The 1,153,433-nt window shown below is 44.2% G+C and overlaps 2 protein-coding genes across 3 annotated transcripts; one reads left to right on the forward strand and one right to left on the reverse strand.

Moving 5' to 3' along the window:
* The first annotated feature begins 12,612 nt into the window (after positions 1 to 12,612).
* LOC132890105 (uncharacterized) lies at positions 12,613 to 14,417 on the forward strand. Its single transcript, XM_060926897.1, has 3 exons — positions 12,613 to 13,138; positions 13,275 to 13,373; positions 13,496 to 14,417. The coding sequence occupies exons 1-3, from the start codon at positions 13,076 to 13,078 to the stop codon at positions 14,255 to 14,257; spliced, it is 924 nt and encodes a 307-aa protein (XP_060782880.1). The 5' UTR covers positions 12,613 to 13,075; the 3' UTR covers positions 14,258 to 14,417.
* A 139,160-nt stretch (positions 14,418 to 153,577) lies between these two features.
* pcdh19 (protocadherin 19) lies at positions 153,578 to 711,247 on the reverse strand. 2 transcript variants are annotated; one of them, XM_060927626.1, is made up of 7 exons: positions 709,113 to 711,247; positions 703,592 to 703,604; positions 699,276 to 699,280; positions 698,647 to 698,974; positions 383,341 to 383,399; positions 373,641 to 373,813; positions 153,578 to 154,131 (listed from the first exon to the last, which is right to left on the reverse strand). In XM_060927626.1, exons 1-7 carry the CDS (start codon positions 711,242 to 711,244, stop codon positions 153,578 to 153,580), a joined length of 3,264 nt encoding a protein of 1,087 aa, XP_060783609.1. In that variant the 5' UTR covers positions 711,245 to 711,247. The 2 variants fall into 2 exon arrangements, with proteins under 2 accessions (XP_060783609.1, XP_060783608.1); XM_060927625.1 differs by lacking the exons at positions 699,276 to 699,280; positions 703,592 to 703,604.
* Between the last annotated feature and the right edge of the window lie 442,186 nt (positions 711,248 to 1,153,433).

Consider the following 1,153,433-nt stretch of genomic DNA (forward strand, 5'->3'; position numbering starts at 1 on the left):
GTACCCATTACTGATCCAGCCACAGGCCCATCCATCTGGCCCATCAAGAGTCACTCTCATCTCATCAGACCACAGCACCTTAGAAAAATCAGTCTTAAGATATTTCTTGGCCCAGTCTTGACATTTTATCTTGTGTGCCTTACTCAGTGGTGGTCGTTTTTCAGCCTTCCTTACCTTGGCCATGTCCCTCAGTATTGCACACCTTGTACTCTTTGACACTCCAGGAATGTTGCAACTCTGGAATATGGCAGAACTGGATGCTAATGGCTGCTTGTTAGCTTCACGCTTGATTTTCCGCAGATCATGTGCAGTTATTTTGCGCCTTTTTTTTCTCCACACGCTTCTTTCGACCCTGTTGACTATTTGCAATGAAACGTTTGATTGTTCGGTGATCACATTTCAACATCTTCGTAATTTCAAGAGTGCTGCATCCATCTGCAAGACATCTCACAATTTTAGACTTTTCAAAGTCTGTCAGATCTCTCTTCTGACCCATTTTGCCAGAGGAAAAGAGGTTGCCTAATAATTATGCACACCTGATATAGGGTGTTGATGTCATTAGACCACACCCCCTCTCATTACACAGATGCACAGCACCTGATATACTTAATTGGTAGTAGGCTTTCAAGCCTAAACAGCTTGGAGTGGAACAACATGTATTAAAAGGATGTTGTGGTCAAAATACTCACTTGCCTAATAATTCTGCACTCAGTGTATATTGCAGGGCTTGGTTGGGATTGGGTCGCCTTGTGAGAGCCGTGTGTCAGAGATGGTGGTGAAGACTTTAGCGCACGTGAGAGGTGCGTTTTGTGTGTTTGCCTTCGCCACCAGGGGGGGCCCTACATCCTGACCCTCGCCTGCTGTTTCAGAGGGATCTCCTCCCCCTTTCACGAGATCTACTCGTGGTTCCTGGCCTAGTCATGCCAGTGGGTAGCTTTTGTCATTTTTCTCGGGCTCTTTGGTTTTATCGGTTAAGGAATTTGACTGTTCCCGTAACAGTTTCCTAAATTCAGCCAAGCAGGCCTTTAAAGAGTCCAGTTCTGAGTGGGACTCATCAGGTTGGTCCGAGTCACTGTGTTGTTCATTTCTACCCTTACGTTTAGTGTTATGGTCGGAACGCTCCTGCCATCTCTGGCCAGAGCAGGGATTACGGTCTTGCTGCCAACCGTTTTGTTCCTTAGGACCCTTTTTACATGATGGGTGGTTGCCATAGTCACTATGACCTTGCCATCGGTCTCTCCTAGCCTTACCTTGCCTATTCTCCCACTCACCTTGGTGATGGCTCGGCAAGGATCGGGCTGGACTGGGATTTTTCCAGGTGGGACCCCTTTTGGTGCTTCACTTCCTTCTAAGGTTAGCGGGGGCTTGTCCTCACCTTGGAGGCTAAGGACTCTGGGTTCATCATCGTTTCCGTTTGCGGTTTTGACAATGGTCTCCCAGGTCATTTGGGCTAGTCGCCTAGTTTCCCTCATGAAACCTTGAAACCTTGTTGACACGTCAGTGTGACATGATTCCGCATGCTTGGGTGGAGGTTATATAAGAAGAGGGATTTGAAACCTCTATCTTCTTCCAAGCCTGGTGCGCTACTACCCTGGAAATAGGCAGTACGTAGCTGTCTATAATATTCACGAGGCGCCTCAGACCGTTTCTGTTTGATTTGTATTGCACACAACGTCACGGAGGTTTCATCCGTGTACGGCGCATATTCTTCCCTCATATAATTGCGAAGTTTCGAATAACTATCGCGAACGTTTGGTGGTAGTGTTTCTAAAAAGGCACGGACGCTACTACTGGAGGTTTTCCAGATTAGTTTGAGTTTCTCTCGCGTTGTGGCTTTCGGTAGGTCCAACAGGCATCGGTCAATTTCTCGTAAATAATCATTTATGTTGGTTCTTTTATTATCAGGATCGAATCGCTCGATATCTTGGGCAAGTAGATCAATTTGCCGTAGGCGGAGGGCTTGGTGCGCGTCCTTACGCGACTTCTTTTGCTCTCCTGAGTACTCACTGTCTGAGCTACTCTGGAATCGCTCCCACTTCGCACGAGATGCGTGGTCTGATTTATCTGAAGATGGATCAGGGAAACTGTAGCGCACTGACCTAGGTGTGCTACGGGCCTGGGCTCGGGATGAGCGCAGGACGGCTCCATCCTGGCTAGACGACGACGGAGTCGTGTAGCGAGTTGATGGAGTTTGGCGGGATGTCTGGTTCTCGGCCAGGTAATCCACGGTGTCCGGTTCGGACGCTGCTTCCCGCTCTAAGCTTTGACCCATGGGTGGGGTTTCTCGTGCCCCCCACAACCTTCGTCAGGGGTCTGCTCCTCAGCAGCCCTTACGGCACCTTCCTCAGCTTTCTCTAGCTTCTCGGCGCACTCATCAAGGGAGTCCTTTAAGAGGTTACGTTCCCTATGTAAATCGTTGGCCTCGACTACCAGCTCGGCGCTGCAAGCGGTCAGCCTGTCAACCTCTCCGCGGAGGGATCTGATCTCTCGATCAGTATCCTGGCGGAGGGATCTGATCTCTCGATCAGTTTCCTGGAAGTGTAAAAGGAATAGTCTACCTAGTGCATCTGGGACACTGGTTGTTGTTCTCTTTGGGTCTCTCATTTGTGTTATTGAGTTGATTATGCTAGCTTGGCACTCCTGCCTACTCATGCCCCTAATAAGTGCCCTATCGGAGTCAGAGCAGTGAATGAGGTCTGCGATGACCTCAAAAAGAGACACGTCTTGGCCATTGTCTTCAGTTTCTGAGGCACGAGGGGATGCCATTTTAGCTAGATGAGGTATTGGGTAATTAATCAATCAATGAGTTAATTATTAATCAATTATTATTAATTAATATTAACAATGTAATTAATTAATTAACGATTTATTTGTTTGGAGATGTTCTCTTATCCTAAGTTAACAATAGGTTGTGAGAATTTGTGATATGGTTATCACACTCCTGTTTTAACACACCTGGGGTTAATCAAACTGGTAGGTTATCTGTTGCACAATACTTAAGAAGTCGACAAACCAATCGTCCTCGCTTGGGGCACTAATTATGTAGGTGTAATTAATGATTATGGATATGTAGATTGGTATCAAATGATCACTCTTTAATAATTACATGAAATCAGTCTCATTAAATTTGAAGGTTAATAGTTAAAATGAATCAATCCCATTGAATTGTTTAATTTGACTCATTTGAATTGAATCATACCATAGAATCAGTCTCATTGAATTGGTTGAAGTGAATCATTCAGTGAATCGAGTCAGTGAATCAAATCAGTGAATCATTTAGTGAATTGCTCAATGAATCATTTAGTGAATCAAGTGAATCATTTAGTGAATCAAGTGAATCACTTAGTGAATCATTTAAATAATCAATTGAAGAATCGTTTAACATTTGATAATTCAAATTTATCACTTAACAAACTACATCTAATTAATTATTCATACACCTTAGGAATTCTTTGACGATGTGGGCGACTTCAAGTATTTAGAACAACAGACAATGAAACAATTTCAATAATAATGGAGTTTATTATCTCATCTCATCTCATTATCTCTAGCCGCTTTATCCTTCTACAGGGTCGCAGGCAAGCTGGAGCCTATCCCAGCTGACTACGGGCGAAAGGCGGGGTACACCCTGGACAAGTCGCCAGGTCATCACAGGGCTGGAGTTTATTATTAAAAAGATAATAAAAATTCTAATAAAAAAGAAAAGGAAAAATTTGAACAATCTAATAGCAGTAGAATTGAAATCTTCTGTAAACAGTGTGTGTGTGTGTGTGTGTGTGTGTGTGTGTGTGTGTGTGTGTGTGTGTGAGAAAAGAGAGAGAGAGAGAGACCTTGGCTCTCTCTCGAAGTTGGAATGTGTCCGTACCAGGACGTGCTATCTGCAATCTTGGAGGAGGGGAATCCTCAAAGTTTAGTGAGCACGTGTGTGTAAAAGCAGTTTTAGCTTGTGAGCTAACTGAACAAAATAATTTCTAACTAGCCATGTGCTTCCAGGCCTAGTGTGTAAAAGCTGAAGGCTTTAATTAAAATTAAACATTCAAACAGTCATCTGTAGTTTATATGGCTTTAAATGTAAACAGGAGAATTACTATCAAGGTTGAATTAAACTTAGGACTTATGATATTTAATTCAAAGATGAGATACAGGACCTCTTGGAACAAAACTTAGTGTGTGGAGGCAGGGCCCACATCTGCTCCTTGGAGAACAAAGGAGCTGGCTCTGCTTTGCTATCTAATGCCGCTTTTCCACTACCAACGCGGCTGAGTCGGGCTGAGCCGTGCCGTGCTGAGTCAGGCTGAGTCGAGCTGAGTGGGGCTGTTGGGGTTGCATTTCGACTACAACCGCGCTGAACCGTGCTGGCTGGAAGTGGGTGGACACATTGGGTGGAGTTAGCGAAAGTGGGTGGACGTCAGGTGATGTCATTAGGCGGCGCAAACAGCGACATCAGTGAGCTTTTAAGCGGTAGTCTCACGACCCGGAGAGTAAACAATAAACATGGAGGACATGGAGTCGTTAGTGTTGCTGGTCTTGGTGCTGTGGCTTGTTGTCACCGACAACGCCAACAGATACTGGCAAGAGCGTATAGATGAGGCGAGGCACATAAGGCTTCATAATTCTCGTAATTCGTGATTCTCCTTCTTCCGGGTTTACGGTGTTTACAGATCCCAGCGTGCTCGCGGGGCGTGTGTGGGCATGTGAGGACGCTCCTCCTCACCAATCAGTGCACAGGGGAGTGTCTCCTCACGACCCTAGCCCCACTCGGCTCGGTTTGGCTCGCTTCAGCCCCACTCCAAAACCGTGCGAGTTTTGGGGGCTGAGCAGGGCTGAAGCGAGCTGAGTCGTGCTGTTCTTAGATAGTCGAAACGCGAGCCGTGTCGGGCTGAAGTAAGCTGAAGCGAGCTGAAGTGAGCTGAAAAAGGGTAGTGGAAAAGGGCCATATAACAGGTGTGAGGCCCAGTGGAAGGAAAACTTTTCCAGCCAGCCAACTCTCTTAACTTCCTAGTATTACCCGAGTTACTGAAATCTTAATGAGATCAGGATATGAGTGCGTAATGAATTTAGGATGTTAAAAGGAGAGAGAGAGAAAGAGAGAGCATGCAACTTATGGATTAACCAATTTTTAAATCAACAAACAAATGATAGAGAACCAAGATTCAGTGTATACAATTGTCACTTCAATGTGGAAGTGGATGCTTCAGATGTGGGTGTTGCTATCCTTTCACAACGCTTGGTAAAGGATGAAAAGGTACACCCATGTGCATTTTTCTCCCACTGACTCACCCCAGAGGCGGCACGGTGGTGTAGTGGTTAGCGCTGTCGCCTCACAGCAAGAAGGTCCTGGGTTCGAGCCCTGGGGCAGGCGAGGGCCTTTCTGTGTGGAGTTTGCATGTTCTCCCCGTGTCCACGTGGGTTTCCTCCGGGTGCTCCGGATTCCCCCACAGTCCAAAGACATGCAGGTTAGGTTAACTGGTGACTCTAAATTGACCGTAGGTGTGAATGTGAGTGTGAATGGTTGTCTGTGTCTATGTGTCAGCCCTGTGATGACCTGGCGACTTGTCCAGGGTGTACCCCGCCTCTCACCTGTAGTCAGCTGGGATAGGCTCCAGCTTGCCTGCGACCCTGTAGAAGGATAAAGCGGCTAGAGATAATGAAATGAGATGAGATGACTCACCCCATCTGAATGTATTTATGGCATTGGCAATCAAGAATTGCTTGCAGTGAAGTTGGCTCTGTAAGACTGGAGGCACTGGCTAGAGGGAGCTAGAGTGCTGTTCCTGGTTTGGACCAATCATAAAAACCTAGAATACATTCACACAGCTAAACTTCTCAGCTCTCATCAGGCTTGCTGTCTCTTTTTTCCAGATTCAACTTTACCCTCTCATTCCACTCCAGGTCCAAGAACAAACCAGATGCTCCATCCTGCATTTTCCCACACCTGATAGGCCTAATAAGCCCAGAAATATCCTTCCAGACCACTGTCTTGTTGGTGCAATACAATGGGACATTAAATCCTTGGTGTGCTCTGCCCAACAAGACGACTCAGCCCCCAGCCAGTGTCCTACTAACCACTTGTTTGTTCCCATGTCTGTACAATCTCAGGTCCTGCAGTGGGGTCACTCTTCCTGGTTTTCTTGTCATCCTGGAGCAAGGCACATGCAGGCATTCATAAGTCAGTGGTTTTGGTGGCCCACCATGGGAGATGATATACAGTAGGAGCCTTCTACTTTTTTTCTCTCCGTGCGGATACCGTGCGGATACCGTGCGGATTCCTGCCGTCTCCCATGAGGTTTCCATGAACCCCCCTTGTTCTATGCAAAGTCTAAACACGCCCCAACACGCTCATTCATTGCATTACATAGTGTCGCCATTAGAGGGCGCTCCTCTCACACGAAAACCAGAGCCGTGTATACACCCATTCAGGACGGGAACAATAACAAAGCCCCTAAGGTCGATTGGTCCCAGGCATACTGTACTTCCAGTGAAACTTAAACAACAGTCAGCTGTACCCTACTGTACTGTACATGAGCATTTTTTTTCTGCTGCATGGTCTACATTTCCTTGTTGTTGGTCATGTAGTCATTTACCAATTCTGGCAACATGTGGTTGAAGTAAAATTTACAAAGATGCTGAATTTGTTGGTTTTTGTAATTTGGGTGAAATGGTATGTCCAATTCCAAGTAGGGGCCTGGACGAATGAAACACTTTTTACTTAATGGTCATTTTCAAAGATAATGAAGCAGATGAAAATTACTTTGTCATAGATCATACAACCCACATGTGTATTCTATTAGTTGCAAATGTAATTTCACACAGCCGTTAAGGTATCACGCTGATTTTAACTTCGAACGCAACATGTTGTTCGTTTCAACCGTCCCGCACTGTCGGGACAATTGAAACACGTATGCGGGATGAATGAAACATCGTGTTGTAAACAGAAACCATTCACTGTACTCTGAGCCGGCCCGTGGCATAGGCAATTTAGGCAAATGCTAAGGGCGCTGCGTCCATCCAGGGGCGCAGAAACGGGGGGAGAAAAATTATGACTTCCACTATTCTGAAAACGAGTCAGCATTATAATGTCTTAGCCTAATTTAATTGTACAGCAAAGCATGTAGTCAGGGTGCGATTTGTCAAAAAAAGCGGGGTGGGGTGTGGTGGTGGTTGTTAATCATGAAACAATAAGCACTCAAGTGCGCATCTGCGGCTATTCTCTGTTTTGGCCATGTAATAGCCTAAGTGTTGTTGGCTAAAGAGTGTTTTTGCATAACGTAGATAACTGACATAGATCTGTTGCTTGTTTTGAATATGGCTGCACTTGGAGCAGTCTGTCGGTGTCGTTGAGCAGTCTGGGCTGAAGTAAAGGTCTTTTATGCACCGAACACGTTTCGCAGCGAGATATTCCAATGGTGCCTGGCACGTTTTTTTTAATAAAACACAGTTGCTTTGTTGATCTGTGTTCTCAATAAAATGACAGTTTAGCAGCTCATTCAAGCAACCATGTTGCGAAGAGCTTCCTGGAGGAAAATATAATAAACGCATTGAAAACAAGAAACAATCTCAGTGCGTCAAGACTGCAGGGAAACGAAACAAGCACTCAGATGTGTTCTCTTTACCAGCGCCGGCGATTGCCTAGAGCGCAAAGTGTGCCCAGGGGCGCCAAGGGCGACCAAAACCCCACCAAAAAGGAGGGATGGAGTTATTGAATGGAGATGTTACCAAGTGCATCAGTGGTGTTCAGTGTTTTCAACCACTGTGCTGCCGAACTCTAGTACCGCGGAACACTAGTGTGCCGTGAGAGATCACCAAGTGTACCGTGGGAAATTATAGAATGACTGTATATTGTAAGTATTGGGAACAGCGTTTTAGTTTCAGTCAACATTTTCTATTGGTGATGTGCCTGGAGATTTTTTCATTGAAAAACGTGCGCCCTGGCTCATGAAAGGTTGAAAACCTTTTTTACAACACCTCTGATGCGGCTGGGGATGTAGAAATACTGTACGCGCTCCTTACCTCTGCTGTTACACTACCTGTGACAGTAGCTTCTGCTGAAAGAAGCTTTTCAAAATTAAAACTGCTGAAGACATATGTAAGGTCAACAATGAGTCAAGAACGTCTGAATGGGCTTGCTGTAATGAGCATCAACCAAGAGATCTCAAGAGAAATATCATTTGATGATATTATCAAGGAATTTGCCATTAGGAAGACCAGACGAGTCCCATTGTAATGTTACTTCAATAACAAAGTACCCATACAGCAATAGCACTTTTGTTTGAAAATACAGCCCATTGATGTCCTAACAGGGTGCTTAAGTTTGCACAATTTAGAATTGTAGAATTTTTTATTCATTTAATTTGTTAATTCTTCAGAGATGATTTAACTTTTAATAGCAAAAAAGAAACTAAAAACAATTTCTTGTTTATTGTCCATGCACTACACTTTGAACAGGGTGCGGAAGAGTTTTTGCCCATTATATGGAGATATGTATTGAATTTGTGTGGTCATTTTACTTTGTGACACTTTATGTGAATAATGATTAACAATAATAACAATAATGAAAAAGATAAAAATGACTTCTTGTTTATTGTCCATGCACTGTACATTGTTTAAAAGTAATAGAATAGAGTGATTAGATTAAAGTGTTATTTAGATGTTATTAGAGGGTTTTTTTTCTGGGGGGGGCGCTAAAACTCAATCTCGCCTAGGGCAGCCAAAGACCTACTGTAGAGCCGGCCCTGACTGTACTCTATTTTTTATGAACCAAACCTGACAGCATACTACTATACTGTACTTGTCATGGGTAAAATTGTATGTAATTTCTCAAACTATAAATGGAATACTGCCCATCACTCAGACAATGTATATCACATCTTGGCCGACCCAGCTTTGACCCAATACAAAATGTGTGCATTTCACTTTTGTGCCTTCAGTAGACTGCTGTATTGAACAGACTGTTGAGACCGGCCCTTTTCACACCTAAAAGCACTGCTTGTTAACGTGTTCGCCATCCAAGCTGGACCACTGACACACCCCATCACACCCCCATCCCCCTCCCTGTCAATATAATATGACTGCGCTTAGATCCAGTACAACAAAAATATGACGCGCATCAGCAGAGAGAGTTCCCAACAGATTCATGCAATGAGGCGAGAAGGAAAGTCCACACAAGAAATAAGAAAAAGTTTGGCATGCCGTGGAATTAAGGTTACAATGCAAGCTGTGAGATATCACTACAAAGAGAGGCCACCCCGTCGCTCTGGTCCAAGGAAATTGCATACGTAAGTATCCAACCTGTGAAACGACTTAAGAAGGCCACTTATAGCCTACCATTAGACTTTCCAACCTAACGTGTTTCATTTTATTTTCACAGCAATGTCCTCTCTGCAATCGACGAGATGACTAAAGCCAACACTGAAATGAATGCCCTGGCTGTTCAACAAAGAATCAAGGCCGATTTTGGTATTGAACTGAGCTTAACAAGCATACGCCGTGCTCGCAGACAAATGGGTTGGAAATTTTCCTCGACCCGTTTCTGTCCAATGCTGAAAGAACGCAACAAAGAGGCAAGGTTGCGACAAGCTTCTGAATGGAAGAAGTCGGGGGAGTTGTTTGACAATGTGCTATTCACTGGCGAAACGACAGTCGCATTGGAACACTTTGCAAGACAAAGTTTCCATAAAAAGGGACACTTCGTCTCAAAGCCACGACCAAAGCACCCACTGAAGCTGCATGCATGGGGAATGATTTCCCGATATGGAGCAGGTCCCCTTGTCATTTTTGAGGGAATAATGGACAGAGAATATTTTGAGGAGACCATCATAAAAGAATTTGCAGCACCATACATCAGGGAAAATTTTGGGACTGATCACCGCTTTTTCCAGGACAATGACCCAAAGCACACCGCAGCTGCGGCTTACTTAGCATCAGAGGGCATCAACTGGGTTAAAACTCCAGCAGAATCACCGGACTTGAATCCAATCGAACTGGTTTGGCACGCCATGAAGGACTATATCCGCAAAGACGCAAAGCCAGGTACAAAGCAGGAGCTTATCAAAGTCATGCAAGTGTTCTAGAACACAAAAGTGACCGTGGATTTCTGCAACAGACTTATATCAGGTTTATCAAATGTAATCAATCTGGTTATTAGCAACAAAGGAGGGCATAGCGGGAAATGATACCCTGTCTTCAAATAGCGTACTCAGTTGAAATTTCTGATTTAAGATTTGTGATTACATGTGCACCTTTTTAATAAAAAAAAAAAAAAAAGGCACGAACGTCTCTATGCTTGTTTTTAACTGTATGCCTATGTTGTAACATCGTTGTGCAGTCATGGAATAGTGCTGACCGGTGAACGGTCTGCATTGTTTATTTCACTGTGTATTTTCAACCTAATGCCTCACTGCCGCCATGGTTCCCTACGAAAAAAACAAGAACACTTATGCCGATAGAGTTATTGAGTCTCTTAATCAATTACATAATTACATACAGTAAATCTGACTCCAAACTGACACAAAGTGACGTGGCAACTGGCCCCCCATGTCCCCCCCCAATTAGGAGAGGCTTTCAGATGTACATGTCAGTGCTCTGAGCTAAACAAATGCAAATCTGGGGAACAGTTTTACTAGTCTTTTAGAAATGTGTTGCGTTCAACAGTTGTGTTGTGTTCAGAGCCGGCCCCTGGCATAGGCAATATAGGCAAATGCTAAGGGCGCTGCGTCCATCCAGGGGCGCAGAAACGGGGGGAGAAAAATTATGACTTCCACTATTCTGAAAACGAGTCAGCATTATAATGTCTTAGCCTAATTTAATTGTACAGCAAAGCATGTAGTCAGGGTGCGATTTGTCAAAAAAAGCGGGGTGGGGTGTGGTGGTGGTTGTTAATCATGAAACAATAAGCGCTCAAGTGCGCATCTGCGGCTATTCTCTGTTTTGGCCATGTAATAGCCTAAGTGTTGTTGGCTAAAGAGTGTTTTTGCATTACGTAGATACAGTAACTGACATAGATATGTTGCTTGTTTTGAATATGGCTGCACTTGGAGCAGTCTGTCGGTGTCGTTGAGCAGTCTGGGCTGAAGTAAAGGTCTTTTATGCACCGAACACGTTTCGCAGCGAGATATTCCAATGGTGCCTGGCACGTTTTTTTTTTTTTTTTAAATAAAACAAAGTTGCTTTGTTGATCTGTGTTCTCATTAAAATGACAGTTTAGCAGCTCATTCAAGCAACCATGTTGCGAAGAGCTTCCTGGAGGAAAATGTAATAAACGCGTTGAAAACAAGAAACAATCTCAGTGCGTCAAGACTGCAGGGAAACGAAACAAGCACTCAGATGTGTTCTCTTTACCAGCGCCGGCGATTGCCTAGAGCGCAAAGTGTGCCCAGGGGCGCCAAGGGCGACCAAAACCCCACCAAAAAGGAGGGATGGAGTTATTGAATGGAGATGTTACCAAGTGCATCAGTGGTGTACAGTACAGTGTTTTCAACCACTGTGCTGCCGAACTCTAGTACCGCGGAACACTAGTGTGCCGTGAGAGATCACCAAGTGTACCGTGGGAAATTATAGAATGACTGTATATTGTAAATATTGGCAACAGCGTTTTAGTTTCAGTCAACATTTTCTATTGGTGATGTGCCTTGAGATTTTTTCATTGAAAAAAGTGCGCCCTGGCTCATGAAAGGTTGAAAACCTTTTTTACAACACCTCTGAAGCGGCTGGGGATGTAGAAATACGCGCTCCTTACCTCTGCTGTTACACTACCTGTGACAGTACTGTAGCTGCTGCTGAAAGAAGCTTTTCAAAATTAAAACTGCTGAAGACATACAGTACTTAAGGTCAACAATGAGTCAAGAACGTCTGAATGGGCTTGCTGTAATGAGCATCAACCAAGAGATCTCAAGAGAAATATCATTTGATGATATTATCAAGGACCATTAGGAAGACCAGACGAGTCCCATTGTAATGTTACTTCAATAACAAAGTACCCATACAGCAATAGCACTTTTGTTTGAAAATACAGCCCATTGATGTCCTAACAGGGTGCTTAAGTTTGCACAATTTAGAATTGTAGAATTTTTTATTCATTTAATTTGTTAATTCTTCAGAGATGACTTAACTTTTAATAGCAAAAAAGAAACTAAAAACAATTTCTTGTTTATTGTCCATGCACTACACTTTGAACAGGGTGCAGAAGAGTTTTTGCCCATTATATGGAGATATGTATTGAATTTGTGTGGTCATTTTACTTTGTGACACTTTATGTGAATAATGATTAACAATAATAACAATAATGAAAAAGATAAAAATGACTTCTTGTTTATTGTCCATGCACTGTACATTGTTTAAAAGTAATAGAGTGATTAGATTAAAGTGTTATTTAGATGTTATTAGAGGGTTTTTTCTGGGGGGGGGGGGGGGGGGCGCTAAAACTCAATCTCGCCTAGGGCAGCCAAAGACCTAGAGCCGGCCCTGTCCAGAAGTACACGTCTTTGATATGCAGCGGAAAATCGCCGTGGAAAAAAAAACTTTGAGGTAAGATTTGTTTCATATTGACTGGGCATTTAAACATATAACTACTTTTCCTGATATATATGAAACATATTAAAGGCTACACACCCTTTATTCTGTCATTATTGGGCGTGTTACATTGATTCCGATATGCGTAAGAAATATACCCCCTCTGTGAAGATTCTCGACTTGCCTACAGATTAACTCATGGCATTGAATCCCATTTTCATGTATCTTTCTAAAAATTGATTTAGCTGTTTACACATTCATTGTTAAAAGACATGTTCTTGAATTCAGCACCTTTTGTAAGGCATAAAGCTCGTCAGGAATCCCATTTTCATGTATCGTTTTAAAATTTGTTTTCTTTGTTGAGGACGTGTTCTTGAATTCAGCTCGCCTTTTGTAATGCATACAGCTCGTTAGGCTGGAATCCCCCACTAAATGTTCACATTCCAGACCATTGTCACCTCAAGCTGGACCTCCCACAAAACCTGTCCATGTGTAATAAATAGCAAGACGTTGCACATTTGATTTTTTTCAGCATTTTCATATAGGACAACACATTTCTTTGGTGACAATGGAGACTGCTGCGTTCTACATGGCACGGACTGTCGACAGACCAAAACGTCTTGTATCCAAAGTAAGTTCATGTGCGCAACTTTCTATGCACTGCAAAAAAATTCTAGTTTCTAGTTAAAAAAACCATCCAGTTTAGGACATCCAGGACTCCAGTAGCCTATGCTATTCTAAACTAAATATTGCTTTGCTTATTCTAGACAGCGCAGCCCTTGCAACACGCTGCCAAAAAACGGGGGTCTGCTAAGCCAGCTAGCACGCCTGCAAAATCCAAAGTGCGCCTTGTAAGGAAGAAATCGGTAAGTTGTCTGAGTTAAGACCATCCAAATAAATGACCCTAATGAAGCCATTGTGCATATAATTTATAGGCCTATCTTTTAATGTTTATGAATTGTGACTCACATCTATCATTTTCATTTAGGCTGTGACAGTGGCAACAGCCGGCGGCAGAACAGGCTGCTCTGGACTTTACAAGGAAGAGATTAGGATTATGAAAAAGCAACTAAATGACATGGACAATCGCTTGAAGACAGTGTCAAGAGAATTGGAGGTGGAGAAGCAGTTTAGAAAGGCTGTGGAGGAACATCTTAACAAGGCAGTGGAGGACCGTGCAAAGGCAGAGGAACGCTTCAAGAAGGTGGAGGAACTTCTGCAGCGGCTGGTTAACCCCCCACCTGCGGCAGCGCAGCTCACAGCTCACCAGGCCACGGCAGCGCAGCCCACAGCTCACCAGGCCACACTAGCACAACCACCAGCACCGCACACAACTGCTAGTGCTAGACGGCAATTGACTTTCAACGCCACCCCATCAACCCTTGGACCCAGGGTCCCGGCTGGAACTCCCCTGCCGGACATTGAGCTCAGGGTCCTCTCTGCTGAGCGAGACGATTACCTGTTCAGGCAGAGCCAACAAAGAGGCCAGCACAGGCCAGACATTTATGCCGCGAATGTGTTCATGGCTCTGACGCCATTCGAAGAGCGGTGGGGGAAAATGGTTAATTGGAGTGGGTCACAAGGCAAGGCCACCTTGCCGCACAATCTAAAGAAAAAAGTGCATCAATTAACCACAGAACGTTTTCCTGATTTGTCTCCGGAAAACTGGGTCAAAATCCGAAACCGGATCAACGAAAGACTGCGAAGCCCCCGAAAAGTAGACCCTGAGGCGGAACGAATTGGCCACTGACATCTTGGTTTTTTAGGCTACAGTACTTGTCTTGTGAAAACGAAAAGTGCTTTTGCGCACATGTCCCCCCAGTGACATCAACCATTTTTATACCTTTTTCCCGTTCCAATTTTGTTGTCAAGTTTGCACTACTGTAGCTAATAAAATGCACAAATGAAAACACCTTTCTACTGTCGTTCATAATAAAAGCCTGTAGTCTAAGACATTAGGAACATAGCTGATGAAATAACACCAGTGCAGGTAGTTATGCCAAAGGGCAGTATAACGCCTACACAAATATGGATAACTATCTTTTTTCAAGAGTGGATGGGTTCAAAAATGTTGTCGTATGGTGGTGGAGGTGAAAAACCGCATCAAGGTGAAAAACCATACTGTATGTCTTCATAATCAAAGCAAAGCAGTAAAAAATATATCTTGATCTGGATATCCTGATCTGCACAGTCTTTGTTACCCCGGAATGCAAGGTAGTAGAGCCAAATATTAATTGCAGTCCATTACTTTATCATGTTTTCAGTGAAAAAGGCATGAGAAATGAGTTAAATGTTTAGAGAAGTGAATATGTGCAGTCGTAATGCAAGCAATGTTGCGTATATTTTCTATATTTCTATAACGTAGGCCTACTTGACGTATCTGATCAATGAATATGTTCGTTTGTTATTGTAATTTTAAATTTTCGAGTAAGCCAGGATTCCCCTGGCTTCCATTACGACACGCCCCTGAATCAGTCAGAAACTAATTTCAGGCACTAATTTCACTCGAATCAACATGAACGTTTCGTTCATGTTTCATTCATCTTCATGTTCGTCGCTCATGCCTCATAATTTGAAAAATTCACGTTCGTTCTGTATTTTAGAAATGTGTTGTGTTCAACACAACCAGGGCCGGCTCTTTGGCTGCCCTAGGCGAGATTGAGTTTTAGCGCCCCCCCCAAAAAAAAAAAAAAAACCCTCTAATAACATCTAAATAACACTTTAATCTAATCACTCTATTCTATTACTTTTAAACAATGTACAGTGCATGGACAATAAACAAGAAGTCATTTTTATCTTTTTCATTATTGTTATTATTGTTAATCATTATTCACATAAAGTGTCACAAAATAAAATGACCACACAAATTCAATACATATCTCCATATAATGGGCAAAAACTCTTCCGCACCCTGTTCAAAGTGTAGTGCATGGACAATAAACAAGAAATTGTTTTTAGTTTCTTTTTTGCTATTAAAAGTTAAGTCATCTCTGAAGAATTAACAAATTAAATGAATAAAAAATTCTACAATTCTAAATTGTGCAAACTTAAGCACCCTGTTAGGACAGCAATGGGCTGTATTTTCAAACAAAAGTGCTATTACTGTATTACTTTGTTATTGAAGTAACATTACAATGGGACTCGTCTGGTCTTCCTAATGGCAAATTCCTTGATAATATCATCAAATGATATTTCTCTTGAGATCTCTTGGTTGATGCTCATTACAGCAAGCCCATTCAGACGTTCTTGACTCATTGTTGACCTTAAGTACTGTATGTCTTCAGCAGTTTTAATTTTGAAAAGCTTCTTTCAGCAGCAGCTACAGTACTGTCACAGGTAGTGTAACAGCAGAGGTAAGGAGCGCGTACAGTATTTCTACATCCCCAGCCGCATCAGAGGTGTTGTAAAAAAGGTTTTCAACCTTTCATGAGCCAGGGCGCACTTTTTTCAATGAAAAAATCTCAAGGCACATCACCAATAGAAAATGTTGACTGAAACTAAAACGCTGTTGCCAATATTTACAATATACAGTCATTCTATAATTTCCCACGGTACACTTGGTGATCTCTCACGGCACACTAGTGTTCCGCGGTACTAGAGTTCGGCAGCACAGTGGTTGAAAACACTGTACTGAACACCACTGATGCACTTGGTAACATCTCCATTCAATAACTCCATCCCTCCTTTTTGGTGGGGTTTTGGTCGCCCTTGGCGCCCCTGGGCACACTGCGCTCTAGGCAATCGCCGGCGCTGGTAAAGAGAACACATCTGAGTGCTTGTTTCGTTTCCCTGCAGTCTTGACGCACTGAGATTGTTTCTTGTTTTCAACGCGTTTATTATATTTTCCTCCAGGAAGCTCTTCGCAACATGGTTGCTTGAATGAGCTGCTAAACTGTCATTTTAATGAGAACACAGATCAACAAAGCAACTTTGTTTTATTAAAAAAAAAAAAAGGTGCCAGGCACCATTGGAATATCTCGCTGCGAAACGTGTTCGGTGCATAAAAGACCTTTACTTCAGCCCAGACTGCTCAACGACACCGACAGACTGCTCCAAGTGCAGCCATATTCAAAACAAGCAACAGATCTATGTCAGTTACTGTATCTACGTAATGCAAAAACACTCTTTAGCCAACAACACTTAGGCTATTACATGGCCAAAACAGAGAATAGCCGCAGATGCGCACTTGAGCGCTTATTGTTTCATGATTAACAACCACCACCACACCCCACCCCGCTTTTTTTGACAAATCGCACCCTGACTACATGCTTTGCTGTACAATTAAATTAGGCTAAGACATTATAATGCTGACTCGTTTTCAGAATAGTGGAAGTCATAATTTTTCTCCCCCCGTTTCTGCGCCCCTGGATGGACGCAGCGCCCTTAGCATTTGCCTATATTGCCTATGCCACGGGCCGGCTCTGCTTCTGGACGTGACAGACTTCCCTGTTGTTGTTTTTTTTATCAAGTAGCGAATAGCATGGGGGCAGGCAATGTACTGTACAGTACCAGCATTTTTGTCTAAACAGTTAGGGAGCTATGGCAGCAATTGTAATATTTCCTTTGTGTAGCACACTAGCTCTATACAACAGTCTGCAACCGTCTGGGTACTGAGGAGACAAGTTTCTCAAATTTAGAAATGGGAATGCTGTCCCATTCTTGTCTAATACAGTACAATGTGTCTCGCTAGGAAGGGCTGATTTTCGGCTGCATCGCAGGAAACTACAGGAACATGCCTGAAAAATCAGCTCTTCCAAGTCAAAGAAAAGGAGACATCCGGTTTGCACCGCTGCAGTAGGATTACGCCATTATATTAGGCTTTCCTGATCGATCTTCCTTCCTCACCCACCAATAAAAACACAGGAGATTCGAGATCACGTTCTTTCTGTTTATTTTTTCCATCATTAAAATATGATGTCCATCGTTGAATCACTTCCTGTAGGAGATAAAAACTGTAGCCTAAGCATGTAAATGCAAATAACTATTGGCATGAAAACGTGTCTATTGCACAGTTTTGCAACTTCATCTCCCGGGAATAGCCCCGGATCTCTCGGCCGTCATTTGAAAAAAAAAAAAGCGAATATTATATTTGCTTGTACACAAGACTTTGAGCAGTGGCTGTGGCCACAACGCTCTGGCCAGGACAGCAATAATGCAACTTCGTAACCAGCGAAGACCGCAGATTCTGGTGTGCTCATGGCCACCTTCTGAATAATTTGTCACAAAATGTTACAAAGTTAAAATCGGTATTCTTGACGCTCAATGCGAAATGGTTTCAGATTATACTGTATATAGATTTGGAGTGACATCAACCAGTGAGCACGTAATGTTTCGCTCATTCCAGGTTAGTGAAAAGCAGTCGCATTGCGGACTTTAGTGGTCTTGCTGCTGTCTCGTCAGCCAGCTACTGTACACACTTCACTTTCCCAGGACACCCTGCTGCACCCTGTGCTAAGAAACAGACAAATTGTGCTGTAGATTATTATGATGTTACCAGTAGCAAGCTATGATTGTTGAGATTGTTTGAGATAAAGATTTTTTAAAGATGAAAACAGAAACATAGCCAGTGCAAGCGCTGAGCCCCAGCAGGAGCCAGCTGCAGCTATTTACTGTTACAGTACTTATCTTGTTCTTGCATTAATCAGAATATGCACAGCTGCATCTGTGCAGCGCCCCTCCCCTCTCTCCGTTTGCTTATGGAGAAGTGCTTCTAAATTGCCAGCTTAGCTCGGAGCAAACTTCGTGTGACATACAGTACAGTAATGACAAAATCAATCCGCATTTAATAAAATGAAATAACTGGTGAATATAATGGGAATGCGCAAACAGAAAAGGGAAGTAAGAACACATTATTTTACCGTTGTACTCCACATACAGTACAGTATGCGCAGCGCCAGATGTAGGCAAACAGTCACCAATAAAATGAGCAACAGCTCAAATAACCCGATGTTGATACATTGCCCAACACAAAGGGAAAGTCATGCCAGTTTTGTAGGAAACCTGGAACATGTTGAAGTGGATGTTTTGAGAAGTGTTTATGTTCGTATTGTTTTCCCCACGCGATGCCTGAATAATCCACGTCAACTGTCTGTCTGTTATAACAAATGAATGACAGACATTACAAGGCCGTACAGCTAACTAATATTGCATAGTTAATCATCGGGACTCAGTGTAAACAAATCAGCATTATTGAACAAACGAATAACAACCCAGATATACCACCAACGTTTAGAGCAATGCGCCGTATTGGCGTAATATCGCCTCAGCTCAAGTCAGGTTTTGGACATGGTACTGTAAGCGAGAAAACTGCACTTCTTTCAACGGGACTTAAACTCTGGTTTATTGCCATCCTCTTCAGAAACGTTGATCTGGCTTGTCAATGCAACTTCACAAATCACTGCTCCTCCCCGTGGAAAAAAAATGGTATTGCAGCTGTGTTTTTTAAGGGGCGTTGCCAGTCCAGGCTTCATCAACACGTCATGTGTGGAGGATTACGATACGGGCACGGCCCTCGCACGGACCCCGCACGGACCAAGCATAGTGCGGGCATGGAAACAGGCAAACAAATGAATGGCTTCTACTGTATGCACCTTTGTCTCTGCCTGTTCTGTCTTTGCACAGAGTGATACGCTCAACGTCCTGCTGGCCTGATCCAGACCCTGTCCATACCCAAGAGACTCTGGTCCCACATCACCTAAGGTAATGGTCTTGTAATGGCCTAAGGTCACTGGTCTTCCCACCTCAGACAGTAACACTGTCACTGTTTACGGCTTTTCCAAACCTGTGAGTTTTTTGACACTGACCAGCTGTGTGGAATAGTGCAGGACATTTTCAACTTGAGCCTGGAACAGGAAAGAGTGCCGGTCCTTTGGAAGACATTGTGTGTAATTCCAATACCAAAAACTGCACACCCCACTCATTTAAATGGATATTAGACCAGTGGCGCTGACCTCTCACCTGATGAAGGCTCTGGAAAGACTTGTTCTGGCACATCTCTGCACACTGGTGGGGCCAGCTATGGATCCCTTGCAGTTTGCCTACCAGCCAGGCATTGGGGTGGAAGATGCAGTCATCTACCTGCTTCATAGATCTCTCTCTCATCTTGAAAAGGCAGGAAGCACTGTTAGAATCATGTTCTTTTGATCTATCCAGTGCCTTCAACATCATCCAGCCGACTCTTCTGAGGAGGAAGATGGAGAGCACAGGGGTGGATCATCATCTTACCTCATGGACTATCTCACAAACAGACCACAGTATGTGAGGCTGAAGGACTGTGTGTCAGACACCATTCTTAGTAGCACAGGGGCTCCACAGGGGATGGTCCTGGCCCCATTTCTGTTCACACTTTACACTGCGGACTTTAGATATGATACAACTACCTGTCATCTACAGAAGTTCTCTGATGACTCTGCTATTGTGGGCTATATCCTAGATGGTGATGATGGCAAGTACAGAGAACTGACAAGGAACTTTGTGGACTGGTGCCAACGGAACTCCCTCCAGATCAATACAAGTAAAGCCAAGGAACTGGTGGTGGATTTCCGCAGGACGAGGTTCTCTTCACCTACCCCAGTGAACATTCAGGGAAAGGACATTGAGATCGTTAGGAGCTACAGGTACCTGAGTGTTCATCTGAACAATAAACTGGGCTGGACTGATCACACACACACCCTGTACAAGAAAGGCCAGAGCAGACTCCACTTGCTAAGGAGGCTCAGGGCCTTTGGAGTACAGGGTCCACTTCTGAACTCTTTTTATGACTCTGTGGTGGCATCAGCCATATTCTATGGAGTTGTCCATTGGGGAAGCAGTATCACAACAGCAGAGAGGAAAAAACTTAACAAATTGATTAGGAAGGCAGGATCTGTCCTGGGCTGTGCACTGGACTCAGTGGACGTAGTGGGGGAGAGGAGGATGTTGGCCAAGTTGTCATCCTTAATGGCGAACACCTCCCATCCACTGCAGGAGTCAGTAGTAGCACTGGGCAGCTCCTTCAGTGACTGGCTCCTCCATCTGCGGTGTGTTAAGGAGAGATACAGCAGCTCCTTCCTCCTTACTGCTGTGAGACTGTACAACCGGCACCTCACCAAGCACAGCACCAGTCACTCCTTGCAATAATGAACAATACTGTCCGTACGGATACTGTGTGCACTGACTATCAGCATCAGTACTTTACAGCGGACTGCTAGCTGCACATGGTTAAAATGGCCCTTGTGCAATATACCTACTTACTTGTGCAATACTACCTGGGTAATACTGGTAATAATACCTGTGCAATACTTACACGTGCAATATCACCTTTGTAATACACTTATGTTAACTATATATCTGCAAACCTGTTAATTTATGCAAATTTGTTAATTTTTTATCTCTAAATTTGTAGTTTATTTCTTATATATATATATATATATATATATATATATATATATATATATATATATATATATTTTTTTTTTTTTTTTGTATACTTAGTACTTTTGCACTCCTCCTTCACTACCTTATCTTTTTCTCTTTATATATTTTGCTGCTGTAACAATGTAAATTTCCCCTTGTGGGATAATAAAAGGTTATCTTATCTTATTCCCCTTCCCAAACTCCCCTCTGCCAAGGAAACGACCAATTTAATGATTACACCTGTTTTCAGTTTTCACAGATGACCTGTGGATATGGTGTCAGACAGCGATCATCAATTTACATCTCATTTCTGGAAAACTTTCTGTAAATGCATTGGTGCCTCTGTCAGTTTATCCTCAGGCTATTAGAGATCCTGTCTAAAGTCCTGCTTTTATTTTGCTTTTTAAGAGTCAACTTGTGCTTTTGTTTGTTTTCATTTACCATGTGGTGGTATCACGTTTGTTTTTGATGATCATGTGCTTCTGATCCCCACCCATTCTACTTCCTGTTTTTGTTTCCCTCCATTAGTTGTGGTTTTTATGTCCTGTCTATGGCCAGCCTCTGTCAGATCATGCCACTTGTTTTCTGTTCCATTCCAGCTATTAGTAAGTTAACCTTGTTTAAACTTGCCCTACATTGGCCCTGTCCCAACTTTTTTTCATTGAAATGTGTTGCAGGTTAACTTGCTTCTATAACTGTCCTATATGTTCAAAAAGTGAAAAGCTGACAGGTATAAATGTTGGCTGATGGAGAAGATATATAACCAGTAGATATGAGGATGCAAGACTGTACAGATTAAAGTAAGCTCAGTTGCCAACCACCAGGAGCAGCAGGCATATGCCATCAAAGAACACCTGCCTGAACAATTCAACCAGGTTGAAACACTCCCAGCCAAGGCCACCACAGAATTCAAGGATAAGAACTGTTGGATAAAGACTGTGGATAACCATCTAGAAGAAGCCCAGAAGCTTTTGTGGAATATGTTGCTGACACTAAATTCAATTTTAATTTCATTTTCTATACCACTTATCCATTGCAGATTGCAGGTATTAAATATAGTTAGTTTTTTGTTTCTTTTTTATCAGACAACTAGTTTTTGGGTTTGTTTACCTGACATGTTTCGACGTACGACTGTCGTCTTCCTCAGAGTGTCACCGGATGTTATTGGTGACGCATCTTTTATCAGCTGATGATTCAGAAGGCGTGGCCTTCCTGTCTGGATTGACAGGTCGGTCACGCCTTCTACCATCAGCTGATAAAAGATGCGTCACCAATAACATCCGGTGACACTCTGAGGAAGACGACAGTCGTACGTCGAAACATGTCAGGTAAACAAACCCAAAAACTAGATGTCTGATAAAAAAGAAACAAAAAACTAACTAGATTGCAGGTAAACTGGAGCAATCCCAGTGGACATCTAGCAAAAGGCAGGGTACACCCTGGACAAGTCACCATTGCAGGGCCAACATAAAGATGAACAACCATTCACACTCACTCATTTTAGAGTAGCCAAATAACCTAATCCACATGTCTTTTGGACTGTAGGAGGAAACCCACACAGGCACAAGGAGAACATGCAAACACTACACAGAAAGGCCCCAGTTAAGTGTGGGACTCAAACCCAGAACCTTCTTGTTGTAAGCCGACAGTGCTAACCACTGCACCACCATACCACCTCCATCAATTCAAAATTAGCATATCCTTTTCAAAAAAATAATATTTAAGTTTCAAGATTTGATATGTCTTTGTGCCATTTTCAATGAAATATAATGTTTCCATACTCTGCAAATCACATTGTTTTTAGTTACATTTTACACAGTGTCCCAAATTTTTGAGAATGGCAGTTGTACATATGCCCATTTAGATTATTAATTCAGTAGTGCTGAAATTTCCAAAATGTCTTAACTTGCCAAGGCCTTTTCCTGTTAGTGATCATGACCGATTACAGCTGATAGCTTCTCTGTGCCAACATAAAAATGGTTTGTTTAAAGCACTCATTGGATTGGCCAACACACAAGGGCAAGGTGCTTAGGGCAGATCAGAGAAAGATCATAGATTTACACAATTCAGGAAAGTCTCTTGGATCCATTTCTAAATAATTGCAGAGTCCAAGATCGTGAGTTCAAACAATTGTATGCAAGTATAAGCTGCTGTTATTGGGACGTGTACCCACTTTGATGGAAGAAGACCCAAACTATCACCCTGAGGTGAAAGGAACAACCCAGGAACCATGGGTGGATTGTATGTTTTGAGGGGCTTATGATGGCTAAAAATGCACGGAATCTTCCTCTGACATTTGTTCTGGGATATCATCTCAACCGGTACATATTCACCCATTCAAAAATATGCACACTGATGTGTCTGCCCATCTACATATGCATCTACTGCAACACAATCATTTGTCATCAATTTATGAGAATAGAAAAAAAAGCTTTTCCTCACCATGAGTTCATTGGATATCAGTGGCAGTGGGAGATCCCCTGTTCTCTAAAGAATCAGTCTGTCTCCAGAGAGCTTGTCAGACTTGCTGGGCAATAGTTTCCCTAACTTGGACCTGGAAAAGTCCCCATTACTCATGACATGCCATCCTCATTGTGGTGGAAAAGTGTAATAAGACTCGCGGCTGTTAGGAAAAAGCAGACAGAAATATGAGTTTATTCATACCCTTGCAAGAGTCGGACTTCCCAGTGAAAGCGTTTCAAAAAACGTTTCACCCAGAGAGGCATTCTCTATTTTCACACACACACACACACACACACACACACACACTGTTTTATACAGGTTTGCATAACCGACATATCAGTTGTTTCTCTGTTATCTCCTTTCACGGTCAGGGGCATCTCCTCTATTGCTACCTTGTTCTCACGTGCAAGGAAATCACATGCAAGAGTCCATTCGATGCACATGCAGCCTTGGGTGCACCTGAGAGTTCTTCAGGTGCACGCACCAAAGCACGCCAGACTGACAGAACCTCCACAAACAGCTCCCTCCAGGAGTGAAAATCCATCTCTCTAGGCTCCAGTGGGGGCTTGGGCTCAGGCTCAGGACAAGACTTGGACTCTTGGCTAGGAGTGGGCGTGTACTCAGGAGAGGACTTGGAGTCTGGACTGGAAGTGGGCTCAAATTCTGGGGATGGCTCCGGACTGGACTCAGGTTTGAGCTCAGGAGATGACTTGGACTCTGTAGAGGACTCGAGCTCTGGACTGGACTCGCACCCTGGAGGTTTCTTGAGTTCTGGACTGGACTCAGGCTCAAGCTCTGGAGAGGACTTGAGCTCTGGACTGGACTCGCACCCTGGAGGTTTCTTGAGTTCTGGACTGGACTCAGGCTCAAGCTCTGGAGAGGACTTGAGCTCTGGACTGGACTCGAGCCTTGGAGATGACTTGGGCTCTGGGCAGGGAATGAGCTCAGACTCTGGACTTGACTCAGACCCTGGACTTGACTTGGACACTGGACTTGACTCTAGTTCAAACACTGGACTGGACTTGGACGCTGGACTGGACTGTAGTTCGAACTCTGGACTTGACTTGGACTCTGGACTTGACTCTAGTTCAAACACTGGACTTGATTTGGACTCTTGACTGGACTGTAGTTCGAACTCTGGACTTGACTTGGACTTTTGACTGGCATGGGCTTGAGCTCTGTCAATGCATTGCTACAGTCCTGGTCAGGGCCTGGTGTCGGGATGACAATGTCTTCATAGGCAGGCAGCAGCAGGACGACCATGCCTTCACAGCCAGGCTGTGGCGGGACGACCACGCTTTCATGGGTGGGCGGAGGCGGGACGACGGTGACAATGCCTTCATGGCCGGGTGGCGAGGTGACGACAATGATTCCTTCATGGCCGGGCAGTGGTGAAGCGACAACGACAACGTATTCATAGCCAGCTAAGGCAGAGGTCGCTCCATCCTCCTCTGACACTGGTTCTGGTTCTGCAATAGGCTCAGGTTCAGGCACTGGCTTTGACTCTGGCATGGGCACTGGAGCTGACTCAGGTGCTGGCACTGGTGCTGGAGTAGACACTGGTGCAGGCTCTGATGCTGGTTCTGGCACTGGAGCTGACTCTGACTCTGGTGCTGGCACCGGTTCAGGAGTAGGCACTGGCACAGGCTCTGATGCTGACATTAGAACTAACTCCACTCTGGTGCTGGCACTGGTTTTGGATTAGACACTGGTGGTGGCGCTGACATTGGCACTGGCACTGGAACTGACACTAGCACTGGTTCAGGAACTGGTTCAGGTTCAGGCACTGGTTCTGATGCAGGTTCAGGTGCTGGCTCTGGCTGTGAGACCAGATCTGGAATGACAGCCTCCTCTGCTGTCTCTGGGTCAGCCACTGGAGTGAGCTCTGGAGCAATGGCCTCATCTGCTGCCGCTGCGTCAGCCTCAGGCATGATAGCCTCCTCCCAAAAAATTTCATGGTGGTCCTCCTCTTCTAAAAACTCATAAATGGACTGGAGCATGGCTAACAAAGTCTGTGAGCTCTGAAGGCATGGGTGCTCAACCCTTATGAGGTAATCCACCCATCTGCATGCTCGTGCAGCAATCAAAGTTAACATGACGCTCACCCAGGTAGGTTCTGGAGACTTGCATTCTTAGAGGTCTGGTAGAACAGGTCACACTGTAGGCTGAATCCCCTAGGATGATATTTTCTAGAGTATGGTGCCAGGAGACTCCATTCAGAAATCCACTGGAAATATGAGGCAAGGGGATAAGATAAGGACACCCGGAAGCGATGTGGAATCGCGTACTGAAATAATTCCGCTACATCCATGGTTAGGCGAAGTTTTCTGTCAGAACGTGGTAAGATGTGGATGTATGTGCAGAATTATATTTATTCAAGTAGTGCATAAACACACACAGGCAAACAGTCCAAAATTGGCAAGTAAACTCAACATAAAGACATGCAAAAGGTTGGGCGAGGTGCAAACAGGATATTACAGGCAATGAGAAAAGAGGAACGAGGAACAGGCAAAGAATCAGAACACCAGGAAATCAGATACATGAAATAAAGCTCGGAATGTGTACTGTCATAGCGAAAAACTTCACATTAGGCGTGCGTCTAAGCAGTCCTTATAAAGGTGCACATATTGCTCCTCAACCATGTGCAGGTGCACATTGTTAATGGTGTGTGTGCAAGAGTCCATTTGACATGCACACAGCCCAGGGTGCACCTGAGAGTTCTTCAGGTGCATGCACCAAAGCGCGTCTGACTGACACTCATGATTAACTAGGCAGTAATGACTGAGTATTCCATTTCTCCCCATCTTATTAGCTAACTACGGCTCTTTTATAATAACTACTGATTAACTCTCATGCTCTGCTCCGGACATCCACTCCGGAGATTATGAGTCTCTCACGCCAGCGCCGATCCGAATCCGGAACGGGAATTCCTTCATGCCTGCATTCATGTCCTGGTTTTCTTTGCTGTTATAAAAACGCCATTCTCAGACAGGAACTTTGCCAGAATGTCTCGCTTTGCTTCTAGCTGTTTCTGTGCCTCTGTTATGTTCCATGGTTGTTTGCTCAAGCACATTTTTCTATTTCATGTTTTTTTGCACTAAGGGTTTATTTCTAGTTCATGGTTTTTGCACTAAGGGTTTATTCTAGTTCATGCTTTTTTGCACTAGGGTTTTTTTCTTGTTTTTTTGTCCTAGCTTTTTTTGTCCTTGCCTGTTTCGTGTTTTCGTCTAGTTTTCTGTCTCTTGTTATCTGGACTATTTTTGCCATTTGTTTTTGTCCTGTTTGTTTACCCTTGTGCCACGCCCTTTTCCTTGGATTAAATCTCTTTATTTATTTGATTACTGTCTGTGTTCTACTTGTGGATCCTTATCTCACCACACCTCCACGACCCCTAACATTAACTACTGATTAATTACTGATCACATCAACATTACTTCTTCAACTTCCAATACCTCGGTGCCTAAAATGTAAATAATTATGAGTTATCATAGGTCTTATTATAGGAAGATTACAGGGTTGGAGTATTGTTCTTATTTAGCCAGTCAAAGTCCAAAGAAAGAAATGGACAACAGTAACTAATAAAACTAAAAGACTGTTAGATAATGGGTGGCATGGTGCTGTAGTGGTTGGCACTGTCGCCTCACAGCAAGAAGGTTCTGGGTTCAAGCCCAGCGGTCAACAGGGGTCTTTCTGTGTGGAATTTGCATGTTCTCCCCATGTCTGCGTAGGTTTCATCTGGGTGCTCCGGTTTCCCCCACAGTCCAAATACATGCAGGTTAGGCTAACTGGTGACTCTAAATTGACTGGAGGTGTGAATGGTTGTTTGTCTCTACTTGTCTAGGGTGTACCCTGCCTCTCGCCCATAGTCAGCTGGGATACGCTCCAGCTTGAAAATGTGTATCACCGTTGAAAATGTATGCACATCATTTACAACCCCAATTCCAAAAAAGTTGGGACACTGTGTAAAAAATAAAAACAATGTGAAGATTTGCAAATCAGGGAAACCCTATATTTCACTGAAAATGGTACGAAGACGAAAAAAGTCAAATGTTGAAACTGAGAAATTTTATTGTTTTTTAAAAAATATACTCATTTTGAATTTGTCAGCAATACCTTTCAGAAAAGTTGGGATGGGGCAACAAAAGACTGAAAAAGTTGTGGAATGCTAAAAAACAAACAAACCCTAATTTGGTTAATTGGCAACAGATCAGTAACATGATTGGGTATAAAAAGAGCATCCCAGAGAGGCTGAGTCTCTCAGAAGTAAAGATGGGGAGGGGTTCACTGTTCTGTGAACAACTGTGTGGACAGTGCAACAACTTAAGAATATTGTTCCTCAATATAAAATTGCAAAAAATTGGGGGATCATCTCTGGTACACATCATTAAAAGATTCAAAGAATCTGGAGAAATCTCTGTATGCAAGGGACAAAGTAGAAAACTGACATTGGATGCCTGTCATCTTCAGGCCCTCAGGCAACACTGCATTAAAAGCAGACATGGATCTGTAGTGGGAATCGCTGTATGGGCTCAGCAACAGTTCAGAAAACTATCATCTGTGAAAACAGTTCATTACTGCATCCATAAATGCAAGTTAAAACCATATGTGAACAATATCCAAAAACACCATGACCTTCTCTGGGCCTGAGCTCTTTTACAATGGACTGAGGCGAAGTGGAAAATTGTCCCAAGGCCTGATGAATCAAAATTGGAAATTCTTTTTAGAAATCATGGACACCATGTTCTCCAGGCTAAAGAGGAGAGAGACCATCCAGCTTATCAGTGCACAGTTCAAAAGCCAGCATCTGTGATGGTATAAGGGTGCATTAGTGCACATGACATGGGTAGCTTGTATATCTGGGAAGGTATCATTAATGCTGAATGATGTATACATGTTTCAAAGCAATATGCTGGCATGCAGAAACTCTTGTTATGGGAAGGCCTTCCTTCTTCCAGCAAGACAATGCCCAACCACTTTCTGAACATATTAAAACTGCATGGTTCTGTAGTAAGAGTTGGGTGCTAAATTGGCCTGCCTACAGTCCAGACCTATCTCCCATTTAAAACATTTGGCACATTACGAAGTGCAAAATACAACAAAGGAGACCCTGAACTGTTGAGCAACTGAAACTATCAGGCAAGAATGGGACAACATTTCTCTTTTAAAACCATAGGAATTAGTCTTCTTAGTTCGCAAATGTTTAGTATTATTAAAAGTAGAGGTCATGCAGGGTGGCACAGTGGTGTAGTGGTTAGCGCTGTCGCCTCACAGCAAGAAGGTCTAGGTTCGAGCCCCGTGGCTGGCGAGGGCCTTTCTGTGTGGAGTTTGCATGTTCTCCCCGTGTCTGCATGGGTTTCCTCCGGGTGCTCCGGTTTCCCCCACAGTCCAAAGACATGCAGGTTAGGTTAACTGGTGACTCTAAATGGTGTGAATGTGAGTGTGAATGGTTGTCTGTGTCTATGTGTCAGCCCTGTGATGACCTGGCGACTTGTCCAGGGTGTACCCCGCCTTTCGCCCGTAGTCAGCTGGGATAGGCTCCAGCTTGCCTGCGACCCTGTAGAACAGGATAAAGCGGCTAGAGATAATGAGAGAGATGAATAAAATTTTTGTTTCAACATTTGATATGTTGCCTTTGTACTACTTTCAGTGAAATATAGTGGTTCCGTGACTTGCAAATTATCACATTCTGTTTTCCTTTACAGTTTAGTGTCCCAACTTTTTTTTGGAATTGGGGTTTTCAAACAATGATCTCACTGTTGTGAATACAAATGTCCCAGTGCACAGCTTAACATTATAACAGATTGCTTTATAATTCTAAACAAGTCACTGATTAGGGCCCGAGCACTGGGGTGCAAAGCCCTATTATTTTCAGCATTTTTATTATCTTTTTTTTTCTCCGCATGCCAACTCATTTTTGAGGCACTTGTGATGCTTGAAAACTCAAGAATTTTGGCACACTGATCAAATGTGTGTAAAATCATAAAGTTACATTGAGCAAGGGACTGGGTGTGGTCCCGGAGCTCTATAGTGCCCCAAAGAACAAGCTATGGTTGAAATGAAGTTGCTCGGATGGGCACAAGATTTGGTGTGATCTTTGTCATGTCTTGTGATACATGACAAAGTTCACTTGGTTGTATTTGACTCTGCCCAACAGAAAGTCAGCCATGCTAGATAGAATGTGGGATTTTTAAACTTTCCCATGTTTTGAGGGGCTCACCATGACTTAAAAATTCATGGAACTTTACACGTGCATTTGTCCTATGATATAATTTGAGCTGATATGGTAAATCAGTCTAGGTGGGCTTCATTAACTACATGGCACCCCCTAGTTCAAAGATACAGATTTGACACTTTGGAAATATTTGAAAACTCAGGAAATTTTGTGCACTCATGAAAATAGGGCAAAAGTTTATTATTCTTAGGTTATTTGCCTTGGCTGAGGCTAGAAGACATCATAGAGCCCCTTAATAATTTGGATTCAAATTTAAAGGTTTGGATGCCACAACGTTCATCCTTAGCTCCATCACAACCTTCAGGCATGATGATAAATTGTGAAGGAATGGTGGATAGCTCAAATGACGACATGACACCCAATGTTGGATGGAATGTGGATATTGAAATTTTCCTGAATTGTTTTGAGGGGCTTATGATGGCTAAAAATGCACAGAATCTTCCTCTGACATTTTGTTCTGGGATATCATCTCAAAATATATTATAAGTTAGCATAGATTGGCCTCATCAGCTACATGGCACCCCATATTTCAAAATTTATTGCTTTGATTGCCACATAACTCATTCAAATATTTTAGTTTTGGAGGGAACATTGTCCTTACTATGGCAGACTTATTTCCCACTCAGTTGCATTAGCACTGCCCAACAGGAAGTCAACCATTTTGGAATTTGTGCACTGTAAAACATTTCAAATTGGTTTAATTTGGAAATGCAAGTTAACTCAATTTGACGATCATCTTTGTTTCAACTCAGAAAAAGTCTCAATTAGTCAAGACAACTAAGTAATTCAAGTCTAACCTTTGAAAACTTGCACAGATTAGTTCAAATTAAAACACTTTTCAGAGCTCATTGAGTTAAAGAGAAAAAGTAAGTGGACATAACTAAACAAGGCTGAAATGTTTCACAGTGTGGTGTTTTTAACTATTTTTTGCATACTTTTTTGCACTTCTCCTAGGCACTTCATCAGTTTTCCATGAAAGTTGATTGATAAAAACTTCAGACGTACAGGATGATAAATTGCGAAGGATGCCTCAAACGAGAATGTTATGGCGCCCTATGTTAAATGGAATGTGGGACTTTCAAATTTTCCCACATTTTTTGAGGGGCTTACAGTGGCTGAAAACACATGGAACTTTACTCCAGCATTTGTCCTAGGATATCTTTTGAATTGATATTGTACATCAGCATAGGGTGGCCCCATGAGCTACATAGCGCTCCCTATATCAATTTATTGCTTTGGTTGCCACTCACCTCATCCAGCATTCATGAGTTTTGGAGGGAAAACACATCTGATGTACCTACATTTAACAAACACAACAGCTGCATTCTTTGATTACAAAATATGACGGGCACAATTTAATGAGTGTGAGGGCCCTTTATCACCACTAGCGGCTATATTTTGATTAGAGTCTGCATTCTAAAAATCTGCTGGCAGTAATGGCCTGTGGGGACGTGATGCGATGTATACATACCTCAAAATGGCATGGCCATAACCAGTGCTTCTTTCTCAATGTTAAAATATGTTCTTTGTTTATTGCGCTTTTTAGAAAAATAGGCAACAGACCAATCATCTCCACTTTCACCTTGCTGCAGTAGAACTGCATCAGAGCCTGTGCCAGTGCCTACTCCTGAACCGGTGCCAGCACCAGAGTCAGAGTCAGCTCCAGTGCCAGAACCAGCATCAGAGCCTGCACCAGTGTCTACTCCAGCACCAGTGCCAGCACCTGAGTCAGCTCCAGTGCCCATGCCAGAGTCAAAGCCAGTGCCTGAACCTGAGCCTATTGCAGAACCAGAACCAGTGTCAGAGGAGGATGGAGCGACCTCTGCCTTAGCTGGCTATGAATACGTTGTCGTTGTTGCTCCACCACTGCCCGGCCATGAAGGAATCGTTGTCGTCACCTCGCCACCCGGCCATGAAGGCATTGTCACCGTCGTCCCGCCTCCGCCCACCCATGAAAGCGTGGTCGTCCTGCCACAGCCTGGCTGTGAAGGCATGGTCGTCCTGCTGCTGCCTGCCTATGAAGACATTGTCATCCCGACACCAGGCCCTGACCAGGACTGTAGCAATGCATTGACAGAGCTCAAGCCCATGCCAGTCAAAAGTCCAAGTCAAGTCCAGAGTTCGAACTACAGTCCAGTCAAGAGTCCAAATCAAGTCCAGTGTTTGAACCAGAGTCAAGTCCAGAGTCCAAGTCAAGTCCAGAGTTCGAACTACAGTCCAGTCCAGCGTCCAAGTCAAGTCCAGAGTTCGAACTACAGTCCAGTCCAGCGTCCAAGTCAAGTCCAGTGTTTGAACTAGAGTCAAGTCCAGTGTCCAAGTCAAGTCCAGGGTCTGAGTCAAGTCCAGAGTCTGAGCTCATTCCCTGCCCAGAGCCCAAGTCATCTCCAAGGCTCGAGTCCAGTCCAGAGCTCAAGTCCTCTCCAGAGCTTGAGCCTGAGTCCAGTCCAGAACTCAAGAAACCTCCAGGGTGCGAGTCCAGTCCAGAGCTCAAGTCCTCTCCAGAGCTTGAGCCTGAGTCCAGTCCAGAACTCAAGAAACCTCCAGGGTGCGAGTCCAGTCCAGAGCTCGAGTCCTCTACAGAGTCCAAGTCATCTCCTGAGCTCAAACCTGAGTCCAGTCCGGAGCCATCCCCAGAATTTGAGCCCACTTCCAGTCCAGACTCCAAGTCCTCTCCTGAGTACACGCCCACTCCTAGCCAAGAGTCCAAGTCTTGTCCTGAGCCTGAGCCCAAGCCCCCACTGGAGCCTAGAGAGATGGATTTTCACTCCTGGAGGGAGCTGTTTGTGGAGGTTCTGTCAGTCTGGCGTGCTTTGGTGCGTGCACCTGAAGAACTCTCAGGTGCACCCAAGGCTGCATGTGCATCGAATGGACTCTTGCATGTGATTTCCTTGCACGTGAGAACAAGGTAGCAATAGAGGAGATGTCCCTGACCGTGAAAGGAGATAACAGAGAAACAACTGATATGTCGGTTATGCAAACCTGTATAAAACAGTGTGTGTGTGTGTGTGTGTGTGTGTGTGTGTGTGTGTGTGTGTGAAAATAGAGAATGCCTCTCTGGGTGAAACGTTTTTTGAAACGCTTTCACTGGGAAGTCCGACTCTTGCAAGGGTATGAATAAACTCATATTTCTGTCTGCTTTTTCCTAACAGCCGCGAGTCTTATTACACTTTTCCACCACAATGAGGATGGCATATCATGAGTAATGGGGACTTTTCCAGGTCCAAGTTAGGGAAACTATTGCCCAGCAAGTCTGACAAGCTCTCTGGAGACAGACTGATTCTTTAGAGAACAGGGGATCTCCCACTGCCACTGATATCCAATGAACTCATGGTGAGGAAAAGCTTTTTTTTCTATTCTCATAAATTGATGACAAATGATTGTGTTGCAGTAGATGCATATGTAGATGGGCAGACACATCAGTGTGCATATTTTTGAATGGGTGAATATGTACCGGTTGAGATGATGTCCCAGAAAAAATGTCAGAGGAAGATTCCGTGCATTTTTAGCCATCATAAGCCCCTCAAAACATACAATCCACCCATGGTTCCTGGGTTGTTCCTTTCACCTCAGGGTGATAGTTTGGGTCTTCTTCCATCAAAGTGGGTACACGTCCCAATAACAGCAGCTTATACTTGCATACAATTGTTTGAACTCACGATCTTGGACTCTGCAATTATTTAGAAATGGATCCAAGAGACTTTCCTGAATTGTGTAAATCTATGATCTTTCTCTGATCTGCCCTAAGCACCTTGCCCTTGTGTGTTGGCCAATCCAATGAGTGCTTTAAACAAACCATTTTTATGTTGGCACAGAGAAGCTATCAGCTGTAATCGGTCATGATCACTAACAGGAAAAGGCCTTGGCAAGTTAAGACATTTTGGAAATTTCAGCACTACTGAATTAATAATCTAAATGGGCATATGTACAACTGCCATTCTCAAAAATTTGGGACACCGTGTAAAATGTAACTAAAAACAATGTGATTTGCAGAGTATGGAAACATTATATTTCATTGAAAATGGCACAAAGACATATCAAATCTTGAAACTTAAATATTATTTTTTTGAAAAGGATATGCTAATTTTGAATTGATGGAGGTGGTATGGTGGTGCAGTGGTTAGCACTGTCGGCTTACAACAAGAAGGTTCTGGGTTTGAGTCCCACACTTAACTGGGGCCTTTCTGTGTAGTGTTTGCATGTTCTCCTTGCGCCTGTGTGGGTTTCCTCCTACAGTCCAAAAGACATGTGGATTAGGTTATTTGGCTACTCTAAAATGAGTGAGTGTGAATGGTTGTTCATCTTTATGTTGGCCCTGCAATGGTGACTTGTCCAGGGTGTACCCTGCCTCTTGCTAGATGTCCACTGGGATTGCTCCAGTTTACCTGCAATCTGCAATGGATAAGTGGTATAGAAAATTAAATTAAAATTGAATTTAGTGTCAGCAACATATTCCAGAAAAGCTTCCGGGCTTCTTCTAGATGGTTATCCACAGTCTTTATCCAACAGTTCTTATCCTTGAATTCTGTGGTGGCCTTGGCTGGGAGTGTTTCAACCTGGTTGAATTGTTCAGGCAGGTGTTCTTTGATGGCATATGCCTGCTGCTCCTGGTGGTTGGCAACTGAGCTTACTTTAATCTGTACAGTCTTGCATCCTCATATCTACTGGTTATATATCTTCTCCATCAGCCAACATTTATACCTGTCAGCTTTTCACTTTTTGAACATATAGGACAGTTATAGAAGCAAGTTAACCTGCAACACATTTCAATGAAAAAAAGTTGGGACAGGGCCAATGTAGGGCAAGTTTAAACAAGGTTAAGAGCAATTCCAGCGTTATGGACGTGACACTTGAACTCAAAATGGCAACAAATGACCTAGTGCATGTTTTATTGTCTCCCAGTATTTAAACAGGTGTTGCATATTTTAAGCCTGTACCATACTGGAGAAGTGATAGAACAAGAACAATTCCCATAGTACATCTAGGGCATGCCAGAAAATGCCAATAAAAGATGCGTTATGGATGTGACAGAAAAAGTATCACTTTTCTTGGGTGACTGTACATTTTTATCAAACTCTGTGAAATTGTAAACCTAATGTCGAAATGGAGATATCCATTTGATAGAGGGGTCCAAGGTGAATATTAAAAAATCTTTGTTTAAAATATTTTGTATTTCATGCAGAGTTTCGGAAGGAAAAGTCAGCGTTATGGATGTGACGCGTCTGAAATAGACATGGCATATGTTTAGAAAATCAGCAATTTAACCACTATAACCCTTTGAAAAACTCTCTAAATATCAGCTAAAACTATCAAAGTTCTTAAATAATATTTAGGATGGCTATTGTTTTGCTGTTTTGTGGATTTTAGCATACATTTCTGTGGCTTGTGGCAATAATATAGAATTGTACATGATCAAAGTTGATTTTAGCTTGGGTTTTACATTATAAGAAAGAAAGACTGACAGTGACATATTAGGTTGGTTACAAATTGGTTCAACTTATTCACATCTGTAAAATACAGGCCTAGGTGATATCTCTGGGAGTGGTTTTGATGTATTACATGTTGCTTTATTTTTGCATGGTGAGGTTGACATTTACATGGAATTGCCCTTAAACGGTTTTAAAAAATGATTGAAGCAGGTGATTGCAATCAGGTAAGATCCAAAATCCATGTATCATGTTCCACCTTAGAATGTTAGTAGCATCTCTTTTACTGATTTAAATATAGTGAGGGATGACAACTGTCCACAGAGAAACTCTTTTTCTAGTTTAATTCTCTTCTGCCACTCCAACTTCTCTGTTAGAAAGTTCAGTTCCTATTTGTTCTTGTTAAACAGCACTGTTGCAGTCAAGGCTAGGTAAAGCAGACATTACTAGAATTACAATAATGGCAGTAGCTCTACTGTACTATATACATGGGAACCATTAGTAATCTTATGAAATAGGTCAGAGTTGAGTCTCAATTCAGCACCATTTCTTGATCATACATAGCTAAATTGAAAATTCTAACTTGCTATTTTGAGTTATTCTTGCCATATGACTGCAGTAGGCTGGTAAATAAATCTCAGACAGGTTCATCAATTCAAAAACAAATTGCACAGTCAAAGAGCAAGTCAAACCCTTTAAAATAACATCTCAATCATGCAATTATGTTGACAAAGAAGGAAGTTATGGAATTTTGAATGTGTAAATTAGTGTTCTATTTGTCTATTGTTTCTCCATGAAATAAGACAAAACTGTGATTAAAATTAAGAATCTTGCCAAATTTTTATGATAACCTTAAAAACCAGATTACTTGACAATGCTTTATCGCACAGAAATAATTTCTCATTGGAAAGGGTAAGCTGTGCTATTTGATATATGGTACACTGTGAAGCGATAGGGACTACATAACTTATTTAACTGAATTGAGTGTGAAAACTGGTGAAGATATTACATTACAGAAGCATGATCTGTTTTCAAAACATAACATGTGACTAGAATCATTACAAAGCTCTAATTCTGCTATTGTGATGTGTTGCATATCATAGTTCATGAGTAATTCAAACAAGAGTAATGGGTGTGCATATGGATGCAGACTTGAATGCAGATTGGAACTGATTAAATTTGATGTAAATTCAAAGTTATTTTTCCCCACCAACAATTCATTGCATATACAAGCAGCTAGTACGTATTGTTGGAAAGATCAAGTCATGCTGTTTCATGTGTGTTGTGCTGCACCTGGGTGCAATGAAAACTTGCTGAGCAATATAGCTGAGAAAAGGGATGTGGATGCAATCTGTGTCTGTGAGGTTCTAATTAAAAGAATAATCAATCTGTTAAGATCTTTGTCAGAAAAGGACTCCCTTGCAGACCAGCACAGCTTAAGTCAAAAGCTATAATCAAAGATTCGGGCAAATGAGTCCAAAGTAATAAACGTTCTCAAAATCCAAAAAGGCAGGCAAGAGGTAACAGTCCAAGAGGCAAAAATAATCCAAAACAGAGTTCAGACAGGCAGGAAGTCAAAAAACCGGAGTAGTGAAAGCAAAAACTTACTAATAGCTGGAATGGAACAGAAAACAAGTGGCATGATCTGACAGAGGCTGGCCATAGACAGGACATAAAAACCACAACTAATGGAGGGAAACAAAAACAGGAAGTAGAATGGGTGGGGATCAGAAGCACATGATCATCAAAAACAAACGTGATACCACCACATGGTAAATGAAAACAAACAAAAGCACAAGTTGACTCTTAAAAAGCAAAATAAAAGCAGGACTTTAGACAGGATCTCTAATAGCCTGAGGATAAACTGACAGAGGCACCAATGCATTTACAGAAAGTTTTCCAGAAATGAGATGTAAATTGAGGATCGCTGTCTGACACCATATCCACAGGTCATCTGTGAAAACTGAAAACAGGTGTAATCATTAAATTGGTCGTTTCCTTGGCAGAGGGGAGTTTGGGAAGGGGAATAAGATAAGATAACCTTTTATTATCCCACAAGGGGAAATTTACATTGTTACAGCAGCAAAATATATAAAGAGAAAAAGATAAGGTAGTGAAGGAGGAGTGCAAAAGTACTAAGCATACAAAAATATATATAAGAAATAAACTACAAATTTAGAGATAAAAAATTAACAAATTTGCATAAATTAACAGGTTTGCAGATATATAGTTAACATAAGTGTATTACAAAGGTGATATTGCACGTGTAAGTATTGCACAGGTATTATTACCAGTATTACCCAGGTAGTATTGCACAAGTAAGTAGGTATATTGCACAAGGGCCATTTTAACCATGTGCAGCTAGCAGTCCGCTGTAAAGTACTGATGCTGATAGTCAGTGCACACAGTATCCGTACGGACAGTATTGTTCATTATTGCAAGGAGTGACTGGTGCTGTGCTTGGTGAGGTGCCGGTTGTACAGTCTCACAGCAGTAAGGAGGAAGGAGCTGCTGTATCTCTCCTTAACACACCGCAGATGGAGGAGCCAGTCACTGAAGGAGCTGCCCAGTGCTACTACTGACTCCTGCAGTGGATGGGAGGTGTTCGCCATTAAGGATGACAACTTGGCCAACATCCTCCTCTCCCCCACTACGTCCACTGAGTCCAGTGCACAGCCCAGGACAGATCCTGCCTTCCTAATCAATTTGTTAAGTTTTTTCCTCTCTGCTGTTGTGATACTGCTTCCCCAATGGACAACTCCATAGAATATGGCTGATGCCACCACAGAGTCATAAAAAGAGTTCAGAAGTGGACCCTGTACTCCAAAGGCCCTGAGCCTCCTTAGCAAGTGGAGTCTGCTCTGGCCTTTCTTGTACAGGGCGTGTGTGTGATCAGTCCAGCCCAGTTTATTGTTCAGATGAACACTCAGGTACCTGTAGCTCCTAACGATCTCAATGTCCTTTCCCTGAATGTTCACTGGGGTAGGTGAAGAGAACCTCGTCCTGCGGAAATCCACCACCAGTTCCTTGGCTTTACTTGTATTGATCTGGAGGAAGTTCCGTTGGCACCAGTCCACAAAGTTCCTTGTCAGTTCTCTGTACTTGCCATCATCACCATCTAGGATATAGCCCACAATAGCAGAGTCATCAGAGAACTTCTGTAGATGACAGGTAGTTGTATCATATCTAAAGTCCGCAGTGTAAAGTGTGAACAGAAATGGGGCCAGGACCATCCCCTGTGGAGCCCCTGTGCTACTAAGAATGGTGTCTGACACACAGTCCTTCAGCCTCACATACTGTGGTCTGTTTGTGAGATAGTCCATGAGGTAAGATGATGATCCACCCCTGTGCTCTCCATCTTCCTCCTCAGAAGAGTCGGCTGGATGATGTTGAAGGCACTGGATAGATCAAAAGAACATGATTCTAACAGTGCTTCCTGCCTTTTCAAGATGAGAGATCTATGAAGCAGGTAGATGACTGCATCTTCCACCCCAATGCCTGGCTGGTAGGCAAACTGCAAGGGATCCATAGCTGGCCCCACCAGTGTGCAGAGATGTGCCAGAACAAGTCTTTCCAGAGCCTTCATCAGGTGAGAGGTCAGCGCCACTGGTCTAATATCCATTTAAATGAGTGGGGTGTGCAGTTTTTGGTATTGGAATTACACACAATGTCTTCCAAAGGACCGGCACTCTTTCCTGTTCCAGGCTCAAGTTGAAAATGTCCTGCACTATTCCACACAGCTGGTCAGTGTAAAAAACTCACAGGTTTGGAAAAGCCGTAAACAGTGACAGTGTTACTGTCTGAGGTGGGAAGACCAGTGACCTTAGGCCATTACAAGACCATTACCTTAGGTGATGTGGGACCAGAGTCTCTTGGGTATGGACAGGGTCTGGATCAGGCCAGCAGGACGTTGAGCGTATCACTCCGTGCAAAGACAGAACAGGCAGAGACAAAGGTGCATATATCATCTCCCATGGTGGGCCACCAAAACCACTGACTTATGAATGCCTGCATGTGCCTTGCTCCAGGATGACAAGAAAACCAGGAAGACTGACCCCACTGCAGGACCTGAGATTGTACAGACATGGGAACAAACAAGTGGTTAGTAGGACACTGGCTGGGGGCTGAGTCGTCTTGTTGGGCAAAGCACACCAAGGATTTAATGTCCCATTGTATTGCACCAACAAGACAGTGGTCTGGAAGGATATTTCTGGGCTTATTAGGCCTATCAGGTGTGGGAAAATGCAGGATGGAGCATCTGGTTTGTTCTTGGACCTGGAGTGGAATGAGAGGGTAAAGTTGAATCTAGAAAAAAAGAGACCAGCAAGCCTGATGAGAGCTGAGAAGTTTAGCTGTGTGAATGTATTCTAGGTTTTTATGATTGGTCCAAACCAGGAACAGCACTCTAGCTCCCTCTAGCCAGTGCCTCCACTCTTACAGAGCCAACTTCACTGCAAGCAATTCTTGATTGCCAATGCCATAAATACATTCAGATGGGGTGAGTCAGTGGGAGAAAAATGCACATGGGTGCACCTTTTCATCCTTTACCAAGCGTTGTGAAAGGACAGCAACACCCACATCTGAAGCATCCACTTCCACATTGAAGTGACAATTGGGATCAGGCTGTGACAGGATGGGGGAAAGTACTAAACTACTTGAGTTCGCTAAAAGCTGCTTCTGTGGCAGATGACCAGGAAAACCGGATAGCTGTTGAGGTAAATGCAGTGAGAGGGGCAGCCAGGGCACTATAATGCCTAATAAATCATCAGTAGAAAATAGCTAATCCCAAAAAGTGCTGCACTTCTTTGGCATGCACAATACAGGGCTGGGTTCACTCCACTTCTGATCCACACGTGGCTTCATAATGAAAATTACTGTATTTTTTTTTTAAATAATGTGTATTTTTTTACAACTCCAAATCAGAAATTGGGACAGTAGCAAAATGCAAATAAAAAAAAAAAGAGAGCAGTGATCTCTACTTATTTTAACTTGTATTTCATTGCAGACAGCATGAACCCAAGATATTTCATGTTTTGTCTGGTCAACGTCATTTCATTTAATATCCATTCCCACATTTCAGCCCTGCAACACATTCCAGAGAAGCTGAGACCTGGGCAATATTGGGCTAGTAACAATGTACACAATTCAATGTACTTTGAAATGGAAGATGTCAACAGGTGATTGTAATCATGATTTGGTACAAAACAATTCAGGAAAAGCTGAGTTTTTGAGGATCAAAAATGGGTTGAGGATTTCCAGTTTGTCAACAAATGCATGAGAATTATTAAAATGCTTAAAAACAATGTTCCTCAAATATAGGAAGGGGTTTGGATATACCACCCTCTATAGTGTATATCAAAGGATTCAAGGAATCTGGAGGAATTTCAGTGCATAAAAAGCAATGGTGCAAGCCTAAGCTGAACGCTCATAATCTGTTCCCTCAGATGGCACTGCATCAAGAACCATCATTCATCTATTACTGATATAACCACATGGGCCTGTAATTATTTTTGTAGAATTTTGTCAAACATTATAATATGGAGTTGCATCCACAAATGACAGGTAAAAACTTACTGTGCAAAAAGGAAGCCTTATGTTAACTGCATCCAGAAGCACCACCAACTTATCTGAGCTTGGAGGCATCTGGGATGGACCATCACAAAATGGAAATGTATATTATGGTCAGACAAATCAGTATTCCAGGCCTTTTTTTTAATAAGAAATGGACACCACGTGTGCCAGACTAAAAAGATGAAAAGGACAACCAAGGCTGTTACTAGCAACAAGTCTAAAAGCCAGGGTCTGTCATGGTATGGTATTGTCAGTGCCCTTGGCAAAGGTAACTTTTACTTATGTGATGGCAACATTAATGCAGAAAAGCACATAGAAGTTTTAGAGCAACATATGCTGCATTCAAGATGACATCTTTTCCAGGGATATTTCAGCAAGACAGTGCAAAACCACATTCTGTACAGTGGTGCTTGAAAGTTTGTGAACCCTTTAGAATTTTCTATATTTCTGCATAAATATGATCCAAAACATCATCAGATTTTCACATAAGTCCTAAAAGTAGATAAAGAGAACCCAGTCTAAACAAATGAGACAAAAATATTATACTTGGTCATTCATTTATTGAGGAAAATGATCCAATATTACATATCTGTGAGTGGCAAAAGTATGTGAACCTTTGCATTCAGTATCTGCTGTGACCCCCTTGTGCAGCAATAACTGCAACTAAACTTTTCTGGTAACTGTTGATCAGTCCTGCACACCAGCTTGGAGGAATTTTAGCCCATTCCTCTGTACAGAACAGCTTCAACTCTGGGATGTTGGTGGGTTTCCTCACATGAACTGCTTGCTTCAGGTCCTTCCACAACATTTCAATTGGATTAAGGTCAAGACTTTGACTTGGCCATTCCAAAACATTAACTTTATTCTCTTTTAACCATTCATTGGTAGAACAACTTGTGTGCTTATGGTCGTTGTCTTGCTGCATGACCCACCTTCTCTTGAGATTCAGTTCATGGACAGATGTCCTGACATTTTCCTTTAGAATTCGCTGGTATAATTCAGAATTCATTGTTCCATCAATGATGGCAAGCTGTCCTGGTCCAGATGCAGCAAAACAGGCCCAAACCATGATACTACCACCACCATGTTTCACAGATGGGATAAGGTTCTTATGCTGGAATGCAGTGTTTTCTTTTCTCCAATCATAACGGTTCTCATTTAAACCAAAAAGTTCTATTTTGGTTTCATCCATCCACAAAACATTTTTCCAATAGCCTTCTGGCTTGTCCACATGATCTTTAGCAAACTGCAGATGAGCAGCAATGTTCTGTTTGGAGAGCAGTGGCTTTCTCCTTGGAACCCTGCCATGGACACCATTGTTGTTCAGTGTTCTCCTGATGGTGGACTCATGAACATTAACATTAGCCAATATGAGAGAGGCCTTCAGTTGCTTAGAAGTTACCCTGGGGTCCTTTGTGATCTTGCCGACTATTACACGCCTTGCTCTTGGAGTGATCTTTGTTGGTCGACCACTCCTGAGGAGGGGAATAATGGTCTTGAATTTCCTCCATTTGTACACAATCTGTCTGACTGTGGATTGGTGGAGTCCAAACTCTTTAGAGATGGTTTTGTAACCTTTTCCAGCCTGATGAGCATCAACAATGCTTTTTCTGAGGTCCTCAGAAATCTCCTTTGATCGTGCCATGATACACTTCCACAAACATGTGTTGTGAAGATCAGACTTTGATAGATCCCTGTTCTTTAAATAAAAAAGGGTGCTCACTCACACCTGATTGTCAGCCTATTGATTGAAAACACCTGACTCTAATTTCACCTTCAAATTAACTGCTAATCCTAGAGGTTCATATACTTTTGCCACTCACAGATATGTAATATTGGATCATTTTCCTCAATAAATAAATAACTAAGTATAATATTTTTGTCTCATTTGTTTAACTGGCTTCTTTTTTTAATCTACTTTTAGGACTTGTGTGAAAATCTGATGATGTTTTAAGTCATATTTATGCAGAAATACAGAAAATTCTAAAGGGTTCACAAACTTTCAAGCACCACTGTACATATAACAAAGGCATGGCTGCAGAAGAGGGTGCCTGTCCCCTTTGTGCCCAATAGAGACTGCATGGTTAATTTTGACATGAAAAATGACAATGATGGCCTTGCACACTTGCACACCTTAAAGCATATATGCAGAGCCATGGCCTCACTTTCATTTAGAAATGCCTTGAGACCTCATGAATGGCACAGGAATAGTTTTAAGCATGAACAATAAATCTAATTCGTAATTTTTACGATTAAAGTGATTTATATAAGTAGCGGTCTGAGTGAATGTCCTTGATGTCCGTAATGTCACAACAGGAAGTCTATCAGTCTCATCACCATTTCCTCTATACTAAAACACAGAGCTGACCGCAACGCCAATCCTTCATTTTGAGCTAATTTATCGCCATGCCACATAGATGTGTTGCTGGCAGGTGCAGCAATGCGACAGAAGGTGGATTTACATTGCATTCATGGCCCAAGAATGTTCAAACTGCAAAGATTTGGACTCATTTTGCAAGAATTTCACAGGCACATTGGGTGCGTATGAAGTGGTCTCTCCTCTGCTCTGCACATTTTACTGAAGACTCATATGAGACCTCTGATCTGTTGAGGAGCATTGGCTACAAGCCTGTATTGAAAGAGAGTACAGTACCTAGAATTAAAGGAAAAGAAAACAAGAAAGGAAAGTATTTATTTATTTATTTATTTTTTTTAAAGGAAAGTTCAGTTCCACCAGTCCTCCCGGAGTGAGCCAAGGGTTGTTGCTAAAACCCGGGATGGAACGGGACAGGACATATAGCTCGGGCAGTGACCTCCCCGCAGTTGTTGCTAAAACTGGCAACGTCCCGTTCTGTCCCAGGTTTTAGTAATTGTCTGAGCCAAGCAGTAATAGCAGAGTACTCAGTATGGAGAAAATAGAGAAAGAGTGGAGTAGCCGTCTTTTTTCTAAACTGGATATTGCTGCCATCTTGCCCTTATGTGGAAGAAGTGAATGAACGGAGAACTGAACAAACAACTGAAAGTCAGTGTGGCAGCGGGGGCGTGGTCAAGCGCCGGTCTGTGACAGGAGGGTGGAGCCAGGGAAGGTAGGTGGCAGAATCACTACACCTGATGGCAATTAACCTGTGTTTGTGTGTCTTCCCAGTGACCGTGCCCTACTTAAGGAGGGAGAGCGAGAGCAGAGGAGCTCATCTCCGGACAAGACGCTGGCTGTGTGTGTGTCTAGCCAATACCGAATTGTTCACTGAAAAGTGTGGCAATAAAGCCGTTTGCAAACCTGATCTCTGTCCTGCCGTCCTCTGTGCTCCACTCGCCCCTAGTGAACCATTACAGTGGTGCTGAAACCCGGGACCAGAGTGGAGCACCAGCAGTTCAGCCCCATGGAGTCCTCCCCATTCGCCGACCTGGTCCATGCCCTCGCCACGGCCCAGCAAAGCCAGCACCAGGTGCTCGTCACCCTCCGGAAGGAATAGGAGCGACGCTTCGAAGCCCTGGTGCTAGCCCAGCAGGAAGACCGCGAGGCGTTCCGGCACCTCCTCGCATCGGCGGGGTCCACCAGCGCTCCGGCCGCGGGCCCATCTCCCCTCACCATTACCAAGATGGGTCCGCAGGACGACCCCGAGGCTTTCATCACGTTATTCGAACAAGTCGCAGAAGCCTCGGGGTGGCCGATGGAGCAGCGCGCGGCGCGCCTTCTCCTCCTCCTAATGGGAGAGGCGCAGCTGGCCATGCTACAGCTCCCCGCCGACCGCCGGCTGGCCTACGCGGACCTCCGCCGGGCCATCCTCCAGCGCGTGGGGCGTATGCCAGAGCAACAGCGCCAGCGCTTCCGCGCTGGAAGTCAGCTGGCCGTTCGCGTTTGGCCAGCAGCTCCGGGACGCCTGCTGGCGGTGGTTGAGGGCCGACAACTGCGACGCTGAGGGGATCATCGACCAGGTGGTGCTGGAACAATTCATCGCTCGCCTACCAGCAGGAACCGCGGAGTGGGTCCAGTGCCACCGACCGGTGGCGCTGGATCAGGCAGTCGAGCTGGTGGAGGATCATTTGGCGGCTGTTCCGGCGGCAGGACAGCAGACGGCGTCTTCTCTTCTCTCCTCTTCTCTTTCTCCCCCTCCTTCTGTGTCCCGTCCTTGCCCCATTCCCCCACCGTGGAGAAGGGGGCCGGCGCCACACCAGCCGACCCGCCACACCCGCGGTGCCCTCCCGTTTCTCCCTTCTGTGTCTGTCTCTCCCCCACCTCAGGTGAGTGAGCCCCAGAACACCGGTGCAGAGGGAAAGCCCGGGCCGGTTTGCTGGCGCTGCGGGGAGCCGGGCCATCTTCAACAGCAGTGCACGGCAATGGAAGTGGGCGCGGTGGTTCGGATCCCCGACGCGCCAGAGGTCGCCCTCGATCGGGCCGGAGTGTATCGCATACCGGTGAGTATCCAAGGGGCTACATATCAGGCGTTGGTGGATTCGGGTTGTAATCAGACCTCAGTTCGCCAAAGCCTGGTTCAAAACGAGGCATTGGGGGGAGCACAGGGGGTGAAGGTGTTGTGTGTGCACGGGGATGTTCACCGCTACCCTTTGGTGTCGGTCCACATTTTTTTCAGAGGGGAAAAACCCATAGTGAAGGCGGCGGTTAATCCTCGCCTTACCCACTCTTTAATTTTGGGGACTGATTGGCCGGGATTTCGGGATTTAATGACACATTTAGTGAAGAGTGGGTCCTGCCATTTAACAGGGGGAGGTCCCAGTGTCGCTTTGGCGGGAGCAGCTGTCACAGAGCTGTCTACGTCATCTCCGCGTCAGAGTGAGGAGCCGCCGGCTCCTCCTCTCTCTATTGGGGAATCCCTCGCGGATTTCCCATTAGAACAGTCGCGAGACGAGACTCTGAGGCATGCGTTTGACCAAGTGAGAGTAATCGATGGTCAAACGCTCCCGCCGAAGTCCACCCCGTCCTTCCCCTACTTCGCGATTATGAAGGATAGGTTATAACAAGTGAGGCAGGACACTCAAACTAAAGAGCGAGTCATGCAGCTTTTAATTCCGAAGAGCCGCTGGGAATTGGTATTCCAGGTGGCTCACTTTAATCCCATGGCTGGACACTTAGGGCAGGATAAAACACTAGACCGAATAATGGCCCGGTTCTATTGGCCGGGGATTCACGGCGATGTCTGTAGGTGGTGTACAGCGTGCCGCGAATGCCAGTTAGTAAATCCAGCGGCCATTCCAAAAGCGCCTTTGCACCCTCTACCGTTAATCGAGACCCCGTTCGAAAGAATTGGGATGGATCTCGTCGGGCCATTAGATCGGTCAACACGAGGGTACCGCTTTATATTAGTTCTAGTGGACTATGCAACGCGATACCCGGAAGCAGTGCCTCTTTGCAATATCTCAGCATGCAGTATTGCGGAGGCACTCTTCCGCGTTATCTCCTGAGTTGGAATCCCGAAAGAGAGTCTGACTGACCAAGGCACCTCGTTTATGTCACGTACACTGAACGAACTGTATGGGTTATTGGGTATTAAGCCGATCCGCACCAGCGTGTATCAACCACAAACGGACGGTTTAGTTGAACGGTTCAACCGCACCCTCAAGAACATAATTAAAAAATTCGTAAGTGAGGACGCACGTAATTGGGATAGATGGCTCAAACCCTTGCTCTTTGCAGTGCGAGAGGTCCCCCAAGCCTCCACGGGGTTATCCCCGTTCTAATTGTTATACGGGCGTAAGCCACGCGGCATCCTAGACGTGCTGCGGGAAAATTGGGAGGAGGGACCTTCACCAAGTAAAAACGAAATCCAATACGTTATTGACCTGTGTGCAAAACTCCACACGCTCACGCACCTAACTCAGGAGAATTTGCGGCAGGCCCAAGAACGACAAGCCCGCCTGTATGACAAGGGTACGCGCCTTAGGGAGTTCGCACCGGGAGAGAAAGTACTCGTACTGTTGCCCACATCGAGCTCCAAATTAGTCGCCAAGTGGCAAGGACCCTTTGAGGTCACACGGCGAGTCGGGGACATTGACTATGAGGTGAGGCGAACGGATAGGGGCGCAACAGATTTACCACCTCAACCTACTCAAACTCTGGAACGAGGAGGTCCCCGTGGCGCTGGTGTTGGTGGGTCCGGAGAAGGTGGAGCTGGGGCCAGAGGTGCAAAAGGGAACATTGGCATCGCGTACCTCTCCAGTCCCCTGTGGAGACCACCTCTCCCCGACCCAACTCGCAGAGGTTGCCCAGTTGCATACCGAGTTTACGGACGTGTTCTCGCCCCTGCCCGGCCGCACCAACCTCATAGAGCACCACATTGAGACGCCCCCGGGGGTGGTAGTGCGTAGCCACCCTAACAGGTTACCCGAGCACAAGAAAAAAGTGGTTCGGGAAGAACTCAAGGCCATGCTCGAAATGGGCATCGTCGAGGAGTCCCACAGTGACTGGAGCAGCCCGGTGGTCTTGGTACCCAAGGCCGACGGGTCGGTCCGGTTCTGTGTGGACTATAGAAAAGTCAACGCGGTGTCTAAATTTGATGCGTACCCAATGCCTCGTGTTGATGAGTTGCTCGATCAGCTAGGCACAGCTCGTTTTTACTCGACACTGGATTTAACAAAGGGTTATTGGCAGATCCCCTTGACTCCATTATCCCGGGAGAAAACAGCCTTTTCCACACCGTTCAGCTTGCACCAATTTGTCACACTTCCGTTTGGGCTGTTTTGGGCGCCTGCTACGTTTCAGCGGCTGATGGACAGGGTCCTCTGCCCCCACGCCACCTATGCGGCCGCATACCTTGACGATATCATCATTTACAGTAATGACTGGCAGCGGCACTTGCAACACCTGAGGGCCGTCCTTAAGTCGCTGAGGCGAGCGGGTCCTTAAGTCGCTGAGGCGAGCGCAGATGGTCGTGGCGGACTTCCTCTCCCGTCAAGGGGGGGGGGGGGGGGGGGGGGGGAGTCGGCTGCAGGCCAGACGGCCGCCCGGCCTGAGTCGGGCAGTGGGGGTATGTGGCAGCGGGGGCATGGTCAAGCGCCGGTCTGTGACAGGAGGGCGGAGTCAGGGAAGGTAAGTGGCAGAATCACTACACCTGACAGCAATTAACCTGTGTTTGTGTGTCTTCCCAGTGACCACGCCCTACTTAAGGAGGGAGAGCGAGAGCAGAGGAGCTCATCTCCGGACTAGACGCTGGCTGTGTGTGTGTTGTAAGAGATCAGCTTACATTTCGATTTCATTCATTACATACGATTTCTACCAGCTTTTTTAGTTTGTATATATTTTCATTGTAAATAAAGTGTAAATATAGTGTTGTCAAGTTTGCTATCTTAGTTCCAGAAATTTCGTTTATTTGAGTGACTGAACTTGAACTTGAGGGGGCTAGTCAGCTAGCAAGAAAGCTGCGCACAGATGCCGAGCATTGTTGATTTAATTTTGGCGAAGCCATTTGCCAGTCTTCCTTTCGAGGAAAAAATTAAAATTCAAGAGCAGGGTAGACCAACGCCTCAAATTGACTTGGTGAAAAAGGTAGGGAATAATACTCGTTCCTTTCAGCTCTCCTGGTACGAGCAAGTGAATTGACTAACAGCAAGTTCAGTGATGAGGAAAATGTATTGTTGGCCATGCCTCTTGATTAAACCCGGATCCGTGATTTGGTCAAACGTGGGCTTTGATGACCTGCACAATTTCACAAGGGCATATAAAAGATACGAGATCAGCTATAGAATCTATTTAAAATGTTTATGCTGAGTATATTATATTGGAATATATATTTCTCTGGATATGAATTAAACACAGCTACAATTTGGAAAACATTTTTTAAACAAAAACACAGCCGAGAACATTTCACACTACAGACCTGGATTAAAAGTGAAGGGTTATCAAAATTGTCAATAAAACATTTCTCAGTCAAAATAAGTAAAATATAGGGAAAGTGTCATTGAATGAAATGTGTGGCACCCAGCTCTATGTTTGGCTCCCCAAGGTCAGTGCTTGTACCTATTCCAGAACACTCTGCTGTTACTGCTGAGGTTCCTGACAAAGAGCTGCTTTCAATAATGATCAATTTTTAAACAACATGCCACATGCCACAATTTTAACCTTCATCCTACCAAGTGGGGTCCATCTGGACCCCGCACCTATATGTTTGTTTGCCATTTTAAAAATATGTGACATACTGCCTCACAGTTTTATGAATTTGTCGGAATTTATGTCTTAATTAAAACACTAAAGCACCGGAAGATCAGCTTTTTGCATTGTGAAGGTATAATTAATTTGTTACTGGGGTCCAACCGGACCCCAGAGTAAAGTTTATCTGTCTTTCATTTTATAATTGAATAGCACACTGAAAGTTAACTTCTTTTATTTCTTTTATGTTCCATAATGAAACTACCAAGGCATTCCTTCTTGGGGTCCGTGTGGACCCCACTGCTGCAATAAGCACAGGCTGCAAAACAAAAGCCCTAAATTATTTTACAATTACTTTTTTGTTTTAAATTCTGTAAGAAAAGACCTAAGTTGTAATCCAGAATGTTTTACAGCTGCATGAGTTGCAAAAATCATGTATATAATGCCAATTTTTTTTGTGGCACTATAATTTGCAACATGTATGCTAGTTATTGCAATATTATTGCAATGTTATTGCATTTATAATACATCATTGATATTCAGCCATAGTGGATTTTGTTCTTCAATAAAGTTATGTCTGTTTGCTGCATTGAATTGGTTCTTACTGCATTGATTTCAAGGTATTCCCTCCTGGGGTCCATACGGACCCCGCCTGGTAGTTTGTGTATGTAAAGTTGGCTGGTAGGATGAAGGTTAAGTGTGTTCTTTATGCCTTGGGCCCTTTAGTGTATTGCTGTTATTAATACAAGATGTTCTGAACAAAACTTATCTGGTGATTTTGTCTTTATAAGCTTTAATTTTAAAGAAAAGTATTGGGGTCCAAACAGACCCCACATGGTAAGATTAAGGTGTAAAATAGCATGGTAGGATGAGGGTTAAAATATAAAATGTTAAAATATACCCCCCCCCCAACACCACCATCATGTATATTGGACAGTAGTCTTATTTCACAGTTTGTGACCCTGCCAACAACCAGCCAGATCAGAGGCAAGAGTATGGGCAAAACTGATGTGTTTTTTCTTTTTTCTTTTAAAATCTGGAAATATCATAACCGACCAGCCTCCCCTGTTTGAAAGACTACCAGCCGCCACTGATCCTGATGTAAGGGAAGTGAAATCAGACAGCAAATTTTATGCATTTTAATGATTTACTTTTAAAAAGTATGAACTCTTTCTTTTTTTTTTTGCCCCTGATATTTCTCCTTACAGGGTGGACATGTTGTGGTTGACCAGTTGACCATACCAGACTGATAGGATGAAATGGGGGGGGGGGAATGGACATTAAAAGGACCAATTAGCCACTTACCTTCCACAGTTGTTTTCCTTCCAAAATGATTATGTGAGCTCCAGAAAATGTCAATTAACAAAATGGCCCTTTATTTAAAGAGACAGTAGTCAGACATAACAGGGTGGACAGTAACTTAAGAGACATGTGAAAAACCCTTATAAACATTGATAAATGATGAGCAAGCCTGAGGTGACAATAGCAAGGAGAAACTCCCTGAGATGACATGAGGAAGGAACCTTAAGAGGAACCAGGCTCAAAAAGGAACCCATCTTCATTCGGGTGATAACAGATAGCGGTATTATAAACTAACTTCAATAACTATCCTACATTGTCAAAAAGTGTAATTGTGTTTTCAGGATACTCATTATAGTTTTGACAAACTCTATTTTCTTGAAGTTATCAACTGTTCATTGATGGAGTCTTAAACACAGAACTGTTCTTGACAACTGCACTCCTAAAGTTATCTTGGCAATTGTAGTCCTAAGCCATCATAGCAAAACTTTTTGAATATGTATGTAACGATTGGAGAGACAAAGAGGCATGTCTGTGGCCATTATCAGATAAAACTGCTTTGCTACACTATTACCAGATTGTAAGTAAACCTGCCGATTTTGACCAAACTACAAACATAGACTCTATGAACTACACTTCCCAGAACTCACAGCACCGTTTCCCAACTATTAACCACAGCTGTCACTCATCACCCTATTAGTCCCTCTGCCTATTAGTCCCTCTGCCCCACTCTCACACCACTTCACTGTGAAGTATTGTTCTGCCTTCCCCAGTACATACTGAGCCTTGTTTATTTCTGACTGATGCACATTTTCTCAACTTTAGCTTCTCCTCTCTCATTTACTCTCTCACTTGTCCTCGTTTGCCCTGTTTGCCATTCGCCCGACCATTGTTAGTTCTTCGACCCCAATTCATGTCTCATGTTTTGGCTTGTTCACTGTTTGCTTTACACTCCTCTTCTGCGCATGCATCCATAAGTGCCTGCATTGTGACAGGATACTTCGCCATCATGGATGTAGCAGAAGAGGCGAAGCAGACAGCACTCAACACTCAGGGACGCTTGCTAGGAGAGCATCAGTAGATGCTAGCTGACCTCAACACCAGGATGTCACAACTAGCAACTGTGATGTTGCAGGCTGTCCTACCGCGTTCTGAACCAGCTCTGAGTCCAGCGCTACAACTCCCTGCCCTGGAGAAATTTGCCATAGATCTGCTCGCTTGTAAGGGTTTCCTCCTCCAGTGCTCAATGTACTTCGCTACCATGCCTAACCTGTCTGATGAACACAAGATAGCTAAATTTCTCTCCTTTCTCATGGGTAAAGCCCTTTGATTGGCCAGTGCCATCTGGAACAATGGGTCCCATGAAAGCCTATGAACTGTTTCTTGCCCAATATAAGAGGGTTTTTGACCACGAACCCAAAGGCATTGAAGTAGGTGAAAGTTTACTCACCATGTCACAAGGTTCCTGAAGCATGGTGGAGTACGCGCTAGAATTCAGAACACTAGCGGCCGCTAGTGGATGGAATGAGCCTGTGCTTAAAGCGATCTTTTGCAAGGGGCTACACCCAGAAATACTGAGTGAGCTCGCCTGCTGGGATGAACAGTTGACACTGGATTCTCTCACTGACCTTGTGATCTGTTTGGGCAATCGTCTGACTCACCGTCCCTCTCTACAAGAGGCTGGTAAACCTGCTCATACCCCGGAAGAGAGCTCTGCTATGGAAATCTCTCACACCCAGTTAACACACTCCGAGTGCATTAGGAGGAGAAGAGAGGGGCTATGTTTCTACTGTGGGAGTTTGGAACATCAGCTCAACCACTGCCCCATTCATCCTCCTCACTCATCTTCTGCAGAATGTCCTCCATGCCACATAAGTCTCACTCGCAGGTTTACTTCCAAGTCATTCCAAATTGCTGTGTTGTTGAAGTTGACTTCTTCTACCCACGTTCTCTCTGCTCTCATAGACTCAAGAGCAGAGGGGAACTTTATCAGCAGCATGCTCATCCAGAATTTCAACTTGTCCACAACCCCATTTCAAAGTCTGCTCAACATCAGCACAATCAATGGAGGACCCATAGGGGATGGTCGAGTCTCCCAGCGCACCACTCCCGTCCGTGTCCAATTTGGCATTCTTTATTCAGTGCTCATTTCACTCTATGTCACGACCACCGACCAACATGACATCATTTTGGGTTATCATTGGCTGCAACTCCACAACCCCTTGATTTATTGGCAGAACAAGGAGCTTCTGCAGCAGTCACCCACATGTTTTCAAGGCTGCATCTCTTGTCCCAAGATCACGCTCGCTTCCACTTCTGTAGAGAGTCCCCAGCCTGACTCCATGGACAATGTTCCCGAGTGTTATCTGGACCTCAAGGAGGTTTTTAGTAAGGGTAAAGCTTGCAGGTTACCACCTCAAAGGCCTTACGACTGCGCTATCAACCTTCTACTGGCCATATCACCATCTAAAGGGCACATCTACCCTCTCTCTCAGAAGGAGCAATCTGCTATGGAGGAATACATCCGAGAGGCCCTCAAACAGGGATACATCTGTCCATCAAAATCTCCTACTTCAGCAGGCTTCTTCTTTGTGGAGAAACGTGGTGGTGTTCTTCTTCCTTGCATTGACTACAGAGGGTTGAATCAAGTGTCAGTCAAATACCCTTATGCACTTCCTCTGGTCCCAGCAGCCTTAGAACAACATAAGTCGGCTAAGATCTTCTCCAAGCTTGACTTACACAGAGTGTACAACCTCATCCAAAAAAAGAAACGTGACGAGTGGAAGACAGCGTTTAGTATGACCTCCGGCCATTTTGAGTACCGGGTAATGCCATCTGGCTTCTCTTCGGTGCCTAGCATGTTCCAGTGTCTCATTAATGATGTGTTACGGGACATGCTAGGCAGATATGCAATCACCTACATCAACGACCTCTTGATATATTCCCCGGATGAAGAGAGCCACATCAAACACGTTAGGACGGTCCTCAAATGTCTACTCCATAACCACCTCTACATCAAAGCAGAGAAGTGTGAATTCCATCAACACCGTATATCGTTCCTGGGCTACATCATCAGCTCCGAAGGTGTTAGCATGGATGCATCCAAGGTCTCTGCGGTCATGTCTTGGCCCACTCCCACATCAGTTAAGGAACTCCAATGTTTCCTAGGTTTCACCAACTTTTTCTGCCTTTTTATTTGGGGTTTCAGCTCCATCGCTGTCCCACTAACATCACTACTTAAGAAGGGGCTCAAGTGTCTTCACTGGAACCCCATGGTGGAAGAAGCTTTCAGTTGCCTCAAGCAAGCCTTCACTTCAGCTCCCATCTTGCAACATCAAGATCCAACCAAACTCTTCATTTTAGAGGTTGACGCATCTGACACGGGAGTTGGAGCTGTGTTATCGCAACGATTCGGAGAAAAACAGAAACTCTATCCAGTAGCCTTCTTTTCCAAGAAACTCTCCTCAGCAGAAAGAAATTACGATGTGGGAAACCGGGAACTACTTGCCATAAAACTGGCCCTTGAGGAGTGGCAACACTGGCTGGAGGGAGCCACGCATCCGTTTGTTATTCTCACTGACCACAAAAACCTCGAGTATCTCAGAAAGGCCAAGCAGCTAAATCCTTGCCAAGCCAGGTGGTCCCTCTTTTTCACCAGGTTCAATTTTACCATATCGTTTTGTCCTGGCTCCAAGAATACTAAGGCTGACACCCTATCACGAAACTTTGCTCCCATGCTCCAAGACCCCGGTACCTATCCCATACTTCCTCCTCAGTGCTTCATCCAGTCAATTACCTGGGACATAGATAAAGAAATCAGAGACTCTCAACCCCAAACACTTCCCAACGATCTTCCGCCCGGTCTCCTATATGTACCCAAGCATCTTAGGAGCAAACTGATTATGTGGACCCATGCCTCACCAGCCACTGGACATCCTGGCAGCCAATGCACCCATCAGATGATCAGGAGCAAGTACTCGTGGGAAAACATGCTCACAGAAATCAACCAGTTCATCTCTTCATGTTCCACCTGCGCCCAAGCCAAAGTTCCCAGAACACCTCCAGCTGGCAAACTTTGTCCCCTCCTGGTTCCTCAGAGACTCTGGTCCCACATTGCCATCGATTTCATCACTGATCTCCCCCCTTCACTAGGTAACACAACCATCATGGTAATCATCGACTGTTTTTCCAAAGCCCTCAGACTCATTCCATTACCTGGCATCCCCACAGTGTCCCAAACTGCAGAACTGTTGTTCCAGCAAGTGTTCCATTATTATGGTCTCCCGGAAGACATTGTCAGTGACAGGGGCACACAGTTCACTTCACACTTCTGGAAGAACTTCATGGAGAGATTAGGAGTGGTCAGTGAGTCTCACATCTGGATATCATCCTCAGTCCAACGGCCAAGTCAAAAGGGCAAATGAGGAGATCAGCTGTTTCTTAAGAATATTCTGTATGCGCAACCAGGGGGACTGGGCACACTTCCTTCCATGGACTGAGTATGCACAGAACTCCCTCAAGCACTCGGCAACTCAATTAACAACATTTCAGTGCATACTCAGCTACCAGCCACCCCGTTCCCTTGGGATGACTTACCCAACCAGATTCAAGCTGTAGAGGACTGGGTCTCATGCAGCCAAACAGTTTGGGAAGAAGTACACCAACATATTGAAACGGTCAATGCCAAGTACAAAGAGTATGTGAACAAACACAGAGCAGAAACACCTGTATACAGCCCAGGGGACAGAGTATGGATTGCAACCAAAAATCTCTGAGAATCCAATTCCTGCAAAAAATTACAACCAAGATATATCGGGCCATTCAAAGTCACAGAATGCATCAACGAAGTGTTGTATCGGCTAGAGCTCCCCCCTCACAGCAAACTATCACCCACATTTCACGTATCCTGTTTGAAACCTGCTATCCCAGGCCCTCTCGATGAAAACACACCCAGCCAGGAACACCCAGCCTTCAACCTGGAGAGCGAACCCATCTACCAGGTCAACAAGATCATCAACTCTAGATGACAAAGAGGGCAGATTGAGTACCTGGTAGATTGGGAGGGTTATGGACCTGAGGAACAGAGCTGGGTTCCTGCCAAGGACATCCTTGATCCACTTCTCAAGTAAGAATTCCATGCCACACATCCTGTCAAACCTGTACCCAGAGGTAGGGGTAGCCCTAGAAAATCGGTAGCCCCCGGTGGTAGCTCCTCGGGGGGCTCTGTCAGTAAACCTGCTGATTTTGACCAAACTACAAACATGGACTCTATGAGCTACACTTCCCAGAACTCACAGCACCCTCTGTCTCCCGGCTATTAACCACAGCTGTCACTCATCACCCTATTAGTCCCTCTGCCTATTTAAACCCCACTCTCACACCACTTCACTGCGAAGTATCATTCTGCCATTCCCAGTACATACCGAGCCTTGTTTATTTTTGACTGATGCACATTTTCTCGACTTTAGCTTCTCCTCTCTTGTTTACTCTCTTGCCTGTCCTCGTTTGCCATTCACCCGACCATTGCTAGTTCTTTGACCCTGATTCATGTCTCACATTTTGGCTTGTTCACTGTTTACAGTCCTCTTCTGCACATACATCCATAAGTGCCTGCACCATGACACAGATGCAACAACAATATGCACACAAGTGCACTCAACATGGTTTTTCTTTGCTTCCAAAACTAATGTGAGCAATTGTCTGCATTCTCCACCAATATGTCGGAATTGGGGTCAATTTAAGGAAATTTAATGACAGAATTATTACACAACCAAAATTGACTATCCATCCACTGAAATGGTTTAATAGGTATATTGTAACAATACTGCAGTGAAACTCTTGGTGCATTGTTAAAAAGACTTTCAGTTTTAGCTTTGGGGAAAGGTTAACAAAGTAAAAGGCTTAGGTAACAGAAGTCATGTGACAGTTGTCAGTGCCACACAGTTAACTGTGTCTGTTTATCTTGAGCACACGTCATCCACTGCTGGCTTGCTAGGCCTGTTGTGGCTTTGCCAGACAAACAGTTAACCTCACCTGCATGTGTTTGGAGCATGGGAGGAAACCTTCTGGAGGTGCCCCAGATTCTTGGATTTCAGTCATGTGACTTTTCTTAGCAATTTCACTTCTGGTAAAACAGTTAGTGGTCAAGCAAACCAAAATAGCTGCCATAGTGCAGGCAACTAGCGATAACTTATTAGAGTATGCTCATAATCTAGAAGCCACTGCTCACTTTAAATATATTCAGAAGATTGCAATGTGCAATGGAAAAGACTCCTACAGTCTAGGAAAGAAGGATTTATCATACGATCTCGAAAACTACCCTTCAGTCAAGTTTCCCAACATCTTGAGCTATCTGCTATTGCAGACATCCTTCTACACTGCAAAACAGATGAAAGTGTGGAAGAGTATGGAGGCTTACAACTTTTAAAAAAAATACTTTTCATGCACATCTTTACAATGAAGCACTGCAAGTTGAAGTGTAAACAAACAGTTTGCTTGATTCCCACTTGTGTTCACTCTTACTAACAGTACCATAAAATAATGACACCTAGAAAGAAAAGTACTTGGAAAACACTAATGACATAGCTGAGAAGGATACACAAACCTTTCATGAAGTGATCACTGCAAACTCGAGCATGCTTCAACTCCCTTCGATTTCAGTGAGAGGTTCAAAAGCCACCTTTCTCAACGTCTTTTTGTGAAATCCTATGTTCGTTCACCCTTTTTTTAATTAATTCACTGTCATGCTCCGCCCTGGACAACCACTCCGGAGATTACGGCTCTCTCACACCAACACCGATCCAGATCCAGGACGGGAATTCCATCTCACCTGTGTTCACTTCCTGGTTTTCACCGCTGCTTATAAATACGCTGTTCTCAGACTCTGACTTCGCCAGAATGTCTCGTTTGCTACTCTAGCTGTTTCTGTGCCTTTTTGCGTCTCATGGTTTTTTGCTCTAGCTATTTTTCTTGTTCATGTTTTTTTGCACGAGTGTTTATTCTTGTTCATGTTTTTTTGCTCTAGCTATTTTTCTTGTTCATGGTTTTTTGCACTAGTGTTTATTCTTGTTCATGGTTTTTTGCACTAGCGTTTTTGCCCTTGCCTGTCTCATGTTTTTGTCAAGTTTTTAGTCTCTTTTTTCCTGGACTATTTTTGCCATTTGTTTCTTGTCCTGTTTGTTTACCTTTTTGCTACGCCCTTTTTCCCTGGATTAAATCACCTTATTTATTGAATACTGTCTGTGTTCTGCTTTTGGATCCTATCTCACCATGCCTCCACCACCCCAACAGTACGTTCTGGCCAACATGGATCCAGCGGAACTCACCCATCTGAGAACGGCCATCCAGCAGCAAGGGACTCTCCTCGGGACCCATCAGCAAGACCTCCAGCAGATCACCCAGAACCTCGCCACCCTGTCCAACTCACTCAACCTCCTCACCACACAGATGCAGCGCTATCAAGCCGTGCCTACCCCTGCCCAGCCGTCTCCTACTTCAGCTCCTGCCACTGCTTTTCTCCGTGAGCCGAGACTCCCAGCACATCAACCCTACAATAGAGAGCCAGGTACTTGCAGATCATTCCTATCTCAATGCTCATTGATCATGGAGCTGCAACGTCTGACCTTCCCCACAGAATGCTACCAGGTGGCATATATCATCACGCTCCTCACCGGCAAAGCCAGGGAGTGGGGAACAGTGGTTTGGGACGCCGATGCTCCCTGTTGCTACAGTTTCAAAGATTTCTCTGAGGAGATGGGGCGAACTTTCGACTGTTTTCTGTCTGGCTGGGAGGCAGCTAGGGAACTCATGGAGCTGCGGCAGGGGTCCCGGTCTACCTTGGACTACGCCATCGAGTTCCATACATTGGTGGCATCGTGCAGTTGGAACGAGAGTGCCCAAGTTGACTTGTTCCTGCATGGCTTGTCTGATGCCATTAAGGATGAACTGGTATCGCGGGAACTGTCATCGGACCTCTCCATTCTCATAGACCTCGCCAACCATATCGACGCCCGGTTCCAACAACAGAGGAGAGAGAAGACCTGCCCCAGCTTCACCTCCTCTCCACCACCCGCCTCGTCCGTCGAACCCATGCAGGTAGACCGGGTATGGATGTCAGCGGAGGAACAACAGCGCCGGTGGAGCACAGGGGCCTGTTTCTACTGCAGTCATCGAGGACACATCTGCCGAGTCTGCCCGCTAAAGGGAACGAGACCACCAGTGAATCGAGGGGCCCTGGTGGGCAATGCTCAGAACCAGCCCCCCCGCTGATCAACCGTTACTCCCTGTCACCATCATCCATGACAACCAGCATCACCATCTCCAGGCCCTCGTCGACTCAGGAGCAGACAGGAACCTGATCTGCTCCGCCACTGCCAAGCATCTGGGAATCCCACTACTCACCCTCGATATCCTTCTCACAGTCCTGACACTCAATGGCACCAGCTTGACCACCATCACCCACCTTACTGCCCCGCTCACCCTGAGGATTTCCGGCAACCACTCTGAAACCATCCAACTCCACGTCATGAACAACCCCCACATACCCATCATCCTAGGATTACCCTGGTTACCGCAGCACAACCCCCATCTAAACTGGGCCGATAACACCACCCTAGGCTGGAGCCATACCTGCCTAGCTTCCTGCCTGAACTCCACTCTGCCTCCCGCCAAACCACCGCAGCCTTCAGCCAGGGAGTTTCCCGACCTCTCTCATGTGCCTCCGGAAAACCTGGACTTAAGACTCATCTTCAGCAAGATCCAAGCACTGTCCTTCCCTCCTCACAGACCCTATGACTGCAGAATTGACCCCCTGCCCAGGATTGCACCACCCAAAGGGCATCTCTACTCTCTCTCTCTCCCATCAAAAGGCAAGCTATAGAGAAGTACATCTCCGAGTCTCTGGCAGCTGGGCTCATCCGCCCTTCTTCCTCCCCAGCAGGGGCGTGATTCTTCTTCATGGAGAAGGACAAGTTGCTCCGCCCCTGCATTGACTATCGAGGTCTCAATGCCATCATGGTCAAGAACTGCTACCCACTACCACTCATGACCACGGCCTTTGACCTACTCCAGGGAGCCAAGATATTTACCAAGTTGGACTTACGCAATGCCTACCCATCACATCAGGATCAGGGAGGGGGACGAGTGGAAGACGGCCTTCAACACCACCACCGGCCACTACAAGTACCTCGTGGTCCCTTTTGGCCTGACCAACTTGCCTGCAGTCTTCCAGGCACTCATCAACGACATCCTAAGGGGCTTTCTTAACATCTTCATTTTCATGTACCTGGATGACATCCTGATCTTCTCTCACTCCCTGGAGGAACATCGGGGCCACATCTGGCAGGTCCTCCAGTGCCTGCTAGAAAATAAGCTGTTTGTCAAGGCGAAAAGAGTGAATTCCACCAGAGCTCTGTCTCATTTCTGGGGTTCATCATCTCCCCGGCTAGGATCCAGATGGACCCCCTCAAGCTTGAGGCAGTCGCTGACTGGCCCACCCCATCCTTGCAATGAGAGCTCCAGCGTTTCCTGGGATTTGCCAATTTCTACAGGTGCTTCATCCGCGACTTCAGCACAGTGGCTGGACCTCTCACTGCCTTGACCTCGATTAAGACCTCGTTCAAGTGGGGGGAGGAAGCAGAGAAAGCCTTCTCCATGCCCAAGCACAAGTTCACCACAGCACCCATTCTCACCATACCCGATCCGACCAAACAGTTCATCATGGAGGTCAACGCTTCCGAGTCCGGGGTCAGAGCCATTCTCTCCCAGAGGGCCAATGATAACAAGGTCCACCCCTGCTCCTTCTTCTCTCATCAGCTGTCCCCTGCTGAATGAAATTATGACATCGGTGACAGAGAGCTGTTGGCCGTCAAGCTAGCCCTGGAGGGTTGGAGGCACTGGCTCAAGGGGTTGGATGATCTCTTCCTTGTCTGGACCAACCACAAAAACCAAAAATACCTCAAGTCCACCAAATGCCTTAACTCACGACAAACCCAATGGGCTCTCTTCTTCTCCCAGTTCCGATTCACACTCTCCTACCGCCCAGGTTCCAAGAACGGCAAACCCGATGCCCTGTCCAGGATATTCTCTGCCCGCCAGGAGGAGTCTAGTATGCCTGAAACCATCCTCCCTCCACACTGTCTGGTGGGGTCTGCCCTACTTGAGGTAGAGACATTGGTATAGAAGGCCCTGGAGCAGGACCTCAGAGAAGGTAATTCAAGCAACATACCACCTAACCATCTGTTTGTTCCCTGTTCTGTGTGAACCCAGATGCTGCAGTGGGGTCATGGCTCCAAGTTGGCTTGTCATCCGGGAGCTGCTCAAGCCCTGGCACTCATCCAACAGTGCTTCTGGTGGCCATCCATCAAGGAAGATGTCCAGGAGTTCATGGCAGCCTGCAACACATTTGCCCAGAACAAGACAGCCAATTGACCCCCTGCCGGCCTGCTAAGACCCCTCCCGATTCCTCATCGACCCTGGTCTCACATCACCCTGGACTTCGTCACAGGACTCCCCAACTCAGGTGGCAACACGTGCATCCTCACAGTTATTGACTGTTTCTCCAAGACAGTCCATTTCATCCCTCTGCCCAAGCTTCCCACAGCTAAAGAAACTGCCGAATTACTCATCCTTCACATTTTCCGCCTACACAGACTCCCCACTGATATCGTCTCCGACCGGGGTCCTCAGTTCACTGCGCAGTTCTGGAGGGTTTTCTGCAAACTCATTGTGGCCTCCTGTCATCTCTCCTCAGGGTTCCATCCTCAAACCAATGGCCAGGTGGAATGGGCAAATCAAGATTTGGAGGTGGCACTCAGGTGCATGGCGTCCAGGAATGCCGGTTCTTGGAGTAAGTACTTACCTTGGGTCGAGTATGCTCACAACACTCTCCCTTCATCTGCCACAGGTCTTGCGCCCTTCTAGTGCTCCCTAGGTTACCAACCACCACTCTTCCCCAATGAAGAGGAGGAGGTCACCGTACCCTCAGCCCAGACCTTCATACGCCACTGCAGGAGGACATGGGCATTGGCCCAGAGAAGACTCATTCGCTCCGCCCTAGCATCCAAGAGGCAGGCCAACAAACGCCGCTCTAAGGCGCCCACCTACTGGGTGGGGCAGCGAGTCATGCTCTCCACGCGCCATCTGCCACTCAGAACCGTCTCCCGCAAGCTGGCCCCCAGATACCTAGGACCCTTCCTCATCAGCAAGGTAATGAATCCATATTCCGTCAGACTTGCATTACCACTCACCTTGTGACGTATTCACCCCACTTTCCACGTGTCACAGCTTAAACCTCTGGTCTCTAGTTCTTTGAATGTGACCTGAGTTTTCTTCAGGGCATGAATAATTGTGGGGGTTTTGAAACATGATTGGGCAGCAGCAATAATTAAGGATAAGTTTAAGCTGTCTGTTATGGTAGTCAGTTCTGAAGAGCACACCTTTAGTGCTCTCTCAAGAATGTTACCGGGCCCACTGCCTTGTGTGTGTTTATCTTGGACAGTGTCTTGTACACTTGTATTGGAGACAGCCTGAGTACTTGATTTTCTGTGGTGTAATACTGTACCTCTCCAGTCTTTGCCTGTACAGCTTTTGGACATTGTTCATGCTTTATAAACATCATACAACATTATAATAGTTAAAACTTGAATGAATCACTGAATGTTATTTGCACTGGGTTTCCCCTAAAGCATCATAGTGTAGCGGCCCCGCTACACTTAATTTATTGACTGATACTCTTATGCCGCTTTTCCACTACAAACGCGGCTGAGCCGTGCCGTGCCGAGTCGAGCTGAGTCGAGCTGAGCGGGGCTGTTGGAGTTGCATTTCGACTACAACCGCGCTGAACCGTGCTGGCTGGAAGTGGGTGGACACATTGGGTGGAGTTAGTGAAAGTGGGTGGACGTCACGTGATGTCGTTAAGCAGCGCAAACAGTGACATCAGTGACAGTGGCGGAACAAGTCAGAGCCGGGCCGGGGGCGGGGCAAATGACCGGGCCCTTTATTAAAGCTTATCATAACATCATTTTAGGCTACAAAATGTCCGCAACTGCGGTGTTTACCAATTTCAACACTACCGGGTGCAACTATATGTTATTTAGTACATCAAGTCCTTCAAACGAACATGTAACTCAGAAACAAAAAACATTAGGATACTGTACATGGCTCATAATAAAACATCAATAGCCTATACTGCGCACATTATTTGAAGGGCATACGAATGAGCGCTCAGAGTGGTGGCAGGAAGAGTCAGAAATAAAAGGAGGGCGGTGCAAACCTCACTGAATGCACTGTGTTTACCAATTTCAACACTACGGGGTGCAACTATGTTATTTTGTACATTAAGTCCTTCAAACGAACATGTAACTCAGAAACAAAAAAACATTAGGCGACATACTGTACATGGCTCATAATAAAACATCAATAGCCTACTGAGCGCATTATTTGAAGGGCATACGACGAGCCTTGCGCTCCGCGAACTCGTCCACGATGCTCTGTATGTCACTGATTCAGTGAGCTTTTAAGCGGTAGTCTCACGACCCGAATAGTAAACAATAAACATGGAGGACATGGAGTCGTTAGTGTTGCTGGTCTTGGTGCTGTGGCTTGTTGTCACCGACAACGCGGACAGATACTGGCAAGAGTGTATAGATGAGGCGAGGCGCATAAGGCTTCAGAAATTCTCGTAATTCATAATTATTATTCTTCCGGGTTTGCGGTGTTTACAGATCCCAGCGCGCTCGCGGGGCGTGTGTGGGCATGTGAGGACACTCCTCCTCACCAATCAGTGCACAGGGGAGTGTCTGCTCACACCCCCAGCCTCAGTCAGCACGGTTTGGCTCGCTTCAGCCCCACTCCAAAACGGTGCGAGTTTTGGGGGCTAAGCAGGGCTGAAACGAGCTGAGTCGTGCTGGTTTTTGGTAGTCGAAACGCGAGCCGTGTCGGGCTGAAGTGAGCTGAAGCGAGCTGAAAAAGGGTAGTGGAAAAGGGCCATAAGTGACATACTGCTACCCGTTAAGCTGCTGGTATGCTTACAATTTAGGCTACAGTATAAAGATAGACTCAACATGCATGTGTTTTTGTAGCGTTTGAGCAGGTAATCAATACAGTCCATGTGGGCCCATGGCCCTGAACTTGACCCAAGTTCACAGCTGATGTCAGAGAAGGGTATTCCATGCTGATTGTGTGTGGTATCCCACACTGACTGGATGAGCAATGCACAATAAATTTTCAAAGGTAACTTATGCGGTGGCATGGTGGCGTAGTGGTTAGCACTGTTACCTCACAGCAAGGTCCTGGGTTTGAGCCCAATGGCCGACAGGGCCTTTCTGTGTGGAGTTTGCATATTCTCCCTGTGTCTGCATGGGTTTCCTCTGGGTGCTCTGGTTTCCCCCACAGCCTAACCTGCATGTCTTTGTACTAATTGGTGGCTTTAAATTGACCATAGGTGTGAATGTGCATGTGAATGCTTGGTTGTTTCTATACTTCATCTGGCGACTTGTCCAAGGTGTACCCCACCTCTCGCCCATAATCAGCTGGGATAGGGTCCAGCTTGCCTGCAACCCTGCACAGGATAAGTGGTTACATATAATGGATGGCGGTAACTCGTGTAAAAATGGCAGAGCCTTCAAGCCAGGTATGAGTGAGCAAAACCCAGATGGGTTGCAGCTTAATTAGAGTTTTTCACAAATAAAACTGTGTAAAACAACTCTGCAATAGTGGCAGACCATAATTGTGATGGCCAGTTTGCTGCATGTTGCTGACCAGCTCGAGTCTGACAGTGAGTATTTAGTCATCCGCACTATTGCCAACATTTAATGATTAGTATTTTGAACAACTTGTGCCATGTTACATCACCATTCACTTTGTTTGATGTGAAATAAACTGCAGTCTCCTTTGGAACAGTACACTGCTTGTGAGATGCAAGTGAGTATTGTATTGACGTTTCTGTTTTTAGAGTGAGAATTCAGTAAAATTATAAGTAAAATATAGCCTTTTCCCCCAACATGTTGCACTAGTAAAAATCAGCTCTAGATGCGACCAGAAGCCACAAAATGGCCATAAGTCATGGTCACTGACCATACATATACCATAAATGACCATACATACTGTATACCATAAGTATATGTAGTTTCACTTTCATTGGTTCCTGACTTAGCGCTGTCGCCTCACAGCAAGAAGGTCCGGGTTCGAGCCCCGTGGCCGACGAGGGCCTTTCTGTGTGGAGTTTGCATGTTCTCCCCGTGTCCACGTGGGTTTCCTCCGGGTGCTCCGGTTTCCCCCACAGTCCAAAGACATGCAGGTTAGGTTAACTGGTGACTCTAAATTGACCGTAGGTGTAAATGTGAGTGTGAATGGTTGTCTGTGCCTATGTGTCAGCCCTGTGATGACCTGGCGACTTGTCCAGGGTGTACCCCGCCTTTCGCCCGTAGTCAGCTGGGATAGGCTCCAGCTTGCCTGCGACCCTGTAGAACAGGATAAAGCAGCTAGAGATCATGAGATGAGATGAGGTGGTTCCTGACTTTTGAAATTCTATATAATAACTCATATACACAGGTATTTATATTCTTATATTTAAAAATTTTTCAGGCACAAAATTAGTATAAAATTAATGTAGATATAAATATCTTATATCAAATTATTATGGCACGTCAGAAAAAAATCCAAGTCCTCATCTCCAATTTACGAGTATGAATGCACTTAATGTACGAGTCTGAGTCATCAGTGCTCAAGTCAAGTCACGAGTCCTTAAAATTAGGGCATGAGTCCTGGACTCAAGTCCAAGCCCTGGATTCAAGTACTCCAAGCCTGAATAAAAGTAAAAAGTAACTGTGGCAGCGGGGGCATGGTCAAGCGGCGGTTTGTGACCGGAGGGCGGAGTCAGGGAAGGTAAGTGACGGAATCACTGCACCTGATGTCAGTTAATGTGTGTTTTGTGTGTCTTCCCCAGTGACCGCGCCCTATGTAAGGAGAGAGAGAGCAGAGGAAGGGAGCTCTCTCCCAGCCACGCACGCACGCACACACACACACACACAAGGCGTCTGGTTGGGGAGAGAGCTCCCTTCCTCTGCCCTCTCTCTCCTTACATAGGGCGCGGTCACCGGGGAAGACACACAAAACACACGTTAACTGACATCAGGTGCAGTGATTCTGCCACTTACCTTCCCTGACTCCGCCCTCTGGTCACAAACTGACGCTTGACCACGCCCCCGCTGCCACAGTAACTTATTGAAAATTGAGTATTTTGACTCTTATAATTAAAAAAAACAAAAACAAAACAAAAAAAAAAACCTGATTGGCAAAGGGCAGATAGTCCTTGAGGACATTTCATAAGCAATGCAGACAAGGTAAGGGCATGTTATTCTATCCACATTCACTGCATATGAGCAATCACATGCTATGCTCTGATTGGCTACTCTATTACGAGGATATCAGTTCATATACCGTGAGTAGAGAAAAACAAAATGGCAGAGCGCATCAAGTCAGATATTTCACTTTATCAAGTATTTAAAAGAAACAGAAATGGCTAAATAAAACTGTAGTTTCCCCCAATATCTCCTGTTCCACACTCCAACCCAGTCGGTGGCAGTAATGCACCTGGTTTGCCAACTGCCAAGAAAAGAAAAGAAAATGGTCAACTGTTACTGAACTGAGGACGAAATAAAATCTCTACTCGGAAACAAAACCTCCCAAAATGGAAAAAAAAAAAAAACCAACATATCAAAAGAATTTATTGGTAAGAACATTATCTTTTTTTCAAGAATTATTATAGTATTTTTCACAAATTGCTACTGTCATTTTGCCAGTTTGTTTACATTGTAAGCAGAAATGATTTTGTTGGACATTTTGTATAAAGTTTTTTATTTATTGAATTTGCTAAAAATAAAAATGCCCGGTTTCTTAAAATCCGATGTGAATAGAAGTTATTCCACTCAATCATGTCACATGGCTTATAGCTGACTCAGCGCTCCACGTCTTGCTGGCTATCAGCACATACGACTCAATTTCGTGGAATAACTTTTAATAATTTTTCATTTCTGATCACCTTTTTCATACAGCTGGAATTTATTACATTCATATAAAACTTTTGCTAGTGTGATGGAGTGCCCATCACTACAGATGAGTATGTGCTCTGACTGCCATACCAACAGGTGTTGTGGTCAGGGTGCGGGTTTGGCACCCTGTAGATGGGGGTCAAGGCAGGAAAAGGTGACTGTTCTCTTGCTTCGCTACACTAGTTACATTCAATACAGCACATTTCTTGCTTATAGATATATCCAAAGATAGTTACAAACTGTTTGAAAAGTTACATATAAAGTAATAGTATTTACACTAGAAACAACTGAGCCCATCCCATTTCCATATTGTAATGTATAAACATGGTACACAAGAGTGAATATATAACTTTCATTTAGTCTAACCATTCATTACTGACTGAAATATATTGAGCAACATTGTCACCTCAACTGACAGCCATGCTGACAGATTTTGTACCATGCCATTCTTCAGAATAGAAATGATAACCGAAGAAAAAAAAAAAGCTGATGTTATAACGGGAAAGATTGGGTTTTATTAAATTGTTGATTCCCATTAATTATATGTCCAGTCTCGAGTCCCCAGTGTTCAAGTCCAAGTCATTAAAAAAAAATGAATCCGAGTCAAGTCCAACACTCCAACTGCACCAAGACGGTGGCTATTTTAGCACCATTAACATTAATTTGTTCCTGAAGATGATGTATGAACAGGTGAATGAGCATTCTCTTTATCAGGTACTGTGAAGTATTCTGTCAGAGATGGTTGGGAGATTAATGTAAGTACAGAAGGTGTGTTTAATACAAGTGAAGACAGGTAAACAATCCAGGGATGGGTTTCCCGACAGCCTCTTAAGGCCAGGAGTGTCTTTATTAATATATGTTAAATATATTATACAACCCCGATTCCAAAAAAGTTGGGACAAAGTACAAATTGTAAATAAAAACGGAATGCAATGATGTGGAAGTTTCAAAATTCCATATTTTATTCAGAATAGAACATAGATGACATATCAAATGTTTAAAATGAGAAAATGTATCATTTAAAGAGAAAAATTAGGTGATTTTAAATTTCATGACAACAACACATCTCAAGAAAGTTGGGACAAGGCCATGTTTACCACTGTGAGACATCCCCTTTTCTCTTTACAACAGTCTGTAAATGTCTGGGGACTGAGGAGACAAGTTGCTCAAGTTTAGGGATAGGAATGTTAACCCATTCTTGTCTAATGTAGGATTCTAGTTGCTCAACTGTCTTAGGTCTTTTTTTGTCGTATCTTCCATTTTATGATGTGCCAAATGTTTTCTATGGGTGAAAGATCTGGACTGCAGGCTGGCCAGTTCAGTACCCAGACCCTTCTTCTACGCAGCCATGATGCTGTAATTGATGCAGTATGTGGTTTGGCATTGTCATTTTGGAAAATGCAAGGTCTTCCCTGAAAGAGACTTCATCTGGATGGGAGCATATGTTGCTCTAGAACCTGGATATACCTTTCAGCATTGATGGTGTCTTTCCAGATGTGTAAGCTGCCCATGCCACACGCACTAATGCAACCCCATACCATCAGAGATGCAGGCTTCTGAACTGAGCGCTGATAACAACTTGGGTCGTCCTTCTCCTCTTTAGTCCGAATGACACGGCGTCCCTGATTTCCATAAAGAACTTCAAATTTTGATTCGTCTGACCACAGAACAGTTTTCCACTTTGCCACAGTCCATTTTAAATGAGCCTTGGCCCAGAGAAGACGTCTGCGCTTCTGGATCATGTTTAGATACGGCTTCTTTGAACTAAAGAGTTTTAGCTGGCAACGGCGGATGGCACGGTGAATTGTGTTCACAGATAATGTTCTCTGGAAATATTCCTGAGCCCATTTTGTGATTTCCAATACAGAAGCATGCCTGTATGTGATGCAGTGCCGTCTAAGGGCCCGAAGATCACGGGCACCTAGTACAGTTTTCCGGCCTTGACCCTTACACACAGAGATTTTTCCAGATTCTCTGAATCTTTTGATGATATTATGCACTGTAGATGATGATATGTTCAAACTCTTTGCAATTTTACACTGTCAAACTCCTTTCTGATATTGCTCCACTATTTGTCCGCGCAGAATTAGGGGGATTGGTGATCCTCTTCCCATCTTTACTTCTGAGAGCCGCTGCCACTCCAAGATGCTCTTTTTATACCCAGTCATGTTAATGACCTATTGCCAATTGACCTAATGAGTTGCAATTTGGTCCTCTGGCTGTTCCTTTTTTGTACCTTTAACTTTTCCAGTCTCTTATTGCCCCGTCCGAACTTTTTTGAGATGTGTTGCTGTCATGAAATTTCAAATGAGCCAATATTTGGCATGAAATTTCAAAATGTCTCACTTTCGACATTTGATATGTTGTCTATGTTCTATTGTGTATACAATATCAGTTTTTGAGATTTGTAAATTACTGCATTCCGTTTTTATTTACAATTTATACTTTGTCCCAACTTTTTTGGAATCGGGGTTGTATTTAATATAATTAAAATGGAGTTAATTATTAAATAAACATACGAAAAATATGATGAATATTTCAATATGGTCTGGAATCACGTATGGATATTGTAATGTCACATTGATTTCACAATATTTTCATCAAATTTAACTCCATAAGGCCAGTGATTTTCTAATTTAGTGTCATAAATGAGAAATTTCTGCACCTGTAACTGGTGTGTGTGTACCTAAGGAGGTGTGTAATATATTTATTACATACCTCCCAGTGGTGTAGTCTATGTGATACGCAGGTATACGCCGTATGCAGTGGTGTAGTCTACTTTTTTGCAGTGGGTATACTCAGTGCTTGCCATGCAACGCCCTCCCCCGGGAAAAAAATTTATACTCTCACACACACGTGTGTGTGTGTGTGTGTGTGTGTGTGTATATATATAATATATATATATATATATATATATATATATATATATATATATATATATATATATACACACACACACACAGGGGTTAAATTGGGATTGGTTATGTGGGGTGGCTCTGCCTCGTACCTGCCCCTGCTGCCCTGCCCCAATATATACTTTTTGGAAAATAACCCTCTAATTTGATAACCATATCATATTGCACAGAGATATACACCTTATCTGTGTTGTAGGCCTTTGTGTGTCTTGTAGTGCCCCCCTACACATTATGGCAGTTTGAATGTAGATTGGTTGGCCAATGTAACAGATTGTACAGGTTGTTGTACATTGGTTTGAAGGAAATGATTAGTGGGGGGTCTGGGGGTCCTCCCCCAGAAGTTTTTTATTATCATACATGTTATTTGCTGAATTCTGGTGCATTTTAATAAGTTGTTAGCTGACTTTACAGAGGTAGGTTGAGCAATATCATGTTAAATCTTGTCACATGCCTACAGGTGAAAAATGTGAAGGAGAAATGTTCAGTGAGAAAATTTGAAGGCTTGCACAATCTTAAACCAAAACAGTTGTTTTTTTTTGGAGGATAAATGTTAAATATGCCAAAACACTGTCAGTCAAATATATTCATGCAGTGAATGCAACCAAATACAAACAACACTATCATATTATAGCAGCAAAATAGAAGCACAATCATTTGAATGCAGCAAAAGTTTTGCTGCATTCAAATGATTGTGCTTCTATTTTGCTGCTATAATATGCTCATCTTATGTATGTTCTAGACAATACAAAAAGCACCACATGCCAAATAAATAATTGAATACATAATAATTACAATAATAATTACACTAATAATACACTAATAATATTAACAATAAATAATAATAAATTAACATTAAATTAAATATTAACAATAAATAATAAAACACTAATAATATTAACAATACAGTGAACATAATCATTATCATATTTTTTATTATTAAAAACAAAATATCAAATAATACTGAAGAGGGGAAAAAATAATACTGATCTAAATATGTTGTGTTTTTATTTTTAGACAGTATGTGTTTTGCTAAACACATACTGTCTAAAAATAAAAACACAACATATTTAGATCAGTATTTTTTCCCCTCTTCAGTATTATTTGATATTTTGTTTTGAATAATAAAAAATATGATAATGATTGGATCGTATGCAGGTAAAAGGGGAGATGGTGTACGGAGAAAATTATAAACAAGTCACAACGCTGAAACACAAGCCCAAAAACCCGCAAACCACGACTTCTGATTTTTTTTAAAGCAAGCTCACAAAAAAAGAAACCCCAAAGTCGCTTATAAAAAGCGGAATTGGCAACCCACGCAGTGTTCCAGAAACCAGAACCTCTGATCGCAAGTTCTGTTCTAAATAGCTTTGACAGGTTGTCTTGTTATCAGGAAAACTATGATCTATCTCATAAAAGTCATGGGTTTATTGATTAATAAAACGATATTTAATTATTCAGAACTGAAAATCGTGAAAAGGGTTTGTTGCTTTTGATGTGTGCGTGATCATATGCCATCCGCTCCGAGCTTATGTGCCGGGGCTCAGCCCCGGACAGCCCCGGCCCAATTTAACCCGTGTATGTATGTGTGTATATATATACACACACACACACACAGTGTGTTGTGGCTATACTGTTATAATTGTACTCATCCATCTTGTAACTGTCCGATAACCTGAAAGCAACACCTCATGAGCACCATCACTGCCTAATGCATAGTAATATGCATCTTGAAACTGGTTTTGTGTACAGATCTACTGTATGCAAAACAAATGTGGTTTAAATGTACAAAATTTATTAAATTTTGATTCACCATTCAACTTAAGATAAGTGGGCTTTTCCATCATTGTTTTTTTTATTTTTCATGTATCAAGAAAATTTTACATATTGACATGTAAATTAAACACATATCACACAATAATATATTTTAACATATTAAATGCATTTCTTATTTCTTATCTATTCAGCACATCAGCTTAAATGAACAAGAAAACATCCTAGATATGCTAAAACAAATGTTTGCTTCAAAGAAGAAAAAATTAATTTAATTAACAAATACGCAATGCCCTTCAGTGTGTTAGTCCACAAACCCTGCAAAAAAGGTCTCCCCTTCGCATGTTTGTAAACAAACCGACCGTTGCTAGGATGCGCGCGCAGCCTGGACTCAGAAACAATGGCGCTGCCCATAGACCAGCATTATGAGCTGTCAGATTATGCCAAACAATTGTCGTTACAAGATCGAGAATGCTACATAAATAAGTTAACTCTAACAAGTGGACATCGCCTACCGGATCCGTATTTAATTAAAGAGTGGACGGACGATGTTAGTAAGTTCCCTGGTATATAATAGCCAGATATATACTCGAACCTTATTGACAAGACTTCAGTGTACACCCACGAAAAACTTCGTGCCTACATCATCCAACATATCCACAATGATAGTGTAAAGAGTGCAGCTAATGCCGCTTTTCCACTACCAACGCGGCTGAGTTGGGCTGAGCCGTGCCGTGCTGAGTTGGGCTGAGTTGAGCTGAGTGGGGCTGTTGGAGTTGCATTTCGACTACAACCGCGCTGAACCGTGCTGGCTGGAAGTGGGTGGACACATTGGGTGGAGTTAGCGAAAGTGGGTGGACGTCACGTGATGTCGTTAGGCGGTGCAAACAGTGACATCAGTGATCTTTTAAGCGGTAGTCTCACGACCCGGATAGTAAACAATAAACATGGAGTCGTTAGTGTTGCTGGTCTTGGTGCTGTGGCTTGTTGTCACCGACAACGCCAACAGATACTGGCAAGAGCGTATAGATGAGGCGAGGCGCATAAGGCTTCAGAAATTCTCGTAATTCGTAATTCTTCTTCTTCCGGGTTTGCGGTGTTTACAGATCCCAGCGTGCTCGCGGGGCGTGTGTGGGCATGTGAGGACACTCCTCCTCACCAATCAGTGCACAGGGGAGTGTCTGCTCACGCCCCTAGCCCCACTCGACTCGGTTTGGCTCGCTTCAGCCCTACTCCAAAACAGTGCAAGTTTTGGGTGCTAAGCAGGGCTGAAGCGAGCTGAGTCGTGCTGCTCTAAGGAAGTCGAAACGCGAGCCGTGTCGGGCTGAAGTGAGCTGAAGCGAGCTGAAAAAGGGTAGTGGAAAAGGACCATAAGAGAAATCAGAGCTGCGTAAAACGCGAGAGGCAGAGACCAGAAATGAAACCGAAAGGGGCGGGAGCTAGGTTAAAGCAGTCAATGTAAGTTGGCATTTAGAGTGAGGGCACACAATTTTATCTTTCCATCCTTGCTTTAAAATTGTGATTTTCGGCATACACAAATAATGATGGCACAAAATCTGGACTGCTTGAGTCAAGCGAGACCTCTCCTACAAACAAAATTGCATGCAAAGCTAAGTTAACATGCTAACAATATTCATTACTTTGTGTAACTATGACCCAGCTAATCAGACAAACGTTACCAAAGTATTTTGCTACATCAATAAACGAAGACTAGAAAGAATAAAAAAAAGATTTAATAAATAGCCTGATCTTACCTGTGATGAAGTGGGCGCTGCAAACCCGCGCATTTTTGATGGTGCTTTCATCCCAGTCTACACGTTTGATGGCTTGTAGTCATAGACGTCGGCGATTTTTTTTGGAATGGGTGAGATCCTGCTGGAATTCTGTACATTTTAACCCCATCACTGCTACGATTCTGACACCCGACAACACAACAACTAGGCATTTCTTCCAAATATTTCTTCTCGTCTCCACCGCCGCTGAGTCTTTTTTGGGTCCAGGCTGCGCGCGCAATTTCCTCTTGCGTATGAATGACGTTTACTGCGAAGGGGTCTAGAGCAGAGAATTAACCCTTCCGGGAGCTCCGCCCCCCATAGCAACTGTTGCTATGTCAGTCAAGCCAGCCGTCTGCACTGTCAGCGTCTTCCTAATGAAGCCCTTAGGATTTGAATTGAATAGGCTTTTTTTTTAATTGTAGCGCTAAAGCGCGTTTGGTGGACACAGGCATCTAGGAATGGAACTGTGGAACATTCATCTGACAATGTTGATGTTGGTTTGGCCAGTTCAAATAACGAATATATTTTTCGGTAGGCGTGTGCGCATACGCAAATCACTGAGCTCTTCAGTGAGTATACGGAAATCGCTGAGCTTTTCAAGTGGGCATACGGCGTATACCTGCGTATCACGTAGACTACACCACCCACTGGAAAAGCTCAGCGATTTCCGTATACTCACTGAAGAGCTCAGTGATTTGCGTATGCGCATACGCCTACCGAAAAATATATTCGTTATTTGAACTGGCCAAACCAACGTCAACATTGTCAGATGAATGTTCCACAGTTCCATTCCTAGATGCCTGTGTCCACCAAACGCGCTTTAGCGCTACAAGCGCCTATTCAATTCAAATCCTATGGACTTCATTAAGAAGACACTGACAGAGCCCGACTCAGCACTCGAGGCGTTGCGAGTTGATCCAAGAGCAGAGACTTGACCACTGTTGCACTTGTGTATGTAGCCAGTCAAATGAGGTCAGAATAGAGGGGAAAGCATACAGGTCGTACGAAGCTACATAGTTTGTCTGTTTTATTTTTTGGGGGGGCTTTTTTTCCCCTTTATTGGATAGGACAGTGTAGAGACAGGAAATGAGCAGGAGAGAGATGGGGAGGGATCAGGAAATGACCTTGGGTCGGAATCGAACCCGGGTCCCCGGATTTATGGTATGGCGCCTTAGTCGACTGAGCCACAGCGCCCCGATGCCTGTTGCCTTGATTGCCTGTTGCGAAATCATGAAACGAAAACAAACGACACTATTTCAGTGTTTTCAGAAGTGTCCTCATACTTCGACTAGGCCTACTGCAGAACAGGAGAAAGGTGAGGCGGCTGCCGCTGCCCTAAATAAGGTGGCAGAGGACGTGCCCAGTGCTCCCGCAGTGCTCCCGCCGCAAAGTAAGTGAAATTAGATTTTTTTTAAATATATATGTTTTTTAATGATAATTTTGATTAGAAACGGGAAATGATGAAAAAAAAAAAAAACAATGATGGAAAAGCCCACTTATCTTAAGTTGAACGGTGAATCAAAATTTTATAAATTTTGTACATTTAAATCACATTTTTGCATACAATAGATCTGTACACAAAACCAGTTTCAAGATGCATATTACTATGCATTAGGCAGTGATGGTGCTCATGAGGTGTTGCTTTCAGGTTATCGGACAGTTACAAGATGGAGGAGCACAAGTATAACAGTATAGCCACAACACACACGTGTGTGTGTGTGTGTGTGTGTGTGTGTGTGTGTGTGTGTGTGTGTGTGTGTGTGTGTGTGAGTATAATTTTTTTTTTCCCGGGGGGGGCGTTGCATGGCAAGCACTGAGTATACCCACTGCAAAAAAGTAGACTACACCACTGCTTGGATCAACTCGCAATGCCTTGAGTGCTGAGTCGGGCTCTGTCAGCGTCTTCTTAATGAAGTCCATAGGATTTGAATTGAATAGGCGCTTGTAGCGCTAAAGCGCGTTTGATGGACACAGGCATCTAGGAATGGAACTGTGGAACATTCATCTGACAATGTTGACATTGGTTTGGCCAATTCAACGAATATATTTTTCGGTAGGCGTATGCGCATACGCAAATCACTGAGCTCTTCAGTGAGTATACGGAAATCGCTAAGCTTTTCCAGTGGGCATACGGCATATACCTGCGTATCACGTAGACTACACCACTGTAGTTGAGGTATACCTACGTATGATGAAAATTACAGGCTGTTATGGAGCAGGGTGTCGGGGGCTTTAGAAGTTAACACACAGATACGGCAGGAGGCAAAAGATGACGTTTTTGCCTTTTATTTTTGCACACCACAGATAAGATAATGAGCCAGAGGCCAATAACTAACTAAAATAAACCAAAACAAAAATACAGAAAAATATAACTATACAATATTTACAAACATACAGAAAATAAACCGGCTACGTGGAGCCAAAATAAACAAACAAAAGATAAGCTAGCCTAAGGCTCAAGAAAGCACAATTCAAATCAATGTACTCACACAGCTGAGTGTAGGACAGAGCAATATAAACACAGGTCTTGTCTCTACCTGGCTCTCCCAACAACTGAACACATCTCCATTATAAATGATACCTGTCTCCTCCCTATAGTTGGCCAATACACTTGCCTAAACCAAAAAGCAAAGAGTTTTTAGTTAGGCACTCAATAATAACCAATTTAAACATTTTAAAATAGCGCTATAAAGAAATACATATTCTCAGGCCTTACAAAAAATACACAAATACATATACATATAGGTACACAAATACCAACTATTCAGATATCTTACACGTTTAACCGTCACCGCAAGGGCGCGAGGACGCGCACACGTGAACGTGCCCCATAATAAAAACATCCTCAGCACCATCACGCAACCCTTTGTCACAACCAGGAAGCGCTGCCACCGGTAAGACATGGAGCTTTTTAAATGCCAAATGAACATTGATTGGTGTTCTTAAACACTTATAAACCACTCGTTTGTACTCATTAAGGCTGCATGTTATGACTAGGCACAATAAATAAAGAAACAAAACATATTGACAAAGCGTCGTTTCTGAGTTGTTTGTGTGTGCGTTGATATGTGTGAAATGTAATGTATTTTAATACTATGTGCGTGAATGGTTGTTACGCTAAACATGTGTCGACCCATGTTAACTAACAAAACCACAATGCACAATAAAAAGGGTTAAAACTCACGTACTGCAGTTTATAAAGTCCATGAACCATCATAACAATGCGGGAAAAGTTTGAATGGGGAAAATAACAGTACATACTTTCAATGGCGGCTGCCATAGCAGATGCCGTGATGGTGCGCTCATGGGTCGCATCATCACACACCCCCCAACTTATGTTTGGCCCTCCTCGTAGAGGCGGGACAAAAAGTCTGCAGTCACGTTACATTTCCCAGGTTTGTAAAGCACAGAGAACTTGTAGGGTTGAAGAGACAGGTACCACCGGGTTATGCGTGCATTACTGTCCCGCATCCTGTCCAGCCATTGCAATGCCCGGTGGTCTGTCTCCAGCACAAATTCCTTGCCCATCAAATAATACTTAAGAGTGTCCAGTGCCCACTTGACGGCAAGACACTCTTTCTCCACGGTAGAATACCTGGTCTCCCGTGGAAAAAGCTTACGGCTAATATAAATGACAGGCCGCCGATCTTCCCCCTCTCCCTGCAGCAACACGGCCCCCAGCCCCAATCCAGAGGCGTCAGTCTGGACCGTGAAGGGCAGGTCAAAGTCAGGGCTCTGCAGGACGGGGCTGTTACACAAACTGTCTTTTAGGTCCTGAAAGGCCTTGTCACACGCCTCCGTCCAGACAAGCTTGTTAGGGCTGGACTTTCTTGTGAGATCGGTTAGTGGGGAGACTCTAGTGGAGAAATCCGGGATAAATCTCCTGTACCACCCCACTAACCCCAAGAAGGAACGCACCCCCTTTTTTGTTGTGGGTGGCAAACAGCTGCGTACGGCCTCCACCTTGGAGACCTGGGGTTTGATGGTACCACCACCTAGGATGTAACCCAAGTAGCACACCTCAGGCTTGGCGAGCTGGCACTTGCTGGCGTTAACCACCAACCCGGCAGCCTGGATGCGCTGGAAGACGTCGGCCAGATGTTGCAGGTGCTCTGCCCATGACATGCTGTAGATCACGACATCATCGATGTAGGCGGCGGCATAGGACTCCGCCCCCCTCAGCACCTGATCCATCAGCCGCTGAAAGGTGGCCGCAGCTCCATGCAGGCCGAACGGCATGGTGGTGAATTGGAACAAGCCAGTGGGTGCGCGGAAAGCAGTCAACTCCTGAGCTTGGGGTGTCAAGGGTACCTGCCAATAACCCTTACACAGATCGAGGGTGCTCAGATAAATGGCCTTCCCAAGCCGCTCCACCAGCTCGTCCACACGCGGCATCGGATAGGGGTCGAAGGCGGAGATGGCGTTAAGCTTTGCAAAGTCCACACAGAACCGCAGCCCTCCGTCTTTCTTTGGGACTAGAACCACGGGACTGCACCATTGGCTGCGGGACGGTACGATGACTCCCATATCCAGCATGGACTGGACCTCGTCCTTCAAGGCGGGGATCAGGCGTGCAGGCACCCGGAAGGAGGTCTGGCGAATGGGACCTGGGGCTGTCAGCTGGATGTCGTGGCTGATGACTGACGTCCGGCCTGGCTCCTCCCTGAAGAGACCCTCTGGGATAACGCCCTGAAGCTCCGCCTGATGACAGCTGGAGAGGTGGTCGATCGGTGGATGAGTAGCTCCGCCTCCGCTGGTGGAAAAATACTGCTCCCGCAGCTCCTCCTCCTCAGGCACAGCACAAGCCCACATAACGTCGCTGACCGGTTGAGGCCGAGACACCCACTCCTTCAGCAGGTTCACGTGGAACACTTGCTTCGGCTTGCGGCGGTCCGGCATGGCGACCTCATAAGTCACGGGGCCCATTTTCCTAAGGACCTCGTAGGGGCCTTGCCACTTGGCGAGAAGACTGCTCTCTGATGATGGGAGCAGGAGAAGGACTTTCTGCCCTGGGTTGAAAGTACGACTACGGGCAGTCTGGTCATACCAGGACTTCTGGCTAGACTGGGCTTGCTCTTTGTTGTCATGGGCAAGACTGCTCAGCTCCTCCAGCTTATCCCGCATCTTAAGGACATAACTGACAATGTTGACTGGCGCCGCAGGACCCCCTCCCATCCATGCTTCTCGGAGGACATCCAGGGGACCCCTCACCTGGCGACCGTAGAGAAGTTCAAATGGTGAGTATCCTGTGGACGCTTGCGGGACCTCCCTATAGGCGAAGAGGAGAAAAGGCAGCCACTGGTCCCAGTCAGCTCCTGTGTCACTCACAAACTTCCGGAGCATTGCCTTCAGTGTCTGGTTGAACCTTTCGACCATACCATCTGTCTGCGGGTGGTAGGGAGTAGTTCGTATACCCTTGATCCCCAAGAGAGAGTACACCTGCTTCATGAAGCGTGAGTTAAAGTTGGTACCTTGATCGGTGAGGATCTCTCTGGGCACTCCCACCCGAGAGAACAGTTGGATGAGGCAATTCGCTACCTGCCTAGACTTGACATTTCTGAGGGGAAAAGCCTCGGGGTAGCGTGTAGCGTAATCACTAATGACAAGAATATAGCGATGGCCAGACCTACTCTTATCAAGGGGGCCTACTATGTCCATGGCAATGCGTGAAAAGGGGGTGTCGATGATGGGCAGATTGACTAGGGGAGCCTTAGAACATTTATGTGCGCGTGTAGTGAATTGGCAGGTCGGACAGGATTTACAAAAAGAAACAACTTCCTGGTACACTCCAGGCCAATAAAAACGTCTAGCAATCCTATCAAGGGTTTTCTGCTGGCCAAGATGACCTGACCAGGGAATGCTATGGGCAACCTCCAAAACCTTAAGCCTAAGAGATTTGGGGACCACTAGCTGCTCTCCTTCACTGACACGCATAAGCTTGCCATCTCTGAGCACAAAGCAATCTTTCCCACAAACAGCAGCTCTAGCCAACTCCTCATCATCTGACACCACCTTCTCAAAACACTTAGTCAAGGTTGAATCATCTTTTTGTAAACACCCAAAGTCAGGCACCTCCAAAACATCTCCCTCTAAAGGTGGAAGAGACACAGACTCCTGTACCAGAGTGCCCAGAACTTTATCTCTCCTTTTAACTGACCTTGATTTCCTGCCTTTGACTTCTGTAGGGCCATCAGCAAAGGGCAGCTCCCGCCACATGTCAGCAGGATTGGCCTTCGCTCGGGCCCTAGTCACAACCATCCCTGTAACTACAGGAGTAGCACGCTGCAATAACTCAGCTAAGATGGGTACGTCTTGTCCTAAAACTACAGGGTAGGGGCAATTATCCATCACGGCAACATTCAAAAGGTAAGTCTGGCCTTCAATTTCAACAAGAACATCAGCAATTTTATGCTCACTCTCGTCACCATGAATGCAACGCACTTTAACACTGCCAGTGAACACCATAGCAGCAGCATCAAGACAAACACTCTGAATAAAGGACTGACTACTACCAGAGTCCACCAAGGCTTGCCACACCTTGCCATTAATTTTAACAGGTACTAAAACATCAATACAGCTAGGGAGTGCTACAGGATCATTAGTAGAGGTGTAACACATCCTGCTAACACTAGCAGAAGCCAAAGGGCATTCAGGCTTGATATGGCCAGGCTGTCCACAGCCGTGACAAACTACACGGGGCTTGGACATAATAGGCTGATTAGGCTTGTGATGGGAGCTATGTGTAGTGTGGGGGCCAGACTTAGAGTGAGGGGCATTGTATTGATGGAACTCATGACTACCACTAACAGACTTGGCTTGATGTCGATGGTCGGGCCGTCGCTGGGCACCATGGGTCCGACGGTTGGACTGGTTCTGGTTCCCAATCTGGTAGCCTCGGCGATGACGTCGTGCAGCGACGAAGGCCTCCACCAACTCCGCCGCCTCTTTGGAAGTCTGTGGGTTCCGTTCCATGACCCACACTTTCAGCTCTGGGTTGAGCATGCGGATGAACTGCTCAAGAACAACGGTGTCTCCAATCTGCTCCTTGGTCTTTGTGCTAGGACACATCCACTTCACGTAGAGGTCGGTGAGCCTTGACTGGAGTTCTTTCGCAGTCTCTCCGTCCTGGACAGTCGTGGCACGGAATCTGTGTCTGTATGCTTCAGGGTCAATTTCGTATTTGGTCAGAATGGCTTGCTTCACCTTGACATAGTCCAGGGCGTCAACGATATCCATTGCTACATAAGCAGCACGGGCTTTCCCTGACAACAGGGGGACAAGAAAAACAGCCCAACTGTCCACTGGCCACCTATTCGCGGTAGCAATCCTCTCAAACATCGTGAGATAATGTTTGATGTCTTCCTCTTCATTGTAGGGCGCCATCTTGGGAGGCCGGTATCCGTACTGCGCTGGATAGAGGGGCAACGGCCATGACGTCACCGTCAAAGGGCTGCCTGGGCGGGATACTAGTCTGCTCTCAAGACCATGGCTCACAGGCCTCGGCGACTCCTGGTTGTCCTGGTGGTCTGGCTGGGCATCCAGTTCAGCTGATGGGTCCTGGTGTTCCGCGTCGTCCGCTGGGGTCAAGCGGTGCTGGTCATCCGCGCCTACCAGTGCCTGGAGCTGCTGAAACTGGTGCTGCATTGCCGTCCACCTCAGGTCCTGTCGCTGTGCTGCTTTTTCCCATTGCTCCTCCCTCGTCTGCTGGGCCTGGATGAAGGACGCAAGCGTTGCCTCCAGTCTGCTCATGCGATCTTCGGGTGGCGCGGACTGTGGCCTGCTCTTGATGGCATCCCCCTCCGACTCAGCAGGGGGCACTACAGACATGCCAAGGGTGGTCTTGCTTCTAGTCACCTGGTCCTGCTTCTTCTGTGGCTGCATCATCACTGCCTACTGTATGCCGACCCTTACAGGCACTGCGTCCCGCTTCTGACACCAAATTGTTATGGAGCAGGGTGTCGGGGGCCTTAGAAGTTAACACACAGATACGGCAGGAGGCAAAAGATGACGTTTTTGCCTTTTATTTTTGCACACCACAGATAAGATAATGAGCCAGAGGCCAATAACTAACTAAAATAAACCAAAACAAAAATACAGAAAAATATAACTATACAATATTTACAAACATACAGAAAATAAACTGGCTACGTGGAGCCAAAATAAACAAACAAAAGATAAGCTAGCCTAAGGCTCAAGAAAGCACAATTCAAATCAATGTACTCACACAGCTGAGTGTAGGACAGAGCAATATAAACACAGGTCTTGTCTCTACCTGGCTCTCCCAACAACTGAACACATCTCCATTATAAATGATACCTGTCTCCTCCCTATAGTTGGCCAATACACTTGCCTAAACCAAAAAGCAAAGAGTTTTTAGTTAGGCACTCAATAATAACCAATTTAAACATTTTAAAATAGCGCTATAAAGAAATACATATTCTCAGGCCTTACAAAAAATACACAAATACATATACATATAGGTACACAAATACCAACTATTCAGATATCTTACACGTTTAACCGTCACCGCAAGGGCGCGAGGACGCGCACACGTGAACGTGCCCCATAATAAAAACATCCTCAGCACCATCACGCAACCCTTTGTCACAACCAGGAAGCGCTGCCACCGGTAAGACATGGAGCTTTTTAAATGCCAAATGAACATTGATTGGTGTTCTTAAACACTTATAAACCACTCGTTTGTACTCATTAAGGCTGCATGTTATGACTAGGCACAATAAATAAAGAAACAAAACATATTGACAAAGCGTTGTTTCTGAGTTGTTTGTGTGTGCGTTGATATGTGTGAAATGTAATGTATTTTAATACTATGTGCGTGAATGGTTGTTACGCTAAACATGTGTCGACCCATGTTAACTAACAAAACCACAATGCACAATAAAAAGGGTTAAAACTCACGTACTGCAGTTTATAAAGTCCATGAACCATCATAACAATGCGGGAAAAGTTTGAATGGGGAAAATAACAGTACATACTTTCAATGGCGGCTGCCATAGCAGATGCCGTGATGGTGCGCTCATGGGTCGCATCATCACACAGGCCTCTCTCATCTTTTTAAGTGGGAGAACTTGCACAATTGGTGACTGACTAAATACTTTTTTGCCCCACTGTATGTGAGATATTATATGTGTGAAACAAACTTTGGGTCTGTTAAAATCATGCCTTGTGTGATGGTGGGAGTGTATTTGCAGTCACAAAGCTTTTCAATACTTTCTCCACTATGTGATATCTTGAGCTAATTTGTACAATTATGGTAATAAATCTTGGCTAGTTTATATATTTATATATTGCATAATTTGTATGGTATTTGTTATGATTTTGTATTAAAATATGATGTAATTTATTAAAATATTGTGATTTTTTAATGTTTGGGTTTATTCTGAAATATATTCCCATTATGCATGTGATATGTCACTTCCTGTCAATTGTTTGGGATGAATGATTGGATGTCTGCGTGAATTCAAGTGTTTGTCATGTTATGCTACTTGTTTAAGAAGCTACAAGTTGTAGTTTAAGTTTACTGTCAAGAACTACAAGTTGTAAAATCCTCTCTTAGACTCGCTAAGGAACTGCAAGCTGTACAATCCTCTCTTAGTCCATATGCAGGCAAAAGCATTCTACTATGCTGCCCTTAGTCACACATCCAAGGTCCAGGTTCTTAATCACTGGTGTTTTTATGTTTGTCAGTGCAATAAAACATCAGTGATTAAGAACCTGGGCCTTGGATGTGTGACTAAGGGTGGCATACATGGTGAATTTATGACTCACTTCCTGTTTGCGTGGCGTAATGTATAAATTTATTGGTTTGCCATTTCAACATCTTGCGACATACCACAAATCCCTTCACAATTTAACATCAACACTATCTTGACATGACACATACCAAATATGGCATGAATCCAACAAACCGCCTATGAGTTTGTTAAAACATAACACGTGTCAAAATGCACAAACCCCAAAATATCTCACTTCCTGTTGAGTATGGCTGATGCAATGTATAGGCAATTTTGTTTATCTCAGGGCACTCCACACACCTACCAAATTTGACATGGATAGGTGAAACTATAGACTGGGCAAGAGTCTCCATGACATATGGGGGTGCTATGGAGTCCCCTGGAGTCCCCCGGAGACACCTGGAGTCAAGCCCATATGGCTGAGTAGCAGTGCACATGACTGATGTGTGTACCAAATTTCATGAGTTTTCGAATATGTGCAAGGTGTCAAATCTGGATTTTTGACCTAGGTGGTGCTATGGAATTAATGAAGCCCATCTAGACTAATTTACCAGATCACCTCAAATTGTATCATAGGACAAATGTATGTGCAAAATTTCATGAGTTTTTAGCCATTGTAAGCCTCTCAAAACAGCATGGGAAAATTTAAAAATCCCACATTCCATCCAACATGGCTGACTTCCTGTTGGACAGAGTCAAATACAACCAAGTGAACTTTGTCCTGTATCACATGATTATCGATCACACCAAATCTCATGCTAATTTGAACAACTTCATCTCAACCATAGCTTGTTCTTGGGGCGCTATAAAGCTCTGTGACCACGCCCAGTCCCTTGCTCAATGTAACTTTGTGATTTTACTCAGATTTGATCAGTGTGCCAAAATTCGTGAGTTTTTGAGCATCGCAAGTGCCTCAAAAATGAGTTCTTCCACGGATAATAATAATAATAATAATAATAATAATAGGAAGAAGAAAAACAGGACGAAAACAATAAGGCTTTGCAACTCAGGCCCGAAACATGGCTGCCAGTGGCGATAAAGGGCCCTCGCACTCGAGGCCAAGCCTCTATCCATGAGTACCAGTGGCCAGGACTGATGTGTGTACCAAATTTCATGAGTCAAAGTTTTTAGGCAATGGAGTCATTATTGTCCAGGTCCAAATGATGGCGCTATACCAGAGGATCAAATTGGGCATGTGGATATCATCAGAATCATCATATCCTATAACCTGTGAGTTTTTAGCCATATCAGGCAATGCACAGTAAATTTATGACACACTTCCTGTTTGTGTGGCATAACATAAATTTATTGGTTTGCCATTTCAGCATCTTGCAAGATATCACAAATCCTTTCCCAATTTAAAATGAGCAACATCTTGACATGACTGATACCAAATATGGCATGAATCCAACAAATCACCTAGGAAGAGTACATCAAAATGTAACACTTGTTTTGGTAGTGGAGTCCTTACTGTCCACGTCCAAATGGTAGCACTATACCAAAGGTTGTCAAGTCAAGTCAAGTTTATTTTTATAGCACTTTTAACAATAGACATTGTTGCAAAGCAGCTTTACAGAATTTGAATGACTTTAAACATGAGCTAATGTTATCCCTAATCTATCTCCAATGAGCAAGCCTGTGGCGACGGTGGCAAGGAAAAACTCCATCAGACAATATGAGGAAGAAACCTCGAGAGGAAGCAGACTCAAAAGGGAACCCATCCTCATTTGGGTGATAACAGACAACATGATTATAACATTTTTAACAGTTTTAAAATGAGGTCTGTTTTGTTGATGCTATAAATTCTTCAATGATAAACTCAAGTAGTTTTACTTGAAGGAGTAGATCAAGTAGATCTGGAGGGTCCTCAGACATAGAGTGTTTTGGTAAACTTTGGTAAACTGTTCATGACAACTGCAGTCCTAAAGTTAGCAAGTCAGCTGTCATCCTCAGCCATAAAAACATTACTGTAAGTGTCCAGAGCATCTTCCAAGTGTGACTTTCAACTGTTCATATGGGGCCGTCCTCCACAGGAGCAATGTGATGAGACTCCAACCAGATGTAGGGCATCAGGATGGATCAGGCAGGTCTGAGGAGCAGAAGAGGTCAGCATCTCGATCTCAGGCTTGACATGTGAGGGACAGATGGGGGGGAGAGAAAGAGAGAGAAAACACAGGTTGTTAGGTATGCCCAATGTCACCTGATAAGTAGGAACAGTATACATTTTGCGCTGAGTGCAAGCAAGAGACTCTGGCAAAACTAACTATGACAGCATCACTAAAAGGGGAGAGCCAGAAGGTAACACAAGCATGAGGGCACCCTGGGACATAAAGCAGCAGCCACTACACCATCAAGTAATGAATGAATGAACCCTTTATTGTCACTAGTCACAAGTACCAGTGAAATTGACCATCAACCTGTCCTTACATACACACATACACACAATTGACAGAGGGGGAGTAGACAGGACAGGAAGACAGGGATGAAAAGAAAGATACAGAGTAACATGAGGAGAGGGGAGGAGAAAAAAAAGCAACCCCCACACTATGCTCCTGTGAGGAGTACAGTGTGGGAACATTAAAAAAAACTCCTCAGCACATAAGCACAAAATAACACAAGTACACTTGACAACATGAAAACTCGGGACTTGAGGGGGGAGGGGGGGAGAGAGGAGGGGGTGATCAGGGGTGGGGGTAAGGGGGGAGGGGTAGGGGGAGGGGAGGAGGTAGAGGTAACCCAGTGCAAGCAAGCAGCCGTCCATTCCTGCAGCCATGACGGCGCTGGTCGTGCACCCGCTTGTCACACTGGGGGTAAAAGCGGTGACCGCGGGAAGTGGGGGAAGGAATGCAAGAGCATCTCACAGCAGTGACCTTCAGGGGGAGATGTTGTCCCAGCAACAGCCTTGGCCAAGGCCAGTGCTGTCTGAGGGAGCCAAAAGCAGATAAGATTGGGATTGTTTGGTCTTGGGGCGAGTAGACGCATTCTTTTGCACGACCACTCTGTTTGTCCATTCTGGTCTCCGAATCAATCCATTTCCTTTGCAAAGCCGAAAGCTTCTCCATGATGTCATCCATGTTGCGGTTCAAGTTCTGAATAGCCACAGTCTGAGTGCCGACAGCTCTGCCCACTGCTTCAATCATGTTGGGCAGCTTTATGGGGCTTTGAACAGCTGTCACCATTTTCTGATTTCCTCGATAAACCAGGGCAATGCCTAATCCAATCAGCAAAAGTCCTGTAATCATGGTTCCGAATAGGTCGATGTCTTCAGTGTCCTCCATGACCTGCCACTGCTCCCATGCATCCATCATGTAGCCAGCCGCGAACGTTCTGGCAGGACAGGCGGGTTCCCCTGAACCCAGGCTTCTCATCGAGAAAACTGTGTCAATTTTGTTAAGAGACCAGTTTATCAATTCCATGATTTTTTTAGTTTGGAGAGCAGTGCAGAGAAAGTCTCTCAAAAGTATAGACGGTAGACAGATGAGATGAGACAAGAGGAGCATAAGCAGGGAAGATAAGGGAGAGGAGAGCAGAGAAATGCGACCGCCTTCCGTGAGAGTACGGAGGAAACTAACTCGAGTGAGCAAGCGAGTGGGGGACTGAAAGCATCCGTACATCCCAGTTTACCAAAACACTATGTCTGAGGACCCTCCAGATCTACTCCTTTACCTCATAAACACCATTAACAAAAGGCTTGACTAAACAGATATGTTTTCAGCCTAGACTTAAATGCTGAGACTGTGTTCCCGAACACTACTTGGAAGGCTGTTCTATAACTGTGGGGTTTTGTAAGAAAAGGCTCTGACCCCTGATGTAGCCTTCACTATACAGGGTATCAGCAGATACTGTAGCCTGCACCTTTTGATCTAAGTAGGTGTGGCGGGTCATAAAAGAACAGAAGTTCACTCAGGTATTGTGGTGTGAGACCATTCATTGCTTTGAAGGTCAATAGTAGTATTTTATAATCAATACAAAATTTGATTGGGAGCCAATGCAGTGTGGATAAGACAGGGGTGATGTGATCATATTTTCGAGTTCTAGTAAGGACTCTTGCTGCTGCATTTTGAACTAACTGGGGCTTGTTTATGCACTTATTGGAACATCCAGACAGTAAGGCATTAAAATAATCCAACCTGGAGGTAACAAAAGCATGAACTAGTTTTTCTGCATTGTGTAGTGACATTAAATTTCTTATCTTAGCAAAATTTCTGAGATAAAAGAAAGCTATCCAGGTAATGTTATCAATGGTAAAGGATGTCTTTGGGCATGTCAATATCTTCAGAACCATGATATCCTATAACCTGTGAAGCTTGACCCATATCAGGCAACGCATGGTGAATTTAAGACTCAATTCCTGTTTGTGTGGTGAATTTATTATTTCATCATTTCACCATCTTGCAAGATATTGCAAACCCCTTCACAACTCAAAGTTAGCAACATCTCATCTCGTCTCATTATCTCTAGCCGCTTTATCCTGTTCTACAGGGTCGCAGGCAAGCTGGAGCCTATCCCAACTGACTACGGGCGAAAGGCAGGTACACCCTGGACAAGTTGCCAGGTCATCACAGGGCTGACACATAGACACAGACAACCATTCACACTCACATTCACACCTACGGTCAATTTAGAGTCACTAGTTAACCTAACCTGCATGTCTTTGGACTGTGGGGGAAACCGGAGCACCCGGAGGAAACCCACGCGGACACGGGCAGAACATGCAAACTTGCACAGAAAGGCCCTCACTGGCTACGGGGCTCTAACCCGGACCTTCTTGCTGTGAGGTGACAGCGCTAACCACTACACCACCGTGCCGCCGGCCCTGATAATAATAATAATAATAATAATAATAATAATAATAATAAATAAATATAGCTGCTAGTGGTGAGAAAGGGTCCTCGCACTCGTTAAATTGTGCCTGTCACATTTTGTAATCAAAGTATGCAGTGTGAGTTGTTGTTTGTTAAATGCAGGTACATCAGATGTGATTTTCCTTCAAAAACTCATGAATGCTGGATGAACTGAGTGGCAACCAAAGCAGTAAATTTTGATATGGGGGCGCGCTATGTAGCTCCTGAGGCCACCCTATGCTGATTTACAATATCAACTCAAAAGATATCCTAGGACAATTGCTGGAGTAAAGTTCCATGTGTTTTTAGCCACTGTAAGCCCCTCAAAAAATGTGGGAAAATTTGAAAGTCCCACATTCCATTTAACATTGGGCGGCATAACCTTCTCTTTTGAGGTATCCACTATTCCTTCGCAATTTATCATCCCGTACGTCTGAAATTTATACCAACTAACTTTCATGGAAAACTGATTGACTGCCTAGAAGTGTGAAAAAGTATGCAAAAAATGGTTAAAAACAACACACATTCCAAAATGGCTGACTTCCTGTTGGGTGGTGCTTATACAATCAAAAGGGAAATACGTCTGCCATCATGAAGACAATATTCCCTCCAACACTCATGAACATTGAATGAGCTGTGTGGCAACCAAAGTAATACATTTTGAAATGGGGGCACTATGTAGCTCATGAGGTCAACCTATGTTAACTTACAATATCATCTCAAAAGGTATCCCAGAACAAATGTCAGAGGAAGGTTCCATGCATTTTTAGCCATTGTAAGCCGCTCAGAACAGCACGGGAAAATTTCAAAATCCCATATTCCATCCATCATTGTCTGTCATTATGTCTTTGTTTGAGCTATCTACTATTCCTTTGCAATTTATCATCCAGTATGTCTGACGTTTGTACCTACCAACTTTCAAGGAAAACCGATGAACTGCATAGGAGAAGTGCAAAAGGGTATCTCATCTCATCTCATTATCTCTAGCCGCTTTATCCTGTTCTACAGGGTTGCAGGCAAGCTGGAGCCTATCCCAGCTGACTATGGGCTAAAGGTGGAGTACACCCTGGGCAAGTTGCCAGGTCATCACAGGGCTGACACATAGATACAGACAACCATTCACACCTACGGTCAATTTAGAGTCACCAGTTAACCTAACCTGCATGTCTTTGGACTGGGGGGGAAATCGGAGCACCCGGAGGAAACCCACGTGGACAACATGCAAACTCTGCACAGAAAGGCCCTCGCCGGCCACGGGGCTCAAACCCGGACCTTCTTGCTGTGAGGCGACAGCGCTAACCACTACACCACCGGTGCCGCCCCACAAAAGAGTATGTAAAAGAAATAGGTTAAAACATCACAGATTCCAAAATGGCTGACTTCCTGTTAGGCAGAGCCAATGCAAACCAATGGGAAATATGTTTGTCTTAGTGAGGACAATGTTCCCTCCAAAATACATGAACATCGGATGAACGTTGTGGCATCCAAACCTATACATTTGAATCCAAGATGTTAGGGGGCACTATAATGTCTTCTAGCCTCAGCCAAGGCAAATAACCTAAGAATAATAAACTTATGCCCTATTTTCAGGAGTGCATGAAATTTCCTGAGTTTTCGAATATGTACAAGGTATCAAATCTGTATTTTTGAACTCGGGGACAGTATGTAGTTAATAAAGCCCACCTAGACTGATTTACCATCTCATCTCATCTCATCTCATTATCTCTAGCCGCTTTATCCTTCTACAGGGTCGCAGGCAAGCTGGAGCCTATCCCAGCTGACTATGGGCGAAAGGCGGGGTACACCCTGGACAAGTCGCCAGGTCTTCACAGGGCTGACACATAGACACAGACAACCATTCACACCCACATTCACACCTACGGTCAATTTAGAGTCACCAGTTAACCTAACCTGCATGTCTTTGGACTGTGGGGGAAACCGGAGCACCCGGAGGAAACCCACGCAGACACGGGGAGAACATGCAAACTCCACACAGAAAGGCCCTCGCCGGCCCCGGGGCTCGAACCCAGGACCTTCTTGCTGTGAGGCGACAGCGCTAACCACTACACCACCGTGCCGCCCCTGATTTACCATATCAACTCAAATTATATCATAGGACAAATGCATGTGCAAAGTTCCATGAGTTTTTAGCCATGGTGAACCCCTCAAAACATGGGAAAGTTTAAACATCCCACATTCTATCCAGCATGGCTGACTTCCTGTTGTGTGGAGTCAAATACAACCAAGTAAACTTTCTCTTGTATCACAAGAGTATTGATCACACCAAATCTTGTGCCCTTCCAAGCAAATTAATGTCAACCATAGCTTGTTCTCAGGGGCACTTTAGAGTGCCGAGACCATGCCCAGTCCCTTGCGCAATGTAACTTTGCGATTTTATGCACAATTGATCAGTGTGCCAAAATTCTTGAGTTTTCAAGCATCACAAGTGCCTCAAAAATGAGTTAGCACGTGAAGAAAAAAAAATAAAATAAGAAAAAACATGCTGAAAACAATAGGGCTTTGCACCTAGCCCTGCACCCTTGGTGCTCGGGCCCTAATAATAACAAAAAAATCTTAGTGAATATAATAGGGCCTTGCACCTCCAGTGCAATGGCCTCTGTTGGACATCAGAGGCCTTGCACCTCCAGTGCTCATGCATTAATAATAATACATATAGCCACAAGCAGCGATGAGGGGCCCTCACACCTCCTTGTCCGCGACCCATCACATGTCGTCATCATACAATGCACATGCATCGGAGATATGTGACAAAAGCCTGGGTATCTGACATGTGCACCACCAGTGGTGAATTTTTCGGAAATAGTTATTACTGTCCAGGTCCCAATGGTGCAGCTAAACCAGAGGGTCACTTTGGGCATATGGATATCATCAGAACCATCATATCTTATAACCTGTGAAGTTTGAGTAATATCAGGCAATGCATGTTGAATTTATGACACACTTCCTGTTTGCATGGTGTAACATATCAATTTGTTTCGCCATTTCAACATCTTGAACACAATCGAAGTTCTAAATGGCATGTAAACACCTTAGCTAGGCTGAAATTGAACCGAACTTAATTTCTCGCAATCGAGCTACACGACCTAGATTATGCGATTGTAGCCGAGCTACTTAGTGCATGTATACCCTATCGAGCTACGGAGTCGAGCCGCTTACTTCAGCGCTGCCCCTTCCGGAAGTGACGAATGACAAGACCAAAAGCGGGAAAACAACAGCCTCGGTCGGCATGACAACGAATCATGACAACGGCATGAATCTTTTCTTTTTGTGGCATTGTTTGCACTGTTAAAATTTAGCTCACTTACTGTATCACCAAATACATCTGTACAGCTGTTGCATAGCTGTGAATTGTGTACATAAACAAGTCTCATTGTATTTGTGTGTGTGTGTGTGTGTATATATATATGTCCAACATCTGAAGAATGTCAATAAAAACAAAACAACTGAACTTTTTGTGTGTTTATTAAGACATAAGTTAAATTGTAAGCAAAAAAAAATATTTTTTTGTAAGCAAAAAATGGACTTTAGAAAAATATTATTGTGCAAAATAAGTTGTCTTACAAAACAGTGGTCTGCGCCGGACAGTTTGTAGCCATACAGTCTGTTAGAGCAAGCCTAACAGCTTGAGCACGGAACTGCCAGTGTTGCCAGATTGGGGGGTTTTAAGTGCATTTTGGCGGATTTGAACATGTTTTGGGCTGGAATACGTCAGCAGTATCTGGCAACACTATAGCTCTTCTTCATGACGACAACCGGAAGTGTACCAACACGAGGGGGCGTGTAGCGCCACGTGTGGCTTGGGTGCACAATGCACCTTGCACAATAGCCCGATTTCACTTGTGCATGTAGGATTGGATTTCTCTGGCACCCCTGCTGGGACCCTTTGCTCGATTACCGACAGTAGCTCGATTTGGATGTGCATGTAAACGTACTGACTGTCTGTTGTTAAAAGCACTATACAAATAAACTTGACTTGACAAGTGTTGATGGAAGTCCAAGAGTGGCTGTATGAACCAAATAGCTTAGTGTTTTACTATCACAAAAACTGAAGAATCTATTTTTGAGGCAGATGAATAGCTTGTTCAGGAATGTGTCCTGGATTTTATATGTCTATATGTGGGCATGTGTATTCGCTGCTGTTGACATGCCTTTGCACAGCACAGTAGTTATTGGCCTTTATAGTGAAACATTTTTTTAAGGCCAGAAATGGCGAAATGACTTCCCAGCTTCTGTGATGTAATAAAGCACATTCATGTTGTACGTTCTGAACCATCCTTGTGTGACATGCTTAAACTAGGACAATGGCTACTGGCTTAGTGCTGTGCTGGACAAAATAAAGGCTGAACAGCTTGCAGCTTCTCTTGTGACTTACCCATGGTTGATTTTTACTTTCTTCTTCATTCAAAAGAACAATCATTTGGCTGTACCCATTTTCCCTTCACTAAAATCCTCCCCATGTGTTGCCAAGCTTATTCAGCGCTTCAGCAGGATCAGTAAACATGTCGTGAACCAGAGTGTGGCAGCAGGGGCGTGGGTGAGCGCCAGTTTGTGAATGGAGAGCAAAGTTGGGGAAGCTGAGTGGCAAAGTGCAAGCACCTGTTAATTAGTGTGCTGTGTCTTTGTATTTGTGTGCAGTGACGGTGAGCAGATAAAAGAGGGAGAGGAGCAGCAAGAGGTGCTTCTGGCCAGAGTTGCAACCATTCATTCGTGTCGTTCATGTCAACGTTTTGGTATAGTCCACTGGAAAGTGTGTGTGTGTGTGTGTGTGTGTGTGTGTGTGTGTGTGTGTGTGTGCGCACAAATAAAACCTGAAGGAGAATCTGAACCCATGTGCCTGTCTGTTGAGTCGATCATGATGCAAGGAGGAGGGGCTGCACTACCTGGGAAAAGCTGGAAAAGGACTTCAGTTTTCCCTAGACTGATGGTCAGCCCGAAGAGACGAGAGGCTTCGGCAAACCTGCCGACAATCGTCTGGAGGTCAGACTCAGTGTGGGCCATTAGCGCACAGTCATCAGCAAAGAGTGCCTCGGTGATGAGTCTCTCAATGACTTTGGTTTTGGCGTTCAGTCTGCATAGGTCAAACAGGGATCCATCCAGTCTGTACTTAAGGAAGACTCCTCGTTCAAGATCACGAAGGGCATGATTCAGCACACAAGTGAAAAACAGGTTAAAGAGGACAGGAGCCAGGACGCACCCCTGTTTGACTCTGTTAGAGATGACAAATGGGGTAGAGGTATCACCACTGGCTAGGACTAGCCCAGTCATACCATCATGGAAGAGGCAGATGATCCTGATGAACTTGCTGGTACATCCAAGTTTATCGAGGATGACCCAGATTGCCTCTCTGTTAACAGTGTCAAAGGCCTTTGTCAGATCAATGAAGACAGCATAGAGATCCATATTCTGTTTGATACACTTCTCTTGCACTTGTCTCACTGAGAAAACCATGTTGATGGCACTACACCCTGGTCTGAACCCACACTGGGACTCTGGCAGTGAGTTTTATGAGACAGCAGTGATAAGGTGATTCAGAATCACTCTAGCAAGGATCGTGCCAGCGATTAAAGGATATGGGACATGGATTTTTACCTGGGCATAATTATGTATAAAGGACATAAGAAATGCCATCTAAATCACTGCAGGGCGTCAAAAATGTGAAAATCATCACATTATTCAAGTTTTTTTATACATCAGCGTAAAACAAGGATTCGTTAATGAGCTAGGTGGTCACGTGACCCGTGATGCAACAAAAACTTTCCAAGGAGCCAGCGCTTGGGAATCTAATGTAAACAGGTTCCCGAAATGGACACCATCGACAGTGATATTCCCGATGTTTCACAGAGATGTGAAGTTAGACCCTATCAATTCGAACCGATAGCTGGAAATTCACATGAACATAGATCTTGTCTTTACTCTGACGGGTCAGATGATTCTGAGAGTGAGAGTTCATTCAGCCCCCATGAAACTGAAAGTGGTCGGCTCGATAACACTTCCTGGTAAATTAAAAACAATTCTGCTCAAAGGCTAATGATCCGTTGAAAGAAGTATTATTTTTGTATCATACATTGAAAGTTCATCATAGATCTAGCTAAAGTCCGTTGCAAGCTAGTTTTTTTTTGCTGATATTTTTCGAGATTGATTGAGATACAATGCTTCCAGATTCCAAGATGAAAACATTCAAAATGGCGAAACGAGTCAGAATTATGATAATCAATAATTGATACACCCAAAATTATAATACTAATCCTTACCTCGGCTTTCAGTCGCTTAGCGCAGAGGTCTTCAACAAGGGGGTCACGAAATCACACCGGATCACTCATATCAACAAAAATATTCCTGCCCTGTCCCCTGGCCTCCGTGCAGGGATACAAACAGCGCGCCTTTTGGCGGATGCCGCCTTTTTCACGGCTGAATCGCGCAGATCCGATTAAAAAAAAAATAGCGATATTAATTCATGAAACATGAAGTATAAGGATGAGAAAAAAACAGTTTAAATCGGGAAGCTGCGCACATTTGTGCAGCCTGACGCAAATGTGCGCAGCTTCCCGATTTAAACTGTTTTTTTCTCATCCTTATACTTCCTGTTTCATGTTTCATGAATTAATATCGCTCAGTACCTGAGTATTAATGTTGAAAGAATCCTCAGTGAAATGGTCCGAACACAGTTTGTGGGAAACAGTGGGTGCAAAGTTTTTTCAACAGGTGTTCTGTAAAGTTATCCTACCTCTTGGATTTGTCCTACCAAGCCTACTGCGCATGCGCAGGTGAGCCCACACTTTCCTCAGCTTCGGGTCCTTGGGGAATGCAAAAAAACTTACTCCAGGGCATTTCCCATTGGAATTATTGCAACCATAAGCTGCACAATACACCATGATGTCCAATGTATGATGTCCAATGTACTTTAAAGACTATAAAAACAATTTTCTTGTCATCCACTTCTCCATTCATCTACCCGCTTGTGCTGTGCCCGAAAGTTTTTGTTACGTATGATCACGTGACAGTGGCTCTTCCGGTTGCAAAAAATGCATATCGGAAGTCGAGCAGAAATGCCATATAATCATCACGAATATAACGATTTTGCTGAATTTAATAGATGATTTTGTATTTGTTGATGCAATTAATTCATATTTTTAATGGAAAGAAACTGATATAGCGTGCTTTTATGTTTCATGTCCCATATCCTTTAAGAGAAGGGAGATGCCCTGGTAATTACCACAGTCGGCTTTGCTTCCTTTATTTTTGAACAAGGGAACAATAGTGGCATCTTGAAAGTCCTGTGGCATAATTTTCTCTTCCTAGATGCTGGTCACTATCTCATGCAACATGCTGAGGGTTACAGGTCTTGCTGCCTTGTACAATTCCAACGGTATACCATCCATCCCAGAGGCTTTGCCAATGCTGGTCTGCTTAATTGCTCTTTTGACTTCTTCTAGTGAAGGAGGACGATCAAGACCATTCAGGGTTGGCCTCTGCTCAATGAGTCTCAGAACTGCAGGGTCAACTGAGGATGGTCGATTGAGGAGATCAGAGAAGTGCTCTTTCCAATGCTCAATGATGCCGTTCTTGTCCTTGAGCAGGGTGGATCCATCAGAGGATAGCAGAGGGGCAGTACTAGGTTATAGAGGACCATAAACAGACTTCAGAGATCTGTAGAAGTCCTTGGAGTTGTTGGTGTCAGCATAGCCTTGGACCTCTTCTGCTTTGTTGTCTTGCATTGTGCATAGATCCTTCTGGGCCCTGCTTTGTAAATGCTTGAAGTGGTCTCTCTTTGATGTAGAGGAAGGATCATTCTGATATTCTAGAAAAGCTCGATGTTTTTCCTTCATCAGCCTGTCAATATCTTCATTATTCTCATAGAACCAGTCTTGATGCACCCGTTCCGCTCTACTGAGGATGGTTTTTGCTGTCTCTGTCATCGCCTGTTTGAGCTGGCTCCACTTCTCAGTCGGGTCACCAGTCAGTGGTCCTCTTGCAGTCAGGGTTTTGTCCAGATGGAACTGGAACTCCTCTTTTACATGGGGGAGATTCAACTTATATATGTTGAACTTCAGCCTTTTCTGTTTTGGTTTCTTGAGATGAGCAGGCATGATATCGAGGCTAAGAATAGACCTAACCAGTCTGTGATCAGTCCAACATTCGGCTCCTTGCATGGCCCTGGTGACTCTGATGTCTCACTGACGAATGATGACATAGTCGATGAGATGACACTGCTTGGACCTGGGATGCATCCATGTGGTTTTGTACTTGTTGGCCATTCTGAAGGAAGTGTTGGTGATGGTGAGCATGTTCTCAGCACAGAATGTCACCAGAAGTAAACCACTGCTATTCATCTTACCAACGCATTGTGTACCCAGCATGCCTTACCAGCTACTGTGATCTCTGCCTACTCTTGCGTTGAAGTCACCAAGAACAATGAGCTTGTCACTTGAAGGAGTTGATTTCACAATGGAGTCAAGGTTCTCATAGAACTGCTCCTTTTCGTCTTCACTATTTGTCAGTGTTGGGGCATAGGCGCTGATGATTGTCACATGTCTGGACTGGCCAATAGGAAAATGAAGCTTCATGAGGTGTTCGTTTATGCCAGTAGGGAGATCCGGCATCTGGCAAAGAAGTGCAGTGTGAATAACGAATCCTACTCCATGTATCTTGCCTTTCATGGTCTGCTTTGCCTTTCCAGAAGAACATGTAGCCGCCTTTGGGTTCGCATAACGATCCCTCCTCGGCAAATCTTGTCTCACTAAGGGCTGCAATATTGATTGCAGCTAAAGCGGCTAGAGATAATGAGAAATGAGATATTTGACAAGGTAAAAAACAGCAAATTTAATAAATATTTAATTGTGCCTTAAATCAGCCCTAGATGATTAGATAGCATGCCAATTCCATGGCAATTGGCGCCGTTCTTCAATGAGGCCTTGACATGTCCACTCTATCAAGTAGTGTCCGTACATTCCATGCACCAAGTGTTAACTTCTTTCTACTGCGTTTTTGACCGCAGGAGTGAGATTAACTGCCAGCCGCGGCATGCTGGCCAGTTACTTTATAGGCCAGGCAATTTTTGGGACACCTTTTCTAGTCCTCTCCCTTACTAGGTTGAGCAGTGCCATCCTGAATAGGGCTGCTCAGTCGCCTGGGATGCTGCTGAACTCCATCACTGCCCAGGTGCAATAAAGAGTGACCCCTGGTCCACAGGCCGCCTACGTGCAGGCTCGGAACTACGATTTCCAGTAGTAATTTTTACCTGTCACTTCGCCCCTCACCCATCGCTGCAGGACTCTTGGAAGAACTACACAATAAACCTGTGTGTGAATTGGTTTATGGTGGAGAAGCTGTTGCACTGGAGCAACCCCACCCTCTCAGCCGCAGAAGTCAAGATCTAGTGGCACAAAGAATAGTTATGGCTGGAGACCTCCTTGGCTGCTGTGGATGGCCACATCTTCTATAGTGCTCTGATGTGCCCTCTACACTCCACAGTGTATTGCTGAACTGTCTTTCTGGCCGTTGAATCTCCTGAGAGTTCTTCCGCCCATTCTGCTGGAACAGTATTCGCATGCAGGGATGAGCATTTCCCAAGATTCACAGAGGGATGTTTCATCCAATGGTTACCCTCACCAGGTTTCACCAGCCTGTTGAAGCTGTTGCCTGGGGTGTGGCCACTGTTGCATGCTAACAGCTACTCAGAGCCACTGGTGAGAGCTGAGCAACAGGTGGAGACCAAGGGTGAGAGAACCATCCTAAAAAGGACATGAGGAGTCCTCCACCAGAGGTGCTACCCCTCCCTGATGCCCCATACACCCCTCTGTATTGTAACATTGTAACTGTAGTGTAACATTGACTCTAAGTATTCAGTTTCCGGTTCAAGTTCTGTAGGGTCTGACATTGATTCAATCAAAGTTGATAACTCTGAAACATTACTGATAAAACTCCATACAGTATCTGATGAGAATGTATGTTTGATATGATAGCATAACAAGATGCATATATTCTTACTAAGACACATTTTAAATTCTCATCTCATCTCATTATCTCTAGCCACTTTATCCTGTTCTACAGGGTCGCAGGCAAGCTGGAGCCTATCCCAGCTGACTACGGGCAGAAGGTGGGGTACACCCTGGACAAGTTGCCAGGTCATCACAGGGCTGACACATAGACACAGACAACCATTCACACTCACATTCACACCTACAGTCAATTTAGAGTCACCAGTTAACCTAACCTGCATGTCTTTGGACTGTGGGGGAAACCGGAGCACCCAGAGGAAACCCACGCGGACACGGGGAGAACATGCAAACTCCGCACAGAAAGGCCCTTGCCGGCTACGGGGCTCGAACCCAGGACCTTCTTGCTGTGAGGCGACAGCACTAACCACTACACCACCGTGCTGCCTACATTTTAAATTATATGGGATAATGATCTAAGATAGCTTCAGACTGTGGAAATGTGACTATATTTTCTATATTTAATTTGTATGTTATTATTTGATCAAAAGTGTGACCCCCATTATGACAATGGACACAAACACTGTTCTCAGTGGTTCTTCCAGGTTATCAAAATTAATATTAATGTCTCCAACAATTAATGCTTGCTCTAAAGAAAACAGCCATGTTTGAGACGAAATCTGCAAATTCACAAAGGAATTCAGAGTGTCACCTATAAATAATAGTTGGCAGAATCGACTGAGTAGATTTATTTGTATTTATTTATTTTATGACTACATATGATGTGTGTGGCAGTGGGGGCGTGGTCAAGCGCCGGTCTGTGACAGGAGGGTGGAGTCAGGGAAGGTAAGTGGCAGAATCACTACACCTGACGACAATTAACCTGTGTTTGTGTGTGTCTTCCCAGTGACCGCGCCCTGTTTAAGGAAGGAGAGCGAGAGCAGAGGAGCTCTTCCCCGAACCAGACGCCGGTTGTGTGTGTGGCTGTCTGTGTTTTCTAAGTTATGACTGAAAAGTGTGACAATAAAAATAACGGTTTATCAACCTGATCTCTGTCCTGCCGTCTTCTGTGCTCCACCCATCCATACCGGACTGCTACAGTGGTGCCGAAACCCGGGAAGTGGAGCACCAGCCGATCAGCCCCATGGAGTCCTCCCCGTTCGCCGACCTGGTCCACACCCTCGCCACGGCCCAGCAAAGCCAGCACCAGGCACTCGTCACCCTCTGAAAGGAACACGAGCGACGCTTCGAGGCCCTGGTGCTGGCCCAGCAAGAAGATCGAGAGGCGTTCCGGCACCTCCTCGCGTCGGCGGGGTCCACCAGTGCTCCTACCGCGGGCCCGTCTCCCCTCACCATCACCAAGATGGGCCCGCAGGACGACCCCGAGGCGTTCATCACGCTCTTCGAGCAAGTCGCCGAAGCCTCGGGGTGGCCGATGGAGCAGTGCGTGGCGTGCCTCCTACCCCTGCTAATGGGAGAGGCACAGCTGGCCATGCTACAGCTCCCCACCGACCACCGGCTGGCCTACGCGGACCTCCGCTGGGCCATCCTCCAGCGTGTGGGGTGCACCCCAGAGTAGCAGCGCCAGCGCTTCCATGCGTTGCGCTTGGAGGAAGTCGGCCGGACGTTCATGTTTGGCCAGCAGCTCCGGGATGCCTGCTGGCAGTGGTTGAGGGCCAACAACCACGACGCCGAGGGAATCATCGACCAGGTGGTGCTGGAACAGTTCATTGCTCGCTTGCCAGCAGGAACTGCAGAGTGGGTCCAGTGCCACTGCCCGGCGTCGCTGGATCAGGCAGTCGAGCTAGCGGAGGACCATTTGGCGGCTGTCCCGGCGGCAGGACAGCAGATGGCATCGTCTCTTCTCTCCTCTTCTCTCTCTCTCTCTCTCTCTCTCCCCCCCTCCTCCTGTGTCCCATCCTTGCCCCATTCCCCCACCGCGGAGGCGGGGGCTGGCACCACCCCAGCCGGCCCGCCGCACCTGCGGTGCCCTCCCGTTTCTCCCTTCTGTGTCTGTCTCTCCCCCACCTCAGGTGAGTGAGCCTCAGATCACCGGTGCAGAGGGAAAGCCCGGGCCGGTTTGCTGGCGCTGCGGGGAGCCGGGCCACTTGCAACAGCAGTGCACGGTGATGGAAGTGGGCGCGGTGGTTCGGATCCCTGACGTGCCAGAGGCCGCCCTCGATCGGGCTGGAGCATATCGCATACCAGTGAGTATCCAAGGGGATACATATTAGGCATTGGTGGATTCGGGTTGTAACCAGACCTCAATTCACCAAAGCCTGGTTCAAAATGAGGCATTGGGGGGAGCACAGGGGGTGAAGGTGTTATGTGTGCACGGGGACGTTCACAGCTACCCTTTGGTGTCGGTCCACATTTTTTTCCGAGGGGAAAAATTTATACTGAAGGCGGCGGTTAATCCTCGCCTTACCCACTCTGTAATTTTGGGGACTGATTGGCCGGGATTTCGGGATTTAATGAGACACTTAGTAAAGAGTGGGTCCTGCCATTTGACAGGGGGAGGTCCCGGGGTTGCTCTGGCGGGAGCAGCTGTCACAGAGCCGTCCACATCATCTCCGCGTCAGAGTGAGGAGCCGCCGGCTCCTCCTCTCTCTATTGGGGAATCCCTTGCGGATTTCCCATTAGAGCAGTCGTGAGACGAGACTCTGCGACATGCGTTTGACCAAGTGAGAGTAATCGATGGTCAAACGCTCCAGCCGAACGACACCCCGTCCTTCCCCTACTTCGCGATTATGAAGGATAGATTATACTGAGTGACACAGGACACTCAAACTAAAGAGCAAGTCACGCAACTTTTAATTCCAAAGAGCCGCCGGGAATTGGCATTCCAGGCGGCTCACTTTAATCCCATGGCTGGACACTTAGGGCAGGATAAGACACTAGCCCGAATAATGGCCCGATTCTATTGGCCGGGGATTCGCAGCGATGTTCTTAGGTGGTGTACGGCATGCCGCGAATGCCAGTTAGTAAATCCAGTGGCCATTCCAAAAGCGCCTTTGCACCCTCTTCCATTGATCGAGACCCCGTTTGAGAGAATTGGGATGGATCTCGTCGAGCCATTAGATCGGTCAGCACAAGGGTACCGCTTTATATTAGTTCTGGTGGACTATGCAACGCGATACCCGGAAGCAGTGCCTCTGCACAATATCTCAGCACGCAGTATTGCAGAGGCACTCTTCCGCGTCATCTCCCGAGTCGGAATCCCGAAAGAGATTCTGACTGATCAAGGCACTACATTTATGTCACGAACACTGCGCGAACTGTATGGGTTATTGGGGATTAAGCCGATCCGCACCAGTGTGTATCACCCACAAACGGACAGTTTAGTGGACCGGTTCAACCGCACCCTAAAAAATATCATTAAAAAATTCGTAAGTGAGGATGCACGTAATTGGGATAAGTGACTCGAGCCCTTGTTGTTCTCAGTGTGAGAGGTTCCCCAAGCCTCCACGGGGTTCTCCCCATTCGAATTATTATATGGGCATAAGCCGCGCGGCATCCTAGACGTGCTGCGGGAAAATTGGGAGGAGGGACCTTCATAAAGAAAGAACGAAATCCAATACGTTCTGGACCTGCACGCAAAACTCCACATGCTCACCCACCTAACCCAGGAGAATTTGCGGCAGGCCCAAGAACGGCAAGCCTGCCTGTACAACAAGGGTACGTGCCTTAGGGAGTTCACACGGGAGATAAAGTACTCGTACTGTTGCCCACATCGAGCTCCAAATTGATCGCCAAGTGGCAAGGGCCCTTTGAGGTCACACGGCAAGTCGGGGACATCGACTATGAGGTGAGGCGAACGGACAGGGATGGGGCACTACAAATTTACCACCTCAACCTGCTTAAACTCTGGAATGAGGAGGTCCCCGTGGCGTTGGTGTCGGTGGTTCCGGAGAAGGCGGAGCTGGGGCCGGAGGTCCAAAAGGGGGCATTGGCATCACACACCTCTCCGGTCCCCTGTGGAGACCAACTCTCCCCGACCCAACTCACGGAGGTCGCCCAGTTGCAGACCGAGTTTTCGGATGTGTTCTCGCCCCTGCCCAGTCGCACTAACCTCATAGAGCACCACATGGAGACGCCCCCGGGGGTAGTAGTGCGTAGCCGCCCTTACAGACTACCCGAACACAAAAAAAAGGTGGTTCGGGAAGAACTTGAGACCATGCTTGAAATGGGCATCGTCGAGGAGTCCCACAGTGACTGGAACAGCCCGGTGGTCTTGGTACCCAAGGCCGACGGGTCGGTCTGGTTCTGTGTGGACTATAGAAAAGTCAATGTGGTGTCTAAATTCGATGCGTACCCGATGCCTCGTATTGATGAATTGCTCGATCGACTCGGCACTGCTCGCTTTTATTCGACGCTGGATTTGACGAAGGGATATTGGCAGATCCCCTTGACTCCACTATCCCGAGAAAAAAACGGCCTTTTCCACACCGTTTGGTTTACACCAATTCGTCACCCTTCCGTTTGGGCTGTTTGGGGCGCCCGCGACGTTTCAGCAGCTGATGGACAGAGTCCTCCGCCCTCACGCCACATATGCGGCTGCCTATCTAGATGATATCATCATCTATAGTAATGACTGGCAGAGGCACCTCGAACATCTGAGGGCCGTCCTTAGGTCGCTGAGGCAAGCGGGGCTCACAGCCAACCCAAAGAAGTGTGTGATTGGGCGGGTGGAAGTACGGTATCTGGGCTTCCACTTGGGCAACGGGCAGGTGTGTCCCCAAATTAATAAGACGGCAGCGATTGCGGCCTGTCCGAGGCCCAAGACCAAAAAGGTGGTGAAACAGTTCCTGGGGCTGGCTGGCTATTACTGTAGGTTTATACCTAATTATTCGGACGTCACCAGCCCGCTGACTGATCTCACTAAAAAGGGGGCACCAGATCCAGTCCAGTGGACGGAGCAATGCCAGCGGGCTTTTGCTGAGGTGAAGGCTGCACTGTGTGGGGGGCCACTTTTACACTCCCCTGACTTTTCTCTCCCCTTTGTGTTGCAGACCGATGCGTCGGACAGAGGGCTGGGGGCGGTGTTGTCCCAGGAGGTGGAGGGGGAGGACCGCCACGTCCTGTACATTAGCAGGAAGCTGTCAGTGCATGAGGGGCACTACAGCACGATCAAGAAAGAGTGTCTGGCGATCAAGTGGGCGGTCCTCGCCCTCCGTTACTACCTGCTGGGGCGCCCTTTCACCCTCTGTTTGGATCACGCGCCCCTCCAGTGGCTCCACCGCATGAAAGATGCCAACGCGTGGATCACCTGTTGGTATCTGGCATTCCAACCCTTCAATTTTAAGGTGGTCCACAGGCCGGGGGCGCAGATGGTCATGGCGGACTTCCTCTCCCGTCAAGGGGGGGGGAGTCGGCTGCTGGCCGGCCGGCCGCCTGGCCTGAGTCGGGCGGTGGGGGTATGTGGCAGCGGGGGCGTGGTCAAGCGCCAGTCTGTGACAGGAGGGCGGAGTCAGGGAAGGTAAGTGGCAGAATCACTACACCTGATGACAATTAACCTGTGTTTGTGTGTGTCTTCCCAGTGACCGCGCCCTATTTAAGGAGGGAGAGCGAGAGCAGAGGAGCTCTTCCCCGAACTAGACGCCAGTTGTGTGTGTGGCTGTCTGTGTTTTCTAAGTTACGACTGAAAAGTGTGACAATAAAAATAACAGTTTATCAACCTGATCTCTGTCCTGCCATCTTCTGTGCTCCACCCATCCATACCGGACTGCTACAATATGTTAATATAAAGAACTTCAAAAACATTGAATATCCAGGGTTTTGTGTGATTCCTAGATTATATCATTACAAATACAGTGGGGCAAAAAAGTATTTAGTCAGCCACCAATTGTGCAAGTTCTCCCACTTAAAAAGATGAGAGAGGCCTGTAATTTTCATCATAGGTACACTTCAACTATGAGAGACAGAATGGGGGGAAAGAATCCAGGAAATCACATTGTAGGATTTTTAATGAATTAACTGGTAAATTCCTCGGTAAAATAAGTATTTGGTCACCTACAAACAAGCAAGATTTCTGGCTCTCACAGACCTGTAACAACTTCTTTAAGAGGCTCCTCTGTCCTCCACTCGTTACCTGTATTAATGGCACCTGTTTGAACTCGTTATCTGTATAAAAGACACCTGTCCACAACCTCAAACAGTCACACTCCAAACTTCACTATGGCCAAGACCAAAGAGCTGTCAAAGGACACCAGAAACAAATCGTAGACCTGCACCAGGCTGGGAAGATTGAATCTGCAATAGGTAAGCAGCTTGGTGTGAAGAAATCAACTGTGGGAGTAATTATTAGAAAATGGAAGACATACAAGACCACTGATAATCTCCCTCGAGCTGGGGCTCCACGCAAGATCTCACCCCGTGGGGTCAAAATGATCACAAGAACGGTGAGCAAAAATCCCAGAACCACATGGGGGGACCTAGTGAATGACCTGCAGAGAGCTGGGACCAAAGTAACAAAGGCTACCATCAGTAACACACTACGCTGCCAGGGACTCAAATCCTGCAGTGCCAGACGTGTCCCCCTGCTTAAGCCAGTACATGTCCAGGCCCATCTGAAGTTTGCTAGAGAGCATTTGGATGATCCAGAAGAGGATTTGGAGAATGTCATATGGTTAGATGAAACCAAAATAGAACTTTTTGGTAAAAACTCAACTTGTCGTGTTTGGAGGAGAAAGAATGCTGAGTTGCATCCAAAGAACACCATACCTACTGTGAAGCATGGGGGTGGAAACATCATGCTTTGGGGCTGTTTTTCTGCAAAGGGACCAGGACAACTGATCCGTGTAAAGGAAAGAATGAATGGGGCCATGTGTCATGAGATTTTGAGTGAAAACCTCCTTCCATCAGCAAGGGCATTTAAGATGAAACATGGCTGGGTCTTTCAGCATGACAATAATCCCAAACACACCGCCCGGGCAACGAAGGAGTGGCTTCGTAAGAAGCATTTCAAGGTCCTGGAGTGACCTAGCCAGTCTCCAGATCTCAACCCCATAGAAAATCTTTGGAGGGAGTTGAAAGTTCGTGTTGCCCAGTGACAGCCCCCAAACATCACTGCTCTAGAGGAGATCTGCATGGAGGAATGGGCCAAAATACCAGCAACAGTGTGTGAAAACCTTGTGAGGACTTACAGAAAATGTTTGACCTCCGTCATTGCCAACAAAGGGTATATAACAAAGTATTGAGATGAACTTTTGTTATTGACCAAATACTTATTTTCCACCATAATTTGCAAATAAATTCTTTAAGAATCAGACAATGTGATTTTCTGGATTTTTTTTTCTCATTTTGTCTCTCATAGTTGAGGTATACCTATGATGAAAATTACAGGCCTCTCTCATCTTTTTAAGTGGGAGAACTTGCACAATTGGTGACTGACTAAATACTTTTTTGCCCCACTGTAAGTGCAGCGCCTCCTCCTCTACCACTGTGATGAGACTGATGTATATAACTGTGTGGCAGTGGGGGTGCAGCCGAAAGTCGGTCTGTGAATGGAGGGCGGAGTCAGGGAAGGTGAGTGGTCGTGACACTACACCTATTGTCAATTAACATGTGTTTGTGTGTCTCCTTCAGTGACCATGCCCAATAAAAGGAGAGCGAGAAGGGGAGGTCGGCGCCGAGGGCTCGTTGACAGCCTGTATGTGTGTGTGAGAGAGTAAGAGTTTCTTGGAGCCCTGCGCTGAAAAGCAGTAAAAATAAAACCCCTCTTCAATGCAAACAGCCGCCTGCTGTGCTTCTGTGCTCCACCCACACCTGAATCTCGCTACAGTGGTGCTGAAACCGGGAACGAGTACAGAAGGGAATGGCCTCATGGAGTCCTCGCCGTTCAAGGACCTCATCCATGCCCTCACCACAGCCCAGCAGAACCAGTACCAAACACTGGTCACCCTCTGGAAGGAGCAAGAACAAAGGTTCGAAGCCTTGGTGCTGGCCCAACAAGATTACCACCAGGCATTCCAGCACCTGCTCGTGTCAGCGGGGCCCACGACCGCCACCGGAGCGGACCCTCTCCACCTCACCCTAATGAAGATGGGTCCGCACGATGACCCGGAAGCCTTCCTCGCGCTCTTCGAGCAGGCAGCGGAGGCATGGGGTTGGCCGGTGGACCAGCGTGCAGCGCGCCTCCTCCCCCTGCTGATGGGCGAGGCGCAGCTGGCTGCACTGCAGCTCCCCACCGACAGCCGGCTTGTGTATGCAGACCTACAGAGAGCCATCCTCCAGCTTGTCGGTCGCTCCCCAGAGCAACAGTGGCAGCTCTTCCGCTCGCTGCTTTTGGAGGAGGTTGGCCAGCCGTTCGCATTCGTGCAGTGACTCTGAGATGCCTGCCGGTGGTGGCTGAGGGCAGACGACCGCAATGCCGAGGGAGTGATCGACCTGGTGACACTGGAACAATTCGTAGCGCGACTTCCGGAAGGAATGGTGGAGTGGGTCCAGTGTCATTGCCCAGCGTCGCTGGACCAGGCGATTAAGCTGGCAGAGGACCACATGGCAGCAGTTCCAATGGCAGGAAGGCATGCCTCCTCTTCTCCTCTCTCTCCTCTCTCCCCCTCTCCCTCTGCTTCCTGTCCTCGCCCCAGTCCTCCACCGCGGAGGCTGGGGCCGGCTCCTCCCCAGTCGGCCCGGCGCACCTGCGGTGTCCTCCCATTTCCCCCTTCCTTGTCTGTGTCTCCTCCCCCTCAGGTGAGTGATGTCTGTAACACTGGTGCAGAGGGAGAGCCTGGGCCGGTCTGCTGGTGCAGCGGGGAGCTGGGACATCTCTAACATCTGTGCTCTGCGATGGAGGTGGGCACGGTGGTCCGGGTCCCCGATGCGCCAGAAACTGCCCTCGATCGGGCTGGAGCATATTGAATACCAGTAAGTGTCCAAGGGGATACATATCAGGCTTTGGTGGATTCTGGCTGTAACCAGACCTCCATCCACCAAAGCCTGGTGCAAGGTGAGGCATTGGGGAGAGCACAAATGGTGAAGGTGTTGTGTGTGCACGGGGATGTTCACAACTACCCTTTAGTGTCTGTCCAAATTCTATTTCGAGGGGAAAAACATAGTGTAAAGGCAGCAGTTAACCCTTGTCTCACCCACTCACTAATTTTGGGGACTGATTGGCCAGGGTTTAAGGAAATAATGATGCACATAGTGAAGAGTGGGTCCTGCCATAATTCAGCTAGGGGAAGCCCCAGAGTAGCATTGGCAGGAGAAGCTGTCACAGAGCCGTCTATGTCAGCACCGTGTCAGGGTGATACACAGAGTGAGGAGCGCCCCGCCCCTCCTCCCTCTCTCGGGGATTCCCTTGGGGATTTCCCATTAGAGCAGTCATGAGATGGGACTCTGCGGCATGCATTTGACCAAGTGACAGTAATCAATGGTCAAATTCTCCAGCCAAATGTGACGCCGGCCTTCCCCTACTTTGCTATTATTAAAGATAGGCTATACTGAGTGATGCAGGACACTCAAACTGGCAAAAAGATAACACAGCTGTTAATTCCAAAGAGCCGCCGGGAATTCATATTCCAGGCGGCTCACTTTAATCCCATGGCCAGACACTTGGGGCAGGATAAGACACTAGCCTGAATAATGGCCCGGTTCTATTGGCCAGGGATTCACAGGGATGTCTGTCGGTAGTGTGCGGCGTGCCGCTAATGCCAATTAGTAAATCCTGCGGCCACTCCAAAAGCACTTTTGTGCCCTCTCCATTTAATCGAGACCCCTTTCGAAAGAATTGGGATGGATCTCATCGGGCCATTAGATCGGTCAGCATGGGGATATCACTTTCTTTTTGTTCTGGTGGACTATGCAACATGATATCTGGAAGCAATGCCCCTCCGCAATATCTCAGCATGCAGTATAGCGGAAGCACTCTTCCGCTTTATCTCCCGGGTCGGGATTCCAAAAGAAATCCTGACAGACCAAGGCACTGCATTCATGTCACGCACACTGCGCAAGCTGTATGGGTTACTGGGGATTAAGCCTATCTGCACCAGCATTTATCACCCACAAACAGATGGCTTAGTAGAACGGTTTAATCGAACCCTCAAAACTATAATTCGGAAGTTCAAAAGTGAAGATGCATGTAATTGGGATAAGTGGCTCGAGCCCCTGTTATTTGCAGTATGAGAGGTCCCGCAAGCCTTCACAGGGTTTTCACCGTTTGAATTGTTATATGGGCGTAAGCCGCATAGCATTTTGGATGTGCTACATGAAAATTGGGAGGAGGGACCTTCACCCACTAAGAACAAAATTCAATATGTTCTCAACCTGCATGCCAAACTCCACACACTCACACACTTAGCCCAGGAGAATTTGTGGCAGGCGCAAGAACGTCAAGTCCGACTGTACGACAGGGGCACATGCCTTAGGGAGTTCACACCGGGAGACAAAGTACTCGTATTGTTGCCCACGTCAAGCTCCAAATTGGTCACCAAGTAGCAAGGGCCCTTCAAGGTCACACAGCGAGTCGGGGACGTCGACTATGAGGTGAGGTGAATGGACAGGGGTGGGGCATTACAGATTTACCACCTCAATCTGTTAAAACGTTGGAATGAGGAGGTCCCCGTGGTGTTGGTGTCTGTAATTCCGGAGAAGGCAGAGCTGGGGCCAGAGGTTCAAAAAAAGAAAATTGACATCGCCCACCGCTCTGGTCCCTTGTGGAGACCTCCCCGACCCAGCTCACAGAGGTAGCCAAGTTGCAGAAAGAATTTTCCAACATGTTTTCACCCCTGCCCAGCTGCAGCCACCTCATAGAACACCACATTGAGATGCCCCCTGGGGTGGTAGTGCACAGCTGCCCTTATCACCTGCTCAAACACAAAAAAAGGTGGTCCAGGATGAACTTGAAGCCATGCTTGAAATGGGCATAATCGAGGAGTCCCACAGTGACTGGAGCAGCCCAGTGGTCTTGGTCCCCAAGACCAATGGGTCGGTCCGGTTCTGTGTGGACTATAGGAAAGTCAATGTGGTGTCTAAGTTTAACGTGTACCCAATGCCTTGCATTGACAAGTTGATCGATCGATTAGGTGCTGCTCGTTTTTATTCGACACTGGACTTAACAAAGGGATATTGGCAGATCCCCTTGACTCCTCTATCCCGAGAGAAAGCTGCCTTTTCCACACCGTTTGGCTTACACCAATTCGTCACACTTCCTTTTGGGCTGTTTGGGGCATCTGCTACATTCCAGCGGCTTATGGACAAGGTCCTCCGTCCCCATACCACCTACACAGCTGTGTATCTGGATGACATTATCATCTACAGTACTGACTGGCCACGGCACCTTGAACACCTTAGGGCCATCCTACTGTTGCTGAGGTGGGTGGGTCTCACAGCCAACCCAAAGAAATGTGCGATTGGGTGGGTGGAAGTACGGTATCTGGGTTTCCACTTTGGCCATGAGCAGCTGCGTCCCCAAATTAATAAGACAGCAACGATTGCGGCCTGCCTGCGGCCCAAGACCAAAAAGGGGGTGAGACAGTTCCTGGGGCTGGCTGGCTACTATTGGAGGTTCATACCTCATTATTCGGACGTCACCAGCCTGCTGACGGATCTCACTAAAAAGGGAGCACCAGATCCAGTCCAGTGGACGGAGCAATGCCAACAGGCTTTCTTTAGGGTAAAGGCTGCACTGTGTGGGGGGCCACTTTTATACTCCCCTGACTTTTCTCTCCCCTTTATTTTACAGACAGATGCATCGGACAGAGGGCTGGGGGCCTTTCTGTCCCAGAAGGTGGAGGGGAAGGACTGTCCCGTGCTGTACATTAGTCGAAAGCTGTTGATGCGAGAGGGCAGGTACAGCATGATTGAAAAAGAGTGCCTAGCCATCAAGTGGGTGGTTCTCATCCTCTGGTACTACCTGCTGGGGCGCTCTTTCACCCTCTGTTTGGACCACGCACCCCTCCAGTGGCTCCAACGCATGGATCACCCGTTGGTATCTTGCACTCCAGCCATTTAAATTCAAGGCAGTCCACAGGCTGGGGGTGCAGATGGTGGTGGCGGACTTCCTCTCCCGTCAAGGGGGGGGGTTAGCTTCAGGCCGGATGGCTCCCTGGCCTGATTTGGGCGGTGGGGATATGTGGCAGCGGGGGCGTGGCCGAGCGTCGGTCTGTGAATGGAGGGCGGAGGCAGGGAAGGTGAGTGGTTGTGTCACTACACCTGTTGTGAATTAATGTTTGTTTGTGTGTCTCCTTCAGTGACCGCGCCCGATAAAAGGAGAGCGAGAAGGGGATGTCGGCGCCGAGGGCTCGTTGACGACCTGTATGTGTGTGTTCATGTGTGAGAGAGTGAGAGTTTTTTGGAGCCCTATGCTGAAAAGCAGTAAAAATAAAACCCCTCTTCAATGCAAACAGCCACCTGCTGTGCTTCTGTGCTCCACCCACACCTGAATCTCGCTACAAACTGTATCCAGGTGGACGAGCTTCATTTAATGCTACATACTCCTTTGGTTTGATCCACATTTCTGTTAAACACAGTACATTAAACTCCTAATCAGTAATGCTGTCATTAACAGTAAGCACATTAGATGTAAGAGGTCTAATATTTAACATTCCTAGCTTTAGATCAAAGGTGCTGGCTGTACATTCAGTAATTAGGTTACTAGAAAAAACTTTGAGTATTTCTTCATTTTTCTAGAATTCAGGGAGCAGATGCAGTCTCAATATAGTGGAAACTGAGTGATGACTCAGTTGGTAGGTGGTTGGTTTAGCCTGCTTGTCTGCTCCCTGGCCTTGGTTCTGGACTGTCACAAGCCCTTTTTACACAGATATTCACACAATGAATAAAAACTAATGCAATTTCTTGCCCAGTGTCATTCGTTTTAAAGCCAATCGATACTGTTGAAGTATGGCTTTCATGAAAATGATGTTGTTGATGGAATTTGTTGCAAACACCAAAAACCTGAAGGAGAACCAGGGAGATGAGTCAGGGGCTTTGGAGTTTATTCTAGCATCCAGCCTGCTGAGATTCAAGTCAAGTCAGTTTCTTTGTATAGTGCTTTTAATAACAGACATTGTCACAAAGCAGGTTTACAGAAAAATAAAGACTTTAAACATCCATCCATCTATTATCTGTAGCTGCTTATCCTGTTCTACAGGGTCTCAGGCAAGCTGGAGCCTATCCCAGCTGACTATGGGCGAGAGGCGTCATATACCCTGGACAAGTCGCCAGGTTATCGCAGGGCTGATACAGAGACACCCAACCATTCACACTCACATTCACACCTATGGTCAATTTAGAGCTACCAATTAGCCTAACCTGCATGTCTTTGGACTGTGGGGGAAACCTGAGCACCCAGAGGAAACCCACGCAGACACAGGGAGAACATGCAAACTCCGCACAGAAAGGCCCTCGCCAGCCACTGGGCTCGAACCCAGGACCTTTTTGCTGTGAGGTGACAGTGCTAACCACTACACCACCGTGCCACCCAACTTTAAACATACGAACTAATATTTATTATTATCCCTAATAAATTTATTTATCCCTGATGAGCAAGGCTGAGGTGATGGTGGCAAGGAAAAAGTCCCTCAGATGACACGAAGAAGAAACCTTGAGAGGAACCAGACTCAAAAGGGAACCCATCCTCATTTGGTTGAGAACAGATAGTGTGATTATAAATAACACACTTCTATAACTGTATTCTATATAGTCACAAAGTACAATTGCGTAACCAGCAAATTCATTATAATATTAGCATGAAGTCTATTTTGTTTAAGTTATCAACTGTTCATTGATGGAGACTTGAGAGCAAAACTGTTCATGACAACTGCAGTCCTAAAGTTATCATGTCAATTGTTAGTAGAGGACCTGGGTTAGATATGTATGCACATAATTTAGGAGAGAATAACTCAACTGTTATAGGCTAATTTGAACCCAAGGAACAACTTGGGATGTATGCCAAAATCGCTATCTGGGGCAAACAGGCCGAAAATTACCAATCCAAGATGGCTGCAGGTAGCCATATTGAAAATATAAATTTTTGAACCACTCACCACAGAAGTATGTGCAATACCTCATTTTATGGGTTTTTGGGTATGGGGAATCCATTAGTGACATCATTTCATGACTGAAGGAAAAGGGAACAAGCTATGGTCAAGTGCAAGGTAAAAAAAACACCAAAAATTGGCCAAAATTGCAGTTTCACAGAAAACATGAGAAGAACAGAATAACCCTACCTCAAACATGAAATCATGGAATTGGGAGACCTATGCACATAATTTAGGAGAGTATAAAAAGCAAGCATTTGATTAATATAAAGAAATTGTATTTTCAATCATACTATTATGATAAATGGAATGTTAACTTAAAGTGAAAAATACTAAACAAAACTTATTACTTTAGTAGGTAGCAATACCTTGAAAGCCTAAATATTTAACAGCTAACAATGCAACTTTTAACATCACATTATTACTGTTTATGTGACATATAAACCAAGGTCAGGAACATGAAGAGTAAGACAATAATAATACCATAATACCAGCAGCCATCTTGGATTGGTAATTTTCAGGCTATTCGCCCTGGATAGCAATTTTGGCACATATCCCAAGTTATTCCTTGGAGTCAAATTAGCCTATAACAGTTGAGTTATCCTCTCCTAAATGATATGCATACATGTCTAAGCCAGGTCCTAGACTATGTAGTCCTCAGCCATCATAGCAAAACTGGAAGTGTCCAAAGCCAACTTCTTAGTGTATATTTCGACTGTCCATATGGGGTCATTCTCCACAGGAGCGATGTGATGAGACTCCAACCAGAAGTAGGGCATCAAGATGGATCAGTCAGGTCTGAAGAGCAAGAGAGGCCAGCATCACTGGTGTCTCAGGATCAACATGTAACTCGACAGAGAGAGACAGATGGGGGGAGGGAGTGAAAATACAGTTTGTTAGGTATGCCCACTGTCACCTAATGGTTAAGAACAGTATACATTGTGTGCTGACTGCAAGCAGGGACTCTGGCAAGATTAACTATGACAGCATAAATAAAAGGGAGAGACAGAAGGTAACACAGACATGCAGGAGCCCTGGGACATAAAGTAGCCAGACACTCCACAATCAACAAACATGAGTGAACATGTGATAATGAATGGGTGCTCTATACATCCCAATTTACCAAAATGTTCTATGCCTGAGGACCCTCCTGTTGTGTATTTTGGGTTACTATGAGATCCGTAGTGGGGATCACCCAAGGCTTTATGGGTAACCTTTAGCCTCAGATTGTTGTTATCAGGCATGTGTTATGAAGTCGTGTTCCTATGCTAATAAACAGTTAACATTATGTCGAAGTCCAGGTTATGACTGTTATATTAAATAATGTGAAACAATGAAAGATATAACAAAAAGTGACAATGAGGATGTCTGGACCAATGCTGCAGTCCACGATGGAGGGGAGTTTTGTCCTGTATTTTCCCTGCTGAGGCTGTGCACTGACTAGGTGTTAGACAGTGCTGGAGTGCGGGAGTGTCACCCTCTATGCTGAGGTGGATGCTGTGACACTGCCAGCTAATCAGGGAGGAGTGGAGCAGTGGAAATTGACAAGGACAAACTCTGTGAGTAACACCAGAGGAAAGGAACGATGTTATAGAAAGGAGCAGTTTGTGAGGGAAAGAGCGCCATTCAACCAGGAGCCTTAAAATGGCTGGAGTTATTGGCTCAATTGGTCCCTTTGATGAGAGCGCAGAGCAATGGAGTTCCTACATAGAGCGCTTTGACTATTTTATTGTGGCTAATAGAATAGCAGATAAAAAGTTAGTGCCCACTTTTCTGAGTGTGATGGGTCCAAAGACTTTCAACCTGCTACGTAACCTTCTACAGCCAGTAAAGCCAGGTTCTAAAACCTACAGTACAAAGAAATTGTAGACACACTGACCAACCATTTTTCACTCAAGCCTCTGGAGATTGCAGAAAGATTCGGGTTTCATAGACGAAACCAAGAAGAGGGTGAGTCTGTCGTCATGTTTGTTGCAGCACTGTGCAAATTAGCTGAACACTGTGAATTAAAAAATGCTTTAAATGACACATTAAGAGACAGGCTTGTGTGTGGATTAAGAAATGAAGCAGCACAGAAGAAACTACTCACAGAAAGTGACAACTCTTGAAAAAGCCATTAATATCAGTGTGACAATGGAAATGGCTTCAAAAGGAGCTCACCAACTACATGCTACAGGCAGAGTACATAAACTTAACAGTGGTAAAACGGATGCACAAGGCCCATGTTTCTGCTGTGGCAAGTTAAGACACCTTGCTAATGATTATTGGCGCAAAGATATGGACTGTAACAATTGTGGGGGAAAAAAGGCCATGTAGAGCGGGCATGCAGAAACAAAAAGAGCAAAGACAAAGGCTAAAAGACAGGGAATAAAAGTGACACTGCGAAATACAAAAAGAAAAGACGTTCACACAGTTAAGCAGGGTGAGGACTGCGTGAGTGATTCCTCAGAGAAAGAAGTGTTGACTGCAGTAAATACTGTGCGGATAATGAATGTGTATGAAAGCTCAGAAGGCTTTTGCGCTAGATCCAAACTGGAAGGACATTCTGTAAAAATGCAGATAGACACAGGTTCAAGAGCATCACTAGTGTCATATGACATTTACAGAAAGTTCCTGAAGCATTTTCCACTCTGTCCTTCAGACACAGTTTTTAAAGTGTATACTGGACATCGAGTGCCCATGAAAGGGATAACAGAAATGATTTTACCAGACTTTTTTCCATGAGCATGGGCACTGTCCCATTTATGTTTCTGATTACACCAAGCATTCAAACTATGCTTCATATAGTCAAAATCCCAGCTGGGATCTCCCATTTAACCAGTGTGTGGCAGCGGGGGCGTGGTCAAGCGCCGGTCTGTGACAGGAGGGCGGAGTTGGGGAAGGTAAGTGGCAGAATCGCTTCACCTGAGTGTGATTAATCTATGTTTTGTGTGTGTTCTCCCCAGTAAACCGGGCTATTTAAGGAGGGAGAGCGAGAGCAGAGGAGCTCTCTCCACAACCCGAGGACCGGAATGTGTGTGCGTGCGTGTGTGGCTGAGAGAGAAACGCTTCCACTGAAAAGTGAAAATAAAAGATTTTTTTGCGAACTCAGTCTCTGTCCTGCTGTCCTCTGTGCTCCACCCACATCTAGCGAACCTTACAGTGGTGCTGAAACCCGGGATCGTGGAGCACCTGTCCTGCAGCCCCATGGAATCCTCCCCGTTCGCGGACTTGATCCACGCCCTCGCCACGGCTCAGCAGAGCCAGCACCAGGCACTCGTCACGCTCCAGAAGGAGCAGGAGCAGCGCTTCGAAGCCCTGGTGCTGGCTCAACGGGAAGACCGAGAGGCGTTCCGGCGCCTCCTCGCGTCGGCGGGGTCCACCAGCGCCCCGGCCGCGGGCCCATCTCCCATCACCTTGACTAAGATGGGCCCGCAGGACGACCCCGAGGCATTCATCGCATTGTTCGAACAGGTCGCCGAAGCCTCGGGGTGGCCGATGGAGCAGCGTGCGGCGCGCCTCCTCCCCCTCCTGATGGGAGAGGCGCAGGTAGCCGCACTACAGCTCCCCGCCGACCACCGGCTGGCCTACGCCGACCTTCGCCAGGCTGTCCTCCAGCGCGTGGGGCGCACGCCGGAGCAGCAGCGCCAGCGCTTCCGCGCGCTGCGAATGGAGGAAGTCGGCAGCCCGTTCGCGTTCGGCCAGCAGCTCCGGGACGCCTGCTGGCGGTGGCTGAGGGCCGAAGATCGCGACGCCGTGGGATCATCGACCAGGTGGCGCTGGAACAGTTCATCGCCCGCCTACCCGCCGGAACCGCGGAGTGGGTCCAGTGCCACCGCCCGGCGTCGCTGGATCAGGCCGTAGGACTGGCGGAGGATCATCTGGCGGCTGTCCCGGCGGCAGGACAACGGCTGTCATCATCTTCTCTCTCCTCTTCTCTCTCTCTCTCTCTTCCCCCTCCTCCCGTGTCCCGTCCTCGCCCCATTCCCCCACCACGGAGGCGGGGGCCGGCTCCACCCCAGCCGGCCCGCCGCACCCGTGGTGCCCTCCCATTTCTCCCTTCTGTGTCTGTCTCTCCCCCACCTCAGGTGAGTGACCCTCAAACCACAGCTGCAGAGGGGAGGCCCGGGCCGGTTTGCTGGCGCTGCGGGGAACCGGGCCACCTGCAGCAACAGTGTGTCGCGATGGAGGTGGGGGCGGTGGTGCGGATCCCCGACGCGCCAGAGGCTGCCCTCGATCAGGCCGGAGCGTATCGCATACCGGTAAGTGTACAAGGGGCGACATATCAGGCGTTGGTGGATTCGGGTTGCAACCAGACCTCGATCTGCCAAAGCCTGGTGCAAGACGAGGCATTGGGGGGAGCACAAGGGGTGAAGCTGTTGTGTGTGCACGGGGATGTTCACTGCTACCCGTTGGTGTCGGTCCACATACTGTACATTTCAGAGGGGACAAATCCATAGTAAAGGCGGCGGTTAATCCTCGCCTTACCCACTCTTTGATCTTGGGGACTGATTGGCCGGGATTCCGGGGGTTGATGGCACACCTAGTAAAGAGTGGGTCCTGCCGGTTAGCGGGGGGGGTCCCGGTGTCGTTTTGGCTGGAGCTGCGGTCGCAGAGCCGTCTACGTCATCTCCGCGACAGAGTGAGGAGCCCCCAGCCCCTCCTCTTTCTATTGGGGAATCCCTCGCGGATTTCCCACTGGAACAATCGCGAGACGAAACTCTGCGACACGCGTTTGACCAAGTGAGAGTAATCGATGGTCAAACGCTCCAGCTGAACGCCACCCCGACCTTCCCCTATTTTTCCATTTTAAAGGATAGGTTGTACCGAGTGACGCAGGACACTCAGATGAAGGAGCGTGTCACCCAGTTGTTAATTCCAAAGAGCCGCCGGGAATTGGTATTCCAGGAGGCTCACTTTAATCCCATGGCGGGACACCTCGGGCAGGATAAAACACTCGCCCGGATAATGGCCCGATTCTATTGGCCGGGGATTCGCGGTGACGTCCGTAAGTGGTGTACGGCGTGCCGCGAATGCCAGTTAGTAAATCCAGCGGCCATTCCAAAAGCGCCTTTGCGCCCCCTACCATTAATCGAGACCCCGTTTGAAAGAATTGGGATGGATCTCGTCGGGCCATTAGATCGGTCAACACAAGGGTACCGCTTTATATTGGTTCTGGTGGACTATGCAACGCGATACCCGGAGGCGGTGCCTCTTCGCAATATCTCCACACGTAGTATTGCAGAGGCCCTCTTCCACGTCATCTCCCGGGTCGGAATCCCGAAAGAGATTCTGACTGACCAAGGCACCTCGTTTATGTCATGAACACTGGCCGAACTGTATGGGCTACTGGGTATTAAGCCGATCCGCACCAGCGTGTATCACCCACAGACGGACAGTTTAGTCGAACGGTTCAACCGCACCCTCAAGAATATTATCAAAAAATTCGTAAGTGAGGACGCACGTAACTGGGATAAGTGGCTCGAACCCTTGTTGTTTGCAGTGCAAGAGGTCCCCCAAGCCTCCACGGGGTTCTCCCCGTTTGAATTATTGTATGGGCGTAAGCCGCGCGGCATCTTAGATGTACTGCAGGAAAATTGGGAGGAGGGACCTTCGCAGAGCAAAAATGAAATTCAATACGTTATGGATCTGCGCGCAAAACTCCACACGCTCACCCACTTAACTCAGGAGAATTTGCGGCAGGCCCAGGAATGGCAAACCTGCCTGTACAACAAGGGCACGCGCCTTAGAGAGTTCACTCCGGGAGATAAGGTACTCGTCCTGCTGCCCACGTTGAGCTCCAAATTAATCGCCAAGTGGCAAGGGCCCTTCGAGGTCACACGGCGAGTCGGGGACGTCGACTATGAGGTTAGGCGAACGGACAGGGAGGGGGCGCTACAGATCTACCACCTCAATCTGCTGAAGCTCTGGAATGAGGAGGTCCCCGTGGCGTTGGTGTCGGTAGTTCCAGAGAAGGCGGAGCTGGGGCCGGAGGTCCAAAAAGGGTCATTGGCATCTCGCACCTCTCCGGTCCCCTGTGGAGACCACCTCTCCCCGACCCAACTCACGGAGGTTGCCCAGTTGCAGGCCGAGTTTTGGGATGTGTTCTCGCCCCTGCCCGGTCGCACCAATCTCATAGAACACCACATAGAGACACCCCCAGGGGTGGTAGTGCGTAGCCGTCCTTATAGATTACCCGAACACAAAAAAAAGGTGGTTCGGGAAGAACTTCAGGCCATGCTCGAAATGGGCATCGTTGAGGAGTCCCACAGTGACTGGAGCAGCCCGGTGGTCTTGGTTCCCAAGGCCGACGGCTCGGTCCGGTTCTGTGTGGACTATAGAAAAGTCAACGCGGTGTCTAAATTCGACGCGTACCCAATGCCTCGTATTGATGAGCTGCTCGATCGACTAGGCACGGCTCGCTTTTACTCGACACTGGATTTAACGAAGGGATATTGGCAGATCCCCTTGACTCCATTATCCCGGGAAAAAACAGCCTTTTCCACACCGTTTGGCTTACACCAGTTCGTCACACTTCCGTTTGGGCTGTTTGGGGCGCCCGCTACGTTTCAGCGGCTGATGGACCAGATCCTCCGGCCCCACACCACCTATGCGGCCGCCTAGTTGGATGACATCATCATTTATAGTAATGACTGGCAGCGGCACCTGCAACACCTGAGGGCCGTCCTTAGGTCGCTGAGGCGGGCGGGGCTCACTGCCAACCCGAAGAAGTGTGCGATTGGGCGGGTGGAAGTACGGTATCTGGGCTTCCACTTGGGTAACGGGCAGGTGCGTCCCCAAATTAATAAGACAGCAGCGATTGCGGCCTGCCCGAGGCCCAAGACCAAAAAGGGGGTGAGACAGTTCCTGGGGCTGGCTGGCTATTATCGTAGGTTTATACCTAATTATTCAGACGTCACCAGCCCGCTGACTGACCTCACTAAAAAGGGGGCGCCAGATCCGGTCCAGTGGACGGAGCAGTGCCAGCGGGCTTTCTCTGAGGTAAAGGCTGCACTGTGTGGGGGGCCACTTTTACACTCCCCTGACTTCTCTCTCCCTTTTTTGTTACAGACGGATGCGTCGGACAGAGGGCTGGGGGCCGTTTTGTCCCAGCAGGTGGGGGGAGAGGATCGCCCAGTATTATACATCAGCCGGAAGCTGTCGGTGCATGAGGGGCGCTACAGCACTATCGAGAAAGAGTGTCTGGCGATCAAGTGGGCGGTCCTCGCCCTCCGTTACTACCTGCTGGGGCGCCCTTTCACCCTCTGTTCGGACCATGCGCCCCTCCAGTGGCTCCACCGCATGAAGGATGCCAACGCGCGAATCACCCGTTGGTATCTAGCGCTCCAACCTTTCAACTTCAAGGTGGTCCACAGGCCGGGGGCGCAGATGGTCGTTGCAGACTTCCTCTCCCGTCAAGGGGGGGGGGAGTCGGCTGCGGGCCGGATGGACGCCCGGACTGAGTCGGGCGGTGGGGGTATGTGGCAGCGGGGGCGTGGTCAAGCGCCAGTCTGTGACAGGAGGGCGGAGTTGGGGAAGGTAAGTGGCAGAATCGCTTCACCTGAGTGTGATTAATCTATGTTTTGTGTGTGTTCTCCCCAGTAAACCGGGCTATTTAAGGAGGGAGAGCGAGAGCAGAGGAGCTCTCTCCACAACCCGAGGACCGGAATGTGTGTGCGTGCGTGTGTGGCTGAGAGAGAAACGCTTCCACTGAAAAGTGAAAATAAAAGAGTTTTTTGCGAACTCAGTCTCTGTCCTGCCGTCCTCTGTGCTCCACCCACATCTAGCGAACCTTACACAGTGCTTAACAAATGGTTCTCATCAAAAGTACCGTCTCTAGGTTTCCACTGTGTTTGAGCCCTCTGTTCATCCGGCCAAATTATCAATGAAAGGTTGCACAAAATAGCCAAAGCCCTTATCACACATGAATTGATTTGGAGTCCTATCTTCAGGCTTTTTTGCTCTTCCTACTCAAGCGAGTAGGACACTTCTTTGCTTTGCTCCTGCTTTGCTCCTGCTTGATCTTTATTTTTTTACTTTTTCACTTAATTTCTACTATTTCTTCACTTTATTTTTCACCTTTACAAGATAAGTTAGCTTTTAAAACAAAATGCCAGGGGGCAAAAAATCCAGGAGATCCTGCAGAAAATGTACAGAACTAGAATAGAGGATTTCTATCCTGGAATCAAAGATTGATGCCCTGCCAAAGACGGACGAACTAGGAGAAATATCCCACGAAAGGAGTACAGAAACAGTGGCTGAGAATGCAGAGATTGCACCCTGACAGGTCGATGGCATTGCAGATTGAGTGGATGAATACATTGATCTAACAGAGCAAAATGTGAGTACAGAAAACTGGCACACGATGGGTGGCAGGCCCAAAAATAAAAACAGAAGAGTAATTACCTCAACACCAGTTCATTCTGATACTATGCAACCCATGCTCCACAGCCATGCTATTAGAAATAGAGCTAGGTCTACAAACTACAATAGGATTTACAGTCCTATAGAAAATCCACAGCCCATAAGGCTTCAGAACAAATTTGAATGCCTCAGGGATGTGGAAGCGGAATTTTCAGGTGGACAAGCACATCATAGACAGAGATTGCACCACAACCGAAGAGCTGTGGGAAGAGGCAAAAAGCAGCTTGTAACAACACCTGATCCCACAACCCTTGTTCTTGGTGATTCCACTGTAAGACATTTAAAAGGACATGGGATGATTATTTGCTGCCTTCCAAATGCATCCATCTCTGACACCAAAGACAACATTTTGAAACTCATGTCTGAGTATAAAACTATCAAACATATTGTTGTGCATGTGGGAGCAAATGATGTTTTCAGAGAACAGCTGTTTGTCCAAGATGATTTCAGAAAACTTTTTTCTGACCTCTATAAGACTAGAATACAATCTTTTATCAGTGGCCCACTCCCTGCAAGGGGAAGTTTTGCATTTCCTAGACTCTTCAGTCTTAACACCTGGCTTGGAAAAACTTGTTTTTCATTTGGTATGAACTTCATAGACAATTTTAACCTTTTCTGGAATCGCAGAGAATTCTTCAGGCCAAATAGCACTGAACTCAGCCGGATTGGGACCAAAGTTTTGGCTGATCACTACAGCCTCTCTCTCCAGCATGGATTCTTTTCTCAGCCAACATTGGGCAGAACTGCTGATAAGTGCTCACAGACTGACCCAGTTACAGATATCAACAAAACTTCTGCAAAGCCAAAACAACTACCCATGCAAGCACAGCAGAGATGCTTCAACAAGGACACACAGCCATCTGGGGCAGACTGCCAAGGACCATCTGGGGCAGACTGCCAAGGACATCAAGAATCACATGGAGAATGTGAGCATGTTGTTAACAATGGGCAGCCACAGATATCTGCATCACCCATCCAGATTGAGGACCTGACCAAAGACAATCATGCCAAGGCTGCATCATCCACATCTTGACCCCATGCAAGTATCACAGAGACTGTCAGGGAAACAGTCACCACAGAGACAGTCATGGAGACACTCACAAAGACCTCATCAAAGTCCCAATCTCAGTCTCGCTCTTCTGATTTTATTGTACCATCCCCGTCTCCCCCCTGCATGGATTTCCCTAAAAGTATGCAGAGATTGCTGCCAATGGCTGCACTCTCTTTTTCCAGCCCAAATCATTTGCGACAAGCAGTGTACCCAGTTCATCAAAAATCAACCAACAGACTGAACTGTGTTCGCCCAGGACTTTCAGCTGGCTACCAATCTTTTTCACCATCTAAAAAATACATGACATCTCCAATCCTTCCCCCTCCCTACCTCATGGAATATACAGAGAGTCTTGTATGATGTGCTGTGGGTCCCTGTATTGGGTGTAGTTTTGAAAACAAGCTGGGACCCAGTATGCCTATGCCATTCTCTATTCCTGTGTTGATAAGACATAGAAAACCTAGAGCATATTTAACCCAGGGGGTAAACCAGTCTCGGTATGGCACAGCCGGGGCCCCACCCTGGAACCAGGCCTGGGGTTGGGGCTCGTATGCAAGCGCTTGGTGGCCAGGCCTTTGCCCATGGGGCCCGGCCGGGCTCAGCCCGAAGAGGTGACGTGGGCCTGACCTCCTGTGGGTTCACCACCCACAGAGGTAGCAGTAGGGGACGGGTGCAGTGTGGATTGGGTGGCAGTCGAAGGCAGGGGCCTCGACGACCTGATCCCCGGACACAGCGGCTAGCTGTTGGGACATGGAATGTCACTTCGCTGGGGGGGAAAGAGCCTGAGCTTGTGCGGGAGGTTGAGAGGTACCGGCTAGAGATAGTCGGGCTCACCTCCACGCACAGCTTGGGCTCTGGAACCCAGCTCCTCGAGAGGGGTTGGACTCTCCACTTCTCTGGAGTCACCCATGGTGAGCGGCGGCGGGCTGGTGTGGGCTTGCTTATAGCTCCCCAGCTCAGCCGCCATGTGTTGGAGTTTACCCCAGTGAACGAGAGGGTCGCCTCTCTGCGCCTTCGGATTGGGGAGAGGGCTCTTGCTGTTGTTTGTGCCTACGGGCCAAATAGCAGTATAGAGTATCCGGCCTTCTTGGAGTCCCTGGGAGAGGTACTGAAGGGTGCTCAGACTGGGGACTCCATTGTGTTACTGGGGGACTTCAATGCTCACGTGGGCGACGACAGTGACACCTGGAGGGGTGTGGTTGGGAGGAACGGCCCCCCCGATCTGAACCCGAGTGGTGTTTTGTTATTGGACTTCTGTGCTAGTCACGGTTTGTCCATAACGAACACCATGTTCGAGCATAGGGGTGTCCATAAGTGCACGTGGCACCAGGACACCTTAGGTCGGAGGTCGATGATAGACTTTGTTGTGGTTTCATCTGATCTCCGGCCCTATGTCTTGGACACTCGGGTGAAGAGAGGGGCTGAGCTATCAACTGATCACCACCTGGTGGTGAGTTGGATCCGCTGGTGGAGGAGGAAGCTGGACAGACCTGGCAGGCCCAAACGTATGGTAAGGGTCTGTTGGGAACGTCTGGCCGAGCACTCTGTTGGGGAGGTCTTTAACTCCCACCTCCGGGAGAGCTTTTCCCAGCTTCCGAGGGAGGCGGGGGACATTGAGTCTGAGTGGACCATGTTCTCTACCTCCATTGTGGAAGCAGCTGTTCAGAGCTGTGGCCGCAAGGTCTCTGGTGCCTGTCGTGGTGGCAATCCCCGAACCCGGTGGTGGACACCGGAAGTAAGGGATGCTGTCAAGCTGAAGAAGGAGTCCTATCGGGCCATGTTGACCTCTGGGACCCCTGAGACAGCTGACGGGTATCGGCAGGCCAGGCGTACTGCAGCTCGGGCAGTTGCGGAGGCAAAAACTCGGAACTGGGAGGAGTTCGGGGAGGCCATGGAGAAGGACTATCGGTCAGCCTCAAAGAAATTCTGGCAAACCATCCGGCGCCTCAGGAGGGGGAAGCAGTACTCTGCCAACACTGTTTACAGTGCGGGTGGGGAGCTGTTGACCTCGACTGGGGACATTGTCGGGCGGTGGAAGGAATACTTTGAGGATCTCCTCAATCCCACTGTCATGTCTTCCATTGAGGAGACTGAGGCTGATGACTCAGAGGTGGACTCATCCATTACCCAAGCCGAAGTCACTGAGGTGGTTTGCAAGCTCCTCGGTGGCAAGGCACCGGGGGTGGATGAGATCCGCCCTGAGTATCTCAAGTCTCTGGATGTTGTGGGGCTGTCTTGGTTGACACGCCTCTGCAACATTGCATGGCAGTCGGGGACAGTGCCTCTGGAGTGGCAGACTGGGGTGGTGGTCCCTCTTTTTAAGAAGGGGACCAGAGAGTGTGCTCCAATTATAGGGGAATCACACTTCTCAGCCTCCTGGGGAAAGTTTACTCTAGGGTACTGGAGAGGAGAATTCGACCATTAGTCGAACCTCGGATCCAGGAGGAACAATGCGGTTTTTGTCCTGGTCGCGGAACACTGGACCAGCTCTATACCCTTCATAGGGTGCTCGAGGGTTCATGGGAGTTTGCCCAACCAGTCCACATGTGCTTTGTGGATCTGGAGAAGGCATTCGACCGTGTCCCCCGTGGTATTCTGTGGGGGGTGCTTCGGGAGTATGGGGTTCGGGGCTCTTTGCTAAGGGCTGTCCGGTCCCTGTACGAACAGAGCAGGAGTCTGGTTCGCATTGCCGGCAGTAAGTCAGACCTGTTCCCAGTGCATGTTGGACTCCGGCAGGGCTGCCCTTTGTCACCGGTTCTGTTCATAATTTTTATGGACAGAATTTCTAGGTGCAGCCAGGGGCCGGAAGGAATCCTGTTTGGGAACCACAGGATTTCATCTCTGCTTTTTGCGGATGATGTTGTCCTGTTGGCTTCTTCAAGCCAGGACCTCCAGCATGCACTTGGGTGGTTTGCAGTCGAGTGTGAAGCGGCTGGGATGAGAATCAGCACCTCCAAGTCTGAGGCCATGGTTCTCGACCGGAAAAGGGTGGCTTGCCCTCTCCAGGTTGGTGGAGAAGTCCTGCCTCAAGTGGAGGAGTCTAAGTATCTCGGGATCTTGTTCACGAGTGAGGGAAGGATGGAGCGTGAGATCGACAGGCGGATCGGTGCAGCCTCCGCAGTGATGCGGTCGCTTTACCGGTCCGTCGTGGTGAAGAAGGAGCTGAGCCAAAAGGCGAAGCTCTCAATTTACCGGTCGATCTATGTTCCGACTCTCACCTGTGGTCATGAGCTTTGGGTAATGACCGAAAGAACAAGATTGCGGATACAAGCGGCCGAAATGAGTTTCCTTCGCAGGGTGGCTGGGCGCTCCCTTAGAGATAGGGTGAGAAGCACAGTCACTCGGGAGGAGCTCAGAGTAGAGCCGCTGCTCCTCCACATCGAGAGGAACCAGCTGAGGTGGCTTGGGCATCTTTTTCGGATGCCTCCTGGACGCCTCCCTGGGGAGGTGTTCCAGGCATGTCCCCCCGGGAGGAGGCCCCGGGGAAGACCCAGGACACGCTGGAGGGACTATGTCTCTCGGCTGGCCTGGGAACGCCTCGGTGTTCTTCCCGAGGAGCTGACCGAGGTGTCTGGGGAGAGGGAAGTTTGGGCTTCCATGCTTAGACTGCTGCCTCCGCGACCCGGTCCCGGATAAAGCAGAAGAAGACGAGACAAGACGGTAAACCAGTCTAATCTCCTTCCTGTTTCAAAACAACATCAGAGTGCCCAAGTGGATATTACTTCTAGACTTTCTGTAAAGCTAGCTCTTCTGAACGTTAGATCACTTTCAAACAAGTCATTTTTAATTAATGATCTTATTTGCAAACACAATCTTGATTTTTTGCTTCTAACTGAAACATGGCTGGATCAAGCAAAGAGAGGCTACCACCCTTATTGAAGCAGCTCCCCCAAATTTTAATTTCAAGAGTGCTACCCGACATGGGAAAGGTGGAGGGATCGCAAATATATTCAAAGCCTCTTTTCAATGTAAACATTCCTCACTTGGTGATTTTACATCCTTTGAACACTTATGTGCACTTGTTACATGCTCTCCTAACATATTGTTATTAACTATTTACAGGCCTCTGAGACATTCAGCCAAAGTTTTTCTGGAAGAGTTTGGTGAACTGTTGTCAGTCATTTGCTTAGAGTTTGACTGTCTTATTATATCTGGGGATTTTAACTTGCATGTAGATAATCCTGAAAACACTTATGCCAGAGAACTACTTGCATTTATTGACAACTTCAACCTAGTACAACATGTACAGGGGCCGACCCACTCTCGTGGTCATACCCTTGACCTTGTTATCGCAAAGGGTCTTACTGTTTCTACTACTGTTGTTGACCTGGCCTTATCTGATTATTTCTGTGTTTTCTCTGATGTTTCTATGTCCCCTCACATTCAGAACAGCTCAATAACTATGGGTAGGAGAGTCATAAACGACAACACGTGTTCTCTTTGAGCAATCTCTCTCACGGATCTCAACTAAAATGTCAGACTCTGTAGACAACTTACTGGAAATTTTTAATTTAAATATGACCCAAATTATGGATGATATTGCTCCATTCAAAATCAAAAGAGTCAATGATGAGCAGAAAGCACCATGGAAGCAATACCCAGCTGTTAAACTGCTAAAGAGAGAATGTAGGAAGACTGAAAGAAAATGGGGCAAATCTAAACTTCACATCCATTATCAAATCCATAAAGAGATGCTTTGAAAATATAATTATGAAATTGGTAAAGCAAGACAGTCTTTCTTCTCCAACATCATCAACAGGAATATGAACAATGCTTGTGTGCTATTTTTAACAGTAGAGAAGCTAACTAATCCCCCACCACAATTAGCACTTGAACTTCTCTCAGTTAATAAATGCAATAAGTTTGCATCCTTCTTCAAAGGTAAAATTGATAAAATACAGCAGAATATTGCTCATAATATATCTCAGTTGCAAGTAACTGAAAAGCTGCAATCACCAGTGGCACAGACAGACAATTTCAACACAATGTCAGAATTTTGTTTGATTGATTACGGGACTCTTGAAAAAACTGTACAAAATCTCAGTTCCTCAACATCTGAATTGGACATTCTGCCCACCAACTTTTTTAAGTCTGTTCTTCACCTCATAATTACAGATGTGCTTCATATCATAAATACATCCCTAGAGACTGGCATTTTTCCTGTGTCCCTGAAAAAAAAAAACATTGTAAAGCCCCTACTTAAAAAGAATAATCTGGATGCTTCAGTATTGAAGAACTACAGGCCAATATCAAATCTACCATTCATCAGGAAAATCCTTGAAAAAAATTGTCTTCAATCAATTAACTGCCTTCTTGATATCAAACAGCTGTTTTGATAACTTTCAGTCAGGATTTCATGCCAATCACAGCACTGAAACAGCACTGATTAAACTTATAAATGACATATGTCTTAATACTGATGCAGGCAAAACATCGGTCCTGGTGTTACTGGACCTCAGTGCAGCTTTTGATATTGTTGATCACAACATACTGCTATGTTGACTTGAACACTGGGTTGGGTTGACTGGTAAAGTTATCAATTGGTTAAAATCATACTTACAGTAAAAGATAGAAGCTTCTTTGTTACCATGGGAAATTGTACCTCAACATCAATGTCCTTGACCTGTGGTGTCCCCCAGGAGTCGATCCTTGGACCATTACTATTCAACCTTTATATACTCCCACTTGGACAAATTATAAAGAACAACTCAATTTTGTATCACTGCTATGCAGATGACACCCAAATTTATTTTGCTCTATCACCTAATGATTATGCCCCCCTTGAATGTCTCTACCAGTGTATCGACCAAATCAACAACTGGATGTCACAAAATTTTCTTCAGCTGAACACAGATAAAACAGAAGTAATTCTATTTGGGAAAAAAGATGAAAGACTCAGGATTACGGTGGCATGGTGGTGTAGTGGTTAGCACTGTCACCTCACAGCAAGAAGGTCCGGGTTCGAGCCCCGTGGCCGGCGAGGGCCTTTCTGTGTGGAGTTTGCATGTTCTCCCCGTGTCCACATGGGTTTCCTCTGGGTGCTCTGGTTTCCCCCACAGTCCAAAGACATGCAGGTTAGGTTAACTGGTGACTCTAAATTGACCGTAGGTGTGAATGTGAGTGTGAATGGTTGTCTGTGTCTATGTGTCAGCCCTGTGATGACCTGGCGACTTGTCCAGGGTGTACCCCACCTTTCGCCCGTAGTCAGCTGGGATAGGCTGCAGCTTGCCTGCGACCCTGTAGAACAGGATAAAGCGGCTAGAGATAATGAGATGAGATGAGATGAGACTCAGGATTACCACTATTCTTGACACAAAGAGGATTAAAACAAAAGATATGGTTAAAAATCTTGGTGTTTTCATTGACAGTGAGCTAAACTTTGACAGTCACATGAAAGCAATCACTAAATCGGCATTTTATCACCTAAAAAACATTTCCAAACTAAGAGGACTTATGTCAAAAAATGATCTGGAAAAACTTATACATGCCTTCATCTCTAGTAGGCTTGACTACTGCAATGGCCTTTTCACAGGCCTGCCAAAAAAGACCATCAAACGACTTCAGGTGATTCAAAATGCAGCGGCTAGGGTTCTCACACAAACAAAAAGAACAAAGCACATTACGCCAATTCTAAGGTCCCTTCACTAGCTTCCAGTAAGCTACAGAATTGACTTTAAAGCATTGCTGCTGGTGTACAAATCTCTAAATGGTACAGGGCCCAATTACCTCTCTGATATGTTGCAGCGGCCTAACCCAATCAGATCTACCAGATCGCAGCAGCAAAATTTACTGGTAAAACCTGTTGTTAAAACAAAGTGTGGTGAAGCAGCTTTTAGCTACTATGCAGTACAGCTATGGAACCAACTCCCAGAGGACATCAAAAATGCTCCTACTGTTGGCAGCTTCAAATCTAGACTAAAGACCAAGCTGTTTTCAGATGCTTTCTGCTCACTGATAAATATCATCATCTTTACGTTTTAAACTTTACTTAACTTTTACAGTCTTTGCATGTTTTAAACTTTACTTAACTTTTATTCCATTTTATTCTGCTGTTTTTTACTGAACTTTTACTTCATTTTATTACTTTATTTCTACTATTGTTTAATTCTTATATTATTTTTATTTTTCTCTCTTCTTCCCCTTTATTTTATGTCATTATTTTCTATTGTTTACTGTTTTGTCTTTACCTCTGTAAAGCACATTGAACTGCCACTGTGTATGAAATGCGCTATATAAATAAACTTGCCTTGCCTTGCCTTGGACTGACTACTTCCACCCATTTTGACACACACAAAAATACATACAAGGAGAATTTCCTAGGTGGAGTAAGATTAAATTTCAACAAATTATAGTCTTGGGAAATAATTTTCAGGTTAGAGTGTTTAGATCTCTCAACCTGTCTCTGGAAACACCAGTGAGACCATATCCACACAGCATATGGCAGCTTTAGAATATACATGGTTGAGTAAGACTCAATGACCTTCTTGTTCCCTAAAAACACTTGGACAAATCAAACAAATCAAATCAGACAGATCAAATCAAAGTCTCTTCCAATCTGCCCTAGGAAACACCATTGGACTATTTATATGATGCATATATGTATGTGACTGGGATAACCAAAAACTACTTCAACCAATCAGCCCTAGGAAACACCATGCACTTACCTGGTATGTGTGCAATTGGGATAACCAAATCTCCAGATGGAAGAAGACAGCCCAATGTACTAAAAAAAATTCTCTTACCTTCCAAGTGGAGATCCTGACAAGCCCCCAGAAAACTGTTAGGTTTTGATCTCCAGGATATCCAGGAGATTCTGCCTCACAAATCGATCAGGAACAAACAGTCACTGACACAGACACAGCTGTTCAGAGATGTTTCTCAGTTTATTGTAGGACAAAGATAAGTATATATATATATATATATATATATATATATATATATATATATATATATATATATATATATATATATGTGTAACACATCTGAAAATTAGGTTAAGCCTAATTTATGTTAATGTACTGTATATTGTGTACTAGTATGTGTTATTAACAGGAGAGTTCAATATGTAATGTAATTTTTCAATGTACTGTATATTGGGGTGTAAAAATATGCATTCCTAATAAGAGATTTTAATATCTAATGTAATTGTTTAAATATATATTGTTTACAATGGTTGTTTAGGTCCAATAGGCCTACTGTAGTATGTGCTTTTGTATTTTGTTTGTCGGACTGTAAGCCGACGAACTACACGAGTGTAACACACGTTACTTCCTATGCAGCCTGTGTTCCAGAGGGTGTGTGGGTTGCTAGGGTAACGGGGGAGAAGAGTGCAAGAACAAGTTATGTGAATATCCTTTCGTCCGCGGTCCCACGGACATTAGTGATTTTGATTAATAGTAACACTACGTGAAAGTTACGGACTTTGAGACCAGTTGATCCACGGTTGTATTTTTTGTTTCCACTTGAGGCGGTTCAGCGGGACAGGGTGGAGTCACAGCTGTTTCCAATTACCGCTGTTGCTATGAGCTGTTGAGTCTCGGCTAGCAATGTTTACTCGGGATGGAACACGTAAAAGAGGACGACTTCGAGGTGCCCGAGGGAGGTTCGTGGGACAGTCTTCTCAGCTGCTGCGGATGGTAGTGGGGTCGTATGGACGACGGTCAATGTTGGTATTTGGGGTCAACGTCCTAGAGTGACTACAGTTAGCTTGGTAAAGCTAACTCACAGCGGTTCGTGAGTAAACAGTGATTCCTTTCCCTCGGATATTTAGAGCTCCAACGCGCGCCAACCTGGGTACTCATACATTACTGTTTTAATTCCGGCCGGGTATTTTCTTTCTTTTCCCCTTTTTATTTTGATGTGTGGTTTGTTCAGTGTTGTTGTCATTTAATATTATTAACGACTTTTGAAGAAGGTTAAGCACAGTAATGGGTTCATAATAAATGTTTATTACTTATCTTCTGATATAATATACTGTATGCCTGATCTTACTTTTCTATGTCGTGGTAATTAATGGTCTCCAATATGTATAGTGTAAAAATGTTAAATTGTCATTCTCTGAGGTTAATCAGCGTGGGGGCTCAGAGCACAACTGTATAGAAGCACAGCAGTCAATTGTAAACATTTCCATAGTTTACCCCAGGCCTCTGTATAAGTGAGTATCATCCCTAGAGTGTAAAGAACTTGTAGTGTAATCTATTGCTGATGAGCAGGGTGTGTTACATATATATATATATATATATATATATATATATATATATATATATATATATATATATATATATATACAGTGGTGCTTGAAAATTTGTGAACCCTTTGGAATTTTCTATATTTCTGCATAAATATGACCTAAAACATCATCAGATTTTCACACAAGTCCTAAAAGTAGATAAAGAGAACCCAGTTAAACAAATGAGACAAAAATATTATACTTGGTCATTTAGTTATTGAGGAAAATGATCCAATATTACATATCTGGGAGTGGCAAAAGTATGTGAACTTCTAGGATTAGCAGTTAATTTGAAGGTGAAATTAGAGTCAGGTGTTTTCAATCAATGGGATGACAATCAGGTGTGAGTGGGCACCCTGTTTTATTTAAAGAACAGGGATCTATCAAAGTCTGATCTTCACGTTTGTGGAAGTGCATCATGGCACGAACAAAGGAGATTTCTGAGGACCTCAGAAAAGCATTGTTGATGCTCATCAGGCTGGAAAAGGTTACAAAACCATCTCTAAAGAGTTTGGACTCCACCAATCCACAGTCAGACAGATTGTGTACAAATGGAGGAAATTCAAGACCATTGTTATCCTCCCCAGGAGTGGTTGACCAACAAAGATCACTCCAAGAGCAAGGCGTGTAATAGTCGGCGAGGTCACAAAGGACCCTGGGGTAATTTCTAAGCAACTGAAGGCCTCTCTCACATTGGCTAATGTTAATGTTCATGAGTCCACCATCAGGAAAACACTGAACAACAATGGTGTGCATAGCAGGGTTGCAAGGAGAAAGCCACTGCTCTCCAAAAAGAACATTGCTGCTCATCTGCAGTTTGCTAAAGATCATGTGGACAAGCCAGAAGGCTTTTGGAAAAATGTTTTGTGAACAGATGAGACCAAAATAGAACTTTTTGGTTTAAATGAGAAGCATTATGTTTGGAGAAAGGAAAACACTGCATTCCATCATAAGAACCTTATCCAATCTGTGAAACATGGTGGTGGTAGTATCATGGTTTGGGCCTGTTTTGCTGCATCTGGGCCAGGACAGCTTGCCATCATTGATGGAACAATGAATTCTGAATTATACCAGCAAATTCTAAAGGAAAATGTCAGGACATCTGTCCATGAACTGAATCTCAAGAGAAGGTGGGTCATGCAGCAAGATGATGACACTAAACACACAAGTTGTTCTACCAAAGAATGGTTAAAGAAGAATAAAGTTAATATTTTGGAATGGCCAAGTCAAAGTCCTGACCTTAATCCAATGGAAATGTTGTGGAAGGACTTGAAACGAGGAGTTAATGTGAGGAAACCCACCAACATCCCAGAGTTGAAGCTGTTCTGTACGGAGGAATGGGCTAAAATTCCTCCAAGCCGGTGTGCAGGACTGATCAACAGTTACCACAAACGTTTAGTTGGAGTTATTGCTGCACAAGGGGGTCACACCAGATACTGAAAGCAAAGGTTCACATACTTTTGCCACTCACAGATATGTAATATAGGGTGTAATAATGTTCACTATACATTCAGACAGCACTACAAAATTTTGACCTGTCTATATAGTCCACTATGTAGTAAGTAGGGAGTGATTCAGGACACAGGGGAACTTTCGCTATTGTTACACTCTCTTACATTCTTATACTCGTTCTTGTGTACTATTGTAATACTTATATAATAATTGTAATACTTATGTGCATGCACAGTGTGCCATTGTTACACTCATTACAACACGATAATAACGTGAGGTCAACTGTTCATATTGTGAGATCATGATTCACCATTCTGGTGATGCGCATATGCAGTGCGCATGACCATTCTGGTGATACACATGCGCAGTGTGCAAGTGTTACAATCTTACATTCTTACAGCATGATGACACTGTATATGAGGCAGTAGCCACAAAAACCTTGACCTTAACCAGACGACCCTCAAAATATTGGAGGTTCTATTTGAGACCAATGCCCATCTATCCTGAAAGTTTCATGAAGACTGGTCCAGCCATTTTCCTGTAATATTGTTTACAATAAAACAAAGAAACCTGACCGAAAACAATACCTCACCCCCTGGTGGACTCCGTCCCTGGGTGAGGTAATAATACAATGGGTACACAGCACCAAACATTGGTGGAAATAAACACATACATTGAGTGGAGAAGTAACGTCTAAGTGATAAAACCTGAAGTACATTAATAATACACATAATCATACTAGAACTAGTTTGAAAATACTGCTTAAACCCAAACCCACCAGCAAAGGTGAACTATAGATGGTGCCAAAGAAAACAAAATAATAGCTACCCTACTTAATATAACCGTACCTAACCCTAACTAGGAGCCGATATGGAAACCATATGAACTTATTGGACTTTTCATACTCTGAAATTGGACTTTTTTTGGGAAGGCTTTTATTTTACCCCTTTCCTGGGGGGCTAGAAGTTTTTCAGTTCCAGTTACGAAATCCTAGGATTTTTCTGAACATTAAAAAAATGACTTTCTACGACATTCCCTTCAAAAGTAGTAAAAATTGCAGTAACCATTAAAATTAAAGGGGGCACTGGACTTTTTTCCCAACACCCAACATCTCTTTTTCCAGAAGTCCAACATCTCCTTATATATCCCTTAAAGGTCCCATGGCATGAAATTTTCACTTTCTGAGGTTTTTTTACATTAAAATGAGTTCCTCTGACCTTCTTAAGTCACCCCAGTGGCTAGAAATTTCATAATGTGTAAACCAAACTATGCCCAACATTTGAGAATGGCGCATCAAAACGGCACGTTGATAAGCTCTTCCCTTTACTACGTCAGCAAGGGAGATGATTCCCACGCCCCCCCTCTGGATTCCCACCCACTGTATGGATTGCCCCGCCCAGTTGTAGTGAGGAGACCATAGAGGACACAACAACATGGCATCACCTAAGCGAGCGAAACATGGAAATTGCGCTGTACATGGATGTGACAACACAGAAAAGAGTCTGTTTTTACTGCCGACGGGAGAGCCCCTGAAGACGCAGTGGCTTAATTTTATTTACTTCAATAATACGCCGTCGAGTCTACCTAAGACGGTGTATGTTTGTTGGAAGCATTTTCTGAGGAATGTTTCCACAACTTGGGACAGTACAGGGCAGGTTTTGCACATCAACTGTCACTGAAGCCTGGGTCCGTACCAAGCATCCCTGCCACATCAGCAACAAACACCGAACAAGTAAGTGTATAACTGGTCGTTTTGCCGTGTTTTAAAATCGGTGCGTTAGCCTAGCAATGGCTACATTAGCTGTGCAGCTAACCGCTTCCTGCAGTTAGCCAGGTAATCTGCGCTACAAAACTAAAGAGCATGCAGCATGCTCTGTTAAACTGAGTTTAGTCTGGAAATTGACTATAACTTATGAGCTTATGTTTGACTATTGCTCTGCAATGCATGTCTTCTGTTGGATAAGCGATATGTTGCTGCTTCTATCCTCTTTGGTTATGGAGTGCGTGTTCAAGCCTAGGGTATTATACATTCGTAAACTACCACTCCGAACACTCTCACTCTCTGTTCTCTGTGTCACGTTGAGTTTACGAAAGGAGTCTGAGGGAGAACGGGGTTTTGTCTTAGCAGCGTGGCTACAGGTGCTGATAGCAGTGAGTATGTGTGTGCACAGCTTGGTCAAGCCCCTCCCCCTCCCCCCATGTCCCACCCCCACCCTCTACTCTTCCCCGCCTCCTGCTTCTCATTAGCAAAACAACGCACTGGGAAAAGCGTTGAAATGGGGCTTTCTCCCAGGAGGCTATATTTACGTGCCGAGGGTTCATTTCGAGAAAGGCTGCAGATATAACATCCGGAAGCCTCCACGAGCCCGTTTAAAGCATCAACAAACCACTATGCCATGGGACCTTTAATTGTTAACACAATCATCTTTTTTTCTGACCAATCACAGGCCAACCCATCTTCTCCATATTGGGCCATTATGTCTTTATAAGTGCCTAACTTTGCTAACATCACTTTCTCTGCTCGGGGCGGCACGGTGGTGTAGTGGTTAGTGCTGTCGCCTCACAGCAAGAAGGTCCGGGTTCGAGCCCCATGGCCGGCGAGGGCCTTTCTGTGTGGAGTTTGCATGTTCTCCCCGTGTCCGCGTGGGTTTCCTCCGGGTGCTCCAGTTTCCCCCACAGTCCAAAGACATGCAGGTTAGGTTAACTGGTAACTCTAAATTGACCGTAGGTGTGAATGGTTGTCTGTGTCTATGTGTCAGCCCTGCGTACCCCGCCTTTCGCCCGTAGTCAGCTGGGATAGGCTCCAGCTTGCCTGCAACCCTGTAGAACAGGATAAAGCGGCTAGAGATAATGAGATGAGACTTTCTCTGCTCAACCAGCTGACCTTGTTGCTTCATCACCCACTACAGTAGATGTCCAGGAACCCAAGGTCATACAATGTCTTGCAAAAGTATTCATCCCCCTTGGTGTTTGTCCTGTTTTGTTGCATTACAAGCTGGAATTAAAATGGATTTTTGGGAGATTTGCACCATTTAATTTACACAGCATGCCTACCACTTTAAAGGTGCAAATTGTTGTTTTATTGTGACATAAACAATAATTAAGATGAAAAAACAGAAATCTGGAGTGTGCATAGGTATTCATCCCCCCAAAGTCAATACTTTGTAGAGCCACCTTTTGCTGCAATTACAGCTGCAAGTCTCTTAGGGTATGTCTCTATTAGCTTAGCACATCTAGCCACTGGGATTTTTTCCCATTCCTCAAGTCAAAACTGCTCCAACTCTTTCAAGTTAAGCCTCACTCACAACCCACCATATGTGCTACTACGGGCAGTCTGCAGTAAAAAAAAAATTGGCAAAATGGTGCTTTAGACTTGCACGACACTTGCGTATGTTCAGTGCCATAGAAGGTCACAGACTGCCCATGGAGACTTTTGGTCCTGCACATGCAAATTCTACGGGTCTTGCAAAAAATCAAGAACACATACACTACGTACAGGACTTGTTTTCCTTTTGTATGCCTGAACCAAGTCAGCAGCACGGCTAGTAGGGGCTTTTTGCAATGACAGTAAGATGCATGAGTGATGCACAGTCATTGTATGAGTGACGTGCCTCAGAAGTACTACACAAGTATTCCACACTTGCTATTTTTGCGGCACGCAAGACAGAAGTACATCTCACTTTCTACCCCATGTGTGGTGTGCACGCAGCGCACGCAACACGAGGAGCAAGACTCTGGGTATATATATTGGGGAGGAACCAAGGAACTGATCATATAGTGTGTAGCATTGTAGAAAGGAAGAAGACCACCTCATTTGCTGTTTTTATTTGAGTATATATTTAATTTACCATGCAAACGTCAAATAATAAAACATGAGCATAAGGGAAAAAGGCATTTTATTACACTGTAAAAAAATCCCAACTAAATAGCCCAACAGTTTGGGCACTGAAACACACTTTGACTTCAAGCTGCTGTCCTGCTCCTACTCCTGCTGAGTGGTGGGATGGGGTGTCGGGATGTCCTTGTCCTTATCAATGAGCATGGCACAATGGCCTGACAGCGATGATGGGATTGCAATATCCTCACTTCTGGGTGTCATTAGCTGAAACATACATGAAAATCAGCATATATAATATTAATTACATAAGCATATAGATACTTAAATGCATGTTTAAAGCATGTGTATTTACCTGTGAAAATACCTTTGGCTGGGCGCTGTGCCTTCTGCCGGCTTGAAGGCATACTTCTGCCTGTCCATGCAGGGCTTGCCGGTGCTGCTACCATCATCATCAAATTCTTCCTCCTCCTCCCCCTCTGCTGTTTCAGGCTGGGTTACTTCATTTTTGCTCACTTCTTCTTGGGTCCCATTTTCTAAACTTTAAACTGAAAATTTTTAAATTTTTCCCACAAAATATCCAATGTCCATCAGTTGAAAGACAGATGCAGAATGCTGCAAACATGCTGGCTTTATACCCGCTCCTGGCTTGCATCACATGCAAGTTATGAGCAATTGTAATGTGCTAATCACATGCATCACATATGCTTCACAAGTGCGGCCTGAACTCGTAGTGCAGGAAACTGGTAAAATGCAAGTCTCACACACTCCACACTCACTGAACACGCACTGATCATGTGCGTCAGATATACGCTTTCCACGGGCTAATGGTGCAATTTTTCCCACGCCTCGAGGAAGTCAGGTGTGCAACCTGTACTTGACAAGTACTTTGCCCATACTCCTCCCCGAAATTTTCCCTTGGGTTCACCGCGACCCTGTGGCATGGCTGTGAGCTACCAAACCCTGTGACCCATGTGTGTCCAAAACACTTGTGTGTGAGGCTTTAGATGGGTTGCATTGGTGTACAGCAAACTTCAAGTTATGCCACAGATTCTCAATTGGATTGAGGTCTGGGCTTTGACTAGGCCATTCCAAGACATTTAAATGTTTCCCTTTAAACCACTCCAGTGTCACTTTAGCAGTATGTTTAGGGTCATTGCCCTGCTGGAACGTGAGCCTTCATCCCAGTCTCAAACCTCTGGCTGATTTAAACAGGTTTTCCTCCAATATTTCCCTGCACTTAGTGCCATCCATCTTTCCTTTAGTCCTGACAATCTTTCCTGTCCCTGCAGATGAAAAATATCCAAACAGCATGATGCTGCCACCACCATGCTTCACTGTAGGAATGGTGTTCTCAAGGTGTTGGGTTTGCACCACACATGGCATTTCCCATGATGGCCAAAAAGTTCAATTTTAGTCTCATTTGACCATAGAATCTTCTTCTATGTGTTTGCGGAGTCTGCCACATGCTGTTGGACAAACTCCAAAAGAGTTTTCTTCAGCAATGACTTTTTTCTGGCCACTCTTCCATAAAACCCCACTCTGTGGAGTGTATGGCTTAAAGTGGTCCAATGGACAGGTATTCCCAGCTCCGCTGTGGATCTTTGCAACTCCTTCAGTGTTATCTTTGACGTCTTTGTTGCATCTCTGATTAATGCCCTCCTTGCCTGATCTGTGAGTTTTGGTAGGCGGCCTTCTCTTGTCAGGTTTGTAGTGGTGCCATATTCTTTCCATTTTGTTATAATGGATTTAATGGTGCTCTGTGGCATATTCAAAGTTTGGGATATTTTTTATAACCCAACCCTGATCTGTACTTCTCCACAACTTTGTCTCTGACCAGTTTGGAGTGCTCCTTGGTTTTCATGTTGCTTGCTTAGTAGTGTTGCAAAGTCAGAGTCCTTCCAGAACAGGTTGATTAATACAGACATCATGTGACAGATCATGTGACATTTTGATTGCACACAGGTGGAACTTAATCAAATAATTATGCGACTTATGAAGTGAATTGGTTGGACCAGCTCTGATTCAGGGGTTTCATATGAAAGGGAGTGAATACCTATGCATACTCCAGATTTCTGTTTTTTCATCTTAATTATTGTTTGTGTGAAAATAAAACAACAATTTGCACCTTTAAAGTGGTAGGCATGTTGTGTAAATTATATGGTGCTAACCTCCCAAAAATCAATTTTAATTCCATCTTGTAATGCAACAAAACAGGACAAACACCAAGGGGAATGAATACTTTTGCAAGACACTGTATGTGGTCTTACCCAAATCTTGCCTTTTGGCAAAATTGCTAACTGTGGTCATCATCCAACCCAAGATCCAATTGCAGCTGTGGTGGAAAAGTGTAATACGACTCAAGGCTGTTCGGAAAAAGCAGACAGAATAAAGCCACTAGCGGCCTTGGTGGGCCCTCGCATGTGTGGTTCCGCAACCCAGGACATTCCGCCACCCAACAAAACAGTCACATGTCATATATTCATCAAATGTTCAAAGGTGATGTGCATGTTGCAAATGCCATGACTGCTTGATGGATGAGAGATAGATAGACAAAGACTGTAAGTGTGTGTGTGTGTTTCTGTGGTGTGAAAAATACATTTATATATTTACAAAACTATACGTGTCTCCTCCTTATCTCTATCTCATGCTGTAATCTTAAGTCATCTTAGCTTTCCTGTGTCTGCAGTGTGTGTGTACATGCAGAGTTTTCATATGTCTGCAACAAAATGCACAATGATGGCAGGTCACTAATATATAGATTTAGGCATTGCCTAAAAGTGGAGCTCCCATCTGTTTCTGGGTTGTAAAATTTTCTTATATCCTAGCCAGTCTCTTTTGTTTTATTTCATTACTGGCTAGCACTGGCCACTAGGCGGTGTGTATGACTGGTAATTACTAACACTGGCCACTAGGCGGTGTGTATGACTGGTAATTACTAGCACTGGCCACTAGGCGGTGTGTATGACTGGTAATTACTAACACTGGCCACTAGGCGGTGTGTCCCCATCTCATCTCATTATCTCTAGCCACTTTATCCTTCTACAGGGTCACAGGCAAGCTGGAGCCTATCCCAGCTGACTACGGGCGAAAGGCGGGGTACACCCTGGACAAGTCGCCAGGTCATTGCAGGGCTGACACATAGACACAGACAACCATTCACACTCACATTCACACCTACGGTCAATTTAGAGTCACCAGTTAACCTAACTGCATGTCTTTGGACTGTGGAGGAAACTGGAGCACCTGGAGGAAACCCACGTGGACATGGGGAGAACATGCAAACTCCATACTGAAAGGCCCTCGCTGGCCACGGAGCTCGAACCTGGACCTTCTTGCTGTGAGGCGACAGCGCTAACCACTACACCACCGTGCCGCCTAGGTGGTGTGTATGACTGGTAATTACTAGCACTGGCCACTAGACGGTGTGTATGTCTGGTAATTGCTAACACTGGCCACTAGGCGGTGTGTATGACTGGTAATTACTAACACTGGCCACTAGGCAGTGTGTATGGCTGGTAATTACTAACACTGGCCACTAGCTGGTGTGTATGGCTGGTAATTACTAACACTGGCCACTAGGCGGTGTGTATGACTGGTGGTACACGTACACGGACAAACCACAAAAAATTGACTCGATGGGTTTACCATTTTTTCTTAGGTATGGTGCTCTGCTGGAGCTCCACTATTATTGTGTGTGTGTGTCTGTTTGTCAGAGGGAGAGAGAGAGAGAGAGAGAGAGTGTGTGAAAGAGAGTGTGCTCATAGATGTTGCGTGTGCATGTGAGTGCATACTTGTGAGAGAGTGTATGTGTGTATGTATACATATGCATATGACTGTGAGTGTGTGTATGAGTGTGCACAGAATTGTATATATCATCAGGCTCATGATATCCAATATTTTGTAAAGTTTCAGATCAATCCATCAATGAATTGAACATTTTTTTCCCATTTGCTGCTTGGCCAGATGGTGGCGCTGTGCAAGGCATCTGAATTACACATGTGAATATCATCACAATCATAATACACAATATTTTGTAAAGTGTCAGATCAATCAGTTAAGACATTGCCAATTTTTGGCACATTTCCTGCTTGGCCAGATGGTGGCGCTGTGCTAGACATCTGAATTACACATGTGAATATCATCACAATCATAATACACAATATTTTATAAAGTGTCAGATCACTCAGTTAAGGCATTGCCAATTTCTGGCACATTTCCTGCTTGGCCAGGTGGTGGCGCTATAACAGGCAGGCCCATTGGGCGTCAGGCTATCATAATAATCATAATATCTATTGAAGTAAGAAATGTCCGACCATACAGTCAATGCACTGGGGCTTTCTGACACGTTTCCTGTTTATGTGGCAAGATATTAAAATCATAAGGCCATTTCAACATAATTACAAGATATCAAAAATCCCTTTGCAATTTAATATCAGCGACATGTTGGCATCACGTATAACAAATTTCACATGAATCTCATGAACCGTCTAGGAGGAGCATGTTAAAATTCATCATGTGTCAAAACACACATATTCAAAACCCTATTCTTTCCTTGGCCAGTTGGTGGCGCTATACCAGACAGGCCCATAATGGCTAAAGAGTATCAGAATCAGAATCATATTACAAGATATCAAGTTCAACATTCAGCAATATCTTGGCATATTATATGTTATAATATTTCAACATATTACAACATATCAAAAATCCCTTAGCAATTCAGCTTCAGCAATATCTTGGCATCATGTTTGCCAAGTTTGACATGAATTTGATGAACCGTCTAGGAGGAGTACGTTAAAAATGACCATGTGTCATCATCACTCCAAATGGCCTTATGACATCATTCCAAAGTTCTACCCATTCATTTCAATGGGAAATGGAAAAAGGGGCGCTATGAAGTCCCTGGGCCATGCCCGGGGCCAAACGTCTGTGGCTGAGTAGCGATGACAATGACTGATGTGTGTATCAAATTTCATGAGTTTTCGTGCATGGGAAATGCCTCAAATAAGGCCAAACGCCACAGAATAATAATAATAATCCTTCAAAAAACAATAGGGTCTTCACACCAAACGGTGCTCGGGCCCTAATAATAATCCTTCGAAAAACAATAGGGTCTTCACACCGTTCGGTGCTCAGGCCCTAATAATAATAATAATCCTTCGAAAAACAATCAGGTCTTGCACCAAACGGTGCTCGACCCTATTGTTTCCCTTCGAAAAACAATAGGGTCTTCGCACCAAATGGTGCTCGGGCCCTAATAATAATAAAAATATATTCATCAAATGTTCAAAGGTGATGTGCATGTTGCAAATGCCATGTCTTCTTGACGGATGAGAGATAGACAGACAAAGACTGTAAGTGTGTGTGTGTGTGTGTGTGTTTTTCCGTGGTGTAAAAATGTACATTTATATATGTACAAAACTATATTTGCCCAGCATGTCCTGTAACACATCGTTGATGAAGCACTGGAACACGCTGGGTGCCGAAGAAAGGCCATACGGCATGACCTGGTACTCAAAGTGCCCTGTGGTCGTGCTGAAGGCCGTCTTCCATTCGTCACCCCTCCTTATTCGGATCAGGTTATATGCACTTCGTAGATCGAGCTTTGAAAATGTCTTAGCGGATCGAAGCTGTTCAAGAGGTGCTGAAACCAGGGGAAGAGGATAAGGATACTTTACGGTGACCTGGTTTAAGCCTCTGTAGTTGATGCAAGGCCTCAGTCCACATCCTCATTTCTCAACAAAAAAGAAACCAGCCAATGCGGGTGACTTGGAAGGCCTGATGTATCCCTGTTTGAGAGCCTCCTGAATATATTCCTCCATGGCCACCTGTTCCTTTTGGGACAAGGGATAAATACAACCATGTGGAGGAGACATAGCTGGCAGTAAGTCAATTGAGCAATCATACGGCCTGTGAGGAGGTAACCCGCAGGCCTTCCCCTTACTGAAGACTTCTGCAAGGTCTAAGTAAGAATCCAGATTATTGTCTATGGAGTTGGATTGGGGCTCTCTACGGCAATAGAAGCTACTCTGATCTGAGGGAGAGAGAAGCAGTTCTGGAAGCATGTGGGTGACCATTGAAGAATTTCATTGTTTTGCCATGAAATTAATGGATCATGTAGCTGCAGCCAGGGATAGCCAAGGCTGATGTTATGATAGACAGTGGTGGTTACATAGAGTGATATGAATTTTTTAAATGTAAAGCCCCTATTTGAATCTGTACTGGTTGTGTGCGAGTGGTGACCAGTCCATCGCCTGTGGGTCCTCCATTGATGGACTTGATACTGAGTGCGCTGTGCAGGTGGATAATAGGCATGTTGAGGTTCTGCACAATGGCACTACTGATAAAGCTCCCCTCTGCCCCTGAATCAACAAAAGCAGATAAGACATGAGTAGAGGACCCTACCCTGAGTAGGACTGGGGTGGTAAAGGATTTAGAACTGAGTTTTCTCACCGGACTTGTGGAGCTTACAGGTCTCTCTGTTGGGGTCTCTCTGGCTGGTCGTACGGGACATTGCCAGATGCTATGCTCAGGGCTCCCACAGTAGAAACATAACCCCTCCTTGCACTGCCTAGCACGTTTGGCGCAGGTTAGACAGGTGCATGAGACCTCCATGGGTGAGCCATCCTCCATAAACTGGGCAGATTTGGTGTTGAAGTGGATGGATAGTCGGTGCTTTAACAATTGTTTGAGTCGAATAGCTAAGTCAATGAGGGAGTCCAGAGTGAGGTTCTCATCTCTATAAGCCAGCTCCATAACAATCTCTGGACGTAGGCCTTGGCAAAAGACTGCTTTCAATGCCAGATCGTTTCACCCACTGGCAGCTGCTAGTGTTCTGAATTCCAAGGCATTTTCAGCAACACTTCTGGAGCCTTGGGAACTGGTGCGAAGACTCTCTCCAACCTCTATCCCTTCTGGTTCATGATCACCCTTTTAAACATGGTGAGGAATTGTTCATAGGACTTAGTTTGCTCATGTCCCTTATTCCAAACTGCAGTGGCCCAGCGAAGCGCTTTGCCCGAGAGAAAAGACATAAATTTTGCGATCTTGTGCTCCTCCGATAATTGTGGCATGGTGAAAAAATACATAGCACATTGCAGTAAAAACTCTTACATTCAATGATGTCTCCAGTAAACTTCTCTGGAGTGGGGAGTTGAAGCGCTGGGCTAGGAGGAGGCTCAGAGCGTGCTAGGAGGGCCTGCGATATCACAGATGTGAGCTGCATCATCCGAGTGTTGAGGTCGGCAAGCATCTGTTGATGTTCTCCTAGCAAACGCCCCTGTGTATTTAAAGCAGTCTATTTAGGATCTTCTGCTACATCCATTATGGCGAAGTATCCTGTGAGAGTGCAGGCACTTACTGATGTATGCATGGAGAAAACAGATAAGCAGACTGTCAACAAAGCCAAAACGTGTGTCTGAAATCAGTGTCAGTAAACTAGCGTGGGTCAGGTGATTGGCAAACAATGTGACATGGAAAAGACAAAGAGAGAAAATGGAGAGAAAATAGCAAAAGGTCAGGAAACACTAAAGACAGTCAGAAAAGATACAAGGCTTGGTATGTATTGAAATGGCAGGATGATACTTTGCACTGGAGTGGTGTGAATGAGTGGCTTAAATAGCAGAAGTGGTGATTGAGGAAATGCATGAAAGCTGTAGTTCAGTAGGCTGGGGACAGAGGGTGCTGTGTGTCATGGGAATTGTAGTGAGTCCTGAGTGTTTGTAGTCTGCTCCTTCACACCAGGATTACTGACAGCAAACAGAAGTCCTGCTGCAAGTCTCTGCAGCGCATCGTGAGAGCAGCTGAGAGGATCATTGGTGTCTCTCTCCCTTCTCTAATGGATATTTATAACTCCTGCCTCACCCGCAAAGCCATCAGGATTGCAGGTGACCCCACCCACCCATCTCACAGCCACTTCAGTCTTCTGCTGTCAGGGAGGAGACTGCGGAGTCTCCGGGCCAAAACCAGCAGGCTCAAGAACAGTTTCTTTCACCAGGAGGTCAGGAGGCTCAACTCCCTCCCTGTTCTGCCTCTCCTCCCCCCTCTTCCCCCTGCCACAGATTCTGCTCGCACACCCCCCTGCCCCCCCTTCAGCATCTGACATGTCATCCTCACAGTCCCCCCCCCAAACACACACACACACACACACATACATCTCATCATTCATTAACACACTGAAATCAGGGACTGCACGTCTCACTTTACCTCGCTCATTTGCACTATTCCGCACTACCTCACCTTAACAGCTGCTAGTTTGTTTATACTGCTTATTTCATGTTTACCTGCTATACCTCAAGTGCCCTTGAATGTTTGTTTATTTGCACCAATTTACGTGTGTGTGTGTGTGTATGTATATATGAGTGTTTAGTCTACGTCTAGTTCTTATCTAGAGTGTTTATACTGTTTATATTGTTTGAGTGTTTAGTCTGTCTAGTTCTTATCTAGTGTTTATACTGTTTATATTGTCTGTTTGAGTGTTGTCTTTTATCTAGTTCTTATCTAGTGTTTACACTTTATATTGTCTGAGTGTTTAGTCTATGTCTAGTTCTTATCTAGTGTTTATACTGTTTATATTTATACTGTTTATATTGTTTGTCTGAGTGTTTAGTCTATGTCTAGTTCTTATCTAGAGTGTTTATACTGTTTATATTTTGTTTGTTTTTTCAATTATTCTATTTTTATTTTTATTTATTGCATTGCCTGTTTGCACCGTGGGTCAGAGAGGACTGAAATTTCATCTGTGCTGGATGTCGAGCATGTATAGCATATTTGACAATAAAGTTGACTTGACTTGACTGATGTACTCCAGCACCTTACAGTCACTGAACAGGTTGTAAATAAAACTGAGTTAACTCTTTTGAGCCAATTTTCTCAAAAGTAAGTGTCTTGTTATCTCTTAAGAAAGCTAAATTTATATTTACATATACTGACCCTACACGTTTTCTAATCACTGCATGTTATTTAATTGCTACACTTCTCATACACCAAATTTCTGTTTCTTCTAGGTAATCAACATTTTTTTTCACTGTTTGTATTTCTAAAGCTTTTCTGCAAAGCTGGACTGTCCAGTCCACTTATGCAAGTCTAAATATATTTCTCACCTTGACAAGCACCTGCAAAAAGTTCAGCTGAAGGAAGCACCACCTTCAGGTATGTATTTGAAGTTGTGTGGTCCCTGTGTGTTCTTTTGTGTGTTGGTGAGACAGCTCTGGATATAAAGCACACCACCATTACAGATTTATGTACAGCTCTGAAATAACATTTGGCCCAGCAGATTTTTACAGTAAAGGGACTTACATGTAGAACCTGGGATTTGAGTTATGCATCAGTCTGGCAACTTGGATGTCTTCCAATTTCTATCGAAAAATACTGTGGTGCTTTGTGGTTCTTTCTTGATCTATGATACATACGTGGTCCTTATTTGGTCCTTGTGTAGTAATTGTGTGGTAAGAAATGCTGTACTTATTTAGTGCTGCTCATCCTCCAGACAGCACATTGTATGCAAAAGTAAAAATGTGCATGATGCCGAAAGTAAATTAAAATATTGATAATACTGGAACATATTTAGATAGACTAAAATGTTTAATTTAATAAAGCAATTTTCTACATTTTCAGAAACCCATGATTACACTTTATATGCAAAAGGCCAAGGATAGATACATTGCTAGAGAACTGGCACTCCTAAGGGCTTGAAATCCCATACCACCAATGGTCTCACATCTTGATGAAGTGGATGATGCAGTAATTGCAGAAGGTATCAGGAGGGAGATGGCGACAAGGTCACAAGTTGCTTCCCCTACAACCGTATTACCTCTTTCGACTTCTGTGCATGGTTCTCCCTCTGCCAGCGAGGCTCCCTGTGATCATGCCATCCCAAATATGCGGCCTCCTTCTCCCTCTGCCATTGAGGCTCCCTGGTACCATGCCACCCCAGATATGCGGCCCCCTTCTCCTTCTGCCACCAAGGCTCCCTGTGACACAACAGTGGTATCCCCTGATGTATCAACCCCAGCCAGAACACCCTCCTGCTCGGCTATGCAGCAAAGCGGAAGGACTATCCAGAGAACACCTGCACCTGAGTGCAAAACATGCCAGGTTCTGTTTACTGAACTAAAGGTGGCGAAGCAGCTGCTTCAGTGTGAAATTGAAAGGAATGATGAGCTAACACAGCTACATTCTTCAACAAAGTATGCAAACATGAGTATTGTATTATTCCTCTGATAGAATTTTACATACTGACATACTCTATCAGTTGCTTTTGATAAACAAATCTGCTTAATATACTTTTTTAAATTTCAGGTAAAATATAGATGACGTAAACCTTTTTTGCCCAGCAAAGCCCCTGGTTGTGGTAAACACAACACTCTTATCAGCATCACTAGTATCAAATTATTAAATGGAGAAAGTATTGTGTTATACATACAGTGGTGCTTGAAAGTTTGTGAACCCTTTAGAATTTTCTATATTTCTGTATAAATATGACCTAAAACATCATCAGATTTTCACACCAGTCCTAAAAGTAGATAAAGAGAACCCAGTTAAACAAATGAGACAAAAATATTATACTTGGTCATTTATTTATTGAGGAAAATGATCCAATATTACATATCTGTGAGTGGCAAAAGTATGTGAACCTCTAGGATTAGCATTAAATTTAAAGGTGAAATTAGAGTCAGGTGTTTTCAATCAATGGGATGACAATCAGGTGTGAGTGGGCACCCTGTTTTATTTAAAGAACAGGGATCTATCAAAGTCTGATCTTCACAACACATGTTTGTGGAAGTGTATCATGGCATGAACAAAGGAGATTTCTGAGGACCTCAGAAAAAGCGTTGTTGAAGCACATCAGGCTGGAAAAGGTTACAGAACCATCTCTAAAGAGTTTGGACTCCACCAATCCACAGTCAGACAGATTGTGTACAAATGGAGGAAATACAAGACCATTGTTACCCTCCTCAGGAGTGGTCGACCAGCAAAGATCACTCCAAGAGCAAGGTGCATAATAGTCATCGAGGTCACAAAAGACCCCAGGGTAATTTCTAAGCAACTGAAGGCCTCTCTCACATTGGCTAATGTTAAGGTTCATGAGTCCACCATCAGGAGAACACTGAACAACAATGGTGTGCATGGCAGGGTTGCAAGGGGAAAGCCACTGCTCTCCAAAAAGAACATTGCTGCTCGTCTGCAGTTTGCAAAAGATCACATGGACAAGCCAGAAGGTTATTGGAAAAATGTTTTGTGGACGGATGAGACCAAAATAGAACTTTTTGGTTTAAATGAGAAGTGTTATGTTTGGAGAAAGGAAAGCACTGCATTCCAGCATCAGAACCTTATCCCATCTGTGACACATGGTGGTGGTAGTATCATGGTTTGGGCCTGTTTTACTGCATCTGGGCCAGGACGGCTTGCCATCATTGATGGAACAATGAATTCTGAATTATACCAGCGAATTCTAAAGGAAAATGCCATGACATCTGTCCATGAAGTGAATCTCAAGAGAAGGTGGATCATGCAGGAAGACAGCAACCCTAAGCACACAAGTCGTTCTACCAAAGAATGGTTAAAGAGGGATAAAGTTAATGTTTTGGAATGGCCAAGTCAAAGTCCTGACCTTAATCGAATCGAAATGTTGTGGAAGGACCTGAAGTGAGCAGTTAATGTGAGGAAACCCACCAACATCCCAGAGTTGAAGCTGTTCTGTACAGAGAAATGGGCTAAAATTCCTCCAAGCCAGTGTGCAGGACTGATCAACAGTTACTGCAAACGTTTAGTTGCAGTTATTGCTGCACAAGGGGGTCACACCAGATACTGAAAGCCAAGGTTTACATACTTTTGCCACTCACAGATGTGTAATATTGGATCATTTTCCTCAATAAATAAATGACCAAGTATAATATTTTTGTCTCATTTGTTTAACTGGGTTCTCTTTATCAACTTTTAGGACTTGTGTGAAAATCTGATGATGTTTTAGGTCATATTTATGCAGAAATATAGAAAATTCTAAAGGGTTCACAAACTTTCAAGCACCACTGTACCTGTCCACCTCTGTTGCTTTCCATAAGGTGTCTTCCATTTTCTTCTCAGCTAAGTGGGCAAACTTTAGAGAGTTTTTTTCCTGATCCGATGTGAGGGTCTAAGCATATGTTGCATTAATGTGCAGATTGTAAAACCCTCTGAAGCAAAGGATTTTAGAATGTAGGCTATGCAAATATTTGATATGATTTTTGTTCTTATCTCTTCAGTAAAACTGGTTGAAGAATTTAGGGTCCACTTAGAAGACACAAACCCAGGCAGGAAAATGTACAAATGCAAAGCAGTGAGCCACTCATGTTCTCCAATTTCGGGAATACGTGGCAGACTCAGCAGTTCCAAATGTTGACCTTTTCTTCCTAATGAACCATGCTAGAGTCTGTGAATAAATACTAAATTTTAAGGATTATCAATGCATATATATATATATATATATATATATATATATATATATATATATATATATATATTATAGATACATGGGAGCCACTAGGGTATCTATGTATCTTTGTTTTTTGCCCCAGGCCTCTGCAGACCACTGGGGCCCTTGGGACCTCTGGCAAGCAAACCAGATTGCCTTAAAATTAATTTTAAATTTGGGGCCCTCTGGGACCCCTGGCAGTCAACTCAGATTGCTTTTCAGTTAACCTTAAATTGTGTGTACCCTGAGGGCCATGTGAGGGCCTTGAGGGTGACTGTTACCCCCTGGAGTCCACTCAGATGGCCCTCAAAGCATTTGGAATTGGGGCCCCAAGGGGCCCTAGGTTAGTGTAAGAAGGGTCTAATATGGACACTCTGTGTGCCTACTGAGAATTTGGATCCATGGGATCACCTCTAGTCCCACCAGCAGGCTTGAAAAACTCCTACACTTTCACTTTTTCATACCTGGATCCTAGGTTGGAAAAGCTGGACTACACTGACTTCCTGGTATATTGGTCGCAATCTACACACATTGACATCAGAGACTGAAAAAAATTATGTTGGAATTTGAATCCCCCTAACCTTTTTTACCCACTGTAAAAGACCCAACTTCTCTGTGTAAAACCCTAACCCCAAAATTACAGCAGGTGGCACTCACCCCTAACTTAATGTGTCTCCTTAGTAGGTTGGCTCTGTATAAAATGTACAGGTGCGTCCAAACTTCCTGTCCATACATCGCATACGAGGGTGAGAGCCAGAAACTTGGCACAGAAAAGCAGAGCAACAAGTTAACAACAACAGAACAAGGCTAAAACACTGCATCCGCTTAATACTTTCATAGCATAGCAAAAACAAACATCCAGTAACGACAAAGTCACATACACGTCAAACAACCCTACACCTGCATACTTCCCAGTAGGCTCTTTTATACGTGAAGACCCACCTCTCATCTGAAAACTGCAAGTCCCATTCGTGGAGCAGGGAGTAGCAACAGCGTACCAGCACCCCATCGATTGGTCAAATCACCACCTGTAAACAACTGAGGAAGTAGGGAACAAGAGAGAGAGAAAAAAGGCAACAAACAAACAAAAATACCATACGAGTATGTGCCTCTCTGGCATGTAACATGCCTCCCCAAAAGAGAGCAATGTTAGTTTGCAAACAATTTACATGGAATTTAAGCAAACACAAACACACATCTTACAAAGCACAAGAAAAGCACATCAGCGACTAGATTATTAATATCTTTCTTGTGCTTAATCTCTGGTTTATAGTCTTGAATCAAAAGAGTTGCATTAGTTGTTGATACTGGTTGTACATTCTCTGAAAGAACACTAAAGGATTATGATCTGTATAAACTATGACTGGTAGACTATTTGATCTGGCATACACATTAAAATGTTGCAGTGCCAGAAGCAAAGTTAAAGCATCTTTCTTGAAGGTTGAATAATTTACCTGATGCCTATTAAACTTATGAGAGCAATAGCACACAGGATGACCTACTCTGACATCATGATCCTGCAACAATAACTCACCAGCACCAACTGTGCTGGCATCAACCTCCAACTGAAACAGTTTTGTAAAATCAGGAGCTGTTAGACCAGGCTCAACACTTTGACACTGTTCAGTGCATGTTCGCATGCCGAAGACCAGTAAAAAGGTACAGTAGGACTGAGCAACTTTGTAAGGGATGCAACTACATCAAATAAATTCCTGCAGAACCCAGGATAGTAATCTGCCCCACCTAAAAACCAACACAGCTCTCTGCATGTGCCAGGAATGGAGAAGTTAACTATTGCCATTCCTTTGGCATCCAAAGGCCAAACCTGGCCACCACCAACCCATTTTCCCAAATAGGAGACTGTTGCTTGAGCAAAGTCACACTTAGTCAAATTCAGAGTAAGAGAAGTCATTTCCAGCCTCTGAAAAACTGCACGTAATGTTTGTACATGGTTAGACCAATCCATCGAGTACATGACCAAATCATCTAAATATACAGAACAGTTAGATACATCACCCACTACCATATTGATAAGTCTTTGAAATGTTGCAGGTGTGTTTTTAAGCCAAAGGCCATTACTGTATACTGTAAAAAAAAAAAAAAATATATATATATATATATATATATATATATATATATATATATATATCAGGGTTTACAAAAGTGGAAATATCGGAGGCTTCAGGGATTAACAGGACTTGCCAATACCCTTTTAAAAGGTCTAGCTTGCTAACAAAATGAGTAGTGCCTATGTTATGAATGCAATCATCCATATGAAGTACAGGATAAGAATCAGAGACAGTAACAAGGTTAACCTGGTAGTCAGTACAAAATTTAAAAGTGTCACCCAGCTTAGGAACTAATAAACAAGGAGGGCTCCAAGGACTCACATTGGGTTTTGCAAAACCATGTTCTAGTAAGTACGCCACCTTCTGTCTCATGATAGTTCCTTTAGCAGAATTAGCATGACATGGATGTTGGTGTGCTCTCGAAAGAGCAGACAGTGAAAACAGAGGTTTTTTATCAAGAATGGACAGACTCATATATTCATTCTTTGCACAGGCAGTTCAAAACCAGTATATCTCAAATGTTATGGGGCCATGGTAATGATGATGATGATGATTATTATTATTATTAAATTGGTTGTTAAAGGGCGGCACGGTGGTGTAGTGGTTAGCGCTGTCGCCTCACAGCAAGAAGGTCTGGGTTCGAGCCCCGTGGCCGGCGAGGGCCTTTCTGTGTGGAGTTTGCATGTTCTCCCCGTGTCCGTGTGGGTTTCCTCTGGGTGCTCTGGTTTGCCCCACAGTCCAAACACATGCAGGTTAGGTTAACTGGTGACTCTACATTGACCGTAGGTGTGAGTGTGAATGGTTATCTGTGTCTGTGTGTCAGCCCTGTGATGACCTGGCAACTTGTCCAGGGTGTACCCCGCCTTTCGCCCGTAGTCAGCTGGGATAGGCTCCAGCTTGCCTGCGACCCTGTAGAACAGGATAAAGCAGCGAGAGATAATGAGATGAGATGAGATGAGATGGTTGTTAAAGGGGACATGCTATACATTTTTCAATTATTTTATATTAGTCCCTGAGATCTGTTTATAAAGTTTGCAAGGTTTTTTTGTTTGTTTGTTTTTAACTGAAAAAAACCCATTGGTTCTTTTTCTAATGTTTTTAGCTTTTTAGCATGGTATGAAAACTCTACAAGCTGATTTTGTAGCTGTGCCTTTAAATTTAAATAGGTAAATAGCTTCACTCTGATTGGCTAACATCCAATCTGTCATCCACACCTACAGATTCTGTTAGCCAATCAGAGAGAAACTATTTACATCTTTAAATTTGAAGGCACATTCCCCAAACCAGCTTGTTTTGTTCTGTAGGGTTTTTATATCATGCTAAAATGACGCAAGAAAAAAGAACTAAAGCTTTTTTTTGTTATTGTTTTATTAAAAAAGAACTCAAAAACTTTACAAAAGAATCTCAGTGAATAATATAAAATAATCAAAACTGGGTATATGTCTCCTATAAAGACAAATTTTGTGGCCTGTATGTTATCACCTGCCTTGAATCTTAATGTAAACCTTCAGTGAGAGCTCCAGAAGTACCGGTACTACATTTCATTTAATCTTAGGTCATGTGCATTATCACGTAATTTTCAAGAATGCTTTTAGTACATTTTCAGATTATATTACAGTGTTTAATAATTTATTTATGGCGAGACAAAATATTACAGGGCGGCACGGTGGTGTAGTGGTTAGCGCTGTCGCCTCACAGCAAGAAGGTCCGGGTTCGAGCCCCGTGGCCGGTGAGGGCCTTTCTGTGTGGAGTTTGCATGTTCTCCGGGTGCTCCGGTTTCCCCCACAGTCCAAAGACATGCAGGTTAGGTTAACTGGTGACTCTAAATTGACCTTAGGTGTGAATGTGAGTGTGAATGGTTGTCTGTGTCTATGTGTCAGCCCTGTGATGACCTGGCGACTTGTCCAGGGTGTACCCCGCCTTTCGCCCGTAGTCAGCTGGGATAGGCTCCAGCTTGCCTGCGAACCTGTAGAACAGGATAAAGCGGCTAGAGATAATGAGATGAGACAAAATATTACATAAGAAAGGATAACTGCAATATGCAGAACTCAGGTCATGCTTATTACTTTTCACCAATGCACACTCACTCCCTACATTTCCAGTCAAAGTGGAGTAAGTGCATTATTAGCCATGCGATGGAAAATGAAAAAGAATGTTACAAAAGCATGTAGCACTGATACAATCAGAAAAGGAGACAATAAGGAGACAATATGGACAACATTTAATAGTTTAATAATAATAATCTGCAGTGTACATTCAGTGATATTTCAGTTTTTATGTTGCTAGATGCTGTTGGTGAGATCAGCAAAAACATTCAGGTACAGGATCTATATCATTTGCCTTTTAACCATCTGAATCTATCTGAAACCTGTCATTATTCAAATTTTAAATTATATTACCTTCCATTCCTCATTCCAACATTTTCCATCTAATCTATCTAGTCCTGTCAACAATATACGCACTGGCATCACTATGCTAGTCATAACTGAAACGCTATTCAGACACATGTAGCTACAGACAGCAAGTGTGAACCTTGTCCTGACTTAAATTTTAACCATGAGCAACAGTCTGTTAACTTGTGACATTAATGCTTGCTTGGATTTTTTTAAAACATGTATTTTCCAAAATCACTCTATGCTCATTGTACTGACACACTACTGTTGGTGCTGAACTTTTTTTTTTTTTTTTAAATTCCCGGCATTTTATCCACACAGAAACTTAATGGCACAATAACTGACCAATAAGAAACTTTTTTACAAGACTGAAATAAACAATTACCAGGGATAACACATTAAACAGAGCTCTAAGATCAGTTGAAAGCAAAATCAGTCATTTAAAAAAACTTGTTAATTTCAGGCGTATCTTGCTGATAAAAGAACAACAACAGTATTAAATATTATAATTATATAATGATATTTTAAATATTTATGAAATATATTTTCACATTTCTTTCCTTTTTGTTTGTGTAACAAATGCTACTGTAGCTTTAGTTGAACACCAGTGTTTATTTATTTATTTATTTATTTATTTTTTTTACGCTTGCAACAAAACATTAAAGGGATTGTCACATAACAACAGGTTATTAAAAATTATCATAGTAAACCCTATGCAGAGTTTCACACAGCAGGATATGAGTGACGACCCCTTCTAGCCTAGTTCCATAGATAATTTAAAAGTAAAAACAAACAAACAAACAAAAAACAATAACAACAAATAAAAAAGCAAGGGAGAAAAAAAACCCAAGACCAGAGCACAATGCTCCACTGGCTACAGTCAAGAATGGGCACAGAAGATTTCAAAGGCAATGAGTCTTTTTTCCCAATGGAGTATTTCACCAACTTCAGAGGATTGTGAGAGTTAGTTTAATTTGTGGTAATAAACACATTAGTTTTATTTACTTATTAAACAATGTCTTGAGGGAACACCAAGAGCTTTGTCCTATTTGATGAGGAAAGAAATAAGGAAATGAAATGAGATCTGCAGAACATTCCCACACATTAATGTATAACCAGCATTGGGAGAGCTGAGCTGGACAATACAGAACATGGGGAAGTTCTCCTCCAGAACAATGGTTTATTCTCTCTGGGTACAATCCCAGAGTCCCAGCAAACTGCACACTGAAAAAAGGCATTATCCAAAAAACAATCTATTTTGAGTCTGAAAGGCAATGAGTGTACTCAGATGGTATTCCTGGTCCACCAAAAGGTCTTTCCCCCTTAAGGATTAAAAAAGATTGAGTGAGATAAAAATTGGGAAGGAATTAGCATGCACACAGCTAACACTAACCCACTTATCCACTGTTCATCAAAAGAGAAACAAGAAAAACAAACAAACAAACAAACAAACAAGACAAGAATTCCTGTTACTACAAAGCCATGGCTTCTGCTTGAGCTTGGCAGATACATTTTTAATCCAGCAGACACTTCCTTGGTGCTTAATGAAAGGATGCATTTTCTTTCTCTAGAGACAAACCTGTGTGCCCTTTCTTTCTGTCCCATATAAACACACACTCAGAACAGCACTCGCAGTCTAGGTGTGAATGTCTGCTAGCTAGTTAAAGCACAATGTCCTTCAGGCGCTTGCTACTTGGGGATTCCTTCTCCTGTCCATCCTGCAGCAGTGTGTTGATCTCACACATGGCCGGCTCACTGTCTTTGCCCTCTGGCTGGCGCAGCAGACTATGGTTTGCGATGCGCTCAACATCACAGCGTTTTAATGTGTTGTAGTCAGTGGCTGGCTTGGACTGTGGACTTTTAATATGTGCTGGTGATGTGATGGGGCTTATGACCTCATGTCCATTTCCAGCCATACGAATGCCACTGTTATCTTCAGGGCTGCAGATGCCTGTGGTCATCTCATTTGTCCTCTTGCCTTTTGGCTCCTCATCTAGCCCGTCCTTGCCAAAGGTGGCAAAAGTCCTCTTGGTGGTTCCACAGTCCTCATAATGTGGCACATCCATGCCAGTAGCCTCAATTGACAGAGCGATGATGTCACGACTGTGCTCAGGTGACTTAACATGTGCTGGCACTGGCACATGTGGCATCCAGCAGCGGTCTGAGTGACCCAGAATCCGACACTCGTCCTGGCAGTGGAAGCCTTCTGAGGGATCTGAATGGATGAGAAATAGAAATAAATTTGTTTCTTAAATTGACCACAAAACCATTGTTCTTCTTTGTTGATTGTTACATTTTCACTCTTTCTTCTTACATATCAAAGCAGTCATGAAAACGAATGCAAAGAAAATGGCAAGCTCAGAACCGCCACTCTAAATTTCATGTAAGTAGTTTCTCTTATAGACAATATCTCAGCATTGTAATTTTCCTCACAGCCAATGTATAGAGGTTAAAGCTAAAGCTTAATATATAATCATGGTAAAAAGAAAGTATACCCTCTTTAAATTCTTCATTTCTATTTTTCAGGACATAACAGTTTTGTGGTCCTTGGTGTCTTTAAGCAAACAAATAACCTCAACAAAACAAAACAGACAACAAAACGCACAACACAGTTCAATATGTAATAATTTTGTTTTCAAAAGTACACCAACATTCAGAAACCAGGTGGGAAAAATAAGTTCACTCCTCCTGCTTCGACAATCATTAAAAGAGTAATTAAAGCCAGGTGTTACAAAAAAAATGCACAAAATTAGGTAATCATCAAGAAGTGTGACTACCTCCATAAAAGCTTTTGGCAATTTGGTGATCTGGAGCACTGAGGTGTGTGTCTACATCATGCCAAGAAGAAAGGACATCAGTCTTGACCTCAGAGAAGCAATTATTGCTGTTCATCGATCTGGGAAGGGTTATGAGGCCATCTCCAAATTATTTGAAATTCACCATTCAACATTGTGAAGGACTGTTTACAAATGTTGAGCCTTCAAGACAGTTGCCAATCTTCCTAGGAGTGGGCGTCCCAGCAAATTCAGACCAAGGTCAAACAATAACAATTTAATGCTTAGAGATATAAAGAAAAGCCCAAGAACTACATTATGCAAACTACAGGCCTCTGTATGCACATTAAACTTTTAGGTTTGTGAGAGAACAATCAGAAAAGACTAAACAATTATGGTTTTCATGAAAGAGTGGCTAAGAAAAAGCCCTTCTCTCCTAAAAGAATATGGCAGTATGGCTTCCAGCATAATCCACATGACAGAATGCAATTGCATTTGACACCCCACCCCCCAATCTCTTCCCCTCTCTCCCTCTCTGAGTTACATGTCGATCCAGGGACATCAATAAGGTGCTGACCACTTCTGCTCCTCAGACTCATCTGATCCATCCTGATGCCCTACATCTGGCTGGAGTCTTATTTCATCACTCCTGTGGAGGATGGCCCCATAGGGATAGTCAAAAGTCGCACTTAGAAGATGGCTCTGGACACTTACAGTAATACATTTATGTCTGAGGACTACAGTTGACTTGCTAACTTTAGGATTGCAGTTGTCATGAACAGTTTTGCACTCAAGTTCCCATCAGTGAACAGTTTATAACTTCAACAAAACAGATTTCATATAATGATTCTCCTGGTTTCACAGTTATACTTCGTGACTATAAAGGACACAGTTATAGAAGTGAGTTATTTATAATCACGCTATCTGTTATCACCCAAATGACGATGAGTTCCCTTTTGAGTCTGGTTCCTCTCGAGGTTTCTTCCTCATGTCATCTGAGGGAGTTTTTCCTTGCCACCATCACCATAGGCTTGCTCATCGGGGATAAATTAGGGATAAAATTGGCAGATGTTTAAAGTCTTTAATTTTCTGTAAAGCTGCTTTGCGACCATGTCTGTTATTAAAAGTGCTATACAAATAAACTTGACTTGACAAACATCAATGAACTAAAAAGAAGAATGGACCAAAATTTATCCAAAATCTTGTACAAATTATATGAGACATTGATAAACTGTGACATAAAATGTTTACTTAGTTATTTTTGCCACGTTACTGAATTATAGGGTATGCATATTTTTGTCCACTTAATTCACCTCATTTCTGAATGTTAATTTACTTTTTGAAAAAAAAGAATAATTTAAATCTGTTTTTGGTCACCTCATGTAATTTGTTTGTATATTGATATTCTCTCTCTCCCTCTGCGCATGCTCGGCAGAGAAGTGAACGTGACATGTCAAGTGTGAGAGGGCGGTTGGCGTTTTGTCAGCTTTTTTCGGCATTTAATGCTTTTTTCTCTGTATAATATCTCAGATTTTTTTGCAGTTTTTGCATTAGCAAATAACTCTGTGTGTGTGTGTGTGTGTGTGTGTGTGTGTGAGGAGCACGCTGGAGAAGCATGGCGCTTCTCAGCATGAGGCTATGTGAGAGTTTAACTCACCAGAATGGTATGCAGATTGTGTGAGGGGCAAGTGTAGAGGAGTGTGTGTTAGCGGTTGGAAACGTGGTGGGGCATGAGAATACTGTCTCTGCCATCTGCATGTATAGTGCAATTATTATGTTCCTGAATGATGTAAACAGTGAGCAAACTAATACAGACAGGTGTAGTGATAAGTAATGAGTTAATACTGGTTTCTCTCCTAAGTTCCCCTTCAAAAAAGATCATCCTGTCTAATGTCCCTCCCTTCATCTCTGATGCAGCAATTGCTAAAGAGCTGTTGAGATATGGGTGACTGGTCTCTCCAATTAAGAAATTTCCCCTTGGTTGTAAGTCCTCCCTGGTTAAACACCTACTGTCATTTAGACGATATATATTCATGATACTCAAGGATGGTGTTGAGGAAATTAATGTAATGTTTAAATTTAAAGTAGATGATTCAGACTGCAGTATCGATGTATCCTCTGACACAGACATTAAATGTTTCAATTGTGGACAGACAGGTCATCTTGTCCGTGCCTGTCCTGAAAGACAGGGTGACCCCCGTGTTTCTGAGTGGCCAGGGCAGGATGCAGCTGGGTCTGCTGTGGTCCTTCCCCCTGTGGCTGCAGAGTATCCAGCTGCTGAAAACTCCGGAGCAGCTGTTGCACCAGAACATGAGCAGAGTGAGCCCCAAGCCCAGCCTGCAGCCCAGGAGTCCACTGGAGCTGCTTTGACCCTGGAGAGGGCCATCTCGGCCAAACCAGTCCCAGAAAAGCCTTGCTTAGCTGATCCAGATCAGGAAAGGCCTTGCTTGGCAGAGAAGGATACAATGGATCCTGGCACAGTGCTATAGCTACTTGTGCTGGCAGAGGCAGGTATAGGGGTGCAGAGCCATCACTCGGAAGCACCCATCACTACATCAGTCAAGGGGGATGGGGGAGATTTGGAGGTGGAGGATGAGCCCATGTTTAAAGTACCAAACAAAAGGGAAAAAATGAAGTAAGGGACATGGGAACAAACAGGCCAAAAAAGATGTGAAGGTGGATGAAAGAGAGTCAGACAGTCATGATATGTCAGATTCTATTCTTAACTATGGTTCCCAAGATGAATGTTTACCAGTTGTTTACTCTGTTGAGGATATTAAAGAGTTTTTAATGACAACTAAATGACAAAAAAAAATATTGCTATAGAGGAATATTTCCCCTGAGCTTAAACAGTTTACCCATGACGTGAAGCATTTTAGGAGATAAGGGGCTTTTATTAATGTGGAAGTTTTGGAAACTGATTACAAAGTTGAATAAAGACATTTCTGATGATGATGTCTAAAGTGGTTGGTGTTTTTTATTCTAGAATGGTTTTCATTATCTGGTTGTTTTATCTACACATTTTTTTAAGAGTAGGATTCATATTATGGGTTTAAATATCAGTGGAGCAAGACAATATGAGAAGAGACTTAAACTATACGAGTTAATAAAGCAGAAGAATGTGGATGTTGTGATGTTACAAGAGACACACAGCGATGCAAGCATTGAAGCAGACTGGGTTGAAGAGTAGGACGTGTTGGTGATTTTAAGTCATAATACATCGCTTAGTGGTGGGATTGCATTGCTCTTTACTCGCAATTTTATCCACAGCTCTTATATGGTAGAAGAGTTTTTAAATGGGAGGCTTTTTATGAGAATGAGGTTTTTGTTTTTATCTGTGTGTACACACCCACCAATGCAATGGAAAGAATGTTGTTTTTAGACAGGCTCAGGAATGTAATTGTTAACTGCAGCACCTCTGACATTTTAATTCTAGGTGGAGATTTTAACTGTACAACTGAAAATTTGGACAGAAACCATACAGAACCTGACATGGCATCCCATAAGCAATTATTGAAGATGATGGAGGCCCATGAATTAAGTGATATACAGTGGTGCTTGAAAGTTTGTGAACCCTTTAGAATTTTCTATATTTCTGCATAAATATGACCTAAAACATCATCAGATTTTCACACAAGTCCTAAAAGTAGATAAAGAGAACCCCGTTAAACAAATGAGACAAAAATATTATACTTGGTCATTTATTTATTGAGGGAAATGATCCAATATTACATATCTGTGAATGGCAAAAGTATGTGAACCTTTGCTTTCAGTATCTGGTGTGACCCCCTTGTGCAGCAATAACTGCAACTAAATGTTTCTGGTCACTGTTGATCAGTCCTGCACACCGGCTTGGAGGAATTTTAGCCCATTCCTCCGTACAGAACAGCTTCAACTCTGGGATGTTGGTGGGTTTCCTCACATGAACTGCTCACTTCAGGTCCTTCCACAACATTTCGATTCGATTAAGGTCAGGACTTCGACTTGGCCATTCTAAAACATTAACTTTATTCTTCTTTAACCATTCTTTGGTAGAATGACTTGTGTGCTTAGGTTCATTATCTTGCTACATGACCCACCTTCTCTTGAGATTCAGTTCATGGACAGATGTCCTGACATTTTCATTTAGAATTCGCTGGTATAATTCAGAATTCATGGTTCCATCAATGATGGCAAGCTGTCCTGGCCCAGATGCAGCAAAACAGGCCCAAACAATGATACTACCACCACCATGTTTCACAGATGGGATAAGGTTCTTATGCTGGAATGCAGTGTTTTCCTTTCTCCAAACATAACACTTCTCATTTAAACTAAAAAATTCTATTTTGGTCTCATCCATCCACAAAATATTTTTCTGATAGCCTTCTGGCTTGTCCACATGATCTTTAGCAAACTGCAGATGAGCAGCAATGTTCTTTTTGGAAAGCAGTGGCTTTCTCCTTGCAACCCTGCCATGCACACCATTGTTGTTCAGTGTTCTCCTGATGGTGGACTCATGAACATTAACATTAGCCAATGTGAGAGAGGCCTTCAGTTGCTTAGAAGTTACCCTGGGGTCCTTTGTGACCTTGCCGACTATTACACGCCTTGCTCTTGGAGTGATCTTTGTTGGTCGACCACTCCTGGGGAGGGTAACAATGGTCTTGAATTTCCTCCATTTGTACACAATCTGTCTGACTGTGGATTGGTGGAATCCAAACTCTTTAGAGATGGTTTTGTAACCTTTTCCAGCCTGATGAGCTTCAACAACGCTTTTTCTGAGGTCCTCAGAAATCTCCTTTGTTTGTGCCATGATACACTTCCACAAACATGTGTTGTGAAGATCAGACTTTGATAAATCCCTGTTCTTTAAATAAAACAGGGTGCCCACTCACACCTGATTGTCATCCCATTGATTGATAACATCTGACTCTCATTTCACCTTCTAATTTTAACTGCTAATCCTAGAGGTTCACATACTTTTGCCACTCACAAATATGTAATATTGGATTATTTTCCTCAATAAATAAATGACCAAGTATAATATTTTTGTCTCATTTGTTTCACTGGGTTCTCTTTATCTACTTTTAGGACTTGTGTGAAAATCTGATGATGTTTTAGGTCATATTTATGCAGAAATATAGAAAATTCTAAAGGGTTCACAAACTTTCAAGCACCACTGTATGGAGAAATTTAAATAAAAAAACAGAAACAAATACACGTGGGCCCATGCTACAGACAACACACTCTCCCTGGCAAGACTGGATCGGTTTTGTTGTTTTAAACATCAAATGACTTATTTTACAAAGTCTTTTATTGTTTCAGTAGGCATCTCGGACCACAGCATGGTTCAGTGTTTCATGAGTAAAAAGATTGTAAAACCTAGGAGTGCCTACTGGCATTTTAACACTGCACTTTTAGAAGATATTAATTTTAGGGAGTCTTTTATTTATTTTTGGAATTGTTTTAAATTAGAAAAGGCACTTTTTAGCTCTTTGCAACAGTGGTGGGACATGGCTAAAGCACAAACCAAGGTTTTTTTGTCAACACTACAATCTCAATGTTACAAGAGACATTATCAGATCACTCAAAGCCCTAGAGATCGAGATAATGGAACTCCAGTGTTTGGGGCCACAGGAGATCCAGGGCATATTGAAGTCCTCAAAAGTGAAAAAGCCACCATGAATGACCTATTGGGCATTACAGCACAGAGGCTGCTGGTCTGCTCATGCTTGAAAAGTGTGACTGAGATGGATGCTCCTTCAAAGTTCTTCTTTGGTCTTTGTTTCATTTTGTTCTGTTATATCTAACTCTACAGAATGGATGATTAAAGCAATGCCTTTGCTTACGGTTAACTTTTATTAAACATACTGTAAGAGTATACATGTGCCATCCTAGCCTGCTCTAGGTTGGTGTCACATTCAAATACGTCCCCCTGGGAACATAACCTAACAATCCATGTTACATCCTTTCTCTTTTTTTTCCCCACCAGTTGTATATTCTCTTCGTAAACAAAATAAACATATGCTTCTCACTACATTCAGATATAAACATAGATACTTCAGAAAATGCATGTAGTTATCTTGGGTAAACTCCAAAAACTAAATTATAATATATCCTCCTTGGATATTAACATCAAATGCATATGTATGTAAAATTATTCTTGACAATACATTCACTGCAAACTTAACTGTGCAAACAATAACTCATTTAGCCTTATCTCACCTCTTTTACAGTGCAACAGCCACTTTCAACTAAACATAGAAAATGATATAACAATCATCAGACATAACAATCTCACTTAGCATAATCCTTCAAATAGGCAGGCCTCTTAACTTGATGACCAGACCTGGTAGTAACACTGTGTTGGCCACTACTATGCCCCTGTTTAGCAGCCACCACAGTCTGTGTGTTTGTCCCCGACTGTGCAGATGTAGAGGGTGGGCAATAGTTGTGCCTGAGATGGCGACGGTTTCTCCTCAGGACACTTCCTGACTCCAGCTCCACCTCATAAGATCTGGGACTCACTGGTCTAATCATTCTGGCTGTTTTCCAGGTTTTACAAGGCTCAAATGGTTAGACTCGAACACTGTCCCCTGGTTTGAAACTGTCCAAGTCCTTGGCTGTGTGGTTGTAATATTTCTCCTGTCTTTGTCTGTTGTTGATCAGTCCCTGTTTGTTGTTTGTCACTTCGGGCTCCAACAGTGTCTCTGTTGTAGGAAGAAGGGTCCATGTCCTCCTACTGAGAAGTCTCTGAGCTGGACTTGTGATGAGACCTTGGCTCGGTGTGTTGCGATGGTCCAGTAGAGCCAAGTACGGATCCTGTCCAGCAGCTGTAGCTTTCTGCATTAGACGCTTTGCTGTTTTGACAGCTGCCTCCGCCTTCCCGTTACTTTGTGGGTACCCTGGTGACGATGTTCTGTGTTCAAATTCTCACTTTTGGCTGAACATTTTAAACTCATGAGATGAATACTGCGGCCCGTTATAAGAAATGAACACATCTGGAATCCCCTGATGAGCAAAATGTGCTTTTAGTTTGTGAATCACTGTGGTACTTTTGGTGTCCGGTAGATAATCAACTTCAAAAAAGTTTGAATAATAGTCCACCATTACCAGGTAGTCCTTGTTGTGCCATGAAAACAGATCAGTTCCTACCTTGGCCCAAGGTCTGTAAGCAATGTCATGGGGATGCAATGTCTCTCTTTGTTGCTTGGGGTCAACTGACCTGCAGATGTCGCATTTGAAAATAAAAGTTTTTATTTGCTCGAACATCCCTTGCCAGTACACACACTCACGGGCTCGTCTGAGGCAACCTTCCACTCCCAGATGTGATGAGTGTATACGGCGGGTTAGGTCAGCTCTTAGCTTGTCAGGAATAACTGCTCTTTCTCCCCTGAACACTATGCCATCCTGAAAGCTCAGCTCATCCTGGAAAGCAGCATAGTGTTGAATGTTTAGAGCAATGTCTCTTTTGTTTTGCGGCCATCCTGTACAAATGAACTTAATCACTTCCTGCAACTTTGTGTCCTCCCTTGTTGCATCACGGATGGCTGACAGTCTTACTGCAGAGATAGGCAAGTAGGAAATCATGTTAACAGTCTCTAGCTCTGACTTGGTGTCTCCCTGATTGGTGTCAGGTAAGTAAGCTCTGCTTAGTGTGTCAGCTAGAAGCATGTCTCGACCAGGCACATAGATCACATTAATGTCATATTTCTGCAGTCTGAGTAGCATTCTTTGCAATCTCTTTGGTGCGCTTAGCATTGGCTTTCTCACAATATGCTCAAGTGGTTTATGGTCACTCTGCACAGTCACTTGTCTATCATAAGTATATTGATGAAACTTTTCCATCCCGAACACTATGGCCAAACATTCCTTTTCTATCTGGGCATAGCCCCTTTCCGTGTGAGTCAGCGCTCTGCTTGCAAATGCTACAGGTTTACCTTTTTGTGTCAGGGCTGCTCCTAGACCTGTCTCTGAGGTGTCACATTGCAGGGTTAACTCCTCATTTTGGTCATAGTACTTGAGCAGTGGTACATTTGTTATTTTGTCTTTTAGTTTTTTCAAAGCTGTCTCATGAACCTCAGTCCACTCCCACATGCTGTCCTTACTGTATGTGTAAGTTGTCTCAAAACTTCACAGTCATCAGAAAGATGTACACAAAACTTGGAAAGGTAGTTCAGCATACCTACTAGTCTCTGTACAGCCTTCACGTCAGTAGGCCTCGGCAACTCCCGCACTGCCCGCACCTTTTCTGGGTCAATGTGGAGGCCTTCTGCTGTCAGCAAGTGTCCGATGTAGGGAACAGACTCCCTCCTCAGTTTAAACTTGTCTGCATTGAGTTTAATGTCTCTTTGTCTGCACCTCATTAGAAAACATCTTAAGTTTCTGTCATGATCCTTGTCTGCTTCCTTCTGTGTGTCTCCCTCACCTATAATCAGAATATCATCAGCAATGATATACACCCTCGGTAAGCCCTCTAGTGCTTGCATGAGCAGTGGTGCATTTGTTATTTTGTCTTTTAGCCTTTTCAAAGCTGTCTCATGAACCTCAGTCCACTCCCACATGCTGTCCTTACTGTATGTGTAAGTTGTCTCAAAACTTCACAGTCATCAGGAAGATGTACACAAAACTTGGAAAGGTAGTTCAGCATACCTACTAGTCTCTGTACAGCCTTCACGTCAGTAGGCCTCGGCAACTCCCGCACTGCCCGCACCTTTTCTGGGTCAATGTGGAGGCCTTCTGCTGTCAGCAAGTGTCCGATGTAGGGAACAGACTCCCTCCTCAGTTTAAACTTGTCTGCATTGAGTTTAATGTCTCTTTGTCTGCCCCTCATTAGAAAACATCTTAAGTTTCTGTCATGATCCTTGTCTGCTTCTTTCTGTGTGTCTCCCTCACCTATAATCAAAATATCATCAGCAATGATATACACCCCTGGTAAGCCCTCTAGTGCTTGCATGAGTTTCCTTTGGAAGACTTCCGGAGCTGGGCTTATACCCATTGGCATCCTGAGCCAACGGTACCGTCCGAATGGGGTTGCAAACGTGGTGAGATAACTGGACTCTTCATCCATTTTGACGTGACAAAATCCATGCTTGACATCACAAACAGTGAATACCTTGGCCTTTGAGAATCCTGGCAGGACGTCATCAATAGTGGGAAGTGGAAAATGGCTCCTTTTTAATGCTCTGTTCAGCGGTTTGGGGTCTATGCAGATCCTTGGCTTTCCATTAGGCTGTGTCACCGACACCATACTGCTTATCCATTCAGTGCTGTGCTCCACAGGTGCAATGATTTCCTTGCTTTCAAGATACTTAAGTTCCTCTTTGAGTGGGGTCATCATAGCGACAGGCACTCTGCGTTTAGGCAGTTTCACTGGTGTTACACTTTTGTCTATTTCAATGTTGTACTTGCCTTCTAGGCAGCCAAGGCCTGTGAAAACATCTCCAAACTCAGTCTTTATTTTGTCCATATTTATTAGTCCATCTGTGTTACCAGGCATTTTGTCTGGACATTGTGTTTTCACTATACTGTCAATCGCCGAGATGTTCTCATACTGCACTCTGATCAGTTTCATGGCTTCACTCGCTTTTCTGCCCAGTAACGGGATCATGTCCTCCTGGTCCACCACTTGAAACTCCAGTCTGTACAGTTTATCATTTCTCGGATTTCGCAGTTTGACTTTACATTTTCGAAGTGGGCGTAACCTGCTTTTGTTGTCCATGACAAGTACTTTCTCTGTGTTATCCAGCTGTGTGTTTGGGTTCAACAATTGTATTGGGATAACATTGCAAGTGGCACCACAATCTATCTGAAAGTTCACACGCTTCTTGTCCAACAACATACCTGCAAAGAGATGTTGACTTTTGCTGTGTGTCTCTTTCACTTGATTAACTGTCTCTTGGTTTTCTCTGACGCTTGTTATGGTCATGATGTCCTCACATGATTCACTTGACTCTGAAATAGTGTGTACCGGTCTGCCTTTCTTGCTTTTCTCCATCTTAGTTTTACATGCCGCAACAAAGAGATTCTCTTTTCCACATTTCTTACACGTTTTTCCATAGGCTGGAAATTTCCATTTATTTTTCTCATGTGTCATGCCACAAAATTTGCAGTTAATCTTATCCTTTTTATCTCTCATTGGATTCTTTTTCATAGCATGTATTTCCTCCACCGTTTTCCCTTGTACGGTTTTGCTATTCTCTTTTGACAGCTCAACGGCTCTGCATATTTGCATGCACCTATCCAGCGTTAAGTTCTCTTCCCTTAACAATCTTTTCCTCAACATAGGGCTATTTGTACCACAAACAATGCGGTCCCTTATTAGCGAGCCTTTAATGTCACCAAAATTGCACGTGCTGGCCAATACTCTCAAGTCTGTGACATATCTGTCGATATTTTCATCTTGTCCTTGGTCTCTAACAAAAAACTTGTATCTCTCAACAGTCTCATTCAAATGTGGATCGCAATGTTTATCAAACAGCGTAAGCATTGAACTCACTGTCCTCCTCACCGGTGCAGTGCCGCTTGTCAGCGTAGTCAAAAGTTTCCTCCCTCTCTCTCCAAGGAGGTAGTTAAACAACTTAACTTTAGTTGTCTCTTCTGCATCAGGCATAGTGAGGTCCATATACAGCGTAAACTCCTCCTTCCAACTTTTCCACGTTTTTGCCAAGTTGGCTGAATCCAAACACAGTGTTGAAGGCGGCTTGAGACCATCCATCGTGATGTCCAGGGCACTTCAATCTTCGGTTCCGTAAACACTGGTCACACGCTCAGGCTAGACTAGCGGCAACTAACTAGCGGTAACAAGCTAACGGCATTTCCACTCTTCACGGCACGGCACAAACTCACTTCAGTCTAATTTACGACTGCTGCCACCATGTTTCATTCTGTTCTGTTATATCTAACTCTACAGAATGGACAATTAAAGCAATGCCTTTGCTTATGGTTAACTTTTATTAAACATAAGAGTATACATGTGCCATCCTAGCCCACTCTAGGTTGGTGTCACATTCAAATACATCCCCCAGGAACATAACCTAACAATCCATATTGTTACAGTCTTGAGCAAAATAACTGACAGAAAAGATTCATACATGCTGTGCAAACAGAATTAGGGGATCTCATATCAGAACCCACTGAAATTTGCAAGCAGACAGTCAGCTTCTTCTTGAAGCTTTACAGCAATGAGCAGGCAGGGGTACAGGTGGTGGAGGAGAGCTTCCTTAATGATTTGCCAAAGCTCTTGGTGCAGGCGGCAGAGGAAATGGACAAAGAACTGACACTGAGGGAGCTCCAGGAAGCTCTTCAAGGTATGGATAATGGCCACGTGCCAAGCATTAAAGGTCTTCATGTAGAATTCTACAAGACCTTCTGGGTAGTAATAGGGCAGTACGTACTAGAAGTGTTACAGGATAGTGTGAAGAGAGGCATACTCCCATTGAGCTGCAGGAGGGCAGTAGGGTCAGGACCCTACTGCCAAAAAAGGGAGACCTTACATACCTGAAGAATTGGCACCCAGTTTCACTACTATGCACTGACTGTAAGCTGCTTTCAAAAGCATTAGCCTCAAGACTGATGAAGGTAATGGAGCAGATCATTCACCATGACCAGATGTACTGTGTGCCTGGCAGGTCTATATTTGATAACATATATTTAATTTGTGATGTTTTGGACATCTCCAGGCTATTGGGCTTAAAGACAGGTCTCATTTTTCTAGACCAGGAAAAGGCTTTTGACTAGGTTGAACATGAATACTTGTGGAAGGTGCTGGAAACCTTTGGGTTCAACCCAGGTTTTATAGTCATGATCAGGATTTTGTACAGTGAAATTGAGAGCATACTGAAAGTTAATAGTGGTTTATGTGCCCCTTTTAAAGTTTACAGAGGCATTAGACAAGGTTGTTCTCTGTCAGGTATGTTCTACATTCTGGCAATTGAGCCTCTTTTATATAAATTGAGAAATTCACTTTCTGGTTTTAATATACCTAATTCTAATGCTTCTCTCTATCTCTCAGCATATGCCTATGACCTGGTAGTGATGGTAGACACACAGATAGATGTGAATGTTTTAGCTGATATTTTAAAAGACTTTTTAAAATATAGCACATTCTGTGCTAGGCACTTCCTGGTTTCCGAGTTGTTTGCAACGAGTTTTTTTTTTCCACGAGTGTTGCCGTTAATTACTAATCTTTTTTTAAAAGACTTTTTTAAAATAGCACATTCTGTGCTATGCATTTATAAACCCTTTATAAATGATCTCCCAGAGTTATCAACTTTTATTGGGTCACTGTCAGCCCCTGGAGTGCAAGGGTGAGAAAGAAATGAACTTTCAAACTTCATCAGGTAAGCTGCTGTACAGATCCTGTATTAAAGTTTTAAATAAGAAAAACCTGGGTGGGAGGGTGGACACTGCATCTGGTTAGGTTTTAATGATGAAGCTAAACCAGAGTGGAGAGCATTGTACAAACCACCATTAGCCAAAAAGGTTGCTGACCTTACTGGAGGATTTTACATGGTATAATGTCTGTGAATTATTTTATCTCTATTTTAAACCCTGAGGTCACACAGTTGTGTCCCTTTTGTTCTCAAAGAGAAACTGTTTTTTATGCCTTTTTACATTGCTCCAGGTTGCAGTCATTGTTTTATTTGTTGCAGAACATTTTAAGATAATTTAATGTGAATTTTACCTGTCAGCTTTTTATTTTTGCTTTTAAATATGTCAGGAGAAACAGATTCAGGTGTCACCTGGTTAATTTTATCTTTGGCTAGGCCAAAATGGCAATCTACTTAAGCAGAAAAAAAACAGAATTGCACAAAAGCACAGACTGTGACCCTGAGAGGATTCTCTCCAGACTGATTAAATCCAGCATTTTGATTGATTTTAATTTTTATAGGAGCATGGGTGATTTGGAAATGTTTAAGGCCGTGTGGTGTTGTGAGGAGGCTCTGTGCGCTGTAGTGAAAGAAGAACTTTGTTTTACACAAGACTTATATTAACAGACTCACTATAATTTACTCAGACTGTGCACTGTTATATTTTGCCTAATTAAAAAAAATAAATTAAAAAAAATTATATATGGCGCTGGTCATATAATTAGAATATCATAAAAAAGTTGATTTATTTCAGTAATTCCATTCAAAAAGTGAAACTTGTATATTATATTCATTCATTACACACAGACTGATATATTTCAAGTGTTTATTTCTTTTAATTTTGATGATTATAACTGACAACTAATGAAAACCCCAAATTCAGTATCTCAGAAAATTAGAATATTGTGAACAGGTTCAATATTGAAGACACCTGGTGCCACATTCTAATCAGCTAATTAACTCAAAACACCTGCAAAGGCCTTTAAATGGTCTCTCAGTCTAGTTCTGTAGGCTACACAATCATGGGGAAGACTGCTAACTTGACAGTTGTCCAAAAGACGACCATTGACACCTTGCACAAGGAGGGCAAGACACAAAAGGTCATTGCTAAAGAGGCTGGCTGTTCACAGAGCTCTGTGTCCAAGCATATTAATAGAGAGGCGAAGGGAAGGAAAAGATGTGGTAGAAAAAAGTGTACAAGCAATAGGGATAACCGCACCCTGGAGAGGATTGTGAAACAAAACCCATTCAAAAATGTGGGGGAGAGTCACAAAGAGTGGACTGCAGCTGGAGTCAGTGCTTCAAGAACCACCACGCACAGACGTATGCAAGACATGGGTTTCAGCTGTCGCATGCCTTGTGTCAAGCCACTCTTGAACAAGAGACAGCGTCAGAAGCTTCTCGCTTGGGCTAAAGACAAAAAGGACTGGACTGCTGCTGAGTGGTCCAAAGTTATGTTCTCTGATGAAAGTAAATTTTGCATTTCTTTTGGAAATCAAGGTCCCAGAGCCTGGAGGAAGAGAGAAGAGGCACAGAATCCATGTTGCTTGAGGTCCAGTGTAAAATTTCCACAGTCAGTGATGGTTTGGGGTGCCATGTCATCTGCTGGTGTTGGTCCACTGTGTTTTCTGAGGTCCAAGGTCAATGCAGCTGTCAACCAGGAAGTTTTAGAGCACTTCATGCTTCCTGCTGCTGACCAACTTTATGGAGATGCAGATTTCATTTTCCAACAGGACTTGGCACCTGCACACAGTGCCAAAGATATCAGTACCTGGTTTAAGGACCATGGTATCCCTGTTCTTAATTGGCCAGCAAACTCACCTGACCTTAACCCCATAGAAAATCTATGGGGTATTATGAAGAGGAAGATGCGATACGCCAGACCCAACAATGCAGAAGAGCTGAAGGCCACTATCAGAGCAACCTGGGCTCTCATAACACCTGAGCAGTGCCACAGACTGATCGACTCCATGCCACGCCACATTACTGCAGTAATTCAGGCAAAAAGAGCCCCAACTAAGTATTGAGTGCTGAACATGCTCATACTTTTCATGTTCATACTTTTCAGTTGGCCAACATTTCTAAAAATCCTTTTTTTGTATTGGTCTTAAGTAATATTCTAATTTTCTGAGATACTGAATTTGGGATTTTCATTAGTTGTCAGTTATAATCATCAAAATTAAAAGAAATAAAAATTTGAAATATATCAGTCTGTGTGTAATGAATGAATATAATATACAAGTTTCACTTTTTGAATGGAATTACTGAATTATATACAGATGCTGGTCATATATATATATATATATATATATATATATATATATATATATATATATATATATATATATATTCACCATGATCTTACTGTGTAACACAACTTTTGTAAAAAAAAAAAAAGATCATATAAAGTCAAAGTCTCTCTCTCTATGTATTAATTTTTCATTGAGATCTTTATGTTGAGGATGGGAGAGTCAAACTACTGCGTAAAGTCTTCTCCAGCACATCCCAAAGAGTCTCAATGGGGTTAAGGTCGGGACCCTGTGGTGGCCAATTCATGTGTTAAAATGATTCCTCATGCTTCCTGAACCACTCTTTCACAATCTGAGCCCTAATTTTATGCCTGTGCCATTAGTGAAGAAAAAAATCCATTGATGTGATTACCTGGTCATTCGATACATTCAGCTTGTCAACTGACTTCATTGTATTGCTCCATAACATCGCTGAGCCTTAACCTGATCAACTGAAGCAACCACAGATCATAACACTGACTCCAGAGGTTTGCACAGTGGCCACTATGCATGATGGATGCATCGCTTCATGTGTTTCCCTTCTTACCCTGACACACCCATCACTCAGGTAAATCTGGACTTATCAAACCACATTACCTTTTTCCATAGCTCCAGAGTCCAATCTTTATGCTCCCTCACAAACTGAAGCCTTTATCAACTAACAAGTGATTTTCCTGTGGCCACATAGTTGTTTGGTACCAATCCTGTGAGTTTGCTTACATTGTGAGTGTGGAAATGCTCTTAGGTTCACTACTAAACATAGCCGGGAGTTTGACTGTCAATTTTTTTCATTTTAATATATTTTTTAATGATTTGACTTCACCAAGCATTTAAGTGATCTATGATCATGGTCAGTCAAGATCTTTTTACAACCACATTTTTTTTCCACGAAGTTGATGGTTCATCACTATCCTTCCAGGTTTTAATAATGTGTTGGACAATTCTTAACCCAAATCCAGTCATATCAGCAATCTCCTTAGCCGTTTTCTTTGCTTGATGAAGGCCAATAATTTGACCTTTCTGAAACACAGTGACATCTTTTCCATGAGCATGGGATACCTTTTCCAACATGTTGCTTTAAGAAATGAGAAGCTATTCACTGCATCAGTTAGGGTTAAAAGCTGAAACATAATCACTACAGTAATTATCCAATCAAAGGCTCTTATGTCTTTACTTAATTAAATCCAAATGGCAACTTTTGTTTTGGCCAGACAGTGTGTGTGTGTGTGTGTGTGTGTGTGTATATATATATATATATATATATATATATATATATATATATAGGGGGCTGCAAAAGTAGGTATACAGTAATGAAAAACAAAACGTTTGCACAAAACATTATTTTATTGATTTATACAAATATATCAATAATAAACATATTAATCCCTCAAATGTTCAAACTGTTTGCCCCTGGCATTCACACACTCCACTAAGTCGAATGTGGACACTCATGCACACTCTGGCACAAAGGTCTTTATCAGCATCAATTTCCTGGCAAGCCTCCCGTATGAACTGAATCATGGCATCAACAGAACATGGCTTGCATGCAAAAACCCTATCTTTTAATGAATTATAATATTAAATGAAACCTAGCACCACTATTATAATACTGGTAATACTGGAATAATCCTTACTGTATACCTACTTTTGCAGCCCCCTGTATATATGTACACACATAAATGGTGATCATTGAGGTCCAAGCAGACTCACAGAAGTTACAAACAATGGTGAAATTAAAACTGTTTCAGCATCTTCAACAAGATAAGTGGCCAAGTGCAACCACACATAATTTTAAATGTCAAGCTTACAGTAAGCGATCCTTAAGATAGTGCAGTGTTTCAGTGATGGTGCCCCCTATGGACAAAATGTCACAAAATTTGATGCACTTCCAAGGAATATCATGGTGATGAAGCATATCGAGTTTCATGAAATTTTAACTTTTACGTCACAAGATATGGAGTCAATAGGGGCCACACCTTAAAAATGTATTCTATCATAATTATTTCCTTCTGGACTAGCTTCATTTAATGCTACATACTCATTTGGTTTAATCCATGTCTCTGTTAAACACAGTACATTAAACTGCTGATCAGTAACAAGTAATTGGTAATAATTATATACACCAGCCTCATCTATCTGGCAGAGGAGGAGGTGTTGTGATTATTTATAATGATTATCTATGTGTAACACAAAAAGCTAGACATAAATTCAATACATTTGAAGTACTTTAACAAAACATATGTAGGCACAGAAAATAAGTCTACCTAGTCAATTCCGTTACTTATGATTTACAGGGCCCTGGAGCCATATTCTGAATTTCTTTCTGAATTTGTAGATTTCAACTCAGACCTGGTTATTTCCTTAGACAAAGCTTTAGTTGGAGACTTTAATATTCACATCAATAACTCTGAAGACCCTCTGAAAACAGCATTCCTGTCCATTCTTGATTCAGTCGGTGTTAATCAGAATGTCATAGGACCTACTCATAATGGTGGTCAAACTCTGGATCTAATATTAACATTCGGGTTAAATATAGAAAATATAATCACACTTCCACAGTCTGAAGCTACCTCAGATCATTATCTCATCTTATACAAAATTTGTCTGAGCAATAATATATGCACCTTGCCACACTACTGTGTTAAACATACATTTGTTAGGACTGGGACTGTTTTGGCCTCTAGAGGCCAATGTTATTTCATTTTCTTGTCATGTTTGTTTTGGCCTCTAGAGGCTGCCACTGTTTCTGTGTTTTATGTTTGTTGTTTTCCATGTGTCTTGTGCCCCGCCTAGTCCTCATTAGTGTCACCTGTGGCCTATTTTAGTTTGTGTATTTATACCCCTTAGTTCAGTCCTCTTGTCACGGAGTCTTTGTGCTATTATGTTTAGCTCCAGTTACCTCTGTTCTGTGTTCCTTGCTGTTGTCTCTTTGGTTTTGCACTTTGCTTTTCTTTTTGGACTTTTTGGACTTTGTGTTTACTGTTTTTTGATCTTCTGAGCATTGGGTTTTTGCCTTTTCTTTTCTTGTTTTTTGCTTTTGTATTTAACTTTGACCTTTTGGATATTTTATTTTTCCCTTCATCTTCTGAGCGTTTTTTGGATTATATTTTTGTTTGGACTGTAAATATTGTAAATAAACTTTTTGATACTTTTCTACTTCCGCCTCACGCCTCTGCACTTGAGCCATCCCCCTGGTGGCCTAGTGGGGGTTTGCTGGATTATCACACCAACGGACCAGGTTCGAATCCCAGCAAAACCCTAACAGAAAGACTCCGTCATGACCGACTCAGCAGAGGCTGCTTCAACTGTCTACCTGGCCAACCTTCAGGGAATTATGGCTGCTTTGACACGCTTCGGAGCGACCATGGACACTCATGGGCAAACACTCACAAGCCAACGTGAGGCCCTTGCTCGCCACGAGGTACTGCTTCAGCAAATTGGGAAAACCCTGGCACAGCTGACACGTCTGCCTGCATCTCCTCATCCTGATCCAGCTGCTGTTCCTGCTCCAGTGCCTCCCGCCACACTGTCTCCTTCACCTTGTGAACCCAGCCTTCCTGCACCACAGAGGTATGACGGGAAGCACGGTGAGTGCCGGGAGTTCCTTACCCAGTGCCAACTCACCTTTGAGCTCCAGCCTACCACCTACACCACGGATCGCCATAAGATCGCCTTTGTGATAACCTTGTTAGCTGGTAAGGCACGAGCTTGGGCAACAGCTATCTGGCAGAGATGGGGACCCGAGTGCTCTGATTTTGAACTATTTACTGAAGAGATGCTTCAGGTCTTCGACCAGGCGGACATCAGTACCGATGCAGCCACAAAGCTCATGTCCATCCCGTAAGGAGGAAGCGTCGCAGATTACGCCATCTTGTTCTGGACGCTCGCAGCAGTAAGTGGATGGAACGAGATTGCCCTGGTGTCAGCCTTCCACCATGGTCTGTCTGACCCCATCAAGGACGGCCTGGCCTCTATTGGATGCCCAAGTGACCTCGAAACTCTCATCTCACATTCTACTCATCTGGACAACAGGATGAGAGAATGCCGCCAAGTCCTGAGCCTCCCCAGCCTCCCTGCCTCTACCTGGAGCCCGTCTACCTCCTCCAGTGACTGTCCTGAACCCATGCAAGTGGGTCATACTTGCCTCTCCGCATCTGAGAGGGAGCACAGAAGGAGGGACAAGTGCTGCATCTACTGTGGCAAGCCTGGTCACTTCCGAGCATCATGTCCCGAACCCTCGGGAAAAGGACCACCCCGTCCAGCCAAGGGAGGGTTGTGACGAGGCCTACCCTCTCTCCTGGACTCCCTGGCCAAGGAATCTACATCCTGGTCTCCATCTCCTGGGGTGAGTCTGTCCACTCTTGTCAAGCTTTGTTAGACTCAGGGGCGGCTGGGAACTTTATGGATATTCACTTCACCCAAAGTATCAATGTCCCGACTGCACCTCTTGAAGTCCCACTGTCTGTGTCTGCCCTCGATGGCCAAGCGTTAGGTGATGGAAGAGTCACCCAAGTTACTTCTCCAGTCTTCCTCCAGTCTCAAGGTCACAAGGAAGAAATATCCCTGCACCTGATTCCTTCACCTGAGTTCCCAGTTATTCTAGGTCTTCCTTGGCTTACCCACCACAACCCTCGTATAGACTGGGTCACTAGCCAGGTTGTGGAATGGGGCCCTGCGTGCAATGCCTCTTGTCTGCTCTCTAGCTCTTCTGTGTCTCCTGCCGAGCCCCCTGATCTCACTGAGCTATCTCAAGTTCCCACAGAGTACTGGGATTTGAAGGTGGTATTCAGCAAGAGCAGGGCCACCGTTCTTCCTCCGCACCGGGCCTACAACTGTGCCATCGACTTGCTCCCTGGGACTACCCCTCCTCATGGCAGACTGTTTTCCCTCTCTCAGCCAGAATGCAAGGCCATGAAGGAATACCTCAAAGACGCCCTGGTCTCTGGGTTCATTCGACCCTCCACCTCACCTGCTGGTGCCGGCTTCTTCTTTGTCGGCAAGAAGGATGGGGGGCTCCGACCATGTATTGACTACAGGGGCCTGAACAAGATCACTGTGCGCAACCGATATCCCCTTCCGCTGATGTCCACAGCATTTGACCTGCTCCAAGGCGCCACCGTCTTCACCAAGTTGGACCTACGGAACGCATACCACCTCATCTGTATCCGACAGGGAGACGAGTGGAAGACTGCCTTTAACACCCTGTCTGGGCACTACGAATACCAGGTGATGCCCTTCAGACTCACCAATGCACCAGCTGTTTTTCAGGCCCTAATCAACAATGTCTTGAGGGACATGATTAACCTGTACGTTTTTGTCTACCTTGATGACATCCTTATCTTTTGCAAGACCATGCAGGAGCACCACCACCATGTCTGCCAGGTTCTCCAGAGGCTGCTACAGAACAATCTGTTTGCCAAGGCCCAGAAATGTGAATTTCATGTTCCCAAGGTCTCCTTTCTGGGTTTTATTGTATGGACAGGCCAACTCCAAATGGACCCAGCCAAGACCCTGGCCGTCCGGGACTGGCCCACTCCCAAGTCCGTCAAAGAGGTTCAGCGGTTCTTAGGATTTGCTAACTTCTACCGCAAGTTTATCAGGAACTTTAGTTCTGTAGCAGGACCCATGTCGGACCTCACCAAAGGGACAGGTGGATCTTATGTCTGGTCTCCTCAGGCGGAAAAGGCGTTCAAAGACCTCAAGGACTGCTTCTGCATGGCACCCATTCTGGTCCTCCCGGACACCTCCCAACCATTCATCGTGGAGGTGGACGCCTTGGACAGTGGTGTCAGTGTGGTGCTCTCTCAACGTTCGGAAGGAAAGCTGCACCCCTGCGCTTACTTCTCCCACCGCCTGAGTCCTGCGGAGTCCCGGTACGATGTGGGGGATTGAGAACTGCTAGCGGTCAAATTGGCCCTTGAGGAGTGGAGGCACAGGCTGGAGGGAGCGCAACATCCATTCCTGGTTTGGACTGACCACAAGAACCTGGAGTACCTCCAGCAAGCCAAGAGACTGAACCCACGACAGGCTAGGTGGGCCCTGTTTTTCAGTCGGTTTGACTTCACCCTCTCGTACCGCCCCGGCTCCAAGAACACCAAACCTGGCACACTGGCCAGGCTGTTCTCTGCCACTAACAGGGAGAGTGAAGTCGGGCCTATTATCCCTGTGTCCCGGATTGTGGCCCCTGTCCACTGGGGTATTGAGGAGGCCGTCCGACGAGCCCAACGCCAGGACCCCGGTCCTGGGACAGGGCCACCAGGCCTCTTGTATGTCCCACATCAAGCCCGGGCCAAGGTTCTCCAGTGGGGTCACTCGTCCCCTCTCACCGCCCACCTGGGAGCTCGGAGGACCCTGAACTTCCTGAAAAGATGCTTCTGGTGGCCTAACATGGAGAAGGAAGTAAGGTCATTTGTCCTGTCCTGTGAGGTCTGCACCAGAACCAAGAACCCGCGACAGCGTCCCCAGGGTCTCCTGCATCCTCTGACCATTCCCCGGCATTCCTGGTCCCACGTGGCAGTCGACTTCATCACGGGTCTCCCTGAGTCTCAAGGTAACACTGTCATTTTGGTTATAGTCGACAGATTCTCGAAGGCCTGCCGCTTCATACCACTGTGCAAACTCCCTTCTGCTCTTGAAACAGCCAAACTTATTTTTAATCATGTCTTCCGAGTCTTTGGTCTCCCACAGGACATCATCTCAGACCGAGGGCCCCAGTTCTCCTCCCGAGTGTGGCACGGGTTCAGCAAGGTCATCGGAGCCACTGCCAGCCTCTCCTCTGGGTTTCACCCACAGTCCAATGGCCAGACGGAGAGAAACCTGGAAACCACCCTGCGAGGCCTGGCTATGGATAACCCGACATCGTGGAGCACCTGGCTGCCATGGGCAGAGTACGCCCACAACACCCTGCAGTCATCGGCCAACAAGCTGTCACCATTCCAGTGCCAATTCGGGTTCCAGCCACCTCTGTTCCCAGACCAGGAGGAGGATGCGGGGGTGCCCTCGGTCAACCAATATGTGAGACGGTGTCGCAAGACCTGGAGCAAGGTCAGGAAGACCCTCATCCAGACCTCCAGAACCAACCAGACTCAGGCCAACCGCCATAGAAGACCTGCCCACGCGTTCCGCCCTGGGCAGCGGGTTTGGCTGTCCACTAAGGACCTTCCACTGCGCGTGGAGAACTGCAAGCTTGCTCCTCGCTACATTGGCCCCTTCAAGGTGGTGTGCAGGGTGAACCCTGTCTCCTACCGGCTCCAGTTGCCCCGGACTCTAAGGATCAACCCCACATTCCATGTTTCCCTGTTGCGGCCCGTACTGACATCCAAGTATGACCCTGCCCCTAGGAACCCCCCACCCCCCCGCATCTTCCAGGGTCAGACTGTGTTCACCGTGCATTGCCTGCTTGACTCCCGCTGGGTCTGCAGCGGGCTGCAATATCTTGTGGACTGGGAGGGCTATGGTCCTGAGGAGCGCTGCTGGATTCCCACTCGGGACGTCTTAGATAAAGAACTGTGTCGGGACTTCCATTCGGCCCATCCGGATCGCCCTGGGAACGTCAGGAGACGCTCCTGGGGGGGGGGGGGGGGGGGTCCTGTTAGGACTGGGACTGTTTTGGCCTCTAGAGGCCACTGTTATTTCATTTTCGTCATGTTTGTTTTGGCCTCTAGAGGCCACCACTGTTTCTGTGTTTTATGTTTGTTGTTTTCCATGTGTCTTGTGCCCCGCCTAGTCCTCATTAGTGTCACCTGTGGCCTATTTTAGTTTGTGTATTTATACCCCTGAGTTCAGTCCTCTTGTCATGGAGTCTTTGTGCTGTTATGTTTAGCTCCAGTTATCTCTGTTCTGTGTTCCTTGCCGTTGCCTCTTTGGTTTTGCACTTTGCTTTTCTTTTTGGACTTTTTGGACTTTGTGTTTACTGTTTTTTGATCTTCTGAGCATTGGGTTTTTGCCTTTTCTTTTCTTGTTTTTTGCTTTTGTATTTAACTTGGACCTTTTGGATATTTTATTTTTCCCTTCATCTTCTGAGCGTTTTTTGGATTATATTTTTGTTTGGACTGTAAATATTGTAAATAAACTTTTTGATACTTTTCTACTTCCGCCTCATGCCTCTGCACTTGAGCCATCCCCCTGGTGGCCTAGTGGGGGTTTGCTGGATTATCACACCAACAAACCAGGTTTGAATCCCAACAAAACCCTAACAACATTCATGTCAACTAATTCAGAAAGTTATATAAATAGTCTCCAAGAGTTATCAACTTTGAATGGATCACCATCTGACCCCACAGAAATTGATCAGGCAACTGAATGCTTAGTGTCAACGTTCTGCGATACTTTAGATAATATAGCTCCACTTAAAAGAAAAATGATTAGAGAGGAAAAAAAATAGCTCCGGGCAGCACGGTGGTGTAGTGGTTAGCACTGTTGCCTCACAGCAAGAGGGTCCGGGTTTGAGCCCCGTGGCCAGTGAGGGCCTTTCTGTGCGGAGTTTGCATGTTCTCCCCGTGTCCGCGTGGGTTTCCTCCAGGTGCTCTGGTTTCCCCCACAGTCCAAAGACATGCAGGTTAGGTTAACCGGTGACTCTAAATTGACCGTAGGTGTGAATGTGAGTGTGAATGGTTGTCTGTGTCTATGTGTCAGCCCTGTGATGACCTGGTGACTTGTCCAGGGTGTACCCTGCCTTTTTCCCATAGTCAGCTGGGATAGGCTCCAGCTTGCCTGCGATCCTGTAGAAAGATAAAGTGGCTAGAGATAATGAGAACAAGATTAGTTTCGGGCGGCACGGTGGTGTAGTGGTTAGCGCTGTCACCTCACAGCAAGAAGGTCTGGGTTCGAGCCCCGTGGCTGGTGAGGGCCTTTCTGTGCGGAGTTTGCATGTTCTCCCCATGTCCGTGTGGGTTTCCTCCGGGTGCTCCGGTTTCCCCCACAGTCCAAAGACATGCAGGTTAGGTTAACTGGTGACTCTAAATTGACCATAGGTGTGAGTGTGAATGGTTGTCTGTGTCTATGTGTCAGCCCTGTGATGACCTGGTGACTTGTCCAGGGTGTACCCCGCCTTTTGCCCCGTAGTCAGCTGGGATAGGCTCCAGCTTGCCTGCGACCCTGTCGAACAGGATAAAGTGGCTAGAGATAATGAGATGAGATGAGGTATTAGTTTCCACTGTTATGCTGATGACACACAGTTGCATGTTTCTGCAAAGCCAGATGAGAGACACCAGCTTAATAGAATTGAGGAATGTGTGAAGGTCATTTGATACTGGATGCTTATTAATGTCCTTCTATTTAACTCTGACAAGACAGAAGTACTTGTGCTAGGACCACATGCAGCTACCGTAGAAGTAGGTTTCCTGATTAGACAGTAACTCTGGATGGCCTTTCTGTTTCTTCACATGCAGCAGTAAAAGACTTTGGGTTGACCATTGACTCCAGTCTTTCATTTGAAACTTACAGTATATAGATGATATTACAAGTATAGCTTTCTTTCATCTCAGAAATATTGCTAAGATAAGAAATATAATGTCACAACATGATGCAAGAAAATAAGTTCATGTATTTGTTACATCTAGGTTGGATTATTGTAATTTCTGGATGTTCCAGTAAGTGCATAAACAAACTTCAGTTACTTCAAAATGCAGCAGAACCTTACTAGAACTAGAAGATATGACCACATCACCCCATCTTATCCACCTTGCACTGGCTCCCAATCAAATTTTGTATTGATTATAAAATACTACTATTGACCTATAAAGCACTGAATGGTCTTGCACCACAGTATCAGAGTGAAATTCTGATTTTTTATGACCTGCCTTGCCTACTTAGTTCAAAAGGTGCAAGCTATCTGTTGGTACCTCATATAGTGAATGCTACATCAAGGGGCAGAGCTTTTTCTTATAAAGCCCCACAGTTATGGAATAACCTTCCAAGTAGTGTTCAGGACTCGGACACAGTCTCAGTGCTTAAGTCTAGGCTGAAAACATATCTTTTTAGTCAAGCCTTTTGTTAATAGCTTTTTTATTAGATAAAGGAGCGGATCTGGAGGGTCCTCAGGCATAGAGTGTTTTGGTAAACTGGGATGTATGGATGCTGTCTCCCCTACTTTCACATGTTCACTCAGGTTTGTTGACGGTGAAGTGGCTGGCTGCTTTATGTCCCAGGGCTCCCTCATGTCTCTGTTACCTTCTGGCTCTCCCTTTTAGTTATGCTGTGTATAGTTAGTCTTGCCAGAATCCCTGCTTGGACTCAGCACAAAATGTATACTGTTTTGAACCATTAGGTGACACCTATTGTTAGGCATACCTAACAGCAGAGATGGGACCAAGTCACACATGTGCAAGTCTCAAGTAAGTCTCAAGTCTTAACCTTCAAGTCCCAAGTAAGTCCCAAGACTTTTTTGTCTTGGGCAAGTCAAGTCAAGTCAAGTCACAGGCTATGTCAAGTCAAGTCAAGTCAAGTCAAGCCCTATAATAAGTCAAGTCAAGTCCATGTCAAGTCACCTTAGGTGTATTGGCGTAATTTTAGCAATTTTTCAATAGTGCATGATAGGCAGTGGGACGGAGTTAGCCTGGGCCCGCCCATCCTAAGCGTGACGCAACACGAGGGCCTGTTGCGAGCTTAGTCTGGCCAGGCAAGCTATCTACAGCTCTTCCAAGCTCCCGAAAAATCGGGAACCAATCAACTCTGAGCATCTCCAACGGCCCTGGGTAGAGGCGTGTTCAAGGCACTGACGTAGTAGAACTGCGACCGGAAGCCATAGATTGTTTTCAGAATCTATGCCGGAAGCGCTTCATTCACGCTTCCACATCTATTACGCATAGATGCTGTATTGAAAGCATTCAACGGGAAGTTCTCATTGAAAACGGAGCAAAGAGCAGCCCTGGAGGTATTTATTGAAAGGAAGGATGTTTTCGCCTTGCTCCCGACCGGCTTCGGTAAGAGTTTAATCTACCAGTTAGCCCCGTCGCGTCGCATACGTCAGAGGAAAGAGTGATGTGATTGGTTTAAGCTTCGTCACAGCCTTTTCTGGCTTCGACCAGTTGCAAACTGAGGCATTTCAGGGAGGTGGGACAACCACGGGCTCTGGGAAATGGTTGGGCTTAATATCTTGGCCAGACCAATAGCTCGGAGAGCTTTGAAGTTGCGTTAGCCAGGCTAGGACGGAGTTTTCTTTTCTTTTTTGATCGGGTAGTGTGACAAAAAAATGTGCAGGTTGCTGCACTGCTATTTCAAACGGCTATGATAAACTCCCCTGCCTCTATGCCCTATGGACAGTCTGGCTAATGTACACGAACACACTTACACAAATTTGTACTGCTCATGAACGTGTACATGTTCACAAGCTGACCATTAGCTTAACTCTGAAACAGAACAACAGGGTAGGAAGCTGCTTATGTTATTCAGCATCAAGATTGCAAAGTGCACAATCAACTTACTACTACTGATATACAATATCATTAAACTTGACGTAACTACATTGCTTACCAGCATTCACATAAGAATTTCACAATAATAAACTGAATCCCTAGCTACATCTGCAACGGCTAAAATCCTCCTACCGCTCACTCTCGTGGCTAACATTGGCTAATGAGGAGTTTAGCTGCTATCACCAAATAACAACACATTAATAAACTTAATGGGCAGAATGGATCTTCAAATGCCAGACGAAATTGGAGGTCGTGGTCTGGCTGTCAGAAATTGTCACGTTGCAAATCTTGCACTGCGCCGTTTGTTGTTTACCTTCTAGGCAGTAGCCCTTGAAGCCGAAAGTGATTACTCTTGGGATGGCTGACATGATGATATGATGTGAAACCTGTGAACACATCATGGCATGGGGCGTGGTATATAGCCCATGCAGAGAGCGTGCCTGATGGACAGGGCAGTGACAACGCAATGGCAGTGCAATCAAAATTACTGAACTATGTGCATATTACATTTTATTTTCACAATAAAAACACGATGGAAATAACACTCAAGTCACTCAAGTCATCATGTGTCAAGTCAAGTCAAGTCCCGAGTCTTAAACTTCCAAAGTCCTAGTCAAGTCTCAAGTATTTTCATGTTTTGTCAAGTCAAGTCACAAGTCATGAAAACAGTGACTCGAGTCGACTCGAGTCCAAGTCCCCAAGTCTCAAGTCCCCACCTCTGCCTAACAGTCTTTGTTTTCTCTTTCTCTTTTCTGCTTTTCAGACCTGCCTGATCCATCCTGATGCCCTACATCTGGATGGAGTCTCATCATATTGGTCTTGTGGAGAATGGCCCCATATGGACAGTTGAAAGCTTCACTTAAAAGATGGCTCTGGACACTTACAATTTTACTCCGATGGCTGAGGACTACAATTGCCATGACAATTTTAGGACTGCAGTTGTCATGTACAGTCTTGCACTCAAGTCTCCAATGAACAGTTGATAACTTCAACAAAATAGACTTCATGCTAAAACTATTATGAATTTCCTGGTTACACAGTTGTACTTTGTGACTATATAGGACACAAATATAGAAGCAAGTTATTTATATTCATGTTATCTGTTATCACCCAGATGAGGGTGGGTTCCCTTTTGAGTCTGGTTCCTCTCAAGGTTTTTTCCTCATGTCATCTGAGGGAGTTTTTCCTTACCACCGTCACCACAGGCTTGCTCATCAGGAATAAATACATTTCTTATGGATTGTGGCAGTGGGGGCATGGCTGAGTGTCAGTTTGTGAATGTAGGACGGAGTCAGGGAAGGTGAGTGGTCAAATCACTACACCTGTTGTCAATTAATGTGTTTGTGTGTCTCTTGCAGTAACGGCGCTCCATAAAAGGAGTAAAAGAAGCAGAGGAAGAGAGATTGGGACCAGAACACGACAGTGTCTGTGTGTGTCTCAAATGAAAAAGATTTGTGCTGAAAAGCCAAATAAAACTAAATCTGATGGTAACAACAGCCTGCCATACTTCTGTGCTCCACCCACATCTGGGCAGCTTCCACAGTGGTGCTGAATTGATTGATTGATTTTATTTGACATTCTCATTTCTTGTATAAAAAATAAATACATGATTTAGTTTCAAATAAACCACACCACATACTTAAACTAACAACAGAGAGTCAGGATAACACAATAAAGCTCGAAAGCTTATTTCCATTGTGGTCCTTTGATGTTGGATGGCAGCAGATGTAAAAATGACAAGAGTGGTGCTGTGACATTACTAAAATTGTAAAACAAAATTACATAGACAGTATACACATCAGATTAACATTGTATACATACTATATAAGTGCAAGCCCTACACTATCTGATCTCTAAGCCATGTTTTCACAGCACGTTTAAACCCATCCAAACTAATGATTACCTTAATATTACCTGGTAACTTATTCCACAGACTAGTTGCAACATATAAAAAGGAGTCCTTCCCTATTTTAGTTTGCACTCTTGGAGGAACAAAATCTGTGGAACACCCCCTAGTGAAGTAACTATGAACGTCCCTCACTCTACTAAAAAAATATTTAAATATTTAGGGACATCTCCATTTACAATCTTATATACCATGCTCAATTCAATTTGAGAGACTCTATCCTCTACCCTCAACCATCCCAGCCACTTAAAATGATGAGGATCAAGGTGAGTTCTTGGGGGCAGATCCAAAATGGTCCTTACTAATTTATTTTGTGAGGTCTGGAGCTTGTTCTTGAAATACCTAGTAAGGCCATTATACCAAGAGCAACAGGCATAATCATAGTAGGGCTGAATTATAGCACCTGCTAAGGTCAACATAGCCTTCTTATCCAGATACATGGAAATTCTGGCCAGAAAACGTACTTGTTGATTTACTTTAGTAATTACTTTCTGGGCTTGACCAGCTCCAGACAACTGACTATCCAATACACACCCAAGATAACTGACTGAGTCCTTAGCATTAAGTGCAGTGTCACCAACTAATACTTCAAAGCCTGGGGTTTTGTTCAACTTAACTCTAGACCCAAACAAGATGGATTCAGTTTTTCCTATATGAAGAGATAATCTATTAAATGATAGCCAGTGGTTGACTTTTAAAAGCTCAACACTTAAGGTTGATTCAACAGTGAGCTTGTCCTTGTGTGAAAACACTAGTGCAGAATCATCAGCAAATAAATACAGTTCACATGAACAAACTGATTTAAGATCATTAATCTATAAAAGAAAAAGAAGAGGACCTAAAACACTCCCCTGAGGGACCCCACATTGCACAGTTTGTGGCTGGGATAAAGTTCCCCCAACATCCACCACTTGTTTCCTCATCTCATCTCATCTCATCTCATCTCATCTCATCTCATCTCATCTCATCTCATCTCATCATCTCTAGCCGCTTTATCCTTCTACAGGGTTGCAGGCAAGCTGGAGCCTTATAATGGCCCGGTTCTATTGGCCTGGGATTTGTGGGGATGTCCATTGGTGGTGTGCGGCGTGCCACGAATGCCAATTGGTAAATCCCGCGGCCACTCCAAAAGCACCTTTGTGCCCTCTTCCTTTGACTGAGACCCCTTTTGAAAGAATCGGGATGGATCTCATCAGGCCATTAGATCGGTCAGCACAGGGATATCGCTTTATTTTAGTTCTGGTGGACTATGCAACACAATATCCGGAAGTGGTGCCTCTCTGCAATATCTCAGCATGCAGTATTGCGGAAGCACTCTTCTCTATTTTCTCCCGGGTGAGGATTCCAAAAGAAATCCTGACAGACCAAGGCACTACATTTATGTCACGCACACGCAATATCTCAGCATGCAAACTACAGTGGGGCAAAAAAGTATTTAGTCAGCTACCAATTGTGCAAGTTCTCCCACTTAAAAAGATGAGAGAGGCCTGTAATTTTCATCATAGGTACACTTCAACTATGAGAGACAGAATGGGGGGAAAGAATCCAGGAAATCACATTGTAGGATTTTTATTGAATTAATTGGTAAATTCCTCGGTAAAATAAATATTTGGTCATCTACAAATAAGCAAGATTTCTGGCTCTCACAGACCTGTAACTTCTTCTTTAAGAGGCTCCTCTGTCCTCCACTCGTTACCTGTATTAATGGCACCTGTTTGAACTCGTTATCAGTATAAAAGACACCTGTCCACAACCTCAAACAGTCACACTCCAAACTCCACTATGGCCAAGACCAAAGAGCTGTCAAAGGACACCAGAAACAAAATTGTAGACCTGCACCAGGCTGGGAAGACTGAATCTGCAATAGGTAAGCAGCTTGGTGTGAAGAAATCAACTGTGGGAGCAATTATTTGAAAATGAAAGACATACAAGGCCACTGATAATCTCCCTCGATCTGGGGCTCCACGCAAGATCTCACCCCATGGGGTCAAAATGATCACAAGAATGGTGAGCAAAAATCCCAGAACCACATAGGGGGACCTAGTGAATGACCTGCAGAGAGCTGGGACCAAAGTAACAAAGGCTACCATCAGTAACACACTACGCCACCAGGGACTCAAATCCTGCAGTGCCAGACGTGTCCCCCTGCTTAAGCCAGTACATGTCGAGGCCCATCTGAAGTTTGCTAGAGAGCATTTGGATGACTGAGAAGAAGATTGGGAGAATGTCATATGGTCAGATGAAACTAAAATAGAACTTTTTGGTAAAAACTCAACTTGTCGTGTTTGGAGGAGAAAGAATGCTGAGTTGCATCCAATGAACACCATACCTACTGTGAAGCATGGGGATGGAAACATCATGCTTTGGGGCTGTTTTTCTGCAAAGGGACCAGGACGACTGATCCATGTAAAGCAAAGAATGAATGGGGCCATGTATCGTGAGATTTTGAGTGAAAACCTCCTTCCATCAGCAAGGGTATTGAAGATGAAACATGTCTGCGTCTTTCAGCATGACAATAATCCCAAACACACCGCCCGGGCAACGAAGGAGTGGCTTCATAAGAAGCATTTCAAGGTCCTGGAGTGGCCTAGCCAGTCTCCAGATCTCAACCCCATAGAAAATCTTTGGAGGGAGTTGAAAGTCCGTGTTGCCCAGTGACAGCCCCAAAACATCACTGCTCTAGAGGAGATCTGCATGGAGGAATGCACACCAGCAACAGTGTGTGAAAACCTTGTGAAGACTTACAGAAAATGTTTGACCTCTGTCATTGCCAACAAAGGGTATATAACAAAGTATTGAGATGAACCTTTGTTATTGACCAAATACTTATTTTCCACCATAATTTGCAAATAAATTCTTTAAAAATCAGACAATGTGATTTTCTGGATTTTTTTCTCATTTTGTCTCTCATAGTTGAGGTATACCTATGATGAAAATTACAGGCCTCTCTCATCTTTTTAAGTGGGAGAACTTGCACAATTGGTGACTGACTAAATACATTTTTTTGCCCCACTGTAGTTCATGCTTTCGTTACCTCCAGTTGGATTATTGTAATGCCTTACTGTCTGGATGTTCCAATAAGTGCATAAATAAGCTCCAGTTGGTTCAAAATGCAGCAGCAAGAGTCCTTACTAGAACTAGAAAATATGACCACATCACCCCTGTCTTATCCACACTGCATTGGCTCCCAAACAAATTTTGTATTGATTATAAAATATTACTGTGGCAGCAGGGGCGTGGTCAAGCATTGGTCTGTGAATGGAGGGCAGAGTCAGGGAAGGTAAGTGGCAGAATCACTGCACCTGACGGGAATTAACCTGTGTTTGTGTGTCTTCCCCAGTGACCGCGCCCTATAAGAGGAGATGGAGAGCAGAGGATGAGAGCTCTTTCCTGAACCATAACGTGTGTGTGTGTGAGAGCGCGTGTGTGACTGGGAGAGCAAAAGCTGAAAAGCTAAAATAAAAAGTTTTTTTGAGAACTCAGTTCTGGCCTGCCATGCTTCTGTGCTCCACCCACCTTAACATTGCAACAGTGGTGCCGAAACCTGGGACCGGGTACAAGAAGAGAACAGCCTCATGGAGTCCTCCCCCTACCAGGACCTGGTCCATGCCCTCGCCACGGCCCAATAGAGCCAGCATCAGGCGCTGGTTGCCCTCCGGAAAGAGCAGGAACAACGGTTCGAAGCCCTGGTTCTGGCGAAGCAGGAAGATTGCCAGGCGTTCCGGCACCTGCTCGTGTCAGCGGGGTCCACCATCACCACCGCCGCAGACCCTCCCCACCTCACCCTAACAAAGACGGGCCTGCATGATGACCCCGAGGCCTTCCTCGCTCTTTTTGAGCAGGCAGCAGAGGCGTGGGGTTGGCCGGTGGAACAGTGCGCAGCGCGCCTCCTCCCCCTGCTAATGGGCGAGGTGCAGCTGGCTGTGCTACAGCTCCCCGCCGACAGCCGGCTGGTCTACACCGACCTCCGCAGAGCCATCCTCCAACATGTGGGGTGCACCCCGGAGCAGCAGCAGCAGCGCTTCCGCATGCTGCGCCTGGAGGAGGTTGGCCAGCCGTTCGTGTTTGGCCAGCAACTCCGGGACACCTGCTGGCGGTGGCTGAGGGCCGACAACCGCGACGGCGAGGGAATCATTGACCTGGTGGTGCTGGAACAATTCATCGCCCGACTTCCAGAAAGAACAGTGGAGTGGGTCCAGTGCCATCGCCCAGCGTCGCTGAATCAGGCCATCGAGCTGGTGGAAGACCATATGGCGGCTGTTCCGACAGTAGGTACAGCACCATAGAAAAGAAATGCCTTGCCATCAAATGGGCGGTCCTTGCCCTCCGCTACTACCTGCTGAGGTGCCCTTTCACCCTCTGTTAGGACCACACGCCCCTGCAGTGGCTCCACTGTATGAAGGATGCCAACGCGTAAATCACCCATTGGTATCTGGCACTCCAGCCGTTTAAGTTCAAGGTGGTCCACAGGCTGGGGGCGCAGATGGTCGTGGCAGATTTCCTCTCCCGTCGGGGGTGTCGGCTGCAGGCTGGACGGCTCCCCGGCCTGAGTCGGGAGGTGGGGATATGTGGCAGCGGGGGCGTGGTCAAGCGTCGGTCTGTGAATGGAGGGCGGAGTCAGGGAAGGTAAGTGGCAGAATCATTGCACCTGATGGGAATTAACCTGTGTTTGTGTGTCTTCCCCAGTGACTGCACCCTATAAGAGGAGAGGGAGAGCAGAGGAAGAGAGCTCTTTCCCGAACCAGAATGTGTGTGTGTGTGTGTGTGTGTGTGTGTGTGTGTGTGTGTGTGTGTGTGTGTGAGTGCGTGTGTGTGACTGGGAGAGCAAAAGCTGAAAAGCTAAAATAAAAAGTTTTTTGAGAACTCAGTTCTGGCCTGCTGTGCTTCTGTGCTCCACCCACCTTAACATTGCAACAACTACTATTGACCTTTAAAGCACTGAATGGTCTTGTGCCACAGTACCTGAGTGAACTTCTGGTCCTCTATGACCCACCACGCCTACTTAGATCAAAAGGTGCAGGCTATCTGCTGGTACCTCGTATAGTGAAAGCTACATCGGGGGCAGAGCCTTTTCTTACAAAGCCCCGCAGTTATGGAACAGCCTTCCAAGTAGTGTTGAGGAATCAGACACAGTCTCAGTGTTTAAGTCTATGCTGAAAACATATCTGTTTAGTCAAGCCTTTTGTTAATGGTGTTTATGAGGTAAAGGTGTACCATAGATCTGGAGGGTCCTCAGACATAGAGTGTTTTGGTAAACTGGGATGTATGGATGCTGTCAGTCCCCACTTGCTTGCTCACTCGAGTTTGTTGACGGTGTAGTGGCTGGCTGCTTTATGTCCCAGGGCTCCCTCATGCCTGTGTTACCTCCTGGCTCTCCCCTTTTAGATATGCTGTCATAGTTAGTTGCCGGAGTCCCTGCTTGTACTCAGTGCAATATGTATGATGTTCCTACTTATTCAGGTGACATTGGGCATACCTACCAACCTGTGTTTTCTCTCTCTTCCCCCCCCCCCCCCAATTTGTCCCTCTGAGTTACATGTCTGTCCTGGGATCGAGATGCTGGCCTCTTCTGCTCTTCGGACCTGCCTGGTCCATCTTGGTGCCCTGTGTCTGGTTGGAGTCTCATCACATCACTCCTGTGGAGGGCAGCCCCATGTGGACAGTTGGGAGTCATGCCTGGAGGACGCTCTGGACTCTTGCAGTGGTGTTTTTGGGACTGCAGTTGACTTGCTGACTTTAGGACTACAGTTGACTTGCTGACTTTGGGACTGCGGTTGTCATGAACGGTTTTGCACTCGGGTTTCCGTTGGTGGGGGGTTTATAGCATCAACGAAGCTGACTTTCTTAGGACTGTTAATGTTATAGTCATGTTGTCTGTTGTTGCCTGGATGGGGATGGGTTCTCTTTTGATTCTGGTTCCTCTCGAGGTTTCTTCCTCGTGTCATTTGAGGGAGTTTTTCCTTGCCGCCATTGCCACAGGCGTGCTCGTTGGGGATAGATTGGGGATAAAATTATGAGCAGCTCATATTTTAAGTTGTTCAAATTCTGTAAAGCTGCTTTGCATCAATGTTTATCGTTAAAAGTGCTATACAAATAAACTTGACTTGACTGCGTGAACTGTATGGGTTCTGGGCAAACTCCACACACTCATGCACTTAACCCAGGAGAATTTGCGGCAGGCACAAGAACGTCAAGTCCAACTGTATGAGAGGGGCATGTGCCTTAGAGAGTTCATGCCGGGAGACAAAGTGCTCATGTTATTGCCCATGTCGAGCTCCAAATTGATCGCCAAGTGGCAAGGGCCCTTCGAGGTCACACGGCGAGTCGGGGACATCAACTATGAGGTGAGGCGAATGGACAGGGGTGGGGCATTACAGATTTATCACCTCAATCTGTTAAAACATTGGAATGAGGAGGTCCCCGTGGCATTGGTGTCAGTAATTCCAGAGAAGGCGGAGCTGGGGCCAGAGATTCAAAAAAGAAAATTGACATCACCAACCACTCCGGTCCCTTGTGGAGACCACCTCTCCTCGGCCCAACTCACAGAGGTAGCCCAGTTGCAGAAGGAATTTTCAGACATGTTTTCACCCCTGCCCGGCCGCACCCACCTCATAGAACACCACATTGAGATGTCCCCGAGGGCGGTAGTGCGCAGCCGCCCTTACCGCCTGCCCAAACACAAAAAAAAAGTGGTCTGGGATGAACTCAAGGCCATGCTCAAAATGGGCATAATCGAGGCGTCCCACAGTGACTGGAGCAGCCCAGTGGTCCTGGTTCCCAAGACTGATGGGTCGGTCCTGTTCTGTGTGGACTATAGAAAGGTCAATGCGGTGTCTAAATTTGATGCATACCCAATGCCTCGCATTGATGAGCTGATCGATTGATTAGGCACTGCTCCTTTTTACTTGACACTGGATTTAACGAAGGGATATTAGCAGATCCCTTTGACTCCTCTATCCTGAGAGAAAACAGCCTTTTACACACTGTTTAGGTTACACCAATTCGTCACACTTCCTTTTGGGTTGTTTGGGGCTCCCGCAATGTTCCAGCGGCTCATGGACAGGGTTCTCTGCCCCCATGCCGCCTACACAGCTGCATAACTCGGTGATATTATCATCTATAGCAATGATTGGCCGCGGCACCTCAAACACCTTAGGGCTGTCCTAAAGTCACTGAGGTGTGCGGGTCTCACAGCTAACCCAAAAAAGTGTGCAATTGGGTGGGTGGAAGTGCAGTATCTGGGTTTCCACTTGGGTCATGGGCAGGTGCGACCCCAAATTAACAAGACTGCAGCGATTGCGTCCTGCTCAAGGCCCAAGACCAAAAAGGGGGTGAGACAGTTCCTGGGGCTGGCTGGCTACTATTCTAGGTTCATACCTAATTATTCAGATGTCACCAGTCTGCTGACTGATCTCAGTAAAAAGGGAGCACTAGATCCGGTCTAGTGGATGGAGCAGTGCCAACAGGCTTTCTCTAGGGTAAAGGCTGAACTGTATGGGGGGCCACTTTTACACCCCCTGACTTTTCCCTCCCCTTTATTTTACAGACAGATGCATCGGACATGGGGCTGGGGGCCGTTCTGTCCCAGAAGGTGGAGGGGGAGGAACGTCCCGTGCTGTACATTAGCTGAAAGTTGTCAATGTGTGAAGGCAAGTACAGCACGATAGAGAAAGAGTGCCTGGCCATAAAGTGGGTGGTCCTCGCCCTCCGGTACTACCTACTGGGATGCCTTTTCACCCTCTGTTCGGACCACACGCCCCTCCAGTGGCTCCACCGCATGAAGGATGCCAACGTGTGGATCACCCGTTGGTATCTCGCCCTTCAGCCATTCAAATTCAAGGTGGTCCACAGGCCGGGGGCACAGATAGTGGTGGCGGACTTCCTGTCCTGTCAAGGGGGGGTCTGCTGCAGGCCAGACAGCTCCCCGGCCTGAGTCGGGCGGTGGGGGTATGTGGCAGCGGGGGCATGGCTGAGTGTCAGTTTGTGAATGGAGGGCAGAGTCGGGGAAGATGAGTGGTCAAATCGCTACACCTGTTGTCAGTTAATGTGTTTGTGTGTCTCTTGCAGTGATGGCACTCCATAAAAGGAGTAAGAGAAGCAGAGGAAGAGAGATTGGGACCAGAATACGACAGTGTGTGTGTCTGAGTGTCTGTGTGTGTCCCAAATGAAAAAGATTTGTGCTGAAAAGCCAAATAAAACTAAATCTGATGGTAACAACAGCCTGCCATACTTCTGTGCTCCACCCACATCCGGGCAGCTTCTACATGGATAAAATTAGCTCATATGTTTAAAGCCTTTAATTTTCTGTAAAGCTGCTTTGCAACAATGCTTGTTGCTAAAAGTGCTATACAAATAAACTTGACAACAGCAGAAAATCAAGTATACTTGGGACATGGGAGACACCCATGCACACATCTGTGTCCACGTTGCATGACGCAGTGACTGCAGAAGTACGGTATACTTCAGTCCTCAATTTGTCTGTTGTGCAACTCTGTGACAGCAGCCTGCCACTGGACATACTCCTCTGCTTTATTTTGGTGGTGTGCAGTGAGTGCCTGTCATTTCCATGATAGACATATCAGTTTAAACAGGGTCCTTCTCTCTGCCACCTTCACCAGAGTCCACTGACCACCAGAGACTTCATCAACCACAGAGTTAGCTCACCTGACCAGATTATCTAGCTACATAGCTAATAATAATAATAATAATAATAAGAAGAAGAAGAAGAAGAAGAATGAATGAATGAATGAATGAATTTATTTATTTATTTCGGTCAACAACAACAACAGCAGTATATGTACAATACAAGCCAATTTAGTCACCACAAACACAACAGTTCTGTGGCTAACCAAAAAGGGTTTAGGCTGAAGCAAAGCTTATAAGTGCCTAACCCACAAATCACTTGCCCGACAGGATGGTCCAAAGAGCCATACAAATAAAATGCAATAACGAAAAAGAAATAACTGTCATTTAAATATATATATATATATATATATATATATATATATATATATATATATATATATATATATATAACACACAAAAAAGATTGAAGAAAAAAAGAAAGAAAAGATATTAAGCAACATTTATTTAATCCTTTAACTATCCATACATTCCTTTCTATACTTCTCAAGTATAATGTTTTTAAGCTTTATCTTGAAATGTGCAACACGTTTACTCTCTTTAATTTCAACAGGTAAACTATTCCACAGCTTCACCCCACATACAGATATACACATACTTTTCAGCGTGGTATGAACTATTGGCTGTTTCAGGTTCCCTCTCCCTCTTAAGTGATACCCCCCTTCTCTATCTATAAACATTTTCTGAATATTGCCAGAAAATCAATTATGTCTTACTTTATACAGAAACTGTGCAGTTTTGAAATCAACTAAATCTCTAAATTTCAGTATTTTTGACTTTAGAAACAGTGCATTAGTATGTTCATGGTATTCTACGTTATTCACTATTCTTATTACCTTCTTCTGCATAATGTATATTGACTGCAGGGTACTTTTATAGGTGTTGCCCCAAACTTCCACACAATAAGTCAGATATGGTAAAAAGAGAGTACAATACAATATGTGCAATGATTTATCATTCAGAATGTGCCTTATTTTGCAAATTATTATTGGCCTATTGTGGTTGAGAACGAGCGGCATGTGGCTGAGTGGTGGCAGAGCGGTGGTGGAGGCAGAGCGGTGTTTTCCTGAGGAGAAGCTATGTGCTGGAGTTGTGTGGAGTGATGCTGCTCCAGAGTGAGAGCTGCTCAGTGGTAGCAGTGTTAGCAAAGCTAACTCTCTGTGGAGAATCAACTGAGGAGGAAAGCTAGATAGAGAAGTCACTGCCATTCTGTGCCCTGATGCGAAAAAGAAAAGAAATTCAAGTAATGCCACCAAAAAATAACTTAATGGATGAGATCAAGGATTTAAAAAAAATCGCTCGATTTCCTTATGAAAGAGGTTTCTGCTGTCCACAAGCAGCAGAAAATAATAATGGAATTGATAGAGGAGGTGAAATCCCTCAGGATCCAAAATGTTGAGAAGGACCAGAAGATCATGCTGCTGGAAAACCGGGTCGAAAATCTTGAACAATATTCAAGTCTCTATAATAATTTTACAAATAATAATAATAATAATAATAATAATAATAATAATAACATAGCTTTTCTCAATGCTACCTCCCCAGTATACCACAGCACACAAGAGAATGATAGCAACCACTGACTGGTAAAACAGCTGCAGGAGTTTTCTATAGATGTTAAATGACCCCAGCTTCCTCTGCCCCTTTCTGTATACCATGTCCATGTTCTCTGACCAGTCCAGTTTGTTATCCAGCTGCAGTCCAAGGTACAGTACTTATTGCTCCTGACTACCTCCACATCAACCCCCTCAATGGAGACTGGTAGCTTCAGTGGCCTAAACAAATGATAGCGGAGCTCCATACTTAAAAAAATATGGTAACCTATAGAGTTGATTTTTCATGGACACACAGGGATCCCAGCTGTGTACGTCCATCCATGCCCCTCACGATTCTGATTAGCTGTTTGATTTTGGCGGGAACTAGAAGTGTGAGTTCGGCTACATAACTTATTTTTGTCTACAGATAATTTCATATTTATCGGGTTTTTCCACCGAGAACAACTCAAACAGCGCAACAAAATAATAATCATTTTTTACAAACTTTAATAGAAACTTTAAAAAGATGTCAGAACAAGTTAACCAAGGAGAAAAAGAAGAAGTCAAAACTGGGAAGAGAAAGAGAGTTTTGACAGAGGAAGAAAAGGAAAGAAGATGTGAAAGAGCTAGAGAAAGGTGAAGAAATCTTTCACAAGAAAAGCGACAAGCTGAAAGAGAAAGAAAATGTGTAAAAAATGAATTAATAGAAATGATGAGTTGTAGGAATTTAATTCTAAATAGTGATGTTGATTTTGAAATCACTGCGAAATCCTTCGGGATCTGACAAGTTGACCTGAATCCAGTCACTGTTTTCATGAATCGTGTATCTTTTGTTTTCAAAACATTTTGCTATAAATCCCTAAAACACACTGTAGTTTATAGTAATAAAAAGAATAATATACATGTGAGTTTGGAGAAATTTATCTTCTCATGATAAAATTGATATTGAAACACATCAAAGTACATCATCTGTTGCATGTTTGTTTTCATTTGAATGGAAGCTCCGCTATTATTCAAATTATTGAACTCAGGTTTCCGGTTCCGGTTGAGTGTACGCTGGCGCATTTGCTGCCGCTGCTCACCGGCCCTTATTTGTTAATTTTATTGAATATATGGACTTTGCAGTAGATATTTAACATTCGGCAAACACGGCGCTGTTGGTTTTATACCTTGGGTCCCCTATCAAAACAACCTGTTTGTCAGTTTTGTCTGATCTGGTCTGCTCACCTGTGGACTGCTCAACTGTGGGGCTTCCACGCCTCCCTACTCCTACTGCTTTCCGGGAATGTTACTTCTCTCCTGCTCAATATGAAGATTCACAACCTTGCCATGAGGTTTGTGCTCACCTGGACTGTCTTGTCCATTATATTTAATCCATCATCAGCCTTACTCCATTACACAGCTGCTGAGCTCCTCCAGCTTCGGCTCCACTGATATGATCCTCCACTGCTTCAGCATCTCTGCCCTGACATCGCTCGCCCACCTCCTTGGAAATACATCCACCGTGGCTCCCGACGAAGCTACCACATTGACGACTCCACTGCAAGCAACTCCATCTGGTCCACAACTCGAAATCCTCCGAGAAACTCCGGTAGGAAAGTGGACCACAGTGTATTAGCCAGCCTAGCCAGGTTGGCTAGCGTCAACTTCACCAATGAGCGCAGCAACATCAAAATTGGATTATTTAACATCCATTCTCTTACGGGCAAGGGACAACTGCTCCAGGACCTCCTCCGTGATTGCAAGTATGACTTTTTATGTCTAACTGAGACGTGGCAACAACCCAATGACTACTCTTAGCTGAATGACTCTGTACCACCTGGGCTTGTTTACACCTACCAGCCCCGTCTCACCAGCAGAGGAGGAGGTCTCGCGATAATCTACTGCGAGACCTGGAACATCTCACCTGTTACAGTTCCAGCATATTCATCTTTTGAAACTCTGTCTCTTCAACTTAATGGTCCGACTCCAACTGTTCTAGTTACTATCTATCGCCCACCCAAACCTAACAAGGATTTTGTTAATGACTTCTCTGCTTTTCTCACTCACATCTGCTCTCTCTTTCCCAATGTAATTATGCTTGGTGATTATAATATTCATATGGACAACTTAAATCAGGCTCTTACCAAGGATTTTACATCATGCCTGGACAGTTTTGGTCTAAAACAGTACATTGACTTCCCTACCCACACTAAAGGACATATTTTGGATCTGGTCTGTTGCTCTGGTGTCAATCTGGTGTCAGAGATCTTCCCATCTCTGATCACATGTTAATTTCATTCAACTCTATCTTAAAACTGTCCAAAACTAAGCAGTCACATCTTATCTCTTTCCATAATATTAAAAACATTGATTTAGCAGCTCTCTCCTCAGGTATTGACAGCCTCTCCAGTTTAATTTACTCTTCCCCGCCTGATCAACTGGTTACCCTCTACAATGATCATCTCCACACTCTGTTGAACTCACTTGCCCCTGTAAAAACTTGGACTGTATCATTCACTCACTCTGCTCCCTGGTTTTCACCTCTTCTACAACCCCGATTCCAAAAAAGTTGGGACAAAGTACAAATTGTAAATAAAAACGGAATGCAATAATTTACAAATCTCAAAAACTGATATTGTATTCACAGTAGAACATAGACAACATATCAAATGTCGAAAGTGAGACATTTTGAAATTTCATGCCAAATATTGGCTCATTTGAAATTTCATGACAGCAACACATCTCAAAAAAGTTGGGACAGGGGCAATAAGAGGCTGGAAAAGTTAAAGGTACACAAAAGGAACAGCTGGAGGACCAAATTGCAACTCATTAGGTCAATTGGCAATAGGTCATTAACATGACTGGGTATAAAAAGAGCATCTTGGAGTGGCAGCGGCTCTCAGAAGTAAAGATGGGAAGAGGATCACCAATCCCCCTAATTCTGCGCCGACAAATAGTGGAGCAATATCAGAAAGGAGTTTGACAGTGTAAAATTGCAAAGAGTTTGAACATATCATCATCTACAGTGCATAATATCATCAAAAGATTCAGAGAATCTGGAAGAATCTCTGTGCATAAGGGTCAAGGCCGGAAAACCATACTGAGTGCCTGTGATCTTTGGGCCCTTAGACGGCACTGCATCACATACAGGCATGCTTCTGTATTGGAAATCACAAAATGGGCTCAGGAATATTTCCAGAGAACATTATCTGTGAACACGATTCACCGTGCCATCCGCTGTTGCCAGCTAAAACGCTATAGTTCAAAGAAGAAGCCGTATCTAAACATGATCCAGAAGCGCAGACGTCTTCTCTGGGCCAAGGCTTATTTAAAATGGACTGTGGCAAAGTGGAAAACTGTTCTGTGGTCAGACGAATCAAAATTTGAAGTTCTTTATGGAAATCAGGGACGCCGTGTCATTCGGACTAAAGAGGAGAAGGATGACCCGAGTTGTTATCAGCACTCAGTTCAGAAGCCTGCATCTCTGATGGTATGGGGTTGCATTAGTGCGTGTGGCATGGGCAGCTTACACATCTGGAAAGACACCATCAATGCTGAAAGGTCTATCCAGGTTCTAGAGCAACATATGCTCCCATCCAGACGACGTCTCTTTCAGGGAAGACCTTGCATTTTCCAACATGACAATGCCAAACCACATACTGCATCAATTACAGCATCATGGCTGCGTAGAAGAAGGGTCTGGGTACTGAACTGGCCAGCCTGCAGTCCAGATCTTTCACCCATAGAAAACATTTGGCGCATCATAAAATGGAAGATACGACAAAAAAGACCTAAGACATTTGAACAACTAGAATCCTACACTAGACAAGAATGGGTTAACATTCCTATCCCTAAACTTGAACAACTTGTCTCCTCAGTCCCCAGACATTTACAGACTGTTGTAAAGAGAAAAGGGGATGTCTCACAGTGGTAAACATGGCCTTGTCCCAACTTTGAGATGTGTTGTTGTCATGAAATTTAAAATCACCTAATTTTTCTCTTTAAATGATACATTTTCTCAGTTTAAACATTTGATATGTCATCTATGTTCTATTCTGAATAAAATATGGAATTTTGAAACTTCCACATAATTGCATTCCGTTTTTATTTACAATTTGTACTTTATCCCAACTTTTTTGGAATCGGGGTTGTATAAACAACAGATGAAGACTCAAGTCAGAGTGAGATCAAGAAAGAAAGTGATTATGCATTCTTTTCATACTCATTAACCCTATGAATCTAAGGCTATTTTCAGGGTCATTTCAGTACCTTTGCTTTTAAATGCTTATCTTGATCATTAGAACATTCTGCATCATTACAAAACTCCGGTTCCACTCTTTCTCATGGTATGTGTTCAATATCTACGTAATGATGAGTTCATGAGTAATTCAAACAAGAGTAATAGGTGTAGAAATGGATGCAGAGCAGTATGCAGATTGTAACTATGATTAAAGGTGATGTAAATTCAAAATTATTTTTCTCTAACACGTCGTCACATAGAGAAGCAACTAGCAACATTGGAAAGATCAAGTCAAGACAATTTATTTGTATAGCATTTTTAACAATAGGCATTGCTGCAAAGCAGTTTGACAGAAAAATATAGATTTTAAACATATTAAAGGGGAACTGAAGGCGATTTTTTATTATCAAAATTCTATTTCTCATTTTATTAAATATAGGAATGCATTTCAGACAGCTATTTTGTCACTGCTATAGCAAGTTATGAGTGTTTGAAATATGCTATGTAATATATCAGTCCATATGTCAAAGCAATGGCCATAAATGAGATTCGCTGAGACCTGTGTGAGACCTATGCGAGACTTCGTAGGATGGAAGTAAAACGTACAGCAGAAATCAAAGTGACCAACATCTGCCAACGTTGTCAAAAGACGCACACGCCCTCCTTCGAATGCTGATGTAATCAAGCCGGAAGTTTTCCCTGTGTCCTAAATCGCTCCCTACTCACTATATAGGGCACTACACAGTAGAGACACAATTTTTGTAGTGCTGTCCGAAACCTTAGTAAGGATTATGTGGGAAATGCACTCAGTATAATATGTATTTATCACAAAAATATACACTGGTGCTTGAAAGTTTGTGAACCCTTTAGAATTTTCTATATTTCTGCATAAATATGACCTAAAACATCATCAGATTTTCACACAAGTCCTAAAAGTAGATAAAGAGAACCCAGTGAAACAAATGAGACAAAAATATTATACTTGGTCATTTATTTATTGAGGAAAAGGATCCAATATTACATATCTGTGAGTGGCAAAAGTATGTGAACCTCTAGGATTAGCAGTTAATTTGAAGGTGAAATTAGAGTCAGGTGTTTTCAAATCAATGGGATGACAATCAGGTGTGAGTGGGCACCCTGTTTTATTTAAAGAACAGGGATCTATCAAAGTCTGATCTTCACAACACATTTGTGGAAGTGTATCATGGCATGAACAAAGGAGATTTCTGAGGACCTCAGAAAAAGTGTTGTTGGGGGGGCGCTAGTGAGCCATGAGCTGGTAGGTCGCTTTACCCGATAGCTCTCGCAAAGATTTGATTAAAATATGGTTATAACTTGATATTTTAGTAATTGTTTCATACAAGTTATATATATATATATATATATATATATATATATATATATATATATATATATATATATACGTAATTAGTAACATCCTGGACATCGTTTTCATTCACTGGAGTCGAGATGAAGACAATCTTGAGGCCACAGTCTTCCACCAAAAAGAAAGGAGCTAATGCTACAGGTACTTCAGATGAAGCTAATACCTCCCCGCCGAGCTATGCTACAATCCTGGATGCTATTAACGTGCTATGTACCGACCTTCAGAACACTAAAACTGAAATATGTCAGACTATTGACACTCGAATTCAAGAGATGGCTTCGACTATTAGGGGAGAGCTTACTGTTTTCAAAATGGAGACCCAGGCTGATATCTTAGCCCTACAGGCTGCAAGTGCTCAACATACCTCAACTATTACAGATTTAGAACAGTCTGCTTCATATAGCTCTGATATGTTAGCTCTGTTTGTTATCAGCGCTCAGTTCAGAAGCCTGCATCTCTGATGGTATGGGGTTGCATTAGTGCGTGTGGCATGTGCAGCTTACACATCTGGAAAGACACCATCAATGCTGAAAGGTATATCCAGGTTCTAGAGCAACATATGCTCCCATCCAGACAACGTCTCTTTCAGGGAAGACCTTGCATTTTCCAACATGACAATGCCAAACCACATACTGCATCAATTACAGCATCATGGCTGCGTAGAAGAAGGGTCCGGGTACTGAACTGGCCAGCTTGCAGTCCAGATCTTTCACCCATAGAAAACATTTGGCGCATCATAAAACGGAAGATACGACAAAAAAAACCTAAGACAGTTGAACAACTAGAATCCTACATTAGACAAGAATGGGTTAACATCCCTATCCCTAAACTTGAGCAACTTGTCTCCTCAGTCCCCAGACATTTACAGACCGTTGTAAAGAGAAAAGGGGATGTCTCAAAGTGGTAAACATGGCCTTGTCCCAACTTTTTTGAGATGTGTTGTTGTCATGAAATTTAAAATCACCTAATTTTTCTCTTTAAATGATACATTTTCTCAGTTTAAACATTTGATATGTCATCTATGTTCTATTCTGAATAAAATATGGAATTTTGAAACTTCCACATCATTGCATTCCGTTTTTATTTACAATTTGTACTTTGTCCCAACTTTTTTGGAATCGGGGTAGTACAACAACTCAAAACCAAAGGACGTCAACTTGAATGGCTCTACAAGGAAACTGGACTCTCTGTTCACAAGGAAATGTATCATTCCCACATCATTTACTATAAAAACACCCTTTCCTCAGTCAAATCCCAATATTATGCTGGTCTGATCAGTGCTGGTGATGGGAACACCAGGACCCTATTCTCAGTGCTGAACAAAATACTATGCCCCCCAGACTCTTTTCCCCCTCATTTCTACTCCACAGAACACTGTAACTAATGACATTTTTTAATACAAAAATAAGTAAGCTCCACCAGCAACTGACCCCTCACTCATCCTGCAATCTGTCTCCTCTGGCTTCTCATGCCCCCCTCTTTCAACTGTTCTCAAGCTTCCAACTCCCCTCTCCTAATGTAATTTCTGACCTCATCCTGAAATCAGAAACATCCACCTGCCAGCTCGACCCACTGCCGACCTCTTTAGTCACTGCATGCCTTCCCTCTCTGTTGCCCCTGATAAGTGCCATCATTCACTCCTCCCTAACCTCTGGCTCTGTTCCATCATTTCTCAAATCTGCGGCTGTAACACCTATTCTCAAGAAACCTGGTTCTGATCCTAACAACTTCAATAACCTTCGTCCGATTTCTAACCTACCATTTCTTTCAAAAATCCTGGAAAAAGTAGTGGCATCCCAGCTTCATGCTCATCTCCATAATAATAACCTATATGAACAGTTCCAGTCTGGTTTCCGCCCACATCATAGCACAGAGACCGCTCTTCTAAAGATCACCAATGACCTCCTGATGGCAGCCGATTCTGGACTATCATCCATTCTTATCCTCCTTGATCTGAGTGCGGCCTTCGACACCATCTCCCACACCATCCTCTTCAACAGGCTAGCATCTATTGGATTATCTGATACAACCCTGGACTGGTTCATTTCCTACCTCTCTGGCTGCACTCAGTTCATCCAGCTAAAGACATTCACATACCAAGCCTCTCCCCTCTCCTCTGGTGTTCCCCAAGGCTCTGTCCTCGGTCCCATCCTATTTATCATCTATCTCCTTCCTCTTGATCATATTTTCTGTAAATACAACATCCATTTCCATTGTTACATGGACGACACCCAGCTCTACTTCTCCTCCAAACCCACCTCCACCTTCCTGCCCCCTCCCTCTGTGTCTGTTTACAGGAAATCAAATTCTGGCTCTCCTCCAACTTTCTCAAACTCAACAGTGATAAAACTGAGGTCCTCCTCATTGGTTCTAAATCCACGCTCACTAACACTCCCAGATTCACCATCCCCATTGACAACTCCTCTGTTTCCCCCTCCCCTCAGGTTAAGAGCCTGGGTGTTGTCCTTGACAGCTCTTTGTCATTCCAAACCCACATTAATAATGTTACCCGCTCGGCTTACTTCCATCTTCGCAATATTAACCACCTCTGTCCATCCCTTACTTCCAATAGCACTGCCATCTTGGTCCACACTTTAGTCACATCCCACCTAGACTATTGTAACTCCCTCTTCTTCGGTCTCCCCCACAAGTCCATCCATAAGCTCCAACTGGTCCAGAACTCAGCTGCTAGTATTGTCTCCAGAACTCCATCCAGCAATCATATCACTCTTGTTCTCCAACAACTCCACTGGCTTCCTGTCAAATTTCACATAGACTTTAAAATCCTGCTCCACACTTTCAAGGCCATCGACAACCTCGCCCCCCCATACCTCTCTGACCTTCTTCACATCAACACTCCCTCCCGGTCACTCAGGTCAGCCTCCTCCATCAGCCTCATTGTGCCCTCTGCCCGTCTGTCCACCATGGGGTCCAGAGCCTTCTGCCGCTCTGCCCCTCGCCTCTGGAACTCCCTCCCCCCTGACATCAGGAACATTAATTCATTATCCATGTTCAAAATCTGTTTAAAAACCCACCTTTTCAAACTTGCCTACTCACTATAACTTATCATCTACTACTGCTGATTTCTGATTTTATTCTGATTTTATTGCATTTATATTGTTGTGTCTTTTTGCTCTTTTTATTGTCGTTTATGTGTATTGTGAGGTGACCTTGAGTACCCTGAAAGGCGCCTTAAATAAAATTTATTATTATTATTATTATTATTATTATTATTATTATTATGTAGTACCTAATTTTATATTAGTCCAACACCATCTCCTTGGTTTTTGATGTACCACCTATAGTTGTTTGGACTAGCACTATGAAACAGAATCATCCACCAGGCCCCTCTACTCCCTGTCCTGTTCAGTCCTGATACAACCCACACTAGTAGTCTCATCTGAGAACATCTGCATGTGCATGTCTCCAAGTTGTATTTAGTCTGAAATAGGGTGAAGAGGAATGGGGAAGATATAGTTCCCTGTGTTGCTCATGTGCTTTTAATTACAGTCCCTTATGTGAAGTCCCCCAGTCTGACATGCTGTGGTCTGCCAGTATGGTAATCTGTGATCCAGGTCACAATGTAGCAGTCTGCTTTTATTCTAGTCAGCTTTTCATTCAGTAAGAGGGGCTATATTGTGTTGAAGGCATTGAGGAAATTAAAAAAAAACAATGAGAACATGATTCTCACAGCTTCATTTTCATAGGTGAAAGTAGGCCTGGTGGAGGAGGTAGAGGATAGCATCTTTTACACCCACCTTCCCTAGGTAGGTAAACTACAGGGGGTCTCATGCATGTCAAACTGGGGTCTGAGGAGATGGGGGAGCAGCCACTCCATGGTCTTCATTATGTGATGTTAATGTAACCAGCCTGAAGTCACTGAACACACTGGGGTGTCCCTTCTTGGGCACAGGGATGAGGAACAATGTTTTCTACAGTGTGGGGACCTTTCCCAGTCACAGGCTCAGGTTAAAGATGTGCAGAAGGGGTTCCCCCAGCTCAGGGGCACAGGCCTTCAACAGTTTGGGCCCACTTTGTCCAGGCTAGTTGCTTTCCTGGGGCAAAGTCTCCTCAGCATTCTTCTGACCTGATTTGCAGTGATGACGTATGTTTGTTGGGGTGCAAGGGGCTGCTGATCTGTGCTGATGGGTGAAAGGGGGAGAAGGACCTCCATTGTCTGCACTTGCAGTCTGGGGGAGGGGTGCATGAGCAGCTGCAGGGAGGTGAGGGGGTGATGGCTGGACAGGCAGAAGTTGTGGCTGCAGGTGCCAGGCAGGGAGGAGATTTGTGGGTGGTGGCTGGGCTTACAGATTTTAAGCTTGTCAGGGCAGTCAAAAGAGATATAGAAAAGACTGAACTCATTCACTCTCTCCACATTACCATCTGTTGCACTGCCATTCCTCTGCTTGTAGCCTGTGATGGTTTTCATACCATCCAAGACCTCCCTCATGTTATTCTTCTGCAACATTTTCTCCACCTTCCTCCTGTAGGACTCCTTAGCCTCATGCAAGCAAAGCCTGAGTTCCCTCTGGACATTTCTTAGTTCCACTTGGTTCTTGTCTTTGAACACCCTCTTCTTTTTGTTGAGGAAGTCCTTGACATTGCTGGTTATCCATGGCTTGTTTTTAGCAAAGTAGTGCACAGTTTTCACAGGAACAACAATGTCTATGAAAAATTTAGGTACTTCCTGCAGCAAACTCCAGTCTGTGGCCTCAAAGCAGTCTCCAAGAGTCTCTTCAGTTTTAGGAGACCACTTCCTGAAGAAGCACGTTGTTATGGGTTTCCTATGAACTCAAGTTTTTTATTTCCCCCCCGAGGCTGTAGGTAGACCAGGTTGTGATCAGATTTTTCCCAGTGGGGGTAGGGGGTGGTGCAGTATGCATCCCTCACATTCACATACAGAAGGACAATTGTCCTGTGGGGCACTCTCCATACTGACAAAATACAATGAGCACACTCTCAAAAGAGATGTGTTAAAAACAACACATATTTAACACATCAGCGTGTTTATATAAGGACAACACAGTTTGTGTTAATAAATGTGTTGAACTCTATAACACAGTAACTGTGTTGAACTATTTAACACACTAGTGTGTTAAAACAACACAGTTTGTTTTATTTATTTAAATAAATAAATAAAACACAAACTGTGTTGTTTTAACACACTAGTGTGTTAAATAGTTCAACACAGTTACTGTGTTATAGAGTTCAACACATTTATTAACACAAACTGTGTTGTCCTTATATAAACACGCTGATGTGTTAAATATGTGTTGTTTTTAACACATCTCTTTTGAGAGTGCATTGAATCCAGAGTAATGTGATTAAAATCATGATATGGCAATGATGGCTTCCACATGTTGTGTTTACAGCCTCAAAATGGTTGCATGTATGACATCATACACAATCCCTGCATCCTCCTGTAGAGGAACATAAACACACATGAGAACTCCATGGACATGTTGTATGGTCAGAGACTCACTGGCAGCAGTTCATTATCCAGACAGCAGATCATCTCCTTAAAAGGATTACACCGTATGATGTTAATAAACAGTGCAAGTCCTTCCCTGTTTCCTTTTTGCTGCATAATTTAGCATCTATGTCATCTCTCACAGTGGTGAATCCAGGGATGTCCACATTAGCATTGGACTGTTGCTGTTTAGCCACATTTCCATGAGACACAGTAGACTGCACTATTAGTGGCTCATCTTGTTTCTAACCATAATATTAAAATCACCTGCCTAATACTGTGTAGGTCCCCTTTGTGCCAAGCAGGGACCCAGCAGCACTCCTCAGGGCCGTAGCCCTTCCACTCCACTAGATATTCCAATTTGCTTTCTTTGCAGTGAGAGTTGAGAATGTTGTGGATGATCTACTGTAAGCTGGTTGACTGTCAAGGGTGAGTGGTGCAGGAGGTGAAGTGGAGGGCACATGGGTGGCTAGAGGACCTGGAATGGAAGGCTTTGTGGATGATTTTAAAGGGGCCAATGCACTTAGCACTGAGTTTCTTGCAGGTCTGTGGGTTCCTGATATCTTTGGTAGACAGCCATATTCAATTACCTGGGTTATATTGGGGGGTTCCCATCTATGATGGTCAGAGAAGTACTTATACCTTGCACCACTTGCTCTAAGCACTGGTGGACACTGTACCACATTTGTTCAATGTGCTTGAACCACTCATCAACAGTGGGTGCATCAGTGGGAGAATTGTCCCATGGGAAAAGCAGAGGTTGATAGTCAAGTATGCATTGGAAGGGTATAAGTTGGGTGGCAGAGTGATGCAGAGAGTTCTGGACATATTCAGCCCATGGTAAGAACTGTGCCTAGTCCCTCTGATTTTCAGCACAAAAGCCCCTGAGAAAACATCCAATCTTTTGGTTGGCCCTTTCCACCTGTCCATTCAACTGTGCGTGGTAATCAGATGTCAGGCTCACTGACACTCCCAATATATCCATAAACTTGGACCAGAGACTTGATATATCAAGTCTCTGGGGACCATGATCATTGACTATATCTTCTGGGATGCCAAAATATTAAAACACATGGGTAAAGATTAGTTCTGCAGTTTAAAATGCTGTGGGAAGACCTGGTAAAGGGATGAGTTTTAAAGACTCCAAGAAGCAATCAATGATGACCATGATTACTGTGTTGCCTTGGGGAGCTCTGTAATGAAGTCTATGGCTAAGTGGGAACAGGGACACTGAGGCATGGGAAGAAGCATAAGTTTGCCTACTGGAAGTGCCCAGAGCACTTTTGCCTGTGTATACACTGAACATTAAATGAAACGGTTGATATCCATCAACATGTTGGGCCACCAGTATTTAGTTCTTAATAGTTGGTAAGTTTGCTGACTGCCTGGATGCCCAGTCACGGGAGTGACTTGTGCCCAGGTTACCAGACAGCTTCTGAAGCATGGGGAGACATGGGTATGATTGGTGGGGCAGTTGGGAGGAACATGATATGGCATGGTTCATGCAAGTTCTTTGTCAATATCCCAGGTTAAGGATTTGATGAAGCAGGTCAGAGGGGTACAAGGATCTGGATCTGAGGCCGAAGATAGGTGGATATGGGACAGAGAGTCAGCTTTTGTGTTCTTAGAGCCAAGTCTGTAGGCTACTGTGAACTGTAATCTAGTGAAAAAGAGAGCCCAACAGGCTTGTCGTGAATTCAGTCTCTTGGCAGATTTGAGATACTCCCAGATTTTTGTGATTGGTAAAATTGATAAAAGGACAGGCTACCCCTTCCAGCTATTGTTTCCACTCCTCCAGTGCCAGTTTAACAACCAGAAGCTCCCGGTTCTCAATGTTGTAATTTTGTTCTCTGGAGGTGAGTTTCTTGGAGAAGAAAGCTACAATGTGCAACTTAGGCTTCTCACCAAAATGCTGGGATAACACTACCCTGACACTGGACTCAGATGTATCACCTTCAACAATGAACAGTTTAGTGGGATCAGGGTGCTTAAGAATGAGAGCAGAAGTAAATGCTGCTTTGAGTTGAGAGAAGGCTCTGTTGGCCTCTTGGTTCCAGTGGAGGTGCTTGGGGCCCTTTTTGAGTAGGGCTGTGAGTAGAGTGGCAATGGAACTAAATCTTCTGATGGATGTCCTGTAGAAATTGCAAATCCAAGAAAACATTGGAGCTTCTTAACTATAGTAGAAGTGGGCCAAATTGTTACTGAGGAAACTTTACCTTCACCCATAGTTACTCCATCTGAACTGGTGACATATCCTAGGAAGGAAATCTGGGTGACATGAAATCCACATTTTTCAGCTTTGACAAAGAGTTGATTTGTAAGGCTAAGACACTCTTAACATGATTTACGACTTCCCATGGTAGGAGAGTAGATGAAGATATCCTTGATGTAGGCAATGACAAATTTGCCAAGCATGTCCCTCAATAAGTCATTAATGAGACAATGAAATATGTGACCCCTCACCGAATCCAGGGACACATGTCGGCTGAAACGAATCCGAGATAATCGCAAAAGAAGCATTTTTTTCGAAATTTGTGATTTTTGTTTTTTTCCATCATGTGCAAGTTGAGATTTTGAAGAATGCAATCAGTATTTCAGATAATAGATTGTTTTGTTGGAAAAGCATACATTTTTTGTTGCAAATTGTCTCGTTTTTGTCAGGACTGTAGCCTGCTGGGGGGTGTGGGTAAATTACCATATGGGCCATTCACATGATGATTTAAGTCATTTTGTTTGTTTTTTTCCGCGAATCAGCTGTATGATCCGAGTTGAGCGCATGGCTACTTAACCTGCATACAGGCGTGTGATTTCACTATGGAATGAGCAAGCTAAACAGAGCGCAGAGGAGGTGACACACCGCGAAGCAAACAGACACTCGGTATTTACATCAGAGATCACCATTTCTAGCAAAAAAAAAAACCGCAACCTCATTTTCCAGATTGAATGGAATACTTGAATGATCGGATGATACACGGACCGTTCTAGGATTACATTCCATCGGAGGCACTGGTGTGTGCAAGGCGCCGTTTCTCTTTCTGATGGGGTAAGTTTATTAATCTAAGGCTGTGTGGTTATTTTTGCATGTAACGGAGAGTGTTGTGGTTTGGTTAAGCCTAGGTCACAACCGGACGTACGATTTTTTGGCCGTGTGATTTTTGGCGTTTCCCAAATCGCTGCGGTTTTCTTTTGTTCACGGAGAAAGACGCGCGTTGGCCGTAAGTTTGTCTTGCAACCTGAAAAAAATGTAAGTGCCCGTAGAGTTTGTTTGACATGACAAAGAACCTCTGCGGCTGGTCTGCGGCTCGAAAATCAGCACATCACACGCACGCTCTCGTGCTTTTCACACGCACGCTCTCGTGCGTTTCATGCGCGCTCTCCGTGTGTTTCTTGCGTTTTTTGCATGTAGACCGGCTGTAGGAGCATGTACCATACGGCCGGTTGTGACCGAGGCTTTACATGAAACTAGTGTTGTGTTAGTTGTGTCATCATCGTGCTATCTTTCTTTCTTACGGTGTGAGTAATTTTTCAACCACAAAACGTTAAAGTATACTTTAGGACTTATTTTTGTACTTTATAATTGTGTTGGGGGCGGCACGGTGGTGTAGTGGTTAGCGCTGTCGCCTCACAGCAAGAAGGTCCTGGGTTCGAGCCCCGGGGCCAGCGAGGGCCTTTCTGTGTGGAGTTTGCATGTTCTCCACGTGGGTTTCCTCCGGGTGCTCCGGTTTCCCCCACAGTCCAAAGACATGCAGGTTAGGTTAACTGGTGACTGTAGGTGTGAATGTGAGTGTGAATGGTTGTCTGTGTCTATGTGTCAGCCCTGTGATAACCTGGCAACTTGTCCAGGGTGTACCCCGCCTTTCGCCCATAGTCAGCTGGGATAGGCTCCAGCTTGCCTGCGACCCTGTAGAAGGATAAAGCAGCTAGAGATAATGAGATGAGATAATTGTGTTGGGCATACTTTGCATGGAAGGAAAATTGACATGGTGATCATTGTTTACATGAAAGTAGTATCGTGCTAGCTAGTAGGGGGTAGGGCTTTCCTTTATGTCATGCAAATGAGCACCATTATGTGCCCGCCCTACACCCAGAGTAGCTGAGATGGAAAACTTTGAGGGCGATTTTCTCCCTTTCCTGTTTTAAGAAGTATACACTTTCAAAAGGCCACACATTCTTCAAATATTGTCAGATCTCCACATGGAAGGCATCATTGGAAAGCTTAGAAACTGTACTTTCTGAATCTGTCAATAACTCAAAATGCCCCCGGGCAGACATGTGTCCCTGGATTCTGTGATCTGCCACATATAGACTTTCTTATATGTCAAGCATATGGCATCACACAGTACTCATAGTGTCTAGAGGTGGTGCTAAAAGGAGTCTTCCACTCATCACCCTTAGGGATGCACACCAGATTATAAGCATTGCATAGGACAAGCTTGGTAAACATCTTAGCTGATCTGAGTTGGTCAAGGGGCAAGGGAACTAAAGGCAGGGCATAAGGGTATTTTACTGTGATCTGATTGAGTCCTCTATGATTAATGGCCTAAGGCTCCTTCCTTTCTTCACCACAAAAAAGAAACCAGCAAAAGCAGGTGATGTGGAGGGATGGATGTGCCCCTGTTGTAGAGCCTCCTGCACATAATCCTCCAAAGCTTCTGCTCAGAGATAGAAAGTGGATAGATGCGGCAGCGAGAAGGCATGGTGCCCAGAAGGAGCTCTATGGCACAGTCATAGGGTCAGTGAGGGGGGAATCTGTTGGCTTTAACCTTACTGAATACATCTATGAGTTCCTAGTAACACCCTGGAATGTAGGTAGTTATGGTGACTTCAGGGCTTTCCACTGAGGCAGAAGCAACTGTGCATTTGGGCAGATGGAGACAAGATTGTATGCAGGATTTGGACCACTGTAGTATTTCTCTGTCCTGCCATAAAATGTCTGGGTTGTGCTGTTGCAGCCATGGGAACCCCAAAATGATGAGTTGGTTCTTCATTACTGTGACTAGAAATGGGATGGTTTCATAATGCAGGGCACTGACTTGGGGCAAGAGGGGTTTAGTGCTTGGCATGATTATGCCACACCACCATCAATATTTGTTAGGACTGGGGACTGTCTTGGCCTCTAGAGGCCGCTGTTATTTTTTTAGCTTGTCATGTTTGTTTTGGCCTCTAGAGGCCGCCACTGCTTCTGTGTTTTGTGTTTGTTTTGATAGCCTGTGTTTCCATGTGCCTTTTACCCCCACCTGTTCTTTATTTTCTGCCCTGCCTAGTTTCTTAATTACCCTGGCTATATATACTTCCTCAGTTTAGTCTCTTTTCACAGAGTCTTTGTGCTGCTTATGGATAGTAACCTCTGTCCCGTGTACCTTGCTTATGTCCTTGTGTTTTTTGGTATTTTGCTTTCTTTTGGACTTTGTACTTGACATTTTTGGATCTTCTGAGCGTTTTGCATTTTTGCCTTTTCTTTTCTGATTTTGGACTTTAAACTTTTGGATATTTTATTTTCCCTTATATCTTCTGAGCATTTGGATTTTACATTTTGCTTTGGATTTTTGACCTTCTGTGCTTTTGACAATAAACTGTTTTTGTACTCTACCTTCGCCTCACTCCTCTGCACTTGAATCATTCCCCTGGTGGCCTAGTGGGGGTTTGCTGGATTACTACACCAGCGACCCGGGTTCGATTCCCAGCAAAACCCTAACAGAAAGACTCCGTCATGACCGACTCAGCAGAGGCTGCTTCAACTGTCTACCCGGCCAACCTTCAGGGAATTATGGCAGCTTTAACACGCTTCGGCGCGACCATGGACACTCATGGATGAACACTCGCAAGCCAACGTGAGGTACTGCTTCAGCAAATTGGGAAAGCCCTGGCACAGCTGACTCCTATGCCCGCATCTCCTCCTCCTGATCTTCCCCCTGCTCCTGCTCCACCATCTGCTCCCACTCCAGTGCCTCCTGCCACGCTGCCTCTGTCACCTCGCGAACCCTGCCTTCCTGCATCACAGAGGTATGGCGGCAAGCACGGTGAGTGCCGGGAGTTCCTTACCCAGTGCCAACTCACCTTTGAGCTCCAGCCTTCCACCTACACTATGGATCGCTGCAAGATTGCATATGTGATAACCTTGTTAGCTGATAAGGCATGAGCTTGGGCAACAGCCATCTGGCAGAGACAGGGACCTGAGTGCTCTGACTTCAAGCTGTTTATGGAAGAGATGCTTTGGGTCTTCGATCAGGCAGACATCAGTAAAGATGCAGCCAGGAAGCTCATGTCCATCCGGCAGGAAGGAAGCATTGCAGACTACACCATCTCGTTCCGGATGCTCGCAGCAGTCAGTGGATGGAACGAGACTGCCCTGGTTTCAGCCTTCCACCATGGTCTGTCTGACCCCATCAAAGATTGTCTGGCCTCTATTGGATGCCCAAGTGACCTCGAAACACTGATCTCACATGCCATTCGTCTTGACAACCGGATTAGAGAGCGCCGGCAAGTCCTGAGCTTCCCCGGCCTCACTGCCTCAACATGGAGCCCATCTACCTCCTCCAGTGACTGTCCGGAGCCCATGCAAGTGGGCCGTACTCGTCTCTCCGCATCTGAGAGGGAGCACAGAAGGAGGGACAAGTGCTGCATCTACTGTGGCAAGCCTGGCCATTTCCGAGCATCATGTCCCGAGCTCTCGGGAAAAGGACTGCCCTGTCCAGCCGAGGGAGGGTTGTGATGGGGCCTACCCTCTCTCCGAACTTCCTGGCCAAGGAGTCTACATCCCGGTCTCCATCTCCTGGGGTGAGTCCGTCCACTCTTGCCAGGCCTTGTTAGACGCCAGGGCCGCTGGAAACTTTATGGATGCCTACTTCGCCCGAAGAATCAATGTCCCTACTGCACCTCTTGAAGTCCCGCTGTTTGTGTCTGCCCTGGATGGCCAAGCTTTAGGTGACGGAAGAGTCCCCCAAGTTACTTCTCCAGTCTTTCTCCAGTCTCAAGGTCACAAAGAAGAAATTTCCCTGCACCTTATTCATTCGCCAGAGTTCCCAGTGATCCTAGGCCTTCCTTGGCTTACCCACCACAACCCTCGCATAGACTGGGTAACAAGCCAGGTTGTGGAATGGGGCCCTGCATGCCATACCTCTTGTCTGCTCTCTAGCTCTCCTGTGTCTCCTGCCGAGCCTCCTGATCTCACCGAGTTATCTCAAGTTCCCACAGAGTACTGGGATCTTAAGGAAGTCTTCAGCAAGAGTAGGGCCGCCGTTCTTCCTCCGCACCACGCCTACGACTGTGCCATCGACTTGCTCCCTGGGACTACCCCTCCTCGGGGCAGACTGTTTTCCCTCTCTCAGCCAGAACACAAGGCCATGGAGGAATACATCAAGGACGCCCTGGCCTCTGGGTTCATTCGACCCTCCACCTCACCTGCTGGTGCCGGCTTCTTCTTTGTCAGCAAGAAGGATGGGGGGCTCCGACCGTGTATTGACTACAGGGGCCTGAACAAGATCACTGTGCGCAACCGTTATCCCCTTCCGCTGATGTCCACAGAGTTCGACCTGCTCCAAGGTGCCACTGTCTTCACCAAGTTGGACTTACGGAACGCATACCACCTCATCCGTATCCGACAGGGAGACGAGTGGAAGACTGCCTTTAACACCCCATCAGGGCACTATGAGTACCAGGTGATGCCCTTCGGACTCACCAATGCACCAGCAGTTTTTCAGGCCCTTATCAAAGACGTCTTGAGGGATATGATCAACCAGTACGTTTTTGTCTACCTCGACGACATCCTAATATTTTCCAAGACCTTGCAGAAGCACCGCCACCACGTCTGCCAGGTCCTCCAAAGGCTGCTACAGAACAATCTGTTCGCTAAGGCCCAGAAATGTGAGTTTCACGTCCCCAAGGTCTCCTTTCTGGGTTTTATTGTATGGACAGGACAACTCCAGATGGATCCAGCCAAGACCCTGGCCGTCCGAAACTGGCCCACTCCCAAGTCCGTCAGAGAAGTTCAGCAGTTCTTAGGATTTGCTAACTTCTACTGCAAGTTTGTCAGGAATTTCAGTTCTGTATCAGCACCCATATCGGACCTCACCAAAAAGACAGGTGGCTCTTATGTCTGGTCTCCTCAGGCGGAGAAGGCGTTCAAGGACCTCAAGCACCGCTTCTGCACGGCACCCATTCTGGTCCTCCCAGACACATCGCAACCGTTCATCATCGAGGTGGACGCCTCGGACAGTGGAGTCGGTGCGGTACTCTCTCAACGCTCGGATGGAAGGTTGCACCCCTGCGCATACTTCTCCCACCGTCTGAGTCCTGTGGAGTCCCGGTATGATGTGGGGGATCGAGAACTGCTCACGGTTAAACTGGCCCTTGAGGAGTGGAGGCACTGGCTGGAGGGAGTGCAACATCCATTCCTGGTTTGGATGGACCACAAGAACCTGGAGTACCTCCAGCAAGCTAAGAGATTCAATCCACGACAGGCTAGGTGGACCTTGTTTTTCAGTTGGTTCGACTTCACCCTATCTTACCGCCCCGGCTCTAAGAACACCAAACCTGATGCGCTTTCCAGGCTGTTCGCTCCCACCAACAGGGAGAGTGAAGTTGGGCCTATTATCTCTGTGTCCCAGATTGTGACCCCTGTCCGCTGGGGTGTTGAGGAGGCTGTTTGACGAGCTCAACGCCAGGACCCCGGTCCTGGGACGGGGCCACCGGGCCTCTTGTACGTCCCACGTCAAGCCCGGGCCAAGGTTCTCCAGTGGGGTCACTCGTCCCCTCTCACCGCCCACCCGGGAGCTCAGAGGACCCTGGACTTCTTGAAAAGACACTTCTGGTGGCCAAGCATGGAGAAGGAAGTAAGGTCATTCGTCCTGTCCTGTGATGTGTGCACCAGAAGCAAGAACCCACGACAGCATCCCCAGGGCCTCCTGCATCCTCTGCCTATTCCCCGGCGTCCATGGTCCCATGTGGCGGTCGACTTCATCACGGGCCTTCCAGACTCTCAAGGTAACACTGTCATTTTGGTCATAGTCGACAGATTCTCTAAGGCCTGCCGCTTCATACCGCTGTGCAAGCTCCCTTCTGCCCTTGAAACAGCCAAACTAATATTTACTCATGTCTTCCGAGTCTTTGGGCTCCCACAGGACATCGTCTCAGACCGGGGGCCCCAGTTCTCCTCCCGAGTGTGGCGCGGGTTCTGCAAGGTCATCGGAGCCACTGCCAGCCTCTCCTCTGGGTTCCAGCCCCAGTCCAATGGCCAGACTGAGAGGCACAACCAGGACCTGGAAACCACCCTGCGAGGTCTGGTGATGGATAACCCGACATCATGGAGCACCTGGCTGCCATGGGCAGAGTACGCCCACAACACCCTGCAGTCATCGGCCACCAGGTTGTCGCCGTTCCAGTGCCAATTCGGGTTCCAGCCACCTCTGTTTCTGGATCAGGAGGAGGACGCTGGGGTGCCCTCGGTCAACCAGTACGTGAGACGGTGTCGCAAGACCTGGAACAAGGTCAGGAGGACCCTCATCCAGACTTCCAGGGCCAACCAGACTCAGGCCAACTGCCAAAGAAGGTCTGCCCACATTTTTCGCCCTGGGCAGCGGGTTTGGCTGTTCGCCAAGGACCTTCCACTGCAGGTGGAGAACTGCAAGCTTGCTCCTCGCTACATTGGCCCCTTCAAGGTTGTGCACAGGGTGAACCCCGTCACCGACCGGCTCCAGTTGCCCCAGACTCTAAGGATCAACCTCACATTCCATGTATCCCTGTTGTGGCCCGTACTGTCGTCCTCGTATGCCCCTGCCCCTAGGAATCCCCCGCCTCCCCGCATCCTCCAGGGTCAGACCATGTTCATGGTGCGCCACCTGCTCGACTCCCGCCGGGTCCGCAGCGGGCTTCAATATCTAGTGGACTGGGAGGGCTATGGCCCTGAGGAGCGCTGTTGGGTCCCCGCTCTGGATGTGTTAGACAAAGAACTTTGTCAGGACTTCCATTCGGCCCATCCGGATCGCCCTGGGAACGTCAGGAGACGCTCCTTGAGGGGGGGGGGGTCCTGTTAGGACTGGGGACTGTCTTGGCCTCTAGAGGCCGCTGTTATTTTTTTTAGCTTGTCATGTTTGTTTTGGCCTCTAGATGCCGCCACTGCTTCTGTGTTTTGTGTTTGTTTTGATAGCCTGTGTTTCCATGTGCCTTTTACCCCAACCTGTTCTTTATTTTCTGCCCCGCCTAGTTTCTTAATTACCTGGCTATATATACTTCCTCAGTTTAGTCTCTTTTCACAGAGTCTTTGTGCTGCTTATGGATAGTAACCTCTGTCCCGTGTACCTTGCTTATGTCCTTGTGTTTTTTGGTATTTTGCTTTCTTTTGGACTTTGTACTTGACATTTTTGGATCTTCTGAGCGTTTTGCATTTTTGCCTTTTCTTTTCTGATTTTGGACTTTGAACATTTGGATATTTTATTTTCCCTTATATCTTCTGAGCATTTGGATTTTACATTTTGCTTTGGATTTTTGACCTTCTGTGCTTTTGACAATAAACTGTTTTTGTACTCTACCTTCGCCTCACTCCTCTGCACTTGAGTCATTCCCCTGGTGGCCTAGTGGGGGTTTGCTGGATTACTACACCAGCGACCCGGGTTCGATTCCCAGCAAAACCCTAACAATATTACCAGTGAGAAGGTTGATAAACTGGACTATTTTCTATTGGTCTGTGGTTCCCCTCTGAGCCGTGAAAAACAGAATTGCTGCAGAAATCCTGTGCACTCAGAAACCTCTCCTGAGAACTTGAACTGATCACCATCTGATCCATAGAGGCTGTTGGAGTGGTTGTGAGGGGTTTTGAAGTATTTGCACGGTGTCACTGTCTATGAAATTTCCTGCAGCTCTGGAATCCATCAGGGCAGAGATAACATAAACAGACTTAGACAGCCTTATCTGCACATGAAGCCTGAATGATCAATAAGAGAGAGACTTAAACTGACTTACTGGGAAAGGACTTGGTGTGGTTGAGGCTCTCTCAGTTGTTGTTGATGCTTTGGAGCCTCTCCAACAAGAGGGGCAACTTAACACACAATGTGTGGGTTCCCAGAATAGAAAAAAGTTTCTCTCTGCAACTTCACTCACATTCAGAAAGGCTTAACTTGGTATGTGAGACCTCCATGGGCTCTGGGTTCTCTGTGACATGTAGGCAGTGTGCGGAGGTATGCAATGACAGTTGATTGTTGAGTCGAGAGAGGCTTGATCATCTGTATAGACTACAACCCCGATTCCAAAAAAGTTGGGACAAAGTACAAATTGTAAATAAAAATGGAATGCAATGATGTGGAAGTTTCAAAATTCCATATTTTATTCAGAATAGAACATAGATGACATATCAAATGTTTAAACTGAGAAAATGTATCATTTAAAGAGAAAAATTAGGTGATTTTAAATTTCATGACAACAACACATCTCAAAAAAGTTGAGACAAGGCCACATTTACCACTGTGAGACATCCCCTTTTCTCTTTACAACAGTCTGTAAACGTCTGGGGACTGAAGAGACAAGTTTCTCACGTTTAGGGATAGGAATGTTAACCCATTCTTGTCTAATGTAGGATTCTAGTTGCTCAACTGTCTTAGGTCTTTTTTGTCGTATCTTCCATTTCATGATGTGCCAAATGTTTTCTATGGGTGAAAGATCTGGACTGCAGGCTGGCCAGTTCAGTACCCGGACCCTTCTTTTACGCAGCCATGATGCTGTAATTGATGCGGTATGTGGTTTGGCATTGTCATGTTGGAAAATGCAAGGTCTTCCCTGAAAGAGACGTCGTCTGGATGAGAGCATATGTTGCTCTAGAACCTGGATATACCTTTCAGCATTGGTGTCTTTCCAGATGCGTAAGCTGCCTATGCCACACACACCAATGCAACCCCATACCATCAGAGATGCAGGCTTCTGAACTGAGCGCTGATAACAACTTGGGTCATCCTTCTCCTCTTTAGTCCGAATGACACGGCGTCCCTGATTTCCATAAAGAACTTCAAATTTTGATTCGTCTGACCACAGAACAGTTTTCCACTTTTCCACAGTCCATTTTAAATGAGCCTTGGCCCAGAGAAGACGTCTGCGCTTCTGGATCATGTTTAGATATGGCTTCTTCTTTGAACTATAGAGTTTTAGCTGGCAACGGCGGATGGCACGGTGAATTGTGTTCACAGATAATGTTCTCTGGAAATATTCCTGAGCCCATTTTGTGATTTCCAATACAGAAGCATGCCTGTATGTGATGCAGTGCCATCTAAGGGCCTGAAGATCACGGGCACCCAGTATGGTTTTCTGGCCTTGACCCTTACGCACAGAGATTCTTCCAGATTCTCTGAATCTTTTGATGATATTATGCACTGTAGATGATGATATGTTCAAACTCTTTGCAATTTTACACTGTCAAACTCCTTTCTGATATTGCTCCACTATTTGTTGGTGCAGAATTAGGGGGATTGGTGATCCTCTTCCCATCTTTACTTCTGAGAGCCGCTGCCACTCCAAGATGCTCTTTTTATACCCAGTCATGTTAATGACCTATTGCCAATTGACCTAATGAGTTGCAATTTGGTCCTCCAGCTGTTCCTTTTTTGTACCTTTAACTTTTCCAGCCTCTTATTGCCCCTGTCCCAACTTTTTTGAGATGTGTTGCTGTCATAAAATTTCAAATGAGCCAATATTTGGCATGAAATTTCAAAATGTCTCACTTTTGACATTTGATATGTTGTCTATGTTCTATTGTGAATAAAATATCAGTTTTTGAGATTTGTAAATTATTGCATTCCGTTTTTATTTACAATTTGTACTTTGTCACAACTTTTTTGGAATCGGGGTTATAGTTCACTCAGAATTTTGGGACTTAGAGCTTGGTGAAATGTAGCCTCATTCCAGCTGTGTCACACTGCGAGCATGTGGAATTTGAGAACATGTTCTGCAACTCATTTCCTCCCTTGTTGAATGGTAAGGAGTCGTTCACCAGCTTCCATCCGTTCAGGACTGTGATCAAAAATCTAGGCAAAACAGCTTAATGAATTGCTTCTAGGAAGACATAGGTTCTCTGCCCTCCTCCTCCCATACAGCAGTTGTCCACTTAAGCGCTTTACCAGTGAGAAGGTTGATAAACTGGGATATTTTCTGTTGGTCTGTGGTTCCCATCTGACTAGTGAAAAACAGAGAATTGCTGTAGAAATCCTGTGCACTCAGAAACTTCTGAGAACTTGTCAGGAAGGGGGATAAGCATGCTGGAGTTTGTAACTGGCACAGGGTGGGATAGGCATGCCTGTGACACAGCATTGGTGAGTTGAGTGACATGGGCATCAAGTTTACTTAGACTTTGCTGCTGTTCTCCTAGTAGACAGCCCTGTATGGATAAGACAGTTTGCCTGCGCTCCTCTGCTACATCCGTGAAGATGGTGAAGTATTCTGTCAGATATGCAGGTAACAGAAATGTAAAAGCTGAATTTATAGTTTATTATTTAAAAAAGGACATAAAAGCTGAAAGATAGTTTATTCAGACAAACTGATAGATAAATCCAAATTGTGAGACAGAAAGCAGAATTTAAAATAAAACAACAACAACAACAACAACAACAACAGGCAAATGGTCAGGCATCACACAAACAGGGTGTCAGAGGTAATATCAAAAAGGCAAAATCTGAAGTTCAAAATAAATGCAAACCAGAGCAGTATATTTAAAAAGGCTTGGTAAAGTCAGACACAAAAAAACAAGCATTTACTTTGCAATGATGGAGTGCTTTGAGAGCGCTTATATGTGTGCTGTGGTTATTGGGTCCAGGTGTAGGTGACTGTGAGTGGTGAGGTGCTGGATGGCTGTTGTAGTCCATGGCAGTAATATTTGAAGTCCGCTGTCAATTCCTGGAAGTGAAGTCTTGAGTGCAAGCAGGTACAGACATGATAAGGAAGCACTATGTGTTCAATCTGAATATTGTGTTTGTTTTTTTTATTTGGTTACCTGCCTAACGTACACAAAATATTATATTAAGGAACTGTTTAAGTAAATAAAAATAAATGAAATAAAGAGTATAAATGCTTGTAATCCTTCCAAACATCATACTGAATAGGTAAACAAGATATGTTTAATTCAATTCAATTCAGTACAATTTTATTTGTCTAGGGCTTTTGAGAATTGACATTAGCACAAAGCAGCTTTACAGAAATAAATTAATTCTGGGAGTTGATATATATATATATATATCTCATCTCATTATCTCTAGCCGCTTTATCCTTCTACAGGGTCGCAGGCAAGCTGGAGCCTATCCCAACTGACTACAGGCGAAAGGCGGGGTACACCCTGGACAAGTCGCCAGGTCATCGCAGGGCTGACACATAGACACAGACAACCATTCACACTCACACCTACGGTCAATTTAGAGTCACCAGTTAACCTAACCTGCATGTCTTTGGACTGTGGGGGAAACCGGAGCACCCGGAGGAAACCCACACGGACACGGGGAGAACATGCAAACTCCACACAGAAAGGCCCTCGCCAGCCCCGGGGCTCGAACCCAGGACCTTCTTGCTGTGAGGCGACAGCACTAACCACTACACCACCGTGCCGCCCCTATATATATATATATTCCAGAGGTGACAATGGTAAGGAAAAACTCCCTGAGACAACATGAGGAAGAAACCTTGAGAAGAACCAGACTCAAAAGGGAACCCATCCTCATCGGGGTGACACCAGATATTGTGATTATAAATAATTCCCTTCTGTAACTGCATGCTATATGGTGTAATGACCCCCTGTGGTGTCATCTTAAAGTGTGCTTCCCAGGTGGTGTCATCTGGGGGGGGGGGTCTGTTCATGACCTGTCTTTTCCATGCAGGCAATTAGTGGCAACTTGGTACATCTGGGTTCGTTGTACTGAGTTTGGTAAAAGCCATCTTCAGAGTAATTCTCTTGCTGGTTGGTGCTCTGACTTGACTGCTTCTCTTGTGGTCTTGGCCTGGCTTGCTTTTGCAGGTGTGCTGTCATTTGTTTGGTTATGTTCCATCCTTCCATCCACCCATCCATCCATTATCTGTAGCTGCTTATCCTGTCCTACAGGGTTGCAGGCAAGCTAGAACCTATCCCAGCTAACTATGGGCGAGAGGCAGGGTACACCCTAGACAAGTCGCCAGGTCATCGCAGGGCTGACACATAGACACAGACAACCATTCACACTCACACCTATGGTCAATTTAGAGCCACCAATTTGCCTAACCTGCATGCCTTTGGACTGTGGGGGAAACCGGAGCACCCAGAGGAAACCCACACGGACATGGGGAGAGCATGCAAACTCCACACAGAAAGGCCCTTGTCGGCCGCTGGGCTCGAACCCAGGACCTTCTTGCTGTGAGGCAACAGTGCTAACCACTACACCACCATGCCACCCTTTGCCTTTGGTTATGTTACTTTACGTAGTTTATTCTTTATGTTTTGTTTTGCACTATGCAACACTGGCACACACATCTTTCACTCATCCACACCCTACACCACTGACTTTTCTGATTATCCCTTTCATGTTGTTTAAAATATAATTTGGCTTCTTAATTTTGCTTATTTGGATTAATAAAATACCTTTGTTAAGTGTTTATGGTGGTGTCTCCCTTTGTTATGGCTGTTGAGCCAGGTCATAACAAATGGGGGCTCATCTATTATGGTTAATGTAGTAAAAGTTTGTTTTGTGCCTTTTATGTAGTGCACCTGCTGTGATTATGCTAATTAGTAAATTTGGTTCAGTTTTGTGCTGTTTTTAGGCTGCAGGGCTTTTCTCTTTTCTGATTTAGCTCAAGTGTTGGGAGATGCATTATGTCTTTGTTGAAAGCATCGACCTGGTGTTTGTTTGTCAGAATGTTGCTGTTCAGAAGGTAAGTGTTGCTGTTTGCTCTTGTACAGGGATTTCCCTGTTAGGTCAAGGTGCATTTCCCCTTTGGGTTGTGTCCATTTTATTGTTTTTTTTTAGTGTTGTGGTGTCGTGGTTTGTGTCAGCATTTTTAGATAGCTGTCTCAGGGGCACATCCGTGTGACTTGGTAGGCTTGCCTGTTTTCAGGTCGATTTACTGGTCTACTGGTGTGTGGGGTGTTTTTTGTGTGTGTATGTACCCACCACACTCCACATGAAGACTAGGGTTGAGTGTATATAGTTAGTTTTGTGGTGGTAGTTGGGGGGGAAATTCTCTGGTGCGTATTACTTTGTATTCTGACTGGTAACGTATGGTTTCCTTGTCTAGTTTTTATGATGCACCTAGAGAGGCATTTATGAATAGCTGTAAGAAGGTGCAATTGTTGGAAATTGCAAACCATTATGCCATAGAGGTTTCAGGTAAGACATGTAAAGATGAAATTAAAGCAGTTTTAGTGTGTGTTTTCAAAAGGTGTGTTACAGAAGAGTGAGTTTTGTGCGGCTAAGTCTGTCCCCTTACCAGTGCCCACTTCATCAATTGTGCAGGCCGTATTGAGTTTTGAGCAGCAGAAGGAGTTATTGGCTATGCAGTATGAGCAGGAAAGTGTGGCTTAAACTGGAGTTGGAGAGTAGGGAAAAGGATATAATAGAGAGACTGGAATTAGAGAAAACTCAGCAAGACACTGAGAAATTGGAGTTAAAGCAGACTAAACTGCAGCTAAATAGAGGGTAAACTTTCTTCAGATGGGTCTGATTCAGAAGATTTTAATTCTGGTGATGCTGTGCCTGCTGGTGTGGATGTGATCGCTAATATGTGTTTAGTGCTGAAATTTAATGAGTGCGATCCAGAAACTTTTTTTTCACTGTTTGAATGTCTGGCTAATATAAAAAAAATGGCCAGATTCAGATAGAATTATTATGCTTCAGTGTGTTCTCACTGGGAGAGATCAGGAGGCATATTCAGCCATTTGTACAGAGGATAACTTATTTTATGATGCAGTTAAGTCAGTGGTATTAAAGGCATATGAGTTGGTCTCAGCTTATCGCCAGAAATTTAGGAATTGGTTAAAGGGTGATAGACAAACAAATATGGAGTTTGTCCGTGATTTGTCTTCTCACTTTTCTCATTCAGTTGTTAAAGTAGATGATTTTGATAGCCTGTGTGAACTGCTGATAATGGAACAATTTAAAAATGCTATTCCTCAATGAGTTGCTACTTATGTAAATGAACAAAGGCCACTCACTGCGCTGAAAGCAGTGGAGTTAGCCGATGACTTCATATTGACACATATGGGCTGCAGTCTTGTGTTAGCGTTTTCGGCTGCTCACTGTGCTGGGGTCAGCAGAGTTGGCTGATTTTGTACTGATACAGAGGCTGTAGGCTTGTGTTAGTATTTTTTGTTTTTGTGTGTTGGTTACCTGTGAGTGTACAGTAAATTGTTATTAAGTATTTTGGGGATCCTGTTTGGGCCCGTGTTTTAAGGGGGGGTGATGACCCCCTGTGGTGTCATCTTGAAGTGTGCTTCCCAGGTGGTATCCTCTGGGGGGTGTCTGTTCATGACCTGTCGTATCTATGCAGGCAATTAGTGGTAATTTAGTACACCTGGATTCGGTGTACTGAGTTTGGTAAAGGCCATCTTCAGATTCATTCTCTCACTGGCTGGCACTCTGACTTGACTGCTTCTTTTGCTCTCTTTCCTTCTCTCCTTTGCAGGTGCTGTCATTTATGTTACTTTAGTTTATTTCTTATGTTTTGTACCATACAACACTGGCACACATCTTTCACTCATCCACACCCTACACCAGCAGTTCACACAGGCTATCAAAATCATCTACTTTAGCAGCTGAACACCAACGATAAGTGACAAGACAAATCACAGACAAACTCTGTTTGTCTGTCACCCTTTAACCAATTCCTAAATTTCTGGCAATAAGCTTCTGGGACCAACTTGTATGCCTTTTAATACCACTGACTTAACTGTATCATACAATGTTATCCTCCATACAAATGATTAATAAAATGCCTTTGTTAAATGTTTATAGTGGTGCATCTCCCTTTGTTGTGGTTGTTGAGCCAGGTCATAACAAAGGTCAAAGTCTAACTGCATAACCAGGTTTATTGTTTAGTAATACAATAATTAAAAGTAACTGTTGATTGAAAGTTGGTCACAGACAGTTACAGTGGGCTTACTTTCACAGTCAGGGCCACATTTGAATGTTTACTGGGCAATCTGCAACAATTTTGTAGCCTAAAGTGATGCACATGCAGTTATGTCAACTCATGTATGGGTGAACAAGTCTCAGCTTGACAGATAAGCCAATGAACATCTACAGTGTCATGCAAAAGTATTCATCCCCTTTGGTGTTTGTCCTGTTTTGTCACATTACAAGCTAGAATTAAAATGGATTTTGGAGGGTTGGCACCCTTTGATTTACACAACATGCCTACCATTTTAAAAGTGCACATTATGTGGGGTGTTTTTTAAATTGTGACACAAAGATGAAAACAGAAATCTGGAGTGTGCAAAGGTATCTCCCACCCCCAAAGTCACTACTTTGTAGAGCCACATCTTGTTACAACTACAGCTGCAAGTCTCTTGGGGTATGTCTCTATTAGCTTAGTACATCTAGCCATTGGGATTTTTGCCCATTGCTCAAGGCAAAACTTCTCCAACTCCTTCAAGTTAGATGGGTTGTGTTGCTGTACAGCAATCTTCAAGTTATGCCACAGATTCTCAAATGGATTGAGGTCTGGGCTTTGACTAGGCCATTCCAAGACATTTAAATGTTTCCCTTTAAACCAGTCCATTGTAGCTTTAGCAATATGTTCAGGGTCATTGTCCTGCTGGAATGTGAACCTTTGTCCCAGTCTCAAATGGTTTTCCTCCAGAACTGCCCTGTATTTAGTTCCATCCATCTCTTGACCAGCTTTCTTGTCCCTGTGGATGAAAATCATCCCCACAGCATGATGTTACCACCACCATGCTTCATTGTAGGAATGGTGTTCTCAGGGTGATGGGAAGTGTTGGGTTTGCACCACACATGGCGTTTTCCATGATGGCCAAAACATTAAATTTTAGTCTCCTCTGACCAGAGAATCTTCCATGTGTTTGCAGAGTCTGCCACATGCTGTTGGGCAAACTCCAAATGTGCTTTATTTTTAAGCAATGTCTTTTTTTTCTTTTTGGCCACTCTTCCATAAAGCCCTGTTCTGTGGTGTGTATGTCTTAAAGTGGTCCTATGGATGGATGCTCCCATCTCTGCTGTGTATCTCTTCAGCTCCTTCAATGTTATCTTTACATCTCTGATTAATGGCCTCCTTACCCAGTCTGAGTTTTGGTAGGCGGCCTTCTCTTGTCAGGTTTGTTGTGGTGCCATATTCTTTCCATTTTGCTATAATGGATTTTAATGGTGCTCTGTGGGATATTCAAAGTTTGGGATATTATGTTTATAACCCAACCCTGATCTGTACTTCTCCACAACTTTGTCTTTGTGTTTGGAGTGCTCCTTGGTTTTCTATGCTTACTTAATGTTGCAGAGTCAGGGTCCTTCCAGAACAGGTTGATTTATACAGATGTCATGTGACACTTTGCACACAGGTGGATCTTAATCAACTAATTATGTGACTTATGAAGTGAATTGGTTGGACCAGCTCTTATTTAGGGGTTTCATATGAAAGGGGGTGAATACTGACCCTCTCTGGAAATCAATAGTCTCTTTTGTTTTGTCTACATTAAGAGACAGCTTGTTTTTGTGACACCAGCTCACTAGTTGCTCCACCTCCTCTGTATGGTGTTTCACTGTCGCTGCTGATGAGGCTCACTAGTGTTGTCATCAGATGACTTGACAATGAGGTTGGATTCCGACTTGGTCATACGGTCATGGGTGAGCAGCATGTACAGCAGTGGGCTGAGCATGCAGCCTTGGGGGGGCACTTGTGCTCAGCATGATGGTGCTTGATATTCTGCTGCCAATGCACACTGACTGGTCTGTCAGGAAGTCTAGAATCCAGTTGCAGAGTGGAGTGTTGAAGCTCAGTAGAGAGTTTCCTCACCAGCTGCTGGGGGATGATTGTCTTGAATACTGAGCTGAAGTCAATGAACAGCATTCTAACATGTGTCCAGATGTGATAAAACAGTGCAGGGTGTAGCAAATGGCATCACTGGAACAATTGGGGCAGTATATAAATGTCAAGGGGTCCGGTGAAGTGGATGGAGTGAATGTGTCTCTTGACCAGACACTTGAAGCAGTTCATCATGATGGGGGTCAGTGCAACTGGGCGGTAATCATTTAAGCTACATCACTATTGACTTCTTTGGCACTGGGATGATGATGGTCTTTTTGAAGCTCAGACTGACCACAGCCTGGCTCAGGGAGATGTTAAAGATGTCTGTGAGGACACCTGCCAGCTGGGCAGCACAGTGCCTGAGCACTCTCCTTGCCATGTTGTTCAGGCCTGCAGCTTTGTGTGGGTTAACTCTGGATAGTGTCCTCCTCACATCAGCTATGGCCTGGCAGAGTACCTGTTCCTCAGGGTTGAGCATGGACTTGCATGCGTGCATGTTGTTCAGAGCTTCAAACTGTGCATAGAAGTCATTTAACATGTCAGGGAAATGGGTGTCGCTGTTGGGATGTGGTGTGATTTTATAATCTGTTAGAGTCTGGATGCCCTGCCACATGCATCTGGGTCTGTTAGGATCACAGAAGTGGTTGTTAATCTTCTGTACATATTGGCATTTTGCTTTCCTGATGGCCTTGAAAAGCTGAGCCCTTGCCGACCTGAGAGGCCCATCCTCTCTCAACTTGAAGGCAGCATCTCTTGCCCTGAGCAGGGCATGGACCTCAGCCATCAGCCATGGCTTCTGGTTGGTGTGTGTGGGGTTATGGTCTTCAACAGTGACCTCAATGCACTTTTCTATGTATCCAGTCAGAGTCAGTATATTCTTCGAAGCAAATGTGCTGGTCATAGGTGACTGTTTCCCTGCACATTTTCCAGTCCATGCTCTCAAAACAGTCCTACAGGCTGAAGTGGCTCCTTTTGGCCCAAGTCTGATGGTTCTTTGTACTGGCCTGGAGTGTTTTCAGCAGTGGCCTGAATGCTGGGAGAAGCAGGACACAGAGGTGGTCTGAATTTCCCAGGTGAGAGTGGGGAATGGCCTTGTGCGAGTCACAGGTGTTGGTGTAGAATAAATCCAGCATGTTGTTGCTTCTTGTGGCAAAGTTGACATACTGGTAAAACTTTGGTGCTACAATTTTCATGTTGGCATGGTTGAAATCCCTGGCAACAATGAAAGGCATCAGGGTGGGCCATTTGTTGCTCACTGATGGCATCATGGAGCTCGTGCAGCATTAGCACGGAGATAATGTACACTGCTACTGCTGTAATAGTGGTGAATTCCCATAGCAGATAAAATGGCCAGCATTTCATCACTAAAACCTCTAGCTATGGTGAGCAATGGGTAATGACTGCTGAGGTATTAACACACCACTCATTGTTATCAGAGTCCACCACTATGGCTCTTACCAGAGGTTGTGGTGCTCCTATCCATATGGAACAATGTTAGCCCCTGTAGCTGGATAGCTGTGTCAGGATGCTGCTCTACAGCTATGTTTCTGTGAAGATAAGCACACAGCAGTTTCTTGTTTCAGACTGGGTGGTCAGTTGGATTCTCAGGTGGTTCATTTTATTGTCAAAGTGCAGATTAGCCAGTACTACTGACAGGAGTGCTGGTTGGCTAGGGTTAGTCTTTAGCCTCCAGTGAACATGCACTCATCTGCCTCACTTCCATTTCCTCTCACACCACTTGAAGTGCCTCCTTACCCAGGTAGCTGAACGATGTTACTCCATGTTGAGCCTTCACTTGCATAGTAGTCCTAGGCCATGTAGCTTCTCTTTTAGCAAATCCAGTATAACAAAGATGCACTTTGAGCCCAAAACAATAAGGGTTTTTGGCTGTAACTGAGAGAGACTGACTAAACTATCATTTTGAGTACAGTCTGTATAACAGACATTAACGCAAGCACTGTTAGCTGGTGCCGTAGAAGCTACTGTGTCTGTGTGTGCCATCATCTTAATTCATGAGGCAGAGTGTATAGAAAAATGGGGAAAATGTTGACTAGCACAGCCATCCTTTGCTCATGTTAACAGAAATGTAAATATCAAAAATAAATGGAAAGTTAGGCTCTAGTGACTTACTTTAGTTCATCATTACTAGGCCTAGTAACCACATACAAGTTGTGCTTGAAAGGGCAAAAGTGCACACACAAATTACATTAGCCAGCTACTTTATTCAGAACTTGTTCTTGATTCTAAGATTCCAATTCTTGGCTGGCAGGAGTGGAACCCAATGTGGTCTTCTGCTGTTGCATGTGTAATGGAAAACTGAGTGTTTAAGATTTTAAACATCCAAGTTTAAACATGTAATTTCTACCATCTAAGCAGAAAAAAATTTGTCCAAGAGTGTGTATGTGATTGTTTTGGATTCTTTTGAAATCTGCTCACATGTACCCATTTTCAATGTTTAGGCTATAAAGGGAGCATGAAGGAAATGAGGTGCTCTTTACTGAAGGAGAGAGCCCTATCTTGCAAGGTTGAATAAAACCTATTTCTTCTGTGGCTTCGGGTGTCGGCATGTTAATTCTTTTTCTTTTTTTCCCACCACAATTCAATGGTGATGAGGATGGCATATCACGAGTCATGGGAACTTTTCCAGTTCCAAGTGGGGGTAATTATCATCCAGCAAGTCTAAAGAGCTCTCTGGAGACAGACTGATTCTTTAGAGGACAGGGAACCCCCACTGCTGCTGATATCCAATGGACAAGGTGTGGTGAGAAAGAATTGCATGCTTCATTGGCCTTTCGATTACGTTCATTATGTCTTATATTGAATATTGTTAGGTTTTTTTTCTTTTTTATCAGACATCTAATTTTTTAGGTTTGTTTACCTGACATGTTTCGACGTATGACTGTCGTCTTCCTCAGAGTGTCACCGGATGTTATTGGTGACGCATCTTTTATCAGCTGATGTTTCCGAAGGCGTCTTCGTGTTCGGAAACATCAGCTGATAAAAGATGCGTCACCAATAACATCCGGTGACACTCTGAGGAAGACGACAATCATACGTCGAAACATGTCAGGTAAACAAACCTAAAAAATTAGATGTCCGATAAAAAAGAAAAAAAACTAACAATATTCAATATAAGACATAATGAACGTAATCGAAAGATTAAGAATAAGTTATGGAGATGAAAGCATCAAGGAGTTTCGCCGCCTTGAAAGTTTGACACGGAAACGGGCACGCTACAGGAATCACCTGAGGTTCAATCTGCGCTGCCGGGATGAGGAAGTCGTACCGGCCAGCCTGAACATCAAGAACCCGATTCCAACCAGAAACGCGGAAAAGGTGATCAGGAAAGTGCGGATGACTCTGGTAAAAGAACGGATACGGTGCACAACTGACAAACTCAAGAATATCAGTAGAGAACTACATAGGGAGACGGAAACTTTCAAACGCCGGTTTCCCCAAAACAAGGAAATGGAAATAGCAATACACGGACATTTGGTAGACATACACGAGCAGGAATTCACAGAGACAAAAACCCAACAAATCCGAAAACTGGACAGACTCATTGCACAGAAAAAGAAGGCAGAACTGGAGCACGCACACATCAACGAAAAATGGATTCACAACATATCAAGGTACAAACTCTCACAAGCAGAACGCAGTATATTAGCAAAAGGACTCAACTACGCTGTCACACCGAACAACATACAACATGATGAATTCATTCTGGCAACTGAATTAGCATGTGAGAAAATACAGGATCAGGGACAAAAAGCAGCACTAAGAAACGCAATAGCTGGTATATTGAAAACGGCCAAACCACCACCCAGTAACATCACCAAACAGGAAGCCAAAGCCATGAAAACATTAGCAAAAAATAAAGACATCACAATCCTCCCAGCAGATAAAGGCAGAACAGTAGTTATCATGGACACCGAAGAATATGAATACAAAATGAGGGAATTACTCAGCACATGCCTTCGAGATATTAAGAAAAGACCCAACAGAAGACAAGAAAAAGAAACTAAAAGCATTACTCAAACCACTACTCGATGAAAATAAAATAGATAAACAGGCATATAATCATTTAGTACCCACAGCCAATGTCATCCCCAGGATTTACGGCACACCAAAAATACACAAACCAGGAACACCATTACGCCCCATAGTAGATAGCATTGGTTCAGTTACATACAACTTATCAAAAGCACTCACCGAAATAATTAAACCATTACTAGGACTCACAGACCAACACTGCAAAAACTCAAAACAACTGGCAGAAGAACTAAAAAAAAACATAAAAATGCAACAAGACGAAGTTTTCATTTCACATGATGTCATATCTCTTTTCACCAGAACACCTACGGAAGCCACCATACAGATAGTACAAGACAAATTAAAAACAGATAGGACGCTCAAGAAACGCACAAACCTCACCGTACAAGACATCACTCAGCTCCTTCAATTCATCGCCACATCCACATACTTTCAGTTCAGGAACACAATTTACAGACAAAAGGAAGGGTTTGCCATGGGAGACCCACTATCAGCCATCATGTGCGGCTTTTTCATGGAAGACCTGGAGCAGAAAGCACTCACTACAATACCAGTGGAATACAGGCCAACACTCTGGAAACAGTATGTGGACGACATATTGGAAAAAGTAAAGAGGGGACACACTCAACAACTCACCGACCATCTCAATACTATAGACAATACTGGCAATATAAAATTTACACATGAAGAGGAAACGGAGCAGTCAATAGCATTTTTGGACTTAAAAATACATCACACAGAAGAGGGGGATATCAAAATAAAAGTACACAGGAAACCCACACACACCGACCAATATTTAAACTGGACTTCCGAACACCCCATAATGCACAAAATATCAGTAGTTAGAACATTGCATGAACGCACAGCAATAATTACAGATGCACAGGACAAAGAACAGGAAGAACAACATATACAACACGCACTGAAGGCATGTCAATATCCACAATGGGCAATATCCAAAGGGGAGGAACAGGTCAAAAACAATAAAACACAGAAGAAAGAGAAAAAACAAACCAACAAACAAGAACACAGGGGAGTAGTGACATTACCATACATCAGAGGAATAACGGAACGCATTCAAAGAGCAATGAGGAAATACAACATTAACACACCTGTCAAACCACACACAACTCTCCGTCAGATCCTGGTTCATCCCAAAGACAGAATACATCCGGACAACAGATGCAACACCATATATGAGATTCCATGCCAATTATGCAATAAAACTTACATCGGGGAGACAGGAAGGAGTTTCAACACAAGAAAAAATGAACATAAGAAAGAGTGTGAAAAGGAGACAGCTACAAGACAAACCCGAACAATAAAAGAAAAGGCACAACAGGAAAATTATAAGTCAGCCATAACAGATCATTGCAAAAGGGAAAATCATGTTATGGACTGGGGGAATGCCAGAGTCATCCGCACAGAAGATAATAAACATCAGCACTGGATCAGGGAGGCCATAGAGATCCGTAAGCGAAGCCCGAGGACCATCAACCGAGATGAGGGAGCATACATGCTCTCCCATACCTGGAGTGCCATCTTGCAGGGGACGAACTGACAGTAGAAGGCGTGACCGACCTGTCAATCCAGACAGGAAGGCCACGCCTTCGGAAACATCAGCTGATAAAAGATGCGTCACCAATAACATCCGGTGACACTCTGAGGAAGACGACAGTCGTACGTCGAAACATGTCAGGTAAACAAACCTAAAAAATTAGATGTCTGATAAAAAAGGAAAAAAAACTAACAATGCTTCATTGACCTTTTTGAAGTGCTGGGAAGTAGTACACTGATGGTCTGCTGGAAGAGAAGTTGTGGTTTTAGTTATCACAACAGTGATAACTGTGGTTATGGTCCGCGAGCATTTTTTTAAGTGAGGTTTTTGGTTTGTTAGAGAAACTTACCTACTGCTGACAGTTAGTAATAAGTATAGCTATACTCAGTGATGGGGATATGGAGATATTGAGCAGACCACCATTCTCTATTGCACAGAATTAATATTTTCTAAATAACGAGTATGGGTCAGAAAACCACTAAAGATACAGGAAAGGGTTTGATACCATTTCCAGCCTCCCCCAATGTTAAATATGACACAAAATTATGGTCCAGACTTGTGTAAACAATTCAGGTTTTGGCTTGAACATTGTAGCTTTCCTGATGCAGGAAGTTTGAGTGTGAGACAAATTTCAGCATCTGAGGCAAGACTTAAGCAAATTGAGAGAAAATAAAGAGAAGAATAAGCAGTTAATGTAGATTGGGTGGCATTTAAGATGTGGCAAGCAGAAGGTGCAATGCGAGATCAGCATTGTAACACATCACAGGGACAGAGAAATAAGAAACAGGGAAGTAACAGTAACCCTAGTGGTGCGATTTCTTTTTCTGCTCCTGCCCCTATTCACAGTCTGCCCCAGCTGATGCTTGTAAAGGGAAAGGATGTTTTGACTACTGAAAACCTTACTGGCCTGTACCCAAGTCTTCCCACTGCCATCACTGACAAACAAAAAAGCCTGGATGGGATTCCCTCCTCCCCCTCCAGGAGCAGTGCCTATGCCACTCTCTGCTGGTCAACAAGTGCATGACCATAATCAACCCATAGAGAAATTTGAAGGTGAAAGCTCCACTCAAGTAGCGACATTTACTCTGGTGTCATCACACACAAGGTCCTACACAATAAAGAAGGGAACTGAAGGCTCCTCAATGTATGCTGATAAAGATGGGGAGGTTCACACAGTCCTCCATATGCCATTGGTCACTGTAGCCAGCCCAGAAGGGCCAGTTATGGTCTTCTGTCCCTGGAGCCCAAAGATTATGCAGATGGCTGTTGAAATAAAGGACCCTCAGCAGCATGGGGGTCTGAAGTATGCTGAGGAGCTGGTTTCATTTCTCCAAGACTTATCTCTCAACTAGCCATGAACTGTGCCCTGTCTTTGCAAAGAAACTGGGACTAGAATTTAGTAAGGTTCACACTCCCCCCCAGAAAAAAAAAATGCATGTGCAGGACCCAGACTGGGAAGACAGTACTAACATGACCTACCGAAACTTTATTACAGCCATACAAACCCACCTAACTAAACAATTCCCAGTGTGCATGGATGTCATGACTTGCAAACGAGGAGGATGAAACCATCTTGCAATATTTACAATGCCTCATGATTGTCCATGATGCACATTCTGGCTTGGAAAGATCACATGACCTGGCCATCAGTAACCAGGTCACACCCTATGAGGCTCCTTTGAAGAATGCCCTCCTGAATGGCCTTGAAGCCTGAGATTGCAAGAATGGTCAAAGACAGGTGTGTTACACGAGAAGTCTGCAAGCTGTCTGAGCTTGAGACATGCTGTACATGTAAAGAAGAGGCTGAACAAAAAGGCAGGCCAAAAACTGAAAGCTAGAGGTGACACCATGCACAAAGCTATGCTCACAATGGTACAAGTAGTGGGGGACAGACACAGATGGGAGCAGGTCAAGGCTGTTTTGGAAATCCACTGTTCCCTTCTCATGCAGCCTGAGTCAGTCTGAAACTTTTCAAATTTTCGTTTTTGCTATCACACTGCTGTCCAGTAAACCAGTTAGGCAAAGACATAATGCACACTTGTCTCATCAGCACCCCTGAGGGGATTAAAATGGTGAGGACAACCCTAACTTGATTATGGTAAGGTTAGGCCCTATGTCTCCTCTTTGTGTATAAATGAAGACTGGGGCCCTCAAGATATCTTATGAACCATAAACTGGTTGAAATGGCAAAAACACATATTAATCCCTACAAAACAAAATATGTTGTATGTTGCCTGCTGAACTCCATTGCACAGCCTGTGTGAACTGCGATATGCCAGATGTTAAGTTTGAGCAAGAATGGTGTAAAGAGGACAAGTATGAAATTATTTTCAGAAAGGTGTTGAGGTCAGTGCAGTGTATGTTAGTCCACAGGAACAGTTAGGCCAGATCCTTGTGTTTGACTCTCACATAGTCCCGCATGTGTTGTTGATGAAAGAAAAGGGGGATCGCTGGAAAGATTTGGGCCTGTGGGTGTGCGCATGTGTGAATAACTGTGACTGGTGCCACACTGAAGATTCAACAGTATTGTACAACAAAACATTAGATGCTTATCAGATGGACCTAAATTTCATTGATCCTGCTGTGAGAGAAATTGTTTTGGCAGGAAGAGACACGGGGGGCAATTGGGCTGATTGGCAGTTTCCTAAATTGACCATTGGTTCTCCATGTCTTGCAGAAGTGTCTAAACATCTCTGGACAATACGGTAGATAAACATCTTGCTGCAGAAGGACATAAGGCAAGTCTCCATAAGCTCCAGTTTGTCCAGACACTTGTTAAGTTCTTAAGACCTAACATCTCTAGCTCAGGTAGGTCAGTTAGTGAGGACGGAGTTGCTGCCATCCAAAACATTCCCAAGCATGTTACAAAGAAACACATTTTATTCTTAGGGATGTGCTCCTATTGTCATTCTCATCTCATCTCATCTCATTATCTCTAGCCGCTTTATCCTTCTACAGGGTCGCAGGCAAGCTGGAGCCTATCCCAGCTGACTACGGGCGAAAGGCGGGGTACACCCTGGACAAGTCGCCAGGTCATCACAGGGCTGACACATAGACACAGACAACCATTCATACTCACATTCACACCTACGGTCAATTTAGAGTCACCAGTTAACCTAACCCGCATGTCTTTGGACTGTGGGGGAAACCGGAACACCCAGAGGAAACCCACGTGGACACGGGGAGAACATGCAAACTCCACACAGAAAGGCCCTCGCCGGCCCCGGGGCTCGAACCCAGGACCTTCTTGCTGTGAGGCGACAGCGCTAACCACTACACCACAGTGCCGCCCCTATTGTCATTCTTTCATACCTAATTATGCTGTTCTTGAGTCTCCCCTCAGCTCTTTGATTCACGGAAAGGGACTCCAGGCACACGATACTGTCACTTGGACCCCCAAAGTGGAGGAGGCATTCATTCAACTAAAAACAGCTCTTCAAAGTATACCCACACTGGGTATTCCAGATCCAACTCGTCCCTTTACTCAGACAGTAGATGAGAGAAATGGGTGTATGACCTCAGTACACCTGCTAGAGCATGGAGGTAAGTTACGACCAGTCACTTATTATTCGGCCAAGCCGGATTCTGTGGCTATGGGGCTTCCTCTGTGCCTTAGAGCAATTGCTGCAGCTGAAAAGGCAGTGGTCACATCCAGGAATATGTGGACCTAACACTTTTAGTCCCGCATGTGGTTTCAATGCTCTTACTTGAACAAAAGACATCACATTTGTCAGCAGTGTGCTGGCTCAGGTACAATACAGTTCTCTTGGAAATGCCTAATATCACAGTGAAACATTTGCAGGATTCATGACTGTGCACTCTCCTTCCAACAGAGGAGGATGGAGAGCCCCATTGCTGTGTCACAACAGTTTCTCAGGTCTGCAGTCCACATCCGGGCCTCTCGGAGGTCTCACTACATAATCTGGACCTGATTTCTTTTTGTGGATGGGTCTGTTTTGTGCAACCCTGAGTCGGGCACAAGTCAGGTCGGTTTTGCAATTGTTTCAGAACACTGTTCTCGTTGCAGGGTCACTCCCTAAGCATTTTCCCAGGCAGGCAGTGGAGTTTGTGGCCCTCACAGAAGCATGAAGATTAGCTGAATGTTAGTCAGCAACTATCTATACAGACAGTAGGTATGCTTTTGGTGTTGTCTACGACTTTGGCACACTGTGGAAGCATAGAGGCTTCCTTATCTCCACAGGGAAGCCTATTACACATTACACACTTATTCAACAGCTTCTTGATGCTGTCTTGCTTTTTAAACAGATGCACATATGAATGCCTCTGATCCTGTTTCCTTAGTTAATGCTGCTGCAGACACTGCTGCAAAGGCTGCAGCATCCATGGGCTCCCCTCACCTGTGCTAACCTATTTCTTCTACAGCACTAACACCTACACTTGATTTGCAGGATCTGCAAAAATGAGCCATGCTGCAGGAGATTGGGCAGTGGAAGAAAGTGGGCTGTGAAAAGCACGATGGAGTCTGGTATGATCCAGATTCCAGTAAGCCATGTCTGTCACAGAAATACTTCGAACATTTTGCTAAGTTGATACATAGGCAAGACCATGTATCAAAAGAGAGAATGGTTAGTACAATGGCTAAGCACTGGTTTACGAAAGGCTTTGCAGTATTTTTCCCAAAAGTTTTGCCGAAAATGTTCTATCTGTGCCATACACAACATAGGCCATGGGCAGGCAGCCCCTCAGGCTGCACACCTAGTCCCAAACCTCCCATTTGACCATTTACAGATGGACTTCATTGAAATGACTCCCACTGAAGGGAAGAAATATTGTCTCATAGTAGACATGTTTGCGAAGTGAGTAGAAGCTCTTTCTACAGCCAAACAAGATGCAGTAGCAAAGGCCCTGCTGTCTGAAATAATTCCAAGGTGGGATATTCCACAGAAAATAAGTAGCAACAATGGGGCCCCATTTGTCAACAAAGCCCTCAAACAGGTAGGAGAGATGCTGGGCATAGACTTAAGACAGCACTGTGTATACCATCCCATGAGTGGGGGTCCAGTAGAAAGCGAGAATGGCACTCTGGAAAAACAAATTGGTTAAATGCTGTGCAGAAACAGGACTAAATTAGGTAAAGGCCCTCTCTATTTTCCATATACACACATGGGTATGACCAAAAATAGCCTGTTTGAGGTACTGTTTGGCAGACCGGTGAACACAGGAATAAGGCCAATGCTGATGCCACACCCAACAATGAATTTGAGTGAAGATGAAATGTGTTATTGTGCAGAACTATTTTCTGTTTTGTGTGCTACCCACAAGCAGGTGAAAGACACTCTTCTGCAATGGGTGCACGTCACAATCTGCAGCCCAGTGACTGGACAGTGGTGAAGGACTTCTGATGTAAAACCTGGAGACACCCCAGGTTGCTTGGTCCATATCAGAGCCTCCTAATGACATAGATGGCTGTTAAGGTCAGTGAAAGAGCCATGTGGATACACGCCAGCCACTGTAAGCAAGCACCAATGCCTGAACCTCAAGGGAAAGAAGAGGACAAGGGAAAACAGTGAGTGAAGGAAGGAGTTGGTGATGGAATAGGGTGTCCCTGAGTCTCGGTGAAGTGGGAAAAGTGAAAGAGGGTGTGCCTGCACTTGGAGCACCAACAAACATCAAGAAGGACAAAGGGTCACCTAACGTGAACTTCTCCTCAGTGACCGTGATATGAAGAACCTGCTAGTCCATCACCTGTTTCAGGTATGGGCTGTGTTGGCCTTACTGGGGGCCCTGGTGGTGACTCTTGTGTATGTCCTGCCATCTGACACAAGCATTGATCAACACCCAGTCCCAATACAGAGGAATGAATTCTGCAAACATGCAAATTTCACAATGCCAGTTCTGAATGTGACCGGGGACTGTGTGGTGTATACAACTCTTCTGACATCTACACACCAACCTTTCCCTTTCAAACCTGTGGAGAGCAAAGAGAATGACATGCCATTGTCTGTAGGGTATGTGAACATGATGGTTCAGGGGTGGAAGAATATGTACCAGAATCAATGTTACAAATTATACCAATCTGACTCACTCATTCTGGTTTAATAGAGCAAGATCCATATAAGCTGAATAGGAGTGTCTCTGGGGAATGGGATGCCATCATTGTGAACTCTGCAAGAAAACAGTACTCCATGTGCATACACAATGAAGACGGCAGCATCCTGTTAGGGAAAATCCCCAGCTCACTCTGCCAGATCATGTATGATGCCTATAACAAAACATGCAAGTGTCACCAAAGCAATTGCACCCTATTGCATCCAGGGAGGATCTTCCAACACTTCAGCACAGAATACCTCCCAGACTGGTACTGGGTATGTGGAAGCCAGGCCTACTATTACCTCACCAACGTGTGTGTGTGTGTGTGTATGTGTGTGTGGTTTTACTCAACTACTAACACCTAAACAGACCCAGTGACACAGAAGGTCAGTACAGGATGACAAGTCCCCCCCCCCACACACACACACCTGAACATCAATTAGTGCCTAAATAGGGAAAAAATTTCTCCAGCCAGTCTTCCCTCAATATGGTTTGACCCAGGTCTGGAACTAGCTAGAAGTAACCCACTATCACCTTGCCAAGTTTATAAATGAGACAGTGCTGGCCCTAGAAGGGGGTGCAGGAAGAATTAACTGCAATATGACTTATGACAACCCAGAACAGGCTGGCCCTGGACATTCTCCTGGCCAAAGAGGGAGGTGTATGTGCAATGATGGGAAATAAGTGCTGCACATATGTTTCTGACCAACAACAGAGCAGGGCAACATCACTCAAGCAATCAGCCGAATGAGAGATGTTATGTGAAAATACTCACCAGTTGCGCTTGGACAAGCATGGAGACAATAACTGGGGGTGACTGTATGGTGTTTTGGGAAATGGACAGCATTTGTTTCTCTGCTGATTCCTGTTCTGATATTATTTTGTTTCTGTGCACCATGTCTGATGCAATGTCTCACTGCGATGATAGAGTAATGTCAGCATATCTGTGGTTACCAACTGGTTAAAATGGACCCAGATGAGCTTCCAGACTGGCCTTTATCACCTCACAGGGACTATGATCCTCCATTCAGGGGTGAGGATGATGAGGACCTGAAGGATATTGTAGGATAATTACGTTTAGCAGCACCATGCATTGCATTCTGTTCTAGAGATGTCTGTCTTGCTAAAACTACAATATATTTAGTTTTCATTCTCCTATAAATGAAATGTTTACCATTCCCTTTAGGCTTTAGGTAGAGATAGATGTAGTCAGGAAGTTTTGTAGTTAGATTGGTGGTTGGCTTGGTATGCAGAATTGAATGTTATCGAAGAACCGATAAAAGGGTAAGTGTAATGGGAATGCGTATTTAAGAAGATTTTAAACTTCTAAGTTTAAATGTGTAATTTCTACCATCTAAACAGAGAGATTTTTGTCCACCACACAGAATCAGATGTTTTTCTGCTCACCATGGTTGTAAAGAGTTGTGATATCCTTCCTGGCAGCTCAAACCAATCTGACCTCTCAATGCATTTCCACCCACAGAACTGTCACTCAATGTCTTTTGTTTTTCACACCATTCTGTCAACTCTAGAGACTTCTATGTGAAAACCTCAGGAGATCAGCAGTTTCTGAAATACTCAAACCAGTCAATCTGGTACCAACACCCATGCCACAGTGAAAGTCACAGATCACAATGTTGTTGTTGTTTTTCCATTCTGATGTCTGAAGTGAACATTAGCTGAAGTCTTGATTTGTATCTACATGATTTTATGCATTGTACTTTTGTCAAGGGATTGGCTAGCTGATTAGAAAACTGCACAAAACAGCAGGTGTATGGGTGTTCTCAATAAAGTGGTGTGTGTGTTTTTATATATATATATATATATATATATATATATATATATATATATATATATATATATAGTGAGAGTAAAAAGTATTTGATCCCTTGCTGATTTTGTTGGTTTGCCCACTAATAAAGACATGATCATCTATACTTTTAATGGTAAATGTATTCTAACATGGAGAGACAGAATATCAAAATGAAAATACAGAAAATAACTTTAAAGAATATATATTAATTGATTTGTATTTCATTGAGGGAAATAAGTATTTGATCCCCTAGTATGCATTAGGAGTTCTGGCTTTCACAGACCAGTTAGACACTCCCAATCAACTTGTTACCTGAATTGAAGATGCCTGTTCTAACTAATCACCTGTATGAAAGACACCTGTTCACAGAATCAGACAATCAGACAGATTCCAAACTCTCCAACATGGGTAAGACCAAAGAACTCTCTCAGGACCTCAGAAACAGGATTGTTGACCTGCACAAATCTGGAATGGGCTACAAAAACATTAGCAAGATGCTGGGTATTAAAGTAACAACCATTGGTCCAATTGTGAGAAAATTTAAGAAGTATAACATGACCATCAATAGACCTCGGTCTGGTGCTCCACAGAAGATTTCACCTTGTGGGGTGGCAATGATCATGAGAACTGTGAGAAATTGGCCTGCAACCACACAGCAGGAGTTAGTGAATGACCTCAAGGCAGCTGGGACCACAGTCACCAGGAAAACAATTGGCAACACTTTGTGCCGCAATGGATTAAAATCCTGCAGTGCCCGAAAGGTACCCCTGCTTAAGAAGGCACATGTGGAGGCCCGCCTAAAGTATGCCAATGATCACCTCAAAGATGTACAAAGTGATTGGGAGAAGGTTCTGTGGTCAGACGAGACCAAAATTGAACTATTTGGCCTAAACTCTACTCGTCATGTGTGGAGGAAGAAAAATGCTGCCTATGACCCCAGGAACATTGTGCCCACCGTCAAGCATGGAGGTGGAAGCATTATGTTTTGGGGGTGTTTCTCTGCCAAGGGCACAGGGCTACTTCACCGCATCAGTGGGAAGATGGATGGAGCCATGTACCGTGCAGTCCTGAGGGACAACCTCCTCCCCTCTTCCAGGAAGTTGAAAATGGGCCATGGTTGGGTCTTCCAACATAACAACGACCCGAAGCATACAGCAAAGGCAACAAAGGAGTGGCTCAAGAAGAACCACATTAAGGTCATGGAGTGGCCCAGCCAGTCTCTGGACCTCAATCCAATCGAAAATCTATGGAGGGAGCTGAAGGTCCGAGTTGCCAAGCGACAGCCCACCAACCTTAATGATTTAGAGAGGATCTGCAAAGAAGAGTGGGCCAAAATTCCCCCTGATATGTGTGCTAACCTTGTGGTTAACTATAACAAACGTCAGTCTGCTGTGCTTGCAAACAAAGGCTTTGCCACCAAGTATTAAGTGCTTTTGGCTAGAGGGATCAAATACTTATTTCCCTCAATGAAATACAAATCAATTAAAATATATTCTTTAAAGTTATTTGCTTGATTTTCATTTTGATATTCTGTCTCTCCATGTTAGAATACATCTACCATTAAAAGTATAGAAGGATCATGTCTTTATTAGTGGGCAAACCAACAAAATCAGCAAGGGATCAAATACTTTTTACTCTCACTGTGTGTATATATATATATATATATATATATATATATATATATATATATATATATATATATATATATATATATTTTTTTTTTTTAAATATTCGACTGCATTCTTCTGGATGGAGACCTCAGATGTTGTACTGGAATCTGCTGGAGCCACTCTCCCAGTCCCTAATGGTCCTATCACCACTGGGATCACTTTCTGTACTGTTCTGCCCCAACGCCTTGCCAGGGTCAATAGCAAGTTAACTCCTCCAGCAAACCACACAGACGACAAGTTCCAGTTCACTCTTTATGGTCGTTGGTAGAGTAAAACTGATAAATAAAATACAATCCTGTCATGCTCCGCTCCGGACATCCACTCCAGAGATTACAAATCTCTCACGCCAGCGCCGATCCGAATCCGGAACGGGAATTCCCTCATGCCTGCATTCACTTCCTGGTTTTCTCTGCTGTTATAAAAATGCCATTCTCAGACAGGAACTTTGCCGGGGCGGAGGAGTGAGATGGCAGGGGAGAGAAGCACGCGGCTGTTTGTGCTTCAGGCTTGGGAAATTTTCCTCAGAGGTTCTTGCTTCAACAGTGATTGAACGTAACTTCTTCCCATTTAAACCTTTGAGATTTTTGGCTGGGTGGAGCTTTGGGGGCCTGGAGGTGTGAGCCAGGATTTGCAGGAAGTGAGTGAGATGGAGGAGATTGAGGAGGCAGATGAAGGTGGTGATCTAGCGTCAAGCGACTACAATGAGAGAAATACATACTCAGGAGAATGGCAGAGGGTCAATTGAGGAAGTAAGAAAAGGAAAGAACTAGAACCTGATGAAGAGAGGAGGGAGGAAGGTAAAAGAAATGAAATAAAAATTATCCTTAGATTCCAATCCCTGTGTACTCTAAATCCTTTAAAAGTTAGTGAGGCAGTATACAAGCTAGTAGGTGAAGTACAAACAGTCAAAACTTTAAGAGATGGCAATTTGATGGTTGTGTGTAGGGATAGAGACCAGCAGCAGGTAGTGTTGCCACCTGTCCCGGTTTTTCCTGATTGTCCCGGATTTTCATGGTCTGTCCCAAAAAAAAAAAAAAATCCAGGACACTGAATGTCCCGGTTTTTTGTACATAATGGGCAAAATGTGTATTTCAACTTGCGAGCCAGCTGAGAACCAATTTGCTTTTCCAAGCTCGCCGTGCTAAGCGGAGCCACGTCATTACGTCGCTGAATACGTCATTACATCACTGTATACGTCACTTACGTTGCTGTATACATCAGTTACGGCGCTACGTTTGCATAAACCTTGGCGTGAATATCAAAGCAAAAACAACACAGAAGAAGCAGCAGCAGCAACAACAACAACAACAATAATAATAATAATGGATGACTTCGCGTTTGTACAGCTGCTGCTTCTCATCGCCTAAAAATGGCGATCTTTCGCGGTCTTTTTATTGTTGTTGGTCTTAACAACTCCGCCCCCCCCCGCTGACGTAAGCGGTTCTTTCCTCTGGCCCAGCAGAGAGTTGGTGCTAGCCTGGAACTGGTTTTTCTGGCCCTAGAGCCAGTTCTTTGTCAGTGGAAACAGAAAACCCGGTTCCAAACTAAACACTGGCCCCGAACCAGCCCTGGAACTGCTTTGGTGGAAAAGGGGCAATGGAGGATGCTTGGACTGATAAAAGAAACAGACTCTCTGTTGCAATGGTGAAGGCTGAGCTTCAAGTCAGGCTAAACTTTCAGTTGTCCTGTACTGAGTTCAAGACATTCATTGAAAATCAGCCAGGACTCATAGCAGCAGCAAAGAAAAACACCAAATATAAATGGAAGATTAGGTAAGGTTTTGGTGAATTAAATGAAAGTGTAGTGTAGTACATACTCCTGTATGTGCCCAGTTATATCAGTTACATGTCCTCCTATGTATTTGTTTAGCCAAGAGCAGCAGAGGCACAGGCAAGCACAAGCAAAGCACACACCACACTCTAAGCAATCAGGTAAGCTGTTTGACACTACACCTTACATTGTTACATTCAGGTATTCTTAGATACAATGAAAAATTATTTATTTTTATTCCACATAAGCAAACAAACAGAACTTAATTACAGTATGTATTCCCCTTTTACCTGTGCCCACTACTGCCCCCAGGTGTCCACAACCAAAAACTGTTGGAAATAAACCAAAATAATGAAGACCTGCTATATTATGTAAAGCAATTAACTAAACAAATAACTAGCAAAAGCATCATTTTTACTAATTAGAGCAATACAATTTCAGCATAGAAGGGCAATTTTTGTCTTGGGTTAGATGTGCGAAGGGCGCCGTTGCTTACAAGCAAAAAGGTCGATTGGATGGTCGAAATGTCCAGGATTTTTGTCAGACACAGGTGGCAACCCTAGCAGCAGGGGTTAATGAAGTGTAAAACACTATTGGGGAAAGCGATAAAGCTGCAAGTGTGGGAGGAAAAGGGAAAGTGTATGGGTGTGATATCTGGAGTATCTACTGAGTTGACAGAGGAACAGATCCGAGTTAACATGAAAGGGGTTAGAGTAACCAAGGTGAAACGTTTGCCTATTACAAGAGATGGAGTTACAAGTCCTAGTTTGTCAGTTATGATAACTCTGGACGAAGAGCGATTACCGGAAAGAGTTAAGATTGGGTATGTCAGTTATGCAGTACGAGCATACATTCCTCCACCAACAAGGTGTTTTAAATGCCAAAGGTTTGGGCATATTGCTGCAGCCTGTAGGGCTAAAGCCAGGTGTGCTAAGTGTGTGGGGGGAACATGAATATGGCAATTGTGCTGTAGGAACTAAAATAAAGTGTTGTAACTGTGGAGGGGAGCACAGCGCTGCTTATAAAGGATGTGAGGCCTATAAAAGAGCAGTACGGATTCAAAACATAAGGGTGAAGGAAAAACTTACCTATGCTGATGCAATCAAAAAGATAGATAGCAAAGTACGATCTGATGCTAAAGCAGTGTCTGTGTCTCAACCTGTGTCTCAACCTCCTACTCAAAGAGTTGCACAACCTTTGAATTATAAAATTTCTGAAGACACCTTGATTGTGGAGAAGAAAAAGTTTGTTGCCTTCATAGTGGAAGTTATCAATTGCTCAGCTCAGATAGCAGAACAGAGAGAATAAAGATTATCACAAGAGCAGCAGAAAAGTACCTGGATATAGGGGAATTATCCGTTGAGTCTGTAAATGCAGTATTAGCAACCAGAGTGTCTGAAAGTCAGCAGTCATGTGGTGGTGTTTTATAATGGTACTGTCCATATTACAGTGGAATGCCAGGAGTTTAATTGCGAATGGGCAAGAATTTAAACATTTTATTGAAGAACAGCAGGTTAAACCTAATACCATTTGTATCCAAGAAACATGGTTAAAGCCATCACTTGACTTTATAATCTATGGATATGTAGCAGTATGCAAAGATAGAAGCCTAGGAACAGGTGGGGGAGTAGCCACATTTATTCAACAGGGACTTAATTACAAAGCACAAAATATAAATAAAGAAATTGAAGCAATATCAGTGGAAGTATGGGTGGGTAGAACTAAGTTTAAAATAATTAACTTCTATAACCCTTGTCAAAAGATTAGAAGAGATTTTTTAGATAGTTTTTGTGTGGAGGGAAATTGTAGAAATATTTTATGTGGAGACTTCAATGCTTATAACACATTATGGGGAAGCATAAGAACAGATGATAATGGGAGTACTGTTGAGGAGTTTATGGATGACCACAATCTAGTCTGTTTAAATGATGGAACAGGCACTAGGTTTGATCTAGTACATGGAACAGAATCAGCACTTGACCTTACCTTACTTTCAGAACGATTAGCAGGAGTCAGTCAGTGGGAAGTTCTTAATAATAACCCATTAGGAAGTGATCATTACCCAATTTGGACCAAGATACAAGAGCAGAATGTTAATTTGGAAGAAAACTGGTACCCAAGATGGAAAATGAGAGAGGCTAATTGGGGGCTATATAGCATGAAGGCAAGTGGCAAACTTATGGAGAATATGTCAAACTTAAGTGATGTTGAATTAGTAAATTCCATAATCACAAATATATTATATGAGTCAGCAGAGGAGGTTCTGGGTGAGTCTTCTGGGATAAGGGAAAAGAAAATGGTGCCATGGTGGTCAGATGAATGTAAAAAAGCGGTCAAAGCCAGAAATAAAGCATTTAGAATGGTGAAATCAAATCATTCCTTCAATAATTTAATACTATATAAAAAGGCACAGTCTCAAGCTAAAAGAGTAATAAGGGAAACTAAGAGGAATTACTGGAGGAGTTTCTGTAATAATATTGGATCAGAAGTTAGGGTCTCCGAGATATGGGGAATGATCAGAAAGATGGGAGGAATAAGAAGGGATTTCTCTTTACCAGTAATTAAAGATAGTGATGGTGAAGCAGTAAATAATGATGAAAAAGCAGAGATGCTTGCTAGGGCTTTTGTTAAAGTACATAGCTCTAAAATTTAACAAATGAAGAGTTATTATGGAGAACAAAAATGATTGAAGATAATGGAAACTTATTAGGAAAGAAAGATATAAGTGAGGGCGCACTTGATAAGAACTTTACATTATTTGAACTGAAAAGAGCATTAGTGGGTGTTAAAAATACGTCTTCAGGTAAAGATAGAATTTGTTACAAAATGATTGAACAATTATCTGATGTGGCTAAAAGTGTGATTTTAAAGTTATATAATAAAATTTGGGAGCAAGGTAAGCTGCCTTCTAGCTGGAAACATTCAGTAGTGGTACCTATAGCTAAACCAAGTAAGGATAAAGCAGAGATCAAAAGCTATAGGCCTATAGCACTAACATCTAATCTTTGTAAGTTGATGGAAAGGATGATAACTAAGAGGTTAGTATACGAGATTGAAAAAAGAAGTCTTTTCTCTCCACATCAAAGTGGTTTTAGAAATGGCTGTACTACTATGGATCCAATAATCTGCCTAGAAAATGAAATTAGGAAAGCTCAAGCAAACAAGGAGTCAGTCTTGGCAACATTCTTTGATATTGAAAAAGCATATGATATGCTCTGGAAAGAGGGTCTTTTACTTAAATTGAATAAAATGGGAATAGAAGGCAAAATGTTCAATTGGATTAGAGATTTTTTAAGGAATAGAACTATAGAGGTAAGAGTTGGAGCGAGCCATTCAAATATCTACGCTATAGAAAATGGTACCCCACAGGGTAGCGTCTGCAGCCCAATTCTATTTAATATAATGATTAATTATGTTTTTAACAATGTTGACTCCAGAATCAGTAGAGCACTTTATGCAGATGATGGGGCACTGTGGGTGAGAGGCCGAAATTCTGATAGTCTAAGGAACAGAATGCAAATAGCTATAAATGAGGTTGAAAGATGGTCACATGAGTGGGTGTTTCATTTATCTGTTGAAAAGACACAAGTTATGTTTCTCAAAGAAAATGGTTAATCCTACAGTGGACCTCAGGTTGTATGGGCAGCCACTCAAGCAAACGAATAATTTAAGATACCTTGGTGTATGGTTCGATATCAAACTTTCTTTTAAAAATCATATTCAAAAGGTTATAGACAAATGTAAAAAGGGAATTAATATTCTGAAATGCTTAGCAGGGAATGACTGGGGGGCATCAAGCACATCCTTGAAAAGAATTTATAGTGCCCTAATCCGACCAGTATTGGATTATGGATGTATAATTCAGCAGCCAAGACTTCCTTGTTAGAGCTAAACAAGATACAAGCCAAAGCCCTACGTATATGCTGTGGTGCCTTCAGGACCTCTCCAGTCCCAGCATTTCAGGTGGAAGTAGGGGAGATGCCACTGGACCTCAGGTGACCTGAAATTATCAGTATCATACTGGCTAAACCTACAGGGTCATGAAGATAATCACCCAACCAAACAGGTACTAAGGGAATGCTGGGAGTATGGTCGACCCGTACGCAATTTTGGGTGGGATGGTAATCAGCAGGCAGATCAATTGGGGATCAGTGACATTCCTCTTTGCAAAACAATTACAAGGTCAATCATTCCCCCTTGGCTATTTTATTTCCCTATTGTAAATTTGGAAACTAAGGAGATTGCAAAATCCAGAGGTTTTTACCAGAATGTACAGCAGTATTTAGAAGTAATGTATGATGACATGACACAGATATATACAGATGCTTCTAAAGATGAAACTGGTAAGACAGGAGCAGCAGTATTCATCCCCAGCTACAATATAAGTATTGGGAAAAGGACGCCAGATCACTTGTCAATTTTTTCAGCAGAAATGATGGCTATTATACTGGCCCTGCAGTGGGTGGAGGAGGTGAAGCCTAGTAAAGCAGTTATTTGCTCAGATTCTATGTCTTCCTTAAATAGTATCCAGAGTGGAAAATCTACATGCCGATAAGATCTCTTAGATGAAATTAACCATCTCGTATTTAAGATAAATCAACATAAAACTTTTATTCAGTTCACATGGGTTCCAGCTCATAAGGGGGTTGAGGGTAATGAGAGAGTGGATAAAATGGCCAAAGAGGCCATCAAGGCAAATGAGGTTGAGTTAGAAGTCCCATTAAGCAAGGCAGAAATTAAAGTAATAATTAAAGACAACATCAACAAAATGTGGCAGGAGAGATGGAATACAGAGGAGAAAGGAAGGCAGCTATATAATTTACAAAAGGAGGTGGTGTTTAGAAGGGGTGGTGAACTGAAATGACAGGAGGAGGTGTGGTTGACGAGGCTGAGGATAGGACACACAAGTCTAAATAGTGGGTTGTATACAATAGGGAAACATCATTCTGGGGCCTGTGTATACTGTGGAGAAGTAGAAAAGGTTGAGCATGTTCTTATACACTGTACACAGTATTCCAGTGAAAGAGAGAAGATGGGGAGAACATTAAGAAAATCTGTAACTATAGATAACTTATTAAGTCAGCCATTCACACAATCAGCAGTAACAGCTCTAACACAGTATTTAAAGGACACTCGACTAGCAAATAGAATTTAGTTGTTGTTTTTTTTGTTATAATCAGTCTGCAATTTAATATCCCTTGAGATCACACCTCAGCCCGGTAGATGGCGGTAATACACATCGATTGTTAACCACCAATAAATCGACAGAAGAAGAAGAAGAAGAAGGAACTTTGCCAGAGCATCTCGTTTTTTTTCTAGCCATTTCTGTGCCTCTGTTATGTTTCATGGTTGTTTGCTCAAACTCATTTTTCTATTTCATAGTTTTTGCACTAAGGGTTTATTTCTAGTTCATGGTTTTTGCACAAGTTTTTTTTTTTGTCCTAGCATTTTTGTCCTTGCCTGTTTCATGTTTTTGTCTAGTTTTCTGTCTCTTGTTATCTGGATTATTTTTGCCATTTTGTTTTTGTCCCATCTGTTTACCCTTGTGCCACACCCTTTTCCCTGGATTAAATCTCTCTCTCTGTGTATTTGATTACTGTCTGTGTTCTGCTTGTGGATCCTTATCTCACCACACTTCCATGACCCCTAACAGTATGTTCTGGCCAACATGGATCCAGTGGAACTCACCTGTCTGAGAATGGCCATCCAGCAGCAAGAGACTCTCCTCGTGACCCATCAGCAAAACCTCCAACAGATTACACAGAACCTCGCCACCCAGTCCAATTCACTCAACCTCCTCACCACACAAATGCAGCACTATCAAGCCATGCCTACCTCTGCCCAGCAGTCTCCAACTTCAGCTCCTGCCACTGCCTTTTCCCGCGAGCTGAGACTCCCAGCGCCTCAGCCCTATGATGGAGAGCCAGGTACTTGTAGATCGTTCTTGTCTCTGTGCTCATTGATCATGGAGCTGCAACCTCTGACCTTCCCCACAGAATGCTCCTGGGTGGCATATATCATCACGTTCTTCACTGGCAAGGCCAGAGCATGGGGAACAGCAGTCTGGGATGCCGACGCTCCCTTCTGCTCCTGTTTCAAAGATTTCTCTGAAGAGATGAGGCGAACTTTCGACTGCTCTCTGTCCGGCCGGGAGGCTGCTAGCGAACTTATGGAGCTGCAGCAGGGGTCCTGGTCTGCCTCAGACTATGCCATCAAGTTCCGGACATTGGTGGCATCATGCAGTTGGAACGAGAATGCCCAGGTTGACGCATTCCTGCATGGCTTGTCTGACATCATTAAGGATGAGCTGGTATCATGGGAACTGCCGTCGGACCTCTCCAGTCTCATGGACCTCGCCAACTGCATCGACGCCCGGATCCAGCAACAGTGGAGAGAGAAGGCCTGCCCCAGTTTCATCTCCTCTCCACCTCCTGCCTTGTCTGTCAAATCTATGCAGGTAGACCGGGTATGGGTGTCAGTGGAGGAACAACAATGCCAGCAGAGCACAGGGTCCTGTTTCTACTGCAGTCAGTGAGGACACACCTGCTGAGCCTGCCTGCCTGCTAAAAGGACGAGCCCCACCAGTGAATCGAGGGGACCTGGTGGGCAACACTTGGAACCAGCCCCCTGCTGATTGACCGTTACTCCCTGTCATCATTATCCACGACAACCAGCATCACCATCTCCAGGCCCTCGTCGACTCAGGGGCAGACAGGAACCTAATCTGCTCCGCCACTGCCAAGCGTCTGGGATTTCCGCTACTCGCCCTCGATGTCCCTCTCACAGTCTTGACATTCAATGGCACCAGCTTGACCACCATCACTCACCTTACCGCTCTGCTCACCCTGAGGATTTCTGGTAACCACTCAGAAACCATCGAGCTCCATGTCATGAACAGCCCCCATGTACCCATCATCCTAGGATTATCCTGGTTAATGCTGCACAATCCTCACCTAAACTGGGCCAATTACACTATCCTAGGCTGGAGCCATTCCTGCCTAGCTTCCTGCCTGAACTTCGCTCTGCCTCCTGCCAGACCACCGCAGCCTCCAGCCAGTGAGTTTCCCGACCTCTCTCATGTGCCTCCGGAATACCTGGACTTAAGACTTGTTTTCAGCAAGACCCAAGCAGTGTCCCTCCCTCCTCACAGACCCTATGACTGCAGAATTGACCTCCTGCCTGGGACAGCACCACCCAAAGGGCAACTCTACTCTCTGTCTCCCATTGAAAGGCAAGCTATGGAGAAGTACATCTCCGAGTTTCTGGCAGCTGGAGGTGGGATTCTTCTTCGTGGATAAGAAGAACAAGTTGCCCCGCCCATGCATTGATTATTGAGATCTCAATGCCATCACAGTCCAGAACCGCTACCCACTACCGCTCATGACTACGGCCTTTGAACTACTCCATGGAGCCAAGATATTCACCAAGTTGGACTTATGCAATGCCTACCATCTTGTCAGGATCAGGGAGGGGGATGAGTGGAAGACGGCCTTCAACACTACCACTGGCCACTACGAGTACCTCGTGGTCCCTTTCGGCCTGACCAACGTGCCCACAGTCTTCCAGGCACTCGCTCCCTGGAGGAACATCAGGGCCACATCTGGCAGGTCCTCCAATGCCTGCTAGAAAATAAGCTATATGTCAAGGTGGAGAAAAGAGAATTTCACCAAAACTCTGTCTCGTTTCTGGGGTTCATGATCTCCCTGGCTAGGATCTGGATGGACCCCCTCAAGCTTGAGGCAGTCGCTGACTGGCCTGCCCCATCCTCACAATGAGAGCTCCAGTGTTTTCTTGGGATTCACCAATTTCTACAGGTGCTTTATCCGCAACTTCAGCACAGTGGCCGGACCTCTCACAGCTTTAACCTCGACTAAGACTTCATTCAAGTGGGGGGAGGAAGTGGAGAGAGCCTTCTCCATGCTCAAGCACAAGTTCACCACAGCACCTATTCTCACCATACCCGATCCGACCAAACAGTTTATCATGGAGGTCGATGCTTCCGAGTCTGGGGTCAGAGCCATCCTCTCCCAGAGGGCCAATGATAACAAGGTCCACCCCTGCTCCTTCTTCTCTCGCTGGATGCCCCCTGCTGAACAAAATTATGACATCGGCGACAGAGAGCTGTTAGCCATCAAGCTAGCCTTAGAGGAGTGGAGGCACTGGTTTGAGGGGTTGGATCTCCCCTTCCTCGTCTGGACCGACCACAAGAATCTGGAATACCTCAAATCCACCAAACGCCTTAACTCACGGCAAGCCCGATGGTCTCTCTCCTCCCGTTTCCAATTCACGCTCTCTTACTGCCCAGGTTCCAAGAATGGCAAACCCAACACCCTGTCCAGGATGTTATCTGCCCACCAGGAGGAGTCTAGTATGCCTGAAACCATCCTCTCTCCATGTTGTCTGGTGGGGGCCACCCTACTTGAGGTAGAGACGTTGGTGCAGAAGGCCCTGGAGCAGGACCCTGGAGAAGGTAACTCAAGCAACATACCACCTAACCATCTGCTTGCTCCCTGTTGTGTGTGAACCCAGGTGCTGCAGTGGGGTCAGGGCTCCAAGTTGGCTTGTATAGAAGCTTGTGGATAAAGGTCTGGGATGCACTTTGACAGATGTTTTAAATGGGTGTGGTTGGAGGCAACCTCAGGTATGGGAATTTCTGTCCGATTGTTTGGGATTTCATTGCATTCGATCAGCGGTGGCAGTGAAAGCACAATGCTGCCATCTACAGGTTCCACCATGAAGCCGTGTGCTTGTCTGCCTCAGTCTCTATTGTTCCTGCACATGTTTTCAGGGAGTATGGTGAGGGATGTCCTCTCTGCTGGTGGACTTACTTTCAGTTGGGGAGTCAGAAGGCATGAGTGTGGCATTAGGAGACACCTCCAGTCTTGAGAACGGCTACTGCCCTCTGACTCTCTAACTTTAGCGCCGGCTTGTTATGACCATGCTGTTCATTGTTGGGCGCTGCCAGCATAAAGCTGGGGTCATTACGCATCCTCGCCTGCTGGCACACAAAGTTCACAAAGAAGCTAAATGGGGGATAGAAAGCCCTATGTTGTTCCTTATAGTTGAAACCTAGCATGAGCCACTTTTCCTGCAGGTAGAATGGCAGTTTCTGCACGATAGGGTTTACCCCACAGGGCATGTCTAGATAGCTAAGGCCAAACAGGTCCCCATCAGCTTTATCAGCCTGTATTTCCATCAGTAAGTCCCCCAGTTCTCTTAGTTTGTGCCCATCTTTGTTCTGAACCTTGGGGAAGTTCTCCAGCCTTTTGAACAAGGAGCTTTTGATGACCTCTGGTGCGCCATAGTACTCATAGAGCCGATCCCATACAGCCCTGAGTCCATATTCTGGACGATTCATATGAACAGTCCTTATGTGCCTAGCATGTTCGGCTGAGTCTTTGCCTAACCATTTCACAAGAAGGTCAAGCTGCTCACTAGCTGATAAGTTAAGGTCTCAGATAGAGTTTGTGAAGGATGCTCTCCAAGCTCTAAAGCATTCAGGATGGTCATTGAACTGCCTAAGCCCAGTGGAGATAAGCCCAGTGGAGATAAGCTCATGCCGGGCCATGAATCTGACAAAGTCTGACATTCCTCTATTTTCATTAAACTGAGCATGCACAGGACTTCTTTGCTGGTAAGCAGCACTGGGTTGTAAGCGGGGATTGTCTAATGGTTTGTTATATGCAGTGTCACTGTAGCCATTTCCTAAAGGCTGTTGCACCATCTCAGGGTGAGGTGTCATTGTAGGCACATAGTCAGTGTCCTATGATTGTGGCACACACTGTTCTATAATGCCTTGCTCTATAGGCGGATTTGGGGTTTGGGTGTGCTGTGTGTAGGGTGGTGCACAGTTCTGTTGAGGGGGTAATTTACTTACAGTGTGGTAAGAAGCAACAGTGTGGGCATATTCAGAAGCCTGCATGTCTGGAATGCTAACAGGAGCACTCTTTATGTGCATGGCTGGAGTGCATTTAGCTACTCCTTCAACATAGTCTTTGGTGCGTGCTTTCGAGTCGTCAGTTGGCACATCAACATCACTGAAATCCTGCCCAAATTCCTGTTGTGCTGCTGCCTCTAAGACGTCTGCTTTGGCCGCTGTAGCTGCAGCTCATTTTTCAAGGCAAACTTTATCCAGCTTCATTTCCAAATGCTTTTTTTCTAACTCTAGTTCTGCTTGTTTTAATTTCAGTTAATTCTCTTTTGCAGCAAATGCTGCTTCAGTCTTTGTGGCCCCTGCTTCTGCCTGCGCTTGAGCAGCAGCTATTTTGCTAGTGGAGGAGCTTGAAAATCTTTTTAGATGAACAAGATGCATTAGATCTCATTTTTATGGATCCTGTGGTCGAAGCCTTTTCCAACATCTTGACTTTGATCTTATCATGCTTACTTGAGAAGATAGTCCAGCTGATTCTGTTGGCTGCATTGCTCCCACGGTGTCCTTCTATCCTCCAGGCACGAAGATTAGCCCGCTAGAAGACATCATTTTACTGTACTGTTCTGCCCCAATGCCTTGCCAGGGTCAAAAGTGAGTTAACTCCTCCAACAAACCACACAGACAACAAGTTCCAGTTCACTCTTTATGGTCATTGGTAGGGTAAAACTAAGAAATAAAATGCAATCCATTCAGAATGCGATTGAACAGAATGCTAGTAAAGGCTAGGTTAGCTTAGCCAGCATGTAACGTAACATACATGTAGTCTTGTACTAAATAGTTTTCAAAGTTATAAACTAACTGAATTAGTCATTCATAAGCATCTCGTAAATTATATATCTGTGAAGATACTCAGTCATCCAGGTACATAGTAATCTGTGGTTGGTAGAAGAGAGCAACTGGACTTGCTTGAAAAGTCTTGAAGACGTTTCGCCTCTCATCCGAAAGGCATCCTCAGTTCTGTCTGTCTAATAGGGAGTATCAAGTATTTATCCTCTCATGGATCATCATAGAATCCGAATCAGAATGCTGATGGCTGCATTGTAGGTGGCTGATAGATGTCATAGACACCCACCTCTGTTCAGTGATGGTCGTTCCAGGTTGACAAAAATGAACGATCCTCTCTGGCTAAGATGTCTGCCAGTTTTCTGGAAGTCCTCTCATACTCCCGCACCAGTCAAAGGGAACTCATCCCAAAGTGCGTAGAAACATATCTGTGAAGATACTCAGTCATCCAGGTACATAGTAATCTGTGGTTGGTAGAAGAGAGCAACTGGACTTGCTTGAAAAGTCTTGAAGACGTTTCGCCTCTCGTCCGAAAGGCATCCTCAGTTCTGTCTGTCTAATAGGGAGTATCAAGTATTTATCCTCTCGTAAATTATAAACATACTGACGATGCCTTCAAAGGCAACCTTGAGGCTCAGGAAGAAAAACAAGTAATGTTAGAATTGTCTAGCAAGAGTCAAGCACCATGCTCTGTTTCCCAAGTAGAATAAGGTCCAACGCTTAGGACATCAGTCGATTCCTTAAACACGAAATGCTACCAACATTTACCAGTAGATGGCAGCAGAGGACTGAGAATAACCTGCATTTCACAGCACTGAAAACAGGAGCAGTACATTAAACAGAACACCTTCCACATCTGTTCCAGTTGTTCTTTCAGTCCCTGGTACTTCTTGATCCTCTTGTGCTCCTTCTGCCTGATTTGTTACTGTCAGCTGGGATTGCCACATCCATCACAACTACACTCTTCTGCTCCTTATCTATCACTACTATGCCTGGTTTGTTAGCTGCCACCTGTGTGTCAGTCTGGAATTTGAAGTCCCACAGGATCTTAGCTCTGTTCTCAACCACTTTTGGTGGTATGTCCCATTGGGACTTTTCTAGTCCATACTCAGCACAGATGTTCCTGTACACAATCCCATCTACTTGGTTATGCCTCCGTGTATGCTGTCACAGCTTTCATCTTACACCCTGCTACTATGTGCTGGACTGTCTCAGGGGCATCTTTGCACAGCCTGCACCTTGGGTCCTGTCTGCTATGGGCCAAGTGTTGAGGGCTGATTCCTGTGCTGCCATGATCAGAGCTTCTGTGCTATCCTTCAAGCCAGCCTTCTCTAGACACTAGTAGGACTTGATGTCAGCTACTTCCTCTATCTGCCAATAATATGTCTCATGGAAAGGCTTGGTCTTCCACAACTTTTCCTCTTCGTCCTCATCACCCTCTGTTTTTCTGCTGCCTGAGGCATTCTCTTAAGCCTCACTCACAACCCGCCATATGTGCTGCTGCAGGTGGTCTATGGTAAAAAATTTGGCAAAACCATGCTTGAGACTTGCGCGACACTTGCATGCGTTCAGCGCCGTAGAAGGTTACAGACTGCCCATGGAGACTTTTGGTCCTGCACATGCAAATTCTACGAGTCTTGCGACAAATCAAGAATGCATACACTATGTACAGGACCCATACTCCTTTTGTACACCTGAACCAAGTCAGCAGCATGGCTAGTAGGGGCTTTTTGCGATGACCGTAAGACTCATGAGTGATGCATGGTCATTGTATGAGTGACATGCCTCAGAAATACTACACAAGTATTCCACACTTACTATTTGTGCAGCATGCAAGACAGAAGTACATCTCACTTTCTATCCCTATGTATGGTGTGCACGCAGTGCGTGCGACCTGCACGCAACATGAGGGGCAAGACTCTGGGAGTAAAATATATATATATATATATATATATATTGGGGAGGAACCAAGGAAGAAGACCACCTCATTTGCTGTTTTTGAGTATATGTTTAATTTATCATGCAAACATCAAATAATAAAACATGAGTATAAGGGAATAAGGCATTTTATTACACTGTAAAAAAAATCCCAATTAATTAAATAGCCCAACAGTTTGGGCACTGAAACACACTTTGATTCCAAGCTGCTGTCCTGCTCCTACTCCTGCTGAGTGGTGGGACGGGGTGTCGGGATGTCCTTGTCCTTATCACTGAGCATGGCACAATGGCCTGACAGCGATGATGGGATTGCAATGTCCTCACTTCTGGGCATTGTTAGCTGAAACAAACATGAAAATCAGCATATATAATATTAATTACATAAGCATATAGATACTGAAATGAATGTTTAAAGCATGTGTATTTACCTGTGAAAATACCTCTGGCAGGGTGCTGTGCCTTCTGTCGGCTTGGAGGCATACTTCTGCCTGTCCATGCAGGGCTTGCCGGTGCTGCTACCATAATCATCAAATTCTTCCTCCTCCTCCCCCTCTGCTGTTTCAGGCTGGGTTACTTCACTTTTGCTCACTTCTTCTTGGGTCCCATTTTCTAAACTTTTAAACTGAAATTTTTTAAATTTTCCCACAAAATATCCAATGTTCTTCAATTGAAAGACAGATACAGAATGCTGCAGACACGCTGGTTTTATACCCACTCCTGGCTTGCATCACATGCAAGTTATGAGTGATTAGCATGTTACAATCACATGCATCACACACACTTCACAAGTGCGGCCCGAGCTCGTAGCACAGGAAACTGGTAAAATGCAAGTCTCACACACTCACTGAACTCTCACTGATCACATGCATCAGATATACACTTTCCACAGGCTAACAGCGCAATTTTTCCCATGCCTCGAGGAAGTCAGGTGTGCAACCTGTACTTGACAAGTACTTTGCCCGTACTTCTCCCCCAAACTTTCCCCCGGGTTCACCACGACTCTGTGGCATGGCTGTGAGCCACCAAACCGTGCGACCCGTGCGTGTTCAAAACACTTACGGCGGTTTGTGAGTGAGGCTTTACTAGTTCATCCTGGGGGGCCATTTTTCTGATGTATTCATGGATACTCCTTGTTTCATCCTGGATTGTAGTTCTGACACTCATGAATCCTCACCCTCCCTGTTTCCATGGTTCATAGAGTCTCAAGGTGCTGGACTTTAGATGGAGCCTTCCATGCATTGAGATTTCATGTCTTGACATCAGGTGCATCTAGCTCAACTTGTGGCCAGCTTACTATTCCAGCTGGGTATCAATATGAATAACTTTTGATGGAATAGAGGAGCTGGTGCATGTGGAAGAAAGGTAAGCCATCAAAATAAAATCATGGAATAGAGGAGCTGGAGCCCTGTGATGACCTGGCGACTTGTCCAGGGTGTACCCCACCTTTCGCCCATAGTCAGCTGGGATAGGCTCCAGCTTGCCTGCGACCCTGTAGAAGGATAAAGCGGCTAGAGATAATGAGATGAGATGAGAGGAGCTGGTGCATGTGGAAGAAAGGTAAGCCATCAAAATAAAATCATAAGTGGGAGAAAGTGAAGAAAATTAGACAAGTGTATAACTTTATGTAAATGAAAACTAAAGTTAATAAACCTAAAATAAAATCGATGCATTTCTTATCTCAAAGCAGTTAAGAGCATTCAGCTAAAACCTTTTGCCAAGCTTATGTTTGAAGGAAAGATAAATGCTGCTATTAAGTGTTTGGACCAACAGAGTACTAGTAATCTTAAATTAAAATATCATAAAGTTTGGGGCGGCACAGTGGCGTAGTGGTTAGCAATGTCACCTCACAGCAAGAAGGTTCTTGGTTCGAGCCCAGTGGCCAACAGGGGCCTTTCTGTGTGGAGTTTGCATGTTCTCCCTGTGTCTGCGTGGGTTTCCTCCGGGTGCTCCGGTTTCCCCCACAGTCCAAAGATATGTAGGTTAGGCTAATTTGTGGCTCTAAATTGACCATAGGTGTGAATGATTGGTTGTCTCTGTCAGCCCTGCAATGACCTGGTGACTTGTCCAGGGTGTACCCAAGCCTCTTGCCCATAGTCAGCTGGGATAGGCTCCAGCTTGCTTGTGACCCTGCACAGGATAAGCAGTTACAGATAATGGATGGATGGAAGAAAAAGTTTATTTCATTTAAAAATGTAAATTTTCATATTTTCTAAATTCATTAAAATTATTAGGATTGGCTATGTACTCAATCTTTTAAACTAGCAGTTATCAAACCCCTGATTAAAAAAAACCTGACCTCGACCCCTGTCAGCTGTCTAATTATAGGCCAATATCAGACCTCACCTTTATTTCCAAGGTCCTAGAAAAAGCTGTGGCACAGCAGTCATGCTCATATCTACACAGGAATAACATCCATAAAATATCATTCAGAATTTAGACCTCATCATAGCACAGATGGCACTGGTTAAAGTAATAAATGACCTGCTGTTGGCATCTGATCAGGGCTGTGTCTCCCTGTTTGTATTGCTTGACCTTAGTGCAGCCTTTGACAACACTGATCATTCCATTCTCTTGGGTAGACAAGAAACTGTTGTGGGAGTCAATGGAATGACCATCTCTTGGCTCATGTCTTTTATTTAACTGATCGCTATCAGTTTGTTGATGGAAATTATTTTTTCTATGCATACTGAGGTGAAGTTTGGTGTTCCACAATGTTCTGTCTTAGGTCCTCCCCCCTAAATACATTTTATCTCTGGGTAATATTTGGAAGCATGGAATTGGCTTCCATTGTTATGCTGATCACACGCAGTTGTTTGTTTCCACAAAGCCAGATGAGAGACACGAGCTTGATTAAAATTAAGGAATGTGTAAATGACAGACACTGGATGCTTATTAACTTCCTTCGATTTAGCTCTCACAAGACAGAAGTACTTGTACTAGGACCACATGCAGCTAGATGTAGGTTTTCTGATTACACAGTAACTCTGGATGGCCTTCATGTGCAGCAGTAAAAGACCTAAGGGTGATCATTGACTCCAGTCTTTTGTCTGAAATTCATATTGATAACATTACCCAGATAGCAATATTTCTGAGATGAAAGAAAGCTAAGATAAGTGTAATGTCACTACATGATGCAGAAATACTAGTTCATGCTATTGTTACTGTACCTCTAGTTTGGATTATTGTAATGCCTTACATTATAAGGCTATGGCCAAGATCTATCTGCTGTTAATAATATTCCACAATGTGTAGAATTGCCTATTCTTGAGAATGTTTCAAGAGAATTGTAAATGCACTAAGCATGTACAGGCAAAGTCAAATGTCTTGTCATGAGGTCGCTTGGAAAGGAAGGTTTTTTTTTTTTTTCCTCAGAGAGAGGTTGATTGACTTGTTAATACTTTAATTTTACCATATATAACTTTTTTTTTTTTTTGTATGGACTCTATAGTGCTTCCAATTCAGAATATTTTAGACAGATGTTATAGCTCAAATGAAGTAAATATTCATAACCTCTTAGAGCAAGCAGATCTTAATATTTTTTAAGAAATGTAATTTTGACCCATCCCAGCCATCCATCCATTATCTGTAACCACTTATCCTGTTCTACAGGGTTGCAGGCAAGCTGCAGCCTATCCTAGCTGACTATGGGCGAGAGACGGGGTACACCCTGGACAAATCATCAGGTTATTGCAGGGCTGACACTGTCCTAGCCATTATACGCTATTTTACTAAAAAGGAAGGAAACTTCATATAACCTCAGGAAAATCAATCACCATCACCCTCAAATTTCAATAGATTTAAGAATTCTTATGTAAAATGATTCATTTTTAAATTGTAAACGTGTGTGTGTGTGTGTGTGTGTGTGTGTGTGTGTGTACAAAAATACAATGTGTACACCAGCCCCTTTATTAAGAACTTGTTCTTGATTCTAAGATTCCTGTTCTTGGCTGGCAGGAGTGGAACATAATGCAGTCATCTGCTGTTGCATGCTGAGATGTTTTTCTGCTAACGCTGGTTGTTATGAGTGGCTATATCTTTCCTGGTGCCTCAAACCAATCTGGCCACTTTCCTCTGACCCCTATCAACAAGGTTACCCACAGAACTGTCAGTCTTTCAATGTTTTTTTGTTTTTAACACCATTCTGTCTAAACTCTAGGTGTGTGCACGTGCACACCCCGGGAGATCATCAGGTTGGGGATACAAGGGTTTACAATGGTCACATTTCTAATATCAAGTCACTCCTGAACCAGAGACAATGTTGGTGTCTTTCCTTGGCTAAGGAAAGAACTGGACTGTTGCTCAGTGGTCCAAAGTCCTCTTTGCAGATGAAGGTAAATTTTTGCATTTCATTTGGAAATCAAGGGCCGAGAGTCTGGAGGAAGAGTGGAGAGGTACAGAATCCAAAGTGTTTGAAGTCCATTGTGAAGTTTCCACAGCCTCTTAAAATTTGATGTGCCATGTTATGTGCTGGTGTTGGTCCACTGTGTTTTATCATGTCCAAAGTCAATGCATTCATCTACCAGGAGATTTTTAGAACACTTCATGCTTCCATCTGCTGACAAGCTTTATGGAGGTCAATTTCCTTTTCCAGCAGGACTTACCACCTGCCCATGGTGCCAAAACTTCTACCAAATGGTTTGCTGACTGTGATATTACTGTGCTTGATTGTCCAGCCAACTCACCTGACCTGAACCTCATAGAGAAACTATAGGGTATTGTCAAGAGCAAGATGAGAAACACTTGACCCAAAAATACAAAGGAGCTGAAGACCATTATCAAAGCAACCTGGGCTTCAATAACTCCTCACCAGTGCCACAGGCTGATCGCTTCCATGCTGCACTGATGCAGTAATTTATGGTAAAGGAGCCCAACCAAATAGTGTATAAATGAAACTTCTTTTCAGAAGTTGGATATTTCTGTATTGTAAACCCTTTTCTGATTGATCTTTTCAAATATTCTAACTTGATACACTGGATTTCTGAATTTCATGAGCTATAACCCAAAATCATAAACATTTAAAACAAAAAAAGGCTGGACATGTTTTCGCTTTGTGTAATGATTTTTTGGTGTGCCTGGCTAAGTTTTTCTAAGTTTTGCTATTAGAGCTTAAGTCTGTTTCACCACTGGAATACAGAATATATGAATGTTTTACCTTTTTGAATTAAATTATGAAGAGAATTTTTTTTCACACTATTCTAATTTAAGATGCATAAACTGCACTACAGTCCCTGACAAAAGTCTTGTCACTTGGGTACAAGTTGACCTTAAGTGCCCCTCAAATATATGTCTAATCAATTTTTTTACAAGAAATGGCTAATTTCAATCCCAACAGCTTTTGAAATAATGTTTTGGTGCCAAATGAAACTGCTGAAAAGCATTCTAACGTTCACAGCTTGGTAAAGCCCACTGAGTCAGTTTTTGCAAAGACAAAAGTCTTGTCGCCTTGTCATATGATGCACCCAATCCTAGCCTGTGATCAATAATTGATCAATCAATTAGTGGGTGTATATAAAAAGAACCCCAGCACACCAGACCTTCACATCAACTGCAACTTGACCTCTGACAACATGCCTAAGATTCACCCTGAGACCAAAGCATTGATTATCAAGAGGCTGAAGACCAGATCCACTGCTGAGGTGGCTGACACCTTCAGTGTGTCTCAGCGTCAAGTACGAAGAATAAGAAAAAGATTTGAAGAGACTAGAGATGTTTTTGACAAGCCCAGGTCCGGCAGACCCTGCAAGACAACTGCTCAGGAGGACCATTTGTTGGCTCGAAAATCCAAGGCCAGACCCTTTTCAACTGCAGCAGAGCTCCACCAGGCCTGGCCACCTCAAGTCCCCATGTCAACCAGAACAGTTTGTAGAATTCTGTCTCAAAATGGCCTCCATGGTTGAATCAGTGCCCAGAAACCAGCACTAAACAAAAGGCAATTAAGAAAACGTGTGGCATTTGCCAAGGCCCACAGCCTGCTAAAAGTATGGACGCTGGAAAAGTGGCAGAAGGTGGATTTCTCAGATGAATCTTCGGTTGAATTACATCATAGCCACAGCAAATATTGCAGGAGACCTACTGGAGCCCGCATGGATCCGAGATTCACCCAGAAAACAGTTAAGTTTGGTGGTGGAAAAATAACTGGGGTTACATCCAGTATGGGTGTGTGTGAGAGATTTACAGGGTGGAAGGCAAGATCAATAGCCTAAAATATCAAGAAGTATTAGCTACCTCTTATGTTCCCAACCATAAAAGGGGTCAAATTTTGCAGCAGGATGGGGCTCCATCGCATACTTCCATCTCTACATCAAAGTTCCTCAAGGCGAAGAAGATCAAGGTGCTCCAGGACTGGCCAGCCCAGTCACCAGACATGAACATCATTGAGCATGTCTGTGGTAGAATGAAAGAGGAAGCATGGAAGACAAAACCAAAGAATCTTGATGAACTCTGGAAGGCATGCAAGACTGCTTTCTTTGCTATTCCTGATGACTTCATCAATACATTGTATGAATCATTGTCTAACCACATGGATGCAGTCCTTCAAGCTCATGGAAGTCATACAAGATATTAAATATGGATCTCACAGCACCACTACTTAATTCACTGATGTTATGCAACATATTTTTGTATTTGAAGTAAATTATTTGTTCAATTTTCACTTTATTCTCTGTAGGCGACAAAACTTTTGTCTTGCCAAAATCTGACCTTTGTGTTCATTAAATGATCAATCTTTCTTCAGTGAAGCAAATTTATTGTAGTATATTAAACATAATTTGGGAGGGTTTTAGCTTTCATATGAGCCATTTCTAAAACCAATGGATTAATTAAGTGTCAGGTTATAAGCTGTTGTTTCTACAAAATGGATAAGTGACAAGACTCTTGTCAGGGACTGTACACTGCCCCCCCCCCAAAAAAAAAAAAAAAACCCACCTGCCATTTGGATTTAAATAAGCAAATATATAAGCCTCTGATTGGATAATTACTGCAGTAATTAATGTGTTTCAGCTGGAAACAATTATTTTTAACCCTAACTGATGCAGTAAGTAGCCTCTCATTTCTCAAACAAACATGTTGGAAGACATATCCTGTGCTCATGGAAAAGCTGTTACTGTGTTTCAGGAGGGTCAAATTATTGGTCTGCATCAAGCAAAGAAAACAATTAAGGAGGTTTCTGAAATGACTGTGTTAAGAACTGTCCAGTACATTATTAAAACCTGGAAGGATAATGATAAACCATCAACTTTGTGGAAAAAATGTGGTTGTAAAAAGATCCTGACTGACCATGATCAGAGTGCACTTAAATGCTTGAAGTCGAAATGTAAATAAAAAAAAACAAAAATTGGACAGTAGAACTTACAGCTACATTTAATAGTGAAATTAAGAGCATTTCTACACTCACAATGTGATGAGAACTCACAGGTTTGGAACTAAATAGCTGTGCGGCCATATGAAAAACAATTGTTAGTGAGACTAATCAGGAGAAAAGGATTCAATTTGTTAGAGAGCATCAGGATTGGACTCTGGAGCAATGGAAAAAGGACATGTGGTTTGGTAAGTCCAGATATACAACCCCGATTCCAAACAAGTTGGGACAAAGTACAAATTGTAAATAAAAATGGAATGCAGTGATGTGGAAGTTTCAAAATTCCATATTTTATTCAGAATAGAACATAGATGACGTAGCAAATGTTTAAACTGAGAAAATGTATCATTTAAAGAGAAAAATTAGGTGATTTTAAATTTCATGACAACACCACATCTCAAAAAAGTTGGGACAAGGCCATGTTTACCACTGTGAGGCATCCCCTTTTCTCTTTACAACAGTCTGTAAACATCTGGGGACTGAGGAGACAAGTTGCTCAAGTTTAGGGATAGGAAAGTTAACCCATTCTTGTCTAATGTAGGATTCTAGTTTCTCAACTATCTTAGGTCTTTTTTGTCGTATCTTCCGTTTTATGATGCACCAAATGTTTTCTATGGGTGAAAGATCTGGACTGCAGGCTGGCCAGTTCAGTACCCGGACCCTTCTTCTACGCAGCCATGATGCTGTAATTGATGCAGTATGTGGTTTGGCATTGTCATGTTGGAAAATGTAAAGGTCTTCCCTGAAAGAGACTTCATCTGGATGGGAGCATATGTTGCTCTAGAACCTGGATATACCTTTCAGCATTGATGGTGTCTTTCCAGATGTGTAAGCTGCCCATGCCACATGAACTAATGCAACCCCATACCATCAGAGATGCAGGCTTCTGAACTGAGTGCTGATTACAACTTGGGTCGTCCTTCTCCTCTTTAGTCCGAATGACACGGTGTCCCTGATTTCCATAAAGAACTTCAAATTTTGATTCGTCTGACCACAGAACAGTTTTCCACTTTGCCACAGTCCATTTTAAATGAGCCTTGGCCCAGAGAAGACGTCTGCGCTTCTGGATCATGTTTAGATACTGCTTCTTCTTTGAACTATAGAGTTTTAGCTGGCAACGGCGGATGGCACGGTGAATTGTGTTCACAGATAATGTTCTCTGGAAATATTCCTGAACCCATTTTGTGATTTCCAATACAGAAGCATGCCTGTATGTGATGCAGTGCCGTCTAAGGGCCTGAAGATCACGGGCACCCAGTATGGTTTTCCGGCCTTGACCCTTACGCACAGAGATTCTTCCAGATTCTCTGAATCTTTTGATGATATTATGCACTGTAGATGATGGTATGTTCAAACTCTTTGCAATTTTATACTGTCAAACTCCTTTCTGATATTCCTCCACTATTTGTCGGCACAGAATTAGGGGGATTGGTGATCCTCTTGCCATCTTTACTTCTGAGAGCCGCTGCCACTCCAAGATGCTCTTTTTATACCCAGTCATGTTAATGACCTATTGCCAATTGACCTAATGAGTTGCAATTTGGTCCTCCAGCTGTTCCTTTTTTGTACCATTAACTTTTCCAGCCTCTTATTGCCCCTGTCCCAACTTTTTTGAGATGTGTTGCTGTCATGAAATTTCAAATGAGCCAATATTTAGCATGAAATTTCAAAATGTCTCACTTTCGACATTTGATATGTTGTCTATGTTCTATTGTGAATACAATATCAGTTTTTGAGATTTGTAAATTACTGCATTCCATTTTTATTTACAATTTGTACTTTGTCCCAACTTTTTTGGAATCGGGGTTGTACCCTATTCTTGAGTGATGGGTGCGTCAGGGTAACAAGGGAAGTACTGTACATGAAGTGATGCATCCATCATGCATAGTGGCCACTGTAGAAGCCTCTTGAGGTAGTGTTATGATTGCTTCAGTTGGTCAGGTTGAGGCTCAGCAAAGTTATGGGGCAATAAAATGAAGTCAGCTGACAATGTGAATATACTGAATGACCAAGTTATCACATTAGTGGATTTTCCCCCCTCCCCCTGATGGCATAGGCATAAAATTATGGATCAAATTGTGAAAGATTGGTTCAGGAAGCATGAGGAATCATTTTCACAAATTAATTAACCTTACACAGTGGTTTGAATCTCCCATCCTCAAGATCAAGGTCTCAGTGAAAAATTAATACAACTCTGGACTGAAATAAATGTTCTGACATTGCATAAGTTTATTGAAACAATGCCACAGTGAATGCATACTGTAATCAAAGCTAATATTTGGTTGAACTGCCTTTAGAGTGTGTGACTTTTTTTCTTTTTTTTTTCCCTCAGTGCAGTTAGTTGGAACTGTCTGCTAGCAGCTGCAATCATGAAACCTCAACTGGATGGTGGATTTTTAAACTATTCTGTGGTAACGCACAATAAAGAGTAAAAAAGTATATCGTTTATATAACCCTTTTCCAAATCCGATTGTATAATTTCCAGATAGCTGAGATTTTCACTGTTCTGCAGGTGTTCAAAACATCTGCAAAGATCATTCCAGGATCGTGTGTCATTTGCCCCATGTCCTGTTTTATTGGGGAGAAAAAGACTGCTCTTCTGGCTTATTTATGAGCGATAACTCATACAAACATAGTCTATATTGAGCACTGTGTAATATCACATAGGATACAAAATTGTTAAAACATACAAGCTGACTGTTGCTGGTTGATTTCTTTTTATGATCTTTAGCCAACTGATCTTGCTTTTATAAATCCATTCCAAAGCTCAGTGAATTCCAACAATCTTTTCGTTTTCTGACTGTGTGCACCTTTTCTCTCTGTTCATGGTTAAATGATAAGTTCATAAAACAGAATTGATAAACAATACAGAAGCTATTACAGTGGTAGAAAGAGCAACAGTTTAACAGCTGTTAAAGCTCTTGGAGGAAAAAAAAATATATATATAAATATTTAGTTGCCTAGATAAGCACACATGATTATGCCACATGATTTACTGGTGAAAATACTTTCCACACTACAACGTGAATACATCTCTGCCATAGGCCTGTAGCCACCAATGAGAATTTGGGCAGAGTTATCTTTTATGATAGCATTCATGCACATGACAGGATTTAGGCTAAATAAATCTCATTGCCAGGTTTGAGGACTATATGTATTTTGTATCCTCTACTACTCCAACTAATACAATGGCCATTTGAATCTGACTTAATATGAAAATGTGATAAGTACACTTGCGATGTATGCAGAGACACAGAGAGGCCTGGGTTCCAGATTTTAGAAGGCTGAGGATTTACATGCCTCTCAGTGCAGCTATAATCAGAAATGCACTGAGCTGAGGAGATTTCCCTGAGGAATGCAATGTTTAGATGTCCCTCTAATCAAATCTCTCTCTCTCTCTCTCTCTCTCTCTCTCTCTTTCTGCGCATGTGCAGTGCGAGTGGGTGGAGTGGAGCGTGTGTGAGTGAGTGCGTGCTGAAAGTTTGGCCGCCGTGCCATAAACTTTTGTCCCTTTTTTATCTTTTTTTCTATCTTTCTATTTCTTTTTTTTTGTATACGGTTGTTAGTTTATTGTTGGTTGAATTTTGTTAAAAGTGCACGCGCCAGGCGTCTGCTTCCTTTTGGAAGTATGGCGGCGCGAAGTGCACCTGAGCAGTGTTTTGGCTTTCTAACGAGGAAGCATGGTATTAAAATAGATTCACCTCTTTCAGTGGAGGAGATCAGTTTGGCTGTGGGAGCTTTAATTGGTCATGACAATGTTTTGTCTGCGTCTCGCATGAACAGGGCAGTGGTTTTATTCCTTGCTTCTGTTGATTTGGTAAACGAAATGGTGGAGACGGGGGTAGTGGTTGAGGAGGTTTTTCTCCCCGTTTTACCTTTGTCTAGCCCCTCAAGAAAAGTAATGCTTTCTAATGTGCCCCCCTTTATTAGCAACGATGTGCTTACAGAGGTCTTATCTCATTACGGAAAAGTAGTATCTCCCCCAAAAATGATACCGATGGCAACCAAATCTCCGCTTTTAAAGCATGTTGTCTCGTTTAGAAGGTTTGCTTATATAATTTTGAAAGACAAGGGAGAACTTGAAGTCTCTCTGAATATTAAGGTGGATGATTTTAATTACACGATTTATGTGACCACGAATACGATGAAATGTTTTGGATGTGGACAGCTGGGGCACCTGGCGCGAAATTGTCCAGATAAGGTGAGATCGAATAATGTGAATTTAAAAGAGGGTATCCCCAGTGACGAAAGATCTCAGGAAACACCCAACACTGAGAATGATGAGGCACCTGCGGGTGAGGAGGGTGAAGGTGCGGGTGATGGGAATAGTGAAGGAGAGGTAGCCCCTCCGGCTGAGACACCAGAAGATGGTGACTCAATGGATCTTGTTTCGGAATCTGAAATGCCCGCTGCTTCGCAGGGTAGTTACACAGATCTAGTGGAACAAATCGTTAATGAAGTTATTAACGAACATAACCCTCCTATAAAAACTGAAAATGTTTTTAAAATGCCGTCCAAGAAAAGGGGTCATCCAGGCTCTAGAGGCAAAGCAAAGAGTCTGACAGTTGATGTGCCTGATAGTGAGAGCGATTATGCGTCTGACTGTAGTGTTACCTGCAGTCTACGCACAAGCGGCTTTTCTCAACAGAATTACAGTGTTGAAGATATCAAAGCGTTTTTAACCAAAACCAAACATGCAAGGAATGTAAGGATTGATGATCACTTTGCAGATGTTGATCAGTTTATTGCAAAGACCAAACTGTTTGTCAGAAGGGGGATTTACCGATCAAGAGGGCTTCCGTTTAAAAAAAGATATTGGGCAAGTTAAATGATAGTGATGTTAAAAATCAATTGTAATTTTTCTTTATGATCATTATGTATCTTAAGTTCTATATTTTATATTTCCTTATGTGTGAATTTCAAATTGCTTCGTTGAATTTAAATGGATCAAGGGAACGAAATAAGAGAGCTATTGTGTTTGAAACTTTTAAACAAAAAAAGATTGATGTTGCGTTTGTTCAAGAAACTCACACAGATATAAGGAATAGTGATGACTGGGCGAGTGAATTTGCGGGTGTATCAGTTTTGAGTCATAACACCTCAAATAGTGGGGGTGTTGGTATTCTTTTTAGCCACAATTTTATTCCATGCTCCTATGAAATTAATGAAATTATTAAAGGTAGGCTTTTAAAAGTAAGAGCCAAATATGATGGTAAAACCTTTGTGTTTGTTTGTGTTTATGCACCTACCGATGCGTTAGAGCGCATACTTTTTCTACAAACACTGGATGACGTTCTAAAAACTTGTGATTGTGAAGACATCTTGCTTGTTGGGGGAGATTTTAATTGCACGGAGAATGGCATAGATCGCAATCATATAGAGCCTCACATGCCATCTCGTAAAAAGTTAGTTGAAATTGTAAAGGTTCACAATCTTGTAGATGTTTGGAGAAGTTTCCATTTAAATCAGAGGCAGTATACATGGGTCCACGCATATAACAATATGCTGTCCTTGGCAAGGCTAGATAGATTTTATGGGTTCAAACACCAGTCTAATTTCATTAGGAGTTGTAACATTGTACCAGTTGGGTTTTCTGATCACTGCATGGTAACATGCAATATATTTATTAGTACTTTTAAACCAAAGAGTGCTTACTGGCATTTTAATTCCAGTTTATTGCAAGACAAGCATTTTAGGGATGTTTTTAATTTTTTTTGGGATCAGTGTAAGAGTACAAAGCCTGTTTTTAGGTCAATACAGCAGTGGTGGGATTTTGCTAAGGTCCAGATAAAAATATTGTCCCAACAGTATAGCTTCAATGTCACGAGGGACATATCCAATCGTATGACTGCCTTAGAGATTGAGATTTTGAATCTTCAAGGGGACACAACGGGCAATGTAACGGAAAAATTGAAAATTAAAAAGAACTTACTGGCCGAGTTATTAGGGGTTAAGGCTCAAGGAGCTCTGGTCAGGTCACGTTTTCAGTCTATTGAACTCATGGATGCGCCTACCAAATTCTTTTTTAATTTGGAAAAGAAAAACGGTCAAAAAAAGCTAATGCAATCTTTGTCGTCAGAAGATGGCACTATTCTGTATGCTCACACTGACATTCGTAAAAGAGCACGGGCTTTTTTTGAAAATCTTTACAAGAGTGAGATCTCCTATGAGCAGGCTCCAGAGAATGTCTTTTTGAACAATTTACCCCAGATGTCCAGCTCGGCAAATGCAATCCTCGGAGGGGTGATAACCCTGGAGAAAGTGTTTACAGCCCTCCAAAGTATGGAGAGTGGAAAGGCTCCGGGGATTGATGGTCTACCGGTTGTATTCTACAAAGCTTTCTGGCCTGAAGTAGGCACAGATTTGCTGGAGGTGCTTAGTGACAGTTTAACCAATGGGTGGCTGCCACAAAGTTGCCGAAGAGCTGTGGTGACGCTGTTGCCAAAAAAAGGGGATCTAAATGACATAAGGTCATGGAGGCCTGTCTCTGTCCTATGTGTGGAATATAAAGTGCTCTCAAAGGTTCTGGCCAATAGGCTTAGAAAAGTGGTAGGAGAGGTCATCCATCCTGACCAGACTTACTGTGTGCCTGGAAGGTTGATTTATGAAAACATTTGGTTCATTAGGGATATTGTGGATGTTGGAAGGCGTCTAAATTTAGATTTTGGACTTATCTCAATAGACAATCAGAAAGCGTTTGATAGAATTGAGCATAACTATTTATGGAATGTCTTGGCCGCATTTGGTTTTAATTCTGATTTTATTAAATATATAAAAGTCTTATATCGTGACATTGAAAGCATACTAAAGGTTAATGGTGACTTGTGTGCCCCTTTTAAAGTGTTTAGAGGTATTAGACAAGGCTGTCCCTTGTCTGGGATGTTATATTCCTTGGCGATAGAGCCACTTTTGATTAAACTGAGAAATGAGGTTGAAGGTGTAATGCTTCCAAATTGCACTTTTAAGTTTAAATTATCAGCTTATGCTGACGATGTGGCTATTCTTGTTAAGAGCCAGAGGGATGTGAATGCCATGTTGGGATTACTTAATGATTTTAAATTGCTATCCTCTACTAAAGTAAATTGGGGAAAGAGTGTGGCTTTGTTGATGGGGGACTGGAAGAATGGTCCACCCAGTTTACCTGAGGATCTACATTGGTGCAGAGAAGGTTTTAAATACCTGGGGGTGTTTATTGGGAATAATGATTTTATGCTGAAAAACTTTGAAGGTGTTTTAGAGAAAGTGAAAGGCCGTCTTGGTAGATGGGACTTTTTAATTAATAAATTGTCTTATAGAGGCAGAGCGCTTATAATAAACAACCTGGTTGCTTCATCCCTCTGGCACCGGCTGGCCTGTATAGACCCTCCTGTCATTGTGCTGTCAAAAATTCAATCTGTTCTGGTTAATTTTTTCTGGGACAACCTACACTGGGTGCCACAAAGTGTTTTGTTTTTACCCAGAGAAGAAGGGGGACACGGGTTGGTTCATTTACAGAGCAGGACGGCTGCTTTTCGTCTACAGTTCATACAGAGACTGCTTAGTGGGACTGCGAAGAGCAGCTGGGAAGCTGTGACTTGTGTCATTCTGCGCACTTTTGAGGGGCTGGGGCTCGATAAGACGCTTTTCTGGATGGACCCTAAACGTTTGAACTTGAAGAAATTTCCTATTTTTTATCGGAACCTTTTTAAAGTATGGAGTCTTTTCAAGATTGGGAGGACTATGAGCTCTACATCTCTTTTTTGGTTACTGCAAGAACCTTTGATCAATGGCTCCATATTAGACCTCTCACATGATCAGTCTTTTCCTGCCCTCAATGGAGTTCTCTGTGAGGCTAAAGTTCTCACCCTGAATGACTTGATCAATTTAGCAGGTCCTTTGTTTCAAAATGCGAATCCAGTGGCTAACCAATTAGGAGTAAGGTCTTTACGAATGATAAAGCATCTTCTTGGAAAGTGGAAGGGGTTCTTTACAGAAGACGAAAATAAGTTGTTGAACGATTTTTCTGTGGGCTTGTTGTCTCCAAATGACTCTGATGTATTTCCTAATTTTACTGTAACTGCAAATTGGGATGACTCCTCAGGTGTTTTACTTAAATCTGAGCCCATATTTTTTCTTGGTTGTAACCTTGCCTCTGGTAAGGTATTGTATAAACTATGTGTTCTGGCTATGAACAAAAAACACCTAGATAAAAGAATTGACACTCCGTGGCGTGCTGTTTTACAAATCACTGAGGAGGTTAAACCACAATGGAGGGTTTTTCACAAGTCACCATTACCTAAGAAATGCGGGGACTTACAATGGAGGATTTTACATGGGGCAGTGGCGGTTAATGCTTTTATTTCAGTTTTAAATCCTAGTGTAAGTGAACAGTGTCCCTTTTGCACAATGAAGGAAACCATTTTTCATGCTTTCATGCAATGTGTGAGACTGAAACCTCTTTTTACCCTTTTAGAAAGGTTATTTGGTGGTTTTAATGAAAACTTTTTAATGGAAACTTTTATTTTAGGGTTTAAATATTGCCAGAAGTGCAGGTTTAAATGTCAATTATTAAACTTTTTAATTGGACAATCCAAAATGGCTATTTATGTGAGTAGGCGAAATAAAATAGAGTTTGACTCAGGTTACAATATTTTAATGGTTTTATGATGTTGGTGAAATCAAGAATTTTAATTGATTTTCGTTTTTACAGTGAAATGAATGATCTTGGGGCTTTTGAGAGGATATGGTGCTATAAAGATGCTGTGTGTTATCTGGAGGATGATACACTTAATTTTAACAGCCTGTTAGAGGACTTGCAGCCTGATTAACTGTGTTAATTTTATCAGAGTTGTGCATTTATTTACTTATTTATTTATTTATTTTAGGCTGCATTTTTACTCTTTTATTTTTTAATGACTTTTAAATACTGGTAAAGACTTTGTTTTAAGGACATGGTATGCATGTATAAGCAATTTGTATTAAATTAAGTTTGAAAGTCAAAGTCAAGTCTCTCTCTCTCTCTCTCTCTCTCTCTCTCTCTCTCTCTCTCTCCTGTATGTGACTGGCAGACAGACAGTGAACAAATTTGTGCAGGCTCATGACAACTTTGTGGAAGCTGCTGAAACAAACCAGAATTTATGTCACTGTTTCTTCATGGCACAAAGAAATTGCCGACTCTCCCATGAGAGAAAGACAAGCACGAAAGAAGTCCCAATAATAGTACTCAAGCCCCAAGTCCTTTTTCTGATGGTTGCAGCCAACAGGCTCTATATTAGGAATGCTGAGCCAGGCAGTAGGTTTAGAAGCAATCACATGGATAGATCTCCCCCTCTCTTTCCTTTTTTTCTAGTCTGAGCGATTAGCTGTGTAGGACCTCTTTAAATACACCGTAACAAATGATGCATTCTGTGGTTAAGCCTGACTGAGCTGTCTATCTAATTAGATAGTCTATGAAGAACAAAAAGACAAAAGCAGTCAGAAAATTACATCTGTGGGGGAATACGCTAGGCTTTGGGGGTTTAGGAGAATGGAGGTGAGAAAACATGGTGAACCAGAGGATACAAACCTCACTGGCTGATTGGACACAAAGAATAAATCATCTGTGAAATGTGCATTGCTAAAGCAAGTTTTTGAAATGTCTAGGGGACAGGGCACCTTTAGTTATAACAAGCCTATGGGCTTTTTCTCTGTTATGGCTTTTAACTGCTATTAAGCTGAGACAATGTGACTATTTTCAGGGCAGAACTGCCAAATTTGTATACATACGGTAAGTGGAAGTCTTAGGCATTTATTCCTTTATATTTTATATACTTCATAATGCATTGTTAGAATCTTTAGTTTGACCTTCTACACCAGGGCTTTTCAAAGTGTGGGGCGTGCCTCCCCTAGGGGGCGCCAGAGTTCTTCAGGGGGGGCGCAATGGCAGGAAAAATAAACCAGAATAAGTTACTATTGCGGACATTTAGCGAACTTCAGCGAGCCTTTGCCAGAGACAAAATGGATCGATTTTTAGTACCTAAAGCTACAGTGAGTGAGGAGACAGAGGCCCACTTTACACGGGGACGGTATAAAACAAAAACGCAAAAGTCCGTTTTTGTTCTCACTTTTTTCCGCGTCTACACGACCGTTTTCAAGGAGGAAATCTGCGTCTATACGGTGACGCATAAATGTCTCCGCTATGTCTGCACGCATGCGCAACGTCTTCTGTCTTGTCTGATCTGCACCGCTGTTCTGTCAAGTTATCCTACCAAGCCTACTACGCATGCGCGAAATCCAGGAGGGTAGGAAAATTTAACAGTAGTTTTGTCCCACCGATCAGCTGGGCTGATAGAAAATCGGTGAGAATTTCACACATTTGCCGATTTTTATGTTTTGTGCGTATTGGTCGAGTCTTTGGCTGAGTCAAATAATTTGTAATGACTTGTTTTAAATAATAAAACGGTCTGTATGAGAACTTGCTAGGATAACTTTACAGAACACCGGTCCGGCTGAGGTACTGTAGTGCTCGAGGGAGGAGCAGGAGCAAACCGAAACTCTTTTAATCTGCCTTTATTAAGTAACACTCACTCTTGTTTCGGTGAAGAAGAGAAAAGGCAGTGTCCATCTCAGCAAAATAAACCCGTTCGGCTGCTAGTTTTGTTTTCAGTCTCGGGTTTATGGTTTCACGAGCGGCTTGAATAGGCGGCGCGCGCGTGCACGCACACGCGTGTGTAACTTGGCGACACCAAACTGAGGAGCTCCAGCCGGGCGGGTGAGCAGGAAAACACATCTACTGCATTAAAACACAGAGCAGCTTGAAGGTCTGTTGGATCGGGTGTAATCAGACATGCACTTACTTTTTTTTTTTGGATAGGACAGTGTAGAGAGACAGGAAATGAGTGGGAGAAAGAGACAGGGAGGGATCGGGAAATGACCTCGGGTCGGAACCGAACCTGGGTCCCCGGATTTTATGGTATGATGCCTTAGCCATCTGAGCCACGACACCCCCACTTACTTTCTTACTTCCCGGGCTGGCATGTACAGTATATGACACATGTATGACGTAAACGCGTACCCGACGTGAGCAGATCCGAGCAGAGTTTCGCGTATTGGGTAGTTTAGACGGATACGCAATGGGGGCCGTTTTTAAACTTATCCACTCTGGAAGGCGTTTTCAATTTTATCCGTTTTTCAGCCTCGGAAACGCCGTCCTCGTGTAAACGAAAGGCACTTCTGATAAAATATTTAGTCGTTTTTACCCGACAGCGTCCTCGTGTAAACGGGCCCAGAGTCTGGGCCAAGCAAAAAAAGAAGGAAGTATGACCACGATTATTTAAAGTTGGGATTTTCCATGGACTGGATCTGAAGATGCTCCACTGCCACAGTGTGTTGTCTGCCAAGAGGTGCTAGCTAACGATGCTATGAGATGTTTAAAATGTGTAAAAAAGATGTTTTAATAAAGCTCATATGTTTTAAATGTGTAAAAAAGATGTTTTCAAAAAGCACAGATGTTTAAAATGTGTAAAAAATATATTTTAAAAAAGCACAGATGTTTAAAAGGTGTAAAAAAGATATTTTAAAAAAGCACAGATGTGTAAAAAAGATGTTTTAATAAAGCTCATGTTTTAAATGTGTAAAAAATGTTTTCAAAAAGCACAGATGTTTAAAAGGTGTAAAAAAGATATTTTAAAAAAGCACAGATGTGTAAAAAAGATGTTTTAATAAAGCTCATATGTTTTAAATGTGTAAAAAAGATGTTTTCAAAAAGCACAGATGTTTAAAATGTGTAAAAAATGTTTTCAAAAAGCACAGATGTTTAAAAGGTGTAAAAAAGATATTTTAAAAAAGCACAGATGTGTAAAAAAGATGTTTTAATAAAGCTCATATGTTTTAAATGTGTAAAAAAGATGTTTTCAAAAAGCACAGATGTTTAAAATGTGTAAAAAATATATTTTAAAAAAGCACAGATGTTTAAAAGGTGTAAAAAAGATATTTTAAAAAAGCACAGATGTGTAAAAAAGACGTTTTAATAAAGCTCATGTTTTAAATGTGTAAAAAATATGTTTTCAAAAAGCACAGATGTTTAAAATGTGTAAAAGAAAAAAATAAAAATGTGTACAACAACCATTTTTTTTAAAATAAGAATGGAACATTATGTATAGCAACAACAAAAATTGTGTGTGTGTGTGGGGGGGGCGCTGTTGTTTATTTGCTCTCTGAGGGGGGGCTGACTCTCCCACACTTTGAAAACCCCTATTCTACACCAATAATTTTTCTGGGCTTACAATTTAATGTGAAAAATACCTTGATAAGGACAACCAATATAGGATATCTAATTTAAACACTATTAATAAGTATCTTCATTTGACTGATCTTCACTGTTCTGATCTCAGTCTTGTCCTTATTCAGATCAACATCATGTAAACTGTACTCAACATCAAATCATGATAATGGTTTCATAATCTGACTGTTTTCATCTTCTGAGGAAAACAGCCTTGACCACCTCTAAATCCTTTCCCACAATGCATTATGGCTGTCTCTCCCAGTATTGTGCTCTTGAATGTTTTTTTTTTTTTGCTTTGTTTTGTTTCCTTGTTATGTAAAATATACAAATACTAGTCTAGATAATGGCAGCACAGTGGTGTAGTGGTTAGCAAGAAGGTCCTGGGTTCAAGCCCAGTGCCTGACAGGGGCCTTTCTGTGTGGGGTTTGCATGTTCTCCCCGTGTCTGTGTAGGTTTCCCCCACAGTCCAAAGACATGCAGGTTAGGCTAATTGGTGGCTTTAAATTAACCGTAGGTGTGAATGTGAGTGTGAAGGGTTGTTTGCCTCTATGTGTCAGCCCTGTGATGACCTGGTGACTTGTCCAGGGTGTACCCCGCCTCTCACCCATAGTCAGCTGGGATAGGCTCCAGCTTGCCCGTGACCCTGAACAGGATAAGCGGTTATGGATAATGGATGGATAGTCTAGGTAAGACTGATGTAAACATCCCTGAACATCCTCCAATCACTGGGGCTAAAATCAATGCATTTTCCCCTGAGCTCTAGGCCCTCAAAAGATTTAGGCTATGTGCATATCACCAGGCTGAAGTGACTCAAATCTGATTTTTTTTGCCTTAATGTGACACAGATTTGATTTTTTTCAGGGCTGTGTGGACACAGAAATCCGATCTTTCAATCAGATTTGAGTCACTTTCATATGTGGTCCTAAATTGGATATGTATCCAATTGATGGCCATGTGCCATGAATGAGAATGGTCAGACCAGAGTTCATTTGATGTTTTGCCTATATGTATGCACTGAGGGCGGCACGGTGGTGTAGTGGTTAGCGCTGTCGCCTCACAGCAAGAAGGTCCTGGGTTCGAGCCCCGGGGCCGGCAAGGGCCTTTCTGTGTGGAGTTTGCATGTTCTCCCCGTGTCCGCGTGGGTTTCCTCTGGGTGCTCCAGTTTCCCCCACAGTCCAAAGACATGCAGGTTAGGTTAACTGGTGACTCTAAATTGACCGTAGGTGTGAATGTGAGTGTGAATGGTTGTCTGTGTGTCAGCCCTGTGATGACCTGGTGACTTGTCCAGGGTGTACCCCGCCTTTCGCCTGTAGTCAGCTGGGATAGGCTCCAGCTTGCCTGCGACCCTGTAGAAGGATAAAGCGGCTAGAGATAATGAGATGAGATGAGTATGCACTGAGTACTGTCTTCATCTACCAGCACTAGCAGTGCAGCAACCGACAATGGAGGAGAGGCAAAAGAGCCAGGTTGCAAAAGAGCCAGGTTGAGGTTTGCTAAAGACCATAAGGATTGGACCATAGAGGACTAGAGTAAGGTCATCTTCTCTGATGAGTCCAATTTCCAGCTTTTCCCATCACCTGGTCATCTAATGGTTGGACGGAGACCTGGAGAGACCTACAAGCCATAGTGTCTCACACCCATTGTGAAATTTGGTGGAGGATCTGTGATGATATGAGGATGCTTCAGCAAGGCTGGAATGGGGCAGATTTTTGTTTGGGAAGGACACATGAATCAAGCTATGTACAAGGTTATCCTGGAAGAAAACTTGCTTCCTTCTGCTCTGACAGTGTTCCCTAACTCTGAGGATTGGGTTTTCCAGCAGGACAATGCTCTGTGCCACACAGTCAGGTCAATCAAGGTGTGGCTGGAGGACCACAAGATCAAAACCCTGTCATGGCCAGCCCAATCTCCAGACCTGAACCCCATTGAAAACATCTGTAATGTGATCAAGTGGAAGCTGGACAGTCACAGGCCATCAAACAAAGCTGAGCTGATTGAATTTTTGCACCACGAATGGCATGTCACCCAAGAGCAACATGAAAGACTGGGGGACAGCATACCAAGACGCATGAAATCTGTAATTAAATGTCAGGGTTATTCCACCAAATATTGAATAGCATGCCTTTATTGTCACTGCACAAAATGTACAATTAAATTTAGTTCAACATAGGAGAGCAAAGCCACTGCGTACATGTGTGCCGCCACTCTTGGGCACTTCAGCACAAGGCCATCCCATGTTAACCTAACTGTGTGTCTTTGAATTGTGGGGAAAACTGCAGCACCCAGAAGAAACCCACACAGACATGGGGAGAACATGCAAACTCCACACAGAAAGGCCCCGTTGGTCACTGGGCTTGAACACAGAACCTTCTTGCTGTGAGGCAACAGTGCTAACCACTTACACCACTGTGCCACCCTGATTTCTGAACTCATCATAAGTTCAAACATTAGTATTGTGGTGTTTAAAATTGAATATGATCTGGATTTATTTGCATTACTCTGAAAACACTTCATGTCAGCCCTGCGATAACCTGGCGACTTGTCCAGGATGTACCCCACCTCTCGCCCATAGTCAGCTGGGATAGGCTCCAGCTTGCCTGCGACCCTGTAGAACAGGATAAGTGGCTACAGATAATGGATGGCTGGATGGATGAAAACACTTCACTTTTTTTGTTCTTTTGACCATTTGTTCATCATCATCATCATCTCTAGCCGCTTTATCCTGTTCTACAGGGTCGCAGGCAAGCTGGAGCCTATCGCAGCTGACTACAGGCGAAAGGCAGGGTACACCCTGGACAAGTCACCAAGTCATCACAGGGCCAACACATTGACACAGACAACCATTCACACCTACAGTCAATTTAGAGTTACCAGTTAACCTAACCTGCATGTCTTTGGACTGTGGGGGAAACCGGAGCACCCGGAGGAAACCGACGCAGACACGGGGAGAACATGCAAACTCCACACAGAAAGGCCCTTGCCGGCCACGGGGTTCGAACCCGGACCTTCTTGCTGTGAGGCGACAGCGCTAACCACTACACCACCATGCCGCCCCTTCTTTTGACCATTTGTTATTTTCTGCAATTAAATGCTCTAAGTGGCAATATTTTTTTTTCTGTGGAATTTGGGACAAATGTTGTCAGTAGTTTATGGAATAAAACAAAAATGATCATGTTCCTTAAACCCATACCAAGAAGTAGTAGTACCAGAGAAACTGATAATTTTGCAGTGGTCTCTTAATTTGTTCCAGAGCAATATTTCCTCTACCCAGCTATGGAAGGAAATAGGACAATGCCTACTGTACTTATTTTTCCTGCTTTTATGATTTAGCAGTTCATGTAAAAACAGTTCAAGGCTGCCTTTCCTAAGAGAAAAACATTGAGAATGGGAGTCAGTAGTCCACTGTCAAGCATCACACCTTAAACCTGCAATGTTGGATCTTTCTGCTTCTTCCAGAGGCTAGATTTCAGAGTAAGGATGTATTTATACAATGCCTTGCAAAAGTATTCACTCCCCTTGGTGATTGTCCTGTTTTGTCACATTGCAAGCTGGAATTAAAATGGATTTAATTTAAATTAATTTGGATTTAATGACTCATGCTGCAACCAAGATATACCACCAGGTTCGGTGCTCTTCCAGTTTTCTGAGTTGTTTGCGATGAGTCTTTTTTTCTGTAAATGTTGGCGTTAATCACTAATCTTTTTATTGTCTCTGCAAATAATTTTCCAGTATCTTTTATTTATTTTGATTGTATTTTACGTTCCCTTTTCTGCATTTTAATTAATTTTTTTTTTTGAAGAATGCCAAGACCGGAAGTTTTTTACCTCCCACGCAAAGACCGTAAGTAGAGGACATCCACATCAGATCTGCTTTAATATCAGCAGATCTTTGATTAAGGTACTGTACATGAATCCATTCATCATGGCACATCTTCAGCTTGTTCAGTGTGCTGAATGCAGGATGTTTAGTCATTCTTCCTCCATCACTAGTGATAGCTTTATTTGTGATAAGTGCAGATTAGTTAGTTCTCTGATGCAGAAGATTGCAGCTTTGGAGGTGCATATCCAGACTTTAGAGAAGGTTAATGAGAATGAGAACAGTGTAGTTTTTGCAGAGGAAAGTCTGGATGCCCTAGGTGGAGTTAGCAATCCCCCAACTCTGGCATTAGAGTCCTCACAGCGGAGCAAATGGGTTATGACTTGGTGGCATAAACATAGAGCCAAGGTTACTGCTGAGGCTTGCCCACAGGAGCACCAATCCTCTCCACTTCAAGTGTCAAATAGGTTTGCTCTCCTCAGTGATGCACCTGCTGAAAAACCTGAAAGAGCTCTGGTTCTCAGAGACGCTATCATATGACACATGAAATTAGCTAGGCCTTTAGGGGCACCAGCAGCTTTAGTCAGTCAGCTTTAGCCAGGGTGCTAGACATAGCAGGTAATCTTAGGGTCCTAAGCAAGCACAAGTTCTCAAAGATAGTTATCCATGTAGGAACTAATGATATACACCCTCATCAGTCTGAGGTTACTAAGAGTAACTTTGTAGAGGTGTTTAAATTAGTGAAGGCAACGTCCTATGCTGTAGTATATGCTCTGGGGCCTCATTTATAAACAATGCGTACACACAAAAGAATGCGTACGCCACATTCTACACAAGCTTTGGTATTTATAAAAAGTGAACTTGACGGTAAAATGTGCGTACCTCCACGCAAGCTCTGACCCATGCGTATGTGCAAAAAAAAAAGGAAATGCAGAAAGTGCGACCTCAGGAGGAAATGGGGAGAATGACCCAAAATTGGTTCAATAATCGAAGTTTAACACAAACATAACATCGCGCATCAAAGACGTGACTGACTTAACATTTATAATCCTTAATTTTGTGCACTTGTCAAAAATAACATCTTATTTAAGGCAATAAAGACAAATTGATAGGCTATACATTGTATGTTTTTGCAACATAAGCAGTAGGCTAAGTTTTGTTAATTATCCACTTATGGCTTTCATGCATGTTGTCATTTTTCAATATTGATCATTAGGCTATCACACATGTTGCTTGTTAGGTTGCCTACTCTGTAAATAGTATATAAGAGGGATTTGGCATTGCTGGAGGATGTGGCAAATGGAAGAATTAGGAGAGAGCGAGTCTTCAGAGACCAACAAGATTTGTTGGCCAATGACGATGAGTGGCTCATGAGCCGATTCAGATTGCCACGAGCTGTCCTTTTACACCTGATAGCTGAGTTGGGCCCAGCGTTGGAGAGAGGTACCCACCGGAATCATGCCATCCCAGTCTCGCTGTAAGTGCTGACTTGCATCGGCTTTCTGGCCACTGGCACTTTTCAGTGAGAACTGGCTGACCGGTCTGGGATATCGCAACCAACCTTCAGCCGCATTTTGCCAGAAGAGTTAGGAGGTGTAATTGGTTTATCACCAAACTACATCAAGTTTCCTTACACGGTGGGTGAACAGGCAAATAAAAAAGTGCAATTTGCAGCAAAGTCCAATTTCCCAAATGTGATCGGTGCTATTGACTGCACTCATATTGCTATAAGGGCACCGAGTGAAAATGAATTTGCCTTTGTTAACTGGAAGCATTTTCATTCCCTCAGTGTCCAAGTTATATGTGACGTGGACATGGTCCTCACAAATGTTGTCGCCCGGTGGCCTTGTTCAACCCATGATTCATTTATATTGAGACATAGCAGCGTTGGGCGGAGACTGGATGCTGGAGCTGTGCACGATGGTTGGCTTCTGGGTGCGGGTGATTAATGTGTAAATCCTGAAAGTATTTGTAACCATTCTTAGGCCATTTCTAAATATTCAACCCTTTACTCATTCAGTTACACTGGGGCAAAAATGTATTTAGTCAGTCACCAATTGTGCAAGTTCTCCCACTTAAAAAGATGAGAGAGGCCTGTAATTTTCATCATAGGTATACCTCAACTATGAGAGACAAAATGAGAAAAAAAATCCAGAAAATCACAGTCTGATTTTTAAAGAATTTATTTGCAAATTATGGTGGAAAATAAGTATTTGGTCAATAACAAAAGTTCATCTCAATACTTTGTTATATACTCTTTGTTGGCAATGACAGGGGTCAAACGTTTTCTGTAAGTCTTCACAAGGTTTTCACACACTGTTGCTGGTATTTTGGCCCATTCCTCCATGCAGATCTCCTCTAGAGCAGTGATGTTTTGGGGCTGTCGCTGGGCAACACGGACTTTCAACTCCCTCCAAAGATTTTCTATGGGGTTGAGATCTGGAGACTGGCTAGGCCACTCCAGGACCTTGAAATGCTTCTTATGAAGCCACTCCTTCGTTGCCCAGGCGGTGCGTTTGGGATCATTGTCATGCTGAAAGACCCAGCCACGTTTCATCTTCAATGCCCTTGCTGATGGAAGGAGGTTTTCACTCAAAATCTCATGATACATGGCCCCATTCATTCTTTCCTTTACATGGATCAGTTGTCCTGGTCCCTTTGCAGAAAAACAGCCCCAAAGCATGATGTTTCCATCCCCATGCTTCACAGTAGGTATGGTGTCCCTTGGATGCAACTCAGCATTCTTTCTCCTCCAAACACGACAAGTTGAGTTTTTACCAAAAAGTTCTATTTTGGTTTCATCTGACCATATGACATTCTCCCAATCCTCTTCTGGATCATCCAAATGCTCTCTAGCAAACTTCAGATGGGCCTCGACATGTACTGGCTTAAGCAGGGGGACACGTCTGGCACTGCAGGATTTGAGTCCCTGGCGGAGTAGTGTGTTACTGATGGTAGCCTTTGTTACTTTGGTCCCAGCTCTCTGCAGGTCATTCACTAGGTCCCCCCATGTGGTTCTGGGATTTTTGCTCACCGTTCTTGTGATCATTTTGACTCCAAGGGGTGAGATCTTGCGTGGAGCCCCAGACCGAGGGAGATTATCAGTGGCCTTGTATGTCTTCCATTTTCTAATAATTGCTCCCACAGTTGATTTCTTCACACCAAGCTGCTTACCTATTGCAGATTCAGTCTTCCCAGCCTGGTGCAGATCTACAATTTTGTTTCTGGTGTCCTTTGACAGCTCTTTGGTCTTGGCCATAGTGGAGTTTGGAGTGTGACTGTTTGAGGTTGTGGACAGGTGTCTTTTATACTGATAAGTTCAAACAGGTGCCATTAATACAGGTAACGAGTGGAGGACAGAGGAGCCTCTTAAAGAAGAAGTTACAGGTCTGTGAGAGCCAGAAATCTTGCTTGTTTGTAGGTGACCAAATACTATTTTACTGAGGAATTTACCAATTAATTCATTAAAAATCCTACAATGTGATTTCCTGGATTCTTTCCCCCCATTCTGTCTCTCATAGTTGAAGTGTACCTATGACGAAAATTACAGGCCTCTCTCATCTTTTTAAGTGGGAGAACTTGCACAATTGGTGGCTGACTAAATACTTTTTTTGCCCCACTGTATGTTGTAGGTGACAGTGGGTATCTGCTGAAACGGTGGCTACTCATGCCATTTATGAACCCCCAAATGCCTGAGGAGACCACTTACAACCTGCGCCACAGCCAGGCCCGCGCTGTTGTGGAGCGCACCATAGGGCTCCTGAAGGGCAGATGGCGTTGTCTGGATGCCACGGGGGGGAGCACTATGTTACAGACCCGAAAAGGTCTGTAGGATTGTTAGGGCCTGTGCTGCACAATGTGGGACAGCTACAAAATGTGCCTTTGCAAGCTGAAGAGGTCAACCTTGACCTCAACCCCAATCCCTATCCCCAGGCATTCCACCCAAACGCAGGAGCCGTGCGCCAGCGCGAGGAGGTGACGCGCCGCTTGTAAATAATTAGGTATGGAAACAAATGATTACTTTTTAAGAAATTCTTTAATGCTGGCATTTAATGCAGACAACTCATTTTTTATTTCTTTTAACTCCCAGGTGACCTCGCGGACAGCATCCACATGTTCCTGCTGCACCTGCAGCACTGAATCTGTTAGGATACGGACACTGGTGGCTGGTTTTGGCATGGATGCACATGCATCGGAGGCCATGGACGTCCTTGGGACCTCCGCTGCCGCAGCCGACACACTGCTGGCCTCACTGGCACACCCAGCAACTGCAAGGGAATTATTTTGTTAATAAAATACTTTTTCTGGATGAAGACTCATTTCAATTAATTTCACACCCATTTCAAACAAGGGGGGCACACGTGCAATGTGAGGTGGTTCCTTGATACACAACCAAAAAAAAAATTACATACCCGAGTCCTCGGCTGGTTCATGTGGCCCAACATCAGTGTCACCCTCCTCCTCATGCACAACTCCACTCAGGAGGGTTTCCCCTATAATGCCAGCCAGTTTTTGATCCAGTGGGGTGAGCTCCGGCTCCCCCTTCCCCCCGCCCGTTGCACCGATGCTTTGGCGGTGTGCCGCGATCCTCTTCTTGGCGTCCACCTTTATGTCGGACCATTTTTTTTTACCTCTGCCATAGTACGGCCTTGTGAAGCTACAGAATTGACCGCATCGGCCACATGCTGCCATTCACATGTTTTTTTCGCATTTGTAACTCCTGTACTATGGCCTCCAAACAAAACAGCTCGACGCTGCTCCACTTCATCTACTAGCACTTCAACTTCACAGTCGGTGAAGTTGCGCTTCTTTGTCTTTCCTTCTGTTTTGGGCATGTTGTCCATAGATATCAATATTCATGGCAGTTGTGGGTGTGTCTTGAGGTACGCACAGGTACTGCAAATTTAGAGTGGATTGTGATTTATAAAGGGAAATTGGCATGGAACGTGCATGCGCACGGTTTTATAAATCAGAATATTTCTGTGCGCACGCCATCTTCTGGCGTAAATCCTGCGCAAAGTTTTATAAACGAGGCCCCTGGTCCCATCCCAATGTGGCATGGTGATGTATCTTACAGCAGATTATGCTCTCTGAACTGCTGGTTGTCCAGGTGGTGCTCTTAAAACTGTGTGGGCTTTATAGATAATTGGACTAATTTTGAGGCCACTGCTGGCCTGTTAGGGTGGGACAGTATCCATCCTACTTGGGAAGGTGCAGCTCTCATTTCTTGCAGCATAGCTCATAGTCTCAGAATAGGCCTAGTTAACTTCTGACAATCCAGAGCCAAGGCCAGGGAGCAGATGAACAGGCTAAACTGACTGTCTGCTAGCTGCACAGAGTCATCACTCAGGGTCCACAACATCAAGACTGTGTCTGTTCCCTGAGCCAAACAAAAAAGTAGAAATACTCAGCAAGTTTTTTCTAATAACCTAATTAATATAAAATTGGGTCATACTGATTGTAGAGCCAATGCCAGCACCTTTTAATCTAAAGGTAGAACTATTAAATATTAGATCTCTTACATCTAAAGCAGTAATTGTTAATGAACTTATTACTGATCAGGAGTTTAATGTACTGTGTTTCACAGAAACATGGATTAAGCCAAATGAAAATATAGCATTAAATGAAGCTAGTCCTCCTGGATACAGTTATATATACCAGCCTCATCTAGCTAGCAGGGGAGGAGGCATCACAGTTATTTATAATGATTATCCAGGCATAACACAAAAACTTGGTTATAAACTTCATGCGTTTGAAGTTCTTCATACTAATATAATGTATGTAGCCTTGAAAAATAAGTCTACCCAGTCAATTCCATTCTTATTATTTCTAGGCCCCTGGGGTCATATTCTGAATTTCTTTCTGAATTTGCAGATGTCATCTCAAACCCAGTTATTTCCTTAGACAAAGCTTTAGTTGTTGGAAATTTTAATATAAACTTTCCATAACCCTGAAGATCCTCTGAAAACAGCATTTGTGTCCATTCTAGGTTCAGTAGGGGTTAATCAGAATGTCATAGGACCTACCCACAATGGTGGTCACACTCTCGAGCTAATACTAATATTCAGATTAAATTTAAAAAATAGTCACACTTCCACAGTCTGAAGTTCTCAGATCATTATCTCATCTTATTCAAAATATGTCTGAGCAATAATATATGCACCTCACCACGCTACTGTATTAAATGTACATTCACATCAACTACTGCACAGAGTCTTATAAATAATCTCCCAGAGTTATCAACTTTGATTGGACCACTGTCAGCCCCTGCAGAACTTAATCAGGCAACTGAATGCTTAGTCAACGTTCCATGATACTTTAGATAATGTAGCTCCACTTAAAAGAAAAACGATCAGAGAGAAAAAAATTAGCACCCTGGTATAACAATTATACTTGCTCTTTAAAATGGACCACTCGAAAATTAGAACGTAAATGGTGTCAAACAAAATTGGTAGCATTCACATTAGCATGGAAGGAGAGCTTCCTGAAGTATGGAAAAGATAAGATAAGAAGACCTTTATTATCCCACAATGGGGAAATTTCCTGTTTGCAGCAGGACAGAGGATAGCAGCAGAAGAGTACGATAGGACATATCAAGCCACAAATGTAAAAAATATATATATTTAAAAAAGCTCTTAGTGCTGCTAGATCAACATATCTCTCCACCCTAATAGAGGATAACAAAAATAATCCTAGATTTCTAATTAATACTGCAGCAAAATTAATGAGGAAAAAGACCACTAGAGACACATACACACCTGCAATATGTAATAGCAACAACTTCATGAATTTTTTCAGTGACAAAATTAAAAATATCTGACAAAATAATTCAAACTACTAATTTAAGGCCAGACAATTTAATTAATCCTGTGGTTAACAATATAACTATCAGATCAGCAATTAGAATGTTTTACTCCCCTTAGAGAAATCAAACTAATTTCATTAATCTCTGCATCAAAATCCTCAACTTGTGTACTAGACCCCTTACCCACACAACTCTTCAAACAGGTAATAACAGAAGCAATTGAACCGCTTCTAAAAATAATAAATTCTAGAATTTGGGTATATAGAATTGGCTATGCACCCAAATCCTTTAAACTAGAAGTTATCAAACCCCTGATTTAAAAAACCTGACCTTGACCCGTCAGCTGTCCAATTATCAGCCGATATCAAACCTCCCCTTTATCTCCAAGATTCTAGAAAAAGCTGTGGCACAGCATTTATGCTCATATCTACATAGGAATAACATCCATGAAATGTATCAGTCAGGATTTAGACCTCATCATAGCACAGAGACAGCACTGGTTAAAGTAGTAAACGACCTACTGTTGGCATCTGATCAGGGCTGTGTATCCCTGCTTGTATTGCCTGACCTTAGTGCAGCTTTTGTCACCATTGATCATTCCATTCTCCTGGGTAGACTAGAAAATGTTGTGGGAGTTAAGAGAACAGTCCTCTCCTGGCTCAGGTCTTACTTAACTAATCGCTATCACTTTGTTGATGTTTTAAAGACATACTGAGGGAAACTTTGGTGTTCCACAAGGTTCTGTCTTAGGCCCACTGCTTTTTTTCTTTATATATGTTACCTCTGGGTGATATTATTCGTAAACATGGTATTAGTTTCCACTGTTATGCTGATGACACACAGTTGTTTGTTTCTGCAAAGCCAGGTGAAAGACACCAGCTTAATAGAATTGAGGAATGTATAAAGGACATTAGACACCGGATGCTTATTAACTTCCTTCTGCTTAATTCTGACAAGACAGAAGTACTTGTACTCGGACCACATGCAGCTAGAAGTAGGTTTTATGATTAACCAGTAACTCTGGATGGCCTTTCTGTTTCTTCACGTGCAGTAGTAAAGCACCTCGGGGTGATAATTGACTCCAGTCTTTCATTTGAAACTCATATTGATAATAATATGAGGATTACGAGGATTTCATCTCAGAAATATTGCTAAGATAAGAAATACAGTGGCACTTGAAAATTTGTGAACCCTTTAGAATTTTCGATATTTCTGCATAAATATGACCTAAAACATCATCAGATTTTCACACAAGTCCTAAAAGTAGATTATAGAGAACCCACTTAAACAAATGAGACAAAAATATTATACTTGGTCATTTTATTTATTGAGGAAAATGATCCAATATTACATATCTGTGAGTGGCAAAAATATGTGAACTTTTGCTTTCAGTATCTGGTGTGACCCCCTTGTGCAGCAATAACTGCAACTAAACATTTCCAGTAACTGTTGATCAGTCCTGCACACCAGTTTGGAGGAATTTTAGTCCATTCCTCTGTACAGAACAGCTTCAACTTTGTGATCTTAGTGGGTTTCCTCACATGAACTGCTCGCTTCAGGTCCTTCCACAACATTTCAATTGGATTAAAGTCAGGACTTTGACTTGGCCATTCCAAAACATTAACTTTATTCTTCTTTAGCTATTCTTTTGTAGAACAACTTGTGTGCTTAGGGTTGTTGTCTTGCTGCATGACCCACCTTCTCTTGAGATTCAGTTCATGGACAGATGTCCTGACATTTTCCTTTAGAATTCACTGGCATAATTCAGAATTAATTGTTCCATCAATGATGGCAAGCTGTCCTGGCCCAGATGCAGCAAAACAGGCCCAAACCATGATACTACCATGTTTCACAGATGGGATAAGGTTCTTATGCTGGAATGCAGTGTTTTCCTTTCTCCAAACATAATGCTTCTTATTTAAACCAAAAAGTTCTATTTTGGTCTCATCCATCCACAAAACATTTTTCCAATAGCCTTCTGGCTTGTCCACATGATCTTTACCAAACTGCACACAAGCAGCAATGTTCTTTTTGGAGAGCAGTGGCTTTCTCCTTGCAACCCTGCCATGCATATTATTGTTGTTCAGTGTTCTTCTGTTGGTGGACTCATGAACATTAACATTAGCCAATGTGAGAAAGGCCTCCAGTTGCTTAGAAGTTACCCTGGGGCTCTTTGTGACCTTGCTGACTATTACATGCCTTGCTCTTGGAGTGATCCTTGTTGGTCAACCACTCCTGGGGAGGGTAACAATGGTCTTGAATTTGTACACAATCTGTCTGACTGTGGATTGGTGGAGTCCAAATTCTTTACAGATGGTTTTGTAACCTTTTCCAGCCTGATGAGCATCAACAATGCTTTTTCTGAGGTCCTCAGTAATCTCCTTAGTTCGTGCCATGATACACTTCCACAAAAATGTGTCGTGAAGATCATACTTTGATAGATCCCTGTTCTTTAAATAAAATGGTGCCCACTCACACCTGATTGTCATCCCATTGATTGAAAACACCTGACTCTAATTTCACCTTCAAATTAACTGCTAATCCTAGAGGTTCACATACTTTTGCCACTCACAGATATGTAATATTGGATCATTTTCCTCAATAAATAAATGACCAAGTATATTTTTGTCTCATTTGTTTAACTGGGTTCTCTTTATCTACTTTTAGGACTTGCGTGAAAATCTGATGTTGTTTGAGGTCATATTTATGCAGAAATATAGAAAATGCTAAAGGGTTCACAAACTTTCAAGCACCACTGTCTAATATCACTACATGATGCAGAAAAATTAGTTCATGCTTTTGTTACCTCTAGGTTGGATTATTACCTTACTGGATGTTCTAATAAGTGCATAAACAAGCTCCAGTTAGTTCAAAATGCAGCAGCAAGAGTCCTTACTAGAAGTAGAAGATATGACCACATCACCCCTATCTTATGCACACTGGCTCCCAATCAAATTTTGTATTGATTATAAAATACTACTATTGACCTTTAAAAGCACTGAATGGTCTCGCACCACAGTACCTGTGTCAACTTCTTGTTCTTTATGACCCACCATGCCTACTTGGATCAAAAGGTGCAAGCTATCTGTTGGTACCTCATATAGTGAAGGCTGCATCAGGGGGCAGAGCCTTTTCTTACAAAGCTCCTCAGTTATGGAACAGCCTTTCAAATACTGTTTGGGACTCAAACGCAGTCTCAGTGTTTAAGTCTAGGGTGAAAACATATCTGTTTTGTCAAGCCTTTTGCTAATAGTTTTGTTAGGTAAAGTAGTAGATCTGGAGGGTCCTCAGACATACTGTTTTGGTAAACTGGGATGTATGGATGCTGTCAGCCCCCCCACTCACTCGGGTTTGTTGATGGTGTAGTGGCTGGCTGCTTTATGTCCCAGGGTGCCCTCATGTCTGTGTTACCTTCTGGCTCTCTCCTTTTAGTTATGCTGTTAGAGTTAGTTTTGCCGGAGTCCCTGATTGCACTCAGCACAAAATACATACTGTTCTTACTTATTAGGTGACATTGGGCATACCTAACAACCTGTGTTTTCTCTCTCTTTTTCTCTCGCCACCTTCACTCAATCTGTCCCTCTGAGTTACATGTTGATCCTGAGACTGAGATGCTGACCTCTTCCGCTCCTCAGACCTGCCTGATCCATCCTGGTGCCCTGTGGCTGGCTGGAGTCTCATTGCATTGCTCCTGTGGAGGACGGTCCCATATGGACAGTTGAAATTCGCATTTGGAAGATGGCTCTGGACACTTACAGTAATGCTTTTATGGCTGAGGACTACAGTTGACTTGCTAACTTTAGTTCTGCAGTTGTCATGAACAGTTTTGCACTCAAGTTTCAATCAATGAACAGTTTATAACTTCAACAAAGCAGACTTCATGTTAAAACTATAACAAATTTCCTGGTTTCACAGTTACACTTTGTTACTACGTAGGACACTGTTATAGAAGCAAGTTATTTATAAATCACATTATCTGTTATTACCCAAATGAGGATGGGTTCCTTTTTGAATCTGGTTCTTCTTAAGGTTTCTTCCTCATGTCATCTGGGGGAGTTTTTCCTTCCCACCGTCACCACAGGCTTGCTCATTGGGGATAAATTAGGGATAAAATTAGCTCAGGTTTAAAGTCTTTAATTTTCTGTGAAGCTGCTTTGCAATAATGTTAGTGCTATTAAAAATAAACTTAACTTGACTTTTGGGAGGGTTAGCACCATTTGATTTACACAACATGCCTACCATTTTCATCTCATCTCATTATCTCTAGCCGCTTTATCCTTCTACAGGGTTGCAGGCAAGCTGGAGCCTATCCCAGCTGACTATGGGCGAAAGGCGGGGTACACCCTGGACAAATCACCAGGTCATCACAGGGCCGACACATAGACACAGACAACCACTCACACTCACATTCACACCTACGGTCAATTTAGAGTCACCAGTTAACCTAACCTGCATGTCTTTGGACTGTGGGGGAAACCGGAACACCCGGAGGAAACCCACACGGACACGGGGAGAACATGCAAACTTCGCACAGAAAGGCCCTCGCCGGCCCCGGGGCTCGAACCCAGGACCTTCTTGCTGTGAGGCGACAGCGCTAACCACTACACCACCGTGCCGCCACCTACCATTTTAAAGGTGCAAATTGTTTTTTGTTTATTGTGACATAAACAATAATTACGATGAAAAAACAGAAATCTGAAGTGTGTATAGGTATTCAACCCCCAAAGTCAATACTTTCTAGAGCCACCGTTTGCTGAAATTACAGCTACAAGTTTCTTGGGGTATGTCTCTATTAGCTTAGCACATCTAGCCACTGGGATTGTTGCCTATTCCTCAAAGCACAACTTCTCCAACTCCAAGTTAGATGGGTTGTGTTGGTGTACAGCAATTTTCAAGTTATGCCACAAATTCTCATTTGGATTGAGGTCTGGGCTTTGACTAGGCCATTCCAAGACATTAAAATGTTTCCCTTTAAATCACTCTGGTGTAGCTTTAGCAGTATGTTTAGCGTTATTGTCCTGCTGGAATGTGAACCTTCATCCCAGTCTCAAACCTCTGGCCGATTCAAACAAGTTTTCCTCCAGAATTGCCCTGTATTTACTGCCATCCATCTCTCCTTCAATCCTGACCAGCTTTCCTGTCCCTGCAGATGAAAAACATCCCCACAGCATGATGCTGCCACCACCATGCTTTTCACTGTAGGAATGTGTCTGTGAAGGTTCTCCATCAGGTCATCATAAACTGTTGGTGCTCAAGGATGCAACTGGACTTGTTTGAGGCTACGTTTACATTACGTCGAATCAGCGGATCATCAGATTAACGTTCTTAAAACGATTCGCGTTTACACTAAAACTGTTAGCCGTGCACACAGCAACACCAATACACGGATATGCTCGGCTCCGCAGGCATCCTGCGCTCCAAATCACTCCGCCCTGAACAGCGAGTGCCCTCTGGAGGGTGCGCACTCTGGCCCTGCGCAGCTCACACAGTGCGCGAGTGAAGTGCACAAGCCACGATTCGGGACTGAGCCGCTGTGTGTGTGATCCCAGCGCATATCACTTACTACTTGCAAGTGGAAGGATGGCAAGCCTAAAGACAATCATAACTACACAACGGGCAGTATTTGCATCAGTATTTGCAGTATTTTCATACTTTTATACTCTTTAATGAAAGGTGATACAAGGCGGAAGTCCGCGCCGTTTTTCAGCAGTCATGTCACATGACCAACGCCAGCGAATCAGGAAGGTGGATGTCACAGTGACGTTGTCCAATGAGGACGCCAGCTAGAGCTCAGCACAGCGTATTCGCGTATCTCAATGTTTACACAGCACCGGACCAGATACGATCTAGACTGAATATGTGGACACTGGCGGATTCCCGTTTCCTGGCTTTTCCAGGTGGTTTAATGTAAACAGACAGTGCATCCGCGAAGAAAATGAGACAGATACGGTCTAATGTAAACGTAGCCTGAGATTCTTGAAGATGTTTCACCTCTCATCCGAAAAGCTTCTTCAGTTCTGACTGACTACTGGGGAGTTCCAGGTACTGTATTCATCCTCTCGTGGATCAAAAGCAAACCTAAGGAGATTCATTGAGCTCACATGGGTTGTCAACACTCTGTCATCTTGTAGGTGTTAGGATCCCTGGAGGCCGGGTGTGTACTATATTAGCAGCCTAGAGGGTCGTTAGGGTGATCTGTGGGTCATTGGCTCTCTCTGCCATCATGTGAGTCATTGAAGTCAGCTGAGTCTTAATGTGGAAGTGTATTCAGTTTTCTGGGAAGTGTGCCAAGGACTGCATTGTATATGGCTGATAAGTGGTGTCTCAGACCACCTCCTCTGTTCAGTGATGGTCATTCCAGGTTGACAAAGATGGCTTCTTTTACTCCTCTTTCAAACCACCGGTGTTCTCTGGCTTGAATGCATACATTGCAGTACTGAAACGAGTGTCATTTGAGATGAAGATAGACTGCAGAGTCCTGGCCTGAAGAACTGGCTCTTCTGTGTTGAGCCATGCACTTGTGAAGCAGTTGTTTCATTTCCCCAATGTACAGGTCTGTGCATTCCTCACTGCATTGAATTGCGTACACTGTGTTGTCCTATTTGTGTGTGGGTATTCTGTCCTTAGGGTGGACCAATTTCTGCCTCAGAGTGTTACTGGGTCTGAAGTGTACAGGGATGTTGTGTTTGTAGAAGATCCTCCACTAGTCAGTCAGAACTGAAGAAGCCTTTTGGATGTGAGGTGAAACGTCTTCAAGAATTTCAAGCAAGTCCAGTTGCCTTCTTTAGCATCTACAGTTCACTGTAGGAATGGTTTTCTCAGGGTGTTGGGTTTGCACCACACATAGCGTTTCCCATGATGGCCAAAAAGTTCAATTTTAGTCTCATCTGACCAGAGAATTTCCTTCCATGTGTTTGGGGAGTCTGCCACATGCTGTTGGGCAAACTCCAAATGTGCTTTCTTATGTTTTTTTTAAATGTTTTTTTTTTCCTGGCCACTCTTCCATAAAGCCCTGTTCTGTGGAGTGTACGGCTTAAAGTGGTCTTATAGACAGATAATCCCATCTCTGCTGTGGATCTTTTCAGCTCCTTCACTGTTATCTTTGGTGTCTTTGTTGCATCTGTGATTAATGTCCTCCTTGCCCGGTCTTTGAGTTTTGGTGGGTGGCCTTCTCTTGTCAGGTTTGTTGTGGTGCCATATTCTTTCCATTTTATATAATGGATTTAACGGTGCTCAGTGGGATATTCAAAGTTTGGGATATTATTTTTATAACCCAACCCTGATCTATACTTCTCCACAACTTTTTGTCTTTGACGTGTTTGGAGTGCTCCTTGGTTTTCATGTTGCTTGCTTAGTAGTGTTGCAGAGTCGGGGTCCTTCCAGAACAGGTTGATTTATACAGACATCATGTGACAGATCATGTGATACTTTGCACACAGGTGGATCTTAATCAACTAATTATGTGACTTATGAAGTGAATTGGTTGGACCAGCTCTTATTTAGGGGTTTCATATGAAAGGGGGTGAATACCTATGCACACTCCAGAGTTCTGTTTTTTCATCTTAATTCGTGTTTGTGTCATAATAAAAAAAATAATAATAATAAAAACAATTTGCACCTATAAAGTGGTAGGCATGTTGTGTAAATCAAATGGTGCTAACCCCCCAAAATCCATTTTAGTTCCAGCTTGTAATGCGACAAAACAGGACAAACACCAAGGGGGATGAATACTTTTGCAAGACACTGTACTTGCTTGCTTGTTAACTTTGCGCATATGCATGCAAGATGACTGCCACGTGTATCCTGTGGTCATTTGACACCTTACTTGTGCACATCCTCAGAGCTTAACACAATGCATCCCTGTGGTGCAATATCAATGTAAATAGTGGAGGCAGTATAGCACTCTGTGACACTCAGTCCACAACTGATAAAACAAACTAACATTGTCTCTCAAATCACATACTTATACTATTCTACATCATTAACGATAATGGCTTTATAATTGTTAACAGTAACTGTTTTCCTATTACAGTTAGTGTTTGAATTTTAAAAACCTCTTATATGGTACCTACTGTGAAAGGTCTTAGGTTTTAGCACCACCCTTTTGGACTTTCTTGATTTTTAAATAGAACCTCAAGGTTTTTGATTTGAGATGCAGCCCAATGACAACAATCACACCCACTGCATATATAAAGAGAAACAGAGCCCCTCAGTGTGTTTGCCGTTGCTGTGCATGAAATTGCTAAATGTTCCAGTTTAACTTGGAAACCAAATGGACAGAGATGCTTTGGCTGTGATGTGCCATCTAGTGGACACCACATTTAATCGTCTAGATGAACAAAAGAGATGCAAGTGACAAAGAGCACGAGTCTCCCATGTCCGCAAGTCAAAAAAAGTACACAAGTCAAAAATGCACACAGGTACGTGGCTTTCAGTCTACTAGTGATGTTCTCCCCTGTGACTTGCATGCCATGAATGCAGTTTACATGCTTCGGGCAGAGGAAACTCAAAATCTGGGCATGCTTATGTAAATAATATTTACACATATTTTGCCCTTGACTTACATGCTTTTCATCTACACATTTCAGATGGCTGTAATAAATCAAGGGCCACAACATGGTGAAACGCCATATTGCCTTTTAAGTCACTGGTAGGTCTACTTTTAACATTATTATATATGTACAAATAAAGTTTAAAAATTCCTAAATTTGTGTATTTTTAAAACTAAAATAATATTTCTTGCAACCTTATATTACAATGTTAAGCAGAAAAAAAGGGTTTACACCACATGGTGGTATGAACAAGCCTGGTAAATAATTAGTTCAAGAATAAAACTGAAATATACATTACATTGTAGGCATTTAGGAGACACTCTTATCCACAGTGATGTACAACATACCCAGAGCAGTTGGGGGTTAGATCCCTTGCTTAAGGACACGTCACCCATTCCTGCTGGTCCAAAGAATTGAACTGGCAACCTTTTGGTCCCAAAGATGTTTATTTAATCTTTAGGCCATGGCTTTCCCTAAAATATCAATTAAAATATCAATTAAGATGAGTATAAATAGGACCACGCCTCTTGCTTGTGCTCCTGAGAGAGTCGGAAAGATGGAGAAGAGTTCGCCAAGTGCAAAGAAGATGGTCACAAAGATTTTGACCACGTCCGGATATACTGGGGTTCACTGATGTGCAGTGCATCCAACTGGAAGCAGGCAAAAAAGGACAGCCTAAGTGGACAATGCAGCTCATATAGCAGCTGCATGCATGTATGTACACGTGGTGAAAGGGAAGCATATTTGCAGCTTAAAATAACTATGACAACGTGAGGAATTGGAATAAAGAAGGTTACTAGTTTAGAAGGTTATCTTATAACCAAGGAGATGGTATCATATGAAAGTCATCAGATCATGATCCTGGATGAGTAGGCAGTAGAGATTGCTACAGCCAAACACAATCCATATTCAAGTTTAATGTGCTGAAAGAAGAGTAATTCACAAGAAAAGTATAATACAAAATGATGGTCTTAGCATAGGTTCTGTTTTCAATTTGTTAACGTTACATCATATTAAAGAGCCAGTAGGATGTTAGAAAGCTAAGTAATCTAATACACCTGTAATACTAGTGTTAGATTATTTTAACACAGACCCATTTCCAACTGCAATTCTCTGAAGAGCCTTCAAATGTCTATTATTGAATAGTCTCAAACATGAGTTGAGACTAATGAAGTTAGTGGGTGAACCAGAATGCCCATTTATTTCAAGGTGAGGAACGTGAAATCTGGTGGTACTTATGCTTTATGTAAACTGGGCAGTAGCAGTTCAGAGTAATCGGATTTATCTGAAGGCCTAAGCCCACACCAAGTCTCATGCTGGGCTGTGACATTAAATGCCCTTATCAGTGGCAGAAGAGTAAGAAAGAGCACAGAGAAAAGTCACCAGTTGTATGGAGTCATTCAACACTCTGCCTTCACCATTTTAACTTAACTGTAGAAATCAAATTAAGCCTGAAGGATGTGCTTGTTTAATCTGGAATGCCTCTCTTCCAGTAAGAGAATGTTTCAATGGAGAGAAGATGTGAAGTGTATGCAAGTTTGTGTGGAGTAATCACAACATCCAAGAATTATAAGAAGACTGATACATCATGATAGACTCTCAGGTTGCATGTGCTTTACATAAAAGGAAAATAAAGGAAGTGTCCACTGTTGAAGTGAAATGCTAATGTAAACTGAGGTATAGATTAAAGTTTCTTAAGGGTCTTATTGAAATCTTTTCTATTGTTAATGTGAGCTGAATAATGAGACAGTGTGAACTTTTCATTATTGTGATGCGTATTTTGACTCTAAACAGTTTTAAACCTTCCATTGTAATGTTTTGATATTTGTTCTATAAATTACTGTTGATTCCTTTGACCCAACCTGATGTTGTACTCCACTGCAGTATCTTCTTTAATAGATTGAACATTAGTGCATGAAAATAGTATGTATGACAAGGCTCTCCTATCTCCCATTAAATTTAGTAGGCAATTAGCACTATTTATTTTATCATTTTATTCTCCTTTTAGAAGCTTCAAGGCAATGACATAAAGGTTAAATAGTTACCCAGAGGAAAGACTGAGTTCAATCATTTCTGTTGGAAGGTTTGAAAACAAAAAAAACAAAAGAGGAACAACAGAGGGGAAAATATCCATTCCAGTGGCTAACTCAGAAGGTGTGCCAGTTTCCTTTCATTGGGTTAAGTCAGCAGAGAGAGCACTGCTGAGGAGATAATTTGCACATGAAGATTAGCTGAGTAAGATGGGGTTTAACGCATAAACAGGCTGGATTTATCATCTACAGTCATAGATGCCCCTGAACAAAGGGAAGGGGAGGCTCATGCTGTTCCAAAGATTTTGAAAGATTTTCATGTTCATCAATGTTCCAAAGATTTTCAGTAGTTCTACTGACCAACTTAATTGTATTTTGTAAATATAAACAAAGTTAGAATCTGATGCCTGCAAGACACTCAAAAAAGTTGGGAAAGAGGCAAAATAAGACTGAAAAGTTAAAAGGATATTCAAGTAACACCATTTTGGAATATTCCACAATAAGCAGGTTAACTGGGAACAGGTGAGGGTATCATAATTGGGTACAAAAGGAGCATGTACTAAAGGATCAGTCTTCGCAAGCAAGGATGGGTCATGGCTCACCACTTTGTGCCAAAATTTATGAAAGAATTGTCAGTCAATTCGAAAAGAACATTTCTCAACAGAAGACTGCAGAAAATTTAGGTCTTTCAAAATCTACAATACATAAAATTGTGAAAACATTCAGGGAATTTGGAGACATTGCAGTGTGTAAAGGGCAAGGTCGGAATATGCATGACCTTTGAGCCCTCTCAGTGTCACTGCCTGAGAAACCATCATGCCAATGTGACAAATACAGCCACATGGGCTCAGGTGTACTTCAGAAAATATTGTCACTTAACACAGTCTGCCACTGCATCCAGAAATGCAATCTGAAACTGTATTACATAAGGAGGAAGCCATACATCAATTCTATGAAGAAATTTCACTGATTTTTCTGGGCCTGAACTCATCTCAGATGGACCAAAAGACAGTAGAAATGTGTGCTGTGGTCAGATCAGTCCACATTTCAGCTTACTATCAGCAAAACCAGACCATTGAGTTTTCCGTGCCAAAGGTGAATGTGACCATCCAGTTTATTATCAGAAAAAGATGCAAAAGCCAGCATCTGTGATAGTATGGGGGTGCATCAGTGCCCACAGCATGGGTAAGTTGCATATGTGTGAAGGTACCATTGATGTAGAGGCATATATTGGGATTTTAGAGAAACATTATGTTACCATCAAGGTGACCTCTCTTCCCAGGAAGTCCATGCTTATTTCAGCAGGACAATGCCAGGCCTCATTGTGCATGGGCTACAACAATGTGGTTATGTAGACACAGAGTGTGTGTGTGCTTGACTGGCCTCCTGCCAGTCCATATCTGTCTCCTATTGAAGATGTATAGTGCATCATGAAGAGGAGAATCAGACGACTGTGACCACAGACTGCTGAGGAGCTAAAGTGTTGTATCAAACAAAAATGGGCAAAAACTCCAATTGCAAAACTGCAACAATTAGTATCCTCAGTCCCCATACAATTAAAAAGTGCTATTAAAAGGAAAAGTGATGTAACACAATGGTAATAATGCCTCTCTCCCAACTTTTTTTGAGTGTGTTGCAGGCATCAAGTTCTATCTTCATTTATATTTACAAAATAAAATTAAGTTGGTTAGTAAAACTGTTAAATCTTTGTACTTTTGTCAGTTAAATAAAGGTTCAGGTGAATTACAAAATCACAGATTTTTGTTTTTATTGCATTTTGGAAAATATCCCAACTTTTCTAGAAATGGGGTTTGTACTATTGCATGTCTATGCATGGTTCTGTCACTTCCCATTTGCATTATGAGAAGACTTATTTCACAGAGTTCCACATTGTCTCTTAGATCTTGCATCTTGTTTTACTTGTACACCATTGGACAGATTTATATTACAATGAGTTTAAGGTAAAAAAAAACAACAACAACAAACAGTTTAAATCACACATAATATGTATGAGTGCACTAGGTTGAGAAAAGAGGTGCGGAGGGCCACACACATTAATTTACTGTTGCATTTATCTTACATGAGGAACTACAATTTCACTGCAACAGATGCAGAGGAGTGTAGAGTGATGATAGGGACACATGGGGTGTCAAATTCAGAATAGAGGCCATCATGCAGAACACAAATTTCAAATGTACTAAAATGCATGCAGTGAACAATAACAAAAGATTGGGCTGATGAAAAATGCTTTTTTTTTGTACAGAAAGCTTCTATATAATAGCAGCACACTATATTTATATACAGAAAGGGTTAAAAGAACATCACAGATATGCTACCACAATGACAGAATGGTGCTTTCTCCCCCAGCTTTCCACTCACTGGGAAGACCCAGCTGCAATGATAAATGTATTTGTATTCCAAAAAGAAAACGGTGTGCTTTTCCTTTAATCAGTGCAGGATAAGTGTAAAATCATCTGCCTTGAAACTGAAAGGTTGAAAAGTGAAAGGGAGAAATACAATGTGGTCTGTTATCTATTGCCAAAGTACATAATGAGCACATCTTGGTGTGCCTTTTCACATATTATTTGTAGGTGTATTTGGAGAACAGACTCGTCATGTATGGCCTCTTTTTTTCATGTGCATACACTTTTTGCAGCTGTATGTGTCACTTTTTTTTTTCCTGTGGTGACGAGTTTTAGCAAACTTGGCTGAAATGCTCAGATGAGAGTTAATGGACTCAAGTGAGATTTGTGTGGGTGCTGTGTGCCATCTGCCAGCAGGGAACTTCTCCCATTGCCTATTGTACACTGCAATCATGCTATAATGAACTCTTACTCCGTACTTGCGCATATAATGAACTAAGGCTACATCCACACGACAACGGCAACGAGATGTTATTTAAAAATATATCGCGTCCAAATGGGCAACGATCAGTAAAATATCAGGTCCATATGGCAACGCAATGCTTGCTGAAAACGATGCAATACACATGCCACACCTCTAGGGGCGCTGTAAGACGGTCCCTTCGGAGACACCAGAACAATAGAAGAAGTAAGGACGCATGCGCATAAACTATTATGCGCAAGACTTCATATTAGCCACAAAGTCAGGAAAATCTGTTTGTAAAATTACATTATAATGACCAAATACAATGAAAAATATTTTTCCAGTCTCACCTGTGAAAGGTAATCCCATGTGATCTCGTTTGGACGGCAAACCTGTTGGTACAGTTAAACGCAGCTAATCTTTATTCTCCGCTTTGACCTATCCAATATGGCGGCGAGCATGACGTATGATTCTACGCGGAAGGCGGCGTCTTTAATGGTCCGGAATAAATTGAATGCTACACGTTGATGGATTAATTTGTTGTTTCTCACCTGTGAAAGGTAATCCCATGTGATCTCGTTTGGACGGTAAACCTGTTGGTACAATTAAACGCAGCACATGAATCTTTATTCTCCGCTTTGACCTATCCAATATGGCGGCAAGGATGACGTATGATTCTACGTGGAAGGCGGCGTCTTTAATGGTCCGGAATAAATTGAATGCTACATGTTGATGGATTAATTTGCTCTTCTACGCCCTTTTTGAGGAATGTATTGTAGGACTTAAACCCAAGATCTGAAGAGGTGAGATCGCTCCTTTTTTTCCCTATTTTTGCTGGCGGGATTGACTCTGCCCTAAGGGCAGAGTCTCTCTCTCTCTCTCTCACTTTGCACCATTACACAATAAATATTCACAGTGAAAATATTTTGTAAGCGTGTTTCATGAACCAAGTTATAGGATTTGTTGACAACTCGCATCGAGTTCGTTACACTTCTACCCGGCGTGAAGCACTCACAGTCATGTGGTTGTGACGTCATCGTAAACAAATTCGTTCTACTCATCCAGACGACTTCACAACGGCAACGTTGCCAGATCTTTCCACTCTGGAACCCGTTCTCAAAAAGATTGCGTTTTGGGCACCCAAAACGCCGGTGCCGTGTGGACGCCAGGCCTAAACGATAAGCGATTGTATCGGAGTCACCTGAATCCGTTGCCATGTGGACAGGGCCTATGTTTGTGTCCCCTGCCTTCAATGACAATGAACTGGAGTCTTTAATTAAAAAAAAAAAAAAATCACTGTTTTATGTCCACACGTGCTCAGAGCACATGGCAGATTAAAATGCACATGCAGTGTCATTAGGACTAATTATAGTACTATGCACCTATTCTGGATAAGAGCACAAACACAGCACACGCTGATAAGGGCTCTCTAAATACACAGACTTTGCGAAGTACATGCATTGTACCTTGTGCCTTACATTACCAAGCCTTGTATTTGTGTATTGCCTTTTAGCTTTGCTTCCACCATTTTGTTTGTGCCTTGCTCGAGCATTGCCCATTTCACGACCCTGCCTTTATCTTGTGTTTTTGAACTGTTTGCCTGCCTATTTGTAAATAAACACTCTTCCTGCAATTACATCTGTCATTCGCCTGCTTATGTGACACACTGAGCCATGTACTCTTCTTCCCACCAGAGACAAACAATAAGTAATTAAGTCTGTAGTCAAGTTAACAATATATGTTAATGCCATAAAGGTTTAACTAGCCTAGCGTAGGTGTCGATCATGAACAATTATCAAGAACAGTGATCAAAGGATTGATAAAAGAACGAAATGACTGCTGATACCGCTGAACTTAACACCTATTTAAAGCATACCAGCAACATTTTTGTACCCCCCCATCCAGCCCTGCGATGTGACATAAATGACATCATTGGTGATTTGCAACACATGAATGAACTGAATGGTGAATATTTAGAAAACATAGCGAGTCAGTGGGTGGACATTGGCAATGATACACGGTTGAACCCCGTTATTTCCATAACAGACAAAGAAATCATTGTTTCTGTTCGTGATCCTTTAACTCAGGTGGTGTTTACATTAGACCGTATCCGTCTCGTTTTCGTCGCGGATGCACTGTCCGTGCACATTAAAACGCCGGGAAATGACTCCACAGGCGGAACAACTTGAATCCGCCAGGGCCCACGTATTCAACCCAGTTCGTATCTGATCCGGTGCTGTGTAAACATTGAGGAACGAGGAAACGCAGTGCTGAGCTCTAGCTGACGTCGTCATTGGACAACGTCACTGTGACATCCACCTTCCTGATTCGCTGGCGTTGGGATCACACACACAGCGGCTCAGTCCCGAATCACTGCTCGTGTGCTTCACTCGCATGCTCTGTGAGCTGCGCAGGGCCAGAGTGCGCACCCTCCAGAGGGCACTCGCTGTTCAGGGTGGAGTGATTTGGAGCGCAGGAGGAAGCACTGAGCCGCACTGAGGTTTATTTACACATTTCAACTTATTTACCTCCTTCAGGCGCTTAAACTCAGTGAGAACATGAACATCACAGCCAGGTGTGTTTATCTGCTGGAGAAGGTGTTCGCTTGCCATCCTTCCACTTGCAAGTGGTGAGTGACTTGCGCATGCCCGATATGCACTGGGATCATGTGACATGCCGTCTAATTAGTCATGTGATTAGCGTATCCGTGTATTGGCGTTGCTGTGTGCATGCGAATCATTTTAAAAACGTTAATCTGATGATCCGCTGATACGGTCTAATGTAAACACCACCTCAGTCAGTGAATTGTGACAGTGACTTGGAAGGAGAAATTTGTGATAAGGAGAATGTGCCCAAAATTTTGCATACAACATGAGTGTTTGGTGTGACAAGTGGGTCCATTTCAGTATTACGAAGTTTTCGGTATAATGAACTATTTGAACATCCCCCAAGGAATTTGTTATAGTGGGGTTGCAATGTATTATAATATTCTTATTGTTTTTATTTCAATCATCAGTGAGGCAAATCTGCACTACATTTTCCGCTTACACGCCAGCTGCAATCGGCATCTTAAAAACGATTTGCTAGTATGAAAATTAATGCACCACATCCAAATGATGAGGCCTGGGTTTGGGCCATTGTGCATAACTAAGCTGGCCTAGATTTTAAGGATGGTCAGTGCCAGATGCAGGCTGAACAAAATTTGCTGTCAGGGTCAATTTTCTGAACATAACAAGCATAGGGGAAGAAAAGTAACAAAATCTTGTTCTTTTTACATGGAGGAAGGGGGTTAAGGGGAAAGATCACTGCAAACATTTCTATCCTTATGAGAGTAGTCCCTTTCACCCAACCACAATGCCTCACTAAATGGTTTAACTCTTAGAACCTGACTGACGCAAATTGTGTCCAAATTCACATCCCTTCTTCTCAGTTGAATTGCTCATGAAGTATTTGTTAACTCATAAAGATGACAACAAAGGGTAACAAATAATATGTGAAACTTTACTGAAGCACTTCTCATACTTATAGACCCTTTTCAGTCACGTGACCTTCGTAAACGCGACCACCATTTTGGACATGTAGCAGACTTCGGCTCGAATTGGTTTGAATGCGAGGAAGGCGACAAACGGAGAACATACAAGAAAAAGGAGTGAGATGCAGAAAACACCTTCGCTATCCAGCGACGTAGGGCATTTACAGGACGAGCAGAGGGAGAAATAACAACAGTAATGACACATTAGCAACGCCGTACAGAAATAATGGTTTATGGCACAGACCCTTTCGGTTCTCACTCATCTAGCTGCTACAATGACTGCTTAGACTGCAACAATAATACCTAACACACATTTAAGTATCCGTCCTAAAGACGTGAAACTCGTCGAGTGACGAGTGTGTTCATTGATCAGCTAACACAATCTAAAAGTAGACATACCATCACACTGCCCTGGCGCTGTGTACAGTTTACCTTCTATGGTTTGTGCACTCACTATTTGCCATTACTTTCTCCAACCCAGTGTTACAGATTACAGGGAACAGCCTGGATTTAAGAGACAAATACATGTTCCTCTTGTTTTGAACACTTAGCCCATGTTTACATTAGACTGTATCAGCGGATCATCAGATTAACGTTTTTAAAAGCGATTAGTGTGCACACAGCAACACCAATACACGATTCGTCTGCACACAGCAACACCAATACACGGATATGCTCGGCTCCGCAGGCATCCTGCGCTCCAAATCACTCCGCCCTGAACAGCGAGTGCCCTCTGGAGGGTGCGCACTCCGGCCCTGCGCAGCTCACACAGCGCGCGAGTGAAGTGCACAAGCCACGATTCGGGACTGAGCCGCTGTGTGTGTGATCCCAGCGCAGATCACTTACCACTCGCAAGTGGAAGGATGGCAAGCCTAAAGACAATCGTTTTTTTTTTTGTTACATAGTCAAGAGAGGTGTCGGATCACTGGATCCAGTGTAAATAGCTGCCGGAGCCAACGCCCGAGGTTCAGGAGCGCGCTCCGGCTTGCTCCCCCTCAAATTAAGCGCTGTTTGTAGAACACTGCCTCTGATCTGTCCTACAGTCTACCAACAGCAAAGGAACACAATGCTAGCTAATGTCGTTAGCTAATAGCTACTACAGAAGAACAAAGAGGTTACAATGGGTTATTTTAGCCTATTTGGTTACACACTCGCCGCCACAGAATGTTAACAGCAATGTAATGCCTTTTGTGGCTAATTTTATTCGTCTTACCTCCAACAAAGTGGTCACTACACAAGCGTTGGTATGCCGAGGGCTGCCAATCTGTTAATGGCCGCTATCCATCTTCTCCGTTGGGATCTGATAAAATGATAACCCTTGCCTTGTTTGTTGATGGTTACTACATCCAGGTGCACAACAATATAGTGGCATGATGGAAGTCTTGCTGAAAATAAACACTTTCTTTGCTGCCGTTCCTCAATGCTGGCTGTGGTAAACTACAGGTAGTACATGTCCAAAATGGCGGCTGCGTTTGTCGTGACGTCACGTGAAAAGGGTCCATAGCACCAGCATTCACCTCCATATGACCGACCCTGCCTTCGTGCTACACATGCGCAGTAACATTTAACAAACTCCTGCTTTTCTTTTAAAGAAAAGAAAACATAGTTCCTTAATTTAATGAACTGTTGAATAAACAAAACTTTAAATATAAGTGTTGCTTTAATATTACAAAAGTCCCTTTGATTTGTTGTTCTGTCCACTTATTCTTTAAAGCATATACACTGAGCCATGGTCCATGGTAAGTGGCTAAGTCATTACATCTGGTGTCAATTAGTGTGTGTGTGTGTGTGTGTTGCAGGGATGGAGCATAAAAGGAGGGGGAAAGCAGAGAAGAGCTGACTCCCAACCAGAATGCATACGTGTGTGTGTTTGGGAGTGAGTGAGGCTGAAAAGCTATATCTATAGAAATAAAGTTTGCATGAACTTCAGTTCCCGCCTGCCATGCTTCTGTACTCCACCCACATCAGGGATTTGCTACAGTGGTGCTGAAACCCAGGACGAGTACGTAAGGGAACCACCCCATGGAGTCCTCCCCAATGATGGAGCTCGTCCATGCCCTTGCTGCTGCCCAGCAGAACCAGCATCAAGCGCTGACTGCCCTCCGGAAGGACCAACAACAATGCTTTGAAGTCTTGATGCTGGCCCAACAGGAAGATCGCCAGGCGTTCTGGCATCTGCTGGTGTCGGCAGGGGCATCCACCATTACCACCATGGACTCAGCTCACGTCACCCTCACGAAGATGGGCCCGCATGACGAGCCCGAAGCCTTCATCACTCTCTTCGAGCAAGCGGCCCAAGCGTGGGGGTGGCCAATCGAGCAGCGTGCGGCTCGCCTCCTCCCGCTCCTGACAGGTGAGACGCAGCTCGCAGCGCAGCAGCTCCCTGCCGACAGCCAGCTCAACTACTCCGACCACAAGAGGGCCATTTTGCAGCGGGTTGGCCGAACCCCAGAACAACATCGCCAGCGGTTCCGGAAGCTGACACTGGAGGAAGTCAGCCGACCATTCGCATTTGGCCAACAACTCCGGGACGCCTGCTGGCGGTGGCTGAGGGCGGAAGATGGCGACGCCGACAGGATCATTGACCTGGTGGCACTGGAACAGTTCATCTCTTGGCTTCTGGAAGGAACAGTGGAATGGGTCCAGTGTCACCGGCCGGCGTCGCTCCAGCGAGCCATCCAGTTGGCAGAGGACCATCTGGCGGCAGTTCCGACGACAGGCAGATGAGGCGAAGGTGCCCTTCCTCATTTCTCTTCTCTCCCCTTCCCTCTATCTCCTCCCTCTCGCTCTCACCCCATTCCCTGACCACGGAGGCGGGGGCCGACTCCTCCCCAGCCAGCCCGTCGCACCCATGGTGTCCTCCCATCTCCCTCTTCTGTGTCTGTGTCCTTCCCCCCTCAGGTGGGTGATGCCCATAACATAGAGGGAAAGCCTGGGCCGGTATGCTGCCGCGGCGGGGAGCCAGAGCATCTCCAGAATCGGGGCTCCACAAGGGAGGTGGAGGCCGTGATCTGGATTCTCGACGTGCCAGAGGACCACCCCCCCAATCGGGCCAGAACGTATCGCATACCGGTAAGTGTTCAAGGGGATACATATCACGTTTTGGTGGATTCTGGATGTAATCAGACCTCAATTCACCAATGCCTGGTGCAAGGTGAGGCACTGCGGAGAGCACAAGCGGTGAAAGTGTTGTGCGTGCATGGGGATGTTCACAATTATCCCTTAGTGTCTTTCTGTATTCTATTCCGGGGCCAAATGCATAGAATACAGGCGGTTGTTAATCCGTGTCTCACCCACTCATTGATTTTGGGTACTGATTGGCCAGGGTTTAAAAAGCTGATGGATTATTTAACACATAGTGGGTCCTGCACTAGTAGGTCAGGGGAAGATCCCTATGTGGCATTGACTGGAGAAGCTGTCACAGAGCTGTCTATGTCACCACCACATCAGAGTGAGGAGCAGCCCACCCCTCCTCCCTCTCTTGGGGATTCCCTTGAGGATTTCCCGTTAGAGCAGTCATGAGACGAGACTCTGTGGCATGCGTTTGGACAAGTGAGAGTAATCGATGGTCAAACTCTTTAGCCAAGCACGACACCGGCGTTCACTTATTTTGCTATTATTAAAGATAGATTGTACCGAGTGACGCAAGACACTCAAACTCGTGAATGAATAACCCAATTATTAATCCCAAAGAGCCGTAGGGAACTGGTATTCCGTGCGGCTCACCTTAATCCCATGACCGGACACTTAGGGCAAGATAAAACACTAGCCCGAATAATGGCCCAGTTCTATTGGCCAGGGATTCGCGGGGATGTCCGTTGGTGGTGTGCGGCGTGCCGTGAATGCCAATTAGTAAATCCTGCAGCCACTCCAAAAGCGCCTTTGCGCCCTCTCCCTCTAATCGAGACCCCATTTGAGCGAATTGGGATGGATCTTGTTGGGCCATTAAATCAGTTGGCACAAGGATATCACTTTATTCTAGTTCTGGTGGACTATGCAATGCGATATCCAGAAACAGTGCCTCTCCGCAATATCTCAGCATGCAGTATTGTGGAAGCGCTCTTCCGTATTATCTCCCAGGTCAGGATTCCGAAAGAAATCCTGACAGACCAAGGCACTATATTTATGTCACGCACACTGCATGAACTGTATGGGTTACTGGGTATTAAGTCTATCCACACCAGTGTCTATCACCCACAAACAGATGGCTTAGTGGCACGCTTTAACCAAACACTCAAGAACATAATCCGGAAATTCATAAGTGAAGATGCACATAATTGGGATAAGTGGCTGAAGCCCCTGTTATTTGCAGTACCAGAGGTCCCACAAGCCTCCACGGGGGTTTCTCCATTTGAATTATTATATGGGCATAAGTCGCGTGGCATTTTGGACGTGCTACGAGGAGGGACCTTCACCTAGCAAAAATGAAATTCAGTACATTCTTGACTTGCACACAAAACTCCACACCCTCATGCACCTAACCCAGGAGAATTTGTGGCAGGCACAAGAACGTCAAATCCGGCTGTATGACGGGGACGCACCTTAGAAAGTTCACGCCGGGAAACAAACTGCTCGTATTATTGCCCATGTCGAGCTCCAAATTGATCGCCAAGTGGCAAGGGCCCTTCGAGGTCACACGGCAAGTCGGGGACGTCGACTATGAGGTGAAGTGAACAGATAGGGGTGAGGCATTGCAAATCTACCACCTCAACCTTTTAAAATGCTGGAATGAGGGGGTCCCCATGGCGTTGGTGTCAGTAGTCCCGGAGAAGGCAGAGCTGGGGCTGGAGGTAAAAAAGGGAACATCTCGAACCATTCCGGTCCCTTGTGGAGACCACCTCTCACCGGCCCAACTCACAGAGGTGGCCAAGTTGCAAAAGGAATTTTCCGACATGTTCTCACCCCTTCCCGGTCATACCCACTTCATAGAGCACCACATTGAAACACCCCCAGGGGTGGTAGTGCATAGCCGCCCTTACCGCCTGCCCGAACACAAAAAAAAAGTGGCCTGGGTTGAACTTAAGGCCATGCTCAAAATGGGCATAATCAAGGAGTCCCACAGTGACTGGAGCAGCCCAGTGGTCCTGGTTCCCAAGACTGATGAGTCGGTCCGGTTCTGTGTAGACTATAGAAAGGTCAACCTGGTGTCTAAATTTGACGCATACCCAATGCCTCGCATTGATGAGTTGCTTGATCGGTTAGGCACTGCTCGCTATTATTCGACACTGGATCTAACAAAGGGATATTGGCAGATCCCCTTGACTCCTCTATCCCGAGAGAAAACGGCCTTTTCCACACTCTTTGGATTACACCAATTTGTCACACTCCCTTTTGGGTTGTTTGGGGCACCCACTACATTCCATCAGCTCATGGACAGGGTCCTCCGCCCTCACGCTGCCTACGCGGCTGTGTATCTAGATGATATAATAATCTACAGCCATGATTGGTCGCAGCACTTGGAACATCTGAGGGCCATTCTAAAGTCGCTGAGGTGTGCAGGCCTCACAGCTAACCTGAAAAAGTGTGCAATTGGGAAGGTGGAAGTACGGTATCTGGGGTTCCACTTGGGTCATGGGCAGGTGCGTCCCCAAATTAACAAGACTGCAGCGATTGCGGCCTGCCCAAGGCCCAAGATCAAAAAGGAGGTGAGACAGTTCCTAGGGCTGGCTATTATCATAGGTTTATGCCTAATTATTTGGATGTCACCAACCTGCTGACTGATCTCACTAAAAAGGGGGATCCAGATCCGGTCCAGTGTACGGAGCAATGCCAACAGGCTTTCTCTGAGGTAAGAGCTGCACTGTGTGGGGAGCCACTTTTGCACTCCCCTGACTTCTCTCTCCCCTTTATTTTGCAGACTGACACATCAGACAGAGGGCTGGGGGCCGTTTTGTCCCAGAAGGGGTAGGGTGAGGAGCGCCCCATGCTGTACATCAGCCATAAACTCTTGATGCGTGAAAGCAAGTACAGCATCATTGAGAAAGAGTGTCTTGCCATCAAGTGGGCAGCCATCACCCTCTGATACTACCTGTTGGGGTGCCTTTTCACTCTCTGTTCAGACCATGCCCCCCTCCAGTAGCTCCACCGCATGAAGGATGCCAATGCACGGATCACCCATTGGTATCTCACCCTCCAGCTGTTTAAATTCGAGGTGGTCCACAGGCCTGGGGCGCAGATGGTGGTGGCGGGCTTCCTGTCCCATTGGGGGGGGGTCTGCTTCAGGCCAGACGGCTCCCCGGCCTGAGTCGGGTGGTGGGGGTATGTAGCAACGGGGGCATGGCCAAGCGGCAGTTTGTGAATGGAGGGCGGGGTCAGGGAAGGTAAGTGCCTAAGTCATTACACCTGGTGTCAATTTGTGTGTGTGTGTGTGTGTGTGTGTGTGTGTGTGTGTGTGTGTCGCAGGGATGGAGCATAAAAGGAGGGGGAAAGCAGAGAAGAGCTGACTTCCGACTAGAATGTATGTGTGTGCGTGTGTGGGAGTGAGTGAGGCTGAAAAGCTATATCTATAGAAATAAAATTTGTATGAACTTCAGTTCCTGCCTGCCATGCTTCTGTACTCCACCCACATCAGGGATTTGCTACAAGCTGTAAAAGGCCTCGGCCTTAAAACCGGTTACCGCAGTGATGTCACGCACTCAGGGATGGCTGGCTCAGCAGGGCAGCTCAAATGCCAACTTTGCGGTCGATTTTAACTCTCAAAAATATATTTTTTATTCCCATTTATGCAGCATACAAGATTCAAGGATGGAGAAACTATCCACTCAGAAATTTATTTAAAAATAAAAGGTCTGCATATCTGCTTTACGGTGCCATACACCTTCACTGAGAGCCTTCAGCAGGATGAGTGCTGATGTTCCTTTCTTTGTCAAGCAGTCAGCAAGCTGTTCTTTAGTCGCTGACCACATGATGTGTTGGATGGTTCCAAATTGAATGAGCTCCTTGATATTGCTGATTTTGAGACGTAGTCTCTTCTCAGTGACTGGTTTGGTAGATTTGACAGCACCAAGCAGTGAGTGATTGTCAGTTACACATACAATAGATAAACTTTTGTGCTTGCAGTCACCTACAGTAAGTTCTGAGTACAGTGTAGCTAAGAATATTGCATTGTCAATGCCGTCTGCAAGGGCCAGTGTCTCTCCTGCCAAAGTGCTTCTAACAACACTTCTGATTCTTTTTGATTGGCAGCATATAGGTGAGAATCTTCCATTCTCTCCCTTAAGCACGATTAAATGCCCACCCTGGGTGCCACCATCGGGAAGGTTGCCCATTGAAGAATCACTTAACACTACTAGTTTTACAGAGCTGTTTTTTCTCAAGTGCTGGAACTTCAAGGTCACCTCTTCAGATTTTAGTTTCCTGATCAGTTTGTTTGCAAAGTGCAGAATCTGAACAGTAGCATGTTTTGTACTGAATGCCAAGAAGAATACATTACACATTACATCAGGCCGTGTTTGTCTTGCCACCCATAGTATTTGGCCAATCTTTGATTTCAGCATGTCAATTTCTTTGTCTGTTAGAGGAGCATCTCACTCAGTAGCTCTAGCCGGGTGCACTGGAATGGGGTCCAGATTCTTTATGTACATACTCTGTTGTACCTGTTTCATCATGTCAGTCAAAGAATGGAACTCCATTCCAATGTAGCTGAAGGTGTTATGTTCTTCCCATCCTACTTGGAAAGCTGCTTTCAAGCATGGTATGACTGTTGTGGGGAACATTTCTGAACACCACCACCAACACCACCCTGATAAAGGCATCCACATGGCAACCGAGGACTCCCATTACATAACAGGAGTCATCCAGACAGTAGAAGACTGCTGGATCAACTTGTGACATGACAGCTCCCAAGTGATGCATAGTGCCTTTCACTTTATTGTACCAATAACGAGAAGCATCTGCTAGTCCATAAACACACTTCTTCAGTCTCCACAGAATTCCTTGGCTCTGAGCCTCTGGTGGTGGATGAATGTAGATATTTTGAGTTAATTATTTCCCTTGTAAAAAGGCTGCTTTAATGTCCATAGAATTCAGTTGCCATTTCTTTTGACATGTAACAGCCATGATCATTCTTAGAGACTCTGAGGCACATGTTGGGGAGTCTTTTGGTAGCTCCTGAATGTCTTGAAGCCTCTCGCAACTAGTCTAGCTTTAGGTGCAACACCATCAGGGTGCAACACCATCAGTGTACACACCCACCATGTGGAGATGCATTTCTGACTTTCATCTCTCACTTCTTCAAAGACATCATTCTTTTTCCAGTTACATAACTCAGCTTGCTTAGCAGGATCAAAGACATCAATCAGAAGAATGTCATCTTCATGACTTTCCCCACATAAGTCAGCATGCTTGACTGGAACCATTTGAACACTGTCCATTTGACTCAGATTAACTGACCCTGTAGAACCAGCAATTTCCTTAGGCCCACTGTACTGAACATTGTACCAGTTTCTCTTTCTCCCAGTGGCCTTTCCTGCATGACCTAGAATCTTTCCTGTTCGTGTTTGTCCACTTTCTCTGTTTATATATGTCACTACTTGTTTATCTTTCAGCCGCAAATCTTCATGAGTTGTGACTGTGTCTGTCTGTATTGTCAGTTTGTGCACACATATTCTGCCCATACTCATGTGAAGGTGGAGCAGCCCCATTGTTGTTTTCCGAGTCAGGGAAGTCATCATGTGTAGCAATCTCTTCCACACTTTGTGTCGTAGTCTTGATAATTGAGCCCAGAGTCCAGTAACATTGTTATTCAGTCACCTCTTGCTGAGTTTCCATATCTTCCAGCACTGTTTGTTGGGCATCAACCTTTCTCATCCTGGTGTGATATACATGGACATAGGTGCCACCGTGCCTTACAAAGACTACCACACCGTCTTGGCCAATGACCACCCCTGGACCTTTCCACTCTGTGCAATCAGCACGTTTGTAGTAGACTTTGTCTGCAGTCTCATATTGGTCGTTGTTCGTCTGCAGTTGTTTATGAAGGGCTCGCCAGAGCCTTTCAGAGCATTCGGCCTCTGTGAATGCTCACCATGCAGCATGTAAAGTTGCGATATGCTGAGCTATCCAGGTATTTAATGTAGTGTTTTCAAGGGCTGGTGGCTTATCAGTTAGGACTGATGGCATATTTGGATTTTGTCCAAACACAAGTTGGTATGGGCTGTAGCCATGCACATTGTGTACCGAGTTCTTTGTCATCAAGGTCCAATCTAGAGCCATTCCCCAACTACAGCCATTGTCCTTTTTTATTTTCAACAAGAGCTCAGTGAGGGTTTGGTTATGTCTTTCCAAAAGGCCATTGCTCCATGGACTATAAGCTGCAGTGGTCTTGAGTTCAGTGTTGAATTTTTCAGCCATATCCCTCATTTCTTTGTTGTTAAATTCACCACCATTGTCACTGAACAGTCTATGTGGGGGTCCATGTATACTTATCCAGCAATGAACGAGATGCTTCACAATCTCTTTGGGTTTCTTGGTCGTCATAATACTCCCTGCACTGAAGAATGTAAAGTGGTCAATGGCATGGAGATACCATACCCCCAGTTCCAGCTCATGCAAATCCACAGCAACTGTCTCATTGTAGGTTGAAGTCATGGGTAAACCCACAGCGGGCTTTGACTTTGATCTGCTATATCTAATGCATGTGTCACAGTTGCTAACAATGTCTTTGAGAATTGTGATGCATTCATCAACATGATTACCTGCGCAGTCCAGTAGTCTTTTTAACTTCTCTACAGAGGCATGTGCGAATTGTTTGTGTAACTTTAACAGAATCTTCTGTTTTTCCTGTGTTGTCAAATTTTCAGTCACAGTCAGAATTTCCTTCTCATTGTGGATCTCACTCTCTTCTGAATTATCCCTAGCCCTTATGTTCACACAGCAGTGGCCTGAAGAGGTTATCTCAAGTTTCACTGGCTGCTTAAACATTGTGGCTTTGTCCTGCTCAATATCTAACACTGCACCTGCTCTTTTCAGTGATGTTTTGCTTAAAAGTAAGGGGATGTCTACTGGCACAACTTCAGTTTCTATATGACTGACCTATCACGGCTGGAATTTTCACGCTCTTCATAGAATGGACAAGTCTGCCATCACCAAACGGGAATGCTTTTGCATTGTCTTTGGTCTCTAGTTTGGCTAACTCGCTCTGTTGTAATCCACTGACGTAGTGATCAAGCCATTTGTCTCTGCACACTGTTCTGGTGCAGGCTGTGTCAATGACATCTGATCCTAAAGCCTCCACCATGAAGATCTCTGTGTCAGACAATGATTCCTTTGACAACAAAGTTATGTGGCACTCATCTACATCTTGTGTCAGGTCATCAATATCCTCTGTCAATTTTGCCTGTTTATTTTTGTGGGGGCAATTCTTTGCCCAATGGTAAGTGCTCTGACAGACAGCACAACGTGATCTTCTTCCATATTTGTCTAATGGATTCAACCCTGGCACAGGACTTTGACTTTGAGAACTTGATCTGGCATCTTGTTTCCTAGTAAATCATGTGTAGTATGTGCAGTCAGAATCACTTGATTCACTAACCCCCTCTGGTGGTGAATTATACCCAAAGATTCTCTTCAGGGCTGATTTCATATTACTGAACATGAGGTATGAGCAAGCGGTAAGCACCAACTGTTTGTCTTTAACACTAAGTCCAGCTGTATCAAGCAGTTTAAAGGCTAAGACAGCATCTGGAAGCTTAATTTTTAACTTACTCATCTTGTAGGTCTGCTCGATTTCAATGATGTAATCCAGCATCAAAACGTTACTTTCTCTTTTGATGTTGTCAAACTCCATATAAGCATCATACTGACAGTCTTTTTCCTCTTTCAGATACACAGTATCCAATTTCTGCAAAAGCATCATCAGTCCATTATCTTTGTTCAAATCCTCTGCGGCTATTTCCAGCACTACAACCCCGATTCCAAAAAAGTTGTCCCAGCTTTTTTGGAATCAGGGTTGTATATTCCTTGCTCTTCCTGTTAGTGACAAGGCAACCACCAAGGCCTGTTTCTTTTCATCCAACTTGGTAACTAGTTTCCATATTTGGATTTCGTTCTTCCAGCTTTCATAGGACTTATTCTCATCAAACAGAGATGGCACTTTATAGCTGTTTGCCAAAATCCTGTGCTACCAATGTTAACTCTTAAAGATGACAATGAAGGATAACAAATACATGAAATTTTACTGAAGCACTTCTCACAATTATAGCACCAGCATTCACCTCCATATGACTGATCCCCCCGTGATACACATGCGCAGTAACACTTAACAGTATTCATACCACACGAAGTAGCATGATCATCACCTCAGGCTTGCTCATTAGGGATGTTGGGTTCACTTGGGATTGAACCTGGGTTCCTGGTGTAACAGGTGGGAGGGAGGGAGCTCTACCCCTGTGCCACAAGATGATGTTATTAGAATCAGCTGCAGAAACAGACACAAGGTTATTCGGATAAAAGGTTTTTACTTTGATAATCAGGGCAGGAATATCCAAACAGCCAGTAGATAATAATCCAGAAGTACAGTCCAGGCCAAGGGTCAATATCCAGTATCGGTCAGAATCATCATACAATCCAAAGTGGAAGGCAAAAACAAAGTCTCTGATAGGCAGGCAAGGGTCAACAACAGGAAAACAAACAGGAGAAAACTCAGAGCAAAAACGTGGGAACAGGCATAGTCACTGGGTTTGCACAGCAGGTCAACTCAGGACTGAGTAAAGAACTCTTCTTTTTCCTTCTTCTTCTTTTGGGTTTTACAGCAGCTGGCATCCACAGTGTTGCATGACTGCCATCTACAGGTTTTTCTTATATTCTTGTCATTTCATTTTAAAGTTGTTTTTCCGGTCCAGTTGTTCTTAAAAATGTAAATAACAATTTCCTCCCCTTGGCAGTATCTCTATACTTTAGTATGCTTTTAATATTTTTCTCTACCCATCCTGTTTTCTGTAGCTCTGTGATCATCGCTTGCCTTTCGGATCTAAATTTCTTGCATGATGTAAGAATATGCTCAACTGTCTCAGCTTTATGGCACTGATCACAGAGACCTGTTGGATGTTTTCCTATAATGTTAAGTGTACTGTTAAAGCTATACTGCCTTTCAGATTTTTCAAGTTTAGGTCATAAAAAGAATGTTCCCTGACACCCAATTATTTTTGTTTAGTGGACCAAAGGCTTCTGAATTCGAATCACAGACTTCCAATTTTATTATTATTATTATTATTATTATTATTATTAATAATAATAATAATAATAATAATAATAATAATCTCATCACCTCAAGCCGCTTTATCCTTCTACAGGGTCGCAGGCAAGCTGGAGCCTATCCCAGCTGACTACAGGCGAAAGGCGGGGTACACCCTGGACAAGTCGCCAGGTCATCACAGGGCTGACACACAGACAACCATTCACACTCACGGTCAATTTAGACTCACCAGTTAACCTAACCTGCATGTCTTTGGACTGTGGGAGAAACCGGAGCACCCAGAGGAAGCCCATGCGAACACGGGGAGAACATGCAAACTCCACACAGAAAGGCCCTCGTCGGGCATGGGGCTCGAACCCGGACCTTCTTCCTCTGAGGCGACAGCGCTAACCACTACACCACCATGCAGCCCCAATAATATAATCTCATCTCATCTCATTATCTCTAGCCGCTTTATCCTGCTCTACAGGGTCGCAGGCAAGCTGGAGCCTATCCCAGCTGACTATGGGCGAAAGGTGGGGTACACCCTGGACAAGTCACCAGGTCATCACAGGGCTGACACATAGACACAGACAACCATTCACACTCACATTCAAACCCACGGACAATTTAGAGTCACCAGTTAACCTAACCTGCATGTCTTTGGACTGTGGGGGAAACCGGAGCACCCAGAGGAAACCCACGCAGACACAGGGAGAACATGCAAACTCCACACAGAAAGGCCCTTGTTGGCCACGGGGCTCGAATCCGGACCTTCTTGCTTTGAGGAGACAGCGCTAGCCACTACACCACCATGCCGCCCCAATAATAATAATAATAATAATAATAATAATAATAATAATAATTTGTTTATTCATTTTTAAATAGAACAATTAATGAATTTAGGGCCACTATGTCATGCATCACATGGTGGGCTTTCCCTGTTCGCACAAGGCATTGTGGGATACAAATTTGAAACAGGAAAGGGAAATGGAGGACGAGTGTGCAAATGAAACATGAAAGACCAACTACAGTAACAGAAAGCAAGAAGAAAAACATTATGTTGCAAAGGAAAAGAAACACAGAACCAAACATAAATATCGGCCGTCAGCGAGCACCTCAGTGTGATCAGCTGTTCGTTTTGTGACAGAATTATGTAACTGTCAGTGCATGGTCAAAGGTAAGCGTGCGCATGCGCACATGGACTTCCTCTGTCTGCTGACTGCGCGAAGCAAGCAATTTCATGCACATGATTTGCTAGGTAATACCCTCAAATTAAATAATTTCCCAGCCACAGAATGGCCTTTTTTTTTTTTTAGATATTACAGAAATAAACATATGCCACAATGACCAAATTTCAGAGGGAACTAAATTTCACTGATTTTATGAAATTGAAAAGCCATTTACTTTTAAGGTTGCTGTGTCCAATTTCATTCTACTTATTATTATTTGCTCTTTCTGGTTTGACCCCTTGCTTCTCAACATATCTACTTTATATTGGATTGAGTGCAAATGTCTCCTTTTTTTTGTTATCCCATAACTTTTGCCACTGTTGATTTACTTTTCTCCACATTACGCTTTTCCCCTCCGATTTTGATAATTTGATGCTCACTTCAATAGTATCTTTTCTGACTGCTTCTTTTGCAAGTTTGTCCACTCTCTCATTCCCCTGGATGCCTATGAGCTGGGACCCAAATTAACAAAATATTTTTCCCTTGCTTAACCAATATTGAATTGGTAAACAAGATTTCATAAGATAAGATAGCCTTTTATTATCCCACAAGGGGAAATTTACATTGTTACAGCAGCAAAATATATAAAGAGAAAAAGATAAGGCAGTGAAGGAGTAGTGCAGAAGTACTAAGTATACAAAAAAGGATATATATAAAAGAAATAAACTACAAATTTAGAGATAAAAAATAACAAATTTGCATAAATTAAATGGTTTGCAGATACATAGTTAACATAAGTGTATTACAAAGGTGGTATTGCACGTGTAAGTATTGCACAGGTATTATTAACAGTATTACCCAGATAGTATTGCACAAGTAAGTCAGTATTGTATATTGTACAAGAGCCATTTTAACCATGTGTAGCTAGCAGTTTGCTGTAAAGTTGCTGATAGTCAGTGCACACAGTATACATTCAGAGGGGTTTCTATGGATATACAGCAGATCTTGATGATTTCTGGTTGAACCTGTCTTAATGCTTGTAAGTGCTGACATAGAATCACTACATATTCATATATTTCTCCAGTCTACCTGTTCAGTCCATTCTTATGCCAACAGCATGGCAAACAATTCCACCGTATACTCAAACCATCCAAAGTCTTCTTACTAATTTCCACCTGGTAAATGGGCACAGCAACTGCAGAACCTGTTGCATCTGTTTGCAAGTCCTTTGAACCATCTGTAAAGAGTTGAATATTGTCCTTATATATTTGGTCCTTATAACTATAATATTCACTGATTAGATCTGCATTCTTATTACTGAGCTTAATCCTCAATATTTCAATATCTACAGTGCCTTGCAAAAGTATTCATCCCCCTTGGTGTTTGGCCTGTTTTGTTGCATTACAAGCTGGAATTAAAATGGATTTTTGGGGGGATAGCACCATTTGATTTACACAACATGCCTACCACTTTATAGGTGCAGATTGTTTTATTATTATTATTTTTTATGACACAAACACGAATTAAGATGAAAAAACAGAAATTTGGAGTGTGCATAAGTATTCACCCCCTTTTGTATGAAACCCCTAAATAAGAGCTGGTCCAACCAATTCTGTCAGTAAACCTGCTGAGGAGACTACAAACATGGACACCTGGAACTACAATTCCCAAGACACACAGCGCCCTCTATCTCCAGCATACTGAATCTCAGCTGTTATCCATTTCCTCAATTATCGGTCTCCCTACTTAAACTCCCCAAACACTCACATCCTTGCAAAGTATCGTCCTGCTAGCCCAGTACATACCAAGCCTTGTATCTTTCCTGGCTGTTTCTCATGGTTCCAGTTTTTGCTCTGTCTTTCCTCATCTAAGTTTGCCAATCGCCCAACCTGTGCTTGCCTTTCCAACTCTGATTTCTGCCTATCAATTTGGCTTTGTTGACAGTCTGCGCTCACCTTTCCTCCATGCATATCTCTGTAAGTGCCTGCAATCTAACAGAATACTTTGCCTACATGGAGGTAGCAGAGGATATGAAGCAGACTGCTTTGAACATGCAGGGGCATTTGCTTGGAGAACATCAACAGATGCTCACCGATCTCAACACCAGGATGACACAGCTTGCAACTGTGATGTTGCAGGCCTTCCAAGCATGCCCCGAGCCTCCTCCCAGCCCAGTGCTGCAACTCCCTACTCCAGAGAAGTTCACTGGAGAAGCCATCACCTGTAAAGGTTTCCTACTCCAATGTTCTATGTATTTTGCCACCGTGCCTAATTTATCTGATGAGCATAAAATCACTAAATTCCTATCCTTTCTCACTGGCAAAGTGCTCCACTGGGCTACTGCTGTTTGGAACAAGGGTGGTGAGCCAACCACTTCATATGAGCACTTCCTCTCCTTGTTCAAATGAGTCTTCAACCATGAACCAGAGGGGATTGAGGTCAGCGAAAGTCTACTTGCCAGTTCTCAAGTCTCTAGAAGTGTGGCAGAGTATGCTCTGGACTTCCGGACATTAGTGGCTGCTCGTGGGTGGAACGACACAGCCCTCAAGGCATTATTTCGTCAAGGTCTGTGCCCTGAAGTGATCAGTGAACTAGTCTTCAGAGATGAGAATCTCACCTTGGATGCCCTCATTGATCTAGCTATCCACACAGACCAACTACTAAAGCACCGACCCTCTCTCCACGACTGCCCCAAGTTGTTGCAGGCCTCTATGGACAGTGCTCCCATGGAAGTATCCTGTGCCAGGCTAACCCGTGCAGAGCATGCAAGGCAGCATCGGGAGGGCTTGTGCTTCTACTGCGGGAGCGTCGAACATAACATCCGGCATTGTCCAGTCTTCCCTGTCTGTGAATCTCCAGCAGAGACACCAGCAGAATCTACATTTCTGGTGAGAGTAGTTAAGTCTAAGTCCTTTGTTATTCCTGTAATGCTAAGGGTAGCATCCACCACCTATGTCCTTTCTGCTTTCATTGACTCAGGGGCAGAAGGGAACTTCATTAACAGAGCCGTCATACAGAAGCTCAACCTGCCAACCACCCCTCTGCACAGCATGCTCAGCATTAAGGCCATCGATGGAGGACCTATAGGCGATGGACTTGTCACCACACACATCCAACTTCAAGTGGGAGTGTTACACAAGGAGGACATCTCCCTGTATGTGACCACTACCATCAACCACAACATAGTCCTTGGATACCCCTGGCTACAGTTGCATGACCCGCTGAGCTCCTGGCAAAATAAGGAGATTTTACAGTGGTCCCCAACGTGTTTCCAGAGCTGTATTTCTTGTCCCCAAGTCCAAGTGTCTTCCACATCAGTAGAAAGTCCACAACCAGACTCTATAGAAAACATTCTTGAATGCTATCAGGACCTATCTGAAGTCTTCAGTAAGGGGAAGGCCTGTGGGCTACCTCTACACCGGCCATATGACTGCACAATCAGCTTGCTGCCAGGTATGTCTCCTCCACGCGGACGTATCTACCCCTTGTCTCAGAAGGAACAGAGTGCCATGGAGGAATACATTCAGGAGGCCTTCAAGCAAGGATATAGCTGCCCTTCCAAGTCTCCTGCATCAGCCAGTTTCTTTTTTGTGGAGAAATGAGGGGGTGGACTCAGGCCTTGTATTGATTACAGAGGTCTTAATCAGGTCATGGTAAAATATCCTTATCCTCTTCCCCTGGTCCCGGCAGCATTGGAACAACTCAGAGTCGCACAAATCTTCTCCAAGCTAGACCTTTGCAGTGCTTACAACCTGATCCAGATCCGAAAGGGCAATGAATGGAAGATGGCCTTCAGCACAACCACAGGACAATTTGAATACTGGGTAATGTTGTATGGCCTTTCTTCAGCTCCCAGTGTGTTCCAGTGCTTGATCAATGATGTGCTACAGGATATGCTGGGGAAATATGCCATTGCCTACATTGATAACATTTTGATTTACTCTGCTGATATCACAAGCCACTTGGTACACGTCAGGACCATCCTCCAGCATCTACTGGAGAACCACCTGTACATTAAAGTGGAAAAGTGTGAATTTCATCAGAACAAGATCTCATTCCTTGGCTATGTCATCAGTGCAGAAGGAGTAAGCATGGATTTGTCCAAAGTATCAGCCATCACATCTTTGCCTATCCCCAAATCTATTAAGGAGCTTCAAAGGTTCTTGGGCTTCACCAATTTCTACCACTGGTTAATCTGAGGGTTCAGTTCTTTGGCAGCACCTCTGACAGCTTTACTAAAGAAGGGTCCCAAGCACCTAGGCTGGAACTCGGCAGCAAAGGAGGCCTTCAGTAAGCTCAAGTTAGCCTTCACCTCAGCCCCAATACTCCAACATCCCAATTCCGCCAAGCCATTCATCGTAGAATTGGATGCATCAGACACAGGTGTAGGGGCCATCCTCTCCCAACGCCTGGGGGAGAAGCAGAAGTTACATCTCGTGGCTTTCTTTTTGAAGAAGTTGTCATCAGCTGAGAGGAATTACGATGTGGGAAACAGAGAATTGCTCGCCATTAAGCTAGCCCTCGAGGAGTGAAGACACTGGCTAGAGGGAGCTAATCACCCCTTTGTCATCCTCATTGGCCATAAGAACTTGGAATATCTCCAGAAAGCCAAACAACTAAACCCACGTCAGGCCAAGTGGGCCTTATTCTTTACGTGATTCAATTTCACCATTTCATTCCGCCCAGGTTCCAAGAACACTAAAGCAGATGCCCTATCCAGAATGTTTGGTCCTTCACACCATGACTTTGTTCAGCCTGTCCTTCCTCCACAGTGCTTTGTATGGTCTATTACCAGGGAACTGGACAAAGAAATGAAGAACTCACAGCCTAAGGCTTCTCCTATCCATCTCCCACTGGACCTCCTCTATGTACCCTAGCATCTTCGTAGCCGACTCATCACCTGGGCACACTCATCTCCAGCCACAGGACACCCAGGCAGTCAATGCACACACCAAATGTTAAGAACCAAGTATTGGTGGGAGAACATCCTTACGGAGATAAACAAGTTCATTGCTTCATGTTCTGAATGTGCTCAAGCAAAGGTCCCTAGGCACCCCCCCCACTGGCAAGTTATGCCCCTTCCTGGTTTCTCAAAGGCCCTGGTCATACTTAGCCATAGACTTTATCACAGACTTACCTCCTTCTCAAGGCAATACCACCATCATGGTGACCACTGACCGATTCTCCAAGGCTCTCAAGCTCATCCCCTTGCCAGGCATTCCCACAGCTGCTCAAACCACTGAATTACTGTTTCAACAAGTCTTTAGGTACTATGGCATACCTGAGGACATAGTAAGTGACCGGGGCCCCCAGTTCATGTCACGCTTCTGGTCAAACTTCATGGAAAGATTGGGAGTATCGGTAAGTCTCACCTCCAGTTATCATCCCCAGTCTAACGGCCAAGTAGAAAGAGCAAATCAGGAGGTCAGTTGTTTCCTGAGTATCTACTGCATGTGTAAACAGGGGGACTGGGCATGCTTTCTCCCTTGGGCTGAGTATGCACAGAACTCGCTAAAATGCTCAGCTTCCCAGTTAACACCTTTCCAGTGCATACTCGTCTACCAGCCACCCCTGTTCCCTTGGGACGGCACACCCTGTCAAGTGCAAGCAGTCAACAACTGGTTTTCACACAGTCAAACTGTCTGGGAACAGGTTCACCAGTGCCTTGAATCAGTGTGTGCTAGGTACAAGGAATATGCGGACCATCATAGAGGTGAGACTCCAAACTTTTCCCCAGGCGACCGAGTATGGGTGGCCACAAAGAACCTGAGAGCACTCAACACATGCAGAAAACTCCAACCATGCTACATTGGGCCATTCAAAGTGCTACGCTGTATCAAGGAGGTATCGTACCACCTGGAATTACCCCCTCACAGCCAAGTATCTCTGACCTTCCATGTATCCCAACTAAAGCCTGCTATTCTGGGGCCCCTTGCCAGCAACACACCAGTCCAGGAGCACATGACTCTGGAACTGGAGGTAGAACCCATCTATCAGGTTAACAAAATCCTTGACTCAAGGCGAAAAGGTGGACAAATCGAGTACCTGATCAATTGGGAGGGATATGGACTGGGGGAACAAAGTTGGGTCAAGAACAAGGGCATTCTAGACCCCCTTTTAAAGCAGGAATTCTGCACCCAACAAACCAGCACGCAGAGGTAGGGGTCATCCAAGAAAGAATGTAGCTCCCGGAGGTAGCTCCTCAGGGGGGTCTGTCAGTAAGCCCACTGAGGAGACTATAAATGGACACCCAGAACTACAATTCCCAAGACACACAGCGCTCTCTATCTCAGGCATACTGAATCTCAGCTGTTATCCATTTCCTCAATTACCGGTCTCCCTACTTAAACTCCCCAAACACTCACATCCTTGCAAAGTATTGTCCTGCTAGCCCAGTACATACCAAGCCTTGTATCTTTCCTGACTGTTTCTCATGTTTCTGACCTTTCGCTTCCTGTTTCCAGTTTTCGCCCTTTGTCTTTCCTCATCTAAGTTGTTCACTAATCACCCAACCTGTGCTTGCCTTTCTGACTCTGATTTCTGTCTATCAATTTGGCTTTGTTGACAGTCTGTGCTTACCCTTCCTCGATGCATATATCTGTAAGTGCCTGCACTCTAACAAATTCTCTTCATAAGTCACATAATTAGTTGATTAAGATCCACCTGTGTGCAATCAAAGCATCACATGATCTGTCACATGATGTCTGTATAAATCAACCTGTTCTGGAAGGACCCTGACTCTGCTACACTACTAAGCAAGCAACAGGATAACCAAGAAGCACTCCAAACAGGTCAGAGACAAAGTTGTGGAGAAGTATAGATCAGGGTTGGGTTATAAAAATAATATCCCAAACTTTGAATATCCCAGGGAGCACCATTAAACCCATTATATCAAAATGGAAAGAATATGGCACCACAACAAACCTGCCAAGAGAAGGCTACCCACCAAAACTCACAGACTGGGCAAGGAGGACATTAATCAGAGATGCAACAAAGACACCAAAGATAACAGTGAAGGAGCTGAAAAGATCCACAGCAGAGATGGGAGTATCTGTCCATAAGACCACTTTAAGCCGTACACTCCACAGAACGGGCTTTATGGAAGAGTGGTCAGAAAAAAAAGAAAAAAACATTGCTTAAAGAAAAATAAGAAAGCACATTTGGAATTTACCCAACAGCAATGTGGCAGACTCCCCAAACACATGGAAGAAGATTGTTTGGTTAAATGAGACAAAAATTTAACTTTTTGGCCATCATGGGAAATAGCATGTATGGCGCAAACCCAACACCCTGAGAACACCATCCCTACAATGAAGCATGGTGATGGGAGCATCATGCTGTGGGGATGTTTTTCATCTACAGGGACAGGAAAGCTGGTCAGGACTGAAGGAAAGATGAATGGCACTAAATACAAGGCAATTCTGGAGGAAAACCTGTTTGAGTCAGCCAGAGGTTTGAGACTGGGACGAAGGTTCACAGTCTAGCAGGACAATGACCCTAAGCATACTGCTAAAGCTACACTTGAGCGGTTTAAAGGGAAACATTTAAATGTCCCGGAATGGTCTAGTCAAAGTCTAGACCTCAATCCAATTGAGAATCTGTGGCATAACTTGAAGATTGCTGTACACCAATGCAAACCATCTAACTTGAAGGAGTTGGAGCAATTTTGTCTTGATGAATGGTCAAAAATCCCAGTGGCTAGATGTACTAAGCTAATAGAGACATACCCCAAGAGACTTGCAGCTGTAATTGTAGTAAAAGGTGGCTCTATAAAGTATTGACTTTTTTTTTTTTTGGGGGGGGATACTTACGCACACTCCAGATTTATGTTTTATCATCTTAATTATTGTCACAATAAAAAAACCAATGTGGACCTTTAAAGTTGTAGGCATGCTGTGTAAATTAAATGGTGCCAACCCCCCCAAAATCCATTTTAATTCCAGCTTGTAATGCAACAAAACAGGATAAACACCAAGGGGGATGAATAGTTTTGCAAGGCACTGTACACATGGGTTTTCTAACATCCAGATAGGTCTAACAGGCCACACAAAGAGTTGAGCAAAACTCTGTCATATACTCCCAAATCTTTAGTTATTTGATCTCTTGTCCAGCCAAAACTCTCTTTTTATGTCCTTTCCTCCCAGCATGATTGCAGAACCTTTTTTGTGGGATGGCTATCTCCATGGCCCCTTAGATTGATTCAATATTTGGCCGCTAGCTGTTTCTGACATAATAATAAAGGCATTTCACCTGCTTCAACTTGGAGTGCACATACTGGGGAGGTTCTATTCTGCTTGCTCCTAGACACACCCTTAGAGCCTGAGCTTCTATAATATCTAACTCTATGATCACAGATTTTGTTGCTGATCCATATACAATACTTCTCTAGTCTGATCTTGATCTAATTAAGGCTACATAAATATATTTCAGAGATGCAAAATCAGCTCCCCTTTCCAATACTGCAAGACACCTCATAACATTTATAACTTTTCTGCATTTATTAACAACATACCTGATATGTTCCCTCCATGTTAATCTCTGATCAAAATAAACTCCCAAAAAATGAAAACTTTCAACTTTCTGCAATTCATTTCCATATAGCTTTAACTTGTTTTCCATGAGTTTCTTTCTTGTAAAGAACATAGATTTTTATTCCCACTGAGAATTTAAATCCCCATGCTGTCCCCCATTTCTCAACTAGATTAATTCCATCTTGCATGTGTTCAATGTTTCTCCCTCTTTTCCACAGTGCTCCATCATCTGCAAAAAGTGATCTCCCAATATCTACTGGAATATTTGCAAATCATGGGCGATTGCTCTAAGACAATGAGGGAGGCTCAGCCTCCTCTAAAAATGCCCTTATAACTTTGTGTGCGTGAGTTTCTCCCCCTCGTGACAGTGCGATGCAGCCCAGCCTCAGTGGACTTCAATGGCTTTTGGGAGCTATGCGCTTTTCAATCTCAAAATGCAAGACGATTATTGGACAAATACTGAGAAAACGCCCGCCTACGGACTCCCACGGACTCCCAGCCTCAGTGGACTTCAATGGCATTTGGGAGCGATGCGCTTTTCAGTCTCAAAATGCAAGACGGTTATTGGACAAATACTGCGAAAATGCCCGCCTACGGACTCCGAGCCTCACATGGGAGGGACATGGCAGTTTCCGCGAGGAGACTGGTGATTGGTGAAAGCGGCCGGATATTTTCTTTGATTGACAGCTCGTTTCAACTATAGACAGGCAGTGGTGAATCTCAGTTCAGTCCCATGCGGATTCGCAAGTGCTGTGGTGTATTGTAAGAGATCAGCTTACATTTCGATTTCATTCATTACATACGGTTTCTACCAGCTTTTTTAGTTTGTATATATTTTCATTGTAAATAAAGTGTAAATATAGTGTTGTCAAGTTTGCTATCTTAGTTCCAGAAATTTCGTTTATTTGAGTGACTGAACTTGAGGGGGCTAGTCAGCTAGCAAGAAAGCTGCGCACGGATGCCAAGCGTTGCTGATTTAATTTTGGCGAAGCCATTTGCCAGTCATCCTTTCGAGGAAAAAATTAAAATTAAAGAGACCAACGCCTCAAACTGACTTGGTGAAAAAGGTAGGGAATAATACTCGTTCCTTTCAGGTCTTCTGGTACGAGAAAGTGAATTGGCTAACAGCAAGTGACCCGCATCAACAATAGTAAATAGGCTACTTTAGTAATATGTCATGGATGGACCAAAAATATAGAATCTATTTAAAATGTTTATGCTGAGTATATTATATTGGAATATATATTTTTCTGGATATGAATTAAACACAGCTACAATTTGGAAAACATTTTTAAACAAAAACACAGCCGAGAACATTTCACACTACAGACCTGGATTAAAAGTGAAGGGTTATCAAAATTGTCAATAAAACATTTCTCAGTCAAAATAAGTAAAATATAGGGAAAGTGTCATTGAATGAAATGTGTGGCACCCAGCTCTACTGCTGAGGTTCCTGACAAAGAGCTGCTTTCAATAATGATCAATTTTTAAACAACATGCCACAATTTTAAAATATAAAATGTTAAAATATACCCCCCCACACCACCATCATGTATATTGGACAGTAGGCTAATGGGCCAAAAGAACCTGTTATTTCACAGTTTGTGACGCTGCCAACAATCAGCCAGATCAGAGGCAAGAGTATGGGCAAAATTGATGTTTTTTCTTTTAAAATCTGGAAATATCGTAACCGACCAGCCTCCCCTGTTTGAAAGACTACCAGCCGCCACTGTTGCAAATATATCATTAATCATAATAGAAAATAAAGTTAGACTAATTACACTCCCCTGAGGCATCCCATTTTCTACAACATATTGATACCTTTTGATGATATTGATAATCTCATCCCATTTTCTACAACATATTGATCAACATATTGATACCTTTGACCCCATCTTCACCACTCTGTTTTTTTTCTATTTTTACTTATGTATTGTATTTTTATTGTTTTACATTATTCATTTATGTATGTATATTTCTTTTTTCTTCTTATATTCAATGTGTAATCACTCAGTTGATTTCTTTTTTATTCTGTTTTTCATTTAATTGTTTCTCATTTTTTGCCTTTGTTTGTAACAAATGTGGTGTATGATTATTGTTTTCATGAGTGAGGTTTCTTATATAAGCCCTTTCGGGTTTCATACCTCTCCTTCACACATCTCAATCATAATAATTGTTTACATTATTTTAAATGGAGTGGCACGGTGGTGTAGTGGTTAGCGCTGTTGCCTCACAGCAAGAAGGTCCGGGTTCGAGCCCCGTGGCTGGCGAGGGCCTTTCTGTGCAGAGTTTGCATGTTCTCCCTGTGTCTGTGTGGGTTTCCTCCGGGTGCTCCGGTTTCCCCCACAGTCCAAAGACATGCAGGTCAGGTTAACTGGTAACTCTAAATTTACTGTAGGTGTGAATGTGAGTGTGAATGGTTGTCTGTGTCTATGTGTCAGCCCTGTGATGACCTGGCGACTTGTCCAGGGTGTACCCCGCCTTTCGCCCGTAGTCAGCTGGGATAGGCTCCAGCTTGCCTGCGACCCTGTAGAAGGATAAAGCAGCTAGAGATAATGAATGAATGAATGATACCCCCCCACACCACCATCATGTATATTGGACAGTAGGCTAATGGGCCAAAAGAACCTGTTATTTCACAGTTTGTGACGCTGCCAACAATCAGCCAGATCAGAGGCAAGAGTATGGGCAAAATTGATGTTTTTTCTTTTAAAATCTGGAAATATCGTAACCGACCAGCCTCCCCTGTTTGAAAGACTACCAGCTGCCACTGTTGCAAATATATCATTAATCATAATAGAAAATAAAGTTAGACTAATTACACTCCCCTGAGGCATCCCATTTTCTACAACATATTGATACCTTTTGATGATATTGATAATCTCATCCCATTTTCTACAACATATTGATCAACATATTGATACCTTTGACCCCATCTTCACCACTCTGTTTTTTTTCTATTTTTATTTATGTATTGTATTTTTATTGTTTTACATTATTCATTTATGTATGTATATTTCTTTTTTCTTCTTATATTCAATGTGTAATCACTCAGTTGATTTCTTTTTTATTCTGTTTTTCATTTAATTGTTTCTCATTTTTTGCCTTTGTTTGTAACAAATGTGGTGTATGATTATTGTTTTCATGAGTGAGGTTTCTTATATAAGCCCTTTCGGGTTTCATACCTCTCCTTCACACATCTCAATCATAATAATTGTTTACATTATTTTAAATGGAGTGGCACGGTGGTGTAGTGGTTAGCGCTGTTGCCTCACAGCAAGAAGGTCCGGGTTCGAGCCCCGTGGCTGGCGAGGGCCTTTCTGTGCAGAGTTTGCATGTTCTCCCTGTGTCTGTGTGGGTTTCCTCCGGGTGCTCCGGTTTCCCCCACAGTCCAAAGACATGCAGGTCAGGTTAACTGGTAACTCTAAATTGACTGTAGGTGTGAATGTGAGTGTGAATGGTTGTCTGTGTCTATGTGTCAGCCCTGTGATGACCTGGCGACTTGTCCAGGGTGTACCCCGCCTTTCGCCCGTAGTCAGCTGAGATAGGCTCCAGCTTGCCTGTGACCCTGTAGAACAGGATAAAGCGGCTAGAGATAATGAGATGAGATGAGATGAGATGAGATTATTTTAAATGATATGCCTGTGCATAAATAAATAAATAAAATAAATAAATACAATAAAATGGTTCTTCCATTGAGAAAATCCATAATCCAGTTAAACATTTCCCCCATTCCTATTAAGTGCAATTTAATTAGAAGCTCCTCTTTCCATAACATATGGCTTTCTCAACATCAAAAAAAATATTGCAACCACTCTCTTTATTTACTTGCACTTTCTTTATTTCATCCTCTAGGCACAGTACTGGATCCATAGTATTACTACCTTTCATAAATCCGCTTTGGTACATCACTACCATACCTCTGTTCACTAAAATGTACATTAACCTCTCATTTATCATGCACTCCATGAGTTTACAAATGTGTGAAGTCAGAGCTATTGGTCTGTAATTTCTAGGCTTGCTGGCATCTTTTCCGGGTTTCTTTATTGGAATAATTATAGCCTCTTTCCAGCTCCTTGGCATTCTTCCCTCTTCCCACACTTTGTTGTACAGCATCAGTAGCTTCTCGAGACTTTGTACACTTAGATGTTTTAACATGCTGTAACATATTTCGTCTTTACCTGGTGCAGACTTTCCCATTTTATCTAGTGCCCTCTTTAATTCTCCCATGCTAAAAGGGGCATTTTGTCCACCATAATTATTTTTCTTATATAAAACCTCTATATTTTCTGATTTTGGGCGGCACGGTGGTGTAGTGGTTAGCGCTGTCGCCTCACAGCAAGAAGGTCCGGGTTCGAGCCCCGGGGCCGGCGAGGGCCTTTCTGTGCGGAGTTTGCATGTTCTCCCCGTGTCCGCGTGGGTTTCCTCCGGGTGCTCCAGTTTCCCCCACAGTCCAAAGACATGCAGGTTAGGTTAACTAGTGATTCTAAATTGACCGTAGGTGTAAATGTGAGTGTGAATGGTTGTCTGTGTCTATGTGTCAGCCCTGTGATGACCTGGTGACTTGTCCAGGGTGTACCCCGCCTCTTGCCCATAGTCAGCTGGGATAGGCTCCAGCTTGCCTGCGACCCTGTAGAACAGGATTAAGCAGCTAGAGATAATGAGATGAGATGACTAATTGCCTTCTTCCCTCTCATCATCTCTTCAGATTCACTCTCCCACCTCCCATCTTCCTCATTAAGTTCCATTGTGTTAGTGTCATCATCCATTTTCCTCCCTGCCATCCTGTCAGAGTCTGCAAGGAACACTGGAAGAACTCCATTCCGGACCTGGACAGGCTGTCGGTCAGTATTTCCATCCAATGTCCCCCAAAGTACCCAGTCCTATAGTGAAAATATCCAGGTGAAGAGAAAAAAGTTCTCTGAAGTGCTATCATGCTACAATTGTAAAGCAATATTCAGCCACTAGTCACCAATGTCATGCTCCACCCCGGACATCCACTCCAGAGATTTATCATCTCCCAGTTCAGTGCTAATCCGGATCTGGGATGGGACTCCCATCTGGCCTGTATTCACTTCCTGGTTTTCTATGCTGTGTATTTAAACGCCATTCTCAGAAGGGGACTTTTCCAGAACATTCTCAGACTTTTCAGCAGAGCTGAACCATCTGAGAACGGCTATGCAGCAGCAAGGAGCCCTCCTCAGGACCCACCAACAGGAACTCAAGCAGATCACCCAGAACCTGGCCACCCTGTCCAATTCACTCAACCTCCTAGCCACACAACTTCAGCACTCCCAAGCCGTGCCTACCCTTGCCCAGCTGTCTCTTTCTTCACCTCCCGTCATTGCCGCTCTCCACAAACCAAGACTCCCTTCACCTCAGCCCTACAGTGGAGAACCAGGTACCTGCAGATCTTTTTTGTCACAGTGTTCACTGATCTTGGCGCTTCAACCTCTGGCTTTCCCCACAGAACGCTCCAGGGTAGCCTATACAATCATGCTCCTCACCGGCAAGGCCAGGGAATGGGGAACAGCGGTCTGGGATGCCGACGCACCCTGTTGTTCCAGCTTCAAGGAATTCTCTGGGGAAATGAAGCGAATATTCGACTGCTATCTGTCCAGCCAGAAGGCGGCAAGAGAGCTCATGGAGCTGTGGCAGGGGTCCCAATCTACCTCTGATTATGCCATTGAGTTCCAGATGTTGGCAGCGTCATGCAGTTGGAATGAGAGTGCCCTGGTCGACGTGTTCTTACATGGCCTGTCCGATGCCATTAAGGATGAACTTGTCTCTCGGGAACTGCCGTCAGACCTCTCCAGCCTGATGGACCTTGCCAATTGTATTGACACTCGGGTTCAACAACGGAGGAGAGAGAGAGGAACCACCTCAACTTCAACCCCTCTCCACCTCCTGCCTCGTCCATCAAACCCATGTAGGTAGACCGGGTACAGGTGTCAGCGGAGGAACAACTGCATTGATGGAGCACGGGGGCTTGCTTCTACTGCGGTCAGCAGGGACACATCTGCCAAGCCTGCCCGCTAAAAGGATGAGCCCACCAGTGAATTGAGGGGCCCTGGTGGGCAATGCTTGGAACCAGTCCCCTGCTGACCGACCGTTGCGCCCCATTATCATCATTCTCAACAACCGGCATCACCATCTTTAGGTGCTCGTCGACTCGGGGGTGGACAGGAACCTGATCTGCTCCACCACCGCCAAGGATCTCGGAATCCCATTACTCGCCCTCGAGGTCCCTCTCACCATCCTGACACTCGATGGCACTGGCTTGACCACCATCACTCACCTCACCACCCCACTCACCCTAAGGATTTCAGGCAATCACTCTGAAACAATACAACTTCACATCATGAACAACCCTCACATTCCCGTTATTCTTGGACTACCCTGGTTGATACAGCACAACCCCCACTTAAACTGGACTGACCACACCATCTTAGGCTGGAGTCCTTCCTGCCTGGCCTCCTGCCTGAACTCTACTCTGCCTCCCACCAAACCACCACAGCCCTCAGACAGCGAGTTTGCTGACCTCTCTCATGTGCCTCCAGAATATCTGGACCTCAAGCCTGTCTTCAGTAAGACCTGAGCAGTGTCCCTTCCCCCTCATAAGCCCTGTGACTGTGGTATCAATCTCCCGCCCGGGACGACACCACCCAAGGGACATCTCTACTCTCTTTCCCCCGCTGAGAGACAAGCCATGGAGAAATATATCACTGAGTCTCTGGCAGCTGGGATCATCTGCCCTTCCTCCTCCCCAGTAGGGATGGGATTCTTCTTCGTGGAGAAGAAAGACAAGTCACTCTGCCCCTGCATTGACTATCAAGGTCTCAATGCCATCACAGTCAAGAACTGCTACGCACTACCGCTCATGACCACAGCCTTCAAACTACTCCAGGGAGCTAAGGTGTTTACTAAACTGGACTTGTGCAATGCCTATCACTTAGTTAGGATCAGGGAAGGGGACGAGTGGAAGATGGCCTTCAACACCACCACAGGCCACTATAAGTACCTTGCAGTCCCTTTCAGCCTGACTACTGCACCTGTGGTATTCCAGGCATTAGTTAACAACATCTTGAGAGACTTTCTGAATACCTTTGTCTTCGTTTACCTGGATGACATCTTGATTTTCTCTCGCTCCCTGGAGGAACATTGGGGTCACGTCCGGCAGGTTCTTCAATGCCTGCTAAAGAATAAGCTGTTCATTAAGGTGGAGAAGAGCGAGTTCCACCAAGGCTCTGTCTCATTCTTGGGGTTCATCATCTCTCCAGTGAAGATCCAGATGAACCCCCTCAAGCTGGAGGCAGTCGCTGACTTGCCCACCCCATCTTTGAGATGAGAGCTCCAGTGCTTCCTGGGGTTCGCCAACTTCTACAGGCGCTTCATCCACGACTTCAGCATGGTGGCCAGACCACTCAACTCTGACCTTGACCAAGACCAAGTTGAAGTGGGGGGAGGAAGCAGATAAAGCCTTTTCCAGTCTCAAGTGCAGGTTTACCATAGCACCCATTCTCACCATACCCGATTCAACCAAGCAGTTTATCGTCGAGGTCAATGCCTCCAAGTCAGGGGTTGGAGCTATCCTATCCCAGAGGGCCAACAACAATAAGGTCCACCCATGCTCCTTCTTCTCCCGCCGGCTATCCCCAGCCGAATGGAACTACAACATTGGTGACTGAGAACTACTGGCCATGAAACTAGCCTTGGAGGAGTGGAGGCACTGGCTCGAGGGGTCTGATCTCCCCTTCCTAGTCTGGACCAACCATAAAAACCTGGAGTACCTCAAGTCCGTCAAACGTCTCAATTCCCGTCAAACCCGTTGGTCTCTCTTCTTCTCCCGGTTCAACTTCACGCTCTTCTACCGCCCAGGCTCCAAGAACGGCAAACCCGATGCCTTGTCCAGGATGTTCTCTTCCCACCAAGAGGAGTCCAAGCCATCTGAGACCATTCTTCCTCCATGCTGCCTGGTGGGAGCTGCCATTCTAGAGGTTGAGATGCTCATGCAGAAGGCCCTGGAGCAGGACCCCGGTGAAGGTAACTCCAACAACATTCCTCCTAACCATCTGTTGGTTCCTGGTCCTGTGCGAACCCAGGTGCTGCAGTGGGGTCATGGCTCCAAGCTGGCCTGTCATCTGGGAGCTGCCCAAACCCTGGCAGTCATCCAGCAGTGCTTTTGGTGGCCATCCATCAAGGAGGACATCCAGGAGTTCATGGCAGCCTCCCGGAACAAGCTCCCAGAACAAAACAGCCAATCGACCCCCTGCCGGCTTACTAAGACCCCTTCCAACTCCGCATCAACCTTGGTCTCACATTGCCCTGGACTTCATCACAGGACTCCCCAACTCAGGTGGCAACACATGCATCCTCACTGTTATTGACCATTTTTCTAAGACCGTCCATTTCATTCCTCTGCCCAAGCTCCCCTCAGCCAAAGAGACTGCAGAACTACTCGTCCACCATGTTTTACACCTACATGGTCTGCCTACCGACATTGTTTCTGACCGGGGTCCTCAGTTCACTGCACAGTTCTGGAGAGCCTTCTGCAAACTCATCGGGGCCACCTGTAGTCTCTCCTCAGGCTTCCACCCACAGATCAATGGCCAGGCAGAACAGGCGAACCAGGCTTTGGAGGTTGCACTCAGGTGCATGGCATCCAGGGATGCCAGTTCTTGGAGCAAGTACCTACCCTGGATCAAATGTGCCCATAACACTCTCCCTTCCTCTGCCACAGGTCTCTCTCCATTCCAGTGCTCACTAGGGTACCAACCACCACTGTTCCCCAGTCAAGAGGAGGAGGTCATCATACCCTCAGCCCAGCTTTTTATACGCTGCTGGAGGAGGATGTGGGCATTGGCCCAGAGAAGACTCATTTGCTCCGCACTCGCATCCAAGAGGCAGGCCGACAAACGTCGCTCCAAGGCACCCACCTACCGAGTAGGCCAATGAGTTATGCTCTCCATGCGCCACCTGCCACTTAGGACCATCTCTCGCAAGCTAGCACCCAGGTTCCTTGGACCCTTCCTCATCAAAAAGGTAATCAACCCATGTTCTGTTAGACTGGCATTACCACTCACCATGTGACATGTTCACCCTACTTTTCATGTATCTCAGCTTAAAGCAGAGGAATAGCAGTCACAAAGTCGTGACAAGGGATACATTTATTAATTAAAGGGGAACTAAAGTAATTTTTAAACTTGCTTTATTTCGTAATGAATGTGGTATTCAATTATGTTTTCAGTTATATTAACCTTATATCATGACTCATATTGGCATATTATATGACACTTATCAGCCTTTTTGTTTTTTAGACATGTTGAATGTAGTTCGTATGGTCTATGGCAGGTGTCGCTTATCTGGCAATCTTCATGAGACTTGTGTGAGACTTCAAATGTGAAGTGTCAGTGCTGCCATTTTGAAAACTGTTTATACAGTGGCCAGATTGCCATATCATTCCAATTTAGATTAATTTTGAGATTTGCCAGCTTCATCAGTGATGGAGTGTCAGTCCTGCGCGCTGTGGCGCGTGCACCTGAAGGTGCACCTCGGGCTGTGCATGCGCCGAGTGGACTCCAGCACGCGCGCCATGAACAAGGCACACCTGAGCTCAATTAAAGAACTGTGTTTGCCTATTTAAGGACTGATGCATTTGCATCGCAAAGTATTACGATACGCATGTACGCATTACTGAGCCTTTCTGCCCATTGTCTTGATTTCCTGTTTCATGATCCTTGTGCCTGTTTCTCATTCTTGTCCTTGCTTAGCCTTTGATGTACTGTTTGTGCCTCAACCAACCCTTTTGCCTGTATTCTCGTTTTTGATCTAGCCTGCCATTTTGGATTGTTTGCCTGTGTATATATTGTCTCACTGTATATATATTCTGCACTTTATTAAACTGTATACTTCTGCACATACATCTGCCTCCCTCACATATGTGACATGGATATTATTCCATACGACTTTGAACCAACATGGAGTAGAGTTGGAAAGATGACAGGATAAGGACTAGTCTGTTGCTCTGGTATTTACGCCATTACTGTCACACAATTAAAATGTGCCAGATCAGGCAGCTGGTGGATTTTCAAAATAATAAATACATACATATAGTGGTGCTTGAAAGTTTGTGAACCCTTTATAATTTTCCATATTTCTGCATAAATATGACCTAAAACATCATCAGATTTTCACACAAGTCCTAAAAGTAGATAAAGAGAACACAGTTAAACAAATGAGACAAAAATATTATACTTGGTCATTTTATTTATTGAGGAAAATTATTACATATCTGTGAGTGGCAACAGTATGTGAACCTTTGCTTTCAGTATCTGGTGTGACCCCCTTGTGCAGCAATAACTGCAACTAAATGTTTCCGGTAACTGTTGATCAGTCCTGCACACCGGCTTGGAGGAATTTTAACTCCATAAAGGACAGCTTCAACTCTGGGATGTTGGTGAGTTTCCTCATATGAACTGCTCGCTTCAGGTCCTTCCACAACATTTCGATTGGATTAAGGTCAGGACTTTGACTTGGCCATTCCAAAACATTAACTTTATTCTTCTTTAACCATTCTTTGGTAGAACGACTTGTGTGCTTAGGGTTGTTGTCTTGCTTCATGACCCACCTTCTCTTGAGATTCAGTTCATGGACAGATGTCCTAACATTTTCCTTTAGAATTTCCTAGTATAATTCAGAATTCATTGTTCAATCAATCATGGCAAGCTGCCCTGGCCCAGATGCAGCAAAACAGGCCCAAACCATGATACTACCACCACCATGTTTCACAGATGGGATAAGGTTCTTATGTTGAAATGCAGTGTTTTCCTTTCTCCAAACATAACGCTTCTCATTTAAACCAAAATGTTCTATTTTGGTCTCGTCCGTCCACAAAACATTTTTCCAATAGCCTTCTGGTTTGTCCACATGATCTTTCGCAAACTGCAGATGAGCAGCAATGTTCTTTTTGGAGAGCAATGGATTTCTCCTTGCAACCCTGCCATGCACACCATTGTTGTTCAGTGTTCTCCTGATGGTGGACTCATGAACATTAACATTAGCCAATGTGAGAGAGGCCTTCAGTTGCTTAAAAGTTACCCTGGGGTCCTTTGTGACCTCGCCAACTATTACACACCTTGCTCTTGGAGTGAGCTTTATAAGTCGACCACTCCTGGGGAGGGTAACAATGGTCTTGAATTTCCTCCATTTGTACACAATCTGTCTGACTGTAGATTGGTGGAGTCCAAACTCTTTTTAGCGATGGTTTTGTAACCTTTTTCCAGCCTGATGAGCATCAACAACGCTTTTTCTGATATTTAAATCTGTTCAATTGAAAGAAGTATCTTAGCACAAAGACATTCGTACAAATATACTCAGTTTTTAAGATTAAAGACAACAAACAAATGTAACAACAACAAGAGACACACACACCCCATCCCCCCCCCCCCCCCCCCCCCCCCCGGGACCTCCTGAACCATGGCAACATTGAGGCAGTCAGGTCATACATATCATGAATTAACTCAACCAGTCGATATTAACTCAGTCAGTATAATGGAGAAGAGGGTACCAAATCTTTTCAAATTTGTCAAGTCTGTTTGATAGCACAAACCATATCCTTTCCAGGTGCAACAGTCTGATCATTTCCTCCAGCCACATTTTAGCAGAAGGGGTCTCACTTTTCTTCCAAAACTTTGGAAGTGAGTAAAATTTATCTGAGACTCCAAGCACAACCAAGAATGGATCTGGTTCCAGCAATGTCTCTAGCATGTCTGATATTGAATGAAATATCTGGACCCAGAATGGCATTAACTTGGTGCAAAGAAAATAACTGTGAAGAAGAGAGGCTTCATCTGCCATGCATTTATCACACAGTGGGGAAATGTCTGGAAATATTCTGTGTAGTTTTGTTTTAGCAAGGTGAAGTCTATGGACTATCTTAAACTGAATAAGACAATGTCTTGAGTTAGCAGAGCACTTATGTAGGTTCTCTAAAGCATCATTCCAAATTTCATCACTTATCCCCTCTCCAAACTCTTGTTCCCAGAGTATTTTAATCCCCTGTGTAGATGGTAAGGATCTGCTTAATAATGAGGTATAAAGTATGGAGATTAAGTGTCTAGCCCTACCTCCAAGTTTAACCAACCCATCCAAAGTTATGGGTTCAACACCTTCAAGTTGGGGTATATGTTTCTTCACATAGTCTCTCACTTGCAAGTATCTGGAAAAATTATTTTGCTGTAGACCATACTGACTTTGAAGCTGACTGAAAGAAGCAAAATTTCTATCTATGAAGAGGTTGCCAATGTTTAGAATATCCAGATCTCTCCATTGTGAAAAGGCATAGTCCATGCAGGATGGGGTGAAAGATGGGTTTCTAGTTATAGGTAAAGAGAAGGATAGAGACTTGACATTGAATGTAGACTTAACCTGCTGCCAAGTGTGGATAACATTGTGAATTATACAGTTATGACTGTAACATGACTTGTCTATTTTTGTTGGTGCTAACACCAATGTGCCAATGTCATATGGAGCACAATCTGCTCTTTCCATTACAATCCAGGTTGGATCTATAAAAGTGTAATCCAACCACATTATAATGGTGCAGAAAGCACAGGCCTGGTAATACAAAAAAAATCCAGAAGAGCCATCCCACCATCTGCCTTGAATTTGCGAAGATGTGCTTTTCTTATTCTAGGTGTTTTATAGTCCCACAAAAATGGATTAATAATTGAATGAAGCTGTTTAAAGAATCTCTTGGGAAGGAATATAGGAATATTTTGAAAGAGATAGAGAATTTGAGGGAGAAAGACCATCTTTATCGCATTAACTCTTCCTACTAATGAAAGGGGAAGTAATCTCCAAAACTGAATGTTTTTCTGCAGTTTGGATATTAAAGGAGGGAAGTTAGACTTAAAGAGTGACTGGAAGTCTTTGGTAACTCTGATGCCTAAATATGTGAATTCTTGCAATGATATCTTGAAGGGAAATCTTCGCAAGGCTGAAAGGTCTTGGATCTTTATAGGCATTAATTCAGTCTTAGACCAATTAATCCTGTAACCTAAGAAGCTTCCAAATTGGGATATTATGTCTAGTATGGCTGGTATTGAAGAAAAAGGTTCAGTAACATATAATAAGATATCATCTGCATATAGTGAAATCTTACTTAATGTGTTATTTAAACCACATCCATGTATGCGGGGCTCAGACCGAATCATTTGTGCCAGGGGCTCAATAGCCAGGGCAAAAAGTAGAGGTGATAAAGCACAACCCTGTCTAGTGCTTCTGTGTAATAAAAAAGGTGGGGAAAGTATGCCATTAGTTACAACTCTGGCACAAGGTCTGTCATACAGAATTATCAACCATTTTTCAAAACAGTTACCAACTTTGTATCTCCTCAGAGTAGAAAATAGGTAAAGCCATTCTAATTGATCAAAAGCTTTTTCCACATCTAATGACAGGATAGCTAGACCATCTGTGTTCTTTTTCTGAGAGCAGATTACATTAAAGAGGCATCGGAGATTAAAAAAAGAGTGTCTTTTTGGTATAAAACCTGTCTGGTCAGGATGGATAAGTTTACTAACTAAAGAATTAAGTCTGAGAGAAAGAGTTTTAGCTAATATCTTTTGCTCGGATGTCAAAAGTGAAATTGGTCTATAGCTGCTCACTTCCACTGGATCTTTTCCTTTTTGGGGCAATACTGTTATGATTGCCTCATTCAAAGAAGGAGGCAGAGTGCCATCTTCTTTTGCTTGCATATATAGTTTCAATAGGTATGGAGAGAGAAGATCACTAAATTCTTTATAAAACTCATTTGGAAAACCATCAGGTCCTGGAGTCTTACTGTTTTTCATTAGTTGAATTGTTTCCTGTATTTCTAAAAATGGAAAGGTCAGCATTAAGGAAATCTGGGTCCTGTTGCTCTAAAGTGGGAAGGTCACAGCTATCCAAGAATTTGTCTATAATAGAATTATCTCCTGAAGTCCTAGATGCATACAACTCTTCATAAAATTGTTGAAATCTATTATTAATATCTTTATAGGATACCAATAAATCCCCATGTTCTGATTTCACTTGCGTTATTGTGCGATCACTTTCCATCTTTCTAAGTTGTCTAGCCAGTAATTTATGAGGTTTTTCCCCAAATTCAAAATACTTTTGTTGTGTAAACATAAAAGCCCTGGCTATATGTTCTGAGAGTATCTGATTGTATTTATACCACAATGAAAGTATTTTCTTGTATTTGTCAACAGAAGGACATGCAGCATTTTCTCTGTCCATATGGTTGATTTGTTTTTCAAGCTGAGCCAGTTCAGTCTGTTTCCTTCTCTTTCTTTCAGCCTGGAAAGATATTATGCATCCTCTTATGTAAGCCTTCAAAGTTTCCCACAATATAGATGGCGATGTGTCAGGTAGATCATTCCTTTCAAAAAAGAAAGCAATTTGTGCCCCAACAAATGTACAAAACTCTGGCTCTTTCAAAAGTTGTGGGTTAAGTCACCACAGCTTATTACACTTAGGTAGGTCTTTATGTTTTAAAGAAAGTGAGAGAGGGGCATGATCTGAAATGATTATATCATGGTATTTAACCTTATCTGTAAGTGAAAGCAATTTGGAGTCTGCCAGAAAATAATCAATTCGTGTATAGACATTATGAACATTAGAATGAAAGAAATAAGCCCTCTCCTGGGGATGAAACATTCTCCAAACATCAAAAATATTTGAATTTCTTAAACATTCTTTCAGAAATATGCTTGATTTTGAAGATGATGCTCTACAATTTGATACTAGATTCATATTTGGATCAGTCACCAAGTTCAAGTCACCTGCTATAAGTAGATTAGTTTCGGAGATATCGGGAATCTGAGCAAGGACATGTCTGAAAAAAGATGGTGAGTCTAGATTAGGTTCATAGACATTGACCAGAGTGACAGGAAGTGAATACAATTCACCTGCTACTATTAGAAATCGACCTTCTCTATCAGCAATTGTGGTTTTATGGATGAATGGAGTACCCTTTCTAAATAAAATAGCCACCCCTCTTGATCTTACAGCACATGTAGCATGATACGTTTGTCCAATCCATCTACAGCACAATTTAATATACCGTAATTCCTCAATTTATAGCCGGGCCCCTAATAGCAGCCGGCCTCGTTTTGTAACCGGGTCTTATGAAAAATAACAAAAATAGACACCGGCCCCGTTTAGTAGCTGGCCCCTTTTAGTAGCCGGTGAGTTTTATGACAGACGTGAACAGGCGTACGGCAAACACAGAACTGCAAACATGGTGCCGAAACGCAAGTTCACTGTGGCATTTAAACTGGAAGTACTGAAATACACCGAAGAAAATTCAGGAGAACAGACAGCTAGGCATTTTAACATCGATGCCAGGCAGGTGAGGGCATGGAAAAAGCAGAAGGAAGCACTCACCGATGCAGCGAGACTAATTTCTCAGAAGAGAGCCAGACTACAAGGCGGGGGGAGGCGACCTGTCAGTGAGGAGATGGAGGCTACTCTGAGGTGCTGGGTACATGAACGAAGACGGAGATACCTGAGGGTGAGCAGGAGGATGATCCAGGCAAAAGCAGCTGCAATTTTTCACGAAATGTCTGACTGCCGTGAGGAGACATTCAATGCTAGTCGGGGATGGCTTGACCGTTTCATGAAGAGGAACAACTTCACCCTCAGGAAGCGAACAACACTGGCTCAAAATGACGTGAGGCACTCCGTTTCGAAGATTGTGAACTTCATCACCTTCGTCAATCAGAAAATAGCGGAGAAAAAGATCAAGGATTCGGATGTCATCGCCATGGACGAAACCGCTTGCTGGTTTGACATGCCCGGTCAAACCACAGTGGACACCGTGGGTGTGAGAAGCGTGACGCTAAAGACGACCGGGCATGAGAAATGTCATGTTACCGTTGCGCTGGCAGCCAAAGGAGATGGGACAAAGCTTAAGCCATACATTGTTTTTAAGGGAGGCGTACGTGAGGTGAAGGCAATAACGGCGGATTGCAATGATGTGGTGTTGGCAACATCTAAAAATGGTTGGATGGACGACAGCCTGACCAGTGACTGGCTGAAAAAAGTGGTTGGCAGGCGGCTCTTCGGTAGTGAGCGTCTCCTGGTTTGGGACAGCTACAGGTGCCATATCTCTCAGGCCACCAAGGCCGAGCTGAAAAACGGATTCCGTATGCAGATGGCTGTGGTGCCTGGCAGCTGTACGAAATATGTGCAGCCTGCAGACGTCAGCTGGAACGCGGGTTTTAAAGCTCATCTGAAGCAGTCGTATGACGCATGGTTGGCAGAGGAGGGAAATAAAACTTTTACCAAGGGAGGGAATATGAGGGCAGCAGACAAACGGACCATTGTGAGCTGGGTCCGAGCAGCGTGGGCGTCGCTGTATGCGGACCTCATCAAGCGGTCATTCAAGGTGAGTGTAGTGTGTGTGCAGTGTGTGCCCTTCATTGATAATCATCTGCGGCAGCATACCGTTAATTATGAATGCAACCTACCGGTAGTTTAAAAACTTGTTTCTTGTGTTCTCTTATAAGGTGTGTGGCATCACTGTGGCTGCAGATGGGACTGAGGATGATATGGTCCACTGTTTGAAGGCAGGGCAACCATGTGCAGCTGGGAAAGACATGCTACAGCAGGCCAGAGTGACTGAGGCAGTGGTGGCTATGGAGGAGGAGGAAGATGAGGGAGAGACTTTTGAGAATGAAAACTTGATAGAGGAGGATGGGAGTGATGATGAGGTGGAGAGAAATGAAAATGTTGAAGAGTAGCATCACATTGAGGCATGAAAGACATGTTTTTTCGTTAAGAGTTCGTTTGCTGGTTCATTAAGGCATTGATACAGGCATTGTCTCTGTGTGTGTGTGTGTGTGTGTGTGTGTGTGTGTGTGTGTGTGTGTGTGTGTGTGTGTGTGGCCTGTCTGTCTCTCATGGTATTTTCTTCTTTGTCTTTGAATCTTCGTGTTCAGAGGATGGGATTGAGTTGGTTTCTCTTGTCAATGTTTAGCAAATACGTTTTTTTTATATTAATTATATTGCAATGTGTTCTGTTGTAATGCAATAACTATTGAATGTAAAATGGGCTAATACTGGTGGATTCTGTTGTAAACCACAAAAAACAAACACTTTAAAGACATGTATGAATTAAAAACAAATGAAAAGTATGAATTAATAAATGTATAAAAACTATGAGTTTCGTTTTTTTTTTCAAATGACAGTATCGCTGGGATTTTAAAAAGAAAATTAGAAGCCTCCTTCAAATAGTAGCCTGCCCCTATTAATAGCCTGGTCCAAACTAATTTTTTGTTAATAGTAGCCCCGGCTACTACTTGAGGAATTACGGTATTCATTCCTGTTCAGATGAGTTTCTTGAAGAAACATTATATCACTGGATAAAGTTTTCAAATGTGCTAAAATCTTTCCCCTTTTCACTGGCTGATTCAAACCTTTAACATTCCAGGTAACTACAGTAATCAGTTTCCCCTTCTCCAATTGTGTCACATTATCTTGTATAATTCTAAAACAAACAAAACCATTTTCTGCCTTATTAATGCAATAGATGTGTCCACATGCTTTCTAAGGAAGTCCCAATACCACCCTCCCCATGAACTCAATGTCTTACCTATACTAAAGAAAACCTCATAGTAAGGCACGACCCCTCTAAGGAAGTTACACAAAAAAGAAAAAAACAAACATCTAAGTAGCAAACACAAACAACAATTACCTCCCTTACCTAGCACTTCTAGTAAGAAGTCAAATAGCTCTGCAACCAAATGTACTTCTCTAACCAAAATTAACATTTTTACACAAGTGATATAATCTGAACATAATAACCTATAGTATTGCAATTAGTCTTTCTGATTCATAGTCACCCAAGTCATCAGGGATTTGGATGCCAGTTCTGGACTAAGGGTGAGCCATTTCACACTTCAATGCTACTCCATCCTATCATCCGAGTTACTGTGATCAGCAGACTGGTCCTCTGTGATCTTGCTTCCAAAGTGGTGCTCCGCAAATTCTTGAGCTTTATTTGCATCGGTATATACAGTCTCTGTACCATTGAATGTCACTCTCAACTTCGCTGGTTAAAGCATTCCGTATCGAACTCCTGGTTGATCTCATAGAAGTTCCCTGGTTTTGTTAAACGCAGCTCTGTGCTTTGCCACCTCAGGAGTGAAGTCGGGAAAGATATGAATTCTCTGTCCCTTGAAAAGAAGCTCTTTCATTTTGGCAGATTGTTTAAAGACCGCTGTTATATCATGATAATAGTGGAGTCATGCAATGAGTGTGCAAGGTGGCTCTGTATCACCAGGCCGTTTTCACAGAGCCCTGTGTGCACGATCCACTAACGCGTTATCTTCCTAGGACAGCGTCTCCTTCAGGAGCCGAGATACAAATGTTCCAATATCCATGTCCTTTTCAGAGCCTTCTTTCAACCCCACAATCCTCACATTCTGTCTTCTTGAGCGCCCTTCCAGATCTGTACATTTATCTGTAAGGTAGTCAACTTCTGTACAAAAGTGCTTCACCTCTGACTGGAGTTTAGCTATAGCATCAGAGCTATATGAAGCAGACTGTTCTAAATCTGTAATAGTTGAGGTATGTTGAGCACTTGCAGCCTGTAGGGCTAAGATATCAGCCTGGGTCTCCATTTTGAAAACAGTAAGCTCTCCCCTAATAGTCGAAGCCATCTCTTGAATTCGAGTGTCAATAGTCTGACATATTTCAGTTTTAGTGTTCTGAAGGTCGGTACATAGCACGTTAATAGCATCCAGGATTGTAGCATAGCTCGGCGGGGAGGTATTAGCTTCATCTGAAGTACCTGTAGCATTAGCTCCTTTCTTTTTGGTGGAAGACTGTGGCCTCAAGATTGTCTTCATCTCGACTCCAGTGAATGAAAACGATGTCCAGGATGTTACTAATTAAGTATATATATATATATATATATATATATATATATATATATATATATATATATATATATAACTTGTATGAAACAATTACTAAAATATCAAGTTATAACCATATTTTAATCAAATCTTTGCGAGAGCTATCGGGTAAAGCGACCTACCAGCTCATGGCTCACTAGCGCCCCCCCAACAACACTTTTTCTGAGGTCCTCAGAAATCTCCTTTGTTCATGCCATGATACACTTCCACAAATGTGTTGTGAAGATCAGACTTTGATAGATCCCTGTTCTTTAAATAAAACAGGGTGCCCACTCACACCTGATTGTCATCCCATTGATTTGAAAACACCTGACTCTAATTTCACCTTCAAATTAACTGCTAATCCTAGAGGTTCACATACTTTTGCCACTCACAGATATGTAATATTGGATCCTTTTCCTCAATAAATAAATGACCAAGTATAATATTTTTGTCTCATTTGTTTCACTGGGTTCTCTTTATCTACTTTTAGGACTTGTGTGAAAATCTGATGATGTTTTAGGTCATATTTATGCAGAAATATAGAAAATTCTAAAGGGTTCACAAACTTTCAAGCACCAGTGTATATTTTTGTGATAAATACATATTATACTGAGTGCATTTCCCACATAATCCTTACTAAGGTTTCGGACAGCACTACAAAAATTGTGTCTCTACTGTGTAGTGCCCTATATAGTGAGTAGGGAGCGATTTAGGACACAGGGAAAACTTCCGGCTTGATTACATCAGCATTCGAAGGAGGGCGTGTGCGTCTTTTGACAACGTTGGCAGATGTTGGTCACTTTGATTTCTGCTGTACGTTTTACTTCCATCCTACGAAGTCTCGCATAGGTCTCACACAGGTCTCAGCGAATCTCATTTATGGCCATTGCTTTGACATATGGACTGATATATTATATAGCATATTTCAAACACTCATAACTTGCTATAGCAGTGACAAAATAGCTGTCTGAAATGCATTCCTATATTTAATAAAATGAGAAATAGAATTTTGATAATAAAAAATCGCCTTCAGTTCCCCTTTAATATGTTTAAAATCTATATTTTTCTGTCAAACTGCTTTGCAGCAATGCCTATTGTTAAAAATGCTATACAAATAAATTGTCTTGGCTTGATCTTTCCAATGTTGCTAGTTGCTTCTCTATGTGACGACGTGTTAGAGAAAAATAATTTTGAATTTACATCACCTTTAATCATAGTTACAATCTGCATACTGCTCTGCATCCATTTCTACACCTATTACTCTTGTTTGAATTACTCATGAACTCATCATTACGTAGATATTGAACACATACCATGAGAAAGAGTGGAACCGGAGTTTTGTAATGATGCAGAATGTTCTAATGATCAAGATAAGCATTTAAAAGCAAAGGTACTGAAATGACCCTGAAAATAGCCTTAGATTCATAGGGTTAATGAGTATGAAAAGAATGCATAATCACTCTCTTTCTTGATCTCACTCTGACTTGAGTCTTCATCTGTTGTTTATACAACCCCGATTCCAAAAAAGTTGGGATAAAGTACAAATTGTAAATAAAAACGGAATGCAATTATGTGGAAGTTTCAAAATTCCATATTTTATTCAGAATAGAACATAGATGACATATCAAATGTTTAAACTGAGAAAATGTATCATTTAAAGAGAAAAATTAGGTGATTTTAAATTTCATGACAACAACACATCTCAAAAAAGTTGGGACAAGGCCATGTTTACCACTGTGAGACATCCCCTTTTCTCTTTACAACAGTCTGTAAATGTCTGGGGACTGAGGAGACAAGTTGTTCAAGTTTAGGGATAGGAATGTTAACCCATTCTTGTCTAGTGTAGGATTCTAGTTGTTCAAATGTCAGGTCTTTTTTGTCGTATCTTCCATTTTATGATGCGCCAAATGTTTTCTATGGGTGAAAGATCTGGACTGCAGGCTGGCCAGTTCAGTACCCAGACCCTTCTTCTACGCAGCCATGATGCTGTAATTGATGCAGTATGTGGTTTGGCATTGTCATGTTGGAAAATGCAAGGTCTTCCCTGAAAGAGACGTCGTCTGGATGGGAGCATATGTTGCTCTAGAACCTGGATAGACCTTTCAGCATTGATGGTGTCTTTCCAGATGTGTAAGCTGCCCATGCCACACGCACTAATGCAACCCCATACCATCAGAGATGCAGGCTTCTGAACTGAGTGCTGATAACAACTCGGGTCATCCTTCTCCTCTTTAGTCCGAATGACACGGCGTCCCTGATTTCCATAAAGAACTTCAAATTTTGATTCGTCTGACCACAGAACAGTTTTCCACTTTGCCACAGTCCATTTTAAATAAGCCTTGGCCCAGAGAAGACGTCTGCGCTTCTGGATCATGTTTAGATACGGCTTCTTCTTTGAACTATAGAGTTTTAGCTGGCAACGGCGGATGGCACGGTGAATTGTGTTCACAGATAATGGTCTCTGGAAATATTCCTGAGCCCATTTTGTGATTTCCAATACAGAAGCATGCCTGTATGTGATGCAGTGCCGTCTAAGGGCCCGAAGATCATGGGCACCCAGTATGGTTTTCCGGCCTTGACCCTTACGCACAGAGATTCTTCCAGATTCTCTTTATCTTTTGATGATATTATGCACTGTAGATGATGATATGTTCAAACTCTGCAATTTTACACTGTCGAACTCCTTTCTGATATTGCTCCACTATTGCTCATTTTATACCCAGTCATGTTAATGACCTATTGCCAATTGACCTAATGAGTTGCAATTTGGTCCTCCAGCTGTTCCATTTTTGTACCTTTAACTTTTCCAGCCTCTTATTGCCCCTGTCCCAACTTTTTTGAGATGTGTTGCTGTCCTGAAATTTCAAATGAGCCAATATTTGGCATAAAATTTCAAAATGTCTCACTTTCGACATTTGATATGTTGTCTATGTTCTATTGTGAATACAATATCAGTTTTTGAGATTTGTAAATTATTGCATTCCGTTTTTATTTACAATTTGTACTTTGTCCCAACTTTTTTTGGAATTGGGGTTGTACACAGCCCTCCAGGTTGTCAACACATACCTCTCTGCAGTCATCCTCTGGATTTTGACACCAGTCAGTATTTTCATTAGGTGATCAGAGGACTGAAAATGAGAAACCTTTACTGAGGCTGAATTTGGGCCAAAGCAGTGCAAGCATAATGTGAGAGACAGAAACACTCTATTAAAATTAATTAGGAGCTGTAGCTGCTATCTGGGGTGTTGAGAGTGTTTGTGAAGTGGTCCAAGGGCAGACACATACTCATAAAGACAGACAGCCTGAAGAATAAAAGATTCCCAGGTCAAGATGTGCCCTGGAATAGGTCAGAACCTGGCAGCTGAACACTAGTGAACCTCTCCAGAATCCTTAGAGAGAGGTACACTGGTGCTTGAAAGTTTGTGAACCCTTTAGAACTTTCTATATTTCTGCATAAATATGACCTAAAACATCATCAGATTTTCACACAAGTCCTAAAAGTAGATAAAGAGAACCCAGTTAAACAAATGAGACAAAAATATTATACTTGGTCACTTATTTATTGAAGAAATAAATTAATATTACATATCTGTGAGTGGCAAAAGTATGTGAACCTCTAGGATTAGCAGTTAATTTGAAGGTGAAATTAGAGTCAGGTGATTTCAGTCAATGGGATGACAATCAGGTGTGAGTGGGCATCCTGTTTTATTTAAAGAACAGGGATCTATCAAAGTCTGATCTTTACAACACATGTTTGTGGAAGTGTATCATGGCCCGAACAAAGGAGATTTCTGAGGACCTCAGAAAAAGCGTTGTTGATGCTCATCAGGCTGGAAAAGATTAGAAAACCATCTCTAAAGAGTTTGAACTCCACCAAGCCACAGTCAGACAGATTGTGTACAAATGGAGGAAATTCAAGACCATTGTTACCCTCCCCAGGAGTGGTCGACCAACAAAGATCACTCCAAGAGCAAGGCCTGTAATAGTTGGTGAGGTCACAAAGGACCCCAGGGTAACTTCTAAGCAACTGAAGGCCTCTCTCACATTGGGTAATGTCAATGTTCATGAGTCCACCATCATGAGAACATTGAACAACAATGGTATTCATGGCAGGGTTGCAAGGAGAAAGCCACTGCTCTCCAAAAAGAACATTGCTGCTCTTCTGCAGTTTGTTAAAGATCACATGGACAAGCCAGAAGGCTATTGGAAAAATGTTTTGTGGACGGATGAGACCAAAATAGAACTTTTTGATTTAAATGAGAAGCGTTATGTTTGGAGAAAGGAAAACACTGCATTCCAGCATAACAACCTTATCCCATTTGTGAAACATGGTGGTGGTAGTATCATGGTTTGGGCCTGTTTTGCTGCATCTGAGCCAGGATGGCTTGCCATCATTGATGGAACAATGAATTCTGAATTATACCAGCGAATTCTAAAGGAAAATGTCAGGACATCTGTCCATGAACTGAATCTCAAGAGAAGGTGGGTCATGCAGCAAGACAACGAACCCAAGCACACAAGTCATTCTGCCAAAGAATGGTTAATGAAGAATAAAGTTAATGTTTTGGAATGGCCAAGTCAAAGTCCTGACCTTAATCCAATCGAAATGTTGTGGAAGGACCTGAAGCGAGCAGTTCATGTGAGGAAACCCACCCAACATCCCAGAGTTGAAGCTGTTCTGTATGGAGGAATGGGATAAAATTCCTCCAAGCTGGTGTGCAGGACTGATCAACATTTACCGGAAATGTTTAGTTGCAGTTATTGCTGCACAAGGGGGTCACACCAGATACTGAAAGCAAAGGTTCACATACTTTTGCCACTCACAGATATGTAATATTGGATCATTTTCCTCAATAAATAAATGACCAAGTATAATATTTTTGTCTCATTTGTTTAACTGGGTTCTCTTTATCTACTTTTAGAACTTGCGTGAAAATCTGATGATGTTTTAGGTCATATTTATGCAGAAATATGGAAAATTCTAAAGGTTTCACAAACTTTCAAGCACCACTGTATAGAGAAAAAAAAGATGACGATTTGGTAAATGCTGGCTTTCAACTAATCTCCATGTAACATTAGTTCAATAACCAGGTGTGGCAGCGGGGGTGTGGCTAAGTGTCGGTCTGTGAATGGAGGGAAGGTGAAGGTAAGTGGTGGAATCACTGCACCTGATGGGAATTAACCTGTGTTTGTGTGTCTTCCCCAGTGACTGCGCCCTTTAAAAGGAGAGAGAAAGCAGAGAAAGGGAGCTCTCTCTCCCCAACCAGAACACTTGTGTGTGTGTGCGTGTGTGGCTGGGAGATTGGGAAAAGCTGAAAAGCCAAAAATAAAAAGAGTTTTGAGAACTCAGTTCTGGCCTGCTGTGCTTCTGTATTCCACCCACCTGGTCAGATACTACAGTGCTGCCGAAACCCGGGAAGGAGTGCAGAAGGGAATGGCCACATGGAATCCTCCCCATTCAAGGACCTGGTCCATGCCCTCGCCACGGCCCAACCGAGCCAGCACCAGGCGCTGATCGCCCTCTGGAAGGAGCAGGAACAACGGTTTGAAGTCCTGGTGCTGGCGCCTGCTCGGGTTGGGGGGGGCCCGATCACCACAGCCACGGACCCTCCCCACCTCACCCTAATGAAGATGGGTCTGCATGACGACCCCGAAGCCTTCCTCGCTCTTTTTGAGCAGGCAGCAGAGGCATGGGGTTGGCCGGTGGAACAGCACGCGGCGCGCCTCCTCCCCCTGCTAATGGGCGAGGCGTAGCTGGCCATGCTACAGCTCCCTGCCAACAGCCGGCTGGTCTACGCGGACCTCCGCGGGGCCGTCCTCCAACGCGTTGGTCGCACCCCGGAACAGCAACGGCAGCACTTCCACGTGCTGCGCCTGGAGGAGGTCAGCTGGCTGTTCGCATTTGGCCAGCAACTCCGGGATGCCTGCCAGCAGTGGCTGAGGGCCGACAACCGCAACACCAAGGGAATCATCGATCTGGTGGCCCTGGAACAATTCATCACCCGACTTCCGGAAGGAACAGTGGAGTGGGTCCAGTGCTATTGCCTGGTGTCACTGGATCAGGCCATCGAGCTGTCAGAGGACCATATGGCGGCCATTCTGATGGCAGGACAGCATGTCTCCCCTTCTCCCCTCTTTCTTTCCTTCTGTTCCCTGTCCTCGCCCCATTCCCCCAGCGTGGAGGCGGGGGCTGGCTCCACCCCAGCTAGCCCACTGCACCCATGGTGTCCTACCATTTCCTACTTCCTTGTCTGTGTCTTCCTCCCCTCAGGTGAGTGATCTCCGGAACACCGGTGCAGGGAGAGAGCCTGGGCTGGTATGCTGGCACTGCGGGGAACAGGGGCACCTCCAGCATCAGTGCTCGGCAATGGAGGTGGGCGTGGTGGTCTGGATCCCCAACGCGCCAGGGACTGCCCTCGATTGGGCTAGAGCATATCGCATACCAGTGAGTATCCAAGGGGATACGTATCAGGCTTTGGTGGACTCCGGCTGTAATCAGACTTCAATCCACCAAAGCCTGGTGCAAGACGAGGCATTGGGAAAAGCACAGTTGGTGCAGGTGTTGTGTGTGCACAGGGATGTTCACAACTACCCTTTAGTGTTGGTCCACATTCTATTTCAAGGGGAAAAATTTAGTTAATGGTTAATCCTTGCCTTACCCACTTGATAATTTTGGGGACTGATTGGACGGGATTTCGGGAATTAATAACCCATTTAGTGAAGAGTGGGGCCTGCCATAGTTCAGCAGGGGGAGGTCCCAGACTGGCACTGGCGAGAGCAGCTGTCACAGAGCCGTCTACATCATCACTGCGTCAGAGTGAGGAGCAGCAGGCTCCTCCTCCCTCTCTCAGGGATTCCCTCGCGGATTTCCTGTTAGAGCAGTCGCAAGACGAGACTCTGCGGCATGCGTTTGACCAAGTGAGAGTAATCGATGGTCAAACTCTCCAGCCAAACACCACCCCATCTTTCCCCTATTTTTCCATTATTAAGGACAGATTATACCGAGTGAAGCAGGATACTCAGACTAAGGAACAAATAACAAAGCTTTTAATCCCAAAGAGCCGCCAGGAATTTATATTCCAGGTGACTCACTTTAATCCCATGGCCGTACACTTGGGGCAGGATAAGACACTAGCCCAAATAATGGCCCAGTTCTATTGGCCAGGGATTCGCGGCGATGTCTGTAGGTGGTGTACGGCATGCCGCGGATGCCAGTTAGTAAATCCTGCAGCCATTCCAAAAGCACCTTTGTGCCCTCTGCCATTAATCGAGACCCCATTTGAAAGAATTGGGATGGATCTCGTTGGGCCATTAGATTGGTCAACACAAGGATATCGCTTTATTTTAGTTCTGGTGGACTATGCAACGCGATATCTGGAAGCAGTGCCTCTTCGCAATATCTCAGCACATAGTATTGCAGAAGGACTCTTCCGTGCCATCTCCTGGGTTGGAATCCCCAAAGAGATTCTTACTGACCAAGGCACTATGTTTATGTCATGCACACTGTGCAAACTATATGGGTTACTGGGAATTAAGCCTATCCGCACCAGCGTTTATCACCCACAAACAGATGGCTTAGTCAAACTGTTTAATCGCACCCTTAAAAACATAATTAGAAAATTTGTAAGCAAAGACGCATGCAACTGGGATAAATGGCTTGAGCCCCTGTTATTCGCAGTGCGAGAGGTCCTGCAAGCCTCCAGGGGGTTCTCCCCATTCGAATTATTATACGGGTGTAAGCCGCGTGGCATTCTGGATGTGCTACAGAAAAATTGGGAGGAGGGACCTTCAACCAGTAAAAATGAAATTCAATACATTATCAACCTGCATGCCAAACTCCACACTCACGCACATAACCCAGGAAAATTTGCAGCAGGCCCAAGAATGTCAAGTCCGTCTGTATGACAGGGGCACGCACCTTAGGGAATTCACACCGGGAGATAAAGTACTCATGTTGTTGCCCATGTTGAGCTCCAAATTGATCGCCAGGTGGCAAGGACCCTTTGAGGTCCTTGCGAGTCGGGGACGTTGACTATGAGGTGAGGCGAACGGACAGGGGTGGGGTGTTACAGATTTACCACCTCAATCTACTAAAACTTTGGAACAAGGAGGTCCCCGTGGCGTTGGTGTCTGTGGTTCCGGAGAAGGCGGAGCTGGGGCCGGAGGTTCAAAAAAGAAAATTGACATCACCCACCACTCCAGTCCTCTGTGGAGACCACCTCTCCCCGACCCAGCTCAAGAAGGTCGCCCAGTGGCAAACAGAATTTTCTGACATGTTCTCACTGCTGCCCGGCTGCACCCACCTCATAGAACACCACATTGAGATGCCCCCGGGGGTAGTAGTGTGCAGCCGCCCTTACAGACTGCCCAAACACAAAAAAAGGTGGTTCGGGAAGAACTCGAGGCCATGCTCGAAATGGGCATCGTTGAGGAGTCCCACAGCGACTGGAGTAGCCCGGTGGTCTTGGTTCCCAAGGCCGATGGGTCGGTCCGGTTCTGTGTGGACTATAGAAAAGTCAACTTGGTGTCTAAATTTGATGTGTACCCAATGCCTTGTATTGATGAGTTGCTTGATCGACTAGGCACAGCTCGTTTTTATTCGACACTGGATTTGACAAAGGGATATTGGCAGATCCCCTTGACTCCACTATCTCCGAGAGAAAATGGCCTTTTCCACACCGTTTGGCTTACACCAGTTCATCACACTTCCTTTTGGGCTGTTTGGGGCACCCGCTACGTTCCAGTGGCTTATGGATAGGGTCCTCCACCCCCATGCCACCTACACGGCCGCCTACTTGGATGACATTATCATTTACAGTAATGACTGGTAGTGGCACTTGGAACACCTAAGGGCCATCCTTAGGTCGCTGAGGCGAGCGGGTCTCACAGCCAACCCGAAGAAGTGTGCGATTGGGCAGGTGGAAGTATGGTATCTGGGTTTCCACTTGGGCAATGGGCAGGTCTCATCTCATTATCTCTAGCCGCTTTATCCTGTCCTACAGGGTCACAGGCAAATAGGGTGTACACGAAAGGCAGGGTACACCCTGGACAAGTTGCCAGGTCATCACGGGGCTCAATGGGCAGGTGCATCCCCAAATTAATAAGACAGCAGCGATTGTGGCCTGCCTGAGGCCCAAGACCAAAAAGGGGGTGAGACAGTTCCTGGGGCTGGCTGGCTACTATCATAGGTTTATACCTAATTATTCAGACGTCACCAGCCCGCTGACTGATCTCACTAAAAAGGGAGCACCAGATCCGGTCCAGTGCACGGAGCAATGCCAGCGGGCTTTCTTGGAGGTAAAGGCTGCACTGTGTGAGTGGCCACTGTTACACTCCCCTGACTTTTCTCTCCCCTTTATTTTTCAGATGGACACGTCGGACAGAGGGCCGGGGGCTGTTCTGTCCCAGGAGGTGGAGGTGGAGGACCGTCCAGTGCTGTACATCAGCCGGAAGCTGTCGGTGCATGAGGGCAGGTACAGCACAATCAAAAAGGAGTGCCTCACCATCAAGTGGGTGGTCCTCGCCTTCTGCTACTACCTGCTGGGGTGCCCTTTCACCTTCTGTTCGGACCACGCACTCTAGCAGTAGCTCCACCACATGAAGGATGCAAACATGCGGATCACCCATTGGTATCTGGCACTCCAGCTGTTTAAGTTCGAGGTGGTCCACAGGCCGGGGGCGCAGATGGCCATGGCGGATTTCCTCTCCCGTGGGGGGGGGGGGGAGGGGGGAGTCAGCTACAGGCCGGACGGCTCCCCGGCCTGAGTCAGGCGGTGGGGGTATGTGGCAGCGGGGGCGTGGCCAAGCCTGTGAATGGAGGGTGGAGTCAGGGAAGGTAAGTGGTGGAATTATTGCACCTGATGGGAATTAACCTGTGTTTGTGTGTCTTCCCCAGTGACCGCGCCCTTTAAAAGGAGAGAGAGAGCAGAGAAAGGGAGCTCTCTCTCCCCAACCAGAACATTTGTGTGTGTGGGTGTGTGGCTGGGAGATTGGGAAAAGCTGAAAAGCCAAAAATAAAGAGTTTTGAGAACTCAGTTCTGGCCTGCCGTGCTTCTGTACTCCACCCACCTGGTCAGATCCTCCACCAGGCTATGGATAAAATACAGGTATTGTCTTCATATTTGCAGGAAGAGGCATCTCTGATCAGAAGTGGTCCTCAGAGAGGTCTCTGATAGATGCCATTCTGTATAATTCACTAGAGCCAGACACATAGCAAAATATGAATCCTCTCCCTTATCTGTGCTATCACCTATTCACCTCATTATATCTGTGCTGTTAGATACTCATTTCTGAATGATCTACACATCCTTAGTGCACCCACAATCTAGTATTAAACATCATCTGGAAGGGAAGAACAGCAGTGTCTTCCTTAAACCAGACAAGGATTAATGTTTGCAGTGATATAGTGAAGCCTTTGCAAACTGCAAAGTGTGTTTCACTCAAATCAAGGTGCAAAACCAGAAAGAAGCAGACAGAGATGACTGTAATCTCTATTACTTTTAAAGTGCACTATAGGGTTAAATGTTTGTGGACAGGGGGCGGCACGGTGGTGTAGTAGTTAGCATTGTCGCCTCACAGCAAAAAGGATCTGGGTTCCAGCCCAGTGGCCAATGGGGGCCTTTCTGTGTGGAGTTTGCATGTTCTCCCCATGTCTGTGTGGGTTTCTTCCAGGTGCTCCAGCTTCCCCCGCAGTCCAAAGACATGCAGGTTAGGCTCTAAATTGACTGTAGGTGTGAATGTGAATGGTTGTTTGTCTCTATGTGTCAGCCCTGTGATGATCTGGCGACTTGTCCAGGGTGTACCCCACCTCTCACCCATAGTCAACTGGGATAGGCTCCAGTTTGCCTGTGACCCCACACAGGATAAGCAGTTATGGATGATGGATGGATGTTTGTGGACACCTGAGCATCACACCCATATGTGGGCCTTCCCCAAACTGTTGCCACAAAGCTGAAAGAACACAGTTGTCTAGAATATCTCTGTATGTTGTAGCTTTACAATTTCCCTTCCCAGGCATGTTTCTTCATGTTTCTTCACCACACAATGTGAGGTCCATGAAGACATGGTGTGCCAAGATTGGAGTGGAAGAACTTGAGTGGCTTGTACAGAACCACTGAACACCTTTGGGATGAATTGGAATGCCAATTGTGCCCCAGGCTTTCTTGCACAACATCAGTGCCTGACCCCACTAATGATCGTGTAGCTGAATGGGGAAAATCCCCACAGCCATGCTCCAAAATCTTGTGGAAAGCCTTCCTATTAGAATGGAGATTATTAAAACTGGGGGGGACTAAATCTGGAATGAAATGTTCAAAAAGCACAATTTACCTTTAAAGTGCACTATAGGGTTAAATGTTTGTGGAAATCAGGGGAACAGACAGTCAGGAGAAAGGGGGAAGATAGGGAAAAAATGCCTTAAAAGTGTCCATAAAATGGTATTTAAGTTGTAATTTATCACAATCACTGCAAATTTGATTTAATTTAACTGGCTTCGATCCTCATTATTTGGCAATTATTAAACAGCACTTGATCCAGTACATCCTATTTTCTTAAATGATGAGTTGTGCACATGCAATATAATACAAAATCTAATGCGGGCAAAAGATAGTATATGAAGGTTATGAAATGATAATGCGTGCGTGTGTGTGTGTGTGTGTGTGGCTATTTTATCAGGCTTTTAATTTGACCAGATAATGGCCAGTGTTCACATGGAGGAAGCAAATCCCTCCCTCCCTGATTCAAACTGCTATCATATTCACACGGTGCAAAGCAGGATTCATGTGTCCAGCAATTGACTACTCAGCCTGGGCAGGAAGGCCTGCACAAAGCCAGTTGATTGACAGCTTGGGCCCTTGAGTAAACGAAAAAGCAACAGGGAAAAAGCAAGAGGGAATCATAAAAGCAATAAATAGAAGCATTTATTTTCATATTCTTTTATTTTTATTCATTTTCTTATTCTTTTTTTCAACATTTATTTTCTTATTATTTTGCAGATTTATCCTTTTTTATGGCACTTCTGTGACTCCATACTCCTATAAAGGAGAGAGTTTAAAAAATAATTTGATCAAGCACAGATCTCTTAAGATTACAGCTCATGTTAAGTGCTTCATAATTGTATCCATATAACAATTAGTCCTCAACATAAGCAATGTCTCTAATTAAAATGCTGCCTTCTCTGATGTCCTCCGTGTGGAAAAAACAAACAAACAAACAAACAAACAAACAAACAAACACAGGGATTTACAGGGAAAATATGATAATTATTTAATAATATAATATGCATGCATTTAATATTGTTCAGAGATGGCCATTTTTGAGTGTATTCACAGCATAACGCATTACATATGGTGATTCCATTATTATACAGTTGTGCTGGTCTTAATACTGCTCCTCATTCAAGACAATGTTGTGTAAGAAGAAAAAAAGTCCAAGGTGTGTTTTCTGCAAACTACATCCTGAGTGCACAACTCCTGTATAACTGTCCAAATAGTGCTGTAGCTAAGCCAGTAGTTACATCTGAATTCTGACTACAGATTAATTTTCAGTTTTAATTCCTCACTAGGCGGCACGGTGGTGTAGTGGTTAGCGCTGTCGCCTCACAGCAAGAAGGTCCTGGGTTCGAGCCCCGGGGCCGGCGAGGGCCTTTCTGTGTGGAGTTTGCATGTTCTCCCCGTGTCCGCGTGGGTTTCCTCCGGGTGCTCCGGTTTCCCCCACAGTCCAAAGACATGCAGGTTAGGTTAACTGGTGACTCTAAATTGACCGTAGGTGTGAATGTGAGTGTGAATGGTTGTCTGTGTCTATGTGTCAGCCCTGTGATGACCTGGCGACTTGTCCAGGGTGTACCCCGCCTTTCGCCCGTAGTCAGCTGGGATAGGCTCCAGCTTGCCTGAGACCCTGTAGAAGGATAAAGCGGCTAGAGATAATGAGATGAATGAGATGAATTCCTCACTACAAGCATAAAACTGAACACTGAATATGCCCTTTGTAGATACTATCATTTTAATGTTGCACTCTTGTTAATTCCTGGAAGACCCCATAAACATAAACTGTGCAAGTGGTCTAAACCCCGAAGGTGCTGGAACCCTATTGTAATTGTTGGCCAAAAGTGCTTTTACTATCTTCACATGCATGGTGTCAAACTATTCAGCATACTGTGAACCACAATAATTATCAAAAACATGGTGACATTTGTAAACAATATGGCCACAACTTGTCAATTAATACTAACGAGACAGAGCCTTATTTAAGTTGTAATAATAAGGTGTAGAAAGAAATTTGCAAAACCTACTTTTGCAAAGTAGGCCTAGGATTTTTGGCCTGTCTTCACAAATTTAGTGTTAAACTACTCAGAAGGGCAGCACGGTGATGTAGCGGTTAGCGCTGTTGCCTCACAGCAAGAAGGTCTGGGTTCAAGCCCCGTGGCTGGCGAGGGCCTTTCTGTGTGGAGTTTGCATGTTCTCCCCATGTCCGCGTGGGTTTCCTCCGGGTGCTCCGGTTTCCCCCACAGTCCAAAGACATGCAGGTCAGGTTAACTGGTAACTCTAAATTGACTGTAGGTGTGAATGTGAGTGTGAATGGTTGTCTGTGTCTATGTGTCAGCCCTGTGATGACCTGACGACTTGTCCAGGGTGTACCCCGCCTTTCGCCCGTAGTCAGCTGGGATAGGCTCCAGCTTGCCTGCGACCCTGTAGAACAGGATAAAGTGGCTAGAGATAATGAGATGAGATGAGACTACTCAGCAGATTGTAAACCTCAATAATTATCTAAACAATATGGCCACCACATATCAATCACATCAAAGGAGGTGGAGCTGGTTTACTCAAATAGCCATAATTTATAATTGTTCACATGGATTTTAATCAAACTGGAAATACAAGGCTCTAAGGACATCTGCAAAGGTTGGAGCATGATCAAGTTAATCAGAAAGGCTACAGTACCTCAGATAAACACCCTATACAATTATGGTGAGCAGAAAAGCATCTCAGAATGCACAGTACATCAAACCTTGTAATGTATACATGTAGGTACAAGATGGGCTACAACAGCAGAAGACCATGTAGGGTTCCACTTCTGTCAGCCAAGAACATAAAACTGAGGCTGAAAGCATGGCTTACCAAAACTGGACAGTTGAAGACTGGAAAAACATAGCCTGATCTGATGAATCCTGATTTCTGCTGTGGCACACAGATGGTGTTGATATTTTTTGTGCATATTGTAAAGGAAAATTGCAGAGTAGTGATTATTATAGAAGTCATGTTACAGAGACGGGCAGCATGGTGGTGTAGTGGTTAGCACTGTCGCCTCACAGCAAGAAGGTCCTGGGTTTGAGCCCAGCAATCAGCGAGGGCCTTTCTGTGTGGCATTTGCATGTTCTCCCTGTGTCTGCATGGGTTTCCTTCGGGTGCTCCGGTTTCCTCCACAATCCAAAGACATGTAGGTTAGGTTAATTGGTGGCTCTAAATTGACTGTAGGTGTGAATGTGAGTGTGAATGGTTGTTTGTCTCTGTGTCAGCCCTGCGATAACCTGGCGACTTGTGTACCCCGTCTCTCGCCCATAGTCAGCTGGGATAGGCTCCAGCTTGCCTGTGACCCTGTAGAACAGGATAAGCGGCTAGAGATAATGGATGGACGGATGTTACATAGACATTGTGTCTCATGTTTATATAAGGTAAGGTGTGTCACACTGTTCTGTTCTGCAAGGTTATTGTAAGCATGTGTACATGTAAAGATAGCGAGGTAGCAATAGAGAGAATGTTGAGGCTGAACACCCTGATATTAAGAAGATATATGAGATGCAAGTCACGTTATCAGGACTGTATTAAAGAGTATGTATGAAAAACAAGAAGGGTTTCTCTGGGTGAAAAGCTCTGGGATTCACTGATCTTGCAAGAGTATAATAAAGTCGGATTTCTGCTTGCTTTCTTCTAACAGTCTCAAGGTTAAATTATTAACCTGTTAAATTATTACTTTTTCCACCACAATTCCATGGCATTGTCGGCAGGATATCATGAGTAGTGGGAATTTCCAGATCCTTTGAGGAGAAAACATCGTTATCAAGTCTGACGAGCCCCCAGGAGACAGACTGATTGATAGATGATGGGGGATCCTCCGCTGCCACTGATATCCAATGAACTCATGGTGAGGAAAACTCTTTTCATCTATTCTCGTAAATTAATGGCAAATTATTGTGTTGCAGTGAACTGTAGTAGATGGGTATATAGATGAGCAGACCCATCGGTGTGCGTATTTTTGAGAGGGTGAATATGTACCAGGTTGAGAGAGAAACCTTTTCTGCTCTTTTTAAGTAAGGTTTTGGGCAGACTAGAAACCAGCCTGTTATTGATGAATAGCAGTAAGCAATCGTGATCATGACATGTTTGGGGGGAATGTGTGAAACAACGTTTCAGGTAAAACGTGAAAGTAAAATATGGTCTTTGCAGTTCCTCTGTGACATATAAGTAAGATGGGACAAAAGGGAACAAAGGAACCAGAAACTGAGAACTCCTGAAACCTACCCCCTTCTCCAAATGTTAAAATTATATTAACTAATTATGGACTGGACTCACGTAAGCAACTTAGGATGTGGGTAGAACGACGTCGTTTCACAGAGGGAGGCCATTTAAGTGTGTGTCAGATACAAAATCTTGAGGAAAGGTTGAAGCAAGTAGAGGAGGATAACAAAAAAAGGGAGAAGAAATATAGAATACAGGTTAATTGGGGTGCACTTAAAATGTGGCAAATGGAAGCTGCGGTAAGGCAGCTGGGCCATAGAAGGTTCACGCTGCACGCTGCATGCTGCACGCTACACGCTACACGTTCACGTGAAGAACCGGACCCTGGGCCATTAAACTTCATGCTTGGATGTTCACGTGTTGCGTCTGTTCTACTTTGACCGAGTAACCAACAATATGGACTCTTCGGATGACGACGATTGCCTCATTCTGCTTTTACTGAGACAGAGGAAGAGAAAAAGGAACAGAATTTGGAGCCGAGAACACTTCCTTCTGAGAGAAACCCGTGGTGAATTTCACCGAACATTCTATAATCTGCTTGACAATCCCGATGAAGAACTATTTTTCAATTATACCATTCAATTATATTTTTTTCTGAAGTTTTCCCCTGAAAGCATAGAGTTATCTCCCTAGACCCGTTCTGATTGGCTGGCGCGGCGGTGACCGCATGCATTGACTGGAATTTCCATCTTCACGCCTAGAAAAAAGTGTGCATGTTCATTTCTCGCTTCACGCGTGAAGTGTGCAGCGTGCAGCGTGCAACGTGAACGCCATTCTATGGCCCAGAGCAAGTCATGCTACGTTTGTCCACTTTTCTTTACACGCGTGTAGCGTGCAGCATGCAGCGTGCAGCGTGAACCTTCTATGGCCCAGCTGCCTAAGAGATAAACGGGTCAATTCACATACATGTCAGGGTCAGTTAGAAAGGCAGGGAACTAACCAGAATTCTAGTGCTTCTGTTCCTGCAGCTTCAGCACAGCAGCCACCAACCACTCTGCCTCCATGTGCCTGGAGCCTCGCAGAGGATGATGGACATGACGCCTGCTGGCATTTACCCAAAACTCAACTCGATGCAGGATGTGCCTGAGTTGTTATTTGTTCCCTCCTCCCCTCCTCCATTGTCTTCTCGGCTTCCAGAAACAGTGCCTGTGTCACCCTCTGCTGGTCAACAAGTGTATGACCCAAATCAACTCATAGAGAAAACTGAACAAGGTGAGAGCTCCACTCAGGTAGCGACATTTACACCAGTGTAATCACACACAAGGTCCCACACAATAAATAAGGACTATGAAGATCTCCAAATGACCATGGTGGTTGTTGCAGAACCACAGGGATCCACAAGAGATTATGCAGATGGCTGCTGAGATAAAGGATCCCAGGCAGCATGGTGATCCTAAGTGTGCCGAGAAACTTGACAGTTTCTGTAAAACATACCTCCCCACCAGCCATGAAATACACTGAGTGTTTGCAAAGAAACTAGGTTTGGACTTTAGCAAGATCCAGGACAAGTTTCCTGAAGAAGAAGAGAACACAAACCACCAAGATTGGATGCATGCCAGTAGTTCCTGGGGCCTACCAGGAGTTCGTTACTGGCTTGTAGGACACTGTCAGAATGAGGTTTCCAGTCCAAATGGACATCAAACAAAAAACAACCTGTAAGCAGCAGGATGATGAGAGAGTAACACAATCTCTGCAGAGATATGCAGTACACGCAGAGAAGAGGCAGCCAAAACAAAGAAAAAAGGACGACACTCTTCACAAGATCATGCTTTCAATGGTCTTGGTGGTGCAAGTTACACAAGCAAGTCAGCAGCATGGAGCGGGATGCAGAAGGGCATGTGAAAAAAGTTCATGGGAGTGGAAGAGCTTGACAGCACCAACATGGCTGCTTCATCTGTGACTCACTTGATCACTGGCATGGCCAATGTCCACAGTATCAAAGCGGTGAGGGTCCCAAGAGTACGGAGATGGCAGACTGACTGCCAGTCCTAGTCACTCAAGCTTCTTGCAGTGAAGAATCTGCTTTGTGCTCATTGCTTGCTACAGCCTGCACAGAGAATAGGGAGGTAAACAAGTAGGTACATATGCATTATACACTGATGAGTTATGTTTGAAAATTGCAATATTTTCTCTAACTGTCTCTAATAAGCTTTCAGACATACCACACAGGCTCCATAGTGCCATCTGCACATCCATCCATCCATCCATCCATCCATCCATCCATTATCTGTAGCCGCTTATCCTGTACAGGGTCGCAGGCAAGCTGGAGCCTATCCCAGCTGACTATGGGTGAGAGGCAGGGTACACCCTGGACAAGTTGCCAGGTCATCGCAGGGCTAACACATAGAGACAAACAACCATTCACACTCACATTCACACTTATGGTCAATTTAGAGCCACCAATTAGCCTAACCTGCATGTCCTTGGACTGTGGGGGAAACCGGAGCACCCGGAGGAAACCCACACAGACATGGGGAGAACATGCAAAATCCACACAGAAAGGCCTTCATTGGCCACTGGGCTCAAACCCAGGGCCTTCTTGCTGTGAGGTGACAGTGCTACTCACGACATCACCATACTGCCGCCATCTGCACAATATATGAAAATACCAGAGTGATAACCCCAGATGGGGAAACAAAGTTCTTTAATATCATTGCTGGCATATTACAAGGCGAGACCTTAGTACCATACCTTTTTGCTATAGTTCTTAACTACATTATATGCAAAACATACAATGGAAGGGAAGAGGAACTTGGCTTTCAGCTCCACAAAAGAAGAAGCCGGAGAGTGCCACCTGTAATAGTAACAGACCTAGATTTCGCAGATGATCTCGTCATAGTAAAAGACAAAATTTTCAAGGCACAAGAAACTATATTTAGCCTAGAAAATGAGGCAGACAACATGGGGTTGCATGGTAATGCTAAGAAAACAGAGCTTCAATCTTTCAACCAAACCAAAGAAGTTATTATAAAAACTAAAGATGAAACAATCATCAAAGAAGTTAAAAATGTAAAGTACCTCGGCTCTTGGAAAGAGAACACAGAAAAAGACTTTTCTGTACAAAAAGCTCTTGCCTGGAATGTCTGTCACAAACTGAGAAAAATATGGTCTTCCAAACTCTCAAGAAAACTGAAGATAAGATTATTGACTGCTACAATAGAAACTGTACTGTTATACGGTGCCGAAACCTGGACAATGTCAAAATCACTGAAAAAGCAATTGGATGGCTGCTACACATGAATGCTCAAGATGGCTCTGAATGTGTCTTGGAAGAGCCACACAACAAATGCAGAGCTGTATGGAGATCTCCCAGCTGTATCCACAAAAGTGCAGCAACGAAAAATGCACTTGGCAGGACACCTTGTACATCACAGTGACAAAGTTGTAAACAAGCTTGTACTATGGCAACCCACTGATGGAAAACCCCAGTGTGGCAGAAGACATATACATTGACAACCTGCTGGATGACACAGGATGTGAAAGTGTGGAGAATCTAAAAACCATCATGATGGACCTCTCAGTCTGGATTAACTGTGCCAAAGATGTAGGCCATCCCAAGGGACAACCTACGTGAGGTGAGGTAGGATTTCCTAGTAGATTTGAGAGCAGGACATTCTGTCATTAGATCCTCAGAGGTTTTCACACAGCCAAAGATCAGCAGCTGATCCCAGATCACTGTGGGTGCCCCTGGACAACAGGTCCTTGAGAAATTTACTGAGCCACTCCTCTGTAGATTGGGTGAGTCTGAGACATTTAAGTGTTCGCTTTTGTTGTCCCATTGTTGCCCAGTAAATTTGCTAGGGAGAGACCTGACACACAGGTTAGGCATAAGTCTCCAAATGTACCCCATATGTGTTACAGTTAGTGCAAATCCCAGATGATGAGGACGCATTCATGACAATGGTTAAGATAGACCCATCTCCACCCCTTTATGTGTACGAGTGGAGGCTGGCGCTCTCAGAAGTTCTGAATACGAATTGCAAGTTGGTTGAGTTGGCAAAAGCACACAATAGCCCAATTAGTGCTGATTACATGCAACCAGAAGACTTACATTGCACCATTCCCATTAGCCACGGGCACCCAGCTGTTAAATTTGAGCAGGACTGGTTTAAGGAAAGTAGGGGACATGAGAAACTGTTATTAAAGAAGTTGTTTTGGAATAGTCACAGGTGTGCCACATTTGTACAACTACCAAGTGATTATCAACTGGAGTTTAGTTCATTCATGGCCCTGCACATGCTGTTGGCAAAACAAGAGGCGGATAGGTGGAAGGATTTGGGCCCATGGGTGTTGAAGTATGTAAATGCAAGTGATTGGCAATAGACCACTGGTCAAAGAGTACTGTACAGTAAAAACATGAATGCATTTCAAACAAAAATGGATTTCATTGTCTCTGTAAAGAGAGATGTAGTGTTAATTGGTGAAGGAACTTTGTCAGAGATGTGGTCAGGATGGCAATTTGCTAAACTTACAGTTAACCCCCCATGTTTAGTGGAGGTTCCTAAACAGCTTTGGGCACAGGGCAAACATGACATAGGGCTGATAAAGGGTATTGAGCCAGTGGTGATCACCCCAAAATCTGATCTTAGACCTTGTAAGTCCCTGTATCCCTTGAAACCCAAAGCCATAGAGGGCATTAGGCCTGTGTTGAATTCTCTAAATGAAAAAGGGGTAACTGTAAATTGTCCTAACTTCCCCGTGCGCACTCCCATTTTCCGGGTGAAGAAAAACACTTAGCCAGGCCAACCCACTGAGTGGAGATTTGCACAAGACCTGCAGGTGGCAAATGCAGCTGTAAGAGCTCGAGTTCCCAATGTTCCTAACCCTCATACTATTCTTTCACAAATACCACCAAATAGTACACATTTTTCCATAGTAGACCTTGCAAATGCATTCTTTCATGTGCTAATTCATCCAGACAGCCAGTTCTGGTTCGCTTTCCAGTTTGATGGTCGACCATACACTTTTATGTGCCTATGTCAGGGCTATTGTGAATCCCCTACTATTTACAATAAAGCATTGAGACAAAGCCTCAGTTCTCGTGTTGACAGAAGGCTCCGCTCTAATTCAATACGTCGATGACTGACTTACTTTTGGCCACACCTTCTGAGGAGCAGTGCAGAGCTGACATGATTTCCTTGTTGAAACATTTGGCCATGCAAGGTCATAAGGCTAGTCTGCATAAACTTCAGTTCATCCAAACAGAGGTGAAGTTTCTTGGACACACTGTGTCAGGCTTGGGTAAGTCTCTGGGATCAGAAAGAATCACAGTCATACAAAATATACCAAACCCTCTAACCAAGAAGCAAATTATGTAATTTCTGGGTATGTGCTTATATTGTCATGATCCATGGCAAGGGCCTACAACCTCATGACAAGGTGACATAGGCCACTGAGGTGGATGATGCATTTGTCAAGCTTAAGTTAGTTCTCCAGAGCATCCCTACACTGGGGATCCCAGACCCCACTCATCTTTTTGTCCAGACAGTCAATGAGAAATCAGGATGTATTATTACAACAGCATGGAGGTACAGTAAGTTATGACCAGTTGCATATTATTTTGCTAAACTTGACCCTGTCGCAGTGGGACTACCACTGTGTCTCAGAGCCGTTGCTGCAGCTGAAAAGGCCATGGTAGCCTTACGAGACATAGTGGGCTATTCAGATCTAATGTTATTGGTTCCACAAGCTGTTTCTGCTCTTCTCCTAGAACAAGAAAACATCTCATCTGTCAGCCGCTCACTGGCTCAGATACAATGCTGTGTTACTTGAAATGCCCAACATCACAGTGAAACACTGTTCTATCTTAAACCCCACTGTTGCATGTCCACCATTTCCCAGATTTGTTCACCTCACTCTGATATCAGCGAGGTTCCTTCGCAAAACCCAGACTTGGTGCTTTTAGTGGACAGCTTTGCCTCAAAAAATTCAGACTCTGGTAAGAATCTTGTTGGCTTTGCATTGGTCTCGACCCATGAAACCCTTGTTTCAGGGTCACTTCCAAGTCACTTTATGGCACAGGATGCTGAACGAGTGGCACTCACAGATGCTTGTAAATTTGTGGAAGGTAAGACAGTGACCATATTCACACAGTAGGTATGCTTTTGGAGTAGCACATGATTTTGGTACATTGTGGAAACATCGTAGGTTCCTAACATCTACAGGAAAACCTATAGCACATCACACACTCATTAAAGAACTGTTAGATGTCATTTTACTCCCTAACCAGGTTGCCATTTGTAAATGTGATGCCTATACTAACTCTACTGATCCTGTCTCTGCAGGGAACGCTGCTGCTGATGCAGCTGCAAAAACAGCTGCCTCCAAGGGTTCCCCATTTGGGCTTGCGTTAACTCTAACTGTGTCTCAGAGTCCTCTTTCCAGGTTTGCTATGCTGGAGCAGGTTCAGCCACCAGCCACATCACAGGAGATAGCACGCTGGAAAAAAGCCGGCTGCGTCAAACGTAATGGGGTATGGTATGGTCCTTATACCAGGCCAGGTCATGTAGGAATGCCTCCCAAGTTGTTATTTCCCCATGTTTGCTAAGTTGATACTGTACATGGGCAGGACCATGTATCAAAAGGGGGAATGATGAGCTATATGGCTAAGTATTGGTTCACAAAGGAGTTTTCAATTTTCTCCCAAAAATTTTGTGAAAAATGGCCCATCTGCATAGTACACAATATAGTGAAAGGTCAGCGTATGCCTATAGCCATGCACTCAACACCAGACATGCCATTTGATCATTTGTAGATGGATTTAATTTAGCTCTCACCCGCCGAGGGAAAGAAGTGCTGCCTAGTGATTGACAAGTTCTCTAAGTGTGTAGAGGCATTTCCAATCTCCAAACAAGCTGTGGTTGCAGTAGTAAAGCCCCTGCTGACCAAAATTATTCCATGTTGGGGTGTCCCAAAGAAAATTAGCAGTGACAATGGCACCCCATTTGTTAATCAGGTACTGAAACAAGTAAGTGAGGTGATGGGCTTTAACATAAGACACCACTGTGCCTATCACCTGGTGAGTGCTGGTGCAGTAGAGAGTGAGAATGGCACATTGAAGAACATATTGGCCAAATGCTGAGAAGATATGGGCATGAACTGGGTAAAAGCCCTCCCTATTGTGCTGTTCCATATGAGAATGCGCATAAGAGCATAAAACAATCTCAGCCCCTTTGAAATTCTGTTTGGCAGGTCACCCAACACTGGCATGGGCTCAGGGCCTAAACCACAAGCCCTAACTGTGTTGTGTGAAGATGAAATGTTGTGTTATTGTATGGATCTCTTCTCTGCTCTCTCTCTCACTCACAAGCAGGTGAAGAATGCATCTCCAGTCCCACTGTCTGAACCTCTACATGATTTGAAGCCTGGTAATTGAACTGTTGTGAAGGACCTGAGAAGGAAAAGCTGGAGATGACCAAGGTGGTTCAGACCATATCAGGTGCTGCTGACAATACAAACAGCTGTTAAGATTGGGGAGAGAGCCACCTGGGTACATGCCTCACACTGTAAGCGTGCACCACTGCCAGGAGGAACAGAGGAGAATGAAGAGGAACCATTAGAGATGAAGGAGAAAGACAGCAGTGAGTAGGTGAAGCTAGTGGGGCATCACAGAATTTTGGTGAGGTGGGAAGAAGGGGCAAAAGGGCATGCCTGCATTCGGAGCACCAAAATATGTCAAGAATAGTGGTGTCACCCCCTAACAGTAACTATCAGTGCTTCTCCATCTGACAATGCTTGAGGGATATGGTGATGGAGATGATGCGTGTGGTCATGAGAAGTTACCAGATGGGGAAGATGTATCCAGAGGAGCTCCTTGACTGGCCTCTGAGCCCATATGAGAATCATAACCCCCTTTTTCGAATGTGAACAATTATGAACTATAGATATTTTTGCTTATGCTTATTGCTGGCTGAAGAAATAACATGATAGCTATGTTTAACTTGCATAATGTAAATCTGCATATTTTTCTATCTGTCCACTTGGTATTTGTGTAAAGATGCCTATGTCTCACAAAAACAGGAGTGTAGTCATTTCTATTTCCTGGCTAATAAGGTGCCTGTTGAAAACCTGTATAGGAGAGACAAGGACAGAAAATATGTTTCAGGGAAAGTCTTTTGCTTTATTATAGTTATCAAAGAATTGATAAAAGGGGGAATGTGTAGAGGAAAATTGCAGAATAGTGATTTTTAGAGAAGTCATGTTACAGAGACACTGTCTCATGTTTATATAAGGTAAGGTGTGTCACACTGTTCTGTTCTGCAAGGTTATCATAAGCATGAGTATGTGTAAAGATAACAAGGATAGTGAGGTAGCGATAGAGAGAATGTCGAGGCCGAACACCCTGACATTAAGAAGATATCTGAGATGCAAATCATGTTTTTGGGACTGTATTAAAAAGTGTGCATGAAAAACAGTAATGGCTTCTCTGAGTGAAACGTTCTGGGATTCACTACTCTTGAAAGAGTATAATAAAGTCGGATTTCTGCTTGCTTTCTTCTAACAGTCTCAAGGTTAAATTATTAACCTGTTAAATTATTACTTTTTCCACCACAATATGTAACTACACACATATACATTGAAGTAATCACACACATACCGTACACTGATTTGTCTTGTGTTGATTGTATATTGATTCAAAGCCAATTACATTGATTAAAGAGTGAATGAACTTGATTATATTCAAAGTATTAATAAATTGATTTATGAATTACCATAATTACAGTAAACAAGTAAATAAATTAAAGACAGTGAGATTGCTTGTACTGAAAGGTTGTTTGCTGCTAAATCACAGGCCTATTTAAAAAGTGTATTATTCTCACTCCAGCATCTGCAGTGTTATCATATGTTGTAATGAGGTAGCCAAGGCCATGTTGAATCAAGCAATTGTTCATTCTCAGTTATGCAATTCATATGCCAGAATGTTTTGCACGCTAATGCAACACATTTTATCAACTATTGCAAGTCATTCTGAATGGTGTATTGTTCTTATGTTGTGTTCATTAGCACCTGCAGCCGGTATCCATCTTTAAGGTGATTTGATTCCAGTCATTTTGAATCATGTATTGCACACTCTGAGTACTGTGTTGTTCACAACGTATCACTTCTTATCATATGTTTTGATTCTTCCTGAATTGACCATTCATACTGGAAAATTTGGCCTGGATGATTCAAAATATGAGAAGTGTGAGAGGTACTGCCCAATAGAAAATATTGAAGAAGTATGACATGACATGTTAACCACTGAGATTATTTGCATACACTGTGTTATTTTGAAACTGTATAAAATCAGAACTTTGTGATTTTGAGTCAGATCACTCTGCAGACTGACTTGGCTTTTGTTATTGATTTAACAAACGTCTAACTTTTCTGCAAACTCTTTGACCTTGGAGTATTCTTGCTTGAGAGTATTTTGATGACAATGGTAGGTTCAGAATTTGGCACTAACAGTACAAATTCTGAACCCAACCTGCTTTGTGTCAAAAATCCAGGCTGGTGGAGGGGGTGTGGTGAAGTGTGTGGAGAATGTTTTCTTGGCACATTTTAGGCCTGATAATACCAATCACTCATTGCTTGAATGCCACAGCCTATTTCAGTATTGTTGCTGACCATGTGCATCTCTTGATGGCTACAAGTTACCCAACTTCTATTGGCATTCTAACTTCCAGCATGATGTTGCACCATGTCACAAAGCAAAAGTAGTCTCAAACTAGTTTCATGAACATGACGACAATGAGTTCAACTTCAGTGGCCTTCCCAGTCACTGGATCTGACTCTCAGATTTCAGATTCTAGCATCTGAAATAAATGAATTTTCTACATAGTTTTATTGATTTATACCATTCGAATAATTGTATAAAACCTAAAGTATAGGTTATATTTACAAATCTTCAGCACTTTTTCTCTTGTTTCAGCCTGATTTAACTAAATGCTAACATCACTGCAGCCAAATATTATTGCATCACTGAGGATTGATGAGATATTGAAAAGACAGTCAGAGGGTCATGTGTCATGACAGATGCATAGTAGGGAGTATGAGCTGGTTTGTTTGTTTGTTTGTTTTAATGCACTTTTATTTTACAAAAGACAGAAATAATTATAGAAAATGATGACTTTTAATTACAATATTCAAATGAAATGTAAAACACATAGGACTATATTTAGAAAATTATACCAGTATCTGTTATTTACAGTTGAGGTAAGAGGTTTACATATATGGACATGAATGTGATCATGGATTTGAATGTTATGGCAATATTGGAATTTCAGTGATTTTCTTTGAACAGTTCTTTTTCTGTGGCAGAATGGTTGTACAACATATATCTTTAATATATGCTCCTCCTACTCAAGCGAGTAGGATGCTTCTTTGCTTTGCTCCTGCTTTCTTAATCTTTATTTCTATACTTTACTTTCTCATTGAATTTCCACTATTTTATTTTTTATTTTTTATCTTTATAAGCTTTTAATTTAATTTTAATTTAATTTCCACTATTTTTTTTTAAATGCCAGGAAGCAAAAAATCCTGCAGAAAATGCATGGAATTAGAACAGAGGATTTCTATTCTGGAATCAAAGATTAATGCTCTGCCAAAGACGGACGAATTAAAAGCGATATCTCAGGAAAGGAGTACTGAAACAGTGGCTGAGAATGCAGAGATTGCACTCCGACAGACTGAGGACATTGCAGACCAAGTGAAAGAATTCATAACTCAACCTGTAAGTACTGAAAACTGGCAAATGATGGGTGCTAAGCCAAAAAACAAAAACAGAAGAGTAATTACTTCAACACCAGCTCGTTCTACAAATTACAATAGGATCTACAATCCTATGGAAAATCCACAGCCCATAAGGCTTCAGAACAAATTTGAATGCCTCAGGGATGTGGAAGAGGATTTGTCAAGCGGACAAACACATAGTAAAAAGAGATCACACCAAGATCGAAGAGCTGTGAGAAGAGGCAAAAAGCAGCTCGTAACACCACCTGATCCCACAACCTTGGTGATTCCACTGTAAGACAATTAAAAGGTTATGAGATGATTATTTGTTGTCTTCCAAATGCATCCATCTCTGACACCAAAGACAGCATTTTGAAACTCATGTCCGAGCATAAAACTATTAAACGTATCGTTGTGCATGTGGGAGCAAATTATGTTTTCAGAGAACAGCTGTTTGTCCAAGATGATTTCAGAAAACTTTTTTCTGAGCTCTATAAGACTGGAATTCAATCTTTTATCAGTGGCCCACTCCCAGCGAGAGGAAGTTTTGCTTTTTCTTGACTCTTCAGTCTTAACACCTGGCTTGGAAAAACTTGTTCTTCATTTGGTATGAATTTCATAGACAATTTTAACCTTTTTTGGAATCGCAAAGAATTTTACAAGCCAAATAGCACTGAACTCAGCTGGATTGGAGCCAAAGTCTTAGCAGACCACTACAAACTTGCAATCTTTTCTCAGCCAGCACCGAGGAAAACAGTTGATAAGATGTCGCAGACTGACATAGTTACAAAGCCTAAACAATCATCTTTGCAAGTCGTCATCAAGGACACACAAACATCTGACTTGCAGGCCTCCCAACATTCAAGGACAGACGACTCCACTTCTCCTCAGATGGATTTCCCAAATAGCATGAAAAAATTGCTCCCAATGGCTACACTTTCCTTTTCCAGCCCAAATCTGTCGTGACAAGCAGTGTATCCAGTTCATCAAAATTGTGTTCGTCCAGGACTTTCAGCTGGCTACAAATCTTTTTCACCATCCAAAAGATACATGTCATCTTCAATCCTTTCACTCTCAAACCAAATGGAACATTTAGAAAGTCTTGTTTGATGTACTCTGGGTCCCTGCAAATGGATGTAATGTTGAAAAAAAGCTGGGACCCGATGTTGACACTATTCCTGAGTTGATAAGAAACAGAAAACATAGAGCACATTTAACCCTGAGGGTGAACCAATCTAATCTCCTTCCTGTTTTAAAACAGCATCAGAGTGCACAACCAAATATTGCTTCTAGAATTTCTGTAAAGCTAGCTCTTCTGAACATTAGATCACTTTTAAACAAGTCATTTTTAATTAATGATCTTATTTGTAAACACAATCTTGATTTTTTGCTTCTAACTGAAACCTGGCTGGATCAAGCAAATAGTGCTATCACCCTTATCGAAGCAGCTCCCCCAAATTTTAATTTTTTGAATGTTACCCGACAAGGGAAAGGTGGAGGGATCGCAAATATATTCAAAGTCTCTTTTCAATGTAAACAATCCTCACTTGGTGATTTTACGTCCTTTGAACACTTATGTGCACTTGTTACATGCTCTCCTAACATATTACTATTAACTATTTATAGGCCTCCGAGACATTCAGCCAAAGTCTTTCTTGAAGAGTTTGGTGAACTGTTATCAGTCATTTGCTTAGAGTTTGATTGTCTTATTATATCTGGGGATTTTAACTTGCATGTAGATAATACTGATAACATTTATGCCAAAGAACTATTTGCAATTATTGATAACTTTAACCTGGTACAACATGTACAGGGACCGACCCACTCTCGTGGTCATACTCTTGACCTCGTCATCACAAAGGGTCTTACTGTTTCTAATACTGTTGTTGACCTGGCCTTATCTGATCATTTCTGTGTTTTCTTTGAAGTTTCTATGTCTCCTCACATTCAGAATAGCTCAACGACTATAGGTAGGAGAGTCATAAATGACAACACGTGTTCTTTTTGAGCAAGCTCTCTCTCAGAACTCAACCAAAATGTCAGACTCTGTAGATGATTTATTGGAATTTTTTAATTTAAATATGACCCAAATTATGGATGATATTGCTCCATTCAAAATAAAAAGAGTCAATGATAAGCAGAAAGCACCATGGAAGCAGTACCCGGCTGTTAAACTGCTAAAGAGAGAATGTAGAAAGACTGAAAGAAAATGGCACAAATCTAAACTTCACATCCATTATCAAATCCATAAAGAGATGCTTTGTAATTATAATTATGAAATTCGTAAAGCAAGACAGTCTTTCTTCTCCAACATCATCAGCAGGAATATGAACAATGCCCGTGTGCTATTTTCAACAGTAGAGAAGCTAACTAATGCCCCACCACAATTAGCACCTGAACTTCTATCAGTTAATAAATGCAATGAGTTTGCATCTTTTTTCAAAGATAAAATTGATAAAATAAGGCAGAATATTTCTCATAATATATCTCAGTTGCAAAAAATTGAAAAACTGCAATCACCAATGACACAGATAGATAACTTTAACACAATGTCAGAATTTTGTTTAATTGATTATGAGACTCTTGAAAAAACTGTACAAAATCTCAGTTCTTCAACATCTGAACTGGACATTCTGCCCACCAACTTTTTTTAAGTCTGTTCTTCATCTTATAATTACAGATGTGCTTCAAATTATAAATACATCCTTGGAGACTGGTGTTGTTCCTGTGTCCCTAAAAAAAGCTGTTGTAAAGCCCCTTCTTAAAAAAAATAATCTGGATCCTTCAGTGTTAAATAACTACAGGCCAATATCAAATCTACCATTCATCGGGAAAATCCTGGAAAAAATTGTCTTCAATCAATTAACTGCCTTCTTGATATCAAACAGCCGTTTTGATAATTTTCAGTCAGGATTTCGTGCCAATCATAGCACTGAAACAGCGCTGATTAAAGTTATAAATGACATACGTCTTAATACTGATGCAGGCAAAATATCAGTCCTGGTATGACTGGACCTCAGTGCAGCTTTTGATACTGTTGATCACAACATACTGCTATATCGACTTGAACACTGGGTTGGATTGACTGGTAAAGTTATCAATTGGTTAAAATCATACTTAAAAGATAGAAGCTTCTTTGTTACCCTGGGAAATTGTTCCTCAACGTCAATGCCCTTGACCTGTGGTGTCCCCCAGGGGTCGATTCTTGGACCATTACTTTTCAACCTTTATATGCTCCCACTTGGGCAAATTATCAATAAAAATTCAATTTTGTATCACTGCTATGCAGATGATACCCAAATTTATTTTGCTCTATCACCTAATGACTATGCCCCCCCTTGAATGTCTCTACCAGTGTATCGATCAAATCAATAGCTGGATGTCACAAAATTTTCTTCAGCTGAACACAGATAAAACAGAAGTAATTCTATTTGGAAAAAAAGACGAAAGACTCAGGATTACCACTATTCTTGACACAAAAGTGATTAAAACTAAAGAAATGGTTAAAAATCTTGGTGTTTTCATTGACAGCGAGCTAAACTTTGACAGTCACATGAAAGCAATCACTAAAACGGCATTTTATCACCTAAAAAACATTTCCAAACTAAGAGGACTTATGTCAAAAAATGATCTGGAAAAACTAATACATGCCTTCATCTCTAGTAGGGTTGATTACTGCAATGGCCTTTTCACAGGCTTGCCAAAAAAGACCATCAAACAACTTCAGCTGGTTCAAAATGCAGCGGCAAGGGTTCTCACACGAACAAAAAGAACAGAGTACATTACTCCAATTCTAAGGTCCCTTCACTGGCTTCCAGTAAGCTACAGAATTGACTTTAAAGTATTGCTGCTGGTATACAAATCTCTAAATGGTACAGGGCCCAATTACCTCTCTGATATGTTGCAGCGGCCTAACCCAATCAGATCTACCAGATTGCAACAGAAAAATTTACTATTAAAACCAGTTGTTAAAACAAAGTGTGGTGAAGCAGCTTTTAGCTACTATGCAGTACATCTATGGAACCAACTGCCAGAGGACATTAAAAATGCTCCTGCTGTTGGCAGCTTCAAATCTAGGTTAAAGACCAAGCTGTTTTCAGATGCTTTCTGTTAAATAATTAATATTTTAACATTTTTTATAATCTTTACTTTCTCTGCATGTTTTAAATGTACTTTAATTTTATTCTATTTTATTCCGCTGGTTTCTTTTTCTTTTTCTCCTTTTTTCTTTTTGGCATTTTATCATTTTATTATTTTATTTCTACTATTGTTTAATTCATATTATTTCCTTTTAATTCTTTTAATTCTTTTAATTAATTGTTTTAGAATAAAAATAAAATTATTTTATGTAATTTTATTTCTCTATTGTTTACTGTTTTTGTTTTTGCTTCTGTAAAGCACATTGAACTGCCATTGTGTATGAAATGTGCTATATAAATAAACTTGCCTTGCCTTGCCTAATAGAAAAAAAACTAAGAATTTGGTGGAGAAGGTTTAATTTATTTTGAGTCTTATGAAATCAACAGAGCGTCAAAATTACACACACACACACACACACACACACACACACACACACACACACACACACCTAATATTTGGTCAAATGTCCATTGGCAAGTTCCACCTTGATCAGATGCTTCAAGAGTTCAATTAATTTTGTCTGTTTCATGGCAGAGACCTCACTTTTAAGCAAAGGCCACACATATTTGATAGGGCTGAGGTCAGGACTTGTTTTAAACTTTAAAGTTAGCCTGTTTTCTCCATTCCACAACCAGCTTTGATGTGTATTTGGGGTTATTATCCTGTTGTAACACCCAATTGTGTCCAAGTTTATAATGGTTTGAAGTTGTGCTGAAGAATTCTGAGTAGTCCTCCTTTATAATTCCATCCACTTTGTGCAGTGCACCAGTTCCAGCAGCAGCAAAACAGCCCCAGAGCACGATACTACCACCACCATGCTTAACAATTGGTACAGTGTCCCTTTGTACCTCTGGTCATTGTAGCCAAACAACTTAATTTGTGTCTCATCTGACCATAAAAAACTTTCCTTCAGAAGGCTTTTTTGAAAAGTACTGGTTAATTAACCATCTAGAATATGATATGTGGCATGTTATCCAGCACAATTTACAATCTAACAATCTTTTTTTTGGTTTGGAGCACTCTCTCTCTCTTTTTCCACTCTCATTAGCCAAGTTTTCCGCAGGCAAATTTAATATGATGGCAACAAGTGCAGAAGGCAGTTACAGGGAGGGCAGAGCCAGGCCTATCTATTTGGCCTCAGTACCTTCTCGACAAACATTTTTAATTCCATTCTCACTTTCCTAACCAAGTGTCAAGTAATTCCTGTAAGTCATGGAACAGCTTAAGCCTGTTGGTTTACAAAAGCAGACATTCTGATGCTTCTAGTCACAGTAATCAAGGGCATGTTTTATGTGACATTGCAAAGCAGTCAAGTAATTAAACAGCTGAGAACCCTGACTTTGGTATCAAAGCCCCCTCTTTTTCACTGCAGTGCTGCTCCTTGTCACTTGTGAGTGGCATAAGTGAGTGGCAGGAACTGAGAGCAAATATGACCCCTACTAACTCTTGCTCAGCAAACAGATATCCTCCTAAGTAGAAGTCAAAAAGACACATCAACATCAATTCCCTGCTAAGTGAGCCATATGAATAATGCAAGAAATGTAGATCTCCAACCTTCAGCCTTTGCCAGCCTAATTACTGGCATTCAGGCCAGTCCAGAGCCAGTTTCTAACATCAATATTGCTACTGTTCATGTATCAAAGGCTGGGCTGGGTTCAGAGCAAGCTCCTGCTACATTAATAAAGCAACTTCAAAGAGCAGGCCATTGTATGTTACAATCTCATGTCTGAGGACCTGATCTAACATCAGTATAGAGAAGTGTAAAGAGGTGTGCTCATATTGAACTGCCTCTTTACTACCCTCTGCCCCTCCCCAGTAGTCAATCTTTTTTTCTTGCTTGTACTTTCTTGCACACACTCATACCTTGATCTGATAGCTGGCAGCTGTTCGGAGGCACAGTCATATTGAGTACATCGTTCACAGCTGTGTCAGCATAGTGGCCCCTCTGTACATCATGCTCACTGTCTGTCTGGTCACTTTCTTCATGACCACTGTCCTTTAGGCTGTTACCCTCCATATCCTTAAATGTTGATGTACTAAAAGGAAGAAGAGAGACAAAGTTTTCAATTTTGCTGTTACATTTTGATAAATCTGACTTCTCTGTTAAGTCTGTACAATATTTTCAGTATTTAAAATCACCACTAACTCTGATAATCATAAAAACTGTCTTATGTCAGAGGAACTGATAATAATAAATATTGCTTTATGTCAGAGGAATTGAGCAGCTATGTTAGAAATGGTGGAAAAAGATGGCAGGTGACCGCTGTAGTGAACAAGCCTGCTTTCCTCTAATTTAATAGCATCTCCCATTTCACTGTATGCACACACACACGCACGCACGCACGGTCCTACTCCAAAGAATGGGTGGGTGACAGAAAAAGCCGAAAGCAGCCTGTGTTGGAACTGTTTATATTTGCATTTACAGTTGCATTTTCAGGCCTGTAGAGGGCATAGTTTCTTTATTTATGTGTTTTTCCCATAGTCTGTGTCAACCAATACCTAGTTACAGGAAGTTGTTGTTCTTCTGCTCCTTAGCGAGAGAAATGTTTTTAGCACACAGATGCTAACTCTTCCTCCAGCTGTTTGTTTGCAGCCCTTGTAGTGGCAATATAAGCGAGTAAACTGTTATTTACCATTGTTAGAATGCAAACTGTTTTGTAGCATTTGACACGATCTGTGTAATTTTGTTAATACAACTATCGAGATGCGATCGCACACTCTGCTCTGCCATAGATCTGTGTATACTAGATCCGCCATCTCCTCATTACATGTCAACTCATTTAATATATTTTGTATTGGTTGTTAATTGATGCTTTCTGTACTTTATGTTTCAGTTTCACAATTTTTGGCATTAAATCCTGTCCAACCACAACTTTGTCTGTTCCTTGGAGGGCGTGATGTCATAAAGAGTTTAGATGGCTGTGAATCCCAGTATAGGACAGGAGTCACACTGGGTGTAGCAGTACAGTGAAATTATAGCACTCAGCGAGGGATGTCAACAAACTGTTGGACATTGACTAGAGAGCCAGTGACAGATACACACTCACCTTCACCAGCTCTTCTCAGCCAAGCATAATGGAGACATTGAAGACTCAAGGTCAAGATTGTGAGGAGACCAGCTCACTCTCTGCTCACTCCTTAAAGTCCTCAAAATCTTCAGGAAGGCTGACTGTTAGATCATCACCAGGAGCTTCGAGAAGATCAGCTACATCAAGTAGAGCAAGTATGGCAGCAGCAAATGCACAAGCGGAAGCACAGGCTGCTAAAGCCAGATTAGCCTATGCTAAGAAAGAAATGAGCATCAAGGTCAAAAAGGCTCACTTAGAAGCAACTCTTGATGTACTTGAGCTCCAGAAAGAGGCTGACGCTACCATGGCCAAAGCAGAGGTGATGGAGTTTGCTGCTGCTCAGCTCGACGCTGCAGAGCAAAGTGGTGAGTTTGAGTTCTTGCCTACTCAGGCAACCCCAGAGCAGAAAGTGACTGATTACATAAATAAACACGACCACACTGAACTTCCTCAAAGTCAGAAAGACATGTTTATGCAGCATGATGACACCACCTATCAGCAGAAACAAGTGAAACCTTCACCAACATTCACACCTTTTCAACAAGAACCAAATTGTCACCACTTCTCACCACTAGATGACAGTAAACCAACACTGCAAAGAGATGTAGTTCAACAAAGTCTTCCCCACAATGTGTCACAGCCACAGCATAGGTTTAGTGTGAACCACACAGCTACTGACAATGCTGCCAGTGACCCCGCAAGGTTCTTAGCAAAGAGTCAGCTTGTGACTGGAGGACTGACTAAGTTTCATGACCAACCAGAAAGCTACCTGAGCTGGAAGACCATGTTTCAGAGTACCATTGCAGATCTTGGACTCACTGCCAGTAAAAATAAACCTGCTCATCAAGTGGCTGGGCCCTGAGTCCTCTGAACATGCTAAAAGGATGAAAGCAGTCAACATATGTCGCCCATCTGCTGGTCTAAGTATGATCTGGACAAGACTAGAAGAATGCTATGGTTCATCAGAAGCAATAGAAAGAGCCCTGTTTTCCAGGATAGAAAACTTTCCAAAGCTCTCCAGCAAAGAACCTCGCAAGCTCCGTGAGCTATCCGACCTGCTCTGTGAACTGGAAGCTGCAAAGCTAGATGGATACTTACCTGGTTTAAGTTACTTTGACACAGCCAGGGGAGTGAGTCCAATTGTGGAAAAGCTACCCTTTCACCTTCAGGAAAAATGGACAGCAGTTGGGTCAAGGTTTAAAGAAGACTATAATGTTGCCTTCCCACCTTTCTCTTTCTTTTCTGAGTTTGTGAGGAAAGAGGCTAGAGCAAGGAATGACACAAGCTTCACCACAGCTCATCTCTCCTCTATCAGTTCCAAGAAAGAGAGGCTCCCAGGTAATTACAACACAAGGCCATCAGTAACAGTGCACAAGACAGACGTGTCAACAGATGTAACCACAGCAGTTAAAAATGCAGCTGAAGATATAAGCAGGCAATGTCCCATATATCACAAACCACACCCACTGAAAAGATGCAGAGGTTTCCGAACTATGCTATTTGAAGACAGAAAGAAATTCATCAAAGACAATAACATCTGCTATCGTTGCCTTGCATTCACCAGTCATCAGGCAAAGATTGTAATGTCACCATTAAGTGTGTGGAGTGTGACGGTGAGAGGCACCTGGCAGCTCTCCACCCTGGCCCACCAACACATACACCCAAGCCCCTCTCTTCTTCTAAAGAGCATGGCAGGGAGAGTGTGAGCTCATCAAACCCAGATGTTATGGCCACCTGCACAGAGGTATGTAGAAATGGAATCTCAGGAAAATCCTGCTCCAAGATTTGCCGTCTTTCCAGAAGGTCAGCAACATAACATCAAGAGGGTGTACGCAATCGTAGATGATCAAAGTAATCTGTCCCTTGCAAAGACTGAGTTTTTGATATGTTTGACATCCAGGGCACAGTAGAACCATACACCCTGAAGACTTGTGCTGGCATAACAGAAACATCAGGTAGAAGAGCTTGTGGTTATACAGTGGAGTCAGCAGACAGGAAAATGAACTTTCCTCTCCCTGTACTCATTGAATGCAATGCCATCCCTAATAACAGGGAATAAATACCTACCCCTGAAGCCGCACATCACCACCACCATCTGAGGTCAATCACTGCTGAGATACCCCCCCTCGACCCAGATGTTGACATCCTCCTGCTCATTGGACAGAACCTTCTGAGAGCTCACAAGGTGAGAAAACAGTTGAATGGCAGACACAATGACCCATATGCACAGAAGCTTGACCTGGGCTGGGTTATCATCAGTGATGTGTGCCTCGGCAATGCTCACAAGCCAACTGAAGTGACTGCTCTAAAAACACATGTTAGATAATGGATGCCCCAGCTTTCTCACCCCCTGTGACAACCATTTCAGTGTGAAAGAGAATTTCAGCCTGATGGGTCACACAAAAGCGACTCCTCAACAGCCACAACCTCCAAACCCACACTCCAAGCCCACTGCAGAGAATTTAGGAGAGACTGTTTTTTGCCGCACTGTTACCGACAACCAGCTCACACCTTCTGTTGAAGACACAAACTTTCTAAAGAAGATGGAAGGAGTCTTCAAAGATGAGACTAACAGCTGGGTTGCACCATTACCATTTAGGAGCCCCAGGTGTCTGCTCCCAGACAACAGGCCCTATGCCTACAAGCGGCTTATGTCTCTTCGCCGCACACTTGACAAGAAGGAAGACATGAGAGCCCACTTTGTCGAATTCATGCAGAAAATGATTGATAACAAACATGCAGAGCTTGCACCACCTTGTGATAAGGATAAAGAGAGATGGTATCTGCTCATTTTTGGCATCTACCACCCACAGAAGCCTGGGAAGATTCGGGTGGTATTTGACTCAAGTGCACCGTTCGATGGAGTGTCCCTCAACGACGTGCTGCTTAAGGGGCCCGACTTGAACAACACCCTTTTGGGCGTGCTCCTCCAGTTTCGAAAGGAACCAGTTGCCATAACAGCTGACATAGAACACGTTTTACTGTTTTGTTGTTCGTGAAGATCACAGAGATTTCCTTTGTTTTCTCTGGTATGAAGACAAAGATCTCAGCAAGGATGTGGTAGACTACCGCATGAGAGTCCATGTCTTTGGAAATAGTCCCTCTCCAGCAGTGGCAATCTTCGGGCTGAGAATGGCAGCAAGAGAGGCAGAAGGGGTATATGGCAGTGATGCATGACACTTCATAGAACAGTACCTTTATGTTGATGATGCCCTGAAATCCTTTCCAACTGAAGCTGAGGCTGTCAATGTCCTGCAGAGAGCTCAAAAGATGCTCGCTCTCTCTAATCTGTGTCTCCATAAGATCGCCTCCAACAGAGTGGAGGTGATGAATGCCTTTTCCCCAGAAGACAGGGCCAAGGAAATGAAAGATCTGGATCTCTCTACGGATGAGCTTCCTGTCCAGTGCAGCTTGGGGGTGAGTTGGAACATCATGTCTGATACATTCACTTTCCATGTTCCACAGCCAGAAGCCCTTCACTCGCCGTGGTGCTTTCAGTTGTAAACAGCTTGTTTGATCCACTAGGTTTCCTTGCCCCTGTAACTATCAAAGAAGACTTTTTCTCAGACAGCTCTCCAACAGTGACCTTGAGTGGGATAGCCCCCTACCCCCTGACATGTATGATGGCTGGAGAAGCTGGCAAGAGTCGCTGCAGGATCTTCAGGCACTGCATATCCCTAGCACATACTGTATGTCTCCTTCTCCATTTCACAAGCCAAGTGTATTGAGCTTTGTATGTTCTCAGATGCTTCAGTCAGAGCTATAGCTGCAGCAGCCTATCTGAAAGTCACACATGGAGATGGACACAGTGAAGTCGGCTTCATTATGGGTAACGCCAAGCTGGCTCCAGTACCAGAGCTTACTATTCCCAGACTGGAGCTTTGCACTGCGGTGCTCGCTGTGGAGTTGTCAGAGCTCCTCACAGAAGAAACTGACATGAAAATAGACAAAACTACATTCTACACTGACAGTAAAGTGGTGTTAGGATACATAAACAATCAGCACAGAAGATTTCACATACATGTAAACAATCGTGTACAGAGAATCAAGCAAGCTTCCCTACCAGACCAGTGGAGATATGTCTCAACAGAGTACAACCCAGCTGATCATGGCTCTAGGTCTGTAGCCGCAGGGAAGTTTGCCAGCACCACATGGTTATGTGGTCCAGCATTTATTTTGCAGCCTGAGAGCACAACACCTGAGAAAGGCCATTTGAACTCATTAACCCAGTCAGATGTTGAAATTCACTCTAATGTGACAGTGCTTGCCACCACAGTGTTTACAAATCATTTGGGTTCAGCACGCTTTGAGCGCTTCTCTAAGTGGACATCCCTCATCAAAGCAGTAGCTCACCTTCATCACATCTCTCACAGCTTTATCAAATCTAGAGAAGATGCCAGTTGTGCAGTCTGGCACCTCTGCAAGACAAGTCTCACAGATGAAGCTTTAAGTCAAGCAGAACACACAGTGATCAGATGTGTCCAGCACAAAGTGCATTCAGAAGAAATCAAATGTATCATGGCAAAATCTGTCCTCCAACAGTTCTCTTCACAAGCTTCATCCAGTGATTGATGAAAATGGCCTATTGTGGGTAGGAGGATGCCTTGCAGAGTCAAAGTTGTCAAATCATGAAGCCAACCCTCTTCTGATCCCAGGCAAGCATCACATTGCTACATTGCTCATCCATCATCATCATGTGGCTGTAAAGCATCAAGGAAGGCACTTTACTGAGGGAGCTGTCAGAGCAAGTGACTTGTGGATAGTAGGAGCCAAGAGGTGTATTAGCAGCATTATCCATAGATGTGTGACTTGCAGGAAGCTATGAGGCAGAGAGGAGCAGCAAATCATGACAGATTTGCCAGCCGAATGTTTACAGACTGACCCCCCATTTTCTTATGTTGGCCTTGATGTATTTGGACCATGGGAAGTCATTGCACACTGCACTAAAGGAGGACAAGCCAACAGTAAGAGATGGGCGATTTTGTTTACATGCATGTCCACTAGAGCTGTTCACATCGAAGTGATTGAAACTATGAGTTCTTTCAGCTTCATCAAAACACTTTGCAGATTCTTCGTGATCAGAGGTACTGTTAAGCAGTTGAGGTCAGACTGTGGGACCATCTTCGTTGGTGTATCCAGGGAGCTGAAGCTGGATCCTCCAAAGCCTGGTGAGATGAGTGTAGACAACTACCTCCTCAATCAGAGATGTACATGGGTGTTCAATCCTCCCCACTCATCTCGCATGGGTGGCACGTGGGAGCACATGATTGGAATTACACGACGCATCCTGGATTCAATGCTCTTACAAGCGAGCCACTCCAAGCTGACTTATGAGGTTCTGATAACCCTGATGGCTGAAGTTACAGCTATTATTAATGCAAGACCTTTAGTGCCTGTCTCCACTGACCCAGAAGCTCCTCTGATCTTGACCCCCTCAACTCTACTCACCCAGAAGTTTGGTGCCCTCTCACCTCCCCCTGGAGACTTCACCAAAGCTGACATGTTTAAACATCAGTGGAAGAGGGTTCAAGTTCTTGCCGACACTTTCTGGGTTCAATGGCAGAAAGAATGCCTCAACATGCTCCAGAGTCGTCAAAAATGGCAGCTCATCAGGCCAAACATGAAGGAAGGAGACATTGTTCTTTTAAAGGACAAGCAACTGAAAAGAAATGAATGGCCAACAGGAGTCATAGTGAAGGCTCTTCCAAATAAAGATGGAGTTGTCAGGAAGGTGGAAGTCAAGATTACCCACAACAAGACTAATAAGACCTTCCTCAGACCCATTTCAGAGTGTATCCTTCTCTTATCTCCAGGAGATTAGATTGTGTAAATTTGTTATTGTGGCATTTTAAAATGATGCCAGGCAGGGAGTGTGTCGGAGCTGTTTATATTTGCATTTGCAGTTGCATTTTCAGGCCTGTAGAGGACATAGTTCATTTATTTATGTGTTTTTCCCATAGTCTGTATCAGCCAATACCTAGTTACAGGAAGTTGTTGTTCTTCTGCTCCTTAGCGAGAGAAATGTTTTTAACACACAGATGCTAACTCTTCCTCCAGCTGTTTGTTTGCAGCCCTTGTAGTGGCAATATAAGTGAGTAAACTATTATTTACCATTGTTAGAATGCAAACTGGCGGCACGGTGGTGTAGTGGTTAGCACTGTTGCCTCACAGCAAGAAGGTCCGGGTTCGAGCCCCATCACCGGCGAGGGCCTTTCTGTGTGGAGTTTGCATGTTCTCCCCGTGTCTGCGTGGGTTTCCTCCGGGTGCTCTGGTTTCCCCCACAGTCCAAAGATATGCAGGTTAGGTTAACTGGTGACTCTAAATTGACCGTAGGTGTAAATGGTTGTCTGTGTCTATGTGTTAGCCCTGTGATGACCTGGCGACTTGTCCAGGGTGTACCCCGCCTTTCGCCCGTAGTCAGCTGGGATAGGCTCCAGCTTGCCTGTGACCCTGTAGAACAGGATAAAGCGGCTACAGATAATGAGATGAGATGAGATGAGAATGCAAGCTGTTTCGTAGCATTTGACACGATCTGTGTAATTTTGTTAATACAACTATCGAGATGCGATCGCGCACTCTGCTCTGCCGTAGATCTGTGTATACTAGATCCGCCATCTCCTCATTACACGTCAACTCATTTAATGTATTTTGTATCGGTTGTTAATTGATGCTTTCTGTACTTTTATGTTTCAGTTTCACAATTTTTGGCATTAAATCTTGTCCAACCACAACTTTGCCTGTTCCTTGGAGGGCGTGATGTCATAAAGAGTTTAGCTGGCTGTAAATCCCAGTATAGGACAGGAGTCACACTGGGTGTAGCAATACACAGCCTGTGCATTTCGTAGGCTGGCCATGAAATCACTGCAGTGGTACAATTGCAGACTCTGATTTTGTCAGTCTTTTTGCACCTGTGCTCCACACCCCAATCTCCCACCCCAGGGGATTAGTTTACTGTAGGGACAGTACTTTTAATATTTTTATTTCTGAAAACACTTGGTTCTTTTGTGGCAGGAGTCAAAATTGTGAAAATGGCCTTTACATAAGTGCCATTGCCTCGATTCAGGCTGAGCTAACAAAGCTCCTAGTGTAAATTTAGAAGTCAATACACCCTTGGGTAGTGAAGAGCCTTTCATTAAGGATGTCCATGTGCCCAGCCTCTAGCAGCCAGGTGGACCCAGGAATGCCAGTCAAGTCTTTACAGGACAGCAGGCTCATTGATTCTTGTTGTTTCTTTCCACAAAAGGAAATGACCTTTCTTCTTATCTCACAATTCCCTCTCTGTCTGTGTGCAGTGATTCTACAGCTACATGTGAGGTTCATTTCATGTACTCTGATGATCTAAACTGTAAACTAATAGTAATATTCTCTGACAGGCAAAATACATACATACTTAGGATATTTGAAAGAATCATTCATAGTAGTATGAAAAAAGTTCTTAAGGCAAATATTAGTTAAGTGATATGGACACTCAATTGTTATTAAAAAAATTATATATATATATATATATATATATATATATATATATATATATATATATATATATATATTAGTGCTGTCAAAAATGTCGCATGATTATCGCGTTAACTTGACTCAATTTTAACGGCGATAATTTTTTTATCGCGAGATTAACGCTCTGTGACATGATGTAGGTTTTTCATAAGCTTTTGAAACTGCCAGGAACTTGGAACAGAACAGAGACTTTGCTTAGAAAAACGATAGCAGCTAGACTGTAATGCCATGCCCTGCACAGCCAGAGTCCTCTGCCCTCCCCCCAAAGAACCAGTGCGGGCAGCTCGCGCTGCCGCGCCTCGGGACGAAGAGCCACGGTGCTCGGCTTAGGTTTCGTTTTCCCATCGGCGGCTTCAGCCCAACTTTGCAGTGGCTGTGACAAGACATGTTATACGGAGCCGTAGTAACTCGTCCCCTCACTTTTAATTACCCGAGCGCACGCCTTAACGCAAAGCGTGCGCACGGGTTATAACTTGTGCGCGCGCATTAATATCTCGTGCACACGCCTTATAAGTCGTTCCCACGCTTTATTTTTTTATTCACCATGTCCCCTCTATGGCTCCGTAGTGTTATGCTCTGCAATAAAAAAAAAACAACACATTGGTACAAAGCAAGCCCATTCACTTTTTTATGCTAAGAGAATTACAATGTTTTTTCATGTGACAAAAATGTGCGATTAAATTGCGATTGATCGCCAGTTAACTATGACAGTCGCGACATTAATCGCGATTAAATATTTTAATCGCTTGACAGCACTAATATATATATATATATATATATATATATATATATATATATAGATAGATAGATATATATACACACACACACACACACTGTATACATGCTGCTGATAACTGCTCATAGAATACATTATTATTGAGTCCATATACAAATGTTCAAAACTTAGTCTTTTATAATATAATTTTTTTTAATCAGACGATGATTACAATGTGACATCACCTGCAAAAATCAACAGATTATCATACCTTTTGATGAGGTGTGCTCTGCTGTTTACATAGCTGGGGTCAATGGAATAATTCTCTGTCTGGAGAGAGAGAGAGAGAGAGAGAGAGAGAGAGAGAGATGCATTTAATTATACAGCAATTAAAATAATATTATTGTTAACATCCTTCCAATATAATTTACACAAACACCCTTGTGAAGTGCTTTTGCTGTCAAAGGCTAGCTCATTCTCTTTCTGAGCACATGTAGTCTGTTTTGCTGCAGCAAGCCTGCTCCCCCACCTTCCTCTCCTTTCTTCCACTATCTTTGTTCACCCTCACTTCTCCATATTCAGTCTGACCACATTTTTCAAAAATGGAGGACAGTTTGGCTTGAAAGGACTAATAGAGTGACTAAAGTTAAGAAGATAACAGAAAGATCATAAGAAGAACACGCGTATCGGCGTGGGTTTCCTCTGGGTGCTCCAGGTGTGAGGCACCTACCCCCAACTGCTACCCAGGTGCTGTTAGCATGGCTGCCCACTGCTCTGGGTATGTGTGTGTGCATGTGTGTGTTTACTGCTTCAGATGGGTTAAATGCAGAGAGGAATTTCACAAGTGTATGTGTGATGAATAAAGTTGTTATTGTTGTTGTGTTTTTTTTTCTGCTTATATTTCAGAGATTTTCTATACTAATATCACAAATATTTTAAATATTTTATTGTAAACTGGAACAATGGTGGTCCTCTTGAAACATAAGGGGTGGTTGACAGACTTGGGCACAGATAAAATATTTTAGTGAAGACTTTTGCTAACTGGATGTACTGTAGATGCCATCAGTTCTGAATGTCCTACATGGGTTCATCGCCTTGAAGGACATGATTAAATTAAGATTAGCATGCAACTGTTCTGATCCATAGCTGGGTAGATTCACCTAAAAAAAAGTATATGTTAAACTCATCTGCTAGCATTGGCGGCTCGTTAATAGGGGCGATTTGGGCGACGCACTCCCAAACAGGGAGGGAGATTTTTTTTTTTATCTACTCCTACTACCAACAGTAATGTCATTGTCCAATCAGGCTAAGGTCGCGCCTGGTGTAGCCACGCCCTTTTGGGGCGATTTCTGTCAGGTTCAGATTTGCCCCAAAATCTCCCATTGACACTAATGGTACATACGTTTTTTTCGAAAATCATGCTCCCAATGCATTTTCTATTGGGTTTTATGTGCTCGCACAAGCAGCGTGCTTACGTCATACGCCTGTTGCGCCGCGCAAGTGTTGCCAGATTGGTTTTAAGTACATTTTGGCGGGTTTTGAACTGGGCTGGAAAACGCAACTTGCGCGGGAAATGTGTGAACATTCTATGAAGAAGATGGCGGCGAGTGTTGAGTGCAACAATACGATAGCGTTTCTGAAAGAAGTTCCCTTTAGTCGTCATACCAATGAGGAGAAAACGGCAATCAAACAGCTAGGACCTCCTAGACCAAATTTAAACATCAAGCAAGTGTCTACGAAGGGGGAGAAGACCTACTCAAGAGGTTTTAACAAGAACTGGTACCACCGGAAAACTTGGCTAGCTGGCTGTGATGTAGTCAATGCTCGTTTTTGCTACCCTTGCGTTCTCTTCCACCCTGGAAGTAGCACAGCAGACGGTACAGTGATATCTGATATTTGAATTTACTAGGCAAAAGTTGTTTTTGTGTGGGTGTGTGTTACCAATGGCAGTTTAACATTGCCATGTTTTTGTTTTACCAATGGCAGTTTAACATTGCCATGCTTGGAATATTTCAGTAGCCTCAAGTTCTCTCTGACTTGGTGTAAATTAAGCATATTTTCAGTTTTTATATATTGTACAGTATGTGTTCATTGGAGCCAGCAGCACCTTACCTTTTTTCCAACTTGTTAAGCCAAGTTGCACTGACTACAAAACCTTGTGTAACCTTGTGTGTATATAGCTAAATAACTAAAGCCTTTTGTGTTCATTGACATGCTTGTAATACTTTAAATTTCCTTTTAAGGCATGGCTTCTGGAGGAATTCTTGGGGAAAAAAAACTGCAGAATTTATTTAGAATTATTTGTTGTTAAAATGGTGCAATTCCATATAAAAAAACACATAATTAAGCTGCACATGTTTGTTTGATGGTTATGCTTTTCTTCATCTTTTTCAAAACTTAAATAAACACTTTTGGATTTATATCCTGCCACTTTAATTGCATTCTTTAGAATTGAAGAAATTAGAATATGTTTATAATTAAGAATTTGTGTCTACTTATTATAGAATACTGGAATAATATGAGAAAATAAATGAGTAATGTAATATTAATTGATTGTGATGCCAAATGTTTTGCTTTGAAGGCTTCACAATGAATCTTCCTTAGTTTTAGCCTGGCAAGCCAGACTAAATGTGAATATTTGCCACTCATAGGCAAAAATATTTTTGGCCGCTAGGCAAGTGGGTCTAGTTTACTAGGCTACCTTAGTTTGCCACCTTTAACTTGTTTAAAGGTGGAAGAAGAGAAGAGAGATATTGTCTATATTGAAGTGAGATATTGGAGGAGAGAAGAGATATTGTCTATATTGATATCTGAATTTACCAGGCAAAAACAAGTTCGGCCAATTGATTTGCTACCTAGGTCAATTTACTTCAGTCCTGTGGACATTTACGGTCCGTGTAGACATAACGGGGGAAAATTCCCCCCCCCCGAAAAAAAATTCAGGAGCCGCCACTGTCTGCTAGTGAATATGCATTGCTGAATTTCCTTACTTTGTAGTACATAACTGAGTACAGGCCACTTCACAAGTTTGGTTTGTCCTTGTAATCCCTATTTGGTGAATTTGATGGTCTTCTGTAGGTTGTAACTGTCCTTCTTATGAGTCCCCTAGGTCTCAGAGATATCTGTGGCAGTTCATGATTTAGGTTGGCACAGACATCACCACTGGCACAGGGCTTCTGATTAGGAAATGACTGAACATTGATCTTACTGATGTATGTTATGAGGGAGTCTGTGTTATTATTAATGTCATAGTATGCTACATCATTGTCTTCCAGCCTGTAGTTCCACAGCAAGTTTGATGCTTACTAGTAGTATCCATTCCATTGAAGTGTGTCAGGTACAAGGTAGGCGGATGTATGTGCAGAAGTATATATTTAATCACAACAGTGAAGATATATACATGAATGAAAACAGACACAGACAAACAGTCCAAATCAGCAGGCTAAATCCAAAACATTAAACATGTAAAGGGTCGGGCGAGGCACAAACAGGATATCAGAGGCAAAGTGAGAATGAGAACGAGGAACAGGTACAGGAACCAGGAAATCAGAAACATGGGTAGTAAGGCTTGGTAATGCATACTGATGTAGTGTAATACTTTGCACTGATCGTGCATCAGCACAGTCCTTAAATAGGTGCACATATAGCTCCTTAATTAAGTTCAGGTGAGCGTCGTTAACGGTGTGTGTGCTGGAGTCTGCTCAATACATGCGCAGCCTGGGGCGCGCCTTCAGGTGCATGCGCCACAGCACGCAGGACTGACAAAGTGAACAATGAAACAATGTGAAGAAGAGTTGAGGTGCAAAAATCAAGTGAAATATTTGACTGATGTGCATATAATCACCATTCAATGTCACAGTTGAGGCATAAAATTATGAGATTTCCTGGGTGTGAAAGACAGCAGATGTAACCCTCTTATTCTGTTATATAACAGTTAGTTCCGGTCCACTAATTTGATTGGTTGAATGGCGTTCCAAGAGTGCCAATATTTAGTATAACAGCATTGGGATGGTTCACTCCACTTGTGTGTGTTTTGCAGGTAAAATTCCACTTCCTTATTTGAAAAGGTTACAAAGGTAGTGTTAGCAACATCACCAGTGGCCATGGCAAATGTTACTTTTCAGGAATATTAACTTTTGACTTAAAATATGAAAGCTTGTTAGATGAAGTTGAAAAGGAAGAAGGGGCACCAATTAACCGGAATGTACAAATCACTGTGAGTTTGCTAGCCAACTAGCCAATGTGCTAGAAAGCAAGTGTGGCTTTTTAAGGATCTAAATGGGCATTATATTATACTATCTTATAGATGTGTTATAGTCTTGCAGTCAAATCACTTTGTTTAGAGCTTGCAAATATGACCCAATGGTTTCTTTGTGCCTTTGGAAAGTGGCATAGCAACTTGTTAAACTCTACAAAAGATAATTTTGAGTAGCATCTCAAACACAGAACAAATCACGTTCTCATTCTCAGCCTGAAATAAATGAAATGTCAAAGGTCTTATTCATCCATCTTTAACAGAACTTATACATATTGACCATCTTGTCACTATCTTGGAAACAAATAAACAAACAAATAAACAAACAAAAAACTTCAGTCACCAGTAGATATCTAGTAAAGTCAAATGGTATATGCACCTTACAAAACTTTAATACATTTCATGGAAGCAATTAATCAATTATGGATCGCCTCTGATTGATATTTCTATGCTGATGCTGCACTACAGACCCACAGACTGTATCAAGGAGATACTGTGATTTGTAAGAAGTCATTTACATTAACATTATTACATAACTTTATTGAATATTTAATTCTGATTGGTCATTTATGCTATTTTACGGTCCACTGATTCTGTATAACAGGTCTGGTCTCGGGCTTGACAGAGTTGGTGCATGTGCATTCTGTGCAATGTACTTCCTGGTTTCCAAGTTGTTTGCGATGAGTCTTTTTTCCGTGAGTATTGGCATTAATCGCTAATCTTCTTTATTTTCTCGACAAAAAATTTTCCAATATCCTTTTCATTTTTATTGTACTTTCGCTTTCCTTTTTCCGCATTTTTTTAATAACAATTCTGGTTATAAATTTAATACATTTGAAGTTCTTCATACTAATATAATGTATGTAGCCTCAAAAAATAAGTCTACCCAGTTAATTCTGTTTCTTATTATTTACAGGCCCCCGGGGCCATATTCTGAGTTTCTTTCTGAATTTGCAGATATTATCTCAGACCTGGTTATTTCCTTAGACAAAGCTTTAGTTGTCAGAGATTTTAATATTCACTTTGATAACCCAGAAGACCCTTTGAAAACAGCATTTGTGTCCATTTTAGATTCAGTAGGGGTTAATCAGAGTGTCATAGGACCGACCCACAATGGTGATCACACTCTCGATCTAATACTAACATTCGGGTTAAACATAGAAAATATAGTCACACTTCCACAGTCTGAAGTTATCTCAGATCATTATCTCATCTCATTCAAAATATATCTGAGTAATAATATATGCACCTCACCATGCTACTGTATTAAACATACATTCACGTCAACTACGGCACAGAGCTTTATAAATGATCTCCCAGAGTTATCAACTTTGATTGGGTCACTGTCAGCCCCTGCAGAACTTGATCAAGCAACTGAATGCTTAGAGTCAACGTTCCGCTAAACTTTAGATAATGTAGCTCCTCTTAAAAGGAAACTGATCAGAGAGAAAAAATTAACACCCTGGTATAATGATAACACTCGCACTTTAAAACAGATCACTCAAAAATTGGAACGTAAATGGCATCAAACAAAATTGGTAGCACTCAAATTAGCTTGGAAGGAGAGCTTCCTGAAGTATAGAAAAGCTCTTAGTGCTGCTAGATCAACATATCTCTCCTCCCTAATAGAAAATAACAAAAATAATCCTAGATTCCTATTTACTACTGTCGCAAAAATAACCAGGAATAAGTCCACTATAGACACATGCACACCTGCAGTTTGTAGTAGCAACAACTTCATGATTTTTTTTAATGACAAAATTGAAAATATCCAACAAAAAATTCAAACTACTAATTTAAGGTCAGACAATGTAAGTGACCCTGTAGTTAACAATATAACTGTATCAGATCAGCAATTAGAATGTTTTACTCCCCTTAGAGAAACTGAATTACTTTCATTAATCTCCACATCAAAATCCTTAACTTGTGTATTAGATTCCTTACCTACACATCTATTCAAACAGATAATGGCTCAGGTCCTGGCTCAGGTCTTATTTAACTGATCGCTATCAGTATGTTGATATAAGTGGTGATTTTTCTAGACATACTGTGGTAAAGTTTGGTGTTCCACAAGGTTTTGTCTAGGGTCCACTGCTTTTTTCTTTATATGTTACCTCTGGGTGATATTATTCGTAAACATGATATTAGTTTCCCCTGTTATGCTGATGACACACAGTTGTATGTTTCTGCAAAACCAGATGAGAGTTTTAACTAGAAAATATGATCACATCACCCCTGTCTTATCCACACTGTACTGGCTCCCAATCAAATTTCGTACTGATTATAAAATACTACTATTGACCTTTAAAGCACTGAATGGTCTCGCACCACAGTACCTGAGCGAACTTCTGGTCTTTTATGACCCACCATGCCTACTTAGATCAAAAGGTGCAGGCTACAGTATCTGCTGGTAACTTGTATAGTGAAGGCTACATCAGGGGGCAGAGCCTTTTCTTACAAAGCCCCACAGTTATGGAACAGCCTTCCAAGTAGTGTTCGGGACTCAGACACAGGCTCAGCATTTAAGTCTAGGCTGAAAACATATCTGTTTAGTCAAGCCTTTTGTTAATAGTGTTTATAAGGTAAAGGAGTAGATCTGGAGGGTCCTCAGACATAGTGTTTTGGTAAACTGGGATGTATGGATGCTGTCAGTCTCCCACTCGCTTACTCACTCGAGTTTGTTGACAGTGTAGTGGCTAGCTGCTTTATGTCCCGGGGCTCCCTTATGCCTGTGTTACCTTCTAGCTCTCCTCTTTTAGTTATGCTGTCATAGTTAGTTTTGCTGGAGTCCCTGCTTGCACTCAGCGCAAAATGTATACTGTTTCTACTTATTCAGGTGACATTGGGCATACCTAACAACCTGTGTTTTCTCCCCCCCCCCCCCCCCCAATCTGTCCCTCTGAGTTACATGTCAATCCTGAGATCGAGATGCTGATCTCTTCTGCTCCTCGGACCTGCCTGATCCATCCTGATGCCCTATGTCTGGTTGGAGTCTCATCACATTGCTCCTGTGGAGGATGGCCCCATATGGACAGTTGAAAGTCGCACTTGGAAGATGCTCTGGACACTTACAGTAATGCTTTTATGGCTCAGGACTACAGTTGACTTGCTAACTTTAGGTCTGCAGTTGTCATGAACAGTTTTGCACTCAAGTTTTCATCAGTTGAAGAGTTATAACATCAATGAAACTGGCTTCATGTTAAAACTGTTAATGTTATAATCACGTTGTCTGTTGTCACCCAAATGAGGATGGGTTCCCTTTTGAGTCTGGTTCCTCTCGAGGTTTCTTCCTCATGTCGTCTGAGGGAGATTTTTCTTGCCACCGTTGCCACAGGCTTGCTCATCGGGGATAGATTAGGGGTAAAATTAGCTCATGTTTAAAGTAATTCAAATTCTGTAAAGCTGCTTTGTGACAATGTCTATTGTTAAAAGGTCTATAGAAATAAACTTGACTTGACTTGCCCATTACTATGTACAACTCCAAATCAGAAAACATTGGGACTGTATATTTAAATTGAAATTAAAATGAAAAATAATGTTTTATAAATAATCTTTGACCTGCATTGCACTCAAAACAATACAACAGCACATTATTTGAGATTTTACCTCATGATTTTTTTTTCAAAATAAGCAATTTAATATAATTTTGATTCTTGCAACACATTTAAAAAAAAGTTAGGATGATAAAGCATTTACCACATTGTAATGTTGTCATTCCTTCTTAGAAAACTTAAAACGTTTCAAGACTGAAGTGATGAAGCATTTCAGGTGTTTGTTATTTTGTCCCATTTTTCCTGCAAACACATCTTAAGGTGTGCAACAGTACAGGTTGTTATTGACTTCTTTTTTTTTTCATTTCAAAATTCGCCACACATTTTCTACTGGTGACAGAGGGGACAGGCACCCTCTTCCACAGACATGCCTTTATAATGTGTGCTGAATGTGGTATTGCATTGTCTTTTTCAAATACAGTATCCCTGGAAAAGATGTCATCTTGAAGGCTCCATATGTTGCTCCAAAATCACAATGTACTTTTCTGCATTAATGCTGCCATCACAGAAGTGTAAGCTACCTTTGCCGAGGGCATTGACACAACCCCATACCATGACAGAACCTGGTTTTTGATCTTGTTGCTAGTAACAGTCTGGATGGTCCTACTTGTCTTTGGTCTGGAGCACACAACATCCATTCTCTCCAAAAAAGAACTGGAATACTCATTTGTCTAACCACAGTATTTGTTTCCACTGTGTGATGAGCTATCCCAGAGCTTCCGAGCCTAGAGAAGTCAACAGTGATTCTGGGCACAATTAATATAAAGCTTGCTTATTGCACAGTAAAGTTTTAACTGGCATTTGTGGACATAACTCTATATTGTAATGCTTGAGAACAGTTTGCCACAGTACTCCTGAGTCCATGTGGTATCAGCTATAGATGAACGCTGGGTGGCACGGTGGTGTAGTGGTTAGCACGGTTGCCTCACAGCAAGAAGGTTCTGGGTTCGAACCCAGCGGCCAGCAGGGGCCTTTCTGAGTGGAGTTTGTATGTTCTCCCCGTGCCTGTGTAGGTTTCCTCCGGGTGCTCAAGTTTCCCCCACAGTCCAAAGACATGTGGTTAGGTTAATATGGGATGGCCTTGGGCTAAAGTGCCCTTCAGCGAGGCTCCCAACTGCTCCCTGGGTGCTGTTAGCATGGCTGCCCACTGCTCTGGGCATGTGTGTGTGCTCATTGCTCACGTGTGTGTTCATGTGTGTGTTCACTGCTTCAGATGGGTTAAATGCAGAGAGGAATTTCATAAATGTATGATGAATAAAATTGTGCTTTCTTTCTTTTTCTTGATGCAGTGCTATCTGAGGGATTGGAGATCACTGGTGTTCAACTAAGGCTTACGACCTTGCCCTTTACACACAGAAATTCCTCCAAATTCCTTGAAATGTTTAATGTTATTATATATCAAAATATCCAAATCACTTCCTATCTTTCTTTGAGGAACATTGTTTTTAAACATTTCAATAATTTTCTCACACATTTGTTGACAAACTGGAGATCCTTGGCCCATCATTTCCTGGATACTAATTTTGTACCAAAACATCATTACAATCACCTGTTGACATCACCTGTTTCAAATCATATCATTATTTAATTGTTTTACCTCATTAATAGCCCTAAATTGCTGCCAGCTCAAGTTTTTTTTTTTTTTTGAATGTTTTGCAAACCTGAAATGCAGGAATGGAAGTATATTTACAAATGAAATAAAGTTGACCAAACAAAGCATGAAATATCTTGGGTTCATACTGTCTGCAATGAAATACAAGTCAAATACAAGCCAATACAAGTAAATTTAGAAATCATTGCTTTCTTTTTTTATTTGCATTTTCCATACCATCCCAAATTTTAAAATCACTAAAATCATTTTTAAATTAATATTTTGTGTCAAATTATTGATATCTTTAGTAAGTAGTCATGGAATAAACAGGATAATATATAGTGAGCTGGTCGTTATTGCAAAATAACCCTCTTCTGGGCGATTCAAGACCTCTCCGCTTCATGTCAGGGTCCTGCATCACCCTTTAAAGCTTTATTTCACGATAATGACCGGGTCCATGTACATTATCCCTGACTTATATTACCTGGCCTCACAGAGCATACGATATTTGTTACACGTTACATGGAGCACATTTGTTTACTGTTTGTTCCTGTTTGTAAACTGTTCCCTTCTGGGTTTATTCCACTGACAGTAACTGGCATAGGCATTTATTTCAATACTCTTGCAGGGCAAGCTGCTGCATAAATATGTATGTAGGATTTATTTTTGGTTTGAATGTGGCACTTATGTTCTACTTTAATCCTTGTGAGTACTCATTATAAACCTTCATTTTTTCAGTCACCCAACAAGAGATGGCAATGGAGTGGATAACAACAGGAAAACTTCATTAAAATAATAGTAGTTCTATACAGATTTCCCAATAAGTCCCTTTAAGTGGATGGTTCTTTAATTGCTTTGGTTGGGCTGGGAAGCAACAGTTCCCATGCAGGTGTCAATACAATCATTCCACATGAGGCACATTATACGTCAATCTTTCTCTGAGATTATAGGCTGCTTAATATCACAAAATGTATTTGGTGCCTCCACCTTCTGTGGCATTCACTTGCCACAATCTCGAGTTTTATGCAGCACAGACACAGGACGCAGAGGATAAACCTAATCCTTAAATCTGTCATTGTTATAGACATAAGTTAAGACATAGAAAAGGGATAGGAGTGAGGTCAAAATTGATATACTCTTTAAATCTCCCCCTCTCTCTTTCTGCCTCTCTCTGCCTCTCCTCCAAACTCTCTCAACCACATCCAACAGAGAGGAAAATCAATCCTCTCACTTACTTGTCAGTGTGAGATTTGATTTGCCAGCATGACAATTGGTTCTGTAGTCCAGATGTGATTGTTTTTCTGGTGTGAGGGCACAGGCACTAAGAGAGCAGACTGTGTACCATGAGTTCCTCAGATGGCAAAGGTAGGGAGAAAAAAATTGTCACACTACATCCACATGTTAAGTGCCATCTCTACTGAGTCTGATGACTCATATGGTACTGTATGAATTCTCTTGCAGTTATGCATAGAAGGATTGATAATGAAGAACCAGTACAAGCAGCTTCAGACTGTTTTCACTGCAAAGCTATAATAGCTATTACACATTTTTAAAAATATATATATATTTCTTTGTACTTTTGAATTTAAATATTTTCTTAGAATTTTTAATAGTGGGAATATTAGGTGGCGTATAAAAATGTGAACTAAACATTAAACTGGCTGTCCCTGCATTTACTGAAGTCTACCATAAATGTGAAACATGTGAGAAATGTGGCAGAGAGGTAGCAAAGGCCTCACTTCACTCACAGACATCAACAGAATACAAATGCATCGCATGTTAAACATGGGGAATATATGATATTAGAAAAAAAAACATGAAAGTGAACCAATTCCGTTTCCTCATCTCAGTAGGTAATGGGTATTTATATCATCATCATTTGAAGCCTTATTCTTGACCATCTTGGCTTATTCATGCAGTACCCCAGAGTGTATGGAGGAAAACAGTATATAAGATCTGTTGTTTAGATGCTCATTCACAAGTAGAGGCTTTGCATGAGAGGAAAGTAGTGCCACACGTCTCTTTTAATTGAATTATGAATATCAGGTTCTGCATATCAGTGTGACTCAAAGAACAATTGGAGAAACAACAGGCATACAACATGCCAATCCACATTGGATGAAAGTTCACTGAATGGTTTAATGGTTTTAGTTGCTCAATAAGCACCTATATGGAGGTTTGAATAACCTTGTTCTTATAATAATGTTCTAAACATATTAAAGTGCATAATAGGAATGTAAGTTACCTCTGAATTGCAATAAGTTAAATGTGTGTTTAATGTACAGGTTACTGGTATGTTTGTGTTCTTTTATACGGTGTAAAGCCAGGATATCTTGTGTGAAACAACAGCTTTAACAACATTTGGCCAAAATCTCAACAAAGGTTTCACAGAGAATTGGTACCTGCACTTCTGCTGCAGTTTCTGCAGCTAATTATCTGCACTCCTTCCAGCCATTGTTTCTCTTGTCCTTCTTTGATTCTGTCTTAAAATATTAACTTTAACTGAATGGTGGGCGGTACGGTGGTGTAGTGGTTAGCACTGTCGCCTCACAGCAAGAAGGTCCGGGTTTGAGCCCCGTGGCCGGCGAGGGCCTTTCTGTGCGGAGTTTGCATGTTCTCCCCATGTCCGCGTGGGTTTCCTCCAGGTGCTCTGGTTTCCCCCACAGTCCAAAGACATGCAGGTTAGGTTAACCGTAGGTGTGAGTGTGAATGGTTGTCTGTGTCTATGTGTCAGCCCTGTGATGACCTGGTGACTTGTCCAGGGTGTACCCCGCCTTTTGCCCGTAGTCAGCTGGGATAGGCTCCAGCTTGCCTGCGACCCTGTAGAACAGGATAAAGCGGCTACAGATAATGAGATGAGATGAGAACTGAATGGTTTAATGGGGATGATGGAAATCATATGCTATAGCCTTCACACACACCAGATCTTAACCCAACTGAAAATTTATGGGACTTCAAGGAGTCCCACCACCATCCTGTCCAGAGTTGTAGTATGTGTGCCAAGGTGCAGAAAAGAAATGTTCTGGCAGCTTGTGGTGGCCCAATACACTATTTGTTTCCCTATAAAGTGTCTCACATGTGTACACAGTATTTGTTATTTACAAATGATGCTAAGGAGTCTGTAGTAGTAGGGGCGTGGTCTAGTGCTGGCTGTGGACAGAGAGGAAATCAATTCAACTGGCAGGTAATGCATGATGATTTTCACCTATGTGTGATCATGGCAAGTCTAGTATCTATATTCAGTATCTATATGCTTATGTAATTAATATTATACATGCTGATTTTCATGTATGTTTCAGCTAACAATGCCCAGAAGTGAGGACACTGCAATCCCATCATCGTTGTCAGGCCATTGTGCCATGCTCAGTGATGAGGATAAGGACATCCCGACACTCCGTCCCACCACTCAGCAGGAGCAGGACAGCAGCTCGGAGTCAAAGTGTGCTTCAGTGCCCAAACTGTCGGGCTATTTAGTTGGGATTTTTTACAGTGTAATAAAATGTGTTATTCCCTTATGCTCACGTTTTATTATTTGAAGTTTGCATGGTAAATTAAACATATACTCAAATAAAAACAGCAAATGAGGTGGTCTTCTTCCTTTCTACAATGCTACATGCTACACAATTGGTTCCTTGGTTCCTCCCCAATATATATACCCAGAGTCTTGCCCCTCATGTTACATGTGCTGCGTGCAGGTTGTGTGCGCTGCATGCACGCCACACATACTGTAGGGGTAGAAAGTGAGATGAACTTCTGTCTTGCGTGCCGCACAAATAGCAAGTGTGGAATACTTGTGTAGTATTTCTGAGGCATGTCACTCATTCAATGACCGTGCATCACTCATGAGTCTTACTGCCATCGCAAAAAGCCCCTACTAGCTGTGCTGCTGACTTGGTTCAGGTGTACAAAAGGAGTATGGGTCCTGTACATAGTGTATGCATTCTTGATTTGTCACAAGACCTGTAGAATTTGCACGTGCAGGACCAAAAGTCTCCACGGGCAGTCTGTGACCTTCTACGGCGCTGAGCACACGCAAGTGTTGTGCAAGTCTCAAGCACGGTTTTGCCATTTTTTTTTACTGTAGACCACCCGTAGCAGCACGTACAGCGGGTTGTGAGTGAGGCTTTACTGATGAGACCAACTACTGTTGTGCCATCTGCAAACTTGATGATGCAATTTGAGCTGTGCTGGGCAGCACAGTCATGTATGAAAAAGTATGAGCACACAGCCCTGGTGGGCACCTATGCTCAGTCTGATGACCTCGGAGGTGTTGTGTCCTTTGGAAACTGACTGGGGTCTGTCAGTCAGGAAGTCAAGGATCCAGTTACAAAGAGAGGTGTTCATGCCCAGCAGGACCAACTTCTGTAGCAGATTCTGTGGGATGATTGTGTTGAATGTTGAACTGAAATCAATAAACAGCATTCTGACATAACTGTCCTTTTTATCTGGATGCAAGAGGGTCAGGTGGAGGGCAGTTGAAATGGCATCATCTGTGGTGCATTTTCAGAAGTAAGCAAAGTGGAGGGGGTCCAATTCCTGTGGCAGTTGTGTTTTCATGTGTCTCAATACCAGCCTCTTGAAGCACTTCATGATGATGGGTGTGAGTACTACAGGCCAGTAGTCGTTGAGACAGAACATGGTAGACTTCCTTACCACTGGGATGATTGTGGTGGTTTTTAGGCATGCAGGTACCACAGCTGTGCTCAGGGATGGCTTGAAGATATATGTGAAGATGTCTGCAAGCTGATCAGCACATTCCCTGAACACCTGGCCAGGTATGTTGCCAGGGCCCGCTGCTTTTCGTGGATTCACACTGCAAAGAGTCTTCCTGACATCAGCAGCAGAAAGACAGTACATGATTATTGGGGGAGGGTATTACCTTCTTTGCTGGTTCCCTGTTCTGTGTCTCAAAATGTGTGAAGAAGTCATTCAGTTCATCTGGCAAGGAGGGCTCACTGCTGCAGGCCTGACGTGTTGGCTTGTAGTCCATGATGGTTTGAATACCCTGCCACATGTGCGAAGTGTCCTTTGAGTCCATGAAGTGACCAATGATCTTCTCTGCATATACACACTTTGGCTCATTGATAACCTGTAATGGTTTGGCCCTAGCTGTACTGTAAGTCTTTCTGTCTTTAGACTTCAAGGCAGAATCCCTGATTTTCACCAGGATGCATAGTTCTGCAGAGAACCAGGGTTTATGCTTTGCATGAGAGATAACAGTTTTGGAGAGAGTGGCATCCCCCATGCACTTGCTGATGTAGCCAGTCACTGATGCAGTATACTCTTCCAGGTCCACTGAATTTTCATAGGTGACAGCTTCTCTGAACATGTTCCAGTCAGTACAGTCAAAACAGCCTTGCAGGGCAGATATGGCACCTTGTGGCCAAGTTCTCACCTCTCTCAAGACTGGTCTGAGTTGTTTGTGAACGGCTCTGTATGCAAGTGTGAGAAGTATGGAGATATCATCCAATTGTCTGAGGTGGGGGAGCGGTGCAGCCTTATATGTGTGCTGAATGTTTGTGTATACAAGCTCTAGCATGTTATCCCCTCATGTAGCAAAGTAATTTTTTTTTTAATGAAATCTGGGTATAACTGACTTGAGTGATGCATTGTTAAAGTCCCGAACAACAATGAAGAAGCCATCGGGGTGATCTGTCTGAAACTTGTTGATTATCCCATAGAGTTCGGTCAGGGCACCACTCACTTTAGCATCAGTGCTAGGTGGGATATAAACAGCACTGATGATAACTGTAGTGAGCACTCTGGGAATATAAAAAGGTCTGCATCTAACTGCTAAGAACTCTGAGTGCTGATCAGTGCACAGAGATGATTGCTGCATTTGTACACCAGCTGTTATTGATGTAAACACATAAATCACCGCTGCACTTCTTACTCAACAAGGAAGTGTTTCTGTTGGCATGGAAGGTGGCTAGCCCATCAAGCAGGCTCATGGAGTTGGTGATGCCTTGGTTGGTGAAGCCATGTCTCAGTGATGATGAGAGCACAGCAGCATGTCATCTCTTTCCAAGAGGTCAGAAGCAGTCTTAAACAGTCCAGTTTATTGTCTATGGAGCACACATTGGAGAGGAGAAGAAAAGGGAATCCTGGCCAGCTCTGGTTAACCTTGAGCCTAACATGTATTCCAGCTCTCTTATCACACTTGCATTTTCTCATACACCACTTTTGCTGAACTTCAGAGTGGGCGCAGAACCTAGGTGGCATGGCCACACAGAGTCCTTAGAATGCCGGTACCGCATAATTTCTCCAGTGTTTCTCCATCTGGTTGTGTTGCGTGGTTTTCCTATGCCCAAAAGCTGTTCACAGTTGTAGAAGTACTTAGCAGTTGTTCCTACTGACATTCCAAACTTAGAGTGTCTCTGTGAGAAAAGTACAAAAATCACACTTACAATATTGAGACAAAATTGTTTTGCACTTACAAGATTGCACTTACAAAATTGTCTTGCACTTACAAGATTGAGACAAAATGGTCTTGCCTGTGAAAACTACATATCAAAATTTGTCACAAGGCCACCTTTGTATTTCCCTGTGCACTGTTTGATTAACTGTAGCAGTGATCTTTTGGGACAAAGGAAATCCTATATAACAGATTTGCAAACACAATACTCCTTCCTGCATTATTCTATTAATGTTTATTACCTAGCAGATAAACAAAAATAAAAATTTACATAGTCCTTGCAAAGTACAGTTGGGCTGTTTCACAACTATTGTTGTCTTTTTGAACAAGACCAACTAACTCCTGCAACTAGGTCCTTTGTGTGTGTGCATGTGTTATATGTCCATATACAACCCCAATTAAAAAAAAAGTTGGGACACTGGAACAGTGTGTACACTGTGTAACAGCTCAACAGTTCGGGGTCGACAGTACATACGTGTGTGTGTGTGTGTGTGTGTATATTAAAAAAAAATGTTGGACACTCTATAAAACATAAATAAAAACAGAACACAATATTTTGCAAATCATGGAAACCCGATCTTTCATTGAAAATAAAACAAAGGCAACAAACCAAATGTTGGAACTGAGAAATTTTATTGTTTTTTGAAAAATGTATACACATTTTAAATTTGATGTCAGCAACACATTTCAAAAAAGCTGGAGCAGGGGCATGTTTACCACTGTGTTGCATCACCTCTACTTTTAACAACACTCTGTCAACATTTGGGAACTGAGGAGACAAATTGCTGTAGTTTTGAAAGAGAAATGTCCCTTTCTTGCTTGATATACAATTTCAGTTGCTGAACAGTTCAGGGTCTCCTTTGTCGTATTTTGTGCTTCACAATGCGCCAAATGTTTTAAATGAGAGACAGGTCTGGACTGCAGGCAGGCCAGTTTAGTGCCCAGACTCTCTTACTACTGAGCCATGCAGTTTCAACATGCGTAGAAAGTGGTTTGGTATTGTCTTGCTGAAAGAAGGAAGGCCTTCCCTGAAAAAGATTGTGTTTGGATGTCAGAATATTGCTCAAAAATGTGTATAGATCATTCAGCATTAATGATGCCTTCCCAGATGTACAAGCTACCTATGTCATGTGCACTAATGTGTCCTCATACCATCACAGATGTTGGCTTTTGAACTGTGCACTGATAACAAGCCAGATGGTCCCTCTCCTCTTTAGCCTGGAAGACAGGGTGTCCATTATATCTAAAAATAATTTCTAATTTTGATTCATCAGACCTCAGGACAATTTTCCACTTCACCTCAGTCCATCATAAAAAAGCTCATGCACAGAGAAGGTGGCAATGTTTCTGGATATTGTTTATATACAGTGGTGCTTGAAAGTTTGTGAACCCTTTAGAATTTTCTATATTTCTGCATAAATATGACCTAAAACATCATCAGATTTTCACACAAGTCCTAAAAGTAGATAAAGAGAACCCAGTTAAACAAATGAGACAAAAATATTATACTTGGTCATTTATTTATTGAGGAAAATGATCCAATATTACATATCTGTGAGTGGCAAAAGTATGTGAACCTTTGCTTTCAGTATCTGGTGTGACCCCCTTGTGCAGCAATAACTGCAACTAAACGTTTGTGGTAACTGTTGATCAGTCCTGCACACTGGCTTGGAGGAATTTTAGCCCATTCCTCCATACAGAACAGCTTCAACTCTGGGATGTTGGTGGGTTTCCTCACATGAACTGCTCGCTTCAGGTCCTTCCACAACATTTCGATTGGATTAAGGTCAGGACTTTGACTTGGCCATTCCAAAATATTAGCTTTATTCTTCTTTAACCATTCTTTGGTAGAACGACTTGTGTGCTTAGGGTCGTTGTCTTGCTGCATGACCCACCTTCTCTTGAGATTCAGTTCATGGACAGATGTCCTGACAGTTTCCTTTAGAATTTGCTGGTATAATTCAGAATTCATTGTTCCATCAATGATGGCAAGCCGTCCTGGCTCAGATGCAGCAAAACAGGCCCAAACCATGATACTACCACCACCATGCTTCACAGATGGTATAAGGTTCTTATGCTGGAATGCAGTGTTTTCCTTTCTCCAAATATAACGCTTCTCATTTAAAGCAAAAAGTTCTATTTTGGTCTCATCCGTCCACAAAACATTTTTCCAATAGCCTTCTGGCTTGTCCACATGATCTTTAGCAAACTGCAGATGAGCAGCAGTGTTCTTTTTGGAGAGCAGTGGCTTTCTCCTTGCAACCCTGCCATGCACACCATTGTTGTTCAGTGTTCTCCTGATGGTGGACTCATGAACATTAACATTAGCCAATGTGAGAGAGGCCTTCAGTTGCTTAGAAGTTACCCTGGGGTCCTTTGTGACCTCGCCGACTATTACACGCCTTGCTCTTGGAGTGATCTTTGTTGGTCGATCACTCCTGGGGAGAGTAACAATGGTCTTGAATTTCCTCCAATTGTACACAATCTGTCTGACTGTGGATTGGTGGAGTCCAAACTCTTTAGAGATGGTTTTGTAACCTTTTCCAGCCTGATGAGCATCAACAGCGCTTTTTCTGAGGTCCTCAGAAATCTCCTTTGTTCGTGCCATGAATCACTTCCACAAACATGTGTTGTGAAGATCAGACTTTGACAGATCCCTGTTCTTTAAATAAATCAGGGTGCCCACTCACATCCGATTGTCATCCCATTGATTGAAAACACCTGACTCTAATTTCACCTTCAAATTAACTGCTAATCTTAGAGGTTCACATACTTTTGCCACTCACAGATATGTAATATTGGATCATTTTCCTCAATAAATAAATGACCAAGTATAATATTTTTGTCTCATTTGTTTAACTGGGTTCTCTTTATCTGCTTTTAGGAGTTGTGTGAAAATCTGATGATGTTTTAGTTCATATTTATGCAGAAATATAGAAAATTCTAAAGGGTTCACAAACTTTCAAGCACCACTGTATGGTTTTAAGTTGCATTTGTGGATGCAGTAATTAACTGTTTCCACAGATGATAGTTTTCTGAAGTGTTCCTCAGCCCATACAGTGAATTCCACAACAGACGTCCATCCATCCATTATCCATAACTGCATATCCTGTGCAGGGTTTAGAGACGAAAGTGGAGCAAAGGAAAAAACCCTGAAACGGGGGGGGCAACGTCCCCCCAAAATATTTTAATAACATGCAAAACCCTGCATTCTAGTGCATTTTAGTACTTATTTTCACTAAAACAAGTTATACCTTTTAAGCTTTTTTCTTTCATGTACATTAATGATTAACATGTCAAAAATATCAAATTTAATTCCCCTAGTTAATGAGTAACTTTTCAGGAGTGCATTTAGAAAACGCGGTGATTTTCCTGGCTACACAGTTAATTACTTTGAAAAAAATCAGACAGTTGAAGGTAAACTCAGCAAAATCCCAAAACAGTACTGTTAAAAAGTAAAGGTCTGTTAGAGTTTCTAAAGCTTTCAGGTTTTAATGTTGGGGACATTGAGCCTCGTTTATCAATCTTTTAGTAGAGTTGTGCATTTGCATAAGCTAAAGTGAACTAAAAATTTCCAGTTCATATTTATGCGAGTTGAAGCCAATTGTTTACATTAGTTAGTATTGTCTGTAAATTTAAACACACCAATGAATACCAAATTTCTCATATAAATCAGGGGCGCAGGGTGTGTGTGTGTGTGTGTGTGTGTGTGTGTGTGTGTGTGTGTGTGTGTGTGTGTGTCACACACTGACTGGCAGCCTGAGTGCATTATGTAACAAAAAATAATTACCATTGCTAGTTTTAGGCAGCTTAGAAACCGGCTCTTCCATTATTGCTGTTTCTTCCACGTTTTCTTGATGTTGTGTTCTAGAAATGGCACTAAAACTTAGCTTCAAAACCACACAATAAAACTTTGATGGGGAAAAAAAAAAAAATATATATATATATATATATATATATATATATATATATATATATATATATATATATATGTAATAAATTGCTTACCTCTCTTCACGTCGAAAGAAGGAGGAAAGTTTTCTTGTTTTGACATGGCGAATTATTAACACAAGAGGAAATACTCATAATTCGCAACTAAAAAGACTGCAGCTACACTGGCAGCTTGAACGTGCTTTCTAGTGCGATTGTGTTGCGCTTGCGCAGAACGGTGTCAGTTCTGCGCGCCTTACCATGTGCACCTGAAGGCGCGCCTTGGCATGCGTGCCTAACGAGCTCCGGCACACGCGCTGTTAACAAAGAACACCTGTCTTTAATCAATGAACTATGTTTGGGCTATTTAAGGACCGCGCCCATGCAAGGACGATGCGAAGTATTACACCGCATCTAGGAACGCAAAAAATCCGAAAAGTAAATTTCTCCATTCGGAAAACCGGAGATTTTCAAGAGTTTTGTCAAATATCTGGATTTCCGGGTCATTAGCAGAAAAAATCCGGCGGAAAATCTAAAAACCCGGAATTCCAGAACACTTTCATGACTAAGGGTTGCAGGCAAGCTGGAACCTATCCCAGCTGACTATGGGTGAGAGGCGGGGTACACCTTGGACAAGTTGCCAAATTATTACAGGGCTGACACAGAGACAAACACCAATTTACACTCACATCTATGGTCAATTTAGAGCCACCAATTACCCTAACCTGCATGTTTTTGGACTGTGGGGGAAACCAGAGCACCTAGAGGAAACCCACACAGACACAGGGAGAACATACAAACTCCACACAGAAATGCCACCATCAGCCACTGGGCTTGAACCCAGGACCTTCTTGCTGTAAGGAGGCAGTGCTAACCATTACACCACTGTGCCACCACTACAGACATGTGCCTGCTTTTAATGCAGTGTTGCCTGAGGGCCTAAAGATCACAGGCATCCATTGTCAGTTTTCAACCTTGTCTCTTGCATACAGAGATTTCTCCATATTCTCTGAATCTTTTAATGATATTATGTACCATAGATGATGTAATCCCCAAATTCTTTGCAATTTTACACTGAGGAACGCTATTCTTAAATTGTTGCACTGTGTCAGGGATTGGTAGGAGATGGATGTAAATGCAGAACTAAGTTTTTATTAATCATAGTAACAAACAGGCAAACAATCCAAATTGGCAGGTAGGTCATAAACTGGAGATGAGCAAAGGGTTGGACGAGGCACAAACAGAATATCACAGGCACAGAGAAAAACAGAAACAAGGAACAGGAACAGGGATCAGGAAATCTATTAGGAAACATGGCTCAGTAAAGTGTCACAAAGAACTCAATACTTCCCACTGAATGTGCGTTTTCAGTCTCTTTAAATAGGCATGCTGATGCATCTTGATCATGTGCAGGTGAGCCTCATTAACAGCGTGCGTGTGAGAGTCCGCTCGGCGTGCATGCAGTCTGGAGTACACCTGGTGTGCCACCAAAGCGCATAGGTCTGAGAGAACACCCCCCCCCCCAAAGATCTCCCTTTGGAAGCAAAAATATATCCTTCCTGGCCCCAGGGATGAGGGCCTGATGCTGGAAGCTATGCCATCGGCACATCGCTCTGAGCTGACATGGCACCAGATACTTGGCTTAGGTGGGGTCCTGGGCTCCAGTTGAGGATGGGACTTGGATCCTGGGCTGGATGTGGGCTCAAGCTCAGAACAGGACTTGGGCTTTGTACTGGATATGGGCTTGAGCTCTGGACATGACTTGAACTCTGGACTGGACTCAGGCATGGACTTGAGCTCTGGACTTGACTCAGACTCTGGACTGGAAGTGGGCTCAAGCTCTAGACTGGACCTGGACCTTGGACTGGATGCAGGTTCAAGCTTTGTACTGGACCTTGGATTGGACTCGGGCTCAAGCTCTGGACATGGCTTGGACTCTGGACTGGACTCACATGTGGGCTTGAGCTCTGGACTTGACCTTGGACTGGATGCAAGCTTGAGCTCTGGACCTGACTTGGACTCTGGACTGGACTCAGGCATGGGCTTGTGCTCTGTCTGCGCATTGCTTTGGTCCTGGTCAGGACCCAGCAGCGAGACAACAATGTCTTCATAGCTGGGTGGTGGCAGGATGATGATGTCTTTATAGCCGGGTGGTGGTGGGACAATGATTTCTTCATAGCCAGCTGAGGTAGAGGCCGCCCCGTTGTCCTCTGGCACTGGTTCTGGAACTGGCTCAGGTTCTGGCACTGGCTCTTGTGCTGGAGCTGGCACTGGCTCTGACTCTGGCACTGGAGCTGACACTGGCTCTGGCCTGTGCTGTAGTTCAGGCTCTGGTTTGTGCTCTGGTTCAGGCACTGGCTCTGATGTAGGCACCAGATCTTGCACTGGTTCTGATGCAGGCTCCAGCTCTTGCACTGGTTCAAGTGGCTCTGGTTCAGGTGCTGGCTCTGGTTCAGGCACTGGATGTGGGATTGACTGTGGGACTGGCTCTGGAATGACCGCCTCTAGGAGCAGCTCAGGAGCGGCTGTCTCCTCTGCTGTCACTGCATCGGCCACTGGAGGGAGCTCTGGAGCAATGGCCTCTGCTGCCACTGCATCAGCCTCAGATGTGACAGCCCCCTCCCAAAAAATTTCATGGGGGTCCTTCTTCTCTAAAGATTCATAAATGTACCAGAGCATGACCTAAAAATCATGTGAGCTGCGAAGGCACAGGTGCTCTACTCTTATGAGGTACACGGCTCATCAGCATGCTCATCCTGTAAGCCAGGAGATAATGCAGCTTACCCAGACAGGTTCAGGAGGCTTAAGCTCTTCCAGATCCGCATAAAAGAGGCCACACTGCATGCTGAATCCACAAGGGTGATACTCTCCATCGTAGGGTGTTGGAGTGTGTACTCCAGTATGCTGCTGGAAAAATGAGGCTAGAGGCTGAGGTACGGAGACCCGGAATTTGTGTGGAATAGTGTACTGGAAAACTTATACTACATTCATTGTTTAGGTGAAGTATTCTGTCAGGGATTGGTAGCGGATGGATGCAAGTGCAGAAGTGCATTTTATTAATAATAGTAACAAACAGGCAAGCAATCCAAATTGGCAGGCAAGATCATAAACTGGAGATGAGCAAAGGGTCAGGCAAGGCACAAACAGAATATCACAGGCACAGAGAAAAGCATAAACAATGAACAGGAACAGAGATCAGGAAATCTACTAAGGAAACATGGCTCAGTAAAGTGTCACAAAGAACTCAATACTTCCCACTGAATGTGCGTTTTCGGTCTCTTTAAATAGGCATGATGATGCATCTTGATCATGTGCAGGTGAGCCTCATTAACAGCGTGCATGCAAGAGTCTGCTCGGCACGCGTAGTCCGGCGTGCGCCCAAGTGTTCATCTGGTGCACGTGCCAAAGCGTGCAGTTCTGACACATTGTTTGCCCATGTAGTCTTTCACAGAGCAGTGAACCACTCCCCATCTTTACTTCTGAGAGACTCAGCCTCTCTGGGATGCTCTTTTTATACCCAATCATGTTACTGACCTGTTGCCAATTAACCAAATTAGGATTTTTGTTTTTTAGCATTACACAACTTTTTCAGTCTTTTGTTGCCCATGTCCCAACTTTTCTGAAACATGCTGCTAACATCAAATTCAATATGAGCATCTATTTAAAAAAATATAATAAAATTGCTCAGTTTCAATATTTGATATGTTGTCTTTGTACTATTTTCAATGAAATATAGGATTGACATGATTTGCAAATCTTCACATTCTGTTTTTATTTATTTTTTACACATTGTCCCAACTGTTTTGGAGTTGGGATTGTGTGTGTGTGTGTGTGTGTGTGTGTGTGTGTGTGTGTGTGTGTGTGTGTGTGACGATTGTCACAGACCGATAATGCTTCCCTTACAAAAAATAAATTTATTCAAGTGTGTTTCTAGTATACTTCTTTTAAACTAAAAATAAGAGAGTATGCTTTCAGTTTACTTTTTATTTACTTATCAGAGATATACTTAATAAAGTTATAAATAAGTATACTTGGCTTATACTGAAAATTATATAGAAAAGTCTAAGTATATTAAGCTTATACTTAAACTTTTGATCAAGCTATACTTAACAAAAGTGTAATAAAGTATTAAAATATTTGTGCCTTATGTTTAAGTGTACTTGTCCTGTAGTTGTGTTTCAGCATTGTTGACTCTTAGGTATGTCTGTGGTTCCATATATATATATTTTTTTAATTTCTCCTGAGTGGGAAAATAAATGTTTTTATTTATTTTTCTTTAGAGTTTGGATATCAATTTCAGTTGTAATTGCCAGTCCTGACCTTAATCTAATCGAAATGTTGTGGATTGACCTGAAGCGAGCAGTTCATGTGAGGAAACTCACCAACATCCCAGAATTGAAGCTGTTCTGTACGGAGGAATGGGATAAAATTCCTCCAAGCCGGTGTGCAGGACTGATCAACAGTTACCGGAAACGTTTAGTTGCAGTTATTGCTGCACAAGGGGGTCACACCAGATACTGAAAGCAAAGGTTCACATACTTTTGCCACTCACAGATATGTAATATTGGATCATTTTCCTTAATAAATAAATGACCAAGTGTAATATTTTTTGTCTCATTTGTTTAACTGGGGTCTCTTTATCTACTTTTAGGACTTGTGTGAAAATCTGATGATGTTTTAGGTGATATTCATGCAGAAATATAGAAAATTCTAAAGGGTTCACAAACTTTCAAGCACCACTGTAGGAATGAGGAATGCACAGACCTGTACACTGTACATTGGGGAAATGAAATGAAACAACTGCTTCACAAGCACATGGCTCAACACAGGAGAGCCAGTTCCTCAGGCCAGGACTCTGCAGTTTATCTTCATCTCAATAACAAAGGAAATTCATTTCAGGACTGCAATATATGCATTTTAGCCAAAGAAGACCAGTGGGTTGAAAGAGGAGTAAAAGAAGCCATCTTTGTCAACCTGGAATGACCATCACTGAACAGAGGTGGTCTGAGACACCACTTATCAGCCACCTACAATGCAGCCCTTGGCACACTTCCCAGAAAACTGAATATACATCCACACCAAGACTCAGCTGACTTCAGTGACTCACACGATGGCAGAGAAAGCCAACAACCCACGGATCACCCTAATGACCCTCTAGGCTGCTAACACCATTCACAACTGGCCTCCAGTGACCTTACCAACCTACAGGATGACTGAGAGGGTCAATGGCCCATGTGGTCTCAACGAATCTTCTTCGGGTTGCTTCTGGTCCACTAGAGGATAAATACCTGTGTAATATGGTGAAGGATGTTAAATTCACCAAAGGTTCCCCAACAATGTTCAAAAGGATCCAGAGGACAAGTGAGATGGAGTAGAAAACATATATTTTGTTTATTTTTCTTCAATAGAGGAAAATGTCGTTTTGTCTCTCTTTCTTTCTTTGTTATTTCGATTTCAATAAATATAAAAGCAAAACAAATACATAATATACAAAAAACACAATTAACTTGAGGCTGGCTAAGCCGCAGTACTGTGTCAATGGCTTTGAAAATCTAAACCCACGGCAGGTATAACCATCACACATCTATAAGAAAGGCACCACAATCACACATGGGAACCTCACGGCAAACAGTAGTTAAGGTGGCTTGTAGTACATGAAATGAGCCACAACAAATCGAGCACACGTCTAACGCACACCGCAATACCTAATAAAAACCGATGGTGAACACTGCTGTAAGTAGCTTCAAGCCAATTGACACAGACACCGTACGCTGGATTATGGCCTCAGTCAAACAAAACAACAGACATAAAATCAAAATAAATCTGGGCCTGACTAAATTTTAATACACTAAACGGCTTGGAGGTTATTACAAGAGGGAGAGAAAGCGGCACAACCACCCTCTGAGCACTGAGCCACACAGTGGGTCCTAGGTGTGAGTCCGCGGGAAAATGGCGAGCCCCCCAATCTGTGCACACAGATGCCGCTCCTGGTACGCTGGTGGTCCTACGAGGCTACTCCTTGATGGCGTGATGTTTACAAAGGCCAATACGCGAGCCTGTCCCTGATTCTCTCGGTTATTCCCTCACGATGAGGCGCCGGTTGAGTACGGGTTCACTTAATATTCGCCTCTTTGCAGTCAAAAACACCCAGTGACCAAGGAGCTACACACATGAGCTATGCCAGGAGTTAGCTTGGCCTGAAATTAGCCTTAAGCTGCCAGCAGACCAACTCCCCACACGCTCCGTCTAAAAAAGGGTTTGAGATGTTTTTCTTCTAGTCCCTTTTATCCCCTCCCCTGCTTGTGGCTTCCGCTCCCGATCTAGGAGTCCAAGCTCCACTTAAACATCAATGCTCCCCCCACTAGGAGGGAGTGTACGTGTATCAATAAGTGGGTTTATGTGCGTTGGAATAAACAAAAGTCATCAATATTACACCCGGTCACACCCACCCCAGCTCTGAAAGCTCACCGTCCCGGTGAGGGCCTGACTGTCTATAACCAAGGCCTAGACGTCGGGTCGTGGGAATTTCAGGTCTGCCCTCAATCGAATTCACACAAGGCACTGAGGTAGTCCGGGGCAGGTGAAACACGCTGTGCTGTCCTGCCGTGGTCCATGCTGTCCGTCTTACACTCATGGCAGTAAGACCAGGGGGCTGTTCCCTTTCCTCTGGGACAGAGTCTGGGTCGTCTACTTGCGGGGGGTCAGGTCCGGGTTCGAGGGCCATGATTTCTGTTTCCCGGGGGGGGAGAGGTCAGTCCTTGTGTGCCGCTCAATGGGGCAGTGTCTCCAACATGCTTGGAGGCATTAAACAGAAGGAGAACAAAAAAGAAAGCGGCACAAACACCCCTGAATGCTGGCACCTCTAATCCGCCAACTCGTTGTTTATTACTTCCTCGGTGACGTGATGAATTACCGTTCAACACGAAACCATAAACACGGGTGATGTACCGTGTGGGTGTATGTACGCTCTAGCTAAATGCTAGGCTCATTACAGTAAATACCAGTCAAGCCACCAACTTACGCTCTGCACAAAAAATTTCTTGTTAGGAACCTAAAGTTAACCCAACATCTTCTTTTTTTTTTTTTTGTTAGCCTTAAGCTACAAACACAGCGACTCCCCTTAGGCTCTGCGCACAACACTTCCTGTTAGGAACCTAAAGTTAACCCAACATCATTTCTTTTTTTTTGGTAGCCTTAAGCTACAAACACAGCAACTCCCCTTAAACTCTGCACACAACACTTCCTGTTAGGAACCTAAAATTAACCCAACATCATTTCTTTTTTTGGTAGCCTTAAGCTACAAACACAGCAACTCCCCTTAAGCCCTACACACAACACCTATTCTGCCTCAGGCAGTGGACGAGCATCCAAACATCTACGGGCCTCTTTGACCCACTGATCCACGGTGAGTAGATCAACAGACAATTTACCTATGAACTTAGAACACTTACGTTCACGTGGGACATAAACATAACATGGTTACAGCACAGGACTTGAAACACTGCTAGTTACAGGTTATTAAGAATTAATGGGAGCAAGTAGTGCATTTAACTCACTGTTCGATGTTGAACCACTTATTGCACCCTCTTGCCCCCATTGTGCTTTCAACTATTCGTTTTCAGCCCGAAGCTGTCTCAATTCATTCATTAAGTCCTGCAGATCGCCCAGGCTTTCTTGAGTGGACATAGTCTTTGTCAAAATGACGGGTCTTCAGCTGTTTCTTGTCCTACATCCAATGTCCCACGATGCGGGTGTGATGCCGCTTCTCCCCTCCAAACCAAAGAAAAAAAAAGACCTTCCTACCTCCAAGCCTCTAACCCCTACCCCAATACTGGCCAAGAAAAAAACAAAAAAAAACGAACAAAACATACTCCAATCATGAGCCCTTGGATCCTGCTGACTATGCCAGATGTAATATGGTGAAGGATGTTAAATTCACCAAAGGTTCCCCAACAATGTTCAAAAGGATCCAGAGGACAAGTGAGATGGAGTAGAAAACATATATTTTGTTTATTTTTCTTCAATAGAGGAAAATGTCGTTTTGTCTCTCTTTCTTTCTTTGTTATTTCGATTTCAATAAATATAAAAGCAAAACAAATACATAATATACAAAAAACACAATTAACTTGAGGCTGGCTAAGCCGCAGTACTGTGTCAATGGCTTTGAAAATCTAAACCCACGGCAGGTATAACCATCACACATCTATAAGAAAGGCACCACAATCACACATGGGAACCTCACGGCAAACAGTAGTTAAGGTGGCTTGTAGTACATGAAATGAGCCACAACAAATCGAGCACACGTCTAACGCACACCGCAATACCTAATAAAAACCGATGGTGAACACTGCTGTAAGTAGCTTCAAGCCAATTGACACAGACACCGTACGCTGGATTATGGCCTCAGTCAAACAAAACAACAGACATAAAATCAAAATAAATCTGGGCCTGACTAAATTTTAATACACTAAACGGCTTGGAGGTTATTACAAGAGGGAGAGAAAGCGGCACAACCACCCTCTGAGCACTGAGCCACACAGTGGGTCCTAGGTGTGAGTCCGCGGGAAAATGGCGAGCCCCCCAATCTGTGCACACAGACGCCGCTCCTGGTACGCTGGTGGTCCTACGAGGCTACTCCTTGATGGCGTGATGTTTACAAAGGCCAATACGCGAGCCTGTCCCTGATTCTCTCGGTTATTCCCTCACGATGAGGCGCCGGTTGAGTACGGGTTCACTTAATATTCGCCTCTTTGCAGTCAAAAACACCCAGTGACCAAGGAGCTACACACATGAGCTATGCCAGGAGTTAGCTTGGCCTGAAATTAGCCTTAAGCTGCCAGCAGACCAACTCCCCACACGCTCTGTCTAAAAAAGGGTTTGAGATGTTTTTCTTCTAGTCCCTTTTATCCCCTCCCCTGCTTGTGGCTTCCGCTCCCGATCTAGGAGTCCAAGCTCCACTTAAACATCAATGCTCCCCCCACTAGGAGGGAGTGTACGTGTATCAATAAGTGGGTTTATGTGCGTTGGAATAAACAAAAGTCATCAATACTACACCCGGTCACACCTGGAACACCCCACTAGTCAGACAGAACTGAAGAAGCCTTTTGGATGAGAGGTGAAACGTCTTCAAGGATTTCAAGCAAGTCCAGTTGCCTTCTTTAGCACCTATGGTTTACAATGACCTGGATGACTGAGAACCTTCACAGATATACATCCTTTTCAGTCCTTTGACTTGTCCTTGTTTTTTGCATTTTTTATGACTAAACGCAAAGACAAAGGGGTTGTATGCTTTGTGACTTGGATCATCAGACTTTACTCCACCACTGAAGTGTGAAGAACACAGCCAGGTGTTGTCTTGTCAGTGTAACATTTTGACGGAGAATTCTGTCTACCCACACTTTGACACCTAGCCTCTTTAGGTATTTTCTAAAACTTTAAATCAGGAAGGCATTTTTCCCCATGTGAATTCGAAGAAATGACTGAGGTTATCTGACTTAGTAAACAAATATCGTGCCTGGTTATCCCCCCAAGGTTCAAGGCATTATGGGTATGTGAAAGTACAGAATCTAGATATATATTTATTCTGTCCACATTTACTGGATACAAGCAATCACATGCTCTGAGTGGCTACTCTACTACGAGAATATCAGCTCATGTACTGTGAGTAGAGAAAAAAAATGGCAGAGCGTGTTGCTGAACCAACCAAGAAAGAAATAAAAACTCTACTTGAAAACAAAACCCCCACAATTATTATCAATAATTTCAAAGAAACAGAAATAGCTTAAAGAATACAGTTTTTTGTTTGTGTCCCCCCCCCCCAATACAGTGGTGCTTGAAAGTTTGTGAACCCTTTAGAATTTTCTATATTTCTGCATAAATATGACCTAAAACATCATCAGATTTTCACACAAGTCCTAAAAGTAGATAAAGAGAACCCAGTTAAACAAATGAGACAAAAATATTATACTTGGTCATTTATTCATTGAGGAAAATGATCCAATATTACATATCTGTGAGTGGCAAAAGTATGTGAACCTCTAGGATTAGCAGTTCATTTGAAGGTGAAATGAGAGTTAGGTGTTTTCAATCCATGGGATGACAATCAGGTGTGAGTGGGTACCCTGTTTTATTTAAAGAACAGGGATCTATTAAAGTCTGATCTTCACAACACGTTTGTGGAAGTGTATCATGGCACAAACAAAGGAGATTTCTGAGGACCTCAGAAAAAGTGTTGTTGATGCTCATCAGGCTGGAAAAGGTTACAAAACTATCTCTAAAGAGTTTGAACTCCACCAATCCACAGTCAGACAGATTGTGTACAAATGGAGGAAAATTCAAGACCATTGTTACCCTCCCCAGGAGTGGCCGACCATCAAAGATCATTCCAAGAGCAAGGTGTGTAATAGTCGGCGAGGTCACAAAGGACCCCAGGGTAACTTCTAAGCAACTGAAGGCCTCTCTCACATTGGCTAATGTTCATGAGTCCACCATCAGGAGAACACTGAACAACAATGGTGTGCATGGTAGGGTTGCAAGGAGAAAGCCACTGCTCTCCACAAATAACATTGCTGATTATCTGCAGTTTGCTAAAGATCATGTGGAAAAGTCAGAAGGCTATTGGAAAAATGTTTTGTGGACGGATGACACCAAAATAGAACTTTTGGTTTAAATGAGGAGTGTTATGTTTGGAGAAAGGGAAACACTGCATTCCAGCATAAGAACCTTATCCCATCTGTGAAACATGGTGGTGGTAGTATCATGGTTTGGGCCTGTTTTTCTGCATCTGGGCCAGGACGGCTTGCCATCATTGATGGAACAATGAATTCTGAATTATACCAGCAAATTCTAAAGGAAAATGTCAGGACATCTATCCATGAACTGAATGTCAAGAGAAGGTGGGTCATTCAGCAAGACAACAACCCTAAGCACAAAAGTCGTTCTACCAAAGAACAGTTAAAGAAGAGTAAAGTTAATGTTTTGGAATGGCCAAGTCAAAGTCCTGACCTGAATCCAATCGAAATGTTGTGGAAGGACCTGAAGCGAGCAGTTCATGTGAGGAAACCCACCAACATCCCAGAGTTGAAGCTGTTCTGTACAGAGGAATGGGCTAAAATTCCTCCAAGCCAGTGTGCAGGACTGATCAACAGTTATCGGAAACGTTTAGTTGCAGTTATTGCTGCACAATACAAGATACTGAAAGCAAAGGTTCACATACTTTTGCCACTCACAGATATGTAATATTGGCTCATTTTCCTCAATAAATAAATTACCAAGTACAATATTTTTGTCTCATTTGTTTAACTTGGTTCTCTTTATCTACTTTTAGGACTTTTGTGAAAATCTGATGATGTTTTAGGTCATATTTATGCAGAAATATAGAAAATTCTAAAGGGTTCATAAACTTTCAAGCACCACTGTATCCCCTGTTCTACACTCCAGCCCAGTTGGTGGCAGTAATGCATTTTTAAGTTGGCTTGCCAACTGCAAAAAAAAAAACATAGAGAAGAAGAAAACTCCAAAAATAAAAAAAGCAACAAAATAGGGAAGAAAAGTATTTGATGATAAGAATGTATCTTTTTAATTCTCAAGAATTATTATTATAGCATTTTTTTTTTTTTTTTACAAATCGCTACTACCATTTTGCTGGTTTGTTTACATTCTAATTGGAAATGATTTTGTTGGATGTTTTGCACAAAGTTTTTCTTTATCAAATTTACAAAAAATAAAAATGCTCTGTTTCTCAAAATCCAGCGAATGTGGATAGAATAAAACTGGAATAACTGTTTTATATATATATATATATATATATATATATGGACATGAGTGTTTTACTGGGAAATACACCACTCATATTTTTCATATGAGCTACTAGTATATCTGAAACCTAGAGATCCAAAACTGTGACAATGTCACACATGAGGATATAGATGAATTGTTTTGATACATTTGGGTACTTTTTGCTTGTGAATTTGTCTAAATAATAAAAAGAACACCACACGTGGGCTTGAAGATATGAACTTTATCTTCTTGTGTTGAAAAACTTGCATTTTTTATCTAAAATGCATCATGGATCTGAGTGACATATTTAAATGTCATTTCACTCATTTCAACGACAGCAGAGACACCAGGAACCTGTGGCGGGGGATTCAGACCATCACAGACTACAAGCCCTCACCACAGACCTGTGACAACTGCACATCTCTGCTGAATCAGTTGAACGACTTCTTCGCTCGCTCTGAGGCAGACAACAGCACCACAGCACAGAAGACCCCACCACCTCCCGGTGACCAGGTGTTGATGCTGTCTCCAGACAGCGTGAGGAGAGCTCTCAGGATGACAAATGCACGTAAAGCCCCGGGTCCTGATAACATTCCTGGTCGTGTCCTGAGAGACTGTGCCGAGGAGCTCACAGATGTCTTTACAGACATCTTCAACATCTCGTTGAGCCAGGCCGTTGTCCCCACGTGCCTCAAAACCACTACCATCATCCCGGTCCCGAAGAAGCCGTCTCCCTCCTGCTTCAATGACTACCGCCCTGTCGCACTCACTCCCATCCTCATGAAGTGCTTCGAGCGGCTAGTCATGCGGCATATCAAGTCTGCCATCCCCCCCACCCTGGACCCTTTCCAGTTTGCATATCAGTCCAACCGTTTGACCGATGAAGCCATCTCCACTGCCCTCCACTCAGACCTCACCCACCTGGAGACAAAAGACTCGTATGTCAGAATGCTGTTCATAGACTTTAGCTCAGCATTCAACAAAATCATTCCTCAGCAGCTCATTCATAAACTGGACTAGCTGGGACTCAACACCTCCCTGTGCAACTGGCTGCTGGACTTCCTGACGGAGAGACCACAGACTGTACGGGTCGGCAGAAACTCCTCCAGCACCATCACATTGAACACGGGGGCCCCCCAAGGATGTGTGCTAAGCCCCGTCCTCTTCACTCTGCTGACCCACGACTGCACACCAACATCCAGCTCTAATCTCTTCATTAAGTTTGCAGATGACACGACTGTGGTGGGTCTCATCAACAATGGCGATGAGACAATCTACAGGAGTGAGGTGAGCCACTTGGCCATGTGGTGCAAGGACAACAATCTCCATCTGAACGTGGAGAAGATGAAGGAGATTGTTGTGGACTTCAGGAGAGAGCACACCCAGCATGCTCCACTATCTATCGACGGTGCTGCAGTGGAGAGGGTGAGCAGCACCAAGTTTCTGGGTGTACACATCTCTGAAGACCTATCCTGGAGCAACAACACCACATCACTGGCTAAAAAAGCCCAACAGCGTCTGTACTTCCTCCGCAAACTGAGGAGAGCAAGAGCCCCGGCCCCCATCATGCACACTTTCTACAGAGGCACCATCGAGAACATCTTGACCAGCTGCATCACCATGTGGTATGGCGCCTGCACCGTGTCCTGCTGCAAGACTCTGCAGCGCATCGTGAGAGCAGCTGAGAGGATCATTGGTGTCTCTCTCCCTTCTCTAATGGAAATTTATAACTCCCACCTCACCTGCAAAGCCATCAGGATTGCAGGTGACCCCACCCACCCATCTCACAGCCTCTTCAGTCTGCTGCCGTCGGGGAGGAGACTGTGGAGTCTTTGGGCCAAAACCAGCAGGCTTAAGAACAGTTTCTTTCACCAGGCGGTCAAGAGGCTCAACTCCCTCCCTGTTCTGCCCCTCCTCCCCCCTCTGCCCCCTGCCACAGATTCTGCTCGCATACCCCCCTGCCCCCCCTTCAGCATCTGACATGTCATCCTCACAGTCCCCCCCCCCCCAAACACACACACACACACACACACACATACATACATCTCATCGTTCATTAACACACTGAACTCAGGGACTGCACATCTCACTTTACCTCGCTCATTTGCACTATTCCGCATTACCTCACCTTAACAGCTGCTAGTTTGTTTATACTGCTTATTTCATGTTTACCTGCTATACCTCAAGTGCCCTTGACTGTTTGTTTATTTGCACCAATTTACGTGTGTGTGTATATATATGTATGTATGAGTGTTTAGTCTATGTCTAGTTCTTATCTAGAGTGTTTATACTGTTTATATTGTTTGTTTGAGTGTTTAGTCTGTCTAGTTCTTATCTAGTGTTTATACTGTTTATATTTTCTGATTGTTTAGTCTATGTCTAGTTCTTATAATGTTTTCTTCATTCCCATCTCATCTCATTATCTCTAGCTGCTTTATCCTGTTCTACAGGGTCGCAGGCAAGCTGGAGCCTATCCCAGCTGACTACGGGCGAAAGGCGGGGTACACCCTGGACAAGTCGCCAGGTCATCACAGGGCTGACACATAGACAGAGACAATCATTCACACTCACATCTATGGTCAATTTAGAGTCACCAGTTAACCTAACCTGCATGTCTTTGGACTGTGGGGGAAACCGGAGCACCTGGAGGAAACCCACGCGGACACGGGGAGAACATGCAAACTCCGCAAAGAAAGGCCCTCGCCGGCCACGGGGCTCGAACCCGGACCTTCTTGCTGTGAGGCGACAGCGCTAACCACTACACCACCGTGCCGCCCCTAATGTTTTCTTATCTAGTGTTTATACTGTTTATATTGTTTGAGTGTTTAGTTTCTGTCTAGTTCTTATCTAGAGTGTTTATATTGTTTATATTGTTTGTTTGTTTTTTCAATTATTCTATTTTTATTTTTATTTATTGGATTGCCTGTTTGCACCATTGGTCAGAGAGGACTGAAATTTCATCTGTGCTGTATGTCGAGCATGTATAGCATATTTGACAAAGTTGACTTGACATAATATTGGCTGGCTTTGAGTGGTGTATCAGATATATTCCATTCAGCTAGCATGATATTGAACGAGTCAAAGACAAAGAAAAAAGCCAGCCAATATTATTATTATTATTATTTTTTACACATTCAATGGAACAATTATAGATTTTACAAAAAGATAAAAACAGGGGGGTAACTTATCAATATTGAATGTTGATTCCGATCGAATGTAATTCAATGTTATGTCAATCCAATGTACATCTACAAAGTTCTAACAATAAAAATGGTACAAGTCCAAAAGCCTGAACAACAACCCAACTTATATACAAGCTATATGCAGGTTGACAGTTCAAGTTCAAAGTTAGTTTTGGTAGTAGTTAATTGTTACATTGTAGTTGTTCAAAACAAAAGGACTTTGCTGAGTGAAGTCCAAGAGTGAAGTCCTCTTGTAGAAGTCTCCATCACGTTTCCTCACCTCCAAGTAGAACTGTCAATATTTCCGCTATTGCTCTCTTTTCCAGTTTTTGATGCCCGTTGGTATGTTTTTCTCTTGCAAATATGCGTGAAGAAAATATAATTAAGTTTTGGTAGCCTTTCGGGTGTTCGGGTCTTTAGTTTCAGTTTTCAATTTATTTATTTAGTGCTTAAACTTAGTACTGGAATAGCCTCGTTTTTTCTCTTTCCCGACTGACAAAGAAATGATTCTGCAAAGAATTGTCATCAGATCTTCGCATGAGCTCCGATGTGTGACGTCATGTTGTCTTGACAACATGCAATATTATAACAATATTGCACGCTCATTCTCCATTGGGGAGAGTGGCGTAATACATGGAGGATAAGTGATATGATAACAGTATTGCATGCCATCAAGAAACCCACTAGAAGGGAACAGAATACATGCTTTTATTTCATGGAAAAAGTGGCCCGTATGTATAATAATTTCTGATAATTCACTCTGATGACGTCACTCCCAGTGGTCTTCCTGCTGACTAGCCGCATGTTGTCAAAATGGTGAACTGGTTAAAATTCTTTTGATTAACTTGCTTTGTGTGTGTGTGTGTATCTCCATATAATATAAAGAACATTACACAGTGGCATGAATATATGAAGCTTATTTTTGTGTTGGGCGGCACGGTGGTGTAGTGGTTAGCGCTGTCGCCTCACAGCAAGAAGGTCCTGGGTTCGAGCCCCAGGGCCGGCGAGGGCCTTTCTGTGTGGAGTTTGCATGTTCTCCCCGTGTCCGCGTGGGTTTCCTCCGGGTGCTCCGGTTTCCCCCACAGTCCAAAGACATGCAGGTTAGGTTAACTGGTGACTCTAAATTGACCGTAGGTGTGAATGTGAGTGTGAATGGTTGTCTGTGTCTATGTGTCAGCCCTGTGATGACCTGGCGACTTGTCCGGGGTGTACCCCGCCTTTCGCCCGTGGTCAGCTGGGATGGGCTCCAGCTTGCCTGCGACCCTGTGGAAGGATGGAGCGGCTCGAGATGATGAGATGAGATTTTTGTGTTGAAAATATTTTAACTCTTTCGCTTTACTCACTCGTGAATATGTTCACCACTCCAAGATAAACTTCATATCTTCACGTAACCATGTAATAACATTACAAACAGTGTAATGTTTGTAAGAGTCAAATGTGGGCTGAGTTATGAACTTATGGTCATTTATTTAATTCTACTTGAATTATTACACTTAGATTTTACTGGTTAAATTCAGAACTGCATTTTTAGCACTAACTAGGTTTGACTTTAGTATGTATACTTTCATCCACAATAGAAATATTTAAGTGAAAATTACTTTTTGTAAACTGTCTCAGACAGGATCCTTTGTCCATCAAAAAATGTCCTCTCCAGAAAACACTCACTATCTGATGAGGTTGTAAATGATTTTTTAAAAGAAAATATTTATCTCTTTTGAAGCAGAATACTCTGTTGTTGTACAGTCAAAAACAGGACTTGAAACAGATGCAAGACATATTTGCAGCAGAGCTTCACATGTGGTGGAAATACGTGTCCATCAAATAATTTCCTCTCCGGAAAACTACAAGGATTGTCACCAATTCAGTTGTTATTACAGTTACTACTATGTACAAACATTGCTGCACAGTACTTGAAATTTTGTACTTACAATCACATGCATTAACAGTTTTTCACTTTGTATACCTTACTCTTGTGGTATATAATAAAGTGGGTCAATTTTAGAAATACACTATATGGTGTCTTCTCACCACAATTAACATGAACAGTATATGACCTATAGCTCTGAAATTCTCATCTCATCTCATTATCTCTAGCCGCTTTATCCTGTTCTACAGGGGTCGCAGGCAAGCTGAAGCCTATCCCAGCTGACTACAGGCAAAAGGCGGGGTACACCCTGGACAAGTCGCCAGGTCATCACAGGGCTGACACATAGACACAGACAACCATTCACACTCACATTCACACCTATGGTCAATTTAGAGTCACCAGTTAACCTAAACTGCATGTCTCTGGATTGTGGGGGAAACGGAAGCACCTGGAGGAAACCCACGCGGACATGGGGAGAACATGCAAACTCCGCACAGAAAGGCCCTCGCCGGCCACGGGGCTCGTACCCGGACCTTCTTGCTGTGAGGCAACAGCGCTAACCACTACACCACCGTGCCGCCCCGCTCTGAAATTCTGTGCAGTTAATTTCCATACGTTTGTGAAGGTTCTCAGCCATCCAGGTCATCATAAACTGTAGGTGCTAAAGAAGGCAATTGGACTTGCTTAAAATTCTTGAAAATGTTTCACCTCTCATCCGAAAGGCTTCTTCAGTTCTGTCTGACTAGTAGGGAGTTCCAGGTATTTATCTTCTTGTGGATCAAAAGCAAACCTAAGGAGAGTTACTGAGGTCACATGGGTCGTTGACACGCTCAGTCATCCTATAGGTGTTAGGGTCACTGGAGGCTGGGTGTGAATGATGTTAGCAGCCTAACCCTAATGACCCTCTACACTGCTAACACCAGGGGTTATGAAGGGCATGGGCAGGGCTCTCAAGTCTTACGCATTGAGCGTGAGACACACGCATTTCAAGCAGTTCACATGCTCACACGCCACACCTTGTATCTCTCACGCACAGAAATTACTAAGACAACGCCCACCAAGGTGCACCGCTATTTTTTAACTGTGGACGAAGAGCAGGCATCAAGTGGTTTCCCGCAGAGTTCAGAAATAGCTTGCCACCCACCGATCAATAAATTGAGAAATGTAGCTACCCAACAGCGAATCAAAAAATAGCATTGTTGTTGTCGCAGCGAACACCCTTTTTGTCAGCCGGTATGTAAGCGCATTAATTACTCACCTGCGCGCAATCACGGAGAACAAAGTGACACGCTGACTTCCTGGCCGGGTGCGAGGACTGAACAGCAAAAAAATAGGCTGCTGCAGCGCGAAATACAAACTCGATCACTTGCCGAGCATTTTGTGAAGCTGTGTAGAAGTTTTACCATTGTCAAGATCTGAACAGACAGCCATAAGCTCGCGTTTATTTTTACTTTGTTGTGAATGCGAGGAAATTGCTGCACTGACGGGGCACTGAGATGCGGGGAAAATGTTTGTAGCGTCTTAAGGTTCAAATATCACATGGTGCTTTGTGTAATTGTTGGCTGGTAAGGGTTATTGCAACTTGCTTTGTCTGGTCCGGTAAAAGGTGTGGCAACTTTCTTGGTCTCATGTTTGAAATGGCCCAATTTAGATGTGGTTTGATGCGTGGGCTTTATTGTGCTGAATCCTTGGGTGCCAGTGAAGACATGGTTTAAAAGCATGTATCTTTTTCTACTTGCATACAGTGCATGTTTAAAACGAACTGAAAGTATTTCATTGCTAAAATGTTCATGGTGGATATGGTTTGTAAATATGTAGGTTGGCTTGTTACTTGGTAATTCATTTATTGGGTTTAGTAACTTGCTTAATTCATTATGGCCCTTGTGGTTAAAATGTACTTTAATATTTTGATGCATTTACATTGAAACAATTCATTCAAAATCTGTCTTAAGTTAAAGTAAATTCTATCTATTTTCACATACATGTATTTAATGTTAAGCTTTTGATCATTTTTTGTGTAACTGCTTTTATAAAAAGGAAAAAAAAAACTGTGCAAATTGGTAAATGGATGGTGTTTGTCTTTTAAGGTTTTTCACCTGCAAAGGAAAAAGATGGAACAAAGGTCTGGTTTGAGTGAACTCCAGTTTTAATGTTCAGCATTGGTATTACCCTTCAAGTGTGGGATAAGCACAGCAAAGGAGCAAAACACTTGACAGTTGTATCCGGGTAAAATTTACGTGAACTTTCTGAAGAAGACGATGCAGTGAAGTGCAGACGGACACACATTGGAGGACGCGGGAGTGCCATATTTGATGAGTCGCCTACAGTACAGTAAATCATCTCATCATATGATTTTGTATTTCCTGAACAAAATTAGTACTTGCATCACGAAAATTATGAGAGCTGATGTTGGGGAATATTGTCTCCAGCTAATAATGTTAACTATCAGTTTGCCCAGAGTCTGTGAGCTTGTCTAGCCACTTCAATCTTGAATCCTTACTAATTTCAACAGCTATTTTTGACACCTGTTTTTAGTTCTAGTGTTGCATACTTGAATGAAAACTCAGTGTGATTTTTTTTTTTTTTACCTCTTCCTTTACTGGGTACTTGCCAAACTGCAAAATACACAGATATAGTAGTACATTGTTACGCGCTTCTGTTTACACATTGGCCTTGACGGAACTCTCTTCTCAATCATGGCTGTTAAAATGGCAGGCCTGGAACCACTGTGTTTCAAGTGGGAGCCCCCTACCCCCATGTTGAAGGCCTCTAAATCTGCCACTAACACTTACAACACACAACACCAATCATACCCCCCCCCTCCATCCCCCTGTGCGCCGCCGCCGACACCCCTCACCAGCACCACCTCTGCCCTTCCCGACAAATCTCACTCTGAACTGACTTCAAAACTTGACAGCCCTGGGCATGGGTTATGAAGTACTGTATGCGTTAACACTAGAATTCTATATTTCTTCCGGAGATAGAATTCCAAAGGGGAACCCCTCCTCATTCTCCCTACCCCTGCTCACTCCTCCCTCTTCAGCGCAGTTATAACCTACACAAATTCTTACATTGTTATGCAAATGTTGAGAGCAGGTCAGTTTGAGCAAAGCAGCACCTGAGAAAGAGAAATAACTGTATGCATGCATGTGCTTGATATAAGCATGATACAGTACATGCATTAGTGCACAAATTTGCAACATTCAAGAGAGATAGCATCAGATGGTATAAAAATAAGTGTGCTTTTATGCAAGATTAAAACTGAATTAAAAATTGATTCAAATGTTGCTGTGAATACATTCATTTTGTTTAGGAGTGATGTTTATATATGCATGTTTCAGTAGGTTTCATGTGGTGAGGATGATGGAAAATAAGAAGTAAAAAAAAAAAAAAAGTGTCAAATTCAAGTGTAGACTGTGTATAGTCCAAATCAGTGGTAACGAGAAATGGCTGTACATTTGTACAGTCTACACGTCAACTTAAATTTTTTCTAACCTATTCTTATTTTCCATCTTTCAAAGTTCAGTTCAAACAAATTAGAATTAAGTAGTTCATGTTCATAGTTCACAGTCCCAAAAATGAACTGGCCTAGTTCACGTTCATTTCTTCCAAATCTTTTTTATGAGCTGCACTAAATCCAATGTGAAATTTTTGATCAGCAATTAAAATATCAAATTTCACGTAGCATTAGAAAGTTCTTAGTGTCTATTTTATTTATATAAACACATCAGTAGTGTCACAACCAGCACATCAGAGTGCATTGCCATAAGACAAAACTAGTAAAGGCAAGGAACACATGAGAAAATCAAGACGTCACATAATTTTCCAAGGTGTAATCCCATCGTAATACATTGTATTTTATATCACAATATGCAGTTAAAATTTTTGCCTGGTTTTCACTGCTGCTTATTTAAAGGCCATTCTCAAACTCCGTTTTTGCCAGAACGTCTCATTTGCTTCTCGAGCCGTTTCTGTGTCTGTCTTGCTCCTCATGGTTTTTCTCTCTAGTGATTTTTTTCTCGTCCATGGTTTTTGCACTAGTGTTTTTCTGGTTCTTGGGTTTTTGCACTAAGGATTATTTCTGGTTCATGGTTTTTGCACTAAAGGTTATTTCTGGTTCATGGTTTCTTACACGAAGGGTCTTTTCTTGTTTATATGTTTTTTTGTGCTAGTGTTTTTGTCTTTGCCTGTCTCATGTTTTTGTCAAGTTGCTTGTTCTCATTTTGCCCGGACTATTTTTGCTATTTGTTTTTCGTCCTGTTTGTTTATCTTTTGCCACACTCTTTTTTCCCTGCATTAAATCATCTTATTTATTGGACTACTGTCTGTGTTGTGTTTTTGGATCCTACCTTCACCATACCTCCACCAGCCCTAACAGTACGTTCTGGCCAACATGGATCCAGTGGAACTCACACCCATCTGAGAACGGCCATCCAGCAGCAAGGGACTCTCCTCGGGACCCACCAACAACACCTACAACAAATTACCCAGAACCTCGCCACCCTGTCCAACACACTCAACCTTCTCACCACGCAGACGCAGTGCTGTCAAGCGGTGCCTACCCCTGCTTAGCCATCTCCTACTTCAGCTCCTGTCACCGCCTTTGTCCATGAACCGAGACTTCCAGCACCTCAGCCCTACAATGGGGAACCAGGTACTTGCAGATTGTTTTTGTCTCAATGTTTGTTGATCGTAGAACTGCAACCTCTGGCCTTCCCCACAGAATGCTCCCGGATAACATATACAATCACTGGCAAGGCCAAAGAGTGGGGACCTGTGGTCTGGGATGCCAATGCACCCTTTTGTTCCAGTTTCAAGGATTTCTCTGAGGAGATGAGGCGAACTTTCAACTGCTCCCTGTCCGGCCGGGAGGCGGCCAGAGAGCTCATGGAGTGGCGGCAGGGGTCCCAGTCTACCTAGGATTATGCGATCGAGTTCCAGATGTTGGCGGCTTCGTGCAGTTGGAACGAGAATGCCCAGATCGACACTTTCCTGCATGGCTTGTCTGACGCCATCAAGGACGAGTTGGTATCATGGGAACTGCCGTCAGACCTCTCCAGCCTCATGGACCTTGCCAACTACATCAATGTTCGGATCCAGCAACGGAGGAGAGAGAAGAACCACCCCGCCACATCTGTCGAACCCATGCAGGTAGACCGGGTTCGGGTGTCAGCAGAGAAACAACATAGCCGGTGGAGCACAGGGGCCTGCTTCTACTGCGGTCAGCTGGGACACATCTGCCGAGCCTGCCCGCTAAAAGGATGAGCCCACCAGTGAATCAAGGGGCCCTGGTGGGCAATGCTCAGAACCAGTCCCCCACTAATTGTCCGTTACTTCCTGTCATCATTATCCATGACAACCAGCATCACCACCTCCAGGACCTCGTCGACTCAGGGGTGGACAGGAACCTGATCTGCTCTGCCACTGCCAAGCATCTGGGAATCCTGTTACTTGCTCTTGACATCCCTCTCACTGTCCTGACACTCAATGACACTGGCTTGACCAGCATCACCCACCTTACAGCCCTGCTCACCCTAAAGATTTCTGGTAACCACTCAGAAACCATCCAGCTTCATGTCATGAACAACCCTCACATACCCATCGTCCTAGGATTACCATGGCTAATGCAGCACAACCCCCACCTTAACTGGGCTGACAACACTATCCTAGGCTGGAGCCAGTCCTGCCTAGCTTCCTGTCTGAACTCCGCTCTGCCTCCCACCAAACCACCGCAGCCTTCAGCCAGTGAGTTCCCTGACCTCTCTCATGTGCCTTTGGAATATCTGGATCTCAAACTTGTTTTCAGCAGGACTCGAGCAGTGTCCCTCCCTCTTCACAGACCCTATGAGTGTGGAATCGACCTCCTACCTGGGACAGTGTCACCCACAGGACAACTCTACTCTCTCCCGTCGAAAGGCAAGCCATGGAGAAGTACATCTCCGAATCTTTGGCAGCTGGGATCATTCGTCCTTCCTCTTCCCCAGCAGGGGCGGGATTCTTCTTTGTGGAAAAGGACAAGTTGCGCTGCCCCTGCATTGACTATCGGGGTCTCAACGCCATCACGGTCAAGAACCGCTACCTACTACCACTCGTGACCATGGCCTTTGAACTAATCCAGGGAGCCAAGGTATTTACCAAGCTAGATCTACGCAATGCATACCATCTCGTCAGGATCAGGGAGGGGGACAAGTGGAAGATGGCCTTTAACACCGCCACTGGTCACTATGAGTACCTTGTGGTCCCTTTCGGCCTGATCAACACGCCCGCAGTCTTCCAGGCACTCATTAACGACGTCTTAAGGGACTTCCTAAACATCTTCGTTTTCGTGTACCTGGATGACATTCTGATCTTCTCCTGCTCACTGGAGGAACATTGGGGTCACGTCCGACAGGTCCTCCAGCGCCTGCTAGAGAACAAGTTGTTCGTCAAGGTGGAAAAGAGCAAATTTCACCAGAACTCTGTCTCGTTTCTGGGATTCATCATCTCCCCGGCAAGGATCCAGATGGACCCCCTCAAGCTCGAGGTAGTTGCCGATTAGCCCACCCCATCTTTGAGACGAGAGCTTCAGCGCTTCCTAGGATTCGCCAACTTCTACAGGCACTTCATTCGCAACTTCAGCATGGTGGCCGGACATCTCTCAGCCCTGACCTCGACCAAGACCCAATTCAAGTGGGGGAAGGAAGCAGAGAAAGCCTTTTCCACGCTCAAGCACAGGTTTACCACAGCACCCATTCTCACCCTACCCGATTCTACCAAGCAGTTTATTGTCGAGGTCGACGCTTCTGAGTCAGGGGTCAGAGCTATACTATCCCAGAGGGCCAGTGATGACAAGGTCCATCCATGCTCCTTCTTCTCCCGCTGGCTATCCCCAGCCGAATGGAATTATGGCATTGGCGACCGAGAACTACTGGCTGTTAAACTAGCCTTGGAGGAGTGGAGGCACTGGCTCAAGGGGTCGGAGCTTCCCTTCCTAGTCTGGACCGACCATAAGAATCTGGAATATCTCAAGTCCGCCAAACGCCTTAACTCTCATCAAGCCTGTTGGTCTCTCTTCTCCCGGTTCAACTTCACGCTCTCCTACCGCCCAGGCTCCAAGAACGGCAAAACCGACGCCCTGTCCAGGATGTTCTCTTCCCACCAAGAGGAGTCTAAGCTGCCCGAGACCATCCTTCCTCCACGCTGCCTGGTGAGAGCTGCCATTCTAGAGGTTGAGATGCTCATGCAGAAGGCCCTGGAGCAGGACTCTGGTGAAGGTAACCCTAACAACATTCCTCCTAACCATCTGTTTATTCCCTGTCTTGTGCAAACCCAGGTGCTGCAGTGGGGTCATGGCTCCAAGCTGGCCTGTCATCTGGGAGCTGCCCGAACCCTGGAACTCATGCAGCAGCGCTTTTGGTGGCCATCTATCAAGGAGGACGTCCAGGAGTTTGTGGCAGCCTGCAACACATGCTCCTGGAACAAGACAACCAATCGACCCCCTGCCGGCTTGCTAAGACCCCTCCCAACTCCACATTGACCTTGGTCTCACATCGCCCTGGACTTCGTCACAGGAATCCCCAACTAAGGTGGCAACACATGCATCCTCACTGTCATTGACCGTTTTTCTACGACTGTCCATTTCATTCCTCTGCCCAAGCTCCCCTCAGCCAAAGAAACTGCAGAATTACTCATCCACCACATCTTCCGCCTACATGGACTACCCACCAACATCGTTTCTGACCAGGGCCCTCTGTTCAATGCGCAGTTCTGGAGGGCCTTCTGCAAACTCATCGGGGCCACCTGTAGTCTCACCTCAGGCTTCCACCCACAGACCAATGGCCAGGCAGAACAGGCGAACCAGGCTTTGGAGGTTGCACTCATGTGCATGGTGTCCAGGGATGCCAGTTCTTAGAGTAAGTACCTACCCTGGATCGAGTACGCTCATAACACTCTTCCTTCATCTGCCACAGGTCTCTCACCCTTCCAGTGCTCCCTCGGTTACCAACCACCACTCTTCCCCAACCAAGAGGAGGAGGTCACCGTACCCTCAGCCCAGACCTTCATACGCTGCTGCAGGAGGACGTGGGCACTGGCCCAGAGAAAACTCATTCGCTCCGCCCTAGCATCCAAGAGGCAGGCCGACAAACACTGCTCGAAGGCACCCACTTACCGGGTGGGGCAACGAGTCATGCTCTCCACACGCCATCTGCCACTCAGAACCATCTCCCGCAAGCTGGCTCCCAAGTACCTAGGACCCTTCCTCATCAAAAAGGTAATCAACCCATGTTCTGTCAGACTGGCACTACCGCTCACCATGTGACGCATCCACCCCACGTTCCACATGTCACAGCTTAAACCCCTGGTCTCTAGTTCTTTGTCTTTTCTTGTTTATGTTTTTTTGCATGAGTGTTTGTCTTTGCCTGCCTCATGTTTTTGTCAAGTTGTTTGTTCTCATTTTGCCCAGACTATTTTTGCTATTTGTTTTTCATCCTGTTTGTTTTATCTTTTGCCACACCTTTTTTCCCCTGGATTAAATAATCTTATTTATTGGATTACTGTCTGTGTTCTGTTTTTGGATCCTAACTTCACCATACCTCCACCAGGCCTAACAGGCATGGTCATGCACAACATTACATATTTTTTCACTGTCTGATACTGTCTCTCACTTTTTTAAAAAATCTATACAAATTAACACTTGGTTTTTTTTTTCTTTACCATAAATTTGCACTTCACACAGTCTGCAGTTGAATTTCATGTTTTTTCTTACTCTTATTCTCCATCATCCACACCGTCTCCTTCACTATTTATACTAAAACACGCCATTGGATTCTTTTTTATTTACTGAGTTTTATTCTTGCATACTGTCTCTCTTGAACGTTATACATTGTGCGCTAATGCATGTATTGTGTTTGTATCAAGCATGCGCTCACACAGTTTCTTCTCTTTGTCAGGTGCTGCTTCTCTCAAGCTGACCCGCGCACAACATTTGCATAACAAGGTAAAGTTGTATAGGTGATAAGTGCACTGAAGAGGGAGGGCTGAGCTTGTGTGGGAGAAAGAGAAGGGGCACCCCCTTTGGCTCGGGATGAAAATTCTCGCAGCCCTTCGGAATTCTAGTGGTAAAACCATAGAACCTCATCAATCTGAAATGGAAGCCACTTTCTAGAGATAGATCTCCAAGATTTTGAATGATAATTTATAGATGCCAGGGAAGAAAAAAAAATCATATACTTCACACAAGAAATTTCAGTATATTTCATTAAGGTCTTGGAAAGGTTTTGGTGAGCAGACATCCCCACCCTTTTTATTTTAGGTCTGCTTCATCCACTGCACCAGTATATGACAAAAGACCAGAGAAATGAATGAGGGAGGGAAAAAAAAAACACAAGACATTGTATTGGAATTTCATATATTTTCCACTCATTCTCCATCTCTGTTTTTCTCCCAATCTATGTAATCCACACATCTATCTAATCACTCACTCACTCTTTCACTTTCTAATTGGCACAGCAGTACCAGGGAGAGGAAATGAGGGATGTGAACACCTTTACATCAGAATAATATCCCAGCACTATGCTCCCAGCAGCAAGTTAGAGCTCATCCATTTAGGATGCTATTTTTACTACAAGTGTAAATCAAACCCTTTCCTGACACTTTGACCCAAAGTACTGATACATCTTGGGTCTGTCCCCTCCAAATATCTAATATACCACCTTCCTATTCCACTCAAACCCATTGCGTTCTCTACCAGTGTTTTACATAACTATGGCACATCTTTCAGACTTTTTTTAGGCTAGACAGAGATTTTCAGAGGCTCATTATAGACTCTGAACCATTTCTCATCTGATTTCCCCCTTCTGTCTTTCCCACTGTTTCTCAGTGTCCAAGCACTCTCTTTTTCTTACTCTCTTCACAAGATGAATTGAACCTGCCCTATTATCGACTTTCCTTAATCTGATACTCAGTAGCTGATGACTAAGAGTTCATGCCACCAGTCTAGAATCTCTACACCAGAGACACTCTAGAATCAATGCTAAGAAATACAGGTGAAGCTTCATCATTGCTCATTAATCACTTCACGCTTGACCTATTTAACATAAACAACTGATGTTTATCACTCACTCGACTCATGGCTATGGATTTTTTCAGTCATTATCTAAGATCAGGGGATATAATGCCCTGCACCACATTGGAGCAATTTTTTAGTGGCACTCCTGCGCGGGCCAAAGGCCCGTGCGAGTGGAGCCCCACAGGCATAGAGTGTGGAAACATAAATAAACCCATTGAGTTGTTATCTGATGGTTTCAGTCCTGTGTGTGCATGCCTGCCACCACAGGAAACCCAACAACTGAGTAGTGAGCAACCCCATCGAGTTGTTTTCTGATTAGTTAATTCTGTCTCAACATACTGTATTACATGCGTTATTCATTTTGATAACCATGTAATAAGGACCTGAGACCTTTGTGCAAAATGTGCACACTTCTTTAAAAAAAATGTTGATCTTTTACGAACAAACTATAACTCTAGAAAACTCTTTAATGGTCTTTCTAGTTTCATAACACAATTTCTTAATTAGTATGTTGATAATGCCTATGTTGAGTGTTTTAAATATTTTCTCAATTGCACTTTTTTTTTAACAAAACCTCTATTGCCTTTTCAAAGTCAAAGCTCTAATCCTCGGTGCTACATGCGCTGTATTCGAATGAGTACATTCCCGGGAGTTTTTAATCCCACTGGGTTTTTATTCTGGGTTTTCGTACCGGGCAGCATATTTATTGCATTATATTTTGTTTTCAATATGATATTATTTTTCATATATATATATAAAATCTCCTTCTCACCCCCGGCGGGGGGGGGGGGGGGGGGGGGGGGGGGGGGGGATCCATGTCATCCTCATGCTCGGGTCCTCTACCAGAGGCCTGGGAGTTTGAGGGTTCTGTGCAGTATCTTCGATGTTCCTAGGACTGCGCTCTTCTGGACTGAGGCTTCAGAAGTTGTTCCTGGGATTTGCTGGAGCCACTCTCCCAGTTTGGGGGTTACTGCCCCAAGTGCCCCCACTACCACGGGGACCACGCAACCCTTGACTTTCCACATCCGTTCCAGCTGCTCTTTCAACCCTTGATACTTCTCAAGTTTCTCATGTTCCTTCTTCCTGATGTTGGCGTCAGCTGGGATCGCCACATCTATCACCACCACCCTCTTCTGCTCTTTGTCCACCACCACTATGTCCGGTTGGTTAGCCAGGATCTGTTTGTCAGTCTGGAAGCTGAAGTCCCACAGAACCTTGGCCCTGTTGTTCTCAGCCACCTTCTGTGGTATGGCCCATTGGGACTTGGGTACTTCTATTCCATACTGGTTGCAGATGTTCCTGTATACTATCCCAGCCACTTGGTTGTGCCTCTCCATGTACGCTGATCCAGCTAGCATCTTACACCCTGCTACTATGTGCTGGACTGTTTCAGGGGCTTCTTTGCACAGTCTGCATCTTGAGTCTGATCTACTCTGGTAGATCCTGGCCTCTATGGCTCTTGTGCTTATGGCCTGTTCTTGTGCTGCCATGATTAGTGCCTCTGTGCTGTCTGTCAGTCCTGCATTATCCAGCCACTGGTAGGATTTCTTGATATCAGCCACTTCCTCTATCTGACGGTGGTACATGCCATGTAGGGGTTTGTCCCTCCAGGTTGTCTGTTCCTCCTCCTCCTCTGCGCTCTCATCAGGGTTCTGCTGCCTGAGACATTCACTTAGCAGTTCATCCTTTGGGGCCATCTTTCTGATGTATTCTCGGATTTTTGATGTTTCATCCTGGACCGTGGTCTTGATGCTCACTAGCCCTCAGCCTCCCTCTTTCCGCTTAGTGTATAGTCTCAGGGTGCTGGACTTGGGGTGGAACCCTCCATGCATGGTGAGGAGCTTTCTAGTCTTGATATCTGTGGCTTCTATCTCCTCCTTTGGCCAGTTTATGATACCAGTGGGGTATCTGATGACTGGTAGTGCGTACATGTTAATGGCTCAGACCTTGTTCTTACCATTCAGCTGACTTTTCAGGACCTGCCTTACTCTCTGGAGGTATTTGGCTGTGGTTGACTTCCTTGTGGCCTCTTCATGGTTTCCATTAGCCTGTGGGATGCCAAGGTACTTGTAGCTGTCTTAGATATCACCTATGTTGCCCTCTGGTAGGTCAATCCCCTCAGTCCGGATCATCTTGCCTCTCTTTGAGACCATCCGGCCACACTTGTCCAATCCAAATGACATCCCTACGTCATCGCTGTAGATCCGGGTGGTGTGGATCAGCGAGCCTATTTCTCGCTCGTTCCTGGCATACAGCTTGATGTCATCCATGTAGAGCAGGTGGCTGATTGTTGCCCCACTACGGAATCGGTACCCGTAGCCGCTCTTCGTGATGATCCGACTGAGGGGGTTCAGGCCTATGCAGAACAGCAGTGGTGATAGCGCATCTCCTTGGTATATGCCGCACTTGATGTTGACTTGGGCAATGGGTTTTGAGTTGGCCTCTAGGGTTGTCTTCCACATTTCCATTGAGTTCTGGATGAAGGTCCTTAGGTTCCTGTTGATCTTATACAGTTCCAGACATTCCAGTATCCATGTGTGTGGCATTGAGTCGTAGGCTTTCTTGTAGTCAATCCAGGCAGTGCACAGGTTGGTCTGTCTCTTCTTACAGTCTCGGGCGACTGTTCTATCGACCAGTAGCTGGTGCTTGGCTCCTCTGGTGTTACTGCCAATTCCTTTTTGTGCCTCACTCATGTATTGAGCCACATGCTTACTCATTTTTGCCACAGTGATGCCTGACAGGGCCTTCCATGTTGTGCAGAGACAGGTAATTGGCCGGTAGTTGGATGGGATGGGTCCCTTCTGGGGGTCCTTCATGATTAGGACTGTCCTGCCTTGGGTTAGCCATTCTGGGTGGGTTGAGATGGATTACTGGTTCTTGTTCTGGGAGGTTGCTGTGGGTTAGCCATTCTGGGTGGGTCCCATCCCTCAGCAGCTGGTTCATCTGTGCTGCTAGGTGTTCATGGAGTGCAGTTAGCTTCTTCAGCCAGTACGTATGGATCATATCGGGGCCTGGTGCTGTCCAGCTCTTCATCTTTGACACTTTTTCTTGGACGTCTGCCATTGAGATGGTTACTGGTTCTTGTTCTGGGAGGTTGCTGTGGTCAGCTCTTAGGTCCACTAACCATCTCTGGGCATCGGTGTTGTGTGATGCCGTTCTTTCCCATATGTCTTTCCAGTATTTTTCCACCTCAGCTCTTGGTGGGTCTGAACGGTTGTTGTTCCCCTGCCACTGAGAGTACACCTTGGCTGGTTCAGTGGAGAACAGCTTGTTTATTCTCCTGGCCTCTCCCTCCTTGGTGTATCTCTTCAACCAGGTGGCCAGAGCTGTTAGTCGCTGTTTGGCAGTTTCGAGTGCCTCTGGTATGGACAGTGAGTTGTACTTCCTGGGTGCCCCTTTATTCACCATGTTCCCTTTCTGTAGTTCAGCTAGCTGGCTAACTTCTCTCCATGCTGCCTTTATCTTCTCCTTTATCTTGGCCTCTAATCGTCTCTTCCATGGTGGATACTGTTTGTTATGTCCCGAGCCCACCTTGTGTCCAAGCATCTCCATGATTACTGTTGCTGTACTGTGTATCAGCTTGTTGGTCTCAGAGATGGTTCTTGTGGAGATTGTCTTCAGAGCAGCATTCACTAGATCTTCTGAAGGTACTTGGCAACTCAGCTTCGGTATTCGTCGGGGGCTCCAGGTTTCCAGTTGGGTCACGATCTTCCTTCTCAGGCTTCCTTCCGTCGTGTTAGGGCTTGGTACCCAATCTGTGGTTGTGGGGATGATGATGACATCTCTGAATTTGTAAATACAATGATGATACATCTCCGATGTATCCAAATACATCTCCGCTGACCTGTCTTCCCCTTGCCGTAGCATCGTTGTTGTATTTCATTAATCTCTAGTTGTGATAGTAGATTTCGATTACGGATGTTGGAACACTGGGCTAATAGCTGTTTCCTTGATTGTGAGTTTCGAAGTATCTAATGGTCCCACATTCGCTGCATGGGATTGGGATTGCTTGTATAGTAGCATTCCAGCAAATCCATATTTTCTGTCCTCAGACATCGATGTCTTGTTCCAGTAGCCCATTTCTCATCAGTTTGCCCTGGTTCCCTAGCAACTGACACAGACCTTGTTGACCCGGGCAACGTCTGAGCCGGTATGACTCTATCAGTTATGTCTTCACTCATTCCTGAGGTAGGCTGATATATCATGAGGGGTCTTGCCTAAGGACAATCTTCCACCCTTACTGGATGATGTTTTGCCCCGACCGGGATTTGAACCCCGATCTCCCATGTCATAGTCAGTAAGCATTACCAGTACTATCCAGATATTACAAGTACTATCCAGCTGTGTATATATACATACATATATTCTTGTCTCAGCAATGGTGAAATTGAATTTGTAAATACAATCACTGCTCTGACTCTACTCATCAGACCAGAGCTATTCTCTTTCTGTGTATGTTTTGTACAACATAAGGAAACAGTATAGTAATTATAACAGTAAAGAAATAAAACAAAAGAGGCTGGCTATGATATAAGAAAATTCTACAACCCAGAAACAGATAACAGCTCTGCTTTTAGGCAGTGCCTAAATCTATATATTATGTAAGCCATGCCCTAAAGGTTAGAAAAGCATCTTTGGGACCAAAAGGTCACTGGTTCGATTCCCTGGACCAGCAGGAATGGCTGAACTGCCCTTGAGCAAGGCACTCACCTCCCAACTGCTCCCCAGGCTGCCCTGGGTATGTTGTATGTTGCTCTGGATAAGAGCATCTGCTAAATGCCATTAATGTAATGTATTATTACAGCATGGTAGCTTTGCTGACCAGATTGGGTTTTCCTGTGTCCACTGTCTTATGATTGCAAATTTAAATTATTTCATATGACTGACTTTGTATGTGTTTTTGAAGGCACTAATCAAAACCATTTCAGAATCCCTACGAATTGCGCAAAAGACTGGGTTGGTTTTTATAGAGATTTATCAACTGCCAACATATGTGGATTTATTGAGGGAAGTGCTTCAAGAGGCCAGACTTATGGACAATTTGGAGCTAAAAAGCTCACATGAATCACAACCAGGTTAACCCAATCAGTCCAAGTCATGATCCACTAACAGCATTGCAACAGTAATGTCCTTTGATGCCAGTATATTTAGCTGCTGCACAGCACAGAGTAATAAAGCTACCTTTATTGCCAGCTATTTTGAGCATGTGTCACACATGCTCCACTACTTCCAGAGTACAACTAGATTTGAATACCATTTACTTGCGAGGCTTTTCAAATGTATCATTTGCTCATCCCAGTCTGAAACACACAACACTTCTAGGCCATTAACAAATACATGCAAATAGGTAGCAATATAATTTTCATAATGTATTGTTAACATACATGCACACCAGTGGCGGCTGCTGGTTTTTAAAACAGGGGAAGCCCATAGTGTTGCCACCTGTCCCGGTTTTTCCTGATTGTCCCGGAGTTTCATGGTCTGTCCCGGAAAAAAAAAAAAAAATCTGGGACACTGAATGTCCCGGTTTTTTGTACCTAATGGGCAAAATGTGTATTTCAACTTGCGAGCCAGCTGAGAACCAGTTTGCTTTTCCAAGCTCGCCGTGCTAAGCGGAGCCACGTCATTACGTCGCTGAATACGTCATTACGTCGCTGTATACGTCAGTTACGGCGCTACGTTTGCATAAACCTTGGCGCGAATATCAAAGCAAAAACAAGCGGCTGCTCTGGGGTCATATGTTAGCTATGGCACATGCAGGTCGGACGAGGTCCGACGGCTAGCTTGAGCAGGAGTTGATTTCCGGTTTGCTTTGTTGACTGTTGTCTCGGTAGGGGTGAGTGGTAACACCTAATCTTAAGGCTAAACTACGAGTTTTCGTAGTATGCCTTTCGATAATTTAGGGGATGATATGGGGTTTTCAGATAGTATGGATAGTCGGGCTGTAACAATATGGGTATCAAAATCAAAATCGCGATACGCAGAGCCACGATCCGTATCGCGATACAAGAAGGCAGAATCGCGGTACACTCTTTCAAACTTCTCCTCAGCCCAAAAACAGAGGCGCTTCCAAACTTCAATTTATGAATACTTTTACTTTTTATTTAAATTACATTTTAAACTTACTTAAATTACTTTTTTTTAATATCTATTAGTAAGTTGTTTTTTCGCCGACCTGCGACAATCTTCTGCGAGTCACGCAACGTCCACACTCGCCACTGGCAGAGCATTCATTTCTTTTAAGCGGTCGCCATTCTGGTTGCAATGCGGGGAGTGAATCTGTAAACAAGCAGCTCATTGGCTGGCTAGGTGTGCCACAAGCCAATCACAATCACTTGACCGGAAAGGCATGCAGTGTTGCCAGATTGAGCAGGTTTACGTGCTTTTTGGCTGTTTTTGAACATATTTTGGGGTGGAAAACGTTAGCAATATCTGGCAACACTGAAGGCATGTCTGCTTGGGCGGAAGCCTTCTGCAGCAGTTACATTTTGACACGCGAGCAATGTTTCACCATAAAAATTCCGTAATTTCCATCTGTTTTCCGCGATCACAGAAAATCATTGGCCCTATGAGAGTGAGACAGTGAGAGAGCCACCGCCCCCAAAAAATCTTAACGGATTTACACGATTTGGAAAAATGACTTTTTCAGAACCGAAAAAAACAGAGCTTCCGGCTCAACAGTATTATTTTGAGAAATAAAACAATCTTTGGATATACATTTGTTCATTTTTGCATACATATTACTCATTCTCTGCAGTGGTCTGAATTATTTGTTATTAAATAGTTAATGTAAGTAAGTAAATGTTAATAAGTCAAATTTACTACTTTAAAAAAACATTTTTAAAAAAATCGTGGGCGTATCGAATCGTGGGTCAAAAATCGCGATACGAATCGAATCGTGAGTTGGGTGTATCGTTACAGCCCTAATGGATAGCGGGGGTGAAGAATTTCAGGTAGTTAATCATAGGAAACGGAAAGAAAGAAGTAAATCTTTAAGTACGGGGAGTGAAGGAGAGTCTCGGCGTTTGAAAGAGAGGAGAGTTGGAGAATTTAATGTAATTGTGAAGCTGAGTGGCAATGGGGGCAGGGGAATAAATCCCATTAAATTGGCTGAGCTATTAGGTGAAGAAATTGGTAGCTTCCAACATGCAATATCCCTCACCAATGGCAGGATTCTTGTGGAATGTAATTCCAAATGTCAACAAGAAAAAGCGCTTGCACTAAAGTCATTAAAGAAGTTTGAAGTGGAGGTTTATGTACCCGGGACACGCACAAAGGCAAAGGGGGTAATATATGGAGTTCCTTTGGGAATATCAAATAATGAAATTATGCAGGAGATAAACAGCGAAGTGGTTGTTGAAGCAAAGCGAATTCAAGTAACGAGGAATAGTGTAAAAGTGGATAGTCAAACAGTGGTATTGACATTTAATTCGCAAACGATCCCACGCCGAGTACAACTTGGATACCTGAGCTTTCAAGTGAAACCTTATATCAGACCTCCTCTCCGATGTTTTAATTGTCAGAGGTATGGACATGTTGCGGCTGTATGCAGAGGGAGAAGGAAGTGTGGCAGGTGTGGTGCGGATCATAGTTATGGGGAATGTGAACCACAGGCTTCTCTTTGTTGTCCAAATTGCGGGGAAGAACACAGTGAAATACAATGAAAAATTAATTATTTATTTTTATTCCACATAAGCAAACAAACAGAACTTAATTACAGTATGTATTCCCCTTTTACCTGTGCCCACTACTGCCCCCAGGTGTCCACAACCAAAAACTGTTGGAAATAAACCAAAATAATGAAGACCTGCTATATTATGTAAAGCAATTAACTAAACAAATAACTAGCAAAAGTGTCATTTTTACTAATTAGAGCAATACAATTTCAGCATAGAAGGGCGATTTTTGTCTTGGGTTAGATGTGTGAAGGGCGCCGTTGCTTACAAGCAAAAAGGTCGATTGGATGGTCGAAATGTCCAGGATTTTTGTCAGACACAGGTGGCAACCCTAGAAGCCCATTTTACGCATTCATCGTAAAACCTGTAGGCCGGATATCAAAGCATAGAAAGGTGTGCCCCATTAGCATAGTGAACTAGACAACCCTACCTAGTGGCAGAAAGTATTTTTGCTTGTACATTTCATGTTATAGTCTGGCTTGCCAGGCTAGTGCCTCATATCCTTAATCAAAAATATCAAACATCCAAAAATCACTGGCTATTCAACGAAGAGCCTTGAACATCATACCCTGATATGCAACACAGAGTCTTTAACACAACACCCAGCTGTGCAACACATCCTTGAACATCTTCTGCAACACAGTCTGGAAATTCATAACCAGGTAGGCTATGCAACACACAGAACCTTGAATATTATACCCAGGTAAAACCTATAACACAGAGCCCACCATTCTCTTAACATTACTGAACAATATACACACTTCAGATTCATGAACATGGACACTATTTATACACAAATTCTGCCCTCCGCTCCTTTTCCAGAAAATGGTCTGTGACCCTGTCATACCAGCTGGTTGTGATTTCCAGAGACTTTACCAATTTCTGTTAGCAGCTAGCACTGCAGATCCCAATAAGGCTCAAGCTAGCCTACAACCAGATTGAACTACAAATGAAATAAACGAGTGAATTCACGAATGATCAAACTGATAGAATGGATGAAAGTTAACGGAGCACAACGAGTAATATTTACATTTATTTACAGAGTAATGTACAGAGACATCAATGAGAAGAACCGTTTATATGAAAAGAAATTCGGACAGCACTTTGGCACACGACTACACTTTCTCGACATCCGCTAGGGACTGACTGATCATACTTCCGTGTTCCTCACCGAAGTACCGCCCTCCTCATGTCTTTCAAACACTACCTCCAATAATCCTTTATCAGCCCGGCTTCTTGTCCCTCCCACTGTCTCATTTAGTCCCAGAGAAGCCCGGCTTCCCTGGAAGTGACGATCTTGTTGATTTTAACCAATAACAACTAGCCGAAATTGGCTGTTCAGAGCCGTCTCGTAGACTGCAACGGATACCCGGCTGCCAGTCAGTGTTGCCAGATACTGCTGACGTTTTCCATCCCAAAATATGTTCAAAACCCACCAAAATGCACTTAAAACCGCCCAATCTGGCAACACTGCTGCCAGTCCATAGAGCCCATTGAAATAAGAAAGGTTACAGCCTGGCAGCAAAGGTGATTCTCGTAGCGAACTGCAAGTTCGTCAGACATCACTCAAATAAGGTACAGGATAGTTATGAACATAAATACAATCTTGGGCATATATTATGTTATGCAAGTTATTGTTTTAATGAGAATTCAACGTCGTAGACGCCGCAGTTTGGGGAGAGAATTTTAGGGGAAGCTCGGCTTCCCTTGTTGTCTCTGAGAAATCGCCCTGATGCACACAACTGAACAGTACGAAACTCTCAGACTTTTCAGAGACTGCTAACCTCAACAGTCTTTGGAGTTTACAGAAGAATCTAAGACTACAACGGGCATGGGCTCATAAAAACTAGACAGCTGAAGATTGGAAAAAATGTCACCCCCCCAAAAAAAAATGTAACTGCCCAGTTCTAGTGCCCATTGTAGCCCACTGTGCCCATTGTAGCCTCTGATTCTTGTGTAAACTCTAGAGACTAGAAACTTTTGTAAACAGGGAGACTATTTTATTTGTTTTGTTTGTCTAGTTTGCTTAATGTTGTTCTGTCACTGAGTTCAAGTTTTAATTGTGAACTGCCAAGGTACTGCAGATGAAAATTAGCCTTAGGCTAACTCTAGTACAGTGCACCAATTGGCAAGGCTTATGTTTAATATTGGATATAGTAGTAGGCATCCTGAAGTCCTGTGGGACCATTGGATCAGCACTCTTAATTGTTCACTGCGGTGCTGGAGCAGCACTAATATTGTACATGGTCCCTTACAAATCAAATCAAATAAAATCAGAAAATAAAAATTAATTCTTTCCCTCATGCAGTTTGGAGTGGAAGCACAATACTTTTTGTTAAGAGGAGGACAGTGACAACAGCTGAGCAGAAAAAGTTCAGCCTAAGTATTACACAGTCCTGGCTCTGTAAATGGGAAACACCGTGGACAGAGCCAGCTAATCAACACATTGCTTCAGTAGCATGGAGTGTAATTTGATTGGCAGTTGACCTCAGAGGTCATTACATTATGATACATTCACAATGATCATTCTGATGTGATCATCAGCTATTCTGCTTATTGTATTTGTACTATTCTAAATTATTTAATATTTTGGGTGCAAAACTATGCCTTCATTTCTACACTGCCCTGCCAAAAAAAAAAGTCACGCACTCTAATATTTGGTTGGACCACTTTTAGCTTTGATTACAGCATGCATTCGCCGTGGCATTGTTTTGATAAACTTATGCAATGTCACAACATTTATTTCAGCCCAGAGTTTTATTAATTTTTTACCGAGAGTTTGTGTTGAGGATGAAAGAGAGTCAAACCACTGCATAAAATCTTCTCCAGCACATCCTAAAGATTCTCAACGGGGTTATGGTCAGTACTGTGTGGTGGCCAATTCATGTGTGAAAATGATTCCTCATACTTCCTGAACCAGTCTTTCACAATCTGAGCCCGAATTTTATTCCCATGCCATCAGGGAAGAAACAATACATTGATGTGATAACCTGGTCATCAGCTGACTTCATTTTACTGCCCCATAACATTGCTGAGCCTCAACCTGACCAACTGAAGCAACCACACTGTAAAACATTTCAAATTGGTTTAACTTGGAAATCCAAATTCACCTGCTGCCTTGAAAATGCAAGTTCACTCAATTTGAGGATTATCTTTGTTTCAACTCAGAAAAAGTCTCAATTAGTCAAGACAACTAAGTAATTCAAGTCTAACCTTTGAAAACTTGCACAGATTAGCTCAAATTAAAACACTTTTCAGAGCTTATTGAGTTAGAGAAAAAGTAAGTGGACATAACTAAACAAGGCTGAAATGTTTTACAGTGCACAGATCACAACACTGCTTGTACAGTGGCCACTATGCATGATGGATGTATCACTTCATGTGCTTTTCTTCTTACTCTGACACAACCATCACTCAGGAATAGGGTACATCTGGACTTATCAAACCACATGACCTTTTTCCATTGCTCTAGAATCCAATATTTATGCTCTCCAGCAAATTGAAGCATTTTCTCCTGATTAGTCTCACTAACAATTGTTTTTCTTATGGCCACACAGCTGTTTAGTACTAATCCTGTGAGTTCTCATCACATTGTGAGTATGGAAATACTCTTAATTTCACTATTAAACAAAGCTGCAAATTCTACTGACTTTTTTTTTTTTTAACGTTTCAGCTTCACCATGCATTTAAGTGATCTCTGGTCATGGTCAGTCAGGATCTTTTTACAACCACATTTTTTTCACAAAGTTGATGGTTCACCACTATCCTTCCAGGTTTTAATAATGCATTGGATAGTTCTTAATCCAATTCTAATCATTTCAGCAATCTCCTTAGGTGTTTTCTTTGCTTGATGCAGGCCAATAATTTGACCCTTCTGAAACACAGTAACATCTTTTCCATCAGCACAGGATATATCTTCCAACATGTTTGTTTAAGAAATGAGAAGCTACTCAGTGCATCAGTTAGGGTTAAAAAAATTGTTTCCAGCTGAAGCACATTAATCACTGCAGTAATTATCCAATCAAAGATGATTGACTGAAATGAGGAACAGGTGCGTAACATACCAGAATTCCAGGGAGGGACGGCAGTCCAGTGGCTGCTGGTGATTGTAGTGCATGGTGGCCATGTTTGAAGGCTGTTGCAAACTCTGGACTTGTGTCTTGAGCAAGAGCTGATGTGACAGATCCCCCCCTGAGGTGCTCACTCTGGGAGTGCTATTCTTCTTAGGACGGCCTTGGGCCTGTGGGGCTAGCTTATCTGGGTGCTTGCAGTGAAATTCCTGCATGAGTAGTGGGTCCAGGATGTCCCTGGCTGGGACCAAACTGCATTCTTTGGGGCGTACCCCTCCCATTCTACCAGATATTCGAGTTTCCCTGTCTGCACCAAGACTTAAGGATCTTATGTACCCAGTACACCTGTTGTCCCTCCAGATTGAACAGCAGATGGTGTGATGTGACTGGGCTGTTAGAAGCTAAAGGACCTGGAGTGGCTGGCTTGAGACAGGGAACATGACAGGTGGGTGACAGGCCAGGTGCCAGTGTTGGGGAACAGCCAGCTTATACGACACTTCGCTGATCCTCTGGAGAACTTTGAAGGGTCACATGTACTTGACACTGAGTTTCCTGCAGGTACTGGGGTCCCATAAGTCCTCTGTGAACAGCCATACTCTGTCCTTGGGTGTGTACACTGCTTCCTCCCCTCTGTGTTTGTCAGCAAAGTATTTGTACCTTTGTGCCACCTGTTCAAGGCACTGGTGGATGCTCTCCCATACTTGCTCACTCCATTTGAACCATTGATCAATGGCTAATATGTAGGGGAGTCATCCCAGGGGAAGAGTGAGGGTTGGTAACCAAGCATGCATTGAAATGGTGTGAGTTGTGTGGCTGAATGTTTCAGAGTTCTATGCATACTCCACCCAGGGTAGAAGCTGCACCCAATCCTTTTGATTTTCCAAGCAGAACACCCTTAAAAAAACAGATCTCTTGGTTGGCCTATTCTACATATCCATCGGATTGTGGATAATGGTTGGAGGTCAAGTTTACTGATACCCCTAGTTTATCCATGAATTTGGACCATAGTATGGAAGTGAACTGAGGACCCCAGTCACTGACTATGTCCTCAGAGATGACAAAATAACAGAAAACTTGTGTGAAGATGAGTTCTGTTGTTTCCAGGTCTGTAGATAGGCCAGGTAATGGGATGAGCATGAGATACTTGGCAAACCAGTCAGTGATCGCCATGATGGTAATGTAACTCTGGGATTTGGGTACATTGGTGATGAAGTCAATTGCCAAGAGGGACCAAGGGTGTTGGGGCATGGGGAGCAGCATCAGTTTACCTACTGGAGGTGCCCAGGGCACCTTAGCCTGGGCACAATCAGAGCAAGAGGAGTTAAACTGGTTTATGTCTGTGAGCATATTTGGCCACCAATTTTCATTGTAATCAGCTGAAGAGGCCACTGACTGGAATCTGGCAAAGAGTGCCCAGCATGCTTGGTGTGGGTTCAGCCTCCTAGCCAACTTGAGGTATTCCAGGTTTTTGTGATCTGTATAAATGGTGAAAGGGTGTGTGGCCCCCTCGAGCCAGTACCTTCACTCCTCTAGGACTACTTTAACAGTCAAGTGTTCCTGGTTACAATGTCACAATTACAGTTCCTGGTTACAATTCTAGAAAAGAATGCCACTGGGTGCAACTTGGGTTTTTCTCTGAAACACTGTGAAAGTACTGCCCCATCCCTCACTCAGAGGCATCAACTTCCACAGTGAAGGATTTTGTGGGATCAGGATGGTTGAGGATTGGGGCTGAGGTGAAGGAAGACTTGAGCTGGTTGAATGTGTTCTCTGTCACCAGGTTCCATTGGAAGTGCTCAGGGCCCTTCTTAAGCAGGAATATGAGGGAAGCAGCAACAGAGATAAAGCTCTAAAGCAACAGAGATAAAGCTCTAAATGAAGCACTAATAAAAACTGTCAAAGCCCTTAGGCATATTGACCAATCGCTGGAGCTTTTTTACAGTTGTGGGGGTTGGCCATGTTGTCACTGCTGACACTTTGTCCTGATCCATGTTGACTCCCTCAGCATTGATCACATAGCCCAGGAATTAAATTTGTGACACATGAAATTCACATTTTTTTCTGCTTTAATGTATAGTTGTTTATTTAGGAGTCAGTTCAGGATGGCTTTCACATGCTCCTTGTGGCTCTCCTCATCAGGTGAGTTGATGAGGATGTCATCTATATACACAGTGACTTAGTAGCCGAGCATGTCCTGAAGAACATCATTGATCAGGCATTGGAAAATGATGGGTGTGCAAGATAGCCCATATGGCATCACAGAATGTTCAAAGCGGCCAGAGGTGGTGTTAAATGCCATCTTCCATTCATTTCCTTCATGGATGCATACCAGATTGTAGGCACGTCTGAGGTAGACTTTGGTGAACACCCACATTGATAACTGTTCCAGCATAGAGGAGACCAGAGGAAGGGGATAGGAGTATTTCATGGTGATCTGACTGAGGTTATGTTAGTCAATGCAAGGCCTTAGGGTCCCTCCTTTCTTCTCCACAAAAAAAGAAACCTGCAGATGCAGGTGATATAGAGGGACAAATATACCCCTGTTGCAGCACCTCTTGTACATAGTGCTCCATGGACCTTTCTTCAGTGATGGAAAGGGGGTAGATATGATAGTCTGGAGGCATGATACCTGGAAGAAGGTCAACAGCACAGCCATAAGGTCAGTCGGGAGGGAGCCCACTGGCCTTCCTCTTAAGGAATACTTCCCTGTACACATGGTGGCATGCTGGAGTATGCATGTTGTTGCTAGGGTCAGGACTCTCTACCGAGGTGGAGGCTAGGGTGAATTTGGAAAGATGAAGACAGTGCTGCCTGCTGGATGTGGACCTTTCATGCCAGGATATCTGGAGGTTGTGGAGTTGTAACCATGGGAATCCTAGAACAATGGCCTGTTTTGAGGCTCTGGAGAAAAAAAAAGGAAATAGTTTCTCTGTGTATGGTGCTGACCTGGAGTTCAAGTAATTGTGTGCATGTGGAGACAAATCCTTCACTGATGAGTCCACTGTCAATGGTCTTGATGCTTACTGGTTACAGGAGGTCTTGCACTGGTATCCCGAGGCTCTGGATGACCTCACCATCGAGGAAGTTGCTGGCAGCCCCTGAGTCTATCAAGGCAGAAAGAACATGGGACAAATCTGAGAAGTTTAGCAGAACATCCAACTTAAGAAATTGGCACTGAGGAGGTGTAGGTAATCTCACTAGGGGAGATGTGGGGATGTTTGTTGTTCCCTTGGTTCTGATAGGTCTCCTAGGGCCTCTGGACTAAATAGGACAGTGGGCTAGCAGGTGGTTGGCACCATCACAGTAAAAACACAGCCCCTCCCAGCATCTCTGCTCATGCTTGGAGCATGCCATATGGGTGTTGGAGATCTCCATGGGTGTTTGGGTCATTGTGGCCAGAGCACTCAGTGTGGTGCATTGCAGTGATGGTTGGTTCCAGAAGGAGATTGTCCAGCCTAATGGCAAGGTCAAATGAGGGAGTCTAGTGTTTGTTGTTTATCATGGCATGCCAGCTCAGTTAGAATGAGGGGGTCGAGGCCTTGGTGAAAAGTGGCTTTCAGGGCTGATTTGTTCCATCCACTTGCCACAGCCAAAGTATGGAACTCCAAGGCATAGTTGGCCACCCTTCTCTCCCCCTGCTGTAGGGTTAGCAACCATTCACCGACCTCCATGCCCTCCAAACGGTTATCAAACACTCACTTAAACAGGTCCACAAAGCATTCATATGATGATGTTGGCTCTCCACTCTTTTCCCATACAGTGGTCACTCACTGGAGCGCCTTCCCAGTAAGCAGGTTAATAAACTGAACAATTCTTTGTAGGTCAGTGGTAGTTGTTTGCAACGCAGAGAGGAGTGAGCAATGCGGCAAGAAGCCCATACAGTCATAAACTTCACCAGACAATTTGTCAGGGCTTAGCACAAGCGTGGGAGAACTCGCGGCTGTCAGGGGATGTGTTAGGAGTGCCTGTGACATGGCAGTAGTGAGTTTGGAGATTTGGACATACATTTCCCTCAGCATCTGCTAGTGCTCTCCTAATAAGAATCCCTATGCTGAAAGAGCATATTGCTGATTATAACTCTACTGCATCCATGATAGCAGTGAAATATTCTGTCAGGTTTTGCAGGCAGCTAACAGATGCAATTGTGAGACAGAAAGAAGGAGCATACCTTCAGTGAACTGGCAAACAGATCCAAAACATAATCCTCAGGTGAAATCAGCATGAAGCAAGGGTCAAGTGAGGTGCAGACAGAATGTCGGAGGCAGAGCAGAAATCAAAGTAAGTCAAAGGTGGAAGCTAGGTCAAAGTTGGAAGTCCGAACAGAGTAATAAGGCTCGGTAAAGTCAGGTAGTAAACACTGAGCAATAATTATCAATGAGCTGGATGACTGAGTGTCTTTAAGTAGGCTGTGGTAATTGAGGAAGATGAGGAACAGATGCAGCACAGATCCAAATTCGGGGGAGGGAGGGCGGTGCAGTGGCTTGCTGGTGACTGTAGTCCATGGTGACCATGCTTGAAGACTGTTGTGAACTCTGGGCTTCCGTGTCTTGGGCAAGAGCTGACATGACAAATAGCTTTTATTTGAAGAAGTGTTTTTGCTACACACTGGTAAACACCTGCCTGCCCCAACTTTTTCATGTTGCAGTCATCAGATATGAAATGAGTGTATATTATAAATAAATAAAACAAACCATGAAACTGTTGTTGTTGTGTATTCAACATAATTAGCAAATAAAATTTACAAATCTGTCAATTTTCTTTTTAATAGTATTTTCATGCGGGGCGGCACGGTGGTGTAGTGGTTAGAGCTGTCGCCTCACAGCAAGAAGGTCCTGGGTTCGAGCCCCGGGGCCGGCGAGGGCCTTTCTGTGTGGAGTTTGCATGTTCTCCCCGTGTCCGCGTGGGTTTCCTCCGGGTGCTCCGGTTTCCCCCACAGTCCAAAGACATGCAGGTTAGGTTAACTGGTGACTCTAAATTGACCGTAGGTGTGAGTGTGAATGGTTGTCTGTGTCAGCCCTGTGATGAACTGGTGACTTGTCCAGGGTGTACCCCGCCTTTCACCCGTAGTCAGCTGGGATAGGCTCCAGCTTGCCTGCGACCCTGTAGAAGGATAAAGCGGCTAGAGATAATGAGATGAGATGAGATGAGTATTTTCATGCCTTTTCTGTCATGTCTATATCACAGCAGAGTTGTCCTGCCTCATTGGCAAAGAGTGGGGAAATTAAAAAAAAAAAGAGATTAAAAATGCTCCCCAAACCAGAGGGAGTACCTCTAGATGTCAAAAAAGTAGTACAGTACATACATATGCAGCTGAAGTCAAAATTATTTGTACAATTTATAACACAGATACTCCATGCAAATTTTCTTACTGAGGGCTATATTAGACCGAATAGGGTCATTGAATGAGATGGCAAAAAGTGTCAGTGAAATTATTTTTTTCAATTGAAAGATCTGAACATTTGTACCTTCCAGTCACATTCCAAATCCACTTTTTCTCTCATGTTTGTTACATGGAAAACAAAATTGTGGCAGCGGAGGCATGGTCAAGCATCAGTCTGTGACCGGAGGGCAGAGTCAGGGAAGGTAAGTGGCAGAATCACTGCACCTGATGTGAGTTAACGTGTGTTTGTGTGTTTTCCCCAGTGACCGCACCCTATTTAAGGAGAGAGAGAGCAGAGGAGGGAGCTCTTTCCCCAACCAGACGACCTGCATGCATGCGTAGCTGGGAGAGTTTAAAAAGCACTGAAAAGCGCCAATAAAGAGGTTTTTTTTAACTTAGTTCTGGCCTGCCGTCCTTCTGTGCTCCACCCACCTGTCCGAATTTCTACAGTGGTGCCGAAACCCAGGATCGGAGCACAGAGAAGAACAGCCCCATGGAGTCCTCCCCCTTCGCGGACCTGGTCCATGCCCTCACCATGGCCCAGCAGAGCCAGCACCAGGCGCTAGTTGCCCTCCGGAAGGAGCAGGAGCAAAGGATCGAGGCCCTGGTGCTGGCACAGCAGGAAGATTGTCAGGCGTTCCGGCACCTCCTCGCATCGGCGGGGTCCACCACCTCCACCGCCACGGGCCCTTCCCACCTCACGCTGACGAAGATGGGCCCGCACGATGACCCCAAGGCCTTCCTCGTGCTCTTTGAACAAGAAGCAGAGGCCTCGGGCTGGCTGGTGGAACAGCGCGCGGCGCGCCTCCTCCCCCTGCTAATGGGCAAGGTGCAGCTGGCCGCGCTACAGCTCCCCACCGACAGCCGGCTGGTCTATGCAGACCTCCACCGGGACGTCCTCCATCGTGTGGGGTGCACTCCAGAACAACATCGACAGCGCTTCCGCGCTCTATGCCTGGAGGAGGTCGGCCGGCCATTCGCGTTTGGCCAGCAACTCCGGGACGCCTGCCGGCGGTGGCTGAGGGCTGACAACCACGACACTGAGGGAATCATCGAACTGGAACAGTTCATTGCCCAACTATTCGAAGGGACCGCAGAGTGGGTCCAGTACCATCACCCGGCGTCGCTGGATCAGGCCATCGAGCTGGCGGAGGATCATTTGGTGGCTGTTCCGACAGCAGGACAGCAGATCTCCTCTTCTCCTCTCTCTCTCCCCCTCCCCTTCTGTGTCTTGTCCTTGCCCCGTTCCCCCACTGCGGAGGCGGGGGCCGGTTCCACCCCAGCCAGCCCGCCACACCCGCGGTGCCCTTCTGTTTCCCACTTCCATGTCTGTCTCTTCCCCCCCCCCCAGGTGAGTGAGCCCCAGAGTGCTGGTGCAGAGAGAAAGCCCGGGTCGGTTTGCTGGTGCTGCGGGGAGCCGGGGCACCTCCAGCAGCAGTGCACAGCAATGGAGGTGGGCATGGTGGTCCGGATCCCTGATGTGCCAGGAGCAGCCCTCAATCGGGCCGGAGTGTATTGCATACAGGTGAGTGTCCAAGGGGATACATATCAGGCTTTGGTGGACTCTGGCTGTAATCAGACCTCAATCCACCAAAGCCTGGTGCAAGACGAGGCACTGGGGGGAGCACAATTGGTGAAGGTGTTGTGTGTGCACAGGGATGTTCACAACTACCCTTTAGTGTCGGTCCACATTCTTTTTCGAGGGGAAAATTTAGTGTAAAGGCGGCAGTTAATCCTCGCCTTACCCACTCGATAATTTTGGGGACTGATTGGCCGGGATTTCGGGAATTAATGACTCATTTAGTTAAGAGTGGGTCCTGCCGTAGTTCAGCAGGGGGAGGTCCCGGTGTGGCATTAGCGGGAACAGCTGTCACAGAGCCGTCTACATCATCGCTGCGTCAGAGTGAGGAGCTGCAGACTCCTCCCTCTCTTGGGGAATCCCTCGCGGTTTTCCCTTTAGAACAGTTGTGAGACAAGACTCTGCAGCATGCGTTTGACCAAGTGAGAGTAATCGATGGTCAAATGCTCCAGCCAAATGCCGCCCTGTCCTTCCCCTATTTCTCCATTATGAGGGATAGATTATACCAAGTGACGCAGGATACTCAGACTAAGGAGCTGATTACACAACTTTTGATTCCAAAGAGCCGCCGGGAATTGGTATTCCAGGTGGCTCACTTTAATCCCATGGCTGGACACTTGGGGCAGGATAAGACACTAGCCCAAATGATGGCCCGGTTCTATTGGCCAGGGGTTCGCGGCGATGTCCGTAGGTGGTGTATGGCATGCCGCGAATGCCAGTTAGTAAATCCAGTGGCCATTCCAAAAGCGCCTTTGCACCCTTTATCATTAATCGAGACCCCATTGGAAAGAATTGGGATGGATCTCGTCAGGCCATGAGATCGGTCAACACGAGGGTATCGCTTTATTTTAGTTCTGGTGGACTATGCAACACAATACCCGGAAGCAGTGCCTCTTCGCAATATCTCAGCATGCAGTATTGCGGAAGTGCTCTTCCGCGTCATCTCCCAAGTCGGAATCCTCAAAGAGATTCTGACTGATCAAGGCACCTCATTTATGTCATGCACACTGAGCGAACTGTATGGGTTATTGGGAATTAAGCTGATCCACACCAGCATTTATCACCCACAAACGGACAGTTTAGTTGAACGGTTCAATCACACACTCAAGAACATAATTAAAAAGTTTGTTCACGAGGACACACGCAATTGGGATAAATGGCTCGAACCCTGTTATTTGCAGTGCGAGAGGTCCCACAAGCCTCCACAGGGTTCTCCCCATCCGAATTATTATATGGGTGTAAGCCGCGCGGCATCATAGATGTTCTGCGGGAAAATTGGGAAGAGGTACCTTCCCCAAGCAAAAATGAAATTCAATACATTATTGACCTGCGCGCAAAACTCCACACGCTCACACACCTAACCCAGGAGTGTTTGCGGCAGGCCCAAGAACGGCAAACCCGCCTGTACGACGGGTACACGCCTTAGGGAGTTCACACCAGGAGATAAAGTACTTGTACTGTTGCCCATGTCGAGCTCCAAATTGGTCGCCAAGTGGCAAGGACCCTTTGAGGTCACACGGCGAGTCAGGGATGTTGACTATGAGGTGAGACGAACGGACAGGGGTGGGGCGCTACAGATTTACCACCTCAATCTGCTCAAACTCTGGAACGAGGAGGTCCCCGTGGTGTTGGTTCCGGAGAAGGCGGAGCTGGGGCTGGAGGTCCAAAAAGGGACATTGACATTGCTTACCTCTCCGGTCCCCTGTGGAGACCACCTCTCCCCGACCCAACTCATGGAGGTTGCCCAGTTGCAGACCGAATTTTCAGACGTGTTCTCGCCCCTGCCTGGCCGCACCTGCCTCATAGAACACCACATTGAGATGCCCCCAGGGGTGGTAGTGCGCAGCTGCCCTGACAGGCTACCCAAACACAAGAAAAAAGTGGTTTGGGAAGAACTCAAGGCCATGCTCGAAATGGGCATCGTCGAGGAGTCCCACAGTGACTGGAGCAGCCCGGTGGTCTTGGTTCCCAAGGCCGACGGGTCGGTCCGGTTCTGTGTGGACTATAGAAAAGTCAACGTGGTGTCTAAATTCGATGTGTACCCAATGCCTCGTATTGACGAGTTGCTGGATCAACTAGGCACGGCTTGCTTTTATTAGACACTGGATTTAACGAAGGGATATTGGCAGATCCCTTTGACTCCACTATCCCGAGAAAAAACGGCCTTTTCTGCACTGTTTGGCTTACACCAATTTGTCACACTTCCTTTTGGGTTGTTTGGGGTGCCCGCTATGTTCCAGCGGCTTATGGACAGGGTCCTCCGCCCCCACGCCACCTATGCGGCTGCATACTTAGGTGATATTATAATCTATAGTAATGACTGGCCATGGCATCTACAACACCTGAGGGCCGTCCTTGGGTCGCTGAGGCGAGCGGGTCTCATGGCCAACCCGAAGAAGTGTGCGATTGGGTGGGTGGAAGTACGGTGTGGCAGTGGGGGCGTGGTCAAGCGTCAGTCTGTGACCGGAGGGCGGAGTCAGGGAAGGTAAGTGGCAGAATCACTGCACCTGATGTTAATGTGTTTGTGTGTCTTCCCCAGTGACCGTGCTCTATTTAAGGAGAGAGAGCAAGAGCAGAGGGAGCTCTCTCCCCAACCAGGCGACTGATGTGTGTGCATGTGTCTGAGTGTCTGGGAGAGTGGTGTAATGCTGAAAAGTGTCACAATAAAAATAGTTTTTTTGAACTCAGTTCTGGCCTGCCGTCCTTCTGTGCTCCACCCATCCATACGAACTGTCACAGTGGTGCCAAAACCCGGGAACGAGCACAGAAGAGAACAGCCCCATGGAGTCCTCCCCCTTCGCAGACCTGATCCACGCCCTCACCATGGCCCAACAGAGCCGGCACCAGACGCTGCTCACCCTCCGAAAGGAGCAAGAACAACGGTTCGAGGCCCTGGTGCTGGCGCAACAGGAAGATCGTCGGGTGTTCTGGCACCTCCTCGTGTCGGCGGGATCCACCAACTCCACCACCGCAGGCCCTTCCCCCCTCACCCTAACGAAGATGGGCCCGCAGGATGACCCCGAGGCCTTCCTCACGCTCTTTGAGCAGGTAGCAGAGACCTTGGGGTGGCCGGTGGAACAGCGCATGGCGCGCCTCCTCCCCCTGCTAATGGGAGAGGCGCAGCTGGCCACGCTACAGCTCCCTGCCAACCGCCGCCTGGCCTATGCGGACCTTCGCCGGGCCGTCCTCCAGCGTGTGGGATGCACCCTCGAGCAACAACATCAGCACTTCCGCGCTTTGCGAGTCGGCCGGCCGTTCGCGTTTGGCCAGCAACTCCGGGACGCCTGCTAGCAGTGGTTGAGGGCCGACAACTGCGACGCCTAGGGAATCATCGACCAGGTGGTACTGGAGCAGTTCATCGTGCGTTTACCAGCAGGAGCCACAGAGTGAGTCCAGTGCCACCGCCCGGCGTCACTGGATCAGGCAATCGAGCTGGCGGAGGACCATTTGGTGGCTGTCCCGACTGCAGGACAGCAGACAACCTCTTCTCTCCTCTCCTCTCTCTCTCCCCCTCCTCCTGTTTCCCTCTCCTCGCCCCATTCCCCCACCGTGGAGGCGGGGGCCAGCGCCACCTCAGCTGGCCCGCCACACCCGCGGTGCCCTCCCGTTTCTCCCTTCTGTGTCTGTCTCTCCACCTCCTCAGGTGAGTGAGCCCCAGAGCACTAGTGCAGAGAGGAAGCCCGGGCCGGTTTGCTGGCGCTACGGGGAGCCGGGCCACCTCCAACAGCAGTGCTCGGTAATGGAGGTGGGCGTGGTGGTTCAGATCCCCGACACGACAGGAGCCGCCCTCGATTGGGCCGGAGCATATCGCATACCGGTGAGTATCCAAGGGGATACACATCAGGCATTGGTGGATTCTGGTTGTAATCAGACCTCAATCCACCAAAACCTGGTGCAAGACGAGGCATTGGGGGGAGCACAATTGGTGAAGGTGTTGTGTGTGCACGGGGATGTTCACAACTACCCTTTAGTGTCGGTCCAGAATTTTTTTTCGAGGGAAAAAATTTATAGTGAAGGCGGCGGTTAATCCTCGCCTTACCCACTCGATAATTTTGGGGATGGATTGGCCAGGATTTGGGGAATTAATGAGTCATCTAGTGAAGAGTGGGTCCTGCCGTAGTTTAGTAGGGGGAGGTCCCGGTGTTGCGTTGGCGGGAGCAGCTGTCACAGAGCCGTCTACGTCATCTCCGCGTCAGAGTGAGGAGCCGCCGGATCCTCCTCTCTCTATTGGGGAATTCCTCGCGGATTTTCCATTAGAGCAGTCGCGAGACGAGATTCTGCGGCATGCGTTTGACCAAGTGAGAGTATCTGATGGTCAAACGCTCCAGCCAAACGCCACCTTGTCCTTCCCCAACTTCGCAATTATGAAGGATACATAGATTATACCGAGTGACGCAGGACACTCAGACTAAAGAGCGAGTCACACAGCTTTTGATTCCAAAGAGCCGCTGGGAATTGGTATTCCAGGTGGCTCACTTTAATCCCATGGCTGGACACTTAGGGCAGGATAAAACACTAGCCCAAATAATGGCCCAGTTCTATTGGCCAGGGATTTGCGGTGATGTCCGTAGGTGGTGTACGGCATGCCACGAATGCCAGTTAGTAAATCCAGCGGCCATTCCAAAAGCGTCTTTGCGCCCTCTCCCATTAATCAAGACCCCGTTCAAAAGAATTGGGATGGATCTCATCGGGCCATTAGATCGGTCAACACGAGGGTACCGCTTTATATTAGTTCTGGTGGACTATGCAACGCGATACCCGGAAGCGGTGCCTCTTTGCAATATCTCAGCATGCAGTATTGCAGAAGCGCTCTTCCGCGTCATCTCCCGAGTTGGAATCCCAAAAGAGATTCTGACTGACCAAGGCACCTCATTCATGTCACGTACACTGAATGAACTGTATGGGTTGTTGGGTATTTAGCCGATCCGCACCAGCGTGTATCACCCACAAACGGACGGTTTAGTTGAACAGTTCAGTCGCACCCTCAAGAATATAATTTAAAAATTCGTAAGTGAGGACGCACGTAATTGGGATAAGTGGCTCAAACCCTTGCTTTTTGCAGTGCGAGAGGTCCCCCAAGCCTCCATGGGGTTCTCCCTGTTTGAATTATTATATGGGCGTAAGCCGCGCGGCATTCTAGATGTGCTGCAGGAAAATTGGGAGGAGCGACCTTCACCAAGTAAAAATGAAATCCAATATGTTATTGACCTGAGTGCAAAACTCCACACACTCACCCACCTAACCCAGGAAAATTTGCAGCAGGCCCAAGAACGACAAACCTGCCTGTACGACAAGGGTACGTGTCTTAGAGAGTTCGCACAGGGAGATAAAGTACTCATACTGTTGCCCACATCGAGCTCCAAATTACTCGCCAAGTGGCAAGGACCCTTTGAGGTCACACGGCGAGTCGGGGACGTCGACTATGAGGTGATGCAAATGGACAGGGGTGGGGTGCTACAGATTTACCACCTCAATCTGTTCAAACTCTGGAACGAGGAGGTCCCCGTGGCATTGGTGTCGGTGGTTCCGGAGAAGGCGGAGCTGGGGCCGGGGGTTCAAAAAGGAACATTGGCATCACATACCTCTCTGGTCCCCTGTGGAGACCATCTCTCCCCGACCCAACTCGCGGAGGTTGCCCAGTTGCAGACCGAGTTTTCGGACATGTTCTTGCCCCTGCCCGGCCGCACCAACCTCATAGAGGACCACATTGAGACGCCCCCCGGGGGTGGTAGTGCGTAGCCGCCCTTACAGGCTATCCGAACACAAGAAAAAAGTGGTTCGGGAAGAACTCGAGGCCATGCTCGAAATGGGCATCGTCAAGGAGTCTCACAGTGACTGGAGCAGCCCGGTGGTCTTGGTACCCAAGGCCAACGGGTCGGTCCGGTTCCGTGTAGACTATAGAAAAGTCAACGCGGTGTCTAAATTCGACGCGTACCTAATGCCTCGTATTGATGAGTTGCTCGATCGACTAGGCACGGCTCGCTTTTACTCGACATTGGATTTAACGAAGGGTTACTGGCAGATCCCCTTGACTCCATTATCCCGAGAAAAAACGGCTTTTTCCACACCATTCGGCTTACACCAATTTGTCACACTTCCTTTTGGGCTGTGTTACGCGGTGCTGGTGTTGTTTGCGGTAATTACGTTTGTTAATGATGTGTTGCTGATCTTGTTAATGTCTCTCCAATCATATCCCATAGGTGGAGCGTTGGTGCATTGGCGTTGGCCTTACTGGGCGGTCCTCCAACTATAAAGACGCCCTAACTTCGTGATGGCTCTCTCTCTCGCTTGCGCTTCCTCTTTGAGCAGACGCCGGCACACGTGCACCGTTTAATGTTTTGTTAGTTAGTTTTGATTTCTGTTGTAAATAGCTTTAGCTGCTGGTGGTGGTGTTAGCTAGTTGAAGTTTTGGGTGGTTGTTCCTGCACGTTTTTGTAGAACAGTCAGTCAGTGTAGGTTAGGCAGAGGACCGGAAGCTTTCACTGTTATTTTGTGCCTCGCGGCTGCACGTGGGACACGGGAGCAAGGAAAGCTGGAACGAGGAGTCAGTTGTTGACTAGGCTTTTGTTGTGGTTTTCTTATTTCTTCTGCCAACAGCCCTGTACTATTTTTCCATTTTGCTGTTAAAACCTTTTTTTGTAAAATACCGTCCTGTACTATTCCATTTTGCTGTTAAACCTTTTCTTGTAAAACATGAAAAATATCAAGTAAAAAGGGAAAAATGTTAATATATCACTTGTTGTCTGTCTGCTTTTATGTGTGATGTCCTATGGTAGTGGGAGGTCGTAACATAAAAATGGGGGCTCGTCCGGGAGTTGAACCACCAGATTCTAATTGGCTAATTGTTAACACCCTTTAGGCGTAAGCTGTTTTAATTAGTGGTGCATTTTTTTTTTCTTGTGTGCCGGTTTCTGCTCTCGCATTCCCTTTGTGTGTTTATTTGGGTAATTGTTTGTTACTCAATATTTTTCCGATGCAATGTTTAGTTTGGAGGAGTTTGTTGCTTCTCCAACTTTAGATGTCTTGTCGTCTATCACACGGGATCATCTCGTGATGGTAGCGGGGCATTATAATATAGATGTTAGCGGTAGTCCGTCTAAAGCCGAGCTGTTGAAACTCTTGACGGAGTCTTTAATCGCCCGCGGTGTTTTGGTAGATAGTGATGAGGTTTTGGATGGTGACAAGCCCATCCTACCTGCTGAAACACCTGCTTCACCTGCCGCAACTTCTAAGGTTGCCCTTGAGCTCTGTCGCCTACAGATTCAGGAAAAAGAGTTAATGTGGGAATGCGAAAAGGAAAAATTGGAGGCAGATAGGCTTATAATATGAGAGAGAGAGCAGAGGGAGCACGAACTGAGAATGAAGGAACTTGAATTAAATCAAGCCCTTCGTGTAAAAGAGCTCGAGTTGAGTGCTCGGGAGTCTGGGGTGTTTGTTCCTTCTGATCAGTTCGATGTCACTCATAACATAAGGCTCGTTCCTCCTTTTAATGAGGACGAGGTGGATAAATTTTTCACTCATTTTGAACGCGTAGCAACGGTGATGAAGTGGCCGCGTACAGTTTGGACTATTACTCTACAGAGTATATTTAAGGGCAAAGCTCAACAAGCATACTCTGCATTGTCGTTGGATGATGCGGCGGACTATGATAAGGTTAAAGAAGCGGTATTGCGCATCTACTCGCTTGTGCCTGAGGCATATCGGCATAAATATCGCGACTATAAAAAGTCGGATGCTCTAACTTTTGTTGAGTTTTTTCGCGAAAAGGAAATCTTGTTCGATCGATGGCTGGGGTCGCAGAATGTTAACACCTTTGAAGGTCTTTGTGATTTAATACTGCTTGAAGACTTCAAAAATTGTTTGCCCAAGAGCGTCGCTTCTTATTTGGGTGAACATAAAATTTTAAAATCTGTGGACGCTGCCGTTATGGCAGATGAATACGTATTGGCCCATAAGGATGCAAGTACTTTTGCCACTAAGCCCTTGTATGCTGCTACTCAGAAGAATAATGCGAGAGGCGCTGTAACCGTTGCTGCTCAGCCTGTTCGGAGTGTAGATGATGGAGTGTTGCGAGTGAAAAATCAGTTTTGTGCGCACTGTAAGAAGCGTGGTCACACAGTAGCATATTGTTTCAAACTGAAGCGTGGTGTAATTAAATCTACCCCTTCTTACAGGGCTGACGTTAATTGTATATCCTTTCTCCCTTTGATGTCTCGGAAAGACGAGAGAAATCAGGCTTTTGCTCCGTTTATTACGGACGCCGTTGTCACTTTGCCAGGTGTGCAAGGTACGGGTGTGCCTGTGAAGGTGCTCCGTGACACGGCTGCCTCGCAAAGCTTTGTTTTGGAGAGTGTTTTGAATTTCAATGACAAGTCTTATACCGGGCGGCACGGTGGTGTAGTGGTTAGCGCTGTCACCTCACAGCAAGAAGGTCCTGGGTTCGAGCCCCGGGGCCGGCGAGGGCCTTTCTGTGTGGAGTTTGCATGTTCTCCCCGTGTCCGCGTGGGTTTCCTCCGGGTGCTCCGGTTTCCCCCACAGTCCAAAGACATGCAGGTTAGGTTAACTGGTGACTCTAAATTGACCGTAGGTGTGAATGTGAGTGTGAATGGTTGTCTGTGTCTATGTGTCAGCCCTGTGATGACCTGGCGACTTGTCCAGGGTGTACCCTGCCTTTCGCCCGTAGTCAGCTGGGATAGGCTCCAGCTTGCCTGCGACCCTGTAGAAGGATAAAGCGGCTAGAGATAATGAGATGAGATGAGATGAGAAGTCTTATACCAGTGAAAATGTCCTTGTGCAAGGTTTTGAGATGGGCTTTATTAATGTCCCCCTTCATAGGGTTGTTCTCGTATCTAATTTAGTTACCGGTGAGTTTAAACTGGGCGTGCGCCCTTTCCTCCCTGTTAAAGATGTGCACCTTTTGTTAGGTAATATTATGGGAGGAGTGGTTTTTCCTGGACCTGTCGTGATGAACATTGCTGAGGCTGAAAGCCCTGATAAATTAAGTGTGGAATTTCCTGATGTTTTCCACACAAATGTTGTTACGCGTGCAATGGCCAAGAAGGCCGAGACTGCTGTAAAAACATGTAGGGATGATTATTTTGACCTCTCCGACACGTTTCTTGTTCATCCTTTGTCTGATAGTGGTGGGGCAAAAATAAAGAAACCCTCTCCGTTGTCGATGTTGCCTTGTTTTGCAGATATGTCTCTGAGCTGCGAACAGTTAATTTTTCAGCAGAAGAATGATTCCTCTCTTTCGTCTTTATTTTCTGACGCTGTATCAGAGAAAGAAATTGAATTTATGCCCCAGGGCTATTTCTTAAGAGATGGAATATTAATGCGTAAATGGAGACTTTTAACTGCATCGGCTAAAGATGATTGGCGCGTCGTGTTTCAGATCGTTGTGCCTACTCCTTTTCGCAATGAAGTTTTGCGTTTAGCCCATGATAACCATTTTTCTGGTCATTTAGGGGTTACTAAAACATCTGACCGTGTTTTGCGTCATTTTTTTTTGGCCTGGTCTCAAACGCGATGTGGCAAGTTTTTGTAAAACATGTCACATCTGTCAAGTTATGGGTAAGCCAAACCAACTGATTCCACCCGCCCCACTGCAATCCATTCCTGTAATGTTGGAGCCGTTTGAACATGTTGTGCTTGATTGTGTAGGTGAGCTACCTCGCACGAAGACTGGTAAGGTGTACCTTTTGACCATCATGTGTACACTTACCCGCTTTCCCAAGGCAATACTGTTGGGTAAAATATATGCTTGCGCTATTATTAAAGCGTTGGTAAGGTTTTTCTCTCTGTTTGGTCTCCCGAAGATAGTGCAAACCGATCAAGGCACTAATTTTATGTCCAAGGTGTTCAGACAAGCAATGCATCAATTAGGCATTAAACATATTACATCGAGTGCTTATCACCCTCAAACTCAAGCTTTAACATCTCTATCCGACACATTCGTGGTAGCAAAAATGTGGTGGCAGATGCGCTTTCTTGCGTTTAGTTTTGATTGATCACTGTTATTATGCAGTGTTTAATCCATTGTTTGTTTAGAGTGCATATCGCGCCCTGGAAATAAACTGTGGAGTTTACTGTACACTAATTTGTAAATTTGTTTTTTTTTCCCCAGTTGAGCTGTGGTAGGGCTTGACTGAAGATGAGTATGGTTTCTCATTCTTATATGTATATATATTGGTTTTGGGGTTATTGGTATATTGTTTATCCCCCCCCCCAGTTTATTTTTATGGGTGGGGGTGTTACGCGGTGCTGGTGTTGCTTGCGGTAATTGTTTGTTAATGATGTGTTGCTGATCTTGTTAATGTCTCTCCAATCATATCCCATAGGTGGAGCGTTGGTGCATTGGTGTTGGCCTTACTGGGCGGTCCTCCAACTATAAAGACGCTCTAACTTCGTGATGGCTCTCTCTCTCTCTCGCTTGCGCTTCCTCTTTGAGCAGACGCCGGCACACGCGCACCGTTTAATGTTTTGTTAGTTAGTTTTGATTTCTGTTGTAAATAGCTTTAGCTGGTGGTGGTGGTGTTAGCTAGTTGAAGTTTTGGGTGGTTGTTCCTGCATGTTTTTGTAGAACAGTCAGTTAGTGTAGGTTAGGCAGAGGACCGGAAGCTTTCACTGTTATTTTGTGCCTCGCGGCTGCGCGTGGGACACGGGAGCAAGGAAAGCTGGAATGAGGAGTCAGTTGTTGACTAGGCTTTTGTTGTGGTTTTCTTATTTCTTCTACCAACCACCCTGTACTATTTTTCCATTTTGCTGTTAAAACCTTTTTTTGTAAAATACCGTCCTGTACTATTCCATTTTGCTGTTAAAACCTTTTCTTGTAAAACATGAAAAATATCAAGTAAAAAGGGAAAAACATTAATATATCACTTGTCCGGCTGCTTTTATGTGTGATGTCCTATGGTAGTGGGAGGTCGTAACAGGCTGTTTGGGGCGCCCGCTACAGTACGTTTCAGCGGCTGATGGATAGGGTCCTCTGCCCCCATGCCACCTATGCGGCTGCCTACCTCAACGACATTATTATCTATAGTAATGACTGGCCGAGGCACCTCCAACATCTGAGGGCCGTCCTTAGGTCGCTGAGGCAAGCGGGTCTCACAGCCAACCCGAAGAAGTGTGCGACTGGGCGGGTGGAAGTACGGTATCTGGGCTTCCACTTGGGCAACAGGCAGGTGCGTCCCCAAATGAACAAGACAGCAGCAATTGCGGCCTGCCAGAGGCCCAAGACCAAAAAGGGGGTGAGACAGTTCCTGGGGCTGGCTGGCTATTATCGTAGGTTTATACCTAATTATTCGGACGTCACCAGCCTGCTGACTGATCTGACTAAAAAGGGGGCACCAGATCCGGTCCAGTGGACGGAGCAATGCCAGCAGGATTTTTCTGAGGTAAAGGCTGCACTGTGTGGGGGGCCACTTTTACACTCCCCTGACTTTTCTCTCCCCTTTATGTTACAGATGGATGCGTCGGACAGAGGGCTGGGGGCTGTTTTGTCCCAGGAGGTGGAGGGGGAGGACCGCCCAGTGTTGTACATCAGTAGAAAGCTGTCGGTGCATGACGGGCACTACACCACTATTGAAAAAGAGTGCTTAGCAATTAAGTGAAGTGGGCGGTCCTCGCCCTCCGTTACTACCTGCTGGGATGCCCTTTCACCCTCTGTTCGGACCACGCACCCCTCCAGTGGCTCCACCATATGAAGGATGCCAATGCACGGATCACCCGTTGGTATCTGGCACTCCAACCCTTTAACTTCAACGTGATCCACAGGCCGGGGGCCCAGATGGTCATGGCTGACTTCCTCTCCCGTCAAGGTGGGGGGGAGTCGGCTGCAGGCTGGACGGCCGCCTGGCCTGAGTCGGGCGGTGGGGGTATGTGGCAGTGGGGGCGTGGTCAAGCATCGGTCTGTGACCGGAGGGCGGAGTCAGGGAAGGTAAGAGGCAGAATCACTGCACCTGATGTTAGTTAATGTGTTTGTGTGTCTTCCCCAGTGACCGCGCCCTATTTAAGGAGAGAGAGCAAGAGCAGAGGGAGCTCTCTCCCCAACCAGGAGACTGATGTGTGTGCGTGTGTCTGAGTGTCTGGGAGAGTGGTGTAACGCTGAAAAGTGTCACAATAAAAATAGTTTTTTTGAACTCAGTTCTGGCCTACTGTCCTTCTGTGCTCCACCCACCCATACGAATTGTCACATACGGTATCTGGGCTTCCACTTGGGCAATGGGCAGGTGCATCCCCAAATTAATAAGACAGCAGTGACTGCGGCCTGCCCGAGGCCCAAGACCAAAAAGGGGGTGAGACATTTCCTGGGGCTGGCTGGCTACTATTATAGGTATATACCTAATTATTTGGTCGTCACCAGCCCGCTGACTGATCTCACTAAAAAGGGAGCACCAGATCCGGTCCAGTGGATGGAGCAATGCCAGCGGGCTTTCTCAGAGGTAAAGGCTGCACTATGTGAGTGGCCACTGTTACACTCCCAACTTTTCTCTCCCCTTTATTTTGCAGATGGACACGTTGGACAGAGGGCTGGGGGCTGTTCCGTCCCAGGAGGTCGAGGGGGAGGATCGCCCTGTGCTGTACATTAGCAGAAAGCTGTCAGTGCATGAGGGGCACTACAGCACAATAGAAAAAGAGTGCTTCGCCATCAAGTGGGCGGTCCTCACCCTCTGCTACTACCTGCTGGGATGCCCTTTCACCCTCTGTTCAGACCACGCACCCCTCCAGTGGCTCCACCGCATGAAGGATGCCAATGCGCGGATCACCCATTGGTATCTGGTACTCCAGCCCTTTAACTTCAAGGTGATCCACAGGCCGGGGGCACAGATGGTTGTGGCGGACTTCCTCTCCCGTCAAGGGGGGGGGGGGGAGTCAGCTGCAGGCCGGACTGCTGCCCGGCCTGAGTCGGGCAGTGGGGGTATGTGGTAGCGGAGGCGTGGTCAAGCATCGGTCTGTGACCGGAGGGCGGAGTCAGGGAAGGTAAGTGGCAGAATCACTGCACCTGATGTGAGTTAACGTGTGTTTGTGTGTCTTCTCCAGTGACCGCGCCCTATATAAGGAGAGAGATAGAGCAGAGGAGGGAGCTCTCTCCCCAACCAGACGACCTGTGTGTGCGCGTGCGTGTGTGGCTGGGAGAGTTTAAAAAGCACTGAAAAGCACCAATAAAGAGTTTTTTTTTAACTCAGTTCTGGCCTGCCGTCCTGTGTTCCACCCACCTGTCCAAATTTCTACAAAAATACATAATGAAAAACAGCTATGAGACCAGTTAGGAAAGTGAGGAGGAGCCAGGAGAAGAAGAAAGTCTGGGAGGAAAAACAGCAGGGAGAAAAAATATAAATAAATAAACAAATAAGAGAGGGGACGAGACAGATAAAAGTAAAATTGAAGTTGGAGGGAAAGGAAGCAGGTGAAGAGGAAGCTGGGGACGGTATGTCACTTATAGCCCACCAAAAGGTTTCAAACCCCAAGGTGGCAAGCGCCCTCCCAAAAACATCATTATTTTCATTGCAGTTATTTATCAATAAGATTTAATAATTTATCACTTTTACTAACAAATGACAACAATGATAGACTGCTGTTCATATACATGAAGAAAAACTTGTAATTTGTATCATCAAATTAAGGGATCAATAAGGAACACATGAGAATCCTTTCTTGATTCTCATTAATTCTTAACACAAACCAAACTCCTGAATTTCAGCCTTAAAAGTGACTTACATTTGAACTAAATTTCTTTGTATAAAGTTTAAGCACTCTTTAAGTAGAATACCACCCCTTAATCAATCAAAGTTAAGGGGTGATATTATGATTTAAGGACCTTAAAACAGATGTAAATCACCCCTTAATTAATCTAAATTTAAGGGGTGAAATTAAGGAGTTTGGTTGCCTAGTGCATGTTACAGTCAACGTCAATGAGATTCTTCCTGCTCTGGCCTTTCTCCTCTGACCACCTTCATTTCTGCCTGCAGAACTGCCACATCCAGTGTGTGGATGTCTTTTTTTTTTTTTTTAAACCATTCTGTGTAAACTCGAGAGACATCTCATTTCATTATCTCTAACCGCTTTATCCTGTTCTACAGGGATAAAGCGGTTAGGGCAAGCTGGAGCCTATCCCAGCTGACGACGGACAAGAGGCGGGGTACACCCTGGACAAGTTGCCAGGTCATCACAGGGCTGACACATAGATACAGACAACCATTCACACTCACATTCACACCTACGGTCAATTTAGAGCCACCAGTTAACCTAACCTGCATGTCTTTGGACTGTGGGGGAAACCGGAGCACCCGGAGGAAACCCACATGCAAACTCCACACAGAAAGGCCCTCGCTGGCCACGGGGCTCGAACCCAGAACCTTCTTGCTGTGAGGCGACAGCGCTAACCACTACACCACCGTGCCGCCCTACTCGAGAGACATTTATGAGAGAAAATGCCAGGAGATCAGCAGTTTCTGAAATACTGAAGCCAGCCCATCAGGCACCAAGAAATATTCAAAGTCACTGAGATTGCATCTCTTTCCCCATTCTGATGTTTGATGTGAACATTAACTGATGCTCTTCACCCATGTTGGAATGCATGGCACTGTTGCCACAGGATTGGCTTTTTGGACAATTGCATGAATGTGCAGGTTTACCCTTGGTGTAGAGCAAGGGTGCAACACAATGCCACTATCTGCATTTATTTAACTTCTGAACTTGTACATTTCCTCAGGTACTTCACTAAAGTTCATAATTGGTCTCAATCAGATGTTCTGTAGAACTTTCTAACAAACTTTATATCTAATGTGACTGAATAAGTTAAGGACCTAACTATATATATATATATATCTCATCTCATCTCATTATCTCTAGCCGCTTTATCCTGTTCTACAGGGTCGCAGGCAAGCTGGAGCCTATCCCAGCTGACTACGGGCGAAAGGCGGGGTACACCCTGGACAAGTCGCCAGGTCATCACAGGGCTGACACATAGACACAGACAACCATTCACACTCACGGTCAATTTAGAGTCACCAGTTAACCTAACCTGCATGTCTTTGGACTGTGGGGGAAACCGGAGCACCCGGAGGAAACCCACGCGGACACGGGGAGAACATGCAAACTCCGCACAGAAAGGCCCTCGCCGGCCCCGGGGCTCGAACCCAGGACCTTCTTGCTGTGAGGCGACATCGCTAACCACTACACCACCGTGCCGCCCATATATATATATATATATATATATATATATATATATATATATATATATATATAGTTAGGTCCTTAACTTAAATTCATAAATCCCTGAACTATTATTTCTAGTTGAGAACAGTTGCCACCGAATAATATCTAGGTTTGCATTTTTTTATTCAAAAATATTCAAAAAATTCACAGGACACATTATCAGAAACAAAGCTGCAAAACTGAGTAGCAGTGCTGTTGCTAGTCAAAATGGGGTCCTTTATATATAATTTCATTATCGTGCCCATATGATTTTTAAAGGAAGATTTTCTTTAAAAAATGATGAACACTGACTTAAGAATAATGAAAAACATGCACAATGAATGTACATGTCATATATTTTTAAAATTAATTATTTTTTAGGTGACCCCAGAAGGGATATGCTTCTTTGTGCACAGTGGATGGTCTGTAGGAGTTATATGCAGCAATAGTTACATAAATGAATGCATAGTGTTTCTTTTGTGAATTTCAGGCTAGTTTGTAGACACAGTGGTGCTTGAAAGTTTGTGAACCCTTTGTAATTTTCTATATTTCTGCATAAATATGACCTAAAACATCAGAAGATTTTCACACAAGTCCTAAAAGTAGATAAAGAGAACCCACTTAAACAAATGAGACAAAAATATTATACTTGGTCATTTATTTATTGAGGAAAATAATCTAAAATTATATATCTGTGAGTGACAAAAGTATGTGAACATTTGCTTTCAGTATCTGGTGTGACCCCCTTGTGCAGCAATAACTGCAAAATGTTTCCAGTAACTGTTGATCAGTCCTGCACACTAGCTTGGAGGAATTTTAGCCTATTCCTTTGTATAGAACAGCTTCAACTCTGGGATGTTGGTGGGTTTCCTCACATGAATTGCTCACTTCAGGTCCTTCCACAACATTTCAATTGGATTAAGGTCAGGACTTTGACTTGGCCATTCCAAAACATTAACTTTATTCTTCTTAAACCATTCTTTGGTAGAACGACTTGTGTGCTTAGGGTCGTTGTCTTGCTGCATGACCCACCTTCTCTTGAGATTCAGTTCATGGACGGATGTCCTGACATTTTCCTTTAGAATTTGCTGATATAATTCAGAATTCATTGTTCTATCAATGATGACAAGCCGTCCTGGCCCAGATTCAGCAAAACAGGCCCAAACCATGATACTACCACCACCATGTTTCAGAGATGGGATAAGGTTCTTATGCTGGAATGCAGTGTTTTCCTTTCTCCAAACATAACGCTTCTCATTTAAACCAAAAAGTTCAATTTTGGTCTTATCCATCCACAAAACATTTTTCCAATAGCCTTCTGACTTGTCCACGTGATCTTTAGCAAACTGCAGATGAGCAGCAATGTTCTTTTTGGAAAGCAGTGGCTTTCTCCTTGCAACCCTGCCATGCACACCACTGTTGTTCAGTGTTCTCCTAATGGTGGACTCATGAATATTAGCATTTGCCATTGTGAGAGAGGCCTTCAGTTGCTTAGAAGTTACCCTGGGGTCCTGTGTAACCTCGCCGACTATTACACGCCTTGCTCTTGGAGTGATCTTTGTTGGTCGACCACTCCTGGGGAGTGTAACAATGGTCTTGATTTCCTCCATTTGTACACAATCTGTCTGACTGTGGATTGGTGGAGTCCAAACTCTTTAGAGATGGTTTTGTAACCTTTTCCAGCCTGATGAGCATCAACAACACTTTTTCTGAGGTCCTCAGAAATCTCCTTTGTTCGTGCCATGATACACTTCCACAAACATTTGTTGCGAAGATCAGACTTTAATGGATCCCTGTTCTTTAAATAAAACAGGGTGCCCACTCACACCTGATTGTCATCCCACTGATTGAAAACACCTGACTCTAATTTCATCTTCAAATTAACTGCCAATCCTAGAGGTTCATATACTTTTGCCACTCACAGATATGTAATATTGGATCATTTTCCTCAATAAATAAATGACCAAGTATAATATTTTTTCTCATTTGTTTAACTGGGTTCTCTTTATCTATTTTTAGGGCTTGTGTGAAAATCTGATGATGTTTTAGGTCATATTTATGCAGAAATATAGAAAATTCTAAAGGGTTCACAAACTTTCAGGCATCACTGTTCGTGTGTATATATATATATATATATATATATATATATATATATATATATATATATATAATTTTTTATTTATATATAAAGTTATTCAGCAACACTAACTGTAATTATTGCATGACTATAACCAGCCCTCTTCATTTTATATATTTTTGAAGTTGCCTAGACGTGTTAAGGGAAGCACTCTTGAGCAGCTCTCATCCATTTTAAGATGGCTCTGTAATCCTTCGGAACTGAAGTTTCAGATTTAAAGGACTTAGACCAGATTAAGGCTCATCCTCCAAATTAAACTAAAAGCAAGATTTCTGCAGTTGCTCATGCAAGCTGGAGCCTGGTGTGGGCTGCCACAGCACAATGACTGCAGGGTTATAATTAGAATCTCTCTCTTTGTCTCATGAAATAACCTGCCCTTTCTCCAACCTCATAGAGCCCAGTAAATGGGGAATTACACATGCAGGTAGCAATGAGGGACAAAGCCAGTGTGCATTTTTCTTTCTCTCCCAGCTGGCATCCTGTAGCCATTTGCCTGTTGTTTTGTTTTCTATCTACTTGGCACACTGTACCATCCAACATCAAAGCCCTCAGCATTCCTCTGTGCCAAAGTAAATGTCCGCCCTGTTGTTTTAGGCAAAACAATGCCAAATCATATATTTAGGTACATACATTTAGGAAATTTTGAGATGAAGTTACTCTAACTCCCCTTCTTCTTCCCTCCACTGCTTCAGATGGGTTAAATGCAGAGGATGAATTTCACTGTGCTTGAAGTGTGCATGTGACAAATAAAGGTTTCTTCTTCTTCTTCTTCTTCTTCTTCTTGACTGCTTTTGGGCAATTCCATGTAAATGTCAACCTCACCATTGCAAAAATAAAGCAACATGTAATACATCAAAACCACTCCCAGAGATATCACCTAGGCCTGTATTTTACAGATGTGAATAAGTTGAACCAATTTGTAACCAACCTAATATGTCACTGTCAGTCTTTCTTTCTTATAATGTAAAACCCAAGCTAAAATCAACTTTGATCATGTACAATTCTATATTATTGCCACAAGCCACAGAAATGTATGCTAAAATCCACAAAACAGCAAAACAATAGCCATCCTAAATATTATTTAAGAACTTTGATAGTTTTAGCTGATATTTAGAGAGTTTTTCAAAGGGTTATGGTGGTTAAATTGCTGATTTTCTAAACATATGCCATGTCTATTTCAGACGCGTCACATCCATAATGGATTTTCGTCACATCCATAACGCTGACTTTTCCTTCCGAAACTCTGCATGAAATACAAAAAACAAAGATTTTTTAATATTCACCTTGGACCCCTCTATCAAATGGATATCTCCATTTCGACATTAGGTTTACAATTTCACAGAGTTTGATAAAAATGTACAGTCACCCAAGAAAAGTGATACTTTTTCTGTCACATCCATAACGCATCTTTTATTGGCATTTTCTGGCATGCCCTAGATGTACTATGGGAATTGTTCTTGTTCTATCACTTCTCCAGTATGGTACAGCCTTAAAATATGCAACACCTATTTAAATACTGGGAGACAATAAAACATGCACTGGGTCATTTGTTGCCATTTTGAGTTCGAGTGTCACGTCCATAACGCTGGAATTGCTCTTTTCATAGATTAAATATTCCCATCTACTAACCTCATTTCCAGAAAATTTGAGATATTTTCCAAAATGCAATAAAAACAAAAATCTGTGATTTGTTAATTCACATAAACCTTTCTTTAACTGACAAAAATACAAAGAAATGATTTTCAGTATTTTTACTGCCTAACTTAATTGTATTTTGTAAATACAACCCTGATTCCAAAAAAGTTGGGACAAAGTACAAATTGTAATTAAAGCCGCTAGCGGCCTTGACCGGCCTTCGCACGTGTGGTTCCACAACCCAGGACATTCCGCCACCCAACAAAACAGTCACATGTCATATATTCATCAAATGTTCAAAGGTGATGTGCATGTTGCAAATGCCATGACTGCGTGACAGATGAGCGATAGACAGACAAAGACTGTAAGTGTGTGTGTTTCTGTGGTGTGAAAATGTACATTTATATATGTACAAAACTATACATGTGTCTCCTCCTTATCTCTATCTCACGCTGTAATCTTAAGTCATCTTGGCTTTCCTGTGTCTGCAGTGTGTGTGTGTGTGTGTGTGTACATGCAGAGTTTTCATACAGTATGTCTGCAACAAAATGCACAATGATGGCAGGTCACTAATATATAGATTTAGGCACTGCTTAAAACAGGGATGTGATTTGGGGCTGGTGAAATTATCTGAAAATTTTAGCCGGGGGTCTGGGGGCCACAGGCCCCCAGCTGGTCCAGGGCAGCGCCCTGGTGGGGGGGGGCGAAGCCCCCCGAAGCTCCTGGGTTCTGGGGTTTTCTGACTTCTGAAATTGTACTAAAATGGCAAGCAAACACACAAGAAAAAATTTGTCATGATTAACAAATTCAAGCCAATTTAATGGTCAACATGCAACTCTGAGCCCCTATAGTAAATTCAATGATTCTTAACTGACAAAAAGCCAAAACATGAAACTAAAAATGTCATTCTAAATTAAATCTGCATTAGAATAAATAGAAAATTGTATAAGGAAAAACAAAATTTATACTTTCAATTACTGTAGAAGTTGAACAAACCTAAATGTGCCTTTTCAAACAAACATGATGCAACATAGCCGTGTTCATTCACAAGTTCATCCACAAGTCTTCAGGAACTCTCAAAGAAAAAAGATGCTAGCATCCATGTCCAGTTCCAGCATATCAGTCACTTTTTTTCTGCAGTTTCTACTCTAGCAATGTCAACTTCATATACATAACTCTATAGTGTTCACTCACCAAAGGATAATCATAACTCCACAGTGTTCACTCACTTAAGGATATTCAGAACCCCAGTGTTCACTCACTTAAAGTGCTGATGACACGTTTTTGACATCTTTGGCGATGTTTTATAACATAAAAAGTAATTCCCGATGATCCATATATTAATTCACGAAGGTGCCTATTTTACAAGTTATGATAAAAAACGCGGCTATTTGGGCAAATTTGACAGGGCTGCAGCACCCAGGAGACGAAAGAGGAGGAGGAGCTATATGACATCAGCGAAAGAACCTTCCTCCTAACTTACCAGTTTGTTGTTGATGTGACAGGTGTTCAGGTTGTCATTATTAGTATTATTATTATACATTATATATATACATACATATATATATATATATATATATATATATATATATATATATATATTAGTGCCCTCTGATGACCTGGCGACTTGTCCAGGGTGTACCCCGCCTTTCGCCCGTAGTCAGCTGGGATAGGCTCCAGCTTGCCTGCGACCCTGTAGAAGGATAAAGCGGCTAGAGATAATGAGATGAGATGAGATATATATTAGTTATTATGCCTTCGCGTTGTGTTGCCGGCTTTTGCTCCAAAACCCACAAGGATGGGGTAAGTTTATTCAAGTTTCCCAGAGATCCCGAGCTGCATGCGAAGTGGGTGAAGCAAGTCAGGCGCACTCGTGACAAGTGGGAGCCCTCACCAACATCCGTCCTGTGCTCTGAACACTTCGATTTGGATTGTTTTGACACCCTTCCCAGCTTAAAAGAATCTCTTGGGTGTTCAGTTCATCACAAACGTGTGTTACTACCATCAGCAGTGCCTACACAGTGTTGCCAGATTGGAAGGTTTCCTGCCCAGTTGAGCGGTTTCAAGTGCATTTTGGTGGGTTTTGAACATATTTTGGGCTGGAAAACATCAGCAGTATCTGTTGCCAGATACTGCTGAAGTTTTCCAGCCCAAAATATGTTCAAAACCCACCAAAATGCACTTGAAACCATCCAACTGCCAGTATTCCGGAGGGGGTCTACTAGTAGCTATGCCGGATCCAAAGACAGTCCTCCTGTCAGAACATGTGTTGTGAAACGACATAAGATAAAGGTACGTAGAGCTATAGATTCTACATGATAATCATAAATGTAATCATAAAGTCAGCGTGATATCAGTCATGTATTTGCTTGTGAAAGCTTGTGGCTTTCATGTAACTGCCGCCTAGCAACGAGAGGCAAAGGGTAAAGAGGGTAGGCTATCATAGATTCTATTCGGAAGAGATCAACATAATTCTAGACTCCCAGAAGAGGAAGAGCTAGCACTAGAGAGTTCACTGGCGTTTTCATGCGCCATTTCCATTGAGTAGAACCAGAGTAGAACAGCCAGTGAACCGCAGCGTGTTCTTCCGCTGACGTCACAACATGGCCGCGAGCCACGGACCCAGTCTTCTTGCGCTGTGCAATTAAAAGTTGGATATTTGCGTAACAACAGCTTCTTTTCATGTAATTATAACAGAAATCTAACATGTTTGCCATGTTGTATAGTTTATTTAAGAAATTGCATAGAGTCATGTTCGTGTCATCAGCCCTTTAAGGATATTCAAAACTACTGTGTTCACTCACTTAGGTTTCGTTTCTATCCCGGGCTCCAGCCCGACTTTGCACGCTCGTAGCTTGGGCAGGGGAGGTTCCAGCATCCCCAAACTTGACAGCCAGAGTCCTCTGCCCTCCCCCAAAGAACCAGTGTGGGCAGGGCACGCTAGCCCCGCGCCTTGGGACGTAATTCGTCCCGAGGCGAGCCGCGGCGCTCCGCTTAGGTTTCATTTCTATCCCGGGCTCCAGCCCAACTTTGCACGCTCGTAGCTCGGGCAGGGAGGTCCCAGCATCCCCACACTTGACAGCCAGAGACCTCTGCCCTCTCCCCAAAGAACGAAATCGCTGAACAAATGTCTCACAGTCTTATGTCCAACGTCTGTAGCAACCTCTTTCTCCAACCATTCCCAGCAGAACTTGTTTTTCACTATTCTGTCGATTTCTTTAACTCGATTTGCATCTTTACGCTCGATCATGGAGGCTGCCATCTTTCAACTCTTTGTTTGAAGCGAGCTTACGTACAGCTATCTAACAAGCGCGTTCATTGGTTGTTACAGAGCGATGGGCCAATCACGTACTTTGTTTCATCTCAATGACGGAATTACTGAAAGTCGGAACGAGTAGGATACGAATGAGGATTTTTGAGCGAAAAATCGGAAAAAAATTTTTTTTCAAATTTTGAGGTGAAAAAAAGCGGAATTCCACGAATTCGTGGAAAAATCACATCCCTGCTAAAAGCGGAGCTCCCATCTGTTTCTGGGTTGTAGAATTTTCTTATGTCCTAGCCAGTCTCTTTTGTTTTATTTATTTACTGGCTAGCACTGGCCACTAGGTGGTGTGTATGACTGGTAATTACTAACACTGGCCACTAGGCGGTGTGTATGACTGGTAATTACTAACATTGACCACTAGGCGGTGTGTATGACTGGTGATACACGTACACGGACAAAGCACAAAAAATCGACTCGAAGGGTTTACCATTTTTTCTTAGGTATGGTGCGCCGCTGGAGCTCCGCTATTATTGTGTGTGCGTGTGTGTCTGTTTGTCAGAGAGAGAGAGAGAGAGAGAGAGAAAGAAAGTGTGTGTGTGAAAGAGAGAGTGTGCTCATAGATGTTGCGTGTGCATACTTGTGAAAGTGTATGTGTGTATGCATAAATATGCATATGACTGTGTATGAGTGTGCACAGAATTGTTTATGTTATATCATCAGACTCATGATATCCAATATTTTGTAAAGTTTCAAATCAATCCATCAATGAATTGAACATTTTTCCCCATTTCCTGCTTGGCCAGATGGTGGCGCTGTGCTAGGCATCTGAATTACACGTGAATATCATCATAATCATAATGCACAATATTATGTAAAGTGTCAGATCAATCAGTTAAGGCATTGCCAATTTCTGGCACATTTCCTGCTTGGCCAGGTGGTGGCGCTATAACAGGCAGGCCCATTGGGCATCAGGTTATCATAATAATCATAATATTTATTGAAGTAAGAAGTGTCCACCATACAGTCAATGCACTGTGGCTTTCTGACATGTTTCCTTTTTATGTGGCAAGATATTAAAATCATAAGGCCATTTCAACATATTACAAGATATCAAAAATCCCATCGCAATTTAATGTCAGCGACATCTTGGCATCACGTATAACAAATTTCACATGAATCTCATGAACCATCTAGGAGGAGCATGTTAAAATTCATCATGTGTCAAAACACACATATTCAAAACCCTATTCTTTCCTTGGCCAGTTGGTGGCGCTATACCAGACAGGCATATTGGGCATCTAGATGTCATAATAATCACATTCTCTAATAACCTGAAAGGTTTCAGCCAAATCATTACATGTATTATGACTTCATGACACATTTCCTGTTTATGTGGCGAGTATTAAAATTCATAATATTGCCATTTCAACATATTACAACATATCAAAAATCCCTTCGCAATTCAACATCAGCAATATCTTGGCATCGTGATTGCCAAGTTTGACATGAATCTGATGAACCGTCTAGGAGGAGTACGTTAAAAATGACCATGTGTCCAAATGCATATAAGCCCAATTACCTCACTTCCTGTTGGGCGTGGCTAATGCAATGTATATACGAAAGTTGTTCATCTTGGGACGAACTACACACATACTGAATTTGGTATGCATAGCTGAAACTATATGCCAATCCAAGGACTCCATGACATTAAGGGGCGCTATGAAGTCCCTGGGTCACGCCCGGGGCCAAACGTCTGTGGCTGAGAAGTGGTTACAATGACTGATGTGTGTATCAAATTTCATGAGTTTTCATGCATGGAAAATGCCTCAAAAAAAGCCAAGCGCGACAGAAAAAAAAAAAAAAAATCCTTCGAAAAACAATAGGGTGCTCGCACTGAACGGTGCTCGGGCCCTAATAAAAATGGAATGCAATGATGTGGAAGTTTCAAAATTCCATAGTTTATTCAGAATAGAACATAGATGACATATCAAATGTTTAAACTGAGAAAATGTATCATTTAAAGAGAAAAATTAGGTGATTTTAAATTTCATGACAACAACACATCTCAAAAAAGGGGACAAGGCCATGTTTACCACTGTGAGACATCCCCTTTTCTCTTTACAACAGTCTGTAAACATCTGGGGACTGAAGAGACAAGTTGCTCAAGTTTAGGGATAGGAAAGTTAACCCATTCTTGTCTAATGTAGGATTCTAGTTGCTCAACTGTCTTAGGTCTTTTTCGTCGTAGCTTCCGTTTTATGATGCGCCAAATGTTTTCTATGGGTGAAAGATCTGGATTGCAAGCTGGCCAGTTCAGTACCCGGACCCTTCTTCTACGCAGCCATGATGCTGTAATTGATGCAGTATGTGGTTTGGCATTGTCATGTTGGAAAATGCAAGGTCTTCCCTGAAAGAGACGTCGTCTGGATGGGAGCATATGTTGCTCTAGAACCTGGATATACCTTTCAGCATTGATGGTGACTTTCCAGATGCGTAAGCTGCCCATGCCACACGCACTAATGCAACCCCATACCATCAGAGATGCAGGCTTCTGAACTGAGCGCTGATAACAACTTGGGTCGTCCTTCTCCTCTTTAGTCCGAATGACACGGCATCCCTGATTTCCACAAAGAACTTCAAATTTTGATTCGTCTGACCACAGAACAGTTTTCCGCTTTGCCACAGTCCATTTTAAATGAGCCTTGGCCCAGAGAAGACGTCTGCGCTTCTGGATCATGTTTAGATACGGCTTCTTCTTTGAACTATAGTGTTTTAGCCGTCAACAGCGGATGGCACAGTGAATTGTGTTCACAGATAATGTTCTCTGGAAATATTCCTGAGCCCATTTTGTGATTTCCAATACAGAAGCATGCCTGTATGTGATGCAGTGCCGTCTAAGGGCCCGAAGATCATGGGCACCCAGTATAGTTTTCCAGCCTTGACCCTTACGCACAGAGATTCTTCCAGATTCTCTGAATCTTTTGATAATATTATGCACTGTAGATGATGATATGTCCAAACTCTTTGCAATTTTACACTGTCGAACTCCTTTCTGATATTGCTCCACTATTTGTCTGCGCAGAATTAGGGGGATTGGTGATCCTCTTCCCATCTTTACTTCTGAGAGCCGCTGCCACTCCAAGATGTTCTTTTTATACCCAGTCATGTTAATGACCTATTGCCAACTGACCTAATGAGTTGCAATTTGGTCCTCCAGCTGTTCCTTTTTTGTACCTTTAACTTTTCCAGCCTCTTATTGCCCCGTCCCAACTTTTTTGAGATGTGCTGCTGTCATGAAATTTCAAATGAGCCAATATTTGGCATGAAATTTCAAAATGTCTCACTTTCGACATTTGATATGTTGTCTATGTTCTATTGTGAATACAATATCAGTTTTTGAGATTTGTAAATTATTGCATTCCATTTTTATTTACAATTTGTACTTTATCCCAACTTTTTTGGAATCAGGGTTATATAAACCTCTCATCAGCAAAACAAACAGCCAGGTCAGGACAGTTCAGATCTGGTCTGAGGAGACTGAGGCAGCACTGCAAGACTGTTTTGAGGACACAAGATGGGAGATCTTTGATCAGGAAGACACAGAACAATATGCTTCCATAGTAATGGACTATATCAGGTTCTGTGTTGAGACTTCCACCAAAACCAAAAACATCAGAGTGCCCCAAAAGCCCTCATTCAACAGCACTGTTTACAGTCCACTGAAAGCCAGGAATGCGGCGCTGTGATCAGGTGACCGGGAGACCTACAGGAGACCCAGAGCAGATCTGAGAAGTGGGATCACTGCTGCCAAAAATAAATATAAAATGCAAATCGAACATCATTTTAAAGACAAAAACACCCACAGCATGTGGCAGGGGATCAGAACAATTACTAACTCCAAACAGAACCCATCCCCACCCTCTACAGTCGACCACTCCCTCCCTGATCTGCTGAACGCCTTCTTCTCCTATTTTGACAGCAACACCACCAACATGAATAAGCCATGCCCAGCATCCCTCACCCACAGTCAACATCCTTCACACATCTCCAGCCCCTCTCAGAAAGAGAGACATCCAATGGTATTGCACCATTACCAGGTTAAATGGGCCCTGCTCAACATCAATGGCAGGAAGGCAATTGGTCCGGATGGGGTTCCAGGACGTTCTCTAAAAGCATGTGCACACCAACTGGCGGCTGTTTTCACTGACATATTCAACAAGTTACTGAAGGAGGTCATAGTCCCCTCCTGCTTTAAAGCTGCAACCATCATCCCTGTCCCAAAGCGCTCAGCAGTCACATGCTTGAATGATTATCAGCCTGTTGCACTAACACCGATAATCATGAAATGCTTTGAAAGACTGGAGATGAACTACATCAAAGCCTCCATCCCTGCTGACCTGGACCAGTACCAGTTCGCCTACAAAACCAACAGGTGCACTGAGGACACCATCTCCCTTATGTTCCATACTGTACTGACTCACCTGGAGAACCCTGACACCTATGTGAGGATACTGTTCGTTGACTTCAGCTTGGCCTTTAACACTGTCAATCCGAGCAAACTGGTCAATAAGCTGCTGTCTGTGGGCCTGGACCACCACCTCTATAGCTGGATTAAGGACTTCCTCTCCAACAGACCACAGCATGTGAGACTTGGAGACCTCATCTCATCCAACACCATTCTAAACACTGACACCCCCAAGGCTGTGTTCTTAGTCCACTCCTTTACTCACTCTTCACACAGGACTGTTCTCCCATTCATAAATCAAACCAAATATACAAGTTTGCAGGTGACACAGCTGTAGTGGGGTTGATAAACAACAGCAATGAGGCAGCCTACAGAGAGGAAGTTCAGGCCGTCACATCTTGGTGTCAGAACAATGACTTGCTCCTCAACACCAACAAAACAAAGGAGCTTGTCATTGACTTCAGAAAATGACCGGTTAAAACAAATGCCAGCCTGGTGATCTCTGGAGAGGAGGTGGAACAGGTGGGGAGCTTCAAATACCTCTGTGTTCACCTCTCAGAGGACCTGACATGGGGAGTGAACACCAGAGAGGTGGTGAAGAAGGCCCAGCAGAGACTCTTCTTCCTGCGATCCCTGAGGAAAACTGGGCTTTCACAGAAGCTCTTCACCAATTTCTACCAGTGCACCGTACAAAGTGTTCTGAGTTATGGATGCGCAGTGTGGTTCTCCAACTGCAACTCAGAGGAAAGACCTGCAGTGGATCATCAGGACTGCATATAAAATCATTGGTACCCCTCTCCAATCCCTGGAACAGATCTACTCTGCCAGGCTGAGAAACAGAGCCACAAAGATTAGGACTGACTGCACTCATCCCAGACAATGTCTTTTTGACACACTTCCCTCTGGCAGGCTTAGGGTCATAAAGTCACGAACAGCAAGACACCAAAATAGCTTCTTCCCCAGGGCTGTAAAAGCTCTGCTGGAGGCTTGATCCAGACTTGGACTCACACTCTGCACCTTACTGTGTTTGGCTACATTGTATAATTACATACTGTAATTTATACTGCTGCTTATATGCAAATATGCTGCTTTTTAAAAGGTTATGTATATTATTTATTTATATATTTTTTTATTTTATTGATATGCTGCTGTGATTTGAGCCCTCAAACAGTGTTTCGTTGTATAGCAATGTGCAATGACAATAAAGAATCTATCTATCTATAAACAAAAGTAGAATTTGTTGCCTGCAATACACTCAAAAAATTTGGGACAGAGACACTATTATCACCACTGTATTACATCACCTTTCCTTTTAATAACACTTTTTAATCATATGAGATATGAGGATACTAACTGTTGCAGTTTTGCAATTGGAAAATTTTGTCCATTCTTGCTTGATACAAGACTTCAGCTGCTCAACAGTCCATAGTCACCATTGTCTGTTTCTCCTCTTCATGATGTGCCATACAGTCTCAATTAGGAGACAGATCTGGACTGGCAGCAGGCCAGCCAAGCACACACATTCTGTATGTACGAAGCCACACTGTTGTAGCCCGGCAGAATGAGGCCTGGCATTGTCCTGCTAAAATAAGCATGGACTTCCTGGGAAGAGACATTATCTTGGTGAATATCTCTCTCTAAAACCCCAATATATCAATCGTACCTTAACACACATGCAACTCACCCATGCCGTGGGCACTGATGCACCCCATACCATCACAGATGCTGGCTTTTGCACCTTTCTCTGATAACAAACTGGATGGTCATGTTCATCTTTGGCACTGAGAATTTGACATCCGGTTTTCCCAAAAACAAGCTAAAATGTGGACTCATCTGACCACAGCACACGTTCCCACTGTCTTTCCATCCATCTGAGATGAGTTTGTGCCCAGAGAAATCAGCAGCATTTCTGCAAAGAACTGATGAATGGCTTCCTCCTTGAGTAATACAGTTTCAGGTTGCATTTCTGTATGCAGAGGCACACTGTTAAGTGACAACAGTTTTCCAAAGTGGCTAAATTTGTCACATTAGCAGGATGGTTTCTCAGGCACTGCCATCTGAGGGCATGAAGATCACGTACATTTAACAGTGGTTTCTGATCGTGCCCTTTACTCACTGAGATGTCTCCAATTTCCCTGAAACTTTTCACAATATTATGTACTGTAAATTTTGAAAGACCTAAAATATTGCATTGAGAAATGTCCTTTTTGAATTGACTAGCAATTCTCTCATGAATTTTGGCACAGAGGAGTGAGCCATGACCCATCCTTGCTTGCAAAGACAGAGCCTTTGGTGCATTCTCTTTTTTATACCTAATCATGTTCCCAGTTAACCTGTTTATTGTGGAATCTTCCAAAATGGTGTTAAATATCCTTGATTATTATACATACGGGCCACTTTTTCCATGGAATAAAAACATGAATTCTATTCCCTTCTAGTGGGTTTATTGACAGCATTCAATATTGTTATCATATCGCTTATCCTACAAGTATTATGCCACTCTCCCCAATGGAGAATGAGCATGCAATATTGTTATAATATTGCATGTTGTCAAGACAACATGATGTCACACATCAGAGCTCATGCGAAGATCCAATGACAAAATTTTTCTGCTGTGCATGCACAGAATCATTTCTTTGTCAGCCAGGAAAGAGATAAGACGAGGCTAATCCAGTGCTAGGTTTAAGCACTAAATAAATAAACTGAAACTAAAGACACGCTGAACACCCGAAAGGCTACCAAAACTTCATTATATATTCTTCATGCATATTTACAAGAGAAAAACATACCAACAGACATCAAAAAACTGGAAAAGAGACACATCAGAGATGTAAAACTTCCGCACTAGCAAGTGACTGTGACATTTTGTAAACAAACATGGCTGCGAGGTTTGCTTCATTAAAAGCAGAAGATTTTGAGAGAATTTTGGCTGCCAGGTCACTCCGTTGTATGTAGTTGTCAATGTTGATTTTAAAAGTAACTCAGTAAATTACACAGGGAAAATAACAATAATATTCGGCTTGACTGCGCTAGCATTGGCCTGCGCTAAAACTATACCAGCTAGAAGGGAACTGGACTGGCGCTAACAGCACTGAGTCGTGGGTAAGCTTGCATCGGCCTGCACTAATGCTACTGCTATGCCGGCTGGAAGCTAACTGGACTGCCGCGCTAACAGCACAGAGTCACGGGTAAGTTAGCGTTGGCCTTCGAGAATGCTGATATGAAGAGTGTGTATGTATAATAATAATAATATTGGCTGGCTTTTTTTCATGGTCTATCAAATATATTCCATTCATCTAGCATGATATTGTACTTGTCTTTGACTCGTTCAATATCATACTAGCTGAATAGAATATATCTGATAGACCACTCAAAGCCAGCCAATATTATTTAAATATCCTATGAACTTTTCAGTCTTATTTTGCCTCTGTCCCAACTTTTTTGTTGCAAGCATCAAATTCTAACTTTGTTTATATTTACAAAATACAATTAAAAGTAGACCTCCTTTCAGATTTTTCAAGTTTAAGTCATAAAAAAATTTTCCCTGACACCCAATTATTTTTGTTTAGTGGACTGAAAGCTACTGAATTTGAATCACAGACTTCCAATTTTATTAGTTTTTTTTTTAAATAGAACAATTAATGAAATTAAGGCCATGTGGCCCAAGATTCTCCACTATTTTTTCTTGCTTCACCGTGACCCAATTCAAGATACTACATCATGCATCAGGTGGTGGGGTTTCCCCATTTGTGCAAGGCATTGTGGGCTACAAATTTGAAACAGGAGAGGAAAATGGAAGATGTGCATGAAATGTGAAGAAAAGATGTTATGTTGTGAAGGAAACAAAACACAGGACCAAACTAATAAATATCGGCAGTCAGCAAGCACCTCGGTGTGATCAGCTGTTTGCTTAGCGACAGAATATGCACGGACAGTGCACGGTCAAGGTAAACCTGGAGATGGCAGTAATGCAACACTGGATACCAGCTGCCATAAAACTCAAAAGAAGAAGGAAAAGAAGCAGCAGCAGGTAAACCTGTGCATGCACACATTGGACTTCCTCTGTCTACTTGACTGCACAAAGCGAGCAATTTCGTGCACATTATTTGCTAAGGAATCCCCTCAAAATAAATAACTTCCCAGCTACCGAATGGCCTGTTTTTTTTTTTTTTTTGAGATTTGCAGAAATAAACATACCACAATGACCAAATTTCAGAGGGAACTAAATTTAACTGATTTTATAAAATTGAAAGGCTGTATAGCTTTAAGTTGGTCAGTAAAACTACTGAAAATCTTTTCTTTGTATTTCTGTCAGTTAAATAAAGTTTCACCTGAATTCGCAAATCACAGATTGTTGTGTTTTTGCATTTTGGAATATATCCCAACTTTTGTAGAAATGAGGTTAGTATATAAACATGTATAGCAGGATCAAATATTGTCCCATCCAGGGCCACAGTCCAACATACTACACAGTACACAGTTTAATGTGATGTATACAAAATGTACACGTACAAATTGTGCAACAACTGTGAGACCAGATACAATTCCAGTCAATGAGTCTTGCTAACAAAGCAAACATACTATCATATACAGCCTCCAACAGTGTGTGCATTGTTACTCTGATGCTCTGGAGTAGCCTTAGCCTGAGCATTTCAGGGTGTGAAATGTAGCACAATAACAATTAATCAGGCTCTTTAGGGAGAACCTAAGTATCCCTGAGAGAAAGCTGTCTCCTTCCATTTGTTATGACACACCTAAGACATCATAAACAACATACCTCAGGGAACAATCCTTCTTTCTGTGCTCTCTCAGCATTATTTTTTACCCAGTCCTCTGGATGTGTATTTTTGCTAGAACTGCCCCCGCCATATTGCTTTATGTTAATGAACCCTCAGAACGATGATATGTTGAGACCGTAGCTCCATAATAACGTTCATGCAGAGGAACAAGACTCCTCATCCATAAATAGTCTCTCTCTCTCTCTCTCTCTCTCATGTGCTGAAACTAAAGAAAGTCCATATTTGGCATGACAACCCTTTCTCTTTAAGAATACTTCAGTAGTGTCAGGCTAAGTTTACATTACAAGCCTCAGTGTTCGGTTCTGATTTTTTTTTGTTCAGATTGGATTTCCCTATCTTCACTGTTCACATTCATAATTACAAATGACCTGTATCTAACTGTAATATGAGCACATTTGTCCTCTGAAACAGCATGCATGCACATGTTGATACATTTTTGCATGGGTTACCTGCATCATCCAAAAAAAAAAAAAAAGTCATATTCGTGAGATGACTGAGAGTATTAAAACAACCTAAATGGATGCACTAGTAGCTTTACTAGTAACACAACAAGCTGTTCATCAGCTGTGTATGATCAGGTCAAGAAGGCGAAAAATGCAAGATGGCTAGCTTTCGCCGTTTTCGAGCTATTATAGTTCTCCTCCATTGTTGTTTTTCTGCATTGGTGTTGCTGCTGATGAAGACAGCACTCAGTGCATGTGTATAGGCAAAAAAAAATCACATAAATTCCAAGCTGACCATTCTCATTCATCTTGCATGGCCGTGAATCAGATATGTATCCTGTCTAGGACAACTTTTGAAAGTGACTCAAATCTTTTTCTTTTCTTTTTTTTTTTTGGGGGGGGGATTTCTGTATCAACATAGCCCTGAAAAAAAATATTAGCTGTGTTGCATTAAGACAAAAAAAAAAATCAGATATGATTCACTTCAGCCTGGTAATGTGAATGTAACCTCAGGTACATTTTATGCATGCTTATAAGAAAATTAGCTGGGAAGTTTTTCTAAGCATCTTGGAGAATCTGCCACAGTTCTTTTGAATACATTGAATGTCACACTTACTTATGTTTTTGCAAGTAATCCTTGACCACCAGCATTCTTTTTTTTTTGTCTGAGAAGTAGTCTATTACAGTCTACTAGGTAATGTGTTCCCTTCTTTACTGACATACCAACATTTTTTTCTGTAGCATTTGATTTTTGTTAGAAAAGCAATGTTTGGATTCTTTTTACTTGTTCAGTAATGCACAAGTAAAAAAAAAAAAGATTAATCTAAGACAAAATGAATATTAAAAAAAGTAGGGTGCCTAAGACTTTGACACAATACTGTATACTGTTGGAACTAAATTTAACTTGTTATTCTGAAAAGCCCTCTTCCTGAAAGTTTTGGGGAAGCACATCAGTAAAGTAAACCTACCTGAATCACTTTCAGGAGACTTTCACAATCAAAATGCAAAACAGTATAACTGTGGGGGAAAATACAGAAAACAGCAAGAGAGTTTCAACATCTTGTGATTAACATTAGCACCTTTTCCCCCTCCCTGAACTTCAGATTTGTTTATATACTGCCACTTTACAGAACAGAAAGCATACCATCAAAATCAGCTTTCTTCTTTGTTTTGCTTCTGTAAAAGAAAGGGAGTGGCTCTGAGGTCTATACAGTGCTGGAAATACAAGAGGATCAGGACAAATGGGAAAAATGATAGGAGTGGCAAAAGCCCTTAGAAGGCCTGCTGCAGGTGATAGTCTACAACCCCGATTCCAAAAAAGTTGGGACAAAGTACAAATTGTAAATAAAAATGGAATGCAATAATTTACAAATCTCAAAAACTGATATTGTATTCACAATAGAACATAGACAACATATCAAATGTCGAAAGTGAGACATTTTGAAATATCATGCCAAATATTGGCTCATTTGAAATTTCATGACAGCAACACATCTCAAAAAAGTTGGGACAGGGGCAATAAGAGGCTGGAAAAGTTAAAGGTACAAAAAAGGAACAGCTGGAGGACCAACTTGCAACTCATTAGGTCAATTGGCAATAGGTCATTAACATGACTGGGTATAAAAAGAGCATCTTGGAGTGGCAGCGGCTCTCAGAAGTAAAGATGGGAAGAGGATCACCAATCCCCCTAATTCTGCGCCGACAAATAGTGGAGCAATATCAGAAAGGAGTTCGACAGTGTAAAATTGCAAAGACTTTGAACATATCATCATCTACAGTGCATAATATCATCAAAAGATTCAGAGAATCTGGAAGAATCTCTGTGCGTAAGGGTCAAGGCCGGAAAACCATACTGGGTGCCCGTGATCCTTGGGCCCTTAGATGGCACTGCATCACATACAGGCATGCTTCTGTATTGGAAATCACAAAATGGGCTCAGGAATATTTCCAGAGAACATTATCTGTGAACACAATTCACCGTGCCATCCGCCGTTGCCAGCTAAAACTCTATAGTTCAAAGAAGAAGCCGTATCTAAACATGATCCAGAAGCGCAGACGTCTTCTCTGGGCCAAAGCTCATTTAAAATGGACTGTGGCAAAGTGGAAAACTGTTCTGTGGTCAGACGAATCAAAATTTGAAGTTCTTTATGGAAATCAAGGACGCCGTGTCATTCGGACTAAAGAGGAGAAGGACGACCCTGTTAGGACTTGGACTTTGTTGGCCTCTAGAGGCTGCTATCATTCCTTTTCTGTTGTCATGTTTGTTTTGACTGCTAGAGGCCATTATTGTTTCTGTGTGTTGTGTTTTGTTTTTCCATGTGCCTTGTGCCCCGCCTAGTCCTCATTATTGTCACCTGTCTTCTATTTAGTTTGTGTATTTATACTCCCTCAGTTTGGCCTCTAGTCACAGAGTCTTTTTGCTATGCTGTTTAGTGCTAGTTACCTCTGTCCCGTGTGCCTTGCCTATGTCCTTGTGTTCTTTGTATTTTTGCTTTCTTTTGGACTTTGTGGATTTTGTTTTTGACTTTTTGGATCTTCTGAGCATTTGGATTTTTACCCCTTCTTTTCTGGTTATTGGCTTTTGTATTAACTTTGAACTTTTGGATTTTTTATTTTTTCCCTTATATCTTCTGAGCGTTTTGGATTATACTTTTTGGATTTTTTGCATTGTAAATAAACTGTTTTTTGCTACTCTACTTTCGCCTCATGCCTCTGCACTTGAGTCATTCCCCTGGTGGCCTAGTGGGGGTTTGCTGGATCACTACACCAGTGACCCGGGTTCGATTCCCAGCAAAACCCTAACAGAAAGACTCCGTCATGACTGACTCAGCAGAGGCTTTGTCAACTGTCTACCCAGCCAACCTTCAGGGAATTATGGCTGCTTTAACGCGCTTCGGAGCTACCATAGACGTACATTTGTAAGCCAACGTGAGGCCCTCGCTTGTCACAAGGTACTGCTTCAGCAAATTGGGAAAACCCTGGCACAGCTGACTCCTCTGCCTCCATCTCCTCCTCCTGACCCTCTTCCTGCTCCACCATCTGCTCCCTCTCCAGTGTCTCCTGCCACGCTGTCTCTTCCACCTCGCGAACCCTGCCTTCCTGCACCACAGAGGTATGACTGCAAGCACAGTAAGTGCTGAGAGTTCCTTACCCAGTGCCAACTCACCTTTGAGCTCCAGCCTACCACCTACACTACGGATCGCTGCAAGATTGCCTTTGTGATAACCTTGTTAGCTGGTAAGGCACGAGCTTGGGCTACAGCCATCTGGCAGAGACAGGGACCCAAGTGCTCTGATTTCAAGCTGTTTACGGAGGAGATGCTTTGTGTCTTCGACCAGGCGGACATCAGTAAGGATGCAGCCAGGAAGCTCATGTCCATCCGACAGGGAGGAAGCGTGGCAGACTATGCCATCTCGTTCCGGACGCTCGCAACAGTAAGTGGATGGAATGAGACTGCCCTTGTTTCAGCCTTCCACCATGGTCTGTCTGACCCCATCAAGGACGGTCTGGCCTCTATCGGATGCCCAAGTGACCTCGAAACACTGATCTCACATGCCATTCGTCTTGACAACAGGATTAGAGAGCACCGCCAAGTCCAGAGCTTCCCCGGCCTCACCGCCTCAACCTGGAGCCCGTCTACCTCCTCCAGCGACTGTCCAGAGCCCATGCAAGTGGGCCGTACCCGTCTTTCCGCGTCTGAGAGGGAGCGCAGAAGGAGGGACAAGTGCTGCATCTACTGTGGCAAGCCTGGCCACTTCCGAGCATCATGTCCCGAACTCTCAGGAAAAGGACCGCCCCGTCCAGCCGAGGGAGGGTTGTGACGGGGCCTGCCCTCTCTCCCGAACTTCCTGGCCAAGGAGTCTACATCCCGGTCTCCATCTCCTGGGGTGAATCTGTCCACTCTTGCCAGGCCTTGTTAGACTCCGGGGCGGCTGGAAACTTTATGGATGTTCACTTCGCCCAAAGAATCAAAGTCCCGACTGCACCTCTTGAAGTCCCACTGTCTGTGTCTGCCCTGGATGGCCAAGCCTTAGGTGACGGAAGAGTCATCCAAGTTACTTCTCCAGTCTTTCTGCAGTCTCAAGGTCACAAAGAGGACATCCCTGCACCTTATTTATTTGCCAGAGTTCCCAGTCATTCTAGGCCTTCCCTGGCTTACCCGCCACAATCCTCGTATAGACTGGGTAACAAGCCAGGTTGTGGAATGGGGTCCTGCATGCTATGCCTCTTGTCTGCTCTCCTGTGTCTTCTGCCGAGCCTCCTGATCTCACCGAGTTATCTCAAGTTCCCACAGAGTACTGGGATCTTAAAGAAGTTTTCAGCAAGAGCAGGGCTGCCATTCTTCCTCCGCACCATGCCTACGACTGTGCCATCGACTTGCTTCCTGGGGCTACCCCTCCTCATGGCAGACTGTTTTCTCTCTCTCAGCCAGAACGCAAGGCCATGGAGGAGTACATCAAGGATGCCCTGGCCTGTGGGTTCATTCGACCCTCCACCTCACCCGCTTGTGCCGGCTTCTTCTTCGTCGGCAAGAAGGATGGGGGGCTCCGGCCGTGTATTGATTACAGGGGCCTGAACAATATCACTATGCGTAACTGCTATCCCCTTCCGCTGATGTCCACAGCATTCGATCTGCTCCAAGGCGCTACTATCTTCACCAAGCTGGACTTACAGAATGCATACCACCTCATCCGCATCCGACAGGTAGATGAGTGGAAGACTGCCTTTAACACCCCGTCAGGGCACTATGAATACCAAGTGATGCCCTTCAGACTCACCAATGCGCCAGCTGTCTTTCAGGCCCTTATCAATGACGTCTTGAGAGACATGATCAACCTATATGTCTTTGTTTACCTCGACGACATTCTGATTTTCTCCAAGACCTTGCAGGAGCATCGCCACCATGTCCGCCAGGTTCTCCAAAAGCTGCTACAGAACAATCTGTTTGCCAAAGCCCAGAAATGTGAGTTCCATGTCCCTGAGGTCTCCTTTCTGGGTTTTATTGTACGAACGGGACAACTCCAGATGGATCCAGCCAAGACGCTGGCTGTCCGGGACTGGCCCACTCCCAAGTCCATTAAAGAAGTTCAGCGGTTCTTAGGGTTTGCTAACTTCTACTGCAAGTTTGTCAGGAACTTCAGTTCTGTAGCAGCGCCCATTTCGGATCTCACCAGAAAGACAGGTGGATCCTTTGTCTGGTCTCCTCAGGCGGAAAAGGCATTCAGGGACTTCAAGCAACGCTTCTGCACGGCACCCATTCTGGTCCTCCCGGACACTTCGCAACCATTCGTCGTCGAGGTAGACGCCTCGGACAGTGGCGTCGGCGCGGTCCTCTCTCAACGTTCGGATGGAAGGTTGCACCCCTGCGCATACTTCTCCCACCGCCTGAGCCCTGCGGAGTCCCGGTATGATGTGGGGGATCGGGAACTGCTCGCAGTTAAACTGGCCCTTGAGGAGTGGAGGCACTGGCTGGAGGGAGCACAACATCCATTCCTGGTTTGGACGGACCACAAGAACCTGGAGTACCTCCAGCAAGCCAAGAGACTTAATCCACGACAGGCTAGGTGGGCCTTGTTCTTTAGCCGATTTAACTTCACCCTATCGTACCGCCCTGGCTCTAAGAACACCAAACCGGATGCACTTTCCAGGCTATTCTCGTCCAACAACAGGGAAAGTGAAGTTGGACCTATCATCCCTGTGTCCCGGATTGTGGCCCCTGTCCGCTGTGGTGTTGAGGAGGCCATCTGACAAGCTCGACGCCAGGACCCCAGCCCTGGGACGGGGCCACCGGGCCTCTTGTACATCCCTCGTCAAGCCCGGGCCAAGGTTCTCCAGTGGGGTCACTCGTCCCCTCTCACTGCCCACCCGGGAGCTCGGAGGACCCTGGACTTCTTGAGGAGACGCTTCTGGTGGCCAAGCATGGAGAAGGAAGTGAGGTCATTCGTCCTGTCCTGTGAGGTGTGCACCAGAAGCAAGAACCCACGACAGCATCCCCAGGGCCTCCTGCATCCTCTGCCCATTCCCCGGCGTCCCTGGTCCCATGTGGCAGTTGACTTCATCACGGGTCTTCCTGACTCACAAGGTAACACTGTCATTTTGGTTATCGTCGACAGATTCTCTAATGCCTGCCACTTCATACCGCTGTGCAAACTCCCTTCTGCTCTTGAAACTGCCAAACTTGTATTTACCCATGTCTTCCGAGTCTTTGGTCTCCCACAGGACATTGTCTCAGACCGGGGGCCCCAGTTCTCCTCCCGACTGTAGCGCGGGTTCTGCAAACTCATCGGGGCCACTGCCAGCCTCTCTTCTGGGTTCCACCCCCAGTCCAATGGCCAGACTGAGAGGCTCAACCAAGACCTGGAAACCACCCTGCGAGGCCTGGTGATGGATAACCTGACATCGTGGAGCACCTGGCTGCCATGGGCAGAGTACGTTCACAACACCCTGCAGTCATCGGCCACCAAGCTGTCGCTGTTTCAGTGCCAATTTGGATTCCAGCCACCTCTGTTCCCGGACCAGGAGGAGGACACTGGGGTGCCCTCGGTCAACCAATATGTGAGACGGTGTCGCAAGACCTGGAGCAAGGTCAGGAGGACCCTCATCCAGACCTCCAGGGCCAACCAGACTCAGGCCAACCACCATAGAAGGCCTGCCCACGTTTTCTGCCCTGGGCAGTAGGTTTGGCTGTCCGCCAAGGACCTTCTGCTGCGGGTGGAGAACCGCAAGCTTGTTCCTCGCTACATTGGCCCCTTCAAGGTGGTGCGCAGGGTGAACCCTGTCGCCTACTGGCTCCAGTTGCCCCGGACTCTAAGGATCAACCCCACATTCCATGTTTCCCTGTTGCGGCCCGTACTGTCGTCCACGTATGCCCCTGCCCCTAGGAATCCCCCGCCCCCCCGCATCTTCCAGGGTCAGACTGTGTGCCACCTGCTTGACTCCCGCCGGGTCCACGGTGGGCTCCAATACCTAGTGGACTGGGAGGGCTATGGCCCTGAGGAGCGCTGTTGGGTCCCCGCCCGGGACATTTTAGATAAAGAACTTTGTCAGGACTTCCATTTGGCCCATCCTGAGCGCCCTGGGAACGTCAGGAGACGGGGGGGTCCTGTTAGGACTTGGACTTTGTTGAGGGGGGGGGGGGGGGGTCCTGTTAGGACTTGGACTTTGTTGGCCTCTAGAGGCTGCTACCATTCCTTTTTTGTTGTCATGTTTGTTTTGACTGCTAGAGGCCGCTATTGTTTCTGTGTTGTGTTTTGTTTTTCCATGTGCCTTGTGCCCCGCCTAGTCCTCATTATTGTCACCTGTCTTCTATTTAGTTTGTGTATTTATACTCCCTCAGTTTGGCCTCTAGTCACAGAGTCTTTTTACTATGCTGTTTAGTGCTAGTTACCTCTGTCCCGTGTGCCTTGCCTATGTCCTTGTGTTCTTTGTATTTTTGCTTTCTTTTGGACTTTGTGGATTTTGTTTTTGACTTTTTGGATCTTCTGAGCGTTTGGATTTTTACTCCTTCTTTTCTGGTTATTGGCTTTTGTATTGACTTTGAACTTTTGGATTTTTTTATTTTTTCCCTTATATCTTCTGAGCGTTTTGGATTATACTTTTTGGATTTTTTGCATTGTAAATAAACTGGTTTTTGCTACTCTACTTTCGCTTCACGCCTCTGCACTTGAGTCATTCCCCTGGTGGCCTAGTGGGGGTTTGCTGGATCACTACACCAGCGACCTGGGGTCAATTCCCAGCAAAACCCTAACAGACCCAAGTTGTTATCAGCGCTCAGTTCCGAAGCCTGCATCTCTGATGGTATGGGGTTGCATTAGTGTGTGTGGCATGGGCAGCTTACACATCTGGAAAGACACCATCAATGCTGAAAGGTATATCCAGGTTCTAGAGCAACATATGCTCCCATCCAGACGACGTCTCTTTCAGGAAAGACCTTGCATTTTCCAACATGACAATGCCAAACCACATACTGCATCAATTACAGCATCATGACTGCGTAGAAGAAAGGTCTGGGTACTGAACTGGCCAGCCTGCAGTCCAGATCTTTCACCCATAGAAAACATTTGGCGCATCATAAAACGGAAGATACGACAAAAAAGACCTAAGACAGTTGAGTACCTAGAATCCTACATTAGACAAGAATGGGTTAAACATCCTATCCCTAAACTTGAGCAACTTGTCTCCTCAGTCCCCAGACGTTTACAGACTGTGGTGTTGTCATGAAATTTAAAATCACCTAATTTTTCTCTTTAAATGATACATTTTCTCAGTTTAAACATTTGATATGTCATCTATGTTCTATTCTGAATAAAATATGGAATTTTGAAACTTCCACATCATTGCATTCCGTTTTTATTTACAATTTGTACTTTGTCCCAACTTTTTTGGAATCGGGGTTGTATTAAGCCAAACAAGAATGAGTGCTGCATGTCATTATGTACAAACTCTGCCTTCTGTCCTGTGGATGAATAAGGCACAATTAAGTAAATTCACGGTTTTCCTAGCCACGGATCTCCAACATTAAACAGGGCCAACAATCACTCTGTTGATTAAATCTTCTTTCTCCACAATGTTGTCATGATCTTCCTATCTTAAACAAATTGCCTTTCATTTAATGCCATTGTGGAAGACAAGAAAAAAAAGACACTACTGTTATAGTTAATGTGTGATGAAGAGAATTTAATATTAGAACAAATACAGTTGGTTTTTGCTTCTTTTTTGAGGCCAAGTACTTTTCTATTTACAATTCATAAAATGCATGATGACAAATTGCACACTGGTTATGAAAAAAAATCAGTGACAAGTGTTTATATTGTTGGGGTGTCAACCCAGTAAGGCCAGGGGTCGGCAGGCCACCAGAGGCCACCATAAGCTCTGCAGTTTTTAAATGCCTGGAGATGCATTCCAGAGATGCATTTTGAGCTGTCAGAGACATGTTGTAAATGAAATCTCTTACAGAAAATTACCATATCAAAAATATGTTTTAAAAGTAGGAAGTTTCAAAACTATTTCATTAGTCCCTGAAAATGATATTTTCACAGTTGCAGGTATATGCGTAGAACATAATTACAACTGATATATGGTAATATGGCGGCACGGTGGTGTAGTGGTTAGCGCTGTCGCCTCACAGCAAGAAGGTCCTGGGTTCGAGCCCCGGGGCCGGCGAGGGCCTTTCTGTGTGGAGTTTGCATGTTCTCCCCGTGTCCGCGTGGGTTTCCTCCGGGTGCTCCGGTTTCCCCCACAGTCCAAAGACATGCAGGTTAGGTTAACTGGTGACTCTAAATTGACCGTAGGTGTGAATGTGAGTGTGAATGGTTGTCTGTGTCTATGTGTCAGCCCTGTGATGACCTGGCGACTTGTCCAGGGTGTACCCCGCCTTTCGCCCGTAGTCAGCTGGGATAGGCTCCAGCTTGCCTGCGACCCTGTAGAAGGATAAAGCGGCTAGAGATAATGAGATGAGATATGGTAATATTTATGAATGTTACATTGTCATGTAATGCATTACCACATGACACACTACAGTGTAGTACACTGACCACAAAACACCATATATCAATCAATTATTACTATTTTAGCAACTGCATTCTGAACTCCTGCTCAGGACATTCAATGTACATATAAGACAGTGAATATACCCAGCTAAACTGAGGTAATGTAAGTGGCCACTGAAGACAGAGCTTAATACCGAGATAAACAAAGACTGCAAGAGTTACATGTCTATAATGCAAAGTCAGTAACTGCAACCTGAGCTCCTGAGACTAATAGACTGAGATAACAAATGATTGTGTGAGTTACATGTGAATAAGTCCTATAATAAGTCTTATTTCCCAAGACTTGGGATTTCAAGCAGATTTTCTTCAGAGCCATTGCAAAAATCAACATCTCTCACAGACCTATCCAGCTGCTGTCATAAAAATCAAAGTGAGGCTCACCCCCAAAACGGCATGTGTACCATTTACATACACAGGGTATAGTAAGTACAGGGGTACCTTATTAATGAATACAGCAGTAGCCAGACAGCCAACACGTGTGTGTATGCAGTAAGCCTGCTACAGCATCTTATCATTTTGGCTTGTGAACATGCGTGTTAACGATACCATAAAGATAAAAGGATGGTGCACACCCTTTACATATACAACCCCGATTCCAAAAAAGTTGGGACAAAGTACAAATTGTAAATAAAAATGGAATGCAATAATTTACAAATCTCAAAAACTGATATTGTATTCACAATAGAACATAGACAACATATCAAATGTCGAAAGTGAGACATTTTGAAATTTCATGCCAAATATTGGCTCATTTGAAATTTCATGACAGCAACACATCTCAAAAAAGTTGGGATATGGGAAATAAGAGGCTGGAAAAGTTAAAGGTACAAAAAAGGAACAGCTGGAGGACCAACTTGCAACTCATTAAGTCAATTGGCAATAGGTCATTAACATGACTGGGTATAAAAAGAGCATCTTGGAGTGGCAGCGGCTCTCAGAAGTAAAGATGGGAAGAGGATCACCAATCCCCCTAATTCTGCGCCGACAAATAGTGGAGCAATATCAGAAAGGAGTTCGACAGTGTAAAATTGCAAAGAGTTTGAACATATCATCATCTACAATGCATAATATTATCAAAAGATTCAGAGAATCTGGAAGAATCTCTGTGCGTAAGGGTCAAGGCCGGAAAACCATACTGGGTGCCCATGATCTTCGGGCCCTTAGACGGCACTGCATCACATACAGGCATGCTTCTGTATTGGAAATCACAAAATGGGCTCAGGAATATTTCCAGAGAACATTATCTGTGAACACAATTCACCGTGCCATCTGCTGTTGCCAGCTAAAACTCTATAGTTCAAAGAAGAAGCTGTATCTAAACATGATCCAGAAGCACAGATGTCTTCTCTGGGCCAAGGCTCATTTAAAATGGACTGTGGCAAAGTAGAAAACTGTTCTGTGGTCAGACGAATCAAAATTTGAAGTTCTTTGTGGAAATCAGGGACGCGGTGTCATTCGGACTAAAGAGGAGAAGGACAACCCAAGTTGTTATCAGCGCTCAGTTCAGAAGCCTGCATCTCTGATGGTATGGGGTTGCATTAGTGCGTGTGGCATGGGCAGCTTACACATCTGGAAAGACACCATCAATGCTGAAAGGTATATGCAGGTTCTAGAGCAACATACAGTGGCAGCCATTGAATTTGTTCCACGTTTCCGTGACTGGCCCTCTGCAGGCCCTTGGCCGTCCCCTGACTGGTTCTTGACTGTCTGCCGATTGGTCAGTGAAGATAATTTATCCCCCACAATGGCGTAGTCAATGCAGTCCTGATTGGTGACGCCCCTAAGCAGCTTGTGTGAAAACCAGCTGCTATCCCTCATTTTTCCACGGGGAGGAGCAGTGATTGTCCGTTTCACAAAGCAGGTTTATCAAACGCTGAGAACAGCTGACTTCAGTTAGTTAATTCAACCCGGAGGAGTTTCACCGGGAGTTAAAAAGCCATACGATTTTAATGCGCTCATACAGCGAGTTTGAATATGTTTTCTGAAAGAAGCGCAACATTGCTGCAGCTGCCAGTCACACTGAGAAATCCTAATAGAAATGAAATTACTCATCGGTTACAGCACAATGTCAATATAATTAAAAATTAATTCAACAGATCTGACAGGTGATTTATGTATGGTATGTGAAGGGAAAACGGCAGGGACTATATGCGCCTTGGTAGCCCGGGGGTTACACTGCATGCCTGGGTTTTCCGTAGAGGTCTGCACGGGACAGAATTTTCAGTCCCGCTCCCGCAAAGAATTATGATTTTCAGTCCCGCTCCCGCCCGCAAATCCCGCATGATGCAGACGTTCGCGTTATTTCTCAAGAAAGTTCTTGTCATTGGCTTGGGGAATTAAACATGCTGATCTTAGCTGAGCTCTCCACTGACCGATCCTTCACCTAGCGCATGGAGCGAGGGTGCGCGTTGCCAGGTGGCATGCGCAGCTGAGGCTTTACATGTACATCTATCTATCTATCTATCTATCTATCTATCTATCTATCTATCTATCTATCTATCTGTCTGTATCTCTGTCTGTCTGTCTATCTCTCTGTCTGTCTGTGTCTATCTGTATGTCTCTCTCTCTCTCTCAATCTTTCTCTATCTGTCCGCATGTTGTGTGTGTGTGTGTGTGTGTGTGTGTGTGTGTGTGTGTGTGTGTGTAAAACCCTGAGAGCGTTTGGCCAGAGTGTCATATTACACTGAGGCTATTCATTCTCTCTCTCTCTCTCTCTCTCTCTCTCTCTCTCACACACACACACACACACACACACACAGGAAATGAAGAAAATAAAAAGGAATAAGAAAAAATAAATAAAAAGAAAGAAAGAAAGGAGTTTGAAAGTGAAAAAGAAGTGCGTGAGAGAGAAGAGAGAGAATGAGAGTGTCAGTGTATGAACAAAATAAAAAATAATAAGACTTTACACACACGCACACACATATATACACACACTTATGCACACACACACACACACACACACACACACACACACGTACGCACACACACACACACACACAGGCAAAAATATTAGAATTGCACATTGGCAGTAGTGCATTAGCATTGTGTGTGTGTGTGTGTGTCCCCTCTGAAAAAACATGTGCGGAAAGGAATCGGAAACGTACGCGAGATTAGACCACATCCACAAATTTAGGCATCTTAAAATGTTTTTATTAATGCCAAATAAAATATCCAGCACAAATTATATATGATAGACATAAATTAATATTTAATTCGGTTTTTCCACAGTTTATCCAAAGTATCATTTTTTTCAGTGTGTGTTCTGAGTGTTTGCCCTTAGCAGTTTACAGGAGACAGAAAAACAGGTTCTGAATGTTCTGTTTTGGGAGATGCCTTTTTCATTGGTCCCTTTTCACTGAATGGGGGGTAGGGCAGCTTGCGCATTCCAGCCAAAGGAGCTGTTATGCATTACAAAAGGTTAGACGCCATACTGTAGTTTACCCTGTAAGACCCATTGTTTCAATATTACATCACTTTTAGTGATTTTAACAAAAGGTCTGCAAACATGTTTTTTTTTCTCAAGACCACATTTACACTGTAATGTAATCATATGAAAAATACCATTACAGACTGGTGGAGCAGCGTGCCGAAAATAATATGTATTTGGTCCAAGGTGTGGGGTTTTTTTTCATACGTTGCTGGCTCTTTTGCCAGTAGCGCATCACTTGCGCAGGTCTGGGGTTACCCTGCAATTTTCGGGTTGTTCTATTATTATTAGGCTACCGCATAAAAGCCGTCACATTGTGTGCTCAATACCTGTATACAGCGCTGAAATAAACGTTTTGCAATGAATAAGAAGTGTTTTGAGTTAACAGCATATTTTTAACACTAGAAGGCCCAAAGTGCAGACTGCAAAGTCTGCAATGAAATCCCCCCCAAATTTGTGAATAAGTCTAACGTACCATTACCTGCCTCCCATTGTTGTGTAAAGAAGCCTAATTATTGTGTTACCTGAGAAATAGCCTCTTTGGCTACATCCACATGACTACGGCAACGAGATGTTATTTAAAAATATATCGCGTCCAAATGGGCAACGATCAGTAAAATATCAGGTCCATATGGCAACGCAATGCTTGCTGAAAACGATGCAATACACATGCCACACCTCTAGGGGCACTGTAAGACGGTCCCTTCGGAGACACCAGAACAATAGAAGAAGTAAGGACGCATGCACATAAACTATTATGCGCGAGACTTCATATTAGCCACAAAGTCAGGAAAATCTGTTCGTAAAATTACATTATAATGACCAAATACAATGAAAAGTATTTTTCCAGTCTCACCTGTGAAAGGTAATCCCATGTGATCTCGTTTGGACGGCAAACCTGTTGGTACAGTTAAACGCAGCTAATCTTTATTCTCCGCTTTGACCTATCCAATATGGCGGCGAGGATGACGTATGATTCTACGCGGAAGGCGGCGTCTTTAATGGTCCGGAATAAATTGAATGCTACACGCTGATGGATTAATTTGTTGTTTCTCACCTGTGAAAGGTAATCCCATGTGATCTCGGTTGGATGGTAAACCTGTTGGTACAGTTAAAGGCAGCGCATGAATCTTTATTCTCCGCTTTGACCTATCCAATATGGCAGCGAGGATGACGTATGATTCTACGCGGAAGGCGGCGTCTTTAATGGTCCGGAATAAATTGAATGCTACACGTTGATGGATTAATTTGCTCCTCTACGCCCTTTTTGAGGAATGTATTGTCGGACTTAAACCAACATCTGAAGAGGTGAGATCGCTCCTTTTTTTCCCTATTTTTGCTGGCGGGATTGACTCTGCCCTAAGGGCTATTCTCTCTCTCTCTCTCTCTCTCTCTCTCTCTCTCTCACTTTGCACCATTACACAATAAATATTCACAGTGAAAATATTTTGTAAGTGCGTTTCATGAACCAAGTTATAGGATTTGTTGACAACTCGCATCGCATCGCAATGAGAAGATCATTGGCACTACTGGTGTTAAGAATCAGACCATTTCATAAATGAATATTTTGCTGTAGAGCTGCAGTGTTTGTACAATTGCATGTTTTTGCTTCACTATTACTGTCACTATTCTGCTTCTTGCATTACTACTGTGAACTAACACTGAACATAATAATAATAATAATAATATCCAAGCTCGTGTTTCACTCTCACTAGTGCTCTGTAAGGCTTTTTCCTGGTGATATCCTGGTGATATTCGTTACACTTCTACCCGGCATGAAGCACTCACAGTCATGTGGTTGTGACGTCATCGTAAACAAATCCGTTCTACTCATCCAGACGACTTCACAATGGCAACGTTGCCAGATCTTTCCACTCTGGAACCCGTTCTCAAAAAGATTGCATTTTGGGCACCCAAAACGCCGGTGCCATGTGGACGCCAGGCCTAAATGATAAGCAATTGTATCGGAGTCACCTGAATCAATTGCCGTGTGGACAGGGCCTTTGTTTCTAACCCTAACCAGACTTCACAATGTCACAACCAAGGCAACCAAGAAGGATCAGTTCTAACCCTAACCCCAAATCCTGGATCTAACCCCAACCTGAGCTCACCCCTAACCCAACCCCTAGCCTTAGCCCCTAGCCCAAAACCTAGCCTCAAATAATAATGGAATAATAACCCAAATATAACATGGGGGTACTGACCAGGCACTTGTGGAGCATTGAGGATGGGGCTTGGGAAGGACAGTGCACAACACGGCCTTGGCCTAGGCCAGGACGTGGATCTTTCCGGAAACCCTAACCCAAGTATGTGATTGAGCAGGACAGTTCAGACACAGAGGCCACATCAGATGAGGAGGAAGACACAATGCACATCAACCCCCCTTGTAATAAAAAAACAAAAAGTTGCAGATGTGGGCATAACATCTGGATCCACAGAGAAGGCGAAAGATGGCACTGTGTGGTTCCACCAGAAAGTTGGAGACTTTTCTGCTCATGAAACTCCACAGACAGCATTCAATGGATCTGGAGGGCCAACAGAGTTTGCAACACGCAAAATCACGAGTCGCCTTCAAAGCTTCCTGTATTTGTTGGATATCAGCATGTTGTTGGCCATCAGAGACTGCACAGTACAGGAGGGCCGTAGAACAAATCCCAGCTGGCAGATGAGTGTCTTCGAGCTGATGGCATTCCTCGCAATCCTTTTTCAAAGGGCTGCCAAGGGCTACATTGGTGCCATGCGACTCATGTGGGCCAATAGATTCGGCAACCCCGATATCAAAGCCATAATGCCCCGTAACCGCTTTCTTGAAATAAAGCGGTACCTTCGCTTCGACAACAAGGACACCCGCAAGGAGCGCATACAAACAGACAAATTTGCAGCAATTTCAGACATCTGGCAGGAGTTTGTTCAGAATTGTGTGTCATCCTACAGTCCAGGGCAACATGTTACCATGCACGAGCAGTTATTTCCTTCAAAGGTTCGTTGTCCCTTTCTGCAGCACATCGCATCCAACCCTGACAAGTTTGGAATCAAGTTTTGGATTGCAGCAGATCTGGACACAAAATACATGTGTAATGCCATCCCTTACTTGGGAAAAGATCCCACTTGTCCAACGGGAGAGAGGCTATCAGAGAATGTTTTTTTGAAATTGATGGAACCATTTACCGTATGGACCAGGGAAGGACTGTAACTATGGATAATTTCTTCACCTCTCTGTCTTTGGCTAACAGGCTTCTTCAACGAAAAACAACTCTGCTTGGCACCATCAACAAAAATTGTCAGGAGCTACCAGCAACTGCAAAGGAAACCTCGGGGCGCCAGTTGTACTCCACACAGGTGTTCACATCTGGAAGTGCCTTGCTGATGGTGTTTGCAACAAAAAAATAAATCTGTTTGTCTTCTGAGCACCATGCATCAGAAAGTGGAAATTGTGGACACTCCAAAACAAAAACCAAACACTGTTGTTGATTACAACCATTTCAAATGCAGCGTTGATATCATGGACCAGAAATTACGCAACTACTCGGTGCGTGCAGGAACACGGAGATGGCCCATGGCTGTGTTTTACAACCTGCTTGACATGGCTGTCACAAATGCACATGTCTTGTACACAGCATGTACAGGATCCAAAGAAAGTCGCCAATTGTTCATGCTGGAGCTTGCAGAGGAACTTCAAAACAGGCTTTTGCAGGAAAAGGCACAAGGGGAAGAACACAAACAGCAGTATGAGATGAAAGTTTCTCAGAAGAAAAAGACACAGTGCCAGGTGCGCATACCCTGCAATAATAACAGAAGCACTGAACTTTGTGTACGCTGCCACAAATACACCTGTGGCAAATGTACCGTAGGAAAGACTCACCATGGGAATGTGGAAACTACTAGATGGGACAACTGTATGCTACATTACTGTGCTTTGTATAGCCTCCATATGTAGCGAGCCTGCTTTTCTTAATGTGAAATAAATGTTTATTTTCTTCCTGAAGTTATACCGTCTGTAGTTTTTCCAAGCTGAAATTGTGTTTTTTGGGGCATTAATTCCAGTCCTCTGTCCTCTGACATTGTGAGCTTGGCAGAGTAAATTATCATTGAAATTGGGGTGTAACCTAAAACCAAATCATTCATGAATAGCAACCTCAGTGGGGGGTGGAGTGGCTGTTCACAATATAATGGAGACAGTTAGCACCTTGAGAGGAATACACAATTTTTGCAGAGAGGAGGGGGCATGCAGCAGAAGTGAAAATCTCTGGGCCTTTTAATGAACCGTGTTTATCATATACAATAACACATTATCAACAAAGAAAGAAAAAAGAAACAATGCCAAGGATCAGGAAAAGAACCACAGCGCTGTGATTAGTTGGGCTATCAATGACTGACAGAGCCCCGGCACGTAACTAAGCATTATAAAGTTAAAAAATATTATTTTTATTGAAAAAACAAGAATGTAATGATTTCTAAAATTTCTAAAATGATTTTACCTAACGAAATTTTCTGCTTTCATCCACATTTGCTGGTATTGAGCATTTTTTTTTTTGCTTCTCAAAATCATCTCATCACAGATCACTCGCTGCTGGAGTGTGCGAGCTTCCCTGCCCCCTATTTGTTGAAAATCTTCTGTAGATGTCGGGGTTTTATATTGATTTATTATTATTATAATTGTTAATAATTAAACGTGATAAATCTGGTTATTAGGACCAAAGGAGGGCATAGTGGGAAATGATACGGTAACTGTCTCTTGTCGGTTCAAATACGATACTGTTTTGTGATTACACTGTACCGGTACATTTTAATAAAAATAGACAAATGGCATGAACCTCTCTACTGTCTCTTATTACACTAAAGAAAGGGCCTGGCGAGTCATTGCGTATTACTGAAAAAAAGAAAGAACGAATGATACACGGATTGTGTATCATTCGTTCTTTCCAATTTTAATTGGCAATCAAAAAATGACTTTCATTTCAATTTTAGGCTCATATAAAAAAAATATGAAAAACCAGTCATTTTTTCAATTTTTGTGTTAAAATAAAAACAAATAACCAGTCACTTTTTCATTTTTTGATTGCCATTTTTGATCGCGGCGGCTGTGCAGGCGGTTTGGGACACACCAGCGCTCTGCGTGGTGGAGCTTCTCTGCTCGCTGTGTGGATCCATGGCGTGGTGTTCGAGCGATGTTGCTGACGACGGCGGTGCTGGAGATGTGGGACTCGTTTTCGTGCACCTTTTGGTGGGACTGTGGCTGCTACACCACAGGAATTACATCCTGACCCCTACTTGGTGGACTTTTTACTTTTTATTTTTTATTATATATATATATTTTTTCTTTCCTTGTCTATAATTGTAAAGCGTCCTTGGGTTTTTTGAAAGGTGCTATATAAATTTAACTTATTATTATTATTATTATTTGAAAATAGAAAGAACGAATGATACACTAATTCAAACAATTAAGCTATACGGTACTTTCATCACAAGCATGTTGTTTAGCGTGCCCTATAAGGCCTACTTCATGAAACAGTAATCAGTGGCTGCATTCAACTTATCATAGATTTCAGTAGTTAGTAAAGTCTTATAAGCAAAAAAAAGTCTGTTTTCAGTCATCCCAACATTGCCACTATTTAATGTTGTCTAGCCTATTTGAAAGCAGGACCTACATGTAACACTAAAAAGTGCACAGTGATTGCAAGAGTCACTTTTTTTTAAATATTTATTTTTGAGCGAGTTTGCCTTTGTTTAACAGTAGCTGGTATAGAGGTTGGCAGAAAACAGGGAGAGAGGAGTGATGGTGAAAAACCCAAGGCAAGAATCGAACCATGTTTCAGGAGTTACCGGTACAAGACATGTGCAGTAACCACCAGACTACCAAGACCCACAGTTTCGCCTGCTCCTGCACTGAAAAAAGTAACCTACCCTTTAGAATTTACCCAATAAATCTGAGGTAACAATTTGCATTGACTTGTTTGGGGTAGATTTAATTTCATATATTGAGTATAAAATAACTGAAATAAAAAGCTATGAAATACTTAAATTGGGTAAAATTTACCTCACATTCATGTATCTATTCAACAGCTACTTTCTCATTGAAATTGGGTAAAATTATCTCTTGTTTGCTAGTAGGTAATACCTGATAATTACTAATCAAAGGTAATTAATATCACTTATGGTAGTAACCATTACTTATTCGGAGAAGGTAAGATGTACCCCCCCCCCCAAAAAAAGACTTTCATACGGTTCATCATCTCAATGTTTTTAATCCATAAAATCATCAAAAAAAAACAACCACAGAATAAAGTGCAGTACAACAGCTTCACACAACATTTCAAGTAATGAACCTGTTTTATAACTCACTAACTAACAGCTTCAAATGTTGTTTCTGGACTAACCAAATCTGCAGTCCAGGTGCATTTATACAACAAATAACTGAACCGCCTTGTTTATATGCAGCAATGATGCACCAAGTGATCAAAAAACACAAAATAAAGTGCAGTACAACAGCTTCACACAACATTTCAAGTAATGAACCTGTTTTACGGTATACTGTAGCTCACTAAACTACCGTAACAGCCGGAGAGAGGAAGATGGCAGTCCGAGAGTTCCCTGGCTAACTGCAATAATTCCTAAATATTCCTTGGCTGACTGCAATAATCGAGTAAATTTTATCTGGTTTGCTTAGATTATATTTACCACTCTCCAAAATCACTTCTTACAGTGCACACTGAAAAAAGTAACCTACGGTATAGAATTTACCCAATAAATCTGAGGTAACAATTTGCATTGACTTGTTTGGGGTAGATTTCATTCCATATATTGAGTATAAAATAACTGAAATAAAAAGCTATACTTAAATTGGGTAAAATTTACCTCACATTTATGTATCTATTCAACAGCTATTTTCTCACTGAAATTGGGTAAAATTATCTCTTGTTTGCTAGTACGTAATACCTGATAATTACTAATCAAAGGTAATTAATATCACTTAGTAACCATTACTTATTCGGAGAAGGTAAGATATACCCCCCAAAAAAAGACTTTCAGATGGCTCATCATCTCAATGATTTTAATCCATAAGATCATAAAAAAACAGAATAAAGTGCAGTACAACAGCTTCACACAACATTTCAAGTAATGTTTTTTTTTTTATGAGAGAAGCGCCATGTAATGGCGACACCGTGGAATCGAATGAATGGGTGTGTTTAGAATTAAAATAGGAGAGGGAGGGGGTCTGAGCCATCCATGGCAGCCCCCTGGCGTTCAGCTGGGAACTGCACGGCAGTCGCATGGCAGTCGCATGGCGTGCGGCTGGAACAGGAAAAATTCAATAGCTGCTACCGTATGCTCCCATCCAGACGACGTCTCTTTCAGGGAAGACCTTGCATTTGCCAACATGACAATGCCAAACCACATACTGCATCAGTTACAGCATCATGGCTGCGTAGAAGAAGGGTCTGGGTACTGAACTGGCCAGCCTGCAGTCCAGATCTTTCACCCATAGAAAACATTTGGTGCATCATAAAATGGAAGCTACAACAAAAAAGACCTAAGACATTCGAGCAACTAGAATCCTACATTAGACAAGAATAGGTTAACATTCCTATCCCTAAACCTGAGCAACTTGTCTCCTCAGTCCCCAGATGTTTACAGACTGTTGTAAAGAGAAAAGGGGATGTCTCACAGTGGTAAACATGGCCTTGTCCCAACTTTTTTGAGATGTGTTATTGTCATGAAATTTAAAATCACCTAATTTTTCTCTTTAGATGATACATTTTCTCAGTTTGAACATTTGATATGTCATCTATTTTAGCTGTTTATATTTCTGGGTTTGTATGTTGTTTATTTTTTCCTTTGATTTATTTCATATTTGATATTTGTATTTTATATTTGTGATGAAATATGTACTGGCTGTCATGTTATTTGTATCTGATGTTAATGGGATGTGACGTTGCATGGGTTGGGTTTCACACGGACCCTTTTTATTGTTGCACACTTACTCTGAAGTGGACGAAGCCAGCAGCTGACTAGCGGCTATGCCGGTATGCCGCATAGTCTAAAGTTTGTTTTACCTTGTTGTATGCCTGAAAGTCCTACTCATTTCCCTCTGAGTGATATGCAGCCAGCGAGGTATGTGTGTGGGTTTTTTTGGGTTTTTTTTTGTATTATTCCTTTTGGTGTTTGTGTTGTTTGGGTGTTGGAATTGTCTAGTGACTGTATGTGTTGTTACTATTTTAAACAGTTCGACGGTGGATAAGGAAATTAAAGGAAGAAAATAAATCCATCAGTAACTGAAGAACTTGTGTCGCTGTTACTAGCCTGGTGTTTTTTTTTTTTGGTTTCCTTTTTCTTCCCTTTGGGTCTATGTGGGTTTGGCACCCACTAATCGTTGTTGTGCCCCATGCCCTGTAGGTACACCGCTGGCGCAGTAGGAGGACCTGCTCAATGTCACCTGGGCCAGGGAGGGGCGTGAGCGTATTTAAGCGGCAGCTGGAGCTTCCCCTGCACCGTTCACTTGCATCCGGCTCGCTTCCCTCGTTGAACCCGTCTGACGCCAGCGCTTGTCTTGTCTCTGCTACGCGCCTGTTTGTGACTGCTTTTTGATTGGCCTGAGCGCCCTATTTTTGTGTTTTGAGCCTTTTGAGGGGCTCTTTGCTTTTGCTTTCATCTTGAACCGGGAGCGTGGCTCCCCCTTTTGTGTATCCCCCTAGACTTTTGTTTATTAAATTATTCTGAATTGTTCTTTTTGTGTCTATGTCGCCTTCCTGTGTTACCATTTGTAACATATTGGGGGCTCGTCCGGGATGCTTAAGAAATTCTGGTACCTCTCGCATTCTTTTGATCTACGGGTTGGTGTTTATTGGCCGCGCTGTGTTTGTTTTCGCCGTGGTGAGTACTTTTTGGGATTGGCTCTTTTTTTTTTGTTAGAACGTTTTTGTGGATATCCCAGGAGGGGGCTCTGTGAAGCCTCGAGCTGGGTACTCCACGGAAGAACCGGAGATAGTTAGGCTTTTGTTTTCTCCAGTTTCAGTTTAGACAGTGTAGGTAGCCACTCCCTGCCCGGTGCCATCCACGTTAGTACACCAGCGCGCCAATCTGTTTTTGTTGGGCTCTGCCTGACTCGCGGTCCGCTCTCGTTTTTCTTTTTGAGTGGATTTGTACGGTTTTTGGGAAGTTTGATTGACTGTGGTTCTGTCTGCACATTAGTGCCTGCTCTAATTAACCACCTGTGCTACTTAGTAGCTTGTTTGATTTTTGAGTAGTCTCGTTGCCTTTTGTTTGTATTGGTTAACCTGCTGCTCGTTAATCTTTATAACCCTCACGTGAGGGGCATTTCGTTGACTAGTGTCAATTAGTACCGATTATTGTGCGCCTGTTACTTATTATCTCGCCGGTTCGGTAAGTGCACCTGTTTTTGTTGTTTGTTACGAAGCCTTTAAAATATGACGTCGGTCCAGGAATTTCTTAAGTCTCCATCTCGCACAAAGATGCATAGGCTTAACAAACCCGAGCTGCTCGATTTAGCCAAGGAGTACAATATTCCGTTAAGCGCCGACGAAGAATGCACCAAAGACGCTCTTAAAGCTAAACTTCTCGCTGTACTTGTCGAAATGGGTGTGTTGTCTCAGCGTCAAACGCCTATAAAGTTGCAGCCCTCCGCGTCTCCTACTCAGTCCCCAGCTCCTGCTCAGGCCCGAGACACCCGGATCCGCTTGCGCGAGCTGGACCTCGAGCAGAAGCGTCTGGAGATGGAGTCTGAGCAGAGGCGTCTGGAGATTGAATTACAGCGCGAACGTCTAAAGACTGAGGCCGAAATCCGCCGGTTAGAATCTGAGACCGTGAAGGCCAAATCTGCTTTTGATGTGGCTAAAAATATCAGATTGGTTCCCCCCTTTAGTGAGGCAGATGTCGAGCGATATTTCCCTCACTTTGAAAGGGTGGCAACCAATTTGGCTTGGCCGAAAGACAAATGGGCATTCCTCCTCCAATGCATTTTAACGGGTAAATCCCAGGAGATCTATTCCTCTCTCCCTGTTGACCGTAGCGCCGACTATGACGCGGTTAAAATAGCACTTCTAAACGGTTACCAGCTAACAGCCGAAGCGTATCGCCAGAGATTCAGAAAACTTAGGAAGAAACACGATCAGACGTATGTCGAGTTTGGCCGGTTGAAAGAAACGTCATTCAACCGCTGGCGCACCGTCGTTGGAGCCAATGATATGGCCAAGTTGATTGAGTTAATCCTCCTCGAAGAGTTCATTAATTGCCTGCCGCCCTTGGTCGCGACGCATGTCAGCGAACAGAAACCTAAAACACTTTCTGCTGCGTGCACGCTCGCCGATGAGTATTCGCTCATCCACCATGACCGTGTCCAAACTAGACCTTGTCCTACGTCTCCCGTGGCGACTGTATCCCGCAACCACGCTGGGACCAAGCCGCCGTCTACGCCAACCGTTCAGCAAGGTTGTTTCTATTGCAGTAAACCCGGTCATGTGATTGCCGACTGTTTGAAATTGAAATGTAAACGTGCTAGGGATGACAACGCTAAAAGCGTCGGTTTAGCTTGTTCACTTCCACCTCTGCAGCGTCGTTTCGATTATGCTGCAAACTTTGACAAGTCATCTTACGATCCGTTTCTGTTGGATGGATCCGTGTCCGTGTCTGGCGCCGCTCCGGTGCCCGTTCGTATTTTACGCGACACCGGCGCGAATCAGTCAATCCTTTTGCAGGGAGTCCTTCCGTTGTCAGCGCGTACTGCCACAGGCAGTAGTGTGCTGGTTCGTGGTATCGGGAAGGGGGTGTCTGAGATGCCCCTCCACCGCGTATTGCTGAGGTCTGACCTTGCCAGTGGTGAGGTGAATGTCGCCGTTCATGACACACTGCCCGTCCCAGGCGTTACACTGTTACTTGGTAATGACATCGGCCATGGTAATGTGTTTAGCTGTGATGCGCCGCTCGAAGTTGTGACGAAACCTCTGGTATCTGACACGCCCGATGCATGCGAGCGCGAGCATCCTGATGTTTTTCATGCCAGTGTAGTCACGCGTGCCCAAGCAAAGAAAGCTGCGTTGAAAGTGGTGCCAGACATCACTTTAGCTGACACGTTTATGGCGATACCAGAAGCGTGCGCTAGACTTCTGAAGGATGAACCGAAGTGCGATACTGTGTTAGACCCTGCAATCCCGAAGGTCTTGCATGACCGCCCAGATTTCCGACTAACACAGTCTGATCTCATTCAGCAGCAAAAATCTGACGACAGTCTGGTAGCGTGTTTTAAATCCGTGTGTGCAGACTCTGAGATAGGCACCATCTCACAAGGTTATTATTTACACAATGGCGTACTTATGAGAAAGTGGAAGCCTCGTGACCAGTCTGAGGATTGGCAGTCACTGCACCAGATAGTGGTACCGTCCAAGTACAGAGCGGAAATTCTGAGTATGGCTCATGACGGCCTCTCTGGCCATAGCGGCGTGACCAAAACACTTGATCGCATAGCGAGATATTTCTTCTGGCCCGGTGTTAGGCGTGACGTGGTTAAGTTCTGTCAATCATGCCATGTTTGTCAGCTTGCTGGCAAGCCTAATCAGTTAATCCCGCCTGCACCGTTACACCCTATACCAGCCATTGGCCAGCCGTTTGAACGAGTAGTAATTGATTGTGTTGGTCCACTGCCGAGGTCGAAAAGTGGCTATCAATATCTGTTAACTGTGATGTGTACGTCCACTCGCTACCCTGAGGCCATACCTCTACGCAAAATCACCACGAAATCCATCGTACGAGCACTGCTCCGTTTCTTCTCCTTTGTTGGGCTGCCTCGTGAAATACAGAGCGATCAGGGCACTAATTTCATGTCCAAAGCCTTTGCCAAGGCCCTCCAGTCTCTCCAAATTACCCATCGAGTGTCCTCTGCTTTCCATCCCGCCAGTCAGGGCGCACTGGAGAGGTATCACCAAACGCTCAAGCGTATGCTCCGTGCATATTGTTTGGAGACTGGGGCGTCTTGGGAAGATGCTGTGCCGTGGTTGTTATTTGCTTCGCGTGAAGTGGTACAAGAATCTACCGGTTTTAGTCCGTCTGAATTAGTGTTTGCTCACCGGTTGAGAACACCACTGTCCATATTGAGTGAGCGCTGGCTTGGTACTGCGCCCCCACAACACCTGCTACAGTATGTCAGCGATTTCCGCACACGCTTATACCGCGCTCGTGCCATTGCCAGAGCGAACCTTGAGAAAATCCAAGGTGAAATGAAACACCGATTTGACCGCAAAGCACGCAGTCGTAGTTTCAACCCCGGTGACGAAGTTCTGGTGTTGATGCCGATTCCAGGCTCTGTTTTCCAGGCCAAATATAGCGGTCCATACAGCATGGAGAAAAAACTGTCCGATGTGGACTACGTGATTGCGACCCCTGATAAGCGTGTCAGTTCTCGCGTTTGTCACATTAATATGCTGAAGCCCTATCACTCTCGTAAGCCACTCGATTCCCCCACCGTTCTTCTCTCCGCAGTAGCTGGGGGTGAGGATGTCGACTCTGTCCCGTTGCGCTGCATAGTCCAGGGGCGTCTGAAAAATTCCGAGATGTTGGCAACGCTGCCAACCCAGTTAACACATCTAACTGAACAGCAGCAATGCGATGTTGTATCACTGATTAACGAATATCCTGAAATATTCCGCGATGTTCCATCTAGGACCACTGTCCTCCAGCACGACGTTGACGTGGGGAGTAGTCTCCCAATTAAACAGCATCCGTATAGGGTAAATCCGACGAAGCATGCCATCTTGCGTCAGGAGACTGAATACCTCCTCTCCAACAAGTTGGCAGAGCCTAGTGTTAGTCCGTGGAGTTCGCCTTGCCTGTTGGTCCTGAAAAGCGACTCCTCTTATCGCTTTTGTACTGACTACCGTCGGGTTAATGCAGTCACCGTCCCAGACAGCTACCCTATGCCTCGGGTAGATGACTGTGTGGACAGGATCGGGTCCGCCACGTTCGTCTCCAAATTAGACTTGCTCAAGGGGTACTGGCAAGTGGGCCTCACCCCTAGAGCAAAGCTGGTTTCTGCTTTTGTTACCCCTGACGCGTTTCTGCAATATAATGTGATGGCATTTGGCATGCGTAACGCTGGTGCTACATTCCAGCGTCTCGTGAATTTAGTGCTGTCTGATGTGCCAAATTGTGATGCCTATTTGGATGACTTAGTCTTGCATGATCGTACGTGGTCCGAACATGTGGCCCGGTTACGCGAAGTGTTCCGTCGCCTCTCCGCTGCGTCGCTGACCGTCAACCTCGCCAAATGCGACTTTGGTAAAGCAATCGTCACGTACTTGGGGCGTGTAGTGGGTGGTGGGATGGTTCGTCCTGTGGCTGCTAAAGTTGAAGCTGTGCAGGCTTATCCTGTGCCCAACGATCGACGGGAGCTGCGCAGATTCTTGGGGTTAGTCGGTTATTACCGCTGCTTCTGTAAAAACTTTGCTGCCATCGTTTCGCCTCTCACCGACTTGCTGAGCCCGAAAACTGTCTTTCAATGGTCAGATGATTGTCAAAGTCGTTCGAGAACGTTAAAACCCTCCTGATGTCGGCGCCTGTCTTGGTGGCGCCTGACTTCTCGAAGCCGTTCAGCCTCGCCATCGATGCGAGCAATGCTGGCGCGGGAGCCGTCCTCCTCCAGAGTTTTGAAACGCACGAGCACCCGGTCTGCTTCTTCTCGAAAAGGTTCAATCGTGCGCAGCGAAACTACACCACTATCGAGAAAGAAGCCCTGGCACTCGTGATGGCCATTCAGCATTTCGAGGTGTATTTAGGCTCGTCGTCCCAGCCAATTGTGGTTTACATCGACCACGATCCCCTAAAGTTCCTCAACCGAATGTTCAACAGCAACCGTCGCCTGATGCGCTGGAGTTTATTACTTCAGCCATTCGACCTGCGCATCTCTCATATCCGCGGCAAGGACAACGTCGTGGCCGATGCCCTATCTAGAGCTGTAGCGCCCTCTGACATTTGCCATTCTGACGTGACGACCGTTTAGACTGTTAGGCATTCAAATTTAAATTCAATTTGGTGCGCGTGACCGCCCTAGTGTCTGGCAGTTTAAGTCTGCCCTAGGTGTTGTGTGTTTGTATTTTCAGCCATTAGGCCTGTGTCATCGGTAAGTGCCTCATCGTCAGCACTTGCTGATGTCCATTTATGTATACTGTATATTTCATGTGACCGTTTGTGTTGCGCATGTGTATGATGTGGTGGTGGGTGTGCACAATATCTTTGACTGCTTGCAGTTTATGCTGGGGCTTGATATCATGCTGGTTGCATGGTATTTTGCCCCCTACGTGCCCTTGTCTTTTTCTTGGAGACCATGGTCTCCCTTTTGTGGTGGGGGTGTTACTAGCCTGGTGTTTTTGTTTTTTTTTTGGTTTCCTTTTTCTTCCCTTTGGGTCTATGTGGGTTTGGCACCCACTAATCGTTGTTGTGCCCCATGCCCTGTAGGTACACCGCTGGCGCAGTAGGAGGACCTGCTCAATGTCACCTGGGCCAGGGAGGGGCGTGAGCGTATTTAAGCGGCAGCTGGAGCTTCCCCTGCACCGTTCACTTGCATCCGGCTCGCTTCCCTCGTTGAACCCGTCTGACGCCAGCGCTTGTCTTGTCTCTGCTACGCGCCTGTTTGTGACTGCTTTTTGATTGGCCTGAGCGCCCTATTTTTGTGTTTTGAGCCTTTTGAGGGGCTCTTTGCTTTTGCTTTCATCTTGAACCGGGAGCGTGGCTCCCCCTTTTGTGTATCCCCCTAGACTTTTGTTTATTAAATTATTCTGAATTGTTCTTTTTGTGTCTATGTCGCCTTCCTGTGTTACCATTTGTAACAGTCGCGTGTTTCCTGGAGGGGAGTGATAGTCAAACTCGAAGCTGAAATTAACATTGGACAATGGACTGAAGTTACTTTTGCAAGACGGAGTCGTTTGTCTGTTCATGGTCGCCTGTGAGTGAAGTTGTTCCTGCGACTGACATAAACTTATCTGAAGGAAGCTAGTACTAGCGCTACATCTTTTAGTTGAAGAAGGAGCGGCATCAAACAGATAAGCACCAAAAAGAGTTATTTCTTCTTTTTCTGATTGTTTTGGCTAAAACTTTTAATCAATTAATGAACATTTAACGTGGGTTCATGGACATTAAGAAATGCATTTTAATGGGAATCGGATAAATGCAATTGAATTAAGTCATTATATTGTTGAATTAAGGAGTTTGTTTGTATTTTTATTTTTATTGGGTTCAGTATTTAACTTAAGCTGTGTTTAGGTTGTGATCAGCTCATTTTGTGAGCCTCATTATCTTGTGTTGGACGTTATTTTTTTTTACTAATTATTCGATGCTCATTCATTTGCTTGGTAATTACTTGCTTTAACCTGAGCTAATAGTATTCATCATGTCTCAATGTGGTAAAAGTGATAAAGGTGATGAAGACCTGCCTGAGTCTAAAAAATTACCAGAGCTACAGCATTTAGAAAAAATAGCTGAGCATGATTTTGAGCAACAACAGACTAATGATTTAAGTGTGTTGGGACATCAAAATGAACCTCGTAGAAGTGTCAGATCATGCAAATTAACGGAGAAGGGTAAAGACCTATATATGGACAAGTTAAAGTTATTGCTGTTACATTTTAATAATGTTTATGAATGTTGGAAAGTAATAGCTAAAGTGGCAAAAAAGTCTGTGGAGCAACATCATCCAAGCGATATTCTTCAAGAACATATAATTCGCATTGAAAAGGAATTGGCTGAACTCAATGGGATGTATGATGCCTATAGGACAGTTGACACTCCAACTCATGACATGCGTTGTAAATTGGATAAGAGTACCTCAATTACTAATGTCATAATACAGAATGCTAAGTCTCGGATACAGGGAGCTGACGACGAATTGCTTTGGCCTGAAGCTGGCTTTGTGTTTTCTTCCTCAGTCTCCAGTATCTCTCTTCCTGTTACCAAAGGCTGTGGGGCTAATTCAATTTGCTCCAATGAGTCACTAGCAAAAAGACAAGAAGCCGTAGCAGAGTATGCAGCTACAAGGGCTGTGCTGAAGATTATGAATGAACAAGAACTTAGGCGAGAGGAATTGGAAGTGCTTCAAGCCAAAGATAAGCAGATCATTGCAGACCAAGAAGCGGCAGCATTGGCACGGCGGCTCCAGGAAGAGCGAGAGGAAGTTGAACGAAAAATTAAAAGGCAAAATGAAGAGGCTGCTCTATTGAAAAGGCAACAAGAGGAAAATGCCACCAGGAGACAGTCTGTTGAAAATTTACAGAGGGAGCTGGACCGTTTGGAAAGACTGAAGCAATTGAATGCTGCTATAGCAAAGCTGCAAGTGTACGATGAAGTCAATATTGCTATGGATCAGAGGCCTGATATTCCCATGAGTGTGCAAGCAGCTAAACAAGCAGATTGTGGGCATGATGTCCAACTAAATGTGTCATTAAGAGGAGGCATTTCTAGTGACACACAAGATCTTGTCAAGGTGTTGGCTGAGGCTATATCTGCAAATAGGCTACCGGTTCCAGAACCAACTATTTTTTATGGAGATCCCCTAAAATTCAATCACTGGAAGCTATCCTTTCAAACTCTAATTGAGAGAAAAAATATTCCAGATGAAGAGATGATTTTCTTCCTTGAGAAATATGTTGGGGGTACAGCAAAGGAAGCCCTAGAAGGCTATTTCTTGCTCAAGTCAAAGGATTCTTATAGTTCAGCATGGAATCTGCTTGATGAAAGATACGGTCAGCCTTTTGTTATTGCCAAGGCCTTTCGAGACAAATTATATGCATGGCCTTGTATAGATGCTAGAGATGGTACTGCATTACGAAAATATGTAGACTTCCTGCATAGTTGTGAATGTGCCATGTCCCAAAACATTAATTTGCATACTCTCGATGATCCAGAAGAGAACCAAAAACTTGTTCTCAAGTTGCCTGAGTATTTATTTCAGAGATGGAACAGAAAGGCTACACTTTATCAACTAGAATATGGAAGATTTCCAAATTTCAGCTATTTTGTAACATTCTTGTCCATGGAGGCTAATATTGCATGTAATCCAGTAACTTCTTACCACGCTTTATGGGCAAGTGAACCAGAGAAGTCTAAAACAAAGAGTCAAGGTTCTGTTGCCTCTGAACTCAGACCTTTGATGCCAAAAGCTTTAGTACAAATATAAATGACAATTGGGTTACTTGCATATTTTGTAAGAAAACAGCACACAGCCTCCAGAAGTGTCACAAATTTCTTGAGCAACCTGTTACTGAAAGAGTCAAATTTGTTCAACATGAGCATTTGTGTTTTGGCTGTTTGAACCCAGGCCATCAGTCAAGAAGTTGTAAGAGGTGGTTGATTTGTGATTACTGTTCCAGACGTCATCCCTCTTGCTTACATGAAGATCGCTTAGATCAGGAATCCAAACAGATGCAAGCAGGCTGTCAAGAAGGTTCTGCATCACAAACCATCACAGCAGAAACTACTTCCAATAGGATTTTAGAGAATGGCAGCAGCTCTCAAACGTCAGCAATAGTCCCAGTTATCGTGTCAAATAACTGGGGGAAGGAAATTCTCGTTTATGCCCTGTTGGATTCACAGAGTGATTCCTCTTTCATTCTGCAGCATGTGGCAGATGCCTTGGATATGACCACAGAGCCTATAAAGCTGAAGCTATCAACCATGTCCTCAAGGGAAACAATTGTGTCATGTCAAAGGCTTAAGGACTTACAAATAAGAGGGCTGAATTCCATCAAGAAAATTACAGTGCCAACAGTGTATACTCGTGAATTTATCCCTGCTAATAGGTCACACATTCCTACTCCTGAAATTGCAAAGGCATGGCCACATCTAGAGCATCTTGTAGAGCATATTGCTCCACAAAATCAATGTGAAATCGGCTTGCTGATAGGATACAATTGCCCACAGGCTCTAATGCCCAGGGAGGTTATCTGTGGAAAGGAAAATGAACCATTTGCACAGAGGACTGACTTGGGCTGGAGCACTGTGAGCTATGGTGACCCAGGTGAACAGTATGGCGATGTATTTGGTGTAAGTCATCGCATCATTGTAAAGCAAGTCATTCCTCAGCATGGGTCAGCTCAAAGGTGAGGTCCATTATGTGTTTAGGACCCAGATTAAAGAAACAATTGCTCCAGATCATGTCATGAAGATGCTTGAGTCTGATTTTAATGAACGTATAGAAGAGGATTCCTTCTCTCAAGATGATGTCCTGTTTCTGACGAAGTTAAGGAATGGAATTAAGCATAAATCAGATGGCCACTTTGAAATGCCCCTACCCTTTAAAGGAGAAAAGCCAAGTCTGCCTAGCAACAAACTTTGTGCAGAGTAGCGCTTGATGTGCCTGAAAAGGAGGCTCAAAAGGGATGAGGGCTATTTCTCTGATTATGTTAATTTTATGAATGATCTTATTTGCCGAGGTGATGCAGAGAAAGTCCCAGAACAAGAAGTTCATAATCTCCCTGCTTGGTACATCATGGGGTGTATCACCCTCAAAAACCAGGAAAAATCCGCATTGTCTTTGACTGTTCAGCAAAGTTCCAGAATGTGTCCTTAAATGATCGCCTTTTAACTGGTCCAGAGCTCACAAATACTTTAGTGGGGGTTCTTTGTAGGTTCCGTAAGGGTCCTATTGCAATCATGTGTGACGTGGAACAAATGTTTAATCAATTTCATGTACGACCTGAGGACCAAGACTACCTGAGGTTCTTATGGTGGGAGAATGGTGATTTGGAGTCTCCACCAGCAGTGTTCAGAATGAAGGTCCATCTGTTTGGCGCAGCTTCATCCCCTGGATGCGCCAATTTTGGACTTCAACATCTGGCCTCTATGGGAAAGGAGAAGTTTAGCCAAGATACCATCAAGTTCATTCAAAGAAATTTTTATGTTGATGATGGGCTGGTAAGTGTGTCATCTGAAATGGACGCAATTCAACTTATTGAGGAAGCAAGAGCGCTCTGTGCCACGGGCAATCTTCGCCTACACAAGTTTATCTCTAACAGCAAGGAAGTCTTGAGAACTATTCCAGAGGAAGAATGTGCTCAAAGTGTTAGAGATTTGGACCTTGGCGAGCCTTTGATGGAGAGAGTTCTTGGTGTCCAGTGGTGTGTGTTTTCTGATCATTTTCAGTTCAGAATTACTGTTAAAGAACAGCCGATGACAAGAAGGAGTGTGCAGGCAATAGTCGCCTCTATTTATGACCCCTTGGGGTTTGTGGCTCCCTTTATACTGCGTGGCAAGCAAATTCTCCAACAGCTCTGTCAAGAGAAAGCAGATTGGGATGAGCCACTCCCTGACAGGCTTAGATATCAGTGGGAGCAATGGTTACAAGATCTTCCAAATTTGTCTAAAGCAAGGATGACAAGGTGTTATTTACCTCCAACTTTTGGAGATGTGAGGAATTACGAGCTCCATCACTTCTCTGATGCAAGTGTCACAGGTTATGGGCAGTGCTCTTATCTCCGAGCCATCAACGCAAGTGGAGACGTTTATTGCACATTTGTTATGGGAAAGGCATGTGTCACCCCAACCAAGGTCATCAGAATACCCCGCCTCAAGCTATCTGCAGCCGTAGTGGCAGCGAGAACAAGTGTTATGCTCAGGAATGAACTTGAGCTAGATAGCTTGCAAGAATACTTCTGGACAGACTCGAGAGTAGTCTTGGGATATATAAATAACGATGCTAGATGCCTTCATGTGTTTGTGGCCAATTGAATTCAAAAAATAAGGGCCCTCACTGATTTAAGCAATGGCACTTTGTGCATTCAGAAGATAATCCCGCAGACCATGCATCAAGAGGCTTGATGGCAGATCAGCTTATGTCCTCCAATTGGTTCACTGGTCCAGACTTCTTATGGAAGAGTCAGCTACCTGTAGGAGATGATAAGGTGGGAGAAGTCAGTGGAAGTGATCCAGAACTTAAAGCTGTCCAGGTGTTCAGCACCAAGGTAAGGGAAGAAAGGACATTGTTAGATCAACTGACAAAGTTCTCTGATTGGAAGAGGGCCATTAAGGCTGTTGCATGTCTTAAGCGTTACGTGAAGCATTTCAGTAGCCGTAAGTCCAACTATAGTTATGCCACAAGCATTGAAGAAAGACAAGAAGCAGAGTTATTTATAATTAAATTGGTTCAACACGATGCATTCAGTTCTGAAATGGAAAGTATACAAAGGGCCGGCGAAGTAAGATCTAAAGACCGAGCCAATAAGCTGCACCGATTGAGCCCATTCATAGATGAACATGGAGTCCTTAGAGTTGGTGGATGATTGATAAGATCTACTCTTCACCTTCACGTTAAGCACCCTGCCATCATCCCAAAGGCAAGCCATGTGTCCTCCCTGCTTATCAAGCACTACCATGAAAAGATACATCATCAAGGGAGAGGAATAATTGTAAATGAATTGCGTGCCAATGGTGTCTGGGTCATAGGATGCAGCAGTGCAGTTGCAGCTCATATTTTCAAGTGTACAACCTGTAGAAAGTATAGAAGCTGTACACAGGAACCAAAAATGGCAGATTTGCCAATTGAAAGAATGGAAACAACAGCCCCATTCACTTATTCTGGTCTAGACTGTTTTGGTCCATTTTATGTGAAGGAATTAAGAAAGGAGCTGAAGAAATATGGCCTTCTTTTCACATGTATGTGTTCCAGAGCTGTACATATTGAAATGCTGGACGATCTAACTTCAGATGCCTTTATTAATGCACTCCGTGCATTCATTGCAATACGTGGGAACGTGCGACAGCTGAGATGTGACCAAAGGACTAACTTTGTGGGAGCCAGAAAGGAATTCACTAATGCATTGAAGGAGTTTCAAAGTCATGAACAGTTGCAGGATTATGGCTGTGAGTTCATTATGAATGTTCCATCGTCTAGCCACATGGGAGGCGTATGGGAGAGACAAATAAGGACTGTTCGTAGTGTTTTAACTGCAATCCTTGATAAATCTGGCAAGAGACTTGACAGTGCTTCATTAAGAACTTTTTTGTATGAAGTGATGGCTATTATAAATAGTAGGCCATTGACAACTGAGCATTTAAATGACCCAACAAGTTTCGAACCACTCATGCCAAATCACATTTTGATGATGAAATCTACCATTGTGTCACCTCCCCCTGGTCAGTTTGTTGGTCAGGATCTGTACTTGCGCAAGAGATGGCGACAGGTACAGTTTTTGGCAAATCAATTCTGGACTAGATGGAAGAAGAAATATCTTCTTAATCTTCAACAGAGACAAAAGTGGCAGAAGGATAAGCGGAACATAAGAGTCAGTGACATAGTCATTCTCCAAGAAGATGATTCACCCCGATATCAGTGGAGATTGGCAAGGGTCGCTGAAGTTTATCCTAGCTTGGATGGAAGGGTTAGGAAGGTCAAGCTATTGATAAGTGACGCAACCTTAGACCATTCAGGGAAACGTACCTCTAAGCCTGTGTATCTTGAGAGACCTGTTCAAAAGATTGTTCTGCTGCTTGAGGCTGAATAATGTAGTATTTGCATTTTACTAAGATTTTATAATGGTCATAAGTACTAATATGGTTTTAAGTTAAATCATTAAATGATTTGGTGGGAGTTTAGCTGTTTATATTTCTGGGGTTGTGTGTTGTTTATTTTTTCCTTTGATTTATTTCATATTTGATATTTGTATTTTATATTTGTGATGAAATATGTACTGGCTGTCATGTTATTTGTATCTGATGTTAATGGGATGTGACGTTGCATGGGTTGGGTTTCACACGGACCCTTTTTATTGTTGCACACTTACTCTGAAGTGGACGAAGCCAACAGCTGACTAGCGGCTATGCCAGTATGCCGTATAGTCTAAAGTTTGTTTTACCTTGTATGCCTGAAAGTCCTACTCATTTCCCTCTGAGTGATATGTAGCCAGCGAGGTATGTGTGTTTCCTGGAGGGGAGTGATATCTATGTTCTATTCTGAATAAAATATGGAATTTTGAAACTTCCACATCATTGCATTCCGTTTTTATTTACAATTTGTACTTTGTCCCAACTTTTTTGGAATCGGGGTTGTAGTCTACAGTGCAGTTCGGGAATACAGTATGTTATTATGTCAATGCACAAAGTCCCTGCACCCTGTTAAAATCCAACAGGACCCGTCCAGCTTGCTTTTCACTGCATTCGTGTCACAAGCGAAAAAACTTAAGCTAGGACCTCCTATTAAATATAAATGTAAACCATAAACTCTTCAGCTCAAGCCCACATAATGACTTACTTTGTTATTTTTTTAAACCTTATTAATTAAAAAATGGTGGGCATATCTCAATATCTGCAATAAAATCAACTCACAATTCCAAGTAGCCATGTACTAAAACTTTTTTTTTTTTTGGGCAGGGGGCGTGCGCCAGGTAAGCGCTACAAGGACCAAAGGAGGAAGCCCCATCCTGGGCATATTTTCCTGCCACATCTTCTTAGTTCTTTTTTTGCAATTGGGGCCAAGCAGTGAAGCTGCATTACACCTTTTCTTTATATTATTATTTTTTTTTATTTATACATTTTCTTCTTATAGTTCATCATCATCTTATTATTATTCTGGCTAGGATGTCTCTGGCAGCCCATAGAACCATAGAGTAAAAAGTCTTTAAATTTGTTGTACTGATTGGGGACAGTACCCTGAAACTCACCAAGTTTCCTGTTTGCACCTAGAGTGCTCCGACACCACCTACCAGTCAAATTTGGAAGTCAGTTTATGTATTTAATTTTCAAACCTTTTGTCTGATTTTTAAAAATGTGGTTCTATTGGATTCCACCTTCTTGGATTTTCTGAAAAAGTTTAAACATTTTTCACAGACCATAAGGTTTGCCTAGTCTTCACCAAACGTAGCACAGATGATCTTCAGACAAAGCCTCATAAAAGTTATCAGATGGGTTTTTGATTTTCAAAACTATTTGTGTTGACAGCAAACTTGGTATATGGACTTGGGAACACATTCTAAGCAAGCACAAAAATCTTTGTGTTATTTGTGTTAATGGTCATTGGAGAGTACTGCAATAAGAAAAAATGCATTTTGGCTGATAACTACTGATGTGTTTGCCTTTAAAAACTGATGTGCCTGGTGATACACTGGGAGGTCCCAAGGCTGAGACATATGGTAGCAATTTTTTGATATTAACCTAATTGATGGGGCTGCCACATTGGATTTTATCAAAAAGTTTAAAAAATGTTCACAGGCCACAATGTTTGCCCAGTCTTCACCAAACTTAGCACAGATGATCTTCAGACAATGCCTCACGAAAGTTATCAGATAGATTTTTGATTTTCAAAATCATTTGTGTTGACAGCAAACTTGGTATCTGGACTTGAGACACCTTCCTGAGGATGTACAAACATTTTTGTGTAACTTGACTACTGGGGGGTGCTGCAATAAGCAACAACAATTTTTGCCTTGTACAAGTTGATGCCTTTCCCTTAACAAAAGTGTTTCTTGTGTCAGGTGATACTTTGGGAGATTCCAAAGATTTGACAGGACACACTGTAATGTCAAATTAATTAACACGTCTGCCATTTTGTTTTTAACGAAAAACATTGAGAATTTTCAAAGGCCACAAATTTTGTCCAGTATTCATCAAGTTTGGCAGAGATGATAGTCTGACCAAAATTCATGAAAGTTATCAGATGGATTTTTCATTTTCAAATGTGTCCATCTATTACAGTCCCAATTACACTCAATCTTTTGCCAATTAACATAAAACTTGCTATTAGTGCTTATAGTCACACTTTTGATATGATCAAATCATGTTACCATGGTGATGTTGCCCTGCTGGATTGCTTGACCCCCTCATTACTGCTTGCAGCTATGTTTGTTCTTATTTTTGTATTGTTATTTGTTAATGTTATGAAAGCATCAATAAAAATGGCATTGACTGTAGTTTAATATGGTATATAAAACCATTAGTACCAGCCCCAATTCATAAATGTCAAAAGAGAATTTAAAGAGAAAAAGACAAATTAAAGAGAAAAAAAATGCTACGCTGTGGTTTGGGTCCATTCGTCCCCTTAGAGTGAGAGGTCACTGCAAATCATTACAAAGTTATTCTGATTGGTCACCTTTTCCCTATGATTAAAAAAAAGAGGAGACTGGTCTCTTCTAGGATGCCAATTTCCAAATCCACATGAGATTGAGAGTGACTGAATGGTTTACTGAGAAAGAAAATTATGGCCTTCAGTCACCATCATCAAAACACCAGTTGAGGAAATAACTTTTGGAAAAATGGTGTTCATCCCTCTAGTACAGTTTAAGAGTTGGAGAATCTTTGCCATTGAGGCTTTTCAACACCTCCCCCCCACACTTTCATTTCTCACCACTTTCTTAAAAGACAGTTTTTTCCTTTGTCGCCCATCAGTATTATTCTGAGAAATAGATATGTGCCAGAAGCAAATAAACATAAAAATGGGATATTTTTTACGATTCTGAACATATCAGAAAACAACACCAATTGGCCCTTGTGGCAGTGGGGGTGTGGTCAAGCGTTGGCTGTGAATGGCAAGGAGTCAGGTGAACAGGCTGGTAACATGCGATGAGTGACACCTATGATTGATGACTGGCTGTCTACTAATGTGTGTCTTTTGTGTCTTTCAGTGGCCAGTAATCAGGGAGGGAGAGCCATGCTACTGAGTGCTGTGTTTGTGTGTGTGTATATATGCATGAAGTAAACCACCAAAAGGTGAAGCAAAAAAATAAAAATCCACCTGGAACTGTCATGCCTGTCTCCCAGCTCCTCATTGCCTGAACCTGAAAGTGTTACACTGGTGCAGAAACCTGAGACTGAGGAACAAACACTGCCATGGAGTCCAAACCAGTCAAGGAGCTCCTCCAGACACTTGACAGCAACCTCCAGAGCCATCATCAAGACTTCAATGTGCTGTCCACAGACCAGGGGCAGCATGTTCAGACTCTACTCAAGGCCCAAATGGAGGATCAGAAGGTGATCCAGAGTCTGGGCTAGTCAGTGGGTACTCCAATAGTCAGTCCTGAAGCCAGTGTTCCTATCCAGTTGGTCAAGATGGGGTCGCAGGATAAACCAGAAGCCTTCATTGAGCTCTTCAAGTGTGTTGCAGACGTGAGCTTGTAGCCAACCTCAGAGTGGGTGCCCCGTCTATTGCCACGCCTGTTTGGAAAAGCCCAGCTCACGGCTGTCAGCTGCCTGTTTGCTTTCGCGCAACGGCTCCAGGACACCTGTCAATTGTGCTGTGGCAGCAGGGGCATGGTCGAGCATCAGGTTGAATGGCAAATTGCCAGGCCAGTAGGTAACATGTAGACAAGGTGCACCTGTGTCTAATTACTGGCTGTCTATTAACCTGTGTCTCTGTGTGTCTTTCAGACAGCCAGGAACGAGAAAGAGATCTGTGTCACCCCGTTGCATGCGTGTGCCTAGTGTGCAAGTCTAGTGAAAGTCACTGAAGAGTACTAGTAAAGTTCAAGCCTACTTTGAATTACAGCACCTGCTTCCAGTTTTTAGCATCCCTGTGAATGAACTTAATTATGTTTTTAAGTGTTTGGTTAAAACATTCGACTAGCCCGTCTGTTTGTGGATGATAAACACTAATATGACTCAGTTTAATCCCCAAGAATTTATACAATTCACACATAAAAATAGTGCCTTGACCAGTCAGGATTTCTTTCAGAATCCCGACTCGGGAGATAATGTGGAAGAGCACCTCAAGACTGCGTGATGAAATGTTGCAGAAAGGCACTGGTTCCGGGTATTGTGTTGCATAATCCGCTATGACCAATATATAAAGCGATACCTATGTGCAGATCAATCTAATGGCCTGATGAGATCCATGGCAATTCTTTCGAAGGGGATCTCAATGAAAGGTAATGGGCACAATGGTGTTTTTGGTGTGGCTGCGGTATTTACCAGCTGGCATTTGTGACAAGCTGCACACTACCTGTGGACACTGGTGCAAATCCCTGGCCAATAGAAATGGGCCATAGACAATTTAGTGTTTTATCCTGTCCCAAATGCCTAGCCATAGGATTATGATAAGTCGCATGGAATAAAAAGTTCCTTACAGCACTTCAGGACCAACAACTGCATTATCTCTTCCTTAGTTTGAGTGTCCTGCATCACTCAATATAGCCTATCCTTAATAATACAAAAATACAGGAAGGAGAGTGCAAAATTAGGTTGGAGGATTTGGCTATCAATTACTTTCACTTGGCCAAAAGTGTGTCTCAGAGACTCATCATGCACCTGCTCTAATGGGAAATCCCCTAAGGGATTCCCCAGAGAGGGCGGAGAGCTCTTCCCCATCTCCATGTCATCATGACATGGATGACCCTGGGACCACCTAACCCACCTAACGTTGCAGCAGGATTCCCCTGTGACGTGCTACTGCAGGACGCACCCACTACTAACTGTTTCATTAATGTTGCAAACCCTAGCCAACCTGTTCCCAGGATCAGTGGGTGGGTGAGGCTCGGACTAACCGTCATCTCCACACTATGCTTTTCTCCCCGGAAGTGAATAGCAATGGGCATTAGCGGATATTGGTGAATGTCCCCATGCACACACTTGGCTTTCACCAATCGTGCATTTCCCAGTGCCCCACATTGAATCAGGCTTTGATGCACAGAGGTCCGATTACAACCAGAATCCACCAAAGCCTGATTTGTACCCCCTTGAATACTCACAACAATTTGGTACGCTCCCGTTTGATCAGGGCAAGCTTGTGGTATGTCAGGAATGTGAATCAGTAGCCCTGCCTCCTTGTGGAAGCACTGATTCCCAACCTTCCTTCCATGTCAACAGGCCTGCCCGGGCTCGCTCCCGGTTTTAGTGGGTACGGATGAGTTCACCTGTGGAAAGAGAGAGAGGGGGTTAACAGCAGCACAGACACAGAAGGAGAAGGGAGAGAAGAAACACAAGGACAGATACGGGTGCAGGGAGTGGGTTTTAGGGGAACTGGCCCCCATTTCTGCAGGGCTGGGGTAGGGGAGAGATGAGGAGAGATAGATGGAGGGGGAGACAGCGTAAGTGAGAGAGAGAGTGGAGGAGAAGCTGTGGGGGCACCTGCTCCCGGAAATGCCATCAGGTGGTCCTCTGCCAGCCGGACCGCCACTTCCGGTGATGCTGTTTGGTGACACTGGACCCACATTGATGTCTTGCTCAGCAGTTGGGCAACAAACTGCTCCAGCATCACGTGGTCAATGATGTCCTCCATGCTGTACTTGCCTGTCCATAACCACTGTTGGCAGGCGTCTTGGAGCTTCTGCATGAATGCAAATTGCCGGCCATCTTCGCTGTAGGCCAGCGCACAGAACTGCTGGCAATGCTCCTCCAGGCTGTGGCTGGTTCATTGCAGTATAGCTACTCCAGCATGCTGGTGGCGGGGAGCTGATGAGCTGCAAGTTGTGCTTCCTCTGATAGGAGCGGCAATAGGTGAGCCGCCCACTGAGAGGTTGGCCACAAGCTTGCCTTCGCGAGGTGCTCGAACAGCTCCAGGAAGGCTTTCATGTTGTCCTGAGGCCCCATCTTAACCAGCTGCACAGGAATGCTGGCCACAGGAGTGACCACTGGAGTACCTGCAGACTGGGCCATGCTGCACATCTCCTGCCGGTCCTTCACTTAGGCTTCAAGCAGGGCCTGGAATTGCTGCCCCTGCTCAGTGGATAGGGTGAGCAGCTCTTGGTACTGACACTGGAGGTTCACTGTGAGGGTCTGGAGGAGCTCCCGGACTGGTGTGGACTCTATGGTGGCATTTGTTCCTCAATGTCCCGGGTTTCGGCACCAGTGTAACAACTTTGCTGGAGTGCTCAATGAAGAACTGAAAACAGGCAATGTAATTCAAGGTTGGCTTGAACTTTATTAGTACTTTTCAGTGACTTTCACTAGACTTGGCACACTAGACACACACATGCATTGGGGTGACAGCTCTCTCTCGCTCATTCCTGGCTGTCTGAAAGACACACAGAGACACAGGTTAATATACAGCCAGTAATTAGACACAGGCGCACCTCTTCACACGTTACCTACTGGTTCAACCTGACTCCTCGCCATTCACAGCTGATGCTCAACCATGCCCCTGCTGCCACAGGTGCTTATTGACTGGGCAGCATGAAGCCAAGGACATTGTCGATTGAATGGCATGGGAGCAGTTCGTCATGCAACTGCCAAGCGAAACATCAATGTGGATCCAGTGTCATCATGTGGCATCCTTGGATGAAGTGGTATGTGGCAGCATTTCCAGGAGCAAGTGATCCCACAGTCTGTCTGTCTGTCTCTCTCCCTCTCCTCGCCCCTCCCCTACCCCAGCGCCATGGAATTGTGGGCCACTTCCCCCAAAACCCACTCCCCGAACCGTGTCTCTCCCTGTGTCTCCTCAACCTCTTCTCCTTCTGGGTCTATGCTGCTGCTAAGCCTGCCCCCCACAGGTGGACTCATCCATGCCCACCAAAATCGGGGGAAAGCCTGGGCAGGACTGTCAGCACAGCAGGGAGACTGGGATTTCCTGGAATCAGCATTTCTGCAAAGAGGTGGGAATTCTAATTTGCATTCCTTATGCGCCACAGGCTTCCCCCGGTTCAGCAGGAATGTACCACATCTCTGTGAATATTCAAAGGGGTACACATCAGGCCTTGGTGGATTCTGCTTGCAATCAGACCTCCATGCATCAAAGCCTGATTCAATGCGGGGCACTAGGAAATGCACAATTGGCGAAGGTGAGGTGTGTGTGCACAGGGATATTCACAAATATCCACTAATGCTTGTCACTATTCATTTTCATGGAGACAAGCATAGGGTGGAGGCAGTGGTTAGCCCGAACCTCACCCATCCACTGATCCTGGGGAGAGATTGGCCAGGATTTAAAAAAAAATAATGAAAGAGCTAGTAGTGGATGGGTTCTGCAGCAGCATGTCACTGGGAAATCCCACTGCGATGTTGGCTTGGGAGGTGGTCCTAGAGACCCCCCCCCCCCCCCATCTGAGGAATCCTCTTGGGGACTTCCTGATGAAATAGACATGGGATGAGACTCTGAGACATGTTTCTGACCATGCGAGAGTAATGGTCAAAACCTCCAGCCTAACATTGTGTTGTACTACCCATATTTTTCCATTAATGTAGGATAAGCTTTAGTGAGTGACTAATGACACTCCAAGTAAAGAAGAGATGACCAGTTGCTGGTCATCTGCTGTAGGGCACTTTTATCCTACATGGCTCATCATAATCCCATGGCGGAGCATTTAGGTTAGGAAAAAAACCAATCATCTCATGGCCCGCTTCTATTGGCTAGGGATTTATGGCAATGTCTGCAGGTGGTGTGCGGCATGTCGCAAATGTCAGCTGGTGAATCTGCCTGCCAACCCAAAAGTGCCATTGCACCCTCTACCTTTGATCAAGATCCACGACACAAGACTTGGCTCGGATCTTGTTGGGCCTTTAGATTGATCTGCACGAGGGTATTGCTTTGTCTTAGTCATAGTGGATTATGTAACACGATAACCAGGAACAATGACTCTGCAATATCTCTGCACGTAGTGTTGCAGAGGTACTCTTTTGCATTATCTCCTGAGTCAGGATTCTGAAATAAATTCTGACAGATCAAGGCACTATTTTCTTATGTACACTACATGAACTGTACAAATTATTGGGGATGAAATCGAGTTGTACCAGTGTTTACCATCTGCAAATGGATGGGCTAATTTAACGATTTAATTAAAACACTAAAAAAAAAGATTCGTAAGTTCTTTCATGGGGACACTAGAAACTGGGATAACTGGCTCGACCTTCTGTTGTTTACTGTGCACAAGGTCCCACAAGCCTCCACGGGGTTTTCTATATTTAAATTGTTATATGGGCGCAAGCCTTGTGGCATCTTACACATCATTAGACAAAATTAGGAGGAGGGACCTTCTCAAAGCAAAAATAAAATTCAGTACATTCTTGACCTGAGGGCAAAACTTCACACTCTGAGCCACATAACACAGGAGAATTTGCTAAAAGCACAAGAACATCAATGCCACCTGTACAACAGAGGAAATTTGGACTGGGAGATAAAGTGTTCATTTTACAGCCCATGTCAAGCTCAAAATTACTTGCCAAGTGGTAAGGACCATGTAAGGTAACATAAATTGGGGAAGTCAACTATGAGGTCAGGCGCATGGATAGGGGTGATGGAGATCAAATTTACCACCTCAAGCTCCTGAAACTATGGAGGAGGTTCCTGTGGCTCTAGCAATGGGAGTTTCAGAGAGGGCGGAGTTGGGACCGAAGGTAAATCTAAAAAGTGTGGCCCAATTCACCCCAGTCCCCTGTGGAGACCACCTCTCACCATCGTAGACAGCACAGGTTATCAGGCTGCAGGAGGAATTCTGTGATGCGTTTTTGCCACTTCCTGGTTGCACTAACCTCAGAGAGCACCACATATGCCCCTTTTCCACCAAAGCAGTTCCAGGGATGGTTCGGGGCCAGTGCTTAGTTTGGAACCGGGTTTTCTGTTTCCACTGACAAAGAACTGGCTCTGGGGCCAGAAAAAACGGTTCCAGGCTAGCACCAACTCTCTGCTGGGCCAGAGGAAAGAACCGCTTACGTCAGCGGGGGGGCGGAGTTGTTAAGACCAACAACAATAACAAGACCGCAAAAGATCGCCATTTTTAAGCGACGAGAAGCAGCAGCTGTACAAACGCGAAGTCTCATCTCATCTCATTATCTCTAGCCGCTTTATCCTTATACAGGGTCGCAGGCAAGCTGGAGCCTATCCCAGCTGACTATGGGCGAAAGGCAGGGTACACCCTGGACAAGTCGCCAGGTCATCACAGGGCTGACACATAGACACAGACAACCATTCACACCTACGGTCAATTTAGAGTCACCAGTTAACCTAACCTGCATGTCTTTGGACTGTGGGGGAAACCGGAGCACCCGGAGGAAACCCACGCGGACACGGGGAGAACATGCAAACTCCACACAGAAAGGCCCTCGCCGGACCCGGGGCTCGAACCCAGGACCTTCTTGCTGTGAGGCGACAGCGCTAACCACTACACCACCGTGCCACCCCAAACGCGAAGTCATCCATTATTATTATTATTGTTGTTGTTGCTGCTGCCGCTTCTTCCACGTTGTTTTTGCTTCGATATTCGCGCCAAGGTTTATGCAAACGTAGCGACACAACTGACATATACAGCGACATAATGACGTGGCTTCCCTTAGCACGGCGAGCTATGGAAAAGCAAACTGGTTCTCAGCTGGCTCGCAAGTTGAACGAGTTGTGAACCAGCACCAGCACTGGCCCTGAACCAGCCCTGGAACTGATTTGGTGGAAAAGGGGTAACAGAGACTCCCCCAGGGGTGGTGGTGCACAGCCACCCTTATCGGCTCCCTGAACACAAGAAAACTGTGGTTCGGGATGAACTCAAGGCAGTGCTTGACGTGGAGGTAATTGAAGAGTCGCACAGTGACTGGAGCAGCCCGGAGGTCTGAGTTCCCAAGACTGATGGGTCAGTCCGTTTCTGTGTAGAATATAGAACTGTCAATGCTGTGTCTAAATTTGACACATATCTGATACCACACACTGATAAACTGCTCAATCGGTTAGGTGCAGCTCATTTTTTTTTTTTACACTGGATCTAAGAAAGGGATGTTGGCAGATGCCCTCGACTCCAATTTCCCATGAAAAAAATGGTCTTTTCTACTCCATTTAGGTTGTACCAATTTGTCCCCCTTCTGTTTGGGTTGTTTGGGGTCCCAGCGATGTTTCAGCATCTCATGGACAGAATCCTCTATCCCCACAGTGTGTATGCTGCTGCCTATTTCAACGACATCATTATTTATAGTCCTGACTAGTAGTGGCATTTACAACATTGAAGAGCTGTCCTGAGTTCAATGAGGCATGCAGGACTCACAGCAAAGCTGAAAATGTGTGCAATTGAGTGGGTGAAAGTACAGTATTTGGATTTTCAATTGGGTCATGGGCAGATGCGTCCCCAAATTGATAAGACGGCAGCAATTGCGGCCTGCCCAAGACCTAAGACCAAAAAAGGGGGTGAGGCAGTTCCTGAGGCTGGCTGGCTAGTGTCAGCGGTTCATGCCTAATTTTTGGATGTCACCAGCCCACTGACTGACCTCACTCAAAAGGGGGCACCAGATCTGGTCCAGTGGACAGAGCCATGCAAACTTTTCGCTCCCTTCTGTTTTGCAGACTGATGCATCAAACAGAATGCTGGGGGCAGTTTTGTGACAGGTGATGAAGGGGGAAGAGCGCCCAGTGCTGTACATCAGCCACAAGCTCTAGTTGCGAGAGACTAAAGTACAGCACCATCAAGAAGGAGTAACTGGCCATCAAGTGGGTGGTCCTGACTCTATGGTACTACCTGCTAGGATGCCTTTTCACCCTCTGTTCCAACCATGCCCCACTTCAGTGGCTCCACTGCATGAAGGACACCAACACGCAGATCACTCGTTGGTATATATCTCTTCAGCCCTTTAAATTTGAGGTGGTCCACAGGCCGGGGGCACAGACAGTAGTGGCAGATTATCTCTCTTGCCAGGGAGAGAATAAGCTGCATGCGGGACAGCTCCCTGGCCTGAGTCATATGGTGGGAGTATATGGCAGCAAGGCTGTGGTTGAGCATTGGCTGTGAACGGTGAGGAGGCAGGTGAATCAGCAGGTAACATGTGATGAGTGACACCTGTGATTAATTACTGGCTGTCTAACAATGTGTCTTTTGTGTCTTTCAGTGGCCAGTAATCAGGGAGAGGGAGCCGTGCTACTGTGTGTGTGTGCGTGTGTGTGTGTGTGTAGTAAATCACCGAAAGGTGAAGCAAAAGAATAAAAACACACCTTGAACAGTCATGCCTGTCTCCTAGCTCCTCACTGCCTGAACCTGAAAGTGCTACAGCCCTCATTTACAAAATGAACGTATACCTGGGCATACAGTCATTTTCACACAAAGCTCAGCATTTATCAATGTGGACATGAGCAGAGGATATGATCAAATGTCATGTCAAGTCTCACATTGTGTACACAAGTTTAGAGTTAGTATAGATGTGTGGTGCAGTACAGTGAATCTGGCTGAGTGGAGAATTGTTATTTGACCTTATATTCTGACTGGAATTTAAGCATATGCAGTCACATTCATAAGTTAAAATATATAGCATATGGCTAAATAGTAAAGGCCTATATCAATGATGTGTCATATATCCCTAACATGGGCTAAATAGGTATTTTCAAATTGTTTGCAATTAACAGGGTTAACAGTCGTTTTTGGTGTAACATTCATTTCTCTTTAATTTCCATTATTTTTCACTATTAATTCTAATTAGTTAAACTTACTTTAAAAAGTATTCATACCAACTGCCTTAAAAAAACTAAGGAAAGTGGAATAAGAATTGTATGTTGTTCCAAGTCCTTCTTTCGGCTACTTCCATTATGGGTCACCACAGTGGATCATCATGATTTTCATATTTGATTTTGCATAGTTTTTTACACCGGATGCCTTCCTGACATAGCCATCCCCAATCTATACAGGCTTTTGGACCAGCATGTGGCACTGGCTGGTGCAACCCCATTGGCTGGGTATTTTAACTAATCTGCATGTCTTTGAACTGTGGGGAAACCAGAGTACCCAGAGAGAACCTGCAAATTCCACACAGAAAGGCCCCTGTCAGTCATGAGGTTTGAACCCGGAGCATTCTTGCTGTGAGGCAACAGTGCTAACCACTTCACCACCATGCCACCTGTATGTTGTATAACAAATGCTTATTTATTTGTTCGTAGCTACATTATAAAATTCCTATTCTACATTTTTTAATACATTCGGTTTGCAAATATATATATTTTAAAGTAAGTTTAACTTTTATAGTTTAGTATTGTTAGGCAAGGCTACTGGTGACAATTACAAATAAAATTAAACAATTAAAAACAACTGTTAACTACTGTTTCTTATTCAGTCATCTATTTAAATAAATGTTTTGCAAGTCATCGGTTACTGAAATGGCAGATCTGGCTCTGTTTGAAGACTTCTACAAATCTGTTAGATGTAAGCAGGGTTTGGGACCACAGGGATTTTTTTTTTTTTTAATGGGAAGTGTCTATTAAGTTGCATTTGTCTCCCAAAGGATGCAGGGTGGTGGTGTGCCAGCACAGAGGGCTCTCTCTCACAGCTTGTGGTTGACTGGCTTTGTGGGGTGTCTCCAGGCCAGTTTGTTTAGCTGAAGGCTGAACAGCACTGGCTCTGATTGATCTGAAACATCATTAAAATGAGGAAATAAAGAAAATTCACAACCATGTATTTTTGCACGAGTTTGACATCTGACCATTTTCCTCTTCATTGACGTAAAGATTTGTGAAATAAATAAATTATATTCGACATACTAGTGCATCTCAAACAATTAGAATATCGTAAAAAAGCTTTTTGTAGTATAATTCAAAAAGGTAAAATTTCATATATTCTATATTCAATACAGGTAAAGTGAAATATTTCAAGGCTTTTTTTGCTTTAATTTTAATGATTATGGCTTATAGCGCGTAAAAATCAGAAATCCAGTATCTCAAATTATTAGAATATTTCCTAAGACCAATTTCAAAAAGAATTTACAATACAGAAATATCCAACTTCTGAAAAGTATGTTCGTTTACTGCATATTACTGCATCAATGCGGTACGGCATGGAGGCAATCAGCCTGTGGCACTGCTGAGGTGTTATTGAAGCCCAGTTTGCTTTGATAGCAGCCTTTATCTAATATGTATTTTTGGATTGAGTGTTTCTCATCTTCCTCTTGAAAATAGCCCACAGGTATTCTGTGGGGTTCAGGTCAGGCAAGTTGGCTGGCCAATCAAGCACAGTAATATGATGGTCAGCAAACCATTAGGGAGTAGGTTTGGCACACTGGGCAGGTGCTAAGTCCTGCTGGCAAAGGAAATCGGCATCTCCATAAAGCTTGTCAGGAGATGTAAGCATAAAGTGCTCTAAAATCTCCTGGTAGATGGCTGTGTTGACTATGGACTTGATAAAACACAGTGGGCCAACACCAGCAGATGACATGGCACCCCAAATCATCACAGACTGCAGAAACTTCACAATGGACTTAAAACACCTTCGATTTTGTGCCTCTCCACTCTTCCTTCAGACATGAGGACCTTGATTTCCAAATGAAATGCAAAATTTACTTTCATCTGAAAAGATGACTTTGGACCACTGAGCAATGGTCCAGTTCTTTCTCTCTTTAGGCCAGGTAAGACACTTTTGATGTTGTCTCTGGTTCAGGAGTGGCTTGATATTAGGAATACGACAGTTGTAGCCTCGATCTAATACTAACATTCAGGTTAAACGTAGAAAATATAGTCATACTTCCACAGTCTGACGTTACCTCAGATCATTATCTCATCTCATTCAAAATATGTATGAGTAATAATATATGCACCTCACCACGCTACTGTACATTCACGTCAACTACTGCACAGAGCTTTATAAATGATCTCCCAGAGTTATCAACTATGATTGGGTCACTGTCAGCCCCTGCAGAACTTGATCAGGTAACTGAATGCTTAGAGTCAACATTCCACTATACTTTAGATAATGTAACTCCTCTTAAAAGGAAAATGATCAGAAAGAAAAAAATAGCACCCTGGTATAATGATGACACTCGCACTTTAAAACAGACCACTTGAAAATTGGAATGTCAAAAAAAATTGGTAGCTTTCAAATTAGCGTGGAAGGAGAGCTTCCTGATGTATAGAAGAGCTCTTAGTGCTGCTAGATCAACATATTTCTCTTCCCTAATAGAAGATAACAAAAATAATCCTAGATTCCTATTTAATACTGTAGCAAAATTAACCAGGAATAAGTCCACTATAGACACATGCACACCTGCAGTACATAGTAGCAACAACTTCATGAATTTTTTTAATGACAAAATTGAGAATATCCGACAAAAAATTCAAACAACTAATTTAAGGTCAGACAATGTAAGTGACCCTGTAGTTAACAATATAACTGTATCAGATCAGCAATTACAATGTTTTACTCCCCTTAGAGAAACTGAATTACTTTCATTAATCTCCACATCAAAAGCCTCAACTTGTGTACTAGATCCCTTACCTACACGTCTATTCAAACAGATAATACCTGAAGTAATTGAACCGCTTTTAAAAATAATAAATTCTTCTCTTAGGATTGGCTATGTACCCAAATCCTTTAAACTAGCAGTTATCAAACGCCTGATTAAAAAACCTGACAGTGGGCAGCTGTCCAATTATCGGTCAATATCAAACCTCCCCTTTATCTCCAAGATCCTTGAAAAACTTGTGGCACAGCAGTTATGCTCACATTTACATAGGAATAACATCCATGAAATGTATCAGTCAGGATTTAGACCTCATCATAGCACAGAGACAGCTCTAGTTAAAATAGTAAACAACCTATTGTTGGCGTCTGATCAGGGCTGTGTCTCACTGCTTGTGTTGCTTGACCTTAGTGCAGCATTTGATACCATTGATCATTCCATTCTTTTGGATAGACTAGAAAATATTGTGGGAGTTAAGGGAATGGCTTTCTCTTGGCTCAGCTCTTATTTAACTGATCGCTATCAGTATGTTGATGTAAATGGTGATTTTTCTAGACATACTGAGGTAAAGTTTGGTGTTCCACAAGGTTCTGTCTTGGGTCCACTGCTTTTTTCTGAATATATGTTACCTCTGGGTGATATTATTTGTAACATTTTATTAGTTTCCACCGTTATGCTGATGACACACAGTTGTCTCTCATCTCATCTCATTATCTCTAGCCGCTTTATCCTTCTACAGGGTCGCAGGCAAGCTGGAGCCTATCCCAGCTGACTACGGGCGAAAGGCGGGGTACACCCTGGACAAGTCGCCAGGTCATCACAGGGCTGACACATAGACACAGACAACCATTCACACTCACATTCGCACCTACGGTCAATTTAGAGCCACCAGTTAACCTAACCTGCATGTCTTTGGACTGTGGGGGAAACCGGAGCACCCGGAGGAAACCCACGCGGACACGGGGAGAACATGCAAACTCCACACAGAAAGGCCCTCGCCGGCCCCGGGGCTCGAACCCAGGACCTTCTTGCTGTGAGGCGACAGCGCTAACCACTACACCACCGTGCCGCCCCCACAAAGTTGTATGTTTCTGCAAAACCAGATGAGAGACACCAGTTTAATAGGATTGAGGAATGTGTAAAGGACATTAGACACTGGATGCTTATTAACTTCCTTCTGCTTAACTCTGACAAGACTGAAGTACTTGTACTAGGACCACATGCAGCAAGAAGTAAGTTTTCTGATTACATAGTAATTCTGGATGGCCTTTCTGTTTCTTCACGTGCAGCAGTAAAAGACCTCAGGGTGATTATTGACCCCAGTCTTTCATTCGAAACTCACATTGATAACGTTATCCGGATAGCTTTCTTTCATCTCAGAAATATTGCTAAGATAAGAAATTTAATGTCACTCCACGACACAGAAAAACTAGTTCATGCTTTCTTTACCTCTAGGTTGGATTATTGTAATGCCTTACTGTCTGGATGTTCCAATAAGTGCATAAACAAGCTCCAGTTAGTTCAAAATGCAGCAGTAAGAATCCTTACTAGAACTGGAAAATATGACCATACCACCCCTGTCTTATCCACACTGCATTGGCTCCCAATCAAATTTCGTATTGATTATAAAATATTACTATTGACCTTCAAAGCACTGAATGGTCTCGCACCACAGTACCTGAGCAAACTTCTGGTCCTTTATGACCCGCCACGCCTACTTACAGTGGTGCTTGAAAGATTGTGAACCCTTTAGAATTTTCTATATTTCTGCAGAAATATGACCTAAAACAACATTAGATTATCACACAAGTCCTAAAAATAGATAAAAAGAACCCAGTTAAACAAATGAGACAAAAATATTATACTTGGTCATTTATTTATTGAGGAAAATTATCCAATATTACATATCTGTGAGTTGCAAAAATAAGTGAACCTCTAGGATTAGCAGTTAATTTGAAGGTGAAATTAGAGCCAGGTGTTTTTAATCAATGGGATGGCAATCAGGTGTGAGTGGGCACCCTGTTTTATTTAAAGAACAAGGAGCTATCAAAGTCTGATCTTCACAACACATGTTTGTGGAAGTGGATCATGGCACAAACAAAGGAGATTTCTGAGGACCTCAGAAAAAGCATTGCTGATGCTCATCAGGCTGGAAGAGGTTATAAAACCATCTCTAAAGAGCCTGGACTCCACCAATCCACAGTCAGACAGATTGTGTACAAATGGAGGAAATTCAAGACCATTGTTACACTCCCCAGGAGTGGTTGGCCAACAAAGATCACTCCAAGGGCAAGGTGTGTAATAGTCGGCAAGGTCACAAAAGACCCCAGATTAACTTCTAAGCAACTGAAGGCCTCTCTCACATTGGCTAATGTTAATGTTCATGAGTCCACCATCAGGAGAACACTGAACAACAATGGTGTGCATGGCAGGGTTGCAAGGAGAAAGCCACTGCTCTCCAAAAAGAACATTGCTGCTCATTTGCAGTTTGCTAAAGATCACGTGGACAAGCCAGAAGGCTATTGGAAAAATGTTTTGTGGACGGATGACACCAAAATAGAACTTTTTGGTTTAAATGAGAAACGTTATGTTTGGAGAAAGGAAAACACTGCATACCAGCATAAGAACCTTATCCCATCTGTGAAACATGGTGGTGGTATTATCATGGTTTGGGCCTGTTTTGCTGCATCTGGGCCAGGACGGCTTGCCATCATTGATGAAACAATGAATTCTGAATTATACCAGTGACTTCTAAAGGAAAATGTCAGGACATCTGTCCATGAACTGAATCTCAAGAGAAGGTGGGTCATGTAGCAAGACAACGACCCTAAGCATACAAGTTGTTCTACCAAAGAATGGTTAAAGAAGAATAAAGTTTTTGGAATGGCCAAGTCAAAGTCCTGACCTTAATGCAATCGAAATGTTGTGGAAGGACCTGAAGCGAGCAGTCCATGTGAGGAAACCCACCAACATCCCAGAGTTGAAGCTGTTCCATACTGAGGAATGGGCTAAAATTCCTCCAAGCCAGTGTGCAGGACTGATCAACAGTTACCGGAAATGTTTAGTTGCAGTTATTGCTGCACAAGGGGGTCACACCAGATACTGAATGCAAAGGTTCACATACTTTTACCACTCACAGATATGTAATATTGGATCATTTTCCTCAATAAATAAATGACCAAGTATAATATTTTTGTCTCATTTGTTTACTTACGGTATGTTCTCTTTATCTACTTTTAGGACTTGTGTGAAAATCTGATGATGTTTTAGGTCATATTTATACAGAAAGATAGAAAATTCTAAAGGGTTCACAGTCTTTCAAGCACCACTGTAGATCAAAAGGTGCAGGCTATCTGCTGGTACCTCGTATAGTGAAGGCTACATCAGGGGGAAGAGACTTTTCTTACAAAGCCCCACAGTTCTGGAACAGCCTTGCAAGTAGTGTTCGGGAATCAGACACAGTCTCAGCATTTAAGTCTAGGCTGAAACCATATCTGTTTAGTCAAGCCTTTTCTTAATGGTGTTTATGAGGTAAAGGTGTAGATCTGGAGGGTCCTCAGACATAGAGTGCTTTGGTAAACTGGGATGTATGGATGCTGTCAGTCCCCCACTTGCTTGCTCACTCGAGTTTGTTGACGGTGTTGTGGCTGGCTGCTTTATGTCCCGGGGCTCCCTTATGCCTGTGTTACCTTCTAGCTCTCCCCTTTTAGTTATGCTGTCATAGTTAGTTTTGCCGGAGTCCCTGCTTGCACTCAGTGCAAAATGTATACTGTTTCTACTTATTCAGATGACATTGGGCATACCTAACAACCCTTGTTTTCTCTCTCTTCCCCCCCCCCCCATCTGTCCCTCTGAGTTACATGTCAATCCTGGGATCGAGATGCTGACCTCTTCTGCTCCTCAGACCTGCCTGATCCATCCTGATGCCCTATGTCTGGTTGGAGTCTCATCACATCGCTCCTGTGGAGGACGGCCCCATATGGACAATTGAAAGTCACACTTGGAAGACGCTCTGGACGCTTACAGTAATTCTTTTATGGCTGAGGACTACAGTTGACTTGCTAACTTTAGGACTGCTACTGTCATGAACAGTTTTGCACTCAAGTTTCCATTAATGAAGAGCTATAACATCAATGAAACTGACTTCATATTAAAACTGTTAATGTTATAGTCATGTTGTCTGTTGTTGCCCAAATGAGGCTGGGTTCCCTTTTGGGTCTGGTTCCTCTCGAGGTTTCTTCCTCGTGTCGTCTGGGGGAGTTTTTCCTTGCCACTGTCACCACGGGCTTGCTCATTGGGGATAGATTAGGGATAAAATTGGCTCATGTCTTGGGTCATTCAGATTCTGTAAAGCTGCTTTGGGACAATGTCTATTGTTAAAAGTGCTATACAAACAAACTTGACTTGTAGCCCCTTTCCTGTTGATGTCTGTGTGTGGTGGTTCTTCATACACTGAGACCAGCCTCAGTCCACTCCTTCTGAAGTTCACCCAAGTTCTTGAATCTAATTTTCTTGACAATCCTCTCAAGGCTGTGGTCATCCCTGTTGCTTGTGTACCTTTTCTAGCCAGCCTTTTCGGCAATGACCTGCTGTGGTGTACTCTCCTTGCAGAGGGTGCCAATGATCATCTTTTGGACAACTGTCAAGTCAGCAGTCTTCCCCATAAATAAACTAGACAGAGAAATGTAAAATATTTATACTGTTTCTCAAACTTGGAATGAACTATTCTCATATTTTGAGATATTTTTTTGTGCTGTCATCGTTACTGCCCCACCCAATCCAGGCTTGAGGAAAACAATGATTGGTTGACTTGGGCAGAATTGCAGCAGTAGGGTGGCCAGTTCCTTTCTGTGCACTCACACACATTTCACACCTATGGGCAATTTAGAGGAGCCAGTTAACCAAACTGCATGTCTTTGGACTGTGGGGGAAACTGGAGCACATAGAGGAAACCCACACAAACATGGGGAGAACATGCAAACTCCACACAGAAAGGCCCCTGTTGGCCACTGGGCTTGAACCCAAAACCTTCTTGCTGTGAGGCAACAGTGCTAACCACTGCACTACCATGCCACCTTTGCACTGTAATACCATAATTATCAAAATTAAAATAGAAGAATGGTTGAAATATTTTTGTTTACGTGCAACAAGTATAGAATACATAAAATTTATACTTTCTTAAATAATTGATGGAAAATATTGAACTTATTTATGATATTCTAATTCTTTGAGATGAACAAGCAATATTATATTAGAGTCCTATTATATACAGTATATACAGTGGTGTTTGAAAGTTTGTGAACCCTTTAGAATTTTCTATATTTCTGCATAAATATGACTGAAAAAATCATCAGATTTTTACACAAGTCCTAAAAGTAGATAAAGAGAATCCATGTAAACAAATGAGACAAAAATATTATACTTGGTCATTTATATATTGAGGAAAATGATCCAATATTACATATCTGTGAGTGGCAAAAGTATGTGAACCTCTAGGATTAGCAGTTAATTTGAAGGTGAAATTAGAGTCAGATGTTTTCAAATCAATGGGATGACAATCAGGTGTGAGTGGGCACCCTGTTTTATTTAAAGAACAGGGATCTATCAAAGTCTGATCTTCACAACACATGTTTGTGGAAGTGTATCATGGCATGAACAAAGGAGATTTCTGAGGACCTCAGAAAAAGTGCTGATGCTTATCAGGCTGGAAAAGGTTACAAAACCATCTCTAAAGAGTTTGGACTCCACCAATCCACAGTCAGACAGATTGTGTACAAATGGAGGAAATTCAAGACCATTGTTACCCTCCCCAGGAGTGGTCAACCAACAAAGATCACTTCAAGACCAAGGCGTATAATAGTTGGTGAGGTCACAAAGGACCCCAGAGTAACTTCTAAACAACTGAAGGCCTCTCTCACATTGGCTAATGTTGATGTTCATGAGTCCACCATCAGGAGAACACTGAACAACAATGGTGTGCATGGTAGGGTTGCAAGGAGAATGTTCCAAAAAGAATGTTCCAAAAAGAACATTGCTGCTCATCTGCAGTTTGCTAAAGATCATGTGGACAAGCTAGAAGGCTATTGGAAAAATGTTTTGTGGACGGATAAGACCAAAATTGAACTTTTTGGTTTAAATGAGAAGCATTATGTTTGGAGAAAGAAAAACAGTGCATTCCAGCATAAGAAACTTATCCCATCTGTGAAACATGGTGGTGGTAGTATCATGGTTTGGGCCTGTCTTGCTGCATCTGGGCCAGGATGGCTTGCCATCATTGTGTGGAACAATGAATTCTGAATTATACCAGTGAATTCTAAAGGAAAATGTCAAGACATCTGTCCATTAACTGAATCTCAAGAGAAGGTGGGTCATTCAGCAAGACAATGACCCTAAGCACACAAGTCATTCTACCAAAGAATGGTTAAAGAAGAATAACGTTTTTGGAATGGCCAAGTCAAAGTCCTGACCTTAATCCAATCGACATGTTGTGGAAGGACCTGAAGCGAGCAGTTCATGTGAGGAAACTCACCAATATCCCAGAGTTGAAGCTGTTCTGTACAGAGGAATGGGCTAAAATTCCTCCAAGCTGGTGTGCAGGACTGATCAACAGTTACTGGAAACATTTAGTTGCAGTTATTGCTGCACAAGGGGGTCACACCAGATACTGAAAGCAAAGGTTCACATACTTTTGCCACTCACAGATATGTAATATTGGATCATTTTCCTTAATAAATAAATGACCAAGTATAATATTTTTGTCTCATTTGTTTAAGTGGATTCTCTTTATCTACTTTTAGGACTTGTGTGAAAATCTGATGATGTTTTAGGTCATATTTATGCAGAAATATAGAAAATTCTAAAGGGTTTACAAACTTTCAAGCACCACTGTACCTGCTGCCAGGAGGATGCAGAGATGCCAGGCCCTTCAGAGACCCTGGGACTGCACGTCTTCACCCCAAGATGTGTGCTTGGCTGGGAGATACTGGGAAGTTGAGGACTGCACTGCTGAAAGTAAGTCACACACACCAACTCTAATCCCCTCTCACATTTGTGTTTAAGCAGATGACATGCAAAGGGAATTTTGAGAAGGTGCAGAAGAAGAATGAATGGCTGAAAATCTGCTGGGGGCAGGTGCACTTTATTGAGCACAAAGACCAGCAGTCGGGGAAGCCAGTCCCCAGGTCCTACTTCCTGGTGTGCCACAGCCTGCTCCATCATCACACTGAATGGCGAGGCCAGGATGTTGATCTACTGGTGGTTCCCCACTCAAAAGTGGATGTGGTCATGCACCTGGCTCACTCCCATCCCTTGGGCAGCCACCTGGTCAGCCAGCACACCCTGGAGAAGATCAGGGACTGTTTTCTTTGGCCAGGGATGAACACAGAGGTCAAAAATTTCTACCAGTCATTATTCGCTCCAGCCCTGAAGACCCGCTCCTGCCCCATTTATGCTGCTCCTGATCATCAACATTCCCTTCAAGTGAGTGGGCATGAATCTGATGGGTCCACTTCCCAAGTCTGCCTGGGGCCACAATACCTCCTGGTCATCATGGACTATACCACCCAATACCCCGAGGCAGCTCCCCTGTGGAATGCCACAACATCGCCCAGGAACTGGTTCTGCTGTTCTCCTGTGTGGGGCTCCCCAAGGATATACTCACAGACCAAGGTATGCTCTTTGTGTCAAAACTTATGGCAGATACTGTATGTGTCAGCTGTTGCAGGTCAGGCAGATTCACGTCAGTGTACCACTCCCAAACCGACAGGATGGTTGAGAGGTTCAAACAAACCCTGAAGAAGATGCTCAGATGAGCAGTAGACAAAGATGGTTGAACTGGGCCCTCCTTCTCCCCTATGTCCTGTTTGCAGTCTGGGAAATGCCCGGAGCCTCCACCAGCTTTACACACTTCGAGCTTCTATTTGGGAAAAGGCCTCAGGGCCTGCTGGGCATGGCCAAGGAGGCCTGGGAAGAGTAGCCCTCACCATTCAGGGCAACTATCAAGAATGTGAGAGAAATGCAATAACACATCAACAAGGTGGTCCCCATTGTGTGCAAACACATGCTTGTATTACAACCACTCAGCCCAGCCCCAGGAGTTCTGGCCCAGTGATCATGCACTGTTACTCATCCCCACCACCAACTGCAAGTTCCTTGCGGGATGGCAGGGTCCCTTCATGGTGGTTGAGTGTGTTGGGCCAGTGAACTACCACCTTCAGCAGCCAGGTAAATGCAAGGACATTCTAGTATACCATGTCAATCTGCTGAAACACTGGGTTGAGCCCCTTCCTCTGCTCTCAGCCCATGTCCCCAGGTCCTCCAGGACATACACTGGTCCAGCTGAGAGAAGAGCTCTCTGGATGACAGCGTCAACAGCTGGGAGAGCTGCTGGACCAGTACACAGATGTGTTCACAACAGAACCAGGCCAGACCCACCTGATTCAGCACAACATCCAGACCCCCACTGGGGTGGTAATTTGCCAATGCCCCTATCGCATCCCAGAGGCCTGCTATCATGCAATCGAGGAGGAACTAGCACGAATGCTCATCGAAGAGTCCCCCAGCCCCTGGTCAAGCCCCATCATTGTGGTGCCCAAGCTGGATGGAAATCTGAGGCTATGCAACGACTTCAATGATGTCTCAGACTTAGTTACCCTCTGCCCAGAGTGGATGATCTGATTGACAGGCTCAGGAGGGCCTGCTTCATCTCCACCCTGGACCTTACTAAAAACTACTGGCAAATGTCCCTGATGCCTCAGGCCTGCCCCAAACCACCTTCACCACTGTGTCAGGCCACTGGCGGTACCAGGTCCTCCCCTTTAGCCTCCATGGGGCACCAGCAACTTTCCAGCTACTCATGAATATTGTGTTGCACCCCCACTAAGAGTTTGCCACCGCTTACCTGGATGATGTCATCATCCACTCCTCCACCTGAGCTGATGACCTGTGCCACCTAAAATCCATCCTATGGAGCTGGGGAAAGCTAGGCTCAACACCAATCCCTGGAAGTGCCATCTCGGGCTGACCAAAGCACAGTGCCTGGGATACTGCATCAGCTGGGAGTTGCTGATGTCACACGAAAAAAAGTGGAGGACGTACAGGAAATATCCTTGGCCCACCACCAAGTGCAAATCAAGCGCAAATCTTCAGCAGTACCCTGCCAGCCCCAAGAATGCACCAGGTATGTGCATTCTTAGGGCTGGCAGGATACAACTGAAGATTTGTGCCTAACTTCTCCTCTCTAGCCTTTCCCCTCTCAGACCTCACCAAGAAAGGCAAGCTAGAAAAGGTGAAATTGACCAACCAAGTAGAGCAGGCATTTCAGGCTCTGAAGAAGGCCTTCACCACTGCTCCCATCCTCCGAAGTCCAGACTTTGACCTCCTGTTCATCGTCCAGACAGATGCCTCAGAGATGGGCCTGGGTGCCGTGCTCTCACAGATCATAGAGGTTGAAGAGCATTCTGTGCTGTACATCAGTTGCAAGCTACTCCCAGCTCAGCAGAACTACACAGGCTTATTATCCTTCAGTCTGCAATTTTTAATTAATAAGTATCTAGTTTGCACAGTTTGGTAAATTTATTGACATACAGTATACAGTGGGGGAAATAATCATTCAACACATCAACATTTCTTCAGAAAATATATTTTCAATGCAGCTATTCACACGAAAATTTGACCAGACATTGGTATTAACTCAAGAAATCCATACAAATAATGAAATCGGAATATTACAATCCATATAAAAATTTGTGTAATAAAGTGAAACGACAGAAAAAATATTGAACACACAAACTAAAAATTATTTCATACCTGGCAGAAAACCTTTGTTTGCAATGAGAACTTCAAGATGCTTCCTGTATAAAAAAATGAATTGCTCATAGTATTCAGGTAGTATTTTGAATCATTCTTCTAAACAGACTTTCTTTAAATCTTGAAGATTCTGGAGGGGTCTTCTTGTGAATCTTGATCTTCAGTTCCTTCCACAAAAGTTCTATTGGTTTAAATCTGGTGACTGACTGGGCTATTCCAACAACTTTATTTTCTTTCTCTGGAACTAATTGAGAATCTCTTTGCAGCATGTTTTGGATCATTGTCCTGGTAGAAGATTCATCTTATGAATTTCCTAGTACATGGTTCCATTCAACTTCACTTCAATAATATGGATTCTGCCAAGACCATGAGAAGCAGCTCCATACCATGATGCTTCCACTCTGAAACTTCACTGTTGGTATGGTATATTTAGGGTCATATGCAGAGCCATTTCTCCTCCAAATATGGCATGTGGTATTACTGCCAAAATGTTTGATTGCCATCTCATCTGACCAGACTACATTCTCCCAGTAAGTCACAGGCTTTTCCAAATGTTGTGTAGCTAACTTTAAGCAAGCTTCAACATAGCTTTTTTTTCAATAATGTAGTCTTCCAGGGTGAGCTTGCATGGAGGTCATGGCAGTAGGGTGCATTACCTATTGTTTTCTCTGTGAGAACTGTAATTGTTGCCCTCAAGTCTTTCTGGAACTCTTTCTGAGTGGTCCTTGGCCCTTGGGCTACTCTTCAGACTCCCTGGTCAGAAACCTTGTGAGGAACTCCTGTGCATCGCTGGTTGATTCTAGAGTGATGGTCCTTCCATTTGCAGATAACAGCCCTGATGGTGCTTTAGGAACATTTAGGAGTTAAAATCCATCAGTAACCAGTGCTGTTATGTATTGGAACAGTCTTGTTGCAAAGGTCTTGGGAGAGAATCTGCCTTGCTGTACTGTTTTTTCTTAGTATGTTCAGTAATTTTTTCCTGAGTCATTTCACTTTAATAAACATAACTATTAATGAACTGTAAGGTTATTTTTTTGTGTGTGTGAATTTATGGACTTAATACCAATGTATGTTCAAAATTTCATGTGAATTACTATACTGGAATTGCATTTAATTAAAAAAAAAAGTTGAATACTTATTCCCCCCCACTGTAAATTTAAAGGTATTGTGTGTGCAAATATGGTAAAATAATTTGCTTTTCTCTACTCCTTGTGGCAATAACTGACATGATTTAAAGAAAGAGTTAAAGACTGTATGCAGACCATTCTTATTCTACGAATTTAACTGCAGGCATTTTCATTACTGCTAGCTAATTCTGTGTAAATGAAAGACAAGGCTAAGAGAGAGGGAAAAAGAGAGAGAAAATAAATGAATGATCTTATGTCTGTGGATAGGTTTCTATCAGGAATACTTTCGCAGGTTTTGTCATCCCACTGAATATCACAGCAATATCACATTGAGAAAGTCTCATCTCATTATCTCTAGTGGCTTTATCCTGTTCTACAGGGTCGCAGGCAAGCTGGAGCCTATCCCAGCTGACTATGGGCGAAAGGCAGGGTACACCCTGGACAAGTCACCAGGTCATCACAGGGCTGACACATAGGTGGGGTTTACATTAGACCGTATCAGCGGATCATCAGATTAACGTTTTTAAAACGATTAGCATGCACACAGCAACACCAATACACGATTCGCGTGCACACAGCAACACCAATACACGGATACGCTCGGCTCCGCAGGCATCCTGCGCTCCAAATCACTCGGCCCTGAACAGCGAGTGCCCTCTGGAGGGTGCGCACTCCGGCCCTGCGCAGCTCACACAGCACGCGAGTGAAGTGCACGAGCAGTGATTCGGGACTGAGCCGCTGTGTGTGTGATCCCAGCGCATATCACTTACCACTTGCAAGTGGAAGGATGGCAAGCCTAAAGACAATCATAACTACACAATGGGCAGTATTTGCATCAGTATTTGCAGTATTTTCATGCTTTTATACTCTTTAATGAAAGGTGATACAAGGCGGAAGTCCGCGCCGTTTTTCAGCAGTCGCGACATGACCAACGCCAGCGAATCAGGAAGGTGGATGTCACAGTGACGTTGTCCAATGACGACGCCAGCTAGAGCTCAGCACAGCGTATCCGCGTATTCTCAATGTTTACACAGCACCGGACCAGACACGATCTGGATTGAATACGTGGACCCTGGCGGATTCCCGTTTCCCGGCGTTTCCAGGCGTTTTAATGTAAACGGACAGTGCATCCGCGAAGAAAATGAGACAGATACGGTCTAATGTAAACTTGGCCATAGACACAGACAACCATTCACACTCACGGTCAATTTAGAGTCACCAGTTAACCTAACCTGCATGTCTTTGGACTGTGGGGGAAAGCGGAGCACCCGGAGGAAACCCACGCAGACACAGGGAGAACATGCAAACTCCACACAGAAAGGCCCTCGCCGGCCAAGGGGCTCGAACCCAGACTTTCTTGCTGTGAGATGACAGCGCTAACCACTACACCACCGTGCCGCCACACATTGAGAAAGTGTGAAAAAATATTAGTGGTGCTTGCTCTGTTCAAGTGTACTTTTGAAACCAGCTGGAAAGTGATCCAATAGAACAGCAGGATGTCTTCAAGATCAAATTACAATACTTTTAGCCATAATAGATTAAGAGGATAATAAGATGGACTTCTATTTTAAAGACATTTTATAACTGCAAAAGCTAGTGGCAGTTAATTTGGTTTTACTGTATGTTACATTTTCTTTATTTTCATAAAGCTTCACAAGTTCAAACTATACTCTTTTCAAATTGAACAAAATTAACACATGGTCCTACAGAACATTCATTACAATGGCCCTCACAATAAATAACCAAAACAAGCCTGTACATGTACACTCACATCACACCTCCCACCCCGTGCATGAGTCCATCTGTGCCCTGCAAAGCTTCTTCAGCAACAGGCTGCTCCACCCACACTGCTCTAAGGAGGAGTTCCACAGATCTTTTGCCCTGCAGCAGTGAAACAACAACAGCAGTCACCACTGCTTGCAGTTGTCACTCACACTCACTTCTGGACCATAGATACAGCCTCAGCCTCCTTGCATTATTATTATTATTAAAACTATTACATGCATTCTTGGGCGGCACGGTGGTGTAGTGGTTAGCGCTGTCATCTCACAGTGAGAAGGTCTGGGTTCGAGCCCTGTGGCTGGTGAGGGCCTTTCTGTGTGGAGTTTGCATGTTCTCCCTGTGTCCGTGTGGGTTTCCTCCGGGTGCTCCAGTTTCCCCCACAGTCCAAAGACATGCAGGTTAGGTTAACTGGTGACTCCAAATTGACCGTAGGTGTGAATGGTTGTCTGTGTCTATGTGTCAGCCCTGTGATGACCTGGCGACTTGTCCAGGGTGTACCCCGCCTTTCGCCCGTAGTCAGCTGGGATAGGCTCCAGTTTGCCTGCGACCCTGTAGAACAGGATAAAGCGGCTAGAGATAATGAGATGAGACATGCATTCTTACTGTGACCCCTGCATTGTTGCACTACTATTCCTACTATTAAAACTATGATTTTCCTTATTATTGTGACTCCTGCACTGTTGCACAACTACGACTATTATTATTATTATTATTATTAGGGCCTGAGCACCAAGGTGCAGGCCTATGGTAGGTGAAAAGGACTATTGTTTATGCACATGGAGTACTACCTATATCGTAGGTGCAAAGGACTATTGTTTTCAGCATGTTTTTTCTTCTTCTTCTTCTTATTATTATTATTAGGGCCCGAGCACTGAGGTGCAAAGCCCTATTGTTTTCAGCATGTCCATCCATTATCTCTAGCCGCTTATCCTGTTCTATAGGGTCACAGGCAAGCTGGAGCCTATCGCAGCTGACTATGGGTGAGAGGCGGGGTACACCCTGGACAAGTCACCAGGTCATCACAGGGCTGATACAGAGACACAGACAACCATTCACACTCACATTCACACCTACGGTCAATTTAGAGTCACCAGTTAACCTAACCTGCATGTCTTTGGACTGTGGAGGAAACCGGAGCACCCGGAGGAAACCCACGCAGACACGGGGAGAACATGCAAACTCCGCACAGAAAGGCCCTCGCCGGCCACAGGGCTCGAACCCAGACCTTCTTGCTGTGAGGCAACAGTGCTAACCACTGTGCTACCCGTTGTCAGCATGTTTTTTCCTATTATTATTGTTTTTCTCTACGTGAAAACTCATTTTTGAGGCATTTGCGATGCTCGAAAACTCAGCAATTTTGGCACACTGATCAAATGTGTGTAAAATCACAAATTTACATTGAGCAAGGGACTGGGTGTGGTCCCAGAGCTCTATAGGGCCCCCAAGAACAGGCTATGGATGAGATGAAGTTGCTTGGATCAGCACGAGATTTGGTGTGATCAATATTCTTGTGACACAAGACAATTTTCACTTGGTTCTATTTGACTCCGCCCAACAGGAAGTTAGCCATGCTGGATGGAATGGGGCTTACCATAGCTAAAAACTCATGAAAATTTAAACATACATTTGTCCTATGATACAATTTGAGGTGATATGGTAAATTAGTCTAGGTGGGCTTCATTAACTCCATGGTGCCACTTTGTTCAAAAATACATATTTGACACCCTATACATACTCGAAAACTCATGAAATTTGGTACACACGTCAGTCATGCGAACCGCTACTCAGCAATAGGGGCTTGACCCCAGGTGTGTCTGGGGGACTCCATAGTGCTCCCATATGTCATTGAGACTCCTGCCTGGTATATAGTTTCACCTATCCGTGTCAAATTTGGTAGGTGTGTGGAGTACCCTGAGATGAACAAAATTGCCTCTACAGTGCCTCAGCCAAACTCTACAGGAAGTGAGATATTTTTGGTTTTGTGCATTTTGACACGTGTTACGTTTTAACAAACTCCTAGGCGGTTTGTTGGCTCCATGCCATATTTGGAATACGTCATGTCAAAATGTTGCTGATGTTAAATTGCAAAGGGATTTGCGACACATCTCAAGATGTTGAAATGGCGAACCAATACATTTATACGTTACGCCACGCAAACAGGAAGTGAGTCATAAATTCACCATGCATTGCCTGTTATGGCTCAAACTTCACAGGTCATAGGAAATTATGGTACTGAAGATATCCACATGCCCAAAGACACCCTCTGGTATAGTGCCACTATTTGGACATGGTAATGTCCATTGCCATTGTCAGTAATGACTCCATTGCCAAAACATGTTACATTTTCACGTACTCTTCCTTGGTTGTTTGTTGGATTCACGCTATATTTGGAATACATCATGTCAAGATGTTGCTGATTTTAAATTGCGAAGGGATTTGTGATATCTTGCAAGATGTTGAAATGGTGAACCAATAAATTTATGTTATGCCACACAAACAGGAAGCGTGTCATAAATTCACAGTCCATTGCCTGATACGGCTCAAACTTCACAGGTTATAGGATATCATGGTTCTGAGGATATCCACATGCCTAAAGACACCCTCTGATATAGCGCCACCATTTGGACATGGACAGTAATGACTCCATTGCCAAAACAAGTCAAGTCAAGTTTATTTGTATAGCGCTTTTAACAATTAAACATTGTCACAAAGCAGCTTTACAGAATTTGAACGACTTAAAATATGACCTAATTTTATCCCTAATCTATCCTTAATGAGCACGCCGGTGGCGATGGTGGCAAGGAAAAACTCCCTCAGACGACATGAGGAAGAAACCTCGAGAGGAACCAGACTCAAAAGGGAACCCATCCCCATCCAGGCAACAACAGACAACATGACTATAACATTAACAGTCCTAACATAAAATCAGCTTCGTTGATGCTATAAACCCCCACCGACGGAAACCCGAGCGCAAAACCGTTCAAGACAACCGTAGTCCCAAAGTCAGCAAGTCAACTGCAGTCCTAAAGTCAGCAAGTTGACTGCAGTCCTAAAGTCAGCAAGTTGACTGCAGTCCTAAAGTCAGCAAGTCAACTGCAGTCCCCAGCCACAAAAGCACCACTGCAAGAGTCCAGAGCGTCCTCCAGGCGCGACCCCCAAAACACATTACAATTTGATGTACTCTTCCTGTGTGATCAATACTCTTGTGATACAGGACAAAGTTCACTTGGTTGTATTTGACTCTGCCCAATAGGAAGTCAGCCATTTTGGATAGAATGTGGGACTTTTACAAGTTCCTGCATTATTTTGAGAGGCTTACAATGGCTAAAAAGTCATTGAACTTTGCACATACATTTGTCCTATGATATAATTTAAGTTGATATGGTAAATCAGTCTAGGTAGGCTTCATTATAGCACCTCCTAGTTCAAAAATACAGATTTGACACCTTGTAAATAATTGAAAACTAATGAAATTTGTTATACACATCAGTCATGGGCGGCACGGTGGTGTAGTGGTTAGCGCTGTCGCCTCACAGCAAGAAGGTCCGAGTTCGAGCCCCGTGGCCAGTGAGGGCCTTTCTGTGTGGAGTTTGCATGTTCTCCCCGTGTCCGTGTGGGTTTCCTCCGGGTGCTCCGGTTTCCCCCACAGTCCAAAGAGATGCAGGTTAGGTTAACTGGTGACTCTAAATTGACCGTAGGTGTGAGTGTGAATGGTTGTCTGTGTCTATGTGTCAGCCCTGTGATGACCTGGCGACTTGTCCAGGGTGTACCCTGCCTTTCGCCTGTAGTCAGCTGGGATAGGCTCCAGCTTGCCTGCGACCCTGTAGAACAGGATAAAGCGGCTAGAGATAATGAGATGAGATGAGACATAAGTCATGCGCATCACTACTCAGTGATAGGGGCTTGACCCCAAGTGTGTCCGGGGTATTCCATAGCACTCCCATATGTCGTTGAGACTCCTGCCCGGTATATAGTTTCACGTATTCGTGTCAAATTTGGTAGGTGTGTGGAGTGCCCTTGTATGAACAAAATTGCAATATACATTGTATTAGCTATACTCAACAGGAAGTGAGATATTTTTGGTTTTGTGTGTTTTGACGTGTTACATTTTAACATACTCCTTCTAGATGGTTTGTTGGATTCATACCATATTTGGTATACATGATATCAATATGTTGCTGATGTTAAATTCTGAAGTAATTTGCGATATGTCACAAGATGTTGAAATGGCAAACCAATAAATTTATGCGTGACACCACGCAAACAGGAAGTGAGTCATAAATTCACCATGCATTGCCTGAAATGGTTCCAACTTCACAGGTTATAGGAAATTATGGTTTTGATGATCTCCACATGCCCAAAGTGACCTGGTATAGTGCCACCATTTGGACATGGACAGTAATGACTCCTTTGACAAAACAGATGTTGCATTTTGACATACTGTGTGAGCAATACTCTTGTGATACAGGACAAAGTTCACTTGGTTGTATTTGACTCCACCTAACAGGAAGTCAGCCATTTTGGAATTTGTGATGTTTTAAGCTATCGTTTACATACTCTTTTGCACTTCTCCCAGCCAGTTTATCAGTTTTCCTTGAAAGTTGGTAGGAATAAACTTCAAACATAAAGGATGATAAATTGCGATAGAATAGTGGATAGCTTAAATGTGGACATAATGACAGCCAATGTTCACTGGAATATGGGATTTTGAAATTTTCCCATGCTGTTCTGAGGGGCTTACGATGGCTAAAAACACATGGAACCTACCTCTGACATTTGCTGTGGGATTTCGTTTGAGGTAATATTGTAAATTAGTGTAGGTTGGCCTCATCAGCTACATAGCACCCCCTATTTCAAAACTTTTTCTTTGGTTGCCACACAGCTCGTTTGATGTTCATGAGTTTTGGAGGGAACATTATCCTCACTAAGGCAAACATATTTCCCATTGGTTTGCATTAGCTCCACCTAACAGGAAGTTGGACATTTTGGAATCTGTGATGTTTTAACCTATTTTTTACATACTCTTTCACACTTCTCTTACGCAGTTCATCAGTTTTCCTTGAAAGCTGGTACGTACAAACTTCAGACGTATGGGATGATAAATTGTGAACGAATAGTGGATAGCTCAAAAACGAGTTGGTGGTTGGAGAAAAAAATAAGAAAAATATTTTCTTTTCTTCTTCATGCTAAAAACAATAGGCCTCGAGTGCAAGGGCCCTTTATCACTGCTAGTGGCTATATTTCTCATCTCATCATCTCTAGCTGCTTTATCCTGTTCTACAGGGTCACAGGCAAGCTGGAGCCTATCCCAGCTGACTACAGGCGAAAGGCAGGGTACACCCTGGACAAGTTGCCAGGTCATCACAGGGCTGACACATAGACACAGACAACCATTCACACTCACGGTCAATTTAGAGTTACCAGTTAACCTAACCTGCATGTCTTTGGACTGTGGGGGAAACCGGAGCAAACCCACGCGGAGAACATGCAAACTCCACACAGAAAGGCCCTCGCTGGCCACGGGGCTCGAACCCAGACCTTCTTGCTGTGAGGTGACAGTGCTAACCACTACACCACCGTGCCGCCCATTATTCTTATTATTACATTTTAATATATATAATATAATACATCTCACCATAACGCAGAATCAGTGTGAGCCCTGAGCTTGTTTCCCTGCAACTAGACGGTCCCAAGTCTAGTTGCAGGGAAACAAGCTCAGGGCTCCTACTGATTCTGCATTATGGTGAGTTGTATTTATATATATATATATATATATATATATATATATATATATATATATATATATAAACACACACACTATATGTGTGTGTGTGTATAATATATTAAAATGAATAAGACATTACTGATCCCATGCAGGGAAATTTCATTGTTACAGCAAGTTCGGGTGTCACAGTCTCCCAGTCTGTTCCTTATGTCCAGTCTACTCTGTAATCTCGTTTTGGTTGCTGTCACTGCAGAAAACCCCGCTTCACAAAGATAGGATGTTGGAAATGGAAGCAGGGTTTTCAGTGCTTTTGTGGCAATCTCAGAATATTCCATCTTGACTTTAATCCAGAATGTAGGGAGATTTGAAGTTGTCTCAAACATACTTTTAAGGCCACCATCATTTGCAATCTCAAGCAGTTGATCATCTTCTAGCACGGACAAAGTCGATTCACCTTGCTTGTTCACAAATGGATCATGGATCCATTACTTCCTAGTTTGGGGGTCTTTTGTGTTTGGGAAGTAATGCTTAAACTCTTTTGAAAGCAGAGATAGGTGATTATGCACCAGCTGTGAGAATGAAGGCCCAAGCTCAGTCTCTTCCAAAATCCCTGCTAATGTTTGAAACATGTAAAAAATTCCTATCTTCACTCGCTGTCCCCATAATTCCAATTTGGCTTTGAATCCAGCCACTTTATCTGCCGACTTGAAGACACTTGTCATTTTCCCCTGAAGTGACAGATTGAGTTTGTTGACCAGGTTGAATATGTCACACAAGCAAGCAAGTTTTGTGACTCATTCTGTGCTGCTGAAATGTGCTGTCAGTGGTGACTGTTTTCCTTAAAGAAATCTCTGGAGCAGCTCTCGTAACTCAGAAACTCTGGCCAGTGATCTACCTTTAGAAAGCCATCTCACTTATGCGTATAAGAGAAGACGTTTGGTGTCACGGAACAGACAGGAGAGGAGATTAAATGCGCTCAAACCACAGTTTATTAATAATAGGGGAAAAGGGAGTTGGGAGAATGTGTGTGAAGTCCAGAGGCAGGGATGGCAACATCTGAGGTCTCCCATCCAAGTACTAACCAGGCCCGACCCTGCTTAGCAGCTAAGATCTGACAGGATCTGGCGTAGTCAGAGAGCTGTGGCTATAGGCTGACAGAACTTGGGTTTCAGGCAGTCTCCAAGCGTGCAGTCCCTCAGCAGGCAGGAGATAGAGAGCAAACTGGAACACAGAGTCACAAATCAGGTAGCAAGATAGGGGACAGAAGGCAGATCAGGTTACCGGGGCTGGAGAGCAGACAGAGTCAAACGGAACAGAAGGCAGGTCAGGGTATCGGGGCTGGAGAGCAGACAGAGTCAAACGGAACAGAACAATTTCAGGAGTCAGAGTAGTAGGAACACAGAGCAGGTTATCAGGCTGAGAGTTGCAGACAATCTGACACTGAGGCTAGGGAGAACTGCAGCTTAAATACACCCAGGGGGAAGCAGGTGATCGGCAACAGCCAATGACAGTCACTGAAAGTTAATAAGAGGAAGTGAGTGCGGGCGTGGCCGGTAATGCTGAGTGGAGATGTTACCTGAAGAGAGAAGCCCACAGGTAGGACCATGACAGTTTGTGCTCTGCATCTGTCTCCTCACAGAGCTGCTCAACCAGATGCAAGTTAAGGGAATGTACTTGATGTGGTTAATAACTTTAATCACATCATGCAAAATGTTAAGTTCAGGTGACATTTCTTCAGCTAGACAGCATTTCTCTATGGATGACACAGTGCATAGACATGTATTCAGAAGTGACCTCCTTGACTCAAGTAGTGAAACCAGAAAGCCGTCCAGTCATGGCAGCCACTCCGTCCATGCATACACCGACACAAAATGACCAATTCAGGTTTCCTGATATGTTCTGCAGCTGTGGTGTTGGTTGGCAACAATAATGCACATAACATATCCTCATGCACATTCTCCTGAAAATTATATCGCACAAAAACAAGCATTATTGCCTTGTTGTCAACATTGGTAGACTCGACAACCTGGATTATGTACCATGGTGACTCATTAATCCTCTCTAACAATTGTGCCTCAGTGTTCTCTGCTATTTCATCAGTTCATCTAGTTATGGTGCTAGCTGATAGAGGAACATGCGCTAGCTTTTTAACTGCAGCCTCTCTTAAACGTTCATGGCAAATGTCCTTAAAAGCAGGCAGGATCAACTCTTCACCAACAGTAAAGGGCTTCTTAGCTTTAGCAGTGCAGTTAGCCACTAACAATGATGCTCTCAGTGCAGACACATTTGATGAAGTGGTGGCGTTCAAAAATTGCTTCTGTCCTTTGTGTTCATATTTTTTTTTCTTTCAGAAAACTCCAAAGGCTTGTCTTTTAATGCAGGCTACTTGGTCTCTATGTGGCAAACCAGTTTTGAAGACTTCATGGCTTCATTGGAGCATGTGAATCACCTGTTGCGATGAATCTGTAATTTAAGTAGGACTCTTAGTATTTTCTTTGAAATGCAGCTTTCTTTTTGTTGGCAGTTTTGTTTTTGCTAGGGTTAGCTTGTGGGCTTACTGGTGCATAAAAAAAACTGAGAAAAGCGCAGGAAAAAGGCGCAGATGGAAGTAGTCATTTTTCAAAATAAAATACGCTGCAGACTAATGTAAACAAAATTAAAATTAAAAAAGTGTTTATTCTTTCTGCACTGTAAAAAATGATTTGTTGTTTTAACTTAAAAAAAGTCAGTTTAAGGGCTGCCTTAAAATTTTGAGTTCACTGAAATTAATATAGTAAGTTCATTACAATTTAACTTACTATGTGAATTTCAATGAACTCAAAATTTTAAGGCAGCCTGGGCACTAACTTTTTTAAGTTAAAACAAGAAATCACTTTTTACAGTGTGTGCGGTCTGATACCAAATGATCCACAGCCCGGTACTGGTCCTCGGCCCAGTGGTTAGGGACCCCTGGTATAGAACAAATAGAGAAATAGCAGCCAAAAGTGTAAGACCTGAGATGTAACTGTTCCAAAGTGACAAGTGCAAGAATATGTAAACACAGACCATGGGGTTGAATAGTTCAGTGTAAGGTGATATGGCACAGAGTCGTAACATCAATAACAAAACCGTCAATGATGGCGTACCTCACTCCAGCCCCGTGAGAAATCAAATCTGGGTAGAAGTTTTATGCACCCTAGGTACCCCTACCTTCATGCCAGAAAAAATCAAAATCTGTGAAAAATTGAGGGAGAATCAATTTATGTGGACCCTGCTTATTACAGCTTAATTACTCCATATCTTCATTATTAATTGTGATTATGCAAATTTGGGTAGAAGCTATATGCACCCCAGGCAGACCTACCTTCCTGCCAAAAAGAATAAAAATCGGTAAAGAACTGAGAGAGAAGAAGCGATTTTCGTGAATTATGGACAACGGATGACAGACAACCCATGATGGCATAAGCTCATTGCCTGTCGGCCAGATTAACAAATTAATTAATAATAATTATTATTATAATAATAATATAGCCGCGGGGTGGCATGGTGGTGTAGTGGTTAGCGCTGTCGCTTCACAGAAAGAAGGTCCGGGTTCGAGCCCCATGGCCAGCGAGGGCCTTTCTGCGTGGAGTTTGCATGTTCTCCCCGTGTCCGCGTGGGTTTCCTCCGGGTGCTCCGGTTTCCCCCACAGTCCAAAGACATGCAGGTTAGGTTAACTGGTGACTCTAAATTGACCGTAGGTGTGAATGTGAGTGTGAATGGTTGTCTGTGTCTATGTGTCAGCCCTGTGATGACCTGGCAACTTGTCCAGGGTGTACCCTGCCTTTCGCCTGTAGTCAGCTGGGATAGGCTCCAGCTTGCCTGCAACCCTATAGAACAGGATAAAGCAGCCAGAGATAATGAGATGAGATGAGAAATATAGCCACTAGCAGTGATAAAGGGCCCTTGCACTCGAGGCCTATTGTTTTTAGCATGAAGAAAAAAAGAAAATATTTTTCTTATTTTTTTCTCCAACTGCCAACTCGTTTTTGAGCTATCCACTATTCCTTCACAATTTATCATCCCATACATCTGAAGTTTGTACGTACCAGCTTTCAAGGAAAACTGATGAACTGCGTAAGAGAAGTGTGAAAGAGTATGTAAAAAATAGGTTAAAACATCACAGATTCCAAAATGTCCAACTTCCTGATAGGTGGAGCTAATGCAAACCAATGGGAAATATGTTTGCCTTAGTGAGGATAATATTCTCTCCAAAACTCATGAACATCAAACGAGCTGTGTGGCAACCAAAGAAAAAGTTTTGAAATAGGGGGTGCTATGTAGCTGATGAGGCCAACCTACACTAATTTACAATATTACCTCAAAAGAAATCCCACAACAAATGTCAGAGGCAGGTTCCATGTGTTTTTAGCCATCGTAAGCCCCTCAGAACAGCATGGGAAAATTTCAAAATCCCATATTCCAGTGCAATTGTATTTATATATATATATATATATATATATATATATATATATATATATATATATATATAGTGGTTAGCGCTGTCGCCTCACAGCAAGAAGGTCCTGGGTTCGAGCCCCGGGGCCAGCGAGGGCCTTTCTGTGTGGAGTTTGCATGTTCTCCCCGTGTCCGCGTGGCTTTCCTCCGGGTACTCCGGTTTCCCCCACAGTCCAAAGACATGCAGGTTAGGTTAACTGGTGACTCTAAATTGACCGTAGGTGTGAATGGTTGTCTGTGTCTATGTGTCAGCCCTGTGATGACCTGGCAACTTGTCCAGGGTGTACCCCGCCTTTCGCCTGTAGTCAGCTGGGATAGGCTCCAGCTTGCCTGCGACCCTGTAGAAGGATAAAGCGGCTAGAGATAATGAGATGAGATGAGATATATAATACAACTCACCATAATGCAGAATCAGTAGGAGCCCTGAGCTTGTTTCCCTGCAACGAGACTTGGGACCGTCTAGTTGCAGGGAAACAAGCTCAGGGCTCACACTGATTCTGCATTATGGTGAGATGTATTATATTATATATATTAAAATGTAATAATAAGAATAATGGGCGGCATGGTGGTGTAGTGGTTAGCGCTGTCGCTTCACAGCAAGAAGGTCCGGGTTCGAGCCCCGTGGCCGGCGAGGGCCTTTCTGTGTGGAGTTTGCATGTTCTCCCCGTGTCCGTGTGGGTTTCCTCCGGGTGCTCCGGTTTCCCCCACAGTCCAAAGACATGCAGGTTAGGTTAACTGGTGACTCTAAATTGACCGTAGGTGTGAATGTGAGTGTGAATGGTTGTCTGTGTCTATGTGTCAGCCCTGTGATGACCTGGTGACTTGTCCAGGGTGTACCCCGCCTTTCGCCCGTAGTCAGCTGGGATAGGCTCCAGCTTGCCTGCGACCCTGTAGAACAGGATAAAGCGGCTAGAGATAATGAGATGAGATTATATATGTAATAATTAAATTATATATTATGCATTTTATTGTGTTTTGTTATGCGTATGATCCTCCTCCAAGTCTGTGGAAAAATAGTTTTGCATGAACTTGGTCCATGATGCAAAAAGGTTGGGGACCGCTGTTCTATACAGATGACATTTATGTTCATTTATATTGTGCTCTTATGTTGTTGTATATTGTCTGATTCTTGTTTATAATTTGCTGTAACAATGAAACTTCCCTGCATGGGATCAATAATGTCTTGTTCTGTCCTATCTTGTCCTAGCACTGGATTGTGGTGATGGGCTTGTATCATTTTGCTGTTGAGTGCATTCATTGTTGGCTACTGGAGCTTCAACTTACTTCTAGAGCAAGGCAAGTTTTCTGTGTTTTGCCAATTGTTTTTGTGATTGTGTTTTTCTGCTGCTTGTACCTTTTGAATAGATAGTTTTCACATGACGTCACAGAGTCGGGGATTCCCTGGTGGCGGCCATCTTGGAGGGCAAGCTTACCATACGGGTCACTGAGCACACGAGTTACATTCATTTATATATTATTTACATTTATTTAAAGCTAGCAATGGTGCAAACTTGTTGTATTCACGGCTGTCGTAATAGGTCAGATGATGAAGTCAAGCAGAGCTTTTATGGAATTCCCACTGTACGGGAGCACGAAGGCGAGCAAACAAAGAAACTCAGCATACAAAGGAGAAATCTATGGCTTGCGAGAATCAACCACAAGGATTATCAGCCTTCCAAACACAGCAAAGTCTGCTCCAATCATTTTATAAGTGGTAAGTTGTTTAAATAAACAATCAATTGTGTTTAAGTTTGTTTTTGGAAACCAAAACATCATGTGAACAATCTCTGGAGAATGCCTAACTGGAACCGCTGAGTGTACGTTTACATTGTAATGTACACTTAATATCGCTCGTTTGTCATGTTTCTATTTGAAACTTGTCACTTCACTCACGCAAGGGTCATTTTTGAAAAACATTTTAGGTCTATTCTGTAGTCCTGAGCGGTGTGCAGGACTGCACAAATGTGCGCAGCTTCCCGATTTAAACTTTTTTTTTCTCATCCTTATACTTCCTGTTTCATGGACTGTAACGGATTTGCTTATTTAGTAATTTTAATACAGAATTTACTTTGAAATTATAATCAGACACTCCAACGCCCCCCCTAAAAAAAAAATCGGATCTGCACGATTCAGGCGGCATCCGCCAAAAGGCGCACTGTGAATATATAAAGTTGTATATATCAGACAGCCTTTAAAGTTTGATGAAGTCAGTTTCAGGCTTTGGCAGTTTCAGGCTTTGGCAGCCCTGCATAGTCACTTGAAAATGCATCTTTGTCCACTTCGTAGGGGTCAATTCCCCCAATCAAGGCCAGTTTGGCTGCATACCGTGAGATGTGTATCTATATACTTCTGTTTGCTTGATTTTGCCGACATTGATCTTTATTTTAGAAACCTGACTATATAACTTCATAAATTCGTCCGAGATAATGTAGCCAGTAGTGGCGTTTTGTTTGCCCTCCAAGATGGCAGCTGGGGGGGTTTCCCCGGAATGCCGTGACGTCAGTGAAAACTATCTATACTCTGTTTATCTGCTGCTTGTAAGGCGTGTGCTACTCCTTGTGTTTACATCTCCTTTGCTATTAAACAGTATTCACCCATCGGTTTCGATTGCAACCAGATTTGACTGAGCAATCAGCTATTTTTCATTTGCTAATTAGCTGGGCTTTTAGTGTGGTTTCGAGTGACACTCCTTCCTAAAATCACTCCTCCTCTCCTACATCTTCCTTAACCTGTTCATTATGTGTCTCGACACCATTCCTGGTTGTGGTCTCACCCACAAAAGGCACTTCCATCACTAAGGCCCCCCACAAGGACGATGCCTCTCCAACCTCATCTACCCTTCATTTACCTCCACTGATAAAAGTAGTAAGTAAGTAATATTTATTTATAAAGCACATTTAAAAACACAGTTTTAAACTGACCAAAGTGCTGTACAAAGTTAATAAAACAAGAAGGAATAAATAATCACAGAAAAGGGATAACACACGCAATTATAAACAAAACCACAAATATAAGTACACAGAAGTTTTGAGAAATAGAGCAGGAAAAGGGGGTTAAGACGAAGGAAAAGCCAGAGTATAAAGGTAAGTTTTAAGTCGGGATTTGAAAATTAAAATGGAAGAGGCACTTTTAACATTAGAAGGTAATTGGTTCCATAGACATGGAGCGGCAACAGAGAAAGCCCTGTCACCTTTTGTTTTCATGCGTGTTCTGGGCACAATTAATAAGTCGTTATTTACAGATCTAAGGGATCTGGATGTGGATTGTGTGTGGATGAGGCTACTAATATAGGATGGAGCCTGGCCATGTAAAGCCTTAAAAACAAGCAGTAAAACCTTAAATTTTACCCTGAATTGAATGGGGAGCCAACGCAAGGAGGCAAGAGTTGGAGTAATATGCTCCCACTTCCTAGTGCCTGTCAACAGTCTTGCAGCTGCATTTTGAACTAATTGAAAATGTGATAGAAAAGACTGAGGGAGGCCAAGGTATAAGGAATCGCAGTAGTCTAAGCGTGATGTGATAAAGGCATGAATGACTTTCTCCAAATCATGACAGGACAGAAAGGAGTTTGGCAATGATTCTTAACTGATAGTAACTTTTTGATGACAGAGCTGATTTGTTTATCAAGGCGGAGCTCAGAGTCAAGGATGACACCCAAGTTCCTGGCATGGGACTTGACATATGGGGAGAGATAATCTAAGCTATTAGAGAAGTGGTTTAGAGATTTATGAGGGCCAAAAATGATAACTTCAGTTTTATTGCTGTTTAGTTGAAGAAAATTATTTGACATCCAAGACTTAATGTCATGAAGGCAGTTAATGAGAGGTTGGATAGAAGCATTAGTTTTTAAAGGGAGATACAGCTGGGAGTCATCAGCATAAAGGTGGAAAGAGATGTTGTGCTTCCTAATGATGTTGCCTAGAGGTAGCCTATACAGGCAGAACAAAATTGGCCCCAGTATGGACCCCTGAGGGACCCCACAGAAGACAGGGGCAGAGGAGGAAAAGAAATTTCTAAAGAAATGGAAAAAGTCCTCTGGGTGATGAAAGAGATGAACCAGTCTAACGCTGTACCAGTAATGCCCACCCAATGTTCAAGGTGGGACAGTAGGATGTTGTGGTTGACTGTGTCAAAAGCTGCACTAAGGTCCAATAAAATCAGAATAGCATTTTCACCAGAGTCTAAAGTGAGTAAGAGATCATTTGTCACCTTTAACAGAGCAGTTTCAGTGCTATGGAGAGGTCTGAAACCTGACTGAAAGGGTTCCAGTAACTCATTTGAACTTAGGAAAGGTAACAGCTGTGACAGAACAACTTTTTCTAGCACTTTTGAGATAAAAGATAGCTTTGATATGGGACGGTAATTTTTTGGACACCTGGCATCAAGATTATGTTTCTTAAGCATGGGCTGGACAACTGCATGCTTAAAACATGCTGGGACAGTGCCAGTGGTTAGGCAAGAATTAATGATAACTTGGATGCTAGGGCCAACTATATCAAAAGTATCTTTAATGATATGAGAGGGAACAACATCCTGGGGTGAGGATGTAGGTTTCATATGCATTACTATATCCTTTAGCTCTGAGAAGGAAACCTGTTGGAATTGGTTAAAAACAGCTGTGGCACCTGGCCGGTCCAGAGGAATATGGAGTGCAGAGGAGGAGAACTGAGATCTAATCTTTTCAATTTTATTGTTAAAAAAGTTAAGAAAATTCTCACAAATGTCTGTAGATGTTTCAAAATCCGTAGAAATCGGTGGGTTTATCACTGAGTTAATGGTGCTAAAAAGGATTTTAGGTCTATGAGAATGTTTACTAATGAGATCAGAAAAATATTTGGCTCTTGCCTTTTTAGCTGCTGTTTGATAATTTTCTAAGGAATATTTAAAAATATCCAGAGAGACAGTAAGACGATCCTTTTTTCATCTCCGCTCCGCTTTCCGACAGGCCTGCCTGAGAGAGCGGGTGGAGTCATCCAGCCACTGTTGAGATTTTAGTTTGGGGTGTTTATATTTAAGGGGGGCTATAGAGTCTAGTATCGCCAAACAAGAGGAGTTGAAGAGGCAGAGTAAATCATGAGAGCTTGAAAGAAGAGTACCAGCAGTAGAAATGGCAGTTGAGACAGCATTACATTGAAAACATTCAGAAAACAAACTAGCAGTATGAGAATTCATATAACGAGAATAGTGGCCTGGGGATTTAGCGCTAAGCAGAGACTTTGAGAGGGTGACGTCAAACACAATAGGCATATGGTCAGAGAAGGTAGCATTTTCAATTTTTACATTGTGAACAGAAAGTCCATATGATAAAACCAGATCAAGAGTATGTCCATGAATATGAGTGGCAGTGTTAATGTTTTGAAGAAGTCCAAAAGAGTCCAATACATGGCAGAATTCACCAACCATGGGTTTACCCGGACAATAGATGTGGATATTAAAGTCACCCAGTATTAACAGACGGTCATATAATGTTATTGACTGAGACAGAAAGTCCGAGAACTCTGCTATAAAGTCTTTGTTAGGTTTAGGAGGTCTATAGATCAGTGCGCAAACCAATGGTGCCGTAGCAGAATCTATTTTTACGCACTGCAGTTCAAAGGTGGAGTAACTTTCTACAGAGAGTCTAAGCACTTTAAAACGTTTTTTTAAAAACTAAAGCCACACCACCACCCCTGCCAGCAGGCCTCGGGGTACTAATGAAGGAGCAGTTTGTAAGACAAAGTTCTCCAAAGGCAGATAACTCACCAGCGCCAGCTCCAATTCATGTCTTGGTTAAAAAACAGAAAGTCCAAGTCACGATCAGTGAAGAGGTCATTTAAAATGAAAGTCTTGTTGGACACCGACCGACAGTTTACCAGAGCCACTTTTGCCGAAGAATTAGCTGACTCTCGGCGACAACCAGTGTATTCCAGCTGACGAATGTTAAGGAGCTGACACTTTCTGGCTCACTGTTGGACTTTGGAACTGTCAGTCTGCCACCCAGAAGGCTGACTTCATCACTACTCACACCTCCATCTTGTCCCTCCACATCCTTGCACTGACCAAGACCTGGATTTCACCTGGCAACACCACAACACCTGCAGCCCTCTCCACCTCCTTCTCTCACACCCCTTGTCTGTCTGGTCATCATGGTGGTGGCACTGATTTTTTGATTACTCAGTCATGGAAGTTCTCACCTCTTCTAGTCTCCACCTCTCCATCTCCTCCTTTGAATTTCACTCGGTTTCAATCTCATCTCCTGTTAACCTTTTTGTCATTGTTATCTATTGCCCTCCTGGCCCAGTGGGATGTTTCTTTGATGAACTGGACATCTTACTCATCTCCTTCCCAGAAGATGGCACCTACAGATGCTCCTGGGAGACTTCAACCTCCACCTAGAAGCCTCCCACACTACTGCCTTCCTTCCTCTAATCTCTCCCTGCTGCACCCTCCTCCAACCCATAAAGCTGGCAACCTTCTTGACCTGGTCTTCCTCAGGAATTGCTCTACCTCAGATCCCACAGTTACCCCTCTCTGTCTGTCTGACCACCACTTCATCTCCCTCCCTCTTCCTCTCCACCCATCATCCCCCCTCCTATCCCCATTGTTACAGTCCATTGTAACCTCCGCTCCCTCCTCTGTCACCCCCCGAATCCTTTGCCAGTCTCCCCACTGAATCTTCTACATGCTCTCTGCTCTCCTCTCTCTCCTCATCACTTGACACATTATCTCCTCTTGTCTCCAGGCCAGCAAGATCTTCCCCTTCCTAGTCCCCGGATGTCCAAAACACTTTGCTCTAACAGAATCAGTCTATGTACAGCAGAAAGGAAATGGAGAAATTCCAGAGCCCCTGCTAACCTGTCTCGGTACCACTCCCTCCTTGTGGAGTTCACAGCCTTGCTCAAATGGGCCAAAGATCAAGCTTTATCATTCCAAAATTCATACCTACATCTCCAACACTCATCAACCATTTTCTGTTTTCTCTTCTCTCCGTAACCCTCTACCAGCTGCACCTCAGTCCTCCATTACTGCAGAGGATTTTGTGGTCTTTTTTAAGGAAAAGATCATAACCATCCACAACTCCTTCATCATGCCTGCCTCCCCACCCCCTCCTCCCTGTCTCTTCCCCCTTGCTCTCTGCTTTTTCCCCTTTTTCCACTTCAGATGTCTCCCAGCTCCTGCTTTCTCACTGTCCGACCACCTGTGCCCTTGACCCTATCCCCTCATCTCTCCTCCAGACCATCACTCCTGACATCCTCCCATTTATCACCTACTTTGTCAACTCCTCCTTGTACTCCGGATACTTTCCCTCCAGCTTCAAACAGGTCCACATCACTCCTCTACAACCCCGATTCCAAAAAAGTTGGGACAAAGTACAAATTGTAAATAAGAACGGAACGCAATAATTTACAAATCTCAAAAACTGATATTGTATTCACAATAGAACATAGACAACATATCAAATGTCGAAAGTGAGACATTTTGAAATTTCATGCCAAATATTGGCTCATTTAAAATTTCATGACAGCAACACATCTCAAAAAAGTTGGGACAGGGGCAATAAGAGGCTGAAAAAGTTAAAGGTACAAAAAAGGAACAGCTGGAGGACCAAATTGCAACTCATTAGGTCAATTGGCAATAGGTCATTAACATGACTGGGTATAAAAAGAGCATCTTGGAGTGGCAGCGGCTCTCAGAAGTAAAGATGGCAAGAGGATCACCAATCCCCCTAATTCTGCGCCGACAAATAGTGGAGCAATATCAGAAAGGAGTTCGACAGTGTAAAATTGCAAAGAGTTTGAACATATCATCATCTACAGTGCATAATATCATCAAAAGATTCAGAGAATCTGGAAGAATCTCTGTGCGTAAGGGTCAAGGCCGGAAAACCATACTGGGTGCCCGTGATCTTCGGGCCCTTAGATGGCACTGCATCACATACAGGCATGCTTCTGTATTGGAAATCACAAAATGGGCTCAGGGATATTTCCAGAGAACATTATCTGTGAACACAATTCACCGTGCCATCCGCCGTTGCCAGCTAAAACTCTATAGTTCAAAGAAGAAGCTGTATCTAAACATGATCCAGAAGCGCAGACGTCTTCTCTGGGCCAAGGCTCATTTAAAATGGACTGTGGCAAAGTGGAAAACTGTTCTGTGGTTAGACGAATCAAAATTTGAAGTTCTTTATGGAAATCAGGGACGCCGTGTCATTCGGACTAAAGAGGAGAAGGACAACCCAAGTTGTTATCAGCGTTCAGTTCAGAAGCCTGCATCTCTGATGGTATGGGGTTGCATTAGTGCGTGTGGCATGGGCAGCTTACACATCTGGAAAGACACCATCAATGCTGAAAGGTATATCCAGGTTCTAGAGCAACATATGCTCCCATCCAGATGACGTCTCTTTCAGGGAAGACCTTGCATTTTCCAACATGACAATGCCAAACCACATACTGCATCAATTACAGCATCATGGCTGTGTAGAAGAAGGGTCCGGGTACTGAACTGGCCAGCCTGCAGTCCAGATCTTTCACCCATAGAAAACATTTGGCGCATCATAAAACGGAAGATACGACAAAAAAGACCTAAGACAGTTGAGCAACTAGAATCCTACATTAGACAAGAATGGGTTAATATTCCTATCCCTAAACTTGAGCAACTTGTCTCCTCAGTCCCCAGACATTTACAGACTGTTGTAAAGAGAAAGAGAAAAGGGGATGTCTCACAGTGGTAAACATGGCCTTGTCCCAACTTTTTTGAGATGTGTTGTTGTCATGAATTTTAAAATCACCTAATTTTTCTCTTTAAATGATACATTTTCTCAGTTTAAACATTTGATATGTCATCTATGTTCTATTCTGAATAAAATATGGAATTTTGAAACTTCCACATCATTGCATTCCGTTTTTATTTACAATTTGTACTTTGTCCCAACTTTTTTGGAATCGGGGTTGTACTTTATATATAATAATCTCATCTCATTATCTCTAGCCACTTTATCCTGTTCTACAGGGTCGCAGGCAAGCTGGAGCCTATCCCAGCTGACTACGGGCGAAAGGCAGAGTACACCCTGGACAAGTCGCCAGGTCATCACAGGGCTGACACATAGACACAGACAACCATTCACACTCACAGTCACACCTACGGTCAATTTAAAGTCACCAGTTAACCTAACCTGCACGTCTTTGGACTGTGGGGGAAACCGGAGCACCCGGAGGAAACCCACGCGGACACGGGGAGAACATGCAATCTCCGCACAGAAAGGCCCTCTCCAGCCACGGGGCTCGAACCCGGACCTTCTTGCTGAGAGGTGACAGTGCTAATCACTACACCACCATGCTGCCCATATATAATAATAAAAAAAAAAAACCTCCCTAGACTCCTCTGCCAACCGGAACTACCACCCCATTTCTCTTCTCCCTTTCCAATCAAAGACACTTGAATGTGCTGTTGCTAACCAAATCTCCTGTTTTCGCTCAGGGAACAACCTCTTGGATCCTCAGCAGTCCAGTTTCCAAACCAGATACTCAACTGAGACTGCATTTCTCTGTCAGTGACGCACTTCATGCAGCATGTGCTGCCTCTCTCTCCTCTGTCCTGATTCTCCTTGACCTTTCTGCTGCATTTGACATTGCTGATCACCCCATCCTCCTATCATCCTTATCAGCTTAAGGGATCTGCGGGACAGCCCTAGACTGGTTCAAGTCCTACCTCACCGGTCGTTCCTTTCAGGTTACCTCATCTGGTACTTTATCAGCCCCATGCCCAGTTACCACTGGTGTCCCTCAAGGTTCAGTCCTTGGTCCGCTTCTCCCTCTACAACCAGTCTCTTGGTCCAATTATCTCTGCTCATGGTCTATCCTACCACTGCTGTGCTGATGACACCCAACTGTTTCTCTCTTTTTCTCCTTATGAAACAGATCTCTGCTCGCATCTCTGCTTGCCTGCGTGACATCCAGAGCTCGATGGACAACCATTGTAGGTGCATTTGGGTAATTGAGTGATCAATCTCATTAAATCTGAAGGTTAATAATTAAAATTGAATCAGTCTCATTTGAATCGTTTTCAGTGAATCATTTTCATTGAATCAGTCTCATATTAATCAGTCTCATTAATTAATACCATTAATTTTGGTGCTTAATAATAAATTACCAAACAGCTAAATTATGGTATATTCCAAATTATTATGATCACTTACCATATTACATAAATCATATGCACCTTTTCGAATTCTTTGGAGATTGGGGACTTCAAAGATATTGGAACACAAATAAACACACAGTTTCAATAATAAATGAATTTATTATAACAAAGATAAAATGGATAATGGCAGTTGAAATATATACAAACAGTGAGGTGTGTGTGTGTGAGTGAAGACAAAAGATTAGCTTTGTGTGCTAATTAAGACAAAGGAATGCTAGCTAAGACAAAGGAATGTTATCTAAGTAGAACAAAGGATTAGCTCTGTTGCTAACTAAGGTGTGTTTGTGGGTGTGAGGCCTTGTGTCCACGTGGTGGAGTTGACCACGTGTCGCTAAGTAAAACAAAGAATTAGCACATGTTCCTAATGTGTGCTTGTGTGTGTGAAAGGCCCTATGGCCTGAGCAGAAGGCTAGCGTGGGATGCTAGCTAGGTATGTTCGTGTGTGTCCACATGGGAGAGAGAGACCTTGTGTGTGGCCTACAAAAAGGATTAGCTCTGGTAGCTAACTCTACATGTGTTTGTGGGGGGAGGAGTTGACCACGTGGTAAGGCCTATGGCCTAGCAAAAGAAAGAAGCTAGCATGGGATGCTAACTAAGGTGTATTTGTGAGGCCAGGTGAGGCCTGTGACCACGTGTTTGTGTGTGTGTCAGGCCTGGTGACCACGTGTTCGTGTAGGCCTAGATTAACCTCGTGTGGCTAAGCTAAGACAAAGGGATGCTAGCTAAGGTGTGTTTGTGAGTGGGGGAGGACCGCCATGTGTTTCTAAGACAATACACTTAGCTTTGGATGCTAATGGGACAAAAGAAATTAGCCGTAGGCTAATTTCACTAGCTTATAACAGTACTGAATCCACTGAAACCTTGATAAGGTCAAAATGTGTGATAAGGAAATTAAGTATGTTAATAAGGAATAAACAGAAACATGCACAGCCTATCTATTAAAACAACTGCGAGATTAAAACAGGGCGGCACAGTGGTGTAGTGGTTAGCGCTGTCGCCTCACAGCAAGAAGGTCCTGGGTTCAAGCCCCGGGGCCGGCAAGGGCCTTTCTGTGCGGAGTTTGCATGTTCTCCCCGTGTCCGCGTGGGTTTCCTCCGGGTGCTCCGGTTTCCCCCACAGTCCAAAGACATGCAGGTTAGGTTAACTGGTGACTCTAAATTGACCGTAGGTGTGAATGGTTGTCTGTGTCTATGTGTCAGCCCTGTGATGACCTGGCGACTTGTCCAGGGTGTACCCCGCCTTTCGCCCGTAGTCAGCTGGGATAGGCTCCAGCTTGCCTTCGACCCTGTAGAAGGATAAAGCGGCTAGAGATAATGAGATGAGATGAGATTAAAACAAAATATAACAATAATCAATTCAACACGCTGTGTGTCGAACAGTGTAAACAATTAAACCGTTCGAGTTTAAATTCACACTAGTTCGATAAAAGCTAATTCCTAAGACTAGTCTTTATGCCCAAAATTTGCCAGTCTTACTTAGTATCTTGCCTCTAGCAAGATTATGAAGAGATGTTCCGAGACTTTGGAGTTTCACCGTTGTGGAGGTCTCCGTGAATCGATTCCGTGGAGCAGAGGATCCCTTGGTTCGACGCGTGGTCGCTCGTGATGAGAAGAGAGTCTCTGATCAGAATAATGTGCATAGCTGTTTAATTAGGAGGAATTCCGTCGCTCCTAATTTTTAATTGAACTGTTGGGCTGCAGTCCGTACGTACTGATAATGAATAAACCGGTTGTAACTCAAGCTGAGTTTAAAATCGCGCGATCCAAGAATCTACCGTGGCCAAAGGTGAAAGGAAAGCGCGAAACTCTGATTCTTGAGGAAAAGAAAAGACGTCTTTCTGGGGTTTGCTCAGCAGAGCAAACGATCCTCCCTGTGTCCGTGTTGGATTCACGGCGCCGAAAGAGGAGGAACTAGGAGTTTCCGGGTGGTTTATGCCTTCCTGGAGGATGTGACGTCGATGATCCCGCCCACGCGTGACGTAGGTCAATGCGGAAGTTGGCTGATGGGAAATGTAGTTTCTTAGAGAGACGGACTGAATGTACCTACACCATCACCTGAAGCTCAACCCGGGCAAGATGGAAGTAATCTACATTCCTGCTCCATCCTCTCCACCCCTGGACATTGTCATCTCCCTGGGAGACATCTCTAAGTCACCTTTACCCAATGCGAAGAACCTAGGGGTTGTGTTTGACGACAAGCTGTCCTTCTCAGTGAACAGCACTGCAGTGACACGGACATGAAGATTCCTCCTCTACAACACCCAAAGGATCCGCCCTTTTCTCACCACCTACTCTACTCAGCTCCTGGTCCAAGCAATGATCCTCTCCTACTTGAACTCTCTCCTTGCTGGCCTTCCAGCATCTGCCATCAGACCCCTGCAGCTCATCCAGAAAGCTGCAGCTCGCCTGGTCTTCAACCTCCCTCGTTCTTCCCATGTCACACCCCTGCTTGCCGATCTGCACTGGCTACCTATAGCAGCTTGCATCAAATTTATACAAGCTACACACACAATAATATATATACACACACATATATATGGGCATGGGTGTTTTTACTGGGAAACACAACACTTATTTTTTCATACGAGCTACATCCAGGACATGGAGATCCAAAACAATGACATAATTCTCCATATGTCACTCATGAAGAAATTGAAGAATTGCTTTGGTAAATGTGGGTATTTTTTGTTTGTTAACGTGTCTATATAATAAAAAGAAAATCATATGTTTGCTTGAAGATATTAAGTTTATCTTCTTGTGCTGAAAAACTCACATTTTTTCATGCAAAATACATTGTGGCTCTGAGTGACATATTTTGCAATATTTCACTCTGATGTCAGTCCCAGTATTTTCCTGCTGACTTGACATACGTTCTCAAAATGGCAAACTGGTTCAAAATTTTAATTCTTTTGATTAACTTGCGTACATAGGAATCAACGCGTTAGCAGCATGGTAACATTTGCAAAATTCCATTGATGCACTAGTGGTTAGCATGTGTTGATTTAACTAAGCATTTACAGCAGAATTTTGGTAATTATGATCAGATTACATCTCCCATATTCCTCATCAACAAAAGTCCATGAACATGAAAGTACTTAGGATTTTTTTTTTCTAGTCAGACACTCATAAGTAGAAAATGCATGTCAATCTGAACATGTACAAAGCTTCCATATAACTACAGAAAAACTCAAGGCACAATACAGGTAGTCATCGACTTACGACCTATGCGACTTACGACCGATCGACTTTACGACCGTCTGGTTATGACTGGCAAGTGTTTCCCAGCTGAGCTAGCTGAGCGTACAACAGTTTCTGCCCCAGCTCCCGGCAGCGCCTCTCGCCACGTACAACAGTTTCCACCCCAGCTCCAGGCACATGCGCAGTCTCTCTCACGCGCCCTCGCGCACTCCGCCATACAGTTTCCGCCCCAGCTCCAGGCACATGCGCAGTCTCTCTCGCGCGCCCTCGCGCACTCCGTCATACAGTTTCTGCCCCAGCTCCTGGTTTATGAAACGAGCAAATCCTCCCGCCAGCCCGAGCGCTGCAACAGCTGATGATGACGTAGACGACCCACAGCCAAGCACCAGTGATGCCAGCGGTCACTAAATTTTGTATTTTGCTATGTTTTACATTTGTATTTTGGTATGTTTCAAACTAAAATTTTTTCTATTTTTCACACCTGTATATCGTATTTTTTGTTTTGCACATATTAAACGAATTGTACTGTGCGCAGTGTAGTATGCAGTGTTTGACTTAAACCAAATAATGAGCCAAGGTAATGAAATAAGAAAATATTGATAAAATAAGACTTTAAGATGATTACAATCAGGGCTGGGCGGCACGGTGGTGTAGTGGTTAGCGCTGTCGCCTCACAGCAAGAAGGTCCTGGGTTCGAGCCCCGTGGCCGGCGAGGGCCTTTCTGTGTGGAGTTTGCATGTTCTCCCCGTGTCCGCGTGGGTTTCCTCCGGGTGCTCCGGTTTCCCCCACAGTCCAAAGACATGCAGGTTAGGTTAACTGGTGACTCTAAATTGACCGTAGGTGTGAATGTGAGTGTGAATGGTTGTCTGTGTCTATGTGTCAGCCCTGTGATGACCTGGCGACTTGTCCAGGGTGTACCCCGCCTTTCGCCCGTAGTCAGCTGGGATAGGCTCCAGCTTGCCTGCGACCCTGTAGAAGGATAAAGCGGCTAGAGATAATGAGATGAGATGAGATGAGACAATCAGGGCTTTGAACCGGTTCAAGGAACAAAAACGAAAACCGGGAACTTTTTCTATTTCACATGAACAGAAACGAAACCAGAAACTTTATTATTTTTTATGTTCCGGAACAGAAACGCTTATTAAAAATAATGGTAACCAGTTAATACCGGTTTTTATTTCGTTCCTCAAAGTTTCCGTAGCCTACAAATAAAAAAGTCATTCTTCTCCTGCGCAAGTTTCTACGACCCGCTGGGGTTCACTTCCTGTGTGACGTTCGCTGACTGAATGGAGAGAGCGGGAAGGTGGACTACTATCAAGTCTCCACGTGATAATAAGTGAGTAAGTGCATTACTCAGTAAGTGGATTACTGAGTGTCTGAGCAAAGAAGAGCCTGAACGTTGCAACCTCCCTATTGGCTGTTTGTAAAAATGTATCAATTGTTGCTCTTCCCACAGGAATCATCGCGGGCTCGAGAGACGAGACCTGACGAGTTAGTTCGTTGGTAGCAGAACAAAATGTCTGGACACAAATCGGGTTTTCAGAAAAAGAAAGAAAATAAACGGAGGGTCGAAAATACAAAAAAGGAGGCAGAAAATGCAAAACAAGTTTTAAGGTAGGACAAATGGTTACTTTTTAAGGCAGCCCGCCGTGGCTGCAGGCTTTCAGTTGTGTCATTGAATGGTTACTTTTCTGAGGCAGCCCGCCGTGGCTGCCTGCAGGCTTATTTATTATAGCCCATTTAGTTAAAATAGTTGATATAAAATGTTTATAGTTATAGTTATGTGATGGTTGTCCTGATTTAGACTGGTGTTTTGTTTTTTTTTGGGGGGGGGTTGCGCGATGTTGCACCCAGGGCCAGATTAGGGCAGAACCGGCCCTGGCTACATTTCAGGTGTAGTTTGTTTTATGTATGTATGTACTTGCAAAGATGTGTACTTGGTCTTCCAATATGGCGCCTAACAAAATCTCGCGGCGCGGTGACGTCATGCGGTAGCCCTCTATAGGGCCTGACTAGCCTTTGGTAACACACTAAATGAATTATCTTTCATTTTTGGCACTTTTTCTGTTTGTGTAGATGGGAAGACATACTGAGAATCCAAATCGCCAACATTTGAAATAATTGTTTTGAATTATTTCTTGTCTTATTTAATGAAGGTTGTAATAGAATTAGCCTACATTTGGCTTAAGCTGGATGAGACAGAGACATAATTTTATAGCCATTTGTTAAACAGCTGACAGGGAACGTAATTAACCGTTCCGGGAACAAAATTTTTTTGTTCTAACCGGTTCGGGAACGTCTATTTAATGGTGGAACCCAAAACCGGAAACGTTAAAATTCCGTTTCTGTTCGGAACGAACCAATAGGAAAAAAATTCTGGTTCAAAGCCCTGATTACAATATCATTACACATCACAATATACTTACGTTCATTTAACATAGGCCGACTTACGACCAGATCGGTTTACAACCGGTCAGTCGTAACCAAATGCAGTCGTAAGTCGACGACTACCTCATTCTCATTATCTCTAGCCGCTTTATCCTGTTCTACAGGGTCGCAGGCAAGCTGGAGCCTATCCCAGCTGACTACAGGCGAAAGGTGGGGTACACAAGTCGCCAGGTCATCACAGGGCTGACACATAGACACAGACAACCATTCACACTCACATTCACACCTACGGTCAATTTAGAGTCACCAGTTAACCTAACCTGCATGTCATTGGACTGTGGGGGAAACCGGAGCACCCGGAGGAAACCCACGCGGACACGGGGAGAACATGCAAACTCCGCACAGAAAGGCCCTCGCCGGCCATGGGGCTCGAACCCGGACCTTCTTGCTGTGAGGCGACAGTGCTAACCACTACACCACCGTGCCGCCCCCATGACTACCTGTATAAGAATTTAAAAAAGCATTAGTACTACCACTTTTAACCACTAGAGGACCCACTTTAATATTTAAACTGGAAAACACTCTCCCCACCTGTTGTAATGCATTATAACACTGTGCCCCTTTTAAAAGTAAAACAACTTCAGAGACAGGTGTGTGCCTGACCACCTTCACATCCACGTTCCAAACTTTTTTGTCTTGAACTGGAATGGCGTTCATCACCAGTCCAACAGGCCATTCATTCTGCTTGACTTGTGCATCTTTAAGAAACACATCTCCTTTGGCCAGGTTTGGTTTGTCCACATGCCACTTTGGCCTTGGTTGGCATGACACCAGGTATTCTTGAGACCAGCTTTTTCAGAATGCACTGGCCAGGGCCTGCTTCCATTGCTTGCTGTGAAGGTCTTTGAGATCATGGTCTCCATGGGGCGGTGACACGGTCTGGACTTTGTGTTAAGAGCATGGTAGGCGTGAGGACAGTAGGCATGTCTGGATTGTATGATGCTGGAACCAGAGGTCTGACATTTATAATGGCCATGACATCCAACATGAATGTGACCAGAAACTCATGAGACAGACAGGAGGTGTCTGTCTTTGGCAACAGTGCATCTGATATCCTCCAAGCAACACCTATTGTCTGCTCCCACACTCCACCCATGTGTGAACATCCAAGTGTTGCCTTGGTCTTGAAGGTAAGTTGTCAGTTCAGGGTCCTCAGATTTCATCTTAAGTTCCCTGCATGCCCTGATGAAGTTTGTTCCCTTGTCAGACCAGAAGAGAGGGACAGGTTTGCAAATAGCTGTAGATCTTCTTAATACATTCACAAAGTTTGAGGATGACAGGTACTCTAGCACTTCAATGTACACAGCTCTTGTAACCATGCACGTGAAGATGACAGCCCAGCATTTATTCTCCACAATAACCACCTTGGGTTCATCGTGAGCTGATGATCCATGGACCAAACACATTGACACCTATATTTGTCAATGCAGGACCTGGGTGAACCTGTTCAGGAGGCAATTTAGACTTTTTTTGTTTTTCCAGTCACCCTGTTACAGATCACACATTTGTGTGTGTAATGCCTGACACCAGCCTCTTGCCTCCGACTAACCACAGACCAGCAGAGTGAACAGCACCATCTGTAAGATGCCTGCCCTGATGTGTGACCTGTTTGTGGTAATGCCTCACTACTAATGTAGCTATATGGTGTTTCTTAGGGACAACAATCAGATGTTTCTCTTCCTAGGGTACATCAGTCAAAGCCATGCATCCTCCAACTCTCAGTAGGCCATCTGCATCAACAACGGGGTTCAATTTCCTGAGAGCACTAGACTTTCAGACATCAGTCCCGGAAAGATGTTCAATCTCAGTGAATGCATCATGCTGAGCAGTTCTAATGATGACCATCTTTGCTTGTGTCAGTTCATGTGTCTTGCTGTTTGGGGTTTTAATGTAGGACCTCACCTTGTGTATGAGCTTGGCTGTGGCTCAACAGAGGGTCTTCCAATTGGAAAAGTGTTCAAATTTGTGTGAACCAAGCTCACCTTCAGAGGCTTTGGTTCTGAAAGCTGCGACCTGTGGGCATACATCTGTGTCAGCCTCAGGGTCTATACCGTAAATGCAAAGGTCTCTGGCTGTGAGTAGGTCTCTCTGGACAAGGAGGTCAGGCTCTTGAACCAGTTGGTGTGTTTCAACATGACTGCTGGCAAAGAACGTGTCCCATGATCTGCAAGACTGTGTTCTGTACTGACAAAGTGCCACTGTTCTGGGCTTGTGGACTTCCTGATGTGGGCAACTCTTGTTGGCAATACAGTGGTCGAAATACTTTTTTCCAGTGTTCTACAATATTGCAGAATGTCAAAATTTTGTTCTGCAATTTGGAAATATTTTCTGCAAATACACAAGCCTCCATATTACACCCTTCTCAACCTAATAATGCCTATATTTACATCATATCTAGCTTTACAACTCATAGCATTACTGTAATTCTTTATTCTCTCACTCTATTTTTAATTTCAGTCTTCACAGATCCTTCTCTGCAGCAAAGTTATCATTCCATGATACCTCCACAGGTCTTTCATCCCCCTTGCCCTGACACTACGGGCTACTACAACCCCGATTCCAAAAAAGTTGGGACAAAGTACAAATTGTAAATAAAAATGGAATGCAATGATGTGGAAGTTTCAAAATTCCATATTTTATTCAGAATAGAACATAGATGACATATCAAATGTTTAAACTGAGAAAATGTATCATTTAAAGAGAAAAATTAGGTGATTTTTAAATTTCATGACAACACATCTCAAAAAAGTTGGGACAAGGCCATGTTTACCACTGTGAGACATCCCCTTTTCTCTTTACAACAGTCTGTAAATGTCTGGGGACTGAGGAGACAAGTTGCTCAAGTTTAGGAATAGGAATGTTAACCCATTCTTGTCTAATGTTGGATTCTAGTTGCTCAACTGTCTTAGGTTTTTTTTTGTCATATCTTCCGTGTTATGATGCGCCAAATGTTTTCTATGGGTGAAAGATCTGGACTGTAGGCTGGCCAGTTCAGTACCCGGACCCTTCTTCTACGCAGCCATGATGCTGTAATTGATGCAGTATGTGGTTTGGCATTGTCATGTTGGAAAATGCAAGGTCTTCCCTGAAAGAGACGTCGTCTGGATGGGAGCATATGTTGCTCTAGAACCTGGATATACCTTTCAACATTGATGGTGTCTTTCCAGATGTGTAAGCTGCCCATGCCACACGCACTAATGCAACCCCATACCATCAGAGATGCAGGCTTCTGAACTGAGTGCTGATAACAACTTGGGTCGTCCTTCTCCTCTTTAGTCCGAATGACACGGCGTCCCTGATTTCCATAAAGAACTTCAAATTTTGATTCGTCTAACCACAGAACAGTTTTCCACTTTGCCACAGTCCATTTTAAATGAGCCTTGGCCCAGAGAAGACGTCTGCGCTTCTGGATCATGTTTAGATACGGCTTCTTCTTTGAACTATAGAGTTTTAGCTGGCAACGGCGGATGGCATGGTGAATTGTGTTCACAGATAATGTTCTCTGGAAATATTCCTGAGCCCATTTTGTGATTTCCAATACAGAAGCATGCCTGTATGTGATGCAGTGCCATCTAAGGGCCCAAAGATCACGGGCACCCAGTATGGTTTTCCGGCCTTGACCCTTACACACAGAGATTCTTCCAGATTCTCTGAATCTTTTGATGATATTATGCACTGTAGATGATGATATGTTCAAGCTCTTTGCAATTTTACACTGTCGAACTCCTTTCTGATATTGCTCCACTATTTGTCAGCGCAGAATTAGGGGGATTGGTGATCCTCTTGCCATCTTTACTTCTGAGAGCCGCTGCCACTCCAAGATGCTCTTTTTATACCCAGTCATGTTAATGACCTATTGCCAATTGACCTAATGAGTTGCAATTTGGTCCTCCAGCTGTTCCTTTTTTGTACCTTTAACTTTTCCAGCCTCTTATTGCCCCTGTCCCAACTTTTTTGAGATGTGTTGCTGTCATGAAATTTCAAATGAGCCAATATTTGGCATGAAATTTCAAAATGTCTCACTTTCGACATTTGATATGTTGTCTATGTTCTATTGTGAATACAATATCAGTTTTTGAGATTTGTAAATTATTGCATTCCATTTTTATTTACAATTTGTACTTTGTCCCAACTTTTTTGGAATCGGGGTTGTACAACCTGAAGTATACCAACTAATTCATAAATGTACTAGTTATCTCACCCACACATTATCCTTCCACACAACATACTAATAAAGGTATCACCACAATAAAAAAATAGAACAACTGTTCTTCAAGAAACAAAACGTTCATTTTCATGTTACACGTCATGTTACATTTTGTCAAGATTAAGTTTCTAGCTTGAACAATAGATTGTTACCCAAAATGTACTTCATTCACAGTGTTTGCATCTGCAACCTGTAGTTTTAAACTGAAAGCAAGGTTTCAGTTCTACACTCTGTTACATCTTACGATGATGCAAAGAATTGATGCCATTAAGGAATAAAACCCAACTGGCAAATGGAAAGACGTTTGGGTTCATTGTGTTTGCCTGGCTTCTAAAGTGCAAGGTCATGAACTGAACTGAGAACTACTGCAGGGGCTTCACTGCTCAAAACTAACAACAGAGAACTGGGTACAAACTAATCATGGCAGACCTGAGAGCTACAGAACTACTGAGAGCTACAGAACTGAACCTATGAGCTTTGTCTTACAGGGCAACTGTTTTACTTTGTGCTAGTCTGCACCACAGGCAAGACAGCACTAGTAAAAAAAAAAAAAACATGTACACAAAACATGTATTAGTGTAGCTTGGTATGAGAAAACAAAATATTCAAAAGTATCTATTAATAAAGGTAAAATACTGTTGCTGTCTTCAAAAGGGATATAATATCAGTATAATTTTGCATGATTCAACAATACAATACATACAAACCTATACAATTTACCAATATATCGTCACTGTCAGTTCAAAACCTGCTATGTGACAATTTAGGTCAAATTGGGTTCTCTATGCTGATTGGTCAATTTTGACCTTGTGCTTCCATTTATGCTAATTAGAAAAGCTAATAATAGAACAAGTAAACTTTTACTGGCTTCTCAGCTTGTTATTTCAGAGTTTTATTCAATTTTTTACGTCTCCTGTAAAAAAGGAAAAATGTCACATAGCAGGTTTTGACCTGACAGCGACAATATATGTATAAAACTATAACAGCGACCGTCTTCATTTTTGTCACCCTCGCGGATGTGCAATCTGTCACTGTTGTTGTTGGAGTCATGCCGGCTGCCGGTTTTGCCGAGATACGACAAAATCGTCCTTGTTGTCTTGGCGTTTTTGTCAGACTCTTGCTCTGAAGAAACAATCCTTTTCTTGGGAGCCATGTTTGTTGTGTCGCATTGAATTCTGGGAGATGTATGGTGGAAACTGCCGAGGTAGTTGTCGGGTCCTCCCGGTGGGTATTAAAAGTGACGAAATCTTACATCGGAAAATGGCAACTGCCCTTATTTGGTTGTCGTCGCTTTTCGTCGGTATTACGTAATATTGCTCAACTTTGACTTGGAAAACGCCATCAGGTTCGCGCGGCGCAGGTTTCAGTTTATTTACAGCACCGCTAGTTTGCTAAATTGAGAACCATTGTATCCCGAGCCTGATTTTTTAATTCTGCAAAATTGCAGGTTGTTTAATTTTTCTTCTGCAATCTTGAAAATCATTCTGCAAAATGCAGACTGCAGACGGGTATTTCGAACACTGCAATATATACATAGAATCTTCTGCTTGTCTCAACATCATAGTTGAGACTGGTGGCAGGAGAGACACTTGGAGAGGTGTGGACTGGCACAGGGGTGTCAATTTTCTCGCTCACCATTATGCTGCTTGTGCAGGGCTCAAGAATGGAATGACGCCCACTCATCAGTATGCTGGTCCCGAAGGCACTGACACTGACTGGCTTATGTGCTCTTCCAAGACACACATCACTGATGATAACCCACCCTGCGTTGAGTCGCTGTGTGAATGGAACATTGTGGGGTCCATTACACTGTTTTCTGACTTTGTGCACCTGGATTAAGTCCTGTCGAAAGAGGGGTAGGATGGACACATCTGGATCTAGAGCTGGGATTTTGTCTGCCAGGCACATGGGATGAGAATGATGTCTGGCTACCTTTGGTGATGGAATCTCAGACCTGTCATCTGACGGCATGTCACATTCGATCAATGTAGGTAAGGAGATCTGGGTGTTGCCATCTGAAAACTCCCCAATGAAGTTACTGGCGCATCACCCCACTGTCTCCACTACTCCTGAACATGTCTTGAGAGCATACCTTGATCCTGCTCCTTTGCTGCTGAAATGTTCAAAGAATTCTGTTCTGCCTAATGACCAGTTGCTTTGCTCATCGAGAACAGTGTAGGTCTTAATAGCCTGCTCTCTTTGCACAGCTGGATACACCCAGATGAGACAGATCTTGTAGCATGATTTTGAAGTGTTGGCACCCCCGCAGAGTTCTGTGCATTTGGATGTCACAGATGGACTGGCCTCTGCCTGCTGCTCCCAACCTTGATTTGCAGTACTTGACTGGACATCAATTTTCCATGGTGTGGGCCCTGGGTGTAGCACTGAAGTGTGTTTGTCGCTGTTGCACTCTTTGCACTGCACAGGCTTTTTACATTCTTTAGCAATGTGAGCAGAGGATGCACATCACTGGAAACCGATGCATTTGTCCTTCAGCTACACCTTTCTTTCATCCAGTGTTTTGTTTCTGAAGCTGCAGCACTTTCTTAATGGATGTGGCTTGCTATGCAGTGGGCACAGCTTATCAGGGTCACCATCTTTCCCAGCTGTTATAGTGCTGCTGCTGTCGCTATCTGATGAGATTTCTGTCTTTCTTACAGCTACTGATGTTCTCACATGATGACTGGATGAGAAACTTTTCTCTGTCTTGGCAGCACACGTTTTCTTTTATGCTGGCAAAGCTAGGGTCATTACGTATTTTGGTTTGTTCGCAGACAAAATTCACAAACACTGAGAATGGAGGATATGGCATGCTGTTGCTCTTTGTAGCGTGATCCTACCATGATCCATTTTTCCTATAGGTTATGTGGGAGTTTCTGGACTGTGGGAGTGACTCCACGAGAGGTGTTGAGATATAAGAGACCAGGTAAGTACCCATCTGCTCTGGCTGCCTCAAGTTCCATAAGGGTGTTTCCTAGTTCCCTTAACTTGTGATTTACTTTTGCTGTAATCTTAGGAAAATCATCAATTTTTTTTTTTGAGGAGAGCATTTTCAATCACTTCTGGTGAGCCATAAACATTTTCAAGCCACACCGTACAGAGGGCTGCAGATGCATTGTGAATGTGTACTGCTCTGATCCTTTTAACTTGCTCAAACAATGATAGCCCAAGCCATTTGCACAGGAGATTAAGTTATTCTCTAGCAATGAGCTTTAAGCAGTGTTGTTTTCGTTAACGATGACAATGATGAAATTATTTCGTTAACGCACCTTTTTTCATGACTAAAACGAGACAGTGACGAGCTAAACATAACTCTTTGATCACGAAAATATGATGAGATGTATCTGTTGTTTTTGTTGATGAGACGAGACGAAAATGTTAGTGGGTTGGCTATAGGACTATCAAAATGCATGGCATTTCCTCCAACGGCACACGCAACCTGTCTGCCAAATGCTGAAAATATCAGCAATGCACTGCATCCTGTCCTTGTTTGGCCACGCCCACCACTGGGCATGTCCGGGCACAGCGCACACCGGGACAGCAACACAGTTCATGGACCATGGCGGCAGCAACGCCAGCACAAGGGCTTGGTGGGAGGAAAAAACACGATGATTTATGGACATACTTTACATATCATCCAGCCGAAAATAAAATGGAATGCCTTGTAGTGGGAGACAGAGGGACACACTGTGACTATAAACTATGTAGCAAGAATACAACCAACCTCAAGAGGCATCTTAAAGCTCACCATGCTGCTATTTCTGCGACGGTAAGTTAACTTTACAAGAAGTCCTTAACAGATCATGTATACGTTTGCTAGCTTTGGTTAATGTCACTCAACAATCGGGCTGTGATGAATTTCCTATGAAGTTTTCCAAAACACCGTGACCTGACGAAAATGAATGGGACCGCTAGCTTCATGCTAAAGTTGGCTTAGTTAAGCTAACTTAAATTCACTTAACATGTCATGAGTAAAACTTGTCCTGCAGGGATTGTTGGTGGGACAGCAACTGAATGCTTTGTCATATATTGACCCATATTTGAGTTACTGTGAAACATACGGGGGGAAATGTAGCTTTTCAGACCTGTTGCTGTGCCTTAATATGCCTAAATGAGCAGCAGCACACCTGGCTACTCTAACGTTAGCAACATGTTTAGCCATCATATTTACATTAACGGACAGCGTGGTCATCTTCTAGTTGTGTGTTCATCATGACATGTTTGTGCTCTATCAGCGCATTGCGACATGTTAAACGGAGGCAGAAACACGAGTCTGTGAACAATGGAGTATACACACTAGACAGTGTTTATGTAGAGAGCATGCACACTAGACAGCGCTTATGTAGAGAGCATACATACTAGACAGCGTTTATGTAGAGAGCATACGCACTAGACAGCGTTTATGTAGAGAGCATATGCAATAGACAGCGCTTATGTAGTGAGCATATGCACTAGACAGCGTTTATGTAGAGAGCATACGCACTAGACAGCGCTTATGTAGAGAGCATATGCACTAGACAGCGTTTATGTAGAGAGCATACACACTGCTTTTTGCTGTATGATTTTGTCCCCCATATGACAGTGACATCACGAGAGAAAGTTGTCTGTGTGTTTGTGTCCATATCTCACATCCAAATCAAAACTCAACACCATTGGTATACAAACGTCATTACAGTCATGTGGTTAATAAGCAATTAAAGTGCTGATGACACGTTTTTGACATCTTTGGCGATGTTTTATAACATAAAAAGTAATTCCCGATGATCCATATATTAATTCACGAAGGTGCCTATTTTACAAGTTATGATAAAAAACGCGGCTATTTGGGCAAATTTGATGGGGCTGCAGCACCCAGGAGACGAAGGAGGAGGAGCTATATGACATCAGCGAAAGAACCTTCCTCCTAACTTACCAGTTTGTTGTTGATGCGGCAGGTGTTCAGTTTATCATTATTAGTATTTTTATTATACATTATTATACATTATATATATATATATATATATATATATATATATATATAGTTATTATGCCTTCGCGTTGTGTTGCCGGCTTTTGCTCCAAAACCCACAAGGATGGGGTAAGTTTATTCAAGTTTCCCAGAGATCCCGAGCTGCATGCAAAGTGGGTGAAGCAAGTCAGGCGCACTCGTGACAAGTGGGAGCCCTCACCAACATCCGTCCTGTGCTCTGAACACTTCGATTTGGATTGTTTTGACACCCTTCCCAGCTTAAAGGAATCTCTTGGGTGTTCAGTTCAGCACAAACGTGTGTTGCTACCATCAGCAGTGCCTACAGTATTCTGGAGGGGGTCTACTAGTAGCTATGCCGGATCCAGCAGTCGCCTGGGACAAGGCGACTCCTCCAAAGACAGTCCAACTGTCAGAACATGTGTTGAGAAACGACATAAGATAAAGGTACGTAGAGCTATAGAGTGCTCCGACATGATGCTAAAAATAGTAACCATGCGGTCTGCGTGGCCATCTTGGAAGTGACTTGCTCCAGAGCGCTCATAGAGTACACATCATAGAGTACACATTCATGATAATCATAAATGTAATCATAAAGTCGGCGTGATATCAGTCATGTATTTGCTTGTGAAAGCTTGTTTCTCAAAGCAAACACTGAGGGAAAGCTAACTTAGCCAGACAAGTAGGCTACAGATCGTCATTTGCTTACGCTGATGTAGGTTATCAAATATTTTGCTTCATTCAAGGATAAAACTAAAGGCTCGGTCCCACTGGCCGATGGACACAAAACGTATGCAAAAAGGACACAGCGGACGAGCAAAATTTCGGGGGTGGCTCTATCCGTTTTCATCCGCTCCAGAAATGGACAAAAATGGCGAAAATTTGCGAAAACAGAACGGAAAAGAACGGACGTGGGTAGTATATAGCGGGGATGTTAAACGCATGTTCATAGGAAGCCTAGCGGATGAAAGCGGATGGAAGTGGATGACAGCTCCGAAGGGGTTACCGGTGATAACTGAGAAGCGGACGCATAGCAGAAAGAGCGGATGCATGGCGGATGAAGAGGATGCATCACGTACGCCTAACGGAAACAAAGGGGATGTTGCGCGGATGTATATCGGATGCAGACCGTTCACTGCGCATGCGGGGGGTATGAATTGCGTCTGCTCCGCGGATATAAAGGGATGCAGCACGCACGCCGTCAGCATAAAGCGGAAAGACGTGCTGGCAGCTACATCGATACATCTCTACTACTAGATGATTTTCTCCCCCTTTTTATACAAAATATCGATTGTCCGCTAGGTGTCCTTCTACATACTCTAGACATACTCCAGACATCCTAAATATACGAGATACATCCCAGATATAAACGCTTTGTCCGTTTTGAATACTTTATACACGAGATACATACGCTTACATCCTTTCTATTTCCGTGCTACTAACGATGAATAGACGTTTCATGTACCTTATCTTTCCTCCCTCTTTCCGTTTTCAGCTGCAGCGGATGTGAGTTGCGAGGATGCCCAGAGGATGCAGAGAGGATACAGCAGACGTTTAACGGATGATAACGGACATAGAACGTTTGTTGCTCGTATATGTCGCGGATTTACATCGTACACGGCGGAAAGTTCATCCGTTCTAAAAGTTTTGTGCAGCTCAAAACTTTTTGCGCGGATGAAATCACAGTGGACGGATGCTCGATGGATAGAGCGTATGAAGCACGTATGCAATGAGTACACAACGGATGCGTAGCGTTTTCCAACGGATGGCAAAGATTTTTTTACGCTTTACATCCTCTTTGCATCCGTAAGTGCAGTGGGACCGGGCCTTTAGAAGCCATAAACTAGAAGATGTGCCTGCCAATATTATCCTAAATGTATCACGGATCAGGCATAGTCGTAAGCTTATTATGTTAGCCGTTTGTATGCTCCATTAGGAACTATGTATTCAGTGTAGCATACGGCTTACATGATATAAGCAGTGTTTACACATGCAAGACAACAATACACAATATTAAAATATTGATTCCGTAACATTTTGAACAAATACGGGTTGACCTACCAATCCTTGTTATCCAACCTTGTGGTGTTCAATGCTGGGCTGTCTGCCTGTCCACTGTCCATCTCGGAGTCGCTCTCAGATTGCACAGTAACAGGTTCAAACCTGTACGGTTGGATGCACCCGTGTTCGTCATCACTTGATTCTTCCGATCTATCCCACTCACAACACAATTCTAGACTCCCAGAAGAGGAAGAGCTAGAGAGTTCACCGGCGTTTTCATGCGCCATTTCCATTGAGTAGACAGCCAGTGAACCGCAGCGTGTTCTTCCGCTGACGTCACAACATGGCCGCGAGCCATGGACCCAGTTTTCTTGTGCTGTGCAATTAAAAGTTGGATATTCGCATAACAACAGCTTCTTTTCATGTAATTATAACAGAAATCTAACATGTTTGCCATGTTGTATAGTTTATTTAAGACATTGCATAGAGTCATGTTCGTGTCATCAGCACTTTAAGACTGGTCTAGGCTATTCTATTTTCTGAACATGGTAGTATTTTGGGAAAATTATGTTGTAACACATGATGATGTGCATATATAATCGACTAGTTGTATTGTGTTATCCCATAATTTTAAATTTCAAAATGTGATACAGTTTATGATAATACTGTTAGCACATTCATATATAAAAAAAGTATATAGTATTGGCCAACATTTTGCATTTACTGGAGGTCTACTTTGTATACAGAGTAATTATATCCCCTCTTTGTTTTTTCCTTATCCAGATCCCAGAGACCACATGTCCTAAAGCAAAACCTGGTGGTTCAAAGGACAGGGCACAGTCATCTATCCCAGCAGCCTTTGCAGCAGGATCCAAATATAGGACAGACTCACAGGAACAGTGTGCTAAAGAGCAGATGATCGCTCTCTGGATTGGGCGCACTGGTCTTCCTGCTTGCACAGTTGAGGATGAAGATTTCATCCTCATGACTGAGGCCTTTGACAAGAGGTTGACCATACCCAAAAGAACAAAAAATCAACAACTTGATTGACAAGCTTTACAATGATGAAAAACAAAAATTTAAAGAGAGACTTGCCAGAGCACGCAAAATAACAATCGGCCTGGACATATGGACCAAAACTGGACTCACAGTGTCATTTCTGGCAATTAGTGCATGCTATTTTTGCACTGAGGAGAACAAAGCAGAGCATATACTGTACTGCTGAGACTTGACCAGATTCCTCACCCACACACTGCAGAGTGTATAAAAACTTGCATTGAACGGTGCACAGAGGACTGGGGAATACCACAAGACAAAATTCTGACAGTCATCACTGATAATGGAAGCAATATGGTTGCAGCGTTCAAAACTAATGAACAGACTGAAGCCAGCAGCTCTGAGGACAGTGAGGAGGATGAATCCATGGAGTGTGACAACGAAGACCATGAGGTGGTTGGAGATGACCAAAGATAAATTATTTCAGTTTAGCAGATTAGATTATGTCTGTCATATTGAGCTAGGCTTGGTTACATTCACTTTTAGCAATGAAGATGTGCATGCATGTGCATACATTGTTTATTGTATTGCATGCTGTTGCTCATGTTAATTATGCTTACTATAGAAAGTTAAAGCAACACTTACCTTTCTTGTATTTCACACAGCACTTTGAAAAAATTTTAACATCAACAACTCCACCTCCCTCCATAGTCCTGCTCCCCCTCCTCCCTGGTGGAATTCTCTTAGATTTTAATGTGCCATCAGCTAATTAATAGCATTTTAACCTAAACAAAGAAAAGTGTAACATTTCCAGAAAAGTAAGTGATGCTTTTAACTCTTTTTTTCCTTCTATTTTTGTCTTATCTATCTAGGTTTGGAGTCATAGCCCATGTTTACATTAGACCGTATCAGCGGATCATCAGATTAACGTTTTTAAAACGATTAGTGTGCACACAGCAAAACCAATACACGATTTGCGTGCACATAGCAACGCCAATACACGGATACGCTTGGCTCCGCAGGCATCCTGCGCTCCAAATCACTCCGCCCTGAACAGCGAGTGCCCTCTGGAGGGTGCACACTCCGGCCCTGCGCAGCTCATACAGCGCGCGAGTGAAGTGCACAAGCCACGATTCGGGACTGAGCCGCTGTGTGTGTGATCCCAGCGCATATCACTTACTACTTGCAAGTGGAAGGATGGCAAGCCTAAAGACAATCATAACTACACAATGGGCAGTATTTGCATCAATATTTGCAGTATTTTCATACTTTTATACTCTTTAATGAAAGGTGATACAAGGCGGAAGTCCGCGCCGTTTTTCAGCAGTCGCGTCACATGACCAACGCCAGCGAATCAGGAAGGTGGATGTCACAGTGACGTTGTCCAATGAGATGCCAGCTAGAGCTCAGCACAGCGTATCCGCGTATTCTCAATGTTTACACAGCACCGGAGCTGACACGATCTGGATTGAATACGTGGACGCTGGCGGATTCCCGTTTCCCGGCGTTTCCAGGCGGTTTAATGTAAACGGACAGTGCATCCGCGAAGAAAACGAGACAGATACGGTCTAATGTAAACGTAGCCATAGTTAGGACCCCCTGCATCGTACACACACTGCAACTTGTGGTGAACATGATTCACAAAGGGGCAAGCATCAAAAGACTATTGGACAAAGTTAGAGTGCTTGTCAAGCTCTTCTGCAAGTCGTCAGTGGCAACTGAGTGGCTGCTGCAGCTGTGTCAACTTACTTTGGTCAAAGACTGCCCCACTAGATGGTCCAGCACATACCTGATGATATCATGGCTTCTCCAAGTCAAGGACTCAGTAGTTCAGGTTGCTGATGGGATGAGCTGGGACTATCTACTGGCAAGTGATTGGCAGAGGCTGACTGCTCTAAGAGATTTGTTCCTCCCCTTTGCTGAGCACACCCAGATGCTCCAGAGCGACACACAGTCTTTATCCCTTGTGGTACCTGCCCTCCTGGACCTGCGTGGTCACCTGTCCGACTTCCCCCAAGCTTTAAGGACTTAGCTTCCCTGGCAAAGAAGATGAATGCAAACATGGAACAGCGGTTCAGTTGCTTTCTCAATCCCACTGACTCCAAGTTTTCACCCCTTGCTGCTGCTGCATGCTTACTTGACCCAACAGTCGCCCCTGAAGCACTCCTTGAAAACGATGATGAATAAATTCAGGAGCTTCGAAGCAAAGCAGAAGATTATATTGCTCAGTTGGTGCCACAAGCAATACGGGAGGAGGAGGCTGAAGATGAGGAGCCAGAGGTGGGAGAAGAAGAAACAAAAGAGGAACCACAGAGAAAGCGGCACAGATTCAGATTCTTGTCAAAAGCAGGCCGTCCAGCCAGGCTTAGCCTCTCAAAGCCGTGTGTCAGGCAGGAAATGCAGAAATTCAAGGAACACCTATCACAGCTCGAAAAAGAAGAGGGTCCAGAGATTGCCTTTGACTTTTGGGTTGCACAGGGAGATCCTGTTTATCCAAGCCTGAAACCTGTCACCTTAGATCATCTGGCCATGCCAGCATCTCAAGCATTTGCTGAGCGAGTCTTCAGCATTACAGGTGACCTCAGTCATGGCCGTCGAAATAGAGCAAGAGTAATCCTAGAGAGAAGTGCTTTCCTCAAACTGAACCGGTAGGCTAATTCTGTTAACAGCAAGTTGTTACTGCTGTTATCACTGATATCCAACTATGTTTGACTGTTTGTATTTACTGTGAAACTGCACTAGGAGCCTGTGCTCTGATTGGTTGAGAATGTTTATTTTTGCCTTAAGTACCAAATACACTGTTTACAAAATTCCGGGGTTGTCTTATTTTACAGACATATCATGCACTTTTGTTTTGATTTGTATGGAGAAAGTTGAGGTAAGGAATACTTACAAACTCAAGTTAGGTTTGTCATTTTATTTTTGAAGACTTCCAAGTGTTATGTTTGTTTCATACCATTCAAGTATGTATATACAACCTAACAACCTCATGTACCTCAGGAATTAATTTTGTTTATTTCAGTTGTTCTCATGATGGTGTTTTCCTCATGACTGTTTTCATAAATGTTTCATTGCTGCTTCCAAAAGTAACAACAGGTTGTTACTTTTATAGGTTGAAATGACTAACCTAGAAATCATAGACAGGGCTTGAATAAAATATGTCACCCTTTGTCACCATGTTTGTGATAAAAATAGCTTGAAAATGTATTACTCTTCAGAAAAAATCCATCTTGGGCAGTCTGGTTGGCAGAGCTCATATGAGCCACTCACTGTGATTACTTAGGTTGCAAAGTCTATCAAACTAGTCAAGTTTGTTATTTCATGTTTGAAGACTTCCAAGTGTCATGTTTGTTTCATACCATTCAAGTATCTATAACCTTACAACCACATGTACCTCAGGAATTTGTTTTTCTTGTAGTACTCTTAGTTTTAGAATATTTGCAGCTTACATGATGTTAATAGAGACTGGGGTTGTATTTTGGGCATGTGTGTGTTAATTGCACTATAATAGGTTCTTAGGAATAAAGCCACAAAGAAAGAATGTTTTGTTTCTTGACTGTCTTGGAGTGATGAACATTGATTCCACTCACTGTTACCACTTTATCTGTGTTTAAAGCGCTATTCTCAGTAGATCAGCAAGTACAGCATGACAGAATTGCATCTTGATGGACGGGAAAGTCTAGGCTAGCGCTATCAAACTAGTAAGGAATCTGATTATTATACAAAAGTGTTAAGAGAGTTAACTGTTGCTTTATGAATTGCAGCACAACCTGTCAATCTGGATTACAATTTCCTATCTCTGTATTGGCCTAATTTAATGTTTTAAAGTAATTCTTTTTTCGACTAAAATGAATGACTAAAACTGGACTAAAACCCTTTTAGTTTTCGTCGACTAAAACTAGACCAAAACTATCAAGGATAGAATTAACTAAAATGTGACTAAAACTAATAAGCATTTCGTCCAAAAGACTAAGACTAAAACTAAATAAAAAATGGCTGCCAAAAACAACACTGGCTTTAAGTCATCTGTGAAACTGATAAAGGATATTTTCCAGGTCCAGTAGTTTTCCAACTTATCATCGAACATCAGTAAGCCTGAGCTCACTATCTCTTGTCACATCAGGTACTTTGCCAAGTCTATACCAGCCACTGGACTGGATAAGTTGATGTAATATGGAGAAGATGATGCCCCTTTTCCACCAATCAGTTCCAGGGCTGGTTCGGGGCCAGTGCTTAGTTTGGAACCGGGTTTTCTGTTTCCACTGACAAAGAACTGGCTCTGGGGCCTGAAAAACCGGTTCCAGGCTAGCACCAGCTCTTTGCTGGGCCAGAGGAAAGAACCACTTACATCAGCGGGGGGGGCGGAGTTGTTAAGACCAACAACAATAGCTTGACCGCCAAAGCTGACATAACACCGGCTAACGTTAGCTCATAACAAAGGCTAACATAACCATCTCACATTCAGTGTAAGTAAGAGTCAAAACGTTATTAGGTTATTACCTGTCTCCTTGAATGTAATCGCCATCCACTCAAAATCTGTCGTTCAACACAAACATATTGGATCTGCCGTTTTCTGATCCCAATGAAGCACCGTAAAGCCAGAAGCAGCAGCTGTACAAACGCGAAGTCATCCATTATTGTTGTTGTTGTTGCTGCTGCTTCTTCTTCTCCATGTTGTTGTTGCTTCGATGTTTGCGCCAAGGTTTATGCAAACGCAGCAATGTAACTGACGTATACAGTGATGTAATGACGTGGCTCCCCTTAGCACCCCGAGCTATGGAAAAGCAAACTGGTTTTCAGCTGGCTAGCAAGTTGAACGAGTTGTGAACCAGCACCAGTACTGGCCCCGAATCAGCCCTGGAACTGATTTGGTGGAAAAGGGGTATGAGTAAGCTGGATAGGACTGAGGAGGTGGGTGGTTGACTCTAATATACTTGGTGTTGTGTAAAGGCTCTCTGTAACAGTGTAATTTTGTCAGAGGATTAACAGCACCAGCATACATTGAATTCCAAGTAGCCTTTCCTTTGTATGAGTGTTGTGGAGCTAACTCAACAGAGTCGTAGTAACTGATTTCACTTGGAGGTGTTTCACCATGTCACACATGGCTCTTTGCTGCTTCATCACTGCTCATGGCTGGCTAGGACATTGGTGGGTGTGTAACAAGAGATGGCTTTGCATCAGGTGGTGGAGTTGTGACTGAGTGCACTGCATTAGCTGTTTTCACACTCTGGCATGGCTGGAGAGCAGTTTGATGTGCTGTAGGGTGCACTGTAGCCCTTACACTAGAAAGTTCAATTGAGGACTGAGGCATCACATTTAACTGTGTTCGAAGAAGTGAACCAATTTAGATTAGATTAGATAAAACTTTATTGATCCCTTTGGGAGGGTTCCCTCAGGGAAATTAAAATTCCAACAGCATCATTACAGGATAAACAGAGAATAGAAAATAGAGAAAACTTCTAGATAAATTAAGTATTTACACAAATATAAAAGATAATATATGAAAAAAAGAGTCCAGCAGGAGAGCTATTGCACATTATATTGCACATTTGTCCAGTATTGCTTTTAGTCAGGATAGACTACTGCTCCTTCCTGTCCTCTGTCCTCCTGTTATCACCCTCCTCCCCCCCTCCCCAGAGAGGAGTTGTACAGTCTGATGGCAACAGGGACAAAGGAGTTTTTAAGTCTGTTAGTCCTGCACTTGGGAAGGAGCATTCTGTCACTGAACAGGCTCCTCTGGTTGCTGATGACGGTGTGCAGAGGGTGACTGACAATTTGTTCCAGCTCGTCCTGAACAACTGCTTCTAATACAGTGGCTTTTGCATTCGCAGCTGCAGCAGCCTTCTCGATTTTGAGTTCATGTTAGCTGGCTTGTAGTGTTGCTGTTTACTGTTTTAGCATTTCCGCTTCCTTTTTAGTGAATGCCAGTTTAGCACGAGTGGCTTCAGCTTTCAGGCATGCTGTCGGGGCAAGGGAGCTAGCTACAGAGAGTTTGCTTGTTCGTGAACAGTTGGATATTTGTGATCTTGTCTCTAAATATTCATGCTTTAAGTCCATTTCCTCTTCATTTTGTCTCATGTTGACCATTTCTTTGTTTTTTTTTTCTCTCTATTCACAGGACTGAATAATGCTGGCCATTCAAGATTTGCCTTTTTACTATTCTGCCCCGCTACCATTGCTCAGCAGATAGATAAAGGTTCCCAAGAAAAACTCTGCTTCAGAAGTTCTGTTTATTAAGGAAGCACTGTAAAACTGAACATACAGGAAAATATATATACATTTCTTGAAAATAGAGTTCATACAAACATTGTACGTTCAAGTCATGTACTTGCAATTACATAGGAATCAGTGCATTCACTTCATGCTAACTTATATGGGAAATTTCACTGATGCATTATCAGTTAGCATATATCGATTTAACTAAACATTTGGAGCAGAATTTCAGTAATTATTGTCAGTTTACATCTTACAAACAAGGGTGTATGGGGCGTCAGGGAGGGGCAGCACCTCTGGTGGAGGACTTGTCGCGTCCTTTTTAGGATGGTTCTCTCACCCTTGGTCTCCACCTGTTGCTCAGCTCTCACCAGTGGCTCAGAGTAGCTGTTAGCATGCAACAACGGCCACACCCCGGGCAACAGCTTCGACAGGCTGGCGAAACCTGGTGAGGGTAACTGTTGGGTGAAACATCCCTTGGTGAATCTTGGGAAATGCTCGTCCTTGCATGCGAAGACTGTTCCGTCAGAATGGGCAAACGAAGTCTCAATAGATTGAACGACCAGAAAGATGGTTCAGCAGTACACTGTGGAGTGTAGAGGGCACATCAGAGCACTATGGACCCTTTTCACGTGACGTCACGACAAACGCGGCCGCCATTTTGGACATGTACTACCAGTAGTTTACCACAGCCAGCATTGAGGAACGGCAGCAAAGAAAGTGTTTATTTTCAGCAAGACTTCCATCATGCCACTATATTGTTGTGCACCTGGATGTAGTAACCATCAACAAACAAGGCAAGGGTTATCATTTTATCGGATCCCGGTAGATGCTGACCGACGGAGAAGATGGATAGCGGCCATAAACAGGAAAGATTGGCAGCCCTCGGCATACCAGCGCTTGTGCAGTGACCACTTTGTTGAAGGTAAGACGAATAAAATTAGCCAGAAAAGGCATTACATTGCTGTTAACATTCTATGGCGGCGAGTGTGTAACCAAATAGGCTAAAATAACCCATTGTAACCTCTTTGTTCTTCTGTAGTAGCTATTAGCTAACGACATTAGCTAGCGTTGTGTTCCTTTGCTGTTGGTAGACTGTAGGACAGATCAGAGGCAGTGTCCTACAAACAGCGCTTAATTTGAGGGGGAGCAAGCCGGAGCGCGCTCCGGAACCTCGGGCGTTGGCTCCGGCAGCTATTTACACTGGATCCGGTGATCCGACACCTCTTTTGACTATGTAACAAAAAAAAAATAATAATAATTAAATAAAAAAATGCAAGTTTATTTAGTGTTAATGTCTGATTTTGATATCTGTCTTGTTGGTGATTTCTCTCATGAAACGACATCCACAAAATATCTGCAGATGAACTTAATTTGCAGTGTTATTACAAAACATGCCCAGAAGCGCAGTGCCCCCCTCCCCCCCTCTTTTTTCCGCACTGGAGCCGCTCATCCTCTGCGCTCTGGGACCTCCCACTTTACAAATTAAGCACTGCCTACAAATAAGTGTTCAAAACAAGAGTTTTCAGATCAATACCTGTGTATGGCGATGGGTTTTTAACGACATAGGTATAAAGATCATGTGGGCCGAAGTCAGGTAAAGACGAGGGCTTCGTGTACTTCCGTACGTCTGTAAACAATCCAGGCGGAAGCAGATAAACGTCGCTCTCTAAGCCTGCTAACCTCAATTTTTGAAAATACCTCTCCCTCTGCTCGCCCTGTAAATGCCCTACGTCACTGGATAGCGAAGGTGTTTTCTGCATCTCGCTCCTTTTTCTTGTATGTTCTCCGTTTGTCGCCTTCCTCGCATTCAAACCAATTCGAGCCGAAGTCCGCTACATGTCCAAAATGGTGGTCGCATTTACGAAGGTCACGTGACTGAAAAGGGTCTATAGAAGATGTGGCCATCCACAGCAGCCAAGGAGGTCTCCAGCTGTAGCAACTATTTGTGCCACTGGATCTTGACTTCTGCAGCCGAGAGGGTGGGGTTGCTCCAGTACAACAGCTTCTCCACCATAAACCAATTCACACACAGGTTTATTGTGCAGTTCTTCCAAGAGTCATGTGGCGATGGATGAGGGGCGAAGTGACAGGTAGAGGTTACTACTGGAAGTCATAGTTCAGAGCCTGCACATAGGTGGCCTGTGGATCAGGGGTCGCTCTTCATTGTGCCTGGGCAGCGACAGAGTTCAGCAGCATCCCAGGCGACTGAGCAGCCCTATTCAGGATGGCAATGCTCACCCTAGCAAGGGCAAGGACTAGAAAAGTTGCCCCCAAAATTTCCTACCCTATAAAGTAACTGGCCAGCCTGCTGCGGCTGGCAGTTAACCCCACTCATGCGGTCGAAAATGCAGTAGAAAGAAGTTAACACTTGGTACGTGGAATGTACGGACACTACTTGATAGAGCAGACACGTCAAGGCCTCATCAAAGAATGGTACTGACTGCCATGGAATTGGCACACTACAATATCAATATTGCAGCCCTTAATGAGACAAGATTTACAGAGGCGGCTACATGTTCTTCTGGAAAGGCAAAGCAGACCATGAAGACAGGATACATGGAGTAGGATTCGCTATTCACACTGCACTTCTTTGCCAGATGCCTGATCTCCCTACTGGCATAAATGAACACCTCATGAAGCTTCATCTTCCTATTGGCCAGTCCGGACATGTGACGATCATCAGCACCTACGCACCAACACTGACCAATAATGAAGACGAAAAGGAGCGGTTCTATGAGAACCTTGACTCCATTGTGAAATCAACTCCTTCAACTGACAAGCTCATTGTTCTTGGTGACTTCAACGCAAGAGTAGGCAGAGATCACAGTAGCTGGAAAGGTGTGCTGGATACACAACGCGTTGGTAAGATGAATAGCAATGGTTTACTTCTGCTGACGTTCTGGGCTGAGAACATGCTCACCATCACCAACACTTCCTTCAGAATGGCCGACAAGTACAAAACTACATGGATGCATCCCAGGTCCAAACAGTGGCATCTCATCAACTATGTCATCATTCGTCAGCGAGACATCAGAGATGTTCAAATCACCAGGCCCAAAGAGGCTGAAATTCAACATATCTAAGTTGAATCTCCCCCATGTAAAAGAGGAGTTCCAGTTCCATCTGGACGAATCCCTGACCACAAGAGGACCACTGACTGGTGACCCGACTGAGAAGTAAAGCCAGCTTAAACAGGCGATGACAGAGACAGCAAAAACCATCCTCAGTAGAGTGGAACGGGTGCATCAAGACTAGTTCGATGAGAATAATGAAGATATCAACAGGCTGATGAAGGGAAAATGTCGAGCTTTTCTCGAATATCAGAATGATCCTTCCTCTACATCAAAGGGAGACCACTTCAAGCATCTACAAAGCAGGGCCCAGAAGGAACTACACACAATGCAAGACTGGTGGTGGGACAACAAAGCAGAAAAGGTCCAAGTCTATGCTGACACCAACAACTCCAAGGACTTTTACAGATCTCTGATTTCTGTTTATTGTCCTCTACAACCTAGCACTGCCCCTCTGCTATCCTCTGATGGATCCACCCTGCTCAAGGACAAGAATATTGAGCATTGGAAAGAGCACTTCTCTGATCTCCTCAATCGACCGTCCTCAGTCGACCCTGCAGTTCTGAGACTCATTTGCAGAGACCAACCCTGAATGACTTTGATCTTGCTCCTTCACAAGAAGTAGTCAAAAGAGCAATTAAGCAGACCAGCACTGGCAAAGCCTCTGGGATGGATGGTATACCATTGGAATTGTACAATGCAGCAGGACCCACAACCCTCAGCGCTCTGCACGAGATAGTGACCAGCATCTGGGAAGAGGAAATTATGCCATAGGACTTTTGAGATGCCACTATTGTTCCCTTGTTCAAAAATAAAGGAAGCAAAACTGACTGTGGTAAATACCGGGGCATCTCCCTTCTCTCAATCGCTGGCGAGATCCTTGCTAGAGTGATTCTGAATCGCCTTATTACCACCATCTCAGAGAACTCACTGCCAGAGTCCCAGTGTGGGTTCAGACCAGGGCATAGCACCACTGACATGGTTTTCTCAGTGAGACAAGTGCAGGAGAAGTGTATCGAACAGAATATGGATCTCTATGCTGTCTTCATTGATCTGACAAAGGCCTTTCACACTGTTAACAGAGAGGCACTCTGGGTCATCCTCAATAAACTTGGATGTCCCAGCAAGTTCATCAGGATCATCCGCCTCTTCTATGACAGTATGAGTGGGCTAGTCCTAGCCAGTGGTGATACCTCGACCCCATTTGACATCTCTAATGGAGTCAAACGGGTGTGTCCTGGATCCCGTCCTCTTTAACCTGTTTTTCACTTGCGTGCTGAATCATGCCCTTCGTGATCTTGAGCAAGGAGTCTTCCTTACGTACAGACTGGATGGATCCCTGTTTGACCTATGCAGACTGAACACCAAAACCAAAGTCCTTGAGAGACTCATCACCGAGGCACTCTTTGCTGATGACTGTGCGCTAATGGCCCACACTGAGTCTGACCTCCAGATGATTGTCGGCAGGTTTGCCGAAGCCTCTTGTCTCTTCGGACTGACCATCAGTCTAGGGAAAACTGAAGTCCTTTTCCAGCCTTTCCCAGGTAGTGCAGCCCCTCCTCCTTGCATCACGATCGACAACACACAGCTGAAAACAGTGGAGCACTTCAAGTACCTCAGAAGCACCATCTCTTCAGATGCCTCTCTCTATAAGGAAATTGCTTCTCGAATCAGCAATACCAGTCAGTCCCTTGGTCATCTTCACACCCGTGTGCTGAACCATAAGAACATCAAGCTGTCTACAACCCCGATTCCAAAAAAGTTGAGACAAAGTACAAATTGTAAATAAAAACGGAATGCAATAATTTACAAATCTCAAAAACTGATATTGTATTCACAATAGAATATAGACAACATATCAAATGTCAAAAGTGAGACATTCTGAAATTTCATGCCAAATATTGGCTCAATATTTCAAGCAAGTCCAGTTGCTCTCTTTTACCACCCACAGTTTACTATGACCTGGATGACTGAGAATCTTCACAGACATGGGCTCAGGAATATTTCCAGAGAACATTATCTGTGAACACAATTCACCGTGGCATCCGCCGTTGCCAGCTAAAACTCTATAGTTCAGAAAAGAAGCCGTATCTAAAAATGATCCAGAAGCACAGACGTCTTCTCTGGGCCAAGGCTCATTTAAAATGGACTGTGGCAAAGTGGAAAACTGTTCTGTGGTCAGACGAATCAAAATTTGAAGTTCTTTGTGGAAATCAGGGACTCCGTGTCATTCGGACTAAAGAGGAGAAGGACGACCCAAGTTGTTATTGGCGCTCAGTTCAGAAGCCTGCATCTCTGATGGTACGGGGTTGCATGAGTGCGTGTGGCATGGGCAGCTTACACATCTGGAAAGACACCATCAATGCTGAAAGGTATATCTACGCAGAGGTGGAAAAACCCGGGTGCAGAAAGTAAAAACCCTGCCACATTTTTGCTCCAGCCAATTCAATGAACCAGCTGATCCTAATTACCACATCCCCTAAGCCAGGTTGATGAGCTAATTGGTGAAATCACCTGTGTTGAGAGCACAGGCAGAAGGAAAACCTAAGCAGGACTTTTACTTTGTCAATCCAGTTTTTCCACCTCTGTATCTAGGTTCTAGAGCAACATATGCTCCCATCCTGAAAGGTCTCTTTCAGGGAAGACCTTGCATTTTCCAACATGACAATGCCAAACCACACTGCATCAATTACAGCATCATGGCTGCGTAGAAGAAGGGTCTGGGTACTGAACTGGCCAGCCTGCAGTCCAGATCTTTCACCCATAGAAAACATTTGGCACATCATAAAACAGAAGATACGACAAAAAAGACCTAAGACAGTTGAGCAACTAGAATCCTACATTAGACAAGAATGGGTTAACATTCCTATCCCTAAACTTGAGCAACTTGTCTCCTCAGTCCCCAGACGTTTACAGACTGTTGTAAAGAGAAAAGGGGATGTCTCACAGTGGTAAACATGGCCTTGTCCCAACTTCAGGGATGTGATTTGGGGCTGGTGAAATTATCTGAAAATTTTAGCCGGGGGTCTGGGGGCCACAGGCCCCCAGCTGGTCCAGGGCAGCGCCCTGGTAGGGGGACAAAGTAGTCAATGAACCAAAGTAGTCAAATTTTGAAATGCAAGGTAGAACTGATAATGTTTTATCATATGAGACGATAAAAAGGTTTTAGAAATCTCAAAATGTAAACAAAACACGTCCGGACAAAAAAAAAAAAAAAAATGTTTTCTGTGAAATTGAGTCACATACAGTGTTCACTCACATGAGGATTTTCATATGCAAGAATAAAAATCACTTTTTCACTAAACAACATTCACAAAAAATGTGTTTGCTGAATCCATTCAATCCAATCAGAAGTCTGTGAAGAAGCCAATATCTCTAATATTTCTACTCATATTTCTGAAAGGCGGGGTACACCCTGGACAAGTCGCCAGGTCATAACAGGGCTGACACATAGACACAGACAACCATTCACACTCACACCTATGGTCAATTTAGAGTCACCAGTTAACCTAACCTGCATGTCTTTGGACTGTGGGGGAAACCCACGCGGACACGGGGAGAACATGCAAACTCCGCACAGAAAGGCCCTCGCCGGCCACGGGGCTCGAATCCGGACCTTCTTGCTGTGAGGCGACAGTGCTGACTGCTACACCACCGTGCCACCCTTAATTTTTTTTTTATTGCTGTAAATTTTGTTAATTATGCCTTAGATATCACGGTAATGTGTAAATAATGTACCGTATTTTCTGGACTATAGAGCGCACCTGTATATAAGCCGCATCCGCTCTATTTTTTAAAAAAAATTTAAAAAAAGATATACAAGCCGCACCGGGCTATAAGCCGCAGATATCTATGTTGAAAAATTAGATATTTACTGCATGTACAGAACGATTTTGTACTGTAAATGTACATGTATGTACCTGAACAGATTCTTTCCGAACAGTGCCTTTTAACACGGCAGCAACTTTGCTGATTAAAACGGAACAGAACCAAGAGAAAATAACCGGTATTTATTTACCTTCATTTCTCCTGTGTTTGAAACCACAAGTCACTTTAATCATCTTCACTGGATTTGAAAATAATTACCAGTTAGTAATTTGTCGTGCGTGTTCTATCTGCTAAAGATCTGCTAATTCTTCTTTGCATTGATTTTTCGTCTATCTTATTTTTGATTCTACTTCCGGTTAGAGCGCCCCTAGCGGTGGAAGAAAAATCCACAGAATAGCCGCACCTTTGTATAAGCCGCATGGTTCAAAACCTAGGAAAAAAGTAGCGGCTTATAGTCCAGAAAATACGGTAATGTATCTACATTGGTTGTAAATTTAATTAAGTTCATTTCATTCATTCATTCATTCATAATTATCATACTTTTTAAAAAAATAATTTTAAAAATAATAAATAAATAAGGCGGCACGGTGGTGTAGTGGTTAGCGCTGTCGCCTCACAGCAAGAAGGTCCTGGGTTCGAGCCCCGGGGCCGGTGAGGGCCTTTCTGTGTGGAGTTTGCATGTTCTCCCCGTGTCCGCGTGGGTTTCCTCCGGGTGCTCCGGTTTCCCCCACAGTCCAAAGACATGCAGGTTAGGTTAACTGGTGACTCTAAATTGACCGTAGGTGTGAATGTGAGTGTGAATGGTTGTCTGTGTCTATGTGTCAGCCCTGTGATGACCTGGCGACTTGTCCAGGGTGTACCCCGCCTTTCGCCCGTAGTCAGCTGGGATAGGCTCCAGCTTGCCTGCGACCCTGTAGAAGGATAAAGCGGCTAGAGATAATGAGATGAGATGAGATAAATAAATAAATAAATAAATTAATTAATTAATTAATTTAACAACCTGGCTGATAACACTGGTCAAGATGATGTTGACACTTCTCTAAAACAAAACTAACTTTATATAGTAGCCTCCATATACACACACTGAAGGCTCAATCCCAAATCACTTCCTCCTTCTTATACAAGTGCCCTACACAGGGGGCCCCTGTCGTCATAGTGCACTCTATATGCCTTATGGAGCGGTTTGGTCTTCAGTGCAACAGATTTCCTCTTCATCAGCGCGGTGGAGCAACAGGACAGGGGGCGTTTCCAGCTGCACAGCGCTCACTTTCACTTAGCCTGTTAGCCAGAGCAGGCAGCTGCAACACATATTTTGACCTTCTATGTAGCCAGAAGAAGCTATACATGCTCCAAAATAGGATTAAATAATAAATAAATGGCCTTGAGAGACTTGTGTTTAAGCGGTGCGTTAAAGCTCTTGCTAGCTACATGGCTAAGTAGCAACAAGCCTGAGTGTAAAGTAACAGAACTTCACTGCTACTAGTGTAGGTATCATGCCGCCATCTTGTGTCAGAACTACAATTCCCAGGCAACTTCCATGTGACCTACGTCACGCGTGGGCGGGATCACCTACGTCAGTCTGCCATGCACACATAAATCCAAGCGGAATCTCCACCATCTTGGTCTCTCTCGTCTGGCTTCCGATGAATCTGGACGTATAAAGAGGCGCTCTCCACCCAAAAAGACGTCTTCTTTCTTGCAAGATCCATCACTCAGCGCGATTTTCTTTCTTACCCTTGGCAAAGGTAAACTCTAGAGTCGCGCGATCTTTAAACTCAACCTGAGTTACAACCGGTTTACTTGCATTAGAAGTGACGTCACGACTGCAGCCCAGGCAGTTAAAAGTTAAGAAGCGATTGAATCCTTTTTAACTCAAAAGCGCTGTGCATCTTATTCTGATCAGAGACTTTTCCTCACGAACGCTGAGGTTCGGACCAAGAATCCTCTGCTTTCCACGGGAACCACCCAAGTGCTCCGCTGGACCCGAAAGTTCTCTGCGCCTCCATCACGAGCGGCTCACGTGCTCCCACAGCGAGGCCCGAAACTACACCGGCGAATAGTTCTTCATATCTTGCTAAAGGCAGGATTAAGTAAGATTTTGGCATTTGGGCATAATTAGGATAGTCTTAGGAATTTGCTTTATTTGAAATAGTGTGAATTTAAACCCAGGTTTATCTGTTACACTGTTAGACATGCAGCGTGTTGATTTATTTTGGTTCTATGTTCTCTCAATTGTTTAATAGATAGGCTGCGCATGCTTCTCTCTTTTATTCTTACTAACATTATAATTTCATTATTATACATCTTGATCTCAAGATTTCAGTGGATTCAGTATGGTTATGAGCTAGTGGGTTAGCTACAGCTTCCCTTTTGTCTGCTTAGCAACACAAAGCTAATCAAGGCCTACCATGTGCTCAGCAGGCCATCAGGCCTGATAAACCACACCTCAGCTAGAAGTCCACAAGCTAGCTTTTAGTTAGCTATGGCTAATACCCTTGTCTTTAGCAACACGTGCTCAGTAGGCCTCACCAGGCCTAACAAACACGCTTTAGCTAGGCCATAGGGCCTTTAGCAAACTCTCACTAGCAACACAAGGCTAAACACAGAGTTAATCCTTTGTTCTGTTTAGATAACATTCTTTTGTTTAGCTACCAACAAGCTAGGCCTCCACCACGTGTAGTTAGCTACACGAGGCTAAACACATGGTCACGTCCTTCACACACACACCTCACTGCTTGTATATATTGATTTATTATTTTATCTTTGTATAATAAATTCATTTATTAAACAAACTGTGTTTATTTGTGTGAACAATATCTGAAGTCCCCAATCTTCTCAAAGAATTCAAAAAAGGGTGCATATGTTATGTAATATGGTAAGTGATCATAATAATTTGGAAATATACCATAATCTAGCTGTTTGGTAATTTATCCAGGATTAATGGTATGATTCATTGAACGATTCACCAAATGATTCACTAAACGATTCATTGAACGATTCACTAAATGAGATTGATTCTATGGTATGATTCACTTCAAGTGAGTCAAAGTAAATGATTCAATGGGATTGATTCATTTTAATTATTAACCTTCAAAATTTAATGAGACTGATTTAACGAGATTGATCACTTAATTTCAATAATTAACTGATTGCACCCACACTAGCAAGCCGTGCTAACTCAGGAGCTAACTCTGGTGTCGGGTCTGTTCCCTGAGCAAATGTTCCAGTCATTTTACACCCAAAGTGGAAATATTTCCGCGGACGAAATGACGAACAGCATCTCCTCCTCTCTTTCCTTTCCTCTCCGCCCAGCGCGCCGGTATGTGAACTCATTCCGGGTGACCGTCAGCCAACCTCTCGCCTCCCTAAACACACACACAAAGCCCACTAGCTCGACCCAGACAACCATGTCCTGTCAAACACACTCGGCTCTGCCACGTCGGACAAAACGCACACATAAAAAGCTGAGTTTGTTCGTGACCAAACGACACACACAGATAACACGCTGATGCGTAGAGGGGCCTCCAGCAAGCACGCCATCTCTCTCTCCCCCTGAGCGAGAGACGATCCCCCCCGACCTGAACAAATGTCTCACGGTATTATGTCCAACGTCTGTAGCAACCTCTTTCTCCAACCATTCCCAGCGGAACTTGTTTTTCACTATTCTGTCGATTTCTTTAACTCGATTTGCATCTTTACGCTCGATCATGGAGGCTGCCATCTTTCAACTCTGTTTGAAGCGGGCTTACGTACAGCTATCTAACAAGCGCGTTCATTGGTTGTTACAGAGCGATGGGCCAATCACGTACCTCGTTTCATCTCAATGACGGAATTACTGAAAGTCGGAACGAATAGGATATGAATGCGGATATTTGAGCGAAAAATCGGAAAAAATTTTTTTTTCAAATTTTGAGGTGAAAAAAGTGGAATTCCGCGAATTCGCGGAAAAATCACATCCCTGCAACTTTTTTGAGATGTGTTGTCATGAAATTTAAAACCACCTAATTTTTCTCTTTAAATGATACATTTTATCAGTTTAAACATTTGATATGTCATCTATGTTCTATGCTGAATAAAATATGGAATTTTGAAACTTCCACATCATTGCATTCCGTTTTTATTTACAATTTGCACTTTGTCCCAACTTTTTTGGAATCGGGGTTGTACTTGACATTTAAAGGTAAATTCATACGTGTTTATTTGGAAATAAAAACCTCAAAGCTATATGCACTCAAACACTTTAGTAGGTGCACTATATTAATACTGGTTAGGGCCTCACCTTGCTCTCAAAACAGCCTCAATCCTTCATGGCATGGATTCCACAAGATGTTGGAAACATTCTTTTTCCTGTTGGGAATTCTGTTCCACATTGACATAACTGCATCAAGCAATTCCTACAGATTTTTCAAGTTCACTTTCAGGCTACTAACTAACATACTATTCTAACACATCCTAAAGGTGTTCTATCATATTCAGACCGGGAAGGCCACTGAAGAAGACTGAACTCATTGTCACGTTCATGAAACCAGTTTAACACAACTTTTGCTTTGTGAAGTGGTACATTATCATGCTGGAAGTAACCACTGGGTAAATTATGTCCATGAAAAGATACATACAGTCAACAACTACACTCATAAGCTGTGGTATTCAAGTGATGACTGATTGGTATAATACTTGCCCAAAGTGTGCCAAGAAAACAAATTTTGTCAAGCATGCAGCCACAGCAAGTTTCATGTCAGTTGACCAAAGACTGGCTGAAATACAAGCTCATTTCCTGTTCGGCGGCTTTGCCACCACATTTGACAGCCTAACAGAAGAATGGTTTTGAAATAATAAAAAAGATCATAAAAAATAAAATAAAAAGATAATATGTGCCAAATTTGGTGAAGATTGTGTGAAGTTTGACAAAATATGTGGTCTGTGAAATTTTTAAAAACATTCTGATAAAATCCAGCATGGCAGCCAGATCAATAATGCAGGGGTTTAATTAAGAAATGAAGTAGGGGTGGAAAGAAGGAAGTAGGGGGTGGAGCAATGTGTGTGATACCCAGGCCCGGAGGGTGGGGGAGAGTGTGGAAGGGGATATGCCTCTCCCGTGGGGCTCCCCTAGAAAGTTTTCAAGTTTTAGATGCTCTCTAGTGTAACCTGGTGCATTCTAGGCCCCATTTTCACTGCTGATAATGACAGTTTTTATTGTTATTTTATGGGTGTTTATTATCAGTTTGTGCATGAAACTGAGAGTATGGCATAACATAATCCAAAATAATAACATGCTAGTGTAATTAATAGCCTACACATGCAGTTGGAAAAAGGATTATTTATATTTATTAATTATAAATATAATCCCACATCACTAAAGCATAGAGTCTACATACATATGTTCCAGATCAAACCTGAAAACTAGAAGTCACATGATTAAAGCAGGGAAGGTTGTTCAGAGGGGGCAGGCTCTGTTCAGAGAACAGAATACGTATAGCAGCTACTGCATCTGTTATCTATTCACCATGACTAATGACTGACCAGTCTTAAAAAAACAAAAAACAAACAACTACCTACTGACCAGCAAAAACAAAAGCACTTAAAGAGACACAAATAGATGTCCATTCCCACCACCAGCAGATTTGGAATCCAGTTCTGAACTACACATATCCTCATTTTCATTTACCTTAACCTAGCAACACCGCCAACAGTACTGTAGTAAATATCATCATCCAACACTGTCACTGTCTCCTGACAGTCTGTCTCCAAAATTATACTGGAAAAAAATGAAAAGAAATGTGTCTTCACGGTTGTTCATTTTTAAATTAACCTAGGCCAACTAGATAAAATAATATCTTATTTCATCTTATCCAAATGTACTGTGTTTGTGTGCTACCACCGTCATCATTTCAAACGAGGCCGTTGGCCCTAGTTTTTAATTCACTGTCTCACACACAGACCGTCATGGCGTGAGACAGTTATGGAAAGACTCAACAACTTCACCGATGTTAGCATTTTGCAGTGGAAGACCAACTAGAAATTCATCATGTTCAAGATCTATGGTCATTAACCCTTTCATAATAATAGTTATTTGTTTACCGATCTCTCCTCATTTAGGCACCTTTCTTGCCAAACTTGGAAAGAATCTGGACAAGGTTGGCTGGTCCTGTTGCCTTTTCTTTTGTACTTCTGGAGCCAAGATGACATTCAATCCTTAATTAGGTAAAACATTAAAAGTTTCATGTTCTATATGTAATTTAGAGCTGCAAGACAAACCAATAAACAAGATAATAAACGGAACTATAAATTTCATAACTGCCATTGCCACAGGCTTCTGCTACTGCTGTTTATAGTAAACAATATTCGTAAGTATGTTTTAAAGTGGGCAGCACGGTGGTGTAGTGGTTAGCGCTGTCGCCTCACAGCAAGAAGGTCCGGGTTCGAGCCCCGTGGCCAGCGAGGGCCTTTCTGTGCGGAGTTTGCATGTTCTCCCTGTGTCCGTGTGGGTTTCCTCCGGCTGCTCCGGTTTCCCCCACAGTCCAAACACATGCAGGTTAGGTTAACTGGTGACTCTAAATTGACCGTACAGTAGGTGTGAATGGTTGTCTGTGTCAGCCCTGTGATGACCTGGCGACTTGTCCAGGATGTACCCCACCTTTCGCCCGTAGTCAGCTGGGATAGGCTCCAGCTTGCCTGCGACCCTGTAGAACAGGATAAAGCAGCTAGAGATAATGAGATGAGATGAGAGATGTTTTAAAGTATTAAAGTACACTGCTGAGTGAAAACCACACTGTTTGATAATACTATAATCTGTTTATCTGGCACAAAGTGGGTGTTTGTCCTCACTGCTCTGTGTGGTGTTAGCACAGTTAGCTCAGTTAGTTCAATATGGCACACAGATGTGTCACTCCGGGTTTCTCATAACACACCAGTTCATTCCAGTAATCACTAATAAACTGATTCTCTGTGCTCTGGAGAACATATCTAAATCCAAGCCAAGTAAGTCACATTATTTTCTGTCCATTTTTTGTCTGTCTGCCAAAAGCCGGCGCTGTCTCCTGCATGTGTGCATGCTCCTCATCAGCAAAACTTCATTTTGAACTGTAGCGAATCAGAAGTGAGCTTTCTGGTGCCTCAGCACTGCCACGATGAGCAGCCAATCACTGTCAAGCTTTCATACAGTGTAGCTGATGTGATTGAAGGTCAAGGCCATAAAGCCACCACAAGTACACAAACACAGTAAGAAGTGTAAAAGAATGTGAAAATAGCCACTGATAACCATAGGAAAGGAAAGGTCTTGGAAAATAGGAACTCTACTAGCATTGTTGGTTGAGGAACTTTGAAAAGTAACTGGCACCAGGCTGATCATAGCCGGATTTTGCAGTGCTGAATTATGTTTACTCGACAAGTTGTCATGTCTTAACCTTGGGACCTTCCACAGTATCATCAGACACAAGGATTATTTTTAATTCACTTTAATTATTACCTCCGCCAAGGAGGTTATGTTTTCGGTAGCGTTGGTTTGTTTGTTTGTTTGTTGGTTGGTTTGTCTGTTAGCAACATTACGGAAAAAGTTATGAACGGATTGCTCTGAAATTTTTTCCAGAGGTGTGACTGGGCACAAGTAACAATCCATTAAATTTTGGCGGTGAGCCAGATCACTGTCTGGATCACGGAATTTTTTAAAGGATTCTTGGCATAGGTCTGCGCTCTCCGAGTGCTTTTCTAGTTTTTAATTTAATTTACCTCAGAGATGACCAAGCTGGATTCCACAAAAGTAGATCTTGCATAGACCAGATCAGCCTTTCTCAACCGGGGTGCCGTCTGGCTTTGTTAGGGGTGCCGTCAAAAAATTATATATTCTAACATTGAAATAAATAAAATGAATTAAAATTCCAAAAAACGATAGTTACACTAATGCAGATCATCGCCGCCTCGTGCATCATCAAAATTTGTCTCACAGCCCCCTTTCCCATGTCACAACGTCACTGCTGGGTTCAGCGTATGGTCAGCGTGACTGCGTATATTTTATATGGGGGTGCCTTGAGAATTTGCATACTTCTGAAGGGTGCCGTGACTGAAAAAAGGTTGAGAAACGCTGGACCAAATCACAACATTACGTATTATTTTGGAACAGTCACTTGAGTGGAACTGTCCTTTATACATAAATTTTATTGACTATGAAAAAGCATTCGATAGTGTTGACCGGGAAACCCTTTGGAAACTACTGAGACATTATGGGATACTGGCAAAGATCACAAACATCATCAAGAACTCCTGTGATGGGATGACCTGCAGGGTGGTACATGGCCAACAACTCACTGATGCTTTCCAAAGTACGGACAGGCATGAGGCAGGGATGCTTGCTATCACCATTCTTGTTCCTGATAGCCAAAGACTGGGTCATGAGGACATCCACCGCAGGAAAGGAAAGTGCCATCCAGTGGACCCCCGAAAACAGTTAGATGATCTTGACTTTGCCGATGACCTTGCCCTCATCTCCCACACTCAACAACAGATGCAGGATAAGACCAACACGGTGGCTAAGAACTCTGCATGCCTAGGCCTCAACATTCACAAGGGGAAAAAGCAAGATCCTCAAGGTTAATACAGACAATATCACTCCTATCAGGCTGGAAGGGGAAGCACTTGAAGAGGTAGAAAGCTTCACATACCTTGGTAGTATCTTGAACAAAAAGGGTGGGACAGAGGCCGACGTAAAAGCCCATATCGACAAGGCAAGGACAGCTTTCCAACAGCTGAAAAACATTTGGAAATCCACAGACCTGACCACCAACACCAAGATTAGAATGTTTAATAACAGTGTAAAGCCAGTCCTGATATACAGCGCAGAGACATGGAGAAATACTGTCACCACCATGAGAAAAATCCAGGCCTTCATCAACACCTGCCTCAGACAAATCCTTCATATACACTGACCAAACACTATCAGCAACAAGGAATTGTGGGAGAGGACCAACCAGACCCAAATACAAAAGGAAATCCTCCAAAGATGCTGGAGGTGGATTGGCCACACACTTTGTAAATATGCAACAAACATTACAAAAAAAGGCCCTCACTTGGAACCCAAAAGGGAAAAGAAAGCGGGGAAGACTGAGAAACACCTGGCGAAGGGACCTAGAGGCAGATGTAAAGAGGATTGGCAAGAAGCGGGAACAGAACTACTTTTTTTTTTAGCAGTTCTTAAAAAGACACGTTTATCTTTTTTATTTACTTTATTTTATTTATTTATTTGTCAGGGACAATGCAGTGCACATTATTACATACATAATATCACAGTCAATGCCATAACAATATGTGTAGATGTGTTGCATAAAAGGTTTCTAGCCAATTGGCTAATTTGTAACCCCAGTCCCTGGTCAGGCCTTTCTAAAAAAAATAGTGCAAATATAATTTTTAAAAGCACAGCATAGTGTGAGTTACACAGTAGCAGCAAATATATTGGATACCAATACATTACATCAACATTTCACAGAATCATGACCATATCACAAGAGCAGCACACCGTATGCATGTGTGCAGTTGCCGTTGCTTTTTTCCCCTTTTTTTTCTTTCTCCTTTCTTAATATAAACATACAACATTAAGAACATCACAAAAACAGCACATCACACAACAACATAAACCCCAAACACCCAGCTGCTCACACCTGCCCACCCACACTCACCCCGACAGTGAGGGGCCCGGGCCGCTACGTATTTAGCTCCCATACCCAGACCCCGCCCCATGTGATGAGCCCTGGCAGCCATGCACGAACAGCCAAGTATCCAACACAGACAACACACCACAGCAAGAGCAACAGAGTGTATGCATACACATGCACGCACCTCTGCCCCTGCACACTCGGGGCAGATTCAGTTCATGGACAGATGTCCTGACATTTTCCTTTAGAATTTGCTGGTATAATTCAGAATTCATTGTTCCATCAATGATGGCAAGCTGTCCTGGCCCAGATGCAGCAAAACAGGCCCAAACCGTGATACTACCACCACCATGTTTCACAAATGGGATAAGTTTCTTATGCTGGAATGCAGTGTTTTCCTTTCTCCAAACATAACGCTTCCATTTAAACCAAAAAGTTCTATTTTGGTCTCCTCCATCCACAAAACATTTTCCCAATAGCCTTCTGGCTTGTCCACATGATCTTTAGCAAACTGCAGACGAGCAGCAATGTTCTTTTTGGAGAGCAGTGGCTTTCTCCTTGCAACCCTGCCATGCACACCATGGTTGGTCAGTGTTCTCCTGATGATAAACTCATGAACATTAGCCAAATGTGAGAGAGGCCTTCAGTTGCTTAGAAGTTACCCTGGGGTCCTTTGTGGCCTTGCCGACTATTCCACAACTTGCTCTTGGAGTGATTTTTGTTGGTCGACCACTCCTAGGGAGGGTAACAATGGTCTTGAATTTCCTCCATTTGTACACAATTTGTCTGACCGTGGATTGGTGGAGTCCAAACTCTCTTTTTAGAGATGGTTTTGTAACCTCTTCCAGCCTGATGAGAATCAACAATGCTTTTTCTGAGGTCCTCAGAAATCTCCTTTGTTCGTGCCATGATACACTTCCACAAACATTGTGAAGATCAGACTTTGTTTGATCCCTGTTCTTTAAATAAAACAGGGTGCCCACTCGCACCTGATTTGTCATCCCATTGATTGAAAACACATGACTCTAATTTCACCTTCAAATTAACTGCTAATCCTAGAGGTTCACATACTTTTACCACACAGATATGTAATATTGGATTATTTCCCTCAGTAAATAAATGACCAAGTATTGTATTTGCCTCATTTGTTTAACTGGGTTTTCTTTATCTACTTTTAGGACTTCTGTGAAAAGCTAATGATGTTTTAGGTGATGTTTATGCAGAAATATCAAATTCTAAAGGGTTCACAAACTTTCAAGCACCTTTTTTTTTTGGGGTGTGTGTATAAGGCACCGCTCATAATCAGTGTTGCGGTTCTCAAGACTGAATTGAATTCTTGTCCTGAATCATCCAAAGCTCATAAAATCCATGTGCCATCTCACAGCAAGTTTCATCTCCAAATAGCCTAAACTATGTCTGACAGATTTTATTCTGTTTATGGTGGGCATTCCCACTGCGAAAGAAAAGCTAATCGAAACCAAAAGAGTGAAAGTGGTTATCATGCCGTTACCATGTGAATAGTCTTTTATGAATGCGTAATTGGGCGCTCAGCACTCCAACTCCAGTATGACCTGAGTAAGGTGAAAAATTCTCATCTCATTATCTCTAGCCGCTTTATCCTGTTCTACAGGGTCACGGGCAAGCTGGAGCCTATCCCAGCTGACTACGGGCGAAAGGCAGGGTACACCCTGGACAAGTCACCAGGTCATCACAGGGCTGACACATAGACACAGACAACCATTCACATTCACACCTAGTCAATTTAGAGTCACCAGTTAACCTAACCTGCATGTCTTTGGACCGTGGGGGAAACCGGAGCACCTGGAGGAAACCCACGGGGAGAACATGCAAACTCCACACAGAAAGGCCCTCGCCGTCCACTGGGCTCGAACCCAGACTTTGCTGTGAGGTGACAGCGCTAACCACTACACCACTATGCTGCCCCACAAATTTTATGTTTCATCTAATTTAGGTAATTAAAGTATAATATTATTTGGCAGTGGGCACATAGGAAAGTATAGCGCTTCTGTCAATATGTTTAGCATGCTTGTATGATAAACTCGCAAAGATATTTATCTAAATACATGACCTACTCATTCTAAACCTGTCGAGCTTCACTGGTGAAGCTCTCAACTTCAGAGGTTTAATACATTAAAGCTTTGCAGTGATTATGACCAAACTTCCTGCTTCACTTGCGATTTTGATTAGCTGTTTTTGATATTGACAGATGAACAATTTTGCAAATCAAAAAGCTAACAAATAACTTTTTTGAGGCTTGGTATGAGAATTTTTCTGTCAAATTTCACAAAGACTGGACAAAATTTGTGGCTTCTAATAACTTAAGCATTTTCATTGATGGACAGGGGTGTGGTGAACATGGCATGAGCCAAGGAATCCAATGATTTTTGGAAATCAGGCATATGGTTCAGAAGTTACACTCATAAATGCACCTCCACAATTTGACTCTTCGGTGGCACTAGAGCTGCAAAAATAGAACTTGGTGAAAATGATCAAGGGACTGTCCCCATTCAGTGTGCCACATTTCAAAACTCTTTACCATATAAGCTCTGTGGGCTGCCCCCACTGGCGCCATCTGCGGGGGGGCACGGACCTTTTTGACCCCCCAAAGATAAAATTGGGGGGGGGGGGGTGCAAAAACACCCCAATAATGAAACGTGAAAAAGTAGTAAACAGTACAGATGAATTCATGTTAACTGACGATTGAAACCAACTAAACAAATAATAGCCTAGCTTTGAATGCAAAATAAGTAATCTATAGAAACGTCACCTAAAATGTTATGATCGGACATGACCCGCCCCCTTTTCCGTTTGCAATATTCCAATGGTTGGCAGTGAGTGACAGGTTGCACTCTGCAAAATTTACACTGCGTAGCACTAGGCCTACGCAGCCCAGGCAAAAAAAAAAACATAAAATGGTTCGTTGCGTAGCAACCAAGGCAGCACTACTGAGGTGAAAAGTTCTGTGTGGCCTCCTGCAACCGTTTTCACTGAACAGTGAACATAGAAATGAAGCAAAATGGACAAGCAGATTATCCGAACCAATAGGACGGCAGCCACCAGCAATGAAGGTGATCATGTTGTGCAGAATTTGGACACTGAAGTCTGTGTTAAAGCCGAAGATCCCCCTCAAGTACGTTACAAGGAAAAGGCACAGAGACGGTTCAGAGATGAGTGGCTAACATCCTACAGTTGGCTAAACTTTGACAACGGCAAAGCCTTTTGTAAAGTCTGTCAGGCGTGTGAAGTGCGGAAACTTTTTTAACATTCTCCACCAAGAAAGAGAAGACCTTCCTTTCTGAGCGATTTACAAATTTCAAAAAAGGTCCAGAGAAATTCCAAGCTCATGAAAGGTCTCGGTGTCACCGAGAAGCAGTGTCAAAATACACAAGTTTGGAGCGCGGGACCAATGTCGTTCAGACGCTGTCCGATCACAAATGGAAGGATATGGTGCAGGCCAGAGATGCTCTACTGTCGGTAATCTCCTTGTGGCTGCTGGCCCGGCAAGGCATGGCAATCAGAGGTCATGAGGACTTTGACTCAAACTTTATGCAGTTAGTGATGCTGAGATCGGGAGATAACGAGGCTCTTGGAAGTTGGATGAAAAGGAAGGACAAGTTCAAGTATTTGTCACACGATATTCAAAACGAAATAATCAAAATGTTGGCCTTTGAAGTTCTGAGACAAGTCCTTGTGGATGTGAAGGAAGCCAAATTGTTCTTAGTGATAGTGGACGAAACTGCGGATATCACACAACGGGAGCAAATGAGTATTTGCATCAGGTATGTGACGTTTTTTCATTAGGCTATTTAATGATGTCTTATTTATTCCTTACTTTTATCCATTTTTCCCATTGTCATTTTTATCCCTTAATTTTCATTTTATTTGCTGTGTTCTTATGCTTTTATTTTGTGAAGCACATTGACATTGAACTGTCTGTGTATGAAATGCACTGGCTATACAAATAGCCTAAATAGTTTTGCTTTGCCTTGCCAGGTATGTCAACAAAGATCTAAAAAGCATCGAGGACTTTATTGGATTTTACGAAATGGAGTCTACCTCTGTTGAGACACGGTTCTGTGCCCTGAACGATGCACTGCTCAGAATGGGTTTGTCCTGGTCAGACTGCAGAGGACAGTGTTATGACGGGACCGCCAACATGTCAGGGTGCAGGTCGGGAGTACAGGCCCAGGTTAGGGCTCTCCAAGAGGAGGCGGTGTGCATTCATTGTAATGCCCACAACATGAATCTAGCCTTTCAAGACGCAGTCGCCGAGTCTAAATTGTGCAGAGACGCCATGAACATTGTGAAAGACCTAATCAACACAATAAGAGAATCACCAAAGAGACTGGCATGGTTTGACTCCTTCTGCAAGCCTACAGGTGGAAATAGCTTACGCCCTCTCTGCCCCACTCACTGGACAATGCGCGTCAACAGCGTAACATCTGTACTTGCAAATTACAAATGTCTAGCGAGCTACTTGTATGATGTTTCAGAAAAGTCACACGGTGATGTTCGTGACAAAAGCAGTGGATTTCTGAAGCAGCTAGGCAAGTTTTCCTTTTATTTTACTCTGTGGCTGTTAAAGGATGTAATGTCTCTGATGGAACAAGTGAATGCTGCTATCCAGTCACCAAAGCTGTCACTCTCTGATGTTAAAAGAAACATCGACGTCCTACAGAACAGTTTGCTGTCAAAGCGAAACGATGCCTACTTCAACTCATTCTACGAAGGAGTCGTGCAAAGCGCTTGGGACATCTCAATTGTCGGTGACCCCAAGCTTCCGAAGGCGCGGCCCGCTCCACGCAGATTCCAGGATGGAGGGAACAGCAACACAGACATGCACACGTACTCTGATCCAAAGGCGTACTTTCAGAGTTTGTATTTCCAGGTTCTTGACAGCTGCACGGCCTGTCTGAACAACAGATTCTCATCAGAGGCTTTCAAACGCGCCCAACTCTCAGAGCATGTGATACTGGCAAAAATCACTGGAGATGCAGGGACTTTGGACTGGGACAGTACGGCCCTCTGCAAAGACGTGGATGTGAGGCGTTTGGAAGTACAGCTTGATGTGCTTGGTGACACCTGCAGAGCGCGCAGCCTCACTATTCACTGCATGCATGATCTAAAGGAGTTTTTCATATCCGAGGTGGGTTTGAAAGGGCTGTTTACTGAGGTGGTTAAAGCCATTAAGCTGTTCTACACATTGCCAGTCACTACATGCACAGCAGAAAGGTCCTTTAGTGCTTTGCGCAGACTTAAGACCTACCTGCGGAGCACCATGACTGCTCCGAGACTGAATCACTTGGCTGTTGTTTACACACACAAGGAACATACAGACCACATTGATTTTAAAAAAATTACCAATGAGTTTATCAGCACCTGTGACAGAAGGAGTGATGTTTTTGCGAAGTTTTAGGGCTGATGGGCTATTAGGGTGAATATGATTTTTCTCATGTCCTTATATTGCTTATTTCGTTTTACTGCCTACTTGTTAATTTCCGTGGCCATGAAAGAGATGTGGTGTTAAAGTTTGTAAGTAAGATTAAAATTAATTTTGTCATATCCATTAACTTTTAACAGAAACTACATTAATGTACTTAAGCCGTTTTTCTACCCAAGAATGGTTGGCCACGAGGTAGCCTTACATGTGGATATGAGTTTAACGCGCTTAAGCCTTTTTATGGAGTATGGTGCACTTTTTTTTTGCACTATTGTCAGTTGTCTGCCGAATTCATCTCAAAGAAAATTGCATTAAACTAAATTTGTTGATTGAATAAATTGTGTTTCATACAATGTTTAAAGTCGTGAGATTTTTTTTAATGCATCATAATAAGTTATCGTTAAAATGGGCACTTCCCACTTGCAACGGTGAATAATAATGAAAAGTGACTTACAACTGAGTCTTTGATATTCAACTACATACGCTGCCGACGTCATGACGTCACGGTGCAAGAACATAATTCTGACCCCCCAATGTTGACATGAAGTTGTCGTCTATGGCTGCCCCCGACACCTTAGCCAAAAGAAGAATATGAACAATAAGAAAAGGTAGAAACACAATGGGTGCCCTATCCAGTTTTTCTGCTTGGCCCCATAATATATTTGCAAGCATCGATGAGGAGGCCAAGCACTCCTAGCAGGGCATAGCTGACATGGAAACTTCATGTCATTTTGCCAAAACCATGACCATGCACTCAAAGTTTCATGTCAATTGACCAAAGATTGGCCAAGAGAGGAGCTTACTTCCTTTATGGAGGCTTTGCCATCAAATATGATCTCAGAAGAGGAAATGGCAATATGTTCTGATGTCAGGATCTAAAAAGGCATGACTTCCAGATACCAAGAGTAATGGGTTTTTTTTCCCCCTTATTATAATGCCCCACAGGTGTAAAATGAAGCAATTTTGTCGGGACTCTCTTTGGTCTGAGTCTTGAGTCAGTCCATATAGCTTGGTGTAGATGCATAAAAGTGTTGCTGAGATTGGGCTCACTTCCTGTTTGGCAGCTTTGCCAATGATTTTGATTGGCTGTTACTGTATGGACAAAGCCTTTTGAAAATAATCAAAAATCCATATGATAAATTTTGGGACTCTTGGTTTCCAGATCATTTCTGTCAATTAGGAAAAATTGGACAAGGTTTGTTTGTGAGGCTTAGTCTGAAGATCACCTCTGACAAATCTGATGAGCAGTGGACAAAATTTGTCTGAGTAGAAAGCAGAAAAAACCCTTTTTGATAAAATTAAAAATACTGTAACTCAAACCGTCAGCATGGGCTGCATTCAGCTTGGGTTGAGTCAAGGAATCCAAATGGTACCCCATTTTTGAAAATCAAAGATATGGTTCAAAAGTTAAATGCATAAATACACCCTCCAAATTTGACTCATTGTTGGAACTAGCACACTCAAAGTGCAAACATGAAACTGGGTGAAAAGAATCAGGGGACTGTTCCAAATCAGTGTGCCAAATTTCAAAATTTCATACGGTTCTATGGGCTGCCATAGATACCCTAGCCAGAAGATGAAACACAGCTGGGTCATTCCATGCCAAATCAACAAATATCTGACAAATGTATGCTCGACCATCTCAGATTTCAATGAAATTTGGAGGGCTCAGAGATGCTATTAAAAGAAGTTAATCTCCAAAATTTGAGCTTCCTATCTCCAACGGTTTCAGAGATACAGGCATTTAAATTTTTCGATTTTTTTTGCATTTTGCTCAAAACATACATATTTCAAAGTGTAATATAATCTTTATTATGCAAGATAGAAACCTAAAATTTTGCACAGAGAGACTCAATGTCTTGTACTACAAGCTTCAACTTAGAATTTCAATGGTCATTGTATATTAGATGGTGATTTTAACAAGGAAATTAAAAAGACAAATTTGCATTTTTTGCATTTTTAATTCATTCTGGAAGCTTGCCTGTAGCAGTAATGCTTAAACTAAGAATGTTATTCAAATCTACACAGAAATATCTACCAATTTCAGTTTTACCAAGTCTCCACTATTCCTAGTTTGTCTGTAATAGGCTTTTGAAATTTGCCGATTTCTAAAACATGCCATTTTCAGTAGCAAGAAATCCAATGTGGGATAGCAGTTAGGAACTTGTAAGTTTTTTTCAGTAATCCCCAAGACCCATATTTTATATTTCCAAATTTTTGTTCTGTGTCTCTCAAGTATTTTTAAACTACAGGGGTTTAAAAAATCCATTTTCACCAAATTCGAATTTTTGATATATTTTCATATAACTGATATTTGAGGGTTAATAAATGCTTCAATAAGGCTCAAGTAGGTTAGGAGACATGTTTCTTCCTCAATTTTAAATAAAATTTCAATTAATGCTCAGTATTAATTATTTGTAAATTGATTTTAATCTAAGACTGTGTAACATTAGCAATCAATGACCAGCTATTGTGTACCAGTCAACAGCCAGCCTTATCAATATCAACACAGCACAATAGGTGACCTTTGATACCAGAACAGGTGGCTCATATCTTATAGTTTTAGAGTCTGTAAACTGCATACTTGTTCAGATAACATTTATATTGATTGGATTATATTAAATACGTTGTAATACAGAGCACTGAGAAAATTTAGCAATGTTATTAACTGAATGTGTTTCTTTGCAAGGACTGGATATTTTGAATAGTTGACTAGGGAATTTAATTGTAGTTGCTTTCAATTTGAGATCAGTATAAATGAGTTTGTTCTTAGACATCTAGAAATGGCTGAACTTCCTCCCTGTTCTATAGGAATTGGACTAAAGAAAGATTCTGACTGCCATAAACTAACATGCAACAGAAATTGTAAGTTAAATACACTCTCTCAGTATAGTTTGGAGCAAATTTCATTAATTAATAAAATTTCATTTTAGAACGTAAAGTTTCTTCTACTCGTTGCAGCTTTGCTTTGCCATATGCAGCTTTCTGTTTGTGGCTATACTTGGCAATTTTCAGTGGAGAGCAACCAATTGACACAAGGCTTTTGTCAAGTGATTCAGCTACCTCACCAGTGTATGTTGGATCCACATCTACACACGTGCTCTCTTGTTCTGATTCTGTAGAACCTGCTGAATCTGCTTGGCTTAAATGTTCTTTCACTCTCTGTGAACATTTAGAACACAATTTTTGTCCAGGTTTAATATTTTTATTTATCAGTTTTGAAAGTGAATCTGCTGTTTCAGGAAGAATTGAACGTAATTCTGTTTTAACTTTTTTCTTGTGCCTTTCATATGGATCACAACAACTTTTCTGTAGCTCTTCATATTTCATCAGAAACAGTTTCTCATGATGCAGACATACTGTGTCTGTGCTTGAAATGTTCTCAAGTTCAGTTCTCTGTTTAATTAATGAAATTTGCTCCAAAGTATACTGAGAGTGTATTTAACTTACAATTTCTGTTGTATGTTAGTTTATGGCAGTCAGAATCTTTATTTAGTCCAATTCCTATAGAACAGGGAGGAAGTTCAGCCATTTCTAGATGTCTAATGGCCCTTTTCCACTACCCTTTTTCAGCTCACTTCAGCTCGCTTCAGCTCACTTCAGCCCGACACGGCTCGCGTTTCGACTACCAAAAACCAGCACGACTCAGCTCGCTTCAGCCCTGCTTAGCCCCTAAAACTCGCACCGTTTTGGAGTAGGGCTGAAGCGAGCCAAACCGTGCCGAGTGAGGCTGGGGGCGTGAGCAGACACTCCCCTGTGCACTGATTGGTGAGGAGGAGTGTCCTCACATGCCCACACACGCCCCGCGAGCGCGCTGGGATCTGTAAACACCGCAAACCCGGAAGGAGAAGAATTACGAGAATTTCTGAAGCCTTATGTGCCTCGCCTCATCTATACGCTCTTGCCAGTATCTGTCCGCGTTGTCGGTGACAACAAGCCACAGCACCAAGACCAGCAACACTAATGACTCCATGTCCTCCATGTTTATTGTTTACTCTCCAGGTCGTGAGACTACCGCTTAAAAGCTCACTGATGTCACTGTTTGCGCTGCTTAACGACATCACCTGACGTCCACCCACTTTCGCTAACTCCACCCAATGTGTCCACCCACTTCCAGCCAGCAAGGTTCAGCGCGGTTGTAGTCGAAATGCAACTCCAACAGCCCCGCTCAGCTCGACTCAGCACGGCACGGCTCAGCCCGACTCAGCCGCGTTTGTAGTGGAAAAGCGGCATAAGAACAAACTCATTTATACTGATCTCAAATTGAAAGCAACTACAATTAAATTCCCTAGTCAACTATTTAAAATATCCAATCCTTGCAAAGAAACACATTCCGTTAATAACATTGCTAAATTTTCTCAGTGCTCTGTATTACAATGTATTTAATATAATCCAATCAATATAAATGTTATCTGAACAAGTATGCAGTTTACAGACTAAAACTATAAGATATGAGCCACCTGTTCTGGTATCAAAGGTCACCTATTGTGCTGTGTTGATATTGATAAGGCTGGCTGTTGACTGGTACACAATAGCTGGTCATTGATTGCTAATGTTACACAGTCTTAGATTAAAATCAATTTACAAATAATTAATACTGAGCATTAATTGAAATTTTATTTAAAATTGAGGAAGAAACATGTCTCCTAACCTACTTGAGCCTTATTGAAGCATTTATTAACCCTCAAATATCAGTTATATGAAAATATATCAAAAATTCGAATTTGGTGAAAATGGATTTTTTAAACCCCTGTAGTTTAAAAATACTTGAGATACACAGAACAAAAATTTGGAAATATAAAATATGGGTCTTGGGGATTACTGAAAAAAACTTACAAGTTCCTAACTGCTATCCCACATTGGATTTCTTGCTACTGAAAATGGCATGTTTTAGAAATCGGCAAATTTCAAAAGCCTATTACAGACAAACTAGGAATAGTGGAGACTTGGTAAAACTGAAATTGGTAGATATTTCTGTGTAGATTTGAATAACATTCTTAGTTTAAGCATTACTGCCACAGGCAAGCTTCCAGAATGAGTTAAAAATGCAAAAAATGCAAATTTGTCTTTTTAATTTCCTTGTTAAAATCACCATCTAATATACAATGACCATTGAAATTCTAAGTTGAAGCTTGTAGTACAAGACATTGAGTCTCTCTGTGCAAAATTTTAGGTTTTTTATCTTGCATAATAAAGATTTATATTGCACTTTGAAATATGTATGTTTTGAGCAAAAAACAAAAAAAATTGAAAAATTCAAATGCCTGTATCTCTGAAACTATTGGTGATAGGAAGCTCAAGTTTGGGGGATTAACTTCTTTTAATAATATCTCTGAGCCCTCCAAATTTCATTGAAATCTGAGATGGTCGAGCATAACCTCTTGTTGATTTGGCATGGAATGACCCAGCTGCAAGCAGTGACGTGGGAGCCAAGTATCTTCACAGGGCATAGTTGTCATGGAAGCCTTGTCAAGGGCAAGGCTCGGTGTACTCACAGCAAGCTTTGTGTCAATTAACCAAAGACTAGCCAAGATATGAGCTCACTTTCTGTCTGGTGGCTTTGCCATCAAATATATCAGAACAGGAAATGGTAAAATGTTCTGATGCCCAGATCAAAAAAGGCCTGACTTGGGGGAGGGGGAATCAGGATTTTAGACCAAATATATGAAAAGTAATGACTAAAAACATTGTTTTTTTTTTCTTTATTATAGTGCCCATGAGTGGTCAAATGAGTTAACTGGAGCTGCATTCCCTCAGGCCAGAGTTGTGAGTCAGTTCACCAAGTTTGGTGGTAATATGTAAAAGCATCACTGAGAAATAGCCTCACTTCCTGTTTAGCTGCTTCTCTGTCAAGTATGATGGTAGAACAGGAACTGGCAACACTTCCAGACTTCAGGATCAAAAAGACATGACCTCAAATAAAAATCATGATTTAATGCCAAAGATATGAAAAGTAATGACAAAAAAACATGATTTTCCCCCCTTATTATAGTGCTCTCTAGTGGTAAAATTGGGCAAATTATTATTATCCCCCCCCCCCAGACTCCTTTATGGTGGGGTCATGCATCAGTCTACCAAGTTTGGTACATATACGCATTAAATTGTTGCTGAGAGATGGCCTCACTTCCTGTTTAATAGCTTGCTGCCAACTTTGATTGGTTGCTATGGTGTAATGCTTTTGAAAATCAGAAATCCATGTTTTAGGTGATTTGGTAATGATAGGACAAAGTTTGCCTGAGAAGTAGCAAAAAAAAAAAAAAAACCTGATAAAATCCAAAATGGCAGAAAATCCAATATTGTGAAAATTGACATCACTGAGTGCACTCAACTCGGCTTAATTCAAGGAATCCAGCATTACCATTTTTTTTTTCCCTTATACAGTTCAAAAGTTATGTGTGAATGTACCTCCAACTTTGACCCATTGGTGGCTCTAGAGTTCTTGATGGGCAGATATGAAAATTGCTGGATAGAATCAGGATAGTAGTTGCAATCGGTATGTAAAATTTAACAGCTTTTTAGTATCCAGTACTAGGAAATCACGTGACTTCCTGTTTGACAGCTACACTGTTGTATACAACTGCAGAACAGGAAATGGCAACATGTCCAGACCTCAGGATCTAAAAAGGTACAACTTCAAATGACAATAATGAGTTTAGATCAAAGATACAAAGAGTAATGTCAAGCTATTTTTATCACACCCCTGAGTGGTAAAATCGGGCAAATTTTTGACACCATTTCGATGAGGTTTTGAGTCAATCCACCAAGTTTGATAAAGATACAAAGTGTTGCTGAGATGTCTTCACTTCCTTTTTGGCAACTTCACCATCTAACATGATTGCAGAACAGTACATGGCAAAATATCCAGACTTGAGGTTCAAAAGAGGCAAGGCTTTAAATGATAATCATGATTTTAGACCAAAGATACGAAAAGTAATAAGCAACAAACCTGTTTTATAACATCCCCAAGTGGTCAAATGGGGCAATTGTTGCTGGACTCCCTTTGGGTGGGATCTTGCATGATTTGACCAACTTTGGTGAAGACACACAAATGTATTACTGAGAAATAGCCTCACTTCCTGTTTGGCAGCTTCGCCATCAGGTTCAAGGTGCTGTTATGTTCAAATGCTTCCAAACCTCTCAAACCCATGTGATAACTTCTGTGAAGCAGAGTCTTATGATCATTTGTCACTGTGGAGATTGCACAAAAGTTTGTCAGAGGAGTAGTGAACACACGCTTTTGATAAATTCCAAAATAATAGAAAATCCAATATGGCAGAAATTGATGGCATAGAGTGAAATGAATTCAGCTGAACCCAAAGAATCCAGCTTTACCTGGCTCATATGGGTTGACCCATTTCACTTTGACCCATTTGTGGCACTAGAGTTCTTGATGGACAGATATGAAACTTCCTCAATAGAATCAGGGTAATACTCCCAATAAGTCTGCCAAATGTGTCAATATATATATTTTTTTTAACCATATGATACTAGGAAATCACCCAAGTTCCTTTTAGGCAACCTCACTGTCAAATATGATTGCAGAAAAGGAAATGGCAATATGTGCAGAGCTTGGGTACAAAAAATACATGACTTCAATTATGATTTTAGACCAAAGACATGAAGAGTAATGAACAAAAACATTTTTTTTCTTTTAAGGTGCCCCTGAGTGGTAAAATGTTTTTTTTTTTTTCTGGACTCCCTTTGGGTGGGGTACTGAGTCAGTCCACCAAGTTTGGTGAAGATGCATCAAGGTGTTGCTGAGATATGGGCTCACTTCCTTTTTGGGTTTTTTTGCTGCCATTTTTTATTGTCTGTTACTGGGGAATGCTTTCAAAAATCCATGTTTTAACTTTTATGAGGCTTATTCTGAAGATCATTGCTGAGAAATGTGGTCAAGATTGGACAATGTTTGTCTGAGGAGTACTTAAAAAACATGCCATTAACAACATGCACTTGAACTCAATTAAGGAGCTATGTGCACCTATTTAAGGACTGTGCCGATGCACCATCTTTGTGAAGTAGTACGCTACATCAGTATGCATTACAGAACCTTGCTACCCATGTTCCTGATTTTCTGTTTCTGTTCTCGCTTTGCCTCTGATATCCTGTTTGTGCCTCGCCTGACCATTTTGCCTGTTTCACTTGTTTGGATTTTGCCTGCTGATTTGGACTGTTTGCCACACCACTTCTGGAATTTTGCATCCTAGCCTCGTTTTTCTGCCAGCATATTGGCGTTTACACTCTTGCACCCTACAATGGAGAGTATCACCCGTGTGGATTCAGCATCCATTGTGGCACCTTTTATGTGGACCTTGAGGAACCCAAACCTCCAGAACCCATCTGGATTACATTCATGATTTCCTGGCTGACTGGATGAGCATGCCAATGGGCCGAGTGCCTCATGAGATTAGAGCACCCATGCCTCCAGAACTCACAGGAGCTTCAGGTAATGCTCTGGTTTATTTGAGTCCTTGGAGAAGAACTCCCATAATTTTTGGGAGGGGGCCATCACACCTATGGCCAACACAATATCAGCAGAGGAGGCCATTGCTCTAGAGCACCTCCTAAAGGCCATCAGTCCAGAACCAGTTCCACAGCCTGCATCAGAGCCAGCGCCTGAACCCAAGACAGAGCTAGCATCTGTTCCAGTGCCAGCGCCAGTGTCTGTTCCAGCGCCAGTGTCTGTTCCAGCGCCAGCACCAGAGCCTGCTCCAGTGCCAGAGTCGGAGTCAATGTCAGCTCCAGAGCTAGTGTCCGTCAGCTCCAGAGCCAGCCTCAGAGCCCATGTCAGTGTCTACTCCAGAGCCCATGCCAGCGCCAGTGTTGGAGTCAGCTCCAGTCTCAGAGCCTGCGTCAGTGTCTACTCCAGAGCCAGTACCCATGTCAGCTAGAGCATCAGAGCCTGCTCCAGTGCCTATGCCAGAGTCAAGGCCAGTGCCGGAGCCTGGACCTGTTCCAGAACCTGTGTCAGAGAACAATGGAGTGGCCTCTGCCTCAGTTGGCTATGAAGGTGGCAGCATCCTGCAGCCGCCCATCTATGAAGACGTCGCTGTCCTTGCTCTACCGCCGCCCGGCCATGAAGGCGCCGCCCGGCCACCAAGATGGCATCGTCCCGCCACCACCCGGCCATGAAAATGTCATCCCGCCACCGCCTGGCCAGGACCATAGCAATGCGCTGACAGAGCTCAAGCCCATGCCTGAGTCAAGTCCTGAGTTCGAACTACAGCCAAGTCCTAAGTCCAAGCTACATCCTGAGTTTGAACTAGAACCAAGTCCTGAGTCCAAGTCACATCTTGAGTTTGAACTAGAATCAAGTCCCAAGCCCAAGTCAGTTCCAGAGCTCAAGTCCAGCCCTGAGCTCAAGCACACTCCCAGCCCTGTGTCCAAGCTAGTTCCAGAGCGCCAACCTGAGTCATCTCTTGAGCTTGAGCCAGAGTCCAGGCCAGAGCTCAAGTCATCTCCAGTGCTCGAGTCCAGCCCTGATTCCAAGCCAGATCCAGAGCTCAAGCCAGAGTCCAGCCCAAAGCTCAAGTCATCTCCAGAGCCCAGAGCTTGAGTCCACTTTCAATCCTGGATCCAAGCCAAGTCCAGGACCCAAGTCAAGTCCAGAGTCTGAGCATGATTCCAGCCCAGAGCCCAAGCCAAGTCCTGAGCTCAAGCCCACTCCTAGTCAGGAGTCCCAGTCTTGTCCTGAGCCTGAACCCCCATCGGAGCCAAGTATGATGGATTTTCCCTCCTGGAGGGAGCTCTTGGGGGTGGTTCTGTCAGTCCTGCGTGCTGTGGCGTGTGCACCTGAAGGCATGCCCCGGGCTGCGCACACATTGAGCAGACTCCAGCATGCACGCCATTAACGATGTGCACCTGAACTCAATTAAGGACCTATGTGCACCTATTTTAAGGACTATGCTGATACACCATCTTTGCAAAGTATTACGCTACATCAGTATACGTTACTGAGCCTTGCTACCCATGCTCCTGATTTCCTGTTTCCTGTGCCTGTTTCTCATTTCCATTCTCTCTTTGCCTCCGATATCCTGTTTGCACCTCGCCTGACCATTTTGCCTGTTTCACGTGTTTGGATTTTGCCTGCTGATTTGAACTGTTTGCCTGTGTATATTTGTTCACTGTATATGTACACTGCACTGTTTACTTCTGCACTTACATCTGCCTACCCCGTGTCTGACACATTGAACATGGCATGAGCCAAGGAATCCAATGATTTTTTGAAAATCCGATATATGGTTGAAAAGTTACATTCATACCTGCACCTCCAAAATTTGACCTGTTGGTAGTGCTAGAGCATGGGAGTAGCAAACATGAAACTTGTGCCCCTTTTCCACCAAAGCAGTTTCAGGGCTGGTTCAGGGCCAGTGCTTAGTTTGGAACTGGGTTTTCTGTTTCACAATTAGTGTACCAAATTTCAATATTTTTATCATACACTTCTATGGGCTGCTGCCATAGACATCCTAGAGGAGAAGGAGAAACGACAACAATGGGTGCATACACAGCTTCACTGCTTGGCTCCCAATAATTCATGTCTACACTCACCAGCCGCTTTAATAGGAACTTGTTCTTGATTCTAAAATTCCTGTACTTGGCTGGCAGGAGTGGAACCCAATGTGGTCTTTTGCTACTGCAAAAGATGCTTTTCTGCTCATCATGGTTGTAAAGAGCGATTTATATGGGTTACTATATCCTTCCTGGCAGCTCAAACCAATATGGCCATTTTCCTCTGACCCCTCTTATCCACAAAGCATCCCCCCCCCACACACACACAGCATTCTGTGTAAATTCTAGAGACTGTTGTGTGTAAAAAAAACCAGGAGATCAGCAGTTTCTGAAATACTCAAACCAGTCCATCTGGCACCAGCACCCATGCCACAGTGAAAATCACAGAGTTCACAATTTTCCTACTGTAATGTTTGAAGTGAACATTAACTCCAATTTATATCTGCATGATTTTATGCACTGTGCTGCTGCCAAGGGATTGGCTGATTAGATACAGTAACTGCATAAAACAGCAGGTGTATGGGTGTAAAGCAGTCTGGGTGTGTTTCTTGTGTGATTTTACAGATGTTTTGTGGGCAACAATCCGACCACTGTCTCAAAGAAGTACACTGGCAAAGTTGTCAGCAAAAAAAGTGGAAAGGTAGTGGAGAAGAACTGAGACTCAATGAATGCTAGTGTTTGCATGCTTCAAAGGAAGTTAATGGACTTTGACTGGATGTTGGTTTAAGTATTCTGGGAAGGTTGTGTCTACAATATAGTAAGTCTTATGAGTTTATGGTGTTTTTGATGGTTTAATGAAGGTTCACTTATGTAATGAGGATTACAGCAATTTGTTTCCAAGGTCAAGATTTCATGTCTTTTAAGTGGTAGTTCTTTGGGAATGGGGTTTTATGTTTTGACACTAATATTTAGCATGTGCCACTTTAGAGGCAAGGTCTAGTTAAAAATATATATATATCAGTCTCTTATGATGGTCTTAATTCTGCGATGGTCAAATGCAGTCCTGGAGTTGTGACGGAGTTTAAATCCAATCCTAATGCACTTGATCCAGTTAACTATGAACTTCAGGAGTAGCTTTAGCTATGGAGGACTTTCACGTGACATCATCGTGACTATGGATTTGTTTATGTGGCAAACAAATAACCACTGGTGCCAGTGGATCCTTCCAGTCTGGCTGCCCGTGTGCACGCCCCGGTCCAGACAAAACAGGGTCGCTGTGCGGGCACGAGAGGCTTCGGCAGGGCCAGGGGAGAACAAAAGAGAGAAGGGGCTGCTCTTTCTCCTCCCCCCTTTCCATCCAAACGCAACCTCAGATCAAATGAGATGACCCGCTGAATTTAAGCATATTACTAAGCGGAGGAAAGAAATTAACCAGGATTCCCTCAGCAGCAGCGAGCGAAGAGCCCAGCGCCGAATGCCCCATTCTGAAGTGGGTGCGGGGAAATGTGGTGTACGGGGTGGGCCAGGGGCCTGAGTCCTTCTGATGGGGGCTCAGCCCGTGGACTGTGTGAGGCCAGTAATGACTCGTATCCCGCCAGGGCCACGGACTTCGCGGAGTTGGGTTGTTTGGGAATGCAGCCCAAAGAGTGGTAAACTCCATCTAAGGCTAAATACCAGCGCGAGACCAATAGCGAATAAGTACCATAAGGGAAAGTTGAAAAGAACTTTGAAGAGAGATTTCAACAGGGCGTGAAACCATTTACACCTATTAACGGTTGGGGTCCGCACAGTCCACCCGGGGGATTTAACCCAACGGTCTCTGGTCATCCCTGCTGGCTCCATGTGTGCTTTCCCTGCCCCGCCCCTCTGAGAGCGTGCGGGGGGAGGGCAGCAGCTGACTGGCCAGGGTTCCCACGGTTGCTGTCAGGCGCATTTCCTCCACAGCGATGCACTGCGACCGGCTCCGGTTCAGCTTGGAAGGACACAGGAGCAAAAGGTGGCCCGTAACTCCAGCCACGAGCGTTACAGCACCCCTCCCGCCCCAACTTCGCTGCTTGGCCACAGGCAAGTCACCTCCATGCCTTCCCTGCCCCCACCAGGGCTAGGGACGAGGCCCCTCCACCTCTGAAGTGGCTGTCAATCACGTCTTGATTGCATCAAGATTTAAAAAAAAAAATTAATGGTGGGGTGTGGTGTTTTTTTTTTTTTCTAAAAACAGGAAAATATGAGGTACTCCAACTTAATGAATGTCACCTGATACAAAACAACATTGATTGGTATTCAATGACCCAGAACACACAAAGTAGATGAACAACAGGTTTTTTTTCCTTTTTTTTTTTAAATAATGAGCAAGTCCAATATTAACCTATTTTAGAGGCTGACCTAAAAAAAGGCCTTTCAGCTGACCCTCAACTGATTGTCACCCTAGTGTTGTACTGCAGGAACCAGTGGTCTAAAATTCCTTCTCATCGTGCAAGTCCTGTCAGCAGCTACAGAAACTTTTGGTGGAGATTATAATAAGGAAACAAGATAAAAAGAAGGAATAAGGAAGAACACATTTCTACAAAAAAATTTCCCTTTAAATTTGCAAAAGGCATTTTCACAAAAGAGAAAAGTGGATCCCTGAAAGCATCAAAAGGGGTAGTTGAAGAATGTCTCAGAACTATCCACACTGATGAGCTAAAAGATGAAGTACCAACTTAAGTTGATGAGTGCCAACTTAACCACGGGTGACTTGTGCATGCTGACATCCCACCAATCTAAGCCTCACATCATCAATTCAAAATCAGCCCTCCCAATCTGAGTGAGGCGAAAGAAGAAAAAAAAAAACCTTTGTCACATGCATACTTCAAGCACAGTGAAATTCATCCTCTGCATTTAACCCATCTGAAGCAGTGAACACACGCACGCGCGTGCACACACACTCAGAGCAGTGGGCAGCCACACCAGAGCGCCCGGGGAGTAGTCAGGGGTCAGGTACCTTGCTCAAGGGCACCTCAGCCCAAGGCCACCCCACGTCAACCTAACTGCATGTCTTTGGATTGTGGGGGAAACCGGGGCACCCAAAGGAAACGCACGCAGACACGGGGAGAACATGCAACTCCACACAGAAAGGCCCTTGCCGGCCACTGGGTTCAATCTCAGAACCTTCTTGCTGTGAGGCGACCGTGCTAACCACTACACCACCATGCCGTTTGGTATCAGCACCAGGCTTTAATGGTATTTAGTTGTCTACAAAAAACACCCCAGATGTTCTAAAAGGGTCATGTGGGAAAAGCAAATTACAAAACAGCTAAGCTGGCATATGCAGTGGAATTGACCATCCCCTGAGAAGATGGTGTTGAAGAAGCTAACGAAAAAAAAAAGACGACCAAGCACGAGCAGCACGGTGGTGTAGTGGTTAGCGCTGTTGCCTCACAACAAGAAGGTCCGGGTTCGAGCCCTGTGGCTGACGAGGGCCTTTCTGTGTGGAGTTTACATGTTCTCCCCATGTCCACGTGGGTTTCCTAGGGGTGCTCCGGTTTCCCCACAGTCCAAAGACATGCAGGTTAGGCTAACTGGTGACTCTAAATTGACCGTAGGTGTGAATGTGAGTGTGAATAGTTGTCTGTGTCTATGTGTCAGCCCTGTGATGACCTGGCGACTTGTCCAGGGTGTACCCCACCTTTCGCCCGTAGGTAGCTGGGATAGGCTCCAGCTCGCCTGCGACCCTGCAGAACAGGATAAAGCAGCTAGAGATAATGAGATGATATATACTAGTGCATCTCAAAAAATTAGAATACCATGAAAAAGTTCCTTTTTTTTCATAATTTAATTCAAAAAGGTAAACTTTCATATACTCTATATTCATTGCATGTAAAGTGAAATATTTAAAACAAAAAAGGCTTTAATTTTGATGATTATGGCTTATAGCTCATGAAAATCAGAAATCCAGTATCTCAAATCATTAGAATATTCCCTAAGAGCAATCAAAAAAAGGATTTACAATACAGAAATGTCCAACTTCTGAAAAGTATATTCATTTATACACTCAATATTTGGTTGGGGCTCCTTTACCATGAATTACTGTATCAATGCGGTGTGGCATGGAGGTGATCAGTCTGTGGCACTGCTGAGGTGTTACTGAAGCCCAGGTTGCTTTGATAGTGGCCTTCAGCGTATCTGTATTTTTGGGTCGGGTGTTCTCATCTTCCTCTTGACAATACCCCATAGATTCTCTATGGGGTTCAGGTCAGGCAAGTTGGCTAGCCAATCAAACACAGTAATATCATGGTCAGTGTAAGAATATAATCCTGAATACTCCTAAACCTACTCTTGTAAATGCGCGGCCCAAGGGTGACTGTCGTGTAGTGTAGCAGTTTAGGGTTAACTTTAGGCCAGAGATAATACGCGCTGCTCTGTACATTTTGTACTTTTCACATGTTCTGTTCCTGTTTCATATTCTGATTTTGTCTATGTTTTTGTGTGAAACATCTTGTTGAACTGTGCATAACTCCTGTGTGACCTTGATACTGAGTGTGCAAAACACATTCCATAACTTTCCACTGCTGATACTCCCTATGAAGTGTATATAAACGCCCTGACGCAGCTGTGTGTCAGGACACGCCGAGAATAAACCAGATTGATTTAACTCATGTGGTTCGCTCTCTTCTTGTCCTCGGAGATCTCCTGGTAACGCATCTGAACAGCACGCAGCGCAATCTTAACAATTTGGTGACCCCGACGTGATACTCTCAATCAGGTAAGACATGTTTGATTGACTACCTGGTTGGAAGTAGTTCCGTAGTGCCCTAAGGAGGGCTTTGTTTTCCCTGGTTCGAGTCCAGGAAGAGCGCGCTATAGAAATTTGTGTAGTGCCCTAAGGAGGGCTTTGTTTTCCCTGGTTCGAGTCCAGGAAGAGCGTGCTATAGAAATTTAGATAAATATCTGCTGTTTGTTTCTGTTCAGATCCGTTTGCTTTAATGTACGATGGGGGGCTCGTATCCTAAACCTGAGGTCACAGACACCCCGGCGGAATGGATGAATAAGTGTGGTTTAGGCTATTACGTTACGCCGTGGCTGGACAATTTGGCTGGGTGGACGGAGGCAAATCCTCAGATTCCATCGTATCCCCGTGATGGGACGTTTAATCCAGGCTTTCTTGCTTCAGCGCACCGTATGATTTATGAAAGCTTAGGCGATCCGGATTGGGACCGCCCTTATATGCGCGCAGGGTATGATTTACGAAGAAATGGTTTGACATGAAGAAGGTATGGGATAAATCAAAGGGTGTTTACACCCCGAGACCTGTTTTAAAGGCTATTCCAAAACCAAAACTTTCTCAGTTAACCTCCCATGTAAAGCGAGGGAGGAATAGTTACGTCCCACTCATTCCTCATCTCATATACATGTCCAGTAAATTTGTTAGCACATGATTTAATGTGCAAATTAGAAGTAAATCTCACATCCACTCCAGATGGACTAACTATTGAAGTAAGTGAAATGTGTAGTGTGCAGTATGGGTTTGGAAGCCCTCTGTATGTGTATGTCTGGCAGCTCTGTTCAGATCAGCTCGCACACTTGAACACCTCATCAGTTGACACAGATTATATGATGAGGAGCGTTTGCTCGAAATAGTCGATGTGTTGCAACCTAGAAATGACGTCGCTATGAATATAAAGGAAGAAATAGCTCCGGCTCAGGAAGGTGGCCGTCCGCGTCAGCGCACCGTGTCGACATTTTTTTGGAGGGACACACCGAATGCTTTGCAGCTCCTGCGTGAGCAGTTAACTAGGTATTTACTGGCTATGAAACAAGCGAACCGTGATCTGTCGCAGGTTACTAACTGTAAACAGGAAAAGTCAGAAGTGACGTCGGCCTTTTGGAAACGTTTTGGTGAAGTTTGGCAGCACCTGGGTGGGTTAGAATTGGACATGACTCAACCCAATCCAATGTTCCTGTCCACCTTTTTATCTAACTGCCGCCCTGAGGTTCAGAACGTTTTGAAACATCACTTGAGCGATAGGACTCATTTGGTCCTTCGCCAAGCGGGTGAACGGTTGAGGACAATGGAAAGTGATGGGTTGTTAGATTGTAAGACTAATAAAGCATGTTTATCTGTGGCCCCACAGGGCCCCGGGTCGTATCGTCATAATAATGACAAAACACGCACCGGGCCTCGCACATGGTCGGGTGGGAACCGGAAGAAAACAGGCAGGTGCCACTATTGTGGAAAGGAGGGCCACTGGATGAGGGAATGCTATGCGCGGCGGAGGGATGAGCAGAGTAGGACGGGAGAATTAGGGGATGTGTTGCAAGGCCAGAATCCCGGACCTAAGGGCTATCGGCAGAATAACGGACAGGACCAGCGCTATCACGCCCCGCTATAGGGCTGCCCCCAGGGTACGGAATCCACAGCCGTTGCCATGTTAAATCTCTCTTTTAGCTCTCCTCGTAATGCGGAGCTCCCTCTTGTGCCTCTGTGTTTGGCAGGAAGGGAGTATCCGTTTATACTTGATACTGGGGCCACTATGTCCTCAGTAGGGAGGGATTATGAGGGTCCTTTATCTACACGGTTTGTTAGCTCTGTGGGGATAGAAGGGGTTCCTTTTGACTCTAGTTGTACACCACCCTTACCTGTCATCTGCACTCTGGACCCTTCATTGCGTTTTTCACACTCTTTCATTTTTATGCCAGAGTGCCCTTTTAATCTTTTAGGTCGCGACCTCATGAGTCTTCTCGGACTCTCGATCTCCTTTAGCGGCTCACACATGATTGTTGATACTCCGGACGGTGCTCCGCCTGATGTTTTTGCTCTATCCAGTTCTGTGCTGCCACATAACATTCTGAACGCTGCTTGTACGTCCCAAGCTTTTTCCCCTGTTCTCTCTGCTCTTCCTAACACCCTGTGGGCGGATCATAAGGACGATGTGGGCTCTGTGAGCTGCTCTCCGTATGAAGCTGTTATTAAACACTCTACACCTGTTTATGTTAAACAATACCCTCTGTCTCCTAGTAAGCTCGATGGTATTGACAATGTTCTACAATCTCTTTTGCAGCAAGGTGTCGTGGTTCCTTGTGTCAGCCCGTATAACACCCCAGTGAACCCGGTCCCAAAACCGGATGGCACATGGCGCCTCACTCAAGATCTACGTAAAATAAATGAACTCATCGTTCCCGTGGCTCCAGTGGTCCCTGACGTTCCTTCTCTTATGTCTTCTATTCCGTGTGACCATGCTTATTTCTCTGTGATTGATTTGTGCTCTGCTTTTTTCAGTGTTCCTGTGGGCCATGAGACTCAGCCCCTGTTTGCTTTCACACACAGGGGAAGACAATACACGTGGACGCGGTTGCCACAGGGTTTCATTGACTCACCGGCGGTCTTCACTGCCGTATTGCGGGACGCGCTGGCTGATCTCTGTCTTCCCCGGGGCTCCACGGTGCTCCAGTACGCGGATGATCTTCTGGTAACGGCGGAGGATCAAGACGCTTGTGCTGCCGCCACATTGTCTCTCCTCACACTCCTGGCGCAGAAGGGTTTCAAGGTCTCCCGCACGAAGTTGCAGTTTTGCCTCACAACTGTTCGCTACTTGGGACATGACCTCTCCCAGGGTTCCAGGAGGCTTAGCCCGGAACGCGTTCAAGTCATTATGGACACTCAGGTACCTGCAACCAAGCACGCTCTCATGGCATTTCTGGGCCTCATCAATTACTGTCGTCAATGGATCCCTGACTGTTCAATCTATGACAAGTGTTTGCGTTCAGCTATAAGTCACTCAGATCCTTTGACTCAGCCCCTGGTCTGGACTGAGGACATGCTAACGGCCTTCAAGGCTCTGAAGCAAGCTTTGTGCTCCGCCCCTGCTCTCGGGCTGCCGAACTATCGTTTGCCGTTTCACCTGTATGTGTGCAATCAGAAGGGGACCGCCTCTGGGGTGCTGGCTCAGGAGCACGGGGGGGGCATGCGACCTTGCGCGTTTCTGTCTAAAACTCTTGACGCTGTGGCACAAGGGCTTCCTGGCTGTCTTAGGGCTGTTGCTGCGTGTGCTCTCATGGTCACGGACGCTGAAAAACTTGTTTTGTCGCATCCGCTCATTTTACACACTTCACATGACGTCGTGTACATTCTGCGGAATCTTAGCACTCAGCATTTGTCTGCTCAGCGTCGCTCTGGCTATGAGTTTATTCTTTTGGCCACAGAGCATCTCACTGTTAAGCCCTCCTCGTCGTTTGATTCTGTCGCCCACGCTCTTCAGTGTCTTCTTAACTCACAGGATGACGATGTTGCGTTTGACTCACATGACTGTCTTTCTAATATCGTTTTTGAGACTAGCATCCGCCCAGACTTACACTCCACCCCTCTTTCCACAGGCGATTCTCTTTTTGTAGATGGTTCCTGTTCCCGCCCTGCGGATGGTGTGTTCCTGTGTGGTTACTCTGTTTGTCGCCTCCCTGATGAAATTGTTGAAGCTCATTCTTTGCCTTTTTCTTCTGCTCAGGCTGCGGAGCTCTATGCTTTGACTCGCGCATGTATTTTGGCTCAAGACACAGACGTTACTATTTACACCGACTCACGCTACGCTTTCGGCGTGGCGCACGACTTCGGCCGCATTTGGGCGTCTCGGGGGTTTACGACAGCCGACGGTAAGCCCATTTCTCATTCTTCACTTGTTACTGATTTAATCACCGCCTGTCTCCTTCCGTGCACGTTGGCCATTGTTAAGACACGCGCGCACACAAGAGGGGACTCATTTGAAGTAAAGGGCAATTCATTCGCTGATCGAGTCGCTAAAGCTGCAGCCGCATCCGGTGTCCTGCCTCCAGGCTTTAATTGCGCTTTAGTTTCTACTGATCGCATGGTTAGCGCTGTCTTACCTGACATAGATCTCATTTCTATCCAGGCCTCGGCCTCTGTGGCAGATACACAGTTCTGGGACGCCCAGGGCGCGACAGAGAAGAGTGGCGTTTTGCTTGACGCACAGGGCCGTCTTTGTTTACCTCGTCACTGTACTCCCTTTCTCGTCCGCGAGTTCCATGGTCCCACTCATCGCGGCCGAAGAGGGGTAGTGGAGGATATGAACAGAACATTCTGCATCAATAATTTGCACACAGACGCACACAACATTCTGGACAAGTGTTTAACGTGCGCCCAGAATAATCTATCTAAACCAGGCGCGGTACATCAGCACCTTCCCATACCCGACACGCCTTTCCAAGAATGGCAGATCGACTTCACTCACATGCCAAAGCAGGGCCCGTTCAAATACCTTTTGGTCATGATTGACAAATTTTCACGGTGGATTGAGGCTTTCCCGTGCAGCAAAGAGAACGCCCGAACAGCAGTGAACAAACTTACACAGGAAATTATCCCACGTTACGGTCTTCCGGTAGGAATTGACTCTGATAAGGGAACGCCGTTCACCTCTAAGGTAACGCAGGAGCTATGTAAAGACCTCAAGATCAATTGGCGTTTTCATATCCCATACCATCCACAGTCCTCTGGCATTGTGGAGCGCGCGAATAGAACAATTAAGGGTAAGTTGCGTAAGGCTATGCAAGACGCAGGCACGAAAAATTGGGTCCAAGTTTTACCGTTGGTCCTCGCTGATATGCGCATGACTGCTCAGGTCGCTCTCGACAATTTATCTCCGTACGAGCTCGTCATGGGACGCCCCTTTCCTGTCCCTTGGCGTAGAGGCATGCAGGTTATAGGAACGGGTGATCTTGAAGTACATCTCAGCGAGTACGCGGTGGGTCTCATGCGGGTGCTGGATGAGTATTGGGCGAGAGTAAATTCCAAAAAGCCTCCCATTCCAGAGGCACACACTCACCCCTTTGAGGTAGGGGACAGAGTTTTAGTAAAGAGATTCGCTAAACTAAACGCTCCCATGGAGGAGTCACCCTACAGTGGGCCCACCGATGTACTCGCTGTAACTCGCACGGCTGTACTAACGGACCTTTTTCCACAGTGGATCCATGCCAGCAGAATAAAGAAGGCTCCAATGTAATAGAAATCTATATTGTTGATGCTTAACAGATTTTTGTGTTTCAGAAAGTTGCTGTGACAATAGCTGACGGCCTTTTCAGGGATCCCCTTCCAGCATCTGGAGCAATCCAGTTTCGGCTGATCTACAAAGAGGGGATGGTTGGTGAGTCTTGCAAAGTTCTGGGCTGAAGAGTCTGAAAAGCACGGGAGCCTGTGATATTTTTCGCCGTCTGCACCCTGTGAGCATTAGAGAACAAAGTCAGTGACCAGTATGACTTTCTTCATCATCGTGCTGATCTCAACGCTTGGGGCAGGGTTACCCGCACAAGCAATACACCGGGACCCAAGGGATAACGAGTTTTGGAAATATATAAACTTCACTGTAAAAACATCAATGAATATGAGTATACCTTGTTATGTGTGTTCTTTGTTACCCCATGACAGCAGCGATCCTTTTCCGGTCCGAATAGCCCCATCTAACTACTCTAAGGTTAATATGACATGGCTCAGCCTGTGGCCCTCGTATACTCAAACTAAGGTTTTCCTGACAGACAATACAGACCCAGAGGTAAGGTTGTCGGCCAAGACTGGGGTGTGAATAATACTCTGGGCTTGCGTCAGAGTATTAAAGAGGGGATTGTAAGAATATAATCCTGAATACTCCTAAACCTACTCTTGTAAATGCGCGGCCCAAGGGTGACTGTCGTGTAGTGTAGCAGTTTAGGGTTAACTTTAGGCCAGAGATAATACGCGCTGCTCTGTACATTTTGTACTTTTCACATGTTCTGTTCCTGTTTCATATTCTGATTTTGTCTATGTTTTTGTGTGAAACATCTTGTTGAACTGTGCATAACTCCTGTGTGACCTTGATACTGAGTGTGCAAAACACATTCCATAACTTTCCACTGCTGATACTCCCTATGAAGTGTATATAAACGCCCTGACGCAGCTGTGTGTCAGGACACGCCGAGAATAAACCAGATTGATTTAACTCATGTGGTTCGCTCTCTTCTTGTCCTCGGAGATCTCCTGGTAACGCATCTGAACAGCACGCAGCGCAATCTTAACAGTCAGCAAACCATTTGGTAGTAGTTTTGGCACTGTGGGTAGGTGCTAAGTCCTGCTGGAAAAGGAAATCAGTATCTCCAAAAAGCTCGTCAGCAGATGGAAGCATGAAGTGCTCCAAAATCTCCTGGTAGATGGCTGTGTTGACTTTGGACTTGATAAAATACAGTGGACCAACACCAGCAGATGACATGGCACCCCAAATCATCACAGACTGTGGAAACTTCACACTGGGCTTCAAACACCTTGGATTCTGTGCCTCTCCACTCTTCCTCCAGACTCTAGAACCGTGATTTCCAAATTAAATGCAAAATGTACTTTCATCTGAAAAGACGACTTTGGACCACTGAGCAACAGTCCATTTCTTTCTCTCCTTAGCCCAGATAAGACACTTCTGACATTGTCTCTGGCTCAGGAGTAGCTTGATCTTAGGAATGCGAAAGTTGTATCCCCTTTCTTGAAGATGTCTGTTCGTGATGGGTCTTGATACACTGACACCAGCCTCAGTCCACTCCTTGTGAAGCTCTCCCAAGTTCTTGAATCAACTTTTCTTGACAATCCTCTCAAGACTACGGCCATCCCTGTTGCTTGTGCACCTTTTCCAGCCACCCTTTTCAGCAATGACCTTTTGTGGCTTACCCTCCTTGTGGAGGGCATCAGTGGTGATCTTCTGGACAACAGTCAAGTCAGCAGTCTTCCCCATGATTGTGGTTGTGTGTACTGAACTAGACCAAGAGATACACTGTGTTCATACTGTTTTACTCAAACTCGAAATGAAATATTCTAATATTTTGAGATGTTTTTTTTTTTGTTTTTGTACTGTATGCCATACTGATTAAAATAGAAAAATGCTTGAAACATTTTAGTTTGTGCAATGAGTCTATAATATATATAACATTTTCACTTTCTTAAATAATTGATGGAAAATATTGAACTTTTTCACAATATTCTAATTTTTTTAGATGCACTACTGTATGTATATACAACCCCGATTCCAAAAAAGTTGGGACAAAGTACAAATTGTAAATAAAAATGGAATGCAATGATGTGGAAGTTTCAAAATTCCATATTTTATTCAGAATAGAACATAGATGACATATAAAATGTTTAAACTGAGAAAATGTATCATTTAAAGAGAAAAATTAGGTGATTTTTAAATTTCATGACAACAACACATCTCAAAGTTGGGACAAGGCCATGTTTACCACTGTGAGACATCCCCTTTTCTCTTTACAACAGTCTGTAAACATCTGGGGACTGAGGAGACAAGTTGCTCAAGTTTAGGGATAGGAATGTTAACCCATTCTTGTCTAATGCAGGATTCTAGTTGCTCAACTGTCTTAGGTCTTTTTTGTCATAACCTCCATTTTATGATGCGCCAAATGTTTTCTATGGGTGAAAGATCTGGACTGCAGGCTGGCCAGTTCAGTACCCGGACCCTTCTTCGACGCAGCCATGATGCTGTAATTGATGCAGTATGTGGTTTGGCATTGTCATGTTGGAAAATGCAAGGTCTTCCCTGAAAGAGACGTCGTCTGGATGGGAGCATATGTTGCTCTAGAACCTGGAGATACCTTTCAGCATCGATGGTGTTTTTCAAGATGTGTAAGCTGCCCATGCCACACGCACTAATGCAACCCCATACCATCAGAGATGCAGGCTTCTGAACTGAGCACTGATAACAACTTGGGTCGTCCTTCTCCTCTTTAGTCCGAATGACACGGAGTCCCTGATTTCCATAAAGAACATCAAATTTTGATTCGTCTGACCACAGAACAGTTTTCCACTTTGCCACAGTCCATTTTAAATGAGCCTTGGCCCAGAGAAGACGTCTGCGCTTCTGGATCATGTTTAGATATGGCTTCTTCTTTGAACTTTGGGTGATTCTCATGAAGCTGCAGTGAACATGTCCAGGACGCATTTTCCAAAATCAATACTTAATTCACATAAACTCTGATATTTTGTGTAAAGAAAATAGGGAGCACTGTATGGAAAAATGGTTTTCATCATCATGTAAACTAATTTTTATATCAATTAAACAAAAAATCTATGGAAATTCTCATTAGCGTTGTTTCCGCATCCTTTTTTTAAATGTTTACTAGTTTAAATCATATAAAAATTCCTAATTATATAAAAAATACAATGTAAAGTTATTTTAAAACATCTATATTTATGCATAATATTAATATTTTTTGTGTTGAACAAAAAAAGGTACTTGATTTTAAACAAAATAACTGTGTCCGCACCAAATGTTTCTCATTACCGTTTCATGATTTCACCCCCTATAAAAAGTACACCGTGCCTTTAAATTGATCAGCTATCCTATGATGCATCACTTCAGATACAAGATTCAAACTGGAGACAAGGTCAGTTGCTCACTCTTCTCTTACTTTGTGATATTTATGTTAATGTTGCTAAATCTGTCCTCAGTTACACTGTCGCTTATCATTACAGTTATGGTTTAATACTCATTACTTTTAAAAATAAAAAAATATATATTATTTTATGATTATTATCACAATATAAGGCTTTAACATGTGGCAAAGTTATAGGTTGCTAGCATTTCAGGTTATTTGTGAAATTAGCCAATAATATCTCATTACCGTTACTCAATATTCTCATTACCATGCACTGTGAGGGCAATAAATAAATGTATAAAAAAATATAAAGTAATTGTCATGGCCTGTGCTGTTCATTTAATGGGATATTTTGTGGAAATATGAAATAAATTGTCAAAAAATGTTTTTAACTCATGATCTAGCTTCATCATTTACTGTAACGGTGATGAGAATTATTCTGGATCATGTAAGCCTCAAATAAGAAAATTCTATTAAAATATTTTCCATTAAAAAAAGATCAACATAGTAAAGTTCACACTCTATTTTAGGCTCTCAACTTGAAAAAATACTGAAATGAGGTGAAAAACTTTATGTTAATGCAAAGGTCTTCATGAGAATCACCCCTATAGAGTTTTAGCTGGCAACGGCAGATGGCACGGTGAATTGTGTTCACAGATAATGTTCTCTGGAAATATTCCTGAGCCCATTTTGTGATTTCCAATACAGAAGCATGCCTGTAGGTGATGCAGTGCCGTTTAAGGGCCCGAAGATCACGGGCACCCAGTATGGCTTTCCGGCCTTGACCCTTACGCACAGAGATTCTTCCAGATTCTCTGAATCTTTTGATGATATTATGCACTGTAGATGATGATGATGATATGTTCAAACTCTTTGCAATTTTACACTGTCGAACTCCTTTCTGATATTGCTTCACTATTTGTCGGCGCAGAATTAGGGGGATTGGTGATCCTCTTCCCAGCTTTACTTCTGAGAGCTGCTGCCACTCAAAGATGCTTTTTTTATACCCAGTCATGTTAATGACCTATTGCCAATTGACCTAATGAGTTGCAATTTGGTCCTCCAGCTGTTCCTTTTTTGTACCTTTAACTTTTCCAGCCTGTTATTGCCCCTGTCCCAACTTTTTTGAGATGTGTTGCTGTCATGAAATTTCAAATGAGCCAATATTTGACATGAAATTTCAAAATGTCTCACTTTCGACATTTGATATGTTGTCTGTGTTCTATTGTGAATACAATATCAGTTTTTGAGATTTGTAAATTATTGCATTCCGTTTTTATTTACAATTTGTACTTTGTCCCAACTTTTTTGGAATCGGGGTTGTATATGAAATGGGCCACTGGAACAACAGCAAGACAGTCATGGACAAGAGCTGAGAACACTGAACTGTTGGAATGATGCTCTGTAAGGAACCCCTTAGAAGGGTTACATGTGAAGGATATGGGACCGATGGTGCTTCAATACGCAACATCTACAGTAACACCGAAACAACTAGTAGCTCAAATGTTCCAATATCCACAAACAGCAACCACTATCACAACTAGAGACTGATGAGATACATCACAAATGCTATGGCAAGGAGGAGTCAGAATGCCAGGTCAGGGGGGTTTATCATCCCCACACTTGGCAACTGAGACTGGGAACCTCCAGCAACAAACCCTTGCAAGCAAGAGCTTAATGCACGAGCATCTGACATGAAATTGAAGATCATAACACCTGCAACCACCGTGCCTGACTACCAAGACTAAGGAGTCTCCTGGAAGATGTGAATGTAGCAGTATGAATGATCACTACTACCAGCACTGAAACCAACAAGCTGATATACATCACAGCAACAGTGATCCTGGAAATGCTTGACTAGAAGATGGACACAAACCATAAGGAGCAATATCCACCATGGAAGAGAAGGTTTGAGTCCAAGATCAAGGCAACCAGGAGATAAGTTGACCAGCTATCAGAACTCCAGAAATGTATGACTAGGAAAGGGATACCTAAGAAACACAATAAGCTGTCCATACCTGAGGCCCTAGAGACTGCCAAACAAAGACTCACAACCCTGGCTACCTGTCTACGGAGGTATACAAGCAAAGCTGAAGCCAGGAGAATAAATAGAATGTTCTCCACTCAACCATCAAAGGTATACACCCAGGGGCAGGTTAATAACAACAACATGGTACCAGATTTACCAAGGCTGGAGACTGGACAATACTGGAAAGGGATATGGGGGTGTGGACACATAATGACAATGCTCAGTGGCTAATAGACCTGACAGCCAATAGCAGCAATCTCCCTGAACAAGACTCAGTAACAATCACTGTGGCAGACATCCAAGTAAGAGTCTCAAAATTGAAGAATGGTTCAAGCCCACTGGCTAAAAAAAGCTAGCCTCACTACATGAGCACTTGGCAGCACAGATGAACTCACTGCTCATGGATGGGACTCACCTGGAATGGCTGACTGAAGGTTAGACAGTCTTGATCCTGAAGGACCCACAGAAGGGAGCAGTTCCATCTAACTACTGCCTGATAGCCTGCCTCTGCACAACATGGAAGCTCCTGTCAGGCATCATAGCAGATGAGTGGTCACATAACTCAATACATGAGTGAGATCCAGAAAGGAATTGCTGGGAACACCAGAGGAACAAAACATCAGCTACTGGTAAACAGTGCAGTAGCTTGAGACTGCACAACCAGACATACCAATCTGTGCACTGCCTGGATTGTCTACAAGAAAGCCTATGAGTCAATGCCCCACACACAGATCTTAGAATGCTTGAAACTGGGCATCAGCAGGGCTCTCAGAATCTTCATCAAGAACTCAGTGAGGCTGTGGAAAACAACCCTGGAGGCCAACTTCAAGTCAATAACACAGATCACCAAGTGCAGCATATAGCAAGGAGATGTCCTGTCCCCGCTGCTGTTCTGCATAGGACTGAAATCCCTCAGCCAGATCATCACCAAGAGTAGCTATAGACACAGACTACGAAATGGAGTAACCATCAATCACCTTTTCTACATAGATTACATCAAACTGTATGCCAAGACTAAGTGAGACATAGACTCACTGATCCACACTGCCAGGATCTACAGCAATGACACTGGAATGTCATTCGGACTAGATAAGTGTGCCCGGATGGTAACAAGGAGAGGGAAGGCAGTCAAAACAGATGGCCTGGTGCTACGAGATGGCATAACAGGAGATGTGGAAAACAGCTACGAGTACCTTGGAATCCCTCAGGCAAATGGCAACCATGAAGAGGCTGCTAAGAAAGCAGCAACAGCCAAATACCTATGGAGGGTAAGGCAAGTCCTGAGAAGTCAGCTGAATGGGAAGAACAAGGTCCGGGCCATCAACACCTACAGTGCCTTGCAAAAGTATTCATTCCTCTTGGTGCTTGTCCTGTTTTATCACATTACAAGCTGGAATTAAATACAAGCTGGGGGGGGGGGGGGTTAGCACCATTTGATTTACAAAACATGCCTACCACTTTTATGGTGCAAATTGTTTTTTATTGTGATACAAAAATAATTAAGATGAACAAAGAGAAATCTGGAGTGTGCATAGTAATTCACCCCCCAAAGTCAATACTTTGTAGAGTCACCTTTTACTGCAATTACAGTCTCTTGGGGTTTGTCTCTCTTAGCTTAGCATATCTAGTTACTGAGATTTTTGCCCATTTCTCAAGGCAAAACTTCTCCAACTCTTTCAAGTTAGATGGGTTGCACTGGTGTGCGGCAGTCTTCAAGTTATGCCACAGATTCTCAATTGGATTGAGGTCTGGGCTTTGACTAGGCCATTCCGAGACATTTAAATGTTTCCCTTTAAATCACTCCAGTCTAGCTTTAACAGTATATTTAGGGTCATTGTCCTGCTGGAATATGAACCTTTGTCCCAGTCTCAAACCTCTGGCCAGCTCAAACAGGTTTTCCTCCAGAATTGCCCTGTATTTAGTGCTTGAATGCTGTATTTAGTGATTGAATCTTTCATTCAATCCTGACCAGCTTTCCTGTCCCTGCAGATGAAAAATATCCCCACAGCATGATGCTACCACCACCACCACCATGCTTCACTGCAGGAATGGTGTTCTCACAGTGATGGGAAGTGTGGAGTTTGCGCCACACATGGCATTTCCCATGATGGCCAAAAAGTTCAATTTTAGCCTCATCTGACCAGAGAATCTTCTTCCATTTGTTTGGGGAGTCTGCCACATGCTGTTGGGCAAACTCCAAACATGTTTTGTTTTTGTTTTTCCTTTAAACAATGACTTTTTTTCTGGCCACTCTTCCATAAAGCTCTGCTCTGTGGAATGTACAGCTTAAAGTGGTCCTATGGACAGATACTCCCATCTCCACTGTGGATCTTTGCAGCTGCTTCAGTGTTATCTTTGATGTCTTTGTTGCATGTCTGATTAATGCCCTCCATGCCCAGTCTGAGAGTTTTGGTGTGCAGCTTTCTCTTGTCAGGTTTGTAGTGGTGCTATATTCTTTCCATTTTGTTATAACGGATTTAATGGTGCTCCATGGGATATTTTTTTTTACAACCCAACTCTGATCTATACTTCTGCACAACTTTGACCTGTTTGGAGTGCTCCTTGGTTTCCGTGTTGCTTGCTTAGTAGTGTTGCAGAGTCAGAGTCCTTCCAGAACAGGTTGATTTATACAGACATCATGTGAAGGATCATGTGACACTTTGCACACAGGTGGATCTTAATTAAAAACTTGTGAGACTTATGATGTTAATTGGTTGAACCAGTTCTTATTTAGGGGTTTCATATGAAAGGTGGTGAATACCTATGCACACTCCTGATTTCTGTTTTTTCATCTTAATTATGGCTTGTCACAATAAAACAACAATTTGCACCTTTAAAGTGGTAGGCATGTTGTGTAAATCAAATGGTGCTAACCCCACAAAAACCTATTTTAATTCCTGCTTGTAATGCGACAAAACAGGACAAACACCAAGAGGGATGAATACTTTTGCAAGACACTGTATGCCCTGCCTGTCATCAGATACCCTGCTGGCATATTAAGCTGGCACATCAAAACAAGCAAACTCCTGAAAATGCATGGAGGGTTTCACCCCAAGTCCAGTAACCTCAGGCTGTACACAAAGAGGAATGAAGGAGGCTGAAGACTAGTGAGCATCAGAGCCACAGTATCCAGGATGAAACAACAAAGATCCACAAGTACATCAGGGAGATGGCCCTGAATAATGAAGTGCTTAGTGAATACTTCAGGCAGCAGAAACCCAAGAAGGAAGTGCAAGAGGAACCATCATGGAAAGACAAACCACTGCACGGGATGTACCACCGGCAAACAGAAATAGTGGCTGATACTGAAAAAATCCTACCAATGGCTGGATAAAGCTGGACTGAAAGACAAAAGAGAGGCACTAATAATAGCTGCACAGGAACAGGCCCTAAGTGCAAGAACGAGAGAGGCTGGAGTCTACCACACAAGGCAGGACCCCATGTGCAGACTGTGCAAAGATAACCCAAGACAATCCAGCACATAACAGCAGGATGTAAGATGCTAGCAGGAAAGCCATAACCAAGTGGCAGGCATAATGTACAGAAACATCTGTGCTGACTATGGACTGGAAGTCCCAAGGTAAATGTGGGACACACCTCCGAAGGTGGCTGAGAATGGCCAGGTTAAGATCCTGTGGGATTTCCAGATACAGATGGACAAACTAGTAATGACTAACCAACCGGATATGGTAGTGGTGGACAAACAGGAGAATAAGGCAGTGGTGATAAATGTGGCAATGCCAAGTGACAATAACATCAGGAGAAAGGAACTTGAGAAGCTCGAGAAGTATCAAGGGCTGAAAGAAGAGCTAGAAAAGATGTGGAAGATGAAGACAACATTGATCCCCATGGAGGTAGGAGCCCTTGGTGCAGTGACCCCAAAACTGGGAGAGTAGCTCCAACAGATCCCAGGAACATCATCTGCGAAGTCGGTCCAGAAAAATGCAGTCCAAGAAAACAGTTAAGATACTGCGCAGGACCCTCAGACTCCCAGGTCTCTGGTCATAGACCCAAGCTTTTTTTTTTTTGGGGGGGGGGGATGAAGGAGCAGTGAGTGGTGTGTGCGTGTATATTATATATATATATACACACACACACACACACACACACACACACATATATAGCCCTGCAATGACCTGGCGACTTGTCCAGGGTGTACCCCGCCTCTCGCCCATAGTCAGCTGGGATAGGCTCCAGCTTGCCTGCGACCCTGTAGGACAGGATAATGGATGGATATATTGTCATGCTCTGCCCCAGACTTCCACTCTGGAGATTTATTATCTCCCAGTTCAGTGCTAATCTGGATCCGGGACAGGACTTCCATCTTACCGGCATTCACTTCCTGGTTTGCTCTGCTGTGTATAAAAAGGCCGGCCGTTCTCAGAAGGAGACTGTGCCAGAATGTCACGTTGGTTTTTCACGTCGTCTCTACACCATTATTGCTTCTTGGATTTTGCTCTCTGTTTTGACTGTTTCTTGTCACAGTTTTTTGCACTACGTTTTTGTCTTTTTTCATGTTTGTTGTGCTACGTTTTTGTCTCAAGTTTTTTGTCTGGACAATTTTTTATACTAGCGTTTTTTGTCCTTGCCTGCTTTGTTTTATTGTCCCTAGCTTTTTCTGGATTATTTTTGGTTTATTTTTTACTCCTATTAAATATTTTTTATTCTTGGATTTACTGGTCTGTGTTCTGCTCTTGGATCCTACTCACCACATCTCACCACCCATAACAGTACGTTCTGGCCAACATGGATCCAGTGGAACTGAACCATCTGAGAACGGCTATGCAGCAGCAAGGAGCCCTCCTCGGGACCCACCAACAGGAACTCAAGCAGATCACCCAGAACCTGGCCATCCTGTGCAACTCACTCAACCTTCTAGTCACACAACTCCAGCACTCCCAAGCCATGCCTACCCCTGCCCAGCCGCCTCCTTCTTCACCTCCTGCCACCACCGCTCGCCACAAACCAAGACTTCCTTCGCTTCAGCCCTACAGTGGGGAACCAGGTACCTGCAGATCTTTTCTGTCTCAGTGTTCATTGATCTTGGAGCTACAACCTATGGCTTTCCCCACAGAATGCTCCCAGGTAGCTTATGTCATCACGCTCCTCACCGGCAAGGCCAGGGAAAGGGGAACAGCGGTCTGGCACGCCAACGCATCCTTTTGTTCCAGCTTCAAGGACTTCTTTGAGGAAATGAGGCAAACATTCGACCGTTCTCTGTCTGGTCGGGAAGAGGCTAGGGAACTCATGGAGCTGCGTCGGGGGCCCCAATCTACCTCCGACTATGCCATCAAGTTCCAGACATTGGCGGTGTCATGAGACTGGAACGAGAGTGCCCAGGTTGACGTGTTCCTACATGGCTTGTCCGACATCATCAAGGACGAAATGGTATCTCGGGAACTGCCGTCGGACCTCGCCAATCGTATCAACACTCGGGTCCTACAATGTAGGAGAGAGAAGAGCCGCCTCAGCTGTAACTTCTCCCCACCTCCCGCCTCGTCCATCAAACCCATGCAGGTAGATCGGGTACAGGTGTCAGCGGAGGAACAACCGCACTGGCGGAACACGGGGGCCTGCTTCTACTGCAGTCAGCAAGGAGACATCTGCCGAGCCTGCCCACAAAAAAGTATGAGCCCACCAGTTAATCAAGGGGCCCTGGTGGGCAATGCTCGGTACCAGTCCCCTGCTGACCGACCGTTGCTCCCCGTTATCATCACGCACAACAACCGGCATCACCATCTTCAGGCACTCGTCGACTCAGGGGTGGACAGGAACCTGATCTGCTCCGCCACCGCCAAGGATCTCAGAATCCCGTTACTCGTCCTCGAGGTCCCTCTCACCGTCCTGACACTCAATGGCACTGGCTTGACCACCATCACTCACCTCACCTCACCACCCCGCTCACCCTAAGGATTTCAGGCAATCACTCTGAAACAATACAACTTCACGTCATGAACAACCCTCATGTTCCCGTTATTCTTGGACTAACCTGGTTGATGCAACACAACCACACTTAAACTGGACTGATCACACCATCTTAGGCTGGAGTCCTTCCTGCCTGGCCTCCTTCCTGAACTCCACTCTGCCTCCTGCCAAACCACCACAGCCCTAGGCCAGTGAGTTTCCCAAACTCTCTCACGTGCCTCCGGAATACCTGGACCTCAAGACAGTTTTTAGGAAAACCCAAGCAGTGTTCCTCCCTCCTCACAGGCCTTAAGATCGCGGGATCGACCACCTGCCCGGGATGGCGCCACCCAAGGGACGTCTCTACTCTCTTTCACCCGCCAAACGACAGGCCATGGAGAAGTACATCATGGAGTCACTGGCAGCTGGGATCATCCACCCTTCCTCCTCTCCAACAAGGATGGGATTCTTCTTTGTGGAGAAGAAAGACAAGTCACTCCATCCCTGCATTGACTATCAAGGTCTCAACGCCATCATGGTCAAGAACCGCTACTTACTACCACTCATGACCACAGCCTTTGAACTACTCCAGGGAGCTAAGGTGTTCACTAAACTGGACTTGTGCAATGCCTATCACCTAGTTAGGATCAGGGAAGGGGACGAGTGGAAGACGGTCTTCAACACCACCACAGGCCACTATGAGTACCTTGTAGTCCCTTTTGGCCTGACTAACATGCCCATGGTATTCCAGGTGCTAGTTAACGATCTCTTAAGGGACTTCATTAACACCTTTGTCTTCGTATACCTGGATGACATCTTGATTTTCTCTCGCTCCCTGGAGGAACATCAGGGTCACATCCGGCAGGTCCTTCAATGCCTGCTAGAAAATAAACTGTTCGTTAAGGCGGAGAAAAGCGAGTTCCACCAAAGTTCCGTCTCGTTCCTGGGGTTCATCATCGCTCTGGCGAAGATTCAAATGGACCCCCTCAAGCTGGAGGCAGTCACTGACTGGCCCACCCCATCTTTGAGATAAGAGCTCCAGTGCTTCCTAGGATTCGCCAATTTCTACAGGCGCTTCATTCGCAACTTTAGCACGGTGGCCGGACCTCTCTCAGCCCTGACCTCGACCAAGACCCAATTCAAGTGGGGGGAGGAAGCAAAGAAAGCCTTTTCCATGCTCAAGCACAGGTTTACCACAGCACCTGTTCTCACCATACCTGATCTAACCAAGCAGTTTATTGTCAAGGTCGACGCTTCTGAGTCAGGGGTCAGAGCTATACTATCCCAGAGGGCCAGTGACGACAAGGTCCACCCATGCTCCTTCTCCCGCTGGCTATCCCCAGCCAAACGGAATTATGGTATCGGCGACTGAGAACTACTGGCTGTTAAACTAGCCTTGGAGGAGTGGAGGAACTGGCTCAAGGGGTCGGAGTGCCCCTTCCTAGTCTGGACCAACCATAAGAATCTGGAGTACCTCAAGTCCGCCAAACGCCTGAATTCCCGTCAAGCCCATTGGTCTCTTCTTCTTCCGGTTCAACTACATGCTCTCCTACTGCCCAGGCTCCAAGAACGGTAAACCCGACACCCTGTCCAGGATGTTCTCTTCCCACCAAGAAAAGAAAGAAAGAAAGCACAACTTTATTCATCACACACTTGTGAAATTTCCTCTCTGCATTTAACCCATCTGAAGCAGTGAACACACACATGCACGAGCAATGAGCACACACACATACGCAGAGCAGTGGGCAGCCATGCTAACAGCACCCGGGGAGCAGGTGGGAGTTGGGTGCCTTGCTCAAGGGCACCTCAGCCCAAGGCCATCCCATATTGACCTAACCGCATGTCTTTGGACTGTGGGGGACACCGGAGCACCTGGGGGAAATCCATGCAGACATGGGGAGAACATGCAAACTCCACACAGAAAGGCCCTCGCTGGCCGCTAGGTTCGAACCCAGAACCTTCTTGCTGTGAGGCGACCGTGCTAGCTACTACACCACCATGCTGCCCAAGGAGTCCAAGCCACCCGAGACCATCCTTCCTCCATGCTGCCTGGTGGGAGCCGCCATTCTAGATGTTGAGATGCTCATGCAGAAGGCCCTGGAGCAGGACCCTGGTGAAGGTAACCCAAACAACACTCCTCCTAACCATCTGTTTGTTCCCTGTCCTGTGCGAACCCAGGTGCTGCAGTGGGGTCATGGCTCCAAGCTGGCCTGTCACCTGGGAGCTGCCCGAACCCTGGCACTCATCCAGCAGCGCTTTTGGTGGCCATCTATCAAGGAGGACTTCCAGGAGTTTGTAGCAACCTGCGACACATGCTCCCGGAACAAGACAGCCAATCAACCCCCTGCCGGCTTGCTAAGACCCCTCCCGACTCCTCACCGACCTTGGTCTCACATCGCCCTGGATTTCATCACAGGACTCCCCAACTCAGGTGGCAACACATGTATCCTCACTGTTATTGACCGTTTTTCTAAGACCATCCATTTCATTTCTCTGCCCAAGCTCCCCTCAGCCAAAGACACCGCAGAACTACTCGTCCACCACGTTTTCCACCTACATGATCTGCCTACTGACATTGTTTCTGACCGGGGTCCTCAGTTCACTGCACAGTTCTGGAGAGCCTTCTGCAAACTCATCGGGGCCACCTGTAGTCTCTCCTCAGGCTTCCACCCACAGACCAATGGCCAATCAGAACAGGCGAACCAGGCTTTGGAGGTTGCACTCAGGTGCATGACATCCAGGGATGCCAGTTCTTGGAGCAGGTACTTACCCTGGATCAAGGCAAGGCAAGTTTATTTATATAGTGCATTTCATACACAGTGGCAGTTCAATGTGCTTCACAGAAGTAAAAGCAAAACAGTAAACAATAGAAAATAAAATTACATAAAATAAAGGGGAAGAAGAGAGAAAAAAATAAGAAGAATTAAACAATAGTAGAAATAAAATAATAAAATGAAGTAAAAGTTCAGTAAAAAACAGAATAAAAGTTAAGTAAAGTTTAAAACATGCAGAGACTGTAAAAGTTAAGTAAAGTTTAAAACATGTAAAGATGATATTTATCAGTTAGCAGAAAGCATCTGAAAACAGCCTGGTCTTTAATCTAGATTTAAAGCTGCCAACAGCAGGAGCATTTTTAATGTCCTCTGGGAGTTGGTTCCATAGCTGTACTGCATAGTAGCTAAAAGCTGCTTCACCACACTTTGTTTTCACAACAGGTTTTACCCGTAAATTTTGCTGCTGCAATCTGCTAGATCTGACTGGGTTAGGCCGCTGCAACATATCAGAGAGGAAATTTTAATATCACACGATGTTGTCTCCCTATTCACAAAAACCCCGGTGGAAGCTACATTGCAAATCATACAACAGCACCTCAAAACAGATAAGACTCTTAAGAAACGCACACAGTTATCAGTAGAAGACATCAGTCAACTGCTCAATTTCATTGCCACATCCACATACTTCCAGTTCCGCGGAACAATATACAGGCAGAAGGAGGGGTTTGCAATGGGGGACCCACTCTCCGCCATAATGTGCGGCTTCTTCATGGAACACCTTGAAAGAGAGGCTATTACATCTGCCCCAGAAGAATGCAGGCCCACATTATGGAGGAGGTATGTAGATGACATACTGGAGAAAGTAAAAGTCAGACGCACTCAACAATTGACTGATCACCTCAACTCCATAGACCATACCGGCAACATAAAATTTACGCATGAAGAGGAAACAGAAAAATCAATAGCGTTTTTGGACATAAAAATTCACCATACAGACGACGGAGACATCAAAATAACAATCTACAGAAAACCGACGCATACTGATCAATATCTGCTCTGGACGTCTGAACACCCCATCGCACACAAACTGTCAGTTGTCAGAACACTCTACGAACGTGCAGCAATCATAACCGATCCCACAGAACGCGCAACAGAAGAACAACACATATGGCAAGCTTTGATCACATGTCAATATCCACCATGGGCCATACACAAAGGCGCACAACAAGTGAAAACAAAAGAAAAGACACAGACGAAAAAAGGAAGAAAACAGACAACCCACTGATCACTATGTGTCAGCCCTGTGATGACCTGGCGACTTGTCCAGGGTGTACCCCGCCTTTCGCCCGTAGTCAGCTGGGATAGGCTCCAGCTTGCCTGCGACCCTGTAGGACAGGATAAAGCGGCTAGAGATAATGAGATGAGATGAGACAGACAACCCAAAAACAAGAAAGCAAAGCAGTAGTGACTCTACCATATGTCAGAGGAGTTACAGAACGAATCCAAAGAGCCATGAAAAAACACAATATACAAACACCCGTGAAACCACATACCAAACTATGACAGCTACTAGTTCACCCTAAGGACAAAATTGACCAACACAATAAATGCAATGTCATATATGAAATACCATGCCAGTCATGCAATAAAACCTACATTGGGGAGACAGGAAGGAGTTTTAGCATACAAAAAAAGGAACATAAAAAGGAATGTGAAAAAGAAACAGAACAGAGACAAACGAGCAAAAAAAGATAAAGCCATGCAAGAGAACCTCAAATCAGCAATAACAGACCACTGCAGAAGGAAAAATCATATAATGGACTGGGACAATGCTCAAATCATACAACAAGAGAACAACAGATACCACCGTTGGATTCAGGAGTCAATAGAAATCAGAAAGCATAGCCCAAGAACAATAAACAGGGATGAGGGGGCAGACATGCTCTCCCACACCTGGAGCGCCGTCCTGAGGGAGCAACACTGACAGCGGGAGGTGTGACCAACCTGTCAATGTTGACAGGGAGGGCACACCTCTGTAACATCAGCTGATTACAAAAGCACGTTACACACCAACATCCGGGTGACCCTCTGATGAAGACGGAAGTTACACTGTCGAAACATGTCAGGTAAAGGAAAAAACTTTTACATGTCTGTAACAAAAGAAAACTAATGACTTGATTTAATAAGAAGACATAATGAACATGACACATCTATAGCAGAGAGGTAATTGGGCCCTGTACCATTTAGAGATTTGTACACCAGCAGCAATGCTTTAAAGTCAATTCTGTAGCTTACTGGAAGCCAGTGAAGGGACCTTAGAATTGGAGTAATGTGCTCTCTTCTTTTTGTTGTGTGAGAACCCTAGCCGCTGCATTTTGAACCAGCTGAAGTCGTTTGATGGTCCTTTTTGGCAGGCCTGTGAAAAGGCCATTGCAGTAATCAACCCTACTAGAGATGAAGGCATGTACAAGTTTTTCCAGACCATTTTTTGACATAAGTCCTCTTAGTTTGGAAATGTTTTTTAGGTGGTAAAATGCTGATTTAGTGATTGCTTTCATGTGACTGTCAAAGTTTAGCTCGCTGTCAATGAAAACACCAAGATTTTTAACCATATCTTTTGTTTTAATCCCCTTTGTGTCAAGAATCGTGGTAATCCTGAGTCTTTCATCTTTTTTCCCAAATAGAATTACTTCTGTTTTATCTGTGTTCAGCTGAAGAAAATTTTGTGACATCCAGTTGTTGATTTGGTCGATACACTGGTAGAGACATTCAAGGGGGGCATAATCATTAGGTGATGGAGCAAAATAAATTTGGGTGTCATCTGCATAGCAGTGATACAACATTGAGTTGTTCTTAATAATTTGTCCAAGTGGGAGCATATAAAGGTTGAAAAGTAATGGTCCAAGGATCGACCCCTGGGGGACACCACAGGTCAAGGACATTGATGTTGAGGTACAATTTCCCATGGTAACAAAGAAGCTTCTATCTTTTAAGTATGATTTTAACCAATTGATAACTTTACCAGTCAACCCAACCCAGTGTTCGATATAGCAGTATGTTGTGATCAACAGTATCAAAAGCTGCACTGAGGTCCAGTAATACCAGGACCGATGTTTTGCCTGCATCAGTATTAAGACGTATGTCATTTATAACTTTAATCAGCGCTGTTTCAGTGCTGTGATTGGCACGAAATCCTGACTGAAAGTTATCAAAATAGCTGTTTGATATTAAGAAGGCAGTTAATTGATTGAAGACAATTTTTTCAAGGATTTTCCCAATGAATGGTAGATTTGATATTGGCCTGTAGTTGTTCAATACTGAAGCATCCACATTATTCTTTTTAAGTAGGGGCTTTACAACAGCTTTTTTCAGGGACACAGGAAAAATGCCAGTCTCTAGGGATGTATTTATGATCTGAAGCACATCTGTAATTATAAGGTGTAGAACAGACTTAAAAAAGTTGGTGGGCAGAATGTCCAATTCAGATGTTGAGGAACTGAGAGTTTGTACATTTTTTTCAAGAGTCTTGTAATCAATCAAACAAAATTCTGGCATTGTGCTGAAATTGTCCGTCTGTGCCACTGGTGATTGCAGCTTTTCAGTTATTTGCAACTGAGATATATTATGAGCAATATTCTGCCATATTTTATCAATTTTACCTTTGAAGAAGGATGCAAACTCATTGCATTTATTAACTGAGAGAAGTTCAGGTGCTAATTGTGGTGGGGGATTAGTTAGCTTCTCTACTGTTGAAAATAGCACACAAGCATTGTTCATATTCCTGTTGATGATGTTGGAGAAGAAAGACTGCCTTGCTTTACCAATTTCATAATTATATTTACAAAGCATCTCTTTATGGATTTGATAATGGATGTGAAGTTTAGATTTGCGCCATTTTCTTTCAGTCTTCCTACATTCTCTCTTTAGCAGTTTAACAGCTGGGTATTGCTTCCATGGTGCTTTCTGCTTGTCACTGACTCTTGATTTTGAATGGAGCAATATCATCCATAATTTGGGTCATATTTAAATTAAAAATTTCCAGTAAGTCGTCTACAGAGTCTGACATTTTAGTTGAGATCCAAGAGAGAGCTTGCTCAAAGAGAACACGTGTTATCGTTTATGACTCTCCTACCCATAGTCGTTGAGCTGTTCTGAATGTGAGGGGACATAGAAACATCAGAGAAAACACAGAAATGATCAGATAAGGCCAGGTCAACAACAGTAGTAGAAACAGTAAGACCCTTTGCGATAACGAGGTCAAGGGTATGACCACGAGAGTGGGTCGGTCCCTGTACATGTTGTACTACTGTAGGTTGAAGTTGTCAATAAGTGCAAGTAGTTCTCTAGCATAAGTGTTTTCAGGATTATCTACATGCAAGTTAAAATCCCCAGATATAATAAGACAGTCAAACTCTAAGCAAATGACTGACAACAGTTCACCAAACTCTTCCAGAAAAACTTTGGCTGAATGTCTCGGAGGCCTGTAAATAGTTAATAACAATATGTTAGGAGAGCATGTAACAAGTGCACATAAGTGTTTAAAGGATGTAAAATCACAAAGTGAGGACTGTTTACATTGAAAAGAGGCTTTGAATATATTTGCGATCCCTCCACCTTTCCCATGTCGGGTAGCACTCATGAAATTAAAATTTGGGGGAGCTGCTTCAATAAGGGTGGTAGCACTCTTTGCTTGATCCAGCCATGTTTCAGTTAGAAGCAAAAAATCAAGATTGTGTTTGCAAATAAGATCATTAATTAAAAATGACTTGTTTGAAAGTGATCTAATGTTCAGAAGAGCTAGCTTTACAGAAAGTCTAGAAGTAATATCCACTTGGGCACTCTGATGTTGTTTTGAAACAGGAAGGAGACTAGACTGGTTTACCCCCTGGGTTAAATATGCTCTATGTTTTCTATTTCTTATCAACATAGGAATAGAGAATGGCATAGGCATACTGGGTCCCAGCTTGTTTTCAAAACTACACCCAATGCAGGGACCCACAGCACATCATACAAGACTCTCTGTATATTCCATGAGGTTGGGAGGGGGAAGGATTGGAGATGTCATGTATTTTTTTAGATGGTGAAAAAGATTGGTAGCCAGCTGAAAGTCCTGGGTGAACACAATTCAGTCTGTTGGTTGATTTTCGATGAACTGGGTACACTGCTTGTCGCGAATGATTTGGGCTAGAAAAAGAGAGTGCAGCCATTGGCAGCAATCTCTGCATACTTTTAGGGAAATCCATGCAGGGGGGAGACGGAGATGGTACAACAAAGTCAGAAGAGCGAGACTGAGATTGGGACTTTGGTGAGGTCTTTGTGAGTGTCTCCATGACTGTCTCTGTGGTGACTGTCTCCCTGACAGTCTCTGTGATACTTGCATGGGGTCGAGATGTGGATGATGCAGCTTTGGCATGATTGTCTTTGGTCAGGTCCTCAATCTGGATGGGCGATGCAGATATCTGTGGCTGCCCATTGTTAACAACATGCTCACATTCTCCATGTGATTGTTGATGTCCTTGGCAGTCTGCCCCAGATGGCTGTGTGTCCTTGTTGAAGCATCTCTGCTGTGCTTGCATGGGTAGTTGTTTTGACTTTGCAGAGGTATTGTTGATATCTGTAACTGGGTCAGTCTGTGAGCACTTATCAGTACTTCTGCTCAATGTTGGCTGAGAAAAGAATGCATGCTGGAGAGAGAGGCTGTAGTGATCAGCTAAAACTTTGGTCCCAATCTGGCTGAGTTCAGTGGTATTTGGCTTGAAGAGTTCTCTGCGATTCCAGAAAAGGTTAAAATTGTCTATGAAGTTCATACCAAATAAAAAACAAGTTTTTCCAAGCTTAGACTTGTTAAGACTGAAGAGTCTAGTAAATGCAAAGCTTCCCCTTGCAGGGAGTGGGCCACTGATAAAAGACTGTATTCTAGTCTTATAGAGGTCAGAAAAAAGTTTTCTGAAATCATCTTGGACAAACAGCTGTTCTCTGAAAACAGCATTTGCTCCCACATGCACAATAATACGTTTGATAGTTTTATGCTCGGACATGAGTTTCAAAATGCTGTCTTTGGTGTCAGAGATGGATGCATTTGGAAGCAGCAAATAATCATCCCATGTCCTTTTAAATGTCTTACAGTGGAATCACCAAGAACAAGGGTTGTGGGATCAGGTGGTGTTACGAGCTGCTTTTTGCCTCTTCCCACAGCTCTTTGGTTGTGGTGCGATCTCTTTCTATGATGTGCTTGTCTGCCCGAAAATTCCGCTTCCACATTCCTGAGGCATTCAAATTTGTTCTGAAGCCTTATGGGCTGTGGATTTTCCATAGGACTGTAAATCCTATTGTAGTTTGTAGACCTGGCTCTATTTCTAATAGCATGGCTGTGGAGCACGGGTTGCATAGTATCAGAATGAACTGGTGTTGAGGTAATTACTCTTCTGTTTTTATTTTTGGGCCTGCCACCCATCGTGTGCCAGTTTTCTGTACTCACATTTTGCTCTGTTAGATCGATGTATTCATCCACTCGATCTGCAATGCCATCGGCCTGTCGGGGTGCAATCTCTGCATTCTCAGCCACTGTTTCTATACTCCTTTTGTGAGATATCGCTCTTAGTTCGTCCGTCTTTGGCAGGGCATCAATCTTCGATTCCAGGATAGAAATCCTCTGTTCTAGTTCTGTACATTTTCTGCAGGATCTCCTGGATTTTTTGCCCCCTGGCATTTTGTTTTAAAAGCTAACTTATCTTGTAAAGGTGAAAAATAAAATGAATAGTGGAAATTAAGTGAAAAAGTAAAATAAAGATAAAGCAGGAGCAAAGCAAAGAAGCGTCCTACTCGCTTGAGTAGGCGGAGCAAAAAAAATTTAGTCAAATATACAGTGGGGCAAAAAAGTATTTAGTCAGCCACCAATTGTGCAAGTTCTCCCACTTAAAAAGATGAGAGAGGCCTGTAATTTTCATCATAGGTACACTTCAACTATGAGAGACGGAATGGGGGGAAAGAATCCAGGAAATCACATTGTAGGATTTTTAATGAATTAATTGGTAAATTCCTCAGTAAAATAAGTATTTGGTCACCTACAAACAAGCAAGATTTCTGGCTCTCACAGACCTGTAACAACTTCTTTAAGAGGCTCCTCTGTCCTCCACTCGTTACCTGTATTAATGGCACCTGTTTGAACTCGTTATCAGTATAAAAGACACCTGTCCACAACCTCAAACAGTCACACTCCAAACTCCACTATGGCCAAAACCAAAGAGCTGTCAAAGGACACCAGAAACAAAATTGTAGATCTGCACCAGGCTGGGAAGACTGAATCTGCAATAGGTAAGCAGCTTGGTGTGAAGAAATCAACTGTGGGAGCAATTATTAGAAAATGGAAGACATACAAGACTACTGATAATCTCCCTCGATCTGGGGCTCCACGCAAGATTTCACCCCGTGGGGTCAAAATGATCACAAGAACGGTGAGCAAAAATCCCAGAACCACACGGGGGGACCTAGCGAATGACCTGTAGAGAGCTGGGACCAAAGTAGCAAAGGCTATCATCAGTAACACACTACGCCGCCAGGGACTCAAATCCTGCAGTGCCAGACGTGTCCCACTGCTTAAGCCAGTACATGTCCAGGCCCGTCTGAAGTTTGCTAGAGAGCATTTGGATGATCCAGAAGAGGATTGTGAGAATGTCATATGGTCAGATGAAACCAAAATAGAACATTTTGGTAAAAACTCAACTTGTGTTTGGAGGAGAAAGAATGCTGAGTTGCATCCAAAGAACACCATACCTACTGTGAAGCATGGGGGTGGAAACATGCTTTGGGGCTGTTTTTCTGCAAAGGGACCAGGACGACTGATCCGTGTAAAGGAAAGAATGAATGGGGCCATGTATCGTGAGATTTTGAGTGAAAACCTCCTTCCATCAGCAAGGGCATTGAAGATGAAATGTGGCTGGGTCTTTCAGCATGACAATGATCCCAAACACACCGCCCGGGCAACGAAGGAGTGGCTTCGTAAGAAGCATTTCAAGGTCCTGGAGTGGCCTAGCCAGTCTCCAGATCTCAACCCCATAGAAAATCTTTGGAGGGAGTTGAAAGTCTGTGTTGCCCAGCGACAGCCCCAAAACATCACTGCTCTAGAGGAGATCTGCATGGAGGAATGAGCCAAAATACCAGCAACGGTGTGTGAAAACCTTGTGAAGACTTACAGAAAATGTTTGACCTCTGTCATTGCCAACAAAGGGTATATAACAAAGTATTGAGATGAACTTTTGTTATTGACCAAATACTTATTTTCCACCATAATTTACAAATAAACTCTTTAAAAATCAGACAATGTGATTTTCTGGATTTTTTTTTTTCTCATTTTGTCTCATAGTTGAGGTATACCTATGATGAAAATTACAGGCCTCTCTCATCTTTAAGTGGGAGAACTTGCACAATTGGTGACTGACTAAATACTTTTTTGCCCCACTGTACACAACACTCTCCCTTCCTCTGCCACAGGTCTCTCTCCATTCCAGTGCTCACTAGGTTACCAACCACCACTGTTCCCCAGCCAAGAGGAGGTCGTTGCCGTACTCTCAGCCCAGCTCTTTATATGCCGCTGCAGGAGGATGTGGGCATTGGCCCGGAGAAGACTCATTCGCTCCGCACTCACATCCAAGAGGCAGGCTGACAAACGTTGCTCCAAGGCACCCACCTACCGAGTAGGTCAACAAGTTATGCTCTCCACACGCCACTTAGGACTGTCTCTCGCAAGCTAGCACCCAGGTTCCTTGGACCCTTCCTCATCAAGAAGGTAATCAACCCATGTTCTGTTAGACTTGCATTACCACTCACCATGCGACATGTTCACCCTACCTTTCATGTGTCTCAGCTTAAACCTCTGGTCTCCAGTCCTTTGACTGGAGACAAGTTGAGTATCACTCTCCATCCAGCATCCAGTCACTCAAAGAGGTCATTGTTGAAGAATGAAAAAAGATTGATGTTGCAAAATGTCGCCAACTTGTTCATTCCATGCCGAGAAGACTTGGTGCTGTCATTGAAAATCATGGAGGCCATACCAAGTACTAGATGTAGTAGTTTTTGTATTGGGTGTACTCATTTTTGCACCACCCTAATCTGAGAAAAACTGAAAAATGTGTCCTCCAAGTTTATATTATTAACCTTACTTTCACGTTATAAGTTAAACAGATGTTATGTTAAACTTTGTCTTTTCAACATTTTGGAAATTGTTTGTGTTCAATGAGATTGTTTAAAATGTTACTTTTCAAAGGGGGTGTACTCATTTACGCTGAGCACTGTGTGTGTGTGTGTGTGTGTGTGTGTGTGTGTATGAATGACAGAGCGAGACCACTGCAAAATTTTCAGTTTCTCTGGTTTTGCGATTTATAGGTATGTGTTTGAGGAGCATGAACATTATTATTTTATTCCATAAACTACTGACATTTCCACCGAATTCCACATAAACATATTGTCACTTGGAGCATTTAATTGCAAAAAATGACAACTGGTCAAAATAACACAAAAGGTGAAGTGTTTTCAGACCTTGAACAATGCATAGAAATCAAGATCATATTCAATTTTAAATAACACAATACCAATGTTTGAACTTAGGATGAGTTCAGAAATCGATATTTGGTGGAATAACCCTAACATTTAATCATAATTTCATGCATCTTGACATGCTCTCCAACCAGTCTTTCATGTTACTCCTGCGTGACTTTATGCCACTCCTGGCACAAATATTCAATCAGCTCGGCTTTGTTTGATGGCTTGTGACCATCCATTTTCCTCTTGATCACATTCCAAAGGTTTTCAGTGGGGATCAGGTCTGGAGATTGGGCTTGCCATGGCAGGGGTCTTGATCTTGTGGTCCTCCATCCACACATTGATTGACCTGGCTGTGTGGCATGGAGCATTGTCCTGCTGGAAAACCTAATACTCAGAGTTAAGGAACATTATCAGAGCAGAAAGAAGCAGGTTTTCTTCCAGGATAACTTTGTATATGGCTTGATTCATGTGTCGTTCACAAACAAAAAAATTTGCCCTGTTCATTCCAGCCTTGCAGAAGTACCACCAGATCAACGATCCTTCACTAGATTTCACAGTGGGTATGAGACACTGTGGCTTGTTGGCCTCTCCAGGTCTCTGTCGAACCATTCGATGACCAGGTGATAGGAAAAGGTGAAAATTGGACTCAGACACGATGGGCGTTCTCCAGTCCTCTACAGTCCAATCCTTATGGTCTTTAACAAACCTTAGCCTGGCTGTTCTTTGCTTCTCACTGATGAAGGGCTTTTTTCTAGCTTTTCATGACTTCAACCCCACCCAGTGGAACCTGTTTCAAACAGTTCTTGCTCTGCACTTAACCCCAGCTGCCATTTGCCATTCTTTTTGTAGGTCACTTGATGTCATCCTAAGGTTGTTGAGCAACATTCAAAGGAGTTGATGATCATCCTGGTAAGTGGAGAGTCGTTTTCACCTTCTGCCAGTCTATAATTCTGCTGTTCCCAATGCCTGCTGCTTGATCTTGTTCTTAGGAAGTGCCGTCTTTGAAAACTTGAGGATGGAATCAACTTGATGCTTACTGTGTCCATCTGCCAGTAAAGCCAGAACTGAATCCTTCTTTTTCTTTAAAGAAATTAAATTAATTTATCTTTAAGAAATTTATTAAATTTACGGTACTATTAGTACTGTTTTTGCCATCCAAACTGATCACATTGCAAGAACATAGTGATGACCACAGCAGTAGTTTTTATATTTTTCCTCATTAAATAAGATGGTTTGGGTGATCACCTAATCAGTACCTCATTCAGTAAAATGAGATGTGCTTTTGTTGGAATTCCAGCACAAACACTGGACTGAAATTGCTGCCATACAGCAATGCTGATTTAAGAAAAAATTAAGTGATCTCAATTTTTTTCCCCAGGGCCGTGTGCGTGCGCGCGCACACACACACACACACACACACACACACACACACACACACACACGTGAAAAAGAAAGTATACCCTCTTCCAGTTACATGGTTTTACCAATCAAGACATAACGAAAAAAAAAATCATTTGATCCTTACCAGGTCCTAAAATTATGCAACTCTAACCTCAGGTGTAAAGCAACACACAACAGATTTCACTGTGTCATTATTTATTTAACAAAAATGACATGAAAATGCAGAATCCATGTGTGAAAAAGTACACCCCATGATTCAATAGCTTGTAGAACCACCTTTTGCAGCAATAACTTGAAGCAATTGTTTTCTGTATGATTTATCAGTCTCTAACATCGTTGTGGAGGAATTTTGGTCCACTCTTCTTTACAACCTTGCTTCAGTTCATTCATGTTTGAGGGCATTTGTTTATGCACAACTCTCTTAAGGTCCCACCACAGCATTTCAATTGGGTTGAGGTCTGGACTTTGACTTGGCCATTCCAACACCTTGATTCTTTTCTTTTTCAGCCTGTAACGGTTCGTAAGGGTGGGTGGAGCACAGAGGATGGCAGGACAGAGATCAGGTTCAAAGATAGGGCTTTTATTGCCACACTTTTCAGAGAAAAACTTTTAAACAAAACAGACACACACGACCGGCGTCTGGTTCGGGAATGAGCTCTCTCTGCTCTCGCTCTCCCTCCTCAAGTAGGGCGCGGTCACTGGGAAGACACACAAACACAGGTTAATTGCCCTCAGGTGTAGTGATTCTGCCACTTACCTTCCCTGACTCCGCCCTCCTGTCACAGACCGGCACTTGACCATGCCCCCGCTGCCACATACCCCCACTGCCCGACTCAGGCCGGGCAGTTGTCCGGCCTGCAGCCAACTCCCCCCCCCCCCCCCCCCTTGACGGGAGAGGATGTCCGCCATGACCATCTGCGCCCCCGGCCTGTGGACCACCTTGAAATTAAAGGGTTGGAGTGCCAGATACCAACGGGTGATCCGCGCTTTGGCATCCTTCATGCGGTGGAGCCACTGGAGGGGCGCATGGTCTGAACAGAGGGTGAAAGGGCGTCCCAGCAGGTAGTAACAGAGGGCGAGGACCGCCCACTTGATCGCCAAGCACTCTTTTTCGATGGTGCTGTAGCGCCCCTCACGCACCGACAGCTTCCTGCTGATGTACAACACTGGGCGGTCCTCCCCCTCCACCTCCTGGGACAAAACAGCCCCCAGTCATCTGTCCGACGCATCCGTCTGCAACATAAAGGGGAGAGAGAAGTCAGGGGAGTGTAAAAGTGGCCCCCCACACAGTGCAGCCTTTACCTCAGAGAAAGCCCGCTGGCATTGCTCCGTCCACTGGACCGGATCGGGTGCCCCCTTTTTAGTCAGATCAGTCAGTGGGCTGGTGACGTCCGAATAATTAGGTATAAACCTACGATAATAGCCAGCCAGCCCTAGGAACTGTCTCACCCCCTTTTTGGTCTTGGGCCTCGGGCAGGCCGCAATTGCTGCTGTCTTGTTAATTTGGGGACGCACCTGCCCGTTGCCCAAGTGGAAGCCCAGATACCGTACTTCCACCCGCCCAATCGCACACTTCTTTGGGTTGGCTGTGAGACCCGCTCGCCTCAGCGACCTAAGGACGGCCCTCAGATGTTCGAGGTGCCTCGGCCAGTCATTGCTATAGATGATAATGTCATCGAGGTAGGCGGCCGCATAAGTGGCGTGGGGGTGGAGGACCCTGTCCATCAGCCGCTGAAACGTAGCGGGTGCCCCAAACAGCCCAGAAGGAAGTGTGACGAGTTGGTGTAAGCCGAACGGTGTGGAAAAGGCCGTTTTTTTTCTCGGGATAGTGGAGTTAAGGGGATCTGCCAATAACCCTTTGTTAAATCCAGTGTTGAATAAAAGCGAGCCACGCCTAGTCGATCGAGCAACTCCTCAATACGAGGCATTGGGTACGTGTCAAATTTAGACACCGCATTGACTTTTCCATAGTCCACACAGAACCGGACTGACCCGTCGGCCTTGGGTACCAAGACCACCGGGCTGCTCCAGTCACTGTGGGACTCCTCGACGATGCCCATTTCGAGCATGGCCTCGAGTTCTTCCCGAACCATCTTTTTTTTTTTGTTTTGTTTTTGTGTTCGGGTAGCCTGTAAGGGCGGTTACGCACTACCACCCCTGGGGGCGTCTCAATGTGGTGCTCTGAGGTCGGTGCAACCGGGCAGGGGCGAGAGCACGTCTGAAAACTCGGTCTGCAACTGGGCGACCTCCGCGAGTTGGGTCGGGGAGAGGTGGTCTCCACACGCCATGGGGACCTCCTCATTCCAGAGTTTAAGCAGATTGAGGTGGTAAATCTGTAGCGCCCCACCCCTGTCCGTTCGCCTCACCTCGTAGTCGACGTCCCCGACTCGCCGTGTGACCTCAAAGGGTCCTTGCCACTTGGCGATCAATTTGGAGCTCGATGTGGGCAACAGTATGAGCACTTTATCTCCCAGTGCGAACTCCCTAAGGCGCGTACCCTTGTTGTACAGGCGGGCTTGCCGTTCTTGGGCCTGCTGCAAATTCTCCTGGGTTAGGTGGGTGAGTGTGTGGAGTTTTGCACGCAGGTCAATAACATATTGAATTTCGTTTTTACTTTGTGAAGGTCCCTCCTCCCAATTTTCCCGCAGCACATCTAGAATGCCACGCGGCTTACGCCCATATAATAATTCAAACGGGGAGAACCCCGTGGAGGCTTGGGGGACCTCTCACACTGAAAACAACAAGGGCTCGAGCCACTTATCCCAATTACGTGCATCCTCACTTACGAATATTTTAATTATATTCTTGAGGGTGCGATTGAACCGTTCAACTAAACCGTCCGTTTGTGGGTGATACACGCTGGTGCGGATCGGCTTAATCCCCAATAACCCATACAGTTCGCGCAGTGTCCATCACATAAACGTGGTGCCTTGATCAGTCAGAATCTCTTTCGGGATTCCAACTCGGGAGATAACGCAGAAGAGCGCCTCCGCAATACTGCGTGCTGAGATATTGCGCAGAGGCACTGCTTCCGGGTATCACGTTGCATAGTCCACCAGAACTAATACAAAGCGGTACTCTCGTGCTGACTGATCTAATGGCCCGACGAGATCCATCCCAATTCTTTCGAACGGGGTCTCGATTAATGGTAGAGGGCGCAAAGGCACTTTTGGAATGGCTGCTGGATTTACTAACTGGCATTCGCGGCATGCCGTACACCACCTACGGACATCACCGCCAATCCCGGGCCAATAGAATCAGGCCATTATTCGGGCTAGTGTCTTATCCTGCCCTAAGTGTCCCGCCATGGGATTAAAGTGAGCCGCCTGGAATACTAATTCCCGGCGGCTCTTTGGAATCAAAAGCTGTGTGATTTGCTCTTTCGTCTGAGTGTCCTGCGTCACTCGGTATAATCTATCCTTCATAATAGAAAAATAGGGGAAAGGCGGGGAGACGTTCGGCGGGAGCGTTTGACCATCAATTACTCTCACTTGGTCAAACGCATGCCGCAGAGTCTCATCTCGCTACTGTTCTAATGGGAAATCCGCAAGGGATTCCCCGAGAGAGAGAGGAGGAGCCTGCGGCTCCTCACTCTGATGCGAAGATGACGTAGACGGCTCTGTGACAGCTGCTCCCGCCAAGGCGACACCGGGACCTCCCCCTGCTGAAGTATGGCAGGACCCACTCTTCACTAAATGGCTCATCAACTCCCCGAATCCCGGCCAATCAGTCCCCAAAATTATCGAGTGGGTGAGGCGAGGATTAACCGCCGCCTTTACTATAAATTTTTCCCCTCGGAAAAAAATGTGGACCGACACCAAAGGGTAGCTATGAACATCCCCGTGCACATACACAACACCTTCACCCCCTGTGCTCCCCCCATGCCTCGTTTTGCACCAGGTTTTGGTGAATTGAGGTTTGATTACAACCGGAATCCACCAACGCCTGATATGTATCCCCTTGAATACTCACCGGTATGCGATACGCTCCGGCCCGATCGAGGGCGGCTCCTGGCGCGTCAGGGATCCGAACCACCGCGCCCACCTCCATGGCCGTGCACTGCTGTTGGAGGTGGCCCAGCTCCTCGCAGCGCCAGCAAACCGGCCCAGGCTTCCTCTCCGCACCGGTGTTCTGGGGATCACTCACCTGAGGGGGGGGGGGAGAGACAGACACAGAAGGGAGAAATGGGAGGGCACCGCGGGTGCGGCAGGCCGGCTGGGGTGGCGCCGGCCCCCGCCTCCACGGTGGGGGAATGGGGCAAGGACGGGACACAGGAGGAGAGGGAGAGAGAGAAGAGAAGAGAAGAGGCTGTCTGCTGTCCTGCCGCTGGGACAGCCGCCAAATGGTCCTCCGCCAGCTCGATGGCCTGATCCAGCGACGCCGGGCAGTGGCACTGGACCCACTCCGCAGTTCCTGCTGGCAAGCGTGCGATGAACTGTTCCAGTACCACCTGGTCGACGATCTCCTCGCCGTCACGGTTGTCGGCCCTCAGCCACCGCCAGCAGGCATCCCGGAGTTGCTGGCCAAACACGAACGGCCGGCCGACTTCCTCCAAGGGCAAAGCGCGGAAGCGCTGACGCTGCTGCTCAGGGGTGCGCCCCACACACTGGAGGACGGCCCGGCGGAGGTCCGCGTAGGCCAGCCGGTGGTCGGCGGGGAGCTGTAGCACGGCCAGCTGCGCCTCTCCCGTTAGCAGGGGGAGGAGGCGCGCCGCACGCTGCTCCATCGGCCACCCCGAGGTCTCCGCGACTTGCTCGAAGAGCGTGATAAATGCCTCGGGGTCGTCCTGCGGGCCCATCTTGGTGAGGGGGGACGGGCCCGCGGTGGGAGCGCTGGTGGACCCCGCCGACGCGAGGAGGTGCCAGAATGCCTCACGATCTTCTTGCTGGGCCAGCACCAGGGCCTCAAACCGCTGTTCCTGTTCCTTTCGGAGGGTGACTAGCGCCTGGTGCTGGCTTTGCTGGGCCGTGGCGAGGGCGTGGACCAGTTCGGCGAACGGGGAGGACTCCATGGGGCTGATCGGCTGCTGCGCTCCAGATTCCCGAGTTTCGGCACCACTGTAACGGTTCGTAAGGGTGGGTGGAGCACAGAGGACGGCAGGACAGAGATCAGGTTCGAAAATAGGGCTTTTATTGCCACGCTTTTCAGTGAACAACTTTAAACAAAACAGACACACACACACGACCGCCGTCTGGTTCGGGAATGAGCTCTCTCTGCTCTCGCTCTCCCTCCTTAAGTAGGGCGCGGTCACTGGGAAGACACACAAACACAGGTTAATTGTCCTCAGGTGTAGTGATTCTGCCACTTACCTTCCCTGACTCCACCCTCCTGTCACAGACCGGCGCTTGACCACGCCCCCGCTGCCACACAGCCATTCTGCTATAGATTTGCTGGTGTACTTAGGATCATTGTCCTGTTGCATGACCCAATTGCAGCCAAGCTTTAGCTGTTGGACAGATGGCTTCACATTTACCTCTAGAATACTTTGGTATATAGATTGACTCAATGACTGCAAGGTACCCAGGCCCTGTGGCTGCAAAATAAGCCCAAATCATCACCCCTCCACCACCATGCTTGATGGTTGGTATAAGGTGTTTGTGCCGATATGCTGTGTTTGGTTTTCGCCAAACATGGCACTGTGCATTATGGCCAAACATTTCCACTTTGGTCTCATCTGTCCAAAGGACATTGTTCTAGAAGGCTTGCGGCTTGTTCAGATGCATCTTTGCAAACCTAAGCCGTGCTGCCATGTTCTTTTTAGATAGAAGAGGCTTTCTTCTGGCAACCCTTCCAAACAAGCCATACTTGCACAGTCTTTTTCTAATTGTACTGTCATGAACTTTAACATTTAACATGCTAACTGTGGCCTGTAGAGTCCTAGATGTAGTTCTTGGGTTTTTTGCAATTTCTTTGAGCACTGCATGGTCTGACCTCGGAGTAAATTTGTTGGGACGTCCACTCCTGGAAAGATTGGCAACTGCCTTGAATGTTTTCCACTTCTGAATAATCTTTCTCACAGTAGAATGATGGATTTCAAATTGTTTGGAAATGGCCTTATAACCCTTCCCAGACTGATTTGCAGCAACAATTGCTTCTCCAAGATCACTGCTGATGTCATTCGTCCTTGGCATGGTGTTAACATACACCTGAGTGCTCCAGACCAGCAAACTGCCAAAACTTCTGCTTTTTAAGAAATGGCCACACTTGCTGACGATCAGTTAATCAAATTCATTTGATCAACAACACCTGGCTACTAATTGCCTTCATAATTTCTCTGGAAGCAGTAAGGATGTACTTAATTTTTCACAGACTGCTACTGCATTTTGGGCTTACTTTGTGTTAAATAAATAATGACAGGGTGAATGTGTCATGTGTTATTGGTCATTTGATGTTGTATTTGCCTAATTTTAAGACCTGGTAAGGACCAGATGATTTTTTATTATGTCCTGACACTTAAAACCTAGACTTGAAAGAGGGTGTACTTTCTTTTCATATGAATGTATGTGTGTGTGTGTGTTTGTTTATATATATATATATATATATATATAATAAAAATGAGAGAGAGGAGAGCTTACAAAAAATGTGTTAGTGGCATTGTGGCAACACCACATCAGAAAAATTCTTGCAAAAACTATGATCGTATCCAACCATCCTTCAACATCGATGCAACTTGGCATCGTCTTCAGAGTAGGGAATTCCACAATCATTTTGTGAAAAGTTAAGGAACAAATAGGCACAGAGAGCTCCATGCACTGCAACTTGGCACAGCCAAGTCCTGATGAACCAGATATTCAACCTCCTGTTTCATAGCTAAATCACTTTGCTGGGTTTAGACAGCGAGCATGCTGCTTAATGGGTGTACTGTCTTCAACATCAACATCATGACAAGGAACGTTAGTGTAAGACAGTACAATGGAAAATAAGTCCACATAGGACTGAATCAATTATTTATAATGTCCTTACCATGGATATCTTTCAAGTTGGAAAAAAAAATAATTGAAGTCCTTTAGAATATCAGAATTTTGCAGTCTAACTCTACAACCAATATTGTCCTGCAAATTAAGACCATCCTCCTTGGGAGTTAAAAAAATAAAATAAAAAGTCACAACTAAAACTGGGGGCGGCACGGTGGTGTAGTGGTTAGCGCTGTCGCCTCACAGCAAGAAGGTCCGGGTTCGAGCCCAGTGGCCGACGAGGGCCTTTCTGTGCGGAGTTTGCATGTTCTCCCCGTGTCCGCGTGGGTGTACTCCGGTTTCCCCCACAGTCCAAAGACATGCAGGTTAGGTTAACTGGTGACTCTAAATTGACCGTAGGTGTGAATGTGAGTGTGAATGGTTGTCTGTGTCTATGTGTCAGCCCTGTGATGACCTGGCTACTTGTCCAGGGTGTACCCCGCTTTTCGCCCGTAGTCAGCTGGGATAGGCTCCAGCTTGCCTGCAACCCTGTCGAACAGGATAAAGCGGCTAGAGATAATGAGATGAGAACTGAAACTGGCACAACTGAGGAATTCTCATTACACCCCTTTGCTGATCTTCACTTATCAAGCGTCAACATATTAAATGTGAAACACACAAAGTTTTACACCTCCTTTTGGGCATACGGATCACATAATCAGGGTCATTAAGTTTGGATTCAACTTTGTAAGGTCCAGAAAATTTCACTTGCAAGGCAGACCCAGTCAGTCATGGGTAATAAAAATTGTACTTCGCCAACTTGCTAAAATGAATGATGCACAGCTTTACAATCATAAGGAGACTTAATTTGTCTCTGAACATAAGTCAAAGTATTTAAAGCAAGCTCCCAGGCACCACGCAACCACTCCCGAAATGAACTCGTGTAATCAAGTATATTACATTGTTGCTTAGTTTCCTCTAATGTTCAATTTTCCTAGAACAATTTTAATGGTCCTCTGTGTGACCAAAAATCAACTCAATAGGACGATTCCTGTGTAGCTTCACAAACAGCAAATAGGAGTAACAGCAACTCCTCATCCCATTCTTTTGCCAATTCAACAACAATATGTACGAAACAGACTTCAAGCTTTGTTGTAATCTTTCCAAGCTCCTTGATTCTCAGGGTGATACACAGTAGCAACTTCATGCTTGATGGAAAGCTGCTATACCACCTGCTTAAATAGATGAGACAAGAAACTAGAACCCTGGTCTGTTTGTACCACTTGAGGCAACCTAAAGGTTAAAAAGAAAAGAATAAGTGCCTTCACTATTGGTTTAGCTTTTAACAAATGCAATGGAATAGTTTCTGTATATTGTGTACCTGCACACATCACAGTTAACAAAAAGCAATGTCCAGATTTAGCCTTTGGTAAATCTCCTATATAGTCAAGAATAATGCATTGTTCTCCACAGGCCTTTTTAAAGTGGCGCACCACCCTTCCTGTGGCAAAACAAACAAAACAAAAAAAAAAGTAACTTCATCAGTATACACCAAATAAAAGTAAAAGTATTCACTTTATTATAATTTTTTAACTATTTCACATGCAGAAGACCATTAAACGAATGCATACAGGGCTACCTGAAGTAGCCACGCGATTGCAATAGAAAAACATCTGGCTAGCTGCATACAGATATACAGTGGTGCTTGAAAGTTTGTGACCCCTTTAGAATTTTCTATATTACTGCATAAATATGACCTAAAACATCAGATTTTCACACAAGCCCTAAAAGTAGATAAAGAGAACCCAGTTGAACAAATTGGACAAAAATATTATACTTGATCATTTATTTATTGAGAAAAATGATCAAATATTACATATCTGTGAGTGGCAAAAGTATGTGAACCTCTAGGATTAGGAGGTAATTTGAAGGTGAAATTAGAGTCAGGTGTTTTCAATCAATGGGATGACAATCAGGTGTGAGTGCGCACTCTGGTTTATTTAAAGAACAGGGATCTATCAAAGTCTGATCTTCACAACACATGTTTGTGGAAGTGTATCATGGCATGAACAAAGGAAATTTCTGAGGACCGCAGAAAAAAATGTTGTTGATACTCATCAAGCTGGAAAAGGTTACAAAATCATCTCTAAAAAGAGTTTGGACTCAACCAATCCACAGTCAGGCAGATTGTGTACAAATGGAGGAAATTCAAGACCATTGTTACCCTCCCCAGGAGTGGTCAACCAAAAAAGATCACTCCAAGAGCAAGGTGTGTAATAGTCAGCAAGGTCACAAAGGACCCCAGGGTAACTTCTAAGCAACTGAAGGCCTCTCTCACATTGGCTAATGTTCATGACTCCACCATCAGGAGAACACTGAATAACAATGGTGTGCATGGCAGGGTTGCAAGGAGAAAGCCACTGCTCTCCAAAAAGAACATTGCTGCTCATTTGCAGTTTGCTAAAGATCACGTGGACAAGCCAGAAGGCTATTGGAAAAATGTTTTGTGGACGGATGAGACCAAAATAGAACTTTTTGGTTTAAATGGAAACGTTATGTTTGGAGAAAGGAAAACACTGCATACCAGCATAAGAACCTTATCCCATCTGTGAAACATGGTGGTGGTATTATCATGGTTTGGGCCTGTTTTGCTGCATCTGGGCCAGGACGGCTTGCCATCATTGATGAAACAATGAATTCTGAATTATACCAGTGACTTCTAAAGGAAAATGTCAGGACATCTGTCCATGAACTGAATCTCAAGAGAAGGTGGGTCATGTAGCAAGACAACGACCCTAAGCATACAAGTTGTTCTACCAAAGAATGGTTAAAGAAGAATAAAGTTTTTGGAATGGCCAAGTCAAAGTCCTGACCTTAATGCAATCGAAATGTTGTGGAAGGACCTGAAGCGAGCAGTCCATGTGAGGAAACCCACCAACATCCCAGAGTTGAAGCTGTTCCATACTGAGGAATGGGCTAAAATTCCTCCAAGCCAGTGTGCAGGACTGATCAACAGTTACCGGAAATGTTTAGTTGCAGTTATTGCTGCACAAGGGGGTCACACCAGATACTGAATGCAAAGGTTCACATACTTTTACCACTCACAGATATGTAATATTGGATCATTTTCCTCAATAAATAAATGACCAAGTATAATATTTTTGTCTCATTTGTTTACTTACGGTATGTTCTCTTTATCTACTTTTAGGACTTGTGTGAAAATCTGATGATGTTTTAGGTCATATTTATACAGAAAGATAGAAAATTCTAAAGGGTTCACAGTCTTTCAAGCACCACTGTAGATCAAAAGGTGCAGGCTATCTGCTGGTACCTCGTATAGTGAAGGCTACATCAGGGGGAAGAGACTTTTCTTACAAAGCCCCACAGTTCTGGAACAGCCTTGCAAGTAGTGTTCGGGAATCAGACACAGTCTCAGCATTTAAGTCTAGGCTGAAACCATATCTGTTTAGTCAAGCCTTTTCTTAATGGTGTTTATGAGGTAAAGGTGTAGATCTGGAGGGTCCTCAGACATAGAGTGCTTTGGTAAACTGGGATGTATGGATGCTGTCAGTCCCCCACTTGCTTGCTCACTCGAGTTTGTTGACGGTGTTGTGGCTGGCTGCTTTATGTCCCGGGGCTCCCTTATGCCTGTGTTACCTTCTAGCTCTCCCCTTTTAGTTATGCTGTCATAGTTAGTTTTGCCGGAGTCCCTGCTTGCACTCAGTGCAAAATGTATACTGTTTCTACTTATTCAGATGACATTGGGCATACCTAACAACCCTTGTTTTCTCTCTCTTCCCCCCCCATCTGTCCCTCTGAGTTACATGTCAATCCTGGGATCGAGATGCTGACCTCTTCTGCTCCTCAGACCTGCCTGATCCATCCTGATGCCCTATGTCTGGTTGGAGTCTCATCACATCGCTCCTGTGGAGGACGGCCCCATATGGACAATTGAAAGTCACACTTGGAAGACGCTCTGGACGCTTACAGTAATTCTTTTATGGCTGAGGACTACAGTTGACTTGCTAACTTTAGGACTGCTACTGTCATGAACAGTTTTGCACTCAAGTTTCCATTAATGAAGAGTTATAACATCAACGAAACTGACTTCATATTAAAACTGTTAATGTTATAGTCATGTTGTCTGTTGTTGCCCAAATGAGGCTGGGTTCCCTTTTGGGTCTGGTTCCTCTCGAGGTTTCTTCCTCGTGTCGTCTGGGGGAGTTTTTCCTTGCCACTGTCACCACGGGCTTGCTCATTGGGGATAGATTAGGGATAAAATTGGCTCATGTCTTGGGTCATTCAGATTCTGTAAAGCTGCTTTGGGACAATGTCTATTGTTAAAAGTGCTATACAAACAAACTTGACTTGTAGCCCCTTTCCTGTTGATGTCTGTGTGTGGTGGTTCTTCATACACTGAGACCAGCCTCAGTCCACTCCTTCTGAAGCTCACCCAAGTTCTTGAATCTAATTTTCTTGACAATCCTCTCAAGGCTGTGGTCATCCCTGTTGCTTGTGTACCTTTTCTAGCCAGCCTTTTCGGCAATGACCTGCTGTGGTGTACTCTCCTTGCAGAGGGTGCCAATGATCATCTTTTGGACAACTGTCAAGTCAGCAGTCTTCCCCATAAATAAACTAGACAGAGAAATGTAAAATATTTATACTGTTTCTCAAACTTGGAATGAACTATTCTCATATTTTGAGATTTTTTTTGTGCTGTCATCGTTACTGCCCCACCCAATCCAGGCTTGAGGAAAACAATGATTGGTTGACTTGGGCAGAATTACTTCTAAGCAACTGAATAACTTCTAAGCAACTGAAGGCCTCTCTCACATTGGCTAATGTTCATGACTCCACCATCAGGAGAACACTGAATAACAATGGTGTGCATGGCAGGGTTGCAAGGAGAAAGCCACTGCTCTCCAAAAAAGAACACTGCTGCTCGTCTGCAGTTTGCTAAAGATCACGTGGACAAGCCAGAAGGCGATTAGGAAAATAGCCTTTGGTCTCATCTCATCAAATGATGGATGAGACCAAAATTGAACTTTTTGGTTTAAATGAGAAGCATTATGTTTGGCAAAAGGATAACACTGCATTCCAGCATAAGAACCTTATACCATCTGTGAAACATGGTGGTGGTAGTATCATGGTTTGGGCCTGTTTTGCTGCATCTGGGCCAGGACGGCTTGCCATTATTGATGGAACAATGGATTTTGAATTATACCAGCGAATTCTAAAGGGAAATGTCAGGACATCTGTCCATGAACTGAATCTCAAGAGAAGGTGGGTCATGCAGCAAGACAATGACCCTAAGCACACAAGTCGTTCTACCAAAGAATGGTTAAAGAAGAATAAAGTTAATGTTTTGGAATGGCCAAGTCAAAGTCCTGACTTTAATCCAATCGAAATGTTGTGGAAGGACCTGAAGTGAGCAGTTCATGTGAGGAAACCCACCAACATCCCAGAGTTGAAGCTGTTCCATACTGAGGAATGGGCTAAAATTCCTCCAAGCCAGTGTGCAGGACTGATCAACAGTTACCGGAAATGTTTAGTTGCAGTTATTGCTGCACAAGGGGGTCACACCAGATACTGAATGCAAAGGTTCACATACTTTTACCACTCACAGATATGTAATACTGGATCATTTTCCTCAATAAATAAATGACCAAGTATAATATTTTTGTCTCATTTGTTAACTGGGTTCTCTTTATCTACTTTTAGGACTTGTGTGAAAATCTGATGATGTTTTAGGCCATATTTATGCAGAAATATAGAAAATTCTAAAGCAGGGCTCGAAATTCGCAGTGGTCTGGTCGCCCAAGGTGACTTAATTTGTCATTTGGCGGGTATTCCTGTCACTAGCCAGCCCGGCTGGCTAGTTGAAAATAAAAAATATATATGAAGCGAAGATTCAGACCCACCGTCAACTAAAGTCTACTAAATATTAAGCGTGTGCCATGTCTGTGTTAATCGATGTGTTTATCGGCAGGACAGAAACTACTGAAGAATTCCGAATCATATCGTGTAAGAGTCAGGCTGTCGGTTTTTTCACTACTACGCATGCATATAATGCATCTCGTTGAATATCGCGGTAATCACATGTAGTATTGGACCAGGTGGGTGGAGCACAGAAGCACGGCAGGCCAGAACTGAGTTCTCAATGAACTATTTATTGCTAGCTTTTCAGCCTTTTATCACTTCCCAGCCCCACGCATGCACGCACACACGTGTTCTGGTTGGGGAGAGCTCCCTTTTTCTGCTCTCCTCTCCTTTTAAAGGGTGCGGTCACTGGGGAAGACACACAAACACAGGTTAATCCCCATCAGGTGCAATGATTCCACCACTTACCTTCCCTGACTCTGCGCTCCATTCACAGACTGATGCTTGGCCACGCCCCCGCTGCCACATCACGTTATCAAATTCAATAGATGTGGCCACATTATCGCCCATTTAAACATGTGTGCTTTTTTGTTGTTTACATCTACATCTGCCAAAGCTACGTTGCGATGTGGAATTTTCTGAAAGGTGTACAGAAACCGCCAGAGACGGGGACAAAGCGACCTCGGTCTGAAGAGGAGAAAAAGGCCGCCGACAAAGCGTACAAGAAGGAGAAATGACAAAGGACTTATAAGCAAACGTGGGAGCAGGGTAGGCCTTGGCTGCGATACGATTTTTATGGAATAATTTTTTTTTTCAAGTTGATTCCTAGTCAATATGAAGCTCCTAATGCTTTCTCTCTCATAAATGGTTAAATACAGAAAGCATTTTGGACATATTTTAGGTGCGATAGTCATGATAGTAAGTATATTTGTTTTCAATACTCATACACCAAGTTGCCAAGTTTTCCAATATATTATTATTTGTTGATATTATGGTGCTCTGTGTTCTCATTTATGTATTTAACAACAGTATCAAAATACTTCGGTCTTGAAATAAATGCACATTAGTCATGAACAATGGTACCTACTCTCTTTTTTGCATTACTTTTGACAGAAATAAAATTCATACATGAAAAAATTTTGGCTAGTTGATTTTCTGTTTGGCTAGTTACTTTGGAAGGTAACTAGTCCGGCTGGCTGGTGAAAAAATATGTGAATTTCTAGGCCTGTAAAGGGCTCACAAACTTTCAAGCACCACTGTACGATGGCATTCTACAGTTAAAATGATCGAAATTCATGCGAGTATTTGGCAGCAGAGAACTTGCAGTAGCTGGAAGAGGTAAATTTGCTCTTTTAATCAATAATTTCAGACTAACATTACCAAATATTGTTGAATTTCATCGACAGGAACAGTTTATGAAAAACGATAACATTATCATTAAATTCCAAACTGACAAAAATATCCAGTCAAATTTCCCATGAAATTGTGTATGCAAATTTCATTACTTCCGGTTAATCGAAAAAGCAAAACACAGTTTTGAGCAAAGCCATGTCCATGAAATTTTTTTTATGAAGATTATCGCTGTCATATGTATTTGCATGGAAGTTCATTTATTTTTCACACACAGAAAAAATAATTTGAGAAAATAAAATTTGTGTGTAAACAAATGCTGTGTCATACTGGGTAATTCCACCTCAAATTTAGATTTAGAAAAATGTTCGCCACTGATCATCTCAGATTTGCTTCATACTTTCTGGAAATATTGTCACTGTGCCCAATAAATAGTGTACAAAATTTTAGGCTTGTACCTTCATTAGTTTCTGAGATATAGGGGCTTTAAAAAAGGGGTGTGGCCCCAATTCCACTGATAAAACGCGTGCTACAGAAAACGGACCTAACTTCCATAAGTCATTACTTTTAAACTATTCATGCAAGATACATGAAATTTTCAAGGATTGTTCTTCAATGCCAGATGCCTTGAAATACTAAAATAGAAAGTTCACAGTTCAATATTTGCCAAGTTATGGCTTGCTGAAAATCATTAAAAAATGTCTTCTATCGTGCTTTGGAGCAACTTTGACCCCCCCCCCCCCCCCCCCCCATATCTCCACATTAAAGCACACCAGATCTTTCAAATTTTCTTATTTATTACTCATGTTATAGTACTCTTTAGGCAACTAGGTATGTGTTCAAAAGAAATCAAACTTTCTGATTTATTAGGCTTTAAAAATAACATTTTGCACCTATAATTCAAATGCATATTGCAAATGTATGACAAGGTCTACCATAAAAACAATTATACCACTGGAAAGAGCTTGCTTTGATTAGCAAATGCACAAAATATGAAGTTGGTATCCAAAACCAAACTATAAATATTAAGGTATCAAGTACGGCATGTTTTTTTATGATAGATGGAAATGCTGTTTTATTGAAACTCTCATTGAAAAAGCAGACAAACTAGCAGAACATCATTTCATTGCCAAACACCAGAGTGGATATTTGAAGAATTTGAAGGAAAATCTGTCGGAGGATGAATGTATTATGCTTTTGGATTTTGCCGAAAACTATTCATTCTGCGTACAGGATTCTGCCCAGGGATACCACTGGGACAACAGCCAACACACTCTTCATCCATTTTCAGTGTACATTAGAGCAAAGGATGAAGATGGTACAAAAGTAACGAAATGCATCTCTATCTGCATAATACAGTAAATGACTGCCTTAAGCATGATACAGTGGCCATGCATGCATTCTTAAAAAAGGTTTTATCATATGTATGCCATTTACATTCCCAGCTGAAAAAGGTCATTTACTTCAGTGACGGATCAGCAGCCCAATACAAAAACTATAACAATTTCACAAGTCTAATAAAGCATGCAGACGATTTTGGACTTTTGGCAGAATGGCATTTCTTTGCCACTTCTCATGGTAAATCACCCTGTGATGGTATAGGAGGCACTGTAAAGCGGTCAACAGCTCAAGCTAGCTTATAGGCAGTCACGAGTGATCACATACTAACCTCATCTGATCTGTTTTGTGGGCAGAAAAACATATCAAGAACATCCATTTCATCTGGGTTGGTACAGGGGAAGTTATGGAGAGTGGAAAAGCATTGGAGACAAAATTTTCAAGGTCAGCTACTATTCCTGGAACAAGAGACAACCACTCATTTGTTCCAATCATGTCCAACAAGCTGCAGGTCAGCAGGGTGTCAGGTGGTCCTAGTTTCATTGTGGATATGAGTGGGAATCGGCCACAAGTGATGCATAAAACCCCTGTTAAATCAGCAGTCTTTCTGATACAATTCCTGGTAAATATGTTGTATGTTTGTATGACAGACAGTGGTGGATAGGCAACATTCGTGCATTATCAGAGGAGGAACAAGATGTACAAGTAGCATTTATGCATCCTCATGGTCCCTCTCAGACTTACAGCTGGCCTAGGAGAGAGGATAACTGTTGGGTCCCTCTGGTGCATGTCATGAAAATCATTGATGCCCCACTTACATTAACTGGCAGGCAGTATAAACTTCCATCTGATGTGGAAAAGCAAATCAATACACTGTTTAAGCTCTTCAAATAAAGTATTTTTAAGGTTGTTATTTTCCTACACTGTAGGTTTGTAATTGTATTGTAATATGCCTTAAAACAGCATTTCTGTCTATCGTAAAACATGCCGTACTTGATACCTTAATATTTATAGTTTGGTTTAGGCTACCAACTTCATATTTTGTGCATTTGTTAATCAAAACAAGCTCTTTCCAGTGGTATAATTGTTTTTATGGTAGACCTTGTCATACATTTGCAATATGCATTTGAATTATAGGTGCAAAATGTTTTTTTTTTTTAAAGCCTAATAAATCAAAGTTTGATTTATTTTGAACACATACCTAGTTGCCTAAAGAGTACTATAACATGAGTAATAAATAAGAAAATTTGAAAGATCTGGTGTGCTTTAATGTGGAGATATGGGGGGGGGGTTCAAAGTTGCTCCAAAGCACGATAGAAGACATATTTTTTTTAATGATTTTCAGCAAGCCATAACTTCGCAAATATTGAACTGTGAACTTTCTATTATAGTATTTAAAGGCGTCTGGCATTGAAGAACAATCCTTGAAAATTTCATGCATCTTGCATGAATAGTTTAAAAGTAATGACATGGAATTTAGGTCCGTTTTCTGTAGCACACGTTTTAACAGTGAAATTGGGGCCACACCCCTTTATTTAAGCCCCTATATCTCAGAAACTAATGAAGGTACAAGCCTAAAAAGTTGTACACTATCTATTGGGCACACTGACAATATTTCCAGAAAGTATGAAGCAAATCTGAGATGTTCAGTGGCAAGGCCTCTGGTGATTTCACATGGATTGACCCTACTTGTTTCGCTCAATACAATGCGGATTCCACATTTTGTAATTACCACAGCTTCAGGATTACAGCACGTGTAGGAGGTTCACTGTTCATTGCAAGAATAAAATGTTTATTACATTAAAATAAGGCAATTTTAGAACACGATCTGGCATAGGATCAATACATAATTATCAACTGCTCCAGAAATAATCAAGAATGCATGTTTATATTTGAAACTGACAGCACATTTACAGCTTTTCAATGATATTGTGATGCGTGAAAATTTGCTCCTTATTTTTAGCGTTAAGATGCTAGAGGTTAGACGGCGCATGTCGAAAAAAATCTCGCCGTCTAGCTGGCTGGAGTATTGTTGTGTAAACTTCAAACTTTGAAATCCACCATGTTTTTTATTTTTTAAATCAAGTGAGATCTGAAAATGGATTTGCACCAATGGCTAGTGAAAAAGGGGGAGAAAAGGGTTAATGAAGAGGCTGCATCAAATCCACCTAAACAGAAGGCAGTCAGTACTTGTGATGGAAGCCCACCAACCAAAAAACCTGCCAAAGGGAAACACAGGACGTCTGGGTTATTTTAACAATGATTTAGCATTTCCAGGGTTTCCCATACATAGACCATTGTGTGGCGCAATGCCACACAATGGATTCCTATCGCCACACAATCAGACTTGCGATTTTGAAAAAAATAAAATAAAAATTCCGTTGCGTTCCGTTCATTCATAGTGCTCTTTCTTCTTGTTCATGCTCGCGCGCACACACCCAAACAGATAGATGGAGAGAGAGGCGTGTCCACAGGCCTGCCGGTGCACATATACCCGGACTGCAAGTAGGCCTGTTAGGCTAATTAAAAATAACGCAGCCTTCCCGATTCGCCTTCCGACCCCTTATTTTAAAAGGTAGTCTACGTCATGCTCGTGAAGAGCTTTATCATAGCCTTCTTGGCTTACAGGAAACGGACATCCCGGAGTCAGGCTACAAACCAATTTTGATGCATACAGTAGCACAGTGGCGGCTCCTGAATTTTTTTTCAGGGGGGGCAATTTTCCCTCGTTATGTCTACACGGACCGTAAATGTCCACAGGACTGAAGTAAATTGACCTAGGTAGCAAATCAATTGGCCGAACTTGTTTTTGCCTGGTAAATTCAGATATCAATATAGACAATCTCTTCTCTCCACTAGGTGGCAACACTGAACAAGTTAAAGGTGGCAAACTAAGGTAGCCTAGTAAACTAGACCCACCCGCCTAGCGGCCAAAAATATTTTTGCCTACGAGTGGCAAATATTCACATTTAGTCTGGCTTGCCAGGCTAAAAGTAAGGAAGATTCATTGTGAAGCCTTCAAAGCAAAACATTTGGCATCACAATCAATTAATATTACATTACTCATTTATTTTCTCATATTATTCCAGTATTCTATAATAAGTAGACACAAATTCTTAATTATAAACATATTCTAATTTCTTCAATTCTAAAGAATGCAATTAAAGTGGCAGGATATAAATCCAAAACAAGTGTTTATTTAAGTTTTGAAAAAGATGAAGAAAAGCATAACCATCAAACAAACATGTGCAGCTTAATTATGTGCTTTTTTATATGGAATTGCACCATTTTAACAACAAATAATTCTAAATAAATTCTGCAGTTTTTTTCCCCAAGAATTCCTCCAGAAAGCCATGCCTTAAAAGGAAATTTAAAGTATTACAAGCATGTCAATGAACACAAAAGGCTTTAGTTATTTAGCTATACACACAAGGTTACACAAGGTTTTGTAGTCAGTGCAACTTGGCTTAACAAGTTGGAAAAAAGGTAAGGTGCTGCTGGCTCCAATGAACACATATACTGTACAATATATAAAAACTGAAAATATGCTTAATTTACACCAAGTCAGAGAGAACTTGAGGCTACTGAAATATTCCAAGCATGGCAATGTTAAACTGCCATTGGTAAAACAAAAACATGGCAATGTTAAATTGCCATTGGTAAAACACACACAAAAACAACTTTTGCCTAGTAAATTCAAATATCAGATATCACTGTACCGTCTGCTGTGCTACTTCCAGGGTGGAAGAGAACGCAAGGGTAGCAAAAAAGAGCATTGACTACATCACAGCCAGCTAGCCAAGTTTTACGGTGGTACCAGTTCTTGTTAAAACCTCTTGAGTAGGTCTTCTCCCCCTTCATAGACACTTGCTTGATGTTTAAATTCGGTCTAGGAGGTCCTAGCTGTTTGATTGCCGTTTTCTCCTCATTGGTACGACGACTAAAGGGAACTTCTTTCAGAGACGCTACCGTATTGTTGCACTCAACACTCACCGCCATCTTCATAGAATGTTCACACATTTCCCGCACAAGTTGCGTTTTCCAGCCCAAAATTATGTTCAAAACCCGCCAAAATGCACTTAAAACCAATCTGGCAACACTTGCGCGGCGTAACAGGCGTATGACGTAAGCACGCTGCTTGTGCGAGCACATAAAACCCAATAGAAAATGCATTGGGAGCAGGATTTTCGAAAAAAACGTACGTACCATTAGTGTCAATGGGAGATTTTGGGGCAAATCTGAACCTGACAGAAATTGCCCCAAAAGGGCATGGCTACACCAGGCGCGACCTTAGCCTGATTGGACAATGACATTACTGTTGGTAGTAGGAGTAGATAAAAAAAAAAAAACTCCCTCCCTGTTTGGGAGTGCGTCACCCAAATCGCCCCTATTAACGAGCCGCCAGTGCAGTAGCAGCTTGATGCGAGGAACTGGACTTATTGCATTATCCCGTTTAGCCCGCTTCAGCATTCATGCAAGTTATTAATAATGGCTTGACATTCACAATAAATAAGGATTTCCCACTAGTCTAAATAAAATGTTATACTCATGGGGATGCCTAGTTGATGCTATCTGAAGCATAAAATCTGAATATTTTAAGAAACATCTTTATTAGCTTTATTGGCGAAGTAGAATTGCGAGCAGGATTTCTCAGCTATGAATAGGGTAAGCGCATAGAAATTCAGTATTCCTTTGTATATATTTTTGATGTAATGGAAATTTTTAGTGCTTTTGATGATGAAGAAAATGTACTTTTTTATCCATAGATTAAAACAGACCTCAGGAATAGGCTCCAAGGGGAACACCTGGCAGCCTGCTTACGAATCTCCATAAATGGTCCCGAACCCAATGACTTCCCTTACAATAGGGCACTTGAGGGTTTTTTTTCAGGAAGCCACGCAGAATTAAATGTTCTGATAGGGCATGCAGGCTTTGCACCAATTAAGGTAATGCTTTTTCATTATTGTTAGTTGCCTTGGTGTTACCTTAAGTGGTTTCTTACATCTAATTATGATATTTTATTATTATTTTGTTGTTACATTATACTATTTATTTCATTTTAGTATTGGTTGAGGTAAGTGTTGAGTTCGGGCGGCACGGTGGTGTAGTGGTTAGCACTGTCGCCTCACAGCAAGAAGGTCCGGGTTCGAGCCCCGTGGCCAGCGAGGGCCTTTCTGTGCGGAGTTTGCATGTTCTCCCCGTGTCTGCGTGGGTTTTCTCCAGGTGCTCCGGTTTCCCCCACAGTCCAAAGACATGCAGGTTAGGTTAACTGGTGACTCTAAATTGACCGTAGGTGTGAATGGGAGTGTGAATGGTTGTCTGTGTCTATGTGTCAGCCCTGTGATGACCTGGCGACTTGTCCAGGGTGTACCCCGCCTTTCGCCCGTAGTCAGCTGGGATAGGCTCCAGCTTGCCTGCGACCCTGTAGAAGGATAAAGCGGCTAGAGATGATGAGATGAGAAGTGTTGAGTTCAATATTTAAAATAAAAACCTCCAGCTTGTTTTTTGCAATTTATTCCTTGAATGTCAACTAAAGAATGATTGAAAGATTGCCACCAAAAAGGCAAAAAACTAAGGTAAAAAACTTCAATTTTGGTGAGTAATTTTCATAAATTTAAAAGACAGGTTTTCCACCAACATCAAGCCCAGCAAACTAATGGCCTGCCCTGTAATGTAAAGTTGGGTCGAGGAATGAAACCAGGCAGGGTTCTGGTAAAAATTGTTTTAGCTGTTTTCTCTTAAAGAACTTAAAAGAATTTAGATTGAACTGAATAGTCTCAAATGCTTCTTGTAGCTTTAAAATAGTCCCAGCAGGTGACTCTGAAGAAAAAATACTGTGTTTGAACACCGCCCGCTGTAAACACTTTGCATACACCCCAATGACCGACTCCACCGACCGCCACGACACCACCGTGCACGATTCCCTCATCGGCACAGTGGAGCACCACAAATTGCTACCTGGTCTGTGGGGAAACGCTGATTTCCTATCCATTTATTGGCCAGTTTCACTGTCAAAAAAGCCCAAAGTCTGTCACCTTTTATTTTTGAAAAGTGGAGAACCCTGATGATGCATTCAAATGATTCTCCCATAACAGGGATTGGGTCAAGTTGAGCTGGTGGAATAATTTAGTTTGGTTTACCTGCAAAGTCATAATCATGCCCCAACAATAAAACTTGCTCCCAAAACTTAGCAGGAACAACCAACTGATAAACTGCATTCCAACCAAAATCTTCACTATGAGGTGGAAACCACTTTCGCACTAATAAGCCATTTTCCGAAAAATAGGCCACAGAGCTTCAAACTGCACCCTCTTTTCCAGCAACTAGTCTACAAAAAGTGCTCGTGTGTCATTTGTACTTTGTCAACCACATACATCAACTTTGAATCCACACTTTCTACACCATTTCCTTTTAACATTGAGTCAAGCGCATTGCTCGCCACCAGGGAAGATAAAGATGACTCAGAAGAATCCTCTCTCCACAGGAGAGCGAAACACAAAAGTATGCAAAAGGTACACACCGTACATCCAAGGATGTAACAATACTTTTATTGGCTCAGCCTTTTGGCTAAAGCCTAGACAGGCACCTGTTTGTATGTGTATGTTTAACCGAGTTTAAGAATGTAATTGGTGTGCCAACCTCAGGTAGCGATTCCACAGTCGCGGTGTGGTGCCACCGTGTAGTGACTATGTAAGCGCCAAGTTATATAACCTCAGTTTGCAATGTAATCCTCTGTGGTCGAGCAGTCTAGAGTGCTGTCCAGGAAAGGTACGGATTTTGCAACGTCGATTCGAATCCTGGCGTCAACATAAAAGGCTGAGCACAGACCTGCACAGGTCTCCAGTAATATATAAAATATAATATCAAAAGCTGTCCAGAAAGACCCACAGGGTTCTATTCTACTGTACCCAAATACAAATGCATTTCCAAAAGAGTTGGGACACCGTAAAATATAGACAGAATGTGATTTGCAAATCATGGAAACCCAATATTTCATTGAAAATAGTACAAAGACAACATATAAAATGTTGAAACTGAGAAATGTTATTGTTTAAAAATATATATGCTAATTTTGAATTTGATACCAGCAACTTGTTTCAAAAAAGTTGGAATAGGGCATTTACCACTGTGTTGCATCCCCTCTACTTTTAACATTCATTCTAACTTCCGGGGTGATGCTGGTCTGCTATGCACATGTAGTTTGCAAACTCGTCCTCTACAATCCCTTAAATTTCAATCTTATATTGACAAATCAACCAACCCTAATCAAAAGTCACAGCATTATGGCACAAGGAAAGACATTAGGCAAAACGAGAAGGTAATAGTACGTCAACACTTTAAAAAATAAAATAAATAAAAAGACAGAGTCATCTGTATCCCCCACCCCTATATACCAAGTTTCAAGATATTTTTGTCACATTTTTCAAGTTCTGCTGCAGGAAACCAACCCTACCTCTTTACACTGACCTCAGCAGCCCATGGCATAAGCCCACCAGACCTTTAGTCCAGGTGAGCAAAAAATTAAAATTTCTCACATTTCTTAGGATCAAAAGGCACATATACATGACTTAAATCAACACACATACCAACTTTCAAGACCATACCACTCATAGTTTTCAAGTTCTGCTCCAGAAACAAAACCTACCCCTAAGACTAACCTGAGTCTGAAATTGTTTCTATGGAAACATGAAAAATTAAAATTTCTCAAATTTCTTAGTATGAAAAGGCACATCTACATCACTTTGTTAACATGTATACCAAGTTTCAAACCTTAATCATGAATAGTTTTGGATATATGCTCCGGAAACAAACACTGCTCTTAGAAACTAAGTCAAGATCTATTTTTTTATGTAATTTTTTTTTCAAAACTCCAAAATAGCAAAAGGCATCAGTTCATATGTTGCTTGATACGTATACAAAGTTTCATGAAAATATCTTCAGTAGTTTTAAAGATATGGCCCGGAAACGAAAGCGTGACTGGACGGGCAGCCGGACGGACAGAACCCATTTCTAAAAGGCGCATCTACAACACCTTGTTAACATGTATACCAAGTTTCAAATCCGTATCATGAATAGTTTTGGATATATGCCCCGGAAGCAAACATTGCTCTTAGAAACTAAGTGAAAATGTATTTTTTATGTAAAAATTTGAAATACTTTTTCTCAAAAATCCAAAATAGCAAAAGGCACCAGTTCACATGTCTGATATGTATACAAAGTTTCATGAAGAGATCTTCAGTAGTTTTAAAGATATGGCCTGGAAACGAAAATGTGACTGGATGGACAGAACCTGCTTCTACATTCCCTGCCCAAACAAGAAAAACTGATGATTGCCAGAGCAGTGAAAATGCTTTGCTAGAACAGAGCGACCTCAACCTGACGATACAGACAGCAGTGAAAGAAGCAATCAATAGCATCCTAATCTCACAATTAGCAGAACTGAAAACACAAATACAGAATGCGGAGAATAATTTGGGTGCTTTAGCCAAAGACCTGGACACTTCTTAAAAGGCTATTCAAAACAACATGGCTAAAGTTGACACATTACAGGCTGTATTGAAGGCTAGCAAGCACCAGGCTAACGCTCTCCACCATCAAATAAGTGATAGTACCTCTAAGCTAACCCAGATGAAAGACCATAGCCAAATCTCTGACCTTAGATTGGTCAGGCTGAAGGAGGGTGAGGAAAGTTCGGATGCCTCTGGTTTTCTAACCGTAAACCTACCAAAGTGAATACAATCTTTGCAAAGTTGAGCTATTTACATAGAGCAAGCCTATAGACAGAGAAAGATGCTAACAACAACCATCCATGCACAGTGATCAAGCTACTGGACTATACTGATTGCCAGGCAACTCTGAAGGGAGCCAGAGGCCAACTGGTCAAGCATGCTGACCAAAACCTGCTGTTCTTTCCCGACTATAGCAAAGATGCAACCAGCAAGAGGAAAACTTTTATCCCAGTCTACAAGAAAATGACTTAATTCGGGCTACAGTCGTTTCTGTGTTACCCTGCCCAGCTTAAAGCATATACGCAGAGCCATGGTCTCACTTTCGTTTATAAATGCCTTGAGACCTCAAGAATGGCATAGGAATAGTTTTAAGTGCTAACAATAAATCTAATATAGTAATTTTTATGATTAAAGTGATTTATATAGGTAGCGGTCTGAGTGAATGACCTTGACGTCCATAACGTCACAGCAGGAAGTCTATCGGTCTCATCGCCATTTCCGCTATACTAATACACAGAGCTGACTGCAACTCCAATCCTCCATTTTGAGCTAATTTATCGCCATGCCACATAGGTGCGTTGCTGGCCGGTGCAGCAACACAACAGAAGGTAGATTTACGTTGCATTCATGGCCCAAGAATGTTCAAACTGCAAAGATTTGGATACGTTTTGCGAGAAGTTCACAGGCATATTAGGCACCTACGAAGTGGTCTCTCCTCTGTTCTGCACATTTTACTGAAGACTCATACAAAACCTCTGATCTGTTGAGGAGTGTTGGCTATAAGCCTGTATTGAAAGAGTGTGCAGTACCAACAATTAAAGGAAAAGAAAACTACAAGAAAAGGAAAGTATTTATTCATCTTTTAAAAGGAAAGTTCAGTTGCACCAGTCCTCCCCAAGTGAACCAAGGGTTATTGCTAAAACCCGGGATGGAACAGGATGTGACATATTATCGCTCGGGCATTGACCTCCCCGCGGTTGTTGCTAAAACCAGTGACGTCCCGTTCCGTCCCGGGTTTTAGTAATTGCCTGAGCCGAGTAGTAATGGCGGAGTACTCTGTATGGACAAAATGGAGAATGAGTAGACCAGCCATCTTATTTCTAAACTGGATATTGCTGCCATCTCGCCCTTACGTGGAAGAAGTGAATGAACGGAAAACTGAATGAACAACTGAAAGTCAGATTGTTTCAACACAATCAGCCACAAGATCGGCCTTCAAGAAGCGAGAACACAGATGCGTAAGCTCCGACTCTCATTTGGATAAAAAAAAACAACAAAAACACCACGTTGTTTACCTGCATTTAGATTAATACATCTAACTTGTATTGTGTGTTTAAGTTACCGGTATAAGATTATTTAATTTGCTTCAGAATGTGATTGTCTCAGTTCATCTGATTATTTAATTAGCCTTTTACGTTTTATCAGTGAAAATGCATGCATGTACATGTATGTTGCATAAGTTATAACACCTTTCCTGTTTTAATGAGAGTCAACCTACAATCAGTGAAGTCAAATCAGTCTTAGTTGAGCAAGTCGGTAATGGTATTTCTTACTTTCACCATAAATTTTTATTTATATGACTTTGGTCTATAGCTGTCAAAGTCCTCAGCCTTAAAACTGGTTACCATAGTGATGTCACACACTCAGGCATAGCTAGCTCAGCGAGGCAGCTCAAATGCCTACTTTGCGGTCGATTTTAACTCTCAAAAATATATATTTTTATTCCCATTTATGCAGCATACAAGAGTCAAGGATGGAGATACTATCCACTCAGAAATTTATTTAAAAATAAAGGTTCTGCGTATCTGCTTTAAAGTTACCTACCAGGGATGACGACTCCACTTTGATACCCCATCTGATGTAGAGAACTTTCTTCAAAACACTTTTCAGAGGTCCTCCATCCCACAATGCAATGGTGCTGCACCTCTACAGGAACCAGATGAGATGGATGCATCCTCTTTGCAATGAGCTGTAGCTTCTAAGCTAGCCTGGTGCTGTGAAAGCTTGTTCTTTATGGTATTTTTTTTCCCTTTTGATCATTGTTATTTTATAATAATTGAGCTGGAAAGGTGTTCTTTCAATTATCTAATTTGTGCTAACTCTGTGAGGAATGCCAATACTAGACTATTTCTGACTACTTTTCCATATAGCCTACAGTTTTTTCATCTTTGTTTACTTGGCTGACTTATGATTGCTCCAACAGTGCACATTTATTTGTATCTCTGTGTGCAGAGCATCATGCAACGTTAGTAAGGGTAACTGGGGGCTGCCTCGCATATTTAAGCCACTGGAATGGCTATTGTGTGTGTCTTAAAATCCTTGGGTTCTACAAGAATGTGGTAGTTTGCTTGTATGCACAACACCAATTCCAAAAAAGCTGGGATGCTGTTTAAACTGTAAATAAAAATATAGTGTGATAATTTTCAAATCAAGGAAACCCTATATTTAATTGAAATAGTACAAAGACATCATGTCAAATGTTAAAACTGAGAAATTGTATTGTTGGTTGTTTTGTTTGTTTGTTTTGGTTTTTGAAAAATGTATGCACATTTTGAATTTGATGTCAGCAACATGTTGCAGAAAAGTTGGGATGGGGCAACAAATGACTGACAAAAAACTAATTTGGTTAATTGGCAACAGGTCAGTAACATGATTGGGTCAGTAAAATGACTGGTTATAAAAAGAGCATCCCAGAGAGGCTGAGTCTCTCGGAAGTAAAGATGGGGAGGGGTTCACCACTCTGTGAAAGAATGTGTGGGCAAACAGTGCCACAATTTAAGAATAACATCTGGAATGTCAAATTGCAAAGAATTTGGGGATGACATCATCTATGGTACATAATATCATTAAAAGATTCAGAGAATCTGGGGAAATCTCTGTACACAAGAGACAAGGCTGAAAACTGATAATGGATGCTTGCGATTTTCAGGCCCTCAGGCGACACTGCATTAAAATGCAGACAAGTGTCTGGAGTGGAAATCACTGTCTGGGCTCCGAAACCCTTCAGAAAACCATCGTCTGTGAAAACAGTTCATTACTGGATTCACAAATGCAAGTTAAAAACATAAACAATGCCATCTTCTCTGGGCCTGAGCTCTTTTACGATGGACTGAGGCAAAGTGGAAAATTGTCCCGAGGTCTGATGAATCAAAAGTAGAAATTCTTTTTAGAAATAATGAACACCACCACATCCTCCAGGCTAAAGAGGAGAGGGACCATGTGGCTTGTTAGTGCACAGTTCAAAAGCCAGAATCTGTGATGGCATGAGGGTGCCTTAGTGCACATGACATGGATAGCTTGTACATCTGGAAAGGGATCATTGATGCTGAATGACATGCATGTTTCAGAGCAATGCTACCATCCAGAAAAAATCTTTTTCAGAGAAGGCCTTCCTTCTTTCAGCAAGACAGTGCCCAACCACTTTCTGCACATATTAAAACTGCAACCGGGTGCTCCGGTTTCCCCCACAGTCCAAATCGGGTGCTCCGGTTTCCCCCACAGTCCAAAGACATTCAGGTTAGGTTAACTGGTGACTCTAAATTAACAGTAGGTGTGAATGTGAGTGTGAATGGTTGTCTGTGTCTATGTGTCAGCCCTGTGATGACCTGGAGACTTGTCCAGGGTGTACCCCGCCTTTCGCCCGTAGTCAGCTGCGATAGGCTCCAGCTTGCCTGCGACCCTATAGAACAGGATAAAGTGGCTAGAGATGAGGAGATGAGATGAGCATTTGTGCACCAAACATATTTGATGATAGTTTTCCGCCCTCAATCAGTGATTCCTTGTTGAGACACCATGACTCCCATAGTGTCATAGCGGGTGACTTCAATGCAACAGTGCGTCCAGAATGGGATCGATCCAGTGGCTCACCTGAGTCAATGCCACCCACATCACTGTCTCTAAGATCTTTCGTGACAGATCAAAATGTAGTGGATCTCCGGCGTCTCTGCAATGACAAAGTTAAGGCTTGCTCATTTCACTCAGGCCGCCATGGCTCCTCCTCCAGAATTGACAATATATGTGTTAGTCCATCTATCATAAATAACATTAGTCATATTTATATGCTCCCCATTTTAATTTCTGATCATGCCCCAGTAACTTGTACTCGAACACCAATTCTAAAATCACCCTAAAGCACACAGGTGGAGATTCAATTGCTCTTTCCTTCATAATGAGGCCTTACCACGTATGAAGCAACAGCTTACTGAATTTATCAACCACAACAAAGAAAGCTGCACCAATACTCAAATACTGGGAAATAGCAAAATGCTTCATAAGGGGTGTATGTATTGGCTTTTCTTTTAAATTGCACTCTGAGCATAACAAATGGCTGAATGAAATGGAGGGAGAAACTGAGAGACTAGAACAAGAACAACTAACAACACCCTCAGTAACCAGCACAAATTTACTTCCTGCACTTAGAGGTGAATATCAAAGTTTATCCTTAGAAAAGGCAGCGTTTATACTACACAGAACAAAGCAAAGATAGTACTATGATGGTGACCACCCAAGCAGGCTACTCGCCCTCAGACTTAAACAATGTGAATCTAAAGCACTAATAAATGCAATTTGGACAACAGAGGACATAGTTGTAACACAGCCTGGGGCCATTAATGACATGTTTAAAAAGTTCTATTGTAATCTCTATGCATTAGAAGTCCAACTAGATGTTGAGAGATGTGCCTCATTTCTTCACAGTCTAGCTCTGCCTAAATTAGATGAGCAAGACATAGCAGACTTAGAAAATCCTATGTCAGTGGAAGAACTTAAATCAGCAGTAAAATCCCTGAATAAAGGCAAATCACCTGGGCTGGACGGCCTACCCCCTGAATTTTACGCAATGTTTTGGGGCCAGGCAGGACCACCAATATTAGAAACTATAAACTTTGCCCTTCTTGAGGAGAACGGTAATTAATGCATTTTTTAAAAATCTCTATGATCTCTGCCTTTTCTAAGGATCCCTGTTTAATTGCACAGACCCCCTAGAATGCTCCAGCTATCAGCCCATCTCTCTGATTTGTAGGGATATAAAAATTTACTCCAAGGTGCTGGTCACTCATATGGAAACTGTAGTAGGTAAACGCCTACATCTTGATCAAACAGGGTTCCTTAAAGGGAGAATCACATCTGATAATCTCAGAAGGCTCTTACATACAGTATTATTGACATCGCTGATGCTCTTGAAGACTGCTGCTTTTTTCACTTGATGCAGAAAAGGCTTGCAACTGCCTGGAGTGGGGTTATTTGTGGATGGTCCTGGAGAGATTTGGTTTTGGGCCATAGTTTATCTCTATGATAAAAGCCTTATATGGTGGTGCCATAGCCTCTGTCCTCACTGGTGCCTTTCAGTCACCAGCCTTTAATTTACATAGAGGAACAAGACAAGGCTGTCCATACTCACCACTGTTGTTTGCTTTATCTTTAGAACCTCTGGTACAGGCCATCAGAGAAAGTAATGGAATATCCCCTATAACTGTAGACTGCTCTAGACATCATCTTTCACTATATGCTGACGACTGCCTTCTTTATCTTTCTAATATTTAGGAATCCTTACCATACCTTTTGACTCTCTTCAATTATTTTCACAATATGGCAGTATATAAAATAAACTGGTCTAAATATGTTCTTTCCCCTCTGAATTCAGCAGCAAAGAAAGCCCATCTACTAGAGGTCGACCGATATATCAGCCTGGCCGATATATCGCCCGTTTTTGGGCCATTTTTCACTTATCGGTCCATATCGGTATCGGCCTCATCATATCAGTCTTTGCCAATATTTGTCCAAATGCGCCCTCTTGTGTTAAATCCAACATAGGCCTACAGCTGGTTCAAATGTGCTGCAACTAAAATGTAGTACTGTCTGTTTTATAAACCTCAAATGAATTAGACTGTTTATTTTGTAATAAGCCTACCATAAAACCAGTTTAGCCTACTGTGGTTCGGTTGGGAATATAACCAAAACATAGGCTACCCACCCAGCAAAGACGCTTGGAAACATGGCTCAGCCTGTGGAGGAAGAAATGAATTCACAGGACATCCAAGAAATGGAACAGGTAGGTTTAACACCTCTTTTGGCAAAATAACATAGGCAGGTTTAAGTAAGACTGTATAAATCAAAATGAATCTGACGTTGTAACGTTAGTGAAATGTAGTTAAACTTGCCTTGGTTTAACTTAGCCTTATGTTAGCTATTAAGAGAGAATGCTCGCGGTCTTTTAGCATGGCCAGTGCCCGTGATTATTTTCATTTTATTGGATAGCTTGTGGTCTACATTGTTTAAATTTAGGTTATAGCAAACTAAATCTCATACAGAGTTATCTCAGTCAGTCGCCTGGCATTTGCTAATGTAGGGTAACTGTTCTGTCCCTTGGTCAATCATAGACCATGCTGTCTGTCACTTTTCAAACGTATCGTAACCTAAAGGGGAAAATCCACATGAAACATGTTTTCTCTTTATAATTTGACTTCTGCTCCTGTAGAAACAGATGGTCAGCTTCCACTTACAGAAGGTTGTTGTAATGCCATAGCCTAGAAATCAAATGTTACTCTTTTTTTTTACTCCTGCTGTTTGGCATGTTGCTCTAGCACAAACTCAAATAACATTCAGTAGACTAACTTTTTAACTAAGTCTACTTTAGGGACACTGAACAGACTACATGGACGCAAATATTTTTTTATTCACATTGTAGGTCATTGCAGTAGACACAAGTCCTTCTCGTTGCTGCACACACAACGCACAGCTCTCTGCATTCTGAGCTTGCGAGTCACACACACTTCCCGGGGAGTACATGCATCTTGTCAGCAGCCTATCAGCATGGAGAATAGCAGACGTAGTAGGCCTAGGGATAGACGAATTAACAGTAGCCTATTATCTGCTTCTTCTGTTATGTCCTGGCTATGCATCTGTGAAAATAAATGTAGGCTACTGTAACATAGGTCTTGTATCATCTCTAGACGCTTTATCCTGTTCTACAGGGTCGCAGGTAAGCTGGAGCCTATCCCAGCTGACTACAGGCAAAAGGCAGGGTACACCCTGGACAAGTCGCCAGGTCATCACAGGGCTGACACATAGACAACCATTCACACCTACAGTCAATTTAGAGTCACCAGTTGACCTAACCTGCATGTCTTTGGACTGTGGGGGAAACCGGGGCACCCGGAGGAAACCCATGCGGGCATCGTGCAAACTCCACACAGAAAGGCCCTCGCCAGCCACGGGGCTCGAACCCGGACCTTCTTACTGTAAGGCGACAGCGCTAACCACTACACCACCGTGCCACCTCAATAAAAACATGATTTTAGTTTTGTTATTCTGTTGCACTTTGACTACTACCACTACTACAAGGCCTAGCCTACAGCAACAACAGAACACAACACACACTTTTTAATTAAACATTTGCATTTAATTCATAATTGCTTTCTAATTCATTACAGATGTCTGGACCAAAAAAGTGGACTGAAAAGTATGGTTTGAAAGCACTTTACAGAACAACCACCAGGAACTGCATTGTGCAAAGAATGCAACAGCACAGAAGCTTGGCTCTGAAACATCAAAAACAAAAAATACCTCAAACATATGGGCTCATCTAAAAATTCATCATGCCAATCTCTATCAGGCCACACAGGCAAAACAAAAGATAACCTCCTCCTCCACTTCTAAAACTGCCGTTCAGCCCACTCTTGTACAGGTGTATGACCATCAACTAAAGTGGAAGGATACAGACAATAGGTCAAAGAACCTTGACAAGGTGATTGCTGAAATAATTGCAACTGACAATCAGTCTTTCACCATGGTCAGCAACATTGGATTTAGACGCCTTATGAGCACTGCTGAACAACATTACCATTTAAAGAGTGAGAAATTTTATTGCACTCAAGTAATACCCTCCATCTGTAACCAGATTAAAGAAAAGGTCAAATCCATGCTCACTCCTGAGTTTGCTGGGAAATACTTGTCTTTTACTACTGACTGCTGGACAGGATCAACTGCATCGTTGAGGAGTCTCCCCTGCCATTTTATCGATGCTGATTGGAAGCGACAGCAAGTTGTCCTGAATACAAAATCTATGGTTGGGCCTCATGCAGGAGACTACATCAGTGAGTTGTTTTTGGGCATGATGGAGGAATGGGGTGTGGAGAAAGATTGTGTGACTCTTGTTCTGAGAGATAGTAGGTCTAATATGATCAAAGGAATGTGTGTAGCTGAAGTCACAGATTTCAGATTTTCAGATTTCAGGGCCTTTCAGTGTGGAGTTTGCATGTTCTCCCCGTGTCTGCGTGGGTTTCCTCCGGGTGCTCCGGTTTCCCCCACAATCCAAAGACATGCAGTTAGGTTGACGTGGAACAGCCTTGGGCTGAGGTGCCCTTGAGCAAGGTACCGAACCCCTGACTGCTCCCTGGGCGTTCTGGGCTGCCCACTGCTCTGGGTGTGTGTGCGTGTGTTCACTGCTTCGGATGGGTTAAATGCAGAGGATGAATTTCACTGTGCTTGAAGTGTGCATGTGACGAATAAAGGTTTCTTCTTCAGTTGCTGTGCTCATATATTGCAGCTTTTTGTAACTGATGGAATAGCTAGTCAGAGGTCAGTCATGAATGTCATTGCAATGCTTAAGACCTGTGTGAAGTACTTTTCTCATTCCACCAAAGCCAGAAAACGTCTATCAGGAATGGGCAATTCCATGTAAATGTCAACCTCACCATGCAAAAATAAAGCAACATGTAATACATCAAAACCACTCCCAGAGATATCACCTAGGCCTGTATTTTACAGATGTGAATAAGTTGAACCAATTTGTAACTAACCTAATATGTCACTGTCAGTCTTTCTTTCTTATAATGTAAAACCCAAGCTAAAATCAACTTTGATCATGTACAATTCTATATTATTGCCACAAGCCACAGAAATGTATGCTAAAATCCACAAAACAGCAAAACAATAGCCATCCTAAATATTATTTAAGAACTTTGATAGTTTTAGCTGATATTTAGAGAGTTTTTCAAAGGGTTATGGTGGTTAAATTGCTGATTTTCTAAACATATGCCATGTCTATTTCAGACGCGTCACATCCATAACGCTGACTTTTCCTTCCGAAACTCTGCATGAAATATAAAATATTTTAAACAAATATTTTTTAATATTCACCTTGGACCCCTCTATCAAATGGATATCTCCATTTTGACATTAGGTTTACAATTTCACAGAGTTTGATAAAAATATACAGTCACCCAAGAAAAGTGATACTTTTTCTGTCACATCCATAACGCATCTTTTATTGGCATTTTCTGGCATGCCCTAGATGTACTATGGGAATTGTTCTTGTTCTATCACTTCTCCAGTATGGTACAGCCTTAAAATATGCAACACCTGTTTAAATACTGGGAGACAATAAAACATGCACTGGGTCATTTGTTGCCATTTTGAGTTCAAATGTCACGTCCATAACGCTGGAATTGCTCGAATACAAAAAGACCCAGACCTTCCTCAACATGGACTGATTCAATCAACTCCGACTCGCTGGAACTCAACACTTCACATGATGGCCAGAATGTTAGAGCAAAAGAGAGCATTAAACATTTATGCCACAGAGTATGAGGGATTTACATCTCTCAACACTGGCCAGTGGCAGATTGTTTCAAACCTAGTTGAGACACTTACACCAATAGAGGAGGTGACTCTTCAAATGAGTCACTATTGCCCCTTTTCCACCAAAGCAGTTCCAGGGCTGGTTTGAGGCCAGTGCTTAGTTTGGAACCGGGTTTTCTGTTTCCACTAACAAAGAACTGGCTCTGGGGCCAGAAAAACCGGTTCCAGGCTAGCACCAACTCTCTGCTGGGCCAGAGGAAAGAACCGCTTACGTCAGCGGGGGGGTGGAGTTGTTAAGACCAACAACAATAACAAGACCGCGAAAGATCGCCATTTTTAAGCGACGAGAAGCAGCAGCTGTACAAACGCGAAGTCATCCATTATTATTATTATTGTTGTTGTTGCTGCTGCTGCTTCTTCCATGTTTTTGCTTCGATATTCGCGCCAAGGTTTATGCAAACGTAGGGACGTAACTGACGTATACAGTACAGCGATGTAATGACGTATACAACGACGTAACTGATGTATACAGCGACGTAATGATGTGGCTTCCCTTAGCACCGCGAGCTATGGAAAAGCAAACTGGTTCTCAGCTGGCTCACAAGTTGAACGAGTTGTGAACCAGCACCAGCACTGGCCCCAAACCAGCCCTGGAACTGATTTGGTGGAAAAGGGGTATCTGAGAGCTCAATGTCATGTGTGATCCCAAGTGCTCAGGTCCTGAGGATGCTCCTGAAAGATGAGGGGCCCGCCACACTGGGAATCCAAACCATGCAACAAGAAATGCTAGAGAGCCTAAATCGACACTTTGCCAAAATGGACGGTGTTCCATGTGTGGTTCTTGCCTGTTTACTGGACCCTTGATATAAGCATCATGCTTTTACCTTACAGGACACGCTGATAAAGGCCAGGAAATGGCTGATTGAAGACATGCAAGGCCTGGGAGAGGCTTCTGTCAGCGGGCCAACAGAAGAGCCACAGGAAGGAGGAGGAGATGGAGATCTAACAGCATCAAGTTGTGCAAAAAGACCAAAGGTGGATCAGCCACGACAAGGAAAGCTTGTTGATCAGATGTATAACACTATTTGGAAGACACACACAAGCAACATCAATAACAATTGCTACTCTGGAAGATGAGCTTCAGCACTACCCAAGAGAGCCAGTGATAGATCATCACAATGGGAAACCAGAGGATTGGTGGAGGCAAAACCTGAGCAGATTTCCAACACTGGCAGATGAAGCGAGGAAATATCTGGACCCTCCTCTTTCATCTGTTCCTAGTGAAAGAGTATTCAGTGAGGTGGGGGCCATATATATATTTAAAAAAAAAAAACGAAGCCAGCTATTAGGGGAAACAGCAGAGACCCTCTGCTTCCTGCATCACAATTTAGTCCTTCTGAACTCGTAGTACTGATTACACTGAATGTTGTTCTGTTCTGAACATTTTTAGTCTATGGACTTAAGACTGTGTTTTTTGTTACTTAGCATTTTCAACAATGCAGAAAGATTATTTTTTTCTACTTTTTCTCAATCATTTTAGAGTCTATGGACAAAGCAGTGTGTGTGTGGTTTTTTTTGTTACTTTACATTTTCAACTGTAGCGTAAAGAAAGATTTCCATTTTTCTACTTTTTCTCAATTTTGAAGTCATGTGGAGTCTACAGACTTAAGGCAGTATTTTTTGTTACTTTACATTTTCAGTTGTAGCCTACAGAAAGATTTTTTTTTTACTTTTTTCTCAGGGGTGGCACGGTGGTGTAGTGGTTAGTGCTGTCGCCTCACAGCAAGAAGGTCCGGGTTCGAGCCCCGTGGCCGGCAAGGGCCTTTCTGTGTGGAGTTTGCATGTTGTCCGCGTGGGTTTCCTCCGGGTGCTCCGGTTTCCCCCACAGTCCAAAGACATGCAGGTGAGGTTAACTGGTGACTCTAAATTGACCGTGAGTGTGAATGGTTGTCTGTGTCGATGTGTCAGCCCTGTGATGACCTGGCGACTTGTCCAAGGTGTACCCTGCCTTTCGCCTGTAGTCAGCTGGGATAGGCTCCAGCTTGCCTGTGACCCTGTAGAACAGGATAAAGTGGCTAGAGATGAGATGAGACTTTTTTCTCAATAATTATGAAGTCATTTGAAGTCTATGGACTTAAGGCAGTGTTTTTTGTTACTCTCCATTTTCAACAGTAGCCAACAGACAGTTTTTCTATTTTTCAACTTTCTCAATAGGTGGTGTAGTGGTTCACACTGTTGCCTCACAGCAAGAAGGTCCTGGGTTCAAGCCCAGCAGCCAGCAAGGGCCTTTCTGTGTGGAGTTTGCCTGTTCTCCCCGTGTCTGCGTAGGTTTCCTCCAAGTGCTCCGGTTTCCCCCACAGGCCAAAGACATGCAGGTTAGGTTAACTGGTGGCTCTAAATTGACCGTAGGTGTGAGTGTGAATGGTTGGTTGTCTCTGTCAGTGCGTTTACATGCACATAGAGAAAATCTAATTTCTGCCGTTGCTCGACTGAAATCGAAGTTCTAAATGCCATGGAAACACCTTAGCTAGGCTGAAATTGAACCGAACTTGATTTCTCGTAATCAAGCTACACAACTTAGATTATGTGATTTTTGCCGAGCTACTTAGTGCATGTATACCCTATCGAGCTACGTAGTCGAGCTACTTACTTCAGCACTGCCCCTTCCGGAAGTGACGAGTGACGAGACCACAAGCGGGAAACACAACAGCCTCGGTCGGCATGACAACAGTAGTAGTGAGCAGCAGAAGAGGTCAGGAGGAACAAACGAAGAAGAGAAAATGGCGAGCAGAAACGTGCACTTCTGGAGCAATGAGGAGACAGAGTTCATGCTCATTCAGCTTAAGGAGTTGAATATATTAAAATTCATGGACAGGAGAAAAACGCACAATGGAGAACATGGAACTGATAACTTTGTTTACACTGTTGAATAGCTCTTCTTCATGACGACAACCGGAAGTGTACCAACACGATGGGGCATGTAGCGCTACCTGTGGCTCGGGTGCACAATGTACCTCACACAATAGCTCGATTTCCTTGTGTGCATGTAGGATTGGATTTCTCTGGCACCCCTGCTGGGACCCTTTGCTCGATTACCGACAGCAGCTCGATTTGGATGTGCATGTAAACGTACTGTGTGTCAGCCCTGCGATAACCTGGCGACTTGTCCAAGGTGTACCCCGCCTCTCGCCCATAGTCAGCTGGGATAGGCTCCAGCTTGCCTGTGACCCTGTAGAACAGGATAAGCAGCTACAGATAATGGATGGATGGATGGATGGATGGATGGATGGAACTTTCTCAATAAAAAAAACCATCCTTAACACTGAATATTGTCTGTTGTTTCTCAAAGAAGATATTTACTAAAAAATTCAGTACATTTCCATAATGTAATTTTGTTATTGCAACAGCCAAATATGATAAACGAATATCAGCCCAGAATATCGGTTATCGGTCATCCTAAGCCATTAAATATCGATATTGGTATCGGCCCTTAAAAAAGCATATCGGTCGACCCCACCATCTACCAGCTGGTATCCATGTCTGTATATCTTTCACCTACCTTGGTATAGAGATTTTACCCGAACTTTCAGAAAATTGTTAATGAAAAACGTATGGTGTAAAAAAGAAAATGGTACAGGATCTAAAGAGATGGGTCTCTCTTCAATTTTCTATACAAGGCAGAACCTCAACTATCAACTCTCATATCGCAATTCATTTGAGGAGGAAAAGGCACCAGAATTAAAGTCACAACTTGACAAAGAAGTAAGCTTACAGGCGGCCTGGCAGTCCCAAATCTAATTTTCTCCTATTATGCATTCCAAATTAGACCATTGCAGGTATGGAGACACCAGGATTCACAAGTCTCATGGCAGGCAATAGAGGCGGCACATGTGAAACCACGCCGGTTAGAGGACTTACCCAATCCAGGTACAGGTCGCAAAAATATCCAGCAATGTTATGGGAATATCATAGTTAACGCTCTTAATATCTGGAGAAAAACTGAAAAAACCCTGGGTGTAATAAATACATTTCATAAAACATTTCCAATATGGAACAATTATCCTTTTCAGTCAGGTGGGAAGCCATTTGTATTTCCCCTGCGGGCTCATAAAGGAGTCTCTGTTTTGGGGGATTTATTTGACAATACTGCACTGTGCACATTTCAGATTTTAATCTGTCAGGTACTTCATATTATCTAAGGCTAAGATCCGCAATGAAGGCGTATGGGGTGCCCTGGAGTCAGCCAATTCCAGAGCACCCAATGGAGAAATGGGCTGGACCAAAGCAGAGCTCAAGAAGGACTATAACAATTTACAATGCTTTAATTCTCCATCATTCTAAAGACCTAGCTGTAGAAAGCGTGTGGGAAAGGGACTTGAACACACTTGGTCTAGAACCATAATGGGAAAACATGGAAAAACCTAAGTAATGCCTCCAAAAATCTGGCACATCAACTGATGCGGGCGGCACGGTGGTGTAGTGGTTAGCGCTGTCGCCTCACAGCAAGAAGGTCTGGGTTTGAGCCTCGTGGCCGGCGAGGGCCTTTCTGTGCGGAGTTTGCATGTTCTCCCCGTGTCCGCGTGGGTTTCCTCCGGGTGCTCCGGTTTCCCCCACAGTCCAAAGACATGCAGGTTAGGTTAACTGGTGACTCTAATGGCCCTTTTCCACTACCCTTTTTCAGCTCACTTCAGCTCGCTTCAGCTCACTTCAGCCCGACACGGCTCGCGTTTCGACTACCAAAAAACAGCACGACTCAGCTCGCTTCAGCCCTGCTTAGCCCCTAAAACTCGCACGGTTTTGGAGTGGGGCTGAAGAGAGCCAAAGCGAGCCGAGTGAGGCTGGGGGTGTGAGCAGACACTCCCCTGTGCACTGATTGGTGAGGAGGAGTGTCCTCACATGCCCACACACGCCCCGCGAGCACGCTGGGATCTGTAAACACCGTAAACCCGGAAGAAGAAGAATTACGAATTATGAGAATTTCTGAAGCCTTATGCGCCTCGCCTCATCTATATACTCTTGCCAGTATCTGTTGGCGTTGTCGGTGACAACAAGCCACAGCACCAAGACCAGCAACACTAACGACTCCATGTCCATGTTTATTGTTTACTATTCGGGTCGTGAGACTACCGCTTAGAAGCTCACTGATGTCACTGTTTACGCCGCCTAATGACATCACGTGACGTCCACCCACTTTCGCTAACTCCACCCAATGTGTCCACCCACTTCCAGCCAGCACGGTTCAGCGCGGTTGTAGTCGAAATGCAACTCCAATAGCCTCACTCAGCTCGACTCAGCACGGCACGGCTCAGCCCGACTCAGCCGCGTTTGTAGTGGAAAAGCGGCAATAATTGACCGTAGGTGTGAATGTGAGTGTGAATGGTTGTCTGTGTCTATGTGTCAGCCCTGTGATGACCTGGCGACTTGTCCAGGGTGTACCCCGCCTTTCGCCCGTAGTCAGCTGGGATAGGCTCCAGCTTGCCTGCGACCCTGTAGAACAGGATAAAGCGGCTAGAGATAATGAGATGAGATCAACTGATGCACCTCAAGCTAATACATTAGGCACATGCTACCCCTTTGAAATGTTTTAAAATGAAATTAGTCTCAAGCCCTAATTCCACTCACTGCCCAGGTCAGGCACTTGGCACGACAATGCACATGTTCTGGGAGTGTGTCCCAATCAGACATTTCTGGAATGAATTTTTTTTCTATAATGTCATCATTACTTGATATTGACATACAACCCAACCCCTGCCTCTACCTTCTTAATGATGATTCACAGCTATCCCTCACTCTCAATCAGCACAGACCGTTTCTAGCAGGGCTCACTGCAGCAAAAAACAGCCATTTTAAGACTCTGGTTCCATACCACTCTACCCTGAAAACAATACTGGCTAATTGCCAATCAGTACATCACCCCTCAAGTGCATAACTGCATGCCTCAACAAGGCCAAACCCACACCTATCCAGGCATGGTCATGGATGACATTGTCCATCCGAGACCTCTGTGAGAAACAAAACATTTGCCCCTTTTCCACCAAATCAGTTCCAGGGCTGGTTCGGGGCCAGTGCTTAGTTTGGAACCGGGTTTTCTGTTTCCACTGACAAAGAACTGGCTCTGGGGCCAGAAAAAACGGTTCCAGGCTAGCACCAGCTCTTTGCTGGGCCAGAGGAAAGAACCGCTTACGTCAGCGGGGGGGCGGAGTTGTTAAGACCAACAACAATAGCAAGACCGCCAAAGCCGACATAACACCGGCTAATGTTAGCTCATAACAAAGGCTAACATAACCATCTCACATTCAGTGTAAGTAAGAGTCAAAACGTTATTAGGTTATTACCTGTCTCCTAGAACGTAATCACCGTCCACTCAAAACCTGTCCATCAACACAAACATATTGGATCTGCCGTTTTCTGATCCCGATAAAGCACCGTAAAGCCAGAAGCAGCAGCTGTACAAATGCGAAGTTATCCATTATTGTTGTTGTTGCTGCTTCTTCTTCTCCGTGTTGTTGTTGCTTCGATGTTCGCACCAAGGTTTATGCAAACGCAGCGACGTAACTGACGTATACAGTGACGTAATGACGTGGCTCCCCTTAGCACCCCGAGCTATAGAAAATCAAACTGGTTCTCAGCTGGCTCGCAAATTGAACGAGTTGTGAACCAGCACCAGCACTGGCCCCGAACCAGCCCTGGAACTGATTTGGTGGAAAAGGGGTAATTGTGACTTAAATGTAAGTGTCAGAAAGACCCCTCTCCCTTTTTTAATTTATTTGTTTGTTTTTTTTTTGGGGGGGGAATGCTTTATATGTGTATTTGATTGTAATATTGTAACTGCTGTCTATTTCTTATCGTTGTGATCATCTCTTCTTTTCTCATGAGCTATATATTGAGTTGTACTGTAGTTTGTGGATCATGTGTGCACTGTAAACTGTAACTGTGTGTAAAATTACACATCTTTTCTAATTTAAAAAAATGTTGATCGCATTTAAAATAAAAAAAACACCTTCACTCACTCTGTAAATGTTTAGGAACTGAGGAGAGCAAATACTGTAGTTTTGAAAGTGAAATGTTGCCCCATTCTTACTCAGTCTAGGATGTCGTCACCTCAACAGTTCAAGGTCTCCTTTGTCATATTTTTCGTTTCATAATGCGCCAAATGTTTTCAATGGGGGACAGGTCTGGACTGTAGGCAGGCCAGTTTAACAGCTGGACTCTCTTACTGTGGAGCCATGCAGTTGTAATACGTGCAGAATGTATTTTGTCACTGTCTTGCTGAAATAAGCAAGGCCTTCCCAGAAAAAGACATTGTATGAATTGCAGCATATGTTGCTCCAAAACCTGTATGTATCGCTCAGCATTAATGGTGTGTTCCCATCACAGATGCTGGCTTCTGAATTGTGTGCTGATAGGAAGCCAATTGGTCCCTCTCCTCTTTAACCTGAAGGATGCGGCATATATTATTTCCAAAAAGAGTTTCAAATTTTGATCCATCAGACCACAGGACAGTCTTCCACTTCGCCTCAGTCCGTTGCAAATGAGCTCGGGCCTAGAGAGTTATTTATTTATTTATTTATTTAAATGCCATGTCAGCACCTGAGGCTAAATCATGGCAAAAATGTTTTAGTAGATATTACAAATACTTTATAAATAAATAATTAAAACAAATAAAATTACATAAAATACATAATAAATTAAATAAACGAATAAATAACTAAATGAGCTGCTTTAAAAACACATGTGGCAGAAACTAACACTTTTTGTGGCGGCACCTTCTTAAAAACATTGTCCAACGCAGGCCCAGAGGAGATAGTGTTTCTGGATTTTTTTTTTAAATGGGTTTCTTTTTCGCATGGTAGAAATGTAACTTGCATTTGTGGATGCAGCAATGAACTGCGTTCAGCCACAATGTTTTTCGGAAGTGTTCCTAAACCCATGAGGGACTTGTACTGCAGAACCATGTCTGTTTTTAATGCAGTACAGTTTGAGGGCCTGAAGATCACGGGCATCCAATATTGGTTTTCGGGCCTTCTCCCTTGCGCAGAGATTTCTGTAGATTCTCTGAATCTTTCAATAATATCATATACCATGGATATGATCCCCAAATTCTTTGCAATTTTACATTTAGAAGCGTTATTCTTAAATTTGCCCACTGTTTGCCCACGCAGTCTTTCACAGAGCAGTGAACCTCTCCCCATTTTTACTTCTGAGAGACTCAGGCTCTCTGGGATGCTCTTTTTACACCCAATCATGTTACTGACCTGTTGCCAATAGCCTAATTAGTTGAGAGATGTTCCACCAGGTGTTTCTTGTTCAGCATTACAACTTCCAGTCTTTTGTTTCCCCAGTCCAAACTTTTTTTTTTAAATGTGCTGTTGGCCTTAAATTCAAAAAGTGAGCGCATATTTGTAAAAAAAAAAAAAAATCAATAAAATTTCTTGGTTTCAGCATTTGATCTTTGTACTATTTTCAATGAAATGTAGGGTTTCCATGATTAGAAAATCATCAATTTCTATTTTGTTTTTTTTAACATAGCGTCCCAACTTTTTTGGAAATGGGGTGGTACCAAAAATACAGTAGAATACAGCCCTATGGACCTTTCTAGAAAGCTGTCCATCTTCTCTCAAATGTGACTGGGAAAGCAAGCTAGCTATATTTCAAAACAACTATGCTTTTTCCTGATTGTGTATGAAATGTGCTATATAAATAAACTTGCCTTGCCTTGCCTGATCGAGAAACCGTTGACAACAGCCATCTAATAATATTTCATCAGGTTTCATGAGTTTTTTTGGTTTGTTACATTCCAGAAAGATCAGTTCATGTTTGCTGCACATATCAATCTATTATGATTATATGCAAATGGCTACTGGACTTTCTGACCAATCGCCCCCAGTCTGTCAAGCTTGGGAGACATGCATCTTCCATCCTCACCCTGAGTACCAGTGTGCCATAAGGCTGTGATGAGCCCCCTCTTCTATGCACTTTTCACCCACGACTGTCAACCCACCCACAAATCGAACATTATTGTTAAGTTTGTGGATGATACGATGGTCATTGGGCTTATATCTAACAACGATGAAGCTGCATACAAAGAGGAAGCTCAGAACCTGGCAGTATGGTGCGACACCAACAACCTGGTCTTAAACACCAAGAAGACCAAAGAAATCATTGTGGACTTCAGGACCTCCAAAAAGACAGCACATAGCCCGGTAACCATCAGAGCAGAGACTGTGGAGAGAGTCTCCAGCTTCAGGTTTCTGGGAGTGACCATCACGGAGGACCTCTCCTGGACTGAGAACACCTCAGTAGTAGTAGGCAAAGGACAACAATGACTCTACTTTCTGAGGAGATTAAGGAGATTCAACCTCCCCCAGAAGCTGCTGGTCAATTTCTATAGGTGCACCATAGAAAGCATATTAACAAACTGTATGACTGCCTGGTACAGCAGCTGCACCAAAGCTGCCAGAAAAGCCCTACAGTGTGTTGTGAAAACAGCACAGGACATCGTTGGCACCGAGTTGCCATCTTTGGATCTGCTACACAACACTCGCTGTGTTAGAAGGGCCAAAAACATTATAAAGGACGTCACTCACCCCGCACATTATTGTTTAAGCTCCTCCCATCAGGCAGGCACTTCAGATCTATACACACACGCACCAACAGACTTAAAAACAGTTTCCTTTGAACTGCAATAAACTTACTGAACTCTGATATCTCTACAGTCTGAGATATGACATGTGCAATACATTGTTTTTTCTATTCAATCCACAACCTATACAATTACTTGATTTCCATATTGTTTCTGTTAAGTGTATTTATGTTCATTTTGTATATATTACATTTATTTATCACCTTTCTTAGCTTTCAGGTATTTGCTAAGTAAGTGCTGGGTTTGTTTGGGTTTTTTTGTTTGTTTTTTGTCTTAATATTTTGCACCTTTGGGACCAGCACAAAAGAAATTTCACTGTGCCTTAACAATGACAAAGTGCTTGAACTTGAACTTATAAAACTGAAATGCATTTAGTCCTGCCATGAGTCAAAATGGGTTGCTTTAAACAGCATTTCATTATAATGCCCGTAAGATTTTCTGAAAACTTACTTTTAATATGTTAGAGAACAAATTAAGATTACAGCTCTGTACACAGCATACGGTCAGTGTGAGCTATATGGAGTGGTGGCTCAATAAATGAAAGCATAACTTTTTGTACAAACAAAATAAATAAGGCAGAAATGCAGTTTTAGTTTGTAGCTCAGTAAAGAAGTCAGGCTAAAACAAAATAGTTCAACATTAGCAATATGTTGATGAACTTGCTCTTTTTTCAGTGTCGTGAGCAGGGTTGCCAGGTTCCTCTTGTGTAATGTCCATGTATTGCAAGTATATACTGCAAATCAGAAATGCAAGCCACTGTTAACTCATTTCCCCCAAAAAGACAGGAAAAAAAAGTCTACCTTTTCCTTTGCCCATGGGAAATTTCAGTTGCAATTAGGGTTGGGAATGTGTTAAAAGCCTGGCAACCCTCATCACAAGGTCCATCAAGCTGTTCTTTAACACTCATTGTCAAAGTAACAACCCTTTTTTTTTTTCAACCAGTCAAATCTGAGTCACTGAAGCTAGCTAGCTAGCAATAAATAAATATTCCACCTATTCTTCATATCTGCATTTATATTTGTTTAGGACTAATTACCTTTTCAGTCCAAGCAAATGTATTGATATTCAGTTACACCCCTAATAAACATGCAACAAACCTGGCTGCAAAAATAAGTGGCCCTGTTCAATGGCCAAGTAATAGAACTCACAACCCTATAGTCGCTAGAACATATCCTTGAATGCTTGGCCCTCATGTACTTCAACACTGCAAACTTAGTCCACTTTTGACCAAAGGCACACTAAAATCCCATGCATGGCTAAGACTGTTTAGAATGGCTCTCACCTCTGGCAGTGGCATGCCATTGATGATGAGGTCAGGCTGTTGTGGGCCCTGTCTGGTGAAGTTGTGGTGGTAGCCATGGTTCGGTGCAACATTTCTTGAGTTCTGGCTTTCCATGTTGAGAAAGGTGCTCTCAGAGCGTCTACAGCCCAGTGGCAGTGACTGCTGGTGGTAGTCAAAGTAGTTGAGTGAGGATGTGAGGGATGAGCAGCTCACGACATTCATCTTGTCTGTCTCCTCCACGTCACGTGGCACTAGGCGGATATCATTCTTGCTCAGTTTCTTTTTCTTGCTTGACTTCTTCTGGTTGCCATATGAGTACTCCACCACCCTGCACAGGTTTAAAAAAGAAAAAAAAAACATAAAACAAAACTGCATAGACTCAGCAACACAGTGCTCTATCTTTCCAGTTAAATGCAGGGCCCTATTTTCATGAGCATAATGCAAACAGGAAAATAAATAGCATATGATTGCAATGCTAAAGTGTGCAAATGTGTCAGATATTTTTGTACCCAATGGACAATAATGTGGGAAAGAGTGGCATCATTGTAAAGAAGAGGACATTATAATGAATACATTATCAAGAGTTATAGTTAGGACAGGCATACTGCTGCAGTATTAAAACAAATCACCTCTTCTCTTTCCCTTTAACATATGTGAAGTGAATAGCAGTGACATTTTCTTAATGAGATACAATTAGTTTTCATTTATAGATTTTACAGTGATACTGCCAGCTTATAAATTTAATTGAGTGTGATAATTGGTTTTGTTAGATATTCTATGTATTCTAAATCATAGGATGTGTAATTATGTCATTTTTTAAATTTATAATTTACATTTAGGAATTATTGGTTCTTATTTGTTATACATAAAAACTGTCAACTGCATTCAATTGGTAGTTGCAGCTTATTTATGTTGAATTGAGTGACAAATAGCGAAAGTCTATGAATTGGACTGTAAGAAAGGGTACATGAGTATTAAGGCTTCACTTAATTTCAGGAAAATTCCATTTACTTTGCTTTTCTTCCCTGCCTGCATTAAGAAGGGGACCCATTTGAATATTACACTTACTGCTGTGCCAGTCCACCCATATTATTACAGGTTCATTTGTTTCCAACTGTTAGAGAACAAGGGGGGGGGGGGGGGAGGTCTATTCTGAACAATGCTAGCAAAACATCAGTTTTATATCAGTAATTTATTCTTGCATCAGCATGAAAATATAGCCCACAAAGTCAAGGTGTCAACTCTGCTACTGTACCAGACCTGGACTCACTGACAATGCTCGACACTCACCGGCAAAGCCACGGTCAAGTGACCTCTGGTCACCAGTGGAGCTCTGATTTGTTTGCAGTCCCATGCATTGCAGCTTTACTTGTCACAAATAAGAGCACAATGCAAACATGCTAAACCACAGCAGCACACAAAGTGACAAACGGCACTGAACAGCATCAGGAGAGTAACAATATTCAAATTTCTAGCACATAGACAGCATAAGATAACTCAATGCTGATGATGTTTTGATCCTTATGACTAAGCCTGAGATATCCATCTCCAATCTTATCAACACTATGAGCAAGTTCAGTGCCTTTTCAGGTTATAAAATAATTTTTAACAAGTCAGAAGCAATGTCCCTTGGTAGCTTAAAGCATCAACCTAAAGCTCCATATCCCTTCTCCTTTAAGTGATCCCCAGCAGGCATTGTGTATTTAGGAATATAATATCACCCCTCAATTTAACAGAATGTACAAAAATTTTGTCCCATTGTTTGAACACCATAAGATTAGATTTGGAGAGTGGAACATTTTTGGTTGGGTCATGTGGCTCTTTTCAAATGAATATTCTCCCTAAATTATTACATCCAATTCAAATGGTCCTAGCTGTCTTCCCACATAAGACCATATAAAGCCTGAATAGCTTGTTCGGTTCCTTCATATGAGCCAAGAAGAAGCCCCACCTTAAGTTAGCAACGCTATTCCTCTCATCCTCAAGTGTGCCCCTTTTCCACCAAAGCAGTTCCAGGGCTGGTTCGGGGCCAGTGCTTAGTTTGGAACCGGGTTTTCTGTTTCCACTGACAAAGAACTGGCTCTGGGGCCAGAAAAACCAGTTCCAGGCTAGCACCAACTCTCTGTTGGCCAGAGGAAAGAACCGCTTATGTCAGCGGGGGGGCGGAGTTGTTAAGACCGACAACAATAACAAGACCGCAAAAGATCGCCATTTTTAAGTGACGAGAAGCAGCAGCTGTACAAACGCGAAGCCATCCATTATTACTGTTGTTGTTGTTTTTGCTTCGATATTCGCGCCAAGGTTTATGCAAACGTAGCGACGTAACTGACGTATACAGTGACGGAATGATGTATACAACGACGTAACTGACGTATACAGCGACGTAATGACGTGTCTTCTCTTAGCACTGCGAGCGATGGAAAAGCAAACTGGTTCTCAGCTGGCTCGCAAGTTGAACGAGTTGTGAACCAGCACCAGCACTGGCCCCGAACCAGCCCTGGAACTGATTTGGTGGAAAAGGGGTATTGGTGGCCTTGACCGCCCTGACATTTGAAAATACCAGCTTAGTGCACACCTTCGTTTCATTTCTCCCATTGGTGCATAAAGACCCAACATCCCTATGATTAGATACAGAAAGTTCCATGTCCAAATCACCCTTAGTAAACTTATTATTCCTTAGAAAGTCTAAAGCCTCACTCACAACCCACCATAAGTATTTTGGACACACACGGGTCACACGATTTGGTAGCTCGCAGCCGTGCTGCAGGGTTGTGGTGAACCCGGGGGAAAGTTTGGGGGAGGAGTACAGGCAAAGTACTTGTCAAGTACAGGTTGCACACCTGACTTCCTCAAGGCGTGGGAAAAATAGTGCCGTTAGCCCGTGAAAAGTGTATATCTGATGCACGTGATCAGTGTGTGTTCAGTGAGTGTGGAGTGTGTGAGACTTGCATTTTACCAGTTTCCTGTGCTACGAGTTCAGACAGCACTTGTGAAGCATGTGTGATGCATGTGATTAGCATGTGACAATCACTCATAACTTGTGTGTGATGCAAGCCAGGAGTGGGTATAAAACCAGCGTGTCTGCAGTATTCTGCATCTGTCTTTCGACTGAAGAACAGTGGATATTTTGTGGGAAAAATTTAAAAATGTTCAGTTTAAAGTTTAGAAAATGGGACCCAAGAAGAAGCGAGCAAAAGTAAAGTAACTCAGCCTGAAACAGCAGAGGGGGAGGAAGAGGAAGAATTTGACAATAATGGTAGCAGCACTGGCAAGCCCTGCACGGACAGAGAAAAGTATGCCTTCAAGCCAGCAGAAGGCACAGCACCCCACCAGAGGGATTTTCACAGGTAAATACACATGCTTTAAACATTTATTTCAGTATCTATATGCTTATATAATTAATATTATATTTGCTGATTTTCCAGAAGTGAGGACATTGCAATCCCATCATCGCTGTCAGGCCATTGTGCCATGCTCAGTGATGAGGACAAGGACATCCCGACACCCCGTCCCATCACTCAGCAGGAGTAAGAGCAGGACAGTAGCTCAGAGTCAAAGTGTGTTTCAGTGCCCAAACTGTTGGGCTATTTAGTTGGGATTTTTTACAATGTAATAAAATGCGTTATTCCCTTATACTCATGTTTTGTTATTTGACGTTTGCATGGTAAATTAAACATATACTCAAATAAAAACAGCAAATGAGGTGGTCTTCTTCCTTTCTTCAATGCTACACACTACATGATCGGTTCCTTGGTTCCTCCCCAATATATATACCCAGAGTCTTGCCCCCCGTGTCACGTGCGCTGTGTGCAGGTCGCGTGTGCTGCGTGCACACCACACATAGGGGTAGAAAGTGAGATGCACTTCTGTCTTGCGTGCCACACAAATAGCAAGTGTGGAATACTTGTGTAGTACTTCTGAGGCACGTCACTCATACAAGGACCGTGCGTCACTCATAAGTCTTACGGTCATCACAAAAAGCCCCTACTCGCCGCGCTGCTGACTTGGTTCAGGTGTACAAAAGGAATAAGGGTCCTGTACATAGTGTACGCATTCTCAATTTGCCGCAAGACCCATAGAATTTGCATGTGTAGGACCAAAAGTCTCCACGGGCAGTCTGAAGAAGAAACCTTTATTCGTCACATGCACACTTCAAGCACAGTGAAATTCATCCTCTGCATTTAACCCATTTGAAGCAGTGAACACATGCACACACTCAGAGCAGTGGGCAGCCACACCAGAGCGCCCGGAGAGCAGTCAGGGGTCAGGTACCTTGCTCAAGGGCACCTCAGCCCAAGCCCACATCAACCTAACTGCATGTCTTTGGATTGTGGGGGAAACCGGAGCACCCAGAGGAAACCCACGCAGACACACGGAGAACATGCAAACTCCACACAGGAAGGCCCTCGCCGGTCGCTGGGTTCGAACCCAGAACCTTCTTGCTGTGAGGCGACCGTGCTAACCACTACGCCACCGCTACGGCGCTGAACACATGCAAGTCTCAAGCACGGTTTTGTCAATTTTTTTTTTACTGTAGACCGCCCATAGCAGCACATACGGCGGGTTGTGAGTGAGGCTTAACTCTCTGTTGAATACTTGCCACAACCCCATTACAATTTGTAATGTTAAGGCATGGTGGATTGTTAAAAAAAAAAAAAAAAGTTGGAAGGCAGATCCCAATTTACTTCCATCTTCACTCCAATATGTGAAAACTCTGATTTTTTGCCAGGAGTTTTTCAGGTCTGGGCTAGTAAAGGGCTTTCTAGTTTATGTGATTTATTGGATGGATCCACTTTAATGTCCTTTAGCCAGTTAACTGAAAAATACAATATTCAAAAACAGGATTTTTTCCATTATTTACAAATAAGAGACAGACAGACAGATATAGATTTATTAAGCTAGAAACTGCATGCAAGTAGAACAATATATGAATGTCCAATTGAACTAAATACATGAAACTAAACTAAAATATTTTATCAAGAGAGATACTACAGTTCTCCTTAAGCCAAACACCTCATGCATAGACCGGCAACTTTTCTCACTACAAACGGGCCACTCTGTAGGTTTTTTTTTTTCTATAGATTGCTTAAGGAATATGGTACTACAGGTATGTTACATCTAAAGGAGGTTTGGGAAAGGGAACTCAACCTAGAGATAGCAGACAATGAATGGGATATGTGTGGGTAAGTGTGAGAACCTTGAGTATCTGTAACAGAGTAAAGTCAATTGAGTTGAAAATCTTACACAGAGCCCATATATCCCCCTCTCAATGTCACAAGTTTAATGTTGGCCTGTCCCCTCAATACCCTAAGTGCAAAATAAAGATAGGCAGTCTCACTCACTGCCTGTGGTCATGCAGGGAAATACAAAACTTCTGGTGTACTGTGGGACAAAAGATTAATCAGATTCTATCTAGTACTTTGCAGTGTGAGCTGCTATGCATGTTACTTGGGACATCAAATGGTCTTATTCCTGATAAATGTAAAGAGAAGCTGTACAAAATGCTAACTTTCTGTGCAAGAAAATTTATTTTCCTGAACTGGGTAACAAATAAAGCGCCCTCTAAAACACAATGGCATATGGTCATAATAGAATATATATCATTAGATTATCTGACCTGTATGTTGCATGATAAAGATAATGTCTTTCGTAAAATATGGGAGCCCTTTATGTCATACATTGGACTGGACATTGCAACTATACTGAGAAGAGGGTTTACAAAGATTGGAATGGATGGTGCATCTAACTACCTGTTACCTACTTCCAGGCGCAGTTTTAAGGGGTGGCAAAAGGTGTCAGTTGCCACTGTAAAAATATGTCTTGCCACCCCAGTTGCCCCCCTATTTTAAAAAGAGTTATTTATTAAAACACATTTTTGAAATTCAATTATCTATCTACAGAGATACTAAGCCCTCATCTCATCTCTACCTACCATTATTTACGTTATTTCACACCCCACCCCACCCCCAGAATTTTGAAATGGTTTCACCCAGAGAGAGACGTTCTGTTAGCATTACTAGCAGGTCAGCCTAGCTCGCATTTTCGCCTGTGTGCTATTCAGTTTAGTGATATACTTAATTTGTTTCTTTTAGTTTTATGGAAATCGAGGATGAACACATCTGTATAAGTTTGAAGTCTTCAGTAAAGATCCACAATCTAAACCGTTCGCTATCTGTCTATTTTTTGATACATCACTAGGGCAGAATAGTTCCATTCATTGCTTGGGAATATACTTTCAGAAAAGATGGTTTAGATGCAGGGGTGAAAGTAAGCCGGTCCTGGCCGGTCCGGCGTACCACTAAAAGATTTGGCCGTACCGGAAAGAAAAATATACTGTCTCTGAAAAAAAAAATGCACTTTCAGCATAACAACACACCTGCTAACATCAATTTACCAAAAGCAACACGTTTTCCTCAATATACATTGCATATAACTCGTTCTGACCTGTCTCTGAATTATGTCTGAAGTGAATTCCTTCCGTGTTTCACTTGACAGACAACGTGCGAGATAGTGCACATACCCCACTGCTTAACCATCTTGCGCCAATGTGCGCAGCTGGTATCCAAAGTGTTTTAGTAGACAGACATTTGTTGCAAAGTCTCCCAAATAAAAACAACATATACAGAAACATATGTTGATGTTTCAATATTCTATTATGTGTGCAGTGTTTCACTGGACAAACAACAAGCGAGCTACAGTGTGTGTATGGCTTAACCAGATCTTGTGCTATAATGTGCGCAGCTGGTAATCAAAGTAACTTTCACTTTTCTGTTCTGTTACACTGTTCTGTGTCCAATGTCTAAAATGAAAAGTTAGTTTTCAACTGTTTAGCTAAAAAAAATGTTATTAAAACAATTGTGTTGTTGAAATGATGTGTTTGCAATTTATTTAGAATCAAAAACTGATACAGGTGGATGAAAGAGTGATCTCATCTCTCATCTCATTATCTCTAGCCGCTTTATCCTTCTACAGAGTCGCAGGCAAGCTGGAGCCTATCCCAGCTGACTATGGGCGACAGGCGGGGTACACCCTGGACAAGTCGCCAGGTCATCACAGGGCTGACACAGAGACACAGACAACCATTCACACCTACTGTCAATTTAGAGTCACCAGTTAACCTAACCTGCATGTCTTTGGACTGTGGGGGAAACCGGAGCACCCGGAGGAAACCCACGCGGACACGGGGAGAACATGCAAACTCCACACAGAAAGGCCCTCGCCGGCCCCGGGGCTCGAACCCAGGACCTTCTTGCTGTGAGGCGACAGCGCTAACCACTACACCACCGTGCCGCCCGTGAAAGAGTGATAGTGTGATAAAAAGTACTATACTAGTACTACTGAGTGATAAGAAGTCCTAGTGAATGCTTGATAAGTAGACAATAATAAACAATTAGGTGTATTTTTTGGCGCGCGCTGCACGCGTGCACCATGACTCAAAATAATAGTACCAGCAAGAAATAAAAGTTACTTTCACCCCTGTTTAGATGGTTGAATCCGTTTTCCTTGATGGTACAATAGCTCAATACATATTTGACAAGATGACTTGATTGTGAGTCTTTCTTGACCGTAAGTAAAAATGATTTCTACGATTTGCATAAACTGCTGCATCGACAACCTTATGCCCCCCTCCTGGAACCTATGCCCCTCCTTTGCCACCCTAAGGAAAAATCTCTGGAGCCTCCACTGCCTACTTCCATGTTAATGTGTAAGTCCTGAGTCAACTGTCTGTGTATAAGGGTTGTTTTACAATCAGGGTACAAAGTTTGTGTCACAGGGGTCCAAAATTTAAATTGATTCAAACTGTCTCTTGTACCAGTTTTTAAGTGAAGGACAAGTTAAAGAACAGATAGGCATGTGTAATAGTTTGTATTATAACAAGATTAAGTGTAGCTTTAAGCAGGGCTGGGAGAAACAAATGAAGTGATTCTCGGAGAGGACATTTTTTTGACAATTCAGAATCCACTACTTCCATAGTGCTTTTAAATATAAGGCTGTAAGCTTTGTGTTAGTTGTCTCTAATATTTATGTCCCAATATCTTGACCACATTTTAGGATGAAAATAATCATTTTAGATATGTTATTTTATATTGAAAAATTAGCTGTCTTGGAGAGGACATTTTTTTGACACAATTACATACTAATTTGATCAAAATAGTCTGAAAACTTACTGGCATTCAACATTAAAACTTAACTATGTTTCCAATGATATGGAACCAAATATTTGTTTTATGGTATAAAGAATGATTTAAGTGCATCCCTTTTGTGGTCAAAAAAGCACTTTTTCTAAATGACACGAGTAATTTTGCTAAATATGACATATATTGCCATACATTCACCAAAAATAACATTATCACCAATTTTTTTTTTTTTGCATGGTAAATAGAGCTATCACAGGGCTACAATAAACAACCAAGTTTATTTAGTCAAGCCTTTTGATATTGAAGATAGTAAGTGTTAATAATAGTGATAATAAGTGTAAGTTTTAATGTGATTAGCTTGCGTACCCTGATTGTAAAACAACCCATATTTGAGCCTGTGAGCTGAGTTGTTGTTGTTGTTTTGTTTTACTTTATGTTAATGTATGCTGTTAAAATCAATAAACATATGGTTGAGAGAAAAAAAAATCAAATTTCAACTCTCACACGTCTTTCAAAATTAAAATTCTCAGCACGTCTCTATGGCGGTTCCTAATTCAAGCACAATAATTTGATTGCAATCATAGTATATGAGCAACAATTGAACATGCTTCATCTGCAATGTTTTCACACTGGACATGAACCCATGAGCTCATAACTGAGGCTTGTGCTGTAAGCATCTCTCCCAGCTGATCTTCCCAAGAGGATCGGATTCCCATGAAATACTATTACTCTCATAAATGTTTATATTTCTTTAATTTTTTTTTTTTACTTTCCTCCCCTACATTTTCCTTTGGATGATTGCTGCATCTGCATACTGTATTTCTTTATTATAGTGAAGAAAAATTATAGTAGTATAGGACCTTATCTAATGGATGCCATCTGAAACAGCTTCCTCCCTCTAATTCAAAGCAAGTAAACAGTGGGAGCAATCTTTGGAAAATGTATGCGCCTTAAGACAGACAGACAGACAGACAGAAAGAAAGAAAGAAAGAAAGAAAGAAAGAAAGAAAGAAAGAAAGAAAGAAAGAATTTTTTTCCCTTTTATTTTTGCAAATTAATGTCAAAATCATATCTGAAAATTGCAAGTTGTTTAAATTCAATATTCCTGTTTGTTCATTTTTCTCCATACTGTAACTGCTTTGCATCTGCATCATCATATCTTTGTAACAAAAAGCAAATGTATTATGCATTTGTCTCACTATAAATGGAGGCAATCTCGCACGTTAGATAAGCCAGTCAGTGTCTTTCGCACAGCACATGAAACACATCATGCACTTTCACCCTCCCCACACACACACTTGGGAATTGGATAGATTTGTTTTATTTTTGCAAATTGATGTGTCAAATGCCAAAATCTCACATCTGAAAATTGTAAACTGTTTAAATACAATATTCTTATGTTTTTCTCCATACTATAACTGCTTTGCATTGTCATATTCGTGTAATCAAAAGCAAATGTGTCATGCATTTATCCCACTTTAAATGGGGGCAATACCACACATCTTAGAGAAGCCAGTAACCGCAAGTCTTTTAGCACAGCACAATCATGCAGTTTCACTATAATAACACACACACCATCAACTTACAAAAGACATACATAATATAATATTTTGGTCTAAACAACATGATCTAAAATGCTACAAAATGTATATTTTTTGTTGTTTTAAAATAAATAACTGCAATCATGCTTTTTAAAATATCTGCTATATTTACATGCAAGTATTAACATGCTGCATTTTTGTATCATCTTTAAAATGTACTGATTTATGTACTCAGTTAATAAATTAGGACAATGTAAATAACTGGATAACAATCACTTAATTCTTGTCACTCTATTCATTTTTTTTGGAAAATGGCCCAGTCTTTCTGGATACGAAACAAGTATCTTTCTAGATCAGTCTGTATCATTTACAGGTCAGAATAATATTAGGCACTTGTAAGCCCATTTATAAGAGTATTTATGATTAAACTTTAAAAAAAATTTTTTTACCTGAGCCTGAGAAATTAAAACAGTTGTTTTAGTTATATCACTATTAATATACAGTACTTGTACAAAGCTCCATATCCTTATTCTGCATGTTTTATTCAAACTGGACCTCTTAGATGTGCAATACTGCTTGGTGGCATACAGTAAGGCCTTATCACATGCACACAAAACTACAGAAAATTACGCAGCCACTGTCAAGTTAAACTAAAACTCAAACATGCATTACATTCTACTTTAACATACCTCACATGCACATTTCACCATGAAAATCACTCAGTAATAACAGACATGATACTGTGTTAGTAAAGCAAAAATGGCTGCTTCAAAAATAGCTACAATACCTGCAGTTGTATGTGCGAATTTGCTTGTTGTCCCTTTTGCACTTCACGGCAACAAAGATCATTGTGACAAATAAAATAACAGCAATGGAGCCCAAAGCGATGATAAAGATGAGGGACAGATTTCCTGGTCCAATCTGCTCATGTGTGTTAAGATCCGGAGAGAGATAGACAATGATGTATGCAGAAGCAGATAAAGATGTCTGGCCATGGTCATGGGCCACAACAGTTATTTGATAGGAGGGCTTGGTGTTTTCTCCAAACATTTTTGTGGTCCACACCTCACCATTAACCTGGTCAATTTCAAAGTATGCCATGTCTCCCTCTGAGATGGAATATGTCAGTCTTCCATTTTCTCCCTCATCGTAGTCATCAGCCTTGATTTGAGTAACCAAATAACCACTTCCAGCATTTTTGGGGATGGAAATCTCTGCAGTGCCATTAACAAGTGGTGGGGTTGTCATCACAGGCGTGTTGTCATTTACATCCAGAACAACAATTCGCACAGTGGCATTACTTGTTAATGAAGGATCTCCCCCATCTTTGGCAGAGACCTTAAATTCAAATGTCCGTGTGTCTTCATGATTAAAAGCTCTGACCCCATAAATTTCACCATTTGAGTTTACAGTAACATACGACTCCACTGACATTCCTCGAACTTCTGACTTGATGATTTCATAAGACACTGTGCCATTCATTCCCAGGTCAGGATCTCTAGCAGACACTGCAAGTAGGAATGCACCTGGGACATTGTTTTCCAACACCATTGCTTGGTAATGTGGCTTTGTAAAATAAGGGGGGTTGTCATTTTCATCTGTTACTTTAACTGCAAAAGATTTTGAACTTCTCAGTGGGGGATGACCACTATCCTCAGCCAAGATAGTAAGATTGTACATGTCTCTCTGCTCCCTGTCTAGTCGGCCATCAACAAGTAATGTGGAGAAGCTCTCAAACTCATTGAGTCTGAAAGGCACGTTGCCCTGCAGTCTGCACTGCACTTTCCCGTTTGCACCTGAATCACTGTCTGAAACTCTCACCAGTGCGATGACATAACCAAGAGGTGCATTCTCACTGACCTCTACCATCTCACTGTTTTCAGATAAAAGCTTAATTTCTGGTGCATTGTCATTGATATCTATTACATTGACAACCACTTTGCAGTGAGCCGGAATTGAATTTGGCCCCAGATCTTTGGCTTGAACATCTATTTCATGCACACGCAGTTCTTCGTGGTCTAAAATTCCATTAACGCTTATGACACCAGTTTTGGGATCAATTTTGAACATTTGCTTCGTCAGGTTGGACATAAAATTAACAAACGAGTACACAACTTCACCGTTTGTTCCTTCATCTGGATCAGTGGCATTCAATTTTATTACTAATGTATTTATAGCAGAATTCTCCACCACATTAACAGTGTAAACGGCCTCATCAAATACAGGGTTATTATCGTTGGAGTCGATTACTTTGATGTTAAGCTGTACATTCCCAGTCTTTGGTGGTTCTCCTCCGTCCTCAGCGGTGATTTCAAACGTATAATGAGACTGTGTCTCCCTGTCCAGAGCCTTTTCTACTACGAGCTCGGCTATTTTAGATCCATCTCCCCTGGTCTTGATCTCCAGGCCGAAAATATCGTTGGGGGAGAGCGTGTAAGTCTGAACGCCATTGCTTCCCGAGTCCGGATCGCTTGCCCCCTCTAGGGGAAACCGCGTGCCTGGAGCGGCGTTTTCCGAGATCTCAATGTCGATATGACTGGTGGGAAATCGGGGCGCGTTATCGTTCACGTCCAAGATCTCGATTTTAATCACGCATATCTCCATCGAGTTGGACATTACCTCCAGAGAAATTATGCACTTCGGCGTCTGTCGGCAAACAGCGTCGCGATCGATTTTTTGCTTAGTGAGGAGCAGTCCTGCCGGGCTTAGGTTTATCCATCGCGGTTCGGAATTGGAGATTACCCGCAAAAAAGGTTGCCGATTCCCCAGCGTGAATCCAGCCACTTTCGCGTCCGCCGTGACATTGGCGATTTTCGTTCCTGCGCGCAGTTCTTCCTCCACTGTGTATTTCAGATTGAAAACGGCCCCGGCGCTGCTGCAGCACGCCAGAAACCACAGAATCGTTTGCAAGAAATCCATGTCCTTAGAACAATGAAAACCTGTTGATATCCTCTTTTCACTTATTAGCCGACTAGGCTACAGTCAGGAACGGTATGACAGACGACATCTCAGCGGGTTTGTTTATATATAGACTATATGTATATATAAAGAGAGAGAGAAAGAGAGAGATCTATAAAAACGATTGCCTTAAAAAAGCCAGACTGGTTTCATCGGAATGGCTGAGCCTGAGGGACAATTTCGGTCACTCCACTGCTTTTTCTTTGCTGGCCATTTTTTACGTCATCGGAAGAAATATACATTTGAGCACTGCAAGAAATGCGAATATATTGTCAACGAGTACAAGACTGCATAAAAGAAAAACAATAAATATCCACTGACTGCATCCGCGCACATCAAATACAATATCGTAACACAGAACACCACTGAGAACCGACCATTTTGTGACAAGGAGGAAAAACAGTCGCCATGGAGAGACAGGTCTATAAATTGGACGAAGAGTGATACAGAAATTATTTTAAACGTTCCAGTTCGAAGACATCGCCTTCTGTCTTAGCATGCATGCTTATTTTAAATGAATTGGCTTTCCGCCCATCCGTTATTCCCAGAAAACCCAATATATTACAATTATTATGCCTCTCCAATCCGAGATTGGCCTATATGTCGAGTAACACGGCGAAAAAAAATCAGTCGGACTCAGAAACAGGAACAGCTATGATCATGCACGAATCAATGATAACTGTCCAAGTCAGATTCACGGTACTCCAGTATTCCCAAACGAGCCAGCTCCGGGTGGTTCAGCCTTAAACGACTGGCAGGTTTTCGCAGCCAATTTCTTCAAACAAAAATGTGCAGTATTCGCAGGTTTTACTCCAGTCACGGGGAAGAATCCGTATTTAATGTAACGACCTGGCTTCTGCAGTAGTCCATATGCATTTTTTTTTTTTTTTTTTTGTGGGGGGCAATGAAGTATGTGGACGAGACTAGTTAGATCCGAACGAGATGATAGCTGCAGCTCACTACACGCACCTTCAGTGTTCACAAGTGAACGCGGAGCGCCGGCGCGCGCTGCTCAGCCAATCAGACCTTACACTGGCGAGTGGGCGTAGCCAAACATCGCTCTGAAACCGGGCCAACAAGGTTAAGCTCCAGCACGGCAAAGTGGATCCTACTGGAAAGAGTGTAGATCGGTTCGTTATGCTTCACAACTACAAACATCTCATTCTAAATGTAATTCATCCAACACTGTTAAACATAAAAACGTTTTGCTTTCGTATTAGTCCCCTTATTTGAACCAATGGTCGACAGAGGAATCTCGGCTCCTTGTACAGGTCCTTCTCAAAAAATTAGCATATTGTGATAAAGTTCATTATTTTCCATAATGTAATGATAAAAATTAAACTTTCATATATTTTAGATTCATTGCACGCCAACTGAAATATTTCAGGTATTTTATTGTTTTAATACTGATTATTTTGGCATACAGCTCATCTCATCTCATCTCATCTCATCTCATTATCTCTAGCCGCTTTATCCTTCTACAGGGTCGCAGGCAAGCTGGAGCCTATCCCAGCTGACTACGGGCGAAAGGCGGGGTACACCCTGGACAAGTCGCCAGGTCATCACAGGGCTGACACATAGACACAGACAACCATTCACACTCACATTCACACCTACGGTCAATTTTAGAGTCACCAGTTAACCTAACCTGCATGTCTTTGGACTGTGGGGGAAACCGGAGCACCCGGAGGAAACCCACGCGGACACGGGGAGAACATGCAAACTCCACACAGAAAGGCCCTCGCCGGCCCCGGGGCTCGAACCCAGGACCTTCTTGCTGTGAGGCGACAGCGCTAACCACTACACCACCGTGCCGCCGCATACAGCTCATGAAAACCCAAAATTCCTATCTCAAAAAATTAGCATATCATGAAAAGGTACTCTAAACGAGCTATTAACCTAATCATCTGAATCAACGACTTAACTCTAAACACCTGCAAAAGATTCCTGAGGCTTTTAAAAACTCCCAGTCTGGTTCATTACTCAAAACCGCAATCATGGGTAAGACTGCCGACCTGACTGCTGTCCAGAAGGTCATCATTGACACCCTCAAGCAAGAGGGTAAGACACAGAAAGAAATCTCTGAGTGAATAGGCTGTTCCCAGAGTGCTGTATCAAGGCACCTCAGTGGGACGTCTGTGGGAAGGAAAAAGTGTGGCAGAAAACGCTGCACAACCAGAAGAGGTGACCGGACCCTGAGGAAGATTGTGGAGAATGGCCGATTCCAGACCTTGGGGGACCTGTGGAAGCAGTGGACTGAGTCTGGAGTAGAAACATCCAGAGCCACCGTGCACAGGCGTGTGCAGGAAATGGGCTACAGAGAAGCAGCACTGGACTGTTGCTGTGGTCCAAAGTACTTTTTTCGGATGAAAGCAAATTTTGCATGTCATTCGGAAATCAAGGTGCCAGAGTCTGGAGGAAGACTGGGGAGAAGGAAATGCCAAAATGCCTGAAGTCCAATGTCAAGTACCCACAGTCAGTGATGGTCTGGGGTGCCATGTCAGCTGCTGGTGTTGGTCCACTGTGTTTTATCAAAGGCAGGGTCAATGCAACTAGCTATCAGGAGATTTTGGAGCACTTCATGCTTCCATCTGCTGAAAAGCTTTATGGAGATGAAGATTTCATTTTTCAGCACGACCTGGCACCTGCTCACAGTGCCAAAACCACTGGTAAATGGTTTACTGACCATGGTATTACTGTGCTCAATTGGCCTGCCAACTCTCCTGACCTCAACCCCATAGAGAATCTGTGGGGTATTGTGAAGAGGAAGTTGAGAGACACCAGACCCAACACTGTGGATAAGCTTAAGGCCGCTATCGAAGCATCCTGGGCCTCCATAACACCTCAGCAGTGCCACAGGCTGATTGCCTCCATGCCATGTCGCATTGAAGCAGTCATTTCTGCCAAAGGATTCCCGAGCAAGTATTGAGTGCATAACTGAACATAATTATTTGAAGGTTGACTTTTTTTGTATTAAAAACACTTTTTTTATTGGTCAGATGAAATATGCTAATTTTTTGAGATAGGGATTTTTGGTTTTCCTTTACTTTTTTGCCAAAATCATCAATATTAGAACAATAAAAGGCTTGAACTACTTCAGTTGTGTGTAATGAATCTAAAATATATTAAAGTCTGATGTTTATGAGTACATTACAGAAAATAATGAACTTTATCACAATATGCTAATTTTTTGAGAAGGACCTGTATGTTTTCTTTTGATTGTTAAATATGACTTGGTTGTAGCCGTTATGTGTAAAAGCATGGTTATTGCGAATTGATATTGACATTCGTGCATTTTAGGATTCTGAAAACTATGCGGCTATAACAACAAGCACATACATGTCAGCGCACGAAGAGAAAATACAGGCAGCAGGATCAGGGGCACCTCCAGAAATTTTTCAAAGGGGTGGCCAGATGGGGGCCATTGAAAATCTTGGGGTAACACGCCAAAACCCATAACAGAATTTCAGGAATTCTATTACGCTGTTGTCATATAAAGGTTATTTGAAAATTATGGCAAAATAAGAATTAGGAAATCATCTACTGATATACATCAGTTTCTTGTTTTTCAGTTAATATTACTAATTATTATATATACGGGCCACTTTTTCCATGGAATAAAAACATGTATTCTATTCTCTTCTAGTGGGTTTATTGATGGCATGCAATATTGTTATCATGTCGCTTATCCTCTATGTATTTCACCACTCTCCCCAATGGAGAATGAGTATGCAATATTATTATAATATTGCACATTGTCAAGAGCCCCGTGGCCGGCGAGGGCCTTTCTGTGCGGAGTTTGCATGTTCTCCCCGTGTCTGCGTGGGTTTCCTCCGGGTGCTCCGGTTTCCCCCACAGTCCAAAGACATGCAGGTTAGGTTAACTGGTGACTCTAAATTGACCGTAGGTGTGAGTGTGAATGGTTGTCTGTGTCTATGTGTCAGCCCTGTGATGACCTGGCGACTTGTCCAGGGTGTACCCCGCCTCTCGCCCGTAGTCAGCTGGGATAGGCTCCAGCTTGCCTGCGACCCTGTAAAACAGGATAAAGCGGCTAGAGATAATGAGATGAGATGAGATGAGATGAGATGAGATGAGATGAGATGAGACATTGTCAAGACAACATTACGTCACACATTGGAGCTCATGCAAAGATCCTATGACAAATCTTTTCTGCTGCACATGTGCAAGATCATTTTTTTGTCAGCCAGGAAAGAGAAAAGACTAGGTTAATCCAGTGCTAGGCTAGGTTTAAGCACTAAATAAATAAACTGAAAACTGAAACTAAAGACACGCTAAACACTCAAAAAGGCTACCAAAACTTCATTATATACAGTTAGGTCCATAAATATTTGGACAGAGACAATATTTTTTCTAATTTTGGTTCTGTACATTACCACAATGGATTTTGAACAAAACAGTTCAGATGCAGTTGAAGTTCAGACTTTCAGCTTTGATTCAGTGGGTTGAACAAAATGATTGCATAAAAATGTGAGGAACTAAAGCATTTTTTAAACACAATCCCTTCATTTCAGGGGCTCAAAAGTAATTGGACAAATTAAATAATTGTAAATAAAATGTTCATTTCTAATACTTGGTTGAAAACCCTTTGTTAGCAATGACTGCCTGAAGTCCTGAACTCATGGACATCACCAGACACTGTGTTTCCTCCTTTTTAATGCTCTGCCAGGCCTTTACTGCAGTGGTTTTCAGCTGCTGTTTGTTTGTGGGCCTTTCTGTCTGAAGTTTAGTCTTTAACAAATGAAATGCATGCTCAATTGGGTTGAGATCAGGTGACTGACTTGGCCATTCAAGAATATTCCACTTCTTTGCTTTAATAAACTCCTGGGTTGCTTTGGCTTTATGTTTTGGGTCATTGTCCATCTGTATTATGAAATGCCGACCAATCAGTTTGGCTGGATTTGAGCACACAGTATGTCTCTGAATACCTCAGAATTCATCCGGCTGCTTCTGTCCTGTGTCACATCATCAATAAACGCTAGTGACCCAGTGCTACTGGCAGCCATGCATGCCCAAGCCATCACACTGCCTCCGCCGTGTTTTACAGATGATGTGGTATGCTTTGGATCATGAGCTGTACCACGCCTTCGCCATACTTTTTTCTTTCCATCATTCTGGTAGAGGTTGATCTTGGTTTCATCTGTCCAAAGAATGTTCTTCCAGAACTGTGCTGGCTTTTTTAGATGTTTTTAGCAAAGTCCAATCTAGCCTTTTTATTCTTGAGGCTTATGAGTGGCTTGCACCATGCAGTGAACCCTCTGTATTTACTTTCATGCAGTCTTCTCTTTATGGTAGATTTGGATATTGATACGCCTACCTCCTGGAGAGTGTTGTTCACGTGGTTGGCTGTTGTGAAGGGGTTTCTCTTCACCATGGAAATTATTCTGCGATCATCCACCACTGTTGTCTTCTGTGGGCATCCAGGTCTTTTTGCATTGATGAGTTCACCAGTGCTTTCTTTCTTTCTCAGGATGTACCAAACTGTAGATTTTGCCACTCCTAATATTGTAGCAATTTCTCAGATGTTTTTTTTTTCTGTTTTCGCAGCTTAAGGATGGCTTGTTTCACCTGCATGGAGAGCTCCTTTGACCGCATGTTTTCTTCACAGCAAAATCTTCCAAATGCAAGCACCACACCTCAAATCAACTCCAGGCCTTTTATCTGCTTAACTGAGAATGACATAACGAAGGAATTGCCCACACCTGCCCATGAAATAGCCTTTGAGTCAATTGTCCAATTACTTTTGGTCCCTTTAAAAACAGGGTGGCACATGTTAAGGAGCTGAAACTCCTAAACCCTTCATCCAATTTTAATGTGGATTCCCTCAAACGAAAGCTGAAAGTCTGGACTTTATATCAATGTCCATTATATAACTATAACTTGAATATGTTTCAGTAAACAGGTAAAAAAATAAAATTTGTGTCAGTGTCCAAATATATATGGACCTAACTGTATTCTTCACGCGTATTTACAAGAGAAAAACATGCCAACGGGCATCAAAAAACTGGAAAAGAGACACATCAGAGATGTAAAACTTACGCACTAGGAAGTGACTGTGACAATTTGTAAACAAACATGGACACAAGGTTTGCTTCATTGAAAGTGGAAGATTTAGAGATAATTTTGGCTGTTGTGTGTAGTTGTCAATGTTGATTTTAAAAGTAAGTAAATTACACATGGAAAAAAAATATTTGGCTTGACTGCATTAGTATTTGCCTGTGCTAGCATTGGTCTATGCTAGCATTGGCCTTCACTAACATTACACCGGCTAGAAGGTAACTGCACTGCCTCACTAAGAGCATTGAGTCACGGGTAAGCTTGCGTTGGCCTTCTCTAATGCCACTGCTGAATTCTACATTGGGTAGAAGGTAACTGGACTGCTGCACTAACAGCACCAAGTTGCAGATAAGCTTGTGTTGACCTTCAAGAATGCTGATACGAAGAGAGAGTGTGTGTATAATAATATTGGCTGGCTTTTGGGTGGCATGGTGGTGTAGTGGTTAGCACTGTCTCCTCACAGCAAGAAGGTTCTGGGTTCGAGCCCAGTGGCCAATGGGGGACTTTCTGTGTGGAGTTTGCATGCTCTCCTTGTGCCTGCATGGGTTTCCTCTGGGTGCTCTGGATTCCCCCACAATCCAAAGACATGCAGGTTAGGCTAATTGATGGCTCTAAATTGACTGTAGGTGTGAATGTGAGTGTGAATGGTTGTCTTCGTGTCAGCCCTGCAATGATCTGGCCACTTCTCCAGGGTGTACCCCGCCTCTCACCCATAGTAAGCTGAGTTAGGATCCAGCTTGCCCATGACCCTGCACAGGATAAGTGGTTACAGATAATGGATGAATGGATGGCTTTTTTTCATGGTCTATCAGATATACAGTGGTGCTTGAAAATTTATGAACCCTTTAGAATTTTCTATATTTCTGCATAAATATGACCTAAAAATCATCAGATTTTCACACAAGTGCTAAAAGTAGATAAAGGGAACCCACTTAAACAAATGAGACAAAAAACATTATACTTGCTCATTTACTTATTGAGGAAAATGATCCAATATTACATATCTGTGAGTGGCAAAAATAAGTGAACCTCTAGGATTAGCAGTTAATTTGAAGGTGAAATTAGAGTCAGGTGTTTTCAATCAATGGGATGACAATCAGGTGTGAGTGGGCACCCTGTTTTATTTAAAGAACAGAGATCTATCAAAGTCTGATCTTCACAACACATGTTTGTGGAAGTGTTTCATGGCATGAACAAAGGAGATTTCTGAGGACCTCAGAAAAAGCATTGTTGATGCTTACATTGTTGATTCCCTCCAAGAGCAAGGAGGGAATTCTACCTGAGCCTTTACATGCAGGAGAAGCTGTCGGGACACCGACACAATCATAGCAGGCCACTATACCTCCAGACCACATCTACACTGGTGGGTTTTTCACAGATAAACTGGGCTTCCACTAAGCAAACAAACAAAAGGATATGCAATACACAGCACCAGGGTGGGGAAAATAAAACAAGTGAAAGATGGGGCAAAGATTAGGCATAGTACTCCATAATAGGCAACTGGAGATCTTTTTGGAGCTTGAAGTTATTTTACCTTTCATCTAAAAAAGGCTTCTTCAATTCTGGCCTGAAGATGGGAAGACCAGATTTGTCTCTGTACTGGGGGTCTATTAACTGTGGACCACACCCCTCATGTGACAGTGGGTGAAATGAATCACCTATTAACATAATTGGCATAGTCAGTGTGTGAGATTAGGGTTGAAATTGTCATAATCACATAATACTAAGGGTGTTAGCTGCTTTGATGAGCATCTAAAGTTTCTGGGGTGGGATCTCAAGGCAGAATACCTTAGACCTGTATAAGTGCAAGTTGAGCCCTCTAAAAATTACACACTGATAGAGATATTTGTAGATTTAATGAGTAACTAACTAGAAACTTGTTTTTGTGGTCAACAGAATCAGAGTGGAAAGGTTGTGGTCAGAAGTGAACGTTCGGGTGAATTTCCCATTAAAAGGTGCTCTTACACACCTCATGGACCAAGGGCTAATCAATATGGAGGACAACTTAACAAAGTTCTGCACCTCCAGCCTTACTTGTCAATTGGCTGAAGTCGGGTTAGGCAGAATGGTTCAAGCATGGAATGCACATCGAATCCCAGGTATACTAAAGTGCATTGTTTACAAATGGAGAAGTATTAGTTCAGCCAGTGAAGAGCAGCATTTCCAGTATCCCTGCTGATTTCATTGACCGAAATATTAATAGACTGCCTTACATAAATAAAAAAAACAGCGTGCTACCTCCTTTTAATCATTTGCCCCATTAATTGTAGGTCATGGGATACCCAATGAACTAGCAGCAGATGGATGTCCAGTGAAAATCTCTGAGCGGCTACTTCCTAGTGCCCCTGTTGCAGCAGCCATGTATGAAGAAGAGTTGGGATCATCACTTACGTGGACATCTGTCTTTGGAATGGACCCCTTTTCATCCGTGGCAGACAGATGTAGTGCAGAGGATGTGTTTGCAGACCGGTACCCAGACATCTCAGTACTATTCAATAATGTAGTGAACAACAACCACACTAGTTTTTGTGATGCATTGCTCTACCTTGTTAATGTTACGCAAAGGCACATCTGAGTAAGGAAAAATTACTACATTCTGTGCTGTGTCTGGCTCTTCTCTTTGCATGAATAGAATATGTATGTATACTTGATTAAAGTAAATAGTTTTGCCTTAAACTGATTTGTAATGTGCATTTTGAAATACAATCTCTAATATGAAATCTTTCACACCATTCAAACTTTTGCCATGATTTAATAAAAAAGTGAAATTATAGAACACAGAATTATTAGAACAACAACAACACTTGAGTAACACTGGAGTAAAGCAAAATTAAAAAAATTTTTTTAAAAATTATTAGAACAACAACACTTGAGTAACACTTGAGTAACACTGGAGTAAAGCAAAATAAAAAAAATAAAAAAATAAAACTTATGAAGCTGGCGAAAAAAGGCCCTGTATTAAAAGTTACTTCACCCTTATACAGTTTACATGGCCAGCAGGAGTAAAACAAACAGGAGTCAAACAAACCCATTCTACTAAAACCCATTCTACTAAAAACTACATATACCGGTAACTGGTGGGCACAAAGAATTTACTTCACCTTGGGACTCAGTGGTACTCAATGGGATTCCCTTAAAAAATTGCCCAATGCTGCTAGAGCATCTGTCAGCCCAGTTAGCCAATGTGGGCTAAAATCCTCCTCCCTGCATTTTGGGCAGATAGAGGACGTCCTCATCCATTCCTCGGTGCACCTTCTGCAGCCAATGATGCTGTCGCAGCATGTAGACACATGTGGTTCATTCAATGTGTCTGGAAATAGATGAAAACAATTTCCATAAATAAAATACTTTCTAATCACTTTCTAAACTGGTTAGGCGCCCTTTAAAAATAAATGTATAAAATCTTACTTGTGCAAATAACACAGGCGAAGGCATGTCTGACGGCGTCTGCTTGGTCCACAGTGAGGGACACCGTTGTCCTTTGGTCACAGCCCGCCAACCGGACCAGCTCCTCAATCTTAGCAGACACCTGCCCCAGACCTTCTGACACAAGCACCAGCTCTTCTATTTTCTCCAACACCTGTTCAAGGCCAGTGTCATCCCGTCGACTGAAAATCAGAAAGAGCATAGAAAATACTTTTATCTAGTCAACAACTTTACTGGCCCTATCCAAAGTAACTGGAGATATTCTTTCAGTTTTTGAAAATATTGGTCTAAAAGCTGTGTGTATTTTCAATTATTGTGGGTGAGCATTATATGTCTGTCTGCATATAGTATATATCATATGTTGTGCATGTGTTCTCCATATCTGGACTATAAAAGTCTGTAAAAGTTATATGCACTGGGTTGCAAAAAATTAGTTGCAGTGGATATCACTCCAAAATGAAGTTTTTATCAGGGACAATAATGATACATATTTGTCATTGGTATGTCATTTTTACACTGAGCTGCATGTTGGCCACTGACAACGTATTTCCAGATACAAAAACTCAAAATATGCGTCTCAGAGAGACAGCCCAAAGATGCGATAGGGAAAAAGCAAGTTCAGTTTCAGCACCTTAGCCTGCACCTTTTGGGGGCCTGCAGCACTCTAAAGTCCTCCTCCTTCACTGCAAAGATTTTCCTTGCATTCTGTTTCCAGAATCCCGATCCTGTGGAAAAGATAATTCATCACTGCATTAGTACGGCAAGTGTTTTAATGGATGTGATGTAGGATGGTTTCTTAAGAATCTAAAATATTAAATACAAAAGTGATATACTGAATGAGATATTCGACTGTACCTCTGGTTCCCTCAGAGTCTATGATTTTATTTCCCTGTCCATCTGTTAAAACAAATGTGTCTTCCTGGCGGAGGGCATCATGGACTTTTGAGAGAATCCCCTCTACAGAGGCCTCAAACTCAGAAAACTGGACTGTGAGCGTCTGTTTGCTGTCTAGCTTCCCATTCACCAACTCTGCAATGAAGATGCTCCTAAAATGCGATGTGAAAGCAACCCTTTATTAATTTCACATTCTTAACCCATTAATTTCACATAACCCCCATCCCACACACGCCCACACCAGCCAGTTGGGTTGGCCCCTTGAACGAGCCCCCCCCCCCAGCAAGCCACATGGGTCTTGTTCTTGTTCACACCAATCATCACCTTACATCACCTAACTCCATCTTAATGCAGCCCTTAGTCATAAACACTATGCCCCCCAAAACCATGAACAAAGTTAATTTAATCACCTCTGAAAAGCCTTTGCAGGTGTAGCTCGGGCAGTGACAGAGGTCCTCAGACTTGACAGACAGACAGCGGCGGCAGTTGCTGGTGGGCGGTTAAATGAGAACCTGGCGTATTGTTGCACTGGCTGTTCCTCATGGCTGTCCCCACAGACTTCATAATGCCCTCCATTCTCTAAAGCTGTGGTGCTGAAGTGGCCATCATCTTCAGGGAACAGGGCTAGATTATTATCATCTGTCAGGTACAGGGTGTCCTCAACCACCTATTTAAATAAGATCGCAACGTGTCACTTGTTACTCCCAACACTGTAAATTAATGGACTACACCAGGGATGTCAAACTCAGGCCTGGGGGCCAAATCTGGCCCGCGGGGTCATTTCAAATGTGTATTAGAGTTGGTCCACATACACCATAAACATATAGTAACATGACTTGAACATGAAATTTGGTGTGTCATAGGAATATAAGTGGGCCCAGGCCAGTGTAACATATCCCACTCATACAACAGAATATGTTCAGGCCCATTTGAGCTACCATATGAGTGTTTGTGAAATTTGCCTTTAAGTGTGCATGCACAATGTTAGCCCATTTTAAAAAATAAATAAATATTGAGTTCGGCCCGCGACTTCATCCCAGATTTTAATTTTGGACCCCTGTGAATTTGAGTTTGACATCCCTGGACGGTGTTCTGATAAATGGTCCTACATAGTCAAAGCATCCTACAATAGGATGGAATGTCAGACATGTCTGTCGAGCGATCCTACGTTGCAGGGAATCCTATAGCAATATAGCAATAGATTTGTATAGCACATTATCAAACATAAATGCCATTCAATGTGCTTGAGAGGAAAGAAACAGAAAAGAGAAGAAAAAGAAGAAAAAAGAAGAAAATAAATACTATGGAAAATAAGACTGTTGATAAGTAACCCTAACCAAAGGCAGATGAAAATAAAGATGTTTTTAATTTCTTTTTAAAACATGACACTGTTGGGGCAGTTCTAATTTCAAAAGGAAGCTGGTTCCAACATTTGGCAGCATATAGGCTAAATGCCATTTCACCTTGTCTGGATTTTACCCTAGGCACAACCAGTCCTACAGTGATTCAACTTTAATTTTTAGCCATAGTTTGCGGTTTGATGGAGTCTGTGTTTGAATGTTTGACCCGGTGTGTAATTATTTGCGTCTCCTTGTGATCTTGATGTTTGCAAAATCCAATGCTAGTCAAAGTCCGCTAGCATAAATAGCTAACCAGCGAGCGGAATGCTAAGCTCCGCTTAGCTTAAAATGCTAACGTTAGCATGATTTGTTTTGAGCCACATGGCATTTCTCCTTTTGGAAATGTTGACGCATTATTCGTTCTGTATACATATGTAAAAAATCAACATTATGTTAGATTATGTAGTAAAGACTGAATGTACGCCATTAATCTTAAAGCACACTACTCCTGTGCTATTTGTCCATGCACTGCATACCACACACTGCCTATGCAGAGATCAGTATACCAAAACCTGGGCGTGATCGCACGTAGCACGTTTTTGGCTAGTTTTCTATCCATATAGGGAAACTACATATTTCATGACAACTATGCTATACATGCATGCACTGACACAACAGCCTCCCAACTGTGTGAAATATAAGACCATTCGCCTGCAAGCTGATTCACTTTTGTAACAATTTGCTAGTTGGCAAATCTATATTACACCAACTATGCTTAACCAAACTGAGGTTTGTGCCACATTAGGACAATGGCTAGGTCGGCTAGAAAAATCTTCGGCTCACTGATCTAACTCTAGTAACTGTGGGGAGAGACTCACTAATTTCACATGGGGGTGGCATACTCTTTTAAGGAAATTGTAACAGATAACCCCGAACTATAGTGTGGAGAACCGCTAACTAGTAAAGTAGCCCGTGGCTACCGCATGGGTCACAGGCTGCTTACACTAGACATATCACATGAATATGACACATGGTATTTACATTACCTGAAAGATTCTGGCCACTTTGTTAAGCCACATGGTCTCCTCTTTCATTAGGACACGTTTATTTCCTCGTCTGAGGACATATGTATGGCTCTCCATTGCTGGCTGCTTCTTGCACGATGAGTCGGTGTTCCACAGACAGCACTGCAATCAACTTCCGGATCGTGGATGGCATGTTATATTAAAAAACCAAAAACAAACAAAATAAAACTGGGCCAAGACCGTTCTTTTAAATATTTCATTTTTAAAAAACTAGTATTACATGAAATGTCCGAAAATCAACTCGTTATTCGTTTTTTGTTCACCTTTGAAAAACAAACGATGAGATAACAAGTCATTTTTTCATTTTATGGTTTTTTAGTTCTTAATTGAAATGCAAATGAATGAATCATACATGGACCTCGTTATGTCTGGAGAAAGGGAAACACTGCATTCCAGCATAAGAACCTTATCCCATCTGTGAAACATGGTGGTGGTATTATCATGGTATGTGCCTGTTTTGCTGCATCTGGGCCAGGATGGCTTGCCATCATTGATGGAACAATGAATTCTGAATTATACCAGCAAATTCTAAAGGAAAATGTCAGGACATCTGTCCATGAACTGAATCTCAAGAGAAGGTGGGTCATGCAGCAAGACAATGACCCTAAGCACTCGTTCTACCAAAGAATGGTTAAAGAAGAATAAAGTTAATCCCCCACCACAATTAGCACCTGAACTTCTCTCAGTTAATAAATGCAATGAGTTTGCATCCTTCTTCAAAGGTAAAATTGATAAAATACGGCAGAATATTGCTCATAATATATCTCAGTTGCAAAAAATTGAAAAACTGCAATCACCAATGACACAGATAGATAACTTCAACACAATGTCAGAATTTTGTTTAATTGATTATGAGACTCTTGAAAAAACTGTACAAAATCTCAGTTCCTCAACATCTGAATTGGACATTCTGCCCACCAACTTTTTTAAGTCTGTTCTTCATCTTATAATTACAGATGTGCTTCAAATTATAAATACATCCCTAGAGACTGGTGTTGTTCCTGTGTCCCTGAAAAAAGCCGTTGTAAAGCCCCTACTTAAAAAAAATAATCTGGATCCTTCAGTATTAAATAACTACAGGCCAATATCAAATTTACCATTCATCGGGAAAATCCTTGAAAAAATTGTCTTCAATCAATTAACTGCCTTCTTGATATCAAACAGCCGTTTTGATAATTTTCAGTCAGGATTTCATGCCAATCATAGCACTGAAACAGCACTTATTAAAGTTATAAATGACATACGTCTTAATACTGATGCAGGCAAAACATCGGTCCTGGTATGACTGGACCTCAGTGCAGCTTTTGATACTGTTGATCACAACATACTGCTATATCGACTTGAACACTGGGTTGGATTGACTGGTAAAGTTATCAATTGGTTAAATTCATACTTAAAAGATAGAAGCTTCTTTGTTACCATGGGAAATTGTTCCTCAACATCAATGTCCTTGACCTGTGGTGTCCCCCAGGGGTCGATTCTTGGACCATTACTTTTCAACCTTTATATGCTCCCACTTGGGCAAATTATCAATAACAATTCAATTTTGTATCACTGCTATGCAGATGACACACAAATTTATTTTGCTTTATCACCTAATGATTATGTCCCCCTTGAATGTCTCTACCAGTGTATCGATCAAATCAACAACTGGATGTCACAAAATTTTCTTCAGCTGAACACAGATAAAACAGAAGTAATTCTATTTGGAAAAAAGATGAAAGACTCAGGATTACCACTATTCTTGACACAAAAGGGATTAAAACTAAAGAAATGGTTAAAAATCTTGGTGTTTTCATTGACAGTGAGCTAAACTTTGACAGTCACACGAAAGCAATCATTAAAACGGCATTTTATCACCTAAAAAACATTTCCAAACTAAGAGGACTTATGTCAAAAAATGATCTAGAAAAACTGATACATGCCTTCATCTCTAGTAGGGTTGATTACTGCAATGGCCTTTTCACAGGCCTGCCAAAAAAGACCATCAAACGACTTCAGCTGGTTCAAAATGCAGCGGCTAGGGTTCTCACACGAACAAAAAGAACAGAGCACATTACTCCAATTCTAAGGTCCCTTCACTGGCTTCCAGTAAGCTACAGAATTGACTTTAAAGCATTGCTGCTGGTGTACGAATCTCTAAATGGTACAGGGCCCAATTACCTCTCTGATATGTTGCAGCGGCCTAACCCAATCAGATCTACCAGATCGCAACAGAAAAATTTACTATTAAAACCTGTTGTTAAAACAAAGTATGGTGAAGCAGCTTTTAGCTACTATGCAGTGCAGCTATGGAACCAACTGCCAGAGGACATTAAAAATGCTCCTGCTGTTGGCAGCTTCAAATCTAGGTTAAAGACCAAGCTGTTTTCAGATGCTTTCTGTTAAATAATTAATATTGTCTTCTTTACGTTTTATAATCTTTACTTTTACAGTCCCTGCATGTTTCAAATTTTACTTAACTTTTATTCTATTTTATTCTGCTGTTTTTTCTTTTTCTCCCCCATTTGAACTTCTACTTCATTTTATTATTTTATTTCTACTATTGTTTAATTCTTATTATATTTCTTCCCATTTATTTTATGTAATTTTATTCTCTATTGTTTACTGTTTTGCTTTTACTTCTGTAAAGCACATTGAACTGCCACTGTGTATGAAATGTGCTATATAAATAAACTTGCCTTGCCTAAAGTTAATGTTTTGGAATGGCCAAGTCAAAGTCCTGACCTTCATCCAATTGAAATGTTGTGGAAGGATCTGAAGCAAGCAGTTTATGTGATGAACCCCACCAACATCCCAGAGTTGAAGCTGTTCTGTACAGAGGAATGGGCTAAAATTCCTCTAAGCCGGTGTGCAGGACTGATCAACAGTTAGTGGAAACGTTTAGTTGCAGTTATTGCTGCACAAGGGGGTCACAACAGATACTGAAAGCAAAGGTTCACATACTTTTGCCACTCACAGATATGTAATACTGGATCATTTTCCTCAATAAATAAATGACCAAGTATAATATTTTTGTCTCATTTGTTTAACTGGGTTCTCTTTTTCTACTTTTAGGACTTGTGTGAAAATCTGATGATGTTTTAGGTCATATTTATGCAGAAATATAGAAAATTCTAAAGGGTTCACAAACTTTCAAGCACCACTGTATGAAGCTAAAATGCCATTTTGTGCGAACAATATCTGTGATCCATCTCCAACTTTCTCAAAATATTATGATTCTCTGGAGTCCTCTGCCAAGTCAAGATTCAGAGAAAAAGTTGAAATTTGTGGCTTTGACCTTACGCCATCTGATTATACAGAGGATTGAATACCCTGATGTTGTGAACCATCTCGTTCGACAAAAAAAAGTGCATAAGTAAAATGAAGTTACTGGGTTACTGGAATGACATTGCTAAGATCTCACCTGGCAAAGTTGACCCACATTGTTCTCTTTGTGTATCCAAACTTGCTAAGGTTTGCGCTGCTTCTAACCTGGCTTTCTTGGCAGATCTTTCATTTTTCCTGTTGCTTCTTGAAACTGAGAGATAAGTTTTCATCTTGATCCTATTGTGTCCTAATTTGAGTGTTGGTGCCCAATCTGGATTTGTGTTATTGCATAGGTTTGCCGGTGCTCCTGCAAGGTGAGAAACAGGGTGTTCCCATTAAAGCTCAAAAGCTCAATTTAATCAGCAGAAAACATAGCTTTAATTAGCAATGAACTCTTACGAGATATAAAGTGGTCACCACACACGTCGGTGTAATTAGCTTTTTCCTCAGTTAAGTCCTCATGATGTATGTTTTTGAACCACAGCGCATGGCATTCTCTGGACAGTTCTTCATCTGTTTTGTTGCTATTTTTAATTATTTTGGGAATTCTAAAGAACCATTTCTCTTTGTCATGAGTAGCATTATTACCACAGTTATATCCCGCACACAAAGTAGGTATTGTCTTTCTTCAAAGGCAAAGAAATCAAAAGAATATCACAAAGCGTTGCAGCAGCTCACACCTGAAGCACTGCTATCTTGGTTGTTGTTATCATCCAACATGGCGGACTTCCAGTTTGGAAAATAAGCGTGATGTCACATGTACACAAAGAATTCTTGATGTAAAAATGACACTTTTACCAGTACAAATTACAATTCCACTTGTAGATATTTAAATTTTAATGGTGAAATTTCAATAGTTACTATTTAAAAATGGAATTTGTATTTGTACATGTGGAAATTCAATTGTCACAAGTAAATACAGCGGTGTTTGAAAGTTTGTGAACCCTTTAGAATTTTCTATATTTCTGCATAAATATGACCTAAAACATCATCAGATTTTCACACAAGTCCTAAAAGTAGATAAAGAGAACCCAGTTAAACAAATGAGACAAAAATATTATACTTGGTCATTTATTTATTGAGGAAAATGATCCAATATTACATATCTGTGAGTGGCAAAAGTATGTGAACCTTTGCTTTCAGTATCTGCTGTGATCCCCTTGTGCAGCAATAACTGCAACTAAATGTTTCCAGTAACTGTTGATCAGTCCTGCACACCGGCTTGGAGGAATTTTAGCTCATTCCTCAGTATGGAACAGCTTCAATTCTGGGATGTTGGTTGGTTTCCTCACATGAACTGCTCGCTTCAGGTCCTTCCACAACATTTTGATTGGATTAAGCTCAGGACTTTGACTTGGCCATTCCAAAGTATTACCTTTATTCTTCTTTAACCATTCTTTGGTAGAACGACTTGTGTGCTTAGGGCCGTTGTCTTGCTGCATGACTCACCTTCTCTTGAGAAACAAATCATGGACAGATGTCCTGACATTTTCCTTCATATTTTGGAATGGCCAAGTCAAAGTCCTGACCTTAATCCAATCGAAATGTTGTGGAAGGACCTGAAGCGAGCAGTTCATGTGAGGAAACCCACCAACATCCCAGAGTTGATGTTGTTCTGTATGGAGGAATGGGCTAAAATTCCTCCAAGCCAGTGTGCAGGACTGATCAACAGTTCCTGGGAACGTTTAGTTGTTTAGTTATTGCTGCACAAGGGGGTCACACCAGATACTGAAAACAAAGGTTCACATACTTTTGCCACTCACAAATATGTAATATTGGATCATTTTCCTCATACAGTGGTGCTTGAAAGTTTGTGAACCCTTTAGAATTTTCTATATTTCTGCATAAATATGACCTAAAACATCATCAGATTTTCACGCAAGTCCTAAAAGTAGAAAAAGAGAACCCAGTTAAACAAATGAGACAAAAATATTATACTTGGTCATTTATTTATTGAGGAAAATGATCCAATATTACATATCTGTGAGTGGCAAAAGTATGTGAGCCTCTAGGATTAGCAGTTAATTTGAAGGTGAATTTAGAGTCAGGTGTTTTCAATCAATGGGATGACAATCAGGTGTGAGTGGGCACCCTGTTTTATTTAAAGAACAGGGATCTATCAAAGTCTGATCTTCACAAGATATGTTTGTGGAAGTGTATCATGGCATGAACAAAGCAGATTTCTGAGGACCTCAGAAAAAGCGTTGTCCATGCTCATCAGGCTGGAAAGGGTTAGAAAACCATCTCTAAAGAGTTTGGACTCCACCAATCCACAGTCAGGCAGATTGTGTACAAATGGAGGAAGTTCAAGACCATCGTTACCCTCCCCAGGAGTGGCCGACCAACAAAGATCACTCCAAGAGCAAGGCATGTAATAGTCGGCAAGGTCACAAATGACCCCAGAGTAACTTCTAAGCAACTGAAGGCCTCTCTCACATTGGCTAGTGTTAATGTTCATGAGTCCACCATCAGGAGAACACTGAACAACAATGGTGTGCATGGCAGGGTTGCAAGGAGAAAGCCACTGCTGTCCAAAAACAATGTTGCTGCTCATCTGCTGTTTGCTAAACATCACGTGGACAAGCCAGAAGGCTATTGGAAAAATGTTTTGTGGATGGATTAGACCAAAATAGAACTTTTTGGTTTAAATGACAAGCGTTATGTTTGGAGAAAGGAAAACACTGCATTCCAGCATAAGAACCTTATCCAATCTGTGAAACATGGTGGTGGTAGTATCATGGTTTGGGCCTGTTTTGCTGCATCTGGGCCAGGACAGCTTGCCATCATTGATGGATCAATGAATTCTGAATTATACCAGCAAATTCTAAAGGAAAATGTCAAGACATCTGTCCATTAACTGAATCTCAAGAGAAGGTGGGTCATGCAGCAAGACAACGACCCTAAACACATAAGTCATTCTACCAAAGAATGGTTAAAGAAAAATAAAGTTATTGTTTTGGAATGGCCAAGTCAAAGTCCTGACCTTAATTCAATCGAAATGTTGTGGAAGGACCTGAAGCGAGCAGTTCATGTGAGGAAACCCACCAACATCCCAGAGTTGAAGCTGTTCTGTATGGAGAAATGGGCTAAAATTCCTCCAAGCCAGTGTGCAGGACTGATCAACAGTTACCGGAAACGTTTAGTTGCAGTATTGCTGCACAAGGGGGTCACACCAGATACTGAAAGCAAAGGTTCACATACTTTTGCCACTCACAGATATATAATATTGGATCATTTTCCTCAATAAATAAATGACCAAGTATAATATTTTTGTCTCATTTGTTTAACTGGGTTCTCTTTATCTACTTTTAGGACTTGTGTGAAAATCTGATGATGTTTTAGATCATATTTATGCAGAAATATAGAAAATTCTAAAGGGTTCACAAACTTTCAATCACCACTGTAAATAAATGACCAAATATAATATTTTTGTCTCATTTGTTTACCTGTGTTCTCTTTAACTACTTTTAGGACTTGTGTGAAAATCTGATGATGTTTTAGGTCATACTTATGCAGAAATATAGAAAATTCTTAAAGGGTTCACAAACTTTCAAGCACCACTGTATTCCATTCAGCTAGCATGATATTGAACTCGTCTTCGACTCATTCAATATCATGCTCGCTGAATGAAATATATAGACCACTCAAAGCCAGCCAATATTATTTAATTATGTGATGTGCATTGACTAATATGAGAATAGTTAACATTTTGAGTTCCACAATAATCCTGTTTTAATATGGTATGTGTCTGTACATACATATGTTTGGCAATTAATTGATCTTCAAATAGGCTAGTTATCCTTTTTCTTAAAAAGACAAATATACATCTTTAATGTGAAGGGAACACTGATTGGAAGAAGCAAAACATTTACTGGAATCAAGCCTTCTCAAATTTAAAATCACCACACAGAGGCCTCCAATAATTTTAAATACAGCTTTATTTGGTTGTTGCTGTGTACTTTTGTCAACAAAAATATATATGTCCAACAATGAAAAATAAAACAAAAAAGCATTATCATGGCCAATCTACATTTGCTTCATCAGGCCACATTTTTTTCAATATAGCTTTATTCAGTTTACAGTCATTTAGCACAAGTCTTTTCACACAAGTCTTTTAGGACAAATCTAAAGTGATTTTGCACAAGTTCTAAGAATATTTAATCTTTATTATAAGTGCTTCCTGATCATGTTCAAAGATGTTTGATGGATTTTTTTATGCAAATAGCTGAGATTCTGATCGAAGATGAGCAATTGTATTTCGCCACTCTGCCATCTTGAAACCACCCTGACTGATGTAATCCGTATGTCAGTCACCAATCCTCCTTCCAAGCAATTTAACACACAGTACACCAGTTCAGCTACAGTCGACTTCCAGGTTTGTAATGTATATGACAAATAAAGGCTTCTAATTCTAAAAATCTTGTTGCTTGAGTGTGCATCTGAAAAATAAAGGCTACTTCGTCTTTTTCATCAGAAATATTTTGTAGCCACGTGATTTTTACTGGGAACAACATCTGCAAATCAACAGACTTCACTTTTATCCTGTGGGTGGTAGAAATGGGCAACTGGACTTGCTTGAAGATTCTTGAAAACGTTTCACCTCTCGTCCAAAAGGCTTCCTCAGTTCTGTCTGACTATGGCTACATTTACATTAGACTGTATCTGTCTCATTTTCTTCGCGGATGCACTGTCCGTTTACATTAAACCCCCTGGAAACGCCAGGAAACGGGAATCCGCCAGCGTCCACATATTCAATCCAGATCGTGTCAGCTCCGGTGCTGTGTAAACATTCAGAATACGCGAATACGCTGTGCTGAGCTCTAGCTGGCGTCTCATTGGACAACGTCACTGTGACATCCACCTTCCTGATTCGCTGGCATTGGTCATGTGACGCGACTGCTGAAAAACGGCGTGGACTTCCGCCTTGTATCACCTTTCATTAAAGAGTATAAAAGTATGAAAATACTGCAAATACTGATGCAAATACTGCCCATTGTGTAGTTATGATTGTCTTTAGGCTTGCCATCCTTCTACTTGCAGTAGTAAGTGATATGCGCTGGGATCACACACACAGCGGCTCAGTCCCGAATCGTGGCTTGTGCACTTCACTCGCGCGCTGTGTGAGCTGCGCAGGGCTGGAGTGCGCACCCTCCAGAGGGCACTCGCTGTTCAGGGCGGAGTGATTTGGAGCGCAGGATGCCTGCGGAGCTGAGCGTATCCGTGTATTAGGCTTGCCATCCTTCTACTTGCAAGTGGTGAGCCTTGCGCATGCCCTAAATGCACTGGGATCATGTTACGTGCCATCTGAAATGCACTGGGATCATGTTACGCGCCGTCTGAAATGCACTGGGATCATGTTACGCGCCGTCTAAAGTCATGTGATTAGCGTATCTGCGTATTGGCGTTGCTGTGTGCACGGCTAATGGTTTTAGTGTAAACGCGAATCGTTTTAAGAACGTTAATCTGATGATCCGCTGATTCGACATAATGTAAACGTAGCCTAATAGGGAGTATCAGATATTTATCCTCTCCAGAATCAGAATCAGAATTCTGATGACCAGCTCATCTAAGGTGTCATTGAGGCATCATGTTGGTGTGGGTCACTGGAGGCTGGGTGTGAACGGCGAGTCATTAGGGTGATCAAAGGATTGCCCGTTAGGGTGATCAATGGCAATCTGACTCTCTCTGTCCTCCTGTGAGTCACCGAAAACAGCTGGGTCCTGGCGTACACCCAGCCGTCTGGGAAGAGTGTCCAAGACCGCCTTGTAGATGTTTGACAAATGATGTCTTAGACCCCCACCTCTGTTCAGTGATGGCCGGTCATGAAAATAATTTATTGCAGAGATAAAAAGCAAATTAAACGCAGCCGGGTCACTTGTGACCCATGTTGCGCATTAAAGGGTTAACTCCTCGCTCATACCAATGATCCTCTCTGGCTAAAATGCGTACGTTACAATCCTGAAATGAGTGTCCTTTGTTGTTAAGATGAATGTAGACAGCCGAGTTCTGGCCTGAGGAGCTGGCTCTCCTGTGTTGGGCCAAGTGCCTGTATAGCGGTTGTTTCGTCTCCCCAATATACGAATCCGTGCAATTCTCACTGCACTGAATTGCATACACTACGTTGTCCTGTTTGTGTCTGGGTATTCTGTCCTTAGGGTGGACCAGTTTCTGCTTCAGGGTGTTATTGGGTCTGAAATGTACCGGAATGTTGTGTTTGTAGAAGATCCTCCTGAGTTTCTCCGATAGACCAGAAATGTAGGGAATGACAATGTTCTTTCGTTTGTTCCTGTTATCATCCTTGTCAGTTATGTTCCTTTTTATGCTCTTTAGGAAAGCCCAGTTGGGATAACCGCAATTCTGAAGTGCTTTCTTGCCTAACGGGCAATCCTTTGATCACCCTAATGACTCGCCGTTCACACCCAGCCTCCAGTGACCCACACCAACATGATGCCTCAATGACTACGTTTACATGCACATCCAAATCGAGCTGCTGTCGGTAATCGAGCTGAAGGTCCCAGCAGGGTGCCAGAGAAATCCAATCCTACATGCACACAATGAAATCGGGCTATTGTGTGAGGTGCATTGTGCACCCGAGCCACAGGTGGCGCTACACGCCCCATCGTGTTGGTACACTTCTGGTTGTCGTCATGAAGAAGAGCTATTCACGAGTGTAAACAAAGTTATCAGTTCCGTGTTCTCCATTGCGCGTTTTTCTCCCGTCCATGAATTTTAATATATTCAACTCCTTAAGCTGAATGAGCATGAACTCTGTCTCCTCATTGCTCCAGAAGTGCACGTTTCTGCTTGCCTGTGGCAGTGGGGGCATGGTCAAGCGCCGGTCTGTGACAGGAGGGTGGAGCCAGGGAAGGTGAGTGGCAGAATCACTTCACCTGACGGTAATTAACCTGTGTTTGTGTGTCTTCCCAGTAACCGCGCCCTATTTAAGGAGGCAGAGGGAGAGCAGAGGGGAAAGCTCATCCCGGGACTAGAACACAGCGCGCGCACGTGTGTGTGTGTGTGTGTGTGTGTGTGTGTGTGTGTGTGTTTTTCTCTCAAGAATAAAAGTAGGCTGTTAAACTGAAAAGTCTGACAATAAAAAGCCTATTAGTACCAGAAGCTTTGTCCTGCCGTCCTCTGTGATCCACCCACACTTCAGAGAGCTCTACATCGCCATTTTCTCGTCTTCGTTGTTCCTCCTGACCTCTTCTGCTGCTCGCTACTACTGTTGTCATGCCGACCGCGGCTGTTGTGTTTCCCACTTGTGGTCTCGTCACTCGTCACTTCCGGAAGTAGCTCGACAACTAGCTCGATAGGGTATACATGCACAAAGTAGCTCGGCAGAAATCGCATCAACTAGGTCGTGTAGCTTGATTCCGAGAAATCAAGTTCGGTTCAATTTCAGCCAAATTAAGGTGTATACATAGCATTTTGAACTTCGATTTCAATCGAGCAACGGCAGAATTCGATTCTCTCTATGTGCATGTAAACGTAGTGAATGACACCTTAGATGAGCTGGTCATCAGAATTCTGATTCTGATTCTGATCCAGGAGAGGATAAATATCTGATACTCCCTATTAGTCAGACAGAACTGAGGAAGCCTTTTGGACGAGAGGTGAAACGTTTTCAAGAATCTTCAAGCAAGTCCAGTTGCCCATTTCTACCACCCACAGTTTACTATGACCTGGATGATTGAGAATCTTCACAGACTTCACTTTTATGAAGTTTAAATGTCGCTCAGTTAGATAACGCATGTGCAATACTGACACAGATACTAGTAAACAGTTCCATTGCCATAGCACAGCAATTCTTGCTGTCTAAAAAGATGGCTTTTCTCAGTGAAGCAAAACAAACAAAAACATGTTACATAAAAATACAAGGTAAAAAAAAAAAAAAAAGTGGCCAGTGATGGAGTTTATAGGCAGCAAACTGCTCCCAAAATCTGGGTGAGCATCATGCGCATGTGTGCGTGCGTGTGTTTGCTGCTTCAATGATCGGGCATATTTTTACACCCCCCCGGGTGTGGGTGTGTGTCAAAAGCGTATGGTCAATCATTGAAGATTGCCTTCTCCTCTCTTCAAAGACTAAAAGGAGGTTAAGGTGGTGTTTACATTAGACCGTATCCATATCGTTGTCGTTGCGGATGCACTGTCTGTGCGCATTAAAACGCCGGGAAACGACTCCACAGGCGGAACAGTTTGAATCCGCCAGGGCCCACGTATTCAACCCAGTACGTATCTGATCCGGTGCTGTGTAAACATTGAGGAACGAGGATACGCAGTGCTGAGCTCTAGCTGACGTCGTCATTGGGCAACGTCACTGTGACATCCACCTTCCTGATTCGGTGGCGTTGGTCATGCCATGTTGGTCATGTGAGGCGACTGCTGAAAAACCTTCTCCTCTTTAGTCCCAATGACACGGCGTCCCTGATTTCCATAAAGAACTTCAAATTTTGATTCTTATGCTCTCTCACTCTCTCACACTCTCTCGCTCGCTTGCTCTCTCTTTCTCTCTCTCCTCTCTCTCACACTCTCTTGCTCACTCTCTCTCTCTCACTCACTTACTCACTCATTCAATCTCTCACACACTTTATGTGCTTGCAAGTGGTGAGTGACTTGCGCATGCCCGATATGCCCTGGGATCATGTGACATGCCGTCTAATTAATCATGTGATTAGTGTATCCGTGTATTGGCGTTGCTGTGTGCACGGGAAACGGTTTTGTTGCGGGCACAGAAATTTTGTGTGTGTACGCGAATCGTTTTAAAAACGTTAATCTGATGATCCGCTGATTCGAAATAATGTAAACAGGGCCTTAGTCACCTCCATACAGCAGATTAGGAGGGAACTGTCTGGTTCAAGGACTTAAGTCAGTCAATCAATAAAATAAAGCATATGCGACTGGTGTGGACTGCGGGGGCCAGCAAATTTCGAAACCAGCGGCCGACAAGGGCCTTTCTGTGTGGAGTTTGCATGTTCTCCCCGTGTCTGTGTGGGTTTCCTCCGGGTGCTCCGGTTTCCCCCACAGTCCAAAGACATGCAGGTTAGGTTAATATGGGGCCTTGGGCTGAGGTGCCCTTGAGCAAGGCCCCTAACTCCCAACTGCTCCCCGGGCGCTGTTAGCATGGCTGCCCACTGCTCTGGGTATGTGTGTGTGCTCATTGCTCACGTGTGTGCATGTGTGTGTTTACTGCTTCAGATGAGTTAAATGCAGAAAAGAAATTTCACAAGTGTGTGATGAATAAAGTTATGCTTTCTTTCTTTTCTTTTTCTTTTATTTATAGGGTCCCCCCTTGGTGGCACCATTGAGCAGGATGGGTCGCCACATGTTGCTCTGCTGAGCAGAATGTTTTGAAGTAAACATCAAAAATGGGTTATAAAATCTGAAAGTATAAAATATCTGTAGTATGGTAGATATGTGATGTCACACTATGAACATGATCTCAGTGATACTAGGTGATTAAACTTTTAGCTTTTTCCCTTTATCTGAATGTTTTCTTTGCATTATATTGCTTTATCTCATGTTATTCTGATGCTGGCTTCGTGTTTACAGCATTAGGTTTACATGCAGTCAGGTGAAGAATTAAGAGAAGAAATATTTGGCTGCACTGTAACCTATTTCATTTAGATCAGAAATTTGTGCTTATATTTACTCGATCTAATATATTTGTAAGATCTAAGACTGTTTGGGTTGTTAATGTCAGATTAATTGTGAGTTACTGTCATCACAGTTTATCTCCCTGCTTCCGTCTTACACACTGAAGCAGAACATATAGGCCTAATATGCTGCAGAAAAGGAGACTGTTTGGAGGGTGAAAAGTGCCTTTAGAGTCATAAGGGTGACACCTAGTGTCCTTTTACTCTTTCTTTTCCATGAATAAAGTAGGCTTAGTGGAGTCATTTGGGCAGCATGGTGGTGTAGTGGTTAGCACTGTCACCTCACAGCAAGAAGGTTCTGCATTTGAGCCCAAGGGCTGACGGGGGCCTTTTTGTGTGGAGTTTGCATGTTCTCCCCGTGTCTGCATGGGTTTCCTCTGGGTGCTCTGGTTTCCCCCACAGTCCAAAGACATGTGGTTAGGTTAACTGGCTACTCTAAATTGTCCATAGGTGTGAATGTGTGTGAATGGTTGAGAGGAGAAAACCTCTATAATAATCCAGCAACAGGAAACCACTACTGTAATTCTTCCCTTGAAATTTTGATAGCTGAAGCCGTCAGAGCAGACCTGCCATCAGGCAGAACACTAAAGAAGAAGAAGCAGAGTCATTTATTCCACATAGTTATTAGTGACTAGAGAACTGCCAGATATGATAATGGAATACCTGAAATCTATCTAATTCCAGGCCTTCAACAAAATCAGAAAATATCAAATGTACTACTCCCTGGAGTAGGAAACATTTCATGTTCAATATGTCTCACTTTCATTAAAAATTAAACAAACAAATTATTCTAACTGTAATGGTTCCTGCACGTTTTTTTTTTTTTTTGGGGGGGGGGGGGGGGGGGGGGTGTTATATTTCAGGGTAAAACTCATTGTGAGTACCAATAATAACTTTGTTCAGGTTGACAGATTGTCAAAGCACTGTTCCTGAGTTTGCTTACCAAGATTTTGTATCAAGTCTTGCACATTATTACACCATGAGCAACCACACATTTTTTTGGCCTTGAACATTTCTTTTCTGCTCATGTGTATTGAGCCAAAAGGTTGAAATGCTTTTGAGGTATGGCTGTCAGACCACTTTGCCTCTGCCCACAGCTGAAGTCTCCACGGTGTTTAGCATGAGATTTTAGCCTTGTAATCAAAAATCAGAAAGGAGAATGCTGCTAGTTTATCCCATGAATAAATTCTTAATGGTGAGGTGAGATTAACCCTCATCCTACCATGCTATTTTACACCTTAATCTTACCATGTGGGGTCCGTTTGGACCCCAATACTTTTCTTTAAAATTAAAGCTTATAAAGACAAAATCACCAGATAAGTTTTGTTCAGAACATCTTGTAGTAATAACAGCAATACACTAAAGGGCCCAAGGCATAAAGAACACACTTAACCTTCATCCTACCAGCCAATTTTACATACACAAACTACCAGGCGGGGTCCGTATGGACCCCAGGAGGGAATACCTTGAAATCAATGCAGTAAGAACCAATTCAATGCAGCAAACAGACATAACTTTATTGAAGAACAAAATCCACTATGGCTGAATATCAATGATGTATTATAAATGCAATAACATTGCAATAATATTGCAATAACTAGCATACATGTAGCAAATTATAGCGCCACAAAAAAAATTGGCATTATATACATGATTTTTGCAGCTCATGCAGCTGTAAAACATTCTGGATTACAACTTAGGTCTTTTCTTACAGAATTTAGAACAAAAAAGTAATTATAAAATAATTTAGGGCTTTTGTTTTGAGGCCTGTGCTTATTGCAGCAGTGGGGTCCACACGGACCCCAAGAAGGAATGCCTTGGTAGTTTCATTATGGAACATAAAAGAAATAAAAGAAGTTAACTTTCAGTGTGCTATTCAATTATAAAATGAAAGACAGATAAACTTTACTCTGGGGTCCGGTTGGACCCCAGTAACAAATTAATTATACCTTCACAATGCAAAAAGCTGATCTTCCGGTGCTTTAGTGTTTTAATTAAGACATAAATTCCGACAAATTCATAAAACGGTGAGGCAGTATGTCACATATTTTTAAAATGGCAAACAAACATATAGGTGCGGGGTCCAGATGGACCCCACTTGGTAGGATGAAGGTTAAACAGTGGGCAAAACATTTTCTTCAAGCCTTTTTGTGATTCATGTTTAAAATAGAGCATGTGGTACTGTCCATCAATAAACCTCTGAAAGGGGAAATTTTATGTGCCCAATAGATTTCTTCGAGACAAGCTTTGCTTGTTATCTCCTTTTCTCTGAATCACTGAATTCGAGCTCACATGCCATCAATTAAAGAAGAAGAAGCTGCCAAGCCTTTAGTTGTCACACATACACTCAGGCACAGAGTGAAATTTAACCTTTGCATTTAACCTGAAGCAGTGCACACACACAAGTGAGCAATGAGCACACACACATACATACATACCCAGAGCAGTGCTACAGTTGGGGGTTAGGTGCCTTGCTCAAGGGCACTTCAGCCCAACCTCAGGCCATGGCTGCCCCATGTTAACCTAACCACATGTCTCTGAACTGTGGGAGAAATGGGAGCACCTGGGAGGAAACCCATCTAAACACCGGGAAAACATGCAAACTCCACACAGAAAAGCCCCTGTTCACCGCTGGGCTTGAACCCAGAACCATCTTGCTGTGAGGCAACAGTGCTAACCACTACACCACCGTGCTGCCCAATTAAGTTTCACTCAGGGATTAATTTGCAGTATGAGATTTCTTTTGTAGTTCAGCTCCCTCTTTGTGTTGCATGAACTAGTTTGGAAAATTTCTTTATTTTGATGCAAGATCATTAATATCAATACAGTAGCTTACTTCGTAGCATAGCATTTGTTCTGTTGTGACATACTGGGTAGGTTTTGATCATGAAATTTTGAGTGATGCATTTGAGTAGGGAATTGGGCCGCCATTCATTTTAATGGAAGTGAAATGGCCATCAAAAGCACTGTGAATTCCTCTGTGTATGTGTTGAAAGGCATGCTGAAATGACCAATGCTGCAGCACACTCTTTAAAAAAAAAAAAAAGACTTGGTGAAAACCCACAAATACAGCATGATGCATAGAAGCTTTGAAGTCTTTTGAACTGAAGCAAATATGGGGGGGGGGGGAGCAAGAGAAGGTAGAAGTACTCTGCAAGTACAAGTCACAAATGCCTATGTGTGTTTAGCATATCAGTTTGGGGACAACTATGTATGGTGAGCCATTTTAGTTCTTAATCATGGCTTTCTTGATATCAGGAATTTGATTTCTACATGTAAAAATTCAATTCTTCGTGTTCAACCACGTGACAAAATAGTGTGATGTATGCATCCACCACCATGTTGAATGATATACAGTGGTGCTTGAAAGTTGGATATGTACAGTAATATTGGATCATTTTCCTCAATAAATAAATTACCAAGTATAATATTTTTGTCTCATTTGTTTAACTGGGTTCTCTTTATCTACTTTTAGGACTTGTGTGAAAATCTGATGATGTTTTAGGTCATATTTATGCAGAAATATAGAAAATTCTAAAGGGTTCACAAACTTTCAAGCACCACTGTATGAAGCTAAAATGCCATTTCGTGCGAACAATATCTGTGATGCATCTCCAACTTTCTCAAAATATTATGATTCTCTGGAGTCCTCTGCCAAGTCAAGAAAAAGTTGAAATTTGTGGCTTTGACCTTACGCCATCTGATTATATAGAGGATTGAATACCCTGATGTTGTGAACCATCTCGTTCGACAAAAAAAGTGCATAAGTAAAATGAAGTTACTGGGTTACTGGAATGGCATTGCAAATATCTCACCTGGCAAAGTTGACCCACATTGTTCTCCTTGTGTATCCAATCTTGCTAAGGTTTGCACTGCTTCTAACCTGGCTTTCTTGGCAGATCTTTCATTTATCCTGTTGCTTCTTGAAACTGAGAGATAAGATCTGTTTCAACCTCGCTCTGACCATCACTACGGTCTAAAAAAGGAATGATCACCTTTGTTCTGCCTATCACCAAGACCATATGTCAACAAAGTCATGTCCATGACCTCCGGAAGCAGAACGACTCGTGTTAGAAATAGCAGAGATTGCTCCCGGTTCAGTCTCTCACCTTGATCACCTGGTACGAGACCGTAAGTAAGAGACCTGTAAGGTAAGAAATCCTGATTTCTTTGCTTCACATTCCACTAATTCGTTACGTGCGTGGTACGGGTGCCTTGTGTCCCCAAGGATTGTTGTGGTTTGTGTATTTCTGAGCTACGTGCTTAGCTTAATTTGCCAGTAGGCTGTAAGCTTGTTTTTTTCAGGTATCCTTTTTGTTTGACGTTATATGCGCGAGATTTCCGGGTAATCTGAGTTTGTTACCACTGTCCCTATCCCGCTGTTCACAGCCGTGGGCTTAGTGCGAGCCCACTAAGTGCGTTCGCGCGCTGGTGTGGGCTGCCGTAATACCTATGTTTGTGGGTTTTTTTTTTACTGCTGTTGTTGCAGCCGGAAATCGTGTGAGTCTGTCAGACTGCTGTTACAGGCCACCTAGCGCTATATTTGTTTGAATTGTCCTATATCGCCACGGTAAGTGGATTTGTTATTTGAGTTTCATACTGTGTTTTGGTGTGCACCTACTATTGTGTCGTGCCTTTTTTTTGTTGTTGTTGTTCACTGGTGTAGCCTGCTAGGTGTGTTTGCACGCTGTTCAGGCCTCGGCAGTATTCCCTTGCCACACCCTATACCCCTGTCTGCAGCTGGTGGGGGTAGTGTGCTCCCGCTAAGTGCATTTGTGCACTGGTGCAGGCCATCATAATACTGTGTGCTGTGTTTTTCCTGTTTCCATCAGGTGCATTCAGGTGCAGGCCGTGACAGTGCTCCTCTGTGACACCTCCTCTGCCACGCCCTATACCCCTGTTCGCAGCTGGTGGGGCTAGTGTGTGCCTGCTAAGTGCATTCATTCGCTGGTGCGGGCCACCATCGTGATCCTGTGGCATACTCTATACCACTGTTCGCAGCCGGTGGGGCTAGTGTGCGCCTGCTAAGTGCATTCGTGCGCTGGTGTGAGCCATCATAAAACTGTGTGCTGTGCGTTTCCTATTTCCATCAGGTGCATTCAGGTGCAGACTGTGACAGTGCTCCTCTGTGACACCCTCCTCTGCCACACCCTATACCCCTGTTCGCAGCTGGTGGGGCTAGTGTGCTCCCACTGTAGGTGCAATTAGTAATTAAGTGATCAATCTCATTAAATCAGTCTCATTAAGTCATTAAATCAGTCTCATTAAATAATACCTTTAATTTTGATGCTTAATAATAAATTATCAATCAGCTAAATTATGGTATATTCCAAATTATTATGATCACTTACCATATTACACAACCTATATGCACCTTGGAATCCTTTGAGATTGAGTAACTTAAAAAATATCGGAACAACAAATAAACACACACAGTTTCAATAATTAATTGAATTTACTATAACAAAGATAAAATGAATAATGGCAGTTGAAATCTTCAAATAGTCAGCAGCAAACAGTGAGATGTGTGTGTCCATAGGAGTGTGTGTGTGCGCGCGCGCGTGTGAGCGAGCATGCATGCGTGTGTGTGTGTGTGTGTGAGAAAAAAATTAAATATTAGCAATTGAAATACATTCAAATGGTCATCCGTGATATATGTGGATTTGAATGTGGGCACGGGGGAATGCGCTATAAAGGTTGAATTGAATCAGGGCTTGGAATATTATCTAAAGTTGAGACAAAGGGCCTCGTGATAAAGAATGGAGGGGGGACGGGTCACCACGTGTTTCTTTATAGAACAAAAGAGTTAGCTTCGGTTTGCTAGCTAAGGTGTGTTGTGAGGCCTATGGCCTAACCAAAAGGCTAGCGTGGGATGCTAACTGAGGTGTATTTTGTGTGTGTGTGTGTGACCACGTGGTGAGGCCTTATAGTCCCTGGAGACAATACAATTAGCCCTGGATGCTAATGAGACAGAAGAATTAGCCATAGCAGCTAACCCACTAGCTTTATAACATTACCAAATTCACTGAAATCTTGATGAGGTCAAAATATGTGTAAATAATGAAATTAAAGTGTTAGAAAGGAAAAGGGGGCATGCAAAACCTATCTATTAAACAATTGAGAGATCAAAAATAGAACAATGATGGAAACACAAAATAAGTGTGCACACTTAAACAGTTCCTGAGTTTAAATTCACACTACGTGAATAAACTAATTCCTAGGACTAGTCTTTTTGCCCAAAATGCCAAATCTGCTCCAGTACCTTGCCTCTCTGTAGGAATACAGAGAAGCTACGAAGATTCTGAATTTTACAGGAGCTCGTGAAGACTTCTGTAGAAAGCAGAGAATTCTTGATCCAACGCTTTGTAGTTCATGGGAAGAAAGTCTCTGATTAAAATAATGTGCACAGCACTTTGTAAGAAGGAGCCGGTCGCTTCTAACATTAATTAACTGCTTGGGCTGCAATCCGTACGTACTTATAATGAATAACTGAAAACCGGTTGTAACTCAATCTGAGTTAATATCGCGCGATTCTAGAATCTACCGTGGCCAAAGATAAAAGAAAGAAAAGCGTGAAACTCTGATTCTTGAAAAAAAAGAAAAGACGTCTTTATCTGGTTTGCTCGGCGGAGCAAATCTCTTTGTGCCTGCAGACAGCTGGTCCAGACGGAAAGAGGAAGAGCTGGGAGTTTCTGGGTTACTTATGGCTTCCTGGAGGATGTGACGTTGGTGATCCTGCCCAGGCATGACGTAGGTCAACGCGGAAGTTGGCTGATGGGAAATGTAGTTTCTTAAAGAGACAGGCTGTTGTAGTTCTTAGATGGACTGTGTTACCTACACCGCTAAGTGGATTCATGCGCTGGTGCGGGCCACCATCGTGATCCTGTGGCATACCCTATACTGCTGTTCACAGCCGGTGGGGCTAGTGTGTGCCCGCTAAGTGCGTTCATGCGCTGGTGCGGGCCACCATAATACCTTGGTGGACTACTCGAGGAGGACTCCAGACTTCAGACCACCTAGGCCTCTGTGTGGCTACAATGGCTTCCCACTACTGCAGGATTTGCAGGGCCTCAATGAGTTCCAGAGATGGGCACAGGGAGTGTCCAATGTGCCTTGGAGCTGCCAACGTGCTGGAGGACGTGGACAACCCCTGCAGTGTGGCCTGCGACCTCTCCGAGGGGAAAGACAGCGCTGGGCCAGCCAGGTGGGCGGCCATATGCGCGAGAGCCAGAGAGAGAGGCGACGCTCCCTCAACCAGCCGTCCCTCTCCAGTAAGCATGGGCATAAGCACAAACGCAAGCATTCACGTGACCGGCAGTGGGAGTCCCCCCACAGGCCTGCCCAAAGAGAGGCGCCCAGACCTGCTAAGTGCCCTGCCTCAGCTACGGTGACAGAGAGTGGTAACGTGGAGTTGCTCCAGATCCTCTCGATTCTCCAGGCTCTGTCACAGAGGATGGACAGGCTGGAAGGTCACCAGGGCTCATCATCTACTTCCCTGCCCCCGGGCCAGGGGGGTACCCTCTCATCCAGGCCTGAGAGCTATGGTGAGGAGGATGGGCGGGGTGATGTGGATGTGCTATCCATCTACGTTCCCCACACAGTGACGGACAACACAACAGGTAGGGACGGCCTTGGGGGAGACCTGCATTCTGGCTCTGCAGAGCTGGCTGACGGCTTCACGGGGATGGAAGAGGCCCCTGTCAGCTCCCTGGTGTCACAGGTGCTGAGTGCTGCCAAGGTCCTGGGCCTTCAGGTGCCTGCACCTGCCCCGGCTCCCTTGGGAGGAGTTTGGGAGGGCACCTCTCGCGCTACCCCACCACGTCCTATACCTGTGGTGGATGATTACGCAGCAATGCTCAAGTCAACATTGGGTAAGTCGTCACAACGCCCCTGGTTTCATGCAGGCTGCCGCCAGCTGGCAACAGCTGGTTACCCGGTTGAGACTGGACTGGGGGACATGCCACCAGTTGAGCCATCAATGGCCGCATTGATGTCCCTGGGCCTTGCCCGTGTATCCCCCAATCCACGATGCCCTCGTAAGGAGTGTGCCAAGATGGACTGCCTGGCCACTCGCTCTTTTAATGCATCGGCACGAGCGGCCCGAATGGGTAATGCTCTAGCCATCACCCTGGTGGCTCTATGGAAGACACTGAGCCCTGACAATCAGGACACCAGGGCCCTGGTGGATGCAGCTCTTTCTTCCCACTCCTAGCTGACACAAGACGTGGGGGACACTATGGCCTCTGTGGTGCTGTGCTGCAGACAGGTTTGGCTGGCACAAACCTCCCTGCTGGAAGCCATCAAGCAGGAGCTGCTGAGCCTCCCCGTGGCGCCTGGGCACGTCTTTCACCCAGGATCCCAGGAGGTGCTTGATCGCGCTGAGCACACTGCAGCATCTAGGGAAGCTGTCCAGTGTGTGCGTGGTAAGTCGGCTCCAACTGCCAGCTGGGCGCCTATGGGTAGGTATAGGCTGCAGCAGCCCACCCAGCCTCCGCTGGCGGGCAACAACCCGGTGGCCCCATGGTACTGGTGATTTCATGCACCCAACCAAAGTACGGCCCCAAATCCTCGACCCAGGGGAAGAAGAGGACTGCAGCGGGTCACAGGCAGGGGTGCAGGCCGCGGCAGCAGTCCTGCATAGGAGTCTTGGGTCGCCCGTCGATTGTCCTTCCCAGCTGTCATGGACCTCCTGGGAGGGGATTGCGCCAGACCCTTGAGTCCTGGCTACGGTGGCTCGCAGCTACCTATTGCAATTTCGACAGCGACCCCCTATGTTTTCAGGGGTCAGGGTAACATCCGTAAAAGACCCGGCTTTAATATCCATACTCATCAAGGAAGTTCAAGAGTTACTTCTAAAAGGGGCCATCTCAGAAGTACCGCCCAGCGCACAGCTCACTGGGTTCTACTCCAAGTATTTTATTGTTCCCAAAAAAGACGGCGGTCATCGGCCTGTTCTCAACCTCAGGCCCTTGAACCGATATCTCAAGGTGCTGCCTTTCAAGATGGTCCACACGAGAGTGGTGATGCAGTCCATCCAGCAGGGGGAGTGGTTCACATCTCTGGACCTAAAGGATACGTATTTCCATGTCCCAATCTGCCCAGAACACAGGTCCTTCCTGCGCTTTGCCTTCCAGGGCAGGGTGTTCCAGTTCCAGGTCCTTCCTTTTGGCCTTTCCCTGGCCCCAAGGGTTTTTACTCGTGTCGTGTCAGCCGCGCTGTCTCCCCTCCAGGCTCGAGGTCTGAAAATCCTACCCTACCTGGATGATTGGCTCATCTGCGCCCCCTCCCGAGAGCAGGTAGTGCATGACACAGACAAAGTTCTGGCCCACATCCAATCCTTGGGCTTCACTGTCAACCACAAGAAGAGCAACCTGCAACCCTGCCAACAGGTGGAATTCCTTGGCATCTTCCTTGACTCAGTTGGCATGACTGCGTCTCTCACTCCACGGAGAGTGGACAGCTTGATCAAAATGCTGAAGTATTTCCGCTTGGACAGTCTTGTTACGGCTCACAGAGTCCAGAAGCTGCTGGGTTTGATGGCCGCGGCAGCAGCAGTAATTTCTCTTGGCCTGCTGAGGGCACGCCCCCTGCGGTGCTGGTTCAAAGCTTTCCATCTCCATCTGAAAGACAACAGGCAGGTGAGGCTGTGTGCATCTCGGGCTTGCATCCAAGCTCTATGTCCTTGGAGGCAACCCCCGTGGATGTTGGAGCACATAAACGTCCTCAAACTGAAGGCCATCCATCTCACTCTTCAAAGATTCCTGCCGGTGTTGCAATACTAACATGTTCTTGTGAGAACAGACAACACCTCGGCAGTGTATCATGTGAATCACCAAGGGGGCACGAGGTCCCGGCGGTGCCTCCAAGTGGTGGAGGAGTTGCTGACATGGGCATGGCCACGACTCTCTTCACGGAGGGCAGTGCATATCCCGAGTGTGAAGAACAGAGCAGCCGACATTCTCTCCAGGATGGGGCCACTCCCGGGAGAATGGAGACTGAACACGGACGTCATCAGCCAGATCTGGATGCGGTACAGTGTTGCACAAGTGGATCTCTTTGCATCAGCAGAGACAACACACTGCCCAGAATGGTACTCCCTCATGGGGCAGCCATGGCAGTTACCATGCAGAGCGGCTCTTCTGTCACAGGCGAACGGGCGGATCTGGTATCCAAACCCAGGTGCCCTACGTCTATGGGTTTGGCCCCTGCAGAGTCCATCACTGAGCAGCTAGACGAGTCTGTTTAAGAGACACTCAATAATGCCAGGGCTCCATCTACTAGAGCTTGCTATGCACTCAGATGGAGGATCTTTTCAGATTGGTGTGCCGGCATGGGTCTTGAGCCAGCAGCTTGCCCTGTGCCACATGTTTTACACTTCTTGCAGTCCCATTTTGATCAAGGCAAGGCAGTCAGTACAATAAAGGTCTATGCTTCTGCCATTTCAGCCTTTCACCAGGGCGCAGACAACAGACACCTGGGTAGGCATCCTTTGATTGGCCAGTTCTTGAAGGGAGCCTGGCGATTTTGTCCAGGTTGCACCTTGTGGGCACCAAGCTGGGATCTGCCCACAGTCTTAACATCGCTCACTGAAGGTCTGTATGAGCCTATTTCAAATGCAGATTTGTGATCTTTGTCCCTTAAGACTGCTTTCCTCTTGGCACTCTGTTCAGCAAAGCAGGTCGGAGAGCTGTGTGCTCTCTCCATTAGCGATGACTGTCTAAGGTGGCAGGCAGGAGGCACTGACGTGTCGCTTTGGCCAAATCCAGCTTTTCTGCCAAAGGTTCTTAATCAGCAGTCCATCAACCAGGTTCTGGAGGTGTCCCAATTCCAGCCTTCCTCTGCCTCGCAGGCAGAGCAGAACAAGTTGCTCACTTTGTGCCCAGTCAGGGCCTTGAGAGCTTATCTGGCCCGTACACAGTCCTTGAGGAGAACGCACTCTCAACTTTTTGTCTGTTATGGGGCGGCGAAGCGCGGGCTGCCACTTTCCAAACAGAGGCTATCTCATTGGCTGGTGAAGGTTATTTCCCATGCTTACAGGGCTCAGGGGATACCGGTCCCTTCGGGCACGAGGGTTCACTCTACCAGAAGTGTAGCTACGTCTTGGGCTGCCCTTAGGGGTGTGACAGCAGGTGAGATCTGTGCAGCGGCTTCATGGGCTACGCCATGCATTTTTACCAGATTTTACAGGGTGGACGTAACTTGCACAGCTCCGGTCGATGACGACGCCCTCATGTCCATGACCGAGCGAGGTCCTAATGATTAATTCTGGGTTCCTTGCGACTCTTTTGGTATGTGTAATCCCTTTTTTAGACTGTAGTGATGGTCAGAGCGAGGTCAAAACAGATCATAAGTTACGAAGGTAACTATGGATCTGTGAGACCGAGGGATGACCATCACTATCCTTGTCGCTCAGACCATCCTGAGGTGCTCAAGGTAGGAGACTGAACTGGGAGCAATCTCTGCTATTTATAACGCGAGTCGTTCTGCTTCCGGAGGTCATGGACATGACTTTGTTGACATATGGTCTCGGTGATAGGCAGAAGGAAGGTGATCATTCCATTTTTAGACCATAGTGACGGTCATCCCTTGGTCTCACAGATCCATAGTTACCTTCATAACTTATGTTTTTATCTTGATCCTATTGTGTCCTAATTTGAGTGTTGGTGCCCAATCTGGATTTGTGTTATTGCATAGGTTTGTCGGTGCTCCTGCAAGGTGAGAAACAGGGTGTTCCCATTAAAGCTCAAAAGCTCAATTTAATCAGCAGAAAACATAGCTTTAATTCACAATGAACTCTTACCAGATATAAAGTGGTCACCACACACATGGGTATAATTAGCTTTTTCCTCAGTTGAGTCCTTATGATGTATGTTTTTGAACCACAGCACACGGCATTCTCTGGACAGTTCATCTGTTTTGTTGCTATTTTTTTATTATTTTGGGAATTCTAAAGAACCATTTCTCTTTGTCACAAGTAGCATTATTACCACAGTTATATCCCGCACACAAAGTAGGCATTGTCTTTCTTCAAAGGCAAAGAAAATCACAAAGCGTTGCAGCAGCTCACACCTGAAGTGCTGCTATCTTGGTTGTTGTTATCATCCAACATGTCAGACTTCCAGTTTGGAAAATAAGTGTGATGACATATGTACACAAAGAATTCTTGATGTAAAGATTACACTTTTACCAGTACAAATTACAATTCCACTTGTAGATATTTAAATTTTAATGGTAAAATTTCAATAGTTATTATCTAAAAATGGAATTTGTACATGTGGAAATTCAATTGTCACGAGTAAATACAGCGGTGTTTGAAAGTTTGTGAACCCTTTAGAATTTTCTATATTTCTGCATAAATATGACCTAAAACATCATCAGATTTTCACACAAGTCCTAAAAGTAGATAAAGAGAACCCACTTAAACAAATGAGACAAAAATATTAGACTTGGTCATTTATTTATTGAGGAAAATGATCCAATATTACATATCTGTGAGTGGCAAAAGTATGTGAACCTTTGCTTTCAGTATGTGGTGTGATCCCCTTGTGCAGCAATAACTGCAACTAAATGTTTCCGGTAACTGTTGATCAGTCCTGCACACTGGCTTGGAGGAATTTTAGCCCATTCCTCCGTATGGAACACCTTCAACTCTGGGATGTTGGTGGGTTTCCTCACATGAACTGCTCGCTTCAGGTCCTTCCACAACATTTTGATTGGATTAAGGTCAGGACTTTGACTTGGCCATTCCAAAGTATTAACTTTATTCTTCTTTAACCATTCTTTGGTAGAACAACTTGTGTGCTTAGGGCCGTTGTCTTGCTGCATGACTCACCTTCTCTTGAGAAACAAATCATGGACAGATGTCCTGACATTTTCCTTTAGAATTCACTGGTATAATTCAGAATTCATTGTTCCATCAATGATGGCAAGCCGTCCTGGCCCAGATGCAGCAAAACAGGCCCAAACCATGATACTACCATCACCATGTTTCACAGATGGGATAAGGTTTTTATGCGGGAATGCAGTGTTTTCCTTTCTCCAAACATAACACTTCTCATTTAAACCAAAAAGTTCTATTTTGTTCTTATCCATCCACAAAACATTTTTCCAATAGCCTTCTGGCTTGTCCATGTGATCTTTAGCAAACTGCAGACGAGCAGCAATGTTCTTTTTGGAGAGCAGTGGCTTTCTCCTTGCAACCCTGCCATGCACACCATTGTTGTTCAGTGTTCTCCTGATGGTGGACTCATGAACATTAACATTAGCCAATGTGAGAGAGGCCTTCAGCTGCTTAGAATTTACCCTGGGGTCCTTTGTGACCTTGCCGACTATTACATGCCTTGCTCTTGGAGTGATCTTTGTTGGTTGACCAATCCTGGGGAGGGTAACATTGGTCTTTAATTTCCTCCATTTATACACAATCTGTCTGACTGTGAATTGGTGGAGTCCAAACTCTTTAGAGATGGTTTTGTAACCTTTTCCAGCCTGATGAGCATCAACAATGCTTTTTCTGGGGTCCTCAGAAATCTCCTTTGTTCGTGCCATGATACACTTCCACAAATGTGTTGTGAAGATCAGACTTTGATAGCTCCCTGTTCTTTAAATAAAACAGGGTGCTCACTCACACCTGATTGCCATCCCATTGATTGAAAACACCTGACTCTAAGGCTACATCCACACGACAACAGCAACGAGATGTTATTTAAAAAAATATCATGTCCAAATGGGCAACGATCAGTAAAATATCAGGTCCATATGGCAACGCAACGCTTGCTGAAAACGATGCAATACACATGCCACACCTCTAGGGGTGCTGTAAGATGGTCCCTTCGGAGACACCAGAACAATAGAAGAAGTAAGGACTCATGCACATAAACTATTATGCGCGAGACTTCATATTAGCCACAAAGTCAGAAAAATCTGTTTGTAAAATTACATTATAATGACCAAATACAATGAAAAGTATTTTTCCAGTCTCACCTGTGAAAGGTAATCCCATGTGATCTCGTTTGGACGGCAAACCTGTTGGTACAGTTAAACGCAGCACATGAATGAGGCATCTTTATTCTCCGCTTTGACCCATCCAATATGGCGGCGAGGATGACGTATGATTCTACGCGGAAGGCAGCGCCTTTAATGGTCCGGAATAAATTGAATGCTACACGTTGATGGATTAATTTGTTCTTCTACGCCCTTTTTGAGGACTGTATTGTAGGACTTAAACCAACATCTGAAGAGGTGAGATCGCTCCTTTTTTTCCCTATTTTTGCTGGTGGGATTGACTCTGCCCTAAGGGCTATTCTCTCTCTCTCTCTCTCTCTCTCTCTCTCTCTCTCTCTCTCTCTCACTTTGCACCATTACACAATAAATATTCACAGTGAAAATATTTTGTAAGCGCGTTTCATGAACCAAGTTATAGGATTTGTTGACAACTCGCATCGAGTTTGTTACACTTCTACCCGGCGTGAAGCACTAACAGTCATGTGGTTGTGACGTCATCATAAACAAATCCGTTCTACTCATCCAGACGACTTCGCAACGGCAACGTTGCCAGATCTTTCCACTCTGGAACCCGTTCTCAAAACCCGTCACCCAAAACGCCGGTGCCGTGTGGACGCCAGGCCAAAACGATAAACAATTGTATCGGATTCACCTGAATCCGTTGCCGTGTGGACAGGGCCTAATTTCACCTTCAAATTAACTGCTAATCCTTGAGGTTCACATACTTTTGCCACTCACAGATATGCAATATTGGATCATTTTCCTCAATAAATAAATGACCAAGTATAATATTTTTGTCTCATTTGTTTAAGTGGGTTCTCTTTATCTACTTTTAGGACTTGTGTGAAAATCTGATGATGTTTTAGGTCATATTTATGCAGATATATAGAAAATTCTAAAGGGTTCACAAACTTTTAAGCACCACTGTTCATTTTCATGAGTGAAAATTTAATTTGTGATATTGTGAATTAAATTTACACATGTACAAATTTCATTTTCATGACTAAATATCAGTTAAACAAAGACTTTGCTAGTGCAAAAAAAAAAAAAATTGTGCAGGTGTCCCTATTAAAGTGGACAGTGAATGTAGTACTTGATTTTTTGTCTTTAAGAAATGTGCAAAGCAAATGATGCCCACCTTCATATTCACATGCAAATCAAGTTTATTATCATTAGAAAATGTAATAATTCAATTCTTACCAGTGAAAATGTTGTCCTTACCAGTAAAAATATTTTTTCACTTGTCATAATTTAATTTTAACTTGTAAAAAATTCATTCAAGATATCAAAAATTAAATTTCCACTTGTAAAAAATAAATTCCTGATATAATTTTTACATAGAATAATTAAATTCTGAGTAGTAAAACTTAACATTTAATGAGGTAAAATTTCACTAGTGAAAATTCTTACTTGTAAAAAATTTAATTTTGATATCAATAATTGAATTTTTACTAGCGGAAATAATTTTCACATGTGGAAATTGAATTCTTGATACTATTCCATGCATCATTCATTTTTTCATATCGAATAAAGAACCAATTATGGGAAAATTAAGGTGTGTGTGTGTGTGTGTGTGTGTGTGTGTGTGTTTGTTTTTTAAACCAGAATGGAAAAACAAAAAAGGTATTGTTCTTTTTTTTTTTCTGTTTTGAAGCCAAAACACAAAAACATGAAAAAAGAAAGCCAAAGGAGCAGTGGTTTGGGTCCCTATTACCAGGTAGGTAGATAAGCAGAACACAGTGAAGAAGAATTTGTTTTTGTTTCCAAAGGCCACCAAGAAGAAAAAGAAGTTGCCCGTTCATATGTTTAACAACTTGCAGCAGTTCTGGTCACACTTGAACCTTATACTGAATTTATTTGTAAACTTTTTGAGAGTGGAAAACCATACTCAGAAATCAGTACCACTCTGCAGTTTGGTGCCCCATCGTGCTATGACTGTGAGGAGGTTCTGCATGGAGCACAACCCTTGAAGAAGGAGTCATGTTTCCAGCACTGAATTGGAAAAGGCAGTAATTTAATCAATCTACAGGGTGTGTGTATTAAAATCTCATAATCTTAATTATCATTGTTGATTTATTTCAGGGGATATTTAATTTATGACTGTGTCCTATGATTGGAAATTTACAATGGGATACTGGTATTCAATCGGTGTACGGTCCAGAGAAAGCAGGGTTTCGGAGAGCCTTAAACGTGAATCATCAATTCTAATCCAATACACTTTTTATAAAATTCACTGAATATCTCTTTAACTTATGCTAACTGTTGGCTCTGTATGTGTGCTGAAAAAAAAAATTGGTGTTCACACACAGCCCTGGGTCTTTAAATTGGAGGAAAAAAAAAAGTGGCTTGGACCAAGCCTCACAACACTATTCCAGACAATCACCAACTGTGGCAGGGCATTCGTGCTATAGGATGGGGGAAGGGTGCAGTGATGCACAAAGAAATCAAAATACTTTTATTCACATTCTCAGGTTTAATTTACCACTCGTGCACAACACGTGTGTGTGTGTGGTGCTTGTGTACATTTTAATTTAATAAACACGGCAAGCATGTGGATAATACGGAGAACAGTGGCTCAGTGCATGGAGAGTAGTACCTACCGGTACTAATCAAGGAGGTGTGCCAGAAGAGGAGCATGCTTTATTTCAGCTGCAGTGTTTTCATTTTCACAGAGAACTCATGAACGTGCTGAGGAACTTTAGTAGAGATAAAAATGGCGCATGCAGCTTGTCTTACTTCACATGCTTGAAAATAAACAAAGTTTGTAAGTTTTCATTATGTAGGGGTGGAAGTAACAAATTACAACTACTCACGTTACTGTAATGAAGTCTTTTATTTTTTTTAGGTACTTATACTTTTGTGAGAATATTTTTTAAGTGTGTAATTTTACTTGTACTTAAGTATACATCATGCTATGTAATCCACTTCACTACTTCTAAAATCATAATTCACTACTGAGTAGTCCTGCAATTTACCTGGCATCAACAAATGAAATCACCAGAGCAAATACCACATGATCTAACAAATCCTGTCTGGTTCTCTGGCTATGTACAATTTGACTTATCCAAGCCATTCACCTGCATTTTTGGAACCAATAAAATTATCAATCCATTGCAAATGGGCCAATGATTGAACAGCATGAAATACAGACAGAAAACAACCATGCAACAGACAGGGACTTAAAAAGGTGACCACTGAACAGAACAATGCAGGAGTTGGGAATAATCTGATTTAAGAATAGGAGAGACAGAAAACCAAATGGAGACAGAGGACACCAATATTGGAAACAGTGAAAATGACTATGAAAAGACATAGAAGGAGAGTCCATGGGAGAATTCTTCACCTGCAGTGGGAGAAATGGAGACAGCATGCAAATGCAATACATACAGTGGTGTTTGAAAGTTTGTGAACCCTTTAGAATTTTCTATATTTCTGCATAAATATGACCTAAAACATCATCAGATTTTCACACAAGTCCTAAAAGTAGATAAAGAGAACCCAGTTAAACAAATGAGACAAAAATATTATACTTGGTCATTTATTTATTGAGGAAAATGATCCAATATTACATATCTGTGAGTGGCAAAAGTATGTGAACCTTTGTTTTCAGTATCTGGTGTGACCCCCTTGTGCAACAATAACTGCAACTAAACATTTGCGATAACTGTTGATCAGTCCTGCACACCAGCTTGGAGAAATTTTAGCCTGTTCCTCCATACAGAACAGCTTCAACTCTGGGATGTTGGTGGGTTTCCTCACATGAACTGCTCGCTTCAGGTCCTTCCACAACATTTCCATTGGATTAAAGGCCAATTTATGCTGACAACCCAGTCCTCGCAGATAGCGTCGCAGACAGTGTCTGCGTAGCCCCCCCACCTTCGCAGACGCTCTGCACGCACCTCCCAAAAATTGTGACCACCGCAGAAGCCTCGCAGACAGCGCCGCAGACAAGAGGGCTCTGATTGGTAAACTCTACATCCACTGTACACGCACTTCCGCTTCCCTACTTTCCCGGTTTGGTTTGTTTTCACGACCGGCATTTTTAAAAACATGAGCGAAGATGGAGCAGCATGAAGAGCGGTTGATTGAAGAAGTACTTACATCTATACGACTCCAGTTCTAGTCATTATAAAAAAAAAGTTCTAGTCATTATAAGTAACCGGAGGATAAATGCTCCACTAACCACACCCACCAACTACTCCTAGCGACTTCGCGCCCCCTTGCGTTGTGCCGGTGAATAACATCGCGCACACCTATTACTCCCCGCTCAATGATAAATTACAACTGTCTGCGAAAAGCTATCTGTGAAAGCCTTGTCGCAAGAGCATGCAGAGGCCTTTAGGTCGGGACTTTGATTTGACCATTCCAAAACATTAACTTTATTCTTCTTTAACCATTCTGTGGTAGAACGACTTGTGTGCTTAGGGTCGTTGTCATGCTGGATGACCCACCTTCTCTTGAGATTCAGTTCATGGACAGATATCCTGACATTTTTCCTTTAGAATTTGCTGGTATAATTCAGAATTCATTGTTCCATCAATGATGGCAAGCTGTCTTGGCCCAGATGCAACAAAACAGGCCCAAACCATGATACTACCACCACCATGTTTCACAGATGGGATAAGGTTCTTATGCTGGAATGCAGTGTTTTCCTTTCTCCAAACATAATGCTTCTCATTTAAACCAAAAAGTTCTATTTTGGTCTCATCTGTCCACAAAACATTTTTTCAATAGCCTTCTGGCTTGTCCACGTGATCTTTAGAAAACTGCAGATGAGCAGCAATGTTCTTTTTGGAGAGCAGTGGCTTTCTCCTTGCAACCCTGCCATGCACACCATTGTTATTCAGTGTTCTCCTGATGGTGGACTCATGAACATTAACATTAGCCAATGTGAGAGAGGCCTTCAGTTACTTAGAAGTTACCCTGGGGTCCTTTGTGACCTCGCTGACTATTACACACTTTGCTCTTGGAGTGATCTTTGTTGGTCGACCACTCCTGGGCAGGGTAACGATGGTCTTGAATTTCCTCCATTTGTACACAATCTGCCTGACTGTGGATTGGTGGAGTCCAAATTCTTTAGAGATGGTTTTGTAACCTTTTCCAGCCTGATGAGCATCAACAATGCTTTTTCTGAGGTCCTCAGAAATCTCCTTTGTTCGTGCCATGATACACTTCCACAAACATGTGTTGTGAAGATCAGACTTTGATAGATCCCTGTTCTTTAAATAAAACAGGGTGCCCACTCACACCTGATTGTCATCCCATTGATTGAAAACACCTGACTCTAATTTCACCTTCAAATTAACTTCTCACCCTAGAGGTTCACATACTTTTGCCACTCACAGATATGTAATATTGGATCATTTTCCTCAATAAATAAATGACCAAGTATAATATTTTTGTCTCATTTGTTTAATTGGGTTCTCTTTATCTACTTTTAGGACTTGCGTGAAAATCTGATGATGTTTTAGATCATATTTGTGCAGAAATACAGAAAATTCTAAAGGGTTCACAAACTTTCAAGCACCACTGTACTCTGCATTGCTGCATATGGTGATATTGAATTGACTTCTAATCAAAAACGAAAAAAAGCATGTTGAGTCAAGAAAATTTCTACCTATTTGCATTGTTTCAACCATCTTTGATGTGTTTAGAATAATTAGCTTGGCTAACATTACTACACTCTAGCTGAATGTCATTGATTAGCCTGTGATTCAAATAGGATGGAGTGAGCTAACGTGTGCTAATGTAAGCTTACTAACTAAACCATAATTCCTAAAAATATTATCACAAAATATTAGAGCAACCACTTGCATTACAATTGGATAAATAGTAGTCAACCAAATTTACCACACTTTAACATCATGTTGTACAATGATTTATTTTAAATAAGAATTCTTCCTGAAAGATTTACTCAGTTTTTCTTTCATGTTAATAGCAGTGATGTGATTATCTTTATAGAGGAAACATCCATCAAAGAGTGATGAGAACCATGACATCATTGTGACAGCAGTACATCAAAGAAAAACCACAGACACACAAAACAAGCTCTCATCAAGTAAGCAATCTAGTTGAGCAAATGTGATGTTGGAAGCTGCAAGTAAACATGTCCCACAAGCAACTGTTGACAAGCTGGTCATCAGTTTCTTTTGGGAAAGTCTACAGCCATTTGCAGTGGTAGAAGAGCCAACTTTCAAAGAATTAAGCCAAAGTCATCTCCAGACCCACTGTCCATACTAGAATATGTGAAGCTGCTGATCACATGAAGAAGACTTTGATTGAAGAATTGGGTAAAATCGAATTTGTTGCTACCTCCATTTATTGTTGGTCAGCTCATCAGAAAAGTTACCTTGCTGTCACATGCCACTGGAGAGAGAAAGAGTCCTTGAAAAGATCTGTGACACTAGCTTGCAAAAGATTGAGAGGGTCTCACACATTTGGCATGCTTGCTGGTGTTTTTGATGTCCACTGTCAATACAAGAGAAGAGGCAAAATTGTGAGAACCACTACTGATAGTGGATCCAACTTCATCAAATCTTTCCATGTCTTTGGGGCTCAGAATGTTGCAGAGGTAGATGATGATGAAGACCCAGATACTCCTGACCTGAGTGACCATATTGAAGATCTTGATGTAGGTGCTGAAGACGCTGGTCTGAAATATCAACTACTCCCCAATCAACAATGTGTATGTGACCTGCTAAATCTTGTAGCAACAACTGATGCAGCCCTGGCAGAGGGCATGAATGACACCTACAACAGGCTTTCCTGTGCAACCTTTGCAAAATGCTAGGCAGGCTTGTAATACTCAAGTCCAGGACTCAGATTCGAGTCTGACTCGTGCCCCAGTTTTAAGGACTCGTGACTTGACTTAGACTTGAGCACTGATGACTCTGACTTGGACTTGGACTCATGCATTAACTGCATTCGGACTCATAAATTGAAGATGAGGACTAGGATTTTTTTCTTTATTTTTTGTAACATGCCATAATAATTTGGCATTAGATATTTGTATCTACATTAATTTTTATACTAATTTCGTGCAAGGGAATGCATATTCACCTGTTCATACGTCATGTTCAGGAACAAACTAACGTTAATGGCGCTAAAATTCCTGGAGAGAATGCCCCTAGGATTGGCTGCTTTGCTTATACAGACTTCTCATACAGTGGGAAAAAATGCATTGCTATGGGTTCCATATGTAGAAGAACTATTGAGGAGATGATGTGGACAACCTCGAACTTCAGTCGTCATTTGGCAAGAATACACCCAGAGAAGTAAGTGACACGCGATGTTCAGTGCTCTGTTGATAGTGGGGCTTGCTTGCTGACTGATGAATGAGCTCGTGTTAACCCTCTCTCATGTTATTTGCCCTGTTGATAAAGGGGCTTGCTGAGCAATTAACAAGCTTTTTATCTGTAGCCTATTAACTAAAATGGGATAGTCCAGCAGTAATGTTAGTCCAACACAGTAGCAGAGACAGTTTCACATAAAAGCAACAATAGCCACTGTCAAATGGTGCGACTGAAGTCTTGTTCTCAGACTTGACTCTGATCAATAGTGGACTCAACTCAGACTCAACTTGAAATTTTCTTTAATGACATGGACTTGACTCAGACTTGAACAGTGGGGACTCGAGACTGGACTCTGACTCAAGGTTTAGTGACTCGACTACAACACTGATGCCAGGGTAATTGGAACAGAACTGGGTGATTTAATTTGGCTAGTGGAATGATAGAGGAAAAGTGTGAGCTACATTCACCCAATGCAACACCCAGTCATTCACCCAATGTAACACAGTGAAATTCAACTTATCTTGCCATTGAAAGTATAATACACCTCATTGATAAGAAGGGAGAAGATGCAATTATTAGGGTGTTTGAGGAATTAAAGGTGAAAATGTGAGTAGAATTAGATACCTATAATGTATACGGTCTATACATACTGTATGATAGTCATGATGGTTTTAGTTGTATGTCATATACACTCACTGGCCACTTTAATAGGAACTTGTTTATGATTCTAAGATTCCTGTTCTTGGCTGGCAGGAGTGGAACTCAATATGGTCTTCTGCTGTTGCATGCTGAGATGCTTTTCTGCTCACCATGGTTGTAAAGAGTTGTTATATCCTTCTTGGTGGCTCAAACCAATCTGGCCATTTCTCTGGCCTCTCTTATCAACAAGATGTTTCCACCCACAGAACTCAATGTGCTCCCCCGCCCCCACACACACACCATTATGTGTAAACTCGAAAGACTGTTTGCGAAAACCCCAGGAGATCAGCAGTTTCTGAAATACTGAAACCAGTCCATCTGGCACCAACACCCTTGCCATAGTGAAAGTCACAGAGATCACAATATTTCCCATTCTGATGTTTGAAGCGAACATTAACTGAAGCTCTTGATTTGTAGTTACATGATTTTATGCATTGTGTTGCTGTCAAGGGATTGGCTGATTAGTCAATGGCATAAAACAGCAAGTGTATGGGTGTACCTAATAGAGTGGCCGGTGAGTGTACATATGTTGTATCTTACAGGTTGAGTTCTGGTGAAGTTATATTCCTCAGGGAGTATTGTACTATCATGAAGCCACTGGTGAAAGCATCAAGTATCCTCTAGAGTCCAGCGTCTTTATGGGATGGCTGCTGACAGTAATTCATCAGCTACTAGCCAAACTCACTAGATGAGACATTAAGCAGGACCTGCATGCCGCTCAAAGCCCTGCAAAATGGCCAACAGAAGCATTTTGGACAGATGATTGAAGATCCAGAGTTGGCTGCGGCTGCAATCCTCTTACCAAGGTTCAAGACTTCCGGGACTGACAGATCAGAGATCAGATGCAACAGAGGCTGGTAAGGGCACATTTGTTGTAGGATTTGATTGTGTTTGTTGCTATATGTGCACAAATGTATGCGTGTGTACAAGTCCTTAGTCATGGCAAGCCTAAAAGTTGTTACTTATTGATGAGCACCCTGTAATACCACTGAATCCTTTTTGTGGTTTAGCTGATACATGTGTGTTCAGAAATATTCACAGAAATTGAATTTTACTCATGTCATCCAGGTCATAGTTATGCATTTAGAATGCCTTTGTCATTGTACACAGTACAACAAAATTGAAGTCCTTCATCTGATAATTTTACAACCCCGATTCCAACCCCTGATAATAATATTTCTGTCTAGTCCTATGTACAATAAAAGATGCTTTGGATATACAACCCTGATTCCAAAAAAGTTGGGGCAAAGTACAAATTGTAAATAAAAATGGAATGCAATAATTTACAAATCTCAAAAACTGATATTGTATTCACAATAGAAAATAGACAACATATCAAATGTCGAAAGTGAGACATTTTGAAATTTCATGCCAAATATTGGCTCATTTGAAATTTCATGACAGCAACACATCTCAAAAAAGTTGGGACAGGGGCAATAAGAGGCTGGAAAAGTTAAAGGTACAAAAAAAGAACAGCTGGAGGACCAAATTGCAACTCATTAGGTCAACTGGCAATAGGTCATTAACATGACTGGGTATAAAAAGAGCATCTTGGAGTGGCAGCGGCTCTCAGAAGTAAAGATGGCAAGAGGATCACCAATCCCCCTAATTCTGTGCCGACAAATAGTGGAGCAATATCAGAAAGGAGTTCGACAGTGTAAAATTGCAAAGAGTTTGAACATATCATCATCTACAGTGCATAATATCATCAAAAGATTCAGAGAATCTGGAAGAATCTTTGTGCGTAAGGGTCAAGGCCGGAAAACCATACCTGGTGCCCGTGATCTTCAGGCCCTTAGACGGTACTGCATCACATACAGGCATGCTTCTGTATTGGAAATCACAAAATGGGCTCAGGAATATTTCCAGAGAACATTATCTGTGAACACAATTCACCGTGCCATCCACCGTTGCCAGCTAAAGCTCTATAGTTCAAAGAAGAAGCCGTATCTAAACATGATCCAGAAGCGCAGACGTCTTCTCTGGGCCAAGCCTCATTTAAAATGGACTGTGGCAAAGTGGAAAACTGTTCTGTGGTCAGACGAATCAAAATTTGAAGTTCTTTATGGAAATCAGGGACGCCGTGTCATTCGGACTAAGGAGGAGAAGGACGACCCAAGTTGTTATCAGCGCTCAGTTCAGAAGCCTGCATCTCTGATGGTATGGGGTTGCATTAGTGCGTGTGGCATGGGCAGCTTACACATCTGGAAAGACACCATCAATGCTGAAAGGTATATCCAGGTTCTAGAGCAACATATGCTCCCATCCAGATGACGTCTCTTTCAGGGAAGACCTTGCATTTTCCAACATGACAATGCCAAACCACATACTGCATCAACTACAGCATCATGGCTGCGTAGAAGAAGGGTCCGGGTACTGAACTGGCCAGCCTTTAGTCCAGATCTTTCACCCATAGAAAACATTTGGTGCATCATAAAACGGAAGATACGACGAAAAAGACCTAAGACAGTTGAGCAACTAGAATCCTACATTAGACAAGAATGGGTTAACATTCCTATCCCAAAACTTGAGCAACTTGTCTCCTCAGTCCCCAGACGTTTACAGACTGTTGTAAAGAGAAAAGGGGATGTCTCACAGTGGTAAACATTGCCTTGTCCTAGAGCCCTGCACTCCCGCGGGAGTCCCGCGGGACTTGCGGGACCCGCTGCAAAGCAGTGCGGCGCGGGACAAATTTTGAAAGCTTATTGCGGACATGGGCGGGACCGGAAGTGCACATATGCGCACGCGGGTGGGAGCAGGAGTGCACATATGCGGCGCGGGCGGGAGCGGTGATAAGCTGCAGTCCCGCTAACTAAAAACGTGTTTGAAATAAAATTTATAAATTATTAATTTATGTCTATCATATATAATTTGTGCTGGATATTTTATTTGGCATTAATAAAAACATTTTAAGATGCCTAAATTTGCAGAGAGAGTCAGATTGCCAGATTGAGTGAGGAATAGCATCTTAAATTTGCCATTGATCACCCTAACGGGAAATCCTTTGATCACTCTAATGACTCACAGTTCACAGCCAGCTAGCAAGAGAACCATGAGTGAAGTGATTTACTGCTTGCGTTAGTCTACAACTCTAATCAGAGAGACAGGTTACACAGTGATGGTAGGCTTGACTCAATGCTATCCCAGAAATCCTTCCTGTAATATGCAAATTTGGCTGTCCAATCAGAGGCGGCCAAATTTGCATATTACAGGAAGGATTTCTGGGATAGCATTGAGTCAAGCCTACCGTCACTGTGTAACCTGTCTCTCTGATTAGAGCTGTAGACTAACTCAAGCAGTAAATCAATTCACTTCTCTTACTAGCTCTGCTTTGCAATAAAAAACAACAAAAAAAAAACACCATTGGTACAAAGCAAGCCCATTCACTTTTTTATGCTGATCAGAGAATTACAATGGTTTCTCATGTGATAAAAATGTGCGATTCGTGATTAAATATTTTAATTTTAATTGCTTGACAGCACTAATTATTATTATTATTATTAGAGACACTACATGCTGAATTCAGAAACAAGGTAAATAATAACGAATGTGAGCTGTAGATATTTATGCTCAAATCCACTCAAAGTAGGGGGTGGGGCACCATCACGCTGTGTCAAGACAAGAACTTTCCTGAGAAATAACGCGAACATCTGCATCATGCGGGATTTGCAGGCGGGAGCGGGACAAAATATGGCAGGCGCGGGCGGGAGCGGGACTGAAAATCATAATTTTTTTTGTGGGCGCAGGCGGGAGCGGGACTGAAAATCATAATTCTTTGCGGGCGCGGGCGGGAGCGGGACTGCACAATGCGGGCGGGAGCGGGACTGAAAAATCCGACCCGCGCAGACCTCCACCTTGTCCCAACTTTTTTGAGATGTGTTGTTGTCATGAAATTTAAAATCACCTAATTTTTCTCTTTAAATGATACATTTACTCAGTTTAAACATTTGATATGTCATCTATATTCTATTCTGAATAAAATATGGAATTTTGAAACTTCCACATCATTGCATTCCGTTTTTATTTACAATTTGTACTTTGTCCCAACTTTTTTGGAATCAGGGTTGTATATATATATATATATATATATATATATACACACACCGGTATATATACAGTGGTGCTTGAAAGTTTGTGAACCCTTTAGAATTTTCTATATTTCTGCATAAATATGACCTAAAACATCATCAGATTTTCACACAAGTCCTAAAAGTAGATAAAGAGAACCCAGTTAACAAATGAGACAAAAATATTATACTTGGTCATTTATTTATTGAGGAAAATGATTCAATATTGCATATCAGTGAGTGGCAAAAGTATGTGAACCTTTGCTTTCAGTATCTGGTGTGACCCCCTTGTGCAGCAATAACTGCAACTAAACGTTTCCGGTAACTGTTGATCAGTCCTGCACACCGGCTTGGAGGAATTTTAGCCCATTCCTCCATACAGAACAGCTTCAACTCTGGGATGTTGGTGGGTTTCCTCACATGAACTGCTCACTTCAGGTCCTTCCACAACATTTCAACTGGATTAAGGTCAGGACTTTGACTTGGCCATTCCAAAATATTAACGTTATTCTTCTTTAACCATTCTTTGGTAGAACGACTTGTGTGCTTAGGGTCGTTGTCTTGCTGCATGACCCACCTTCTCTTGAGATTCAGTTCATGGACAGATGTCCTGACATTTTCCTTTAGAATTCACTGGTATAATTCAGAATTCATTGTTCCATTAAGGATGACAAGCTGTCTTGGCCCAGATGCAGCAAAACAGGCCCAAACCATGATACTACCACCACCATGTTTCACAGATGGGATGAGGTTCTTATGCTGGAATGCAGTGTTTTCTTTTCTCCAAACATCGCACCTCTCATTTAAACCAAAAAGTTCTATTTTGGTCTCATCTGTCCACAAAACATTTTTCTAATAGCCTTCTGGCTTGTCCACATGATCTTTAACAAACTGCAGATGAGCAGCAATGTTCTTTTTGGAGAGCAGTGGCTTTCTCCTTGCAACTCTGTCATGCACACCATTGTTGTTCAGTGTTCTCCTGATGGTGGACTCATGAACATTCACATTAGCCAATGTGAGAGAGGCTTTCAGTTGCTTAGAAGTTACCCTGGGGTCCTTTGTGACCTTGCCGACTATTACACACCTTCCTCTTGGAGTGATCTTTGTCGGTCGACCACTCCTGGGGAGGATAACAATGGTCTTGAATTTCCTCCATTTGTACACAGTCTGTCTGACTGTGGATTGGTGGAGTCCGAACTCTTTAGAGATGGTTTTGTAACCTTTTCCAGCCTGATGAGCATCAACAACGCTTTTTCTGAGGTCTTCAGAAATCTCCTTTGCTCGTGCCATGATACACTTCCACAAACATGTGTTGTGAAGATCAGACTTTGGTAGATCCCTGTTCTTTAAATAAAACAGGGTGCCCACTCACACCTGATTGTCATCCCATTGATTGAAAACATCTGACTCTAATTTCACCTTCAAATTAACTGCTAATCCTAGAGGTTCACATACTTTTGCCACTCACAGATATGTAATATTGGATCATTTTCCTCAATAAATAAATGACCACGGATAATATTTTTGTCTCATTTGTTTTACTGGGTTCTCTTTATCTACTTTTAGGACTTGTGTGAAAATCTGATGATGTTTTAGGTCATATTTATGCAGAAATATTGAAAATTCTAAAGGGTTCACAAACTTTCAAGCACCACTGTGTGTATGTGTGTGTATATATATATATATATATATATATATATATATATATAAAACACAAGACAGATATAAAATTTATAAGACAAACATAAAACCAATAATAAAAATATTAAATTATGTTATTGCATAGTTTTGTTATTGTAATTAATATATGAGGTCATAAGTCATGTGTTTGCAGCATTCACAGTTCTGATGGCCCAGGGAAATAAACTATTTTTGAGTCTGTTTGTTTTGCTTTTCAAGCTCCTGTTGCACCTCCCTGAGGGCAGGAGAGCAAACAGTTTGTGACCAGGTTGAAAATTGTCCTTTGATGTTGTTGCTGGCTTTGCTAAGTAATTGTGAGTTGGAGATGGTTTCCAGAGAAGGCAGGGGACATCCAATAATTCTCTCTGCTGTTTTCATGACCTTCTGGAGGGCTCTTCTGTCTGCTGCTGAGCAGCCAGCATACCATACTGTGATGCAGTATGCCAGCACAGTCTCTTCAGTGGAGTGGTGGAATGTAACTAGCAGATCATCATTTATTTTGGCTTTCCATAGCAGCCTCAGGAAGTGCAGCTGCTGCTGAGATTTCTTAACCACCGCCTGAGTGTTTACCCATGAGGAGAGGTCCTTTGAGATCATCATACCCAGGAACTTGAAGGTTGAGACCCTTTCCACTTCTACCCCATTTATGAGGAATGGAGCAGGTTCATCTCTGTGTCTCCTGAAGTCGATAACCATCTCCTGGGTTTTGCTGGTGTTCAGTGCCAGGTTGTTTGCACACCATACAAACACACCTAGACCTTGTTCCTATACACTGACTCATCACCTTCTGTGATGAGACCAACCACTGTGGTGTCATCAGCGAATTTGATGATGGTGTTTGAGGCGTGGATGCAAGTGCAGTCATAGGTGTACAAAGCATAGAGGAGGGGGCTCAGAATGCAGCCTTGTGGGGAGCCAGTGCTGAGTGTCATGGTGGAGGATCTGTGACAGCCAATTTTACTAGTCTAAGGGCAGTTGGTGAGAAAGTATTTTATACATGCACAAGTGGATGGGGGAAAATCCAGATTGTACAGCTTTTCCACTAGTCTGCCAGGGATGACTGTGTTGAAAGATGAGCTGTAATCAATAAAGAGCAACCTTACATAGGTGCTGGGGTGTTCCAGGTGTCTCAGTGCAGTGTGGAGGGCTGTGTGGAGGGCTGTGTATCTCAAGGAACTTGAATTGAATGCAACAGGACTTGGTTTTAAGTTTTTGAAGATGTTTCACCTCTTATCCAAGAGGCTTCATCAGTTCACTTCGGCTACATCCACACGACAACGGCAACGAGATGTTATTAAAAAAAATCGCGTCCACATGGGCAACGGATCAATAAAATATCAGGTCCATATGGCAACGCAACGCTTGCTGAAAACGATGCAATACACATGCCACACCTCTAGGGGCGCTGTAAGATGGTCCCTTCGGAGACACCAGAACAATAGAAGAAGTAAGGACGCATGCGCATAAACTATTATGCGCGAGACTTCATATTAGCCACAAAGTCAGAAAAATCTGTTCGTAAAATTACATTATAATGACCAAATACAATGAAAAGTATTTTTCCAGTCTCACCTGTGAAAGGTAATCCCATGTGATCTCGTTTGGATGGCAAACCTGTTGGTACAGTTAAACGCAGCACATGAATGAGGCATCTTTATTCTCTGCTTTGACCCATCCAATATGGCAGCGAGGATGACGTATGATTCTACGTGGAAGGCGGCGTCTTTAATGGTCTGGAATAAATTGAATGCTACATGTTGATGGATTAATTTGTTCTTCTACGCCCTTTTTGAGGAATGTATTGTAGGACTTAAACCAACATCTGAAGAGGTGAGATCGCTCCTTTTTTTCCCTATTTTTGCTGGCAGGATTGACTCTGCTCTAAGAGCTATTCTCTCTCTCTCTCTCTCTCTCTCTCTCTCTCTCTCACTTTGCACCATTACACAATAAATATTCACAGTGAAAATATTTTGTAAGCGCGTTTCATGAACCAAGTTATAGGATTTGTTGACAACTCGCATTGAGTTCGTTACACTTCTACCCGGCATGAAGCACATGTGGTTGTGACATCATCGTAAACAAATCCATTCTACTCATCCAGACGACTTTGCAATGGTGCCGTTGCCAGATCTTTCCACTCTGGAACCCGTTCTCAAAAGATTTCGTTTTGGGGCACCCAAAATGCCGGTGCCGTGTGGACGCCAGGCCGAAACGATAAACAATTTTTTCGGATTCACCTGAATCCGTTGCCGTGTGGACAGGGCCTTCATTAGCTTGTCTGAGTAGACTGGGCTAGTCTGACCAGCTGGTCTGAGTACCGAGGTATTTAACCTCTGTGGAGTCGTTCTCAAGGCCACTGATGTCATTGTTTCTTTAGTGCTCCACAGGGTCTGATAAAGGCTACATCCACATGACAACAGCAACGAGATGTTATTTAAAAAAATATCACGTCCACATGGGCAACAATCAGTAAAATATCAGGTCCATATGGCAACGCAACGCTTGCTGAAAACGATCCAATACACATGCCACACCTCTAGGGGCGGTGTAAGATGGTCCCTTTGGAGACACCAGAACAATAGAAGAAGTAAGGACGCATGCGCATAAACTATTATGCGTGAGACTTCATATTAGCCACAAAGTCAGAAAAATCTGTTCGTAAAATTACATTATAATGACCAAATACAATGAAAAGTATTTTTCCAGTCTCACCTGTGAAAGGTAATCCCATGTGATCTTGTTTGGACGGTAAACCTGTTGGTACAGTTAAACGCAGCACATGAATGAGGCATCTTTATTCTCCGCTTTGACCCATCCAATATGGCAGCGAGGATGACATATGATTCTACGCGGAAGGCGGCGTCTTTAATGGTCCGGAATAAATTGAATGCTACACATTGATGGATTAATTTGTTCTTCTATGCCCTTTTTGAGGAATGTATTGTAGGACTTAAACCAACATCTGAAGAGGTGAGATCGCTCCTTTTTTTGCCTATTTTTGCTGGCAGGATTGACTCTGCCCTAAAGGCTATTCTCTCTCTCTCTCTCTCTCTCTCTCTCTCTCTCTCTCTCACTTTGCACCATTACACAATAAATATTCACAGTGAAAATATTTTGTAAGCGCGTTTCATGAACCAAGTTATAGGATTTGATGACAACTCACATCGAGTTCATTACACTTCTACCCGGCGTGAAGCACTCACAGTCATGTGGTTGTGACATCATCGTAAACAAATCCGTTCTACTCATCCAGATGACTTCGCAATGGCTCCATTGCCAGATCTTTCCACTCTGGAACCCGTTCTCAAAAGATTGCGTTTTGGGGCACCCAAAACGCCGGTGCCGTGTGGACGCCAGGCCAAAACGATAAACAATTGTATCGGATTCACCTGAATCCGTTGCCGTGTGGACAGGGCCAAAGTATTTGGAGTCAACTTTGTTAGTGCTCCATTCTGTTGTAATGACAGTCATTTGGGGTTGTTAGAGTTGCTGGAGTCACATGAGGCCATTTGTGAATGACCATTGTTCTTGGAGGCTAAAGTGTGAAATCTCCTGGGTTGCAGACCTCCTCCTCTGTTGAAGGATGGTTTTTCCAATTTCACATAGATGGCTTCCTTTACATATCTTTCAAACCATCTGTCTTCCCTGTTCAAAATGTACACATCAAATTGGGCGGGACGTTCACGCCTCCGTAGCGTAACATCAGCTGATAAGGCACGTCACCACTCGACATCTGATGACTGTTTTGAAGAAGGCGGAAGATTCTCACCGAAACTGTCAACAAGGTAACATCTTAAAAAATCCTTGTCTTAAGAAACGAACTTAAAATAGCTGTACACATTGCTGTCCTCAAAAGGAGTGTGTCTTCTTCTTTAGGTGTAAATAGACAGCAGAGTCTTGGTCTGAAGAGTTGGCCCACCTGTGTTGGGCCATACATTTGTTTGGTGGTTGTTTGTTTTCCCCAATATACTGAAATCCGGTAGCAAGGTCAGAGCATTCCTTGCTGCATTGGACAGTATACACCAAGTTGTTTTTCTGGGTGTGTGGTATACAGTCTTACCCCAGTGTGGAGGCCCCTGTCTATCCCAATATGGACATCACAGTCCAAGAAAGGCAAACTATTATCCTTAACATCTTCCCTGGTGAAATTCATGTTTCTGTCCACTGAGTTGATTTGTTCAGTGAATGTTTGCACTTCTTGGGTTTTGATTTTGACCCATGTGTCATCCACATATCTGAACCATTGGGTCAGTGCTGTTCCTCCAAATGAGTTCAGGGCCCTGTATTCTACCTCTTCCATGTACAGATTGGCTACAATGAGAGATACTGGAGTGCCCATGGCACAGCTGTGTTTCTATTTATAAAATTTACCATGGAATTGGAAATAGGTGGTGTTTAGTCAGAGATCCAGTAGCTGGTATATCTGGTCTAGTTTAAGGTTGATTCTATTATGGAGGGTGTTGTCATGTTGCAATCAATGCTGTACAGTTTTCAAAGCCTCCATTGTTCGAATCCAAGTGAACAAGGTCATCATGTCATAGGATACCATGGTTTCTTCTGGATACAGTTTTAAACCTCAAACCTTGTCCCACAAAGTCTATGGAGTTTTGGATATGGTGGGGGTGTTGCCCACTAAGGGGGCCGAGCTGTTGGCTACATGCTTAGCAATGTTGTAAGTAACCAAGTTTATGCTGCTGACGATGAGCCTGAGAGGGGCCCCTTCTTTGTGAATCTTAGGGGTTCCATGTAAGCATGGGATAGCATCTTGGGGATACAGACCGTGATGTAGTAGATGGTCAAAAGTTCCTTCTTTCTGTAGCTTTTATAAGCATTCTATTGTCTTCTTGTAGCTGCTGGTTGGGTCTCATCTCAGAGTTTTATAAATGTTCGTGTCACTGAATAGTGCAGATACCTTAGCGTGGTAGTCAGTTTGCTAAGAATTACTGTGCATCTGCCTTTGTCTGTTGGAAAGATTGTGATATTTTGGTCCTTGTTCAGCAATGTCATGGCTTTTCTTTCCTTGATTGTGAGGTTGGAACACCTAGTTCCAATTCCATGGTAAATTTTACAAACAGAAACACAGCTGTGCCATGGGCTTTCCAGTATCTCTCATTGTAGCTAATCTGTACATGGAAGAGGTAGAACACAGGGCCCTGAATTCATTTGGAGGAACAGCACTGGTTCAGATATGTGGACGACACATGGGTCAAAATCAAAACCCAAGAGGTGCAAACGTTCACATCAACTCAGTGGACATAAACATGAAGTTCACCAGGGAAGATGTTAAGGATAATAGTTTGCCTTTCTTGGACTGTGACATCCGCATTGGAATAGACAGGGGCCTCCACATTGGGGTACACAGGAAACTCACACAGACCAGTACTTACTTTTGACTCACACCACCCACTGGAGCACAAGCTAGGTGTTATCAGAACCCTACAACACAGGGCTGATAACGTACCCACCAGCACTCAGGCCCAAGAGGAAGAGCACAAACACCTGAGGGAGGCCCTTAAAATCTGTACTTACCCCAGTTGAACCTTTGTGAAAACCGCAACACATTCCAGAAAGAACACCAACACTGGATGATGAGGAGAAGCATAAAAAGCACAAGAGCATAGTTATCCCGTATGTGTCTGGGGTATCTGAGAAACTCAGGAGGATCTTTAACAAGCACCGCATCCCTGTATTTTTCAAACCCAGTAACATACTCAGACAAAGACTAGTACACCCCAAAGACACCACACACCTAGAAAAGCAACCTGGTGTATGCTGTCCAATCTAGCGAGGAATGCTCAGACCTGTACATTGGAGAAACCAAACAAGCACTAAACAAATGTATGGCCCAACACAGGAGGGCCAACTCTTCAGGCCAAGACTTTGCTGTCCATTTACACCTAAAGGAGAAGGCACACTCATTTGAGGACAGCAATGTGCACATTTTGGACAGGGAAGACAAATGGTTTGAAAGAGAAGTAAAGGAAGCCATCTATGTGAAATTGGAAAAACCATCCTTCAACAGAGGAGGTCTGCAACACCACCTATCTCCCACTTATGCCACTTTTCCACTACCAACGCGGCTGAGTTGGGCTGAGCCGTGCCGTGCTGAGTTGGGCTGAGTCGAGCTGAGTGGGGCTGTTGGAGTTGCATTTCGACTACAACCGCGCTGAACCGTGCTGGCTGGAAGTGGGTGGACACATTGGGTGGAGTTAGCGAAAGTGGGTGGACGTCACGTGATGTCGTTAGGCAGTGCAAACAGTGACATCAGTGATCTTTTAAGCGGTAGTCTCACGACCCGGATAGTAAACAATAAACATGGAGGACATGGAGTCGTTAGTGTTGCTGGTCTTGGTGCTGTGGCTTGTTGTCACCGACAACGCCAACAGATACTGGCAAGAGCGTATAGATGAGGTGAGGCGCATAAGGCTTCAGAAATTCTCGTAATTCGTAATTATTCTTCTTCCGGGTTTACAGTGTTTACAGATCCCAGCGTGCTCGCGGGGCGTGTGTGGGCATGTGAGGACACTCCTCCTCACCAATCAGTGCACAGGAGAGTGTCTCCTCACGCCCCTAGCCCCACTTGGCTCGGTTTGGCTCGCTTCAGCCCCACTCCAAAACCGTGCGAGTTTTGGGGGCTGAGCAGGGCTGAAGCGAGCTGAGTCGTGCTGCTCTAAGGTAGTCGAAACGCGAGCCGTGTCGGGCTGAAGTGAGCTGAAGCGAACTGAAGTGGGCTGAAAAAGGGTAGTCAAAAAGGGCCATTACAATGCTGTCTTTTCATCTGTACCTAGGAGAGTTCACACTTTAGCCTCCAAGAACAACGGTCATTCACAAATGGCCTCATGTGACTCCAGCAACTCTAATGACCCCAAACAACTGTCATTACAACAGAATGGAGCACTACCAAAGTTGACTCCAAAGACGTTATCACACCCTGGAGCACTAAAGAAACAATGACATCAGTGGCCTTGAGAATGACTCCACAGAGGTTAAATACCTGGGTACTCAGAACAGCTGGTCAGACTAGCCCAGTCTACTCAGACAAGCTGATGAAGTGAACTGATGATGTCTCTTGGATGAGAGGTGAAATGTCTTCAAAGACTTAAAACCAAGTCCTGATGCATTCAATTCAATTTCCTTGAGACAGCCATTAAGAAGTTCTCCCTCAAGCTGAACACACTTCTGCCAGCATCTGCTGCATATAAATGGCTTTTTAACTGTGCTGGTCTACTCTTCATGTCCAAATGAAGTCAGATAGACTCTGTTAACTTGGAAAATCAGCTCCTGCTGAAATTTAACAAAAGGTTCTGAAAATGAACTGTGCAAGGTATCCTAACATGTCCAATCATTTTGACACTTCCATTAGGCTTTTGCCTGGCTGTTTGTTTGCAGTGGATTGGGAGATTATACATATTCCATGTGTTCTATGCAGGTTCAAAATAATTTTTAGTATAGTTTTAAGACAGAATTCCTTTTATCTGTATATTTGTTTAGAAAACAAATCGTCTTGATTTTATCCATCCATATTATCAGAGCAAAGTGCTTTGTTGAAAGTAGATATGTTCTACATGGAATGCCTGCTATTTATAATGTATTAAACAATCTTGGTTAAAAAGTAACTAATGCGCTGAGTAATTTCTGAAAATAATACTTTAAATTAAGTATTTTTAACACCAGTACTTTTTTTGCAAGAGACCTCCATAACCAATTGTTATCTTTAGCTGCCCCCTTTATTCCCACATAGACTTTTTTATAAGGAGATGCTTATTCTTGTATTGTAATTATGTCATCCAGATAAGTGATAGGTCACCACAGAAACCTGCGGTGCTAATGCGGGTGGATGACATTTTGACATCTGTTTTATGGCCTTATCTTCTGCATTATTTCTTTGTATAACAAAGTTATTACCTTTTTTATTTGCTTGGCACATAATGATGGCCAATTTAGTTGGCAGCATCATGGCTGACATTAGCTCCAGGATTTGACCTAGATGTTGAGTAGGTGTACCATCAGTTTTCTTAAAACCCCTTTGCTTCCAAACTGCTTCAAAGAAGTGATGCACACCATGAGCATAAGCTGAATCTGTATCGATTTATACTGCTTTACCACTTGCCAATTTACAGGCCTCTGTTAGAGACTTTGATTCCACTCATTGAACAGAGCAAGGCTGTTGACACTCTTCAGCCTTTACTAAAGGAAATTAACCATATTCGTCTTTTTGAACAAGGACATGACCTGCATAATTTTCTCTGTGATCTTTGAAACAAGATCCATCCACAAAATATGTAACAGGAGGAGCAGATTCTAAATCTCGTCTTAGCTTAGAAAATGTCAGTGAATCAGCCACACACTTGTGTGGTTTCCCCTTCAAACTGAAATAGCAACAGTCCTACCGAATTGACTGTTGTACATCTTTGTAGGGGTATGTCAGGATAAGTGTGTAAGGACAGGTGTAACGGAAGACTACAATACCCATAAGTCAATGGGAGTTTTCCCAGTTAGACAAGTAAACGAGTTAACTTCATGACATCCTGTCTCATTATTATACGGGGTGTCAGAAAATGACAAAGAATGCAAATCTTCATGCTAGACTCTGCTGTAGATTACAGTTACGTACCCATCATTGAGTAGACACAGTGGATAGTGTGAATTCTTGTAGAGAACAATGCCAAACATTACATGCTCAAGAAGGCAGAGATAGGAGATCACGTGACCTGCACATGATGACGCAAGGCTAAAACCTGAGCTCCGCTTGCAATTCGCCTAATTACGTTATTTTCTAATAGCAAACTCTAATACAGGGTTTCCCAAAGTGTGGTGCGCGCACCCCCGAGGGTGCGCGAGCTGCCACTAGGGGGTGTGCAAGATAAAAAATGTAATGGTGATTTTTAACTCTTCTTCTACGCCGTAACGGTTCTGCAGTAGTTTTGATGCCCTTCGCAACAACTTATCTGTGCGAAGCTGGGTTCTCCGCTTTGGCAGCAATTAAAACTAAACATCGGCAAAGACTGGGAGATGTTGAGAAAGATTTGAGGCTGAGACTGTCTTCAATTACCCCAAACATCGGACAGCTCTATGCCAAGATGCAGGCCCATCCGTCGCATTAATTAGTATGTATTTGGCCAAATGGCATTGATCTTGCTAAAAATATATACTGCTACTGAAAATAGGACCTATATAGCCTACTGACCCACCCACCGTCTGTCTGTCTGTCTGTCTGTCTCTCTCTCGCTGCAGACTGAGCCACCAGTGCTGCACTTCACAATCAGATGGATCCTCTTCTTTATCTGTTCCTGATATGCTCCTTAATTGTTGTATCTCTTTAAAATGCATATGTTCATAATTATCATTGCTATTTTTACTGTTATTATATGTTAACTTTTTTGCAAATTAAATTCATTCTCAATTCATTTTCATAACCTTGTAATGACAGGGTTGTGTTGCTAGTGTTTTAAACACAGATGAAAATCATATATTTTCCCCATATCTGGCTGGTAGACTACATGCCTTGATGTGATCTCCCTTTGTAATGAATTTGCGCATTTACCATGTTGCAACGTTTTAAAACTGTTACATTTCAATCAAATTCTATCTAATTCAAATATGAGAGCGCATAATATGTTAATGTGATTCGATGTTCTCATTTGATCACGACTTGCTGCCTTTGTAAGAAAGCTTTGGTGTTTTTTTTTTTCTCACTTTTGTGGTTTCCTGCAGGTGTGGCAAACGATGTTTATCATCATTTTAGCACGATTAAAGATGCTGCCTTTATAAGAAAGCGTGTGTTTTTTGAAACTGGGGAACTGGGGGTGCGTCAACCTGGTTGGAGTATAGAAGGGGGTGCGGGGCCAAAAAAGTTTGGGAACCGCTGCTCTAATATATAGTGCCAGGTTGTCTGTCATGTCAAGGCAGACAAAATTAATTCACTTGCGGGACAAAGACCATTCACCAACTAAAAAGAAGTTCAAAGAAATCCCACTGATGTCGAAGGAGGAACTAGACAAGGTGGTCTTGGCGGCAGCTAAGCTAGCTCTTAGTGAGCAAAGGCTAGAGCTTCAAGAGCTAGTCAAGACATCCATTGGAGAAGCTATAGAGGGTATATTGACACCGCAGATAAATGAACTGAAACTTCAACTTGAGACAACTAGTAACAAAATCTCCTCCATTGGCCGCCAGATGGATCAACATGAACAATCCATAAAATGACTGGAGTCTAGATGTGACAATGTTCAAGCCTCAGCTCGTTCCGACAAATCAACGGTGCGTGGTCTACAAGCAACAATAGCTGAGCTGTCCTCTCAGATTGTTGACATGGAGGACAGAAGTCGCCGATCCAATCTCTGCCTGGTTGGTCTAAGGCCCTGTCCACACGGCAATGGATTCAGGTGAATCTGATACAATTGTTTATCGTTTCGGCCTGGCGTCCACATGGCACCGGCGTTTTGGGTGCCCCAAAACGCAATCTTTTGAGAACGGGTTCCAGAGTGGAAAGATCTGGCAACGTTGCCGTTGCGAAGTCGTCTGGATGAGTAGAACGGATTTGTTTACGATGACGTCACAACCACATGACTGTTAGTGCTTCACGCCGGGTAGAAGTGTAACGAACTCGATGCGAGTTGTCAACAAATCCTATAACTTGGTTCATGAAACGCGCTTACAAAATATTTTCACTGTGAATATTTATTGTGTAATGGTGCAAAGTGAGAGAGAGAGAGAGAGAGAGAGAATAGCCCTTAGGGCAGAGTCAATCCCGCCAGCAAAAATAGGGGAAAAAAGGAGCGATCTCACCTCTTCAGATGTTGGTTTAAGTCCTACAATACATTCCTCAAAAAGGGCGTAGAAGAACAAATTAATCCATCAACGTGTAGCATTCAATTTATTCCGGACCATTAAAGACGCCGCCTTCTGCGTAGAATCATACGTCATCCTCGCCGCCATATTGGATGGGTCAAAGCGGAGAATAAAGATGCCTCATTCATGTGCTGCATTTAACTGCACCAACAGGTTTACCATCCAAATGAGATCACATGGGATTACCTTTCACAGGTGAGACTGGAAAAATACTTTTCATTGTATTTGGTCATTATAATGTAATTTTACGAACAGATTTTTCTGACTTTGTGGCTAATATGAAGTCTCGCGCATAATAGTTTATGCGCCTGCGTCCTTACTTCTTCTATTGTTCTGGTGTCTCCGAAGGGACCGTCTTACAGCGCCCCTAGAGGTGTGGCATGTGTATTGCATCGTTTTCAGCAAGCGTTGCGTTGCCATATGGACCTGATATTTTACTGATCGTTGCCCATGTGGACACGATATTTTTTTAAATAACATCTTGTTGCCGTTGTCGTGTGGATGTAGCCTAAAAAAGGGAGCTGAAGGAGGAGATGCTGTTTCATTCCTAGAGTCTAACATTCCAAAGTGGCTTCCATCACTGGCTGAATTGCCCATCAGCATAGAAAGAGCCCATTGTATTTACTCTCGCACGGGCAGAAGCAACACACCTTGCATGCTAATTTTCAAGCTGCTGAATTACCGGGACAGGCAGCTAATTCTAAAAGCTGCTAGAGCCACTGAATCCCTTTGACATGGCGAGGACAGAATCAGCTTCTACCCTGACTACAGCCTGGAGACCACAAAGAAAAGGAAGGCATTCTCCGACGTTAAAAAGAAACTCAGTTCCCAAGGAATACAATCATTCCTGCGCTTCCCAGCCATCCTTAAAGTAACCCACAACCGCCGAGAGCTAGAATTCAAGTCCCCAGAGGAGGTCAAGAGGTTCCTACAATCCCTTCGACCAGCATCACAATCTGCAGACGCCCTGCCCGACCCTCTACACCTGGATGATAGTGCTCCACTGGAGGACAACATGGATATTACATCTCCACGACCAAAAGCCGCAAGATCTCTCCTCCTCAATGAACTTTCTTTGCACCTGCCTTAACAGAAATGGACACTCAGGTATGCGAATGCCACGGTTATCTGATGAGCGAAATGGGCTAAGTTTGCCCATGGGACAATTACACATAGGCCTCTTGCTTTGTCAACTTTACAACGTTTTATGTTTTGAACTTTTATTCCATCATATCTCATTTCAGGTCATTATTCTAAATCTCATCTCATCTCATTATCTCTAGCCGCTTTATCCTTCTACAGGGTCGCAGGCAAGCTGGAGCCTATCCCAGCTGACTACGGGCGAAAGGCGGGGTACACCCTGGACAAGTCGCCAGGTCATCACAGGGCTGACACATAGACACAGACAACCATTCACACTCACATTCACACCTACGGTCAATTTAGAGTCACCAGTTAACCTAACCTGCATGTCTTTGGACTGTGGGGGAAACCGGAGCACCCGGAGGAAACCCACGCGGACACGGGGAGAACATGCAAACTCCACACAGAAAGGCCCTCGCCGGCCCCGGGGCTCGAACCCAGGACCTTCTTGCTGTGAGGCGCCAGCGCTAACCACTACACCACCGTGCCGCCCCCTATTCTAAATCTATTTTGATATAAAATTGTTTGCTTACTGTTCGCCTAACTGCGAGTTACAGGTGGATAGCGCATTGCTATATGAGAGTCAAGTCTCTTGCTATTCCCTATTTCTACCAAACCAAAGGGATCTATCCCTTCCGGTTTCCTCACTTCGTATATACAGTATAGTTTTCTTGTTTGCTGTATTTTTTTTTAATGGCAGATCACAAACATTTATTTAGTTTAATGTGCAGGACATCATGGACTTTATTAGTGATGTGGATTTTTCTGGCATCGAGGTGCCTGGTTATTTGGCATTGCGTGATCTGACACTTTGATAAAAAAAACTTTGTGATGGTTGAGCTTAACGTAATTAGCTGGAATGTGCGCGGCTTGAACAGTTCAATCAAGCGAACAAGGTGTCTTCAGTTTTTACACCATAAGAATGCAGACGTCGCGTTAATTCAAGAATCCCATTTAAAACAAGAGGATGTTCATTGCTTTCAGAATAGGCGATTTAAAGTTATAGCCTGTTCATGAGCAAGTAATAAGTCCAAGGGAGGTGTAATATTAGTTAAAAGATCCACCCAGATAACAGTGCATTTAACTGGGAAGGACACAAGTGGCCGGTTTGCTTATGCGGTCGTCAGCATCAGTAGTATGAAGGTTCTTTTTGCATCAGTCTACTCTCCGAACGACTTTGATGCTGACTTTCTTAGCAGTATATCAAATTCGCTGCTCTCTTTTCAAGATTGCAATCTGTTTATAGGTGGGGATTTTAATGCAACGGTTAACCCTTTGTTGGATAGGTCGCTAGCTTCTAATTATTTTCCTCCCTCCACTGTTGCCCTTAATAGGTTTATTGCTGAGTTAAACCTGGTGGATGCTTGGCGAGTTAAAAATGATAATACTAAAGCCTATACTTTCTATTCATCGCGTCATAAGTCATTGTCCAGAATTGATTATATATTCACTAACTCTAGTCTGCTTGATCAGATATGTGAAGCAGATATATTGCTCAGATTGATATCTGACCACTCTCCACTCCAATATCATGTTAAGCCATCATTGTCATTGCCAAAATTCCGCAGATGGCGCTTTAATGACTCGTTACTGTACAATACAGAATTTATTGACACCCTTCAAACACAATTACTAGAATTTGTTAGCTTAAATAAGACCGAGTGCTCCAGTCCACAAGTTCTGTGGGAGACCACAAAATGTTTTCTGAGAGGTTTTTGCATTGCATTCTCTTCCAAACTGAAATCACAGGGTGCTAAAAGGATGTCACAATTGGAATCTGAAATTAAAGCACTGGAAAAACAGCAGTCTGAACAATTCAGTGAGGATAAAGACCTTTCTCTCTCCACCTTATGTGGCGAGTATAACAGACTGTCTACAACCCCGATTCCAAAAAAGTTGGGACAAAGTACAAATTGTAAATAAAAATGGAATGCAATGATGTGGAAGTTTCAAAATTCCATATTTTATTCAGAATAGAACATAGATGACATATCAAATGTTTAAACTGAGAAAATGTATCATTTAAAGAGAAAAATTAGGTGATTTTAAATTTCATGACAACAATACATCTCAAAAAAGTTGGGACAAGGCCATGTTTACCACTGTGAGACATCCCCTTTTCTCTTTACAACAGTCTGTAAACGTCTGGGGACTGAGGAGACAAGTTGCTCAAGTTTAGGGATAGGAATGTTAACTCATTCTTGTCTAATGTAGGATTCTAGTTGCTCAACTGTCTTAGGTCTTTTTTGTCATATCTTCCGTTTTATGATGCGCCAAATGTTTTCTATGGGTGAAAGATCTGGACTGTAGGCTGGCCAGTTCAGTACCCGGACCCTTCTTCGACACAGCCATGATGCTGTAATTGATGCAGTATGTGGTTTGGCATTGTCATGTTGGCAAATGCAAGGTCTTCCCTGAAAGAGACGTCGTCTGGATGGGAACATATGTTGCTCTAGAACCTGGATATACCTTTCAGCATTGATGGTGTCTTTCCAGATGTGTAAGCTGCCCATGCCACATGCACTAATGCAACCCCATACAATCAGAGATGCAGGCTTCTGAACTGAGCACTGATAACAACTTGGGTCGTCCTTCTCCTCTTGAGTCCGAATGACACGGTGTCCCTGATTTCCATAAAGAACTTCAAATTTTGGTTCGTCTGACCACAGAACAGTTTTCCACTTTGCCACAGTCCATTTTAAATGAGTCTTGGCCCAGAGAAGACATCTGCACTTCTGGATCATGTTTAGATACGGCTTCTTCTTTGAACTATAGAGTTTTAGCTGGCAATGGCGGATGGAACGGTGAATTGTGTTCACAGATAACGTTCTCTGGAAATATTCTTGAGCCTATTTTGTGATTTCCAATATAGAAGCATGCCTGTATGTGATGCAGTGCCGTCTAAGGGCCCAAAGATCACGGGCACCCAGTATGGTTTTCCAGCCTTGACCCTTACGCACAGAGATTCTTCCAGATTCTCTGAATCTTTTGATGATATTATGCACTGTAGATGATGATATGTTCAAACTCTTTGCAATTTTACACTGTCAAACTCCTTTCTGATATTGCTCCACTATTTGTCGGTGCAGAATTAGGGGGATTGGTGATCCTTTTCCCATCCTTACTTCTGAGAGCTGCTGCCACTCCAAGATGCTCTTTATATACCCAGTCATGTTAATGGCCTATTGCCAATTGACCTAATGAGTTGCAATTTGGTCCTCCAGCTGTTCCTTTTTTGTACTTTTAACTTTTCCAGCCTCTTATTGCCCCTGTCCCAACTTTTTTGAGATGTGTTGCTGTCATGAAATTTCAAATGAGCCAATATTTGGCATGAAATTTCAAAATGTCTCACTTTCGACATTTGATATGTTGTCTATGTTCTATTGTGAATACAATATCAGTTTTTGAGATTTGTAAATTATTGCATTCCATTTTTATTTACAATTTGTACTTTGTCCCAACTTTTTTGGAATCAGGGTTGTATATCCAAAGCATCTTTTATTGTACATAGGACTAGACAGAAATATTATTATCAGGGGGATAGCCCCAGTCACCTGCTTGCACTAAGACTAAAAGAAAACGAATCCAAATCGTGCATTGATGTAATTCGAACAGCAGAGGGCAAAATACTTACAGATCCTAAAGCCATCAGCCATACATTTAAGTCATTCTATGCCAAATTATACTCATCAGAGGTTAAGTTGGACAAAATATTGTGCAAGACTTTCTTAAATAATCTTCACCTACCTAAATTAAATGATTCAGATAGATCATGTCTAGATGAACCAATCACATTACCTGAGTTACATGAGGCAGCAAAATCACTTCAGAGGGGGAAGTCTCCAGGCGTAGATGGAATTCCGCCAGAATTATATCTTGCCGTTTGGGAGATTGTTGGCCCATTGACAGAGGTGGGTAGTAACGCGCTACATTTACTCCGTTACATTTACTTGAGTAACTTTTTGGATGAATTGTACTTGTAAGAGTAGTTTTAATGCAGCATAATTTTACTTTTACTTGAGTATATTTGTGAAGAAGAAGCGGTACTTTTACTCCGTTACATTGGGCTATATTCTGCTCGTTACTCGCTACTTTATTTTTATTGATCCGTGCGATGCGTGGTCTGTTTATGTTTTGTCGAGACTTCCAGCAGAGGCTCTGTCACATGACAGCATCTCACCAATCAAGTGTAGCAGCCAGAGCCATAATGGGAGGAGCTATGGTTTAACTCCGTTTCGCCAATCAAACAGAGCCAAGCCGCTGCGCGCGCCTGCCTACACACAAAATTCCCACGGCAAGAGCAGTCCAGGTGGAAAAGAGCCCGGAAGCAGAAGGAAAATGGCAGAGACAGCGGCCAGTGTTTCTCATCAAGCCGAAGAGGCACACCCCTGGCCACACATACAAACCATGTTCACTCTCCAAACAACAAAAAATAATAGTTATGTTATGCGGTGTCACATGTGTCTCCCCAAACCAGTGGACATTTCAGCTTATAAAAACTCAACGTCGAATTTGAGGAAACACATTGCGGTAAGTAGGCTATGTGCTTTTGGCTGTCTTCGTAGGCAGACGTTAGCCCTGTTGTCACATCATAAATAACTGTAAAATACATTGTTTTGTGGAAATGTATTGATGCACTGCGGCCTCAGACGGCAAGATAACACACACACACACACACACACACACACACACACACACACACACACACACACCAGAGAACCAAGAAATAAAACTACAAAAAATCTTCCTAACAATCACTTTTTATTGATGTGAAACCAAAAAATGCTCATGAAAATAAGGTTGCTCACCTAATGTCAGCTCCTCAATAGTGTTACAGTTGTACACAGCTCTGGTCAAAAACTTGGAATGGAAGACTGGTGAAAACTTACTAAATAACAAAACCAGTGATGAGCTTTATCATAGCCTTCTTGGCTTACAGGAAACGGACATCCCTGAGTCAGGCTATAAACCAATTTTGATGCATACAGTAGCAGCTTGACGCGAGGAACCGGCCTTATTGCATTATCCCATTTATCCCGCTTCAGCAATGACTTCCCTTACGATAGGGCACTTGAGTTTTTTTTTCAGGAAGCCACGCAGAATTAAATGTTCTGATAGGACATGCAGGCTTTGCACCAGTTAGGGTAATGCTTTTTCATTATTGTTAGTTGCCTTGGTGTTACCTTAAGTGGTTTCTTACGTCTAATTATGATATTTTATTATTATTTTGTTACATTATACTATTTATTTCATTTTAGTATTTGTTGAGGTAAGTGTTGAGTTCAATATTTTAAATAAAAACCTCCGGCTTGTTTTTTGCAATTTATTCCTTGAATGTCAACTAAAGAATGTTTGAAAGATTGCCACCAAAAAGGCAAAAAACTAAGGTAAAAACCAGAGATGCACCGATTGACCGGCTGCCGATCGGAATCGGACGATTTTCACGTGATCGGCCATAACCGGTGACCGGCCGTTCAAAATTAAAATATGCCGATTTTCCGCCGATCAAAACTTGTGTATCACATAGAGATGAAAATGGAAATACTTGTAATTCGCAACTAAAAAGACTGCAGCTACACTGGCAGCTTGAACATGCTTTCTAGTGCGATTGTGTTGTGCTTGCGCAGAACAGTGTCAGTCCTGCGCGCCTAACGAGCTCCGGCGCGCGCGCCGTTAACTAAAAAAAAATTCACTATATTTGGATATCCAAATATAGTGAATTTTTTTTATATCCAAATATAGTGATTTTTTTTTATATCCAAATATAGTGAATTTTTTTTATATCCAAATATAGTGATTTTTTTTATATCCAAATATAGTGATTTTTTTTTTTTTGTGCCAGATATTGGATGTGAAAAGAAGAAAATGTTTGTGGTTGTGTGAATTTCCCATTACAGGAATTAATACGTTAGCCTATTACCAAACATCTAGTTAGATTTGTACAAAGAGAGAGATTTAAAAAAATGTCTTTGTTTGTTTTACAACCTTGGTTGCACTTGATTCCATTGGAAATTACTCTACAAATACACATTTGACAAAGATGATAGAATGGCTATGGTATAAGTATGACTGGAAATTATTTTTGTATTTTGATACTGAATGAAGAAATGGGTTGTTCCATAAGGCCTAAGTTTTCAGATCTAAATAGGCTTATGAAAGTGTGTTCCATAGCAGTAGGCAAATGATATATGAGGGGGAAGTTGTTTTTGTGCCAGATATTTGATGGGAAAAGAAAAAATGTTTGTGTGAATTTCCTATTTCAGGAATGAATATGTTAATACCAAACATGAAGAAAGACTTTACAAAGAACAATGTCTTTTTGTTTGTTTTCAACCTCCGAGGTGTTGAAAATTTATTACTGAAAATCTGGCAGAATGTTCTATTAAAGAAAAGATAAAAAGAAAATAGTCTTTGTGTGTGCTGTGAAGTGGTTTGAAAAAATGAAATCAGAATCGGCCAAAATCGGTATTGGCAGGTCACACTCCATGGGAAATCGGAATCGGCCCAAAAAATTGCAATCGGTGCAGCTCTAGTAAAAACTAAACTTCAATTTTGGTGAGTAATTTTCATAAATTTAAAAGACAGGTTTTCCACCAACATCAAGCCCAGCAAACTAATGGCCTGCCCTGTAATGTAAAGTTGGGTCGAGGAATGAAACCAGGCAGGGTTCTGGTAAAAATTGTTTTAGCTGTCTTCTCTTAAAGAACTTAGAATTTAGATTGAACTGAATAATCTCAAATGCTTCTTGTAGCTTTAAAATAGTCCCAGCAGGTGACTCTGAAGAAAAATACTGTGTGTTTGAACACTGCCCACTGTAAACACTTTGCATACACCCCAATGACCGACTCCACCGACCGCCACGACACCACCACGCACGATTCCCTCATCGGCACAGTGGAGCACCACAAATTGCTACCTGGTCTGTGGGAAACACTGAAAACACGTAACATATCATTTGTGAAATCTCCATTTTTCAAGCTACTGTATTTGTTGTGGATTAGAGGGATTTGTGAAGACTTTAGGTGCTTTTTTCTGTGAGATTTGTTTTATTATTTGTCTACAAGTGCTTGTTCACAAAAGGAAGGACATTAGCTTGTTAGCTTGACCGCCTGCTAGCAAGCCCCACCACCACCCAGCCAAGCTGGGCGCTGGCAGCTAGTTAGCAACCTTTTTGCTTGTTATTTCCACTTGCTAACTCCTCTGCGAGATGCATCCAGTAAACAACTTTTTGGGAGATGAAAGGATTAACATCTTTGATCGCATCTTACAGGATTATTTCCAGTCTTTTTCGTACGAGGAGATATTATGTGTGATGTTCAGCTGCTGTTAAAGCTGAACAGTCACTTCACGGAGTGAACACGCACACAGTGTTATGGTTTATGTGCAGACTGCCTTGAGCTTCTTGTTGTTATTGTTAATATACAGAACTACACACACACAGTTTGTGTGAAATATATATGAAATCTCTGACTGTTATGACATCCTGATCAATAAACAAAGTTACTCAGCAGTTACTCAGTACTTGAGTAGTTTTTTCACTTAGTACTTTTTACTCTTACTCAAGTAATTAATTGGATGACTACTTTTTACTTTTACTTGAGTAATATTATTCTAAAGTAACAATACTCTTACTTGAGTACAATTTTTGGCTACTCTACCCACCTCTGCCCATTGATACTTGATTCTATTAAATTTGCTATTAAAGAAGGATCTTTCCACAGGGACCAGAAAGTAGCTATTATTTCGTTACTGTTGAAAAAAACAAAGACCCTCTGGATTGCTCCAGCTTTAGACCCATCTCATTGATATGTGCTGATGTTAAAATCGTTGCAAAGGCAATGGTTGCGAGAATAGAACCCCTTATTACCAAACTTGTTCACTATGAACAAACAAGTTTTATCAAAGGACGGATGGCATCAGATAACTTAAGAAGGTTACTCCATATAATTAATCTAGCTGATGCCTCGCACAACTCCACTGCTGTGTTCTCACTCGACGCAGAAAAGGTGTTTGACCGCCTTGAATGGGAATACCTGTGGTTACTTTTGGAGCACTATGGGTTTGGGTCAACTTTTATTGGGAGGGTTAAAGCTCTCTACTGCTCTCCCACTGCCTCAGTGCTAACTGGTTTTTGCAAATCTTCCCCTTTTGAACTGCAGTGAGGTACGAGGCAGGGATGTCCCCTCTCCCCCCTACTTTTTGCTCTCTTCTTAGAACCCCTTGCACAGGCTGTCAGACAAAGCCAGTCTATCTCCCCAGTCACATTATTAGACACCTCTCATCATATTTCACTGTATGTGAATGACATCCTGCTTTATCTGTCAAATATTAATCAAACAGTCCCTCATGTACTACAGTTATTTGATAAATTTCACAACCTGTCTGGTTACAAGATAAACTGGTCCAAATCTGCACTAAAGCCAATTGGTCAAAAAAAAGACAAGCTCTCACTACCTTCATTTATTCCAATTGTGACTTCCTTGGTTTACCTAGGCATTAAAATTAGCGGCTCCCTGTCAACCATCCTATGAGATAACTACTCTGAGCTCATGCAAAAAATAACTGCAGCTCTTCAAAGATGGAGCACTCTAAAAATTTCTATGCAAGCTAGAGTTAACATTCTTAAAATGAACCTTCTACCTCATTTCAGTTTCTTATTCTTTATGCTACCTGTGCAACCACCTCCACATTTTTTTGAGAATGCACACTCACAATTTTCTAAGTTCATCTGGGCTGACAAATGGGTTAGGACCTGTCTTTCTACCCTACAGCGACCTAAGGAAGAGGGTGGACTAGCCGTCCCTGATTTAAAACTTTATTTTCTTGCCTTCCAGATCCGATCTATACATATCTGGATGGATCAAGGATCACAGGTCTCATGGCGATCAATAGAAGCTAGGCTGACCTATCCCAACCAACTTGCAGATATACCTTTCATACAGATAGGACGGAAAAATACACTGAGATATGGTGCTATTCTCTCCACTACTCTAAGAGCTTGGCATAATGCTGAAAAGATACTGGGCGGCCCATTCAAATTCACTTTGTCCTCCCCCTTATGGAACAACCCTGGTTTAACATTAGGTGGGCGACCCTTTACTTCTCCCATATGGTCATCTAAAGGCATCCATGTATTTAATGATGTTTACAATGATGGCACCTTGCGCACATTCCAAGATTTTCAACATCAGTATACACTCCCAGGCTCATCTTATTTCCTATATCTCCAGCTCAGATCTGCGATGAGGACTTATGGAGTACCCTGACACTCACTGCGTTCATTCATGTTTGCTCCAGTGGCAGTTCTCGTGGCTTGGTCACAAAACTGTACAATCTTCTAATAGCGAACTCCATGAAAACACTTTCTGTTATGTCAATATGGGATAGGGAGCTGAGATCGGTGGGTGTCCAGCCTGACTGGGATGAGATATGGTCCAATTTACCATTAACATCAAAATGTTTAACACACCAATTAATTCATTATAAGATGATCCATAAAGCTTACTGTGGCAGCAGGGGCGTGGTCAAGCATCGGTCTGTGACTGGAGGGTGGAGTCAGGGAAGGTAAGTGGCAGAATCACTACACCTGAGGTCAGTTAACCTGTGTTTGTGTGTCTTCCCCAGTGACCGCGCCCTATATAAGGAGGGAGAGAGAGGAGGAAGGGAGCTCTCTCCCGAACCAGACGACTAATGTGTGTGTCTGGGTGACTGGGAGTGTGTGTGTTAGACTGAAAAGTAACACAATAAAGAGTTTTGACAACTCAGTTCTGGCCTGCCGTACTTCTGTGCTCCACCCACCCGCTCAAAGTCTTACACTTAGACAACACCATACATATGTTTTAAAATGAATCTCTCTCAAAGTCCACACTGCACTCTTTGCCAGAACTCCACTTCCTTCACATCTTTTGGGAATGTCCCACCATAGCTGTTGTGAAACTTAGAGTGGGTGGGTGGAGCACAGAAGTACGGCAGGCCAGAACTGAGTTTCCAAAAACTCTTTATTGTGACACTTTTCAGCAATACACTCTCCCAGACACTCAGACATGCACACACACACATCAGTCGTCTGGATGGGGAGAGAGCTCCAGTCCTCTGCTCTCTCCCTCCTTATATAGGGCGCGGTCACTGGGGAAGACACACAAACACAGGTTAATTGACATCAGGTGCAGTGATTCTGCCACTTACCTTCCCTGACTCCGCCCTCCAGTCACAGACCGATACTTGACCACACCCCTGCTGCCACATACCCCCACCGCCCGACTCAGGCCGGGCAGCTGTCTGGCCTTCAGCCGACTCCCTCCCCCCCCCTTGGAGAGGAAGTCCGCCATGACCATCTGCGCCCCCGGCCTGTGGATCACCTTGAAGTTAGAGGGCTGGAGTGCCAGATACCAATGGGTGATCCGCGCGTTGGCATCCTTCATGCGGTGGAGCCACTGGAGGGGTGCGTGGTCCGAACAGAGGGTGAAAGGGTGTCCCAGCAGGTAGTAGCGGAGGGCGAGGACCGCCCACTTGATGGCGAGGCACTCCTTCTCTATTGTGCTGTAGCGCCCCTCACGCACTGACAGCTTCCTGCTGATGTACAGCATGGGGCGATCCTCTCCCTCCACCTCCTGGGACAAAACAGCCCCCAGCCCTCTGTCCGACTCGTCCGTCTGCAACATAAAGGGGAGAGAAAAGTCAGGGGAGTGTAACAGTGGCCCCCCACACAGTGCAGCCTTCACCTCAGAAAAAGCCTGCTGGCATTGCTCCGTCTGGACCGGAGCAATGGACCAGATCTGGTGCCCCCTTTTTAGTGAGATCAGTCAGTGGGCTGGTGATGTCCGAATAATTAGGTATAAACCTACGATAGTAGCCAGCCAGCCCCAGGAACTGTCTCACCCCCTTTTTGGTCTTGGGCCTCGGGCAGGCCGCAATCGCTGCTGTATTATTAATTTGGGGATGCACCTGCCCATTGCCCAAGTGGAAGCCCAGATATCGTACTTCCACCTGCCCAATCGCACACTTCTTCAGGTTGGCTGTGAGACCCGCTCGCCTCAGCGACCCAAGGATGGTCCTCAGGTGTTGCAGACGCCACGGCCAGTCATTACTGTAGATTATTATGTCATCTAAGTATGCGGCCGCGTAGGTGGTGTGGGGATGGAGGACCCTGTCCATAAGCCGCTGGAACGTAGCGGGTGCCCCAAACAGCCCAAAAGGAAGTGTGACAAATTGGTGTAAGCCAAACGGTGTGGAAAAGGCCATTTTTTCTCAGGATAGTGGAGTCAAGGGGATCTGCCAATAACCATTTGTCAAATACAGCATCGAATAAAAGCGAGCTGTGCCTAGTCGATCCAGCAACTCGTCAATATGAGGCATTGGGTACGCATTGAATTTAGACACCGCATTGACTTTTCTATAGTCCACACAGAACCGGACCGACCCGTCGGCCTTGGGAACCAAGACCACCGGGCTGCTCCAGTCACTGTGGGACTCCTCGACGATGCCCATTTCGAGCATGGCCTTGAATTCTTCCTGAACCACCTTTTTCTTGTGTTCGGGTAGCCTGTAAGGGCGGCTGTGCACTACCACCCCCGGGGGCATCTCAATGTGGTGTTCTATGAGGCAGGTGCGGCCGGGCAGGGGCGAGAACATGTTTGAAAATTTGGTCTGCAACTGGGCAACCTCTGTGAGTTGGGTCAGGGAGAGATGGTCTCCACAGGGGACTGGAGAGGTAAGCGATGTCAATGCTCCTTTTTGAACCTCCGGCCCCAGCTCCGCCTTCTCCGGAATGACTGACACCAATGCCACGGGAACCTCCTTGTTCCAGAGTTTGAGCAGATTGAGGTGGTAAATCTGTAGCGCCCCATCCCTGTCCATTTGTCTCACCTCATAGTCAACGTCCCCAACTCGCCATGTGACCTCAAAGGGTCCTTGCCACTTGGCGATCAATTTGGAGCTTGATGTGGGCAACAGTACGAGTACTTTATCTCCCGGTGCGAACTCCCTAAGGCACGTACCCCTGTTTTACAGGTGGATTTGCTGTTCCTGGGCCTGCTGCAAATTCTCCTGGGTTAGGTGTGTGAGTGTGTGGAGTTTTGCGCGCAGGTCAATAATGTATTGGATTTAATTTTTGCTTGGTGAAGGTCCCTCCTCCCAATTTTCCTGCAGTACATCTAGGATGCCGCGTGGCTTACGCCCATATAATAATTCGAACTGGGAGAACCCCGTGGAGGCTTGTGGGACCTCTCGCACTGCAAATAACAGGGGTTCGAGGCACTTATCCCAATTGCATGCATCCTGGCGTACAAACTTTTTAATTATGTTCTTGAGGGTACGATTGAACCATTCGACTAAACCGTCTGTTTGTGGGTGATAAACGCTGGTGCGGATCGGCTTAATTCCTAGTAACCCATACAGTTCGCCCAGTGTGCGTGACATAAACGAAGTGCCTTGATCAGTCAGAATCTCTTTGGGGATGCTTACTCGGGAGATGATGTGGAAGAGCGCTTCCGCAATACTGCATGCTGAGATATTGCGAAGAGGCACTGCTTCCGGGTATTGCGTTGCATAGTCCACCAGAACTAAAATAAAGCAATACCCTCGTGCTAACCGATCTAATGGCCCAATGAGATCCATCCCAATTCTTTCAAACGGGGTCTCAATTAATGGCAGAGGCCGCAAAAGTGCTTTTGGAATGGCCGCTGGATTTACTAACTGGCATTCGCGGCATGCCGTACACCACCTACGGACATCACCGCGAATCCCTGGCCAATAGAACCGGGCCATTATTAAGGCTAGTGCCCTAAGTGTCTGGCCATGGGATTAAAGTGAGCCGCCTGGAATACCAATTCCCGGCGGCTCTTTGGGATCAAAAGCTGCATGATCTGCTCTTTAGTCTGTGCCCTGCGTCACTCGGTATAGTCTATCCTTCATAATAGAGAAATAGGGGAAGGACGGGGTAGTGTTTGGTTGGAGCATTTGACCATCAATTACTCTCACTTGGTCAAATGCATGCTGCAGAGTCTCGTCTTACAACTGTTCTAACGGGAAATCCACGAGGGATTCCCCGAGAGAGAGAGGAGGAGCATGCTGCTCCTCACTCTGACGTGGACATGACGTAGACGGCTCTGTGACAGCTGCTCCCGCCAATGCCACACCGGGACCTCCCCCTACTGAACTACGGCAGGACCCACTCTTCACTAAATGAGTCATTAATTCCTGAAATCCCGGCCAATCAGTCCCCAAAATTATCGAGTGGGTAAGGCGAGGATTAACCGCCGTCTTTACACTAAATTTCTCCCCTCGAAATAGAATGTGGACCGACACTAAAGGGTAGTTGTGAACATCCCTGTGCACACACAACACCTCCACCAATTGTGCTCCCCCCAATGCCTCGTCTTGCACCAGGCTTTGGTGGATTGAGGTCTGATTACAGCCAGAGTCCACCAAAGCCTGATACGTATCCCCTTGGACACTCACCGGTATGCGATACGCTCCGGCCCGATCGAGGGCAGTTCATGGCGCGTCGGGGATCCGGACCACCACGCCCACCTCCATTGGCGAGCACTGATACTGGAGGTGCCCCAGCTCCCCGCAGTGCCAGCAAACCGGCCTGGGCTTTCTCTCTGCACCGGCACTCTGTGGCTCACTCACCTGAGGGAAGGGAGAGACAGACACAGAAGCGGGAAACGGGCCGGCTGGGGTGGAACCGGCCCCTGTCTCCGCGGTGGGGGAACGGGGCGAGGACGAGACACAGAAGGGGACAGGGAGAGAGAGAGAGAGAGGAGGGAGGAGAAGAGGAGATCTACAATCCTGCCGTGGGAACAGCTGCCAAATGGTCCTCCGCCAACTTGATGGCCTGATCCAGCGATGCCGGGCGATGCCACTGGACCCACTCCGCGGTTCCTTCAGGAAGTCGGACGATGAACTGCTCCAGTGCCACCAGATCGACGATTCCCTCTGCGTTGCGGTTATCAGCCCTCAGCCACCACCGGCAGGCGTCCCGGAGTTGCTGGCCAAACGCAAACAGCTGGCTGACCTCCTCTAAGCATAGAGCACGGAAGCGCTGGCGTTGTTGTTCGGGGGTGCGCCCCACACGCTGGAGGCTGCCCGGCGCAGGTCTGCATAGACCAGCCGGCTGTTGGCAGGGAGCTGTAGCGTGGCCAGCTGCGCCTCGCCCGTTAGCAGAGGGAGGAGGTGCGCCACGCGCCGTTCCCCCAACCAGCACCAGGCCTCTACTACTTGTTCGAATAGCACGAGGAAAGCCTTGGGGTCATCGTGCGGGCCCATCTTCGTGAGGGTGAGGTGGAGTGGGCCCGCGGCAGTGGAGGCGGTGGACCCCGCCAATGCGAGGAGGTGCCGGAACGCCTGACGATCTTCCTGTTGCGCCAGCACCAGGGCCTCGAACCATTGCTCTTGCTCTTTTCAGAGAGTGACCAGCACCTGGTGCTGGCTCTGTTGGGCTGTGGCGAGGGTGTGGATCAGGTCTGCGAAGGGGGAGGACTCCATGGGGCTGTTCTCCTCTGTGCTCCGTTCCCGGCTTTCGGCACCACTGTGAAATTTAGAGTGGGTGGGTGGAGCACAGAAGTATGGCAGGCCAGAACCGAGTTTCCAAAAGCTCTTTATTGTGACACTTTTCAGTGTTACACTCTCCCAGACACTCAGACACATGCACACACACACATCAGTCATCTGGTTGGGGAGAGAGCTCCAGTCCTCCACTCTCTCCCTCCTTATATAGGGCGCAGTCACTGGGGAAGACACACAAACACAGGTTAATTGACATCAGGTGCAGTGATTCTGCCACTTACCTTCCCTGACTCCGCCCTCCGGTCACAGACCGACACTTGACCACGCCCCCGCTGCCACAGCTGTATTTTGGAAATATGTCATTGACATGTTATCCAAGTTCCTTAATATTAATCTTGTGCTAGACCCCTGCTTTTGTTTGTTGAATGATGATTCCTCACTTGAACTCTCTTTACGTGAAAAACGTCTGGTATTTGCAGGCTTTACTGCTGCCAAAAAGGCAATCCTCCAGCTGTGGTTTAAACCTGATATTAGTTTAAAATGTTACTGGATTAGATCTTTACTTAACATTGCATCATTAGAGGAGACCACAGCTCGACTGAATAATGCTAGTTTGTCAATGGTAAATGCATGGATGGAACTTTGCTCATCAATTAATAACACTCTGTACACTATCACATAATAATACTCTTTAGTCATTAGTATGATGTCCTTGCAATTTTTTTTTGACTTTCTGATCTGCCCCCCTTTTATTTTTCATTTTTTTGGGGGGTTTGTTTGTTTGTTTGTTCTTGTGTGCCCTTTCTAGTTGTATCTGTTTGTATGTTTTCTTCTGAAAGCGCAAATAAAAAGTATAATCATAAAAAAAGAAGGCAGAGATAGCTAACAAGTCTTCTCGAGTTGTCAAGGGGCTAAAAACACATGCCCATGTGAGTGGGAAAAGGATACAACACAGCAGCATAAAATATTTCCTGAACATAAAAACAGCAAGGGAAAAAGGTGTCATGGCAGTTTCAGTTCAAATAGCACACCCAGAGCTGTTTGACTTTTCAAATCCATCAGAATGGCCAAGATGTATCAGAAGATTTGAAAGATTCCATCTTGCATCAGGACTAAACAACAAAAACAAAGAATATCAGGTGAATGCACTCCTGTATGCAATGGGGATGCAGCAGATGATATTTTGGGAATTTTGCCAACAACCAAGGAAAATAAAAAAATATATATGACCAAGTTAAAACTGCAATGGAGCAACACTGAATAGGAAAACACAATGTAATTTTCAAAAGAGCATAGTTTAACATGAGATGTCAGCAAGAAGGGGAGAGTGCAGAAACATTTATTACAGAGGTGAGTAAATTGGCTGAACACTGTAGCTTTGGAGTGCTTAAAGATGAACTTATAAGAGACTGAATTGTAGTTGGAATAAAAGACAGGAAATTGTCAGAACAGCTGCAAATGGATCCAGAATCGACCCTGGCAAAAGCCAAACAAAAAGTAAGACAGAGTGAGACTGTGAAGAAACAACAGGCAATACTGCATAGCAGTGCAGTAGGAGGGGACCCCAAAGCAAATGTGAATGCCATTAAGACAATGAAAAAAGGGAAAAAGTTCCAACACACAGGAAAAATGACAAACAAAGACCAAAAGTCTGATGGTCCAAGTGAAAAGAATGTGGTCGATGTGGAAAAGGATGTAAACACGCATAGATTGCCCAGCCAAAGACATGGAATGCCAAAAGTGTCACAAAAAAGGACATTATGTGGTGGCCTGTTGCAATGGTTAAGCAGTACACACAGTCACACAAGCCCCATTAGACTGTGATACTCAGGATTATGCATTCTTAGGTGAAGTGGATACACAAACCACTAAGCCATGGATGGAAAAAGTTCATCTGAATGGGGAAGCCATCAATTTCAAGATAGACATGGGTACAGATGTGATGTCCATATGAGAGGGTGCCTTCAAACTAGAAGAAGGTGGTAAGCTAAGCAGACCATGTGGTGATTTTATACCCTTAATGTAACCATGCACACATGCCTTGAAGTCATCATATGAACAATAATTTGGTTTATGATGCCTGTATTTTGATTCATATATAAACACACACCTTAAGTAATCACAAATGTATTTTGATTCACACACACACACACACACACACACACACACACACACACACACACACACTGTGTGCGCGCGCATACGCGCGTGTATGTGTATATATACGCACGCGCACACACACACACACACACACACACACACACACACACACACACACAATGCCCTCCACAATTATTGACACCCCTCGTTAAGATATGTTCTTATTAGGCTTCTAATAAATTCTTTTTTTAAAATAATATAGGACAACAATGCAAAAAAAAAAGAAAAATCCAACCTTTAATTCAAGTGCATTAATTCAGTGGGAAAAAAATTCCCACATTAAGAAATAATTATTTTACATGAAATCATGTGTGCCACAATTATTGGCACCCCTGATATTAATACTTTGTACAACCCCCTTTTGCCAACAAGACAGCACTTAATATTCTCCTATAACATTTCACAAGATGGGAGAATACAGAGAGAGGGATATTTGACCATTCCTCTTTGCACAATCTCTCTAAATCATCCAGAGTCCTGGGTCCTCTCCTATGCACTCTCCTCTTCAGCTCACCCCACAGGTTTTCAATTGGGTTGAGGTCTGGGGACTGATATGGCCATGGGAGGAGTTTGATTTTGTGTCTGGTGAACCATTTTTGTGTAGATTTGGCCACATGTTTAGGGTCATTATCTTGCTAAAAGACCCAGTGATGACTCATCTTCAGCTTTCGGGCAGAGGCCACCAGATTTTGATTTAAAATGTCCTGGTATTTCAAAGAGTTCATGATGCCATGCACCCTAACAAGTTTCCTGGGGCCTTTGGAAGAGAAACAGGCCCACAGCATCACCGATCCTCCCCCATACTTCACAGTGGGCATGAGGTGCTTTTCCGCATACTCATCTTTTGTGATGTATTAGAGTGTTTGTTGCCAAAAAGCTCTATCTTGGTCTCATCTGAACAAAGCACATGGTCCCAGTTGAAGTCCCAGTACCGCATAGCGAACTCCAGATGTTTACGTTTATGTTTGTAAGTGAGAAAAGGCTTTTTCCGTGCATGCCTCCCAAACAGCTTGTTGGCATGTAGATAGCACCTGATGGTTGTTATGGAGACTTTGTGACCCCAATATGCTACTCTTTGATGCAATTCTCTAACAGTGAGCTTTGGAGAACTTTTTACTTCTCTTACCATCCTCCTCACTGTGCATGGTAGCAAGATAAACTTGCATCCTCGTCCAGGCTTGTTTGCCACTGTTCCAGTTGTTTTAAACTTCTTGATGGCTCCTCTGACTGTAGATATGGGCAGGTGTAGGTGAGTGGCTATTTTCTTGTAGCCATTGCCTGACTTATGAAGGTCGACACACAGCTGCCTTACTTGAATAGTGTGTCCTCTTTTCTTTCCTATGTTGAAGAGTGGATAAGAGAAATAGGCCTCTGTGTCACATCATATTTATACCCCAGGGAAACAAGATGTGATGAATTACTAATTAAAGGTTCCTAGATACTCTGATCAACTTTATAAACTAAAGTAAAAATGACAATGCTTCAATTACATTTATTTTCTAGGAATTGTTATGGGTGCCAATAATTGTGGAACAGGTTATTTTATGAAAAATAATTATTTCTTAGTCAGGGATTTTTTTTTTAATTCACTTGCGTTAAGGGTTACAGTTTTCTACAATTTTCAGCGTGAGATTATGCTTCTGCAATAAAAATTGAATTTATTTTAAGGCTTTTAACACATCTTAACCAGGGGTGCTGATAATTGTGGAGGGTGCTGTGTGTGTGTGTGTGTGTGTGTGTGTGTGTGTGTGTATATAGGGCATTCCACCGAATGGGTGCCATTTGCCTGTTGTACCACTCCCAAAATAAACTTAATTTGTTATATCTTTTCAACACTGATTATAATAACACACATATTTAACTATTCAAAATGTGTATTGGTAAACCTCAGGCTACGTTACAAGGTTTGGAAGTCAAAGATGGCTGCATTTTTTTCAGTCCTCTTACCAAAACTCTGAAAGTAACAGGACTGAGTTGTTAGCCTAGGATTAGCTAATACATGGAATTAAGCCACATGGCATCATGGCTAATAGCATGACCACACTTGGCACATTCTAGTGATTTACCAAAAATCTGTATTTTTTTAAATAAACAAATATCATCTAAGAAATAATTTATGTAACAGGACAGTATGTTGACATTGACCTTATCAGTCAAAGTTAAAAAATCATCAAATATACAGAAAAGTAAATGAGAGAACTAACTTTTGGTCTTCCCATGGCCTTCAGAAGACACAACTGATGTAACTTCCTGTTGAGCATGTGATTTATGGAATGTTCCAAATTTGTCAGATGGGGTAATATGTTTGGGTAACAGGACTGAATGAAAACCCAGGGACATGACTAAAATGTGTATTTTAACTAACATGTTGTGGATTTCTTATGAAAAAAATATATTTAAACCACGGATAGGATATGGATTCACACAACAGTGCAAAAGAAATACTGTTTCTGAAGGATTTTAATCATAATATTTCATAGTTAATGTAGAGGCTCGTTCGTAGTGAGACCTTGAGAAAAGTGCTATAGCTTACGCTGACGAAGTCTCTGTCCCAAAGCAACTGTTTCCACTCTCAGTGTCCCTGTGCCTTGTAATAAATCCACTTGAAACGTCTTGAAAGTTGAACTTTAATCCTCGTTTAACTATTACAAAGGTTCTAAGATACAGAGAGTCGGTGAGTCAATATCAGAGAGTCAGAGAGTCAGAGAGTCAGGTAAGAAAAACTGTTCGCTTCCACGGCTTCTCGAGATCTACCCTGAGAAGCGTGAGACCGTTCTTATATAGCTGAATGAATTCTAATTCTAATTCTTGAGAAGTGTGAGACAGTTCTAATTCTTGTTCTAATTCTTCACATATGAATTCTTAAGAAGCGTGAGACAGTTCTAATTCTTAACATATGAATTCTGATTCTAATTCTAATTCTTTTAACCTTGTCACATATTATTCATCATCTTAATCATGACATAAACTACTTATATGAAATTACACACTCAAATGAAATTATATATACCATGTAACATAAATTGTAATTCACATCTATATGAACTCTACTTTGGCCGTTACAGTTAAGTATAAAGTTAGAGTGCGGGGACAGGTAACACATGCTATTTTTCAGTGTTTTAGGTAGTTTTTATTAATCCTCACAATTATAGATCTTAAATTTGAAATCAGATCAATGTGCAGGACATTCTGCGTAATAAGGAAATGTATTTTAAAGTACATTTTTATGTGCATTTATACATATAATTTTCTCGGGATGGAAATGGCACCGATTCGGTGGAATGGCTCATATATATATATATATATATATATATATATATATATATATATATATATATATATATATATATACACACAGATAGATAGATAGATAGATAGATAGATAGATAGATAGATAATCACACATATACTGATATCTTTTGATGCTGATTATATATTAATTCAAAGCCAAGTATGGTGATTTTCAGTAAAGAATAAATGAAGTTGATTCAATTAAAAGTAAGAATAAATTGATTTATGAATTATCATAATTACAGTAAAATACAGTAAAGACATTGAGATTGTTTATACTGAAGGTTGTTTTCTGTTAAATCACAGGCCTATTCAAAAAGTGTATGAGTCTAACTCCAGCACCTGCAGTGTTATCATATGTTGTAATGAGTGAGCCAAGACCATGTTGAATTAAGCAATTGTTAATTCTGGAGTGTTTTGCCTGCTGACATAATACATTTTATGAAGTTATTCTGAATTGGGTATTGTTGTACACTGCAATGTGCTGTTTTTTTTTTTTTGATCTTATGGTGTAGCAGACTGGCCAAGGCTATGAGTGTTGTGTTCGTTTGCACCTGGGCCTGTATTAGCCTTAAACTTGATTTGACCACAGTCATTTTGAATCATGTAGTGTACACTCTGAATGCTGTGTTTTTTACGACATACCCCTTCTTATCGTATGTTTTGACTTTTTCTGAATTGACCATTCATACTGGAAAATTTGGCTCAGTTGTTACAAAATAGGAGAAGTGTCAGATGTATTGGCCAATATAAAATGTTAAAGTGGTATGATGTGACATAGACCCCGAAGCCGTTTGTTTTCAGGATAATGGCTGGCTGATGAAATTATTGGCTGGCTAGCTGACTCAGCCAAAACCTTAATGGCTGCTGCAGCCACCAAAATGTTTATGGCTACAAATGGCTGATACTGGACGTCACTGTGTGGCATATATCCGGGCGAACGGATCAAACAAATGGGGGGAATAAATAGCAAATTACCACAGGTCCCCTGGTCTCTTACTTCATTGTAAATATAAATCTAGCAAGATTGTAGTTCAATGCTAATAATAAGCTAATCTGGATTGTTCGAGGAAGGCATCTAGCTATCTACTCTCACTAGCAATGACCAGTGAAGGACTGGCAGCTATCTTACTATGATGAAAGTAGAGTGGTGGAGTACTTTTTTTTATCAATCTTGAAGTATGTGAAACAAACAAACAAAAAATACCTTTACACTTTCCCTCAGCAGCGGCAAAGAATGCAGCCATCTCGTCGATATCGGAGTCGATTGATGCTCTGGGTGGGTTCCCGGGTTCCCCAGTGTATCGTGGTAACGGTGTGAGGGGCGGGAAGCCAGACAGGTAGTCACAACGGCAAGCTTGTGGTGGCTCTCTGTGCTGTGATATCAGTTCTAAATCTCTACAGTGTATGCCTATACGTCTCTATTATGTTACTACTAGTGTGTACAGTTGATCATGTTTGTGTCACTTTTCTTGTAGCTCATGATGTGGATAAACCCATTATTTGATGTACACAATTCTTAGTGGCTCAGCCAAATTTTATTAGATAGCGGCTCAAATTGGCTTACAAAATTATTGGCTGGCGGCGGCTCAAATTCTAAATGGCGGTTTTAGCGGCGCCTGGCGGCGGCTTCGGGGTCTAACGTGACATGTTAGCCAATGAAATTATTTATATACACTGTGTTTTTTCTTTGAGACAGTATAAAATGAGAACTTTGTAATTTTGAGTCAGTTCACCCTACAGACTGAAATCAGCTTTTATTATTTGATTTAATAAAAGTCTAAACCTTTCTCTAACCTCTTGGACTTTGAATCATTTTTTGCTTGGAGAGTTTGAGTTTCCATGACAACCATTAAAAGACTGTATGGACCAGGTCATAATATGCTGGATGTAAAAGGTTGCTTCCAGTGCAAAAGGACGATCTACAGATCAACATGTGTATGTTGTGGCAGGAATGACACAACCACTTTTGGGCCTACCACCAATAGAGGCCATGGAGCTAGTATGCAGGGATAATGAAGTGATGCAGACAAAGACAGGTTTCAAGGTGTTATACCCCACAGTGTTCCAAGGGCTTGGTAAGCTTATTGCCATACTCACAACCCGCCGTAAGTGTTTTGGACATGCATGGGTCGCAGGGTTTGGTAGCACGGAGCTGTGCCACAGGGTCACGGTGATCCCAGGGGAAAGTTTGAGGGAGGAGTACGGGCAAAGTACTTGTCAAGTACAGGTTGCACGCCTGACTTCCTCAAGGTGTGGGATAAATTGCGCCATTAGCCCATGGAAAGCGTATTTCTGATGCACGTGATCAGTGCGTGTTCAGTGAGTGTGGAGTGCATGTGACTTGCATTTTACCAGTTTCCTGTGCTAGGAGTATGGGCCGCACTTGTGAAGCACGTATGATGCACGTGATTAGCATGTGACAATCACTCATAACTTGTGTGTGACGCAAGCCAGGATGCAGGATACCCACATATAAAACCAGCATGTCTGCAGCATTCTGCATCTGTCTTTCGACTGAAGAACATTGGATATTTTGTGGGAAAATTTTTAAAATTTTCAGTTTAAAGTTTAGAAAATGGAACCCAAGAAGAAGTGAGCAAAAGTGAAGTAACCCAGCCTGAAACAGCAGAGGGGGAGGAGGAAGAAGAATTTGATGATGATGGTAGCAGCACCAGCAAGCCCTGAACGGACAGGGAGAAGTATGCATTCAAGCCGGCAGAAGGCACAGCACCCCGCCAGAGGTATTTTCACAGGTAAATACTAATTAAACCTCTTGCACTATAATACACATGCTTTAAACATTCATTTCGGTAACTATATGCTTATGTAATTAATATTATATATGCTGATTTTCATGTATGTTTCAGCTAATGACGCCCAGAAGTGAGGACATTGCAATCCCATCATTGCTGTCAGGCCATTGTGCCATGCTCAGTGATAAGGACAAGGACCTCCCAACACCCCCTCCCTCAAAGTGTGTTTCAGTGCTCAAACTGTTGGGCTATTTAGTTGGGATTTTTTACAATGTAATAAAATGCATTATTCCCTAATACTCATGTTTTATTATTTGACGTTTGCCTGGTAAATTAACACTCAAATAAAAACAGCAAATGAGGTGGTCTTCTTACCTTCTACAATGCTATATGCTACATGATTGGTTCCTTGGTTCCTCCCCCAATTGCCCCTCATGTCGCGTGCGGGTCACATGCACACCACACATGGGGTAAAAAGTGAGATGTACTTCTGTCTTCGGGGCTGTGCAAATAGCAAGTGTGGAGTATTTGTGTAGTGCTTCTGAGGCACATCACTCGTAGAATGACTGTTCTTGCAACTTCCGGAGAGTGACTAGCACCTGGTGCTGGCTCTGCTGGGCCGTGGCGAGGGCGTGGACCAGGTCTGCAAAGGGGGAGGACTCCATGGGGCTGTTCTTTTCCTGTGCTTCGCTCCCGGGTTTTGGCACCACTGTGGTAGTTCGTATGAGTGGGAGGAGCACAGAAAGACGGCAGGCCAGAATTAAGTTCAAAACTCTTTATTTTCAGCTTTTCAGCTTGAACACTCTCCCAGCCATACACGCATGCATGCACACACACTAGTCTTCTGGTTGGGGAGAGAGCTTCCCTCTGCTCTCACTCTCTCCTTAAATAGGGCGTGATCACTGGGGAAGACACACAAACACACATTAATAGACCTCAGGTGCAGTGATTCTGCCACTTACTTTCCCTGACTCTGCCCTCCGGTCACAGACCGATGCTTGACCATGCCCCCGCTGCCACATACCCCAACCGCCCGACTCAGGCCAGGTGGCCGTCCGGCCAGCAGCCGACTCCCCCCCCCTTGACAGGAGAGGAAGTCTGCCACGATCATCTGCACCCCCAGCCTGTGGATCACCTTGAAGTTAAAGGGTTGGAGTGCCAGATACCAACGGGTGATCCGCACATTAGCATCCTTCATGCGAAGGAGCCACTGGAGGGGTGCGTGGTCCCAACAGAGGGTGAAAGGGCGTCCCAGCAGGTAGTAGCAGAGAGCGAGGACCTCCAACTTGATCGCGAGGCACTCTTTTTCGATGGTGCTGTAGCGCCCCACACATACTGATAGCTTCCTGCTGATGTACAGCACTGGACGGTCCTCCCCCTCCACCTCCTGGGACAAAACGGCCCCCTGTCCGACGCATCTGTCTGTAACATAAAGGGGAGAGAAAAGTCAGGGGAGTGTAACAGTGGCCCCCCACACAGTGCAGCCTTCACCTCAGAAAAAGCCCACTGGCATTGCTCTGTCCACTGGACCGGATCTGGTGGCCCATTTTTAGTGAGATCAGTCAGCGGGTTGGTGACGTCCGAATAATTAGGTATAAACCTACGACAGTAGCCAGCCAGCCCCAGGAACTGTCTCACCCCCATTTTGGTCTTGGGCCTCGGGCAGGCTGCAATTGCCGCTGTCTTGTTAATTTGGGGACGCACCTGCCCGTTGCCCAAGTGGAAGCCCAGATACCGTACTTCCACCCACCCAATCACACACTTCTTCGGGTTGGCTGTGAGACTGCGTTGACTTTTCTATAGTCTACACAGAACCGGACCGACCCATCGGCCTTGGGTACCAAGACCACCGGGCTGCTCCAGTCACTGTGGGACTCCTCGACGATGCCCATTTCGAGCATGGCCTTGAGTTCTTCCTGAGCCACTTTTTTCTTGTGTTCAGGTAGCCTGTAAGGGCGGCTGCACACTACCACCACCCGGGGACGTCTCAATGTGGTGCTCTATGAGGTTGGTGTGGCCGGGCAGGGGCGAGAACATGTCCAAAAACTTGGTCTGCAACTGGGCAACCTCCGCGAGTTGGGTCGGGGAGAGGTGGTCTCCACAGGGGACCGGAGAGGTACGCGATGCCAATGCTCCCTTTTGAACCTCCGGCCCCAGCTCCGCCTTCTTCGGAACCACCAACACCAATGCCACGGGGACCTCCTCGTTCCAGAGTTTGAGCAGATTGAGGTGGTAAATCTCTAGCGCCCTACCCCTGTCCGTTCGCCTCACCCCGTAGTCGACGTCCCCAACTCACCGTGTGACCTCAAAGGGTCCATGCCACTTGGTGATCAATTTGGAGCTCGATGTGGGCAACAGTACAAGTACTTTATCTCCCGGTGCGAACTCCCTAAGGCGCGTACCCCTGTCGTACAGGCGGGTTTGCCGTTCTTGGGCCTGCGGCAAATTCTTCTTTGTTAGGTGTGTGAGTGTGTGGAGTTTTGTGTGCAGGTCAATAACATATTGAATTTCATTTTTACTTGGTGAAGGTCCCTCCTCCCAATTTTCTCGCAGCACCTCGAGAATGCCGTGCAGCTTACGCCTGTATAACAATTTGAATGGGGAGAACCCCGTGGAGGCTTGGGGGACCTCTCGCACTGCAAATAACAAGGGTTCGAACCATTTATCCCAATTCCGTGTGTCCTCTCTTACAAATTTTTTAATTATATCTTTGAGGGTGCAATTGAACTGTTCAACTAAACCGTCCGTTTGTGGGTGATAAACACTGGTGTGGATCGGCTTAATTCCTAATAACCCATACAGTTCATTCAGTGTACGTGACATAAATGAGGTGCCTTGGTCAGTCAGAATCTCTTTCGGGATTCCAACTTGGGAGATGACGCGGAAGAGCGCTTCCGCAATACTGCGTGCTGAGATATTGTGAAAAGGCACTGCTTCCGGGTATTGCGTTGCATAGTCCACCAGAACTAAAATAAAGCAGTACCCTCGTGTTGTCTGATCTAATGGCCCGACGAGATCCTTCCCAGTTCTTTCGAATGGGGTCTCAATTAATGGGAGAGGGTGCAAAGGCGCTTTTGGAATGGCCGGTGGATTTACTAACTGGCATTTGCGGCATGCCGTACACCACCTATGGACATCGCCGTGAATCCCTGGCCAATAGAACTGGGCCATTATTCGGGCTAGTGTCTTATCCTGCCCTAAGTGTCCAGCCATGGGATTAAAGTGAGCCATCTGGAATACCAATTCCCTGCGGCTCTTTGGAATCAAAAGCTGTGTGACTTGCTCTTTAGTCTGAGTGTCCTGCGTCACTTGGTATAATCTATCCTTCATAATAGAAAAATAGGGGAAGGACAGGGTGTCATTTGGCTGGAGCGTTTGACCATCGATTACTCTCACTTGGTCAAACACATGCCACAGAGTCTCGTCTCGTGACTGCTCTAATGGAAAATCCGCGAGGGATTCCCTGAGAGAGGGAGGAGGAGCCTGCTGCTCCTCACTCTGATGCGGAGATGACGTAGACGGCTCTGTGACAGCTGCTCCCGCCAATGCCACACCGGGACCTCCCCCTGCTGAACTACGGCATGACCCACTCTTCACTAAATGGCTCATTAACTCCCCGAATCCCGGCCAATCAGTCCCCAAAATTATCGAGTGGGTGAGGCGAGGATTAACCGCCGCCTTTACTCTAAAAGAATGTGGACCGACACTAAAGGGTAGCTGTGAATATCCCCGTGCATACACAACACCTTCACCCCCTGTGCTCCCCCCAATGCCTCGTCTTGCACCAGACTTTGGTGGATTGAGGTCTGATTACAGCCAAAGTCCACCAATGCCTGATATGTATCCCCTTGGATACTCACCAGTATGCGATATGCTCCAGCCCGATCGAGGGCGGCTCCTGGCGTGTCGGGGATCCGAACCACCTCGTCCACTTCCATTGCTGAGCACTGCTGATGGAGGTGGCCCAGCTCCCCGCAGCGCCAGCAAACCGGCCCAGGCTTCTGCTCTGCACCGGCGCTCTGGGGCTCACTCACCTGAGGGGGGGGGGAGAGACAGACACAGAAGGGAAAAACGGGAGGGCACCGTGGGTGCGACGGGCCGGCTGGGGTGGAGCCGGCCCCTGTCTCCACGGTGGGGGAACAGGGTGAGGACGAGACACAGGAGGAGAGGGGGAGAAAGAGAGAGAGGAGAGGGAAGAAGAGGATGTCCACTGTCCTGCTGTCGCAACAGCCACCAAATGGTCCTCCGCCAACTCGATGGCCTGATCCAGTGACGCCGGGCAGTGGCACTGGACCCACTCCGTGGTCCCCTATGGTAGGCGGGCGATGAACTGCTCCAGTACCACCTGATCAATGATTCCCTTGGCGTTGCAGTTGTCAGCCCTCAACCACCGCCAGCAGGCGTCCCGGAGCTGCTGGCCAAACACGAACGTCCGGCCGACTTCCTCCAGGCGCAGAGCGCGGAAACACTGTCGCTGTTGTTCAGGGGTGCACCCCACCCGCTGGAGGACGGCCCGGCAAAGGTCTGCGTAGACCAGCCAGTGGTTGGCGGGGAGCTGTAGCGCGGCCAGCTGCGCCTCCCCCATTAGCAGGGGGAGGAGGCGCGCTGCACCCTGTTCCACTGGCCAGCCCGAGGCCTCTGCTGCCTGCTCGAAGAGCGTGAGGAAGGCCTCTGGGTCGTCATGCGGGCCCATCTTAGTTAGGTTGAGGGGAGAAGGGCCCGCGGCGGTGGAGGTGGTGGACCCCGCCAACGCGAGGAGGTGCCGGAACGCCTGTCAATCTTCCTGCTGTGCCAACACCAGGGCCTCGAACCGGTGCTCTTGCTCCTTCTGGAGAGTGACTAGCACCTGGTGCTGGCTCTGCTGGGCTGTGGCGAGGGCGTGGACCAGGTCTGCGAAGGGGGAGGACTCCATGGGGCTGTTCTTTTCCTGTGCTCCGCTCCCAGGTTTCGGCACCACTGTGGTAGTTCGTATGAGTGGGAGGAGCACAGAAAGACGGCAGGCCAGAATTAAGTTCAAAACTCTTTATTTTCAGCTTTTCAGCTTGAACAATCTCCCAGCCATACATGCACGCACACACACACACACACTAGTCTTCTGGTTGGGGAGAGAGCTTCCCTCTGCTCTCGCTCTCTCCTTAAATAGGGCACGGTCACTGGGGAAGACACACAAACACACATTAATAGACCTCAGGTGCAGTGATTCTGCCACTTACCTTCCCTGACTCCGCCCTCCGGTCACAGACCAATGCTTGACCATGCCCCTGCTGCCACAGCATTTTACTGTCATCGCAAAAAGCCCTTACTAGCCATGATGCTGACTTGGTTCAGGGATAGAAAAGGAGTACGGGTCCTGTATGTAGTGTCTGCCTTCTTGATTTTTCGCAAGACCCGTAGAATTTGCATGTGCAGGACTAAAAGTCTCCATGGCCAGTCTGCAACCTTCTATGGTGCTGAACACACTCAAGTGTCGCGCAAGTCTTAAGCACAGTTTTGCCAAATTTTTTTACCATAGACCACCCATAATAGCATGTACAGCGGGTTGTGAGTAAGCCTTAAAGCTCATAGGCAATGGTTTTAATTTTATGCACATTTGAAAATTTATACTGTATGTTAAAAAAACCCTCTGTAATTTTCTTCTGGTCCCAAGAAGTATTGTTAATAAGTAATAATTAAAATAAGTTAGCGCGGATCATGGCAAATTTCTGTTCGGCTATTTTCGTGACCACTCGGCGCGTGACGTCATTTTAGACAAACAAACCGCTTGAGTTGAGTCCACTTCCATTTACTTACATTAATGTTCGGCTTGAGTGCAGACGTGCGTTCAGGAATTTCCAAAGAAAATCCATGCCTTATTGTTATGCAGTGAACTGTAACAATGGGACCAGTTCAGAAAGAAGTCTTTACCTTTTCCGAGACAGGAGAAGAGGCAGAGAGAGTGGATTGGCTTTTTCCAGAAGAGGAGAAGAGGTAGAGCGAGAGGGTTGACTTTTTCCAAAAATGAGAAGAGGCGGAGCGAGTGTGTTGGCTTTTTCCGAAAGACGAGACGAGGCGGACAGAGTGGATTGTGCGCGTGAAGCCAGAGGGTTGTTTTTTTCCAGAAGAGGAGACAAGGCAGAGAGAGTGGATTGTGCATGTGAAGCCAGAGGGTTGTTTTTTTCCGGAAGAGAAAATGAGGCGGAGAGAGTAGATTGTGCGCATGAAGCCAGAGGGTTGTTTTTTTCCAGAAGAGGAGATAAGGCGGAGAGAGTGGATTGTACGTGTGAAGCCAGAGGGTTGTTTTTTCCAGAAGAGGAGACAAGGTGGAGAGAGTGGATTGTGCATGTGAAACAAAATCAAGCAGTCAAAGAAGAAGTGGACCAGCAACGCTCAAGCAAAAAGGAGAAGATTGGAGGTAAACATTTTTACTTTTGCTTGCAATTGACAAGTCAAGAATCCTGAGGGATCCTGTACAATCATAGTGGAAATGAGACTGTGGCAGCGGGGGCGTGGCCAAGCATCGGTCTGTGACCGGAGGGCAGAGTCGGGGAAGGTAAGTGGCAGAATCACTGCACCTGAGGTTGATTCATGTGTTTGTGTGTCTTCCCCAGTGACCGTGCCCTATTTAAGGAAGCGAGCGAGAGCAGAGCGAGCTCTCTCCCCAACCTGACCACAACAGATATGTGTGAGTGAGTGAAAGTGTGAGTGAAAGAAAGCTGAAAAGCAAGCTGAGAAGCTATAATAAACGGGTTTTGTGAACTCAGTTCTGGCCTGCCGTCCTTCTGTGCTCCACCCACCCATCCGAACTGCTACAGTGGTGCCGAAACCTGGGATTTGGAGCGCCGAAGCAGAACAGCCCCATGGAGTCCTCCCCTTTCGCCAAGTTGGTCCACGCCCTCGCCACGGCCCAGCAAAGCCAGCACCAGGCACTAGTCGCCCTCCGGAAGGAGCAGGAACAGCGGTTTGAGGCCCTGGTGCTGGCTCAGCAGGAAGAGCGACAGGCATTCCGGCACCTCCTCGCGTCAGTGGGGTCCACCGCCGCGGGGCCGTTCCCCTTCACCCTGATGAAGATGGGCCCGCAGGACGACCCCGAGGCCTTCCTCATGTTCTTTGAGCAGGTGGCAGAGACCTCGGGGTGGCCGATGGAAAAGTACGCGGTGCGCCTCCTCCCCCTGCTAACGGGAGAGGCGCAGCTGGCCATGCTACAGCTCCCCGCCGACCGCCGGCTGGCCTACACGGATCTTCGCCGGGCCGTTCTCCAGCGTGTGGGGTGCACCCCCAAGCAACAAGGGCAGCGCTTCCGCGTTTTGCGTTTGGAGGAAGTCGGCTGACCGTTCGCATTTGGCCAGCAACTCCGGGACGCCTGTGGGCGGTGGTTGAGGGCCTACAACCGCGACGCCGAGGGGATCATCGACCAGGTGGCGCTGGAGCAGTTCATCGCGCGTCTACTAGCCGGAGCTGCAGAGTGGGTCCAGTGCCACCGCCCGGCATCACTGGATCAGGCAATCGAGCTGGCGGAGGACCATTTGGCGGCTGTCCCGACGGCAGGACAGCAGACAACCTCTTCTCCCCTCTCCTCTCTCTCTCTCTCTCTCTCCTCCTGTGTCTCATCCTCGCCCTGTTCCCCCACCGTGGAGGCGGGGGCTGGCCCCACCCCAGCCGGCCCGCCGCACCCGCGGTGCCCTCCCATTTCTCCCTTCTGTGTCTGTATCTCCCCCCCTCAGGTGAGTGAGCCCCAGAGCACCAGTGCAGAGAGGAAGCCCGGGCCGGTTTGCTGGCGCTGCGGTGAGCCGGGCCACCTCCAACAGCAGTGCTCGGTAATGGAGGTGGGCGCGGTGGTTCGGATCCCCGACGCGCCAGGAGCCGCCCTCGATTGGGCCGGAGCGTATCGCATACCGGTGAGTATCCAAGGGGATACACATCAGGCGTTGGTGGATTCTGGTTGTAATCAGACCTCAATCCACCAAAACCTGGTGCAAGACAAGGCATTGGGGGGAGCACAATTGGTGAAGGTGTTGTGTGTGCAAGGGGATGTTCACAACTACCCTTTAGTGTCAGTTTACATTTTTTTTCAAGGGGAAAAATTTATAGTGAAGGCGGCGGTTAATCCTCGCCTTACCCACTCTATAATTTTGGGGATGGATTGGCCAGGATTTGGGGAATTAATGAGTCACCTAGTGAAGAGTGGGTCCTGCCATAGTTTAATAAGGGGAGGTCCCAGGGTCGCGTTGGCGGGAGCAGCTGTCACAGAGCCGTCTACGTCAGCTCCTTGTCAGAGTGAGGAGCTGCCGGCTCCTCCTCTCTCTGTAGGGGAATCCCTCATGGATTTTCCATTAGAGCAGTCGCGAGACGAGACTCTGCGGCATGCATTTGACCAAGTGAGAGTAATCGATGGTCAAATTCTCCAGCCAAACGCCACCCCATCCTTCCCCTACTTCGCGATTATGAAGGATAGATTATACAGAGTGACACAGGACACTCAAACCAAAGAGCAAGTCACGCAGCTGTTGATTCCGAAGAGCCGCCGGGAATTGGTATTTCAGGCGGCTCACTTTAATCCCATGGCTGGACACTTAGGGCAGGATAAAACACTAGCCCGAATAATGGCCCGGTTCTATTGGCCAGGGATTCGCGGCGATGTCCGTAGGTCGTGTACGGCGTGCCACGAATGCCAGTTAGTAAATCCTGCGGCCATTCCAAAAGTGCCTTTGCGCCCTCTCCCATTAATCGAGACCCCGTTCGAAAGAACTGGGATAGATCTCGTCGGGCCATTAGATCGGTCAACACGAGGGTACTGCTTTATATTAGTTCTGGTGGACTATGCAATGTGATACCTGGAAGCGGTGCCTCTTCGCAATATCTCAGCATGCAGTATTGCAGAAGCGCTCTTCCACGTTATCTCCAGAGTTGGAATCCTGAAAGAGATTCTGACTGACCAAGGCACCTCGTTTATGTCACGTACACTAAATGAACTGTATAGATTGTTGGGTATTAAGCCGATCCGCACCAGCGTGTATCACCCACAAACAGACAGTTTAGTTGAACGGTTCAATCACACCCTCAAGAATATAATTAAAAAATTCATAAGTGAGGACACACGTAATTGTGATAAGTGGCTCGAACCCTTGTTGTTTTCAGTGCGAGAGGTCCCCCAAGCCTCCACGGGGTTCTCCCCATTTGAATTGTTATATGGGCATAAGCCATGCGGCATTCTAGATGTGCTGTGGGAAAATTGGGAGGAGGGACCTTCACCAAGTAAAAATGAAATCCAGTACATTATTGACCTGCGCGCAAAACTCCACACACTCACCCACCTAACCCAGGAGAAATTGCGGCAGGCCCAAGAACGACAAACCTGCCTGTACGACAAGGGTACGCGCCTCAGGGAGTCCGCACTGGGAGATAAAGTATTCGTACTGTTGCCCACATCAAGCTCCAAATCGATCGCCAAGTGGCAAGGACCCTTTGAGGTCACACGGCGAGTCGGGGACGTTGACTATGAGGTGAGACGAACGGACAGGGGTGGGGTGCTACAGGTTTACCACCTCAATCTGCTCAAACTCTGGAATGAGGAGGTCCCCATGGGGTTGGTGTCGGTGGTTTTGGAGAAGGCGGAGCTGGGGCCGGAGGTTCAGAAGGGAACATTGGCATCACATACCTCTCCGGTCCCCTGTGGAGACCACCTCTCCCCGACCCAACTTGCGGAGGTTGCCCAGTTGCAGACCAAATTTTCAGATGTATTCTTGCCCCTGCCCGGCCACACCAACCTCATAGAGCACCACACTGAGACGCCCCTGGGGGTGGTAGTGCATAGCCGCCCTTACAGGCTACCTGAACACAAGAAAAAAGTGGTTTGGGAAGAACTCGAGGCCATGCTCGAAATTGGCATCGTCGAGGAGTCCCACAGTGACTGGAACAGCCTGGTGGTCTTGGTTCCCAAGGCAGACGGGTCGGTCCGGTTCTGTGTAGACTATAGGAAAGTCAACGCGGTGTCTAAATTCGACGCGTACCCAATGCCGCGTATTGATGAGTTGCTCGATCAACTAGGCACGGCTTGCTTTTACTCGTCACTGGATTTAACAAAGGGTTATTGGCAGATCCCCTTGACTCCATTATCCCGAGAAAAAATGGCCTTTTCCACACCATTCAGCTTACACCAGTTTGTCACACTTCCTTTTGGGCTGTTTAGGGCGCCTGCTACATTTCAGCAGCTGATGGATTGGGTCCTCCGCCCCCACGCCACCTATGTGGCCGCCTATCTCAACGATATCATTATCTATAGTAATGACTGGCCGAGGCACCTGCAACACCTGAGGGCCGTCCTTAGGTCGCTGAGGTGAGCGGGTCTCACAGCCAACCCGAAGAAGTGTGCGATTGGGCAGGTGGAAGTATGGTATAAGGGCTTCCACTTGGGCAACGGGCAGGTGCGTCCCCAAATTAACAAGACAGCGGCAATTGCGGCCTGCCTGAGGCCCAAGACCAAAAAGGGGGTGAGACAGTTCCTGGGGCTGGCTGGCTATTATCATAGGTTTATACCTAACTATTTGGACGTCACCAGCCTGCTGACTGATCTGACTAAAAAGGGGGCACCAGATCCGGTCCAGTGGATGGAGCAATGCCAGCGGTCTTTTTCTGAGGTAATGGTTGCACTGTGTGGGGGGCCACTTTTACACTCCCCTGACTTTTCTCTCCCCTTTATGTTACAGATGGATGCGTCAGACAGAGGGCTGGGGGCTGTTTTGTCCCAGGAGGTGGAGGGGGAGGACCGCCCAGTGTTGTATATCAGTAGGAAGCTGTTGGTGCGTGATGGGCGCTACAGCAGCATTGAAAAGGAGTGCCTAGCGATCAAGTGGGTGGTCCTCGCCCTTCGTTACTACCTGCTGGGATGCTCTTTCACCCTCTGTTCGGACCACGCGCCCTTCCAGTGGCTCCACCACATGAAGGATGCCAACACGCGGATCACCCGTTGGTATCTGGCACTCCAACCCTTCAACTTCAAGGTGATCCACAGGCTGGGGGCACAGATGGCCGTGGCGGACTTCCTCTCCCGTCAAGCGGGGGGAGAGTTGGCTGCAGGCCGGACGGCTACCCGGCCTGAGTCGGGCGTTGGGGGTATGTGGCAGTGGGGGCGTGGCCAAGCATCAGTCTGTGACCGGAGGGCAGAGTCGGGGAAGGTAAGTGGCAGAATCACTGCACCTGAGGTTGATTCATGTGTTTGTGTGTCTTCCCCAGTGACCGCGCCCTATTTAAGAAAGCGAGCGAGAGCAGAGCGGGCTCTCTCCCCAACCTGACCTCAACAGATGTGTGTGAGTGAGTGAAAGTGTGAGTGAAAGAAAGCTGAAAAGCAAGCTGAGAAGCTATAATAAACGGGTTTTGTGAACTCAGTTCTGGCCTGCCGTCCTTCTGTGCTCCACCCACCCATCCGAACTGCTACAGAGACAAAGGGATATTTTCTCGTTTAGAGTAGGCTATAAATAGTATAATGCCGTGGATGGCAGGCTAATGTGGCCTACCGGCACACTGTCAAGTAATTGTTACCTATACTGTATACACTCGGGAGGGCGGTTTAATTATTCTTCAAAAGGGCTCTTATTTAGTATTATGACGAAAGTAGGAATTTATCATAATTACTAGGATAAATCATTTGGGTGTGAGTCTTGTTGAGTTCCGGGGTCACCGCGATCAGAGTTGGCCGAGTCGCTGTCTGATTCCGAGGCCGCATGGTCAAACCAGTGAGCCACATTCACCGATTGCTTTGCAACGGACATAGGTTAATATATACAGTGGTGCTTGAAAGTTTGTGAACCTTTAGAATTTTCTATATTTCTGCATAAATATGACCTAAAACATCATCAGATTTTCACTCAAGTCCTAAAAGTAGATAAAGAGAACCCACTTAAACAAATGAGACAAAAATATTATACTTGGTCATTTATTTATTAAGGAAAATGATCCAATATTACATATCTGTGAGTGGCAAAAGTATGTGAACCTTTGCTTTCAGTATCTGTTGTGACCCCCTTGTGCAGCAATAACTGCAACTAATGCCGCTTTTCCACTACAAACGCGGCTGAGCCGTGCCGTGCTGAGTCAAGCTGAGCGGGGCTGTTGGAGTTGCATTTCGACTACAACCGCACTGAACCGTGCTGGCTGGAAGTGGGTGGACACATTGGGTGGAGTTAGCGAAAGTGGGTGGACGTCACGTGATGTTGTTAAGCAGCGCAAACAGTGACATCAGTGACAGTGGCGGAACAAGTCAGAGCCGGGCTGGGGTCGGGGCAAATGACCGGGCCCTTTATTAAAGCTTATCATAACATCATTTTAGGCTACAAAATGTCCGCAACTGCGGTGTTTACCAATTTCAACACTACCGGGTGCAACTATGTTATTTAGTACATCAAATCCTTCAAATGAACATGTAACTCAGAAACAAAAAACATTAGGATACTGTACATGGCTCATAATAAAACATCAATAGCCTATACTGCGCACATTATTTGAAGGGCATACGAATGAGCGCTCAGAGGTTGCAACGGTGACAGGAAGAGTCAGAAATAAAAGGAGGGCGGTGCAAACCTCACTGAATGCACTGTGTTTACCAATTTCAACACTACGGGGTGCAACTATGTTATTTTGTACATTAAGTCCTTCAAACGAACATGTAACTCAGAAACAAAAAAACAGGTGACATACTGTACATGGCTCATAATAAAACATCAATAGCCTACTGCGTGCATTATTTGAAGGGCATACGATGAGCCTTGCGCTCCGCAAACTTGTCCACGATGCTCTGTATGTCACTGATTCAGTGAGCTTTTAAGCGGTAGTCTCACGACCCGAATAGTAAACAATAAACATGGAGGACATGGAGTCGTTAGTGTTGCTGGTCTTGGTGCTGTGGCTTGTTGTCACCGACAATGCCAACAGATACTGGCAAGAGCGTATAGATGAGGCGAGGCGCATAAGGCTTCAGAAATTCTCGTAATTCGTAATTATTCTTCTTCCGGGTTTGCGGTGTTTACAGATCCCAGCGCGCTCGCGGGGCGTGTGTGGGCATGTGAGGACACTCCTCCTCACCAATCAGTGCACAGGGGAGTGTCTGCTCACGCCCCCAACCTCACTCGGCACGGCTTGGCTCGCTTCAGCCCCACTCCAAAACGGTGCGAGTTTTAGGGGCTAAGCAGGGCTGAAACGAGCTGAGTCGTGCTGGTTTTTGGTAGTCGAAACGCGAGCCATGTCGGGCTGAAGTGAGCTGAAGTGAGCTGAAAAAGGGTAGTGGAAAAGGGCCATAAATGTTTCTGGTAGCAGTTGATCAGTCAAGCACACCGGCTTGGAGGAATTTTAGCCCATTCCTCAGTACAGAACAGCTTCAACTCTGGGATGTTGTTGGGTTTCCTCACATGAACTGCTCGCTTCAGGTCCTTCCACAACATTTCAATTGGATTAAGGTCAGGACTTTGCCTTGGCCATTCCAAAATATTAAGTCAAGTCAACTTTATACAGTCCTCTCTGACCCACGGTGCAAACAGGCAATGCAATAAATAAAAAATAGAATAATTGAAATAAACAATACAAACAGTATAAACACTCTAGATAAGAACTGGACATAGACTAAACACTCATCAATAAAAATAGAATAATTGAAATAAACAACACAAACAGTATAAACACGCTAGATAAGAACTAGACATAGACTAACACTCAGATAAAAATAGAATAATTGAAATAACACAAACAGTATAAACACTCTAGATAAGAACTAGACATAGACTAAACACACACACACACACACACACACACACACACACACACACACACACACTCATACATATTGAAGCAAATAAACATTCAAGGGCACTTGAGGTATAGCAGGTAAACATGAGATAAGCAGAATAAACAAATTAATAGCTATTAAGATGAGGTAGTGTGGAATAGTGCAAATGAGCAAGGTAAAGTGAAATGTGCAGTCCCTGAGTTCAGTGTGTTAATGAACGTTGAGGGTATATATATATATATATATATATATATATATATATATAATCTCATCTCATTATCTCTAGCCACTTTATCCTTCTACAGGGTCGCAGGCAAGCTGGAGCCTATCCCAGCTGACTACGGGCGAAAGGCGGGGTACACCCTGGACAAGTCGCCAGGTCATCACAGGGCTAACATAGAGACACAGACAACCATTCACACTCACATTCACACCTACGGTCAATTTAGAGTCACCAGTTAACCTAACCTGCATGTCTTTGGACTGTGGGGGAAACCGGAGCACCCGAAGGAAACCCACGTGGACACGGGGAGAACATGCAAACTCCGCACAGAAAGGCCCTCGCCAGCCACGGGGCTCGAACCCAGACCTTCTTGCTGTGAGGCGACAGCGCTAACCACTACACCACCGTGCCGCCCCATATATATATATATATATATATATATATATATATATATATATATATATATATATATGTGTGTGTGTGTGTGTGTGTGTGTGTTGGGGGGTGGGAACTGTGAGGGTGAAATGTCAGATGCTGAAGGGGGGGCAGGGGGGTGTGCGAGCAGAATCTGTGGCAGAGGATGGAGGGGGGAGGAGGGGCAGAACAGGGGAGGGAGTTGAGCCTCCTGACCGCCTGGTGAAAGAAACTATCCTTGAGCCTGCTGGTTTTGGCCCAGAGACTCCGCAGTCTCCTCCCCGATGGCAGCAGGCTGAAGAGGCTGTGAGATGGGTGGGTGAGGTCACCTGCAATCCTGATGGCTTTGCGGGTGAGGCGGGAGTTATATATATCCATTAGAGAAGGGAGAGAGACACCAATGATCCTCTCAGCTGCTCTCACAATGTGCTGCAGAGTCTTGCAGCAGGACACGGTGCAGGCGCCGTACCACACGGTGATGCAGCTGGTCAGGATGTTCTTGATGGTGCTTCTGTAGAATGTGTGCATGATGGGGCCGGGACTCTTGCTCTCCTCAGTTTGCGGAGGAAGTACAGACGCTGTTGGGCTTTTTTGGCCAGTGATGCAGTGTTGTTGTTCCAGGACAGGTCTTCAGAGATGTGCACACCCAGACACTTGGTGCTGCTCACCCTCTCCACTGCAGCACCATCGATAGATAGTGGAGCATGCTGGGTGTGCACTCTCCTGAAGTCCACAACAATCTCCTTTGTCTTCTCCATGTTCAGGCGGAGATTGTTGTCCTTGCACCACATGGCCAAGCAGCTCACCTCCCTTCTGTAGATTGTCTCATTGCCATTGTTGATGAGACCCACTACAGTCGTGTCATCCGCAAACTTAATGAAGAGATTTGAGCTGGATGTTGGTGTGCAGTCGTGGGTCAGCAGAGTGAAGAGGAGGGGGCTCAGCACACATCCTTGGGGGGCCCCCGTGTTCAATGTGATGATGATGGAGGAGTTGCTGTGGACCCATACAGCCTGTGGTCTCCCCGTCAGGAAGTCCAGCAGCCAGTTGCACAGGGAGGTGTCCCAGCTGGTCCAGTTTATGAATGAGCTGCTGCGGAATGATTGTGTTGAATGCTGAGCTGAAGTCTATGAACCGCATTCTGACATATGAGTCTTTTTTCTCCAGGTGGGTGAGGGTTGAGTGGAGGGCAGTGGAGATGGCATCATCGGTTGAATGGTTGGACTGATATGTAAACTGGAAAGGGTCCAGGGCGGGGGGAGGGCAGACTTGATATGCCGCATGACTAGCCACTCGAAGCACTTCATGAGGATGGGAGTGAGTGCGACAGGACGGTAGTCATTGAAGCTGGAGGGAGACGGCTTCTTTGGGACCGGGATGATGGTGGTGGCTTTGAGGCATGTGGGGACAACAGCCTGGCTCAATGAGATGTTGAAGATGTCTGTAAAGACATCTGTGAGCTCCTCGGCACAGTCTCTCAGGACATGAACAGGAATGTTATCAGGACCCGGGGCTTTCTGTACATTTGTCGTCCTGAGAGCTCTCCTTACACTGTCTGGGGACAGCGTCAACACCTGGTTGCTGGGAGGTGGTGGGGTCTTCTGTGCTGTGGTGCTATTGTCTGCCTCAAAGCGAGCGAAGAAGTCATTCAACTGATTCAGCAGAGACGTGGAGTAGTCACAGGTCAGCAGTGAGGGCTTGTAATCTGATAGTCTGAATCCCCCACCACAGGTTCCTGGTATCTCTGCTGTCATTGAAATAGTCAGCAATGTACTTTGAATACTGTCTCTTGGCCACCCTGATGCCTTGAGACAGGTTGGCTCTAGCTGTCCTCGGGCCCACCTCGTCCCCAGCTCTGAAGGAGGTGTTCCGAGCCCTCAGGAGCCTGTGGACTTCCCCTGTCAGCCATGGTTTCTGATTGGCCTGAATGGAGATGGTTCTGGTGACCGTAATGTCATCCATGCACTTCCTCATGTAGGCAGTGACGGTCTCCATGTACTCTTGTAGATCTGTGATGTTGTTGTAGGTGGCTGCCTGTCTGAACATGCTCCAGTCAGTGGTCGAAAAACAGTCCTGGAGTGCCTCTGATGACCCCTCTGGCCACACACGTATCTGCTTTTTAGCTGGTTTGGTGACTTTAACCAGCAGCCTGTATGCTGGCATTAGCATAAAGCCTAGGTCACAACCGGACATATGATTTTTTGGCCATGCGATTTTTGGCGTTTCCCAAATCGCTGCGTTTTTTTTGTTTGTGGAGAAAGACGCACATTGGCCGTAAGTTTGTCTTGCAACCTGAAAAAACATAAGTGCCCGTAGAGTTTGTTTGACATGACAAAGAACCTCTGCAGTTGGTCTGCGGCCAGTCTACGGCTCAAAAATCAGCACTTCACACGCGTGCCCTCCGTGCATTTCTTGCGTTTTTTGCACATAGACCGGCCGTAGGAGCACGTACAGCCGGTTGTGACCTAGGCTTAACAGTGGAGTGATATGAGACCACAAGGTGGGGTAGGGGTAGGGCTTTGTAGGCGTCTTTGTGCATGGTGTAAACATTGTCCAGAGTATTGTTTCCACGTGTGGGAAAGTTGATATGTCCATAGAGTTTTGGAAACATGCTCTTGGGGTTTGCATGATAGAAATCCCCAGCCAGGATAAGGAAAGCATCTGGCTGGGCTGTCTGCTGCTAACTGATGTGCTGATGGAGTTCATTCAGTGCTTCACTCCTGTTGTTATTGGAGCCAGGAGGGATGTATATTGCTACCAGCAATATGGCTGTAAATTCCCTCGGCAGGTAGAATTGCCGGCACTTAATAATCATAAACTCCACCAGTGGTGAGCAGTGTTTGCAGACCACGACAGCATCGTGGCACCAGGCATCACTGATGTAAACACAGAGTCCTCCACCACGAGTCTTCTCCCCCATGGCTAGTGTGCTTTCTGACCAGTAGCATGTTAGCTGGGCTAGCTGAATGGCACAGTCTGGGACGCTGTCGTTAAGCCATGCTTCCACAAACACAAGGACACAACACTCACTCACAGACTTGGAAGATGAGCGGAGCAGGCGGACATAATCCAGCTTGTTAACTTTACTCTTCTTTAGCCATTCTTTGGTAGAACGACTTGTGTGCTTAGGGTCATTGTTTTGCTGCATGACCCACCTTCTCTTGAGATTCAGTTCATGGATAGATGTCCTGATATTTTCCTTTAGAATTCGCTGGTATAATTCAGAATTCATTGTTCCATCAATGATGGCAAGCTGTCCTGGCCCAGATGTAGCAAAACAGGCCCAAACCTTGATACTACCATGACCATGTTTCACAGATGGGATAAGTTTCTTATGCTGGAACGCAGTGTTTTCCTAGCCTGGCTAATGCGACTTCAAAGCTCTCTGAGCTATTGGTCTGGCCAAGCTATTAAGCCAAACCATTTCCCAGAGCCCATGGTTGACCCGCCTCCCTGAAATGCCTCAGTTTGCTACTGGTCTAAGCCAGAAAAGGCTGTGACGAAGCTTAAACCAATCACATCACTCTTTCCTCTGACGTATGTGACGCGACGGGGCTAACTGGTAGATTAAACTCTTACTGAAGCCGGTCGGGAGCAAGGCGAAAACGTCCTTCCTTTCAATAAATACCTCCAGGGCTGCTCTTTGCTCCATTTTTAATGAGAACTTCCCGTTGAATGCTTTCAATACAGCATCTACCGCTGTGTTAAAGGCTTGCCGCTGCTCCATGTTCATGATGTGAATGAAGCGCTTCCGGCATAGATTCTGTAAACAATCTATGGTTTCCGGTCGCAGTTCTACTACGTCACTGCCTTGAACACGCCTCTACCCAGGGCCGTTGGAGATGCTCAAAGTTGATTGGTTCCCGATTTTTCGGGAGCTTGGAAATGCTGTAGATAGCCTGCCTGGCCAGACTAAGCTCGGAACAGGCCCTCATGTTGTGTCACACTTAGGATGGGCAGGCCCAGGCTAGTGTTTTTTCTTTCTCCAAACATAACGCTTCTCATTTAAACCAAAAAGTTCTATTTTGGTCTCATCCGCCCACAAAACATTTTCCCAATAGCCTTCTGGCTTGGCCACATGATCTTTAGCAAACTGCAGATGAGCAGCAATGTTCTTTTTGGAGAGCAGTGGCTTTCTCCTTGCAACCCTGCCATGCACACCATTGTTGTTCAGTGTTCTCCTGATGGTGGACTCATGAACATTAACATTAGCCAATGTGAGAGAGGCCTTCAGTTGCTTAGAAGTTACCCTGGGGTCTTTTGTGACCTCACTGACTATTCCATGCCTTGCTCTTGGAGTGACCTTTGTTGGTCGTCCACTCCTGGGGAGGGTAACAATGGTTTTGAATTTCCTCCATTTGTACACAGTCTGTCTGTCTGTGGATTGGTGGAGTCCAAATTCTTTAGAGATGGTTTTGTAACATTTTCCAGCCTGATGAGCATCAACAATGCTTTTTCTGGGGTCCTCAGAAATTTCCTTTATTCATGCCATGATACACTTCCACAAACATATATTGTGAAGATCAAACTTTGTTTGATCCCTGTTCTTTAAATCAAACAGGGTGCCCATTCACACCTGATTGTCATCCCATTGATTGAAAACACCTGACTCTAATTTCACCTTCAAATTAACTGCTAATCCTAGAGGTTCACATACTTTTGCCACTCACAGATATGTAATATTGGCTCATTTTCCTCAATAAATAAATGACCAAGTATCATATTTTTGTTTTATTTGTTTAACTGGGTTCTCTTTATCTACTTTTAGGACTTGTGTGAAAATCTGATGATGTTTTAGGTGATGTTTATGCAGAAATATAGAAAATTCTAAAGGGTTCACAAACTTTCAAGCACCACTGTATATGGTTTCACCTCTCGATATTTAATTTGGAGAGTTCCTACTTCAAAATTGCTATCGCTATCGCTTTCAGACATTTTAGACAACTTCTCACGACCAAAGTCCGTACACGTGTGCTCAGTTCGCAAGTAACCACAGAGCTGCTCCCAGTCTGTTTGGCTTAAATGACATGACGATTGTCCCCTGGCAGTAAAAGTGCACATAAGTGAGATGTAAACAAACCTTTGGAAATTGGGCAAAACAGTATATTTTAACTGCTTTATTCAATTTTAGGGTGCAGATTAGACACTAGGAAGATTGAATTCACTTTTTGGGTCGTTCTTCTAGACAATAAAGTTGATATTCTACGTTTCACCTCTGACCATTGCCTATGACCTTTAAGAGAGCCATACCACATAGAGCTGGAAGAGGGGGTTGTACCCTATGCCCTGTCAATGCCTCAAAGAGTTCCTCTCCCTCTGAGAGACAAAGTATGTGAAGAGTTGGAGAGAATGGAAAACATGGGGGTTATATCAAAAGTGACTGAACCGACAGCTTGGTGTTCCAGGATGGTAGTTGTTCCAGGATGGTAGTTGTTCCAAAGCCAATGTAAAACAAACTCAGTATCTGCATTGATCTCATACCATTGAATGCAGCAGTGGAAAGAGAATGTCACATTCTACCAGCTGTTGACTAAACACTAGAAATGATGTCAGATGCCAAAGTTTTCACAAAATTATATGACCGATCCGGGTTTTGGCAAATTCCTTTAATGCCAGAGTCATGACCCCTGACGACCTTCATTACTCTGTTTGGGAGACATTTTTTTCAAACAGCCTGCTTTTTGGCATTTCATCCATTCCCGAACATTTTTAAAGAAGGATGTCACAGATGTTTGAGAGTTTTGAGGAGGTATTTTGCCATGCAGATGATGTGTTAGTGTCTGGACAAAACAGGCAGGACCATGACCAAAGACTATACCGTGTGCTACAGAAGATGCAGGAGGAAGGACTTGCACTTAATGAGAAGTGCAAGTTTGTGATAGAACACATCAGATTTTTTAGTCACAAGGTATCTGCACAAGGAATAGAGCCAGATCCAAACAAAGTGAGAGCAATTCTGCAGATGCCAGAGACTACATGTGCAGAGGATGTGCAGCATCTTATGGGCATAGCAAACTATCTGGGAAAATTCATTCCACAGTTGGCAACAACCACCATGCCATTGAAAGACCGACTGAGGGAGAAAAATGAATGGGTTTGGGGAGAACCACAATAGATTGCTTTTGAAAAGCTGAAAAGAGGACTGGGCTCACCAAAGGTGTTTGCTCAGTATTCAAACTCAGCAGAGACAAAGGTAGCAGCTGATGCATGACCATATGGAATAGGTGCTGTTCTCACACAGAAACAGGCAGATAATACCTGGCAACCAGTCACATTTATATCAAGAGGACTGAAAGACACACAGAACCGCTATGCACAGATTGAAAAAAGGGGCACTAGCAGTAACATGGGCATGTGAGAGACCAACCTCTTACCTGCAAGGACTTCACTTCACTCTGCAGACTGACCCTAAACCCCTGGTTCCTCTGTTGAGCACTAGAGGTTTAGAAGACCTCCCACTCAGAGTTCTAAGGTTCTGCCTGAGATTCCGGAGGTATGATTATGACTATGATTGATATGATTCTGACTGATTATCTACATGCCAAGCAAAAACCTCAGAACTGCCGACACCTTGTCCAGAGCTCCACTGAGTGACACTCCATCCTCTGATGACCTACAGCTTGAAAAAGAGATCCAGATGATTGTGGATGCTGTTGTGTCTTTACTTCTGGCTACAGATACAAGGTTGACAGAAATAAAACAAGCACAACAATTAGATGAGACATGCAAAACAGTGGCACATTACTGTCAAACTGAATGGCCAGAGAGACAGAGACTGGGGCCAGAGAGACAGAGACTGAGGTCAGAGATTTCACCCTACTGGCAAGTCAGAGCAGAGCTGTTTCTTGTAGAAGACATTCTAATGAAAGGGGAGATAATAAACTCCATGAAGTTGACCAAGGGATCTCCAAATGCCATGGCAGAGCCCAAGCATCTGTATGATGGCCAGGTATCTCTGCCCAAATTAGAGAGAAAGTAGACAGATGCAAAATGTGTCAGAGACATAGAACACAGTACAGAGAGCCTTTCATCCAGTCCACAGTCCCCAACAGGCCATGGCAAAAGGTGGGAATGGGCCTATTTGAGTGGGCAAAAAAGACTTACCTGCTCATCATTGACTACTTCTCATGGTACATAGAGGTATCATAACTCAGGGTCACATCAGCTGAGGTGTCTGTTCGTGCTGTGAAAGAAGCTTTCGCGCATCACGGGTATCCAAAGACTGTGGTATCAGACAACAGGCCACAGTTCTCGGTAGAGACACACACTGCAAAAAATTGAAAACTGAATTTGAGGAGAAAATTACTTAATATTAGTGACATTATCTTGTTGCATGGACTTTTTACTTGATAAGACATCTTAGAATAAGTTGGTTGCAATCTAGAACTAAGCTTAATAATCTCAGAATTGGTGTCTTGTATTCTCCTAATACGTAGGAAATGCTAGATCATTTCAACTATTTTCAAGATATTTTCATTTACGAAGATATCATTTTTTGCAGTGCATTCAGAACATTCACAAAAGAGAGCAGCTTCACACACATCATGAGCAGCCCTTGCTACTCACCGGCAAATGGCAAGACTGAATGTGCAGTTCAGACTGTCAAGCCCCTGTGGAAAAAAGACACTGACAAAACCAGAGCACTGCTAGCATACAGAGCCACGTCATTGGAACATAGGTACTCACCAGTGCAGTTATTAATGGGGAGAACCCTGCACACATCTCTATCTCAGGTTTCAAGTCAGCTTGCTCCGAAATGGTCTGACTTAGAGGCTTTCAGGAAGGGAGATGTAAGCAAGCTGTGCACTACAACCTCTGCCACCATTCCAGAAAACTCAAGAGAGCTCACTTCAGGACAGAAAGTATGGATCACCACAGAGCAAGCTCCTGGAATTGTACTAGGAACTGAAAACATGCCAAGATCTTACTAGGTGGAAACTGACAGGGGCATTCTAAGGAGAAACAGAATTCACCTAAAAGCCACAGGGAACTCCCTTGAACATTCAATCATCACAAGATCAGGCAGAGTGTCCAAGGCTCCTGAGAGACTTTATTTATGGAAAAAAGAAGTTAAATGATAAATGTTTTATAATGCTTCTGTTTCTAAATGAAAAAAAGGAGTTAAAGAGTATTGTGCTATGATACAATGATTATCCTGAGTGTTAAAAGACGGATATGATCATTTTGATTTTAAATTTGATTTGGAAAAGGCTGTTGCTTAGCTAAAAAGAGGAGGCGTAGCGCTAGACTACAATACCCATAAATCAATAGTTTTTCCAGTTAGACAAGTAAATGAGTTGACAAGTTAACTTCATGGCATCCTGTCTCATTATTATACAACAGGTACAGCAAACTTCATGTATTAGAACAACCCTACTGTTTTCAATCATTTCTATAATTAATTTTGTGATGGGAGTAGATAATGACAAGGTACCTCATAGTCAGGACAGATGCTATCTCATATGCATAATAAACTGCTGCAAGCCCCTGGTAACATGGAAGACATCCATATGCCACAACATCCAATTTAATGCTGTAATAAGTGACAGGCTGTTTTTTCCTACCACTACATTTTCTGCATGAGTACAGCTGATGCATAATCATCATGTCAGTTGGCTACATACAAATGAGACGGTTTTGTGTAGCCAGGTGTAGCTAGAACTGGAGTTGTTTGCAATTCTTGTTTCAAGGTTCCAAAGGGTCCTAAAACATCTAATGTCTATTTTAAAAGTGCACTCAATGTTTTTACACCTGCTTCAGACATTATTTCCCTTCGAGGGGTTGTCTTTTTTTGCAAAATATTCTATATAATCTGAACTGAAACCTGTCATGCCAAAAAAGGTCATCATTTGCCCCGCTGTCATGGGTTGTTCTACTTTGCCAATGTTGTGGAACTGTGACGGAGCAATTGCTTGAATCCCATGAACTGCTGTCCATCCCAGATATTCTACTTGGGGTTGATAATATTGCAATTTAGAATGAGACACTTTACAGTGTCTTGGAAAAGTATTTATCCCCCTTGTTGTTTGTACTGTTTTGATGCATGAAAAGCTGGAATTAAAATGGATTTTTTTTGGGGGGGGGGGGTGGCACCATTTGATTTACACAACATGCCTACCTGTTTAGATTAGATTAGATTAGATTAGATTAGATTCACTTTATTCATCCCACATCGGGGAAATTCACATGTTACAGTAGCAAGAAAATGTCAAACAGATAACAAATAAAACTGAAATAAAAATTAGACAAACGAAGGATTAAATACAAAGGGCTATTTGCATTATCTACCGTGAAAAAGTATAGAAAAATTGCCTTATTGAGAGGCTCAGAAAAATTGCACATTACAGGTAGACTCTGTATATATACACACATATATACATAAATTATATATATATATATATATATATATATATATATATATATATATATATATAAGTACGCATAAAAATAGTTTAAGGCCTATATTATTGCACATAATAATTACATCGATGAGAGATGGCAGAGGTAGTAGTGGTGAAGTAGTGCAAATATAATGACAAACAGGTTATTGGTGCTATGTTACAAGTTGTGGGTGTTATACAGTCTGACAGCAGCAGGTATGAATGACCTGCGGTATCTCTCCTTCTTACACTGTGGGTGTAGCAGTCTACTACTAAAAGAGCTGCTTAAAGCCCCCACAGCCTCATGTGGGGGGTGAGAGTGGTTATCCATGATTGAGGTCAGCTTGGTTAACATCCTCCTCTCACTCACCACCTCAATGGAGTCCAGAGGACAGACCAAGACTGAGCCAGCCCTTCTGACCAGTTTATTAAGTTTCTTCCTGTCCTTCTCTGAACTTCCACAGCCCCAGCAGACCACAGCATAGAAAATCGCTGATGCTACCACAGAGTCATAAAAAGTCCTAAGCAGTGTCCTGCACACACCAAAAGACCTGTCTTCTCAAGAGGTGGAGATGACTTTGGCCCTTCTTGTACAGGACATCTGTGTTGTTAGTCCAGTCCAATTTGTTGTTAAGGTGAACACCCAGGTATTTGTATTCCTCCATGATCTCAATGTGCAAACCCTGGATGTTCACTGGTGCAATTTGAGGAACCGTCCTTCTGAAATCGATCACCACCTCCTTTGTCTTGCTGGCGTTGATGCGCAGGTGGTTCAGTTCGCACCAGGTGACAAAGTTGGTGATGACCTCTCTGTACTCCAGATCGTCCCCCTCTGACACACGTCCAATGATGGCTGTATCATCTGAGAACTTCTGGAGGTGGCAGCTGTCCATGTTGTAGCTGAAGTCAGATGTGTAAAGTGTAAAGAGGAAAGGAAAGAGCACTGTACCCTTTGAAGCCCCTGTGCTGCAGACTACCACATCAGACACACAGTCGCGGAGCCTTACATACTGCGGTCTGTTAATGAGGTAGTCAATGATCCATGCAGCCAGGTAGCAGTCAACACCAGCTCCCTCCAGCTTCCCCTTAAGCAGTGATGGCTGGATTGTGTTGAAAGCACTGGAGAAGTCAAAGAACATGATTCTCACAGTGCTTCCAGTGCCCTCCAGGTGCAAAAGTGACCGGTGTAGCAGGTAAATGACAGCGTCATCCACACCAATGCCCGGTCGATATGCAAACTGCAGGGGGTCCATCTTGCTGTTCACCAGGTGTTGGAGGTGGGAGAGAACAATCCTCTCCATGATCTTCATTAGGTGAGACATTAAAGCTACTGGCTGAAAGTGATTGAGCTCCCTGGGGTGTGCAGTCTTGGGAACTGGAACCACACATGATGTTTTCCACAGAAGTGGAACTTTCTCCAGACTGAGGCTCAGGTTGAAAATGTACAGAAGAATCCCACAGAGCTGATCTGCACAGTCCTTAAGCAGTCTGGAGTTGATACCATCAGGGCCAGCAGCTTTCCTTGTCTTGATCCTCCTCAGCTCCTTCAACACCTGATCAGCTGTTATGGAGAGGCGAGGGGTGTAGCCAAGGTGTGAGTCCTGTAGAGTGAGGTCAGGGGTGGAGTGTGTGGATTGGTCTGGCAGGGATCAGAGGGGGGTGATGTGGTGTGAGGAGGGAGCTGTTGGTGTCAGAAGTATTATGAGGGGAGAGGGGGGATGGTGGAGTGATATCACAGACCGGTCAGGACTATGGTGAGTAGGGGAGGGTGGAGTGGCACAGTCAAATCTGTTGAAAAAGAGATTCAGCTCATTTGCCCAGTCTTGGCCCCCAGATACAGGGCTCCTCCCACTGTCCTTTGTGTGGCCAGAGATGGTTTTCAGGCCTCTCCATAACTCTCTGGTGTTGCTCCCCTTGAGGCGCTCCTCCAGCTTCCTTCTGTAGCTGTCCTTGCCTCTCCTTATCCCCCTCTTCAGCTCCCTCTGCACTCTCCTCATCTCCTCCTTGTTGCCAGATTTAAAAACCCTCTTCTTCTCATTTAATAGGGCTTTTAGTTCAGAGGTCACCCAGGGTTTATTGTTGGGAAAACAACATACCTTCCTGACTAGCACATTGTTTTCAACACAGAAATTAATGTAATCCATGATGCAGGTTGTCAAGCTATCAATGTCATCTCTGTGAGGTTCACACAACACATCCCGGTCCGTGGTGTCAAAGCAGTCCCTCAGTGCCCTACTGGTCTCCTCAGACCAGCTTCTTACATACCTCTTGGTGGGTGGTTGTCAGAGGTGGAAAGTAATGAATTACATTACTCACGTTACTGTACTTGAGTAGCTTTTTTGTGTACTTATACTTTTTCAAGTAATTTTTAAATAGTGTACTTTTACTTTTACTTAAGTATGTTTTCTTTTAAGTAGTGTACTTCGGTACATTTTACATCACAACCGTTACTGAGTAAAAAAATAAAAAAATAAATAAAAAATAAAAAAGGCTAAAATGGAGAAGGGGAAATGCGTTCTGGAAATGAATCACGGGAAGGACAGTTGTCACGTGCGCGAGTCTCACACAGACGATGGTGGACATGCACTGGCGCTTTAAGGGGGGGCTTCGGGGGGCTCAAGCCCCTGGGCCACAGCCAATCTGGGGCCTTGTAATATTAATAAAATAATAAACTGTCAGAATCGTGGGCCTACATTAATGTACGGATAGAAATAAGGTTAGAAATAAATGAGCGCACAGTAGCCTGCTGTAAGAGACATGGTGGATGTGGTTTGCGAAACGAACACCCACAACTGTACCAGAATAAAATGTAACAAAATGTAACGTCACGCACGAAAGCGTGCCAAAGACTGCAGACTACTGAGACACAAATTTAGAGGCTTTGAAAGATGAAGCGTTCACATGTTAGCGGGGCGCATAAAAGGAAAAAAAAGAGAGATGCAGGTAATGATAGAATCGTTGCCTAAAGTCACAGACTTTTTTAAGGTAAGGATCACCAATCTGTTCAGAATATCAGCTACTTATCAGTTATCAGCCTACCAGCAGCTAGGCTATGTGCAGCTAGGCTAGATATGCTATGATCTGTCCAACAGTAAAATAAATCAGTTGTGATTTGAATACGTGTCGTGTGATTTGAGTTATAATCCTGTTAGTATAATAGCATATTTCGATGGGGATAATAAAATGTCTAAAATGGCATCTACTGAAGAAATTGATGAAAAGATTGTAGCCTATAATTTTCACAGTTTGGGCAGCAGACAGAGTAAGCATACTGAGGGGAATAGCAATACAAAGCTAGCACATATCCACATTTCTCACTAGCTGTGTTGGGTGTGTTGTTAACCCGTGTGGATTTAAGTGAAATACTTGAGAAGTTCTGTGGTCAAGGCAGCGTTTTAAGGTAAGGACGCTTGATTATTAATGTTTGCCCGCCGTGGCTTGTTGTTGACGAAAGGCCCACATGATTTTGCCTTATGCAGCTACTGCTAGCGTCATGCTTTGAACTAGGTTAAGCTCATTTGCGCTAAAGGATGGGTTTATTGAAGGACTTTGATGTAGCTAGTTTCTTTTTAAAAAATCGTATGCTCAAAACAGTATGCCCGTGTTCATCATGTTTAACTTTTTTCTTGATGGAGTGCGTGAAATATTGTTGCAAGTGGTATTTCGATGCAGTCATGTCAAAAAGGCAGTTGAATGCACGGTCTTATTCAAGGAGAAGGAAGACTTGCATGATGTTTGAACATAGATCGGTAAAATAGACCCTAGTAGGACTTGGTTTCGTGTATTTCGGTCTGTAGAGTTATGAGTTTGGCTGCTGTCCATGGTGTTTACGTTTCATGTGGCCGCCGAGCCAAGTACCTTGACTTGCAGTGAATGTTTGTTTTCATGCCGCCGAGCTATTTTTATGTATTTTATTTTTTAAAAGGCCTTGTCTGTAGGTGTGTTTTTTATGTCTACATTATAACGCATGCAGGCTTGTGTGGTTGTCTCTGGCCATGCCCCTGCGTGAAAGTTACGCAGTATCACTGTCCTGTACGTGGTAATAATCAGAACCGACTCTGTAATGATAATGCGCGCGTTCTTCTCTCCCTCTGTGATCGGATGTGTTGAGCGATGTGAGTGTGGGTCTTGCGCAGCTACGCTGAGCCAAACGTAACCTATCTTAGGCTTCTAGGCTAATTACGCGCTTACACTGTAAATGCTTGACATGTATTGCAAATAAAATAAGAGTGTTTTCCTGGCCAATGGTAAGGGTAGGGTTGACAGGTAGCCTATGAGGGGCCTAGGCCCTGGGCCACAGGTGTTGATAAAGCGCCCCTGCGGACATGGAGGAGACCGAGGAACCTGTGGTGGACGACCCTGCAGAAAACGCAATTTCTTCCAGTAATGAAGTGCACCCCTGGCCCTACATACGTGATCACTTCAGCTTCGTAGAGAAAAGGGGTGACAGTTTCATTATGCAATGCAGATTATGTGTGCCCAAGAAGACAACCATTGCGGCATACAAAAATTCAATGTCTAATCTGCGCAAGCATGTTGAGGTAAGTATTGTCATTGGCATCATAATCACGGGTGCAGATAGAGGGTGGGATGGGTGGAATTTGTCCCACCCAGATTTAAATTCACCTCGTTCGGTCCCCCCCACTTATAGGGAGGAAAAAATGTCTATGCTGTCTTTCTTTGCATAAGGCAAACCTCATGGAAAAATCAAAAGACTAATTACCATTCAGTTTATTGAGGTGCACAGCAGTGTATACATAGTTGCAACAACTCACATAAAACAAAACAAAGACTGATATTCGGTTGGTTGAGCTGCGCAGACTGCACAGGTTGCGAGCTCGAGCTTGGTTGCTATGGTTACCCACAACAAGTTTGACAGGCATATCGAGGTTGGGGTTGGTTTGCTGGCAGCTTTGTCCCCCCCAGTTCCCCCCCCCCAGTTCAAAAAACGTATCTGCGCCCCTGATCATAATGTTTCCTTTCCATAGTAAAACCGACAATAGGCTGGTTATATTCCAAAAATAGTGGATGGCATTGCTAATGTTGAAGTAGCAACCTGTTGGTACTGTAACATAATGGTAACTAGTCTGTTATTCGGTTGGCTAATCATGCAAGCAAGTTAGCTCACCAACCTGATGTTATCAGTCCTCCTACCATTCTACATCCAACAGGCCAGAAAGGAATACTAAGCAAAACAAATAATGTTTGAATTGAATTGTTCAATAACACACAGTGCACACAGGCAAGCTACGAGATTTCGGTGCAACATTTCACTTTCATATTTCATGTACAATGCTTTGTGTGTGGTCAGGGCGATGTAAACGACATGACTGTGTGTATTGACCTTTTTTGTTTGTCTCAGTTTTAATGCAGCATTATCCTAAGCATTCAATTTGATGCACTTCCTTTAAATAAAACATCTGGGTTGAGATGTACATATATCCTTGTTTCCTCTTCTTTTTCATTTTTGCACAACACAATGGAGGCAGAAAACACCCATTGTTAAAAGTAACGTTTTACTTTTACTCAAAGTACATTTTAAATGATCTACTTTTTACTTTTACTTGAGTAGATTTTTTGTCTGGTAACTTTACTTGTACTTAAGTAAAATTTCATCAGAGTAACAGTACTTGTACTTGAGTATAATATTTTAGTACTCTTTCCACCTCTGGTGGTTGTTTATTCACCATAGGTATGTACAGTATGTAGGGGACAAGTGAACCAGATTGTGGTCAGAACGGCCCAGTGGGGGGAGGGGTGATGAACTATATGCGTCCTTGGTGTTCACATACATTAAATCCAAAGTTCTCTTGTCTTTGGTGTGGCATTTCACATACTGAGTGAAGGTTGGGAGAGTGGAGGACAGGGAAGCATGATTGAAGTCACCGGAGATTAGTAGCAGGGACTGAGGGTGCGATGTCTGAAGCTTTGACACTGTAGTGTGTAAGAGCTCACAGGCTGCAGCAGCATTGACCGCTGGGGGGATGTACACAGTTATCGCGATAACGTGTGAGAATTCCCTCGGGAGGTAATATGGCCGAATGCTAACCGCTAGCAGCTCAATGTTTTTACTGCAATACTGCTCCTTTACCCTGATGTGTCCCGGGTTACACCATCTGTCATCCACAAACATCGCTATACCCCCTCCTTTCCTCTTACCGCTCTCCTTGGCTTTCCTGTCCGCTCTCACGAGTTGAAATCCATCCAGAGTGACATGTGAGTCTGGTGAGAGTTCATTCAGCCAAGTCTCTGTGAAGCACATAAGGCTACACTCCCGGTACTCCCTCTGCAGCCTGGTTAGTGCTGTTAGCTCATCCATCTTATTAGGGAGAGATCTTACGTTTCCGGGGGCATGGTGGTGTAGTGGTTAGCGCTGTCGCCTCACAGCAAGAAGGTCTGGGTTTGAGCCTTGTGGCTGGCGAGGGCCTTTCTGTGTGGAGTTTGCATGTTCTCCCCGTGTCCACGTGGGTTTCCTCCGGGTGCTCCGGTTTCCCCCACAGTCCAAAGACATGCAGGTTAGGTTAACTGGTGACTCCAGATTTCTTTTTTTCATCTTAATTATTGTTTGTGTCGCAATTAAAAACAAATTGCACCTTTAAAGTGGTAGGCATGTTGTCAAGTCAAGTCAAGTTTATTTGTATAGCACTTTTAACAATAAACATTGCTGCATAGCAACTTTAGAGAATTTGAATGACTTAAAACATGAGCTAATTTTATCCCTAATCTATCCCCAATGAGCAAGCCTGTGGCAACCGTGGCAAGGAAAAACTCCCTCAGATGACATGAGGAAGAAACCTCAAGAGGAACCAGACTCAAAAGGGAACCCATCCTCATTTGGGCAACAACAGACAACATGACTATAACATTAACAGTTTTAACATGAAGTCAGTCTCGTTGATGTTATAAACTCTTCATTGATGGAAACTTGAGTGCAAAACTGTTCATGACAACTGCAGTCCTAAAGTTAGCAAGTCAACTGTAGTCCTCAGCCATAAAAGTATTACTGTAAGTGTCCAGAGCATCCTCCAGGTGTGACTTTCAACTGTCCACATGGGACCGTCCTCCACAGGAGCGATGCGATAAGGCTCCAACCAGACACAGAGCACCAGGATGGATCAGGCAGGTCCGAGGAGCAGAAGAGGTCAGCATCTCAATCCCAGGACCGACATGTAACTCAGAGGGGCAGATTTGGGGGGGGGAACACAGGATTTTAGGTATGCCCAATGTTACCTGAATAAGTAGGAACAGTATACATATTGCACTGCGTACAAGCAGGGACTCCGGCAACTAACTATGACAGCATAACTAAAAGGAGAGAGCCAGAAGGTAATACAGGCATGAGGGAGCCCCGAGACATAAAGCAGCCAGCCACTACACCGTCAACAAACTCGAGTGAACAAGCGAGTGGGGACTGACAGCATCCATACATCCCAGTTTACCAAAACACTCTATGTCTGAGGACCCTCCAGATCTACGGTACACCTTTACCTCATAAACACCATTAACAAAAGGCTTGACTAAACAGATATGTTTTCAGTCTAGAATTAAATGTTGAGACTGTGTCTGATTCCCGAACATTACTTGGAAGGCTGTTCCATAACTGTGGGGCTTTGTAAGAAAAAGCGCTGCCCCCGATGTAGCCTTCACTATATGAGGTACCAGCAGATAGCCTGCACCTTTTGATCTAAGTAGGCGTGGTGGGTCATAGAGGAACCAGAAGTTCACTCAGGTACTGTGGTGCAAGACCATTCAGTGCTTTAAAGGTCAATAGTAGAATTTTATAATCAATACTAAATTTGCTTGGGAGCCAATTCAGTGTGGATAAGACAAGGGTGATGTGGTCATATTTTCTAGTTCTAGTAAGGACTCTTGCTGCTGCATTTTGAACTAATTGGAGCTTGTTTATGCACTTATTGGAACATCTAGACAGTAAAGCATTACAATAATCCAACCTGGAGGTAACGAAAGCATGAACTAGTTTTTCCATGTCATGTTGTGACATTAAATTTCTGATCTTAGCAATATTTCTGAGATGAAAGAAAGCTATCCGGATGATGTTATCAGTGTGAGTTTCGAATGAAAGACTGATCCCTCTGAGGTCTTTTACTGCTGCATGTGAAGAAACAGAAAGGCCATTCAGAATTACTGTGTAATCAGAAAACTTACTTCTAGCTGCATGTGGTCCTAGTACAAGTATTTCAGTCTTGTCAGAGTTAAGCAGAAGGAAGTTAATAAGCATCCAGTGTCTAATGTCCTTCACACATTCCTCAATTCTATTAAGCTGGTGTCTCTCATCAGGTTTTGCAGAAACATACAACTGGGTATCATCAGCATAACAGAAGAAACTAATACAGTGTTTATGAATAATATCACCCAGAGGTAACATATACAATGAAAAAAGTAGTGGACCCAAGACAGAACCTTGTGGAACACCAAACTTTACCTCAGTATGTCTAGAAAAATCACCATTTACATCAACATACTGATAGCAATCAGTTAAATAAGACCTGAACCGAGAGAGGGCCATTCCTTTAACTCCCACAACATTTTCTAGTCTATCCAGAAAAATGGAATGATCAATTGTATCAAATGCTGCACTCAGGTCAAGCAACACAAGCAGCGAGACACAGCCCTGATCAGATGACAACAGTAGGTAGTTTACTACTTTAACCAGAGCTGTCTCTGTGCTATGATGAGGTCTAAATCCTAACTGATACATTTCATGAATGTTATTCCTATGTAAATATAAGAATAACTGCTATGCCACAGCTTTTTCAAGGATCTGGGAGATAAAGGGGAGGTTTGATATTGGCCAATAATTGGACAGCTGACAGGGATCAAGGTCAGGTTTTTTAATCAGGGGTTTGACAACTGCTAGTTTAAAGGATTTGGGTACATAGCCAATTGTAAGAGAAGAATTTATTATTTTTAGAAGCGGTTCAATTACTTCAGGTATTATCTGTTTGAATAGACATGAAGATAAGGGATCTAGTACAGACAGAACCTTGTGGAACACCAAACTTTACCTCAGTATGTCTAGAAAAATCACCTAATTCCACGCTAATTTGAACACTACCAATTTTGTTTGACGTCATTCACATTCCAGTTTTCGAGTGGTCTGTTTTAAAGTGCGAGTGTCATCATTATATCAGGGTGCTAATTTTTTGTCTCTGACCATTTTCCATTTAAGAGGAGCTGCATTATCTAAAGTATGGCAGAACGTTGACTGTAAGCATTGAGGCTTTTGATGCCGAGATTAATGAAAGTAATTCAGTTTCTCTAAGGGGAGTAAAACATTCTAATTGCTAATCTGATACAGTTATATTGTTAACTACCGGGTCACTTACATTGTCTGACCTTAAATTAGTAGTTAGATTTTTTTGTCGGATAGTCTCAATTTTGTCATTAAAAAAATCATGAAGTCGTTGCTACTACATACAACAGGTGTGCATGTGTCTATAGTGGACTTGTTCCTGGTTAATTTTGCTACAGTATTAAATAGGAATCTAGGATTATTTTTGTTATCTTCTATGAGGGAGGAGAGATATGTTGATCTAGCAGCACTAAGAGCTTTTCTATACTTCATGAAGCTCTCCTTCCACGCTAATTTGAACACTACCAATTTTGTTTGACGTCATTCACATTCCAGTTTTCGAGTGGTCTGTTTTAAATTGCGAGTGTCATCATTATATCAGGGTGCTAATTTTTTGTCTCTGACCATTTTCCATTTAAGAGGAGCTGCATTATCTAAAGTATGGCAGAACGTTGACTGTAAGCATTCAGTTGCCCGATCAAGTTCTGCAGGGGCTGACAGTGACCCAATCAAAGTTGATAACTCTGGGAGATCATTTATAAAACTCTGTGCAGTAGTTGACATGAATGTGTGTTTAATACAGTAGTGTGGTGAGGTGCATATATTACTACTCAGACATATTTTGAATGAGATGAGATAACTTTAGACTCTGGAAGTATGACTATATTTTCTACGTTTAACCTGAATGTTAGTATTAGATCAAGGGTGTGACCACCATTATGGGTTGGGCCAATGACATTCTGATTAATCCCTACTGAATCTAAAATGGACACAAATGCTGTTTTCAAAGGGTCTTCTGAGTTATCAAAGTGAATATTTTTATTGGATCATATTGGATATGGGGCAGCCAGGGGGAAGCAGCAGCTAAGCACTTTAACAATAATATTGATTGTAGCTTGGGTAAAATAACTTGGTGAAGCTGAGGCATCATACATAACATGTTATAGTATGAAGGTCTTGTATTTTAACTTTCAAGCCTTCCATATAGCCTACAGAATAACATTAGGTACCACCATGCCCACAAAATACAAATTTGACTGAACATAGTACAAAAATTGGGTTATTTATGAACTCAGATAGACCAACTGCCATAATAAAATAAAATAATAACCCATAAACATAGTTATATCAGACTCATTGGCAGCTTACCAACTGAAGAGCATCAGGTGGCTAGTAAAGCGGTGACTTAATGTCAGTCTTCAGTGTTCGGTGACAGCAGGATGTCTGTCCTGTGAAGTGGTGTGAGAAAAACAAAGCAACAGCCCACATGTACCAAGTCTTAAATTCGCCAGGGAGTCGGTCAGCTAGGCGTCAAACAAAGACAGAGTTTTGCCGCAGAAATGGCCGATGTGAATTTGAGGTCAAGGCGAGGAAGCGCCGTCATCCCGCATCGAAGTCTCCGGGCATGGAGCTGGCACTGACGCCAGAAAATCCTCCACCTCTTTGGGTGAGGTGAAGACTTTGTACTGAGCACCGTCTTTAACTTTCAGAGTGGGTGGATAAAGTAAAAAGAAGTCCAGACCTTTAGCTCAAGCTGCATCCATAGCCTGGTGAAAAACATTGGCGTTGTTTGATGGTGAAGTTGCTGAAATCTGGAGAAAAGTGAATCCTCTGACCTTCAATGGAGAGATGGTCTTTCTTGGCAGCACGCAGAATGGCCTGGTGGGTCGAGTAGCGAAGCACGTTGAAAATCAGGGTGCGGTTAGCTCCTCGGTTGCGGGCGTTGTCATTGTAAATTCGGTGCGCTCTTAGAATCTCAATCTGGATGTCACCGAGAGTGGGGAACCATTTAGGTAGAGAGTGTAAAAGAAACTGAGTAGCATTGGACCCCTCAAGCCCCTCTTCAAGGCCAGTGATGCGGATATTACACCTTCTGTTCCTGTTCTCCATGTCGGCTAACTTGAGCTCCATAGCCTGAAGAGCCTGGTCGTGTCTGTTCAATGTACTGGAGTTGCTTACAATGGTGGTTTTCAGTGTATTTACGTCGGATCTAATGGTACCAAGGCCGGCCGCCAGCGTGGCTAGCTCAGCCCGGATAGCGCTTAGCTTCTCGTCGTTGTCTTTCCCCACCTGTTGAATCTGGGAGAGGCATGGTTCAAGATAGTCATGCTGCTTCTGCAGTACAGACTCAGCAATGGCGTCAATATCTTGACGGTTGCTTTTGGCTTTTGTAGACATCATTGTTATCTATCTTTAGACAACACAATAGGCCAGTATGGAAACCTGTAGCTCCGCAAAAATCAACAATTTGGCGATGCTGAGCCGGGAGCTGAAAACCTAGGCTGCCATCTTGTCCAGCCGATCATGTGACTCCCCGCCCCGCTGTAAGGGCTCTAATGCTGGAGTTGGGGGATTACTAACTCCACCTAGGGCATCCAGACTTTCCCCTACAGAAACTACACTGTTCTCATTCTCACTGACCTTCTCTAAAGCCTGGATATGCGCTTCTAACACTGTAATCTTTTCTGTCAGAGAGCTAACTAATCTGCATTTTTCACAAAGAAAGGTATCACTAGCAACGGAGGAAGAATGACTAAACACCCTGCACTCAGCACGCTGAACAGGCTGAAGGTGTGCCATGATGAAAGGATTCACGTACCTTGATTGAAGATCTGTTGATATTAAAGCAGATTCAATGTGGATGGCTGCCGCTTATGATCTTTATGCAGGAGGAGAAAAAAGAAAGCTTCTGGTCTCAGAGTTCTTCCGAAACAAGAGAAATAAAGAATGGGAATAGGAAAGTGAAAGTGGAAAGTACAAAAAGGAAAGTGAAAGCACAATAAAAAATGAAGAGGATACTGGAAAATTATTTGTAGAAAAAAAGATTAGTAATTAACACCAACACTCATGGAAAAAAGACTTATTGCAAACAACTACATATCTGTGAGTGGCAAAAGGGTGGCATGGTGGTGTAGTCATTAGCACTGTCACCTCACAGCAAGAAGGTCCTGGGTTTGAGCCCAGTGGCTGGCGAGGGCCTTTCTGTGAGGAGTTTGCATGCTCTCCCCGTGTCTGCGTGGGTTTCCTCCAGGTGCTCCGGTTTCCCCCACAGTCCAAAGGCATGCAGGTTAGGCTAATTGGTGGCTCTAAATTGACCATAGGTGTGAGTGGTTGTTTGTGTCTTTGTGTCAGCCCTGCGATAACCTGGTGACTTGTTCAGGGTGTACCCCGCCTCTCGCCCATAGTCAGCTGGGATAGGCTCCAGCTTGCCTGCAACCCTGTAGAACAGGATAAGCGGCTACAGATAATGGATGGATGGATGGATGGAGTGGCAAAAGTAAGTGAACCTCTAGGATTAGCAGTTAATTTGAAGGTGAAATTAGAGTCAGTAGTTTTCAGTCAATGAGATGACAATCAGGTGTGAGTAGGCACCCTGTTTTATTTAAAGAACAGGAAGCTATCAAAGTCTGATCTTTACAACATGTTTGTGGAAGTGTATCATGGCATGAACAAAGGAGATTTCTGAGGACCTCAGAAAAAGCGTTGTTAATGCTCATCAGGCTGGAAAAGGTTACAAAACCATTTCTAAAGAGTTTGGACTCCACCAATCCACAGTCAGACAGATTGTGTATAAAATGAAGGAAATTCAAGACCATTGTTACCCTCCCCAGGAGTGGTCGACCAACAAAGATCACTCCAAGAGCAAGGCGTGGAATAGTCAGTGAGGTCACAAAGGACCCCAGGGTAACTTCTAAGCAACTGAAGGCCTCTCTCACATTGGCTAATGTTAATGTTCATGAGTCCACCATCAGGAGAACACTGAACAACAGTGGTGTGCATGGCAGGGTTGCAAGGAGAAAGCCACTGCTCCCCAAAAAGAACATTGCTGCTCATCTGCAGTTTGCTAAAGACCACATGGACAGGCCAGAAGGCTATTGTAAAAATGTTTTGTGGTTGGATGAGACCAAAATAGAACTTTTTGGTTTAAATGAGAAGCATTATGTTTGGAGAAAGGAAAACACTGCATTCCAGCATAAGAACCTTATCCCATCTGTGAAACATGGTGGTGGTAGTATTATGGTTTGGGCCTGTTTTGCTGCACCTGAGCCAGAAGGGCTTGCCATCATTGATGGAACAATGAATTCTGAATTATACCAGTAAGTTCTAAAGGAAAATATCAGGACATTTGTCCATGAACTGAATCTCAAGAGAAGGTGGGTCATGCAGCAAGACAATGACCCTAAGCACACAAGTCATTCTACCAAATAGTTAAAGAAGAATAAAGTTAATGTTTTGGAATGGCCAAGTCAAAGTCCTGACTTTAATCCAATTGAAATGTTGTGGAAGGACCTGAAGCGAGCAGTTCATGTGAGGAAACCCACCAACATCCCAGAGTTGAAGTTGTTTTGTATGGAGGAATGGGCTAAAATTCCTCCAAGCCAGTGTGCAGGACTGATCAACAGTTACCGGAAATGTTTAGTTGCAGTTATTGCTGCACAAGGGGGTCACACCAGATACTGAATGCAAAGGTTCACATACTTTTGCCACTCACAGATATGTAATACTGGATCATTTTCCTCAATTAATAAATGACCAAGTATAATATTTTTGTCTCATTTGTTTAAGTGGGTTCTCTTTATCTACTTTTAGGACTTGTGTGAAAATCTGATGATGTTTTAGGTTTATGCAGAAATATAGAAAATTCTCAAGGGTTCACAAACTTTCAAGCACCACTATGGGTAGTATCTCACTGGGCTGCGACAGCCTGTGACTAGTTGGAGACACAACAATTGTGATAAAATATGCGAATTAGTGACAATTTTCACTTGGAATCACACTGAATTGAAATTCGCATATTTTACCGCAATTGTTGTGTCTTCAACTAGTCGCAGGCTGTGGCAGCCCGGCTTTCCCTCAGCAGGCAGGGAAGTAGAGGAAGCCTCACAGAAACTAACTTGAGAAGGGTTCGCGATGGTTTTGCTACACCAGCGACGCATTTGCAGCTATTTTGAGAGAAATTTTGTCGCACGAGTTTTTTGAACATGTTCAAAATTTCAGCTACGAAGGAGCGACACTTTGTGACTCATGCAAGGAAATTGAGAAGCCCCATGAATGTTTCAAGACACTTTTGAAACTCTCTCGCAAATTATGTTCGCAATTTGTCACAAGCTGTCGCAGCCCAGTGAGATACTGGCTTATAGTGTCACTATAAGCGAACCATGACATATTCCCCCCCACTGCAAATAAGGGTTGTCCTCAGACCATTATGAAAATGAAACTTAAAGGTACCAAGTTATCTGTGTAACAGCAGTAAGAAGCCAGGATACAAAAATAAAATCAAGACCGGTATCCCTCCATTGACATATGTGCCTGTTCCATATGTTTCAACTCAGCCAGCAAAATAAATAAATAAATAAATAAATAAATATTTTCATATTTACACTTTCAGAAACATTCACTCTTGTATGACAGTTGCAGTAATAAAACATTAAGGCACACTGGTATTAACAGCACCTTTAAGAACAGATCAGTACATATTTCTGTGTGTCAGTAATAGCGTTGCAAGCATAAGCTCAAAACAGCCTCCAAACATGGCCACCATGAACTACACTTCCCACAAACCACAGTGCCCTCTGTTTCCAGCCTATTAAGTACACCTGTCATTCATTTCCACCTTAATCAGCTCTGCTACTTAAACTCCACTCTCACTCACCTTCAATGCGAAGTATTGTTCAGTGTTTCTCTCCTGTCATACTGAGCTGGTTACTTTCTGCCTGCCAGTTCATTAATTGACCTTTGTTTACGGTTTCCCCGATCTCGTCTCTTAGTTTCACCTCCAGCATTCCGTTTGCCGATCAACCGACCTCTGCCTGTCTCTTTGACCATGATCCTAGTCTACTCTTTTGGCTTCACCTGCAGTTTGCTTCTCCTGCTCTCCCCTGTGCCTGCATCCGTAAGTGCCTGCACCCTGACACTGTGATAAGCTTTTCTGACATTTTCAAATGTTTAAATCAATAGACTGCAAAAAATAAATTGAGGCTTACAGAGCTAGACTTCTAAGAACAAAACAGCCTAGAGAATAATAATAATTAAAAAAACACATCTCCTCGATATTCAAATCAAGGAGCAAAAAAAGATTATTCTACCTGGTAGTATCACAATTAAAAGTAGCCCTTGGTGTGTGCCTCAGTGGGGGGAAGAATGGGTGTATCTCTGTACTGTATGAATGGGTTATGTATGCATGGGTTGTGTCTGGGTGAAGTGAGAATCACGTATGTGTCTAGAGTGAAGGGCGTATGAGTGTGTTTGTATGTGTACAACCTGGGGTTGTGTGAGTTGGGCATCAGTGTGAGGCCAGACAAAGTTCCCGGGGGGTGCGCTAACAGGTGTATTGGCTGAGGAGACCTGCAATACTACTGTTGAGGCAGGTGTTCATTGGTCAGGGGGTCTCATTTCCTCAAACATGAAGTAAAATCCATGTTCCTCAGGGACATCCCCTACTCTGTCCTGTACATCATTTTCAGCCAGCTGCTGAGGCACACACTCCAGATCATCCGCATCTTCATCCCAAGTAAAAAAAGAAGTCGGTTAGAAACATGGTGGACACCACCCTCAGCACCATCATCTAACCTGGTCAGCTTGTAGTTCAGATCTGATATCACCCTAGCAATCCTGTATGGGCCTTTGTAGACTGGAGCTAGCTTAGCGGTAAACCCCACTGACACATTTGATCGAGGATGAGCTTTCAGTCTAACCAAGTCCATTGTGAAACAAAACCCTGTAGTGTTTCTTGTCAGAATGTTTTTTTTGTGTAGTGTGACTACTTGTTAAAGACTCTCTTACATGGTCATATACCACCTACAAGGTTGAAGTGAGCTCCCTATTCTTATCAAAAACAGAGTCAGCCATGCACCCAGGACTCAGAGACATCCACAAATCAAGGGGAGTGTTCAGGTCTCTGCCATACATGAAAAACACTGGGGTATCTACCATACTCTGGTATGTAGCTGCCCTCAATGCGAAGAAAAGGAAAGGTAAGTGGAGGTCCCAGTCCAGATGTTTTTGTCCCACATAAGCACAGATTACGGTCTTGATAGTGCAGTTTACTCACTCTGTCTGGTTAGACAGCATAATATACCATAGTCAGGCTGTGGTCTGAGCCGAGGGCAGCAGCAACTGTCTCAAATAATTCATTCACAAATTTGACACCCCCCCCATCTGAGAACAGGTGTGTGGGAGCCCCATGTCTTGCGAACACCTCAGAGATGAACTTGCTTGCTGCTACCACTGCTGTTGCTTCATGCACAGGACAGATTTCTACCCATTTGGTGAAAGTCAATGAAGACTAAAATTTACTCATTCCCATGGCCAGCTCTGGTGAGGGGACCCATGGAACCAACACCAGCAAATTCTCACAGGCAAGTAGCCACCACTGGTTTTCGGTGGCCTCCAGGCTTCTGATTGGTTGGCTTGGACAGCTGACAGGTTATACAGGAAAGGATCGACTTCTTAACTTCTCTCTGCATACCTGGCCAATAGACCTGTTTCTGAAAGTGCCCTAAGGTTTTTGCTATGCTCAAATGGCCAGCCATGGGGTGGCCAGCCATGGGATGGCCATGAAAATATCCAAGCAGAGTGTCCCACAGTGCTTCAGGTACATAGAAATGTAATTCCTTATGTGGCAGCAGCTGGCAGAAAACCCGTTTGTCCATGAAGTAAAGTAAACCATCCTGAATACAAAAGTCTGACGAATCCACACAGGAGCCACTCCCTAGGTCAGTATATAGTGATGAGATGACCTGGTCAGCCTGCTGGAGTAACTGAAGCTGTTCCTTGTCTTCCGATATTACTAGCGGCTGATGTCTGAGGTTCAATGAGCCAACTGCAGCATAAGGTAATAGCAAGTCCACTGGTTTGGAGGGATCGCTGGTCAGGTTTCTTGAGAGAGCATCTGACACCAAATTGGCAGAGCCAGGTCTGTGAACAACCTCAAAGTGATAGTCCTGCAGTCATAAGCACCATTGGGCTAGTCAGCCCAAGGGGGAAGGTCTTGTCATCAACCATTTCAAGCTGCTATGGTCCATCACCACCATGACATGTGAACCCGCAGCATATTGTCAGAAATTTTCCAGATCCTAAATAACTCTTAGGTATTTCTTCTCTGAAGTAGAATATGGGCATTCAGACTTGTGTAGGGTGTGACTTGCAAAAACATTAGCCCTCTCCAAACTATCCTCATCAGTCTGTGTCAATGCAGAGCCAAAACCCACATTGCAAGCATTTGCATATACTGCAAAAGGCTTATCAAAGTCAGGCAAAACAAGGACTGGTACACTAATTAGCTGCTATTTCAACTGGTCAAAAGACTCCTGACAGTCACTGGACCATACAAACTGGGCATTCTCCCTCATAAGGGCAATCATTGGTTCAGCAATATGGGCAGACCCTAAGATGAACCTATGGTAGTTACTTGTCATTCCAAGGAACTGCTGTACATGCTTGACCATCTTTAGTGAGGGAAATGGTTGGCTTGCAGCCACCTTACCTACATCAGGGCCAATGTTTTGTGGATTTACCAAGTATCCCAAGTCACGTTGGTGTGCAGAAATGGCATTTAGCTAGCTTTAAGGGAAAGGCCAGCATCTGCCAAATGCCCAAGCACACTGGCGAAGTCTGATAGGTGCTGTTCAAAGGTTGCTGAAGCTATGACAATGTCATCGAGATACACCATGCAACAGTTGTGGGTGAGTCCTGCTAGAATGGTATTCATCAGCCTTTAAAATGTTGCAGGTGCACTTGACAATCCAAAAGGCATCAATTCAAACTGGTAGAGCCCTTAATGTGAAACAAAAGCTGTCTTTGGTCTCAAGTCTAGGGCCACATATACCTGCCAGTAACCCCATACTAGGTCAAGAGAAGAAATAAATTTACCATGTGTCAAAAAATCCAGTGAGTCATTCACTCTCGGTAGTGGGTAAGAGTCCCTCACTGTGCACTTGTTTACTTTCCTGAAATCCACAAAAAAAAAAAATCATGGCTCAGCTCCTGCCTTTCAACTATCACAACTAGGGAAGTCCAGGGCGCTGAGGCAGGCTCATTGATGCCATCCTCCAACATCATATCAATCTGTTCTTCAATAATCTTTCTTTTTCCTGGTGAACCATGGTCAAGAGTGAGGCCCACTGGTTTTGCATTTCCCATATCTACTGTGTACTCAACTAACACACAGCCCCAGCTTACCCCCAAAGAGATGAGCAAAGTCGTTGAACAGTTTTGCCAGCTTCTCTCTGTCTGCTGAAGGCAGCGCTGCTTGTTCCACCACTGGGCCTAGGTCAGCTTAGGCCTCCTAAAAGGTTAGGCAAGCCATGTGGCTTTCCAAGTCCTCAAATTCCCCCTCCATCAGGCATGAGTCTGGTGCTTAGTTGGCATTATTTCCCAATTTAATGTTTCTTGTGGCAGGGTGAATATGAATGCCTGCCTGAATCATGAAATCCATTCCCAAAAGAATGAGACAAGAAAGGTCTGGGATTACAGCAAAGTGGTGAGTGAATGGGTGCCCCAGTCACACAACAGGCAGCCACACAACACCACATGGGTTGCACTGTTTTTAGTCAGCCAACTCAAGCAGGGGGAAATTCCAAGGGAGAATGACATCATCCTCTATCCTGAAATGCACATGCCAATATTGAGGGTTGCCTTTAGAGAGACCTGATCGACAATCACCACTGATGTCAGTGGGGTGTTCCTTGACCTCCTTGGGCCATTCTGCATCAAATTAACAGTGTGAGAGCCCTCCACCTGTTTAGCACCTGCCCTTGTCTCTGTTTTCTGCCTAACATCTCTATCCTTCTGAAATCTACATGGGTGAGCAATAGCATCACCACCAGGGCCCTGAAAGATGCTTGCAGTCTCCAGATATGGGTTAGAAGATACAGCTAGCCCACCAGTAGATTCCATATTACCTCCCATGTCTATTTCTCCTATTTCACAGTTGTGTCATGACCCCAGGGGTCAAGCATTTGAAGAAGTGCACATCTTGGCATTGTGTTATCCAAGGGGCAGTGGTGGGTTTATGAGAAGAAATAGGCCGTAGAGCAGTGTGTAGCTCATGGCCTGTCAGAAGTAGGTTGGTTAAAGTGGTGGGTGTGGCCACATGTAGGGCTAATCTATCTTGGTCAGAGACATGCCTGCAAATTACTTCAATCTGTTCCTGTTCAGGAGGTGGGTGCTTTAGTCACTTGAATTCAGTCACCAGGTAGACAACAATAGCGGGGAGTGGCTCATCTCCTCTTTGAACTCTGTCTAAAATCCCTCTCCAGATCTTCTGTTCGTTGCCTATTGGCAGGAGTACCTGCTGAAAAAGATGGGTAGAAGACACAGAGGGCTGGAAGACACTGGTTTTAACTGAGACACATGAAATGTTGGGTGGATTCGCATAGACCTTGGTAACTTCAGTCTGACAGAAGATGGATTTATGATGCGTTCAATGACAAATGGGCAAAGGAAATGGGGAGAGGGCTTTTTGGATTCAGTTCAGTGGTATATTCTTTGAAGAAAGCCAAATCTCTTGACCTAGTTCATATGCTCAAGCCAGGGTCCAGTGGCTGTCGGCAATGCATTGATTTTGTTCAGAGGTGTGAAGCAGGGCAGCATGGGTCTCTTTCCAAATCTTATGGCAGCAGTGGAGGTGCCCTTGAACTGATGGTACTGGAAGATCATTCTCCTGGGAGGGAAACAAAGGTGGAAAATAACCCAAAGATGCTTCAAACAGGGACAAATCTGTGGCAGCACTGGTCAGGGAATTATGGGCATCTTCAATCCAGGTGAGATGAGAGCTCCAGGAGGAGGGGTTGGTTGTGGTGACAGAGCACAGAGCTGACTCCAGATCCTGGTTTGCCCTTTCTGTCTGGCCATTGGCCTGGGGATGGAAACCAGAAGCGAGACTCACAGAGGCCCCAAGAGCTTGACAGAACACCTTTCAAACCTGTGATATGAACTGAGGACCCCAGTTCAAGACTATGTCCAGTGTAGTGCCATGGAGATGGAAGACATGTTGAAACAGGAGACCTGCTGTTTCACAGGCTGTGGTGAGTTTGGGAATAGTCACAAAGTGAACTTGTCAAGCTCCGCCCCGGACGTCCACTCCGGAGATTACGGATCTCTCACCCCAGCGCCGATCCGGATCTGGGACAGGAATTCCTTCTCCCCTGAACTTACTTCCTGGTTTTCACTGCTGCTTATTTAAAGGCCATTCTCAGACTCTATTTTTGCCAGAACATTTTGTTTGCTACTCTAGCTGTTTCTGTGCCGCTCTTGCTTCTCATGGTTTTTTTTTTCTCTAGTTACTTATCTTGTTCATGCTTTTTGCACTAGTGTTTTTTTTTCTTTGGTTCATGGTTTTTGTACTAAGGGTTTTTTCTGGTTCATGTTTTTTTTTTGCACTAAGGGTTTTTTCTTGTTCATGGTTTTTAACACTAGTGTTTTTGTCTTTGCCTGTCTTGTGTTTTTGTCAAGTTGTTTGTCTCTTTTTGCCCTGACTATTTTGCCATTTGTTTATTGTCCTGTTTGTTTACCTTTTTGCCATGCCCTTTCTTCTCTGGATTAAATCATCTTATTTATTGGATTACTGTCTGTGTTCTGCTTTTGGATCCGAATTCCACCATACCTCCACCAATCCTAATAGTACATTCTGGCCAACATGGATCCAGCAGAACTTGCCCATCTGAGAATGGCCATCCAGCAGCAAGGGACTATCCTTGGGACCCACTGACAAGACCTACAACAAATTACCCAGAACCTCGCCACCCTGTCCAATGCACTCAACCTTCTCACCATGCAGATGCAGCGCTGTCAAGCCATGCCTACCCCTGCTCAGCCGTCTCCTACTTCAGCTCCTGCCACCGAATTTCTCCACAAACCGAGACTTCCAGCACCTCAGCCCTACAATGGAGAACAAGATACTTGCAGATAATTTTTGTCTCAATGTTCGTTGATTCTAGAACTGCAACTTCTGGCCTTCCCCACAGAATGCTCCTAGGTAGCATATACAATAATGCTCCTCACCGGCAAGGCCAGAGAGTGGGGAATTGCAGTCTGGGATGCCAATGCACCCTTTTGTTCCAGTTTCAAAGATTTCACCGAGGAGATGAGGTAAACTTTCGACCACTCTCTGTCCAGCCAGGAGGTGGCCAGAGAGCTCATGGAGCTGCAGCAGGCATCCCAGTCTACCTCGGATTATGCCATCAAGTTCTGGATGTTGGCGACTTTGTGTGGTTGGAACAAGAATGCCCAGATCGACGCATTCCTACACGGCTTGTCCAACGCCATCAAGGACGAGTTGGTATCACAGGAACTGCCATCAGACCTCTCCAACCTCATGGACCTCGCCAACCACATTGACACTCGGATCCAGCAATGGAGGAGAGAGAAAAACCGCCCCAGATTCACCTCCTCTCCACCTCCCGCCGTGTCCGTCGAACCCATGCAGGTAGACTGGGTTCAGGTGTCAGCAGAGGAATGACATCACTGGCGAAGCACAGGGGCCTGCTTCTACTGCGGTCAGCTGGGACACATCTGCTGAGCCTGACCGCTAAAAGGACGAGCCCACCAGTGAATCAAGGAGCCCTGGTGGGCAACGCTTGGAACCAGTCCCTCACTAATCATCCATTACTTCCTGTCATCATTATCCATGACAACCAGCATCACCACCTCCAGGCCCTTGTCGACTCGGGGGTAGACAAAAACCTGATCTGCTCCCCCACTGCCAAGCGTTTGGGAATCCCGCTACTTGCTCTTGACGTCCCTCTCACTGTCCTGACACTCAATGGCACCGGCTTGACCAGCATCACCCACCTTACAACCCTGATCACCCTAAGGATTTCCGGTAACCACTCAAACCATCAAGCTTCATGTCATGAACAACCCCCATGTACCCATCATTCTAGGATTACCATGGTTAATGCAGCACAACCCCCACCATAATTGGGCTGACAACACCATCCTAGGCTGGAGCTAGTCCTGCCTAGCTTCCTATGTGAACTCCACTCTGCCTCCTGCCAAACCACCGCAGCCTTCAGCCAGCAAGTTCCCCGACGTCTCTCACGTGCCTTTGGAATATCTGGATCTCAAACTTGTTTTCAGCAAGACCCGAGCAGTGTCCCTCCCTCCTCACAGACCCTATGACTGTGGTATCGACCTCTTACCCGGGGCAGCACCACCCAAAGGATGACTCTACTCTCTCTCTCTCTCCTGTCGAAAGGCAAGCCATGGAGAAGTACATCTCTGAATCTTTGGCAGCTGAGATCATCCGTCCTTCCTCTTCCCCAGCAGGGGTGGAATTCTTCTTCATGGAAAAGAAGGACAAGTCACTCCACCCCTGCATTGATTATTGGGGTCTCAATGCCATCATGGTCAAGAACCGCTACCCACTACCGCTCATGACCACAACCTTTGAACTACTCCAGAGAGCCAAGTTATTCACCAAGCTAGATCTACAAAATGCATACCATCTCGTCAGGATCAGGGAGGGGGATGAGTGGAAGTCAGCCTTTAACACCACCACTGTTCACTACGAGGACCTCGTGGTCCCTTTCAGCCAGACCAATGCACCTGCAGTCTTCCAGGCACTCGTTAACGACGTCTTAAGGGACTTCCTAAACATCTTTGTTTTGTATACCTGGATGACACCCTGATCTTCTCCTGCTCCCTGGAGGAACATCAGGGTCACGTCCGGCAGATCCTCCAGCGCCTGCTAGAGAACAAGTTGTTTGTCAAGGTGGAAAAGAGTGAATTTCACCAGAGCTCTGTCTCATTTCTGGGATTCATCATCTCCCCTGCAAGGATCCAGATGGACCCCCTCAAGCTCGAGGCAGTTGCTGATTGGCCCACCCCATCTTCGAGACGAGAGCTCCAGCGCTTCCTAAGATTTGCCAACTTCTACAGGCACTTCATTCACAACTTCAGCACAGTGGCCAGACCTCTTTCAGCCCTGACCTCAACCAAGACCCAATTTAAGTGGGGGGAGGAAGCAGAGAAAGCCTTTTCCACGCTCAAGCACAGGTTTACCACAGCACCCATTCTCACCATACCCAATCCTACTAAGCAGTTTATTGTCAAGGTCGATGCTTCCAAGTCAGGGGTCGGAGCTATACTATCCCAGAGGGCCAGTGACGACAAGGTCCACCCATGCTCCTCTTCTCCTGCTGGCTATCCCCAGCTGAACGGAATTACGACATTGGCAACTGAGAACTACTGGCTGTTAAACTAGCCTTGGAGGAGTGGAGGCACTGGCTCGAGGGGTCGGAGCTCCCCTTCCTAGTTTGGACCAACCATAAGAATCTGGAATACCTCAAGTCCGCCAAATGCCTGAATTCCCGTCAAGCCCGTTGGTCTCTCTTCTTCTCCCGGTCCAACTTCACACTTTCCTACCACCCAGGCTCCAAGAATGGCAAACCTGACACCCTGTCCAGGATGTCCTCTTCCCACCAAGAGGAATCCAAGCCGCCCAAGACCATCCTTCCTCCACGCTGCCTGGTGGGAGCCGCTATTCTAGAGGTTGAGATGCTCATGCAGAAAGCCCTGGAGCAGGACCCCAGTGAAGATAACCCCAACAACACTCCTTCTAACCATCTGTTTGTTCCCTGTCCTGTGTAAACCCAGGTGCTGCAGTGGGGTCATGGCTCCAAGCTGGCCTGTCATCCGGGAGCCACCTGAACCTTGGCATTCATCCAGCAGTGCTTTTGGTGGCCATCCATCAAAGAGGACATCCAGGAGTTCGTGGCAGCCTGCAACACATGCTCTCAGAACAAGACAGCCAATCGACCCCCTGCTGGCTTGCTAAGACCCCTTCCGACTCCACATCGACCTTGGTCATACATCGCCCTGGACTTCATCACTGGACTCCCCAATTCAGGTGGCAATGCATGCATCCTCACTATCATTGACCATTTCTCCAAGACCGTCCATTTCATTCCTCTGCCCAAGCTCCCCTCAGCCAAAGAAACCACTGAATCCTCATCCACCACGTCTTCCGCCTACATAGACTACCCACCGACATCGTTTCTGACTGGGGTCCTCAGTTCACTGCACAGTTTTGGAGGGCCTTCTGCAAACTCATTGGGGCCACCTGTAGTCTCACCTCAGGCTTCCACCCACAGACCAATGGCCAGGCAGAATGGGCGAACCAGGCTTTGGAGGTTGCACTCAGGTGCATGGCATCCAGGGATGCCAGTTCTTGGCGTAAGTACCTACCCTGGATCGAGTATGCTTATAACACTCTGCCTTCATCTGCCACAGGTCTCTCACCCTTTCAGTGCTCCCTAGGTTACCAACCACCACTTTTCCCTAACCAAGAGGAGGAGGAGGTTGCCGTACCCTCAGACCAGACCTTCATACGCCGGTGCAGGAGGACATGGACATTGGCCAAAGAAAACTCATTCGCTCTGCCCTCGCATCCAAGAGGCAGACTGACAAATGCCGCTCTAAGGCACCCACTTACTGGGTGGGGCAACGAGTCATGCTCTCCACACACCATCTGCCACTCAGAACCGTCTCCCGCAAGCTGGCTCCCAGGTACCTAGGATCCTACCTCATCAAAAAGGTTATCAACCCATGTTCCATCAGACTGGCACTACCACTCACCATGCGATGCATCCACCCCATGTTCCATGTGTCACAGCTTAAACCTAAGGTCTCTAGTTCTTTGCCATTCTCAGACTCTGTTTTTGCCAGAACGTTTTGTTTGCTACTCTAGCCGTTTCTGTGCCACTCTTGCTTCTCATGTTTTTTTTTTCTCTAGTTACTTATCTTGTTCATGCATTTTGCACTAGCATTTTTTCTGGTTCATGGTTTTTGCACTCAGGGTTTTTTCTGGTTCATGGTTTTTTGCACTAAGGGTTTTTTCTTGTTCATGTTTTTTTGCACTAGCATTTTTGTCTTTACCTGTCTCATGTTTTTGTCAAGTTGTTTGTCTCTTTTTGCCCTGACTATTTTTGCCATTTGTTTATTGTCCTGTTTGTTTACCTTTTTGCCATGCCCTTTCTTCTCTGGATTAAATCTCATCTCATTCATCTCATTATCTCTAGCCGCTTTATCCTTCTACAGGGTCGCAGGCAAGCTGGAGCCTATCCCAGCTGACTACGGGCGAAAGGCGGGGTACACCCTGGACAAGTCGCCAGGTCATCACAGGGCTGACACATAGACACAGACAACCATTCACACTCACATTCACACCTACGGTCAATTTAGAGTCACCAGTTAACCTAACCTGCATGTCTTTGGACTGTGGGGGAAACCGGAGCACCCAGAGGAAACCCACGCGGACACGGGGAGAACATGCAAACTCCACACAGAAAGGCCCTCGCTGGCCCCGGGGCTCAAACCCAGGACCTTCTTGCTGTGAGGCGACAGCGCTAACCACTACACCACCGTGCCGCCCTGGATTAAATCATCTTATTTATTGGATTACTGTCTGTGTTCTGCTTTTGGATCCTAATTCCACCACACCTCCACCAATCCTAACAGAACTGCCTTAGAAAAATGGTCAACTATGGTGAGAATAACTGTATGACATTGTGGGGGTGGTAAACCAGTGACAAAATCAAAAGTGATGTGTGACCAGGGGTGACTGGAGACAGGGAGAGGGCACAGCAAGCCAGCTGATGGGAGATGAGAGAACTTTCCTTGAGCACAGGCAGTGCAGGCAGAGACATAGGCACAGGTATGTCTCCATGATAGGCCACCGGAAATGCTGCTTGAGGAGAGTCAGGATTTGGTTCATCCTGGGATGACAGGTGCAATCAGAAATATGTAGCCATTTGACAACCTGGGAATGAACAGAGTCTTGGACAAACAAGCAGTTAGGTGGATCATTACCTGGGTCTGGTTGTGTCTGTTGTGCCTCTCTTACCAAGGACTTGATCTCCCAGGAAACTGCCACCACAACACAGGCTGAAGGGAGGATAGGATCTGGACAAAAGGGAGTCTCATCAGTGACATGTTGGCAGGAAAGTGCATCAGGCTTCATGTTTCTGGAACCAGGTCTATAGGTGAGATGATTATACCTGCCGCCAAAGAGTAATTTATATACTTCTCTCTAGTGCCTCTCTGGATGGGAGAGATTGTAGAGACAACTAGTGGGGAGTGGGGAACCAGGTAGCAGATCTCTGGCACAATCATAAGGGTGGTTTGGAGGCAAAGACAGAGCTAGATCTTTTCTGTAAACTTCACTCAGATCATGATACTTGACTGGAATGGAAGATAAATCTCCAGGCTCAGATGTCTATGGAGGGACAGTGACCTCTACTGGAGGCAGAGCAGATTGTAGGCAAGAAATGTGGCAGAAAGAACTCCAGCTGATAATTTTTACTAGCAGACCAATCAATGTGAGGAGTGCATTGTTTCAGCCAGGGATGGCCCAGAACCAAATGAGCTTTTGGAGTGGGGACGATCTTAAGTTCAATAATCTCTCTATGATAGCCAGACAGGACCAGAGTTAAAGGAACAGAACAGTGACTGATTCGAGCCAGAAATTTTCCATTTAAAGCACTGGCAGCGCATGGAGATTTAAACTGTTCAAGGGGAATACTAGATTGGAAGGCCAACTTTTAATCCAAAAAATTACCTTCAGCATCAAAGTCAATCAAAGCAAGGAGAGGCATGGAAAACTCCTGGTGACACAGGGCAGCTTGAATTTCCATTTTTGAGGGATCTGGGGCAGAGGGAACCATTTGGCTCACCAATATTCCCTCAACTACTAGTGAACCCTGTATTTCTGGTCAGACTGAACAGACAGCTAAGGGGTGACCAAGCTTCCCACAGTAAATGCACTCAAATACCACTCTAAACCTGTGTACCTCATGCTTGGCGGGAGAAAGATTTGCCCAACTCAATTGCATGAGCTCCTTTTCTGACATAGTGGGAGGTGAAGAGATTCAGGTCTCAGGGCTTGAGTGAAGTCTAGTTCTCACAAGGGAGAGCACAGGATGAGAGATGAGTGGTGTTGGAAACTGACCAGCCTTCTCCCTGTGTAAGTAGACCATTACACAAAACACTGAAATATATTAAATAAAACTAGGTCTATATCCTAAAATATATTGTACACACTAATTTAATTTCTAAGTTATATTCAGAATATAGATATTTAAAATATATTTACAAATGTATCTTTATATAACATTGGTTTCATGACCTGGTGTGTATCAGTATTGTATGTACACTGCCCTGTCAAAAAAAAAAAAGAAAGGGCACATACTTGAATATTTGGTTGGACTGATTTTAGCTTTGATTACAGCATGCATTTGCTGTGGCATTGTTTTGATGAACATGCAATGTCACAACATTTATTTTTGTCCAGAGTTATATTAATTTTCACCCAGATCTTGTGCTGAGGATGGGAGAATCAAACCACTATGTAAAGTCTGTGTAAATACTGATACACAATACTCCAGCACATCCCAAAGATTCTCAGTGGGGTTAAGGTTAGGACTCTGTGGTGGCCAATTCATGTGTAAAAATGATTCCTCTTGCTTCTTGAACCACTCTTTTACAATCTGAGCCCTAATTTTATGCCTCTACCATCAGGGAAGAAAAAATTCCATTGATGTGATAACCTGGTCATTCCATACATTCAGGTCATCAGCTGACTTCATTTTATTGCCCCATAACATTGCTGAGTCTCAACCTGACAAATGAAAGCAACCACAGATCATAACACTGACTCCAGAGGCTTGCATAATGGCCACTATGCATGATGGATGCATTACTTCATGTGCATCCTTTCTTACCCTGAAACACCCATCACTCAGGAATAGGGTAAATCTGGACTTATCAAACCACATGACCTTTTTCCATTGCTCAAGGGTCCAATCTTTATGCTCCCTAGCAAATTGAAGCCTTTTCTCCTGATTAGTCTCACTAACAAGTGGTTTTCTTATGGCCACACAGCTGTTTAGTACCAGTCCTTTGAGTTCTCATCAGATTGTGAGTGTGGAAATGCTCTTAATTTCACTATTAAACATAGCTGTGAGTTCTACTGTCATTTTTTTTAACGATACCACTTTCCCAAGCATCGAAGTGATCTCTGATTATGGTCAGTCAGGATCTTTTTCCAACCACATTTTTTTCCACGAAGTTGATGATTCACCACTATCCTTCCAGGTTTTAATAATGCATTGGACAGTTCTAAACCCAATTCCAGTCATTTCAGCAATCTCATTAGTTGTTTTCTTTGCTTGATACAGGTCAAAAGTTTAACCCTTCTGAAACACAGTGACGTTTTCCGGGAGCATGGGGTATGTCTTCCGACATGTTTATTTAAGAAATGCAAATCTACTCACTGCATCAGTTAGGGTTAAAAGAACTGTTGCCAGCTGAAACACAATCACTGCAGTAATTATCCAATCAAAGGCTCATATGTATTTGCTTATTTAAATCCAAATGGCAACTTTTTTTGGTTGGGCAGTGTATGATTGTATAACTGTTCATTTGACCAGCAAGTGAAGCCTCAAGAAATTAACCACTTTTCAACACAATTGGCTGGAAAGCTTCAGTGTTTCATGAAGTTTCATCTGGCCATCACTACCATTTAAATACAGATTTATTATATGTAGTTTATCTTGCATCCAGTTTTATAGTTGTAGAATTAACAAACAAAAAGTCAGAGTGTCAGTTTACAAATCACCAGTCTACACATTAACAACTGAATCGCGGTGCTTCACTTCTGCGTATCTAGTACTTGACACTTTAGATGAACCAATAACCTCACTCCTGGTCCGTGAGGCCTTGTTTGTCATCAGTCATGTGGTTTTATGAAACTTAATAGATGCATTGAATACTCTAATACTCAACACATGCTTTGAAGCCTCGGATTTGTTGGGCCATCGCTATAGCCAGTGTCTAATAAAGGCTTTTTGTTCTTATTGTGGGAGGCCCTCAGTTCTTTTTCTTCTTTTTCAGAGATATTTAGAGGTCCAATCTGATGAGCACTCTGGACTTTTACAACAAATTTTCTGACTCAGGGAAGCATTTTCTTTCTTTTTAAACATGCCAATCAATTGGTCACCTTCTGACAAATTAGAGATATAACCATTACTGTGGAAATAATGTAGTCATTGTTCATGTTTATATTTATTGTCACATTTATTTATAACTACTACTACTACTACTACTACTACTAAAATAATAATAACAACAACAACAACAACAACAACTGTTTTATTTATTACATGGCTGTGGATAACCTGCCCATTAATATCCATATGTATCACAGACATGTAAACTCCTCAGGCAAACAAATTTTCCTGTCAAAGAAACAGGGTTATCAGGCTGAATGGTGATAACAACATCAGTAACAACAATCCCCCTCATCCCCCTTTTTAACACTCATGCTTTTTAGAAAGGAAAAAAAATCATATCAGAACTCATAGATCACAGATATTTATTAATCAGCATTCATCACAGATCAGGCAAACAGGATGTCTACTGAAAATGCCTTAATCATGTCTGAAACCACTGCTTTCCCTGCTTGAGAAAGAGGAAGGTTCTGGATGTGCTGTCATTTATCATCTCTCTCACACACAGTACATTCAATGCAAAATTCAGACTGAATGAGGACATCTTGGACAGAAGCATAACAAGGCCTCCAGTCAGGCTCCATCTATGATATAAGTGTGTGTTTGTGGTGGAACAGCAGTGACAGCAAGCCTCCCCATGCATTATGCATGCTGTGCAGTCTCTTCTGTGAGTCACAGAAGGCCATCAGTGGTGCATAGGTGAGCAGCCCAGGGGAATCAAGCAGATGGTTAGTGACACTGGCCTATGCTCATTAAGCCAGTCAGTAAGTACCAGTGTGTTAACTGTGAGAAAGCAGATGAGGTACATAGAAAGTTTGAGCAGGGTTTGGGTAAGTAATGACCATGTTCATGTTGGTGAATAAAATTCAATATGAAGTAATAATTTGTTTTTGGCACTGGTATAAAAATTGTTAAAAATATCTACATTTTAGCATCTTAATACGTGTTAGCCATGGAAATAACTTTTTGAAAAATGTCGGGGACAAGCATTGATAATGTGGTAAAACTAGACTCCACCCTGAGAAACATTAAAAAAATAATTTATTGAATAAAAATAATGCCCAATGAAAATGTTTTGAGATAAAACATCTTGTAAAATACTTTTGTCTGTCTCTTTTTATTTCTTTGCAAATATTGATTAAAATGCAGGGTCTTGGTAAAGAGTGGATGTAGTTTTGTATGTCAGAAAATGCTACAGCTACAAACAAGAAAAAGGGAGAAACAAAGTGCATAAGGTGTGGGTCCACCAGAAGCTGCCATAACATATTTTCTCTGAAACTGTAGTGGAAGGATGGACAACCTGCAAAAGAACACCATCATCAACAAGTGGAGAAAATGGGGCAACACATTGACAATACCAAGAACAGGATATCACACTAAAATTGATGAAAAGACAAGAAGAAATCTAATCAGGGAGGCTGCCATATTACAGCAACATTAAACAACCTGCAAGAGTAAGTACTGGTCAATACCTGCATGTGAGAGCAATCTTTCATACTCTTCACATATACAGGTGCTGGTCATATAATTAGAATATCATGAAAAAGTTTATTTATTTCAGTAATTCCATTCAAGAAGTGAAACTTGTATATTATATTCATTCATTACACACACACACACACACACACACACACACACACACACACTTCAAATGTTTATTTCTTTTAATTTTGATGATTATAACTGACAACTAATGAAAATCCCAAATTCAGTATCTCAGAAAATTAGAATATTACTTAAGATCAATACAAAAAAAGGATTTTTAGAAATGTTGGCCAACTGAAAAGTATGAGCATGTACAGCACTCAATACTTAGTTGGGGCTCCTTTTGCCTGAATTACTGCAGCAATGTGGTGTGGCATGGAGTCGATCAGTCTGTGGCACTGCTCAGGTGTTACGAGAGCCCAGGTTACTCTGATAGTGGCCTTCAGCTCTTCTTCATTGTTGGGTCTGGCGTATCGCATCTTCCTCTTCACAATACCCCATAGATTTTCTATGGGGTTAAGGTCAGGCGAGTTTGCTGGCCAATTAAGAACAGGGATACCATGGTCCTTAAACCAGGTACTGGTAGCTTTGGCACTGTGTGCAGGTGCCAAGTCCTATTGGAAAATGAAATCTCCATCTCCATAAAGTTGGTCAGCAGCAGGAAGCATGAAGCGCTCCAAAACTTCCTGGTAGACAGCTGCGTTGACCTTGGACCTCAGAAAACACAGTGGACCAACACCAGCAGATGACATGGCACCCCAAACCATCACTGACTGTGGAAATTTTACACTGGACCTCAAGCAACGTGGATTCTGTGCCTCTCCTCTCTTCCTCCAGACTCTGGGACCTTGATTTCCAAAGGAAATGCAAAATTTACTTTCATCAGAGAACATAACTTTGGACCACTCAGCAGCAGTCCAGTCCTTTTTGTCTTTAGCCCAGGCGAGACGCTTCTGATGCTGTCTCTTGTTCAAGAGTGGTTTGACACAAGGAATTCAACAGCTGAAACCTATGCCTTGCATACGTCTGTGTGTGGTGGTTCTTGAAGCACTGACTCCAGCTGCAGTCCACTCTTTGTGAATCTCCCCCCACATTTTTGAATGGGTTTTGTTTCACAATCCTCTCCAGGGTGCGGTTATCCCTATTGCTTGTGCACTTTTTTTCTACCACATCTTTTCCTTCCCTTCGCCTCTCTATTAATGTGCTTGGACACAGAGCTCTGTGAACAGCCAGCCTCTTTAGCAATGACCTTTTGTGTCTTGCCCTCCTTGTGCAAGGTGTCAATGGTCATCTTTTGGACAACTGTCAAGTCAGCAGTCTTCCCTATGATTGTGTAGCCTACAGAACTAGACTGAGAGACCATTTAAAGGCCTTTGCAGGTTTTTGAGTTAATTAGCTGATTAGAATGTGGCACCAGGTGTCTTCAATATTGAACCTTTTCACAATATTCAAATTTTCTGAGATACCGAATTTGGGGTTTTCATTAGTTGTCAGTTATAATCATCAAAATTAAAAGAAATAAACACTTGAAATATCAGTCTGTGTGGAATGAATGTATACATTATACAAGTTTCACTTTTGAATGGAATTACTGAAATAAATCAACTTTTTCATGATATTCTAATTATATGACCAGCACCTGTATAGGCTATAGAGTAGGGTGGCGAGATGCAAGGTCTTTCTTACTGCCCCCCACCCCCCCATAAATAAATACATTTAATAATGATGATGAATAACGTAAAAAAAATCCAAGCCTGGTAGAAATCTCATCTCATTATCTCTAGCCGCTTTATCCTTCTACAGGGTCGCAGGCAAGCTGGAGCCTATCCCAGCTGACTATGGGCGAAAGGCGGGGTACACCCTGGACAAGTCGCCAGGTCATCACAGGGCTGACACATAGACACAGACAACCATTCACACTCACACCTACGGTCAATTTAGAGTCACCAGTTAACCTAACCTGCATGTCTTTGGACTGTGGGGGAAACCGGAGCACCCAGAGGAAACCCACGCGGACACGGGGAGAACATGCAAACTCCGCACAGAAAGGCCCTCGCCAGCCCCGGGGCTCGAACCCAGGACCTTCTTGCTGTGAGGTGACAGCGCTAACCACTACACCACCGTGCCGCCTGGTAGAAATGTTTGGGCATAATTCAAGATATATATCACACAAAAACAAGACAGCTTATCAGCTTATTTCCAAAAGAATACCATACCCATTAGGGATGTGCATAGCTATCACTCAGGCTAACATAATACGCATTGTTGATGCCACATTAAAGATACATATGAAGCAACTACTGATGGGATACGAAATGATACACCCTGATTAATACAGTGATATTTGCCAATATTTGATTCAAACACAATGCGATTCAACATGATACAATGTGATGCAAAAGAATATAATTCTATGCAATATATGGTAGCTTTCTTCGTCCTTGATAACCCTCCATGTGAATTGAGAAGGGACTTTTATTTTGAAATCACATTGACGCTATGGTAAGAGAGGCACAGAGGCTTTTAGTTTGAAATCCCATTGGTCTTCACAATAATTGACTACTTTCACATTACCCATAATGCTTTGTGCCTTGGGAGATAACCAAAATATAAGCAAACTAAAATTAAATGCTGTTGCACACTGACCGTAATCTTTCAAATGTAAATCAACCTAAAACCTTCAAAGAAATGTCAAAACTAACTAAACCAAAACTTACAGAAATCTGCAAAGCCTTTTCTGTGAACTTTGAGAAAGCAATCAGTAAAAAGCGCTTGTAAATATCATATCGAACACTTTGAACATCTCTGAGTGCTGGAGAGGGATTGGTAGAGTGGCTCAGTGATCATAGGCTTGGGTGTGGCCTGAAGCGGTTTGTTTGTTTTGGCCAGTTCTGCTTTGGAAATTGAGCGCATTTTGGAGCTAAGTATATACATTATATATGAGTTTCATGAAAAGAATGAATGATGACTCAGAGCCAGATTTTGGTAACAAAATGGTGACAAAAGATGAAAATGAAAGTTGGGAGGTAGTGTTTAGAGCAGAATCCAATAATATCAAACTTGCCAAAACCAATTCTTTTAAATTTTGGTCTTTTATTAAGACTCGTATAGGTACAAAATTCAGTGTCTCCATTCTTGGGGGAAATTTGAAAGTGACTTGTGATAGATTAAATGTTGATAAACTCATGAAACTTAAATTTGAAGAAACACCAATCATAGTAGAGCGATTTGTTCCTATCAATCAAGTAAAAGGTATAATCCACGGAGTTGATATAGATACTTTGGATGAAGATTTGTTTGAAGGATTCAAAGAGTCCAATTCATTCAACATTGTGAGCATCAAAAGGTTCTTAAAAGATAAAAAACCGCTACGCACTATTCTGATTACCTTCTCTGGTAAAAATTTATCTGAAACTATAAAATTTGGTTTTAGAATTTTCAGAGTCAAGGCATACAGTGGGGCAAAAAAGTATTTAGTCACCAATTGTGTAAGTTCTCCCACTTAAAAAGATGAGAGGCCTGTAATTTTCATCATAGGTATACCTCAACTATGAGAGACAAAATGAGAAAAAAATCCAGAAAATCACGTCTGATTTTTAAAGAATTTATTTGCAAATTATGGTGGAAAATAAGTATTTGGTCAATAACAAAAGTTCATCTCAATACTTTGTTATATACCCTTTGTTGGCAATGACAGAGGTCAAACGTTTTCTGTAAGTTTTCACAAGGTTTTCACACACCTGTTGCTGGTATTTTGGCCCATTCCTCCATGCAGATCTCCTCTAGAGCAGTGATGTTTTGGGGCGGTCACTGGGCAACACGGACTTTCAACTCCCTCCAAAGATTTTCTATGGGGTTGAGATCTGGAGACTGGCTAAGCCACTCCAGGACCTTGAAATGCTTCTTACAAAGCCACTCCTTTGTTGCCCGGGCAGTGTGTTTGGGATCATTGACATGCTGAAAGACCCAGCCACGTTTCATCTTCAATGCCCTTGCTGATGGAAGGAGGTTTTCACTCAAAATCTCACGATACATGGCCCCATTCATTCTTTCCTTTACATGGATCAGTCGTCCTGGTCCCTTTACAGAAAAACAGCCCCAAAGCATGATGCTTCCACCCCCATGCTTCACAGTAGGTATGGTGTTCTTTGGATGCAACTCAGCATTCTTTCTCCTCCAAACACGACAAGTTGAGTTTTTACCAAAAAGTTCTATTTTGGTTTCATCTGACCATATGACATTCTCCCAATCATCTTCTGGATCATCCAAATGCTCTCTAGCAAACATCAGATGGGCCTGGACATGTACTGGCTTAAGCAGGGGGACACATCTAGCACTGCAGGATTTGAGTCCCTGGTGGCATAGTGTGTTACTGATGGTAGCCTTTGTTACTTTGGTCCCAGCTCTCTGCAGGTCATTCACTAGGTCCCCCTGTGTGGTTCTGGGATTTTTGCTCACCGTTCTTGTGATCATTTTGACCCCACGGGGTGAGATCTTGCGTGGAGCCCCAGATCGAGGGAGATTATCAGTGGTCTTGTATGTCTTCCATTTTCTAATAATTGCTCCCACAGTTGATTTCTTCACACCAAGCTGCTTACCTATTGCAGATTCAGTCTTCCCAGCCTGGTGCAGGTCTACAATTTTGTTTCTGGTGTCCTTTGACAGCTCTTTGGTTTTGGCCATAGTGGAGTTTGGAGTGTGGCTGTTTGAGGTTGTGGACAGGTGTCTTTTATACTGATAACGAGTTCAAACAGGTGCCGTTAATACAGGTAACAAGTGGAGGACAGAGGAGCCTCTTAAAGAAGTTGTTACAGGTCTGTGAGAGCCAGAAATCTTGCTTGTTTGTAGGTGACCAAATACTTATTTTACCGAGGAATTTACCAATTAATTCATTAAAAATCCTACAATGTGATTTCCTGGATTCTTTCCCCCCATTCTGTCTCTCATAGTTGAAGTGTATCTATGATGAAAATTACAGGCCTCTCTCATCTTTTTAAGTGAGAGAACTTGCACAATTGGTGGCTGACTAAATACTTTTTTGCCCCACTGTATGTACCTGGTCCTATCAGGTGTTTCAAATGCCAGCGCTATGGACATATTTAGTTCCAATTGTCACTTGAAAGCTAAGTGTGACAAATGCGGAGATGCTCATGTCACTGCTGATTTGTTCAATATCTAAGTACAAATGAACAAACTGCGATAAAGAGCATCAATCCAATTCAAAATACTGTAGAAGCTTCAGAGGTTAGCAGAATCAGAAAAAATGGAAAAAATGTCACATGCGGACGCTTTGAAGAAAGTTAGATTGAATCAGAAAGATGACTCAAATACAGAAGAAATAAAGATTAAAGATGATTCTGGAAAATCAGATCAATTCATCAAAGTGTCAGATTTTATTCTTATGTACAAGATTCTCTTGCAATTTTCTCAAGCTCAGGGTGGTGTTCGAAGCAGAAAATATTTGGTTTCTCACATTGTTAATTCTACAAATGAATTTCTTGGCCTTGGGTTGAAAACTTCTGACTTTTGTTCTGATTTGGGTTTGGTTGAGCCTGGTGTCACTCTAGATACTATTGATTGCTAGATCATTGACTTTTCTCAAAACATCAGCTCTCAAAACATCAGTCAAGAATCTACTCATGTCAAAAGTAAAAAAACATAGATGAATAAAAAGCCTTATTGTATAGCACTGGAATGCGACCAGTATCATAAACAAAATGAATGAGATAAAACATTTAAGTATTACAGAAGATATTCCTGATGTGATATGCTTACAAGAAACAAGAATAGGTGATAAAATAATTAAAATAAATAATTATGAAATATTCCAAGAAAATTCTGAAAGGGGTATTGCATTTTTGGTTCGTAAAGGTATTTCCTACTCATGTTTCAAAAAATTAGATATACCAGCTGAAGGATTCTGTTAAAATTAATACCTCTAATGGTATAATTAACTTACAACCCCGATTCCAAAAAAGTTGGGACAAAGTACAAATTCTAAATAAAGACGGAATGCAGTGATGTGGAAGTTTCAAAATTCCATATTTTATTCAGAATAGAACATAGATGACATATCACATGTTTAAACTGAGAAAATGTATGATTTAAAGAGAAAAAAATAGGTGATTTTAAATTTCATGACAACACATCTCAAAAAAGTTGGGACAAGGCCATGTTTACCACTGTGAGACATCCCCTTTTCTCTTTACAACAGTCTGTAAACATCTGGGGACTGAGGAGACAAGTTGCTCAAGTTTAGGGATAGCATTGTTGACCCATTCTTGTCTAATGTAGGATTCTAGTTGCTCAACTGTCTTAGGTCTTTTTTGTCGTATCTTCCATTTTATGATGCGCCAAATGTTTTCTATGGGTGAAAGATCTGGACTGCAGGCTGGCCAGTTCAGTACCCGGACCCTTCTTCTACACAGCCGTGATGCTGTAATTGATGCAATATGTGGTTTGGCATTGTCATGTTGGAAAATGCAAGGTCTTCCCTGAAAGAGATGTCATCTGGATAGGAGCATATGTTGCTCTAGAACCTGGATATACCTTTCAGCATTGATGGTGTCTTTCCAGATGTGTAAGCTGCCCATGCCACATGCACTAATGCAACCCCATACCATCAGAGATGCAGGCTTCTGAACTGAGCGCTGATAACAACTCGGGTCATCCTTCTCCTCTTTAGTCCGAATGACAAGGCGTCCCTGATTTCCATAAAGAACTTCAAATTTTGATTCATCTGACCACAGAACAGTTTTCCACTTTGCCACAGTCCATTTTAAATGAGCCTTGGCCCAGAGATGACATCTGCGCTTCTGGATCATGTTTTGATACGGCTTCTTCTTTGAAATAGAGTTTTAGCTGGCAACAGCGGATAGCACGGTGAATTGTGTTCACAGAAAATGTTCTCTGGAAATATTCCTGAGCCCATTTTGTGATTTCCAATACAGAAGCATGCCTGTATGTGATGCAGTGCCGTCTAAGGGCCCGAAGATCACGGGCACCCAGTATGGTTTTCCAGCCTTGACCCTTAAGCACAGAGATTCTTCCAGATTCTCTGAATCTTTTGATGATATTATGCACTGTAGATGATATGTTCAAACTCTTTGCAATTTTACACTGTCAAACTCCTTTCGGATTTGTCGGCACAGAATTAGGGGGATTGGTGATCCTCTTCCCATCTTTACTTCTGAGGTGGGGTTTACATTAGACCGTATCAGCGGATCATCAGATTAACGTTTTTAAAAACGATTAGCGTGCACACAGCAAAGCCAATACACGATTCACGTGCACACAGCAACACCAATACACGGATACGCTAATCACATGACTAATTCGGCACGTAAGTTGAAATGTGTCAGTGCGGCTCATCACTTCCTCCTCAGCGGCTGCGCTCCAAATCACTCCGCCCTGAACAGCGAGTGCCCTCTGGAGGGTGCGCACTCCGGCCCTGCGCAGCTCACAGAGCGCGCGAGTGAAGCGCACGAGCAGTGATTCGGGACTGAGCCGCTGTGCGCAAGTCACTTACCACTTGCAAGTGGAAGGATGGCAAGCCTAAAGACAATCATAACTACACAATGGGCAGTATTTGCATCAGTATTTGCAGTATTTTCATACTTTTATACTCTTTAATGAAAGGTGATACAAGGCGGAAGTCCGCGCCATTTTTCAGCAGTCGCGTCACATGACCAACGCCAGCGAATCAGGATGTCACAGTGACGTTGTCCAATGACGACGCCAGCTAGAGCTCAGCACAGCGTATCCGCATATTCTCAATGTTTACACAGAACCGGACCAGACACGATCTGGATTGAATACGTGGACCCTGGCAGATTCCCGTTTCCCGGCGTTTCCAGGCGTTTTAATGTAAACGGACAGTGCATCCGCGAAGAAAACGAGACAGATACGGTCTAATGTAAACTTGGCCTGAGAGCCGCTGCCACTCCAAGATGCTCTTTTTATACCCAGTCATGTTAATGACCTATTGCCAATTGACCTAATGAGTTGCAATTTGTCCCTCCAGCTGTTCCTTTTTTGTACCTTTAACTTTTCCAGCCTCTTATTGCCCCGTCCCAACTTTTTTGAGATGTGTTGCTGTCATGAAATTTCAAATGAGACAATATTTGGCATGAAATTTCAAAATGTCTCACTCTCGACATTTGATATGTTGTCTATGTTCTATTGTGATTACAATAGCAGTTTTTGAGAATTGTAAATTATTGCATTCCGTTTTTATTTACAATTTGTACTTTGTCCCAACTTTTTTGGAATCGGGGTTGTAATTTGTATCTTTCACCTTCTAAAAAATTACATTATGAAGATTTAATTAATTTATTTCATACTGAGAATGTTTTGATCTGTGGAGATTTTAACGCAAAAAGTAGAATTTGGGGTAGTTCTTTTTCTGATACTCAAGGAAGAATTATTGAAAATGTCTTGGATAATTGTGAGTTAGTGTGTCTAAATGATGGTTCCCCTACCAGAATTTTATAATCAAGGCTTTTCTCATAGACCTTACTTTTTGCTTGCCTTCTGTTGACAATCAGTGCAAGTGGGAAACAGGTTTTAATGGAGGGAGTGATCATAAACGTATAGACATAAATTTCAACTACAAAGTTCCCTATGAAAATGAAGCAAGTCCTAAATGGATTTTCAAATTGGCAAATGTTTTCTGAACTTTGTGGTGACAAATTTTAAATTAATCGAAACAAATGATGATACTGATGAGTTAACTTGTAATATCACTGCAGCAATTAATTGTGCTGCCACTATCTCCATACCAAAATCAAAAGGTATAAAAAGAAATAAACCTGTTAGGACTAGGACTGTTTTGGCCTCTAGAGGCCGCTGTTATTTCCTTTTCATGTCGTGTTCATTTTGGCCTCTAGAGGCCGCCACTGTTCCTGTGTTTTGAGTTTGTGTTAATTGCCTAATTATCTTCACCTGTGTCCTTAATTAGTTTGTCTATTTATACCCCTGAGTTCAGTCCTCTTGTCACGGAGTCTTTGTGCTGTTATGTTTATCTCCAGTTTCCTTTGTACTGTGTTTTTTGATCTTCTTAGCTTTTGTATTTTTGCACTTTGCTTTTCTTTTGGATTATACTCTTTGGTTTTTTTTTGTCTTTTGTTTTGCCCTGTATATAGTGTATATAGTTTAAATAAACCTTTTGATTCTTTTTCTACTTCCGCCTCACGCCTCTGCATTTGAGTCATCCCCCTGGTGGCCTAGTGGGGGTTTGCTGGATTATCACACCAACGAACCAGGTTCGAATCCCAGCAAAACCCTAACAGAAAGACTCCATCATGACCGACTCAGCAGAGGCTGCTTCAACTGTCTACCCGGCCAACCTTCAGGGAATTATGGCAGCTTTGACACGCTTCAGAGCGACCATGGACGCTCATGGACGTACGCTCACCAGCCAACGTGAGGCCCTCGCTCGCCACGAGGAACTGCTTCAGCAAATTGGGAAAACCCTGGCACAGCTGACATCTCTGCCTGCATCTCCTGCTCCTGATCCAGTTCCTGCTCCTGATCCAGCTCCCACTCCTGCTCCAGTGCCTCCTGCAATGCTGCCTTCTTCACCTCGCGAACCCAGCCTTCCTGCACCACAGAGGTATGACGGCAAGCACAGTGAGTGCCGAGAGTTCCTTACCCAGTGTCAACTCACCTTTGAGCTTCAGCCTACCACCTACACTACGGATCGCCGCAAGATTGCCTTTGTGATCACCTTATTAGCTGGTAAGGCGCGAGCCTGGGCTACTGCTATCTGGCAAAGACAGGGACCTGAGTGCTTTGATTTCCAGCTGTTTTCTGAAGAGATGCTTCGGGTCTTCGATCAGGCAGACATCAGTACCGACGCAGCCCGAAAGCTCATGTCCATCTGGCAAGGAGGAAGCGTCGCAGATTACGCCATCTCGTTCCGAACACTCGCAGCAGTAAGTGGATGGAACGAGACTGCCCTGGTGTCAGCCTTCCACCATGGTCTGTCTGACCCCATCAAGGACGGTCTGGCCTCTATTAGATGCCCAAGTGACCTTGAAAACCTCATCTCACATGCTATTCGTCTGGACAACAGGATGAGAGAACGCCACCAAGCCTTGAGCCCCCCCAGCCTCCCTACCTCTACCTGGAGACCGTCTACTTCCTTCAGTGACTGTCCAGAACCCATGCAAGTGGGTCGTACTCGCCTCTCCGCATCTGAGAGGGAGCGCAGAAGGAGGGACAAGTGCTGCATCTACTGTGGCAAGCCTGGTCACTTCCGAGCATCATGTCCCGAACTCTTGGGAAAAGGACCGCCCCGTCCAGCCGAGGGAGGGTTGTGACGGGGCCTACCCTCTCTCCCGGACTCCCTGGCCAAGGAATCTACATCCCGGTCTCCATCTCCTGGGGTGAGTCTGTCCACTCTTGTCAAGCTTTGATAGACTCAGGGGCGGCTGGGAACTTTATGGATATTCACTTCGCCCAAAGCATCAATATTCCGACTGCACCTCTTGAAGTCCCACTGTCTGTGTCTGCCCTCGATGGCCAAGCGTTAGGTGATGGAAGAGTCACCCAAGTTACTTCTCCAGTTTTCCTCCAGTCTCAAGGTCACAAGGAAGAAATATCCCTGCACCTGATTCCTTCACCTGAGTTCCCAGTTATTCTAGGCCTTCCTTGGCTTACTCGCCACAACCCTCGCATAGACTGGGTAACAAGCCAGGTTGTGGAATGGGGCCCTGCATGCCATGCCTCTTGTCTGCTCTCTAGCTCTCCTGTGTCTCCTGCCGAGCCCCCTGATCTCACCGAGTTATCTCAAGTTCCCACAGAGTACTGGGATCTCAAGGAGGTATTCAGCAAGAGCAGGGCCGCTGTTCTTCCTCCGCACCGGGCCTACGACTGTGCCATCGACTTGCTCCCTGGGACTACCCCTCCTCGTGGCAGACTGTTTTCACTCTCTCAGCCAGAACGCAAGGCCATGGAGGAATACCTCAAAGATGCCCTGGTCTCTGGGTTTATTCGACCCTCCACTTCACCTGCTGGAGCCGGCTTCTTCTTTGTCGGCAAGAAGGATGGGGGGCTCCGACCATGTATTGATTACAGGGGCCTGAATAAGATCACTGTGCGCAACCGATATCCCCTTCCGCTGATGTCCACAGCTTTCGACCTGCTCCAAGGCGCCACCGTCTTCACCAAGTTGGACCTACGGAACGCATACCACCTCATCCGTATCCGACAGGGAGACGAGTGGAAGACTGCCTTTAACACCCCGTCTGGGCACTACGAATACCAGGTGATGCCCTTCGGACTCACCAACGCACCAGCTGTTTTTCAGGCCCTAATCAACGACGTCTTAAGGGACATGATTAACCTATACGTTTTTGTCTACCTCGACGACATCCTTATCTTTTCCAAGACCGTGCAGGAGCACCGCCACCATGTCCGCCAGGTTCTCCAGAGGCTGCTACAGAACAATCTGTTCGCCAAGGCCCAGAAATGCGAATTTCATGTTCCCGAGGTCTCCTTTCTGGGATTTATTGTACGGACAGGCCAACTCCAAATGGACCCTGCCAAGACCCTGGCCGTCCGGGATTGGCCTACTCCCAAGTCCGTTAAGGAGGTTCAGCGGTTCTTAGGATTCGCTAACTTCTACCGCAAGTTCATCAGGAACTTCAGTTCTGTGGCAGCACCCATGTCAGACCTCACCAAAGGGACAGGTGGATCTTATGGCTGGTCTCCTCAGGCAGAAAAGGCGTTCAAAGACCTCAAGGACCGCTTCTGCACGGCACCCATTCTGGTTCTCCCGGACACCTCCCAACCATTCATCGTGGAGGTGGACGCCTCGGACAGTGGTGTCGGCGCGGTGCTCTCTCAACGTTCGGAAGGAAAGCTGCACCCCTGCGCTTACTTCTCCCACCGCCTGAGTCCTGCTGAGTCCCGGTACGATGTGGGGGATCGAGAACTGCTAGCGGTCAAACTGGCCCTTGAGGAGTGGAGGCACTGGCTGGAGGGAGCACAACATCCATTCCTGGTTTGGACTGACCACAAGAACCTGGAGTACCTCCAGCAAGCCAAGAGACTGAACCCTCGACAGGCTAGGTGGGCCCTGTTTTTCAGTCGGTTTGACTTCACCCTCTCATACCGCCCCGGCTCCAAGAACACCAAACCTGACGCACTGTCCAGACTGTTCTCTGCCACTAACAGGGAGAATGAAGTCGGGCCTATTATCCCTGTGTCCCGGATTGTGGCCCCTGTCCGCTGGGGTATTGAGGAGGCTGTCCGACGAGCCCAACGCCAGGACCCCGGTCCTGGGACGGGGCCACCAGGCCTCTTGTACGTCCCACATCAAGCCCGGGCCAAGGTTCTCCAGTGGGGTCACTCTTCCCCTCTCACCGCCCACCCGGGAGCTCGGAGGACCCTGGACTTCCTGAAAAGACGCTTCTGGTGGCCTAACATGGAAAAGGAAGTAAGGTCATTTGTCCTGTCCTGTGAGGTTTGCACCAGAACCAAGAACCCACGACAGCGTCCCCAGGGTCTCCTGCATCCTCTGACCATTCCCCGGCGTCCCTGGTCCCACGTGGCAGTCGACTTTATCACGGGTCTCCCTGAGTCACAAGGTAACACGGTCATTTTGGTCTTAGTTGACAGATTCTCCAAGGCCTGCCGCTTCATACCACTGTGCAAACTCCCCTCTGCTCTTGAAACTGCGAAACTTTTGTTTAATCATGTCTTCCGAGTCTTTGGTCTTCCACAGGACATCGTCTCAGACCGAGGGCCCCAGTTCTCCTCCCGAGTGTGGCACGGGTTCTGCAAGGTCATCGGAGCCACTGCCAGCCTCTCCTCTGGGTTTCACCCACAGTCCAATGGTCAGACGGAGAGGCTCAACCAGGACCTGGAAACCACCCTGCGAGGCCTGGCTATGGATAACCCGACATCGTGGAGCACCTGGCTGCCATGGGCGGAGTACGCCCACAACACCCTGCAGTCATCGGCCACCAAGCTGTCGCCATTCCAGTGCCAATTCGGGTTCCAGCCACCTCTGTTCCCGGACCAGGAGGAGGACGCGGGGGTGCCCTCGGTCAACCAATATGTGAGACGGTGTCGCAAGACCTGGAGCAAGGTCAGGAAGACCCTCATACAGACCTCCAGAACCAACCAGACTCAGGCCAACCGCCATAGAAGACCTGCACACGCTTTCCGCCCTGGGCAGCGTGTTTGGCTGTCCACTAAGGACCTTCCACTGCGGGTGGAGAACCGCAAGCTTGCTCCTCGCTACATTGGCCCCTTCAAGGTGGTGCGCAGGGTGAACCCTGTCTCCTACCGGCTCCAGTTGCCCCGGACTCTGAGGATCAACCCCACTTTCCATGTTTCCCTGTTACGGCCCGTACTGACGTCTACGTATGCCCCTGCCCCTAGGAACCCCCCACCCCCCCGCATCTTCCAGGGGCAGACTGTGTTCACTGTGAATCGCCTGCTTGACTCCCGCCGGGTCCGCGGCGGGTTGCAATATCTGGTGGACTGGGAGGGCTATGGTCCTGAGGAGCGCTGCTGGGTTCCTGCTCGGGATGTCCTTGATAAAGAACTATGTCGGGACTTCCATTCGGCCCATCCGGATCGCCCTGGGAACGTCAGGAGACGCTCCTAGAGGGGGGGGTCCTGTTAGGACTAGGACTGTTTTGGCCTCTAGAGGCCGCTGTTATTTCCTTTTCATGTCGTGTTCATTTTGGCCTCTAGAGGCCGCCACTGTTCCTGTGTTTTGAGTTTGTGTTAATTGCCTAATTATCTTCACCTGTGTCCTTAATTAGTTTGTCTATTTATACCCCTGAGTTCAGTCCTCTTGTCACGGAGTCTTTGTGCTGTTATGTTTATCTCCAGTTTCCTTTGTACTGTGTTTTTTGATCTTCTTAGCTTTTGTATTTTTGCACTTTGCTTTTCTTTTGGATTATACTCTTTGGTTTTTTTTTGTCTTTTGTTTTGCCCTGTATATAGTGTATATAGTTTAAATAAACCTTTTGATTCTTTTTCTACTTCCGCCTCACGCCTCTGCATTTGAGTCATCCCCCTGGTGGCCTAGTGGGGGTTTGCTGGATTATCACACCAACGAACCAGGTTCGAATCCCAGCAAAACCCTAACAAAACCTTTTTGGAATGAAACTTGTGAAAATGCAGTTAAAGAAAGAAATCAAGCAAAACGTAAAGCATATAAGAACTTTAACACAGAACAGTTTATTAATTATAAATATAAAAGATCAATGGCAACAAATAGTTACAATGGACAAAAGAAAGTGTTGGCATAGTTATTGTAGTAGATTAAATGAAAGATCAAACTTGTCAAATTTGGTAATTAATAAGAAATATGAATTGCCTAAATTGGTTTTGTGAAAAACATAAAGTATTTAACAAAAAACAATCTGGATTTAGAAGAAAAAGATGTACCTTGGATCATCTCCTGAGACTTAAGGCCATTTTATACTGACAACCCAGTCCTTGCAGATGGCCTCGCAGATAGTGTCTGCGAAGCCTTCCCCCCTTCGCAGACGCTCTGCGCGCACCCTACGCGCACCTCCCAAAAATTGTGACCACCGCAGACAGCGTCGCAGACAAGAGGGCTCTGATTGGTCCACTCTACATCCGCTGTACACGCACTTCTGCTTCCTTACTTTCCTGGTTTGGTTTGTTTTCACAACCGCCATTTTTAAAAACACGAGTGAAGACGGAGCAGCACGAAGAGTGGTTGATCAAGGAAGTGAGGAAGTACGTACATCTATACGACTCCAGTTCTAGTCATTATAAGCATAATTATAAGTAACCGGAGGATAAACACTCCACTAACCACACCCACCAACTACTCCTAGCGATTTCGCGACTTCGCGTCCCCTTGCATTGTTGTGGTGAATAACATCGCGCACGCCTATTACTCCCCACTCAACTATAAATTACAACTGTCTGCGAAAAGCTATCTGCGAAAGCCTTGTCGCAGAAGCATGCAGAGGCCTTTAGTGATATTATTAAAAGTTCTGGAAAAGGGCAAAGTCTTAGCAATCTTTCTTGATATAGAAAAGGCTTATGGCATGGCGGAAGGGTATATGTAGCAAGTGTTCTAGGTGGGTGGAGCACAGAAGCACGGCAGGCCAGAACTGAGTTCTCAAAACTCGTTTATTTTAGTTTTCAGCTTTTAACTATACGCGTGTGTGCGCGCACACACACACACACACACACACACAGGTATCCAGGTCGGGAGTAGCCCCCTTCCTCCATGCTCCCTCTCCTCTTAGAGGGCATGGTCACTGGGGAAGACACACAAACACAGGTTAATTCCCGTCAGGTGCAGTGATTTCGCCACTTACCTTCCCTGACTCCGCCCTCCATTCACAGACCGACGCTTGACCATGCCCCCGCTGCCACATATGCCACCGGCCGACTCAGGCCGGGCAGCTGTCTGGCCTGCAGCCAACTCCCCCCCCCCCCCCCCCCGACAGGAGAGGAAGTCTGCCACAACCATCTGCGCCCCCGGCCTGTGGACCACCTCAAACTTAAACGGCTGGAGTGCCAGATACCAACGGGTGATCCGCACATTGGCATCCTTCATGCAGTGGAGCCAACGCAGGGGTGCATGGTCCGACCAGAGGGTGAAAGGGCACCCCAGCAGATAGTAGCGGAGGGCGAGAACTGCCCACTTGATGGCGAGGCATTCCTTCTCTATGGTGCTGTACCTGCCCTCGCGCACCGACAGCTTGCGGCTGATGTACAGCACTGGATGGTCCTCCCCCTCCACCTCCTGGGATAGAACAGCCCCCAGCCCTCTGTCTGATGCGTCCGTCTATAAAACAAAGGGGAGAGAAAAGTCAGGAGAGTGTAACAGTCGCCCCCCACACAGTGCAGCCTTTACCTTGGAGAAAGCCTGCTAGCATGGCTCCATCCACTGGACCGGATCTGGTGCCCCCTTTTTAGTGAGATCAGTCAGCGGGCTGGTGACGTCCGAATAATTAGGTATAAACCTACGATAATAGCCAGCCAGGCCCAGGAACTGCCTCACCCCCTTTTTGGTCTTGGGCCTCGGGCAGGCCGCCATCGCTGCCGTCTTATTGATATGGGGACGCACCTGCCCATTGCCCAAGTGGAAGCCCAGATACTGTACTTCCACCCGCCCAATCGCACACTTCTTCGGGTTGGCTGTGAGACCCGCTAGCCTCAGCGACCCCAGGACGGCCCTCAGGTGTTTTAGGTGCCGCGGCCAGTCATTACTATAAATAATAATGTCATCTAAGTATGCGGCCGCATAGGTGGCGTGGGGGCGGAGGACCCTATCCATAAGCCGCTGGAACGTAGCGGGTGCCCCAAACAGCCCAAAAGGAAGTGTGATGAACTGGTGTAAGCCAAACGGTGTGGAAAAGGCTGTTTTCTCTCGGGATAGTGGAGTCAAGGGGATCTGCCAATATCCCTTTGTCAAATCCAGTGTCGAATAAAAACAAGCCGTGCCTAGTTGATCGAGCAACTCATCAATATGAGGCATTGGGTATGCGTCAAATTTAGACACTGCGTTGACTTTTCTATAGTCCACACAGAACCGGACCGACCCGTCGGCCTTGGGAACCAAGACCACCAGACTGCTCCAGTCACTGTGCGACTCCTCGACAATGCCCATTTCGAACATGGTCTCGAGTTCTTCCCGAACCACCTTTTTCTTGTGTTCGGACAGTCTGTAAGGGCAGCTGCGTACTACCACCCCCGGGGGCGTCTCAATGTGATGTTTTATGAGGTGCGTGCAGCTGGGCAGGGGCGAGAACATGTCCGAAAATTCTGTTTGCAACCGGGTGACCTCCGCGAGCTGGGTTGGGGAGGGGTGGGCGCCACAGGGGACCAGAACAGTGGGTGATGCCAATTTTCCCTTTTGAACCTCCGGCCCCAGCTCTGCCTTCTCGGGAGCCACCGACACCAGCGCCACGGGGACCTCCTCGCTCCAACGTTTTAACAGATTGAGGTGGTATACCTGTAATGCCCCACCCCTGTCCATTCGCCTCACCTCATAGTCGACACCCCCGACTTGCCGTGTGACCTCAAACGGTCCTTGCCACCTGGCGATTAATTTGGAGCTCAACGTGGGCAATAACACAAGTACTTTGTCTCCCGGTGTGAATTCCCTAAGGCACGTGCCCCTGTTGTACAGGCAGACTTGACGTTCTTGAGCCTGCCGCAAATTCTCCTGGGTTAGGTGTGTGAGTGTGCGGAGTTTTGCACGGAGGTCAATAACGTATTGAATTTCATTTTTGCACGGGGAAGGTCCCTCCTCCCAATTTTCCCGCAGCACATCTAGGATGCCGCGTGGCTTACGCCCATATAATAATTCAAATGGGGAGAACCCCGTGGAGGCTTGTGGGACCTCTCGCACTGTGAAAAGCAGGGGTTCGAGCCACTTATCCCAGTTATGTGCGTCCTCACTTACAAATTTTAAATTATGTTCTTGAGGGTGCTATTAAACCGTTCAACTAAGCCATCCGTTTGTGGGTGATAAACGCTGGTACAGATCGGCTTGATTCCCAATAACCCATACAGTTTGCGCAGTGTGCGTGACATGAACGTAGTGCCTTGATCAGTCAGAATCTCTTTGGGGATTCCGACTTGGGAGATAACGTGGAAGAGCGCTTCCACAATACTACATGCGGAGATGATGTGGAGCGGCACAGCTTCCGGATATCGCGTTGCATAGTCCACCAGAACTAAAATAAAGCGATACCCTCGTGTTGACCGATCCAATGGCCCAACAAGATCCATCCCAATTCTTTCGAATGGGGTCTCGATTAATGGTAGAGGACGCAAAGGCGCTTTTGCGATGGCCGCTGGATTTACTAACTGGCATTCACGGTATGCCGTACACCACCTACGGACATCACCGCGAATCCCTGGCCAATAGAACCGGGCCTTTATTCGGGCTAGTGTCTTATCCTGCCCTAAGTGTCCAGCCATGGGATTAAAGTGAGCCGCCTGGAATACCAATTCCCGGCGACTCTTTGGGATCAAAAGTTGTGTTATTTGTTCCTTAGTTTGAGTGTCCTGCATCACTCGGTATAACCTATCCTTAATAATGGAAAAATAGGGGAAGGACAGGGTGGCGTTTGGCTGGAGAATTTGACCATCGATTACTCTCACTTGGTCAAATGCATGCCGCAGAGACTCGTCTCGCGACTGCTCTAACGGAAAACCCGCGAGGGATCCCGCGAGGGATTCCCCGAGAGAGGGAGGAGGAGCCTGCTGCTCCTCACTCTGACGCGGTGATGACGTAGATGGCTCTGTGACAGCTGCTCCCGCCAACGCCAGTCCGGGACCTCCCCCCACTAAACTATGGCAGGACCCACTCTTCACTAATTGCATCATTAAATCCCCAAATCCCGGCCAATCAGTCCGAAAAATTATAGAGTGGGTGAGGCGAGGATTAACCGCCGCCTGAACTCTAAATTTTTCCCCTCGAAACAGAATGTGGACCGACACTAAAGGATAGTTGTGAACATCCCCATGCACACACACAACACCTTCATCAACTGTGCTCTCCCCAATGCCTCGTTTTGCACCAGGCTTTGGTGGATTGAGGTCTGATTACAGCCGGAATCCACCAAAGCCTGATACGTATCCCCTTGGATACTCACCGGTATGTGATCTGCTCCGGCCCGATCCTGGCGCGTCGGGGATCCAGACCACCACGCCCACCTCCATCGCCGAGCACTGATGCTGGAGGTGCCCCGGCTCCGCGCAGGGCCAGCACACCGGCCCGGGCTCTCTCTCTGCACCGGTGTTCCAGATATCACTCACCTGAGGGGGGGGGAAGATACAGACATGGAAATAGGAAACGGTAGGACACCGCGGGTGCGGCGGGCCGGCTGGGGTGGAGCCGGCCCCCGCCTCCATGGTGGGGGAATGGGGCGAGGGAGAGGAACAGAAGGGGGGAGAGAGAGGGGAGGGGAGAAGGGGAGACATGCTGTCCTGCCGTTGGAACAGCCGCCATATGGTCCTCCGCCAGCTCAATGGCCTGCTCCAGCGACGCCGGGCGATGGCACTGGACCCACTCTGCGGTTCCTTCTGGAAGTCGAATGACGAACTGCTCCAGCACCACCAGATCGATGATCTCTTTGGTGTCGCGGTTGTCGGCCCTCAGCCACTGGTGGCAGGCGTCCCGGAGTTGCTGGCCCAACGCGAACGGCCGGCCGACCTCCTCCAGGCGCAGCGCGCGGAAGCGCTGCTGCTGCTGCTCCTGAGTGCGACAAACGCACTGGAGGACGGCCCTGTGGAGGTCCGCTTAGACCAGCCGGCTGTCAGTGGGGAGCTGTATCGCGGCCAGCTGCGCCTTGCCCATGAGCAGGGGGTGGAGGCGCGCCGCACGCTGTTCCACCGGCCAACCCCATGCCTCTGCTGTCTGCTCAAAGAGAGCAAGGAAAGCCTCGGGGTTGTCGTGTGGGCCCATCTTCATCAGGGTGAGGTGGGAAGGGCCCGTGGCAGTGGAGGCGGTGGACCCCGCCGACGCGAGTAGGTGCCGGAACGCCTGGCGATCTTCCTGCTGTGCCAGCACTAGGGCCTCGAACCTTTGCTCCTGTTCTTCCTGGAGGGTGACCAGCACCTGGTGCTGGCTCTGTTGGGCCATGGCGAGGGCATGGATCAGGTCCTTGAAGGGGGAGGACTCCATGGGGCTGTTCTCTCCTGTGCTCCGTCCTGGGTTTCGGCACCACTGTAGCAAGTGTTCTAGGTGGGTGGAGCACATAAGCACTGCAGGCCAGAACTGAGTTCTCACAACTCGTTTATTTTAGCTTTTCAGCTTTTAACTATACACGCACACGTGCGCGCGCGCACACACAGAGGTATCCAGGTCGGGAGTAGCCCCCTTCCTCCGCATTCCCTCTCCTCTTATAGGGCACGGTCACTGGGGAAGACACAGAAACGCAGGTTAATTCCAGTCAGGTGCAGTGATTCCGCCACTTACCTTCCCTGACTCCGCCCTCCATTCACAGACCGACGCTTGACCATGCCCCCGCTTCCACAATATATTATTTAAGTTACATAATATTGGTATCTCTGATTCTATATTTAATTGGATTATATGTGGCAGCAAGTGGGGTATTGACAAACACTGATCATTCTCAATAAATCTTTAATTTTATCATGTCTTGATTATGGTTGTGAAGTTTATGATACTACATGCATTTCTAGGAAAAGACAATTAGATGTTATTCAAAATCAATGCCTTAGAATCTGCACTGGTGCTCTTAAATATACTCCTATCTCTGTTTTGGAGATAGACTGTTCTATTATGCCTTTGGACCTAAGAAGAGAATTCAAACAAACTCAAAGTGCAATTAAATATAGATCTTTTTGAAGATCATCAAAAAAAATGTTTTTAGAAGAACAAAATTGTGACATTAATCTTCACTTTTGTCCTATATTTTCTAAAGTTGTTCATTTGGTTAATAGTCTTCTGGTTCCAGTTCGTAATCCTTTGGTTGATCCTTTTCCATTCTGGGAATCCCAATCTCCAAAAGTTGACTTGTATTTAGTCCCTAAAATCTCTAAACAAGAGGATAGTAGTTGCTACATGTTACAGTCAGCATTAGAACACAATCGACACTTACATATATTTCATATATTGCATATATAATATAAGATTTCGATTGTGCATCTGGCATTGTAATTCCAAGTCTAAACATTCAGAAAGATTATAAAATCTCAAATGATACTATTTTTAGAGCTGACTTACTAGCAATTACAAAGGCTTTGGAACTTCTTATTGATAAACCTCTGTAGTGAGTTTCGAGTGTGGGTGGAGCACAGAGGACAGCAGGACAATGCTTGGAGGCAGATAAATCTATTTATTTTAACAACTTTTCAGTCTAAATATTTCCTTCCATACACACACACACACACACACGCACACTTGTCTGGTCCCGGGTTGCGCTCCCTCTCCTCTCTCTCTGCCTCCTTAAATAGGGAGTGGTTACTGGGAAAACACACACACAAACACAGGTTAATTATCCTCAGGTGTCGCGATTCTGCCACTCACCTTCCCCGGCTCCACCCTCCTGTCACAGACCGGCGCTTGACCACGCCCCCGCTGCCACATACCCCCACCGCCCGACTCAGGCCGGGCGCTCGTCCGGCCCGCAGCCGACTCCCCCCCCCCCCCTTGACGGGAGAGGAAGTCCGCCATGACCATCTGTGCCCCCGGCCTGTGGACCACCTTGAAGTTGAAGGGTTGGAGTGCCAGATACCAACGGGTGATCCGCGCGTTGGCATCCTTCATGCGGTGGAGCCAGTGGAGGGGCGCGTGGTCCGAACAGAGAGTGAAAGAGCGCCCCAGCAGGTAGTAACGGAGAGCGAGGACCACCCACTTAATCGCCAGGCACTCTTTTTCAATTGTGCTGTAGCGCCCCTCACGCACTGACAGCTTCCGGCTGATGTACAGGACCGGGCGGTCCTCCCCGTCCACCTGCTGGGACAAAACCGCCCCCAGCTCTCTGTCCGACGCATCGGTCTGCAACACAAAAGGGAGAGAGAAGTCAGGGGAGTGTAAAAGTGGCCCCCCACACAGTGCAGCCTTTACCTCAGAGAAAGCCCGCTGGCACTGCTCCGTCCACTGGACCGGATCTGGCGCCCCCTTTTTAGTGAGGTCAGTCAGCGGGCTGGTGACATCTGAATAATTAGGTATAAACCTACGATAGTAGCCAGCCAGCCCCAGGAACTGCCTCACCCCCTTTTTGGTCTTGGGCCTCGGGCAGGCCGCAATCGCTGCCGTCTTATTAATTTGGGGACGCACCTGCCCGTTGCCCAAGTGGAAGCCCAGATACCGTACTTCCACCCGCCCAATCGCACACTTCTTTGGGTTGGCAGTGAGTCCCGCCCGCCTCAGCGACCTAAGGATGGCCCTCAGGTGTTGTAGGTGCCGCTGCCAATCATTACTATAAATGATGATATCCTCTAGGTAAGCGGCCGCATAGGTGGCGTGGGGCCGGAGGACCCGGTCCATCAGCCGCTGAAACATAGCGGGCGCCCCAAACAGCCCAACAGGAAGTGTGACGAACTGGTGTAAGCTGAACGGTGTGGAAAAGGCCGTTTTCTCTCAGGATAATGGAGTCAAGGGGATCTGCCAATATTCCTTCGTCAAATCCAGTGTCGAGTAAAAGCGAGCCGTGCCTAGTCGATCAAGCAGCTCATCAATACGAGGCATTGGGTCCGCGTCGAATTTAGACACCGCGTTGACTTTTCTATAGTCCACACAGAACCGGACTGAGCCGTCGGCCTTGGGAACCAAGACCACCGGGCTGCTCCAGTCACTGTGGGACTCCTCGACGATGCCCATTTCAAGCATGGCCTGAAGTTCTTCCCAAACCACCTTTTTTTTGTGTTCGGGTAATCTATAAGGACGGCTCTGCACTACCACCCCCAGGGGCGTCTCTATGTGGTGTTCTATGATGTTAGTGCAACCGGGCAGGGGCGAGAACACATCCGAAAACTCGGCCTGCAACTGGGCGACCTCCGTGAGTTGGGTCGGGGAGAGGTGGTCTCCACAGGGGACCGTAGAGGTACGTGTTGCCAATGACCCTTTTTGGACCTCCGGCCCAAGCTCCGCCTTCTCCGGAACTACCGACACCAACGCCACGGGGACCTCCTCATTCCAGAGCTTCAGCAGATTGAGGTGGTAGATCTGTAGCGCCCCCTCCCTGTCCGTTCGCCTAACCTCATAGTCGACGTCCCCGACTCGCCGTGTGACCTCAAAGGGTCCTTGCCACTTGGCGATTAATTTGGAGCTTGATGTGGGCAACAGGACGAGTACCTTATCTCCCGGAATGAACTCTCTAAGGCGCGTGCCCTTGTTGTACAGGCGGGCTTGCCGTTCCTGGGCCTGCCGCAAATTCTCCTGAGTTAGGTGGGTGAGCGTGTGGAGCTTTGCGCGCAGATCCATAACGTACTGAATTTCGTTTTGCTCTGTGAAGGTCCCTCCTCCCAATTTTCCCGCAGGACATCTAAGATGCCGTGCGGCTTACGCCCATATAATAATTCAAACGGGGAGAACCCCGTGGAGGCTTGGGGGACCTCTCGCACTGCGAACAACAAGGGTTCGAGCCACTTATCCCAGTTACGTGCGTCCTCACTTACGAATTTTTTGATAATGTTCTTGAGGGCGCAATTGAACCGTTCAACTAAACCGTCCGTCTGTGGGTGATGCACACTGGTGCGGATCGGCTTAATACCCAGTAGCCCATACAGTTCGCTCAGTGTCCGTGACATAAACGAGGTGCCTTGGTCAGTCAGAATCTCTTTCGGGATTCCAACCTGGGAGATGACGTGGAAGAGGGCCTCCGCAATACTGCGTGCTGAGATATTGCGAAGAGGCACTGCTTCCGGATATCGCGTTGCATAGTCCACCAGAACCAATATAAAGCGGTACCCTCGTGTTGACCGATCTAATGGCCCAACGAGATGCATCCCAATTCTTTCGAACGGGGTCTCGATTAATGGTAGGGGGCGCAAGGGCGCTTTTGGAATGGCCGCTGGATTTACTAACTGGCATTCGCGGCACGCCGTACACCACTTACGGACGTCGCTGCGAATCCCCGGCCAATAGAATCGGGCCATTATCCGGGCGAGTGTCTTATCCTGCCCGAGGTGTCCAGCCATGGGATTAAAGTGAGCCGCCTGGAATACCAATTCCCTGCGGCTCTTTGGAATTAACAACTGGGTGACTCGCTCTTTTGTCTGAGTGTCCTGCGTCACTCGGTATAACCTATCCTTCAAAATGGAAAAATAGGGGAAGGACGGGGTGGCGGTCGGCTGGAGCGTCTGACCATCGATTACTCTCACTTGGTCAAACGCGTGTCGCAGAGTCTCGTCTCGTGATTGTTCCAGTGGGAAATCCGCGAGGGATTCCCCAATAGAAAGAGGAGGGGCCGGTGGCTCCTCACTCTGTCGCGGAGATGACGTAGACGGCTCTGCAACCGCAGCTCCAGCCAAAGCGACACCGGGACCCTCCCCTGTCAACTGGCAGGACCCACTCTTTACTAGGCGTGCCATTAAACCCCGAAATCCTGGCCAATCATTCCCCAAAATCAAAGAGTGGGTAAGGCGAGGATTAACCGCCGCCTTCACTATCAATTTTTCCCCTCTGAAATGTATGTGGACCGACACCAACGGGTAGCTGTGAATATCCCCGTGCACACACAACACCTTCACCCCTTGTGCTCCCCCCAATGCCTCGTCTTGCACCAGGCTTTGGCGGATTGAGGTCTGATTGCAACCTGAATCCACCAACGCCTGATATGTAGCCCCTTGTACACTTACCGGTATGCGATACGCTCCGGCCCGATCGAGGGCAGCCTCTGGCGTGTCGGGGATCCGCACCACCGCCCCCACTTCCATCGCTGCACACTGTTGCTGCAGGTGGCCCGGTTCCCCGCAGTGCCAGCAGACCGGCCCGGGCCTTCCCTCTGCAGCTGTTCTGGGGCTCACTCACCTGAGGGGGGGGAGAGACAGACACAGAAGGGAGAAACGGGAGGGCACCACGGGTGCGGCGGGCCGGCTGGGGTGGAGCCGGCCCCCGCCTCCGCAGTGGGGGAATGGGGAGAGGACGGGACACGGGAGGAGGGGGGAGAGAAAGAGAGAGAGAAGAGGAGAGAGAAGCTGATGACGTCCGCTGTCCTGCCACCGGAACAGACGCCAGATGATCCTCTGCCAGTCCCACGGCCTGATCCAGCGACGCCGGGCGGTGGCGCTAGACCCACTCCGCGGTTCCGGCTGGTAAGCGGGAGATGAACTGTTCCAGCGCCACCTGGTCGATGATTCCCTCGGCGTCGCGATCTTCGGCCCTCAGCCACCGCCAGCAGGCATCCCGGAGCTGCTGGCCGAATGCGAACGGGCTACCGACTTCCTCCATCCGCAGCGCGCGGAAGCGCTGGCGCTGCTGCTCCGGCGTGCGCCCCACGCGCTGGAGGACAGCCCGGCGAAGATCGGCGTAGGCCAGCCTGCGGTCGGCGGGGAGCTGTAGTGCGGCCAGCTGAGGGCTGAAACTGGCTAGATGATGAGAGAGGGAGGAACGATGATACCGGGGGTACTGGCAACACAGTTCACTAAGGCAAACTTGGCGCGAAGCACATCTACCCAAAAGGGTCCAAGGATGACTTCCTGGTCCACAGTCTGATAGATGTATAACAGCATTTCTTTAAGTCACTTAGACCTAACACAAACTATTAACTCATCATATCATGCCGAGCTTTACACAAGTCATCATGCTAACACACATTAACCACACCAGGAAACAGTATTTGCTACCAAGTGAATAACATGTTAATATGCTAGCATGCTAATGCACTAACGGCAATTAGCATTATCTCTATTGACAGCATGGATCAAAACGAAACATTACACAATATACACAAAGGTTAGTTTTACCTTTGGCAAGCGATATAATGTCTGATACAGCTTGATGAGACTCTGCATCCATCCACATATAAACACCACACACTGCCACCACATTTCCACTGTCTTCTACAGCTTGTCTGTTTACCTCTGACTGAGCCCTGTTATTCACAGTACGGGGTTTCCTCTATATCCCGCCTCTATGCACCTCTTACTGGCTAATCAACGAATAAACAACCAGTGTGATTGAATAAACCCAAGATTGTCAACCTTATACCCTGCAAGGCTAGGTTGTACCCAACACACTTTCTATGTGCACATCAAAAGAACTTTCTCCAGTAACCTGAATTACATCAAACAATATGACAAAGATGAATCAATCATCTTATAATGATTTTAATTATTTAACTGTATTTAAGTGTTTTACTGAACTTGTTTTTTTATCAGAGTGACTTTTTAAACATTAAAGCTTATTTATTTAATTATTTACACATTTCTTTGTCTCTGTCTTAAATGAAATCTTTTAAGACCAGGCTACACATAGAATTATTAGACTTCTGATATCTTATGTACCAGCTTTATCTTATGAGTGGTAAGGTTGTTTTTTGTTGGATTCCAGCTCATGTGGGTATTAAAGGAAATGAAATGGCTGATAAATTGGCCAAAAGATCAGTAAATAAAACCTATTATGACATTCATTACCATTTTACCACTTCTGATATCACAAAACATATCAAAGATGTTATTTTTACAATATGGCAAGATAGATGGGAAAATTCCCAAACTGGTAGATTCTTCTACCAACTTGAACCAAAGATTATAACACACACCACATATTCTGACAAAAACAGAAATAAACAAAGGATAATTACAAGACTTGGATTTGGAAAATGTCTCCTTAATGATACACAATTTCTTAAAAAAAAAAACCTCCAATCAATGTACAACTTGTGGTGTAAAAGAAAATGTCAAACACCTGCTTCTAGATGGTATCAAATATCCAAACTTTCATGATAAAATTATTCAAAAAAAGAGAAATGATTAGAAATTAATATTAAAAATTTACTTTTGCATAAAGAATTTTATGATGACATTTCTAAGTTTTTTTTTTTTTATTGAAAAAGAAATTTAATTAAAAAAAAAAGAAACTCGTATTTAATGTGTGTGTGCTTGGTCACAATATGCGAACTAGTAAGTTCCAATCCTTATAGGATGCCAAATCACTTTGAGTGGGAGTGCCCCTAAAAGAAGCTCAAGTTGAATATCTCTACTTCGGGTGACAGCAGCCTTCTCCGTCTGTCAACACGGGTGTTCCAACAATTACTTACCTGCAGAAGTTAAAAGATTGGCAGAAGAACTTCGAAAGATCGACACTGATCATAGAACAGTGAAATCGTTTTTGCTGGCTGCTGGTTATGAGGAGAAAGCTGTAAGAAAATACAAAACACTTCATCCATGGGAACACAAGCAAGGACTTCACTCAGTCAAATAAGTACTGTAAACAGAGCAGAATTGTCCATTTTTTAAAAGTTGATTTTGATTTTCTTCACTGATTTTCCTAGAGCTCATAAGCTACCAGACTATCATAGCCTTTGGGCTGTTAGAGGAAGCTGTTAGGACTATAGGGTCAAATACTACATTCGATCTACCTACATAAACACTAAAAGGGGAAGTACATGTAAGCTTACTTACACTGCCTCGTTTACACTTTGTTTTGGGAGTTGATCCTTCAATAAAGTTGTCCTTTTCAGTTTTTTGACCTGTCTTTGCTTTTCAGTTTTCGCACTTTTTATGACTAAACACAAAGACAGAGGGGTTGTAAGCTTCATGACTTGGATCATCAGTCATGAAGTGTGCATAACACAGTCATGTGTTTGTCAGTGTAAAATTTTGACTGCGAATTCTGTCTAACCACGCTTTTCAGTGCTTAGCCTCTTTAGGTATACTATAAAACTGTAAATCAGGAAAAGTTGTTTTTCCCATGTGAATTCAAAGAAATGACTGAGGTTATCTGACTTAGTAAACAAATATAGCGCCTGGTTAACCCCCAAGGTGCAAGGCATTATGGGTATGTGAAAGTAGAGAATTGACCACTGACAGCAGTGGAGATAAGTGCACACTTGAGAAACAGTTTAGAGAAGAGGAAATAATCTAAATATAAAATTATTGGGCAAAAATTATTGTAACATTTCTAAGTAATAAAGGCATAAGGCCTCTACTAATAATTATATATTCATAAACTGGATTTTATCGGTGCAAAGATGTGAGAAACGATGCATCCTGATTTCATCCCAAATTGTATCCAGTGCGGCGGCACAGTGGTGTAGTGGTTAGCGCTGTCGCCTCACAGCAAGAAGGTCCTGGGTTCGAGCCCTGGGGCCGGCGAGGGCCTTTCTGTGCGGAGTTTGCATGTTCTCCCCGTGTCTGCGTGGGTTTCCTCCGGGTGCTCCGGTTTCCCCCACAGTCCAAAGACATGCAGGTTAGGTTAACTGGTGACTCTAAATTGACCGTAGGTGTGAATGTGAGTGTGAATGGTTGTCTGTGTCTATGTGTCAGCCCTGTGATGACCTGGCGACTTGTCCAGGGTGTACCCCGCCTTTCGCCCGTAGTCAGCTGGGATAGGCTCCAGCTTGCCTGCGACCCTGTAGAAGGATAAAGCGGCTAGAGATAATGAGATGAGAATTGTATCCAGTGCACACTTTTTAATTGGGACAATAGGTTTGATTCAATCTAATTAAATGTTATTTGTATAGCACTTTTAACAATGGACATTGTGAAAAAGCAGCTTTACAGAAATGTATAAATTTAAAACATATTAATTTTATAAATTTATCCTTAATGAGCAAGCCTGAGGCAATGGTGGCAAGGAAAAACTACCAGAGATGTGTAGAGGGAAAAAATAATAATTTTTAGAGAATTTATGACTTTAGTGATTTTAAAAAAAGTAAGCTTCAGAGACCCAGTGTCTCATGTTTATATAAGATGAAGAATGTTGTTTTGTGTTACACTGTTCTATTTTGCAAGTTTATTGTAAACATGTGTACATGTAAAGATAGCCAGGATAATGAGGTAGAGATGGGAGAGATGCCCCTGACTGTGAAAGGAGATAACAGGGGAACATATGTTGGCAATGCAAACCTGTATAAAACAGTGGGTGTGAAAATAGAGAACACCTCTCTGGGTCAAATGTTTTTTTGAAATGTTTTCACTGGGAAGGTCTTCTCTTGCAAGGGTATTAATTAACTCATATTTCTGTCTGCTTTTTCCTAACAGCCACGAGTCTTATTATGCTTTTCCACCACAATTTTGGTAATGAGGATAGCATATCACGAGTACCGGGGACTTTTCCAGATTCAAGTTGGGGAAACTATTGCCCAGCAAGTCTGAGCTCTTCGGAGACAGACTGATTATTTAGACGACAGGGGATCCTACGTTGCCACTGATATCCAACAAACTCATGGTGAGGAAAAGCTTTTTTTTCTTCTACTCTTGTAAATTCATGAAAAATGATTGTGTTGCAGTAGACACGTGTGTAGATGGGCGGACCTATCAGTGTGCGTATTTTTGAGAGGGAGAATACATACCAGGTTGAGAGAAAAATCCTTTCTGCTCTTTTTAAGTAAGGTTTTGGGCAGACAAGAAACCTACCTGTTACTGATGAATAGAAGTAAGCAATCATGATCACAACATGTTTAGGGTAAAACATGAGAGTAAAACATGGTCTTTGCAGTTTCTCTGTGACATATAAGGGAAACTAGGCCAGAAAGGAATAAAGCAGTCAGAAATTAACATAACTCCTGAAACCTACCCTTTTCCAAAAGTAACATATATGTAAATTAAGTATGGACCCAGCTTGTGTAAGCAAATTAGGATACGGATAGAAAGATGCTGATTTCCAGAGGGAGGCAGTTTAAGTGTATAACAGATACAGAATCTTGAGGACATGTTGAAATGAACAGAGGAAGATAATGGAAAAAGGAAGAAGAAAGATAGAATGCAGGTTGATTGGGGTGCATTTAAAATGTGGTAAACGGAAGCTGCGGTAAGAGATAAATGGGCAAATTCACATACACATTAGGGTCAGGTAGAATGGCAGGGAACTAATCAGAATTCTAGTGCTTTTACAGTTTCAGCTCTGCTCTTGCAGAGGAATGCTGGCATTCATCCAAAACTCAACCTGATACAGGATTCATTTTGACCCCCTCCTCCTCCTTCTTCATCTCGGCCTGTGTCATGTTCTGCTGGTCAACAAATGCAGGACCATAATCAACCCAAAGAGGAAACTGAACAAGGTGAAAGCTCCACACAGGTAGTGACATCGAACCCAATGTCATCACACACAAGGTCCCACACAATAAAGAGGGGAACTTGAAGGCTCCTCAGTGCATGCTGATAAAGATGGGGAGGTTTGCACAGTCATCCATATGCCAGTAGTCATTGTGGCTGGCCCAGAAGACCCAACTATGGTCTTCCGTGCCTTGAGTCCAGAGGAGATTATGCAGATGGATGCTGATATAAAGGATCCCAGACAACATGGTGGTCCTAAGTGTGCTGAGGAACTTGACAGTTTCTGTCAAAAATACCTCCCCACCAGCCATGAACTGCACCGAGTGTTTACAAAGGAACTAGGTTTGGACTTCAGTAAGATCCAGGACAAGTTTTCTGAAGAAGAGCACACAAACCACCCAGATTGGGCGCACACTAGTAACCGGGCCTACTGAGAATTCGTTACTAGATTGCAGAACGTTGTCAGAATGAGGTCTCCAGTCCAAATGGACATCACACAAATAACAACTTGTAAGCCTTGTGTGGCGGCACGAGGCGTGATATAAAGAGGATTAAATGAGGCAGTATAAAGTTTTGAGATTGCCAGAAAACACCACCCTGGGAATTCCGCCCAGGGAAATAGTTTAAATTGTAAAAAAAAAAAAACAAACACAGCAAAAGGGGGAGGCACTCAGGTCATCAGCAAAGAGGCAGAGACATAGTTCCAATACAAAAGATAATTTTTATTAATTACATAATACTTTAAAAAGGATAAAATCTCTCTCACTCAAGGGAGGGGACCAATCAGGGCTGAGACTTGCGGTGAGGGGCTGCCCAAAGGAAAGGGTACCCCATGAACACCACACGTTAGACCACGGGCGATTGCTCTAAGACAACGAGGGAGGCTCAGCCTCCTCTAAAAATTCTGCATCTGAAATAGCAATGTTATAAGTTATAATATTGCTATTTCAGATCCAGAATCATAGAAATATATGTGCTCAACCCTACTACAGTGCGAAATCATTCCGTTATAACGTTCCCCAGTTCGCCTAATGTGCGCGTGAGTTTCTCCCCCTCGTGACAGTGCGATGCAGCCCAGCCTCAGTGGACTTCAATGGCATTTGGGAGCTATGCGCTTTCAATATCAAAATGCAAGACGATTATTGGACAAATACTGCGAAAACGCCCGCCCACGGACTCCCACGGACTCCCAGCCTCAGTGGACTTCAATGGCATTTGGGAGCTATGTGCTTTTCAATCTCAAAATGCAAGACAGTTATTGGACAAATACTGCGAAAATGCCCGCCTACGGACTCCGAGCCTCACAGTGGGAGGGACATGGCAGTTTCCGCGAGGAGACTTGTGATTGGTGAAAGCGGCCGGATATTTTCTTTGATTAACAGCTCGTTTCAAATATAGACAGGCAGCGGTGAATTTCAGTTCAGTCCCATGCGGATTCGCAAGTGCTGTGGTGTATTGTAAGAGATCAGCTTACATTTTGATTTCATTCATTACATATGGTTTCTACCAGCTTTTTTAGTTTGTATATATTTTCATTGTAAATAAAGTGTAAATATAGTGTTGTCAAGTTTGCTATCTTAGTTCCAGAAATTTTGTTTATTTGAGTGACTGAACTTGAACTTGAGGGGGCTAGTCAGCTAGCAAGAAAGCTGCGCACAGATGCCAAGCATTGCTGATTTAATTTTGGCGAAGCCATTTGCCAGTCTTCCTTTCGAGGAAAAAATTTAAATTAAAGAGCAGGGTAGACCAACGCATCAAATTGACTTGGTGAAAAAGGTAGGGAATAATACTTGTTCCTTTCAGCTCTCCTGGTACGAGAAAGTGAATTGGCTAACAGTAAGTGACCCACATCAACAACAGTAAATAGGCTACTTTAGTAATATGTCATGGATGGACCAAAAATATAGAATCTATTTAAAATGTTTATGCTGAGTATATTATATTGGAATATATATTTTTCTGGATATGAATTAAACACAGCTACAATTTGGAAAACATTTTTAAACAAAAACACAGCCGAGAACATTTCACACTACAGACCTGGATTAAAAGTGAAGGGTTATCAAAATTGTCAATAAAAAATTTCTCAGTCAAAATAAGTAAAATATAGGGAAAGTGTCATTGAATGAAATGTGTGGCACCCAGCTCTATGTTTGGCTCCCCAAGGTCAGTGCTTGTGCCTATTCCAGAACACTCTGCTGTTACTGCTGAGGTTCCTGACAAAGAGCTGCTTTCAATCATGATCAATTTTTAAACAACATGCCACAATTTTAAAATATAAAATGTTAAAATATACCCCCCCAACACCACCATCATGTATATTGGACAGTAGGCTAATGGGCCAAAAGAACCTGTTATTTCACAGTTTGTGACCCTGCCAACAATCAGCCAGATCAGAGGCAAGAGTATGGGCAAAATTGATGTGTTTTTTCTTTTTTCTTTTAAAATCTGGAAATATCGTAACTGACCAACCTCCCCTGTTTGAAAGATTACCAGCCACCACTGCGTTAGACTAAAAATAAAGCAAAATCAACTCAAAAGTGCAAAACACAAAAAAAAGGGACACCACCACCAGGACACCAATCCACCACCAAAGACTCAGCACCTAAATGGGGGGAGATGAGAGGCACAGGTTAAAAATCAGGAAAATAAAACAAAACTAATAACACAAAAGAAATCAAGGAAATAAATTGAGAAAAGGAACTACAACAATAAAATACTAACAAATCAAATAATTAATCCAAATGTACAAAATCAAATGAAATACAAAATCAATAACTTAAATGAACACAAATTACGTAATGCCAATTCTAACAAAAAATAAGGAATACACAATCAACAAAACAAATACACACAAATAACAAAGGGACAAAAAAGATTAACCATGCTGCCCCACACATGCGCGCACACACACACCGTTAAAATGTGGCTGCCCTGATCACAAAACAGGAAAGGGAAATGGTGTTGCTAAGCCACAACAAGCACCAACAGCAACACCGAACAAGTGAAGTTGTACAAATAGCACAGGGCGAAACAGACTCAAAGCAAAGGCGAAGCACACGCGAAGCAAAGCAACACAAAGCAAAGCAAAGCAGCAGTGGGTTCTCGGGTTAGCCAGCGCAGTGCCGCTGCTAGGCGATCCTTATTCTATAATGATAAAACAGACATGAGAAATGCACAAATGGCTGGAGGAGAAAGCCAAAGCCACTGTACTACCTACCGATCAGGCCGTTCCAAACAACGCAGCGTGAAGCGGAGGGATCGATGCTACACGAGCATCACCAGCAACGAACAGTGAGTGCACAGGAACAGTGAGCAGTGTGCAGCCAGCAGCAACACCCAAGTGAGCCTCTATGACATAAAAATAACCAAAATGAGCACTGGATGGACGACGTGGGAGAGAACACAGCTGCCGCCAACAGCCTACCTGTACCACAGGAACACGGATGCAGAAGTGGACGACATCAGGATGTGACATGCTCAGCCTCTGACCACTGAAAGACAGACAGGTGCTCTCAGCCCACCTTTATACGGCAATTTGCGGCAGTGATTGGCTGAAATCAGCACCCAGCTGAAAGTTACTACAGCCAACCACCGCATACTGCCACAATCTGCCCCCAACAATTGAATCGTTGTCCTGACGATGAAACAACCAAGAAGCCGACCATTAATTCCAAGGCCTAAACAGTACGACAACTGCATTAGACACAGGGTCAGGAGGATTAACAACTCCTCGTTCAGCCCACCCTGCAGGCTGTGGGAGGTGATGAACGTTGGAGTGATGACCTGCCATTGACCTAGTGGTCCGACGAACAGCAGCTTCCTCCAAGACAGGGAGAGAAGAAGAAGTACCTGCCACCAGGTTCCCAACCGATGGTGGCACAACGGAGATGGAGTCAGGTGGTGAAACCAGCTGCCAAAGAGTGATTTGAGCCACTAATTCGGCCTGAACAGGAGCAGGCAATGGGTTCTCAGGTCCCAAGACAAACCAATCACCATCATCAAATGGCTCATCCTCTGACTGAGGCTGCTCAGGAGGAGGTGGAGAAACAACAGCGGCATCACCTGGAGAACTGACCCCTATGACACCCTTCAGCAGAGCTCGATGGACCTGCCTGGCTCTAGTTTGGTCATCCCTAGGGGCAATAGTATAAACTGATCCACCTTCCCTCAGTGCCCTTAAGACACAATACATGACCGAGGCCCACTGATCCTGGATCTTGTGGCGCCCCTGTACACCAAGGTCTCGCAACCACACCAACTGGCCCTCCTTCAAGGGAACATCTCGGACATGTTGGTCGTGATTTTTCTTACGCCGCTCTGCAGCAGCCCTCAACCTGTCACAAGCTCCCTCGAACGCCATCTGCAAGTGAGCCTGGTGCTCCTGAACCCACTCATGCACATAGCTGCCAACAGGATCCTGAACTCTACCTAACAGGAAGTCAACTGTGAGCCTTGGCTCCTGACCAAACATCAGAAGGAACGGAGACTCACCGGTTGCCTGATGCGGGGTCGTATTATAGGCGTAGAGGACCTGGGGCAAACAGGAGCTCCAGTCACGTTTCTGGGACATGGGCAAGGTACGCAGCAGATCGTGAAGCATTCTATTAAAACTCTCACATTGGCCATTCCCAGAGGGATGGTATGGCGTGGTGCGAGATTTCTTGATGCCATATAAACCACAGCGCTGTTAAACCAGGGAGCTCTCGAAGCACCGTCCCTGGTCTGAGTGGATCCGGGCTGGAACACCAAACCTCGAAAACCACTCAGTAACCAGGACTCGAGCTACAGTAGCAGCTCGCTGATCATGGGTGGGGACAGCCCATGTGTACTTGCTGAAGACATCCATCATAATCAGGACATCTTCCAACCCATTACAGCTGGGCTCAAGAACTGTAAAATCAATGGCCAGGATCTCGTTAGGCCGAGAAGCCAACAGGTGTCCCATGAAGCTATGAGTGGCTGGTTGGCTCACCTTGACCACCTGGCACCTCTCACATGCCTGGCACCACTGTATCACCTCAGCCGACATGCCTGGCCAGTAACAATGCTGTCGTAGAAACTCCAAGGTCCTTTCGACCCCCTGATGACCATGCCCCTGATGGACCTCAGTGAGCACCTCGATTTTTAATGCTGCAGGCAACAACAACTGAAAAACAACCTCGGCTCCATCTGGCCTAAAAACCTGGTGAAACAAAATACCGTTTCTCTCAACCAGCCGATCCCGCTGGCGAAGCAAGACCAAGGCTGCCTGCGATACCTGCTTCCACTCCTCTCTATCTGGACGCTGTTTGTGTGTCCAGAAGACCAACACTTCCCAGATAACTGGATCAGTGTGCTGGAGCATGTCAAGATCAGATGGAGGATGATGGGGCAAGGCTGCAACAACAACTTGTCGCATCTACCTTGTCCAGCTGCAGGGCCTGCTGCAAGGGTTGAGGAAATGGGGTGCCACAGACCATGGCATGCATGTCCAGTACCGCAGGGGGTGCTGACGAGACAGAGCATCAGCATTCTTATTAATCTGGCCCGAACGGTACTTAATCTCGAAATCAAAGCAAGCCAGTTGGGCTGCCCAATGCTGTTCCATGGCTCCAAGCTTGGCAGACAATAGGTGACTCAATGGGTTATTGTTGGTATAAACAACACATTTGTGGCCCAACAGGTACTCCCTGAACTTTTCAGTGATCGCCCACTTGAACGCTAAAAACTCCAACTTCATGGAGCTGTAGTTGTTCATATTGCGCTCAGTGGGCCTCAAACTGCGACTCACATAGGTGATGGGCCTAACCCTACCATTTTGTTCTTGGGACAATACAGCCCCAAGACCACCATAGCTGGCATCCACCTCCAAAATAAAGGGAAGGGAAAAGTCTGCATACGTTAGTACAGGTGCAGAGGTGAGACGGGCTTTCAGAGTCTCAAAGCTATGGTAATACTCCACTGTCCAATGGCCAGAGACTGCGCGATCTTCCCGCTTAGACTTCGGGCCTGACAGCTCCACCACCAGCTTATGCAGAGGTGCAGCCAGCTTTGCAAAATGCTCTACAAAGCAGCAGTAATAGCTGGCAAACCCAAGAAATGAGCACAGCTCAGAGACGGTGGTAGGAGATGACCAGCGGGAGACTGCATCGACTTTGCTGGGGTCTGTGGAGACACTTTGGTTGGAGATGACATGTCCTAAGTAACGCACTTCCTGCTGGAAGAAGGTGCACTTGCTAAGCTTCATCTTCAGCCCTTCATGCTGCAAACGCCCCAGCACCACACCCAACCTCTCCAGATGTTGCTCTATAGTAGAGGAGAAGACCACAATGTCATCCAGGTAAAGCAGCAGCAATTGGCACTGCCAATCTCCCAAAATCCGCTACATCAACCTTTGGAAGGTACTGAGAGTGTTGCAAAGCCCGAAGGGCATGCGGTTCCACTCAAACAAACCAAAGGGGGTACAAAAGACCATCTTGGCCTGATCAGAGTCTGCCATGGGGACTGGATTGTACCCACTAGCCAGGTCCAAGGTGGAAAACCAGGAAGCTCCGGTCAGGGCATCTAAGGACTCGTCATTCTGGGGCAATGGAAAGGCATCCTTCCTGGTTTTGCTATTCAGGAGCCTGTAATCCACACACATCTGGAGACTGCCATCCTTCTTTTTAACTAAAACAATTGGAGAGGCATAGGGGCTGCTACTCTCCCTGATGACCTGCGCACTGAACAGCTGGTTAATGTGGTCTTTAACAACCTCATACTCCAATGGGGGAATCCGGCAATACTGTTGCCTGCACAGGGACATCATCCAGGAGTGGGATCTCATGAGAGATCAGGTCAGTACAACCCAGGTCCCCATCATGGACTGAAAATACAGACCCATACTGACCCAAAAGCACTCTCACCTTGCTCTGTGCTTCTGCCAGCAAATGATCCAACTCTAAGTCTACTATCTGTTCCTGCACCAGTGGTGACACAGACTGAGAAGCCACTGTAGCCACCACGGGTGGCACCTCAGTCACACCAGCAGGTAGACTCACCACCCGTACCTCCTCTATGGTCCCAACAACTGCATGGGGATACAGCAGCACATCCAAGGACCCTACATTCACAATAGGAATGTAGGCTGTGCCCTGTACCACCGGTACCAGGGCAGGAGAAACAAGCAGGCCGGCAGGCAAGCTGGAATCTAAAGACTCGAACAGCACAGTAGCACCAGAGTACTGCTCAGAGCACATGGCCATGACGATTTTCATCACGCCACCTGGGATGTGACAAGCCTTTTTACCATGGACCTTGACTTTCCCTGCTCCCCGATCAGCTGTAACACTGACTTCATAGCACCTTTGGAGGGCCTGTGTCACAAGCTTGGGGGCCTCAGATACCACTGGTAGGTTAAACAATGCCAAGCTATGCTGCCCAAAGAGTTCCCCATAACACCTGTGAATGATGTGCATCCCTAAAACCCCAGGAACCTGTGAAGACATGCCACCAGGGGGGTCTTTAACGACCAAGATTCCACAAGCGGGCAATAACTTACCACAGAGCTCCACATCCAACTCTAAATAACCAATATAAGGGATGGCCAGGCCATTGGCTGCTCTAAGCTGCAGCCAGTGACATAATTTGAGCGGCTCTTGACCCCAGGGCTCAAACTGCTGGCGAAAGAGAGACTCTGTGATTGTCGACACCATTGACCCTGGATCCATCAAACACGAAACCGCAACCCCTCCCATACTCCCACTTAAATAAGGGCAAGATGACATGAGCTTTGATGCTTCCACATCACCTGCACCTAAACCTGAGCCAGTAACTGTCCCCTCTGAACTGTGGCTCTGCAGCTCGGCGGGTGCTAGTTTCCCAGCCCCTGGGCAGAGTGGAAGGGCCTATTTGGCTGAGTCTGGGTGCAAGAAGGAGCACAAGCTCCATCACACTCCCTAGCAATATGACCCAGTTGCTGACACCGTCTACACACTATGGGACCATGAAAAACTGTTCGGCTACGCGGCTGAAAGCCCTGCAGAAGGGAAATGCTGTGAGTCAGTTGATTTAACTGCTCTTGCTGTAACTTGAGCATTTCCCCTCATCTCATGCAGCTCAGAGGCTTGAGAAGGACCAATGCCTACCTGGCAACTGCCCTGGACCATGCATGGAGTGCCAAGGACAGAAGGGACGGAGTAACTGCCACCCCTAACACCTCCAGGTAAGCCCTCTCGTTCCCACCTGATTGCCTCACTTCTAGTCTCCAGCAATGTAGCAGTAGGCTGCCGGTGCACAAACTGCTTCAACTCTTGATGAAGCGACCCATCCAGCACATGCTCCACAAACTGGTCACATAACAAGACCTCCACATTGGATATGCCACCAAGTGCACGCTGCTTAACAGAAGTCATAAGGCCCATCAACGCCAATGAAAACTCTAGTAGAGTCTCTCTCTCGCGCTGCCGACGGGAGAAAAAGGCCTCCTGTAATGCTACATAGAACTCTGTACACCCATACAGCTCCTGCAACACCTCAATGATCTTATCTGGATCTGCACGCACTTCACCGGGTCGGTACTTAATCTCTTCATGTGCCTCACCCTCTAGATGATCGTATAAAAAGAACGCCTGATCAAAGGCAGACAAGTGACATGCTCTCATACAGGCTTGCACCTCCTCCAGCCACTCGAACCCCATGCCTGACCTTCCCCTAAAAATTGGACACTTCCTGTCTCTGGGAACAAAAACCAGTCTCTCTATTAAGGGAGCACTGGTAGTGGAAGGAGCAGCAGGTATGAAGGGAACTGAGGGCACTGTACTAGGGCCAGGCACGGCTGCAACCTGTTCCTGTCTTAGCCTCTCGTTGTCCGCTCTTAACTGAGTGACTAAATCTCTCAGTTCCTGCATCTCTGCCTCCATCTCTAAACCTAGCTACAACTCTCCCTACCGTGACAGTGAGACGAGGACAAGAGGGCAGAAGGGGCTCGTTGCAGGTCCACAAAACCAACTGCTGCTTTGCCTCGGAAGAAAAAGAAAAACAAAAAAACACAGGTCAAACAAGTCAGTTAAGACAACCACACCATAAACAAACAAAAAAAAAACACAACAAATATAAAAAGAACATATGTCTCTGCTCTCCAATTGCAAATCCTGCTGGCTATGCCAGATTGTGGTGGCATGAGGCGTGATGTAAAGAGGATTAAATAAGGCAGTATAAAGTTTTGAGATTGCCAGACAACGCCACCCTGGGAATTTTGCCCAGGGAAATAGTTTAAATTGTAAAAAAAAAAAAAAAACCACAGCAAAAGGGGGAGGCACTCAGGTCCCTCAGCAAAGAGGCAGAGACATAGTTCCAATACAAAAGATACTTTTTATTAATTACATAGTTCTTTAAAAAGGATAAAATCTCTCTCACTCAAGGGGGGGGACCAATCAGGGCTGAGACTTATGGTGAGGGGCTGTCCAAAGGAAAGGGGACCCCAGGAACACCACACGTTAGACTAAAAATAAAGCAAAATCAACTCAAAAGTGTAAAACACAAAAAAAGGGACACCACCACCAGGACACCAATCCACCACCAAAGATGGACCTGAATGGGGGGAGATGAGAGGCACAGGTTAAAAATCAGGAAAAATAAAACAAAACTAATAACACAAAAGAAATCAAAGAAATAAATTGAGAAAAGGAACTTTAACAATAAAATACTAACAAATCAAATAATTAATCCAAATGTACAAAATCAAATGAAATACAAAATCAATAACTTAAATGAACACAAATTACGTAATGCCAATTCTAACAAAAAATAAGGAATACACAATCAACAAAACAAATACACACAAATAAAGGGACAAAAAAGATTAACCACGCTGCCCCCCCACACACACGCACGCGCGCGCACGCACACATACACACACACCATTAAAATGTGGATGCCCTGATCACAAAACAGGAAAGGGAAATGGCGCTGTTAAGCCACAACAAGCACCAACAGCAACACCAAACAAGCAACGCTGTGCAAATAGCACAGGGCGAAACAGACACAAAGCAAAGGCGAAGCACACGTGAAGCAAAGCAACACAAGACAAACAGGGCCGTAACCAGGATTTTTCAAATACCGAGGTCAAACATTGCGATACATCTTATTTGCCAAAAAAAAAAATGTCCTAATATGGTGACTTTTCATACATTTTGGAAACGAGTCAAAATCACAAGCCCAAGATGAACATGTAGGTGAACATGTTTATTTTAACAATTTCAAAACTGCACGATCACAAAAGTATTTTGTGTGTGTGTGTGTGTGTGTGAGTGAGTGAGAGTTTGAGTGAGTGATGGTGTGTGAGTGAGTGAGTGAGTGAGAGTGTGAGTGAGAGAGTGAGTGAGAATGAGAGTGTGTGTGAGTGAGTGAGAATGAGAGTGTGAGTGAGTGAGAATGTGAGTGAGTGAGTGAGTGAGTGAGTGAGTGAGAGTGACAACGCAATCTAGCCGAGCCTGAATGGACTTCAATTGCTTTTTAAAAAATATATGCCCTTTTCAATAGCAAAATACTAGACGGTTATTGGACAAAACCGACTAAAACGTCACATTCGGAGACTGAGCCTCACTGGAGATGGGAGTCAATAAGAGGGGCGGGACAAGACTTCCCGAGAGGAGGCTCATCTCCAGCTGGTGATTGGAGGAGGAGCTGTGAACGCGGCTGGGCTGGTCATGATTGACAGAAAGCAGTCAGAGGTGGTACATCATGTTGTAAATAAAATGTGAACATAAGTTTGCTACCCGTTTTCATTTCCGTTCGAAAATACAACCAATGATCAAAACAATAGTGTCTTGTGTTCACGTTAGCCTATAGTCTGGTAAGTTAGCAAAATAGCTCAAGTCTCGTCAGTACCCAATAACTTCATAAACAACAGGTCACGACTGTCCAGCCTTTTCTGATCTGAAATGCACCAAATCAAATCGAGACGAGAGAGAATAAAAGAGTTTGTGCCGCCTGGAAAACGAAAATCCTATCTAGCTAAGTGGCTTCGACTGTTGTTGCTTGAAATGCTAATTAAAATTGCACTGTGAATGATCATAAGCATTCCGGCACATAACTGTCAGTGACTGGCAAAATTAACTCCCCTTCTTCCCTCTTTCTTTTTCTCTCACTTGTTGACTTTCCAGAGCTGAGTTTGGTTTGTTTTAGTGTAGTAGACTTCATCTTATGTCAATTTTCAGATTCCACGACTAATTGACAAACTGACTGGCTGCGGAGTCGGACCTTGATGAGAACACTTCTCAGCTCTTGTATATCCCGTGGTGCTTAGCTGACTATCGCGAGGCTGCCTAATATGAAATGTTTCCAATGTCGGATATTTCAGCTTCGTTTAAAAATGATTATGTGGACTTTATTTTTAGACAAACAAATGAGAACAGGGGGATGCAAGCTGAATTTAGAATTTTCCACCGATCAAAGTCAGAACGATTTTCATCATATATTAAATTTCACATTTCTGAGTGAAAAAAAAAATACCGTGGGAAAAAAATGCCGAGGACATGACCTCGGTGTCCTCAATGGTAGTTACGGCCCTGAAGACAAAGCAAAGCAGCAGTGGGTTCTTGGGTTAGCCAGCACAGTGCCGCTGCTAGGTGATCCTTATTCTATAATGATAAAACAGACATGAGAAATGCACAAATGGCTGGAGGAGAATGCCAAAGCCACTGTACTACCTACCGATCAGGCTGTTCCAAACAACGCAGCGTGAAGCGGAGGGATCGACGCTACACAAGCATCACCAGCAACGAACAGTGAGTGCACAGGAGCATTGAGCAGCATGCAGCCAGCAGCAACACCCAAGCGAGCCTCTATGACATAAAAATAACCAGAATGAGCACTGGATGGACGATGTGGGAGAGAACACAGCTGCCACCAACAGCCTACCTGTACCACAGGAATGTGGACGCGGAAGTGGATGATGTCAGGATGTGACATGCTCAGCCTCTGGCCAGTGAAAGACAGACAGGTGCTCTCAGCTTGCCTTTATACGGCAATTTGCGGCAGTGATTGGCTGAAATCAGCACCCAGCTGAAAGTCACTACAGCCAATCACCGCATACTGCCACACTTGGAAAGAAAAGATGCAGCAAAGAAAGAAAAAAGGATGATACTCTTCACAAGGCCATGTTTATAATGGTCTTTGAGGTGCAAGTTACCCAAGTAAATCAGCAGCATGGAGTGGGACGCAGAAGGGCACATGGAAGAGGTCATGGGAGAGGAAGAGGTTGACAGTGCTGAGATGGCTCCTTCATCTGTGGCTCACTTAATCACTGGCATGACCAATGTCCACAGTATCAGAGTGGTGAGGGTCCTAAGAGTACCAAGATGGCAGACTGACCACCAGTCCTAGTCGCTCAAGCTTCTTGCAATGAAGAATCTGCTTTGCACTCACTGTTTGCTACAGCCTGCACAGAGAGTAGGGAGAGTAAGGTATATATGCATTATACACTGATGAATTATGCTTGAAAATGCCAATATTTTTCCCCAAATGTCTCTAATAATCTTTTAGATTTTTTAGTAGATTCAGGAGTGGGTCATTAGAGCCTCAGAATTTTCTACACAGCCAAAGATCAGCAACTGATTCAACACTGTGGGTGCCTCTGGACAGCATGTCCTTGAGAAATTTACTGAGCCACTCCTCTGTAGACTGGCTGAGTCTGAAACATTTGAGTTTTCATTTTTATTGTCTCATTGTTGCCCCGTAAATATACTAAGGAGAGATCTGATGCATAGATTAGGCAAAAGTCTCCCAAGTACCCCAAATGGGTTACAGGTAGTCAGTGTTGGGAGTAATGCGTTACAAAAGTAACGAATTACTGTAATGCATTGCTTTTTGCAGTAACGCGGTAATGTAAGGCATTACAGAAAAAAAAAATTGGTAATATTTTACTGGGTACAAATGTCAGTAATGCGCGTTACAATGCATTTTTAACCTGGAATGAAGTGGTGGGCTTTTTTTCCTTCATACAAATTCGCCAAAATCACCGCGAGATCAGCAGAAGTGAAACGTCTGTGCAAAATGTTTCACTTCCTTTTCCTTTAGGCTAGTCAGACAGGAGAGAGAGAGAGAGATGAGTGAACCTGCAGCTGATCTAACATCGGATAGCACATTTTCCAGATGGGCACACGCCCATTACTTTAAGTTTGTGAAAAATAAGGATGTGAAGAACATCGTAGTCAAATGCACTTTGTGTGCTAAACCTAAAGAACTGTCCACTTCCCAAAATAGCACCAGTAATTTAACTAAGCATTTACAGAGGTGCCATATGCCCCTTTTCCACCAAAGCAGTTCCAGGGCTGGTTCGGGGCCAGTGCTTAGTTTGGAACCGGGTTTTCTGTTTCCACTGACAAAGAACTGGCTCTGGGGCCAGAAAAAACGGTTCCAGGCTAGCACCAACTCTCTGCTGGGCCAGAGGAAAGAACCACTTACGTCAGCGGGGGGGGCGGAGTTAAGACCAACATCAATAACAAGACCATGAAAGATCACCATTTTTAAGCGATGAGAAGCAGCAGCTGTACAAACGCGAAGTAATCCATTATTATTATTGTTGCTGCTGCTTCTTCTGTGTTTTTGCTTCTATATTCGCGCCAAGGTTTATGCAAACATAGCGACGTAACTGACGTCTACAGCGAGGTAACTGACGTATACAATGACGTAACTGATGTATACAGTGACATAATGATGTGGCTTCCCTTAGCACCGCGAGCTATGGAAAAGCAAACTGGTTCTCAGCTGGCTTGCAAGTTGAACAAGTTGTGAACCAGCACCAGCACTGGCCCCGAACCTGCCCTGGAACTGATTTGGTGGAAAAGGGATAATAATAGTAACATGAAGTTAGCAAGGAAGCAAGCGGAGGATGAGAGTGGCAATAAAATCACAAAACAGCCAAAATTAACATTCTGCCACTCTGAGATGCTCTTTCAGCCTCAAGAGGTTAGGAGACTTGTGGTGGAGTATGTTGTTGAAGATATGCCGACAGTTTGTTTACATTTTTGTCCTGTATAACTGAGTTTGTTTGTTTTTTTTCTGGTCGGAAGTCAGACTAAAGTGATTGAGCCGCCTTTCCTTCGAGGGCTAATATGCCTAAGCACTTCAATATCATTAAAAGCACTTTGATTTTGTTATTTCTAATTCTGTTTTTCGAAATGTGAATGGGTAGCCTCATATAGCTAATAGTCATTGTCTAGCTGTGATTTAAAAGGCTTGTGGGGTTTTTTTTTTCAGGCCAGTTTTATTGTAGGCTACGATTTGCCATAAAATGTTCATTTTTGTTAAATTTCTGAAATGGAGTCATATCCCTTAGGGCTAATCTTTTTTTTTTTTTTATGAAGCATAGACTATGCTTAATGCTGTAAACTTGAAAACAATAAAGGCATAGAAATGCTAATTTTGTATCCTGTCATATCTTTAGACATTACAATACAATACAGTTCAATTAATGTTAATATGAATAGGCCTAAAGTTACAGTATTTCTATCACAATTTGCCAGACTTTCACCTTTTGTCTGTTCTTGTGATGATTGTTCCTTGTATTGTGCCATGAGCCATCACTGTGGCTATTATATTCTAGTGTTTTTAACCATAAGCCTAGCTCAGTCAGATACCACATCGCCTTCCACTGGATGTGTGATGAGCTAATTGAGCGTCTTGAGCTACATTTAGATTGCCAAATCCATACTTCCAGTTATTTTGGTCAGAGTAACTTAAAAGTAATGCAATAGTAGTGTAATGCCTTACATTTTAAATACAGTAATATTGTAATGTAACTAATTACTTTAAAATGACAGTAACAAGTAATAAATAATGCAAAACAGTTTTGAAGTAACTTGCCCAACACTGCAGGTAGTGTGAATCCCAGACTTTCTTACTAACCGGCCCCAGACTGTGAGACTTGGGCCCCCACTTCTCCTCCACCCGCATGTTGAGCACCGGCTCTCCACAGGGCTGTGTGCTGAGCCCCCTCCTGTACTGCCTCTACACCCACGACTGTAGTCCGACCCACAACAACAACAACCTTATCGTCAAGTTTGCTAACGACACCACAGTGGTCAGACTCATCTCAAAGGAAGACGAGGCAGCCTACAGAGAGGAGGTCCTGAAGTTGGCAGCCTGGTGTTCAGAAAATAACCTCGCTCTGAACACCAAGAAAACCAAAGAGCTCATTGTTGACTTCAGGAAGCACAGCACCGACCTAGCCCCCCTCTACATCAACAACGTGTATGTGAAGAGGGTCCACACCTTCCAGTTTCTCGGTGTCCTCATCTCAGCCAACATCTCCTGGTCAGCAAACATTACAGCAGTCATTAAGAAGGCTCAGCAGCGGCTACACTTCCTGAGAGTCCTCGGGAAGTACAACTTAAGCTCCAACCTGCTGCTGACCTTCTACCACTCATCCATCGAGAGCATGCTGACGTACTGTATCACAGTATGGTATGGCAGCTGCACTGCTGTAGACAGGGAGAGGCTCCAGAGGGTAGTTAAGGCAGCACAGAAGATCATTGGCTGCCCTCTCCCCTCCCTGATGGACATTTACACCTGCCGCTGCCTTAGCAGAGCTAAGAATATTATCAAAGACAGCTCCCACCCTTGTAGTGGTTAGCGCTGTCGCCTCACAGCAAGAAGGTCCTGGGTTCGAGCCCCGGGGCCGGCAAGGGCCTTTCTGTGTGGAGTTTGCATGTTCTCCCCGTGTCCGCGTGGGTTTCCTCCGGGTGCTCCGGTTTCCCCCACAGTCCAAAGACATGCAGGTTAGGTTAACTGGTGACTCTAAATTGACCGTAGGTGTGAATGTGAGTGTGAATGGTCGTCTGTGTCTATGTGTCAGCCCTGTGATGACCTGGCGACTTGTCCAGGGTGTACCCCGCCTTTCGCCCGTAGTCAGCTGGGATAGGCTCCAGCTTGCCTGTGACCCTGTAGAAGGATAAAGCGGCTAGAGATAATGAGATGAGATGAGATGAGCTCCCACCCTGGCTTTGATCTGTTTGACCTGTTGCCTTCAGGGAGGCGCTACAGGTGCATCAGGACAAAGACAATCGATTAAAAAACAGCTTCTTTCCAAAAGCCATAACCGCCCTGAACTTGGATATGCTCTGACTTTATAGTCTATTTATTTTACTATTTTACTATTTTACTAATTTATAATGTGCAGTACTTTATAAGATGACTCTCTATGCAATACTTTTATAATGTGCAATACCACACTCCATAATGTGAAACACAAGACATTCACCTCAGGACTGTGTACCTTACACACAACACATACACCTCAGGACTGTGCACCTTACACACAGCACATACACCAAGTCTGTGCACTTTACCTTACCTTATAATACTTCATAATGTGTAATATTTTATCTTATAATGTGACTCTCTCGTGCAATCATTTATAATGTGACTGTCTCTGTGCAATACCTCACTCCATAATGTGTAACACAACACATACACCTCAGACTGTGCACCTTACCCCCCTTACACCCCCCCTTTTTTTCTCCCCCCTCTTCCTCTCTCTCTCTACACATTGTTTGCACTGTTATTGGAGATGCTTTAATCTCATTGTACATGGGTATAGTGATAATAAAGGCATTCTATTCTATTCTATTCTATTCTATTCTATTCTATGAGGAGAGTGCAGACATGAATAATGGTTACACTAGACCCATCTCCACCCCTTTGTGTATGAGTAGAGGCTGGCACCCTTAGATGTTCTGAATATGAATCACGAGTTGATTGAGATGGCAAAAACATGCACTAGCCCAATTGGTACTGATTATATGCAACCAGAAAACTTACATTGCACCACTCACGTTAACCACAGGCACCCAGATATTAAATTTGAGCAGAACTGGTTTAAGGAATGCAGGGGATGTGAAAAACTGTTATTAAAGAATTTATTTTGAGATTGTCACAGGTGCACAGCGTTTGTCCAACCACCAAGTGATTATCAACTGGTGTTTAGTTCACACATGGCTCTGCACATCATTGGCAAACAACAAGGGGATAGGTGGAAGGATTTGGGCCCATGGGTGTTGAAATGTGTAAATGCAAATGACTGGCAATATCAGAGTATTGTATAGTAAAAACATGAATGCATTTCAAATGAATCTGGATTTCACTGTCTCTGTAAAGAGAGACATAGTGTTAATTGGTGAGAAACCTGTGCCAGGGATGTGGTCAGAATGGCAATTTACTAAATTTACAGGTGAATCTCTGTTTAGCTGACGTTCCTAAACAGCTTTGGGCACAGGGCAAACATGATCTAGGGCTGACAAAGAGTATTGAGTCAGTGGTGATCACCCTAAAATCTGATTTTAGACCCTGTAAGTCCCAGTATCCTCTCAATACTGTCCATTATGTTCCTTTTTCTGCTCTCGAAGAAAGCCCAGTTGGGATACCTGCAGTTCTGAAGGGCTTTCTTCAAGAACAGAAAAAGGAACATAATGGACAAGGAGGATAACAGGAACAAACGCAAGAACATTGCCATTCCCTACATTTCTGGTCTATCTGAGAAACTCAGGAGGATCTTCTACAAACACAACATTCCAGTACATTTCAGACCCAGTAACACCCTGAAGCAGAAACTGGTCCACCCTAAGGACAGAATAGCCAGACACAAACAGGACAACGTAGTGTATGCAATTCAGTGCAGTGAGGAATGCACGGACTCGTATATTGGGAAAACAAAATAACCACTTCACAGGCACATGGCTCAACACAGGAGAGCCAGTTCCTCAGGCCAGGACTCTGCTGTCTACCTTCATCTTAACAACAAAGGACACTCATTTCAGGATTGCAACGTAGGCATTTTAGCCAGAGAGGATCGTTGGTATGAGCAAGGAGTTAAAGAAGCCATTTTTGTCAACCTGGAACGGCCATCACTGAACAGAGGTGGTGGTCTAAGATATCATTTATCAGCCACCTACAATGCAGTCCTTGGCACACTTCCCAGACAACTGAATGCACACCAAAACCCAGCTGTTTTCAGTGACTCACAGGAGGACAGAGAGAATCAGCATTCCATTGATCACCGTAACGGGCAATCCATTGATCACCCTAACAACTCTTGAGACCGTTCACATCCAGCCCCCAGTGACCCACACCAACAGGATGACTCAACGACACCTTAGATGAGCTTTTCATCCATGAGAGGATAAATACCTGATACTCCCTATTAGTCAGACAGAACTGAAGAAGCCTTTCGGATGAGAGGTGAAATGTCTTCAAGAATCGAAGGGACTCTATAGCACCCCCACATGTCATTGAGAATCCTCCCTGGTATAGAGTTTCACCTATCTGGGTCAAATTTTGTAGGTGTGTGGTGTGTCCCAAGATGAATAAAATTTCCATATACGTTGCGTTAGCCAAACTCAACAGGAAGTGAGGGTTTTTTGGTGCATTTTGACACATGGTACAGTGGTGCTTGAAAGTTTGCGAACCCTTTAGAATTTTCTATATTTCTGCATAAATATGACGTAAAACATCATCAGATTTTCACACAAATCTTAAAATTAGATAAAGAGAACACAGTTAAACAAATGAGACAAAAATATTATACTTGGTCATTTATTTATTGAGGAAAATGATCCAATATTACATATCTGTGAGTGGCAAAAGTATGTGAACCTCTAGGATTAACAGTTAATTTAAAGGTGAAATTAGACTCGGGTGTTTTCAATCAATGGGATGACAATCAGGTATGAGTGGGCACCCTGTTTTATTTAAAGAACAGGGATCTATCAAAGTCTGAGCTTCACAACACATGTTTGTGGAAGTGTATCATGGCACGAACAAAGGAGATTTCTGAGGAACTCAGAAAAAGTGTTGTTGATGCTCATCATGCTGGAAAAGGTTACAAAACCGTCTCTAAAGAGTTTGGACTCCACCAATCCACAATCAGACAGATTGTGTACAAATGGAGGAAATTCAAGACCATTGTTACCCTCCCCAGGAGTGGTCGACCAACAAAGATCACTCCAAGAGCAAGGCGTGTAATAGCCGGCGAGGTCACAAAGGACCCCAGGGTAACTTCTAAGCAACTGAAGGCTTCTCTCACATTGGCTAATGTTAATGTTCATGAGTCCACCATCAGGAGAACACTGAACAACAATGGTGTGCATGGCAGGGTTGCAAGGAGAAAGCCACTGCTCTCCAAAAATAATATTGCTGCTCATCTCCAGTTTGCTAAAGATCATGTGGACAAGCCAGAAGGCTATTGGAAAAATGTTTTGTGGATGGATGAGACCAAAATAGAAATTTTTGGTTTAAATGAGAAGTGTTATGTTTGGAGAAAGGAAGACACTGCATTCCAGTATAAGAACCTTATCCCATCTGTGAAACATGGTGGTGGTAGTATCGTGGTTTGGGCCTGTTTTGCTGCATCTGGGCCAGGATGGCTTGCCATCATTGATGGAACAATGAATTCTGAATTATACCAGCAAATTCTAAAGGAAAATGTCAGGACATCTGTCCATGAACTGAATCTCAAGAGAAGGTGGGTCATGCAGCAAGACAATGACCCTAAGCACACAAGTCGTTCTACCAAAGAATGGTTAAAGAAGAATAAAGTTAATGTTTTGGAATGGCCAAGTCAAAGTCCTGACCTTAATCTAATCAAAATGTTGTGGAAGGACCTGAGGCGAGCAGTTCATGTGAGGAAACCCACCAACATCCCAGCGTTGAAGCTGTTCTGTATGGAGGAATGGGCTAAAATTCCTCCAAGCCAATGTGCAGGACTGATCAACAGTTACTGGAAATGTTTAGTTGCAGTTATTGCTGCACAAGGGGGTCACACCAGATACTGAAAGCAAAGGTTCACATACTTTTGCCACTCACAGATATGTAATATTGGATCATTTTCCTCAATAAATAAATGACCAAGTATAATATTTTTGTCTCATTTGTTTAACTGGGCTCTCTTTATCTACTTTTAGGACTTGTGTGAAAATCTGATGATGTTTTAGATCATATTTATGCAGAAATATAGAACATTCTAAAGGGTTCACAAACTTTCAAGCACCACTGTACATTTTGACTGACTCCTCCTAGGCGTTTTGTTGAATTCGTGCCATATTTGGTATAAGTGATGTCAAAATCTGACTGACTTTGAATTGAGAAGGGATTTGGGACAACTGGCAAGCTCTTGAAATGGTGAAAAAAAATTTATATGTTACGCCATGCAAACAGGAAGTGTGTCATAAATTCACCATGCATTGCCTGATATGGCTAAAACTTCACAGATTGTAGGATATAATGGTTTTGATGACCTCCACATTCCCAATTTAACCCTCTAGTATAGTGCCAGCATATGGACCTGGACAGTAATGATTTCATTGCCTAAAAACTCTAACTCTTGAAATTTGGTACACACATCAGTCCTGGCCACTGCTACTCAGGGATAGAGGCTTGGCCCCAGGTGTGTCCAGGGGACTCCATAGCACCCCCAAATGACATTGAGACTTCTACCCAATATATATAGGTTCACCTATCCGTGTCAAATTTGGTAGGTGCATGGGGTGCCCCAAGATGAACAAAACTCCTCTCATCTCATCTCATTATCTCTACCCGCTTTATCCTGTTCTACATGATCGCAGGCAAGCTGGAGCCTATCCCAGCTGACTATGGGCGAAAGGCAGGGTACACCCTGGACAAGTCACCAGGTCATCACAGGGCTGACACATAGACACAGACAACCATTCACACTCACAGTCAATTTAGTCATTAGTTAACCTAACCTGCATGTCTTTGGACTGTGGGGGAAACCAGAGCACCCGGAGGAAACCCACGGGGAGAACATGCAAACTCCGCACAGAAAGGCCCTCGCCGGCCACGGGGCTTGAACCCACACCTTCTTGCTGTGAGGTGACAGCGCTAACCGCTACACCACTGTGCCGCCCATGAACAAAACTGCAGTCTTCATTCTATTAGCCATCCTCAACAGGAAGTGAGTTATTTTTGGTTTTGTGTGTTTTGACATCTGTTACATTTTGACATATTTCTCCAAGGCAGTTTGGTGTGTTCATGCCATATTTGGTGTACATTATGTCAAGATGTTGCTGACTTTGAGTTGTGAAAGGATTTGTAATATCTTGCAAGATATTAAAATGGCGAAACAATAAATTTATACATTACGCCACTCAACCAGGAAGTGTCATAAATTCACGATGCATTGCCTGATACAGCTCAAACTTCACAGGTTATAGAATATAATGTTTCTGATGATAAGCACATACACAAAGTGACCCTTTGGTATAGCACCACCATGTGGACATGGACAGTAATGACTCCATTGCTGAAAAATTAATCACCGGTGTTGCATACATTAGATACCCAGGCTTTTGTTTCATATCTCAGATGTGTGTGCATTGTTTGAGCAAATGTGATGGGTCACAAACCCAGATGTGTGAGGACCCCTCATTGCTGCTTGTGGCTATATTTAGGGCCTGAGCACCGAGGTGCAAAACCCTATTGTTTTTGGCATGTTTTTTTCTTATATATATTTTAATTTTCATTATTTTTTTTTCTCTGTGGAAAAACTAATTTTGAGGCACTTGTGATGCTCGAAAACTCCCGAATTTTGGCACACTGATCAAATGTGTGTAAAATCACAAATTTCCACTGAGGAGGGACTGGGCATGGTTCTGGAGCTCTATAGCGCCCCCAAGAACAAGCTATGGTTGAGATGAAGTTGCTCAGATCGTCAGAAGATTTAGTATGATCAATATTCTTGTGATACAGGACAAAGTTCACTTACCGTAGTTGTATTTGACTCTGCCCAACAGGAAATCAGCCATGTTGGATGGAATGTGGGATTTTGAAATTTTCCCACACTGTTTTGAGGGGCTTACAATGGCTAAAAAACTCATGAAATTTTGCAAATACATTTGCCCTAAGGGCGGCACGGTGGTGTAGTGGTTAGCGCTGTCGTCTCACAGCAAGAAGGTCCGGGTTCGAGCCCCGTGACTGGCGAGGGCCTTTCTGTGTGGAGTTTGCATGTTTTCCCCGTGTCCACATGGGTTTGCTCCGGTTTCCCCCACAGTCCAAAGACATGCAGGTTAGGGTAACTGGTGACTCTAAATTGACCGTAGGTGTGAATGTGAGTGTGAATGGTTGTCTGTGTCTATATGTCAGCCCTGTGATGACCTGGGGACTTGTCCAGGGTGTACCCCGCCTTTCGCCCATAGTCAGCTGGGATAGGCTCCAGCTTGCCTGCGACCCTGTAGAACAGGATAAAGCAGGTAGAGATAGTGAGATGAGATGAGACATTTGTCCTATGATACAATTTAAGTTGATATGTTATCAGTCTAGATGGACTTCATTAACTCCATAGTGCCACCTAGTACAAAAATACAGATTTGACACCTTGTCCATATTCAGAAACTCAGGAAATTTGGTATACATGTCAGTCATGTGCACGGAAATTCAGCCTTAGGGGTTTGACCCCAGTTGTGTCCGGGGGACTCTATAGCACCCCCATATGTCATGGAGACTCCTGCCTGGTATATAGTTTCACCTATCCATGTCAAATTTAGTAGGTGTGAGGAGTGTCCCGAGATGAGCAAAATTGCTAATACATTGTGTCAGCCATACTCAACAGGAAGTGATATATATTTTTAGTTTTGTGCGTTTTGACATGTGTTACATTTTAACAAACTTCTCCTTCATGGTTTTTTGCATCCATGCCATATTTGGTAGACCTCATGTTAAGATGTTTCTGATGATAAATTGTGAAGGGATTTGCAATGTATCACAAGATAATGAAATAGTGAACCAATAAATTTATATGTTACACCACACAAACAGGAAGTGAGTCATAAATTCACCATGCATTGCCTGATATTGCTCAAAATTCACAGGTTATAGAATATCATGGTTCTGAAGATATCCACATGCCCAAAGACACCATCTGGTATAGTGACACCATTTGGACAGGGACAGAACAAGCTATGGTTGAGAGAAAGTTGCTTGGATCGTCACAAGATTTGGTGTGATTGATATTCACTTGATACAGGACAAAAGGTCACTTGGTTGTATTTGACTCCGCCCAACAGGAAGTCAGCCAGCTGGATGGAATGTGGGATTTTGAAATATTCCTGCACTGATTTGAGGGGCTTACCATGGGTAAAAACTCATGAAACTTTGCAAATACATTTGTCCTCTGATCTAATTTGAGGTGATATGGTAAATCAGTCTAGTTGGACTTCATTAACTCCATCATGCCCCCAGTCCTAAAATATAAATTTGACACCTTGTAAATATGCAAAAATTCATGAAATTTGGTATACATGTCAGTCATGTGCACCACTAGTCATCAACAGTGGCTTGATCCCAGGTGTGTCCAGGGGACTCCATTGTACCCCCATATGTCATTGAGACTCCTGCCTGGTATATAGTTTCACCTATTTGTGTCAAATTTGGTAGGTGTGTGGAGTGCCCCTCGATGAACAAAATTGCATTATACATTGCATCAGCCATACTCAACAGGAAGTGAGATTTTTAGTTTTGTGCATTTTGATGTTTTGCGTTTTAACGAACTCCTCTTAGGCGGTTTGATGGATCCATGCTATGTTTGGTATAGGTCATAGCAAGATGTTGCAGATGTTAAATTGCAAAGGGATTTGCAATATGTTGCAAGATGATGAAATGGTGAACCAATAAATTTATATGTTACATTACACCACACAAACAGGAAGTGAGCCCTAAATTCACCATCCATTGCCTGATACAGCTCAAACTTCACAGATTATAGGATATCATGGTTTTGAAGATAACTACATGCCCAACGACACCCTCTGGTATAGCGCCACCATTTGGACATGGACAGTAATGACTCCATTGCCAAAACACATTACATTTTGATGCACTCTTCCTAGGTGGTTTGTTGGATTCATGCCATATTGGGTATATATCATGTCAAGATGTTGCTGATATTAAATTGTGAAGGGATTGGGCTGTATTGTTTGTTTTTTGCAATTTTCTTCTTTTTCTTCTTCTTCTTCTTATTTTTCTATAATTACAGATTTGACACCTTGCAAATATTTGAAAATTCAGGAAATTTTGTGCACTCTTGAAAATAGGGCAAACATTTATTATTTTTAGATTATTTGCCTTGTGTGAAGTTACAAGACATCATAGCACCCCTAACCTTTTGGATTCAAATTTATAGCTTTGGATGCCACAATGTTCATCCGATGTTCATGAGTTTTGGAGGGAACATTGTCCTCATTAAGGCAAACATATTTCCCATTTGTTTGCATTAGCTCCGCCTCAAAGGAAGGTGGCCATTTTGGAACCTGTGATGTTTTAACCTATTTTTTACATTCTTTTTCACACTTCTCCTATGCATTTCATCGGTTTTCCTTCAAAGTTGGTAGGTACAAATTTCAGACTTATGGGATGATAAATTGCAAAGGAATAGTGGATCACTCAAATAAGGACATAATGGCAGGCAATGTTGAATGGAATGTGGATATTGAAATTTTCCCATGCTGTTTTGAGGGGCTTATGATGGCTAAAAACACATGGAACCTTCCCCTGACATTTGTTCTGGGATATCTTTTGAGATGATATTGTAAGTTAGCATAGGTTGGCCTCATGAGCTACATAGTGCCCCCTATTTCAAAATTTATTGCTTTGGTTGCCTCACAGCTCATTTGATGTTCATGAGTTTGGGAGGGAACATTGTCCTCACTATGGCAGATGAGTTGGCATGTGGAGAAAAAAAAAAGAAAATAACATGCTGAAAACAATAGGCCTCGAGTGCAAGGGCCCTTTATCACCGCTAACAGCTATATTTGCAAGTTATTTTCATTTTCTTTTTTCCTCTAAAACAGTTTTGTTTTTCTCTTGAATTTTGTATCTTGCTATATCAGATTAATGGTGGAAAAAGATTTGACGTGATTTATCTTTCTTTCATTTTTTTCATTTTACATAAAAACCTGTGATTTTAAATGGTTGTGTAGACTTTTTATACACTCTGTTATTATTTTTTGTCAGAAATGGGCACTTGGCCTCCTAAACACTAAGCATATATTGGAAATTTGATATGTTAAGAAGGATAATGCAGGGATCCAGATAACTCCTTGGTATCATGTTTACATATGCCATGTATAGTATGTAACTGGCATTCTTTGTATCTTTGTTATGTGTTAGTTTTCCCCCAGAAATGTCATTGAAAAATATTAGGTTTTAACCATTCAGACAGAGTTTCTATGGTTTATGTGTGCTGCACTAATCAGCAGGACTTGAAGGGTAGCCACAACTAAAAATAAACATAGACTAGATATATTACACATTTTGCACAAATGCATTTTGATTACCCTGTATTGTCATACTGTGTAGCATAAAGCAGTGCTTTAAAATTCTTTTTATTCCTGCTCACTAAAGGGCACAGCCAGATCACCATTTTGTGGGTGGTTGTCAAGGGTCAGCATGACACAGTATCATTGATAGGTTTCCTGAATCTTGATTAGCTTGCTGCTCCTGACACTGTGATATAGCCAGATGTAAAAAAAAAAAAACATTGTTGAAAAATGACGGCATGCAAAGCCTATGGTTCTAAAAATGAAAAGTGTGATAATAAGGGAAAGCCCCCCGTTCCCCTGCTGACAACCAAGCAACATAAATGACTTGCTAAATAGTGGCTACACAACTTAAGAACAGGTCACAGTTTAGAAACCAGGGCTTTGAACCGGTTCAAGGAACGAAAACGAAAACCGGGAACTTTTTCTATTTCACATGGAACAGAAACGAAACCAGAAACTTTATTATTTTTTATGTTCCGGAACAGAAACGCTTATTAAAAATAATGGTAACCGGTTAATACCGGTTTTTATTTCGTTCCTCAAAGTTTATGTAGCCTACAAATAGTCATTCTTCTCCTGCGCAAGTTTCTATGACCCGCTGGGGTTCACTTCCTGTGTGACGTTCACTGATTGAATGGAGAGAGCGGGAAGGTGAACTGCTATCACGTCTCCATTACTGAGTGTCTCTGAGCAAAGAAGAGCCTGAACGATGCAACCTCCCTATTGGCTGTTTGTAAAAATGTATCAATTGTTGCCCTTCCCACGGGAATCATCGCGGGCTCGAGAGACGAGACCTGACGAGTTAGTTCGTTGGTAGCAGAACAAAATGTCTGGACACAAATCGGGTTTTCAGAAAAGGAAAGAAAATAAACGGAGGGTCGAAAATACAAAAAAGGAGGCAGAAAATGCAAAACGAGTTTTAAGGTAGGACAAATGGTTACTTTTCTGAGGCAGCCCACCGTGGCTGCAGGCTTTCAGTTGTGTCATTGAATGGTTACTTTTCTGAGGCAGCCCGCCGTGGCTGCCTGCAGGCTTATTTATTATAGCCCGTTTAGTTAAAATAGTTGATATAAAATGTTTATAGTTATAGTTATGTGATGGTTGTCCTGATTTAGACTGTTTTTTTTTTTTGTTTGTTTTTTTTTTGGGGGGGGGGGGGGGGGGGGTTGCACGATGTTGCACCCGGGTCCAGATTAGGGCAGAACCGGCCCTGGCTACATTTCAGCTGTAGTTTATGTATGTATGTACTTGCATAGATGTGTACTTCCAATATGGCGCCTAACAAAATCTCGCGGCGCGGTGATGTCATGCGGTAGCCCTCTATAGGGCCTGACTAGCCTTTGGTAACACACTAAACGAATTACCTTTCATTTTTGGCACTTTTTCTGTTTGTGTAGATGGGAAGACATACTGAGAATCCAAAGCGCCAACATTTGAAATAATAATTGTTTTGAATTATTTCTTGTCTTATTTAATGAAGGTTGTAATAGAATTAGCCTACATTTGGCTTAAGCTGGATGAGACAGAGACATAATTTTATAGCCATTTGTTAAACAGCTGACAGGGAACGTAATTAACCGTTCCGGGAACGAATTTTTTTGTTCTAACCGGTTCGGGAACGTCTATTTAATGGTGGAACCCAAAACCGGAAACGTTAAAATTCCGTTTCTGTTCGGAACGAACCAATAGGAAAAAAATTCCGGTTCAAAGCCCTGTTAGAAACACACTCTTTTGGTAGAAATTCTGTTATTTGTAAGAACCATTTTGAGCCCAGTTGCTTTGAAAGGAATCTAAAGGTTGAGCTCTTGGGCTACACAGATCACATTAGACTCATTAGTGTAGAATGTAAAATTTCACATCAGACTCATGAGTGTAAAATGTGTTAGTAAATAATCCCACTTTATTTTTAAAAAGCAAATTAAAAATAAGCGCCGCATAAATCAATTGATAAAGATGTAAATTTTGTTGTCCAGTTCTCTGGGCTTCACTCCACTCTGCTATAAAATCACACTTGGTTTTGAGCTGTCACTAGCCTATATTTAGACCACATAAACTATTGTGCCACATTGCATGTCTAGACCTTTATTCACACATGCAATAAATAAATAGGCTTTATAGCTAGTATGAAAATATACATAAACATGCGCACACACTGAGGTTCTAGATATAATAGGCTGCTTACTGATTTAAGAGTTCTCCATCTTGTGATAGTCCTCTCCCATCAGGCCATCATGCTATCATGGTACATGCTACACACAGGCTATCATGGTCTGTATATAGTCCATTTCCAGTGCAGGCTTGTGTGCAACATACATTTCCAAACCGAGTTTATCTGTGAAACAATTCAGTGATTGTGCTTGTATTATATTGCATAAAAGTTTGTGCTCTTTACAACAAACACATTCAATGTCAGTTTTCTGCTTGGCACACTTTCCACATTGGCACCAGATAGCTGCCAAACCTTTTGGCCTGCCTTCCCAACTTTACACTTGCAAAGTCATCTTTAGAATCATCTGATGATTCACTGCTGAAATCAATTCCCAGATGCAGAGTTTTTTTCTAAGGTTCATACAGATATCCAGTTTCTCTGCTATCCATACTGACTTGAAGATAACTTTTTTCATCTGACTAAATCCAGACTAACAAGTATGATTTTGTCAGCTACACTTAACTTCCAGTATCTGGCTATCAATGAATTTATGTCACATCCTGGATACCATATTGGTTGCCTGTGTGCAATAAAACTTGAAGTGCTTTTGGATGTTTAAACTTATGATAGCTAATAAGGTGGCTGCACATGTATGCATTATTCTAATTAGGACTTGTACTATTGATATCAATCGTGTTTAAATGCTGTACCAGTACCTTTTAAAGTGAGCCACAACCATCTGGGATGTAATTCCACAAGATTTTGGAATGTCACTGCGGAGATTTGTTCCCATTCAGGACACAAGAACATTAGTGAGGTGAAGAAGTACACTCCAGTTCATCTCAAATGTGTTCAATGGGGTTGAGATAAAGACTCTTTACATTCCACTGAGGTTGTTCTACACCAACATTGGCAAAAGAGTGTCCTTATGGACCTCATTTTGTGCACAGGTCATACTGAAAAAAAAAAAGGTTTTGGCTAGACCCTGTGCCAGTGAGGTTTAATCATAATTCTACAGCAGACAAAGACATTCTAACAACTGTGTGCCTCTAAATTTGAGAGGACAGTTTAGGGAATGCCCACATAAAGTATGGGTCTGATGGCCATGTAGTGTATTGAGGGGGATATTTTCTTTCTAGACATTGTGGTTTTGGACATTTTATTTGGTTCATTCAGATCTTGTGTCTCAGTCAGACTGCAATTGCAGCAGTTTTATTATACTGAAGATACCCCTGCCCATGACCCAGTGGAAACCCAGATAATGTACCTCCACACATCTAAGTGCACACTCAGCCAGGTATATCTAGGATATCTGTCATGAACTCTCCTTGTCTGTTTGCGAAACCTCAGTCCATTGATCCCACTTGCTGCATAACCTCAAAGGGTCCTTGCCAACTGGTGAGTAATTTTGAACTAGAGATGGGAAGCAGCGCTTTGCTTCGAGTTGTAGATCCAGTGTTGTCTCTCATGAGCATGGAGCAAATTTTCAACAAGTGAACCAATGTGACAAGCTTTGCTTGCAAGTCCAGGATGTATGGAGCCTCATTTTTACTGGCCTTTGGACCATCCTCCCAGATTTCTTTAATCACATCCAACACACACACACACACACACACACACACACACACACACACACACACACACACACACACACACAAAACAAACAAACAAACAAAACAAACCCCCCAAAACAAGGTATCATACATTGCCATTGACATAGAATAAGCAAATGACAAGACAAATGCAAAGTGACTGTAGAAATCATAGCGGGTGGGTGGAGCACAGAAGTACGGCAGGCCAGAACTGAGTTCAGAAAACTCTTTTTATTTGTAGGTTTTCACACTCTCCTAGCCACACATGCACACACACACACAAGTCGTCTGGTTGGGGAGAGAGCTCCCTTCCTCTGCTCTCTTTCTCCTTTTATAGGGCACGGTCACTGGGGAAGACACACAAACACAGGTTAACTAACATCAGGTGCAGTGATTCTGCCACTTACCTTCCCTGACTCCGCCCTCCGTTCACAGACCGACGCTTGACCACACCCCCGCTGGCACAGTGTTGTGCATTTGTGTGCAAAAATACTTTGAGTTCACATTTTTGAGCAAATTGAGCACAGGGCTGTCATGGACTATATAGATTATCATACACTTTATTGACATTGAGCTGTTGGCTGCACTGCATGAAAGAAAAAAAAAATTTGGCCCTGTGAATGTGCACAAACCCTCACTAATTCCTGGCAGTCATTGGCTATTTATAGCCTGTAAACTCCATGTTCACCTGTACCATAAATTGTTGGGAATGAGTCACTGGTGAGGGATGTGTCAGGCATGCAGGCAACAGACAGATGTAAAAACTGAGAGTATTTCAGGCAAGCTGGCAGACAAATCCAAATCATGAGGCAAACGGCAGAATAAAATAAACAAACAAACAGGCAATGGTCAGGCAAGGCACAAACAGGTAATTAGAGGCAAATACAAAGGAGCAAAATCCACAGTACAAACCGAATCAGCAGCACAATAACAGAAGGCTGTGCAAAGTCAGACACAAGGAACTGAACATGTATTTCAGAATGAACTCTTCTTCTTCTTCAAGGTTTTAAGGCAGTTGGCATCTACAATGTTGCATTGCTGCCATGTACAGGTTTGTTTTCCTATATCCTTGTCACTTCATTTTAAAGCCATCTTTCAGTTGTTCTTAAAAATGTAAATAATCATTTCCTCCCCTGAACATTGTCTTTACATTTTAATATAATTTTAAGATTGTCTTCTACCTGTCCTATTTTCCAGAGCTCTGTCATCATTTCTTGCCTCTCATATCTAAATTTCTGGCATGATATAAGGATATGTTCAACTGTCTCAGCTTCATGGCACTAATCGCAGAAACCCATTCAATGTTTTGCCATGATGTTACGTGTACTGTTAAGATACAATCCTGAGCCTGCATATTATTATTTGCTCTTTACGGTTTGAACCCCTACTTCTCAACATACCTACTTTGTTTTGGACTGAGTGCAAATGTCTCCATTTTGTTTCATTATCCTATAACTGTTGCCACTGTTGATTTACCTTTCTCTGCACTATGCTTTTCCCCTCCAATTTTGACAATTTGTTGTGAACTTCAACAGTTTCTTTTTGACTGCTTTGTTTGCTAGTTTCTCCACTCTCTCGTTCCCCTGGATGCCTGAATGTGCTGGGACCCAAATAAAGGTGATATTTTTCCCTTGATTAACCATTCTTGAATTGGTAAACAAGATTTCATAAAGGAGATCTTGATGACTTCTGGTTGAACCTGTCTTAATGCTTGTAAATGCTGACACAAAATCATGACATATTAATACATTTCTGAATTCAACTTGATCAGTCCATGCTAATGCCAACAATATGGGAAACAATTCAATCAGAAGCTCTCTTTACTAATTTCAGCCTGGTCACTGGGCACAGCAATTGCAGAACCTGTTGCATCTGTTTGCAAATTCTTTGATCCAGCTGTAAAAATCTGAATACTGTCTGTCTACACACACACACACACACACACACACACACACACGTATATTTAAGTTATTCCATGAAATCAAGTCATTCATGAGCTGATAGCTGACAAAGCATGTAGTGCTGAGTTGGCTATAAGCCATGTACGATGAGACTGAGTGGAACAACTGTTTTATTATGTTTACATTTACTTGATTTTGAGAAACAGAGCATTTTCATTGATTGCAACAACGTTGAGGCCTGCCACCTTCTACCCAGGAGAGACCAGAAGAACACTGCCATCATCATGAGATTCATCAGCCGGAAACATAAAGCTGCATTGCTGAAACAAGGAAGGAAACTGAAAGGTACAAACGTCTACATCAATGAGCACCTGACAAAACGCAATGCTGACATCGCCAGAAAAGCATGACATCTGAAGAAAGAAAATAAAATTCAATCTACCTGGATCACCAACTGCAAAGTATTCATTAAACTGAACAGTACACCGGAGGAGGCTAGAGTTCTGGTCATACGGAACAACAAGGACTTGGACAAATACCAGTGATGGCTATCGGGTCTGTACGGTAATCAATACCAACATGACACTACACCAAACTCAACCATGACACACACCGAAATAACTCTTTCATCCATTACTCGCAACACTACTCGGCTAAAGCAAATGCTTGTTGATTATGAAAACCTGGAACTGAAACCACATGAATTCACTGACCATAAACTATTGGATACATAAAATGACATAGACCCAGACAATAACTTTTTCTCAACTGTTAATGACAATTGCCACTATTACATGGATTACCTTAACTTCTGTGCAGACGTGGTCTCCCCCGCTAGACTGTACGGTGTTACCCTAATAACAAGCCATGGGTAACACAGGAAGTCAAAGCTGTCCTCAACAGGAAGAAGGCTGCCTTCAGGAGCAGGGATAGGGAGGCAATGAAAGCAGCACAGCAGGAGGTAAAACGCTGCGTGAGGGAAGCTAAGGACAGCTACAGGAGAAAGGTGGAGCAGAAGCTGAAGGAGAACAGCATGAGGGAGGTCTGGGAAGGTGTGAAAATCATCACAGGCCACAATACAAAGACCTGAGTCATTGAGGGGACAGTGGAGAGGGCGAATGAGTTAAATGACTTTTTCAATCGGTTCAACCAGCCCACGTTCCCCCCCCACCCTCTCCCTCACTGCAGCCATCTCTCCTTCTTCCCTCAACACACCTCCCCCCAGTCATCACAGCAGCCCCCTCCTCCCCCACCTCAACACAGACTCCTCCATGCATTACTGCAGACCAGGTCAGAGGTCAACTGAGGAAGCTTCAGCCCAGGAAAGCAGCAGGCCCGGACAAGGTGTGTCCCCGACTACTGAAGACCTGTGCTGCTGAACTGGGTGAACCACTCCAATGCATCTTCAACCTTAGCCTGCAGCTGGGGAGAGTGCCCACCCTCTGGAAGACATCACGTATCATTCCAGTTCCCAAAAAGAATCGGCCCAGTGAGCTGAACGACTTCCAACCAGTGGCACTCACTTCACATCTGATGAAGACATTGGAGCGGCTCTTCCTCAGTCTCCTCAAACCCCAGGTACAACATGCCCAGGACTGTCTGCAGTTTGCGTACCAGGCAGGTGTCTGTGTGGAAGATGGCATCCTCTACCTGCTACACCGAGCCCACTCGCATCTGGATAAGGGAAATTGCACAGTGAGGATTCTCTTCTTGGACTTCTCAAGTGCCTTCAACACCATCCAGCCCCTTATGCTTCAGGACAAACTGAACAGGATGCAAGTGGACCCCTGCCTGGTCACCTGGATCTCCAGCTACCTCACTGACAGGCCGCAGTACGTCAGGCTGAAGGACATCACGTCTGACACTGTGATTAGCAGCACCAGAGCACCCCAGGGCACGGTGCTGGTCCCTCTTCTCTTCACCCTGTACACCGCGGACTTCTGCTACAACTCGGAACTGTGTCACATTCAGAAGTTTGCCGATGACACAGCCATCATTGGGTGTATCAGTGATGACAGAGAGGAGGAGTATAGGAGCCTGGTGAGGGACTTTGCTGTGTGGTGCAACAGGAACCATCTGCAGCTCAACATCTCGAAGACCAAGGAGCTGGTCATTGACTTTGGGAGGTCCAGACCAAGGTCATGACCAGTTCTAATCGAGGGAGTCGAGGTGGAGGCTGTGGATTCCTACAAGTACCTCGGGCTGTGGCTGGACAGCAAGCTGGACTGGACTTGCAACACTAAACACTTTTTTATACAGGAAAGGACAGAGCAGGTTATACTTCCTTAGGAGGTTGTGGTCCTTTAACATCTGCAGGAAACTCCTGTGGATGTTCTATCAGTCTGTGGTCGCCAATGTCCTGTTTTACACTGTGGTGTGCTGGGGGGGCAGCACATCCAAGAAGGACACATCCAGGCTGGACAATCTGATCAGGCAGGCCGGCTCTGTGGTTGGCATGAAGCTGGACTCTCTGGTGATAGTGGCAGAGAAGAGGTCTATGGACAAACTGTTGAACATCATGGATGATGCCAGTCACCCTCTGCACACTGTCATCAGCAACCAGAGGAGCCTGTTCAGTGACAGAATGCTCCTTCCCAAGTGCAGGAAGAACAGACTTAAACACTCCTTTGTCCCTCATGCCATCAGACTGTACAACTCCTCTCTGGGGGGGAGGAGGGGTAACAGGAGGACAGAGGATGGGAAGGAGCAGTAGCCTCACCTAACAATAAGCAATACTGGACAATGTGCAATATAATGTGCAATATAAAGTGCAATATCTCTCCTGCCCCCACAGTCCAAAGACATGCAGGTTAGGTTAACTGGCAACTCTAAATTGACTGTAGGTGTGAATGTGAGTGTGAATGGTTGTCTGTGTCTATGTGTCAGCCCTGTGATGATCTGGCGACTTGTCCAGGGTGTACCCCGCCTTTCACCTGTAGTCAGCTGGGATAGGCTCCAGCTTGCCTGCAACCCTGTAGAAGGATAAAGCGGCTAGAGATAATGAGATGAGATGAGATCTCTCCTGCCGCCGCTCCCCACCTTCCCCCCTCTCTCTCTTCCCCATATCTTATTCTTTTTGTATTTGTATATTTAAATTAGTGCTGTCAAAAATGTCGCGTTATTATCGCGTTAACTTGACTCAATTTTAACGGCGATAATTTTTTTATCGCGAGATTAACGCTCTGTGACATGATGTAGGTTTTTCATAAGCTTTTGAAACTGCCAGGAACTTGGAACAGAGACTTTGCATAGCAGCTAGACTGTAATGCCACACCCCGCACAGCCAGAGTCCTCTGCCCTCCTCCCCCAAAGAACCAGCACGGGCAGGGCGCGCTAGTAGAGATGGGATTTATGGCTCTTTGATGGGATCCGCATCTTTGTGATCCGTTCTTTGAAAAGAGCCGTTCAAAAGACTGGCTCATTTGGCTCTTTTTAAATATTTATTCAGTTTTAAGAAGACAGCGTCTAAAGAAGCCAGATCCCTCTGAACTGTAAACTCAATGCTATCCCAGAAATCCTTCCTGTAATATGCAAATTTGGCCGCCTCTGATTGGACAGCACGACCCATCAACAGGCAGAAAGTGTAAAAGTACAAAATGTGTTAAGTGAGCTGAAACAGTAAAGATCAGATTCAATGCAATATTTATCAACGAACAACTTAAAGTTAATATAATAGTGTACTTTATATTATAATCAAGCATGTCAAGCCTACCGTCACTGTGTAACCTGTCTCACTTCACTCATGGTTCTTTTGCTAGCCCCGGTGCTCAGCTTAGGTTTCACTTTGCAGTGGCTGTGTCAAGATGTGTTATGCTTTGCAATAAAAAAAAAAAACATTGGCACAAAGCAAGCCCATTCACTTTTTTATGCTGATAAGAGAATTACAGTGGTTTTTCATGTGACAAAAATGTGCGATTAAATTGCGATTAATCGCGAGTTAACTATGACAGTCGCAACATTAATCATGATTAAATATTTTAATCGCTTGACAGCACTTTTATTTTTATATATATATATATATATATATATATATATATATATATATATATGGACAAAAATAATGTTCACTACAATGTCACACATCAGACATTCCACCAGTTTCAGGCAAAATGTATGTAAACATATTGAGCATCTAAAGTTGTTAACATTAACCATGTCTTGTCCTTTGCCAGCAATAACATACTGTAAGTCGAGTCCATGCCAAGAAAAAAAGAAAATTTAATTGAACTCTACCAATTCTACCATGAAGACTCATGAAATATCCAACCAGAATTCTGCCAGAAGCTTGTTCATGGTAAAGAAAAATGTTTGGTCAAGGTTAATCTTGCGAAGAGACATTTTACCCAAATATTAGGTGTGCTGTATGTATATTTTTGACCCTGTATGTATAATTTTGACCATGTGTTGAGTTCAGAAAACCCAAAGAAAATTAAAACTTGTGCACCAAATTCTAGTGTTTTTTTTTTAATTAAAGATGTGTCCTGTGCATTCTGCCACAGAAAAAGAACAGTTCAAAGAAATTACTGAAAGCCCAAATATTGCCATGACATTCATATCCAAGATGACATTCATGTCACTGTATGTAAACTTCTGACCACAACTGTATCTTGACTGGCTCTCAGAGTTTCATCAATATGGTTGAATTTTGGAGATTCTTTCCCTGCTGTTAGTTAGTATTTGGCTTTTTTTTTTTTTTTTTATAACTGATGACTATAAAACTGGATTGTATGAACCAAGTAGTGGATTTAATAACTTTACACTATATTCAGTGAGTGATAATTCTATGAGTGTGGTGGTGGTGTGTTAGGGGTGTTAGATTGTGAAATAAATTTTCTGTTTCCCCTTCAATAAAGATTGCAGGCAGGCAATGAGCGAGAAAGATAGAATTTGTTAAAGAAGCTTCATACATGTACACCTGTGTAGTCCGAGACACTCTCTCTGCCCTAGATGCACTCTCGCTGCAAGCCCCCCTCCAAAAAAAAAAAAGTTCACTCACTTTCTGGTTTCTCACAACAAAAGCTCTCTCAAAGTATTTAATCCATAAGACAAGTAAGGATGTTACTGTGGGCACGCGCACACACACACACACACACACACACACACACACAACATTTTTACTCATCTGGCAGAGGACAACTGTCTGTCAGGCAAAGAATATGGTCAGGAGGGAGATGCAGGTTGTTTGGAGGTGGATATATTTGTAAAAGAGAGTCTTTATTATAAAAGAAACAGGCATACAATCCAAAACAACAGGCTGCAGTTGCATCAAGGAACAGGCAAAGGGTTGAGCAAGGCACAAACAGGCTAAACAGGGCTAGAAAAGATCAGAATCAAACACACAGAACAGGAATTAGGAGCCCAGGAGGACAACATGATGATAAGGCTCTGTAATGGTGACTCGCAGTGCAATACTTAAAAGTGAGTGAGTACTCAGCGTCTTTATATGAGTGCACTGATTGCGCCTTAATCTGAAGCAGGTGTCAGTCATTAGAGGCATGTACTGTTCAGAGCACGCGTGAGTATCAGTTCATTGCAGATGCTGTTCAGAGTGTGTGAGAGAAGGTCTGTGGTGCATGCCAATGTGTGTGGGTGTGACAATAACAAATATTCTGAAATTTAACAAGCCCTGAACCATTCTTCACCCCCTTTCATTAATTAAGTACTTAATAATCAAAACAGGCAGCATGGTGGTGTAGTGGTTAGTGCTGTCGCCTCACAGCAAGAAGGTCCGGGTTCGAGCTCCGTGGCCGGCGAGAGCCTTTCTGTGTGGAGTTTGCATGTTCTCGCTGTGTCCGCGTGGGTTTCCTCTGGGTGCTCCGGTTTCCCCCCACAGTCCAAAGACATGCAGGTTAGGTTAACTGGCAACTCTAAATTGACCATAGGTGTGAATGTGAGTGTGAATGGTTGTCTGTGTCTATGTGTCAGCCCTGTGATGACCTGGCGACTTGTCCAGGGTGTACCCCGCCTTTCGCCCGTAGTCAGCTGGGATAGGCTCCAGCTTGCCTGTGACCCTGTAGAACAGGATAAAGCAGCTAGAGATAATGAGATGAGATGAGATAATCAAAACATAAACAAAAGAATCACACCTTTTTGTCACATGAAAAACCATTGTAATTCTCTTATCAGCATAAAAAAAGTGAATGGGCTTGCTTTGTGCCAATGTTTTTTTTTTATTGCAAAGCATAACACGTCTTGACACAGCCACTGCAAAGTGAAACCTAAGCTGAGCACCGGGGCTAGCAAAAGAACCATGAGTGAAGTGAGACAGGTTACACAGTGACGGTAGGCTTGACATGCTTGATTATAATATAAAGTACACTATTATATTAACTTTAAGTTGTTCGTTGATAAATATTGCATTGAATCTGATCTTTACTGTTTCAGCTCACTTAACACATTTTGTACTTTTACACTTTCTGCCTGTTGATGGGTCACGCTGTCCAATCAGAGATGGCCAAATTTGCATATTACAGGAAGGATTTCTGGGATAGCATTGAGTTTACAGTTCAGAGGGATCTGGCTTCTTTAGACGCTGTCTTCTTAAAACTGAATAAATATTTAAAAAGAGCCAAATGAGCCAGTCTTTTGAACGGCTCTTTTCAAAGAACGGATCACAAAGATGCGGATCCCATCAAAGAGCCATAAATCCCATCTCTACTAGCGCGCCCTGCCCGTGCTGGTTCTTTGGGGGAGGAGGGCAGAGGACTCTGGCTGTGTGGGGCGTGGCATTACAGTCTAGCTGCTATGCAAAGTCTCTGTTCCAAGTTCCTGGCAGTTTCAAAAGCTTATGAAAAACCTACATCATGTCACAGAGCGTTAATCTCGCGATAAAAAAATTATCGCCGTTAAAATTGAGTCAAGTTAGCGCGTTAATAACGCGACATTTTTGACAGCACTAATATATTAGTGCTGTCAAAAATGTCGCGTTATTATCGCGTTAACTTGACTCAATTTTAACGGCGATAATTTTTTTATCGCGAGATTAAGGCTCTGTGACATGATGTAGGTTTTTCATAAGCTTTTGAAACTGCCAGGAACTTGGAACAGTGACTTTGCTTAGAAAACCGATAGCAGCTAGACTGTAATGCCACGCCCCGCACAGCCAGAGTCCTCTGTCCTCCTCCCCCAAAGGGGCAGGGCGCGCTAGTAGAGCTGGGATTTATGGCTCTTTGATGGGATCCGTTAATTTCCGTTAATTAATTAATGACGATGAAATTAACAACCGTATTGCGAAAGCCAGTGCAGCATTTGGCAGGCTAAGACACACAGTATGGGACAGAAGAGGTATCACTCTAGGAACCAAGCTCAAAGTCTATAAAGCAGTTGTCCTCACCATTCTCTTGTATGCATGTGAAACCTGGACAGTCTACAGCAGGCATGCACGCAAATTACAGCACTTCCATACAACAAGACTATGGAAAATTCAAAAAATCAAGTGGCAAGAAAAAATTCCCGACACAGAGGTCCTAAAGAGAGCAGACTTACCATCCATTCATACTCTTCTACAGAAAAATCAACTTCGTTGGGCTGGTCACTTCACAGAATGCCTGACTCCAGAATTCCAAAACAGCTTTTTTATGGCGAGCTCTCAACAGGCAAGAGGACTGTAGGTGGACAGAAAAAGAGATACAAGGACGTCCTTAAATCTTCCCTTAAGGCTACGAACATCAACTGGGAAAGTTGGGAATCCTATGCCAGCGATCGTGCAAACTGGCGTCATATGATCAATCTTGGTGCAAACTATGCAGAACAAATAAGAACACTCACTGTTCAGGAAAAGAGAGCCATCAGGAAAGCCAGGTCAGCCAGCGCCTCAATTACAACAGAGAGCGACTACAAGTGCCACCTTTGCAATCGCTACTTTCGTGCCCGGATTGGACTTATCAGCCATCTTCGGACACACCGAAATCAACTTTCAACATAGAAGGAAGTCTTGGTCTTCATCGTTACGATGGACGAATGAACACAAAGTGTGGGATATGGCCTCTTATTTCTAATGACTCCTCTAGGGCCTTCTTTAAGGATGTCAGTGCATGCTATGCTGCAGAATACACTCTTCTTTGCTTTTTGGACTGTTATCCCTTTGGACCAATCCTCATCATCTCTTGTCCATCACTAGTCTTACTCTCTCTAGGTCTCAGTCTTCAGAACAAGGTGGACTCGGAGCCCACTTGGGCCTCTAGTCACTCTGACTGTGCCTCTTTTGTTGATGATCAGCCTCTCTGTTTATGTGAAATTATATGTTAAATTCCTATTTGACCAGACACTGTTGCACTCTAAAGCAGCAGTCCCCAACCTTTTTTGCGCCACGGACCAGTTTAATGTCAGACAATATTTTCACGGACTGGCCTTTAAGGTGTGGCAGATAAATACAACAAAATAAATGATACGACTGGCATAAAAACGGTGATATTTTCTAAATATAATAATAAATGTGAATCCACTGTGTATGCAACTTTATCAGCAGCGTCCTCGGAACATTGTGCCAACATAACATGAGTAACATCCTCTCTGCCCCAACACTCTCTGGTCACCATGGTAACATTTAAACATGCCTTCAAAATAAGATACACCGCAAAAACAAATATAAAGTGCATGAAAAATATAAGTCACCATAACGCTGAATCAGTGTGAGCCCTGAGCTTGCTTGTTTCTCTGCAATGAGACAATCCCATCTGGGGGGAATGGGAGACAATGACACCTGAAGTGTGTTGCTGATGTCCAGTCTACTCCACAATTTGGTTTTCGTTGCCGTCACTGCAGAAAATCCCACTTCACATAAATATGATGTCGGAAATGGCAACAGCATTTTTAGTGCTGTTGTGGCAATCTCCAGGTATTCTGCCATGACTTTTATCCAGAAGACTGTCAGAGTTGTTGTCTGGAACATTCTTTTAAGGCCGCCATCATTTGTGATCTCCAGCAGTTGATCCTCTTCTTCTAAAGACATGCCAGATTCACCCGGTTTGTTGTCAAATGGGTCGTGGATCCATTCCTTGTCAGTTTGTGGGTCTTTTGCAGTTGGGAAGTAGTGCTTGAACTCTTTTTACAGCAAAGACAGGTGATCATGCACCAGCTGGGAGAATGACGGCTCGGGCTCAGTCTCTTCCAAAATCCCTGCTAATGTTTGAAACGTCAAACATACCTTTGTTCATGTGTCGTCCCCACAAATCCAGTTTGGCTTTAAATGCAGCTACTTTATCTGCCAACTTGAAGACAGTTGTCATGTTCCCCTGAAGTGACAGATTGAGTTCATTGAGCAGATTGAATATGTCGCACAAGTAAGCGAGTTTTGTGACCCATTCCTTGTCACTGAAATGTGCTGCCAGTGGTGACTTTTTTTCTGAGAGAAATCTCTGCAGCAGCTCTCGTAATTCAAACACTCTGGCCAGCAATCTCCCATGGGATAACCATCTTATTTCTGTGAATAAGAGAAGGCATCTGCGCTCCGCGTCTATCTCCTCGCAAAGCTGTTCGAACAGGCGCAAGTTAAGAGCGTGTGTGTAAGCTCTCTGGGGTGTGGGTGGAGCACAGAGGACGGCAGGACAAAGCTTCAGGTACGAAATAGGCTTTTATTGCCAGACTTTTCAGTTATAGCAAAAGGGCTTTATTCTCATAAACACACACGCTGTGTTCTTGTCCCAGGATGAGCTCTCCTCTGCTCTCCCTCTGACTCCTTAAATAGGGCGCAGTTACTGGGAAGACACACAAACAGGTTAATTACCGTCAGGTGTAGTGATTCTGCCACTTACCTTCCCTGGCTCCGCCCTCCTGTCACAAACCGGCGCTTGACCATGCCCCCGCTGCCACATACCCCCACCGCCCGACTCAGGCCGGGCGCCCGTCCGGCCTGCAGCCGACTCCCCCCCCCTTGACAGGAGAGGAAGTCCGCCACGACCATCTGCGCCCCCGGCCTGTGGACCACCTTGAAATTGAAGGGTTGGAGTGCCAGATACCAACGGGTGATCCGCGCGTTGGCATCTTTCATGCGGTGGAGCCACTGGAGGGGCGTGAGGTCTGAACAGAGGGTGAAAGGGCGCCCCAGCAGGTAGTAACGGAGGGCGAGGACCGCCCACTTGATCGCCAGGCATTCTTTCTCAATAGTGCTGTAGCGCCCCTCATGCACTGACAGCTTCCTGCTAATGTACAGGACGGGGCGGTCCTCCCCCTCCACCTCCTGGGACAACACCGCCCCCAGCCCTCTGTCCAACGCGTCGGTCTGCAACACAAAAGGGAGAGAGAAGTCAGGGGAGTGTAATAGTGGCCCCCCACACAGTGCAGCCTTTACCTCAGAGAAAGCCCGCTGGCACTGCTCCGTCCACTGGACCGGATCTGGCACCCCCTTTTTAGTGAGGTCAGTCAGCGGGCTGGTGACGTCTGAATAATTAGGTATAAACCTACGATAGTAGCCAGCCAGCCCCAGGAACTGTCTCACCCCCTTTTTGGTCTTGGGCCTCGGGCAGGCCGCAATCGCTGCTGTCTTATTAATTTGGGGATGCACCTGCCCATTGCCCAAGTGGAAGCCCAGATACCGTACTTCCACCCGCCCAATTGCACACTTCTTCGGGTTGGCAGTGAGACCTGCCCGCCTCAGCGACCTAAGGATGGCCCTCAGGTGTTGCAGGTGCCGCTGCCAGTCGTTACTATAAATAATAATGTCATCAAGATATGCGGCTGCGTAGGTGGCGTGGGGCCGGAGGACCCTGTCCATCAGCCGCTGAAATGTAGCGGGCGCCCCAAACAGCCCAAAAGGAAGTGTGACAAATTGGTGTAAGCCGAACGGTGTGGAAAAGGCCGTTCTTTCCTGGGATAATGGAGTCAAGGGGATCTGCCAATATCCCTTCATCAAATCCAGTGTCGAGTAAAAGCGAGCCGTGCCTAGTTGATCGAGCAGCTCGTCAATACGAGGCATTGGGTACGCGTTGAATTTAGACACTGCGTTGACTTTTCTATAGTCCACACAGAACCGGACCGACCCGTCGGCCTTGGGTACCAAGACCACCGGGCTGCTCCAGTCACTGTGGGACTCCTCGACGATGCCCATTTCGAGCATGGCCTGAAGTTCTTCCTGAACCACCTTTTTTTTGTGTTCGGGTAGCCTGTAAGGGCGGCTACGCACTACTACCCCCGGGGGCGTCTCTATGTGGTGCTCTATGAGGTTAGTGCGACCAGGCAGGAGCGAGAACACATCCAAAAACTCGGCCTGCAACTGGGCGACCTCCGTGAGTTGGGTCGGGGAGAGGTGGTCTCCACAGGGGACCGGAGAGGTACGTGATGCCAATGTCCCTTTTTGAACCTCCGGCCCCAGCTCCGCCTTCTCCGGAACTACCGACACCAACGCCATGGGGACCTCCTCATTCCAGAGTTTAAGCAGATTGAGGTGGTAGATCTGTAGCGCCCCCTCCCTGTCCGTTCACCTTACCTCATAGTCGATGTCCCCAACTCGCCGTGTGACCTCAAAGGGTCCTTGCCACTTGGCGATTAATTTGGAGCTCGACGTGGGCAACAGTACGAGTACCTTCTATCCCGGAGTGAACTCTCTAAGGCTCGTGCCCTTGTTGTACAGGCGGGCTTGCCGTTCCTGGGCCTGCCGCAAATTCTCCTGAGTTAGGTGTGTGAGCGTGTGGAGTTTTGCGCGCAGGTCCATAACGTACTGAATTTCGTTTTTACTTTGTGAAGGTCCCTCCTCCCAATTTTCATGCAGCACGTCTAAAATGCCGCGCGGCTTACGCCCGTATAACAATTCAAATGGGGAGAACCCCGTGGAGGCTTGGGGGACCTCTCGCACTGCAAACAACAAGGGTTCGAGCCATTTATCCCAGTTACATGCGTCCTCACTTATGAATTTTTTAATTATATTCTTGAGGGTGCGATTGAACCGTTCGACTAAACTGTCCGTTTGTGGGTGATAAACGCTGGTGCGGATCGGCTTAATACCTAATAGCCCATACAGTTCGCTCAGTGTTCGTGACATAAACGAGGTGCCTTGGTCAGTCAGAATCTCTTTCGGGATTCCAACCCGGGAGATGACGTGGAAGAGAGCCTCCGCAATACTGCATGCTGAGATATTGCGAAGAGGCACCGCTTCCGGGTATCGCGTTGCATAGTCCACCAGAACCAATATAAAGCGGTACCCTCGTGTTGACCGATCTAATGGCCCGACGAGATCCATCCCAATTCTTTCGAACGGGGTCTCGATTAACGGTAGAGGGCGCAAAGGCGCTTTTGGAATGGCCGCTGGATTTACTAACTGGCATTCGCAGCATGCCGTACACCACTTATGGACATCGCCGCGAATTCCCGGCCAATAGAATCAGGCCATTATCCGGGCTAGTGTCTTATCCTGCCCTAGGTGTCCAGCTATGGGATTAAAGTGAGCCGCCTGAAATACCAATTCCCGGCGGCTCTTTGGAATTAACAGCTGTGTGACTCGCTCTTTCGTCTGAGTGTCCTGCGTCACTCGGTATAATCTATCCTTCATAATAGAAAAATAGGGGAAGGACGGGGTGGCGTTCAGCTGGAGCATTTGACCATCGATTACTCTCACTTGGTCAAACGCATGTCGCAGAGTCTCGTCTCACGATTGTTCTAATGGGAAATCCACGAGGGATTCCCCAACAGAAAGAGGAGGAGCCGGCGGCTCCTCACTCTGTTGCGGAGATGACATAGACAGCTCTGCGACAGCAGCTCCAGCCAAAGCGACACCGGGACCTCCCCCTGTCAAATGGCAGGACCCACTCTTTACTAGGCGTGTCATTAAACCCCGAAATCCTGGCCAATCAGTCCCCAAAATTAAAGAGTGGGTAAGGCGAGGATTAACCGCCGCCTTCACTATAGATTTTTCCCCTCTGAAATATATGTGGACCGACACCAAAGGGTAGCTGTGAACATCCCCGTGCACACACAACACCTTCACCCCCTGTGCTCCCCCCAATGCCTCATCTTGCACCAGGCTTTGGCAGATCGAGGTCTGATTGCAACCCGAATCCACCAACGCCTGATATGTAGCCCCTTCGACACTCACCGGTATGCGATACGCTCCGGCCCGATCGAGGGCAGCTTCTGGCGTGTCGGGGATCCGTACCACCGCGCCCACCTCCATTGCTGCGCACTGTTGTTGCAGGTGGCCCGGCTCCCCACAGCGCCAGCAAACCGGCCTGGGCTTTCCCTCTGCACCTGTGCTCTGGGGCTCACTCACCTGAGGGGGCGGGAGACAGACACAGAAGGGAGAAACGGGAGGGGACCATGGGTGCGGCAGGCCGGCTGGGGTGGAGCCGGCCCCCGCCTCCGTGGTGGGGGAATGGGGCGAGGACAGGACACAGAAGGGAGGGGAGAGAGAGAGAGAGAGAGAGAAGAGGAGAGAAGAGAAGATGTCGTCAGTTGTCCTGCCGCCGGAACAGCCGCCAAATGATCCTCCGCCAGTCCTACTGCCTGATCCAGCGACGCCGGGCGGTGGCACTGGACCCACTCCGCGGTTCCAGCTGGTAAGCACGCAATGAACTGCTCCAGCACCACCTGATCGATGATTCCCTCGGCGTCACGATCGTCGGCCCTCAGCCACCGCCAGCAGGCATCCCGGAGCTGCTGGCCGAACGTGAACGGCCGGCCGACTTCCTCCAACCGCAGCGCGCGGAAGCGCTGGCGCTGTTGTTCTGGTGTGTGCCCCACGTGCTGGAGGACGGCCCGGCGAAGGTCCACATAGGCCAGCCGGCGGTCGGCGGGGAGCTGTAGCACGGTCAGCTGCGCCTCTCCCGTCAGGAGGGGGGGGAGGCGCGCCACGCGCTGCTCCATCAGCCACCCCGAGGCTTCGGCGACCTGTTCGAACAATGTGAGGAACACCTCGGGGTCATCCTGCGGGCCCATCTTGGTCACTGTGAGGGGAGACGGGCCCGCGGCCGGGGCGCTGGTGGACCCCGCCGACGCGAGGAGATGCCAGAACGCCTCGCGATCTTCCTGCTGGGCCAGCACCAGGGCTTCGAAGCGCCGCTCTTGCTCCTTTCGGAGCGTGATGAGTGCCTGGTGCTGGCTTTGCTGAGCCGTGGTGAGGGCGTGGACCAGGTCCGTGAACGGGGAGGATTCCATGGGGCTGCGGGGTTGGTGCTCCACCCTTTCCCGGGTTTCGGCACCACTGTAAGCTCTCTGAGGTGTGGGTGGAGCACAGAGGACAGCAGGACAAAGCTTCAGGTACGAAATAGGCTTTTATTGCCAGACTTTTCAGTTATAGCAAAAGGGCTTTATTCTCATAAACACACACACGCTGTGTTCTTGTCCCGGGATGAGCTCTCCTCTGCTCTCCCTCTGCCTCCTTAAATAGGGCGCGGTTACTGGGAAGACGCACAAACAGGTTAATTACCGTCAGGTGTAGTGATTCTGCCACTTACCTTCCCTGGCTCTGCCCTCCTGTCACAAACCGGCGCTTGACCATGCCCCCGCTGCCACAGTGTGCTTTGATGTGGTTAATAACTTTAATGACATCGTTCAATACGCTGTTAAGTTCAGGTGGCATTTTTCAGCTAGCCAGCATTTCCCTGTGAATGATACAATGCATAGACTCACATTCAGGTGCGACCTCCAAAATCTGAGCAGTTAAACCAGACAGCCGTCCGGTCATGGCAGCAGCTCTGTCTGTGCATATGCCAACACAAAAGGACCATTTCAGTTTTCCTGATATATAATTATCCAGTGACTTGAATAGTTCTGCGGCTGTGGTTTTGATTGGCAACGATAGTGCACATAACATATCCTCATGCACATCCTCCTGATAAAGATATCGCACATAAACAAGTAGTATTGCCTTGCTGTCAATATCTGTAGACTCATCAACCTGGAGTGCATGCCATAGTGATGTATTAATCCTCTCCAACAATTGTGTCTCAATGTCCTCTGCTATTTCCTCATCTCTTTTCTAGCCGAAAGAGGCACCTGTGCTATCTTGTTAACCGTAGCCTCTCCTAGAAGTTCACGGCAAATGTCTTTAGTGGTGGGAAAGATCAATTCTTCACCAATAGTTAATGGCTTCTTAGCCTTAGCAATACGGTTAGCCACCAAGTATGATGCTGTCAGTGCACTCACATTTGTTGATGTGGTGGCCCTCAGTAATTGTTTCTGTCCTTCTTGTTCACGCTTTTTTCTTTCAAAATATTCGAGAGGCTTGTCTTTTAATGCAGAATGCTTGGTCTCCAAGTGGCAAAGCAGTTTTGATGGCTTCATTGCCTCATTAGAGAGCCGGTCGCCGCATATAATGCAGAATGGGCTTGGTGCATGGGAATCACTTGTCGCGATAAATCCATATTTTAAATAGGAATATATATATTAACCATCTCGCCTTCCAGTGCGAGATGATGCTTCGCACTCTAAAATCTTTTTTTTTTCTTTTTTTACATGATCTACATGGTGCTGTGTGTGTGCGCAATGTGTGCATAGTCTGTGTGGCTGCGCACTCTAAAATCTCAGTTTAAAATGGCTCAACTTGCAGTGCGACATACACTTCATGCTCTAAATTTTACATTTTTTTACATGATCTACATGGTTCTGGGTAGATTAACAGAGAATGTGCAATGGTTTAAAACAGAGATTTTAGAGCACAAAATGCACAGCGTGACATGTTACTAACTTTTTCCTCCTGAAAATCCATTCATTTGAATGGGGGGAAAAATGAATGGAAGTCAATGGGGGGAAATGGATGAGTCAAAAGAAAGGAAAAGATGAGTGCAGGTCAGAACTGATTGCACGTATGTGTCAGGGGAGTTGGCCTGAAGTATCACATGATGTTTGGTGGGTCTCTGATGAAGTGTGTCCGAGCAGGACAGTTTGATTCATGAGCCCCATTCATTCTTTATGAGAAAAAAATGACAGAAAAACGACAAGAACGGGAGAACAGGTGCATCTATCCAAAAGCTGTATACAAGTGCACTACACTGGTTCAGGCTGGATGTGTCAGAGTTGGAATGGTGTCAATCAGTGGCGGCTGGTAGTCTTTCAAACGGGAGGCTGGCTGGTTACGATATTTCCAGATTTTAAAAGAAAAAAGAAAAAACACATCAATTTTGCCCATACTCTTGCCTCTGATCTGGCTGATTGTTGGCAGGGTCACAAACTGTGAAATAACAGGTTATTTTGGCCCATTAGCCTACTGTCCAATATACATGATGGTGGTGTTGGGGGGATATATTTTAACATTTTATATTTTAAAATTGTGGCATGTTGTTTAAAAATTGATCATGACTGAAAGTAGCTCTTTGTCAGGAACCTCAGCAGTAACAGCAGAGTGTTCTGGAATAGGCACAAGCACTGACCTTGGGGAGCCAAACATAGAGCTGGGTGCCACACATTTTATTCAATGACACTTTCCCTATATTTTACTTATTTTGACTGAGAAATTTTTTATTGACAATTTTGATAACCCTTCACTTTTAATCCAGGTCTGTAGTGTGAAATGTTCTTGGCTGTGTTTTTGTTTAAAAATGTTTTCCAAATTGTAGCTGTGTTTAATTCATATCCAGAGAAATATATATTCCAATATAATATACTCAGCATAAACATTTTAAATAGATTCTATATTTTTGGTCCATCCATGACATATTACTAAAGTAGCCTATTTACTGTTGTTGATGTGGGTCACTTGCTGTTAGCCAATTCACTTTCTCGTACCAGGAGAGCTGAAAGGAACGAGTATAATTCCCTACCTTTTTCACCAAGTCAGTTTGAGGCATTGGTCTACCCTGCTCTTTAATTTTAATTTTTTCCTCGAAAGGAAGACTGGCAAATGGCTTCGCCAAAATTAAATCAACAATGCTTGGCCTCTGTGCGCAGTTTTCTTGCTAGCTGACTAGCCCCCTCAAGTTCAAGTTCAGTCACTCAAATAAATGAAATTTCTGGAACTAAGATAGCAAACTTGACAACACTATATTTACACTTTATTTACAATGAATATATATACAAACTAAAAAAGCTGGTAGAAACCGTATGTAATGAATGAAATCGAAATGTAAGCTGATCTCTTACAACACACCACACCACTTGCGAATCCGCATGGGACTGAACTGAAATTCACCGCTGCCTGTCTATATTTGAAATGAGCTGTCAATCAAAGAAAATATCTGGCCGCTTTCACCAATCACCAGTCTCCTCGCGGAAATCTTTGCCATGTCCCTCCCACTGTGAGGCTGGGAGTCTGTGGGAGTCCATGGGTGGGCGTTTTCGCAGTATTTGTCCAATAATCGTCTTGCATTTTGATATTGAAAAGCGCATAGCTCCCAAATGCCATTGAAGTCCACTGAGGCTGGGCTGCATCGCGTTGTCATGAGGGGGAAAAACTCACGCACACATGAGGCGAACTGGGGAACGTTATAACAGAATGATTTCGCACTGTAGTTGGGTTGAGCACATATATTTCTATGATTCTGGATCTGAAATAGCAATGTTATAAGGCTATAACATAAGCCTAGTGCAATTCATCCTACACGATGTTCGTCATTTTTAGAGGAGGCTGAGCCTCCCTCGTTGTCTTAGAGCAATTGCCCGTGGTGTCAATATCTTTTTTTAAGACAAAGACTTTTCATTTTACAGGTCTCTGCAAACTGTAACTTACAGACAATTCACTTGGTGGACTCATGTCTACTTGGGGAAAACAGTAAGGAGTGTTATTAGTGTGCTTGCTAAGCACAAATCAGTGTGAAGCACATTATTGTTCTTCTTAAGTTTACTTTATTATTTATTTATTTATTTATTTATTATTAATTCACCTGTTTTTGGCACAGCTACTCTTCCTACAGCTTTTGAGATATTGACACCATTCAAAGTCTGACACATCTATCCTGAACCATGCCACACACACACTCTGGTAATCTACCCAGCACCATGTAGATAATGGAAAAAAAATATTTTAGACCATGAAGTGTCATGTCATGCTGTGAGTGGAGCCATTTTAAACCAAGATTTTAGAGCGTGCAACCACACACACACACACACACACACACACACACACGCTTTCTGTAGATAATGTAAAAAAAGATTTTGCCACAGAAGGTCTCATGTCTGATCCAGTTTCTGTCGGTGACACTCTGCCACAGCTAAGCAAGCATCCTTTGCATTTTCTCTGTGGAAATACAGTCTAGTTCCAGCTTGTGCTTTCTTTCTAGCATCACTGTGGCATTTATATGCTACACAATGAGGCATACTTATTTAAAAGCTGTTAAATTTGATAAAAATACTTGTAAAATTAGCAAAACTAGTATGTAAGCAGAGAATGTAAACAGCTGAACTGCTTGAAGCGACCACTACCTGGCGTCATCACATACATCACCACCACAGGAAGCCCACCTGACATTTTAAAGAAAATTCATTTTTGTCAAACACTATTTGGTCTCCGAAAATGAACGTTTGATTTTTGAAATCTGTAACTACTTTAACTTAAAATAAGTTTGAGAATAAATCCGTTGGAGGATTCCTTTAAACAACAGCTGCTTGAGTCTAAAGCCAATTTAGAGTGATAGCTTGAGTCTAAGGCTGATTTGGAGAAAAAGCTGTGTTGGTCTAAAGTTAGAGTGGATGAGTTGGAACAGAAGCTATTGGGAAAAAAAGAAGGGGGGTCATGTGATGCAAATGGTAGAGTAGCAGCTCAACACCTGGGCTCCCACATCTCGCTACTGTTTTTGGATTTTATTTCAGACATAAAATGGCAAAGGGAAAAATAAATCTCTGATGAAAGTTTGGAGAATGCCAAGCATTCAGAAAAAGCTCAACCTGACTGCAAAGTCCTCTAAATCTAGAAAAGATAAGTCACCTCAATACAGCCAAGCTAACATGGCAGACAAGCTGCCATCTTTGTTCCATGTCGACGCTGACAGCTTGGTTGACATAATAACGACTGAAGTGCTTAAAAGTGTGGAAGCCTCCTTTGACAAAATGATTGACCTGGTTCTTAAGAAACTTGAAGCTTGCTCATCCAGAGTCACTGCACTCGATGCATGAGTTACTGAAGCAGAGGCCACATTTCAGACTCTGAGGACATGGTAGTGAATCACACTGCAAGACTTGCCGAAGTTGAGAGCAAGCTGGAGGAGGCCTTGGATAAAATTGATGATCTGGAGAATAGGGGACAGTGGTGTATCATCCGCATCATTGGGCTACCTGAAGGGACTGAGAGCAGCAACCCCGTGTCTTTTTTTAAAAAATCTGGCTGCAGGATCTACTGCTAGTTAGCTTCAAAGGTGGGGCTGTTAAACTAGACCGCTGCCATCATGTTCTGACCTGCCGTCTCCTCCCTGGACAACAGCCCTGCGCTGTTATCATAAAGGTCCACAATTTTCAGGATAAAGTTTGGATAATGCAAGCCGCAAGGAAAGCTGAGGTTCTGTCTTACAAGGGTGCCCAAATCATTATATTCAAGGATTTCTCTGCAGCTGTTCTAAAGAATTGACAAGAGTTTTACCCAGTTAAAAAGCAACTTAAGGAGAGGGGGGGATCATTTTCGCCATGCTGTATCCGGCTGTCCTCAGTATTAAACACAACAGACAGGAGAAGTTCTTCAAGCAGCCAGAGGATGCTGCAACATTCCTGGAAAAATTATCTCAGCCTGGAGGGTCACCTCCCCATACCGTATGTCTGCTGAATGAAGACATCTTTCTGCATTTTATCATGAATATGGACATGGTCTAGAAAGAAAAAGAAAAAAGCATAACTTTATCCATCACACACTTGTGAAATTCCTCTCTGCATTTAATCTATCTGAAGCAGTGAACACACACATGAGCAATGAGCACACACACATACCCAGAGCAGTGGGCAGCCATGCTAACAGTGCCTGGGGAGCAGTTGGGAGTTAGGTGCCTTGCTCAAGGGCACCTCAGCCCAAGGCCATCCCATGTTAACCTAACCTGCTAATGCTGAATCTTAAAGATAATGTCAGGCTTGGTTGATACTCGGAGCTGGTGAGCACACAGTTCATTATTTTGACATTTGGCCTAGCATTGCCACCACCTCCTTGTCTTCTTAATTTTTCATGTATTATTGGGGGATTTAATATGTTAACTTGTATGTGATGCACAGTGATACCTCTGACACACATGCTCACTGGTGAGTGTGGTCCGAGTCTCCCCCCAGCCTCAATGCTGTATGGACTTTTTTCCCCTCTTTCTTCTCCCCTTTTTATATTTTATTGGTTAAAGTATCTTATTCCCATGTTTATTAAACTTTGTTTAATCTGGTCATTTATATCAATAGAGCTGCAGGACAGCAGTTGAAATGTGTCTACCAAATGATTTTAATATTGTTTAGGTTGGAAAATATTTTAAACTGGTCCAATATCTTCCTCTATATAAGTAGGGAAGCTAGCTTATGTTCTTCATGGGTGTAATAGACCAAAGTCTGACCCCTAAGTTTGTCTGTTGTTTTTTATATTTTGACATTTGTACATAGTTCTGTCTTTAAAGTTGGCAAAGTATTCTGTTTGATTTTGTGTTCATATGGTTTGTCTCTGTTTAGTTTCTGGGAACTGTGAATGCAATCTACTTTCCCATGATTGTATATCCAAGATACTTTTCTTGATATGAAATGGTGAGTGACAAACCCACACTAAAAAAAAAATTGCAGCTGGAATGTGAGAGAGATACACAACCCTATTAAGAGAAAAAAAAGCAAAGTTTTTAAAAAAGGAACATGTTCATATAACCCTTTTACAAGAAACTCCTCTGCATACTATTGAACATTCTAAGTTAAAATGAGATTGGTTTGGTCAGATGTTTAGTTCATCTTTTACTAGCAAAAGCAGAGGAGTTGCTATTTTAATAAATAGGCACCTGCCCCTGTCTGCTGTCCAAACTATTTCAGATAAATCTAGTAGATTCATTATGGTAAAGGGCTGTATTCATGGCCAAGTAGTGTCATTCTTGAATATATATTTTCCACCTATACAATCTCATGATTTTATCTCCCATGTTTTTTTCTAAATTTGCTGATTGGTATGGTGATAACACTGTGATAGCTAGGGATTTTAACTGTTACTTTTCTTGAATGATGAATAGATCTCCACATGTGCAAAGTCCAGTGTCTAAAAGAGTCAAAGCTATTTCAGATACTTGCATTGAACTTGGCCTAGTAGATGCTTGGCATGTTTTACATTTCAATGACAAGGAATTCACATTTTACTCAACTGTGCATAAATCAAGCAGTAGAATCAACTTTCTTCTGACCCCTAATATGCCATTGGGTAATATAAAGTACTGTAGTATTGGGGATATTATTATATCAGATCATGTGCCCACTTTTATTGGTTTAAGGAATTTAAATTCAAACTCCCAGGGCCGACCTTGGAGATACAGCTCTTTTCTGAACCATGACCCTAATCTTGAAAAATTTCTAAAAGTACAATTTATTTTTTTCTTTAAGGAAAAGAAGACCCTTGATGGGACTCCCAGACTGGTATGGGATACTGTGAAACCTTACATTTGTGGTCTAATTATATCATATACAGCTAGTTGTCAGGATGTAGGCACTTATAGGTGCAGGGGAGCGTGGGTGCATCACAAACTGGCAGCCAACTCCAAAACATGATCCAGAAAACAAAGTCAGTGTCAGGCAAGGGTTGATCGATGTGTGAACAGAATATCAAAGAGTAAACTAAGGGCGAGGTTGGAAACAAACTGAAAATATAGCCACTAGAAGTGATAAAGGGCCCTTGCACTTGTTAAATTGTGCTTGTCACACTTTGTAATCAAAGCATGCAGAGTGAGCTGTTGTGTTTGTTAAATGTAGGTACATCAGATGTGTTTTTCCCTCTAAACTCATGAATGCTGGATGAACTGAGTGGCAAACAAAGCAATAAATTTTGATATAGGGGGCATTATGTAGCTCATGAGGCCACTCCATGCTGATTTACAATATGAACTCAAAAGATACCCTAGGACAAATGCTGGAGTAAAGTTCCATGTGTTTTCAGCCACTGTAAACCCCTCAAAAAATTTTGGGAAAATTTGAAAGTCCCACATTCCATTTAACATTGGGCACCATGACATTCTTGTTTGAGGTATCCGCTATTCCTTCATAATTTATCATCCCATATGCCAGAAGTTTATACCAACCAACTTTAATGGAAAACTGATGAACTGCCAAGGAGAAGTGTGAAAAAGTATGAAAAACAGTTAAAAACAACACAAATTCCAAAATGGCCAACTTCCTGTTGGGCAGTGCTAATACAATCGAATGGGAAATATGTCTGCCATAGTGAGGACAATGTTCCCTCCAAAACTCATGAACATTGTATGAACTGTGTGGCAACCAAAGCAATAAATTTTGAAATGGGGGCGCTATGTACAGTAGCTCATGAGGCCAACCAATGCTAACTTACAATATCATCTCAAAAGATATCCCAGAGCAAATGTCAGAGGAAGAGTCCATGCGTTTTTAGCCATCAAGAGCCCCTAAAAACAGCACGGGAAAATTTCAATACCCACATTTCATCCAAAATTGGCTGCCATTATGTCCGAGCTATGTTTGAGCTATCCACTGTTCCTTCACAATTTATCATCCTGTATGTCTGAAGTTTATTCATACCAAGTTTCAAGGAAAACCGTTAAACTGGATAGGAGAAGTGTGAAAGAATATGTATAAAATAGCTTAAAACATCACTGTGACAGCAGGGGCATGGCCTAGTGTCAGTTTGTGAATGGAGGGCAGGGCCAGGGAAGGTGAGTGGCAAAGTCAATGCACCTGTTATCAATTAATGTGTGTGTCCATCCTGCCCAGGAAGGACTTTTGCAACATAGCAGATCTGCATTAAACTGAACTGAAGCTAAGCTTCACTCTTCAGAAATACACTGGAAGATCGTGCACAGGTAGGGAGAGCTTGTAGCCGCAGCCGTTGTAGTAGAATTGTATATAGTAGGGTTTCTTCATGCTCCTTCATGCTGCCACCTGAGAGTGGTCCCAAGTAAGGCTGGCATTTGAAAAATGTTAGTCTTAGTTTGATTAGTTTATGTGAAAAGTGCTATTTAAACCTAAGGTTGTTTCAAGGGTGCACACAATAATCACATAGCTTTGGTTTGATCATCTTATTGTATTTCTCAGTTTTACTCTGGTAGATAGATTTTGCATGCCCTATGAAGCACTTGCATGTGACGTCACAGCCAATCCAGATTGTGACAGACGCCATCGTGTTGGTCAAACGCCATATTCCGCCTTCTACTTCTACTTCTGGTTCTACTTCTGCTTTTACTTCTACCTTTTCTTCTGGAAAACCCTACTATATACAATTCTACTACAGTGGCTGTGGCTACAAGCTCTCCCTACCTGTGCACGTTTTTTATGTTTTTTGTGTGTATTTTTGCGTGTTGTTCGTCTGTACCGGACTTCAATATCCACTACAACCTTATGGACTTACTGGACATTGGTTTCCAGCAGAAAATGACGGTTTGTAGCGATTTCCATCGCATGCACAACATTCCGGACGAGAAAAAAAAAAAAACATTCCGGACGAGACAGCGAGACCAGCGGGGTCTCCATGTGTAGCGGGCAGACTTGAAGTGTTGAGTAGGAGGTGCCATTTGTACCTCTGGGGCGTGAACCAATTGTGTGCCGAGCGTAATTGGGTGGTACAGGTGATATCCCTTTTTAAATGGTGGTGTGGTGTAGTTGAGAGGTTGTGTGTTTTCGGTGCGGGCCGTGTAATCAGGACACTTTGTCAGCATTGCGAGAATGCGAGGTGATTTGTGGCTTATTGATCATTAAGCCACATACTACGTGCCTATATTGTCTCACGGGAGTCTTCAAGACGTGCCTACATTGTCTCACCGGAGTTTCTCCGGAATAGTACAGAAAGTGTCTGGATTGCAGTTGATACACTGCATAGAGTCACGGACGCTCGCGTTAACCCTTCCTGCACTACACTGTTTAAACATCGTCGGAATATTCCACCAGTTATTAATTACGCCGGTCTTAATCCAAAGAAGGAAGTGTCAGCAGCTGACGGAAAGGAAGCCGGTGTGCGCACATTTCTGTAGTTTTGAGGTGGACCATTTTAGGAGCCACAATCACTGTTTTTCCTTGGAGTGTTTTTTTAATTTTTGTTTGTTATTTTCTTGTTTTTCTGTTAAGTAGTAGACGGTTTTTCAGTGTCTTATACGTGGGGTTGTCTGGTTAGCTTGTGGGCCTGTAGTCAATAGGTGAGCCACAAAGTGGCCCAACACGCCCAGCTCCAGCAGCTTGCCTGTGTTTGTTTGGTGTTTGTGTCTGTTTACTTGTTAGTCTACCTGTTTGTTGATCTGTCTGTCTGTGTTTGTCTATTTATTGGCTCAGGGTCATGTGCAATATATTTATTTGAGGCTAGTGTGTGTTTGCAGTGCTAGACCTGTGCATGAGTATCAGTAGGCCAATATTTGTTTGTTTGTTTATTGTTACTGTATGTGTTGTGGCTACTGTATGTCAATAAACATCTGTTACAGTTTGCATCAGTCCCAATTGTTCCTTCATGTGAACAGCCTGCACTAAGGCAATTAGTAGGTGAAATTGTTTCATGCTTAGTAGCACCTCCGTCTGGTTACACATGGATTGTTATTGGAAGCAAAGGGAAGGAGGCGGCGCCGGGAGCCGAAGCAAAAGCGAGGCTGCAGGCAGAGCCGGCCTGTTGACTAAGCTCAGAAAACAGCTACTCAAACCTCCACTGCCAAGCCTCTACCTCTCCAACGCCAGATCCATGTAAACAAGATGGACGATTTAGAATTACCTTATTCTGTTCTATAATCGGCTGGTCAGTGCTATACGCAATACTTAAGTGACTTACCCATCCAATGAGGATTATTTTCTTGTTTACAAGATGCCACATCTGAGTCGCTGACAAATCCTGAATTTCTGTAAAGAAAACTGTCCAGAGATTTATAAGCACGCAGTGCTTCACCACTGAACAGCGAGGGAAAGTTAATGAGGTAATCATACACGTCCGGGTATTCCGCTGGCAGTTCAAAATCCGGTCGTGAAAACTCCGTCCGGTAAGCCATAAGGGTCACAAATCTGTAGATCGTTTATTTTAGACATATATCTAGTTATCTGTTCATTAGAAAAATGAGCCGTGTAGTCCGTCGGTTGAAATTGATCCATTCTGTACACGAGTGCAGCAGTATACAGCGGTGTTTTTGACCGACAAGATGGGGGTTGTGTACTTTCCGGTCACGTGACTGCAAGATCTCTATCTCTTTTTATTTTTCTCTCGCTAATGTTTTCTCACCACACACTATTATACCCATCCAGACTGCAGTACACCCTAAGGGTTGGTTAGTTCAGTTGGTTAGAATGTGGTGCTTATAATGCCACAATTGTGGGTTCAATCCCTGCATGGGCCAAAGATGATTTATACACCTTTGTTAAAATTCTTTGTCTAATCAGTGACACAGAGAGCCTATGGCCCCCTCCCCCACCTTTTGCATGCATTTTCACTTACCTGCAAAAACACGCACACGCACACATAATATTACTACAACCCCGATTCCAAAAAAGTTGGGACAAAGTACAAATTGTAAATAAAAATGGAATGCAATGATGTGGAAGTTTCAAAATTCCATATTTTATTCAGAATAGAACATAGATGACATATCAAATGTTGAAACTGAGAAAATGTATCATTTAAAGAGAAAAATTAGGTGATTTTAAATTTCATGACAGCAACACATCTCAAAAAAGTTGGGACAAGGCCATGTTTACCACTGTGAGACATCCCCTTTTCTCTTTACAACAGTCTGTAAACATCTGGGGACTGAGGAGACAAGTTGCTCAAGTTGAGGGATAGGAATGTTAACCCATTCTTGTCTAATGCAGGATTCTAGTTGCTCAACTGTCTTAGGTCTTTTTTGTCGTATCTTCCATTTTATGATGCGCCAAATGTTTTCTATGGGTGAAAGATCTGGACTGCAGGCTGGCCAGTTCAGTACCTGGACCCTTCTTCTACGCAGCCATGATGCTGTAATTGATGCAGTATGTGGTTTGGCATTGTCATGTTGGAAAATGCAAGGTCTTCCCTGAAAGAGACGTCGTCTGGATGGGAGCATATGTTGCTCTAGAACCTGGATATACCTTTCAGCATTGATGGTGTCTTTCCAGATGTGTAAGCTGCCCATGCCACACGCACTAATGCAACCCCATACCATCAGAGATGCAGGCTTCTGAACTGAGAGCTGATTACAACTTGGGTCGTCCTTCTCCTCTTTAGTCCGAATGACACGGTGTCCCTGATTTCCATAAAGAACTTCAAATTTTGATTCATCTGACCACAGAACAGTTTTCCACTTTGCCACAGTCCATTTTAAATGAGCCTTGGCCCAGAGAAGACGTCTGCGCTTCTGGATCATGTTTAGATACGGCTTCTTCTTTGAACTATAGAGTTTTAGCTGGCAATGGCGGACGGCACGGTGAATTGTGTTCACAGATAATGTTCTCTGGAAATATTCCTGAGCCCATTTTGTGATTTCCAATATAGAAGCATGCCTGTATGTGATGCAGTGCCATCTAAGGGCCCGAAGATCACGGGCACCCAGTATGGTTTTCCGGCCTTGACCCTTACACACAGAGATTCTTCCAGATTCTCTGAATCTTTTGATGATATGCACTGTAGATGATGATATGTTCAAACTCTTTGCAATTTTACACTGTTGAACTCCTTTCTGAAATTGCTCCACTATTTGTCGGTGCAGAATTAGGGGGATTGGTGATCCTCTTCCCATCTTTACTTCTGAGAGCCGCTGCCACTCCAAGATGCTCTTTTTATACCCAGTCATGTTAATGACCTATTGCCAATTGACCTAATGAGTTGCAATTTGGTCCTCCAGCTGTTCCTTTTTTGTACCTTTAACTTTTCCAGCCTCTTATTGCCCCTGTCCCAACTTTTTTGAGATGTGTTGCTGTCATGAAATTTCAAATGAGCCAATATTTGACATGAAATTTCAAAATGTCTCACTTTCGACATTTGATATGTCGTCTATGTTCTATTGTGAATACAATATCAGTTTTTGAGATTTGTAAATTATTGCATTCCGTTTTTATTTACAATTTGTACTTTGTCCCAACTTTTTTGGAATCGGGGTTGTACCTCATATCACCATTTTGTGCCTTGATTGTTAAACTGCTGCTAGTATTATTGAATGTACCTGATCATTATTATCCTCACTTGATTTTGTCATTTTAATAAATTAAATATTTACAAGAAACTGTATCTTGTCTGTTTTGCTGCAGTATTACTTGAAGCTATGCTTTGCCATCAAATAATTCACATTGCCTTCACTGATCTAGTGTAGCACTAGAGTAATTCATTCATTAATTTAATAATTAATATAAATATTGATTAGTAAAATTAATGAACTGATATTTTATGAGAATGATTGATTGTATGAGACTGATTTAATAACATAATTGCACCCACATAATTTTGGTACCTCATCTGAGGTCTGGTATTGTACCTACATAATTTTGGTGCCTCGTGTGAGGAGTGCAATTGCACCTACAGTGGTGTGCCATGAATGCCAATTAGTAAATCCTGTGGCCACTCCAAAAGTGCTTTTATGCCTGCTCCCTCTAATTGAGACCCCCTTTGAGAGAATTGGCATGGATCTTGTAGGGCCATTAGATTGGTCAGCAGGAGGATATCACTTTATTTTGGTTCTGGTGGACTATGCAACGCGATATCCAGAAGCAGTGCCTTTCTGCAATATCTCCATATGTAGTGTTGCAGAAGTGCTCCTCCATGTTATCTCCTGGGTCAGGATTCGAAAAGAAATCCCGAAGGACTGAAGCACTACGTTAATGTCACGCACACTTCATGAGCTGTATGAGTTATTGGGAATTAGATCTGCCCACACCAGCGTCTATCACCCACAAACAGATGGTTTAGTAGAGTGATTTAATCAGACACTCAAAATTTTAATTCAGAAATTAGTGAGGATGCACGTAATTGGGATAAATGGCTCAAGCCCCTGCTATTCACAGTATGAAAGGTCCTGCAAGCCTCCACGAGATTTTCCCCATTTGAATTATTATATGTGCGAAAGCCGCATTGCATTTTGGATGTGCTGCGGGAAAATTTGAGAGGAGGGACCTTCAACTAGCAAGAACGAAATTCAATGTTCTCAACCTGCACACAAAGCTCCACATCCTCATGCACTTAACCCAGGAGAATTTATGGCAGGCACAAGAACATCAAGCCCAGCTGTACAACAAAGGCACGTGCCTTAGGGAGTTCACTCCAGGAGACAAAGTACTCATGTTTTTGCCCACATCAAGCTCCAAATTAGTCGCCAAGTGGCAAGGGCTATTCGAGGTCACACGGCGAATCAGGGCCGTCAACTATGAGATGAAGCAAATGGATAGGGGTGGGGCACTACAAATATACCACCTTGATCTCTTGGAATGAGGGGGTCCCTGTGGTATTGGCATCGGTAGTTCCAGAGAAGGTGGAACTGGGGCTGGAGGTAAAAATAGCCAAACCAACAACCCAAACCGCTCTGGTCCCTTGTGGAGACCACCTCTCACCAGCCCAACTCTCAGAGGTTGCCAAGTTGTAAAAGGAGTTTTCCAATGTGTTCTTGCCCCTTTCTGGCCACACCCACCTCATAGAACACCACATTGAGATACCCCCAGGGGTGGTGGTGGTACATAGCCAAAAGGTGGTTTGGGATGAACTCAAGGCCATGCTCAACATGGGCATAATCAAGGAGTCACACAGTGACTGGAGCAGCCCGGTGGTCCTGGTACCCAAGACTAATGGGTCAGTCTGGTTCAGTGTAGAGTAGACTATAGAAAGGTCAACATGGTCTCTAAATTTGATCCATACCCAATGCCTCTCATTGATGAGTTGCTTGATCAGTTAGGTGCTGCTCACTTTTATTTGACACTGGATCTAAGGAAGGGATATTGGCAGATCCCCTTAACTCTTCTATCCCAAGAGAAAACAACCTTTTCCATACTGTTTGGATTACACCAGTTTGTCATGCTTCCTTTTGGGTTATTTGGGGCTCCTGCTACATTCCACTGGCTCATGGACAAGATCCTCTGTCCCCACACCGTGTATGCAGCAGCATATCTCTATCATTATTATATACAGCAATCTGTGGGTGGTAAAAGAGAGCAACTGGATTTGCTTGAAGATTCTTGAAGACGTTTCACCTCTCATCTGAAAGGCTTCTTCAATTCTGTCTGTACCTATTTATGACATCACCAGCCTACTGACTGAGCTCACTAAAAAGGGAGCACCAGATCCAGTCCAGTGGACAGAACTGAAGAAGCCTTTCGGATGAGAGGTGAAACGTCTTCAAGAATCTTCAAGCAAGTCCAGTTGCTCTCTTTTACCACCCACAGTTTACCATGACCTGGATGACTGAGAATCTTCACAGACATATATACAGCAATAATTGGCCACAGCACCTGGAACACCTTAGGGCCATCCTAGAGTCGCTGAGACATGCAGGGCTCACAGCTAACCCAAAAAAGTGTGCAATTGGGTATGTGGAAGTACAGTATCTCGGTTTCCACTTGGGTTATGGCCAGTTGCATCCCCAAATTGACAAGACTGCAGTGATTGCGGCCTGCTCAAGTCCCAAGACCAAAAAGGGGGTGAGACAGTTCCTGGGGCTGGCTGGCTACTACCATAGGTTCATGCCTATTTATGACATCACCAGCCCACTGACTGATTTCACTAAAAAGGGAGCACCAAATCCAGTCCAGTGGACAGAACAGTGCCAACCCAGGTAAAATCTGCACTCTGTGGGGGGCCACTTTTACACTCCCCTGACTTCTCTCTCCTTTTTATTTTGCAGACAGATGCATTGAACAGATGCATCTGGGGGCCATTTTGTCCCAGGAGGTGGAGGGCAAGGAGCGTCCTGTGCTGTACATCAGCTGCAAGCACTCAACGCGGGAAAGTAAGTACAACACCATAGAAAAGGAGTGCCTGGCCATCAAGTGGGCAGTCCTCACCCTCTGATACTACCTGCTGGTGTGCCATTTCGCCCTCTGTTCAGACCACATGCCCTTCCTGTAGCTCCACTGCATGAAAGATGCCAATGCATGGATCACCTGTTGGTATCTTGCCCTCCAGCCATTTAAATTTGAGGTGGTCCACAGGCCGGGGGCGCAGATGGTGGTGGTGGAGTTCCTATCCCATTGGGAGGGGGGATTCCGCTGCAGGCCGGATGACTCCCTGGCCTGAGTCTGGCAGTGGGGGTATGTGGCAGTGGGGGCATGTCCTAGCATCAGTTTGTGAATGGAGGGTGGGGCCAGGGAAGGTGAGTGGAAAAGTCAATGCACCTGTTGTCAATTAATGTATGTGTTTGTTTCTTGCAGTGACAGTGGAGGTTAGAAAAGGAGGGAGAGAGTGATAAGAAGAGAGCTCTCCTGATCAGAGCACATGTGTGTCTGTGTGTGAGCAGTGAGTGAGTGAGTGAGTGAATGATGCTGAAAAGCAGCAAAAAGAGTAAAAATAAAGTGTGTGTGAACATCAGTTACCACCTGCCATGCTTCTATACTCCACCCACATCAGGAACATATTACAATCACAAATTCCAAAATGGCCAACTTCCTGTTGGGTGGAGCTAATGCAAACCAAAGGGAAATATGTTTGCCTTAGTGAGGACAATGTTCCCTCCAAAACTCATGAACATTGCACAAGCTGTGTGGCAATCAAAGCAAAAAGTTTTGAAACAGGGGGCACTATGTAGCTGATGAGGCCAACCTATACTAATTTACAATATTGACTCAAACTATATCTCAGAACAAATGTCAGAGAAAAGTTACCTGCATTTTTAGCCATTGTAAGCCCTTCAGAACATCCATCCATCCATTATCTGTAACCGCTTATCCTGTTCTACAGGGTTGCAGGCAAGCTGAAGCCTATCCCAGCTGACTATGGGCAAGAGGCGGGGTACACCCTGGACAAGTCACCAAGTTATTGCAGGGCTAACACAGAAACAAACAACCATTCACACTCACATTCATACCTATGGTCAATTTAGAGCCACCAATTAGCCTAACCTGCATGGTCTTTGGACTATGGGGGAAACCAGAGCACCAGGAGGAAACCCACGCAGACATGGGGAGAACATGCAAACTCCACACAGAAAGGCCCTCGCCGGCTGCTGGGCTCAAACACAGGACCTTCTTGTTGTGAGCTGACAGTGCTAACCACTACACCACCGTGCACCCCCCTCAGAACAGCACAGAAAAATTTCTAAATCCCATATTTCATTTAACATTGGCTGTCATTACAGTGGGGAAAACAAGTATTTGATCCCTTGCTGATTTTGTTGGTTTACCCACTAAGAAAGACTTGATCAGTCTGTAATTTTAATGGTAGGTGTATTCTAACATGTCGAGACAGAATATCAAAAAGAAAATCCAGAAAAGAACTTTTAAATATCTATATTAATTTATTTGTATTTTATTGAGAAAAAGAAATATTTTATCCCCTAGTAACCATCAAGAGTTCTTGTTAATACAGACAAGTTAGACTCTCCAAATTACCTTGTCACCTAAATTGAAGACACCTGATATCACTATTGACTTGTATAAAAGCCACCTGGCCACAGAATCAATCAGTTTGTCAGACTCCAAACTCTCCAACATGGGAAAGACTAAAGAGCTTTCTGTGGATTTAAGGGAGAAGATTGTAGACCGGGCGGCACGGTGGTGTAGTGGTTAGCGCTGTCGCCTCACAGCAAGAAGGTCCTGGGTTCGAGCCCCGGGGCCGGCGAGGGCCTTTCTGTGTGGAGTTTGCATGTTCTCCCCGTGTCCGCGTGGGTTTCCTCCGGGTGCTCCGGTTTCCCCCACGGTCCAAAGACATGCAGGTTAGGTTGACTGGTGACTCTAAATTGACCGTAGGTGTGAATGTGAGTGTGAATGGTTGTCTGTGTCTATGTGTCAGCCCTGTGATGACCTGGCGACTTGTCCAGGGTGTACCCCGCCTTTCGCCCATAGTCAGCTGGGATAGGCTCCAGCTTGCCTGCGACCCTGTAGAAGGATAAAGCGGCTAGAGATAATGAGATGAGATGAGATTGTAGACCTGCACAAGACCGGTATGGGCTACAAAACCATTAGCAAGAAGCTGGGCATTAAGGTGACAACTGTTGGTGCAATTGTGTGCAAGTACAAGACTCACAACATGATCATCAATCGACCTAGGTCTGGGGCTCCAAACAAGATCTCACCTCGTGGGGTTTCCAGGATCATGAGAATGGTGAGAAATAGACCCGGGCAACACGGGCAGAGTTAGTGGATGATCTTAAAGCAGCTTGGATCACAGTCACCAAGCAAACAGTTGGTAACACTTTACACTGCAATGGTCTAACATCTTGCAGTGCTCGCAAAGTACCCCTGCTTAAGAAAGCACATGTGCAGGCCCGCCTGAACTTTGCCAATGAACATCTGAATGACTTGGAGAGTGACTGGGAGAAGGTGTTATGGTCAGATGAGACCAAAATTGAGCTCTTTGGCATCAATTCAACCTGTCATGTCTGGAGGGAGAGACATGCTGCTTATGACCCCAAGAACACCATCCCCACTGTCAAGCATGGAGGTGGTAACATTATGCTTTGGGGGTGTTTTTCTGCACAGAGCACAGGGCTACTTCACCGTATCAATGGGAGGATGGACGGAGCCATGTACCGTAAAATCCTAAGTGAAAACCTCCTTCCCTCTGCCAGGCAGCTTAAAATGGGTCATGGATGGGTCTTCCAGCAGGATAATGACCCAAAGCATACAGCCAAGGCAACCAAGGAATGGCTGAAGAAGAAACATATCAAGGTCATGGAGTGGCCCAGCCAGTCTCCGGACCTGAATCCTATAGAAAATCTATGGAGAGAGCTGAAGCTCAGAGTTGCCAAGCGACAGCCACAGAATCTTGATGATTTAGAGGTCATTTGCAAAGAAGAGTGGACCAAAATTCCTCCTAATATGTGCAGAAACCTGGTCATCAACTACAAAAAACGTCTGACCTCTGTGCTTGCTAATAAGGGGTTTGCCACAAAGTACTAAGTCCTTTTGGCAAGAGGGTTCAAATACTTATTTTCCTCAATAAAATGCAAATAAATTAATACAAATTCTTTAAAGTCGATTTCTTGATTTTCTTTGTGATATTCTGTTTCAGCATGTTAGACTACACCTACCATTAATATTACAGACTGATCGAGTCTTTATTAGTGGCCAAACCAACAAAATCAGCAAGGGATCAAATACTTGTTTTCCCCACTGTATGTCCTTGTTTGAGCTATCCACTATTCCTTCAAAATGTATCATCCCCTATGTCTGAAGTTTGTACCTACCAACTTTCAAGGAAACCTGATGAACTGTGTAGGAGAAGTGTGAAAGAGTATGTAAAAAATAGGTTAAAATGTCACAGATTCCAAAATGGCCGACTTCCTGTTAGGTGGAGCTAATGCAAACCAAAGGGTAATATGTTTGCCATAGTGAGGACAATGTTCCCTCCAAAACTCATGAACATTGCACAAGCTGTGTGGCAACCAAAGCAAAAAGTTTTGAAATAGGGGGCACTATGTAGCTGATCGGGCCAACCTACACTAATTTACAATATTACCTCACAAGATATCCCACAACAAATGTCAAAGATAGGTTCCATGTGTTTTTAGCCATTGTAAGCCCCTCAGAACAGCATGGAAAAATTTCAAAATCCCATATTCCATCCACTAGAACCTGTGAAGTTTAAGCCACATCAGGCAATGCATGGTGAATTTATGTCTCACTTCCTGTTTGCATGGCATAATGTATACATTTATTGGTTCACCATTTCAACATATTGTGACATATTGAAAATCCCTTCACAATTTAACATCAGCAACATCTTGACATGATGGATACAAAAGATGGCATGAATCCAACAGACCATCTAGGAGGAGTTTGTTAAAATGTAACACGTCAAAATGCACAAAACCAAAAATATCTCACTTCCTGTTGAGTATGACTGATGGAATGTATATTGCAATTTTGTTCGTCTAGGGGCACTCCACACACCTACCAAATTTGACATTGATAGGTTAAACTATATACCGGGCAGGAGTCTCAATGACATATGGGTGCACTATGGAGTTCCCCGGACACACCTGGGATCAAACCCCTATCACTGAGTAGTGGTGCAGATGACTGACATGTGGACCAAATTTCCTGAGTTTTTGAATATTTCCAAGGTATCAAATCTGTATTTTTGAACTAGGGAGCACTATGAAGTGAATGAAGCCCATCTTGACTGATTTACCATATCACCTCAAATTATATCATAGGACAAATGTGTGTGCAGATTTCCATGAGTTTTGAGACATCTTAAGCCCCTCAGAACAGTGTGGGAAAATTTCAAAATCCCACATTCTATCAAGCATGGCTGATTTCTTGTTGGGCAGAGTCAAATACAACCAAGTGAACTTTGTCCTGTATCACAAGTGTATTGATCACACCAAATGTTGTGCTGATCTGAGCAACTTCATCTCAACCACAGCTTGTTCTTGGGGGTGCTGTAGAGCTCTGGGACTACACCCAGTCTCTTGGTCAATGTACCTTTGTGATATTACACACATTTGATCAGTGTGCCAAAATTCTTGAGTTTTCCAGCATCACAAGTGCCTCAAAAACAAGTTGGCACGTGGAGAAGAAAAATAATAATAATAAGAAAATATAGTCACAAGCGGCAATGAGGGGCCCTCACACCTCTAGGTCCATGACCCATCACATGTGGTCATCAAACAATGCACATGCATCTGAGATGTGAGACAAAAGCCTGGGTATCTGATGTATATGCCACCAGTGGTGAGCTTTTAGGCAATGGAATCTGTACAGTCCAGGTTCAAATGGTGGCACAATACCATAGGGTCACTTTGGGCATGTGTATATGATCAGAACCACCATATCCTATAACCTGTGAAGTTCGAACCATATCAGGCAATGCATGGTGAATTTATGACACAATTCCTGTTTGCATGGCATAACATATAAATGTATTGTTTTGCCATTTCAACAGCTTGCAAGTTGTTGCAAATCCCTTCACAATTCACAGTCAGCAAGATCTTGATATCACATCTACCAAATATGACATGAATCCAATAAACTGCCTTGGAGGAGTATGTCAAAATGTAACATGTCAAAACACACAAAAACAAAAATGACCCACTTCCTGTTGAGTATGGTGAATTAAATGTTTATTGCAATTTTGTTCATCTTGGAGCACCCCATGCACCTACCAAATTTGAAACAGATAGGTGAAACTATATACCGGGCAGAAGTCTCAATAACATTATGGGGTGCTATGGAGTCCTCTGGACCAGACGTGGAAAAACTGGATTGACAAAGTAAAAGTCCTGCTTAGGTTTTCCTTCTGCCTGTGCTCTCAACACAGGTGATTTCACCAATTAGCTCATCAACTTGGCTTAGGGGATGTGGTAATTAGGATCAGCTGGTTCATTGAATTGGCTGGAGCAAAAATGTGGCAGGGTTTTTACTTTCTGCACCTGGGTTTTTCCACCTCTGCTCTGGACACACCCATCACCAAGCCACTATCCCTGAGTAGCAGGGGCCAGAACTGATGAATGTACCAAATTTCATGAGTCAGACTTATTAGGCAATGCAGTCATGACTGTCCAGGTCCAAATGGTGGCGCTATACCAGAGGGTGACTTTGAGCATGTGGACATCTGCCAAAGCATCATAACCTATAACATGTGAAGTTCGAACCATATCAGGCAATGCATGGTGAATTTATGACACACTTCCTGTTTGCATGGCATAACATAAAAATTTGTTTTGCCATTTCAACATCTCACAAGATATCACAAATCCCTTCACAATTTGAAGTCAGAAATATCTTGATATCACATACACCAAATATGGCATGAACACAACAAACTGCCTTGGAGGAGTATGTCAAAATGCAACACATTTTAAAATGCACAAAACCAAAAATAACTCACTTCCTGGTAAGGATGGCTATTAGAATGTATATTACAATTTTGTTCATCTTGGGACACCCCATGCACTTACTAAAATTGATATGGGTAGGTGAAACTATATGTTGGGCAGAAGTCTCCGTGACATCTGGGGGTACTATGGAGTCCCCTGGACACACCCGGGGCCAAGCCTCTACCCCTGAGTAGCAGTAGCCAGGATTGATGTGTGTACCAAATTTCATGAGTCAGAGTTTTTAGGCAATAGAATCATTATGGTCCAGGTGCAAATGGTGGCACTATATTAGACGGTCACTTTGGGCATGTGTATATGATCAGAACCATCATATTCTATAACCTGTGAAGTTCGAACCATATCAGGCAATGCATGGTGAATTTATGACACACTTCGCATGGTGTAAAGTATAAATTCATTGTTTCACCATTTCAACATCCTGCAAGGTACCCCAAATCCTGTTGCAATTCAATTGGCTAAAATAATGTACATTTCAGTTTTATTCATCTTGGGGCACCCCACACACCTACCAATTTTGACACAGGTAGGTGAAACTATATACTGAGCAGAAATCTCGATGACGTGAGGGTGCTATGGAGTCCCCTGGACTCACTTGGGGTCAAGCCTGTATCCATGAATAGGTCCAAATGGTGGCACCATACCAGAGGGTCACTTTGGCCATGTGGATGTCATCAGAACCATTATGGCTTATAATGTCTGAAGTTTTAGCCATATCAGGCAATGCATGGTGAATTTATGACACACTTCCTGTTTGCCTGGTGAAACATATAAATTTATTGGTTCAACATTTCAGTATCATGAAAGATATTGCAAATCCTGTCACAAGTCAACTGGCTAAAACAATGTACATTTCAGTTTTGTTCATCTTGGAGCACCCCACACACCTACCAATTTTGACATGGATAGGTGAAACTATATACCGGGCAGAAGTCTCAGTGACATGTGGGGGTGCTTTGGAGTCCAATGGACACACCTGTAGTCAAGCCTCTATCCATGAGTACCTGTGGCCAGGACTGATATGTGTACCAAATTTCATGAGTTTTAATTTTTTGGCAATGGAGTCATTATTGTCCAGTACCAAATTGTGGTGCTATAGTAGAGGGTCAAATTGGGCATGTGGATATCATCAAAACCACTATAGTGGCCTCTGTGAGTGCCACTAGTTCAGCAGCCAAACTAAGTGACTTGGAAGCTCTGAAAGGTGACTTGGAAGCAACTGAAACAAGGGTTTACCTGAGTCTGGGTTTTATTTGAAGCAGAGCTTTCCACAAAAAGCACTAAATCTGGAGTTTGCAAAGGAACCTTGCTGAGATCAAAGTGAGGTGAACAAACCTGGAAATACTGTAGCTACGCAATAGTGAGGTTCACTATCATCCTCAGTGGGTAGCAGCGTCGCAATGTTTAAGATAGAACAGAGTTTCACTGTGATATTAGTCATTTCAAATAACACAGCATGGTGTCTCAGCCAGCAAGCTGCTGACAAATGTTCGAAGAGAAAAGCAGAAACAGCATGTGGAATCAATAATGTTAACTCTGAATAGCCCACTATGTCTCGTGAGGCTACTATGGCCTTTTTAACTGTGACAACAGCTCTGAGATATCACAGTAATCTCGCTGCTACAGGACAATAATATGCAACTAATCATAACTTACCTCCATACTGTTGTAGTAATCCTGATGTCATACATCCTCTGAATTCTCATCAACTGTCTGGATAAAAAGATAAGTGGGGTTCTGGGATCCCCAGTGTAGGAGTGTTCCCTTACTGTGAATCAGTAAACCGAGGGGAGACTCAAGAATAGCATAATTAAGAATAAATGCATGACATGAAAGTCAATCTTGAATGATAGGCCTCTCTCCAGCACACCTTATCTTTTCCATGCTCCTTTATAGCCTAAACATTGAAACCTTGGAACTGAGAAGCATGCCATATCAAAAAAAAAATCAAAACAATCACACACACTTTTGAAAACAAAATTCTTCCTGCTTAGGTGGTAGAAATTGTGCATTTAAACTTAGATGTTTAAAATCTTCTTCTTCTTTTGGCTGCTCCCGATTTAGGGGTCGCCACAGCTGATCTTTCGTCTCCATTGCTCCCTGTCTTCCGCATCCTTCTCTACCACACCTGCCACTTTCATGTCCTCTCTCACCACATCCATGTATCTCCTCTTTGGCCTTCCTCATTTTCGTGTGCCTGGCAGCTCCATCCTCAACATTCTCCTTCCAACATGCTCTGCATCTCTTCTCAGGATGTGCCCATACCATCTCAGTCTCATTTCTCTTAGCTTAATTCCCAAGCTCTCCACATGTGCTGTCCCTCTGATGTGCTCGTTCCTTATCCTGTCTGACCTTGTCACTCCCATCACAAACCTTAACATCCTCAACTCCGCCACCTCCAACTTTGCCTCCTGTCTCTTCATTTAGGGTACTGTCTCCAATCCATACATCATAGCTGGTCTCACTACTGTCTTATACATCTTACTTTTGCTGGGACTTTCCTATCACAAATGACTTCCAAAATCCTTCTCCAGCTGCTCCACCCTGCCTGCACTCTCTTTCTCACCTCACTATCACAGCCCCCATTTTCCTGCACAGTTGACCCCAGGTACTTGAATTCACCAACTTTCTTTATATCTACTCCTTGCATCTTCACTACACTCTCATCCCCAGTCTCATTGATGCACATGTATTCTGTTTCGCTACTGCTCACTTTCATTCCTCTTCATTCCAATGCATACCTCCATCTCTCCAAACTCAGCTCAACCTCCTTTCTACTTTCACCACATATCACAATATCATCCGCAAACAAGATGATCAGGAGCTTGAACCATTCAGTCGTTCCAACTGCACACCTCACTACTGTTTCACTGTTCTCATTCATGTCTTGCACCACTCTAATATACTTCTCATTCACTCCACACTTTCTCATACAATACCATAACTCATCTCTCGGCACTCTATCGTATGCCTGCTCCAGGTCTACAAACACACAATGTAGCTTTCTCTGGCCTTCCCTGTACTTCTCCATGAACATTCTTAAAGCAAAAATTGCATCCGATGTGCTCTTCCTTGGCATAAACCCATACTGCTGTTCACAGATTGCTACTTCTCTTCTCAATCTCACCTCCAATACCCTTTCCCATAACTTCATGGTGTGGCTCATCAATTTTAGCCCTCTGTAATTACTGCAGCTCTGTACATCTCCCTTATTCTTGTATATTGGGACTAGCACATTCTTTCTCCATTCATTCAGCATTTTCTCATTCTCTAAGATCTTATTAAACTATCTCGTTTGGAACTCCACAGCTGTCTCACCCAAACATCTCCAAGACTCAATCGGGATACCATCTGGTCCGACTGCTTTCCCAGTTTTCATTCTTTTCATGGCTGCCCTCACCTCATCCTTACTAATCAACTCTGCTTCCTGATTTGCTGTCTCCAATGAATCTGACCTTTTCTCTCTTGGATTCTCCTCATTTAATAAATCTTCAAAGTACTCTTTCCACCTTCTTAATACACTCTCTTTGTTTGTCAGCACATTTCCAGCACATGTACATCTTTCATCACTCTTACCTGCTGTACATCCCTTATTTCCCTGTTTCTCTGTCTAGCTAGTCTGTACAGGTCTTTCTGTCCTTCTTTGGTCTCCAGTCTTTCGTACAACTCCTGATATGCATCTCCTTTTGCCTTCACTACTGGTCTTTTTGCCTTCTGTCTCATCTCTCTGTATAACTGCCTGCTTTCCTCATCTCTCTGATTGTCCCAATTCTTCTTTGCTAGCCTCTTCTCTTTTAGAATTTCCTGCACTTCTTTGTTCCATCACCATGTCTCCTTGTCTTCCTTCCTCCTTCCCGATGACCACCCTAGCACCTTCCTTGCTGCCTCTCTTGCTAGTATAGCAGTAGTATCCCAATCTTCTGGCAGACTTCCATGACCACTCAATGCTCATCTTATTTATTCCTTAAACTCCTTCTGATATGCAACCTCTTTTAGTTTACGCCACTTAATCTTCAGCTCCACTATTTCACGCTGCCTCTTTTTCACTTTCAAGCTCATCCTGCACGTGACCACTTGATGTTGTCTAGCTACACTCTCCCCTGCCATTACTTTACAGTCTCCAATTTCCTTCAGGTTACCCCTTCTGCAGAGTATGTAGTCCACCTGTGTAGATCTTCCTCCACTCTTAAATGTCACCCTGTGCTGCTCTTTCTTCCTGAAGTATGTATTGACTATTGCCAAATTCATTCTCTTTGAAAAATCAACCACCATTTGCCCTTCCACATTTCTCTCTCTTACACCATATCTGCCCATCACATCCTCATCTCCTCTGTTTCCCTTGCCAACATGTCCATTGAAATCTGCTCCTATCAGCATGCACTCCTCTCTCGGTATACTTTCTACCACTTCATCCATCTTTTCCCAGAAAGACTCTTTCTCTTCATTCTCACATCCAACCTGTGGGGCATACGCACACACAACATTGATGATGATGATTATGCCCTTTATTGTCACTAGTCACATGTACCAGCGAAATTAGCCATCAACCTGTCCGTGCATATACAACATACAATTGACATAGGGTAGACAGGACAGGAAGACAGGGGTGAAGATAAAAAGGAAACACAACATGAGGAGAGATAAGGAAAAAAGAACACCCCCCCACTATGCTCCTGTCAGGAGTACAGTGTGGGAACATTTAAAAAACCTTTGCACATAAGCACACAACAACACAAGTACACTTTAAACACAGGCCTTGGGGGGGGAATCGGGGTAGAGGGTAAGGGGGGAGGGGAGGAGGTAATCCAGCGCAAGCAAGTAGCCATCCGCTCCTGCAGCCATGAAGACGGTGGTCATGCACCCGCTTGTCACACTGGGGGTAAAAATGGTGACCGCGGAAAGTTAGAGAAGGAATGCAAGGAATGTGAGAGTGTCTCCCGGCAGTGACCTTCAGGGGGAAATGTTGCTTCAGCAATGGCCTGAACCGAGGCCGGTGCTGTCTCAGGGAGCCAAATGTCAATAAGATATAAATTGTTTGGTCTTTCCAGACGCAGTCTTTGCACGTCCACACTGCTCGTCCATATCTGTCCATTCCATCCATTCTATTCAAATTCAAATTGATCTCCGAAAAACGTATTCCTTGCAAAGCTGAAAGCTGCTCCGAGATAACAACCATTTTGTGGTTAAAGTTCTGAATGTCCACAGTCCGAGTGCCAACAGCTTTGCCCACCACTCCAATCATATCGGGCAGCCTTGTGGGGCTTTGAACAGCTGTCACCATTGTCTGATTTCCTCGATATACCATGGTAATGCCTAATCCAATCAGCAAAAGTCCTGTAATCATGGTTCCGAATAGGTAGATATCTTCAATATCCTCCACAGAAACAGAAACACTTTAATTGCCAGGTATGTGGACACACACGAGGAATTTGACTCCGGTTCACTTAGCTCTCATAGTACAAAACAGATAAAAAAGCATAGACACAAAACAAACAAACAAGCAAACAACAACAACAAAAATAGGTGCATAGTGCAAAGTAATCCAGGTAAGTCAAGTATGGAATAGTTAAATAAATATAAAGTATACAGTGTGCACAGAATGATGGTATAAGTGTTCAGATATTTTACAAGTGATATTACCGATATATGAATCTGGATTTTAGCTGTTCATCACAGAAAGGATTTCCCTTTTGGTGCAATATGGTGCATAGTGCAAAGATGAATAGTACATTTAAATAAGTATAAATATAAGTAACAGTGAGCACAGAATGACAGTATGAGTGTGCAGATATTTTGCAAGTGATATTACTGATATATGAATCTGGATTTTAGCTGTTCATCACAGAGACAGCCTGAGGGAAGAAACTGTTCTTATGTCAGGTTGTTTTTGCATACAGAGATCTACAGTGGTGCTTGAAAGTTTGTGAACCCTTTAGAATTTTCTATATTTCTGCATAAATATGACCTAAAACATCATCAGATTTTCACACAAGTCCTAAAAGTAGATAAAGAGAATCAAGTTAAAGGGATAGTTCGGGATTTTTGACATGAATCTGTATGGCATCCCCATCAATAGTGTCGTGCAAACACACTGACCTTACCCCTGACAGCATCCTGTGAGTCCAGTTCTTGTCCAGTTTTGGTCTAGACGAAAGTAGTCCGGCAAGTTTGTTGGGGTCACGAAAGTAAAACGTTTTTCATCTCAAAACAGTATGTGTTCAAACGAGTGATATATTTGCATCACAAAACCATTGTCAAATAAAAAGTCAGACCTCGAAATCGCTTGGTGCTATTTTCTCTCCCTTCTTATCACTGCGCGCTGCCGGCTTCATCCAGCTGCGGCTCCAGCTTCAAGGATAAGCTGGAGCCGCATAAGGACAAAGCCAAAACAGGACTTGTCCAGGGTGTACCCCGCCTTTCGCCCATAGTCAGCTGGGATAGGCTCCAGCTTGCCTGCAACCCTGTAGAACAGGATAAAGCAGCTAGAGATAAATTTATCTCTAGAAGAGATAAAGAGATGAGATATCATACTTACTGTATCTCTGTTGTTATTTCTGTCATTTCAAATGAAGTAGAATTTGGCCTCTTCCCAGAAGTTGGCTGAGGAGACGTCTGTGGTATTTGATGTGGCATAAGGTACCTCATCACAGTCTAAGGCAAAGCAGAAGTCCCTGGCTGATCCCACTTTCATGGAGGAGGAGGAGGATGGAGCCCTGTCTGAGGCAACGTCCAAGGGGAATACGACTTCAGAAATTCAGCAGCAGTTGCTCTTATTCCTGACCAACCACACGGAGACAACCCTTAAGCCCCAGTGAGAGATCTTTGTGAAATTCATCAGGACCTCCATCCAGGACCTCGAGGATGAAGTATACCTAGACCTCGAGTTCGAAATATACCAACTGATACACCACCTCCAGCAATGTGACAAACAAATGTAAGTACAAAATTCCTTCACATTTTCCATTTTTTAAAAAAAATATGCAATTTCACATATACTGTAGGTTTTTTTAATGTCAATATAAAATACTTACCTTTCTTTTGGTTTTTGTCTTTTCAGAAAATGATCCAGAATGTTCCCAGCTCCACCTCCACCTCCTCTGGGACCTTCAGCCCCCCCGCCAGACTTCTGGCCAGCAACATCCATATTACCAGTGGCAGCCCATGCCTCACCAGTGGCTGCAGCAGACTTTCCCTGGTGTCTCACCTTGGCAGTTGCAAGACCCTTCATTCATGGCCAAGTTGCAGCAGCCTTCCCAGCAGCCTCCCCAGCAGTATTCACATCAGTTTTCCCAGCAGCCTTCCCAGCAGTATTCACAGCTGTCTTCCCAGCAGTATTCACAGCCGTCTTCCCAGCAGTATTACCAGTCCCAGCCAACCCAGCAGGCCCAGCAGACAGCATCTTCTCCATCAGGGCCATCCTCTGTGCCTGTCATCTCTCCATTGATGGAGCTGAACATCTGTGCCACTTCCTTCAATTTATCTTCCCTGATCCAGAGCAAGCAGCACCCCCTAGTGCAGGTTCCAAGCAATCCAACAGTCATGCCAGCAGTCCAGCAGCACCCTTCCGATGGCCTTCTTCAGAGACTTATCATTCCGGGAACTAATGGACAGTTGTTGCCACAGCAACAGCATTATTTGTGATTGTTTATATATGGAGAGTTGTTGTGGCAGCATGGTGGTGTAGTGGTTAGGACTATTGCCTCACATCAAGAAGGTCCTGGGTTCGAGCCCAGAAGCTGACGAGGGCCTTTCTGTGTGGAGTTTGCATGTTCTCCCTGTGGGTGTGCTCTGGTTTCCCCCATAGTCCAAAGATATGCAGGTTAGGCTAATTGGTGGCTCTAAATTGACCATAGGTGTGAGTGTGAATGGCTGTTTGTCTCTGTGTGTCAGCCCTGTGATGACCTGGCAACATATCCAGGTTGTACCCTGCCTCTTGCCCATAGTCAGCTGGGATAGGCTCCAGGTTGCCTGCGAACCTGTACAGGATAAGCGGCTACAGATAATGGATGGATGGGTGGGCAGTTGCAACAATATTTTTCTGTGTTTATATTATATTTTTGTGTGTTATTTGTCAATTTTTCAGTTTCTAGCTTGCTGGGATAAATGTAATAAATTTTATTCATAAAAAATGCAAGGGATGCAATTTGTACAATTGTTAAAAGGCCTGAATAAAAGGCATGCCATATTTGGTATACGTCATGTCAAGATGTTGCTGATGTTAAATTGTGAAGGAATTTGTGATACGTCACAAGATGTTGAAATGGCAAACCAATAAATTTATACCTTATGCCATGCAAACAGGAAGTGACTCATAAATTCACCATGCATTGCCTGATGCAGCTCAAACTTCTAGGATGTCATGGTTCTGAAGATATTCACATGCCCAAAGACAACCTCTGGTATAGCACCACCATGTAGACATGGACAGAACAAGCTATGGTTGAGATGAAGTTGCTCGGATTGGCAAAAGATTTGGTGTGATCTATCCTTATGTGATACAGGACAAAGTTCACTTGGTTGTATTTGATTCCGCCCAACAGGAAGTCAGCCATGCCGGATGGAATGTGGGATTTTGAAATCTTCCCACACTGTTTTGAGGGGATTACAATGGCTAAATACTCATGAAACTTTGCACTTATATTTGTCCTCTGATATAATTTGAGTTGATATGGGAAATCAGTCTAGCTGGCCTTCAGTAACTCAATAGCACCACCTAGTTCAAAAATACAGATTTGACACCTTGGAAATATTCAAAAACTCATGAAATTTGGTAGACATGTCAGTCATACACACCGCTATTCAGTGATAAGGGTTTGACTGCAGGTGTGTCCGGAGGACTCCATAGCACCCACATGTCTTTGAGACTCCTGCCCAGTATATAGTTTCAGCTGTCCGTGTCAAGTTTGGTTGGTGTGTGGAGTGCCCCTAGATGAACAAAATTGCAATATAAATTGCATCAGCCATACTCAACAGGAAGTGAGATATTTTTGGTTTTGTGCATTTTGACGTGTTACGTTTTAACAGACTCCTCCTAGGCAGTTTGTTGGATCCATGCCATATGTGGTGTTTGTCATGTCAAGATGTTGCAGATGTTAAATTGCAAAGGGATTTCTGATATGTCACAAGATGTTGAAATGGCGAACCAATAAATTTATACGTCACGCCACACAAACAGGAAGTGAGTCATAAATTCACCATGCATTGCCTAATACGGCACAAACTTCACAGATTACAGGATATCATGGTTCTGAAGATATCCACATGCCCAAAGACACCCTCTGGTAGGGGAGAGTGGGGTAAGATGAGCCACTTTTTACATTTTTCATCATAACTACATGTTAAAGCCATTTTTGCTTCCAGTCTACACACCATACCAAATTTCAAAGTGTACTGTTACTATCTGAGCAAAAAATAATTGATAAGCTCTTATGGTTAGAGTGATATTACCTCTTGAAAAAAAAATGTCAAGTGGCTCAACTTACCCCATGCACGGGGTAAGATGAGCCACTGTGTGGGGTAAATTGAGCCAACACAAAACATGTTAGGTTAACAAAGTAAACAACTTTTATTATTAGAAATGCAATCAGTGAATCAAGTCAAGTCAATCAAGTGGCGGATAGGGCCGTTGCATAGAGAAGGGGAGATGAAGAGAGAGGTGATAGAACGAGATGGGATAGGGAGGGATAGATAGATGGATAGAGAGAGAGAGAGATATGCATAGATAGATAGAAAGAGGGATGGTTAGAGAGGGAATGAGAGATATACTATATTATAGAAATTACTAAAACAGTAGAACAGTGCCAAAAAATCTTATTTCTTTCAGTAGGTTAAAACATTGCTAAAACATGCAGCAATCATCCCATCAATCATTTCATCATTATTCAATGTTCCAAGCGTTCAAATTGCAAGGGAACACCATTTGCCTCTCCCTCCGTGCTGTCCCCCCAACAGTAAAGGGGTGGGGCAATTTTTTCACAATATCCTGTCTTGACAGGACAGCCTTATCTTTCTCTTTGAAGACAAAGGTCGGCTTTCTTGCAGAGCCATGGCATGACCGGCTTCTTTTGACAAATCTTGCCTCTATTTCGAAGACATCCAATTTGATTATCTGGCCAATGAAGAAATGCACTTTCTTCTTCCCTGTGAATTTTGCCACAACATAATCCCCCACATCTAACAACTGGTCTTCCTCATCTGATGTCATATTATATATATATATATATATATATATATATATGTTGTTGTCATATATGACCAGTAAATGTGAAAACTTAAGTGTCATCCATATTGGGTAAGCTCAGCCACCAATGGGGTAAGTTGAGCCAGTGGCTCAACTTGCCCCACATCTAATGGCTCGTCTTACCCCGTGGCCACCATTTTGTAGAAAAATGCTAATAAAGGGGATTAGGCTAATCAAAATTATTTTTATTAGCATTCATATCATAGCTTAGAAAGCCACTAACTTAACCCTAATGTGTCTAAATATTATTCTACTTTTGTCTTCTCTAAATTATCTTCACTGTGGACAAACATGGAATTGACTTAGAAAGCACAAAAACACATTTTTATAAATATCTCCCTCACCTAGTTTGACATGTGGTGCTCCTCTCCACAAGTGTAAGTAAATGGTTCCACCCCCCTTTGAATGTGGTCACATGGTCACATTTGTTTACTGTTTCTTAGAAACAGGGGGTGGCTCATCTTACCCTCTGGCTCATCTTACCCCGCTCTCCCCTATAGCGCCACCATTTGGACATGGGCAGTAATGACTCCATTGCCAAAACACGTGTTACATTTTGATGTACGGTACTCTTCCGAGGTGGTTTGTTGGATTCATGCCTTATTTGGTATCAGTTATGTTGCTGATTTTAAATTGTAAAGGGATTTGTGATATTTTGCAAGATGTCGAAATGGCTGACCAATAAATTTGTTACATCACACAAACAGTAAGCTTGACATAAATTCACTGTGCAGTGCCTGATGTAGCTAAAACTTCACTGATTATAGAACATCAGGGTTCTGATGATATCCCCATGCCCAAAGTGAACCTCTCATGTAGCACCACCATTTGCACCTGGACAATAATGACTCCGTTGCTGAAAAACTCTGACTCAAGAAATTTGGTACACACATCATTCCTGGCCACTGCTACTCAGGGATAGAGGCTTGGCCTCAAGTGTGAGGGTGGTTTATTTATTTACTTACTTTCTTTCTTTCTCTGTGCAAAAACTCATTTTTGAGGCACTTGTGATGCTTGAAAACTCACAAATTTTGGTACACTGATCAAATGTGCATGAAATCACAAAATTACATTGAGCAAGGGACTGATCATGGTCCCAGAGCTCAAAAGCACCCCTGAGAAAAACTATGGTTGAGATGAAGTTAATCGCATTGGCATAAGATTTGGTGTGATTGATATTCATGTGATACAAGACAAAGTTCACTTGGTTGTATTTGACGCCACCCAACAGGAAGTCAGCCATGCTGGATGGAATGTGGGATTTTGAAATTTTCCTGCACTGTTTTGAGGGGCTTACAATGGCTAAAATGAAACTTTTCAAATATGTTTGTCCTATGATATAATTTGAGTTGATGTGGTAAATCAGTCTAGGTGGGCTTCCTTAACTCCATAGCACCCTGTGGCAGCAGGGGCGTGGCCGAGAGTCAGTCTGTGAATGGAGGGCAGAGTCAAGAAAGGTGAGTGGTCATGTCACTACACCTGTTGTCAATTAATGTGTGTTTGTGTGTCTCCTCCAGTGGCTGAGCCCTATAAGAAGAGAGTGAGAAGGGGAGGTCAGGGCTGAGGGCTCGATACTAGCTTGTGTGTGAGTGAGTGAGTGAGTGAGTGAGATTTTTTTGCGTCCTATGATGAAAAGCAGCAATAAAGACAAATACTTCAAATGCAAACAACCGCCTGCCATGTTTCTGTGCTCCACCCACATCAAGGTCTCGCTACAGTGGTGCTGAAACCTGGGATTGAGTGCAGAAGGAAACAGCCCCATGGAGTCTTTGCTGTTCAAGGACCTAATCCATGCCCTCGCCACAGCCTAGAAGAACCAGCACCAAGCGCTGGTCGCCCTCCAAAAGGAGCAGGAACAGTTCAAAGCCTTGGTGCTGGCCCAACAGGAAGACCGCCAGGTGTTCTGGCACCTGCTCACATTGGCAGGGCCCAGGACTGCCACCAGAGCGGACCCTCCCCACCTCACCCTAACGAAGATGGGTCCGCATGATGACCCTGAAGCCTTCCTCGTGCTCTTTGAGCAGGCAGCGGAGGCATGGGGTTGGCTGGTGGACCAGCGCACGGTGCTCCTCCTCCCCCTGCTGACCGGCAAGGCACAGCTGGCTGCACTGCAGCTCCCCGCCGACAGCCAGCTCGTGTATACGGATCTTCGACGAGCCATCCTCCAGCGTGTTGGCCACTCCCCAGAGCAACAACAGCAGTGCTTCTGCTCGCTGTGCTTGGAGGAGGTCGGCTGGCTGTTCACATTCGGGCAGCAACTCTGGGACGCCTGCCGGTGGTGGCTGAGGGCAGACAACCACGACGCCGAGGGAGTGACCGACCTGGTGACACTGGAGAAATTCGTCACGTGACTTCCAGAAGGAACAGCGGAGTGGGTCCACTGTCATCAACTGGCGCCACTGGACCAGACGATCAAGCTGGCAGAAGACCACATGGCAGCAGTTCCGATGGCAGGAAGGCTTGTCTCCTCTTCTCCTCTCTCTCTCCCTCTGCTTCCTGTCCTCGCCCCATTCCTCCACTGCTGAGGCGGGGGCTGGATCCCCCCCAGCCAGCCTGGCGCACCTGTGGTGTCCTCCCATTTTCCCCTTTCCTTGTCTGTGTCTCCTCCCCCCCCAGGTGAGTGATGTCCGTAACGCCGGTGCAGAGGGAGAGCCTGGGCCAGTTTGCTGGTGCTGCAGGGAGCCGGGACATCTCCAGCATCAGTGCTCCGCGATGGAGGTGGGCGTGGTGACCTGGGTTCCCGACGTGCCAGAAACTGCCCTCGATCAGGCCGGAGTGTATCGTATACCGGTAAGTGTCCAAGGGGATATGTATCAGGCTTTGGTGGATTCTGGCTGTAACCAGACCTCAATCCACCAAAGCCTGGTGCAAGGTGAGGCATTGGAGAGAGCACGAGTGGCGAAGGTGTTGTGTGTGTGCACGGGGATGTTCACAACTACCTTTTGGGTGTCCGTCCACATTCTATTTCGAGGGGAAAAGCATAGCGTAAAGGCAGCGGTTAACCCTCATCTCACCCACTCGCTGATTTTGGGGACCGATTGGCTGGGTTTTAAGGAGTTAATAATGCACATAGTGAGCAGTGGGTCCTGCAGTAATCCGTCTGGGGAAAGCCCTGAAGTAGCATTGGCGGGAGAAGCTGTCACAGAGCCGTCTACATCAGCACCGCATCAGGGCGATTCGCGGAGTGAGGAGTGCCCTGCCCCTCCTCCCTCTCATGGGGATTCCCTTGGGGATTTCCCATTAGAGCAGTCATGAGACAAGACTCTGCGGTATGCATTTGACCAAGTGAGAGTAATTGATGGTCAAATTCTCCAGCCAAATGCGACGCCGGCCTTCCCCTACTTTGCAATTATTAAGGATAGGTTACACCAAGTGACACAGGACACTCAGACTGACAAAAAGACAACACAGTTGTAATGGAAACTTCTAATAAACACTTCAGAACACTTCGCAGTTGTCTTTTCAGTTATTTATAATAGTAGATCACATAAAATAGAGATATAAAATAGGAAAGGAAAAAGAAGGAGAAGAGAAGAAGAAGAAGAGAAGATGACACCACTTCAGCTGATGCTGAGAGTACGCACTCTAAGTTGTGTCTTAGTGGCTGTATAGTGGTTTGTATTCGATTCGTTTATATCCCGACCTTGTCAGCTGTCAGATTTATGTTCATGGACCCGGTAAGCTGGTAAATAATATTTATATATTTTTTTCTTTACCAAATTCTAACAGAAAACGAGAGCGCCCGAAAGGGAAAACCGAGCCGCCTCACGGCTGTAATGCAAATTGCTTTCCTCCTCAGTATACAAGTGCGCTTCCATGGCAGGGAAAAAGAAACTACCACTGCTGCCTATGTAGTGCCCTATTTATACAAATAGGAGTCATTCAGGATTCAGCCATGACACGGAGCAAAAACATGGCTGAATCCTGAATGACTCCTATTTGTATAAATAGGGCACTACATAGGCAGCAGTGGTAGTTTCTTTTTCATCTCCACAGTTTTGAGCGTGTTCAGCTCCAGATTGTTCTGACCGCACCACCAGACCAGCCGTTCAACCTCCCGTCTGTATGCAGACTCGTCACCGTCCCGGATGAGGCCGATGACCGTTGTATCGTCTGCAAATTTCAGGAGTTTAACAGACGGGTCTCTTGAGGTGCAGTCGTTGGTATAAAGAGAGAAGAGCAGTGGGGAGAGCACACACCCTTGGGGGGCGCCAGTGCTGACAGTCCAAGTGCTGGATATGATGCTCCCCATCCTCACCTGCTGCTTCCTGTCAGTCAGGAAGTTTGTAATCCACTGACAGGTGGAGGAGGGCACAGTGAGCTGGGTGAGCTTGGTGTGGAGGATGTCTGGAACAATGGTGTTGAATGCCGAACTGAAGTCCACGAACAGAATCCTGGCGTACGGTATGTCCCCGCAGAGTCAAGGTGTTGCAGGATGTAGTGCAGTCCCATATTGATTGCGTCATCCGCTGACCTGTTTGCCCAGTAGGCAAACTGCAGGGGGTCCAGCAGGGGGTCTGTGATGTCCTTCAGGTGTGACAACACCAGTCTCTCGAAGGACTTCATGACTACAGATGTGAGAGCTACAGGCCTGTAGTCATTCAGTCCTGTGATGGTGGTTTTCTTGGGAACCGGGATTATTGTGGAGCATTTGAAGCATGAGGGGACTTCACACAGCTCCAGGGATCTATTGAAGATCTGGGTGAAGATGGGAGCCAGCTGATCAGCACAGACCTTCAGACAGGAGGGTGACACACCATCTGGGCCAGGTGCCTTCCTGATCTTCTGTCTGCGAAAAAGCTGACAAACATCCTCTTCACAGATCTTGAGTGCTGGTGTGGGGTCAGAGGCGAGAGGAGGCAGAATAGCAGGGGGTGTGAATGGGTCTTTAAAGGAACAGTCCACCATACTTCCATAATGAAATATGCTCTTATCTGAATTGAGACGAGCTGCTCCGTACCTCTCCAAGCTTTGCGCGGCCTCCCAGTCAGTCAGACGCGCTGTCACTCCTGTTAGCAATGTAGCTAGGCTCAGCATGGCCAATGGTATTTTTTGGGGCTGTAGTTAGATGCGACCAAACTCTTCCACATTTTTCCTGTTTACATAGGTTTACATATAATGACAGGCATACTAACACCCTCTGCGCACTTCGACAGCGCATTGATACGGAGCTCAGTATCAATGTGCTGTCGAAGCGCGCAGAAGGTGTTAGTATGCCTGTCATTATATTGCGGACTTTCCATTGCATAGAAAATCGCTATGTTTCAATTTGTGTAACTGAACTTGTTTCATATCACTGGTCATATAAACCTATGTAAACAGGAAAAATGTGGAAGAGTTTGGTCACATCTAACTACAGCCCCAAAAAATACCATTGGCCATGCTGAGCGTAGCTACATTGCTAACAGGAGTGACAGCGCGTCTGACTGACTGGGAGGTCGCGCAAAGCTCGGAGAGGTATGGAGCAGCTCGTCTCAATTCAGATAAAAGCATATTTCATTATGGAAGTACGGTGGACTGTTCCTTTAATGTCTGAGGGGGGGAGAGGTGTGAATTTGTCGAATCTGGAGTAGAACACATTCAACTCGTCAGCCAGTTGATGGTTCATTGCAGTGTAGGGGGATGGTCTCCTGTAGTTAGTGATATTCTTCAGGCCTGTCCACACTGATGCCAGATCATTGGCTGAAAGGCTGTTTTTGATCCTTTCAGCGTAGCTCCTCTTAGCTGATTTCACCTCTTTTGTCAGTGTGTTTCTGGCCTGTTTGTACAGGACTCTGTCCCCACTTCTGTAGGCCTCCTCCTTGGCCTGGCGAAGCTGTCTGAGTTTTGCGGTGAACCAGGGTTTGTTGTTATTGTATGTGCGGAAGGTCTTGGTGGGCACACACATATCCTCACAAAAACTGATGTAAGATGTCACAGTATCAATCAGTTCATGAAGGTCTGAAGCTGCAGCCTCAAAAACACTCCAATCAGTGCAGTCAAAGCAGGCTTGTAGTTCCACTTTAGCCTCATCAGACCATCTCCTCACCGTCTTAACTACATGCTTAGCAGATTTCAGCTTCTGCCTGTAGGTTGGGATAAGATGAACCATACAGTGATCAGATAGTCCCAAGGCTGCACAGGGGACAGACTGGTATGAGTCCTTTAAAACAGTGTAACAGTGGTCCAGAGTGTTAGTGTCCCTGGTGGGACACTTAATGTACTGTTTATATTTTGGCAGTTCATGGCTGAGGTTTGCTCTGTTAAAGTCCCCCAAAACAATGAGCAAATAGTCCAGGTGTTTTTTCTCCACAAGCAGGGAAAAAAAGGAGGGAGAGGGAGAGCAGAAAATGTGACTGCCTTCCGTGGAAGCACGGAGAAGAAAAAAAAACTGGCAATCAGATATTGATTTACCACTCCTTGAATTTCCAGCTACATGCCTATCACTCTATCTGACACCCTCTTCAGATCAATCACACTGTTGTCCAACTGTCCCCTCAAAACAATACCAAAACCATTTCTCTTTCCATCAACTCCATAATAAAACAACTTGCATCCACCTCCAATGTTCTTGGCCTTGCTTCCTTTCCATCTCGTCTCCTGCACACACAAAATGTCCAACTTCCTTCTTTCCATCATACCTGCTAACTCTCTCGCTCTGCCAGTCAATGTTCCCAAATTCAGTGCTCCTACCCTCAATTCTAAGCTCCTTCCCTTCCATCTTTCACATTCTCTCCTAACACACCTCCCCCCTCTCTTTTTCCTTCTCCATTTTGGCACAACAGTAGCATACTTTCCACCGGCACCCTGTTGACCAACAGTACCGGAGGTGGTCGTTGTTAACCTGGGCCCCGACTGATCTGGTATGGTATTCTTTTCAATCCGCATGTTAGATTTGGCAGTTTTACACCGGATACCCTTCCTGACACAACCCTCTCCAATTTATTCAGGCTTGGGACCGGCACCAAGAGTATGCTTATGCACCCCCAGTGGCTGGATTAGATGTTTAAAATCTTCTTAACTATATATTTTTTTCACAAATACATTTTTTTCACTAAATAGTACACATAGTAAGTGTAATGGAAAGTTTTAAGTGTTTAAGAAGATTTAAGAAGATGTTTAAATCTTCTTAAACACTTAAACCTTTCCATTACACTTACTATGTGTACTATTTAGTGAAAAAAAAATTATATTTGTGAAAAAAATATATAGTATGCCGGTTAGGAACATTGGGAGCTCGAGCTCTTACAGCCCACAGGTCTTGTACAAATCTTCACTGTGTGTTTCTTAACTGGAAAAATGGGAGTGTGCACGGCTGAGTTAGGGCAATCTACAATTACCCCTGCTGCTTTCAAGGAACTGAACACAGGCCTAATGCCCTCTATAACTTCAGGTTTCAGGGGATACTGAGACTTAATAAAGGGTCTAAATTCAAATTTTGGGGTAATCACCACTGGCTCAATATCCTTTATCAATCCCTCATCACGTTTACGGTACCTTGAGCCCAAAATTGTTTGGGGACCTCTGCTAAACATGAAAGTTTAGAAAATTACCATTCAGTCTCTAGCACAGGTTTATCATCAGTTACCAATACATGTCTCTCTACAGAGACAGTAAAATTCAAATTCATTTGAAATGCATTCATGGTTTTACTATACAGTAATCTTTGATATATGGTATGCTTACTGCAAAAATATTGAAAACTGACTTTGAGGAGAAAATTACTTAATACTGGTGAAATTATCTTGCTGCATGGACAGATATTTTTACTTGATAAGACATCTTAGAATAAGTCGGTTGCAATCTAGTGCTAAGTTTAATAATCTTAGAATTGGTGTCTTGTATTCTTTTAATAGGAAATGTTAGATTGTTTCAACTATTTTCAAGATATTTTACTTGCTAAGATATAATTTTTGCAGTGTTGCCAATCATTTACATTTATACATTTTAACACCCATGGGCCCAAATCCTTCCACCTGTCCCCCTGTCATTTTTCCAGGGATACATGTAGAGCTGTGTGTGAACTAAATGTCAGTTGGTAATCGTTTGGTGATTACACAAACGCAGCACCTTTGTGATTATTTCAAAATACCTTCAACAACAGTTCCTCAGGTTGATTAGGGTATTTTCTACCTTCCTTAAACCAGTTCTGCTTAAACTTAACATCTGGGTTCCCATGGCTAATTTGAGCAGTGCAATGTAAGCTTTCTGGTCCATTATAATCAGTATTAATTGGGCTGGTGCATGTTTTTGCCATCTCAATCAGCTCATGATTCATATTCAAAACATCTGAAGGTGCCAGCCTCCACTCATACACAAAGTGGTGGAGATGGATTTAATTTAACCATTAGTCATAACTATGCTTTCTTCATCTGGGATTCACACTACATGTAGCCCATCTGGGGTACTGAAGAGACCTATGCCTAACCTGTCATTCAGGTCTCTCCCCAGTATATTTACTGGGTAATAATTAAACAATAAAAAATGAAACTCAAATGTTTCAAAATCACCCAGAGGAATAGCTTAGTGTTAGGATTTTGCTGGGATTTGAACCCAAGTCATTGGTGTGATAATCCAGCAAACCCCCACTAGGCCACCAGGGGGATGACTCAAATACAGAGGCGTGAGGTGAAAGTAGAGTATCAAAAAAAAGTTTATTTACAATCCAATGGAAAAAACAAAAAGAAAATCCAAAAGCTCAGAAGATAAACCAAAATAAAAATATCCAAAGGTAAAATGTCCAAAAACAAAAGGAAAGGCAAAATGCTGAACGCTCAGAAGATCAAAAAGGTACAAAGTCCAAAGAAAGCAAATGTATAAAAAACACATGGGCACAGGCAAGATACGTGGGACAGAGGAAACTAGCACTAGACAGCATAGCATAAAGACTCTGTGACAAGGGAACAAACAGAGGGGCATTTATACACAAACCAATTAAGGAACAGGGCGGGGCAGGAAACAGGCAATCAAGACAAACACAAAACACAGTGGCGGCCTCTAGAGGCCAAAACAAACATGACAAGATAAAAATAACAGTGGCCTCTAGAGGCCCAAACAGTCCCAGTCCTAACAGGACCCCCCCCCCAGGAACGTCTCCTGACGTTCCCAGGGCGATCCGGATGGGACGAATGGAAGTCCTGACAAAGTCCTTTATCTAAAATGTCCCAGGCGGGGACCCAACAGCGTTCCTCAGGGCCATAGCCCTCCCAGTCGACCAGATATTGAAGCCCACCGCGGACCCGGCGGGAGTCAAGCAGGCGATGCACAGTGAACACAGTCTGACCCTGGAAGATGCGGGGGGTGGGGGATTCCTAGGGTTAGGGGCATATGTGGACGTCAGTACGGGCCGCAACAGGGAAACATGGAATGTGGGGTTGATCCTCAGAGTCCGGGGCAACTGGAGCCGGTAGGCGACAGGGTTCACCCTGCGCACCACCTTGAAGGGGCCAATGTAGTGAGGAGCAAGCTTGCGGTTCTCCACCCGCAGCAGAAGGTCCTTGGTGGACAGCCAAACCTGCTGCCCAGGGCGGAAAGCGTGGGCAGGTCTTCTATGGTGGTTGGCCTGAGTCTGGTTGGTTCTGGAGGTCTGGATGAGGGTCCTCCTGACCTTGCTCCAGGTCTTGCGACACTGTCTCACATATTGGTTGACTGAGGGTACCCCCGCATCCTCCTCCTGGTCTGGGAACAGAGGTGGCTGGAACCTGAATTGGCACTGGAATGGCGGCAGCTTGGTGGCCGATGACTGCAGGGTGTTGTGGGCGTACTCTGCCCATGGCAGCCAGGTGCTCCACAATGTTGGGTTATCCATGGCCAGGCCTCGCAGGGTGGTTTCCAGGTCCTGGTTGAGCCTCTCTGTCTGGCCATTGGACTGTGGGTGGAACCCAGAGGAGAGGCTGGCAGTGGCTCCAATGAGCTTGCAAAACCCGTGCCACACTCGGGAGGAGAACTGGGGCCCCCGGTCAGAGACGATATCCTGTGGGAGACCAAAGACTCGGAAAACGTGATTGAACATTAGTTTAGCTGTTTCAAGGGCAGAAGGGAGCTTGCACAGTGGTATAAAGCGGCAGGCCTTGGAGAATCTGTCAACTATGACCAAAATGACAGTGTTACCTTGTGACTCAGGGAGACCTGTGATGAAGTCGACTGCCACGTGGGACCAGGGACGCCGGGGAATGGTCAGAGGATGCAGGAGGCCCTGGGGATGCTGTCGTGGGTTCTTGCTTCTGGTGCACACCTCGCAGGAAAGGACGAATGATCTTACTTCCTTCTCCATGCTTGGCTACCAGAAGCGTCTTCTCAAAAAGTCCAGGGTCCTTCGAGCTCCCGGGTGGGTGGTGAGAGGGGACGAGTGACCCCACTGGAGAACCTTGGCCCGGGCTTGATGTGGGACGTACAAGAGGCCTGGTGGCCCCGTCCCAGGACCGGGGTCCTGGCGTTGGGCTCGTCAGACAGCCTCCTCAATACCCCAGTGGACAGGGGCCACAATCCGGGACACAGGGATAATAGGCCCAACTTCGCTCTCCCTGTTGGTGGGAGCGAACAGCCTGGAAAGCGCTTTAGGTTTGGTGTTTTTGGAGCCTGGGCGGTATGATAGGGTAAAGTCGAACCGACTGAAAAACAAGGCCCAACTAGCCTGTCGTGGATTGAGTCTCTTTGCTTGCTGGAGGTACTCCAGGTTCTTGTGGTCCGTCCAGACCAAAAATGGATGTTGTGCTCCCTCCAGCCAGTGCCTCCACTCCTCAAGGGCCAGTTTAACTGCTAGCAGTTCTCGATCCCCCACGTCATACTGGGACTCTGCAGAACTCAGGCGGTGGAAGAAGTATGTGCAGGGGTGCAACCTTCCTTCTGAGCGTTGAGAGAGGACCACACCGACGCCGCTGTCCGAGGCATCTACCTCGACGATGAAGGGTTGTGAAGGGTCCAGGAGGACCAGAATGGGTGCCGTGCAGAAGCGGTGCTTGAGGTCTTTGAACACCTTTTCCGCCTGAGGAGACCAGACATACAATCCACCTGTCCCTTTGGTGAGGTCCGATATGGGCGCTGCTACAGAACTAAAGTTCCTGATAAACTTGCGGTAGAAGTTCGCAAATCCTAAGAATCGCTGAACCTATTTGACAGACTTGGGGGTGGGCCAGTCCCGGATGGCCAGGGTCTTGGCTGGATCCATCTGGAGTTGGCCTGTCCGTACAATAAAACTCAGAAAGGAGACCTCGGGAACATGAAATTTGCATTTCTGGGCCTTAGCAAACAGATTGTTCTGTAGCAGCCTCTGGAGAACCTGGCGGACATGGTGGCGGTGCTCCTGCACAGTCTTGGAAAAGATTAGGATGTCGTCGAGGTAGACAAAAACGTACTGGTTAATCCTGTCCCTCAAGACATCATTGATTAGGGCCTGAAAAACAGCTGGTGCGTTGGTGAGTCTGAAGGGCATCACCTGGTACTCGTAGTGCCCAGACGGGGTGTTAAAGGCAGTCTTCCACTCATCTCCCTGTCGGATACGGATGAGGTGGTATGCGTTCCATAAGTCCAATTTGGTGAAGACAGTGGCGCCTTGGAGCAGATCGAACGCTTTGGACATCAGCGGAAGGGGATAGCGGTTGCGTACAGTGATCTTGTTCAGACCCCTGTAATCAATACATGGCCGGAGCCCCCCCATCCTTCTTGCCGACAAAGAAGAAGCCGGCACCAGCAGGTGAGGTGGAGGGTCGAATGAACCCAGAGGCCAAGGCGTCCTTGATGTACTCCTCCATGGCCTTGCGTTCTGGCTGAGAGAGGGAAAACAGTCTGCCATGAGGAGGGGTAGTCCCAGGGAGCAAGTTGATGGCACAGTCGTAGGCACAGTGCGGAGGAAGAACGGCGGCCCTGCTCTTTCTGAAAACTTCCTTGAGAGCCCAGTACTCTGTGGGAACTTGAGATAACTCGGTGAGCTCAGGAGGCTCGGCAAGAGACACAGGAGAGCTAGAGAGCAGACAAGAGGCATAGCAAGCAGGACCCCACTCCACAACCTGGCTAGTGACCCAGTCTATATGAGGGTTGTGGCGGGTGAGCCAAGGAAGACCTAGAATAACTGGGAACTCTGGTGAAGTAATCAGGTGCAGGGATATTTCTTCCTTGTGACCTTGAGACTGGAGAAGTTACTTGGGTGACTCTTCCGTCACCTAAGGCTTGGCCATCCAGGGCAGACACAGACAGTGGGACTTCAAGAGGAGCAGTCGGGACATTGATACTTTGGGTGAAGTGAACATCCATAAAGTTTCCAGTCGCCCCGGAGTCTAACAAGGTGTGACAAGAGTGGACGGACTCACCCCAGGAGATGGAGACCGGGATGTAGACTCCTTGGCCAGGGAGTTCAGGAGAGAGGGTAGGCCCCATCACAACCCTCCCTCGGCTGAATGGGGCGGTCCTTTTCCCGAGAGCTTGGGACATGATGCTCGGAAATGGCCAGGCTTGCCACAGTAGATGCAGCACTTGTCCCTCCTTCTGCGCTCCCTTTCAGCTGCGGAGAGACGAGTACGGCCCTGCTCTTTCTGAAAACTTCCTTGAGAGCCCAGTACTCTGTGGGAACTTGAGATAACTCGGTGAGATCAGGAGGCTCGGCAGGAGACACAGGAGAGCTAGAGAGCAGACAAGAGGCATAGCAAGCAGGACCCCACTCCACAACCTGGCTAGTGACCCAGTCTATACGAGGGTTGTGGCGGGTGAGCCAAGGAAGACCTAGAATAACTGGGAACTCTGGTGAAGGAGTCAGGTGCAGGGCTATTTCTTCCTTGTGACCTTGAGACTGGAGGAAGACTGGAGAAGTTACTTGGGTGACTCTTCCGTCAACTAAAGCTTGGCCATCCAGGGCAGACACAGACAGTGGGACTTCAAGAGGAGCAGTCGGGACATTGATACTTTGGGCGAAGTGAACATCCATAAAGTTTCCAGCCGCCCCGGAGTCTAACAAGGCGTGACAAGAGTGGACGGACTCACCCCAGGAGATGGAGACCGGGATGTAGACTCCTTGGCCAGGGAGTTCAGGAGAGAGGGTAGGCCCCATCACAACCCTCCCTTGGCTGGACGGGGCGGTCCTTTTCCCGAGAGCTCGGGACATGATGCTCGGAAATGGCCAGGCTTGCCACAGTAGATGCAGCACTTGTCCCTCCTTCTGCGCTCCATCTCAGCTGCGGAGAGACGAGTACGGCCAACTTGCATGGGCTCTGGACAGTCACTGGAAGAGGTAGATGGGCTCCAGGTCGAGGCAGTGAGGCCGGGGAGGCTCAGGACTCGGCGGTGCTCTCTAATCCTGTTGTCAAGATGAGTAGAATGTGAGATCAGAGTTTCGAGGTCACTTGGGCATCCGATAAAGGCCAGGCCATCTTTGATGGAGTCAGACAAACCATGGTGAAAGGCTGAAACCAGGGCTGCTTCGTTCCATCCGCTGACTGCTGCGAGCATCCGGAATGCGATGGCGTAGTCCGCGACGCTTCCTTCTTGCTGGATGGACATGAGCTTCCTGGCTGCGTCTTTACTGGTGTCTGCCTGATCGAAGACATGAAGCATCTCCTCCATAAACAACTTGAAATCAGAGCACTCGGGTCCCTGTCTCTGCCAAACGGCCGTTGCCCAAGCTCGTGCCTTACCAGCTAACAAGGTTATCACAAAGGCAATCTTGCAGCGATCCGTAGTGTAGGTGGTAGGCTGAAGCTCAAAGGTGAGTTGGCACTGGGTAAGGAACTCCTGGCACTCACCGCCATACCTCTGTGGTGCAGGAAGGCTGGGTTCGCGAGGTGAAGGAGACAGCGTGGCAGGAGGCACTGGAGCGGGAGCAAATGGTGGAGCAGGAGCCAGATCAGGATGAGGAGATGCGGGCACAGGAGTCAGCTGTACCAGGGTTTTCCCAATTTGCTGAAGCAGTACCTCGTGGCGAGCAAGGGCCTCACATTGGCTCGTAAGTGTTCGTCCATGAGTGTCCATGGTAGCTCCGAAGTGTGTTAAAGAAGCCATAATTCCCTGAAGGTTAGCCAGGTAGACTGTTGAAGACGCCTCTCCTGAGTCGGTCATGACGGAGTCTTTCTGTTAGGGTTTTGCTGGGATTAGAATCCGGGTCGTTGGTGTGATAATCCAGCAAACCCCCACTAGGCCACCAGGGGGATGACTCAAGTGCAGAGGCATGAGGCGAAAGTAGAGTATCAAAAAAAAGTTTATTTACACTATTTACAATCCAATGGAAAAAACAAAAAGAAAATCCAAAAGCTCAGAAGATAAACCAAAATAAAAATATCCAAAGGTAAAATGTCCAAAAACAAAAGGAAAGGCAAAATGCTGAATGCTCAGAAGATCAAAAAGGTACAAAGTCCAAAGAAAGCAAAAATATCAAAAACACAAGGGCACAGGCAAGATGCGTGGGACAGAGGAAACTAGCACTAGACAGCATAGCATAAAGACTCCGTGACAAGGGAACACACAGAGAGGTATTTATACACAAACTAATTAAGGAACAGGGCGGGGCAGGAAACAGGCAATCAAGACAAACACAAAACACAGTGGCGGCCTCTAGAGGCCAAAACAAACATGACAAGATAAACATAACAGCGGCCTCTAGAGGCCAAAACAGTCCCAGTCCTAACACTCAGTAAATTTTTCAAAGACCTGCTGTCCAGAGGCGCCCACAGTGTTTCCAGAATCAGCTGCTGATTTTGTTGCTGTGTAGAAAACTCTGAGGATCTAATGACAGTGTCCCACTCCTGAATCTATTAAAAAATATTAAAGCTTATTAGAGACAGTCAAAGAAAATATTGGCATTTTCAAACATAATTCATCAGTCTATAATGCATATGTACCTCATTTGTTTGGGGGCTCTTTCCCTAGCCTCTCTGCAAGCTGAGCTCAAAGCAGGTTCTTCATTGCAAGAAGCTTGAGCGGCTAGGAATGGTGATCAGTCTGCTGTCTCTATGATCTTGGGCTACTCACTGTTTTTATCTTGCTAACATTGATTGCCCCAGTGCTCAGATGAACTTCTATTTTGTGGACACTGGTCCTGCCAGTGATTAAGTGAGCCACATGATGAAGCAGCCATCTCAGCGCTGTTGACCTCTTCCTCTCCCATGACCTCTCCCACGGTGCTGTTTTACTCATGTAACTTGCACCTCCAAACCATTGTAAGCATGGCCTTGTGAAGAGTGTCATCCTTTTTTCTGTGTTTCTGCTGCTTCTGCAGATATTTCTGTACTGCATGTCTCTGCAGATATTGTGCTCCTGTTTCATCGTCTGGCTGCTTACAGTCCATTTGAACTAGAAACCTCATTCTGACAGTATCCCACAATCCAAGAATGAACTCTCAGTAGGCCCCATTACTGATGTGCATCCAGTCTGGGTGATTTACATGCTCCTCTTCTTCAAGAAACTTGTCCTGGATCTTTCTGAAGTCCAAACCCAGTTTCTCAATGAACACTTGGTGTAATTCATGACTGGTGGGGAGGAATATTTTACAGAAGCAATGCTCAAAAAACCTCATGTCTGATTGTCCCAGATGACTAAAGTCTGTGCAAGGATGAGTAAAACTTTAATGGTAATCATCCGATCAGACGACAAAAGTTAGTGCCAGCAACCTAAGCAACACAGGCACACAGGTGCAAAGAGAGCCGGAAACCAGTCTAAAGTAGCTTGTCTCGTTTCACGGGAAATGCATGAAAAAATTTTTATTCATCAGCATGTCAATATATAAAAGTACAAAAATATTTTGAGGAAATCATTCAAATTTCCTTGTTTTTGGTTAGAATTCATCGAAATATGTGTGTTTGAGTGTACTCGAAAAGCTCGGCTCAGAGAGGTCCACATAATGATGTAATTGTACCAATTGGCTACGGATGATGAGGGTCAAGGACATTGTGTGCCAGCAGTGCAGTTGAAGCAGGCAGGTGTCAAACTTGGAACTTTTATATCATGATTGGAGTTAATAATGAACAATATCACTGAATGTTCCTTGTTTCTAACCAGTATATTTTATGATTTTTAATTGTTTTTGATGGTTTCATATATTTCGTAATGATACCATTTTTATTTTCTAAATATTTATCAACATACTGCCATTGTGGCATGGAAGCCTGTGATCGGTGGACAACCGACAAAGGGTGTCTCCCATTGGTTGTAAATCATGACATAAATATCGTAAACACATATGGGACACGATTGGCAGTTCACATACTGAAGCCAAGTGGAGATGTCCGGGGTCTGTTGCTGTTCTCTGAAGAAAACTACAGCTAAAAAAGCTCTACTACCAGATTACTTGGACAGGCAATCAAGACAAACCCAAAACAGGACTGTGGGGGAAACCGGAGCACCCGGAGGAAACCCACGCGGACATGGGGAGAACATGCAAACTCCACACAGAAAGGCCCTCGCCGGCCATGGGGCTCGAACCCGGACCTTCTTGCTGAGGCAACAGCGCTAACCACTACACCACCGTGCCACCTGTAAGTATGATATGACAATACAAATTATACACTGAAAATGGAAAAAATGGAATAAGACTGGAAAAAATAAAATGAATATATACTTGCACTAACTAGTGGCCTGCTCTTGACCTCATGGATGTGAGGTATCAGGAACTGCATCTTATCCATGAGATGCTAATCACAGTCTGAGTAGCCTTCAACGTCAAACTGCACTGCAAAAAAGTGAAAACTGAATTTGAGGAAAAAATTCTTTAACGCTAGTGAAATTATCTTGCTGCATGGACAGATCATTTTACTTGACAAGACATCTTGGAATAAGTTGGTTGCAATCTAGAACTAGTTTTAATAATCTCAGAGTTGGTGTCTTGTATTCTTCTACACTGCAAAAATGATATCTTAAATTAGAATATCTTGAATATAGTTTTTGTCTATCTGGATGATATTCTTATTTTCTCCAACACGCTGCAGGAACCATGTGCGGAGAGTTCTCCAGAGGCCTCCAGAGGAGCTCCAGATTTTAGCACTTCAGCATTGGCTTCAATTTGCAGGAGTGGAGGTTGCCACTTGTATATCATATGTAACCCCCGATATACCCCAGGGCTTTCCCCAAAGTGTGTATACGCAGCGCTCCACCGTGCTGTGCGACGTCAGGGCCGCACTGTCACTTGCACATTAAAAAAATCAATACCGTAAATTGAACAATGCAGAGGACTTTCTGCACCGAAATATCTCCTATTCCCCTCTGAAAATGAGTAGTAACTATAGAAATAGGAAGATATTGTAATATATATATAGGTTTAGACTATCCTGGTACTCAACCCAGAAGTGAAAATGAAGGGTTTCACTGCATGCACTGACTGGCATTTGCAACCATACATAAACCACATTCTTGGCTCTGGTCGCTAGATGGCGCTGTTGCATGATTTGACCTCGATTCCTTATATTGTTCAATATTATGCATTTTTTGTTCCCATCTCATCTCATTATCTCTACCCACTTTATCCTGTTCTACAGGGTCGCAGGCAAGCTGGAGCCTATCCCAGCTGACTACAGGCGAAAGGCAGGGTATACCCTGGACAAGTCGCCAGGTCATCACAGGGCTGACACATAGACACAGACAACCATTCACACTCACACCTACAGTCAATTTAGAGTCACCAGTTAACCTAACCTGCATGTCTTTGGACTGTGGGGGAAACTGGAGCACCCAGAAGAAACCCACACGGACACGGGGAGAACATGCAAACTCCATACAGAAAGGCTCTCGCCGGCCACGGGGCTCGAACCCAGACCTTCTTGCTGTGAGGCGACAGTGCTAACCACTACACCACCATGCAGCCCCGCATTTTTTGTTGTGCAATAAAATTAAATATTTCTCTGAATTGACTGTTTCCAGTTGTTTTCATTTCAACTAATTTTACCCTTTAAATTTTGTTCCTTGCATATTTGACAAGGTGAAAACCAGCAAATTTAATAATGTTGAATTGTGTCTAAATCATCCATAGATGCCACTAAAATGCACCATTTGAAGTCTCTAATTTCAAAATTTTCCTGGGGAGTATGCCCCCAGACCCCACTAGCAGCTGGCCCTTGCGGGCCGGGCTCTTCATCAGTAGCACCAATCTGATATTTTTTTCTGGGGAAAGCCCTGTACCCATTCTTTTGTTTATGTTTTGATTATCTCATCTCATCTCATTATCTCTAGCTGCTTTATCCTGTTCTACAGGGTCGCAGGCAAGCTGAAGCCTATCCCAGCTGACTACGGGTGAAAGGCGGTGTACACCCTGGACAAGTCGCCAGGTCATTACAGGGCTGACACATAGACACAGACAACCATTCACACTCACATTCACACCTATGGTCAATTTAGAGTTGCCAGTTAACCTAACCTGCATGTCTTTGGACTGTGGGGGAAACCGGAGCACCCAGAGGAAACCCACGCAGACACAGCAAGAACATGCAAACTCCACACAGAAAGGCTCTCGTCGGCCACGGGGCTCGAACCCGGACCTTCTTGCTGTGAGGCGACAGCGCTAACCACTACACCACCATGCTGCCTGTTTTGATTATTAAGTACTTAATTAATGAAAGGGGGTGAAGAATGGTTCAGGGCTTGTTAAATTTCAGAATATTTGTTATTGTCACACCCGCACACATTGGCATGCACCACAGACCTTCTCTCACACACTCTGAACAGCATCTGCAATGAACTGATACTCATGTGTGCTCTGAACAGCACATGCCTCTAATGACTGACACCTGCTTCAGATTAAGGCGCAATCAGTGCACTCATATAAGGACGCTGAGTACTCACTCACTTTTAAGTATTGCACTGCGAGTCACCATTACAGAGCCTTGTTATCATGTTGTCCTCCTGGGCTCCTAATTCCTGTTCTGTGTGTTTGATTCTGATCTTTTCTAGCCCTGTTTAGCCTGTTTGTGCCTTGCTCAACCCTTTGCCTGTTCCTTGATGCAACTGCAGCCTGTTGTTTTGGATTGTATGCCTGTTTCCTGTTTCTTTTATAATAAAGACTCTCTTTTACAAATATATCCACCTCCAAACAACCTGCATCTCCCTCCTGACCATATTCTTTGCCTGACAGACAGTTATCCTCTGCCAGATGAGTAAAAATGTTGTGTGTGTGTGTGTGTGCACGTGCCCACAGTAACATCCTTACTTGTCTTATGGATTAAATGCTTTGAGAGAGCTTTTGTTGTGAGAAACCAGAAAGTGAGTGAACTTTTTTTTTTTGGAGGGGGGCTTGCAGCGAGAGTGCATCTAGGGCAGAGAGAGTGTCTCGGACCACACAGGTGTACATGTATGAAGCTTCTATAACAAATTCTATCTTTCTCGCTCATTGCCTGCCTGCAATCTTTATTGAAGGGGAAACAGAAAATTTATTTCACAATCTAACACCCCTAACACACCACCACCACACTCATAGAATTATCACTCACTGAATATAGTGTAAAGTTAGTAAATCCACTACTTGGTTCATACAATCCAGTTTTATAGTCATCAGTTATAAAAAAAAAAAAAAGCCAAATACTAACTAACAGCAGGGAAAGAATCTCCAAAATTCAACCATATTGATGAAACTCTGAGAGCCAGTCAAGATACAGTTGTGGTCAGAAGTTTACATACAGTGACATGAATGTCATCTTGGATATGAATGTCATGGCAATATTTGGGCTTTCAGTAATTTCTTTGAACTGTTCTTTTTCTGTGGCAGAATGCACAGGACACATCTTTAATTAAAAAAACACTAGAATTTGGTGCACAAGTTTTCTTTGGGTTTTCTGAACTCAACACATGGTCAAAATTATACATACAGGGTCAAAAATATACATACAGCACACCTAATATTTGGGTAAAATGTCTCTTCGCAAGATTAACCTTGACCAAACATTTTTCTTTACCATGAACAAGCTTCTGGCAGAATTCTGGTTGGATATTTCATGAGTCTTCATGGTAGAATTGGTAGAGTTCAATTAAATTTTCTTTTTTTCTTGGCATGGACTCGACTTACAGTATGTTATTGCTGGCAAAGGACAAGACATGGTTAATGTTAACAACTTTAGATGCTCAATATGTTTACATACATTTTGCCTGAAACTGGTGGAATGTCTGATGTGTGACATTGTAGTGAACATTATTTTTGTCCATATATATATATATATAAGTGCTGTCAAGCGATTAAAATATTTAATCATGATTAATGTCGCGACTGTCATAGTTAACTCGCGATTAATCGCAATTTAATCGCACATTTTTGTCACATGAAAAACCACTGTAATTCTCTTATCAGCATAAAAAAGTGAATGGGCTTGCTTTGTGCCAATGTTTTTTTTTTTTTTTTTATTGCAAAGCATAACACATCTTGACACAGCCACTGCAAAGTGAAACCTAAGCTGAGCACCGGGGCTAGCAAAAGAACCATGAGTGAAGTGAGACAGGTTACACAGTGACAGTAGGCTTGACATGCTTGATTATAATATAAAGTACACTATTATATTAACTTTAAGTTGTTCGTTGATAAATATTGCATTGAATCTGATCTTTACTGTTTCAGCTCACTTAACACATTTTGTACTTTTACACTTTCTGCCTGTTGATGCGTCGCGCTGTCCAATCAGAGGTGGCCAAATTTGCATATTACAGGAAGGATTTCTGGGATAGCATTGAGTTTACAGTTCAGAGGGATCTGGCTTCTTTAGACGCTGTCTTCTTAAAACTGAATAAATATTTAAAAAGAGCCAAATGAGCCAGTCTTTTGAACGGCTCTTTTCAAAAAATGGATCACAAAGATGCGGATCCCATCAAAGAGCCATAAATCCCATCCCTACTAGCGCGCCCTGCCCGCGCTGGTTCTTTGGGGGAGGAGGGCAGAGGACTCTGGCTGTGCGGGGCGTGGCATTACAGTCTAGCTGCTATGCAAAGTCTCTGTTCCAAGTTCCTGGCAGTTTCAAAAGCTTTTGAAAAACCTACATCATGTCACAGAGCATTAATCTCGCGATAAAAAAATTATCGCCGTTAAAATTGAGTCAAGTTAACGCGTTAATAACGCGACATTTTTGACAGCACTAATATATATATATATATATATATATATATATATATATATATGTTTTAGTGCTGTCAAAAATGTTGCGTTATTAACGCGTTAACTTGACTCAATTTTAACGGCGATAAATTTTTTATCGCGAGATTAACGCTCTGTGACATGATGTAGGTTTTTCATAAGCTTTTGAAACTGCCAGGAACTTAGAACAGCGACTTTGCTTAGAAAACCGATAGCAGCTAGACTGTAATGCCATGCCCCGCACAGCCAGAGTCCTCTGCCCTCCTCCCCCAAAGAACCAGCGCGGGCAGGGCACGCTAGTAGAGATGGGATTTATGGCTCTTTGATGGGATCCGCATCTTTGTGATCCGTTCTTTGAAAAGAGCCGTTCAAAAGACTGGCTAATTTGGCTCTTTTTAAATATTTATTCAGTTTTAAGAAGACAGCATCTAAAGAAGCCAGATCCCTCTGAACTGTAAACTCAATGCTATCCCAGAAATTCTTCCTGTAATATGCAAATTTGGCCGCCTCTGATTGGACAGCGCGACGCGTCAACAGGCAGAAAGTGTAAAAGTACAAAATGTGTTAAGTGAGCTGAAACAGTAAAGATCAGATTCAATGCAATATTTATCAATGAACAACGGAGATTAAAAAAAAAAGATGGATAATTCAACAGTAGATCATTTCACTCATGGTTCTCTTGCTAGCCCCGCGCCGGTGCTCGGCTTAGGTTTCACTTTGCAGTGGTTGTGTCAAGACGTGTTATGCTTTGCAATAAAAAAAAAACATTGGTACAAAGCAAGCCCATGCACTTTTTTATGTTGATAAGAGAATTACAATGTTTTTTTTATATGACAAAAATGTACAATTAAATTGCGATTAATCGCGAGTTAACTATCACTGTCGCGACATTAATCGTGATTAAATATTTTAATCGCTTGACAGCACTAATATATTTATGGATCATGCAGTGTTTTAATGCAATGCTCATGTTTTCTTTAAGCTTATGCATGTGCTGAGATTAAAGAGACTAAATATATTTCATAATTATTTACTTTTTCTGTTCACAGAGCTAGCACTCTGGAATAATTTAATACAAGGTTGGCTTGGTGACCCTCTGTTATTTTTGACTACTTTCAGTAAGACTGTGCCACATGCAAAAATTACTTGTGCAGTACTCAGAAACTTGCTTCTATCAGTGATTCATTGCTCAAATTATCATATCCTGTTTAAATATATGTTGGAAACATAAAGAGGCCCCATCATTCAGGTGCTTAATGCTATCTTGTGAGCCTCTGACCATATATCAATGTTTTTGCTGTTTTTGAGTTCAGTATAAGATATTGTTTCAACCATTTTTCAAAGTTATACGGTATGACAAAATATGAACACACATTCTCTGGTGGAAGGTTTGTTCAATGGGATCATCAGTTAAGTCAAATCTGTACACATTTGTTTTAACAGATCTCCAGGAGACCATCAAGGATCTCAAGTCCTTGGCAAAACTGTTCACATTAAAGGCAAATGATACAGGAACTTATGCAGCAACTTCGACAGAAACCTCTGTAGGAATGTCTGTTGGAACATCTGCAGAAATGTCAGCCAGAGCCTCTGCAGGAACTTCTGCACCAATAGAAGCTAGGGCAAATGAGGCTATCCCTGTCATGCTCCACCCTGGACTTCCACTCCGGAGATTTATTATCTCCCAGTTCAGCGCTAATCCAGATCCGCGATGGGACTTTCATCTTGGCGGCATTCACTTCCTGGTTTGCTCTGCTGTATATAAAAAGGCCATTCTCAGAAGGGGACTTTGCCAGAACGTCTCATTGGTTTTTCACATCGTCTCTGCGCCATTATTGCTTCTTGGATTTTTGCTCTCTGTTTTGCCTGTTTCTTGTCACAGTTTTTTGCACTACGTTTTTGTCTTTTTTCATGTTTGTTGTGTTATGTTTTTGTCTCAATTTTTTTGTCTGGACTATTTTTTTATACTAGCATTTTTTTTTGTCCTTGCCTGCCTCATTTTTTTGTCCCTAGTTTTTTTCTGGATTATTTTTGGTTTATTTTTTTCTCCTATTAAATCATTTTTATTATTGGATTTACTGGTCTGTGTTCTGCTTTTGGATCCTACTCACCACATCTCACCACCCTTAACAGTACATTCTGGCCAACATGGATCCAGTGGAACTGAACCATCTGAGAATGGCTATGCAGCAGCAAGGAGCCCTCCTTGGGACCCACCAACATGAACTCAAGCAGATCACCCAGAACCTGGCCACCCTGTGCAACTCACTCAACCTTCTACCCACACAACTCCAGCACTCCCAAGCCATGCCTACCCCTGTCCAGCCGCCTTCTCCTTCACCTCCCACCACCACCGCTCGTCACAAACAGAAACTTCCTTTGACTCAGCCCTACAGTGGAGAACCAGGTACCTGCAGATCTTTTCTGTCACAGTGTTCACTGATCTTGGAGCTACAACCTATGGCTTTCCCCACAGAATGCTCATGGGTAGCTTATATCATCATGCTCCTCACTGGCAAGGCCAGGGAATGGGAAACAGTGGTCTGGCATGCCAACATGTCCTTTTGTTCCAGCTTCAAGGAGTTCTCTGAGAAAATGAGGCAAACATTCGACCGCTCTCTGTCCGGTCGAGAAGCGGCTAGGGAGCTCATGGAGCTGTGGCAGGGGCCCTGATCTACTTCGGACTATGCCATCAAGTTCCAGATGTTGGCCATGTCATGTGACTGGAACGAGAATGCCCAGGTCGATGCATTCCTACATGGCTTGTCCGACGTCAAGGACGAAATGGTATCTTTGGAAGAGAGAGAAGAGCCGCCTCAGCTTCAACTTCTCTCCACCTACCTCCTCATCTGTCGAACCCATGCAGGTAGATCAGTTATGGGTGTCAGTGGAGGAATGACTGCTCTGGTGGAACACGGGGGCCTGCTTCTACTGCGGTCAGCAAGGACACATCTGCCGAGCCTGCCCGCTAAAAAGGATGAGCCCACCAGTTAATCAAGGGGCCCTGGTGGGCAATGCTCAGAACCAGTTCCCTACTGACCAACCATTGCTCCCCGTTATCATCATGCACAACAACCGGCATCACCATCTTCAGGCACTCATCGACTCAGGGGTGGACAGGAACCTGATCTGCTCCACCACCGCCAAGGATCTCGGAATCCCGTTACTCACCCTCGAGGTCCCTCTCACCATGCTGACACTCAATGGCACTGGTTTGACCGCCATCACTCACCTCACCACCCTGCTCGCCCTAAGGATTTCAGGCAATCACTCCGAAATGATACAACTTCATGTCATGAACAACCCTCACATTCCCGTTATTCTTGGACTACCCTGGTTGATGTAGCACAACCCCAACTTAAACTGGACTGATCATACCATCTTAGGCTGGAGCCCTTCCTGCCTGGCCTCCTGCCTGAACTCTGCTCTGCCTCCCACCAAACCACCACAGCCCTCAGCCAGTGAGTTTTCCAACCTCTCTCACATGCCTCTGGAATATCTGGACCTCAAGCTAGTTTTTAGAAAAAAACAAGCAGTGTCCCTCCCTCCTCACAGGCCTTACGATTGCGGGATCAACCTCCTGCCCAGGACGGCACCACCCAAGGGATGTCTCTACTCTCTCTCACCTGCCGAATGACAGGCCATGGAAAAGTATATCATGGAGTCACTGGCAGCTGGGATCATCTGCCCTTCCTCCTCTCCAGCAGGGACGGGGTTCTTCTTCATCAAAAAGAAGGACAAGTAACTCCGTCCCTGCATTGACTATTGTGGTCTCAATGCCATCACGGTCAAGAACCACTACCCACTACCACTCATGACCACAGCCTTCGAACTACTCCAGGGAGCTAAGGTGTTTACTAAACTGGACTTATACAATGCCTATCACCTAGTTAGGATCAGGGAAAGGGATGAGTGGAAGATGGCCTTCAACACCACCACAGGCCACTATGAGTACCTTGTAGTCCCTTTCGGCCTGACTCACATGCCTGTGGTATTCCAGGCATTAGTTAATGACATCTTGAGAGACTTTCTTAACATCTTCGTCTTCGTTTACCTGGACGAGTTTCTCTCACTCCCTGGAGGAACACTGGGGTCACGTCTGTCAGGTTCTTCAATGCCTGCTAGAGAATAAGCTGTTCATTAAAGTGGAGAAAAGAGAGTTCCACCAAGGCTCTGTCTCATTCCTGGGGTTCATCATCTCTCCAGCAAAGATCCAGATGGACCCCCTCAAGCTGGAGGCAGTTGCTGACTGGCCCACCCCATCTTTGAGATGAGACCTCCAGCGCTTCCTGGGGTTCACCAACTTCTACAGGCGCTTCATCCATGACTTCAGCATGGTGGCCAGACCTCTCTCAGCCCTGACCTCAAATAAGACCAAGTTCAAGTGGGGGGAGGAAGCAGATAAAGCCTTTTCCAGGCTCAAGCACAGGTTTACCACAGCACCCATTCTCACCATACCAGATCCTACTAAGTAGTTTATTGTTGAGGTAGATGCTTCCAAGTCAGGGGTCAGAGCTATACTATCCCAGAGGGCTAGTGATGAAAAGGTCCACCCATGCTCCTTCTCCCACCGGCTATCCCCAGCCAAACAGAATTATGACATTGGTGACCGAGAACTACTGGCTGTTAAACTAGCCTTGGAGGAGTGGAGGCACTGGCTCAAGGGGTCAGAGCTCCCCTTCCTAGTCTGAACTGACCATAAGAATCTGGAGTACCTCAAGTCCACGAAACGCCTTAATTCCCGTCAAGCCCGTTGGTCTCTCTTCTTCTCCCGGTTCAACTTCACGCTCTCCTACCACCCAGGCTCCAAGAACAGCAAACGCAATGCCCTGTCCAGGATGTTCTCTTCCCACCAAGAGGAGTCCAAGCCACCAGAGACCATCCTTGCTTCATGCTGCCTGGTGGGAGCCGCCATTCTAGAGGTTGAGACGCTCATGCAGAAGGCCCTGGAGCAGGACCCCAGTGAAGGTAACCCCAACAACACTCCTCCTAACCATCTGTTTGTTCCCTGTCCTGTGCAAACCCAGGTGCTGCAGTGGGGTCATGGCTCCAAGCTGGCCTGTCATCCGGGAGCCACCCGGACTCTGGCTCTCATCCAGCAGCGCTTTTGGTGGCCATCCATCAAGGAGGACATCCAGGAGTTCATGGAAGCCTGCAACACATGCTCCAAGAACAAGACTGCCAATCGATCCCCTGCCAGCTTGCTAAGACCCCTCCCGACTCCACATCGACCTTGGTCTCACATTGCCCTGGACTTCATCACAGGACTCCCCAAATCAGGTGGCAACACATGCAACCTCACTATTATTGACCGTTTTTCTAAGACCGTCCATTTCATTCCTCTGCCCAAGCTTCCCTCAGCCAAAGAGACTGCCGAACTACTCGTCCACCATGTTTTCCACCTACATGGTCTGCCTACTGACATTGTTTCTGACTGGGGTCCTCAGTTCACTGCACAGTTCTGGAGAGCCTTCTGCAAACTCATCGGGGCTACCTCAGGCTTCCACCCACAGACCAATGGCCAGACAGAATGGGCGAACCAGGCTTTGGAGGTTGCAATCAGGTGCATGGTGTCCAGGGATGCCAGTTCTTGGAGCAAGTACCTACCCTGGATCGAATATGCACATAATGCTCTCCCTTCCTCTGCCATAGGTCTCTCTCCATTCTAGTGCTCACTAGATTACCAACCACCACTGTTCCCCAGCCAAGAGGAGAGGTCGCCATACCCTCAGCCCAGCTTTTTATATGCCATTGCAGGAGGACGTGGGCATTAGCCTGGAGAAGACTCATCCACTCCGCACTCGCATCCAAGCGGCAGGCTGACATACGTCGCTCCAAGGCACCCACCTACCAAGTAGGTCAACGAATTATGCTCTCCACATGCCACCTGCCACATAGGACCATCTCTCACAAGCTAGCATCCAGTGTGGCAGCGGGGGCATGGTCAAGCATCGGTCTGTGACCGGAGGGCGGAGTCAGGGAAGGTAAGTGGCAGAATCACTGCACCTGATGTTGATTAACATGTGTTTGTGTGTCTTCCCCAGTGACCGTGCCCTATTTAAGGAGAGTGCAAGAGCAGAGGAGAGCTCGCTCCCCAACCAGAAACCTGATGTGTGTGTGCATGTCTGTGTGTGTATGAGAGACCACTGAAAAGTGTCAAAATAAACAAAGAGTTATGAAACTCAGTTCTGGCCTGCCATCTTCTGTGCTCCTCCCACTCCTACAAACTGCCACAGTGGTGCTAAAACCTGGGACGTGGATTGCAGAAGAACAACATCCCCATGGAGTCCTCCCCTTTCGCCGACCTGGTCCACACCCTCACCACGGCCCAGCAGAGCCAGCACCAGGCGCTAGTCGCCCTCTGGAAGGAGCAAGAGCAATGGTTCGAGGCCCTGGTGTTGGCACAGCAGGAAGATCGATAGGCATTCCGGCACCTCCTTGCGTCGGCGGGGTCCACCACCTCCACCGCCGCAGGCCCTTCCCCCCACCCTAACGAAAATGGGCCCACAGGACGACCCCGAGGCCTTCCTCATGCTCATTGAGCAGGTAGCAGAGACCTCAGGCTGGCCGGTGGAACAGCGCACGGCGCGCCTCCTCCCCCTGCTAATGGAGGAGGCACAGCTGGCCGCACTACAGCTCCCCACTGACTGCTGGCTGGTTTACGTGGACCTCCGCCGGGCCGTCCTCCAGCATGTGAGGTGCACCCCTGAACAGCAGTGACAGCGCTTCTGCGCTCTGCGCTTGGAGGAAATCATCTGGCCATTCGCATTTGGCCAGCAACTATGGGACACCTGCTGGCAGTGGTTGAGGGCCGACAACCATGACACCAAGGAAATCATCGATCAGGTGGTACTGGAGCAGTTCATCGCTTGCCTACCAGCAGGAACCGCAGAGTGGGTCAAGTGCCACCACCCGGCATCGCTGGATCAGGCCATCGAGCTGGCGGAGGACCTTTTGGTGGCTGTCCCAATGGCAGAACAGCAGACAACCTCTTCTTCCCTCTCCTCTCTCTCTCTCTCTCTCTCCCCTCCTGTGTCTCATCCTCGCCCCGTTCCCCCACCACGGAGGCGGGGGCCAGTGCCACTCCAGCCAGCCTGCTGCACCCGTGGTGCCCTCCCTTTTCTCCCTTCTGTGTCTGTCTCTCCCCCCCCCCCCCTCAGGTGAGTGAGCCCCAGAGCACCAGTGCAGAGAGGAAGCTCGGGCCAGTTTGCTGGCGCTGTGGGGAGCCGGGCCACCTCCAACAGCAGTGCTCAGTAATGGAGGTGGGTGGGGTGGTTCGGATCCCCAAGGCGCCAGGAGCCACCCTCGATCAGGCCGGAGTGTATCGCGTACTGGTGAGTGTCCAAGGGGATACATATCAGGCATTGGTGGACTCTGGCTGTAATAAGACCTCAATCCACCAAAGCCTGGTGCAAAACGAGGCATTGGGGGGAGCACAGTTGGTGAAGGTGTTGTGTGTGCACTGGGATGTTCACAACTACCCTGTAGTATTGGTCCACATTCTTTTTCGAGGGGAAAAATTTAGAGTAAAGGCGACAGTTAATCCTTGCCTTACCCACTCGATAATTTTGGGGACTGATTGGCCAGGATTTGGGGAATTAATGAGTCATTTAGTGAAGAGTGGGTCCTGCCATAGTTCCGCAGGGGGAGGTCCCGGTGTCGCATTGGCAGGAGCAGCTGTCACAGAGCCGTCTACATCATTTCTGCATCAGAGTGAGGAGCCGCAGGCTCCTCCTCCTTCTATTGGGGAATCCCTTGCGGATTTTCCATTAGAGCAGTCATGAGATGAGACTCTGCAGCATGCATTTGACCAAGTGAGAGTAATCGATGGTCAAACGCTCCAGCCAAATGCCACCCCGTCCTTCCCCTACTTCTCAATTATGAAGGATAGATTATACCAAGTGAAGCAGGACACTCAGACTAAAGAACAAATTATGCAGCTTTTGATTCCAAAAAGCCGCCAGGAATTGGTATTCCAGGCAACGCACTTTAATCCCATGGCTGGACATGGGCAGGATAAGACACCAGCCTGAATAATGGCCGGTTCTATTGGCCAGGAATTCGTGGCGATGTCTGTAAGTGGTGTACAGCATGCCGCAAATGCCAGTTAGTAAATCCAGCGGCTATTCCAAAAGCGCCTTTGCACCCTTTCCCATTAATCGAGACCCCGTTCGAAAGGATTGGGATGGATCTCGTCAGGCCATTAGATCGGTCAACATGAGGGTATCGCTTTATATTAGTTCTGTCACTCTGGGGTCAGGGATTGAACGCAGGTCGCTGGAGTGGTCGGCAATTTACCAGCTCTGTGAGCTAATGAGGGGACTCAAGTGCAAAGGGATAGTATTCTTCAAAAAATTTAACAACAAACTCAGGAACACTCAGAAGGTAGGAGAAAAGCAAACTTAAAAATATCCAACAACTTAGATCCAGAAAACAACCAAAAATAGTCCAAGAGCACAGAGGCAAAAAGGTAAAATACAACCAAGTCCAAAAAGGGAAAAAATACAAACACAAGGGCAGAGAGGCTTCGAAATGCACAAAACTTTTGAACGGCAAAAAGCAAAGGTTACCAAAAATAGTCCAAGAGCACAGAGGCAAAAAGGTAAAATACAACCAAGTCCAAAAAGGAAAAATTCCAACACAAGAGCAGAGGGGCTTCGAAATGCACAAAACTTTTGAATGGCAAAGCAAAGGTTTCACTCACCAGCAAATCCCAAAGACTCAGTGAAGGCAAACACAACAGAGCCAGTATAAATATGAGGACAAATTGATCACATGACCACCAAAAAAAAAGAAAAGAAAAACACAGAGGCACAATAGCGGCCACTAGAGGCCAAATCAGTCTTAAGTCCTAACAGGACCCCCCCCCCCCCCAAGAATGTCTCTGGACGTTCCTTGGGCTGAGAGGATGTTTGCGCTGGAACTCCCTACAAAGATTCTTGTCCATAATGTCCTGAGCTGGAACCCAAGAGCGTTCCTCAGGGCCATAGCCCTCCCAGTCTACCAAGTACTGAACTCCACCCCGCACTTGGCGGGAGTCCAGCAGATGGCGGATGGTAAAGACAGGCCCTCCATTAATGATTCGAGGAGGAGGGGGAGCTTTGGGGGCAGGGGCATGTGGTGATGATAGCACAGGGCGCAACAGGGAGACATGGAAAGTGGGGTTAATTCTAAGGTACCGGGGCAACTGGAGCTGGTAGGCAACTGGGTTGACCTTGCGGACCACCTTAAAAGGACCCACATAACGAGGGGCAAGCTTGCGGCACTCGACCCGCAGGGGAAGATCTTTGGAGGACAGCCAAACCCTTTGGCTGGGGAGAAAATGTTGTGCTGGCCTACTGCAGTGGTTGGCCTGAGACTGGTAGGATTTGGAGGTCTGCAGCAGCATCTTGTTCCAGGTCCTCTGGCAGCGCCTCATGAAATGATGGACTGAGGGAACCCCGGCATCTTCCTGTTGTTCCAGAAAAAGAGGCGGCTGGAAGCCGAATTGGCACTGGAAAGGGGACATGTTGGTTGCAGAAGACTGGAGGGTGTTGTGGGCGTATTCTGCCCATGGCAGCCAGGAACTCCACAATGACGGGTTGTCCATTGCCAAACTCCTCAGGGTGGCCTCAAGGTCTTGGTTGAGCCTCTCCATCTGCCCGTTGAACTGGGGGTGGAAGCTGGAGGAAAGACTGGCGGTGGCACCAAGGAGTCTGCAGAATGCCCGCCACACCCGGGAGGAAAACTGGGGCCCTTGGTCTGACACAATGTCCTGGGGAAGCCCAAACACTCGGAAAACATGATCGAATATTAGTTTGGCAGTCTCAAGAGCAGAGGGAAGTTTTTGCAGAGGGATAAATCGACAGGCCTTAGAGAACCTGTCAACCACAACTTAAATAACTGTGTTACCTTCAGACTCGGGGAGGCCTATGACGAAGTCTGCAGACACATGGGACCGGGGCGCCTCGGGACGGCGAGGGGATGTAGCAGACCTTGAGGAGACTGGCGTGGGTTCTTACTCCGGGTGCACACAGAACAGGCACTCACAAAGGACTTGACCTCCTTCTCCATGCCGGGCCTCCAGAAGCGTCTCCGCAGGAATTCCAGGGAGACCCAGGGTGAGCAGTGAGATTGGAAGAGTGCCCCCACTGGAGTACTTTGGCCTGCACTTGACTAGGCACATATAAAAGTCCTGGAGGACCTGATCCAGGATCTGGTTCTTGACACTGAGCATTCCTGACCACTGCTTCAACACCCCAGTGGACAGGAGCGACAATCCGAGAAGCAGGAACCACCGTACTAATCTCGCTCTCCCTTCCAGCAGAGAACTGCCTAGACAGGGCATCAGGTTTCTTGTTCTTAGACCCAGGGTGATATGACAGGGTGAACTCAAACTGGCTGAAGAACAGGGCCCACCGTGCCTGGCAAGGGTTAAAGGGATAGTTCGGGATTTTTGACATGAATCTGTTTGGCATCCCCATCGATAGTGTCGTGCAAACACACTGACCTTACCCCTGACAGCATCCTGTGAGTCCAGTTCTTGTCCAGTTTTGGTCCAGACGAAAGTAGTCCGGCAAGTTTGTTGGGGTCACGAAAGTAAAACGTTTTTCGTCTCAAAACAGTATGTGTTCAAAAGAGTGATATATTTGCATCACAAAACCGTTGTCAAATAAAAAGTCAGACCTTGAAATCGCTTGGTGCTATTTTCTCTCCCTTCTTATCACTGCGCGCTGCCGGCTTCATCCAGCTGCGGCTCTAGCTTCAAGGATAAGCTGGAGCCGCATAAGTAGGAGTTCCGGCGGGTGGTTTGTATTCGATTCATTTATATCCCGACCTTGTCAGCTGTCAGATTTATGTTCATGGACCCGGTAAGCTGGTAAATAATATTTATTTATTTATTTCTTTACCAAATTCTAACAGAAAACGAGAGCGCCCAAAAGGGAAAACCGAGCCGCCTCACGGCTGTAATGCAAATTGCTTTCCTCCTCAGTATACAAGTGCGCTTCCATGGCAGGGAAAAAGAAACTACCACTGCTGCCTATGTAGTGCCCTATTTATACAAATAGGAGTCATTCAGGATTCAGCCATGTTTTTGCTCCGTGTCATGGCTGAATCCTGAATGACTCCTATTTGTATAAATAGGGCACTACATAGGCAGCAGTGGTAGTTTCTTTTTCCCTGCCATGGAAGCGCACTTGTATACTGAGGAGGAAAGCAATTTGCATTACAGCCGTGAGGCGGCTCGGTTTTCCCTTTCGGGCGCTCTCGTTTTCTGTTAGAATTTGGTAAAGAAAAAAATAAATAAATATTATTTACCAGCTTACCGGGTCCATGAACATAAATCTGACAGCTGACAAGGTCGGGATATAAACGAATCGAATACAAACCACCCGCCGGGACTCCTACTTATGCGGCTCCAGCTTATCCTTGAAGCTGGAGCCACAGCTGGATGAAGCCGGCAGCGCGCAGTGATATGAAGGGAGAGAAAATAGCACCAAGTGATTTCGAGGTCTGACTTTTTATTTGACAATGGTTTTGTGATGCAAATATATCACTCTTTTGAACACATACTGTTTTGAGACGAAAAACGTTTTACTTTCGTGACCCCAAAAAACTTGCCGGACTACTTTCGTCTGGACCAAAACTGGAAAAGAACTGGACTCACAGGATGCTGTCAGGGGTAAGGTCAGTGTGGTTGCACGACACTATCGATGGGGATGCCATACAGATTCATGTCAAAAATCCCGAACTATCCCTTTAAGATGTTTAGCTTGCTGGAGGTACTCTAGGTTCTTGTGATCCGTCCAGACCAGAAACGGATGCAGGGCCCCCTCCAACCAGTGTCTCCATTCCTCAAGTGTCATCTTAATGGCTAACAGTTCCCAATCTCCAACATCATACTGGGACTCAGTGGGGCCAAGGCAGTGCAAAAAGTAGGCACAAGGGTGCAATCTGCCATTAGACCGTTGAGACAGAACTGCCCCTACACCAACAGTGGAAGCATCCACTTTGACAACAAAAGGCTGTGAAGGGTCAGGGAGGACCAACACAGATGCAGTGGAGAAGCGGAGCTTGAGGTCTTTAAAAGCTTCCTCTGCCCTGGAAGTCCAGACGAATGGCACTCCTGTCCCCTTAGTGAGAGTGGAGATGGGTGCAGCCACCGAGCTAAAATTCCGAATAAATTTGCGGTAAAAGTTCGCAAACCCTAGGAATTGTTGGACCTCCTTTACTGACTTAGGAACGGGCCAGTCCCGCACAGCCTTGGTCTTAGCTGGATCCATCTGAATTTGCCCTTCCCTCAAAATAAAACCAAGAAATGAGGCCTCTGGGATGTGAAATTCGCACTTCTGAGACTTGATGTATAGGTGATTCTTTAACAGCCTCTGGAGAACTCTCCGCACATGGTTCCTGCAGCGTCTTGGAGAAAATAAGAATATCATCCAGATAGACAAAAACAAAGTGGTTAATCATGTCCCTAAGAATGTCATTGATAAGGGCTTGGAAAACAGCAGGTGCATTAGTTAGCCCAAAGGGCATCACCTGGTACTCATAGTGCCCTGAAGGAGTGTTGAAGGCAGTTTTCCATTCATTGCCCTGCCTTATGCGAATGAGGTGGTAAGCATTATGCAAGTCCAACTTAGTAAAAACAGTGGCCCCCTGGAGCAAGTCAAAAGCAGTAGACATCAGTGGAAGTGGATAACAATTTCGGACGGTTATCTTATTCAACCCCCAGTAGTCAATACAAGGTCGCAATCCTCCATCCTTCTTGTTGACAAAGAAAAATCCAGCACCAGCAGGTGAAGTAGATGGCCAAATGAATCCAGAGGCCAAGGCATCCTTAATGTAATCATCCATGGCCTTGCGTTCTGGCAGAGAGAGTGAGAAGATCCGCCCATGAGGAGGAGTAGTGCCTGGGAGCAGGTCAATGACACAATCATAGCGCCTATGTGGGGGAAGCAAAGCAGCCCTACTTTTACTGAAAACCTCCTTTAGACCCCAATACTCGGCAGGAACTTAGGACAACTCAGCGGGATCTAGGGACTCGGCAGGCAACACAGGAGGACTGGAAAAAAGACAGGTGGCATGGCATGTTGGGCCCCATTCTAGGATACGGCCAGTCACCCAATCTATGTGAGGATTGTGATGGTTAAGCCAAGGGGTGCCCAGGATCACTGGAAACTCAGGTGAATGAATGAGGTACAAGGATATCTCTTCCTGGTGTGCTTCTGACTGGAGACAAACAGGGGTGGTTACTTGAGTGACTTTGCCATTTCCCAAAGCTTGGCCATCTAGAGCAGACACAGAGAGGGGAACCTTAAGAGGAACAAGAGGAACATTGAATTTAAGGGCAAAGTTAGTGTCCATGAAATTCCCAGCCGCCCCAGAGTCCACCAGGGCCTGGCAAGAATGAACAGAATCACCCCAGGAGATGGAAATAGGAAGGAAGACTCCTTGGCCAGGAAACTCGGGAGACAGAGTGGCTCCCATCACAATCCTCCCTCGGCTGGATGGGCTTGCTCTTTTCCTGAGGGCTCAGGACAGGATGCTCGAAAGGGGCCTGGTTTTCTACAGTAGATGCAGCACCTTTCCCTCCTTCGGCGGTCCCTCTCAGCTGCAGACAAGTGGGCGTGACCAATGTGCATCGGCCCTGAGGAATCCAAGGCTGGTGAAGCAGGGTTCCAGGGTGGACCAGGAGCATCAGGAGATCTCTGGGAAGGGATCTGGTCCCGGTGACGCTCCCTGATCCGGTTATCAAGGCATATGGCATGTGATATCAGGGACTCCATATTGTCAGGGCACCCCACAGAGGCCAGTCCATCTTTACTGGAGTTAGACAGGCCATGGTGAAAAGCTGAGACCAGGGCAGGCTCATTCCACCTGCTCACCGCTGCAAGGGTCCGGAACAAAATAGCATAATCTGCTACACTGCCCCTGCCCTGTTGGATAGACATAAGCCATTTTGCTGCATCTTGACTGGCGACTGATTGATCAAAGACTCTTAGCATGTCTTCAGAAAACATCTTGAAGTCTGAACACTCTGGACCCTGCTTCTGCCAGACGGATGTTGCCCATGCTTGGGCTTTCTCAATTAGCAGTGTTATTACATATGCAATATTGGATCGGTCAGTGGGATAGGAGGCTGGCTGAAGCTTAAACATGAGTTGACATTGGGTCAGAAAACCACGGCACTCACCCTGCTTGCCGTCATATCTCTGTGGAGCCAGGAGACAGGGTTCAATGCTGTGTGATGGCAGACGAAGTGGATCTGGGGGAGCTGGTACAGCAGGAGGAGCCAGTTGAGCTGTGGGAGCCGGAGCAGTCAGCTGCCGAAGAGCCAGGCCAATCCTCCGCAGCCTAGAACCATGACGAGCCAGAATCTTTTGTAGGTTAGTGAGCGCCTGACCATGTGTTTCCATGGTAGATCGAAAACTTGTGATGGCCGCCATTAACTTGTCAAACTCTGACACAGGATGAGAGGCCTCTGCTGAGTCTGTCATGACTGAGTCTTTCTGTCATGCTGGGGTCAGGGATTGAATGGGGGTCGCTGGAGTGGTAGGCAATTTACCAGCTCAGTGAGCTAATGAGGGGACTCAAGTGCAAAGGGATAGTATTCTTCAAAAAATTTATTAACAAACTCAGGAACGCTCAGAAGGTAGGAGAAAAGCAAACTTAAAAATATCCAACAACTTAGATCCAGAAAACAACCAAAAATAGTCCAAGAGCACAGAGGCTCGTCTCGTCTCGTCTTCTTCCGCTTATCCGGGGCCGGGTCGCGGAGGCAGCAGTCTAAGCATGGAAGCCCAAACTTCCCTTTCCCCAGACACCTCAGCCAGCTCCTCGGGAAGAACACCGAGGCGTTCCCAGGCCAGCCGAGAGACATAGTCCCTCCAGCGTGTCCTGGGTCTTCCCCGGGGCCTCCTCCCGGGGGGACATGCCTGGAACACCTCCCCAGGGAGGCGTCCAGGAGGCATCCGAAAAAGATGCCCGAGCCACCTCAGCTGGTTCCTCTCGATGTGGAGGAGCAGCGGCTCTACTCCGAGCTCCTCCCGAGTGACTGTGCTTCTCACCCTATCTCTAAGGGAGCGCCCAGCCACCCTGCGAAGGAAACTCATTTCAGCCGCTTGTATCCGCGACCTTGTTCTTTCTGTCATTACCCAAAGCTCATGACCATAGGTGAGAGTCGGAATGTAGATCGACCGGTAAATTGAGAGCTTCGCCTTTTGGCTCAGCTCCTTCTTCACCACGACGGACCGGTAAAGCGACCGCATCACTGCGGAGGCTGCACCGATCCGCCTGTCGATCTCACGCTCCATCCTTCCCTCACTCGTGAACAAGATCCCGAGATACTTAAACTCCTCCACTTGAGGCAGGACTTCTCCACCAACCTGGAGAGGGCAAGCCACCCTTTTCCGGTCGAGAACCATGGCCTCGGACTTGGAGGTGCTGATTCTCATCCCAGCCGCTTCACACTCGACTGCAAACTGCCCCAGTGCATGCTGAAGGTCCTGGTTTGAAGAAGCCAACAGGACAACATCATCCGCAAAAAGCAGAGATGAAATCCTGTGGTTCCCAAACAGGATTCCTTCCGGCCCCTGGCTGCGCCTAGAAATTCTGTCCATAAAAATTATGAACAGAACCGGTGACAAAGGGCAGCCCTGCCGGAGTCCAACATGCACTGGGAACAGGTCTGACTTACTGCCGACAATGCGAACCAGACTCCTGCTCCGTTCGTACAGGGACCGGACAGCCCTTAGCAAAGAGCCCCGAACCCCATACTCCCGAAGCACCCCCCACAGAATACCACGGGGGACACGGTCGAATGCCTTCTCCAGATCCACAAAGCACATGTGGACTGGTTGGGCAAACTCCCATGAACCCTCGAGCACCCTATGAAGGGTATAGAGCTGGTCCAGTGTTCCGCAACCGGGACGAAAACCGCATTGTTCCTCCTGGATCCGAGGTTCGACTATCGGTCGAATTCTCCTCTCCAGTACCCTGGAGTAAACTTTCCCTGGGAGGCTGAGAAGTGTGATTCCCCTATAATTGGAGCACACTCTCCGGTCCCCTTTCTTAAAAAGAGGGACCACCACCCCAGTCTGCCACTCCAGAGGCACTGTCCCCGACCGCCACACGATGTTGCAGAGGCGTGTCAACCAAGACAGCCCCACAACATCCAGAGACTTGAGATACTCAGGGCGGATCTCATCCACCCCCGGTGCCTTGCCACCGAGGAGCTTGCAAACCACCTCAGTGACTTCGGCTTGGGTAATGGACGAGTCCACCTCTGAGTCATCAGCCTCAGTCTCCTCAGTGGAAGACATGACGGTGGGATTGAGGAGATCCTCAAAGTATTCCTTCCACCGCCCGACAATGTCCCCAGTCGAGGTCAACAGCTCCCCACCCACACTGTAAACAGTGTTGGCAGAGTACTGCTTCCCCCTCCTGAGGCGCCGGACGGTTTGCCAGAATTTCTTCGAGGCCGACCGATAGTCCTTCTCCATGGCCTCCCCGAACTCCTCCCAGTTCAGAGTTTTTGCCTCCGCAACTGCCCGAGCTGCAGCACGCCTGGCCTGCCGATACCCGTCGGCTGCCTCAGGAGTCCCGGAGGTCAACATGGCCCGATAGGACTCCTTCTTCAGCTTGACGGCATCCCTTACTTCCGGTGTCCACCACCGGGTTCGGGGATTGCCGCCACGACAGGCACCGGAGACCTTGCGGCCACAGCTCCGAACAGCTGTGTCCACAATGGAGGTAGAGAACATGGTCCACTCAGACTCAATGTCCCCCGCCTCCCTCGGAAGCTGGGAAAAGCTCTCCTGGAGGTGGGAGTTAAAGACCTCCCCAACAGAGTGCTCGGCCAGACGTTCCCAGCAGACCCTCACCATATGTTTGGGCCTGCCAGGTCTGTCCAGCTTCCTCCTCCGCCAGCGGATCCAACTCACCACCAGGTGGTGATCAGTTGACAGCTCAGCCCCTCTCTTCACCTGAGTGTCCAAGACATAGGGCCGGAGATCAGATGAAACGACTACAAAGTCGATCATCGACCTCCGACCTAAGGTGTCCTGGTGCCACGTGCACTTATGGACACCCCTATGCTCGAACATGGTGTTCGTTATGGACAAACCGTGACTAGCACAGAAGTCCAATAACAAAACACCACTCGGGTTCAGATCGGGGAGGCCGTTCCTCCCAACCACGCCCCTCCAGGTGTCACTGTCGTCGCCCACGTGAGCACTGAAGTCCCCCAGTAGCACAATGGAGTCCCCAGTCTGAGCACCCCTCAGTACCTCTCCCAGGGACTCCAAGAAGGCCAGATACTCTATACTGCTATTTGGCCCGTAGGCACAAACAACAGCAAGAGCCCTCTCCCCAATCCGAAGGCGCAGAGAGGCGACCCTCTCGTTCACTGGGGTAAACTCCAACACATGGCAGCTGAGCTGGGGAGCTATAAGCAAGCCCACACCAGCCCGCCGCCACTCACCACGGGCGACTCCAGACAAGTGGAAAGTCCAGCCCCTCTCGAGGAGCTGGGTTCCAGAGCCCAAGCTGTGCGTGGAGGTGAGCCCGACTATCTCTAGCTGGTACCTCTCAACCTCCCGCACAAGCTCAGGCTCCTTCCCCCCCAGCGAAGTGACATTCCATGTCCCAACAGCCAGCCGCTGTGTCCGGGGATCAGGTCGTCGAGGCCCCTGCCTTCGACTGCCACCCAATCCACACTGCACCAAACCCCTACTGCTACCTCTGTGGGTGGTGAACCCACAGGAGGTCGGGCCCACGTCACCTCTTCGGGCTGAGCCCGGCCAGGCCCCATGGGCAAAGGCCCGGCCACCAAGCGCTCGCATACGAGCCCCAACCCCGGGCCTGGCTCCAGGGTGGAGCCCCGGCTGCGTCCTACCGGGCGACGTCACGGTCCTGGATTTTTTCTCCATAGGGGGTTTTTGGTGAACTGCTCTTGGTCTGGCCTGTCACCTAGGACCTGTCTGCCTTGGGAAACCCTAACAGGGGCATAATGCCCCCGACAACATAGCTCCTAGGATCATTCAAGCACACAAACCCCTCCACCACAATAAGGTGGCAGTTCTAGGAGGGGAAGAGCACAGAGGCAAAAAGGTAAAATACAACCAAGTCCAAAAAGGGAAAAAAATACAAACACAAGGGCAGAGAGGCTTCGAAATGCACAAAACTTTTGAACGGCAAAAAGCAAAGGTTACCAAAAATAGTCCAAGAGCACAGAGGCAAAAAGGTAAAATACAACCAAGTCCAAAAAGGAAAAATTCCAACACAAGGGCAGAGGGGCTTCGAAATGCACAAAACTTTTGAATGGCAAAGCAAAGGTTTCACTCACCAGCAAATCCCAAAGACTCAGTTAAGGCAAACACAACAGAGCCAGTATAAATACAAGGACAAATTGATCACATGACCACCAAAAAAAAAAGAAAAGGAAAATACTGAGGCACAATAGCAGCCACTAGAGGCCAAATCAGTCTTAAGTCCTAACAAGTTCTAGTGGACTATGCAACGCGATACCCGGAAGCAGTGCCTCTTTGCAATATCTCAGCACGCAGTATTGCGGAAGTGCTCTTCCGCGCCATCTCCCAAGTTGGAATCCCCAAAGAGATTCTGACTGCTCAAGACACCTCATTTATGTCACAAACACTGAACGAACTGTATGGGTTATTAGGAATTAAGCCGATCCGCACCAGCATTTATCACCCACAAATGGACGGTTTAGTCGAACGATTCAATCGCACCCTCAAAAATAGAATTAAGAAATTTGTAAGCGAGGACACATGTAATTGGGATAAATGGCTGAAACCCTTGTTATTTGCAGTACGAAAGGTCCCACAAGCCTCTATGGGGTTCTCCCTGTTCGAATTGTTATATGGGCGTAAGCCGCATGGCATTTTAGATGTGCTGCGAGAAAATTGGGAGGAGGGACCTTCACCAAGTAAAAATGAGATTCAATACATTATTGACCTGCGCGCAAAACTCCACACACTCACCCACCTAACCCAGGAAAATTTGTGGCAGGCTCAAGAATGGCAAGCCCGCCTGTATGACAAGGGAACGCGCCTTAGGGAGTTTGCACCAGGAGATAAAGTACTCGTACTGTTGCCCACATCGAGCTCCAAATTGATCACCAAGTGGCAAGGACTCTTTGAGGTCACACGGCGAGTCGGGGACGTCGACTATAAGGTGAGGCGAATGGACAGGGGTGGGGCGCTACAGATTTACCACCTCAATCTACTCAACCTCTGGAATGAGGAGGTCCCCGTGGCGCTGGTGTCGGTAGTCCCACAGAAGGCGGAGCTGGGGCCGGAGGTTCCAAAGGGAACATTGGCATCGCGTGCCTCTCCGGTCCCCTGTGGAGACCACCTCTCCCCGACTCAACTCGTGGAGGTTGCCCAGTTACAGACCTAGTTTTCGGATGTGTTCTCGCCCCTGCCCGGCCACACCGACCTCATAGAGCACCACATTTAAGACGCCCCCAGGGCTGGTAGTGCGCAGCCGCCCTTACTGGCTACCCGAACACAAGAAAAAAGTGGTTTGGGAAGAACTCGAGGCCATGCTCAAAATGGGAATCATCGAGAAGTCCCACAGTGACTGGAGTAGCCCGGTGGTCTTGGTACCCAAGGCCGACGGGTCGGTCCGGTTCTGTGTAGACTATAGAAAAGTCAACGCGGTATCTAAATTCGATACATACCCAATGCCTCGTATTGATGAGTTGCTCGATCGACTAGGCACGGCTCACTTTTACTCGACACTGGATTTGACAAAGGGTTATTGGTAGATCCCCTTGACTCCATTATCCCAAGAAAAAATGGCCTTTTCCACACCGTTTGGCTTATACCAGTTTGTCACACTTCCTTTTGGGCTGTTTGGGGCGCCCACTACTGTACATTCCAGCAGCTGATGGATAGGGTCCTCCACCCCCACGCCACCTATGTGGCCGCATACTTAGATGACATCATTATCTCTAGTAATGACTGGCCACGGCCCCTACAACATCTGAGGGCCGTTCTTAGGTCGCTGAGGTAAGTGGGTCTCACAGCCAACCTGAAGAAGTGTGCGATTGGGCAGGTGGAAGTACAGTATCTGGGCTTCCACTTGGGCAACGGGCAGGTGCATCCCCAAATTAACAAGACAGCAGCAATTGCAGCCTGCCCGAGGCCCAAGACCAAAAAGGGGCTGAGACAGTTTCTGGGGCTGGCTACTATCATAGGTTTATACCTAATTATTCGGATGTCACCAACCCGCTGACTGATCTGACTAAAAAGGAAGCACCAGATCCGGTCCAGTGGATGGAGCAATGCCAGCGGGCTTTTTCTGAGGTGAAGGCTGCACTGTGTGGGGGGCCACTGTTACACTCCCCTGACTTTTCTCCCCCCTTTATGTTACAGACAGATGTATCAGACAGAGGGCTGGGGGCTGTTTTGTCCCAGGAGGTGCAGAGGGAGGACCACCCAGTGCTGTACATCAGTAGGAAGCTGTCGGTGCGTGAGGGGCACTACAGCACCATTGAAAAAGAGTGCCTGGCGATCAAGTGGGCGGTCCTCGCCCTCCGTTACTACCTGCTGGGATGCCCTTTCACCCTCTGTTTGGACCATGCGCCCCTCCAGTGGCTCCACCACATGAAGGATGCCAACGCGTGGATCACCCGTTGGTATCTGGCACTCCAACCCTTTAACTTCAAGGTGATCCACAGGCTGGGGGCACAGATGGTCGTGGCGGACTTCCTCTCCCGTCAGGATGGCCGCCCGGCCTGAGTCGGGCAGTGGGGGTATGTGGCAGCGGGGGCATGGTCAAGTGTTGATCTGTGACCGGAGGGCGGACTCAGGGAAGGTAAGTGGCAGCACCTGACTGCACCTGATGTTGATTAACATGCATTTGTGTGTCTTCTCTAGTGACCGCGCCCTATTTAAGGAGAGAGCGAGAGCAGAGGAGAGCTCGTTCCTCAACCAGACACCTGATGTGTGTGTGCATGTCTGTGTGTGTATGAGAGGCCACTGAAAAGTGTCAAAATAAACAAAGAGTTGCGAAACTCAGTTCTGGCCTGCTGTCTTCTGTGCTCCTCCCACTCCTACAAACTGCCACACCCAGGTTCCTTGGACCCTTCCTCATCAAGAAGGTAATCAACCCATGTTCTGTTAGATTCACATTACCACTCACCATGCAGCATTTTCACCCTACCTTTCATGTATCTCAGCTTAAACCTCTGGTCTCCAGTCCTTTCAAAGTTCATGCAGGTCACATGCAGAGATGAATTTGTATTTTGTTTTCTCAAGAACGCAAGAAATCAATAGTGCTATGAGCTGCACACACAGGCTGTTGCCTGCAAGTTGATCCCAGTGTACTGGATTCTACATGGGGTTCCCCCATGTGAGGGTATGTATTCATTTGCATGTACAGTGCCTTGCAAAATATTCATTCCCCTTGGTGTTTGTCTTGTTTTCTTGCATTACAAGCCAGAATTAAAATAGATTTTTTTTTTTTTGGGGGGGGGGGGGGGGGGGGTAGCACCATTTGATTTACACAACATGCCTACCACTTTATAGGTGCACATTGTTTTTTTTATTGTGACACAAACAATAATTAAGATGAAAAAAACAGAAATCTGGAGTGTGCATAGGTATTCACCCCCTTTCATATGAAACCCCTAAATAAGAGCTGGTACAACCAATTCACTTCATAAGTCACATAATTAGTTGATTAATATCCACCTGTGTGCAATCAAAGTGTCACATGATGTCTGTATAAATCAACCTGTTCTGGAAGGACCCTGACTCTGCAACACTACTAAGCAAGCAACATGAGAAACAAGGAGCACTCCAAACAGGTCAGAGACTAAATTGTGGAGAAGTATAGCTCAGGGTCAGATCATAAAAAGATCCCAAACTTTGAATATCCCAGGGAGCACCATTCAATCCATTATTGCAAAATGGAAAGAACATGGCACCACTACAAACCTGACAAGAGAAGGCCACCCACCAAAACTCACAGATCAGGCAAGGAGGGCATTAATCAGAGATGCAACAAAGCCACCAATGATAACACTGAAGGAGCTGCAAAGATCCACAGTGGAGATGGGAGTATTTGTCCATAGGACCACTTTAAGCTGTACACCCCACAGAGCGGGGCTTTATGGAAGAGTGGCCATAAAAAAGCCATTGCTGAAGAAAACACTTTTGGAATTTGCCCAGCAGCATGTGGCAGACTCCTCAAACTCATGGAAGAATATTCTCTGGTCAAATGAGACAAAAATAGAATTTTTTGGCCATCATGGGAAATGCCGTGTGTGGCACAAACCCAACACCCTGAGAACACCATGCCTACAATGAAGCATGGTGGGTGGCAGCATCGTGCTGTGGGGATGTTTTTCATCTGCAGGGACAGGAAAGCTGGTCAGGACTGAAGGAAAGCTGGATAGCACTAAATACAGGGCAATTCTGGAGGAAAACTTGTTTGAGTCACCTAGAGGTTTCAGACTGGGATGAAGGTTCACATTCCAGCAGGACAATGACCCTAAACATACTGCTAAAGTGACAGTGGAGTGGTTTAAAGGGAAACATTTAAATGTCTTGGAATGGCCGAATCAAAGACCTGTTATGGGTAATGAGATGTGGTGAGTAGGATCCAAAAGCAGAAACACAAACCAGAAAATCCAATGAATGAAAAAAGATTTCATTAAAGTCCAAGAAAATAAACGAACAAAAATAGCAAAAATAGTCCAGACAAAAAAAAAAAAAAAACTGTAAACAAAAAATGTAGCACAAAAACATGAAAAAATGGCAAGATGAGAGTACAAAAACTGTGGCAAAGAATAGGCAAAAAACAGAGAGCAAAAATCCAGGAAGCAAAATGGCACAGAGACAATGTGAGAAACAGACAAGACATTCTGGCAAAGTCCCCTTCTGAGAACGGCCTATTTATACACAGCAGAGCAGACCAGGAAGTGAATGCTGGCAAGATGGAAGTCCCATCCCGGATCCAGATTGCGCTGAGTTGGGAGATCATAAATCTCCGGAGTGGAAGTCCGGGGCAGATCATGACAAGCCCAGACCTCAATCCAATTGAGAATCTGTGACATAACTTGAAGATTGCTGGACACCGATGCAACCCATCTAAGGAGCAGTTTTGCCTTGAGGAATGGGCAAAAATCCCAGTGGCTAGATGTGCTAAGCTAATAGGGACATACCCCAAGAGACTAGCAGCTGGAATTGTAGCAAAAGGTGGCTCTACAAAGTATTGACTTTGAGGGAGGTGAATACCTATGCACACTCTAGATTTCTGTTTTTCATCTTAATTATTGTTTGTGTTACAATACAAAATCAATGTGCACCTTTAAAGTGGTAGGCATGTTGTGTAAATTAAATGGTGCTAACCCCCCAAAAATCCATTTTAATACCAGCTTGTAATGCGACAAAACAGGACAAAGACTAAGTGGGATTAATACTTTTGCAAGGCACTGTAAGTGATTGCACATCTCCAGCGTCACAGCAATGACACACTCTGGAGGGAATTAAAGGTCAAATGCCTTGGCATGTGATTCCTCTTGCTCCTCCATTCTTCCATAAATTAGCAAGAGATCACCTGGATTGAGTAGAAATGCCCTGAATAAGATAATAATCCTCTCAACCTTGCAAATACTATTTCCTCTGTATGGTAATTAATAACAGGATTCATAAGTAGACATATGTAAAGTTTGAAATAATCCTTGTATTTTACAAACCCCCACAGATGATATCATGATTTTATTGCAGGCCTGGATTGTGACAAGACAGGCACTAAAAGTGTCTGCAACATCACTAAAGAGATGCCGGCATCAAGATGCCAAAGCGTTAACCACAGATTTGATGACCATGCTGTTTTCCCAAGAGGTGATGGAGACACATTCGCTCACTGGGCAGCGGGCAGCAAAGCAAGCGAAAGTGAAGCCCAAGATCAATGAGACCAAAATAGAAGCCCTGAAAGGTAAATTTTGCTTTCATGCAGGACACTTTCAGACCATGCATGTAGGGTTGGGATTAGTCAGGCATTAGATGACCCTTTAACTGATATGTTCAAGGGAATTAGTTCCCTTTTCTGTACAGGCTACAGGCAGCAAAGGTCAGTCCCTCAAAAGCTTGTTTTATTTAGGGTAGTTATATTTCTCTTATAAAGCATCAATAACTTAAAAAGGATTCACTGTAGCCCTGGTCTGTGGCTGACATTGGCAAAGTTGTTCTCACAGATTAGTGGTTGTAATTCAATGCCTGTCAAACAGACTGAGTATGAATGGTTATGTAACTGATTACTTGTATCTTGCTTATTATGAACTGCCAAAATATCACTGATATACAAATATATATGTGGCGCGGGGGCGTGGCCAAGTGTTAGTTTGTGAATGGAGGGTGGGGTGATGGAAGGTGAGTGGCCAAGTCATTCTACCTGTTGTCAATTAAGGTGTGTGTGTGTGTGTGTGTGTGTGTGTGTGTGTGTGTGTGTGTGTGTGTTTGTGTGTGTGTGTGTGTGTGTTGTAGTGATAGTGAAGCATAAAAGGAGGGGGAGAGCGGAGAAGAGAGTCCCCGGGACCAGAACATGACTCTGTGTGTGTGTGTGTGTGTGTGTGTGTCCTAGAGTTGAACAAGTAAAGCTGAAAAGCTTAAATAAATGTGTGTGAACATTATCTCCTGCCTTCCGTACTTCTGTACTTCACCCACATCAGGGAAACTGTTACAGTATAGCATACATAATTATTTTACAGATTATGTGTCCTCATTGTTTGGGAGTGTACAGTGGTGCTTGAAAGTTTGTGAACCCTTTAGAATTTTCAATATTTCTGCATAAATATAACCTAAAATATCATCAGATTTTCACACAAGTCTAAAAGTAGATAAAGAGAACCCAGTTAAACAAATGAGACAAAAATATTATACTTGGTCATTTATTTATTTATTGATGAAAATGATCCAATATTACAAATCTGTGAGTGGAAAAAGTATGTGAACCTCTAGGATTAGCGGTTAATTTGAAGGTGAAATTAGAGTAAGGCGTTTTCAATCAACGGGATGAGTGGGCACCCTGTTTTATTTAAAGAACAGGGATCTATCAAAGTCTGATCTTCACAACACATGTTTGTGAAAGTATATCATGGCATGAACAAAGGAGATTTCTGAGAACCTCAGAAAAAGCGTTGTTGATGCTCATCAGGCTGGAAAAGGTTACAAAACCATCTCTAAAGAGTTTGGACTCCACCAATCCACAGTCAGACAGAATGTGTACAAATGGAGGAAATTCAAGACCATTGTTACCCTCCCCAGGAGTGGTCGATCAACAAAGATCACTCCAAGAGCAAGGTGTGTAATAGTCGACGAGGTCACAAAGGACCCCAGGGTAACTTCTAAGCAACTGAAGGCCTCTCTCATATTGGCTCATGTTAATGTTCATGAGTCCACCATCAGGAGAACACTGAACAACAATGGTGTGCATGGCAGGGTTGCAAGGAGAAAGCCACTGCTCTCCAAAAATAACATTGCTCCTCATCTGCAGTTTGCTAAAGATTAGATTAGATTAGATTAGATTAGATTAGATTAGATTAGATTAGATTAGATAAAACTTTATTGATCCCTTTGGGAGGGTTCCCTCAGGGAAAGATCACGTGGACAAGCCAGAAGGCCATTGGAAAAGTGTTTTGTGGATGGATGAGACCAAAATAAAACTTTTTGGTTTAAATGAGAAGCATTATGTTTGGAGAAAGGAAAACACTGCATTCCAGCATAAGAACCTTATCCCATCTGTGAAACATGGTGGTGGTAGTATCATGGTTTGGGCCTGTTTTGCTGCATCTGGGCCTGGACAGCTTGCCATCATTAATGGAACAATTAATTCTGAATTATACCAGTGAATTCTAAAGGAAAATATCAGGACATCTGTCCATGAACTGAATCTCAAGAGAAGGTGGGTCATGCAGCAAGACAATGACCCTAAGCACACAAGTCATTCTACCAAAGAATGGTTACAGAAGAATAAAGTTAATGTTTTGGAATGGCCAAGTCAAAGTCCTGATCTTAATCCAATCAAAATGTTGTGGAAGGACCTGAAGTGAGCAGTTCATGTGAGGAAACCCACCAACATCCCAGAGTTGAAGCTGTTCTGTATGGAGGAATGGGCTAAAATTCCTCCAAGCCAGTGTGCAGGACTGATCAACAGTTACTGGAAACGTTTAGTTGCAGTTATTGCTGCACAAGGGGGTCACACCAGATACTGAAAGCAAAGGTTCACATACTTTTGCCACTCACAGATAAGTAATATTGGATCATTTTCCTCAATAAATAAATGACCAAGTATAATATTTTTGTCTCATTTGTTTACCTGTGTTCTCTTTATCTACTTTTAGGACTTGTGTGAAAATCTGATATTTTAGGTCATATTTATTCAGAAATATAGTAAATCCTAAAAGGTTCTCAAACTTTCAAGCACCACTGTACACATGCACCATTGCACATCTGCTCTAACTGCATATTTTAGTATAAATTGCACATTATTTTTTTCTAGATATGAAAAATGGTTGCAATAGGATAAAACTGCATCAAAATGAAAAGTTAAGAATTCAAAGTTCCACAGTGGGACTTCCGGGCTATGGAGTGCAGTTGACGGACGACAGTAACTTGGTTCATCACTGACTTTCTGATAAAATACTTGAAAAACGACTAAAAGTTAACTTAAACTCATTTTTATGTTTCAATAAGCTCTGAAGAACAATATGCCACCAAAAGCCTCTAAACCTGGACAACAATCTTCGAAGCCAACGGCACAAAACAACATAGCCATGACCGGCGCTAGCCATGATGCTAATGACAACCAGGAGGAAGCTAATGCTAGCGGGCCATCAAATATAGAGATATTGAATGTAATACGCTCGCTGACGCAAGATTTTGGCAAACAATCAGCCGACATGATGGAGGCCGTTAACAGCATCAAGGGAGATTTGCTGTCCCAGTCAAGGAGAATAGGTGAAACGGAAGAGAGAATATCACATACAGAGCAGGATGTCACTGCTCTCCAGCAAAAAGTTAAACAACTGGAAGGAACAACAGAAATACTGCACAATAAAATCCAAGAACAAGAAGACAGGGCAAGACGCTCTAACTTGAGACTGGTCAGTCTCCCTGAGAAAACTGAAGGCACTGACATGTGTAGTTTCCTGGAAAACTGGCTCCCTAAGGTACTCTCACCCCCACCCCAGTAATTGAATGGGCACGCCGCGTCGGCCAAGTTAATACGAGCCGGTCTTCAGCCCCCAGACCAATAGTTATAAAATTTTTGAACTATAAAGACCGTGAAAGTACACTTAGAGCAGCCAGAAGACAGAGGGAGGTGCGTTATGAGAACCAACGGGTCAGCTTCTTCCCAGATCTATCAGCTGAAACCCGACAGAGGCAACGTCTATTCGATAGCGTGAAGGCGAGGTTCCGAGCTCTGAACATCTGTTACGGGCTACTCTATCCTGCAAACCTGGTGATCACCCATGAAAGCAAGTGCCTGGTCTTCGCATCCATTACCGAGGCAGAGGGTTTTCTTTGCAACATTCAGCCCACTTGCTCCGTCACTTCGCGAGGATCCCTAAGCCCCGAGAGCCGATGAATATATTCTCTAAATTTAATTCCGCTGCCCTCAATAACACATCTGGTAAATAAGAACCCTTACTGTGGACATAATGTTTAAACATTCGTTTTGAAATATGGAAGCCATATTACATTTAAGTTTGAGAGGCATATATCCTTCAAACATCTCCGTGTGATTTGTACATTATACATACTGTGACAACATGTTAAGAAGTTAGCTAATGTGAGTGGCTAGTGTGTGGGTTTTCTTTTTTTTTCTTATTTATTTATTTATTCTTCTCTTTTTTCCTCTCTTTTTCTTTTTACTGGATTTATTCATTTTATTTTATTTTAATTTTCACCTTAATATTTATTTCTTGTTGGACTTAAAGTCTGTTTTCGACATGTTAGTGAGCCTTATGATGCTGTATTAGTGCATGACTCATGTTGCTCCTCATTGTGTGGATCAAATGTTGAACATAACCAGAGTTAATTACTCTTTTTGTAGTTCATATGTACTTCATTTGGGGAAGTGCGTTAGGGGGTTTTGGGAAGGAATAGGATCTCGGTGCTATGTTCTTGGTCTCATCTTTTCAGTTTTTTGGTCATGTCTTCCAAATATGCAACTCTATTTTAAACACAGATGACTACTAGGTCAGAGTTAAAAATCTCTAGCTGGAACACAAGAGGGCTGAACAAATTGGTAAAACTAAAACAGGTATTGAATAGGATTAAGCAAATGAATGCCAATATAATTTTTCTGCAAGAAATTCACCTGGTAGAAAATGATATAAATAGAGTTAAAAACAGGTGGCCAGGACAAGTTCATTCAGCCTTCTTTTCATCTCATGCCAGAGGAGTCATAATATTAATTCATAAATCAATCCCTTTTCAATTAAAAAACAAATACATCGACCCATCTGGGAGGTATATTATACTTAATGGTGTCATAGTGTCCACTCAAGTCAGTTTAATATGTGTGTACACTCCTAATGGAGATGACCCTTCTTTTTATCAAAACCTCTTTCTCTCTATATCATCCTACCCTGGTCAATACATAATTGGCAGTGATTTTAATTGTGTGTTAGACCCAACACAGGATCGATCAACTGGTATTGATACCGCTCATCAACAAACAAGGAATATTATCAAAAAATTCATGATTGATCTAAACTTAACTGATATTTGGCAATATCTTAATCCTAACAAAAGAGACTATTCATGCTTTTCAAGCACATATAAGACATACTCCAGAATAGATTATTTTTTTAATATCACATAGACTGCTATCAAAAATAGGGAAATGTTGGTATGACAGTATACTGCTGTCAGACCACGCACCAATCTCCTTGATAATGCAACTACCCAATGTAATGTCTTCACTGCCTAGATTTTGTTTTCAGTCTAAATGGCTCCAGTACCCGGACTTTGTTAAGTTTATTGACGGGAAAATAGATGAGTATTTCTCTCTAAATACAAATCAAACTAGTGCGTCAGTAAAATGGGAGGCATTCAAGGCCTATTTAAGGGGTGAGATAATAAGTTATACTATGCATAAGTCCAAAAAATATTACTCACAGCTTAACACTCTTGAACAAAAAGTTAAAAAATTAGAGCAAGCACTTCACTATAGTGACGCTCCAGAAAAATGACAAGAACTCATGTTACTGAAATCCCAGTATAACGAGTTAACCACCAATAAAATAGCCTCCAGTCTATTGTGGCTAAAACAATCATACTATGACCAGGGAGAGAAAGCTGGAAAGCTGTTAGCATGGAGGCTGAAAAAGATACAAACTGATAGAGCTATTAATTCTATTAAGTTATATGATGGGAAAATCCTGGTCGATCCTTCTGAAATAAACGCTGCCTTCAAAGAGTTTTATGAAGGTTTGTACAAATCAGAATACAGCTCATCGAACAGCTCAGAAAAACAAAGGGAGTTTTTGGATAAACTCCACTTTCCAACATTATCTGAAGAAGCCAAAACTGACCTTGGCAAATGTTTGTGTATTGAAGAATTATCAGAAGCAATGAAAGGCTTGAGCAGAGGAAAGGCACCTGGGCCTGATGGCCTGCCTATAGAACTATATAAAACATTTGCAGGAAAATTGTTACCTCATCTCTTAGAGATGTTTAATGAGTCATATGAAAAAGGAATTTTGCCCCCATCTTGCTGTAATTTCACTCCTTTTAAAGCCAGACAAATGTCCCTTAGACAGAACATCATATTGACCCATATCTTTAATGTCTTGTGATACCAAGATACTATGTAAGGCTCTGGCCAGGCGGATAGAATCACTAATACCCAACCTGATTGCCAATGACCAGAATGGATTTGTACTGGGCAGACAAGCTTTTCACAACACACATAGGCTGCTAAATGTTCTATATGCCAAACAAAATGCCAGAGATCATGCGATCTTGTCATTAGATGCGGAAAAGGCGTTTGACAGGATTGAGTGGAGCTACCTATTTGACGTCTTAAAAAGATTTGGTTTGGGGGAAAAATATCTTAAATGGATTCAATTATTATATACTGATCCGGTAGCAGAAATTGCGACCAATAACCAAATTTCTAAACCTTTTAATCTCAGTAGATCTACGCGCCAAGGCTGTCCAATGAGCCCTCTATTATTTTTATTTGCTGTCGAACCTTTGGCCATGGCAATCCGTCAGTCATCTGATATTACAGGCATGACTATTGGTAAGACAGAACACCATTTGTCTCTTTTTGTGGATGATATTGTTTTATTTTTAACAAAGCTAGGAATCTCACTCAGGGCTCTCAGCCATCTGCTGAAAATATTCGGACAATTCTCAGGTTACAAAAACAACAATAAAAAAAGTGCTTTGCTAATACTGAACAGGGAAGAGAGAGAAGGTCCCCAGATCCATACTCAGTTTACTAATACCCCAGAAGGATTTACTTACCTTGGCATTAAAATATCACCTGTCATTGAAGACATAATACCAATCAATTATAACCCACTGGTTAAAGCCATAGGAGAATCTCTAGAGAAATGGAGTTTAATGCCCATCTCTATGATAGGATGTATAAACATTATTAAGATGTCTGTCCTGCCCAAGTTTTTGTATCTTTTTCAGGCAATTCCACTTCCACTGCCAGCCTCTTTTTTTTCCACTATTAAGAAAAACTTCACCTGCTTCATATGGAACAACAAATGCCCTAGACTGTGTCTTTCTCTCCTTTACCTGCCTTATGAACGTGGCAGGCTTAAACTGCCTGATTTGAAGCTCTATTACTGGGCAGCCCAACTCCAGGCAGCCATATATTACTTCCATACCACAGAGGTTCCAGCTTGGGTGAACATAGAAAATGATACAATAGAGCTTCCACTATGTCTGTACCTTTATTCGTCACAAACTAAATCACTTGGAAAACGCACACAAAATCCATTCCTCAAAAACACTCTGACAATATGGCATGCAGCCCACACCTTTTTAAATGACACCCCCAAACTTTCTTGTTTCACACCTATATGGGGAAATGAAAACTTCACTCCTGGGAGGCGTGACATGGGATTTAGACACTGGATGGAGAAAGGACTAAGCAAAATAAAGGATCTTTATGAAGAAGGTACCCTTATGTCATTCGCACAATTAAAGGATAAATTTGGCCTACCTGGGAAACATCACTTTAAGTACATGCAATTAAGAAGCTTCATATACTCCCAAATTGAAACCACCTCAGAACCCTCATTATCCACCATTGAACAATCCATGGCAAACCACTTACATGGCAGGGGTCAAATATCTGTCTTTTATGGTTTGCTATTAGCAGGTTCTAAAGAAAACTCTCTTTCTTATCTATCTGCATGGGAAAATTATCTTCAGACAGACATCAGTGTAGAGGACTGGGAGGAGGCATGTCTTCTGGCCCAAACTCAAACTATAAATACAAGATGCAAACTCCTACAATATAAATGGTTGCTTAGGACTTATATCACTCCTGTTAAATTGCACCACTTTGATCCAAATATTCCTGACTGCTGCATCAAATGTATGGACGAAGTTGGTACCCTGCTACATTGTATGTGGAGCTGTACAAAACTGCAAGTATTCTGGAAAGAGGTTCTTGACTTAATCTATAAGCTGACAGAAAGGGTTATTCCAGTTGAAGCTAAGATATGCTTGTTGCACATATATCCTGAAGATTTCCCAGTGACTGTAAAGGAACGTAAACTAATTAATTTCTGTCTGTTACAAGCTAAACATGTAATTGCCTTAAGATGGAAGGAGATTCAGGGACCTACCTCTGGTCAATGGATTACAGAACTGTCATCTAATTTGGCACTGGAAAAACTGACCTACATGGCAAGAGGAAAAGTTGAAGACTTTTACAATATGTGGTCTGCTTTCCTAACCTTCATGAACAACTTAAATATTCAAATGCCTGGACAAGGACTGAGGCCACCACCTTAATGACCCCTTTATTTACCGTAGATCCTATTGGAGTGTGGGTGGGGTGGGGTGGGGTGGGGTGGGGGGTTTGAGGGGTTTCTGTTTTTGAGTGTTGTATTGTTGTGTTTGTGAATGTATGTTCGTTAATATGGAAAATCAATAAATAAATTGTGGAAAAAAAACAAAGTTCCACAGTGTGACCAAGTATAATATTTTTGTCTCATTTGTTTAACTGGGTTCTCTTTGTCTGCTTTTAGGACTTGTGTGAAAATCTGATAATGTTTTAGGTCATATTTTTGCAGAAATATCTAAAGGGTTCACAAACTTTCAAGCACCACCGTATCTAATAGTGACTTGAACAAGTTCATCACAACAAAACTTAACAATGAAGCAAAAATGTATGGGAGGGAGTGTCAGTGGAATGACAGTAAGGAAGACAGCAAGACCGATGACTCTGACATCAACAAATGAGGTAGAGAATCTATCTGAATCAGCTCAGCATCTATATGTATCTACAATAGGCACAATATTAGAGTTATAATTTAGGCACAGCAATTACATAGAAACAAATATTATCAATGTAAACAAGAACATTAGATGCCCTACACTAATACATGTTGTCAAGTGTTATAATGTAGTACAGTATGACCTCTCCACATGGACCCCAGGCAGGACCAGCTGCCTTTCAGTGATGGGTGATTATGTATATTTATTAATGCTCAGGTAATCAGAAATAGCTATATGTTTCAGGTATATGAACTAATGGGTGTAAAAACATTTATATTTTAACTTGTGAATGGCATGGCAGTTTTTTATTGTTATAAAATTATTTGAAGGGGTCAAAAGTGAACAGTTAAAAAATGACCATTTTTTAATACATTAAACATATTAATTGTCTTGCCACTCCCCACCCCCTGCAATCTGAATCTAGATCTGTTCCATTTATATAATAATAGTTGGACTGTAACTATTATGCTTCGATTGCTTGACACAGTAGGCTTCGATATATACTAGTATGTTGGGCCCCACTGAAGATGTAGCAGGGTATTAGTTACTAAGATACCTGTCACCCCTATCGCCACTCCCCACCCAGAGAGACACAGGGTCATATCCATAATGAGGGGCTTAAATGATTGTGAAATTGATGCTAACATCTGTAATGGATGAGCACACTTATTGACAACAGTGTTATTTGCAAGTAATTGTTGCTGGAACAAGTAGCTGATGCTAAAATCAAGTAGTTGTTGGAGGAACAAGTAGTTGATGTTAGAACAAATAGTTGTAAATAGATTTTCCAATGTTAAAGAGGCCTCATGATAGAACTGATTATTGCATGTTTCATTACAAAAGAAAATGCGCTGATGACACCATTTTCTTAAATTATGTCAGCAAATAAAATGAATACCCTTTTTATTTATTATAATGTGTCTAACTCCCCTATATAATACAGTATAATACACTTGTGACATAATGTTCTGCTGTGTTTTTTCCCAGAAAATCCATATTCAGTGAACTGAGGTTGTGAATTATTAGCTACAAAAGGCAAATACCTGTTCAGGTGTATGACGTTGAAAAGGTACAAAAACTGCATTATTTGATGGGTGTACTAATAAGTGCATAAACGTGTTTTCTTGAGGTAAGTGAGGTCATAGGTTATATAATGGTGCTTGAATTTAAAGGTCAGCTACTGTGTATAGTATTAAGTTGTTTATGTTGTTGGAACAGCTATGCTGAAAGAAAGTAATATATAAAATGTGTAATATATATCTTCATATCAGTATTTTATTTATAAGCCCCTCTTCAAGGATAACTGTATGCTATGATTTAAACCTTTGGGGTCTGAGTGTATTTTCTGGCACTCTAATGATTTTGGCATGCTCTGATTTTGTCAATTTGAGCAAATCTAAGCAGTATTTTCAAAGTCATATGACTTTTTTTGTATTCAGCACAAGTTCAGCTACAATAATATCAATGTAGTATGTATGTCCTGATTGTACTTTTCAGATAAATGAAGATGTTGGAAAAGCAGTTTTAGAACTGTGTTGGAATGTGTGAAAAAAACGACATTCAATCTGTTGAATCGTTTTGGTCACTTGAGGTGATTCTGTTCAGTCTTAGGAATGTATCAAGCACAAAAACTTAAATCTGCTCCATTAACTGGCCATCAGAAAACTTTATGTCCTATTGTTTTGGGATAAAGGGTTGGCAGTGGGAGGGGTATTCAATGAGAATTTAAAAAAAAAAATTCCATTCATTCAATGAGGAGAGTGAAAACCCCTCCCACTGCCAACTCTTAATCCCATCAGGTCAAGTCACAATGGGTAAGGTAATGTTTTTTTCACACATTCCAACACAGTTCTAAAACTGTTTTTTACAACAGCTTCATTTATCTGGTATTTTATTTTATTTTAGTATTTGACTCTATTCAGGGCGGCACGGTGGTGTAGTGGTTAGCGCTGTCGCCTCACAGCAAGAAGGTCCTGGGTTCGAGCCCCAGGGCCGGCGAGGGCCTTTCTGTGTGAAGTTTGCATGTTCTCCCCGTGTCCACGTGGGGGTGCTCCGGTTTCCCCCACAGTCCAAAGACATGCAGGTTAGGTTAACTGGTGACTCTAAATTGACCGTAGGTGTGAGTGTGAATGGTTGTCTGTGTCTATGTGTCAGCCCTGTGATGACCTGGCGACTTGTCCAGGGTGTACCCCGCCTTTTGCCCATAGTCAGCTGGGATAGGCTCCAGCTTGCCTGCGACCCTGTAGAAGGATAAAGCGGCTAGAGATGATGAGATGAGACTCTATTCAGTGTGTCTTGAAATTAACTCTTGTACTACTTTACTCAGTTCAGAGCTAGAACCAACTCTGTTACACAACTGCTATGTAATTTTGCTCCCACTCCAACTCCAAGTTTTACTTTCTAAACTCAAAATACAGCAAAATTAACTATTTTGAGGAAAATACTTTTAACTCTGGAAAAAATTCCTCAGTCATTTTTCCTGTGTATGCACTACAGCTCACACATATCAACTGATCTGCTCATAAATAGAAGAAATATTTACACTTACTCAAGCTGATCTTTGGCTGGATCGAGTCGAAGTAAAAAAAAAAAGGCACCATTCATGATCAATGTCGCAGTTCTCAAGCTTGAACTGAATTGTTGTCCTGAATCATGAACTGAATCATGAATTGATTTGCTATCCTGAAATTGAATCGCTGTCCTGAATCATAAAATGAATCATGAATTGAATTGCTGTCCCGAATCATCTGAAGCACATAAAACCCACGTGCCATCTTGCAATAAGTTTTACCTCCAAGTAGCCCAAACTCTGTCTGACAGATTTTATCCTGTTTACAGTGGGCGTTCTCACTGTGAAAGAGAAACCAGTTGAAATTGAAAGAGTGAAAGTGATTATCATGCCATTACCATGTGAATAGTCTTTTATGAATGTGTAAGTGCACGCTCAGCCCTCCAAATCCAGTGTGACCAAGAAAGGTGACAAGTTTTGTTTCATCTAATTTATGTAATTTAAAAACTATAATATTATTTGGCAGTGGGCACATAGGAAAGTGTAAAGTATAAAGTTTGTCAATATGTTTATCATGCTTGTATGATAAAAAACTTGAAGATATTTATCTCAATACATTACCTACTCATTCTAAACCTGTTGAGCTTCACCAGTGAAGCTCTCGACCACAAAGGGTTAAGAAGCTGTATTTTGTCCTTAGTTAGCATACCATGATTCATACTATTGTCTATTTATAGTATGACCATGATCTTGAGTATTATAGTATTACTATAGTCTGGAGAACTGTAGTATTACTATTGGGAACTATAGTATTGCTATAGTCTGGAGAACTATAGTATGACTATTGCAAACTATAGTATTACTATAGTCTGAAAGCCAATACTATTACTATGGCATAGTACTATAGTGATGAAAATACCACCAAAATACTATGGTCATGAGTACTAAAATATTACTATGGTATATGACTATAGTACTTTTTCATAAGGGAAGCACAAGAGGAAGTTCTACTTTTGCAAACAGTTTTGAGTACTAAAGCTGTCAGAGAAAAAAGCTGCAGTAAGAAAGTTGGGAGCATGCAAAAGATGTCTGGAGATTCATGATGACAGTTCATACTGCAAACCGAGCTACCTGTCCAGAAACCAAGACTGCAAGAAGTATACCCCAGAGCACCACAACTATCTGTGCCCCGATGCTGAAGCAAAAAAAAAAAAGCAGCTTGGGTCAGAAAAGGAGCAGATTTGATCTGGAGGAAGATAAAGGCAGGAGGAAATACACAGAGGATCAAGAGGAGTTCTTCAGTAAATGCTCACTTGAATTGGCAAAACAATGCCAAGATGTGTTTTCTAACATTGCATCCAGAGCCTTCAGCACTGCAAAAGAGAAGCCAAGCCTTTTAGTGAAAAGTGGATGTGGCAGCAGGGGCGTGGTCAAGCGCCGGTCTGTGACAGGAGGGCAGAGTTGGGGAAGGTAAGTGGCAGAATCGCTACACCTGAGTGTAATTAACCTGTGTTTTGTGTGTGTTTTCCCCAGTAAACCACGCCCTATTTAAGAAGGGAGAGTGAGAGTGGAGGGGAGCTTCCCGAGAGGAGACTACAGTGTGTGTGTGTGTGCGAGTCTCCGAGTGTTGGTTTTGAATTGTCGGACTGAAAAGTACGGCAATAAAGCCTGGTATTCACCCTGATCTCTGTCCTGCCATCCTCTGTGCTCCACCCACACGTTATTTCCACTACAGTGGTGCCGAAACCCGGGACAAGGTGGAGCACCAGTCCTGCAGCCCCATGGAATCCTCCCCGTTCGCGGACTTGGTCCACGCCCTCGCCATGGCTCAGCAGGAAGACCAAGAGGCGTTCCGGCGTCTCCTCGCGTCAGCGGGGTCCACCAGCGCCCCGGCCGTGGGCCCGTCTCCCCTCACCTTGACCAAGATGGGCCTGCAGGATGACCCCGAGGCTTTCATCGCGTTGTTCGAGCAGGTCGCCGAAGCCTCGGGGTGGCCGATGGAGCAGCACGCGGTGCGCCTCCTCCCCCTCCTGACGGGAGAGGCGCAGCTGGCCGCACTACAGCTCCCCGCCGACCACCGGCTGGCCTACTCCGACCTTCGCCGGGCTGTCCTTCAGCGCGTGGGGCGCACGCCGGAGCAGCAGCGCCAGCGCTTCCACGCGCTGCGGATGGAGGAAGTCGGCAGCCCGTTCGCGTTCGGCCAGCAGCTCCGGGACACCTGCTGGCGGTGGCTGAGGGCCGAAGATCGCGACGCCGAGGGAATCATTGACCAGGTGGCACTGGAACAGTTCATCGCCCGCCTACCCGCCGGAACCGCGGAGTGGGTCCAGTGCCACCGCCCGGCGTCGCTGGATCAGGCCATAGGACTGGCGGAGGATCATCTGGCGGCTGTCCCGGCGGCAGGACAATGGATGACATCACCTTCTCTCTCCTCTTCTCTCTCTCTCTCCCCTCCTCCCGTGTCCCGTCCTCGCCCCATTCCCCCACCACGGAGGTGGGGGCCGGCTCCACCCCAGCCGGCCCACCGCACCCGTGGTGCCCTCCCGTTTCTCCCTTCTGTGTCTGTCTCTCCCCCCCCTCAGGTGAGTGAGCCTCAGAACACAGATGCAGAGGGAAGGCCCGGGCCGGTTTGCTGGCGCTGCAGGGAACCGGGCCACCTGCAGCAACAGTGTGCAGCGATGGAGGTGGGGGCGGTGGTGCGGATCCCTGACGCGCCAGAAGCTGCCCGCGATCAGGCCGGAGCGTATCGCATACCGGTAAGTGTACAAGGGGCGACATATCAGGCGTTGGTGGATTCAGGTTGCAATCAGACCTCGATCCGCCAAAGCCTGGTGCAAAATGAGGCATTGGGGGGAGCACAAGGGGTGAAGGTGTTGTGTGTGCACGGGGATATTCACAGCTACCCGTTGGTGTCGGTCCACATACATTTCAGAGGGGAAAAATCGATAGTGAAGGCGGCGGTTAATCCTCGCCTTACCCACTCTTTGATCTTGGGGACTGATTGGCCGGGATTTCGGGGGTTGATGGCACGCCTAGTAAAGAGTGGGTCCTGCCGGTTGACAGGGGAGGGTCCCGGTGTCGCTTTGGCTGGAGCTGCGGTCGCAGAGCCGTCTAAGTCATCTCTGCAACAGAGTGAGGAGCCCCCGGCCCCTCCTCTTTCTATTGGGGAATCCCTCGCGGATTTCCCACTGGAACAATCGCGAGACGAGACTCTGCGACACGCGTTTGACCAAGTGAGAGTAATCGATGGTCAAACGCTCCAGCCGAACGCCACCCCGTCCTTCCCCTATTTTTCCATTTTGAAGGATAGGTTATACCGAGTGACGCAGGACACTCAGACAAAGGAGCGAGTCACTCAGTTGTTAATTCCAAAAAGCCGCCGAGAATTGGTATTCCAGGTGGCTCACTTTAATCCCATGACGGGACACCTCGGGCAGGATAAGACACTCGCCCGGATAATGGCCCGATTCTATTGGCTGGGGATTCGCGGCGATGTCCGTAAGTGGTGTATGGCGTGCCGCGAATGCCAGTTAGTAAATCCAGCGGCCATTCCAAAAGCGCCCTTGCGCCCCCTACCATTAATCGAGACCCCGTTCGAAAGAGATGGGATGGATCTCGTCGGGCCATTAGATCGGTCAACACGAGGGTACCGCTTTATATTGGTTCTGGTGGACTATGCAACGCGATACCCGGAAGCGGTGCCTCTTCGCAATATCTCAGCACATAGTATTGCAGAGGCCCTCTTCCACGTCATCTCCCGGGTTGGAATCCCGAAAGAGATTCTGACTGACCAAGGCACCTCATTTATGTCACGAACACTGAGCGAACTGTATGGGCTACTGGGTATTAAGCCGATCTGCACCGGCGTGTATCACCCACAGACGGACGGTTTAGTTGAACGGTTCAATCGCACCCTCAAGAATATTATCAAAAGATTCGTAAGTGAGGACGCACGTAACTGGGATAAGTGGCTCGAACCCTTGTTGTTTGCAGCGCGAGAGGTCCCCCAAGCCTCCACAGGGTTCTCCCCGTTTGAATTATTATATGGGCATAAGCCGCGCGGCATCTTAGATGTACTGCGGGAAAATTGGGAGGAGGGACCTTCACAGAGCAAAAACAAAATTCAGTACGTTATGGATCTGCGCGCAAAACTCCACACGCTCACCCACCTAACTCAGGAGAATTTGCGGCAGGCCCAGGAACGGCAAACCCGCCTGTACAACAAGGGCACGCGCCTTAGAGAGTTCACACCGGGAGATAAGGTACTCGTCCTGTTGCCCACGTCGAGCTCCAAATTAATCGCCAAGTGGCAAGGACCCTTTGAGGTCACACGGCGAGTCGGGGACGTCGACTATGAGGTTAGGCGAACGGACAGGGAGGGGGCGCTACAGATCTACCACCTCAATCTGCTGAAACTCTGGAACGAGGAGGTCCCTGTGGCGTTGGTGTCGGTAGTTCCGGAGAAGGCGGAGCTGGGGCCGGAGGTCCAAAAAGGGTTATTGGCATCTCGTACCTCTCCGGTCCCCTGTGGAGACCACCTCTCCCCCACCCAACTCACGGAGGTCGCCCAGTTGCAGGCCGAGTTTTCGGATGTGTTCTCGCCCCTGCCCGGTCGCACCAACCTCACAGAACACCACATAGAGGCACCCCTGAGGGTGGTAGTGCGTAGCCGTCCTTATAGATTACCCGAACACAAAAAAAAGGTGGTTCGGGAAGAAATTCAGGCCATGCTCGAAATGGGCATCGTCGAGGAGTCCCACAGTGACTGGAGCAGCCCGGTGGTCTTGGTTCCCAAGGCCGACGGCTCGGTCCGGTTCTGCGTGGACTATAGAAAAATCAACGCGGTGTCTAAATTCGACGCATACCCAATGCCTCATATTGATGAGCTGCTCGATTGACTAGGCACGGCTCACTTTTACTCGACACTGGATTTGACGAAGGGATATTGGCAGATCCCCTTGACTCCATTATCCCGGGAAAAAATGGCCTTTTCCACACCATTTGGCTTACACCAGTTCGTCACACTTCCGTTTGGGCTGTTTGGGGCGCCCGCTACGTTTCAGCGGCTGATGGACCGGGTCCTCCGGCCCCACGCCACCTATGCGGCCGCGTACCTAGACGACATCATCATTTATAGTAATGACTGGCAGCAGCACCTGCAACACCTGAGGGCCGTCCTTAGGTCGCTGAGGCGGGCGGGGCTCACTGCCAGCCCAATGAAGTGTGCGATTGGGCGGGTGGAAGTACGGTATCTGGGCTTCCACTTGGGTAACGGGCAGGTGCGTCCCCAAATTAATAAGACAGCAGTGATTGCAGCCTGCCCGAGGCCCAAGACCAAAAAGGGGGTGAGACAGTTCCTGGGGCTGGCTGGCTATTATCGTAGGTTTATACCTAATTATTCAGATGTCACCAGCCCGCTGAGTGACCTCACTAAAAAGGGGGCGCCAGATCCGGTCCAGTGGACGGAGCAGTGCCAGCGGGCTTTCTCTATGGTAAAGGCTGCACTGTGTGGGGAGCCACTTTTGCACTCCCCTGACTTCTCTCTCCCTTTTTTGTTACAGACGGATGCGTTGGACAGAGGGCTGGGGGCCGTTTTGTCCCAGTGGGTGGAGGGAGAGGATCGCCCAGTCCTATACATCAGCCGAAAGCTGTCAGTGCGTGAGGGGCGCTACAGCACAATCGAGAAAGAGTGCCTGGCGATCAAGTGGGCGGTCCTCGCCCTCCGGTACTACCTGGTGGGGTGCTCTTTCACCCTCTGTTCGGACCACGCACCCCTCCAGTGGCTCCACCGCATGAAGGATGCCAACGCGCGGATCACCCGTTGGTATCTGGCATTCCAACCCTTCAACTTCAAGGTGGTCCACAGGCCGGGGGCGCAGATGGGCGTGGCGGACTTCCTCTCCCATCAAGGGGGGGGGAGTCGGCTGTGGGCCGGACGGGTGCCCGGCCTGAGTCGGGTGGTGGGGGTATGTGGCAGCGGGGGCGTGGTCAAGCACCGGTCTGTGACAAGAGGGCGGAGTTGGGAAAGGTAAGTGGCAGAATTGCTACACCTGAGTGTAATTCACCTGTGTTTTGTGTGTGTTTTCCCCAGTAAACCACGCCCTATTTAAGGAGGGAGAGTGAGAGTGGAGGGGAGCTTCCCGAGAGGAGACTACAGTGTGTGTGTGTGTGCGAGTCTCCGAGTGTTGGTTTTGAATTGTCCGACTGAAAAGTATGGCAATAAAGCCTGCTATTCACCCTGATCTCTGTCCTGCCGTCCTCTGTGCTCCACCCACACGTTATTTCCGCTACAGTGGACTACAAGAGTGTAGTGGGATTCAGGTGTGGGTGAAGCACAGAAGCATGGCAGGCAGCTGTTTGCGTAGAAGAGGGGTTTTTATTTTACTGCTTTTCAGCATAGGGCTCCAAAAAACTCTCACCCTCTCACACACGTGCACACACACACACACACACACACACACACAGGCTGTCAACGAGCCCTCGGTGCCGACCTCCCCTTCTCGCTCTCCTTTTATCAGGCATGGTCACTGAAGGAGACACACAAACACACGTTAATTGACAACAGGTGTAGTGACACGACCACTCACCTTCGCTGACTCTGTCCTTCATTCACAGACCGACGTTCGGCCACGCCCCTGCTGCTACATATCCCCACCACCCGACTCAGGCCGGGGAGCCGTCCGGCCTGAAGCTGACTCCCCCCCGATGGGAGAGGAAGTCCACCACCACCATCTGCGCCCCCGGCCTGTGGACCACCTTGAATTTAAATGGCTGGAGTGCAAGATACCAACAGTTGATCTGCGTGTTGGCATCCTTCATGTGGTGGAGCCACTGGAGGGGCACGTGGTCTGAACAGAGGGTGAAAGGGCACCCCAGCAGGTAGTACCAGAGGGCAAGGACTGCCCACTAGATGGCTAGGCAATCTTTTTCAATCATGCTGTACCTGCCCTCTCGCATCGACAGCTTTTGGCTAATGTACAGCACGGGACGCTCCTCCCCCTCAACCTTCTGGGACAGAACGGCCCCCAGCCCTCTGCCCAACACGCCTATCTGTAAAATAAAGGGGAGAGAAAAGTCAGGGGAGTGTAACAGTGGCCCCCCACACAGTGCAGCCTTTACCCTAGAGAAAGCCTGTTGGCATTGCTCCATCCACTGGACCGGATCTGGTGCTCCCTTTTTAGTGAGATCAGCCAGCGGGCTGGTGACATCCGAATAATTAGGTATGAACATCCAATCGTAGCCAGCCAGCCCCAGGAACTGTCTCACCCCCTTTTTGGTCTTGGGCCTCAGGCAGGCCGCAATCGCTGCTGTCTTATTAATTTGGGGATGCACCTGCCCATGGCTTAAGTCGAAACCCAGATACCATACTTCCACCTGCCCAATTGCACATTTCTTTGGGTTGGCTGTGAGACCCACCCACCTCAGCGACTTTAGGATGGTGTTGCAATAGTTTAAGTTGGGTGGAGCACAGAAGCACGGCAGGCCAGAACTGAGTTCTGCCAAGGGGATCTGCCAATATCCCTTTGTCAAATCCAGTGTCGAAAAATGAGCCGTGCCTTGACAATCAAGCAACTCGTCAATACGAGGCATTGGGTACGCATCAAATTTAGACACCCCGTTGACTTTTCTATAGTCCACACAGAACCGGACTGACCCATCGGCCTTGGGAACCAAGACCACCGGGCTGCTCCAGTCACTGTGGGACTCCTCGATGATGCCCATTTCGAGCATGGCCTCGAGTTCTTCCCGAACCACCTTTTTTTTTGTGTTCGGGCACTTTGTAAGGGTGGCTGCGCACTACCACCCCAGGGGGCATCTCAATATGGTGTTCTATGAGGTGGGTGTGGCCAGGCAGGGGCGAGAATATGTCAGAAAATTCTGTCTGCAACTGGGCGACCTCCATGAGTTGGGTTGGAGACAGGTGGTCTCCACAGGGGACCAGAGCGGTGGGCAATGTCAATTTTACTTTTTGAACCTCCAGCCCCAGCTCCGCCTTCCCTTGACCACTGACACCAACGCCACGGGGACCTCCTCATTCCAAAGTTTTAACAGATTCAGGTGGTAAATCTGTAATGCCCCACCCCTGTCCATTCGCCACACCTCATAGTCGATGTCCCCGACTCACCGTGTGACCTCAAATGGTCCTTGCTACCTGGCAATCAAGTTGGAGCTCGATGTGGACAACAACACAAGTACTTTATCTCCTGGTGTGAATTCCATAAGGTGCGTGCCCTTGTCGTACAGATGGACTTGATGTTCTTGGGCCTGCTGCAAATTCTCCTGGGTTAGGTGCGTGAGGGTGTGGAGTTTGGCGCGCAGGTCAATAACATATTGAATTTCATTTTTGCTTGTGTTAGGACTGGGACTGTTTTGGCCTCTAGAGGCCACTGTTATTTCCTTTTCTGGTCATGTTTGTTTTGGCCTCTAGAGGTCACCACTGTGTTCTGTGTTTTGTTTTTCTCTTATTGCCTGTTTCCTGCCCCGCCCTGTCCTTAATTAGTTTGTGTATTTATACCCCTGAGTTCAGTCCTCTTGTCACGGAGTCTTTGTGCTGTTATGTTTAGCTCCAGTTTCCTCTGTACCGTGTTCCTTGCCTTTGTCTTTTTGGTTTTGCACTTTGCTTTTCTTTTTGGACCTAGTATTTACTGTTTTTTGGATCTTCTGAGCGTTGGTATTTTTGCTTTTTCTTTTCTGGTTTTTTGGCTTTTGTTTTGACTTTTGTACTTTGGATTTTTCTTATTTTTCCCTTCATCTTCTGAGCATTTTGGATTATTTCTTTTGGACTGTATATATTGTAAATAAACCTTTTGATACTTTTTCTACTTCCGCCTCACGCCTCTGCATTTGAGTCATCCCCCTGGTGGCCTAGTGGGGGTTTGCTGGATTATCACACCAGCGAACCAGGTTCGAATCCCAGCAAAACCCTAACAGCTTGTTGAAGGTCCCTCCTCCCAATTTTCACGCAGCATATATAAAAAGCCACATGGCTTATGCCCGTATAATACTTCGACTGGGGAGAACCCCATGGAGGCTTGTGGGACCTCTCGCACTGTGAATAACAGGGGCTCGAGCCATTTATCCCAGCTGCATGCATCCTCACTTATAAATTTTTGAATTATGTTCTTGAGGGTGCAGTTGAACAGTTCGACTAAGCCATCCATTTGTGGGTGATAAACGCTGGTGCGGATAGGCTTAATTCCCAGTAACCCATACAGTTTGCGCAGTGTGCATGACATAAATGTAGTGTCTTAATCAGTCAGAATCTCTTTGGGGATTCCGACTCAGGAGATGACGTGGAAGAGTGCCCGACGAGATCCATCCCAATTCTTTCGAACAGGGTCTCGATTAATGGCAGAGGGCGCAAACTGCTTTTGGAATGGCCGCTAGATTTACTAACTGGCATTCGTGGCACACCATACACCACCTAAGGACATCGCCGCGAATCCCTGACCAATAGAACCGGGCCATTATTCGGGCTAGTGTCTTATCCTGCCCCAAGTGTCTGGCCATAGGATTAAAGTGAGCCACCTGGAATATAAATTCCCAGTGGCTCTTTGGGATCAAAAGCTGTGTTATCGGTTCCTTCGTCTAAGTGTCCTGCATCACTAGGTATAATCTATCCTTAATAATGGAGAAATAGGGGAAGGATGGGGTGGCATTTGGCTGGAGTGTTTGACCATCGATTACTCTCACTTGGTCAAACGCATGCCGCAGAGTCTCATCTCACAACTGCTCTAACGGGAAATCTGTGAGGGATTCCCTGAGAGAGGGAGGAGGAGCATGCTGCTCCTCACTCTGACACGGTGATGACGTAGACGGCTCTGTGACAGCTGCTCCCACCAATGCCACACTGGGACCTCCCCCCGCTAAATTATGACAGGCCCCACTCTTCACGAAATGTGACATTAATTCCTGAAATCCCGGCCAATCAGTCCCCAAAATTATCGAGTGGGTAAGACGAGGATTAACTGCCGCCTTTACTCTAAATTTTTCCCCTCGAAATAGAATGTGGACCGACACTAAAGGGTAGTTGTGAACATCCCCGTGCACACACAACACCTTCACCAATTGTGCTCTCCCCAATGCCTTGTCTTGCACCAGGCTTTGGTGGATTGAGGTCTGATTACAGCCAGAGTCCACCAAAGCCTGATACGTATCCCCTTGGATACTCTCCGGTATGTGATACGCTCTGGCCCGATCAAAGGCAGTCCCTGGCACTTTGGGAATTCTGACCACCGCGCCCACCTCCATCGCCGAGCACTGATGCTGGAGGTGCCCCGGCTCCCCGCAGTGCCAGCATACCAGCCCAGGCTTTCTCTCTGCACCGGTGTTTCAGAGCTCACTCACCTGAGGGGGGGAAGACACAGACATGGAAGTAGGAAATGGTAGGGCACCGTGGGTGCGGCTGGCCAGCTGGGGTGGAGCCGGCCCCTGCCTCCGCGGTGGGGGAATGGGGTGAGGATGAGAAACAGAAGGTGGGAGAGAGAGAGAGAGAAGAGAGGGGAGAAGAGGAGACACGCTGTCCTGCCGTTGGAACAGCCGCCATATGGTCCTCCGCCAGCTCGATGGCCTGATCCAGCGATGCCAGGCAATGGCACTGGACCCACTCCGCTGTTCCTTCCAGAAGTTGGGCGATGAACTGTTCCAACGCTACCAGGTTGATGATTCCCTCGGCATCGCAGTTGTCGGCCCTCAGCCACTGCCGGCAGGCGTCCCGGAGTTGCTGGCCAAACGCAAACGGCCGGCCGACCTCCTCCAGGTGCAGCACGCGGAAGTGCTGCTGTTGCTGCCGCGGGGTGCACCCCACACATTGAAGGACGGCCCTGCAGAGGTCGGCATAGACCAGCCGGCTGTCGGTAGGGAGCTGTAGCGCGGTCAGCTGTGCCTCACCCATTAGCAGGGGGAGGAGGCGCACCACGTGCTATTCCACCGGCCAATCCCATGCCTCTGCTGCCTGCTCAAAAAGAGCGAGGAAGGCTTTGGGGTCATCGTGCGAACCCATCTTTGTTAGGGTGAGGTGGGGAGGGTCCGTGGCGGTGGTGATGGTGGACCCCGTCGACGCGAGCAGGTGCTGGAACGCCTGGTGATCTTCCTGCTGCACCAGCACCAGGGCTTCAAACCATTATTCCTGCTCCTTCCGGAGGGTGATCAGCGCCTGGTGCTGGCTATGTTGGGCTGTGGCGAGGGCATGGACCAGGTCCTGGAGGGGGGAGAACTCCATGAGGCTGTTCTCTTCTGTACTCCAGATCCCGGGTTTCGGCACCATTGTTGCAATAGTTTAAGGTGGGTGGACCACAGAGGCACAGCAGGCCAGAACTGAGTTCTCATAAGCTTTTTTATTTTAGCTTTTCAGCTGTTACTTTCCACTCTCCCAGTCACACGTGTGCACACACACACACAAGTGTTCTGGTTGGGGAGAGAGTTCCCTTTCTCTGCTCTCTGTCTCTCCTTTTATAGGGCGTGGTCACTGGGGAAGACACACAAACACAGGTTAATGCACATCAGGTGCAGTGATTCTGCCACTTACCTTCCCTGACTCCACCCTCCATTCACAGACCGACGCTTGACCATGCCCCCCACTGCCACAGATGGCCCTAAGGTGTTCAAGGTATCGCGGCCAATCTTTACTGTTGATGATAATGTCATCCAGATACGTGGCTGCGTAGGTGGCGTAGGGGCAGAGGACCCTGTCCATAAGCCACTGGAATGTAGCGGGTGCCCCAAACAGCCCAAAAGAAAGTGTGACGAATTGGTGTAAGCCAAACAGTGTGGAAAAGACCGTTTTCTCTCAGGACAGAGGAGTCAAGGGGATCTGCCAATATCCCTTCATTAAATCCAGTGTTGAATAAAAATGAGCAGCGCCTAATCAATTGAGCAACTCGTCAATGCAGGGCATTGGGTATGCATCCAATTTAGACACCGCATTAACTTTCCTATAGTCCACACAGAACCGGACTGACCCATCAGTCTTGGGGACCAGGACCACTGGGCTGCTCCAGTCACTGTGGGACTCCTCAATTATGCCCATTTTGAGCATGGCTTCAAGTTCATCCTGGACCACCTTTTTTTTGTGTGCGGGCAGGCAGTAAGGGCGGCTGCGCACAACCACCCCCAGGGGCATCTCAATGTGGTGTTCTATGAGGTGGGTGTGGCCGGGCAGGAGCGAAAACATGTTGGAAAATTCTTTCTGCAACTGGGCTACCTCCATGAGCTGGGTCGGGGAGAGGTGGTCTCCACAGGGGACCAGAGTGGTGGGCGATGTCAATTTTCTTTTTTGAACTTGCGGTCCCTGCTCCACCTTCTCCGGAATTACCGACACCAATGCCACGGGGACCTCCTCATTCCAACATTTTAACAGATTGAGGTGGTAAACCTGTAATGCCCCACCCCTGTCCATTCGCCTCACCTCATAGTCGACGTTCCCAACTCGCGGTGTGACCTTGAAGGGCCCTTGCCACTTGGCAACCAATTTGCAGCTCAACGTGGGCAACAATACGAGTACTTTGTCTCCCGGTGTGAACTCCCTAAGGCGCATGCCCCTGTCGTACAGTCGGACTTGACATTCTTGCGCCTGCCGCAAATTTTCCTGGGTTAAGTGCGTGAGTGTGTAGAGTTTTGCGCGCAGGTCAAGAATGTATTGAATTTCGTTCTTACTGGGTGAAGGTCCCTCCTCCCAATTTTCACGTAGCACGTCCAAAATGCCATGTGGCTAACACCCATATAACAATTCAAACGGTGAAAACCCTGTGGAGGCTTGCGGGACCTCTCGTACTGCAAATAACGGGCTCAAGCCACTTATCCCAATTTCATGCATCTTCGCTTACGAACTTCTGAATTAAATTTTTGAGGGTTCGATTATACCTTTCTACTAAGCCATCTGTTTGTGGGTGAGAAATGCTGGTGCGGATAGGCTTAATCCCCAGTAACCCATACAGCTCGCACAGTGTGCATGACATGAATGTAGTGCCTTGATCTGTCAGGATTTCTTTCAGAATCCCGACCTGGGAGCTAAAGCGAAAGAGTGCTTCTGCTATACTGCGTGCTGAGATATTGTGGAGAGGCACTGCTTCTGGATATCACGTTGCATAGTCCACCAGAACTCAAATAAAGTGATATCCCCATGCTGACCGATCTAATGGCCCGACAAGATCCATCCCAATTCTTTCAAAAGGGGTCTCAATTAAAGGGAGAGGGTGCAAAGGCGCTTTTGGAGTGGCCATGGGATTTATGAATTGGCATTCGCGGCATGCCGCACACCACCGACAGACATCCCCCTGGCCAATAGAACCGGGCCATTATACATGTCTTATCCTGCCCCAAGTGTCCGGCCATGGGATTAAAGTGAGCCGCCTGGAATATGAATTCCTGGCGGCTCTTTGGAATTAACAGCTGTTATCTTTTAGCCTGTTTGAGTGTCCTGCATCACTCGATATAGCCTATCATTAATAATAGCAAAATAGGGGAAGGCCAGCATTGCATTTGGCTGGAGAATTTGACTATCGATTACTTTCACTTGGTCAAATGCATGCCGCAGAGTCCCGTCTCGCAATTGCTCTAATGGGAAATCCCCAAGGGAATCCCTGAGAGAGGAAGGGGGGTGGGGCGCTCCTCACTCCACCTTTTGCCCTGATGTGGTGCTGACATAGATGGCTCTGTGACAGCTTCTCCCGCCAATGCTACTCCTGGGCTTCCCCTAGCCGAATTATGGCAGGACCCACTCTTGACTATGTTCATCATTAATTCCTTAAACCTCAGCCAATCAGTCCCCAAAATTAGTGAGTGGGTGAGATGAGGGTTAACCGCTGCCTTTATACTATGTTTTTCCCCTCGAAATAGAATGTGAACAGACACTAAAGGGTAGTTGTGAACATCCCCGTGCACACACAACACCTTCACCATTCGTGCTCTCCCCAATGCCTCATCTTGCACCAGGCTTTGGTGGATTGAGGTCTGGTTACAGCCGGAATCCACCAAAGCCTGATATGTATCCCCTTGGACACTTACTGGTATTCAATACACTCCGGCCCAATCGAGGGTGGTTTCTGGTGCATCGGGGACCTGGACCACCACGCCCACCTCCATCACGGAGCACTGATGTTGGAGATGTCCTGGCTCCCCGCAGCGCCAGCACATTGGCCCAGGCTCTCCCTCTGCACCAGTGTTATGGACATTACTCACCTGAGGGGGAGGGGACACAGACAAGGAAGGGGGAAATGAGAGGACACTGCGGGTGTGCTGGGTTGGCTGGGGGGGAGCCGGCCCCCACCTCAGCAGTGGGGGAATGGGGCAAGGACAGGAAGCAGAGGGAGATGGGGAGAGAGAAGAGGCACACCTTCCTGCCATCGGAACTGCTGCCATGTGGTCCTCCGCCAGCTTGATTGCCTGATCCAGCGATGCCAGGCGATGACACTGGACCCACTCCACTGTTCCTTCCGGAAGTCATGTGACAAATTGTTCCAGTGTTACCAGGTCGATCACTCCCTCAGGGTCGCGATCGTCTGCCCTCAGCCACTGCCGGCAGGAGTTCCGGAGTTGCTGCCCAAACACGAACAGTCAGCTGACCTCCTCCAAGCGCAGCTAGCGGAAGTGCTGCTGCTGTTGCTCTGGGGCGCAGCTGACATGTTGGAGGATGGCTCTCTGTAGGTCCGCATACACGAGTCGGCTGTTGACGGGGAGCTGCAGCGTGGCCAGCTGTGCCTCACCCATCAGCAGGGGGAGGAGGTGTGCCGCGCTGGTCCACCGGCCAACCCCACGCCTATGCTGCCTGCTTGAAGAGCACAAGGAAGGCTTCCAGGTTGTCATCTGGACCCATCTTAATTAGGGTGTGGTGGTCGTGGGCCCTGCCGACGCGAGCAGGTGCTGGAATGTCTGGAGGTCTTCCTGTTGGGCCTGCATCAAGGCTTTGAACCATTGTTCTTGCTCCTTCCGGAGGGCACCCAGCGCTTGGTGCTGGTTCTGCTGGGCTGTGGCGAGGGCATGGATGAGGTCCTTGAATGGTGAGGACTCCATGGGGCTGTTCCCTTCTGCACTCGTCCCGGGTTTCAGCACCATTGTAGCAGCATTCAGGTGTGGGTGAAGCACAGAAGCACGGCAAGCAGCTGTTTGCGTAGAAGAGGGGGTTTAATTTTACTGCTTTTCAGCATACAGCTTCAAAAAACTCTCACTCTCTCACGCATGCACACACACACACATACAGGCTGTCAACCAGCCCTCGGCACCGACCTCCCCTTCTCGCTCTCCTTTTATCGGGCATGGTCACTGAAGGAGACACACACACATTAATTGACAACAGGTGTAGTGACACGACCACTCACCTTCCCTGAATCCGCCCTCCATTCACAGACAGACGCTCGGCCATACCCCCGCTGCCACAAAGAGTTACCAATGATAATGATGCTTCTCGAAATTACAGCTAATGCTGGACAGAAAATTGGGACATTGATTTGGCTTCAGATACCAATTATATAACCCACAAGGCTGCAAGCAGGCTGAACCTCAGAAGTAAATTACACTTGTTGTCTATGGAGCTTTTGAAAACCTCATGCTGTGGGACTGACCACTGGGAAAGACAATCAGAGGAATGCAACCTGAGCTCTTTGAGGAGCTTACTGTGTCAGCCCACCTGTCCAAAACCCATTTTTCAAGCTTGATGAGAGCAGCCGCTGTAAAATATGAGAAACTCACCAGCAGAATCCCAGAGCAACCTCCAGGAAACAATCAAGTCACAGTCCAGTTCCAGGAGGCAAGTATTCAGCCTCCCATCAGGACTTCTGAGAATGGTGGAGATGGGATAGCATTGTTACAGCATGTGAGCCAGAATGTGGGGGGTGCTGCTGTGGGAACTGCCAGACAAGGCGGCAAAGAAGTGACTCTTGCTAAGGAGAGAGAACTTGAAGTCATAAGACAAAGTTTCACCTGCATCACAGAAGACTCTCACAGAAATGGCATGCCAGATATCTGTAGTTGGAGGATCCAACCTCCCTTCCAAACAATAAGAAGATAGCTGAGGCTACATTCCTCAAGACAGAAAAGCAACTAGACAAAGAACCTAAGTGAAAAGTTGCCTGTGCTGCATGTACATGATATGGTTGATCAAGGGGCTGCAGTTAAGCTATCCAAAGACAGTCATAAACTGGAATGGGCCAGTATGGTATGTGAGTCACCTCATCGCTCCAAACTCACACTCTCTGTCACGACCCCTGTAACACTCATGTGGAACAGCAGTCAAAATTTCAGAGGTGTGAGCCTGAACAACCTGCTAATAAAAGGCCCAGATCTCCTCAACCAGATTTGTGCCATCCTTTTCTGATTCAGGGGTGGAGTGTATGCACTGCAAAAAAAAATAAAACTGAATTTGAGGAGAAAATTCTTTAACATTAGTGAAATGATCTTGCTGCATGGATAGATAATTTTACTTGACAAGACATCTTGGAATAAGCTGATTACAATTTAGAACTAGTTTTATAATCTCAGAGTTGGTGTCTTGTATTCTTCTAATAGGGAATGCTCAATTGTTTCAACTATATTCAAGATATTCTAACTTGTTAAGATATCATTTTCGCAGTGTAGAAGAATACAAGACACCAATTCTGAGATTATTAAAACTAGTTCTAGATTGTAACCAACTCAAGTAAAATTATCTGTCCATGCAGCAAGATAATTTCACTAGTGTTAGGGAATTTTCTTCTCAAATTCAGTTTTCAGTTTTTTGCAGTGTGCTGCTCTGGGAGACATAAAAAAGACATATAATTCAGTCTGGCTAGGAGAGAGAAAGAGAGGTGCACCTGCATAGATTCCTTTGGCAGGATTCAGAGGATAAAAAGCTTGAGGAATATGCAATCACAAGAGTCAACATTGGAGACAAGCTAGCAGGGTGCATTGTACAACTAGCAATGTGTGAAACTGCTAATCTTCCTTTCAGTCACCTTAAAGAGGAACAGCAGGTTCTCCAACATGATGTCAACATTCTTACATCCCACAAAGACCTTGACCAGCTGAAAACTATCACAGCAAATGTGGAACAGATCCTGAAGGCTGGAGGGTTTGAGCTCAAGCCTTGGGTCTTTTCTGGGAAAAGTGGGAGGAAAGAGTGCAGTGACGAGTAAGGGAAGGCCAAGACAAAAACCATAGTCTTTCTAAATCAAATGAGGGACAAGGACAACAAAGCGATTGGCCTGGGCTACATAGTATAAGAGGACAAACTCCATGTCATGGTTGCAATCAATTTCTCAAAGAGAAAGAAAAGATGCAGCTTGGTCAAGATCTTCTACAGGAGCAAATCAGAGCCCAGACACCAAAACCCCTAACACAATGAAAACTGCTCAGCCCAGTATCAGGGCTGTATGATCCAGTTGTTCTGGTAACTCCGGCTAAGCAGAAGGGAGGTATCTGGGTATGTAGAGCCTTCCAAGAAGCAAAGGGGGAAGCACTCACTATCCATTTTGAGTCAGTTGAAACATCAGATGACTCAAATGACTGCATCAATCGGCCAAGCTCCTCCGAGACAATGCTGACACTTAATATGGGTTTTCAACTAACCTTCCCTGCACACTAGAACATCTTTTGTGTACCCACAAAAGATGGGTGTCTTGGTGTCTTGTATGACTAGCAGTCTTCATCAGAGCTCTCCATTCAGCATGGTCTTGAGTTGCCTCCTCTGCAATATTCCATAGCTTCAAGTCAGCACGGACAGATTCTTTCCAGCTTTTTTGAGGTAGGCCACGGTTGTTCGCTCCTTCAACTTCCAAGGTAGTACATCTGTTGATCCAAGAACTACTGTGTTGGACATGTCCAAACCAATGGAGACGATTGCATCTGAGGACAGTGTCAAGGTGACGGAGGTTCAGCATCCGCAGAAGAGAAGATGTGCTAATTCATGTTCCTCTTTTGACGTTGCACATCCATAAAAGCATGGCTCTTTCATTACGGTCAAGCCATTTTTGGTCATCTCTTCGGAGTGTCTAACATTCAGAACTGTATAACATGGTGCTACGCACACAACTGCTGTATAGTTGACCACGGGTATGAAGTGAGACAGCTTTGCAGGTTAACAATGGCAGCAGCTCTCTAAACTTTCCCCAAGCAGAACGAGTTCTGATAATTGTTGCCAGTTTACAACCACCTCCTGGGCAGATACCATCACCAAGGTATACGAAGCTATCGACGACCTCTAGTTTGCTACCTGCCAAAATTACCTCACTGCATGATCTTTCATCAATCGGCCGAGCTCCTCCTAGACAATGCTGACACTTTTAATCTGGGTTTTCAACTAACCTTCCCTGTACACCAGAACATCTTTTGTGTACCCACATTTTGCAACCACTACAGAAAATTGAATTCTGGCCAACCCCTTTTCTGCACACACCACAAGGGTATTTTCCAGAGATTCTCAGTGTGTTTAGGTCATTACCAGAGATCATGACTTTGGTCTTCCCCATGTTGACTTTCAGGCCCTTTTTCTCAAGACCAACCTTCCAGCGGTTCAGCTTCTCAAGTAGTTCATCCAAAGATTCTGCGATTATGACCAGGTCATCCGCATAAAGCATTTCCCAAGGACAACCAACCTGAAACTCTCTTGATAAGGCCTCTAACACAATTATAAACAACAGGGGGCTCAAAACAGATCCTTGGTGGGCCCCAACCTTCACCTCGAACTCCTCACTGAGTGAGTTGTTGACCCACACCTGACTCTTTGCACCACTGTACATGGCTTGTACCAGTTTGACAATCCATTCAGGCACCCCAACCACCTACATCACCCACCACAGCACTCTTTGGGAAACCCTATCAAATGCCTTTTCAAGGTCTACAAATGCTAAGTACAAATGTTTTTGCTTGGCCAAATACTTTTCTTGTAGCTGTCTGAGGATGAAAATAGCATCAGTGGTACCTCGTCCTGGGCAAAACCCAAACTGCATTTCATCAATGTTGACATAACCTCTGATCATTTTCTCCACCACTCTCTCAATGATCTTAAGTACCTGTTCTGTAAGCTTCAGGCCTCTGTAGTTGCCTCAAATCAATGCATCACCTTTACCTTTAAACAGACTAAAAATTATGCTTTTGTCCCAGTCTGTAGGGATCTTTTCCTCTCTCACAATAGAATTGGCCAAATCCACAACAATTGTCAACACACCTTGGGGGATGCATGTAACATTTCAGCAACAATGCCAGAAGGACCAGCTGCTTTGCCCATTTTCATTTTTTTCAGTGCATTGAAGACCATTTTATGAGTGACATAACATGGTGGTCCAGTGACAGGATCTGCTGGGGGAAGGTTTTGAGACCAAGGAAATTCGATGTTAAGTAGCCATTCATAGTGTTGTTTCCAGGCCTTCTTTTTAGCATCCTCATCAAATGCCATGTTGCCATCATCATTAAGAATAAATTTCTCACCAACTACATCTTGGTTCTCTCTGCGCATTTGTTTTGCCACACGGTTGATGCTGTTCATGCCTGAATCTATGTATGCCAGCATAAGTGATCTCTTCAGCATTCCTCTTGGCAAAGTAAACTGCAGTTCTAGCCTGCTGTTTAGCTGCCAGGTAATCCTCTTTGCTTCCCCTGTTCTTCCAGGTTTTCCACAGCTTGCGTTTCTCTTTCACTGGGCTGCTGACATCCTCATTCCACCACCAGGTTTGTCTTTTCCATAACCCCCTCTTTGTGCAGCCACAGGTCTCATCAACAGCATACAGGAGGCTGTCTTTAAGTTCCATCCATATACATTCAACATCACCACCTACCATGTTGTTAACACACTCCTGCAAACAGGTCTTCAACTCATTGCGTATGTTGTCCTCTTTCAGCTTCCAGACATGCCTTTTAGGCAAACTCTTTCTGCCTACTCACCGAGTGTGATAGCTTGACATCGCATACCACTAACTTATGCTGGGTAACACATTCCTCATTTGGAATCACTTTTGCATTGTGCACCAGTTTGAGGTCATGTTGCTTGACCAAGATGTAATCCACTTGACTATGATTGCCCCCAGACTCGTACATCACCAGATGATTATCTCTCTTCATGACATGGGAGTTGGCTACAACTAGGTTGTTGGCAACAGCAAACTCAAGTAACCTTTCACCCTCTGTATTTCGAGTGCCATAACCCTTTCCTCCATGAACACCATCATTCCAATGTGTCTATTGAAGTTACCACATTGGAAGAGGATCTCTGAAGCACCTATCTTGGCTACAGTTGCTAGTAGATCTTGGTAGAAAGAGTCTTTATCATCATCACTGAGGCCAGCTTGTGGAGCATAGGCTGATAGCATGGTCACAATACATTTTCCAACAATGAGTTTGATGAGCATGATTCGATCGGATAGATTAGGGATAAAATTAGCTCATGTTTTAAGTCGTTCAAATTCTGTAAAGCTGCTTTGCGACAATGTTTATTGTTAAAAGCGCTGTACAAATAAACTTGATTTTGATTTTGATTTTTTGATGCTTCACATCATAGACATTTTCCACCTACTTTTCAGCAAGCAGAATCCCAATACCTCCAATGCCCTTCTCATTACCAACCCAAAATAACTTATACCTTGAATCTTTCCCTGTGATCATTCTGGTGGATGCTCCTCTCCACCAGACTTCCTGAATGCCACAGATGTCAATGTTCCACCGGGACAATGCTTCCTGATCTCCCTCTTATTGTTCCGATGTTACATGTGCTAACTCTAAAATTCTGATGTGGTCACTGACTATCGATCTGACTGGGCCCACATCTAACACCAGTCCTACCAGGAAACCATATGGTTTCCAGTCCATCTTTTACGAACTTTACTGATAACTGCCATAAGAGAAAAATTGAAGCAATATTTTATGGTTGGATGCCCTTCCTACCACCAACCCCCAACCTGGAGGACCAGAAGATCACACTTAGTCTGGCCTCTACCCTTCGACCTGTACGGCATGGGTGGCCCTACCAGGAGTTTAATACTTCAGCCGATGTAGCTCTAGGGGTCGCTGAAATGCACAAACTACCCCACCATGATAAGGTAGTGATCTCTTTGGGGTAGATGATCTCTTTGGGGTAGAAAGAAAGAAAGAAAGAAAGAAAGAAAGAAAGAAAGAAAGAAAGAAAGAAAGAAAGAAAGGTGGACACCTTCCACCTTTACTGGAAGGTGTCCAGTAAAAGACACATGGGACACAGCACTTTCAGATGACCTCAGGGAGGATGCAATAAATCTCTTTGAAGATTAAGTTCAACTTGGCAAAGTCAAGTTTACTAGGGCACTGACTCCCTCATGCTTCACTGGTGGTCCCTTGGCAGTCACATTTTCTGATGGAAGTGAGCATGCTTATGGAGCAGTGATATACCAAAGATGGTGCTCAGACCAGGGCCCAATCATCAGGCTGGTGGAATCCAAAGCCAAATTAACTCCCTTGGATCAAAAGGGTGATACTATCAGAGTAGAGGTGTGGAGCAGTGGTTGCCTCATGCCTGAGAAAGTGCTTTGAGCTACACAGCTAAATCCAAGTTGAGAGGTGGTATCATTTTGTTGATAGCCAAAGAGTCCTTGGTGCAATACAGTGAGAAAGCTATGGCTATCAAACATCCTTTGCCAATAGGATTGGAGAGATTCAGAACAACACAAGGATCCAGGACTGGTGGTGGATTCCTGGCCCGCAAAATATTGCTGATGTAATCACCAGAGGAGACAGCCTTCAAGACCTTGATGAGGACACAGAGTGGCCAAAAGGTTCAAGGTTTCTGAGTTTGCCAGTGGAGAAGTGGCTGATCATGTTATCCAAAGAACTCACAGCCACTGCCAGAGACAGCATCAACAAGCTACAAAAAACGACATGTTGCTGCACTGAAAAGAGCCGAGGCAAAGAAACAAGAACCAAAACAAGAATTGACAAAATCAGAACCAGGTTCAAAGGAAACCACCTGCAGGGACTACAGTCCGAAGCCTTGTGGATGTCAAATGGTTCAGCATTTTGACCAGACTGGTCAAAACAGTTGCATAGATCTGGAGAGCAGCAAGAATTTTAATCAGACAAAGTCAAGCCACGAACAGTCCAAAGTGGGAGGCAGTCTATTCAGCCACAGTCATCTCAGTAAGGGAATGAGAGGATGCCCAAAGAGACATTTTTCTGGCAGCACAAGAAGGTGCAACCTTTCCAAGCACCATCTACAGAGAAGCTGGTAGTCTACAAAGACCAAGACTCTGGACTGCTGGTTTGTGGGGGCCATGTGCAAATCTTCAAGGAAGCTCAATTTATAATTCCCATCCTACCCTATGACACTTGGGTGACCACATTATTAGCTCAGGAGGCCCACAATGGGGCTCATGATGGAGTGCCTGGAACCCTGCTAAGGATGAGGAGGAAGGCATGGGTTATGAGGGGGAGGAGAATTGCCCCAAAACTTATCGATGGCTGCATAGTTTGCAGGAAGGCAAAAGCAAAGAAATGTCAACAAGTAATAGGTGATTTGCTGCCAGAAAGTACTGAACTTGCTGCCCCACATTTGAGTTCACATCAGTTGACCTCTTTGGTCCTCACCAAGTAGAAGATGATGTCAAGAAAAGAGTGGCACTAAAGGTCTGGGGGAGGGGGTTGTCTTTTGCTGTATGGCCATCAGAGCCATTCACACCAAACTAGTAAACACTGTCAACTGAAGGTTTCTTAATGGCCTATCAAAGGTTCACAGCAATCAGAGGCCATCCAAGAAAGGTTTGGTCAGACCCAGGCACCAATTTCATCAGAGCAAAACCAGTCTTGGAGGAACTGTACAGGTTTTTGGACAGCCTAAACAAAGCAGACCTGGAGGAGACTGCAGCAAAAAATGGAACAGAGTGGACATGGAAAATCCATCCAGCTGATTCTCCACACAGGAATGGTGCTGTAGAAGCTGCTATAAGGGTTTTAAAGAGGACACTCCAGAGTCTTGGGAGGAGTCTTCACTCAGTTACAGTGAGTTTCAGACAACTCTTTACATCACAGCCAACCTCTCAAATGAGTGCCCAATTGATGCTAGAGTACAGCGCCAAGAGGACTGCATCCAGTATGTCTCACTCAGCACTCTCCTACTTGGCTGAGCATCTCAAAGTGGGGATTTCAAAACTTCTTACTTTTCCAGCTACCCTTATAAAAGGTTCAGAGTAATGCAGTCAGAAGTAACCAAGTTCTGGAGGAGCTGGAGTCAACTTGCTAGTCCCAACTTATTTGTGAGAAGCAAGTGGCACACTGCACAAAGAAACGTCACTGTTGGAGAAGTTGTCTAGCTAAGTGACCAAAATGCACTAAGAGTACAGTTCAAACTCAGCAGAGTTGTTAGCACCAGTCCTGACACCAAAGGCATCATGAGGGATGTCAACATCAGGACTTTCCCAAGCTATTGTGTCCCTCTGACAAGATCTCTGAAACAAATTCAACTCATCTAATCAAAACTGAGAAAATCCAAGCCACCATCCTTCATAGGGACATCAGGTGGATCGTTGTCTTACTACCTGTAGAGGAACAGGGGAGAGTCAAGGCAGTAGTAAATCTTGAGTTGACCACCAATTTTACCTTTAAAATCACTGGGGGTGATTTCCCCAGTGTTTTGATGGGAAGATCAAGTGGGAGGTGTCAAGTCAAACTGGAGAAAAGTGAAATAACAATAGAGGAAGAGGAAAAATCTCCAACTAAAAGGAGCATGAACTGATTTAAAAAAAAAAAGGATATCAAGGGTGTCAAACTGGAAGGAGCCATTTATGGTCACACTGTGCTGCATCATAAAAAATATCAAAAGTACAGAACTGCCAGAGTCAAGGAAGGCATATGTTTTAATGATCTGATCATTTTTGTTGCTATTTATTTGGGCAGGAATGATGGAAAGGGCACAGTTATTCTCACCAGCCCCAATATGCCTACAAGATGAGAAGGTGACAGAGTGGCTGCCTGTGGCTCCAACTGCTGGAGGTTGCTCTGTTTCTACGTTTGTCATGTTTTTTTTGCATTTTACTAGTGCATCTCAAACAATTATAGAGTATCATGGAAAAAGTTCAGTATTTTCCATCAGTTATTTAAGAATATGAAAATGTAATATATTCTAGACTCATTACATAAACTAAGATGTTTCAGGCATTTTTTCTATTTTAATTTTGATCATTTAATTTTGATAATTGAACTATTTCATTTTGAGTTTGAGTAAAACAGTATACATACTGTTTATCTCTCAGTCTAATTCAGTACACACAACCACAGTCATTGAGAAGACTGCTGACTTGACAGATGTCCAGAAGACAACCATTGACACCCTTCACAAGGAGGGTAAGCCACAGAAGGTCATTGCTCAAAATGTTGGTTGGAAAAGTTGCATAAGGAACAGGAATGACTGCATCCTTTAGAGGATTGCCAAGAAAAGTCTATTGAAGAACTTGGGAGAGCTTCACAAGGAGTGGACTGAGGCTTGTGTCAGTGCATCAAGAGCCACCATTCACAGACATCTTCAGGAAAGGGGCTACAACTGTTGCATTCCTAATCTTAAGCCACTCCTGAAGCAGAGACAATGTCAGAAGTGTCTTATCTGGGCTAAGGAGAGAGAAAACTGGACTGTCACTCACTGGTCATAATGGCACAGCCATAACTAATTATACAAAAATCCTCTGCAATACAATATCTACTGGCGGCATGGTGGTGTAGTGGTTAGCGCTGTTGCCTCACAGCAAGACGGTCCGGGTTCGAGCCCCGTGGCCGGCGAGGGCCTTTCTGTGTGGAGTTTGCATGTTCTCCCTGTGTCCGCGTGGGTTTCCTCCGGGTGCTCCAGTTTCCCCCACAGTCCAAAGACATGCAGGTTAGGTTAACTGGTGACTCTAAATTGACCGTAGGTGTGAGTGTGAATGGTTGTCTGTGTCTATGTGTCAGCCCTGTGATGACCTGGCGATTTGTCCAGGGTGTACCCCACTTTTTGCCCGTAGTCAGCTGGGATAGGCTCCAGCTTGCCTGCAACCCTGTAGAAGGATATAGCGGCTAGAGATAATGAGATGAGATAATATCTACTGCCAATATTGAGGAGCTTTTGATCTGTCAATACAACCAAGACAGTGAGAGTGTTGTCCTCATTGAGGGAGCATCTGAAGACAAAAAATATGTCAGTAGAAGACAGGAAGTTCATGAAATGTGCAAATGATAATGTAATATTGAAAGATGGACACTATAATCTGAAATTAGAGTACCTTTCAGGAAAGATAACTTAGTCATACTAAATAACTGAACTGTTACAGAACAAGGAAATTCCAAAAGGAAACATTTCAAAGTAATAAGCATTTCAAGATAGGACACACTGACTTTCTATCTGTTGCCACTGAGAAGGGATATGCTGAAGTGATACCACAGGAGCAGCTGGAACAGACAGACGGCAGAGTGTGTTACATTCCATGCCATGGAGGGTCTCACCAAACAGCTTAGTTGTAGTGCTTCTAAGGTTCAGGCAGAAGCCAGTGGTTGTAATGGCAGAAATCTGATCAATGTTCCACCAAGTGAGAGTATCACCAAAAGACATAGACTTTCCAAGATTTCGGTGGTAATGTATGTCAAAGTATACTTGAACACCGCAAGTTTGTTCACTTGTTCAAGCAGTGTCTTCACAAAGCTGTGCAAGCTTTACATTGAAAAAGACAGCAGATGACAACAAAAAGTCTCTTTCATCCAGAGGTCAGAGATACCATTAAGAACACCTTCTGTCAATGATTGTCTAAAAGCTATGCCCACTATGCCCTATGATTGGTTAAGAACTTGTCAACTGCCTGTCACATGGGAGGATTTCAATTCATGAAGTGGGTGAGTAACAGTCGTACTGTGATTTCTGTTATTCCTGAAGAAGACAGAGACAAAAATGTCAAAATCTTGGGTGATGTCTCTCCAGCAAAAAAATACATGATATAAGGTGAAGCAGCAACAGTGTATAGTAGTTGGTCCCACAAGGACTGCCTCTAGTAAGTCACCAGAGGTCCAGAACCAGGAGTCATACCACAGTGTTCAGGGCCCCCAGTTGAAGCTGCTCCAAACAGTCCATGACACTGGGTATAAGAAGGAGAAAGCATATAAGAGGAAGCCAAGGCTCAATCTGCCACCATCTACAGATCTAAGATGGGAGTCATTAGATCATCACCTGGACAGGTTAGGAAGAGCTCTGTAACCTCCATAAGGCATGGAAACAGGCCCCAAATGATGAAAAGGAAAGTCAGCAACTTCAGAGAGAACAGTACAGAAGGCTGCTCCAATTCTGAAAGTCAGAGTCATCAAGGAAGAAGCAGAGAGAGAAGAAAAATCAATGGACTGCATTCTTTGTAAAGCCCTTCAAGTTTACCATGGACCTGCTTGGGAAACCAAAGAGTGGGAGACTAGAATGCAAACAGGAAGAAGGGGAAGAAAGTGTGATGGCAGTTCACAGTGACCCTTTCTGAGATGCACTATTGTGAGGGAGCCTGTTTCAGAATCTAGCACCAGAACCTGAAACTCTGATAGAGCTGTCTGACATCAGGCTTTAGGAAATCAGGGCAGTAATTAGGAAGGCCTGATCAAATTCAGCTCCAGGACCATCTGGCACTAATAAGATCTACAAAACCTGTCCAAAGTTGTTGACCACAATGTACAAGCTCTTACGGATAGCATGGAAAACAAGCCAACTGCCACCATCATTGACACTAGCAGAGGGGTGTTTTGTGCCAAAAGAAACAAACTCAACTGGAATAGATACATTCAGAGAAATTTCACTTCTGGATGTTGAAACCAATATCTTCTGGGCTGTGGTAGCTAGGAGGCTAACAACTTTTGTCCTGGCAAACAACTACATCAACCCAAGTGTATAGAAAGGTGGTGTACCTGGCCAATCAGGTTGCTTGGAGCATGTCTGTCTGTCTATCTAATCCCATCCTCATTGTTGAGGGTCAGGGACCATGGACACAGCATGCACCACCGCTCTCCACCATCTCCTCTCTCTGGTGATGGTCGTACATTCCCCCACTGGTCTCCCCATCCAGTCACTGATGTCGTCTGTCCAGCGGCTCCTTTGTTGTCCCCTCGATTGCTTCCCATCGATTCTGCCCTCAAGGATGTGGGTGCAGAGGTTCTGTGCCCTGATGATGTGGCTGAAGTACTGTACCTTCCGCCTTTTGATGGTTGCCACGAACTGCCGCTCCGTGCCCATCTCTTCCAGGATAGACATGGAGCATACAGCAGCAATAATACAGCTTATCAGAGAAGCCAAAAGATAAGAAGAAGACTGTCTGTAGTGTGGTTGGATCTTGTCAAAGCATATCCTAGCATCCCCCACCAGCTTATCCAGAAAGCACTACAGCACTACCATGTTCCATCCGAAGTAGTGAAACTTATGAGAAACTACCTGGGCAGTCAAAGGATGTGCTTCTCAGTAAGTGGATTTACAGTCAACTAGCAGAGACTGGAAAAAAGGCATCACAGCAGGGTGCACACTATCAGTGGTGTTATGTGTCACAGCCACAAATCTGATTCTCAAAGCAGGTGAGGCCCAGTGTAGAGGCCGTAAGGCAGAAGATGGCACAAGAGCATTCATGGATGATTTGACTCATGACTTACTCTACTATTGGTACAGTACATGCTGGATTTTGTCAGCTTTGGAAAGAATGGGAAACTGGGCAAGGATGGAATTCAAGCAAAGTGAATCCCACAGCTTGACCATATATAAAGGAAGGATCTATAAACAAAAGTTTACCATCCATAAGGAGTGTATCCCAACACTTGAAGAAGAAATCTGATGTCTTGGAAAAACAGTATGATGTCACTGCGAGATGTACACAACAAGAATGAGACCATTGAAGCACTGAAGAAATGGAGGTAAACCAGCAATAAGAGCCACCCCAAAGGCAGATTCAAAGCATGGTGCTTTCAGTACAGGGTGATCCCAAGACTGCAGTGGCCATTCCTGCTGTATGACTTCCCACTCACAGCTGTTCAAGCCGTGGAGAAAATATGCAGCAAGTTCCTCAGGAAATGGCAAGGAGCTTCAGTTCAGTGAAACTCTATAGTACCAGTTTGAAGCACTCACTACTGATTTCTTCAGTGGTAGAATAATTCAAGGCATCGAAGGTCAGAGCTTTTACCACACTACATAATGCCAAATACACCATAGTCCATAAAGCAGGAGAAGCAATGAGGTGCACCAGAAAGTGGAGCTCACAAGGCACAATTACAAAAGCAGTAGAAAGTTTGAGGCACCAGGAAGTGGTTGGGTGTAGAGGGCAAAGAGGCCTAGGCAATTATGAAACTAGGCTGTGAAGTAAAGCCCAGCCCAAAACCAAAGGGATCTCATAGTACAGGAAGTGAGGCAAGAGGAAGAACAAGAGAGAAGAGTAAAAGCAGTTTCAGTGGCAAAACAAGGTAACTGGACCAGCTGGGAGGCAGCCATGGAACAGAAGCTGACCTGGAAAGACTTCTGTATCATGGACAAAGGCAAGCTGAGTTTTCTCCCGAGAGCCTTTACAGACCTTCTTCCATCACCAGCAAACCTGAAGCTATGGGGTTTGGAAGCCAATACTGCATGCCAGCTGTGCACAACACCACCTTGCACACTAAATCCTTTGTGCGTGTCCCAAGGCTTTGGGGGAAGGCCAGTACCATTGGAGGCATGATGTGGTCTTGGAAGAGATAGCCAAGTGGACAGACTGGGAGAGGCTGAAGGCAAATCAGTCAAAGACCCAAACACCACCAGCTGTGAAGTTCATAGCAGAAGGTCAGCACAGATCAACAAAGGAAGCAGCACAACATAGGACTTCAACACAACATAGGATTTCCATCTTGTCCACAGCTACAGACTGGGTGCTTCAGGTTGATTAAAGAAGTTGGTATTCCTTTCAGAGGTGGCAGCCATGACTTTGCGACCTGATATGCTGTTGGTATCAAGGAAAACCAAGTCCATCTATATTGTGGAATTGACAATCACATGGGAAGACCAACTTGAGACAGCATACCAAATGAAGTATGGTGACTTAGTTGAAGAGGCAAGAGTATTTTTCATATTCAAGGGTGGAAGGCAGCTCAGTTCTCTGTTGAAGGTGGCTGTTTAGGTTTTGTGTCAATCTCCATTCACCATTTTTTTCCATCCAGAAATTAGGATTGCAACCTTCTCAGCTGAAGAAGGCAATAAAAGCCATAAGTGCTGCAACAGAGTCAAGTTCTTGCTGGTTGTGGCTAAGAAGAAATGACAAGTGGTCAGCTGCAAAGTAACCCTGACAGTTAAATAACAAAGCATGAAACCAAGGAGCCATTTTGCAGATGAAGAATTTAATCCTTTGCTGCCCCACTCAAGTAAAGCATCCCGGTTAAGGGGAAAAATGCTTATGATCTTGAGACACCTGCTGATGACACAGAAACTGGCTCACCAAGTCTCTTTTAACTAGAGTGTGCCAAGCAGATCTTCAGCTATCGCTGTAGCAAAGCATCTCAAGATGTTTTTCAAGATGCTTGGACAAAGAAGAACTGCCCATTGGAAGGGCACTTGGATTGCAGTGGTATGGTGAGAATGATGTGTTCATGTTCAAGATCACAGTGTACCAAAAGACCACACACTCAAAGAGGAATATTGTCCATGGTAAGCTCAGTGTATGATGTCATTTTGTTCACAGGAAGAAACACTCTGTGTGTGTGTGTGTGTGTGTGTGAGAGACTCAGCCCCAAGATTAAAAAGGGCAGAAGCCTCCACTTGTCCATTTGGGATTCACTCAGCCCATGTTTACATTAGACCGTATCAGCGGATCATCAGATTAATGTTTTTAAAACGATTAGTGTGCACACAGCAACACCAGTACATGATTTGCGTGCACACAGCAACACCAATACACGGATACGCTCGGCTCCGCAGGCATCCTGCGCTCCAAATCACTCTGCCCTGAACAGCGAGTGCCCTCTGGAGGGTGCGCACTCCGGCCTTGCGCAGCTCACATAGCATGCGAGTGAAGTGCACAAGCTGTGATTCGGGACTGAGCCGCTGTGTGTGTGATCCCAGCGCATATCACTTACCACTTGCAAGTGGAAGGATGGCAAGCCTAAAGACAATCATAACTACACAATGGGCAGTATTTGCATCAGTATTTGCAGTATTTTCATACTTTTATACTCTTTAATGAAAGGTGATACAAGGCGGAAGTCCGCGCCGTTTCTCAGCAGTCGCATTACATGACCAACGCCAGCGAATCAGGAAGGTGGATGTCACAGTGACGTTGTCCAATGACGACGCCAGCTAGAGCTCAGCACAGCGTATCCGCATATTCTCAATGTTTACACAGCACCGGAGCTGACACGATCTGGATTGAATACGTGGACCCTGGCGGATTCCCGTTTCCCGGCGTTTCCAGGCGGTTTAATGTAAACGGACAGTGCATCTGCAAAGAAAACGAGACAGATACGGTCTAATGTAAACTTGGCCTCAGAGTCTCCATGTTTCATTATACAGACCATTAAATTTTTTGTGAGGTGAAACCTGTGGCATCTTCAGTTAGTAGTCTGTAGTCCATATATAAAGTTTGGCATTGGTTATGAAGTTTCTGGGGCCACATGCATGAGGAATTTTGTTTAAGGACAGTTAATGGTCAACTTAGGGTGAAATCATCCCCCCATCCAAGTTTTGGTACAACTGAGTCTGGTGATCAGTTTGTCAATCACCTATTTTATAAATTAGCATGACAGTGTTAACCTGTGGAGCCCTGCTGTGTATTATTTGGGAGTCAGGCACATCTGTTCAAAAGACCCAGGAGGTCTTTCGATCAACACTTTTGGATCCTTCTGGATAACAAGAAGCGTGGTGGTGAGATTTCATGGAAAATAAGCTTGACTCAATTTTATAATTTGAAGGTTCCAGATTGTCTATTGATAGATAAATATTACACATGGCTAGATTTGAGCCTATACTATGGTGCTTGAAAGTTTGTGAACCCTTTAGAATTTTCAATATTTCTGCATAAATATGACCTAAAACATCATCAGATTTTCACACAAGTCCTAAAAGTAGATAAAGCGAACTCAGTTGAACAAATGACACACATTGGCTAAAGTTAATGTTCATGAGTCCACCATCAGGAGAACACTGAACAACAATGGTGTGTATGGCAGGATTGCAAGGAGAAAGCCACTGCTCTCCAAAAAGAACATTGCTCCTCGTCTGCAGTTTGCTAAAGATCACATGGACAAGCCAGAAGGCTACTGGAAATTTTTTTTGTGGACGGATGAGACCAAAATAGAATTTTTGGTTTAAATGAGAAGCGTTATGTTTGGAGAAAGGAAAACACTGCATTCCAGCATAAGAACCTTATCCCATCTGTGAAACATGGTGGTGGTAGTATCATGGTTTGGGCCTGTTTTGTTGCATCTGGGCCAGAACAGCTTGCCATCATTGATGGAACAATGAATTCTGAATTATACCAGGGAATTGTAAAGGAAAATGTCAGGACATCTGTCCATGAACTGAATCTCAAGAGAAGGTGGGTCATGCAGCAAGACAATGACCCTAAGCACACAAGTTATTCTACCAAAGAATGGTTAAAGAAGAATAAAGTTAATGTTTTGAAATGACCAAGTCAAAGTCCTGATCTTAATCCAATCGAAATGTTGTGGAAGGACCTGAAGTGAGCAGCTCATGTGAGGAAACCCACCAACATCCCAGAGTTGAAGCTGTTCTGTACAGAGGAATGGGCTAAAATTCTTCCAAGCCAGCATGCAGGACTGATCAACAGTTACCGGAAACATTTAGTTGCAGTTATTGCTGCACAAGGGGGTCACACCAGATACTGAAAGCAAAGGTTCACATACTTTTGCCACTCACAAATATGTAATATTGGATCATTTTCCTCAATAAATAAATGACCAAGTATAATATTTTTGTCTCATTTGTTTAACTGGGTTCTCTTTATCTACTTTTAGGACTTGTGTGAAAATCTGATGTTTTAGGTCATATTTATGCAGAAATATAGTAAATTCTAAAAGGTTCACAAACTTTCAAGCACCACTGTACATGTGCACCATTGCACATCTGCTCTAACTGCATATTTTAGTACAAATTGCATGTTATTTTTTTCTAGATATGAAAAATTGTTGCAACAGGATAAAACTGCACCAAAATGAAAAGTTAATAATTCAAAGTTCTACAGTGTGTGGCCATGATTTATAGGTATTTCTTGGTCATTTACACAGTAAGGTACTTTGAAAGACAATGACCATTGACAGTAATATGTAAACAAGGGCTCCCTCTCCTTACAAAACCCTATTAAATAGTAGAGCAGGTTAAGCAAACCATCGTGCACTTTGTGATATAAGCATGAAATTTGGCATGATTGTTGCTTATAGGTCACTTTTTCAGAAAATAGTGCTAGCCACGAAAAAAATTCAATATGGCGGCCATTTTTCAAGATGGCCACCAGACGCATCCTCGTTTCATGTTTTTGTTAAGAAAACACAGAGCAAATTGTTATATAAACATGAAATTTGGCAATAATGTTCGGTGTAGGTCATGTTATCAGTTAAAAGTGCTAGCCCTCCAGAAAATTCAATATGGCGGCCATTTTTCAAGATGGCCGCCAGACGCATACCCATTTTGTGGCTTTGTTAAAAAGCCACAGTGCATATTGTCATATGAACCTGAAATTTGGCAATAATGTTCTGTGTAGGTCATGTTTTCAGTTGAAAGTGCTAACAGACCAAAACATTCAATATGGCAGCCATTTTTCAAGATGGCTGCCAGACGCACATCCCCATTGTGTGGTTGTGCTCATGTGTGCCCCTAAAATTGACTGCTATTTCCGGGATGGCAATGGGCTCTCATTGCTTACAAAATATCCCAAATGGCTTGCGAACCACACAGCCTCTGGCAGTCAAGTGTCCACCCTAGCCTTCCAGAGCCGGCAGGGGTGATTTTGCAGATAGAGGTGGTGCGAAAGGTGGGTATCTGGCGCCTCAAAACCAGTTGCTCTTGGCAGAAGAAACTAAGTAATGGCACTAACTGGAAGGGGATGAGGAGGACGAGTAATGGCACTTAAGGGAACAGGACTATGAGGATGCTGAGTAATGGCACATCTTCTGGCAGTTCATAGGGCGTAAGAAGAGAGTGTATGTCACTCACTACCAGGGCACACTGGTGACAGATACTGCTGTGAAACTCAGCATGGGGTTCAATGTCAGCTAAACATTGAGTTAGTATCCCAAATGCAAGTGCTCAAAGGCTGGAATAGGGTGTACTCCACTGTGCAGTTGCCCTTGTGAGATTTTTAAGTAAGGAACAGTGACTGAACTTTGGGCCTAGCCATGCTGGCGATGGCAAAGTAATCCAAATTCAAATTGTCTACCAAACTTCACTTTGGACAGTGGTACATATCCATTCATAAATCAGAGCTGGCAAACCATTTTTATGGTAGGAGGCATTGTCTACCTAAAACTGTGTAATTGGGTGCTGGGGGAGGGGGTAGCAGTTCAGGGATAAAAGATAGCTCTCAGCAATGGATATTTTTGTCAATGTCATAGATTTGACCAAGTTATTTTTCACTGTTGAGCATTAGCACTATTTTCGTTCACTTGTTTTTCTCTGAAAGGCCTATGAGCATGCTGGAAAATCATGTGACCAATTCATTTGGGACTATTTGATGGAAGGATCAATCAGCAAGAAACAACTCTTGGAGTTTAGGAAAGATATGGGAATTTTCCCAAAAAAGCATTGGAATGTAAGGGTTTCACAAGATTATCCACTCTGAAAAATAGGCTTTTCATCATGCCAGATTGGCTAATTGTGCAATCATTCTATTTTTCTGCATGTAATTCAGTATTATAATGGCAATAAATCAAAAATGTTTCATTGAATTCATCTTTTGTACTTTGACACCAGAGCAAGACCACTAACGGGGGATTTTTTGGCGACCATCTTGAAAAAATGGCTGCCATATTGAATTTGTTGGGGAGCTAGCACTTTTAGCTGATAACATGACCTACACAGAACATTATTGCCAAATTTCATGTTCATATCATAATTTGCACTGTGTTTTTTTAGCAAAACCACAAAACAGGGACACGTCTGGCGGCCATCTTGAAAAAATGGCCGCCATATTGAATTTTTTTCGTGGCTAGCACTTTTGTCTGAAAAAGTGACCTATCAGCAACAATCGTGGCAAGTTTCATGCTTATATCACAAAGTGCACGATTTGGAGCAAAATCTGCCTTAACCTGCTCCACTAAACCACTGACCATAAATTTGTGTGGCAGCTCTCTCAAGGAATGGGGGGATGGCAGACCAAACTTTACAAAAAAGAGAATTTTTATCCAAATGTAAGGGTTTTTTGTTTGTTTTCTTTTTAAGGTTTAATTTGGCTTCGATTTTTTAAAAGTTACCAAGAAAAACATTGTGCTATCCTATTACCCATTGACTGAAACCAGCTAATTTTTTTTATATAATTTTTTATGAGGTATCTTTTAGCCATCTTTCTAACATTAACTAGTTAGTTACATGGTGTTCTGATGGCACACGTTAGAGTAAATGCCATCCTAAAACATTCGTAGAATGAACATCAGGCAAAAATCATGTCTTATGAGATACCTGTCGGTTGCATCTTCACAACAAAACAGCAACCTGATGTTTCAAAGGCAGTTGAGTGGGAGCATTAGTATTCAAATAGATGCAACAAGAAAACAGCTATCTTTTTACAGGCTGCTGAAAGCTAAAGAAAAGAGAAGCAAATGAATCACTGCAATTCACAGGAGCAGCTGAGTTCAGACACCGAAATGTGGACTTGCTGTTGCCATTTTATGTCAGATAACATTGGATTTTTGGAGAAAGGAATATACTTAGAAAAGGGACCCTACTTGGAGAAGTTGAATTGCAATGCTAAGCAAGTATTTGGCACTTTTTTCCTTAAAAAAAATTACATATCTGTCATGTCACGAGCCGCAGCAGTTTCATACACTATTCATGCACGAGTTGCGGTGACTTTTCTTGCTAAAGACTGAGTTAAGCAAGCTACAAAATGCATATGCACATCTAAGCTATATCTCTAAAATTGTATGCACTATAGCATGAACTTAAAAAGTAGATATGTGACCTCAACATAGCCGAGGTCAGAATCAACCTTACTAACCATTCCCCACAACTGAATGAATAAAGCAAGTAGATGTGTACAAAAGTGAACACTTTAATGGAAGGTGGATCCGTGTATCATCCAATCATTCAAGTATTCCATTCAATCTGGAAAACGAAAAACAAAAAAATGACTCAATATTTCGTTTTCCTGTTTTTCTGTATGACCAAAAAATGAGGGATTGGTGTTTGTTTTCCATTATCCAATTCAAAACAGAACAAATAATAAACAGGGAAACCAAAACGAAATAATAACTCTAATTTACAATTATTGGTCCCCATTTCCCACTGTGCTTTTCTACTGCTTGTGCAAGCGGAAAAAGTAGCCTCGGCCCCAACAACGTGGACGAGCAGTCATTGACATTTAACAGTGGAGATGGACCAGATGGACACATCCTTTGTGGTGTACAAAGGCTCTAGGAGGGTCACCCTGAAAGAGGATGACATGACTCGGGACAAAATCGCCAGAATATTTCAGGTAATGTAGTGATCAAACCTTGCATAACGTTAACAAACAATGACAGCCTTTTCCTAAGATATGCAGCCAGCTAGCTCATTGTTGATGGTGGTGGCAGTTCTTCGCCTAATGACCTTTTTAATTAGATCAAGCTGCTATAATGATGCAAATGAAAAACAGACTCAGAAAAAACGGAAACGTAATTTTTATTAAAAATTGATATCAGTGGGTGATTTTGACATAACATTCAGACATGACACAGCATTCCGGGTGTGTAAACAACTGTAAAACAACGTGCTGGTGCAACCTTACCCAAAACGTAACTTTGGCTAGCCCAGGGGTTTTCAAAGTGTGGGAGAGTCAGCCCCCCCTCGGAGAGCAAATAAACAACAGCGCCCCCCCCCCTTACAATTTTTGTTGTTGCTATACTTAATGTTCCATTCGTATTTTTAAAAAATGGTTGTTGTACACATTATTTTTTTCTTTTTCACATTTTAAACATCTGTGCTTTTTAAAACATCTTGTTTTACACATTTTAAACATCCCATAGCATCGTTAGCTAGCATCTCTTGGCAGACAACACACTGTAGCAGTGGAGCATCTTCAGATACAGTCCATGAAAATCCAAACTTTAAATAATCGTGGTCATACTTCCTTCTTTTTCCAGTCCCCCAGGATTCCGCGGGCCTTTTTTGTGATTGTTGTGGGCTAAAATGTCTGATGTTGCGGGGGGTTTTCCAAAAAAATTGCGATGAAAGTTGCAGTGTTTTTTAGGTTTTTGTTGCGATTACATTGCAGGAGGAAGTGAAAGTTGCGAGAAATTGTTGCGATTTTCTCTTTTTGTGATTAAAATTGAGTGATATGTTAAATATTAAGTTATTACTGAAAAACTATTGATTAAAAAAACAAAGAGAAATGGTCCTATAAACAACTTTACCAATATAAAAGATTACCAGGACTACAAAAATGCAGAAAAATAGGCTTTACTTATCCAAATGCACCTGTTGGTTCAAAAGTTAAAGTGCATAGAACCTCACAGCACAACATGAAGTTACCTTAAAATATAATATAAATGCCTCAGCTTTTATGTAAGAAAAAAAAACTATTAATACTAGTACTGTGTGCAGGCAGTCTCTCCTGAAGACTAAATTAAACAATAATTATAAACTAATAAAATAAATGGCTCAGGCTTCATAGAAGAAAAAAACAATTTGAACAGAATCTCACAGTATGATGCTGAAGCTACCTAAACAATGGAAAATAAAATACCATTTTGGCAAAAATGTTGGCATCCATTAACTTATTGTATTAAGTAAAAAAACTAAAGTGCACACAGTCCTTCACTGTAAACATAACACACTTTCAGTGTTGCCAGATACTGCTGACGTTTTCCAGTCCAAAATATGTTCAAAACCCGCCAAAATGCACTTGAAATCGCCCAATCTGGCAACACAATGCGCATGCTGCTTCTCTTGAACACACGGAAGTAAGGCGGAAGGTAGTTTGTCGACGTCACCTCAAGACGATGCCAACGATTGGTCAAATTTGCGGGAAAGTTGCAGTGATTGGATATAATTGCAACACCGCCCTGAATTTGTGGGGATTGGTTAAATTTGCGCTGAAGTTGCAAATTGCAACATCCTGGAGGCTCTGTTTTTTTGCTTGGCCCAGACTTTGTCTCCTCACTCACTGTAGCTTTAGGTACTAAAAATCGATCCATTTTGTCTCTCACGTTGCGCCCCCCCGAAGAACTCTGGCGCCCCCCGGGGGGGTGCGCCCCACACTTTGAAAAGCCCTGGGCTAGCCTATTTGCATGTACATAATATACTGTTGTTAGGAGAGCATATTAAACAATTAAGATCTAAACACGACATGATAAGTTATTCCTGACGGATCACAATGCAGTGGAAATTGTGGACTCCGAAGGAACAAGAGGTGCTTCATTTGAGCAACTTAACTTTCATTTTAGATAAAACTAAATTCATTTGTATTCATGTCAGTCTCAAGAATTAGTTCTTATTCATATATTATAATTTTTTGCGCTCATTCAGGCTCCTTTTACTGGAAGCAAAACTCTAGGAAGATCATGGCTGTTCCCGAGTCTGACTTTCAAGCTGTCCAGCAAAAGAAGCGGACAATCTCGTAAGTTGGAGTGCCAGTGACTTGTTACTCCTCCTCATATTTTCCTCCTGACATGAGTCATCGTAAAATGCTAAGCATGTCCTCCAATAAAAAGCAAAGTTGGTCTGACACAATATGTTGAAAGCGACAAAATGAATGCCATGTTGTTATTGTTATCATTATTTATTATTACTATTATATTGAGATGGCGGCACGGTGGTGTAGTGGTTAGCGCTGTCGCCTCACAGCAAGAAGGTCTGGGTTTGAGCCCCGTGGCCGGCGAGGGCCTTTCTGTGTGGAGTTTGCATGTTCTCCCCATGTCCGCGTGGGTTTCCTCCGGGTGCTCCGGTTTCCCCCACAGTCCAAAGACATGCAGGTTAGGCTAATTGGTGACTCTAAATTGACCGTAGGTGTGAATGTGAGTGTGAAAGGTTGTCTGTGTCTATGTGTCAGCCCTGTGATAACCTGGCGACTTGTCCAGGGTGTACCCCGCCTTTCGCCCGTAGTCAGCTGGGATAGGCTCCAGCTTGCCTGCGACCCTGTAGAAGGATAAAGCGGCTAGAGATAATGAGATGAGATTATATTGTGATAATAATAATTAAGAGATCATCAGCTTAACATTAACAGCTTAATATATTAAATGAATAGGATGTATGAATAAATTACTTGATATATACATGCACATGCAATTTTTCTGTTTCATAGACACAGAGATAATGATGGACTGGATGGTGTGTTTGTGAAGATTGAGGAGGTTCTCCTGGCCTCTCAGGGTCTCTCAGAGGTGACTGCAGCCATCCAGGTTCTCTCTGACCTCGTCCACAGAAACACCAAAACAACATTGGTACTGACTGAAGAGCAGTCGAGAAATTTGAGGGCTACATTCACCTGTGTAGTTTGCAGAGGTCAGTTTGTTAAAAATTTGTTATTTACATGTAGACATCACACAACACTGGCAAATGTAATGTTGATCTTTTGATGGAATTTTTGTTACAGTGGTCATTATAAAAGCTTAAATGTGTGTAGGCCCTTGGTGTTGCTATGGCATGGGAGGGTGTGTTTGGGGCATTTGGAGACATAGGAAGAAACTACCACTGTTGCTCAAAGTTGTTGTGCTTTGTAATACACCTTCAGACCTGTAGGCTAATATTAATTTTTTACACTGTCAGGATGCATGGAGGATCCAGTTTTCACCACATGCTGTGAAAGCCTGGTCACGTGCCGATCCTGCACCACTGTGTGGCTTCAGGATTCATCACAGTGCTTTAAGTGTAGAGCGGATAATTTTTCAGCCAACATTCATAAGGTTACTGGCCTTTCTGAGGTTGTCAATGCCATTAGGCAACTGGAATTTTAGAGAGTAAATGATTTTGTTCTTGCCACCAAACACTACTGTTAAAAGATAATGTGAGCGAGTGAGTTGTTACATAGAATAATGAGAATTGATATGTTATATTGTTCTCACCTCACAAGGGTTTTGTAAAAGAGTTGAAAATATGGCAAGATACTGTTTTATGATTGTTCTCACCTCACATGTTTGATGTTGATGTTTTTGGAATGCCACACTGTGTTATGTGTGTGTGTGTATGTGTGTGTGTGTGTATTCATGTGCCATTCCATTCCATGAGGAGGATCCCAAAGCTGGACCCACTGACTGTGTGTCTGTTCCATTGTTCTCTCTTTTTACAAGTATTTTTTGTTTTCCAGCAAAATAAATATTTTTTCGTGAATAAAAAAAATAGAATTGACTTTTTGTTATTAACATTTGGCTCAACATTAGCTCTACCCTGTACTTTTACAGTTGTGACTGCATAATGGCCATAGTTCTAGTAGGTCTACTTAAACAGAACATAAAGATCTTCTCCAGACCTGTATTAAGACATATGGACTTTAATAGATGACATGAAATTAAGAACAGGAGGTTCACCGGAGCAACTCAGAAGTGAAACAACTTTCTTGACATTTGCCACGTCTTCATCAGAGTCTCAAATGAAATTAAAAATATCTCTTTGTTGCATCAATGAGGTAGATCAATGCATCTTTGAATGGAGTGTAGTTGTAATTGACAGCATTATCAAAAAGAACTGAAAGGTCTGGGTAATACTGTGTAAAGAGCTGCTCTGCTCTCACTTTGTCTGTCTCCGACATAAAGGGGTCACTTCCAAATGAAGATATTCTGGTGACGGAAGATCCCATGTCCCTCTCGTACATGTCAGCTGCTACAGTGGTATCTGGCATAAGATCTGCTGTGATCTTTCTCAGCGTTCCTGTCCCTGCCAGATGAGTTGGTATCCCTTTGCCTTTAAGAACACACATGTTTGTTGTGATGTTCAAAACCATTTTAGAATCTGTTAAAGTGAGGATCATGGGAAGACTAATGTACCGTGGGGGATAGAGAAAATCAATAATCGTAAATTAGAGTTATTATTTCGTTTTGGTTTCCCTGTTTATTTTTTGTTCTGTTTTGAGTTGAAAAAAGGAAACCAACACCAATCCCTCATTTTTTGGTTATACAGAAAAACAGGAAAACGAAATATTGAGTCGTTTTTTTGTTTTTCGTTTTCCAGATTGAATGGAATACTTGAATGATTGGATGATACACGGACCGGTTTTCCTTTTTTCAACTCAAAACAGGACAAATAATAAACAGGGAAACCAAAATGAAATAATAACTCTAATCAGGGCTTTGAACCGGTTCAAGGAACGAAAACGAAAACCGGGAACTTTTTCTATTTCACATGGAACAGAAACGAAACCAGAAACTTTATTATTTTTTATGTTCCGGAACAGAAACGCTTATTAAAAATAATGGTAACCGGTTAATACCGGTTTTTATTTCGTTCCTCAAAGTTTCTGTAGCCTACAAATAGTCATTCTTCTCCTGCGGAAGTTTCTATGACCCGCTGGGGTTCACTTCCTGTGTGACGTTCGCTGATTGAATGGAGAGAGCGGGAAGGTGGACTACTAGTGAATACTAGGTGAATTACTGAGTGTCTGAGCAAAGAAGAGTCTGAACGATGCAACCTCCCTATTGGCTGTTTGTAAAAATGTATCAATTGTTGCCCTTCCCACGGGAATCATCGCGGGCTCGAGAGACGAGACCTGACGAGTTAGTTCGTTGGTAGCAGAACAAAATGTCTGGACACAAATCGGGTTTTCAGAAAAGGAAAGAAAATAAACGGAGGGTCGAAAATACAAAAAAGGAGGCAGAAAATGCAAAACGAGTTTTAAGGTAGGACAAATGGTTACTTTTTAAGGCAGCCCGCCGTGGCTGCAGGCCTTCAGTTGTCATTGAATGGTTACTTTTCTGAGGCAGCCCACCGTGGCTGCCTGCAGGCTTATTTATTATAGCCCATTTAGTTAAAATAGTTGATATAAAATGTTTATAGTTATAGTTATGTGATGGTTGTCCTGATTTAGACTGGTGGTTTTTTTTGGGGGGGTGCGCGATGTTGCACCCGGGCCCAGATTAGGGCAGAACCGGCCCTGGCTACATTTCAGCTGTAGTTTGTTTTATGTATGTATGCACTTGCATAGATGTGTACTTCCAATATGGCGCCTAACAAAATCTCGCGGCGCGGTGACGTCATGCGGTAGCCCTCTATAGGGCCTGACTAGCCTTTGGTAACACACTAAACGAATTATCTTTCATTTTTGGCACTTTTTCTGTTTGTGTAGCTGGGAAGACATACTGAGAATCCAAATCACCAACATTTGAAATAATAATTGTTTTGAATTATTTCTTGTCTTATTTAATGAAGGTTGTAATAGAATTGGCCTACATTTGGCTTAAGCTGGATGAGACAGAGACATAATTTTATAGCCATTTGTTAAACAGCTGACAGGGAACGTAATTAACCGTTCCGGGAACGAAATTTTTTTGTTCTAACCGGTTCGGGAACGTCTATTTAATGGTGGAACCCAAAACCGGAAACGTTAAAATTCCGTTTCTGTTCAGAACGAACCAATAGGAAAAAAATTCCGGTTCAAAGCCCTGACTCTAATTTACAATTATTGATTTTCTCTATTCCCCACGCTACATTAGCCTTCCCATGATCCTCACTTTAACAGATTCTCAAATGGTTTTGAACATCACAACAAACGTGTGTGCGCATTGTTCTGCACCTCTCGGAGGAAAGGGTAGGTGCCCTGTAAATCTTTGGAAAAGGTACATTTTCTTTTCAGCATAATTGCTGTGGCATTACTGCTGCTAGCTGCTAGACAAAGAACATTCGCGCCAGTTAATGCTTATTTTATTGTTGCATGGCAACCCGTTCTGTTGTCTGGAATAATGTGGCTAAATAAACACCCATGCCACAGGGCCAGTAACCAGGAAAGTTTGCAATTCCTATCAATTCATCAAAATAGTAAATGCAGACATTTCTCCGCTAATGATTCCCACGCTGCTCAGTCGCAAACGTCATGAGTGACGAAAACCAGGACATATCCGGGTCCCGACAGACTTTTGTCGGGACTCGGGACACACAACCCCAAATCGGGACTGTCCTGGTAACACTGGGACGTCTGGTCACCCTAACATACAGTGGCATTAATGTCATCTTGGATATGAATGTCATGGCAATATTTGGGCTTTCAGTAATTTCTTTCAACCGTTCTTTTTCTGTGGCAGAATGTACAGCATACAACTTGAATTAAAAAAAACACTATAATTTGTCATGGTCCTACCTGTGGGCTTCTCTCTTGAGGTAACATCTCCACTCAGCATTACCGGCCACGCCCGCTCTCACTTCCTCTTATTAACTTTCAGTGACTGTCATTGGCTGTTGCCGATCACCTGCTTCCCCCTGTGTGCATTTAAGCTGCAGTTCTCCCAAGCCTCAGTGTCAGATTGTCTGCAACTTCCAGCGTGATAACCTGCTCTGTGTTCCTACTACTCTGACTCCTGACTATTTTCTGTTCCATCTGACTCTGTCTGCTCTCCAGCCCTGGTAACCTGATCTGCCTTCTGTCCTGTCGACTCTGCCTCTTGCCTGCCTCTCCTGTACCTTCGCCTGATCTCCAGCCTGCCCAGCCCTGCTGCTCACCTGCCTCTCCATCAGCCTGGTGTGAGCAGCCCTGCCTGGAGCCCTACTCTCCAGCCCCAGTAACCTGACCCTGCATTTCTGTCCCCTATCTTGCTATCTGATCTGTGACTCTGTGTTCCAGCCTGCTCCCTCACTCCAGCCTGCTGAGAGACTGCCTGTAATCCAAGTGCTGTTAGCCTATAGCCACACATCTCTGACAACGCCTGATCCTGTCTGATCTCAGAAGCTAAGCAGGGTCGGGCCTGGTCAGTACTTGGATGGGAGACCTCAGACGTCACCACCATGCTCCCACCAGCCATCCCTGCCTCTCAGTCCTCCTGCCACTGAACTTCACACACACACATTCTCCCAACTCCCTTTTCCCCTGTTACTAATAAACTGTGGTTTGAGTGCATTTGATCTCCTCTCCTGTCTGGTCCCTGACAGAATGATCTGACCAAGTCATGGAGTCAGCGCCCGAACCCTCTGCCCTACACTGGCTGCAGTGCACCAAAGGAGATGTCTGCCGACGTTGCAGCCCTGATCCAGCTTGGTAATCAGCAACAATGACTGGACCAAGCACTCCAGCTGCTCACCGCCCTATCACTCGATGCCCCGGAACCCAAGGTTGGCAGTCAGGAGCGTTTCGACAGTGACCCCTCCCAAGTCCGTGCTTTCCTGACCAGCTCCTGGTTGCTGTTCGACCTGCAGCCCAGAACCTTCGTGGCGAAGGTGGCCTTCATCATCACTCATCTGACTGGCCATGCCCACCTGTGGGGGACTGCTGAGTATGAACGGCGGACACCAGCGTGTGCCTCCTTCTCCCTGTTTGCAGCGGAGATGATTAAGGTCTTCGACCTGGGCTCATCATCAGTAGAGGCATCCAGAGGACTGATGAGTATTCGCCAAGGCAGACGTACAGTGGCTGACTACTCGATCGATTTCCGGACCTTGGCCCGGCGCAGCAAGTGGAACATGCAGGTGCTGGTGGACGCCTTTCTGCACAGCCTGGCCAACTACATGAAGGACGAATTGGTCTCGTATGAACAACCGTCGACACTTGATGAGGCCATCGCCCTGGCCGTCCGCATTGACCGCCGGGTCTAGACCTGTCGATGAGAGAGGGCCCGCCAGACTCAGTCAGTCATCAGTGCACAGAGAAGCCCGAGCTCGCCGGACATAGGAGGGGCCTGGCTGGGTTCAATGATCCTCCAATCCTCCACCAGCCAGAAACCTATGCTCCAAGTTTGCCTTCGTCTGTCGGATTCCACCCACACCCTGGCCGCCCTGGTTGACTCTGGCACCAAGGCTAACATCATGGACACCGAGCTTGCGCGCCAGTTGGGTCTGCAAAGCCATCATTTACCCTCTCCCGTTCCAGCCAGGGCACTGGATGGCCATCTCCTTGGCACCGTCACCCGCCTCACTGCCCCTGTCCCGATGATTCTGTCTGGTAACCACCATGAAACCATCCAGTTTCACCTGCTCCATTCCCCTGGCCAACCTCTCATCCTGGGCTATCCATGGCTCCGCCAGCACAGTCCTCACCTCGACTGGGCCACTGGAGCGATAAGAGAATGGGGCAAGGACTGCCACCGGACCTGCTTATGAGCTGCCACTCTAACCTCTCGTACTCCACCTGCCAGCTCTGCCCCTGACCTCACTAATGTCCCAGTGTGTTATCACAGCCTTCGGGAGGTATTCAGCAAAGCCAAGGCCACTTCCTTGCCCCCTCACCGGCCCTACGACTGCGCCATTGATCTCCTCCCAGGCACTGCACCACCCAAGGGCCATCTCTACTCTCTGTCCGCCCCGGAAAGGAAGGCGATGGAGGCCTACATCAGTGACTCTCTGGCTGCTGGCCTCATCCGTCCATCCTCTTCTCCTGCCGGCGCTGGGTTCTTCTTCATGGGAAAGAAGGATGGATCCCTGCGCCCCTGCATCGATTACAGGGGTCTCAACAACATCACCATCAAGAACCGATACCATCTCCCACTGCTTACCTCCACCTTCGAGCTGCTCCAGGGAGTCACGCTCTTCACCAAACTAGATCTCCGGAATGCCTACCACCTGGTTCGGATAAGGGAGGGAGACGAGTGGAAGACCACGTTCAACACCCCCACTGGTCACTATGAATACCGGGTGATGCCGTTTGGCCTTACCAACGCGCCAGCGGTATTCCAGGCTCTGGTGAATGATGTCCTGCGAGATATGTTGAACAAGTTCGTGTTTGTTTTCCTCAACAACATCCTGATCTTCTCTAAAACCCTGTCCGAACACACCCAGCATGTCCAGCAAGTGCTCCATCGTCTCCTTGAAAACTCCCTCTTCGTCAAGGCAGAGAAGTCTGAGTTTCACGCCAAGTCTGTGGTGTTCCTGGGGTACATCATGGCAGAGGGGAGCATCCAGATGGACCCTGCCAAAGTCTCAGCAGTGACTTCATGGCCAGTACCAGAGAGCAGGAAGAAGCTTCAGCAGTTCCTGGGCTTCACTAATTTCTATAGGAAATTCATTCATAATTACAGCACCATTGCGTCACCCCTCACCGCCTTGACCAGCACCAAACAGCCCTTCACCTGGACTCCGGCTGCCAACAAAGCCTTTGCCACCCTCAAGGCTCGGTTCACCACTGCTCCCGTCCTCCAGATGCCAGATGCGGAGCGGCAGTTCATCATTGAGGTGGACGCCTCTGATGTGGGAGTTGGGGCAGTGCTCTCACAGAGGTCAGCAGATGACAACAAACTCCACCCCTGTGCGTTCTTCTCCCGCCGGCTATCGCCGGCCGAACGCAATTACGACATAGGCAACCGGGAACTGCTGGCGGTCAAGCTCGCCCTGGAGGAATGGCGTCACTGGCTGGAGGGGTGCGTAGTCCCATTCCTGGTCTGGACAGACCATAAGAATCTGGAATACATCCACACCGCCAAACGACTCAACCCCAGACAGGCCCGCTGGGCTCTCTTTTTCACCAGATTAAATTTCACCCTTTCATACCGGCCCAGATCTCGCAACACCAAGCCTGATGCACTCTCCCGCCAGTTCCAGAAGGATGATGCCTCCTCCAAGGATCCGGCTCCCATCCTACCTGACCCCTGTATCGTTGCTGCTCGGACCTGGGACATCGAAGAGCGAGTGCGGGAAGCCCTCCGTGACCAACCCAGCCCCAGTGCATGCCCTGCAAGTTGCCTCTTTGTTCCTGAAGACCTGCGATCCCAGGTTATACAATGGGGACACGACTCCCATCTAGCCTGCCACCCTGGTTCCACTCGCACCTACCACCTGCTCGCCCAACAGTTCTGGTGGCCATCTATGAGCAGGGATGTGCAAGACTTCGTCCAAGCCTGCCCTACCTGTAATCAGAATAAATCCTCCAGCCGGCCTCCTGCTGGTTTGCTCCAGCCTCTGCCCGTGCCTATGCGACCCTGGTCCCACATTTCCCTGGATTTTGTTACGGGTCTGCCCCCTTCTAACGGGATGACTGTCATACTCACCATCGTGGACCGTTTTAGCAAGATGGCACACTTTGTTCCCCTCCCAAAACTAACGTCAGCCAAAGAGACCGCCCAGATCATCCTGCAGCAGGTCATCCGCATCCATGGGCTGCCCAGGGACATCATTTCGGACCGGGGGCCGCAATTCACCTCCTCTTTCTGGAAGGAATTCTATCACCTGCTCGGGGCCACCGCCAGCCTCACCTCCGGATTCCGACCCCAGTCCAACAGCCAGTCTGAGTGGACTAACCAGGAGTTGGAGAAGGCACTTCGGTGCATGGCGTCACGCAACCCTAGGGCCTGGTGTGAGCATCTGCTGTGGGTGGAATACTCTCACAACTCCCTCACCAGCTCAGCCACTGGACTGTCCCCATTCCACTGCCTGTATGGCTACCAACCACCCCTGTTCCCCAGCCAAGAGGGAGAGGTCACCTGCCCATCTGCCCTCACCTATGCACGCCGATGCCACCGCACCTAGTCTCAAGCCCGCGCTGCACTCCTCAAGTCAGTCACCAGCTACTCCATTGGAGCCAACCGGCAGAGGACGCCTGCGCCCACCTACTGGGTGGGCCAGAAGGTGTGGTTGTCAGCCAAGGACCTGCCCCTCCAGGTGGAGTCTCGTAAGCTGGCACCTCGGTTCGTCGGACCATTTCCGATCCAGAGGATAATCAGCCAGTCTGCTGTCCGGCTCCGACTGCCCAAGTCTATGAGAGTGCACCCCACCTTCCACGTCTCAAAGATTAAGCCAGTGCACGAGAGCCCGCTGGTCCCAGCTGCACCTTCTCATCTCATCGATGGTGGCCCGGTCTACTCCGTCCGGCGACTGCTGAAGTCACGGCGCAGGGGCAGGGGCCTCCAATACCTGGTGGATTGGGAGGGCTATGGTCCTGAGGAGAGGATGTGGGTTCCTGCTGGGAGAATTTTAGACCGTACCCTCATCAGCACCTTTCATCACCTGCATCCGGACCAGCCGGCCAACCGGAGGGGTCGACCAAGGGGTCCTTGTCGGAATGACGATGCGCCAACCGCCACTCTCCCCGAGTCCGATTCTGAACCAGATCCTGAGGCCTTGGACACTGACCGGTCAGAGGAGTTCTGACCCTCCACCGGTATTCCCCCTCCTCCCGCCCGTCTTGGTGGATCTGTGGCTAGGGACTTCTGGAGCCGTCCCTTGAGGGGGGGGGTTCTGTCATGGTCCTACCTGTGGGCTTCTCTCTTCAGGTAACATCTCCACTCAGCATTACCGGCCATGCCCGCTCTCACCTCCTCTTATTAACTTTCAGTGACTGTCATTGGCTGTTGCCGATCACCTGCTTCCCCCGTGTGTATTTAAGCTGCAGTTCTCCCAAGCCTCAGTGTCAGATTGTCTGCAACTTCCAGCATGATAACCTGCTCTGTGTTCCTACTACTCTGACTCCTGACTATTTTCTGTTCCATCTGACTCTGTCTGCTCTCCAGCCCCAGTAACCTGATCTGCCTTCTGTCCTGTCAACTCTGCCTCTTGCCTGCCTCTCCTGTACCTTCACCTGATCTCCAGCCTGCCCAGCCCTGCTCTTCGCCTGCCTCTCCATCAGCCTGGTGTGAGCAGCCCTGCCTGGAGCCCTACTCTCCAGCCCCGGTAACCTGACCCTGCATTTCTGTCCCCTATCTTGCTATCTGATCTGTGACTCTGTGTCCCAGCCTGCTCCCTTACTCCAGCCTGCTGAGGGACTACTACTGGGAGACTGCCTGTAACCCAAGTGCTGTCAGCCTATAGCCACACCTCTCTGACAACACCTGATCCTGTCTGATCTCAGCTGCTAAGCAGGGTCGGGCCTGGTCAGTACTTGGATGGGAGACCTCAGACGTCACCACCATGCTCCCACCAGCCATCCCTGCCTCTCAGTCCTCCTGCCACTGAACTTCACACACATTCTCCCAACTCCCTTTTCCCCTGTTACTACCGCTACGTTCACACTGCAAGGCTTAATGCTCAATTCCGATTTTTTTGTGAGGTCGTTCACATTAACAAATATATGTGACTTGTATGTGATCCTCAGTATGAACGAAAAGCGACCTAAAAGTGTTCCGCATGCGCATTGCAGGATACGACGACGTCACACGCAGTGAGCATGGCCAGTGTTTACGGAAGTAAAACCGCCCAGTTGCGGTATGACTCATCCAATCTAGCTTGAATAGCTGCATCCCCCCAAATGGAAATCAGCTCCCTAACTCTGCATCCTTCCATTGAGAAGATTCAGAACCTTCACAGCCCGAAGTGTCCCTCGCATTGATGTCATGCGCAGGGGCGCAGATACGTTTTTTGAACTGGGAGGGACAAAAAACTGGGGGGGGGACAAAGCTGCCAGCAAACCAACCCCAACCCCGATATGCCTGTCAAACTTGTTGTTAGTAACCATAGCAACCAAGCTCGAGCTCGCAATGTGCAGTCTGTGCAGCTCAACCAACCGAATATCAGTCTTTGTTTTGTTTTATGTGAGTTGTTGCAACTATGTATACACTGCCGTGCACCTCAATAAACCGAATGGTAATTAGTCTTTTGCTTTTTCCGTGAGGTTTGCCTTATGCAAAGAAAGACAGCATAGACGTTTTTTCCTCCCTATAAGTGGGGGGGACTGAACGAGGTGAATTTAAATCTGACTCGTCCCACCCTCTATCTGCGCCCGTGATTATGCGCCATGTTGTTGTAACTTTTTTTCAGAGACCCGCCGCCTACTTCAGCGCAGAATAGTGACGTTTGTGGCTTGTTGATGACGTGTAAGTCGGATGAATGCGACCTGGTGGTTCAGACTGAAGTCGCATATGAAAAGAGCGGATAGGAATCGGAATTAGGACCACATATCCAAACGGCCTGGGTCGGATTTGAAAAAATCGGATCTGTGTCATTCATATTGTCAATAAAAGATCGGATACAGGTCACATATGGGCGAAAAGATCGGATTTGAGTCACTTCAGCCTGCAATGTGAACGTAGCCTACTAAACTGTGGTTTGAGTGCATTTGATCTCCTCTCTTATCTGGTCCCTGACATAATTTGGTCCACAAGTTTTCATTTTCTTTGGGTTTTCTGAAATCAACATAGGTCAAAATTATACATACAGTGTAAATAAATTGCATACACTCACTTTGATTATTAATTCAGAGGTGCTGAAACTTCCAAAATGTCTTTTATCTTGCCAAGGCCGAGGTATCTTAACTTCCTGTTAGTGATCATGATTGACTACAGCTGGTAGCTTCTCTGTGCCTTCATAAAAAGGACTTGTTTTCAGCATTCATTGGATTGACCAACACACAATAAAATTGGAAAGTCCAAGGAGCTCAGTGCAGATCTGAGAAAGGATCGCAGATATACACAACTCCGCAAGTTGCAAGTTATTGTGAGGTGTAGTCACTTTGTCAAGCCACTTTGCTTTAAGAAAACCCAAACTGTTACCCTCAGCTGAAAGGAAATTGGTTTGGATGGTCAGGAACAACCTCGGAACCACCATGGCACAGCCCTCCCATGAACTAGAAGCTGATGGATCACTGTCTACAGTTCAGTGAGTTTTATATCACCATGGACTAAGATGCTGCTATCCAAGAAATCACCCCCTGCTCCAAAATTGACACCTTCAAGCTTAACTAAAGTTTGAAGCTAACCACATGGACAGAGAAAAAAGCCTTCTGGAGGATAGCTGTATGGTCAGATGAGACAAAGATTGAGTTGTTTGACCACAATGACCACCATGCACAGAGGGACACTGTACACTACCAGCTGGTGGTGGTGGTAAGATCATCATGCTCTTGGGCTGTTTTGCTGCCAGTGGAACTGGTTCATTGCACAAAGTGGATGGAATAATGAAGAAGGAGGACTACCTCAGAATTATTCAGGATAAACCATCAGAAACTTGAACACAACTTGGGACTTGGGAGTTACAACAGGACAATGAACCCAAACACGCATCAGAGCTGGTTGTGGAGGATAAATCAGGCTAACATTAAGCTTAAAACAAGTCCTGACTTCAACCCTATGGAAAATATATGAACCGTGCTTATACAGTTAGGTCCATAAATATTTGGACAGAGGCAACATTTTTCTAGTTTTGGTTCTGTATATTACCACAATGAATTGTGAACAAAACAATTCAGATGCAGTTGAAGTTCAGACTTTCAGCTTTAATTCAGTGTGTTGAACAAAATGATTGCATGAAAATGTGAGGAACTAAAGCATTTTTTTAAACACAATCCCTTCATTTCAGGGGCTCAAAAGTAATTGGACAAATTAAATAATTGTAAATAAAATGTTCATTTCTAATACTTGGATGAAAACCCTTTGTTGGCAATGGCTGCCTGAAGTCTTGAACTCATGGACATCACCAGACGCTGTGTTTCCTCCTTTTTAATGCTCTGCCAGGCCTTAACTGCAGCGGTTTTCAGTTGCTGTTTGTTTGTGGGCCTTTCTGTCTGAAGTTTAGTCTTTAACAAGTGAAATGCATGCTCAATTGGGTTGAGATCAGATGACTGACTTGGCCATTGAAGAATATTCCACTTCTTTGCTTAAATAAACTCCTGGGTTGCTTTGGCTTTATGTTTTGGGTCATTGTCCATCTGTATTATGAAACGCCGACCAATCAGTTTGGCTGGATTTGAGCACACAGTATGTCTCTGAATACCTCAGAATTCATCCAGCTGCTTCTGTCCTGTGTCACATCATCAATAAACACTAGTGACCCAGTGCCACTGGCAGTCATGCATGCCCAAGCCATCACACTGCCTCCGCCGTGTTTTACAGATGATGTGGTATGCTCTGGATCATGAGCTGTACCATGCTTTCGCCATACTTTTTTCTTTCCATCATTCTGGTAGAGGTTGATCTTGGTTTCATCTGCCCAAAGAATGTTCTTCCAGAACTGTGCTGACTTTTTTAGATGTTTTTTAGCAAAGTCCAATCTAGTCTTTTTATTCTTGAGGCTTATGAGTGGCTTGCACCGTGCAGTGAACCCTCTGTATTTACTTTCATGCAGTCTTCTCTTTTTGGTAGATTTAGATATTGATACATCTACCTCCTGGAGAGTGTTGTTCACTTGGTTGGCTGTTGTGAAGTGGTTTCTCTTCACCATGGAAAGTATTCTGCGATCATCCACTACTGTTGTCTTCTGTGAGTGTCCAGGTCTTTTTGCATTGATGAGTTCACCAGTGCTTTCTTTCTTTCTCAGTTTGTACCAAACTGTAGATTTTGCCACTCCTAATATTGTAGCAATTTCTCGGATGGGTTTTTTCTGTTTTCACAGCTTAAGGATGGCTTGTTTCACCTGCATGGAGGGCTCCTTTGACCGCATGTTTTCTTCACAGCAAAATCTTCCAAATGCAAGCAACACACCTCAAATCAACTCCAGGCCTTTTATCTGCTTAATTGAGAATGACATAACGAAGGAATTGCCCACACCTGCCCATGAAATAGCCTTTGAGTCAATTGTCCAATTACTTTTGGTCCCTTTAAAAACAGCGTGGCACATGTTAAGGAGCTGAAACTCCTAAACCCTTCATCCAATTTTAATGTGGATACCCTCAAATGAAAGCTGAAAGCCTGGACTTTATGTCCATGTCCATTATATAACTATAACTTGAATAATGTTTCAGTAAACAGGTAAAAAAACAAAATTTGTGTCAGTGTCCAAATATATATGGACCTAACTGTACATATGCAATCAACATGCAGTTTACCTGTCAAAACATCAACTTTCTGTTGAAGTTTCTCCACTTCAAGCTTCTCACATCTCAGGGCTGATTCTTACCCTATCATCCATCTCCTCATCTCTTTCACTCTTCTCCTTTTGTGCACATGGTGTAGCAGACTGTGACAACTGAAACAAATACATGTGTTTATTGGCATTAGTAATGCAAACTGCACATAATTATGCAGATCTCAACTCAGTGAATGTCTGAGAAAGTTATTTAATGCATGGACTAATTGTGAGGGTTGGAGTTCATGCTGCCAATAACCTGTTTTGGCAGGCAGTGCCCATAACTAGTTAATACTGCCATAATTCCCTTACCATGCCCATTACCTATGTTGATCCCAAATAGTAATTTTGTGTGTGTGTGTGTGTGTGGGGGGGGGGGGGGGGGGTTGTATTCCTATTACTTTATCATTATTACCTGATTATATATTGACACTTTTTTTTAGTATTAAGTTAGCCAATATAAAAGTCGGGTGGATTGTAACCAGATCCCAGCCTGGCAGGGTTTGTACAACTAATTACCCAATCAGACAGCCTTGATACCCAATGGAACCCTAGCTAATTTAAATCCTGGACTGTGTACTTTGGATTTTACCAATACAGATCAGCTGCAATAAACCTCCTTGTGGCAGCAGGGGTATGGCCTAGCATCAGTTTGTGAATGGAGGGCAGGGCCAGGGAAGGTGAGTGGCAAAGTCAACGTACCTGTGGTTAATTAATGTTGTGTGTCTGTGTTGTTTCAGTGACAGAGGATAGAAAAGGATGGGGACAGCAGAGAGAGGAAAGCTCTCACGACCAGAACATGTGTGTGTTGCGTGTGACTGTGTGTGAGCAGTGAGTGAGTAAAGTTGAAAAGAAGAAAAATAAGGAAAATAAAGTGTGTGTGTGAACATCAGCTCCCGCCTGCCATGCTTCTGTACTCCACCCACATCAGGGACATATTATACTCCTGTTTGAGGGTCATTCAGAATGTATCACTTTCTGAAACCTTTAACATTGATGATGATGATGATGATGTATTTCCAAATAAGTATACTACTATAGTTATAATATAAATATTATAGTCTATATTGTAAAAATATAGTAATCCTGTAGTTACTACTATAGTACTTTGGTATAACTATAATATTACTATAATTCTAATAGTAATACTATTGTGCTGATAGTAAATCTATAGTAATCCTGTAGTAACTACTATAGTATTTCCAGAAAACTATAGTTTTACTATTCTTGTAATAGTAATACCGTAATAATACTATAAAAGCTATAGTTCTACTATAGTAGAACTATAGAATATTTTCATAAGGTTTCCCATCACTACAGACTACACACCCTTTGTAGTCAGTGCTTGACTTGGCTGACTTGGTACTGGCATGCCTTGACTCCAGCCTGGTTTCTTTCCTGCTTGGCTCCTCCTCTCTCAGTTGTTCAAGCTGCTCATATATGCTCTCCTGCTCTTTGAAGAATGCCAAGAGACTGTCGAGCCAATTATCTGGTGCCACAGCATTCCTCCTGTCAGCTGCATAGACAAGCCATTCCTTCTTGAGTGTTTCTGGGAGTTTACTTTCAATAGATTTTGTTACAAGAGGATTTTTAATAGCACCTGTGTTTCTGAGGTCACTCAAGTCTTGAAGTGCCTTCTCCACAGCTTGAATTAATCCTACTATTCTCCTTGGCTGATGACCTCTGACCGCATTTTCTGTAACTCCTCAACTATTTCAATGGTAATGCATGTTTGATTTCCAAAGTGGTTTTCCAGGACACAGAAGATGTCATCTGCAGTACTGTAAGTAGTAAGCCAAATATTTCTTGGGATTTTATCATCAAGACTGTCCAGGAGTTGAAACTTTTTCACCTCTTTTGAGCCAGTTGGTTCACCCTGTGTCTGATGCACTTCCCAGTCCCTTTTCCACCTATGGAAATCATGTTTGTTGCCAGTAAACTTGGGGAGGGCCATTAGTTTTAACTTGTTGGTATGGGATAATCAGAGGTAACCACTATGCGAGTTGGTCTTTCACCATTTTCTTTTATCCTTGCCTGGATGAAGTCAGCCTTTCTGGAAACCAACCTGGGGATGTGGAATTCAAGCCCTCTTGGTACTCTCTGAAGGTCCTCTTGAACATGTGGAGGGACTCACCATTTCCACCGGCCATGTACCTCCTTTGCAGTCTTTACCAGTCCTTGCAGATGATTGAGCATGAATTCATATGCCTCTTGGGTGACATTGGGTTGCACAGCAGCAACACAGTCACACTCAGTCTCTGCTACCTGTAATGCTGTAGACATTTCAACATTTCCAAAGTTGGCCCAAAGAGTCTTCTGGATCAGACTTTTGATCTCCTTCAGTTTCAGCTCACATTCATTTGTAGTTTTTGCCAGGTTGGCTTTTTGCTGTTCAGTCAACACAACTTCCTCATCTGTGTCCAATCCTGCCTCCAGCTTTGCAGCAAAGCTGGCCTCCAGATCATTTGCCTCCATGACTTTTTCAGCTTCTATTGTGAGTTTATTGAAACTGTCTCTGAGATCCTCTTCAGCCATGTCTTTACATGTCCTGTTATACTGTTGACCAGATAAGACAATAATCTTTTGGATCTTCTCTCCAGTTTCAGCTGCTCAACTGATTTTCCAGCAGCTTGATCAGTCATGTTTGGTTTCAGTCTATTGATTGTTCACAGGTGTGAGGTGAGCACAACTTCCCAATAATGCTTTAACCCTTTGGTGACTGACCCCTTGAACATGGTGTTAGGGTTTTGCTGGGATACGAACCTGGTTCATTGGTGTGATGATCCAGCAAACCCCCACTAGGCCACCAGGGGAATGACTCAAATGCAGAGGCGTGAGGCGGAAGTAGAAAAAGTCACAAAAGGTTTATTTATACTATGTACACTATATACAATCCAGGGCAAAACAAAAAAAAAACAAAAACAAAGAGTATAATTCAAAAAGAAAAAGGCAAAAAGGCAAAAGCTCAGAAGATCCACAAAACACAGTACAAAGGAAACTGGAGATAAACATAACAGCACAAAGACTCCGTGACAAGAGGACTGAACTCAGGGGTATAAATACACAAACTAATTAAGGACACAGGTGAAGATAATTAGGACTAACAGGCAATTAACAAAAAAAAACACAAAACACAGGAACAGTGGCGGCCTCTAGAGGCCAAAATAAATATGACACGAAAAGGAAATAACAGCGGCCTCTAGAGGCCAAAACAGTCCAAGTCCTAACAGGACCCCCCCCTCTAGGAGCGTCTCCTGACGTTCCCAGGGCGATCCGGATGGGCCGAATGGAAGTCCCGACACAGTTCTTTATCCAGGACATCCCAAGCAGGAACCCAGCAGCGCTCCTCAGGACCATAGCCCTCCCAGTCCACCAGATATTGCAACCCGCCGCGGACCCGGCGGGAGTCAAGCAGGCGATGCACAGTGAACACAGTCTGCCCCTGGAAGATGCGGGGGGGGTGGGGGGTTCCTAGGGGCAGGGGCATACGTAGACGTCAGTACAGGCCGCAACAGGGAAACATGGAAAGTGGGGTTGATCCTCAGAGTCCGGGGCAACTGGAGCCGGTAGGAGACAGGGTTCACCCTGCGCACCACCTTGAAGGGGCCAATGTAGCGAGGAGCAAGCTTGCGGTTCTCCACCCGCAGCGGAAGGTCCTTAGTGGACAGTCAAACCCGCTGCCCAGGGCGGAAAGTGTGTGCAGGTCTTCTATGGCGGTTGGCCTGAGTCTGGTTGGTTCTGGAGGTCTGTATGAGGGTCTTCCTGACCTTGCTCCAGGTCTTGCGACACCGTCTCACATATTGGTTGACCGAGGGCACCCCCGCGTCCTCCTCCTGGTCCGGGAACAGAGGTGGCTGGAACCCGAATTGGCACTGGAATGGCGACAGCTTGGTGGCCGATGACTGCAGGGTGTTGTGGGTGTACTCTGCCCATGGCAGCCAGGTGCTCCACGATGTCGGGTTATCCATAGCCAGGCCTCGCAGGGTGGTTTCCAGGTCCTGGTTGAGCCTCTCCGTCTGACCATTGGACTGTGGGTGAAACCCAGAGGAGAGGCTGGCAGTGGCTCCGATGACCTTGCAGAACCCGTGCCACACTCGGGAGGAGAACTGGGGCCCTCGGTCTGAGACGATGTCCTGTGGAAGACCAAAGACTCGGAAGACATGATTAAATATAAGTTTCACTGTTTCAAGAGCAGAGGGGAGTTTGCACAGAGGTATGAAGCGGCAGGCCTTGGAGAATCTGTCAACAATGACCAAAATGACCATGTTACCTTGTGACTCAGGGAGACCCGTGATGAAGTCAACTGCCACGTGGGACCAGGGACGCCGGGGAATGGTCAGAGGATGCAGGAGACCCTGGGGATGCTGTCGTGGGTTCTTGGTTCTGGTGCAAACCTCACAGGACAGGACAAATGACCTTACTTCCTGCTCCATGTTAGGCCACCAGAAGCGTCTTTTCAGGAAGTCCAGGGTCCTCCGAGCTCCCGGGTGGGCGGTGAGAGGGGAAGAGTGACCCCACTGGAGAACCTTGGCCCGGGCTTGATGTGGGACGTACAAGAGGCCCAGTGGCCCCGTCCCAGGACCGGGGTCCTGGCGTTGGGCTCGTCGAACAGCCTCCTCAATACCCCAGCGGACAGGGGCCACAATCCGGGACACCAGGATAATAGGCCCGACTTCATTCTCCCTGTTAGTGGCAGAGAACAGCCTGGACAGTGCGTCAGGTTTGGTGTTCTTGGAGCCGGGACGGTACGAGAGGGTGAAGTCAAACCGACTGAAAAACAGGGCCCACCTAGCCTGTCGAGGGTTCAGTCTCTTGGCTTGCTGGAGGTACTCCAGGTTCTTGTGGTCAGTCCAAACCAGGAATGGATGTTGCGCTCCCTCCAGCCAGTGCCTCCACTCCTCAAGGGCCAGTTTGACCGCTAGCAGTTCTCGATCCCCCACATCGTACCGGGACTCCGCAGGACTCAGGCGGTGGGAGAAGTAAGCGCAGGGGTGCAGCTTTCCTTCCGAACGTTGAGAGAGTACCGCGCCGACACCACTGTCCGAGGCGTCCACCTCCACGATGAATGGTTGGGAGGTGTCCGGGAGGACCAGAATGGGTGCCGTGCAGAAGCGGGCCTTGAGGTCTTTGAACGCCTTTTCCACCTGAGGAGACCAGCCATAAGATCCACCTGTCCCTTTGGTGAGGTCTGACATGGGTGCTGCCACAGAACTGAAGTTCCTGATGAACTTGCGGTAGAAGTTAGCGAATCCTAAGAACCGCTGAACCTCCTTAACGGACTTGGGAGTAGGCCAGTCCCGGACGGCCAGGGTCTTGGCAGGGTCCATTTGGAGTTGGCCTGTCCGTACAATAAATCCCAGAAAGGAGACCTCGGGAACATGAAATTCGCATTTCTGGGCCTTGGCGAACAGATTGTTCTGTAGCAGCCTCTGGAGAACCTGGCGGACATGGTGGCGGTGCTCCTGCATGGTCTTGGAAAAGATAAGGATGTCATCGAGGTAGACAAAGACGTACAGGTTAATCATGTCCCTTAAGACGTCGTTGATTAGGGCCTGAAAAACAGCTGGTGCGTTGGTGAGTCCGAAGGGCATCACCTGGTATTCGTAGTGCCCAGACGGGGTGTTAAAGGCAGTCTTCCACTCGTCTCCCTGTCGGATACGGATGAGGTGGTATGCGTTCCGTAGGTCCAACTTGGTGAAGATGGTGGCGCCTTGGAGCAGGTCGAAAGCAGTGGACATCAGCGGAAGGGGATATCGGTTGCGCACAGTGATCTTGTTCAGGCCCCTGTAGTCAATACATGGTCGAAGCCCCCCATCCTTCTTGCCGACAAAGAAGAAGCCGGCACCAGCAGGTGAGGTGGAGGGTCGAATGAACCCAGAGACCAGGGCGTCTTTGAGGTATTCCTCCATAGCCTTGCGTTCTGGCTGAGAGAGGGAAAACAGTCTGCCACGAGGAGGGGTAGTCCCAGGGAGCAAGTCGATGGCACAGTCGTAGGCCCGGTGCGGAGGAAGAACGGCGGCCCTGCTCTTGCTGAATACCTCCTTGAGATCCCAGTACTCTGTGGGAACTTGAGATAACTCGGTGAGATCAGGGGGCTCGGCAGGAGACACAGGAGAGCTAGAGAGAAGACAAGAGGCATGGCATGCAGGGCCCCATTCCACAACCTGGCTTGTTACCCAGTCTATGCGAGGGTTGTGGCGAGTAAGCCAAGGAAGGCCTAGAATAACTGGGAACTCAGGTGAAGGAATCAGGTGCAGGGATATTTCTTCCTTGTGACCTTGAGACTGGAGGAAGACTGGAGAAGTAACTTGGGTGACTCTTCCATCACCTAACGCTTGGCCATCGAGGGCAGACACAGACAGAGGGACTTCAAGAGGTGCAGTAGGTATATTGATGCTTTGGGCGAAGTGAATATCCATAAAGTTCCCAGCCGCCCCTGAGTCTAACAAAGCTTGACAAGAGTGGACAGACTCACCCCAGGAGATGGAGATTCCTTGGCCAGGGAGTCCGGGAGAGAGGGTAGGCCCCGTCACAACCCTCCCTCGGCTGGACGGGGCGGTCCTTTTCCCAAGAGTTCGGGACATGATGCTCGGAAGTGACCAGGCTTGCCACAGTAGATGCAGCACTTGTCCCTCCTTCTGCGCTCCCTCTCAGATGCGGAGAGGCGAGTACGACCCACTTGCATGGGTTCTGGACAGTCACTGAAGGAGGTAGACGGTCTCCAGGTAGAGGTAGGGAGGCTGGGGGGCCTCAAGGCTTGGTGGCGTTCTCTCATCCTGTTGTCCAGACGAATAGCATGTGAGATGAGGGTTTCGAGGTCACTTGGGCATCCAATAGAGGCCAGACCGTCCTTGATGGGGTCAGACAGACCATGGTGGAAGGCTGACACCAGGGCAGTCTCGTTCCATCCACTTACTGCTGCGAGTGTTCGGAACGAGATGGCGTAATCTGCGACGCTTCCTCCTTGCCGGATGGACATGAGCTTTCGGGCTGCGTCGGTACTGATGTCTGCCTGATCGAAGACCCGAAGCATCTCTTCAGAAAACAGCTGGAAATCAAAGCACTCAGGTCCCTGTCTTTGCCAGATAGCAGTAGCCCAGGCTCGCGCCTTACCAGCTAATAAGGTGATCACAAAGGCAATCTTGCGGCGATCCGTAGTGTAGGTGGTAGGCTGAAGCTCAAAGGTGAGTTGACACTGGGTAAGGAACTCTCGGCACTCACTGTGCTTGCCGTCATACCTCTGTGGTGCAGGAAGGCTGGGTTCGCGAGGTGAAGAAGGCAGCATGGCAGGAGGCACTGGAGCAGGAGTGGGAGCTGGATCAGGAGCAGGAACTGGATCAGGAGCAGGAGATGCAGGCAGAGATGTCAGCTGTGCCAGGGTTTTCCCAATTTGCTGAAGCAGTTCCTCGTGGCGAGCAAGGGCCTCACGTTGGCTGGTGAGCGTACGTCCATGAGCGTCCATGGTCGCTCCGAAGCGTGTCAAAGCTGCCATAATTCCCTGAAGGTTGGCCGGGTAGACAGTTGAAGCAGCCTCTGCTGAGTCGGTCATGACGGAGTCTTTCTGTTAGGGTTTTGCTGGGATACGAACCTGGTTCGTTGGTGTGATGATCCAGCAAACCCCCACTAGGCCACCAGGGGAATGACTCAAATGCAGAGGCGTGAGGCGGAAGTAGAAAAAGTCACAAAAGGTTTATTTATACTATGTACACTATATACAATCCAGGGCAAAACAAAAAAAAACAAAAACAAAGAGTATAATTCAAAAAGAAAAAGGCAAAAGCTCAGAAGATCCACAAAACACAGTACAAAGGAAACTGGAGATAAACATAACAGCACAAAGACTCCGTGACAAGAGGACTGAACTCAGGGGTATAAATACACAAACTAATTAAGGACACAGGTGAAGATAATTAGGACTAACAGGCAATTAACAAAAAAAAACACAAAACACAGGAACAGTGGCGGCCTCTAGAGGCCAAAATAAATATGACACGAAAAGGAAATAACAGCGGCCTCTAGAGGCCAAAACAGTCCAAGTCCTAACACATGGTTCCTCCAGGAACGATGACGTTTCAGTCGTCAAGACAATGGAAAAACTAAAATACAAGAGCATTTTGTTTTGTGCACAAGAGCATTGTGACGTATCTTTCTGTTTTTGTATTTTAGTTCTTCTGTTGTCTTGACAACTGAAAAGTCATAGTTCCTGGAGGAACCATTTTCAAGGGGTCAGTCACCAAAGGGTTAATGTTACTTTAATGTACTTTAATATACTTTTAATGTAACCCATTTCCTTTTCCAGGATTATTCCAGGTTATTCACTGCAAAAACTAGCCATCCTAATATAAGGAAAAACAATAAATTTGAGAACATTTAGACTATAATCAAGTGAAATAATCTGCCAGTGCAGTAAGATAATTACACTTGGTAAGACATCTTATAATAAGTTGGTTGCAATCTCGAACTAGGTTTAATAATCTCAAAATTGGTGTCTTGTTTTCTTCTAATAAGAAATGCTAGATCGTTTCAACTATTTTCAAGATATTTTCACTTGCTAAGATATCATTTTTTGCAGTGTTGCTCCTGCTGTTCCAGCTCAAAGCTCCCAGACTTCTTTTGCTGGTCCAGTTTTCCGGTCTCCTGGTTTTTCACTGTCAAGTTCTATCCTTCGTAAGAATCCTTAAGAATCTGTGCAGCTTCTCCACTTGAAAGAGATAGTTCCATCTACTCAGAGTTCAACTGGATTTCACTCAAAGACCAAGCAGCTTTTCCTTTTACTTCATTTATTTGCAGGTGCAGAAGTTAAGATTGACAGTTTAATGTAATTTGTTGTAAGGCATTAGTTGTAGTTCATCAGTCTCTTTAGTCTCTAGCCTCTTTAGTCTCTTTAGGTGAAAAACCTTTCAACAAAGAAACCACATAAAAGAAGATACATTGTATACTATAGCAAATGTGAAATAAAGGTAAACAGAAAAAAAATATATACATTTGCAAGTATTGTGAAACCCCACAGTGTCCCATTTCCCTTCGATTAAAAATTACGTACAAATAAAGTTACTCAATGTCAGCTTCACATCAGATCATGAAAGAATTTTAGTACCTTTTTAATCTTTACTGCATTTTAACATTAACTGCATTTTAATATTAACTGCATTTCAACATTAATGTAACATTTTTACAATGATTTCATTCAATTTAAATTATACTACAATATTTTAAGTGATGTAGCTTTTAAATTATGGATTGTTTTAAATTACACAATGTTTTTAAACCACTCTTTCACCCATGAATTAACCAAATACCCTGGCATTTAAAAAGTTAAAATATCAAGACACACGTTACTGGTACCCATGGCTAACCCTAGTACAAACAATTCAGCTGGCTGCAATGATTCCCAACAAACAGTCTTAAAAGTTTTCCATCTTACCAGCTGCCTCTTTAGTGTTTGTAGATGTTCAGGCTCTACTCAGGCTCACAACATGGCACAAAAATGTGAGCAAACAATCTTTTCTCCTGCCACCATATCAGTGTCTTTTCTGGTCTGCCTTTACCAGGATGCTGTGTCCTGCTTTTTATCATCCCTGCAGCACAGCACAACCATAAATGGTTCCTTCTGGTTTGACACCCTTGACGTTCATTTATTTTTTTCAGTTCATGTTCATTTCAGTTGGAGATTTTTCCTCTTCCTCTCTTATTTCACTTTTCTCCAGTTTGACTTGACAAAAATTACTACCAAATGGTTTGCTGACATTATATATGATATTACTGTGCTTGACTGGCCAGCCAACTTGCCTGATCTGAACCCCAGAGAGAATCTATGGGGTGTTTTCAAGAGGAAGATTAGAAACACCCAACCCAAAAATACAGATGTGTGAAAGGCCGCTATCAAAGCAACCTGGGCCTCAGAAGTGCCACAGGCCGATCACCTTCATACCACACCGCGTTGATGCAGTAATTTGTGGTAAAGGAGGTGGTAAAGGAGTGTTGTAAAAGTATATGAGCATACTTTTCTGAAGTTGGACATTTCTGTATTGTAAATCCATTTTTGATTGATCTTAGGAAATATTTTCATAATGAGATACTGGATTTCTAATTTTCATGAGTTATAAGCCATAATCAAAATTAAAACAAAAATTGTCTTGAAACATTTCACTTTATGTGTAATGAATATAGAAAGTTTACCTTTTGAATTAAATTATGAAAAAAATGAACTTTTTCATGATATTCTAATTGTTTGAGAAGCACTAGTATATGTAGAACTCCTGGCACACATCAGGCATCTTTTGCAGTCTTTGCTCATATGTACTTTTGCAAGACATCCAAAGCATATTCCATTTGGCCTCAAAAAGTTTATCTTCTCTTTTTTTCTGAAATCAGGACACATTGCAAATGTGTGATTACCATTGCAGAATGTACAGTGAACTCCTGGTTGATTTGGGCCTGGACTGAGGTTTGAATATGTCCTTTCCTTTACCTTGATTTTCATCTTGGATTTTGCCAAACAGTTAGTCTCTGTGTCAGCACTGTGATGGATTGGCAACCTGACCAGGGTGTACCCTGCCTCTAGATAATGGCATAGATATAGCAGTATAGATAAGAGATGGGATGGATGGATATTGCCAAACACTAGTACAGGTCAAATCTTGAACTTGTTTATCAAGGAACTCCACAAGATCCTTTCAGCTCACTCTGATGTTTTTCTGTACTTGCAGATCACAGACAAACTATCTCTATTTTTCACAGACTTTATAAGGAAGTTTAAATACTACAGCTTTAAGATTGGATGCCAGATTCAGTTTATCCATATATGACATTTCCTCCATTGAATTGCAGCAACCAATGAGAAACAGTGAATACACTTGTAAGGCCTTTGGATCTTCTGCTCTGATTGATGGCCAGGAAAGAGCCTTTTCTATATCAATGCTTGCAATTTTATTTTCATTGCCGTGATTGTCTTAACAGACTTTTGGCTTTTTGAACACCTCTGACAGGCACCATGTGATGACAAATCCTAATGAGGACTTGAGCTGGCCTTGTGAACTTGTGGACTGTTCAAGGAAATACATCCTCTCTTCACTACTCTCTACTATGGACTCAATAACTATGAGTGACTGAATGAATGACCAGTATTGCAAAATATCTCCACCCAAGTTCACAATGACTCTTTTTGGCAGAGAGACAATTTGTTGTTGTCTTACAAGAGAACTTGTGATGCAGAGGTGGACAAAGTACACAACTTCATTATTTAAGTCAAAATACAAATCCTGCTGGTCAAATGTTATTCCAATACAAGTGAAAGTTCTCCAGTCAAATTTTACTTACGATAAGTTAAAGTACTGAAGTACTTGCTTTTAAAAATACTTAAATATTAAAAGTACATTTTCTGTCAATGCATTGTTGTACTATTGCCACAACGCTTACAAAACCTAATGCCTCTGAAGTGACCAATTGGATTATTTTGTGAATTCACAAAATGAATGCATGCTGTGCCATCATGGTGGTTGAATGTTAAGCTAGCTAGTCAGTGAAACTCCACCTGACATGCTAGCAAACTCTTTTCAAACTCAAAATCATATTGGGTAGCTAACTTTACTAGAAAAGAAAGATTTCTACATTTTGTTTATTTGGCAAACATATTTCTGAAAGGACTTCAGCTAAGTTATGTCGTGCTCTGCCCTGGACATCCACTCTGGAGATTATGGATCTCTCACGCCAGTGCCAATCCGGATCCGGGACAGGAATTCTCACCTGCATTCATTTCCTGGTTTTCACCGCTGCTTATAAATATGCCATTCTCAGACTCAGACCTTCTCAGAACGTCTCGTTTGCTTCTCTAGCCATTTCTGTGCCTCTCTTGCTTCTCATGGTTTTTCTCTCTAGCAATTTTCTCTTGTTCATGGTTTTTGCACTAGCATTTTTCTGGTTCATGTTTTTTTGACGAAGGGTTATTTCTTGTTCAGGTTTTTTTGCGCTAGTGTTTTTGTCTTTGCCTGTCTCATGCTTTTGTCAAATTGTTTGTTGTCATTTTGCCCAGACTATTTTTGCCATTTGTTTTTTGTCTTGTTTGTTTACCTTTTGCCATGCCCTTTCTTCCCTGTATTAAATCATCTTATTTATTGGATTACTGTCTGTGTTCTACATTTGGATCCGAACTTCACCATACCTCCACCCACCCTAACAGTACATTCTGGCCAACTTGGATCCAGTGGAACTCACCCATCTGAGAACAGCCATCCAGCAGCAAGGGACTCTCCTCGGGACCCACCAACAAGACCTACAACAAATTACCCAGAACCTCGCCACCCTGTCCAATGCACTCAACCTTTTCACCATGCAGATGCAGCTCTGTCAAGCCATGCCTACCCCTGCTCAGCCATCTCCTACTTCAGCTCCTGCCACCGCCTTTCTCCACGAACCGAGACTTCCAGCGCCTCAGCCCTACAAGGGAGAACCAAATACTTGCAGATTGTTTCTGTCTCAATGTTTGTTGATCCTAGAGCTGCAACCTCTGGCCTTCTCCACAGAACACTCCCGGGTAGCATATACAATAATGTTCCTCACCAGCAAGGTCAGAGAGTGGGGAAGAGTGGTCTGGGATGCCAATGCACCCTTTTGTTCCAGTTTCAAGGATTTCTCTGAGGAGATGAGGCAAACTTTCGACCATTCTCTGTCCAGCCGGGAGGCGGCCAGAGAACTCATGGAGCTGTGGCAGGGGTCCTGGTCTACCTCAGATTATGCCATTGAGTTCCAGATGTTGGCGGCTTCATGCAGTTGGAATGAGAATGCCCAGTGTAGCGAAGATCGCGTGTGGGTGGAGCACAGAGGATGGCAGGACAGAGATCAGGTTTAGCTATCAGCTTTATTGCCACACTTTTCAGGTTTACAATAATGCTCAAATAGCGAGAGAGACACACACACACACACAGCGTCTCGTCCGGGGATGATCCCCTCTGCTCTCGCTCTCCCTCCTTAAATAGGGCGGTTTACTGGGGAGAACACACAAAACACAGGTTAATGACACTCAGGTGAAGCGATTCTGCCACTTACCTTCCCCAACTCCGCCCTCCTGTCACAGACCGGTGCTTGACCACGCCCCCGCTGCCACATACCCCCACCGCCCGACTCAGGCCGGGCGCCCGTCCGGCCCGCAGCCGACTCCCCCCCCTTGACGGGAGAGGAAGTCCGCCACGACCATCTGCGCCCCTGGCCTGTGGACCACCTTGAAGATGAAAGGTTGGAGCACCAGATACCAACGGGTGATCCGCGCGTTGGCATCCTTCATGCGGTGGAGCCACTGGAGGGGCGCGTGGTCCGAACAGAGGGTGAAAGAGCGCCCCAGCAGGTAGTAACGGAGGGCGAGGACCGCCCACTTGATGGCCAGGCACTCCTTCTCGAAAGTGCTGTAGCGCCCCTCACGCACTGACAGCTTCTGGCTGATGTACAACACTGGGCGGTCCTCTCCCCCCACCTGCTGGGACAAAACGGCCCCCAGCCCTCTGTCCGACGCATCCGTCTGCAACAAAAAGGGGAGAGAGAAGTCAGGGGAGTGCAAAAGTGGCCCCCCACACAGTGCAGCCTTTACCTCTGAGAAAGCCCGCTGGCACTGCTCCGTCCACTGGACCGGATCTGGCGCCCCCTTTTTAGTGAGGTCAGTCAGCGGGCTGGTGACGTCCGAATAATTAGGTATAAACCTACGATAATAGCCAGCCAGCCCCAGGAACTGTCTCACCCCCTTTTTGGTCTTGGGTCTCGGGCAGGCCGCAATCGCTGCTGTCTTATTAATTTGGGGACGCACCTGCCCGTTACCCAAGTGGAAGCCCAGATACCGTACTTCCACCCGCCCAATCGCACACTTCTTTGGGTTGGCAGTGAGCCCCGCCCGCCTCAGCGACCTAAGGACGGCCCTAAGGTGTTGCAGGTGCCGCTGCCAGTCATTACTATAAATGATGATGTCGTCTAAGTAAGCGGCCGCATAGGTGGCGTGGGGCCGGAGGATCTGGTCCATCAGCCGCTGAAACGTAGCGGGCGCCCCAAACAGCCCAAACGGAAGTGTGATGAACTGGTGTAAGCCGAACGGTGTGGAAAAGGCCGTTTTTTCCCGGGATAATGGAGTCAAGGGGATCTGCCAATATCCCTTCGTCAAATCCAGTGTCGAGTAAAAGCGAGCCGTGCCTAGTCGATCGAGAAGCTCATCAATACGAGGCATTGGGTACGCATCGAATTTAGACACCGCATTGACTTTTCTATAGTCCACACAGAACCGGACCGAGCCGTCGGCCTTGGGAACCAAGACCACCGGGCTGCTCCAGTCACTGTGGGACTCCTCGACGATGCCCATTTCGAGCATGGCCTGAAGTTCTTCCCGAACCACCTTTTTTTTGTGTTCGGGTAATCTATAAGGACGGCTACGCACTACCACCCCCGGGGGCGTCTCTATGTGGTGTTCTATGATGTTGGTGCGTCCGGGCCGGGGCGAGAACACATCCGAAAACTCGGCCTGCAACTGGGCGACCTCCGTGAGTTGGGTCGGGGAGAGGTGGTCTCCACAGGGGACCGGAGAGGTGCGAGATGCCAATGACCCTTTTTGGATCTCCGGCCCCAGCTCCGCCTTCTCCGGAACTACCGACACCAACGCCACGGGGACCTCCTCATTCCAGAGCTTCAGCAGATTGAGGTGGTAGATCTGTAGCACCCCCTCCCTGTCCGTTCGCCTAACCTCATAGTCGACATCCCCGACTCGCCGTGTGACCTCGAGGGGCCCTTGCCACTTGGCGATTAATTTGGAGCTCGACGTGGGCAACAGGACGAGTACCTTATCTCCCGGAGTGAACTCTCTAAGGCGCGTGCCCTTGTTGTACAGGCGGGTTTGCCGTTCCTGGGCCTGCCGCAAATTCTCCTGAGTTAAGTGGGTGAGCGTGTGGAGTTTTCCGCGCAGATCCATAACGTATTGAATTTCATTTTTGCTCTGCGAAGGTCCCTCCTCCCAATTTTCCCGCAGTACATCTAAGATGCCGCGCGGCTTACGCCCATACAGTAATTCAAATGGGGAGAACCCCGTGGAGGCTTGGGGGACCTCTCGCACTGCAAACAACAAGGGTTCGAGCCACTTATCCCAGTTACGTGCGTCCTCACTTACGAATTTTTTGATAATATTCTTGAGGGTGCGGTTGAACCGTTCAACTAAACCGTCCGTTTGTGGGTGATACACGCTGGTGCGGATCGGCTTAATACCCAGTAGCCCATACAGTTCGGCCAGTGTTCGTGACATAAACGAGGTGCCTTGATCAGTCAGAATCTCTTTCGGGATTCCGACCCAGGAGATGACGTGGAAGAGGGCCTCTGCAATACTACGTGCGGAGATATTGCGAAGAGGCACCGCTTCCGGGTATCGCGTTGCATAGTCCACCAGAACCAATATAAAGCGGTACCCTCGTGTTGACCGATCTAATGGCCCGACGAGATCCATCCCAATTCGTTCAAACGGGGTCTCGATTAATGGTAGGGGGCGCAAGGGCGCTTTTGGAATGGCCGCTGGATTTACTAATTGGCATTCGCGGCACGCCGTACACCACTTACGGACGTCGCCGCGAATCCCCGGCCAATAGAATCGGGCCATTATCCGGGCGAGTGTTTTATCCTGCCCGAGGTGTCCCGCCATGGGATTAAAGTGAGCCGCCTGGAATACCAATTCTCGGCGGCTCTTTGGAATTAACAACTGGGTGACACGCTCCTTCGTCTGAGTGTCCTGCGTCATTCGGTATAACCTATCCTTTAAAATGGAAAAATAGGGGAAGGTCGGGGTGGCGTTCGGCTGGAGCGTTTGACCATCGATTACTCTCACTTGGTCAAACGCGTGTCGCAGAGTTTCGTCTCGCGATTGTTCCAGGGGGAAATCCGCAAGGGATTCCCCAATAGAAAGAGGAGGGGCCGGGGGCTCCTCACTCTGTCGCGGAGATGACGTAGACGGCTCTGCGATCGCAGCTCCAGCCAACACGACACTGGGACCCCCCCCGGCTAACCGGCAGGACCCACTCTTTACTAGGTGTGCCATCAACCCCCGGAATCCCGGCCAATCAGTCCCCAAGATTAAAGAGTGGGTAAGGCGAGGATTAACCGCCGCCTTTACTATAGATTTGTCCCCTCTGAAATGTATGTGGACCGACACCAACGGGTAGCAGTGAACATCCCCGTGCACACACAACACCTTCACCCCTTGTGCTCCCCCCAATGCCTCGTCTTGCACCAGGCTTTGGCGGATCGAGGTCTGGTTGCAACCCGAATCCACCAACGCCTGATAGGTCGCCCCTTGTACACTTACCGGTATGCGATATGCTCCGGCCTGATCGAGGGCAGCCTCTGGCGCATCGGGGATCCGCACCACCGCCCCCACCTCCATCGCGGCACACTGTTGCTGCAGGTGGCCCGGTTCCCCGCAGCGCCAGCAAACCGGCCCGGGCCTCCCCTCTGCAGCTGTGGATTGAGGGTCACTCACCTGAGGGGGGGGAGAGACAGACACAGAAGGGAGAAACGGGAGGGCACCACGGGTGCGGCGGGCCGGCTGGGGTGGGGCCGGCCCCCGCCTCCGTGGTGGGGGAATGGGGCGAGGACGGGACACGGGAGGAGGGGGGAGAGAGAGAGAGAGAGGAGAGAGAAGATGACATCCGTTGTCCTGCCACTGGGACAGCTGCCAGATGATCCTCCACCAGTCCTACGGCCTGATCCAGCGACGCCGGGCAGTGGCACTGGACCCACTCCGCGGTTCCGGCGGGTAGGCGGGCGATGAACTGCTCCAGCGCCACCTGGTCGATGATCCCCTCGGCATCGCGATCTTCGGCCCTCAGCCACCGCCAGCAGGCGTCCCGGAGCTGCTGGCCGAACGCGAACGGGCTGCCGACTTCCTCCATTCGCAGCGCGCGGAAGCGCTGGCGCTGCTGCTCCGGCGTGCGCCCCACGCACTGGAGGACAGCCCGGCGAAGGTCGGCGTAGGCCAGCCGGTGGTCAGCGGGGAGCTGTAGTGCGGCTAACTGTGCCTCTCCCGTCAGGAGGGGGAGGAGGCGCGCCGCGCGCTGTTCCATCGGCCACCCCGAGGCTTCGGCGACCTGTTCGAACAACGCGATGAACGCCTCGGGGTCGTCTTGCGGGCCCATCTTAGTCAGGGTGATGGGAGATGGGCCCGCGGCCGGGGTGCTGGTGGACCCCGCCGACGCAAGGAGGCGCCGGAACGCCTCACGGTCTTCCTGTTGAGCCAGCACCAGGGCTTCGAAGCGGCGCTCCTGCTCCTTCCGGAGCGTGACGAGCGCCTGGTGCTGGCTCTGCTGAGCCGTGGTGAGGGCGTGGACCAAGTCCGCGAACGGGGAGGATTCCATGGGGCTGCAGGACAGGTGCTCCACGATTCCCGGGTTTCGGCACCACTGTAGCGAAGATCACGTGTGGGTGGAGCACAGAGGATGGCAGGACAGAGATCAGGTTTAGCTATCGGCTTTATTGCCACACTTTTCAGGTTTACAATAATGCTCAAATAGCGAGAGAGACACACACACACACAGCGTCTCGTCCGGGGATGATCCCCTCTGCTCTCGCTCTCCCTCCTTAAATAGGGCGGTTTACTGGGGAGAACACACAAAACACAGGTTAATGACACTCAGGTGAAGCGATTCTGCCACTTACCTTCCCCAACTCTGCCCTCCTGTCACAGACCGGTGCTTGACCACGCCCCCGCTGCCACACCCAGATTGACGCATTCCTGCATGGCTTGTCCGATGCCATCAAGGACGAATTGGTATCACGGGAACTGCTGTCAGACCTCTCCAGCCTCATGGACCTCACCAACCACATCAACACTTGGATCCAGCAATGGAGGAGAGAGAAGAACCACCCCAGCTTCACTTCCTCTCCACCTCCCGCCACGTCCGTCGAACCCATGCAGGTAGACTGGGTTCAAGTGTCAGCGGAGGAACAACATCGCTGGCAGAGCATGGGGGCCTGCTTCTACTGCAATCAGCTGGGACACATCTGCCAAGCCTGCCCGCTAAAAGGATGAGCCCACCAATGAATCAAGGAGCCCTGGTGGGCAATGCCCGGAACCAGTCCCCCGCTAATCATCTGTTACTTCCTGTCATCATTATCCATGACAACCAGCATCACCACCTCCAGGCCCTCACTGACTCAGGGGTGGACAGGAACCTGATCTGCTCCGCCACTGCCAAGTGTCTGGGAATCCCGCTACTTGCTCTCAACATCCCTCTCACTGTCCTGACACTCAGTGGCACTGGCTTGACCAGCATTACCCACCTTACTGCCCCACTCACCCTAAGGATTTCTGGTAACCACTCAGAAACCATCCAGCTTCATGTCATGAACAACCCTCATGTACCCATCATCCTAGTATTGCCATGGTTAATGCAGCACAACCCCCACCTTAACTGGGCTGACAAGACCATCCTAGGCTGGGGCCAGTCCTGCCTAGCTTCCTGTCTGAACTCCACTCTGCCTCCCGCCACAGCCTTCAGCCAGCGAGTTCCCCGACCTCTCTCACGTGCCTTTGGAATATCTGGATCTCAAACTTGTTTTCAGCAAGACCCGAGCAGTGTCCCTCCCTCCTCACAGACCCTATGACTGTGGAATCAACCTCCTACCAGGGACAGCGCCACCCAAAGGATGACTCTACTCTCTCTCTCCTGTCGAAAGGCAAGCAATGGAGAAGTACATCTCCGAATCCACCCCTCCTCCTCCCCAGCAGGGGTGGGATTCTTCTTCATGGAAAAGAAGGACAAGTCGCTCCGCCCCTGCATTAACTATCGGGGTCTCAACGCCATCACAGTCAAGAACCGCTACCCACTGCCGCTCATGACCATGACCTTTGAATTACTCCAGGGAGCCAAGGTATTCACCAAGCTAGATCTACGCAATGCATACCATCTCATCAGGATCAGGGCGGGGGATGAGTGGAAGATGGCCTTTAACACCTCCACTTGTCACTACGAGTACCTCGTGGTCCCTTTTGGCCTGACCAATGCGCCCGCAGTCTTCCAGGCACTCGTTAATGATGTCTTAAGGGTATGCTAAACATCTTCATTTTCATGTACCTGGATGACATCCTGATCTTCTCCTGCTCCCTGGAGGAACATCGGGGTCACATCCAGCAGGTCCTCCAGTGCCTGCTAGAGAACAAGTTGTTCGTCAAGACGGAAAAGAGCAAGTTCCACCAAGGCTCTGTCTTGTTTCTGGGGTTCATCATCTCTCCAGCAAAGATCCAGATGGACCCCCTCAAGCTGGAGGCAGTCACTGACTGACCCACCACATCTTCAAGACGAGAGCTCCAGCACTTCCTGGGGTTCGCCAATTTCTACAGGCGCTTCATCCGTGACTTCAGCATGGTGGCCAGACCTCTCTCAGCCCTGACCTCGACCAAGACCAAGCTCAAGTGGGGGGAGGAAAGCCTTTTCCAGTCTCAAGTGCAGGTTTACCACAGCACCCATTCTCACCATACCTGATTCAACCAAGCAGTTTATCATTGAGGTCAATGCCTCCGAGTCAGGGGTCAGAGCCATCCTATCCCAGAGAGCCAACGACAACAAGGTCCACCCATGCTCCTCCTTCTCCCACCGGCTATCCCCAGCTGAACGGAACTACAACATCAGATCCCGAGAACTACTGGCCATGAAACTAGCTTTGGAGGAGTGGAGGCGCTGGCTCGAGGGGTCTGATCTCCCTTTCCTAGTCTGGACTGACCATAAAAACCTGGAGTACCTCAAATCTGCCAAACGTCTCAATTCCTGTCAAGCCCGTTGGTCTCTCTTTTTTTTCCCAGTTCAACTTCATGCTCTCCTACCGCCCAAGCTCCAAGAATGGCAAACCCGACGCCCTGTCCAGGATGTTCTCTTCCCACCAAGAGGAGTCCAAGCCACCCAAGACCATCCTTCCTCCATGCTGCCTGGTGGGAGCCACTATTCTAGAGGTTGAGACGCTCGTGCAGAAGGCCCTGGAGCAGGACCCCAGTGAAGGTAACTCCAACAACATTCCTCGTAACCATCTGTTTGTTCCCTGTCCTGTGCGAACTCAGGTGCTCCAGTGAGGTCATGACTCCAAGCTGGCCTGTCATCCGGGAGCCACCTGAACCCTGGCTCTCACCCAGTAGCACTTTTGGTGGCCATCCATCAAGGAGGACATCCAGGAGTTCATGGCATCCTGCAACACATGCTCCCAGAACAAGACAGCTAATCGACCCCCTGCCGGCTTACTAAGACCCCTTCCAACTCTGCATTGACCTTGGTCTCACATCGGCCTGGACTTCATCACAGGACTCCCCAACTCAGGTGGCAACACATGCATCCTCACTGTTCTTGACCATTTTTCTAAGACCATCCATTTCATTCCTCTGTCCAAGCTCCCCTCAGCCAAAGAGACTGCAGAACTACTCATCCACCACATTTTCCACCTACATGGTCTGCCTACCGACATTGTTTCTAACTGGGGTCCTCAGTTCACTGCACAGTTCTGGAGAGCCTTCTGCAAACTCATTGGAGCCACCTGTAGTCTCTCCTCAGGCTTCCATCCACAGATCAACAGCCAGGCAGAACGGGCGAACCAGGCTTTGGAGGTTGCCCTCAGGTGCATGGCGTCCAGGGATGCCAGTTCTTGGAGGAAGTACCTACCGTGGATCGAATATGCACATAACACTCTCCCTTTCTCTGCCACAGGTCTCTCTCCATTCCAGTGCTCACTAGGTTACCAACCACCACTGTTCCCCAGCCAAGAGGAGGAGGTCACCGTACCCTCAGCCCAGCTCTTTATATGCCGCTGCAGGAGGAGGTGGGCATTGGCCCAGAGAAGAATCATTCACTCCGCACTCACATCCAAGAGGCAGGCTGACAAACATCGCTCCAAGGCACCCACCTACCGAGTAGGTCAACGAGTTATGCTCTCCATGTGCCACCTGCCACTTAGGACTGTCTCTTGCAAGCTAGCACCCAGGTTCCTTGGACCCTTCCTCATCAAGAAGGTAATCAACCCATGTTCTGTTAGACTGGCATTAACACTCACCTTGCGACGTGTTCACCCTACCTTTCATGTATCTCAGCTTAAACCTCTTGTCTCTAGTCTTGTTTGTTTACCTTTTGCCATGCCCTTTCTTCCCTGTATTAAATCATCTTATTTATTGGATTACTGTCTGTGTTCTGCATTTGGATTCGAACTTCACCATACCTCCACCCACCCTAACAAGTTAATGTTATTCATGTTAGCGTAACTCTGTTTTTACATCCTAACTAACAGTGTCCAAGTTAACTAGCTATGTGTAAACGTTAGCTGTGGATAAGGCTATGGCAACTTGGCGGGCAAAGCCATAGAAAGTCATTTGACTAACCAAACTGCACAGCTATTGCAACATTACCACTAGCTCTAAAAGCACAGACAACTTCACTGCAAGCTTTCTCTTGCAATAAAACATTTATATCCCTCAATATGCTTCCACAGGTGATACGGTGAGTTTTTGTAGGCCGTGCTGTGGCTCATTTTAGGCAAACAAAGCAAACATTTAAAATGAAATGACTCTTTATTCCTTTCAGAAACCTGAAACATGGGTTCTAGTTATGGCCCATGAGTGTGTGCCTTCTCCAGAAGAACTGCCTCCTTCCATTCTGCCATCAACTGATCGTGTTCAAATAATGTTGCTGAGAAATCATTGAACTTGATTTTATATAGTCTATAAAATAGTGACCCTAGTGATTACTGATCGGCTGTCTCAGTGTCACCTGCGAAAAAACCAATCATGTACTGGAAAAGAAAAGAAAAAACATCCACTTTCAAAGATGCTTCATAGTAACAAGTAACAAGGACCTTGATAGAAATGTAGTGGAGTAAAAAGTATGATATTTGTCTTTCAAATGTAGTGAAGTTAAAGTCATAAGTTTCCAAAAAAAAAAAATACTCAAGTAAATGTACTTCATTATTGTCCACCTCTGTTGTGATGTCATTTTGGAGAGTTGTTCAGGCTCTACACTCCCCAGTGGAAATGATTGGGTATGCTGTGCCATCTGATCTCTGGGTGGAGGAGTTGGTGTTTCACGATTCTGAGCAGTTTGCAAAAGTGATGGCCAGATGAATCCAAAACTTCGAAGCATGTATCGAGTATTCAAGGATGTGCCAAATGAAACCCCATTTTGAGGCATGTATCAAGTTGCATAAAACTATGTAATATCAAATGAGGTCTCGCAGAACAAGAGTGACACTCCTGGTTTGTCTAAAGTGTTGAGTACTAGATATACAGAAGTGAAGCACCACGATTCAGGGGTTGTTTATGTGTAGAATGGCATGTTGTAAGCGGACATGCTGAAACGTTTTATTCTACAACTATAAAACTGGACGCAAGATACACTACATATAATAAATCTGTGCTTAAATGGCAATTTGGTCTCATTTCTTTGTATTAAAATTTAACTATTGTCTCACAATCTGTTTTTGGGGGTGTATTTCACAGGTATCGCTGCTAATTTATCCATTTACAGGTAAATATATTATATAATTTGTCATGTTAGAGTAATGTTATTTGTGATAGCTTTAAGATTGAGCCAGCAGCAAAAAGAAGATATTCACCGGTATGGCAACATTTTACAATTCTATCGACTAATAAGGTAAAATGTGATGTATTTTGTATTCTGATGGATTATATGTAAGCATAAATCCCATTACAGCTTCAATATTTACAGTATATTTTTAATTCCCAAGTGATATTTAAAAGAGCCCAACATTTCTAGATCAGAGGACCCTTTGCAATACCTGGCAAAACAGAAGGGCCCAAATTTATATCTCCTTGCTTTGAAAATTTTGTGTACCCTGGCCTCTTCTGGTCCTTGTGCACATGTTTTTTTTTTCAAAAGTGGGTCAAACTGTTTCAAAAAAAAAAAACACCACAAAATCATCTTAGCTCTAACACTGTGGAATAAATTACATTACTTAATATAATTTTTCAGTCATTAAGCACATAAATCCCACATAATTATTTGTCCCACAAGCACATAAATCCCCAAAACACATCAGTCCTACTGTCAGTAATGACAATGAGAATGACAACACTAGCCAGACTACAAACATGGACACTCAGAACTACAACTCCCAAAAAGCACAGCGCCCCCTGTCACCGGCCTATTAACATCAGCTGTCATTCATTCCACTAATCACCAGTCATGCTACTTAAGCTCCTCACTCACACACCTTCAGTGTGAAATATTGTTGTGTTTCTCCAGTTCATAACAAGCCTTTCATTTTCTGCCTGCCTCTTGTATTTCTGACCCTCACTTTATCTCTTTGTTTACGCTACCTGTCTTGTCTCCATTGCTCTGTTGACTGATTGACTGACCCTTGCCTGCTCCCTGACTACACTTTCTGTCTCACGATTTGGCTTTGTTACCAGTTTGCACCCTGCTCTCCCCAGCGCATACATCTGTAAGTGCCTGCACTCTGACAGGATACTTCGCCTATCATGAATGTCGTAGAAAAGGCGAAGCAAACTGCATTGAACGCTCAAGGATGACTTCTAGGAGAACATCAACAGATGCTTGCTGACCTCAACACCCAAATGGTGTTGCTCACAACTGTGACATCGCAGGCCCTCCTAGCAGGTCCAGAGGCTTCTCCCAGTCCTGCCTTACAACTTCCCATTCTGGAGAAATATGCTCTCGCTTGTGAGGGATTCTTACTTCAGTGCTCCATGTACTTCTTCACTATGCCTCGTCTTTCTGATGAACACAAGATCACTAAATTTCTGTCTTTCCTCACTGGCAAGGCATTACAATGGGTAAGCACTGTTTGGAAAAATGGTGGTGAGCACATAACTTCGTATGAACAGTTCCTCAAATTGTTCAAGAGAGTGTTTGACCACAAACCCAAGGGAATTGAAGTCAGCGAATGTTTGTTCACTATCTCTCAGGGATCTTGAGGAGTCACTGAGTATGCTCTGGACTTTAGAATGCTAACAGCAGCCAGTGGATGGAATGACCCAGCACTAAAAGCTGTGTTTCGCCAAGGTCTTCATCCTGAAATTCTCAGTGAACTGGCATGTAGAGATGAACAATTAATGCTGGACTCCCTCATTGACCTAGCTATCAGACTAGATCATTTGTTGACTCACCATCCCTTGATTAAGGAAAGCTCCAAACCTGTTCCACCTTCAGAGGACACTACACCCATGGAGGCTCCCCACACTTGTTTGAGGCATGCAGAACGTGAAAGATGGAGGAAAGAGGTTCTTTGTTTTGACTGTGGGAGTTCTGAGCATCATATTAGTCAGTGTTTCATCCATCCATCTTGCACCAGCCTAGCTGAAAGCCCAGCCCACTCGGTGAGTCCGGTGAGAAAATTCAATACGAAATCCTTTAAAGTTCCAGTGTTGTTAAAATTGGCATCCTCCACACACATTCTGTCTGCTTTTGTCGACTCAGGGGCAGAGGGGAACTTCATCAACAGCACGATCATCCTGAAGTTCGACCTGCCCACAACCCCTCTGCAAAGCCCACTCAGCATCAGAACCATCGATAGGAGACCAATAGGTGATAGTCTTGTCACTGCTTGTACTCCTCCCATTCACATCCAGGTAGAGGCACTTCACTCGGAACTCATCTCCCTCTATGTGACCACAACCATTAACCATGACATCATTCTTGGTTACCCCTGGTTACAGCTTAATGATCCTCTTATTTCTTGGTGGAATAAAGAAATTCTCCAATGGTCTGACACCTGCTTTCAGAATTGTCTCTCATGTCCCCAAATCAGTCTTGCCTCCACCTGTCAAGAGTCCACAGCCAGACTCCATGAAGAGTGTTCCTGAGTGCTATCTGGACTTGAAAGAAGTTTTTAGCAAGGGGAAGGCCTGCAGGCTACCACCGCACTGACTTTATGACTGCGCCATTGAGCTACTATTAGGTATGTCACCTCCACATGGTCGCATCTATCCCTTGTCTCAGAAGGAACACTCTTCCTTGGAAGAATATATCCAAGAGGCCCTTAAACAGGGTTACATCCATCCTTCAAAGTCTCCCATGTTAGCCGGCTGCTTCTTTGTGGATAAACGGGGTGGTGGTCTCCAGTCATGCATCGACTATAGAGGATTAAATCAAGTCTCGGTCAAGTATCCTTATCCTCTTCTTCTTGTTCCCTCCATACTAGAACAACTCTGATCTGCCAAGATATGCTCCAAGCTCGACCTATGCAGCACCTGCAACCTCATCAGAATAAAGAAGGGCAATGAATGGAAGACTGCCTTCAGCACAACCACCGGCCATTTTGAGTACAGGGTAATGTCCTATGGCCTTTCTTTGGCATCTAGTGTGTTCCAGTGTTTAATCAATGATGTGCTAAGGGGCATACTAGGCAAGTTCATGATTGCCTATATTGATGATATTTTAATCTACTCTCCTGATGAAAAGAGTCACCTGGAACGTGTCCGAGCCATCCTCCAGTGCCTGCTGGCCAACCATTTCTATGTGAAGGCAGAGAAATATGAATTCCATCAGTGATGTATCTCCTTCTTGGGCTATATCATCAGTGCAGAAGGAGTCAACATGGATTCTGCCAAGGTGTCTGCCATCATGTCCTGGCCAGCACCCACATCTGTTAAGGACCTTCAGCATTTCTTAGGCTTTGCCAACTTTTATCGCTGTTTCATTAGAGGTTTCAGCATGATTGCTGCTCCTCTGACAGCCCTGCTTAAGAAGGGACCTGGAAACCCTCAGCAGAAGAAGCATTCAACTGACTCAAGCACACTTTCACCTCAGCTCCAGTTCTGCAGCACCCTGACCTAGCCAAGCCATTCACGGTGGACGTCGATGCATCTGATACTGGGGTAGGAGGAATCTTATCTCAATGTTTTGGTGAAAAACATGAGCTCCACCCAGTGGCCGCCTTCTTTAGAAATTTCTCTCTGCAGAGATGAGGTTTATGGTGTTGGGAACAGAGAGTTACTTGCTATCAAACTAGCCCTCGAGGAATGGAAACACTGGCTGGAGGGAGCCATGCATCCCTTCATGATTCTGACCAATCATAAGAACCTCAAATATCTTAAAAAAGCAAAGAGATTAAATCCACGTCAAGCCAGATGGGCACTTTTCTTCACTCATTTCAATTTTACTATCTCATTCCACCCCGGCTCAATGAACACCAAGGCAGATGCCCTATCCCAGGGGTGTCAAACCTGATCCATAAAGGGCCGTGTGGCTGCAGGTTTTCATTCCAGCCATGCAGCAGCACCCTGATTTGGCTTATTCAATCAACTGACACACCCACCCTTTAATCAAGGGTGGGTGTGGCTGCAAGTATTTGACTGTGTGAAGACAGTTCAGTTGATTGAATGAGCCAAGTCAGGTGTGCTGCTGCATGGCTGGAATGAAAACCTGCAGCCACAAGGCCCTTTATGGATCAGGTTTGACACCCCTGCCCTATCCTGTACCTTTGACTCATCACATCAAGATTCCATCACTCACCCCATTCTTCCATCCAACTGCTTTGTTCAATCTATTACCTGGGACCTGGACCAAGAAATAAAGAACTCTGAACCACAGACAAGCCCTATCAATCTTCTGCCAGGCCTTCTTTATGTCCTGAAACATCTCCGAGGTCAACTCATCACTTGGGCTCACACATCACTCACCATGGGACATCCTGGCAGCCAATGAACACATCAGATGCTCAAGAAAAAGTACTGGTGGGAGAATATTCTCACAGAATTTAACCAGTTCATCACCTCCTGCTCTGAGTGTGCCCAAGCAAAAGTTCCCAGAACCCCTCCTGCCGGTAAACTGTGTCCACTCCCAATACCTCAGAGACCCTGGTCCACCTAGCCATTGACTTCATTACAGATCTCACCACCTCCCAAGGCAACACCACCATCATGGTAACCATTGACAGGTTCTCCAAATGCATCCCAATACCTGGCATCCCTACAGCTATCCAAACAGCAGAATTATTATTCCAACAGGTATTCAAGTACTATGCTATCCCGGAGGATATAGTCAGTGACCAGGGCCCCCAGTTCATCTCACAGTTTTGGTCTTGCTTCATGGAACGATTAGGGGTGTCAGTAAGTCTCATGTCTGGTTATCACCCACAATCCAATGATCAAGTGGAATGGGCCAACCAAGAAATCGGATGTTTTTTGAGAATCTTCTGTATGAGGAACCAGGGGGACTGGTCTCAATTCTTCTCATTAGCTGAGTATGCACAAAACTCACTTAAACACTCTGTGACTCAACTAACACCTTTTCAGTGCATACTCTAGCTTCTCTATGCCTTCATAAAAAGGGTTTGTTTACAGCACTCATTGGATTGACCAACACACAGTAAAATGGGAAAGTCCAAGGAGCGCAGTGCAGATCTGAAAAAGAGGATTGCAGATATACACAACTCCAGAATATCTCTTGGAGCCATTTCTAAACAACTGCAAATTCCAAGATCAGGTCAAACAGTTGTATCCAAGTTATTGTGAGGTGTAATCATTTTGCCAAGCCACTTTTCTTCAAGAAAACCCAAACTGTCACCCTCAGCTGAAAGGAAATTGGTTTGGATGATCAGGAACAACCTGGGAACCACCATGGTACAGCCCTGCCATGAACTGGAAGCTGATGGATCACTGTCTACAGTTCAGATCACCATGGACTAAGAGGCTGCTATCCAAGAAATCACCCCCCACTCCAAAATTGACACCTTCAAGCTTAACTAAAGTTTGAAGCTGACCACATGGACAAAGAAAAAGCCTTCTGGAGGAAAGCTGTATGGTCAGATGAGACAAAGATTGAGTTGTTTGGCCACAATGACCACCATGTACAGAGGGACACCGTACCAGCTGCTGGTGGTGGTGGTAGCAGCATCATGCTCTGGGGCTGTTTTACTGCCAGTGGAACTGGTTCATTGCACAAAGTGGATGGAATAATGAAGAAGGAAGACTACCTCAGAATTCTTCAGCATAAACCATCAGAAACTTGAACACTACTTGGGATTTGGGAGTTACGACAGGACAATGAACCCAAACACACATCAGAGCTGGTTGTGGAGGATAAAGCAGGCTAATATTAATCTTAAAACAAGTCCTGACTTCAAACCTATTGAAAATATATGGACCGTGCTTATAAGTTGAGTCCATGCCAAGGGAAAAAATACAAATTTAATTGAACTCTACCAATTCTACCATGAAGATTCATGAAATATCCAACCAGAATTCTGCCAGAAGCTTGTTCATGGTAAATAAAAATGTTTGGTCAAGGTGAATCTTGTGAAGAGACATTTTACTCAAATATTAGGTGTGCTGTATGTATATTTTTGACCCTGAATTGATTTTAGAAAACCCAAAGAAAATTAAAACTTGTGGACCAAATTCTAGTGGTTTATTTATTTATTTATTTTTTACTTATTAAAGTTGTATGCTGTACATCTCTTTTTTGGTGGCAGACCGTTCAAAGAAATTTCTGAAAGCCCAAATATTGCCATGACATTCATATCCAAGATGACATCCATGTCACTGTATGTAAACTTCTGACCATAACTGTAAGTAAGATGGGACAAAAGGGAACAAAGCAACCAGAAACTGAGAACTCCTGAAACCAACCCCCCCCCACACACACATTAAATTTATATTAACTAATTATGGACTGGAGTCATGTAAGGAAATTAAGATGTTGGTAGAATGATGTGGTTTCCCAGAATGAGGCAGTTTAAGTGTGTAGAAGATACAGAATCTCAAGGAAAGGGTGAAGCAAGTAGAGGAGGATAACAAAAAAAGGAAGAAATACAGAATACAGGTTGGGGTGCATTTAAAATTGTGGCAAATGAAAGCAACTGTAAGAGATAAATGGGTCAATTCACATACACATCAGGGTCAGTTAGAATGGCAGGGAACTAATGAGAATTCTAGTGCTTCTATTCCTGCAGCCACCAACCACTCCCCCCCCCCCCCCCCCCCCATGTGCCTGGAGCCTCGCAGAGGAAGATGGACATGACACCTGCTGGCATTCACCCAAAACTCAACCCAATGCAGAATTTGGATATGAGTTGCTATTCATTCCCTCCCCCTCTGCCTCCAGAAACAGTGTCTGTGTCACCCTCTGTTGGTCAACAAGTGTATGACCATAATCAACTCATGGAGAAAATTGAACAAGGTGAAAGCTCCACTCAGGTAGCGACATTTACCCCAGTGTCATCACACACAAGGTCCTACAGAATAAAGAAGGACTATGAAGATCTCCAAATGCCCATGGTGGCTGTTGCAGGACCACAGGGGCCAATGATGTTTCATAGACCATGGGATCTACAAGAGATTATGCAGATGACTGCTGAGATCAAGGATTCCAGACAGCATGGTGGTCCTAAGTGTGCCAAGGAACTTGACAGCTTCTGTAAAACATACCTCCCCATCAGCCATGATCTGCGCCGAGTGTTTGCAAAGAAACTAGGTTTGGACTTCAGCAAGATCCAGGACAAGTTTCCTGAAGAAGAAGAAGAAGAAGAGTACACAAACCACCCAGATTGGATGCATGCCAGTAACCAAGCCTACCGAGAGTTCATTAGTGGATTGCAGAACATTGTCAGAACGAGGTTTTCAGTCCAAATGGACATCTCACAAATAACCTGGAAGCAACAGGAACATAAGACAGTAACACAATACCTGCAGAGACTGACCATAGTGCATGATGCACACTCAGGGCTTGAAAAGCTGACCAACATGGCGAACAGAGGGGATGTAAAACCTTATGAAGCCCACTTAATGCTTTCCTCAGTGGCCTGAACCCTGATATAGCCAAGAAGGCCAAAGATGGATGTGTCATGTGGGAAGTGTGCAAACTTGCCAAGGTGGAGAGACATGCAGTACATGCAGAGAAGAGGTTGAATGAGAAGATGCAGCAAAAACAGAGAAAAAAGGATGACAATCTTCACTAGGCTCTGCTTACAATGGTGCAAGCTACGCAAGCAAGTCAGCAGCATGGAAGGGGCCAAGGAAGAGGTCAACAGCACCAAGATGGCTGCTTGATTTGTGGCTCACTTAATCACTGGCTTGACCAATGTCTGCAGTATTGAAGTGGTGAGGGTCCCAAGATCACGGAGATGGCGGACTGACTGACAGTCCTAGTCACTCAAGCTTCTTGCAATGAAGAATCTGCTTTGCGCTCACTGCTTGCCTGCACAGAGACTAAGGAAGTAAACAAGTAGGTATATATGCATTATACACTGATGAATTATACTTGATAATGCCAATATTTTCTCTAATTGTCCTTAATAAGCTTTTAGATTTCTTAATAGATTCGGGAGCAGGACATTATGTCATTAGATCCTCAGAGTTTTCCACACAGCCAAAGATCAACAGCTGATCCCAGACCACTGTGAGTGCCTCTGGACAACAAGTCCTCTAGAAATTTACTGAGCCACTCCTCTGTAGATTGGGTGAGTTTGAGACATTTAAGTTTTCAATTGTGTTGTCCCATTGTTGCCCAGTAAATTTGCTAGGGAGAGACTGAATTCACAGGTTAAGCATAAATCTCCTACATACCCCAGATGGGTTACAGGTAGTACAAATCCCAGATGAGGAGGGCACAATCATGACAGTGGTTAAGTTAGACCAGGGGTGCCCAAATTGATCCATAAAGGGCCATGTGGCTGCAGGTTTTCATTCCAGCCATGCAGCAGCACACCTGATTTGGCTCATTCAATCAACTGAACTGTCTTCACACAGTCAAATACTTGCAGCCACACCCACCCTTGATTAAAGGGTGGGTGTGTCAGTTGACTGAATAAGCCAAATCAGGGTGCTGCTGCATGGCTGGAATGAAAACCTGCAGCCACATGGCCCTTTATGGATCAATTTGGGCACCCCTGAGTTAGACCCATCTCCACCCCTTTATGTGTATGAGTGGAGGCTGGCACTCTCAGATGTTCTGAATATGAATCGGGAGCTGGTTGAGATGGCAAAAACATGCACTAACCTAATTAGTACTGATTATGTGCGACCAGAAAACTTACATTGCTCCACTCACATGAGCCACAGGCACCCAGATGTTAAATTTGAGCAAGACTGGTTGAAGCAATGTAGGGGATATGAGAAACTGTTATTAAATAAGTTGTTTTGGAATAGCCACAGGTGTGCCGTGTTTGTATAATCACCAAATGATTATCAACTGGTGTTTAGTTCACACATGATCCTGCACATGTCATTAGTAGAACAAGGGGATAGGTGGAAGGATTTGGGCCCATGGGTGTTGAAGTGTGTAAATGCAAGTGATTGACAATATACCACTGATCCAAGAGTACTGTACAGTAAAAACATGAATGCATTTCAAACAAATCTGGATTTCATTGTCTCTGTAAAGAGAGACATAGTGTCAATTGTTGAAAAAAAAACTGTGCCAGGGATGTGGTCAGGATGGCAATTTACTAAACTTACAGTTGATTCCCCATGTTTACCAGAGGTTCCTAAACAGCTTTGGGCACAGGGCAAACATGATGCAGGGCTAATAAAGGGTATTGAGCCAGTGGTGATCATCCCAAAATCTGATTTTAGACCTTGTAAGTCCCAGTATCCCCTGAAACCCAAAGTCATAGAGGGCATTAGGCCCATGTTCAATTCTCTAAAGGCAGCAGGGGTCATTGTAGATTGAAGTTGCTTGGACACACCGTGTCTGGCTTGGGTATGTCTCTGAGATCAGAAAGAATCACAGCCATACAAAATATACCAAAACCCCTAACCAAGAAGCAAATGATGTCATTTTTGTTTATGTACTCCTATTGTCATGTATTTATTCCTAATTATGCTATTCTTGAGGCTCCCCTCAGTTCACTGATCCATGGCAAGGGCCTACAACCTCATGACAAGGTGACATGGACCACTGAGGTGAAAGATGTGTTTGTAGAGCTTAAATTAGCTCTCCAGAGCACTCCCACACTAGGGATCCCAGACCTCACTCGTCCTTTCGTCCAGACAGTCGATGAGAAATCAGGATGGATGATGTCAAGTCAAGTTTATTTGTATAGCGCTTTTAACAATAAACATTGTCGCAAAGCAGCTTTACAGAATTTGAACGACTTAAAACATGAGCTAATTTTATCCCTAATCTATCCCCAATGAGCAAACCTGTGGCAACGGTGGAAAGGAAAAACTCCCTCAGACGACATGAGGAAGAAACCTCGAGAGGACCCAGACTCAAAAGGGAACCCATCCTCATTTGGGCACCTCATTATGATGTCAGTATTACTACAATAGCATGGAGGTAAGTTACAACCAGTTGCATATTATTCTGCTGAACTTGACCCTGTCACAGTGGGACTACTGCTGTGTCTCAGAGTCATTGCTGCAGCTGGAAAGGCCGTGGTCACCTCCTGAGACATAGTGGGCTATTCAGAGCTCATGTTATTGGTTCAACATGCTGTTTCTGCTCTTCTCCTAGAAAAAAAAATCTCATCTGTCAGCCGTTCACTGGCTCAGATACAACACTGTGTTACTCAAAATGTCTAACATCAGAGTGAAACGCTGTTCTATCTTAACCCCGCGATGCTGTTACCCATGGAGGATGACAGCGAGCCTCACTGTTGCATGTCCACCGTTTCCAAGATTTGTTCACCTCGCTTTGATCTCAGTGAGGTTCCTTTGCAAAACCCAGATGTAGTGCTTTTTGTGGATGGCTCTGCCTCAAAAAAATCCAGACTCAGGTAAGAACCTTGTTGGCTTCGCAGTGGTCTCTGCCCATGAAACCCTTGTTTCAGGGTCACTTCCAAGTCACTTTTCAGTGAGAGGCTGCTGAACTAGTGGCACTCACAGAGGCCTGTAAATTTGCAGAAGGTAAGACAGTGACCATATACATAGACAATAGGTATGCTTTTGGAGTAGCACACGATTTTGGTACATTGTGGAAACATTGTGGGTTTCTAACATCTACAGGAAAACCTATAGCACATCACACACTCATCAAAGAAGTGTTAGGTGCCATTTTACTCCCGAGGCAGGTTGTCATTTATAAATGTGATGTTCAGACTAACTCTACTGATCCTGTCTCCGCAGGTAACACAGCTGCTGAAGCAGCTGCTAAAGCAGCTGTTTCCACAGGTTCCCCATTTGTGCTTGTATTAATCCTAACTGTGTCTCAGAATCCTCTTTCCAGGTTTGCTACACTGGAGCCGGTTCAGTCACCAGCTACATCACAGGAGATAGCACGCTGGAAAAAAGCTAGTTGCGTCAAATGTAATGGGGTGTGGTATGGTCCTTATACCAGGCCAGGTCATGTGGGAATGCTCTGCCTCCCTAGTTGTTATTTCCTCATGTTTGCTAAGTTGATACATGGGAGGGACCATGTATCAAAAGGGTGAATGATGAGCTATATGGCTAAGTATTGGTTCAAAGGGGTTTTCAAATTTCTCCCAAAAATTTTGTGAAAAATGTCCCATCTGCATAGTACACAATATACAGAAAGGTCAGAGTATGCCCATAGTCATTGTAACAGTGTAAAGAATAAAAGTGTATGTACTTTCCCTCTTTCTTTTTTCTTTGAAACTTCACCAATTCCTGATTTGTTTCTACTTTTATGTTATTTGAACACACTGAGAATGTAAACTTGTACTGCCCCTTTAAGAGATTTATTTTCATTTTGTTGTTCTCACGGATTTCCCCTCAGTCTGCGATTGCTGAACTGAGGAAAGGTATGCGTGTTTCATTGATAGATCATAAAAGCATATATTTTTAATATTAGACTGATACAGATGCTTAATAAGGAAAAAATAAACAGGTAGACATAGATAGTGACCATACAGCTTAGGATACATATGGTGTGATTTTGTGTTTCATTTATTTCTTTTGTTTTGTAAGATGAGGTTTTCAGTAGCCTATGTTTTCCTCTGCTAACAGGCTACTCCCATGTGTGAAGATTGCATGTCACAGCTCTTCTTTTTTTGTTTTATGGTATTATGTACAGCCATGTTGAACTCAGTGTATGTTCATTATATAGGTCTGAATGTTTACTTTGGTTGCTCATTGTTAACATGTACTAATATTGCTGTATGTAAGGTGGGATTTTCATTTATTTGCATGCAGACCTAGCGTGTGCAAACTACGTTACTTATGATGTTAGCTCAGTCTGCGATTGCTGAACTGAGGAAAGGCTACTCCCGTGTGTGAAGATTGCATGTCACAGCTCTTCTTTTTTGTTTTACGGTGTTGTGTACAGATGCATTGCTTCATTGTTGGAATAAAGCAACCAGTAAACCAGTGCCTGGCCATTCCTTACTTCTAGTGCAGACACACAAACAACACAATGTAGAGAACCGTTACACTAATTTGAACACTACCAATTTTGTTTGATGCCATTTACATTTGAATTTTTGAGTGGTCTGTTTTAAAGTGTGAGTGTCATCATTATACCAGGGTGTTTCTCCATCTGACAATGCTTGAGAGATATGGTGATGAAGATGATGCATGCCATCATGAGAAGAGAGATAGAGAGATTTTTGCTTATGTTTATTGTTGGCTGAAGAAATAACATGATAGCTATGTTTAAGTCATATAATATAAGCCTGAATATTTATTTAACTGTTAATTTGCCATCCATGAAATGACAACAGCAGTGTTGTTATTTCTATCTCCCTGCTAATGAAGTGCCTGTTGCAAACCTGTATAGGACAGACAAGGACAGAAAAGATGTATTCAGGAAAGTATTTTGCTTTATTATAGTTATCAAAGAATTGATAAAAGGGGGAATGTGTAGAGGAAAATTGCAGCATAGTGATTTTTAGAGAAGTCATGTTACAGAGACACTGTGTCATGTTTATATAAGGTAAGGTGTGTCACACTGTTCTGTTCTGCAAGGTTATTGTCAGCATGTGTACATGTAAGATAGTGAAGATAGCAAGGTAGAGATAGAGAGAGAGGCTGAACACCTTGAGCTTAAGAAGATATCTGATATTCAAATCATGTTATTGGGTCATGTTATCGGGACTGTATTAAAGAGTGTGTGTATTAGCAGAAAGTGCTTCTCTGGGTGAAACACTAGGTGATTGACTGTTTTTCACTGCTGGAAGCCTGCTCTTGTGAGAGCATAATAAAGTCAGATTTCTGCTTGCTTTCTTCAAACAGTCTCAAGGTGTATTACTACTTTCCACCACATCATCAACTCCATTTGTCATGAACAGTGGAGTCAAGCAGGGTTAGGGTTAGCTTGCCCCCACCCTCTTTGGCATTTATTTTGCTGTCATGCTTAAGCAGGCATTCAGAACATCAACTGATGAAATCCATCTCCAAACCAGGTCAGATGGAAAACTTTATAGCTTGTCCAGACTGAGGACAAAGACAAAGATCCAGAAGGTTCTTATCAGAGACATGCTATTTACAGATGATGCAGCCTTGACAGCTCACAAGTAGGAACATCTTCAGAATCTTCTGGACTGTTTCTCCCAAGCCTGTGAGAACTTCAGACTGACAATCAGTATTAAAAAACAAACAAATACCTTGGACCAGGACACCGAAAGATCCTTAACCATCACCATAAACAAACATCAGTTGGATATGGGGAAGGAGTTTACATATCTCAGCTCAACAGTAAATGACAACCTCTCCATGGACTCCAAAGTCAGCAGACAGATTGGCTGAGCTTCATCAACACTTGACAGGCTCTCAAAGTGGGTCTGGGACAATGCCAAATTGACCCTCAAGACCAAGACGACTGTCTACAGAGCCTGTGTCCTCAGTGCCCTCCTATATGACAGCAAGTCATGGACTCTGTACTCGATGTAAGAAAGATGCCTCAATATCTTCCACATGCACAACCTGAGGTGGGTTCTGGGCATCAAATGGTCAGACTACATAACAAACAATGAGGTCTTGAGTGTACTGCCACACCCAGCATCTTCACTCTGCAACATCAACATTGCCTCCAATGGCTAGGACACATCCGCAGGATGCAGGATGGCAATATTCCCAAGGACCTGCTGTATGGTGAGTTTGCAGCAGGCAAGAGAGCTCAGGGCCACCCCCAACTTCAGTTTAAAGATGTCTGCAAAAGAGATATGAAGACCCTCAACATGGACAGTGATGGATGGGAGGACCTTGCCCAAGATCGCTCTTGCTGGAGACAGGAACTGAATCGTAATCTCCAAACTGGATCTCTGTAACGCTTATCATCTGGTGCACATTAGGGAGGGGGATGAGTGGAAGATGGCCTTCAATATCCCCACTGGGTACTATGAATATTTGCTCTTACCATTTGGGCTCACTAAATGCGCCAGTGGTCTTACAAGCACTGCTCAATGACGTCTTGCAAGATTTCATCAACCAGTTCATCTTCATTTACCTCGATTATATCTTGATCTTTTCTCCCACACTCGAGAGCCACTGGTCCCATGTCAGACAGGTGCTACAGTGGCTACCAGAAAACTGAACTTTTTCCTAAGGCTGAGAAATGTGAGTTCCATAAGCACACCATCTCATTTCTGGGTTTTGTTATCTCCCCAGGTAAGGTATAAGTGGACCCAGATAAGGTCAAGGCAGTCTCAGACTGGCCCATCCTCTCCTCTTGCAAGGAACTGCAGCACTTCTTGAGGTTCACTAACTTTTACTGAAGGTTTATGGTGAATTATAGCTCCATTGCTGCCCCTCTGACTGACTGAGCTCACAGCTTCCAAATTCCCCTTTCACTGGAACAACCGTGCAGAGAATGCATTCACATCTCTCAAGATCAAGTTTTCCACCGTACCTGTCCTTATCATCCCGGACCCTGTAGCTCAGTTCATGCTTGAGGTGGATGCCTCAGCCACAGGGGTAGGAGCAGTCCTGTCCCAGAGACTCCTTTCCCCAGTTTTCCCTGAGCCTCCCCCGTGCTGCAGCCAGTACACCTGTCTCTAATCAGCTCATCCACGGCTCAGAGATTCACTCGGTGCAGGATTGTCTTTGCTTCAGGATACATAATTTCACCTTTTTTCTGTTTTGTATTCTGTTATTTTGCTACTTTGCTGCATGCTGTGGAATTACATCACACTTTCTGTTGGACTACTTTTGCCTCTTGTTTTTGGGACAGTGAGCGCATTTTTCCCAATGCAGAAGCACTCTGAACATTTAATTTTTTTTTGTGCCTAGCTCTTTTTTCCCCACTGTGGACTCAGTTACATTTTTTTCCTGCTTCCATGCTCATCTGGCTCTTCTTTTCCAGTTTGACACTAGCTTTCCCCTATTCTCCATTCCAGGATTTCTCCTGTTGGCTGCTCCCCTGCTGCAGTTCTCCATGATCAAGATTAAAAACCAGCCTTCTTCACTCCAGTGCATGCGTGTCTACTTTTGGGTTTAGCCAGCTCCTACTGCCATTTGGCTCATGACAGATACAGACATTGTTGGACATGTGTCAGAGGGGTATGAACAGGAAAGGGGGGGGGGGGAGTCATCAATGCCAGGAAGATGAGGGAGTTGGTGATCAATGTCCGCAGGAGAGCACCACAGATTACACCAGTGAACATCCTGGGTTTGGACATTGAGATCATGAAGGAAAGAAATACCTGGGTGTTCACCTTAACAATAAACTGGACTGGACTACCAACACAGATGTGTTGTACAAGAAGGGCCAAAGTCATCTCCACCTGCTGAGGAGAATGAGCTCCTTTGGAGTGTGCAACACACTGTTGAAGACATTCTATGACACTGTGATAGCATCTGCTATCTTCTTCGCCCTGGCCTTTTGAGGATGTGGAAGCTCTGAGAGGGACAGGAAAAGGCTTAACAAGCTGGTGAAAAGGGCCACTCTCTGTCCTGGTCTGCCATCTGGAATCCATTGAGGAGTTGGGTGAGAAGACGTTAGCTAATGTCAATCATGGACAACACCTCTCACCCCGTACATGAGATTGTTGGTGCTCTTCTTTCAGCAGTTCATTCAGCAGCAGACTGCTGCACCCATGGTGCAAGAAGGAATGCTACCACAGGTCCTTCATCTCAACTTCTGCCAGACTCTTCAATGACAGCCTGGCATAATGTAGCACTGTTTTCAATGTTACCATCAGCTTTTTGTCATTTTTGGTCATTTTATTCACATATCATCATCGTCTACTTATGCTGTGCAATAATATTACTATTTTGTACAATATCCTTTTCATTTGCAAGTATTTTCTTATTCAAGTCTCACTCATATTGTTGTGCACAATTATGTTCATAGCCTGTGGGTTTTTTTTTGTCATTTTTTGAATACTCTACGCACACATTCCATCCACATTATTTATGTTATGCTGTATAATAACATTCACTACCTTGGTGCAACATCCACTGTGCAATAACATTCACTACCTGGTGCAATATTCTATTTCTATTTCAGTTGCAAGTATTTTATTTGTGCTATATTCTACTTCAGTTGAAAAACTATTCTTATTTAAGTTCAATTCTTACTTAGTTGTGTATATTATATACATAGCCCATGTTTTTACTTTATTTTTAGACATAGATATATTTTTTTCTGGAGTTTTTTATACTTTTATTGCACTCTTTTTTGTTACTATTTATTCCTTACTCCTTTTCTATTTGTGAGCTGCTGTAACATGTAAATTTCCCCACTGAGGGATGAATAAAGTTTATCTTATCTTCATATCATTATTAACATCAACAGCTGGGTGTTCGAAGTTTTTCTCTTTTTTTACATTTGTGCTGTACTTCCATTTTGAAAGAGAAGAAAGCAATTTGGATATGTATGCCCACTTGGGTTCAAGCAACATTTTGGTATCTTTCTCACATTTTTAAGAGCTGTTGGTATTGTGTGTGAGCACCATTTAACTCATCCAATTTTGCATTATACATCAACAGTAGTTACATCTGTCATCAATTCCTTCATGATATTCGTGCACCGGTTGAGTGAGGTTCTTCAAAACCTTTCATAGTGGAAATAGATGGCTCATAAATGGATTTGGGAGCCATCCTGTCACAGCAGTTTGGGGCCAAGCCTAAACTTCACCCTATTCCTTTCCACTCAAAAAAAAATCTGTTGCTGGCAGAGCAGAACTACAATATCAGAAACAGAGAGCTATCAGCAATCAATCTGGCATCGGAGGAATGAGCACACTGGCTGGTAGGAGCCACACATCTGTTCACCATATTCATAGACCATAAGAACCTTGAGTACCTCAAAACAGCTGAACATCATAACCCTCATCAAGCCTGCTGGGCCTTGTTCTCTGCATGATATGCTGTCATATAGAATGGGCTCCAAGAACACTTAAACTGGCTCATTGTCCTGTTTGTACTCAGCAGTCCCCAGAGAACACAGTGACAAGCATATTCTACCTCCTTCCTGCTTCATGGGCAGTGTCATATGGGATATTGACCAGGTGACAGCATGCACCCCTACCTGGCAGGACCCCACTTCTTGTCCTCCAATTAAAAAGTTTGTGCTCACTGCCCAGCGAGATAAACTCCTCACATGGGACCATACCATCTTAGCCACAGGTCACACAGGCACCCATAGAACTTACAACCCCAATTCCAAAAAAGTTTGGACACTGTGTAAAACAAATAAAAACAGAATGCAATGATGCCTAAATCATGGAAACTGTATTTCATTGAAAATAGTACAAAGACAACATATCAAATTTTGAGACTGAGAAATTTTATTCTTCATTGAAAAATATATGCTCATTTTGAATTTGATGCTAGCAACATGTTTCAAAAAGGTTGGGACAGGGGAATGTTTACATTGCATCACCTCTAATTTTAACACTCAAAAGGTTTGGGAATGGAAGAGACCAAGTGCTGTAGTTTTGAAAAATAAATGTCTCATTCTTGCCTGATATACAATTTTAGTTGCTCAAAAGTTTGAGGTCTCCTTTGTCGTATTTTGCTTTTTATAATGCACCAAATGTTTTCCATGGGAGAGATAGGTCTGGACTGCAGGCAGGCATGGAGCCATGCAGTTGGAATATGTGCAGAATGCAGTTTGGCATTGTCTTGCTGAAATAAGCAAGGCCTTCCCTGAAAGAGATGTCATCTGGATGGTGGCATGTTACTTCAAAACCTGTTTATATAATTCAGCATTAATGGTGTCTTCCCAAATGTGCAATAATGTGCCATGCTCAATAATGCACTTTCATACCACCACAGATGGTGGTTTTTGAACTGTGCACTGATAACAAGCTTAACAGTCCCTCTTCACTTTTGCCAGGAAGACACGTCCATGATTTCCAAAAAGAATTTCAAATTTCAATTCATCAGATCACAGGAGAGTTTTCCACTTCAACTCAGTCCATCATAAATGAGCTTTGGCCCAGAGAATGCATTGGTGTTTCTGAATATTGTTTATACTAGTGCATCTCAAACAATTAGAATATTGTGAAAAAGTTCAATATTTTCCATTGGTTATTTCAGAAAATGAAAATTTATCATATTCCAGACTTATTGCATGTAAACTAAAATGTTTCAAGCATTTTTCTATTTTAATTTTCATAATTATGGGAAACAGCATAAAAAATCTCAAAATATTAGATTATTTCATTTTGAGTTTGAGTAAGACAATATAAATATAGGGTATCTCCCAGTCTAGTTCAATACATGCAACCACAATCATGGGGAAGACTGTTGACTTGACAGTTGTCCAGAAGACAATCATCAACACCCTCCACAAGGAGGGTAAGCCACAGAAGGTAACTGCTGAAAAGGCTGGCTGGAAAAGGTGTGCAAACAAAAGGGATGACTGCAGCCTTGAGAGAATTGTCAAGAAAAGTCAATTCAAGAACTTGGGAGAGCTTCACAAGGAGTGGACTGAGGCTGGGGTCAGTGCATCAATAGCCATCATGCACATATGTTTTCAGGAAATGAACTACAACTGTCACATTCCTAATATCAAGCTACTCCTGAAGCAAAGACAATGGCAGAAGCATCTTCCCTGGGCTAAGGAAAGAAAGAACTGGACTGTTGCTCAGTGGTCCAAAGTCCTCCTTTCAGATGAAAGTAAATTTTGCATTTCATTTAGAAATCAAGGTCCTAGAGTCTGGAGGAAGAGTGAAGAGGCACAGAATTCAAGGTGTTTGAAGGTCAGTGTGAGGTTTCCACAGTCTGTGATGATTTGGGGTGCCATGTCATCTGTTGTTGTTGGCCCACTGTGTTTTATCAAATCCAAAGCCAAAGCAGTCATCTACCAGGAGATTTTAAAGCACTTTTTGCTTCCATCTGCTGACAAGCTTTATGGAGATGCTGATTTCCTTTTCCAGCAGGACTTAGCACCTGCCCACAGTGCAAAAAATCAGAATCAAAATCAGAAACACTTTATTGCCAGGTATGTGGACACACACAAGGAATTTGACTCCGGTTTCACTTAGCTCTCATAGTACAAAACAGATAAAAAGCGAAAACACAAAACAAACAAACATATCTGTGAAGATACTCAGTCATCCAGGTACATAGTAATCTGTGGTTGGTAGAAGAGAGCAACTGAGGATGCCTTTCGGACGAGAGGCGAAACGTCTTCAAGACTTTTCAAGCAAGTCCAGTTGCTCTCTTCTACCAACCACAGAAAACAAACAAACAAACAAACAATAGCAACAAAAAAGGGGGGTGCAATAGGTGCATAGTGCAAAGTAATCCAGGTAAGTCAAGTATGAAATAGATAAATAAATATAAAGTATACAGTGTGCACAGAATGATGGTATGAGCATTCAGATATTTTACAAGTGATATTACTGATATGAGAGTCTGGATTTTAGCTGTTTATCACAGAAAGGATTTTCTGTTTTGGTGCAATATGGTGCATAGTACAAAGATGAAATAGTAAATATAAATAAGTATAAATATAATATAAGTAACAGTGAGCACAGAATGACTATGAGTGTGCAGATATTTTGCAAGTGATATTACTGATATATGAATCTGGATTGTCCATTGCAGTCTGTTCTTCTCCTGTTTGGTGACTGATCCAAACCAAACAGTGATGGAAGAGCAAAGAACAGACTGAACGATGGCAGTGTAGAATTGTGTCAGCAGCTTCTTAGGCAGGTTGAGCTTCCTGAGCTGGCGCAGAAAGTACAACCTCTGCTGAGCCTTTTTGATGATAGTGACTGTGTTGGTCTCCCACTTCAAGTCCCGAGAGATTGTGGAACCCAGAAACCTGAAGCTTTCAACAGCAGTCACAGTGTTGTTGGTGATGGTGATGGGCAGCAGAGTGGGGGGGCTCCTCCTAAAGTCCACTGTCATCTCCACAGTTTTGAGCATGTTCAGTTCCAGATTGTTCTGACTGCACCACCAGACCAGCCGTTCAACCTCCCATCTGTATGCAGACTCGTCACCGTCCTGGATGAGGCCGATGACCGTTGTATCGTCCACAAATTTCAGGAGTTTAACAGACGGGTGTCTTGAGGTGCAATCATTGGTATAAAGGGAGAAGAGCAGTGGAGAGAGCACACACCCTTGGGGGGTGCCAGTGCTGATAGTCCGAGTGCTGGACATGATGCTCAATGGTGTTGAATGCCGAACTGAACAATGGTGTTGAATGCCGAACTGAAGTCCACGAACAGGATCCTGGCATACATCCCTGCAGTGTCAAGGTGTTGCAGGATGTAGTGTAGACCCATATTTATTGTATTATCCACTGACCTGTTTGCCTGGTAGGAAAACTGCAGGGGGTCCAGCAGGCGGTCTGTGATGTCCTTCAGGTGTGACAACACCAGTCTCTCGAAGGACTTCATGACTACAGATGTGCCAAATGGTTTGCTGACCAAATGGTTTGCTGACCATGATATTACTTTGCTTGATACCTGAACTCCATAGAGAATCTATGGGGTATTATCAAGAGGAAGATGAGAAACACCCAACTCATAAATAAAGACAAGCTGGAGGCTGCCATCAAAGCAACCTGGGCTTTGATAACACCTCAGCAGTGCCACAGGCTGATCACCTCCATGCCATACCCCAATAATGCAGTTATTCATGGGAAAGGAGCCCCAACCAAGTATTGAAAATATAAATGAACATACTTTTCAGAAGTTGGACATTCCTGTATTGTGAATCCATTTTTGATTGATCTTAGGAAATATTCTATTAATTTGAGATACTGGATTTCTGATTTTCATGAGCTAATATATAGATTTAGGCACTGCCTAAAAGCAGAGCTCCCATCTATTTCTGGGTTGTAGAATTTTCTTATATCATAGCCAGCCTCTTTTGTTTTATTTCTTTACTGGCTAGAACACTGGCCACTAGGTGGTGTGTATGACTGGCAATTACTAACACTGGCCACTAGGCGGTGTGTCTCATCTCATCTCATCTCATCTCATCTCATCTCATCTCATCTTCTTCCGCTTATCCGGAGCTGGGTCACAGAGGCAGCAGTCTGAGCATGGAAGCCCAAACTTCCCTCTCCCCAGACACCTCAGCCAGCTCCTCAGGAAGAACACTGAGGCATTCCCAGGCCAGCTGAGAGACATAATCCCTCCAGCATGTTCTGGGTCTTCCCCGGGGCCTCCTCCTGGGGGGGACATGCCTGGAACACCTCCCCAGGGAGGCGTCCAGGAGGCATCTGAAAGAGATGCCCGAGCCACCTCAGCTGATTCCTCTCAATGTGGAGGAGCAGCGGCTCTACTCCTAGCTCCTCCCAAGTGATTGTGCTTCTCACCCTATCTCTAAGGGAGCGCCCAGCCACCCTGCAAAGGAAACTCATTTCAGCCACTTGTATCCGCGATCTTGGATTGGGCGGCAGTCGAAGGCAGGGGCCTCGACAACCTGATCCCTGAACACAGCGGCTAGCTGTTGGGACATGGAATAGGTAAGGCAAGGCAAGTTTATTTATATAGCACATTTCATACACAGTGGCAGTTCAATGTGCTTTACAAAAGTAAAAGCAAAACAGTAAACAATAGAGAATAAAATTACATAAAATAAATGGGAAGAAATATAATAAGAATTAAACAATAGTAGAAATAAAATAATAAAATGAAGTAGAAGTTCAAATAGGGGAAAAAAACCAGCAGAATAAAATAGAATAAAAGTTAAGTAAAATTTGAAACATGCAGAGACTGTAAAAGTAAAGATTATAAAACATGTAAAGAAGACAATATTAATTATTTAACAGAAAGCATCTGAAAACAGCTTGGTCTTTAACCTAGATTTGAAGCTGCCAACAGCAGGAGCATTTTTAATGTCCTCTGGCAGTTGGTTCCATAGCTGCACTGCATAGTAGCTAAAAGCTGCTTCACCACACTTTGTTTTAACAACAGGTTTTAATAGTAAATTTTTCTGTTGCGATCTGGTAGATCTGACTGGGTTAGGCCGCTGCAACATATCAGAGAGGTAATTGGGCCCTGTACCATTTAGAGATTTGTACACCAGCAGCAATGCTTTAAAGTCAATTCTGTAGCTTACAGTGAAGGGACCTTAGAATTGGAGTAATGTACTCTGTTCTTTTTGTTTGTGTGAGAACCCTAGCCGCTGCATTTTGAACCAGCTGAAGTCGTTTGATGGTCTTTTTTGGCAGGCCTGTGAAAAGGCCATTGCAGTAATCAACCCTACTAGAGATGAAGGCATGTATCAGTTTTTCCAGATCATTTTTTGACATAAGTCCTCTTAGTTTGGAAATGTTTTTTAGGTGATAAAATGCCGTTTTAGTGATTGCTTTCATGTGACTGTCAAAGTTTAGCTCGCTGTCAATGAAAACACCAAGATTTTTAACCATTTCTTTAGTTTTAATCCCTTTTGTGTCAAGAATAGTGGTAATCCTGAGTCTTTCATCTTTTTTTCCAAATAGAATTACTCCTGTTTTATCTGTGTTCAGCTGAAGAAAATTTTGTGACATCCAGTTGTTGATTTGATCGATACACTGGTAGAGACATTCAAGGGGGGCATAATCATTAGGTGATAAAGCAAAATAAATTTGGGTGTCATCTGCATAGCAATGATACAAAATTGAATTGTTATTGATAATTTGCCCAAGTGGGAGCATATAAAGGTTGAATAGTAATGGTCCAAGAATCGACCCCTGGGGGACACCACAGGTCAAGGACATTGACGTTGAGGAACAATTTCCCATGGTAACAAAGAAGCTTCTATCTTTTAAGTATGAATTTAACCAATTGAGAACTTTCCCAGTCAACCCAACCCAGTGTTCAAGTTGATATAGCAGTATGTTTTGATCAACAGTATCAAAAGCTGCACTGAGGTCCAGTAATACCAGGACCGATGTTTTGCCTGCATCAGTATTAAGACGTATGTCATTTATAACTTTAATCAGTGCTGTTTCAGTGCTATGATTGGCACGAAATCCTGACTGAAAATTATCAAAACAGCTGTTTGATATCAAGAAGGCAGTTAATTGATTGAAGACAATTTTTTCAAGGATTTTCCCAATGAATGGTAAATTTGATATTGGCCTGTAGATATTTAATACTGAAGGATCCAGATTATTTTTTTTAAGTAGGGGCTTTGCAATGGCTTTTTTCAGGGACACAGGAACAATGCCAGTCTCTAGGGATGTATTTATAATTTGAAGCACATCTGTAATTATAAGATGAATTAAAGCCGCAAGCGGCCTCGACGGGCCCTCGCGCCAGCGGCCAAGGGGGGCGGGGGCATGCGTCCCCGCGAAATACCTTCCACAGCTTCTTCGGCAAGAGACATTACTCCCGCAATGGCGACAAAGAACAGAATTGGACACATGGCAACGATAGGGTCTCGCACTGTACGGTGCTCGGGCCCTAATAATAATAGCGCCCTAATAAGGGTCTTGTAAAGAGTTTGCTTGCCAAGTTTGACAAATCAGAAGCTGCAATATCATTTCTGCCATAACCAGCACCCCCAGGGGCGAAAGTGCACAAAATTAGGCGTACTTGTCAGGTGAGCTATGAAGAGTTTGCGTATGAAGTTTGATGACAATTGAGTAAATAGAAGATGAGATATAGATTTTTGAAGAATAAAATTTTTGGTTTTTCCCATGTCAGTAGGTGGCGCTATGCTGTACATGAGCGATTATGAGTTGGAAAAATAAGTGTCTACAACAGCAACGCACTATCAAAAGGTAGTGGTGTGAAGGAAAAGCATTATGGAATTATTTACCAAAAACCCGTTTTGGAGCAATTGCGTCGGCCAAAAACAGCGCCCCCCATGGACGAAAATTCCCAAAATGTGGTATACATGACATGGGAGGTAGTAAGAGGGTGGCCGTGAAGTTTGACCAAATTTGAGGAAAGACTGGATTTTTTGCCCAAAAATAGCGCCCCCAGTGGCGAAATATCACAGAAAGTGGGTAACATGTCAGAAGCCCAATGAGTGAGCTGCGTGTGAAGTATGAGCAGTTTTGAGCAAGTAGAAGATTTGTTATGAATTTTTAAGCATGTAAAATGTTGCATTGAAAATTGATTGACGTATAACTTCTGAACGGTTTATGCTACGTGAAACCTATTTAGTAACTTTTGTCAGCCATGTCTGTAGATGATGTGTATCAATTTTGGTGACATTCCTATGAACGGTCTAGGAGGAGTTGCGCCGTCTTCGTGGCCATGCATTTCGCACAAAAGTGAAATTACCTCACTTCCTGTTGGGCGTGGCTAATGCATTGGCATTACATTTTTGTCCGGCTTAGTGAGATATATATGCGTACCAAATGGCATGCCACTACTACAAACTACATGGCAACCAGGCACCTTAATGCGGGAGGCCAAAATCACAACGAGTTAGGGGGCGCTATAGAGGCCCTGAGGCCCGCCTGGATCTGGGCTTCTGGTTCTCAGTAGCGGTGGCAGTCGAAGAAAAAGGAGCCAAATTTCGTGCGTTGTCGACCATGGCAAGTGCCCCAATAAGGGTCTTGTAAAGAGTTTGCTTGGCAAGTTTGACAAATCAGAAGCTGCAATATCATTTTTGCCATAACCAGCACCCCCAGGGGCGAAAGTGCACAAAATTTGGCGTAGACGTCAGGTGAGCTATGAAGAGTTTGCGTATGAAGTTTGATGACAATTGAGTAAATAGAAGATGAGATATAGATTTTTGAAGAATAAATTTTTTGGTTTTTCCCATGTCAGTAGGTGGCGCTATGCTGTACATGAGCGATTATGAGTTGGAAAAAAAAGTGTCTACAACAGCAACATACTATCACAAGGTAGTGGTGTGAAGGAAAAGCATTATGGAATTATTTACCAAAAACCCGTTTTGGAGCAATTGCGTCGGCCAAAAACAGCGCCCCCCATGGACGAAAATTTCCAAAACGTGGTATACATGACATGGGAGGTAGTAAGAGGGTGGCCGTGAAGTTTGACCAAATTTGAGGAAAGATTGGAATTTTTGCCCAAAAATAGCGCCCCCAGTGGCGAAATATCACAGAAATTGGGTAACATGTCACAAGCCCAATGAGTGATTTGCGTGTGAAGTATGAGCAGTTTTGAGCAATCAGAAGATTTGTTATGAATTTTTAAGCATGTAAAATTTTGCATCGAAAATTGATTGACGTAAAACTTCTGAACGGTTTATCCTACGTGAAACGTATTTAGTAACTTTTGTCAGCCATGTCTGTAGATGATGTGTATCAATTTTGGTGACATTCCTATGAACGGTCTAGGAGGAGTTGCGCCGTCTTCGTGGCCATGCATTTCGCACAAAAGTGAAATTACCTCACTTCCTGTTGGGCGTGGCTAATGCATTGGCATTACATTTTTGTCCGGCTTAGTGAGATACATATGCGTACCAAATGGCATGCCAGTACTACAAACTACATGGCACCCAGGCACCTTAATGCGGGAGGCCAAAATCACAACGACTTAGGGGGCGCTATAGAGGCCCTGAGCCCCGGCCAAGTTTGGGCTTCTGGTTCTGAGTAGCGGTGGCAATTCTCGGAACTGGTGCCAAATTTCGTGCGTTTTCGGCCATGGCAAGCGCCCCGAAAATGTCCCGACAGCGGAGAAAAATAAAGAAGAAGAAGAAGAAGACGGAAGAAGAAGAAGAAGACGGAAGAATAATAATAGTGAACTCTTACAAGAACAATAGGGCCTTCGCCCTATAGGGCTCGGGCCCTAATTATAAGATGAAGAACAGTGTGTATGACTAGTAATTACTAACACTGGCCACTAGGCAGTGTGTATGACTGGTAACTACTAACACTGGCCACTAGGCGGTGTGTATGACTGATAATTACTAACACTGGCCACTAGGTGGTGTGTCCCATCCCCCATTCTCATTATCTCTAGCTGCTTTATCCTTCTACAGAGTTGCAGGCAAGCTGGAGCCTATCCCAGCTGACTACGGGCAAGAGGCGGGGTACACCCTGGACAAATCACCAGGTCATCACAGGGCTGACACATAGACACAGACAACCATTCACACTCACATTCACACGTACGGTCAATTTAGAGTCACCAGTTAACCTAACCTGCATGTCTTTGGACTGTGGGGGAAACCGGAGCACCCGGAGGAAACCCACGCGGACACGGGGAGAACATGCAAACTCCACACAGAAAGGACCTCGCCGGCCCCGGGGCTCGAACCCAGGACCTTCTTGCTGTGAGGCGACAGCGCTAACCACTTAGGTCAGGGGTGTCAAACCTGATCCATAAAGGGCCGTGTGGCTGCAGGTTTTCATTCCAGCCATGCAGCAGCACACCTGACTTGGCTCATTCAATCAACTGAACTCTCTTCACACAGTCAAATACTTGCAGCCACACCCACCCTTGATTAAAGGGTGGGTGGGTGTGTCAGTTGATTGAATAAGCCAAATCAGGGTGCTGCTGCATGGCTGGAATGAAAACCTGCAGCCACACGGCCCTTTATGGATCAGGTTTGACACCCCTGACTTAGGTGATGTGTATGACTGGTAATTACTAACACTGGCCACTAGGCAGTGTTTAGGACTGGTAATTACCAACACTGGCCACTAGGTGGTGTGTATGACAGGTAACTACTAACACTGGCCACTAGGCGGTGTGTATGACTGATAATTACTAACACTGGCCACTAGGTGGTGTGTATGACTGGTAATTACTAACACTGGCCACTAGGCGGTGTGTCTCATCTCATCTCATTATCTCTAGCCGCTTTATCCTGTTCTACAGGGTCGCAGGCAAGCTGGAGCCTATCCCAGCTGACTACGGGCGAAAGGCGGGGTACACCCTGGACAAGTCGCCAGGTCATCACAGGGCCGACACATAGACACAGACAACCATTCACACTCACATTCACACCTACGGTCAATTTAGTCACCAGTTAACCTAACCTGCATGTCTTTGGACTGTGGGGGAAACCGGAGCACCCGGAGGAAACCCACGCAAACACGGGGAGAACATGCAAACTCTAGGCAGTGTGTATGACTGGTAATTACGATAACACTGGTATGGTAGCAGGCACGCACAGGACTGAAACCATCAGAAAAAAACTCAATGGGTTTCTTTATGTAGCCATACTCTATGCCTATGGGGCACTGCTCTGCTATAAACTATAATCATTAAAAATAAAATTAAAAAAGACTTGAAATATTTCACTTTACATGTAATGAATACAGAATAATATGAAAGTTTGCCTTTTTGAATTAAATGACAAAAAATGAACTTTTATTCACAATATTATAATTGTTTGAGATGCACTAGTAGAACCCAGATAGCAGAGGGTCGTTGATTCGACGTGGAATCATCGGCATGTTCTTCGACCTATACGCCGTCGAATCACCGTCGATCACCGACGTTGATTCAACACCGCTTTGCTCATACGAGTTTCCGTTGAAACGACGTTGAAAAGTGGCTGGTGGTCGACAGAGAATAGACCCCCTTTCACCCTTTATTCAACGACGTATTTCGGTCGATTTATAGTTGAATTTTCGGCGATGATTCATCCAACTTTACTTCCTGTTTTATGTACAACAGGAAGGCTACAAATTAAGCAAAACAGGCTAAATTAAACTAGCTAACAATAAAGCATCGGGGCTCTTGCCTAGGATGAACACACACATGCATACTTCAACCATGAAAGTGAAACTTAATTTATATCAATGTGCGTAGGCTACGTCCTGTTTTATGTACAATAGGATATAAAAATGCATGCAACAATGTACCTCTCCTAATGTTTGTCAAGCTATCTAATGAGGCATAACTTTTAACATTTATAAGGAACAGAACACACTTGAACAAGTTCTTAGAAACATTTTATGATTTATTTATAATTGTGGCCTATTCCTCCTGCGGCGCAGACCTGTACATGGAAACAGAAAAACATAACCAAAATTAATTTGATGCAGCATTGATAAAGAAAGTCAGCAGTAGGCTATGGGTTTCTAAATGCCACCCTACCTCATTATTTGGACATGGGGAAAAACTATATTTAAAATCCAAAGAGGAGGGAGGAAAATTAAAACAAAAGAAAGAAATGAAATATAGAGTAGAGAATATTTGATAAAATTAAGGATGTTTTTATTCAGTAAACATTTAAAAAAATGTTCTACGACACTCTAGCCTAGTGACTTACCAGTAACAAAATAGACTTGAAGTATTCAGATCCGCTCTGCATAAAGCAGCTAAATCCTCTCTCTGTCTCCCGGCAGAAAGCTCCTTGGTTTGCTTGTGTCTCAATCACAGCTGGTATTCTGTAGAAAGACTTCTTTCCCATCAGCTTTGTTAGAACCCTAACACAGCACAAAAGTTTACCATTGTAGGTTTATGATGAACCAAGTGCCTCGTGGGTTCACATACCGCGCGCTGCCTTTATTTCCCCCAAATCACGAGTTTGTTGGTCTTCCAATGTGGCGCAGGGTTTGTTTACTTCCGGTTTCGGGTGACGTCAGTGAAAGGGGTCTAATGGGGGCATTACCGCCACCCACTGGATTGGGGTGTAAAGCAGTCTGAACAAAACGTGTAAACATAAACATAGGAGAAATGAACCCGTTTTTCTAACTCGTCCTCACTTAGTCTACTTTTCTTTTTTGATTAGTCTGGATTTGATATTGTAAATTTAAATGTGAATCAATGTATATTCATCGGACATGAACAAATGAATAAATCTTGAGTAATCTTGAGGGGCGTGTTTGTCCGGGGCGCGGTGTCGCGGGGGGGATCGAACGAACCCTCCGATCCCCCCTGGCTACGGGCCAGAATTAGTTGCTCATCCTACCAATGTTGAAAACTGGCCGGCAAAAGTGACGATGGTTCAACGTCGTATATTCAACCTTCTCTGACGGTCGACAGATCAACCTTTACCCACGTTGATTCAACGGTGATAAATCGACCCTCTCAGACGGCGGAGAAATCGACGTTTCACGGCGCCGTTTCAACGTTGATTTTCTGACGTACGACGGAAACCGACCATTCTGACCAAAACTCTACGTCGTTTCAACGACCCTCTGCTATCGGGGAAGCTATATATATGAAACAAACTGGCCACAAGGGAGTGATGTAATAAGCACATTTACATTTTGGCCCATCACAACATTTGGTTCATGAGCTAAATTTCTCAAATTCGCTGTATTTATGACAGTTTTCAATATGCATCACATTTAGCAAAAAGCATATGAGATATGAGTTATATATATATTAGTGCTGTCAAGCGATTAAAATATTTAATCGCGATTAATGTCGCGACTGTCATAGTTAACTCGCGATTAATCGTAATTTAATCGCACATTTTTGTCACATGAAAAACCATTGTAATTCTCTTATCAGCATAAAAAAGTGAATGGGCTTGCTCACCATTCGAACTACGGGGGTACACGGGGGATCCGAGATCCCCTGAAACAGACATGAGATCCCTTGAAAACATGATTTGGGAAATGTTGGGGGGTCTCTAAAATATTGGCAAAATGATGTTTATTGACATAGCAATCGTGTGTAACGGGAAGCATTTGCATATCCGAAGTGAGCGCGCGATGGAGAGCCGCGCTCTGAGACAAGCGCAAGCACCCCCCAAGGGAAAATAAGGGACCCCCCCGAAAATATCGGCATAGTTCGAACACTGGTTGTACCAATGTTTTTTTTTTTATTGCAGAGCATAACACGTCTTGTCACAGGCACTGCAAAGTGGGGCTGGAGCCGCTGATGGGAAAACGAAACCTAAAGCCGAGCACCGTGGCTCTTCGGGGGAGGGCAGAGGACTCTGGCTGTGCGGGGCGTGGCATCATGTCACAGAGCGTTAATCTCGCGATAAAAAAAAAAATTATCGCCGTTAAAATTGACTCAAGTTAACGCGTTAATAACGCGACATTTTTGACAGCACTAATATATATGTATGTATATGTATGTATATGTAATTTTTTGTGTGTGTGTGTGTGTGTGTGTGTTGTTTGGAGCCCCACTGACAATTCTGACACTGACAGAAACCTCCGCCCACACAGAGCATACACCACTGCCTATTTGGATGATATCATTATTTACAGTAATGATTGGCAGAGACATTTACAACATCTCACGGCTTTCCTGAGATTGTTGAGGCAAGTGAGACTCACAGCAAACCCAAATAAGTGTGCAATTGGATGGCTGTAAGTACAGTTTCTGGACTTCGACTTGGGTCATGGGTAGGTGTGTCCTCAAATTGACAAGACTGCAGTTATTGCGACCTGCCCAAGACCAAAAATGAGGTGAGACAGTTCCTGAGGATGGCTAGCTGTTATCGCAGGTTCGTGCCTGACTATTAGGACATCATCAGCCCATTGACTGATTTTACAAAAAAGGGGGGACCAGATCCAATCCAGTGGATGGAGCCATGTGAACAGGCTTTTGGCCACATTAAAACAGTTTTGTGTAGCATCCCACTGTTGCATTCACCTGAGGTTGCTCTGCCTTTTGTCTTGCAGATCGACGCATCGGATAGAGAGCTAGGGTCCATTTTGTCCCAGGTTGTGGAGAGGGAGGAGCACCCCATGCTGTACATCAGCTGCAAGCTCTCATTGCGAGAGACAAAGTATAGACAAAGAGACAAAGTATGGAGAAGTGTCTGGCCATCAAATGGGCAATCCTCACTCTCTGATACCACCTGCTGGGATTCCCTTTCACTTTTTTCCTCGACCATGCCCCACTCCGGTGGCTCCACTGCATGAAGGATGCCAATGTATGGATCACTCATTTATATCTAGTTTTTCAGTCATTTAAGTTCAAGCTGGACCACAGACCTGAGGGGCAGATGTGGCAGCAGATTACCTCTCCCACCAGATGAGGAGTCAGCTGCAGGCTTGGCAGCTCCCCAGCCTGAGTCAGGCAATGTAGTAGCAGCAGGTGGGGTGGGGGGCTTGGGGGGCATGGAGTCGAGTAGAACCAGCAGGTTACGTGATGTGTTTCACCTGTGTCTGATTATTAGCATTTCATTGTGTGTCTTGTGTTCTTGCAGAGAGAAGCTCGTAACCAGAGAGAGAACTGAGCAACCCAACGTCGTGTGTGTGTGCCTAGTTAAAGTCTCTAAAAAAGTGAAAGTAAACAGAGAAGAAACACACTTTGTGTTGTCACAAACCTGTTTCCCAGTTTCTCATTTAGATTAGATTAGATTAGATTAGATAAAACTTTATTGATCCCTTTGGACGGGTTCTCTCAGGGAAATTAAGATTCCAGCAGCATCATTACAGATAAACAGAGAAAGAAATAGAGAAAACTTCTAGATACATTAAAATAAATTAAGTATTTACAGATACAAATATAAAAAGAATAAGATATGGGGAAGAGAGGAAGGGGGAAGGGGGAGGGGAGAAAGGAGGGGGGAAAGGTGGGGAGAAGGGGGGGCACAGCGGCAAGAGAGATATTGCACTTTTTATTGCACATTATATTGCACATTGTCCAGTATTGCTTATTGTTAGGCTAGGCTACTGCTCCTTCCCATCCTCTGTCCTCCTGTTACCCCTCCTCCCCCCCAGAGAGGAATTGTACAGTCTGATGGTGTGAGGGACAAAGGAGTTTTTAAGTCTGTTCATCCTGCACTTGGGAACGAGCATTTTGTCACTGAAAGGACACAATGAGGAACAAAGGAGTTTTTAAGTCTGTTCGTCCTGCACTTGGGAAGGAGCATTCTGTCATTTCCCTGAGCCTTGAGAGTGTTCCAACTGTTTATTTGCAAAAACCTTAGAATATATAATAAAAATGAAATGGCTTCAATTCATTTTTATAAATCTTCCCACTTTTTTGGCATCTAACTCCTCCTTTGATTTTTGTATGGCATTATTGACAATAGGGCGGCACGGTGGTGTAGTGGCTAGCGCTGTCGCCTCATAGCAAGAAGGTCCAGGTATGAGCCCCATGGCTGGCGAGGGCCTTTCTGTGTGGAGTTTGCATGTTCTCCCCGTGTCCGTGTGGGTTTCCTCCGGGTGCTCCGGTTTCCCCCACAGTCCAAAGACATGCAGGTTAGGTTAACTGGTGACTCTAAATTGACCGTAGGTGTGAATGTGAATGGTTGTCTGTGTCTATGTGTCAGCCCTGTGATGGCCTGGCAACTTGTCCAGGGTGGACCCCACCTTTCACCCATAGTCAGCTGGGATAGGCTCCAGCTTGCCTGCGACCCTGTAGAACAGGATAAAGCGGCTAGAGATAATGAGATGAGATGAGATTATTGACAATAAAGTTGACTTGAACTTGTGCTAGAAACTTACAGCTTCATAGCTGCATAGCATTTGCTGTGTTCTTTCTTTCTTTTCATGCCTGCTGCCTCCCTTTTGAAACTACTACTTTTACATCTTTTAAGGTAGTGTCAGGAAACTTGGTATATGGATTCAACTGCAAATGTACAGCACTGAACTGTTTTTCATACTAATGACACTCCTCAAGCTCACCTTTCTGTTTTTTCATACATCCCTCCATCCTCCATAGGTGACAATGCATTTGCTAAAGATTTCCCACTTTGAGATATTGATACCAATTCAACTTCAACTCACTGTCCACTTTATTAGGAACAGCTGCACGTATCAGCCTCTTTATTATGTACACCTGTGCTAATGGTTAATATGCTAATTGAAGATGTGCTAACAGTTAATGGTTAATGTGCTAAAGCAGCGGTGGGCAATTATTTTTTCCATGGGGCCACATGAGAAACAGAAAATTTAGTGGAGGGCCGGACCAAAAGGCTGAACTAAATTCTGCATAATATTAATTGTATTTCTTTATATAAAGCAGTAAATAACATTGTTTTTACAAGCTGCTAAGACTGGTAAGAGTATGGAAAAAACGAGGTTGCCTTACAAAAAATGTCATTTATTCAATCAAATTTCCCAAAACAATGGTTAACAAAATGTGAACGTTTGTACCATTTTTTTTCAGTCACATTCACCCCAAAACACAATAAAGACATCACAATATTGTCTTTCTACTCCAAATATCAAGCAAGATACATGCCCACATTTGTAGTCTAATCACCTCATTTGGTGCTTTTCGCCGGAGATCGGCTCCGGCGCCTGTTGGTGACGTCACACTATGTGATTGGCTGGACCTTTTGAAGGATGACGTACAAGTTTGTGGTTGATCTGGACAAATTACGGAAGTACAGTAGTTATCGCGGGATTAGGTTTCATGGGATTTCATGTCATGTTCATGTCACACGCGTTGCGTTTTTGTTGAACACAACTTCAAAATAAAAGCAATGCACATTCAGTGCATGCATGAGGTAAAATTAGAAAATACGTTTATTTTGTAATTTCTCATTAACCTTACGCGGGCCGGTCAGAATGAACCAAAGGGCCAGATGCGGCCCGCGGGCCATAAAATGCCCAGGTCTGTGCTAAAGGATAATATGCTAATGGAAAACATGCTAATGCTAATATATTAATGGATAACATGCTAATGCTAACAGCTAGTGACTAATCTGCTGATGGTCAATGTGGTAATGGATAACCCAACACACACTAGATATAAAAGATTACATCTTTTAGGGTAGAGTCACAAAACTTGGTATATGGATTCAACTGCAAAAGTACAGCACTTACAGTAATCCAATGCCTTTTCATGCAATAGTTAAGACATTTCGCCCAAAGCCTTTTTCATACACACTATCAATTATTTTATATTTCAGGTATTTGTTTGTTCAAAAAAAGGAGGAATTCTCAATGGAATTTGACTGAAGCAAAACACATTTTTGTAAAGCAAATGAGTGCCATTCTACATGCACTTTGACACTAAAGAGTGTACTAAGGGGGGTAACCACATAGGCCCATGCCACTTGCTGACCCTGGGATGAGTTAACTCCCTTGTCATTGCAGGCTGCTTGCTTGCATGTCTATGTTTCCAACTGGATCATATTAAATCTTCAGACACAAAGCAGCTGTCATGCTCTGCCCTGGACTTCCACTCGGGAGATTTATTATCTCCCAGTTCAGCGCCAATGCGGATCCGGGACAGGACTTCCATCTTGCCAGCATTCACTTCCTGGTTTGCTCTGCTGTGCATAAAAGGGCTGTTCTCAGAAGGGGACTTTGCCAGAACATCTCATTGGTTTTTCATGTTGTCTCTGTGCCATTATCGCTTCTTGGATTTTTGCTCTCTGTTTTGCCTGTTTCTTGTCTTGTTTTTTGTCTTTTTTTCATATTTGTTGCACTACGTTTTTGTGTCAAGTTTTTTGTCTGGATAATTTTTCATGCTCGCATTTTTTTGTCCTTGCCTGTCTCGTTTTTTTTGTCCCTAGTTTTTTGGATTATTTTTGGTTTATTTTTTCCTATTAAATCTTTTTTATTATTGGAGTTACTGGCCTGTGTTTCTGCTTTTGGATGCTACTCACCACATCTCACCACCCTTACCAGTACGTTCTGGCCAACATGGATCCAGCAGAACTGAACTATCTGAGAATGGCTATGCAGCAGCAAGGAGCCCTCCTCGGGACCCACCAACAGGAACTCAAACAGATCACCCAGAGCCTGACCACCCTGTCCAACTCACTCAACCTTCTAGCCACACAACTCCAGCACTCCCAAGCCATGCCTACCCCTGCCCAGCCGCCTCCTTCTTCACCTCCCACCACCACTGCTCGCCACAAACCGAGACTTCCTTCGCCTCAGCCCTACAGCGGGGAACCAGGTACCTGCAGATCTTTTCTGTCACAGTGTTCACTGATCTTGGAGCTTCAACCTCTGGCTTTCCCCACAGAATGCTCCTGGGTAGCCTATACCAGGGGTTCCCAAACTTTTCCATGCCAAGGCCCCCCAGACACCATTAGCTTCTGGCCAGGGACCCCCTTTGCAAACCCACAGACAATGCTACAAAGCATGTAAAGAAATATCAACTTTTAGAATGTTTTCTGGGGCAGCACGGTGGTGTAGTGGTTAGCGCTGTCGCCTCACAGCAAGAAGGTCCGGGTTCGAGCCCCATGGCCGGCGAGGGTCTTTCTGTGCGGAGTTTGCATGTTCTCCCCGTGTCCGCGTGGGTTTCCACCGGGTGCTCCGGTTTCCCCCACAGTCCAAAGACATGCAGGTTAGGTTAACTGGTGACTCTAAATTGACCGTAGGTGTGAATGTGAGTGTGAATGGTTGTCTGTGTCTATGTGTCAGCCCTGTGATGACCTGGTGACTTGTCCAGGGTGTACCCCGCCTTTCGCCCGCAGTCAGCTGGGATAGGCTCCAGCTTGCCTGCGACCCTGTAGAACAGGATAAAGCAGCTAGAGATGATGAGATGAGATGAGAATGTTTTCTCTTACTTTTATTCAATAGTCAATAATTGTTACATTTGTTTAGCATAAGAATATTATTAACTAACATGTTTTCAACACAAATATTTTCACACTGAACAATAAACTGTATTGATAGGAATCCCTGTAGTACCTGATTCAACTCGTTATCCATCCTTTTTGCGACCAGTGCCTCGCAATGGAGCATGCAGTGTGTGGCCACTACATGCGGGGCCTTCTGCTTAATGAGAGCGGTCACTCCACTGATCTTCCCGGTCATTGCCTCGGCTCCGTCCGAACACACCCCCACACAATGGGTCCAGTTCAATCCGTTAGACTCGATGTAATCATCCAAAACTTGAAAAATGTCTTTCCCAGTAGTTCTTCTTTCAAGTGCTTTACAAAATAGTATTTCCTCCACAAATCTTTCCTGTGAAATAAATCTGATGTACACAAGCAGTTGGACCTCATTGGATAAATCTGTGCTCTCATCCAGCTGAAGTGCGAAGTATCCGCTGGCTCTCACCTGCTCCAACAGCTGAGCAGATACGTCTTGAGCCATGTCACCAATCCGTTGGCTCACGGTGTTATCACAGAATGGGACAGCATTGATTTTTTTGGCAGCATCCTCACCAAGCAATTCTCGGACAATGTCTTTGGTGGCTGGTAAAATCAAACCTTCTCCAATTGAGTGAGGTTTTTTAGCACGAGCAATGTGGTACGAAGCTAAAAATTATGCGTTCAGGGCCCACTTGGGGACAGTAGCTTGCTGGGTGAATGCAGCAGATTGCCTGACCAAATGCTCTTCTTTGCGTCTGAAGAAATCTACTGTTTCTTCGGCATCTGTCGGATGTTTTTGTACCAAGTGACGCTGACAGTGGCGTGCACAGACATTTTGGGGGGCAAGTGCTCTGGGGGGAAAAAGGGCACTTTTTTGCGCATGTGGAACACCTTATTATAAAAGTCTGAGATTTAACCCTCCTCTTGTGTTCGGGTCGCCACTGACCCGTTTTAGTTTTTAAAGGTGTAAAACAACCACTTAATCTTAATTTATTACATCAAGGCTTTTTAACTTTGCCAGGAATCTCTAGTTGAACAAAATAGAAAAAAAATTTTTGTTTTCCTAAATCTGAAAATGGTCTAGCAAAAAATATAATACTTATGTGCAGTTGTTTCTGTATGGGACAGGCTACTTCACGACAAAATAATTACAGCTTGGGCTTAGAGGGCAAACAATACATTTTCACTCGATTCATGTGTTACCTGGCTGGTGGGGCAGGGGAAGAGCTGACTGACTGCCCGATGTGTTGTCTGCGCTACGACAAGGCCGTGGCTTCCAGGACGCTATGCTGCTGCAACATCACATTGAATGCACTGCATGCTTGTTCACGTGACAGAGCAAGAGAGACAGAGGTCCGGTGTGTGTGCGGAGGGGGCACACATCGGGACATTATTTTCACACATGCTTTTAATGCCGCGGCTTTTCTAAAAGACCATCTCAACATTGGCCTCAGTAAACTGTAAAAAAAAAATTCAAAAGGGCACTTTTTTGGACAGAGGGCAGAGGGGCAGGTGCTTGAGCACCACCTCGTGTCTATCTGTGCACGCCACTGGACGCTGAAGTTTCGAAGGTTTTAAGCACTCGTTTGACAGGGTCTCCAGACAGAGGATGCATTTCGGGCAATCATGGCCATTTTTCTGTATGGCTGTAAAGCCAAACTTAATGTATGCTGCCTCATATTTTCAGATTTTAGTTGGCCAGGACTTCTTAGTTTTTTTCGCAGCAGTGTCCTCCACAGCAGGGCTGTTGGTTTGTTCCTTTGGTCTCTTCTTCAAAAACCTGTCCATTTTGTGCTAGGAATACACTAGCTTGAGGAGCAAAGCAGCTTGATAAATGGCGCAAACCGCAACGTCACAGGCAATCGGAGAGATGAGCATGGCAAACAACGTTTCAATATGATGTATTATTATTAATTATATTTTATAATAATGATTAAAAAACTAATTACAATATATTTAATAATAATTATTTCTAAAAAGTATATTTTTTTCCACAATTTTTTTGTTATCGTCCCTCCAACTTTCTGAGGCCCCCTAGCGCCCCCTGGCGGCCCCCCAGGGGGCTGTGGCCCTCACTTTGAAAACCACTGGCCTATAGACCCTTTTCACTCACGTGACCTTCATAAACGCGACCGCCATTTTGGACATGAAGAAATAATGGTTTATGGCACAGACCCTTTCGGTTCTCGCTCATCTAGCTGCTACAATGACTGCTTAGACTGCAACAATAATACCTAACACACATTTAAGTATCCGTCGTAAAGACGTGAAACTCATTGAGTGACGAGTGTGTTCATTGATAAGCTAACACAATCTAAAAGTAGACATACCATCACACTGCCCTGGCGCTGTGTACAGTTTACCTTCTATGGTTTGTGCACTCACTATTTGCCATTACTTTCTCCAACCCAGTGTTCGAACTATGCCGATATTTTCAGGGGGTCCCTTTTTTCCCTGGGGGGGGGGGTGCGCTTGCGCTTGTCTCAGAGCGCGGATCTCCAAACACATGAGAAGCCTATCTTACACACATATCATGCGGACTCCACACCTCCACACACGCATCACGTCTGAAGTCATAACTCATCAGGGGAAATTGTGTCCACATTGGCATGTTCAAAACACAACCTCGCGTCAACAATGATACCACACGCAAGAAAAAAAAACAGTCAGGCTACTCAACACATCTGATCCACAGCAGCACCAAAGCATCACTGGAAATCATGTCAACAACCAATCTTCCATTTCAACACGCGTCAACAAACAAATGGCACCACAAACATGAACGAATCGGTCAGGCTACCGATTCCAAACCCACAGCAGACGAATAATTAAATGCATCTTACCTTAAAGCAGAATCGACCACAAAAGAAGTCTGTTGGCACACTTCCTTTCTACTAGTTTGTGTCCCCAACCTGGCAGCAGCAGTCGTTGTCATATCGGTTTATTTTACCTTTGATGTAAACACAACACTTCGGATATGCAAATGCTTCCCGTTACACACGATTGCTATGTCAATAAACATCATTTTGCCAATATTTTAGAGACCATCCATCTTCTCTGTAGGTCAGCATCTGTCGGGATCCAATAAAATGATAAATATTGCCTTGTGTGTTGATGGTTACTACATCCAGGTGTACAACAATATAATGGCATGATGGAAGTCTTGCTGAAAGTAAAAACTTTCTTTGATGGCTATATTCCTTTCGATGCTTCGCCATCGTTCCTCGTTGTTGGCTGTGGTAGACTACTGGTAGTTCATGTCCAAAATGGCAGCCGCGTTTGTCGTGACGTCACATGAAAAGGGTCTATACCATCACGCTCCTCACCGGCAAGGCCAGGGAATGGGGAACAGCTGTCTGGGATGCCAATGCACCCTGTTGTTCCAGCTTCAAGGAATTCTCTGAGGAAATGAGGTGAACATTTGACTGCTCTCTGTCTGGCCGGGAGGTGGCAAGAGAGCTCATGGAGCTGTGGCAGGGGTCCCGATCTACCTCGGATTATGCCATTGAGTTCTGGACGTTGGCAGAATCATGCGGTTGGAACGAGAGTGTCCTGGTTGACACGTTCCTACATGACTTATCCAACGCCATCAGGGATGAACTTGTCTCTCGGGAACTGCCATCAGACCTCTGCAGCCTGAAGAACCTTGCCAATCATATTGACGCGTGGGTTCAACAACAGAGGAGAGAGAGGAGCCGCCTCAACTTCAACCCCTCTCCACCTCCCGCCTCGTCCATCGAACCCATGCAGGTAGATCGGGTATGGGTGTCAGTGGAGGAATGACTGCGCCGATGGAGCATGGGGGCTTGCTTCTACTGCAGTCAGCAGGGACACATCTGCCGAGCCTGCCCACTAAAAGGACAAGCCCACCAGTGAATCGAGGGGCCCTGGTGGGCAATGCTCGGAACCAGTTCCCTGCTGACCGACTGTTACTCCCCATTATCATCACTCTCAACAACCAGCATCACCATCTTCAGGTGCCCGTCGACTCGGGGGCAGACAGGAACCTGATCTGCTCCGCCACCGCCAAGGATCTCGGAATCCCGTTACTTGCCCTCAAGGTCCTGCTCACCATCCTGACACTCAATGGCACTGGCTTGACCACCATCACTCACCTCACCACCCCGGTCACCCTAAGGATTTCAGGCAATCACTCTGAAATGATACAACTTCATGTCATGAACAACCCTCACTTCCCGTTATTCTTGGACTACCCTGGTTGATGCAGCACAACCCCCACTTAAACTGGACTGACCATACCATCTTAGGCTGGAGTCCTTCCTGCCTGGCCTCCTGCCTGAACTCTGCTCTGCCTCCCACCAAACCACCACAGCCCTCAGCCAGCGAGTTTCCTAATGACTGTGGTATTGACCTCCTGCCTGGGATGGCACCACCCAAGGGACTACTTTCTTTCCCCCGCCGAGAGACAAGCCATGGAGAAATATATCATGGAGTCTCTTGCAGCTGGGATCATCCACCCTTCCTCCTCCCCAGCAGGGGTGGGATTCTTCTTCATGGAGAAGAAGGACAAGTTGCTCCACCCCTGCATTGACTATCGAGGTCTCAACGCCATCAAAGTTAAGAACCACTACCCACTACCGCTCATGACCACAGCCTTCGAACTACTCCAGGGAGCTAAGGTGCTCACTAAACTGGACTTATGCAATGCCTATCACCTAGTTAGGATCAGGGAAGGGGACGAGTGGAAGACGGCCTTCAACACCACCACAGGCCACAATGAGTACCTCATAGTCCTTTTGGCCTGACTAATGCACCCGTGGTATTCCAGGTGTTAGTTAACATCGTCTTGAGAGACTTTCTTAACACCTTTATCTTTGTTTACCTGGATGACATCTTGATTTTCTCTCACTCCCTGGAGGAACATCAGGGTCATGTCCAGCAAGTTCTTCAATGCCTGCTGGAGAATAAGCTGTTTGTTAAAGCAGAAAAGAGCGAGTTCCACCAAGGCTCTGTCTCATTCCTGGGGTTTATCATCTCTCCAGCTAAGATTCAGATCAACCCCCTCAAGCTGGAGGCAGTCGCTGACTGGCCCACCCCATCTTTGAGAGAGAGCTCCAGCGCTTCCTGGGGTTCGCCAACTTCTACAGGCGTTTCATCCGCGACTTCAGCATGGTGGCTGGACCTCTCTCAGCCCTGACCTCGACCAAGATCAAGTTCAAGTGGGGGGAGGAAGCAGATAAAGCCTTTTCCAGGCTCAAGCACAGGTTTACCACAGCACCCATTCTCACCATACCCAATTCAACCAAGCAGTTTATTGTCGAGGTCGATGCTTCTGAGTCAGGGGTCTGAGCCATCCTATCCCAGAGGGACAATGACAACAAGGTCCACCCATGCTCCTTCTTCTCCTGCTGAATATCCCCAGCTGAACGGAACTACGACATCGGTGACCAAGAACTACTGGCCGTGAAACTAGCCTTGAAGGAGTGGAGGCACTGGCTCGAGGGGTCTGATCTCCCTTTCCTAATCTGGACTGACCATAAAAACCTGGAGTACCTCAAATCTGCCAAACATCTCAATTCCTGTCAAGCCTGTTGGTCTCTCTTCTTCTCCTGGTTCAACTTCACGCTCTCCTACTGCCCAGGCTTCAAGAACGGCAAGCCCGACGCCCTGTCCAGGATGTTCTCTTCCCACCAAGAGGAGTCCAGGCCACCCGAGACCATCCTTCCTCCACACTGCCTGGTGGGAGCCGCCATTCTAGAGGTTGAGATGCTTGTGCAGAAGGCCCTGGAGCAGGACCCCGGTGAAGGTAACCCCAACAACACTCTTCCTAACCATCTGTTTGTTCCCCGTCCTGTGTGAACCCAGGTGTTGCAGTGGGGTCGTGGCTCCAAGCTGACCTGTCATCTGGGAGCCACCCGAACCCTGGCACTCATCCAGCAGCGCTTTTGGTGGCTATCTATCAAGGAGGATGTCCAGGAGTTCATGGCAGCCTGCGACACATGCTCCTGGAACAAGACATCCAATTGACCCCCTGCCAGCTTGCTAAGGCCCCTCCCTACTTCGCATCAACCTTGGTCTCACATCGCCCTGGACTTCATCACAGGACTCCCCAAATCAGGTGGCAACACATGCAACCTCACTGTTACTGACTGTTTTTCTAAGACCGTCCATTTCATTCCTCTGCTCAAGCTTCCCTCAGCCAAAGGGACCGCAGAACTACTTGTCCACCATGTTTTCCACCTACATGGTCTGCCTACCAACATTGTTTCTGACCGGGGTCCTCAGTTCACTGCACAGTTCCGGAGAGCCTTCTGAAAACTCATCAGGGCCACCTGTAGTCTCTCCTCAGGCTTCCACCCACAGACCAATGGCCAGGCAGAACAGGCGAACCAGGCTTTGGAAGTTGTAATCAGGTGCATGGCATCCAGGGATGCCAGTTCTTGGAGCAAGTACCTACCCTGGATCGAATATGCACATAACACTCTCCCTTCCTCTGCCACAGGTCTCTCTCCATTCCAGTGCTCACTAGGTTACCAACCACCACTGTTCCCCAGCCAAGAGGAGGAGGTCGCCGTACCCTCAGCCCAGCTTTTTATACACCACTGCAGGAGGACATGGGCACTGGCCTGGAGAAGACTCATTCACTCTGCACTCGCATCCAAGAGGCAGGCTGACAAACATCGCTCCAAGGCACCTACCTACTGAGTAGGTTAACGAGTTATGCTCTCCATGTGCCACCTGCCACTTAGGACCATCTCTCGCAAGCTAGCACCCAGGTTCCTTGAACCCTTCCTCATCAAGAAGGTAATCAACCCATGTTCTGTTAGACTTGCATTGCCACTCACCATGCGACATGTTCACCCTACCTTTCATATATCTCAGCTTAAACCTCTGGTCTCCAGTCCTTTTTTTTCCTAAGTTTTAGTCCAGCAGATTTTAGTCTGAATACCAAATGATATTACCATGTCTAGTTTTGAGTCATTTTAAAAGTCATTTTGTTCCAAAGTTACTTGGAATCTCGTACTCAAAAATTTAACTCTATTATGTAAGAATAATTGTATTGTTAATATTTAAATTCTTATAGACTTCTTATAAACATAGCATAAACATCGTCATTGCTGACATAATGTTTCATGAGTGTTATTGTAGTACCTATATATGAGGACCAGTAAGTTGTAACCAACTGGAAAATCATTGCACCCCCCCCCCCCCCCATACTTTATTCTAGACATGGTACTGAACTGTGTGTGCTACTGTTTTCTTGGGTATAACTTTAAGCATGTTCTTCTTGAATCTTCTGACATTTTCTTGTAAATTATATTCAATTTGTAGTGTAATTAGCAACTAATGTCTAGTCTAATTTGGCCTTTGAAGATCACAAAAATGTGCCTGGAAATAGCTGAGAAGCCACCTCCAGGCATCTAAAGCCCTTCAGCTTCCGGGGTGTGCCTTAGGCCACATTGTTCCAGGCCTTTGGCCCTGTCATTTGGACAGGCTGAAATTTGGATGGATAGACAACATTTCAGACTTTTCCTGTCCTGTGACAGTTTGCTTAAAATTCCCCAGTGAGCAAAGATTGCAGTTGCTAAAATCATAATTTATTGATATAAGCTGTTTTGTGGTCAGTGTACTACACTGTAGTATGTCATGTGGTAATGCATTATATGACAATGCAACTTTCATAAATATTACCATATATCAGTTGTAATTATGTTCTACACATGTACCTGCAACTCTGGCAATATTATTTTCAGTGACTAATAAAATGGCTTTGAAAATTCCTAGTTTTAAAACATTTTTGATATGATAATTTTATTTCAGAGGTTTCATTGATGACATGTCTGTGACAGCTCAAAATGCATCTCTGGGCATTTAAAAACTGCAGAGCTCCCGGGGGCCTCTGGCAGCCCCCCAGACCCCCAGCCTTACTGGGTTGACACCCCCCCTTCCCATTTTCCTGGATCTGCCTCTGATTGGGGTTCACATTTGGTTATTGCTGCTTTCCAGCTTGAAAAACAAATTTAAGACTTTAATTAGTCTGTCAGCCTACTTCATGGTTTTACTGCTTAACTAACACATATACAACATGAAAACATCCATCCATTGTCTGTAACCGCTTATCCTGTGCAGGGTTCCGGGCAAGCTTGAGCCTATCCTAGCTGACTATGGGTGAGAGGCGGGGTACACCCTGAACAAGTTGACAAGTCATCGCAGGGCTGACATAAAGAAACAACTAACCATTCACACTTACGCTCAACTTAGAGCCACCAATTAACCTAACCTGCATGTCTTTGGACTATGGGGGTGTGGCAATGGGGGCATGGCCAAGCAGCAGTTTATGAATGGAGGGCGGGGTCGGGGAAGGTAAGTGGCTAAGTCATTACACCTGGTGTCCATTAATGTGGGTGGGTGTGTTTGTTGTCACAGGGATCGAGCATAAAAGGAGGGGAAGAGCAGAGAAGAGGATATCTCTGACCCCAATGCATGTGTGTGACTGAATGAATGAATGAATGAATGAATGAATGAATGCAGCAAGCTGAAAAGCCAAAATAAGGAAAATATTTGTATGTGAACATCAACTCTTGCCTGCCATGCTTCTGTACCCAACCCACATCAGGAACCGTTACAGTGGTGCCAAAACCCAGGAGATAAAGAAGAGTGCTTCCACAATACTGCATGCTGAGATATTGTGGAGAGGCACTCTTTCCGGATATCATGTTGTATAGTCCACCAGAACTAAAATAAAGCGATATCCCTGTGCTGACTGATCTAATAGCCCAACGAGATCCATCCCAATTCTTTCATACGGGGTCTCAATTAGAGGGAGAGGGTGCAAAGGCGCTTTTGGAGTGGCCGCAGGATTTACTAACTGGCATTCACAGAATGTCGCACATCACCAACGGATGTCCCCGCAAATTCCTGCCCAATAGAAATGGGCTATTATTCAGGCTAGTGTTTTATCTTGCTCCAAGTGTCCAGCTATGGGATTAAAGTGAGCCACATGGAATAGGAGTTCCCTGCAGCTCTTTGGGATCAACAACTGAGTTATCTGTTCTCCAGTTTGAGTGTCCTGTGTCACTTGGTACAACCTATCCTTAATGATAGCGAAATAAGGGAAGGTCGGCGTCACATTTGGCTGGAGAGTTTGACCATCGATTACTCTCACTTGGTCAAACACATGCCGCAGAGTCTCATCTCACGACTGCTCTAATGGGAAATCCCCAAGGGAATCCCCAAGAGAGGGAGGAGGGGCAGGGTGCTCTTCACTCCTCGCATCGCTCTGACACAGTGCTGACGTAGATGGCTCTGTGACAGCTTCCCAAGTCAATGCCACACTGGGAGCTTCCCATGATGTATTTATGCAGGACCCACCTCTCATTATGTGCTCCATCAAATTTTTAAACCCTGGCCAATCAGCTCCCAAAATTAACGAGTGGGTGAGATGAGGGTCAACCCCCGCCTCAATTCTATGCGTTTGGCCCCAGAATAGAATATGGATGGACATTAGAGGGTAATTGTGAACATCCCCATGCACACATAACACCTTCACTGCTTGTGCTCTCCCCAATGCCTCACCTTGCACTAGGCATTGGTGAATTGAGGTCTGGTTACAACTGGAATCCACCAACGCGTGATATGTATCCCCTTGAACACTTACTGGTATACAATACATTCCAGCCCAATCAGGGGCAGTCCCTGGCATGTTGGGGATCCAGATCACCGCTCCCACCTCCCTGGCGGAGCTCTGACTCTGGAGATGCTCCGAGTCCCTGCCGCGCCCAGGCTTTCCCTCTGAGAGGGAGGTCCTAACAATTGGGCAACCCAGGATTTCCATACTTATCCCATCTTCTGCCCAGGCTTCGTGTCCTGAAGCGGAAACTCCAGCCTCACTTTCCAGAGTGAGGACACAATATGAGAGCTGGCAGACTACGGGTGATAAGCCCATCTTGATTGGCATAGGGTACAGGTGCCACGGGTCAGCTTCGACCATGGGAGGGGTCATCGCACCCCACTGGCTGACTACCACCCGCCTTAAGCTGGGCAGCCCCCGGCTAGTAAGGTGTCGGCCTGCCAATGCCCACTGCTCCAGAGGGTGCCAGAGCATAGTGCACTGCCATGCATAACAAGTGGGCGGATACCCTGCACCCGACACAGAAATTTGAAAGCAAAGAGGACTCCAGCCCTCCGATTAGCTAGCTGGAATGTGCGCACCATGTGCACAGGCCTTTCTGATAACCTCCAGCAAGTGGATGACAGTAGGAAAACTGCCATCATTGACAGAGAGCTCATTCATTCATTCATTCATTCATTCATTATCTCTAGCCGCTTTATCCTTCTACAGGGTCGCAGGCAAGCTGGAGCCTATCCCAGCTGACTACGGGCGAAAGGCGGGGTACACCCTGAACAAGTCGCCAGGTCATCACAGGGCTGACACATAGACACAGACAACCATTCACACTCACATTCACACCTATGGTCAATTTAGAGTCACCAGTTAACCTAACCTGCATGTCTTTGGACTGTGGGGGAAACCGGAGCACCCGGAGGAAACCCACGCGGACACGGGGAGAACATGCAAACTCCGCACAGAAAGGCCCTCGCCCGCCCCGGGGCTCGAACCCAGGACCTTCTTGCTGTGAGGTGACAGCGCTAACCACTACACCACCGTGCCGCCACAGAGAGCTCAATAGACTGAATATTAGTATTGCTGCACTTCAGGAGACCAGACTTGCTTCTTCTGGCTCCCTAAGGGAGGATAACTACACTTTCTTTTGGAAGGGCAAAGAACCTGAGGAATCCCGCCAGTACGGAGTCAGGTTTGCCATCCATAACACCCTCCTGGATGCCATAGAACCGCCCACTGGGGGTACCAAACGTCTTCTGTCCATGCACCTCAGCACTGAAACCAGCCCTGTCAATGTCCTCAGTATCTATGCTCCCACCCTCAACTCCTCAGAGGACACTAAAAACCAGTTCTATGGTCAGCTTGATGAACTGATTCAGGTTGCTCAAAAGATGAGGACCTCTTCATCCTCGGCAACTTTAATGCAAGAGTTGGTGTGGATCATGAGTCATGGCCTACACACTTAGGCTTTCACTGCACCAGAAAGATGAACGAAAATGGACAGAGACTGTTGGAATTGTGCACCTACCATAACCTTTGCATCACAAACTCCTTCTTTCAGTGTAAACCACAACACAAAGTGTCTTGGAAGCATCCAAGGTCCCATTGCTGGCACCAACTCAACATAATCATCATTTGGCACTCTGCCCTTAACAGTGTCTGCATCACTAGGAGCTACCACAGTGCAGACTGTGACACTGACCATGCCCTTGTCTGCAACAAAGTGCGACTACAGCTTCGCAGGACACACCGCTCCAAACCAAAAGGACGCCCCTGTATCAACACTGCACAGACTTCAGTTCCCCTCATGGTGGAAGAATACGTATCCAAACTGGGCCAGGCTCTTCATGACCTGCCAGACCAAATGCTACAGCAAAGTGGACAGCCATGAAGGATGCTATCTACAACACAGACATGACCACATTCAGCAAAAAGAAACAGCCTAGTCACGACTGGTTCAACACACATCTCCCCAGGACGGAACCAGTAATTGAAGCCAAATGAAAAGCCTTTTTGGTATACAAGAGCTGCCCGAATGCACAGACACTCGCTGCTCTCAGAAATGCTCAGAGGATGACACAACGTACTGCTAGACAGTGAGCTAATGATTATTGGCAACAACTCTGCACAGGAGTCTAATGTAGTGCCGAATCTGGAGACCTCCAAGACATGTATGATGGCATCAAAAAGGCTCTTGGTCCCACTATGAAAGGGGTTGCTCCCCTGAAATCCCAGACAGAAGCAAAGATCACTGACAGAAAACAACAGATTACCTGATGGGTAGAGCATTCTATTCCCAAGAAAGATCCATCTCTGACATTGCCCCCAACAACATAAAGGACCTGCTCATCATGGAAGAGCTCAAAGAAGCTCCCTCCATGGAAGAACTCAGCAAAGCCATTGACTATCTCCCTTCTGGCAAAGAACCTGGCAACGACAACATCCCACCAGAAGTCATCAAGTGCGGGAAACTGGCTCTGTTACAACCATTGTACGAACTTCTCTGCCTCTGCTGGAAGGAAGGAACTGTCCCTTAAGACATGCGTGACGCCACCATCATAACAATCTACAAGAACAAGGGCAATCGCAGACACTGCAACAACTACAGGGGGATCTCTCTTCTCAGGATTGTTGGCAAAGTCTTTGCCCAGATTCTCCTCAGCAGGCTCCAGCAGCCTGCAAACCGTGTCTATCCAGAATCACAATGTGGCTTCAGGTCAGGTAGATCAACTACAGACATGATTTTTACCTTATGTCAACTGCAAAAGAAGTGCAGAGAGCAAGGCAAGCCACTCTTCCTAATATTTATTGATCTCACAAAAGCCTTTGACATGGTCAGCAGAGAAGGAATTTTCAAACTCCTCAGGAAGATTGGATGCCCCCCAAGACTCCGCAGCATGCTGGTTTTCTTTCATCTGGGCAAGAAAGGTACAGTCCTCTTCGACGGATCAACATCAGACTCCTTCCCCATCAACAGTGGAGTGAAACAGGGATGTGTTCTGGCACCTACAGAACAAAAGTGAGGACAGTACTCCTCAGGGAGCTGCTCTTTGTGGATGATGCTGCACTCGCAGCCCACACAGAGGAGGCCCTCCAGAGACTGAGTGACCGCTTTGTGGATGCATGTACCCAATTTGGACTTACTGTCAGCCTAAAGAAGACTTGTGTCTGTGTACAAGGTGCAAATACAGTCCCCTCCATCAGGATGAACAATGTCACCCTGGAAGTGGTGGATAAATTCACTTACTCGGGGTCTACAGTCAACAAAACCTTATCGCTTGACACTGAGCTTGACAGATGGCTAGGGATGTCAAACACCACCATGGCAAAATTGACTACAAGGGTATGGAGAACCCATCTCTGACAGAGCACACCAAGATCCAAGTCTATCAGGCCTGTGTCCTCAGCATCCTACTGTATGGAAGCGAGACCTGGACTACATACAAGCACCAAGAACGACGACTCAACACCTTCCACATGTGATACCTCAGACACGTTCTTGGCATTAGCTGGCAGGACCACATACAGTATAGTGACATCTTGGAACGTGCCAAAATCCCAAGCATGTACTCTCTGCTCAGCCAAAGACGCCTCTGCTGGCTTGGACATGTCGGATGCATGGAGGATGGAAGACTGCCAAAAGATATCCTGTATGGTCAGCTGGTCACTGGTGCCAGGCAAGTTGGCCACCCAGCACTGAGATTCAGAGATGTGTGCAAAAGAGACCTAACTTCTTACAACATTCCTGTGGAGGACTGGGAGTGGCAAACCAGAGACAGAGCCGCTTGGTGCCTCACCATCCAGAAGGGCACTTTGGAGGCTGACAGAAGAAAGGGCCTGACTGCGGCTACAAAGAGGGCGAGGAAGAGGCTGGAGGCAAAAACATCAAACTCCAACACCCAGTTCACATGTGAAGTGTGCAACAAGGTCTGCAAGTCCAGGATAGGCCTGTACAGTCACTCCCGTTCCCATTCCCAAGTGTTCCCAACATGATGGTCTTATGAGATCAGACAGCCAAAGAGGAAAGAGATTTACAACAAACTGCAAAAAATATTTTCTGAATGGAATACAAAAATCTGAATATTTCAAGCATGTAATAGTTTACATGCTAGGAATTTAATTCTGGTCTAATTCTATTTATTGCAATAGGATTCCAAATACTCCTATAAGAATTCCATTTTGTTATGAATCAGAAAAAAATTAATGATAAATCACAGCGCTTTTCTTTTAAAGTACTTCATCTACTTCAACAATGTTACACAAAGATCGATACATACATTGGTGCTTGAAAGTTTGTGAACCCTTTAGAATTTTCTATATTTCTGCATAAATCTGACCTAAAACATCATCAGATTTTCACACAAGTCCTAAAAGTAGATAAAGAGAACCCACTTAAACAAATGAGACAAAAATATTATACTTGGTCATTTATTTATTGAGGAAAATGATCGAATATTACATGTCTGTGAGTGGCAAAAGTATGTGAACTTTTGCTTTCAGTATCTGGTGTGACCCCGTTGTGCAGCAATAACTGCAACTAAACATTTCTGGTAACTGTTGATGCTGAAACTTCCAAAATGTCTCTTATCTTGCCTCACCTTGACCAAACATTTTTGTTTACCATGAACAAGCTTCTGGCAGAATTCTGGTTCGATATTTCACAACTCTTAATGGTAGAATTGGTAGAGTTCAGTTAAATTTCTTTTTTTCTTGACATGGACTTGACTTATAAGCACGGTCCATATATTTTCAATAGGGTTGAAGTCAGGACTTGTTTTAAGATTAATGTTTGCCTGCTTTATCCTCCACAACCAGTTCTGATGTGTGTTTGGGTTCATTGTCCTGTTGTAAGTCCCAAGTCATGTTCAAGTTTCTGATGGTTTATGCTGAAGAGTTCTGAAGTAGTCTTCCTTCTTCATTATTCCATCCATTTTATGCAATGAACCAGTTCCACTGGCAGCAAAACAGCCCCAGAGCATGATGATCCTACCACCACCACCAGTTGGTACAGTGTCCCTCTGTACATGGTGGTCACTGTGGCCAAACAACTTTGTCTCATCTGACCATACAGCTATCCCCCAGAAGGCTTTTTTTTTTGTCCATGTGGTCAGCTTCAAACTTTAGTTAAGCTTGAAGGTGTCAATTTTGGAGCAGGGGGTGATTTCTTGGATAGCAGCCTCTTAGTCCATGGTGATGTAAAACTCGCTGAACTGTAGACAGTGACCCATCAGCTTCCAGTTTATGGCAGGCCTGTGCCATGGTGGTTTCCAATAACTTGCATACAATTGTTTGAACTGATTTTGGAATTTGCAGCTGTTTAGAAATGGCTCCAAGAGACATTTCGGAGTTGTGTACATCTGCGATCCTCTTTCTCAGATCTGCACTGAGCTCCTTGGGCTTTCCCATTGTATTGTGTGTTGGTCAATCCAATGAGTGCTGTAAACAAACCCTTTTTATGAAGGCACAGAGAAGCTACCAGCTGCAGTCAATCATGATCACTAACAGGAAGTTAAGAGGCCTTGGCCTTGGCAAGATAAAAGACATTTTGGAAGTTTCAGCACCTCTGAATTAATAATCTAAGTGAGTGTATGTAAATGTTTTGACACTGTATGTATAATTTTGACCCTGTGTTGATTTCGGAAAACCCAAAGAAAATTAAAACTTGTGCACCAAATTCTAGTTTTTTTTTTAAATTAAAGATGTATGCTGTACTGTCATTCTGCCACAGAAAAAGAACAGTTCAAAGAAATTACTGAAAGCCCAAATATTGCCATGACATTCATATCCAAGATGACTCATGTCACTGTATTTAAACTTCTGACCACAACTCTATACAAAAAAATAGTTATTATGCATAATAATAGCCTAGTGTTATAAGGTTCATTGTTTGAGCACATTGCTTCAGAATGTCAGTTATTGTCTTTCTTAGCCCATTTCTTGTTGCCTTTCTTTTCCACGAGCTCACTAAAGGGCCCAGTTTGGTCAAGCAAGACTTTCAGGATGTTTTATGATACCAAGCTCATCTTACCATCTTAAGTCAATATAACCAGATTGAATTTACAGTAACAAGCAACATATGAAAGGTCAAACACAATAGCCAATAGTTTTCCGTAAGACTGTGTATCAGGTTTATAGGTCATTCCATACTTTTCTAATTTGTGGGGTGTATTATTCTACAAAAGGCATTATAGAGCATTTTAACAATACTGCAGTGATACTTGGAGGAAATCACAGATACAACCCCATTTCAAAAAAGGTTGGGATGATGTGTAAAATATAAATGAAAACAGAATGCCATGATTTGCAAATCATAAAAACCTTATATTTCATTGGAAATAGTGCAAAGACAACACATCAATGGTTGAAACTGAAAAATCTTATTGATTTTTGAAAAATTTATACTCATTTCAAATCACTGCATTCTGTTTTTATGTGTTAGCAACTTTTTTGTAATTAGGATTGTAAATATTTAATAGAAAGCAGCAGTTTAGTCCCCACTTTTACAGTTACTTTTAGCTCCTCAATCTAAAATGTTGAAGCTTCTTCCAGGGTCAGCTTCTCTGTCTTCTATTAGTATTACTATTTGAATGGAGTGTCAAGTCCTATCAAGTAGTAGTGAATATGGAAAGCTGTGTTTGCTGTCAGAGCCAGAATGTTAGCAATGTAGAGAAGATAGAGTGAATAAAGAGAAGAGATTCAAATCTGCTGTCTGTAAACTATTACACCTATATTTCTCAGATTGCTACATCTAGAGTTAATGTCAGAAGTTTACATGCATTTATCATGGACATGAATGTAATGGCAAGAATGGGCTTTTTTACTGGTCTTTTTCTGGGAAGAATGATTATACAACATCTATCTTTAATAGGGGAAAAACCAAGAATTTGGTGAACAAGTTTTAATTTATTCTATTCTTTTAAGTTCGTTTCTTAAGACACGTATTTTTAAGTATGTTACCTCGCTTGTTGACAGTTTCGGCGAACACTTCCGCCTTCTTCAAAACAGTCACCAGATGTCGAGTGGTGACGTGCCTTATCAGCTGATGTTACTCTATGGAGGCGTGAACGTCCCGCCCAATTTGACAGGTAGTCCACGCCTCCTGCTGTCAGGTCGCTGCCCCAGGACTGCGCTCCAGGTGTGTGACAGCGCGTACGCTCCCTCATCCCGGTTCATGGTCCTCTGCGCCCGCTTATGTATCTCCACTGCCTCTAAAATCCAACGCTGATATCTATTCTCTTCAGCGCGAATGACTCTGGCCTCTTCCCAATTCATAATATGATTTTTTCGTTTGCAGTGGTCTGAAATGGCTGATTTTAAGTTTTCTTGGTGTGCTTTTTCTTTTTCGGATCTTGTGAGTCTTTTTGTTGTTTCTTTTTCACATTCTAATTGGTGTTCTTTCCTGCGAGTGTGGAAGCATCTGCCCGTTTCACCAATATAGACTTTATTGCATGAACTGCAAGGGATTTCATAGATGACGTTGCATTTATTGTCCAGTTGTATTTTATCTTTGGGGTGAACTAGCAGCTGTCGGAGGTTCTTGTATGGTTTGACCGGGGTGTTGATGTGGTATTTCCTCATGGATTGTTGGATGCGTTCTGTAACTCCTTTTATGTATGGTAATGTGACAAAGCCCCGGTTTGTTTTTTCTGTGTTTTTTCTTGTTTGTTTGTTTCTTTCCTTTTTTTTGTGTCTGTGATTTTCCTTTTTGAATTGCCCACGGTGGATATTGGCAGTTTTATGAATTGGGAAGAGGCCAGAGTCATTCGCGCTGAAGAGAATAGATATCAGCGTTGGATTTTAGAGGCAGTGGAGATACGTAAGTGGGCGCAGAGGACCATGAACCGGGATGAGGGAGCGTACGCGCTGTCACACACCTGGAGCGCAGTCCTGGGGCAGCGACCTGACAGCAGGAGGCGTGGACTACCTGTCAAATTGGGCGGGACGTTCACGCCTCCATAGAGTAACATCAGCTGATAAGGCACGTCACCACTCGACATCTGGTGACTGTTTTGAAGAAGGCGGAAGTGTTCGCCGAAACTGTCAACAAGCGAGGTAACATACTTAAAAATACGTGTCTTAAGAAACGAACTTAAAAGAATAGTTATAATTATCAGACATAATGAATTTTCACTACATACAAAGTTTTAATTTATTTTGGGGTTTGACGCTTGAAATAGTCAATTTTGGAGCAGGGGCTTTTTTTTTCTTGGATGACAGCCTCTCAGTCCATGGCAATGTAACACTCACTTGACTGTAGACAGTGACACTGGTGTTCCAGAAGCTTCCAGTTAATGACAGGCTTATGTCTTGATGGGTCCTTGGTTGTTCTTGACCATCCAAACAAATTTCCTCTCAGCTGAGGGTGCTAGCTTGGATCTTCTTCCAGACCTTAGCAAACTGGCTACACCTCTCAATAATTTGTACTTGTCAAACAAACCTTTTTTTATGTTGGCACAGAGAAGCTACCAGCTGAAGTCATGATCACCAACAGGAAGTTAAGAGGCCTTGGCAATTAAAATATATTTCGAAACTTTCAGCACCACTGAATTAATAATCTAATTAAGTGTATCTATATTTGTGATCAAATATTTATTCGTTTGATTGTGTGTTGATTTCAGAAAAGTCAAGTCAAGTTTATTTGTATAGCGCTTTTAACAATAAACATTGTCGCAAACCAGCTTTACAGAATTTGAACGACTTAAAACATGAGCTAATTTATCCCTAATCTATCCCCAATGAGCAAGCCTGTGGTGACGGTGGCAAGGAAAAACTCCCTCAGATGACATGAGGAAGAAACCTCGAGAGGAACCAGACTCAAAAGGGAACCCATCCTCATTTGGGCAACAACAGACAGCCTGACTATAATATTAACAGTTTTAACATGAGGACAGTTTCGTTGATGTTATAACTCTTCATTGATGGAAACTTGAGTGCAAAACTGTTCATGATAACTGCAGTCCTAAAGTTAGCAAGACAACTGTAGTCCTCAGCCATAAAAGCATTACTGTAAGAGTCCAGAGCATCCTCCAGGTACAACCCCGATTCCAAAAAAGTTGGGACAAATTACAAATTGTAAATAAAAATGGAATGCAATGATATGGAAGTTTCAAAATTCCATATTTTATTCAGAATAGAACATAGATGACATATCAAATGTTTAAACTGAGAAAATGTATCATTTAAAGATAAAAATTAGGTGATTTTAAATTTCATGACAACAACACATCTCAAAAAAGTTGGGACAAGGCCATGTTTACCACTGTGAGACATCCCCTTTTCTCTTTACAACAGTCTGTAAACGTCTGGGGACTGAGGAGACAAGTTGCTCAAGTTTAGGGATAGGAATGTTAACCCATTCTTGTCTAATGTAGGATTCTAGTTGCTCAACTGTCTTAGGTCTTTTTTGTCGTATCTTCCGTTTTATGATGCGCCAAATGTTTTCTATGGGTGAAAGATCTGGACTGCAGGCTGGCCAGTTCAGTGCCCGGACCCTTCTTCTACGCAGCCATGATGCTGTAATTGATGCAGTATGTGGTTTGGCATTGTCATGTTGGAAAATGCAAGGTCTTCCCTGAAAGAGACGTCATCTGGATGGGAGCATATGTTGCTCTAGAACCTGGATATACCTTTCAGCATTGATGGTGTCTTTCCAGATGTGTAAGCTGCCCATGCCACATGCACTAATGCAACCCTATACCATCAGAGATGCAGGCTTCTGAACTGAGCGCTGATAACAACTTGGGTCGTCCTTCTCCTCTTTAGTCCGAATGACACGGTGTTCCTGATTTCCATAAAGAACTTCAAATTTTGATTCGTTTGACCACAGAACAGTTTTCCACTTTGCCACAGTTCATTTTAAATGAGCCTTGGCCCAGAGAAGACGTCTGCGCTTCTGGATCATGTTTAGATACGGCTTCTTCTTTGAACTATAGAGTTTTAGCTGGCAATGGCAGATGGCACGGTGAATTGTGTTCACAGATAATGTTCTCTGGAAATATTCCTGAGCCCATTTTGTGATTTCCAATACAGAAGCATGCCTGTATGTGATGCAGTGCCGTCTAAGGGCCCGGAGATCACGGTCACCCAGTATGGTTTTCCGGCCTTGACCCTTACGCACAGAGATTCTTCCAGGGTCTCTGAATCTTTTGATGATATTATGCACTGTAGATGATGATATGTTCAAACTCTTTGCAATTTTACACTGTCGAACTCCTTTCTGATATTGCTCCATTATTCGTCAGCGCAGAATTAGGGGGATTGGTGATCCTCTTCCCATCTTTACTTCTGAGAGCCGCTGCCACTCCAAGATGCTCTTTTTATACCCAGTCATGTTAATGACCTATTGCCAATTGACCTAATGAGTTGCAATTTGGTCCTCCAGCTGTTCCTTTTTTGCACCTTGAACTTTTCCAGCCTCTTATTGCCCCTGTCCCAACTTTTTTGAGATGTGTTGCTGTCATGAGATTTCAAATGAGCCAATATTTGGCGTGAAATTTCAAAATGTCTCACTTTCGACATTTGATATGTTGTCTATGTTCTACTGTGAATACAATATCAGTTTTTGAGATTTGTAAATTATTGCATTCCATTTTTATTTACAATTTGTACTTTGTCCCAACTTTTTTGGAATCGGGGTTATATAACCCTCAACTGTCCTCATGGGGCCGTCCTTCACAGGAGCGGTGCGATAAAACTCCGACCAGACACAGGGCACCAGGATGGATCAAGCAGGCCCGAGGGGCAGAAGAGGCCAGCATCTCAATCCCAGGACCAACATGTAACTCAGAGGGACAGATTGGGGGGGGGGGGGGAAGAGAGAGAGAAAGAAAACACATGTTGTTAGGTATGCCCTAAAAATGACAAGTATTAAATCTGTGTGGTAGGCTCACAGAGATGAGAGTCTTTACACCAGGCATAACACACAACAATGGCATGTTAATATGGTAAAAAAGATATCATGACATGCTCTGGCTGGATGCTTGATTTGGTGATGGGAGCACACTCCTCAGTAATGATGAGATGCAGATGGGACACTTAGGGCTGGCCAAGACAATTCAGTTACATTTCACCGGGTCTGGGACATGCGACAGAAAGTCTGACGGCCGATTCCCTGCAGGCTACGATAGCCAGTTGAGGTCTCCACCCTCTCCACCAAAAGATTTCCTGTTGACTCCATGTAACTCAGAGGGACATATTTGGGGTGGGGGAGGGGAGGGAAAGAAAACACAGGTTGTTAGGTATGCCCAATGTCACCTGAATAAGTAGGAGCAGTATACATATTGCACCGAGTACAAGCAGGGACTCCGGCAACTAACTATGACAGCATAACTAAAAGGAGAGAGCCAGAAGGTAACACAGTGTGGGTGCAATCAGTTAATTATTGAAATTAAGTGATGAATCTCATTAAATCAGTCTCATTAAATTTGAAGGTTAATAATTAAAATGAATCAATCCCATTGAATCATTTACTTTGACTCATTTGAATTGAATCATACCATAGAATCAGTCTCATTTGAAGTAAATCATTCAGTGAATCATTTAGTGAATCATTTAGTGAATCATACCATTAATCCTGGATAAATTATCAAACAGCTAGATTATGGTATATTTCCTAAATATTATTGATCACTTACTATATTACATAACTTATATGCACCTTTTTGAATTCTTTGAGAGATTGGGGACTTCAGAAATATTGTTCACACCAACAAGATGAATACACACAGCTTTGATAATAAATGGATTTATTATAACAAAGATAAAAATAATAAATCAATATATACAAATATGATATGGTGTGTGTGTGTGTGTGTGTGTGTGTGTGTGTGTGTGTGTATGGCCTAGCTTGTTGCTAGCTAAAACCAAGGAATGTTATCTAAATAGAACAAAGGATTAGCTCTGTTGCTAATGTGTGCTTGTGTGTGTGTGGGAAAGACTTGACCATGTGTTTAGGCTCGTGTAGCTAACTACACGTGGTGGAGGCCTAGATTAGCCTTCTGTTGCTAGTGTGTGTTTGTGAAAGGCCCTATGGCCTAGCTAAAGTGTGTTTGTTAGGCCTGGTGAGGCCTACTGAGCACACGTTGCTAAAGACAAAGGGAAGCTGTCTAAAGTGTATCAGGCCTGGTCAGGCCTGTTGAGCACGTGTTTTCTCAGTAACAAAAAGATTCCACACTCATAACATTACCAAACTCACTGAAACCTTGATAAGGTCAAAATGTATGATAAGGAAATTAAAGTGTTAGTCAGAGAGGAGCATGCACAGCCTATCTATTAAACAATTGAGAGAACATAGAACCAAAATAAATCAACACGCTGCGTGTCTAACAGTGTAACAGATAAACCTGGGTTTAAATTCACACTATTTCAAGAAAAGCAAATTCCTACGACTATCTTAATTATGCCCAAATGCCAAAATCTTACTTAATCCTGCCTTTAGCAAGATATGAAGAAATATTCGCCGGTGTAGTTCCGGGCCTCGCCGTTGGGAGCACGTGAGCCGCTCGTGATGGAGGCGTAGAGAACTTTTCTGGTCCAGCGGAGCACTTGGGTGGTTCCCGTGGAAAGCAGAGGATTCGTGGTCCGAACTTCAGCGTTCGTGAGGAAAAGTCTCTGATCAGAATAAGATGCACAGCACTTTTGAGTTAAAAAGGATTCAATTGCTTCTTAACTTTTAACTGCCTGGGCTGCAGTCGTGACGTCACTTCTAATACGAATAAACCGGTTGTAACTCAGGTTGAGTTTAAAGATCGCGCTATTCTGGACTTTTACCTTGGCCAGTGGTTAAGCACAGAACGCGCTGGATGGTGAATCTTGCAAGAAGGAAGTGTTTCCGGGTTTGAGAGCATCTCTTTTGTGTGTCTAGATTCCTTGGAATCCAGACACGAGAGACAAAGGGCGGAGCTTCCGCCTGGACTTATGCATGCATGGCGGACTGACGTAGATGATCCCGCCCACGCGTGACGTAGGTCATGCGGAGAGGACTGGGAGTTGTAGTTCTTAGAGACAAAATGGCGGCATGATACCTACAACAGGCATGAGGGAGCCCCAGGACATAAAGCAGCCAGCCACTGCACCGTCAACAAACTCGAGTGAGCAAGCGAGTGGGGACTGACAGCATCCATACATCCCAGTTTACCAAAACACTCTATGTCTGAGGACCCTCTAGATCTACACCTTTACCTCATAAACACCATTAACAAAAGGCTTGACTAAACAGATATGTTTTCAGCCTAGACTTAAATGCTGAGACTGTGTCTGATTCCTGAACATTACTTGGAAAGCTGTTCCATAACTGTGGGGCTTTGTAAGAAAAGGCTCTGCCCCCTGATGTAGCTTTCACTATATGAGGTACCAGCAGATAGCCTGCACCTTTTGATCTAAGTAGGTGTGGCGGGTCATAGAGGACCAGAAGTTCACTCAGGTACTGTGGTGCGAGACCATTTAGTGCTTTAAAGGTCAATAGTAGTATTTTATAATCAATACGAAATTTGATTGGGAGCCAATGCAGTGTGGATAAGACAGGGGTGATGTGGTCATATTTTCTTGTTCTAGTAAGGACTCTTGCTGCTGCATTTTGAACTAACTGGAGCTTATTTATGCACTTATTGGAACATCCAGACAGTAAGGCATTACAATAATCCAACCTGGAGGTAACGAAAGCATGGGCTAGTTTTTCTGCGTCACACAATGACATTAAATTTCTTATCTTTGCAATATTTCTGAGATGAAAGAAAGCTATCCGGGTGATGTTATCAATGTGAGTTTCGAATGAAAGACTGAGGTCAATAATCACTCCGAGGTCTTTTACTGCTGCACGTGAAGAAACAGAAAGGCCATCCAGAGTCACTGTGTAATCAGAAAACTTACTTCTAGCTGTATGTGGTCCTAGTACAAGTACTTAAGTCTTGTCAGAGTTAAGCAGAAGGAAATTAATAAGCATCCAGTGTCTAATGTCCTTAACACATTCCTCAATTCTATTAAGCTGGTGTCTCTCATCAGGTTTTGCAGAGACATACAACTGTGTGTCATCAACATAACAGTGGAAACTAATACAATGTTTACGAATAATATCACCCAGAGGTAACATATATAGAGAAAAAAGCAGTGGACCCAAGACAGAACCTTGTGGAACACCAAACTTTACCTCAGTACGTCTAGAAATATCACCATTTATATCAACATACTGATAACCAGTGTTGGGCACGTTACTTTCAAAAAGTAATTAGTTATAGTTACTAGTTACTTTTCCCAAAAAGTAACTGAGTTAGTAATGGAGTTACTTTGTGATAAAAGTAACTAATTACCAGGGAAAGTAATTATTCCGTTACATTTTGTTCCCCGTCAAAAAAAAAAAAAATCAAATTCAATTAGTGTAATCATAATAAAAGTGAATGTTAAATGTGTTTAATGACTGAAATGGACACTTAACAGAACCAGTTAGTAACGTTATCTACACTATATTAATATTTTTGTGGGCCAATGTGAGATAAGACATCTATCAAATGTAATATATTTTTGTAGTTATTAAAATTATGTTACTAATTACTGGCCACTGACGAGGACAAACGCTTTGTTCCTCGACATAATGTGCATTGCACGTAGACATTTTTGCCTTTTATTTCAAGTAATGAAAAGTAATGGCTGTATTTCCAGTGTGAAAGCGCAGTGCTGGGCTGACCGCTCGCCATCGCTGGGTCTTCTCATTGAAAGAGTGCGCAGTGCAGTAGGCGTGGCCTACCTACGTATGCTGTCAAAATCTACTCTGATTGGCTTACTGTGCCGTTGTCTCGTGTCTCCCCGCCCCACACGAAAGCAGAGTAAAGAAAGGCTGAACGAGCAGCGTGCCAGATGAGAACAGCTTTAATAAAGTAACGCATAGTATTTTATTGTAAGTAACGGGAACGGCGTTATAACGATGTAAAAAGTAATTAGTTAGATTACTCGTTACTAAAAAAAGTAACGCCGTTAGTAACGCCGTTTATTTCTAACGCTGTTATTCCCATCACTGCTGATAACGATCAGTTAGATAAGACCTGAGCCAGGAGAGGGCCATTCCCTTAACTCCCACAACATTTTCTAGTCTATCCAGAAGAATGGAATGATCAATGGTATCAAATGCTGCACTAAGGTCAAGCAACACAAGTAGCGAGACACAGCCCTGATCAGACACCAACAGTAGGTTGTTTACTACTTTAACCAGTGCTGTCTCTGTGCTATGATGAGGTCTAAATCCTGACTGATACATTTCATGGATGTTATTCCTATGTAAATATGAGCATAGTTTTTTTCTGCTCGTCCTACTCAAGCAAGTAGGATGCTTCTTTGCTTTGCTCCTGCTTTCTTGATCTTTATTTCTATACTTTACTTTCTCATTAAATTTTCACTTTTTTCTCATTTTATTTTTCATCTTTATAAGCTTTTAATTTAATTTTAATTTAATTTCCACTTTTTTTCTCCCTTCATCTTTATAAGTTAGTTTTTAATTCAAAATGCCAAGAAGCAAAAAATCCTGCAGAAAATGCATGGAACTAGAACAGAGGATTTCTATTCTGGAATCAAAGATTAATGCTCTGCCAAAGACGGACGAATTAAAAGCGATATCTCAGGAAAGGAGTACAGAAACAGTGGCTGAGAATGCAGAGATTGCACTCCGACAGACCGAGGACATTGTGGATGAACTCACCAATCAAACTGTGCAAAATGTGAGTACAGAAAACTGGCAAAAAATAGGTGGTAAGCCCAAAAATAAAAACAGAAGAGTGATTACTTCAACACCAGCTTGTTCTACAAATTACAATAGGATCTACAATCCTATGGAAAATCCACAGCCCATAAGGATTCAGAACAAATTTGAATGCCTCAGGGATGTGGAAGAGGATCTTTCAAGTGGACAAACACATAGTAAAAAGAGATCGCACCAAGATCGAAGAGCTGTGAGAAGAGGTAAAAATCAGCTCGTAACACCACCTGATCCCACAACCCTTGTTCTTGGTGATTCCACTGTAAGACAATTAAAAGGTTATGGGATGATTATTTGTTGTCTCCCAAATGCATCCATCTCTGACACCAAAGACAGCATTTTGAAGCTCATGTCCGAGCTTAAAACTATTAAACGTATTGTTGTGCATGTGGGAGCAAATGATGTTTTCAGAGAACAGCTGTTTGTCCAAGATGATTTCAGAAAACTTTTTTCTGAGCTCTATAAGACTGAAATTCAATCTTTTATCAGTGGCCCACTCCCAGCGAGAGGAAGTTTTGCTTTTTCTCGACTCTTCAGTCTTAACACCTGGCTTGGAAAAACTTGTTCTTCATTTGGTATGAACTTCATAGACAATTTTAATCTTTTCTGGAATCGCAGAGAATTTTACAAGTTAAATAGCACTGAACTCAGCTGGATTGGAGCCAAAGTCTTAGCAGACCACTACAAACTTGCAATCTCTTCTCAGCCAGCACCGAGGAAAACAGTTGATAAGATGTCGCAGACTGACATAGTTACAAAGCCTAAACAATCATCTTTGCAAGTCGTCATCAAGGACACACAAACATCTGACTTGCAGGCCTCCCAACATTCAAGGACAGACGACGCCACTTCTCCTCGGATGGATTTCCCAAATAGCATGAAAAAATTGCTCCCAATGGCTACACTTTCCTTTTCCAGCCCAAATCTGTCGCGACAAGCAGTGTATCCAGTTCGCCCAGGACTTTCAGCTGGCTACAAATCTTTTTCACCATCCAAAAGATACATGTCATCTCCAATCCTTTCACCCTCAAACCAAATGGAACATTTAGAAAGTCTTGTTTGATGTACTCTGGGTCCCTGAAAATGGGTGTAGTGCTGAAAACCAGCTAGTGCCTATGCCATCCAGCTCTATTCCTGTGTTGATAAGAAACAGAAAACATAGAGCATATTTAACCCTGGGGGTGAACCAATCTAATCTCCTTCCTGTTTTAAAACAACATCAGAGTGCAAAATCTATTTCTAGATTTTCTGTAAAGCTAGCTCTTCTGAATGTTAGATCACTTTTAAATAAGTCATTTTTAATTAATGATCTTATTTGCAAACACAATCTTGATTTTTTGCTTCTAACTGAAACCTGGCTGGATCAAGCAAATAGTACTTCCACCCTTATTGAAGCAGCTCCCCCAAATTTTAATTTTTTGAATGTTACCCGACAAGGGAAAGGTGGAGGGATCGCAAATATATTCAAAGTCTCTTTTCAATGTAAACAATCCTCACTTGGTGATTTTATGTCCTTTGAACACTTATGTGCACTTGTTACATGCTCTCCTAACATATTATTATTAACTATTTATAGGCCTCCGAGACATTCAGCCAAAGTCTTTCTTGAAGAGTTTGGTGAACTGTTATCAGTCATTTGCTTAGAGTTTGATTGTCTTATTATATCTGGGGATTTTAATTTGCATGTTGATAATACTGATAACATTTATGCCAAAGAACTACTTGCAATTATTGACAACTTCAACCTAGTACAACATGTACAGGGGCCGACCCACTCTCGTGGTCATACTCTTGACCTCGTCATCACAAAGGGTCTTA

The sequence above is a fragment of the Neoarius graeffei genome, chromosome 8 (assembly GCF_027579695.1).
Source record: "Neoarius graeffei isolate fNeoGra1 chromosome 8, fNeoGra1.pri, whole genome shotgun sequence".
NCBI classification, from domain to species: Eukaryota; Metazoa; Chordata; class Actinopteri; order Siluriformes; family Ariidae; genus Neoarius; species Neoarius graeffei.

What these genes read in the sequence shown, in the direction of transcription:
- pcdh19 (XM_060927626.1), bottom strand. Translation starts at nt 711,244, where the DNA reads ATGGATTTCTTGCAAACGATTCTGTGGTTTCTGGCGTGCTGCAGCAGC. An exon ending in AGAGCACACCTCATCAAAAG is followed by an intron (nt 373,814 to 383,340) that starts GTATGATAATCT and finishes TCTTCCTTTTAG; the next exon opens with TACATCAACATTTAAGGATA. An exon ending in CTGCCAGCTATCAGATCAAG is followed by an intron (nt 154,132 to 373,640) that starts GTATGAGTGTGT and finishes TCATCCATTCAG; the next exon opens with ATCCCTCAGAAGGCTTCCAC.
- LOC132890105 (XM_060926897.1), top strand. Translation starts at nt 13,076, where the DNA reads ATGGAGACTGCTGCGTTCTACATGGCACGGACTGTCGACAGACCAAAA. An exon ending in CAAAACGTCTTGTATCCAAA is followed by an intron (nt 13,139 to 13,274) that starts GTAAGTTCATGT and finishes TGCTTATTCTAG; the next exon opens with ACAGCGCAGCCCTTGCAACA. An exon ending in GCCTTGTAAGGAAGAAATCG is followed by an intron (nt 13,374 to 13,495) that starts GTAAGTTGTCTG and finishes ATTTTCATTTAG; the next exon opens with GCTGTGACAGTGGCAACAGC.